Source organism: Arvicola amphibius, chromosome 1, assembly GCF_903992535.2.
Source record: "Arvicola amphibius chromosome 1, mArvAmp1.2, whole genome shotgun sequence".
NCBI classification, from domain to species: Eukaryota; Metazoa; Chordata; class Mammalia; order Rodentia; family Cricetidae; genus Arvicola; species Arvicola amphibius.
In genome coordinates this window covers 136,259,362-137,383,635 of record NC_052047.1, presented here as the reverse complement: position 1 = coordinate 137,383,635, position 1,124,274 = coordinate 136,259,362, and the positions used below count along the sequence as shown (strand labels likewise).

Genomic DNA, 1,124,274 nt, shown 5'->3' with positions numbered 1-1,124,274 from the left:
TTGACAGCTGTTAGAAACCTCAGCACTGACTTTTAGTAATTGACAAAAAAAAAAAAAAAAAAATAGGGAATTTGATCCGTATTTAAATACTGATAAAGTCAATTCAGCTGTCTTTTGTTTGGTGTAAGCACGTCTCTTACCATTTGAATACTTTTTTGTTTGTTTTTAGACTGCGTCTCCAGTAGCTCAGACTGACCTTGAACTCCCTGTGTAGCCAAGGAGGAACTTAAATTTCTGGACCTTCTGCCTCCACTTCCTGAGTGCTGGGAGTTACAAACCCGTGCCACCACTCCCAGTAACCTATGACTTTTAAACCACTGTCTTTATCTTAGATTGGGTTCTCTGTAGGCAGCACATCCTTGAGTCCATTATTAACCAAGTTGGGAAAGTTTAAAGAGACAACAGGAACATAACCCATGTTCTTTTGAAGTACACAGGCTACTAACCCAAATCAGTAAATTCCAAGAAACAAAAATGTCTGAATACATTTAAAGGGATTTGGTTAGCGATCAATAGGTTACCTGGGTGTGATACAACTACATTAGAAAGGTACACAGAAAGACGTCAGGTCGACCTCAAGTATTTGCCAACAAATAACATAATTCCAAATAACCTATGGGCTAAATAATAAATGGAAAGGAAATAAGGCACTTTTAACCAAACAAAGCCATGCTAATAGGTCTGACAATAAGACACAGTACAATTTTTGAGCTGCAGCAGATTGCAGAGACTAATGGAAATATATAGCCCCGAATCCCTATTTGAGAAAAGAGAAAATATCACAGATCTCCAACCTCAGCTTCTGTCTTAGGAAAAATTTAAAAGTCGAGTCGGTCAGATCCAAAGGAAGGAGGAGGAAGTAAGCAATATTAGAGCAAACATACGAGAAACACAAAGCAGGAAATCTCACATTAAAAAAAAAATCAATGAAGCAAAGGCTGATTCTTGGAAGAAATCAATACCATTGATAAGCCTCCAGTCAGGATGACTAACTGAAAGAACACAGTCAGAGAACAGCACTGAGAGATGACAGCACGAGGGGCCGAGGCTCCATCTGTGATGAGCGGGGGATATTATGAGCAGCAGTATTATGCCAGAAAATTCAACAGCCTGGATGAGACAGATGTTTCTTGAAAGATGAAAGCTCTAACAAAGCTCACTCAAAAATAAATCAAATTTGTAGTCCTGATGGTCTCAATTGTTCCATGGGCCTACACATGCGTGCACCAAGGCGTCGAGAATAATGTACTTTAAATATGAAGAATTCATTACCACTAAATAACACGTCAGAAGAGGCATTTCAATGTCTAGCGAGTTAGCACCTGCAATCCCAGGGCTCTGGAGGCAGTGGTATTGCTTTTAGTTTGAGGCCAGCCTGCTCTACATAGTAAGTCCCAGGCCATCTAGAGATAAAGGAAGGCTGTTTCTAAAACTAAAGAACCTGTGCATTAAATCCCTTTTCTCTTCTGCTTTCCTGACTTCCTCTACACTACAGCGTCTATAGGACTCCGGATCTAAGATGCTGGCACTAGGAACTGCATGAATGAGAACACGGGGTTTTTGTCTTTCTGGGTCTGGGTGACTTCACTCAGAGTATTCCCAGTTCTGTCCATTTCCTTGCAAATTTTATTTTTTCTTTATTGCTGAATAATATCTCGTTGTGTAAATACAGCACACTTTCATTATTCATCCATCTGTTGATTGACATCTAGCCTGTCTCTGTTCCTTGCTATTGTGAAGATAGCATCAATGAACATGAGTGAGCAAGCGTCTCTGTAATAGGGTAGAGAGTACTTTGGGTGTGTGCCCAAGAGTCGTAAGGCTGCACGATGTGGCACATCTCTTCCTTACTTTCTGAAAAATCTCCTCACTGATTTCCGTAGTGGCTACATCAGTTTGCACTCCCACCAGCAGTAAACAAGTGTTCCCCTTTCCCCACATCTATTCTGGCAGTTCTTGTTATTTGGTTTCTATGTTTATTTATTTTTTTATTATTTCCTTTATTTTGTGGGATTAGAGCAGTGGTTCTCAGCCTTCCTAATGTTGCAACTCTTTAATACAGTCCTTCATGTTGTGATGAACCCCAACCATAAAATAATTTTCTTTGCTACTGTTATGAATCATAATGTAAATATCTGTTTTACGATGGTCTTAGAAAGGGTCATTTGACCCCGCCCCCCCCCAAAGGTTTGAGACCCACAGGTTGCAAACTACTGGATTAGAAAATGATTACATCACTTCCTCTTTCCTTTTCCTTCCCTCAAACCTTCCCATATATCTCTCCTTGTCCTTTTTCAAATTCATGGCCTATTTTTTTCATTAATTGCTGTTGTATACATAAATGTGTATGTATATACATACACTTTCCTAACTACAACCTGCTCGTCCATATAGTGTTAACGTGTATATACATTTTCAGGGTTGACTGTTTGGTATCTCAGCATTCCCGAGCGTTCCCTGATCCACTTTGCCATGTCTATGTTCACCTCATGTTTAGGCAGTCATGTTGCTGAGGCTTTATGAGTGTACTTTCTGATACTACTAGAAGACACAATCTCGCAGCCAGTTCCCTGTCCTCTGGTTTAACCTCTTCCACAATGTTCCCTGAGGTCTGGGAGTTTTGTTATATATATATATATATATATATATATATATATATATGTGTGTGTGTGTGTGTGTGTGTGTGTGTGTGTGGTATTGGGCTCCACAGCTCTTGTTTTGATTGGTTGGGTTTTCTGTAATGGTCTTTGTCTGTGCAAAGAGAAGTTTTCTTGACGAGGGGAGAGGACTCCACTTATCTGTAGGTATAAGGACAAATATTCAGAAAGTAGTTAGGCATTAGGCTGGTTTAGTAAAATGATGGTTATAGGTTCTCCTCCAAAACCCATGACTTCACTAGCCCTGGATAGTTTCCTACTTCTCCCTCTAGATTTTCAGGTACTCCAAGGTATTTTTTAGGCTGAATGGGATTCGCTCCCTGGTTTCTTTCTCAGTCTGCTTTGGTTTATAGGAAGACTCCTTATTCAAACATGTTCATTTCGTAACTGATACTTTTTTGAAAGTGTTCATCAGCTCTAGGTGTCTCCAGATGGAGGTCTTTCATGTATAGAATAATGTTATCTGCAAATAAGGATAATTTGACTTCTTCCTTTCCTATTTGTATCCCTTTTATTTCCATTTCTTGTCTTGTTATGCTAGCTAGCATTCCAAGCACTATATTAAACAGGCATGGCAAAAATGACACCCTTACCTTGTTCTGCTTCTTATAAGAAGAGTTTTCCTTCATTTAACATGACTGTGACTATCTGTCATGGATAGCCTTTATTTTGTTGATATATGTTCCCTCCACCCCAACCTCTCCAGGGTTTTTATCATGAAGCATTGTTGGATTTTGTCAAAGACATTTTCCTCGTTGATGATCTTGTGGTATCTGTCCTTGGGTCCATTTATGTGGTGAACCACATTTAATGATTTACGTATATTATGCCATCCCTGCATTCCTGAATACAGCCAACATGACCACGGTGGTTGATCCTTTGGATGTGTTTGTAACTTTGGTTTGCAAGTATTCTCACAACTGGCGAAAGTACAGAGAACGAGTGTCTGTGGAGCACCCAACCATAAATATGACATCATACTCCTAACCCCCAAGACTTGGGGAGCATGGTGGAAGAGTAGGTGAAAGATTTTAAGAGCCAGAGGTTGAGGGGACAGAGGCAAGAACAGTGTCCTCTGGGCATGACAGGGCTTTTGTACTCACACACTCACAACTGCTGCAGTTGCCTGCATAAGATCTGCACAAGATCAGGTCAACAGACACTCCGGCATGGATGAAAGATGCTTGTGAGCCGACATTCCAGCATGGTCAGAAGATGCATGTGAGCAGACACTCCGGCATGGACGGAAGATGCACATGAGCGGACACTCTGGCATGGACTGAAGATGCACATGAGCCCCCACCCCTAGCTGCAGAGCAATCGGCAGGTCATAGTTGCTAGGGAGGGAGATTCCATTTTTCTTTATGGGTGTAGCTCATGTTCCAGCATGTGGCCCTACACTCATACATATACGGGCCACATTGACTGGACTTACTTGTTCATAAGAAGAAAAAAGAGGATATGAAATTAGAGGGTACTCAGAAGGGGTTGGAATGGGAAAATGGAAGTTCAAAATTTGTATGCATCTATGAAATTATCAATAAAGAAATATATTAAATTAAAAATGTTCTGTCTATATTTATACCAGTAATTCCCATCCAGAGACGCTCCTCTTGGTATGGGCCATAGAAACGGATGCCACGACAATGATGTCTTATTGATTCATGAGTGGGTGCTACCAGGACAATGGTGTCCTATTGATGGATGAGTGGGCACTGTTGAAAGGAGGCAGAACTATAAGAAGTGGAGCCTGGCGTGGGGTTTGAATGAAGCTACCTTCATAGACTGCCCTTTCTATGGAGTAGTTTAAGGAAGGCTGCTGTCAGTTCTTCCTTCAGGGTTTGCTGGAATTCACCAGTGAATCCATCTGGGTCTGGGATTTTCCTTTGCTGGGGCATCTTTATTCATCCCCATTGCCTGTTTTAGACCTACTTAAGTTGTTTATATCCCATAGATTTATTTTGCTAGATCCTGCATGTCTAGGAATCATCTGTTTCTTCCAGATCTTCCAGGGTTTTTTTTTTTTTTATATGTGTTGTCAAAATATTTTCCAAAAATTTGTGGTTCTGAAAAGAGTCTCTGACTGAGATCTTAAAATTAAGTGTACAGTTATGTCCATCAGAGCTCTGGCTGGATGTCCTTGGGCAGGATAGTGATCTGCTTCTTACAGATTTAGGAGGTTGATGTCCTCAAAAGAACACCAAACAGACTTCACACCATATTAAGCTATGGAAGGTCAAGGAGTCCCAAGCAATCTTGAGCACCAGGCACTGGGACAATAGCTTGCATTTCAGGCCAGGCTCACTGGCCTTTTCCAGCAGCAGCATTAGCAGTGGGTAACCTAGGTGGCCAGCTGTTTGTGTATTGGTATTGGTGACTATGCTGATGAACGCCATCCATTAAGGGAAAGAGCTGTAACAACAAACCCTGAAGTGAGACAAATGGTCTTCAAACTTCTTTTATAAGGCATTTTTCTTTCAGATGACTTGGCCAAAGGCAAGTCCTCCCCTACCCCTGCAACACACACAAAACTTTGAACTTGGTTGTCACAAAAATCACAGCCATCCCTGCTCTTAGATGATTTCAGTGACTTGTAAAGCAGTGGCAAACATTTCAAGGACAATGGGCAGAAGCAGATTCGGGGAGACTGGAGCACATGGCTCAGGTGAAGGGAGCCTTTTGGTGAGTCTATGGTGGGAAGCCCAGGAGGCATAGCTACCAGGAGCTCACTCTGAATGTTCGCTCCCTGCAAGGCTGTTAAGCCAGGGAGGTGCTGGAAGTTGTGTTACCGGAGCTGTAACTGACCATGACACAACACTTGGTGTCCAGTCAGCTGACACAACTGTCTAGCTACACACCAATCTTTCCTCACTTTAAGCAGTATTGAGTGGATACAAACGGTTTTCATTTGCCATCTTTCTTTTCCTAGGGAGCTTTGCTCCTGAAAGCTGAGTAGGGGATTCATTTAGTTCAGGTTGATCAGGCATGTGATGTGCGGTGGCTTTCATATATAAGTCAGTTTCAAACACAAAGTGAGTCCACGCCCCGGTTTCTTAGGTTTGTATGCCCAGTGGAATCTGTCTCAAAAAAAAAAAAAGGAAGAATAGTAAAGAAAAGGAAATGGTATTTCAGAATTGTTTCTTTATGAAAACATGATCAGAATATGAAACCACCATATGAGGGAAGATATGAAATATTTCTCTGAATTTTGTGAGGTTTACGTAAAACTTGTCATTTGTATTTTTTGTCATTTTAAGTGATCATTTACTCTTATAACTATTGATGTGTTTATGATCCTGCTTCTGTTTTTTTTTTTCTTTTTTCAAGAAGCATCCATAGTGCAACCTGCTTTGTGTTTTGTGAGTATCTAGAAGGGAGGAACTCAAAGCTGAGATAAAAAAAAATTACAGGGAGAGGGAAAAACCAGACAACCTAGTGTGAAGGTGCACACTGTTTGCACACATAAAAAAGTCACATGAAACCCCAGTCATGCGTGCAATTATTACACACTAACAAAATCAAGTTTAGAAGCATCCTACCCAGGACCATAAACATCAGAAAAGAAATGAGACAAGAAGCCCAGCCCTGACTAGTGAAGACATTGTCCTGGGGCAAATGAGGACCACAGAGCAGAAACACATAGAGACTCCACTTCTTTCCTTGTTAAGAGAAGGTGCCCCCACTTATGAGGAATCTACTTCTGGCAGGGGAGTACCCATGTCATCTGAGCCCTGTACCTGTGAAGGTGCCACACACTCTGAGTGCCTCAAAGTCAGACAGCTGCTGAGAGAGGTGCGTGTCCATGGTTCTGTGGACCCCGCATGTAGTCAGAGTCCTTTCTCTCCACAAGCACCGAGCGATAACGAGGAACTCGAATTTCCTTTGCAAATTTTCATTGCAATTGAGGGAAGAATAGAACATCCCTTGAAAAAAAATGTTATCACACGAGAGGCTCTGCAGGGCTGTGGACAGCAGTCACAGTAGAAAGAGTCAGACATAGCTCAGCCATGAACCTATCCTTACTGGAGAGAGGGTCACTATGAAACTTTCCAGTAACTGAATTAAGAGAACAAAAGACTTCCTCAGACTGGGGTGTGGACTGCCTGATAGTGGGGTTGTGCTTTTGTGCCTCAGCAGGAGAGAACAAGAGGAGTACAATGACTTCAGGGAGGTGCCGGGCATCTCTGGTACAAAATCCCCTGATAAATTGTGCTATGAGATGCATGGGGTAGAGTATGGGGATAGCACAGAATGCTGTCATGAGTGCAGTAGGTGCCGTGAATACAACCTGGTGCATGGTGTGCAAGTAGCATAGTATGTATCATCACATATAGCATAATGCAGGATAGATGTATGTAATGCGTATGCACATCACAGGGCATAGTAGAAACCTATGGCATAGCCCACAACAGGTGTACACAGCATAACACATAGAACATATGCGTAACATGAGTATACACATATAATACATGGTATGTAGCATGTAGCAGAGATACATAGTGTAGGGCACAGTAGATGTATATAGGATGGTGTACGGTGTATATACACGTGGCACAGCATGTAGTTGATGCATACAGGATTATGTGTAACACACATATATCAAAGTTCAACTATACTGAATAGAACATATTATGGCATGGTGCATTAAGTATGTACTGTCTATCATGGAACTATGTATATATAGGATAGTGTATAGAATATTTACATAGTTCAGTGATTGACATACATATCATTATGCATATATACAACATATGAACATTAGTTTGTGTCAGGGACCATTGTCAAAAAAAAAAAGATAGCGGGGTCATTACCCTAAGGATGTTTGCGGAGAACCCGCCCCACATCCCAACTATCTTGAGAACTATTTGTTTATGGAACCCGCTCCATATTCCAACTATCTTGGAAAATGTTAATGGAATCACATGTTTTGGCTTACACCAGGGGTGCTGACTGATGACTTTCGCTACCCCAGCAAAGTTCCTTCCTACCCCTACCTCCACCCCATTCAAGGGCTATATAAGCTGTAACCTTCACCCTAATAAATGAGACCTTGACAATAGAACCTTGCTTGAACTCGTTTCTCTCTCCAGCCAATGTTCTTTCAGGTAGCGCCTCTTCAGGAACCCTGAATAGGTGACCCGCTGGCGGGGTACAAGTTTGTAGTATAATGTATAATAGATGTACAAAGCATGAACAATCTAGATGTATACAGGATGGTGTAAGGTGTGCATCCCAGTGCATAGTAGCTGTATATTGCATGATATGTAGTAAATGTAGCCAGCATAGTGCATAAGTGCATGTAGTTCACTGTGTAGCACATGTGAATGACATAGTGTGTAGCATGTATATAGCATACTGTGAATGTGTGTATTGTACATGTTCAATATAAGTATATGCTTATTGTATAGTGGATATCTATAGTATATATATATATATATATATATATATATATATATATATAGAGAGAGAGAGAGAGAGAGAGAGAGAGAGAATGGTGTTAGATGATTACATCATGGTGTGTGGTAGTTGTATATAGCACAGCATGTAGTGAATGCAGATAGCATAGTGTATGTAGTGAATGTCTATAGCATATATATCATAGCATGTAGCAGATGTACATAGCATAGTGTACAGTAAATGTATATATATATATATGATAGTATATGGTATATATACACAGCATGGCATGTAGTAGATGCATGCAGGATGTTTGTAATATATATGTATATATAGCATAGCATGTAGCATATGTGACTATCACAGTGTACATATGTACACAGCAGACTATATGATATACACAATGCCATGTTCAGAACAGTCTGTAATACAGTGTATAAGTTATGTACACCATGCAGTGCATTCTAGAAGCACAAAGTACAGAACACAGCATGTATACATAGCGTAATGTGCAGACTGTCATATGTGCACACGGCAGCACATGTGTGAGCACATGTTTACAATGCAGAGTTCATGTATGTGGTGGAATGTGCAGTGTTTTTAAAAGACCAAAGGGAAGGGTTTGGGGGACAACTCAGTGGGTAAAAGCACTTCCTGCACAGGCCTGATGACCTGGGATGGGCCCCCAGAACCCATGTCAAAACTGGACACAATAGCACAAGTGTCTGTGATCTCAGCACATCCCAACAGGGAGATGGGAGGAGAATGTCCAGAAGTTGGTAGACTAGCTAGCTTGGTCTCCTACTTCTCTCAGTTGTCAACCAGACACCATCCAGAGTTTCAATAAGGAATTTCCCTGATCAGATTGGTCTTTGGGCATGTCTATAAAGGCATCATATTAATTAACTAATTGTTTGCTAACGTAAGAGGGCCAATCCCACTGTGGGTAGTGCCATCCCTAGGCAAGCAGGATAGGCTGTGTATGAAAGGTAGCTAACAAGCAAGCAGCCTTCTCCATGGTTTCTGCTCTAGCTTCCTGTCTTGCGTTTCTGCCTTGGCTTCTCTTGGTGATGGACTGAAACCCCTAAGGTGAAAACACCCTTTCCTCCCCCACGTAAGTACATGGTGTTTCTTACAGCAGCAGAAACCACCCCAGAGCAGCTGGATCACATGACGTGGAAGAATCCCTGATTCTCACAAGGTGGAAAGGGAAAGACTCACACCCAAAGGTTATCTTCTGACTTCCAGACAGGTGTCCTGGCACACATGTGCTTGTATCTCCACACATGAACAAGCGCACACACGTTCACACACATCATCCAAGAAAAGGGAAAGAATCTAACAGGCGAAAGGCAAAGAAGGAGAAATGATGGACGGCTTCGTGACAGATGACTAATGTTTCCAATTTGCAGGGAGAGGGCTCAGAACGTCTGAGCATGAACTCTGCTGCACCGCTAAGTCAAGCGCAGTGCCTTGGTGGCACACCCCTTGATTATCCCAACTGCAGCCATCAGGCCTGACCCTGTCAGTGACTTCTCAGACACTGTGTGTCATTGTGGCTCTAACTATGGGTTCTGCGTTGATGCCTTCCTCGCTTTTGACCCCATACAATCAGCTACAACTTCAACTGTCCTTTTCTTTGTTCCTCTAAGTTTTACACTTTTATTATATTCTGACTCTGTCAAATACATTTTAAAGCTCATATGGCATTATGAGAGATGGAGCCTTAACTTATTTTACACTCATATTCATATCGCTGTGGTAGCTCAGCCTATAAAGGTTGAGTTCATTTCACTTATCATGCCAACTTTTAATAATATATGAGGAGACTTGTCCCTTTAAAATTATTTCTTTTCTTTTTGAGATTATAACATAGTCACATCATTTCCCCTTTCCTCCCTCCAAACCCTCCCATGTACCTACCCCTCCTTGTTCTCTTTCAAATCCATGGCATCAACTTGTACTAATTTATTGATATATGCATGCATATGTGTGTATGTGTGCATGCATATGCATGCATGTAACAATAAATATATATATACACACACACATAACCCTAAATATAACCTGCTGAGTCTGCATAATGTTACTTGTATAAGTGTCCTTTTTTCTAGAGAGCTCTCCAATCTTTGTTTCCATGGTCTTGGCCCATACCTTGACAGGTTCCAGAGTGGAGCAGCCAACATTAGCACACTATATTTGGCTCCTTCTGTGCCTATGCAGGATTGTCTACACTGGTGCCGAGAGACCAGCTTTTCTTCCTAGTTCAACAGGTCTTGTCTGACTCTTTCCTGGGCCTCTTTCCATGTAGAGTGCAGCCAAGGCAAGGCACCGTGTGGTATAGTGTAGGGAATGGCCTCTTTCTCTTATTATGTAAGATCATCTTCCGGCACTCTGATCTACTGCAAAGTCCTTAGGGGCAGAGCAGAGAGCATCTTAGGATGACAGTCACTCCTGAAGTTGTGGTTTTGTCGCCATGGCCTGTTGTATTTGTACCCATCTTTGACCAGACTGTGTGAAGAGACTGTCTTATCCTTTCATATGCCAGTGACAGCCCTTCACCCTGGAAGGCAGAGAGGTGGGAACAACATAAGGAAAAACACCAGCATCATTGCTGCTCCCATCAGGACTCGGGAACGAGCATGAGCCACCTCTGTCCACTCTGCATCTAAAGTAGCGGATACTCCTGGCCTCCATTTTCTTCTCCGCAGTTTCAGTTCCCTTCTCTTCCCCATCAAGGACCAGGTAGACCAGCTCTCCCCCGTGCTGAGGACACAGCCTGCTCTTTTCTCCCCAAGCCCCGCCTCCCCACTTATCCCGACTACCTTTGCCTTCTCCTCATCCCCTTCTACCCATCCAACAGGGCAAAGGTAAGGTCTCTCAAGCCCCAGCCCCCATTCGTCACTGAGCCTTCTTAACTCCTGTAGGAAAGCCCGTCTTTAGAACTCTCTGGCTTTTGTTTCCACAACCATTTCCACGGTAGTTACAGCGTACTCCTCGCTGCGCCTGGCTAAAGCCTTGCTTTGCCCACCGGACAGTAGGAACTGCAAGCTTCTCTTCCTTTGACTAGGAGCTCTGATAGACAAGAGCCGAATGAAATTAGTTTAGGCAAAAAGCAGGCTGTGTTGGTGGCTTCCATGGAAAGAATGAATGAAGGGACCAGCTCAAGTAAGTAGCCAGGGTTGCCTCCTTCTGGACTCTGTGTCTTCTACGCTTGTGCTGCTTCAAATGCTGCACAGACTCCAGCAGCATCAGGTATAATCTTGTAGCCACTAAGCTTTCTCTGCCACTGTCCATACTATGACTTCTCATAGGAGACCCTGAGTAACCAGCTGCGGTCACGAGCTCATCCCTGGGCCATCAGTTTGCTGGCACTTGGAAAGCAGGCCTGACCTGGTCTGGGTTCCACCCTCACCTTGTGTTGGAGTAGAAAGGAATTAGGTTGAGTGGGTGAGGGGCAGCTAGGAAAGTCACCAATAGGTGATTGTGCACAAAATATGTCAGGTCTTTGAAAACCAAGAAATACCGCTTTGTGTTTAATCCTGTAGTTGGCACAGTGTCTGCTGGTCACAGCATAGGCGCCATCTGGAGCTGTATTAGAAGCTACCAGCTAAGGTGTATCTGTTAAATGCCCTCAGATCTCTACCAGATGACACTCATTAGCATTTGGTGCAACTTTGTTCTTTTCCCATTCCAATCCAAGGGAGAAAAATCTTCAGTTTCTTCCTTGTGTACAAGGGTTAGCCAAAAGTCTGTCAGTGCATTCAGCCACCCCAGACTGCTGAAGGGCTTCTCGTCCTTTCAGGGAGATCAATCACCTTCCTATCAGCTGCATTGTTTCAGCGGAGTGTGCCCATCTCTGGAACTGTCCCTCTGAAACCTCCAAAGGTCTCAGGGCCTGGCAGCTTCCTCCTCTACAGCTGTAACACTGAAGAGAGGAATGTCAGAATTGGTGAGTCCAACCAAGGAGGGCCCTGCAAGGACTATGGCTATTCCTTCTGAATGGAACAATCTCTCCCCCGGTCCCCTTTGTCTGCCTGTCTCTCTTCTCCCCCTTTCCATCATTTGCGACTCAATTATTAATTTTTATATGCGGAAAATAATTACTCTACTTGAACAGTTTCGTGCATGTGTACAATATGCTATAACCATATTTATTCCATTCATCCAATCCATCCTTCTCCCATTTCTGTCAAATCCTCTGCTTCCCATAGTCCCCCCATTCCCCCCATTCGGTTTAGTTAGGATTGCTGGCACGAGACTGGAGGGGAGGTTATTTACTGGAACATGAGCGTCTTAACAGTGTCTACACCACTAAAGATATGGCATTTTCTTCCTTGACAAAGGCTCCTCAGAGAGGGGTGGGGCCTTCTGAGCCACTCCCCACTCCATGATGGAATGTTGAAGGGCCCACTCCTGTGCAGATCTTGTGTAACCATAACTGCTGTATATTTGTGTGTGCCACAGCCACGTGATGCCCGGAGGATGGTCTGAAAGGCCCTTCAAACACCAAGAACCATCACTTGACTCGAGCTGATACTGAATGACACAGTGTTGAACTTAGGCTTTTTCTTGTGTGCTTTTCTCTTTTTTGAAAATGTATTATATTAAAATCACAGCATCTTACCCCCTAGGGAAGCAAAGGATCCCCAGAATATTAAGGAAACACATGAGCTCTGGAACTATTTAGAATCATACCTGCCTGAAGACTCTACTGAAGACACATCATCATGTACCAAAGTCAAGAGCTTCCTGCTTGAGTCAGCGCCCCCACGGAACCAGCTATCATCTTTTGAGTGTAGTGCTCACCATGGGACTGGTCCTGTGCCAGCTGGTTACTCTCAGGGATTACAACAGCCTCTAGGTCAGGTATCAGCATCTTCACTGGACAAGAGAGGGCAGTGTGAGTGATGGAGGTGACACATCTTAACCCACACCAACTAGCTGTGATGGGACCCAGAGTCAGAGCCCACACCCTGAATGCTCATTTGCCCAGTGAAAGACTGTCTGAAGAACCAGAGCTTCTGTTAGCATTTGGTTAATTCTTTCCTACTTACTTAGCCATTCCCTGGGCTCTCCAAAGTATCTCAGCCTTCAGTTTTTGTTAGCAGCAAAGCAGGCTCTTTATCTAGAGGCAAAGGGGCACCCAAGGAACTCCTGTACACATCTAACTCTGAAAGAGAAATTGGGACAAGTGCTTCAGCCTCTGATTCTGGGTTCAGTGTGGACTCATCATGGAATCAGCTGAATGCTAGTCTAAAATGCACGGGATTGCAGATTGTGTACTGGAGACAGTGGAGAATTCCCTCAGCTATACAATCTTGAACCAGACCATCTCAGTTTCCAGCTTTTGTGACTGAAAACGATACACACACACACACACACACACACACACACACACTCACACAAACATATATACATACAAGCATGCACATATGTATTCACTAACATCTCATTTTTAGCTACTAATACTTATGAAGACATAACCAACACAGTGTGATCGATCTGCAGGCTCTAAAGTCCTCTACATTATGAAGATGCAGCAGAGGGACAGCTTTGACCTCTTAAGAGTTATTTATGATACATGGTGAGCAGGTGTGCATGTGAAGTAGGTTTACAAGTCTCCTGTAAACACCTCTATTGACTTAGCAATGATGAAAAAGAAATGGATGGCTATTGGACCCATTAGTCACTATTAGGAGAGAATCATATTTTAATCAATTTATTAATCTTGCAATATTCCCTTTACATGATTGTCACAGAGATGCAGTGGTGCTTCTATGGGAAACTGTCCTGCACTGGCACCTACCTGGAATACTATCTTTAAAAGCTCATTCCACAGTATGTAAAACGAGCCCACTCTATGCAACTAAGGAGATTGGTTGCTCAGTGTGCATTTTGGGGCCCATGTTGAATGAAAAACATTTTTTTTCTTCTCAAAGGCTGTGCTTTTTAAAGTACGTCTACCTGGGAAAATGCCCCTGGCTCCCAGGTATTCAGCTCCCTTAGCAAATAAATGGCGTGTGACAGTTAATCCTCACTGACAACTCAATGGACTGGAATCACCTGGGAGACATTTCTCTACACGTTCAACTTGAGGAGGGAAAATTCAACCTGAATGGGAGCGGTACCACCTAGGAACCTAGGGACCGGGGATAGGGCTCAGATAAAAGGAAAAAGAGCACCGGGCACTGACATCCATCTCTCTCTGTGTCCTGATGGTGGGGGCCATGTGACCAGCCACCTCCTGCTCCTGCTGTTGTGAATTCCCTGCTGGGATGTGAGGAACTCTCTAACTGTGAGTCCTTCCCTACATAAGTTGTTTCTCTTATGATATTTCTTTTTTTTTTTTTTTTTTCGAGACGGGGTTTCTCTGCAGCTTTAGAGCCTGTCCTGGAGCTAGCTCTTGTAGACCAGGCTGGTCTCGAACTCACAGAGATCCGCCTGCCTCTGCCTCCCGAGTGCTGGGATTAAAGGCGTGCGCCACCACTGCCCGGCTTTATGATATTTCTTTTAAGAGTAACTAAGGCCCAAGTGTTCCTCTTCTTGCTCCACTGACATGTTGACCCCGATAGATCTTTGTTGCTTGAGGCTGCCTTGTGTGGCTGGATGTTTGTGAGCATCTACGGCCTCTACCCTTAAATACTAGTAGGATGCCTATCTCCAGGTTGTTACAATCAAAGATGTCTGCATTGCCAGTGCTCCATGTAGGGAAGAAAGCCTGCTCATCACTGAGAATCACCATTGGGCACCATCCAGTACACCTCCCCTCCAGTTTGTTTTGAAGTTCTGACCTAGTGATATCCCTAACATTGGGAGAGAAAGTGGCATTTCCAGAACCCAAGGAAGCAAAAAAGATAAGGGATTTTGTTTGTAAACGGTCTTTGCTAAAACAGTTCTGAAACTATTTCCAACTCTAATGACCAAGTGGTGTCCAACACCCGCCTTTTGCACAGGGTGGAGCCTCTCTGTAAAGTTCGTCGGGTTCTTTCCACATTCCCTGAGCAAACAAACCATTTCCAATGCCAGACAGACTCTGAGGACAATACCTCCCAGTTCTGGGAGTTGAACTTAGGACCTTACACATTCGAGGGGAGTCCTCTACCACTGAACTATATGCCCAGACCGACTGTGGTTTTTTTTGAGGGGGGGGATGGCTTGGATATTTTTCTACCCTCGTCACTGAAATCATTCACTTCCCCAGGAGGAAGAAAGACACAGAAGGCGCCTTTATGTTTTCAGTCTGGTCTCTCTTCATGCTTTCATTATAACAATTTAATCTTGCAAAGTTTGCTTAGACCTGGCTTCAGAAGTTTCCATTGAAGGGACGGGGAGGATTATAAATCTCAGAGACGTGCAGAAAGCCTGGGGACCACTCACACATATCTCTCATCTGTGTCCAGTAAGCAACACCGTAGGCAGCAGGTAAGGGGCAGGTGACTAACGACGTCACGAGCCTTTTCCAACCGCTCTGGGGCTGAATTTTCCACATGCAGATAGGACACTAGATGCTTCGCCAAACTCATAAGGCTAAGGAAGAAATGTAATCTGCTTCAAGTGGAGCCCAAATCCAGCATGTCTTCCTCTGAACACTCACTAGGATTATAAAACAAACCTTTGTCAGCATTTTTGCAGAAAATAAAACAGGAGTCTGGGAAGTCAAAACAAAACCTACTTGTTTTATCTGGGTGTGTGAAGACAAGAAACACTGTCACAATTAAATCAGCAGAACCAGGGAGACTGTTCCTAGAAACAGTCTGAGAATAAGAACATATTAAAGTTTGGCTCTCCTGATGAATATATAGAATGAATATATATATATATATATATATATATATATCCATGCTTCTATATATTAATTGGTTACTTACATAGAACCCTCCTTTTCTGACCACCAGTTCTTCCAAGCATCTTGGGAACCAGTTTTTTTTTTTTTTCTCTCCTGTGGCCACTTAGAATTAAGTTAGTTGCACTATGAAAAACCCCATTTTACTTCTTCTAGGTACCACTTGTCCACCATCATATTCCACCCTCAGCTCCAGCTACGTATTTGCTATTCACCCATCTATCCATCAATCATCCCAACCACCTATCCACCCATGCACCCGTAATGCCATCATCTCATCCTCTATCCATCTACCTACCTCTCCAGCCATCATCTATCCACCATTCCATATGCCTCCATCTATCCATCTACCCATCCACTACCCAAGATCTACCATTACATCGTTACAGCCATTCACCAACCATCTATTTATTCATCCACCCATCTACCATCCCATCAGCCTGTCTCTAACCCACCAATACCCATTCACCTACCCATCATATCATTCCCCTTTTATCCACCCACCTACTCAGTAATCCACTTACTGGGCAGGAATTAGCTGAGTGACTTTGTTATTTCTATGCCAGTTACTGAGTGATTTCTATGCCAGTTACTGTGAGAGGTTTTGCGATTCCGAGGTGAATGAGACATAGCCTAGTGTCTTGCTGGGTGTGGGTTGTCTGTGTTCTCTGGTTTCTGAAAACCTGAAGGCCATTTCTTTACTACAAGGAGTGGACATGTATCAGCTGATGGTCTTTTTGATAGAACTGGGTAGGTTAGGGTCTTTTCTGACATTACATGAGGAAGGCACTGTCTTAACAATTAGACACCCATCGCCTTCTAGGCCCTGCACAGGAGTAGTGGCCACAACATGAAGGGATTTCTTCTGATCTTACAGGCCCCTGCTTCTTGTGAAAACTTCACATGTGTATGTGTGTGTGTGTGTACACTTGGGATGCATTTACATGTGTGTGCATACATATGTGTATGAAGGCCAGAAGAGAGCCTTAGGTTCTGTTCCTCAGGTGCTACCCACCTTTCCTTTTGAGATAAGGTCTCTCATTGGTCTGGAAACGTCAAAGTAGACTAGACTGCCTTGTTACTGAAAAGGGGGTGAGGACGCGGGTCAAATAATTCCAAGCTAAGTCCAAAAAATTCCATTTCTAATTATTTATTACAGGGGGCAAACTCACGAAACAGGAACAAAAAGTCCAACTTCAACTTCATGTGTGTAACGCGGGAACAATGAAGGTGAAGCAAACCCTGGGTGGGCTGGTGGTTTTTCTCTGGGTACCCAAAAGGTCATGCCCTAACCTGGTCCAGCCTCTTAAAGGTCATTGTCTAAAGGAGGTTCCCCATCACTGCCTGACTAGGAAGCACCAGGATTCACTTGTCTCTGCCTCCACAATGCTCAGATTACAAGTGCACACAAACCATTACCTGTTTGTTTTCAATATAGAGTCTAGGGATGGAAATCAGGTCTTCACACCGACAAAGCAAGCACTTTGCCAACTGAACTGTCTCTCTCCTTCCTTGCCCAGCTCCCTTGACAGATTGTAGGAGCTTCAAGACGCTTTTACTTTAGGATGATATAGGACAATGTACACATCACTGACTTTCTCTGATATTTCAGCGACTTAATCAATGGAATTGAATTTAGCAAGGGAAAGGAAGGATTATTATTTGTTTCCAGAATTCATCATGACATCATTGACTAACTGAACAACTAACTGAAAAAGCATTCTCCTTCCAGAGAAGTTAATTCAGTGGAGTTCTGTAAATGCTGAAAACAAACAAGAGTGTAGACAGTTTGTTCCAAGCAAAGGGAATATTAGGAGCTTCCCAAACATTGCTTCTCCTCCAGCAGCCACTCAACAGCATCTTCTCCCATAGCGTCTCCTCCCACAGCATATCCTCCCTCTCACAGAATCTCCTTCCGCATCATCTCCTTAATTAGCCTGTGAAACTTTCCATAAAGTACAACCTCTCCAGCACTCGATATTATTACATTTTAATGGTAATGAGAATGAAAAGTAAACATGTTCATTAATGGCTTGTGATGAATAGTGTTCATTATCAAATTAACATAATCTAGAATCACCTGGAAAAAGAATCTCATTGAGAGAATGCTAAGTCATGTTGACCTGTGGGCATGTCTGTAGGGAATTGTCATTGTTATTATAACATCATCATTATCATCATTAGTGTGGAAGCCCTGCCCCCTGTGAGTGGCTCCAGTCCCTGAGTTTGGGTCCTGGACCATGTGAATGGAGAAAGTGAGCTGAGGACAAGCGTGTATGCACTGACTCATCTCTGCTACTCTTGAGTGTGGATGTCATGTGACTATTTTAAGCCCCTGCCACCTTGACTTTCACACTATGCTAGACTGTCACCTGACACCGTGAGCTGAAATAAACTCTTTCTCCCTTTTTTTGCCAGGGTATTTTGTCATAGCAACAGAAATGCAACCCAGGTGTGGTTTGCACATAATGCCCTGATTCCGAAGGACCCATATTCATTGGTCTATTGCATACTTAACGTTTTTTTAAGCAATAAATTAATTGCCTGTTAAAAACTTTTGTCTGCTTCATATCAGAATACTTGGGTTTTTCCATAATTTAGATTTTTTTGGTTATATATTCATTTTATCATTTTTATTCATTATTTGTGTGTGTATGTGATTGAAGAGATCAAAGGACAGCTTTCAGGACTCAATTCTTTCCCTCCATGGTAGGGTTTGGGAGGAAAATCAAACCATCAGGTGTGAGCAGAACACAATTGATTACATATTCTTGCCCTCTCTCCCTTTCCCTCTTTCTCCTCCCTCTCTCTGTCTCTTTCTCTGTTTGTGTCCTTAATATCAATATCAGGTCATTTATTTGAGATGATGAGAGGAGTGGATTTTGGTCTGCTGCAGCATGGTAGACTACCTAGAGACTACAGTAATTTAGGAGACAGTTTAAGAGAGCTGGAAAAGGCCAAAGTCTGCCGACATAGATGGGGCTAGAGGATAGTAGATGCTAATGCCTCTACAACGTCCTCAATGTGATCTTTACTCTGTGTACATCTTTGTTGAATTATCAGACTGCATCCCATAAATACATACAAATACACTGTGTCAGTTTCTGAAATGCTGCTCTGGATATTTTTGGGATACTCAAGCTTCTGGGAGGCACTCTGAGGACTCCCCATATTGGTTCTAAATGTTCCTTGCATAGGCTACATTGACCATTCCACACTGACCTTCTTTGAGGACTGAGGAATGGATCAGAACAGAGCAAGATGCTGGTGTGTGGCTCAACCATCCATCAAACAAATTTCAACCTGGTTAGTCAGTCACAGTGTCATGGGATATTTTAAGTTCTTCTGAGACAGATGGGCAGCGCACAAACTTCTCTGATGAGTCCTTTAGTTTTCTTTTGAGAGCTGAGTTTGCTGGTCTCTTTGCTGATTGGCATGGCCCAGTAACCCTTTGATGCATGTAAATTTGGAATGAGCTGCTGGCACATGGACAGTGGTTACGATGGTACCCAGCAGATGGCTTGCTGCTTGCTAGAAATAGACAGTGTTAGAAGTTCTTGCTGCTCATCTGTGGTTTGCCACACCGGATTCTGGAGGGCAGGGACTGGCTCCTGGTGGCTAAATTTACTCTGTCTGATCAGAGCTCTGGGATGGGGTAGGGAGACTTCCCCAGATGCCGTGCAGGGTGACTTAGAGCCCTCAAGGTCACCTTTTCCTCCCCCAAGGCTATGCCTTTACCCAACACTCAGCTAGAACTTGACACCAGGCTCCTTCCCTGCAGGCATGTTTTCTTAGTTCCATCCCTGCCCTTCCTTCCACCAACTTGGCATGCCCCTGATTCCAGAGCCCCGAGTTTGTGACTGAGTGGGCAGCCCTCTGCCTCAGATCATCTGGAGCCCATCAGATTCTTGGTTCCTTGAGTACTTCCCACGAACTGGATCATTTCCTATGAATTCAGGGTATTTTCCTCGTGTGTGTGTGTGTGTGTGTGTGTGTGTGTGTGTGTGTGTGTGTGTGTGTGTATGGTGTTTATGTGTCCAGTTGAGCAGGCATGTGCATATGTGAAGGCCAGAGGTCAGCTTTGGATGTTGTTCCTTAAGTACTATCCACCTTGGTTTTTGGCAAAGGGTCTCTCGCCACATCAACTTGGTTGGCTGGCCGCTGAGTCCTCTGGATCCTCCTGTCTCTGTCTCCCCAGGACTGTGATTACAAATGCGTGCCAGTCCATCTAGCTTTGAGGATCAAACTCAGATCCTCATGTTTGCCTAGCAAGTATTTTACAGACTGTTCCATCTCTCTGGGCCCCAACTTAAAGCCTTTTCTGTTGGAAGGAAGTAGAGGAGGAACTCAGGGTCTCTCTCTCTAGCGGAGCTAAAAGTTAAAGTCCAGGAACACTGATCTCACTACCTGATGAGCTGGCGTTGGATGAGAAAGCACCAGTTGGTTCACTTTGAAGAAGTTGTATCCCGGGCACATTTTGTTTATGAGCCACTTGACCCAGCTCCAGGTCAGCCCAGGAAACTCCACTGTGAACCTAAAGGACTAAAAATCAGAGTTCCAGGAATTGCCACCACCCTTCATGGGACATTTTAAGGCAGCTTCTTTGGGGTTTAGTTTCTTCTGTAACTTTTATAAAACTGTCATTGGAGGTTTATCATGAGAGACCTAAAAACTTGTCTTCGCTGTAAAGTCTTGAGCCAGAAGCCATTTTTAAAGTGAATTTGTCACTTGGGTCAGTGTTTAATGATAGAAAATAAAATTGGCCCAGACTAAAAAGTCTGTTTAGCGTCCTGCCATTGTTGTATTGGCTCAGCATTCTGTTTACCAAAACGCAGCTTCCTCTGGTTCCAGCTGCAATGAATTCTCCTGACAGAGAGGACAGCGAGGTCTGCTCTCGCTGGGTGAGTGCCATTCCTCATCTGCTCTGGAAAGGGAGCAGAATTTTAAAGTCATACTTTCATCCGAGCACCTGAAACATGTTGTTCCTACGAGGGGCGTCAGAAAGCTGAACCTTAAATAAACGAAAACACACCAGGTAATGAAGTTGCTTGGAGCCTCCAATGACACAGTGTCTGAAGTCAGGCGTGCCTCTGAATGTAATAGCAGAAGGCATTTTCCGCCTGGCTGGCACCTAAACAACAGTAGCGACAGTTGACCTGGACACATGGGTGTACTCAGCAAGTCCTTTCAGGCATCCATTTTATAACCGGGGAAATATAAGTAATCATATTTTGTTGTCTCGTATATAAAAATCAGAGTTACCAAAACCAAGGTCACAAAGGTGTGCTTGCTAACAAACCCAAAGGCTTCAGAGAGAATCCAAGAACGCTGTAAAGTCTGGAAAGGGTGATTTTTTTTTTAAAGTACAAACAATATGCTAAAAAGTACAAGCATTTTAAGTAAAGTTAAAACAGCTACTAGGCTTGTCTGTTGAGAGTTGTCTCAGAAATGACTGGCAGTGGACACTCTTATTGTGAGAAGCTCATGATGCCCTATAATGTCACTGTGATTAATTCTGGCTTGGAATAAATGCAAGTAGACTTGCTGGACAAAACACAATATAATCTTGAATGATAAGGGAAGGGCACATTTCATTCTGATTAAAAGCCAAAGAAATGGCTAAGAGACTGACTGGCTTTACTCACACTTTGTTACTTGCAGTTGGTTGATCGCAAAGATGCTAATGACATAACCATTATATAAATATGTGTTTGCAATGTTTATGATGATGATGGCTATAAACACAAATTATGCTGCAAAGTGCCTGATGGTTAGATAATGACACAACAATCTCTAACCGTGTGTGAGTGCTTTAGTGACTGCGGGTTGGTTGTCTATGGCACATGCACACATTGGACGCATCTAGGAAGCTAACGTTTTGACAGTTGATGGTTCAGCTTGGGTTCCTGAGAGACAGCCTTGGAGATGAAGCCATTTGTAGAAAGTTTATTAGGAAATTATCCCAAGAAGCCCTGGTATAGGAATGGGATGGGAAAGAAATTCACAGAAGGTGGGCTCCAATCAGAGGCTCATAGCATGATTTTGGATCATAGATGCATACAGTTTCCATTTCTGTTACTCCTGTTAGTATAAAGAGAAAGAAAATATTTATACTGTTGGTCTGAGTTCATACGGGGCATACATTTTCCTAGGCAGTTTCCTTTGCTCCCTGTGAGGATGCAGGCTCTTTAGCAGCCTCCCAACAAAGGGCCATGAATACTTTCATGTAGGATTGAGAGTAGGCAGGCATAGAGGGGATATAAAGCAGTACCAATCATTTGGTGAACCCACTGCATACTCAGTTTTCCAAGTATGGAGACCCACCATGGGACTTCCATGTATGGCATAGGCAATATTTCTTCCACTCATTTCCTCCCTAATAAACCCTCCTTTCCTTCTAGGTATGAGGAGCCCAGTGGAAGAATGCACACTTACTTCCAGGCTCCCTTGCAGCTAGAAGTGTACGAGCAACCCTTTCATACCTCTTCCTGGCCTTCTTTTGCTAGAGAGTAATACAGTGATGGGAGCTGACAAGCAGGAATAGTTTGGTCTGTAACAAGGTTAGTGCAGTTCTAAGACTGAAAGTTAGGGATACATATGGTACCTGGTTCTTGGGGAGCCTTCCTCAGTCCAGATGGTTGAGGTCTAGTCCTCCTGAAAGCTAACTCAAGCTAAGCTACTGTCGCATGTGTTTCTTTTATCTCCTTCTGTAAGTATTCATAAGCAATGCTGCAGTGAGCAGAGATGGTAAGTTGGCTTGCATAATAAATTAGATGGTGGCTTTTGTTTCTTTTAGCTAAATATTCACATAATGAGAAGTAACCTTGCATGTGTGCCCTCCTCCATGGATACCAGCTGACATGGTAAAGAGATCTCATCTTGTTTTTCATCAAGGAGGAGAAATAATAGGCAGATTTGGATAAGGGGAATGAATTCATTGTTCATCCAAACGATAAAGAATCTCTCCCAGATTTGGTTTATTTTAACAGATGTTGAACAGGCTTAATCAACAATTGCAAGGCAAAATGGAATATGTTTATTGCAGATGACAAGATTGTTGAAATGAAGATGAGCTTGGGAATTGGAGGAAGACAATTGATCATGGAGACGATTAATCACTGGAGACTCTTGGCTCGTTTACATGGGATGAGATTTACTGTATCTGAGGAAAATGGAAGGCATCATCCATCCACTTTTTCCACAGAGAAATCTTCCTGGTGACGGGGGAAGAGCTGGCTGGGCGTTCTTCTGTGTGTCTCAGAGTCCTCAGTACCAGACAGAGTCACGGGTAGTCACCAACCAACCCCCCACCACCACATCAGGCCCTGAGCCTCTGAGAGCCGGTGGCATCTCCCTGTCTCCCTGTCTTTCTTCGGGTATGTAATGGGTTTGCATGTATCATAGGTTGTCCAAATATACAGAGCATGAAGGCCCCTTTCATCAGCCTTTTGCACAGGTATGTGAACTCCCGTTTGCAATATTCACTGCTGAGCCTTCCACAGAGGACACAGACGGGTGTTGGGCACACTCTGGTCATCCTTCCTAATAGTGAGAACTCTATTACCCACACATCCTGGGACAGTGAGTTTCAAGTCAGGGAAGCGAATGGACCTCTAGATTCGTCTAGAACCCCAAAATGACTCCTTCTGGTTTGAGCCTGCTTTTAGAAATTCATAGGTTTACAGCCTCTGCCTCTTTACCTGCTAGGCAGCTGAACAGAAGTCACCTTTGATCCTTGCTCCTCTTCATGACATGTTTAAAGAATTATTTTCACATGAAATTTCTTGGAGAAAACACACACAATTGAAAAAGCAAAAAATCCAGAAATGTAAAATGTTGTCCTAGAGTGGAAGGAATGAACTGGTGTCCCCAGAGGTGAAGGTGAAAGAACCCCCATGTCAACCAGAATCAAGGAGATCACACACCTGTGATCTCAGTGCACAGGAGACTGAGGCAGGAGGGGTCATGAGTCTGAGGTTAGCCTGGACTACATAACAAGACCCTGTTTCAATAAATAAAAACAAAAGGCCCTAAGAATAGGAAATCTTCCTCTGAGTCCAATAGAAAAAAAAAAGAACACTTTCTATATATTGCTTCTTTTAATCAATAAAAGTCAGGAGAGCAGCATAAATATTTTTGAAAGAACAAGAACGATGTAAAGGTTTATTAATTTTTGTTGTACAACATTAAATTCTAGGGACCGAAAGACTGGCAGTTAAATGCCCCTTTAATCCAAACTCCCACCAACAGAGGCTATCTTGCAAGAGCTCGACATCTGGCTTTCAGTTTTGCTCTTTGCCAGAAAAATACACGGGTGACAAACAATATAAACAGGCGGCAACAAACGCCAATTAAACTTACAGCACGGTCAGGGCACGTCCTAGACCGGCTTAGGGAAACAAATGGCATTAAACACAGGCGACCAGAGTGACCGGCTAACTGGTGGCAGTGCAAATGAGTGCAGCTACTTGGAAAAGTGATGTGGAGGTGTTTCAAAGACCAAACAGCAGGGCGGTGGTGGCACACGCCTGTAATCCCAGCACTCGGGAGACAGAGGCAGGAACTCTGTGAGTTCCAGCCTAGTCTACAAGAGCTAGTTCCAGGACAGGCCCTAAAGCTGCAGAGAAACTCTGTCTTGGAAAATCAAAAACCAAACCAAACCAAAACAAAACAAAACATATTTGCAGTATTAGACCCAGAAACTGCAATTTTATATATTTACCTAAAAGAAATGAAGCATGCAGAAGAAGGCACCCAGATGTTTACACTAGCTTTATTTATCATCACTGAAATTTAGGAGCAACTCACTTATCTAGGAGCTAGCAAATGGGCAGATTGTGTAATATCTATACAATGAAATGCTGTTCGGTAATAAAAAGACAAACCGCCCTGGAAACCACAGTGTGGATCACCCCAACAGTTAAGCTCTGCTAATAAAACCTTCTAGGATCAGGCATGGTGGTGTCCACTTTAATCCCAGGCAGAGGCAGGCAAATCTCCGTGTGTTTGAGGGCAGCCAGGGCTATAGCGTGAGACCCTGTTTCACACAGTAAGAAGGCAAACTTTAGGAATGCAGAACACTGGTCCCAGGAACAGGTTTATTAGTCACTTTTCTCATTCCTGTGACCGAGTCCCTGACAAGGAGATGCATGATAGAGTTTGTTTTGACTTCATGCTTGAGGGTACATACATTGAAGGGGAATCTTAGCCAATCACCTTGTTTGTGGGGTGTGTTCCCCTGAGGCTAAGATTTACTTATAAATCTTGTGGGTGTGCGGCCCGCCCTCTCTTTGTTTCCTGTGCTTCGCTGGAACTCTGGCTTTGTAAGTTTTCCCCTTTTCCTCCTTTTATTAAAGCTGTAAGCTAGCCTGGTTAATTCAACATTGGGCTTTTTGGCTCCCCGTTGGGGAATCGAACCCCCATCTCCCGTGTCCGCTTCAATACATGGTCTTCATAGGGAAGGCATGGTGTGGGGAGCAGCTCTCCACTGTGACAGCAGGAACCCGAGGCTACACACTCACACGGAGGTAGATCAGAAACGGAGGACAGGACAGGAAGTGGGGTCAGCCTAGAAACCTCGCTGCCTACCCCACAGCAATGAGATTTCCTTCAGGTTGGCCCTATGGTTCCATAGCTCTGGTGCTACAGTGCTACTAGCTGGGAATCAAAGTTTTCAAACACGTGAGCCTGCAAGGTAGGTTTTATATCCAATTTCTATCGGCAGAGAAGGGGTCAGAAGAGTGAGTGTAGGGGAGCCAGAGGAAGCCTTCCTGAATCTAGAAGATGTATCCTATGTGGAATGCGTGGCATCTAAACATGAGTGGATGCTATGCAGTGAAAATTCTCCCTCGATAAGTTTATGTGGGAGGAAGGGATGAGATCTGACAGCCATGTGTGATCAGTTCCTGAGCTTGTCAGTAAACACAGAAACAAACAGCATTTTATAAACCAGCGGCTACTGTAATGTCCTTGGGAGAGGTGGGACATGTCAACTTGAGCTGCAGCACCTCAAGCTTCACCCCTCAAAGTTTCTTGGACACAATGAAGGTCATGTGGGCAGCGAAAGAGTGTCCTTCCTTTGGAGACCCAGGCAGAGCAAACAAAATGTCATGGTGGTCTCCAGCTACTTTTCCAAGATTCAAATTATTTAGAGAATAGGTAAGAATAATGCATGCATGCGTGTGTGTGTGTGTGTGTGTGTGTGTGAGAGAGAGAGAGAGAGAGAGAGAGAGAGAGAGCTTGTGCATGTGTATGCTTGTACTATGCATGCAAGAACATGGTTTTGTACTTTTACACATGTGTAAAGAGAAAGGTATGGAAGCAAAGAGAGGGAAGAGAGACAAATAGGGAGAGAGATAGAGAACTGTAGGGACATTTTATTTTTATTTTAATAAATAAAGCTTTCCTGAAGCTCAGAGAGCAAAACAGTCACACTGGGCAGCCTACAGACCAGGCCACAGTAACTCACAGTTTTAATCCCAGTAGCCACACTAGTTTGCTAGGTGGTACATGCCTTTAATTCCAGAGCTAGAGAGGATTATAAAATGGGAGGAGACAGCTCTCAGTCACAGTCTCATTCTGAGATTTCTAGCGGCAGGATCGCCATTTTGGACTGAGGTTGAGGTAAGAGCCAGTGGCTGGATGCTTTACTTTTTGGATATGCAGGTTGAATTTCTTTCTCTGAGTTTTTATTAATCCTGCTTCAGAGAACTTATGAATACAAACAGAATGCTCACACTATATTTTTGTTTTTATTTTCTATAGGTTCAAAATGTTTCCAAATGAAAAGTTGGCAAAAAAAACCACGTTACTATTTCTTTGTGCAACAGCAACCAGCAGTGAAAAAGATCATCTTCATCAAATGACCATACGCAGATGCAGAGATGTATGAAAAACAGACTCTAGACTTGGAAGTGGGCAAAGGTAAAAATACAGAGAAAAAGCCAGGCCATGGTGGCACAGACCTTTAATCCCAGCACTCTGGGGTCAGAGGCAGGCCACCTGGTCTACAGAGTGAATTCCAGGATAGCCAGGGCTACACAGAGAAATTCTGTCTCAAAAAAACAAAAGCAAGCAAACAAAAAAATAACACAACGTCCAGCCACACACAGTACCTGACAGAGAGTGGAATCTGATACATTTTTTGACAAACAAGTGGGTGTTTGCCTTAAAGAATCATGAATAAATAAATAATAGTATATAAATATAACAGAATATTATGCTGACTTTAAATATGTTTTGCTAAATATTTAATAACATGGGGAATGCCTATGCCATGCTAAATGAAAAATTCAGAATGCAAAACCTATATCGATGAAGCTGTTCTTTTTAAACCATTTTTAATGCGTGGAGAAAAAAGCTAGAAGAAAATGAACTAAACGCGCAAGAAGTTTTTCTCTAGTGACAGGATCTTTTTTCCCTTCCATTTCCGTGCCCTACTTTCCAGTGTTCTGCACTGGACGTATGCTTTTATTTTCTCAGCATCCGAAGTCATGCAAAACACCGGGACAGAAGCAAACGCTCCTAGAAGACCCTCTTGTGGCAGGTCTGCACGGAGGAGGCGACAGCAGGCCTGAGGTCACAGAAACGCTGGTGACGCAAAATACGGATGGAATGCCCGATTCAGGCTTGGCCCTTACTATGGGGAAGCCTCCAGATTTAAACTGAGTTGCTTTCTTCTCTTTGCTGAGACAAAATTATCAAATATGCTTTAAAAGCTAGTAGCACTTTCCAACTGCGCGTTGTTCCTGTTGTTTCTGTATGGAGCAATATTAAGCCTTAAACTGTGATGAGGCAGGACAAACATACAGTGTTGTGCTGTCTCAATAGAACCTTTTTTGACAGCTCTTTGACGAACTATATGTGTACCGTGGAAAGCCAGCACCGGGTGTCAGTGTAAAATTACAGAGAGGTTTGTCAGGGTCTTCCTGAATCCTTGTCTCTGTGGATCCATCCTAGACAAGAAGTGTAAGCCTGGGGGTCTCTGATTTCAGCTACGGCTCTCCCACAGTAGTGGTTACGTCATTCTCTGGGGGGAAGGGAGGGCTGTGTAGGGCCCAGACTCAGGGTACACTGGGAGGGGAGGGCTACTCTGAAGATGAAAGGCTTCCAATGAAAGACCTCAGGAGTGGGGAGACTCTCACTCAAGTCTCGGGATAACACAACTCCCCCCACCCCAGTAACTAACGAGAGACTGTCCTTGCTGCAATCACACGAGGTTTTAATGATGACATGAGACAGGAACCAGTGCACTGGGGCCGAGACTCATAACCCACACAGGGGAAGAGTTCGACCCAGAGTGACCGGGAGAAGGAGTTTTTAAGGGAAGAAACCACAGCCCAGTGATCCAAAAGGGGTAGGGAGGGTGTAGAAAATTCCAAGAATACCAGTGGTGATCATAAGGGGGGCAACTCCCTGCCTCTCGAGATCACTCTCAGGGTCATAATCAGCTAGTTCCTGAAACATAGTATTCCACGATGATAATCACAAGGGGGAAACTCCCTGTTTCTCAAGATTATTCTCAAGACTACAATCTAACTTTATCTTCAGCTAGTTCCTGAAACACAGTCACTGAACCGGCTAATCCTAGATTTCTGATTCTTCTCTTCCTGCTTAGATTATTGGCTATTTTCTTCCTGCTGGGGGTGGGGGGGGGGAGGAAACCTGGATTTATCCAGGGCTTTCTTTGGGGAGACCTAGATTTATCCAGGTCTTTTACCAGTTGGTAGACAGATACCTTGGGAGGGCGAAGCAGAAGCCACACACAGTTGATTTAAGGAATTGGTGGTGTCAAGAGTGTCTGGGGACATTCCCATGGGTAAGGACTTGGCCACTAGAGCAAAAACGCTGTGTGGCCAACTTATGCCCAGGAGCTTGGAGGTCAGTCCCTGCTCTGGGTCTGGAATCACCCAGAAGAGGGCCAGGTGCATATGGAGGAGGAGCTGGGGAAGCTGATATCTGGGGTTTCATATTACTAAAGCAGCTGAGTTGTGCGGTGTGCTCGTGAGCAGGGAGGACGGGCAGAGAACCTAGCTCAACAAGAAGTTTTCAAACAAATTGATTTAAGAACACTATAAAGTCTTACCCATCCATTACTTTTCCCACTGCTGAGACAAATACCTGATAAAAGCTGTTTAAGGAAAAAAGGAGGGAGGGGCACCCCTTAGACTCACTCCCTTAGTCCAGCATGACAGGGAAGGCAAGGCAGCAGGAGCCTACGACAACGTCCTGACTGTAAGCAGGGAGAGATGGATGCTCATGCTCAGGTTGTATTCTCCTTTGTATTTACTGCAGAGCCCTAGCTTAGTAAGTGATGCCACCCACTTTTAGGATGAGGCTTTCTGCCTCAATTAGCTGGGTCTAGAAACCCACACACAGACATGGCAAGAGATTTGTCTTCTAAGTGACTCTAGATCCTGGCCAAGTAGAGAACAAATATTAACCATCATACCTTATTTTGTTTTTTGAATAAACATTTTTTAAACGGACATTTTAAGATAAAAATATCTTTCTCCACTTTGTGATGAAGGACCACCCTGAAGGCCTGTGGGAAACTCTTACCAGTCAAGATGTGTGGTTTCCTCTCGCCTTAACACCAAACTACACTGTCCTGTTCCACTGTTCCCAGTTCCCTGAACTGGACACGTGCCCTTAAATAATGCAGCTGCACTGAGTAAATACTTCCATGTCTTCAGACTCAAGCATTAAGTGTAAAGGCTTCTACGAAGCCGTGTGGTGGTTAATAAATGATGTTACAGCTTAATACCAGCACTTAGAAACCCGGGAGACTTTTATCTTCATATTCTAAATACTTAATGATCCCTCCCCCTTTCTTATTAAAGCCACTTAGAGAAATGAATCATTTTCTTAGGGAAACCCCTAACATTTTCCTTATTAGTTGGAGAGAGGCTCTCATGAATCTTTCTCTTTTTTTCCTCACCCCCTTGACTCTGTGCGTGCTTGAAACAGGTAGAACTGAATTTTAGGGTGAAAATTCAGCTTGTGTCACCGCGACATAAGGCTGGGGCATTGTCACAGATCCCCACACTGAAGTTTTCCTGCGGTGAGAGCCATGGTGGGATGACTATCTGCGCACATACGTGCAAATGTGTGGAGGAAACCTTAGGACACAGGAACAGCTGGTCTCTTGCAGAGCTCACTCTAGCCCTACCCCTTCCTGTGACAAGAGGGGAAGTTAGGGTTCATAAAGGGCTTTGTCAGGTCACCAGCTGGCCTTGGGCATAGCACAGACCACCCTTGCTCTCTGCTGTATCCAGTGGTGTTGGGGTGAGCGGGATTCATGAGTCTGGACATCAGTTTATTTTTCAAACCCTGGCAGAGTTCACCCGCACCACCGGAAGGGAAAGAAACAGCACCTCCCAAGCCTTCTGATGGGCCTCATGAGAAACAGCTTCTGCAAATGTCAACGGTCACTCAGCCTTCCCCTTCAGGCCTCAACCTGAGGCAGGTTGAGGCAGAAGGCACCCGTGAGTGAGAAGCCCTAAGTGTTACCAGTCTCCTGGCACCTGTTCCTTAGGCAAAGGGACAGCTGAAGAATTTTAAAGGTGACCTATCTCTTGCAGATTTCGAAATGGCTGGACCACCCACCACCGGCTTCCTGCTAAACAAGGCCTACTGGGAGCCCTTCTCAGCATCAGGAGCCCAGTCACAGGGTCTTACAGTCCAGCCTAACTTCATGAAAATGATTTCACAAAACTACTCTGCAACCAGGAGTCTTGGATTCCACCCCTTAGGTCACCCTCTCCAGTCCCCTAGCTCCCACCTCCCTGAACTGGGGACAATGTCCACCCTTAGCTCTGCTCAGAACCCTTACTTGAGAGACACCTGAAGTGGGATTGGCTGTGTAACTCTTAAAAGGTCCTGCCATCTTCCCAGACAGCACCACCAGCTGGGGACCAAATGTACACACGTATGAATCTATAAGGGAGATTTCACACTCAAACGAGAACACCTTGAATCTGAGCTCAACTGAGATATCCTCTTCTTGAGGACATTTCTCAACAAGGTGACAGACACTATTTCTGTTCCAAGCGCCATCTTTGACCTAAAAGAAGCTTGTGAGAATTGAGACCATGCTTCACTCTAACAAAACCTGACTGCTTGAGCATACTGATTGCCAGAGACGAAGTTGCTTGGATTTTTTTTTTCTCAGTTCTTTTTCTTGCTCTGTGTCTTAACAGTTCAAGCTCAAGAAATTTTGGGCTTCTTAACAATGTCCCAAGTCCTAACAGGTCCTTCGGGGTAGAGGTAGAGGAGGGTAAGCTGTTTGGGTTGCAGAGGGACCAATGGAGCCTCCCACCGCAGCACTGAGGTATCATGGGACTCCTATTCAATGCTGTGACTGTAAGCCAGGTGTGGGGTTAACCTTGACTGTCAACTTGACAGGCTTTAGAATCTTCGTGGAAACCAATCTCTGGCCAAGTCTGTGATGGATTTTCTAGATCAGATCAATCAAGGTGGGAAGGCCCACCCTGAATGTTGGCGGCACCATTCCATGCAGCAGAAGCCTGGGCTGATTGGAAATGAGAAGGCACATTGATCACCAGCGTTCATCTCTCTCTACTTCCTGACTGGATGGATGTACTGTGACCAGCCGCCTCATGTTCCTGCTGCACACCTTCCCTGCCAGGATAACCCTCAAAGTACGAGCGAGAATAAGCCCTTCTTTCCTGAATTCGCTTATGTCAGCAGTTTTCCTGCAGCAATAGGAAAAGGAGCTAGTGCACTGGGCATTTCCTATTTTTGTGGACAGGAGATAACTGTCCCACTAACTTAATGAACCAGTCTGTGTTCTGTAGTGGGCCGCAGTGAGAGTCGCCATCTTTTACAGGAAATCACCAGAGTCCCTATGGGCTGCCGTGGCTCAGGCAATGGCTTGCATGGATCCTTTTCAGGTCATTTTTTTACTCTGTAGAGGACAGGGATAATGAGGTTCTATGAATGTTTATGGAAAGAGAAAATTATAATTTAATAGAATTTATGAGCACCTTCTAATCGAAGGCAAAATCACTTGCTTATTTCAGTCAATAAAATTCTAGTAGAAATTATTTATTAACCAGCTGGTGGCACTGTTTTCATTAAGAAAGGATGGGGCGAGATTACGCAGACTGGTCCTTTGTCAGGAGAGTAGAGGACAGGCGTTTAGTTCCTTCTCACCAATGTGCACAAAACCCACCAGGATTTGGTGAGTTCAGCAGAGTCCTAAAAGGAAACAGAGTTTTTGGCAGTTGTTAAGCATCTAACAGCAGGGACTTATACAAATTGTGCAGGTTGAAATTTAAATGTTTGGTGTATTTTGTTTGTTTATTTGTTTGGTTTTTTAATTTCCCTGTTACTGACCCCGAATTAAGATCTGTGAGAACACAAACAAGACAGCTAATTGGGCGATGTGGTTATTGACGGGCGGTGCTACCTCGAGCTGTTTGGCAGAACGCATTTTTGACGGGCCAACCATTCTTGTCTCCTGCTTTCTGTCGAAGATGAGAGCAATGAACTCAGCTTTCTTCTCTAAAATTATCCGGTGAGTCCCTGCCTCCCTCACTCGCTGCGGAAAAGGAAGTCTTCCTGCAAAGAAGGGAGACGTACATCAGACCGCAGAGTGCCCCGCGTTTTATTTCTGTAACACAGTCATGTGACGATATCCTTGCCAACGTTCCAATTCCATTATGTCAAAAAGAATTGCCAATCAGGTATGGGAATAACATTGTCCTCCCACTGAAAAACACCCGAAATACTCACAGTCTTGACCTCTCCATCTGGGTACACAAATTCTTTCTCCTCCAAGGGACTGAACCTCCCACCCGACACTCTGCTGGCACCATCTGTACCTTCCTCATCTGGGAATGGATTCGAAGCCCACAGATATACGCAAAACCAGTGCTTGTAGCCAGCAGACCCTCTGACTAAAGAACACAGCAGGAAACACAGGGGGCGGGGCCCAAGACAACTCCTACATCTGTATTTCCCCTCCTTCTTTGGACCAAAGCCCTCTTCTCCTGGGAGTGCAGAGAGTTCAGAGTTTTGTTTGCAAGGGAACGTTGATCTAATTAGCATTTCATTTAGGGTGATATTTACTAATTTGTATCACAAAGCCCTCTTGCCCCAACAGCCCTAGAGAAGCAAAACCCACTGCATCCTCAAGAATGGAGAATGGGGGTCATCTGCCAAAAGGGTCGCAGAGCCAATTACAGGAAGATGAAGCTGGCAGCCTTGGATTTGTAGTTTCCGGCCCATGAAAATCATTATTTGAGAATGAAATGTATTCTGCTGATTTAATCAAGTAAGAATGCAAAGTCTGCCCCGAGGACAGGGAGACTCGGCCAAGAGCAGTGGGCCTTGAACACATTCCCATGTTATGGTTACTCCAATATTCTCATGGGCCAATCTCATAGGAGCTTGTAGAGATGACTAACTAAACCTAATGCAGGTTAAAAAAAAAAAAGCTGCCACCAGGGCTTTGTGACAAGGTCATCTGAGGGATCAGAGAATCCCAAATCCTGTAGAATTCATGCAGTGGCCACCAGAGAAGAAGAAGCTTCCAATATCCTTGAATGGATCTTGGCCATTGGCCACCGAAGCTCAAAAGTTTCTGCGCGCGGGTGTTGTAAGACATTCAGCATTTGGCATGCGGATGGTGAGTCTTAGCTTCAAACCATGAGGTAGTGGTCTGGGACAGTAGGGGACGGAGTAGCTGCTTTGCTCAAAAGGTAAGTGCATCAAAAAAGCAAACCCAATTTAGTGAGTGACCCCAGTTCAATAACTCAAACTGCCCCTGATAGGCAAAGAACTTTCAGAATACAGTGGTAGAATGATTTTGTTCAGCTCTTGTGCATCCCTGCTGGATGACCTGCATCTTATACTGGTCCCGCTAGAATGTGTACCGAGTTCCGGTGAACCGTGTTGTCACCTGACTCAGTCATCATCCTTAAGAAGAGAAAAGCCAGTGGCTACCAGTTAGAGACAAGACAATTACTAGATAATATATTAGTTTAATTCATTAAGGCTTAACGCCCAAGCCTCAGTGACTGACATGGCTTCAGATAATACTTTTAAGAAACTTTGGAAGAAGGTTGCAGTTCACATCTTTTAGGCAAGGGAGATTGCAGTTTAGAGCCAAGGAGTAAATTACCCAAGTGAATATAAAAATTTAAACCCACAGCCTGAGGGTTGGATTAGCTTCCCTGCCCTCAGACGCTCTGGTTTCCCACCTGCCCTGTAGTGGGGGAAGATGTCCATCCCTGCCGTGGAGAATGAAGCAAGCACATCTCATTCAAAGCCCTTGCCCACTGAGGTCCAAGGGTATGTGATTTAAGATCATTTGCTTCTGAGGGATCCACACAGTTGCCTGGGAAGCTTGTCACTAGCATAGCAGCCAAACCTACAGGAGTCTAAGGCTTCATGAGATCAAAGGAGCATGTTCTAAAGTATGTTCTGAATAGCTGTAAAATTCTCCTTTAAGCTGAATTGTAAATTCTACAAACATAACGTAGACCTCCCAAGTGTACCAGCAATGTGTGAACAGCTGGGCGAACTCCACCGTGGTGATAATTGACTGGCCTCACACAAGTCTGCTGTAGCCCAACGGGAGCTGGAAGAATTTTCTTTTGGCTCATTAATGAGTCCAAGAGCAGGCTAAACCTTAGGACTAGTGCTGTGAAGATGGGGGAGGGGCTTGGTATATCATAGTCAGAATCTCAGGCAGGATGAAAGCCATGTGTCAATCCAGTGAAAGTTGTGTACCCAGGGAACTGAATGGCCTTGTCTTCCTCCCTCCTTTCCTGCCTCCTTCCCTTTCTTTTCTCTGCTCCTCCTTCGGTCTCTCCCTCTTCTTTCCTCTCTCCTCCCTTCCCTTCTTTCCTCACTCCCGCCATTCCTTCCTTCCTCAGTATTCCCTTCATCCTCCCTTCCTCCCTTTCTCTCCTCCTTTTCTTTCCCTTCTTTTCTCCTTCTAACTCTTCCTCCCCTCCCCTCCTTTTTCTCTCTATCCTTCCCTTCCTCTCGCATTTGTCCACTCAGTTATTTAGTCAGTTAACTTTCAGCTTTTGTCTTACACATAGCGTAGGTGAACGGGTCTGTCTTAGCCACACACATTTTCTTAGAATAATGGCCGCTCTCACCCCCTTCCTCCTTCTTCCTTCCCAGGGACTATAATAATGATCCAATTCATTAATGCCTAACCCAACCACATTCAACACATCCAGCTAATCAATTCAACGTTCAGCTTCACATTTCCAAAGATAAACTTATATCCCTTGTTAATTTTTCTGTTTGGGGGCATTTTGTAGTTAAGTAGCTGTTTCCTATTTGTTCCTCATGATTTTCTAACAGCATCCACAGGCAATACATATCAGGAGTTAAGATTATTGTCCTTTTCATGAACAATCTTTACTTTTCCTGCACTTAGCATTTGCTTCCTTTTTGGTTCATCTGATTTCCTGGGTAGTTACCATGAATCCAAGGACAAAACCGCCTTAGAGTTCTAACAACCTCTTGACACTTACACCCATCAGGATTTCTCCCTCCACCACCACTCGCAGGTTCTGCTCATGTGACTTTCTTCTGTCACCTGGTACTTCAGGTTACATTTCTTTTTCTTGACTCAGACTTCATTTGGAGGCAGACTACATCGGTCTCCTGAATCCTGAGAAGAGGGCCTAAGAATCACATCTATCTGCTCATGCTTTTGGGCAAATATCTTTACTTCACTATCGTAGACTGTTGATGGGTTGGCTGTGTATAGCATTCCTTATGGGAGACCATTTCCTTCAGAATTATCCAGACCTTCATCAGCTTTCAGCTAGCCATTGGTATCATTGAGAAGACTAAATCCTGCTTCCGGAGCCTCAGAATGCCCTTTATTTTCTCTCCTAGAAACTTGTAGCAATTTTTTTCCTTGAAGTTTCTGAAATTTCATGACATTTGAATAGAGTTGGTGAGGTCTATTTGCTGATTGGTTTTCACTTCTATCTTAACATAGCCTATAATCACTTGGAAAAAATTTTTAATGGGGAATTATCTAGATTAGGTTGGTCTATGGGAGACCATCTTGATTATGTTAAGACCCAGCCCTCTGTGGACAGACTCACCCCCTATAACCACAGACAAAAACTAAAAGCTAACTTATTAGAAGGAAGGGATGGAACAAATGAAAGATGGGAGGAAGAAAGGAAGAGGGAAGGAAGGGAGAGAAAACACAGCCCAAGCCCACTAGGTCAAGCTCTGAACTATGAAGAGTAAAGAAAGCTAGCAAACATGCATGGAACATGGGTGCCTTCATTTATCTGTTGTTGACTGTAGATGCCACGTGACCAGCTGTCTCAAGCTCCTGCCACGCTGACTTTCCTTCAATGATGGACTGTAATCTGGAATTTTGGGCTAAAGTCAACTTTTCCTCCCCAACATTGCTTTTTTCAGAATATTTCATCATAACAACGTAAATGAAACTATACAAGAGCTCATTTCCAGTACCATACTGCTACTGAGTGCACCCTTACATTGTTTCATTGGTGATTTCTTCCTGTCCATTCTCTCAGTGGGGAGCTACCATGATTCTCTTTGTCTATGGTTTCACTTTTCATGGTTTTGGTTTTCTTGACTCCAGCCATAATCCAAACATATTATGTGGTTGTTTTAATAATAAATAAATAATGTTTCTTTTTTCATAACATCCAGTTCTTATTTCATGGTTTCATTATACTTGCCTATGTATGTGAATGTTACCAGTAGTTTTCTGTTGTTTTGGCTTAGGATGTTATTCTCCGCTTTCTGCACAATTCTATTTACTCCAATTTTTCCCTTTTTAAGGGCTTTTATTTATCTTCAATGCTCTATAGAGTTAAGCTTTTTAGAAAGGGTTCAACAACTGTGCCTTTTTATTTCTCACTCTCCTTGTGAGTTTTACACTCACTCCTTTTCAACATTCTTTCAGTGAAGTTTCTGGAATTTGTAAACATAGATATGGTCCAACTTACTCCTTTCAGTGGGAGGATAAAGTTTTATCAATCACCGTCATCAGAATCTCTCTCTCTCTCTCCCTCAAATATCTTAAGTTAATGTTTAAATTCACATGCTGTTATCCCATTTTACATGAAGATGAAGGGCAGTTAATCAGTGTTCCTTTGTGTATTTTCAAATATTCTATTAAACCACCTTTAAACACACATGGGAGTGACTCAGCCTTTCATCAGGAATAGATTAACTTTCAGGTTTTGCATTCATGCACTTTATGATGTAGCCAGCTTCCTCAGAAATGCTGCCTCTACTCAGTCCTAAATAATCAGTTCCAAGGAATAAAGCAAAGCATAAGCAAAGCATATTCATTTAGGCAGGGTTGGTATATTCCAGTTATCATGGACATTCTGGGTCTGTACTGGGTATTCAGGAACTGCTCTGTCCACAGGGAGCTGATGCCCTGGTTCAGAGGAAATGAAATCCTAGCAGCTGTTCCCTAGACTGACCCTTGAAATTGCTATGTCCTGTTTCTTCTTGGGATGTTATTTGGAGGACGTGGAGCTGAACTCCTTAAAGTGGTAATAAAGCATTGGTGGCGATTTTGTCACATTGGCAACGCACTATGCACAGTGTGGACATTCCTCTTCACAAGTCGGCCTTCCTTCTGAGTTCTAATGGTTATATAGTAAAATAAATGTCTCTTATTCTTTATAAGGTTTGGCTACACTTTTCAGATTTAGAAATTTTCTATAATAGGCATATCCGAAACGAAAGATTGCAATGTTAAAACATTCATGTGTTTATAAGAGCCAAATAGTAAAGGAGTCATTTTAAGGACACAAAATCAGAATATCACTTATTAATAAGTCAGTTATAATTGGTGGGTCTTTTCATTGAGTTCAAAAGCTGGCATAAAGTGTGTGCCTAGCAACATCAAATGATGCCTAGAAGAGCATATGGAAACTTGGGGCTAAGAATGAGCCCGTGAAGGCTGTGAATATGTTTGGCTATGAAGTTGCTAGATTTCCTACTCACAGGATTAAATGAGAAGTCCTCAGAATCTGCCCACTGTCTCTTGCTCATCTTGGAATCAAGTGGATACCTGTTCCCATAGTCTAGTGGTACTGTACCCTCTTTTCCCTCAGCAGGACAGAACATTCGTGCCAAGGAGGAGGACTTTAGGAACATTGTGAAGACAACACCATCATTTTGTCTCACGTGCTGGGCTAGCTCGTCTTATGTCAACTTGACACAAACTGGAGTTGTCTGAAAAGAGGGAGAATCCAATTGAGAAAATGCCTGCATAAGATCCAGCTGTAAGGCATTTTCTTAGTTAGTGATTGATGGGGGAAGGCCCAGTCTATTGTGGGTGGAGCCACTCCTGGGCTGATTGTCCTGGGTTCTACAAGAAATCAGGATGAAGCAAGGCAGTAAGCAGTACCCCTCCATGGCCTCTTCATCATCCCCTGCCTGACTTCTTTTGGTGATGGACCATGTTGTAGAAGTGTAAGCTGAATAAACCCTCTCCTCCCCAACTTGTTTTTGGTCATGGTGTTTCATCATCACAAGGGGAGCCCTAACTGAGACATTGGTCCTCTCTAAAGAGCCGAGGGACTGTAAGTGATCAAACTGGAAGGTCAAGTACGGTCTACATGGCATCAATGTCTTCTTACTCATTCTTCCTGGCATTTTACTTCTTTGTAGCCCCTGAAGGACTCAGAGGAATGTTCATAGCAGCATTGTTTATCATAGCCAGAAACTGGAAACAACCTAAATGCCCTTCGACCAAAGGATGGATAAGGAACATGTGGTACATTTACACAATGGAGTACTACACAGCAGAAAAAAATAACGACATCTTGAATTTTGCAGGCAAATGGATAGAGCTAGAAAACATCATTTGGAATGAGGTAATCCAGATACAGAAAGACAATTATCACATGTACTCACTCGTAAGTGGTTTTTTTTTTAACATAAAGCAAAGAAAACCAGCCCACAAATCACAATCCCAGAGAACCTAGACAACAATGAGGACCCTAAGAGAGACATGCATGGAAATCTACATGGAAAATAGAAAAAGACAAGATCTCCTGAGTAAATTGGGAGCATGGGGACCTTGGGAGAGGGTTAAGGGAAGGAGAGAAGTAGGGAAGGGAGCAGAATAAAAATATTAAGAAAACATTAAAAACAGACTCAGAGGAAGCCTGCCTCTGTAGAAAAGGCCATGGACAAAGAACAAGCTACCTTAGAAGGAGGAGACTCTTACGGAGTACTCTGCTCTGCATGGATGCATCCTCACAGGGTCTGTCAACATCATGGCCTCACAACCTCTCATCACGAGGGCGATTCAGGCACATGTGAGACTCATGTGTCACAGCTTGTCACAGCAATCACTATGCTGATAGGGACATCTTTTGGCAACAGTCAAAGGGCCAGGACAGTCAGGATTCTCCCACCAAGATTCTCACTCAGAAAGGGCTCAGAAGTTGAACTCCCTTCCTCCTGAGCAGCCGCAGTGGCTCTGAACTCACAGTGGTCCTATGCCTGTCATGTGTAGGGTGTCATCCAGAAAGAGGAAGGGTGTGATACTGAGAAAGAATGACGGCACACTCTCCATCCAGAGAGCCTCCCTGGAGCTGGGCCCTCATCTGGGGGTCTTAGAGGCTTACCTATGCTCAGAACTCCATCCCTGTGGCAAATCTTTTATCCACGGGGTTCTGTTGGTTTGTTCTTGTGACCCATTACCAAATGAATCTCAAGTTGTCTTCCTACCCAACCCAACAAATGCCAGTTGCTGTTCTACAAGACTAAATGTGTAGGTTCCCCATGGTTCTTTCTCCAGGATCTGAAGCTAGTTGCTATCATATCCTCTGGAGCACTGTTTATTTCCCAAAGCCTATGTCAAGCAGTGCTTCAGCTGGAGTGAAGAAGGAAGGGAGTGTGTCCTTTGGGTGACACTCACAGAGAATGTCTGTCTGAGCCAGGACTGACAAGTGTCCCCTTTGATGAGTAGTCAAGCCCCTGGGGAACTTCCTCCTGGGCCCCCTTAAAGGCTCTTTGTTGAGCATGACGACACTGAAGAAGACATGTCATGTTTCTCCCTTCGCGGCCTCACCAGCTTCTGTAGCTCACCCACTATTTCCATGTGTCTGCTAGTCAAGGAAGCTGTATGGAGACTGGATGTGCAATGTGCGTTCTTGTCTTCCCCCATCTCCTCCCTTGTCTTTAAATGCAGTGACACACAGCAGGAGAGGTACTCCACAGATTCTCACCCATTCATCAATGGCCAAATGTCTTTCTTCATCCCAGGTCTGATCGTCAATCAACATTCCAGAAGCCCAATTTTGCAGAAGGTGAAGGTCAAGTTCATGACAATATTCAAAGAGCCGGAACTATTATGCTGTGAGCTTTCGCATTAATGGCTTCTTTTGCGTTAGTATCCAAGCCTGCTACATGAGGGCTAAGACAGGCGGCCAAGACAAAGCCCACTCACAATGGCAGGAGCTCAGGCTGCAGCCTCCGGAGACTTAGGATGGGAGGTTTCTCATTTGCAAAGAATTCTGTGTGGACAATGCCTGGTTGATAATGGTGTGCTGGATGCTGAGTTTTCTGTGTGTAAACTTCTGCAAACGTGAGTGTCATCCTAAAATTAAACGTGGCAAAAGAAGCCTGCACACATAAGTTAAGCAGGAGAGTGTAGATGGAAATAAACGGATGTCCCACACAATCACTCCACACTGAGAACTCTAGAGCATTTGCGATTTTTAAAATATATACAGTTTAATCTTACCATTGCTTTTTATTCTTTTGGCAACAAGATAGCTTACTATAGAGGAGAGGAAGGAGAGGAGAAAGGAGTAGATATTTTAAATGTATTTTTGAAATTTTAGCATGCTTTCCCACCATCTGTGTGAGACCATTTTACCAGGTAGGAAGACTTTCTTAACCTCGTTAAGCCAAATTCTACTTTGAAAGCACTAAAGCTGCGGTAGCATGTATCAGGATTATTTTTTTAGCGAATAGACATAGGTGGAGGAATATTCAAAAAATAAATGATTTTTTAAATCAGAGATGCCTTATGTGTACATAATATGTACAAATATAAAATTTCTACAATATGTGTTGTATGATGTATTATATATATTTTATGTAAGATGTATATTCTGGAGAATTACATATGGTTACATAATATGTATTATATCCAACTGTTACAAGGGTATTGGCAAGATCACAGCAAAAGAAATATCAGACTTAGTTATTAAGGAAAATGTAAATACTAAGAAGCCTTTTATTGTCCAGGGTAGCTACAGTAATGAATTCCTCTTGGACCAGGAAGTATTAACGTCCATGAGAAGCTGAAAGAGAAAACAGCATGGGAACTATACTCAGCAAATAAAGTCAATTTTAAGTGACTTGGAATTGTGGCTATAAACGAATTGTACCCACCTGACCCTCTGATTTCATCACATAATATTTGCTGAGCAGCTGAATCGTTGAGCCTGGATCATACAAGGTACAGTGTTCACATAAAAAATCCCCTCTCTTGTTCTGTTTTATCGTGACTCCTGTGTGGGATGCCCTTAGCTTGTTTCTATATCACACATAGAAACAGACAAGGTCACGGATGCTGCTACCAAGTCATTAGATTGCCAGTAGTCACAGGATGTTCAATAAAGAGAGAGCTGAGTTAGTTTGGAGAGATCTGACCATGTCAGTGACCACAGCACCGCTGCTGTGCCGTGAATGGTGCTGAAAATGACCTCAGTGCTGCTGCCGTGCCGTGGACGGTGCAGTGACCACAGCACCAGTGCCGTGCCATGGACGGTGCAGTGACCACAGCACCAGTGCCGTGCCATGGACGGTGCAGTGACCACAGCACCAGTGCCGTGCCATGGACGGTGCAGTGACCACAGCACCAGTGCCGTGCCATGGACGGTGCAGTGATCACAGCACTGCTCCCAGGCCATGGACGGTGCAGTGACCACAGCACTGCTCCCAGGCCATGGACGGTGCAGTGACCACAGCACTGCTGCCAGGCCATGGCCAATGCTAAGAGTGACCGCAGCACCACTGCCATGTCGTGGACGGTGCTAAGGGTTCTACATACACTGTTGGTCTTCTGTCAGGCCCCGTACTGAGTGTTTTATACGCATCAACTCACTCAGTTTGTAAACCCTGCAGAATAGTTATTACCATTCATAGTTATTGTGTGAGCTGGGGAGATGGCTCAGTAGTTAAAATACTTGCCAACCAAGCAGCATTTGTGAAGCAAAGAGGTCAGATTCCCAAAACCTGCTTAAATGTTCAATGGTATGGTAGCCCTTCGGTAATCCTAGCTCTCTCAAGAGGAGACAAGAGATTCCCAGAGCAAGTCAGCCTGCTAAATTAGCCATATCAGTGAGGTCTGGGTTTAGTCAAGAGACTGCCTCAGTGAATAATGTGGAGAATGATCAAAGAAGACTCCTAGCCTCAGGTTGTTGTGTGCACACACACGTAGACATACATATACAAGTGCACACATGTATCTACAGACACATGAAAGACGTTGTTTTACATTTTGCAAAATAAAGAACTCAGTCTTGGAGAGGGGGACCTCCTCGAGGCTGCCAGCTGGTAAATGAAGAACTGCCCTTACTGGTGGCCTCCTAGCCCCATAACTCACAAACTGGACAGAATCTAGATGAAATCCTGCATGTTACAAATTGACCTGATGTGCAAAAAGAACCACCTCTCTATACTCATGCAATCCTGTGCTTTAAAGGCGAGATGCTAGTCATAACTCCTCCCACTTGGCATGAGTTGCTGCTTCTAAAATGGAAATCTTACATGGACAGCAGGTGGTGCATTTAAAAGTCTCAAATGTTACTGTAAAAAAAAAAGGAAGGAGGACAGGAAGGCAGGAAAGAAAAGAGAAAAGAAAAGAAGAGAAAAGAAGGTAGTTTTCATAAGCAGCTGATTTTAAAAAATGCTAACGAAAGCAAAACAGCCTTGGGATACTGGCCTTTTGTCAAGTCCTTCCAGAGTTTGAGATTTCTGGGACCTTGGACTGGGTAATGCTCTTGTACACTGTAAAGATTTATCACTCATATTGTTTTAATAAAATACTGATTGGCCAGTAGCCAGGCAAGAATTATAGGCAGAGCCACCAGACTAGGAGAATGCTGGGAAGAGGAAAGGCAGAGACACAGCTGCCAGTCAGACACAGAGGAAGCAAGATGAGAATGCCTTACTGAGAAAAGGTACCAAGCCACACGGCTAAACATAGATAACAATTATGGGTTAATTAAGTTGTAAGAGGTAGTTACTAATAAGCCTGAACAATAGGCCAAATAATTTATAATTATTATAAGCCTCTGTATATTTATTTGGCACTGAATGGCTATGGGACCAGATGGGACAGAAACTTCTGTCTAAAAGTCTCCATGGCAAGTTCATGCATAATTTTTCTCGAAATACAGAGTGAAAACATCATCTGCAAATCAGAAAGTGAGGTTGTACTTATGTTGAGAGCCCAATGAATACTAAATAATTAGATGTGTGTCCTGGCTTATTTCTGAGGAGCTCAGTTATGTTGCAAACACCTTTCTACCTGCATCACAGAATTACAAAGATTAGTCCTGATATGTGTGGGAAATCTCTTTGCTATCCTTATTCAAATGGGAATTTATTATGATTAATTATTATTATTGCTATTACTATTTTATGATTATAACCACAAAGTAAAACAAGTTAAAAACTCTCATCCAACGCCCGCTTCCCATCTCCTGGGGATGGTGCCTTCTTCCTGCTCTCTGGCAATAGATTTAACGTAAAGATGCACAGCCTTGGTTATCCCTCTCTGCTCCAGATCGCTGGCAGCCGGGTCCTCTGTGTACACAGGAGATGGAGTGTGTTCTGCAGGATTTCACAGTCATTCTTCCCTGGGAATAAATTAGTATTCCCTCCACGCCAAAAAGAGGATGATGTCTCCCACCTGCAAAGAAGGCAGCTTCATCTTAATTTTATCCGTTGAAGGCTTTATGTAAGGCTTCTAGAGAAACAACACCCCGAGGCAGGTCCCTGAGCAAAGGAAACACTGGCTGAGAGAGTACGGAACATCAAAGGAGAAACCGGTGAGGGCAGAGCTGGCCTGCGACTTCAGTAGAAATAAAGGACAGTGAGGCCCCCTCAAAGGCAGCAGAACCTGGGGAACCCTCTTTTGCCTGCTGCAGAGCCCTCCTTTCAAAGCCGTTGAAGATAAAAAGGTAAGACACTGGGTCCCATCAAGTCATAGGTAAGAGATGAGACTTCACGTCCGAAAGGCTCGGGGTCTCCAGCCCTTGTCTTCAGGGACTGCCGTCTCCCTTCGTTGCTACTGTTTCATTCCCTACTGTCTAAACTTCCCTCATTTGTCATGGGAAAGTGGATGCCCTTTGTCCTCACAGCTCCAGCACACTGGGGAAAGAATCTTTCTTTTTGAAGGGCTCAGCCAAAGTCTGGGCTTCACACCTTCATCCTTGCACTCATGCTTGTGAGGGAGATTTGATGAGCTGACGGGTCACGGACTCTAGGACCCAGGGTCTCCAGCATTTCTTGATTGTTTGGCACGGCAAGATTTCTCTCAAGCATTTCTTGGTCTGTGCCACTCTGACTGTCCACATTGTCAAAACAGAGACCTCCAACCCCTGCAAAGCAAACAGGAGCTGCTTATTGAACGCTCTATGGCAAAGCTATCACCATCATGCTTGGTGGAGACTCAAGGGCAGGCAGTGGAGTATGCAGTAGGGAAGAGGTGGGTTTCGGAAGAACTCTCGGTGGAGCGCTGGTGTGGAGGAGCCCGGGGTGGACTAGCTTGCACATCTGCCTTTCTCTTCCACTCTGGGTTGGAAGTGGGGACGGTGCCACCAGCTATTGACCACGATTTATTGTTTTGCGCCAGTTGCCACAGAGCTTGGCTTCTCTTGTGCTGGCTAACTTGAAGATGAAGGTCTGTGCGGCTAAAGAAAAAGGCATGAACATCACCTAATTCTACATTCAGTCTCTCAGCGAGCTTCAGTGAATCTATGATTTCCAGAGAATATAGGGCTTTTCCCCTTGGGAGTCAGCCATGCGGCGACCATATTAGGCTTGGGGCAATATTTGCATGTCTGTCATCAACAACCATCATCTGGTGCAGCTCCCCACCAACGCCATTTATAATTGTGAGATAGACACCCATTTCTTTTAGTCCACAGCAATCCAGGCTGTAGGCGATGGCCCTGAGTGTGTAGCATCTCTTATTTTTCTTTTTTCCTTTCTGAGATCCTATTGGGATATCACTTTGGTTCATATTTTTATAGATGACGAAACCGAGGCTGGAAAGATCTGGGGACCTGCATATGGCTTGCTGAGTGAATGCCATTTGAACTTGAGTGTACCTGAGCGCAAAGTCAATGGTTATAACCCCAAGGAAAGAGAGGTGCCTGTACCACACATGCTGTCTGTCCTAGCGCGCCCCATGGGAGCCTGGGACAGAACTCTGCCTCGGCTTGAGCTGCACATCTCACTTCAAGACTATAAAAGAGCCATAAGCCATAATTCTTTTATGTACCTGGAGGTTTTCCATCATGGTGGCAGGAAGCATGACTCCAGCTAATGTCATTTCTTGGCAGTGACTGTAAGTCACTCTGATAATTACCGAACTGCTTGCCTAGGGATGCACAAAGTCGCACTATGGACAGCACAGAGCTTCCCGCTCCCCATAGGCTGGCTTCTTCAGGAGCCCTGTAGCCTGTAACTTCTGACTTTTGAGTTTGAACTGGATCCAATCATTTTCTACTTGCTCCTGTGGTCCCTCCTCAGGGGAAACATTTCATCCTGGCTAATGCTTCCTGGACCTTCCAGTATGTCTGCATCTCCTACTGTGCCCTCCCTCCGCTGTCTTTTCTGCTCTTTATATTTACTCTGTTTCCACTGGTCCCTACCTGAAGCCAACTTTTTCTCACAAAATCCTGCTGTCTTCCCAGAGTCTCAGAGAGTCAGAAGAAGAAGAGTGAGGGATCAGAGAAAAGAGGGTAGGAGAAGGAAGAGATCAGTAATTCCTCTGTCACTCCAAGTGCCCTTAGCATCTTGGATATTGCCCTGTATCCCTGCTCAGGACCTGACAAGTCATTTCACAGCTGGGCTGTTTCTGCCAGCTATGGGGACATATGCCTCCACCCAGAAAGTGGAGGCCATCAAATCTCTGTGAGTTCAAGATCAGCTTGGTCTACACAGCAAGTTCCAAGCCATCCATCCATCCAGTCAGAGATATACAGAGAGACCCTGTCTAAAAACAAATAAGTGAAGCCTTCCACCAGTTTGGCTATTTTGCCGACATAATGGGAGCAGGCACGAGGGAAGACATGCTGTGCCACTGGGTGTCCTACCTGTAGTGATTAATCGTACCGCTGCTCAAACTGACCAGAGGACTATTTCATGACTCACATGTATAAAGTCAGCAAGGCCAGAAGGCACAGGTCTGCTGGAAACTTCCAGGGCTTCCTTGTGTCCCTCATAGGAAGAGCATGAGTCTTACAAGACCCTTCAGAGACCCTCTTACTTTTCTGGTCTCTGTACTTTGTGTGATCTAATCTGCCCTGGAGGCACCTTCCCTAACAAGAGTACCTGAAGTCGCCCTCTTACTCCTACCCCACAATTGTCCCTCTGTCAGCCCCACTGCTCCTTTTTACCATCACCTAAGATACTACCTCCATCTACATAATTGATAATAATCACATATAAATATATATACATGCATACGATATCTGGATATATGTACTATTTCACGAATGCATAGAATATAATCTACATATATGTGCATGTTAAATAATATCTACTCATCTATTAAATTAGCTCCCCTACCAATAGTTCTAGATACATATGAAATATTAACCTCCCTGTCCAGTTTCTGCCAGTTTGTCTGTTTTACAGGGAGCACTTTCCTCACGCTATTTGACATGTATGGTATTTACATCTCCACTTTATCTAAGAGTTTTATCTTCTTCACCTCTGCACGCCCAGTGTCTGGAACACTGTCTGGGTACAGTACAAGCTCAGCAAATATTTCTGAGCAAATGAATTACCAGTAAATGTAAAGCAAGCTGGTAAGATACGTAATGCCAGCTCTGACTCGTGCTAGGGAAGCTCAGAATTAGAAGCTTTCTAGAAGCTTGGATGATAGTGTGGCCATGGGCTTTGGGGGCGGCCTGAGGTGGGGGGTTCTTGGCTCTCCTGCCTCCCTTGTCGGCTTTGTGTTTAACTCTTCCACACTGTCACCCCTCTCATCAGATACCCATGGCTCCTGCTGGCTCTTGTTCTTTCGATCTGCTAGAATTCTCCAACAGAACATGAAACTCGGTCCTGTTCAGGTAAGTCAGAGGGAAATAAGGAACAATTAATTTTGTGGGATGTTTGTATTCTAAGGGCTTACAGAGCCTCCAGCTAGACAAGTAAAATGCTGGCCTCCACCAACACCCTTGGTGTTGAGGAGGTGAAGGATCACAGGTTCCTTCCCATCTCCACCCCATCCCGCCAGACAGACACCTTCTAGAGCAGTGACTTTGCTTGCAACAGTGACCAAAAGCAGTTCACGGTGTCAGGTTCACATTCCCCAAAGATTTAAGTGACTTTCCTCAGCAACGTCTTTGGTAACTCAAAATACTGTTTTGTCAAAAACACTTCATCCCGGGAATCTGGGAAAGAAGTATTTAGCTTTCCTCCCCAAAGAGAACTTCCCTGCCTGCCCGTGTGCCATCTCCTCTGACCCTTTGATAGCAGACGCTTTCACAGCTCCCCTTTCGCCAAGGTGTCAATATTTGCCACTCAGAAGTGGGAAGGGAAATTCATCAGTTACATTTTTGGAGTTTTATTGTGCCAACCAACCCATATCAATGCAAACAGTAGAAAATTAGGAGGACTCTTTACTGGAGCAGTCTCCTTTCTCACATAAAGGGAGCCTAATTCTTGCCACAATCAACGCAGCAAATGCTTCCTTCCACAAAGCTGGAAATATCAGCCATGAGGTCATCTCATTAGCTTCTCCATCAATAATTCTGGGAAGATATGAAGCACACAGCTCCATGACACATTCCAGCCAGGCTTTCTACATTTTACCAGAAGCTCTTATTATGGTGACCGTCAGGACTCGGGGTGCTGCAGGACCTATGACCATCACAGAAGGCAGATCCCTGGCCGTGTAGATGTTCTGAGAATAGAGCTGCCACCGTCTAAAACCTCTGCCTCAGACTCAGTGATGGAAAATAAAGGGTAAAGGGTGATCAGTCCTGGCTGCACGGGGATTTCATCTTTCTGTCTGTACCCACTGACAATAAACTAGGGAACAGTGATTTTCTGTCTTTAAAACAACTGTATCCACTTTGAAAGTTTTGTTTATGGTTTCAGAAATATTTAAAAAATATGAATGGTTTCAGCCCCTTCTAGAGCCCTTAGAGGGAAGGGAACCCAATGCAAACGGTGATTAGAGGAGATGGTGCCATGGGCATATACCAATTCCTTCCACGATTCCGGCTAATGTCTCCTTTCAACACTTTCAGGAAAGCTTCCACCTTCCGTCTCAGGTATCCTGAGAGTAGAAATGGTGACTGAAGGGCCGAAAAGGCAGCCATGGGCTGGTGCCACCTTCACACAGCTGCTGGCTGGAGGAACGCCCCAGGGAAACTGGGAACACCATTGTGGTTGTTGACTAAGTGAGCTCCAGGCTCATGGACAGGTGAGGGGGCAACTAGGGGACCAATCTTGTGTCTGTCATCTCTGTGTCACTCTGGGCAGTGCTCTTCCTTGTCCTGGGGATGATCACAGGTCATGTCCATAGCAAGACCCAAAGCTGTGCTTTTGACAATAGCCTAGCCCTTCAACTTCCTATGTGTGTGTGTGTTGTATGTGTATGCATGTGTGTGGTGTATGTGTGTATGTATGTGTGATATGCGTGTGATGTGTGTAGTGTGTGTACATATATGGGATATGTACACATGCGTGTGGTGTTTGTATAGGTATATGGTATATAAGTTTGTCTATGTGTATTTCAGCCTTAGACAGGGAACCCTGCACAGCTGACTGTATGGAAGAGATCAGCAATGGTTACATGTCCCCAAAAGGAACACAAAGAAGAAGGGCCAGATATCAAGCAGTGGAGTGGGAAAGCCACTGAGTGGCTCAAAGCTTGGGGCAGATAGACATCATGGGAGAGCACAGTCTTCAGCCATTGGGTCTACAAGAAGGACACAGTTGTCACGAGGAGACAAGGGACAGTTGGCCTTAGGTGGCTACACACAGGAGACCTTCCATTCTTGGATGTTACTTCTGTGCTCCCCAAAGTGTCTCCTTGAGGGTCCTAGAACCCTAAAAGTCCCATTAGCAGGTGCACACATTGTTACATTACTCCAATCTGAATTACCGCCTGTCTCTGGGCACCAAGAGTAAAGGGAACACACACACGAACCAGGAAGCAGCTTGCTTTTATAACAGGCAAGCACAAACACCAGAAGGCCCTGTAAAGCCTGCTATTTTCAGTCCAATAGTCGGAACTTTCTCTAATCTGACACATCTGGAGGCTGCTGCACTCAGGGGCAGCAGGCTGAGCAGACCCGCCTGGCCACGCTGGGACCCGCTCACTATGAGTTCCAGTTCCTGAAGACTGTTTTCTATCTGAAACTGGTGACCAAGGACAGAGTCCTTTGACTTTCAAACCTGTGTGAGGCACTCAGTAAACACCTGAAACATGTTCCAGAGTCCAACATGTATGAACATGTTCGTTATCTTTACAATTTGGAAGCAACTCCTCATCCTGAACCAATGCTGCCTGCCCTGCTTCTCTGTGAACGTGTGGGTGTGCACGTGTGTATGTATGTGCATGCCTTTATGGAGATAGGAATTCATCACCAAACCTCTTTTTTTGCCTTCCACCTTATTTGTTGAGGCAGGGTCTCTAGCTGAATATAGAGCTCAGGTATCTGGCTAGACTCTCTGGCTAGTAAGCCCATTATCCTCCCCTTCTTCTTCCTCAGCACTGAGGTTATAAGCAATTAGCACTTCTGGCTCCTTATATAGGTTCCAGGGATCCAAATTCAGGGGCCCATGCTTACATCATCAGCATTTTCTCACTGAGCCATCATCACCAACCCAGCCCTGCATTGCCCTTTAAAAAAAAAATCAATGTCAAGAGTCTCCAAGAAATAGCACTTGGCCTGGCCTGGCAAGGATGGGGTGGGAATCACCCAACAGCAAGGTTTTTAGAAATGTACCCCCTACCACACAAACACCAGCCAGCTCTCCAGGATCACCATTATGACTGGCAGTGTTTCATGATGTTAAGACTTTAAAAGTCGAGACAAAATAAATTTTCCAAGACCAAACAAGTTGCCATCTTTATGTATATTTGGAATCAGAAAAAGGAGGTCGGGGGGGGGGGGGGGACAGACTCAGGGGGCTTCTTTGGGGATTACTTGCTTCAGGTACCAATTAACTGACTGATAGACCCAGCCACACCACTCAGCCTCACACTGGACTGTCATGGGACTCTTTTACAGACAGAAGCAGCACAACCTGAAAGGCTCGGTTCCGCTGAGCCATCTGAGAAACGCAATCGTATTTTAAAGGAGAAATAGCATATCCCTACCACTGCACTTGGTGCTACAGCACAGCAAGACAGCAGGAGAAGAACCACACTAATAGGGACAGGAAAAACGCCCATGCATTGTGGCCGATTCAAGATCAAAGCCAGCATGTCCCTCTGCAGTCGGGGAAGTGACTGGCTAAGCCCAGAAATCGTTTTTTTTTTTTTTTTTTTTTTTTTTTTTTTTTTTTTTTTTTTTCACTCACAGATGGAAGTTTGAGACAGGTTTGCATTTCCCCCCCAAAAACTTAATTTCCTCTGAGCTGTTAGGAAAAAGGGCATCATCTGAGGATGGGGAGGGGAGAAACACCACGTGGTAGGACGCATCAGTCACACTCTACATAGCTGGAGATTCATTCCCAGAGTTCTTTGCGCACTTATTCATTGCTTTGCTCTTCGAAATGAAGTTTTTTTCACCCCTGAGCCGACTCCGTTGCGAAAGGACCTTTTCATCGATGTCTTCTCCAAAATTGACTTTAGGAAAGCTAGCCCGTCGCTCTCCTCCAGCCTGGTTGGGCAGCTGCTCAGGAGGATGAGAAAGTAATCAGGTTTCACAGGCATCTGGTGATTTAGGTGGGGGAGGAAGGAGAAGAGACAGTTTCTGAGTTAAAAGTTTATTTCAACAGCGATGATTTGGGGCTATGAAGTTACTTTGTCTCACCTTAATGGTGAGACACATTGCTGAAACCCAACACTCAGTGTAGATAGCATCTGGGTTACAATGGGCTTGTCTACTTTTTATTCTGCCATTCAGCGTTTACATTGTATATTCCACATAATGGTCATGACGCCATTATTTTATAAGGGATATTTGAAGGCTCTGGGTAGTCCTGGGAATACTACTGAAAACTCACTCAGGGGCTATGAATGGGGCTCAGTTGGCAGGGCACTGGCTAGCACACCCAAAGCCATTGGTTCAACCACCAGCACTGTATAAACTGGGTATGGAGGCACACACTTGAAATCTCAGCACTTGGAAGGTGGCAGCGAGGCAATAAGAAGTTTAAGGTCAGGGCTGGAGAGATGGCTCAGTGGTTAAGAACATTGATTGCTCTCCCAGAGAACATGGGTTCAATTCCCAGTACCCACATGGCAGCTCACCATTGTCTGTAACTCCAGGGTATCCAACACTCTCACACAGATATTTAAAACAAAACAAAACATTAAAACGTACAAAAAGTTTTAGGTCATTTTTGGCAACTTAAAACTTAAAAGAAAAAAAACCTCACTAAAATTTTGTGAGTTTTGGGCCAGCCTGGGCTGCATGACGCCCTGTCTCAAAGGTTTCAATTGCCCTAAGTATGTATGGAGACACCATTAGGAAACCTGCTGCCTTGTAAGCTAGATCTAAAGTTAAATTAACTGAAAGAAATTTCCCCAGGCAAAACACATCTAGTGTGACCCAACTCTAGGTTTGTCAAAGCACCAGACCAGACTTCCTTCTGGACTGTCTGTGGCTACACACTAAGGTTTCCAGAAAGTGGTGCCATTGAGAGACCCTGACACCTTCACCTTTGGCCGTGGTTCAGGTCTTCAAGGCTCAAGGCCTGGATAGCACATCACAGTGCTAGAGTGCCGAGCGGTGGAAGAAACAGATCCAGAACCTTGGAGCTCAAACTGGGCCCAAGGAAGCTGTGGTCTAGTCCCACATAGTGGATGAGGAAGCCAAGCATCAGTGCCAAGGTCAGTCTCTGGTCACAGCTGCTAACTCCTAAAGGCAGCACTGATCTAGGGCTCTGGTGGGAGCTGCTTGCCAGGTCTCTCCCTTTTGTGGTTTCAAAAGAAATTTAATAACTGGCAAGGTGCTAACCAAACTCTGTCCTTGATAAAGCAGCTACCTTGGTAAAGCCATCTCTGAGTGGCACACTTTCTGTGCCTCCTCTTATTTTTCCCTGCAAAGAAAAGAACTCCCTGGCTCTCAGTGAGGCCATCACACTCTTTCAGATGATGCTGTTCACCAGCTGCTGACTCAAGCCATGGTTTCTCAGCTCCAGCAGAACGAGAATCAAAGCGTTTTACTAGAAATGAAGAGACACAGCACGAAGCCAAGCTTACAGAAGCTTACACCTTTTGTTGTTTGGTGCAGGAGACAAGTTTGCCTTGAGTTATTGTTCGGGTCTTGGAATGAAGTTTGCACTGCAGCAAATGCCGTGGAACTCTTTGCCCTGGCTGGGTGAATGATTGGTCTCCAGGGCTCAGAGCTCCCAATTAAACCTTTCCAATGGCCCTGGGGAAAAGAAGATGCTCGTTCTCTCTCTCTCTCTCTCTCTCTCTCCTCTCTCTCTCTCCTCTCTCTCTCTCTCTCTGTGTGTGTGTGTGTGTGTGTGTGTTGTTGTTGGTATTGTTGTTGCTGTTGTTTTCTGTTTGATCTGGGAGTAGTCAAAGATGGTTTCGTAAATATTGGTTATTGTAAAAACCAATCAAAAACTCTGAGTTTGTCACAGCTCTGTTTCCTCATGTTAACATGACAGATAAATGCTGCCTATTTAAAATCTCCAGCAGGAGGGACCTACATGTCACTGCAGGAAGGAAGCAGCCAACTCTTTGCTGAAATTCTCATGATGCTGCCTCTATCCCACAAAAGAAAAGCACCCGTGCTGGTTATGAGACCCTTACATCATCCCTAGAAAGACCTCAGCCTACTGGGCTGACCTGAAGGCAGCTGGGCCAACCCAGCATCAGGACCCCGCCGTGCACTAGCGGAAGGGCTCCACGAAGCTCTGTGTTCAGATGATGACACCCTATGTGGTTAGGCTGCATTGTCACTCAGCCCACAGTCAGGCTGCCAAGAGCACCATCTATGGCATTACTGCCTGACGGCACTGTGGTGAAAACAGCACTCTCATGAGCACAGCTAGAAACACAGCGAGAGGAGAAACCCTGCCTGATGGCCGAAGAGGTCTCTGCATACTTCAGAAGGAAGAATTCTCAATTTAAAAAACAGCTACAGACAAGTGGCTCTTGTTCAAAAGTGCCGTGAGCAAACCTTTCGGGACAAAGAATAGGAAGCAATCAGGAGGACACTTGAGAAAATATACCCATTTATGGATTGTGAGTCATCCACTTGATCAATGCCACGTCTTAAAGGATCAATGCGTAAATTAGTGTTGAATGCTCATAGGAGGAAAAGGCAGAAGAGAGGCTGTAGTAAGTAAACAGGAAGTAGAAAAACGACAGATGTGGAGATCACTGAGAGGACCGGTTACAGAAATAACTGGATCACAGTGCTCGAAGGAGCTGTCGCTTGGAATGTCTGTGACCTCCCTCCATCCCAAAACCAGTTCCTCGAATTATGGCGAGCTCAGTAATTACACTGTGACAGGCTAGACTTTAGTGGAGGAAGGTTAAAGCTCATGGTGTCATCGGCAACCGAAGATATTTTCATATTGAAAAGATGATGACATCAAAACAAGGACAGATGGGACAGAAGGGATATAAACACCTCAAAGAAAGACGATTGCTTTTCTGAACGGCTTGAGCAGCTCTGGAAATAGAGTTAGGACCTCCACCAACACTCTTGAGTAAATATTTTAGGCAATATTTCATTGGAATCTAACATGGTACCTACATTCTTCACCCAGAAAAAGAGCCCACATTTTGGTAAAATTAGGAAAGTTTCTGCTTCTGAAAAATGACCACTGTGGGTTTTGTTTTGTTTTTGTACAATATCAATGCAAAAACATTTACTATGATTAAGAGTGGATGCATGTGGAATAAATTAATTGTCATGGGCCAAAATATGAACATTTTATATTGGAATGGCCATTTCTGTATGCAGAACACAACTCTCAAATAATTCACAACAAATTAGTATATTCCAGAATTACCTACCGTTACATATAAATTTCTGTTTTACTAATCTCACAAATCTGTTTACACGTGCTTTCCCCTAAAGGTATAAAAGTGAAATAAATTATTTTTGCCACATATTTCTCGAAATTCTTTTGAATTTGGGCACTCCACCACCCCAATCACTGATGTGGCCATCAGAAGCAGGAGGAAAACGCTTACCTTGGAAGAGAGGACAGGATAGCACCACGATACGTGTACCATGGACAGCGACAGAACCAAGACGAGGTTGAGTTTCAACGAGCTGCAGAGTAGAAGAGACAGAACTCTGGTTAAATACAGAAGCAAATCCAAGTTTGAAGAAAAGACAGAACCTCTGGTTAAATACAGAAGCAAATACAAGTTTGAAGAACATACAAAAACTCGTCATTTCTCTTGGCAGACAGAAATAGGCAGTGCTTTACCTAATCATTTTGGATTTTCTGAGATCTGCGCCAATGGGTTTTTATTGCCAAGTTCCTCACGCTGGCTGCCTGATATTCCTTGGGTGACTCTTTTATATCAGAAGTAGAAATGTCATTGAGATCCATCCCGTGTGACTGGCTGGCCTGGCGGTGGCCTTTTGTTCTTGTTAAGAAAGAAAAGGACAATAATGTGTAAGCTGTCACTGAGTTACCGAGGTTGACTTCATTCAAAGCTTGCCATTAAGAATGACCTTGGAAGACTCAGCCCCTCGCGCAGCTTCCCTGTGACAAGGGTGGCCAGGGGCCTCCGAAGGCGCTTTAAGTATTGTTTTTTAGCTAGAAACTTAAACACTTAGAAAGGATGACAGTGTTTCCTTGAATGTCAGAGACCAAGACAACTGACATCACGGAGGGACTCAAGAGGGACCACACAAATGATGCAGGCAGATCAGGTCTCTACGCTACATCTCCTTCCTTTAGGCCTTCAGCTGTCAAAGCAAAACAAATGGCACATCTGTTGTCGCTGGTCCCCAAGTCAAGGAATGACACTGTGTCTGTCCTTTTCTGTTCTGTGAGCCGCTATATTCACCGCTTCCTTTCCTCTGCAGGAGCAGAGCCTGCCCAAGAGCCTGGCTGCCCCTACACAGCAATGGGCGATGGTGTTAAGAACCTGATTCAGGGGCATTAAGCTGGGACAGATGTTGCTGAGGGCCACGATGGAAGAAAACACCAAGGGAGGGGCGTCTGCTATTGCTTCTGAAATGGTGCCAATGTTTTTCAATACAATCAAAAGTGGGGAGCTGTCTCAGTTGCCCAAGTGCTTGCCACACAAGCATAAGGGCTGGAGTTTGGACTCCTAGCAACCATGTAAAAACCAGGTACAGTGGCACACACGTGTGATTCCAGCGCCCGTGAGCTGAAGACAAGCAGAACTCTGGCGCTCACTGTCCAGTCAACCGAGACTAGCGATGAGCCTCTGAACAGAGAGAGACCTGCCTCAAACACAAGGTGGAAAGTCCCTGAGTAACATCAACCTCAGACTTACACACACACAGTGGATAAGTGTGCACATGTACCCACATACACAACATACACACACACACACCACCACCACCACCACCACCACCACCACCAAGCAACTGAAGAACTCCTTTCCTCCTCAAGATCCTTGCCTTTTGGAAGGCAAAGGTACCCCGCGTCTGGGACATAGCTACTTGTCACAGATACTTTCACTCCTTTCTCTTGGGAGATGTCCCTCTGTATGACTTTTAGACAACTGTCAATCATGCAGTCCTCCTAGTCTGACACTACCACAAGGACAGGGAGATGACCCAGCTCCTGAGAGAATGCAGATCACAGGACTAGTGCCAAGCCAGAGGCCTGGGGAGAATATTCCGAACACCTTTGCTGAGAGTTCTTTTGAGAACATCATGTAGACACTGGGAAACAAAGGGGGCATAAGGAGTTGAGGATATATTTTCTCTTTCGGTTGCTCCTTAAGACCAATTAACACACACACACACACACACACACACACACACACACACATCAATAAAACCCACAAACCACCACCAACAATAACAAAAAGAATAGAGAAGAAAGAGGTTATATCCTGAAGTAACCTTGTGTTGACTGAGGAGCAATAGACTAGCTAGTTCTGGGAAGTGCTTGCTGACAGTCTCTAAATAGACTCAGCTATGCTTAGAACTGGGGGATGTTTACAGGGAGTGATGCTCATACCAGAGGGAGGTCCAGTAGAAGAGTGTTTAAGGATCTTGTAAATGCTACATCATTTCTCTTCTTCTTGTACTTGGCAGGAGACAAGAGATCTCTTCTAAAAGGGGGCTAAACAGAGATCTCCTAAGGGAGAGCATTAGATATAGTGGAGTCCTAAAATCAAAGGCACAACTCAATGCCACAACCCATGGATCTGTCTCTGAAGCAGCTCAGCTCCTAGCACGCTTCCAGAAGGTCCCTCATCATCAAAACAGGCAGTGAACCATCTACCCAAGACAAAAGGAAAGAGCTGCAGAAACTTCAGGGATGCTAAACAGAAGCATCTCAGCTGACTACAGGATGCTAACCTCCCCTGTTGTCAGCTCTGGTAACACAAAATCCTTTTGAGATTGTTTTTGGTAGCCGTTCTTAAACATTCACACTTGACCAAGACAGAAGTACAATAAATAAAAATACCTACAGAGTTGTGTCCCAGTTAGAAGAAAGAACATGGGAGACAGCAACATGGAAAACTGTAAATAAAAGAAACAAGAAATAGGAAAAATATAAAGGGGAAAAACTTAAACAAAACAACTTGATATTTTCAGAAGGAAGACAAAATATATCTATGAAACAAGAAAAAAGCTATATGAAAGGAAAACTGCAAATGACAAATTATCTAATGAAAACTAAATGAAAGAAAACTTACAAGTATTGAAAAGGAAAATTAACTAAATCTTTCAGACATTAGATTAAAAAGACACAGGAGAAATTTTATGTTATTAAAAAAGAGTAAGACCAGCGTGATTCTACACAGACATGATAGAAATTCTAGAAAAGAGAGTAGAAGGATTGAGAAAGCAGAGAACCATGGATAAAATATCATTTTTAAGCTGGGTGGTGGTAGCCCACACTTTTAATCCCAGCGTTTGGGAGGAAGAGGCAAGCAGATTTCTGTGAGTTCAAGGTCAACCTAGTCTACAAGAGCTAGTTTCCAGGACAGGCCCAAAGCTACAGAGAAATACTGTCTCAAAAAAAAAAAATCATTTCTCCAAAACTTTTCCAGGTGGAAAGGACCCAGCCTTGCCTAACAGAATGAATAAAACAGCCTGTCTCAAAGCACACCACCATAAAATTTCAGACAATTGGCTACAATTAGCTTCAAGATTATCTACAAGAACTCAATTCACAAATACTTCGGAACTTCTCAAAAACAACATTGAGAATGTAGAAGACAGCAAAAACAATGCTCTCTAAGTTCTGGAGGAATTTCCAGCTACTTTTTTCCAATTTAGAATTGGAATCCAATAATTCAGAAATAACCAGAATTTATTTCTCTTCATTAACTGTAAGGCTATGATAAACGTTTCCGTCTGTTTAAGATTTCAAAACAATACTTCCCGTAAACATTTTCTCAGAAAGTTACTTCGGATATGTTCCCCCAAAGTGCATAAAACTATGAAGAAGATGAGGGACACAGCTACAAGGTGAACACAGGAGATGAAAGAAATTCCCAGATGGCAGCCAGGAGCAGTCCCCACTTCTATCTGTATACCAGACCTGGAGGACCACGGTCATATTGGGGTGGGATAAAGGGCTCTGAATGAGATTTCTGCAAGAGGATACAAGCCAAAAAGTAGCTAAAGGCCTTGTAAGGAAAATTAGACCACTGGAGAATTAGAGATTGAATTAGTGATGAGTCCGTAGAAAACCAAGCAAAAGAAAAAGAGATAAATTCACTCTGGGGAAAATGATGGCGCAGAGGAAGGAAAATAGTTAGCTAACTACTTGACTCAACTAGGAAGAAATGTGCACAATTATAATGATGTTATTACCAAGGGGTCTTCTAACCCAAAAGTAGCTTAACTGCCCTGAAAGTTTTTTTATTGCTTGAATATGTGTCTGGTAAAGTGGATCACCTAATTTCTGCAAAGGAAACTCAAGACAGACTGTTGAAAAATGAAAATTCAAACCACACTATGTATTCAGAGATAAATACAAAGATAATCAGCTTTAAAAGGTTGAAAGTGGTGGCTCTGGAGGAGGAAGCTGAACTGGAAATGGGCTGTTATCACAAAGGGCTTCTGGGATGATTTGACTCTTTCAGTAGAGTCTACTGTTAGCTGCGATGAAAGCAAAGCCTTGAGATTTTACAGCATCATGGACCAGTTATGTCTGAAGATGGCAGGGGTCCTCTTTTCTGCTGCACAGGAAAAGACTACCTGACTTAAAAGAAAAAAAAAGCCCACACAAGAACTCCAAACCTGGGAGTGAAAAGGGAGAGAAAAGGAATCAAGGGCAGGTGGGCAGAAGGTGGACAAGAGAGGGAAGAAGCGAGAGGTACCAGGACATGGACACAGAGAAACCGAGAGAGAAAAATGGAAAGAGGTAAAAGAGAATGGTTGTGGACAGATGTGGAGACAGATGTAGATTTGGAGCTATATGGAGAAGGAAATGAGGTAGGCAAAAAGAGATGAAGATAGAAGAAAAATAGGGAGAGAGATGAAGAAAGGACCGAAGGAAGAGAGACAGAGGTTGGCAGGTGCATAGATAGAGACAGAAGATGAAATTGTACACCTTTTGAACTTAAATGTTTGAAACTCATTTTCCTTTGGTATTTCATTTACATAAAGGAATTCTCTTCTTAATACAAATTAGACATTGGAGCTAAAAACATTTGACTAATACACACTAGGCTCAGGGCGTATGAATAGCAGCCATCACTTTGTACTGAGAGCTTGCTGTGGCAGGTTGCATGCAGCCAGGCTGTTCGCTGTGGCTCAGATTACTGTCTTCATTGCAGCTCTGGAATGGTGTGGTTACAACCCACTGTCTTCTACAACTGAGTCTCAGAGACGGTAGGCAACTTACCCACAGTCATGAAGCCAATGTAGGAGAGAGAAGCTGTCACTCCAGCTCCATGGGACTTCCCAGGCTGTCTATACTTCCATGCATGGCCTTGACCATGGCTGGAATATCCAGTACTTTTGTCAGTCAAGCCCCCAGTATGTTCCTAGCCAGCATATGTACACAATGAAGTTGGATTGAAATCGCATGCATTTATTTCCAATGAAAATTTCAGTTGTCACCTCCACCTAGTTCAATACCCTTGTCCTTTCCCTAGATCTGGTGTTTGTGTCATCTTTTGTTCCCTTCTTCTCTAGACGGAGCTGGTTCTATAATTCTAGAACCTTTCCCCTTCCTCTCCCCATTCCTTTTCCTCCCTCTTTCCTCAGAGACTCCATAAGACATTATCCAAGACACCTTCTGCTGTCGCTTTGATGATATCATCTGGATCCTCAGCCACATGTTATCATGCATGACTTTGAAATGGTGCCCTTCTCTTTTCAAAGCATCTCGCCTTATCCCAAATATTTTCCTTTGGGTAACGCTCATACCTCCAAAGATATTATTAGGTTTCTTGTTGGTGTTTTGATAATATAATAATAATAATAATAATAATAATGTTGTTGTTGTTGTTTGTAATTAAAAAGCCCTATTTGGGATCACCAACTAGGGGTCTCTTAAGTCAGTTGTCAGTAGACTTGACTTTTAAGGGAACTTGAGATCAACTTGCTCTTCAAAAGGCCCTTGTGATAACTAACTTGCTTCCTCTGTCCTTCTACACAGAGGAACTGAAACCAGCTGCTCTTAGATATCCATGAATTGCTATTTTGATCTACAGGTAGATTTTGGTAACTTCTCATTTTCTCCCTTCCAACCTCTCCCATTTTCCTTCCTTCCCTCCCTCCTTCCTTCCTTCCTTCCTTCCTTCCTTCCTTCCTTCCTTCCTTCCTTCTTTCCTCCATTTCCTAGTGTGCTTTTTTTGAGACAGAGTTTCACGTATCCAGGCTAGCCTTGAACTTGTTTATTATATCTTGCCTCTCTCTCTCAAGGGCTAGTATTGCAAGTATATAATATCATATCTGATTTTATGTGGTGATGAAATAGAACACATATACCTATGCATGCTAGGTGTTCTACTTGGGCCACGTCCCCAGCCGGGGACTATGATAGTTTAGTAATAATAAAATAGCAATGATACGGCTGAGAGTTCAATGCATTTCTTGCTCTGTCTGTGCTCCAGTCTGTGCTAGGCTGTGGTAAGCCCCTCAGAGAAAACTACTTGAGGGGGGAGTGCTTTCTTTTGACTCACAGTTTCATAGATCCTGGTCAATGGCTGGCTCCATTATTTCTGGGCCCGTTGAAAGGCAACACATCATGGTAAGAGGCTGTGCTGGGACAGAGCTGTTCGACTCATAAGATCCAGGAAGCAGAGTTCATAGGTGGGCTTCCCAGCCCTTGAAACTACACATTGTTATTGTATTCATATCTATGTAGACATCTAGGGAGAGAAAACAAGGCTATCATCAGACTTAGAGGTTTCCCAAGATCCATGATCTCTCTCTGTCCAATGAGCAGAGCTGCCAGCTTAGGCATGTGCATATAATCAAGCCACAATCGCTCATCACAGACAGGTATTGCCTTTTGAGCCTCTGTGACATCTTTCTCTGCTGTCTGTCCCCATGGCTGTTGCTTATTCGCCCATTTGTATATAGTAAAGGGAACAGTGTGCAATGCTTACAGGGAAGGGGGCTGATTGGTGGTCTGGCATATGTTTGGGGTGGTAGATCCATAGACACACCCATTCTCTCCCTCTCATCTGCTGCCCTCATGGACAGAGTACCCAGTGGATTTTAGATATCAGGCGGCAGCAGACACAGGACACCCCTGTTCTTTCCTGCATAAGAAGAAACAGCCCCCATAGCCTACAGATTCCAGGAGGAAGAGTCAGTCTTGGAGCAAAGCTCCCCAGCCCAGCCTAACTGAAATATGCCACCAAATTGGCCAAACAGTTTAGGCTTTGGGCCCCTGAACTTTGGGGCATTTTGGTATACAGAAAATTTAGTGGCTAGCTCTTCAGTTGACATTCGCTTGTGGTGGAAACAATATAAGGCATCACCGGCAGCTCCTTCTCAAACTCAGCCAGGGTTTCCTCTTGACATAGTGGCCATCTGCTAAACCCCAAAGACAACCTCTGTATGACTAACCGTGATGCCACACCTAGGAAGAGGGACCCTTAACTGAGAAAGTATTTTTAATCAACTGGCCTGTGGAATATTCTTAATTGACAGATCATGTGGGAGAGCCCAGTCTACCATGGGAGGTGCTATCCTTAGTCAGTTGGGCCAGGAATATGTAAGAAAGTCAGCTGAATGTGCAACTAGGAGCAAGCCAATAAAGTTTTCCTCCGGGGTGTCTGCTCGAGTTCCTGCCTCCAGGATCCCGCTTGAGTTCCTGACCCAGCTTTCCTCAAACCTTCTCCTCCATCAAGATAGTTTTGGTCAGTGCTTTATCAGAGCAATAGAAAGTAGTTAGGATGCATGTCGCCATGACTCAGGCATGAACCACTCTTTCTGCATTGGCAACTGTCCAAAGAATGAGGATAACACACAGAGTCATAGATGTGATGATGTGATTAGCATGTTAAATGAGTCCTTCAAGCCAGGCCTGGATCTATCAACTCTACCTTTTACAGGTATTTCAGATTCCTGGATCCCACCATGCCATGTTTGGAACTGACAGGAAGGACGTAGTTATCCCACACCAAGACCATTGTCACCACTGTAAGTGAAAAGTTAGCAGAAATTAATTATGTAAGAGGCTCTCAACCTGCCATTTGTACCCTGAAAACATATTTTTGTGCTCATCCACTATGCTCTGGGCCCTGTGCTAGAAGCTGTGACTTAGAATTGATTATGACACCAGGCAGTAGTGGCGCATGCCTTTAATCCCAGCACTTGGGAGGCAGAGGCAGGTGGTTTTTCTGAGTTCGAGGCCAGCCTGGTCTACAAGAGCTAGTTCCAGGACAGGCTACAAGGCTATAGAGAAACCCTGTCTCAAAACAAAAACAAAAACAACCAAACCAAACCAAACCAACCAACCAAACAAACAACAAAAGAATTGATTATGACACCCTCAGTCCTGTCCTGTACTCCAGAAATTTCCATCTCAGATTCAGAAACAAGAGTTGTTTTCTGATCCCAAGCTTACTAAAAACAGGTTTGAGCTGGGCAGCTGTTGCAGAATACGCTCCTGGCCTTGAGTCCTACACTAGGATTAAGAGCCCAGCACTTGAGCACCCCACTACCCCAGAACTCCAGCACTCTTCCTGTAGCCCAACCTCTTAAAAGTGAGAAGCAGAGTCTTTCACTCCTCATTCTGGGCCAAGAATTAGAAGTCCTAAATCAGCTGCAGAGTGCCCCAAACAGCAAGATTTTCCTTCCAACAGCTTTGTGTGGGGATGAAAGAGAGAGAGGGGGGGGAGGGAGGGAGGGAGGGGGGGAGGGAGAGAGAGAGAGAGAGAGAGAGAGAGAGAGAGAGAGAGAGAGAGAGAATGTTGAACTCTTAAGTGTATGTAAATGTCAGCTGTGCACCCAAGAAGAGGGAGAGAAGTTGGGGTGGGGGGCGGATAGTCAGAAGCCTGGCACAGGCCTCCAGGAATCTTTCTGGGTGATGAGTCCCATAGTGTGATGTCTCAGGCAGACAGGAAGGGCACCATGTGCCAAGAACACTGTCAACACAGCAAGCAAAGGTTAGTGCCAGCTCATCCCTGGAACTCACCAACCTCCTCATGGAAAGAGCACTGCCCTGTCTGTCACACCAGAAATCGTATGAAAGTCACAAGAGCCCTTTGCATATGCTCCTTCCCATCATTAGAGTCCAAGCAGAGGAAAGGAGCCCATGCTTTTTGACTTTTGCCTTTCATCGGTTGGCTCTGAAACATTCCAATGTGTCTGCATCTCTGACGTACGTCTCCCATCGAAAGTTTGAGGACATCCGTTTAGAAACACTGTGGTCGGAGGCCACTGAGATCATCTTTCTAATTCCAAGAGCTTTGTGTCAAAGCATCGAGAAGTTCCCTTCAGGACCAGGTTCATTACTTCTGCCTTTAGCAACAGACCAAACCCAGAACTTAAAAAGATGTTTAAATTATTCCATGTTAAAAATAAGAAACAGACAGACAGACAGAAAACAGAAGGTTATCAGCTCAGGACAATTGAAAACTTTGCTGCCTTTAAAAAACACTCTGCAATGGATCTCAGTGGCTCTAATTATATATACCTTAGGCCCCACATTTTTCTGCGTGTATGGAAAAATCAATTTCATTTTACTGCTCCTTAATTCATGTAACTGCTATATACTCTAAAAGTGTAATTAAAGCGCAGAATGTGTTGAAGAACATTTGCGGTTATAGTAGAGCAGGGAGAAGCTTGGCTGAAGCTGAGGTTAACCTATTGAAGTCAGTCATCGCTCTGGTGCATGGCTCCTCCTCCTCCTCAGTATTGTGCTATGGTTTCCATGCATCCGACCTGAAGAGCCGACACTGAGCACCAGTGTTCCTCGGAAATAGGACCCAGGAGATAGTGAAACTCATCATGGCAGAATAATAACCACTCTCCCTGTTTGTTTTACACTGTGGTCCTTCAACATCAGAAGTATTGACATTTGGGGCTGGGCATTCCTCTCTCTCTCTCTCTCTCTCTCTCTCTCTCTCTCTCTCTCTCTCTCTCTCTCTCTCTCTGTGTGTGTGTGTGTGTGTGTGTGTGGAGGCCAGAGGTCACCTCAGGTGTCCTACCTCAAGAGTTGTCCATGTGTGTATGTGTGTGTGTACATTTATAAATGTATTCTCTTTTAAAATATTTATTTTTGATCTTTGTGTATGAATGTTTTGCCTATGTGTATATATGTACCCCACTTGTATGCAATTACCATAGAGGCCCGAAGAGTCACCTCAGGTGTCCTGCCTCAGGAGTTGTCCACATGTGTGTGTACATTTATAAATGTATTCTCTCTTAAAATACTTATTTTTGAAATCTGTGCATGAATGATTTGCCTGTATGTATGTACATACCACACTTGTGTGCAGTTCCCATAGAGGCCAGAAGAGGGTACCAGATCCCCTGAAACTGACATTACAGTGGTTGTAAGCCATCATGTGGATGCTGGGAACTAAACTCCAGTCCTCTAGAAAGTCAGTCAATACTTTTAACTGCCGGGCTATCTCTCCAGCCCCAGAAGATGCCTGTCTTATTTGTTGAGCTCACAGATTAGACTAGGCTAACTATCCGTGAGCTCCAGATATCTGCCAGTCTCTGCCTCTCTGGTGCTGGAATTATAAATGTTAATCACCATGCTAGGTTTTTTAATGTGGGTTCTGGGGGGGGGTCAAACTTGGGTCCTCATTTGTGTGCCATAAGCTTTGTACCAATAGAGCCATCTCCTCAGCCCCATGGGCTGGCATCCTTGACTATGGAAGCTGCTTGCAGGCATACTTTAAGGTTTTAAGCAACATGCCTGACCTACCCAAGGAGATACTGCTACATCAGCAGTGACAAATGGGAACCTCTCCAGACATGGCCAAACGTCCCCTGGGGAGGCAGGTACAAAACCCATGCCCCCACCCCCCAGTTAAGAACCACACACCCCGGACAGGAGATGATCCAGGTGGGTATGCAGTTTACAGCAACAACAGAAAGCATGTCTGCCTGCTTTGATTCCTCCCTCCCCGCTTTCTTCTTTCCTTCCATTCTTAATGCAAGTTCTCACTGTGTAGCCCTGGCTGACCTGGAGCCAGGCTGGCCTCAAACTCACTGACACAGGCCCGTCTCTGCCTGTTTAGTCACAAACTAAGCAGTGAAGTTCTTGTTCATCTGCTCTTGGATTCACTAAAATATGCTACTTATTTGTGAGCTATACATGTAGCAGTCATGACAAATGGTTTATGTGTTGATTGAATACTTAGTGATAAAATATGCCATTAGGTTTTCTCAGTGGCATATGTTCTTAGTTACAAACTTTCGCACATGGTCCTGTTTGTCTTAACCCTTGTTTTGTTTTGTTTGTTTGTTTTTGTACTCTGCATTTGTTTCTAAGAAGGCAGATGCTCTGGGAGGTGAGGTTTCAGTGTATTAGAGCATCATTCTGTTTCCGTAGTCTCTGCAGAAGTCTCCTTAGACACTTCATTAACCGCTGCTGGATCTTGCTGGATAAGCAAGCAGACTTTGTAAGAAATGAAAACCCTACTGCAAGGTGTCTGGCTCTGCCCAAGATGGGACAGTCTCTTAAAAGCATTTTTCTAGAATGTTCTATAATAGCAGCTGAAAGTTGCATGTATGGGTTGATTTGTCAAAGAATCAATAGGGCCAACTGTATGCTGAGATCGACGGCGCCAAGCAAACACTACGAAGAAATGCCAGATATAAGGAATGCCAAGGTCAGGGTTGCAGGAGGCAGCACTGACCAGAGAACTCTGCCTTCACAGTTGGGGGTCAGAGCCCCCAGGGTATCTGAGACCCTGCAAGTGGCTCCATCTGGCTACTTCTAGGGCCATCTGATAGTTATAGCAGGTTCCCATCCTGCAGGGAGAGTGTGCCACACCTGGGCATCTGAACTTCATTCTGCCATCCAAAGGTCACAGCAGAGGAGGTGTCTCCCTGGAGTTGTATTTTTAAAAAAATGGCTGGAAGCAGAGGAAATGGATAGCTCAGCAAGGGGCCAGAGAGGGTCCTCAGGGGGCAATGCCATGATCCAACTGAGAAGACGGAGCCAGGGCCCAGATCGGTACAGCAAGGATGGAAGCAGACATCTTCCAAACACAGAGCGTGTTTACAGATTGGCTGTGTGGGCGTGATGAGATGCTTGGAAGGGGCTGGATTCTTCATCAGCTTGCTGTGCTTACTCAAAATATGCTATCTCCAAAACATCACCTCCACACCTGGCCTTATCAGCCCCTCTCTCTGCCATGCTGCTTTTTCTCTGCTCCTGGTCTCCTCCAGGGACTCTCTAAGTACATGTTACTCTTTAAGGCTTCTTGTCTCTGCTTTGTCTTCTCACCCCCCCACATGTGCTCTGACCCCGTCCTCACCCCCCACCTGTGCTCTGACCCCGTCCTCACCCCCCACCTGTGTTCTGACCCCGTCCTCACCCCCCCACCTGTGTTCTGACCCCGTCCTCACCCCCCCACCTGTGCTCTGACCACGTCCTCACCCCCCCACCTGTGCTCTGACCCCGTCCTCACCCCCCCACCTGTGCTCTGACCCCGTCCTCACCCCCCCACCTGTGCCCTGACCCCGTCCTCACCCCCCACTTGTGCCCTGACCCTGTCCTTTCTCCCTCACCTGTGCCCTGACCCTGTCCTCACTCCCCCACCTATGCTCTGACCCCGTCCTCACCCTCCCACCTGTGCTCTGACCCCGTCCTCACCCCCCACCTGTGCCCTGACCCCATCCTCACTCCTGCACCTGTGCCCTGACCCCGTCCTCACTCCCCACCTGTGCTCTGACCACATCCTCACTCCCTCACCTGTGCCCTGACAACCTCTTTACTCCTCATCTCTACTCCACAGCCCCACGTGTCCGAGGGAAGGGCAACACGAGATGCGAGGTGGCCTGAGCACAAGCGGCAGGACCATGTTGTGCAGGAAGATGCTGTGCCCCTGAATCGGGATTATGGTGGTGGCACAGGGGAAACCCAATGAAGGTGAGCAAGGCAAAGCACGAGTAATGGCCAGGTCTCTCCAGAGGCCTGTGTGCTCTTGAGGGATGATTTGAGTCAGGTACAAGGTCCTACTGGGAGGCACCAAATGCTCTCTTGTAATTCTCAGAAGAGCTGCCAGGTGACTGAGGTCAAGAGAAGAACCGGTAGAGCATTGAATCCTGAACAGCTCAGGACTCAAGGTGTGAACCCAGAGGCACAGCCGGACCCCAGCGCTAACATCCACGGTCACTCTCCTGACGCACCCAGCCAGGACCCCAAACATCTGGGCACAAGGAAGGCAAGAAACTGTGGAGGTCACTGCCAGTTCCCAGAGCTCAGGGCTGCCTGCCTTCCTGCTTCCACCTGAAGCCTCAGTTTATCTCCTCAGCATGGTCACACACAGAACAGTTGACAGGGTAGGGAATGGCTCTTAGTGGGCCACTAAGTGACAGGGTAGGGAACAGTCCCTAGTGGGCCACTAAAGTCCAACGAAGCCCCTATTGTCACACAGCTGAAAGGCTTTGAGGAAAACAAGCCTCAGTCCCTCAGGACTGCTGAGAGAAGAAGAGAGGCCCTGAGGTCCACCCTTGCATGGAGGAGGCCTCCTTGCGTTCATCTTATGTCCCATCTCCTGGCAGGGATGAACCTGCTAAAGGTGCCCTTGCTTTTGCTCTCTTCCTTCCCCTTTCCCTTCACCCATATGTTCTACTACCTAGATTTTGCTAGGGCTGTGGCTATTTTCCAGCTGTGTACCCATTTCAACTTTATAATCTTTTATTAGGGCTGTATTCATGAATAAATAAACCCCAGGCTCTTGAAACTTTTTATCTACTGGAAGCTTCTGCTTTGGCTTCCAAACTGCCCCTGATCTCCAGCTAAAATAATCAAGTCATTATCTCTGAAAGATAGAGCCTTTTGAGTTTCAGACCCTGAGCAGGTGAAGATGGATGTCTACATAACTCACAGGGCTGCTATTCTGTGGAATTTTTAAATGCTTTTGAATTAGTTGATTTATAACAGTGAAGCTATCATAAAAATTAAGTATATTTAATTTTTCTATAAAAATGAACACTACGAGGGCTGAAGGATTGGCTCTGCACCTAAGAGCACTTACTGCTCCTGTATTGAGTGGCCAAATTCAGTTTCCAAAACCCACACTGGGCAGCTCACAATCACTGCTAACTCCAGCTCCCTGGACCAGACATATTCCTATGGCTTCCACAGGCACCATCACACATGCACACACACACACACACACACACACACACACACACTTAAAAATAAATTAATTCTCTTTTTTAAAAAAATCAACATTACTGTCCAACTTCATTATGAAATTAATGCTAAACATTGTTGGTCATGTGTATGCTATATTTCTAGGCATGTGTGGTATATACATACATGTGTGTTTAGGTCTGTGTATATATATACAGGTGAGTGTGCAGAGAGAGGCCGGAAGTATCTTCCTCTCTATTTCTTTTCCCACCTTAGTTTTGAGACAGGGTTTCTCACTATACCTGGACCTCACTGATTTGGCTAGACTAGCTGTCTAGGAAGCTTCGGGGATGTGCTTGACTCTTTCCCACCACCAAGCACTGGAAAAAGATGTGTACATTGATTGCCGTGCCCTGCATTTACATGGATGCTGATAATCCAAGCTGGGTCATCATGCTTGTATAACAAACTCTTTACTCTTTGGTCCATCCCCCAACTCCGAGTGTACTATTGAAGGTCACAATGTCATCTATAATTACATTACCACTATCCTTGAATACTGGACTATTCAGATATAGTTCTTGCCTATGAAAATTTCAAGGGCATTTGGCTAGTGTTTTAAGCACTCAGTTCCCTCCTAAAAAATAAAAAGTTGCTAAGCACAACAAAAGCATCCCATTTGCTTTAAGGATACACTCTTTCTATATTGTCAGGTATTTGACTGAGAAACATTTGAAATACAGGGTAGATGTGGCCAGGAAGAAAAAATTCAAACCTGAGAGGTTGTAGGTGGAGATGAGGAAGATTTGGGCGTTAGGAAGGCTATGGCAGGAAATCTCTTCCCGCTGTGTACAGAGCCAATGCAAGGGAGCAGCGCACCTCAGGACTGCAAGAGCAGAGTAGGAACTGGGAATTAGTTGTCTTTACTCTTGTCCTTTACTTTGGCCAGCTGAGGTTCGCTGACGCCAGATTCATCCAATCCTCCAGGAATGGAGGGGCTTCTGTGACTGTCTGCTTTTGTCTTTCTGCTGCCAGAAGAGCGGGAAGGCCTAAAATGACGGCTCAGTGCATTGAGTGCTTGTTATACAAGCATAAGGACCTGAGTTCAATCCCCAGAATCCATATATAAAGCCATTAAAGACATCCTGGGTCCCCTAATAAAGCAGTCATGTTGAATCAAGGGTGTTTGTTCGGATGATGACTCTATCTTTGTGTGTTTCTTTGGCTGCCTCCCACTTCATCCTAGAGGCATCTGGGTAAGATAGTCTTTCCAACGAGCTGGCTGAGGTTCCTTGGCTTTATAGCATAATAATCATGGGTAAGTAAAGAGAGATTCTTCCAGACCTTGAGTGCCCAAGCCCTAGGAGCCAGGCTGGTGGACGTAGATGCTAGATTCCAGGCTTCAGAAGCCAGAGACTTGGGCTGTAGGCACTTGGTTTGAATGCTTACTGCATTGAGCTTTAACAAGTTCTACCTGGGGATCAAGATATGAGCTACAGCCGCTCTGCCACCATGCCTTTGCTCCTCCGCCGTGGATTCCGACCCTCTGGGAACTGTATACCTGATCAAATGCTTTCTTTTTTAAGTTGCCTAGGCCATGCTGTTTTTTCATAGAAATTTAAAAGTAACTAAGACAGATCGCTTTCTCTGGGAGCTGCTAGAGAGCTGGGGGAGGTGGCAGAGGCCTTTCCTGGACACAGAAACAGTAAGATGGACTTCCTGTTCTAAGGTTCCCCAGCCTCATGCACAGAGTCAATGGAAAAGTTCTTCAGGGACTGTCTTAGTTAGGGTTTCTATTGCTGTGACCAAACACCATGACCAAACAGCGAATTGGGCAGGAAAGTGTTTATTTGGCTTACACGTCCATATTGATGTTTATATTGAAGGAAGTTAGGACAGGAACTCAAACAGGCAGGAGTTGAATCAGAGGCCATGGAGGGGTGCTGCTTACTGGTTTGCTTCTCATGTCTTGCCCAGCCTGCTTTCTTAGGGAATCCAGGATCCCTCATCCAGGGATGGCACTATCCACCATGGGTTGGGTCCTCGCCCATCAATCACTAATTATGAAAATGCCTTGCAGCTGGAGCTCATGGAGGCATTTCGTCAGGTGAGGCATCTTCGCTTTTGATGACTTGAGCTTGGGTCAAGTTGACACACAAACCCATTCCATACAGGTACTGAACAGGGCTGGGGGAATCCATGCTTTCGCAGGCTTTCTGTCTACCTGGGAAATTTCTACTGACCAACTGCCTTACAATCCTGTCTCATGGAAGGTAGAGGGAGGGACGGAAAGGGACATAGAGAGGCTCACCTTGTAACTCCTTCCTTCCCCTAGAAATCAGAGAGTCTATTCACCTCTATCTGTGATAGTTAGTGTTTGTCAACTAGATACAAGCTAGAGTCACCTGGGAAGAGGGAACATCATTCAAGGAACCATCACCCACAAATTGGCCTGTAAGCAAATCTGTAGGGCAGTTTCTTGACTGATTGATAGAGGAGGCCCAGCCTTTTGCTGGCAGTGCTGCCCCTGGGCAGATGGTCCTGGATTTTATAAGAAAGCAGACTGAGAAAGCCGTGAGAAGCAAGCCAGTAAGAAGCATCCCTCCGTGGTCTTTGCTCCAGTTTCTGCCTTGAGTTCTTGCTCTGGCTTCTGTCAGTGGACTGTGACATGAAAGTGTAGCCAGAGAGACCCTTCTTTCCCCAGGTTTCTTTTGGTCATTGTGTTTATCGAAGCACTAGAAAGCAAGCCAGGGCATCATTCAGTTGCCAGGCAGGTCTTAGTATCATCCTCTGCCTCATCTTTTGTTTCGAGTGTGTGTGTGTGTGTGTGTGTGTGTGTGTGTGTGTGTGTGTGTCTTAGGGTTCCCAAAGAAGTCAGAAGAGAAAATCAGAACCCCTAGAACTGGAGTTACAGACAGTTGTGAGCCACCTGACGTTAATACTGGGCATCAAACTCAAGTCCTCTGCAAGAACAGAAAGTGCTCAAAACCACCGAATATCTCTCCAGCTCTGACTGCCTCTTAGGGGGATCCTCCTATTGGAAATGGCCCAATATCACCAAATGACCTTCCATCTGGGTTCCCTCCCTGGGCAGGCTCAGAGACTATGCTAACTATCCTGGGCTGAAGATACACAGGCATCTAAAATCTGATTGCAGAGCCTGTGTCCCGAAGGAAGGTGCGAGGGCCCTGTATACACTGAAGTCAAGAGAGCTTGGCTCAGTTTTGTAAACTGTGTTTCCATGGCTGTGACACACAGCTCAGGTGAAGGAATAACTCTAATCTGACTCTTGAGTGTTGGAAATGATACAGTGTGATCTTATCCAAGGTCAAGCTGACTTCAAAGAGTAGAAAGCCAAGAAGACCTCCAGTGGTCCAAGGAGTTTTGGTGGAGAATTCCTTATCTGGGCTCCTGCCAGCTCCACATTCAGCCCAAATATTCTGCACAGTCCAGCTGAGTTCTCAGATCTCAGCGAGACCTGCCTGTCAGAGATTTGTTTGGAGGTCAGTCATGGGGCCTCCGTTTGCTTTTAAGCTTCCCTGAGAGGGATGTGAGCCTTTTCTTTGCTCCAGCACAGACCTGCATGCATGCCCCTTCTAAGACCTCTGCAGCCTTCTAAACTATGGCAGGGCATGGGCTGGGGGCAGCATCCCTCCTGGAATGGACTCCCGCTACCTTACTGATAGTCTTATTTCTTTCTCGGGGAGGGCTCTGCCAGCTTGCATCAGGGTGCTGCTGGCTTGAAGAACAAGCCACAAAAGCCACCACAGTGGACTTTGCCCATGAAAGGAGCAAGAGAGTGAGGGTCAAATTGAGAGGATGCTCACTGGTTTCCCATCTAAGAGCACAACCTAGATACAACCACCCATACAAAGGACTCCCCTGGGTTTTCGGAAGCGCCCCTGGCCCCTTAGCCACACTTCCACCTTCTCCAGTGGTGAAGAAGCTTCCTCCAAGCTCATTGGCCCTACAGTCTCATTTATGGTTGCTTCTGCTTCCTTTCTGGAAATACAGATTTTAGAGAGATACCTCAAAATCAGGTGGAATGGAGAATAACGGATATGGAAATGAGTAAGTTTCTAGAGATGGCTATCGGAGACAGTGGCCTGGTGCCTGTTCACCAGAATTCTTCATCTGCCTTCTCTGCTCTGACACCACCTGCGCCAGGCTTCCCATGGGCTGCCATGCTGGGCAATGGCCAGCTGGGAAGACCTTCCAGTTCTTGTCCCAGCCCTGCTTTTCAATAGCACAGACAGCCTACTCTGGAAGGCTTTGAGGGGCATCTGCCTTTTAGTCTTTTTGGAATGGTTTCCCTTAGGTTCCATGAAAGCCCTGTTAAAGACTCACCCAACTCAGTCTGAAGAATTAGAGCACCTGCGGGGAGGTCAACCACTTCCTCCGTGTTCATAGGAACACTTTGGGAGGAAGGCAGGGGCATTCGGGCAGAAAACAGTACAGTCTTATGCTGGTTGGAGCGTGACATCGGCGACATGCCACCTCTGACTGGTGGCAGACTGAAAACTGGAGGGACTAGAAGATCCAGGCAACACGGTGTCAATTGTATAGGTTGCTTGACATCTACAGAAAGGTTGGTACTTGAGAGAGACGTCGTCATCGAGAGGGAGACACCTACCAACGATGAAGCCTCATTTCCTGTTAGAACAGCTTCCTTTGGCTTCTCAGTCAAGCATGTGGAAAATGTAGAATTTCTCTGAGGTCACAGCACAAGCTGCCAACACTGCTGGGGCAAAGAGAAACTGCAAGGGTGTGAAGTCCCTAGTCCTTGACATTGAGATCAAATGACTATAACCATCTTTTTCTGCACATCCCCCGAGGGAGGGGCCTACATAGTCAGCATTCTGCCACCAACACCCAGAATAGCAGGGATTGTTACCCACGGTCTATAAGCAAGCCCCTGAGGTCCCACACAAGAGAATTCCCTGGTATACAAAGCAGAGCCAGGCTAACTTAGAAGATTCTGTTGAAAGCTCAGAGAAGCAAAGGATGGGTTAAAGACCATGCCCGGGGTTGTAGATCCAGCAATCTTGGGAGCGCAAACCCTGAATGGGCAAGACAGCCTTAGGGAAATTCCCAGGAAAGACAGCTGAATTGTCTTAGCTGGGTTGTGAGAACTGACTTGGGATCCAGGGCAAATAAGAACCACCCCACCAGAGACATCTCCAAAGGAAATGGCTGCCAAGTCCCTGCAGATCACAGTTACCTCTGGAGACCAAACAGACTAGACTGTGAGCAGCACAGGCTAGCCCAGACCAGAGCTTGCCTCAGGGGTCACTGGAGAGTGGAACTGTGAAAACATATACCTAGAACTTTGCGCAGACAGCTCCTAGCTTGGTGACTAGACAGACAGGGGCTCTACCTCTCTGTGACTTCAGTTCCTCGCCTGCGAGATGGAGCTTGTAAGAGACACCAAACTTAGCTTACAGGCTCGCAGGGGATTCGCGGAGGAGCAGCTCCTGGTGTTTCTACCGAGGTCACTTTTATTTTAAAACACCATTTACTCAAGAGCAAGGGCTGGGGGCACAATCTGCAAAGTCCAGTAGAGATTAGGAGAATAGGGATTCTTGTTCAATCATTACTAGGAATTCCCAGACATCAGTAATGGCTCAGACCTGTAATCCTAGCACTGGGTAGGCAGAGGCAGGAAGACCCCGGGCTAAGTAGACAGGGGCAGGAGGATCCTGACAGCTTGAGCTATACAGTGAGATTTTAGGCTAACCTGAGCTACATGTGTCTCAAAAAAAATTGTAGACAGTGAATTACATCCAAGTGTGGAGCCCTTTCAAGAACTGGTTCCCATGGGACTATGTGCATCCCATGTCCCCAGAGCCAGCCCTGCCAGGATCATCCCAAAGGCCAGACTTCATTCATCAACACACTGGTCTCCTTGGGAAACTGAGCCTTTCTGCTGCTCCAACAATGACACTTCCCTTGAGGCTTGTATTCTCATTCTGAAGACCACTGGGGAAGTTGCTGCCTCAGACAAAGTTGATGGCAGCTGCCATGCTCTCTTTGGAAGGAGAAAGGAGACAGGTAGGTGCTGGATGGTTCAGTAAGCAGGGTCAGCCGGATGTTCTGGAAGCTCTCCGGCATGGGAAGCTGGGGGAGAAAAAGCTTGCAGGTACAGAGCCAGCAGCAAGTGATAGGAAGAGAATCAGGTAGAACAAAGGAGCCTGGGCCCTTGCCATTTTGAGGTGACATGCTTTATTAAGAAATGACTGGCAAGAGAAAGCTACACGACTGTAAATGTCAGCAGGAGCCCAGAGTCAGTGCCTGTCATTGTCCATGAAAAGGTCCCTCTCAGAGAAGGCAGCCAGCACAGACAGAGTTCTGGCCCGAGTGATAGCCAGGCTGGCTCTGAGCTCCTGGCTGGGTGTCCATGCAAGAACAAACTCCTGTCCAAGAATATCACACTGCTCCAAGCAAGCTCAACTCCAAGACCTCTCACTGGCTTCTCACTTTCTCAGGCCTCATCTATCTGGAACGGCCTCCCAGGTCCCCAAGAGAATACACTGTCAGGGGCTTGAGTGTGCCAGCTCTGTCCTGCCGCTCTGGCTCAGCTCCACGGTGAGTCAGCTGTCGGCACACTGGCCCCAGAAGGTTTGTCAGCTCTGCGGCCAATGGGCTTCCCACTTGACTTCTGTATAGCAATGGAATTCATGGCCAGCCTGATGGGATCCTGGTTTTGGGGCATTTCATAGAACCCCTCTGTCTGTCTGTCTGTCTCTCTATCTCTGTGTGCGCTCTCTCTCTCTCTCTCTCTCTCTCTCTCTCTGTCTCTCTGTCTCTCTGTCTCTCTGTCTCTCTGTCTCTCTCTCTCTCTCTCTCTGTGTGTGTGTGTGTGTGTGTGTGTGTGCAGAAATAGAAGAGTCCAATCAAAAGAAAACTAAAAAGTTGTATTGTGTTCCTATTCAAATCTAAAGACGAATAGATTCCACCATTCGTCTACGCTTCTGGCTCTAAAGCAAGTTAGAAACACATCCCTCAGCTCAAATCTCTGACTGCACCACGCTGCCTAGAAAAAGCAGCCCCAGAAAAAGGCAGCTCTAAAAATTTTCTGGAACTCACAGACTACTAGACTTCTCCTCCAGCCTGAGCTACTTCTCTCATGCTGCTGTTCTCACCTGAGAGCCTCCAGCCCATCTCCGCCCACACCAGCAGAGACACTCTATCAAGTCTGTAATGTTAGCACCCCAACACCTTCCCTGACAGACAGTGACCATCAGTGTGGGAGTCTGCTCCCAACATCTTCAGAACTGTGTGAGACCAGGACCATGACTTGTCTAACTACATAGCCCTATACTGTGCTGGGTCTGTGATAAAAGACTTGGGAAAACACCCCAGAGAGGCTTGTTAAATTTTCATTCATTCCTCTCAACCATGAATAATCAGTCCTTCATGACAAACCCTAGCCCTCTGAACTAGTTTGCCTTCTGTTGCTGTGGTAAATACCATGACCAAAAGCAACCTGGAGAGGAAAAGGTTTATTTCATCGTATAGTTTATGGTTTGTCATGAAGGGAAGTCAGGGCAGGAGCCTGGACACAGGAATTGAAGGACAGACCATGGAGGAATGTTGCTTCCTGGCTTGCTTTTCGTGGCTTACTCAGCTTGCCTTTTTAAACAGCCCAGGATCACCTGTCCAGAGGTGACATGGCCCATGATGGACTGGGCCTCCCATGCCAACCAATAATCAAGGAAACGCTCAATAGATCTGAGTACAGGCTGTTCTGATAGAAATATTTTTTCTAGTAATTGCCTCTTCCAGAGTACCCTAGCTGTGTCACATTGATAAAATTAGTCAGTACATCCACAAATACTTTTTTAGCCAAGCATTTTATCTGGCTGAACCTTACTTCCAAGTTTGGGGAAATAAGAACCATCACTTTTTTTGAGTGTTCTTGCTGTTCTCAACCATTTAGCCTTGCGTGGGTTGGATTTCAGGAAGAGGAACAAGGTCACTAAGAGTCAGGGCTGTGAACTTAGTAGGTACTTAATTGTCTGATGCTGTTAGGTTGAAATTGAGGCATGGCGGGAAGCCACCAGAGTGACTTTTGTGTTTTTGAAATTTCAGACAATGGGACTCTGACTGCCATGCTCAATTATTTGAGCAATCAGAGAAGCCTTGGAAGCGTGAGGAGACCCGGCAAGTGATGATACTGAAGGGAATGGGGCTTTCCACACCAAGTTAATTGAAGGTCACATTAAAAATCACATTGTCCCTCCTCCCCATCTATAGCTCATGACATCTAGATGGTCTCACATGCAGTTCTTTAGACTATGGTGGAGTCAGGTGTGGTGGTACACATCTGTAATCCCAACAGCTGGGAAGCCAACATAAGAGAATAGCCTCATCATGAGTCTGACGTCAGCCTGTGCTACATAGTGAGCTCTAAGCAAACTCTGATACCTGAGACCTTGACAACTTCTGATTTCTGACATTGTGTGAGCACACACACACACACACACACACACACACACACACACACATTGCACAGGGGTTTTCCCTCCTAAGCTGGACTCCTAGAAGAAGGAGCCGCTTCTGTGGGTGTCTCCCGCAGACCATCCTGCATCTAGCACGATTAATAAGAATTTTTTGACCTTCATCACTTGTAACTCGGCATTCTCAACTCTTATTTCAGGTTGGAGACCTAGCTTAGGAGTTGGATCGCTGCTGTAGGACCCTCTCCAGCAGCCTTTCGCAGCTATTCTCTTATAAACCTCTTCCGTATGGTAGTATTTCCAACCTGGTGGCCTCATCCACAGTTGGTTCCCTGTCCATGGAGCTCAGGTAGGTAGCATCCAGTACCCTTGTTCCCCTATATGGTCCTAGTACAGTTTCCTCATGACAGCAACACAATGCTTGACTCAAATACAGCCTGTCCTGATTCATTTGTAGACTTGGCACGACCTAGAATCACTTGGGAAGAAAGCTTCGACGAGAGCTGATCTTCATCAGCTTGCCGGGCGGGTGCATCTGCAGGGGATTAGCTTGATTGCTTCAGTTGACATGGAAAGCCTCAGTCCACTACGGGCTGCACCATTCCCTAGGCAGGGATTTTGAACTGTGTAAGAGTAGAGAAATGGAGTTGAGAAAGTGAGCATGCGTGCCCAGTAAGGGAAGTGAAACTGGAGAAGAAGATTAACAGGCACCCTGTGTATTGTCTTTAGCTTTCTATTGCTGGAGGTGATTCCCTGATAAATATTGCATGGAGAACAGAAATAAATGTTGGGGTAGGTTCATCATCCCAGCAGATCCCACTGCCAGCTAACGAAGCCAGCTGCTGCTTTCTCTCTGAGAACTTCCTCTTGTCCATAACGAGAGGGGTCTCTGCTATCCAGAGAGAACTTAGGCTCAGGAAGTTTAATTGCTCATCTAAAGAAACAACTTTTCTTATTTCTAAAAAGTTCTGGAAGATTCTTTCCTTCTTCACACACCCCAAGAAATTTCCAACCTTTATTTAGGTCTTGGCGTTGTGTTGTTCAGTTGGAAGGTTAGGTAAGATGGGAACATGGGAAGCTGTAGGAAGGGCATGTGCGGGAGATGTTTGGGGTCCAAAGCCTGGGAGAAAAACAGACAGCAGAGGAGAAAGCTTTGAGGGGAGTAGCCCCACACTGCAGACACTGCTCACAGACACTGAATATTTGAATTGGTTTTATATTTCTTGCTGATGACCAAGCTGTGACTAGACCCTCTGAGATTTGACTTTGTGAATATTGGCTTCAGCAGAGTTCCATTTCAAACCGCCAGAGCCCTTGCTTCTCTGACCTTCACTTCCTAGCTCCGTCTGGCTTCATGTCCTGCAGTCACTGTCTCCATCCTGGCCTTGCTGTCTTCCCTGGCACTTGGTCCCGATGCCCTTCCTGCTCCGTGTGAACAAGAGCAGTCTTCTTACAGCTGCCCCTGCTGCTGTGTCAGCCTGCTCCCATCCACCTGCTCAACACCTGCCAGGGACCTTGCAAAAATCCTGGTCTCATCAGACCATTTGATGGTTTAATACTCTTTAGGCACCTGATCACCTTGGATCATAAGGAAAACACTCAGTGTAGGGGCACATGCCAATATATCCAGTAATGGGTAGATAAAAAGATAGGAGGCTCATAAACTAAAGAGTAGGCTGGGCTCCATGGTAAGACCATGTATGTAAAAGAAATGGACACAGAGAGAGACTGGAGGTGGGAAGAAGGGGAAGAAGAGGGAGAGAGAGAAAAGAGAGATTCTCACTATGGCAACAAGGGCCTCCACCCTTGGCATGTCCACTTTTGTAGCCTCATCCCACCCCTCCCTCTTTCCCAAGTGTGATTGTGTCGATCCTTTCTATTCCTGAACGGGGACTAAACTGCTCTCTACTGGAAGGGGGGAAGGTTCTCTTGTTCCTAACGCACCACGTAGTCTCAATTGCCTTCTTCCTATCGCTGTCTTCTTCCTACAGGTGCTCAAAGTAGGCCTGTACCCTTATGCCATCTCCACTGAGCCTAGGTGATAGTTCATATCCTATAGTGTGTCCTGTGATCCAGGTACCAAGAGTCTTCATAGTGGACTGGAAACCAAGGCTTCGTCCCTCAATCTCCTTGGCATATGCCAAGAACAACTCTGAGAGACCTAAACATGTTCACAACTGCACATTGGCCTTCTGCACTCTCCTCTGCCTCTCCTCTCACTGTCAATAAACCACCCAGATGCTCACACAGAAAACCTAAAGGCTTCCCCTTCCCCAGTCCCATTAGTCACCAAGACCTGGGCATTTAACTGCAAAGCACAACTCAGTGTCCATTCACACAGCAGGAACTGGAGTCAAAGCATGTTTACCTCTGACCTTGATCGCAGCGTGTCCCTAACTGGAATCCCTCCTTCCCTGTGGGTCTTCTCTGTCCTTCTGCTAGAGTACCCACAGGGATGACGGAGATGGCCGAGTCAGTAACACGGTTGCCTTGAAAGTGTGAAGACCTGAGTTAAGGTTCCCAGAACCGATATCAAGTCAGGCGTCCTCGGCTTTGATAAAGAACAGCTGCACTATGAACTACAAGCTCCCCGGGTTAGTAGAAGGGACCAGAAGAGAACTTCATTTTGGTCACTTCCTACCTGAAGCCCCCAGAGCACTTTATATGAGTATCTCAAGTGTTGCAGAAGAGAGATCGAAGAGCCCACGTCTGAGCCCCAGGAACCCCGGTCCCTGCCACACTAAGGATGGTCCTGACTTCTTTGAAGCTGACTACTAGAGTTTGCTGTCATGAGTGCCTTTTCTCTCTGGGTGTCCCTGCTCTAAAAATTTGTGGCTGGATTTATTAACTACGTCATGAGCTGTGGTTCTTCTCTGCTCCTATATGCTTGAGCCCTCATCTGCCACTGCGCCTCCCCTTACTTTACAACCATATCACCATGCCAGGTTGGACTTTCTAATGCAGTTAATTGGAAGTGCCTCTCGTAGCTGGCTGATAAGTAGAGAACCTGTCCATCTGTTGGCAGAGAGAGCCGGTACAGTTTTTCTCACCATCGTGTCTGCCCCTCGTTACCTTGGGCTACAGACGGCACCATCTGCTTCCAAATCCCACTAATATGCAGTGGAGCAACATGGTGATAACCTTCCTGGCTCAGGTTCAGTCTCCTCCTCTCTGAGAGGCCACTGTCCTCCCCATCCCATCTGTGAGCAAGACTTGAGCTAGAAGGCTGGCAGCCCAGAAACCTTGGCCAGGATGGCCCCAACTTCCCCCCACCACAAAGACACATTCTCCCATCCAACAAAAGCCACAGGTCTGGGGAGAACAGAGGTGGGAAAGGGACCCTAAACCCAACAAATATGAAGACATCTTTGTTGCCTGGGAAACGACTCCCCTTGTGTCCTGGGATCAGCTCAGGCATACTCTATGAGATTTCCTCTCTATGCTACCCACAGCTGCCAGTGTGCAGCATTATCAGGAAAACCTTGACATTAATAAAATGTGGATATCAATCTGCTAAACCTGATTAAGCCGTTTTAGCATTAACTATGCCTCTCTGACATCCACGGCAACCCTGGAAAGTCTAAGCACAAGTTCAGCTCATTGCATCAGTTAGCACAGGCTTCCCTTCCCTTGAGATTTGTGGGGTGTCAGGGGCAGAGTTAAACCATCTGGTGCATATTTAGGACCAGGATGAACTCTGAAGTGAAACATCTGGTCAGCAGCCAGGCCAAAGGAAGGCTTGGAGAGAATTAAGCTCCATCCATTCATTTAGCCTAATCCCCTGCAAAGGACAGCTAAATAGGGGCAGGTCATTTGGAAGGAGAGTTTCTTTGCTGACATCCTGGCAGCAACTGGTTCATCCTTCAGCATAACAGGGTTTAGAATTGGGCACTACCATTTCCGCTTAACCTAGAGTCACAGTTACCACGTCGACAGCAGCCCTTCCTTTCACATGCTCGATTCAAAATACATAATCAAAGCTCGGTTAGTGAGAGCATACACTTTCAGTAGTTCATTCCCTAGATTGCAATACTGATGTGTCTGTCCAATTTAGAGATGCTCCCCTAGAAAATTAACCTATGCGAACTGGATCTCGGCTATCTGCAAGTGCTTTAGACCCTAAGAGAGGTTTTTGCCTCATGGAGGACAGAATCAATGGGGCTGAAATGAGTGGAGGGATACTCAGTAGAAGGACATTAACCATGGTCATTGGTTGGATGGTTTTGGGGCTTTCTTCTTCAGTGAAGAGAGGGCAGAAATCATGCAAGGTGGCTCTCTGAGGGCTTTAGTATGTAGAACAAGACACTTCAAGGCTGCTTCCCACTTATTCAGTGAGCAAAATAACATACATCTATGAAGACCCTATTATGATGGTTAGTGGGGAAGGTGCTTACTGCATAGGCATGAAGATTTAGTTGGCTCCACAGCGTCTATACAAATGGCAAGCATAGAGGCTCATGTGGGAATGGAAAGACAGATAATCCCAGGGGCTTGGTGGCCAGCCATCCTAGTGGAAGTGGTGAGACCCTGGTTCAGTGAGAGACTGTGCCTCAAAAAATAAGGTGGGGAACACTAGAAGAAGACATTCAACATTGACTTCTGGCCTCCACTTGGTACACACACACACACACACACACACACACACACACACACCAGACCCTACTACGTGTCAAACATTGTGCTGAGTGCTGGGGCACAAAGAGGTTTATTTATGTTCTTGTTTTGAATTTTAAAATGTAGCCAGAGAGAGGAACCACAGACCATCCATCAATGGTTCAACATGGTAAAAAGTGTCAACAGGATGATGTAGAAATGGAAATGTTCAGCCGGGTGGTGGTGGCGCACGCCTTTAATCCCAGCACTCAGAAGGCAGAGGCAGGAGGATCTCTGAGTTCGAGGCCAGCCTGGTCTACAAGAGCTAGTTCCAGGACAGGCTCTAGAAACTACAGGGAAACCCTGTCTCGAAAAACAAAACAAAAAAAAAAAAAACAAAACAAGAAATGGAAATGTTCCCATCACTCATGGTTATGACAGCTGTCAGTCACTAATAGTGTCATTCCAGTATGAACTGGAATATAGCCTTGGACTCTTTCTCCACCTGGTCCTCCATGTAGACCTGATGGATCACGATAGCTGACATACACAGGACAACCATGTACCCTGCCTGGGGTGAATTCCCACTGCTGTAACGAGGAAGAGATACTTTCGTAGATCTCCACCTACTGAGATTCCAAAGGCCAGATGGCTCACTTCTGCTGCACTAAGCCAGAAGTGGCCGAGATGTCTGACATCCACGAGAGCTGAATCCAGAAGGGTTTCAGATTCCTGGTGCTGTGCTGACGAAGGTTGAGATGTGGCTCTCATCTGTAAAAGGCAGGGTTGCTGGGTCCACGCAACTTGATGATCTTGCATAACTGGGAGGGAGCATTTGAACTGGCTTGTTCAGCATTCCAGACTTAGATGTCCTGTGTTCCTCAGACAGGAACTGGAACAGAAGGAAGAAGATGGGGTGTTTTGACCAAAAAACATATGTGGTCCTGCATATGGCTTGCAGGATCCAGAGGCCTTACCTGGTACACTGGAGATGCCCCACATCACCTTTGGGAAAGGGATCAGGTTACTCATTAACAAGCACTTAATTAATGCTTACCCTAGATGGTGTAAGGTAGCAAACAAACAGAGCCACATTCTCCTCTCATGGGATTCAGAGGCCACGAGAAGAAAGACCCAGCTGGCCAGAAGTGATGAGTCACCAGACAACAATGAAAATTCTGACACTCCCTTTTGCTAGCCCCCTTTTCCTGCTGTGAGGAATTCCCATAGATGTGGGAGTTAAAAATGAGTCAAAAATTTGAGACACCTATCTTGAAAGTGCAGTGGGATCTAGGCTTAGTTCTGACTGGAGACTCCTTGGAGGAACCTGAGTACTTGCTGTGGCCAGTTTCTGCAGGTGCTGAAATGCCGAGGCCCCATCCTCACATCTTTCCAGACATTGCTTTTATAGCCAATTCTCCTTTTTTTCCTAATTTTGTCGCGTCTCCTTGTGACACTGCACCAAGGTAAACAAGATGACTTGACCATCTCAGAGTATTTAACTTTCACCTGAAGATCTCCTTGTCACATAGGGTAACTTCGCTGGTTCCAAGGATTCATATGTAAGCAGTGAATGTGTGTGTGTGTGTGTGTGTGTGTGTACGCATGCGCATGCACATCGTCTGTCTGTTTATATACAGCTTACAGAAATAACTTTTTCGTTGACTTCTTACCTTACTTTCCTACAAAGGTGTGATAAAAACTCTCCCAATGAACTCTGGCTCCCTCCACAGTGCCTGGGAAGAGATGAGAGAGGTTGGCTTGGTGCTGATCCTGAAAGTCATGCTGTCGCTGGAACCAGGCTCATGAGAGAAAAGTGCCTGATCTGAATTCCGAAAGCCTTCATTTGGAAAAATCAAAGGCTGAAATCTGAGAGATGAGGCCATAGAGTTAATCCACACAGAATGGATTAGAAAGAGGACACATCTGTTTCTCTCCAGAAGAGGACAAAGCTTTGCTGGCTGGTCACGGAGCAAGGACCCAAAGGTTCCATTATGACTGGTCATAGAACAAAGACCCGAGGGTCCTAGCATGAATTTAGGACTATGGATCCCCAAAGGGTCTACAGCTCAGATCTGATGCTAAAGTCCAAACTCCAGAGCAAGGATAAACAATCAGACTGTAGGTCATGAGGAGGCTGGGAAGCTGTCTTCAGCTCACTCCCTGGGCAAAGCAGGACTTGTAGCCTCTTCAGACCCTTGTCCTCTAGGTGCTGGATCTCTGTGTACCCATGTGAAGCAAAAAGCATTTGAGACAGTGTTTCTTCTCTCAAGATGGATGCAGATGAACTGAAGAGAAACCAGAGGCTCCAAATCTAAGAGCAAGATGAGAAGCCAGACTTCAGAAACCACATAAACACAGGGTCCTAGGCATCTACCACAGCCAAGGAGGCCATGAAGGGCAATTTTAGTCCATGCAGGGCCCCAGGTCTGGTACCAAGTGATGCAGAGGCCTTCCTTCTACCCTGTTATGGTGTCTACACTGCAACCTAAAGGAGTTGGATACAAGAAGGGCAACTTTCAGAATTGCCCAAGAGTAACTAACTCAGTTTGGACCACATTCGGCGCAGGAAACAACTGAACACTCCTTCACTGAAACTTTGGTGCAGGGCTCTGGTGATTGGCTCACCATGTTTCTAACCGAAATTAAATTAAAACAGCCCCCGTTTGTTTTAATCACATTAACCCTTCAACAATTCCAATTGTCTTGAATGGTACCCTGTATTCTAAATTTGCCTGATCATCTCTTGGAGGTGTTGATTAATTGATGAGCTGCCAAGCTTATAAATGATGCTTTTTAAATGCATATGTTTGTTAACCTTACAACTGATATGTAATGATAACAAAGGCATGAACTTTTCCTCATGGGAATTGTGTTGTTTCCTGCATTGTCTAATAAAAGCCCCGTAGCTCACAAAGAAGACATCTAGGTAGTCTACCTTGTCCATTTTGCAGGTGACGATGCTGGTCTTTGTTCAGTCCACTTTATCAAGACTTCAGAAAGGGGCACAGTGACACAGCTCAGTAGGTAGAGTATGCACGATGCTGTCAGTCTCATCCACAGGACCACATATACTTGGGCACAGTGTATGTCTGTGACCCCGGTACTCAGCAGGTGGAGATGGAAGACCAGAAGTTCAAGGTCATCCTCAGACTATGTTATAAAGACTTTGCCTCAATCAAATAAACTTCAGAGGATATGGTTGAACACAGAATTATACCCTTCTCTGTCTTCAAAGTCCAAGAAAACTACAAACCTTCAGGCCCCAAATAAAACAGATGCTTTCTGCTTATAATGAGTGAAAGTCGGGACTCTACATTGCTGAGACCTAGACGTGTACACGTCTGGACAAGGGCATGCTCATCATTTGAAGAGATTTCATAATGCGTTTGTTTTCTCCTGAGAATTCAAAGTACAGGGGCTGGGGAATGGAGACATGCCATCAGAACAGAGGCTCTTATTTGTGGGGTTGGATATAAAATGTCCCCCACAGGTTCATATTTCTGACAATTGATCCTTGGCTGGCAGTGCCCTTTCAAAAGATTGTGTAGTCTTCGGAACATGGGGGCCCAGCTGGAATAAGTGACTCACTTGGGGGTAGGCCTTGAGGTTTTTGTAGCCCTGCCAACTTCTGGCCTCTGGCCCTCTCTTTGCTTCCTGATTCAAGCAAATATAAACATAGCAAGCTGCGAGATGAGTTCCTATAGTTATGACTAGGAGTATCCATCATGGACCTTCCTCTCCAACCATGAGCTACGATAGACCTTCCTTCCTTTAAATTGCCTATTGTCAGGGACCAGGTCACACCAACAAGAAAACTAATGAATATATAGGCTCTCTGAGAATGAAGTCACAGCTTAACTGCTCTGACCTCCCAATAGCAGGTACCTCTGCCTCAGAGGAGACAGAAACATGAACGCTGAGCTCAGTGCTCATCATACCCGGGAGCTATGCCTAGTACCATGAAATACATAGCTGTTGCATGCATACACGTATGCATGCATGAATGAATGAATGCATCTTTGGTATTTGACTCAAGCAGAGATTTGAAGTGAATTAAGAGAAGACGTGTGAGAGCAATGAGTAGGACTGGTTCTGACCTTTGCCCCATGAGGCTGTCCCCCAAAAGGATTTGTGTAACTCCAGGATGACAGCCAGACCCTCTCAGTGATCGTGCAATCCCTGTTGTAAATGTCACAGATCTTTCAAAGAATAAATTTTCAAGCATGATCAGGTAGAACTTGGAAAGTCTTGTCACAAATTATTTCATCAGACATTTTCTCAGAAAGTCACATTTTCCTCCCACTGTCCCTGCCACCTCGTCACCTCAAGAGGGACTTGGAAAAAATGAACACCCACTAACTCTTCCCTGTTACAAGGAAGCAACTGATGGGAAAAGTCTAGTCCTTAAGTCTCAGGAGGCTGGAGGTGTGTAGCGATGGGATCTACCTCCCAGATCAAATGATGGAAGGTGAGGCCCTGGACCCCAGCGGGATGGATACTTTCTGCTCAGGATGACACAGAAGTGACTCACACTGTTGAGAATTGGAGATGCAGGTAACTGTGCATGTGCAAGACATTTGAAAAGATGTTATGTGTTTGTTTTCCTGCAAATATCAAAAGAAGAGAAAAATACAAGAATACTCCCAATAGTCTTCAAAAGACTCCAGAAAAAAATAGGTCTCAGGTCCCGGTGATGGATCCATTGATGTTCTCCGGCAGGGACCTGTCAGGTGCCTGCCCTGGCTGGTGTTAGAGAACTAAAGGAGTGACTCAGCTTGAGTGCAAACAGGTGAAGCGAGTTCACCCTCCTTTCTCCTTTTCACTGTTGTTTGCAAGAAAGCAGTCTAGACACCCGCCTTCCACATCCCCCACACACCATCTTCCCCTGGTACACAGCCTCTCCAAGCAGTAGCTCTTCTCAGTTGGTGTTTCCATAATCACTGAGCCTTATAGCAATTGGAAAAAAACAGAAGACTAAGATTTCTGGTTTCTGCTCCTCTACGTTCTTATCCAGCAGACTTGGAATTTTACTGAGAAATCTTGTCTTTTAAAATACCATTTGGGATGGTTCTGAATAAAGCCTTGTTTGGGTTGATGCTCAAAGCCAGCATTGGGGTCATCCACATGGCAGCAGGATTAATTTACTTTAAGATGAGTCTATCCCAGGACCTCATCTCCAAACCAGCCAGGCACCCCAGATAACACTTGGGTCACTGCGGAGCTCTCGGACAACATAATGGCATGACTTCCTTCTCAACCCTGTAGTCTAAGTTCCTGTGGTGAAGCCAAGGCTTTGTCAATTTTTAGAGCTGTACTATACAGTCCTAGAGCAACCAAAATTGAAGATGTCTGCATTACACAAAACCCTGTTTGAACAGTTTTGACACCTTTTGCAGAGGTCAGAGGTATAGATTTCCAGTTCTTGATTACCCTGATGATGTCCTATACCCTACCAATTACATTATATGGAACTCGAAATGAGTAAGGCTGATTGTATCAACTCTATTGTATAGATAAAGACGTGATGTTCCAGAAGGGCAAAAGTATTTCCCAAGTCATTACAGCTTCCCCGGGTGTCCCCAACAGGGGGTACTGCAACTCTCAGGCTCAGCCATTGTACCATAAGCTCCATACTAAAGAGACTTTGCTGCTGAGTTTGACCTCACTCAAGTAGAGGAAGTTGATCATTGTTTTTGTAGCTTTAAAGAGAAGTTTATTATAGATACATAGGAAGAGAGTGAGCCATGCCCTTCGAGTCATAATGGTTGAAATTAGAGAAAGAATAAGTAGGCACAAAGTACCAGAAGATACATGCTTACGTCTGGGCAGCCACTGAGCGGAAGAAGAGAAGACAAAGGAAAAGCTGTGCTTCTCTGCATCGAGACTCATAAAGCAGGAAGACCCCACAGAACCTCATGGAAACTGGGAATCTCAATTGCTTAAGGTCCTCAGTGAGTCTCTCCACTTGGCCTGAGTGAGGAGTGGGTAAGAATGAAGAGCTACATAATTACACACTGTTCTAGAAGACAGCCAAGATGGATGGATGTGATTTGATGCTCCTAATTTACATCTTGTTAAAAATGATGTGAGAAAGAAAAAAAAACCTTCAAAAACAAGCAGTTAAGTGAATCAAAGTTTGCAAGGAAAGAGATAAACCACTCAGGGAAAGATAAAGCAAAAACAAGATAACATAATATATATATTTAGGATCAGACTTTCCAATTTACCGCAATCTGTGATTCTCCAGATCCGACTACATTGGGTATAATTATTTCTGTCTAAATAATTTTGCAGACTTGCAGCATAATAACTCAGGATCACAAATAAGAATCAGCTCCGCTGTGCTCACAACACAGCAATGATTATGTTCTTGAGTCAGTAAAGCTCTTTACAGCTTGGTACAAAGTAATTATGGCTTTTTCCCCTTGGTGTGAAGCATATTAACCTGTGGAAATTACAAACCAGAAAGTGTAAGGAAAGTCTAAGGCCCTGATGGGAAATACCAATACCGGTGGGCTGGAAATTCCAGGTGGAGGGAGTTGGGAGGAATTGGGAGGTCTCCCTGGTGGAGGCTGCAGGTCATTGGTAAGGTTGTACAGGCTTCCCACGTGGAAAGAAAGATAGTAGAGCAGACATAGTGTGATCAGTAGAAATAGAAGTGTTTGTTTTATCAGGGGGCAAATATCAGCATCCCGGAAGCCTGCCCCAATTGATACCTGTGACTCTAGTCAGTTGCCTTCATGCTGCGCATCTACTCTGTGACTAGCTTATCATCATTTATTGATTAAAGACTGTGGGAGTGGCAGGGCTTGTGTAGAACTGCAAGGAACGTAACTGAAGGGGAAGACCTAGGAGGTTTCTGTTGCATTTGTGACCCTTGGCTTCACAAGCTAGGTAATGTCTTTGGGGTAGCTATCTTAATCTTATTTTTTATTCATCTTAAATAATTTATATTTTCTTTTTCTTTTCAAAAAGTTGAAAATGCAATCCCTGGATCATCGATTAAGAAACAGAAAGAGCAAAAGTTCAAACCGGGGTGAAATTGGCAACAACACTAGACAGCAAAGTATTTGGACCTCATGGATATACACAGGCGGCGAGTCTCCCCAGCCCCCAGACTCTCTGCGCCATTGTGAAACAAAGGAGAAGAAAGGTCTGAGAACAGGAGGCCTCCAAAAAACCAGCTGAACTCCCCTGGGGCCCATAGCATGGCAAACAGTGAAAAGTCGGGGCCTTTGGGACCAGTGCCACCCATGCTGAGAAGATTGCTGGTCTGAAGGCTCCTGGGCGCTGTGAACTCACAGAGCTGCCCCCTCAGGATGCCTGTCAGGGCAGAGCTGCCAGGTGCGAGCACTGTCAGAACCACAGCAAAGACTGAGCAGGAAAAGTGACTCTGAAATTGCAAGACAAAAAGTAAAATAAAATTGCAGTGGAGGAGAAATAGACTGAACAGGAAATAAAAATCCATACATCAAGGAGCCACGTTTTTTCTTTTTTTATTATTAATTTTTATTGAGCTCTACATTTTTCTCTGCTCCCCTCCCTGCCTCTCCCCACCCCTCTTCAACTCTCCCCAAAGGTCCCCATGCTCCCAATTTACTCAGGAGATCTTGTTTTTTTTCTACTTCCCATGTAGATTAGATCTATGTAAGTCTCTCTTAGTGCCCTCATTGTTGTCTGAGTTCTCTGGGAAGGAGGCAGAGAGGCAGGAGGATCACGAGTTCAAGGCCAGCCTGGAGCCACGTTTTTAAATTTTTATTTTTATTCATTCATTACATCTTTCACATCATGCTTCTCCATCCCATCCCGTTTGTCTTCTCTCCCTGCGTATTGGCCCTCTACCCTTGCAGCTCTGCCCCCAATAAACTTCAAGAGAAAAAAGAAAAGAAAAAAGGGAGGAAAAATCTCATCGTGGATGAAGTCACGCAGTAAACTCTTTTGTCCATGTATCTTTACTTGAAAGTGTTCATTGCAGAGAGTCATTGGTCTGGTTCGAGGCCTGCGGTTTCTGCTACACTATTGATGCTGAGCCCTTACTTGGACTCCACTTGGCTATCCTGCTGTTCTGTGTTGTGGAGATCCTGCAGCTTTGGGTCTGGGGGTCAGGACTCTTCACATGCTCCAGCGGATCATGGGTGGGGTGGCTATCAGGGTGGCCAATCCATAACCCTGGTTCTGGGCCTGGGCAGTTGCAGGGTTGGTCAGCCCACCAGTTCTCCCTTGTCCTTGCCACCAGGGTGAGCCCAAGGGGCCATGTTTTGAAAGACATATGAGAGAAGCAGAAGGAGGAATAGTACGCAGCCAGAAAAACTTCATCTGACCCAAGCTTCCCTCTGAAGTCTGGAAACAAACTCCATGTTAAATATCTGTTATGGGGCAGAAAAGCACCATGAAAGACAAAGAAGATACTCTGTACACCATCAGAAGAAAAAATAGGTCCAAATGAGTGGGAAACCACTAAAAAATAACACAAGACACAAAATGGCAGTGTTAATCAGAATTAGGAAAACTCAGAATGGAATGATAAAACTCAATAAACATATAACCAAAAACATAGCATAAACTAAAAGCAAAGATTAGACTAGAAGAATGCAAGAGTAAATAAGCAAATTGTTTGAATAAAAATAGGTCTTAGATATTAAAAGAAATGAAAACTATTAAAAGCAATTGAATATATTGACAAAAGGCACCATACAGGAAACCTTAAGGAAGAGAAGTACAGGGAAAGAAAAATACAGAATAAATATGACTGACTTCAACCCAGGAGACTTCTTTGGGAAAGAGAAAAACATATGAAACTAATTTTTGAAAGAGCATACTATTTACCCAAGAATAATGACACAGAACAACAAATAAAATCTGTTTCACTTAAGTTACTGGAGTTATTAAAAGAAAAAAATCTTTTAGCTATGTAGGCAAGAAGAAAATGTGGTGTGAAAATAAAATGAAATTAGATTATTATAAAATGATTTTTCAGCACTGTTTTATGCCGGAAGAAAATTAAATAACATCTTTAAGCCATCTAGAGGAAAAATGGTCAGAGATTGTGGTGCCTGCCTGTAATACTGGCATTCTGGAGGCAGAAGCAGAAGTTCAGCAGAGGCTGGAGCTCGGCTTGGGCTGTGTTTTAAGGCCCAGTCTCAATGTTGCTTCTGTGCCGGTGATAAAGTAAGGCCGGAGGAGCTTGAAGCAACAGATCACAATGTTTGTAGGCAAGAGAAGAAGACAATGAGTTAGAGCAGGTATGCTAGCGTTCAGCTCTATTTCCTGTAGTTCAGGAACCTGGCCCTGGAAACGAAGTCACCCAAGGGTTTGCTTATTCCCCTAATCAAGATAACCACCCCTAAAGCGTGCCTTCAGGCCAAACTGATCTAGACAGCCTCTAACTGAGACTTTTCTTCCCAGCTTGTAAACTAGATTGTATCAAGTTAACAATTAAAGCTAACAATCACAGAATCCCACCTCAAAAGAGAGAAAAAGGTGGGAGAGAAGAAAAGGAAGGAAAATGAAAAAAAGAAGGAAGAAAGCAAGGAAGGACGATGAGCCAGGGTTTTATAATACAGAAATCTGCTCTGTACAAAAGCACCGACAAAGGGCTACTCACAGAAAAGATGGCAGGAGTATTGTTCACAGAAGAGCTTCCCAGGGGAACTGGAAGAAAACAAACTCTAGGCATTGAATGTGGCCAGAGATGTCATTACGAGTGTGAGCCTTAACTACCTGACTCCCCATGGCATGAGAAATAAGAGAGAGCAGAGAGAGAAGTTTCATTATAGACGAGGGCCACCACAGAGCTTATGCTGTGGAGGAACTGAGACACACCCAGCTGTCCTGACTGGTGGTGAGACTAGGTCTGCTGTCATTAGAAACGACAGTGGGAGTGGAGTCAGTAAGACAGGGCTGGAGTTCCCATTTCATCATAGCTGGCACCTTAATGTAAAGGGAAGGATATTCGGTATGGCAGCACAAGCCGTCACAGCCCTGGAACCAGGACTCTGGAAACAAGCAGCAGGATCTTCTAAGCTATTCTACTTGTATTTGGATTAAGGAAGGGAACACACACACATATACATAAATATACACAAATATATACACACATATATATACATATACATTCAGTTATATGCTCACACACACATACACAGGTACACATATACACAATACATGCATGCGTACACATACACATATAAATGAGTCATAGACTCACACACATACATATGCGAACATACACACACAACACATTTCAACTCTGCTCACTGTAGGATAAAAGCCGATTTGCAAGAATAGAAACATGATCATGGTCTCAGAATATCATTTTCTATAGAAGGAAAGGTACTGGAGAAATAATAAATTCCATGCATAGAATAGATATGTGGAATATTACATAACCCAGGTTAGTCAGAAAACTGATAGGGACACTATCACCAGCCGAACACAAGACATTAAAATAAGCTTCAATAAGAAGAAGAATTACAATGGGAGTTGAAGAGATGGCTCCGCAGTTAAGAGTGTAGGCTTTGGCTTCTCTTGCATAGAACTGGAATTCAGCTTCCAGCATTCAGGTTTGGGCAGCTCATAACCACCTGTAACTCCAACTCCGGGGGACCCAATACCTTTTGAGGGATGCCATGGTCACCCACACATGTCTCATAAACACATGTGGATCGAACTCCCAATTGTGTGCTTGAACCTATTATTTCATATCTACTTTTTAAACTGTCATTTGTCCCTTAGCAAGACAGAAACCGTTTTGTTACCCTAGAAACTAAGAATAGAGAGAGATGAGTCAAACATTTCTTCTCCTTTCTTGTAAGAACCATGCCACAAGATAGCCGCTTGTCATATGGGAAGGGCGCCTTTCCTTCCCAGGGGATCCATGCAAATGAAATGATGGTCAGGACTCACCATTCTGCAGCCCCTGAATTATTGGATCTGGGTATGAAACATGACAACTGCTAGAATTTGAAAAGAGCTTAAATCATATCTCCTGCAGCCCTGACAAAAGAACCCAGCCAGCAATCTTGGCCAAGGGTCCAAACTGAGTCAGATTCAGCTGCCAAATTCTGGGACATGCCAAGCTGTCATTACCATCATCATCAGTATTGTAATCACCATCATCACCACTATCAGCAATAGCAGCATCAACACTACTGAAAGCCTCATCCTATGGGAAGCTATAACTCGAATGCCCTAGGTTCTTCTGTGTACAAGTTACAATATGTGTAAGTTACAGTGTGCAGGGACTATGGATGAAGACCCTGCTGGAGTCGGTGAAAAACTTTGTCTAGAACTTCATGCTTTCCTAGGGGGCAGAGAAAGAAAAGAACAGAAAATGACCTTGCATAAATACAGAAAGAGAGAGGGGGAGGGAGGGAGGGACAAAGAAAGGGAGGGAAGGGGGAAGGAAGGAAAAGAAAATAAGAAAGAGAGAGAGAGAAAAAAGAGAGGAAGAGAGGAAAGGAGGGGGGAAGGAAGGAAAGGGAAAAAGGAAGGAGGAAGATAAGTCAGTTCTACAAAACTTAAAGCATAATCGGAACCAAAGTAGTCTGTCTCCTGACAGGTGGGTGACAAACATATCAAAACTCTCATGACAATGCTCACCAAGACCAGGTCAGCAGTGACTTTTAGAGCAAGGAAGTTTGTAACAGGAATAGGATAGATGGAGGTGCTCAGAAGGGTCTGGCAAAGTCCTGTTCTTGATGGTTGCAAGATGGTGAGCCTTAAAACTTTTCATTAAGCTTCTTGGCAAATGGATGGGTGGATGGCAAAAGACAGAATGCTTGAGATAGATTGAAGAACCCTGGGAAAAGCCACACCTCCCAGCCTGCTTAGTTGTTTCCTAGGGACAGGTTTCTCAGCTCTGCTGAGCCTCCCTTTTCCCATCATCACGATGGAGTCCAATTTGCAGTGTTGTGATTTGTTTTTTAAATGCTTCCTATCTCCATATTTTTGTCAAGATGGAATAAAATGTGATAGCATAAGGAAGTCTCTCCAAGCTTCGCTGACGAGCAGGAAACTAGACCTGGGGATGATCTTTGAATGTGAATTGGGTTCTCTTCTTTTCTTTGCAAAAGGAGGCCTGAGTGTTCCCATTGGATCCCTAATGGTGATTCTAGAAGAGAAGAATGACCCGACACCTGCTGGCCAAGGATGGTGGCACACGTCTTTAATTCCAGCCCTCTGGAGGCGGAGGCAGGTAGATCTGTGAAAATTTTAGGTTAGCCTGGTCTACACAGCAAGTTGCAGACCATCCAGGGCTGCATAGGAAGATGCTGTCTTAAAATCAAAACCAAACAAGCAAAAGTGATACTTGTCATTCTCATTGATTGTGGCAACTGAGAAGGACATAGGCATAGACAGATGGTGAACTGCCCTGCCTCCACAGAGAAAGAGCTGTGGCCATCACCCTCATGAATCTGAAGAGTGTGGCCTGCCTAAGTTGCTCAGATAGAAAGACTCACTGCAACACTATGGATGCACCAGTATACAATTTCAAAATAGGATGGCTGGGAACAAAAGCAAAACGTGGCGAAGAAACTTCCGTGAGTGGCACTATGTTCAGGCAGCAGCGTGAGGTCAAGGGTAAGCTGAAGGCATATGCAACAGTACCACCATCTTGGGTTATGAATGGAGACACCGCCATGTGGACAAGGCCACAAGCTCAGGATGAGATCAACAGAGAGCTGACAACAGGATCCAGTCCCAGGCTGACTGGGAACTCTACCTTGCTGGTCACATCCAAAAGCCCCGGGGAAAGAAATGATGGAAAAGAATGGCTGAGCGTGGTGTGTCTGTTGGCTGCCTCGATAGCCCAAGTCTCCCATCCCCAAGCACCTACTGTTGGCCCTGTGGCCCCATAAACACTCTACCTACATCACCCTGGAGCCATATCTCGTTCTGGTCCTAAGGAAGGTGTACTCCCCCTTGAATAACCTTAGTAACGGAGGAGCAGAGTCCCCAGAAAGCTAGGTCTCTTTATGGTCTTTCTCATAGAGGACACTCTGTACCTTGATATTCCAACAGATTTCTGTGTAAACATGGGTGATCTGAGCACCCTCTTATTGGAAAATCTCTATACTCCTTTTTAGAGTAGGATGTGGGTATTACATAAAGGGTTAGAGTTCAGGGTCACATTAACTGGGGTTTAAATTCTATCTCTAGCTCTTAGCTAGATAGAGGGCCTTGGCCATGTTCCCTAAGTTGTTACATGTCTCAGTACCCTTGCTGGTGTAAAACAGTTCTGCCGCCCACTGCACCGCTTTGGTGGGAAGAATGAACACTATCATGTGACAGGTGCTTTACCCACTGAGCCCTATGTCCACCTCACAGAAACCGCTTTATACCGAGAACTATCAGATGCCTACGGAGAGATGTATAGCATAAGAAAACTACTGCTTGAAGAATTATAATAAAACATCCAGGTAAACCCATTCCCACTCAGAGACAACACATGCCCAGCAGCTCAGAACCTTGCCCCAGGAAAGGCGACCACTGTAAGGGTAATCTTTCCTGGTGGTCACTTTCTTGTTGCTCTCACAACTAATTTCCTAGCACTTGGGAGGCAGAGGCAGGTGGATCTCTGTGAGTCTGAGGCCAGCCTGGTCTACATAGTGAGTTCCAGGACAGTTAGGGTTGTTACACAGAGAAACTCTATCTCGAAAAACCAAAGAAGAAGGAGAAGGGGAAGGAGAAGAAGAAATCTCTAACATTTCAATTTACCCTTACCCTTGTCAGTTTTTGAACCCATTTACCCACAGACAAGTGTGGTATCTAGTTATATGGCTTACTTTCCCCACATTCACTTATGTTATTGCTTGTGGTTGAAATTCACTTGTTTAGATTGGTGCACAGGAATATTCACAGGACCATGAAAAAGCATTTATTCCTTCAGGTCCCTTGGGCTTTCTCCGGGTCCTGGTTTTTACAGAAAATGTCATCACAAGTATTTTTGTTAGCCATTGGTTGTGTGTGCTCACAAAACCAGAGTGTTGTGGGGTCACTGGCAGCTGTGAAGCTGAGGTGTTTCCCTTGTGTTTACCGACCAGCCTGCCTCTGGCAGTGTCCAAGAGGCCCTGTCGCCTCACATTTTTGCCAACACCTGATTGTTCATTGTAGTTCCTCCACTGATACTGGAGTGTTTGTCTGCATTTCCATGATTACAGCTTTTGCATATGACATTGGCCACTCCATTTTCCATTCCTGTAATCTGCCACATCACAGTTTTTTAATTTGTTGTCTGTTGAAATGTCTGCTTTTTATATTGACATCGTAGATGTTGCCTCTTTGTTGGTTCTACCAGCTACAAATCCTTTTGTTCTTTAGGGTATTACATCATAAGTGTTTCAGACACATGAGGCCCATCTGTCTTTTAAAGGGCTCATACTTTGAAACATTTATGTTTTTTAAAATATATTATTATTTTATCAATGAAAACTTTATTGTGACATGTTATAAATTGATTTAAAGGGAACAACTTAGCCCTATTTAGGGTAGTCACAAGGTTGCACCGACTCCATCCAATTTGAGTGCACCTGTCCTTTGGTAACTGACTTTCCTCCCCTAGCTAAATGTTTTGAAGCATCACCCTCAGTGTGGCATACATGCAAATTTCACATCTCCCAACAGTGGATTAACATCCCAGTGAGTAGAGATACTGTGTTCACATACTCTTTAGGCGATCGACACTTTACTCAATGACCATTCAAACTGCTGCAGTCAGCATGATTGACAGCTTGGATGTCCTCAGTGATCTACCGCCTGAATGGCAAACCCACAGGTGAGATGCATTCTGAAACCTGATAATTCTTGTCAACTGCCACATATACTCTTTCAGAGCAATGTCACACAGAGGTAACTGTGGAAGGCGTGGGTCAAATTGTGCCTCTCCAAATTCACGTATTGAAATCCCAATGCTAGTGGCTTAGTCTGTGATAGTATTGGAAATGGAGTCTTTAATAAGTAATTGGGGTAAAACAACTATAGTCTGTCCTTAATTCACAACGACTCATGTTCTTATAAGAGGAGATTAAGGAGGGGATAGCATGTGACTCAGGGTAGAAGATGGCCGTATGGAAACCAAGAGGAGAGGCACGAAGAAACCAAACTCACCCATACCTCCATCTTAGAGTTGTAGTCTCCAGAAGTGTGAGCTAATACTTTTTTAAAAATTGTTTAAGCCATTCAGTCTTTTGTCACTGCAACCTTAGCAAACTGTACAGTGGGTATTGTTATCCTGATTTTATTACAAACCTTTCTGGTGTTTTCTCCACTGCCCAGCACTGGGTTTCTTCTTGTAGGAAAACATTCAACATTTCCTGCTCCACTCCAGTAAGAGGATTTCACACCATCGAGCCTAAATTTGAGTGTAAGAAGTTTTTTCAGTACGCGCATTTATTTATTTATTCTGGAGGGGGGCATGCACGTGCCACAGCATGTGTGTAGAAGTCAGAAGATAAGTTGAAGGAATCAGATCTCATCTTTCATCATGGGGGCCTCAGAAATGAAATTTAGACATGAAGCTTAGTGGCAGTGGCCTTTACCTGCTGAATCATCTTGCTAGACCAATATTATATTTAAAAATAGTCTTTTGAAACAGGGTTTCTCTTTGTAGCCCTGGCTGTCCTGGAAGTCACTCTTTAGACCAGGCTGGCCTTGAACTGAGAGATCTCCTGTCTCTGCCTCCCAAGTGTTGGGATTAAAGGAAGGTATCGCACCACGTCCAACCCTATTACATGTTTTTTTAAAAAAAATATACACATTTTGCTGCTGGTGAAAGTCAGCCTGTCATTCTCATTTAATTAATCAATAGTGTCTTTGATTATCTTAATGGTTTTACTACTCCTTTTTTTCAAGCTTAAATGTTTGCTATAGTTAACACTGCGAGGAGACACATCCGAAATACCTTGCAAGAAGAATGTGACCCACACAGCACTGTGCAGAGCTTTAGTTCCCAGACTTAGGATTCCCTACTCTTTTGTTTTAGTTCTGTGTGCATGTGTGTGAGCGCACATGAGTACAGGAACCTAAGGACCGGAAGTCTGATCCCCCTGGAGCTGGACTTAGAGGCAATTGGAGCCACCAGATCTGAGTGCTAGGAAAGAACCTAGGGTCCTCTGCAAGAGAAGTGCATGCTCTTTACTAGAGCCATCTCTCCAGCCCATAGATTGTCCTGTACACAGACATGTCTCAAGATTTGCACTGTTTGATTGGCAGGTGAGGCATGAACATGGTACCTGGACAAACATCATCTGTGGGTCAAAGATGAGTGTCTCAACACAAGTCCTGCCCATTTATGTTCTTTCTGAGTTCCCACTTCTATTAATTTCTATAAGGCAAGGAAACCAGGCCCTCCCATCTAAGACTAATACATCTCATCTAATATTGTGTTCATGATTATAGTCAACATCTTTTTAGCCTGTTTTTTTTTCCATTTTGCTGGATTTTGTTATCATAGGAGTTCAAATATTCTCAGTATTCTTAATTTAACAAATAAAATGGCTTGGCTTTTTATCTCCTTTATCTGGCACACATACACTATGCTCTGTAAGTGTCAACCTCTCAGGTGTTCGTTCTGAACTGGCTGTTCTTGCTCTTGCCAGTGCTTCTCATGAGACACTTTTCTTCTACTCTATCCTTGATAAGCTTTCAACTCCACTTAGTTTTTTTCCAAAGGGCACCAACTTTCTCATGTGTGTCTCTTTTGTCTGTCTTCTGTGCATAGCATGCTTCCTATAACCCTTTCAATTCTTCTCTTTTCCATTTTAGTTCTTTGAATTTCTCTTTCGTGTCTCTGATTGCAATTTTAACGGCATTGATCTCCTTCTTACTGATTTGAATCTGACATTTATCTGTTTATGGACCTGATTTTTCTCTCCGACCTCTTTCCTCGGTGCTTTAAGTTTGTTTGCCACCATCCCTTGTCTTATTTCATCTGCTTTTGTGTGCTTAGCCTAAAAATACTGCCATGTGGATGGTTCCCTAGGATGAAGTCCTTGCTATGCATAGCATATGCTAAGCGTAGGAGCAGAGTTTGGATCCTCGGAACCCAAGTGAAAGGTAGGCAAGAAACTGAGAACTCAGGAGGCAGACACGGGAGATCCCTGAGGCGATCTGACTGCCTTCACTCACCCAAATCAGTGAATTCTGGGTTCAGCAGGAGACCCTGTCCCAACAAATGAAGTGTAGAGCACCAGAGAAAGACATCACACGTTAACTGCAGACCTCCAGGTGCATATGCACCTGCACACATGTGAGCATGCATATGTGTATGAACTCCACACAACCATACCAAGACACAGACAAGACACACATAAAGAGAGACAAATACTGCCTTTTCTTCATGTGGTATCATACAGGAGTCCTTGTCTACAAACACCCGCTGTTTTAACGCCCAGTTCTTCAGTGATGAATTTTTGCCCTATATGTCATATAGCATGTTCCCTTTATCGGTTTACTTTGTATGGTTACTATTGAGTCCTATACAATTCTTTCTCATTGTACCTCATTTTGAATGTGTCCTTTCAAAGCTAGGGGAGGCCCCCAGCGGATAGATGTGGGAGAGATGGGTCAGCAGTTAAGAACACTGCCTACTCTTCCAAAGGTCCTGAGTTCAATTCCAGCAACCACATAATGGCTCACAACCATCTGTAATGAGACACAGTGTCCTCTTGAGGAAGAGACCTGGTCAGTCGTCCTCATCAACTTAGACCATTAACACAATATGGACAAGTTCAACAGAACCGCCATATACGGGCTGCCCAAGCAAGCTTCAGCATTGCCAGGGCATAAATGTTCATTTTTTCATTTCAAAGCTAGGCATTTTCCAAATACAGCAGAGAGGGTGAGCCAGAAGGATGGGTTGAGGTAGAAACTGAATGCTTTGAGTGCTAGGCAATCCACCCTGGAGCTGTGTCTCTGCTTTGGGCAGGCAGGAGGTATGACTGGCTCACAAAGTGGACCAGCACGGAAAGGTCCTTCTGGTGTGAACGTGATGTTCAGATCTTGTCTGCTGACTGAGCTCATCAGCTGCCAGGCTTATCCGCACCAGCTCCCTCTCTTCTGCCCTGGCACTCGCTCAATGGGCTTCCTGCAAAGATACTGTGTATGAGGAGGGCTTAGGTACCTCAAAGGGCATTTTGCGATGTCATGACACACCCAAGGACATTCCACCGAAGCCTGTCATTTCCTAGAGTAACATTCTTGCTGGGCCACTCGACACTGAAGCACTGGGTTCACTGCCCGGCATCTTCGGAGTCTGGGCCCTTCCTTAGCACTCCTGCTGTACACTCCCGCTGGTAGACTAGCAAGCACACAGGTGTGCATCTTCCCTAAGCCTGCATTCTGGCAGAGAGGAAGCCCTCTCTTTGGAAATCGGCTCTTTCCTTGATAAATCAAGACAGCCCATGCTAAAACGCGGCTTGGGCGTTCTTAATTAGCAGGCAAGGCTTCATGTGCAGAGGCATAAAAGTGGCACCTGGACATTGGCCTCTGTTTGTCAAAGACGAGTGGCTGAGCAGGGGCTCTGGCCTTTGATGCTCTCCCCGAGTTTCCACTTCTTTTAATTTCTGTAAACCAAGGAAATCAGGCTTTGCCATCTAATACCATCTGTGGGTCTTCCCATGCAGGCACTGGAAACACATGAGACCCGATGAGAGCCAGCTGTGATGGTGATCTGTCTGATTTTAACCTCCCCGATGGTAATTGGGGGACTGCCCTGACACACAGCACAATGAGTGGAAATGACAGGCGTGGTAAATGATTACATGTCAGAGGCATCAGCAGCAGTGCTCGGTGTCAAGATCTGCTTCCAACTAATGGCCAACAGGGTATCAGGAAATCAGGGAGAGTTGGGTACTGGGTCAGGCTGGCACGCTGTGAGGAAATGGGTGCAGTGCAGAAATCAAAACACAGCTACCGGCAGGAATTAAAAAGTGTGACTCCAGCAGTGCCGAAAGGCTGCTGGAGAAACACATCGAGTCAGAGTTCAGAGTCCAGGAACCATGTTCACAGACAGAAATGGAATAAACAGAAGCCACGGTTGTCCCACGAGACGGTGATTTGCTTATCCCAATGCAAAACAAACAGTCTTGCAAGCATTAAGGGCTGATTACAGAGAAGACTGTGCAAGCAATCAAATAGCTACAGGAAACACGAAGACGTGCCCATCTTCCATAGCAATCAGTTTAAGGCTCTGAATCTAGAGGAGACTATCTTTCTTTCCACGGCACTGGCCTTGGTCACAGGACTTGCTTTGGCTGACAAGGTTCCAGTAGATACAACATGAGCTGAGGCTTTGTGTGTGCTAGTGTGATTGGCCTCGTTTCTTGCACTGTTGTTGAAAGTCATCCCCCATGTAGCTGGAGAAAAATATTCAGAGGCTAGCCCATACCAGGAGCCATGATCAGCTCAGTCTGATTCCCAGGACCACTCATCCCAGTTCTATTGGCTGTCTACGTGCTGCCTATCTGGCCGAGCAGGGTCAGAACTCCCGGGGTCAGAGCTCAGCCTGATCAGAGCAGGCCTGAAGGCAGCCCAGTTCCATTGAGATCTCTGAGTGTACCCCGGTGTTTATTCCCAAGGATTTTCATGAACAAATACAAATGCAACTTAGCATTCTGATATCCAGCCAAACAGACTTTGTATTTTGCAATGGTTTGGTGCTTCATAAATATTCAAAACCTCAATTTCACAAAAGTTTAGAGTTTTGGGTGAGTGCTAGCCACATTGATTATCTTTTAAAATTGTAATATAGTAGGGCTCGAGAAACACCTCAGCAGCTAAGAGTGCTTGCTGCTCCTGCAAAGGATCTAAGTTTGGGTCTTCGCACTCAAGTTGGGCGGCTCACAACTGCCTGTAAATCCAGCTCCAGTGGGATCTGACACCTCTTATGGCCTCTGTGGTCACTGCACACCCATGTGGTATATGTACAAGATATAGACATACATATATATCTTTTCGAAAGTTTAACATTTTGATAAAAATACACCTTCTGTCAAATTATCCCCTCTGCCATTTTAAAGTCCGAGGTTCCGTGACACTGCACGCACTTAGGTGGTGGAGCAGCCGTCACCGCTGTCCATCTTCAGAACTCCTAACCTTGCAAAACTGAAAGTGTGTCCCTGTGAAACCAACGCTCCTCCTTCTCTGGGCCTGGCGACCACCTGGAACTAACCCTTTGCTACCTGTCTACATGAATGTGGCTACTCCAAGGCCCTCACATGGGTGGGATCATAGAACTTGCCTACTGTGAGCGACTTACGTCAGGTAACACATGGCTTCAAGGCTCATCTGTAGTGTGCCAGGGGCCAGAACCAAGTTTACTTTTCTTTTTTTAAAAAAATATTTATTTATTTATTATGTATATAATATTCTGTCTGCGTGTATGCCTGCAGGGCACCAGACCTCATTACAGATGGTTGTGAGCCACCATGTGGTTGCTGGGAATTGAACTCAGGACCTTTGGAAGAGCAGGCGATGCTCTTAACCGCTGAGCCAGCTCTCCAGCCCCCAAGTTTACTTTTCAAAACGGAATAATATCCCATCATTCAGATGGACCACACCTTTTGGTTCATCCATTCATCTGTCAGTGGACACTGGGGCCATTTTCACCTTTTTGAAGAACGCTGTCTTTACAAGTGTACGGATATCAGCAAAGTTTCTATTTTCAGTCTGTTGGGGGTTACAGCTGGATAGAATCACCGTATTATAGGATAAGTCTACTTCTCCTACAGCCTTACTGCTTTGTAAGTTTTTTAAAACTATTCACTTTTGGTGAAAAATTGTCCACAAAGACCCCCGGCTAGACCAGGCACATTTAAGATAATGTTAAAATTACTTTATATGTCTAGACATCTTGCGTGGGTGCACATCTGTGCACCATGTGCCTGCATGGTACAGACAGAGGTCTGACGAGGGTGCTAGATCCCCTGGAACTCCAGCTATTGGTAGTTCTGAGACACTGTGTGGGTGCTGGGAATCTAGCCCAAACCTTCTGGAACAGCAGCCAGTACTGCTGAGCCATCTCTTCAGCCCTACCCTGCATATTTTATTTTATTTTTTTAGCTTCTTTTTTATTTATTTTATTTTTTTTTTATTTAGTAAAAATTTCTGCCTCCTCCCCGCCTCCCATTTATCCCTCTCCCTCCTCCACTCTCCCTCCCTCTCCTGTCCAGAGAGCAGTAAGGGTTCCCTGCCCTATGGGAAGTCCAAGTTCCTCCCCCAATCCATTCAGGTCTAGGAAGGTGAGCATCCAAACAGGCCAGGCCCCCCCAAAGCCAGTATGTGTAGTAGGATCCAAATCCAGTGTCATTGTCCTTGGCTTCTCAGCAGCCCTCATTGTCCGCCATGTTCAGGGAGACTGGTTCTATCTCATGCTTTTTCAGTCCCAGTCCAGCTGGGCTTGGTAAGCTCTGAATAGATCAGCCCCACCATCTCAGTGGATGGGAGCACTCCTCGCAGTCCAGACTTCCTTGCTCATGTTTTCCCTCCTTCTGCTCCTCATTTGGACCTTGGGCGCTCAGTTCGATGCACCAATGTGTGGCTCTGTCTTTATCTCCATCTATCGCCAGATGAAGATTCCCTCACGGTCCTGACTTTCTTTCTCATGTTCTCCCTCCTTCTGCTCCTCGTCAGGACCTTGGGAACTCAGTCCGGTGCTCCAATGTGGGGCTCTGTCTCTAGCTCCATCCATCGCCAGATGAGGGTTCTATGGAGATATGCAAGATAATCATCAGTATGGCTATAGGATCTGGCCTTTTCCGACTCCCTCTCCTCAGCTGCCCATGGAACTAGCTAGGGGCATCTCACTGGAACTTGGGAGTGGGGTGGGTTGGGGGCAAGGGGAGATGGAGAGAGAAAAGCATGAATGGGAGAGCTTAGGGGAATGGGACGCTTGGGATATAGGAAGGGTGGATATGGAAGCAGGGAAGCATATATCCTAATTAAGGGAGCCATCTTAGAATTATTAAGAGACTTGACTCTAGAGGGGCACCCTGCATATTTTAAATGAGCAGTTATCGCTAGCTCACACAAGTTCACATCACACCATAGAGGGCTATATCAGTGCAGATAGCTGTATTCGTTTTGGCTTTGCTAGGGAGTGTTGAAAGTTCTCTTCAAGACACTTCTCTTCTGTGGCTTCTCTTGACACACAAATTAGGGAAGTCCTGGCTCGGGTCCATGTCCCCATGTCCTTGTGGGTTCACCTGTCCTGCTCAGATGTGTCATTCCGTCAGCTGTAAGCCCTTAGAAGGAGGGGAAGGTACTTATTGATATTCTCTTTATTTGTTTTTGGTTTATGAGAGGACAGCTTGCCCAAGTCAGTTCTTATCTTCTGCCACATGAGTCTCAGGGAACAAACTCGGGTCATCAGGCTTGGTGGCAGATGCCGTCCATTACCAATTCCTCCCACCTACTTGCACTGCTTTGCTTTTTGAGACAAGGTCTTCTCATAGCGCCCAGGCTGCCCTTGAACTCACCATATAGCTGATGATGACCTTGGTCTCCTGATTTATCTGCACCACCTCCTAAATGCTGGGATGACAGCTACATGCCGCCATACCTGGCTATCCTCTCCTCTGCATCTCCAGTGATTACCACAGCCTCAAAACACTTTACTGGTACTCATTGGAAGATTTCTGGCATACGTGAACTCCACGTCCTTAAGTCCCCTCGGCCTTGGGCCGGCTAGCATCTGGACGCTGCTCTTCCCATGCAAAAGCAGCCCTGCCAGGGCCACTCTCCCTTTTGTCATGCTGGCCCCACAAACAAAGGAGCCAGGTGGCCCGTCCCGCCACTGGAGTCTCTCCACGATGTCCTCCCTCTCTCCTGCCTCTTGTTCCATCTCTGGTTGCTGTTTCTCAGTGTGGGCCATGCTCCTTCGCGGGGATCCCCATGATTTATGTCCTTCTCGGTCAACTTTTCCTGCAAGCTGACAGTCACATGTCAGTCCTAGTTTTCCAACTTTTCACCCCGGAACTCCTTTGGTGGCTCTCACATCTGTAATCTGCCTGTCCTGACCACTTTGTCTGGAGGCACAGCAGAAATCCCACATAAGGGGACCATCCCTCTCATTCTTACCATCCGGAGCCACATAGGTTTGTTAAAGCTCTTACCAGACTCCTTGTCTAGCACAGGGGTCATCAACATCTCTTTTAACAACAGACATTGTCTATAGGAAGCATTGGCTTGTTTCCAGACACTCCCGAGCTGCTGGGGTCTTTATGCTGATGCTGCCACTATGGCAGGGTAGGCATGGGCCGTCCATTCTGCTGCCTCCAGGGGGCCCCGCACCTGGCAGCACAGTATGGGTTAGGCCAAACTGCTCAACTATACCTGGCTGATTTTACTCTTCCCTTGCAGGCAGACACCTGATCCGCCTGTGGGCTGGCGTGTCATCCCTCAGCTAGCTAGTAGAGACGATGGGGAGAATATAATGTCTATAATGTCTGTTTCAGGGGTGGCGGAGTGACCCAAATCATTCTCCTATCCTTAGAGGATGCTGGTATTTTGTGGGACCAAAATAAAGCACAGCAGTCTTCGTTGTCAGTTTGATGGGTTTTTGAGTCGCTTGACATATAGGTGTGCCTATGAGAATATTCCCAAAGAAGTTTAGCTGTGGAGAGATGAGCTAACCTAAGTGTGGGTGGCATTATCATATGGGGTAGAGTCCTGGACTGAGACAAAAAGTGGTTGGAACACCAGCCTTCCCCTCTATGCTCCCTGACTCAGTTTGCAATGTGCCCAACTGCCTCACACTCCCACCATGTTGCCTTCTCCACCATAATGGACTGTACTTTCACACCACGAGCCAAAATGAGGCCTTCCTCCTTTCAGATGCTTTGACGGATACTTAGTCACAGTGCCACCAGAAGAGTAGCTAATGCCAGGAGGTTTCACAATGCCTTTCAGCTCCGTCCTAACTTCTTTTTGAGATATTTATTTATTTTGCACGTATATGTGAGTGCCTGTGTGGTGGTTTGAAAGAAAATGGTCCCCAAAGAGAGAGGCACTATTGGGTGGTGTGGCTTTAATGAAGTAGATGTGGTCTTGTTGAAGGAAGTGTGTCACTGTGGAGGCAGGCTTTGAGGTCTCATATATGTTTAAGATACTGCTCCGTGTCTCAGACGGCTTCCTGTTGCCTACAAGTCAAAATGTAAAGACCCTCAGCTACTTCTCCAGCACCATGTCTGCCTGCATGCCACCTTGTTGCACCGTGATCATACTGGGCTAAATTTCTGAAAATGTAAGCCACCCCAATTACATGTTTTTTCTATATAAGAGTTGCCATGGTCATGGTGTCTCTTCACAGCAATAGAAACCCTAAGACAGAAATTGGTACCCAGGCCTGGGGTGTTGCTGTGACAGGCCTGACCATGCTTTTGTCTGAAGGAATATGGACTGTGGGACTGGGGATTAGGATATCAGGGGAATGCTTTAAGCACTGCTTAATGGGACACACTAGTAGAAGCTTGCAAGAGAATGGTGCTGGGAATGATGTGAACTGTGGGGGCGTGGCTCAAGAGGTTTCAGAGGAGAACATTAATATGTGGCCTAGAGATTGTTCTTGTGATATTTTGCTGAAGAAAGTGCCTGCCTTTCGCCCTTGTCCAAAGAGTCTGCCTGAGGCTAAAGTGTAGAGTTTTGGATTAATTCCATTGGCAGAGGAAATCTCAAAACAGTGTTGTATGGACTCTGTTGTGTGGTTATTAGTGGTAACTCTAATGAAGATTTATAATGAACTGGAGCAAACTGAGCAGGGTAAATTAAAAATAGAAAATTTAAGGAGAAAAGAAGCACCAGGAAGTGGTATGGCACTAAGTTCTATGACCCTTGAAAAGCCCGACTAATACAGCCTGTCTATATATATGTATGTATGTATGTGTGTATGTATGTATGTATGTGTGTGTGTATATGTATGTATGTGTACCATGTATTGCCTGGGGCCCTCTGGGATCACATGAGTACACTGGATACCCTAGAGCAGGAGGCTGTGGGTATATAAAACCAATACAGAACCAAACATTGGTCCTCTGTAAGAACATACAGTGCTTAGTTCCTGCATCATCTCTCCAATTTGATTTGCCCTAATGTTTGTCATTCCTCATTCACTGAATCTTGTGGGAACAAGTCCTGACAGCCCCACTCTTCTTGACAGTTCCTTCTGCCTCGGTTGTCATGAAGTTTCATCCAGGGGGACTGAGCTACCTGTCTCTCCATCACTGCAGAAGTTTACACTAGTTCTTGAGAAGCACACACTTCAGAAAGCCTCGAGTCTGCCACGTTCACCTACACCCACAGCAGCAGCAGCTCTGGCCCCGTGGGCACAGCTGGAGTGATACCAGGATGCCCCTGCCCAGTGCCATGCAGACTATCAATGAAGAAAGGACCTCCTCTCTGGAAGCCTTCATATGTACTCAGGTCCAGCAGGCATTGCAAGGCGTGGCAGGCCAGAGAGCAAGTGTGATTCTTGAAGGTCGCCCTGGAAGGCCTCAGACTCTGGAGTTCACAGTCTGCAGTAGCTGCTAGGGTCTGGAAGTTAAGACCTCTTCAGTTAGGTAATGCTAATTTTCAAGAGACAAAAGACTGTAGAGGGAAAAGAGGACCAAATTCAGGGATGATGATGTCATAGGAGCTGACACCTCTTGTAAGGATAAGCTCATTCTCAGGGTCTCAAATCAGCTGCCAGGATTCTCAGGCCCAGAGAAAGGGTCAGAGGCAGAGACAGACTAGACCTAAATTGCACCAGCTGCTTATCAGCAGGCATGAGGAAGTCATGTCTAACGTGACCCAAAGGTGCATTCCCTGAATAAATTCACCCCAGCAGCTTTTTTCCTAGCATCATGAAAAACAACGAAAGGCCGTGACTAGAAAGAGGAGCAAGAGGCAGGTGCTCTCAATAGGGTAGCGTGTGCAGGGAGCCGACTCAGGTCCTCGAGTCTTGAGTGGGTTGTGTGACCTGTGACTACGCATATGAAATCAGTCATTTTGATTCTTCAGGGGAGTCTTCCAGACTGTTCCTTGTGCCAGGCTCCTGTGAAGGACAAGGGCATGGAATATACAAGGGGATGGAGACTGGACCAGGTGTCAGCCCATGATGTGAAACGCATCACTGATCCAAGGAGGAGCCAAGAAGCTTTGCCAGGGCCTCTGAGCCTCTACCGAGGGAAGGGCAGACAGGACAAAAAAGCAAACTGACAAGTCAAAACCCAGAATTTACACTAAGCTCAATGGGCCTTCACACAATGTGCCATGGAGCTAGAGGGTCCCAAGAAGATGGTTGGTGGGTAGGGGTGAAGGCAGGAGGGATAACAATGAAGGGCGCTGAAAGAGAGGAGTCTGGGGCGGGGGGTTAGTACAGCACAGACATGAATGACATGCAAGAGCCAAGAGACGGACTGAGACCCAAGCAGATACATGAGGCTTTCAAGGGAACAAGGCCCTCAATATGAAGATAGATAGAACTCAAAGACCAGCCTCAGGGTTCTCCAATGGGCAGCACACGTGGGACTCAGGGACAGAGTAGGGATTCTTCACTGTCCTGTGATGGGGTATACACATGGGTCAAAACCCATAGAACTGTGTGACACACAGATACTAGAGATGCCCCTTAAGGACTGCTGTTTTGTTTTCTATTCGCCTAGGAGCTGAAAGCTGCTCTAGGAATTCTAGTCTCTGAAGAAGATTAGACAAAAAAGCAGCCTTAAGAAAACCAAGAGAGAGGATGGTCGGGTGGTTCAGAGGTTAAGAGCATTGACTGCTTTTCCAGAGGACCCAGGTTGGTGGCTCAGAGCCATCTGTAACTCCAGTTTCAGGGTATCCAGTGACCTCCTCTGGCCTCCATAGACACTGGCACACATGTGGTGCATAGACATACATGTAGGTATGTCATCTAGACACATGAAGTTTTTAAAAGGTTTTAAAAGGACCTAGATCATCTGTCTGATCTCTCACTTGACTCTGATGAGGCTGCATGAGAATATGGGGGTGCCCCTAAGCTGTCAGGACACTTCCGACCTATTCCTTTGTTCGCCTTAGTCTTGTTAGAGAACTTCCTTATATTTCGAAGCATGTGCTTAAGTGAGAGAATTTAGTTTTAGATTCCAGAATCCTGGAATTGAGAATTAGCATTGTATTTTCCTGCTTGATGCTACTTTGCTTACCTAACGTCAGTGTCTTGTGGCTGGATACAGAGCCAGCAAGAGGGAGGTTTCACAAGATAGGGGCATTCTTTTCTTATCTGCCAAAGAACATGGTCCTCTACCCACAACTCAGCTAAAAATCTTCCTACTCTGTTGGAACTGTGCCTTGTTGCTCGACTTTTCATCTGGAATCATAAACTAGACGAAATAGGGCCAAAGAGATGGCCCAGCAGGTAAAAAGCTCTTTCCATGTGTCTTGCTCAGGGTTACTATTGCTGGGATAAACATCATGACCAAAAACAACATGGGGAGGAAAGGGCTTATTTCACCTACCCTTCAATGCCACAGTTCGTCATCAATGGCAGCCAGGGCAAGAACTCAAACAGGGCTGGAACCTGGAGGCAGAAGCTGATGCAGAAGTCATGGAGACATGCTGCTTACTGGCTCTCTCCGTTTGAATTCTTATACTCCCTCAGCACCACTGACCTAGGCAGGGGTGGCCCCACCCACAATGGGTTGGGCCCTCCTACATCAATCACTAGTTAAGAAGATGCCCCACAACCTTGCCCACGGGGCAATCTGGTAGGGACAATCTCTCAATCAGTGTTTTTTCTTCCCATATGTCTCTGGCTTGTGTCAAATTGACATAAAGCTAATCAGCACACTGTGCAAAGCTAATGACCTGAGTTCCATCCCAAGAACTCACGTAACAAGTCAGATGTAGTGGCACACACATATAATCCCAGCACTCATGACCAAGTAAGAGGTAGAGACAAAGAATAGCTCAAGCCAGGTGTGGTGGCACACACCTTTAATCCCAGTGCTCAGGGAGGCAGAGGCAGATGGATCTCTGTGAGTTCCTGACCAGCCTAGTCTACAGAGTGAGTTCCAGGGCAGCCAGAGCTACACAGAGAAAACCCTGTAGAGATACTTCATTTGTATTTTAATAAACAGAGTTTGCCTGAAGCTCAGAGAGTAAAACAGCCACACTAATCAGCCTTACAGACAAGGCAGTGGTGACACACACTTTTAATCCCAGTAGCCACACTAGTTTGCCATAGAAACTGGGCGGTAGTAGTGCACGCCCTTAATCCCAGCACTAGAGAGGAATATAAGGCAGGAGGAGACAGCTCTCAGTCACAGTCTCATTCTGAGATTACTGGAGGCAGGATCACCAGTTTTTAGGCTGAGGTAGAGGTAAGAGCCAGTGGCTGGCTGTTTTGCTTTTCTGATCCTCAGGCAAGTTTTATTTATTAAAATACATGTAAAACAGGACTACAAAACCCTGCTTCATAAAACCAATAGACTAGCTTGTACACTCACAAGCTAGCCAGCCTGGAGTATAGTGCACAGCAGAAGCAAGAGACCCCGTTTTAGCATGATGAGAAGAGAGAACTTACTCCCCAAAGTTGTTCTTGGACCTGATCTTCACTCATGCACCATGACATACAAACACAAATACACACACACACACACACACACACACACACACACAGATATGCTCACATGCATAGCAATAAAAAAAATAGGCTAAACAGAACCGAGCAACATTTCTAAAGTCCTGCCTCAGGCTCATAAATTCACAGACGAGCAAGCATAGCCTTCATCTTCTGACATTAAGAACCCTGCCTTGCGTGGCTAGGCATTTTCCGCCAGTGATTGTACTAAGCTGGTGTGGGAAGGCTGAATGGAGTGGGGAGGCCCCTTCCTCAGGGTGAGTTCCAGCAGCAGCCCAGATGGAAGGAAACACTAGGAAAAAGCAACCTGCTTGTTTGCCTGCCCTTGTTTCTTGATGGTGTATTTAGCTGTTGCGGCTGCTACAGGCATCCTTCCCCAATATCAGACTCCTTGGCCTTCCAGTGCAGACTGCCCAAGACTATGCCAGGCCTTCAGCATGGGCCTGGGATGCCTGAGGAATCCAGCCTTGCGGCTGAGCTGCTACAGGGCTTTCAGACCTTTCAACATGTACACGACCGGCAGACTGCCGTGCCTCTCCTCAGGGAGAGAGATGCGATGAAGCCAGCCACCAGGTCAGATGTGCTGAATCTTTCCCGAGCTGTTCCAGAACCCAAGTGGAACTTGATTTTTTTCCTTCTGGATCTCTGAGAACTGTACTCAGGCAAAAGAGCAATGCATTGGCCATCTTGTGTTCCCTTCGAAAACTCTGGAAATGGGCGGAGGTTCTACGTGGTTCCTGGTGCTCCACAATATAGAAAATGGGAGCAGCCTTCATTTGACTGCCCGGAGCAAGGTAGGCCTTTGTCTGAGAGCTGCTTGGCCTGCAAGGGGACCTGAAAATCTGCAGGAGGATACATCGTTCTTTGGGGTGAGTGAGGAGTGAGTGCCCGAACCGCGGCAGCTGCCCGGAGAGGGACCACCGACTCTCCACAACCCCCCCGGCCACCAGCACACTTCCTGCTCTTCCTGCAGGGGTTATTCTCCCCGGATACTGCCTCTCTCTCCCTGTCCCTTCCCAGCTTGCACCCAGAATCCTCCCCCCCTCCCCCTTCCTCATCCTCCCGTCTTTGGGGCCACAAAATCCCACAGCTCAGCCTGTTTGGGCTCTGGGGACCTGGAATTGAGTGCACCCAGGCCGGTGGGAGGTCCCCTCCTTCATTTGACTGCCCGGAGCAAGGTAGGCCTTTGTCCGAGAGCTGCTTGGCCTGCAAGGGGACCTGAAAATCTGCAGGAGGATCCATCGTTCTTTGGGGTGAGTGAGGAGTGAGTGCCCGAACCGCGGCAGCTGCCCGGAGAGGGACCACCGACTCTCCACAACCCCCCCTGCCACCAGCACACTTCCTGCTCTTCCTGCAGGGGTTATTCTCCCCGGATACCGCCTCTCTCTCCCTGTCCCTTCCCAGCTTGCACCCAGAATCCTCCCCCCCTCCCCCTGCCTCATCCTCCCGTCTTTGGGGCCACAAAATCCCACAGCTCAGCCTGTTTGGGCTCTGGGGACCTGGAATTGAGTGCTCCCAGGCCGGTGGGAGGTCCCCTCCTTCATTTGACTGCCCGGAGCAAGGTAGGCCTTTGTCTGAGAGCTGCTTGGCCTGCAAGGGGACCTCACAGTCTGCAGAAGGATCCATCATTCTTTGGGGTGAGTGAGGAGTGAGTGCCCGAACCGCGGCAGCTGCCCGGTGAGGGACCACCGACTCTCCACAACTCCCCCTGCCACCAGCACACTTCCTGCTCTTCCTGCAGGGGTTATTCTCCCCGGATACTGCCTCTCTCTTCCTGTCCCTTCCCAGCTTGCACCCAGAATCCTCCCCCCCTCCCCCTGCCTCATCCTCCCGTCTTTGGGGCCACAAAATCCCACAGCTCAGCCTGTTTGGGCTCTGGGGACCTGGAATTGAGTGCACCCAGGCCGGTGGGAGGTCCCCTCCTGCATTTGACTGCCCGGAGCAAGGTAGGCCTTTGTCTGAGAGCTGCTTGGCCTGCAAGGGGACCTGACAGTCTGCAGGAGGATCCATCATTCTTTGGGGAGGATCCATCATTCTTTGGGGACACCAAACACCTCCGCGCTCCTTTTGAAGGAAGAGATGGGCAGGCGCCAATGCAGGAGCTCCTCCAACAACATGAAAGGCAACATGACATCACCACAAGCCAGACATCCCGAAACAACAAGAATTGAACACCCTACCCCAGAAGATATAGAAGAAACCGACATTAAACAGTACTTTATAAAAATAATAGAGGACCTTAAACAGGAGGTAAAAAACTGCCATAAAGAAATGGAGATGACAAACAAAAAGGTAGACGAAATAAATAAATCTCTCAAAGATACCCAAGAAAAACAAGAAAAACAAGAAAAAGCAATCAAACAGGTAAGGGAAACAGTACAAGACCTGATAAATGAAATGGAGGTATTGAAGAAAACACAATCTGAGGGACGACTGGAAATGGAAACTCTGAGTAAACGAACAGAAACTTCAGAGACAAGTATTTCCAACCGAATACAAGAGATGGAAGAAAGAATCTCGGACTCTGAAGATACTATAGAAGAAATAAACTCACAGATTAAAGAACTAAACAAATCTAACAAATTCTTAACACAAAACATTCAGGAAATCTGGGACACCATGAAAAGACCAAACCTAAGAATAATTGGGGTAGAAGAAGGAGAAGAATTACAACTCAAAGGCCCAGAAAACATATTCAACAAAATTATAGAAGAAAACTTCCCCAACCTAAAGAAGGATGTTCCTATGAAGGTACAAGAAGCCTACAGAACACCAAATAGACTGGATCAAAAGAAAGCATCCCCACGCCATATAATAATCAAAACACAAAACATACAGAATAAAGAACAGATATTAAGAGCTGCAAAGGAAAAAGGTCAAGTAACATATAAAGGGAAACCTATCAGAATTACACCTGATTTCTCAATGGAAACCATGAAAGCCAGAAGAGCTTGGATAGATGTGCTACAGACACTTAGGGAACATGGATGCAAGCCTAGACTATTATACCCAGCAAAGCTTGCATTCACCATTGATGGAGAAAACAAGATATTCCAGGACAAAAACAGATTTAAACAATACGCAGCCACAAATCCAGCCTTGCAGAAAGTAATAGAAGGAAAATCACAAACCAAGGAGTCCAACAACGCCGACAATAACTCAGGCATCTAGCGACCCTTCACCAGCACAACTAGAAGAAGGGAAACACACAAACTCTACTACTAAAAATGACTGAAGTTAACAACCACTGGTCATTAATATCACTTAATATCAATGGACTCAATTCACCTATAAAAAGGCACAGGCTAAGAGACTGGATACGAAAACAGAATCCAACATTTTGCTGTTTACAAGAAACACACCTCAACCACAAAGACAGGCACCTACTCAGAGTAAAGGGTTGGGAAAAGGTTTATCAAGCAAATGGCCCTAAGAAACAAGCGGGTGTGGCCATACTAATTTCCAACAAAGTTGACTTCAAACTAAAATCAATCAGAAGAGATGGAAAGGGACACTTTATACTCATAACAGGAAAAATCCTTCAGAATGAAGTCTCAATCCTGAATATCTATGCCCCTAATATAAAAGCTCCCACTTATGTAAAAGAAACACTTCTAGAACTCAAGGCAGCCATCAAACCACACACACTAATAGTTGGAGACTTCAACACTCCTCTCTCACCAATGGACAGGTCAATCAGACAGAAACCTAACAGAGAATTGAAAGACTTAATGGAGGTAATGAACCAAATGGACTTAACAGACATCTATAGAACATTCCACCCAAATAGGAAAGAATATACCTTCTTCTCTGCGGCTCATGGAACCTTTTCGAAAATTGACCATATACTTGGTAACAAAGCAAACTTCCACAGTTACAAAAAAATATTAGTAACCACCTGTGTCTTATCGGATCACCATGGATTAAAATTAGAATTCAACAACAATGCTACCCCCAGAAGGCCCACAAACTCATGGAAACTGAACAGTCAACTACTGACCCACACCTGGGTCAAGGAAGAAATAAAGAAAGAAATTAAAGTCTTTCTTGAATTTAATGAAAACAAAGACACAACATACTCAAACCTATGGGACACAATGAAAGCAGTGCTAAGAGGAAAGTTCATAGCACTAAGTGCCCACTTAAAGAAAACGGAGAAAGCACTCATTGGTGACTTAACAGCACACCTGAAAGCTCTGGAAAAAAAAGAAGCAGACTCACCTAGGAGAAGTAGAAGACTGGAAATAATCAAACTGAGGGCAGAAATCAACAAAATAGAAACACAGAAAACAATCCAAAGAATCAATGAAACAAGAAGCTGGTTCTTGGAGAAAATCAACAAGATTGACAAACCCTTAGCCAATCTAATCAAACGGCAGAGGGAGAACACGCAAATTAACAAGATCAGAAATGAAAAGGGGGACATAACCACAGACACAGAGGAAATTCAGAAAATCATTAGATCTTACTACAAAAGCCTGTATGCCACAAAATTGGAAAATGTAAAAGAAATGGACAGTTTTTTAGATAAATACCATATACCAAAGTTAAACCAGGACCAGGTAAATGCTCTAAATCGTCCTGTTAGTCGCGAAGAATTAGAAACTGTTATCAGAAACCTCCCTACCAAAAAGAGCCCAGGACCAGATGGTTTCAATGCGGAATTCTACCAGAACTTCCAAGAAGACCTAATACCTATACTCCTTAAGGTATTTCATAATATAGAAACACAAGAGTCACTGCCAAATTCCTTCTATGAAGCTACAGTTACCCTGATACCTAAACCACACAAAGACTCAACCAAGAAAGAGAATTACAGGCCAATCTCACTCATGAACATGGACGCAAAAATTCTCAATAAAATACTGGCAAACCGAATCCAAGAACACATTAGAAAAATTATCCATTACGATCAAGTAGGCTTCATCCCAGAGATGCAGGGCTGGTTCAACATACGAAAATCTATTAATGTAATCCATCATATAAACAAACTGAAGGAAAAAAACCATATGGTCATCTCATTAGATGCTGAAAAAGCATTTGACAAAATTCAGCACCCTTTTATGATAAAGGTCTTGGAGAGATTAGGGATACAAGGGTCATTCCTAAATATAATAAAAGCTATTTACAGCAAACCGACAGCTAACATCAAATTAAACGGAGAGAAACTCAAGGCTATCCCACTAAATTCAGGAACACGACAAGGCTGTCCACTCTCTCCTTATCTCTTCAATATAGTGCTTGAAGTTCTAGCAATAGCAATAAGACAACATAAGGGAATCAAGGGGATCCAATTTGGAAAGGAAGAAGTTAAACTTTCATTATTTGCAGATGATATGATAGTATACATAAGCGACCCCAAAAACTCCACCAAAGAACTCCTACAGCTGATAAACTCCTTCAGTAACGTGGCAGGATACAAGATCAACTCCAAAAAATCAGTCGCCCTCCTATACACAAAGGATAAGGAAGCAGAGAGGGAAATCAGAGAAGTATCACCTTTCACAATAGCCACAAATAGCATAAGATATCTGGGAGTATCGCTAACCAAGGAAGTGAAGGATTTATATGACAAGAACTTTAAGTCTTTGAAGAAAGAAATTGAAGAGGATACCAGAAAATGGAAGGATCTCCCCTGCTCGTGGATTGGGAGGATCAACATAGTAAAAATGGCAATTCTACCAAAAGCAATCTATAGATTCAATGCAATCCCAATCAAGGTCCCATTAAAATTCTTCACAGAGATTGAGAAGACAATAATCAACTTAATATGGAAAAACAAGAAACCCAGGATAGCCAAAAAAATCTTATACAATAAAGGTACTTCTGGAGGCATTACCATCCCTGACTTCAAACTCTATTACAGAGCTACAGTATTGAAAACGGCTTGGTATTGGCATAAGAACAGAGAAGTTGACCAATGGAATCGTATAGAAGACCCGGATCTTAAACCACAAACCTATGAACACCTGATTTTTGATAAAGGAGCCAAAAGTACACAATGGAAAAAAAGAGGGCATCTTCAACAAATGGTGCTGGCATAACTGGATGTCAACCTGTAGAAGAATGAAAGTAGATCCATATCTATCACCATGCACAAAACTCAAGTCCAAATGGATTAAAGACCTCAATATTAATTTGAACACATTGAGATTGATAGAGGAGAAAGTGGGAAGTACTCTACAACAAATGGGCACAGGGAACCGTTTCCTATGCATAACCCCAGCTGCACAGACTTTAAGGGCAACATTGAATAAATGGGACCTCCTGAAGTTGAGCAGCTTCTGTAAAGCAAAGGACATTGTCACTAAGACACAAAGGCAGCCTACTGACTGGGAAAAGATCTTCACCAACCCTGCAACTGACAAAGGTCTGATCTCTAAAATATATAAGGAACTCAAGAGACTAGACGGTAAAATGCCAATTAACCCAATTAAAAAATGGGGCGATGAACTGAACAGAGAATTCTCAACAGAAGAAGTTCGAATGGCCAAAAGACACTTAAGGTCATGCTCAACCTCCCTAGCTATCAGGGAAATGCAAATCAAAACAACTTTGAGATATCATCTCACACCTGTCAGATTGGCTAAAATCCAAAACACCAATAATAACCTTTGCTGGAGAGGTTGTGGGGTAAGGGGCACACTCATCCATTGCTGGTGGGAATGCAAACTTGTGCAACCACTTTGGAAAGCAGTGTGGCGGTTTCTCAGGAAATTCGGGATCAACCTACCCCAGGACCCAGCAATTCCACTATTGGGAATCTACCCAAGAGATGCCCAATCATACAACAAAAGCATATGCTCATCTATGTTCATAGCAGCATTATTTGTAATAGCCAGATCCTGGAGACAGCCTAGATGCCCTTCAGTGGAAGAATGGATGAAGAAACTGTGGAATATATACATGCTAGAATACTACTCAGCGGTAAAAAACAATGACATCTTGAATTTTGCAGGCAAATGGATGGAAATAGAAAACACTATTCTGAGTGAGGTAACCCAGACCCATAAAGATGAACATGGGATGTACTCACTCATATTCGGTTTCTAGCCATGATTATAGGACATCGAGCCTATAAGTTTGGGATCCTTGAGAAGATAATAAGAAGGTGAACTCCCAAAAAAGATATAGTAATCCTCCTGGATATTGGAAGTAGACACGATCGCCAGGCAAAATTGGGAACTTGAGGGTTGGGCAAGACTGGGCCAAGGGAAGATGGGGAGAGAAAAGTGTGAAGGGGAGAGCGGGGGGGAGCTCGGAGGAATGGGGTGCTTGGGATATAGGAAGGGTGGATATGAGAGCAGGGAAGCATATATCTGAATTTAAGGAGCTACCTGAGGGTTGTCAAGAGACTTGACCCTAGAGGGGTTCCCAGGTTTCCAGGGAGACGCCCCCAGTTAGTTCCTTGGGCAGCTGAGGAGAGGGAGCCTGAAAAGGCCAGTTCCTATAGCCATACTGATGAATTTCTTGCATATCACCATAGAACCTCCACCTGACGATAGATGAAGAAAATGACAGAGCCCCACCGTGGAGCACCGGACTGAGCTCCCAAGGTCCTGATGAGGAGCAGAAGGAGAGAGAACATGAGAAAGAAAGTCAGGACCGTGAGGGAACCTCCAGCTGGCGACAGATGGGGAAGGTGACTGAGCCCCACATTGGAGCACTGGACTGAGCTCCCAAGGTCCCGATGAGGAGCAGAAGGAGCGAGAACATGAGGGAGAAAGTCAGGAACGAGAGGGGTGCGTTCACTCATGGAGACGGTGGGACAGAACTAATGGGAGATCACCAACTCCAGTTGGAATGGGACTGATGGATCATGCGACCAAACCCGTCTCTCTGAGTGTGGCCAACAGCGGGGGCTGACTGAGAAGCAAAGGACAATGGCTCTGGGCTCTGATTCTTCTTCATGGACGGGCTCTGTGGGAGCCTTCTCAGCTTGGTCGATCACCTTCCTGGACCTGGGGGGAGTTGGGAGGACCTTGGTCTTAGCATAGAGTGGGGAACCCTGATGGCTCCTTGGCCTTGAGAGGGAGGGAGGGGAGGTATGGGTGGAGGGGAGGGGAGGGAAGGGGGAGAAGGAGGGGAGAGAAAGGGGAGAAGGAGGGGAGGGAGGGGGGAGGAGGAGGGAAGGAGATGGAAATTTTTAAATATAAAAAAATAAAAAAAAAATAAACCATGAAAAAAAAAAATAAAAAAAAAAAAAAAAAAAAAAACATGTACACGACCATCCTTGGACTACCTAGCCTGTGTCCTGTAAGCCAGTTTAATAGACCCCCTTTACAATATATATTCATTCTATCTGCCCTGTTCCTCCAGGAAGCTGCGACTAATGCACAGCTCATCTTTCCATTCCACCCCCAGTCTCTACCTTCTGGCTCAGCAGATGCCCTCAGTGCTGAGTCTGGCAACAACATGGAAGTGTAGGCTCTGGAGGCCTGGGTTCCAGCTGTCGTTCTCCCCGTGACCACAGTCTGTATGCACCTCTCTGGACCTTCTCCATGCTTCTGAGTCAAGGCTGCATCTGTGTATTCAGCTGAGAAACAGCAAACCCGAAGTCTGGGTCTTTCTGAATAATAGTGCTACACCATGCTCCCCTACTCGAGACACACCACTGAGGGGGCTGCTACTCTTTTCCTTGTTTAAAAAGTTGAAAAAAGAATTGTTTCGCCCGATTTTCCCGGTGAAACATTGAACATAGTGAAATCACAAGGGAAAAATTAAAACATGGGACGCAAAATTCCCACTGTGACTGACCTAGAGGCCCCTTATTTATTGTATTTTGAATTACTCACTGCAATTACTTATTACCTAAAACTAATAGGAAGAAAAAAACGGGGTACCTCCAGGTGAGAGACAGGGACCTTTCAAAATGGAAGCATTGCACATTTCCTTGGGGGTTCCAGAGGTATTGGTCACTACTGGACTAGATCTGAGTTTGCAGAGGAAGTAAGAAGGAGCACAGGGTACAGAGGAGAGGAGAAGGAAGAAGGATTATGAGTGACGTGAAACACACCTGGGAGATGCACAGGTGGAACACACCTGGGGGATGCACAGGTGGGACACACCTGGGGGATGCACAGGTGGGACACACCTGGGGGATGCACAGGTGGAACACACCTGGGGGATGCACTGGTGGAACACACCTGGGGGATGCACAGGTGGGATACTCATGAGACACCTAGGACTAGGACAAGGAATGTCACCTCCATGCCCCATCTAATCTAGCTGAGAAAACATGGCTATGATGGCTGCTATGACACGCTGCAGCAGACAGCATTGCGAGTCTGCAGTATGCCAGGGTCTGAGGATCAGACATGGTTCCACCCACAGGCAATTCATGCCTAATATCCAGATGAGGTGAACTACATGACAGACAGGGTAGGGATAGCACTGTAATTTATTACAGGAAGAAGTTAGTGAGACGGGCATATGGTCATCTGTATGGGTGCCAGGAAACAGTGGCTAAAACCACATATCTGTTTCTGATACAAAATTCGAGTAGCTAGAGACTAGACATACACTTGCTCAAATTAAGAGTATCCATTAGAAATATCTAGCAAGCATCACACTTGGTAATAAATCATTTGACATTCCCATTAAAGTCAGATTGGCGAGCTGCCAAAAGCGGGCAGCCCTTGGCACCATGTGCACATGCTCCTTTGTAGAATGGCTTTGGAATCTTTGCGTCCACCTCCTGAACGTGGGCTGGCCTTGCCACATAGCTCGACATTGGAATGCAGAGAAAGTAATGTGCCCTCTCTAAACCAATGACCCTGAAGATGCCATATGCTTTCTTCTCACCTCCTGGGAGCACTGTATGAGCAGCAGCCTAGGCAGGCCACAGCTGGAGGCCAGGCCACACAAGGCCGACAGATCTGAGACTAGTACCCAGTGTTATGCATATACTGGCGGCCCCTCAGACATTCTGCCTTGGTCACACCGTAGACGGCTGCAGCGATTTGAGGAACTCTTCAGAGGAGCGCAGTCTAGCTCAGCCGAATCCTTGCCCACATCGCTGACCTACAAAATGGTGAACAGATACAAACTCCTGCTGCTTTGAGCCTCTGTGTCTGGGGTGCTTGTTAGGTATCATGACGGTTAAGCTTTAATTGTCAACCTGTCCCCATCTAGAATAAGGTGGGAAGAAAGTCGCTACGAGGAGCTGCCAGCACTGGGGTGGTCTGTGGGGGGGGACTGTATTAGTTAATTTCTGTAGAAGGTCCTAACCCACTGAGAGTGTTACCATTCCCTATGTAGGGGTTTCTGGACTGTGTAAATATGAAGAAATCAAGCCAAGCACACACAGCAGGTGAACGTGTATGCACTCTTTTCTCTCTGCTCTGGACTGGATGTGCTTCAAGATTATACCACTGTGACTTTCCTACTTTTACAGACCGAACCTGCAACTGTTAGGTAAAATAAACCCTTTCTCCCCTATGCTGCTTTTTGTCAGAGTATCATAGCAACAGAAATGAAACTAGGATATGTGTGTGCACGTGTGTGTGCGCGTGTATGTGTGTGAGTGTGAGTGTGTGTGTGTGTATTGACTTCTTGGAAATGTCATCCAAACTAAAAAAGCAGCGTGGCTTCTTTAGTGGATTCTGGCAGTGGGAACAGGTGTTGGTTTCTTCTATGGCCAAAGGTAGGATGGGAGCCGGCCTTGCTCTTGCACTTCCGCTGTTGTCGTCCGTTCATGTTTGAGAAGTGGTATGTGTCTTCCCCAACCTCACCATTTTATAATACACTGATCATATTGGGTTGCTGCCTGCCTTAATGACCTCGATTTCGCTGATGGCCTTTGTCTAGAGACAGCTCCAAACAAGGCCACATTCTGAAGCACGGGGCATGGAGACACATGCATTTCAGAGCTCAACATCTCAGGGCACCAGCAGGTGACTCCCGGCTCCCACGTGTGGGGGACAGGGATAATTGCTGTTATTGATCTTTGTTCTGGAGACTCTCGCTAATGTTACAAGGCAAAAAAAGAAGTTGATGCTAAGTGCTGGGAAGGCAATGACAAGCGTACCGTTACCGAGAGCCGCCCTCGTTGTCTGCATGGAACTGAAGCGTTTGAATGGAACACGACCGTGATGCCGTTTTAAAGATAATCCCTTAGGGTTCTGCATTTATTAATATGTTTTCAAAGTACCTTCCCTTATGTCAGAAATAACTGGATGTATAACTCAGTTATATTCACAAAAGGCATGTACCAATGTTATTATTAGCGTTATTAATAATACAGCAATATGTTCTTTAAATCATAAAATAAAAATAAAAGCTGAGTGTGATGATACGTGCTTGTCACCCAGTGTGCCAGGAGTTCAAGGGTAGGCATGGCTATATAGCAAGTTTGAAGTCAGCCTGGCATGCATAAGATCCTGCTTCAATAAAAAATAAATAAATAAAGACACAAACAGCAATCAGCAGTGGAATGTCTAATGAGGAGGATGGGCACAGTGCTAGTGGCATTTCTTCATGTACGCAGGGTGAGGATGAAGATTTGTACATAAATACATATTCATCATGAACAGGAGCTCATCAGACTAACACTTAAAATGGAAATGGGTACATTCATTTTGTTGCATAAAAATTACACTTGAGGAAATAGCTCTTTAAGGTTTATTTTTATTGTTTTTAATTTTGTGTATGTGTGTGTGAGGGGTGTGTGCAAGCGAGTGCAGATACCTGCAGAGACCAGAAGAGGATGCTGGATGCTTTGGAGTTGGAGTCACAGGCCACTGGAAGTCTCTGGGTGTGGATGCTGGGAACTGAACTCCCATCCTTTAGAAGAGTGGCATATACTCTTAATCACCAAGCTACCCCTCAAGTCCTAGAAGTGAGCTTTAAAGCTCTGAAATTTATTAAAAGGATAAATCTTTAACATAAAAATGAAGACATTAAAATGTCCAAAAGAAATTCAGAAGAATGTTTTTAAAACTTACTATGAAAATGCTTTAGTCAACATGACAGAGAGAAGAAAGACTCATAAGAGACATAGATCAAAAGCTTAAAATGTCAAATTATGCATAATATGTTACATGATTGGATAGCAAAGGGCTCCATGAAGGTAGGGGACAGAATTGAGAGGTAGAGTACTTACTTAAGGTTCAACACCACTCCCAGAGGGGGGAAAAAGGCAACAATAGTTCAAAAATTGCAATCTATTTGTTGAGCAATGGGGGCCCTTGAGAGACATGGCTTTCTGATTGAAGTGAGAGAAGAAAAATCCCCAGAACTTCTGGAGCTTAGGATGCTCCTGAGCTGAGCAGGCAGAGATGATACTTGCATGCAGATGTCCAGGTTGCTGGAAAGACAGAGATGGGTAGAGACACCGTGAGCACAGTCAACGCTGTTCAGCCACAGAGGGAAGGACTGGCTGGGAGCATCTTCATCGGTCTACAACTTGGAGTTAGCAGGCAATGCAATGTCACTTCTGCCCTGTCCACTCCCAGCCCCTTCTCTCTATAGGGAGGTGAAAGATGAGCCGAAGGGTGAGCTGTACCCATTGTCCTCAGGTCCTTGGATCTCAGAAGCCCTCTTCCCTCTACCAAGCTACCAAAGAATGAAAAGAGCTGTTGCTTGCACACTAAAGCAGTAAGACTTGCTGCACTGATGAGAAATTAAGACCGAGAATACACCAGAATGCTTGCATTTTTTTTAAAATGACAGAGCTAAAGTCACGATGTGTTAACATAAGAAAACTAGCTCATGCAAAAGCGTCTGGATTGCATCACTATTATGACAAGAGTTTGATTTTTAAAGACCCTCCAAAAAAACATCAGGGGCTTTCAGGGTTCACATTTCTAGACATACCCTGAAACATTACTCCAAGGAAGTCCTCAGAAGATTGGCCAAAGATGTTTAATCAAGGGGGTTAATTTCAGAACACACACACATACATACACAGAAAGGAAAACAAAATGAACCGAAGGAGTAGACTTTCTGCATCGTCTCCTAACATCTGGCTTCACAGAGGGCAGTTGGCTTCTCAGAGCTACGCTGCTGTGGTGTGTTGCTTTGGTTTCAGTGTAGGAAGGGAATCAGGTCTTCTATGTGGAGAAGACAGGAGCATTTTCAGATAACTCTAGTTCTCCTTCCGTGCCTTATCAAATGTCCCAAGTCACATGTCACTAAAAAGATTTGATTTGATGTGGAGGGGCTTGAGGGATGGCTCAGCAGTTAAGAGCACTTGCTGCTTTTTCAGAGGACCACAGTTTGGTTCCCAGCACTCATGTTAGACAGCTCAGAACCACCAGTAACTCCAGATTTAGGAGATCCAGCTCCCTCTTCTGATCTGAAGTCACTGCCCTTATGTGCACATATCCAAAAACAGATACACACATGCACTTAGACAGCTCAGAACCACCAGTAACTCCAGATTTAGGGGATCCAGCTCCCTCTTCTGGTCTGAAGTCACTGCCCTTATGTGCACATATCCAAAAACAGATACACACATGCACTTAACTCAAAATAAAAAAAACTTAAATAAATAAATAAAAGCACTTTGATATAAATATAGATAATTAATAATATATAAGAATATGTATTATTCTTTTTATTGATTTTTTATTGAGCAATACATTTTTTCTCTGCTCCCCTCGCTGCCTCTCCCCTCCCCTTCAACCCTCTCCCAAGGTCTCCATGCTCCCAATTTACTCAGGAGATCTTGTCTTTTTTCTACTACCCATGTAGATTAGATCTGTGTATGTCTCTCTTAGGGTCCTCATTGTTGTCTAGGTTCTCTGGGATTGTGATTTGTGGGCTGTTTTTTTTTTTTTGCTTTATGTTTATAAACCACTTATGAGTAAGTACATGTGGTAATTGTCTTTCTGGGTCTGGGTTACCTCACTCAAAATGATGTTTTATAGCTCATCCCTTTTCCTGCAAAATTCAAGATGTCATTTTTTTTCTGCTCTGGAGTACTCCATTGTATAAATGTACCACATTTTCCTTATTCATTCTTTGGTCGAGGGGCATTTAAGTTGTTTCCAGGTTGTCTATGACAAACAATGCTGCTATGAACATAGCTGAGCACATGTCCTTGTGGCACGATTGAGCATCCTTTGGATATATACCCAAAAGTGGTATTACTGGGTCTTGAAAACGGTTGTTTCCCAATTTTCTGAGAAATCACCACACACTGACATCCAAAGGGGCTGTACCAGCTTGCATTCCCATCAACAATGCAGGAGTGTTTCCTTTACCCCACAACCTCTCCAGCATAAGTTGTCATCAGTGTTTTTGATCTTGTCCAAGGAATATATATTACTCTTATGCACCATATCAAATCTCAGTAGGTGGTAGGTTGTCAAAATGTATTCGTGGTGGAATCAGAAGCCCCACCAATGAACTTGTACCTTGCTAGGGTTGAACTCTATAAGGTTATGGACTTTAATAAGTTGCCACATGGATCTTACAGTGGTCATCAGAGAAATGTTAGGTCCCTGAATTATGCAGCGCTTGCATCTGTTGCCACATTTCTTAATGCATGATTAGAAACTTCTCTTTGTTAAGTTCTCTGTCATTCTCAAGAGGAAGGCGCCTACGTACCAGGAGCTGTCAGGCTCAGGGCGGCTGCTACAAGTGTCCCCAAATTCCAATTTTCACTTGAAAGCTTGAATTTTATCACTGGCAAAAATATACTGTCAGTTGCTCTCCTTGAAGTGACAGGCTTGCTTCGTTCATTTTTGAGAAAATGTCTAGCAAATATCCAAGCCTGAAGAGCCATGGTGTGTCTGTCAGTCACTCTTTGAAATAAAAACGGTGTTCCAAGGAAGGAGAAGTTCATTCAGCTCAAAACAGAAGCAATTGCCTGCAAGTGCTTCTCGGGAGGAAGCACAGAATACGTGGGCAGCAGCAACACTTGACGCACACCGCGCCCGTCACCAGGCAGAAGATTAAAAGTCAGGCACACAAGGGCCCAGGATTAATAAAGTTACTTTTTGCTGCTTGGTCAAAAGCACGTTTAAATCCCTCTGGCATGCATGTGCATGGGTATGTGTGTGTTTGTGCACGTGCGCATGCATACAAGTGTGTGTGTGTGTGTGTGTGTGTGTGTGTGGTGGCCAGAGGTCAATCATGTGTACCATTTCTTAGACACTGTCCACCTTATTTCTTGATAAGGTTTCTCACTGATATGGAACTCATTGAGTAGGCTGGGTTGGCTGGCCAGAGACCACCCACCTATCACCTCTTCAACACTGAGATTGCAGACATTCACTACCACACCCAGCCATTTTTATATTTGTCCTGGGGATAGAACTCGGGTCTTCATGCTTGCTGGACAAACACTTTAGCTCTTAGACTATCACCACAGACTTCTGAACCCAGCTTCATTGACAGCTGAAGCTAACTAGGACATCTTTCTACCCCAGAGAACCTGATCCAGAGAGGCATTGGGACCCAAGTCATGCAGAAGGTATTTGTGTCCCTGGGTATTGAGTCTGTGCTCTGGATTCCCCATCTGATTTCCCAGATAACACCAAGAGCCAAGAAATCCCCTTCGAGGGAAAGGCGGCCACTGCAGGTGAGGAGGGCTGTCTGAGCCGTCAGGACTGCTGAAGAAGGTAGGAAGGGCTCAGGCTCAGCCGTCCAAGTATGTTGACTGCAAGGGCATGGAAGTGCCTCATTGGAACTAGGGTAGGAAAGACCTGTCCCTGAGGATGTGATTGACAGCAGGGAAAGGAGGCAGGGGTGTCGTTGGAAGTTTCTAAAGGAGCCATCGATAATTCTGAGCTCCAAGTTCCATCCCAGGAAAATTGATCTGACATCTCATTTGTATAGAGACAAAAAGACACAAAGGAAATACATGCATAGGAAAAAAGTGACAAGTTAATTTATTGGGGGGAACAGAATAAAGTCCCATAGCAAAGAGGACTCTTGAAGCTGTTTCAATGACAGTGAGTGGGGACATGATCCTAGAACAGGTCCTTTCTGTGATCAGTTAGGCCTGTCGTATCAAGGACCACAATCAAAAAGGATTTACTCACCCCTAATTCATTCATTCATTCATTCATTCATTCATTTATTCAACTCATTTCTATGAAGGACCTGCCACATTCTAGGCAGGTGTGGGGTACCTGAGTGCACGTGTGCGTGTGTGTGTGTTTGTGTGTGCACGTGTGTGTACTCATGAACACATGAATACATGCTCAAGACCAGAGAACATCAAGACCTCTGCTCTGTCACTCTTTGCATTACTCCCTTGAGACAGGGTCTCTCAATGAACCTGAAATTAGGTTTACTGCCAGCATGGTTGTCTCCCTATCTTGTAGCTTGGAAGTGATAGACACACAGGACCACACCAGTTTTTTGTTTGCTTGTTTTTGTTTTTTATTTCTTTATAAGAGGGGAGTGTGGGGAATTGAACCCAGATCTACATGGTTATGCAGCAAGCATTGTTACCTACTGATCCATCTCCCCAGAACACCCCAAATGTCTGATTTAGCATCACCTTTCAGACATATCTAGCGGTCACATGGAGGTGACCTGAGAAAATGCTAGCTGCAAAACAAGAGACCGAAGCATGTGGTCATGAGCTCGGAGAAGCTTCAGTGGGCATGACATTTCATCTTGGAACACAGAGTAACCTCTGCGGAATTATTTCACCAAGAGGCTCATGCCAGAAGTGTAGGATCTACATCTTATGAATCAGCATGAACAAATAAAGAGGGGACAACTGGCAGCAGCCACTGACGCAGGGAACATACAGTAAGGCTCAGCACCCAAGGCAGCCTCTGTGGAACCAATAGGGCAGCCAGATTGAGAAAGAGACCTTAGCCACCAAGGCAGAAGAAAAGAAAGAAAGAAAGAGAGAGAGAGAGAGAGGGAGGGAGGGAGGGAGGGAGGGAGGGAGGGAGGGAGGGAGGGAGGGAAGAAGGAAGGAAGGAAGGAAGGAAGGAAGGAAGGAAGGAAGGAAGGAAGGAAGGAAGGAAGACACCATGTTGAGCTGCTCTGGGGAAGAAAGCACAGGGCAGACACATAACTGCCTGGCTGCACGCAAGCCCTCTGCCCTCAGATGCATCTGGTCACTCACTGGACACTCTACCCAAATCCAAAACTGTGTGCTGGGCTCCTAGCCTAGGCAAAGACTAATGAAAACAATTCTTATTCTTGAACAGAGATCAATCTGCATATCCGAGCCCCTCATCCAAACTGCCCATAGCCCAGAAAGGTGATGGTTGTGACAGGGCTGGCAGAGCCTTAGGGGTCACTGGGAAAGATAATGGAGTGCAGAGATGTGGCTTCAGGGAGTCCTCGGCCTTACAGTCGAGCCCTCCTCTGTCACCAGAGCTGATTCTGGGCATCGGGCCGTGTTGCAATGAGTTTCTGAAGTGCTCGGTGCCGCTCAGCTTTTGAGCACGGAACAGTTTTAACGCCTCTCTGAAGGTGTGATCCTGCATGGAGATGTGCCTACTGTCTTCCCGTGCCCCCTAAACAATTGATTTGGAAATCCAGGGCCAAGTCACCGATGCTAAACAGTGCTTTTCCGTGTCACCCCCAGGTCAAAATGCTGCCGTGACTCCGCATTCAGAGTTGTTTTACAAATCGTCAGACCTGGAAAACATCTCAGACAAAAGTGGGACTTCTGCTCAGAAGGCGTGAGAACTGTCAAAACACAAGTCCCCTACGGACCCAGGACACAACCATAGAAAGACTGGAGTGCACACAGGGTCAGACCGTGTCTAGATCTTAGAATGCTGTAAGTGTGAATTCAGCGTTCGGTGTCCCTCTGCATCTAAGGAAGACACTGCCAGATGGGAAACCTATAGAGGGGCTAGAGAGGAGAAAGCCGTGAGAGCCTGGCTGGTGTGTGTGGGGGAATTTGCAGAAAAGGAACCTGCAGAAGTTAGGCCCGAGAGGAGGGGTGTGGCACCTTTTCTTTGCAGCTCCCCAAAGAGGAAGAACCCAAAGAACCAAACAATTCCCTTACTAAGATCTTCTTCCTAGGTGAGTCTGGATTGTGTCACATAGAGACAAACTCACCATCACACCCACATAGCTAAAATGGTTACGCGGAGGACAGTTCTTCACCGTGAGTTCCAGCAAACAGGCTGCTGACATTGGGCGCGTAGGTGCCACCTGACTCTGAAGGTAACGCACAGGGTGTGTTTCCCACACCGTTGTCACATCGACTGTCTGATCAGTCACAGCTACTGATGAGGAGGACGTGGAGAACTCCACACAGGGAACAGCAGCTATGGGAGCATGTGAGAAGGCTCCTTTGGAAGAGCTGTTGTTGGACAGGATAACTTGTCCCTAACTAGGTGACTTGGTTACAGGTGTCGGGGATGCTGTATTAGAACCAGAAGATACAGGAAACATAGTGCTTCAAAAATAACCTCAGCACACCTGGCCTTGAGAGAAGAGGCTGGGGATGGGCACAGTGATGTGGGTCTTTAGTCGCAGCACTTGGGAGGCAGGGGCAGGTGGATCTGTTGGATCAAGGGCAGCTTGGTCTATGTAGTGAGACCCCGCCTTTAAAAAGCAGAGGGGGGAGAGGAGGAGAGAGGGGAGGAAGGAGGGGAGCTGGGGAGGGGAGAGATAGACTAGGTAACCATTCTGTGGCAACAGAATCAAAGCATGTGGGGTCTGTCCACTGACGAGCAGGAATTCAGAAAGGTCGAGGGTTACTGACACAATATGGCTTATACAATCAGGCTCAGAAATGTTCTGACTGCTGGGGGAGACATCAGAGAGCAGGAGCAGAGTGGGGAGGCCGGTGAGAAGCCACTGAGATCAGCTGGGAGACAGAGGTGGTCATGGTCTAGAAGATGGTGGCAGTGAGGCCCAAGACCTGAGGGATACCGCGCCAGAGGAGCCTCGGTGGGATGGAGAAAAGGGACATTGAACACAAGCTCCAGTTTCCTTCCTGGGGCAAGTGGATGCTGGTGTGTGCGTCACTCTCCAAAATAAAGGACACACGATCAGGCTGGGCAAGGACAAATAAAGAATAGGAGGTGGGTGGGACCATTGTGTTGGCCATGGTAGGAAGAAGAGGCCACACCGCACATCAAGGTAGCAGAAAGCAGGGCAGTAAAGGTTGTGGTGATGGCGTGTGCAGGACTAAGAAGATGGTGGGAACTGCTGGAAAATGGGGATGGGAGGCCAGCTGTGCTTCCAGCGCTAAGAGACAGCAACCGTCACCCCATCCTAATTTCTATTCCACTCCCAGGTCCCTCTTTCTGTTTCCTGATGTGTCAACGAGATGCGATCAGCCAGGCCACTGTTCCAGCCACCCACTGTCATGATGCCCCATCATTACTGACTTAACGCTCTGGAACTGTAAGCCAAAATGAACCTTCTTCTTTAGGCTGCTTCTGGTCATGACATTTCATCACAGCAACCGAAAAGGACCTAATAATCCAGGTCATAACAAAACCCCACGGGGCTAACCATGGAGTAGGATAACCCTGAGAACATCTGAGCCCTTCAGTCCTGACTCTGCAGCTTTATCCATTAACTGAAGGTCATAATAATCTGTTCATCGTGTAACGGTAACATTACATGGGACGAAGATTGTTGTGCTGCAGTCAGGGGCTCGTGTGTCAAAGGACATAATCATGTGAATTGCTTCTTCCAGCTCTGCAGAGGTTTCTGCAAATGTTTGCTTCGTCTCCTCTGTGGACAAAGAAGGATTTAAACCTATAAACCCAAAGGAAAGCGCTGAGGGAGCTGAGGTAGAGACCAGGTCCCCCTTCTTTGAAGATAAGGCATAATCATGTGCCTCTTATGGCTTATTTTGATCTGCAGACTGCTTCACAGTGATGCTTAGACCCCCCAGCAACAGGAGAGAAAAACCTTGAAGGGATAGCGTTTCTCTGGTACATACAACAAATGGAATGGCTTCCTAGTTGGGTTAGCGAATCCTTGCTTAGGTGTTTGTTTTAATTAGTTCATGTTCTAGCTGCCTAAATCAGAGTAAAACAAACAAACCACACTTGTTTGTGAGGAAGAAGAGGAAGAGAAGAAGGAAAAGAGAGGAGGAGGAGGTTTAGCTACTCGCTAACAGCTGAAGAGGACATCCTATTTTTTCCCCAAAGAATCTTTAGGCCATTTTAGTTTGACAGGAATTATTTTATCGTCAACACATTTGTTACAGGTTTTTGGACCATTTTAACCTCTTTCTGCTGTGCTGAAAACATTTTCTGGTGAGGAGTTGAAAGAGATTGTGCAGAGCATGTCAGTTTGTGGCAGCTTTCCCATCATCCCTGGAGAGTTCCCAGGAGGACTCAGCTCTCCACCAAACTTCCCCAGAACCATCCCTCTGATCTGAGGGTGGCAGCAGATTTAGGGCATTTGTAAGTCATCCTAATAATACAATAAACAGAACGAGGGCCGTGAGCTCATTCATGCCTACTGACCTATGAAAGTGAAGGAAATGATGTGCCCACACTTTAGAAAAGGGAGAGGAACAAGGTTTTTTATTTTATGGAAGTATTTTTTTAAGCACTTTATATTCCAGAGCTGGTCAAACACCCAAAAATGATTAGCTGATGTACTTAACCAAAATTCACCTCTGACATTCCATAGAGGGCAGAGCTGCATTGATTAGAAACTGCTAGAAGGAGAAGTGCCAGGGCTTCAGCTGCAGACTCTACTGCACTACAGACAGTAACCTTTCCAGAGAGTTCCAAAACGCAGAGAAAGGGTTTTACTTCCCACTAGCACTTTGCTCGCACGGTGTGTGGAAACATTTACTTTCATGGACAAATGTCAACATTTCACTCGAGCAAAGGGGACTCAGAAGAAAATCACTTAGCCAAAACTACCTTCTTTTTCCCATGGAGCTAAATATCTCCATTCAAGTTTTCAAGCAAACTTGAAATTAGATACCTCCTGTATGCCATACATCGGATCCTATCTTTTCAGGACAGAGTTAAACCAGTGAAGCTCCAGGGATCCAGCAAGGTACCCACAGCTTTTCTGTATTAAATCTACATACAGACAGACACTAGGGAATGGAAACTAATTCTTCATTCAAAAAAAAAGTCCTTAAACATTACCAAGAAGCATAACGATGGGCACAATACAATCAATGTCTCAGATTATAAAAAAATGTAAAAAGAATTGTGTTCATGCAATACTCAAAGAAATAGTAAGTATTCTCTCTTATGAAAATATCCTGTATTTTGTTGAAAAGGACACATGGAAACTTCCTTGTGGAGCAAAACTGCTCTAAAAGAAATCTCAGTATACAGTATAAAACAGGGCTTGATGAAATTAGCTAAAACCTAAACAGTAAAGGACTTAAGCCCACTGTGTCCCGGCCCTTGCAGCAATTCGTCCCATCAGTAGCAAGAATGCAGGGGTGTCTCCTTCATCTCTGCCTATTCGAGACTGAACAGCCTGGCAGGCACAGGTTAGAAATGCTTCCTGTCATAGATCTGGGGCAGGTCTGAATCCCAACGCAGTACTGACACTGCACTTTGATCAAAACACTAGCTAATTCAGGAACTGCTCTATAGAACACAAGCCTGAACAAAGAAAATGCCAACTCACCTGACATTACAGCCAGTGACCTTGAAGGTTTGTTCCTCCACATTTACCTGTAGCTGCTGGACGTTGAGCACAGGGCTTAGCCCTGGGCAGGGAACAGGGTAGGAGACTAGCCAGTCTGGGAGGCGGGGAAGGAACTCTGATCACAGTAATGGCAGTGAGTGTTGCCAGGACTCAGAGATGATTTGGGGCAATTATTTCCTATGCTGAAGGTCAGGAAGACTTTATAGAGACCAGGTTTGATTTCATCTTTGAAAGGAGCCTGGAGCCCAGGAACAGTACAAAGACAGGTGGTTACAATCATAATCCCATGGCATTTATAGTTTTGTATGTTTATAGCTAATCACACAATGAAATAAATGAATAGATGTGCATATAAATAACATCTATTGTTTAGGAATATTCATGGGTTAGGCAAAATTTTTTTTTAAAATAGTTTTATAATGTTTAGGTCAGTTTCTCAGACCACAAGACGATAAAATCGCAAATGCCTAATCATACAAAATTCAAGCAGGAAATTAAAATGTTTCCATCCTACAGATACCATCTGAGACAAGGAAAAGCCCAGACAGCAATTACAGAATAATTGCATGGAAACTGGGAATGCAAAGCCCATTCAGGCCGACCCACACTCACACATGGTCTTCACTAGTAAATCAAAAAGTTAGGCAAATGCGTCAGTTCGGAATATGCTTACTGCTCACTAAAAAAGGAGGGGGCCTGGCGGGTGGCGAGTGAGCATCCTGGGGAAGCCAGGGTAACCAAATTAAGATACAATAATAAAACTAGAATGTGTATAAAAACAAAAGCTCAAGACCTTGATGGACCCATGCAATGTTTCTATTGAAAATACTGAAAGCCAGATGAGGTAGCACACGCCTGTGTTCCCAGTTTTCCTGAGGCTAAGGCAGAGGAGTGCCGTGGGTTCAAGGCCGGCCGGAGTTAACAGGTCAAGACTTTGCCACCAGTCAAAAACAAACAAGAGAACAGCTGTGGCGGGAGCATGAACAAAATAAGTGGGACAGAACTTTCTAGAAAGCCTAAGTGAGAGAGAGGACTGACAGCGGGACCCATATCTCAGTGAAGATCAAGAGCAAACACACAGTTGTTATAAGTGCCTGTTGTGAAGGATTCTATTATCAGACTTTAAAGTGTGAATGAAATCGGCCGATTCTTCAGGAAAGCACACCCAAACCAAAACCAGCTCAGAAAGAAGTGGAAGGCTCGAATAAGTCAAAATAATTACTCCATCTACCAAGCCTCAACCCAAATGATCCGGGAGGAAAATTTTAATCTCTAAAGGATCTACTTCCAAAGCTCAACAGGAAAGCCCAACCTGTCACAAACAGGCTCCGTGAGTCCTGCAGACATCCCAAGTTTCTGTGTAGTTTTAACGCTTCACGATGAGAGGAAAACATGAAAATCCCCCCCCCCCCGCATACTTTTCCAGCATAATAGAGTCATGTTATTCATCATGCCATAGAGAAGCATTACCACATGGAGTGTCCTGAAATGACTAACATGCATTGTCACGCTAGGCCTGTGGGGCGGGTACTCATCAAGGACTGAAGGACTGGTGGGCAGTACTGCCATGGAGCTACCCCAGGATCCTTGGAAGAGCTCCATTCAAGCCTGACTTCTGGCCTCAGGTCTTTGCCTTGTAAGCTTCCCAGAGACAGCTGCCTGAGTCCCCACATGGTGGCAGTTGACCTCTCCCAGGATGAAGAATCTGAAAGAAACCCAGGGGTTTTCAACGTGGTTTTATGACCTAAGTTGAGCAATCACTAATATCACTCGTTAAAGGGCAATTACTTAGCCCAGTCTACACTCAAGGGGCGATTTGGAAAAAAAAAAAAAAAAGTCTAGCTGTTAAAGGAAGGTCTATCAAAGATTCATGGGCATATTTTATTTGAAAATTTCATATAGATTAAAAAATATATTAATCCTATCCATTCCAGATCCTCCCAAATCCCTCCACCATGCCTTCCCAACTTCATATCCTTTATTATTTCACCCCCACTACAGTCCAATTGGAGCCACCCATATGTGCATGAGTGCAGGACCATCCACGGAAGCATCCAACCTGTCATCCCTGAAGAACACTAAGCCTTTCCCTCCCCTGGCAGCCATCAACCGCAAACAGCCCCTCTGCAGGAGTGGGCATTCTGTGTGTGTCCGCACCCATGCTGGAAGTTTGAGTGGTTTGATTTTGTGCAGGCTGCCACAGCCTCTGTGAGTTGACAGTAGAGTGGCCTTGTCATGTCCAAAGGACACTTCCACAGCAGTCCTCTGCAACCTCTGCCACTCAATCTGCTCCCAGTTCCATGACAGAGTGTGATACAGACGCCCCATTTGTGACTGAGCACTCCATAGTCCATTAGCTTACTCTCTGCACTTTGACTAGATGTGAGTCTCTGTATTAGCCACTGTGGCGGGAGGGAGGGTGAGCCTCTCTGATGAGGAAAGAAAGAGGATGGCGATGAATTCGTGGATGTATTTTCAAACCCCAGCATAGCCTACCGATTGACTGCAAATTACCTACCTTCCTCCCACATGCAAAACATACTCACACCCACCCTACTCCACCTCCGATTTTTTACGGCATCAGTGAACAATCCAGGCAGTTTTCCTATAAGTTGGGTCCTCATGGAAGGCGGCTCTTTGCTTGTAACTTCCAGTGCATCTCAGATACCCTTTTTATTGATGGAACTTGTGTACCAACACATGCAAAATGCAATAGGTGGAGCAGACCTAAAACCATTCCCATTCAGAAGGAACAGAGTCCATGTTTAAATCCATCCAGGCAAGCTGTGGATTTCTTGTGTGAGACTCAGTCTTGCTTCTGCATGGACTCTCTGACCCACCCTCCAGACTCCTGCTTCTGCCTTCTCAACCATACTCCCTTTCTCATAACAAGCAATCATGTTCACACATGTAACACGTTGTCCCCTTGCTGCCTGGTGTTGGAGCATGTTGGGTCTGAAAGCCACTCCTCCCCCTTTTCCTATTGTTTCTGCCCTCTTCAGTCCAAGCTAGTGACATTTATGCATATATTTCTATTTAAACCTCAATGGGTCTTCTATAGTCTTTTTTGCGATTGGGTTAATTAGGCCAAAATTACAGTCACACATGTTTCTAAGATAAAACCTCTATTTGGGCTTCTGCTGAGAGATATCTCCCTTAGGTTTCTTGGAAATCCTCTTACTGTGTTGACCCATTTTCTGAGGCATTGTTCTGTCTTTTTCATGACTTCACAAAGGACTGGCCCTGCCCTGATAGGTAGGTAGGTCCTTCCATGCCCATCCTCCAGGGCTGCAATCAGGCAGCTTTGTCGGCTTTGTCCCCTGAAAGCTAGAGCAGTATGGACTCTGGACTAACCAATGATCTTCTCACTGACAGATGCTACTCAGATCTCAGCACTGTGTGTTCTTCCCTGGAGAGCCAGTCTATTAATATGGTCTGAGGACACAGCTTGCTGCCTTCCCAAGAGCTCCGCGTTCACGCTGGGCAGAGAGTGCACTTAATGATTCGACGAGTCTCAGGAGGCTGTGCAGGAAGAAATTACGCCTGAGATCAGTGACCAGGGAACCCTGGGAAGCCTCTCTGCCTCTGTGCTGCTCACTGTGAGTCAGGGTCAGCATCCCTGAGCTGTTGAGAAGTACTTCTTTGTATATATGGGGTGGCTTCCACCACAGGCTTCTGAGGCGCTCCTGTCTTAGGGAGCATGCTCCAGAAAGCCTGCCACGTGGATACAGAGAAGGATGTGATGGGCTCTGCAGAAGTCCTGTGCAAGGGCTGGAAGCCACAGCCCTGATGGTTTAGTGTTCACAGATCCTGGCTGGCACTGACCAGAACAGCCATTCTCTAAAATGCTGGGATTAGACTCTCCATGGCTCTGTTCAGCCTGGTCTTGCATAGTCAATTGTTATGTGCTTAGGCCTCGGAGCAAAGCTCTCTCGGTAAGCAGACTCTGGAATGGACAAAGGGAAAAGACTTGTGGTTGAACCACAACTTGGTTTATGAGATGAAAGGCCCTGGGTCATGAAAGCCAGAGTGTGGCTATAGATTTAGGCAGCATCTGAACGAGAAGAGAGGATTGCTAAAACTCACACTGTCTGTCTAGGCGGGGCAACTCTCAACATAGATGTGCTTGAGATCTTGGATTTCAGTTCTGAGGACCTTGATATCTCACTATGAGAAGTGCAGCTGGAGAAGGTCTTAGATCTTTCCAGAGTCATTAGGCTCTTGTAAGAGCCACGTGCTAGGGTTTGGCTGATTGAGACAGAGTCATACTGTGTCGCCATAGGTGTCTTTAGACTTGCTATATAAGCCTTAAACACATTATCTTCCTGCTTCAGCCTCACAAATACTGAGATTGTAGGCATGCATTACCCTGTCTGACTGGTGAGGTTTTTGACTGATTACATTGTTTTAGGCTGCAGTGCTTAATCTTGATTGCCATCTTGTTTGGATCTGGAATCAATTAAGAAGCGTGCTTCCTCTGCGAGGGTATTCCCAGGACAGATGAATTAAGGGGAGAAGACCCTCTTCCAGAAACAGTGTTACCTGTTGCCTTCACTTCTGGCTGGTGAGGGAGTCTATCCTGCCACCCACCATTCTCCACAGCCATCAGAGCCCAGACTGTGTCAGGCCTCCATTGGTGACCCGAGACCAGCAGCTCTCCACAAACCCTTCAAACCTTCGTCACCAAATCTGGACACTGAGGTATACAATCTCATGAGTAACCGAGCAGCTACCAGGTTCCTGGCCCCTCAGTGTGCAAATGGCCAGCACTGAATTGCTCAGCCCTATCGTGTAAGCTAATTTAATATATATATATATATATATATATATGACAGAATTATATTATATATTAGTCAGGGATCTTTAAAAGAAATATATATATATATATATTTCTTTTAAAGATCCCTGACTAATACAGGAAGTCTGTCTTATTGTCGCCAATGACAATTGTTTCTGATGCTTTTTCTCCCCTCCTAATTTAGCACAATGGTTTGCCCATCCACACCATGGTTTGGCTAGTTTCTGCTTCTGTTCAGAGAACCAGCCTTGCCTCTGTGGCCCTCACCCACACAGAGTGAGGGCAGGTGTGTGCTGTAAGGTGGGGGTGGGTTGCAGCACTTTCAGAGCTATCCTCTGAGTTCTGTGAGGGCACTGTCTCTTTTGACCACTCCCCAGGGTATCTTGTGAGACGTCTCCACAGAAGCGATGCTTGGGGCTGCGGTGTACCTCGGCTTGCATTCCTGCTAAGTTGCTTATGATTTTGAGTCTCCGCTGGGGACCTATGTGTCTTGTGTAAAGCATGGCCTCCCTTGTGGGTGTGTCAGCAAGGACCTAATCTCAGGAGATAGGACTACATCCTCAGTGAGCACTGTGACTCAGGAATGGCTAAGAAGGCCACAGTGACTCTAGGATTTTAGGAGTATATGTGTTTCACTGATGTACAGGACCCTTGTCCAGACACTTTGAGGAACTCACAGACTTGTCCAGAGCCCTCCAGGTAAGTGGGGGAAATCATAGGATTTCAGAGGTCTTAGACATCCATGTCCCATCTCAGATAATAACAGCCCCACCCATGACAGTCTGCAAAGACAGGCAGGTGTTTTCCGTGCATCCAAGCCTCTTCCTTAAGAGAGCACGCCCACCCACACAAGGCTGAAGGCAGGCAACCAGTCACTTCCAATTACACTGCCCCCTCACGTAACAGTCTGTCAGGTAGAAGAGCAGTAGAGGCAAGGCCGGTCTCTGGAGAAAATTGTTTCCTTTGTGTGACTGTGACCCAGAGAATAAGGAGCCATTCCCAGGAAGATGCATAATGATGGGTTAGCAAGGGCTGTCAGAGCTGGGCCATGGCTGCCAATGCCCTCGAGGGTGGCTGCCATCCTTCCGTCAGCCTTCTACCAGCACCTATCCCTGAGAAAGCTGTTATTCTGCTCGAGGACCCTCCCCTCCCGATGATGGCGAGGGAGGCAAGGCCAACCTGAACTACGGACTCTGTCTCAAGAAGAAAAGACAAAGAGAAAGAAAGGGAAGAGGAGAAGGAGGACAAAGCCAAGCTTAATCATATAACTAAAATCAAATATCTGTATGCACTTGGTAAGTCTCAGAGCTAGAATTCTGACTAGCATACAGTTCCAGAGATGGGGTCGTGACCACTGTGCCACAGGGCAGGACTTCTCTGCTTCCACCCTCCCCAGGAGGCATGTGCTGAACAAATGAGCAAGGCCAGGTCCAGTCACATGAGAGACGTTAAGAGGACTCGGGGAGACAGTATACACTCTGAGCATCAGGATATGTCTGTCTGGGCTTGCCATCAGCTGGCAAAAAGTCACAGCCAGACACCACTCAACCTTTCCAGAGCCCGCCCTCGCCTCATAAAGTGAGAAGAAATATGCTGTTCTTGTATTTCCGTGACAGTTGTGAGACGTCGATGAGATAATCGATGTGTTAAATATTTTGGGAAGTATAGAGATCCACAGTAAAAAAAAATACATATTTTCTTTTAGATACAATAATAACTTGCCAATATGATTTCCTTGGCTTGCCACTAAGTGGCTCCAGGAAGCTCATGAAAGCAATTTAAGGTTTGGTTAGGGTTTTTTCTACCTTTCTCCCACTCCCCTCCCCTGCCCAGCAAGAAAAAGGATGGGGCAGGGTGAGAATTAGCCTTTCCAGAGGGAAGCAAGCCCGGGCACTTGCTGGGCACTGGCTGGGGCTTGCCTTCCTTGTCTGCTTCTTCTCCAACTCTGTGCAGCAGACAACAGGCTACACGGGGCATGTGAATTAGGCGAGGGCTGCGAGCCAGGTACTCCTTTGCTCTTCACTCTCTCCCTAACCCCTCTCGCCCCTTCTTCCCTTTCTTCCCATCTTTCCTGCCTTCTTACGTTTCTGCCAGTCCTACTTCCTCTTTGATATCTGTGATAATGCGTTCTCAAAGATAATTGTCGGCTGATGCATCAGCTCTGACTTCAGAAGCCTCGTGATCTTGTTGGTACAGGTGCCTGGACTGAAGCAGCTTCCTGAGTGCTGTTTGCCACTTCTACACCTTCCTGAACTGGGCCCTGGCTCATGTGTGGGCTAGTTCTTGCAACATGATTGACTACGAAGCGCTTCCATGAAAACTACTTCCTCTCATGCTCCAAATACCTTCGGGCCAACAGGGGTGGTGGGGGTGGAAGTTGTGGTGATGGTGGTAACGGTGGTGATGGCCCTGGTGGTGATGATGGTGAGGGCCCTGGTGGTGGTGATGATGGTGATGGCCCTGGTGGTGGTGGTGGTGGTGATGGCCCTGGTGGTGGTGGTGGTGGTGATGGCCCTGGTGGTGGTGATGATGGTGATGGCCCTGGTGGTGGTGGTGATGGCCCTGGTGGTGGTGATGGTGCTGATGGCCCTGGTGGTGGTGGTGGTGATGATGGCCCTGGTGGTGGTGATGGTGGTGATGGCCCTGGTGGTGGTGGTGGTGGTGGTGGTGGCTCTGGTGGTGGTGGTGATGGCCCTGGTGGTGGTGGTGATGGCTCTGGTGGTGGTGGTGGTGGTGATGGCTCTGGTGGTGGTGGTGGTGGTGATGGCCCTGGTGGTGGTGATGGTTGTGATGGCCCTGGTGGTGGTGGTTGTTGGTGATGGCCCTGGTGGTGGTGATAGTGGTGGTTGTAGTAGAGGTAACGGTGATAATAGAGACGGTAATGGTTGTGAATATGGTTACGGTAATAGCGGTAGTGATAAGGATGGCGGTAGTGGTGACAGGATAGTGATGATGGTGATGACAATGGTCCTTGGGGTAAAGATGGTGATACTGGTGACAGAGGTAAGGATGGCGATGAGAGTAATTTATGGTAATGGTGATGGTATTGGAGGTAAGTAGGGATGGTGGTGATGGTGGGGTTGGTGGTAATGAAGATAGTAGCAACGGTGGTTATGTTGACAGAGAGCAACCTGCTTCCTCCTTCTAGTCTCTCTTTCCTGATCACCCCTCCCATCCTTCTCCTCCTCCCAAGGAGCAAATAGAGACAAAGCACCTGCCTGCCACCATGACAACCATAACCACAGTCATCTGGCCCTGGTTTGTACATGGGAGTGGATACCTTAACTCGGCAGGCAGGTACATTCACACGCCCTCAATCTTTTGTCTTCTTCTGAATGTCTAACCTTCTTCCTAGGTCTCTAGATGTTCTGCGCCCTGGTGTGCTACGTTTCTTGCCTCCTCAAGACCTGTCCTTATCCTCTGGGCTTCACTATCCCTGTTGGACCTCCTTGCTTTACCCTGCATGACTGCAGCTGATGATATCTGTCTACCTCACTGCAAATAACAGAGGATGTTCTCAGTATATATTGTCACATTTCCTGGCCTGGCTGTGACTTCACCACAGTTTAGGTGCTAACCGTATCCATCAACTATCTTGTTGTGTTTGCAGGCCATCTCTGAGTCCAGAAGATTTTGCCTAAGATGGTATGAGGCACAATTAACACCCAGGAACAGCTCTTAATCACTTGGACTGGAATCTAGATGTTCCAGACTCATTGTGGATAGTCAGTAAGGTTTGCCTAGGGCTGGAGGATAAGGAAAAAGAAATTATTGGTTGTGAAAAAGGAAAGTGATGCCGGGTGGTGGTGGTGCACACCTTTAATCCCAGCACTAGGGAGGCAGAGGCAGGCAGATCTCCGTGAGTTCGAAGTCAGCCTGGTCTACAGAGCAAGTTCGAGGACAGCCAGGACTGTTACACAGAGAACAAACAAAACAAAAAGGAAAAAAAAAGGAAGGAAGGAAGGAAGGAAGGAAGGAAGGAAGGAAGGAAAAGGAAGGTGACCTTAAGTTTGGACAGTCGAGACACTAGAACCCTGTGTGCTAAAATCATAATGAAAACAGATGTATTCTTCCTGTGTTAAGGTTGTTCCTGCCCCTGTGAAAGGACCAGGTAGCTCCCCTCCACAATCACACAGCAGTAGGAGGCTATACCACCTCTCCAGCAGAACTGTTAGAATTCGTGGAAGGCCCCAAGTGTGTTGCTCCAAGTGGAGGGGAAGGAGAAAAAGACTTCCCGCTGATGGGGGCGGGATTAGGAAAGCAGAGAAAGTGAGAGGCACCAAGACCCTGCTTTTCTGCCGTAGCTCTTCCTCCTATGCTTCAATATACGGTTTCCTGCCTAAATAGGAACCCCCGTGGTAACTGCTTAGCTCCCTGGGTTCTCCCAGCCTTATTCTGTGGGCTTTTAGCTGTGCTGCCAGGAGCCTGGGAACTGAGCTGAGACCTGGAAGGAATAGGGACCTTTGTCAGGGGTGCAGGACAGGCGGAGACACAAGCCTTTCCCCCAGCCAGGGTGGGGCAGCCTTATTGGCCTGCCAGAAGAAAGTGCTATTAACATGTAGCCAGAAGCTTCTCACCATCTACACAATGTGGTCATCCATGGCAAGTTGTAAAAGGACTTATATTCTACTCATTGGCAGGTTAGATACTCAGGGCGATTTATAGTCACCGGATGTGGCAATATTCTGCAGAAGGAACCAGGATAAAGATCATCTCTAGCAGTCGTAGCCTTGGCTCACATGAACACACTAGTCAGAAAGCAGTTGTAGCAGGTCGAGGACATGGCTCAGTGGGTAAAGGGCTTGCTGTGCAAGCATGAGGACGTGAGTTCGATCCCCAGAACCCAGGTAAAAAAAAAAAAAAAAAAAAAGGCCAAGCCTGGAGCACATACTTGCAACCCCAGCATTGGGGAGGTGGAGACAAGCGGATCCTGGGAAGTTGCCGGCCAGAAAGTCTAACTGAAACAGCGAGATCAAGATCCAGGTTCAGTGGAAGATCCTGTCTCAAAGAAAGAAGGTGAGGAGCAATAGAGACATAGACATACACACTCAACTGCACACACAGGAGCTTCTGTAGCCTAGAGGGTTGTGTCATTGTTCCGGTAGAGAAAAGGAAGATGGCAGCCTGGTATCCAACATGTAGATGATTGTTGAAGTGTGAGACATGCAGAACATCTGTAGGGAAATGGAGACCCTTAGGGAAGCAGAAGACCTGCCCATTAAGCCATCCATTCCTAATCCAACATGAGTTCAGGAGATGCCTTCTGTAAACAGAGAGTGCTCTTTTTGTTCCCAGTCACCCAGACCCGAATAATCACACAGAAACTATATTAATTACACCATTGTTTGGCCAACAGCTTAGGCATATTTCTAGATGGTCTTACATATTAAATTAATCCATTTCTAGTAATCTATGTATCACCATGAGGCTGTGGCCTACTGGTAATTTTCCAGCGTCTGTCTCCTTCGTCAGCTACAAGGCATCTCCTTGACTCTACCTACTCTCTCTCTCTCTCTCTCTCTCTCTCTCTCATATATATATATATGAGAAATATATATATATATATATATATATATATTTGGATTTCCTGCCTGACTTTACTCTGATAAAGTAAATCACTTTACTGGGCAAAAGATCCTTATTCATTAATCACTAAAAGCAACACATATACAGAAGGACATCCCACATCAGTCTTCAAATAGAAAGTCAGCTATGTGACCCTGGTAAACTGCATGACTCTTCTGTGCCTTGAGCTTCCAAATACTGTGATGAATGAATGGAGGATCTAAAACTTGAGGACACTGCCCGAATCCCAAGAGCCTTTGCCTTAGGGAAAATTCTGGAATCCATTTCCTACTTTTTAACACCATGAGCCTCTGCTAGCTGTGGACCCAATTTTCTTTCACCTCTGATCACAGCAAACAGTGGAAGGACTCAAATGTGAATGTGTAGGAGAAAGGGCCTTTGTCTGGGTTAGGGATTCAAAAGCAGCAGAGGCCAGGCTGAGGCCACATTCGGTCTCTTGACACGCCCTTGACGCTGAGCTGTGGAGACCTGGGCCTGGAATCAGAACTCTCCAGTGACTTCTGTGCAGAACTGCCACAGCCAGGATGGCCGAGGCACCTGGAGGCCACGCTGGACCAACCACCAGGTTTGTGCTCCATCCCCAGCATTCCTCCTCAAGGGGATCCATACCCAAGACTGTGAGAACTGTGATCCTGACTCCTGCCCACTGGCCACCTGGGCTGCCAACTGAGCACACTCAAGCCATCGAAACCAAATAAACGGTGCAGTCTTTACTCCAAGGCGAAAATCAAAGAGTGCTCATATCGAAAAGCACCCATTTCACCAACACTTCAGAAAAACGGGGGGATGGCTCTGCCGTAGCCTCACCATCATAATCGCCTTGCTTTTATGAAGTTTGCTCTCCATGTGAAAAAGCCTCCGCCAGGCAGTGAAAGCCTGCAGATGTTGTCTGTATACCCTGCCGAGAAACCAAAAATACGCAGGTGTTTAAAAATAACCCTGCTTTTTGCAGGTAGCTCCTTATTCAATATTAAGTGTCCTCCTCTCCAACAAGAGGGTGCATAATGCTAAATTAACTGTTAACAAGTATTTTTAAATAGCCTAATTTATGCTAATTCAAAAATATTCCGTTCCCAAACTGATTATTTTTGCCTCCCAAATTGCTGCACCTTCCCATTAGCAGCTGGGGAGTCTGGGTGCTGGGAGCCAGCAGCAATCCTGGGTGGCTTTCTCGACTCAGGTGGTTTCTGTGGATGCTTTCCACTATGGCCACTGCATGGCTCACTTCAGAATCCCGGAGTGATGATCAATTTGTGCATTTAGGAGTGGGCCATGGATACGAACCGTCGGAGCTGCTGCTGAAACGGGGTGCCAGTGTGGTGGAGGCAGAGGCTCATGGCAGCATGTATGAGGATGTGTTTTTATCTCTTAATGACCAGGGGCACCCTGGACATTTTCAGGAGTTTTCTCTGTTGCTTTTCATGCCCCATTCCCAGCAAGAATATCCCCAATTCTAATGGTAGAAACAATTTTCCAAAGCCAACTTTCACCCAAAGAGGGTCCCTTTGCTTCCTCTAAAGTATGGATGCTGGCTTCATCTAGTGATGGCGGTGATGCTAGAGACCTCATGGCATGTCCTTCCATTTCCTTGTTATTGGTAGAAGAGCATTCTCCTACAGACCCCTCATCTGGGGTGGTGGTCATTCTTCTTGCCTTTGAATCGAAACCAAGGACAGTAGGCCCCTCCCACATAGCCTGGTCTCTCTAAGTCTCTGCCCATGGCTCCAGGCACTCCTTCCCTTCGTGTCTCGCTAACCTCTTCCTCCTGCTTCTGAACTATTCCCAATTCATTCCCTGACACTATGCCCTGGGTTCTTACTTAGTTCCTTCCACAGCAGCTCAAGGCTCCATTCAAACATTGCAGCTCTGGGGAGCTGAGCTCACCTTCCTCCTCACCCGTGGGGACCACGGAGTCTTTTTTTTTTTTTTTTTGTATAGAATAGCCTCCCTTGAGCCTTACCTATTCTCTCCCAGAGGAACTTCAGAGACAATGTTAGCTCTGCTCACAGCAGACCAGGAGACTGAAGAAGGTCCCACCTGGCAGGAGCCCTGGAAACATTTGACAGTGACAGGAAAGGACCTCTTGACCCTGAGTTCACAGGCTCAGGAAGGGGCTCACCTTTGCTCTTTGGGGTTCTGAGCAGAGACTTTGCTGTTAGTGTCAGTGGTGACAATACACAGACTTGTTTGTGGATGTGGTTAGGAGACTCAGAGAAGTTGTTGAAAATCCCATCAGTTTTCCTGGGCGAAAGATATCTCCAGCACTTTTGAGTGATACTCTGTGGCAGGGCACTGTGTGTTGCTCTCCCTGCATCATTCAACGTAAGCTGTCTCCTGGGTACCGTACTATCCCCCTTGCTGTACTGTGGTTTTTCTTCCAATGAGGATAATTTTTTTGTACATAGCCTCAACATGGACATTAAAGCCAAGAAGTCAACGTTGACTGCATGGGCATGGCTACTTTCCCTTTCCCGGTGACCAGACATTGACAAGAAGCTACTTAAGGGAGGAAGGCAAGAGGAGAGAGGGAAAAAAAGAGGGAGAATGTGAGAGAGAAGGGTGGAGGGGGAAGAAAGGCACAGAGAAGGGAAAGAGAAGGAATGAGGGGTAAAGAGTAAAGAGAAAGGAGAGATGAGAGGGTAGAGAGAAGAGGGGGCAGGGAAGAGTGGAGAGGGAGAATGAGGAGAAGAGAGGGGGTGTAAGGAATAAAATGGGGAGAGAAAGGAGGAAGAAGATAGGTGATGGGGAGAAGATGGAAGAGAAGGGAGTGGAGAGGAAGAAAAGAGTGGAGAAGGAAGAATGGGGAGAAGGGAGAGGGGGGGATGGAGACAGGAGAGAGAGAGAAGGGAGAGGAGAGAAGTGAGAGAGAAGACAGAGAAAATAGATGGGAATGGGGAGAGGAGAGGGGAAGAGGGAAGGCGGTAGGGACTGAGGGAGAGAGACAGAGAGACAGACACACACACACACACAGACATAGACTAATAAATTGCTCATACCATGGTGAGTTCAAACTTGCAATGGGCAACTAATTACAAAGTCAGGCCAAGGATGTCTGGTCTTATGGCAAGAATTATTTTCTCCAGAAAACTGTTTTCTTTGTCAGGCCTCAAATTGCTTTGCTGAGGACCACCCACATTATCAATTACAATTACTAAAAGTCAACGTAGCTGGGCAGCTGTGGTGCACGCCTTTAGTCCCAACACTCAGGAGGCAGAGGCAGGCGGCTCTCTGTGAGTTCAAGGCCAGCCTGATCTACAAGAGCTAGTTCCAGGACAGGCTCCAAAGCTGCAGAGAAACTCTGTCTTGAAAAACCATTAAAAAAAAAAGTCAGTTGATTACAGATGTTGATCCTATTTACAGACGGCTTCCTGGAAACACCCACAGCTGTGCTGAGCAATGGATAAGACTCCCCCAAAGGAGCACAGTGGGCCATATCTGTAATCTCAGCAATCAGGAGGCTGAGGCAGGAGGTTTGTCTTGAGTTCTGCACCAGCCCAGGCTACAGAGCGCCTGTCTCAACAAACTCAAGGAAATACAAACAAACAAGAAAGACTATATCATACCTTTAATGTTTGAGGCTAAAACAAATTTAGCGAATTTATTAAGATGAGCTTCATCCGAGTCAAACAGGAGGGCTACTCTCACTCCCTTTCGGACCTAGGACACTAATTTAGGCCCCAGAGCAAGCGGCAGGAACAGCAGATTATGTAGGTGAGGGGTCAACAGGGTCTGTCAAATTTAAGACACTTGGGTCAAAGGATTAGAGTCCCCACTCTTCTGAGCACACCCCACAAGACAGTAGGTTTACAGAGTTCTAAAAGGGGGAAGATACCAAATGGACGTTTAAAAAAGAAAAATAAAGCAATTAAATATAGAACTAAAAAGCAAAAGCCAAAAGGTATTAAATCCACAAAGACTTCCATGAACACGACCCATGAAGCCCAGTGCTATGGATGAATCCAGAGGAGAAGATAATACAGTCTGTAAAGAATTAAAGAGATCAAATCTTTACATGAAAGAATAATCTTAAAATTGATTTTTAAATAATTTCTTTAGATACTAGGTGGCAATCTTCAGGCACCAAGGGTGGTTTTTAAATAGGAAAAAAAAGATTTTTCCATTTATAGGCTAAAGCTTAGATACGACTCACTTTGAATACGGATGTGGAGGAAGTACATATTAAATTGGGTAGTTAAAAGTAAAGGTGAGTTTTTAATAGGCCAGAGAGCATTCTGGAGAGCCAAGGAAATAAAGCCAAAACTTAAGTAACTCTGTGAGAGCTAAACTTAGCCTTGAACTTCCTAACAATCAAAGAAAAATAGAACACAAGAGCCTCGCCTTCCAGTTTTAGAGTTTGCATTCATGGTGGTGCAATAATGCACCCCAGAGGGCAAAAATTGAATCTTGGTGAACAAGAGCATCTTCTTATTCAAAAGATATTCATAAACCACACACAGGATCTGGGGTGGTTAATAACAACTGTCACTCTGACAGGATCATGAGTCACCGAAAGAGACAAAACTCTGGGAGTGGCTAGAAGGTATTTTCTAGGCTGGGTTAATGGAAACAGGAAGGTCCACTCTGAATGCGGACAGCGTCCCCCCGACCATGGGCTAGAGTACTGGAATGAAGGGAAGGGAGAAAGTGAGCGAGTGCCTCCACTCATCTCTCCATGCTTCCGGACTGCAGAGACAATGTGACCAGCTGCCTCATGCTCTAATAGCCATGCCTTCCACACCGAACCTTCAATCTGTGAGCCAAAACTCACGCTGCATCCCTACATACCTCGTGTCTGGTCACAACAATGAGAAAATGGCTAACACAGAACACTTGAAGAAAAATTTACCATGAGAAATGGTGAGGATGAAAAAGATGTATTGAAAGGCTCTGTAAAGGATGGCTATGAAGATGTTGGGAACCCTGTCCTAGAGGAGAGGACCTATCAAGGTGTCCAGAGGCTAACAACCTTCCAGCCTCATTTCAGAAGTCAGGGAGGCCAGGGAACCTTAATTTCGCTTTGATTAAGGCTTTGGTCTACAAGCTGAGCCCTGTGGCTTGAGATTGGATTGTTCCAGATATGACCCTACATTAAAGGCTTGGTTTCTAGGCTTTGGAACCATGGGCACATGGTAACTGAGTTGGGACTGAGTGGGATGCACTCCAATCACAGAAAATTTTCAGAAGAATTTCTCCCCTTTCTCTTCCGTTTTGCAATGGGCCTCCTTCCTCCACTCCTACCACAATGCACCATGTCGCCACAAGCAAGCCCAAAGTGTCACAGCTAATCTATGATGGGCTGAAACCAGACAGACCTTCCCTGTATGTAGGTTCACCTCAGGCCTTTCTTACAGAAGGCTGACACACGGAGGAAACTGTAAGACTGCACAGAGTTGGAGATCACCCTCCCCCTACCTGTGAATATATATGAAGAAAAGTTCTGTGACATTTTGACTGTCTCCCTTCTCTCCTCAGTAACTGTACAACGTTCTCCATGTATTTCCTGGTGTGGGGTGTGTGGCCCTGGAAGATGCTTTGGTTTCAGTGAGAATGTCCCCCACAGGCTCAGATATTTGAACACTTGGCCTTCAGGTGGCGCTGTTTGGGAAGGCTTAGGCCGTGTCACCTTGCTGAAGTATGTCACTAGAGGCAGGCTTTGAGAGTTTATAGCCTGGTGTGGCTTTCAGTTCACTCTCTCTACTTCGTGCCTGAGGGTGAAGATGTGTGTTCCCAGCTTCCTGCTCAGCTGCTATGTCTGCCACTTGAAAGAGAATCTGGGAGTTTTCTGCCACTAGAGAATTAAATAAAGAAGGAAGGACAAGACCCCATCCACCCAGCTAAGCTTCCAACTTAGGAAGAACTTCCTTATATAAATTGCCTTGACCACAATGTGTTGACACAGTAACAGAAAAGTAATACAGAGGGGTGTGTGGTGGTGGTGGGGACTGCAGCTGGGGTTGTATCACAGGAGAATCATCCTGGGAGATCAGGAACAGCCACGGCAGATGCCACACCCGCAGTAAAATGCCATTCCCACAGGGGACTGATTCTCACAGTTTTTGGTGGCTGCATGTATGAGACAGTGTAATGATACCAGCATCTTCTCATTCTTAAATGACCTGCAGCCAGTGGCTGGACTCTTGACTTTCTCCCATACTGGTATGTCAAAGCTATTTGTTGTAGGACTGTGGGTAGTAACACATAGGCTAGAGGATGAATGTTTATCTAGGTGAGAAAAAAAAAGGTTCACAAATAAAAGATTTCACCTTGACAACTACAGAGTCCTGGATATTTATGTACACACACACACACACACACACACACACACACACACACACACACACTGCTCATGAGCTTGTGGGGACACCAGAAGAAGACATCAAGTGTCCTACTCTATCACTTTCTTCCTCATTTGCTTGAGTTGAAGGGGGCTCTCTCATTGAACCTGGAGCTGGTCATCAGCCAACAGTCCCCAGTGACCCTCCTGTCTCTGCCCTCCATACTGCTGGGGTTACAGGGACACACAGTCACACAAGTATTTTTTTTAAGTAGGTGATGGAGATTCCTGTTGGTGAAGCAAGTGTTCTAACCAACTGAGGCATCTCTCCAGTCCCCCAGCTATATTATACTTAGAAGTTGTTCTAAGTCATAATGGGACAGCTACTACACATGGGAAAGATGCCCTGAAGCATCTTGGCTTCTCCAGAGGCCGCCTCCACGCTGGTGAAAACAGACACACAAGCACTTTATTATGGACTGAATATGTTTTCAAAGAAGGGAAATGAGAGCCCCTCACACTGCATGGAGGGCCCGCTGCTGTCTAACATCTAGCGTGTTAGGTTCTGGAGAAGGCTCTCGATCATCCAGGCCTCTCCAGTTCAACCACTCACCTAAGGACAAAGTCCTCTCACAAGTTATCAGCAACAGAGGCATCGACCATGCCCAGTCAGGGAGGAGGCCCCACTGGTGAGCAGCTGGGAGCTCTCAGGTCCAGCTGAGGAATGAAGTGTGGGAGTGCGCAGCTCTGGCGTAGACTGTGAGGACATGTTCATGGATGGAGATTCTGATGTAGACTGTGAAGACATACATGTTCATGGATGGGCATTTTGATGCACGCTGTAAGGACATGTTCATGGATGGGCATTCTGATGTAGACTGTGAAGACATACATGTTCATGGATGGGCATTTTCTACCTGGGTTCCAAACCAGAGGCAATGAAATGGGAATGATTCAAAATTATAAGTACAAGCATACATACTTAGAAGGTATTTGCACAACATGGCTGATTAGCTAAATAACAATGATCTCCCCAGCCATGGGCCCTGGACCGGGAACTATCTGTGCTTATACCCATAGACCTCTCAACTTTGGTCAGAGAAGGTTCTTTCTGCCGTGGACAATAGGCAATTCAGGGACATGTGAGTGCTATAAATAAAAGACTGAGTGCTCTGTCCTAAGTGGGACATCTATGTTAGCATCCCACACTCCCAAGGAAGGCTCAGGGAGCATCACTGAGGAGGAGGCAGAAAGGATGTAGGAGTGGAGGATGTGGGGGTCGTGCTATGAAACGCTGTCTTCTGGGTCTGACCCAGCTAAGCAGCCAGGAACTCCCAGCAGCTGTGGTCACCTACATAAGATCAAGCCAGGTAGACCATCTCCAGGCTCTACCTCTTAACGAGAAGCTATTGGGAGGGGGTGATAATTATTTTTTTTTTTTGAGGCTGTGGCTGCTGCTGGATTTCCCATGCTCCTGTGAATGGCCTCACACACATGCATTACTACCAGCTGACTTAGTGTTATTAAAAAAAGAAGAAGAAGAAAAACAACAAAGAAACCTTGTTTTGAAAAACAAAAAAATTATTAATAAAAGAAAAAAGACATTAAGTTGAGCTAGGGGGATCTGTATGCGGGATGAGGCTGGAGGCAGGGAATGACGGGTGGTAGCTATGGTTATATCTCACTGTATGTATGCATGAGAGTCTTCAGAATAAAGAAAAGACTTTCAAAATTAAAGAACAATTATGTTTAAGGGCTGAGAAGATGGCTCAGTTGGGACAGTGTTTACCACACAAACATGAGGGCCTGAGCTTGAGCCCTAGGATCCATATACAGACAGCTGGGGGCAGTGATAAACATTTATAGTCCCAGTTCTGGGGAAGCAGAGACAAGCAGATCCCTGAGGTTTGATGGCCAGCCAGTCCAGTTTAATCTTTACAAGGTTATTGCAGAGCTTCTCTTGGGGGCTGACCTCACTTTAGGCTTGAGGTTCATGTGACCTGCCTCAAAGAACAATGTGAAGAACAACTGAGTAAGACTTCTGACCCCTACGCTCATGAGCAGACGTGCACACCCATGTGCACAAATACATGAGCATACATACACACATACACACAAACGCACACACAATTATGTTTGAGGAAGGTGGGTGGGTACATATATAAGTGTGTGTTTGTCTGTTTTTTTTATTAAGAAAGTAGCATTTGTATTTTATGTTAAATGATAAAAGAGGCCAGACACTGAGTCCTTTTTAAATAACATTTATTTTTCATTTGTCAGTGATTAACTTTGAACTCTCCTAGAACAAACAATATCATGATCATAGTGAATAAAAAAATATAGATGATCAAATAAAAATATTAGGTTATACAAAGTTAGTTTTTAAAAAAAAATCATTTTCCACCAACATTTTCAGGACCTTGGGAATCTGGACAACAATTTAATTTGTGGGATTTCAAAAACAAATATTTCCAGCAGTTAAACATGAAGAAGACACATTGGAGTTCATTTTTAGAGGCCCGCTGGAGTAAACAAGGGTCGCAGACACTCACAGGAGCTCTGAGAACCACCATATATACAAACTTCTGTACACAATGAGACCACAGAGAAGCCACCCAATTAAAACCATATTTAAAAAAGAATGAAAATTCACCTTCCTATGCTTGTATTTATTTTCCATTTGATCCAGTATTTTAATGGTGTCTCTACTCCATATATTAGTATCTCTTTAGTAACTGAGAGATATCCCTACTTTAAATTATGCCAAGGGAAATCAAGATCTTCTCTGAAGGAGTACACTTAGTTGCTTGATGTCAGCTGAAGTGACACTCAATCACACAAGTCACACCACAGATGCAGCAAGGATGGGGCTGAGCAGTCAGCCCTTGGGGGTGAGCTAGAGTCTGGGCGGCTGCGGAGGCAGCATGAGGATCCTTATAAGTTTACTGCATAGCTTCTCAGGGGTGGGGGTCAGGAGGAGGGGTGGCCTCATCCCTCCCACTTGGCTAACTCACATCAGCCAAGCTCTCTGCAAATGAATACAAGTCATTTGGCACAAAGGGAAGGATGTCATGGCAAGACTGAGGCCATCTGAAAGGCTGACACACTCAGAGGCCCCAACTTTTAAAAAAAAAAAAAAAAAAACCAAAAATCCAGAGTATGTATAACTTGGCCTCATTCCCACTGCGCTCTGAGATACTTAGGGCCTCTGGTCCCACAGCTAGGAAGAGCTCCTTTCCAGAAAAAGCCATCACACTAAGATGGGCCATCCCAGGTCCTGGGGGAGGCCATCGGCAGGCACAGTAGATGGAAAGGGAGAAAGGAGAAGAGCTTTCTCATCCCAGGGCAATCACTGCACGATCCCAGAGTCCACCGAGGTCTGCTTGCGGGTTGTCTTCGGAGGGGGAGGAGGTGGCGTTTTGCTGGGCAGTGGAGGCGGCTGTTGCTAGGAAACAGGAGTATAAAGAAGCCATCATGTTATTGGTGTCCTCAGAGAAGCACCTACTTTTGTTGATGTGGTTGCTGTTTGTTTTTCTGGGGTCTTACTTGACATGGCATTGGGAAGTCAGCCTGGACACTTATGATGGGAACTGACCCTCTCCTGGTGACCTGGCTCCACTCTGCCTGGCTTTTTGCCAGCATGTCAGCTACCTCACCCTGGCTGCCCTGCAGCCACGGGGCTTTCTGACATCTGAGTCTGTGTACATGGTAAGTGCTCTCCTGAGAACCACTGTTTGTGGTTTTAGATTCAGGTGTCATTGGCCTAGCAACAGATCTGTGTCCAGAGAAAAGTCTCTCCAGGCTATGGGAAGAGACCCTCCCTTGCCTTCTGAACTGACAGCCCAGGTCAGCAAGCTTTTTCAGGAAAGTAATGTTTTACGATTTGTGGGTCACACATGCTCTCGCTCAGGCTGGAAAGTAGCCAAAACCTGGACCGGCAGAAGCTGTGGTCATAGCTGTGGGTGAAGGAAACTGTATTAACAAAAGTAAGGGACTTGCTGTATTGGTCCACAAGCAACAAGGTACCTTGGGTTTCTGGTATAGTTTCACTGTAAATGTTTCCTCCCTTGCGGGCCCATGTGTTTGAACACTTTGACTCTTGCCCTCTGTGTCAACCCTTGGGAGACAGAGCCTTGCTGAAGGAAGGAAGATGCTGGTGGCAGGGAAGGCCTTGAGACTTATCTCCAGGTTCTCCATCCTGTCCTTTATCTGTTCCCTGTTCAGCTGACCTATGAGCAAGTATTTTCTACAAGCTCCAGTCACTTCAGGGCCACCTGTTATCATGCCTTCCCCTCCAATGATAGACTGTGAGCTCTCAAACTGTGAGTCCTCAAACTGTGAGCCAATCAACCCTTCCCTCCCTCTGCTTCTTAGCCTGCATCACAGAGAATAGAAAAGTAACAAATGGAATATACCTTCCAAAGAAGAAAATAAGCACACAGCTGTAAAGCCATCAGAAAAAACAATGCACCACCTGCCCTCTGTGAATGGCTCAGGTGGCCAGTGCACTACTGTTCTCGGGACCCTCATGACCACCACAGACTCTGACAAGAGCTGCCTGGGAGATGTGCCTCTATCACCCAAGGAAAGGTACAGTGAGTGATCAGATAAAGAAACTGGCAGACTGGGTAAGGTGGGAGCCTACTGCAGGCAGAAGTCTCAAGAAATGTTCAAGAGCTACCATGCAATGTGAGGGCATGTGTCACAATCTTTCAGCAGAGGCTGCAGTGAGTCTGCATGCGAGAGAAGTTCTCAAGGGCAGATCCGTGACACAGGAGTCTTACTCACTGCCCTAGCCTGATCCTGATTCACAGACAGGTAAATACACCATCACCCCAGTGCTAGATACAGAAGGAAGAAGCTCCATCTCTAACACTAGCCATTTTACAGAGGGAAGTGGGGGCCTTGGGAGCTGGCTCAGTTGTGAAGCGCTTGCCAAGCAATCATAGGGACCTGAGAGCAGATCTCCAGAACCCCAGTGAAAAACCGGGCATAGCAGTACAGGCCTCTAATCCCTGCCTGAGAGACAAGAGGATTCCTGGGCTTTGCTGGCCATCCAATCTAGCCCAGTCAGTGAGATTCAGGTTTAGTGGCAGACCTGTCTCAAACAATAAAATGGAGAGCAATTAAGGAAGACATCAGATGTCAACATCTGGCTTCCACATGCAGATATGCCCCTGTCCAGATGCACCTATACACACATATAAACACACACACACACACACACACACACACACCAAAGAAAAGTAAAGAGTACATTTGTAAGTCTTTTTAAGGTTGATGTGCACTGTGAAGAAAAAAAATAAAACACAAAACACTGATTTGATGGTCTGGAACATTCATTGTAGGTGTGTTTATAGGTGAAAGTTATGGTGACATCCAACATAGAGTAACTGCAGTCAGGACCAACATGGTCCAAGGAAAATACAGTGTTAGACGCCTAAGATGCCTTTAATACCACGCAACAGAATGTTGGGTTTATCACCGTTAAGCAAAATTATAGCTCACATGACTGGCCATATGAGCCACTCTGAAATGAATGACAGCTTAAAATGGCAACAACTGGAGATAGAGCCACCGACAAGCCTGAGGCCGGTCGATGAGAGTGACGGGAGGCTATCGATCACCTCCCACAGCAGATGAACGATCATTAGCCAACGACGGCTCTCAAGCCCGTGCAGCGGGAGGCACCTGAGAAGATGCCTTAACTAATGACGACACACTAACCACCGGCCTGTCACCCAAACTTGAGCTCAGGCTCCAAATTAAACCAGAAACTGATCGCAAAGGGAGTTGGGTAATTAATCTAATTGAATTTGCACCCGCTTTATAGCTGGAACTGCAGCCAGAGCTTGTCGGTCCCTCACTATCACCAATGGCACTGACAACTTCGGATGATGGATCTGTCCCCCTGTGTGGATGGGTGACAGAAATGGACTTGTTCGCCGGGCGGTGGTGGCGCACGCCTTTAATCCCAGCACTCGGGAGGCAGAGGCAGGCGGATCTCTGTGAGTTCGAGACCAGCCTGGTCTACAAGAGCTAGTTCCAGGACAGGCTCCAAAGCCACAGAGAAACCCTGTCTTGAAAAACCAAAAAAAAAAAAAAAAAAAAAAAAAAAAATGGACTTGTTCACACTTTCAAGTTCAGAGTTTTCCAATTATAGGAGGACCTGGTGTGGAGAAGGGAGTATTTTTTGTTTTCTAATTTAAAAAAGGTTATAATCAACTAATAAGGATGTAACACACTAAGGAAGTGGAGGTTCCCTCCTCGAGTCCTTGGGTCCCCTTTTGGGCTGGAGAGTAAAGTTTACATCTCAGTAGCGGCCTGAGCCCTCTACCCATGTATAATACCCCTTCTCCAGGGCCAGCTCCCCAGTTGACATCGCTATTCCTACATAAATGACACTTTAGCTTCAGAAGAGCCACCTGCCTCTCACAGGTCACAGAAAAAGTCCGATGGTGGCATCTTCTAAGTCGCTCTCCACTTTATTTGAGACAAGATTTGTCACAAAACCTGGCGCTCACCAATCTGGCTAGCATGGCTGGCCAGTGAGTTTCAGAGCCCTTCCTGTCTCCCCAGTGCTGGGATGGCAGGTGACTGCCAACATGCCTGGTGTTCTTACGTGGGTTCTCGTGGATTGAACTCGGGTCCCATAACTTGCACGGCAGGCATTTTACCCATTGAGCCATCACCTCAGCCTTCCTTTCTGCTTTCACAAGAAGAGAAAAAAGGAGTGTGCGGAACACCCAGTAAAAAGTCGCCCCAAGAAAGAAAAAGAAATGGCATGAAGCTTTATTTTTACTATGACTGAAGAAAACAAATTCTCTGTGCCTTGTAATAGCCGCCAGTCAATCTCATATCATCAGGGCTCTTGGGGGCTCTGGGGGGCCTTAACATTGCATTATGGGAGCTGAACAGCAAAAAGTATGACCAGCTGTACAAATATGGGCTGGGGTGTTTTACTCTCCAAACAAGGTTGATTTAACTTTATAAGGCCATGAATACTGTGACCTGGTAACAGGGAGTTTGGAGCGGACATTTCTGCCATGGCTGTGTAACTCATCCTTGTGCCTCCTCCCTGGCCTTACTTTCTCTACACACAGGACCAGGGCCATGCATGACAGCAGCTGTGAGGACCCACTGCGGTGTGGCACTGAGGACTTTTCTCTACTGTTTGCATTAGCAGGCAGGCCCGAGGCAGCTCATCAGGAAGCACGTTAGACATAATTAATGACTTTAAAAACAGGGTCTGGTGGGGACCAGTGCTGAAGAAGGGTTCAGGCTGGCTGCTCATGAATACTGCCAGTAGAAGCCAGGTACAAAACTTGAACCAAGATTTTTTTTTGGGGGGGGGGGCAGCACTTGAAGGCTGATGAACCAGTGAGGCAGGGCATGCACTCTCTGCAACAAAGAGGACCCCTTCTGCGGACTCTCCTGGCAGTGAGTGCCTGTGGCCACTAGGGACCTGTCAGCATGATGGCAATATTGCCCAGAGGAACTAGAGGACCACGACGGTGGGAAACAAAGGAAGCCTTCCCTATGGAACAACATTATTCTAATGTAGTCAGACAGACCTCTTGGCATCGATGCTGCTGGCAGTATTAATAGCTCAAAGATTGACATTTCCATCAGAATGACTTCAGAGCAAGGGCAGCAATGGGGATGGCTGCAGCACTGGAAGGGAGGCAGGCTGCCTGCAGCTAGGGCTAAGAGGAAGAATCACAGATTGTATACATCTCAGGCCTTACTCCTCAACTCTTCTCTCAGAATCAAATCCAGGTCCATTCTGTGCTGTTTTCTCATGAGGTCAAGGGAAACCTACTGAGATTCGGAAGGTTGGGGGCAGTAACTAAAGACCCATGGTTTAGATCCCACTTACCCGCTGCGGGGGAAGAGGAGATGTGGGTGAGCCCAACAAATCCTGGTTTTCCATCAGATTCCCATAATCTGCAATGTTGCCTTTGAGGGGCAGAGGGGGTGGGACATCAGCCACATCCATTCCCGTCATGCCGTTCAACTCCAGACCTGGAATAAGCAGAAAGAGTTACAATGGAACCAGAAGGCCTCCTGGGCCTCCCCTTGTCTTCCCTTCCTTCACAGAAACACTTGCCAAAAGGGCAGAGAAGAAGGCAAAGAGGAATGGAGAATACAAAGAGTGGAATTCTCCCCTGGTAGAATGTTCTAGAAAGGAAACTTGAGAGTACCAATACTTGAAGCAACATATCAATTCACTTTGTAAAACCTACTGTCCATGAGCTTCCTTTTCTTTTGTGGCATCCACACAGTTGGTGTGACAAGGGCTGTGGACAGCTGCCAGACAGGCTTTGGGGTCAGCCTGTCACAGTTGCTACTGGAAGAGCTCAATGGGTCTTGTTCAGTGATGGGGCACACAGCCAGCAACTACCACACACAGTTCCCTCACCAGGGCCATCCCGTGACTATAGACAGAAAGGGGTCAGCAGCTGTTTTCCAGAGCCAAGGGAGGTCCAATGGGTTGTGAGCGCAAACAAAAGTGGCCATTTGTAAGGGAGGAGGGATCACTAAGGTAGGCTGATTCCATCAGTTTTTGCTGAGACTCTTGGAAAAGATGTTTTATTTTAAACCAAAGAGGAAAACGAACACATTTACTGATGGGTGTTTCTAGAGTTTTCTTAAGTGGTTATCTGATAACAGGGGAATGGCAGGGTGGCTGAGAAGTGAACATGGAAGACCTGGCATGGAGCTTGGAAAGCAGTGGTCCTCAGGAGTGGCACTCAGGTGCCTACATCATTGCGATAAAGCGGATGTGACATAACACTTGTCATTTCATCCTCTTTTAGTGTGCAGGCCTGTGGCAGTAACAGGCTGACCGGGCTGTGCAGCCATCTGTCATCCCTAGTAGAAATTTCTATGCATTAAGGAATAATTCTTTCACTGTACATCCTACTAGACACAGAATCCCAAGGCCCCAGAACACACTGGCAACCAGTGGCTCTCAAGGCTCCTTTTTGAGGCAGGGACTCTGGCCCTGGGTTGGGTCTTATACTCTCTATTTGCTGAGTTCTGGCACTGAGGGTTAAAACCTTTTTGTTTAGAAAGAAAAGGGGAGATGATGTGGGATTCCCCTGTATGCTATGAATATGTTTTATTATCAATGGTTAATAAAGAAGCTGCTTTGGCCTATGGCAGGGCAGAGTAAAGCCAGGTAGAAAATCCAAACAGTGATAGAGAAAGAGAATAGGAGGAGTCTAGGAGATGCCTTGTAGCTGCCCAAGAAGCAAGAGGCAACAAACAACGAGCCTTGTGGTAAAATATAAAATAATAGAAATGGATTAATTTAAGATGTAAGAGTTAGTTAATAAGAAGCCTGAGCTAATAGGTCAAATAGTGTTGTAATTAATATAGTTTCTGTGTGATTATTCATGACCGGGCAGTCAGGAACCAAAGAGCAACCTCCCCTTACAGGTTTCTGTTTGAGTTGCTGAAGTCTAGATTTTCCACCGCAACCCAAGGGACGCCCCCCAGGTGGCAGGTGCTCATCTAACTTTCAGTCTGCTGCTGGGGAGAGGGTCCTGAACAGTCTGTTGTTGGGGAGAGGGTCCTGAACAAAGCGCCACGGTCAGGGGGACCATAAGGAAAAACATCTTATGTTCCACTTACTGGATTGAATGCTGAAGCTGAGCTTGGCTCTTGGTGTGACTGGAGGGGGTGTCTGCTGGGAGGACGGTGATGTTGGAGACACAGAGAAGCGCCTTTCGGTTCCAATGACATTGATCACCTGACTCTTGGGTCTTTGGGGCCGCAGAGGACTTATCTGTGTTGAGGTACAGAAAGAACAAAGGTCTATAGGGGTTGATGTATCATCCCTAAATTCCTGTACTGAAGCCCCAACTCCAGTATCTCACAAGCCCACCTGGATGTAGGGGTCTTGCAAAGGAAAGGACCCAGTTAAGATGATGTCAGCATGACCCCTAATCCAATAAGACCTTTTGAACAAAGGGTGTTTGGACATCATGCCAACAGGGATAGCATCGTGGGAAGATTAAAGCAGAGGTGGGGTACTGTTGCTACAAGTTAAAGGACACCAAACATGGCTAGCCAGTCCAGATGCCACGGCTAGTGTGGAACAAATCTCTTACCACCTTGGAATACACCAAACGTGGCTAGCCAACCCTGAGGCCACAGGTGGTGTGGAACAAAATCCCTCACTGCTTTGGTATCAGGCAATACCATCCATACCTTGATTTTGGACTTTTAGCTTCTAGAACTGGTAGAGAACAACCTCTCATTCGTCTGAGTCGCTCACAGCGAAGACAGTACTTTGTTATGGCAACCTGTCCTCACTAACACAGAACTTCACACGAATTTTCAACCAGCCTTTGGGGATGGGCTGGCCTAGAACTTGCTAGGTAACCCAAGGATGACTTTGAACTCCTGATCCTGATTGTCTCCACCTCCCAGAAGCTGGAGTGCCAAGTGGGAGTATGAGTTGTTGGGGATTGAACTCAAGGCCTCAGGCACACTTGTCAAGCACTCTGCCCACCAAGCTGTGGACTGAGTCCTCTACAGGCTCTTTGAACACAATATGAAAGTGGAGGAGAATAGCTGAGAGCCACTTATGTACCTAGTGACAACACCCAGGGATCTACCAAAGGACTACGAATGGAACAGAAAGCCAGGCGTGGTGGGACATACCTTCAGTTCTAGCACTCAGGAGGCAGAGGCAGGTAGATTTCTGTGAGTTCGAGGCCAGCCTGGTCTACAGGACAGACAGGGTTACATGGAGAAACCATAAAACAAAACCCCTAAAACAACAACAAAACAAAAACCTAAAAGAATGAACAGAAGTCTAGAGGCCTGGGCAGGAAGGCAGGAGTCTCCTGTTGCCCTTGTTTCGTTTCTTTGAGCTGTGCTATTATCAGGCAGGAGTTACATTTTTCCTCTTCCTGCTGGCTGTGGGCTTTTGGGCGTACTTGACTTTCCCCCACCTGAGCCCTTTCCCCTGTTTAACATCAGTAAATTTAATTTATATTTTTCTTACAGCTTGGTCTCAGATCTTGCACATCAGGGAACATCAGCAATTATAAAATAGTCTGAGGTAGGATTTATTCAGAAGCACTATTAACCTGGCAGAAAAGCAGGAGAGGAGGCTGTCTCTTAACCTGGCGGAAATGTAGGCGAGGAAGCTGTCTCCCAGAGGGCCTGGCTCTGGTGGATTCACCTTAATCCTGGGGCATGAGCTGGTTTTGCGGGGGAGGAAATGGCAAGAGCCAGAGGGTCTTTGTATCTACCTTAGAAGAGACCCACAAAACCAGCTCCGACAGGAGCAACTGAAACTAGAAGTAGGGGTGGGGTCCTGGGCACAGAAGAGGCCCTCTGATAAATGAGCAGCACACAGCCTCAGCCTACACATCCAAACCATTCTGTACAGATGGTGTGGGGGCCATGCCCGAGCACTGCCTCTTCTCTGTGGAAACTGAGAGTGTCCCCCCCCCCCCCCCCCTAGCCTTGCTGGGTGAGGTCAGGACTGGCTACAAGTCTGGCTCTCTAGAGAAGAGGTGCCTATGGGCTGGGGAAGCAAATGGGGCAGCCAAGACTTTCTCTCACTCTTCCTTCTCCTAACACAAAGCTTCAGGATGATTTCCTGGGGACATGCAAAATGTAGCTTGGAGGCCCAGTTTTGAGAGGCTCAGCTAAAGGTTGGGGTATTGTTAACGATGCAAATCCAGAAGAAAGCTGAGCCAGGATCCAAAGGCAGGGATCTGGGAAACGCTTCAGAAGCCAGGGAGACCAGTGTGTAGGTATATTGAGGGGGAGCTGTAGTAGCAACATCAGAGTTCTGGGAACACTAGGGGGCACTAGAGTCAGCATGGACCCTGTAGTTGCTTTCCAACGCCACTCCTAGGTGACCACATAAACATCTGTGCCCAGTAGCCTGGAGGAGGCCTCCGCGTGCACAGATGTGCTGTGCACCACACCTGACCAGTGGATAGGACGCTGCTGTGGCAGCCCTGGCCATTCCGAACCGCAGGCACCTACTGACAGCAAAGTCAAGGCTCTGTCCTCTGACCTTGTGTAGCTTCTGTGATCTGAGAGGTCCACATGGTGTTGCACCTAGCCCTGTCACTAGCAGGTGTTGTCCCAGGAGTGCGGTCATCACTGAGAAGGACAGACATTCTACTGTGATAGCTCAGCAGCAGCTGTGTCCTTGGATTTGTCCTCACAGGATTCAATAGGGGTCCTTTCGGCTACTGGGCTCAACTTTCTTGGGGCCCAGTTTTAATATCTTAAATCAGAGCTTAACCAAGAATGGCTGCAGAACCGTGCAATAACCGGGACTCTGAGTAAATATTTCAAAGAAGGAAGCTGAGTCAACCAGTTAGGATGCTGTGGGACCAGAGAGGAGATCTCAGCTCATGAGGGTGCTGGAGGCACAGCCTTCTAGAGTAATGGGCAGAAATTGCCAAGTGGCTCACCAGAACATCTCATGTACTGCCCAGTGCCCCGACATTTAACACCAGCCTTGACTGGTGCTTCCTGGGCCCGATGCCCTTGGCCACCAGTGTCTGCACAAAGACACCAGAGCCCAGCTCCAGTAAGGGCACCTGTCCACAATCCAGGGAGCCAATGGCCTTCCTGAGCCATGCCACAGCTCTGGTACCTACATCTGCCTTCCACCTTAAGTCAAGCAGGCAGCACGACTGTTATTGATGCTGGAATGTTCCCTCTGACATGTTTTCGTATGACTTGTTAAGAACTGTGTCTGGCTGGGCCGTGGTGGCACACGCTTTTAGTCCCAGCACCCAGGAGGCAGAGGCAGGCAGATCTCTGTGAGTTAGAAACTAGCCTGGTCTACAGAGTGAGTTCCAGGACAGGCTCCAAAGTTACAGAGAGAAACCCTGTTTTGAAAAGCAAAAACAAAACAAAATATGTGCCTGGTTCAGAATTTGGTGAAATGCCTTTAATCATAGCCAAAATGGAGCTGCAGCCCAGGGAGACACGTTCTGGCCACTTACCAGTCAAGCGTTATCCATGTCTCTGTCTCTCTCTCTGAAACACTCTCTGCCTCATTTCTCCACTTAGACCCTAAGCACTACAGTGTGCTTCTGAGGGGCCTCGATCTAAGACTCATCTTAGAGCATGCTTACATTTGACTTGACTTATTTTGCTTTGTATATGCACGCATGTAAGCTTGTGTGTGCCTGCACATGCCATGGCACACGCATGGAGGTTCACAGGGCAACTCATGGGAGTCAGTTTTCTTCTACCACATGCATTCTGGGGATCACACTGAGATCAGCAAGTAAGGGGCCATCTTGCTGGCTCCACACTGAGCAGATTACAACCCTCAGGCAGTGACTACGGCTTAAGAATGCCACTCAGTCAGGAAGGTGTAGAGCGGACATTTGCTACTAGTGAGCAATGATTTGTGAAAGCAGCGTGCTTCTGTTCTCTGAGGTGCTAGGGCATCGGAGGGCACCAAGTCCAACAGAGCTATGAGGAGCCTAGACACGTGAGGTCCCTGCAGGGAGCTGACCTATCCAGCCCCTCCGAAAGAGGATGAAGGCCAAGACAGCATGTGTCCTGGGAGAAGACAGCTCTGCTCTGTGTCTCTGACTGTCGGGATATTTGAGGTCAGAGTTGAGAAGACCTCAGGCTTTTAAGTTGCAATTTTGTGTGTGTGTGAAAATTCAATAAAATCCATCTGACAGTCCCCTCAGTTAGATGCAGAGCTTGGGTGGATCCCAGGCACCCCAGCAGAGCTCCTCCGATCCCCAGTTAAATTACCGTTTCGGAAAGGATCACAGCCTCAGACTGCTGCAGGGAGCTGTCAGCGGGCTTGAATTCCTTATCGAATATCTCTTGGTGTTTGCTGTTCCTTTTCTCCTTCTTCTTGTCCTTCTTCTCCTTATCTGGATCGTCCCTGTCCAGCTTGTCCTGAGACCTGGAGTGCATCTTCTTCGGCAGCAGAGGCTCTAGAGCAAACCTAAAAGAAACAGGCATCTGAATCACTGTCGTTACAGGGCAGCTACCGCTCGTTACCCGGGAGAGGTTTGTGAAGTCAGGCACTAAGCACCAGGCTCCGGTATCCTCAGATTTCCACAAGGGAAGGAATGGTTCAGAGCGAGAGGCGGCAGGGACCTTTAGATGCAATGTGGCCCACTAGGGATGATGTTACAACAAAGTACCAGGCTGGAGAGTCAGGGGGTTAGCTGCTGGCATTGTAAGCACAAAAACCTGAGCTTGATCCACAGAACCCACATGAGAAACCCAAATGTGGTGGCGTGAGCTTGTTTCTGGGTTTGCTCCCTAGTCAGCCTACCTGAATTAGTAAGCTACAGGCCAATAAGAGACCCTATCTTAAAAAAAAAAAAAAAAAAAAAAAAAAAAAAAAAAGCAAAGCAAAGAAAAAAAAAACAATGTAGATAGATCCTGAGTAACAACACTTGGTCAGGTCAGCCTTCATGTGAACTTGTACACAGGCACACATACAAGATACATGCATGAACACATATGTGCACACATACACCACATACATAAATGTACACATATCTATTGGAGATAAAAACCACAAAGTGTGAAAACCCTGTTACTCACTCACCTGTGGATCCTCCCAATCTAACAGAGTGTGTGATGGGATTCATTGATGTGATGGTGTTGAATCTGAGCACTGATTACCAATAGCCATTAACATCACCAAGAGAGAGAAAATCAGCTCAGATGTGCCTCTGGAGGGAAGAGCCTATAGCTGCCTATGAGGTTAGCTGGCCCCAAATCAAACCTGAATTACACCAGACCTCTAGAGTCAACTCCCAATATGTTGTTAGTAGGAAGGGCAGACACTCATCAGACAGCACCCACACCGTAGGGCACAAAATCAATACGATCCACTCAGTGCAGATACGGAAAGGTAAGCAATCTCGAGTTTTCAACAAATTACAAGAAAAATGACAGTTTTTAAAACGTGGATAGAGAGACTTAAGGAGATAATATCAGCAAAGGGCAAGGTGAGGCCTTCACTTAGTCTAGTTTCAAACAAAAAACTATATATATATATATATATATATATATATATATATATATATATATATATATAGTGAGGTAGGACAGGGAGCTAGTGCTGTGCATGAAGCTCTTCAGCATCCATGAGAACCTGAGCTCAAATCCACAGCACCCCCGTGAGGATGGGTGTGGTGCTGCCCACCTGTAAACTCAGCACTCCAACAAGGAGATGGGAGCAGACACAGGAGAATACCCAGGAGTGCAGGGGTAGCTAGTCTGGTGCACACAACAACAAACAACAAGAAGCCTCAAACCTGGTGTAAGATGAGGACCAACAGGTAAGTACACACACACAAAGATAGAAATAATAAGAAAAAAGATGCATATGAAATGAGAAATAGATACCAATATTATGGTGATTAGGAATTCATGTCAGTATTTTATGTGATGGTAGAGTACACAGCTATATTTTCTAAAACAGTTTTCATTTAGAAACTGGCATGGAAATATCAACGGATTACATGATATGAAGTTTAAGACTTGCTACAGAATAACATTGGGAGGAGGTGGGATACAGAAGGAAACAAGATCGGAAGGGAGTTTTTAATGTTAAGGTTGACTGCTAGGGTAAGACACCCCACGATACTACCTAGTCCACACTCTGCATGTCCCCAAATTTCCCAAAATAAAAATTCAATGAAAGCATTAAAAACGACTGGAGATGTACATATCAGCTCTTGACTTTGGCCATGAAGGTTGTGGGGGTTGAATGAGAAAAGTCCCCCACAGGCTCATGCATTTAAACACGTGGTCCCCAGTAGGCAGTGCTGTTTGCAGAGGTTATAGAACCTTTAGGAGGTGGAATCTTGTGGGAGGAAGTGTGCCACTGGGGCCAGGCTTTGATGAATTATGACCTTGACCCACTACCCACTTCCTATTCTCTCTCTCCTTCCTAAGTGCAATGTGATCAGCCTCCTGCCTGCTGCTGCCATTCTTTCCTTCCTGTTGTCACACACCTCCCTCCCCAGCCTCTATCTTTCTACAACTGTGAGCCAACATAACCCTACTTTCTTAAGTTACCTTTGTCAGGGTATTTTATCACAGCAACAGGGAAGTAACTAATACAAAGGTACTCTGATCTATCTGTCTATCTATTTATCTACTATCTATCTATCTATCTATCTATCTATCTATCTATCTATCTATCTATCTCTCTCTCGCTCTCTATCTATCCATCCATCATCCATCTATCTATCTGTCTGTCTATCTATCTATCTATCTATCTATCTATCTATCTACCAACCATTGTCTACCTACCTACTGATCTATCTGTCTGTCTATCTATCTATCTATCTATCTATCTATCTATCTATCTATCTATCTACCAACCATTGTCTACCTACCTACTGATCTATCTATCTATCTATCTATCCATCCATCTATCTATCTATCTATCTATCTATCTATCTATCTATCTATCTATCTATCTATGTATCTATCTATCTATCTATCTATCTATCTATCTATCTACCAACCATTGTCTACCTACCTACTGATCTATCTGTCTATCTATCTATCTATCTATCTATCTATCTATCTATCTATCTATCTATCAATCTATTGTCTATCTATAATTTATCATCTATATATATCAACAAATCAACATTCATGAGGCATGAAGTATTATGCCTAAAATATTAGAAGCAACAATAGAAAATGTTATCACTGTATTCCAGGTTTTTTGAACTTGAGACAATTTAAGTAGGCAAAAGGAGGATATGTGGTCCCCTTTGGACCCTAGGAGGAGGGTCTGTCCTGGTGTGTGTTCAAGAAATTCCAAAGAGACAGGTGGCTGTACATTTTTTTTTGCCTTAGGAAGGACCACTGTAGCCAGGATGAACTTTATTCTGCATGTAATCTATGCCATTGGAGATCAAGCTTCATTTTGTACACATTAGTCAGAGAGCAAAGCATGCCAACCCAAGAATGAACACAACTCTGGACTCTAATAGAGATACTTTCCAGTTAAAGGTTGAACAAACGCCTCCTGGGTGAGCCCACTGTAATACACCACTCCATCTAAAACCTCTCCATCAATTTCCACCTAACCCCTGTGTTCTCAGGAATATAAAAACCCTCTCCTAACTAGCCTGGGGATTCTCTTGAAGGGAAGCTGCATTACATTTCTCTAGCTATCTTGTTCCAAGTGACAGGCACACATGATTTAAATACCTCTAAGTGGAGAATTTCCATATGGGTTTGGCCTAAATATCAGACACAGATAAGAAATACTGTTAAGGAAAGAACAGGTAGATTTTACAGTTCTCCACCGGGCTTGTCAAATGCTGGCAGGAAAGGGTGATTAGAACTGAGCTGTCCCTGGTATTTCCTGGATGGCAGTGACTAGACATCACAGAGGCCAGGAGCCATCAGGTTTGACAGTGATTGAATTGACAACTGAACGGGCGAGGGTAAACTGAGGAAAACTCAATGTCCAGAAGTTCTTTACTGACCTGAAAACTGTATGCGCTATCTTTTTCTTTTTACATAGTAAGACATTGTTAGACGGATTGGCACTCAAAAACAACAGGAAACACACAAACCTCAAGGTGGTCTTTGCAACAGTCTGAGCTAATGTCCGAGCCACACTGAGGGTTCATGAGTGTTACCTTAGCCTGTAAACTGGAAAGTTCCTGCCGGCTTTCAGTTCCTAGGAGGGGGCTTTCAAGATGGTCTGGCATAACTAAGGCAGCCCACATCCTCCACTGTGGGTAGGGGACAGGGTAATAAGCTCAGTGGAAGAGAGGAGTGGCTGCGGCTGTGGGGTCTGAACGAGGGGGGTGCAAGGCGTGGTCTGAAGGTGTGATAAGAGGTCTAGGGAAGGGGGTTTGTACAACAGCATGAATGTATGAACATACTTACACGCTTCAAGGTACCTTCCTTTCATTTTTATCATCTATTTATCTGGTATGTGTATGCGTGTGCATGTAAACCACCGCATCCATGTGGTTAGAGGACAACTTGCTGGAATTAGTTCTCTCTTTGCACACGTGGGTCCCAAGGGTCAGACTTAGGTCAGGCTTGGCAGCAAGTGCCTTTACCTGCTAAGATACCTCACCTACTCTTAAAGGTGGTTTTTATAATGCAATTGACTACAATTTAAAAAAGGAGGGGGGATGATATAATTTCTATTCTGCAGAGTAGTCTAATACAGTAGGGGACTTTTTAAAGTATGCAAGTTTTTCACAGAAGTATTTAACGGAAAAAGAATTTCTATTTAAAAAGTAATAAATCTGGGACTGGAGAGATGGCTCAGCACTTAAGGGCCTGTGGCGTTCTTGCAGAGGACTTTGTGTGTGTGTTCAAATCCAGCACTCACATGGTGGTTTATTGCCATCTGCAACTCCAGTTCCAGAGACTCTGATGTCTTTTTCTGGTCTCTGTGGGTACCAGGCATTGATGTAGTGGACATACACATGTGTAGGCAAACACTCATATACATAAAACAAAAACATCTATTTTTTAGTAATAAATAGAAATAATCTCTCAATCTCTCTCTCTCTCTCTCTCTCTCTCTCTCTCTCTTTCTCAAACAGTGAACTAGCTAATCATATAAGCCTGGCTGTGACAGTTGACATGGGTGTAGTGGAAGAGCTGGAGATTTAAGGTTTGGCAGACAGCTCTCTGGCAATGCTACCTAGAGCAAGATGTTTCACAGTAACATACAGCCTCCAATGTCCTCCAGTGTCCTCCAATATGCTATCGGGTACCACAAGTCAAGTGCCTTGGAACATCTCAGTTTCCAAAACAGCATGTCCAGGGATGCTAAGCAACCCCCGGATACTGGTGGCATCCCATGAGATGCCCAGCCTTCCCCACCTGGAGCCCCCAGCTGCTAAGCCCACTCACCCATCCCCATGGCACCCCATACGATGCCCAGCCTTCCCGCTAAGCCCACTTACCCATCAGAGCCTGGCCTGGAAGGGGTGCTGTCAGAGGAGAGGGACGAGACAGAGGCCACAGACAGAGGTCGGGAGGATGATGGCATGGTGAAGGATCGCACCATGGAGCGTGGGCGGCTGCCTCTCCTGTCATCCAGACCTGAGGGCTGGGAGAGGAAGAAAACATGTTAACACCCAGGCCACTGTGGACAGAGTCCTGTGTTGAAGCAACCTCAGCAGTGTGGGACCCAGGCTTATGTAGGCCCATACTTCACAAACCATTTCCTTTGTTGTTCTGAAGACTATTTCAACATCTCTTGAGACCTGACTCAACTTTTATTTTAAGTATAATTTTCTTCTCAAAGACACATCAACCTGTCCTACAGCAGTGGTACTCACCAGGAAGTTTCGTGCTGAAGGCATCGAGGGTGTGACTACAGTATATGACTGTCTCAGCCCTGGGAGGTAGCAAAGTGTTGAGTACTATTCTTTAGGGTCTTTGTATGACCTCTGCTGAACTGCACAGCAACACCTGAGCCAGATGTCCAGACTCACAGAGCTGTATTGGCTCAAAGGCCTCACTACAAAGGGCACCTCTACACCCGAGGGAGACCTTCTCCGTTGAATGACGCTGATGCAGAGAAGCCTGGGTTAGGCTGTGGGGTCTCTCTCTCCCACAAGAGGACCAATGACACATTCCAGAAAACAGTCGCAAGGTGGAATTTTCTGTTCTCTCTTCCATAACTTGCTATACATTACCCAAGAAGCCCAATGCCAACGGGATACAACATGTATCTACATCTAATTAGGTAGGAGACACTAGTGTACCTGGGCCTGGAGCCAGATGTTGGCACATCTGCACCACAGCTGTTTCACAAATACTTTCCTTGGGCTGGCAGAAATCACATTTCTATGTCACTCCCCTTGTGCCGCATCAGCCTCCCTACCCCCCACCAGGATGCTGGCAGGTCACACAGCCAATCATCTACAGGACAGTTGATTTATATGACTGTCTCAGCCCTGGGAGGTAGCAAAGTGTTGAGTACCTATTCTTTAGGGTCTCTGCTGAAATTATCCTGCTGTGCTAAGGTGGCACCAAAGTGGCCATGGATGATACAGAAAGGAGCGTGGCTGTCTGTTAATAAAACTTTATTTGTGAAACAGGAGGTGAGCCCTGGCACAGTGCAGGCCACTGGCTCAAAGCACTCAGCATCTGGGTTTGCAAGCATAGAGTCTTTAACTTATTATCATTGATGGTGCTAGCGGGTATCTCCATGGATGTCCACTAGGACTAACCAGTCACCAGGAAGAAGCTACAAGGGGTAGGGTGACATGGAGATTCTCCCCACATGTGGGAATCTTTCCCTTGGAGATGCGAAGTCTACACCACATCCTCTTCTAACCCTTTCTGAAGCACTGCTGGTACGCAGGCTGATACCTTGACCTATAGGGTCTCCCCTCTGCCTTGGGCTAGACCCAGGGATGCAACTGTTTGTCCTTGCTATTCACATTGATTCCAGGGTGGATTCTACCTAGGTCCCTTCTGACATACCCATCACCACCCAAGGTAGTGAAGTTCATCATCCTACCCACCTGGGATGCTATCTATTCTCTGGAATCATCAAATGGTGATAGGCTTTGACTCATTTTGTTTTGAATGAGACCTGGTCAAATTTGTGGCCTTCTCAGATCCACACTGTCTCTGGCTATTCTTCCAGAGGGCTGGAGGTAGAGGATCAGTTGGGGAAAGTGATTTTGTCTCTGGACAGCTATCGAGCTGGGGAGGGGCTGCCTACCCGACTCCCGTGAAAGTGTTTGAAGCCTGAATCCATTACTATCCATTTGGCATGTAGGTAGAGGAAGAAAGGAGGCAAGCAAACTTAAGGCTTTGCTGACAACTGTAACTTGGGGGTGGGGTCTGTCACCTTGTGTTTTACCACCACAATGCCAAGCCAACAGCTGGGAAGAAACAACCTAGTTGGTGTGTGTGTGTGTGTGTGTGTGTGTGTGTGTGTGTGTGTGTGTGTGTGTATGTGTAGAGGGGATGTCCTGGCACTGTGTGCCCCATTCCTGAGAGCATCCAGCATGTGGTGTACTATGTGCTTTTCCCAAAAGACATGGGTCCTCATGGGTCTACAGAAGACCACTGGGGCCAGAAGGTACAACGATCAGAGAAGCAATTCAAGCCTCCTTTTTTCAATCAGCAAGGACTGGTTGGGATGCACACGCATTTGGGATGTATAAAAGGAGGATGTCAGGGGTAGGATCTGGCCAAGGATGGACAGGAACTCTTGTTGGAGATTTGTACATAAAGGGCACTCGCTGAGGGGAGCTGTGGGCTCTCCTGGACCATTTGTCTCATGGCTTTTTCACTGTGTAGAGCCCAGAGTTCTACAACTAAGAAGACTCATTTGTTCCATCTGAAGTGATTAGAATCTCACCCAGGATCAAGAGTTAGCTCGAGGCCACGATAACAGGAGTGCTGTGCTGTCTGCCTGTTCCAGCCACGGGGCCAAGCAGGTTAGGAGTAGGATGTTAGGGCAGGCTAGACCTTTGTCTCTAGCAACAATTGTGTGATAGTGTGCAAAACAAGAAACCACTGCACACTTCTTTTAGAACCTTTTAGAACACTGTGAGTAGAGAGCCCTCTTCTCACAGTGGCTCCAATGTTAGGATTCATGATGGATGCAAATGAGAGTTATAAGGTTTGCCACAGGCTGGTGGCAGCTTTTGTTGCCCTTGTCCTGTTGCCTTGGTATCTATCCGGACTGAAAATTCATTTTGGTCTTTCTAGACCCTCTGGCCCTGCCCTGTACCTCTGAACTTTGCACCTTTGCCTCCTGGCTGAAGTATACTTTCCAACCATGACCCTGAGTGTTAACTGCCCACGGAGTCATGAACAGGCGACAAGATCAAGGTGACTTCATGGAGGGAGAGAAGCAGGTGCATTTTGGCCTACTTAAAGGACACCTGTGGACTGAAGACTCAGGCATCATATTGTCCCTGGTGGGAGTCAGGTATGGAACCATGAGAAGCAGTCCTGGAGTAAGGGGTTGGTTTGAGTCTCCCACTTGGTAAAGTGGTCCAGCACTGCCCTGGAGATGCCATTAGAGTCAATGTGAGAGATAGATGATGAACTCTGAAGCTGATGGGTGGAACACTGATGTACTGGGCTGTGGGATGGAAGGCACTCACGGGGGACTAGTAGTAGGGGCGACCTGGAGCCATGGGCCTGGAGGCCAAACCACCAGCTCGTCTGAATGGTGGTTTGTTTTAGGTAAGGGGATGGGTAGAGGATAGAGAGCAGAGACAAGCAAGGTGTCCTGGCCCTCACCAGACTTTAGGAAGAAGACAAGAGGGACAACAAACAGAAAAAGATTTCATGTGTGGGGACAAAAGCAGATGCCCTCGAACACTGTGGGCAGCAAAGGGTTCAGTTGTTTCCATGCTGGGAGTCTCTGGGAGTCTGTTCTGTGTTCATTCAAGGAAGCAGTGTCTCCTTGGATCTCCAGAATTGACAAAATAGATGTAGAGGAGCAAGCAGGAGAGGCGTTGGCATTACATAGTCAGAGAGTGTCTAGAGCATCCCTTTCTGGGGCTTAGGCTGGCTCAGAAACATTGACAAAATGGCTTATGTCCTTTCTGTGGGTTTTTTATTTTAAAACCCATCCTTTTGGAAAGAGGATGATATAATATTGCTTTTCAAAGTATTCTGAGATGCCTGTAGGTTTCCAAAGTAGGTAAGACAAGACAGGCACCTCCCACACTGCCTTTATGACCACATTCCTCACAGAAGGACAGGCTGCAGCCTGTGCCAGTGTCTACCCAGAACGACTGGCTTCAGAGTCTCATTCTGGGCCCCAGGATGGAGTAGGACTCAGGAAGGTTGCTATCTGCATTGTAGTACCCATGGGTGCAAATGCTCCCTGAATTCTGTCTCCTGATTGCATTCTGAAAGTCTTATTGTCCCTGGCTGGGGTGTCTGGCTGCCCCCACCAAGAGAAGCATGCCATCTGGAGAAGGTGGTGCAGAAATTGTTTGTCTTGAGCCAAGGTACCAGGGAAACCTGTCTGAAAAAAAGACCCTCATAAACTCGCTAAGTCCCCCTCCCCGCACACTATTGCTACCTTTCCGCCCCAGCTTTCTGTTTTGACTTGTACTTGATGGTAAACATTCTCCATGATATTTCATAGCAGAGGAGGATGTAAAAAGTGCCAGGCAAGACTGCTAGGTTTCTTTAATTGTAGAAGATGTATTAAATAGAAACAAACAGAATCAAACAGAAAGCGTTGCACATAGTTAAAAAACTTAGTGCCTAAACAACTGTTTAATTCCTAGAAAATTTCAAATCAACAGGGAACTCTGGAGGAGCTGCCTTGTGACACACCCACAAACTTTTTGCCACTCAACCCTGCTTGTGACAAGCTGCGGGCTCCAAGCTATCAAGCACTGCTCAAGGATTCTGACTTGCAGAAGGGTCCTCCAGTGCAGCAGGGCTGGCCAGGCACCTGCATGCTGAGCTGTTTACCTGCAGTGGCTCCCACTGGGCTGGCAGGCTCAGGCTCTCATCTGCTGGTTTGCACAACAGAGCCAGGGATGATTTTCTTCTGTCAGACTTATGTCCTGCTGGGTCTGTGACACAGCACTAGCCTGGGGTTTGGAGACTAGGCTCCACCCTGAGCCATGCTGCAGGGCTCCTTGCACTGCTGGAAACTAAAGCGGTCCATCTGCCCTGCCTCTGACCCCAGTCCTAGCCCAGGAACTTCCCAAGAACTCATCACCTGAGCCATTCTGCTTCAGGTCCTGAGCACAGTCTGCTGTCCCTGCTCATGGCTCTTGGAGGCTGCTTGTCTTTCCAGGACCAGCCTTTTGTGCTCGTCTGTCACAGGTATGCCTTTGTCTGCACTGGCTCCAGCCTGCCACTCAAATCCCTGCCTGCTCCCAGCCTGCATCATTCCTACCTCCTCCAACAGCCAAGTCTTTAGCAACAATTTAGAATACCAGCAACCTATCTCTTCTCCCTTCCTGGCCATGGTGTGTGTGTGTGTGTGTGTGTGTGTGTGTGTGTGTGTGTGTGTGTGTGTGTGTGTGTGTGCGCGCGCATGCGCGCGCGCGCTGATGGATGAATATGCATGTGGAAGACAACCTCAGGTAAATTTCTCAGGTGCTGTCCACCTTGTACTATGAGACAGATCTCCCACCTTGCCTGGAGTTCTACAAATGCAGGCAAAACTGGTCACTGAGTTTCAGGGATCTGCATGTCTCTCTCTGCCTTCCAAGCACTGGGATTACATGTGTGTGCCATTATACCTGTTTTATTGTTTTATTTTGTTTCACATAAATTTTGGGGATTGAACTTTGATCCTCATGCTGCAAGGAAAGCTTGCTACTAATAAAACTATCTTCTGTAGTCCACTGGCCATGTTTGTTTGTTTGTTTTGAGACAGGGCTTTTCTGTGTAGCTCTTGCTGTCCTGAAACTCATTCTGTAGACCAGGCTGGCCTTGAACTCACAGAGCTCTACCTGCTTCTGCCTCCCAAGTGCCGAGATTAAAGGTGTGTGCCACACTTCAACCTCAAGCTAGGCATCGCTTCACCCCATCTCTGCTTTGGGACACCATGAGCACTATTGCCTGAGGGTTATATAGCTTTCCATGTATGGCATGTCTGCAGGCATGAGCTCTGTAATGAGTCCCCAAGTACCTCTGGGAAATTTCCGTATGACCTTGAGGGACTAGGAGTTAGACAGACAGACAGGGAGAAGGACCACAGTTAGGTAATAAAGGTGGCAAACTTCCCAAACTGGGTTATTCCTCACCCACTTGACCTAAGATGAAAGCCTGGCATTTTAGAACAATGGCCTGGTAGGATTTCTCTCCCACCACCAGGCCCCCTATTGATGGACTGACTTGGCAACTTGAAGGCCTTGACGGGGACACAACAGTTGTGGGCCAACCAACCATCAAACTTCCCACTCCTAAATTAGGGGAGGAAAACTCTTTGGAGACCTAAAAGACCCTCCAGCTCTGGAGCTGTGGAGCTGAAGAGGCCAGATTTTTCAGCTTCCTGACTCCTACCTGCTTTGCGGAGGGTCTTTTCCTCTGTGTGTCGGCTGCATGTGTGTTTCCTCAACCCCGACAAATGCCTTTCTTTAGCTGCTCCTTGTGGTGTTCAGGATTTCTCCTCTGCTACCTGCCACACTCTAGATGTTTCTCCTCCCTTTCAACTCTCTAACTGGTCCTGCCAAGACCCCTGGACTGCATCAGCATCCACAGCAGTCTACTCAGACAAGATGAGTAAGGTATGTGGTAACTGACAAGTCTCTTAAAATGGGCCAATGAGAGGCTGTGGTCCCTGATACCCCATTTCCTAGCAGGCATGACAGAGGCCTCAGTCCCGCTGCTCCAATGGGACGCTCCTCTCCTGGGACCTGGCCACTCACCATAGTCCTAACACCGTATTGCTTTTCCACTTTTTCCTTCAGTTGCTTGAAGCAGGCTTCCATGCGCTCATGGAACGGCCTCAGGGCCTCAGTGACTTTGTCTCCATGAATCCTGATCCCTTCAGCCAAAAATGGAATCTGAAAAAAAAAAAAAAGGTAAGAAAAACAAAATCACAGGTTGGCGGCCCTGACTTTAATAGTCTAGACAGAGCAATACACAGCAGGAGGAAGTAACAGCAGGCTGGCTGCACCTGCTTTTGTTCCCCAATCAGAGTGACTGGTTAAACTCATCAGCAGGCAGGTTCCCCCCCCCCCCCATCAAGACAGAAATGTTTAAATAAGAACTGTTTGGGTCTTGAGGGGACCATACCGAGGGTGGAGCTCCCCACATGATGGGTGCTCTGTTACTTGGCAGGGGTGGGAGGAGTCTTGTCACCCAATCCTTCCCAAAACAGACTTAACATCAGTGTTTCTCACTGGAGTCTGGGGACAGATGTGCTTTGAATGTGCTCACATGTGCCTTGTTCTGGTCACAAAAGGTCATGGCAGAGCCCATTTATCTGCTGAGAAGATTGTATTTATAGGCAATTGAGAAGCCTGCCCCAAACATAACAATCCAATTAGAGGTGATCTATCGTCCTGATGGGTATTCTGACTTGGAAAGAAAAACTAAATTTATTCTCCCTCAAAACCAAAAATAATCTCTTCTCTGCCGACACTACTGTCACAAGGGATCCACGCCAACACTTCACTTCCGCAGAAATAACGCTGACCTTTAAAATTGCCACGTGAGACATTTTCATTCTGTCGGTGGCAGAGACCCCTGGAGCAGTTGCAGCTAGTGGGTGGGCAAGGGAGCAGGCTCCATTCTGTCCCTGAACTCTGTTTCTCCCCTGGTACCCAGACTGGAAGTTAGTCAGTCTTCAATGCAATCAAGCTAAGAGGCTTCCTCTTAATACTTTATAATTAAATAAAGATACTGATTAAAAACTGATTTTCCTAATAAGACAGAATACCAATGCGAACCAGCATATTTATTAGTAAGAGGGATAATAAGTACACAATTGAGTTTCATCTGAACAAACTCAAGGAATCTTAGCAAGATGAATCAACTCATGATCTGTTTCTGCTTCCTTTTATAGCACACAGCTGCTGCCTCTCTTGTACTCCAGGAAAGGGGGGGCACATAAGTATCCCCATATTCAAAGCACCCAGCCTACTCAGAAGGCACTGATAGAAAAGTTTGTTTTGCTGATATTTGGAGTTATCACAAAAGACCCATGTGCAGTTGAACCTTCAGAACAAGGCTGTTTTCATAGTCCCTATGGATTCTTCATGCAGATGGCAGCTTCCCCAGGGCTTGTTGTCATGTGCCCAGGGCCAGCCTTAGAAATGCTCACTGCCAGTCTTTCTCTTCCTGAGTTCTGACTGGGGGGTAATGACACAACAACGTTGGGACAACTTTGGGTGACATGGCAAATACATTGTCTGTGGAAGAGGGGAGGCGAGCAGGTGTGGGAAGGCTGTCTCCAGGCGAAGCCATAGTCAGAGGCGAAGCCATAGCCACTGTAGACACTAAGAGCAATTCTGATTTAGAATGGCGTCTCAAATGTGCAAAATACAATCTAACCATCCTGTGTTTGGTGGTGGTGGAGGTGTTGATAGTTGCCAGGTGGCAAAAGTATTCTTTGTATCAAGAATACTTTGATGGATGAGAGAGTTGAGACCCTTGTTTGCACTGGGATTGCTGGAACCTGTGGCTTGGCAGGCGAGACTTACAGGGTGAGAGATTACACAGCTCTCAGGCATCCCTGACACTGGGCAGATAAAGCCTTCTCATAGGATAGGATTTGGCCCCAGCTTCTACGTCTATTTGGAGCTGAGCTGCAGCTGTGATCCTAAATGAAAGGAAATAAAAAGCCATTCCGTGCAGCTCTGTCCAACAAACGAGGTGCTTAATACATGGAGGGAAGCCATAGACCTCGGGCCTGAAACGGTCTTTCGAGGCCCTTTTGTTCCATATGTTCAAAATATCTCTGGCATGCAGATTCCTAACCCCATTCAGGATTGCCACACAATTGCCATTAGACCCAGAAACTATGCCCCACAGTTTGAGTCGCTATGGGTACCCTTGGAATCTGATTTCTCTAAAGAGCCTCAGACTCTGGAAGAGGTGTGGGGGGGGGGCTTTCCCAGTCACACCTCCAGAGTTCAAAGTGAAACCTTCGACCCTTTCTCAATAGTGCTCTCCTCAAGCACCGTGTTACGTGTGCCCCGACAAGGTCCAAGTCTTGCCAGCAGCAGGGAACGGCTTTGTGCACCGTGCTTGAGGGCGCTGACCCCTGCAGAAAGGGCGGTGCTTATTGTCAGCTGGGGATGATGAGTGGGGTTACTCTCTCATCTTTGCACGTTTCAAAGAAAATAAGTGTGCTGCATAATCGCTCAAAAGGAGAAGGCGTGGCCTTGTCTTTGGACACTCTGCAGGTATGTCAGAGGAAAGAGAGAGGCGAGCCTTTGAAGGAGCAGTTCCTGACTGAGAATCCACTGCAAAGTCTGCAGGGGCAGCCTGTATCATGCCCAGTCTTTCAGCTGGCGAGGGCCAGGTCATCACTGTCCTCGTCTTCAGAATCATGAAGCAGAGCTAAGGAGCAGGCTGAGGTTGACCGGCCAATCTTACCAGTACTGTAGATCATGGAGGCATGTTTGTCTATGGCCATACACCTGTGAGGTAACACTGCCAGCAAGCCCTGGGACTCCTCCTAGAGAAATCCTGCTCTGCCCAGGCAGAATTTCGGGAAAAACTCAAACTGAATAAACTAATGAGCAAAATGAGAAGAAGGCTAACTGTAAAGCTCTCGTCTTTTAATGAACATACAACTCAATTACTGATACGAAGATATCAAAACCCTTGCAAATGAGAGCAAAATCGCAGGTAATGTTCTGAATATGTATTTTTCCCTTTGCTCTTTCATTTAATGAAGTCGCTAGAAAACAGAATCTTTCTTTCAACTTTACCATGAGCTGCTTTAAAATTCATCTTTTAATATAGTTATTAGGGGCGATGACATGATGTGGGCATAAAGTCTCTCTCTGGGGAACAAATTATTTTCCTCTGTATGACTTGAAACTCATAAAATCCAATTTGCTGTAAAAGCTTACAGGGGGAAAAAATCAATAGAACTTCTACAGACCAAACTAGTTTTTGCGTTACAGCATTCTGGGGGTATTTTGAGTTATGTGCCCCCTTGGTTTCTAGGGCCTCAAATGGAATCATCCAAAATTTAAACTCTTTCCCACTTTTTCTTTTTAAAATGAAGTCACGGGGCTTCTATGGACGTGACTTACATTCTGAGTGAAGAAACCACTATTGACCAATAGTGTTTCTCCCTTGGTGTTCAGAGGGACCTTATCATGTCACAAAAACAATTCCAGGGAAATCAGACCTCAAGAGACATATGAAAGAAAAGATCAAAACATCTTTTTCTCATGCAGTTCCCTTAAGAATGTATAGGGCTGCACATACATGAAAATGTCCAGGATATAAAAAAAGGAAACCCAAATTATAACAAGTCTTGGTGAAGATGGGGAAACTTGTATTCTAGCTGTTTGGTATATAGGATGACTCAGCCACTGCAGATAAGCTTGGTAACTGGTGAAAACCTCAGACCTAGATTGTATGAGCTACAGAAAATCTACCATCCAGGATATGCAGAGACCAGAAAGCAGGGAGACGACAGGTGTTTGTGCACGCATGTTCACTGAGTCATTAGTCACACCAGTCACAGGGTGGACACAACCCAAATGCTCACCGACAGAGGAACGGGTAAACTGTGGCATATCCACACAGCAGAACAATTATTTAGCCTTACAAAGATATTCTAACATAAGCTACAACATGGATGAAACTTGAAGTCGCTGTGTGGAGTGAAATAAGACACACCAAAGAACCAGCCACACTCAGTTCAACTCACAAGAGCGTCTTCAGATGCCAGGTTCACACAGACAGAAAGTAGAAGGGCAGATGCCAGAAGCTGAGGGAAGAAGGGTATACCTGGTGCGCGCGCGCGCGTGCGCGCGCGCGCGTGTGTGTGTGTGTGTGTGTGTGTCACTTAGAACCGTGAAAATCCAGTCATCTTACATATCTGGATGCAAATTTTGAAGACTTCTACCTTGGTCGCAAACTACAACTCAGACCCACACCCTAAGTGGTCTCTGTGCTGGTGACAGGAATGTCACAAGGATGAGACTCTTTTAGGAGTCAGTATAGAATGCCAGAAAGGTCTCCTAGGAGGGGCAGCTCTGTGCTGAGACTGGTGTCCTTAGGCCCACTCAAGAGACTAGGGCCAGGCTTAGCCATGCATGTGGCCTGGTTACCTGTCCAATTCTAGGACAAGCTGGCTAGCTCTCCATGTCTAAGTTTGTGTCTATTCCTAACTCCAGCACAGGCTGGCCCACTCCTACCTTCTGCAGTCTGGCGAGTGTGGTTGCACGTGAAGAAGATCATGTACCCTACCCATCATGTCCTTCCTGCCAATGTGAGGAGATCTGTAGCAAGTTGCTCCAATGGCAGAGCAAACATAGATGGAGTACGTGTAGAATACCCAGCCCAGGGGCTCCAGGAGGCACAGACACCAGAGAAATACAAGGGGGCCTCTGGAGCACACTACTCTTGAAGTAGACAGCCCAGAAGGGGTCAGCCTAGAAGCAAGAATGGAAGTAACAGAACACTCAGAACCACCTCTGGGCAAGCACAAAGATACTCGTCCTTCTGAGCTGCCTCTTCATAGCAGAAGGGGTGGGCAGGCTACAGCTACTCTATAATATCTCTCTCTCTCTCTCTCTCTCTCTCTCTCTCTCTCTCTCTCTCTCTCTCTCTCTCTCTCTCTCTCTCCCCCTCCCCCCGCAGTGGCTGAGGCATGAGCTTCTGCTGCTGAGTCTACCTTGATACCTGATATCCTTCTATTAATCCCGGTCCCACATAGGTTTTCTAGCAGATCTTGTTCATTAGTGACACAGAATTTTGGGGGTGTTTATGTGACTTTTTCATCGCAAATGTGTTAACCCAGAGGATGCCAGGCTAGTAGGAATATATGCAAAGGGGCCCAGGTCACCATCTTCCTTTCCTAGCCATACCAACCTGCCAGGCTATCAGGTCCTTGAGCTTCTCGATCTGCCCATGAGCCTCAGGATGCTCCTGCAGGTATCGGTCTGTGAAGAAAGCCTGCAGAGACAGGGAGACCTGTTCACATGTGACAGCTGTTTACATGTGATTGCCGAGCACAGCATTGCACATAGGAGCCTTGGGAAGAGATCCATGCACAGCCTAGTCAGTCCCACAGCCCTCCCATGGCACTCCTTTCAGACCTAGGTTTGGACCCTCTCCAGGACCCAAGGCCAAACACAACACAGGCAGCACAGAGGCAGCAGAGTCCAGAAAGGCCACAGCAGATCTAGATTGCTTGGTCCTATTGAGTAGCAGTGGCTACGGCTCTCTCAGCTGTACCAAAGTTTGGAAGCTCACCCTGATAGCTGTTATTCTTCTCTTCTTTTGATTCCAGCTGGACAATCATTAAAACTTTGGAGGACACAGACATTGGTGGGAGGGTACTAATTTTTCTTCTGTGACCACGACCAGCTCACTAGGAGATCCTTTTGGTCTTGAGTTTCACTGTCTAAGTCTGTGTCAACAAGTTTCTTTTGTGTAGGGCCAGCAGAAAAATCACTTTTGGTTTCGTGGCCCCCATAGGCATCTTTAGTGTCTCAAATATGTCATTGCTGTGTCAGGGAAACTGTCAGAGGCAAGGGAAATAAATGCATGCAATCCCAGCATTTGCAAAAATGGGCAGTGGGCTATGGAGGGCAGACCTGATTTCGCCTGTACCCCATGTTCTTTGGTTTCTGCCATTCTCTCTGAACTATTGTTGAAAGTCCAAAACCCATTCTGCTCCTCCTGTGCCATCTCTTTAGGGTAAATATCTGGACTCTTGCTTATCTCCAGAGTGGGATCTTTATGTCCTTAATGGCCCCAAGAGTTCTGGAAAGTGAGGGTGACTCTTCAGGATAGTTTTGGGGTCCCAGGGATGGAGTTTGGAAATGCTCAGCCCATCTCAGGTATGTCACGTGCCTTCTCATAATTGGCAAAACCACCCATGACAGCGGGATCCACAATGCCATTCAGGAGCATGGACAGGGGATTGATGGGCAGGCCCGGGTCATCCAGGTGCTGCTGGACCATGCTGCTGATCTTGTCATTGGTCAGCTGCATCGTCTCGATGGCATTCTCCAGTGGGCTGATCTCTACCTACAAGGAAGAGAACATGGTAGGCAACATTCTAGCTATTGCAGTGTGCCCAAGTGAGGCGGCCTCCCTGGCCTCCTGTACATTTTTTGTCGAACACCTGGTTTCTGTGAAAATACAGGTATTTGGAGTTATGAAAATTCACTCTGAAATGAATAGAATATTTTATGGATGAATAGAATTTATTCATTTCACATGAGACTATATTCCTCCTTGGACATATTTTTACAGACACGATGATTCCCATTTTATAAGCCAAACTTTGCCTTGCTATGGGACAGTGTTATTTTGTTGTTTGGTTTTATTTATGAATGGGATTTTACCTGCATATATGTCCTGAATATCCGAATAAATTCTATTCATGCATGAACATGTCTTGTGCAGATCTGGAGGACTTTAGTTGAGTTTCTCACCAGATCTCAGCCTAGCTGCCCTAAATGGTCTCTGCCTTCTGTCTACCTTGGTGGCTTTGGGATAGAGAATGAAGGTCTCAGGGTGGGAAGTGATCATGTCCCCAGAAGGGGCAGGCAAAGGGTCCTGAGGGCTCTGAGTAAGGGTGGGGAGGTCTTCATCTTGGCTCCTGTGGGGTGGAGAGATCTGGTGGAGCAGGGAAATACAAGTTCATGGAAGGGCCCCGAGCTCTCATTGGCATGAGCAAAAAAGAGAGGGGTGGACACACAGAAGTGAAGAGCCAACTTGGCAAGATTAGTCAAGTCCTTAAGCCAAATCACCAGGTGTTTCAAGAACTCACTGTTAATTGAATGGCAGGAGCCATCTCCTGAAGTGGGATCCAGCCCAGTGAAGATACATGAACAAAAGCATATTGTAATTAGTTTTTTCTTGTTTGTTTGTCTGCCTTTGTTTTTTTTTTTTTTTTTTTTTAAGACAGAATATCGTATGTTGCCAAGGCTGGCTTCAAATTCAATGCACAGTTGAAAATAACACTGGAACTTCCAATCCTTCTGTGTGCTGGGATTATAGGTGTGCACTACCACACCCAATTATGTGGTGTGGGGGATAGAACCCAAGACTTGGTGCACACAGCAGAAGCCTTCTATATCCTTACACTTTTATTGGATCCTTTTATATGGAAAATTGTCATAAGCCTAATATTTCAGTCTTGGCAATAAACCCACGGCATAGCTCTGCTAGAGAAGCCACCCTGTGAGGCTACCCATAAATACAAGTTCCATGTAAATAAAACTGCCCCCTAGCGCTAGAGATGGCTTAGTGGTTACAACAACTAGCGGGTATTTCAGAGGACCTGGGTTTGATTCTGAGCATCCACATGGTAGCTCACAACTACCTGAAACGCCAATCACACGGGATTCAACACCCTCTCTTTAGGCATCAGCAGGCGTTGGACACACATGGCATACACAGGACATATATACAGGTAAAACACCCATTCATAAATAAAACTAAACAACAAAAATAACTCTGTGCCATAGCAAGGCAAAGTTTGGCTTATAAAATGGAAATTGTCATGTCTGTAAAAATATGCCCAAGGGGGGATATATTCTCATATGAAATGAGTAAATTCTGTTCATTATTTGTCATGTAAATGGGAACAAAACTACCAGGAAGATGTTCTGTAGGGTGTTTACATCAGTGGGGGTGTACTTTACACTTCTGTTTAGTTGGAACACCTGTCAAAGCAATGCAGCTACGGCTGACATTACTAATGTGTGAGAAGGAATGGATTTCTTGTCAGATAGCCCTGGGGGTGGCCACGCAGCTTTGGGAATAAGATGCAGGAGGCGATGAGAGATATTGATGCTCTGAGGTACGTGCAGGGTGGTGACAGGCACTGAAGGGTACAGAGCATGGAACAGGCCACAGTGAGCACAAGGCCCTTGGGGACATGGAGGGCCTGTCGAACACAACAGAAGAGGAGGGCAGGTACTTCCTTCTGGGGGGTCTCCTTACCATAAAGACAGATTTGACTTCAAACCACCTTAAAATTCCTGGCAGCTTATAGGCTGTAGTGTAGATGGTTCTCTCGATCCACATATTCTGTAAGAAGAGCCCACACGATACATGTCAGGATGGGGATGACAGCAGGAGGGGACTCTGTTCTGTTGGGTTTCTGTGTGAGACCAGCATGTGATCACACTGGACAGGTGTGTGTGAACCCCAGGAGCCTTGTTCTATTTGACAACCATAAGTCATCATCAAAACACTGTGTTTCAAGCCTATCAAACTTGTTTCTCTGCTGTTTGGCATGGAATTGTAGTGGGTGAGGAGGGGCGACACAAATACCTCAGAATGATAGGTGTTCCCTCTGAAATAAGTGTGCTTGGTGGAGGCAACCAAGTGAATTTTATGTTAGCCTTTCCCAGGGTTCAAAAGGAATTCAAAGGCAAAGATGCATCAAAGACAAAGTTTCCTATAACTGACCTCTTGACTGCTGTGGAATAATCCTTTTGTGCACCATAAAAATTTGTCACTCAAATTGGCTTAATAAAAAGCTGAGTAGCCAGTAGCTATCCAGGAAGTATAGGTGGGACAACCAAACTAAGAATGCTGGGATGGAAAAGGGCAGAGTCAGAGGAGATGCCAGAAAATGCAGAGGAAGCAGGATGTGTAGAAAATGAGGTAACATGGCAGAGGGCAGACGAGAAATATGGGTTAATTTAAAATGTTAAGAGTTAGCTAGTGACAAGACTGAGCTATTGGCTGAGCATTTATAATTAATGCTTCTGAGTGGTTACTTGGGAGCAGTTTGTGGGACAGAAATTTCCACCTACCCTCTTGTGTTTTAATAAAATCATTACTATAAACAATGTAATTATTATGTTTATATTCTATAGGAACACAGTGAGCAAAGAAGGGTGACATGACCCACAAAGTACTGATGGGGAGCTACGCACTGTCGCATCCTTTGTTCGAGGCTTCTCTTCCATTGCCATGACTTTTCACATGTAAATTTTGTTTAATTTTTTTTTTGAAACACGGTCTCACATATTCCGTGCTGGCCCTAACTTGGTAGGTCTTTCAGAATGAACTTCCACTTCTGATCCTTTAACGCTTGGATTACAGGTGTGCACCACAATACCCACTCATTTTCTGCCACGCTGGGGATAAACCTAGATTTTTTTTTTAATGTTCTACGCAAGCATTCTACCATCCAAGGTAAAGCCTCAGCCCTAGGTATATTTTTAGAAGCATTTTCCAAAATATATTCTTCATAAAGCTATACTTCACACACTACAAGAAATGTTTTCAAACCAAGGAGCCTAATTTTGTGCCTCTTTAATGGTTGGTCGACAGCTTTAGCAGAGGGGCAAACTGTAACTTTCCAGACCGTCACCTTCTTGGGACTAACAAGTTATGAGGTGACAGTAACAGAATGCTGGCCTGACCTTTAGAACCTCTGATATTCCAGAGGAAAGCAAGGGGACGATAGGAGCTTCAGGGCCACAGGCAGATCTGTCTCCCGGGCCATGTTCCTCTGCCTGTGTTCTTAGGGGCTTGCTAGAGAAAGGGTAGACTTTCAGAGCCTGTCCACTTTCTCCTTCACATCAATATCCTTGTAAATACCCTGGGTTTATCTTCAGCTTCATGGTCAGTTCCTAACTTGGACCCTCCCTCGGTTGTCTCCTCCTCGATAGCCCTTGCTCCTGAAGGCTTCATCCTCTGTCAGGCTTATAGATGCTGAGCACAGCTCTTGGCCTCAAAGGGCAGTTTTTCTAGCATTTGTCCTTGGAGTTAGAAGCCTGTAGAAGGGGCCAGGATCAGGCTTCTCACTACTATAAAACACTCCGCTCTTTTCTGGAAGGCTGAACCTCTGTCAGGCTGTGAAGGGCTAAATCCCGGGGCTTCTGAATGCTTCATCTATGCCTGAGGACCCAAATGGGGCCATCGGGGGATTTTGGGGCCATCTAGAAACAGCACAAGCTTTGAGGCTTAGCACAGCTCAAAATGTCAGGTGTCTTGGTTATTCTTAGCTCTGCTGCCAGCTCGCTGAGCGCTCTTCAGCAGTCTGCTTGGCCTCCATGTGCCTATTCCTTACAATGTAAGAATATACATACTGCAAGATGGGGAATGGGTACGGGGGTTGGGGGGGAGTCAATAAATCCCTGGGTCCCAGACACTGCAGAAAGAAGAGCATGATTTGTGATCGGTAAAGAAATACTCAGAAAGCTGTGAACTCATCGTTAGCATGGATGGATATCCAGGTTGTGTGTGTGTAGGCGCTGACCCTAGTCACACTGCAAGGACTAGGCACTACAGGGTTGGGATGTTAGCGCTGGCTGAGGAGCCCAACCTTCATCTTGAAATAAGGAGTCACCTTACTCCAAGCTCCTGTCGACACACAAGGACACTGGCCTGGGGGCCGGAGGGGACATCACTAAGGTAACTACCAGGAGCCGTGAAGGAAACTCAGGTTTTACCTCGAGGATTCCTGCAGAGGGAGGGTCAATGCCCCTATGCCCAAGGCAGCCCTGACAGTAGTCTCCAAAACCTGCTTTACTTAGGTGTGGATGATTATCACCTTTGAACAATAAAGCCATTTTGGTGGGGCTGGTTCTTGCTGTCACTCAGGGGCTCAGATCCCCTTGCATTATGGGCCTGAGGAGGGATTCTGCAGGGAGAAGTTCTAGTCAGAAAGGTGTTAACGTGTCAAACTTGTCTGATGCCTTTTGATATGGGTCCATTAAATTGATTCACTTGTTCAGTTTCAGAGAGAGAGAGAGAGAGAGAGAGAGAGAGAGAGAGAGAGAGAGAGAGAGGGAGGGAGGGAGGGAGGGAGGGAGGGAGGGAGGGAGGGAGAGAGAATGTGAATAGGTAGAGAGCAGAGGTCAACCTTGGCTAGGTTCTTCTGGGGGACTGGTCACCTTGTTTTGTGACACACGATCCCTTATTGAGACCCCGGGCTTGCCTAGTAAGTTAGAGTGGCTGACCAGTGAGCTCCAGGGACCTACCTTACCTTGTCACTCCAATGTTGGGATTATAAGCCTTTTTTTGGACATGGGTTCTGGAGATGGAATTCAGATCCTCACGCTTGTAAGGCAAGCACTTTACTGACTGAGCCACCTTCCCAGCCCTGCATGGCTAATTTCTAAAAGACTATATGGATATGTGCTACTATTTCCAAGGCCAATGTGATGGCTACAAAAAGGAAGAAGTATCAGGCAGGGTCTGGAGCCCTGATTGGTTGTCATGACCAGGGAGACAGTCAGGCAGATGAATGGGTTCAGGTTAGAGACACACAGCACAGCCCCACAGAAGATGTCAGTCCAGAATGTCAGTGGGAACCTGCTGCAGTGTGATAAACTCCGGGGAGGCCTGGTGGTGGCCTCACCTCACTGTCATTGTCACCCAAGGCCAAATAAGCCTCTGGCATTCTGAGCATTGAGAGTCACTGCAAGGGAACACCCAGTGCCCTAATGCCGTTGGTCCACTGTTAGATGTCTCTGCTCGTTCACTAATAAGCTGCATGAAGTGATACTAGCTTTCCGCAGTCTGGAGTGTAAAGCCTCGGATGTCTGCATAGGAGGCACAGAGACATTTAACACTGTCTGGGGTGGCCTGGTGGGGATGTGCTCTCCAGGTCCTTCAGTGGCTGGGAGAACAGGTGAGGGGTTTTGAGTTTTGTTACAATGTTGTAGATGTTGCTATTTTTTTTTTAATTACCGCGAATTCATTGTCTGGGTTTTTCTCCCCTTTCCGGATGGGCCGAGAATATTCAAACCGCTGGACCTCATTCACCCTGTAAAAACTGTAGAGAGAGAAAACATAAGATTTCTAACTAGCAAGCAGCTTGTTTTTAGACAGAGGTTGGGGCGCTGCAGGGTCGGCCTCACAATAGAGCAGCACTACATCCAACCTTGACCTAAAGCTATGGCCTTGGCCCACTCTCCGTCTGGTCCTGAAGGGAGATGGTGACAACACAAAGACTGATGAGACTTTCACCTCTTTGTCTCTGCCAGTGCTCAGGGGAAAAGAGATGCTGAGGAAGGGATGCAGGCAGGTGGAACTGGCAAAGGCTTAGGAAGGTGATGTGGTGAGAAAAAGGGCCCGTGGATTCGACAGGTGTGCTCACTATGGCAAAAATCAATAATGGGTCATTTTAGTGATGTGTGTGTGTGTGTGTGTGTGTGTGTGTGTGTGTGTGTATGGGGGGGAGAGAGAAAAAGAGAGAGAGAGAGAGAGAGAGAGAGAGAGAGAGAGAGAGAGAGAGAGAGAGAGAGAGAGATTCATTATGTAGTCCTGGTTGACCTGTACTTTGCTATGTAGACCAAGCTGGACTTGAAGTCACAGAGATCTACCTGCCTCTGTCCCAGCTAGCAGAATAACGTGACAGTTAACTTTATATAAGTTGAAGATATGTTATCTTTTAAAAAGAAAGGTGTCATGCACTCTGGTTTCAGACTTTTGAGATAGAGATTCAGCAGATTCCAGAGTGGTGTGCCAGGCCATAAACAGCCTGTTGTCTCTCTTCCTTAGGAGATGAGCTCGTGCTTGTGAAGGGTGTGTGTGTGTGTGTGTGTGTGTGTGTGTGTGTAAATGTACACAGTGCCATCTGAGAGGCAGTGTGAACCCTCTATTTGCCTAATGCTGCATTTCTGTGAACAAACTTGCTACAAACGGGCAGTTCTGCTGTTTCCATGACCACTAGGATGAAAGGCTAAAGGGCCATGGAGCAACAGGATGTGGAACAAACAGACCAGAGGCAGAGCAGGCATCAAAGAGGCTGCAGCCCCCAGCTGGGCAGAGATCAAATAAAGAACTCTCCACATCAAAGCGCCACTGGGGAGGCTGACTCCACAGAGCTACCCAGTCTATCAGGCGCAGTTCACCCCACTGGGATAAGTGCATTTTAAATACCACAGCGTGACCCTGTCTGTGTGTTCACACGTGGGGGTACACACGTGTGGAGAGGTGAACATGTGCATGTGGAGGTCAGAGGACAACCCTGGGAATGGTCCTTCGGGCACCTTCCAATTTTTGTTTGAGACAAGGTCTCTCAATAGTCAGGAATTTTGCTAAAAAGGCTCTGTTGGCCAACTAGGAAGTTTACAGGGATTTTCCTGTCTTTGCTTCCCGTCTTGCCATTGCTGTGTTAAAGCCTGAAGCACCCTACCTGGTGGCTTTTGTTTTCTGTTTTTTCAAATGTGAGTTTGGGGTATTGAACTGGGTCTTCACGCTGGCAAGGCAGGTGCTTTACCAATGCAATGATTCATTCCTTTAACCCTAGGGCCAGAGGTTTTCACTTTGCATCTCACGGGGAGCAAATACTGTGATCTCTGTTCATAAAAGGCAGCGAGCCCACATCTGCAGAGAGTAGGGGCAGGGAGGAGTTGGTTTGCACACTGTTGGTCTACTCTGAACACGTGGTCTCTAAGGAGACCAAAGGCTACGTTTTCTCTTCCAGGTTCATCTTCCTAAACACTGGGGACGGAATCCTCTGCACACCCCTCTAATTACTTTCCTTCCCTTTTGTGGGTACCAGAAATCATTACTTTCCCTTGTTCTTGGGAGAGGGTAGAAAAAAAAATCATCTGAGATGTTCTTCAAAGGTTAAAGTTCACACGTAAAAAGGTAGAGCCATAAGCAAGAGACCCGTCGTTATCATCTTGCCACCTCCCATTGGTAAAAAAGATGGCATGGTTACCTTACAATCTGTTCAGACACCGGCCGGTGAAATTTAGGGGGCAAATCTAGCTTGGGCTTCACTGTGAAGCACTGGATGTCTGAGGGCGGAGCGTTAAGGACCACATGGCAGCACATATGACAGCCAGAAGCCCTACCATCTGAAAGCACCAGTACATCAACTGTTCCCAGGAATGGCCCTCCGGCTGCCTTAAAGGATACACTGGCCGGGAGATGTCTTGATGTCATCGCCTGGTGGAGATGTTGTCTTCATTTTCTCTGCATTGGGAAACTGAGTTAGTAGCCGGGCTTCAAAATCTTCCCGTCGCTCGTATTCTTTTCCTCGGTAAATGAACACTTTTCCCTGGAAACAACGACTCCTGTTAAATAACACCACAGCCGAGGGACCAAGAAGGGCGCTGGTATTCGAAATGTCTTGGATAGCTTTGATTTCCCCTTTTGAAGTCTGCATTGAAGAATGACCTGCAGCTGCATTCTCTAATCAAGAGCACCCAAATACATATGGCTGAGCCCTCCCCACGAGCTTCCTTCTTAGCGATAACAACCAATTAAAAAACTATGCAGGAGGCCAACAGGATGGCTCAGTAGGTAGAGGCACTTGTAGCCAAGCCTGGGAACCTAAGCTCCATCCCTGGAACCCACACGGTGCAAGGAGAAATGCCGCCCACAAGTGATTATTGAAAGCTGAATCCGCCCACAGAACTGTGACCATTCTAGGGGTCATTTACCCTCTCCTTTCTTTCCTCCCCCTCCTCCTCCTCCTCCTCCTCCTCTTCCTCCTCCTCCTCCTCCTCTTCCTCCTCCTCCTCCTTTTCCTCCTCCTCCTCCCCCTCTCCTTACCACCCCTCTCTCGTTCTCTCTCTCTCCAGGGTCTCTCTATCATGTATCTCTGGTTGTTCTGGAACTCACTATGTAGAACAGACTGACCTCAAACTCATAGAGAGCCACCTGCCTCTGCCTCCAAAACACTGGGATTAAAGGCGTGTGCGTCCACACTTGTCAGCCTCAACTTTGATTTTCAAGGAAGCAATAAGGATTCTTATGGGGGGGGGGCGTGTCTTCCACTATAGCCAACCTGGATAACCAGCTATAAAGTAGACCCTCCCCAAGCTTCTGTGTCCTACTCTCTCCAGTAACCTTCCCAGAAGTTGCTATCCCGTCAAGAGAGCTGTTGGTCCTGCTTTTATTTTGTTGAGTCATTGTTCTTTGTCAAAAAATATGACTCTGGTCATATATCTGGGACTTATCATCTTGTGGGAATACCCATGTACATGTAAAACTAATTAATTTTTAAGCTTCTCTCATATGAATTGCGTGTCAATTGAGTTCCCAGGCCCAGCAAAGAGCCTGCATGAGAATCTAGTGGCCAGCAGCAGCTGCCTCTCCCCTATAGCTCTCATTAAGTCATCTTTCCCCTGCTCCAAAGAATCCAGCTCTGCAGAGGACTAAGGGGAGGTCTTCAGAGTGGTACCGGACTCCTGGGTGTCATATGGAGATCAGCAAAGATGGCGGGAAGAGAAACCAGACCAAATGGGAAGACTCTGAACTCCTGGCCTCCCTGAAACCTGGAGGCTGGACTTCTAACCAGCAGAAGGAGCTCTGTATGATCCTTACTCAACAATGATAAAGTCTACACAACCCTTAGGACTGATTTTTGTCATTTCTAAGTAACATTCTCCAATCTAGGTTTCACTGGAAGCTGTTACCAAAGCAGTTAAATCTGGTGTGGGCTTAGGTGGATGGGCAGTCCCCTTACACGGGCTACACTGTGGGACCTTCTCTATGTAGGGTCGAGGCAGTCACTCCACATACATCTGGAAGGAAGAGTGTTGAGACATATAACAGATCTCTTCAAGGACCAGAGGTGTGTGGATGTCAGCTGAGTCACAAACAGGTGTCAGCGGCTAGAACATAACACCGCTGTTGTCATTTGAAGGCTGCTGCCTCTTCCACCTGCCTAGTCCTCTCCTTGGTTGCTTCTGTCTAATCAGAAGCTTCTCTGCATCAGCTAGTCACGCTAGTGCACCCTTGGCTTATTAGTGGCTGTCCACGGACAGGCATAGGTTGTTGGCAGTGAGAAGGAGGAAGACAGAGGAAGAGGGGGCAGAAAGAGACAGGTATAGCATGTTGCTACACATTCTTAGACCTGTGTTGACTAAGTTGTAAACCAAAACCTAACTAATTGACACGTTTTCACAGAGATAAGGGGAGATTCCTAGGTCACGCAATTAACTACCCCTGCTGTGGCCCGAATGCCCTTGTCTCCCTTCTACCCTTTACACACTGAACTAGAGTCCCCAAGGTGATGGTAACTGAGCGGGTATGGGCATTGGGAAGGGACTGGATCCACAAAGGTCTCCAGAAGTTTTTTTTTCTCCCATCCTACAGGGCCTCATCAGACACGGAATCTTCTGACCCCTTGAGCCTGGCCTTCCCAGCCTCCAGGTCTGTGAGCAATGCATTCTGTTAGTCACCCTGTCTAAGGTGTTCTGTTCTAACAGTACAAAGCGGTCTGAATAAACCCCCTTCAAATCCAAATTTACTGTGCACGTTAACAAATTACTAAGGAAGTAACAGTTTAAGGTTTGGATCCTCCTCCCCACCCCGCTCTGTACTTAGGTATGGCTTGATGTATCATTATGGAAGAAACAAATGCCCCATTTTTTTTTTCTGGTAGAAAAATGTCAAGCAGAAAGCAAAGTCATATGTAGTCTTAATTAGAAATATAAATACAGAGTCTGAGCCTCCTGTGAGGCCCTAGGAAGCCAAACATCTCAGGAAGGCACAGATTTACTAGAGAGCAGGCCACTCAGAAAGTAGGATGCATTTATTAAGCTTTACCCTCGAAGAAGGCACAATAATAAAAATACATAAAGGCTTTAATAGGAAAACACTAGAGTTATGGGTGAAAACACTAATAGTATTTTCCAGAAACGTCCATTACTTTGCATTCTGCCGTCGTCCCTCCAACCACAAAAACAGGGCGGGGGAGAACATACATACAGTCAAAGACATTTATTCCTTGTGAGAATTATAAATATTAATAAGAATGCAAAAAAGCAACGAGCTCGATTCATGGGGAAAAACAGTGCCAAGGGGACGGCGAGATAGCTCAGCGCCTGCTCTCCTGGCAGCGTGAAGTCGCTAAACATTCCGCCCACTTTTTGGTAACTGGTAATGTCATTGTCAGACTGACCCCTGCCAGGCGATCTGTGAAGCGTAATGAATATATTGCTACAGCCTGGCAGAGTCATTCAGGTGTGTCGGGAAAGTCAGCTCAGTATTAATCAAGCATGTTAAACTCTTTATTCTTACTTCACATTTTGTCCTTTGATGGTGGAAGTGACCCAGGATGGTCCCTGGAGCCTGCAGGACCAGTGCTCTAGACTGGATTGCAGCACGCCTCCCTGGGGGCATTCATCACACACTCGGGCAGGCTGCTGCTTGCTGTTGGAGTTATAGGTAACTATATTCATGGTTGGTGGCCGCCGTATTGCAGGGGGAATCTGTTCCTGGGGCCTAGACTCTAACACTCTATGAGCATGAGTGTGCCTGGTCCAAGGTTGGCCTCTCTGTTCCTTGGGCCACAGACATGTTGGGGCACACGTAAGGACAATAAAGTTTTTGCAAAATGGGGCAACTTCTACTACATGCCTTTTTTTGTGTTTGTATTTTGTGTGTGTGTGCATGCACATGTGTGTGTGCGTGTGTGTGTGTGTGTGTGTGTGTGTGTGTGTGTGTGTGTGATGGTACCTATGGAAGCCAGAGGAAGGTAGCTGATCCCATGGAGATTTTGATCCACCTCACCTGGGTGTGAGAACCTAAATCTGATCTCCTGGAAGGGCAGGCAGCGAGTACTCATAACTGCTGTGAGATAATGCTCGTACACTGTAAAGACTTGTCACTTCTATTGGTTTAATAAAACACTGATTGACCAGTATCCCAGGCAGGATATATAGGCAGGTTGACCAGACTAGAAGAATTCTGGGAAGAGGAAAGGCAGAGATGCAAGATGAGAATGCTTTACTGAGAAAAGGTACCAGGCCACATGGCTAAATATAGACACAAATTATGGGTTAATTTAAGTTGTAAGAGCTAGTTAGTAATATGCCTGAGCAATAGGCCAAACAGTTTATAATTAATATAAGCCTCTGTGTGTTTCTTTGGGACTGAATGGCTGCGGGACCAGGAGGGACAGAAACTTCCATCAACACAAAACTTCTGTGCCATCTTCCAGACCCTAAGTTCTAGTTCTAGTCGTGGAAGTTGAGGAAATTCTGGAGCAAGATGGTGGTGATGGTTTCTGTGTATGTGTGCTTATGCCACCGAAATGCACAACTAAAATGCCCCAAACAGTAAATTATAATATGTGTGTGTTTATGTGTATGCACGTTCATGTGTATATGTGTGCATGCATACCATAGAGTGCATGTGAAGATGAGAGGAACCTTGGGTGTTGGTCAGTGCCCTGGACCTTGTTGAGGTCGAGTCCCTTGGTTGTTTACTGCTGAATATACCAAACTAACTGGTCATGAGCTTTCAGAGGGTCTCCCGTCTCCATCTCTTATCTTTTGGTAGGGGTGCTGGCTTTATAGGTGAGTGCCATTGAGTCTGGCTTTATGTAGGTTCTGGGGATCTGGATGTAAGTACACTTGTTTTTTTTGTTGTTTCTTTTTGTTTTTGTTTTGTTTTGTTTTGTTTTTTGTTTTTTCGAGACAGGGTTTCTCTGCAGCTTTAGAGCCTGTCCTGGAACTAGCTCTTGTAGACCAGGCTGGTCTCGAACTCACAGAGATCCGCCTGCCTCTGCCTCCCGAGTGCTGGGATTAAAGGCGTGAGCCACCATCGCCCGGCTGTAAGTACACTTGTAACAAGTGCTTTGCCTGAGGAGCCATTGCCCAAGATTGCTATGTATACTTTGACACAATTAAAAACACATACATCTCTGAGGAGAGTTCTCTCGTGAATTCACAAAAGCGTATATGTAACCAGAGTTCTCATATAATTAAAGAAAATATTCTTGGTCTCTCTCTGGCATCCTAGAGGCAGCAAATGACTTTGCTGGGTGAAACACCAAGACTGAAAGGGGTCTCTCTGTTGAACGAGTGACGCTCGCTCAGAACAAGAAGACTCAGACTCACCCGGAGGAACGAAGGGAATCCTTGCCCGTAGTAGCCAACAGCAAAATAGTCTGGCTTGGGTCTTATTACCTTGACGATGTTCTCATAAAACTGCGCCTGCTTTTTCTGGAAAGAAAAATGAAAACTCATTTCAGGGCTGAGCAGAGCATTGGCGCATCCACCCTTCAGGATTCTTCTTGGGGACCTGAGGCTGGCACCTGGGAGAATCTGGTAGTTTTGACATAACTCTTCATACTGTCCAGCAAGGTACCCTAAAACGAGCCACATTTGGTCACCAGTTGTGATTTGGGGGTATTTTCAATAATCCAAGAGGATGATTTTCCTGTACTTTTAGTGTTTGTTTGCTTGCTTTTAAAGGATGCAGGTCAGATGCTAGGAGCATCTCAAGGACAGAATTGTTGTGCTCTCAATTACAGAGAAACATCCCATCATAAACGTGGTCCCCTGCACACAAAAAAGGCATGGCTGAGGAGGCTGCCCTGGCATGATAAGATGCCCTGGCATGACAAGGTTCTGGCCACCACCTATCCGCCTCCTCTTGTTGAAAAGGTGGGGACTTTAAACCAGTTGAAACTCTCAGAGACTCGCACCCAGGATGTCAGTACTTGTTATGCACCTCAATGGGCGTTTTAATGCCTTGGCCTACTTGAGAATAAAAAGCAGATGCTCATGGGCTCCAGTCACCCTGTAGATAAAGGAGAACCGTTTCCCAAGATAACAAAGGGGGAGCAGGTCAAGGCCCAGAGAATATCCGCGGTGGATCCGGACGCGAAGACTGAAATGAGAAAATCTAGGGACAAAACAACCAAAGCGAAGGCCTACCAGCAATTCACTCAGCTGCTCATAATCAAACATCTCCGTTTCGTACTGCTCTGCAAGTTCCTTGCCCAGGGCGATGGCCTCCTCCCACATCTGCGAGTGACAGAGATAAAACAGAGAGACCCAAACATGAATCATGCATCCAGCCTAACAGTGGCATCATTATTCACAATGAAACCTCCAGAAATCCGATAGATTAACAGACACTGCGGGGGGATCATGCAGGAAGCAGACAAGTGTTTTCTAGAGGTTCCCGGCTTTAGCTCAGGACCGGCGGTCTTGACTAACGCACTCAACCCCGGGCTCATCCATCACACCAGCTCTCTCCCCACAGGATGGCGGGCTGCTGGCCTATGTCCTCGCTCTCCAGTAATGGCCGCCAAGGACCATCTGTTAGGGCAGCCTTGGAGCCAGGGAAGAGACACCGCAGGGTGAAGACACATTGCTAGGAACATCTACTACGTGGCCACTTCCCAAATGTTCCCACTGCATAGCTGTCATGTTCCAGAAAGCACGCTGCCAGAAATGCCCATCCAAAGCTTCAGAATGCTTGCTTTTTGCAGATGTCAATCCTGCCAGTATTTGAAAAGGGACTTCCCTATGGCAAATAGTTTGAGGTGCTTCTCCAAGTAACTTACTTTTAAAAGCACATATAAATTTTACTTATTTTAATTGTGTGTGTGCATGTGCGCACACACACACACACACACACACACCACGTGAATTCCAGTGCCTTCTGAGGGTGATGAAGCCCACTAAGGCTGGAGCTATAAGATGCTGTGAGGTGCCCAGTGTGGGTGCTGGGAACTGAACTTGGATGAGCCATCTCTTCAGCCCCTTATCATCACCATGACAGCATTTATTTTTCAAAAATGTGGATAAACTTTTGACACAGAGTAGTTATTTCCCACGGGAAAGGTAAACTAGGTGGACTGAGAAGCATGGTGGCATTCGGATGTAGAAACTCCCCTAAGATGCCTCCCAGTTGCTGCCTACTCTCCTCCTTTGGGCTTCAATGACCCAGAACTTTCTCTAGCATATTAAAACTGGAACATGCTTGCCTTCCCACCCTGGACGGTATTCCCCCAAGGGCAAGGGCTGGGTGTCACTCCTATGAAATTTGAGGACGTTTGCCACTTGCTCCTCAAGGCTCAATACACAGAACTGAACGCTGATAGGAAACAACAAAGTTCAGGCAGTTCTCACCAAACTGCAATCTTTGCCTCAAATGTCTACATTTCCACAGAGCTGTTGTTCCCAAGGGTTCACAGCCCTACTCCTCATGGGAGATGCCCATTCCTGCCCACTGGGGACAACCCCTCCTTGACAAGGGCATAGATCAGTGGGTTCCCTTTGGGGATCACATACCAGATAACCCGCTTATCAGATATTTACATTATGATTCGTAACAGTAGCAAAATTACAGTTATGAAGTAGCAACAAATTAATTTTATGGTCGGAGGTCACCACAACATGAGGAACTGCATTAAAGGGTTACAGAATTGGAAAGGTCGAGAACCACTGCCGTAGATGATCATGGTGGGAGCGAAATAAAAGTGGGGCCTTTTAGCAGCATCTAGATGATGCTGTCCATGATGTCCAGCCAGTCATCTGTGCTCCCTGGTTTGAGCTCTCCAACCACCCACCTGGGTAGGGGAGTATCATATCCAGGCTGTAGATCAGAGAGGGAAGGAGCTTGCTCAAGGTAACGCAGCAGATGCATGGAAGACTTGCATTCTTACTCTTGCAGATTGCATGCCAGGGCTGTGGCTCAGCACACTCCCGGCACAGAGCCCGGCATACTGTCTGCTAGAATGGGCCCACCACAGGCTTTGGGTATTATCGACTCATTCAACTAACTGAAGGGCACTTCTATACTTACATCCCTCAGAGACACTCTTTTCGTACCTATTATTTTATAAGCTATTCCCCTTTGCCCCTCTGTGGGTTTTGAGACAGCATCTCATAGGGTCCCAGGCTAGCCTCCAATTCACCATATAGATGAGGATGACGCTGAACTCCTCAGTCTTCGGCCTCCACCTCCCAAGTGCAGTGGATGGCAGGAGTAGGCATTTATGTCCAATACCACTTGGTATTCTTTTTTTTTTTTTTTTTGGCTTTTTGAGACAGGGTTTCCCTGTAGTTTCTAGAGCCTGTCCTGGAACTAGCTCTTGTAGACCAGGCTGGCCTCGAACTCAGAGATCCATCTGCCTCTGCCTCCCGAGTGCTGGGATTAAAGGCGTGCGCCACCACCGCCTGGCACCACTTGGTATTCTTGATGAAGAAAAAAAGATGTGGTTCTGAATCAATGGTTGTAGTTTGAATAGTTTGAAAAGCAAAGTATAAGTGTGTGGCTTGTGGGTTTCAGATACAGGGAGACCTGCCTGAAGCAGAGTCTAGAAGGGTACAGGGACGCAGTATCAAGGGTCCGCACTTCATGCCTGTTCCCTTTGGTCCATGTTATCTCATATTCTCTGTGTACCCACATCTGGACTTCCAACATCCTCTTCTGGAGCCTGAGCTCACAGAGCACCCTCCCCTGTAATGTTTCTTTTAGGCACCAGTGACCCCTACCTCCCTCAGCATATTTCCACTTCAAAGACAACACTCTCTTTCCTTGTAGGTCTCCTGCAAGCTAATACACCTTCTCTTAGCTGCTCAGAGTTTTCAGACTTCTAATTCATTCCCGACCAAAAGCTTAATCTGTCTTGATCCTAAATGACAGATGAGGTGCTTTAGATACATAGCCAAGGAATTGTTTTTAAAAGAAATATAGGTCTCGAGTAAATATCTTATCCTGCTCACCCCGAGGTCTCACGGCTGTGTTTTCTATCAGATTTTCTATAAATACGCAACTCCTTTCCATGCCCCTCCACTTGTGTTAAAGGATTCCACACTGGGCAGATTTTCATCTATCTTTAATTGGACCTGGGCTCTACAGGGAGTGTGGGCAGTTCAGACTTCCAACACGAATGCCTAGGAAAATATTTCAGCGTCACAGAGGAAGCAGATTCAATATGATCTAGATTTAGATTGTCTCAGTGCAAGAATCACTTTGACCTTTGGTGACTGAACCCGGGCTCAGCTCCATTCTTACAAGAGCTACAGGCTTAGCAAGCTTGAACAGCTCCAAATGAAAATGCCTGGATTCGCAGACAACTTCATTTTCTGATCTGAGGTCTGTAATCCAGTTCACGGCATCTAGGGAATTGTTGGCTACCGCCTGGAGGGGCTCTTTGGCCTCTGTGCCCTTCCCACTGGACAGGTTCTTCCCTCTTCCTGAGATGGTAATCTTTATTGTCCTCCTGGACCTTGGTTTCAGAATCTCTCATTTCTTCAAGCCCCCCCTGCAGAAATCTTTCTTTTCTGATGAAACACCTTCCTCATTGCTATGACAGTGGCAGCAGAAGGGGTTGGGGAGACGGTGCCAGAAGGAAAGTGGGTGGCAGCCACCGAAGATGACCTGTGTTCAATTCCCAGAACCCACACATAAAGTCAAGTAAGGGGCTTGGGAGACAGCTCAGCAGGTAAGAGCACTTGATGTGCATGCAGGAGGAGCCGGGTTCAAATCCCCAGCATTCATGTAGAAGAGCATGGCATGGTCTCACACAACAGTAACTGCAGCTCTGTGAGGGGACAGAGACAGGAGGATCAGTGGGGCTTGCTGACTGCCATCTAGCTTTATGTTACGTGGGAGATCTTGTCTCATGGGAATAAGGGGGAAAGCACTGGAGTGAAACATCACCCCCCCCCCAAAAGTGGTGGTAGAGAATATAACAGGCGTTGACTTCTCATAGGCAGGTGTGAAGTGGCTGACAAGGAGGCAGACCCTCCAGGGTGGTGGAGCAGCAGCAGATGGAGAGACAAGTGTCACCAGAGATAGAAGGCCCTTCATCCTTCACATGGCTGACTCACCAGGACTCCCACGCGTGACTCTGGTTTCGTGCACTCACCAGCTGTGCCCAGCTCACTAGCAAAGAAGTTTTATGTGAAGCTTGACTTTCGGCCATTTTTCTACCGCTCATCCGTTTTCCCTGGCAGTTATTGGGAAGAGTCACACTCAATTACCTCCTGAATTTCCAGAGTCCCACACAGCTTTCTGGTGTTTAATGGATGAGGATCAACGGTGTGGAAGAGGCCACAGTTTTGCTTGAGGTCCCTCCGCACCAGAGGGAACAAGTGGCCGGGGACCAGCAGGAGGCCTTCATGCTCAGTGAGCACCAGTCTAGTCCCCAGAGCTGAACAAGGGACCATTTGCACGTGTGAAATAGATCTACCCATGTCCAGCTGTGCGCCAGACTCAAGAAAGGCTTTGCTATTTATCCAGTCTTAGGGGAGTTTAATGCTAGCCATGGATCCCTTGAGTCTACCTCTGTCTCTTTGTCTGTGTACATCAGGGTGTGGAGTGGCTTGGGGCACACACTAGGCTGGTTAGTGGAAAAACTTCCCTGTGTTCCTACAGGTTAAAGCACAGTAGCACTGTTCTTGGCCCTAATGCTTTAACAACAAAGAGTTCCCTTTAATAGCATCAAATCACAAAGAACCCAAGCGACCTGAACACTCAACACGGGTTTGGTCTGATGAGACAAACTCTGGCTCACTCTGAGAGCCTACAAAGCCTAGGCATGAACTTATGGCAGGGTTCCACGAGGCTTACCCACGGCCTTCAAAGAGGGGACATCACAGGATGTGAAAGCATCAGCCTACTTAGAAATAAAATCCGACCATCTCACCAAAAATGGAAACGCATCTCCAAACTCCTATTTACAGCTCACAAGACGAGGCAGACTGCATGTACTTTCTCTCCTCCATCTCCAAGCAAGGCACAAGGTAAAGCGTGAACCTCATCAACGAGATCTTATTTATAAGAAGAAATAGACCTCTAGTTGGAGATAGCCACAGCTCCACGCATCATCCGGGCCATAGGTTACGTATTGTCTTTGTTAATGGCCGACGGGGGGGGGGGGGGGGGGGCGGGAGGTCTGGCCTTCAGAAACTCGGAGTCACAGCCTCCTGGGCTTGGGAGCGGCGCCCATCCTCTCCCAATAGCGTGGCTGCTATTTTCAACTCTTGTCCTCCACAGAGAAGCCTGGTAATTTTCAGTGAAGTACTCGGATTAAGGGCTTTATTGAAAATTACTAGGCCTCAGCCAAACACAATAAGACAGACAATTTGGAGCAGCTCAGAAAAGAGCACTCGCCTCCCCAATAAAGCTGAACAGAGGGTTTTGCGGGGAGAGGCCCAGGTGGGTGAAAGCGGAATGGGAAAGGAGTCTGCAGTAATTGTTGGGCCAAGGAAGGAAGAAATGTTGGAGAATGAAAACGAGAGTGAATGGAAATGACATTTTGTGGAGAGAAAGGAAGAGATTAAGATGCCAAGAGCTAGGCTGAAAGTCATTCAAAACTGTAAAGAACGGAAAAGCAAAACTAGGGTAGCGATTTTGTATGGGAGAAACACGGGAAGCCAGCAGGTCATAATTTACTGGCCAGAGTGACCAATATAAAAGGATGAAAACGGCTATTGACCTTGCAGGTGTCATGGTGCAAGGTAGAGAGGGGAGCTTTTTCTGACTCCACTCTTAGCCTAGCCTGACGGTCAAAGCTTCCCTGCACACAGGATGTAGCTGTAGGCCCAAGAATGGGGTCTTCCTCTTGGCCCACCAGCGACACACTGGTACAAGTCACACTGCCTGTGTGGAAGGAGCTGCGGGCAGGCCTGCTTTTCGTCCTGCCTGGCTCCCACATGGCTAGCTTAAAACCCAAAATAACAACACAGAAACTGTATTCATTTAAACGCTGCCTGTCCCATTAGTTTCAGTCTCTTTTTAGCTAATTCTCACATCTTGCTTTAACCCATATTTAGTAATCTGTGTAGCACCACAAGGTGGTGTCTTACCGGGAAAGATTCAGCATGTCTGACCTGGCGGCTGGCTCCATGGCGTCTGTCTCAGAGAGGAGAGGCATGGCGACTGACTAACTTCCCTTCTTCCCAGCAGTCTGTTCTGTCTACTCCACCTATCTAAATCCTGCCCTATCAAAAAGCCAAGGCAGTTTCTTTATTAACCAATGAAAGTCCTCCATCATGCCTGGGATGGTCCAGGCCCACCTTCCCCTGGGTTATTACCCAAAGCCTCAACAGCGCATAGCTCAAGGGTTTACTCCATGTTCATAGAGTAAGCACAGAGTGAAGATTTCCTTAAGTGCAAGGAAAACCAGACCAAAGGAGACAAACTATTTCCACGGGGCTGTGCTTCCACCGTGGTCTGCTGAGACTGAGGTATCATTTAGCTTCAATCTTATCACCCTATTAAAAGTAATTTTAAAATATTTTCATGATATTTTATCTATTTTATGTATACACACATACTCATACAAATGAATAAATGTAATAAAAATTTTAAATGCATTTCTAAGTGCAAGATCAAACAAGGCTGAGTGAGGTTTAAATGCTTATATGCATGCATGCATGCGCACATGCTCAGACATGCACGTGGCAAATCTCATCTGTGTCAGGTCCTCCTGCCAGGTCCTCCCGCCTGCTTGCCTGCTCGCCCACCCAACAAGCTGCCACTGTCACTCAGACTGAAGGTGGCTGCTTTTATCAGACAAATAGGACTCTGTATAGAAATGGCCAGCCCTTCTCTTGTAGGGATCCGCCTTTGTCCCATTAGCAACCTCTTCTGTGAGGGAATGTGGGGCTGGGGGCTGGTACAAATCTAGTCCAAGACTCAGGATGGAGGAGAATACTAACCGAATGCATGGCTAGGACACTCATGGGGGACTGATGGAGCAGTGTAGTGATACTTCATTTGTATTTTAATAAATAAAGCTTGCCTGAAGTTCAGAGAGTAAGAGAGCCACACTAGTTTGCCACAGAAACCGATGGTCGTGGTGCACACCTTTAATCCCAGCGCTAGAGAGGAATATAAGATAGGAGGAGACAGCTCTCAGTCTCAGTCTCATTCTGAGATTCCTGGAGGAAGGATCGCCATTTCAAACTGTGGTAGAGGTAAGAGCCAGTGGCTGGCTGTTTTGCTTTTCTGACCTTCAGGTTTAACCCCAATTTCTGTCTCTGGGTTTTTATTAATCGTGCTACAGGGCACAGCTGATTCTGACAGGGTGTCAGGTATGGGGAAGAAGGGTTATGCATTTGAGGCCTCCCTGAGACTCAGCGATTGGCTCAAGAAGCAAGGTCATACAATTGTATGAACATCATGGCACACCAAAGTGATGGAGCCTTTTCAATCCCAAGGTGTTCATTGCCCCAGCAGTGGCCAGAGAGGACTCGGCTGTGAAAAGTGACTGTGTTAATATTCTGGAGTACTGGGGTGTACGGCAGGGGGATAACGACAACTCTGTACTTTTGGTCCAGTTTTGCACTAAATTTAAGCTATTTCCTAAAAACACACTTGGGACAGTGACATAGCTCTGGGGGTGGAGGCCCTTGCTGTCAATCTTAAGGGCAAGAATTTGACCCTGGGACCCACGTGGTGGTAGGGGAGAGCCACTCCTACAAGTTTTCCTCTGGCCTCCACAGGCTGATGGTCAGGCTAGCCTTTGAGCATGTCTGTGAGGGACTGCTTTCACTGGTGTGGAAAACCCAACCTAAATCTGTCAGACCAGATAAAAGCACATGGAAGAAAGAAAGCTTTGCTGGTTTTGTTCCACTGATTTTCAGTCTCATTGGTAAGCTCATCTACCCTGCTGTTGTTGTTGCTGCTGCTGCTGCTGCTAATTCCTTCCCTGATATTAGAACCAACTTCTTTAGGCTTCTGATGTGGGCTGAAGACCAGCAGTTATTCAGGTATCCAGCCTCATTTGCTGAGCAACTACTGGGCTCTCAGCCTCTCTGGTGTGAGAATGGCATGGCTAGACTACTCTGAACACACCCAGAAGCCAATCTAATACGCCCCGTTCTAGTATATGTTCATTCTATTGGCTCTATTTGTCTAGAGGACCCTGACTAATACCGTCCCCCATAGGCTCATGTGGCCTCTACATGGTGGCGTGGTTTTGGAACATGAAAGAACGTTTACAAGTGCTTGAGGAAGTAAGTCACTGAGCATGGGCCTTGAGGTTTGGTAGCTCAGCCTCACTTCCTGTCTTCCCTCTGCTTCCTGACTATGGGTGTAGTAGATGCAGCAAGATCAGCCACCCTATGCTGCTGCTGAGCCTTCCATGCCATGTTGGACTGTAGTCTTTCTTAAGCTATCATACAAAATAAACCCTTCCCCTTTTAAGTTGCCATTTGTAAATACTCATTCAGAGCAGGGAGCGAAGTAACCAGTGCAATGCCCAAGTCAGAACCTAGTGGAACCAGGAGGCAGGAATTAAGAGGAGTGAATGGGTAGCTGGTGACAGGAGCTTCTCACCCCCTATTTAACATTCTGGTGGAAATGTCACAGGCTCTCAGAAATGGCTTTCCAATCTTGTCGTTTTATCAATACAACTGGAATGGCAGCTGGGAATACGGCCCTTCCAAGCTCACTCTAGCTCAAGGTCAGCCAATGGGATAGGTCACCACGGCCTTCTTTCTGTTTCCACAACACAGAGACATCTGAGGACAGTCCCTTCTACCAGCTCTCCTTTTTTGTCTATACTATTTTGTCACATGGATTCTTTAATTTTTTTTTTTTTAAGCCAAGCTTTTCAACCTCAGCGCTATTGACATTCTAGGCTGGATGTTCTCTGTGCTGGGGACACCCTGTGCATTATGGGAAGCTCAGCTCCACAGGCTCAGATTCAGCCATGAGATTGCTAGTGACACTGGTCCTCATTCATGACAACCGGTGCCCTTGCAGATTGCAGTTGGGTACCAATGTTCTAAATTGACAGAATTCTTTTTTTTGTCCCTTTATGTGATTTTTTTTAAAGATGAACTACTGTATAGAAAAAGTTAGCAGGTTATATTTTGTTAAAACAAAACAAACAAAAAACCAACCAACCAACCAACCAACCAACCAACCAATCAATCAATAAGAAACACTCCTGTCTTCTGTCTCCCATCTCTGAAGGCCAACAGTCCTATTGAAAACGAGCCATTCTCACGGCAGGAAGTGCTGATAAATGCTGGACATTCATTTCTTTGGTCATCTAGCCTCCACTCAATAAGCACGCAGCAGCCGCTGTTCTGAGCTCTAGGCATGCTGGGAGAACAAGTGAGGTCTGTTAATAGTGGTCCTCGCCTCTTTGGTGAGCTACTACAGAAGCATGACTGCAAAGCTCTTAGAGAAAATAAAAACAAAGAAGACAGAGGGTGGTTTGAGGGTGAGGAAGAGGTGACTTTTATGCTGAGATAGGAAGGAAAGAGCTCTTGGGTGAGCAACGGATCACTATTAGGCAGAGCAAAAGGTTGGTATATTCCAGACTCCAACAGAGTGACTAGAACACAGGGTAAGGAGGAGGGCAGAAGAGAGGAAGGTGAAGCCAGAGAAACTGCAGGTCTAAGGCCCTACCGAGCCGCGCTGCTCACAGGGAGCCTGATTGTGGCTACCCCTGGAGGCCTGTGCTCCTCAGCCTTGGCTTCCTGACTTGGCTCTCTACCTGTGCCTCATAGCACCTGGTTCCCCTTCCCCAGCATACCACAAAATCACAGCTTCAGGCTGAGTCCATTGTTTCTCTGTTTCTCTAGCAATTTTCTGATAAATAAGATGTCCTTAGTCAAGCAAAGGGAACACGAGTAGAGGCCCAACAGGGCACGGTTCCCATCTCTACATTCTGATCTACTACAGGGCCAAGCAGAAGTCTATCTTCCAAGTGGCCTGGCTGGGGAATTTGGACTTTTCTCGGTATTACAAATAACAGGAAGCATAGACCTTAGTTGCTCAGAACACTGAGGCAGGAGGATCAAAAGTTCGAAATCAGCCTGAGAAACTTAGTGAGACAGTATTTTGAAATAGAAAGGTTAACAGAAGGAAGGGGTATGTTCCTCAGTGGCAAAGCACATGCTTAGCATGTGTGAGGCCCTCAGTCAATTCTCAGCAACACACACATACATCATGCAAAAAGAAGACACACTATTACTTCAGATACAGAAAAAATCCCGAGCTTGTGCTCACAGAGTCTACCAAACAGTCACTTTTTATAGGGCTTAGTTCCTGCAAAGGACACCAAAGGGGCGGTGTCCCTCTGTGCACTGTAGGAGCTGCTGTGGCTAGAAGTGCATTTCCAGAAAGACACTTGCAGCCCTAAGCCTGGGTAAGAGTCATAAGGAAATGGGCATTTTGGACATAGTTCAGTTCTATGGAGCAAGGTGGGCTCCCTGCCAGGCCAGTGCCTGGTGTCCTCATAGGAGAAGGAATGTAGACACAGATATACAGTGAGCACGGGGAGGACCCAGACAATGGGGTGATGGGTCAGCAAAGGAGCAAGGACCAACAACTGCCCACCATGCCTGCCATAAGCCAGAGGCATACAACACGTAGTCCTGGGAGGCCTTCAGAGAGAGCATGGATTCCAGGCTGAGCTCCAGGCATGGAAAGGCGATATGCTTAAACCATTCAAAGCGTTCTGTCATGATAGTCACAGGAAATGAAACACAAGCTCCTTTTGGCACTCTGCTGGAGTGACGCAGGTCAGCCTTGATGTGACTAAGAAACTCAGTGGAACCCCAGAAGGAGCTTGGGAGTCATCTTGGTTTGATGTTTTTTTTTTTTTTTCAAATGTCAGAGTGCGTCTAGTTTTTATATGACTACACATCTAGCCACAAGGACAGTGACAAAATACGTGACGGCTGACTAAAATGATGGCAGCTTTCCCTTAGCAGAAGTCAACTGAACATATCATTTTTGCTTAAGCAAATTAATCTACAAATTGCCAAGGTGGAACAAAGCCTGTCTCGTCATAGGGTTAATGTTTCAGTGACCACAGAAAAAGTAAGACCCCAAAGGCATACGCCAGGTCCAAGCACACAGATCTATCCAAGCCACTCTCCCAAACCTGGTTACCCAATTAAGAGCTATTGAAATGTCGGATGTCTTCAGGCCTTACTATCCATAGAGGATCTAAAAGAACTATTGATTTTTTTTTTATAAATAAAATGGTTTCTCATAAGTACAAGCTGGAGGAACACGCATACAATACTTTTGTACACAATATGTAACACATTTCTGGTTTTGCAAACATCATGTATTAAGAATTGAGCTTCCAGTGCAGTTGGAGGCACAGGTAAGAGACCAAGGGACAGTGTGTGCCTTACCTTGCCTTTGTCAAAGTAGTGGATGATTTCTTGGTAGAGCTGCTCTTTCAGCTGTCCTTGTGTTGTCGCCTGGAACCCGTCCCGCTGAGTGAGGTGGGCTGCACACACGTCCTCTGACCACTGAGGCAAAAACAAGGAGCGAACAATGCTGAGAAAGGGAAATGTTGAATAATATCACTGAGCACCAAGCCAGGCATTGAGCGTGTGTGTGAGACGGTAATTCCAGGGACCCGGGGCTGCTGTCATTAGACTACCAAGGCCTGGGAATGCTAGGGGTACAACCTGTCTCTGGAGAGACCAAGAAAGACAGATGAGAAGGCAGAACCAGATGTGCCCAGTAGAAAATCATGGCAAAGCATGGGCTTCCAGGCTTGCAAGCAGCTTCACAGTAGCCAGGGGTGTAGTATATGTAGGTGATTGGTGATTGTCTTTAGAGGACAACTAGAGCTTTCTCCTCGGTCAGAAGCTACTGAAAACGTTAACAGACAACGTGTGTGGATCACAGGTCATCCAGAAAGGAACTACATAGGCTAACAAGATCCTTAGGGAGGGAAAGGTACTTCTGTACCACTGGCTGCACCACAAGCAGAGACTGTGGAAGTGCTGGTCAGTTTCTGTGTGAATTGAAGTGGTACCAGAGTGGAAGCTAAGACCATTTGACAGGTAGACCATGTGAACTCCACCATATTAGTTTAACAAACCAACATTGTTGGTATGGGCTTCAATAACGATGAGCCAACAGCCTCCTGAGGTTCTTCCATGTGCCTCTGGGTCAAGGATGGGTCAGAAGCCTCACCCACAGGAGCTCTAAGCCAACCAAAGACTGTGATCACACAAGTGCATCATGGGATATAATGACCCTGGAGAAGTTTTCATAGACATCTAAGGATAGGAGGTATGACTTTGCATGGGATGGCCTGAGGGGACCCGAGGAAAGTACAACAGGAATGGGCTTCTTGGGTGGACCTGTGAGGTGCAATGTGACCTTGTATTAAGACAGGACAGTGAGAGTATTACAAAGAAGCAACTGACTCCCGGGTCATAGTTTCCAAACAAATGTGGGTGGCAGTGGAGGATGTCCCAGTGAACTCAGTGCTATAGTCAAAACATGGCACCAGCTGTGATGGCCCTTGGTAGGAGCATGACAGTCAAGGGGAGCAGGGCAAGGAGTGGGGACTTGGGTGATGCTGTGACAGAGGACAAAGGACCATATGAACTGGCACGGGGAGTGAGGCTCCAGTGACATGACAGTGGATGCTTGCTCTCTGGCACATGTCCTTTCCACAGCCCTGGGTTACCCTGAGCTGAACTCTGTAAGCCTGAAGGGCACTTGATCCCTAGGATTGCTGGGTAGAGCAGAAAGACTTTTGTATGGTCCACAAGATGCTCACATTCATGGCAGACCTGCAGATCTCATCTGCAGGCAGAAATGAGAAACCCCATAAACTGAGTCACATCACAGTTGACAGTCTTAGAAGTAGACTTTTGGATGTAAATGTAAGACTCAGGAGATTCTGATGTGTATCTAGCAAGAACCAGAAGGTTCAGGCTTATTTTATGATTTCAGATCATAAAAGTAACATACTGAATAGAGATGGGGAAGTCCCCTGTGCTTCCTACCTAAGTCTGGAAATAAATAAATTCATTGCTAAGCTAAACACTCATGTTTTTAAGCATCCTTATTTTTGATCAAAAATACAGCAAAAAAGAGGACTTGCATTTAAGACTCTTTTAGTTAAGAGACACAGCAATACAGACCATGTTGTTTAGTAAAGTTGATTAACTGGCATGAATTCACACTGATACCAATAGCAAACATATTTGGGAAAAAAAATCTCAAAATGTAATAGCTTAAAAATATGGAGGCAGATCATGTTGCATTTACCACTTAATTGACAAATTTGGAGCCCAGTGGAAGAGATAATGCAATTGAGCCCATTGATCTAGGCAGTGGAACAAGCTATCACACAGTCTGTGACAAACCCATCTGTACTCAATATAGCCAAAGATTAAGCAAATGGTATGCTTATACAGATATACGTTTTACATTCATTCAGACTTGCAAAGTTTGTGTTCTAAGAGTGTGAGCAGGCTGTCAAGCCATTTTAATTTCCCTGGTGTGAACAACAAGATCTTCACAGTTTGCAAAAATACCCTGTTACTGACATTTGGATTTTTAATAAATACAGACACTGGACTTAACAAAAGCAATGGCTGCTTCCGAGGGCACTCCCTGAAAGCTCTGTCTTCAAAAATGGTATTTCTTGGGAAAGTTTTGGATGACCACAGACAGGAAGGGTCCTTAGGCACCCAGCCTCTAGGATTACGGAGGAGGAGCCAGAGTAAGTCAGCTCTTTGCCTTCTGCCTGCCAGCAGGACTCTGCTCATTTCAGGCAAAGGAAAATGCTGTAGATTCGTGTGTGTGTGTGTGTGTGTGTGTGTGTGTGTGTGTGTGTGTTTGCGTGCGCATGCGTGCTTTCAGGATGATTCAGAATTCAGGATGAGACAGAGGCTGAAGGAGTCTGTCTGAGGTTTATAAAACTATCTGCCTTGACTCCCACGACCCAACAGGCATCTCCTAATGCACATTTAAATGAAATTTTCTCTTGTGGGTTTATCTCTCACTCTACTTCTGGTGTTTGGTTGGTGGGGGGTAGCCCAGTTCTGGAAACAAGATTACTAAATTAAGCACTCTTATGGTTCTTGTGTATCTAGTGCAGAATTTTCTGATCTTTTTATAAGGATGTCATGAGAATTGTAATCAAAAGACTTGCTGAGACTCTCAAATATCAAACTTGGAGTTGCATGGCAGTTTCTCCATCTAGCCATCTGTCTACCCCATCTACTACACATGCATCCATCCTTCTCCCATCCATTCTCCAGCATCCATACATCCTCATAGCTTCCATCCATCCATCCTTTCATCTGTCCATCCATCCCTCCATTCTTCCTTTATCTTTCTCCACGTTCCTCCCCAAATCCATCCATCTACTTACTAATTTACCCACCCATCTTTCCACCAACCCAGCCTAGTTATTTTATAAGGATCTACTCGGTATTATTAACTATTCTGGAACTGGCCATGGGATAGAACACAGATACATCAGCACAAGTAAAAGGCCAATGTCTCAGAGTGAGCTGAGTAACAAAGGAATCACCCAGAGTTGAAGCTCTCACGCTGCTGATCATTAGCGACACTCTTTGGAGACGCAGACAGCCAACACAGAGACTCTCAGCGTGGCCTGCTCTGCGGAAATGTCTGGATATGATTCCTCCCTCTGCCAATGTGAGGAGGAGGATGACTTATCCTTCCTCCCAGCTGCTCTACAGGGGTCATTCCTTCTTATTGACGTTGTCCTCCATCCTTACTCAGTCCTGTTGGCACAAGTGAGGAACTGCACAAATATCTAGCTCACTGTTGCTTCACAGTCCACTGACGGTTTGCAAAACTCGACACCTTGTTAAATCGGCATTCGGCTGGGCCGAATCTGTAATCAGAGCACCTCTTGAATAGTTTTTGCTTATATCACTGGCTGTAGCCAATACCCATAAAATCTCATGCCAGTGCTCTACTAAAATCTGCCATGGAAAGGGAAAACGTGGAATCAACTCAGAATTTAAAAGAAAAGCTGTGTAGACGTGTGCTGTGATTTTGATTACCTTGAGAAGCTTTGCGTGGAGAAGCAAGGTGTAAGCTGCTTCTGTGTAGTTGTCAGACTCCTTGTGCAGGTCACAGAGCTTGTATAAGTACCTGGTGATGAAATAAGGCCACATTCTTAAAGCGTCACAGGGAAATTTGTGTTGGGGACGGTGGGTGCTAAATTCGACATTCAACAGTAACTCACGGCTATCCTTTCCTTTTACTGTGTCCATAACTCACAAGGCCTTGAAAACTACTGGTGCAGAAATCACTAAAAGAACTGAGAGGAATAAATATAGTAATAATAATAATAATACACACACACACATATATACCATACATTTATAAATAAAAGTATATGTTGGCATGTACATATACATAATTGTAAGTCATCTTTGTAGGAAAAAAATGGAGATACTATATAAAGGCAAGAATTTTATTTCGAGGTTCCTTATTTCTTTCATCTTTCCCAGTTTTATTCCTCAAACATTTGAAATAAGATTAGACAATCTAGACTGTGCATTTCTCTTGAGTCAACATGCGCACGCGCGCACACACAATCCATAAAGATCCACATCTACAAGATTAAAAAAAAAAAAAGCTGTGATGACAGCAAACGCGATCAAAAAACGTCGTCTGTGCTGTCGGAAAAAAGGAAGCTCCTCACTATAAAGCCAGACACATTTTGGATCAAAGAGGCTGGTTGTTTTCCTAAGTTCACTATATAAGCATGGCATGTTTTAAAAGGGGGAAAAAAAGCTGAGAACTAGTAAACCACACAAGCACACTCTGCACAGCCAGCACACAGTCAAGCTTTCTGTCACGCAGGTGTAGGCTAACCTGATTCTCTAATGCGGTCTGTCGCCTTGCTGACTAGTGGTCACAGAATACAGTGAATCACTCTAAGAAAGTGTTTTGATCGCCCACAGACACTGGAAGTCAAACCTAGGTCTTCCCCAAGCTCTACCAGTGGGCTACCTCCTCAATAATAATTCAATAATGAATCAGGTTCGGTCACACAAAACATTTCTCTTTTTGGTGCGATAAAGACATAGACATGTAGGAGTAGGGGTACTAGTTAAAATAAGAGTAAAATGCAAAATTATATTGTCTACTTTTGGGAAATTTATTTACATTTGATCATGTGGCTTACTAGAAAACTTAAGAATTTGTAATATATCTTTTAAATTTTTTTTTCCTAAAAGGGCTGTGTTTGTTGATCAATAGGCACAAAAACCTTTTTAAATAACCATGGCTTCCTAGCTGGCTAAACGTTGCCCCTCTTAACCCAAACTTTACATAGGCACAGACATGCTATATGAGGGCTGAGAGCACAGCTGAGGCGCCACCAGATTTCATCTCAAAGTCACCATGATTTTCTACAAATTGCTCTTCAAGATACAAACCATTCTTGTAGACGATTTGACACACAGTGAGGAGAACATGCACAGAAAGGGTATGGCCTGCAGCACACACAAGGTGCTGGCCAGCGTGGCACACATGTACCTTATATACATCCCACAGTGATTACAGCACACACATAGGGTGCTGGCCAGCAGGGCACACACGTACCTTATATAAATCTCATAGTGATTACAGCACACACATATAGGGTGCTGGCCAGCAGGGCACACACGTACCTTATATAAATCTCATAGTGATTACAGCACACACATATAGGGTGCTGGCCAGCAGGGCACACACGTACCTTATATAAATCTCATAGTGATTACAGCACACACATATAGGGTGCTGGCCAGCAGGGCACACATGTTCCTTACACACATCTCATAGTGACTGCAATGCACACAAAGGGTGCCAGCCAGCACAGCACACACTTCCCTTATATGCATATCACCGTGATTACAGCACACACAGGGTGCTAGCGTGGCACACAGAGAGGGTGCCAGCCAATATGGCAATGCCTACCTCCCATACATCTCACGGTAATAATAATACAGAGGGTGCCACCAGAGTGACTCACACATACCTTATATACATCTCTTCTCTTTCAATTTCTTTGTAGAAATTCTGAAAAATAAGCCATGGCATTGTTTTCAGAAACTCCATTATGCAACACAATACAGAGAACAACAAAGCAAAAATTAAAACAACAACAACTCATCAAAATGGTCCCATATTGTGAAACAACGGTCCAGTTATGATTGGCACATCCAGGGGACCAAACCCAGGCAGAGTAGAGCTCTCAATTCACTGGAGCGCTGAGCACCTCACAATACTCCCGACTTTTCCTTTTGTAATGACCACATCTCAAACACTTTAGACACTGGAGGACTAAATTCATATGTCATTTGAAAGTCACCCGTCTTCAATATAAACAAGGTTCTGGCTGAAAACGCGACCTCTTAATCAATGTAGTCTCATTTAAATAAACAATCCAAAACTGGGAGTAGGGAAAGGCACCGTCAATGACATCAGCATGCTAGGGTCAGCCTTTGTGAGAGACATAGAAGCATGGGGACATTCTCGTCCTCACATGTTCCAAACCTCTAGCCACATATATTTAAAGGTAAAGACAGGTTAGTTACATAACACTGCCACATTCTGACCATTCTACAAGGGTCTACTGTCACGACCCTGAGCAATGTTGAAGCAGAACCCTTTCCCCCATCGACCCAGAATGTTGAAAATCCTAGAGAAAATCCATTGTTTTAGAGAGACAGACCTCCCAAAACCATAGTGAGATAAATGAGTAGTCACTTAACAAAAAGGAAGGAAGGAAGGCAATCATACACAACCGTGGGAGAGAAAAGTTGGTTTGTGAATTCCAGTAAGAGGGCTATTTCTACACATGACTGAAAAAAAATCATCTAATTCGATGTCTGTACCAAAGTCACACCTCCGGTGAGTACGGCAGTGTGCATGTGTAATGGCAGCACCTCGGAGACTGAGGTTGAAGGATTAAGAGTTTGGGCCAGTGCAGGCAGTAAAGAGAATCTCAGAATAGTCTGGGCCACACAGTGAATCCTTGTCTTACCTGCCCCCTCTCCAAGTAACTTTTCTTCTTCATGTGAACTATTTTATACACATGAAGTCATGCACAGGGCACTACAAAGGTACAAGAGTCAACTCACAGGGCCTGTGGGATGGAAGTGTGATAGCCATTTCTTTTCTGTGTTAGTTTTTTCATTCTTCTTGGGAATTTCATACATGCATACAATCAAACACAATCATATCCAATGTCTATTTTCCAATGAACTCTTTCCAAATGCTTCCCTTTTAACTTCATGGCTTTTTTTTTTTTTAATCTTTTTGGGTAACCCATTAAATCTAATTAATGCTGTCACCTATGCATGGGTGAGGAGCCATCTACTGGAGCATGCGAACGAGACTAGTGGCCACATATTCATTCCCTTTCTTGTTATTTCTAAGAATGATTCTCCCAGCTGGGAAGTGGTGGTGCACACCTTTAATTCCAGCACCCAGGAAACAGAGGCAGGTGGAGAGCAGCAGGATCTACAGAGTAAGTTCCAAGACAGTCAGGGCTACACAGAGAAACCCTGCCTCAAAAACAAAAGAAAACAAAACAGAACAGAACGACTCTCCCTTCCCAACAGCTATCATCTAGCAATAACTCCTCAGCAAGGGATGGGCCTAGAGAACCTCAGCATGAAATTTAGCATCTCAGAATGATACTTACACTCTACAACCAAGTGCCCGAGGGAGCTGACAAACATCAGCATTATAAAGGCACATAGTGACTCAATAATATGATTTAATTGCACAGGTCAAAAAGGACACTGTTTCCAAGGCACACTCTCTCTGGAAAGAGAGGATGGGAATATCTAGACAGCAGGAGACAGGGTCATGTCCTGAAGAACTGGCTTTACCTGGTGCTGCACCTGACACTGGAATAAGCGTCAGTTCCTATGACGTACGCAGTAACGAGGATATTTTCAGCTATCAGTCAAAGACCTAGCAGAAGATTCGGAGCAAGCAAAGCGCTGCCTTCCCACCTCTCACTCACAAGCATTCAAAAGTTATGATGTCACAGCAGCCTCCTTTGTGCCCCTGCTTTCAATTCCCTCCTATTTTGGTCACTCATAGATTCGTCCTTAGAGTTCGACAATGATCTTATCCTTATCCTGTGACCTTCACTCGCCTCTCAGAGACACAGGCTGCCTTTTATCTTCTGCCCTTGCTGAAGTCTGTTTTTTTTTTTTTTTGACTTCAAAACCCCTCGAGTTGAATATATAATAAATGTATAGCAATATAATATGTAATATTACATTTAGTTATATATTTCTACATATGAGCTTGGCAATGAATATTTAGAGATATGAATTTTTTAAATTTTTTACTTTTAATCTGTGTGTGCATTTCTATGAGTTTGTACAATGGTGCAATGTGCTCTCAGCTGCTCAGCCATCTCTTCAGCACCTAGAGACAGGGTTTTCATCTGTAATAGTCCAGTTTGCTGTGCCTCCCCCTCACACATTTACATTCCACATGGATGTGCTCAGACAGGGCAGGATCCATCCCATCATCCCTGGGGAGGGTGAAGGACCACTGTTTCACTTTTCAGGCAGTGACACACACATGCTGCTTCCAGGTGAAGAAGTTAATAATGTGAGATCGCCTCGGGAGTTCCGGGAGGCTCTCAGCACGAGCCAGAGCTGACTACAGCAACAGTAGGTGGGCACCGAGGAGCCTCCAAATAAAGGAGGAACACACGTCAACGTCAGAAACATCAGAAACACGGCTGCAGGTGTCATTCCAAAAGCCTGTTTTCCAACTGTGGCCGCTGGTGATAAGAAGCCAAGCTCAGCATGGTGCCACCTCTCTAGCAGGTTCCATATCGCCCTGAGCGGAGATCTTGCTTTAGAACACACTGAGGTCTTAGTCATCAAAGCTGGAAGCCTAACGAATCTATTAATACTACCTCCTTCTAGATGCTAGGCGGTCTCACAGACCCACTTATGGATCACAGTGTGCCTGCGACAATCATATCCAGGGCAGGGAGTGATTTTGAAAAGGTCTCCACATTTTTCCCACAGGAAAAGGCCAGTCTGTACTTCATGTCATTGTCACTGGCACCGGGAAGGCTCATCTCTTAGGGCAGAGGTAAGAACGCACAAAGATGCTGAAACCAGTTGCTTTTCTGTGCCTACAGGCAAAGATGGCCATCTTAACAGGCAGTCTACATGAACATAAAGAGCCACGTGGACGGATTTCAGGAGCAGACATCACACATGTAGGAGCCATGCACAGACCTATTAAGCTATTTAGGTTTCTTTTGAAAACTTTTAACTGTACTTCCTTTCTTTTGTACTTTGAGAATTACATACAATATATATATATTTTTTTTATTATATTCACTCCTCCCAGATCCATTCTCTCTCTACCCTCACAACTTTGGGTCTAAAATTGTTTTAAACCCACCTGGTCCCATTTGTATTGCTCAGCTACTCCTGGACATGTGGTTGGTTTGTAGGCACCCATCAGAGGTGGTAGCAGACTACAAAACACCCCAATGTTTTTGGGAAATAAACACAAATGAACTCACAGCAGTTGTGACAGCATGCATGTGGCCTGCGCACACTCTACCCAGACCCAATCCCAGCATGGACAGAGGAGGTGGGCATGAATTCTCTGCCCTTGCTGAGCTGTTGGCAACAGACAGCTGCTGGAAGAGGGCAAGTCAGTGACTTTTCTAGAAGGGTGTAGCATCTACTTAGACTTTTAAGCCCACAAAATTCTTCTCTGGTCAAGCCCCAGTCATTGCTAAACTATCCAAGGGGTAATTCCTTGTGTGAAGGAGCTTCAGTTTCCAGAATTTCTTCCTGATCCGTGGGTGTCCTGCATACCTCATCCATCGGCTCTTGCATATGGCCGCCTTTCTCATGAGAGTCCTCAAGTTGTTTAAATCTTTTTGTATGTGCATGTATGCATGAGTTCCTATGTATGTGCTCACCTGTGCATGCGTACATAGAGGCGAGAGAGCAACCTCAGGTGTTGTTCTGTAGACATCAGCCATCTTTTTAAATTATCATTTATTTATTATGCATTTGTGTGTGTGTGTGTGTGTGTGTGTGTGTGTGTGAAGACATGCATGCGTGTATGTGTGCAACATCACACACACACACTATGACACACATGGAGGGGATAGGATAACTTGAAGGAGGTGTTTTCTCTTTCCATTACATGGGTCCTGAACATGAGTTGCCAGATGTGGCAGCAGGCACCTGCTGAACATTTTGCCCTCCCCCCTTCAAGGCAGGTTCTCTTACTGGCCTGGCTCTTGAGCTCTGTCTTTTTGGGGCTGGGATTACAAGCACGTGCCACTACATCCAGCTTTTTTAGTGTGAGTTCTGGGGCTCTGGCTCAGCTTCTCAAGCTCTTTACTGACTGAATCTCAGCTCCCCAGTTCTCCTCAATTCCCACAGTTGTTTGAAATGTTGGGCCAAGAGCTATAAAGCCTCCACTGTATCCAAGTCTGGCTCCGATGGCTTCTCTGTCCCTTAAACTGTGCTCTTTGTTTTGGGTATGGCTATTTTTGGTGGAAAGGACTGGGATGTCCAGCCACAGTTCCTGCACTCCTGGATATCAGCTCCGGCAGCTGTGACTGTAGATCTCCCTGCCTCTCTGGATGCAGGAACACTTGCTTGTCTAAGGAGATGGATGCCTAAGAGAACTGCTAGTCTTTCTGTTTGTCCCTTTTTTCCTTGCTGCAAAGAGAGCGATGAGTCCCAAGCTCTTCCCACAACTGACAGACATCATAGGTCCCCATGTTTATGGAAGGGAAAACTCATTACTAGAACAGTTTGTCATCCATCTTAACAGCCTGCCTAGATAGCATTCAGGGGATGCAACGATACAGGAGCTTTCGGGAGATATTCCTCATCGTAAGACAGAGACTACATTGATGCTAAGGGAAGCAGAGAGCAAAATGACCCTTCTGCTGATCTCTTTATTTAAATACCTCAAGGGCTTCTTTTCCTTTCTTTCTTAAGATTTACCCTACTATTTATTTATATGAACGTATGTGTGTCTCTGTCCATGCATGAGTGTCTGCAGAGGCCCGAAGAGGACATCGGATCCCCTAGTGCTGGAGTGACAAAATGTTCTGAGACGTCTAACATGGGTGCTGAGAACTGAGCGCAGGTCCTCTGCAAGAGCAATGCTCACTCTTAGCCACCAAGTATCTCTCCAGCCCCATCTGATTTTTCTTTATGTATGTGGTGGTGGTGGTGGTACGTGTGTGTGTGTCTATGTGTGTGTTGTGTGTTCAGAAGCCTTGGGACAATGTCAGGTTTGTTGATCTCTACCCTGTCCCATTGAGACAGGGCCTCTCACTGACTCTGGAGATATGTGGGTTGGCGATCAGCAAGCCCCAGAGATCCTCCTGTCTCTGCCCCTCACAGCACTGCAGTGAGAAGCACATATGCCACACTGTCTGATGTTTTGTTGGTACTGGAATGCACACTCAGGGTCTCAGGCTTGCACAGCAAGTGCCGTCACTCACGGGGCCCTTGCTCTAACCCCTTTGGAAGAATGAATGCTGTACCACATTCCTCCTGGCATGAAAGTTCATTCTAGTGACCCCCCAGAGCCCTTGCAAGTCACATAAATGGCAGATATGAAAGTGAAGGCTGAGTGCTTGTATGCTGCCCAGTGACTGGATCATGGCCTGACCTCATAAGGCCAATGGCTGGCGAGAACTGTAAAGAAAGTTGGCCATGGTAGGAAGAGTCTTGTCTTGCATTTCTGCTTAGAGACAGCTGAGAAGAGAAGCAGAGGAGAGCCCTACACGGCCAAGAGTTGGCCACTATGGTCCCTTAGGAGGGTAGCAGCACACACAGAGGTGGAGAGCTCTGAAGCCAGTCTGGGAGGTGCATCCACACAGAGAGGCATGAGGTGGCCAGTCACTCCTTAGATTTGAGCTTGTGTGCCTCCAAGTTCTCTTAAAGTGCACTGGGTCTCCTATTCGTCCCAGATACAACTTAAGAAGGAAGTGCGCCAGGAAGGGTGTCCACAGATGTAACTGAATTGAGGGATAGCAGGAACTGATGTCAAGATCAGTGTTGACCAAATTCACCCAGCCACCCTCCATCTGTGCTGCCCTGCACTGGGGTCCCGTGGTGCTCGGACAAATGACAATAAACTGGATGGTTTCAAAGAACAGAGAAACCATTTTCACCATCATGGAGTTCTGAAGCCAAGGTATCAGGGACCAGCCATTCCTGTGAAGGATCTCGGGGAGACTTATTCCTTGACTTTTTCAGAGTCTAGAGATTCTGGAAGATCTGAGGACTGTCTTCACCCCTCTAATTACTGCTCCCTGTTCACGCGACTTCTCTTTTGTATGTGTTTGCTTTCCTTTCCTGGGAGGAGGGGCACCCAGAAACAAGGTCTTCTGGGGCCTATACTGGTCTCAAATATGCTATACAGCTGAGGCTGGCCTTGAACTCTCATGATCCTTATGCCTCCACTTCCCAAGTGCACCACCATGCCCAGCTTCTTCTTTTCCTGTGTTTGAGAACTCCTGGGAATGGATTTAACCCTTATCTACCCAGGCTAATCGTATCTCCAGCTTCAGTATAGATGTGTGAACCCACGTGAGAATAATAAGCTCAGCTGTCAGTCATTCCTCAGCTGCTGTCCACCTTGTTTTTTGGTTTTGTTTTGTTCTTTTTCTTTGAGATAGTCTCTCTCATTGGCCCGGAGCACACCAACCAGGATACGCTGGCTGCCCAGTGAGACCCAGAAATACAACTGCCCAACTCACTTCACCAGTGCTGAGATCAAACGCTGCCATGCTTGGGTTGATTTTACGTGAGTCTGGAGGATTGAACTCGGGTCTTCAGGTTAGTAAGACAAGTACTTTCCCTACTGAGCTATCCCCCAGCTCTCACCAGCAGAGACTCCTTTTTCCAAAAAGGGCCATAGTCACAGGACTAAGGATAAATATACCTTTTGGATGCTACCATTCAAGAAGCTCAGTATAGTGCATGACTCTGATCTAATAAAAGTAGAGTCTTCAAATCTGGAATTCACGAGGTGCTACTTTGGTTATGAAACGAGATGGCTTGCCAGCCTCAGCCACAGCGGGTTCACTGTGAAAACATTCAGAAGGGAGGCTGAGAGCAGATAGGCCAACAATTCTCTGTCCTTCCATCCCTGCACCAAAGAGGACCCCGGTGGGGAGGGAGCTGTGCTGTGCTGTGAAGTGTCCTATGGCCAGCTGTCCTCTGGGCTCCCAACTACCCTGGCTCCATTTGCATTCTGTGAAGATGGAAGGTTTAATTAACTTCTTGCTCACCAGCACGTTGACTGTGCAGCTCATGCGGTTTTCTTTGTTTTCGTCATGCATGATGGTCCTGTAGTCCAGGAGCCTCTCCATCAGCCGCACCACGAGCTTCACGAAAGTTTCTCCTGTCTTGGCGAGGTATTTATGCTTCCTGCAGTGCTCCAGGAGGCTGAAAAATAATTACACACACCTTGTTAATCACACCCCAAGAAAGAAACTTGAGGTGCGGTTTAAAATATTTCCCATTATTAACACATTTTAATTATTTCTGGGCGACAAAGTTCATTGTAGTCTAATTACAAGTCTCTCTGTCTCTCTCCTGACATAAATCCCACTGCGAATCAACACTTACATTTTATCAAATAACACTTTGTATTGCTCGTCTCCTCTGCCTCCTTCCACTTCATGATCCAGCTTAGTGATGATCTCATTTTCAAACTATAATTAAACAGAGGAAGCATAAATAATTAGCATAGTAGATAACTCAGTTGACAATGTGGGCCTCAATCGCTTCTCCATCTTTGGGATCACCATCGGATGGATACCCTCTGCCTTTGAAACCTGATTGCATTTCAGAGATGCTGTTCCCGAGTCCTTGCAGACATCTGATGACTGCCTGACTCAGAGAGGACTTTTCCTTCCTCTTCCAGTTACTGGAGCCTGAGTGTGTGCCTCTCAGTAGCAGGAGTAAGAGGCACAGAAGGAAAGTGAAGCCAACGGTAGGAAACAGAATCAAGAAGTAACGGAAAGAGATGCTAAGCTTTATCTCTACAAACGAACATGTGAAATAGGGTGTAGATTCCTGGGAGGGAACAGATGGCATTTCATTTCCTAGGTTAGCGTTCTCGGTAATCTAAAAACATCCACGGGGCCACTTCACTGCCACTCCGTGACAGATCTCCAAATCAAACAGGATTGCAGAAGAGTCTGGAAAGAGAAATCAGCAGTCACCTTTAGATGGTCCATCTCCAGGCTTGCCCTATGCTCCCCAGAGCTGCTGACTGGATAGCGTAAGTATCAGAGTTGACTGAATATCTCTCAAATCCAGACTTTAAAAAAAAATCTCTAAATTCCAGGGAGTCAGAAATTTTCAGAATGTTTTTAGGGCTCACTAGACTGGATAGAAACACCTTCATAATGACAATGTTTCCCCATCTCCTTTCCTGAGAGCTGGGTGATACCCAGGTCAAAGAGAAACCCGGAGTTACCCAGGGAGCACGTTGGTAGAAGAACCTAGCACTGGTTCTTACAAAGATGGAGACATCCACACTCTAGACAAGAACAATGAGCAAGAGAGAAGCAGACAACAAAGCTCAAAGTCCAGAAAGCAAGTACACTACAGCATAGATGTGACCATCCCCAGGGACCCTTCAAAGATGTTCAACAACCCAGTTCTCAGCGACAACACCCAGGTCCCTCACGATGACAAGGTTCTTAAAAGAAAGATAGCCAGATGAAAGTAGGCCTCCTCCCTGACTGACATATTGCGGCTTAGAGAGGAGCCTGAGATAGTTGTTCTCATAAAGTGACCATGTTGCCCCTCGTCCATAAAACGTTTGTTTGGGGTTTTGTCATGTGTTTGGAAATAGCGTCTCATGTAGCCCAGGCTGACTTCAAAGTCAGTATGTAACCAAGGATGAACTTGGGATCCTCCTGCCCTTGCCTCCTAAGTGTTGAATTATACATATGTGCCACTATACCAGATTTTATGGAGTGCTGAGGATGGAACCTAGGGTTTCTTGTATGCCAGGCAAGCCCTCTACAATGAGCTACATCCCTAGGGATGCAGGGAGTTGAGGTTTAAGGCAGATGGAGCTCATGAGAGCTTAGTATATCAGCAGAGAGTGGACTAATTGGTACTGGAACAATTGGCTTTCTGGACCTTGTCCAGCCAAGTGGTAACATCTCTTAGCCACAGCTACAGACATGGGACACTGACATGGGACATGGGAAGAGCTACTGTGGCACTGGCAGCTAATGGTGGGCTCTGGAGAAGCTGAAAGCAAGGCCCAGGGAGGAGCTTGCAAGGTGGCACTAACTCTCTCATACCAGGCTTTCTTGGACTAGCCCAAAACATGACATGGGGATTTATTATTAATATGAATATTTGACCTAGCTTAGGCTTGCTTCTAACTAGGTTTTTTTTTTCTTTAACTTAAATTAACCCATTTCTATTAATCTATGTGCAGCCCTGAGGCTTGTTTACCTCATCTACATATTGTCCATCCTGCCTTCCTCTTTCATCCATGTCCGTCTATCTGGCCCCTGGCTGACTGGCTGGTTCTCCTTTTCTCTCACCCGACCAGCCCCACCTATCTCTCCTCGGCCTAGCTATTGGCCATCAGCTTTTTATTAGACCAATCACACGCCTTAGGCAGGAAAGGTTAAACAGTAATAATCTTTACATAGTTAAATAAATGCAGCATAAAAAAATGCAACACGTCTTTACATAGCTAGACAATTCTTCCGCAACACAAACAAATGCAACACATCTTTACACAGCTAAACAAATATTCTATTCCATAACTCTCTCCTATCCTCATCAGGATGCCTCAGTACGCAGAGCCTCACTTTCCTCCTGCCGCACAAACGTAAGCTGGGGCCGGAGGGGTGGGGGGGCTGCTTCTTGCTTAGCACTAAGGACTTGGCAGCCTTCCAGCAACCTTGGCCTTTCTGAGCTCTTCATTCTTTCGGATCTTCTCTCGCTCTCCTCCCAGATAAATACCACTTTTTGATTGTCAGGCTTAAGAAGTTCAAGGCTTTTAGAAACAGAGACGGTTCCACTGAAGGACGAGATTGGCTTGGCTTTTTTCCTTTTCTCAACATGGAGTCTTAAGAAAAATACTTTCGCTGTAAAATGACCACCTTTGGCTACCAGCCTGCAATGACTCCACTCTTTAAAAAGGATTCCTTCAAGCAGCCATTCACTTTGGACTCTAACACAAGGGAGAGATCTCTTGCAATTAGCCCCGAGATGGCATTTCAAGGCAGCCCCGTCTTTCAGGGGACAATAGAGTGGAATGGCAAAGATCAAAAGTGTGACAAACGTGTAATTCACAACAGATATTTTGGATCTAAAAGAGAACCAACAATCTTAATTCAGACATAGCACTCAAACATCCATGTTTGAGGAATATAACTGGGAAAGTATAGAACATTCAGAGAGGAAAGACTTCCCCTAACATTGGCAAACACACACAGTGAAAACTGTCTGCCCCTCCTCAGTCAGAAGGTATTGGGATGTGGCTTCTACTTTATGAAATTCAAATGCTTTCTCTGCTTCCGTGTGTAAATGTAGGACATCTTGGCTCCTTAAATATGTTGCTTATCAAACTTGTCTGAGGAATTTAATGTTTTCCTTAAATACGTTGCTTATCAAACTTGTCTGAGGAATTTAATGTTTCCCGAAAAGAGTGGCTGAGTGGTAGTTGTACCAGAGGACAGCTGATTCTAGATTTACCGAACGCCAGAGTAAGGTAGAGCATTTGCACAAACACCTGGCAACTCTGTCCCGTATCAGTAAGGCTTACAGCACCAGGGCTCTTCGGCTAGCCTCTCATTTCCGAGTCTTCATTCATTTTTACAGAACATACTAGGATCAATATGTTAGTATACTGTGACCTGTTATCATAGTCAGAATTAAGCGGCCCCATCCCAATAAATTGGAGACAGTCCATTTGCTGACAGAGCAGGGCTGCTTTTTTATAAAGGTTGTGTTGATTGTGTCCCTTGTCAGCCTGCACTGTGGTAACAGGCAGCGGGGCTCTGTGGCTAGGATAAAATTAGAGTGTGTTTATTGTGCTACTCAAAAGGTGGTGGAGGCTCGCTCGCTGATGTAATAAGCGGAATCATTATATTCTCTTCTCTTTTCTGAATCACCAATATTGCTACAAAAATATCCACAGGGCATCCAACCTAAAATATGGAATAAAGCATCTCAAGTCTCTGATAGCAGTATCCCCCTGAGAACATTAAATGTAAGAGATCATCAATTGGAGGCATTCGGACGGGTGCCTTTCAGCAGACTCTGATGGGCTGTCCTCACAGTGGCATTGATGTTGTGAATTCAATTAACTTAGGAAAAAAGCTATTGCTTCCCATTCCTGCTGCCAAAGTCAGCTCAGGGCTACTGAATACTATTTCAGAGACTACAAAGTGGGGATCCCAGCCACCCATAATCTTGAAGCCTCTAACAATTCATTTGAAATGTATAATTTTGGGTTAGGTTTACTGCTATAAAAAATCTTGTGTGTGTATGTGTGTGTGTGTATGTGCTCATGTTTCCATCCACTGAGCCACCTTACCATCCTTCCTGCTATCTCTATAATATATTTATACATGTATATAATGTATATAATCAGATCTGCCTTGTATCTGGGATTATTTATCACAGAGATCTGGACACAGCTAATTCACCATACAGACAAAGGCTCAGAGCTTATCACGAGCTGGTTGAGCTCATTAACCGAGGAGTGTAGCATGCTGCATCTAATAGCAAAAGCGATTCCTGGTAAATGTTGCCCTTTGCCCAAAGTAAGCTCTACTTTCCCCTTGTTCTCATGAAAACAAGCTCAGAAGACACTGCAAGGTAGGAGCTTGGTGCTTGGCCACTTCCTGCTTTCAGAGAGCACACAGGAATCTCCTCTATTGTCTCCTCTACCTTCAGATGGAGCTGGGCCACTCTGCTGGAGCCATGTAACCTTCCTCATGGGACTTACCAGAGGGCACAGAAACAGAAAGATGGTTGACTGAGTCTGGGTGGAAAATACGTACCATAAGAAGTCTCAGCAGACACAAGCCAGTGCTTAAAAATCTCTGTCTCCCAGCTCTCCTGATGATATCCTAACAGTGTCTGTCACTCGGCCTTTAATCCTGTGCTTAGACACACTAATATTTTTTTTGTAGATTGTGTTTATCTTCCTTAACCACTGTATAAACTTAATTACACAATTAATCTCTAGGATTTCATCCCATATTTAAAAGCCTCCATATTCCCCCTATCAACTAGGCAGCTTCTTGACCTTGAAGCTTCTCTGACCTGTTCATGAGATGACCCCAAAATTGTGCCCTGCAGGCAGTTAGGTTGGGCTGCCTACACCGTCTGGTTGAGATACCTGTAGACTCTCACAGCTCGGCCTGGAGAGGACTTCTGGCTGAGCACAATTACTGTGAACTTGGAGAAAATGGCCTCAGAGAGAGAGACAATGTTCATTTAGTTGAGGGAGGATATGGGAGGCTGAGTATGTCTTTGCTGGAAGGCTTTAAAGAACAGAATTCAATATAACAGGAATTCTTGGAGTCAAAGGTATTGGTTGTCAAGATCTCTCAGACCACCTTTGGGAATGAATTCAATGAAATCAAATCTCCCCTTGCCATGGTTCCTCCAAAGGAATATGATCAGATATTCTTTAGAAATAAAGAGCACAAGTAAACAAGCCAACAAATAAAACTCCCAATAAATTGGAGAATAAGCAAGATAAAATTCCCACCAAATGTATTCACATGCATAGTAAGTACATATTGTACAGCATAATCGCAAAGTACAGTACAAACTGTACTGGCTTTTCAACTGAGTGCCAGAAGTTTCCAACATCCACTTGGGTTTTTCAATTATTTGCTTAAGGTTAGTGGCGTGAGCAGCAGAAAGAGAGTATTCAAACAGAGACCCAGGAACTGAGTTTTTTGCAATCTTGGATGACACCAAGATGACTTATGTTTGCATTGTTACTACTAAATGGGAGTGTCTGGAGGTGGTGGAGCAGTTTACCGAGCCTCACAGAGATGACATGAAACAGCCCCATGATTGAGAACATGATTTCACCACTCCCGCCGCGGGTTTTATCAATGGTATGTGGCCTGTGTGGCTATTTGCTTACACTTCTCAGCGGTTAGCACTGTATTTTCCAAAGCTGTAACAAATGGAATTCTTTAAAAAAAATATGTCAGGAGAGAATTTAAAGTGGTTTTTCTCCTTTTTATGTTTCAGAAGGAAAATGCAGTGTGAGGCCGAAACTCTTCGGGTTATGCATCTGGGAGACTGTCAGTAAGACGACAGAAAAGTCAGTGTAAGGCCAAGTGATGGTTCATTGTCCCTGTACCCAGGCCAGGTGTGTTGAGGTGGATGAGAAATGGGGCAGGACCATCTGGACGCCTCCCCACCTCTCCTATGCTACTGCAGGATGGGGTGGAAAGAGGAATCAGACAGAAGACCATGAAAGCAGGGGTGAATTGAGGTAACATGTTCTAAGAAGTGGACAGAGAAATCCTGGAGGGAAACAAGCAGGATGGGATGACTTAGGTGAACAGGTAGGACAATCGGATAATGGAAGGGTCTTAGGACAGACTGAAGGAATCAAAACTCTAGAGTTTCAGAAGCAGTCGGAGATGAAAGAGGTAGAGAAAGAAGGAATCTGTGAGGGGGGGAAGACTTGCATGGAGAGGGGAGAGAAGTGACAGGGGAGTCCCTCTGTCAAAGGTAAGGACCAATCATCCCAAGGACACATGCGAGGTCCCCAAACTGAGACGCTCACATGTATTCTTTCCTCTGCTTCTGCAGCACCTACAATCACAGAGGAAAAGGACATGCTCCAAAGACAGTATGGGGCAGGGAGGAAGAGAGAGAATGGGGATGGGGGTGCAAGAAAGTATCCAGCTGACCATGGCTTCCTTCCATTTCTGTGCTGGCCCATAAGGACAGACATGCCTATAGCCAGGAGGGATTTCTGAAAGAACCTTAGGCTGCCTTGTATTTTACAGGCTTCTGTCTGCTCCAAACCTTTCATGTTAAGTCACAGTTCTACGCACTGGGGGCCAGTCCCTGCACAACTTGTCCATAAACAGGTGATTCTTACTAGCACGAGAGACCCTGTGTCCACATACTTTTCCCATTATTGTTTTTGTTTTGCTTTTTCTCGACTCTTTTGTGCCAGGGTCTCATGTATCCCAGGCTAGCTTCAAACTTGCTAGGCAGCTGAAGATGACCTTAAGATTTTGATCCTCCTGCCTCCACCTCTAAAGTGCTGAGATTAAATGCATACCACCATGCCTAGTTTATTCAGTGCTGGGGATTGAACCCATGGCTTTGTGCATGCCCAGTAAGCACTCTGATGAATAAGCCATTTGTCCAGGCCTACAGACTTTCATTGAGCTGGTGGCTTATGGTGAAATCTGTCCAGAGCTGAAGAAACCAAGATGACTCAATGACCCAAGGTAAGAAATATAGCCCTAGAAAGGTTGTCAGCTCTTGAATGGGTAACCTTATGCCTCCCCATCATACCACCCTGGGAGCCCAGCCAATGGAAGGACCTTGGAGAGGCTGCACTGGGCAAGGGCGCAGGGATCCTGAAGGCCGTTTTCTGCTCTTCCAGGAACTGTAGTGGAAAGAACGTGCTAATAAAATGCTAGCTAGCACTGTGGTTGAGGAGTACAAGGGCAACAACTCCAGGCAACTCTGGGAAAGCCAATTTGCAGCACAGGCTTCTAAAACTCCAGGCATGGTTAGATACAATTTAATCGTGAGTCAAATGGAGGTTACCCCCTGAACCCAGTAGGTCACCTCCAAACTCCAATTACAAGTCAACAAGACAACCTGGCCACAATGCATATTTCACAAGCATCAGCATATCAACTTCTCTGCTATGAAAGCACAATCTTTAGAAGAGGCTGTGTCCTGTGACCAAAACACTAAAGCTGCCTAAAAACAAGAAACCCTAATGCCTTCCCCTCACTCCATTAGGTTTGTGCATCTGCTATAAAAGTGGAGGCAATTTAAGCCCTCAGTGATGTGACTAATCAGGTTAGATAATTGCATTTGTGGTGGATTACTTAAACAGCAGCCAACCATCCCCATCCCAGCAGCTCCTGGATGGAGAGGCAGGCTGAGCCAGCTGTGTCCTGGGGGCAGGGCGTGCACTCAGTCAGGCTGTACCTGCAGATATGGCCTATAAGGAAGAGGTGGTTATGCTTTCTGCTTTAAGAGAACAGGCTGGCAAGGATTAGCCAGACTGAAAGCAGGAAGGTGCCAGAAGGAGAGAGGAAGTCAACAGACAAGTGCTGTGGTCCATGAGAGCCCTTGTGTGGGGGAGCCAGGGATGAGGAGAAGGATGAAGGTTGGAGCTGAGAAAGGGCAAGGAATGGTGAGTCTTCTCAAATGGCTGATTAGGAGGCAGAGAGGCCAAACGAAGGTCACTGTAACTAACGTACACCAGAAAACCAAGCGACCAGGACAGCAGCGGAAAAGTGAGCGATGGGGAAGGTTTGGGGCATGGCAATTTCCTGGGAGGCCAAGGCAGCTGATCTTTCAGCAACTGACACAGAAGAGACCTGCTACCGTCTGCATTGTTAGCACGCCTTCAAAACCCGCGGGATAGGTGCTTGGTCTCCAGGAAACCTTTCGTGTGGGACATGTGTAGGCCAACAAAGTCTACCTTTGAGGGATATCATGGCCTCATCTCTTTCCTGATTTCTTTTCTCTTCGTGACCCTGGGGTGTATAGCTTTGTTCCTTCTGTCCCATTATGATGAGCTACCCTACTAAAAGACCCCAAACAACAGGGACAGTTGATCGGGAGCAAAACCCTTTCAAACAGTGAGCCAACACAAATCCTTTCTCTTTACAAATGGATTGTTTCCTGTATTTGTTCTGGTGTGGAGGGAAAGCTTGTGATCATGTGGTTGCTTCAATACGCTTTATGGTTTTTGTCTTTTGGTTTGCTTCACTTAAAGGTTGTGAGTGCATGTAGCCCTGTGTTTCAGCACAAATGGACACAGCCTGTGAGCGTCCCGCAAAACGCTGGAGGATGAGACCATGCCTAGCACAACACATCTCTTTAGTGGATCTGCTCGTTCGTGGCTCTGCTTTTTATTTGCCTACATCCAAGCAAGGCATGTATTAAGTCGGTGAAATGCGCATAGAACATGAGCTGAAATCTGGGGATCATCGCTTCTCTGTGCTATTTCTCAGGAAGTTCAGCTTTCTGCAAAAGCAAAGGACAGAGTCGGAATGCCCAAAAGGAGACAAGTGTTTAGACTGAAGACCCTGCTTCCATGGCTCTCGTTAACTGCTATCATCCGGCAAACCTGAAGCATCTCCTTAGGAGACTCTTGCAGGACATTTAGAAACCTCCACAATACAGCAACCAGACACAGAAACCGCAAGGAGGGAGGAGACGCAGACGCTCACCTCTCATGCATCTTCATTTCAGTCACCCTTGACCTTTATCTTGACCCAAAGACTACGTTTAAAAATTGAGAAATGGTAGAAACGGTTTTAAAGGCTTTCGATTTCAGTTTTCTGGACTTGTGACATTTATCTATATAAATACTTTATTTCCCATTACCTGTTTTTTTTTTTTTTAATTTAATAGCAGTTTTCACAAGTCTTCCCTTGTGCTTTGTTCATATGAAATTCAAAAAATCAGATAAATTTTATTCCTGGGAAAAGTATTTTAGGTTATAAGCCTGCAGTGACGCTGGAACCAGGCGTTAGAGGTGGCAGCAGTGGAGGCAGGTCAAATTTGTAGCAATAACAGCAAACAATTTAACAATAATGTCAAATGGCACAAAAGTATTTTGATTCCAAAATTGCATTTCTGAGTATGTATACTGGGAAAACATTCAATGTGATTCAAGCTATGTGAACGAGCAGGTGCATAGTACACTTACGGATAGTGGGAACTGAGCAGCCTAGGGCAAAAAAAAAAAAAGTCCACCTGTTTCCTGAAGGGTTATATCTCCTTTAAAATCAAATTTAAAAATAACACACACATCCCATATATATATATGTATTATGTGTGTATCTGAGTAGGTATGTCTGTGCGGGGAATGCATGGCCCACCTGCAGAACACTGGAGTGCATGCCCACCTGCAGAGGCCAGAAGTGCACAGCCCACCTGCAGAGGCCAGGAGTGCATGGCCCACCTGCAGAGGACTGGAGTGCACAGCCCACCTGCAGAGGCCAAAGGGGGATGCTGAGTGTCCTGTTCTCAGTCTCTATCCTATTCCCTGAGACAGTACATCTCACTGTACCCAAAGCTGACCCTTTTGGTTAGGCTGGCCAATCAGCAAGCTCCTATAATCCATCCGTTTCCTGCCCCATCACTAGTATGTGTCACTATGCTGGGGCAGGCTTTTTAAAAAACAAAACAAAACAAAACAAAACAAAACAAAACAAAAACCCAAACAAGTGTTCTAGGGATTTAAACTCAGGTCTTCATGCTTATATAGAAAATGCTCTAAACTCATTTAGCCCTCATTCCAGCTTCAAGGGACTTTAATGTAGGATTTAGTGTTAGGTCCAAATAAACATCAGTAAGGGACAGCTAGAAACTGAGGACCCCAAAAAGGAAGACAGATGATGGCAGATTCTTCAGGAAGGACGGTCATAGACTTTCTCTGAGCTGTGGAGAACTGTTATTGCGAATCAGCATTTGTGCACATCACCTTTATCAACAGAACCATCCGTGAATGCCTTCCAGTCTTCCTTGTCTGTCCCTCCAGTCCTTACACTCTTTGCACCCTTACATCCTTACCATTTGGAAGGTCCGGGTGGAGTGGAATTCACACTGCATCATGTCAAAGAAGATGGGGATGGTGGCTTTCCGAAGTTCCGTCTCAGGAATCAATGTCATTTCCAGTATCGGGCCGACCATTTCTGGGATGAATTTTATCTTGTGTTGACCTTTCAATAGAGAAAGGTGACATCTATTAATTTAAAAAGAAGTGTGTGTGTGTGTGGGGGGGGTTTCCAGAAGGGGCTTAAGAACACAGCAACACAGACCCAGTGGTTTTGAATGGGAGTCTCCATGGTTGTGAACCCGATCTTGCTTAGAAGGAGTTTGAGTACTTCAAGTCACATGTGGCCTGAAGGCTGAGGAGATGGCTCAGTAGATACAGCATTTGCCATATAAGCATGCAGCCTGGAGTTCAGAACCCCAGTACCCACATAAAAGCTGGAGAGGCATGGCAGCACTTCGGGATCCAGCACACGAGAGGCAGAGACCCGATCCCTGGGACAGGGTGGTGAGCTGGACTAGCGGACATAGCAAGCTCTGAGTTCAGTGAGAGACTGCCTCAGTCAATAAAGCAGAGGGCATGGAGATGGGTTTCACACACATGGAACACATGAGGATGCCACGCTCATATACACATGCAAAAAAAATAAATAAAAAAGTAAATGGAATCCCTAGTGCTACACAGGGAGCTAATTAAAGACACATTCACTTTGTGTATTACACAAGGGCAGGGATGGCCCAGTCTCCTCATCTGTAGAGAGGAGTTGCGAAGGTTGAATTGTGAGGAAAGCAAGAGCAAGCAATGACACACTATCCTCTAAGTGTGTCTCAGGTCAGCAAGAGGGCACAGTAGGTAAAAGTGTTTGTCACCACGTCTCATGACCCAAGTATACTCCCAGAACCCACATAAAGATAGGAGAGAGCAGGCCCTCCAGTGTTATTCTTATCTCCACTCACATGTCATGGCATGTATCTCCCCTCCCCATATGAGGTACGCACATACAATAACAATAAAAAATTGAAAAAGTTGTCACCTGTAAGCATGTCTTGTTCAGTGTGTGTAGTGATATTTAGAGGTACTATCGTATTCTTTTAGAGGAGTTGTTGCGATGTTTGTTTTGAGACAAAAATCTCCTATATATTGATCAGAGAGGTTGGTTTCGCAAGAAGTCAATTGCAGCACATAAGTCAAGGGCGTGGACACCATCTGCTACTCAGTCAGACAGAGCAGGGGACTGGGGCTGGGAGAGCATCTGACAAACACCAGAGCTGACCCATGGAGTCCCAGGTCCCTTCTGTCTCCTCGGTGTTGTGCAGAGTTGTGGTCCATTGGGCACCTTGAGGAACTACACAATGACTTATGAAACACTCTGAATGGCTGTAGTTAAAGCACACAGAGCCCCCGCTCTGCAGAAACAGTAGGGTCTACCACCTCAGGCTGCTGCTGGATAGGGAAGCATTTATGCTGTTCTTTAGAACAGCTTTGTTGGGCTAAACAGATAAAAAAAAAAAAAAAAACCTGCCTTGCAAGCCTGAAGACCTGAGTTCCATCCTCAGAATTTAAAATAATAGAAAACAAAGCTGTGGTGTGTGGAATACACTTGTATTCCCTGCACTGGGGATGTGGACAGAGGTGGATTCCTAGGGCTCATTGGCCAGCCAAAGCTGCTTTGGGAGCTCCAGGCCCCTCTGTCTGTGTTGCAACTGAACTCAGGATGATTGTGGGATGGCATAAATGGCATAGACACACGGGGCTTGATGAAAGCCAGGGAAGGCAGGGGGAGAAAGCATTGGCAATACCCGGTTCACAGCACCTGCTGATGTGAGGTTACTAGATTTCTGCACAGAGGCAGGTTGGCTGTGGTGGCTAATCACCGTGGTCAGCCACCAACATCTGGAATCAACTCAAGCAGCCGGGCACACCCGTGAGGGATCTTTCTTTGACTAGATCACTGGAAGTGAGAAGACCCACCCTAAATCTGGGCCACATACTGGCTGCCCATAGAAAAGGGCACGAAAGAAGAAAACACTTGCCTTTTGCCTGCCTGCCCTCACTCTTGCTGCCAAGCTCATCTATTCTGCGGCTGAGGGATTCCTCTGCTGGTATTAGAACCTATTTCTTTGAGAAGGAACAGACTGAAGACCAGCAGCTTTCTAGGTCCTCCCTGGGATGCCAGCACAAGCCTGGGGCTGCTGAGACATCCAGTTTCATGGACTGAACAATTATGAGAGTCTTAAAACAGCCACATGGGACTAACATAAGATCATAACCCATAAGTCACTAACACACACACGCACGCACACACACACAAAGACATACACGCACACTTGCACACACACACGTACACACATGCACACATGTACACGCGTGCACACTCGTGCTCACACACTCACATGTGCACACATGCACGCACACATGCACACACACGCATAGTTGTTCTATCTGTTCCTTTAGAGAACACTGACTAATACGCCAGCTTGCTGAGGGGCACAATGAGGCAGGAGCGCTGCTCCTAGGCAGCGACCTCTCATCTTTCATTACAGAACACTTTCTCTTCAAGCCACTGCACTGTAACTAGCATTGTCTCATTCCGGCACGTAACACGAGGGTGCGTGAGAAACGATACGCCCGAGTGAGTTATTTGTGACATTCTCTTATTAACACCAGCCAGCTGATCTGGAGTTAATTAATCTTATTAATACTTTGACACAATCGGGAACTACAATACGGAATTTTTGCTTTTCTTGATAGCTCAACAAACGCAGATTTCTGTCAAGAGAGTCATTAAGCAAATGTGTCTGTTACAAATAACCATACATAAGAAAGTAGACTATTCTCATAAGCTAAAAGATGATCTTTATGCAATGGACACAGGTACAAAATGTTATCTCTGATAAGGAACCTGAATTTAATTAGAGTTCAAATTTCCAGCTTTGGCTCAATAGTTGGCATCTTGTCTGAAGCTGCTGTGGTGCGATTCTGCCCATTCCCCTCAGTGCCCAACACTTCTGAAAGGCAGGCAAGTGCTGCAAAGCGGTCCCCTGAAAGTGCCATTACATTCAATTCCTCAGGTGACATTTTCCTTGTATTATGCCTAAAAGATGTCAGAGCCAATGCTTCAGAAAACAGCCGATCGTGACAGCAAGTTGTTCATCAGCTGTAATTTCGGTGTCATAAAGTTCTAGCTGTCACTCTCAGCTTTTATTGTCCCTAGCTGGGAAGATCAGACAAGGCAGACCAAGTGGTTGCAGGGGCAGCCACTGGAAAAACTAAGCTACAAAAAAAAAAAAAAAAAAAAAAAAAAAAAAAAAAAAAAAAAAAAAAAATAGGGGCTTCATCCCTGTGGATCATCACCCTTCCTTTGAGTACAGAAAACACACCGGGCTAGCATAGCCTGAGACCTCTGAGGAGTGACACCCCTGGGGACAGAGCTGTCAGTCACAAGTCCACAGTCCCTGAGTTAGTAAGGTGGGAAGGGCTTTCTGATGCTCATTATCTACCCGTTTAATTACTGTGGGGGTTTCCCCAGATGCACATCAAGCTAAAGTCTCTAAGGATGGACCTGAATGCGGGCCAATGAGAGTCAAGGGATTTCATGCAGTCGTGTCCCTCCCCCCCCCCCCCCCCGCACTTTGGAGAGAAAGGAAGAAGAGGATGATTGTAATAGCTTAAGTGAGCAGTGTCCCCATAGCTCAGGTATGTGAACACTTGGTCTCTAGTCGATGGCTCTGTTTGGGAAGATTATGGAACCTGCAGGAGGCGCAGCCTTGCTGGAGGAAGTATGTTTCTGGGGGCAGGCTCTGAGAGTTTATAGCCTTGCTTCACTTCCAGTTTGCTTTCTCAGTTTCCTGGGTGTAGATGGAAATATGATCTCTCAGCTTCCCGTTCCAGTAGCCTGCTGCTACACCGTCTCTACCACGATGGACTGTCTCTCTGAAACCTTAGGTGCCATAGACCGTTTCTTCCGTAAGCTGCTTTTTTGGTCATGGTGTTTCATGACAATAGAAAAGTAGCAGAGGTTCTAATAACCACGGTGCGAGGAAACATTCTACCTTCGGCCTCCTAGCTGTATTCTTTCCCTATTTCAGACCTGCCTGGACTTTCTGTTCTCGTGACAGGGTGCAGTGCTAACGCCTCCGAAAGTGACACCTGGCTTTCATGGAAGCCAGGCATTTCCCAGTCAGCACCTTCCCCATTGTCTGGATGTTCACCTCAGCACATCTGATGTTCAGGAATTCGGCCACTGGACAGGTCTCATCGTGGGGAAATTGTGCACACAAAAGGACCACAGAACAGAAATCTGCTAGGCTGCATCATATAGTACCTGGGCTTAATGAAAAGCAGCCAGCTTTCACATTCCCAAAAACACCAGCGAAGGGGATCCTTGCATAAAAAAAATAGTTCAAGCCAAAAAAGGCCAAAGCAAGGCCTCTCTGTGAACACTTTTGTTCCAGCCAGATCGGGTCAGGGAGCACGTGCTGGCTCCTGAGAGTTGGCTTAACAAACAAAAGTAGCTGGTGGAAGCAAGGTGTGAGGGAGATGAGGTGAGGCCACCTCCACGAAGTTCTCATAAATAACAGGAGAACTGGGTAAATAAACACATTTTTTTTTCCCTACAGTTCTTTTGGAAGAATATGGCTTTGATTTTTTTCTTTGTTCTGGGAAGAAAAGGCCTGTTGCCCTGTCCCACCCAGCAGGGCTGCTGGGGCACATCTGTATGAGACACCCCTCTCCAAAGACCACACACAGCCCTGGAGGGGTGGAGGGAAGGCATCCGGTGCACTGGTGGAGTGACAGGTGACTAATTCTAAGGTGAGGAACACATCTGATCCGACTTCTATTTTTATTTTCTTGGCAGAACTGGCTGCATGTGCCTGCCAACAAATTCCCAAACCTGAGCCCATTGGAAAAAAAAAAAAAAAAACCAGAAAACAGGAAGCTATGTGGAAAATAGGTTGTGCACATCCTGGGAAATCATGATGGGCTGCTAGGAGTTTGGAGAGCGGCAGCCTGCACAGCGCTATTGGCAGGCAGGCCTGAACACTGGAGCACCACAGCAGGAAGGGGCCTTGCTGGCCACGGTGACCCCATAGATGCCAGGAGGAGCAAAGGGCTTATTATTTGCCCAAAGAAAAACAAAACCAAATACAATCCTACGAAATTGCCAGTTATCTGCATAGAAGTTGTCCTTTTTTGTAGATGACAAATCCTTGCTCTTTAATTGGCCAAGGTCACGACTTCCTTTTGAACTCCTTGCTTGTTCTTATGCCCAAGTTGATGTTTGCTGTTGATGAGCAAGCTTTGAAACCCTCAGGCGTTAGCTATGTGTTCACATTAGGGAGTAACCATAAGGGGGAGGGGGGCTCCTCCTCAGTTATCTTCATTCTTGGCACGGTGAATCAAACGTCTCTGTTGCTGGGCTCATCTTATGAGAACATAATGGCAGATGTTGCCAAGAGAGTCCACCACTCTGGGACAGAAAAGTCTAAGACTTCAGGCTCCCAAAGAGTCTCTAGGAGGACCTCACTCTTCCCAAAGCCCATCATTCCTTCCTTCTTGGCTGTCATGGCAAACGGCATGGAAAGAAATGGGGCGGGTTCAAAGTCAACATCTGGAGCTTCAGAGGCGCAACTGACAATACTTAAAAGGGAGCATGTAGTTTGGCCGCTGGAGGAGGCAGAGACATCTTCCGCGATACAGCGATGGGCAAGGTGCACCTGCTCCTGGAAATAATCCTCATCGGTGCTTCTGTAAGAGCCTTAACGAAACTTACTGAGTAACTCCAAACAGATAAAAAAGGGCATAGAAGTGTGTGTGTGTGTGTGTGGGGGGGGGCATTAGTGGAAGTCAGAAAGAGTGGGTAGTGGGAGTGAATATTTTCAAAGAAACCTGAACATGTATAAAACAATAAACTCAGTGATTGAGATATTAGAATAAAACTTTAAAAGCACAAAGATCAGGGTCAGCATTAAAAATATAAGATAAAACAAAACGAAAACACAACTCTCAAAAAAAAAATTAAGACATACAAACTGGAAAGGCAAGCGGACCCACAGGTTAGGATAATCTCTGGCCAACTAGAGCCAGAACTCAGTACTGAAGTTCCCTCAGTTCCCACCAGTGACCCTGTCACCACGGGACCCCAGCAGGATGCTGGGGGTGCCTGGGACAGCAGCCACTGCTTGTCAAGGAAGAAGGGGGCATCTGATTGAACACTGATCCCTGAGACCTCTACTTGGGTGACCTCAAGATCTCTTTTCTTTTCTCTCTTTTTTTTTTTTTTTTTGCCGTAATAAAGACTGAGACTAGGTCCTTTTGTATGCAAGCTTATGTCCAGAGGAACCAAAGGGACAGACCCACAGTGCAGCCTGGCTAGTGGAACAGAACTCATTCATCTCCCTTTGGTTGTTGGGCCTAGAGAGGATCTGAACTCCCTGTCACAGGGCGGAAAACTACAGTGTGAGCCGCCTGGTGGCATGCCTCTTTGCCTCTCGTCATTCTCCCCCTCACAGCTAACACACTAGGTTCTGCCTGGCATGAGTCTGCCCATCAGGCTTTCCAGGTCAAATGACATTTATCTGTTAGCAGTTTTGAGAAGAAACAGAGAAAAATTGGTTAATATGACCCATGGGCAGCCCCTTCTCTGTTTCAAAAGCCCCAGTATGTCACTACTGATCTCACCCTAGGTACACTTTACGGGATTATTTGGCTTCTGGATTGGAAGTCTTCTGACAAATTTTGCCCAGCCATCATAATGTATAAACTAGACTGCTGACTGAGAGGAGCACAGAAGGATCTAGTCACATGACAGAGGTCACAGAAGCAGGACAGGGTAGGTTAGTGGAGAAAGAAAAGTCAGCATGACTTAGCAAACTAGCCAATCCATCCCCGGGGTTCATAGGCCAACTCAGAGATGGCAGAAAGTCAGGAAGGGCAGGATCATTCCTGTAGGATCCATGTTGCAGAGATGAGCAGGCTGGAATACCCAAGAGTCAGGACTTAGGTCCTCCCTACACAGGTGGCTATGATCAGGTTAAAGTCTTACAGAGACTGTCCCTGAAGGGTCCTCAGCCTGTTCCAATTCTGATACCCAATATACACGGGGTGGTGCAGGTTCTGCAAGCATGGGTGCATACAGCAGAAACAGCTGCCCTGACAGGTATGTACTTCAAACCAGGAAACTCTACCCTGCAGCTCTATGCCCAGGAGCTGGGCTGGTAGCTCAAGTCAAACATTTATGCTATCAGCATTGCCTATATACTATCTATATAGTATATAGCATCTATACGATAACATCACCAATGGAGTTTCCCACAGTCTCATTTTCCCAGGCTTTTCACATCTCTATTTCAGGTAAAGATCCACTCAAGAAACCAAAATATCTAGCTGGGCGTGGTGGCACACATTTGCAAAGCTAACACTTAGGAAGCTGAGGTGGTCTAGACTGGGTACACAGTAAGACTCTCGTCTAAAAATTCAACAATATCAAGAAAGAAAGGAGGAAATAGCTCTCTATTTTTTCATCTAAACAGAAAGACAAAGAGCATTGGGAAATTCTGACTTTCCCTGCAGATGATACAGTATTTCCCTTCCCACATCTGACACCGAGAGCTCAGAAGGGTGAGGTGTCAAAAGGGACAAGGAGAATCTTGTTTAGGTTGCCAAGAGGTCACTTTGACCCTGCTGATCATAGTAACAGCGGCAGCCCTACAAAGTCTACTCCTGTCTGTCTCAGGGTATCCAGGTGTGTGATGTAATCCAGTACCTACTTCCATCAAAAACCACTCTTCGCTTAGTCTTCCTAGCCATATTTGCCAGGTACTATGCTGATCCCTGATGATCTCCAGGTACCTGGGTAACCCCGACATGGTCTGGGACACTTTGATACAAACTCTGAGAGCAGAAGGCAGATGGCTATAAGGACTTAGTATCATGACCAGGCTCCCCGTAGGAACATTGAAGACAGAAGTCAAGTTCTTGTTAGTCACTATTTTTGTTAAGAAACTTATCTATGAGAAAATCATGTCCTATTGGTTTTAAAACATAATTTTATCACATTTATATATCTTGGATATTTTGTTTTTATGTATATGAGTGTTATGCCTGCATGTATATCTGCGTACCACATGCATATAGTGCCTGGGGTGGAAGGAAGATGGTGTTAGATCCATGGGATTGGAGTTAAAGGAAGTTATGAGCCATCATGTGGGTGCTGGGAATCAAAACCAGGTCCTCTGAAAGATTAGTCAATGTTCTTAACCACTGAGCCATCTCTCCAGCCCCCATTTGTTTGTGTATGTGTGCACGTGCGTGCGTGCATGCGTGTGTGCGTGCACATTTGAATGCAAGTGAGTCATGGTATAGGCAGAGGAAAACTTGCAGGGGTTGGTTCTCTCTTTCAACCACGTGAGTCTTAGGATCAAATTCAGGTCATTGGGCTTTCTGGGAAGCTCCGTTAGCTGCAGAGTCACCTTGCTGGCCGTTGGTTAAGATTAATAGAAAATTCCTTGTTATGACTGATGAAATGTGCTCTGTTAAGGAATTAATTCCTGGGTAAAGTTATAATCATCTTATATTATCATTAAACAGATCTCTCGCTGCTTTGATCACACCAGCACACCATGCTACCACCACCTGGTGGCAGGGTAAGCAAATGCGGAGTTTGAATATATGAAAAAAACCTCTTAGAAGGTAGATTCTGCACAACTGAACACAGTGAGTGATGGCAAATGTCACGTGGTCTGGCAAATGAATTAGAGCAAATCCAGACCTAAGCAGAGAGTACTTCAAAGCAATGGCAGTCCAACCTATGTGTCTACCTGATACTAGGGTAAGCTTTCTTGATTTCCTTATTTGACTCAGGGAGACGTTTTTCTTCCTTTTAATCTGCTTTCCTTACTGAAAATGGATCTGAGCAAACAACAGTGATTACTATCCCAGGAAGAGAAGGAATTGAGGACTTATCCCAAAGGGGTTGGGAAGATGGCTTAGTTGGTAAAGTGCCTGCCATGCAATCATGAGGAGGACCCGAGTTCAAACCCAGAACCGTACAAAACAAATCTGGGCAAGGTGGTTCATGCTTGTAACCTCAGTGCTGGGGAAGTGGAGACAAGCGGATCCCTGGGGCCTGAGAAGCAGGACCTAGCCAACGTGGCAAGTTACAAGTCAATGAGAGATCCTGCTCGAAAATCCAGTGGGCAGTCCTAAGGAACAAAGACTGACACACACATTGCATCAACACTGAAAAATGGGGCCAATATCATAATGCAGAGGGAACTCAAGGTGCTTATTCCACCCCCAAGATGACAGCCAGCTACTCACCCAAGTTGTACCACATGTCTCTGATCTCAAAGCCAATCTGTCTCCTCATGTCTCCATACCTAGACACCAGGGAAAGAAAGATGCCACGTCAGTCTACAGAGCCTCTGGAAGTCAAACTCCAAGCTTGCATCACGGATGGAAGGTTGTGTCCAAGTTCCAACGACATCTGCCAGCAGCAGGATTTCAAGGAGAGCTCCAGGTGGGAACCCGGCTCATCCCAGACGACAGTGCCTTGCTGAGAGCGCACAGAGAAGCTGTGACGAACACCCAAAGCATCTTGTGTTCTTCAGTCACATGGCTCCTGGGCCTAAGGGAGTTTGTTTCCCATGCATGCTGCTGCCACCCCAGAGCATCCTGTGTCCACAGAAGCAGCAGCCTCCCCACAGGAAAATGAAACCCTAGAGTCAGGGAAGGCTGCTTCCAATTTTTCCTCATTCTTCTATATCATTTTAAATGTAAGCAAGAGCTTAACACCCAAATATGTCAACAGACATTCCACCAGCTTTTGTTTATCTGGGAAAATAAATGCTAATTTTCCTCCCGGTGGGCGAAGAGAGGAGGTGTGCGTTTCATGAGTAAACAGAATTTGATGCTTCAGAAGATAAACCTTTATTAGTTTGTGAGCAATTCGACTTTTTCTTTTAGTGCCTAAGGAAAAAGCTGATTATATTAAAAATAATAATTTGCAAAATTATCATACAGCATTGCAGCCGAACAGCTGGATCATTGAGCTTGCTCCGTTCGTCCTTGTGGCAGCTGAGGCACCAAGGAAAGCTTATGGCAGATGATGGTGTCCTGGCTCTTTAGGCAAACATCCTGGCTGCTAAATCAACAACTCCCAGCTGGCTGCCACCTTATTAAAGGCTCTGGTGCCCTAAACACCTGTCTGTCACTCACAACAGAGGGGTTACAGAGGCATGTTCATCTCAGCAGTAGAGAAAAATTATAATCCATACGACATACATGATTCCTCTATGAGGGATCCGGCATATACATATGTAGGCATGTGTATGTTTATGTAATACACACACTCCTTTCCATATATATATATATATATATATATATATATATATATATGGAAGTATATACACTCTTTTCCATATTATATAAATATGTAAAGAAAATAGAAAGTGGGATATGAGGGGATTCAATCTAAAGGGAGGGAAAAATAAGAGAGGGTAATGGTATAAGTTAAAAAAAATAGAAGGGAGAATGAATGGGGGTAGGAAGGACATCAAAGGAAGGTCCTGGGGAAGGGTGTAAGGTGTATAAGAACAAACTAATGATAGATACATATATGTGTATATGTATATATGTACACATGTATATATGCATGTGTATATACCATTACTTTGTATGCCAGCTAATGTATATGCATGATATATATCCTTTCCTGGCTCCCAGCTAGGACATGTAGACCATAGCCCAGCAAGTCAGCAAGAAGACAGGTACTCTCAGTAAATCAGGGAATCTCAGCCAGCACCGAATTTGCTGTCAGTGATAGGAGGTCTGATCCAGCCAATGAAGACACACCACCAACAAACCCTGCAAGTCTGGGATCATGGGTGACAGGGACACACCCTTCCCACACTTGACTCTCCCTTCAAATTGCTCAAGGGTTCTGGGACCAGAACACATTAAGTTGCCCATCATTTTGGGGTTTCTCAGCAGCCACTGCCACCTGGGTCCAGGCAAAATGCAGTTGGCATCGTGGCAACCTGGCAACGTGGCATCTTCTGCCATTTACTGGGGGAGAGGAGTCACATTCAGACCCAGCCAGGACTTTTCTTCTGAGGTTAATGGACTAGTCACTTCTAGCTACAAGGCCTCAGACAAGACTGGCATACACAGCATTGTGGCGGGTCGCTGTAGAAAACAAATGCCCTCTAGGCTCCTACGGTCGTGTGTTCATTCCCTCAACCCACTAATGACGCCAGTGGTACCAAAAGTGGTATCATTAGCTCCAGCATTGAACATCTTTCATCCAGGCTATGGGGAGGATTTCTTTCTCAAAACACAAGACCGTCTAACAGTAGGCTTCGTGGGTGTCTCTGTTTCTCTGCCCTTGACTCTCTCGGGTCCTCTACTGATTACAATTCTAACAGTCTAAAGGACGCCCTGGGATTTATTTTGCCAGCAGCAGGTTTAACATTTGTGACTCCTGCTGGTGACCTGCCTTTCTCCAGCCGCTGTGAGAATTAAGAGTTCTATGCCTGCTCGTCAGCACGATGCTTCTCCCTTGCTGAAGGGCGGTGAAGGCCGTGGGTTTCCCCTCTCACTTCTGGTTTCTGGACCCAGGTGATGATTGGGCATGGCAGTATTTGAGAACCAGGGGATTGGCAATGATCAGAGCAGGCGATTCTCATGAGAGCCAGGCCTACAGCACAAGGAGCTCAAAATACTGATGAACAGTCGAATAAGACAAGACGCCTGGAAACCAAGACAAGAAGGAGGCAGTCGCAGGGTGGAGGGCAGGACTGGAGTTCCCTGGCAGTGGGCTTGATCCTTCCTTTCCATTTAATAAGAAGGCAGATCTGATGAGTCTATACAAGCTTCCTAGTAATTCCCAAGCAGGGCAGCAGCTGTCACCAGACCTCAAGAGGGCTCGCGGGAAACACTTCTACCGTCTTCTCTTGGAAGAGAAAAATGATGATAATTGTCTGGTTGAAGCTCATTTCCTGGAGGCAGACCTCCGAGCTGAGGGCAACCGTGGAGATCACAGTTAAGTGACTCGCTCACAGTGCAGAGTCAGAGAACTGGCCCAAGCCTGGAGGGGAAACGCTGGATGACTTAGCTTGGGTTACAGGGCAAAGAGAGAAGGGAGTCCAGGTCCTCAGATCATAAGCCTACAGTGTTTCCTGCGTGGCACACACTCCTCTTCTTCCAAAGTGTTCCCATCTCTTACCATTCTTACAGAGCCAGGTCACTCTTCCAATGAGGAGCGCGGGACTCATGGTGCTGAGCAGATGTGAACCTTAGCTCCACCAAGTCAGAAGGACAAAGAGCTAAGTGACCTCATTCCTGTGTGTCCACAGGTGAGCATAGGAACACTGGCTTGAGAAGGCGCTTTTCCCTAGTTCAGGAAGTCCTAAGAGCCTACTCCTGCATCTTTAGCCCAAGAAGAGAAAATTACATCCACCGCATTCAGATCTCATAAGGGATAAGGCCAACCAGAACCCAAATCTAAGCACAGTTGGGCAAACTACCTGGGCCCTCACTTTCTGTTACACATAGGGAAACAACTCTCGATGCTTGTCTTGGGGCTCTTCTGAATGCTAGGAGCAGGGTGGAACTCACTTTGTCTCAGCTAACACTTTGTTGAAGAGATGCCAAAATTGAACAGGCTTGTCTTAACCACAGCATCTCGCTCATGGTTGCAAGGGCCATTAGACTGATTCATTTAGTCACCCCTTACTGAGAACACCAACAAGACCCACAGGCCTATATCATGGCATGAGAGACAGCCTTCAATCTCAGAATCACACAGGTTGCCTGCATATCTTACACACATGGTTCCTGCCGGTGTGACCTCACTTGGAAATAGGATCTGTACAATGTAACCTAGTTGTGACGAAGCCACGGTGGAGTAGACTGGGCCCTAAATGCCAGAAGTGCTGCTCCTAGGAGGAAGGCACACTAAGAGTCACGGACACACAGAAAGACATGGAAAGAACATAATCTGGAGATGTGCAGAGAGCGGACTTATAACACAGGCCAAGGGATGCTGAGGCCTGGGGACAGCCGGCTGAAGTCAACAGAACCCTCCCCCAGCAGAAGAATCTCCACTACCACCATATTGATTTCAGACTTCTGTCCTGATAAGTGCCAGACAACAGACTGTGACTCCCTGCGCCCTCTGTAATGGCAGATGAACCTCAGGAACATACTCAGTGATCCATCCACTTAGTCCCTGCCCTGGTAAGTGATTAGAATCTGGAATCTGAAAAACGCTCCCCTAAGGAGAGAATAAAACAAGAACATTACAAGTGAGATCGGAGGGGCTCTGACATGTGACGTGTGGGTGCAGACGTCTAAAGCAGACAAGGAGCCAGGCTGGATGGGGGCGGAAGCAAGCCTAGGATGGAGTTCTAGGGGAGGAGGAGATGAAATTCTTGAAGATGGAGTGCTGTGATTTGGGCACTCTTGTCCCCAAAGGTCCATGTGCTGCAAGTTTGGTCTCCAAGGTAATAGGACAGAGAGATGGCACACATTAAGACATCTAGATGTGGTTACATCATGAGAATCCCACCCTCGGGGATGGAGAAATGTCTTTCAAGAGACTGGCTTGGTTCTCTCAAGATTGAGTTCGTCAGATCTCTTGAGAGTGAGTTATATCTCTCAGGACAGAGTTAGGTCTCCAAGAATAGATTAGTCATGGACAGAGTCCATATTTATAAAGCAAATCTGCCTGCTTCTCTCTCTCATGAGCGCTCCGCTGTACTCCTTGCTTCCCCTCCAGGCTTCGCTACCATGTTGTTATGCAGCATGAGACTCAGCAGAAGCTAGGAAAACGCTGGCCTTGTGCCCTTGAAATCTCTGACCTCCAAGACTATGAGCTAATGGCAACCTTGTTACAAAGCACCCAAACTCTGTGTCAGTGACCAAGACACAGGTGAGAAGCAACAGTGTTGAAGGAATTGAGGAGAGCAATCCAGAGCACTGAATGTCACACCCTGATTTAGTGACTTGTGACTTGGTCAGAGGTTCTGAAGGAGTAGAGTGTCTGTGGCCAGAGGGTGCTACAGGGTAGATGGTTAGGACAACAGAGAAAGAACGGAAAGATAACCAAGAACTGGGCCTGTGGGTAAGATGAGGCATTTCTGTCTTAATGGAAAAAACAAAAGAAACAAACAAAAAACCCACAATAGCTAGGAGGGGATGAGACCACTGGGAATGAGCCCTGTTAGACGCAGGCTGATGTGAACATTCTGCTTGCGTTAAGCTTTATTATGCTCCCCAGGACAATGCCTCATCAATGTATCTAATTAGCTTTGCCAACGCAAAGGTGGCACAGGGCTACTGCTTATGAGGTTTGTTTCCCTGGGTCTCCCACTAATCCTTGAAGTGAATTTACTCAGAACAATTTGACTCTTTTTTGGAAAAAAAAAATAAGCATGAGGATTGAATCAATCGTATTCTGCAATATAGAATCCTACCTTCTGATTAGACCATGTTGTAAAACGGGACTTGTCACATCACATTTAATTCCTAGTTTCCCTCAAAATCCCATCTCTGGTTTGGCACCTCAGAAGCCAGTGCCTGATGAAATGGGACAGATTTGTTTTTGTGATGTTTTGGTTCAGCTGCAAAACAAGTCTTAGGAGGTTAAAGATTTCACAAGAAAAAATATGGGTAAATAAAAGAGTTGGGCTTGTCCAATGCCCCCCCCCCCCGGCCCCGCTGCAATGCCATTGTGAGAGGGAATTTCTTGCAAACATTTGCAAAAGCATTGTGCTTAGTGACATCCACCTTTAACCCCAGCACTCCTAGGCAGAGGCAGAAGGATCCCTGTGCCTTTGAGATTAGCCTGATGTACACAGTGAGTTCCAGGACAGCCAAGGCTGTGTAGAGAGACCCTGTCTCAAACAAACAAACAAACAAACAAACAACAAAATAGAAACATGAAACAGCAATTCACGAATCCAGAACAAAGTTGGGTCCTGAAAATGGAGTTCCCTTGTCATGTGACATATTGATGTTGTCAAATGACTGTGACTTTAAAGTTAACTCTTCTGCATTGTATTTATATGTCCTGAACCCCAATAATGCAAAAAGCTTGGGGAGGGTGGATGAGAGTCCAAAGCAGCATTTTCCTGATGTCTGTCCCTGGGAGCCACCAGCACCAACGATGTGTTAAGGTTTGGAATAGCAGCATTTTCTTATTATGGACTTTGATTCCTTGAGGTTTTTTTTTTTTTTATTTTGAGGTTTATAAGCAAATCTTCCTCTTATTTGGTGGTTAATATACTCAGTTGTGCGCGGTGATATTTTGTGTTTTAACAAATAAAGTTTGCCTGAAGATTACAGTGCAGAGCTAAGCCACTAGAGGTCAGGCAATGGTGGTACACACTTTTAATCATAAAATTTGGGAGACAGAGGCAGAAGGATCTCTGTTAGTTCAAGGCCACCCTGGGCTACACAAAATTGATCAAATCTAAAAGAGAAACAGAACTCACACAAAGGTGATCCCACCACTTGGGATCACACACCTTTAATCCCAGTACTAGGGAGGAGGAGACAGGAGCTCAGATGCAGTCCGAGGATGCAGTCTGAGGATTAGTAGAGACAGGATCACTCCTTCAGTCTGAGGATTCAGTAGAGGTAAAAAGTCTCTCAATGGCTGGCTACACTGCTTCTCTGATCTTCAGGAAAGCTTTATCTATTAAAACACAAAATATCACTACAGTTCTGAGTATGGTGTGGTTTGCTTTTCTTTTTTGTGTGTCTTATACCCAGGTACGTAGGGCATGAATAAGTAGGTCTTCTGATTCCAGAAACATCTACTTTTCTGAGCCATGGTGAGGCAGACCAGGCAGGAAAAAAAAAGAAGACAGAGGTTGCCCACTCAGATGTGCCCAAGAGAAGCTGATAGGCCACACGTGAACAGTCCAGAGGGCATGAATTAGAGGACACAAATCTACCTCAGATCCAAGGCTTTCCCCTAGACATAATTAAACACAAGTACCTAAGATCAGCTACTACCTCAGACCACTGGGATTAACTTCATATCTCTTCCCTCCGTCCGAGGAGCCAGCCCCCACCACTCCCTTACACTTCCAAGTCAGTGTATCTCTGCTAGAAGATTGGACCATGCCCTTTGGGCAATGTCAGTCAAGCAGGCAAACAGGTCAATTTTCATCGAACCCATGTCTAAAGTCCACACTACCTGGTAGCTTCTGCTCTCTAGGCCAGCCTCCAGCTTTCAAGGTCCTGGTAACAACCTCATTGCTGTCCTGACTCCATTCACTGCTTTGGCTTTGCTTTCCACTAGACAATGAATGTCTTTCCCTTGGGATCCACTTTCCCTCCTTCCCCTGCATCAGGACCATACTTGCCTGAGCACAGAAGAGGCCTAACACTGTTCTACTAAAGAAGCTAAAGGGATGATATCTAGGGGCTCAATGCACCCAGTAAATTAAACGAGTTTGGGCAGGACGTTCTGAGATACTTCTAAAGTTGTTTACTATTTAGACGAATGTTTGAAAATATACTATCAGGTGATTAGGGCCATTAACACTGGTGGCACCCTCTATGAAGCTGATCTGATGTCTCTTCAGCTTATAAGTCATGTTGGGCTTATCATAGACAGGAGCACATTGTGCCCTCGATGGGCAGTCACTGCCACATGTAGTCTGTGGCCTACTGAGGCCCAAATATCCCATGGCATTTACAAAGAAAATCGGGCTTTCCCCCTGAGAAGCCCTTGAGAACACACAGAAGCACAGCCCGAGAGTCTCTTCATATCATGTCTAAGAGAGACAGAAAAACCTGATCCAGAGTCCCTGTGGGTCGCGGAAAGGGAGACACCAGATGGTTGTGTTTGTTTCCTTTGGCTCCGTGGCCTTTGACTCCATAGAGCAAAGACTTTCTCTGGAGATCAGGGTCCTGCTAAAGCAATCACTGTTGCTGCTTGAGTTTGGACTGTTAATATAGCACCATGAGGACAGCCCAGCATAGAGCTACCACCCTGGTCTCCAAAGTGCTCAGCATCAAAGCCTCCAGAAGCTGCATCGTATTTAAAAGCATCTCTTCCCCAGTAGGCATCTGTGGTGGTTTGAATGAAAATGGTCCCCACAGGGAGTGACACTATTAGATGTGGCCTTGTTGGAGTAGGTATGGCCTTGATAGAGGAAGTCACTGTGGGAGTGGGCTTTGAGGTCTCATATGCTCAAGCTATGCCCAGTGGGATACCAGTCTCTCTGTTGCCTGTGGATCAAGATGTAGGACTCTCAGCTCCTTCTCCAGCACCATATCTGCCAGCATACTGCCATGTCCCACAATGATGATAATGGACTGAACCTCTGAGATTGTAAGGCAGCCCCAGTGAAATGTTTTCCTCTATAAGATTTGCTGTGGTCATGGTGTCTCTTCATTGTAGCAGAAACCCTAACTAAGACAGCATCCATCTCTAAGAGTAGGAAGTAGAGGTGCTTCATATCAAATGGGCTCTTAACTCAGCCAGCACTAGGTTTGGGTGCCAGAGTCTCCTCTCAGTGTGCACAGCCCACATGGACTGCTGAACAAATGGGACAAATGGCGAGAACTTGTGCGACAAGGAGCTGGGGTGGCCTCAGGGAGCCACACTGACAGCTGCTTCTAAAATAGTGGTTCCTACTGTCGGGAGAACAACAACAAGCAGTCCCTTCTCACGAGCCCTGTGACTGTCAGAAAGTGGGCACTTCGTGTAGTGTTAGTTTCCAGTATGCATAGCTGGTAAAAGTCTATCCCTGGGCACAGGGAGCCATGCTGAGCAATTAAGTCCTGAAAAGGTTCCAAAGAGAGGCAATGTGCCAGCAGTCACAGGTGGGTGCTACCCTGCCCCAGTGTGCTTGGTTTGGCAGGTACATCTGTCACTTCTAAATAATAGCCATTGTTCCACATTCGTGGCTCTTGGGGTCAGCCACCTGAAGGAGCCAAAGGAGATCTGGTCAGGAGCAAGCAGATTTGCAGACAGGGTTTCTCTGATAGTCAAGCAGTTAAATTCACCCTGGGCACAGAGCTGCCAAGGCTGGAATCTGCCTTCATGAGTGAGATAAGGGAGGTGGCCCGTGGTGAGCCTCTGTGCTTTATCTTGCTCATATGGAAAACACGGGTTATGGGAGGACTTACTGAATGAAGAGTCATGCTCTTGAATGATTGTATGCGAACCCCTCCCCCACCCCACACACATATAGATGAATGTACAGTGCTTAGACAGCTGCTGGCACGCGAACAAATCTCAGTATTGTGTGCAGAAACACGTCTCACACTCCAGGGATCATGTGCTTTCCATTTCCCAGGAAGGAAGGCAGAAACTGGTTGACGATGAGAAGCAGAGCACTCTCTCTTCCCATTCCAAGACTCCTTTGGCATCCTCTAAGCTCAGCATCTCAGAGGGACTATGCAAGGCAGAGGTATAGTCAGAATATTGCAAAGGCATTATACATAGGATGACTCAGAAATATGGGCAACATTTCAGAGTCTTCTAGGCAGTCCCCAATGAATGAAATCTGGAACAGGATGACATTAGTGGGACTGAGGCGGAAGAGGAGCTAAACCTTCAGGACACCAAGATCATGGGAAGGAACCTAAGCAACCAGTGATTTTCTTTCTCCCTAAAGTGTGTGTGTGTGTGTGTGAGAGAGAGAGAGAGAGAGGGAGAGAGAGAGAGAGAGAGAGAAACCATGTGAATGCATGTGAGTAGAGATCAGAGGTATTGGACCTCCCCTTCCATATGCTTTGAGGAAAGGTTTCTTGTTGGCTGCTATGTAAGCCTGAACACTTCAGGGGATTGCTCCCCGCCCCCGCCCCCTGCTCTGTCTCTTATCATACCATATGAGCTCTGGAATTACAGATGTGCGCCACTGTGTCTGGCTTTACAGGTGTTCTGGGGATTTGAACTCAGATACTTAAGCTTGAGCAGCAAGCATCTAACCCATGGAGCCATCTCCTCAGCCCATGGTCTTCTTTTTTGACATAGGAACAGGAGCATTCAGGATGCCCTCTGGCAACACAGAGATGCCCGAGGATCTTGGCCTGCATGAAGCTTCTTCAATGACACACAGGCTAATCTAGCCCACTCAAACCAGAGGAAGACAAGTGACTTTTGTGTTGGGAAGGAAACCATGGACAGCTCTGCACCAGCAGGTTGGGCAGGCCTAGCAGCGCTGATGGCTTTCAAGAGAGCCCTCTATTGTAGAAGCAATTGGAAAACTAGGCAATAAAGTAAACCACATGTGTAATGACATCAGAAGAGTCCTCAGCAAAAGTCATTATCTCCAGAAACTCAAATGCTATGTCGCACTAACCATCTCCAATCACACTGACTTTGAACCTACCGGGATGAATCCTGCAATTTTTAGATCTTGATTCACGGGTTACAAAGGCGACACCAGGTCTGTGATTTGAAGCCACCCTTTCATTACACTGTGATTACGTCTCAATTTGTACCCAGTTGGCTTAGAGGAGACATGGAAATTAGGGTAATAAGCAGGAGGCTCTTGCCTGCAGCAGCAGAGCTGGGGGAATGACTTACTTGTTGAAGATTTTGGCTCTCTTAGCACTTGAAAAATTCTCCAGCTGCAGGGACTCTTGAGTGAGGAAAGCCACAGCCAGGTGAAAATAGTTGTTCCAGAGCTGAAAACCAAAACACAGGAGATGCGGAGATGCTAAGTTGTGGAATAGCTTAACAGTGGATCTCAGAGGGGCTCTGGGCAATTGTCATCCTGAAATACTTAAGAACGTATATCGCTGCTAGCCAGCCCTCGGGTGTGGTCGTGACTGAGTGTGAGGATCAGTTCACCAGGGCAACTCCTGTAAGGTCTGCCTGTGCCTCGGTTTCTTCACCAATAACACAAGGTTGTTAGTAGTATCTACCTGAGCAGGCTTCCTGGAAGGCACAGGGATGATGACCGGTAGGGGCAGCAGACACAGATACGGCGGTGCTGAGCACGCGTTGAGTACTGCATGGTTTTAGCTCTGTTAGCATATGATGTTGCCCCTCTCTGAAGAACAGTATACACTTGCAAGATTTATGATTTCTTATTATACCAAAATTATGCATACACCAGATAATTAGGGAAAACACGTAAAAAGATCAAACCTCCATTTCAAGGATTTATGGACTGTATACGATTTGAAGGATGATCCTTGGAAGACATCGTGGATGCCAGTTTTTCTCATTTACAAACCAGGGATAATATTCAAATGCGGTCGATAGCTACAAAGCGTCCCATAAAGACGAGACGTTCTTATTACCAACTCCGAGTTTAATGACCTGTGAAAGGTAGGAACTCAAGCGCATCCTCAGGATTTAAGAGTGTGTGTGGCCCCCTTTACCTAGCTCTTCCTGGGAAATGGCCTTGCCTACAGTGCTGCTGACTGCTACAGAACTAGCCCAGCATGCACTGGTCACCCATCTCAGGATGCTCTCAGCTACGGCACGATGAGTTGGCAGTGGCTGGAGGGAGATGGGGTTGGCGAGAGCAATGAGAATGGATTCCATACATGGGTGAAATTCTCAGAGAAGGAGATTAATAGAAGTTTTATAAACACAAACATAGAGCTGGTGAAGGTGTTAAAGCTAAAAATTTTTTTTAGGAGGGCACTGTGACACTGTCCGTCAAGCTTAAATGCTCATCCTGGTTTGCCATCCATCAGCCTCTTCTAGGGAGGGCATGCACTGACATCCATGGACGCTCATGGAAGCTTGGTTCGGGACAGTGGGAAGCAGAAGCCATTTTGCGGGGGCAGCTGAGTAAATGCAGGCACACTCATGCTGCGGAGTATGACAAGACTGTAAACCACTTGGCATGAACCGACACAGGTTAAGGGCAAGATGAAATCATGTGTCGGCCCGCATCCATGCGTCGGGTGTCAGGAAGAGTGCAGAGCGGTTAGTTACAAGTTACTCCTGCAGAGAGGGGATGAGAGTTGCAAAGAGCAGAGAAAATATTTCCTAATGACTCATTTACCGCATGTGAATCTTTGTTTATGACATACGAAAACAAGCATCAAACAGAGAAAAACAATAAAAAGGAAAAAGAAAAAAAATTTAAAGTAACATTGTTAGGGCTGGCAATGTGGCTCAGTTGGTAGAAGGCCTAGCTGGCATGCACAGGGCCCCCACACCCCTCCACACCCACTTAGGCAGGGCATATACAGAAGAGGTATTTATAAAACAGGAAGACTCACTATGGACACTATAGGTGGCACAAAGCCAGGAGAGAATGAGGGGGAGAGAGTTTCAGAAGCAATTAGCTCAGTGAAGCACACCCAATTCTCCTCCACTGAACCCTTCATCCTGTCTTAGGACGATCTGAGATGAGGCTGGCAGCCAGGCATACTGGCCCTCGGTGGCCTGCCTGCCTCCTGCCAGGAGAGTCCCTCCTTGCCACTCCGATTCAGTACTTTCTCTTAGAAACAACTCTATTTCCTAACTTGCTAAATGGAGCAAATACAATGGAAGCATAATTTTCACTCCTCAGGTTCTGTTTCCACACCTCTGATGAGAGGCCGATTAGGAACCAAGGATTAGTGATATAAATGACTGGGGCTGACCAGCCGTTTGTTTTAACCCGATTCCCCCACAAAGGTGCTGTCGGCCTCCTTTTACCTGCAGCTCAAAGTTGGCTTGATCCAGAAATTTCTTGTTCAGCATATCTGCATACTGATTAATTGCTCGCAGGAAGACTCTGAAAGATCAAGAGAAAATGGTATAATTACACACTTAGGCATTGGCACCTTTGTAGGTTTGGCATTTCAATTAGCTAGGATTCCAGACTGTCGAGAATGTGAAGTCTCTAAGTCCTGTGTGAAGCTGGGAGGTTTTGCCCGTGAAAAACTCTCAGAACCATATGCAGATGTTCTCCAAGTTAATCCAGCAAATTAGCACATGGAGAATGAAAGACAGACCAAAATAGCAGCCTCTGAAAGGAACGTTTAAAACGTATCAGGAAAATACCCCACTTTTCAAAAAAGGGAGAAAAGATGTAAATAAAAATCCTTCCGTGAAGTTACAATGTCTTATTGCTTCATAATCAAATCCCTTAGTTAGCTGGCCTTAAGTTTGAAAGCATTCTTAACGTGCAAGTTATTAGGCTTAGTGTGGTTTGATACAATGTTACTACTGTACTTAGAGGTACAGCCATTATCAGTACTATCTGTCCTTTATCTCATTTCAATCATTGTTTTCTTAATAAAAAAATTAAAAGGCTTTAGTAGATAAGAAAGTGACTTGGCAAGAATTTCAGAGGCATGTGATTCTTTGATTCGCTGATATGTATAACTGGCATTGTATGCTGTGGGCACAGGGAGGCCAGGTGAGGGCATCGGATATCCTGGATATCTCTCTGCCTTCATCCCCCCAAGACAGGGAATAAGTCTTTGATTGAATCTGAGGCTAGGATGGTGGCCGGCAAGCCCCAGGGATCCTCTGCCCACCTACTGCTGGGGTAATGGGCGCACACGGTCATACCTAGCTTTTTACACAGGCGAGATCTGAACCCAGGTGTAAATACTTTCACAGCAAGGGCTGGACCCACAGAGCCCTCCCCAGCTCCAACTATGTCCAATTTCTAGCACATTTCTCAACACCTTGACGTCTACTTTTCTATGATAAAGTGTGCAATTTGGGCTGTCAGGGAGGACTCTGGAGTACTGTCTTTCCCCAGCTTGTTCACTAGGTAGACTTGTTTTATAACCCTTGAGAGTGCTGACAACAGAAAAGCTTAGTCCAGCTACTTCTTTATAAATGGCATTCTCTCTCTGCACAAAGCAAGGATGCAAGAGGAATTAGCATTAGGTCACAGATAATAAACTTAATTACTTCTCCTCATTTAGACAGCAGGAAGCAGCTACAATGCGAGGGAAATCTGGGTTACTTGAAATCCCCATTCTCTGACAGCACTCTCTCTTTACCTAAGCACGCTTGCAGAAGCTCCTTAGGACCTACCACCACAGTTGACTGAAGGCTAGTGGTCTTAGGAGTAAGGGGAGGAAGGAAAGGACACTCCTCCGGGGGCAGTGTCCTTTCCATAGCACTTCCTGTCACTCTTTTGCACTTTCTCCCTCTCTTGAATGCAGTCCTGTCAGGAGCTGCAGGCATCATTCCATCAGAAAACCAAACAGCAGGATGGAGGACCCACACTGGCGTGCCGCATGGCCTGCGGTGGAGCTTGCTATCTCAGTCACTGAAGAAACACAGTTATCTATGTTCTTCCCTGGAGACATGAAGACATAACCAGATTGGAAGAATGAGGATTCTTAAGTGTCTTGTAATGGGGATCACTGACTTGTCCATTAAACAAGAGCCCAGACTAGACAGCAGCATCCACTGGCCAGGATATTGCAAATCCAGGACGCCCAGTTACATTTGAGATATAGTTCTTGGTGATGAACTCTGTAACTGACTTAGTTATTACATTAAAGCTGAATGCAGGGTGTTTGGACATCCTGACAGATTACTACATGGAGCACAGAACTAAGGTCATGCCTTGCGTATGTAAGAAGCATAGCAATGCTGGCTAGCCTCTAGTCTTGAGCTGGTACCTGTCATGCCAGGCTCAGCCCTCAGGAGTTCAGCACGGGTTATAGAAGATGATCTCCTTAGATACCCAAGTCTTGGCCTTTGTGCCCAGAATGGGGCCTCCATGCTATAGTAACAGAACCCACAGACCCCGCCTCAAACCTTGATGGAACACAATTTCCTGTTCTTACAGGAATGGGCTTGCATCAAGTCCAAGAGCTCCAGACTTACATAGCCACAATAACTTTTTTTCTGTTTTGTTTCCTTCAGCTTTTGTGGACATTCCCCAGAGTACCCTACTACCCTTAAGAGCTGTAAGTTGCTGTCCCCAGCCCTGGATGACAATAATGATGGGTTTAGCACAACATGGATTATTATTACAGGGTAATTATTTTGCCTCTAGATAACACCCAAACAGTTGCAATATGCTGCTTCTAATTAAGCTCTGGAACAGTTTCAGCTAGTTAAATAAAGATATTTCTCAAAATGCCCCTCCCCCTTTAAAGAAAAAGAAATCACATCAGGCTGAAACAATATGAAGGCTAAACAAAAACTTTTCTTTTTCTTTTTTTTAAAATGAACTGTCAGCTGAGAAAGAGCAGTGCTGGAAGAGAGATTCCATAATTTAGATTCCCTATAAATTTTTTAAAAAGTTAGGACCAAACTCCAAATAATACAGAATACAAGTTGTATGAAGAAAAATGGGGGAATGATCAAATGAACACCATAATCGATGTTGTCAACAAGAAAAAAAAAATGGAACATGGGCTCAGTGCATCAGGGCAGTGCGACTTCCACAGACCCATCAGGGACACGTGTAAACAGCACCCAACAGTTCACAGCGATGGCATGAAAAAGCTGCTATGCCCCAAGTCTTCCTGAAATAAACCAATTAACTAACTAGACAAAAGGAAAACATAAACAATGACTATTTTTGGAAGGATGACCTATTAGATCCTATGCTGTTTCTAATAAATCTCAAACTAGGGAGCATGAATGCAGAAAATAATATGAGAAGCTTTTGCAACAGGACTTGCTTTTGGTCCTAGAAGGGTGTGAAGAGGATTCCAAGTCATTTAACTAGACAGACTCATGATACCATTTAGACTATATAGAATAAAGACTTCCCTACAAATTTGCCCAACCCAGCAAGCTCTCAGTTGGTTTGAGTGAAAGTGACCATCGGGAAGATGGACAGATGGGTAGACAGAGGGGCTTGCATTTACACACTGGTAATTCTCTCTCTGCTCTACACTGTAGGGGTGGACTCAGAAGAAGCAGAAAAAGAAATATTCTCCTCTCTGACAATGGATAAAAGGTAGGGACTCAAACACTGGTTTTGTCTGCTTACAGGGGTTAGCTGAACAGGTGGGTAGATGAATAGAAAGGTGGATGATGGACGAGCGTGTGGGCCAACAGGTAAATGGGATGGAACAGGGAGATGGGTTGCAGGAGGAGTGGGTGAATGGTAAATGAGTGGGCACGGGATAGATAAGTGAGTGTATGGGTGGATACGTGGATGAGCGTGGGGTGGAGAGAAAAACGGACAGGTAGGTGGGTAGAGGGGTAGGTGAGCAGATGAGGAGTGGGTAAGTAGTTAGTGAGTGGGAGGGTGGGTGAATGAATAAGTGGGTAGATGGAGGAGGGTTGATGGCAAATGAATAGGTTAGGTGGCTTAGAAGACCAAACTGATTTGTATCAGAGGCTCAAGTATTTGGCATTTTCTCTCTGTGTCTGGAGCCCCTGCTTTCTAAGTTAACTTTCTATGGCAGGGTTCAAAAATGTTCAGGATTTTGTTACCCAGGTTCTGATGAGGCTTGGCAGCTCTAGCTGGGCATCGCTCCCTTTTTTGCCTCTTGGTCTCCAGAGCTCATTCCATTACTCTCCTTATCTCTGGCTTGTTTCTTGATGGAAAGGATCTTGCCTTTTCTACATCAAGAACTTCCAAGGCCTCTCAGTGGATCCCCTGCCAGCATGTATAATCTGAAAGGCTCTGTTCCAAGGAACTGTATGTTTGTAAGTACAGCAGAGATATCTTTAAGGTGAAGGTTAGAAAATCTCACCAGGGACTGGAGAAATGGCTCAGTGGTTAAGAGCACTGGCTGCTCCTACAGAGGTCCTGAGTTCAATTCCCAGCAACCACATGGTGGCTCACAACCATTTATAACAAACTCTTACACGCTCTTCTGGTGAGCAGGGATACGTGCAGACAGAACACTGTACACATAATAAATAAATCTTAAAAAAAAAAATCTCACCAACCCCAAACAAGATCCCTCATCCCTCAGCTTGCTCCAGGATATAACAGTAGTGGTCAGGTATGATGCAAAAATATGAGCAAGATATTTGCAGGGAAGAAGGAAAGAAAGTACTACAACAGGCAGGTTCTATTCATGCAGAATAGCTACAGGCTCAGTAAGGGGAAACTATCAATCATCAAGCAAACAGATCAAGCTCTGTCTTGCTCAGAGCCTGGGATAGAGGTGGTAACTGCTAAACACCTAGCTAATGGTATATACGTTCAAACGCATTCATGGATACTCTCCCAAATGGTTCAAATGATTGAAAAAGGGTAAGCTTGCATTTAAGCAGAGCTTTTTCCAACCATTTTTAATCTATGAAAGGATTATTTATAATCTAAAACTTTAGAAGATAAATCCTACACAGAGATAAATAATACAGAGAGAATCAGAGGCAATCATGTCATTCTAAAAAGATTAAAAAATGTCATCAGGTCGAGAGCTTGCAAGTTTTACTTCCAAAAACCAAGTGGAAAGAAAGTAATCTTCAGGTACTTGGTAATCTAGTCGTGTGTCCAGAAACTCGGGCTCCCATGCTCAAAGCTGTTACAACAGAATCTGTATACATTGTGTATGCCTGTGAGTGTGTAGAAGTCAGAGGACAAAGTAGGGTGTCTGTCCTCAAGGCTTCTGACCTTTGTTTAAGAGAGGGGCTCTCATTGGTTGGAACTTTACCACACAAGCCAGGCTAGCTGGCCTGGGAGCTTCAAGATAACTGCCTGCCTCTACTCCTGGATTACATGCATGGGTACAACATAGCACTTCTTACATGGGTTTTGGGGATCCATATTGCAGGTCCTCACACTTACAAACAGAAGGGATGTACTGCTCGAGGTACCTCCCTATCTCACGTTACAACTGTGTTTTTTTTAACTACCAATAAAAACAGAGAAGTAATCCCCAAGCCCATATAATTCAACTAACCAAATGACACAGGAGGCTTCTCTGACAAGCTCTTCCATCTGAGGCAGTCACTGCTGGTGACTTTCTAGTAGAAACAACGCTCAATACTACTCTGTCAGTCTCAACGAAGTTTAATTGTAGTTGACACATTTACACATTTGTGCACTTGAAGTCTTAATCTCATTGTATCTATATCTGTCAGTCAGTGGTTGCCTCTGCATATAAACATTTAGCTACGCACCAAGTAGCTCAACGTCAGAAAGACACAAGGAGGATGTAAGGTGACAGATATATTAATAAGGATGATTTAACCACACTACAAGATGTACACATGTCACCAGAGCACTCCACATTTTGTGAATATATGAAACAACTGCCAATTAAAATTAAGTTAAGAAAGAAATGTTACATCAACCAGAGGCAGTCCAAGTCTCTGAGCAGTTCATGAGAACACTGAGCTGAGTTACCACCAGCTCTGTGAGACTTTCCAGCTATAGAGATTTGGAGACTGTAAGTGAAGAAGAGACATCATTACAAGTCCCACAGCCATCAAACACGGTCATCTCCATCCATGCCATGATGGATGGTGAAGCCCAGTTTTCAACTTGATTAGCTTTGGAACTTGCTGAGACTCACTTTGGGTTGGTCTGTGAAGGAATTCTAGGAAGGGTTAACTGAGGGGGAAGATCCACCCCCGAATGGGTGGCACCTTCAGAGGGGCAGCCCATCTACAAAGTGATTCTAGGACAAAGCAGTGCTGTTGAGATCCTTTGCTGACTTGGGGAGCCCAGGCTTTTCAAGCCTTCTAAGATGGAGTAAAGACTAGCAGCTCTCCAGGATTTTCTGGGCCTTCAACACAGATTGGGACTACTGAGGCATCTAGCCTGTAGACTGAGTAGCTACAGGGTTCTCACCATCTCCAGTAGGTAGATAGCTAATGTTGAATTACCTAGTCGTATCATTGAAGCCAATCTAATAAATCCCTTTTGTATTCATTCCATTGGTTCTGTTCTTAAAGAGAACCTTGGCGAATAGAGCAACACTACAAAATCTTAAGTTGCATTTAATAAAAGAAAGTGTGCCCATGATGATTCAATGTGCGAATGTCTTGGTGGATACAACTGCCAGAGGTGTTCATTGAGTTCCAAGCCTCTCAAAAACATGGAGTTTATAGAGTTTCCCAATGCTCCAGCCTCTGCCTTAGTGCCTATCATTACTTTGCACAAGAATAGTCGGGTCAGGGGATGCTTCTGCTCTGGTAAGAGATCATCCAGAGATCCTGCCTGCTGGGATAAGGCAAGTGATGTATGGGGCCCTAAAAGTAACACAGCCAAATTCAACCAAGAAAGGAACTTAACAATTGGAAAGCCATCAAAAGCCAGTTTCACAAGTGCAAGGACTGGTTCTAAAGTGACTATGGTGTCACAGCTCCATACATCCCCATCGTCTCCGTCACTCCGTGCTGGCTGCCACTAAAACTCAAGAGGAGGTGCCTCCTCACTAAGGAGGAAAAAATATGGGGAATGGTGCAAAGACTCTGGGAATGCAAAGCCAGTTCCAGAATTGTGAGGCTGAGGGTTTTCCTAATTTCTTCCTGAAACTCACTTTAACTTACATAATTAGATTGCACAGTTCAATATGAGAGCATTTAAACACTTCTGGCACCAAAACAAGTCATTTTGCGGGGGGAAATCTGCATCCTTTACTAAAATGTGTTGCCCCAAAAAGTGGGTAGAAAAACCAAAAACCAAAACCAAAAACAAGAACCAAAGTAGAGGTGACAGATCTCATCCCAGCAGGACAATGAGTCAAGTGCAGGAGCTGGAAACGTGCCTTCCAAGAACTTCTGCAGAAATCGGAATGCTGAAAAGAGTCAGCTAAGGAGAACAATGGAGGGGAGGCAAAGAATGCCGCTTCCATTAAACAGGAAGGGGGCGGGTAACGGAAGCTTTACTGCTGCAAATCAGGTCTGCTGTCCAGTTCCCAGCCTGGCAGAACAACTTTCCCTGGCAAGGTAGCGACCAACTAGGGTCAGTGGCTTCCTCTTATACGAAGCCTCTACCCGGAAATGGGAAAGTCAGGTGCACATAAGGGGGATTCTCAGTACAGGAAGTGTGAGGACTGCATAGAAACCAAAGGCCCGGCCATCTAACATCGCCTCAGCAAAACTGTGTGGGAAGACCAATGTCACCAGAGAGCCAGCTCAATAGAGATGACAGTAAGTACGGATGTGGGGTAGAATCATGCTTGTAGGTGGACAATGGAGGTAGACTGGCGTCAAGGACTTAATGCAGGGAAGGGTCACGTGTCCCTGGGCGCTCCAAAACCTAAAGACCCCATCATCATACTTCATGTCTGTGTAACTCGTGCTACAGTTTCCCAAGATTTCCTCATTTCTTTTTCAAATCGATAGACTTAAACACCCATCAAGCTCTTAACTAAAATCCTAATTGCCCTGAGTTTTGTTTTTGTTTTTGTTGTTTTGTTTGTTTTTCTGCGGGGCCCTTACTTGTAGAAGGCAGGGCTGACTTGCAGACAGGACTACAGAGACTTTTCTGGGAGGGCCTGCCCTGGATCTAGGTTTGTCTGGTCCTCATGCATGGCAAGGTTTCCAGGAGCTGAGAAGCTGGGTTCTCACCATCTATTCCTGTTCTTGCTAAAGCAGCAGGGCCCTACCTTCCCACTGAAATATACTCCCAGTCACGGCGACATTCGGGCTGAAGGGGCTACAAACCAGGGTGGCTGCATCCTGCCTGGATCACTGTGTTTCGTCAACTCCTGACCGCGGCTCTGCTGTTCCAGGTGCCCTCATACGGATCAAGTTGTTTAGTGTGTCAAGGAGATATGAGGTATAAATTAATCTGATGCTTTACACACAAATCGAGGCCGAGGGAGGCGGAAGATCATGTTCCCGAAAGAGGTAGCTCCCGTCTCGGGTAGCGCTCCAGCGACCTCACACTGCTTCCTTAGGAACCCAAACAGGGCAGCTAGAACCCAACTCAATTCCTGTACCGGCTTTCCTTTCACAATCCCTTAAGGACAGCGTCCAACAGAAACCTGAGCAGACAGCACAATGTGAGCCCCTCCTCAGGCTTCCAAATTACTATGCTCTGCCCATGGTTGGTTCTTACACCTCCAGCCCTTAACTCCCCCGCATTATTTTTGGTATTTTAGGTCCCCAGCAAAAATGGGTTGGGAAGTACAGAGCTACTAGGCACTCTGTGAAGCCCCTCTCCTAAACATGTCCAGCTTCCTCCAGTAATCTCCACAACTGAGTGGGGTGCACTGGACAATCCATGAACCTCCACTGACTTCTGAATTCCCGTTATCACCCAGAGTTCATGCTTTCCATTCCTGTTCGCTCCTTGTGTTGTGTGTTCTGTTGTTTACAAATGTATGGCTGACACCCCTGTTACAGTATCGTACAAAGCATGCTCACTGCCCCCCAGATATCCTGCGATCTGCTTACCCCATTTCCCTTCTCTCATCCCTGGCAGCCGTCAATCTCATTATTATCTGCATAGTTCTCTCAAGGGAGAAAGGAGTTCTTCTGGATTCCAGCTAAAGGGTGCAGTCCATCATGGTGGGGAAGTCAGGGCAGCAGCTGATCCCCTCACACCCACAGGGAGGAAGCAGAGGGTGACAAAGGCCTGCTGCAGCTCAGCCCCTTTCGCTAAAGGCCAGGATTGCAGCCAGGGGATGGTGCTACCCACAGTGGACAGAGCTTCCCATCTCAATTAATGCAGTAAGAATAACAAGTTAATCCCCCATAGGCATACCCAGAAGTCCAAGTCTCAAGTGATACTGGCATCTGTCAATTTGATAATTAATACTAATTATTAATCTGTATACATGTGTTTACTCTTTTAAAAACAGTACAATATAAATAACATACGTTTGATCATCTTAGCACTTTTAAGGCATGCATTTCAGCAACACTGAACACGAAACATCGCTCTAAGCTATCATAGCTGTCCATCTGCAGAGCTTATCGTACAGGTGCGAAGCCTCAGCCATTAAATGGCGATTCCCTACTGTATCCATCTCCCTGTCTTTGCCTTTCCACTTTCTATCTATGAATTTGACAGCTCTCGGTACCAAATACGAGTGAAATCATAAAGAATTTATGTTCTAGTGAGTCGTTTGCTTCACAAGCAAAATACCCTCAAGGTTTGCCGTTGTGGGTGTGGGTGTCATATTCCTTCTTAAGGCTGAATAATACTTTACTGTAAAAGTCACACTGTGTTACTGACTGGACACGAGCTGTTCTCTGCTTTCGGCTAGTCAATGTATATTATGAAGCTCGGAGTAGAAGCGTCTGGTTTCAATGCCTTTGGGTGCCCACCTGGAAATGGCACTGGCCACTGTAGTGATGATGCCATCATAGGCCTTTCAAGAGGCCACCATGTAATTTTACATGGTGGTTGCACCATTTTATATCACTAACAACAGTACATTAATCCCAGCACTTGCGAGGCAGAGACTGGTATATCTCATTGAGTTCGAGGCCACTCTGGCCTACAGAGTGAGTTCGAGGACAACCAATACCATTATGCAGAGAAACCCTGTCTTGAAAAACAGAGAGGAGAGAGAGTATGAGAGTAGAGACGCAAGAGAGGAGAGAGAGAGAGAGAGAGAGAGAGAGAGATGAGCGCGAGCCGAGTAGCGCTAAACTTCCTAATCAGGGGCTTCCTTCCTTTTGAAAATTCTGAAAGTAGCTATCTTAAGAACCCACCTGTGAAGAGCAGCAGTATAAAGTTTTATTGAGAAAACACAGCCACACCTACTCATAAGAGAAGATCCATGGCGGTCTGCCCGCTATAAATAGACTATGGCAATGGGTTGTGGGTGGGGTGGAACGGAAAAAGGCTGCCAAGGAATACATGAAGAGTTATGGTAGCAGGAACAGATGTCAAGAGATCCAGGTATAGCAGGTGCCACGATGTATAGAAAGTGGCTGTTAAATGCCCCTGCCACAAAACAGGGCACGAATGTGGGTTAATTCGTCTGCTAATCAGCTTGATATAACCACTCCACAACCATCAATATTTCAAACACTGTACGGAGGACCAAATGCATCACTATGCATCGAATAAATAATAAAATCCGAGGCAGGCCACACGCTACCTTTCTCTCCAATCTCCTTCTCCTCACTCTCCTGTGCCCCCCACCTCTGCCCAGGCAGCTGCACAGGAAGTGCTGGATTTAGAGACAGATGGGTAGAGAGGAAAATGCAATCCTCTAGCGAACACTGGGAAGTGTGTGGATGGGGGGGGGAGCAGTCTCTAGTGAGGAAGAGAGTGAAGGATCAAACATGACAAGAAGAAAGAAGGGTCCTGGCTGCCCCACATGGTCCCTTTACCAACATCCCAGTGCTCTGGTCCCTCCCATCTCAGGCCGTTCTGTGGCTCCCCCTCATCTCTGAGCTGAAAGGTTAAAGGACCATAATGTTAGATGATGGAAAATGGCTGGGGGCAGAGGCAGGAGTGGGGAGCAGTAATTCGGCACAGCCCACAGGTCTTGCTAGGGTGAGTCGCTTCCTCCCCCACACTGGAGTCTTTTCTGATTTCTAGATACTCACGGACGTGGGGAGGGCTGGGACAAGAGAGTTAGGCATTTCTGTTCAGGGAGACGAACGTTTGGGGACTAAACAGCAATGCTGGTGGCACAACACTGCAGATGTAATTAATGCCACCGAACTGCACACCTGGAAATGGGCGAAAGGCAACTTTTATGGCACAGATATTTTATAATAATAAAGAAGAAAAAACAGGAGAGGGAAAGGAAATGGCATTTTCTAGCAACTGCAGCAGCGGGAGTCATTTTCCTCCACCATCACTGTGACTCAGTTCCATGCTTTAAAAAAAAAAAAAAAAAAAAAAAAAAAAAGAAATCCCAAACTAAAACAAACCAACAAACCTGGGAATAAGAATGTGTGTCTTTCACTTTCCAAGCCCTAGGCTGTTCAGGCCCAGGAGTCTGAGAGGCATTGATAAACAGGCATAAACAAAGACACCACCGGAAACCTAACAAGGATAACAACCACCAGTCCAGAGCCTTGGGCCCTGGAGTGCCTGTCACCCAGCTTGGGAGAGGGGTCAGCCAGGTGCCTTGAGGAACCCTGGATCTTATCAAGCACAGCAGGCAGCAGGGAATCCTGTAAGGACTCAAGTCTAGTACAGATGAATGCACCTTGTGAGGACCCCCGGGGTGTGCTGTAAAGTTCAAGGCAGAAATCCCTTAAGAAAAGCCAGGAGAACAAAGGACCAGGCGTCTTTCAAGTCAGCTCAAGCTTGCCTGGACCAGCTCTGCCTAGGACTCGTCCTGGTGCATCTGCAAGGACTTGCTTAAGGGCACTTTAATCATTTAGCAAACTAATGTAACTTGCTCCAGGCTCCTTTGCCAAGGGCTAAAAACTGGGACAAGATTCTTTGGCCACTCCAGGGGGCCTAGGTGCCCTGAGCAGCAGTCCTGTGAGCAGCTGCCTGGCACTTGGCATTTTCGACATTTCCCTCTTCCTCACTGGAGTGTGGCTAATTCTTCTCACTACCAGCTTTGTTTCCCATGCACAGGAGCCTGCTGGGTCTCTGTGTGAGAGGAACTGGGAGGATAGAGGAGGCAGGGGAGGAAGACGGGGGACAGGGGAACTTTCACATTCCATAGTATTAGATAGACACACCTGTACTCCATATTGCAGAAAGGGATTGAGCCTTCAAGCTTAGTGCTTTGGTGCTAAGCCATTTATTGGTTCTGCGTTAACTCTGTCACACCCCAGCTGGGGTGGCCTAGAGGAGTCCAAGGTCAATATCAACTACTCTCAGGGTTTCAAGAACTGCCAGATCCCATAACATTTAAAGAATGAGTGAGGAGCAGGAAGGGGGACGACCAGAGAAGCACAGACACCTCAGGTCTCAGAAAGGTGGCTTCCCGCCTGCGTCACTTTACTCGTTAGCTTGACAAAAACACTGATGAAGCAACTTACAGATGAAAGGCTGGTTTGGGCTTATTGTTGAGGATAAGATACAGCCTGTCACAGTGGGGAAGTCACAGAGACAAGAGTCGGGTGGCTAGTCACGTGGCACCCACAGTCAAAGAAGAGAGACCTATGAATTATGGCCGCTCAACCCACTTTCTTCTTTTTCTCTAGTCTAGGACCCCGGAACATCAAATGGTGTCCCCCCTCCATATTAGGGTAAGTCTTCCAACATGAATTAATTCCAGTCTGGAAACACCCTCATGGATATCACCAGAGGTGTGTTTCCATGGTGATTCTGAATCCAGTCAAGTGACAACAAAGATTAGCCATCACACCACCTGACCAGAGAGGGCAGTCCGAGCTCTGGAGCGATGGGCTACAAAATTGATGTGGGAATGCTGTCCTCACACCATTCCTCTGCTTTAGTTTTGAGATGGGCTTCTCTCACTGAACCCAGAGCTTACTGTATCAGGTAAAAATGCCTGGCTAGGGGGCTCCTGGGACCCACCTCCTGTTTCTACCTCCAGGCCTGCTTTTATGTGTGGTGCTGGGCCCTTTACTCACAGAGCTGTTTCCTTGGTCCCCAAGCTGAGCTGCTCGTTTTAAGGTCTATTAATCCAGTGATCTTAACTTCGAATAGGCTTTGTTAATTAGTGATCTTAACACTGAAAGGACAGCTTTCAATGCAAGAACCATCGCTGACATTATATAATGTGTATTTACCTATGGTCTGCCATACTACGATGGTGGCGTGGATGGTCATGGACTGCCCCAGATCCTTGTGGTCATGTTGCACTCTGTTGACTATGGTAGACTTGTTCGTTTCTGCCCTGGTCCACATGGTCCCACAGAGTTCAAGGCCAAATGTGTTTTATAGGTCCTGCTGGCATTGTCCTGCAGCCTGGAACCCATGCTGAGAGAGATTCTCCTCTCTTGACCTCAAAGCTGACATGAGTCTTTGAGAGAAAGTGGAGGAGAAGCCAGGAGAGATAAAGCAAGCAATACCAATGTGTACCAGGCTTGAGAGAAGGGACTGGCCCTTCCAGATGCTCTTGTTCTTGCCATCCTCTGAGTGACACCTTCTATTACCAGGCATAACCTTATTCTAAGCCTGTGAGGCCATCTCATTCCAAGCTCATTTGCTGGCTGGATTCAGTGTGGCAGCCTAGACCAGGAGAGCTCAGGCATTGAATTAGGATTTATTTTCCCTGCAGTTCAAAAAACAAAACAAAAACCAACACAAAACTGCACACACCCCACAAAAAAAAGTTGCTTATATTTTGTATTTACATAGTTGCTCGGAACTCACAAGAGTGAGACCATTCCTTTCTTCCTCTGGACTGTAGTGTTGATCTCACACACTAAGTAGTTGAGCCCAAAGCACCCCTGTGCCATGCATGCTATAACCCTAAGCAGACAGGAAGCCGGATAGAATCATGAGGTCCTCACACTACAGCCCACAGATCAAGTCCACCATCTGCTTATACCTATAACAAAATTTTATTGGCACAGAGTAAACTGCTCTGAGCTGAAAATGTGGTCTATCATTTGAAATAGAGTTTTATGTAGCCTAGGCTGGTCTGAAACCCTTATGTAGAAGATGACCTTGAACCGATGCTCTTGCCTCCACTTCCTGAGTATGGGACAAGAGATGGGTACTGCAGTGTGCCCAGGCTCTAGTATGGGGCTTTATGCATGCCAGAAAGCTCTCTCTCAGTTGGACTACATTCTTAGTCCTGTGGTCTACCCAGTTTAACAAATTCATTTAGCAATTCGTTTAACAAATTCAAGAAGAGACAGCCACTGACCCAAGCCTCAGATCAACTTCTGGGACTTATCCCAATAAATACTTAAATCCTTCCCTATTTTCAGATTGAAAATCTGCTATCTCTTACTATTAAGGCCACTTGACCCTGCTTATCTATCTCAAACACTATCTTCCCATCCTCGGAACCGTAGCTAGCTAGTGACCTTGAACTTTTGTCTCCTGAACACCCAGTGCTGAGATTTGGAAAATGGGGTTCCAGTCTTGCTCAGACATGAAAGTCGTCAGTGGTGACAGTTAGGTGAAAGATGAGATGCAACCCTGAGTGTCTTGGGAACCAGCAAGAGATGAGTACTCACTCTGATCATGGTCCTTCACTTACTTATCTATCAAATGGGTCCCAAGTAGTAACAAAAAGTGGCTAAAAGTTCATATAGTACCTCCACAAGGCAGTGAACATAGACCAAAACTGTGAGTATGAGAGTAAGTAGGAACCGCTTCTACACACACAATTCAACAGGAAGGCTTGCTAGCTTAGAGCCATGGCATAAGGAGTGAGTTGGCCAACGACCTTGACCTAGAAAAGTACATTCTAAAATGAGTGGCCAGGTAAGTGCTTTGGTCTGTTTCCTTTACTGAAAGCTGAAATGCTAGCATGCAGTTAGAAATTATTTTATGAACTTTGAGCTTTTTTTATGAGCACAAACTGATTTATAAAAATAGCCATCCTCCTGAAGTTGGTGTTATGTGAACACTGTGGACATGTTTAGGGGGATTCTCCAGGCTTCTGTGGAAATAGACTATGAGGATCTAAAGAGCTCAGCATCTGGGGACGGTGTTGAAGCCTGATCATGTTACTCCAGCATCAAGCCCTGGGTCTGGAGGGACTCAGCTGACTGATGATTGACCATCAGTTGAAATCAATCTTGCATTCTGGCATACTTTCTCACCTGCTTGGAATGTTTTCCTTTTAAGGTCAGAAGAGTAGCTATCATGACAGAGGGGCTTTGGGAAGCCCAAAACTACATATGCATACACATATTTGGCTGACTTTGGCCCAGAGACCATCCCATCCTTCATGCCTGGCCAAGCAAAGTAACCATAGCTCAGTAGCACCTCTTCTGAAGATGGGCAGCTAGGAACTGGGGAGATGGTTCGGCAAGCAAATTGCTTGGTGTGCAAGCATTAGGAACCAGAATTCAGATTCCAGCACCCTATGCACAACCTGGGTGAGTTTGGTGGATTATCTGTAATCCCAGCATGCGAGGTAGGAGACGGCATTTCTGAAGCAACCCAAGTAGTCAGACTGGTTAGATTGGGGTTGAGCAAGAGAGCAGGATTCAATATATAAGGTGGAGAATGATCAAGAAAGACACCCCATGTCAATCTTAAGCCTTCCCATGCACCCACAGACATGTGTACTTGTGCACTCAAACATGTTATACATACACACAGACAGGCAGCTCACAGTATCTAAGCAGATATCACAGGTATGTGTCTGCTCTTTGTCATTGTGACAACATATAACTGAGAGAAATTATTTAATTGCAAGATAAATTGTGGACCCCAATGCAAAAGTATACTGGTAAGGCAGGCACAACATGGCAGAAGGGTAGAAGAGGAAAGCAACAAACCTCATGGTGGCCAGGAGGCAGAGAGAAAGCTAGGAAAGGGCCAAGTGCAGGAAAAACCCTTCGAAGGCACCTTTACAGTGACTTACTTTCTCCAAACATGCTGCACTGTAAACCCATCAAAGAATCAGCCCATGAAGAAAGTCAGCAGTCACAAGAGTCAATCTGGCTCAATAGTGTCACCAACTGAGTACCATGCCTAATACACACATACTAGCTTTTCTGGTGGACAGACCCTATCCAAACCTCAACAATGACCAATTTTAGGTTCAACAATGGGGCTGTCTCCAACACTGGCATCACTTGGGGTGGCACAATGGGCTTAGCAAGAACACTGCCTGAGATGACCCTGCCCTGCCTGGGACCTGCCTGGGACCACTCAGCAGCAGTCCCTCATTCTGCCCCTTAGGAAATCTGCCTTCCAGGTGTTTCTGAGATCCGATACTGGCAAAATACTTTAATGACTGGCTGATTAATGGTGAGGATGAGACAGGTGGATGACAGTGCCGCTCATCCATGTCTCTCAGGAGACATGGCTGGTGCTTGGTTGTCAACTGAATTTGCGGCAGCTGATTTCCGCTCGGTCCATCTCTCTGTCATTTGAGGCTCAGGGGGGAAGGCACCTCAAACAGATTTTCTTTCCACCTGGGGCTCCCATGAGACAATTGTTTCCTGATCCCATGACAACTGATAGCTCTCAGCTAAGCTACGGAGAGCATGCAGCTCCCGCCTCTCAAGATCAGTGGCTCTGCTCACAACTCACCCTGAAGGGACTGCACCCAATGCTGAGGCACAGCGGCTTGCTTACTGTGCAGCTGACTTCGGCCCCATCCACCAGCAAGGGGAATGCTGGGGCACACGGTTGCTGAGATGGGATCTGGGAGAAGGGCCGGCTCTGTCCTGGAGCTGAGGGAACAGCTTGCTTGCCACCCTGCTGTGTCAACCTGCCACCCCCAAGGGCTCACACAGTCTCCCACTCACTCACCTTGATCAGTGGAACGAGGCAAAGAAGGCTACCTGCATGTTTGGCAGCCCAGCCCTAAGGCAGCAGAAACCAAGCCTCCATACTCCCTTTTCTGCACTTTATGGATCATTGTGCACAGGTATAAAATGGGCGCTAAACTCCTGGCCCGCCCCCTTCGCAGGGAACACCTCACAGACTCAATAAACTGCCTGATTGAGTACAACAGTGCCTCGTGGAATTAACGCCAGCATTTAGACAACGCAGCAGCAAAGCTACAATTAATCAGTTGTATTAATTAATTAGAGACAGGGTTTGCTTGTATCCTAGGTTATCCTCAAACTTACAGGAAATCTGTGGTGACCTTGAGCTTCGGATCCTCCTGCCCCCACTTCCAGAGTACTGGGAATTACAGGTGTGCCTCACCACGCCTTGGTTCATATGGCACTGGGGATAGACTGCAGGGCTTCCTGCATGCTATGCGAGCACGGTGTCATTTCCTGCAGCCCCCTTCCCCACGCAGTACACTTTAAAGGCTTGCTTTTGCTTCGACGCCACTTGGCTGGAAGGAAATTTGAGCAGTTTGATTCAAGTACCGGAAGTCCCCGTGGAGGGACAGCCCACACAATCCCAGGTGGCTCTGGAAGGAAGGCATGGAAGAGAAAGAAAGAGCGGAGACAATGACATCTTTAAACTCACTTGGCAGAGAGGCTGTGGGGAGACAGCATCCCCAGCGGCTCTCATCTACTGCTGTGTCTCCCGAATTCAGAGAGTGAACTCTTTATAGCATTAGGAAGTGGGGCCCCCTGGGAGGTGATTAGCTGATTGAGGGTGGAGCGCCAGGACTGGGATCGGGTTCCTGGCAAAAGCAGTCTAAGAAAACTCTCTTAAACCCTTACAGTGCTGAGAACTTATTAAGGTGCTTATCCATGAATCAGGAAGTCAGCATCACCAGATGGGAATCTGCCTCAACTTGACCTTGGATTTTCTGGTCTTTGGAACTATGAGAAATGAACTTCTGTTGTTTTTTAACCCTTATAACCTTTGGGATTTTTTTACAGGCAGTTCATCCAAATGGGCCAAGGATTTTTCTAGATATCATGGTCATGTGTACCCGAGAGCTGAGCTGGCCCCCAAGCCTGTGCTGTCTAGGCTATGGGACTCGAGGAGGGGCACCAGATGCCTTTATCATTTGTACTACATCCCAAGATGGAAAAGCAGGAGGATGATGACAGCGAAGCAGGGCCAACAGCCTCAGAGTTGGAAGGCTGAAAAAGGTTGACTTTCAACCCGTGGGAAGTGCCTGTGAAGGTCATCCTTTGACTAGACCATTCTACAGCATCCCTGGACTGAACATAGGGTGACTGAATGACACTGGCAGCATCAGAGCTGGCGACAGGGTCTGGGTCAAATACAGAGTGAGGTATTCATGTGGGCTGTAAGGCTTACGGCTTTGTGTCCACTACATTTGCCCCACAGAGTCAATAGGATACCTTAATAGAGGTCCGAGGACCAGAGATGAAGGAAGAGTTGAGTCAGGTTGGGAGGTCACATTTGAAGAGAGAAGGCACACCTGCTGTCTGTTCTTGGCCTGAGTCATTCTATTCTCAGAAATGCTGAACAGATCAAAAGTATACTTCTTTTTTGTTGTTGTTGTTGTTTGTTTGTTTTTTCAAGATAGGGTTTTTCTCTGTAGTTTTTGGAGCCTTTACTGAAACTAGCTCTTATAGACCAGGCTGACCTCTAACTTATAGAGAACCCGCTTGCCTCTGCCTCCCGAGTGCTTGGGTGTTAAAGGTGTGCACCACCACTGCACGGTCAGCACGAAGATCCTAATGGCAGAATAAAGGAAACACCAAGAAATTGCGAGTTAGACAAACCCAGAAAAGTAAGCTGAATCTACCGTGGGTTACAGTAGTCCCTGTCTGCCCCAGTTATTATGAGGACCATTAGTGGACACCAAAGACTCTGCTCCTCCAAGAGAAATCAGTTGGCAGACCAAAGAAAACCAGCAAGGCTTCTGCACAGGGGAACCTTATTCTTAAAATAGCTTCATCAAAAAAATTAGAGAACATATTAATACTTTCTATAATCAAATTCACACAGATAAGATATTACATATTGAAAATTGTGTTATCCTGTAAAAAATAAGTTCAATGCTTCTAGACCATAATGGCCAACAATTTCCCAGCATGGGAAATTGGAAGGCTTTTTTTTCCTAAACTGACCACACAGCTAGTTTCTAAAACTTGAAAGTTCACATACATGTATACCACCCCCCCCCACACACACATACAGAGTCACTCCACCAACAATAGCATCATGAGCTATATCAACAACATCATGATCGTATCATCTGTATCAATAGCATCATGAGCTGTATCAACAGCATCATGATCTGTATCAATAGCATCATGAGCTGTATCAACAGCATCATGATCTGTATCAATAGCATCATGAGCTGTATCAAACAGCATCATGAACTGTATCAACAGTATCATGAGCTGTATCAATAGCATCATGATCTGTATCAATAGCATCATGAGCTGTATCAATAGCATCATGAGCTGTATCAATAGCATCATGAACTGTATGAATAGCAGCAGTTGCTTCTCCGGTTCTAGTTGTCATTTGAGCAAATTGTAGCTATCCAGCATACTTCACTAAAAAAAAAAAAGTTAAAGCAAACTCCACAAAATGGCACAGGTCTGTTACTATTGAGGCCCTGGCATTGCCGTATCAGTTAGCTTTCCAGGGTCATCTAGATATAAAGCATTCTGGGGAACCATCAGTACAAACAGTTCTGTAAAGGCATAGTCACCATCACAAAGTGAGTACAAGACATCCACAGGGGTCTGCAGAAGGGCAGGCGAGCTTATTGAATGCACCAGAATCCTATAGTGTTTTGTGATGAACCTCACAGCACATATTTGTGTCCTTGTGGTTCTAGAGGTCAGATATTTAGAGGGGTCCCGAAGTGCTGGATGAGCTGCTTTCTTACAGAGGCTCCCAGATAGAGTCCACTGTTTTACCTTTCCTGCAGGTTGTACCCTAAATACCCCAGGACACACAGCAGCACATTGGGAGACTGGGAACTAAGATGTGCATATTTGGGGGTATTTGCATTTTGCTTGCACTATTGAATGAAAGAGAAGTCACCAGGGGATTAAAAACTCCATTGTAAGACCAAAGAACCAATACGGAGTCTTCCCACTAGCTGCAGCCACCTGGAAGTATCTGTCCTCTTTCCTATCATTGCACAATCTTGTCTCTCTGTGGTCCAGGGTCTTGTCTCCTGGAAGGTAGGTGTCTAGGTTCACTTCTGTTGCTGTGGCAAAATGCCCTCACAAAAGCAATACAGGGTTTATCTGACTCACAGTTCCAGGTTCCCAGTCTATCGTTTTGGGAAGTCAAGGCAGGCAGTAGGGAACTTGGAGTTAGTCATATCACATCCACCATCAAGAGCACAGGGCAAAAACATTAACACATGGTGGCTTGTGCTCAAATTCACTCTCCTTTGGTTCCATAATCCAGGACCTAAATCTAGGGATGGTGACATGGACTTTTAAGCTAGATTTGCCCACATCCATTAACATAATTGAGACATTCTGCCATAGATGCACGCATATGCCAACCTAGACAGTTCCTCATGTGGAGGCTTCCTTCCCTACAGGTGGTCAAGTGTCAATTAAAATCATTGTGACTGGCACTGACAAGGGAAGTCATTTCTGCAACCTGCATACTAGGTTTTACAAACCAGTCACAGCCTGGGGATAATGTGTCAGTTCTCTCTCCTGCATTTTCTCTGTTGAAGAGTTCAGGCGCCCCAGATCAGCAGACTTGCTCTATTAAGAATCAGACCATAAAGAGATTAAGCTTCCCAGGCCATATGGTCTCTGTTGCCACTACTCAACCACTGTGCAAAAGTGTCTCCGGTGAACACATGGATGAGGGGACTGTGTGCCAAAGTGGCTGTCTTCACAAACACAGAGCTTTGAATTTCATCTAATTTCAGGTGATCCAAAACACTCTTATTTTGCCTCCCTCCATCCAACCTTTAGGCACATAATAAAGAAGAATCTGCCCAACTTATCTAGTCCCAGTTAAAGTTTGTTTTTATTTATTTTAATATGTAAGAGTGGAGTACGCTCAGAGGCCAGAAAGACATTGGGTCTCCTGGAACAGAAGTTACAGGTGGTTGTGAGCCACCTGATGAAGGTGCTGGAATGAATCCTGGGTCCTGGTGCAAGAGCATTAAATGTTCCTAACCACTGAACCATCTCTAAAGCCACTTATTCCTAATGAGAAGTCATGTGTGTGGCAGCCTCTGTGGCCTCATTCTCTCCCACCCTTCGGGAAGGAAGATTAGGCACCTTGTGTGTACCAGAGTCAGTGCTGGTCAAGAAAGAGTGAGAGGCTGACTTCAGGGAATGGAGCACGGGAAGAAAACTGCAAAGGGGAGGAGACATGATGGGAGGGCACTGCTCAGGACACAGGCATTGGCACTGCCTCTCAGAATAATGCCGAGTTCAGCTCTGAGGACCTCAGGTGTCAGGGAGATCCGGGTCAGGTAAAAAGTAAAGTGGTGGGAAGGATGCTGGAACTTTGAAAACTGATCTGAATCTGTCTGTATATGAGCCCTTGGGAATGGATGCAGGACACTGAAGAGGGGGGAAAGGGCAGAACACAGAGCCTGTGGGGACACTAGCCACTTTCAGGATAGAGGCAAAGAGTGGGAGAAGCAAGGAGGGAAGAGAGAGGGGAGGAAGAGAAAGGGGGAGGGAGAAGAGAGAGATGGAGATATGCGGTGGAGGAAGCATGGGCACTGGGGAGGCAGGGAGGAGAGAGATATACCAGAGACAGGGTGGGTCTGAGAGCTGAGTCTGGGACTGGGGAGACGACAAGGCTTCATGGGGTCAGGGGATGAGGGTGGGTCTGAGAGCTGAGTCTGGGACTGGGGAGACGACAAGGCTTACTGACTGGGCATCGCTGGTTTGCATTAGAACAGATGTTAGCAGTGGTTGGGTGCACTGCACAGAGGGAAGGAGGCAGAGACCTGGACTGAAGCAGCTTGGGAAGTCAGCTCTGAAGACAAATGCAGATGCTGGGCAGAGGGCAGAGGGCAGAGGGCAGAGGGCAGAGGGCAGAGGGCAGAGGGCAGAGGGGAAGTCAAGGCCACGTCTGAAAGATGAGCTTGCATTAACTAGCATTGAAGACGCTGGGAGGGAAGGGGCAATCTACAGGAGAGAGTGCCAGCAGAAGCCCAGCTCCAGATGGTAGTTCTGGTGGGCTGGGCCTGGGGCTGACCTGTTTTAGTACACAATAGATATTTCTGGAATAAATAAACACCCAAGTAAATGACATCTTGGCCAGATTTTAAAATCAGGATTGTTACCTTCCCATTGTCCTTGCTCCCATGGTTTCTTCCTCTGTGGTTTACAGCCCCCCACCTCCCTTATCGGGCTCTGACCTCATTCCCAGTTGGTTCCCATTCCAGGCTACACTGTCTGATTTGATGCTATCAAACCTGACATGTTCCTAGCCATGTGGCTGTGCATGAGGGAGCCCTGGGCGCCCTGTTCCACTTACACAACAGCCCTTCACTGGCACCAGCACCCGGTGTACTGGCTAGGCTGTCCTTTCCAGCATGCCCCTGGAAAGGCTCACATTAGCCTTTAAACCATCCCACATCTGCCTCTGCTGTCCCCTGCCAGAGTCACGTTCCCACTCTGCTGACCGACCCTCTCTCCTTTGCTCGCTTTTCTTCCTCTGTCTCTCCACCTGGCACTCTAGTGTTACTCTGACATCTATGTCGAAGACAGGAAGAGGTCACACGGAAAGCCAGCATCCTCAAAGCTTGTGCTCCTTACATGGCTTCTAGAAAAAAAGGCAGGGAATGAGGTACATGGGATAGCCACTATTTATTGTCCACTTGATTGACAAAAAAAACAGGGTCTTTCATGAGGTGCACCTCTGAGTGTGTCTGTGGCCTTTCCTCAGAGAGAAGTAACAGAGGAAGTAAGACCCACCCTGGGTGCTGACACCATGGGATCTTGACCTGAAGAATAGAGAAAAGGGAGTGGCAGCTCAGTGCCGGCCTTCCTAATTCTCTGCTCCTTGGTCTGTCAAGGTGTGAGCAAGCAGCCCCATGCTCCCACTGCCATGCCTTTCTCATTTTGAAGCATGCCTAGAGGAACTGGACCTTTCACGGAGGCTTCAGGGAGCTTGATTAAGTGTTTGGAACCCCAGTGACTACTGGAAGAGTTGAAATGCTGCAAACTGAGAGCCAACTGATCTTGGGTGGATCTCCAGCTGCCCTCTTAAACCCTCTGTTAATATGTGTGGCACTTGGCCCAATATCTTTGTGACTATTAGGCAAACCCTTTGGAAAATCCAGATCACCAGAGTCCACCAGCCAAAAGGCTAAGAAGTCCTATAGCTCAGATTTCTTCTGTCTTTTTGGGGAAAAGACGACATCATGTTTCTGCCAATATATTTGAAAATCACCCAGATTTTTTTTATTGAATTTGTTCTGTTGCTATTAAAAAATGATGGAAGTGTTACCACATTAGAATATGGTGTAACCTAAATCTATGTTCCTGGGACATAGTTGGCTCACATTTCATTCCTGAATAAGTCATCTTTTTTTGCTCTTTTGAGATGAGAGCTGTTTTCCTTCACTGGCAGATCATACCCTCAAACTGTAAGCCAAAATAAGCCCTCTACCTATTAGGATGAGAAATGAACAACAGGGTGAGCGGGGAACTGTGAGATGGTCTGGAATCAGGGGCACTACGGTCTGTCTTGCTCACTCCTGTTACATGACAAGCCCCAGAGACAAATCCCAGTGACTGAAAAATGTAACTCATATGGTTTCCTCTCAGCAGTTGGCTTAAGATAAAACATAACCCAGAACAAGGGGGCATGGCTAGCATCTGAGTCCATCAGGCAGTGGGTGAGCAACTCCAAGGTCAGCCAAGAGCAGGCACAGAACAAAGACCAGCCCATCTGCTGCCAAGCCCGTGGTAGATGCAATTAGCAAAGCAAGAGCTGCTGGGACATAGCCTTCTGCTCAGCTCTGCTCTAGAGAGCAGAACAGACAGAGTCCAAAAACTAAGACCTAACCATGAAATTGGGGAAGTAGGCAGGTTTTTCTTATTCTTTCTTTAAAAGGCTTGTTTTTTTATTACGTTTTAAAATGATGTGTATGTTTATGTGTCTGTGGGTATGTGCACATGAGTGCAGATGCCCATGATGGCCAGAAGAGGGTGTGAGATCCCCTGGAGCTGGAGTTCCAGGGGGCTATGAGTCATCTAATGTGGGTGCTGGCATCCCAACTGGTGTCCTCTGCAAGAGCAGCAAGTATCCTTAACCAATACACTTCAGTGCCGAGGATTTCCTTGTTCTGATGAAAACAAACTCATATACCAATCTAGTAAGTCTATCTTTCCCATTACTATGTTTTTACCACCCAAATAAAGCCACAGAAGCTGTGAACATCGACTCTGCTATTAGAGGGAAGCAGTTGGGTGATCAGGGCTAATCACCATGTACCTTCTTAATGCTAAGTGACTTATTATCCACCAACACGTGGGAACGTTGCTCTGGAAGGGCCCTACCAGCCGCACACAGGAACCCAGGCACGTTAAGCTTCTTCATTGAACACACTATAATCTGTATTGCGGAGCTTAAAATATATTGGATTCATTTTGGCCCTCTATTCTTCCCCCATTGTCCCACATACATTTTTCTTTATGCTACACAATCAAATTAGTTCCCCTGACTACGGAAATATTTCCACACAATAAATCAATTTTTATAGTGAAGCTATTGACTGAATGTCCTATTTAAAGGAAAAGCAAAGCAGGGAATGGAGACAATTTTCTAACTGATGCGATCAGTGCACTGCCTCCTGCCTTTGGCGATCTGAGCTGCTTTTTCTCGTTTCTTCGCTACTGCCTTTCCTTGAAGAAAGCTTTAGTTTTGTGGGATGGAGGGAGGAAGTGGTTAGCTGCCTGTCTGTCAGAAGCCAGAGCAATCCTCGAAGGGAACTCTTAGCTAGGCTGGCTCCAATTGTCAGCCCAGGAAAACCCCCATTCCCAGGCTTCTGCAGAAGATTTTCCCAGACTTTTCCGTAAGGAGCATGTGCTATCCAGGAACTGTTTCACTTATTCACATGGCAATAGTTGATGTTATATGAACCGAGTTGTACGTTGTGGAAGCACTTGTCTGAACCGCTACCTTACAGGAGCAAGCTCCATGAAGACAGAGGTTAGGTCAGTCTTGTTAGCATTGAAACCAGGACCTGACACTTATATGCATAAACAGCAAAACATCTTATAACACGAGGCAATATTCCCAAATAGCAGAGTGGAGTGTCGTTCTTGCTGGAGGGATGAAATTATTCACCAGAGGCTGCCACACGAACTGGAAGGATAAAGGCAGCCCACATCCCTTCCATTGTTCCCAGGCTCTGGCAAATTGTGTTGCCTCTGCTTCACGTAGATGTCACCTGATTCTTGTAGACGTGGTGAGCACCTTCCAAACTTTTTGCTCCCAGCCTTCCCATATCCATTCTCTTCCCCCATGCTCCCACGGAACATGTGTTTCTCCCTCCGGGAGCCCAGGTCACTTTTGCTCTTACATGGTCACTTGTTTCGTCTGAGCAATGTCCAGGGTGTCCCCAAAGACTCTCAGCTATATGAGTGCAGGCTCCACATCCACCTTTGTTGGTGTTTGCTTAACTGGTGCTTAGCCTGCAGCCGGGCCCTTAGGAGGCCACGCAACAAGCATTTGAACTGAGAAGACTGAATGAAGGTGATAATTGAGATTGGGGCCAGCTCATTAATCATCCGTGTGTGCATGATGGGTATAATGTGTGATTGTGGGCGTGTGCCACTGTGCATGTGTGCAGGTCAGAGAACAACTTGGGGTGTCAGTCCTCTCCATATCTTATTTGACAAAAGGGCTCTCTTGTGTTTGCCACCTGCACACCTCTAGGGTGGCCTTGACCTGTGAAACTCCTGTGATTTCTCCACTGTCCAGCTCACCACAGACCCACGGGCATTCCAGGCATGCCCCCACACCCGCTGTACCGGGGATTCACACTCATGTCCTCCACACTCGCAGGAGCCATCTGCCTAGCCTAACATTTGTCATGGTGCTATGGATGTCAACATAGCTACTATCACATCAATCTGGATCTGGAACAGCAAGTCAGTGTCCGTCGCATCCTTATGCCCATTGTCTTAATTTTGAAGTGGCAAAGAGAAGGGAAGTCACTAATTGAGCACGGTTGTCCCCAGAAAGGCTGCCCTCCACATTGAAGATTCCACTTACTCTCAATGCAAGGATTTATGACTCTAAGCCAGGACTTCTCCATCTTTGAACGCAGTGGAATCAGAGCCTCGGGGGTTGCAAATTCTACTAGTATCAACTGCCTACCTTGCCTAGATGAAAGACGGTTGCTGCTGTTTAAACACTTGGGTGGGTGGGTTGGGAATTTGCTGAGAACTTAGGTGCTCACCAGTAATGCACAGGAAAGGGCAGCTGTCTCTAGCAGTCTGAGAGTGGTGGACCCACACACACAGAGTATTTTCTAAGCTGGGAAGACATATGTGCTAATCCAACTGAGCTGGCTTTAACACATACGTTAAAAGGTTGTGTAAGAAACTCGGTACAGAGGGGCATTAGGGAACCCAGCTGTTCTCTATGACTAGCAAATTTAGGTGAATTTGAACCTGGAGCTCTCTATTTCAAATGAAGGATATTCTCCTGGTCACCGGTGAACTCTGTGATTAGGAAGCAGAACTCTGCATGAGGCTCAAGACACCTACATCCCAGGCTGGAGGTATGTACCTCATTTGTGGCAAGCACATGGAAATTATACAAAAAAAATCTGTGTTTGTAACAAACCAATTCGGCATTGTGCCAACACCTAGCAAAAACCGTTGTCTCTCAATACTTTTGTGAAAGGTTTTCTTGGAACCCCGCCCCTTCTCTCTTGACCCAAACTCAGATGCATGAAATGACCCCCAAGAGTGGGCTGTTTTTGACTGGATCTTCTGAATATGAACACACAAATCTGCCATTCCACCCATGCCCACAGGCTTAAACAAAAATATGCATTTAAGGAGGTCACGGTTATTAATACTGAAATGCCCTTAAACTAAATACATGGTGTGAGCCTAGAAAAAAAAACTGTCAGCAAATGTCTCAAAATAGCTTTACTAAGGTCTGTCAAGTTTTGGGAAACAAGCCAAGAAAATGATACAAGAATGTACCCAGCTCGTTTTTAACTACCAGCAGCCCAGTGAACGAGGTTTGGGGTGAAACAGTTCACATTTCGAAGGAGTCTATGTTCTATGTTGACATTGTTCTTGCTCATGGGGATGTCTCAGCTCTTGGTTGTCTTGGTTTGGGTTTCTAGGCTGTGATGAAACACCGTGACCAAAGAACAAGTTGGGGAGGAGAGGGCTCATTTGGCTTACACTTCAGTATCACTGAAAGTGAAGGGAAGATGGGGAGAGAGAAGGAAGAAGGGGAGGGTTGGAAGAGCTTGGGGGGAGTGGAATGGTTGAGATGATGAAGGAAGGATGGATATGGGAGCAGGGAAGAAGATATCTTAATTAAGGGAGCATTTTGGGTTGGCAAGAGGCTTGGCTCTAGAGGGGTTCCCCAGGTGTCCACGGGCATGTCTCCAACTAGGACCCTGGGCAGTGGAGGATAGGGTATCTGAACTGGCCTTGTCCCGTAGTCAGACTGATGACTATCTTGAATATCACCATAGAACTTTCGTCCAGCGATGGATTAAAGATAGAGACAGAGACCCCACATTGGAGCACTGGACTGAGCTCCCAAGGTCCAGTTGAAGAGCCGAAGAAGGAGGAAGATTATGAACAAGGAAGTCAGGACCAAGACGGGGTTGGTCCACCCACTGAGACAGTGTGCCAGAATCTAATGGGAGCTCACAAAAGCCAGCAGGGACTGGGACTGAATGAGCATGTGATCAAACTGGACCCTCTGAATGTGGCTGACCAATTGGGTCCGACTGAGAAGCCAATGATAATGGCACTGGATTTGTCTACTGCATGTATGGCTTAATTTGGAATCCTAGTTTATTTTGGATGCATACCTTCCTAAGCCTGGATAGAGGGGGGAGGGCCTTGGACTTTCCACAGGGCAGTGTACCCACCCTCTCTTATGACTGAAGTGTGAGTGGGGGAGCAGGCAGGGAAACAGGAAGAAGGGAGGAGGTGGAAATTTTGAATGGTATTATTTATAAGCAATAAAAGAAAAAGAAAATGCTTTACAACTGGGTCATATGTACATATTTTCTCAGTTCAGTTTCCCTCCTTTCAGATGCCCCCAGCTGGCCCTTGGTGAAGGACAATTATTCATTTCCAAGTCTTCCCATGTGTAGGATACAAGTATTCTGGGGCCTGGGTCCATGGGGCTAAGGCGTAAGCTGTGAGAGGCCTGCTGCCTGCTCTCACACCCCTGTCTTTGAATGTCCCCATCTTGTGGGATGACCTATAGGCCCGCAGTCAGGTCTCATGTCAACCACACCCTTTGCTCCAAGTATGATCACATAGATTTTCAAAGTCATCTAGGTTCTCCGCAAATAGATGTCACAAATGTAAAACCCCGAGCAAGATGCCTTCAAATAGAATAATGAAGTTGGAAATCAAGTGAAGCCTGTTGTTTTTAGTGCTCTGTTCAAGAGAAACTGGGATGAGAAGCCAGGTGGTAATTGCAGTGGCCCTCTTCTAACATTCTCTCTCACGCAGGGTCTTTGTTTTCTAGAACAAACCATTATCACTGGATTGAAACATCCATTAATGACTGGATGAAACGTCCAACAGCCTTTTCTACTGCACGACAGACTTTACAATAGGAGAGTGTTGGGGAGGGGCTGTGGTCATTGGTTGTGGTCAGTGGTACAGAGGTGCAGCCACCGTGACAGTAGTTAAGCTCGAGATCAGCCTTCTTACATTTGAGGGCAAGAGCTAATGGTAGAGACTGTGCACTGGGTTTTTGTTAAAAGAGATTTTAGAACTGTTTATTGTACACAAAAAGACATATAATAGGAAAAGCTGGATAGATAGTCTTATTCTGCTGCAAAACCATTTTGCTATAGATGAATTATTAAAACATGTAGTCCTTGCAACACACTGCTATAGTTATACTACATCACCCTTTTACGCAATCAAGTTGGCTCACTACCTTGAAAGCAGAGCTAAGAACTTCATCTCCCAAGAAAAGGCACCAATAGACGAGACAGATTTTCTGAGTGGCTCACATCTCTCACAGTGTGTTTGTGCCGTCATCGAGCACCTAGCTAGCCCCCTGCCAGTCCTGGGAGAGTTCTAGGTCTGAGCGCACCTGGATGCCAGTAGCCAAGATCCTTTTCTCCAAAAGCCACTTTTGTGGTATCTGAGGAGACTCTGAATATGGCCTCCTTTGAATGGATTTCCTGACAAGTGAGACAAGCCTGACTTGGAGATTTTGTCATGTTAAGTTTTCCAGCAGACGAGAAACCTGATTATGCAGACCTTCTGTATGCTTCACAATGTCTGACTGTCCTTACTGAATATACGTTGAAATTTACAGTTCCTGGAAGGCACTGGAGGGTGGAACACCAAACCCCAGGAGTTGACATTTAAAAAAGAACCAGAGACCCCAAACTAGGATATTGTGGGTATGGTACTGTGACGCTCTGTGCCACCTTCAGACTCTGTAGAGAATCCCCTGCTGGCGAGGACCCTCACCAGGTGCCGAAACCTGATCTTCAATTTCAGCCATCAGAACTGGATGCCAAACAAACTCTCTCTTCTCAGACTCCCTGCCCTGGACATTCAGTTACAGCAGGAGGACAGGAAAATGTCCCCCATACACTCCCCGGTCCCTGCAGACTCCCTAGCAGCAAGCACACAGAGCAGCTCAGCACTGGATGGAGCAAGTGTGCAACAGGAATGAACGGCTACAGACCCTCCCTCAATCCCAGGTGATGCTCATCGCTCTCGTGTCTGAAGCTCGCCCGGAGCCCACTTCCGGGACCTTTGATTCATCCCCAAGAGGGTGTTGGCTTTGGCTCTGTATACCCCATTCTCCCCTTTCACTTATAGTGAGAAAAAAAATAATCTATCACCCCCAAACACAACACACACACACACACACACACACACACACACACACACACACCACTGCCCCATGCTAAGAGTCCCACTCTGAAAGAAAGTGGTCACATGCCTGTCCTTCCTTGTTTTCAGGATTCACTAAAAATAGATACCATTAGGGTAACGTGGGTCTCCGGGGGAATGCCATGTCATGAGCAAACTCATCAGCCTAAGTGTGAAACAGGTGCACACTGGCCATCTGAGTTAGGAGAAATTGTTCATTCTACTATTTGTAGGAAGGAAAAGTCCCTTTCTCTGAAGGGTGCAGAGGTCCCCAAACTACCACATAAAAATCTACTTCACACAGACGAGAACATGTCGGGATATAGACTGGAGGAGGCTGGATGAAAAATGTCACACAAAGGCCTGTATCAAACACAAATATGGATGTAGTCAGCCTGTGAGAACCAAGGCACTGAGGGGACTATGGTGCTGGATTAAGTTCTCAGTCTCACAGGAACTGATCCTGGGCAAGTAACCCTAAGCATATCTTCAAAGGGAACCCAAAAGGAAAGGTAGGAAAAGAAGCCTTGTAGGTATCTGCTGGGGGAGCTGGAAGATGGCAAGGGTGGACCCATGGTGTGTGCTGACAGGGAAGGACTCCTTTATTCTGGGCTAGGGAGATGTATATGGCTCAGGTGGCAATGCACTTGCCACACCACATGTGAACACCTGAGTTTAATTCCCCGAAGACATGAAAAATCATGGCATGGGGGACACCTGTAATCTTAGTATAGAGGGAGCAGAGATGGGAGCTCCCTGGGGCTTGCTGCTAGCCAGCCTAGCTCAATCAACAAGTTTCAGGCCAGCCAGAGACCCTGTCTCAAAAAGCAAGGGAAATAAATCTTAGGAATGACCCCCAGGCTAATCTCTCACCTTCACGTAAACACATACACAGGTAATGATTCACTGCCCCTCCTCCATACACACACGTGCATGAGCACTGCCCTCCCCATACACATACATGCATGAGCACTGCCCCCCCCGTACACACATGCATGAGCATCTGCCTCCCCCCATACACAACACGTGCATGAACACTCCCCCTCCCCACCAAAGGCTTTTCTCTTCTAAGGATGAAGAAGGGTATGATCAGCTCTCAAGAAAGTCCACAAAATAATAGACAATAAGGACTTCAGCCTGTTGATTCAAGTAATAACTATTTCACCCAACAAAAACCCTTGGTAAGAACAGATATGAAGTCTGAATTGATTTCTTGTCATTCTTACACATTATGTCCCATAGTCCAGCGCCAGGAGGGCAACAAGCAGAGACACATGTTAAGTGACCTTCTCATACATACCCAACTTCTAGTCTGCCAGGTCAGAATCTCCCCAGGTCTTGTCTTTGGGTTGTAAAGCTATTTAGGATACCATCCCTGCTGAGGCAACAGGGTTATGGAAAGCGGCAAACCATTGCCTAAGGGATTACTCAAGGGACCAGGGAGGTGTGTCCCTACTGTCATGGGAAAGAGGAAAGAGGGGTCTAGGGAGTGAGAACCGATGAGTGAGAAAATGACTCTGGTCCTCATGATAGAATAGCAAGTGTTCTGAACCCTTTGGCCAGCTCTTCAGTCCTCATGAAGCAGCTATGTTAATGAGAATTAAATTACACCTCACACACATTAAAACTGCGACTATGGAAAACACTGGAACTAATACACCCTGGAGAGGATATAGAAGAAGCTGGAAGCCTTGTGCTGCTGGGGTGGGAAGTTGCAACTGCTGTTGCAAACTCAAAGATGGTTTCTTCGGAAACTCAGATATAGAACTGCCATACAATCCAGAGTCTCTACTTCTAGTTTTACTGCACGTCAGGAAGAACCCGAAGCAAAGTCTAAGAGATCTGTATACTCACACTCAAAGCAGCCCTGCTCACAACCCTGGGGCTGCGCAGTGGACATTCGGGGAGTCACAATGAGGTAGCACATAGGGTGGAAAGTTAGTCAGCCTTCACATGGCAGGAAGGGCTGACACAAAGGACAACACGAAGGACCCTGAGGTCATTAGAGCAAGTTGAAACAAGTCAGGTGTGGTGTGAGTCCACATGTATATGGTCTATAAGGGTCACCCAGGGAAGAAGGAAGAGGAGGGTAGGAAGGGACAGGGATCAGTGCTTAAGGGGTATAGCGAACTTACTGTGTGAACTAACAATGTTATGGCATGAAAAGGGAATAACCGAACACCACTAAACTGTACACTTGGCATTATCAAGATGGCGAACGCCTTCCATATTTTATTGCAACAACTGTTAAGAAGAAAATAGCTAGCCTGTCTGTGGACCAGAGCTTTGTAATTGGCACCCATGCTGGCATTAGCAGCATGTGGACCACGAAGTCCATTCCCACTAGGCACACTGGATCCTCTCCTCGGTGAAGGAGGAGGCAGGTAATGGCTTCTTTTTCACTGGAAGCTGGGGGAGCCTCCAACACAGGAAACATTGGGGGCACCTAACAAAGGTTGCAACAAGGCGGGGTGAGTCCCAGGCTGAAGAACCAGGCAGTCTACATAGAGCATGAATTAGACGGGTGAGGCTCAAAGAACACTGTCTTCAGTAGCTGGCCTGCTGCTGTGGGAAGACCAAGGCCATGGCAACTCTTAGGAAAGAAAGCAGCTAGCTGGGGCTGGCTTACAGCTCCAGGGCCTTAGTCCGTCATCATCATGGTGGGAAGCATGTAGCTGAAAGCTACATCCTGATCCACAGGCAGAGAGAGAAGGAGAGAGAGAGAGAGAGAGAGAGAGAGAGAGAGAGAGAGGAGAGAGAGGACGATGAGGAGAGAGAGAGAGGAGAGAGATGCGCGGAAGACGAATGAGAGGGAGACGAAGAGAGAGGGAGAGAGAGGGAGAGAGAGGAGAGAGGGGAGCGATTTTATGAGGAGAGAAGGAGAGAAGAGAGAGAGAAGAAGAGAGAAGGAGGACTGGAGGGAGGTGGAGGGAGGGAGGGAGGGAGGGAGGGAGGAGGGAGCGAGGGAGAGAGAAGAGAGAGGATGGAGACTGGGTCCTAGCATGGGCTTTTGAAACTTCAAAGTCTACCCCCCCACACAAATCCTCCTGCAACAAGGCTAGTCTCCTAATCCTTCTCAAATAGTGTCACTCCCGATGACTAAGCATTCAGATACATACATGAGCCTCTTGGGGGGTCATTCTTATTCAAACCACCACCTCACAGTATGATTGACACACAGCCTAAAATCCTGAGAGGAGAAAGCAAGGATGCCTAGGCTTGTGGAGAGAAAGAAAAAGCTGGGTTTTCTTGGCTGAACTTGACCCCTGTGTCTATTCAATGGAAAGGATACCCGCCCCCCCATTCTTCCCAGTGAGCAGGAGGCACGGCCTTCTGAACAGAAGGTCAAGCAGTTTGGGTTCAAACCCCATTGCTGGCTCAGCATCTACCATGGACAAAGAGGACTGTCCAGAAAGGATGACCAGGCAGGTTTCCAGGTCTGTCAGCTCTTCTTAAGGGTGACTGGAACCTCTCCCCTCAAACAGTCCTGTATCAGTAACATTGGAAACCTAGAGACAGTCTTTAGTTTCCTTTGGACCACTGGACCAAAACCTGAATTCTGATAAGATTACTGGGGACTGGTATACGTGATGAAGTCTGGGCAACACGGAACAGTCAACCTTACAGCCCATCTCTACTGACCCTACCACATTCAAATATCTGTGTGCTACGAGGATGAAAACCACTGATACGGAACTTGGCCCCAAGCTAGACTGCAGCTCAAACCTGCCAGAACCAGGTGGACTGAGGGCCCATTTCCCGGCTGTGAATTCGCTTGTCCTCCCTTTCCCCACCCCCTTTTCCTCAAGGTCATCTAATAAGACCCAGCAGAAGATAAATCAGCCTCCTAGTTGAGGTATTAAGAGATTGTAGCAATGTGTTCTAGCAGGCCACTGGAGTTTATTTCCTAGTATTTCATGACAACTGGGGCATTAAATGGCCTTAAATCACTGGGCTGTCCCTCGCCTGCTCTGTGGCCACTCCTGTGGCTTTGGAAATCCAATACGAGAAATTATTCTTCATGGCAGACCCACATAGCTGCAAGCAAAGCAATTTGGAGAACGCGTCCACGAGGTCGGTTTCTACTTTCGCTGCCTCGGTTACAAATGACTCCCCTCGCTTTGACAACGCTCACAAAATATGTGGTTTAAGTAATACAAATGGGTTATCAAAATTTCATGATGTAAACAGCCAAAAGTGGTTTCCTATCAACAAATCCATAATCAGGCAGCAATGAAGCCTGACTCTTTACCCTGTACCTGGTTATGCTAGCTAGTTTGGTCGGCGTCTATAGAGGGAAAATTTTATAGTTACTTCTTCATTTCCCAGAGTAATCTGCTTAATGCTGGGCAAGCTGCTTCACACCCTCCTGATATTAGCAAGGAGAGCTGGTGTGCTGTGTGGAATATAGCAGGCAACTGGCTCCCGTCCATGGAAAACCCCAGTTTTAATTACAATTGTCACTAGGGTCTTAATAAAAAATACACAAAATGCAGTATTTCCATAACCTAAGGGAATCTACCTGGGTAGAAGAGGAATTTTTTTAATACTCTGACTCATCTCTTTGATGAAAATCATTTTTACTGATAAGAAAGTCATTGGAAATGGCCAGAGAAACTCAATCACGGCTGTGCACCTGGGAGTAGAGGGAGGTGATTTTAACTTGAGAGTGAGTCCAGGGTCCCGGGGTAACTGCCATCCATGGTGGGAAAGGAGGAGGCAGTTGCTAGGAGCCCAGCACACAGAGCATGAAATCCTGCCTGGTATCATCATACTCAGCAGGGTTACAAGAGAGGGAGAGATCGCAGGGCTGTCTTGCCCACAGAGAAACGCAAATGCCTCTTTTAATGTCCATAACACATGGAAGTCAGTAGAACGCACCAAGAAATACAACTTGAGCTGGCCCCTACCCCTCACTGCAGGACCGCTGAAACACAACCAACCGGTCCTCAGAAGGCGAGCTGGAAATCTGCTCAAATATAGTCTCAAAGGTGCCAGACCAACAGGGTCACATGACGGCCATTTACCAAGACTCGAGGCCTAAGCTCTACACCACAGGCAGAAGCAGGGCCCCACAAAGAGGAACTCCCCAAAGACACAGGTGGTCAGAGATAAATGAGCCCTGGGGGTCACAGGAGAAGGACTAGGAGCTCTGCCGAGCAGGACACTCAGCCAGGTCCTTGAGGGCAGGACTTTCACCCAGAGCTACCCGGCTGTTGGGCATCTGCATTTGGGTCAGGACAGGGACGCTATTGACAAGTCACCTCCTTGCATCTCAGAAAGGTGTACACTTAGCTGGATGTCAGCGGATGTTTGCTTCTCCGGACAGGGGTGGGGGGGCACCATTGGACAGGCTTAGGTGAGGAACACAAGCTTTCCTTTATGGGTTTGTTTTCCATCTTTAGGGACTTGACTGAAAACACAACCAACCTCAAGCTGACAGGGAAGGGTGGCCGCCACTATAGAAAGACTGCATACCGTGAGGATAACAGTTAAACAAGACTGCGTACAGTGCTTTGGGTTACAAGGCTACTCCAAGGCAGCTTCAAAACTCCAAGGCAGCTTCAAAACTGGCCAAAAATATGAGAACAAAAGGGACTGTCATCTGTCCTTCACAGCATGACAAAGGGGCTGGCTGACACGAAAAATTTACATATTCAGACAAGTTGAGGAAAGGGCTGGAAAAGACCAAATATCAACAATCTGATTAGCACCACTCCAGAGAAACTGGAAAGCTCTCTGTGCCCACCTTCAAAGTAATGTACTGAAGATATCAAATCAGCATCACCAGAGCGAAAACATCACCATATAAATGAATCTTCTTTTAATCCTAAAACAATTCCCCAGCTAGTCTCTGTGTTCGTGTTTTCAATTACGGCCAATCTAACGGCAACACTTGGCATATAATACATGTAAATATTTTTCTTAATTCTCATCCAGAGAGAGATTTTCTCTTAAGAAACCCAGACTTGCAGATTTTCATTTTCACGTCCCTGCCACTTCATTGAGGGTTGAGTTTCATAACAGCTGAATATCTATCACATAAGATAAAGTTAAAAGCCCCCCAAGCACATATCCAGGTTTCCCATAATATAATCAGTACAAACAAACCACATTACCCTGATAAATTCCTAAGACCACACTAAAGTCAGGGAAAGCTGATTGAATGCTGGCCTGGGGACAAACTTCTGTGTGACAAAACAAAATTATCATTGTTGTGAGAAGAAAGATATTTCTGGGAAGTGACTCTCCCAGGTGCCACCAGAGCCTCTCAGAGGGAAAACAAAACAAAACAGAAAAATCCAAGGCATGTTTTGACTTTTTTATCTAAACAATATATTTTAAATATGAGTACGTGTGCAGGTACTCGCAGAGGCCAGAGAATCCCTGAATTTGGGTCCTGTGCACAAACAATATGCACTGCTAACCGCTAAGCTATATCTTTAGCCCTTCTACAGCTACTTTAGAAGTGGCATTAATATGGACACCAAGGCTTGGGTCACACAGTACAAAATACCAAAAGTTCATTTGGACCAAGTCAGTATATCATTTTTTTAATTTAAAATAATCTCTTCATATAGCATATTCTGATCACGTTTTCCCTCTGTAATTTCCTTCCAGATCCTCCTACCTCCCACCCATCTGAACAAACAGGCAAATAAAAAACAAAACAGATTACAACAAATAAAACAAAAAGCACAAAACACACGCCCACACCGAGTAAAAGAATACTCAGAGTATCCTCAGACAAAATATCTCTAAGCATAGCATTGAGCTTGGCTTTATATTTCCATCTACTTCTGGGCATGGGGCCTCTCTTAAGTTTGGTTTATATTCCCAATGAGACTCTGTTGGAGAAAACTAAGTCTTCATTTGCAAGTGGTTATTAATTGGGAGATAGCTTGGGGGTCAGGAATGGGAGCATGCGTCCACTTCTCCTCTTAGCATGACCCCATCTGGCTTAAATCTGTGCAGGCCTGTGCATGCTGCCACAGTCTCTGTGAGTTCCTGTGTGTGTGAGGGGGGGGGGGGAGGGTGGGAGAAAGAGAGAGACAGTTCTGCTGTTCGGAAGGCCTTGTTTCCTTGGTGTCCTCTTTCCCCTCTGGCTCTAAGAATCTTTCTGCCTCCTCCGAGGTTCCCTGAGCCTTGAGGGGAGGGGTTTGATGGAGACATCCCATTGAGGACTGAGTGATCCAAGGTCCCTCACTCTCTGCACATTGCCAGCTGTGAGTCTCTAGATTAGTTCCCATCCCCTGCAGGACGAAGCCTTTCTGATATTGGCTAAGCAAGACATGACCTGATTCCCAGCCAGTGTGGACACAGAGGTAGTAGTTCTCATTACCTACCATCTTTTTTCCAACAAAGACCTAAGAAAAGTAATTTAAAGGAGGAAGGGTAGGTCTTGAGCCACAGTTCAGAAGGCTCAAATCCATCATGGTAGGAAAGGTATGGCATAAAGCGCATCTGCTTGTTACATAGTAACGAACCTTAAGGCCAATCCTCTAGTGACATATCTCCTGTAACTAGTTTCCCTTTCTAAAGGGTCCACAACTTTGCACAATAACACTGCCCATTAAGGTCTTCAAATGTTCAAACGTGAGCTCAGGAGCTCACTTCACATTTAAACCATAGTACCACCTTCATGTCCACCTTCCAATTAAAAATCAACTCTTTGGAGTTGGAGACATAGTTGGTAGAATGCATGAATCACTAGGTTAGGTACTCAGTACTACAGACTGGGGGTGGCAATGCATGCCTATAATTCCAGCACTCAGGAGGTAGAGGCAGGGGGATCAGAAGACATCCCCTGCTACAGATAAAGTTGAAGCCCAGTCTGGGATACAGAAGACTCCATCTCAAAAGTCAACAACAGCACACAAAAAAAATCTGTGTGTGTGTGTGTGTGTGTGTGTGTGTGTGTATAATAGCTACATAAAACTGCCAACCTTCGAGTATGGTATTAACACACTGGGTGCCACAATCCTGGATTCCAACTACCTGGTCCACTCAGGGAAGCAAAGTCCTTCTTCTGCAACCAATCAGAAGACACAAACCAAAAGACTTCAACCTCGGTACAGTGCAGAAGTGCCAAAGCTGACCTCACCTAAGGTCTCTGCACGGTTTTCTGCTTACAGTCAGTCAAGTGCACTTCTGTTCTTAAGGATGCTTTTGACAGCTTGATCATGAGCACAGCTTCTCTGTTTGCTCTTTGTCTTATCTGCCTGAGGACACGGCTCATCTGTCACACTCTTCCCAGAATGCTTCTCCATGCCCCTCGAGGCCTAGAAAGGTAAGCCAGCAGTCCTGTGCAGCAGGGATCCTTTCAAGTGACTTAGAGGAAAAACGAATCCCCGAGTTAACCCAACCCTGTTGGTGCCTCAGCAACATACACTGACCTGTGCCAGCTTCCGCCCCTGTCCTCTACTCTCCTTCAGCTCAGGTTGAGGCTGTTGTGAGTGACAGAAAGGGAAGCCTCGTATCTCCCACAGCCTGACACAGACCATCATCACCGAGGGCCTTCTGCTTTCAAGGCAGTTCTGCCTCTTACCATGGGATGACAAGGTTGAAATCCCCAATGGATGCCGAGACCACTGAGAGGCCTGAACTAGATGCCATGCACAATAAAGTTGAATTTGAACATTAGGTATAGCAGGAGCTTCACAATGACTTCTAATAAAACAGAACAATTATAACAATTTGTTATAGTAACCGTTATTTGAAACTATGAATTGGTGGTTTCTGGAATTTTCCACTTGGCATCTTTGGCCCATGATCGACCATAGGTCACAGAACGTAGCTTTAATGACATTGCAGTGGCCTCACACATAAGCCCTGAGTTCAGTACGCGGCAGTGAGAACCCACAAATGAAGAACATAAGAATGCCTGCTATGTTCTCATCCTAGCAAACTGCTGGAACTCGCTTAGGAAGAGTGGCCCAGAGGGGAGGCTTTCAGTTGCGCGAACACTCCTGTGCTCTGCACATCACCACATCCCTACATCCTCGGATGTCGTCAAAGACTAAAAACATATATATATTTTCTCTCTCACCCAATACTAGTCATTTAGAAATCTGCTTCAGGTACTGCTGACCCCCGATGATGCTTATTAACTGCAAGTACCTAGGCTGACAAAGAATATCTTCTGGAGAACAGACTTTTTCTCCACCACATTTCGACCTAGACCCTGACTAGCTACCTTGAATAGAGGTGATAGACCCTTTCCTATGTCTGTTCAATTTTCCTGTCCTCACCCTGACCATCTAAAGTCTGAGCCATTTTTCTATAAAAATCCAGTGATTTTAGTTTGCAAGAATCACCCTACCCTTGAGATCTCCTTAGCAATTTTTTCATCCATCACCCCCCCACCCCGCCTGCTGTTTGGCCATAAATCTCCACAGTCCAGAGTAGAGGCCAACCTCTCTCCTTTACTGTAAACATCTCAATACCTACAGCAATAGATGGAGCAAGGCTTCTCCCTCTTTTAAGCAAGTGTTTAATGGTGAAAGTGTTTGTTTCTTGATGTAATAAACATGATTTAATCATGAGAATTTTAACATCACACTGGCATCCTGAAGAGTTCCAAACCCAAAGCCCAGTGTGCTGCTTCTCTGAAGGGGCCACGACTGCATTTTTTTTTTTTTTTTATTTATTGCAAAGCCACCCAGACTGCAAAGTGTTCTGCGGAGACTCACTTGGAAATGTTTCTTTCCCATCACTTTTGAAGGAGGCACATTCGCGCGCGCGCGCTGTGCACATGCACGTATTTCAGACTGAGTCAGGAGAAGCTGCATCAGTGTTTGGAATAGTGCAGCCCAAAGTGAAAACACGAATCACAAAGAGCGTCAACTGAAATAATACATTCCGAAAGCTAAGTTGTCTAAAATGCTCTTTCAGCCTTGGGTTTCCAAGACACAGTTTCCAAACCCTGCCGCAGACTGCAGATCCATCACCAAAGAATGATGGATTCCTTCGGAGGAAAGTATCTTTCCTGTCCTCAAATTGCCTTAAGTACAGATAGCAGGCCCGGCATTCACCCAGAGGCGAGCAGACAGATGAGCTGAGCATGATAAGCTAGCCCCAGACCCCAGGCAGTCCTTGAGTCTCAGCACCTTCCTCTTCTTCTTCTTGCCCCTGTATGTGGTGGGGAGAGGCAGGGAACCTGGGCCGATTCAGATGCATGGCATCTCAGGTTTTCCACCATGATTCAGATTCCACCAGGGCAGCCCAAAGAGTCCATGAAAATGAGCTGGGCCAGAAAGGAAGCGGAACCAGCTGGAAACATCATGCTGTATGCAGACCGAACCCTGGGTAGGATAAAGGCTTGCTAAGGAGGGTCTGCCAACCAAAGCCCAGCAATCCTGGCATGAGAAAAGCCTATGAGGCCACTGGCAAAGACAAGACCAAAGGCAACAGGCTGGCTGCCAAGCTTGGGCAAAAGTTTCCAATTTTTCTGTCTGTGGGTCTTTATAATGGATGGTAGCTCATTATAAATGGTTGCCCTTGACACACAGGGATTCTTTTTATTTCCACAAATATATTTTTTTTTTTTGGCTTTTTGAGACAGGGTTTCCCTGTAGTTTCTAGAGCCTGTCCTGGAACTAGCTCTTGTAGACCAGGCTGGCCTCGAACTCAAGAAATCCGCCTGCCTCTGCCTCCCGAGTACTGGGATTAAAGGCGTGCGCCACCACCGCCCGGCTTATTTCCACAAATATTAAAACCAAGATGCACACATGTAATGACCTCATGTCATTATAACAAAATATCTGACAAGGGCATCTTAGTAAGCGCAGCGGTTTCTTTTAGTTCGCAATGATGGAGACTCAATTCCAAGGTCTTCCGTTTGTTTGGGCCCCTGACTACAACAGTGTAGCGCTATGGAACATGTGTTGTGGTGTTCATATCTCAAGCAAGGAATGAGAGGGAGGGAGGGAGGGAAGAGAGAGTGAGCATGAGAGAGTGCCCATCCCTTCTGAGGGTACACTTCCAGTGACCTAAGGAACCCCAATAAGGAACCATCTCCTAAAAGTCCTTCTATTCCTAAATGGCTACAACACCTACCACCCACCGCCACACTGGGCACCAGTTTTTATAAATGACTATTTTGGGGCACATCCATCTAAACCACTGCATCATATTCGTGGGTGACCATGAAGCCTTGATAAGGTCTTACTCTCCACTGCCACAGACAGCAAGGTGAAGCTGGTGGCAGGCAGTCTGCATGCCTCCCCGGACAACACAATCCCTAGTTCCTATTCATTAAAGTTGGCTTTGCTTACACTCATTTGTCTATCAGGTGAACATTTGGGACCCTTCTGCTACGGTGGATATGCACGGCTCGACAGCTAGCAGCTCAAACAATACAAGCAAGGTTTACTTTTTTTTTCAAATTCCAGATAAACTGAGCTGTCGACAGCTGTGGAGAGAGCTAACCATTGGACCCCGGACCCAACAAGCACTGAGAAGTGGGGTCCAGTGCCAGCTCAGAAATGGTCTTCAGTCTCTTGCTAATGTGACATAAAGCATCAAACATGACCTAAAGCCCTTCCTTTTGTAGGTGCAGTGGCTTTCATGAAGACCAAGCGACACAGATGTGGACTCCTCTTCCTGGGAGTGCTGCCTAGGACTTGGACCTCTTTCAAACAGCTTTCAGATCAGAAAAGCCAGGGAGGTCAGGAGTCCAGGTGGCTGTGATGGATCAAAGAGAGAGGACATGCCCAGTCCTCATGTCACCTGGCCTGGCTTTGTATGCTAGAACTACTGTTACTGAGGCAAGTTCTCATCTACCTACCTGAGGGAAGAAGGGGGAAGAGAAAAAAAAATCACCGTGTTGTCAGGTACCAGGGGTCAGGATTTCCTGTCTCTTTCTGGAGTGGCACATCATTCCACAGCTGATGGATTAGCTGCATCACACCTCCATGAATACCCTGGGATCTTAGGAGTCAGACATTTTCGCTACCCAAGGGCTTTCCATAGCCAGCCCCAATACAGGAGGGTTCATAAAAATGTAATCAACTCCTTTTCAATAAGGATGGTCTCCTAACTTCAGGCACCACCAGGCTTTATAAACCCAGACAAGTTTGCTATGTGTTTCTTTGAAAATTAACCACAGAGAGTTTTTAGACATCTTCACGGATAGCTCAACAAGGTCCAAATAGAGCATCAGCAGCCTCCGGGCTCCACAGGAGTGGACAGCAATCTTAGTTGGGAGAGGATTTACAGCCCAGTTGGGAAGAGGGGAATGCCTGGGAAAATGATTTCCTGTTGACAGTGGTCAAAGCAATCACTTGGTTTGCTCAAGGAGAACTGAAGGATAGCCCAGTAAATTTAGAAAGAAAGGAAAGCTCGCTAATAACTGAACCATGAGAGGTAATTTAAGAAAAAGATTTCATTTCCGTTAATGAATGATTTATGGAAAATGCAAACAAATGCAGCCCTCTGCTACAATTACAGTCGCATCCCAAAACATGGCACTCGGTGTCTCATTAATCACAGATTCACACTAATCCCCCCAAAAGGGACTCAACTGTGAAGCATTTGATTAGCTAACCTGAGAATTTGGACACTCATTACCAAAGGCATGTTCATTGTTTGGGAATTTAGGTGCCAAGGTCACAGAACACGCTGGAACAAAGTATGCATGAGCAAATTCTCAAATTATGGTGCTCATAACCAAGAACCGAACTGATCTTCATAATAGTTTTTAAATTCACGTTGATTCATGCTTAATGGATTATTTTCCCTACAGATGGGTTATTACACATGGTGGGAATAATTGCTTTTCCAGTATAATGTTTGGTGGGATTAATTAAGTCCTGTTTGTTTCCTCTCAAGATGATACAAGCAAAACCTTGAAATGAGTAACATTCAGAGGAGGAAGAGGCAGAGGAGACGGCATCTCTATAGGTAGCAGGAGGTAGGATTGCCTGCTCTGGCTCCAACCTGCCGGTATAATGCATAGCAGCGGGGTGCTAAGGCTCACTTCTCAAGAATGCTCCCCTCTTTTCCTCTATCGCTGAAAGGAGTTTGAAAGGAGTTCCGCTGCAAGGGTTTCTCAAGTTAAGGCCAGGAGGGCTTGGTTTATGTTTTCAGTGTCCTGAAGTGCTTAAGTCAAGCTGCAGAGAAACAAATTCATTATTGTCACATGGGCAGGGGGGTGTAGGGTGACTCAGAGGAGCACTGTGTGGCCCTAGCGTTTGTTAACATGTGTTAGTTAATTCTGAAGACTTGAAGAGAATTCCCAAGCCATAATCGTTCATCAGCATCCCTAGTCAAGCCCTCAGCTGTTTCTCCTCTCCCCTCAACCTCAGCTTATCCTTACTTCTCTTATTATACGTCTCCCCTCTGGAACGAGGCTTCTTTACTCTGCTGACCCTTCCGTCCACTGTCTCTCAACCACCAACCAAATCTTCTGGGTGCCCCCTTGCTTCTGAGTTGCAGGTGTCCTTGAAACCAGCCATGCCTCCAATCGAATTACTGACTCAAGGACTGGACTCAAGAGTGCAGTCCAGGATATCCGGTTCTTCTGGCGGAGACAACTACATGGCCTCACCTCTGGCCACCGAGGAGCTCCTCAGAGCTCAGAGAAGATGCTCTGTGGGGTGTGTTTCCACGCCGCCCTCCTTCCTCACGCTCTACAGCCTCAGCTCCACCAGCTCTTTCACCTGCTGGGGATAGCTCCCTTCTCCGTGCCTGCCACCCAACGACCTTCTCTGGCAGGTCCTAGAATAGTCAGGCTTTGACTAAAATAGTCAGGTATAGGCTTGGCCTTTCTCTGGGCAAGACACTTAGAAATTCAGCACTGAAGTGGGCAGAGGAGACGGTGCCTTTCCCAGAGGCTCTGGACTCAGACGGTGTCCTCATCATTCACGATGGAGCCTTGACAAACACCTGGCCCATCATCTTGACCTTGACCCAACCAGAGAACAACAGAAGCAACTGGGAGTAATCTGTCTTGCAAATCAGACCAGTGTCTGGATCCACTCACTGGGCAGTGGCAAGGGAAACACAGGCCTTGGCCTGAGGACTCCCTGGAAGAACAGAGCAGCAACATTCTGCAGGGAAGAACTGGCTTCAGGTATCACACATAGCCCCTCTCCTGTCTGTCTGGTACATAATGCTGATAAGTCCCTGGTGTGTATGATGTGTGTGACTGCCATCCTGTGATGTAAAGCGAGCAAATGTAGGGATTTCAAACGGGAAGAGGCCACGGGAATCATGCAGCTCGCACAACACCCACCACTTTAACAGATACGGAAAGAAAATCCCCGAGAGATTAAGAAACTGTTCCCAAACTACATATCAGGCTGTAAGAAAGTCACCACCTGCTCCCCTAAACAGGTCCCTGTTAGATCATCGAGTTTTATTAAACCCACGACTATCAGCATCCAAGAGAAAGAGATGTAAATATTTACCCCAGTGCTGACTTCAGCTTCTTCATGTTGTCAACACTTTTGCTACACTTCTAACAGTTTTTTCAAGGAACAGAAGGAGCTACGTATACTACAGCAATGCAGTCCCGCATCTAGGCGTCTAGGCGTGAAGCAGGATCCTGGCCCTGAGGTAAGCAGGTAGCTGCAGGCTGTGTTTCTTCCAGGATTTCTCTTCCTGGCCCCGAGCCCTCCCCGTCATGGATCTGCATGTGACCTTTATTAAATAGGACAATTATCACAGAATACAACACTTGGTGCAAAGTGCAGACTCAGGAATAAACAGGAAGTTCACTCTGTGACAATCCCGAGACATGCTTATCTGAGTATGAGCAGGTCCACGGCAAGGACCATGAGGAAGAAAGGCAGACAGACAGACATTGGGAAGTGAGATGGGGTCAGGGGAACTGAAAGGAGACTCAGGTAGCCCCTGTACTAGAGAGTTTATCTCTCAAAAATTCCACCTGGGAATGGAGGGCCCAGTGTTGAATGGAGAGATAACAAGGAAGTCCCTGATGGCCCTTTGAGGACAGAGCCAGAGTAGAGTAGATGGGCTCCGAAGGGAGAATGGTTTCCTCTGGCATCGCTGGGCTGACAGAAATATATGTACCTTCCCTCTTTGCAGGTTTCTTTTTCTTTCAAAGCATCCCACAATCACCCCTGAAGCACCACCACCACCAAGTGTGGTCCCAGCCTCTTGCTGCTACCTGGAGCCTGCTCATTTGCTCCTTGAGCAAGCAAATTTCTCTCCTTTTCCTCTGCCCAACCCCTCGACCTGTCCCTCTAAGAGCAGGATGAATAGGACATGCTGTATCATAGGGAGGTAGAGGGGAAGAGAAGCATGTATCAGTCAAGGGTAAGTGTCTACATGAAGGACAAGCACTACCTCTATGTTCACAGAGAAAGACCAGGAGCCTGGTCCAGGCTGGATACAGCAAGGGAAGATGCTAGTGACACATGAAACCAGTGTCCAGACAATGACAGCTGTGTTCCTTCACAGGCCCAAAACAGTTCAGGGAGGGACCTGGGTAGCTACAGTTGTTTCTAGAGAAAGGTAGGCGTTGACTTCTTATCTACTGGTTTTCTATGCAGTGAAAAGTCAGCCTTTGACTGCAGAGTTCTGTGCCACACAAGCAAGCCACTCCTGTTTGTCACAGGCTTCCTGGAAGACTTAAGAGCTCCAAAGGAAGCTTCCACATCACCAAAACCCTGGTACGTAGGTGTCACCAGCTCTAATCTTCTTCATGCCATGCATCAAGACCTCTGTCCTAATCCTCTGCATCGCTCTCCAGCACTCTTGGGACTCACAGACCCCTCTCTCTCTCTCTGTCTTGGTAGGGTTCGAGGCAGCAGGTCTATTAGCTTCTTAGCTTTGCAATTGAGGATTTCACATTACAAATTGAACCTGTCAAGAGGGGGCTTTCTCATCTCTGTTTTTAATATCCTTAACAACTCAAAGGCAGCAAATGGGTGGCCAGGAGACAGGGCATGAAATCTGTCTGCCGATATCAACTCTCAGCAGGTCAAATGTCACTTCACATCACTGGCGGCTCTTCCTAGGGAAACAGGAAACTTAAAACCCGTGGCTGCAGGCAAGCTGTATGAAAGACTTTATTTCTTTTTAAATAAATGCGATCAATAGCCCAGCTGACAAGCAGGCTTGCTACACCTTTAATCAATCAACAGGAATGCAAAGTTTACAACGATGCACACAGCCACACTCCCAAACACAAGCAGGTCACAGAGAATGACAGCACACCTGTATTTTGTTGGCTGCCAACTGTAGTTTCTTTTCAGCCTGCCTCCCATTGCTTTAGGACTGTGCCTGATGCTGTCCCATTGCAGGTTGCCTCAAAGGCCCTGTAACAAACACTAGCAGCCCATTTCCCTGCTAAAGGCTTATAAAGGACCCTTTTCATTGCTCCATAGCACTGTGACCTGTGAAGCTAATAGGAGAGCTTAGCAACGTAGACGGCAGCAGCCACAGTGAACTATGTCTTTGGTTTTTTGCTTGTTCTGTTTTGTTTTGAGTCAGGGTCTTGTGTGGCCAAGGCAGACCTTTAATTCACAGTACAGCTGAAGCTAACTCTGAACTTCTGATCCTCTTGCCTTCACATCTGTCCAAAACAGCTCACATCTGTAGTGGTATTTTATGTTTTAACAAATAAAGCTTGCCTGAAGATCAGAGCTAAACCACTAGAGACCAGGGAGTGGGGGCACTCACCTTTAAGAGGCAGAGTAATCTGTTAGTTCAAGGCCACCCTGGGCTACACAAGATTGAGTCTGTATAAAAGAGAAACAGCTCACACAAAGGTGAACCCAGCACTTGGGATCGCAAGCCTTTAATCCCAGCACTAAGGAGGCGGAGACAGAAGTTATATGGCTCATTTTGCAGACTGAGAATCATCCCTTGCAGTTAGAGAACAAAGTCTGAGGACAGGATTGTCCCTTTGGTTTTGAGCATTGGTACAAGAAAAAAAAAAAAAAAGAACTCTCTGGTGCCTGGCTGCTCTGCTTCTCTGATTTTCAATATTAACTCCTATATCCGACTCTGGGTTTTTATTATTAATACCAATTACAATTTGTGCTCTACACATCTTCATCAGATTAACTGTGCCTCTGTCCAAGAGACTCTCAGTTGCTCTTGCTGGCTGCTGGTGTTCCCAGAGAGAAGGATGGGAAGGTCACCTGAGATTCCAGCTGCTCCTCTGAGCCAATAGCACACAATTCTGCCCTAATTATCTATGACTTCAGAGTTCTGGGATGTGCTAAAGAATATGGAGTGGACAAAGATAACTGAGGAGCAACTCCAGTTATGCCTCTGTTGGGAGGCCATCATCTTTGCTGCTAGGTGAGATGCTCTGGTCTAGTTGCTTTTGGTCTGCCATACTCTTGTAAAGAACCACTCACCCAGGTCCCAAGGAAGCCTGATAAATTCACTGGTTCCCAGGACGAACTCTGGTTTGTTCCCTAATGGTCATATAACAGGTGGCTTTACCTGTGCCTAAGGGTTTCAGCTAGCAATTCCACACTGAGCCCCTGTGCTTCTGAGGAGTCGGGGCAGATGACGCCTTCTCCACCTCAGTCCTGCAACAGACCAGGGGGACCTATGTCACCCGGGCACTTGACAGGTGTTAAACATCGCTAAAGCATTGTTCCAAATCTATTAAAATCATTGCTGATATTAATGACATTTTTTTTAGTTCATTGTAAACCCTATGTGATACCTATTTTCCTGTAAAGAAGACAAGATATGAAGATGGGGCAAACCAGCACTCCCTAATGGTCAGCTATTGGATTCTTGAGCCGTTGGATGTCAAGCAGCCTTGGGCAACAGCACTGCCACTCACACAGCCAGCCAGACCACTCTCAGCACCTGCACCAGGCCTCTTAAATGCTCCAGGATGCCTTGAGAAAACTATGCAAAGGACTGCAGCTGACTGCCTTGGCTCCTGCAGGCAGAGCCTGAGCCAGGACTGTTTGAACAGTTTGTACCAGGCTTTGTGCAATCAATCACAGCCTGGATGGGTCATTTCTACCTTGGTCAGAGTGGAAGTACATCTCCTGGTGGAAAGAGAGTAATTCTTGTGGCAAGGCTGTGATTGGTCCAAAGCACAAGCCTTAATCACTGTGATTGGCCAAATGAATGGGGATTGGTTCAAACATCCCTGTTTGGTCTATATAAGCAGGCTGCTCAGCTCACTCAGAGACGACTGAGAGACACTTCCCTGCGCTACCTGCCATGATATTGCAACATCAGATTCAAAGAATATTTGTCTTGAGCTGCCTTTGTCTCCTTCCAGGAATGCACACTGAGCTGGAAACAGGAAGAAGCAAGCAGCAGAAGCAACATCAGCCATATTGGCAGTGGAGTTAGCCGGCAGCTGAACAAGCACTGCCCTGGGTAAGAGCAACAGGATCTGGCTGTAGCCTGCTCCAGCAGATTCAATGAAACCTCCATCACAGAGAGCAACATGTGCACTGCTGCCCGGTACTCAACCGTTTAACAAGTGCCTTCCTTAGGTGACTAAAGGTCTCTTTAGGTGACAGCTGAATCCCAGCAGCACCATTCACAAATCTGAGTAAGGGGTGGATTGATTCAGTGGGTGCCATGCATACCGGATTAAACTAGTCTAGAAAAGTACACCCCAGCAGCTTGACAACTGAGTTTAACAAATCAGACACATCCCAGTCTGAAGTCAGTATCCTCTGTGCTGGGCTCCCAAACAGCCCATCTCATATTTCCTAGGCCCTAGACTCCCTTCTGCAAAAACTATGCAATTAATCAACAGCTGAAAGGGTCCTCCGCCTTGGGGAGTAGTTGCAGTGTCCGGTGCCTGGTTTCTGATACCAGCTTCCAGGTTCCTGAGCTCAGGGTCCTAGCTCCTCAGTGCACGGAGCCTGCAACTACCACCTGACGGCTGAAGAAGCGGTGAGGCGGGGGCTAAGAAGCAGCCCTCACATACCTGGAGCTAGGCCCTGCCCACCTGCTGCAAGTAAAGGCCTAGGGCCCATGCTGTCATGAGATCCTGCCCTGGAAGTCTGCCCCTGAATGGATAGAGTGCCTGTCCTGAGTGATCATGGCTAAGTCTGCTGTCCAGGCAGAGCATGCTGATCCAACAGTGACAGGTGCCCTGTATTATTCAGGCAGTAGTTGAGGGGTTTGAGAATGCCCGGCTGAGAAGGGGGAAGTAGAAGCAGCAATCACAGGAGAGTGGGGAGCTGATAAAACTTACGGTGTAAAGAAGGTACTCTCTAAAAGAGAGCTATCAAGTCTTCAGAGCCAACGGTCTCAGACCCCAAGGTCCAGATACCCCAAGCCTGTGCAGACACTAAAATGCTAGAAGGTGCTTCTTGCTACTGCTCTACTGCTCTGCCTGCTTACTGCCTGCCTACTGCCTGCCTACTGCCTGCCTACTGCTTGCCTACAGCCGTCAGACAGTGAGAGACAAAGGCTGCTCAGGACCAGGGTTCCCACAGTTTCTCCCACCCCATGTTTTCTATCAAGGCAGAACGAAAGAGCCCACAGCTAGTGGATCTATGCTACCCTGAGACAGGAGTCGTGGGGGTCTGGCAAGTTATAGTGAAAGCAGTGGGAGAAATGAACTAAGAGGTACAGTGTGACTCCCCAAAGAAAGCCCAACTGACCGAGAGTCCTGGGGTCCCAGTCCTCTACCCTGATAGAGGATCCTGGGCATTGATGCTAGAGAAATAAAAGCTTCTCCTGATACAGAAACTATCCACAAATACTCATAACACCCACATCTTTAAAAAGAAAAACGACCCTCAGTTGTTAAAAACCATTATACCCACATTATGGACTATTAGTCAACAACACCAGAAGGAGTGAGGTGTTGTGACATCCAGTTTAGATGGATTTCAAAGGAAGTATGTGAGGTGAAGAAAAAGAAAAGCCAGTCTTGAAAGGTCACCAACTGTGCAATCCCATCTACATTCTAGCCTAATAATGAAAAAATTACAACTCTGGGGAGGAGACAGTGGGTGCCAGAAATGCAGCAAGATGAGGGGGAGGATGTGGCCATGAACACAAAAGGAGAACTCTGTTTCCTGGTGGGGATTCCAGTTATGAAAGATGTTAGCTCTGGAGGGGACTGAGCAAAGAGCTTGTGGAATCCATCTGCGTTACTTCTTACAGTTGCAGGGGAACTTACAACTAGCTCCAAATATAAAGCTCCAGAAATGTAACAAAAGCCTGCTTTCCACCCAAAACACCTGCCACCTTCGTTCCAAGTATTATAAAAAAGGCTGTTTTATCTTATATAGATATACAAAACATAAAACCACAGGAAACTAGAGGAAAGGAAGATTCTATACAAAGTAAGACAATATCATCATCTTTAAAAAATGAATTTGTTGTTTGCTTTAAATAGGATCTCTGGCATCTATTTCTAAAAAAAAAAAAAAAAAAAAAAAAAAAAAAAAAAAAAAAAACCAAAACCAAAAACCAGGCATACAGGAAATCAACACAAGATCATAAGCCAAGACGTCTCAATAGAAACAGACCCACAGTACAGAGAAACCAAGAATCACTAAGAGTTTTCAAGAGACTGGAGACCAGAAACTTTAGTGTTTGATTAGTGAAAAACAAACGAGAATCCCATGCCCACAAGGAGATCTAACAGATCACAGGACAGGAAAAAGGCAGAACTTGAGTATACATCAGAAAAAGGACATATAGATTAACACAGAGACAGAAAGAATGGCAAATGGCAGTAAAGCAAAGGAAGGGCTGGGGAGAACACATAAAACACATACTGTGCACAGAGGAGAAGCTGAGTTTGAACCCCAGAACCCATGTAAAGCATGTCTGTAACCCGAGAGCTCCAATGGTGCAATGGGAGGGAACAGGGGAATCCTTGGGAGCCTGTGCACAGCTGGTTTAGTGTCCACGGTGCGATGGGAGGGAGCAGGGGAATCCTTGGGAGCTTGTACGCAGCTGGTTTAGTGTCCATGGTGATGAACAAGAGGCTCCATCTCAAACAAGGAGAAGACAAGGGTGTCCCCTGACCTTCGCATTCGCTTTATGGCACACATGTGCATGGGTGCACACACAGATCACACGCACGCACGCACACACACACACACACACACACACACACACACACACACTTTTTAAAAAAGAAAAAAGGCCTTAGAAAAATATGCGATATGATTCCAAGGTCTGCCACGTAAGTACAGTAGTCCCAGAGGAGGAAGAGAAAGAATGGGGTAAAAGCAATAGCAGGTATCGGAGTTCTGAATAATAGTAACATAGAAACAAGCACACAAATGTTCACACAACAAGCCATGAAAAACCACACTCCCTTATAAAGGTGAATATTGGCATGCTACTGAAGAATTACATGTGCTTAGTTATTTCTAGGGAAAAGATCAACTGAATAACCGTGCAGAGTGGCAATGACTTATTGTTCCCTCCAGCAAACCTACTGCAAAGACACACTGGCAACACTGTGAACAGATGAATACACAGGGCCTAGTAAAAAAAGTAGAAGACTGAAGGGAGCACTACGCACATGTCCCAGCCAACAGTACAGAGGAAGGGGCAGTGAGAAACCCCAGCATGCGGTTACAGACCTGTCTTCCGAGTGCTCATCCACACAAAAGAGGGCAATAGAAAGATATTACCCACAGGTGGCTCCTGATGGCTACAGCCAGCCCAGTCTAAGTACCTTGTCTTGCACAGAACAAGATAGGAGGGTAATAGATCAAGAGAGCAAATACCATGCTCTGATCTCTAAATGTACACACATCGATGCAAGTACCCACACACTCATGTATATGCAACACACACACACACATATACACACTAACATTCAGCCATCTAATCATAATAAAAATGGGGCTGGGAATATGTGCATTTGTTTATATTAAAATTAAGCAATGATATATACGTCGATGAAAAGCCAATAACAATGGTTTCATGTTAAGAAAGTCGAGATGAAAGTAGTAGGCAAATACCTGCTTATTGTCTCTGAACCTCATAATTATAACAAAAAATGATGAAGGTAGAATCACTAAAAGTCAAAAGCATTATGAAATCATTCTAAATGTCAGGATGGTGACTTTCATTCACGGGAATCGTTTTGTGTGCCTTAAAAGCACAGACCTCATTGGGTATGCTGACAGGATAAAACAAATAAAACAAACTTGGCAAGGAATGATGGGCCTGTCATTTAGAAACTAGTGCACCTAAGACATTTATATTTTCTATAGTATCTATCCGGTACTCTCCGCAATATAAAATTCACTATGTGCAACACACATACGTACTACATGGAACATCCTAAGGACTATGAGACCCATACCATATTAATACCCTCAGCTCTGGGAAACATACCACAGGCAACACTCCAGTGATTATGAGAATCATACCATATGCAATACACTGAAGTCCATGAGAAAATACAACACCATGACATTGGGAGAAACAGGCCACATAAAACACCCTAAAGACAATAAGAAACACACTACCTCACACCTTGACAACCGTGAGAAACACGCTACATATTGCTCCCGCCTGTACTGTTTGTAACCTATTTAGATTCCAAACTGACCTAAGTTAGAGAAAGCATTCATAAATTAACATTTTTGTGGGGCCAATAGTGCCTTGTGGTGGTGTAGTAATCCTTTATTTATGAAACAGAACCATAATATCTGCGAGTGGAAAGAAGCAATGAGGGAATGACCTTCGAAATGATGGTGAGAAACGAAGGTGGGGTAACAACCACAAGCAGCTTAGCCTGGCTTAAGGGTAGCTGAGGTTAACAGATGCTTCTAGAAGGAGGTTTTGTTTTAGTCTACTTTTCTACATGTATGAAAGTTCTGTTAGAGCCGGGAGGTGGTGGCGCACGCCTTTAATCCCAGCACTCGTGACACAGAGGATGGTAGATCTCTGTGAGTTCGAGGCTAGCCTGGTCTACAAGAGCTAGTTCCAAGACAGGCTCCAAAGCTACAGAGAAACCTTGTCTCGAAAAAACAAGCAAACAAACAAAAACCAAAAACCAAAAAACCAAACCAAACCAACAAACAGAAAGTTCTGTTAATAGAAAGCTAAATAAATAAAAACAAAATCCCATTTGGATTAACAACCCCTCACCAGGAGAAAAGACACTACCATCAGCAGAGACAGAAAATCCCAAAGACGGCATGATATCTACAAGCTGCTGATAGAAAATATGGGTATAAGACTCAGAGTCTAAATCTGAAATTAAACTGAAGACCTTTTCAACTGCCAATAAAGAGAGAATTTCAAATTGTAGGGTTCTGATATTTCTCAAGCAGAACAGTAATGATAGCAAATGGGCAGCAAGGGCCACACCAAGGCTCGTCACCACCTTTACACGGGGAGGGCATGAGGTGCAGGCTCGAGGTCATCTGGGAGACTGCAGGGAAGGTAGTAGGGCATCTTGGGGAACCTGGGTCACAGGAAGCCTGCTAGAAAAGCACACAGCACAATCCTATGAGCCAACAAGAGGGAAACCCCTGCCTTGGCTTCTGAAAGGTGGCTTGGAAGTAATAAGCCAGCCCAGGCTCACGAGAGGCCCCTGATTTCCAATCAGTCTATTGATCAGAGCAACGTACTCAAGCCAGCTCAGAGAGCCAAGATGGTGGTCTCTTCAACACAAAGCCTCCACTCTCATTCAACAACATCCCTAGTCCCTCAGAGCCCTCCTGCTTGTTCCTGGCAACGTCATGAAAACCCCCCCCAGTGTCTGGCAGATGGTCTGAGCTCATGTGCTGGCACGCCTGTGCTAAGGGGCCAATCCCTGCACTCCGCACTTTCCAGATCCGGCTGTCCACTAAGGGGACAGGGCGCACTGGGGTGGAACCAACAGTCCCACCTGCAAGTCTGGAAAAGCAGGGAGTTTCTACTTGAAGCCAGAAGCTGTGGTCATCAGCTTCCATCTTCTGCTATTTCCCACAATACACGTGGATGCTCGAAGAGATCTAGAACAAAATACAGTGAGCACAAAATACAACACTCCAAACGGAGCCACGGTTATGTGATGCTTGAATGTAAATCCAAGCAGAATTTGAAATTAACTGCTTTCCACAGATTTTTCAAAAGGATTTTACATTTTCTTTGGCAAAACAATAGGCTCACTTATTAAGCAAAAGTCCAGAAAAGGAATCAGGAGGCAGAGCCGAACCAGCAGGCTCTGGTTTAAACACCATAAGCCAGAGCAATGTGGTCCTAACCAGAGACTAAGAGGTTAGTTACATCATTAAAGAGGCCCCCAAATTTCCTCTAATATTGTTTCAAAAATTGAATTGAGCCAATCACTTGAAACTACAGTGAGGGATTATTTCATGAAAGGTAATGTAGTAACATGGACATTTTACTATAGCACCAATATCAAATTCCAGAAAAGGTAAACATTATAATGTAGGATAAAAAATAAAATAGGGAAACCCCAATAGTATACGTAAGTAGAATAGTAAGAGAGTCAGAAGGATACCAACATAGTGAAATCATGCAGGGAAACACAATTTCCAGAAAGCTATATCATGCAAGATGATACACACACACACACACACACACACACACACACACACACACACACGCACACACACAAGAAAACAATAAAATAATACCACAGATGTGCAAAAGTTAATGTGGGCATCACAGAAAGTGCTGGTAAACTGCGTAAGGAAAAGGATAAAGGCGGGAGAGATGGCTCAGTGGTTAAGAATGTCAGGTGCTCTTGCAGAGGACCCAGGTTCAATTCCTAGTATCCACATGGCGGCTCACAACCATCTGTAACTCCGGTTACAGAGTACCCAACATCCTTTTCTGACCTCTGCAGGAAGTGCACACATGCAGTGCACAGACATTCAAGCATACACAAAGTAAAATAAATCTCTTTTTTAAAGGGGAAAAAAGATTAAAATCCAATAAATACAGAGGGCCAAAGCAGGAGTTACACAGAAAGTGGGTAAGAACTACTTTATGCTGCAAACAATTGAAGAAACACCGTTTTAACCAAGATAAGAGAACTTTCTGATCATCGCATTAAATAAACTTTTCTTGTTTAAGATAATACTGGATTCTGGCATGGGTACAGTAAGTGGGTAAAATCCTTTTGGAAAGCAATTTGACAGTGTGTATCGAGCCCTAGTAATCCTGCTTCTGGGAACGAATCCTAGGAAACAATCCAAAATATAGAAACCATACGCACGACCGCGCTCCCTACAACGTTATCTGTACCAGATGTAACTTGAGAGCAGTTAAACGCACGCAGAGAGAAGATGGGCTGCCAAGTGGTCTACCCATCGGACCGACTCCTGTGCAGCAGAAGGTGGAGCGGGGAGTAGGAATCTAAGATTCTATAGTGATGATGAAGAACGCTTGGTGCATGGTAAGTAAAAAGTACAGCACACCCAGGTTACACTGTGATGGCAATAAAGTAAAATACACAGCGAAATCAACCTGCAGGAAATAAGAGTTGCCCGCAACACCAAAAGACCGCACACGGTCCTCACCTACGTAATATTCACAACAGTACAGGGTGGTGTAACTCCTTCAAAACACGTGGCCTGCCATAAGGAAGCGGTCTTCAGTGCTCCTCTACTTGTAATGTGGCTCCTAAAAGTTTCTCTGACCTCCTGGGTGAGAAATCAAATCAGGACAGCAAAGCAGGGCTGGGCTAGCCCCATTCAGCTGCTCCACAGGGCCCCAAATCACTGCCTTGGCAGATAAGAAGCCATCAGTCCCATCCAACAGCAGCACAGGGGCCTGGCAGCCCAGCCCGCAGAGGAAAGTGAGGGTTCCTGAATGTAAACTCAGAAATATAAAAGAAATGGAAGGCAGGCTGTGGTTCAGGAGATACAGGCAGGGTGCCTTGAGGTCGTGTTATAGAGTTTAGCAAAGCATACTGTGTCCAGCACAGACGCAAAACACCTGGCTTTGCTAACCGGTCCCTAGGAATATGTTGCCCATCTGTCCTGTGATAAACTCTTGGGACAAAGGCCTGCTGTAGAGAAGGCTCTAGAAGCTGCACATGGCTTGTTCTTAGGCACCAGAGGCAAGAAACCTGAAAGGGAGCTGGGCATACCCAAGAGTTACTCTGTTTGTTGCTCTCAGATATCACCCCTCATTCACAGACTTCCTTGTCTCCCTTTTCTAAAAATCACATCTGCCACTAAGAAGTGACAGCTGGCTGTCACCAGAACAAAGCTGGTTCTCAGGAGGAAGCGGTGGTAAAGAGACTCTGGGGCTGACTGAATGCCAGCAGCTGCTGAAGAAGCAAGCATGAGAGAGCAAGGAAGGGAACGGAGTGGCGGGGGTGGTAGTGGAGGGACACATGAAGGGAAGTAGCGTAGGGTAGAAAGCGGAGGGAAACCTCTTTATGGGCTCTCACCACCTTCAACACAACCCTTGCAGAATTCTGACCACAGTTCCTTCCCTGGCAGGCTATCCACCGGAGCAAAGAAGGCTCAATGCTCAGGGAACAACTCTTCTCCCTCAGGCCAGGTTCTGATGACTTGCCAAGATTAGAGTAAGGAAACCCCAACCTGTCTCAGGCTCACAGGAAGGACTTCATCTCACCAAGGAGCAAATCAACTGGACTGGGCCTTTGGCCTCTTCCAAAGAAGAACAGCGGACAACAGCCCAGGCAGTCACTCTGATGGCCATGGATGAATTGCAGCTCCAGAAACCCTAATAGGATCTCTAACCCCATGTGGAGAAGGACAGGATGTGGCTGGTAAGTCTTGTAACTACAAAAAACAACCAAGTCTTTCTTGCTCAACTTTGGTCAAAGCCATAATTTCGTGAGGTTTAATATGTGTGGGAAAGGCTAGAGCTGATTGATCCAATAGAGGCTAACTCATTTCCACAGAGGAAGACACCTCAGCCTTTCTGGAGCAGAATGAACAGAAGAGGGTGCCTCTGTTGGAGTGGGTGGGGCTTACTTAGCTACAATGCAAGAAGGTGGGAGTATTTTATACCAGAAGGCAGGGAAACCAAGGCGGCAGGCAGAGATAAGGATGCTTCTCAGCCAACAGTGTGATAGAGGTTTTTTACCGTGGATCACACACATGGTCCCAGAGGCAAAATCTGGAGGTAGGAGTCAAAGTCAGTGAGTAGAAGAAGGTGAGAAAGATTTTACATATCCTTCTGGCCTTGAATATGGAAGAGGCCATGAACCAAGAAAAGCAGCAGCCTCTAGATACTGGAGATGCAAGAGAAGGGATCTCCCCACAGCACCCAGAATCAAACGGCACCTGAGAAAATTTGGCTTTACTCATGAGACCCCTTTGGAGATTTGCTAATCAGACTGTAGAGAATGCATGTGTGCAATTTCAAGCAAGCCACCAAGATCGGGTCCTCCGTGATATGAAATGGGTTCAACAGCTTCCTTCAGGAGGAAATGTCACATCCTGGCCCATCCATTATATGGGCCCATACATTCCAAGCTGGTCACTCGGGGCTCCTGTGATGTGACCCCAGTATTCCTGTCTAAGATCTTACCCAGCTGAGTCCTACACCCTCCTGCTCTGGGTTAGCAACCCATTACCTAGCAAAGCTACTGTTCGTCTCTGGGTGCTTGTAAGTTCTGATTCCTCCAGCCATTGGAACTGTCCTATCTACTTGTGTCTATCAAACCCCATCCTTGAAGTTACCAAGCAGTCCAGTGGTAGAGAATTTGTCTAGCATGCAGAAGACCCTGGGGTTGATCACTAACATCACACACACTACTCTTCCATTGAATCCCTGATCCTGGAGCAACTCTGATACTTTTTCTGAATACCTGTGTCAGGGGACTCTGCTTGGGAAGCTTCCACTCAGCCCTTACCTGTTCCTGCCACACAGTGTATCACCCTTGGGCTCTTACTTATATTTCCTGAAACAGGACTTCTTCCAGAGAGAAAGAGAGATGGAGGAGGGAAGAAAGGTAAAGAGGGAGAGGGAGAGAGAAAGGGATGGGAACGTATGGCTCACACACGGAACAGCCAACCACTGTGAAAGTTGCAATGCATTCTTGAAACCAGTCCTCAAGGTCACACTGAATCTACAACTTGCAACTGGGGTAGATCCAGGCGTCTCATGAGGCTGAGAAGCACAGGCTTCTCTGAACCAACATCTTCTCTGTTCCAAAGTACCCTCAAGGTACCCTGTAGGTGAGAAGCTCAAGATGAGATCAAAGCCCAGCCGAGGATAGTTCTGATGCTTTCTGCTGGTCTCTGACAACCATGGGCACTCAGGCTTCCTTCCTCAGTAGTGCCTGTGAAGCAATCGGTCATGGGAAGAATCTGTTGGCCTCAGATAACCTCGGGCACTCCGGGTTCTCTTCCTTGGAGGGGTCTGTGAAGCAGTGGGTCATGGGATGAGAAGGAGACCAGAAAATGACAAATAGGCCAGGATAGGCCATATACCTGTGCAGCATCTGTGGCCATGCACCCGCACATGGCCTCCAGCAGGGAGACTGTCTTCCCAGGTACACTGGAATGATAAGTACTTTTATGTTCCTCTATGAAGGTCAGGAAATATCATTTACAAATTCTTTCTACTGGGGCTCTCTACTGTCACCGTATGGGGAATGCATACTAAACTTAGAATCATTTTCTCAACAAGCCACAAAACGACTCAAGACCATGACAATTTGCTATGCCATGGCTCAACAAGCTAATCCCTCTTTCTTGCTAACTTCTTACCAATTACAACTTTGGCAGCGCATTTAGGGCTGCCAAGGCTTTGTGAATTTGCTTCTTGGAGGACATTAAATACATTCACTTTTCAATTTAAAAATAAAATTACATCAGGGGCAAAGCCCTGGAGCCTCTATTTCTAGCCACGCTGAAAATAAAGAGGACCAGGCCCCCTTTCCCCAAATCAAATAAAGAGCCAAGGCAGTTATTGAGAACAAATACTTGCTAAATGGAAATATATTAAATGTGGCCTTACTGTAAATTCCAAAGGAATCGCTGGCTAAACTAAACAGTGTCGGCCATCACTAACTCAAGGAAGGAAACATGGACCAGGCTGACACTTATCACCTTTGCATTTTTTTTAAACAGAAAAGCTCAAAATGTTTTGTTCTGATGTGTGTGTGTGTGTGTGTGTGTGTGTGTGTGTGTATGTGTGTGTGTGTATATACACCTGTACATGGAGACCAGGACAGTTTGAGTTCTCATGCTCAAAAACATAAACCATTTCCCATTTCCCATCTCCTACAAGCCAGGTTTTACCCACTGGCTTAACCCACCAACCAGGCTTGGCTGGCTGACAGCAAACCCCAAGGTTCTACATGAATATTCCACACCAGCATTGGGATTACAAGCTTGCTCCGCCACACTGGTCATGTTGACTTGGGTTCTGGGGGACTAAACCCACTTAAATGACTGAGCTATCTCTTCTGCCTGTGAACTAGTCTTGCTTTACCCCACTTTAGAGTCATATAAAGAGATGGGAGAGGGAGAGCTGCCTCTGCAACGCTAAGGCATCACTGGGCAACTGGCAAACACTGTGGAAGGATAGAGCTGAGCTATCTCCACCGCACAGCATGCCTTACCTGCACACAATTCTCTGAGCACTCTGCACCCTGAACTTTCTGGTGTCAAAGCTGCCTACAGGACCCTGAGTGCCTGCGAGAACAACTGGCTCATCTCCCACTTCGTCCCCCCAGGAGCTCATGGATGGGTGAATTCCCATCATTCCTCCTTCAATTTTCCAAGAGTCTGGAGTTGTCTCAATGCAAGGTGATAAGGACAGGAGAGCTGGATGCGTGAAACATACAATATTTTTGTCTAACTTGAAAAGAAAACCCTTACAGGAAAAGGAAAGATATTCACTACCAGCACATTTTACTCAAAGAACAAAAGAACAAAGGTTTCTCTCCTTAAAAAAAAAAGTATATGCAATAAATTTCCAAACCACAGAAATTTTCTTAAAAAAAAAAAAAAGAATGTGTGTGTGGTATTTGATGCAACGCTAAGGTCATTTTCTTACAATTCTGCTCTAAGGAGATATTGGGGGAAAGCCACTGCTGTGGCAAATGAGAAATGAAGGAATGAAGCAAATATTGCCTTTGCGTGCGATAATCCTTTATAAATTGCTGGGCACGTCCATTCCTCCTGAGCCATGAGCAGGAGGAGGGCTGCAGCATCCTCTCTCCACTGCAGTCTGGCAGGAGCTGGGCTGGGAGCCTGCCTTCTGTGTCCCATCCAAAGCGCATCGAGCAAGGGGAGCACGGGCACAGGCAGTGGTGAGCACCAGCAGAATTCTTTGTATCTCAGCTATAGATGCATGCCCGGATATGGCACAAGAGAGGAACACAATGCTTGTCTGTATGACTACATGGCCTGACGATCTCAGGTCTTGACCTTTTCCCTCCACATAGCACAAAAATATGGCAAAGAAGATATAATGGAGTGGGGGGGGGTGAAAATTAACTGGGGATTTTTTAAAAGGAGGGAGTATGCTGTGGAGTCAGGCAAACACGGTTCCAGACTGACTGATTAGCCAGGAGACCTTGCTGTACTCAGAAGAGATTATCAAGGTCAACTCCATCACCCCTGAAATAAGGACCGCATGACCTGACCTCTGTGGCTATCAAGAGGATTTAAAAAAAAATAGTGCAAAGCGTGAAGTACAGACCAAAAGCTCAATAAATGCTAAATGCTTTGTTATAACTTTCATTATCTTTGATGACAGTCCATGTAAAAGTCACACAGATGTCTAATGTGATGTTCTCAAACACCACAAATATGACTTATTGTAGGAAAACATGCATTTAGATTCATACCTGTACACAGGAAACATGACCCTGGAAAACTATCAACTCCAAAGCCAGAAGGAGAGGGTCAACTCACCAGGTATTTCCAGGGAACCTGGCATGTTTGGGGCACTGCTATCAGCTACAGGGGACACAGTGACTACAAGAGGCTATGTGCACTCAGGTGGGTCAATGCCTGAACACTGTCACTGATCCTGTTTGGCACTAAGGAAATTCTACATGGTAAACAACGCTCAGAGCATTCAGGAGTTTGCCAAAATAGGTGATTACACTTGGACCAGAAAGAACCTACCCTGTGGAAGGCGAACAAAATATCCTGCCCTCCCCACCACTCAGTCCCCTCCCCTGCCAGGCAGGAAAAGTACTTTACCTTGTCAGGGAGCAATCGTGCTTAGTGCCCTGGGAATAGGAAAGACTAGAAACTTGTATAGTTATGTTGGCTGCTTCTATGAGTTTCTGAATTTAGTTCTCCAGTACTCCCCCGCCTTTGCTTAATTCCCTCGGACTAGGCGGGAGATGTCAGGTGGAAACAGAGGGCTAAACTTCTGGTCCATTGAACTCAACTCCTGCTTCCTTGATATTTTCCTACATCTTTCAAGAACATATTAAGATTTATTTCTGTTATTATGCGTATGCCCACGTGTCTACCTGGGGGTACGTGTATGTGAGTGAGATGTTGTCAGAGGCTAGAGGCCTCAGATCCATTCTCTGGTGCCGGGGTACAGATGGTTGTGTGGCGCCAAAGTGAGTGGAGGGAATGGGACCCAGGTCTTCTCCAACAGCAGCGTATGCTCGTACCTGCTGAGCCCTTTCTCTAACTCCATTTTTCTTGTATCTTAAAGGAAAAGTCAAAACCTCGTTCTCATCTTCTTGAGGCCCTAGAAGGTTCAGTTATCACCTTTCCAGGGCTCATGAGTAACAGCAAACCTAGCAGCGGAAGAAGTGCAGGCGCTTACTCGTTTGAACATACGATGGTCTACTTGGGCAAGGCAAACCCATGACATTTAGGTCTCCTCCTCCTAAAAAGGAAGTGAATAAATTTCGGGACACCCACATGCAAAATTGCTTACATTCAGCACTAGCCAACGAGGTGCTGTCCTAGTTTTGTTTCTGTTGCTTTGACAAAACGCCCTAGTAAAAAAAGCAACTCAGCGTAGGAAAGGTTTATTTGGCTTACAGTGCCAGGTTACAGGCTATCGTTGGGGGCAAAGCAAGGCAGAAACGTCAAACAGTTAGTCATATCACGTATACAGTCAAGAGCAGAGAGAGAAATGCATACACGCATGCTCTTTTATTTGTGCAGAACCACCTGCTTAGGAAATGGTGCCGCCCACAGTGGGCTGGTCCCTACATCAATGAACTAATCATGATCCCACCTCCCCCTGCAAACACACAGGATAATCCAATATAGACAACCCCTCCGAAAGATTCTTCCCCCAGGTAATTCTAGGTTATGTCAAATTGACAAGTTATCTATCATAAATACTAATTGTATTTTAAGAAGACACTGCTTTTTAACATGTATGATATTGAAATCATAGGGTTCAATAAACTAGCTGGGTGATAAGAACACAAAACAGCACAGGCAGAACAAGGCATACAGGTACTATATATGCACAGTTCGCTACCTGATTCATGCAATTAAGTCTGTTATAAGTTTGGTATTTATAGCAATATTATGTAGGATACAAGTAGGGAACTGATAAAAATCTACATGGGGTTCAAAGTCCTTTGCCGGTTGCCTTCAGTTCTTATTTGGCTTTTATGGCATAAAAGTTGGCTTACTGGGGGGGGGGTACCCAATTCCAGGAAGGCACTGTGAGCTGTGCGCCAGTACAGAAATACTAAGATCAACAAACCAACAAGGAAGCAGCCTGATTTATCAATGGCCTTTGGGAAGTGGGTACACATTTACATATGGTGAGGGTCATAACAAAGCCTACCTGAGTTGTATATTATTATTATTATTATTATTATTATTTATTTGCAATGCTAAGGGTTGAACATAGAATCTCATACATGTTAGGAGAACACTCTACCATTCAGCTATGCCCCCAGTCCTATATGTATTACAGTTCTTAAAGCTCAACCATCTCAACAACATTCTGATTAACAACTGGAAACATATAGGATTGTATCAGATGACACAATTTCACAATATCGTAAGTACAGAAAGTGTACCAAAAGCTGGTGCTCCAAACCTGTCTCTAGACTGTGATCCTTTTCACAGGGAAACTGTGTGTCTTGTGAGCTGGGCTCCCCACACAGAGGCAGCTGAGATGGGAGCCTCTTAGTCATGGCTGCTGGAGCTGGCACTAATAGTGATTAAGTCTCATCAGTACCATGCATCTAGTTCACTGGATTCCCCAGCACAGACTGTGCTAATCAGCTGCTCGCCAGCTCTAGGGATATACATCTTATGTCTCTGCGGAGCGAGCAAGGTGAAGTCAGCCATAGGGAACGGTCTATAAAACTCACTGTCATGTGATTTCTACATCTGCTTCCAGCACTCTGCAGTAGAAAAGCTGGGACTGCAATGGCCTCCACCAAAGAGTGATTGCGCTAATCCAAGTTTCATTTTGCTGCCTCTGAGACTGCTCAGCCCTGGTGAAGAAGGTCTTAGAAGACTCATGTATTATATACCTCTGAACAAATGGAAAAGGGATCAAGAGTTGTGAGTCACCTCCCGGAAGCACACCAGAGCTGGGTCCCGGGATATCCATGAGCCACAGAGCATCCGGAGTCACTACTTAGCCGACTGTGAGAACAAGAGGAATGGGAGTCAAGGAAAGAAACAGGAGGCAGCGTCTCCCAGGAATTTCAAAGTGGGGCAGAGGAGGAGCAGCAGGGCCAATCTGGGAAGACAGCTAAGCATCATGGAACTGGCTTTGAGAGCAGAAAATTAACAACAGAATGTTTAAAGCAGCCTTACTCTTCAAAGAGGGCACACTATGGGAAGCCATAGGGCACCAGGCACAAGTCACCTCTTTGGGGAACTCTGGTTCCTGCATCCCCTCCCAGTCCCAAGGCCAGGCTGCCATATACACCTGCGGAGGAGCAGTCAGAGAGGGCTGTTTTGAGAGAGCAGTGGGTTTTGATGCCTAATAGGGTTTGTTGAAGCTTAAAAGACAAAATCCACCTAGAAATGTTCACGGGAGGGTGACTTAGTAGCAGTTATTTAAAGTGATATATCTTTTTAGACTCCTGTACTCATGAGTCTCTTCCAGACTTTATGCAATACATCATGAGTCTCAGGGCGACACATGGGGCCATCCATGGTGAAGGACACATGGTAAATGATCTAGACAGAGTTAACATGGGTACCACATACAAATAGACGGACCCAAATCCCTCATTACTTCCTTGACCACTTACTGCTAATGGCCAAGCGACATTCCTGAGAAACAGAAGCCACATAAGGTTTTCCAACATCTGCAAACATGTTGACTCTTTCCCCAAGCATCTCAATAAATCGACTGTCCTCCCATCAAGGCCAGCTCTTTGTTGCTGTTGCCATCTAAACTTTCATCAACTCCACCCTCTGCATCACATTTTCCTTTGTCCAGAGTACTCTCAATCCACCCAGCACCAACACCAAAGGTACGAGAAATATAAGAAAACCACCTTAAAGCTACAGAGAAACCCTGTCTCAAACAAAACAAAACAAATCAAAACAAAACAACAAAATTGGAAAACCACCTTAGTACTGCAGGTCCCCAAACATACCCTTTCTATGAACTAAACACCATGAAACCCAGCTAGGGCTGCCCAAGGTCAGCACACACACCTACCAACTCCACAGGGACCAACACGATTGACATCAGCAGTGACTTCTACTGTGGTCACTTCCTGAGGTCACATCTCTATTAATTTGCACACTGTCTCTTAAGAGATCAACACTGTTTTCTCTCTTTTGGCTTTCCTTCTGTTATTGGCTCCCACTCCCAGTTCCCTGTGTTGGCATTTTTATCTGTTTAATTGCAGGGACTCCTATCTACCTCTACTTCCCTTCCAAAGCGACATTCTCTGCCTAGGGCATCTTGATGGCATCATGCCGTTGTTAATGGCACATGAATTGTAACTTCTAACTTCCAGTTTCTCTGGGGCGCTGAGTGCCAACTTGCTAACTGAGCCCTTCTACTGATGGGTCTCCTTACAGTGTACAGACCATGCATCCCTTACCTAAGGGTAACAGGTGGACATCAGTTCTTGGGGGAGAAGCAAAAGGATTACAGATGCGATCATACTGTGGCCTTCCACAGCCCACTCTACACATCATTGCATTTCCCGGCTTTTAATTTTCTTCATAATTAAGTAAACTGAGTGTAATTCCTCTCTGTAGGAGGGTGATAGTGGGTGGACCGGTGAAGAATCACTGAGCAAAGATGGGAAGCAGTGCTTGTGAATACCCCTGCCCTGTTCATCTGCATCTCCATTACACTGAAAGACCTGCTAATCACCATTGGTTACACTTGACAATAGGATGCCTTTTCTCTGACTCTTGATCCTTTTTACTCCTTGTAGCCAGGTCATAACAGGTCCATTTGGTCCTTCCTGGAAAATACTCCAAATTTCCCATTTTTCTCCTCTCTGAATGATCACCACCTCGGTCTAGGATGAAACCATCTGTGATCTAGATTATCCCAGATGCTCCTTGTTAGCTCTCCAGCCTGTACACCTGTCTATGTTCCTTGCTTTGATGTCCAGCTTCTAGGAGGCCTAACTTTAAGATCCCCTTTGTGTTCTAAAGCCTGGATTTCCAAACCCTGGAACTACAGTCAGAGGATCCTTCCTCTTGCCTAAGTGACTACCTCCAGCTCCTGCACCTAGGAGTCACCGGTTCCCACAGACATCTATGTAGATGTGGTTTTTTAAGCTGTAAAACCACTCCAAATCCATCCTATAGGCAGAGTATCAGAGAGAAATAGAGCAACCCCCTTCGTGATGATTTCCGGCAGGTTTTAACCCACATCACAACACCAGGAAGGAGTCCCAGACTCTGTGACTTATGAGAAAATGACATTTGCTTGTAAGAGCACCTCATAAAAGATCAACAGTCTATGCTCTCTGAATCCATCTTATGATGTAGGAGTGTTTCTATCTATCTGCTGTTTCATTGGTTAATTAATAAAGAAACTGCTTGGCCTGATAGGTTAGAACATAGGTGGGTGGAGTAGACAGAACAGGATGCTGGGAGTGAGGTAGATGCCTCTGGCAATTGCCCTGCCTCTCCTCTCTGGGACAGACGAGATGGAGCCAGCCGCCAGGTCAGACATGCTGAATCTTTCCCCGTAAGACACCACTTGTGGTGCTACACAGATTATTAGAAATGGGTTAATCAAGATGTGAGAATTAGACAATAAGAGGCTGGAACTAATGGGCCAGGCAGTGTTTAAATGAATACAGTTTGTGTGTTGCTATTTCGGGGCATAAGCTAGCCAGGCGGCTGGGAGCTGGGCGGCAGGAAGCAGCCTGCAGCTCATCACTACAATCTTATGTAGTAGGTTTATTAGCAAAGGCAAAGACACCAACCCATTTTTCATTTCGCTCCTAATCTTCCAAATCAATCACCTTCAGGTTAGTGGCCAACTAGAGCCCCCTTCCTCCCAGTGGTCACTGGCTTTAGTTACCCAGTAGAATTCAGTCTGAAGAAGTGAAGCAGACTCCTGATCCCTTAGTCTCAGGGACGCTGGGGAGAGTAGCTAGGAGCCAGCTGTGGGGTAGCAAGAGGTGTGCTTGGGATTTTTAGAGGAGTTAAAACTGCCACCCACTGCTGCTGGCAGCCTGGCATTCTACTTCAGCGCAAAGGGAGATGCTTATCGAGGGTGTAAAGGCCAAATGACCCAATGTAAAGCAAACAAAAAAGTGGGAGGCACTTCCAGTTCTGCCACCACCAAAGGATCCCAGGCTTACAAAACACTGTCATCTCTCCAAACCCCACAGCCCTCCCCAAAGCCTCAGAAGTGTAGACAGAGCTCAAGGTGGCGATGTCACGAGATGCTTTCCCTCCACACCGAGAGTCATGGGTACAGGAAGGCTATGAGCTTCACCATGGGAAAATAAAGGGCTCTCTGACCGACCTTTACCTATGTGCTTCGACCAGCAGCTCCTGTAGGCATCAATGTGACCACATTTACATAGTCATTAAAGTCATGGCAACCACAGTAACAAGTTAGACAGACTAGGAGCACAGCTTCCTTCTTCCTGTGAAAAACACCAGGCAAGTGAGCCAGGCATGGAGAGCCTTCCTTCCCCTAATGGGGAGGGTGAGTATTTATTTATATATACAAATACAAAAAGCCAGCATCATCCCGCTCTTCCCAAGAGCCTGTGCACCCCACAGCACGGAGCCAGCTGTCCTAGGTCTACAGTACGAGAAGAGCTTGCTGCCGCCCCACTCAGAAACAGTGAGGAAAGAAGAGCCTGTGGTGTGGGTTTTTGTTTTGGACCATTAGAATCCACTGAACTGAAAAGATCAAGCTGTCAGAGTTCATTTTCTTCCTAAATCAACCAAACTGTAGAATAACACAAAATATTTCACTTTACAACATAATTTGTATCTTCAATTTACTCGCAGCTCTGGGAATTTGACAGGTACAATATTAAGTAAAACCCCTTCTCTGAAGTTGTATTGGAAAGGTTAAGCACGAAGCAGCCAGCTCCGGCAGCCAGCAGCTCCCTGCAGCTCATGGGCCCTGCAGCAATGATGCTGCTCCCTGTCAGCTTTACGGACTCAAATCTGCAAGCAGATGTTGTGGGTAAACTTGGGACAACTTTCCATTCAGGAAATTCACTAATTCTAGATGGTCAGAAGCATAATGTCTTTGCTCATTGCATATTGGCATCTAAAATAATTTGTGGACTCAAATATAAAAAGAGTATGTATATCTCATTCCTGTAAAGAAGGTTTCATGGGCTGATCAGTTGACTCCTTGATATTTCCCATGGGCTACAGATGTAACTGGCTTGGCAGAGAGCTTGCTTCCCAGGTGCAAAGCCCCGAGTTCAAGCCTCAGCACAGCATGAAGCAGGTGTGGTGGCACATGTTTATAAACCCAGCACTTGGGAGGTAGAGGCGGAAGGTTCAGAAGTTTAAGGTCATCCGAAGCTACACCAGGAGGATTCCTACCGACATTCGTTATGTTAGGTTGTCAGTCATATTACCTACTATGGGGTAGGCAAGAGACCTCTGAGGTTGTCTGGAGAGATGCCAAATATCTAGATGCAACACTCCCACAGTAGTCTCCAGAGTTTCTGATGACACAGTGAATGCCCTGTGAAAGGGGCTTGTGTAAGAAACACAGGAGGACATAGGCAGAGGACACGGCCGCCCTGTTCACATTCCAATTTCTAAAGGAATTACAGTGAGCACTGTTACAATTTCATCATAGATTTGGGTATGCATCCCATGTTTCAAATTTTAAAATTTGAGAACATAGGGTCAGGTTGGACTAAAGAGGGAGACAATATATTATTCAACTTCATTTTCAATCCTGTGACCAGCAGACATAACTATGAACTTTCACGATTACTATTTAAGACAAGCTCACTGTATAAGTAGCATCTCTGCATTGGAGAAATGTGAAGTCTCATCACCTGGACAGTCACCAGAGGTGACTCCATTCAGTGTCTTTCTGCAAGTTTCCAAGACAAATTTTAAATGTCAATCAACAGAAACATTGCGAGAGAAAAGCTGCAGTTACCGAGCTGAGAAAAGTGTCTGCAACACACACACGCTTGTGCAAGGCTCTTGCCTAGAACCTGTGTGTGTGTGAGGAAAGAGCTGTTAGCATAGGAAAGCACACAAGCCTGAAGAGAAACCAGCAATAGTAATAATAAGAATATTCTTTTTATAAATACATAGAGCTGTGCTCAACGTTTGATATCAAAGGAAGGTGAGATCAAAACTGTGATGCTATAGACCACCAGATTGGTTAAGGCAGAAAATAAACTATTACTGAGCATATGTGGCAACAGAGATACAGCTCTGTATATGCATTGCGTGTGTGTGTGTGTGTGTGTGTGTGTGTGTGTTTGTGTTCGTGCACACGTGCACCTTCTCTGAAGTCTTGCTGGAAAGGGAGACGGCAGTATCTATGGAAGGTGAAGTGGCACAGACCTCATGACAGACCTCCCTCATGGGAGGGAAGAAAGGAAGGTAAATGGAGGAAGAAGGGAGGGGAAGGAAGAAAACAAGGAAGAAAGGAAGGGTAGATGGAAGGAAGGTAGAAAGGAAGAATGGAGGGGCTTCAATGCCCTTTCAGTGGCTCTTCCTAAGGAGCTGTGAGGGCAGTTGAGGCTGCTGGGAGCCAGACTGGGTTCCAGTCTGTTCTGCTGCTCACTGTTCTGGCTGCTCACACCAATGTAACCTGCTACATCTTAGTGCCTCATCTGAAGCCAGAGTAGCGTCATCCTCGGAGCCTGCAGCTGACACGTTACTACGCTGAGACAGGGCTACAGTTTCATAGACCATGCTTGGTAATGAAGGGCAACTGCACAGGTCCCTGAGCTTCCTATGTCCCATCCATCCACGCATAGCTACCTCCACGAAGAGAGCCAACAACACTGGCTGGCTTAATGACAAACCAAGTACAATGACAAATCGAATGCATTCAAATATCATAAGAAAGGAATGGATTTATGGAAACAAAGAGTTTCATTCTTCATAACATGCCTATGATGCATACAGGAAATATTCATCTCCATGGAGTATTGATGTTTTTAATGATCAATACTTGTGACCAATTTCTTAGATATGGAAGATCAAAGACATGATAGTATCCCCACATCCATAGAAATGGCCATGACCAGAGTTCCTGTGGTCACCGTGGGCTGGGCTTCAGTGACACGCTCTGCTCGCTTTAGCCCATTCACCCCCATGACACTCCTTCTATTTTTGTTCCAGCCTAGGATAAATTTTCCAGACTCATCAGAGTTGACCAATGGAGGAGTGGGGACTTGACAAGGCGCTCTAGTTTTCTCTATGTTGGTCAGAAGCAACTTAGGGGAAGAAAGGATTTATTTCAGTGTACCCTTTCAGAGAGCAGTCCATCACTGCGGGAAGTCGAGGCCGGGACTAGAGGCAGGAACTGAAGCAGAAATCAAGACACTGCTTGCCAGAGCTCTCTCAGGCCCATGTTCAGCCACCTTTCTTACACAGTCCAGGCTGGCTTGCAGAGAGAAGGTTCTCCTTAACAGTGGCTGCCTCCTACACAAATCATCAATCCATTTATTATCTTATTGCTATAATAGAACACCATGACCAAAACAACTTATAAAAGCCATTGTTTATTCTACAGGGTGCTGTTGTTGCGAGGGTCTGGAACCTCCCTGTACTCCTCTCAGTAGATGCCAGTAGCCCTCCCCCCATACATGTATCAGCCGAAGTATGTCTGGACGTGGCCCCTTGTTGTCTGGGGGTAGGGGAATCTCCACTTGTTCAGCAACTGAAAGACCAGGCACCTAATGTATTGCCAGGCAACCTAATAAGTTTGTGGCTTTGGTTTCAAGGTTTTGGTGGTTTGTTTGCTTGCTTGCTTTGGACAAGGTCTCACTATAGAGTTCACACTACCTCTCATCTACTATATAGCCTGGGCTGACCTCAAACTCAGATCTTTCTGCCTCTGCCATGATGAATGCTGGATTACTGAGCTCCCTCACCTGGTCATTCTTCATCCTGAGACAGCTTAAGAGACCTTTCTATGGCATAGATTTTTCTAGGTACCAGGAGTGTAATACATGAGAATTTAGGACAGGTCTAGCCTGAGGGGGTGGGGCGAAAGATTGTGGGGCCTTCAGATAGTTCCTTCCATTTTGTTTGGCTCCTAAGAGATGTTTCACACACAGGATAGAGAGAATACTTGGCTTTTGGCTTCATGAAGTTCAGTGCATCCTCCACTGCCAAGTGCCAACGGGACAGAGACAGACAGCAGCCGGGAAGGTCACAACTTGGTGTGGAAGTGTACACAGCCTGGGAATTCTCCAGCACATTCTGCCTTCTCAAACTCCCTCTGAAGTAAGCGTCCCTAAGTAGGAGTTCTGAGAGCCCTTAATCACTGCCAGCCCTTAGAGAGCGGGTTGATTTTTCATCTTGGAATTAAATAGAGAGGCAATTCACATCAACCTCACTGGTAAAAAAATATTTATGCTATGTGCAATAAATTAGTTATAAACAGTCAGGTAAAATCAGAAAATGGTTCTATCAATTACGCAAAGAGCAAAATAATTAAAAATAGTCAAAAGAACACAAGAGGAAGAAAATTCCAAGAGGTAGAAGTGGGTGACCTGAGAACCCCCACAACTGGGGGAAACTGGCTGTGCTATACCATCGTCCACACCACACACAGATCCAAAAACTGTTGAGGGAGAATAGCTCATGCCTTTGTCCTCTACTCCCACCAGCTTCTGAGGAAAATGACTGGAAAGTCTGCTGGGTTGGTACATGATTTCCGGATGTGCCAACCTAAGCCCATTCCTGGGCCCAAAGCAATCTGTCTGGAAATCCTAGCACACTAGAATTGATCAGTCTCAAAGGAACGCTTTGTGAGTTAGCCGGGGAAATGAGCTAGGAAACTGGGGACCCCTAGAGGAGAGTATGTGGTCTCAGCTGGAGCATATCTCAGGCTGAGCCAGTTTCCTTGGAAAGGGTGAAGGTTCCAGAACACAGAGCCTGAGCCAAGGTCACAGGGAATACACAGGAACAAACCTTTCTTCCAGAATGTTTGTGACACTGAGTCCCACAGTTTCTTCCTTCATTGAAAGCCAGGCCCCAGCTTGCTATGCTGCTATGGTGTAGATGCCAATTTGAAAAGAGGAAAACGTAACTCTTAGGTGAGCTCAAAACTAATAAGCTGCCAGGAATGCAAAGGCAGACTATAGCTAGGCAATTCGCTTAAATGTTAGGTTAAATAAATACAAAGTAATAAGATAACTAAAACCATGGGCTTCAAAGAAAGAAGGAAAGAATGTCAAGCTGGAACCCCAGAGTCTGGAATGCTGTAACCAGGCTCTCAAGGTGCACAGCCTGCCAGTTGGGTCTTTCTGATTCCCCTGTTTCTGATGCTATGACTGAGGACAGAACCCTTGAGGCAGGTCTCCATTGTTCAGGTACCCCACCTTGCCTTCTAACTTCCTAAGCCAGCAACTACAGTCCCTCTAAGTAAGGAAACCAGTGGCAGTATACTTCCAGACAGCCAGTACTACAAATTTGCTTTCTGAGCACAGACATGATGTATTCTACAAAACCCAGCATTCCTAAGGTGGAATCCGTTCCTAAGGCTTTGGGCCCTTTCCTATCCTGAGCACACGCCAGATTAACACTGGCAGAAAGATCAGCAAGCATGCCAGCTGGATGCCAACATATCTAACGGGTTTTGCCGAGGAGTGGGAAAATATGTTATTTAAAAAGAGAGAAATTGCCACATGGAAAACGTAGGCATGGGCATCTTCCTTCATGAAATGCGATTGGTGTTGATCTGCAGTGTGCATATTCAGTCTCTGAGTACATCGTGGTCAACTGCTGTCTGAATCAGCAGGGAAAGATGGAGGGTAGCACAATTAACAAAAACCCAGAGACAGAAATTGGGGTTCAACTTGAAGATCAGGAGAGCAAAACATCCACTGGCTGCTACCTCTCTACCTTACTCTGAAATGGTGATTCTGCCTCCAGGAATCTCAGAAGGAGACTGTGTGTGAGAGCTGTCTCCTCCTGTCTTACATTCCTCTCTAGTGCTGGGATTAAAGGCGTGCACCACCACCGCCCAGTTTCCATGGCAAACTAGTGTGGCTACTGGTGTGTGTCACCACTGCCTGGTCTGTAAAACTGATCAGCAGAGCTGTTTTACTCTCTGAACTTCAGGCAAGCTTAATTTATTAAAATACAAATGAAGTATCACTACAATGGAGGATGAGGAGCGGGGAGAAATGGAAGAGAAAGAAAAGCCGAAGGAGGAGGTCACATAAAATGGCTAGGCTGCAGTCACCCAGTGATAAGGAAAGGAGCATGCTATCCTGAGGAGCAGACTACAAACATATCCTGGACTGGGCGGATCAGTTGCCACAAGGCCACGCAGGAGAAGACCATGACTGACACTTAGATGAACTCAACAACAACATATCCTTACAAACTAATTAGAGGTGAAATTTCAGAGTCTGAAGCAACAAATGTAAGATCTGTTGGTTCGAGATGTAATGGACCCGACAATATATTTCGTTGCATGACTTCTGGTGCTCAAAATGCTCAAACATTAAGCAATGAAATGAAGGATGTCAGCAAAATCTACCACATTTGGGGCTAGGGAGAGAGTTGAGTCAGTAAACTGTTTGCTTTGCAAGCTTGAAGACCTGGGTTCATATCCTCAGAATTCAAAAAGGAAGATTCAACGTAATGGCACATAATTGAAATCCCAGCACTGGGGAGGCAGACAGGCATATGTCTGCACCTTACTGACTTAAGTTGGGATGAGTTTCAGGCCATAAGCAATCCTATCTCAAAAATCAAGGTGCATGGCACCTGACAAATGACACCTAAGATGTCCCTTGGTCCCCACATGCATCTGTATAGGCACAAGCACACACAAACACAAAACTTTTACTACACTTGTTAAGCTTGTCTTTCCGACAGCTTCAGTTACAACCAACCCTTGTTAGGGCCACTGTACTCAATGGTAACGCCTCTCACACACACAATGAAAGAACCGTCTATTCGTATCTGGGGGAGGCATTATAAGTCCCCAACAGATGCTTTTTTTTTCTCTTTCTGCTCTTTCTTGCTTGGTATCTCATAGTTAAAGATCCTCATGATAAACAGTCAGTCTCCTCTGGTGAGTGACGAGGACCCTTCCCACCACCCAGTGAGAAATCTGCAGTCACTGTCTCTTCCTCCATGCCTTAGTTCAGTTGTGGACTACTAGAAAGTTCCAAGCCCCCTCCACGATTTTACATGCATGGATTTTCAAAGTCCTCAAAGCAAAAGTGCAGGATATAAATCAGAGTTTATAAACAGAGTCTCCTTTAGGCCCCAACTCAGCCTGAAAGGGACCAGTCAGCCTCAAACGCAGAATCTACACTGACATGAAGGGATACTTGAAAACTGGTGACAATCATAGTTGTCAACAGCAATGGTTCTGAGCAAGAGAAGGTGTTGATTTAACTTACTTTCCTCCTGAAAGAGGAGGGCCAGCTCCTAGCAAAGTCTATGGGGGAATTTCAGTGGGAGTGGTTTACATTTTAAAAATTCTATTGCAAGTGTCAATCAGCATCAACAAAGGCAGAAACAGCTACCTCCTCTGCAGTAAGTATGAACAGGAAGCTGAATTCTCATGAGCTGTAAAATCATCCCTAGTAGTGCCCCTCTTCTCACCTGCTATATGAGGAAGAAACGCTGCCTCACGGGCCAAATGAAAGCAGTCCACAGCACACATTTCTCTAAGGAGAAGAAGAATTGTATCTCATCTGACAGAATTTTAATTTTTATCAGGCCCCACCCATGGCAAAAATTCTAGTGTGCCTAATGGGTACCACTGAGGTGAGCCCATGTCCAGAACCAGTGGAGACGAGGCAAGTGGCCACATTCCCATCCACAGCTAACACATCCATGATACATCTGCTGGGCCACATGGACAACAAGAACCAGTCAAGCAGAGACAGCCATGTGAGAGCCCGGGCAGCAGTGCTCAGCAGGTGAAGGGAACGGGGTGGGCTTCCAGTCATCTTGTAGGCTTCCAAGGAGCGAGTACCCACGCTGCCCTGGATAGACTTTGTAGCACTTCTAGAAGTCATTGCAAAAACACACTGATTGCCTCTGAACTGTGCTTATCTTAAATGTCACCTTGCCAGTTGGCACCCTTATACCCAAGCTCAGAGACCCATAATGTCAGGCCATTGTTGGCTCATCAGTATCTTCACATGGCAACCAGTCAACGGCTGGCCTTGGGATCTTCACTCAGTCCCAAGATGCTTGATTTATAAGCCGCTGCACCACATCAAATGGGTGCTGTCTTTAATTTCCACTTTACGAGCCCTGTGCGCCAAGGAGCAGTTTGTTCACAGACAAAGCCAAACGAGCACACGGATATTTAAGAGACCAGAGAGGCTGATTTGGTCGATTTCTAAGCTGTGGGTGGTAAAACTCAATGTCCAGCTGTGCCATTAAAACTTAAATACAGACTTGGAAGTTTCTGGAAACCACCGCTTATCATGTCAAAGGAAGGAAGGCTACAGTGCATGGTGGGGGAGTGATACCAGCAAATCTATAATGAACTACAGATAGACAGACAGACACCCCCCTCCCCTCCAGGGCAGACAGGAAACAATGGAGAAACCACATGTGAATTTAGAGTTGCCATGGAGACAAACCTCTGGGCTAATCTCAGAGGCACTTTCTAGACTGGAACAATTAAGGAGGGACGATCCACCATGGATATGAGTCACTGGGCTGGGGTCCCACACTCAAGGGAAAGGAGCTGAGTACCTACGTTTGTCCTGCTCTGCTTCTTGGTTTTGTACAGCTTCTGCTGCCATGGCTACCATGAAGGATGGACTGAGCCTTTGAACCATGAACCAGAACAGACCCTTTCTGCTTTCCGTGGCTCTTGTCAGGGATTTTCTCACTTCAGCAAGAACAAATGGCCACACCATATTATGTGTTCTCTGCATAGTTTCTACAGGGATACTGTTTCTGTCCTTGTCAGATTTTGTCCTTGGAGAAACTCACAGCAGGTTGGTGGATGGCATCCTCTCCAGCCACAGCATTCAGTGGTGAAGAAAGAGGAGCAAGCTTAGGCTGGGCAGGAGTTTATGAGAAGCCTGTTCTCTGAGGAGGTGAAGGGTACCATCAGCATCCTACTGGCAGATGGAGGCACAGTTCAGGTAAGAAGGGAGGGGAAAGCACTGTTGTTGGCTGTTTGTGCTCTTACTCTTTAGGATCTTCTGGGGGTCTGCCACCCAGCTTCTAAATAAATCACACATGGAGGCTTACTCTTAGTTATGAACACCTGGCCTTAGCTTGGCTTGCTTCTTGCTAACTTTTCTTAACTTATCTGCCTTTTGTCTCTGGGCTTTTTACTTTTCTTACTTTTTGGCTGGGTGATTAAGTGGTTGACCTCTGATGTCCTCCTCTCCTTGTTCTCTCATTGCTCCTACTCTTTCTCAGTTCTCCTATTTATACTCTCTGCCTGCTAGCCCCACCTATCCTTGCTCCTGCCTCATTACTGGCTGTTCAGCTCTTAAATAGACCATCAGGTGCTTTGGACAGGCAAAGAATACGCACACTATCAACAGTGAAAAACTTTTCACAGTGGAGCTGACATTTAAGGAAAGGAAGGGCCACCAAAGCAGTTGTCTCCAAAGAGCTGTAATATCTGGCCCTCTAACTTGATGGAGGCAAGTGGTTTCTGTTTCATTTTTTTGTCTTTGAACTTTTGATCATTGTGCCTCCAACTTCCAAGTGGTGGGATTACAGGCACATGTTCCCATACCCGGTTTCATGCAGCAGTGTGGGGTATGGGGATCAAGCCCAGTGCTTAGTACATGGTGGGTGAGCATGCTCCCAGCTAAGCTACATCCACATGGTGTGGGGGAATTGTCTGTATTCTGTCAATCATGTTTTAAATAAAAGCTAATTGGCCAGAGAGGAAGTATAGGTGGGTCAACCAGATAGGAAGTAGAGGTGGGGCGATGAGAACAGGAGAATGCTAGGAAGGAGGAAGCCCATTCATCCCATTCCTTCCTGCCCAGACCACTGAGAAGCAGGATGTGATCTGCCCTGCTGAAAAAGGTACTGAGCCATGTGGCTAACATAGACTAGAATAGTGGGCTAATATAAGTTATAAGAGCTAATATGAAGCCTGAGCTAATGGGCCAATCAGTTTCTAATCTTATAAAGACCTCTGTGTGATTTTCTTTGGGGCTTGCTGGCTGTGGGGTACCAGGCAGGACAGATACCCCAATAAACCGGCCCTCATGTTACATCCACAGCCTGGTAAGAGGCTCCCCTACACAACCTGACTCAGTTTATGCACATCAATGCTGTGTATTCTGGTATTTGCATCCCATGGGCTTTGGGAATTGTAAAATGTTAACTGTGGCTTTTCTGTGACTTCTTAGGGGTTAGAGTCTCTCAAACAGAAAATCCTTCCTATGGAGCCATCAGGCACACACAGATTAGAATGAACACACACACACACACACACACACACACACACACGCACGCACGCACACACGCACGCACGCACGTACAGGCACTCTACAGGAATCTCCAAGGGAGGAAGTATATCCAGGCAGACCTAGTGACTCAGAATATTAGATTCGGTGACTAGAGAATCTGGTGCAGTACTCTGTGTAAGATGGCTCACAGGCTGTGCAGCCTGAACATTCACTGCTCCCCCCATGATTGCCTTAGGACTTCAGCTTCTGTGCACAGTGAAGCAGAGACCAGGGTAGATGTCACTCTCCACACTTGGTGTCATCTATCTTATGTTCAGAGGTCTCCATGGCACTAGTAGCTCACTGACAGGAGCATGCAGGAACTTCTCCTTCTCTGCTTATTTTCCTCAAAACAAAAGCCCATGTCTAGATACAGTAGACATTCATTGCTTCCATCCATGACAGCTCATCACATGGCTGGGCCTGTAGGGAGTCTCCAGTGAGCAGGAGAAGGCTGACAATGCTTAGCCAGTCCTCAACTCTAGGGACCACACATTATACACATCCTCATTGCTTAGTCAGCCTACAACTCTGGGGACCATGAATTATGACCACTTCCTTGCCACACAAAAAACAACATGGCTCCAAAGAGTCTTGGTGTCTCTAGAATTGCTGTGTTGATGGCGCCATGGGCCACAAGGATTCCTTTGGTTCTGGGGAAGCTGAGACTTCCTCCAAGCCATGGATGGAGGGAAGAGGTATCTCTGATGGGGTAGCAAGAAGAGGGAGGAATACAAGGATGACTTGAAAACTATAACTGACCTGTCGATTATAAACCCATCACAAAAATAAACACATAAGTATATTTTATGCTCTTCCAATGCACCAGTGGACCCTGAAAGGGCACCCTGAGATACAACTACAGGGAACCAATCACTTTTGAGCTTTGTTAGAGAAGTTACCACCCAGGATACAAATGTACAACCTGAGCACTGACTGGGACATTACTGTCCCTCTGAGAAAACCAAACACCAAGTTCACGCATGGGGTTATGGCAAGGAGTTCATAATTGCTACCTCCCGACCTGTGTTCAGGTAACGCTGTCACACTATCCCTAAGTCTTGGTCTACAGTACAGTGGAACTGTGTACATGGGTCTAACACACTAGGGGTTTGTTTCAGATATTAATACTGATTTGTTTGTTCTGTTGAATGAAAAACAGACCCATTAAAAACACTGTGTAGTGTTTCAGAAGACTTTGGAATTCCAACCACAAAAATAAATCCTAAGGGCACTAAAGTATGCTGTTGGATTGGAGTTCAGTTCCTACGGAATGATGGGAATGTCAAGAAACAAGCAGAGGGCTAAAGGGACGTGGTAAGTAGAAGGACGGAGGCAGAGGCCACGACCCCTGCTCCATAACCAGTCAGGGATGGCTGCATCAGCCCCCAGCCTGCTGGCCAGGACCCCTCTCCTCCATCCTGCTCACCATGAGGGACCCCAACCTGCTGGCCAGGACCCCTCTCCTCCATCCTGCTCACCATGAGGGACCCCAACCTGCTGGCCAGGACCCCTCTCCTCCATCCTGCTCACCATGAGAGACCTTGGCCACAGCAGTATCTGACTTAAGAAGCATTTCCTCAGTGGGATCTTGCCAGAGGTCTGCTGGGAATCTCGTAACATGAGGAACTGAGGGCAACATTATCCTTACTGTTACAGGATGAGCAGAACCCAGGAAAGTTCTAGGGAAGGCCCCACTGCCATGAATTTCTCCACAGGGTGGACAAAAAGGCAAAGCCAGGCAGGTGTGGTAATCCAAACCTGTTCTCCCAGTGCCCGGGGAGCTGCCAGCAGGAGGCTCAGGAGTACAAGGCTGTATTTAGCTACATTGACTACAGGGGACCCCGAGGAAAATAAAACAAAAACAAAGAAAAAGGCAAAGCCATAGGGAAACTATAAGCTAAGGCCACAAGGAGAAACATGGACCTATCAGAAGGGCTACAATAAAACCCATTTATAACCAAACTGACCTCTGCCCACCAATAACCTTAATCTACAAACACCACTGAATTCTTTTTGTCTTAGATTTTATCAATTGCAGCTGAGGGCAGCCCTGGCTCTGTCCCTCCAGGGACACAGCCTGATCTAGAAACAGAGCCCCACGCTGGCATAAGAACACCCCCACGATCTCCATAGAACCAAAGGTCACCATAGACGTGGCAGAACACATAAGCACAGACACCCCAGGAGGCGGCCACACCACCGGTGCCACCAGATATGATGCGGAGGCAGGACGTGGGCTAAACTTACTTGTTCTGCATTGTGTTCATTATCACCCAGTCGAAGGGGTAGACGTTCTTCCCAATGAGGTTCTTAAACATGATGAATGTCTCCATCAGAAAATCCTGCAATGAGACAGCAAGGCAGTGAGGCAGCCCACCCAGGAGGAGGGCGAACACTCTTCTCAATGATGAGATTATAAAAGACCCCATTATTTTTAGTTGAAGGAAAACATTCTAGAAGCAAATGAAGATGTATTTCACTGGGGCTGTGTACCGCCTCTGTCTTTCTGTTTACCTGGGTACCTTCTGCTTGAGATGGCTTTTTTGAGATAGATGTTGAAATAGTCCCCGGGAATGTCTCTCTGGCAGTTAAGAAAAGATCCCCAAGGGTTATAAATATACATTTGTGCCTTTACTGCTTACAGGAAAACATGGGTTTTACAAACCTATCATGCAGGCTGCAGCATTCTCTCATATTTATCCTAAATCCATTTATCACTATCAAAACCCCCAGAGATTGGATACTGTGATCCCTACCCTTTCGCTTTGTAATTTAAAGCTTGCCTTGACCCTCTGCACACACTCAGCATGCAGCTGACCCTGTGAGTAAGGAGCCCTTTTGCCCAATAGCTCCATAGTTAACTACTCAGGGATGCCACAGGAAACTCACAGTCTTTGGCTCTCCCAGAACAACATAGGGCAAGATTCAAGGGGTTCCCCACTGCTCTGTGCCACTCACATGTCCACATGGAAGCCGCTGGTCACAGCAAGCCTGTAAGCATGTACCAGCTCCCCCATGCTGGTTAGAATTAGCAGAAGTTCCTATTTGTGAGGGCAAGGTAATTTTGCTCTGTGTTATTATCCTGAACCTTGGCATGGTTTGTTGGGAAATCCTTATGTGTACTCAGGACCCAGGGTGAGAGGGAGGCAGATGACAGAGAGTTAGTTTAGAAAAGGGATGCCATAGCTAGGGTCACATAAGTGGACCTTCCTTATTGTGTAACTTACTGAATCATAATGAAGGCTATGAAGGCCAAGGGAGAGAATGGTTTTTAAGCAGCCAACAAAGCGATTCCCCAGTGGGGAATTCTCACACCACACCACTTGCAAAGAACCTAATGGTATCCATCAGGTGATGGGCAAGGTTCACGCTCTTTGGGGACCAGTTTCATTTTGTTGCTGTGAGGAAACACTCTGACCAGAAGAAATTTAGAGGAGGAATAGGTCTATTTCAACACGACTTAATTATTCTACTGCTTAGCTGACCATTTTGCCAAGAGTTTAATACTTTGGATGGGCAGATTGTATACTTTGTGAGCTATATCTCTGCTTGTGTGGAATTGCTGGCTTTCCTGCCCATCCCTCTTGTAAGTCTAACAACTGAGATGCAGGGATGGATTTAAACTCTTAAGAGAAAAGCCATCTTTCCTCGGTGCCTTTCCTTTCCTTTCAGTGAATCACAAGCCAGCACTTAATTAGTATTGCTTAGCTGATATACGATGGTATTTGGCTAATGGAACAAAATGCGGTCTGAAGTGGGAGATGACCTCTTGCAAGGTTTACTTGTAGGGCTGAGGAACAGTAGTCCGGATGGTCCAAAGGACCAGCTGGTCCAGAATAGCCGATGAGGGTTCACAAATGCTCCGCCAAAGCCTCGGGCTCAGGAGTATTGAGGGAATGCTTCAACACACAGTCATCATTCATTTTTCAATTTTGCATTTGATTATTCATAGGGTGCCTAAGACAGCAAGCGGTCAGCTCTGACAAAAGCTGCAGGTATTTTCTGGAGGCAAACAACTGCTTCTCTCTATCTCTAATCCCGTTAATTTGATGAAAACGTCACTCTCACCTCATTAGGTGGAGGGCTCACCTAATAAGAGCGGATGCTCTTTTCACAGAGGACCCAAATTCAGTTCCCAGCACCTATGTTGGGCAGCTCACAACTGCCTGTAACTCCAGCTTCAGGGGATTCAATGCCCTCTTATGGCCTCTATGGGCACTCTTCTCACAAGTTCTTTTTAACACACACACGAACAATGTCACGGAAGAAAGTGAGCAAGGGAAAAACACAAGCACAGAGACACAACAAAATTCAGTGTGGGGTAGTCTGTAATCCTAGCGCTCAGCAGACTGAGATGGGAGAACGGCAGTAAATTAAAGGCTACAAGCAAACTGGACAGAGCAATATGGACCCCTAGGGGGTCCTCTAAGAAAGAAGCAAATGTGGGAAAATTAGGTGTGAGCACAGTGAGTGAGAGAGTGGCTGTCCCTCCCTACAGTACAATGGTGACCATTGGAGGTGCGTACCCAGCCATTTAGTAACGAGCATGCCTATAGAAACGGCATTTTCTTCCTTAAGAGATTTGTAACACACACACACACACACACACACGGTGGGGGGTATTCTAAGCTGAAGTGCTTGTCACTGACAGCTCAGACATGAACCACTGTTCTAGCTTCTCTGTTTGCAGGAAGCATCGTGTGATACATCATTAGGATAAAGAATATAATTCATGCCAAAGAGATCTGGATAAGGTGAGCGGATTGCACGAATGTCAAACCTTGGTTTTGATGTTGTACAGTAGTTTTGCAAGACATTCCTGTCAGCAGGAACCAAATAAAGGGCATCCAGAATTCATTATATCCAACAGCTGTGTGGGACTCCATAATGGCCTCAGAATAGAGTTCACTCAGAACATAACTGCTCTGACAGCAAATAGGCGGCACAGGACAGAGGGTTGCTGGCAGAGCCCAGGGGAGGTCCTGGCTGGTGTGATACCTCAGTGCCTCTAGTGCCTCCCACAGTAAACTCCTCCTTCTGCCTGTAACCCCTTCCCCTCCACCATCATCTGCTCTGCCCAGAGATGGCTCACCACTGACTTGGCCTTTTTTTTTTTTTTTTTTGGCTTGTTTGTTTGCAGAGCTCAGATGGTATGGGTTCACTGGGAATACTATGAGGCATGAGAGTTTGTCTGGCTGCTAAGGCCTTCCACCATGCTGACAGAAGGTCAGTGGGAAAGGGATCTGCACCCCTAGATTGACAGTCCAGTGTGCATAGCTGTCCTCAGGCTGCGATTGCAAGGAAATGGTCCAGGAATAAAGCAGCAGGTGTGTAGAGCCCTTCACCTCTCTCCACCGAGAATGTATACTCAATGGAGACTAGGCAGCACTTCTGCTGATGGGTTCACAAAGCCGGCAACACCTTTGAGACCTTGAGGGTCTCATCCACAGAATGTGTCTGAAGCGGGCCCATTCACACTGCTGGCGTTTCTGCTTCCCCCACACGCATGAGCATTCTTCCTCACCACCACTCCGCCTGGCCCACTCCAGAACAGGCGGGTGGTTAATCAGGATGGACAAGGTGAGGTGCTATGAAGGAGAGGAGCCTAGATCCATCTACAGAGATCTGCACAGGTGTCAGAAAGGGGCTCCCAAACGGTGAACACTGAAGGAGCAAGACGGTGGGAAAGGATTCCAGCAAGAGGGCCTGGAATATGTGGTGGTTCAGGGGCTTACCTCACAGCAGAAGAAGGCCGGAGGATTCCACAAGGACAAGGTGGCAGGTGAGAGGGCCTGTGGTACCCCGAGTCCATGTGGACTCTTCTCTCTCCTAGCCGTTAACACATTCAACCCCACAGCACCGCCTCCACCTGCTCTGCCCCTTGCACACCTCTCTCTTCATCTAGTACACACTTACCAAAGGCTACTGAGGTATAGTGGATCCGAGGATCAAATCACCCCCACCCCAAGTGACACTGAGTGTCATCATATGTGCTGTGCACATAATGAGCCCTACACACGAGTTTACATTAAGGAGGTGTCAGGGCGGGGCTGTCACCAGAAAGAATAGAAGATGAGAGAACTGGAACTTCCAACCTACTTACTCCAGCTGTGGGGAGATTATGCTCAGACGAGCCTGGAGGAGACTGGGCTGCTGGTGGGCTTCTGGAGAGGAGGCAGATGGTATGAATGCCCACCCCTGCCCTCCTCTCTGTCCTGTGCACCTCTGCCTTCTCTGTCCTGTGTACCTCTGCCTCCTCTGTCCTGTGCACCCCTGCCCCCTGTCTGACCTGTGCACCCCTGCCCTTCTCTCTGTCCTATTTACCCCTGCCCCCTCTCTGTCCTGTGCAACTCTTCACCTTGGTTTCTCAAGAGGTGCAACCTTTATAAAAAAAAAAAAAACAAAAAAACAGAACAGGGAATGCGAGTGTCTCCTGGAGTGTTGTGAGCTAGCTGGGCAAATTATGAACCTCAAGGCCAGGGTGAAGGAACTCTTATTACCAGCTGCTTCATCCAAAGCATAGGAGCCTGGACTCGCAGCTGGATCTGGGGGAGCCCTGTCATCTGTGGGATTTATGGCTGCGTCCAGGTTGACAGTGCAGGGATGGAACTGAACTGTAGGACATCCAGCAGGTGTCAGAGACCTGTTGACGTGGGTCAGAGGGTGGAGAACAAAATAGGCTCCTGCAGAGCCACCCAGTGGAGGTCTGTGGTACACGGCTGGGAGCGTCCCCTGGGGTTCTGGGCAAGCTCTTTGCTTCTATGCCTGATGCTGAGACCAAGGGTAGGCAGCACCCAGCACTGGGCATCAGCCAAACAAGTTTGCTAGAGCTGTCTTGAAGAAGCAGCCTGCCTGTTCTGGGAGGGATGTCAGCATGACACTTGTCCGGTATTCCCTCTCCCAGACCAGTCTCCCACCCAGGTTGAGAGTCTCTGGCTACCCTGGGGACAGTGGACCATTTAGAAGGTGACAGCTAGAGCCCTGTGGGGAAGTTGGGGTAACGATAACTGTGAATCTAAGTGAGACTGATTCACCCAGTGTCGGGGTGGGGTTGGGAGCGGGGGGGCCTGAACCTGAGAACCTGAAGCTGTGGTTGTTAGAGGCAAGCAAGACTCGGGAAGATGGTTCGGGCCGTTTTCGTATTGGAATACTAATTAACTTCCAATTATTTCACAGGAAATGATCTTTTCATTTTCGTGATAATTGGGAGAGTAGAAAAATAAAACATTCTCTGCACACAGTTAGTAGATGGGAACATATTTTCATGAAGGTTTTGATGAACTAACAACAATCAAAAACCTTGCCTTGGGAATTTGAGATATACAAATAACAAATGCCATTTTACAATGGAAATCAAATTGTATGCAAATAATTGATTTTCTGGATGCCTGTGTCTAAGAGGGGGGAAAAGAAAACCCTTGGGAAATTAGGCCCATACCATGGAGTCTGTACCTTGATCTTCCATTGTGAGGAAGGAGAGGGTACATGCCCAAACCTGCAAAGCAGAGTCATCCTGGGGTGCTTTGAATGAGAAATGTCCCCTATCGTCTCAGGCATTTGGACACTTGGTCTCCAGTTGGTAGCACTGTTAGGGGAGGTTTAGGTGGTGCAGCCTTGCTGGAGGGAGTGTGTCAATGGGAACAGGCTCTCAGATTATACATGAAGCGCTCTCTGCTTCATGCTTGATGTTAAAGATGTGACTCCTCAGCTTCCTGCTCCTGTCACCACAGACCTGCTGCCTGCTGCCTTGCCTCCTCGCCACCATCATGACCTCTTGCCTTCTGGAACTATAAACCAGAATAAACGCTCCCTTTCTTATGCTGACTTTGTTCGTGGCATTTCATAACAGCAACAGAAGAGAAACTGAGAACATCCATAGAAGCCATGTTGCATAACTATGTTTCATCCCACACTGTGGCGAAATTCAAAATAGATATTTTTTAATGCCACACGTGGATTCTGAGCACACGCCTTTTCTGACAATGTACAAATTATTAACGACGGTTCTCAGGATGAGCAGTTACTCTCATCCTGAGAACCTTATCCTTCATCTCAGAAGATCATCTGTGAAGTCACTCAATGTTATACTATTATTTTCACCAGCCAAAGCAGGCCATAGAGGCGCATTTAAGATTCAATGCTGAAATGACATACAGGAATATAAAATAAGATTTTACTATGCTATGACTTCAAATTAATCTTAGGATACTGTTAGGTAGTTATTGCATATTTGAATACGTATCTGCTGTAAACTTTTCCTTGATAGAGAAAGAAAAACTAAAACACATAGACATGAAAGAGTGATACACCTTTATGCCCTTTTATTTAAGGAACACCGTTATGATTTTGAGGTATAGACTTATGTTCTTCTTGAAGATTATCTGTCTATATTTATCTACCCATCATCTATCCATTATTCCATCTCTTATCATTATATCTATCACCTATCAATCTATCAAACAATCTAGCTAGCTATCAATATATGCATCATCTTGCTGTTTCCCTCCGTAAGGCAGAGGTCAAGTGCAGTAAGCCTTGCCCTGGAAGTACTAGGCAAGGGAGATGTGCCCCTTGGGAGTCTGTGCATATTCTACGGGACTAGTGAGTCCTTAGAAGTGGAATCCAGAAATTCGCATCAGCTTCTCACCAGGAAGCCTGCCAGCAGGTTTGGTGCAGCTTTGTAAAGGATATTCACCATATGGCAGTGTAATTTCAGGCCATTAGGGAGGTAGCTCCTAAGCAATAAATTTCCCTATTACACTCTCCCAATTAAGTTGCATCATAGTTTGCATGAGGAGGACTAAGGAGTTATTAGGAGAAATGCTGATGAGCGTCTATGATTAGCACTAATTAATAGCAAAGGATAGCTTAAGGTGCATGAGGGTGGCTCATAAGCTACTGCTATAGAAAGTCAACCAAGAAATGAGCAGCTAATGACTACGAAGGGCCATGATTGCTAGTGACCCAAGAGCATGGGAAAGGATGCTGTGACCAGAACAGATGGGATTTCTCCAGGTCTGAGGGATTTCTCCAGGCTCAGACCCAAGCTGTTCTCCAGATCAGTCCTAGTCAGAAACTTTTACATAGAGACTGACGTGGCTTCTGATAACAATTGGAGAAGTCCCATGCAAAATTCTATTATAAATGTAGATACAAATGTCACCCTCCACTCCCACCACTGGCCCTGTGACAGAATAGGCATGCCAATAGACATGACACTTACCACGACATCTGTCCTCATCTTCCCAAAGGTCTTGATCAGGTGGGCGTAATGGTAGTCTTCCATCTGCCGTAAAATAGCTGTCATGCAAGCCACAAAGTTGCCCTGCAGGTGGATTGGAAGGTAGAATTAGATAGAGGAATAACAGTCCTCACAGAAGAACGGACATCAACCATTGGAGCTGGCTCTTCCACCACCAGGGAGGGCATAGGACCTGGGCAGAGCCCTAGTTATGCTACATGGCTCTCAAGGCCAGCCGGAGACAGCCTGGCTCATTCCTATCGCAGGCATTTGTTTTAAGGGGGTACAGTGGATTTTTATTCTCTCTAACTATATTAAATGATTAAATGTGGCTTGACAATGAGGTTGTCCAGGCTAGAAAAATAAACTTTAAATGCCCCCCTTAATTAAGTTCACGGAAATCAAAGACAAGATTGAGATCCCAGTCACTTAGGTAATATTCTTGGAAGTCAGTCGTCCGTATTATTAGACAAATGTGGGCACAGCTCCTCTTCTTGAGCTAGGGCAAAGAGAGGCATTTTATTTTTCAAAATCTGCTTGCGTCCTCCTTGGTCACTTCAGAGGCAATCACTACCAGACAACCCCACTGTGAGTTTTGCCCCTTGGGAAGAGTCAGAGGAGAAAGACGGTCTCCCTGAAATATCCAGTGGGAGGGAGGGGTATTCTTCACACCATACAGAGCTGGGTAGAGATGAAGAGGAGGAAGGAAACAGAAACCACCAAACAAAAGCAGAGGTGGAGAGAGCAAAGGACCAACGTGGTTGGTCAAGGAGTCGGGTCAGTGTGCAGCTGTGGGTGTGTGCACACACACCTGTGTGTAACATGAATGAAACATGCTATGGGGAGAGACTCTGGGGCTGAGCGGTCTTGTTGTCATAAACAGTTTCTCACTTGCAGGCTGGGGAGCTGGCATCACAGAGCCTTTCCCACTTTTAAATATATACCCGTAAGTTAATGACATCTAAAGCCACACAGGATTTACACTAACTCCCATTAAATTGCATGAGTCTGGTAGAATAATAAGAAGCGTATAGTTTGATACACATCCCTATTTCTTCCTTAGTAAATGAGCTCCCAAATTGCATTCTTTTCACTAATTCCACTTTTTCCAACAAATATATTTGAATGCCTAAATGTCTTTTATATTAATTTGGAACATGCACTCCACAGTGCATGTTAGAGTCCAATACATTTTCTATCTCTAGTATACACAGAGGCTTCCAAATGAGTCCTCAAAGGACACATTTTGCAAATTGAACAAATACAATAATGATGATATGGTATCTTCCATTTGCCCAGAAATGTAAATTATTTGTGAATAATGGTAATTGCTGAGATTTAGATTCCAAGTTGGTGGTGTTCTGGGAAAGAGCTAAATAATGCTTGTTTTGCATTGGTAGGGCACTTATTTATGAATGGGAACTTTTCAAAGACATAAATATTTGGCACCCCAATGGGCTCAACACAAGCTGCTTGTGCACCTCATCTTCTCCTTAGGAGATTCCATATCTGGAATCTATCACTGTCACCTTGCTCACTAATCAAGCTCCAAAGCCACATTCCTAGTCAGTCACAGGTAGACTTGCTGCCTGTTCCATTTTTTAGGCAGTTAAATGGAGATTCGGAGACCATATACTTTTAGGAGTAGGTGGGAAAGCCAGGTGTGAAGCCAGCACTCCGGTGCTGGAGTGCAAGACCTTGGCTGCTGAAAACCAACAAGAGTTAAAGATTCCTATAGTTAGCAAAGAAAGTAGAGGCGAAGGAAGGGCCCCTATAATACTAAGCCTCAAATTCTACTCTGATGAAGCTGTCTGGAACCCGTTATCTACCCTGGGGGAAGTAGGGCCTCTAGAAAGCATCTATACAGGTGTACCTAGCACACGCTTAAATGAATGGTGCCAGGCAAGACAGTTCAGCAATGAGCCTTACACTTCAGAATCACCAAAGCCATTGAGTCAGGGATTCAGAACCAGAAGGCGATATTCACATGCCTGATGTAAAATATCTAACTGCAAGAAGACAGAAAAGAAAGACTATTGAGGGGCTTGAGAAGGGCTCTGGTTCCCTGAGAAGAGCCAGCACGCCTGGGTCAGGCCAGAGGTAGAAGAGGTGACACAGACCCACTCATTAAGAAATAGATTGCCAGATAATGCTTAAAGCTCACACTAAGCAAAGAAAACGGTGGAAGAGGGCCCAGGAACCGATGAGATAGTGATGTCCACAAGGCAAGTCCTGGGAAGATGCAAATGGCCTGCCTGGAGTCTTCTAACTGGATGAGAACATCATGAAGAATGCAGCCAAGCAGCCCCCTATTTAATGACACTGGGGGCTAATTAAAGCAGACCTTGCAAGGGCAGAAAGAGGGCTACCCCCATGTGTTAGCAGAGTGCCGCCTGGCATCCCATGTGCCCCCTTTACTTAACCTAAGGAAATGGGCCAAAAGCAATTTGTACCATTCAGCCGCTCCTCTCTTAGAGAAAGCAATTTTGCTTGCTCAGCACAATTCTAAGTTGGAAAATGGGACTCCACTCGCCGAGGGGAAACACACATGCTACAATTCCCGGACAAACCCCCTCTTCCATCCCTGCCTTTTGTGAATGGAGCCCCCCCCCCCCCAGGGATACTAGGACATTTATGGGGCAAGTATTGCTCACACTCTGGAGCATCACATCTCACCTGAACCCAGGGCATGTATTTGTCTAGAAGAACGGATGAAGTGGTTTTTGTAAAAAGGGTATTTGAAATCAGCCATATACTAGGAACAAAACTAGAAAGAACTGTAAAAATAAAGGGTAGGGGATTCTCATTCTACAGACAATAAAGAAAACTGCAAGACTTTTTGATTTCATTCTTTTAAATTCATTTTAGGAGTCATCGAGGCTTCCACTTTTAAACAGGCTGTTTGTTTGTTTGCGGCAGGCTGTTTGTACAGACCTGGCCCTTGGAACTTGAGTTTGGCGATTGGGCTCAAGTTCTAGCCACGGACTAAAAATAACTATCGGAATAAAAATAAGAGATATTCCTATGATTTCAAAGTAAGGGCTGAGAAGTCAACTGTACTTAAAAACCAGGACACTCACTGCCTCAGAAACAACAACAACAACAAAAAATGTGAACCTCATTAGTAATCCAGATGAAAATGATACATCGTTATTCACTGGCAGAACAGCAAGGCAGGATTTAAACGGTGAGCATAAAGGTACAGAGGATGAGAGCTCTTACACATGGTTGGTGCAAGCGTAAATTGCTATAACCTTTTTAAAAAGCAATTTGGCGAGAGGTTTGAAAAGTCTTGGAAGGAAAATACTCGTCCCTTGAGTAATGCTCCTTCTAACGACCCACCTGCAAAGGTGATTCAGGAGAGGCAATTTTACGTCCAACAGTGTCCCTTGCATCTCTGAAAAAAATGTCTAAGCACCCAGAGCAAGAGATAGTGAGAGTCATATATTTTGTGGGGGTGAAAGATAAGAGGCAGGATGGCACTTCCATTCGAATCTCAGGTAAATGACAAGACCAAATTCTCCAAGCGTTGCCTTGGAAATATCCCACGGGCCTTGGAGAGGCCAGGAGAACCCTGCTTGCCCACAGTCCCTATCAACGGACTGTCTGGTCTGTGTCCGTTAATTCAAGCAGTCCTATCGCAAGGTTGAGTTGGAATATTGCACAATCCCTGGATATTAAGCCCAGTAACACAAGAAGAGATAGTTGAGAAACGAAAATATAGATTTTATACACACAATTTCGTAGTATAAGGAACCTATAGGACAGGGTAAAAAAGAGAAATGCCTAGAAGAGAAAAAGACCCTAGGCTGTTGTCAGGAAGCACACATTATTTTTATAAGTAGCATGTATTAGGGACTTTAAAAGGTGGTCTTGAAAGACAAGAGATGTCACCACTGAGAAAGGAAAGATGTCATCTGAGAGGAGGGATCACCTCTTCCTGCCTTAGTCCTTACTTCCTGCTTGTATCTTCACCCCTATCAAGGGTCTCCTACACGGGAAGACATAGCAACTGCCTTATGCCACTTTCTGACCCCAAAGCGATCACCACGTCCTCCATTTACACCCTACTACTCCCCCTAAAACTAGCTTCTGGGGCCGTTTTAAATCCCATTGTATCCTCAGTGCATTGGCAAGGGGGATGGCGTATGGAGGGGTGGGGCACACAGGCAGCATGAAGACATGGGCACAAGAGGACCAGAAGCCAGGTGAGCCCAAGGGCAGGTCAAACCAAAGTCAAGGACTGAAGATGGGTGAAATGGGAATATAGGCAGAACCAAGAACAGGCAGATAGGGGCCGCCCTGGTGAGGTGCAGGGGAAGTAGGAGTCAGGAAGCTTCAATATAAGATGCTGCAACAGGGTAGAACTGAGATGGGGAGAGGGCTAGGTACAGCAGAAACAAAGACAGCCAGTCCCGACACAGTGCCCTTGCAGCTGTGCCCATTTAAGGGTTAAGGCTCAAGGACAAGCACATGGATTAGAAGGAAAATCCCCAAGGGACTCGCTTTGTAGACCTGACTGGTTTTGAACTCACTGAGATCAGCCTGCCCTCTGCCTCCCAAGTGCCTCTCGAAAAACCAAAACCCAGCCAAACCAAACAACCAAAACAAAACCCCAAGGGTCTTCACTCCCAGTCTGCAGGAGCTGTGGAGGTGAAGACAAAGGGCTGCAGCCACGTGACTGGTGAAGGGAGTTTGGTGGTTCCATCAGCTGGGTGTGAGCTGATTCACGGGCCCTGGAGCTCCCACCTCACCCGTGTCGTGTGTCTGCTCTGGGTGCGGGGCATAGGTAAGCTTGCCTGAAGATCAGTACAAAGCAGCCAGACTAGTTTAGTTAGTCATCCAGACCTTTAATTCAGGCCAGTGGTGGCTCACACCTTTAATCCCAGCAGCTATACTAGTTAGCCACAGAGGCCGGGCGGTGGTGGTGGTGCATGCCTTTAATCCCAGTCCTAGAGAGGAATATAAAATGGAAGGAGACAGATCTCAAGCGAGTCTCAACCGAGGATTGGAGGAGGCAGGATTGCCCATTTTCGGTCCGAGGCAGAGCTAAGAGCCAGTGGCTGGCTGCTTTGCTTTTCTGATCTTCAGGTTGAACCCTAATATCTGTCTCTGGGTTTTTATTATTCATGCTACAAAGCAACGTGTTTTCACCAGGACAGTGACTTGAAAAAGAAAACCCCATTTAAAGACTTAAATCTTACTGGATACTGAGCATGGCCCTTCCCCCAAAACACATGTCAGAGTTAGACAGCTATCATCACTGGCATTCAAAACATCTGCTGTGATACAGCCCTGGGGAAGAACTGCAATCGAGGTGGGGAGATGTGTGACCCAAGGGATTCAGAATGACTCACATTTTGAGCAAGAGTCAAACTGAAGAATCAATAAGCAGGCAGTGATATGAGGAGAGAATATAGGAAAGGGATGTGCCTGGGAGTTGTGCCCTCCACTGAGAAGTCAAAGGCAGCTCAAAATGAGGCCATATGGGTAAGGTCTGGGTACTGAGACTCTAAACAAATATGGTGCACAAAGGCTTTCTGTTTTTGAGATGAAAGGTCAAGGGTAAAATGGTTATGTGCTCTGGTTCCTAATGAGAAGTTACAAAATGAGAAAAACAGAAAGTCAAGAGTGCAAAGAAAATCTCAAAATGTTATAAACTAGCCTAAAGACTCCTCAAAGTCTACACAGAGATGGCATTTGCCAAAACATTCTTGGAAATCCCAGATAACATGATCAAAGGACGGACTACCTCTGCTGCCTCTCATCATGCTGACAAGGAACATGTTTTAGAACATCTGAGCATAGCAGTGCACACCTTGGATTCCAGCACTAGGGAGGCAGAGGCAGGCTGATTTCCATGAATTCTAGGTCAGCCTGGTCAACAGAGAGAGTCCCACGACAGCCAGGGCTATGCAGAGAGACCCTGTCTCAAAAACCAACATCAACAATATGGAGTAACAAGGCTCAGAAAAGAGCGAAGCAATGCAGGAGAAGAGAATTCTGGAAGCTGGAAAAAGAATGATTGGTGGTGACCAGGGACCTGGAGGCAGGAAGACTCAAACATGCTCACTGACACCTCCGAATCCCAGAAAGACTTAGAAACCAGAGGTACCAGGAACTCAAACTAAGGCATGAGTTAGAAGACGGCCTGGGCTACAGAAGGGAAACCTTGTTGGAAGGAGGAAAGGGAGGGGGTGGGGGGAAGGAAGAAAGAATTGAGAGAAGATACATTCCACATCATGATGTCTGTATTCAACAACATATGGTTAATTTTCACTCATTTAATTTCCAAAATATTATAATTTCCTTATTTTATGAAGAACCAAAGTGAAGACTATAAAAAGGCATGGAAGGAAACTGAAGACAGCATGGTTGATAAACTACATTAATGCCATCTATTAGAGATTTTAAACGACTAGCAACAAAATTAAATACTAAATTTAAATAGTGTGCTTGGTTGAATTCATAAAGTATTAGTATCTCATTTCATTCCAGACACTCTGAGGAAAGGAATTTAATTTTAAAAACAAAATCAATTTCAATTTTACAGGGGCAGTAATTATGGAAATATGTTTAAAGGACATATACCGGAGGGGAATATTTGGATATGAAGTTACCTGTAACAATTATTTGCTGCTTATTGAATGTAATAATTTAAACACCTATTCACATTTGTTATAGATAATAAAGTATAAAAAGTACAAAAACTCTATTTGGTGTTGTGTAGTGGTCTGAGAGAGAAATGTCCCCCATAGGCTCATGTATTTGAACACTGAGTCCCCAGCAGGGGGCACTCCTTATGGCAGTTAAAGGACCTTTAACCTATCTAGGAGGAAGTATGCCACTGGGGGTGGGCTTTGAGTTTATAACATCACCCCACTACCCCACTTCCAGTTTACCCCTTGTACTTCCTTCCTGTAGACTGAGATACCATTTCTCATGACTCTCCCTCTGGCACTGTAAGCCCAAATATTCTCTTTCTTCCATAATTTGCTTTTGTTCCTGGTATTTTATCGCAGCAATAAAAAGCTACTGATACATGGTGCAATGAAGGTTATATACTATGCATGCAACTTCTTAATAAAGTTCATTTGATGTCAACACTAGAAAGATAGTAAAGCAGAGATTTTATATCTTATTTTTATAAACTCAATAAATCAGGCGATATTAGAGCCCGAGAGAGCTCAGGATTTCCCTGGTCCTAGGACATGATAGACAGTATCAGTGAACACAAAGTAACAGGCACAAGAGTAACAGAGTCGTAATAACCGCTAGCGCACGGGGGAATCAATGTCCACACATATCTATCACTAATTTCTGTACATAAAGGGCTCTATCGCCATCACAGTTACAGATAAAATTGGAAACAGGCAAAACTGACGTATAGATCATAAGAATACACTGTCTTCAGTTTTGCTCACATTGGCTGAATGAAACAGGAAGAGAAATATATCACATACTAAGTGTTAGAAAGACAGCTAATGAGAGTCAGCAAATGGCTCCGAAGGTAAAGGCACTTGCTGCCCAGCATGATGACCTGAGTGTGACCCACAGGACTCACACGGTGGGAGAAAAGAACTGACTACTACAGTTATCCTCTGACCTACACATGTGTGCTTGCACGCACACATGCATGCACACACACACACACACATACCATTTACACACTGAGAAAAGAGAAAGTGGCCTGGCAGGGTAATTGCTTTTTGACAGTTTTTTTTCCTTTTTGTACCATGACCCAAATGAGGTTAGTAAGCACACTGGGGCCGGAAGGTCACTTGGCTTTTATTCTGACTATGGTGACTGTGTGCTTCATCCCTGGAGGAAGTACAGCCTCTCCAGCTGATGTGACTGGTTCATTCACTGTAATTGCAAAGGTGGCTAAGCGCAGGAGAAAAGGCTCAGCCACTTTGGTCCTCAAGCTTCAGGAGTGCACAGGAGCATTTTTGTCAACAACATTTCTACTGGGTTGGGGGACAGAACTAAAAGATTGGGGTCAGCATTTTATAAAGAGTTGGGGATATTTGTGGAAGCTCCCTAGTAGGCTTGCCACTAGGGTAGGCAAAAGCTGTACAGTGGGTAGATGCTTTGAAATCTGATCTTTTACATACTAGAAAGCAGATGTTGTAGGGTTATTCTTATAGAATTCTTATTAGTATATCGTTATGGAGACAGAGATGATTGTGGCTCAGTGCACAGCAGATCAGTCAGTCAACAGCTTGTTGGACTGAAACCATGGAAGACAGCAAAGGGGGGTTGACAATAAAACTCTTCCGTATTAATTTTGTTACCAATATGAGCAGGGTGGTGGTGGCGTGCACCTTTAACTGCCTGGTCTGCAGAGTGAGTTCCAGGACAGGCTCCAAAGCTACAGAGAGAAAATCTGTCTGGGGAAAACACACACACACACACACACACACACACACACACACACACACCATAAAACAAAAGAAAAAAATCACCACTGTGGTGGAGTGTGACTGTGGGACCTGAGAACAGTGTGCATGGGAAGCAAGTACGTAAAGGATAAGTAGAAAAGCAGACACAGGCTCAGGCCCAGCATTCCCATCTATCCACCCTCTGCTGAGCTCTGAGGATCTAAAGGCCTCTGAGATCCTGAGGCCAAGACTTTACTGTGATGTGCAGTAAGCAACTGGGAGGAGGTAAGGCTGCAAGACAATGGCAGAGCAGACTCAGGTGCCATTCTCAATAGTCATTCATCTAGTGTTCAGTGTAGAGAGCATTGAATTCTTGCAGGAGGCCAGTGAAGAAGCAAAAAGGACTACTGCCTAGGATGGAGTCACATACTAAGTCTCAGAGACATTCCAAATACCTGTTTCCTTGTATCTGACCAACTGGGGCACATCTGTACAGGGGAACACAACTCAGCAATTATAGACAAACAAACAAACAACACTGATAACAACAAACAAATGAATCGCAAACACTACACTAAGTCAAAGAAGCCAGATTTGAAGGTTGACATTCTGTGTGCATCTTTCTTCAGAAGGGAAAGTAAGTGACAAGGGAGGTGTTGATGGAAGTAGGTCCCACACCAGCTCAGAACTGAGTATAACAAAGGGTTCTTTATTTAGCGGTAGACTCACAGATCATGGTCCTCTGCATGAGTGGGAAACCAAATCCAGAGAGAGAGAGAGAGAGAGAGAGAGAGAGAGAGAGAGAGAGAGAGAGAGAGAGAGAGAGAGAGAGAGAGACAGAGAGACAGAGACAGAGACTTTACAGCTGTATTTATAATATAAGAGACCACGCCCAAGTGGGCTGGCATCTTAAAGGCTATTGGCTAAAGGAGTTCTCACAGTAGGGAGGAGACTGAGAAATAGGGTACGAGGATGTTTTGAGGGGCCTAGAAATATGATGTCTTGTATTTAGTTATAAAAGTATACATATCATAGGAAGTTCAGATCTTACATTTGTAGACTATATACAGCCAGAGGAGGAGGGGGGATTAATACCAATTCCCTATAAGCTATTGCAATACTGATTGCTTCAGCCAATATCCATACATAAAAACACACTAGTTTTAACTTAATACTTTATATATCAGAGCTGTACAATGGGGCTGTTGTTCACTACTGAAACTTGAGGCTCTTGTTTTTCACATTTTTCTCCAGTCTTTCTGCTAATTTACCCTTTCTATGAAGGAAAGGGAAAGGAAGAGAATGGAAGGAATGGAAGGGAAAAAAGGGAATGGGAAAGAGAAAATGGCCTTGAGGCATCACAGTGGCATGTTTAACTCAAAAAGAGAAGTACTTTTTTGCCCATGTATGTGTGCATCATGTGTGTGTGCATATATATATGTGCATATATATAGAGAGAGTACATGTATATATATATATATATACATATATATATATGTACATGTTCATCTGTGTGTATATCTATGTGGAGACCAGAGGCTGACAATTGGTATCTTACTAGATCTATCTATCTATCTATCTATCTATCTATCTATCTATCTATCTATCTATCTATCTATCTAATCTATCTACCATCTTCTATATACTTATTTACTTATATTGGGGCTGGATCTCTCCTTGAGCCCAGAGCTCCCTTGCTCTAGTATGGCTAGCTTTCTATGGAGACTGTCTTCACCCTCAGTGTTCTGGGATTACACCAGGTGCTCACATCCACTCAGTTTTTTCTTGGTTCTGGAGATTTGAACTCAGGCCCTCCTGCTTACCAGCCTAGCTAAGCCTTCTCCCCACCCACTCTCAAGCCAATTTCGTCCAGTAAATAAACTTCAAAACTATATATTTTACTTTGAAACAAATTCCATTGGGATTCAAATTGGACTTCCATCTAATTGTGAGATGAATTGAGGAGGCTTACAAAACAGCTCTCCCATTTAAACACGCAAACCAAACAGATCCAGTCTATTTTTATGCCATTGGGGACTATTTCATGGATGCTATTGTAGGGATCTTCAAAAGATCTTGCTACTTTCATATGCAAAAGGGTAAAGTGGTTTTTTGTTTTGTTTTTGCAATAAGTTTTCACTCTCTCGTTCTATATATTTGGGGACACTGTTCCACTGGGTGGGTATATTTGATTATTTTATGACACAACATAATGGAATTCTCTTATGATTGTCAAAGTTTTTGCTCTTTCTTGGGGAGTCTTTACATAAAACAAGGTGGAGACTGTAAACACCTTGGTGTTGTCCTCCCACATCTCGGGGTGCCTTCTGTTTCTAGCCTCAGTCCAGGCCAGCGCCTGTCAGGACAACCTCAAGCAAGCTTCAGTAGCAGCAAGGCCTTTGTGTTCCCAGCGGTTTTATGTGCTCATTACCTTGAAGGTTTATTTCTCTTTGTGTGTGCATGCAAATGTGTGGCATGTATATGCAGGTGCCTGTGAAGGCTGGAGGAGGGTGGGGGAGGCTCTGGAGCTAACGCTCCATACAGGCAGTTCTGAGTCCCTTGATGTGGGTGCTGGGAAATGACTGGGGTCCTCTAAAGGGAGGTGTGCGTTCTTAATCGTGGAGCCATCTTCATAACACCATAGTGATTTTAATGGTCAGGCCTGTGGGGACTAATTTTTTAAACTACTACTTTAAAAAGTGGTTAAAGAAAGAACGGATTTATCATGTTCAGCAAGTATTTATCAGCTAGGGACCAGTCGTAATTAAACACAGCAGGCCAAACAAATATGGCCAAGGATATTACTACAAAATAAGAATTTTACTATGGAAGAGTAATGAATTAACAGTAAAAGTGAGCACCGAGACATATGGCTGGTCCAGTACAGTGGATCCCCAGCAAGAGGATGTTCACTTTGAGACCATGCACTGGCTCAAAACCCAAAGGAAGTACACTGTAAGGACACTTCCAAGTTTGCACTAAAATTGTGAAGATAAGACATCAAGGCAGAACCCAGGAGACTGGCATCACTTCGTCATTCACAGGCTGCCTACGAAGCCCAGGTCCTACCACGAAAACCTCACAGTCCTCTCAGGAGGCTCGGGGCTTATTGGCAGCTCAATCTAAGCACCACTTTCAGTTGTCAGAGCTGACATTAATCAGCATCCTAAGAGGACCATCTGGCACCCACAGCAAGTGAACACCATGTACTTGGTGAGTAAAGGTTGTAGACAGTTCATGGTATGTTTTATCCCGAAAGAGGAACTCTCGGACGTCCAGTCATCGAGTCAAATTCCCCAGGGTGTATCTGTCTAGCTATGGCCTCACCATTTTGTACAGCTCCACCATTTTGATTGAACAAGGACAGTTCTTACAATGAAAGCAGTTTGGTTCTTATAACCACACTGGCCCATATTTCTAGATCTGTGCCTTCCCCACCCTCACAGCTGATTCAGACATTCTGACTGCAAGCACCTACTATGGGTCCATCACATGGCAAAGAACTTCCTCCATGTCTCTGAAACATATAAGAAGAGACCCAGACTTGGCCACATGGTCCTGAATTTTCCTCTGGACGCTCCCCCCACCCAGCACTGTCTATGGTATTAATAATGTCCAATAAATCTCTTCAAAGGCAATCAGCCTTGGTGTCTTCCATGAACCCTAAAATCCTACCCTCTTGGTATATCAATCTAAATACACGGCTGCTGCTGCAGTGTTCCATAGCGGCTACTCAGATTTCTAACTTCCACTTTATTATTTCTTACCCAGACACAAAGAAGATAGGAGAGGAGAAGATCCTACCCATCTCATTGAGCTTTACAGCGGCTCCCATAACTGAGACGGCCAGGATCGATCACGACGCAAACCATCATAATGTTAATTACAAAATAAAAATGCTGCTCTATTGAGATTATTCTCCTAGAACAAAATCCCTATATTTTATAGAATTTCTTTTTTTTTTTAGTTATGAAAAGCCACAGACATTTCAATCATTCATCCCAAGGTATCATAATAACAACAAGAACTCGAGAAATTGATTTCCCCTTGCGCGGATCCTAAACTTCAACCTCAAGTTCCATGGCCAGATGCAAACTGGAAGTCACGTTGGAACAGATGCTCAGCCAAGATTTTTTATTCCTTATTAATTTTGTTCAGACAAGATCTTAACAGCACGCAGTGGAAGGTAAACCCACAAAGAGGCACAATAATGACTAATTTTAATTACTTTCCAGAATCTCTACTTGTTTGCAAAATTGACTATGTTTCTCACAAGCTAATTATCTAGCTACATAGTTAAAAGTTTGCAAAATGGAATATTCCCCATTCCTGTCTAGCAGGAAGTTGCAGCTAATAGGATGAAGGCCGCTTGCACTGAATTTCAATGGGCTACTCCAGTGTCCAGAAGGAGCAAGATCCAGACATCTAAGGTGATCAGTCAGGAAGAAACATGGTTATTAGGTGGCATTTCTTTAAAGGAATTACATATCCCAAATGCTGCCTAGGGAAAAATCTCCCATATTTAGGTAAAACCATTATCGTAAGTCAAAAAGAGAAACAGGGCTTGGGAGATGGCTCAGCTGGTAAAATACTTGCTGAGAACTGAGTTTGATCCTTTAAACACAACTTAAAAACAAACAAACAAACAAAACCCCAAAACAAAACAACCACTAAAAAAAAAAATAGAGCATAATCCATAAGAGGATGGCTGAGCCTTGCTGACCAGTCAGCCTAGCACACTGGTGAGCGGCAAGTTAAAAAAAAAGGAATGAGGAACCCCATATCACAAATCAAGGTGAAGAGTGGCTGAGAAAGACACCCAAGGTTAACTGATCTCTATATGCAAACATGAACACATCCAGGCATATGCTTCTACAACACACACGCATACACGCACACACACGCATACACACACACAAACACACACACGCACACACACAGACACACGCACACACACAGACACACACGCACACACACACGCACACACAGACACACACAAGCACACACACGCATGCACACGAACACACACACACACATGCACACACACTCACATACACACACACACACACACACACACACACACACACACACACACACACACACACGCCTATGAAGTGGCCCAGGAGTTGTTCCAGCCCTTTCTGTTGTCTCTTCCAGCTCAACCTCCTTCCAACCATTATTCCAAGCACACTGTCAAATCATACTGTCCTTGCCTTCACCACCTGCACTCTTGACAATTAGGTCCCTGCCCAAGACATCATCAGGTTACCCTCTTCCTTTTTAGCCTGCAAAACTGGGTACCAAAACCTCCTTTGCAAGAACTTTCCCTATTGGCTTTCAACTCAAAGTGGGAGATACGTCTGGTCCCAGTACACGTGGACCCTTTTCCACTCCCTATCTCCATGTAGGGGTCACACCCATACAAGCTCCATCTGGCACACCATCCATTGTCCCTCCTTATAAGGATCCTTACTCTCCAAGGACAGGCCCCTTTCTTTTGTTGACAGACTGCCCTAGAGGGCCCAGAATATGGCAGTTCCTGAGGGGACTCTGCCACTGGGCTAAAGTATGTGCTGGCTTCCCACTATCCTAAAGGCAGGACAGAAAGGAAGAAGGCCTGGTGTGCACATCTGGAATGGAATTCTGCTCACTTTGATGATGACTCTAAGCAAGGAACGAGCCTGTCAAGAATGGAAGAAATATAATTTCATGTCCAGGCCCTTAAAAGATCTCAAACCTATAGTTAAATGGAATGTTCTACCATTCCTGAACTGAGGGACTTTTCACCAATTTTAAAAAATTTCTTTGAAAATTTTTAAGATAATATTCTCCTTCACTACTATACTGAATACACATTTTCAAACTATCTATGAGAGAAGGTTATAGAGAAGATGTTTAAATATTAGGAAATCACTTTAAATTCAGCCTACCCCATCCCTAAAGACACCTCTCTCTCCAGACCATGTTGCCCTGAGCAACACTGCCTGAAAACTTGGAAGCACATTTCTGGTTGCTTGATCAAAGACTCCATCAACAGAAACAATTCAATGCACCAGCTATTAAACCGGGTACAGTTTAACCAAGATATCGCAGATCCGAACACTGAAAGCTGAAACACTCCTTGGTAGATGTAATCAAGGCTCAGATACAGGGAATGAAACACCATGCTTAAAGCCTAGAAGAATTAATCCCGTTAAAATGTTTATGCAAGCCTAAGTGATCTGTGGGCTCAAGGGCAAGCCCTGTCAAAATCCCAAGGTCAGTTGTCACAGAAATGCAAAACAACAACAACAAACATTTGCATGATACCACAAACAGATCTTGAATAATCAATGTAATATTGAGCAAAAGGAGCAAAACTAGAGGTAAACATACAACCAGATGTCAAAATATAAAGCAAAACTACAGTAATCAAAACAGCGTGGCACAGGCACAAACTCAGACACATCCAACAAGATCTCAATAGAGTTGAGAGAATTCAAGGGACATTTTTTTTTTTGAGATTGTAACTTAATTATGTTTCTCCCTTCCATTACTGCCCTCTCCAACATAGTCCTCTCCTTTCTCCTTTAAATTCATAGCCTCTTCTTTTCATTTATTGTTACTGTATGCATATATGTATTTGCATATATGTATAAATTCCTAAATATAACCTAATGAGTTCATATAATGTTTTATATATTTTCATAGCTGACCATTGCCCCTGAACTGCCAGTTGGTATGTGCTTCCCTGGGGAAGACCAGTTCTCCCCTTCCCAGCTTTTCTCGGTTGCCTGTAGTTCCTTATGTAGGATTGAGGTCTTGTGGGTTTCTCCCATCTAGTTTGGCAAGTGACTTTTGATAAAGATGCCTAGAACACTCAGGGGAAAGTGCTGTCTATTTAACAACTAGTATTGAGATTTTAGATCCTTATACCATAGGCAAAAGTGAACTCAAAGTATAGTAAAAACCTTGGCTTGATGGATGGCACTCATGCATAATCCAATCAAGAGAACTCAAGTGACAGAGGTAAAATAATCACTGTAGGTACCAGGCCAGCCCAGGCTATATGATAGAGTCCCTGCATCAAAAATCCCAAAACTTTGTGCATGTGTCTATGTGCTGGTATATGACATATGTATTATATATAACAACTATATACAATATATACATAACATGTGTTTGTGTGTGTATATGAGGGTGCACACACACACACACACACACACACACATGAATGCATATACGGTATACTGGAAAAAACACAGAATGGTTAGGGGCGGCTAATTCAAGTAAAAATAAACACACAGGACTGCATTAAACTAATAGGCTTTGTAGCAAAACAAACAGTTACCATAATGAAACCATTTTGTTAAGACAAGAAATGTTTGGAGCCATCATCTGGATAAAACTTTACTATCCAAAATGTTTAAGGAACTCAAACAATACCAAGAAAACAAATGACCTAATTATATTTTGTGAGCAGACACTTATACAGACATGCAGGTGTATGAAAAATGCTATCCGCTCACACGTGGATGGGAAGATGCAAATCAACAGCAGAGAAAGGCGGGGTCCATGAGTTTGACGGGCTTATTGGTTCGAGGAGAGAACAGCAGGAATGCAGGCTGATGTGCGGAAAGAGAGCCCCGACACACACTGGGGAGAAGGAAAGCTAGTACAGTCATTGTGGGAAACCGAGCCTTCTTAGAACAGGGAGAAAATAAGATAAAGAGGTCCCCTATTAGGCACAAACTAAAAGGAGATAAGAGTGCAGTCCTCCACTTTACTTTCTGAGACAGGATCTTTCCCCGAACCTGGAAATTCTTGATCAGCTAACGTGGCTGGACAATAACCCCCATACTATAATAATAATGCTCGTGTTCCTGTCACCCCTTCCACTGGCTGCTATATCCAGCCAGCATGAGGATGCTGGGATCCAACCCATGTCTTCAGGATGATGAGGCGGGCTCACGAACTACTGAGCTCTCACCTCTCACCTCAGCGCTAGTGCCTGCAAGTGTGTTCAGTTTTCCTCAGAGTAACAATATCTGGTCTCGCTGCAGGGAGTCTCATCCAATGGACAGGGAAGTTCTACAACATATTCCAAGCGCAGAAATGATGAGTTGTTTTAGTGTGGACAGTGCAGTGTCTGGCTCTTAGAAACTCCTTCAAAAAGAAGGCAGGAACAGCTGAAATGAATCTTACTGTTACCTTGGATTTGGAAACACCTAAGCAAAACACTTCAGGCGTATCTGTGAAGATGTCTCTACAGAGGTTTCTTTAGAGAAGACAGGAGACCCACCCAAAATGTAGGCAGCACTTTCTTGTGGGCTGAGGTCCCACACTGAATAAAAAGACAACGACAACCAACTGAGCACCAGAGTTCATCTCTCTCTGCTTCCTGACTACAGATACAATGTGTACAATGGCCCAAGCTCCTGCACTGTGATTTTTTCTGCCAATATGGACAGTTCCTGTCAACCGTGAGGTTAAATAACACATTCCTCCTGAAGGTACTTTCATTGATGCTTAAAAAAAAAAAAAAAGTAACACAGCGAGGAAGGGAGCACTTGAGAACCAGCTCACTCCCATCTTGCCTGCGTCTCCTGCCTGGCCAGACAGAGCTCAGGACACAGCGAGGTTTTGGAATGGAGACTTGGGGAACCTTAGTGTCCAGATACACTGTGTATGGATGGCATGGGTAAGCAAAGCCAGACTTTGCCACTACAATCCCCATCAACCCCGATGCCGCAGGAGTCCCCATTTGTGGATCAGAAGAGAGGGTATCACGATGAACCCTCAGGAGCAGGCATGGCGAAACCAAGTAAGGATCTAGAAAGAGAGGGTAGGTACCACACACAGGCGTGCCATTCAGAACAAGACCCAAAGCTGCAGGGTGGGCTGAATGAGCCAAAGGTGACCACATGCGGACTCAAGCTGGGTCTCAGGACCGTTCACACATCCACTGAGACCCACTATGCTCCTTAGCATTTACTGCATTCTAAGCGCTGTGCCGAGGCATGGAATTATAAACACCACTCTGTTCCTGCTTCTGCATCTACTGAGAAATGATCTTTAAAAAGAAATGATATGCAAGGTCACAATAGGGGCATAATGGGGATGTATGGGGGAATGTGATAGGTACCTAGTCAGGTGGAGATGGGTGTGGGTGGAGAACATCAGCCCCACAGAAGCGCAGCTGTGTAATCACAATGCTAAGATCCCAAGAGTTGGTGCTCAACAGTGCTGGGAAAAGGGGAGGGATACACAGTCTGGAGAGGCAGGATGTGACCCAACAGCAGAGAAGGGGACCTGGGCTCATGGTGTCCAAAACCCAAGGAACTGGCTGGCAGTTCTTTGGCATAAGCTGATCCTCTTCTGGTTGACCCTTTATCACAAGCCAAGAAATCTTAGAAAGCAGGGCTGGGGGTGGAAAAAGCACCATTCGATTTTAGTTGACTACAGTCGGCCTCCGTTTTATGCATAGTCCGCTACTGGCAGACACCGTAGTTCTGCAGTCCACAGCATTCAGTGTGAGGGGAAAGAGGCAGGCAGCGTCTTGGGGTGAGCACACGTTACTCACTACTCACTAACTTCCAGGGATATCAGCATTAAACACAGGCTCCATGTCTGGCAGTTAATGAGTAGGAGGAAGGATGTGATTGGTTTTCCTAAGCTGTATTTCCAACCACTGGTACCCAAAAAAGATAATTGGCCCGAATTACCCCAAAGTAATCCTTAATTCCCTGTACAGTATGATGGATAGACGTGCTTGACTTAACGTTTGCCAGGATTGGGAACCCCTGGGTGTGTCTATGCGGGTATCTCCAGAGATCTTTTGACGGATGAGATGAGACCCACCGAAATGCGGGATCCACCTCAGGCTTGGTCTCAGACTGAATAGGAAGGATGAAAGGAGAAAATGAACTTAGCGCCTGCCACTTCCTGACTGGTTGCACAGTGGTGACCAGTCCCCTCATGCTTCCACTATCATGTCTTCCTCACCCTGGTGGACTGTAACCGCAGAGCAGAAGCAAAAAGAAACCATTCCTCTCCCAGTTGCCTCTGTCAGGTATCTTGTCACAGAGATAGAAAAGTAACTGGTACACATAGACATCCCCCAATGTGACATGTTGGTCACTGGCCATTGTGATGGCAGCGGTCTCAGGCAGGAAGACTTGGGGAAGGGTACACACCAAGAGTGGAGCTCTTCTTGGTTCTAAAAGGAGGGTGGGAAGGCTCTCAGAGAAAATTCCAGGGCTGTCAGGCGAGGGGGTGTGCCAGGGGCAAAGTCCCCCCCCCCCCCGCTTTCTGGCAGGGAGTCCTTGTGGGACATTCTCCTATGCCAGCAGCCTTGATGAACAAGCTGGGCGAGCCCCAATCCTACGCTTGACAAACTAAACTGCTCATTTTCCGTCTTTACTAGTAAAGCACACAATTATGAAAAACTGTCAGTTCAGAACACGGGGATTGCAATTACGCTGGACCCACGAAAGGAACTGCTATTCTTATTCTCTTTCTCTTAGATTGTTTTCTATATTTTAGACACGTAAGAATATATGATGTTCTGACCTCTCTAACTCAGATTGCTAGTATGAAAAGTGTTAATTGGTAGAAAATGTGATTTTTTTAGGACATACAAAAACTTTACTAAAGAGTAGACAATGCAAGGTGTAACCGTATACTTGGGAGGCGGAGGCACGAGAATCAGGACTTTAACATCAGTCTTGACTATAAAATGAGTTCAAACCCAGCCTGGGCTATAGTAGACCACATGTCAAGAACAGCAACAAACAACATATAGAATGTAAGAGTATAAAGGGTGGGTCCTACCTAATATCTGCTTATAGTTTTATGAATAAGCATAACATTTTTCTTTCTCTTTGGAGAACTCAAGTAACATATTCTTACTCCCAATTCTTGCTTCACATTGCAGATCAAATAACCTAAGCCATGGCTCCTGCGCATACACACACACACACACACACACTCTCTCTCTCTCTCTCTCTCTCTCTCTCTCTTATTTCATTTTTGTATTTGTTTGTTGTTCTTGTTTTTGTTGTTCTTTTGTTTTCCGAGACAGGGTTTCTCTGTATAACATCCTTGGCTGTCCTGAAACTCATTCTGTAGACCAGGCTGGCCTTAAACTCAAAGAGATCCTCTTGCCTCTACCTCCTGAGTGCTGGGATTAAAGGCGTGCACCACTATGCCTGGCACAATATTCTTATTTCTAAATAGTCTTTCATTACCTTAAAGTAACATGGTTTCAAATCACCTCTGGATATAATTAAAACAGAATTTTTTTCTTGATAAGAAATAACTCAAGGAAAAACCCTCTTTATACACAAATGAGAAACCAATAGTTTTAAGGTGCACTCAACATGAGAAACAAGCCTCCAAGATGCCCCTGCAAACAGTGCCCTGTCAAGCTGTTCCTCCCATTTCCCTACCACTTCCTCATCCTGCCCAGCTGGACGAGATGACTCACATTGCCAGTGAAGATGGTGCGGGTCACTCCTACATACTAAGAGAGAGATGCATTGAGCACAGAGAAGAGAGAAGCCAATGTCTTTTTTTTTTTTTTTTTTTTTTTTTTTTTTATTGGTTTTTCGAGACAGGGTTTCTCTGCAGCTTTTTTTAGAGCCTGTCCTGGACCTAGCTCTTGTAGACCAGGCTGGCCTCGAACTCACAGAGATCCGCCTGCCTCTGCCTCCCGAGTGCTGGGATTAAAGGCGTGCGCCACCACCGCCCGGCTGAAGCCAATGTCTTTAAAAATGCTGGATATTTATGTATTCATTTGCTGAGAAAGGATCTCATGTATCCAGGCTGTCCTCGAATTTGCTATACAGCCCAGGCTGGCTTTGAAGGTCTCGCCCTCCTGCTTTGAACTCACAAGTGTTGTGATTACAGTTGTGCACGGTAACACACTCTGTTTTTAAAAAGAAGGCACTTCTGAAAGAAGAAGAAGTCAGGCATGACGGCTCATGCCTGTAATAGAAGCACTTGGGGAACTGCCACAAGCTCAGGGTCTACAGAGGAAGCTCCAGGTCAGCTTGGCAATGGAGTGGGCCCTGTGTCAATAAAGCTAAAAAACAAGCAAACAGCGGCCACTTTCTTTTGTAGATAAGCACCACCCTGGAAGCAGCCAATGCTCCTGAGGCTCCGACCTGATGCTACCATCTTCTCATCGGATCCTTTCCAAAGAAGGGGATGATGAGGTTTCTACTTGATGAGGAGAAATTGAAAATACATCACCAGATCAAGCTCGAGAAAAATCCAAGTCAAACATTACCATATTATTAACTTAAACGATAATTTTAATGGGGCTAATTGATTTTTAACATTCTAAACAATAAGCACACACAATTTACCACTTAATTTGCTTTTGTGTACATTTCGAAGCTACTCTCTTTCCAAATATCTTTGAAAGATGCTAATGTGTGTGGTTCAGAATTTTACAGATCATTAAATTATATAATCAAACATTTTCATAAACGCAGAGGTTCTTAGCTGTGACCGATGTACCTCAGAATGTTGAAAAAGGGGGGAAATTGAGGGAGACACTCGGGAACGGGCAGCTTGAGCTGTCCATCCTTTTCATGAACCTACATTCTGTCTTCGTTTCTGTTGCTGTGACAAACACCTTGACGACAATCAACACAGGGAGGAAAGGATTTATTTGGCATACAATTCCAAGTGGCAGTTTATCATTTCAGGGCTGCTAAGGAGGGATCTCGAGCAGCTCGTCCCATCACATCCACAGCCAAGAGCAGACAGGGAATAAATGCATTTCTGCTCATTTGCTCTCCCCATTTCTCCTCCTCTTACACTACTGAGGACCTCCAGCTTAAGGTATGGTGCTGCCAACAATGGGCTGGGTCTTCCCATATCAATTAACAATCAAGACAATCCCCCACAGGCATGCCCACAGATCAGCCTAACCTAATCAATTCTACATTAAGGCTCTCTTCCAGGCCTTTCTCTTCCAGGCAATTCTAGATTGTCTCAAGTTGAGAGCTAAAACTAACCTTCACAGCTTACAAAATTATTTTGAAAAGCAGAAGAAATGTATTACATGTGGTAGTGGACACCTGTAATCCCAGCACCCCAAAGGTGAAGACAGAGGGACAATGAGTTGGAGGTCAGCCTGGGCTACATGTGAGACCTTGTTCCAAAGACAGACTAGGGCTTGGGTGAAGGAGACAGGGGAAGAGGAAGGATCAAGGATGAAATATTCGTGTGTATGTGTGTGTGTGTGGGGGGGGGGAGGAGTCTCGCAACCATAACACTAATCTCTCAAGGAAACATTTGTTTATGATGTGAGGCTGACAACTTGACATCAATTGAAGCAACTTCTAAATACCCAGATATAATAAATTGACACTGAAGGAAAGATTTAAATCTCACAAAGCAGGTGAGCCGGACGGCACTTCATCCCCTCCAGGCTGATCCTTACAAACCCTTATTATTTAGTCATAGTGATGGTTGCGGGGTGATCTTCAGCGATGTGGAAAGAGCAAAGAGCAAAGGAGGAGTTGGTGGGTTAATTATACGATTACCTGCTATGCCTGTGTTCATACAGGGATGCACGCGTAGGTGTAGTGGTTGGTGCTTGCAGGTACATAGTTCAAACGTCAGTCTTAGAGATCATTCTTCAGGTACCCTCCAACTTGCTTATTGAGATGGGGTCTTTTAAGCAGCACGAAACTTGCCAAGTCGGCTACCCTGGCTCCCAGGGAGCCTTGAGAAGTATCCTAGTTCCACCTCCCCAGTGCAGTGCTATAGCTGTATCCAGCCACAGCTGGCTTTGAAACAAAACAACAGGACTGGAGGGATGGCTCAGCTGTTCAAGGCTAGGCTCACAACCAAAAACATAAAAACAAAGAAAACAGCCACAAAACGAAAAGAGGGGGGGGATGGTTACGGAGACAGAGGTCAGGTCCCCATGCCTGTAAAGCAGCACTTCATAGACTCAGTTGTCCCCAACGCCAAACCCCTCTTTTCTTTATTAATCGCCTAGCCATGGGGACTTCATCACATAAGTACAAACAGCCCTACAGTTTTCAGAAAATAGAGACGTGTGGGAATTGAATTCCACCTGGCACCAGTTTTAGCGAGCACGCAGGCATGTGAACTTTGAAATCATTTTGTCACAACAAACCAGAGAGGGTCCCTGTCATGAGGCAAGGCCTTTGATAAACGGGCTGGGTGTCTGAAGAGACAACAAGCTATCAAGTCATGATTTTTGTCATTTCAAGATTATCCCACCCATCTCCAACCAAACACATAAAAGATTTCCCTGCAGTCCAGTTTGTAGGTTTAGACTATTCCATGTGGAATGTAAATTCTGTTTCTAAAGTCAGTGATATAAAGGAAATGGATTGATTTTTTTTTTTAGGTAGAAGAATCTTTTCAATTTTGCACTTCACACTATAAAGTAAGTCAATGTATATTTTCATAAATGAGATCTTCATTTAAATGTATCATTTGTTAGATTTATTAATATCATCATCACCATTATTATTACTGCATGTGTGCACATGATGTGTATGCAGAGTGCACAGCATCAGTGTGGCGGTCAGAAGGCCACCTTGCGGAGCCAGTCGTCACCTTCTGCCTTTACATGGGCCATGGGGATCAAATTCAAGTTGCCAGGCTAGATCAACAAACATGTTACCTACCCACCAAACATTCTCTCTGTCTCCTCCATTCAAATACTGTAGTAGGAAATTCTCTTAATCGGTGAGAGCCAGTGTGGCCCATAATTTCTATAACTCATGAAGATATTTCCCATGAGCTGATATTTTCTCAAATCAATGCCAGCAAGTTTGCAAGGAGACTTTATTCCTCAACATGAAACAGACTGTGTGAGTCTGCTCAGACTGCCAGCTTGTTAGCATTTCATGTCCAAAGCATTCTTTGGCCTTTATTTCCACAGGGGTCTCAGAATAGATTAAAAAAAAAAAAACACTGATGAGTGAACTCAAACCTTAATAACTAGGAATACGTTAAAACCCTGCCTTTGCTGCGTGAGGTTTTGAGCGGAAGAAGAGGAATTCCCAAGTGCCCTGTCTCCCCTGTCAACACACACAGTAGGCTTTTTGTCGCATTGGTTTCCGGCACGGCAGCAATGTTTCAATCCGCGAGAACTAGAATCCACACGCAGAACCGCTAATGAAATAAAAACCCTGTGTGAAACAACTTAAACCACTTATGCTGTGCAGTTTCAAAGAACAATGGGAAGAAGCCAATTAAAGAGCCAGTTTTCATTTACTAAACTGGCCTTCAAGGACAGCAGGGGAAGAAGGCGGTGTTGGCAGGTGGCTCCTCGGCACTGAAGTTGGCTCCACCTGCTGTGGATGCTTTGAGACGCCCTGACTTTGGAAAGCTACTGTTCTTTGCTAGCTATGGCCCTCCCCTCTTCCGCATCTTCTCTGCTGGGATGCTGATTCAGTGAAGACTGGGAGCAGGCTGTAGGTTATAGACCCCACCACCGGTACTTTGAATGTGGGGACATTGTGGACAAGGAGCTTCTATTTTCATCCCGCAGAGCCTACACCTGAAGAAAGGGGGGGACAGGATGGGGAGTGTGCACCTGTCTTCGGAGGAGAGGCAATCAGAGCTATGATCTGAAAGATGCCTGGCTCCAAACTCTGCCGCTCCCACAGATACTGAGATAGAAAAGCATTGGACACAGACAGCTCCCAGGAGTCCACAGTGCTACTGGAGGCCATTGCCCATTTGTAACAGGCAAAGGCGTTTGTTTCCTCCTTGAAAAGGCTGTTCATGCCTCCCAACTGTAGCCATTTCCAGGAGAGCTCTTTCACCTGGCAACTCAAGCCTTCCGTGAACACTTCTGTCTGAAGATGGCTGAGAACACAGGGCTCTGAGAGCAGTCCCTTGCAGCAGTGAGAAAAAAAAAAAAAAAAAAAAACAACAAACAAACAAAAAAAAAAACGCTTAAGAAATGATGCAGAGGCCACAGCCAGCTGACGCCTTCTTTACCATACAACCCAATCTGAGTGTGCACCACACAATTTGGAACCTGGACAGAAGGGACAGGAGGGAATGGATAGAACTCCAACGCAGTGACAGAGCACAAGTTCGCAGCTACTTACCGAGACTCCCAAGGGCTTCAAATGAATACATTGTTTCCAAACAGGATGAATAAAAACACTAGCTATGTAAGTAGGCATTTAAGGTTTTTTTTTATGATTTCTAAATGCCATTTCCTCTTCAGCTTTTAAACATACAGTGTAAATTAAATTTTTCGCTTTCACCCATCCACTTTCTCAAGCAGACAGACTATAAAGTGTCACTTTTAAAATGGCTTTGACCCCATAACACTGCTGCTAGTGGGAGTCAATCTTCAGGGACTAAACCTGAATAAAGAACCGTGTGTCAGAGAAGGGGCTCAGGACTCATTTGGCACTACTGATTCCTGGCAGTAAAATTCTAACTATCTCATATTTATGTATTTTTAAAAGTTAAACTAAAGAACATGCCTTTGGCTGACAGAACTTTTCACTTAGAGCAGATGTTTGGAAGATAAAGCGATAGTACAGAAACAAGCTGCCACAGGATCTCAGGTATCCACCTCAAATGAGGAGAAGCACAGGGGCAGAAAACCCAGAACTGACGGGAAATGCATGAAGAATGCGTTCTGCACAGGCCAAGATTTGCTCAAAGGAAGCAGAACAAAGAAAAATCAAGAGACTTATGAGAGGATAGAGAGTTAGCTCAGCAGTAAAGAGCACTTGTGGTTCTTGCAGAAGATGATAGTCTGGTCGCTTGCACCTACAGGAAGTGGCTCATGGCCACTTGTAACTCCAGCGCATGGGATCTGTCGCCCTCTTCTGGTTTGCAAGGATACCTGCACTCACACTCACAGACCTATTCAGAAATACACACATAGAGACATAATTCAAAACAAAGTAAATCTTTAAGTAAAGGAGAGAGGAAAGGCGACAATCAGGAGTCAAGGAGATGACGACGGGATGCCATCCAAGGACAATGAGATGCTTCACGCCTGCAACTCTCGCACTTGGAGGGAAGTGAAGGCAAGAGGATCGGGAGCTCAAGATCATCTTCAGCTACATAGGAAGCTCCAAGCCCAGCCAGGATATGCCATACTCTGTATCAACATCCACAGCATAGAAGGGGGTACAGCGGGAGCAAGTATCCAGAGAGAGAAAGGAAAGAAAGAGTTGGAGTAATAAACAGGGTTCACAGAGTCAAAGGAAAGTCACAAGGGTGCAAGGTATTCTCCTAAACAGGGCTCAGCAGCTGCATTCCTGTCTGATCGTGTTGGGTTAACAATGGGGTGTCACTCAACCTGAGCACCCACTTATCTGTGTGATACTCAGGGTGATTCTTTTTCTTTACAATTTTTTGTTTCTGCTTTAAGGTTTCTGATATAGGTCTTCCTGGATGGTCTGATATTTGCTATGTAGCCAAGGCAGGTCTTGAGCTTACTGCAATCCTCCTGGCTCAGCTTCCCAAGTGCAGAGAGTATCAGCATGCTCCATTGTTAGAAAACAGGAGACAGGCAGTCATGCTAGGTACCAGGAAACTTTGAGAAGTCTCAGAAAGGAATAATCAACTCTGGTCAAACAGATGTCACGTGAACATGGTGGGGGGAAGAAATACTTTAAACCCATCAGTAGGTAGCCAGAGAATGACTTAAACAAGAATAGGCAGAGAAGAGAAGAAGGCAGAACACCAAACCCTATGGATCAGTGCCCCTGGAACCAGCTGCTTGTGTTGATAGGAGTGTCTGCTTCCATGTAACAATCTTGTTTGCTTTTTCTATCTTTGCATTTTGTCAAAATCTTCTTAACCAGGGTGCAAGAATGGAGAGATGCCAATGACATTGCCACCTTTGGTTGATGGTGATTTCTTTTATTATTTACTGATGATGTTAATGACAAACATGTCCTTCTGCCTGACCATCATCGAGAAGAAAGAAATACCAAAAGACCATGGGAGTATGAGACCGCCGAACAAGGCTACGAGGATCAGTTAGTGATTGTGGGAAGAAGGGGCCTCTGGCAGCAAGAAGGGTTAAGGCGTGAACAGTCACGAGAACAATTGGCTATGAGGAGGCACAAGAGGTGAACAGGACAGATACAGTGTCGAAGGTGAAGGTAAAGCATAGGTATTGCATTCTAGAGCATGGGGAGTAGCATGAAAAGGATGGGCAGGGACAGGGAGGGATGCAGCATAGAGAGAGAACACATGAAGACAGGAGGGAACGCAGCCTCGGCCTGGAGAGAAGTGGAGGATGCAGACAGAAGCAGACAGGTGCACCTCTAATGCAGCAATGGTGGAGGGGAGCCACAGAAACAGGTCTGCTTTGAGGTGTCAGAGAAGGAAACGGGACACCTTGAACAGCTGGGAGTAAGTGTATCCCTATGGTCAAAATCCAGGGAGGGTCCCGTGCAAAGCAGCACTTAGACATCCGATGCGCTAGGACGCGAAAAGTAATAGGGATAAAACACAGCCCTTAGGAAGACCAGGCTTCAGTGCTCTGAACTCACACGGTAGAAGAGGAGAACTGACTCCTGAAAGTTGTCCTTTGATGACCAAAAAATAACAAATAGTCATAGTGTAATTAAAACCAAGGCATCACAGTTTTGTTCTGAGAGCCTCTGTTCCCTGCAATGCGACCTAGGTGAGCCTAACCACTGAGGGCCTTGTGCAAACTTCTGCGCCTCTGGCGCTCTGCCCTTCACTTGCAGCAGGGTGAAGAAGCTGGGATGTTGGCCCGAGATATCAATGTCTGTTGGAGCTGGCAGACTCTCCACTGCCTGGAATAGTGCGGTTGCCTCAAAAAGAAAGCAGAACCAGTTTCCCATTCAGGCCAGTATTTTTTCTAAATTAGCACTTTGACGTGCCGCTTCCAAACGGCTAGAAAAGTCCTCAGAAAAGTCAATCCCCTTGAGAACTGCGAGAAAAGGCACTTGGAGTACAACCCTGTTTTGGGGGCAGCTGGCAGAGTGGCATTGTAATGGCTCTACTAGGGACACGTGACATTTGTCCCATGCGGGAGAGGTGCTTGTCGGGTTCAGTCTCCAGCTGATGGAAAGGAAAGGTTGTCCACCCAGAAGCCTTAGCACATCACCATCTAGGAAGCTCCAGGCCTCTCTCTCAGCACCAGAGGGTCCCTGTGAAGACCTCCCTTTTCGGCCTTCCTCCCTGAAGCTGGCATAGGTTATAGAAAGATGCAGAAATCTCTCCATCCAGTGATCTAAGAGCAAGCACATTGAGGCTGTTTTCAAGGGTGTGTCTATGTCTCTTGCACTGAATTATCACTTCTGCATGAGGCTGGTAGGCGAGCTCACCTATGGCTGTGCCCTCCCTAGAGCATTTGAGCATCTTTGGAAGGCACGATACCTTCCAACAGGACTCTTAGAGCTCACAGGTGACTCGGTTTTGCTTTCCCCGTGGTCCCGGATGAAGCCAAGAGAAAGCAGACAGCATGGCTTCTAGAAAACAATTTCAATTCATAAGTTGCACAGCCAGCCCCCTGTCCTCCACCTTGGAGTATCAAGGATTCTACCATTCCACATCCCAGAGGATCAACTCGGATGGTGAAGCTAAAATGGACTTCCTGGGGGAGTAACAACCCCTATCAGTTCATTTTAGACAGAAGCAGTGGCACATGATTTGGTCCCAGAGACACATTGCTATACTCAGGGCCAATCAACAAGGCCTTTGGGCTGAAGGGACAGTGGCAACGAAGAAAGGGGGTAGCCTGATTCTTAATGGGCATGTGGATGCTTCTTGCTATTGTTTTCTGGGTTTGTTGTTCATTTGTCTCCGCTATAGTGAAGGTAGGCTATCACCATTCTGGAAATTTCTATCTATCATTCAGGGTGCAAGTATGGACCTTCCTCTTCTCCTTTTTTGCCTTCATTAAATTACCAGGGAATTCACATTTGGGGACGCATATGCTAGGTCTTTAAGTGGGATTCGAGGACAAAGAGTGGCCATCATCCAAAACGCATTATCTAAGCCATCTTATCTGTGTCAGAGACTGAAAACAAATTAGACAGACTTATGTGTTCAGTCTCATTTATCTGGACCTGCTCACAGAAATGCAGGATAAGCAGGGACTAGAGATCAGCTATGGCTCTGGCGCTGATTTACCAAGGCTATATGCACTGGGTCTCCACAGAAACTAGAGGCTATAGCGCTTATGGTCACAGCACACAGGTTCCACACTCTGAAGTAGAGCCTGTGTGGACAACAGGCAGGGATGAACGTGGCTGTGTTTCCTCCCGAATCTATAGAAATGCCCAGTCAGGCACCACAGGGTAGGAGAAGAAAGAGAAGAGCCCTGGTGGGGGTGTTCCCCCGAGCTTCACAAGCGGGCCTCCTAGGTTCCACATGGTACAGTAACCTGCCTACGCTCATGGGGGTTGGGTGTTGTATCAAGAAGGCTTGACTGTGAGTCGGGGGAAGGAGTCGCAGAAGAGGGACATGTCGGGGAGCCGTATAGATTTGGTGCAGTGGTCAGTGTGCCCATGCAGATTTGAATATGGAGACAGAAAGAGATGGCAGAGCATGCATGATGGATAATCTCGGTTGTCAATGTGTAAACCTGGGTGTTAAAAAGTTGCTTCCATCAAGAACAGATCTTTGGGGGATTTTCTGATTGTCAATTAATGTAGAAGGGCCCAGAGATCTGTGGGCAGCACCATCCCTAGGCAGAAGGGCTTGGGCTATATAAGAAAGGCAGTTGAACATGAGCCTGGGAGCGAGCTCATGAACAATGCCCAATGCCGTCCCCCCCCCCCCCCCCCCAGGTTTTCTGGTTCAGTTTCTGCCCTGCAGTCTCTCAGTGATAAACTATTTCCCGGAAGCATAAGATAATATAAACCCTCTCTCCCCCTAAGTTGCTTTCGACCATGGTGTGCATCACAGAAACAGAATAGCAAACTAAAATCGCATGCGTGAACTCTGGGGTGAGGAGGAGCAGGGCTGCAGACTATATCACCACTGATACGGTGCCAGCACACAGAAACTTCATGCTTTCAGTGAAAGACACAGCATCATCAAACAATGCTGGATTAGGACAAACAAGGGCTGGGATCTGAAAGGGAATCAGGGTGGCCAAGAAATCTAAGAACTGATATTCTTACATAGAGCAGCCTCCCCGGAGCCTAAGAAAGGCTGATGCTTGGGAAAGTCTTGGGAAAGCCTTGACCTTGAGGCGAGGCTAGCCCTGCAGCCTCATCCTGGAATCACTGAGAACCGGCAGATGGAAGGATTCACCAACATCGCTCCCATAGTAAGCACCAGAAGCACCTATATGTCTAGATACCTGGCCATGAAGAAATGCCACCTCTGCTATGACCCATCCCACAGCTGGCATTTCATTTGCTCAGGAGGGCGAATAATCTCCAACTGTATTATTAACAAGCACAGACGGCTGATGCTGACCCACAGTAAAATGTGCATCACTGAAAAGCTTAGGAGACTCAGCTCACAGAAAGGGTAAAATCTATAAAACAACAGGCTCCAACCACGTACATAGGTATACTAGAAGCAAAAGAAAGTCAGGGTGGGTAGTGAACCCCAAACCTGGAGAGGCACCAAAGCAGAAAGAGGGAGCAGAGTACCTCAGGAATCCAGAAGAGCCACATGGGACTGTCAATACTTTCCAGGCCATTAATACATCCTATGTGTATTTTCTTGCATGCATGGTCTATTTTGACTTACAAATGGAAAAACTAGCAAACAGTGAAGATGAACATGAATGATCAGTTGGAAAAAGGTCCAAATCTCCACACAAGGAATGCTTGTAACCCTACATGCCGAGCGTAGCCAAAGGAGCACCATTTCCCAAAGCATGTTCCTCAGAACACTGACCGTGATGGACGCGCCAGCCAGCCTTCCATCACTATGACAACACACCTGAGATATCTAGATGTGGTGGCACACACCTATAACCCCCACACTTGGGAGATGGAGGCAGGAGGATCCGATCCAGAGCTGGACACCAGTCTGGGACACAGGAAAAAAAAAGGTACATGAGGACAGCTGTCAACCTGTCAACTCTGTGCTGACACCTGAAAGGATGGAGGAGGGGTAGGAGCAAGGGGCAGAAAGGATCTAATGTTTTATATCGATTTGCTACGGTATTCTCACTCACTAAAGAATGTGTATTACTGCTCTATATTTTAATTAAGGGAGAATTTTATTTTCATGTGAAAAGAAGTGAATATAAGAAGCTGGGAAGCACCGGGCGGTGGTGGCGCACGCCTTTAATCCCAGCACTCGGGAGGCAGAGGCAGGCGGATCTCTGTGAGTTCGAGGCCAGCCTGGTCTACAAGAGCTAGTTCCAGGACAGGCTCCAAAGCCACAGAGAAACTCTGTCTCGAAAAACAACAACAACAACAAAAAAAAAAACAAAACAAAACAAAACAAAACAAAAAACCCCAAAACCAAACCAAACCAAACCAAAACAACAACAAAAAAAAGAAGCTGGGAAGCATCATTGCACCAGGCAGGAAGTCAGCATGCAAGCAAGAGAGACACTGCCCATCCTCTGTGGTGAAGAAAGGAAAAGGGGATGGGATGAAATGTTGACCAAACACACCGACTTTCTACGCACCTCTAAGTCCTTGACGAAAAAGCCTCTATCATGGAAAGGCCTAAGTGTGAATTTTGTATATTCATCCTTCATTGGAGAAAAGTCTGAAGAAGTATTATGAAGATTCCTAAAGGAGACAACTGCCCTGAGAAACGACAGAGGCTCAACCCTCGCAGGTGACTGGAAAGCTGAGGAACTGCTGAGGGAAAGGAGGTGGGACCTTGAGTGGGAAGCATGGTCCTCCAGAGTAGCCGGCTGCAGCTGTGATCAAAGGCTGCTCATGTCAAAGGAGACGTGCTTTCAAAACCCGTAGGTGTCCTACCACCAGACTGTATGTTCACCCAAGCACATACTAACTAACGTGTAAACATCGAAGGCAACTGCATGATGGTTTGGTATCAACTTGCTTCTAAAATAGTTCCTTTCTGTTTTCTTTTTCTGATTTGACAGAGACATTACTCTTGAAATAATTTAACCCTTTACATTACTGAATTCTATCTCACAGACAGCTCCAGGCATCCATGAGACAGAATGAAGAGTTTTACTTCCCTGAGAAAATTACTCTCAGATTCTTTGGAACACACACACACAATGTGCACAGACAACAAACTTGTATAAGCACTTACAATAGCTAGCTTTAAAAGCCAAGTGAGATAAAACTGACTTATAGAACCACAGTTACAAATACTGGCTTTGAGTAGATGCCTTGATACATACAATGTGGTTATATCTTGATCCCCCCATCACAAAGATAGTACAAACAGACATAAATTCCCTACATGCAGCATGCTAATACCATGCTTAGTCATATAGTGCAGAGTGCAGAGTTACTTCCTTGAGGAGTAAGGGACTGACTGAAAACTGGGCTTGTTACAAGAAAAGACAGCCATATGTTCATACTTTGGGCAATCTCCAAAACTGAAAAATTCAGGTCTAGCTTCTATGGAATTGCTATGAGTTTCCCAACGTCGAAATGGCTAGCCTATCATAGCTGGCAGATAGGTGCATACTCTTCCACCAGGAACATTCCTTTTAGGCAGGCATAAAAGTGGGTTAGACAAAGTGCACTTACTTTTATTTACAGACTCAAATAGCAGAAGTGAGGCTGGAAGGAAGAGGAGCCCCTGGGCAGTGTGTCAGGACACAGACCGTGAGGTACAGATAGGAATAGGTTTCCCATACAGCGAGGGGAAGACGGCATAAGGAAAAGTGAGAGTCTGCATTCATTCAACGGACCTCAGGAAGTATCCCAGGGAGGGCGCAGGCGCCCATCCGGGGACAGACGGACGGCGGGAGGGCCTACCCCACGGCCTTTCCTTTTTTTCCCAAACGAGCCCATTCCTGTCAATTGTGTTTTTAAAAGAAAATTATGGTATCAGGATTTTTCTTATTTGACCAATTATCTAATCTATAATTTCTACTATAGAAAAATCAATGCCTTCAAAATTCAATACTATTAAAGGCTGCTAAATGTCAGAGACAAATTTGACAAGAATTAAAAGCACAAAGACTGTCTATTTTCTCTCAGGGTACCTAGAGCTCAGAGGAAGAGACTTAAGTCCAATCCCCAAATTCTCAAACTTGGTGATGCTGTCAGTTAGAGAAGAAAACAAGGTGCCTGGCAGAACTACCAAGGTCAGTTAAGTACCCGGAGAGGAGAATTCTCTCCAGCTGCCCGAAGGCATGCACCTCCAAACACTAGAACTTTCTTTTGGGAAGTACTTAGGGGAGTGTCATGCAGAGACACAAGACACAGAAACACCATCCACCTACCAAGATACCCTTGGCTCCCCCAGCCTTTCCACAGTCCAGGGCCTCCCCAGACCATCCGGGGCCTTAAAGGACAGAGATCTGGCCGCTGGCGTGTTGTTAGAGGTCTGCCCTTCCAGCTAATACCTGCAAATCAGCAATACTGTAACACACACTCACCGCAAGGAGGGTACATCTCCAGTGCAGTGTCCTAGAGAAAATAAGCCAATGAAAAGGCTGGTGTGGCAGGTCAGCGGGCAAACGCACTTGCTGCTAAACCTGGATATCTGAGTTCAATCCTTAGCACCCACCTAATGGAAGGTGAGAAAAGGTCCAAAAGCTGTCCTCTGGCCCCCACCCACATGCTGTGGCACCTGAATGCCCCTCCTCCATAAATATAAAAAAATCAAACGATGAATTAAAAGAAAATAAGGCAAAAATCAAATGGATGATATAACATTCTTAAGTCATTAGGTCACTTGTCACATATTCAGAGACGAGTATCCAAAGCTTTAATTATATTTTAAAGAAATTAGTAATGCCTAGAGAGAGAATTTGTACTAAGCAGGAAATCTCATGAGGCTGTGTGATCTTGGGAGGTGGGGAGAGGAAGAGGGAGAAAGGATGAGACGGGTGAAGAATGACCATTCAAAGTCATCCTACTCAAACGTCCACCAGTCAAGACATCAGCCAATAGGGGACAACTAAGGACTCGACCTGGCCTCAGGACCATGGTCATGGTCGATGACAACCAAGAAGCAGTTTAGATGCCGAGGAAAGGCCAGACAGGAGAACTGAAAATCCATAAATCAGAAGCTACAGGAGAAAGAAACTTCCCTGGCCAGCTCCCTGAAGACAGACAAGCCTTGGTTCTCTGGGAATTACCTCCTGACATTCAGAGGGAGAACCCCCTTACAACTCTGCTGCCATCAAACTGCAACCAGCACTGCATTTCTGCGAGAAATTCTCAGTCACCAGTCCCTTTACAGCCCCTTAATGCCTCATGTCACATGCTAGCCTCTCCAAGACTTCAGTGGGAGTCATTTGCAGAGCCAAGCAGGGGCCATTCTTTCCAAGCTGAGCACAGGGGCCACCTTTCATGGTACAAATGATGCCTACGGCTGGTGCTGATGGCAGCTGAATGAGGTCTTTATAGGAGTTTCCATAGGTAATGGCGCAATAACCACCAAATTTAAGACTACATAAAAAAATTTCATTCTCTCAGCAAGGAAACCAAGAAACGGAGAGAAGAAATCTTTTTCTTTCTTTCCTTCTTTTTTTTTTTCCGGATTGAAAAAAAAAATAAGACAGAGGGACTGGCAGTGAATCATAATGGTGCAGGGTGTCGACAGAGAGAGGTTTATAACCAATTCTGGTGACACAACTGTGTTCGGGGTTTCCCTAGGCAACGCTTAGCATCCTCGGAGGATCAGAAGGACAAGAACTGCCAGCGGTGGCAGGTCTGCCAAGGTGAGTGAAAACTAAAGAAAGGATCACAGAGGCTCTTCGCTGAATTTGCAAGGTCAAGGGGTCTACACATCTAGATGGGGTGCTACTGGAAGTTAGTGTGCACACACTTCGGAATCGCCCCCCCCCAAATCCCTGGGGGGCTTGTGCTCTTCACATAAATTCAACTTCATCTTTGTGGGAAATGCTTATTTTTACAGCTTGATGATGTCAATCGCTTTTGTATTTTTATTCCTTATCTACTTTCCCAATCCATCATTTAAAATTTGGAGGGACAAGGGAAAAAAGGACTTGGTGATGCTCCCGCCCTTGTAGCACCCATCTCTTGGGTAGTACCATGACACCATGGCTCAGCATTTTGATTCTGATAATAGAAGACAGATGGACCTTAACCCTCATGCATACGTCCTGGAGTCACCAGGCAAGGATAGGTACATATTCTATTCTCTGTTTACATGCTCTTAGATTCCTCCACCCAGCCCACTCTTGAAAGAGACTGTCCATTTTACAATGACCCCAGACTTTGCTCTCTGTGCTCCAACATGCACCCTTCCCTGCACACCTGGATTTTCACTCAAGAACCCCACAGGCAAGCTCAGTCCCTAGCCTATACAATTTAAGCCTTCAGAGTCATCCTGGAAATCTCTGTGCAAGGACCATGAAACCTGCTCTTAAAGGGACCACTCACTGTCTAAAAGAGGAAAAATAGCAAGAATAATCCTGGGAATCCAAACAGATTTTAGATGAGATAAATGGCAAGCACTTGGGTTAGACACACTTGGAAAAATGCAGCGTATTGAGGTAAGTCCTCACAGCCAGGTAAGCAGGAAGCCTTCACCTGAGACAGTCTGTGTTGGCAACCCTTTAGTACGTCAGCGCTCTACAGAGAGTGGCTGACTTTAATGTATGGTGGAGTTAAATAGAATTAATGGTAGCAACACAGAAATACTGCCATATAAATTAAGTTTATTTCATATCCCTAGGGGACACTACAAAGCACTAACAGATGACAGAGTGTGGAAAAATTCCAAAGTGGGGTGAAAACACTCAAAGTTGCCTGGGGAATTCGCAGAGCACCATGCCACATTTGGGGACATGTTTCGAAATATATTGGTTGGGCAGACATCTCAGTGGGTAAAAGCACTTGTTAAACAACTGGAAGGATCTGAGCTTGAACCTCCAGAACCCACGAAAAGTCAGACACTGAAACCTATAGTTATAATTCCAATCCTTGATGGGGAAGAGGAAAGATGGAGACAGGAGGATCCACAGAATGGGCTGCGACCCTAGTGTACATAACCAAACCAAACCAAACCAAACCAAACCAGACCAAACCAAACCAAACCAAATCAAACCAAAACAACAACAACAACAACAGGAGACACTGTTGCAAACAAGGCAGAAGGTTAGGACTGACACCCAATGCTATTCTATGGTCTCTACATTCCTGTTGTAGCAAAGGCATACCTGCACTCATAAATGAACACACACACATACACACACACACACACACACACACGCACGCACGCACGCACGCACACACGCACACTCACGTGCATGCACGCAAACTAATACAAGGTCGGGGGATCGCAGCCTCCTGGAAAAGCACTCATGCTGTACAATTAAACATAACATTAAAAAGCAGATTTGATAGATTATTGATCTTTACTCTAGTGAAGAATAGGAAGCTTGTGCTTAATAATTTTTCATATGGTTACAAGAAACAATTATAGAAACTTAACTGTTTATCTCTATTGTTTAGAAACGATCAAAACAGAAAAATCCATATATCATATCCATCATCATAATAGCTCCCATACTAAAAGCCTACAGCTAAGACAGTGCATTTGACTGTGTGAAACATTTAAACAAATCAGCCAGAGATGAAAAGCCAATATTAACAGTATTGTCTAGTGTTATGGAGGAGCAAACAGCCTCAGCACACACAGATCTCCTTTTTTTTTCTTTTTTCTTTTTTCTTTTTTTGGTTTTTCGAGACAGGGTTTCTCTGCAGCCTTTTTAGAGCCTATCCTGGAACTAGCTCTTGTAGACCAGGCTGGCCTCGAACTCACAGAGATCCGCCTGCATCTGCCTCCCGAGTGCTGGGATTAAAGGCGTGCGCCACCACCGCCCGGCTACACACAGATCTCCTTAAAGAAATGACTGTACTTCGTCTCCAAGAGGCACACCATTTACCAAATAGAAAAGCACAACTCTGCTGGTTCTCACTGAAAAAGATTTCAGGGGCTGGACAAATAGCCCAGTAGTTAGGAGTGCATACTGCTCTTGCAGAAGACCAGGGTTCAGATCCCAGCACCCACAGCAGGCAGCTCTAAGGGATCTGATGCCTCTTTTGGCCTCTGAGAGTACCTGCAGGTACATGGTTCATAAAAACTAGCAGAAGTGCTCTCTCTCTCTCTCTCTCTCTCTCTCTCTCTCTCTCTCTCTCTGTCTCTCCCTCTCTCCTTCCTTCTCTCCCTCTCTCACGCACACACAAAATAAATATTTCAAAAAAATCCCCCCTTTTGTAGTTGTTACTTTGTTTTCCCTAAAAACCTGAGTTTTAGGCTGACTTGGAACTCAGAGATTTACCTATCTCCTGAGTTCTGGGATTAAAGGCATATGCCACCACGTTTCGTTTTTAAAATGTGTTTTCTATAACTGTTCTGCTTCGTCAGCAGAGACAGGTTTTCATAACAGAGATGCTATGACCCAGAAAGCCTTAGGATATTCTAATTAATGTTTTAAGGAAAAGTTTGCAACACCTTTTACAAAGGATTCTTTTGAGCACTCCTTAGGGAATGCTCACACTCATCTCAAAATATATGAGAAATGACCAAGTCTTTAATATGTGCAAGAATGTCAGATGGTCTCTTTCCCTGGGGTGGGGGGGAATCACAGTATTTTCCAGTCTTCTGAAAGTGCCACAGGTTCATTCGGGCCCATCTATGTTCATCTGGTAGACCCAGACAGCAAACATGACCACGCCTGGCTACAAAGTGAATTGCTTTATCCGATATTTCTATAGACGATTCTGAGTACTTTCTGCCCCTGGGAAGAGTTTCTATGTAAGATTCTTGACTTTCTCTTGTGCACTGACACACCTGAGCTTGCTCTCCAACTAGCACCTGGTGCAGTAACTTTTAACCTAGTTTCATAATGACAGCGGACTAAAGAGCTGGCCTCAGAGATTACCAGAAGTACAAGGTGCAAAGAACAGAGCAGCATATATAGGAATAGCCCAAGGAAGACTGGGGGATAAGGAGGTGTGGCTCTCATTTCCCAGACAAGGTCCAGACATCGCTAACAATGAATGAGAGGAGGGGCGATGCCTCGCAAACCTGCCTATACTTCTGAGAATAGAACCTTTGACTCCCAAACTTGCAAATTTATCCAAAAGACATCACTAAGTCTATTAGGTACCACGTATTAACAATCTACAACTTTGCAAAACATCTGAAAGCAGTGCAGACAAGCAATCTTCCTTGTGCTAAGCAACCTGTTCTTTAGTTTTCAGGCCCCATTAACAGTGTCTGGCTCAGGAGATTGCTGGGGAACAAGGCTCTCTCTCTGCATGCCTGAAGGAGAAAGAGCACTTCCTCTAGAAGACATATGTTCTACCAGGTATAGCCAGCCTTTCCACACTGGGAAATCAGAGTGCCGTTCCAAAGTTCATATTCACAAATGGCACAATAGTATTGTTTTTAAAACTTACACTATTTAAACTATGTTTACAGTTTGGTGTTGAGCAGCATTAATGGTTATCCTCAGCTAAAAGCTGTTCTGCTCGGCACTCAGGCTGGATACATTTGGTCAACCTCTGCCACTCGCTCAACCAGATGAGACGCTGAACCAGCACACAGCACAGCCAAGCTCGACTCCCATCTGCTCACCAGGGATCCTTATTAGCTGTGCTCTATAATATCAAACCGAATTGAAGCAGTTTGCCTATAGCAAGGATATCAGAAGCTGGAATCCTAGAGCTTAGCCAGGCAGTTGGAGCACGGTTCTTCTAGCCATACTGGTGTCAGCAACAGAGAAAGTTCCAGAACCCAAAACTCTTCATTAACACCCAGAGACCAAAAAGGAAAGAGGCAGTAACATGAATCCGCAAGTGAAGGAGTTGGCTTCTTCACTATTTCCACAGTGTGAATGAGTCAGAAGTCTTATTTTAAGGGATCCGGAAGCATCGCCAACAATTTCATGCGACAATATTTACTCCACTGGGAAGGAGAGGGGAAGGTGTCATTAAAGTTAATTATTTCATTTTCATACTTGGATGCAGGGAAACAAAATAAATTTCAATAGAACTTCAGGGCCTAACATTATAGCCCAAGATATATAATGAAAGAGTGATTTTATGTTTTCTCATGCTCATAATATTCATATTCAAATATTCAAATGAGGAGAGGCTTGCGATCAGGACTGCCCATAAGATTTCATCATTTATAAACTTGGGGAGGTGAGGGAGCCCCCAGTGGCCACTGAGAAGAACAACATCCATTTCAGCCTCCTGACTTGTCCCTCCACCCTTCCTCATTTATTTATAAACTGCTTAGCCTTAAGAAATTATTTTCAGTAGCCAATAAATTCTAAAACCAAACTTAGGAATTCATACTGAAAACACTCTCAGAATGAATTTGGATTTCCTGCTATCCTTGCAGTGAACAAGAGGCTGTATATAAATGCAGGCACACACGGACATCTATATACATGTGTATATCACACACTATAAAGCACACTGAATTTCATGTTTCTTTGTTTAATCTAGGCAAATACATAGCCAATGGGTGCCAAAAGACAAGGCCTTTATCACCCGAAAAAAAAAAGAAGCCCAAGAACCTCATGGCCTGCCCTTCCTCCCTCCCTCCCTTCCTCCCTCCCTCCCTCCCTCCCTCCCTCCCTTCCTTCCTTGCTTCAGGGTGTATGGAGGTTTGGCGGATCCCATTGCAGTTTCCTTGCAGCAAAGGGCTGTGACAGCTGCATCAAAGGGGTTCAGAATCATATTCTAACTATTCACGCTTTAAACTATGGCTATTTACAAATGAAGAATGGTAGGCGCCATTTACAAACACATTCCCATGCTGTTGTTTGAATCTTGGGAGTAAAGCTGAACATAAAATGTGTTCATAGAAACGTTTGATTGGTACTTTAGCTTAAAGGCACACTGGAGCCAGGAGAAGAGCACTGAGAAGTGAGGTCTAGACACATGCTCCTTGTAGTGTAACACACCCACAGCTACCACGACCTGGATTAGCTGAAGGGAGACATCCCTGGTCCACAGTGCAGCAGGATGGTAGTAATGACCTGCTCACCTAATCCCCAAGAGTTAATAACAATTCAAAAAAATGTTATTAAAGAAAATGGAACTAAAAATCTGTGTGTGGCCTTATAGATCACCAAATATAAATAAATATTTACAAACACATTCGTACTGTTCCAATGTTGACTTTGGCACTTAAAAACAAAAGCCTCGTCTTCCCACACTTGGGGAGCCACACTCCTTAGTAAACACAACATCCAAAGTCAGGTAATCAATTCCTAGACCCAAATTAGCAAAATAATTTACTACATTGAGTATAAAAATGTCAAGGGTGGGTAATTAGAATTATATGCACAGCAAGCTTCTGGAGGAGGAGGAGGAAGAGGAGGAGCAGGAGAAAGCAGAGCAGCAGGAGGAGGTGCTGCTCAAATTTGCTGGGGCTCAGGGATGAAAGCAGGCAGGGATTCGGGATCATCAGTAAAGGCCACAATAATATGACTTTATTACACGTGGCACAGAAATTATTTTTAAGAAAAACTCTGTGGTGTAGACAGAGTATGTATGATGTGATGGATCATTTTAATAACTGTCATTCAATGAAGCCAATGTGTGTTCATGTCACTGAAATCACATGGGTGAAGGAGAGTGCTACCCGATACAAAAGGATCCTGGTCTGCTGCTGTTTCTATGCCTGGTTTCACTCCAAAGTACAAATGACAGGTACCACAAGGGGAGGATGTCTAGCTAAGGAAGGAAAAGAAAACCTGGCCAGACTCTTACCAGCCTGCAGCAGAGAGCTCAGCAGAGGCAGAAGATCTGACTGGGGTCCGAGTGTGTCCCATGAGGGCACTCGGCTGCTCCGGTGATGGCCTGGAGCGTGTGGTTCACTCCAGGGCCAAGGTCTCTGGTATTCCTTAGGGCAGGCAAAAACCCGAAGGGGATCACAGTGGATACAGACAGTCCTCACTCCTGAAAGATGCTCAGTCCAAGTCAAGCTACACTGACTTACCATATATATTCTACAGCAATGTCAAGGGCAGATAAAAATAAGTTATTGAGCAAAGCAGGTTGGCAATCTGTAAGACCTGCATTTGAGTCCAGGCTCCAGCACTTGCTAGCTGTGTGACCTTGGAGAAACTGCTTACCTTTTCTGATTAACATCTGTGGGAAGTTCGGCCCTATCTATTTCAAAGCCTTCTCACGAGGACAAAAGCAGAGAATACGTGAAGTATCGGGGCACAGTAGGCTGCAAGCTCACAACCATAGTAGAGCATCATATACATCTAGTGCAAAGCACCTAAAGAAGCAAGCCAAGGCAACAGGAGATTCCTATTGTCTTCTTCCCCGTTCTCCTAGTCATTCCTGCATGCATGGGAAAGCTGGGGACAAACAAGGACAAACTAGGAAACCCCTACGCCGGATGCTGCAAGACAGGTGCCACCCTGCCCTACTCTGACCTCAGGCCTCCCTTCAATGCCCCAGGCTGCCAGCTAGCCTCTGTCCAAGACCCGACCTCAGAATGGAGAGCAGAGGACAGTGTTACACAGAGAGGGACTGGAAGACATACACTGAAATTTGAAAGCAATGTTTTATCCCTTTTTGACCCAGTTCTGATTAAAGGTGGCATCGTTGGCCTGGGCAGATGAGCTGCTTTGTGGAAGCTGAGCTTCGGCAGGCTCAGAGAGCTGGCAGAGACAACAATAGTAACCAAAACTGAGAATGGCCCTCTAGCCAGCCACCTCTGAAGTAAAAGGCTCGCTCCTCAGATTAGACAAGGATGGCGAGGAAACCCCATTGCTATCATAGTACAGGCTGAACAGACTAAAGACAGCCAAATAGCTCCTGCAGACCTGCTTCCTTGATGAGTCCTGCAGGGATGGGGAGTGGGGTCGTCCAGGGGAAGCCTGGGGTCATTTGGTTGTTTTGAGGCAGAGTCTCACTCTGTAGCCTCGCGTGCCTTGAACTCCTGCCTCAGCCTCCAGATAGCTGGAATTACAGTCATGAACCTCCGTGGCCAGCTGCCCTGGGGGCCTGATGGGAGCCCAGGACATGTCGGCTTGGGAGAGTGCCAGGATCATGCCCATTGCATCCTTCCTCAGCAAGCACAGCTGTTGCAGTTGTTAAAGGGAGTCTAGAGCCACTAACATCCTCTTTAAAAGGGAAAACATCTCATTTCCTTTAGAAAGTTCTATTTGCAGTGATTAGTTTAGAAAACCTGGGATTTTAACCAGTCTTCAAGATGTTCAGCTTTCCCCAAACTAATTAGATTAGCAGCTGATAAAGCCTCCCTAGTCTCTCATCCTGGAAGGAAAAGATGGGGAAAGGGAGCATCTGAAGGGTGGACAAAGTGGCTCTCCTCCAAGAGGATAAGATTTAGTGACCAAGACAATAGGCCATTACAGGTAGAGAGCGTGCCACAGATGGAGGCTCAGGCAAGACACAAGTCCAGAAGGCAGGAGCTAGGGGACAAATGACGAGATTAAAGAGGGTGCCCGACTGGTCTCCTGAGCAATGCCTTATGAGCTCTGTGCTTGTCTTGTTCTTGAGAGTAGAGCCTGCCTGTGTTACTGCTCCCACCCCACAGGGGCTCCTCAGGGTGAGCTTCATCTCCTCTGTGCCCTGTGGGCTGACCGTGTTTGCAGCTGCAGCCTCTGAGCTGGCGGGGTAAACTGCTCACTATAGACAATCCCACCTTGGGTCACTGAGAGCATTAAAGTAGGAAGTGGGAAAAACATTCCCCTGTGAGCTCTGTCTCAGGGGCATCTGAGAGTCAGGAGGACCAGGTTCAGTGGCAGCTTTCCTCAGAATGTTCTCACCTGCAGCTAAGCATGCTGGGAGATCCTTTCCCTTTCCCTTGGGTTTTAGTTCCAGTGATGAAAGCTCATCTTGCCGATGAGTAAGCCCCTTCATTTAAAGAGATGTTATAAGCGTGGTGAGGATGCAGAGACAACTATTCAGACAAAATACATGTGACGAAAGAACACCTGGCAAACGTGTGTGAATATATGTGAATAACTGTGCAAGGAGGCCTCCAGGCTGTGTCATTAGCCTCCAAAGGGAGCCATCAGCTTTCTACCAAGCACCAAAAAAAAAAAAAAAAAAAAAAAAAAAAATCTTCCTTGGCATCCACTTCAATGAATCCTGTGACACACACTCTTTTTCTGCCTTTATTTTTAAAAACATGTACAGGCAGTTCACCTGCACGTACCTGTGTGTGCACTGTATGCATGCAGTGCTCACAGAGGTCAGAAGAGGGCATCAGAGTCCCTGGACTGCAGTTACAGGCAAATGTAGATGGGTGCTGGGAATCAAATCCAGGCCCTTTGTAAGAGCAACTAGCGCTCATAACCACTGCTCATATCTCTCCAGGCAACTTGTGTTATACTTTCCTGGTCGGCACGATGTTTCTGAAAGTCTTCTGGCCTCAGAAGATAATCATTTTGTAAGGGTTGTTTCTAGATAATACTGCATATTTTGCCAAGACCAAGAATTTTCTACCCATTCACTTCTTGGCAGATATGTAGGGTATTTTCAGTTTGGAATTAAAACTGCTTAGAAAATTTTGGAAAACAACCCCCCCCCCGACACACACACACACACACACCATATACACAATGTGGTTTATCACACTATTGGCTTTGTTTTGTTTTTGAGATGGGGTCTTTGGTATTCCATCCAGGCTTGCTTCCAACTTGCTATATAGCCAAGGATGACCTTGAACATCTAATCCTTCTGTCTTCACCTCTCAAGCACTCAGTTTGCACGGGTACACCACACGTCTGGATTCTGCAGGCTGAGGGTGGAACCTAGGGCTGTGCATGCTAGCCAAGTCCTCTATCAACCAAGCTATATCTTCTGACCAACTAATTGGTTTGGAATTTCAAGAATTGCACACTTCCAGGAAGTTAAAGACACAGTCTCTATCTGGGTTAGATAGCATGAATTTCCATGTGGTTTATTCTCTGGGTGCCTCTGCCTGTGGGAAATCTCTTTTAAAATGGCTATTTTCTCCATTGAAAGACTACCTTTTGTAGTGAAATTCTGAAGCAAAATCTAAGAAACCAATTTATACCTAATTGATTCCTAAAATGAGTCCACTTTCTTTTTCTGCGGAAGCTGAACATAAGGGCTCATTATAAACCCTTAATATATACATCTGCTCTGCCCATGCAAAGACAATGATGCAAAGAGCATCTACGGGCAGCAAGAAGGCCAGAACTCCTTCCCCGCAGACAGCCCCCAATACAAGGCTTGCTTTAAAGATCTGAGCATGATGGTGCAGCAACCTTACCCACAAGAAATAAATTCATTCCTGGGCAAATGCCCAGTGAGACATATTCTTATCATTATCTCAATTTCTGGTGGTGGACTTAGTCATGCACTAGGTAAATAGGTTCATATATTTAAAAAAAGGTGCATCAGAGGCTTGTTGATTACTGAGATGGAATTCACGACAAAAGCAAATACTTAGCAAGGATTTGTTTGGGCATGGTCTAGAGGAGCAGCCCATCATGTTAGGGAAGGTTGGGTGGCAGGAGGCTCTCAGGTAGTAGGAGTTACAGGGCAGCAGATGTGCAGGGCTGGGGCTTCTCAAACCTCTACTAGGGGATGGAAAGCGAAATGCAGCTAGAAACCCCAAGGATGACCCTCATCCCCATTGCCCTGCAACCTATTTCCTCCAAAGAAGCTCCACCTGCCAAAGCGCCCACAATTTTCCCCAATATCATCATCAGCTGGGGACCAAGTGAGCCCATGGAGAGGTATTTTCTATTTAAACCAGGATAACGATAGACTTAGCAACAGCTGAAGTTACTGGCCAGCTGAAAAACTCAGAGTATCCCTAGACTCAATTAGAACGTCTTCCTCACATAAGCGAGCTTTCTAACCTCCCAATCATAGCATCTCATCTTTTCCTCCTCTAGGTGTACACTGTGGGGATCTTCACTGGCACTGTACCTAGAGATACCTTCCAAGCAGCTCCCAGCGCCACTGTGGCTGAACACTGACCTCCTCTGCACGCATCTCTATCTGACTCTGTTCATGGACCCCAAACCTTCGGTTTCCATGATCACTGGTGTCATTCCCACACCTCCTAGCAGCCTTAAAGTGACATAATTAAGAAACAGAAAGTAGATTTTAGCCAGGTGGTGGTGGTGTATGCCTTTAATCCCAGCACACGGGAGGCAGAAGCAGGTGAATCTCTGTGAGTTCAAGGCCAACCTGGTCTACAAGAGGTAGTTTCAGGACAGCTGAAACAGTAAGACATAGAAACCCTGTCTCAAAAAAACCAAACAAGGAAAAATAAAAAAGAAGTAGATGTTAATTTTATGGGTTTACAGTAAGATTTACAGGAAGCTTCCTGGACACTTGACAGAATTCCCAGAGACCAGAGGTGCAAGATCAGATCTCTAAGGAGGCATGTCAGGCAGGAACCCTTGCCATCTGCTGCTACACAGCCCCATGTCCTACACACACCCTTCTGGTCACCATCTGAGCAGAAGGCTAGCTTCACGTTTACAGGCTCAGTTAGGGTCACTATTGCTGTGATGAAACACCGTGACCAAAGGCGACTTGGGGAGGAAAGGGTTTATTCCACTCACAGGTCCATACCACAGCTCATTGTCAAAGGCTGTGAGGGCAGGAACCTGGAGGCAGGAGCTGATACAGACGCCACGGAAGAGTACTGCTTACTGGGTGTTTCTCATGGCTTGCTCTGCCTACTTTCTAACAGAAACCAGAATCAGGAGCCCAGAGGTAACCCCACCCATAATGGGCTGGGTCCTCCTGCATCAACTGGTAATTAGGAAAATGCCTGGCAGCTGATCTTACAGAGGTATTTTTCACAACTGAGGTTCCTTCCTTTCAATAACTCCAGCTTGTGTCAAGTTATCATAAAATCAGCCAGCCCTTCCCCCCAACCAGATCCAGACACCCTCTCAGGCCTGAGAAGTAAAGGGGCTATCAATCAGAACTGGGGGAAATCTAGGTTCCAAGGGCCACTTTAAAGAGTGAGAGGGTCATAGTCTAGATCTCCCAGGTTTCGAATTCCCTCCCTAACCACCAGGCCAAGCTAGATATCAGAGAAGCCCTGGAGCCTGCAGCCGGGTGCCCACAAAACCAGATACTCCAATGGAGCTGGAATAGGCACCCATCTGCAGATTCAGGGTCCTCCCTGATATCTAGCTGGGCCTGGCGGTACATTCTAGAGAAACTTTCTCTTACTAAGATCATGGGTCTGTATCTCAAAGGACTACTGAGAGAGAGAGACACATGGAAAAGGAAGATATTTTAGGATATTTTCCTTCTGGAACATGTGGACATGTGACTACATGGACAATACAGCATCTCATAGAAAGCCCTTTAAAAGAGCTGAGGCTATGTATGAAGAAGGGAGCGAGGCTCCATCAGCACATTGTATGCGGATAGAACAATGCAGAAGATGGAATACAGGGATAAAAGATTATGTAGGAACAAGAAAGAGCCTATCTCCCATCTGGCAAGGTGTGTGGTGGTGTATGTGCAGGGGTGGGGTGGGTAAGAGCAGTTCACATCTGAACCCCCAATTCATGGGCCATTTCTAACCACCATGCTTTGCCCCTCTCTTGTAAACCGTGGGGCTACTCTCAAGTATGTCCTAGGGCTAGGAGACCTGTATCCAGGGCTATGTAGTTCCAGTGCCTGCCACTCAACCCTGCTAGGCAGCTGGAAGCTCACAAGACCAGACTGGTAGATTTGAGGATAAGGGAGGGGAGCTGTGCTTTGCTCATGAGAAATGTCTTCCCCAAGTGTAGTTAACTCTGATCAAAACAAACACAACTCCTACCTCCTCCCACTGCCTCTGCAGAGGGAGGGGAACAATGGGTCAAGGAGGTTGAGATGAGGGGCAGTAGAAATGTCCCTATACGGTAAAAATGTCCCCAAATTGTCAGCATGCAAGAGACCTGGCAGGCAGGCAGGCAGGCAAACACTCTTGACTTTGTCCCCTAGGCCACTAAGTAGGTTTGCCTTCCAGTTCTTATTTGAAGGGTGGATTCCTGGTTGATCACAGACATAGAAAGGTAGAAGGGTAGCCCTAACCCCCAACCTGGTCATGGGGGCGCCTGGCCCCCATGACCACTCCCACCTAGGGCTTTCACCACCCAGCAGGGGTAAGTTGGTTCACACCTCTGGAAGCCATCAAACAGGGTCTCCGGAAGACAGCCTGCTCCAGAGGGGAGAAATCAAGAGGGCCCGGCGCCTGCCTGCAGGCTCCTGAGGTGGCTCCCGGGTAGACTCAACAAGTTCCAGGGGCCTCGCAGCGCCGCCTGCAGCCCAGAAACCCCAGGATGTGGCAGTGGAGCTCCGCGCGCAGGCGGCTGCCAGCGGCTGCTTCCAGCACCTCCTCCTTCTCCCCCTCCTGCCAGAGATCTGGCTCCGGCTGGAGGGGCTCCTCAACGCGCCGGGCCCCCGCCCCACGCACGCGGCCCGGCCCGCCCCCGCCCCACCCCCCCCCCATGGGCCCCGGGGCTCCGCCCGCCTCGGTGGCAGGCGAGCGCACAGGCTGCTGGCGCGCAGCTCCGGGCGCCCTCTCTTCAGTCCTCTGCCGCCCGGCTCCACAGAGTGGCCAGGACCTGGAGCAGCGGCCAGGACTCCCTTCCCGCTCCCTCCACCTCCCCGCCCCCTCCGCCCGGCCCGACTCCTGGATCTCGCCGAAGACAATTGCAGTAAATGAGGACATCTGAGGAGCACGGAGCCGGGTGGCTGTGGCTGGCTCCGCCGCGCCGCGATCGGGCGAGCGCGCGGGCGTCCCCGGAGCCGGCCGAGCCACTGCCTCCCCGCGCGCGTCGCTGAGCAGGAGCCGGAGGGACTCGAGCTGCGGCGCGGGGGCCGGCCGGGCCGGGCGGGCCGGGCCCGTGGCAGTGGAGGGGGCGGGCGGCGGGCACGCAGCTGGCCAAGTCCCCGGAGCCGATCCTCCTTCGGCACGAGACCGGCGATCTTTGCCGTGGATGCTCTGCCCCGAGTGCTCCGTGTCGCGCCAGGCTTGCCAGGGTCCGCGGCAAGACATGCCCGAGCCAGGCGCTGCACCGACCTCCACTTATCAGTAAGCAGCCAAAGGTAAGCGGAGCCCAACATACCCTCTCGCGCCATGGAGCCCGCTGCACTTGACCGCTGGCAGATGGGTGCAAACCCTGACTCGTGCGCACGCACTCGCCCCTAAACCGGCTTTGCCTGGGTCCGGGACTGGAGGGTGTAGCCAAGAGCAGACCTGGTGGCGGGTAGTGGCGGGGGTGGGGGGCGAGGTTACGCAACTGCATCTGGCAGGACCTGGTCGCCTAGGGGCATCTGGCAACTTTGGCGACAGCATGGGAGGAGCGGGAATGTGATGTCTGTTCTAGACAAACGCCACAGCCTTGTGAGCACAGGGCATCCTTAGCCAGGCAGAACTAGGCAGGAGGGGGTGGGGGCTCTGGGGAGGACTCTCTGGAATGTTCGAGGTTCTGAAAGTATTATCCAAACTAAAGCGAACAGCCAAGTACAGTATAGCTGATTAACTTCAGGGAGATGGGGGGATAAGTCTGAGCAGAGGGGCCCTGCCGCCTGCCGTTGAGCAGAGACCAAAGCAGGAGCGAAGGCAAAAATGCCCACGTGAAATGTTCGTCTCTCTTGCTTAACTGGTATTGGCACCTTCTCCAGGCTGCGGGCTGGGGTCTGCACCCGCTGAGCTTCTGCGTGTCTGGCATCCCGTGTCTGACCTGCACAAGCGTGGGAAACCAACCTATGCTGCAGAACCTAGGGAGCTTAGTGAGGGCAGGAGAGAGGAGGGAACAAGGGCCAGACCCAACCAGGGGCAGAGACTAAACCCAAAGTCAAGAATAAGACTGTATCTTGCTTGTTCATGCTTGGGGTTCCAGGCTAGTGTCTCCACTGCTTGAAAAAAAAGAGCCTCTCCCTGTGACCTCAACATTTTACTACCCTGAAAATATGCCACAAGGAGATGGAGCCAGTGATAAAGGGATGCCAGGAATGGGGGAGGAGAGGCGCCCCTGGAGTAAATAACGGAGAAAATGGGTGCTTTTTACTCTCTGCAGACCAGGGCTCAGATCCCTTTCCCTCTCTTGGTGCAGGGCTGGGGCTGGGGGATTGGCTGCCCTCCTGGGCTCATGAGCTAGAAGCAGTAACAGAAGCAGTTTAATTTGACCTTGTCTGCATGGGTGCTGAAATTCTGCCGAAGCATCCCGAGGTGAAACTGGCAAGAGTGGGAAGGAACTTTGGGCAAGCCCTGCCTTGGCTAAGAACCTACGAGATCATTTCAGAGCACCAAGGCATGGGCTAGGATCGGGTTGAGGTCAGCAGCATGAAGGTTTTCCCTTGGAAAATGACTTGATTGGGGGTTACTTTTTCACAACCTGACCAGGGCACAGTCAAGGTTACAGGACTAGGGGTTTGATTAAAAATACCATTCAGATCATTAAACCTAGATCACCCCCCCCCATGAGAAGTTCATAAATAAAAAGGATACTGCCTCCTGAAGCTGATGGTGAAGGCTGAACAGCCAGTAATCATTTCACTCCGCAGAGGCGGAACATGCTGGGTTTTACTATTCATGGTGTGCTATTTCTCACATTCGCATCCTGTTGAATGTTAGTTTTCAAAGTTCATATTTATCTTTGCAATATTTTTTGCAAGCAAGATTAGCAAACGTGCACAAAACAGCTCAAAAGAAAAAAATGCAAGTCCTGCCATCTGCATACCTCACCGGTTATTAATAATTTACAGTCTGGGTTTACTACTTCTTATGAGAGGGTACTGCCCTCCAGGACGGCTTTATCAGAACTGAATCTGGGAGGGAGGGAGGCCAGCATGGCTGTCACAGTATCTGGCATATATTATGTGAGCTATAGAGAGTTTTATTTTCTTCATTAAATCCTTCTTTCCTTTAAAAGGTAGAGTGATTCAATTTAATTTTTTTTTTTAATCTGCAAAGGTTCCTCTTAAAAGACAGGATGTCCTTGAAAAGCAAAGAATGTCTTAAAAGGACAACAGTTGCCGTGACTTTCTGTTTTATTGTCGTGATTAAGACACTGGGGTTTTGACATAAATCAGGTCCATTATCACATTGAGAAACATAACTAGTGGTTACGAAGCAGGCTAGTAAGGCAAGCACTAGAAAGCTCCATATGAGCCTTCAGGAGGCTCTATGCAAATCTGCTCATCCTGTTACCTCAGTTTACCACAGAGCTCCTCTGCTGCGGCTTATTTTGCCCCATGAAAGAAATTTTAGACTTTTGTCTTCCCCTTTGTAGACAAAATTTTAAGAACTACGTAAACAAATGAAAGGCCTGTGCTGACAGATCTCCATCTCCAGAAAAGACCCCTGCACAGTAGAGTTCACAGAAAATATAGAGAAAGCTGGGGCATACCAATCTATCCTAGCGAGAGGCCAGGTACTTATCCACATTGCTGGATATTTGCATCCCCGTTCGTTCCATTGCATGGCTATCTGGCTGAGAGAGACAGATACGGAACTCCCTGGTAGAAGCAGATTACTTATGTTGGGTTCAGACAATAATGCTCAGAAATGATTGGAGGCATATATAGCACGGTACAGCAGTTCTGAGGACAGGCCTTGCCACTGAAGAGCAGTAACAGAGCCACCAGAGGCTTTAATTCTAATACTCTAGACCAACCCAGCAGACACCTAAGCCAGAGATGCTGTTAACAGATCATCTGGGGTACCGCACCGATTATACAGAATGGAAGTGGTTCACATCCTCCTGGGAATGAAAGGCCATAGGACTTCCAGACACAAGAAGGACTGTTTTCCATAGAACCTTCGTAAATGTGACAGCCGAGTTCATCACCCTCCCCTCTACTGTAATTCCAGAGACCTGCATTCTTCAACCCCAAATTCGCTGACATAATTTATGATGTGGAACCTTCGTGTTTGATTTTAATATTTCATAACATTATGGAGTAGCTTCAATATTTTAAAGCAGAATTTAGTATGAGCGATGTGACATGACAAAACACACGTCCCCACAGTGTTCAGAGAAGCCTTTATCCAGGCTTAATCTCCCTTTATGTAAATACGCTAAAACATCATGACCTTTAATCAGCATACTTTAAAAAAAAAAGTGCTTTTCTTATACATTGAGGACAGAATACAGATTTGTACGAGTTACAGTGGCCCTGGCAAATCACATAAACAAGTTGTCTGGATGACTTCACAAATTAGCAGTATGGCACACAAGGTCTGGGTTTGAACCTCTCAACCATGTCTGAGGATATAACCGTTTCACTCCCTGATGTTCCCCATCACCGAAGGTACAGAAGGCATGGTGGGGTCATGGAGGCAACCAAGACCCTGCCCTCAGATTAAGGAACACCAGAATGTCAGAGACATCTCCTGGTCATTCAGTCACCCGGGTCCTAAGTCATCAGGATATGCAGCTTGAACTGGAGACTCAGTTCCAGCTGGGCATGAGAGAAACAGGAACTTGAATATGGAGAAAGTAGAAATAGGAGACAAGAAAGAGCTGTGTTTCTAAATTACCCCATAAACCTTGTGGATAGTATACTACTTTGTGGGGATTTGGAAAGAATTCTCTCCGAAGTAATCATTTGGATATTGCTTTTGTAGAGTAGGGAGCCGAGGATTTGAAGGACAGCATATCCATAGGCGTGTCCAGTGGCCACATCATTCACGTATTGGGAAGGCTGAGAAAGAAAAGACTAGAGAGAGGCTTATCCGTGCGGGGTGTACAGTCACAGAAGTTCCACTGTTTTAACAAACGAAGCAAAGAAACAACAACAAACAGTAATCCTAACAGCACGTCAAAATGCTTCTTGTAGTTTGCATTGGAGTTACCATGGAAAATTCCAGTCCAGCCTTTGATAATCTAGCCTAGGGCATAAAAATGAAAGCAGTAAACTACAGACCAGGAAGGGTGAGAGAGAAAGCTGCAGGATGCCGAAAACGTAACATGCAGCTTTGCAAATGAAAGTTGATTTCTCTCCATTTCAGTGACCCTGAGAAGCAACAGGGCAGGCAGCTGTAAAGAGGAAACTCTAAGGAACAGCAGACCCATTGCTCACTTGGTATTCCTAGTCCATTCCAGCAAATGACACAGGTCCCCTATACATTGTCCTTAGAAGTATCCTGAACGGGTCAACCGTCCTACTGTAAAAATCTCGTCCACGTGTTTTCAGTGGGTAGATTCTAGACAGCTCATAGCATCTGCAGCCTGCTTCATGAGATCTGCTTTTTTTCTTTCTAGTGCTTTTAGGAATCTTGGAAATTTACTGGCACTATAAAGACCAGCCTCTTAAAAGGGAGTGGACATGGGCAAGGTAGATAGATAGGCAACGGGGAAGAGATTTCAAGACTGCAGGAAAGGCCTTCAAGGAATCTGGGTCCGGCAGGAAGAGAAGAGGTAACTAGGATGTGGCAAACAAGCAAACACATCTAGACTCACAAGAGAGAATGAGGATGGACAGTTCTGGCATGAGTGACGCCTTGACTGACTTCAAGTGTCAGGATGAGAGAGGATCCTGAGCCCAGCACATAGATACTGGTGCTTATACCAACCGGGTGTTACAGGAGAGGAAGAGACTAGCAAGGGAAGAATGAGGAATGACATTTGGCAAAGGTTTGGGTTTTAGCATCATAGGGTGCTCGGACACGGTTTGAAGCCACTTTAAGAAGGACCCAGAAGGGCAAGGCAGGCCTCCCAGGATGCTTTCAGCAAGAGTGTGTATCATAACTAAGTGTTGGTATCCAGATAGAAACCAGAGAAAAGGAACCAGAGGCCATCTGAGAAGGTGCCAGGGGTGAGAACTGACTAGTGCCAAACGTGGCTGGTAGCACTGGGGTTGGATAGAGAGGGGCCAGCTATGACCGATCTTCAACAGTGGAATCCTGTGCCATGGCAACGGTACAGGACTGACTGAAGTTCTACCCAGGGGTTGAGGAGCCAGTAAGAAAAAGAGGTGGTGATTCCCTGGAATTTGAGACTGGGTATTCAACTGGAAGTAGGACATGAAAAGGTGAGGGCTTTTTTTTTGTTTGTTTGTGTTTTTTGTTTGTTTGAAATCATTTCTTTTAACTCAAAGCATCAAAAGTACTTTCAAACAGGTAGGAAAGCATGGATGGATGGACCTGGAGACTCACAACTCAAAGAAAGCCTTAAGGAAGAAACCCTGTAGGATCCAGTAACAGGTGCTCAATGAATATTTAATGAGGCTATTAACAGTAAACCTAGTCAGTCATTTTGCTGGAAATCCGGGGAATCCTGGCTGGAAGCAACTCTTCCTGTCTTTATTTATTTATTTTTATTTTTTAAAAGAAGATAGTCTAACCATTTAGACTATCCATTTAGTCTAACCATTTAGAAAAGAAACGGCTAAAGGGCTGAGTTTCCTCTGCCCAGCTCACAATTGGGATCTTCTCTGCTAAAGTCTACTTGGGCAGGGATTGAGATTTAAGGGAAGAACGTCTTTGAGCTGACTTACCTTGAGAAACAAACAAGAAGAGGAGCGAGCCTAACTCACGTCCATGAAAGCTCTCGCACACAAGAACTGACATTCCAAGTTCAAGGGAACTAGAGTTCTCCCAGAGTTCACTGGGCCAGGCTGAAACCCCCCAGTGTCTGCCTCGGGACCTTTAACCTCACATCTCAGTGTGAGACTGTGACAGTTTGAGACTGTCTCAGTTTGAGACTGTGACTTTCCTTCTGGGCCAGTCCCACCTATGTATTAGTACTGTCTGAAAAGTCTGCACAAGGATGGTACATGCTGATTCCTCCCTTCTGTCTTCTTGAAACCACACTACACAAAAGGCTACCGTCCACTGATGATGAACTTGAGGCTCCCACAGCTTGAACCTGTGTCCAGGACTTAGTGTCCTGAAGAGTTCTTGGAACGCTGCCGGTGGAAGCATGGGGAGTTGAAAACTTTGAGGGCTACCAGCGTCTTACTTTTAAATCCTAGCTTTCATGTTTCTTGTCAGGGCCGTTTAAGACGGCGGTGTTATGACTTCTCCCAGTCAACTGTCGTGTGTGCCTGTTTGAATAGTGGTTGTTAGTTCTATAACCTCACTAAAATAATTTGTGCCTCCACTCAATTTATTTTTGTCTTGGTATTTGTATTTCTCTTTGTATGTATTATATTAACTCTCCTTTGAGTACATCTCTATTTACTGTGTCTGTCAGATTCACTGATGTGGCAAATTTACCCAGGGTTATGCAGAACGATGACATCATTGAATCTGTGCAAATATGACCCAGTCTTACTCGACAGGGATGATGCCCCATGACCCTCTATGGCATATGATCAGGTGCTAGCACAAACACACATATTAATACTAAAAATTTTAAAATAAAAAAATGAAGAGGATATCAAGGAGGTGGGGGAAGGAAATAACAAAAGGCAAAAGCTAGTGGCTTATCTTCATAAATGCACTATCAAAATGACCCAAGGAAGCCAGCAATGGTGGTGCATCTCTTTAATCCCAGCACTGAGGGTTCTGAGGCAAGTGGGTCTCTATGAGGTCATAACCGGCCTAATCAATCAACACAAGCTCCAGAACAGCCAAAGCTACACAGTGAAATCCTGTCTCAAAAACAAAACAAAAACCAATAAATAGAAAGTGATCCAAGGAGTTTAAAAATATATAATGCTTCCTAGTCTCTAACCTCCAGACACTAACTTAACAGGATAGGGGTGGGGACTAAATATATAGTCTCTTCTTTTATAAGTCTCAGTTCCTAACCCATCACAGAAAACAAGTCCAGAGATCAGTCTTTAAGGAAAAGACATGGTTTTTTTCCTTTTGCGGGAGAAGAGCCACTTATTGGGCTTTGTTTCCTTGCCAAGACAGACTCCTTGTTTTAAACACACACATGCACACATGCATGCACACACAGGAAAAGGCTCCACCTCATCAACACTCAGGTCCTCCTCCAAAGAAAGCTTCAAGAAGAGCAACAAGGAGCAGGGCCACTGAAGGATTGGGTGAGATCAGCATGTGCCTTGTATTCGGAAGTCTGCTCATAGCCTGCCTTGTGCTCGTGGACTACACAGTCTTATTCTGTTGTTCTCTTTCTTCTTGCCATGATCTTTTAATTACCATGGCGCCTGCACCATGGAGGGCTGTAAATGGGGGCAAACATAGGAATATCAGTTTGGCCGTCCCACTAGATCGACACTTGACCATTCTGTATGAGGAGAGTGTCATACCCCAATTGCCTGCCCTGGCCTTGGCCTTGGTTCTGCCCAAGAATCAAGTGCTCACCAATCTCTGGGTGGAGAAAAGATTTATGCAACTCTAACCAAGCTGCCAAAAATCTGACAATGAGGCTCAAGGCCACGGAAGTTCTCTATACCTCCCTCAAGTGTAGAACGAACAAAATGCACCATAGCTCAAATGCCCCATTATTGCTTCTTCTGTCAGAACGTGCCTGTCTCTGTCCATCAACATGTCTGTCATTCTATCTATATGTTTTTCTGGCCACACATTCATCTTAGTAGATAAGTAATGGCAGGGACTAATTATACTCCTAAGGACTGATGGTACTTAGTAATCCATATTTATATTCACAGGTCACATACAGGGTTTGGAAAATGAATGTGATTCCATCCAGACTTTGATGCGCTTTTGGAGTACTAAGGGTCACTGTTGTGCTTTGGACCCTACAATGTTTGCCACTCAGAGGTCAAGGGTGCCTCCTCTATAGCTGGTCAGAAGGCTGGGATTATGAAAGATGTTATGCTCTGAAATTTTTATGACTCGAAGCCATTGAGATGCGTGAATTAAATTCTTAATTTATTTGGGAACTACATCATATTCCTAAGAAGACAGTTGGAAATCATCAGAACAAATACACTGTTAGCAAGTCAAAATGGCTGCAAGGAATATGTCATCAAGTCCCTGCTCGGCTTCACAGTGAAATGTAAAACTGGCCCCATTCATAGACCACCTCCTATTCTTGTATGTATGCTATCTCTTTCTCTTGTATCATCAGGGGAAAAAAATGTTGCATAACTCCAGGTAGTGGTTTCTTCAAACTTAATGAAAACTTGTTCTTTCTCTTATTCCTACCCAGGGTTTATTACACAGCCAAGCTCTCCAGGGAATGTAGACAGAATTCTTGGAAATCACTAATACTGCATACTCATCCAAAGGCTCCTTGACCAGATCATGGGAAGGGCCTCTGCTCCAAGGATGGTGTATATTTATATTCTCAAATCAGCCAACAAGTATTGAAGGATGGCTGGGTACAAGGCAGGGAAGTTGCTGAGTAGGGCTTGCCCAAACACTTATGTTTGGGAGAAAGCACATTAGGCTGCTTTCTGCGTGCTTTCAAGTGCAGTCGCCCACATTCCCAGGATCGTTCTCAGCAACTTGTCCCTAGTACCTCCAGGAAGGATGCACTGAGTTAACTCCCAACTGGATGACACATTGCTGAGGATGATGCCTCACTGTTTCACATGTGCCCAGCACCTGTTAGGATGTCTGGTTACCTTGGACATATGGATGCCTGGAACAGCCCTGAAGAAGCAAGACAAAGTCTATTCCATCTAAACGCAAGGAGCCACGAGCGGAGAATGAGGCTCATCTCTGAAATGTGAGCCAAGGGAAGAAAAGACACACAGTAGGGATGACCACAGTGTGTTCTAGACATGGTATGGGGTTATCAGAACTTTGTTAGTGGGGATTTGTGAGTAGTGATGAGAAATAAGAGCCTAGACTTGGGTAGGAAGGAGTTAAAAAGGCTTTAAAGACAACATGCTTTTCTACTGGACTGGGCTCTGCCGAGAGGAGAGGCACCTTTACTTAGAGCCTCCACAGGCAGGAAAGGTAGACTTCAGGAGAAGTACAGAGACTAAGATGAGGAGGGGAATGGTATGGAAGGGAAGTCAATAGAGAAACAACAGCAACAAGACTTAAGAGATAGTGGGGGCACTTTGGGAATATGCAGGGTTGATGTGAAGAGATCAAACCGTTAGCAGTTTGCTTGCTGGAAGATGGTTCTGCAATCGAGGCAGGGGGTGGGTGCAAGATTGGGTCTAGAGGCTGCCTCTAAGACCTTTGTTCAAGCTCAGCGAAGGTAGGCATGGTAGCTGTGTTCCTAGGTTCCTAACCACCTCTCAAGAAGCACCACAGGGCCCGCTCTGTGCCACCCAGACACTGCTAAGATCCACACACACAGGACACAGACCTTCAAAGTGGAGGACAGAACAAGTGAGAGATGCCTGCATTCCATTCCCATGTTGAAAAGTAGTAGCTAATTTTTTGATATGAATAAAATAAGGCAGACAGTTAATTGCTGCTGCTGGTGAAGAAAGGAAATAAAGAATCAACTAACCTCTATCGAAAAGAAGAGAAAATACCAGGATTCATGACAGATGAGATTATTTTAATGAAAAAATTATGACAGCTATTGGGGTGGCCCAGTCTAAAAAGCGTACAACATGCAGGCAATTTATTCTCTCTTCCCCACTACTAGAGGACATACTTTTTTTCCTTTCTATTTTATTTGGTTTTTTTTTTTTTCAAGATAAATTTTTCTCTCTATAACCCAGGCTGTCTTGGAATTTGCTCTTTAGACCAGGCTAGCCTCGAATTCAGAGATCTGCCTACCTTGGCTTCCTAGTCCTAGAATTAAAGGCATGTACCACCATGCCCAGCTTGTGCTTACTTTCTGAACACTGAAACTTGGACCTTCGCAGACCTGTAATGAATGTCAGTCATTCTGATCAGAGTATTTCTTCACTTTCCATATCCCAAGCAATTAACTATGCACACTCTTTCTGACTAAGTTAAGTCTGTCTCTCTGTGTGTGTGTGTTTCTGGGATCAGTTACACATACAAGTATAGGCGACCATGCAATATGGGCATGTGCATGTCCACTCAAGAGGTCATCCTCAGGAGCCACCCACTTTGTTCTTTTAGATGTGGTCTCTTATCTATTAGGAGAGGCAGCCCTGGTGATCTGCTTGTCCACAGTTCCCCGGGGCTGGGATTAGAAACTCACACACCACTCCTGGCTCTTTACATCTGTTGTCAGGATCAAACTCAAGTCCTTGAAAGCACTTTACCAACTGAGCCATCTCCCTAGCCCTTAAGTCTTGTTTAAACTGACAAAACAATCTTCAGGGCAGTGAGCAATTTCTGAGGTCGCCCTCACCAGCCATCAGCTTCAGGGAAAGGAAGAAGGTGGCTCCCCTGATTCAGACTGTGAGTTACTCCGAATTAAAGCACCCTCTAACATTTGTAACCCACAAGTCGGAAGGCCTTCAGAATTCAAAGCAGACGATCTTTCCGCATTAGACCTGGGCCAAGGGAAAGTATGAGGGGCTAGCCAGGTCACAGACACTATAGCTCTGTACAGCCAGGGAACCATTCGCATGCATTCCTAGGGCAAGACATTTTCTCTACATTCAGCAACCAGCTTATGAATAGAAGCCTATTATACAGAAGTACTCATGGCTCTTTCTTCTTGGCTTAGCTACCTCTGCTGTGAACTCAGACCTATTCAACATCCTGGCCAAAGCGAGGAGAATACAGGGGTGGGGATCTGTTTGAGGCTAAGAGACAGAGACCTGCGTGGCCTTGCCAGAAAGACAGATTGTATCTTCAATTCTAAATGACTTCTATTGTACATGGTGGCTACTTCTACACCAAAATCCTGCCCTGGACGTTCCAGTATGGTGTCCTGAGATGACAGTGAAGTGTATGTAGCAGGGAAGGGTCTGCTTGCATAAGGCACTTTGAGGGACGGGGAGGAAAAGTCAGTATTCCAGTCTGAGGTTCCAATAAATCATGAGTTAAAGGGTATTGTGTACTGGGGCTGGAAAGATGGTTTGGTGGGTAAAGTGTTCGCAGGACACAGGAACACACAACCCAGTTCGGGTTCAGCATAATTTAGGCAGAGGACTCTCCACATCGAGCTGAGTACACATGCGCCTAACTTTATGGGAATACAGATCCAACTAGACATAAGAAAGGGAGGCCACCGCTTTAGCGTCGCACCAACTCTTACAAGCTCCAACCTCTAATGAGCTCTTCACTAACTAGACCCCCCACAGGGAAAGTAGGGTGCCTCCCATAGTAGTGAAATGTGTCCATGTACCACATTCAGAGCCACTGGCCAACATCTTGCCTCCTCCTCAGGTCTGGCATGCCTGTGGGTACATACAAGTCCAGGAAGACTGGCTTCCCTGTCCAAAGCCGACAGTTGGAACCTGGTCTACCTAACTCTTGGGCCACTGATTGATTGCCACGCTAGCTGTTGCAAATGAAGTGGTGGGCGGGGGCTGTTGTTTCTTTAATGGACATAACACCCCATTTGGAGGAGGCAGGATTCCCAGCTGATTTTTCAGACAGTCATAACATTCTGCCAGTTGCTTTCTACCAGCTCAGATGCCATTTGGATAGTGGGTAAACAAAGGTTACTGTCTTTGACGGAACCTTAGTGAAGAGGAGAGTCTGCTTCCTTGAAGAGGGCTGTTTTCTAGATCTTCTAAAGCAGTGGTTCTCAACCTTCCTAATGCTGCAACCCTTTAACACATGTCATGTTGTGGTGACCCCTGACAATAAAACTATTTTCATTGCTACTTCATAAGCGTAATTTTCCTACCGTTATGAGCTGTAATGCAAATGTCTGTGTTTTCCGATTGTCTTAGGCGACCCCTGTGAAAAGGTTGTTCTGTTCCCAAAGGGGTCACAGCTCACAGGTTGAAAACCACTGTTCTGAAGCCTCCACACCAAACCCAAGGTGTCTACACCTGGAGCAGGCACACACCTCATGCCTTTCTGCCGGCTCACTGTGCGCAGGACAGTGTGCACCCATGATAGCAGTGGTTTGCAGCGTTGGGGTGACTTTTCCAAGGCTCGCTCTCTTGGTCAGATAGATGTTCCGATGACACAGATACGGGCAAACCAGAACCCCAGTGGAGACTGCATTTTACCTTAAAATATCACTATTCCCAATTTCATACTAGAGAGGCACCAGTTCATAATGGTCCAGGTTACCCCTCGATATTCCATCCAGTAAGAGAGGGAGGGGATGTCTTTCAGTTGGTAGATGGCTTGTCTTGTATGCCCAACACACTGATTCCCAGCATCAAGTAAATGAGCCATAGGCATATACCTATAATCCACCAGAGGTGGCAATTCAAGGTCATCCTGGAATACTGTTAGTAAGCTCAAGGTCAGCCTAGGGAAAGGTGGAGGGAGGGAGATGTGGAGGGAGGGAGATGTGAAGGGAGGGAAGAAGGGAGGGAAAGAACGAGAACAAGAACACAAGCAGGCTGTGTCTTCCCTGATTTCCTACCACAAGCCAGGTTGCTGTCCCTGGAGCAGCTCCCTCACTTCCTGCCCACCCTAGAGAGACATCTGAATGCACTTAGAGTCATCCCTCCCCAGTCAGATTAATCCAGTCAGATTAATCTAGACCATGGAGCTGAGACCCATTCTAGCATCTATGTGGTGGTCTCTGCCTCAGGACAAGCGGGCTTCAGGACTGTGAACTAGGTTACTGCACTAAAGCTTCCCTGGTAAACAGGGGTCCTGGACTGAGGGAGAGCCTACCTTCCTTCCCCACTGGGAAGCTCCATGGTAAAGCTTATCCACTTGCCCCTTTTCCCCACTCTGAGGTGCCTAATGCACAGGCCTTTCCTCAGCATGTGGAATAAAATGTTGACCCAATTAATCTTGAACTGCAGCCAGCATCTCTGGCTCCAAGGTGCCTCGACTGTGGGAGAGCCATTGGGAAGCTGGCAATTTCATGCAGTCCCGATCCACATTCATGGGGTGACTTGCTGGCTCTTAGGCTATCTACAGTGACGGAACACCACAAGGCAGGTGGTTTCTCTACAGTCCCACCTGTTAGAGGACCAATCAAGACACACATACCACATTAGAGGAGCACATAGGAATCCTGGGAAGGATGAGACATTTTACAATGGCAGAATAGAAGCAAGAGTCTTTCCCGTCATCTGATGGAACCCCAGACTTCTGGAGCTGCTCATCACAGCCCACAAGGCAAATAGATTTGATTATAAATTCAAACCAGCGGCAGTTTTCTTCTTCATAGTAAGTTCTCTGGATTGCTGGCATGGTCTGCTAATTCTCCAACCCATGAGAGCATATGCATACACGCAAGTATTTATGTGGTAGGTATACACCTAGACATACAAGCACGGACACACACTACCATCACTAAAATTCAGCACTTTCTTGGCACGATCAAAGAAGGCCTTTGGGGACTGCCTGATCCTTTATGGGACTTTGAGAGTTTGAGAGTGTTCGCACTTACAGAGACCTGCAGAAGGGGTGCGTTGCTCCATGAGTTTTAACAAGAAAAGTAAAGTAACAACAGCCTTATGTCAAAAAAAAAAAAAAAAAAACAAAACCACACACACACACACAGGTAAGACACTCTTATGAAATGTTTAAATACAACAGCAACCACTTTGGTTTATTTCCTTTTCCCCAGCTAAACTTGGTAGGCCATTTTCCTTCACTTAACATTGGCTCCTGTTTTGTGGAGATACCACACCTTCTTTATAATGATTATTTTAATGGTCACAGCGAGTAAGGATACACCATCATTTACTTGACTGTTTACCTATTGTTAGGCTGTTGAACTGAGCGTGTTTTTATCTGTGTTATTAATTTAAAACAGTACAGAGATGACACGGCATCGCTAATCTAAAACTACAGGGTTTATATATTTACAGCTCACATTTGATTATGAAATTTAATTTGAGAGTAATTAAGACATTTATATTCCACGCAGCTCAACAGCTTCTAGATTTCCCTGAGCCAGGCAGGCCCAGCCATGACTTGCCTCTTTCCCAAAGCATTTCCCATTAAATCTAACACAGGTTATGGACTCTCGCTGCCCTGCAGATTAAGAGATTCGCCCAAAGGACCAGCACCTCTAGCTCTGTGGGGTGACCTACCCAAGGAAGCCATGTTATAAATGCAATTCGAGTCTGACAGTCACCTCGAACTTCAAGGCAACCCTTATGCACCAATGACAGACATGTTCCAGGACCACTGGAGGTCTCCCAGAACCCACAATTAATACAGGAGGCTGACTCACTTTTCAGATGTCTGATACTTTATTATTGTTATTAATATTATTATCATTAAAGAAAGGGCCTGAGTTACCACTGGCTAGCCCAGAATCTTTGTGTAGAACAAGCTGGTCTTAAACTTGCAGTGATCTTCTTGTCCCTGGCTCCTGTGTGTTGGAATTGCAGGTACATGCTACCATGCCTGGCTTAGCTGATGCTTCTTGAAGTTGACCAGGGGTCAGGCCAAGTGACAGATCTCTCTACTTAGGACAGTTCTTTAGAGAATGTTATTCAAAGGGACTTATTCAGGCCACCAGCTGTGCCCTTCCAAGTCTCAACATAAAGGATGGGGATAGCAATGGAGTCTCCCTAGCAGGCAGGGGGATTCTGAGGGTCAGATGAGAAGATGGGAGTGAAATGTACAGGCATAAGCTGGCATTTGCTAGCAGAGGTACATGCATAGGGACTAGCAAGATGGCTCAGCAATTAAGCACACACACTGCTCCTGTAGAAGACACAAGCACAATTCCCAGCACCCACGACAGGCAGCTCACAAGGGCCCATACTTCCTGCTCCAGGCGCTTCCAATGCCTCTGGCCTTTTGGAGCATCTTGACTCATACACGTACTCATAATAAAAAAAGGTAAAAATCAATCTTCAAACCCGCCCAACAGGCATAAGGCCTTAGGGTCAACCCCCAGTGCAGGCCCACTAAAGCAAAGAACTTCCTTATTATTTATCTTTATTTTCCCTAATAAGGGAATAGTGTTTTAGAGCACGAAAAGCTGAGAGGTTTGTTTTTTATTATTTTGCTTTTACCACCAGCAATTAATTCCTCTGATTTGTTTTATGAGTTTGATGGTAAGGTCTAATACTCAGCAAACCAGCAGAGTGATGTAGGAAAATTATTTCAGTGCAGTTCCTGGCAAATCCTGGTGTGATGGATAGTGAAGCTGGACAAACTTACTCAGACACACATTTTTCAGCACTGGCAGGGAAAAGGCTGAAAAATTACTAGTAAATTGCTTTTTGTAAAAATGCTCTCTCTTTCAAATTTCCCCTAGTATGAAGGTCTCCTTCACAATGATGGCACAATACATTCTGACACACCTAGATGGCAAGGAAGCCAAAGAACAGTCACAGATAAGAATGGGGGTTAGGATTTAATTTTCTTATGGCCCCAGTTTCCAAGGCTCTTCCCCCGCACCAACTTCTGAGTATATGTCTTTTACTTTCGGGGTAAGTGTCCCTGAAGGATGGCTATTATCTGTGCTGGCAGGCTTGCCCTGCTGCCCCCCACCGCTGGGCACAATCCCCACCTCCACTGTATCCGGGCACAATCCCCACCTCCACTGTATGAGCCTTGCTATTAATGTATTACATCTCTGGTCCATTCTACTCCTCTTCCCTCCTCTCTAAGCCTGTCCTGGAGGTTGAGTTTCAGATTACAGACCTCTGCAGATATCCCCAGCACCTTACTTGAAAGCCTTCATTCTGAGGCCGTAACTCTGGGACAATAGAAGCATTGGGCATTCATGGTTGGAAAGGCTAATGCAGGGTTGTCATGGTGGTGACGCTCCCTTGGTGACATTGCCGGCTGTCACACTGGAAGCAAGGTGTGCTTCCATTCTCTGGAAGAAGCTAGGGCCACTGCTGACTGCCGCTGCTGAGCGCTCTGCACTGCTCAGAGCCCATCCAGTATCAGGCGGTCATCTGCCTGACCTGCCAGTAGAGCAGCAGCTGAGTAACCCTGGTGGAAATTGAACCAAAGGCTGCAGAGGTGATTTTAGGGTACTTCCCCCCAAACCACTAGTGTTCAGCATTATTACGAAGAGTTGGGGAATGGATGTGCCTCTGAGTCTTTCACGCTGCAAACACCTGTGGCTTGCAAGGCAGCAAAGGCCAGTGTAGCAGAAGTCTTAACTGCAGAGAAGGCATAGGTCATGTGATACCCCTAAGCCAAGGGCTTGGCATTCCTCTCTTCCTCTCCTTCATCAAGCCCTCAAGCCTACTGGCCTACAGCACTGACGAAGGATTAAGGACAGGAGAGGCATTGGACCTGTACTGTATGTTGAACATCTGGGCCTGTTGGAAACAGAATGAGCTTGGGATTTGGAGGGCCATGGCCCATCTGTGCTCTTCACCCGCTGTGTGAGGCCGGACAAGTGGCATAGCATACCTCTGTGATATGGAGATGTTGCCACCACATGTAAGAAAAAAATTCCCTGACCCTGTAAGTAGTGGCCCCTTTGTAAATATCTCCTTTCTCATGTCCTGAGATTGTCTCCTCCAGGTCTCTGGGCTGGGGTCTTACCTACAATGCTACCACTGTCAAAATCACTACCCCTGCAAATCCGCAGCCTCAGGACAGAGCTTGAGTTCTGTTGACATTTGGCTGGAGAGTGCCGCTTTTACTGACCTTGGCTCATCGCTGTGACTTTGAGACCCTGACTGAACGCTGGGGTTCTGATGCCAGAATCTTCTGGATACCCATTTCCAACCAGCCGACCCCCACTTTGCTCTCAAATGTCAGGAAGCCAGCAAAAGCTATTTCACAAGCAGCTTGAGTAACTCTATCTTCTGTTTATCTTTTACCAAACCCAGGATTGAACCCAGGTCTTCATAAATTCTAAGAAAATGCTCTACTGAGCTTTATCCCAGACCTACTTTTACATTTTATTAAGACAAGGGCTCCTTAATCTGCCCTGCTTGGCCTTGAACTCACTCTGTAGTCCAAGCAAGCCTTATACTTGTGATCTTCCTGCCTCAGCTTCCTAAGTAGCTGGAATCAGAAATCCGCACTACCAGGTCCAGCTTCACTGAAACTTGCTTCAAGTGCAGCCCCCAAGAAAGTTCTTTGGTGTGCGATAAGCAGCTGCGAATCTGCTTATCTAATAAAGGGAAGGCACTTACCCTCCCGGTATTCCCCAGAGAATTGTTGGCCACCTGCATCTCTTTAGCTGCATTTAATAGCTCAGCCCAAGATGAATCTGCATGATTAACAAAAAGCCTCCTGATTTTATTTTCTTTCAGCATTTAAATGCTAGAACAACTACCATTGTTGTCATTTTTTCCAGGGGTTGTGATCAAAACACAAAATTTGATTCTAGAATGAATAATTTATTTTTTTAAAGTAATTTCCCAATACCATTCTCCAAGGAATCACAGAAAAGAGATGGTATTGCTGTTTTTGTAGACTCAGGGAAACCCATGTTGTGTTCATGACTGATGTTTCTAGAAGCCATGCTCCCCACAGAGTCCATGCTGACTGACCCTGGTTCCTGCCTGCAAGGGTGTTCCTCTACATGTGTCTATCTGCTCAGGACCTAGAGTCTTCAGTAAGTCTTTAATACCGTTGGATTCCAATAATAGATTAATCACATCATCCTCCACAAAAATAAAAAAACCTGTAAGAATCCTCAACTAAATAAGTTGCATTTGGTAAAGCATCTGCCTACGGAGTGGAGACACACATGTGAAAAGATAATTTGCAGAGCTGACGAAGCGGCGTCACTGGGCTGCTTGATGAACATAGTAAAACAGGTTTGTCTAATGGGGAAACAAGCATTACTATCAAACGGAAACTGAGTGTATCCCACATGGAAAAGTAAGCAGGCTTTAATACCGAGAAGGATTTCATGCTGTGCCTGCTAGCAACTCCCCGCCTGTCTGATTTTCCTTAACATAAAGGCCGACCTCACCTGTTTAAAAATAATTAGGAAGCCGGCAGCTGTAATTTGGCTGGAAGTTCATTCGGCTGCATTTGTGTGTGTGCTTCTGACCCACTAAAGCTTCTGTTGCTGTCTCTGCATGCAGGCACCATGGTCAGCAAGGACTCCGGTAGATGCATACTCACGACACCAGAGCAGGAAGTGGAGCCAGCTGCCTGCCTGGCCCTGGAGATGAGATATGCCCTAGACCCTAACCGGCAGATCAAAAAGCGGAACAAAGCCCTGCAGGTGCGCTTTAAGGATATCTGCGAGGCCCAGAATGAGCAGAGGGACACACAGCTGTCTTCAGGGTCTCTGGGGGAGAAGCGAGAGGCCAAGGCTGTGTCCTGTAGGACGGCCTACCGTAAGTATATGACAGTGCCCGCACGCCGATCTATTCCCAATGTCACCAAGAGCACGGGCGTGCAGACCTCACCAGACCTTCGCAAGTGTTACCAGACATTCCCGCTGGACCGCAAGAAAGGCAGTCTCAAAGGCCTGCCAGCTGCAGATGCCTTCAAAAACCAGAACAATGGGTTTCTAGCAGGCTCAAAAGAGAGGAGCGAGGCTGGGTCCATGGAGGAACCCGGGCCTTGCAGTGCGGGAAGGATTCACAAGACCACAGCTTTGGTTTTCCATTCCAACGAGCACGTGAATGCCCTGGACCAACCTTCCGGGGTCAACTGTGCAGAGCTCTGCAAGACTCCAGACATGCTTGGCTACCCTGAAGCTCTAGTGCAGAACTCTCGGCCTCCCTCCGAGGAGCCCATCCACCAGCTGCAGGGGAGAGCTAAGCCGGACAGGGGCACCCTTGACTCAGAGGAGCCCACTCCGCTTACCCACGGAAGGGTATTTAAAACAGAGGTTGCCACTGTGTACCCGCCTGCCGTCAGTACCAGGGCCCCTGAGCCTGGCTTGTCAAACTCGGCTGCTGCCAGCCAATGGTCTCTCTGCCCTGCAGATGAGGAGCAGAGGAGGGCTGCCCACCTCAACGGGCTGCAGGCCTCCGCAGGCTCTGCTCTGGCCTGCTCACCCCCAGTGCAGTGCCTGTCCCCAGAATGTAGCGAACAGCCCCCGCAGAACCAGCCTAGCCCCACAGCTGGGGTGGGGGATGAAGAACGCCAACAAATTGTGCCTCAAACCGAAGTGGTAGACCTCAAGGCCCAGCTGCAGGTGATGGAGAACTTAATCAGCTCGAGCCAGGAGACCATCAAAGTGCTGCTGGGAGTCATTCAGGAGCTGGAGAAAGGAGAGGCCCACCGGGAAGGGTATGTATGACGACTCTGGCTTATTCCCTGCAGGCTTGCCACTTGCCTCATCCACAGCCCCAAGGTCCCATCCCTAAGGAGTCCAATGCCAATGTTTCTGTGTCAGGGCTGCAGTTGGAAGAACTAGTGAGTTACGAGAGTTACAGGTGTGTTAAGGCCAGGCTTCTTGGCACACTCACCTCTGACATTCATTTGTTCGTTAGTGTTTACCTTCTGAACTTGGTTTCAAGCTCTACCTGTATATTCAGAGTTGTTGGGTCTTCCTTGTGATCTATTCAGATTAATGTTTCTGATCTTAATGAATTGTAATACATATACCAGTTCAAAATATCTATATATGAGTCCCATTTGATTCTTAGGAATCCCATTATAGAAGGGGTGGGGGGACAAATCAGATGTCATTAGGAAAAGTAAATGCTAGCGAGTGATAAATGATTTCAGTGGGATGGGCATGCTGGACCATATAAGGTTTTCATTCTTTACCTGGAGCACACAGAGGCAGAGGCCCTCTTTAGGCAAGCTCTATCCGTAGGTGATTAGGAGGCAGACACCTGCACCCATGAGTTGTGTTTGGTGTCCATTTGGATTATAACACAATACAGCATCAACAGAGGCTTATTGGACTTTACCAGCCATTAATCATCCAAGCTAGGAAACATCTCCCACAGACCTCACTGTGGGAAAGGCTGCCAAGGACTGGTTCTGTACATCTTCAAACAGTGCCCATGGCTCCCCAACCTTAGTCCGACCTGCCAAGCCTTCTCTTGTCCAACCCTTTGAAACCACCTCATCCGCTTCACCACTATGTTCTGGAGGTTGGATGTGAGTCTGTGTTCTCTTGTCCATGTGACTGGTGTCCTTTACTCTGTGGATGAAGTGAGCTGGCAGCGGCATGACAGAGGGAAGCCAGGTAATACATTATCATTGCAGCAGAACACCCAGACTCAAAGCGTCAATAGAGGAGTGCTGTGGCCGGATTAGGCCAAGTCTGCTTACTGCGAGCAGTGGAGAAGAAACAGCCTCTGCCTTCCAGGGCAGAAGGTAAAGCCAATGCACTAGTTTCAATGGTGAGATATCTGGTGCTTGTCCTACCCCTGACTTTGGCCATTTCAGCCCTGTTGACAAGAGGAGCTACTTCTTAGTACCGGTCCCACCTCTGACCAAGAGTCAGATTCCAGTGGTTATGAAGCTAAAAGCATGACTTGCATAATGTAAAGTAACCTGATGGGGTGCTAGCAGTTAACCTAATACCATGGAGTTGCAGGAAGCTCATTTAATGCTGAGAGGCCATCTCCATTTTCACCCATTTCAGGCATTTGAATCCATACACATCCAAAAGTCACACACTGGGGAAGACAGACTTGGGCATAAGCAGGTCACAAAAATGAGAGGGTCAAACAGGAACCAATCCTGGACTTTGATATAGCTGGTAGTCACTGGAGCCACACAGCAACATGAAAGGATGTCACGCACACGAGGTGGAAAACAAACCTCATCAAGTGGTGTGAAGCCAGATGTATATAATATGGTAATGTGTGTACCCACCAGAGGTCACACTCACCCAGAAACATCTCTGAGCACCCTAAGAAGGGCAAGCCATGCGTTTAGCTAGGCACTTCCTTGTGTTAGCAGAACAAGCATGGGGCCTTGCTTCAGTAGGGTCTTCTAGCTTCCCAGGGGCTCTGTGTGGCTAACCAAGTGAGTTCGATTGAGTCCAGTGAGGTATGTCTGGATGGAGGTTCTGGCTCTGGTGACTTGCACAAGGGCGACACCCCTTTGTAGTTCATCTCTCCACCTAGAAATTGGGGGCATTTGCTTGTCTTGCAGGGGAGAGTGAGAGTTACACAGGTATTCAACCCAGGGACAGATTCTGAACTGGGTAATGGCTGCCAGTATCTACGTATTGGTCTGATTATTGGTTTTGGATAGGAAGAGGAGGAAACACTTGGGCTCCATGTCTGAGTCCAGTGCAATGAATGCATCCCCCTTATGCGGATGAGCACAAAGGGTGCGACTCCACATTGCCCTAGAAACCCTGGCGATTCCCTGTTGAGTGTAGTGGCTGCTAGCGACCTGTGCCTAATGAAACCCATCAAGTCAATTGTACTTAGTTACACTTGGCCGTTCACTCCTCGGGCACACTGGCCAGGGTTTTTAAGAGCTTGGTAGTGTCAAACTGAAGACAGAGGAAATTGGTAGTAGACAGAGGAAAGGGTCTCCTGTCACAAAAAGCCCTTCCTTCCAGTATCCCAAAGTATGCACAGAGCCCTAGCCATCTTAAGACTTGACACCTTAAAATTGAGGCCAGGAATTGTGGTCCCCTCCATCATCTTTAAAACAAACCTCTACTTAAGTCATCGTCCATACAGGACAAGTTCAGGGTGTCAAGGCAGGTCCATTGGGTGGTAGCCTCTCACATCTGATTCTAGAACAATCATTACCACCCATCTCAGGGAACCCTCTGGATACATTTAACAGCGAATCAATTAGTTTCAGAGCCCAAGGGTACTACGATTATGATGGTGGCTCTTCCCATGCCATGCCCAAGATCATTAATTTGACTAATACTCAAATTTATCACTTCCGTCTTTCCTTGAGAATATCGTAGAGGGGAGCAGCCTCTAGGGGGCAAAGCAGAAGCTGTGAGGATGGGGTCCCAAGGAGTCTCCAGAAGTTGGAGAGTCAGCCATAGCCAGTTCCCCACTGAGACACCTGTAATGACTCTGGGGAAGGATAGCAACTGCCCATTTCCCTGGTGTAAACACTGCATCGTCAGGCGGTTGCATCAGTTCCTACATCCTGAAAAAAAAATCTCTGCTCCTCTAATCACCCAAGCCAAGTCCTGAATGGTACCACTGTGGTTTTGAAGGGAGAAGGGGGTTCTCAGGACACAGGTACTTCATGGAGGCTGGAGGTGACTGTTTCACTTGTCCCCCAAGTTAAAACAACAGGAAATACATTCTACCTTACAACACTAGTGTTTAATATGTTAAGAATTATGTTTTATTTTTTCTCTCTGTGTGTTTTGAGATTGGAGGCACAAAGGAAAACCTGAAAAGGCCCATTCTCTCTTTCCACCACATGGGTCATGGGATGGAACTTAGGTCATGGAGCTTGGTGGCAGGTGCCCTTGCCCACTGAGCCATTTTGCCATCGATATATGTATCATTACATATTCACTTCCTGTGAAATGACAAAGAATTGAAGGACTGATCAAATGCCAAAAATTGTCCTTAGGAAGTAGTCTCAAGCCTCTGAGTCATTAACTATGGAAGATGCTTATGAAGCCTTAGGAAGCAGTGGGCTAGTGGAGGCTTCTACTTCCTTTTTCTGCCCAGGAAAGCACAGAGTGGCTCTGGACAAGAAGTCACCAGCATTAAGGAGGATCTCTTAATGGGGTGGGCCCAGTGCAGCCATGACTGTGTCTATGTGACACATCTTACATCCACGTTTCTATAATGTTCCGTGGGCCTTTGAGGGCCACGGGTCTTCTCTTGTGTTAATTAATGTCTAGACATCGTGAGGGGAGAGCGATATCTTTGAGTCTGACCAGCAGCCTCTACGTCCCCTGGACTGTACTTGGTGTATAATATCTTTGACAGGGCTTTTCATTATCCAGGCCATCAGACAAGCTCTTCCTAGTGGCTTTTTCTTCTATGAAGGGCTACGTGCCACCAGGCAGCTGCTCTCAGTCCCTTCCAAGCTGTGCTTCCTAAGAGACTCTTCCATTAGTCTCGTTTGCTCGTCTGCGTGCCTGAAAGGCTTAAGCAGAGCAGACTCATCATAGGCGACTGAGCTTCAGTTGGGTCTTCGTCAAGTAGGAAAATGGTGTCTAGGACAAGCCCCGGCCTATAGGACCACAGAGTGGTATAGGCTAGGACCCATGGGCAGGATTACAGAGGATCCCTTCTGTAAGGAAGTGGGCTGTATGAAAATTTCCTTACGCTCGTGCTTTTTAGTCCCCTGTAAACCGTTTGGACAATTCACTCAAATCACCCTGCTTTATGCAGCACAGGCGGCATTTGCTCACCAGGCTGGCATGAATGCCAAGAAGAATTACCCTGCCCGTTTCAGCGTTCTCAGTATTATTCTGATCTCTTCTCGGGAAGTGCTGGGTCACGCAGGCTACCTGCAGGGCTGATGTGTTTGTTAAAGGTTGAGAGCGGGACAAGCAGTATATGGGATTAAAACCCCGACTAGTTCTTAGAAAGGGGGAAATTCCCTGTAGCCACCATGGGCTTACTGAGCTGGAGAGCCACTGACCAGTTGTGTGAAGGGTCTCACTGCCTGGCGCATTGCAGCCCCAGCAGTACGCTGTGGAGAGATGGCTCTTCCTGCCTATAAGCCAACTCATCCCAGACACTCTAGGGCAGTGGCTCTTACCCCTCCTAATGCTGTAACCAATTCCTCATGTTGTAGTGACCCCCAACCATAAAATTATTTTCACTGCTACTTTATAACTGTAATTTTGCTACTGTTATGAATTGTAATGTAAATATCTGATATGCAGGATATCTGGTATGTGACCCTTGTAAAAGGGTCATTCGACCCCCCAAAGGAGTCAAGACCCACAGGTTGAGAAGTGCTGTTCTTCAGAAATACTATATTCACTGACTCCTAAGAGTCCAGTGGTGCTTTTCCCGTCAGAGAAGACCAGACACCTGTGGGAGAGGCCACCTTCAAGGATGTTAGACGTAAGGCCAAGCTTTTTCACTGGCCAGGTCCCCTGGAGCATTCAGGTTTGGGAAGCGGAGGGTATCTAGGGCATGCCAGGCCTTGAAATATAGCTAATAGAAAAGCAAATATGATGTGATGAACCTCTGTGGCTAAACTAAGTCAGAAAATGCATGGGACCACAGCTTAAAAGGCACGCAAGGGTGCCTGATTGCTTGACGAAAGGTTGTAAGGTCGAACACCTAGTCAGGCAGACAGTTTCCTGTCAGTAGGGTATCCTTTATCCAGCTAGCAGGTGGCTTCATGGTGGCCTAAGAACCCAGGTCTCCCCATTTAAGGCAAACAGTGGTTTAACTAATAATATTTTTTAATTAAACACACATACACTTATATAAAAATCCATTCATGGAAATGCCTTCAAGTTCAGGGGCTTGATGAGAGAGAGCAGCATTGCCCTGCTTTCAAGGCTTGGGAGGCAGGAATAACTAATAGTTAACACACCGTACAGTGGCCTCTGTTAATGTTTCCTCAAACCCATCTGTTCTGTTAATCAACATAAAAAACGGGAGTAGCCACCAAGTAATAAAGAATCCTATGCAGCAAAGCAGGTGAGAGATGAGGACTGAGGTCATTGGAATACCTCAGAATCCCAGCAAGCCTTGCTTATTTGAGGGGGGTGGGTGGGTGGGGAGACAGATTATCAGCTTTAGGATCCATATGATCCATATCCAGATGGCTCTCACCCTGTCCTTATTCTAGAAGCAGCCAGAGGCAATCCACACATGAGCGGCCATGGGTATGTTGCGACAAACATTAACACAGAGTAAGACCAGAGACCACAGCATGTTGACTGTTAGGTGATTAAGTGTGGGACTCCATCAGCTCAGTTGAAATGTAGGCTCACACTCGGGTACAGACAGTTCGCGTGTGAGTGCCAGGCAGGAAGACATCTAACCCATTCACACACTCGGAGGACTTAAGCATCTCCTAGCATCTCCTCCATGATGGACGCTGAGGAAGGCAGTGAGCAGGCTGAATTCAGGCCCAGCCTTTAATGAGGACGTCATTAATTAACGTTCAGTTTGTTAATGTATATGCTTGACTTTTCTCCAGCATGTATGAATCCCCCCCCCACCTAACTTTGAAACTCTGTATGTGTGCAATACAAAATTATAGATTGCATGGCAGCTTCCTTTGCAGCCATGAAAAGGTGTCCCATCTGAGTTGCTCCATTTCCCTTCGCATCTTGATGCCAGAGAGATAGAACTGATATCAGACTGTTTTTCATGCCTTCATAATGATGGAGCACTCACAATTAGGCATTTCAGAACCTGTGAGGAGATGAGAAATCCCCTGGACTTTTCTCTAATTTCCCAGGCTCAAATGATAGAAATACTGTGTCACAATAATGCAAAAACCAGAAGGGGCCAGTTTACTTCAGCCAAGCTACAGAACAAAAGGATCAGCGTGGAATCTGTACACTCTTGTGGGAGCTGTGCCAGAGACCTGGGGAATCATAAAGCTCTTCTATCACAGCTAAGTTCCTGACTCCCAGAATCCCCCTTCTGGAGCCCAGGGAAAGCTGGGTCCAGTCAGGTGATCCCATCCCCACCCTAGCTATAAACTGTCTATAGCCAGAACTGACTTACTGCTTTAAGATCAAGGTCTTGAACCTAGTTAGTTGGGAAAGGTCCCAAACAGAGGGGAGTGGGTGGAGGAGACAGCATTCAACCGTCTCCCCTGGCATCCATGGTCCTGAGAGTTACTCCTGTGGATTCCTCAAGTTCTGAATGGTGTCCTCAGCTCTGACAAGATGTTCTGCAGGCAAGCAGGGTGCTGTGAGCAGCAACCGAAGGCTGTGCTAGGCACCAGATCAGAGGCAGGAGGGTCCTTAATTCTTCCCAATACTCTCCTGTCCCTTCACGTACTCTCTTTGCAGGGGTTGGGAAAGCCAGCACTCCAATTTCTAATGCTCTTGATGAATCTGTCTCCGTGTCTCTCCGCAGTTATTGTAACCCAAGCATTTTAAAATGGTACAACCAGCTCAGGAAGGTCAGCCTCCCTGGCACTTGCTTTTCCCTTTCTCAGAAAATGAGCTCTGGCAGGACAGCAAAGCGGAATGACCAGGGCCCTTCAGTCAGCAGGTCCTGAGCTATGAAATTCACACCGACACGGCTTCTCCTAGCTACCTCAGCAGGGTCTCTAACCTGTAGGACCTCTGACTATTCCTTTGAAACCAAATGGCTTGCAGCCTGTGGACCTGCCTGCCCAGGGGATTTGGGAATTAAATGAAACTAGGAAGATAGGTGTGGTGACATACGCTTGTAATCTCAGCACTTGCACGGCCGAAATAAGAGGATGATGAGCCCAAGACCAAAACAGGCTACCAAGCAAGCTTCCATGTCTGAAGGGGAAACTGTCGGAGACAGGATCTCATACCCTGTGGTTGCCTGCATGCACCACCTCCCCCTCCCAACCCCCACCGCTTGCTTTCTTCTAAAGTTAGTTTCTCTGTTGAACTACCTTACAGGAGCAAGCCACTGGGCGATCATGGCGTGTGGGCTAGAATAGGCGGGGTGTCTCCTGACTCTTACATTGGTTAGATTATTCCAGAGGATGAGGAGGAACTGGGAATTGCAGAATAGAGGAACTGTGCTTTGAACTTCGCCTCTGAGAGAAACACTGCACTCATAGAGAGGGAGTCAAGATGGAGTCGCTGTAGCTTTGGCTTTCTCACACCTTCAGCAGCCATCTGAAAATATTCATAAAGTGTCGAGGAAAAGCCCTGTCTTCTGATCGGCACACATGGAGAACAAGCCTATCCAGCTGTCCCTTCCCTTGCCTCCTCTCCCCAATGCCTCTTCTCTCCCAGGAATACCAATGCCGGCCGTGGAAGTGGCGTTCTACTAGCAGATTTTAGGGAGAGGATTGTTTTTCTATTACAACACGTAGCTTTTATAGATTCGTGATAAGACAGTCACATCCCACATTCAAGTCTATTTATTATTTTTGTGACTTTTGAAATGAACGTGCCTGCCAGGGCCCTCCGAGTATGTGCTTTCCTTTAACTCGCAGGGTCGTGGTGAGCCTTCTTTAAGGCTGTGTAAATATACAAATAAATAGATAGCTTTGTAAATACCGGCATGAAGTTCTTGGAAATGATAAGTCTTTCCCTCCCTAATATAGAAAAAAAAAAAGCTAAATATATTTGTAAGCGTATAAGCCGCATTTCTTATTCTTGCTTTGGGCTCCGTGTAGGTATCATATACACCTGAAAATGGAATTTAAATAATCTTCCTGAGCAGAATGCCAAAAGAGCTTTCAAATACCTCCTCAGCCTTTCAAGTTGGCCAGTGAATAGAAACCTCACCACTGAGCCACTAGGAGACTCTGAAACCCCGTTTGCAGATAAAATGAGCAATTCAAGGCATGACATGAACATTTATGAAATTTATGGATTTGTGTTCCAGAATTCAGATTAAAAAAAGGAAAAAGAAGAAATGTGAGTTCTGGTTTTCAAATACTTATTTTTTTTTTTTTCAAACCCCATGCAATGTCTGCTAAGCCATGCAAAAGGCTCTGGTTTCCATTGGGTCTGAGGCAGAGTGGCTAGGTGTGAGAGCCCCCAGGTAGAGCCCCTCTAAGCTAGGCACGTCAAGTACACCTGTGTGGAGCAACACAGGGCATTTATGAGCCTCCAGAGAACAATCCGAGGAAAAGAGGGAAAGTGACTTCCCTGGGAGAACTGAAGCTTGGCTGTGCCTCATAGGCTGTCCGAGGTCAGAGACAGGGAGTGTCTGAGTTCACAGGTAGGTAGTGGGAGACTTTGCAAATCCTTGAAAATGGGGACACAGAAGGTCTTGCACATGCAAAGAGGAGAGTAGGCCTTTCTCAGGCAACAGCAGGTCTAGGTTCTGCTCTGATTGAAGGGGCTTCAGAGACTCCACTCCTATCTCTTGGCTCACACAGAACTGAAATACAACCTCTGGGGAGAGCAGACTCCAAGTGCTAGAGGCAGCACATCCCCCAGATAATGGATATGTGGAAGGATTCATCTTGACTAAGAGGAATTCCCTTGGTGTGATCATTGCCGAAAAATCAAGACCATTTATCTCTAAGTCCAGGGACCTGGGTAATGACAAAGCTGATGTTGTCCGAGGAACAGCTCATCAGATGACTGGTTCGTGGAGTCACTACTACCCAACAGCCAGGCTTTACTTCCTCAAACTGATTCAAGTTAGAGCAAGGTGTGAACAGTAAACCAAAACAAACTTTTCAAGACAGCCTAAAAAACAGCAAACAGAGGCAGGTGAAGAACAAGGTAGAAGGTTCTGAAACAGTGTAAAATAAACATGGAATTAAAAGCCCTGATAGAAACCGTGCTGGGGATGAGGAAACCCTGGGGAAGGATGCTGTTGAAGTAGGCACTTTTCAACTACAAATAGTTTTTATTTAAAAAAAATTACTATTTTTTTTTATGTTTGGCAGAGGGTCTCATTGTGTAGCTTGACTGGCCCTGGAACTTGCTCTATAGACCAGGCAGAGAGCTGCCTGCTTCTACCTCCCAAGTACTGTGATAAAAGTCATGTGCGCCTTCAGTTACACAATTCACTGTATCTCCAGATGAGTCTCATATCGGACAGTAAGGATTTCTACAAATCATCACACCAAAATATAGAGATTTGTTAAAGATTGTGGTGGCTTGGAAGAAAATAGCCTCAAAAAGGTTTGACACTGTTAAGCAGTGTAGCTTTGCTGGAGGAAGTGTGTCACTGTGAGAGTTGGTTTAGAGGTCTCCTATGCTCAAGCTGCTCCTGGTGGGACAGACCACTTCCGGTTGCCTGAAAGATTCAGGACTCTCCAGCACCATGTCTGCCTGCATGCCACCATGTTCTCTGCCATGGTGATAATGGACTGAACCTCTGAAACTATAAGGCACCCCAATTAAGTATTTTCCTTTATAAGAGTTGCTGGGGTGTCTTCACAGCAATAAATGCCTAAAAGACAAAGATATTACTTTTATTTTATGTACATGAGTGCTTTGGCTACGTCTGTGCACCATATACATGTAATGTTCAAGGAGTATATAGTGTCTATCAAAGAGAGTGTCAGATGCCCTGGAATTGAAATTACAGACAGTTGTGAGCTGTCATGTGGATGCTGTGAACCGAGGTCTCCTGCAAGTGCAGTGAGTGTTCTTAACCACTGAGCTACCTCTTCTGCCTCTGGTAGGCAGATTTTAATCTTTAGCAAGGAGAGTTCCGGTGCATTTGTTTCTCAAACAAATGCAAGATCAGCTTGGAAAAGGTACACAAGCTTCAAGAGGTAAAAGACCTCACTTAAAATTGTTAACTAAGCTAATCTAAACACATCAAAAGAATCTATAAATAAAAGATAAAAGCCCTTGTGGGTGTTTATCATCAAGACCTGCAAATGCACAGTCACTCCTTCAAGCTGAAGCCTCCATACATTACTGCATGTTTGACTGATAGGACTCAAGTGGAGAGAAATGGCAGCCAGAAGGAAAATCCATCTTAGTGCCATAAACTCAAATCCTTATTTTTATTCCCTCTGTGTAGCCAGTACCACCAAAAATTCATTTTCATTAATTTTCAATAAACTATAGCTTAAGCATTAACTTTCCTCCTGGAACACAAATTAATCAAGCCTGCCTCTGCTCAGCCCTACAAAGCTATCTTTCTTCTTATTAATAGATATTTCTAGTGCCTTCTGGGGCAAAAGGCTTGTTTGTATCATTATTGTCATTATTTTGCAACTGGGCATATCTTCCACTGCATAAATACATTAAAGAAAATGCAAGCTTTGTACATCTATAGTATAACTTAAAAGTCCACACAGAACCTCCCCATAATGATAGGGCTACCACATTTGGTGAGATGCTAAGCCAGTAATAGTTTGTTATTGTCAACACTGTCTACAGAAAGCCAGGGAGTTCATTAGGGGGTTTCTCAGAGAGGGGTGTTTTATCCAGAGTGGCTGTGGGCTAAAAGAGTGACCTTTCCAAGACCTGTGACTAGAATAGCTTAAGGTGCAGGGCTAAGCCATTTATCTTCATACCTGGGTGTGGGGAACAGAAAATGATTGACCTTTATTCTCACTTGTTTGGGAAAATTTAAAAGAGGGCAATGTTAATAGTCTTTAGACAGGCATCCCTTCCCTAGCTGGGAACATCACCAGACTGGAAAGTCTATTATCCTTTCCAGAAACAAAATGTATTACACACCACACACACACACACACACACACACGCACACACACACACACGCACACACGCACACAGTCCATTTGCTCACGTATCCATTCATCCAGTCATTGTTCAAAACATCCTTCTTCGCATCATCGATATATACAGCATACTGCAAGTTCACTAGACTCTGTGCAGGCAAGCATGCTGGGATCCTGTGCTGAAGAGTTCTTAAAGTCAATAAATAGAACACAAAATAGAAATAACCAGGACTGTCAGGCATCATCTTGAAACTGAGCAAGTCAGCAAATAGGAAATGGTTTGCAGGTAGGGTGATGCCTTACAGGTTGCCATCTCAATTCTTGACTTGGGAGAAGTGACTTTTTTTTCTTTTCAGAATTTCACCCTATCGTAGGGTTAAAAGGTAAGGTTAAGACAAATAGGACGAAGAGAGAGCCAACTCAGCTTCCTAGGGATGTGTTCCAACTCAGCAAGTCTGTATTATTCAAGCTGAAATTCCCAGCCTGGCCCCCCAACACTCCACGCATGGGAACTGAGCAACAGAATGCTGTCGAACATGTAATGTTCTTTAAGGGATCGTCCTTATAACATGGGATTCTCAAAACAAATCTCCCTTGGTGCAGTCAACCAGATTGGACTACTGTTTTAGTCAGTGGATATTGGGGTGTAGGGGCTAGCACATGGTCCAGCTGGTTAGGTGCCAGCTGCACAAACACAGGGGCCTGAGATTGAGTCCTCAGCACCCACAGAAGAGCGAGGCACAGGACAACTGTACAGCATTAGAGTAAGCACGTGGAGGTGGCAGGGAGACTGGTGGTTCCCTCGAGCTTGTTTGCCTGCAGGTTTAGATGAATTGGTGAGAGACACCAATATGAAATGGGTAGGTAGTGACTTAGGAAGATATTTAAGTGTTGACCACCGAGCTACATATGTGCATGCATGTGTGCACACAACACATCTTAGAAATCAGGAATTCATGAATCCATGTTCAGGATAAACAGATGAGTATCTGAAAAAGGAGTGTGGTCTCAGTGAGAGCACCCCCACCCTACCCCCAACACCACCAGATGATCTGGATAAAAGTGGGGAATCTGTTCATGTTTAGTTGGATGGGCCTTGCTGTTTACACAGACCATAGGAAACTAATCGTGGAACAGCCAGTTAACAGCTAGAGTCCTCTAAATGCACACAGTTCAGTGACTACATCGGGTAATTCTAATAGATAAACCACTACACCATGTCCATAAAACACTAAGGGGTTCTCTAGAGTTTTATTCAACGGCCAGGTAAATTTCACTCGAACAGATCAACCGGCTCTCCGCGATCTGCTTAGACAAAGTCACGCCTTGGTTCATTCACATTTCTGCTCATTCTTCCCAAGCTTCCACAGACTTTATTTGCCACCTCCCTTGGGACCCACATGTGAGACATCAGCTGGGCAAATAGAAGTCTGGAAGCTCTGGCAGCAAAGGCCAATGGAGAATGGATAAGAACCAGCAAGGGGCTGGAAAAGGGCAGCTGCCAGGGTGGTCCTCCAGAGCTCGGGGAAGACAGGAGATAGGCAGCTGCATAGGTGTCAACTTTCAGCCCATTTACGCATCTTTAAAGGGGTAGGAATGAGAGCCTCAAACAGTGTTGCCAACAGTGGAGATGATTGTGACCCTGTGTTCATCTGCGACAACCCACATTGTCTGATTAGAGACCCAGACTCAGCAAGGACCACACAACTGCTAAGCCTTACTCAGCTGGGAAGCAGCTGCTGGGGAAAGGAGCCCAGTTGGGCCATGAACCAAGAGGGTCCACCCTGCTTCTGATGAATTAGTAGGTGACCTTGGAATTGGTGTGAAAGCCAACCTGCTATTTGTTTGAAGAAGCTTAAAGCAATGGGCCAAGTGCTTGTATTGCAGGCATCAAGATAGGAGTTGGAATTCCCAGCACACAGTTGGGCATTTCTGTAACACCAGTGCTCAAGGGCAGGAGTGAAGAGAAAGGGGAATCCCTACTCACTAACCAGTCAGGCTAGTTAATTGGTGAGCTCCAGGTTCAGTCAAAAAAAAAAAAATGTTGGGAGTGATGGAGGAAGATACCTCATGTTAACATCTGGTCTCCACATCTCCACATAGGCACACTTACATATTGCCACATACACACACACACACACACACACACCCCACAAAGCTTTAATCAGATGCTCCCTAAATCTTGGCATACAATCGCTTACATCTCTGTAGGCTCCAGTGCTTACAACAGATGTAGATGTTTCTGGGGATATATTGGGAAAGTCTATATTCACTTTAGCAACGGAAGAGCTGATATATAAACTAGGTACACTTCCAGTACATGATCTAGCAAATTCCTTGTGAGGTTTCAGAGGCAAAAACAAGCTGGGTCTGCTTCTCTGGAAGCTTCAAGACCTATGAGGTTCCCCACAACAGCCAACTCGGACCACTTTTGAAATTTAATTTCTTGCCACTAACAGAGGTATCTGGTGCCTCTAATTAATGTTGCTTTGAGACTGTTGTGTGAAAAAGCCCATTAAGATGCTGACACGAACGATGGCTTAGCTATCAAGAAAGGGACAGCTGGGCAGGAATGCAGAAGAAAAGGGGGAAAAATTGGCACCAGGTGAGAAAAGCCCCCCCCCCCAAATTAAAAGGATAAATTAGATAATAGAAATTACCACAGAGAGTAGAGACAGTCATTTCATTTTTTTTTCTTCAGGAAATGCCATCCTTGGCTGAGGGCCATATCCACAGGACAAGGATACTACCTTTGTGTTAATACATTGTGACAGTTCCAAAACTCTATGTAACTAGTGTTTTGAAAACCCACCCTTGGAGGGTCACCCCTGATGTTCGTATCATCCCAAATGCTTTTGTTCAGTGCTAGAAATGTGACCTTGTTGAAAATTAATATGCCACTTAAAATACAGTGAATAAGCTACAAGGTCACTTGCTGTCCCCTGTATCGTGCAGAATTTGGGAGGAAGGACCCATAACACACTGCAGGCCATAACACAGGCAATACTGAGAGAGGAGGGTTCTCCAGAGTGTTGGCACCAAATCAGACTCAGTACAAAGACTAATGTTGCCACCAAGACGGGGGAGAGCAAGGGAGTTTCAGGTTGAGAATTTAAGATCTCCCTGCTTTCTCTGCCTCCCCTTTCTTTTTCATTCAGATCTGGTTTTTATTTTACATGCATGGGTGCTTTACCTGCGTGCATATGTACACAGTGTAAAGTGTCTGGTGCCTGTGGAGGTCGGAGAGGGTGCCGGATCCCCTGGAACTGGAGTTACAGATGGTTGTGAGCTGCCATGAGGGAGCTGGAAACTGAGCTCTGAACCATTTCTCCAGCCCTCCTTGTTTCTTCCTCCACTTTTATTTCCTTTCCCCACTTCCTATTCTCACTTCTTTCTCCCCTTTCTTCTCCTTTGAATAGTCCTAGACTTCAGCAGCTCTCCCCATCCCTCACCTCTGCTTCCCTGGTAGCTAGTATTCCAATCATTCCCCCATGTTTGCATAATCCCTTGCAGCGGAGCTGAGGTTGTTTTCATAGTTGTGCAGGGTCATGAGTTTGATTCTCAGTACCACGAAAACAAAAAGATCTTATGGTGGGGGGGTGGGGTGGGGACACAGACATCACTGTGGCTGCAGGAACACCCAACCTCAGTCAAAACAATGTCAGTGTTACTGTTTGAGTCCAGAAAACCAACATGCCCATCCCAGACAGTTTCCTCTGCAATCTTAGAACTTCATTGGGCTCTGCTTCTCAAACCAGAGGGAGGGGTGACCTCATCCTGGACACCCTCTTCCCTGCCTTTGTCTCCTGCTCTTCTTCCCCATCCTCTTTATCCTCCTTTTCTTCCCTGTCCCCTCCTACTCCTCTCTCTAGCCCTCCTCCCTTTTCTTCCTCCACCTCCTCCTCCCCTTCTCCCTCTTCGACCCTCCCCTTCCTCTTCCCTTCTGCCTGGTTTTCCCTGTCCCTTCTCTTCCATATTGCTTCCCAACTCCTCTCTTCCTCCCTATCCCTCTCTTCCATTTTTACTTTCTGATCTTCTACCCAAACAAGTAGTGTTTGGCTTTTGCTTAATCTTGTTTTACGCACGAACCCTGGGCCCTGTCTCTCACAGATCCTTCAGGGTGTCAGCAACACTAAGCAGCTTGGATGGGGATTAGAAGGGAACCCCAGTGACCTTTCCCCTGTATGCCTCACACCGCTTCCAATCATTCCTGCTCCCTTAAAAGATACAGGTATTCTGCCACTCTCTTCCCTTGGCCCATGGGATCTCTGCAGCCCAGCCCAGCACCTTGGCATATCTCAGCTGAGACTGGCATCCATCCTTCTTCCTTTAGCATCCCTGTGGGGTGCTACAAAAACCACTGCAGCAGCTCAGCCCTGTACCTCCCTTCCTGTTTTCTTTGATAATTCATCTCCAGTAAAAAGAAACACTGGAGAATCCCACACAGGAACTGTTACCAGTGCTTTTTCAAAAATGTATGAAAGGGGAATACTCTTGTAGAAAAACACGTATTTATAGTTATGTATTCAGGGACTTTTACTAACAACAACAACTGAAGAACTGGAGAAAATGAGCATGAAAGCATTCGATAGCTAGGGAGACTGGAATGCCAAACTGAAATCAGGGAGCCCTGGCCACTACAAGGAGGCATCCATCTGGTTCTCAGAGCAGTGACACCCAGAGATACAGGCTGTATTCTGCCAACCACATGTGCTGTACTCTTTATAATGGTGTAAAGCCTCGTTGAGAAATAAGGTTTTATATCAAAGCAGAAGTGACCCCATAAATGGTCTTCACCGGAAGTACCCTGTGGAACAACTTGTCTAAATTCTATTTTCATAGAACACTGAGTCCTTGTCCACTAAAGTCATAGTCTTCACACCCATATCAAGCTTGTAAATCATGTCTAGTTACCTGTACCTTGTGTACACACACACACACACACAGTGTTAAACTGCTCTCTAAAAGATTGCCCCTTGGCCTGGATGCTGTCCTTGGTACTGGATCCTATTTTCTCAAGTCTAACATTATGTTTTGTTAAGTACAGAAACCCCAATGTTTTCAAAGAGCACCAGCAAAGAGAAAGAAGCTCTGGGTGATAGATTTGAGTTCTGACTTGAAATGATGTACTAGATTCAGTCCTAAACAAATAGAAGAAAGTGTCTGGGGCTTGACACTCAGACCTATCTGGAACTACACATGCATGATGCATGCAGGTTCCATGTGCATGGTTACCTCTGCAGAGATACACACTCATGAATGGGGATGGGCAGATAGATGGAGAGATGGACAGAAGGAAGGACAGGGACACACACCACACACACACACTGGAGAAAATGATTTTAAACTGCTCCTTTAAAAGACTGCTCCTTAAAAAGACTGCCCCTTGGGCTGGATGCTGTCCTTGGTGCTGGATCTTATTTCTCAAGTCCAATATCTATGGTTCAAACTAAAACTTACAGGTCCCTAGAGTAGGACAGTGGGAGTGCTATGCTGTCTTTACATGGGACAAATGTGTTTGCCACTGGAGGCCAAAGGGAATCATCTTGTGAGACTAGGACTTTTCACAATGTATCCTTCCATTTCCTTGTAGCACTCATATGCCATTTGATTCATGTGTTGTTCAGGGCTTTAAGAAAATAAAGCCCAACTGTAAGAGTTGGCCAGAGTCATATTGACAGAACAAGCCAATGGGACCAACTATTGAATCAAGGATGAACTCATAATTGAGTATGAAGAATGGACGCCTCAAAGGAAGTAATAGGAAAGCTTTACAAAGTTCAGAACCCCCTTCCCCCCACACACAAAAAAGGGGACTGTTCAAAATGTCCTGGTTGTTTTATGTCCTGGTCAGTGACATAAGCTCTTACATCCGGGAACTTCTGGTTCACCTGAGATCTATGCCTACTGTCCCCCGAAGAGCTCTTGCTGTAGTGGCCTGAGCTTTGTGTTCTCAGGTACAGTAGTGAGACAGAGAGACAGTCCTTCCAAATGCTGGCTTTATGGATAGGGTTCTGAGGGGAGAGGGAGAAACCAAGGATATTGTTGGTTGTCACTTGGTGTTCTTGCCTTCTGGTCTATGACCATACCACCCTCATCTCATCTCAGAGGCTAAGTAGGGCCAGACCTGCGTAGTCCTTGAATGGAAGAACGTATCTGTGTTTGCAGCACAGACCCAGTTCAGATACTGCAGCCTGCAGCCCCGTTATTAATGTGGCCCTCACATGATCAGTTAAGCCAAATCCTCTAGCCTGGAAGGCCACGATCAGTTGGCACAGAACACAACAGATCCCTTAATCAAAAGTCCTATATGGAGAACACTCCTTCAATGGATAAAATTCCAGTTGAGTCATTGATTGACAGTTGCTGCTGGCAGGAGCCCTGGAGTGAGTGAGCCACACAGCACAGGTCAACATTTTACATTTGACCCCAGCTTCATCCCTCTCTGACTTGTCTGACTCTTCTAAATGACAGACACAGCAAGGGTACTACAGAAACTGCTGGAAACGTTCAGAAAGGGCTCTCCAAGAGAGTTCTGGTAGGTAATGAAGCCTTGAAGTCTCAGACAGGGAAAGCTGGTGGAAAATACCCCCAAGAAAACAGCAATGTGACTGACCAGTATTAGGAGACCATCTAATCCTCCCTGTGGGGCGACCATGTGCCTCTTCCTCTGCTGAGCACTTCAAAAGGGCAAGTACTTAGCATCATCTCAATTAGCGTCTGGACGGCCACAGCCATGCCTGACATAGTAGGTACGTGCTAACTGTCTGGGATGGAAATGTGTGCGTTTTATAAGTGATTAGCACAGTCTGCCCAGGAGAGCTTAGAAAGAACAGTTTCTTGCTAAAGTATTCTACCATCCTGGAGGAGGGTCCTCTTGTGACTCTCTGGTGCCTGAAGCCTTTGTCCTGTCATTTTTCGGATTCACTGACTATCCCAAGCTGCCAATTACATGTAGTGAAAAACACAGGTCCCTGGATAGAGGCAAGGCAGCACAGAACATCAGAAGCCTGGGGTCTAAGAATAATGAGGTCCTGGGTCTGGAGTGTGGATGGATTCTGTTCTGTAAAATGAGAAGAGAATAATTAATTGGAAGACTCCAGGCACTAAGACAAGTGAGACTCTTGAGGCTTGGGGGTGACTGAGCAAAAGTGGGGTGTGATGCTGATCAGGCCCAGTAGAGGTTATAGTGAGGTCTAGGGCAGGAAGGTTCTAGGAGCCTGAAGTGGACCTATGAGTGCCCCAGACAGTGGTTAGGGACCATAGGAGCCTTCTTTAAGCAACAAGAACTTGGATGTGGCTAGCACAAAAGACTACTAGGTACACTATCTCTCTATGGCTCATGCCCATTAAGACAACAGAACTTTGTGGGCAACCCCACCCACCAGAGTGGTAGCACATCAGCATGACATTGCTAGGATGTCACACCAGGGATGTGGACTCAAGTTCAGCACCTATTGCTTACTGTATGGTGGCTAAGATCAAGAACAAGCTGAGGGCCAAGCTCATTTGGGTAAACTCAAAAGAGAATGACCCTGTGCACACCCAGGAGGGCTTTGGCTAGGAAGGGATGAGAAGGCAGCGTGTACACATGGGGCTTGCCCATTGGGGGGCAAGAGCTAACTGCCATGTATGGGGAAGGACAAAGGGGTAAAGGCCAGATATGGGTGTCCAAAGGAGCCCAGGATAGCAGAGAGACAATACAAACAGTGATATTGTGATTCTAACTCCTTTTCAGTGAATCCTAGGCAATGTTTGGCAACATTGTGGGGCAGAATGTGATCACTTGATTAACAAATAAGCTACACCAAACTCAAATAAATGGCACTGAACTCAAAGTCATGCCCGTATTTACCGAGTCCACAGAGACAATGTCAGTATTGAGCAGCCAATGCTTTTTTTTTGTCAGATGTTTACATAACGCAAAATATAAATGAGGAAACAAATGTTCTTTTCAGTTGGAAACTCATGATGCATATGCACACAGTATACACAGTGAAAGATGATACAAACACACACAACTGCTGTTGACACAGCCACTGTACACATGGCTCTCCCTTGCTGGTCCATGCAAATCTGCCCCCAGCGTGATTAGAAATCAATCCAGGTGGAAACATTTCTCCCACCATCAACCAAACAGATTCGGTTGCTCCTGTTGAGCCCTGGGTGCAAATAATATTTAGAATACAGTATGCGTGCGTCTTAGAAGGAGCAGAAAGTCTAGCTAGGGTAGAGTAGTTGGGAGGGAGCACAGAGCACCACACACAAGGTTCTTAGAGGGCGAATAGTCCAAGATATCTTCCAGGTAAACTTGACCTGGGGAGGAAAAATCTAACCCATTAAAGCAAAGCAAGTTTCAATACTATGCTACAAAACAAATGCTAAAGTTTGTTATCTTATTATGAGAAAGTGAAAACCCCTGACATGCATGTGTGTCACACACACACACCTCAAACACCTGTGTGGTCTCCAGAGCGAACTGAAGTCTGCTATGTAATGCCCTTATAGAGCCATCACTTAGCAGACGGCACAGCCGGAGAGTGCCTCAGAAGTCTTGACAGGAGGAGAGATACAGTCATAGGCGCCAGCAGCTGTTTTCTCTACAGACCCACTGAGGGAATATTCTAGGATTTATAGACCAAAAGGCAAAAAGCAAAAGAAATTATATGCATATTCACCTATGTTTTAAATCACAATCTTTATGGTTGGAATGAAACCCCTCGGAGACATGCATAATTGAATCGTGTTATAGATATTATTCTTTGGATTCTTTTTCAAGCATTTAACAACATAAAATCCATCCTTGGAAGGCTAGACAGATGGGTTATGGAGGCTGGGGTAGGATTTGAGGCAGAGGCCATGCGTGTCAAACCCTGCTCTAGCAGGACAGGAGTTGGTAGGTCACGAAACCAGGCAATTGTCAGCCTTTAAACCCATGGATTTCTCCGGTAGATATTTTAAAAGATACGATAAACATAAAGCTACTTTGAAACATCCCACTCCTCGTGGTTATAACGCAATCAGATTACACACGTCATCCGGGAGCGTCTGTTCACATTCTAAATTTAATTTAAGTGACATCTTGGCTGTAGACGGGTACTGGCTGGTACCATAAAGGCACAGACAGGAGCACTGTGGTAAACACGGAGGCATCAGTTCCTAGGATCACAAGTAACTCACCATCGGGAAGGCGTCTGATTTGAGGTTTCGGCTCTGTGAGGCCAGCGGCCGGGCCCCCCACCCCCAGCCGCTGTTTGTAATGCTCTCCTGTTCTTATCTTGTAGGCTTTCATATCGGACGGGGCAAGACACAGCTAATTGTGACACGTGCAGGAACAGTGCATGTATTATCTATAGGTACGTTAACACTCTCTTCCCACTTTCTTATTCTGACGGACAAATGATGTTTACCCACTAATGCGAGAGTCACTGGGACCATGCTGGGAAGATTCCATCAGAGAAAAAAAAAAAGTGAAGATCCTTCTTCGGCCATAGTTCTAAGCTATGTCTAAACAGTCATCCTTCTACCAAACCCCAACCCTCACTGCCCAGGTATACAATCGTAGGTTGAAGAAGAGTGTGTACACGTTTGTCTTGCAAATGCACCATCGCAATCTAGGGAGCCAGTATCATTTTGATGGCTTGCTCCCTGGGAATCTATAGCCTGGAGCACAAAACTGTGGTCCAGAAAATCAGTAAAATGTATGCCCATCAGATGGTATGGATCAAAGGCGCGGACCCACACTGTATAGCCTAGGAATCCATGGTAGGTCCCCTCTGCTAAAATCATATGGACAGGTATTCTCAAGGAACTCACAAGGTCCATGGTTCTCTCCTCCCCTGAGGCAGGATCCCCTCCCAGGAAACTACAAAAGCTTGTTATGTGTTTTGTTTCTATATAAACTTTGAATGATTGATACCCACAAGAATAGATCAGAAACCATCAGCAGTAATAAGATTTTAAGGCATTGTCAAAACTTGCAGAAATTGCTGTTTCCCCCCCCCCATTGTGTGTGTGTGTGTGTGTGTGTGTGTGTGTGTGTGTGTGTGTGTAATTTCTACTAACTGTGGCCACAGTGATAGGTGTTAGCTTTGGTCCATTTATATACTTGAAGAATAAGGTCGAGGGCTGAGAGGGCTCCCGTGTTTTGGCTGGTGTGAACTGGGCTGCAGTGGTAAGTGCAGACATCTCTGAGACAACACTGAACTCCTTTCTATTGGGTGTATGCCCATGAGTAACGGCATAGCCCTTATGGTGGCAGCTCTGGTTTGCTGAGGACAATTCACAGGGTTTTCCATAGTGGTTGTGGTGGTACACATCCCCAACAACAGCATCTTCCTTTTCAACAACTAACAGTAGTGTTGTTTTTATAAATTGAGGCAATGTCTCCTTGTGGCTTTGGTTTACATTTCCAGATGGTTAGTAAGCATCCTTTCTATATATCCTTCTTAAAAAAATAACTTTAGTAAGCTGTAAAATTATCACCAAAAAAAGCCCAGTAGTAACTAGGTACTTTTATATGTCTAAAACTACAGACAGGATTCTCCTTGTTCCCCTATAAATATATACACACATATATAACAGTGAACAAAAATGTCACCACCTCTGCATAAAGAGATAACACCTGGACAGAGTAGGAAGGATCTGGCCACTTTAGTCTCACACTCGTCAGCTCCTGTGCTGAGGTGTAACACAGATATGACCATGATAACTCAGGCTAAGCATCCCAGATACGGTCTCGGTTCTTTAAAAAGAGAGCTGGATCACATGGAAATATTGTCAGGGTGCTGGCAAAAGAAACCACAGCTGGGTGTGGGCACTAAGGTTCTGACTCACACAGGACGATGGGCAGAATCTGAGGGATTCATTGGTCAGGGGTGGGCATGTATGACTGGTATCTGATGGGTAGGAAGAAGCCAGAGGTGTTATTGGTATCCTGTGATGCATAGGAAAGACCATGACAATAAAGTCACTGGGTCCAAGGCATCGGTAGAGCTGGGATTGAGAAGGCCCACCATGTTGAATCCATCCTGCACCAGGGTTTTGTAAGAGGCCTAAGTAAAGGGCTAAGGAATGGGCAACAGACAAAGATCCAAGAAGCTCCCAGCAACCCTGGCCATGGCATGAAGCTCTCGATTGTTCTTGGCTGCCATCAATGTAGAGGTAAAAAGAATCAAGCACCATGCAGAGGTTTTTCTATCTAGAACTCCATGTTTCAATTCCAGAGTGAGTGCCTTTCAGATGAGCATGCACAGTGGGAACTTTGTAACCACCTTTCAGATGCGCATGTCTGGTGGGATCTTGGCACTATGTCCAAACTATGGATAAGGACTTTAAATCACCAGTGAGTGGCTTTAACCGGGACATTCCATTTTTAACTGATGACATTAATAAGACTAAGGCCTGCGAGTGTGCACCAGGCAATTCCTCCCTGGGGTTCAGCCCACTTGCAGCGCCAGAGTTCATCAGTCTTCCACTGTGATTAGACCCAAGTGGCAGAGACTTCCAGAGAACCTTCATGGGATGAGCATGTTCAGACTAAAACTACTTAACATTTTGTGGGTGATTGAAAAGAGAATTTATTAGGACACTGTCCAATGTAACTGAAATAATTTAAATAAATTTAGCTCTAAATCCAGGGGTGACTTACATAAAAAGTGATATTAAAAGTGATTTAATGAGTCAGAGAAGGATAAGAATTTGTCTTTCGGGGGAATTAGCCTAGAGTGGATACCATGTTGAATTGGCTCAACCAGCATTCTGCATGAATCCAAACACATTAGCCAAAGGTCATCCAAAAGAGCAGTGGGTGTTCAGGCACCAGAAGAATGTACCAGAACCTCAGGAAGACTCATGAAGTACAAAGGCAGAGGCTCACTGATCCCTCTGGTTCTCCTGCATAAACCAGCCGGTGCCCATCAGCCCCCAGAGGCCTGTTCATTGACAATAAGATTTGGTGGTACGCATTTTCATAAGCAGGATAGAGAAGAGGCTTTTCTTGCCTTGCAGTGGCTCCATCAGGCCCTGAACAAAGGCAGAAGCATCAGCAGAGGATGGGGAAGGAGGAGTACAGCTTTGTCTCTCTTTCCCATTCCTTTCAGAGCAAGAAAACACAAACAAACAAACAAACAACAAACTGCAATGCCAAACATGTTGTAAACAGAAGCTACTCTGGCTTAGTAAGCAAGTTTTGAAACATTCTGCATATTAACAGTCCAGCTGGAGTTCCCACAATCCTTTAAGTCCCTGTTTCATTGAATCTTGTAACTAGTATTCAATAAAGCATCACTTTCTATAAGTGGAACACACAAACTTACCTAACCTTCCCCTCCTTATTCCTGTCATTCTTTGTACGGTTTGGTCTAGAGCCAGGGCATCACTATGTAGCCCTGGCTGTCCTGAAACTCATGGTATAGACCAGGCTGACTTAACAGTAACATGGAGCCACTTGCCTCTGCCTCCTAAGTGCTGGGATTAAAGGTGTGTGCCGCTACACCCAGCTCCTGCCATTCTTTACTAGAGCTCAAACACAACAGTTCCTCTCACAGTGTCTCAAATGACACAAAAGTTGCTTGAGGCTCATAAGAATAGATGTTAAAGCCAAGAAAAATGTAGCCTTGTTCATGACCTTAAAACCCAATGTCTTAGGAGAAACCACAGCAACTCTTATCTGTCTGGCATAAGTATGTCATTTCAATTTCAATGATAAACACAGAAATCTTTCACTTATATGCTTTAAGGTGTTGGCTGTCTTTTGCAGTGAGGCCTGAGTATTTCCTCTAAATGTAGATTATCTTCTAGGAGTCATGGCTGCTTCCCTGTCTCGAAAATAATGTCATGCCATGTGACAGAACCAGACCTCAGAGAAGCCTGGGTGTACACTGGAGCTGCCCCTATTCTTTCTGTGCATTTTATTTGATATCACCCTCTTCCCCAAAGACAAGAATAATTTACTGGTATCTATAATATTCAAGTCACGTCATTTCAATTATGAATACAAAGGGCAGAAACAAGTCCAGGAACAAATACAGCATATTTCTTGCCAAGCAGATAGTTGTAGAACACTGAAGAGTCTGGGGAGGGGGGTGGGGGGCAGAGAGAGAAACAGACAGAGAGACAGAAACAGAGAGACACAGAGAGAGAGAGGCCTGTCAACTCAATAGCAATAGCCTTGGGTAGGTGTCAGCAACATCACACAAGGAAGACCAATCATGGTTAATGGGGCACATCAGTTAAGGGTACCATCTGAATACAAAAAAAACTGGTACATCATGGGAGACAGAAACTGACTGTCTCTATGACAACAATCTGAGCAAAAGGGGAAAGCTTAGCTCAAGGTCAGGTTCTTGTGGTTTGTCCAAAGCCTGGTTTTAGCACAGAGGAGAAGAGACTGTATTCCTGAGTCAAGCATCTATGGACCTACACTTTAATATTTCAGCCACTGCCTGCTAGGAGCATGTCTGGGAATGAGGAAGGCTAAAGTAGATTCCAAATTGGGAGATTTTTAAAATGCCACATGGCCATGGTTATCTTAGGAGCTAAAGTACACGAGGGGCCGTGAAAGCTGCCAATGTCCCAAAATTGCAATTTGTCATACCTGCTTGTTGGCAGACAGCCCTACAGGACAATGAACTTGACCCCATCTGTCTCGCATTTAAACAGTGGAAACCCAGCTGTCTTCTCCACAGAGCAGAACAAATCCTGTGCATCTAGTAGGAGTTGGCTCAGGGAGGCAAAGAGGGTGTTGTCCTCAAGACCAGGCTGCCTGCTTTGTGACGGAGATGGACATGATCTTGTATGGATGCCTTTGTCATGGGTGGCAGTACATAGCTCGCTATAAAGTCAGAGAATGCCACGGAAATATACATGATGGGAAAATTACCAAACGGACAAAAGGTCTTGAAAGCTTCAGGGGAAAGTAGACCAAGCAAAGGTTGGAAGCATTAGCCTTAGGCTGGAAGCCAGAGCCAGTCTCCCACATCTAGGAGCCCTGGGTTCAGGGTTCTGTTGGTCTCTTTCTGGTGGGTTGTTAGCTATCCACCTTTAAGCCCTGCAGAATTACAAAGAATCCTTTCCATCTATGAAATCCAAGAAGCTGACTATTTATAAACACAAAGCAACAGAAGGGCCTGGGGACTCCAAGTGGGCATGTGCATGGGGTGAGTACATGGAGAGTTATAAAGCAGCCCCCCCATACCCTATCCCTCAATTGGCAGCTGGGTGTGCAGATCTAGCCCATAACTGATACTGTGTTCACTGCTCACCAGCTCATTGAAATGCTAAGCACCCAGAAGGTTCTATCTCCTACAACTGGAAAATTGAGATGGTTGACACAATCACATTTTCCCCTAAGATGACACCCCTTTGATTGTGATCTGGACCAACTGAGATATTCAAATGAAGAAGAGGGTTCTGCATGAAGGAAGATTAAAAGAGATTCGAGTTGGACTTTGCTTTAAGTAAAACTTTTTTGCCTAATCATTCCTACTTCCTGTCAAAATATGCTTTAATTAGTTTAGAAATGCTTTAAGGATAAATGCTGAAATCTTTTGTATCCAGCCTATCTGGGTAACTCCGTTGCCAGACTACTCTGATGTCACCAGTGATTCACCTTGTGTTCAGATTTGGTTTCAAAGGGAACAATGAAAGAGACCATTAGCAAGTCCGCCCCTTCCCTCTTTTACTGAACTGGTTAATTCATAAAATAACAACATAGGGAAAGGGGGTGAATTCTAATGGGTGTGCGTTAATGAAAATAACAGTGAGGCAGACTTGATTCAGAGGCGGTGGGGGATAGTACCAAGATGTAAAAGATAATAATAATGTTGACTCAGATTAATTAAAGAGAATTGTTTCCAGAGAGGAAGTTCTTCTTGAGCAGGGTTAGAACAGACTTCTGGAAGAAGCTACCCACTCCTCCTTCATTTCTTTAGTATCAAGCCTACCATAAAGGTGGCCTCAGGTGACATCAGTAATCACTCACTAGGGCAGTGAGTGGGCAGGGTACTACCAGGAAGGAAGGGAAAGCCCTGACCTACCTAGACCTTGTTTTAGCACCAGAAGGAGGCTTGTGAGCTGTCCTGTGGGATGTCACACTCCATCATCTGATACAGAGCAGGTATGAAGGAGACAGGATACCACGGAGGGATGCCAGGCAACTAGGAGTCAGGGTGCAATGGTGGCTTGGCTGTGTTCTCTAGTGCTCCCTCTGCTGGAGAGTTAGGAACTGGCAAGTCCCAGAGCATCTCTAAGGATGGTTCCATGGGCATAACAGAGGGCTTTCCAGTACATGACTCTCAAGTAGGAAGTATCTTGAGTATATATGTCCTTGCCCAAAATGATAGATTTTAGAAAAGGTGAGGGAGACACCCTTCACATGATTATATAGGGTAAAGAATATACAGAGACCTGACTGCATTTTCTTATATCATCCCAACTAATTCACCACACATTGAGCACACAAAATACATGATTGCAAAGAAATCCAGATACACAAGAGGACCATCCTTCATAGATTGCCAGTGTCGTGCAGAAAGGAGCTGGTCAGGATGAGGGAGCAGGACAGCAACACGGCTAATGAAGTCTCATTGTGGAGAGGTAATTGCATTTGTATGCAGAAGCAGTGCCAATCTGAGGCCATCCAGAGCCACTTGGAGCAGCAGTCTCTGCAGCCTGTGTCATCCAACGATTATCTCTTAGTGGAAATACCCTGTCCAGTGTCGCTTCAATTATTCCACTTGTGCATATTAAGTTCTTGAGCAGTATGAGCCGAGGTGGGAAAAATCCACCTTCCCTCTAACATATATTGCTGTGTTATCATTCACACGTTTCAAGTGGAAATGGGGGTGGGCAGTGACAGAACAGACTCCATGAACAATATCTTACGCGATGTTATCCACGTATAACAAAAAAAATTTTAATAAAATAAATTAAGTCAGGAGAAAAAAAGATAGCTTTGACAGGCCTCAAAATTCTCCTTGAAAATTCCCAAAGCTAATAATCCAATTTCTTTCAGTATTCTCTTAGAATCTAAAAATACACTATCTCTTTTCCCGCAGTATGTAAGGATTTTTAAAAGCTCCAGCAACACCTTGCAGACACTGTGAAACTTAACAATGGCACTCAGAATGAAACTGCTCATATCCCCAGGTTTGTTTGTAAAGCAATGGCTTAAATTTTACTCAGGGCAGAAGAACCCACAGCGGCCACGGCCCTCACCTATAGGTAAAAGTTAAGGCGCTTTTTGCTGAAGTCGAAATCAGCACCAAGGAAGGAGGGAGTTCATCAGTTTCATCAGGAATGAATACCCCACAGTTTCTAGGTGAATAGGAGGATTCTCTAGGGCCTAAATACAGGATTCAGGCTTGCCCCTAATTCCTGAGTTGGGTTGCAAAAAATCCTCTGAGTAGATTTCAGTATTTTTTTTTAGGGTACAGTGGTTCCTAGGCCCACTGGGCAGCCTGTTCCTTTGGCCAGGCATCTGAAAAGAGCATCCTGGAAAACACATGGGACCATTCCCAAGACTCCAGAGACCATAAACACACATTGCTAACACCATTCTGTGTACTATGATTGCTCTACGCTGGGCTTCTTGTGGCTAACACGGGGCTGTAGCCTTTGTTCCAGAGGAGCAGAGTTCTGGTCAGGGGCTGAGGCAGGCTGCTTTACTGACTCCCAGTGGTGTGTCCAGGAGGCAGTCTATCTGTCTGAACAGAGGAGTGTCCATCTTCAAAATGATAAAAGCAAGCGAAGAACAGACTATGATTCTAACCAAATCCTAGTAACGGGGGGCACACTGCAGTGGATTTTAGAAAGGATGAAAGTCCTGCATTCTCTGAGTTTCTCTGCAGTTACACCCCAAAGAAAGAAAACAGTCACTTAAAACAAAATGGTAATGTGTGATTGGCTACCGTCAGGGTCTGTGGCATGGCCATCTGGAAGGATGGGGGTCATGGTCACCAACCATGTGAGGGAAGACAGATGACTGGACTTTAGAAAGATGTGATGTTGGACACACTAGACGGAAGTGTCACTTAGATGTCCTGTGGCGAAATGTTTCCTCTACTGCCTGGAGAGGACGTGGATAAACAGGACCAGAGAGAAAGGCTTACCTTTCCTTTAGCACACAAGGGACATGATCTGGGAAGGACCCTACCCATCAGTTTCCTCTGGACAACGCTGGTGTTTTCCCATGGGGCTGATGTCTCGATGTCCATACAGCAGTCGCCCTCACTGCCACTTGGTGCTGTACTCAGAAACTTTATATCCTATCCAAAGCCACAAGATGAGCGCTCCCTCGTGCTCCCAGTGCATTGGCTTCTGGAGCTCGTCCTTTCAGTGGAAGGCTCTTCATCACCACTTCACAGCCAAGGGAATTCAGGTCCCCAAGGTGAGATGATTTATCCACAGTGTCAGAGCAAGATGTGGAGAGTCACAGGTAGCGCTAGGGACTCTGTGATCTAACTCAAAGAGAATTAAAAACAGAGGCTTAGGATCTGAGGTTCACTGAGCCACAGGGCATTGGCAGGAAGGAGAAATGAAAAACGTGGGGTCTTCTACTTCGGAAAACAAGCAAGTGCTTGGGGGCCACACCACCTGCCTTTAACCCTTCCCTGCTGTGGAATGAGAAGCGGAGAGAGGTTTCACCCAAGGCATTCATTTAAGCCGAGGAAGAGACAACAGTTGGCAGAACCTAAATTCTGCGGGAGCTTCAAACGAGGAGAAGGGAGTAGAGACCCTGTACTGCAATATGCCATGAAAATGGCTGGAGAAGCATTAGGAAGAAATGTAGTATTGTACCCGGGAAGAAAACCGAGCTTGAGTGTGGGCTGAGAGAGCAGCCTGAGACTTCGGCAAAGTTTTACTTCTGTAGAAATAGATAGACTATGCAGGAGAGGTGCTCTGTTGATAAAGTGCAAGCAGAGGGACCTGAGCCCAGCTTCAGAACACACATAAAAAAACACAGGCATCCTGCAAATACTCTAAATCCCAGAACTGGGAAGGTGGAGACAGGCTGATTCTTGGAGCTCTCAGGCCAACCAATCTAGCTTTAGTTGGCAAGTTGCAGGCCACCAGTGAGAGACTGCCCCAGACAGATTGATCTCAGGCCTGTATGATATATATATATATATATATATATATATATATATATATATATATATATGTGTGTGTGTGTGTGTGTGTGTATGTGTGTGTGTGTGTGCATGTGTATACATATACATACACACATGTACAGGAACATATGTACATATACTAATACTTGTACACATACACAAGAAATATACAGAAAAATTATTTTATAAACTCATAATTAAGAGTAAGAATATTTAAGGGAAAAGAATTAATCAGAGAAATGAAATGTCTTTGCATTCTTTAATCATGAGCCACCAGGAGCAACAGAGGAATGTGGTCAGGGCGATGCAACAATTGCAGACACAGAAGTTCTACCCACTGGGAATTCTAATTGGAGGCATTGTTTTAGATGTCTGGAAAGAGAACAGAGGTGCAGACAAGAAAAGGAAAGCTTCAGAGGGGATCAACAACATGCCCTAGGCAACAGCTGTAAACATGGGTCCCATGGATCTTTCTCTTACATTCAGTACAAGGTATATCCTGTTATCTGATGCCAGAGCCCACTAACCAGAAAACCCTGGCCAGGGCCCAGCACCTATGCAAACAGAATTCTCCACACTTAATGCCATGCAAAGAAGGAACTCAAAGATGAAAGATGAGGATTTGTGGTCAGGTTGCAGAAGTTGTGTGTAGCTGGATGAGGTGGGGGTGGGGAAACAGTGTGGCATTCCATGCTGTGAGCCAGAGAAAGCACCAAAGCTGGGTAAGCAAATGGCCACAAGGAAGAAGGGAATGAACAGATGGTGACACTGCCATCCGCCTACCCATGGGCCTCCCTATACTCTATGTGGCCAACTGGCTGTCCTCAGAGAGGGAGGACTGCAGACATACCTCTGCACTATCCAGAACCTCTGCTTCTAGCAAACACCATTTGGCCATTAAGATCAAAGAAACCTTTGCTCTACGTCAGCCAGAGATAACCAGATTCTTAGCCTTGCAATACCGCCCTATGTAGACAGCCTTCTATTTCAGATCCCAAATAACCCAGTATCTACTCTGACAACAAGAAACTGCCAGCAGACAGCAGGGGGGAAACACACGTTTTTGTTACTGAACAGCCAGGTTTCGCCTATCCAGAATGTGGGTGGCAGATACCCACATATCACCCCCAGGCAGGCACACTGCAACCTGGACAATGCAGAGCAAGCAGTGAGGAGAGGCAGGGCTCATGGTCAGTGTGTCACAGACCCCACTGCCAGGCTTGGTGGCTCTCTCCTATCAAGCCTGCTCCGGGCTGCAGCATACTAGATGAGCACAAACGGGATTCTGCTCAACAGATAAAGTCGAGTCATTTCGTTAACAAGAACTCAGATTAGATTACTCTGTGATTACATGGTTCCACGGTGTGATAAATTGGTTAATGACAGGATTCCCAGTGTAGCTGCTTAATGGGAATTCAATAATTACAGGTGCCCAGGATTGTAAGCTAGCCCAGAAGATGATAGCCACATGCATTGTTCTAATAACTAAAAGGCTACCTGGGACAGTTGTGATGGTCTTGACGTGGAGGACGTGTTTTGGTATTACTTCAGCTAAATGTCACATCTCACAAACTCCCGAAAGGCCTTGTTGTCTAAATGTCCCGGCTAAGAATTCTCTAGTCCTTTTCTTTTTCGGCACCAGACCCAACTGTAAAGTCTGCGGTTGACACATAATAGTGAGAACACAGTCATGTTTGAACTATTCACGATAGTTAAGAGATCTTGGATGTTTGAGAATGTGCTCTTTCTAGAATTGGGTAAGACAGGCAATTATCTCTCCTGGAACTAAAGTAAATGGAAGCTCACTGATGATGAGAGAATTAACTCACCCCTGCTCCCCAGGCACCAAAACAAGATCTCCTACTTTCTCAGGTACCACACCCAGACAAGCTAGAATGTCACAGGTTCCGAGCATCCTAAGGTTGGACCTTGGCATAGCTGTCCCTAGGAGGGGGCCTTGTCTCTATTAGCTCATCGAGATGCAACATTTGACACAATGGACTTCAGTTCTACTTCCTAGAACAAGGAGGATTTGAACTGATTCCTAAAAGTTGTCCTCTGAATTTTCCACACACGTGTGCATACAGGGACACACACACACACACACACACACACACAAAACACCTTCCTAAATAATAAATGGAGAAGAGAATAAGACTTCTTGTGGAAAATAGCCATAAACTTCCCTTGACATTAAAAAAAAAAAAAAACCTCAGTGATATTACAACCTTTGGCAATATGAAAAATGGTGTATGGGATTTAAAAACCATAAACTGGTATATTTGATAGGTCTTCAACTTATTTTTAAAACTCCAGATAATGCGGCTTTGCTGGTTTGTGTTCCTGAAATGTCAGAATTTGGCTGGGATTAATGCCTCTAAATGGATAGGATTCCATGTTGATAGACGGTATTATGTGCCCCCAGGCTAGAGGAAGAATGTTATGAGGAAGAATGCTATGAACATTCACTGAAATAGACTGACATTTAGTCTGGCATCTGGACCACAGGACAGGGTAGAAGACTCCACAGCCCAAGTCTAAACCACATGATCTAAAACACAGGGGGTTGGAAGAAAAGCTCCTCAGTGCCACATCATCAGAGAAAACCATGTGGGCCAGGGCATCCCTTCGGAGTGGATTCTAGCAGACCATCACTGCTTACCAAAGATGTCAGAGACAACTCCAGCACTCTGGCAGCCTTCCTCACAGAGGCATCCTAAGTAGCAGCCCATATTCTGAAGCACATCTTCAATCTTATCTTTCTAACACACACATCCTTGCACATCCCTGCTCCCACAGTGTAATTACAATCTTGTTTTGTTTTGACCAAACATGATCTCTGCTGCCTCCTGGAAAGCTATGCTTGATAACAGCAAGGACCTTTCAGTAGTGCTGAAGAGAGAACCACAAGACTCCTCCCCACACTCCCCTCCTAGCGGTGGTCCTTAAGAATGCTTGAGACTAGCAAGGACTGTGGCAAGAAGGCAGGCCACAGTCATTTGATTCATGGTGCTTTCAGTCCAGAGGCTTCCCTGACCAGTGGTGGCTGCACAGGAAGACACAGCTTGATGCATTATGTGCCATGCGTGTGCATGCATCATGACTATTGCTAGACTGAGATTCAAATTCTTTATGTAAGGTGTATGTGTGTACATGTTCGGATGACCAGGTGCACCTGTGCGCATGTGCATGCATGTGGAGGTCAGAAGTGGAGTCACACATCTTCCTCTACTGCTCTCCATTCGATTTCAATTTTATTTTTGACAACTGAAGAATTCTGAATAATGTATTTTTTTCTTTTATCATACACACCCCCTACCCTATCTCCTCCCAGATGCCCTTCACCAACAGAACTTTGGGTCCTTTAATTTTTTTTTCCTCTACTGATCGAGACCAGTTTGTGCCACGTAGGTACTCTTGAATGTACGGCCTTCCTTCCAGGGCTCAGGAGCCCCTGAGGAAGAGGAGACAGAAAGAGTCTAAGAGCCAGAGTCAGTAGATGAACACAAGGAAACAGTGTCCTCGGTGCAAAACAGGGCAGCTGCACGTAGGAACTCACAGCCATTGAGACAACATGCACAAGCCCTGTGTAAGCTTAAACCACATAAAACCCCAGCATGGACCAGAGGGAGGAGTATGAAGTCCTTCCCCTAGCTGAGGAGCTTCAGGCAAAGGGTAGCTGCTGGGACAGTAGTCTCTGGTGAATCTCCATCTTACTTTTAGATGTGGGGCTTCTCTCCAAACCTGGAGCTAACTGATTGCTAAGCTGGCTGGCCAGTCTCCGGCCCCCGCACTGGAATTGCAGACATACACTACTATACCGGGCTCTTAGGGAGCGTTCATGGTTGATCACATCTTCATCCCTGCAGGATGAGCCCTTTATTGGCTGAGCCATCTCCCTAGTCTCATGATAAGACTGCGGACCAACTGTGTCCTTTAGATCCTTAAAGGCTTGCCTGTGAAAGTACGTTCTTTTCCAAATACACAAGATTGAATTTGGAGTAGATCATAGTGCTCAATAGGAAAAAATAAAAACATATTGTCAACAGTTTATTATTAAGCAGTGCAGATATATTATAAACAGACTCTGCATGAACATAACCCTGATGGGGGGGTGGGGTGGGGAACCAGATCTCTAGGGTCACGCACTAAACTCTGTGTTCTGTCTTTCTAGCGTGGAGCTGGATTTTAAGCAACAGGAAGACAAACTCCAGCCTGTGCTGAGAAAACTGCACCCTGCCGAGGAAACTCAGGTCATCCCTTCGCCTTACACTCAGGAGACTCACTCCTCCACACCCAAGCAAAAATCCAAAACTGAGTCCAAAAAGCACGGAAGGTGGAAACTCTGGTTTCTTTAAGACTCGTGGGCTTGGGAGTCCCCAGACCGCCTTTCAAACCCACTGGAATTTAAGTCAGTCCTTCTCCAAACCGGATAGGACCAAGGGAACTGCGGTGCCAATGTGTGCTCCCTGCTTCTCGCCCTGCGTACCAAAAAGGCCTTCGCACCAACAGATAATTTGCAGCAAAGGGAGTGACTGTCACCCCTTGCCAGCTGTCCTTTGCAGATCACTGGTGTGGGGTGTAAAGTCTGAAATAAAACTTACTTAATCAAAGATAAGGAAAAACGCTAACCCCTGGCAGCCCCCCATCTATGAACAAGTATTGAGTTATCAACGTCTCATGCAGCAGGCTGTCCCTCTGTAGAGAGTGGAAGTTTTCATTATTTTTGGCCTTTTATTCTTATGACTTTTTTTTTAAATGAGAAGAAAAGCAAGCCTTCTGTTAGCAAAGGACTTCATTTTTACCTTTCATTTTGCAAATAAGCAGGGGGCGAGTGCAGTTTTCAGCACATTAAATTCCGGAGAAAGCACAATTTTTTTCAAGTGGTCGGAGACCATGAATAATCTCGAAAATGTGACTCTATGTATACCTGCCTTTGTGTGCTGTAGCGCTACGCCAAGTGACCACATCTCAGTGTCACATTGACACCACAGATTTAGCACCCTCTTCATCTCCAGATGGACGACATGTTTACTGCTCATTTTCCAAATGGCCAGCAGCCAGGAACCACCCCTACCCCCCACCCCAAGTCAGGATATGCCTTCAATCATTGTAAGCTGACAGGGTCAGAGCTAATGGACACTAAGCTTTCTTAGGTCTTGTTTTTAATCTTTGGGTACCCAAAGGCCAAATGATGAATCTGGCGAGAATTTGAAAAGAGACAGAGATACACAATGGATAATATAGTTACCTATAAATCACTGGTGCCTGGGCTGCGGCAGAAAGTGTTTTTGTGGCTCAGTCCCCAGAGACACTCTTCATCCCTGAGCGCAGCCAGGTGGTGTCTACAGTTCTTTATGCTCTGTCTCTGCTGTGCAAGATCTGACCATCTCAGAGAGACACAGTGTGTTTCCCTTAGCTGCTACCAATGGCCAAACTTACCATTGCCTCCATTTAAGCTATCAGTAAATTGTATTAAATGGCATACTTAGGGGAAAGCTGTGAATCAGATGTTTTTAGGGATTTTTTAAATCCGCCGTCACACACAAGAGTTCTCTCTTGATTACACATGACAACGTGAACCTCCACTCCTTTCTTTTACACTCATGACTTTGCACCTTTCCAGGTATCTTTTTTATAGAAAACAAAATCCTCTTGTGAGTTAATGACGTCTCTCAGTGTTCTGCTTCTCATGTAGGAAGTGGGGGGGGTCTTCTTTTGCCTTTATTTTTCTTTTTTGTATAACTTAAAACTTTGAATAGTTGTGAGCATATGAGAAAAAAACCTAGTCTTCAGTGTCCGTCCAGCGCTTTCAGCTGGAACTGCATGCTGATGGCAGCCTCGCGGATCTGGTGGCAAACCCAGACGGCTCGGTTTTGGGAGAAGGTCATGGCCTGCTTTGGATGGGCAGGAGGTAAGACTTACCATGCTTTTCCTCTGGACTCAACAATTTCATTTAGTTCTGACATTTGAGTTACACAAGGATCTAGAGATCGGCAATCAGATCTGGTCTTTAAAAGAGAAGACAAATAATATTTTGTATGACTGCTCTCAGGGGATTACTCAAACTACAGAGGTATGCTTAATTTAAAATGCACATGCACGCACATGCACACACACCCCCACAAACACACCCCACATGTGGGAACACACACACATCCCACATGGGGGAACACACACACACACACACACACACACACACCTTTCAGAAAGTACTCCGTAAAAATTCAAATCCACTTAATTCAAATTGCTCACACAGATCATACCCCACACCCAGGTGCACGTGCACACATGGGCATGCACACAAACACATGCCTTTAAGGAAGTACGCGATGGGAATTCAAATCCACAGACGAGCAGTAAACAGGTGAGCCAAGGAGAGCCCTGACCACGCTGATCCTGTACCTTGAAGGAAGTGCAATTGTTTCATGCATACTGAACCTTTAAACATGTCTTTCACGTTTTTATACTGTTTTTTAACTGACATTATGAAAATGCTGGCAACCAGTTTTCTCCTCATGTGTTTGATGAATTCCATGTTCTCAGCAAGTGGAAGAAAGGGTTTAGCAGCTTTCTGCCCAGTGCTGCACATCTGTCTAAATGCAAATACATGTGACTACCTGTGATGTCACTGTTTCGAGTCAAATAAAAAATTAAATATTTTAGAGCCAGAAATGAAACGCTGAAGATAAACTAATTCCTCCTTGAAAGAAAAAGCATCTGCGCCAAACAGGAAACAAAATGCATTTCAAGCTTATTTCATAGCCAGTCACAATTTGCCAACGACAGAGGCCGACCCTTCTCCTGGGAAGATTGAAGTCAAAATTTCATACAAAACCAAGTGAAAAGTTCAGTGTTCCCTCCTATGTAGATGTACACATGGCATTACGTATAGAGAGTAAATTATTATACTTGTCATTAAATATTTATTAATTTTTAAATAAAAAAGGCAAAGGTAATGTTTTGTGTGGCTACTAAACTCACTTCCAAGCCTCTATACTTTGGGAAAACTCAAGAAAATAATACTGGGCAGATATTTGGCCTACAAGGCACTCAGTTGGGGTTTGGAAAGATGAGAGTGTCACGTGCCCTGGGTGCTCCCTTTATCCCTAACCCTGACCAGAGAGGCAACTCTAGCATGCTTAAATTTTTAAGGCATGCAGCGTTGACAGAGGATTCTGTCCCACCAGGTCCCACAGCCATTTAGTCCCAAATAAATACACAGAGGTCTACATTAATCATAAATTGGTTGGCCTAGTAGCTCAGGCTTCTTATAAATTAATTCTTACATCTTAACCCATAATTCTTGTCTGTGTTAGCCATGTGGCTTGGTACCTTTGTCAGCTTTGACGACTGCAGACTGAATCTTTCCTCTTCCCAGAATTATCCTGTTCTTGTCACCCCGCCTGTAATTCCTGCCTGGCTACTGGCCAATCAGCATTTTATTAAACAAGTACAAGAAACAAATCTTTACAGGGTAAAACTATTCTCCCACAGCAATGCAGGGTACATACATGCTCATAGTATGTGCCTAACTTGTGTCTATATTTTAAAGAGCCTCCAAGACAACTAAATTCACCCAGTGCTGCCACCTTCCATGGCCTAGAGTTGGTGGGCGGCTTCTCTCTAGAGTAGGGGTTCTCAACGTATGGGTTGAGGCCTGTTTGGCAAACCTCTCTCTCTCAAAAAAAAAAAAAATACTTACATTATGATTCATAGCAGTAGCAAAGTGAAGTTAGGAAGTAGCAACACAATGACTTTATGGGTGGGGGTCAGAACAACATGAGGAACTGTTTTAAAGGGTAACAGCATTAGGAAGTTAAGAGCCACTGCTCTAGATCATTCCTCAAGTAGGTCCCTGGCCTGGGGGGGGGGGGGGGGGAACTAGCTCTTTTTTCTCTCTCCTCTGAGTGGGAAACCATCACTCCACCATGGATTTAAAGCCTTAAAAGCTAAGTCCAGATCAATGTCACTAGGTATGAGAGGTGGCCTGCATCCTCTGTGGGAGAAGATGGCAGATCTCCACATATAGACCACTGCAGATGTAGGTATGAGACCTCACTGGCCCCACATTTGCCTTGGGGAAACGAAGGACATGAAGAAGGCAAATGCTGTGGGCAGAAGGAAGAGAGGGGCCCAGTGCGTCAGCTCAGACAGATGGGAAGAATATTCAGGCAAATTCTAGAATCAGTCCTTAGCCACCTGCTAGGTAGGGTCACCTTAGAGTACCTCTTATATAAACACTAATGTTGCAAGGAGAGGGTCCCTTTGTTTGTTCCTGCCACCCAGCTAGCTTATACCCGAAATAACCACACAGAAACTGTATTAATTTAAACACCGCCTGGCCCATTAGCTCTGACTTCTTATTGGCTAACTCTTACATCTTAGCTTAACCCACTTTCATCAATTTGTGCATCACCATGAGGTCGTGACCTACCAGAAAAGTTTCAGCACATCTACCTCTGGCCACAGATCCATGGTGTCTCTCTCACTCTGCTTTCTTCCTCCCAGAATTCAGTTCTGTCTCCTCCACCTCCCAAAGTTTTGCCCTATCAACTAGGCCAAGGTAGTTTCTTTATTCATTATCCTATGAAAGCAACACACAAACAGAAGGAACTCCTACACCACACCAAAATACCCATTTTACGAGACCATCAGAGTTTGAATGGGAGGGATCCAGTGTTCAGAAAAGCCATGCTATCTGAGCTTCTGTACATCCCTCAAGATTGTTACCGCTGCATAGCTGAGTGTAGCAGATGAGGGGCAAGGGTATGATAGCAGTTGTCCTAGATCAGCTGAAAGAACCCCCAATCACAGGCAGACAGAATGAGGCAGGCGCCTAACAAGATCAATTTCCTTGTGGACCATGACAGGCATGTGACATCCCACAGAAGCCACCATTTGCTGAGAAAGAAGAGATGCCATCAAAGAGTTTGCCATGTTGCCTTTTATAGAAGTGGCCCAGAATTGGAATCAGCCAAGGGCTATGAACTTCCACCACATCATCTGAGAGCAGTATGGATGTTATAGGACTGTTTTTACCTGACTCAGTTACCACCAGTGGGGGCAGTTTCATGGGTGCGATGTTAGCAAAGACCATAACAACAGCTTTCCTTACCCACATCGTTCATCTCTTAAAATGACCTTTCATATCTTTGAGCTCACATAAGTGTGGAGCCAATTCATTTATTGGAAGAAAACACCTATACAACACAAAGATCAAAAATATCACCCAGCCTTGTGAATTAACTAACAAACTAATCAAGCCATAATGGGTGAGATGCATTGTGGCAGGTTACAGGTCATGTGAAAGCTACTCATTAGCTTCTAAACACCTTATAATTAATATAAAGTACCTTTACAATCTGGCATGAACATGTTGTGGAAACTCCTTCAGCCTTTTAAATACCAGCCCGCTTTGGGCATGGTCTCATGCACTATAAATGCAGACAAAAAAGTGTGTGGCTCTCTTTGCTGCTGGATTTGGTTCTAGTTCCCAGTGCACTCAGAGGACTGTGGATCAATACTCTTACTATGAGTTTATCCCCAAATTAATAAATCTTTGTTATACTCCATTCCGGGCTATTGTGAAACTCTTCGAATTTTACCCAGGCAATGACATGATTCTTACTTCCTCTGCTGTAAGCCCACTGTTAGTGAGCAATCTTGGTGGGAAAAACAAGAAACCCCAGGACACATCAACATTTAAAAAAGCAAGAAAAATCACCCTGCCAACACCAAATAGAAATGAACTTAAAAAGTTATTGCTCACACATATACATACACAAGGGTGAATTTCTGAAGGCCACCAATATAGTTGGACAGCTGGTATGATGGCTGTATTCAAAAGTCAAGCTCCCTCCATTTGAAACATCTATAATGCACTCTATAAATAAGGACTTTGAAAAGCACATTCATACTTTAACTCCAAGGAAATACATATCTCAATACCAGAGCTCATGTGGAAGAGATATGATATGTTGGTTATAAAGTTGTTTTGAGTCTTAGTCAAAGGGCACTCTTCCCTGGGGTAACAGTTATAATTAACACCTTCCTTTACAAATGCAGAAGCATTCCAGGGCCATATGAATGACCTGGGATGCTAAGGAACTCCCCACCAAGGCTGCCACTGCCCCTATCAAACACTGCACCCATCCACGTCCACACAGCTTTAGATGAATAGTGTCCATTGCTGAGTCCAGTGAGGCAGAGGCTCCCAAAGTCACAGTCAGTGAACAATCCAAAAAAGACTCCCCGCCCCTAAACCCTCTTCTGTGAACTTCCCAGGGGACCCTTCCCTTAGGAGAGGTCACATCTTTGCCTAAGAGAGTTGGTAATTTTCCATCTTCTGGTGTGTATCCAGGCCAAAGAAATCTTTTTAACCATCGTCCTTACTCAATTACATTTTTAAAGGACTCATTATCAGAATATAATCCAATCATTTGAAAGAAGCAACCGCTAATGCAGCAGGAGAAGGAACATCCCTGCCTATTAATCACTGCTCTCTGGCCATGGCTCATCCTATGGAAGATGCATTTGTACAGCTCCCGGTCACATCAAATGGCTGACCCGGTCACCTGTCTACAACTACAAGGTCCCTGCATAGTAGCACACATCCTGGTTAGGAACACAATAATGCTGGAGTCTCCACTGGCTTCCAAAAGGAAGAGAAAAATAAAATGTAAAGTCAAACCTAAAGCAGAACTGAGTAATTCACTCAAGAGCCTCTGATGGTGACTTGGACCCCTGCCACCTCTTTCGTGTGGATGTGGCTAGAGATGTGTAAGGTCACGGGCAAGTTCATACTCATGAACACTTTCTTAACACTCAAGGGCTCATCAACAGAGATGTAAAAGATCCTTTAATTCAATGCTAAGGTTACAGCGTAGCCTGATCTCAGCATTTACATGCTCTCCAATCTACTGTAAAGTGAAGGGGCTCTGTTTAAATTTTCTTAGGCAATTTACTGATTTATCTTAATTCTGACCTTTGGGATCAAGAAACATTTTCCTGTGTATGAAGAGCATTCCCATGGACACTTCAAATGCAGTGAACTTAAACAAATGCCACCTGACAGAGTGCAAAGCGGAGTTTATATCAAAGCACTGCAGATAGGGCTACAAGGGCTACACACTGACTATGCGGCTTGTCCGCTTCGGGGTGAGGTCGCCTACTCCTCACACAGGCTATAACCAGGCAGAGCCCGAATACCTAGTAAATACTATACACTGACTATGCGGCTTGTCCGCTTCGGGGTGAGGTCGCCTACTCCTCACACAGGCTATAACCAGGCAGAGCCCGAATACCTAGTAAATACTCACCCCCTGGAAAGAAGCAGACCCATTTCCAGCACTAACTCCGACAAGGTCACAGAATAAGTCTTTTAATGAAATGCGTCTACTCAGACGTTTTTTTATTTTAATAACTTCAATTTTTTTTAAAAAAAAAATCCATTTTGAGCCATCACTTATAACTTTCCAGCTGATTCACAGTTATACAATTTCCAGTATAGTTATGCAAAGTGAGTAACTCAAGATGATGGAAATCTCTGGGGCACAATGGGACGGTACAGTTCCCCTACAACAAATCTGTAAACCGTTTTCTGCTCCGTTTTCACCCTAGAGGATCCGCTGATGAAGCTTTTGTCCCCCTTGTCAGGGATGCTTTTGTGACGCTCCTCCACTAATCTAAATTCACAGAGCCAACAGGGTTGCATTAAGTTAATGCATGCATCCCCAGCTGGTGCGGACAGCGATGCCAAGGTGACACATGCTCACGGGGGAAGTTCTGCAGGCCCACTACTCTACAGGCAGCAGAGAGGGGACCCGAGGATGGCAGACAACTGACAGACACTTCTCAACAACTCAAATCTTAAATGGCCAACATCCTTCTTGATATATCTTGACACTGTCGTCGCTTATTAAATAATTACAGCTCATTCATGTTTCTTTTTGGATTTCCTCCATGACGGCTTGGTTTCACAGAACAAATTCGAAAGGAGTCTTTGAATCTATTTTATCTGAGATGTTCATAACTGAGAGAAGTTGACTTAAGACCTCAATCCCTCTTTGACATCTGGTGATGTCTGTGAAGGTCAGGGATACGGTAGATGGTCCTGGCTGAGGCACTCCCTGATAATGTCTTGCACCCCTGATACCCACTCTCTGTGGATGTGGCTACAGATGGGTAGAGCCTGACAGAGGTCCTAACTTAATAGCCACTTTAAGAACAATTAAGAGTTCATCTCAAGGAACTGGTAAGTGGTATTTAGAACACAAGAGCTATGCCAAGCTTGGACACTAACCCATCATGAAACTCAGCACCTGAATTCAACCTGCAGAAGACTGGATAAGGACAGAAAAGAGCTTATTTCCCTCGGCAGCTGCCTATGTGACTAATAGAAGCCAGAGGGGAGCTTTTACCACTCTTGATATCTGCTGAAGTGGGCCACAGCCATTAGCACTTCACCTTGGTCTCCCAGCAGAGAAAAGCTGTAACTAGAACCAAGAACACAAATATACTGGTGCAATATTCAGTAGTGGTTTAGGCGATGGGAGTCAGGTGGGGTCAGCCATAAACAAGAATCTTCCTGGACACTAGTGAATGCCCAGCTCAAGTGGTTAATAACAACTTGCTATGGTCACTCGGACTCAGCTAGGAAAACATTCCAAAGACTCTTGGACCCCATACTCTGAGAGCTGCGCTCACTGCACTCTTCCTGTTGTTGAGCTTTGTGTGCTCTTACATTGGCTCTCATCCGACAGAAGCTGTGTGACCTTCTACAAGCTTCCTCTCTGCCCTCCTTCCCAGGTTGAACTGCTGCTCAGGGACAATGAGCCAAAAGACTACAAGTCACAAGGATACAGCTCAGTTAGTTAGCCAGAGGGAGAAAGGGATACATATTCCCCAACTAAAGGAAGAATCATGTTCCCTAAACAGAAACAGAACCTTTGTTCCCTTAACCAGACACAGTCCTGTCTCCCTAACCAGAGACAAAACTGCCTGCCTCCCAAATAGAACATTATCCCTCCATCTTAGACAGCGGCAAGGCTAGTTTATCAGAAACCTGTCAGGAGAACCACAGCCAGATGCTGAAGCCTCAACAGCATCTGGAAGCCTTCCATCTAACCTACTCTAAGACGGGCCAAAGCAGAAAGAACATCATGATGCTTGCTTCGGCATCAAGCCACACTTGATTCATCCTCCCTGGAGCCTCGTTCCCAATTTCCATGTAAGCAGATACTAAGTATACTATACCAGAGCCTGGCTGGAGGGGAGCCCCAGGCATCCTGGAGTCTACCCCTAATCTTGTTTATGGGGTTCAGATTCTACTGACTGGCAACATACAGAGATGTTTCTAGTTCCTAAAAAAAGTCAAAATAGAAACACATGAAGAGTGCCAAGCTAGAAAAGCCAACATAAATGACAGCCAATTCACATGTCAGCCTGTTATTTATTTATTCATACCTATGACAGTCCAACTATAGAAGCGTACTCAAGGAAAACTGAACATGGCCTGGCATTCAGAGACAAGAAGCGCACAGGTGCACCTACCTACCTACTTCACCCACATAATACCTTCTGTTATGACACAGAGTGTCTTAAGGTTTTCATTGTTGTGAAAATATACCATGACCATGGCAACTCTTATAAAGGAAAACATTTAATTAAGGTGGTAGCTTACAGTCCAGAGGTCCAGTCCATTATTATCATAGAGGGGAACATAGCAGCTTGCAGGCAGACATAGCGCTGGCTACATCTTGATCAGAAGGCATCAGGAAGTGGACACAGTGTCACACTGAGGGAAGCTTGAGCAATTGAGACCTCAAAGCCCACACTTCCTCCAACAAGGCCACACCTCCTAACAGTGCTAGTCCCTTTGGGGGCCATTTTCTTTCAAACCACCACACAGGGGCTGAGCTAGGCTGGCTGTGCACCCCTAGCTTCCCCTCATTTGTTCATTCCCTGGATATACAGAAGAGATCAGGGTCACACACCAACGAAGACCAATGTGTCTCTCCTGATTGTAGGTGAAACCCTACAAAAGCTGTTGTTTCTTCCATTAAGGAAGCTATTTTGTTTCCCTCCCTCCTGAGAGGCCATCCAGCAAGTTAGCCAAATAAGGATGTATACTTTACGTAATAAAACTAAAATGGTCAATTGGGTGCACATAGGGGTCTCATGCCTAAGTAACCAAATTTAACCACTTGGGGGGATGGGCATGACATAATATGCACACTAGTCACCATGACACCAACTTACAAAGACCGTTGAAATTTTGATAGAACCTTCTTGAAATAAATCACCTTCTACAAGCAACGACCCATTGCGAGAGAAACAGTGAGGGTATATCTAGTAGACAACAAAACTGCTAAGGTGCATTACTTTTTAAGGTGTTTCATTAAAATGTTATCAAAAAATACGATAAACATAAATACAAAGAAAGAAACTGCCTTATGAGTGAAGACTTCGAAGAAAAGACACATCTTTGATAAAAAGTAATAACAACAAGAAACCCCCTTCCAAGCATTTCGTTCCCTGACAAGTTAAGTTTCCTCATCCCCCTTGACAGACACTTCTGGAATTATGGAAAATGAGAACAAACTGGATCTCAAGTGCATGCTACCCTTTAAGAAAGTAAGTTCACATCCCAGTGGCAGCTAGGAGAGGAGAGACGGAATGGGGCAGGTGTTTGGGGACATAACCTTCTGGGCAGGAAGCTCATGGCCTGGCACAAGCATGTGTCTCTGGGCACTTACAATGAGTTCTGAATCTCGCCCCATGGAAATGACCGTCCGGTTCACTGTCCTGAGAAGTTTCTCCATGATGATCTGGACATGCCTCTGAGTTGGCCCCTGGAGGGAAGAGACACGAATCAAAGCCAAGAGCGCAGACCCTCAAGGTTCCACAAGCCCAAGCGCTTGCTGCCGAACCCAGCTGCTCTGTATAGAGTCAATCAATTATAACCCTTAACGAGATGAAAAACGGCTTTCATCGAAGGCAAATGCCTTCGTGAAGAAAACTCAAGGCCTTTTATTAATTATAGCCCATTAATGATAATTTGTTATATAATCATAGTAAATTAATTTAAGCAAACCTTAAAACTAAAAGCAAATCCATTTAAACAATATAATGTCTACGATCCCTGGTGAGACCGCCAATTAGTCTTGCAGAGATGCCTGGCCATCTGTAAACGGAAGGCAGGCAGATAACAGCGCGGACCGCGCTGCGTGTCACTTCCCGATAACTTCACCGTTCACAGAACAGAATGTTTTAGTACCAGTGCAGCAAATTATCTAAAATTCACAGTGCCATGGGGTTTTCCATTAGGGAGAATTTATTCTCTGGCTTAATGCGAAATGGGACTGTGGATTCTCTTCCACGCACTCGGCTTGAGCAGGCAGGTTCCTTGTCTCTGAGCAGTCACAAGATCTGTGAGCTTGGCCTACAAGCTCTTTGTCCCGGCTTTCGTCTGAAGAATGCAACGGGCCTAGCATGAGATCACTGAGGCTGGTCCTGAAGAAGACATCTAAGCCCCAGGCAAGGCTCATGCCCCCGATGAGGTGAAGCTACCCATCATCCAGCGGGGGTTGTATCTGACCCTGGCAGCACAAACCATCGGGAATGGGATAGTCAATCATCATTGTCACTTCCGCCGGATTCTAGGGCAATAGTAAGGTAAAGCTTTGACTGTTGGTGTTTCCACAGAGGATTCACTGAGAGTGTGAGACCCACTCTGAGTACAGGTGGCACTGGCTGAAGGGGTAGAGTCCTGAACTGAATAAAATATGGGAAAAGGCGAGAAAGCTAAATGAAGACCAGCATTCTCCTTGCTCTGTTTCCTGATCTTCCCAGATGGAAGCAAGCAGCCTGGTGTAGCTCCAGAGAGAAACTGACCCAGTATCCTGCACCCCTGCCGTATTTAGTGAAAGCAAGAAGTAGCTAGCTCAGAGTGAAAGATTTACTGCTCAAGGGAACAAACAGAAGTGTGTGTGTGTGTGTGTGTGTGTGTGTGTGTGTGTGTGTGTGTGTGTGTGTGTTGAGCAGGAAGGTATCCAGGTAATGCAGGAAAGAGTTCAGAACAAACTCTATCTACCTAAAATCCTGATGAGAACCAGGGACAGAGACAAATGAAGGAGCCCTAGGACATGAGAGCTCATTCCCAGTCTTGCTCATGAGGTTCAGTCTTCACTTACTGTTAACACACAGAGGTGTTTCTATCCTGATTCCAGACACACCAGGAGGATCAGTGACATTACCTAAGTGTATACATGTGCACAAACATACATGATATGCTGGTGATGTGGGAGGATGAAATATTCCTATACCTGTCTGACCCAGATTCAGATTAGAAAAATAAAAAGCCCACCCCCCCAAAAAAATTTTTTTTTAGTGTTTAGAAATACAAGAGGGAGCTGCAAAGCTCAGAAAGCTCTGGAAGCTTCTACCTGTGGTGAGGAGGGCAGAAAGCTGCCAGAAGGACAGGTGGTTTGGTTCATGTAACAATAAATGCAGGAACTATAAAAAGGGATGGGTAATCAGCCTCCCCAGCCTTTTCCTGACCTGCAGGATGAGAACTTTGGCCTTGGGAAGCATCTTACCAAGAAAGCACAGGAAAATGAAAACTTAATTTCAGTTCAAAAGGGTGAATGCTGCAAAGTAAAAAAATCATGACGCGCACACACAAATAAAAATAATTCAAGGGTAAAACTATAGAAATAAAAGCTGAAAATGAAAGTCAATGCTTTTCCCACAAGGCAGTTCTGTTTGTGGCATGTTTCCAAGGCTTGGACAAGGCTGGCGAGGCTGCCCGTGGTCTGCTCTCCATGACTTACCACATCCTTCCGGTAGAGCACCTCCAGGATGTTGCTGAGAAGCTGGCAGCATGCCTCCAGGTCCTCCTGCCTCTCCAGGTGGTACTTGAGCTGGTCTGTCATCATGGGGAGCAGGATCTCTCTGCAGTCTGCATAGAACACAGGATTGTCAGTCAGCAGAAGACACCAAGGAAGCCCTGGGGTCTGCAAGAAAGGTGTGTCCTCTCAAGTGTCGGATTTACAAGGTGCACGATAGAAACTGACATCTGCAGAGGCCGATGGCTTGATCACCAGGAAGCCATTTCTGAGGCTGTCAATCATTCATAGATGGGCACCTGCATGTTTTTGCAGGTCTCTGTATCAACACACAAGTCACAAACATGCATATCACATATAAACACACACATACACACACATCCCTGCAGTTGCACATGTGATAGGTTATCTACTAATGTCTCTTACTTTCAATTCATTTATTTGCAATAGTAAAAGGAGTACTCCCTCCATCAAAAACTATTCAAACTGCAGATTTCCAGTCATTTCCTAGACCAAACAGACAGGATCCTCTTCTTAAGTGAAAGAGCTTGGGGAATGGGACAATGGTATACAGCCCTTCCTTCCCAGACAAGCTCCCTGGAGTAGAGTGAAGAAGTGGGAATGAGAAGACAGAAATGAAGGGCAGAGAAACAGGACCGTAAACAAAAACTTGGGAGCTGAGGACCAGGTCAAAGAAACGTTCGGTTTTTCAATTGTGGTTTAGTTGAGAACATAGCCGGAATATCAGAAACATAAACAGAAGAGCAACATGGGCACAGATCGATGGTGGAATGAAATTCCTAATGGCCTCTTCCGGTTTGGAAAATGAGCTGAATCCTGGCAGCATCCACTTTCCAAAGTGACCTGCCTGTTTAGGGCCCCAGATTCTGACACCAGCCCAGCCATCATGGCCTCCTTGAAGATGCAAAGCAAGTGAGAAGCAGAGCTCCAGAACAGGAAATAGATGTAGCTGGTTTTCAGGATTGTACACTTTAGGATTTACGACATTAATGATACATAAAAGCATGTTTTGCATTAATGTTCCCGAGTTTTTTACGGAAGGACAAAGAAATCACACAGCAATGGAAGAGCTCCTCTACATATTCAGAAGTACACCCTGAACTCAAACACACACAGTTGGCTTTCCCAAGGACAACAGTTTAATGAGAGACTGGGGAGGTGGGCACAGGGCAGGAAGAATGAGACATAATACAAGCCCTTCTGCTCAATGATCTGTCCGTGGGACACATGTAGGGTGCTCAACCAGGGTGATCTCAAATTCCACTTGGATCTTCTCCCTAAGGGAGAGACTAGGAGGAATTCCTGAACCAGAAGGAGTGTGGCCCGGGGCAAATATTTATGATGTGTAGTCTCCACTGTCAACTGGACAGGAGTGAGAATGGCCTGAACAAGACAGCTCTAGAGCCTCTGTGGGGCGTTCTCCAGAGAGCCGAGACTGAGGAGGGGAGTCACTCTGATTGTGGGTGGTGCTAGCCCATGGGATTGGGTCCTGGAGTGAACAAGAATGAAAAGAGGGACAAGGCCAGCTGAGCCAGGACTGCCCGCCCTTTGCTTCCTGTTCTGTAGGAATGTGTGGTGGTGAGGAGAGACAGCTAGAGCTGTTCCTGCCATCATGCCCCCTCCCCAAGTGGGACAAAATAAACTTTTACTCCCCTAAATTGATTCTTGCCGGATATTTGGTCATGGAGACAAACACAAAACTAAAACCTTATGTAATCCAATGAGAATATGTGGCTTTACTCATTGACACCATATTTTAATAATCAATCCCTGTGCAGATGTAATGCATCAAACAATAAGAACTGTAGGCCAGCACTGCTGATCATGGCACAAGGAGCTGTGGAGAATCCTGCAGAAAGTCAGAGACAGAGGGCACAGCACACAGCAAGGGTGCTGTCTGAGCCAGAAAGTTGGCCCCTTTGTGTCTGGGTTTCCTGTGTCAGGAAAACTCCATCTGAACTCCCTATGATCTCTCCTATCCCTTCCAATGACCCTGGTGGGAGAGCTAAACTGTTTCACAGGTAGGACTGCCCTTTGAGCTTCAGAGACAACTCCAACATGCCAAGGTATGCTACCACTCAGAAGATAGACTGTCCAAAGGAAACAATACAAGAAAATGACCCCTAGATCATGCTATCAACAACAAAACAGCCCCAGATGACTTTGCCATAGAATCTCAAAGCTCATACACTATATCCACTCTCATTTATGCTACGGATGCTTAAATGTAAGACCTAATGCAGTGAAACCCTCCAGATCAATGTGTCAGAAGGATCCCTTGGAGAACAGTGCCTAAGCCAAACCCTTCATGCTGGGCCCTTCCAGAGAGCCCCACTTCAATGCCTCTAGTTGAGCCCACTTTCACTTCTACAGGGAACACATGACCTCCCCCCACCGCCATGTGCTCAACTGAACATGGAGTAAGCCCTGAGCTATGTTTGTCCATCTGGTTACTATATCTATCTATCTATATCTATCTATCTATCTATCTATCTATCTATCTATCTATCTATCTATCTATGTATGACTGCCACTATTCTGGTGGTCATGTGAGTTTTGAAGGTATCTCAGATAGAAAAGGAAGAGCTAATAAGGCAAATGTTCTCAACCTATGGTTTGAGACCGTTTTGGTGGTTGAATGACCTTTTCACAGGGGTCACTTAAGATATTGGGAAAACACGGATATTTACATTATGATTTATAACGATAACAAATTTAAAAGTAGCAACAAAAATAATTTTATGGTTGGGATCATCATAACATGAGGGGCTGTATTAAAGGGTTGAGGTGTTAGGAAGGTTGAGAACCACTGTGCTACAGCCTGATGGGTAAAAAGTCTTATGAGCTAGCCAGCACAACCTGCAGGAAAGATGTGTCTCTGGATGGTTGTCAGAGATGGCCCTTTAGGGTATGGGACCAGATGCCCTGGCCTATGTCTCATCCTTTGGCCCCATTTGTCTGTTGTACTGGGAAAGCAGCAGTGGCCCACACTGTTCTCAGAGCTGTTGAGTGTACTGGTTCTATCTGTCAGTATTACCTCAGGGTAAAGGAGTATGTCTGCGTGCCCAGCTCAGGCAGGGAGATTCCAACCTCAGAAGGCTGACAAGAGGACAGTTGTGAGTTCAAGTCTATCTGGGTTACTTAATGGAAACCAGGCTAGCCTGGGTGACACTGTGTTGAGAAATCAAAACACACACACACACACACACACACACACACACACACAATCCAAAAGTAGAGTGGTGTCCTTCTCTCAGCTCCCCCAGGAGATGAAAAGTTATTGGCTATCCTTTCTGAAAGGTGAGTGTCAAGCTGTGCAGGGAAAATGGGGGTAAGAAGACAGGAACTGTGACCATCCACCAGTGTGTGAGGAAGGACTTGGCACGAAGCACTCTGCTGAGCCACTAGGAAAGAAAGATTCCCAGGGCCAGCAGCACCACCATCAGAAAATTCTCTCTGCATCCAGTTCCACATCTGAACACTGATGACCCACTGGACAGATCATTAGGTCTGCCCCACAGCCAGAAGCCACCCTGCCTAAACAAGGGGTCTGGTGCAGGCATCCGAGAATACAGAGAGGCTCATAGCACTGCCCATCATTGTGTTATCAGAAACCCACCACACACCTCAGAGGAAGAAACACTTGTTTCCAGCATTTTGGGGGGACCAGAGCCAGGAGCAAAGGAGTTATGTTCTACGCCTCCAGGTCCAAGTCCACAGGCCACCATAAATACCGACTGCTTTAACTATGTTTCTTTTCAATGGAAGGGAAATACGGTGAGAGTTGTTTCTTGATCCCTTTAACAGGAATAATCTCAGCATATAAACTAAGACCTGAATGTGTGTGTCTATGAGTGTGTGCGTATATAAATGCATATGTGTGTGTATGTGTGTGCGTGTGCAGGTTTCTCTGTCTTAGAGGGCAGTTGGTTAGTATGTACCTCCACACACATTCATTTCCTCTGTGAACCAAAGCAATTCGCACCTGCTAAGTGGTGAGGAATGTCCCACGGTCCACAGCAGCCTAGCCCCATCCTTGGCAGAGAGCTGAAGGACAAACATGCCCCAGAAAGAGCGCTTCTACCTTCCTGGGGATCCGGTTTTACTGGATGGTTTCCAACCCAGTCTGGACCAGAGCGCACAGCTGAAGGAGAGGGCAGCCATGTGTGCCGACTCCCTTTACTACGCAAGCACATGCAGAGGGCATGGAAGCTAAAGGGCATGTGATGATAAGCAGATCTACTGTCCAGTACTATCCCCAGGACTCAATGAATGGTAGCTGTCAAAATTAGAACCTGTATTCTAATTTTGTGATATGTATTATATCAGGCCAGGCACCTTGAATGAATGTAAACCAGGAAAATTAATGTCTCAGGATCACCTCAGAATGGATCTACCCACAAAGTAGCTAATCTGCTTCCCGCTTCCAAAGAATGGATATTGCAAAAATTATGTATATTGCAAAAATATATAAAAATTATATAAATATATATATTTGAGGCAAGGTCTGTCAGTGTAGCCCAGGCTATACTACAAGTCATAATCCTACCTCAGTTACCTAAATATTGGAGTTATAAACACATACCATATTCACCGAAAACAAAAACACTTCATGTTTAATGGGACTTTTCCTAGCCTGTATTTCATACTACAAAAGTTAAATGTTCTTAAGAAATTTAAAATCATAGTAGGGTCCACAAAGTATCTGCTACATCACGGGTGGAGGTAAACAGCTGCAGGAGAGGGTTTTACAACCTCTGGTTGCTGAGGTTTCCTGCCACATGAGGGACATTCCAACTGATCATGTACAATGTTCTTCCACAAAGACAGAGTATCCAATCCAGAAAGCCAGTAAAACAAAATAAGTAGCTTGAATCCATTCTTCAGCACAATAAAAATAAAAGCTAATATTAAAGGGAAAACAGATTTTTACATGTTTTAAATCAATAATTGACACATAGCCTTTGGAAAACTCTGGAATGTTAGAGCTCAGAAGACTGATATGCTCTTATTCACGCCATAAGGTTTGAAAAGGGCTTCTGATCAGTTCATCCATATACGTAAGGAAACAAAATCATGATGCACACATGCACACATGACATTAAAATAGGGATTATTTGGGGAGGGTAGAGAATTAGCAGCAAGGGGAGGAGACAAAGAGGGAAACAGGAAAGCAAATGTCAGTCGAAACATGTGGCATACTTGAAAACCATATCACTACAAAACTCGTCACCTTCACAACAAACTTAATTTTAATAAAAAATAAAAATAAAAACAAGGACTTCTTGTCACACATGCATGAATCTACATGTTCAATCACAGCACAGAAAATGAAGCAAAACAAAAAAACCATAGAAAATAAAAACAGGGCTGCAGCGGATGCAGCCAGATTGGTAGAATGCCTTCCCTAGCATGCAGGAGGCTCTGAGTTCAAGCCCCAGCACCAAAGAAAATAAGACACGGTGGTTGGTGCTTGTCATCCCAGCATTTGTGGAGAGTGGACAATCAGAAGCTCAAGGTCACCCTCTGTTCCGCATCAAATTCTTGGCTAGCCTGGGCTATGTGAGACTTCCTCTCAAAAAAAAAAAAAAAAAAAAAAAAAAAAAAGGTAGAGTAGGGCTGCCAGCCATGAAGGAAGGAGACCGGGCCCTTGCTGCTAGCAGCATAGCACAAGGAAGTAAATATCTTAGAAGTAAAAAGTGTGAGAGTTACTTCAATCTGTGACTAAACTAAGGGAGGAAAAGCAGCTGTCCTTCCAAACTTTGTATCTTCTTTCTTTCTGTGATATATGTCCCTTGTGGGTGCATACATTTAAAGACAAGATCCCCAGCTAGTGGAAGTGTTTGGGAAGGATTAGGAAGAGTGACCTTGTTGAAGGAGATATGGTTGTGGGGGTGGGCAGGGAGGCTTTAAAAGCCCATATCACACCTCTGCCTCTTTCTCTGCCTGCCTGCCAATCAGGATGTAAGATCTCAGCCCCTCCTAGCCTGCCACCATGCTTCCTGCCATGATAATCATGGACTAACCCTCTAAAACTACAAGCAAGCCTCCAATGAAAAGCTTCATTTTCTAAGAGTTGCCCTGGCCATGGTATCTCTTCAAGGCGGTACAGCAGTGACAAAGACACTAAGAACAGTCAGCACTGCCCACATGTGCATGGGTGTGGGGCATCGTGGAGCACAGGAAAGCTGCCAGTGACCACACCCTCAAAGGACGGCTGACGTTCCCCAGCTGCCAGTCCAGCTGCCAGTGACCACGCCCTCAAAGGATGGCTGACTTTCCCCAGCTGCCAGTGACCACACCCTCAAAGAATGACTGACTTTCTCCAGCTGCCAGTGACCACATCTTCAAAGGATGACTGACTTTCTCCAGCTGCCAGTGACCACACCCTCAAAGGATGACTGACTTTCCCCAGCTGCCAGTGACCACACCCTCAAAGGATGACTGACTTTCCCCAGCTGCCACTGACCACATCCTCAAAGGATGACTGACTTTCTCCAGCTGCCAGTGACCACATCCTCAAAGGATGACTGACTTTCCCCAGCTGCCAGTGACCACATCCTCAAAGGATGACTGACTTTCCCCAGCTGCCAGTGACCACACCCTCAAAGGATGACTGACTTTCTCCAGCTGCCAGTGACCACGCCCTCAAAGGATGGCTGACTTTCTCCAGCTGCCAGTGACCACGCCCTCAAAGAATGACTGACTTTCCCCAGCTGCCAGTGACCACGCCCTCAAAGAATGACTGACTTTCCCCAGCTGCCAGTGACCACGCCCTCAAAGAATGACTGACTTTCCCCAGTTGCCAGTGACCACATCCTCAAAGGATGACTGACTTTCCCCAGCTGCCAGTGACCACACCCTCAAAGAATGACTGACTTTCCCCAGCTGCCAGTGACCACACCCTCAAAGAATGACTGACTTTCTCCAGCAGTTAACAATTTTTCAACAGATTCTCAGTAAGAAGAGAGGCCTGAGTAGCATCTCTTCAGTTTCTAGGATAACTTTGGCTGGCCCTTAATGCTACAAACCCAATCCTCCAGGCAACACTGTTATGAAGTAACTAAATACTTTCTGAATAAATTTGAGGCCTTCTCAACAGGAGAGAATTGCAAGCCTAGTATTGTAATTCTGGTCAAAAGTCCATGGCTGGGAGGTAACGGGCCTTAGGGCAGAACATTCTATTGCTACTCTCCTAAATGGTCATCCTGTCAAAGGGCCTTCTAAATGTGTGTGTTTACAACCACAGAACTGGATTTAATTATAATAAATGAATTGCAAGTTCAAATGTTTAAAAGTGTTGCTTGATCTAGTTACTGCAAACAACTGTTAAGAATAATAAATTGTACTTTACAATGAAAACTAAAGACAGAGTAAGAATTTAGCATTGAAATTGTGCTATAAGTTACAACGCAATGAACTTCTCAGACTCAACATGGAGAAAAAAATATAAAGCGTGGCATTAGTGAGTTTGAGATAGAATTCGCACAGCAATGACATTCTGGATAAAATATGTGACTGACTTACATTGCTTCAAACCACATTTGCTGAGGACTAGGGAATTTAAAATGACACCCAAGGCTCGCAGTCTGCGCATGCAGGAAGCACAGGCTAAGTATGTAAAGAAGCAGATGAGGAAGAGTTCATACAGTTTTTCACTTTTATGAATGAAGTTCCCTCTGCTTCAAGGTCACAGCTCTCTCTGACCACTCACCCCATCACAGGAGAACCGGGGACATTTTGGTACCTGTCAGCACCCACCAGAGGCATAGATACAGGAAACATAAATGTCCTATTTTTGCATGGCTATAGACCCACTTCATACAAATTGCCATGGGGATGACACCACCCACCTGCCACACTCTCCCCTCACCATGTTCTGCAATGGTCACAGACTCCAATCATTAACATCTGCTTATCTGCAGCTGTGAAGGCCAAAGCCAGGATGATTAATGCTCTGGTAATGGGCACAGAGTAAAAAATATTAATCTTTATAAAAGGTATTCAACAGGCATCATCGGCTTATAAATGTCCAAGCAGAATATTCGTGTATAACCCTATTACAGCTCTACATTAAAATAAGACACAAAAATGAGAATGAATTTGTCCATTTAAAGCATTCATTTTTATGAACACTGAGTAATGTGCTTCTTAATTTTTAGTTCGGTCACATTAAACAAATGATCCATAAAGTGCATTTAATAACCTTGTGTGTGTTGCATAGAACCAAAAGCCAGAATAACACTTTTAATGAGAATTAAACAGTAAGAGCCATATTAATGGGAAATGTGTGCTATTCATCTTTTATAGACAATCATCTTGTTTTCCTACCATTTAGGAACCCTGTGCCCACGTTTCAATATGCTCAAGTGATTTTCTCCATCTACGTGAGTCTTTAAGCAGAAGTAGCTCCAAGACTGTATCCATGCTAGACGGGGGTCATAGAAGCCATCTACTGATCTCCAGATTGCACAGATGTGGGGAACAGGAACCTGGTGACAGACACAGGCAGCAACTGTACTGCTAAGCAAAAGCTGAGCCAGCATTAGCCACTGCACTCCCAAGCCACAGAACTTGGTTATAAAAGACCCATGATGGCACACATACATGTAGGCATATATAAATGTCAAGGACAAAGCCATTTTCCCAAGAATTATTTTAAGTAAGAAATTATGAGACTAGGCAGTGCCAGGCGAAAAAAATAGCAGTAAATCACCCCTGCCACTACAGCATTCTTTAGGAACGCTATTTGCTGATCTGTGGGACTGAATCTCTGCATGAACCCAGCCCAGCATTTCCCCTCCTGGCAGCTGGGCCGCACCTTGTAAAGTATTTTGGTCAGAACGGTGTCACTTGCCTGTGTGCTAAAAGAATCAGAAATGTGGCAATCTGTGATTCAGCCTTGAAGTACGTAGTGTCATGGAATCTTAATTGAGAGGATGACAGAGCAAGTCAAAGGCTCTGGAAATGGGAAGAGTGAGCAGAGGAGCATGGAGACTGTCAAACAAAGGAGAGCAAAAACTCAGTGAGCAATGTTGACTGCTACCCAAATGATTGACTGGAATCCCAGCCCCAAGGCCTACAAGGTGGAAAGAGAGAACTGATCCTTCCCAGCAGTCCTCCGGACCCCGACATGCACACTCTGGCATGCATGCAGGTACACACACACAATAATAAATAAAGATTAAAAAGACATTTTAAAAATTAGTCAAACGTATGTTTCCTACATATGGGCATGAGACTGTGGAGAAGAGAAGTCATGTTAAAAAGAGCACTGGGCAGAAGACACTCTTGGCCTTTGAGACTGGCAAGGTACAACAGGAAAGGTGAAGTTCTGGTAGAATCGCCGTAAGGTATGGCGTCTCCTCTGGTAAACTGGAAGAAAAGCCAACAGAAAGGCTATAAACGAGCCCCATGTCAATACATGAAAAACACCATAGCCTAAAATAAAATGGCAGGAAGACAGCCTACTGTCTAAGTCAGGAGAAGCAGGTCATAGATGGGGCTTGCTGATTTGACAAAGAACTCTATTATTGTGATTGGCTGTGGAGGAGAATCTCAACACATGGAAGAGCTGAAAAGAGATACAAGATCCATGGTTTCCAGAGAACTGAGGAGGGGGTGCTGCCAGCTGATCTAGTAGGTAGCCACAGACACAGCACTTGGTCACAGTGGTTCTAAACACTCTTGGTGGCTTAAGAGAAACAGAGGTGTGTGTTAAAACATGTGGGTGAAGGCAGGATGGTCTGTGCCATTGAAGGTAGATTTGCACAGTTGCTGTGGCAGGGTAAAGTTATGACACAAAATCCTGGCAGATGCCAATTGGGGCTTTTCCTTGTTCAGGACATCATTTTATATAGTAACCACTGAACTCTTGGGACCTAGAAAGAATGAAGAGCTGTAGAGCTGAGGAATTAGCTTTCCAGGTACCTGGTGACAGCATGAATAGGCATGAGACAAATGGGGACAGCCTCTTCTTAGACTGCCCTTCCTATATCAGCACTAAACAGCAGAGGCAGAAGTCAGCCGAGAGGTGGGCTCAACGTAGAGTCAACAGTGGCTAATATGTAGATGAGTAACACCATAAGGTGCTGTTGGTTCTAGCAATCTGATCACAAACTACAACCGTCCTACAGCCACCCCACAGAAAGAGAAGAGAAAAACTATTAAAACCCCATGAACATGAGAACAACACTGTATGATTTATTTATGCTTAATTTACAGATGTGTTCATTTATCGATTTATTTGTACTATTTTTCCTTGCTCCACATAGCGTTGAAGTAAATTCAGCTTTCAGAGAGAATTACTCATGCAGTGGGCATGAAACAGTATAAGAAGTAGGGATGATGGATCTGAAACAAGTCGGAGCTTTAATCAGCACCATGGTGGTGGACAGCTCCCTGCCTGGGCGTTTGCTTACAGACAGGTTTCTTATTTAACCCTGATGCCCTCCTCTGTAAATGGAGTCAATTAGTCTTTTCCGGTTCTACATTTTTATGTGGATGATGCTGAAGGCTCTCAGAGGGCTCAAACTGGCTAACCAAAAGTCCTGAGCACTTGGTAGGTGATCAATAAATGATGGCGGACTTAAAATGGTATAATTAAGAAACTCCTGTATTCAATAAGCTATTTCTAAAAGTGTTAACAAGTGGCCTCTGGACAAACACGTATAATGAAAGACAGAGGAGAGACCTACAGAATGAGGGAAGAAAAAGGTACCAGATAACAGATCAAGACTTAACGTTTCCTTGAGGCATGGGGTGTGTGGGGGGGAACACACAACATGGGAGAGAAAGCGATGTTTATATTCCAGCATTATTTAAAAGAGTTAGTCTTCAGGGTTCGCAGCTGGCAACATTCATTAGCAATCATCAGCACAGCTATCTAATTAAAGAGTTCCAGAATGCCGTATGAGTGGGACATTAAGTGACTCTGGCAAAATTAGCCCCAACCCCAATTTTTCCTCTGTGTATAACATCTATCAAGTTAACAAAACTACTTGAGAATAGCTCGGGGTATAAGATCTGGTTTTTCACAGTAGAAAAACTCAAGAAATATTGTTTTGATTTGTTGATGGATCAAAGCATTAAAACAACATATTTTATTACAGTTCTGCATGAAACAGCTTCTCATGTGTATGAGCTAAAGAAACAGAAATTGATGAACAGGGCAATTCTTATAGATAGATGCATTCTGCGTAGGGTCTGGCTAGTGTGAAGAAACTGTGGCTTTAGTATTTCTTAATACCAAAATCCTGAGAGGTGCATGGGCATCACCCAAGGCCTTAGAAAGGCTGCTGTAACTAATGTTCCTGCCATTAGCAAAGAGTTTTACTCCGTTTGATCACTGGGAGAATTATTCACCTTGGAAAGAAGAATGAAACACATCATTTAAAGTCCTTCGCCCTAAATTTTAAAGAGGCTTCCTATTATTCAAAACTGAGGATAAATGAGTTTCCACAGGGCAGGTGAGCCCTGCTGGAAAAGGGGTCTGCCCTTAGTTTGATTTCTGTGGCTGTGATAAAAGACACTTGACAACAAGCAACTAGGAGAGGAAAGGGCTTACTTTGCTCTACTTACAGGCCACAGACCATCATTGGGGGCTATCAGGGCAGGGACACAGAGGAACCTGAAGATAGGATGGCATGCTATTCCACTTAGCATTACCTCTGACCAGGAACACATGTATAATCCAGGGAATACATCAGGAACCAGAGGCTACTGCTTGTTAGCTGGCTCTTACTCAGGTTTATTTCTCCACTCTTACTTAGCTAGCGTTTTTAGAAAGCCCAGGCTGGCCACAGCAAACTGGACACTCCTGATTCAATTACTAAAGGTAATAATCCTCTATTAACAGAGCTACAGGCCTTTATGATATAGGCAACTCCTGACTCAAGGCTTTCCTCTCGGTTGACTTTAGGTTGTATCAAATTAATAATTATAGCTGGCTAGGACAGGGAAGGAAGGAGTATAGGATGGCCAGGGTTTGAAAGAATGGCCCCCTTCCTCCTCCTCCTCATAGCAAAGAGTCCAGTCACCAGGAAGGCAACAGCCAAAGTCTGTCAAAGAATAGCAGGTCTATAAAAAGATCATCCACCCGGGTATTAAAACACTACCAAGGCCAAGACTTGCTACCACATTACACAGATACCATCAATGTCACTCATCCAATCTCACACTCCCCGCTAAAATCAACCAAGCACACACACACACAAGAAAAAGCACGTAGCAAGCTGTGAAAGGAAACATGTCAATCACCTAGCCCATTGTAAGAGGGGGAACATGAAAAGACCATGTCCAGAAAAACAAGGAACTATTCCATGTTAATTAGAACAAACTTCCCCAAGGTCTAGGATCCAGAAGAGAAGGCACATGTGGACAAGGAGAACGTCCTGAAGGGAAACCCCCTTCCTTCAAAGGCCTCCTGTAAGCAAAGGAACTTCTCGTGAGTAGCCTACAAGGTGATGATAGTCAGGTAGAACTCAATTTACCCCAATTTCCATGCCATCAATGTAAAAGAATTTTGTGGGCCCAAATCCTATACTCGGTGTTCTCATGCGTAATTTAATTACACCAGAACTTTTCATTTCTATAACAGGATTTAAGCTTTAATTTCCACGGCTTTCGTCAGATAAGTGGGCAACAACATAATCACATGGAAACAAAGCGACAAACGCACAAATTATGAGACGTCAACCTTCCTTCTCTTTGTATCTTGCTTTGAGAATCCGCTGCTCGCTCCACACCACAGATGATATCCAAGAGTCATCATTCTGCACGGCACATAATCTGTTTAGCCAGCTTTCAAGTAGGCAAGTCACATCGGAGACCAGGCTCGGAAGCCATTACCACCCATTCAGTGGCTCTCATGCACAGCATGCTAATGAGTCCAAAGCCCTTCACCTCAGCATAGGAGCAAAAACAGGACATCCGAGGCAGATGGATGGGGATGGATGCAGGATACCAGCACAGGGACTAGGATCTATCCTCAGTCAGGAACACTGCCATCCACGGAGGAATTGCTACCTATGCAATTGCAGAGTCTTGGATTTGCTTTAGAGTATGATCATTGTTGGGTAATGGGAATGTACGTGTATATATTCTAGCTTTCTCTCCACTCTTCTATATTCTGGTAATTTCCCCCTTTTATTCCATATGAACATAAGCAGATCCATTCTCCCCCATGTGGCTGGACACCATGCAATCCTAAAACCAGAATAGAATACAATAGAGAAGAAGGCTGGCCTCTGAGCAGAGGGAAGTTGACACTGTCCTCAGATGAGGCAGTTTCATAGAGGCTGGGGCCAAGCACGAACTTTCTGTGCCAAATGACCCATTTCCTGTTGTAGCCCAATAAACCCCCACTGAGTACATCTTCTCTGTCCCTGTCTGCAAATGGGAAAACTGATGAGAGAAATCAGAAACAGCCAGTGTGCCACCAGCCTGAGTCCATAGGAACCGGAGTCCGGTGTAATCAGAGTGCAGAAATCCCGTAGGTGAGGCAGGATTCTTGCTGCTATGTACTGCTCAGTTATCACCCACATGCATGGTGACCACAGCAATGGGCCAAACTCAAACTTCTGGAAACACAACCCACTGACTATTTGCACAAGCATGCTCCTTACCCTCAAAGACCCCAGACAATGGGACAGTGCTCATATATTTCCCATAAAATAACTTAGCTGAAGCTAGCACAGAGTACAATTCCTAACTGGCAAGAGGTATAATCTGCAACCCTTGGAGAGTGTAAAATCTATAAATATGGCCACCATTATAAGAAACCTGAAACACATCCCTTTTCCCAAAGAACAATCCTTATTAGTGCCTAAACTAAATAATTTTTTTGTTCTCAGCTACGCTGAGACCTGGAGACAATTTATCTCATGGTGTGAGGCAGCAGAGGCTGATACATAGCCATGGAGCTCTCGCTGGCCTCAAGGATTCCGTCCCTGGTGCACCAGGAGCACACCAAACACAGCAGGCCACAACAGTGTAAGCATTCCACAGCACAGGCAGCAAAGCCAGCTTCTACAAAGGTCTAAGGAGCAGGTCCCAAGGAAGACAAGACAGCACGAAAACCACAGCTCCCATATCTCATCTGAAAATGACTTCATTTTAAATATTGATACAAATGTGGCATGGACTACTTTATAAAAGTAATGGCAGCTTTGTGAGAATAGACCAGCCGGAGGATTTCAGCTGTTCGTCTTTCCTGACAGGAAGAGAAGACAGCAGTTGGCTGCTCGGGAAAAGGACAGAGCCAGCAAATGAGAAAGACGCCTTCTTTGCTATCCCAACCCCAACCCAAAGTCTATACACAGGGGGATTTTCATATTAGTCAAAGCATTCTAAAAGGCTTGGAGGCAGCCACTCCAAGTTCAGGACATATTCAAGAAGTTTATTATAACACAGATGACAGATGCTGATTGGCTGTAAAACGAGAAGGTCCAGACTGATGTTGTCTTGGCCTATGATCATTTTGGATTTTACATTCTTGACGCATGTCACTATCAAACTGGGTAAAACTTGCTAAGGACAGCAATGTTCTGTTACAGACAGGGCTGGAGAGGTGGCTCATTCAGTAAAGTGACTGCTTTGCTGGCAAGAGTATCCAGCACCCACATAAAAAACTGGTCATGGTCACATATACCTACCAATCCCAGAACTGGGAAAACAGACACAGGAAACTACCTGGGGGTCAGTGAACCATATAATGGAAGAAACAAGTTCCAAGTTCAGTGAGAGACTGACTGTCTCAAAAAACAAGGTTGAGGGTGATGGAGGGAGGCATCTGATGTTGACATCTGCCTTTTATATTCATATATACAGATTCACGTGCACACACACACACACACACACACACAGAGAGAGAGAGAGAGAGAGAGAGAGAGAGAGAGAGAGAGAGAGAGAGAGAAACACAGAGAGACAGAGGAAAATTATGAAATTATACTTTAAAAGATGGATTATTTGAAAGGGTAATAATATTAACTCATTATGAATTTATTTATATGTTGCCTGGTTCAAAGAGGACTCAAGACAGTGTATGAAAAACCAGAGCAGAAAGAAATAGTGCAGCTAAATAAGAAGACATATAGTGACCCAACAGCCAGGCTGAGATGAGCACCAGGCATGAGCGGCAGGGTCCTCTTCAAACATCCTAGAGGCTGAAGAAAAAAACTAAGTTTCAGGGAAGTGGAGGGTTTCCCCCAAAACATATCCCCAGGAGAAATTCTGCTTTAAATATTTTCCACTGAAGATTGCATGTTTAGGCACTTATTCAGCTTGAGCCACATTTGCATGCACAAGTTTTGCAATAAAAATCTCAAAAGACATGTAAATAAGGTCTTCCTCCCACCAACACTCAGGGAAGGTCGAGGACAGTTCATTGGTAATTTACAGAGTGCTCCTCATTCATTGACCTTTGACACTCACTGGCTGTGTGGAAAACAGGAGCTGTGGGAAGCAGAATAGAGATGTTCACATCGATGAAAACCCAAAGAAAACAAATAAAGCCAGGAGGGTATGAAGGAAGGGATTTTAGGCAAGGCTGCTTGATGCCTGGGGCTGGGAGATGGCTCATTAAGCAAAAGAACTTGCTATACAAGCATGAGAACCTGGGAGAAATACTCCAAAACCCACACTAAAAATATGATATTTTAGCCTGGCAGTGAAAAGGTAGGGAAGGGTGGATCCCTAGGGCCTGCTAACCAGCCAATCTAGACAAATCAGCAAGTTCTAGGCCAGCAAGAGATTCTGCTTAAAAAGACAAAGTGGACAGTATCATAAGAAACAGCACCTAAGGTTGACCTATGGCCTCCACAGACATTTGTAGACATGAATATATATACAAACATATATACTTACACACACACACACACACACACGCACACACACACACACACACGCACACACGCACGCACTTACTCATGCACACATTGACTGTCTGATGTTAACTATCACAAAACACTTTGAAGAGGCTACTGCAAATATACAAAGATCCATGAGCAAAGCTGGGTCAAAGTAATTCACCTGGCAACAGCTTTGGGCAGAATTTAGTCCAAACCCACTAAGATGGCCCCAGAATTCCTGGGAATAGTTTGGAATAGGTTCCCATGGCCCCTGCATACTGTAGTCCAGCAGGGATTCCTCCTTCCCTTTTTAATATAATTGAGCTTAAGGTATCACCTTAGAGCCTTTTTATGGTAAAATCTCTTTTGGTTCCAAATATTTGATTCTCTTTGGAGACAGACAGGTTCTTGGTGTGACGCCCAAGCTGGTCTCATGCCTGCAACAATTCTCTTGCATCAGTCAAGAGATATACGAGCTATAACATTTTTGTTTGATACACATACATAATTTAAAAATTCCTGTGAGTCCTCCTAAGATTCTATAGACTATGATTTCTGGATTCGTGCATGAAGGATTTAAAATGTGTCCATCTCTCTGTTCCCCTGCCAGTTTTCAATATGGTGTGCATAGGTGTGCATGTTGACTTTTTACCTACTGTCTATAATTTTCTGTGTGTGCATTTGTTTGCAAAGTCTCTCACATATCCTACCGAGGGCTAAAACTCACCAGGTGCTAAGAATAACTCTGAACTCATAGCGCAACTTCCTCTACCCGCCAAGTGATACGAATTACAGAAGCATGCCATCACATCTGGCAAAGTAATTTTATTATTCAATGTTGCCTGAAACTTTTTTTTCCCTTTCAGTTAGCCCTAAGTCAAATGCAAGTTCTTGAACTCTGAGACTGCGAGAGTAGAGAGTAAAGAAACGGTGGCAGAGAAAAGATCCTTTATAATCCAAGTTATTCTGGGGGCAGCCGGACCAGATAATGCTGTTCCGAGACAGCCAACAGAAGTCTCTAAGTTCGACCACGTAACAGGCAAACTTAGTTCCATGTTATCTCCATTAATACAACGCAGACTCAACTCTAAAAACAAGTGTGTTGTATTCTGTATTTCTCTGCCTTAGCAAATTGTGGGTAAGGTAAAAATAAAGTCTTCTTCTAGACCATTCACAAACACACTTGCCTCTAGTTAATAGCCGGGCAGGGTTATGGTGACCTCTGTTCAAGGTTTATGGTCATAAATAGACCAAGGACAATGCTTCGAGCCCACAGTCTCAGCACGGAAACTGACTTCTAGGCCAGCCTGGGATGCATTAAGACCCTGTCTCAGAAACCAAAAAGCACAAATATAATTGTGATGGAGATAAAAATACACAGAAGAAAAGGTATCCGTGTCCAGTCCTCTTCCCAGATGTCCTCTTGATTACATTAATGGATGTAGGCAGGAACAAGAGTGTGAGAGTGGAGAAAAGGAGCTGGGCTCTCTCGCTCGTGTTCAGTGAACTTTCCTCCTGGCTGTGGATGAGGTGCGGTCATCTCCTTCAAGATCCCGATGTCACAACTTCCTTACCATGACGGATCATAACCTGGACTCCTGAGCGCAACAAATCTTTTCTCCTTAAGCTGCTTTACTCAGAGTATCGTACCATGGCAACAGAAACTAAGACATTGGGTTCATTAACAAATAAGTTTTTATAAGTTAAGAAAGTCAATTTTCCTGTCTAACTTCTTGCTATAGGTTATGAAGAGTGGAAAAATTCTGGCTCACACATGTAACGACATATAAAAGAATACAGAAGAGGCATATTTTAACTTTCAAATGTACATATTTTTCTATTGAGAAAGGGACAATTTTTATATAAATCTGAACATGTTGAGAAATGCTGTAATTTGTAAATTTAGGAAAACAGGATTTTTGTGATAGAAGCAAGAAAGTTACACCTATAAGTAAAATGCTATATTTTGGTTCAAAGAGATTAAAGGGGATTTTGGATGAAAAGGATTTTTTAGTGAAAACTTAAACCTTGTTCTACAAAAGGAGAATGACTGGACTGCTCTACATAGGGAGGCCGGGAAAAATGACAGGAAAAAAGATTTAACCAAACTGCAGGAAGTCTAAGGAAGGCTGAGTGGTGGTTGGGCACATCTTTACTCCCAGCAATCAGAAGGCAGAGGCAGGAGGATCTCTCTGAGTTCCACGCCAGCCTGGTCTAAATAGGGAATTCCAGGACATTCAGGCCTACATAGAGAGACCCTGCCTTAAAAAAGAATACAAAAAGTCTAATGAAGTCTTAATTTCTGAAAATTGAATTTAAAAAAAATTTCTGTGGCATCAGGGTAAATGTAATTTATTTAAAACATACACAACATATTATTTTAAAAATTAAACATTGACAAACTAACATTTAAAAGAAAATCCAATTCTGAGTATTAAAACCAACAAGCCTCCTTGACATAGATCTGCCCAAAGTTTGTGTTTTATCAAGATGATTTCCGGTATCTCTATTATACTTTTGATTAAAACATGACCTCCGACCCGCCACCTCCAGCCCTGGAACACGAAGGGCTTCTCTGTGTAACAATCCTGGCTGTCCTGGAACTCACTTTGTAGACTGGGCTAGCCTAGAACTCACAGAGATCCTCCTGTCTCTGCCTCCAGAGACTTAAGATTAAAGGAGTGTGTCACTACATTAGGCTAAAACATGGAATCTTAAGAGCGCCTGTCCGTGGCCTTTGCAGCTGCTGTGTTGTTCTGTGTGTATGGCTGGTTGGTTGGCTGGCTCTGTTTGGTGTTTGTTTATTTGGATGTCATCACACTCACTGTCATCTGGACTGGCCTAGAATGCAGATGTCTGGATGCAGGTGTCGGTCCTTCTGCCTCAGCCTCCAGAGTGCTAGGATGATAGGCGTGAGCAAAAGTGGAGGCTTATTAAGTATATATTTGTTTTAAAGTCTTTTGAGTGAATTATTTTAGAACTCTGGTTAAATAAATGACTATTACTTTTCCAAGATGTTTGATATTTATTTTTAATGCAAATGTTCTAAAGATCATATAAGATTTATAAAAGTCTGAAAGTCCTGGTGTGAGGCTGTCAGTCATGACCATTATCTTAAAATGATATGTGCAATAAAAATAACTAAACCATGTCAATTGCCAAACTCTCATCAAAGTTTAAACTACAATTATTATGTCTTTTTTCAACCATAGTTTTGATTCATCTCTGAGACATTTAGAATCAGATTCACCTGCAGGGCAAGGGTTGGAGGGCCTTTAACAACAGAACTTTCAGGAACAATAAGCTATATAATTCGGGACTAGTTTTTCTTTCACTATCTTTGGTTAAAATTAGTATAATCTGAAAGACAGACATCATGCTTCCTAGTTCAAATTGCCATGAAAAGTGGGATTTGCTTTGTTCTGGTGGACGTTGTTTTATATTTCCTACTAACTCTGAATCTATTGTGTGTCACCATGCTGTAAAAACACCAATCCTAAAAGGATAACCCAGCCCATTCCCCATGCTCTACCACCTGCAGGATAAGCAGGCCGAACTTAAGCAAGGATTCCAAGGAAGACGCAACTGAGACCTGCACCTAAGCCTCTGTCTTACTCAAGTGTGGCCAATATGAGTATGACCCTGACTGTACATCACCAGTCACTTTTGCCTTGATATGGCTGAGATGTCCACCCCAGAAGTAACAGATAGCCAGATTCTAAATACATTGATCAACAATATTTCTAGAAGAAAAAAAAAAGCCAGAAGGTAAACCTTTTTAGAATCAAAAAGGAATCAACTGTGTCAATTCAAACCAAAAACAAGTAAATAAAACCAGAAAGGAAGGAGGTATTTATGGACAAGACTGCCTCATGCTGACTGTGATCGAAAATTCCAGGAGCCTGCAAAGAGGCCAGCACACCTTCACAGGGAATTCCTTCCCCAAACACATCTCCACACCTGTCAAAGCCAACAAAGAAGCCACTAGTACGACTCACTGTAGCCAGGGGCAATATTTTTTTTCCAAATACCTCCTGTGATTCTCTTGGTGTTTTATGTTTAAGCATTTACCTCTTTGAACACTTATACCACATATAGTGGGCGTACATTCCTACTGCAGTGCTCCTAAAATCCCCAGGTAAGTTACATAATCCAGACAGGGGCGGGGATGCTACCTCTGTTCGGTCAACAACACAAATTCACTCAGTGAAGATATTGCTGATGGCATTGCTGTTGCCTGGGGAAGCCGTGCTGTGTGAGTGGGGCAGTATATGCTAGGAATAGAAAAGGAGACATAGAAGGATGGGGGGCAGGGCAGCATAGGCCTTGAGGGATCTGATGACAAGTGTTAACTATCAAATTCAGGACCTACAATCACCTGGCAGACAAGAATTAAAGCCACCTATGAGGGGACTATATTGATTGGGTTAAATGAGATGGGAAAACCTACACCGTTCTCCAGACTTGTCTTAGGTTACACGAAGGGGAGAAAATGAGCTGTGTCCCAGGACTCATTCATCTCTGCTTCCTCTCTATGGATGCAACATCACCAGTTGCTTCAAGCTCTCCACCAGAGAGGACTGGAACCTTGAACCATCACTAAGATGAACCCTTCCTCATCTATGTTGCTTTGGTTAAGGCGTTTTATCTCAGCAACAAGAAAAGGAGGGGCGCCAGGTGCCTGTGTGAGTGGTGGGAGGGGCAGAAAAAATGGGTGGAATATGTCGGGGCTTGGGGCTAATGAAGGGAGAACTCAGACATATATGGGGAAGGTGTTGGCACATTTCACCAGTATTGAACCTAATAGGACTTAAATATAAATTGGGACAGGGACGTATTTGTTCTGGCTTCAGCATTCGTCACCACGACACCTGCTTGCAATGTCACCAACGGTTACCTTCTAAGCAGCTTTCTATGGGCCCATGGCATCCTGTTGCTTTTGAAGACACCTAGGCAATCACACCATTCAAGACCCAGACCTTGAGTAAAAGCCTGGATGACTGGAAACAGAACTAAGAGCTCAACTGAGAGCATGCGATTCCAGTTTTAGACAATAGGACTTTTATAAATGAAATACAGGGATTCTGCCCCAGAGAGGAGTGAGAGAGAAGGCGCTTCAGAAAGCCACCCACATTTGGTCTCACCCTTTTAGGGGAGAGGGTGGAGAACTCACACCCTGAAAAAGGATCAACACTCTTTTTCCCCTCCATACAAGTAACATTCCAGTGCATTTTTTTGTTTTGTTTTTTCGAGACAGGGTTTCCCTGTAGTTTCTAGAGCCTGTCCTGGAACTAGCTCTTGTAGACCAGGCTGGCCTCGAACTCAGAGATCCGCCTGCCTCTGCCTCCTGAGTGCTGGGATTAAAGGCATGCCCCACCACCGCCCGGCTTCCAGTGCATTCTTAAGAGTGAAATCAGAAAAGACAACTAAAACCAGCCAAGGTACACAGAAGCACAGGGACTGAAAGAGGAGCACTAAGTTCCTGGTTGGGTTCAGCAGGGCAAACTCTGAGGGTACTTTCCTCCAGGGCTGCTCCATCCCCTACACAGCCCAAGGAGAAGAAGAAACAGCCCTGTGCCTGGGGAGAGAGGAAAAGAATGGAGCCACCAAATGCCTGGTCACAAATAGAAGAGAATAAATCTGTGTTACACAGACAGGCTGTCACCCACTAGACCTCAAGTCTGCTCCCATAAATGAGGGCGGTTAGAGATTATGCAAAGGTTTTGAGCTTTCAATAAAATTGCTTGGCAGGTGTAAAATATTAATTCAATCTGTCCAAATACAAAATGATTAGCCAAAAGGATGGAGAAGCTAATGAAGAGGAATAGAAGGTTCCTTGGGATGCCGGCGTCTTTAGGGCCCTACTGACTCTGAACAGAATTCGAGGAAGCCCTGTCAAAAACCAGAAGTTAGGACAGGATAGAGCCATTACTTCAAAATTTAAAGAAAACTAGATATTTTTCCCCCTTGCAATCATCTCAAGGATGTTAAGTGATTGCCTCCCCAGGACAGACAATCGCACATTTTAAGAGCTACAATGTATGCTGATTGTACAGGGCTCTGATGTGCTCCCAAATTACAACTCGTTTTCACCTCCACTCTCAACGGCCTATTACCTAGATGGTGCCACACTTGCCATTCTCTTAAAAGGGCTGGGCCCTGCCTAGAGCTCTTTTAATTGCAAGCCACCTCTCCTCCTTAGAGCTGACTAAGAGAACTGCCTGAACAACCAGACAATTTCCGAATTCCCAGGGATCCACTCACCGTGCTGAGTGAAGAGGTCACTGTGAACAATCTCAATCAAGCAGTTGAGCTTCTGGACAGTCAGCAAGCCCGCGGGAACATTCAGGATGAATTCCGTGAACATTTTGCTATGAGGAGAAATGCAAGTGACATTGTTCAGAAGCATAGCCAGCCCCAGCACCCCATGCTGTCCCAAGGTGGTGCAGATTCATCAGGGTGGAGAGTGGCCCCAAAATGTCAAGACTAGGCTTGATAGAGGCCTTAACAAAATCTTACCCTGGGAATCTGTGTTTTAAAGCCCTGAGTGGCTACTATTCAAATTGCATACAGTGCTAAGTGCTGGTAAGAATGTAAAGAAATTAGATCCTTCAGGCTATATTGGTAGGAAAGGAAAGGGGTGTGGACACTTGAGAATTTCCTGAAAATGTAAAAACACGTTACCATATGTTGTATATTATATAATGTACAATGCACACATATATACAAAACTCGTACATGACTTAAAATAGCATTATTTATAGTACTCAGAAAAGGAGAAACTGCCCAAATATCTTAGCATATTCGACAATGAAAAACTGGACACCATCAGTTAGGGGCATGTTCTCTATAATAATCAAAAAGACTAAGTTGGCATTGACTCTGAGTCACTTGCCAGCTTAGTTACCAAGGACAAACAAATTTAGGGTAATATCAAACCAGTGCTCTACACTGTCACAGAGTCTAACTGACTGACTGTGTGAGGTCTACTCTGTATGAAAGAGCACCTAGTAGGTGCATGTTGTAGTCAAAATAAATGATGGGCCAGCACGGGATGGTATGCCATGAAAGTGACTCCTAACTGTTGTGGAGAAGAAGATATTAGATCAAGAAAACAAGATACCTTAATTTCAGAAGCTGTCCGTGAAGAAACAATGCTTACCTGAAGCATGCGTTGTGTGTGATTTTAATATCGTTTGTAAAATTGATATAGAACACATTAATAATGAGGCACATGTAGGCACTGAGCAGAAGGTGAAGGGAGGTGACCCAGGGGAAACAGGTCTTCCTCAGAGCTCCAAGCAAATGGTAAAACTGTCCATCACAAGCAGAGATGATGTCCCTCCACTGGCTGACAAGGACAGGCCTGGCAATGGTTCTGGATTCTACCGGACAAGCTTCTCCATTTCCTCTCACTGTCTCTACCCCTGGGCATCACAAATATCTATTGGAATCCCTTGAAGGCTAAGGAAGCCAGGTACTAGGCAGCCATGTCTAATTAAGAAGATTCAGGGAGAGCTCGGGGCCAAGTACAGGGGCCATGGGTGCTGCTGGTCCAGGGGCCACCCTTAAAAACCACCCTCCAAGAAAAGGCCCTTGGAGACTGGACAAACCTGGGTCACAAAGGTTTCTCTTTCATCATAAGGAGCCTGCTAAGCTAGAACCCAAATGTCAGGGTCCTGGAAGCAGAAAATAAGTGTGTCCCTGTTGGACTCTAAATCTCAGGCAAATCATAGAGAGTGCTGTCCAGGAGCCCCTTGTCCTTCAATTTCAAGACATTAATGGCTTCGGGTGGATATAAAGTGAAGGAAAAATGACCCCTCAGGGACAAATGTCCTCTCATGGATATTTGGAGGGTCTGGTTAGCAGAAATGGTGCCATTTCCTACACATAGTTCATTGTGTCAAACCTCAAACAAATATAAAGCAGAGATGTACTGGGCTGCTGGGCTCACATGTGGGATCAAAGGCTAAACGCCCATCAAAGCACTTGACAGAAAGCCATGCAATCTGCAGATTACAGAGCAAAGAACACTGAAAGGGGACATATACCAGGAAGGGAAATCTGGTCCCTAGACTAATATTCCACTCTGAATGACCAGTGACCATCTCCTCAGAGGGTTCATCATCACCATCATCATTATCTTCCTCCTCATTGTTATCATCATAGACGCAACTTCCGACCACCACTATCATCATCACCGTCATCATCACCATAGTAGATGGCAACTTCTGACCCTGATGCCTGTGGCTCAGAGTCCAAAATTTAGGACTGATTCAGAAGGATTCAGGGAGAGAAAGTGTCGTGGTATAATAAAGCAAGGCTACCAAGAGAAGAAAGGTCCCATATAAACAATGTGTGTGTGTGTGTGTGTGTGTGTGTGTGTGTGAGAGAGAGAGAGAGAGAGAGAGAGAGAGAGAGAGAGAGAGAGCGAGCTAGAATGACCTTGTGAGGGTCATTGGGCATGCTTATAGAGGTTATTCTAGTGACACTAACTGACATGAAAAGTAGGAGGACTAGTCTTAACTGTGGGTGGGACAATTGCTGGGCAGGGGATCCTGGACTGTTATCAAGCTAGGAAAGTAAACTAGCATGAGCATGCATTCCTTGCCTTCTGCTTTTTGGCTGTGGATGTAACATGTGCAGCCTCAAAGGTTTGTTATGGCTCCATGTTGGGGTGACATCTGTGGTGAGCCCCACATTGAGGGACACGACACCTATAGTTCCTGCTGCCTTGACTTCCCCGCCATGACAGGCTGTACCCTCAACTGTGAGCCAGAGTGAACACTTTCTCCCTCATGTTGCTTTCATCAGGGTATTTTATCACAGGAACAGACAGGCAAACTAGGACAACATAGGGTCACAGTTCCGTTGTATTGTGAACCATTCTCCAACAACAACAAGAAGAACAAAATAATGTCTGCTAGCAGGTAAAGCCTTCTCCACAGGAAGGCAAATCAACAGCATCCATTTCCCACAATCCAGGGAATTGACCTATGTAGGGAAGCGGCAACCTAGAGCCTCCTCCAAACTCGATGCTTTGGCAGAAAGCTGCACATGGCAAACATCTGTTAACAGGACAGTTACCTGAGCTCCTTGGGATCAAACACCAACTTCACATCATTGACTATCGTTGGCAAGTACTTCAGTGCTGCCCCCTGCAAACCAGAAAGAGTAAGGGTGATCAGAATTAAGGCAGACAAATCTTAATATAATATTGCAATTCTGATAAAGATCCACAGAAAAACTAAGAGGAAAAGATGGATTCTTAACCACAAGAAAAAAAATGAACAAAATAACCATTTATCCCCCCAAAGTGAGCATTTGTTTTGTGTCCGCATGCTTTAAAAAAAATAGAAGATTAAGTTTAAAAAAATCAGTATTCCTCTTTATATAGATGATTAATGGGCTGAAAAAGAAATCAGAGAAATATCACCCTTTGCAGTAGCCACAAATACCATAAAATATCTCGGAGCAACTCTAACCAAACAAGTGGAAGACCTGTATGACAAGAAATTTAAATCTTTGAAGAAAGAAATTGAAGAAGACACTAGAAAATGGAAAGATCTCCCATGCTCTTGCATAGGTAGAATTAACATAGTAAAAATGGCAATTTTACCAATAGCAATCTATAGATTCAATGCAATGCCCATCAAAATCCAAGAAAAATTCTTCACAGACCTCTACAAGAATGGCACTCAACTTCATATGGAAAAGCTAAAAACTCAGAAGAGCCAAAATAATCCTGTACAATAAAATAATTTCTGGAGGCATCACAGTCTCTGACTTCAAACTCTATTACAGAGTTACAGTACTGAAAACAGTCTGGTATTGGCATAAATACAGACAGGAGAACCAACGGAACCGAAAGAAGACCTGAATATTAATCCACACACTTTCAAAAACCTGATTTTTGACAAAGAAGCAAAAAATATCAAATGGAAAAAAGAAAGCATATTTAACAAATGATGCTGGCTTAATTGGATATCAACATGTAGAAGAATGAAAATAGACCCATATCTATCAGCATGCACAAAACTCAAATCCAAATGGATCAAAGACCTCAACATAAAGTCAACCACACTGAACTTCATAGAAGTTCCTCAATATAACCCCAGTAACACAGACACTGAGAGAAACAATTAATACATGGGACCTCCTGAAACTGAAAAACTTCTGTAAAGCAAAGGACATGGTCAACAAGACAAAACGACAGCCTACAGAATGGGAAAAAAAATCTCCACTAACCCCACATTAGACAGAGGTCTGATCTTCAAAATACACAAAGAACTTAAGAAATTGCTCAACAAAAGAACAAATAATCCAATAAAAAAATGGAGTAAAGACCTAAACAGAGAACTCTCAACAGAGGAATCTAAAATGGCTGAAAGACACATAAAAAATTGCTCAACATCCTTAGTCATCAGAGAAAATTACACCTGTAAGAATGGCCAAGATCAAAAACACTGATGACAACTTATTCTTGAGAGGTTGTGGGGAAAAGGGAACACTCCTGCATTGCTGGTGGGAGGTCAAGCTGGTAGAGCCCCTTTGGTTATCAGTGTGGTGATTTCTCAGAAAATTAAGAAACAACCTTCCTCAAGACACAGCAATACCACTTTTGGGTATATATCCAAGGGATGCTCAACTGTGCCACAAGGACATGTGCTCAACTATGTTCATAGCAGCATTGTTTGTCATAGCCAGAACCTGGAAACAACCTGAATGCCCCTCAACTGAAGAACAGATAACGGAAATATGGTACATTTATACAATGGAGTACTGAACAGCAGAAAAAAAAAATAACGACATCTTGAATTTTGCAGGAAAATGGATGGAGCTAGAAAACCGCATTTTGAGTGAGGTAACCCAGACCCAGAAAGACAATTATCACATGTACTCACTCATAAGTGTTTTTTTAAACATAAAGCAAAGAAAGCCAGCTTACAAACCACAATCCCAGAGAACTTAGACAACAATGAGGACACCAAGAGAGACTTACATAGATCTAATCTACATGGAAATAGAAAAAGACAAGATCTCCTGAATAAATTGGGAGCATGGGGACCTTGAGAAAGGATTGAAGGGAAGGGGAGAAGCAGGGAGGGGAGCAGAGAAAAATGTAGAGCTCATAAAAATAAACTACACACACACACACACACACACGATCAGCCCTTTGAACATGCATACGAACATTATAGGGCCAAAGGGGAGAAAGGGTAACACTGTAATGAACACCAATAAGCACTGCTTGAAAAACTAATTGAGCTGAGCAGAAATGTTTGTCTTCTTCAACTGAAACAATGCTCAGACAACAAACACACACCAATCACCTAGAAAAATACTGTTTTAGCAAATCCACTGCGGGTTCCCACAGAAGCAGTTCTGTTCTACTCCAAGAATGTCGTCCTGCTGTCTGTGTCTTTTCGTGAAAGACCATTTTCATCATTTCCAGTCACCTCATCCCTTCAATTCTGTGTCTTCCAGCTTCTTCATCTATAGGCAGTGACTCTAACTGGGTCCTTGCACCCGAACAAGGAGGGCTTGAGAAGTCAGGCCATAGTCAAAGTTTGGGGAACATATAAGACCAGAACATGGTTCAAAATCAAGCCTGCAATGTGCCTGGGCATTGCCAGCCATGTTTGCCCATGCCACACCTCAGGACTTCACTACAGCCCTGGCTCTACACACATACCATGCCCACTGTGCACTGTGCATGTTATCACACCACAGATGGGCAAGGAGCTCTGCCCTGCTGAAATCTCCATTTCAGATCCCAAATAATCTGTTAATGAATCACAGTATTCTTACCATAATAATAGTTTCTGCCTTTACAGAATTACAGCGGCTTAACTGACAGGAAGGAAAAACTGGTGATATTTTCCTACTGTCATTCTTCAGTATGTATCTTATTAGCCTGTCTTTGGAATATTGAGATATACAAACAAGCATCTCTATCATTAACGGGCATATTTGCTTTTCTCTTTGATAAGTAGTAAAATTCAATGTATATCCAAAAGTTGTTTTTAAACAAATTTTTAAGGCTGCATCCTCAGTACCTGATTGATCTGCATGCTTGTATTCTCCCGCACACCTGGGGTCATGTGAAAATTTCTCAGGTGAAAGGGAGGCACAAAGCACAGAGAACTTAAGAAGCCCTGTCCTGAAAGCCCAGCACCTCAGAGAGGAAGAACAGAGAGTCTATCACCTGTCCCGAAAGCCCAGCACCTTAGGGAGTAGAGCAGAGAGTCTATCACCTGTCATTCACCATGCTAAGACCTACCCACTCATGGATATTATTTAAAATTTTAAATTAGTATACACAATATTAAGCTTTATTACAGCATTTTCAAACAAAATTTATTTTTATTACTTATCTTCCCCATTTCTCTGCCATCCTCTGGACTGATCCCCATTCTCCTGGCCCCATGGTCTCCTTACTCCCACCCTACCACTGGCGCAAAATCTCCTCATTCTGTTTTTCTCCAGTTTCCCCAGTGCTTTCATAGCATACATCTGTCCACACTCATGCCTCTACACACACACACACACACACACACACAGCTGGAATCCCCATAGGGAGAGAATATTTAATATTTGTGTTTTTGATTCTGGGTCACTTCACTTAATATATTTTTTGGATCTATTCATTTTCTGACAACACTCAAGATTTTATTTTTCTCTACTACTGAATAAAATTCAACTGGGTATATAAACCACAATTTTTCATTATCCATTCATCTGTTGATGGCTGGTTCCATTTCCTTGTTATTGTGATAAATTAGACAAACAAAAAACTGCCAATCAACAAAACTGCCAGTCAACAAATGGGCTAATGAAATGAAAAGATTGTTTTCAAAAGAAGATAAATGAATGCCCGATATGTATATTTTTAAATGTTCACCATCTTTAGTCATGAGAGAAATGAAAACTAAAACTACTTTGAGCTCCATCTCACCCCAGTCAGAATGGCTGCCGTCAGGGAAAGAGGCAATGTTGGTGAGGATGCAGAGACAGGGGGACTCTTGGGCACTGCTGAGAGGGCTCTAAGACAGCAGTCATTATGGAAATCAGCACGAAGTTCTCCAAAAGTTCAAAGCAGAAGTGGGTGGGAAAAATGGCTTAGCAGGGTCATGGTACTTGTTACTAAGCTTGATGACCTGAGTCCAATCCCTAGGGCCCACATGATAGGAGGACAGAACTTACTCCTATAAGTTCTACTCTGACTTCCACACATGTGTGCACCCCCCTCTCTCTCTCTCTCTCTCTCTCTCTCTCTCTCTCTCTCTCTCTCTCTCTCTCTCTCTCTCTCCAGACAGGTACGTAGATAAATGTAATTAAAAAAATTTTTAATGGAAATACCATATGACCCAACTATAGCACACCTGGGCATGTGCCCAAGGAACACACTCCACCACAGCGACCCTAGTAACCCCTACATCTCTTATCTAACTCTGTCAGAATTCCTGTGTGGCCGGAAGTGAGATGTGTCAGAGGAAGAAACTGACAATCGAGGCATTGGTGACTTTGGTCTTATTCACAGTGAACACTGAACATTAGCAATAAACGTGAATTCGGGGGAAGCTGGAGACCCTTCTCCTCAGCTATATCCTGCTGGGGAAAGTTCCTGAACATCAGTGTTCGAATCTGCCACATTGTGTCTGTGACTCTAAGTAGCACGTGTGCTACAGATAGCCCTGTTTCTGCTATCTGACTCATGTCAATTACTTCATGGAACTGCGGGAAGGCTCGGAATCAAATGGAGAAGAGAGCAGAATGACACTTAGCAGAACACACAATGGGAATCGGTGTTTTCCTCCCCCAAACAGGCAGAGTATCTTCCTGAATGGATACGGTCAAGGGCGTTATAACAAAGGCACCATTTCTTCAAAAGCATCTCCAAATACATTCACTCCAGATGCACAGACACAAAGGCAAACTTTAAATGCATCGTCGCCCTTAGATAAAAAAACTCAGAACTATGAAACTTTCACAAGAAAAGGTTTGTGACTTCGGGCCAAGCTAAGATTTCTCACACACAATAACAACTGCACAGACTGTAACAGAAAACACTCAAAACAAAGAGCCACATCTCTCCAAAGCAGTCTGGATAACAAAGCAGGAGCCATGCACGGGGGAAGTTAGCTATGAATCCCAATCTGGCTGGGACTCCTCATATCCAGCATGTTCAAAGGGCTCTGAAACTTGATAAGGAAACAATACTCTGCACTTTAAAAAAAAAAAAAAGAGCAAAAGACTGGAAGAGGCAACTTCTCTGAGGGAAAAAAAAAATGTACAGATGAAAAACAAACACTTGAGAAGATGCTCAGCACAAGCCGGGCATGGTGGTGGAATCTCAGAACCTGGAAGATGAAGGTAGGTGGATCAGCAGTTCAAGGTTATATGCAAGATCAAGGTCAGCAGCTTGGGGGAGAGAAGGGGAGAGAGGGAGGGAGGAGGAGGAGGGGGAGGAGGAGGAGAAAGAGAGAGAGAGAGAGAGAGAGAGAGAGGGAGAGGGAGAGGGAGAGGGAGAGAGGGGGGGGGAGAGGAGAGAGAGGGGGAGGAGAGGAGAGAGAGGGGGAGGAGAGGAGAGAGAAGGGGAGGAGGGAGAAAGGAGAGAGAAGTGGTGAGAAGGGGAGAGGGACGAGGGAGTAAGAGAAGAAGAGGGGATGAATAGAATGTTTGGAGGATGGGAAGGCAGAGAGGATCTCCACACAACTATTCATCAGGAGAATATAAAATAAATCCCCAGAGAGGCACTACTCTATCTTGTAGAACTAGTAGAAGGTAGCCAAAGTGTTCAGGAACAGACTGCATGCCTGTGCTGCCAGTCGAGGCTCAAAAACTGTGCAGCAAGGCTAGAAACAATCTTGGTAGTTTGTTTCAGTAAGAATCCACCCCTCAAGTGCACCCCTAGGTGTTAGAATACAGAAACCCTGTATCATGCACATGGCCTTACTGGTTAAAAAACGAGAAGTAACCAAAAAGTCCCCCATGAGATGAATCCATACAATGAAGTACTACGCAGCACTGAAAATACGAAACCACAATTACACACATGCAGGTGAATCTTAGATGCACTGGGCTAAGAGAGAGGGCCCAGAAGGCCACACAGACTATGACTACATTTTAAACATTCTGGAAATGTCAAAATATCATGGAGCACGTGAAAGTCCAGGAGAAGCTTTTGCCAAAGAAGGTGGAAGAAAGTCACAGTGGCTTGCTCTCTTTCCTGTGCATGTATTTTAGGCTTTGTAGAAAGAGCCAGAACTGTCTGTATATGAGAGAAGCCAGTTGGCAGAAAAATAGAAACCCCACCCCATAAAGGCCAACAGAAAACAGAAAAAAAATGAGACCCTTACAAATGTCCCAGCCTAACCTATGCATGAGCTTTTTGCTTTACTTTTCAAAACCATTAGAAATGATACACAAAGAAACTGTCTCAAAAAAAAAACACAGTAGAAATGTATTAAATGTATATATGTCCATATTGGGGCAGAGGGGCAGCTGAGAATGCACCTGCCCTCCTGTGTGGAAGGCCTCAGCAACCAGATTCAAGTCATATGACAAGCATCTTAACCTACATAATGTAAGCATACTGACCCAAATGATACACTAAATGGTCATGACCTCTGGAGGGCGCCCCTGAGCATGTTGGCACAGATGGAAAGGGGGAAGAGTGAGGCCCAGAGCTGTCTGCCAGGAGTCACAGTGGTAAGGACTGGAGTCGTCTGTCTGGCTCCATGGCTGGTTTACTGAAGCCGCCATATTTGGTCCTCATAACTTTTACAAGGACTAATAAGGTAAAGTCAGACCCTGGGAGTGTGGGTAAAAGGCCAAGTTTAGCAGAGGGCCTACAATCCCAGCAATGATAAGTTTGGGAGGTAGAAACCGCTAGACCCCCAGAACCTTGCTAGCTAGCTAGCCTAGTCTACCTAAGAAAGTTCCAAACTATCTAGAACTCTTGTCTCAAGCAAAAGACACCTGAGGAATAACACTGAGGCTGCCCTCTGACCTCCACACATGCTATGCCTATGTGTTTGCAACCATGAGAATGCACAAGGGTGGTGAGCAGCTTGTCCCCTAACTCTCCCCATACATTTAGGCGCCCACTGGTCTTTGCAGGCATTAGCACTGCCTTGCAACACCAAACGGATCTAGGGTTTTCAATTAGCAACCTTGTGCTGCTACGGGGGGTTAGGGGGGGAGGTCCTAAATAGAAATCATTTCTTTCTGGTTTCAAATGTTCTGCTTCAACTACCGCAGACTTGGTCTGAAAAACTAGAAAGTATTTATGGTGACATTTAATAATGAGCATCTGCAAAGGCTGGCTACTGGGTCTTTCAAAGTATCTCATTTAGTGTGTGGACGTCCACGGGGGAAGGTGTGGATGGGTTCGGTGCATTTTACTCTGAACCCAGCAAAGTATTCAGCTGCCTGCAGCAATGCCATAAACAGCACTTGCAAAGATACAGCAGGCAGTCACAAACCAGACAGGGTTTTATGGGCCCCCTTCTGCAAGTAGCCTTGAGCCACCCAGTGCATCGCTCAGCAGGACAGTCAGAATGGCAAGTCAGAGACAGGGCCCTGGCAGGCTACCCCAGTGAGGTTCTCTTGGGCCTCACCACCCAAGGATGTCCAAGGGATGTGCACAGAAGCACCAGAGACTAACGGATCTCACAAAGCCCATTAGACCAGAATACAGCTTATCAGACTAAACATTGAGACCTCCTAGCATACAAGAAAAACAGCTTGGGAAGACAGTTAGACCACAAATCTGAACTGCTGTGAATTGAGTCCTCTGCTTATGTGACCATTCTCAGAACACTGCAGTTACCCCTTATCACTCTGCTCTAAGTGGCACCCTATTTCCCCTGCCCTCTTACATGTGGGGGTCCCTCTACCTGTGGGCCCTGAGCTCTCACCTCCTTCCACCTCTGATATGCACTACTCCTTTCTCTTGAGCTTCACTCCAGCCCCAAGAGCTTCTGGGCTTTGGATGCCTGCTTACTCCACAGCCTTGACAGTATGCTCTGCACTTGGATATCAGCCCAGGCATCCTGCTTCTTCACAGCCCACTTCTGAAAACCAGAGTCACCTGATATTAAACTTGCCCTGACCCTGTCACCTTCTCCCTTCTGTAGATATTCCATTCAATGAGTCAACCTTCTAGCTGACCTCCTACCTCTGCTCTAACCCCTATAGCTCATTTTTTCACTGGGAAAGCAGAGGAGCCCTCCAAGGATCCTATATGTATGTGTGTATGTGTGTGTGTATGTGTGTGTGTGTATGTGTACTATATATATACATATGTATCCCATACATATGAGATAGATAAATACATATAGATATATAGATGATATAGATATTGATGTAGATATAGATAAATAGTGACATCTTCTGCTCTGGGGATAAGGGTAACCTGGTTAGCATTGCCTCAGGCTCCTGGGCTCCAGCCTACCTGAAGCACCCACTTCAGAAAAATGCACAGCCCCTTTGGTTTCTTGTATACACCTATGCACTACACCCGCTCACCTGGCAAACCCCCCAATCTCAGTTAATCTGCTTAGCCTCCACCCTTAGTTTAGACTCCAATCCCTCCAGGACACAGAAATGCTGAATTAAATACCTAGAGACATTCTTAAGGGCAGTAATCTAAAGTTGGCTTGATCGTGTCCATGAGAAAATAATGTCCTCTGTTCTCCATTCTCAGAGAACATGAGACAATGCCAACCAACGGGGCTCCCAGAAGAATATGAGCCTGGAGCAGTCTTCACTGGGCCCTGAAACAACACCTGCCTCTCCACTAGCATTCATCCCTGTTGACACCCTCAGTTAAGAGAGAAAACCACCACATCTTATGTTCCTAGAGTCAGCAGCTCTGCTTTCCTCCCTCCCTGATTTACCCCCGGGCCAGTGTGAACCACCTGGTTTAGGACCACATCTTGTATGTCCTCTTTCCAATAAATACCAGGGGTGCCCAGAGTTTGCAGTGCTAGAGACTTGGTCTGAGCTTGCTAGAGGCATCAGTCTCTACAGAGTATGGGCACTGCCCTGAGGGCAGGTCTTGGGCAGCTGGAAGGACTGCTGCTTCAAGTAAAGCCAAGACACAGCACACTGGCATGGGTGTGACATTGTGGGCAGATGACACTGGGTACAGTCTTATCTAGAGAGGAACCCATAGAAAAAAAGGGGAATGTTCACAGGTGATCCCAGCAGAGTGGACAGAGAAACAGTGCAGGGAGACAGAGGGCAGCGCTCCAGCCTAGTATTAGGAATAAGAGCACAATCCACCATCTGTTATGTGAGCATACTATCAGGTGGTAACTAGTGGCTGTGGTTAACAGGACCTGACTCCAGGGAACACTGGAAGAAAGAAGAACCACGAGCAGACAAGCTTGCCCCAGGATGCCAATGGGTGTCCAGTACACAACAGACTCTGGCCAGTTCCACCAGCACGGTGGCCACAGGACAGCATGCGGATGCGGCAAACATTAAATTCAGAAAGCGCCCTGACTGCAGAGCTCTTCACTCCAAGTCTGAACTCCCTGGAAATCTTATAACAAGTCCATCCCAAGTTCTTTGCCAGCAATGAAGGGCATTTGCAATTCCTTCCGGATTTGTTTGGTTTCTAGTATTATAGGAAACTCAATGAAGGCTTTTACTCACACAGAGAAGAGCCTGCTCAGAATGTGACAATCTCCCCTCAATAGTGGCCTTGGCACAGTAGTCCCTTGCTTGCACAGTGGGAGACCACTCACCCATTTCTAGGACTATGGAGTTGGGGAAGTGTGTTGGTGGACAGGCCTTTGGGATGTTTCTAAAAAGAGAGCTGAGAGGAGTGGGGTATCTCTCTCAATCCATCCAATGAGTCTGGGTACCATGGACCACTTACCCTCTGACCTGCTCTGGGTACCATGGACCGTTTATTCTATGCCCTGCTCTATCAAAGAACGGAAAAGCGCTCTGCAGGAATTCAGACGAGCCCACTGATTGGGGTTCTGTTTACTCATCTCCTATTCATTAAGTCAGAGGGGAACTTACACTGAATGTCGATTTTTTTAAGCCAGTTATTCCCTTCTATTTGCTTTGCAATACAGCTAAACAAGCATCGCAGCAGATTGGAGCCAAGCTTGCCATTCTCTTTAAATGGGATGGAGCTTTTATCTGCCCATTCTAATGGAGAGGTCCAGTTCTGAATAAACTTGAATACAGGGGCACAGGTCTACTGACCCAGGTGTATACTGAGAATGGAACACACACTTGAGGCTTCACACACAAGCAAGTGCAATGAGGGCTTGGAAGGTGGCCCAGTTGGTAAAGTGTGTACGGTTTTTCTTTTGTTTTGTACAAACACAAGGATAAGAGTTCGATCTCCAGAACTCACATCATAAAGAAAAGCTGGGCATCATGGTGTGGTGCTTCTAATCTCCGCACTGAGAGGTGAAGATAAGCAGATCCCTGGGGATTGATATAGTCAGTTTGCCTTGCTCCAGGCCAGTGAGAGACCCTGCGGCAATGAAAAGACAAGGTGGGTGTGCCTGGTAGAAGGAAACTTGAGGCTGACTTTTCATACACCTGCATACACAGGTGTATTCATATGCACGCACACATGCACATGGGGAGAGGGAGCGAGGGGGGGAGGGAGGGCGGGAAGGAGCGCGGGAGTGAGGGAGGGAGGGAGGGAGAAAATGTGCACTGATCCACCACTGAGGGCAGAGGAAAGGCAGCAAGTGATATACGGTTAAGACAAAGGACCATGCTGCAGGAAAAGCTATTTCCACTTCTATGAGGAGACAGTCAGGCTGCCAAGTGTTGTTCCTAAAATTGGGTTCATCTCTTAATATCCAAATAATCAGGAATTCAGAACATTCAGCAGTCAAAGCCCTGAAGAAGGTAAATGAGATCAAAAGGGAACCAAATGGACAAGGAACGCACAGAAACTAAAGTTTTGGAGGGAAAAACGGGGAACTCATTAAAAGGACCACAAAAGGACAGCAGACACTTTTAAAAGTTTTCTCATCAGTAAAACAGCTGAGGTTTTAAAAAAAATTAAATAAATTTTATAGTTCACATAATTTCCTTGTCATGCCTCTCATGAGAAGGCTAACTTAATACAAACTGTAAAACAAAACCAAAAAATGCACTTCCTACCCAGCCTCAGTTTAATGCCGTGAGTGTCTCTCTGCCTAAAAATATGCCTACTGATGACGATTAATAGAAACTATTTTAGGGTAAAGTTCAGCCACATTATTCAGCATAATTATTTTAATTAAATCCATTAGCATATCTTTATATAAGATTACAAGAGCTATCGGTGATACAAAATAAGTTTTTCTTGAATAATGTATGAAGTAATTATTAATTTACATATTTCTGGAGAAAAACGCATATTAAAATGATTCCATTTGTAGATTTTTGAGATAAAATATATATATAAGTCAACAGAGTCTCCTTTCAGACTTAAGAGTTCTGGTTCTGGAAGACCTCACAAATATCAGAAAATCTTCATAAAGAAAAGTAGAAAGCATATGCCTGCCCAGGGCTACCCTTGGGTGGAGGTCTGGAAACAGGGCAGGTGGCTGGACCCAGTGGGATGACATGGAACAGATAGGAGCCTGCAGCCTTCAGAGCAGAGCAGGAACTGTGTGGGGCCATGAACAGAACCTACACAAATAGAATGCTGGAGAAAATCCCATTAGACTAGCTTGAGTTTCTCACCTCTTTCCTTGGTCATCAAGCTATCGCTGCCTCAGGTCCTGCCCTTCCTGACAGCATCCCTCATCTCTCCTCTGATGCTTGGGGGTATTCAAGCCCTATTGTCAGTGGGGCTGCTGGAGTTTCCTGTCCTAAATATATCAGCCTATCACTGAGTGCTACCAAAATCTAATAAACAAAAAAATTATAAATGTTTCTCGCTGAATCTACATCATGCTCCCACACTTAAAATCCAAAGGTTGCACCACTTTTGAGAGTACTGGCCATTGGGAGAGGGGCTCTTAACTATGTGGGAACGTTTTTGGCATCTTGGAATACTGTCCACTAAAAGTTTGAACAAGAATGAGTACACAACAACACACGCATGTGCATACACAGACACACATGCATGCACATACATACACACATGCATACACACATACATACACACGTATACCAAGAACTTCCTGGCTCATGTGCCTGTGTCACATCCACGTCCCCACAGCACATAGGTCCACAGCCAAGTCCAGAACCAACAGACACCAGAGTTGTTCAGCTCAAGCCACAATTTCTTTCTTTCTCTGTACCTGGCCCTGGCTAAGTGAGCATACATCACTTCTCTGCCTTCCACACAACTCTCTAACTCTACCAGAGAGCTGGGACCTACACATAGTCCTTGTCCCCAGTGCCAGGCAGAAGGGAAACTGGAAGAGAATGAGTCAAGGGTAGAGCATGAAGAAGCCACCATGACTCAGTGACTCAGGACAAAGCCACAGTGGCCCAGAAGAGCAGGCAGGCTTTGCAGATGGCAGGTACAAAAAGACCCATGACAAGAGGCAGAGGCAAAACAAAGCAAGGAAGACCAATGGGCCAACCAGAGCAGAAAGGGCAAATGTTCCTGGACACTCACTCCCTAGCCTCTGTTAATCTGCTTGCCAGTAATCAAGGCATGCTAAACAGAGGAATTAGTGTGATTTAGCAGGGACAAATCTGAACTACATTATTGAACTTTTCCTGCTTGTTTCTGTCTCTGTCTCTCTGTCTCTCTCTCTCTCTGTCTCTCTCTCTCTCTCTCTCCCTCTCCCTCTCCCTCTCCCTCTCCCTCTCCCTCTCCCTCTCTCTCTCTCTCTCTCTTTCTCTCTCTCTCTCTCTCTCTCTCTCTCCCTTTTCTTTCGTTCCTTTTAAACTTTAGACCAGCTCAGTCATGTTGGGGAAAGCTTGGAAAAAGGAGAGCAATCGTGTGAGAAGGCCTGCTGATTGGTGCAAATTTGGTACCTGTCTAGACAGCTTCCAGGAGGCAAAGCTTGATTTCCAAGTGATGGGAACTGACTATCTAAAACACACTTGAAATTCAGAGGTGAACGGAAGGGGAAACTGGTCCTGGCCCATAACCACTGAGGCCTGAACCTCAGTGGAGCAGTTTTGAAAACAGTGAACTGAAGGGGAACATAGCACATTACTCTTGGGTCTCCTTACTGCCTGAACAATCTTGGAAAATGGAACACAGTATGTTTCAGAGGGCAGAGGAGACCAAAGCAAGAAAGCAACGGAGCCTCCAGATCATTCTTCCAAGGCCAGGCTAGGTACCCATCTCTACCCTTTCTGCTGCTTTGCTGTCCCCAGACTCTGTCCCACAGCCCCACCCTCAGACAATACAGAGAGCAAAGTCAGGGAACACACACAGCTCAGCAGTACTAGACATGGTGGGGGATAAAGAAAACAAACACCAACCGTGCTAACTCACTACCACCAGTTCTGGCCAAAACCAGCCTATCTGAACTTGGGGTACTGGAAGCTCATGCCTATCTCTCCTGGACCTCATCCAAAATATATATGAGTCCCAACACCAGTCCTGTGTTTGAATGCCCCCTATAAGATTTAAGTTCAAGTTCAAGTTGGGAAAAAGTTACTGAGAGTCTGTAAGAAGGTGATTTAGCTATGAGGGCTCTGTCGTAGATTCTATCAGAGAAAGCGGAGGGGCTATCACTCGCTCCTCTTATCCTGCTAGATCACATGCAGGGGAATGAAGCCCTGTGCTTGAACTGTGAGTAATACACTTCTGCTTATCACACATGACTCCGGTCACAAGAATCCTGCTAGCAGCCTAAAGCAAGACTGAGAAGCCTCAGAACTGAGTATGGAATAATCCAAGAACAGAATCTTTACATAGAAAAATCACATTTGTGGGAGGGGAGCCCCTAAATTCAATGGTAAGTGGAGTCTCTATCAGAGAAGGGAGGGGTAGGTAGAAACACATACAGAAGGGTCACTAGATGCAAGCAGAGAAAGGAATGGTTGAGCCTCAACTGCAAAGGGAGGAGGATGTGCTGACTAGGTTTACATCAACCTGACACAAGATGGAGTCATCACAGAGGAGAGAGCCTCAATTATAAAAATGTCTCCATAAAATTTGGCTGTAGGCAAGCCTGTAGGGCATTTTCTTAATTAGTGATTGATGTGAATGGGCCCAGACCATTGTGGATGGGGCTGTGCCTGGACCTGTGGTCCTCGGTTCTATAAGAAAGTAGACTAATGAAGCCATGAAAAGCAAGCCCATAAGCAGCTCCCCCTACATGGCCTCTCCATCAGCTCCTGCCTCCAGGTTCCTGTCCTGTTTGAGTTCCTGTCCTGACTTCCTTTAATGATGAATGGTGATGCAGAAGGTAGCGTCGGCTCTTGCAATACTACTGTATGGGAGATCAAACCTGAGACTCCAAGTGCAGAACAAACTTCTTCAAGATGAATTCCCAACTGACTGAAGCCTGCGTAAGAGTGAGAAAGAGAAATGGAGAAAGACAGAGGCGGAGAAAGGAGTGTAAGCCAAATAAACCCCTTCTTTCTCAACTTGCTTTTGGTTTATGTGGTTTCATCATAGCAATAGTAACCCTAACTAAGAAAACCAAGCACCACTAGGAAAGACCCAAAGCAGGAGGGACAGCAAAGGTTTCTCCTCATGTCCACTTGGCCATTCTGATGCCTTGTTCTTGGACTTCGGACCTCCTGAGCTGTACGAGGATAACGCTGTCCCGAGCAAGCCAGATGCTATTTATCAGCACACTTGCCCTAAAACCAGCAGACTGCAGATGCCAAAGCCAAACGGCACCTCGAATGAGAACCCCTTTGTGCTGCCTACAGCGAGACTACTTGGTTTTTATTTTCACTACTTCTGACCTCCACATTTGTAAAGTACCATGAAATGGAGCTTTCAGGAAGCAGAAACACCACCTGTGAGGCACAGCTGCTCCAAGCCTCTCCATTATTGTTCTCAGAGTCTGCCCTCATCTCCCAAGGAAGAACTAGTCAAGACCTACTCCCAGATAGCACCCGTGCCACTGCCTATGCTGACAGCATCGTGGGCGGCATGTAGCAGCCATGCTGATACACAGGGACAGCCAGGCTTCGGAGTCACACTTCTAAGACGCAATGTTGCTCTCCCTCAACTCGCCTAGCACCCAGTGCCCAGGGCTTCTCAGCTCCCTAACACTGCCACTAGAGTCACTTCCTTGATGTGGGATTCCCTCTGTATGCTGTGAATACCACTGGCTAATAAAGAAGCTGTTTTGGGCCTCTGATAGGGTAGAGCAGAGCTAGGTGGGTAAAACTAAACTGAATGCTGGGAGGAAGGGGGCAGAGGTAGGGATAAGCCAAGGAGCTGCTGCAGGTGAGACAGACACGTTGGAACCTTGCTGGTAGGCCACAAGTCTCGTGGTAAAATATAAAATAATGGAAATGGGTTAAATTAAGATGTAAAAGCTAGTCAATAAGAAGTTAGAGATAATCGGCCAAGCAGTGATTTAATTAATACAGTTTCTGTGCGGTTATTTTGGGAGTCTGGGCAGTCCCAAGAAACGAACAAGCAGCCCCCTACTACAACTCCTGTACCCATAGTCTTACCAGTTTTACCCAGGAATATATACCACAGTAATGGAGTTACTCTGCAACTTCTCTGCCCAGCCCAGTATTCTCTGGGCACAAGTGTCTACTAAGGAGCTGATACACACCAGAGCAGAACAGAAAATCTGGTTTCATTCCATTTGAACAGATTTAAATATCAACAGAGAGGTACAAATCTGGCAGCCACACCACAACAGAATTCGGGGTCTGCTCATCTCATCCCTGGCTCATGGGTTCTTCAGTACCAATTTCTCTTGGTTTCTCCTGGAGCATATGGTGAGCATTAACTGGGATATACTCTAGGGGAGGAGGTAGTTTGTAACTGTAGAGCAAGACTTTCCTTCAGAAGAGAACCAGTGTTCATGGCCAGACTGAGGCTCCTCCACTGCCCAGGAGCTGTGATGCGCTAGGTCCTAAAGATCCCAGCCTGCTCTCCAGGAACCCCAATGCCTTGTACCCCAGCTGTGAAGACATATGAGCTGTATACTCTTAGGATATACTTGCTGCCCTGGGACTCTGCCCTTCAATTCACTCCTTCTGGACACCCTTCCCTTTGCTCAGAGGCAAGAAGTGTGAGCGTCAGTCCTCAGTCCTTGCTACCCATGAAGATCCGAAACAGTGAAGAATGTGGAAGAGACCTACATTGAGCTTAGGGAGGGTTATTCGCCTGTTTCTCATAGCTGTAAAAAAGAAAAAATACCTGAGGTAATTAATGAATGTTCTGCAGCTCCTCATCTGAGACAGGGCTTCTGGTGAGGGTTTCCTATAGCAATGGTGGACTACATCACTCCATAGTCCCAGCAGAGAGAGACAGAGAGATAGACAGGCAGGCAGGCAGGCAGGCAGGCAGGCAGACAGACAGACAGACAGACACACGCAGCACGGGCACATGCATGTACACACACAAATACATTCTGACCAGAAAGCAGATGATAAACAAGAAGAGACCAGGGCCCCACATCTCCTCTCAAGCACACACCTCCATTAGATCCTGGTTCTGAAAGGCTTTACCATTTTTCAACAATGCAATCTCAAATAATAAGGCGTTAATACACATCCCATGGGGGGACAGTCGGTACTCAACTATAATGGATGCAAATTTTTGCTTTTAAGAAAAAGGAGGAAATTTTAAAATCAATCTGTCACTTACAGGAGTAACTTGGATAAGGCCCATATAAATAAATTTAAAAACAAAAATAAATAGAACAACAACCAAAAAAGCCCACATAAACTGGAGGGTATGAGAACATCCTGCTCCCAGCTCCTAACTCACTGACTCTGACCCATAACCTGCATCTAGGCAGCTCAGGACTGACACACATAATGGTCTCCAACAGTGACAGACACACATCTCAGACATAGCCACATGACTCAAAGGATCTTGGAAATGGAGCTGAGTTTGTTCATCTGGCTAATGCGTTCCAATGCTGCTGCCTGGCATCAGGAATCAGCTGTGTCTCCTGGGCATCCACTGCTAATGTCATCACTAATTATCAACCCACCATGGCACCAACATGATAGGAATCCAAGGAAACTAGGATGGAGAGCTACCCCATGTCCCCGATCCCAGTCACTATGCAAAAGTGCCCATCTCAGACCACCCTCCCCTTCCATAAGCTAACACATTCCTATGGTCCTTTTCAACCAAGTTACAATTTGAGCCCCAAACATTTTGAATAAAACAATAACACCCAAATTAATGACTAAAAAAGACATATTCAGGAGCAAGGGAAATGATTCAGTGGATAAACCACTTAGTACACAGATAAGGATCAGAGTTTGGATTCCTAGAACCCACAATAAAAAGCAAAAACACTATTCTGAGTGAGGTAACTCAGACCCAAAAAGATGAACATGGGATGTACTCACTCATAATCGGTTTCTAGCCATAAATAAAGGACATCAAGCCTATAATTCGTGATCCTAGAGAAGATAATAAAAAGGTGAACCCAAAGAAAAACATATAGTTATCCTCCTGGATATTGGAAGTAGACAAGATTGCTGGGCAAAAATTGGGAACTTGGGGGCCTGGTGGGATGGGGGATGGGGAGATGGGGATAGAAAAGTGTGAAGGGGAGGATGGGGAAAGCTTGGGGGAATGGGATGGTTGGGATATAGGAAGGGTGCATATGGGAGCAGGGAAGCATATATCTTAATTAAGGGAGCCAATTTAGGGTTGTCAAGAGACTTGACTCTAGAGGGGTTCCCAGATATCCAGAGAGATGCCCCCGGCTACTTCCTTGGGCAGCTGAGGAGAGGGAGCCGGAAAAGGCCAGAACCTATAGCCATACCGATGAATATCTTGCATATCACCATAGAACCTTCATCTGGCGATGGATGGAGATAGAGACAGAGCCCCACATTGGAGCACCAGACTGAGCTCCCAAGGTCCTGATGAGGAGAAGGAGGGAGATCATGAGCAAGAAAGTCAGGACCGTGAGGGATGCGTTCACTCACTGAGATGGTGGGACAGAACTGACGGGAGACCACCAAGACCAGTTGGAATGGGACTGATGGAACATGCGATCAAACCGGACTCTCTGAATGTGGCTGACGTTGGAGGCTAACTGAGAAACCAAGGACAATGGCGATGGGCTTGGACTCTACAGCATGGACAGGCTCTGTGTGAGCCTTGTCAGTTTGGATGCTCACCTTCCTGGACCTGGGGGGAGTTGGGAGGACCTTGGTCTTAACATAGTGTAGGGAACCCTGATGGCTCTTTGGCCTGGAGAGAGAGGGAGTGGGGTTATGGGTGGAGGGGAGGAGAGGGAAGGGGGAGGAGGGGCGGTGATGGAAATTTTTAATTTAAAAAATGAGAAAAAAACCTGCATATATAAAATCAAGTTCAAAATAAAAACTAAGTTTACCCTAAAAAAAAAAAAAAAAGCAGGCAGGCATGGTAGCCACTTATAATCCTAGCACTCAGGAAGCAGGAAAAAAGGAATCCCCCAGAAAAAGTTGGATAACTAGACTATCAGGAATTGGGGGGATCAGAGTTCAGCAAGAGACACCGCCTTAGTGGAAAGAAATTGAGGAAGACACCCGATATCAACTTAGACTGAAATAGAGAGAGAGGAATTTTTTGAGGTGTTGCCAAAATAGATAAAGAAAAGCTTAGGCCATCTGAAATATTTCTGAAGCCAGGTATGATTTCCTGTTCTTACCACCTCAGCATGCATGGGGCTAAGACTGGAGGACCGCCACACATTCAAGGCTGTATGGCTACAGAGTGCATTCAGGGACCATCTGGGCTATAGTGTGAGACTCTCCACCACCACCACCAATACACGTGTGAGTGTGTGTGTACATGTATGTGTGTGTGTGTGTGTGTGTGTGTGTGTGTATACACACACACACACACACATATACACAATACAGATAGAAAAAGAAAAGAAAAACCAAGGAACTAAACAAAAAACTTCCTCATATCAAACATATTGGGCAGAGGAAAGAAAGGCTGGTGGCAAAGATGACCATGACTGGCAACAGACATGCCCTCTACGGTGCCGTTTCTCCCATCGGTGAAATGAATTGCTAGGGAAGAGTGGGGCCATTCCTGGACACGGGCCCTGAAGGCCCAGAGTGGTGGCACTGTGTACGCTGATCTTATCATCAATGCATGACACACACCGGGAGAAACGGGCTTCACCCAGCTCTGCAGCATCCTTCCCATAGTTGGTACCCACAGTGGGCTACCATAGAGCAGAAAGGATTAGATGCCCCAAGATCATAGGCCCAATTATTCCAAGTTAGCCAAATCCAATCTAAGGCAGTAAAGTCAACCAAAGCATTTGGGTGGGGGATACACGTGGTGCATTCAACAAGACAACAGCTCAACCCAGCTACTGAACTCCTGTGGAGGGGTCCTTCTAAGTGCAGGACTTTCCTTTTGACCCATGGGACAAGAGTGGTCAAAGATCATCCCAGGGTGACAGGATTCTGAGTTTCTTTCAGGGTGGATGCCTCTGGCATGCAGAACCATTAAACATGAGAAACACGGAAAACTCAACACATGTGAATTCATTTGTATATTCATTAGTAATTGCATGTCGGGGTGGTACAAACGTGTGCGTGCACAAGGCAGGAATGTGTATACCCGTGGAAGCATGGGGAGCCCATAAGAGCGGGCCTGGAATTCACCCCAATCATTCTCCACTTTATTGTTTGAGTCAGTGTCTCGGACTGAACATGGTGTTTGTCTGGCTGTCCAGCTAGCCCCTAGGATCTGCCTGTCTCTGTCTCTGGACTTGCCCCCATTCCAGAGACAGAGTTAGAGTTAGGAAAGTACACCGCCATGACTGGGTTCTGGGGAATCTGAACCCAGGTCTTCATGCTGTGTTACACTCTCGTCCTCTAGCCACCTCCACAGCCCACTACATATGAATTCGAGCTCACTGTTCTGGATAACAGTAAAAGAAAAGGAATACATCTTTTCACGTTGCCATTCGTCTATACACTTCAAACAAATGACAAGTTGCTCAGAAATCGCCATAATCATTGTTATTTTCAGAGCAATAATAGAAGTGAGAGATTAACTTCAACCCAAACGAGATTGCACAGAAAGACATAAGCTAGAGCAGACTGCAAAAGAATATTGAGGTCTCTGCTGGAAGGTGACCATGAGTCAGTCTAATAGCATTTAATAACTAGTGATGGGCACGTTTAACGCAGGCGTGGGAACAACAGCCTGGCTTTGCAGTCTGGAGGAAAAAACAAAAGGTATTTTGCTCTGACAAAAAAATGCGCCTACTTCTTCCACAACTGACTGGAGGAAAGAGAAAATGTCATCGGAGATGATGGCGAACAGTGAAATAATAAGAAAAAGGACAAAAGGCCCAGCAACCAATTGCTGAAAGGCTCAGTGTCTGCCGATGTCACCGTGAGCCCGAAGAGACGAGAGTGAAACCGATGAGATACTTGTTGACAGCTAGCTGGGTATCAACTTAAATCAAAAGGGGAATAGGTTTTACAACTCCTCCATTAATTGGCATCATAAGCAGAGAAAACCTTCTGGCTTTCGCTCCACACTAGGAAAAGACCATTTACAACAAAGCAGAGAAAACTTAAAAAAAAAAAAAACCCACAAAAGCAAGGGAAAGAAAATAACTTAATCTATTGGAAGATGAAAAGAAATGGTTATCAGAGAAATAAAGTGCCCCGGCACTAGATCATGGAAGATCTAGACATTGGTAAGTACAATGATGCACAAACACAGTCGTGACTAAAGCCCCGGATGACATTTACAACTTATTCTAGAATAGGCATTTGGAATCAAAGGTATTATTTACCTAGCCAGTAACCAACTAATACCAAAGTTATTAATTGCTATGGGAGGCTCTCAATGATGCCATTCCTAGCAGTGAGGCCACAAGCCTTTCATCAGAATGACCTCACCAAAGCTTACCTCAAATCTTCCACATCCCACAGAAGACTTGAGCAAGATGAGGGATTGGGAGCATTACTGTGAGTCAGCCTGGAGACTGATTTACTGACTTACTTGGCTGTCTTCATACTGGAGAATTCCTCTACCCCACCCCAGGGTAGCGCTTAACTAGTTTCTAGAAGAGTTAGCGCCTGGGAATTCTCATAGACCACCTAGAACAACTCCTCAAAGCTCCAGGAACTAAGCCTCTACTCCATATTCTCTCCAAGATTTACCCAGAGCAGCCTGCTCCCCTGCTCCCTTGCTCCTCCCTCTCACGTTTCATGCCCCCATAAGCATCAGAGTCTGAGCTCCACGTGAATTTATTTGGCCCAGTTAACTCAGATTCAATGTTAGAACATTGTTGAACTTGAGGCTCTAACTACAGCAGAACTCAACATCCACTAGAGAAGCTGATGTTTCCTGCAGCTGCTTTAAAATGATAAAAAGTCATGTACCAAATAATTTCAAACTATCACCTATAGTACGGGGAGTTTGTTTGTTTGGCTTGGCTTGGTTTAAGACAGGACCTCACTAAGCAGCACTGGCTGGCCTGGAAGTTGATACGTAGACCAGGATGACCTGGAACTCCCAGAGATCCACCTGCCTCTGCCTTCGAAATACTGGTACTAACCAAGCAGTGATGAATCCCAGACACAGACTTGAGGTTTAGGAATCTGTCCAAATAAAGCATGGAATGCAGTTAATTACACAGGACTCTAGGTGGAGGCTGTAGAGGGTGTTTTTCTTTCCTCCAAGCCTGACCTTTTTCTTTTACTTTCTAGAGATTTCTGCAGCCAACTATGAATATCTTTCACCATATCCACCCACAGCTGTAGAGAAATGTGCTTTGTCCCTGTGCATAAAGTGACCCTGGAAGTCTCAAGAACGTCACATTGGTAACCTGAAACACATCTACTTTACCAATACAAATGAGAATCAAGTGACTACACATAACACACTACTAACTTATGCAACTCCCACGTAGCTAACATTAAAATCATGGTGTACTGCCTTCTGCACATTTTGCACATAACATCTCACATATTTTTCTTCCAATGAAAACAGAATTTTTTCATACGATATATCCTATTATGGTTCCTCCCTACCCCCTTCTCCCAGTTCCTCCCTACCTCCCCTCCTATCCAGATCCACACCCTTTCTTTATCTCATTAGAAAACAAACAGGCTTCTAAGGGATAATAATAACATAAAATATAATAATGCAAAGCAAGACTAACACACTGGAATTGAACAGAACAGACAGACAGAAAAGAACCCAGGAAAAGCAACAAGAAACACACGCACTCATTCGCACACTCAGGAATCCCACAGAACCAGAAGTCATAGTATATATGCAAAGGACCTGTGGGGTGGAGGAGGAGAAAAAAATAAAATAAAAGTAAAGATAAAACTGGGAAGAAAAAGAAAGAAAAATAAGGAAAAGAAAAGGCCCTGATGGAAATTCTGAAGCAAGGACCTCCAGAGATGCTGCTGAGCCCACTTTCTGCATGCAGCTTACCTTTCTTTAGTTTGTTTTCTCAGCACGACTCCCTTAGAAAACACTAGTTTTTCATTTCCAAGTGGTTATCAGTTGTAGATAGCTTCTGCGTGAGGGATGGAGATGGTGTCCACTTGTCCTCCCAGCTCTAGAACCCCATCTGGAGTAGACTCCGGCATGCCCTGTGCATACGACCTGAGTCTCTGTGAGCTCATATGTGCGTCCATCCTGTTGTGCTTAGAAAGGCCTTGTTTCCTTGGTGCCCACCATCCCTTTGGCTGTGACATTCTTTCTACCTCCTCTTCCACAGGGTTCCCTGAGCCCATGCAGAATTTGAGAGAGACAACCCCTTTCAGGGCTGAGTATTCCAAGGCCTGAGACTCTGCATAGTGTCTGGCTGAAACTCTCTGTGTTTGTGCCTGTCTGTCAGAATACTTAGACATCAGTAACTTCATTATAACCAGTATTTCTCTCTGGTCATCATTTTTACACAAATTTAGAGTGCTTAAGGCCTGGCACTTTTTAAGAACAATGGGACAATTTAACCAAAGCCCTGATACCTATTTTTACAGAATTAAGAGTGCTTGTTTGAAAATTTATCACTTAGTTAACGTATTCATGATCTTTCATGAGCTGTATAACATAGCCAATTATTCTATTTTTAATGTGACCTTTAAAAGGCTTATTTAAAATGACATCCAACAATTGTGGGCATGCCAGCAGAAAATGCCAAGTATACATTACATTTCCTGGCTCCTTTTTTTTATTGATTTTGCCAGGTAACTTCTGAAATCATGCCAAATCAACATGGAGTTTTCGGCAAATACGTTTCCCTAGTTTGTTGCTGCTTCAAGGTAATATAGAGAAAAATGTTCAAAGGACTCCAAGAGCTGCAGGGAACCTCTAGCTACTAACTGAGGGAATGTAGGGGGTCTGTTTAAAAGGGAGTTACATTAGGAAGACCAAGTTGGGCCCCCTTTGACATCAAAGGGCTTTTACAGATCGGGTTCATAAGAGCTGGAGAGCCATCTCCTATAGTGCAGATCTGCCGAGGTCTGAGGTAAACCAATGGGGGAAGAGAAGGCATCCTTTTGATGCATCTCCTTGCCTTACTACTCCTCATATATGGGAACTCTCTATTACCCTTCTGCCCGCCCCAGCATCCCCCAAAACATCTGCTCTCCTTCAGATCCTGGGAACTATCTGTTTGAATGAATGCATATACTAGCAAAAACTCATGCAAAAAGAGGCTTTCTCAACCGTTTAAAATAATCTAAAGGAGAGGATCAGGGACTGGAAAAGAGGTCATAAGTTGGGAGAATTCTAAACTCCAGCATCCTGAATGCCTTCATGCATCCTCGGGTGCTCCTATCATACCATGCCCACTTGGAGGTGGAGTTGATATATCAAGAATGCAAGGTAGAAGGGGAGGAGAGAGGAAGGAAGGGGAGTGGAGAAAAAATATGTAGCTTCATAAAAACAATAATTAAAAAAAACAACAAAAAGAAGAATGCAATTTTTTTTTCTTTATTTTTTTTTAAATTTTTCTTTCTTTATTTTTTTTTCTTTTTTTTTTTTCTTTTTTCTTTTTTTCCATCTCCTTCCCTCCTCCGCCCCCCTCCCTCCGCTCCTCCTCCCTCTTCCCTCCCCTCCTTCTCCCCCTTCCCTCCCCTCCTCCCCCTTCCCTCCCCTTCCCTCCACCCATACCTCCCCTCCCTCCCTCTCAAGGCCAAGGAGCCATCAGGGTTCCCCACTCTATGCTAAGTCCAAGGTCCTCCCAACTCCCCCCAGGTCCAGGAAGGTGATCCACCAAGCTGAGAAGGCTCCCACAGAGCCCGTCCATGCAGAAGAATCAGAGCCCAGCGCCATTGTCCTTTGCTTCTCAGTCAGCCCCCCGCTGTTGGCCACATTCAATTTTATAGCAGACTAATGCTTTAAATTTTAGATCTGTTCTCTAGTAAGAGACTGGATCCTTGTACTTTAAGATCTTAAATGAAATGATAGTACCATTAGGCAGAGTTGACTTGCATTGTTTTTCTACGAAAGACATGGTAAACTATGCCTCTTTGTCCTGACTTAAACACAAAATCCGACCCTTGCCCTATGGAAGAAGGTTATGGCAGCAAGACTGCCTGGCCCATGCAGGGGGTTGCAGAGAGATCTAGTAACGTAACATTTTTGGGTAATTTGTTTCTTGATATTTACTGGGTAGCTCATGAACACTTACTGTCTATGGGCAAAAAAAGATCCAGAAAGCTACACATAAAATGGGACAAAAGATGAGAAGGATTCTTAATCTGCCCACTCCTTGCTCTTCAAACACTGTAAACTCAAAGTGTCCCTACCCTTGCAGAGACCAGGTAAAAGGAAGGAGTAAAACGCCTGCTTTAAGAAGACAGGGGGCCAAGCATGGTGGTGCTCACCTTTAGTCCCAGCACTTGCGCCTCAGAGACAGAAGCAGGAGGATCTCTGTAAATTCCAGGTCAGCCTGGTCTACATACCAAGTTACAGTATGGTAAGGGCTACATAGTGAGGGAACGGAGGGAGGGGAGGGAGGAAGGGAGGAGCAGGAAAACAGGAGAGAAGAAAGTTGAAAACTTTTCAGCCAAGAGGTAAAAGGCAGAAAGAGCAGTGCAGCAAACCTGCCACCAACTGATAAACTCCCTCCTCTTCCACCAGTGAACAGTCCAAGGTGGTCTTAAAACATCAGCAGCTGTCGGTAACCAGTACCCTCTCTCTCTCTGACCTGTCCAAGTCTTCTGGAGCTGGAGTCTCTCTGATCAGCCATCAGCGGAGACCCCATCCTTCATCCAACCCCAACCTTTTTTTCTCACCTTCCCTGGACTCTGTGATCCCTGCCCGACAGACAGAGCATCAGGAGAGAGAATGTCCCTTCCAAAAAACACACAGGAAAGTTTGCACTCTGGTCCCAGAACACACAGCTTCTCATTTAAACTCATGGGAAGGAATGGCATCTTACTGCTCTGATCTTCTCTGCTGATTCCATTAGCATCCAACACAGAAAACAGAAGATGCTAGAAATGGAAGCATTACCCACTTGGTATTTTTCCATACAGGCTACCAGGTCAGTGTCCAGACACTGTGAGGAAGGACCCAACCCAATTCCACTCATCTAGAGAAAAAAATCTTCTATGATCCAACCAGACTTAATTCATGGTTCAATGTGACGAGGGGTCTTTGAACCAGATGTCATGGCCAGAGATAAATAAAATGTGATGTCTGGAGGCGTAATGAGCCCAAGCCCTGGGAAGAATACACGTGTATTTCACTGTGGCTTTATATATTATCTTCTTAATTGTAATGTGTAGCAACTGCTCACCAACAATGGATTAATTAAATTTAAGTCATGAGATACCCACAATTATGGAAAAGAGATTATTGGTGAAGGATTTAAGGATAAAGGATTTTTTTAAGTAGCATTATTTAATCATCAAATTATAGAACAATATTAAATAATGGGATCTGGAAGGATTTAGACACATTAATTATAAATACTAATTTTCAGAAGTAACATAGTCAAAGATGGAAAATTACAGCTATTTCTAATGTAAAAGCCCACCACTGTATTTAGGATCAGTGTCGGGAGCACAATACTGTGGTCAGAGCCGTGCCTGCAGATGCTGACCCTGGGTTAACACACACAGCATAGCTCTTGGCTAGGATTTGTTTTCTCTCCAGAGCCATAATCTACTAAAGGGACAGAAAGATTACTCATCTCTAAAGCCTTAAACAGCTTCTTAAAGGTTTAAAGTAACTTTTAATGGGTTTTTCTTTTTCTTCTCTCTATCATAGGAATTTGTTTGGGAGATTAAGAAATCACCTTAGGAAAAAACATTAAACAGAACTCACTAATCATCCTCCATTTAGCCTTTTATATGAGTAAATAGGGAAATCATTTCTAATCACATCCATTATACGGAATTCAAATTATTGCACTCTGTTTTATTATCTATCAACAGGAAGCATACATCCTCACTATGAAGATGAGTTAGTGAGTTTCTTATACGATTAACTCCTATTTTAATAGCCCAAAAGGGTTTCTCAGATCACAGTGGGCAGGTCAGCAGCAAACAATACAGGGAGCAGGACTAGATGAGGACCCCGAATCAGAATGTGCGGTGACTGTCCTGGTATGGATGCAGATAGTCTAAGGAGACATTTCGTCCCTCCCTTTACCTGTCAGACTATTGAAATAATGGACCTAAAAGGCTGGAATTTCCCCCAGGAATCTCATGCTGGGGAAGAGAAATGAGTGAAACTCGGTGCCAATCAGTGGGGGAACTTGTCTCCAAGAATGCGATTGATTTCACACAGTTGTGACGACTTGGCAGACCACCTGACAGCAGAGTCTATACAATGGGCAGGACCACACCTTGACCAGGACTGCTTAGTTCCGCACACCCCTTGCCGTCTATTCAATTTAAACTGCATTGTCAAAGCTGTACTTGTGCTGGGTCTCTTTGTTCCTCCTCCTAGTGTGGCCACATTTAATAAATCTCCTTTTTCTGCTTTTCCCTATGGTTTATCCCTTTTAATTAGCCCACTGAAGATGCCTGGCTGAGTCTAGCTTGTTAGTGCTAACAACTCCAGCACCACTGTCACCAAGGCTCCCAAAGATGAAGAGCCAGCCAGGAAGTGACCTGGTATGTGACATTATCCCATCTAACATTTCATGGATACCACGGGAGGGACAATTCCAGAGTCATTTTCTGGCCCCTCGTTTAGATGTTCATGGTGGGTGATACATTTTCACCACCGGCCAAAGTGGCTCAATGACCAAGAGCTCGATCATACTGAAAAGTGGCATTCAAATAACGGCCCCAACACATCTACTCTGTATGGCTTACTGGAAGAGTTCCTTGCTGAGGACTCTGGGAATGAGGGACTTAGCATGAAGGACAGTATGCTAGGACCAATAGGAAGCAACAAGGGAATTCTGTGGTAGGTAGGAAAGACTGGCAGACTGGTAAGCAGGTCAACCGGGAGAGATGAGAGGACCGGAGTTCTAGGGTCCCCGATGTGTGAATGCGAAGGCTCAGACTGGTAAAGCACAGCACTGGGAGACAAGCAACCAGGCCCTTGCTGAGACGGGAGAAATGAAGGAGGGAGGAAGGACTACAGGGAGTAGATCAAGGAGGGTAACAGACGGGGAACAGAGGCCAAGGGGAACAACGTTCTAGCTCCTTCCACACTTGCCAGACACTCTGCCACTTCTCCCAGGGAAGCCTCTCCTTGCTCCAGGCATAGACAGCACTCACTCAGACCATCCTTTACAGCCAGCATGGTGCTTCACTCAGGGGAGGGTCCTGCTCCTCCTCTTCCCAGGAGGAGGCAGCACACAGCTAAGCACCATTGACTCTTGGCCAGAGTGAAGACTGCAGTATGCTCACATTCCCAAAGTGCTTCTGACACTGCAAACAACACCGTTGCTGCTTCCAAATGTAAGCTGTCTCCCAGGAAGGGGATTTTCAAAGGGGTTCATAAGAGGCTGTAGGTCAGTTAGTTCAAGGCAGGGCAGGAGAACTCAGAAACTGCCTGGGATTCCGGGACAGGACACAGATGTCCCTCATTCCATACTCCATCTTGGCTATTTCTGTTCTATTTCTATACATAGTCCCAGAGGCTATGTGAGGAAGAGATAGAAAGGGACAGGGAAGACATAAGGAGCATGCTGCTCCTCTACGTTAGAAGTCATATAACAACACATCATTTTCTCTGCCCTAAGGACCATGACCGCAAAACTGTCAGCAGCGGTTCTTCTACCAAAAGGGGAGCATGGACTAACCACTGTTTGTCTGATAAAATCACTTCCTAGCCTAAGAAAAAGAGACATGGTTTTGATCAATAGGGCTGAAACTCTGAAAATAGTATTTATTTTGCCAGAATATAGCACAGCGAGTTTGGGAACATTTCAAATCCACATGACATATTTAATTCATAGAGAAAGCGAAACCTCATTTAACTACCTTGGAGGGTCACGAAAGGTGGCCTGTGAGATCACACCAGGCTGGGAGGAGGTTAGAGAAACAATCGCAAGCTAATGAGTACACACTAGAAGGCCAGAGAGCAGAGAGGCAAACTGCAGGCTGGTTCCCTGGACCCTTCCCTGGGAAAGAACAAAAGACCAAAGGTGTCATTTTTTAAATACTAAATTATTGAAAAGGAAAGTCCAAACTCAAGCACGGAATAAATGGCACTGATTCTGAACAGCCTCACATTCAACCCAGGCCGGTTAGGACCAGACTCAGGGTAAGCTGTGACACAGAAATTGAAGTTCACTCTTAGGGTTTGCTACCGCAAGGGCATGTTCAAGCTATGAGCAGCATCCTGAGTCTGAAATGCCAGAAAAGTCCCCTTAAATGGGGATCCCTCCCCCACCCCCACAGCTCCAGGTAACGCAGCTGCAATGAAGAACCCCCCAGGAACACTGGCTATGAAATAGCTATTGTAGCACAAAAGCCAACATCAATCAGACCCCGGGACCCATGTGCAGTGGGGGAAGGCTTTGGTGAAACGCGAGAAGAACAACAGATTTCCAAGAGAAATGCTATTTCCTACGAGCTGTTAAAGGAAACGAACGCCCCAGCTTAGCAAGATACTGGCAAGATCTCTCGGGCTTTCTGAGCTTGAGGAGACCTTGGCTCACTATTTCTGAAGCCCTTGTTGGCCATCTGGTGAAGTAAGAGTCAAGAAGGACTCCGATCCCCTGCAGAGTGTGAAAAGATCTCTTCCCCTTAGGAGGTGTAAGCACGCCAAGAGTAACTTAATCTGCTTAGGATACACAGTTGACTGGCAGAGCCCTGCTTTCTGAAGCTGGAAGAGGTGAATGGCAGCTCAACCACTATATTAATTATCTCAAATTATGAATAAGTGGAGCGTAAATGAGACTGCTCTACTGAACTTAACATAGCTTTTAAAAACTGAGCAAAGATGTTAAATATTACACAACCTGGAACGCTAATTTGGGAGCTACTATTCCTTTAAAATACGAAGAGTAACACTTCCAAAGAGCAATTCCTGGCTGCAGGCTCCACAGATTTCAAAAAGAAAAATAAAGAATCTGTCTCTATGGGGCTGGAGAGATGGAGCAACAGTTAGAAATGCTCTTGCTGAGGACCCAAGTTCAGTTCCCAGCACCTACATGGCAGCTCACAATCACCTACAGCCCTAGTTCTAGGGAATCTAGGGAATGTGCGTGTGCGTGCTCTGGTGCCAACAGAACTTAGGCCCTTCAATTCTGGGAAAATATAAAGAAATGGCACTTCACCTACAGTGGGCACAGCAGACACAGAGCTGCCAGCAACAGAGATGTCCTCTACTCTGGTGGGGTCTGGACTTATGGCAAATGCATTTCTGAAAACCGATTGAGCTGGCCTCTTCAGAGCTATGTGTTTCAGGGCCTAGAAATTACACCTCAATTTAAGATTCATCTGTTTCTCTCTATTTTTTTTTTTTTGATTGAGGGATTATTTCAAAAGGATTGAATGGATTAAATATCAAAAGACAGGTCATCAGACTGTGGAATCTAAAGGCAGTTTTGTGTCTCTCGCAATATGTTGTCCTTAAGTATAGAAAAACTGCAAGCAAAAGGCTGAAATGGAATCTCATGCAAACACCAGTCCACAGCAGGCCCAGGAATCGAACACAACCCTAAAACTCATTACTACTCACAGGGTTCTGTCTCATTCCTTACAGTCCCCAAACATAGCTTCCCTCTCCTTACAGACCATGTCCTGGGGAGGAAAGGTCCTGCCCAGCATTCTTTCAACAAATGCTTATTGCACCTACCACAGAACCAGCAACAAGGAAGGGTCCAATGTGGCTCAGGAAGAAGCACGGACCAGCTCAGAAGCTGTGAGTCCAGGGAGTGAAGAGCAGCTATGATGTCCAGAGCCTGATGGCAGGATGTGACATGCTGTGTCCTCGATCCAAGACAACCAATAAATTGGAAAACGACCACATTTTCGACAAATGCATTTGATACCAAGGAGGCCATGGTAGCTTTATCTGCTTTCTAGCTGGTAGAAGAAACTTGAATGGGAGATCAGTCCACGAACTCCCAAAGCAGATCGCAGGATAGGACATCAGTGGGTCCAGTGGGGAATGAGAGGCTATGCACCCTACAAAGAGGCTCCCAGGAAAAGCCACAAAACTCTAAAAGGTTCCAGGAAAATGCTTTTTCAATTAAAGACATATTTTATTTAAATATATAAATAAAGAAAGTTATCCCATGGTAAAAATAAAAGAACTAATAATGAAGTCTATAAGATAAAATTTTCAAGATCTCATATAATTTTCATGCTGGAACACCCCCAATCCCATCCCCCTATCTCTACCGTGGGAAATCTTAACCTTTTCTAAAAGTGTAATTAAAAAAATAAACTTATATATCAGTTTTCAGTATGTTAGCTGGGGGCTCTCACACACCACCATCAGATCATCAGAGCACACATTATCCCCTTCTCAGCATTGGACCGCAGTGTCGGATGGAGGGCCCGTCCACATGCATTATCTAAAATCCTACATTTCACAGCAGCCAGGATCCCTGTACCCCTATAAACAAGGCGCCCACACCATCACTTTCTCCTTCTCCTTCCTCCCCCATCCTCCTGTCCATCTCTACTTTGAAATAGTAGACCATCTCAATTCTCAGTCTCAAAGCTCAGAGCCAATAGTGTGAGTTTTTGTAACCAAGCCCTTGATGGGGGCGCCAGGCCCGTCTGCACTCTGGACCCCTGTCTGGCCCACTGTCTCTCTTCCTGACAGATAATGATGTAATGGCATATCACCTCACCTGTTACGTGCCCTGGGGGTCAAATGCCTGGCTTCCTCTCCTGAAGACAGGGCAGTCCATCTTTCACTGTCTGTTACTTTCGGCCTCTGGCCAGTACGAGGACAAAGTTGGCACCAAATGAGCACTTAATAGACTATAAAGGAAAGTAATCCAGGGCACATTATGTCTGGCCACATGCTAAAAGTAGGCGCACATTAAAATGCTAGCCATTACATAAGCAGCCAGGGAGAGGGCAATGTTGGAAACAGAATTGAAGGCTTACTGAAAGAACAACCACCAAGTCAGTCAAACCTGCACTCAGTGAAGTTATCATGGCTTCCCATCTTTTCTTAGAAATGTATTAATTGTTTTAGTTTATGTGTATAGATAGTCGAGCCTCTCTCTCTCTCCCTCTCTCTCTCTCTCTCTCTCTCTGTGTGTGTGTGTGTGTGTGTGTGTGTGTGTGTGTGTGTGTGTATTGTGTGTATATCTGTATGACAAATGTGTGCCTGATACCTATGGAGGCCAGAAGAGGGTGTCAACACCCCCTGGAACTGGAGTTATAGACAATTGTGAGCCAGTGGGTGCTGGGAATCAAGCCTGGGTTGTCCGCAAGAGTAGCAAGTCTTCTCAGCTACTGAACCATCTCTCCAGCCCCACGACTGTCTCATTTAAGAACCATCTAATGGCCATGCCCCTGAGAGTACAGCCCTAACTGTGTTGAAACACAGGCTCCAGCCTCTGCCTGCCTTTACCCATGGAGGTCTGGAGACTAAAATGTAACTTCAGCCAGGCACGAGAGTAGGAGGAAAGCTCTGGAGGCATTCATACATTCTACTTCCAAAAAGGAACAGCTAGAGGAGAAACCACCATGTAGGCTAAGCCCTGGGGTAAGAGAGGAGGCTGACCATAGCAGTGGGCAAATGAGGTGTGGAAAGGAACACTGGTGTGATGGTACAGGCTCATCAGACTGATCCACCGTGGGGTGGAAGAAGAAAAGAGGGATGCTGGATGCTGTGGGATATTCTGACCACTCTGACACCACCAAGACTGCCAATACAGTCTGCTTTAAATCAGAGGGCTGAGCTCACTACTAGCTGACCAAAATTAAACACAGAGGTTTTGGAAAACTGAGAACAGCTGGAGAGGCATAGGAAGTAGTAGGGTGGGTCTTAGAAAGGGTATTGGCCCTTTTGGGATTAAGGAATAAGAGAGAGGAGGTCACTGGTGGCTTCTGCTCCACTTCTCTGATCCTTCAGGTTCTTACCATGATATCTGACTACTGAGATTTTGTTGATAAAGAATAATTAGATAAATGCTTCAGAGGGTCGTGGGGGGAAAGACCTTGGAGGAGCTAAGTATAGTGGCAGAAACTAGAATGTTGTGGAGATGCAAACCACACATCCTGCCTTTGACCTTGAAGTCCAAGGTTTTCGTGCATTCTTTGTGCTTTCTTAATGTATCTTTGCTCAGCATTCTGGTTTTCAGCATCAATTGCTGTTTAAGGATTTCTCTATTCATCTGCTATTCGTTAGACATGAATTTAATCCAACTCTGGAGTTTCTCTGTGGTAAAAACAAGGTATTACTTATCCATACGGCAAGGTCACCCAACACAGTGTGGGGAAGCAGAGAAGAGATGAGCAAGGACCATATGTTTGCACTGGGCTCATCTAAGCCTCATTCATAAACAATCCTACCCAAGAGGTTGGCTGCTACCTCTGACTCGCACATGGGCTTGTGTATTTGACAGCTCTTTATTATTTCCCAATCCTTAGGAAGTAACCAAGGCACAGGGTCTTTCCTGAAGATAGCCCTCCTGCCATCCGGGTTGGGACTGAGGGTCCATAATACATCCGCTGATGACACTGAAGCACAAAGCCTACCCATCTCCAACCCACCTTCACCCAGAGCCCTCTGCTGCCCGCAGCACACCTAGAGGTACAGCATGCAAGGGAAGGGCTGGACACCCACAGACTGCAAAACTCCAAGGGAGAATTTCAGTAAGATAATCAGGTAAGGGGAACTGTGGGTGTGTTCCTGAGTCCCCACTAATGGACATAGCAAAGACAGAAACAGGAAGTAAGAGGGACAAGGCAAGCCATGAAAACTAGCAGAGACCCGCCAAAGGGGTGGATGTGCAGTTCACCAAAGGAAGGGAAGCATCTGGGTGGGCAGAGAACCACAGCCAACCTAGAAAGTTATCACATGACGACAGGCCTGGGAAACTGAATTACTATCTCTCTCCACTTTAAAATGAATTATTTAAAAGAAAAGCAATAAAAGGAACCAGTGTCCACTGACTTCCTCAGATACACTACGCTTTGGGCTGTAACTGTGCCCCAAGGGTCCAGGTAGTTAAAAGCTTGTTCCCCAGTGAACCACAGCAGGGAGGTAGGGAGGAAGTGGAGCCTTGAAGAGGTGTAAACCAGCAAAGGGATCTAAGGTGTTGTGGAACCCATGCCTGCGGAGAGGCAGCTAGTCATGACAGAGGCAGGTGGTGACATGGTACAGATCCAAAGCAACAGGGTCAACCCATTCCAGCCATGAGCCTTGGAAACTACCAGCCAACATAAGCCTAAGGTGTTTACCCGGGATGGAAAACTAACACACAATAAGTACCACAGCCTTCGATCTTCAGGGGTAACCATGGAAAATGTTGTAGGACAAAATGAGTATTTCTCACAATTGCAAGAAAAGCTCCCTCTTAAAAGTTGTTTATACTGTTGTTGTACCCAATCAAATGATACGGAAATGCTGTCCTTGCTTAATCATTTCCAGAGATAGAAGAGGCTTTTCAAAAGGAGTGTACAGCTGGGAGCTGGTTCAGTCACTTTTGAGCCCATAGACCCAAATTTCATCCAATAATAATAAAAAAAAAAGGCTGAGTGACCCACTCTTGTAATGTCAGCACTGGGGACCTAGAGACGGGCGCATCGCTGGGGCTCACTGGCCAGTCAGTTAGCCTACTTGATGAGACCCAGGCTATAGAGAAACACTGTGTCAAAAAAGGAAGTGGATGGCATGTGAGAAATGCACAGGATTGTGGCTTCTGACCTATACCTACCTACCTACCTACCTACACACACACACACACACACACACACACACACACACACACACACACACACACACACAGATAATCTCTAAGAATGCATGGCTGAAGTTAAAAAGTGTGCAAGTAAGAAGGTCTGTTCTGTTTTAATGAGACTCCTTTCTTGTACAGCCCCGCCCACTCTGTGTCTGCCTCTCTCCTAATCCGACGCACCATACTACCATACTGAGTGTCTAAGATTTCCCAAGGGAAAAATAATTCTCCTTGAATTACTAAGGTGTCATGTCCACAATTCACAGGGAACTACACAGCTGATCTTCTCATCAGTGGGATGATGCTGAGTGGCTCAAATTCAGAGTAAATCCGGCACAGACATTTAAAATCGGATTGGAGTGATCTCATGGAAAAAGCAACACAGTGAAGAACAGGAAATTGGGGTCTGGTCCTCCCTTCTCGGACCCCTGTATCCCTGAGTAAATACCTAAAAGCCTCCAGGACATGACTTCTCACTTTCTGACTCACCAGCATAACACTTTGAGCATTGCAGAAATGCAGCTGAACCTTGGGTGTAGTCTCAACACTGCACAAACAAAGATGGCTTACTCAATCACCACACTGTAAGACATCTTATTATGTTATAAACGCCCACTCCAACGGAGCCCAAGAGCATTGAAGCTCACAGATCAAATGTGTCTTTCCCCACACTTCCTCACACTATTCTACCACAATATAAACTCTTCCTGGGAAGGTGTAGGGGTCTCCTGCCTCTTGGTCCTACGCATGGGCTAATTGGCATGCTGGGTGAGAACCAGGCCTCAGTGGAGGCTTTAACGACCCTTTGCATTAGCCCAGCAGTCAGGCCAGACAGCTGCAGAGCCCATCTCACCAAGTCACAGGTCTGCAATGCTTTCAGCTGCACTGGCCTATCCCCAAATCTGTCCCCCTCTTCGCTTCCTCCATTCTTTCTGGTTCAGCCTCATGGTCTCGTCTTCCCTGGGACAACACACCCCACCATCACCCCCACACCAATTACAGAAAGAAGCTCCAGTTTCTAGGGGTGTGAGTGCACACAAATCTACATCTGTACTTGTATGTGGGTGTATGGAGCCCAGAGGACAACCCTGGGTATCACACATCACGTACCATTAATCCTCTCTATTTTTTGAGACAGGGTCTCTCATCTTCAATTGCCCGGAAACTCATCAAGTAGGCAAGGCTGGCTGACCAGTGAGGCCCAGAGGTCTTTCTGGCTCTGGCTCCCTGCACCAGCATGACAACACTGTACCACCAGCTTTTTCACATGGGTTCTGGGGAGCAAAGTCTGGTACAGCAAGAACTTCACATCCTGAGCCACCTCCCCAGCCCAGAAAGAGGTTCTTTACAAGGACTGACATTCTCTTAAAGACATAATCGCTGTATGACCATCAGGATCATTAAATCGTATGAAGAATGGAACCTTCTGTCCACTGGTGGCCACTTCTCACCCAGGTAGAGAGGGAGCTGCTGCACCAAGTAGAGGTGTAACTTTTAACCACAGACATACTCGGGCCTGGGACACTGGGATCCCAGCTAGCTGAAGCAACACATATTCAGCTTTCTGCAGTACATCTGAGTTCAGTCTGGACAATGAGATTACAGTAGCTTTACAGTGATACTCGGCGAGTTGGCTAAAGTCAGTCGCCCAGCGTTTTTCTCCTTCCAGAGCATCCTATCGGGTATTCTGATCTCTTTCTTTCTCATATACATTTCAGAACCATGCGGTCAATAATGACACTGTAACCCTAAAGTAATGATTAGAGCTGCACTGAATCTAAAATTGGCACTTTATTGGTATCTGATCTATACACGCGATGGTTTTCTCTCTTATTTAGATCTTATTTAAGATATGTTCAATGAGATATCAAAATATGTTCCCATATGCTAGAAGCATAAATACACATACAGTTGATCAATACCTACAGGGACTGCATTGTTGAATGTGCTTCTTTGAGTGACATATCAGCTCTCCTAGGACTGGAAACTGCAGCTTTGCTAGTCAGGTCTGTATCCACCATAGCATCTCCCTGTGACCTGCATCCCAGGAAACCTGTGCATCCCATCATCTCCATGTGGTCTAGCATCCCAGAAGACCTGTGGATCCCTGGGACATGTGCATCCCATCATCTCCCTGTAATCTAGCATCCCAGGAGACCTGAGCATCCCTGGGGTGTGCATCATATCATTTCCTTGTGATCTGTGCATCCCTGGGACCTGTGTAACCAATCATCTCCCTGTGATCTAGCATCCCAGGAGACCTGAGCATCCCTGGGGTGTGCATCATATCATTTCCCGGTGATCTGTGCATCCCTTGGACCTGTGTAACCCATCATCTCCCTGTGATCTAGCATCCCAGGAGACCTGTGCATCCCTGGGACCTGAGCAACCCATTATCTCACTGTGATCTGTGCATCACTGAGACCTGTGCATCCCTGGGACCTGTGCATCCCATCATCTCCCTGTGATCTAGCATCCCAGGAGACCTGTGCATCCCATCATCTCCCTGTGATCTAGCATCCCAGGAAACCTGAGCAACCCATTATCTCCCTGTGATCTGTGCATCACTGAGACCTGTGCATCCCTGGGACCTGTGTATCCCATCATCTCCCTGTGATCTAGCATCCCAGGAAACCTGAGCATCCCTAGGACCTGTGCGTCCCATCATTTCCCTGTGATCTAGCATCCCAGGAGACCTGAGCAATCCTAGGACCTCTGCATTACATCATCTTCCTGTGATCTGGCATCCCAAGAGACCTATGCATATCAAGATCCCAGAAATGAGCCAGTAGCTGTGAGGATAGAACTGCTTCTATCCACAATCCTGCTCTTACCACACACACACACACACACACACACACACACACACACACACAAATGCCTTTCTTCTTCTCTCACTTTAGAAGCCTGTTCCATTATGATTTTTGCACAGTCCACTATAGAAGTACTGATGTATCCTGAGACATAACACACATCAGAAAACTTTGGCCACACAGAGGCTGCACAAATACAAGAGACTGGAATTATTTCACTTTGCACAGTCAATCAGGGCAACAACAACAACAAAAAAGAAAAATTCTTCTAAACCATGCGGGAGTTGAAATCTGGTACTTCTCCAGCTTATTATATAACCAGGCATCCAATGATGACCATCCATATGACAGCCAGAACTCTGACAGCTAGCCACCATCAACACACGTTAAAAGGATACCAGACATGGAACAGCCATGAGATGCAAACCCAAATGTTTAAAAAGAAAAAAAAAGAGAGAGAAACTAGTCCTTAAAGATAGTCCTGTGTTGGGATTGGAAAAACGGCTCAGTAGTTAAGAGGACTTGCTGCTCGTGCAGAAGACCCAGCTATGGTTGCCAATACCCATGTAGGGATGATGAGAAACACCAGCTCCAAGGATCCCGTGCCCTCTTCTTGCCTCCACAGGCACCACACTCACAAATGCACTTGACCATGAATGGACACATAAAAAACAGTAACAATTAAATCCTCAACAAGAACAAAATATTACAGGTGTACTGTACTACAGGTGTACAGTATTACAGGTGGCAAGAGTCAATACAACGACAGCATGCAAGACAGAGGCAGGTATATGCATGACCAGCATGCTATCCTCATTCCAGAGTGGTCCAACCTTGGCCACACTGTGGTTCAATAAGTAAAGTTCCAAGGACCAGTCATCCAGGATGTGCAGAAGTTCTGCAGTCTTCACTGCATCTTCTGCATCTTTAACTATACCCATGGTTAGAAGAATACATGACACTGGTCCCCCACCTTCTCCTCCCACCTTCCACCACAGATCCACCATGACCTATGTATGAGACTAAGGATCTTAATCTCCTTCTCAAACTCTATCACCAGCCTTGCAGTTCCTGGAGTCTCACCTGGGCAACACCAACCCAGGGAACATACATAACATCTAAGAGATTGTGACAAAGATGGTCCCTGGGCATGGGCCAGCAATGCTGCTGCGTGCCTATAGTGGACAAGAAAAACGTAACCATCTCCAGATGTCATCAGGACTGGGGTGAAAAGCCCTGTTTTATTTCAGCCCGATTCCTCTCTCAGCCTCTGTGCTCTTTTCTGCAGACAACATAAAGATAACCCTTAGAAAAGTCAGTGGTGACCAAACTAGAGCAGGACACACATGCCAGTCTAGTCCTCCATGATCCTGGGGATCTTATTATTCATTATTGATTCAAGCCAGTCATAACCAATGGATCATTTGTTTATTTGGGGGGTGGGGTTATACAGGTTCTCAGTATGCAGCCCAAACGAGGCTTGACTGTAGCTCTGACTTGATCTTCTCATTTCCTTTCTATGCTTGGTGAGTTTTCTTGTTGATTTGTTTTGTTTTGTTTTTTTCTGATATGGGGGGGAGGTTAAAGAGGGCCTCACACATGACTAGGAAACCATCAAACCCTCAAGAATTTTCCAGGGCCTCTGTTCTTCTTGTCCTGAAAAAAGGTCTTACTGCTTTCCTGGGCCTGTCCTCAAACCTGCAAAAGTTCTGCTTAGGGCTCCCTGGTGCACCAGGAACACACCAGATAAACAGATAAAAGTTTCCTTTGTGAAGGCTACTGATGCCCCTCAGGCAGCTGCTTATCTCCACCTCAATTCCCCAAACCAAACTTTCTTTCACTCTTCCTTTAAACTTTCCAGAGTCCTCCAAAATATGTCCATCCCCTGACACCCATCATTTCAAACCTTATCTTTTCCTTAAAATAATTTACTACAAGTCGTAAAATAATTTACTACAAATCATAAAGTGAGAACAAGTGTGAAGTTGGATAGAATCTCTGCTGTGTGATTCTGGGTGGTTAATGGGTTCATCCCTGTCACTCAAATGCAGCTCTGGGAACACAGAACAGAATGTATTCCTGTCCTGGCCTAGCACAGTGTCAGGCACACAGCAGAAATCTCTTACCCATTGAGCCATCTCTTTAACTCCCAAGTAAACTTTTGAAACAGCTGAACGAATGAATGATGGTTTGCTAAGCATAAGCTTGTCTGTATGGCCTGCTGCTACTCAGAGACACTGAAGGAATCCTGACCATAAAGGAGGAAGAACAAAGGAGCTAGGTAACATGGTTGGCAGGAGGCAGGATGCAAGCCAGTACTACATGTGGGAGGAACGCCAGCAAGTCCTGAAGGCCATGATGGAAGCAATTGGAAATCATGGGCTCCTGAGCAGAAGCCTCGAAATCAAAGGAGTGTCTACTTCCCAGAGAGCTTCAGACAAAAGGCAGCGTAGGTGGGATGGTTAAAGTGGCCAGAATTCTGTGGATCCAGCTTAAACGCTTGTCTCTAACACAAGCCGGGTCACGGTGATCAGCGGGGGAGAAATCAGTCACAGGTTAAAGGAAAAGATGACGTTTTCTCCACTACCTACTAATGAAATCGCTCACTCTAGGCTTAAGATTCTGAAAGTGAAGCCCTTGCATTCGACAACAGGAAAATTAATTTAATGAGAAATCATTGGATTGAGCAAATGAATGCACATCAGCTCAGACACGTGCCCCAGACTGGTGCACAATGATTACGGCTATAATTATGGCTACTCTAGCAAGGAAAGGTGACTGGGTTTATGCAAGAAAGCATAAATGATAGATACTGTCCTTAGAATGAGTCTCTCACACAGGCTGGAAAGAGACCCGTGCGAAAGCAGGCTTGCTTAAGAAGGGTGGAACAGCAGGTCTCTGCTATTACTACTGCACATCTGCAAAGCTGGCTGCTGCAGCAATGTCTTCCATGCAGCATAGATGGGGCCAAGAAAGAAGTGCACCTGGCAAGAGGCTCCAGATTATCCTTGCTAATGCTTGTGGTTCTGTAGAGAAGGTAAGAACCACTGTAGAGAATCAGCTAAGCAGAAAGCAGAGGCCCGGGTTGCCCTGTCTGCTGCGTTCTCTTCTAGTCTAGACTGTAGAAAGTGGCTCTGAAGATGCACAGAACAGAGAGTCATAGTAATGAACTTGGGAGCATTCTAAACCAAAGGACACTTGCCAGAAGGACACAAGATATTGTGCCTGACACCTTCTTTTCTGCTGTTGAGTTTTTACTGACACGTGACATGGCTTTACTGGCAAGGGTCTCCCCAAATCAAAGCTGGGAAGTGGAAGCGGAAGGCAGGCAGCACAGGTGAAGGCAGCAGGAAAGGCTGCACCAGCTCGGACCCCAGTATTCCCTCCTATTAGTGCCCACGATCACTGGAAGGCAGCATTAGCCTGGCTTCTTTTAACTTACAGAGCTGGCAAGATCAGGACCATCAGGGTCACCTGAGAGCTGGGCCAGAATCTCCTCAGACTTAGGACTGGAATCTGTGTTCACCCAGCCTCTTGTGTCTACACTAATCTGAGAAGGTTCTGCTACACCGATAATGTGTCAGGCGAACCACGGGTACCTAGCCCAAAGCCATAGTCCTTCAAGTGTTTCCCACTGTCTTAGGAGCCACTCATATTCCTGCGGACGGCTGCTGTGGATTAAAGGGATTGCATCAAAAGGATGCATGCAAGTCCCAAGGACTTGTGAGTAAAGTGTGACAAGAAACAGTGCCTTGTCTGACAAAATTAAATGGGCATGGGGTCCGGCTCTCCAATGGGCATGGGGTCGGGCTTTAGGAGAGCAGGCACTGGTACCACATGACCGAAGAGGAGAAAGGACACAAGATGCACACACACACAAGCAGAACCCCCATGAGAAAACGCAGACTAGAGCCAGATGGATGTGTCTGTGGGCCAAGGATGGCTGAGGACTACCAGATTCTGTCCCAGACGACACAGAAGGAAGCAGCCTGCTGGTGCTTTGATGCCAGGCTTCCAATCCACAGGCCTATGAGAGAATGAATTGATGCTGTTTCAAGTCACCGCATCTGAAGAAGATTTTGTGTGTGTGTGTGATCGCGGGAAATTAATACAACTCCCATGTTAACTAGGTCTTTCACCTTCTGGACTCTGGCATGTTGCCAGCACTACTCTCTAGAAGGCCTGGCCTGTGGCTGATTCTCATCCAAGTGTAGCCGTTCCTGTCACGGCTGGCTGCTCCTGGGCTGCCAGACTCGCTGTTCCTATATAAGTGTTTTTCCTTATGCGGTGACATGACCTGGAAAGTCCCCCTGAGGAGCATCACATCCTGAACCTGAGCAATATGAGAGGCCTGTGAGTAGAACCTACATCATGTCCATGGAAGCTCTGCACTGCCCACTGCTACACAGCCGACCCCTACCAACCTCAAAGGGAAGGAAACGAAGGAAAGAAAGAGGATGTCGTTTGCTTTGGGCAAACATGTGACTTTCTTAAGCTGCGGGCTGGTCTACAACGGTCTGGTCCCTCACTGGCTGACATCCTCTGCACAGCAATCTCCTCCTCCCCCAACATGGCCAATAACCAGAGGAACAAAAGAGACAAAAGTAGGCGCTGAAAGACTAAGTGGATTCGCCCCCGACTCGATGCCACTGAGGATAAAGTAGAAGCAAGGCCAGGGCGAGGCGCACAGGAAACCAAGTCGCAGCCACCTGATGTAACAGCACCAGGCAGATGGAAAGCGCAGACGTCTCAGGTGAGAGACAAGTCCTGCCAGCACAAAGGACGGTTACGGGAGGACAGTGAGACCTAAGGAAACTGCAGGCCGCGGAGCAGACCGGATGTAACAGGGCTTCCAGCAGGACTAGAGATGGCCAGCCGAGGTCCTAAAGAGTTGCTTATGAAAATGAAAAGGGTATTCTGAAAGAGGAAGTGGAATAAACGAGCTAGACTACAGCCAGTAGGTGGGAACGACATGCTGGTGGAAAACATTGGTGGGTCAGTCTAGAAAGATGGTTCAGTGGTTAAGAGGAATACTGAGTTTACAGGGGACTCAAGATCAGTTCCCAGCACCCAAGTCAAGTGGCTCACACAACTGCCTATAACTCTTAACTCCAAGGGGTACCTATGCTTCTGTCCTCTTCACAAGTGCATGCAATCACATATGTGTGTGCACATACATGGAGTGGGGGGATGGCATACAGACAGACAATTATTGTTATATTGCAAAATCATGATGAAACTATTAAAGTCCTAACAGTCTTTGTATAAAAAGAAACATATAGCACATATGTTGCATGCTGTCAACCCTGCCCACTGTTAAGTTCTACATCAGAGGGTTTTAACAAAGCACTGACCAAAACCAAATGTGAGGAAATGTGTCTGAACTAAAAATATACAGATTTTCCTCTCATCATTCCCTCTTCAGGACCACTGTTTGCATGGCATTTATCACCGGTGAATTAGGTAACATAAGCTATACAAATAGAAGATTTGATGTAAACTGAGCACTGTCAAACAATGAAGCCAAAGAAATCTTTCCTCTTCTTAAAACATTAAGTTAGTAATAAAAAATAGACCATAGAAGAGGAAGGACAAAGGTTATTTGCAAATGCTACTTCATTTTTCTAAGGGATCTGAGCATCTCAGGCCTCCGCTTGACTCTGTGGAGTCCTAGAAGCAATGTCCCGGGTACACTGAGGGAGGACACTCTAAACATGTGGCTCACCATGCGGATCTGTGTCTGCGTGGGATGGTTCCACGTGCAGAGAAAAGGCACATCACTGCAGGGTGAAGTGCCCACAGCAGCAGCTCTGAGAGCTGAGGGGATGAGTGGTTCTCCTTCATGGACCTGAACCCCGGGAGGAAAATGAAAGCACCTGGGCGGGAAGGTGTGAAGGGGTACTGCTGTCACCACGCGTGAAGCACTGAGTAGGTCAAAGCTCTGCGAAGCCTGACTTCTCGTGTGGAAACTGCCACATCTGGCTGTCAGTTGTCTTGCTCCACACACATTCAGACATATTTTTTTCCTGGAGAATATAAAACTATATATAAACTTTGAAATTTGTGAGAAGCAGTACAGACCTGAGATGCCAGCTTAGAAGGAGATGGACAAACAGCAGTAAAAGTTTTCCATGCAGAAGAATCTGACGTAAGACACAAGGCAAAAAGGATTCTTTCAGCGACATTAAAAGCATGTCTCTTGGAGGGCAAAACCCAAGCAGCCACTCCAATTCAACTGATTAAAGAATGCCATCATTCCAACGCAGCTCCTTTTAGGAAGGCCAGATGGAAATCGCACCAGGAGAGGGTGACGAAGGGGACATACAGGAAGGCTTCTCCCTAAGGACAGTCCCTGGAAGGAGAAAGACTCTCGCATGCCTGTGTATATTCTCAGGGCAGAAGCCTCAAATTCAATTAGTCTTCACTCCAGTCCCTGCCACATACCCAACTGGCAGGAGCCTGAGGCTCCACAGACAGTGGAGAAAGTACAGAGAACAATGATAATATATTCATACTATTCTATGCAGGAAAGATGGGAAAGAGCCCCCAAAGAACAGTAGAAAGCACTACCTACAAATGCAGGCTGAGATCCATTAGCCCTTGCTGAAACACAGAGCCTCCCAGCGAGCAATTTTACTACTCAAAACGTTAGTCTAGAATAGACTAAAGGAGACTGGAAGAGGGGAGGAAACGCCTGAGTACATCATGTGGGACAGGGTTGGCATTTTTCATGAACCATTTTCAGCTTCATAGATACAGGAAAGGCACTAAAAATGAATGCACACAGAGAAATAAAACACACACCATGATTCACACGCTCTTACAGCAAAACATACGTGCCTACTCATATATACTCACATGTGTATTGAAACACAGACATACACAACGCCCACACCCCACAGAGATGCACACACACATCGGTTTATTACATATCAACATGCAGTGAAACCGCACACACATACACACACTTCCAGGCATGGGCACCATGAAAACATGCGCATGACCTACACCACAGCACCAGCAAATGAAGCAGCTACCACCAGCAGCCCTTTGGGAAATAATACTTAATCCTCAAAAATGCCCCACTAAGAGAAACACTTTCTCAGCCTACGATACCGCACGATTCTGTTTCCGTTTCAACATGGCAAAACAGAAAGAGTAAAAATAGTATGTGAGGCAGACCCCTTAATTCAGCAGTACTGAAAGAGCAAATGTGGCGAGAACATACAATCCCAAATTATCAGTGAATGAAGAAACTTGGCTTCCAGCTTGCAGATGGAAGGCCTGCAGCAAGCATGAATGTCCCTGAATTCATCCGTGTCTTACAATAAAACACCCACCAGAGGGAAAGTTTTCCGGGTTCCACTGACAAATGACTTGACTTCCACAGCAGCAGGCAGACACCAGTCAAGCCCAATCAAACTTAATCACGTAAGAATATTTATTCACGTAATATTTAATCACGTAAGTATATTTAGCCAACTAAAATTACTTCTGGTCTCAAAACTTTCTGGAACTGTTTTTATCTATTCTTGCCCAATGTGTGTCTGTTTCCCTCAAATGCCATTGCATTCCTCTGTAAAATATACTGGTAGAAAGCTAATTTTAACCCTGGAAGGTGAAGGCAGCCTTGGGCAATATCACATTGTCAAAACAACTAGCCTAAAACTTTTATTATATGTAGGACACAGCTTTCCTCATAGATCACCAATTTGGGGAAAATTCATCTCAAAATTGGGCAAGGGATCTCAAGGCTTGCCCAGGAAGCACCTTGGAGGCAGAAGGGAAGTCACAGCTTTGCTCTTGCTTGACCGGAAGAGTCACCTTGGTGACTGTGACAAGGAACCATTTCTGAACACATGTATCCTCATCATAGACAGCACAGCAAAGCTTTACAGCTGGGAGGTGACTTGTCCAAAGCACTCTGAACGCAAGAATGACAAAGAACTCGTTTGAATTTATCCACTCAAAGGACACAAAGGAAGAGAAGATGCAGCTTCAGCATGGAGAGTCAAGCTACAAGGACTCACTCAGAAGGTTTACTATTGTTCCTTGCTGGGACTATTGCAGGAAGCAAACTCCAAACTGCACAGCTTGTTAGGTCATAAATCAGCCCATAAACGTCCACACAGCAGAGATGCCCAAGGGTGCAGGAGCCTGGGACTGCTCCCCGGGGCCTCTCCACACCCCATCTCTGGGATGCCTCCATGCCAGTAAAGCCTAGAGGAGTCCCAAGCCTTCGTCCCAAGGACAACAGAATAAGAAGAGGGGATCATAAATAAATGGGTGAAGAGGGGCTCAGGAGATAACTCAGCCACTTAAGTGCTTGCTGGCAAGCATAAAGACCTGAACTCAATCCCACAAAACTCATTTTATAAACACAATTAAAACCAGAGGGACCAGCAAGATGGCTCAACGATTAGAGGCACCTTTATGCAAGACATGAGGTGCTGAGTTTGTGTGAGGATCCTGATATAAGCTACACACAGTGATGCAAACTGGGTATCTTAGAGATGAACAGGCACAGAAAGGATGATCCCTAAAGCTAACTGGTCAACCAGGATAGCCTACTTATCAAGCTCCAGGTTCAGTGATAGACCTTGTCTCAAAAACAGAAAGTGGGCTTGACATGATGCCTTTAATCCTAAAACCTGGGAGCCAAAGGCAGGTAAGCCTCTGTAAGTTCAACAACAGCCTGGTCCACAGAGTAAATACCAGGCCAGTCAGTGAAACCTCATATAAAAATAATAATAATAATAAAAACAAACAAACAAAAACAGTGGAAGATACTTGAGGAATGACCATCAAGGTCAAATTCTGGCCTCCACGCGCGCGCGCGCACACACACACACACACACACACACACACCACACACACACCACTTTACATGTGCATCTATACATATGCAAACACATAAAAAAGAAATGGGAGACAAGAAAGAAAAAAGGAACAATGGAGTCATCCCCTGTTCACAGCCTGAGGTCTGACTAAAGCTCCATCCACCTCAGCATCCCTCCCACAGTCTCAGGTGCCAGATGCCCTGACAAGTTGGCTGTTAAATTGACTTTAATAAACTTCCCGCTATTTATATAAAGTACATTCAGAACTCCTCTGGAACAGAGAAAAGAGATAAGCAATAGTTCAGTCACCTGGGGAGAAAGGAGATGAGCACTTACTGCACACAGACCAAGACTGCACTCATGAGTCAGAGTCTGTCAGCCCAGGCGGGAGCCACCTGAGCCTGGTAGAGCGTGATGGCACCTACCTTCACCCTGACTGTGAGCTCTGATAGGCTGCTCATCATGTCGTTGATGGACCGGAACAGCTGCAACAAGGACTCCACGAAGTCAGCCTCCCCTTTGTTCTCATACAGCCTGCAAGAAACACACGACACTGTGGGGGACCTGAGGAGACGCTCCTGCCCTGCACCCTGTACCCACAGTAACGAAGGCAGCTAGCTGATGGGGGACCTGTGGGAGGATGAGGTTCAATCACCAGCATCCATCCAAAGGGGAATGTGAACTGATTCACAGCTACTGAGGTATGCAACTATTGAGTTACAATACAGGTTTCCGGTAACCTGATACACTTCACAAAACAAAAAAGATATAAAATATACAAAGGGAAGTATGGAAAGAAGGAGACAGAAGAAAGGAAAGGAAGGGGATGTGATGGACCAATTTAGCTTTAAAAAAAAAAAAAAACACATTCTCACTTGACATGCTTCGTGCCAGCTTTCAATTATTCATTAATTATTTGATGTAGGGAACTGTGCATGGAGCCCAGGTCTCATGCATTCCAGACAAGTGCTCTATTGAAGAGCTACATCTTTAAGCCTTATGCTAGTGTTCCTAAATCCTAATGTCACATAGCTAACATAAGGAGAGTTAATTGTCTAAATGTGACAAGCTCATAGCCATTTGAAAAAAAAAGTGACATTATATCAGTGAATTCGAAATTATGTTGAGAAATGGCACTGCACCAGTGGATCCATTTGAGAGATCACGGGGACCAGAAAACTGTCAAGATCTTCAGCTCCGCCTTACATGCACAATCCAGCTCCTGTATGGCGGTTCCACGGATGCTGATATATGCTGCTCATCATAAAGTAGTCCCATCTATAAATTATTTATTAGCAGTTACTGCAAGTGGCATTTACATTTTAAAATGTAGCAACTCAGATGTTTTATTAATGTAAACTAGTTTCCTGACTAATTAAAAATATACCCCACCTGAAACTTGTACACAATGGAAAATTTCATAAACTCAGTGATAATTAATTATCCCAGAGGTAATCTTACATTTAAATGAGTTACATTCTAAAGCAAGGAATTCTGTATAAAGTGGGAAATTGCAACCCAGTGCACCTGTTTTGTAAATAAAGGTTTCCAAATAGAGGTTTGACTAAATGACGTACTGAACAATTGAAATTAGAGAGTCATGAACTTCTGTTCACAGGTGGCAGGAAAACCAAGGCGGGTGCTGATGCAAATACCTGGGAGGTGTCAATGATGTTATAGAACTAACATAAGGGACTTAATTATCTAAACATAACGGGATCCTATAACAATTTGAAAATGACATTATAATGGTAAATTCAAAATTATTTTTAGTAACGGCACTCACGACACAAGTGCAGTCATTTAAAAGGTGATGGAAGCCAGGAAATTGTCAAGAATTTCACTTATGTTTTCAATGAACAGTGAGGATCTTGTACACTCATTCCATGAATGTTGATGCATGCCATTTTTAATAAATAAGTTGTAACTTTCTGTCACCTCAGGACATTTGCCCGTTCCTGGTGCTGCATGGTGAGAGAGACTAAACACTAAAAAGGATACTTCTAGAAAGCCGAATGGAGCTGATAGCCGTCTACAGAAGAAATAACTTGGGTTTCAAAAATCAAGGAAAGGGACTTCCAAAAACACAACAAATAAAATACAATAAAAAAAACCAAAACAAAACCAAACACAGCAGATTCTTGAGTAGGAAGACTGGAGAACCTTGGGAAATGAAATGTAGACTGTAGCTCACCAGGAATACAAGGCACACGGCCCACCTTAAACTCTCATGAAACCAAGCGCCCAAACTGACCAAGCCTAAAATATAGTCTTTTGCTAGTTTTAAAAACCAACCTAGGATCATCTGAAAAGACAGTTTTAATAAGAAAATACCTACACCAGGTTGGCCCGTGGGCATGTCTATGCAGGGCTACCTGGATCAGTTGGTATGAGAAGATGAGAAGACCTAGCCCACTGTGGGTGTCACCCCAGCCTGAGCTGCTGAACAATACTAGATAAGAAAAAGCTAGCTGACAGTAAACAAGGTGCATTTGTCTCTCTGCTCTTGATTGTGGCTAAGCCTGCCTTGACTTCTCAGAAATGATAAGACTGTGACCTAGAATTGAAAAACGAAGTGTTTCTGCCCTAAGTTGTCTTTTGTTGGAGTATTTTTGCCACAGCAACAGAAATGACCAGGCTTACAGCACAGTGAGGCCCAAGCACAGTCTCCAACAAGACCAAGAGGCTCAGCCCAGTAGATGGGATGAGCCATCTCAGGAAGACAAACACGCAGTATGGAGCTCCCACCGTTTTACATATGTGTAGTCCAGCCTTCAAACAGAACTCACTATCTCAGCAAAAACAAACGGTCCCCATGGCCAAACCAAAGAGGGAAAGAGGACAAATGGCCCAGAGCACAGCAGATTTCCTGTAGTCAGTTGATGGGAACATCAAACTTAAAAAAAAGAACATGGGGGCCCGGGAGACGGCCCGCAAAGAACCTAAGTTTTGTTCCCGGCACCTACACAGCAGCTCACATCGAGCCCCAGGGAATCCAACACCCTCTTTGGCCACTGTGGGTACCACATACATGTGCTTACACACAGAGCAAGACACACAAGCAGTCATACAAGTAAAAATAAAAGATCTTTTTTTTATTAGAAAAAATAAAATGATGGAATGTCAGAAAAATAAAAGGTGGGGGGGAAACAGAAGTCAAGGTGGATCATGGCAGGGCCCAAATGGATCTTTAAAATGCAAAATCCCAAATTAAACAACATAACAACACTAGGAATTTACTGTATGAGCTAACTAGAGTCTAGGAACAGCAAGAAACAAAAATAGTGAAATGGTAGACAACCCAGAGAAAAGTTCCTGAGGACACAGACAAAGGAGGAAAACACAGAGAGTGTGGAAGAGGGAGCACAGCAGAGAGATCTAGGGCACAGGTTACTGATGCATCAGCAGAAAGGGAGGACCAGGAGGGAGGGAAGTCATTGAAACGGTGATCAACGACTTCAAACCCAAACCCCAAATACTCAATGCAAAGTAAATGCAAAGAAACGTCTTCCTATGCAGCCCACATAGGTTGTTTCCTATGCAAATAACCAGAGAGACAAACCTCGAGGGCAGCCAGAGGGGAGAAGGCATATTACTCTATCTTTAAGGATGTAACAATAACCGCGAGTCTAAAAAGAGACTTCTCGCCAGAAATGATGGAAACCAGAAGAAAATGGAGTAACACCTGGAGGAAGAAAAGTGCCAACCTGGAGGGCTGTGTCAAATGAAAGTATTTTTCAAAACACAGACATGAAATAAATCATTTTCATATACACAAAGCCTGTAGCTGATTTCTTCTAAAGGAAATTCTAAGGGGAACTCTTTTGACAGAAGGAAAACGACCCCTGAGGGAAACGTGAAGTTAAAAAGAGAGATGAAAAGCAATTCTATACATAGAGCACAACCAATGAACGCCGACTATACAAAACAATTCTATACATAGAGCACAACCAATGAACGCCGACTATACAAAACAATTCTATACATAGAGCACAACCAATGAACGCCGACTATACAAAACAATTCTATACATAGAGCACAACCAATGAACGCCGACTATACAAAACAATTCTATACATAGAGCACAACCAATGAACGCCGACTATACAAAACAATTCTATACATAGAGCACAACCAATGAACGCCGACTATACAAAACAGCAATGTGTGGCCAGGCTCAAAATACACATGGAAGGAAAGTGCATGGTGACATTAATGCCAAGGACAAAAAGAATGCACACACAGTCTCTGTTCTGCCAGCCTGGATTTGGCCACTTCCAAGAGAACGGTAATGGCAATTTAAATTATTCTTTAAATCTAGCAGGCATGTTTCCATCTGGGATAATTATGGAAAAAAAAAACAGTAGTAAAGGATGTTAAACATGTTAAGAGAACAGAAGATGGAAAATAGAAAACATTAACTGGTATTGAAGAAAGCAAGGGGAGAAAGGAAGAAACGGGGAATGTGGCTCTTGAGAAAATGCAAAGAAAAGCAACAGAAACGAATGTGTGAAAAATGTAAATATGGTAGGGGAGATGTTCCGTGGTTAAGAGGACACAGCTCTTGCAAAGGACCTGAATTCTGGTCCTGGCACCCTGATCAAGAAACTCACAACTGCTGAGAATTCCAGACCCAGAGACTCCAGCAGCCTCGTCAGCTATCCCTGAGCACTAACTCTCAAGTACTTACTTCAACACAGATACACATGCATACACATGATTTTCCAAGTTTTTTTTTTTTTTTTTGAAAAAAAAATAAGGCCTGGAAGCTATTAAAAGGGGAAGGGGTTGGTCCCATGCATATTTACCTAGTGTTATCACCAGAAAGCCAACACCTGCACAGCAGCCGCAACACCACCATGCAGGGCCTCTGCCCAGCACCTGCTTCCTTCATCTCAGATTGATGGCACCCCTGCTATGAATCATCATGGCCAAAAACTACCATTTCAAGTGTCTGATACCATGCCATGCATTTGATCTTGAAAAATCACTCCCTTGCCTCAACCTCTGAATATGTCTAGTCTACTGAGGTGGCATGCTCCCACTACAGTGTTCAGCTATTTCCATGGAAATGCTATTCCCAAATAAAGACCAATACACAGAGCGGGATGTGTAATGCTATTGAGGGATGTGTAATACCATGAAAATGCTATTCCCAAATATAGATCATTACACATCTCTGTCATACAGAGTAGACTAGAGAGATGACAGACAGATATAGGGAAATGATATATAGGAGAGGGAGAGATAGGAGCACAATGATGTAGTGATTTGGATGAAAAAGTTCCTCATAGGCTTTGATGTTTGAAGGCTTGGTCCTCAGCTGTTGTTACAGCTTGGATGGGTTTAAGAGGTGTGACCTTGGAAGAGGAAGTAGATCACTGGGCATAAGTTTTGAGGTTTCAAAGGCACAAGCCCCTTTCCAGTTCTCTCACCCTGATTCCTGCTTGCAGTTAAAAACTTAAGCTGACAAGTTCTTCTTGTCCACCATGCCTGCTGTTTGCTGCCTATGCTCCACATTATGGAATCTGACCCACTGGAACCAGAAGTCCAAATAAACCCTTTCTTCTACAGGCTGCTTTGGTAATGATGTTTTATTACAGCAACAATAAAGTAATTAATGCAGATAGATGATGTGGATGGATGGATGGATGGATGGATGGATGGATGGATGGATGGATGGATGGATGGAGAGATAGATGTAAAAGACAGATGAAGGATCAATGCATGAGAAATAGATAAAATATAGAGAAATGATAAACAGAGGGATAAATGAAGACAGATAAATATATACATAGAGATGATAGATGGATAGAGAACTATGACTAATATGCTCTTAACTATGACATACAGAAAAGAGAAATAGACAAGCTAGAACATATAAATAGCATTCTAGTTTCTTCTTCATCGCTGTCAGAAAACACTGACGAAAGCAACTTAGGGGAAAGGGGTTTATTTGGCTCGTCCATACTGAGAGAAGGCTGGGCAGGAACTCATGCAGAAATAACCCCTGTTTACTGGCTCACTCACTGCTTTACACTCAGCTGCATTTCAGAGACAGACCAGAACCACCTGGCCAGGGAATGGTGCCATCCACAGTGGGGTTGACCTAGGCAGTGGTTCTCAACCTTCAATTCCTCATGCTGTGGCGACCTCAAACCATACAACATTTTCATTGCGTCTTCATAATTGTAATTTTACTACTGTAACGAATCGTAATGTAAATATCTGACACCCAGATGGTTTTAGGCTATTGCATGAAGGGGTCATTTAAACTCCAATTTGACCTCCAAAAGGGTTACAACCTATAGGTTGAGAGCCGCTGTCCTAGATCAACTGACAGGAGACTAACTCACAGACATGGCCACAGGACAATCTGATGGAGGCAATTCTTCAACTGAGGTTCCTTCTCAGATAACTCTAGGTTGTATCAGATTGAGAATAAAAACTAACCTGGATGGATGAATTGATGGGTGGATAAACAGAGAGACAGGTAGAGAGATATCAGGATGGGTGAAGAGATGGGTGGATAAACAGGGAGACAGGTAGAGAGACGATTAGGAGTTAAGAGAAAGACAAGTATGTAGATGAGATAGATGACAGGTGAAGGATCTGATACATACGACAGACAGATGTTAGCTAGTAGATGATATATACATACATGCATGCATGCATACATACATACATATATACATACATGAACAAATGGAAGAAATGGTAGATGTCAAGTATTTTTTCTTTTAAGTTGTTGTATGTGGTGACAACATAATCCCTATGGAGCAAATATTCAACTCCAGCAGACCCTATATGGAGCCTGTAGTATTCTTCATTTCTATAACATGGCTTTTTCTGACTCATGAGTCTTTCTGACTTCGTGGCAGTACTCCACGAAGCCATGAATCGTCTTTGAAGTGGAACTCTATGAAGGGTCTTCGGCCAGGCGCTGCCACTTTTCTTGGGGATGACTTTGTATAAAGGTAACTTTCTTTCCTTGAGTCCCCGCAACAGCGTAGGGCAGAGCTAACCTAGCCAGGGTTGGCTGACCCTGCAATGCAGGAGAATAGCTTTAACAAGAGCAACTGCAGCAGTGGTTTCTCCCTTGTTTCTAAAATACCTGAACTTGTAATCACATCTATGAATATGGTGGTAAATCTCTCTTGGCTCTGTGTGTCTAAAAACATCTTTTGATTGCATGCCTGATTAAAATTCTCATGTCAATACTGTTATGATTATTCTTAATCTGCAACTATACAATAAACACAATAATCAGGTTAAGTTTTTGTTCCAATTTCTTGTTTTTGTCTTTATTTTCAATCCACCTTTTCCCCTCACATTAAAATGATCTTGTTATTCAAGGGATGTTGGAAATTTATTTCACCCAGTTCTAGCCAAAATGAAAACATCTAAGTGTTCCCTCCTAAGTTCATTTGAGATGAAAGAAAAATAAAAGGGAAAAAACACAATAAAAGTAGAGAAGGTTTATTTGAAAACCGTAAGCTATGAGAACTGCTGAGGCCGAACAATTTGGTCTCAGGCTTCATAAAACTACAAATAAAAATCTAAAAGTTTACTTACGTAAGTGGGTGACCTTAACTTGTTCCATTCTATCATAAATATAATTTTCATTCAACTATCTTGTTATAAACTAATAAATTTACATTACTACTTGACTGTCCTATTCTCATAAATTTTTGACAAAATAAAAATAGAGATGATTGTCAGGATTAGCACACACCTTGGCCTGGACTTCATGGCTTGGCAAAGTTGTAATTATCTCTGCAAGATACTGAAATCAAACCATAACTTTAACCTAAAAATAAATACACAAATAAAAAGATAACGTAATGTCTATTGCCTCCTGCACATTAAACACAGCTATTTAACTTTAAGAGCTGAAAATAAAGACTATATAAGTAACATCTCCAATTTCATATGTAATCAAGGAATAAAATAGGTGAATGTTAAATGGTATGTTTAAAAATAAATTAGCCACATAAGCTAAAGTCTACAAATGCCATCAAGTATACAAAGGAAACTATATGATTCCAATGTAAGCTAAAACAATAAAAAACAAGTTAAATATAAATTGAGGTTTCCTTGACTTTTTAAATCATTACAATACAGTACATAACTGTATCTATTAAAACATACATTTTATATGTTGTCAAAGTATGGAAAAATTCAAGGTAGATTTCTCTGGTCTTCACTACGAAAATGATTACTTAAGAGTTTCAGATTCAAGCTGATGGGTAATTCTATATGGAAAGAAAAACGTGGGGGAAAAGCATGTTTTGATGAGGAAAACCTGTAGGACATAAAATTCATTCTTTCATTGTGAAAAACAGTAATTGTCTAAATGTACAGATTTTTAGAGGTTTGCTAAAACGTATCAATTTAACAAAGGAAACAAAGCCAAAGTGGAGCCAGGAAGCAGGAAGGGAAGAGACCAAGAGGACTGTGAAGAGAAAGAGACATTTTTGGAGAGGAAGAGCAGAGAGAATTCTGTTCAGATAAGAAGATTCTGTGTTACAAACATGAAGCTCGGGTTCAGCAATAGAACGGGCCTTGTTCTAAAGGGAGGAGAAAGAAAGGGACAAAGTGAACACTTGAGCATGTCACAGTATGCAAGCTGGAGGTTTGGGGAGGGCACAGCTCAGGAAAGGAAATTTATGCATGGTCGAGGTCATAAAGCATTTACAATATTTTCCAAACCTGAGCCTACACACTGCAGTAAAGCCTGAACACAATTCTTTTTTTAGACAAATTAGTTTTAAATATATATCTGTTTCTAGTAAAATTTACAAAAACTGGCCTAGGGTAGAAAGACTTTTGTATTTTCTAGATAATTTTTCTGCCGCCTGTGTTAGTTTTTTACTCACAAGCTAAATCTTAATGACTGTTTTCTCTGTGACATCTGTTCCATTTTTTTTTAAAGATTATCTTTTGCCTACATAAATGTATGAGAACCATGTGTGTGTGCTATCAGCAGAGGCCAGAAGAGACCATCGGATGCCCCAGAACTGCACTTGAAGATGGTTGTAAGCTGCTGTGTGCTTTCTGGGAACTGAACTTGGGTCCTCAGAAGAAGAGCAAGTGCCATAGCCTCTGAGCCGCCTCAACAGCCTGCCATCTCTTGGTTTTGAAGACCTTTAAGTACTGCTCTTAAAGTGATTAAATTTGATTTGTGACTCTAATCACATGAATAAAGATTATTTTTATAATGATGTTTGATTATTGGCGTGAATGTATTGAGGATTGCAAAAATTCTTAGAAGTCTAATGATCCATGCCATTTCCAAAGTCTATATGCAAATGGAATTTCCTTCTTTGTTTTTATTTTCAAACTTCCCATGCCTTTATATTTACTGAATCTTTTCTGTTTTGTTTATTTGTTGCAAGCCCACTGCTTAAAAAGATAACCATTTCTTAAAAAAAAAAAAAAAACAAAAAACAAAAACAACAACAAAAAAAAAATACAGAGGAATGGATATAGTGAATAATCATTTGGCCCATGATCTTGGGCTATTTGGCCAGATAGAGGTGGTGACCTCTTATATGGAAGGAAGGAGGGTGGTCCGGCTCTCTTGGGTGGTGAAGACTGAGTCAGGCAGCAAGAAGCAGCCAGTGACAGGTCCCCAGCTTTCCAAGGACTCTGCAACTGGATTTACCATAATCCTCTATCTGTGAGTGCATTTCCCCCATTTTATATCTTAATAAAATCCTTGATACCCCTTAAGCCGATGCATGTGGATTTCTCTTAACAAATAGAACTCATCGACAGACTCCAGGGGATCTTCTCCAGAAAAGGTGACTCCCCTGTGGCAGAAAGGGTACGACACTGATTCCCAGGCACCAATCACTTCTGCCTCTGACATAGGACCAAACAAGCAACCAGGAGACCAATGTGCATGCAACAATTAACAATCAAAGCCAACTAGAGGGCTGTTGATGAACAGATACTAAGGAGAAAAATCTTTATTTAAAATGAGAATGTAAAAGTTGTCAAAATCAAAATGTAGTTTCTATGCAGACCCTATTTCCAAAAGTACCTAAAGCTGGAGGCTATGAAGGGAATGTCCTCAGAATGAACATCCCACAGAAACTAACACATAAGGTGTGAGGGATGGTAAGAAAGCTGTATAATTCTACCAAGATATCCATCCAGGCAGCAACCTGGGACTGAGGTTACTCCTGTATATTTACTGTATCCAAAGAGAGTTATACCACGATATCTGAGGCAATCTTCCTCACCCATACCTTAAAAACTACCCCTCGCCTCATCCTCTTTAACGATGTCCACAGTTTAACATGACCTGGGTTTTCACTGCAACCCTCTGCCCTCCTCATTCCAATGTTATGGTCAAGGAAAGACCATTTGCTTTAGAAAATACCTTCTTTTTAATGTAGGTTGAGAAACGGAATCTAAGACCTCACAACCTTATATGTAAGCAAGTAAGATGATAAATTTAAAGAATTCTGAGATTGGTAAATAAGAATACATACATGCTATTTGTAAAAAGACATACCTTAAGCGGGGCATGGAAGCTCAAGCCTGTAATTCTAGCTCTGAAGAGGCTGAGACAAGAGGATCAGCATGAGTTCAAGACCAACCTACATTATGAATTACAAGACAAGTCTGGGCAAGGTGAAAATAATATCTGAAATATGAAACACCGAGAGTTGGAAAACGAAAGAATGAAAAAAGAAATGTACACACTAAGTAAAACACTAGGGGAAAACCTTCATGTCAGCGAAGACCTAAATCCATAAAACAGGCAATAGTTATAAACCTGTAGGCTAACAATAACTGTTTCAAAAACTATAAAGCATAGTGAACGACCCTTTAAAATATTTGACACCTTACAAAGAACCTCTCATGGATGACATTTTAATAATAAGTTGCTCTCTCAGCAACTATGCGTAGCCTAACAAATGCTTAGCACTGTGCAGTGACTCCTTTGACACATCTCTCTGTAATGAGAGATCAGCAGGAAGTCTCTAGAACTTTCCATCCTGGTTTTATCAAATATACCAAGAAGAGTTACTCATTTGACCTACTTCGAAATGGAGGAAGGGATGAGAAGAAGAAGGAATCCAGAAACGTATCAATAAATAAACTGATGAGTAAGACCTCCTCATTCCTTGCTCTGTTTTCAATAGGAATTCATTAACAATGAATGATGACAGGCTCTTTGTCTATGAACTATATTTTATCTTGTGACCCAAAGAACAAGAGCACAAAGACGGATCGGCATAACTTATTCATGATCAATAACCAATTATTCACAAAGCTTAACACCAGATGATAAGCAGAGACTACAGCACACAAAAGGCAGTCGGGGTGACAAGCAATAGCTAGGCACAGCCCAGCATCCGGCAGGTCTGATGCAGGATGTCTGCTTTGGGCTTTCTAGTTAATACGGTCCACCCACACAGAAGGCAGAAAAAACACACAGGGAGAGGAGCCTCTGGCTGCCTGGAGTCTTTCTCTGAGTTCACCATGAACCAAATTTGTTTGGGCCAGAACTGCCATTCTCATTTAAAGACAAAAAGAGCTCCCTAACTAGAACAAAGAGTATGGGATGGGACTGCACCACAGAAAGGCCGCGAGGCAGCACAGTAAGCATCACTATCTCCAGAATTTCATCTCTTTGTTCTTCAGGAAGAACAATTAATCACAATTATACCAGAATTTAACACAGCAACTCTATTATACTTGAAAACACAGCAGACCATTTTGAAAGAAGAAAAAGAATAGACTCCAAAAGTTTATTCCAACTGAAAAAAAAAACAAAAGAAAAGACAACAACAACAAAAAACCACACTTATCAAGCACAGTTGTGAGCACAGCTGCTTTTCTCCCAAGGTAATGAGTGTACTGCAGGTAAGAAAATGAGAACTCGGGTTTCTTTTTCTCCCCACTAAAAATATCCCACATGAGACCTGCTTAGAACTGCTGATGAGCAAGCACTCCAGACACCTGCCTGGGATACCAGACTCTTTCCGCTTCAAGTAACCCATTCAAAACAGGAATGGGGCAAGACTCAATCCAGCCCTTGAAGTCAAAGGCAAATGTTGTGGAAGGAAAAGACATCATGCTGCCATGGGCTGGAAAGGAAGCCTCTGGCAGAAGCAGCTCTGACAGGAAGGGCACGAGCTTTTCCATTTTCCAGCCTGAGGAATCCATGAGATAGCAAAACATCTCACAGTCTTCAGCCACAGATATGCAAAAGAGGTATGCCTTGTGTCTACTCAATATGACCACAAGTGCACTTCGTATTCTAAAAGGTACATGTGCTCTTTCCTCTCTCTGAAATTCTGGTGGGCAGTTGAAAGCCACACTCAGGAACATGATGGAGGAGTTGGAAAGGCTGTGAAAATGGCGATACAGACAGGACTGGAGCTCATTACATATATATGGAAGAAGAAAGGAACAAAGGAGAGAAGCAAAAAGGAAAGGAGAAAGACAAGGGTGATCAGGACATCACTGTGACCCCCATGTGTCAGTAAAGAAAGCCATGAAAGACTTCACTGTCTCTTTAGAGATAGTTGACATTCAACTTGTGCCCTGGACAATTCTGGCTCTGAGAAAGAGCATGCTATTCTAGCAAAGAAATACAGTTTGGGGTGTGTTGCAGAATATTTGATTACACTTTGAGCCCTGCAGTTGAGTTATTTACTGGAAAAACATCTAGCTGTGGTGTGGCTCAGCCCTAATGTATACCTTTAATCTAAAAGCTTTCTGCGTGAATATTGTACACAGGCTTAAGTAAAGTCAACCATAGGTCAAGAGGCAGAGCAAGCAACCAGTCAATAGAAAAAAACCAGAGTGTAAGAGGAAGTCAGGAGGAGTGGGGGGCGGGCACAGGAAGTAGAAGGGAAGGACATCTGGTCAGAGGAGTTTTTGTTTAAGATGGCATATGAGAAAGCTCTCATCTGGGACGGCAGCAGAGGAAGAAGCAGCTGGGTGCTGTCTCTTGTCTCTCTGAACCAGCAAGTTTTCACCCTGGCATCTTTGTTGGTAAAACCAAGTGATAGAGACTCAGTTACAAACAACAGGGATGAGGCTAGCTCTTGCTGAGACTTAGATGGGAGAGAGGCAGGCTGAGGGCCCAGCTTAGGAAAGAGGGAATTCCTGAGCTCCTAAATGGGGTACTTCCTGTGTCATACTCAAGGTTCGCTGTTAGGTGTTAGTTGGGGCACACAGTTCAAAAGGACACTGAGATAGACTACCGGATACTAAGTTATAATATAATGGGCAGACAGAGAGGCAACAGCAAGGGGTGGGAGAGGTTCCAAGGAAAGTTCAGGCTTCGGTACCAGAGAGAGACGACATGGGGAAGTCATGGTAGAATAAGAGCCCATCGAGCTGAAGACAATCTCTTCTTGTACCTTTTGAGAATGGAAGAGGTTGGCAGCAAGTGCCTGAAGCCAGGCTTTGTGACTGCCAGGCAGAAGGAAGAGAAGGAGGAAGGGGTGGAGAAGAGGATGTGGCAGCACCCTTCAGGGCAGACTCGCATCCCATGTGAGATGTCCCATGTGGCTCACAACAGTGGCCCAATAGCATGTGTGTCAGTATCTGTGAGAAGAGGGAGAGCAGAAGTGGTATTCTAACATCACACTCCTACAGGCAGCTGTGTGGTTTTTAGTAGTCCATCCTTCTGTTGGGCATCTAGTATTCCAATGACTTAAAATCACAGAGATGCTGAAGACGAGAGTCTGGAATGAGAAAGAAAAGTTCCCCAGAGCTTTCATGAGGTAGGGAAGTACGAAGCATTCAAAGCAACAGATACTCTGGGTTGAAGGTATGAGAAACAGAGTGGAGACTATCTGCCCAATATATACATACTGGAGCTTAAAGACAGGGCTGTCATGTGACAACATTCGTCAATGAGATGAAAATAACACACAGCATTTGAAAGTTAGAAAAGGCTCTTCCTAAGAGAGCCTGGTATAGCTGCATACCCCACAGCCTCTAAGTCACTGCTCAAACTGTAGGTATCATGCCAGGAAAAGCAGAGGAACCTTGAGGTCATGAGAAAAAGAGACAATCTCTAAAGATAACAGGAGAGAAAGATACTGGACGCTGAGAACATGAGGATACCATGAAGCGAGCCAGTCTTTTCCAGGCTGCAGGCCGTATACAGGGTGGGTGGGTGACAGGAGCCTCACCCGGTGAAGCCATCAAAGTTGATTTTGAAGGTTGAGAAGCAGCCAATCATATTGCAGACCACCACAAGGCGGGTCAAAGTAAATAAATCTGAGAGGCACCATGGTTCCAAGAGCTTACGCCTGCAACTCTGTGTTCCTATTCTGTGCTTCAAAGGGGCCAAAGTGAGGCAGAGCATTTGCTCCTGGTGCCCCAGCTGACAGCAGTGGACTGAGTAGCCACAGTCATTTCTAACGCAGCCCTGTTGTGTAAAAGAGTTGTGTGCTACGACAACCCAAATACACAGGATGTTGTTGTGATTCTCTAAGGAATGAGGACATCCTCACTGCGGCTGCAGGGAAGACACACATCACAAGTCCCTGACATGGCAACACATGGATCAGACACTGGACAAGATTAAAATTTTCCAGGTAAGCCATGATAAGAGCCACATCGCCTATTATGGGTCTTCTTTCTAACTCATCTTCCGACCATACTATAACAAGAGAATTTAAAGAAGTAGGAAGGGGGGGGGGGGGAGCTGGCAAGAAGGCTCAGCTGATAAGAGTCCCGGAAATCACATGGTGGAAGGAGAGGGCCAACTCCTGCAAGGTGTTCGCTGACTGCTACGCATCATGTATGCATGTGCAGTCATGTGCAAAGAGGGGAGTCATGATATGTGCAGAGACGGGAGGGGCATACTGGGGAAAAAATAATTAAAAATGAAGATTCCAGGGGCCACAGTGTTCACCGTGTTCACCGTCACGTACTCGGCATGACGGAAAGAAAAAACCAGACCATACAGAGGAAAGCACAGGCAAGTCCACCTTGTTCCCATTCTCACCAACTAGCGAGGAAATCATTACCAGCTTCAACAGCCCAAAACAGACATGTCTACATGAAGGGCAGTGCCAATCATCTCCAGCAAGTGAAAAGAAAGAGCGTGCCTTTGAGATACTGAGCAAGGACAAGACGCGTGCCTCCAACCGGGGGCTTCCTATGGCTACGGCCTTAAGCATGGAACTCCAGAGTGAATGGAGCCCAACAGCACAGGGAGGGCTGGCTGCCCAGTCACTAGTACTCTCTCCCCATTCCTGACCACCACTGTCCGACAAGGTCAGCAGCATGCTGCTGTGGCGTTGGTTATGTTTTCTCTCCCTCTCTTCTTGGTGCTTATGAACACATCCACTACAAGCAAGGGAAGTGGAAGCTTAGAGGAAGCGGGTGTTGACAGGGGTCCAGTGAATTTGTGCCCGTTTTTTGCTAATCACATGTGGTGTGCCCCATGGTGGTCTCTGATTGATGGGTTCACAAAGCCCATCTCTCTTCTCTGGGTAGAAACCTCTACCACAAGAAGATCAATTAATCTCCAACAGCCGCCATGTGCTCACAACACTCCCTGCAAGTCACCCACAAAACGGCACTCTCCAAAAGTAAGCAGAGTCCACAGCCGTACCCTATACCCAAACTATCCACCTCCACATCGCCTTTACCAGGGTGAGATACTGGGGGAGACTACAAAGTGATTTCATTTTAACAGCACAGCGGTGCAGGTTAGAAATAGCAATTTATAGACAACCAGCATTCTCTAAGACAATCAAATCACAAATATCCCAACTTGCTTCCAAGTTCAAAATTAACTCTAAAGGTGGTCAGCTGCCATTAGGCAGAGTGCCCGAGGGTGCGCTAGTATCTATAGAAACACAGCATTCTATGGGAAGGAGAAAAGGGGTCGGGATCCCACAGTGCTCTTGTGTGAAGCTGTACAACTTGATTCTGGCTTTTTCTTCTCATTGCTTGTTTCATTTGTTTGTTTGCTCTTGTGGGGCTTTTTGCTCTATGAAGATATACTGAAAAGCACTGCCAAGCCCTTGGTGGATGCCCAGCGCTGTGTGAGAAGCATTCCAAAGGCTTTCAGCAGACAATGTTTGGCTCACAGGCACACTCCTGAACCTCTGAACAGTGCCCACTCTGCAGGGACGGCTATGGAAGCAGTCAGGGTCAGCATGGGCAAACGCACCCCTGCCCTTCATCTGTGAAAGCTTGGGCCCAAACAGAAGGCAAGAAGCGGGAAGGAGGAGAAGGAGAAGCCAAGCACACAGAGGAGGATAAAGAGGAGAGAAAGAGGGAAGGAAAACCAAGAGAGAAGTGAGGATCTGCCCAGGCCTTGGCTGAACACTTACTGGTTGAAGAGGACCCGTGAGCGCACAATGAACTTGAAGATGTACTCCAAGGCTTTTATGGCTTTGTACAGCTGCTCGTTGATTCCTGGCTTTTCAGCACTGGCCACGTAGGTCCGTAACACCTTGGTCAGCTTCCTAGTGCCAAGGGAAACATACGTCAATCAAGAGTTCAGAAATCCCAACTCGACATTTTTACTCAGGTTTCCACTAATGAATATATGCATATTCATAAAGCTTTCTAATCAAACAAAGCACCTGATAAAATGTCTTCCCAGTAGTATAAGAATATTAAAGGGGTGGTACGAAAGGGTTCATCACTTGGCACCACCTCTCTACAGCCTAGCTGATTTTGTGTCAACTAAAGGCCTTATACTGAAGGAAATAGGAAATTGTTAGGTAGTAATTTCCAAATAAACAGCACAAAATTTTAAATGCATTTCCTGAGGATCCCTATTAAGAGGATGAAAATAAGATTTCTAAGGTAGATGTATTTCTTAATAACTGAATTCCCCCAAAACACTTAACTTTAAAAACATTCTTCTCATGGTCATATTTATAAGCTGGGAGTGTAAAACAACTCAATAACATGAAAAAGTTCACACAAATCACAGCACATACAAATTCATCAGAATTATTTTTCCAATTGTTCATCCCATGACAGACATAAATAATGGAAAATAAATACAAATGAATTATACACTTGGAGACTATAATTCATAACATCTTAAGGTTTTGGGCAGTTTTTATTGGGTAAAATGAAGTTGTTTGTTTATTTTTGCTTTTTGAGAGAGTCTTTCTATATAGTCCTGGCTGCCCTGGGACTATTCAGCAAATTTCAACCTGTGGGTTTGGACCCTTTCTCAACTCCTTTGGAGGTTGCATATCAGATATCTTATATTACAAATCATAACAGTTGCAAAATTACAGTTATGAAGTAGCAATGAAATAATTTTCTGGTTGGGGTCACCACAGCATGAGGAACTGTGTTAAAGGGTGGAAGCATTAGAAGGGTAAAGACACTGATAGACCAGGCCGGCCTCAAGGGTGCTAGCATAAAATATCGTTTGACAAAATTGTTAGCATAGGAAAAAGCTTTAAAATTTCCTTTTTGGCATATAAACAGAGTCCAAATGGTAACAGATTCATTCAGAACTTCAGGGTATGTAAAAAGTTCAATTTAAAACAAACAAAATTTGAGAAATACAATTTGAAAAATAATCAACTTCATTAATAAACAAATACATGTAAATTAAAATCAGACAGGGATGGGAAAGCATCTAAGTCGGAGGATGCCCTCAACGGGTGCCAGGCCCAGCATCCAATCCCCAGCCCATGGGGAAAGAAAGTAAATAAGACAGTATGTAAACAAATAACAACTATAATATTTGCCAAGTGAAGACAAGATGAGGGGATAAATCAGAGCAATACTCTTTGAAGGGAAACCAACAAACATATATCAGAGTATTTTATCACTGATGCCAGATACAAGCAAAAATATTCAAATCCTTTGACATCAGCAACTTCCCTTTGAGGAAATCTTGTATAGCAGCAATTACAGATGTATTCAGTAACGTTTGCCTCAGCTTTGTCTGAAGTAGTAAAATATATGAGCAATGCAATCACCTGAGCCATGTAAATAATTTAATTATGAAAGAGAATAGAACACTGCTCAGCTGTTATGTACAAGAAGGGAGAGGCCCGACGGGGGTGGGGGGGAAGGGCTCTATCACCACTAATGCGGATTGGTGGAGTTATTTTGTTTGTTTGGGTTAAAAGACAAGGTCTCTTATGGCCTGGGCACTTGCTGTTATGCAGCTGGGAAAAACCTTAGACCTCTGCTCCCTGGTCCCCAACTCCAGAGTGCAGTGATTACAGGTGTTTGCTATCAGACCTTGTTTATAATGTGCTGAGGCTCACACCATCGCTTCTGTGCAGTCTACTGTCTAAGCTGCAACCACGGCCACACCCTGTCAATCAATGCAAAGTGATGTTTCTAACTTGCTAGAGGAAGAACAAAGTAGGACAATAATTTCATAAGATGTATATGTGTCTCTCCAGCAAATTTGGTTCCAAGTGTTCACCAAAGAAAAATGTATACTGTGTCTATAAAATGCAAAAAGATTCCTCAACCTTATGCAGAATAACAGGAAACTAGCAGCCCCCAGCCCATTTATCAATAATGACTGAACAAATCAAGGGAGAATCCATTACAACTAAGACATACAAAAGGACCCAATTCAAACAATGACACATGCAGCGATATGGACAAATCTCAAAAGCATTATGTTGAAGGAGAAAGGCCAGATGCGCAAGAGTACATGATGTACAAGAGAAGACAAAACAGAGCTGTGACACAGAAATGAGAACATAGCTGCTTCTCTGAGAATGGCACAAACTTTAAGAGCAAGAGGGGCCTGTGGGACAGCAATATGTTACAGGTATCTTATCCCTAGCAATGGCTACAAGGAAAAAAAAACCACCCCAATTCATAAAATGATACTTTCTATATAATGTACATTATTGTAGCAATGAAAAAGCTGTGAAATTTCATTATCTTTAAAGATTTATTTATATGTGTATGTGGAGGGGGCACCAGTTTATATATACCACGTGTGTGCAGATGCCCATAGAGGCATCAGATCATAGGGAAGTGGAATTACAGACAGTTGTGAGCCACCATGTGATGCTAGGGATAAAATTCAGGTCCTTCAGGAGCACAAAGTATGTGTCCTCATGGAGCTATTCCTGCAGGCCAACTTCAGAATTTTAAACAAGCAAAAATAGCACAGCGTATGGTCTGTGGTGATGGATCAGTGCGCCAAGGGCTCGGCACACATGCAGGAGGACCTCAGTTCCATCTCCAGCACCCGTCTTAAACAGTCAGGCATTGTAGCAGCACGTGCTTGCAACACCAGCACGGGCAAGGCAGAGACACAAGGGTTCGTGGGATCTACAGGTCAGTGAGTCTAACCAAATCAGTGAGCTCCAGGTTCACTGAGAAGGCCTGCCTCAAAAAAACAGTATGGAGAGTGAAGGAGAGCCCCTGATATCAAGATCTGACCTGTGCATGTACACATACCTCCACAGACATATGTAGAAAAATAAAACACACACACACACTCGCAATATTTTTAGATATTTTGAAATTTTTGAAAAATTTTATTTGATATGTATTGTTCCTTGCTTGCATATATAATGTGTCTGGCACCTTCGGAGTCCAGAAGAAGGCATCAGATTCTCTGGAACTAGAGTTACAGAGTATCAAGAGATAGCATGTGGGTGCTATCAAATCAAAATCGGATCCTCTATAAGAGCAGTCCTCTAGCCCGCTATGTGAAATGTTACTTAAATCAAGAATAAGTGAGCAGGTTCGTGAGTGACCAAATGTGTAAGAAGGCATTTCTGACACTCATCAGGTTACAGCACCCCATAAAGAAAGCCTGAGCCACTCAGGGGAGCCAGCCTGATGGTGTGAACTGAGGGTATTCTGAAGGCTGACCTGCAGGGTCCATCTGCCATGGGACCTGGCATTGGGAGCCATTCTTTGGAAAGTGCCCCAAGCAAAAGCAACTCAGTTTAGCCCTTAATATCCAGGACACGGCTGAAATCCTGGCTAAGTCTGTCTTACTTGGCTCCTGTTATTGTCCCAAGATCCACAACACCTTTCCTTTTCACCTCTATTCCCATCCCCATTCGGCAATAGCAACAAAGTCCACAGCACACACTTTGGCCATGGGAATTGTTCCAGCGCACTAATCAAGAAAAGAAATAAAATGATATTGCTGAGGATTCACAAAGAGAATAGCCCAAACCCAGAAAATAAATCTGCAAGGTCATTTCCTACCTGCCCAAAGATCAAAACCTCTGGGAGCCAGAGAAGGACAGAGCAAACGGAGCCTCGATGATGCCAACGGGGAGCCCAAGGCAGCCCCCATGAGACTCAGAGCACGGGATAGAAAAGAGCCACAGCATACAGGTATATGAAGAGTAGTCCTCAGAGGAGCACTCTTCTCTCATTAGGATCAGTATTGGGCACAGCCCTGATGTCCCAGCCTCCATTAACAGTCAGCGAAGGGAGCTGTGCTGGAGCTGGGGTGCTAAAGGGAACACCCACTGCTGGGAGCCTTCGTTCTGCTTGTGCAGCTCTTTGGAAAGAAACACAAAAGATGGCAACACTTGTTTGGCAGGGTGTCAGACGCCTTCAACCCCAGCATTTGGGAGGCACAGGCAGGTGAGCCCTTGACTCAGGGGGGCCATCTTGATCTACAAAATGAGACCTACGGATTTCATCAAGGAGCAGGATGAATGGAGATTATGCTTTGACTATACATAGAGCTGGAGTTTCAACTGACCCACAGAACATAAGCACACAGAGTGGAATAGTATAATATGCAGGGGCAGCCTTCAGTGGCGCTCCAAATCACAAGTCAAAACTTACACCTTTGGTGTTTCAAAACTGGAATACTCAGATTCATTGCTTAGAAACCAAAGTTCCTTAGAATCACGATTTTACTGTTTTAAAGGCTGGTGAGATGGCTCAGTAGTTAGGATCACATTCTGCTCTTCCAGAATAACCAAGTTTGGTTCCCAGCAGCCATGTAGGGCAGTTTACTCCTGCCATGCCAACTCCAGGAGAACTGGCGCCCTCTTCTGGACTCCACGAACATCTGCACTCACATGCCCATACGCAAACAATTACAGACATATGTACATACAATTTAAAACTTTTAAGACTCTTAGAAAAAAAAGGATTTTACTATTTTAAGTGCAATGTAAAAACATGTGGGGTCCTATTTTTTTTTAGTAACTTAGTTACATATAGGTTTCTTTTTTTTAAACTAACTTTTGTAGTTAATGTAGAAAACAATGGATTAACAGTTTATCAAAACGTAGTACAAATATCTATTTCCCAAAACACATGTCTTTTCAGCAGACAGCACAGACACAACAAAAGAGGGTGCTGATTCTTATCTCTATTTCATCTAAGCTTAAAGATAAAATAGTGCTTTAATTTCTCCTGTTGAATGATTTCCCCAAAACTAAACACATACCCAACCACACAAATGCATGCACACGCCACTTTTTCTCAAATGGGGTCTCATATAGCCCAGGCTGTCTTCATACTTATGTAGCCCAGGAGTCTGAACTTCTGATCCTCGTAACTCCACCTTCTGAGTGCTGGGATTACAGGGGAGATCCATTACAACCAGGCTATAAGATGCTGGGACTGGAACTAAGCACTTCAGGCATGCTAAGCAAGCATTACAGAGATACACCCCGAGCCCCAAACTCCCACATTTTCATTTTTTCCGCCAATCTGGATACCAACCCTCAGCAGGGTTGAGGCTCACATCAGACAGTAGATCCTACAGGCAGAACTCAGCGCTGCTCTCAATTCCTGTGGTAAAGTAGGAAGGCTACTCTCGAACCAGCCGATTAGTCATGGCTGGAAGGAAAACTTTGCAATCGGCTTCCATATGGAGATCCTGTTACGTGCATAGACATGAGCTGGCCACATGCACAATCCAGGAATAGCCAAGCTTGGTCAGTAGGACAAGAAGACACTCCAAACTATTTCTCTCCCAGAAAGTCTATAAGAAAAATGTCCAATATACCAACTCACAGGGCATCTCCAATGAGCGAACGGAGGGCTTTAAATAAACATTAACAGAAGACTAACAAAAGGTTCATCACAGCTTGCTCTGCAGGCTCCAGGAGCTTCTGCAGCTTCCACCGTAGCCAGGGACGCTACCAACCACCTGTCATAAACAGGCAGGTCAGGGAAGGAAGGGACCTGCAGCACAACACTGGACTGTACAACCCACTGGCTTCATAGGCTGATAGCCCTGGGCCTTGAGTTCACAGCTACCCAAGGGCAGAGAACACAGGCATTTACAAGGTCTTCTCAGAATCATAGATGGGGCCTCACTTTACAGACTCTAAATTCTAAGTGTGGTGTTCCTAAAGAAATGGTCTGTGTGTGACTTATTTTTTTTTAATTTTCAATGCAATTACACAATTTAAAATTTGAATACAAGTCATTAAATCCTACCATGAAAGAGCAAGGAAATGAACCCCAACAACTGCTTTAGTGCTTGCTGTCTAAGCATCAGGGTTTATTCTGAGCACCCTAATAACTCATTAAAATTCTCAAACAGGACTACAATATTATTCTCTTTTTATAGACAGAAAGGCTGAAGGCCAGAGAGGTTAAGGCAATTGCCTAAGATCACACAATTCCTAAAGGACAGAGTTGTCATTTAAGCCCATGTATCCTGCATCCAGAACTGTGTTACCAAACAGGAGGGAACCCGCCTTGCTGGCCCAGGCTCCATAGATCCGCTGTGTGCTCAGACAGGGTGAGAGACAAAGAGCCCAGACAGACAGAAAAAAACTATATATGTATTAAAGTAGTTTAATAGCTAAACCTTGTGTAAGAAAAGGGAAGACATGCTTTAGGGAAAGGAGACAGGTTGAATAAAATGAAACCTGCCTCTTATGTACACTACAGGGCCAATATCCTCAAAAATGGAAACATATCCGTTTATTCATTCATCAGATGCTTGTTGGGGAGCTGCAGCCGACAGGGAGCACACGTCCATAGATCAGCTTCATCGAACATAAACACAAATTTTCCAAGATAAATGGAAGGTAGGGAGGAGAATGAAGATTCATTCCAGAACATGAGGCTTATTTATCACAGATCTCTTCCAACAAGATTTTCAGGTCTGTTAAGAAACAAACAATGCTACCAAGTACGCCAGAGCTTTGAGTCGAGAAATGTAGCTATAGGCCACAGTCCCAGGGGAAAATGACCGCGGACATCAGAGAAGCCAGCACTGGTTTTCAAACGACGCAGGAGAGAACTCACGTGTAGGCCAAGGTTGCGCTGAAGTGTTTCTTAATGTATGTCTCCAAAACGGGATTAAAATGCTGAAATTTCCTATCCGCGATCAGTCCAATGATAAAGACCTGTCAATGTAACCAAAACAGTCTCAGGGGTGGCACAAGGAAAACCATTCTGGACTCTTCCTCTTGAGGAAATAAGCTGGGAAGGTCCCTGCAACTGAGGCCATCCCTGGGTTTGGATCCCCCTACCTCTCACAGGGGTATTAACATAACTATAGCTTCACAGTCAAAGCGCCTTTGCACTCCTCTGGGGTTCCTCTTTGATTGACTCCACAACTTTCAAGGCTTTCAAGGTGACTGAGATGGGTCCCTTCCCCCTTCAAAGGCTGTAGCATGAAAGAACACCTCACCCTCTGAGCAGATGAAAGGGAGGCCCCCTTACCAGAGCATCAAACACCAAGGTATCAAACGTTTCGCTCTCGGAGTTCTCCATCATGATGTTGAACAGGGCATCCAGGGTGTCCTGCAGGAACTGTAAAGACACAAGAGGTCAGTGAACAGTCCCTGCATCCTTCTGTCCCCGGCCTAGGACAACCATGGGCTACTGGCCATTTAGCTACCTTTATCTGGCCATTTATCTACCTTTCCCCAGCCCTGGATATACAACTTTAACTGATAGCCAGGGAAGGTGGTACACACCTGTTATCCCAACACTAGGGCAGGAAGATTAGGAGTCCTGGGTCCACCTGAGCTAGAGTGAGATCCTGTCTCAATCAATAAATGTATGAATTAAGTAGTTAAACTATTAATTTCCAAGATTTTACTAAGGTGACCTGTGAACGAGGCAAAATTTCACATGATTGGACCGCAGACAAAAGAAGGTTATCCTGGGCCAAGCGGAGAAAGACCAGAGCTGGGAGATGCCCTATGTCACCTGAATCTACCCATAGACCCTTCTCAACCCTCCTTTTTCGTATTTTCATAAGGACATAAAAGATTCGTCTATACAAACCAAGTGTAAGAGGCCATGAGTGACAAGAAGAAGCCATAGCGCTTCAGGTTTCAGCTCAGAAAGGCAAAGACCTTGTACCAACCAAGCCATCAAGAAGAAAATAGGAGAGTATTTCTGCAGCCAAGGAACGCTACAGTGTGCTGGGAAGTATTTATGCTGTATCAGGAATCAATATACTGTTTCTACAGTCTACTGAAACTCAAAGAAGCATGGCCATATAGGAAAGCAAAGCAGCATTCATTTAATTAAGAAAAAAGTTAGACTTCAAAGGTATGTTACCCTAGAAGCCATCAAATCCCACACTCTAAAGAAGGTTGAAAATGGACTAGACTAGATTATACTGAGGTGGTGCGATCTCTGGTGGCAGAGATGCCCAAGAATAAGTGGAACGACATATGATACCCCATTGGCCATAAAAGGAACAAAGTATAGATGCTTCATCACTAGCCAATGGGAACACCTAAACTGAAACCATACAAACTCCAACGTCACAACCACTATAGAGGCTACCACCAACATGGCGGACAACAGTCCAGTGTGGGAGAGGATGCAGAGAAATGGGAGCCTATTGTACATTCATTGCTGGGATAAATATAAAGTAGCACAGGGACTTTGGAGAGCAGTTTGTCAATTCCTCAAAAACTTAAATACACAGCAACCTATAACTGAACAATAGCATTCCTAGGTACGCATCCCAACCAGAGGAAAACATAATGCTCACACAAAACCTGCCCAAAAAGAGCTAAAGCAGCACTGTTGACAATTGAAAAAGATGAAAAAAAAATGTCCATCAACTGAAGAACAGGTGAACAACGTGTTTGTTTTCTATCTACCTCTATCTACCCTCCCAACGGACTGTCACTCAGCCACAAAGCTACAGCACAGACCCAATGACAGACAGGAGCTAGACTCGGAAGCCGCGCTGCACCATTCCTTTAGATCAAATGTCCAGAGGGGGCAAACACAGAAAAAGAAACAAGACTGTAGGTGGTAGAGACTATGGGAAGCGACTGTTGGTAGTGCTGAATTTCCTTTGTCGGTAAAGAAGGCAGTACTTCTTAGATAGTATTGGGGATTACACAGGAAAGCTATTGAAATGAGCAGAGTAACGGGGAACAATGTATGGTATATAAGTGGGATCTCAAAAACAAAACAGAAAGAAAGAAAGAAAGAAAGAAAGAAACAAACAAACAAACAAACAAACAAACAAACAAACGTGTTTTTAAGGAGGAAGTAGGTGAAGTGCCACACAAGTAGACTATCAAAGGGGCGGCTGCAACAGGTGTTGGGTTCCGCCTACACACAAGCACCCATAGGCTCTGGCAAGCAAGGCAGGGGATCTTAGATGTCACAGACTTTTGAGACTAAGGAACCTGTTCCTAAACTAGTGGCGTCTCCCACTGCCCACCTGTGCTTCATGCTTTAAAATTAGAAGAGCTAGCAGGAGAACTAGGGCTCAGAGAGACATGAGTCACCGTTGTATGCCGCTGGCTACCCCAGCTCTACTACACAGGGAAAAGGGTACACACAACTGGCAGAGGGTAAACTACCCTTTTCATCAAAAACTCCAGTCTGAACATGACAAGATCTTAATCAATCCTGATTGTTTGGGTCTGTACAACCTTGTTACTTTCCCCATCCTTTTCAGACTGTAAGTCTTTGCAAAGGTCAAAGCTTCATGTCATCTGCTAACAGCCCAATGTCCCTGAAAACAGGCTCCCTGGGTACCAAGCTCATCACCGTTTACACAAACCCCCTGCAATAGATCTACCAATGGCACTAAGATGAATGACATGACCCAGAGTCAGAACTGGAGAGAGCAGTCTCCTTCTTTGGGCACAGCACCTGGTAGTCAGGGGCAAATATCTGGAAAGGGTCCTCACCTAAAGCTAAAGGCCTGCTGCTCAGATACCTCCTCACCCCTCATTCCAAATACCCAATGATGAATCAAAAAGCCGCCTTCATTCTCCACTTCCATAGGAATCCACTTCTCTCGCTAAACATACAAATTCCTTTCTCAATCCATCAAACACTGCTGTCCCTTCTCCACCAGTTATAAAAATACACAGGAGAGTCATGGAATAAATAGAATATACCCCACCATCTATCAGTGTCTCTAAATAAAGAAGAAAGAGCCCTGTAAAACCAGATCCCTCAAGTACTGCTGACCAACAATGCTGCATGACTCAGGCAAGTCGGTTTACCTTTCCAGGAGCAGCATGGGTGAAGTATGGTGGCAGAGGGGAAGGAACAAGTCAAGCACACCCGGTAAGGCTAGGTGAGGTTACCCCAGGCCAGCCACGAGAACCAGTGAATACTAGAAGGACCACTAGATTAATCCGAAGAAGGCAGAGATAGGGAAATCACTTCCATGGGTGAATATTCAGATATAAGAGTACATTAGCTAAGGGGAATAAAGAAGAAGACAAAATTATTCTAGATTGTTTTTTCCTGGTGTGACACCAAATCAACAGAAGTACATTGAACTTGTGACACAAGGACTTCAAAATGAAAGACAAAATCTCATTAAATGCATGTCTTTCAAGGTACATTCGTTTATCCGCCCAGTTTCCATCTGAACTGTGGATTTAGAACCCAAGGAAGTATAAAATGCAATTAACGCTGTCCAAGCCATTGGTACAAGAACAGGACTGAAGAGATGATTAAAATTTTAAGATTAGCGAGGGTGTGTTGGAGCGGTTACACAACAGACGCGGGAAAGTAGTGCAACCAAATTAATTCACGCTGAAGTTAAGCACATTGCCGGTTAATTAAGGCCATTTTAAGTAATTAATTTTCCAGAGATAAGGCAGTCCCCTACTGCATACTCCTCTCACAGAGGGTGAAGAACTGAAGAGGCCAAACCAAGCAGTAGAGAAATGACTGATGAAATATCACAGGCCACTGGCCAGCTTAGCATCCTCTTGGTCCTGAGGGATCACCCTGACAACGATAACATATTTGGGCAAAGGGATGGCATCCAAGAACCTTATATGGAACATGGGAGAAGAAGCCAAGATAGGGAAGAAGTCCGAAGCACAAACTATTAGGTAATAAGAGGGACAAGAACTTGGTGCTTAAGGAAACTCAGATCACTGCTGTGACACAGGCTCCAGGTCAGGACACTGAGTAGGGAGGGCTGAATAACTAACTGTACCTGCACAGTGCAGAGAGTCTCTGTGGAGCGCTCAGCTACAAATCACACAGCACATGCCCTCACCAAGGCCCGAGGACCATGGGCATGAGTGGCCAGAAAGACATTAAGAGTCTGAGGTCAGAAAATTCCAGGGTGAAACAGTGTCTTCTGGATGGGATGGCTCGCGGCTCTCGTGAACATGCAGCAGCCGTGGGCGTCTGCACAAGGCCTGCTCAAGAGGAAGCCAGATGAGCCCGTCCCACAAAATGAGGCGCTATGGATAGCTGACGGTTTCTCGGGGAGAGTTTGCTTTCTTTAAGGCCGTGGCTCCCAGTGGATTAACCAAGCTCCAATGGATGGTTCCCTGCCCAGGAGTTTGTACCCTTGAACTGAAATTTATGGGTTCTTAAAAAAAATTTTTTACTAAAAGGACATGAAGTTGGGAAGGAGAGTGGGGGGAGGGGCATTAGGAGGAAATGGAGAGGAGTTGAGGGGAGGAGGAAGGTGAATGTAATCAAAGTGCACTGCATAGAATTCTCAACTAATGAAATATTACAATAAACGCACTCAAAACAAAACTAATTCATACCTAACATTTCCCCAGAGTCAAAATGTGAGGCTTGAACATGAGCTCAACGCCACGCAGAAAGGAAATGACCACGTCAGACTCTTGGTGCCTGGGATATTTCTATCATGCCCAAAGCCACTCGCATTCTGAGTAACCTGAGTCAGTGAGAAGGATGGTGACAATGACCATGGTAAGAGTGAAAAGCCTGGCACACACAGGACATACCCCAGGGTTACAACCAGACTACCATGTCCCATGAGACCCCAAGAATCCAGAGAAGAAAGCAATGCTGTGACTGAAAGGGGCCACTGGGCACTGTCAGCACAGCACTGAGGACTCATCAGAAGAGGAAACGGCACCCAGGAGCAAGTGGATCCAAAGCCCACACCTTCCAAGTTAAGCCAGATAAGCCCTTCCAACAGGTACCCAGAAGTACTGCACACATATCCTTAAGTCACTGCTGAGAGATTATATCTAGGATCTTGGCCTCCTCTGGGATCAGTGTGTGAGAACAGACATGAGACACGAGACCAAGCCTCCCTCCACAGCCCATGTTACCTTCACCACCTCACCACCTTCCACCTTCATCAACTGCCTCAAGTTCTGCTGCAGAAGGTTGGTGTTGGATCTCCACTTCAGCAGCCCCAGGAGGTCCACTGCAAACAGAATGCAAGAATCAGCTCCCCGTTCCCAGGAGAATTTTGTCTCAAATTCATGCAGCATGTGAGGTTCTCGGCGAACACTTCTCAAAAGAAAACGCAACTCAATTTGAGAAGGTTCGCCTGCTAAATATTTCATTACTGAGTGCCAACATACTTAACACCAGTGCAGCTGAATTCATTATTTCCAGCCACATTTACCATGAAATGATTTTCATGTAGGAGCTTTCAAAATGCATTTGGGAACCAAAACAGGGTGGTGTTTTCCACCTATTGGAGACAGCTACCAACTAGCGTAACATTTGAAAGAGGCTGCCCACCCAGACAGAGCTGGCAAGACCCCGTCCCCCAAGTGGCTTTTCCTGCTCAAGAACAAATATCTATGTTTTTAAAAATAAAACAAAACAAAGCTAAGTCCTGAAACAGAAAGTTGAGCAATGTGTTGAGCCCCAGACTATGAGAAATCGTGAGTTCTTGAGCAGCCGCCTGCTGCCCTCCGAGCTGTTTGTGAGCTTTAGTAGAAAAGGCCAGAGTCGAATATGCTAGACTTCAAAGATCAGAAGGAAGGGGATACAGCTTTATTACATGCACATGCTTGTGAGGAGGTGGGGGAGTGAACGGATGTGTCCACAAGTGTCCATGCAGAGGACCAAGGTAAACCTCAGGTATTTATTCCTCCTGAGCCATTCTGCATGCTGCCTTTTAAGACAGGATCCCCTATTGAATCTGAAGTTTAACTCAACTCAATGAGCTGGACAATGAGCTCCAGGAATCCACCTGTCTCCACCCTCCCACCCACCCCAAATGCTAGGGTTACAATCACATTACTTCTGCCTTTCTGTGGGTACAGCAGGGATTCTAGAGGCAGAGACATTTTCCCAGGCCTTGTTTTGTTTTGTCTATAACGCTTGAAGGATTTTGCTTGAGATATTAAGATGCTTTCTAAGGTAGGGAGACAGAACTGAAGCCCTGTCTAGGAAAGCATGCAATGCCTGCACCCATTCACTTGCAGTTCTGCCACCATGCCATGACTTGAAAAATGCAACTAGCAAACTGCATCTAATCTACTGTTCATGGGTCTAAGGAACATAAGCTACCAAAGAGATTGCAGGCATCAAAATAACTAAATAAACATATAAATAAAGTCAAGGCTCACGCTAACACAGGAAGCAAGCATGTAATTTTGGATCGAGGTAAGAATTCGGTAAGCAGACACGCATTCTAATTTCAGAATCAAACCATCTACCCCAGAGATTTTTTTTTTCATGTATTTCACATCACCTCAGGCATCACTGACGACTCAGAGAGTAACACAGAGGGGGGCGGCGCACAGCACCCACATACACTGTGGGTTATGTAAAGCCAGCTGAGTCACACAGTAACTAACAGAACACCGGGCAGGGAGTTTCCCTTGTTTTCTTCTTCTCTGAAGCAGCGGGTACAATGCTGCATAATTTGCAGCTCAGCTAAAAGAATTCAATGATACAACATGCAGGCAAGCTTATCACAACACCCAACACAAAATGCAACCAGCAGCAGTCCTTCAAATATGAAAGGAGCGAGAAATGTGGGACGGAAGCCGACGTGTTGTGATTTCTATCTGAAAGCCAAGGAACGAGAAAGGATACATCCTGTTCTGACACACTCCCGGTCCCAGGGTTAGGGAATATTTCCATCTTGCAGGCAATGAAGTTTCTCTAATGAAGACCAATGTATCATCTGAACACCACTCATGGCAAGTTTGGTATCACATGTGATGTGGCCGGGCTGAGCCCGACCTCTATATTGCAACTTTCGATTTTTATTTATTTACTTCTTCTTGGGTGTTGTGTTTTTGTTTTGTTTTGCTGTTTTTGTTTGTTTGTTTATTACGTTTTGAGATAGGGCTCACTAGACAGGTCATTATAACACATGCACTGCCACTCTGGAATATGGGTACAACAGATATGAGAAAAAAGTTCAAATGTGTAAATTAATAGATCACCCCATTGGGGTGAAAACAGCTTGGCCCAACCCCACAGAGCCACCAGTCAAGAAAAGGCCTCCTCGCTCCAGCCCCTGTTCCCAGGGACTCAACACAGTTGGATCCATAATTACTCTTTGTTTCATGACTCCTTTCCCTCTCATTACACAGTAAGCTAATTGAGTAAGGAATCACATCTCACAGCTCTTTCCTATCCCCCATGGCAGCATGCACAGTGCTGAGGACAGAGATCTTTAATACAAATCTTGATGAATAATTCAGCCCCCTGCTTTTTTCCCTAAGTAGTGGAACTTTGCAGGCACAAATTATGGTTGCAGGAAAATGATTCCCTCAGAGGAGAAGCTGGGACTCCACACTCAGATGCCAACTGGGGCACCCCCAACTTATATACTCCTGGCATGGCACAATCCCAAAAAGGGGTATCAGTGCTGGCATGAAATGAAAGCCAGATTCCTCCTTCTGTTCAGTGAGCAGCATCACTTTGGAATTTCCTTGTTGCTTGGCAACAGCTGCTGCTGAGACCAGGGCTCTCTCTCCCTGGGTATCAGAGAGGGAATCACCCTGCAGATGGCGAGATTCAAGGAGCTAGAAGGTGAAAGGAGGAATCCACACATCACCCTAGGAGATTTCCTCCCCTCCCACCCTCCCACTCTCTCTGAAAGGGATGTGTGGTTTAAAAAAGATGCTGTGGATGAGATTTGTTATGAAAGGAAATTATGATCAAATTTCAAATAACATCTAGCAATCAATGCATCTGGAACATGACCCATATATAAGATGGTGGCTTCCTCCAAAGTGAAAAGTGACACACAGCAGGTCTCAGTACCTTCTAAAACATTGAAGCACCACAATGGACCAATGACCCAACTGGAGACACTACCACTACCCTTCATTAAATCAGGCAAGAACACTAGTTTGTTAAGCATACCCATAAAATTTCAGTCCTAGTACAAGAAGATTCTTTCCACAGCTCGGTCGCAAGCTGGAGCCCACACAGCTGACTCATGTCCCCGGGCACCAAACTCCAGCAAATCCTCCCCTCCCCCACTGCTTGCACAAATCTAGTCCCTCGGGGAAGGAGTTTCATTTGCTGGTGGGGATTACCACAGGGCAGTAAATTAAGACCCTTCAGAAATGATTCAACAAATCCATGATGACTTAGCAATCAGGAAGTATCCAGATGGCCCCAGGGTATCAGTATTCACAGAGACCCAAACAACCCAAAAGCGTCTGGAGAACTTACAGCCCCTCACTAATATTTTACACAGGAAGCCGATGGTGAGAAAACATCCCTGGGCAGGGCAGAGAAAGGTGGAAGCAGCAGGCTTTGGAAGACATCTGACCCAGGGCTGGCATGCCTAAGCCCTCAGGACACCAACATTTCTCCCCTCCAGAGCCCCATCTTCCAAAGGACAGAGTTAGCTCTCTGCTAGGTTTATCCTGCCAGAGCCCAAAAGATGCTTATCCCTCAGCAAATCTCAAACCCCAGCCATGACTGACAGACAACACAGAGATGTGATTCCTGATAAATGGCAGACATTAATAATCACAATTCACATCAGGCAGTTAAGAGGGGAAAAAAATTGGATTTTCAAGCTCCATTTCAAAAGAGCATAAAGTCTCTGCACAGCTATGATACGGCCACATTAGGAGGATGCGGTTTTTAAATGAAGGATTTGTGCAGAGAGCCTCTGCCTCCTCCAGACAGAGTCACAGCAACAGCACTTGGTGTGCTCTGAATAAGAAGTGTCTCCACCGGACTGCCGTGTTTCTGGGAAGGCTGCAAGCGGTGGGAAAGGAAGCCGCTGATGAGTGACCTGCCACATTAGGCTGAGCTGAGTGTACATGAATCAGCAAAGAGGCCTTATCTCACACCACAAGGGGCCTAGAAAATGCCGGGCAGACCAACTTCTCCAAAGAAAGATAACCAGGGATTATCTCAAAGAGAAGTTAATATGGGGGAAGACAACAAGAAGAAAGGTACCTCAAAACGGATGATCTACATACAGGTCAGAAAGTTCTGGAAGCAGGCAGTATTCACAGGGGTTCAGAGGACCTTTATTCAAAGTCATTTGCAGGGTTCAAATCCATTCTCAGATCTGATTTCAAATCTTACATACATTCCCCATTGTCTTGCTTCTTTCTTTTGTCTGGAAAGTATCTCAAAAGGAAGTCCAGGGCTGGCAAGATGGCTGAGGGGTAACAGAGCTTGCCAACAAGCCTGATGAAACTAAGTTCAATGCCAGGCGGTAGTGGTGCACACCTTTAATCCCAGTACTTGGGAGGCAGAGGCAGGTGGATCTCTGTGAGTTTGAGGCCAGTCTGGTCTACAAGAACTAGTCCCAGGTCAGTTAGGGCTATTACACAGAGAAACCATGTCTCAAAAAAAAAAAAAACAAAAACAAAAACAAAAACAAAACAAAACAAAACAAAGCAAAAAAACCAACCCAGAAACTAAGTTCAATCCCCAATCCCCAGATCCACAGAGGAAGGAGAGAACCAATTCCTGCAACTTGCCCTCTGAGTGCCCCCCTCAAAACACACACCTCAAATAAATACATGTTTAAAAATGAAAATAAGTCTTCTCATTGTTTGATCTCCCTGCAGAGTTAATCCTTAGATGAAAATAGAAGCGTGAATCTTAAACTACGAGGGATGCCACCTCCTCTGCCTGAGTACATCGACATCTATGTGGGTCCTTAGCAAAGGACAGAGTGAATGACGTCCACGCACCCACAGCAAACTCCTCTACTCGACAAGTAGTCACAAAGGATGTGTTTGAGAGGGAGAGATTCTAGAACTCACCATTCTGGGTCAGTTTGGTGGAGCACACCAGCGTGGAGATCTGGAAAGAGTCCTTGCTGATGGTACAACTCCCCAGACTCTGCATGCCCTTGCCTGTGGCCGAGTGACCCTTTTCTTCCAACTCTGCCTTGGTAGAAGGGAGACTCAAGTATGTGGCTGCATCTTCCAGCTTCTTGGCTTCGGCCTGTGGGTTTGATCAGACAGTATGTCAATCAACATTCATCGAGGTCACCATGTAGGTTTTGCATGCTTTCTTATGCTGACTCCTTTCTACCCTCACACCCCCTTCTATGCTGTACTCAACAATGTACTTTAACGATGCTCCCTCTTCCTGTGCATTAATTCACATCCCAAGCCTTGTACATAGCACCAAATGTGTTATTGCCTGTCATCGTCTCTCGTTAGGAACAGCAAAAGGGCTGGTCATCATAACTGCTCGTTTACATAATTAAATGTAGCTCGATGCTAGAGAGCAGCTCTCTCCTTGGGGTGGGAAATGTCAGCTGTGATGTTCATCTTGATCACAGGCTTGATTGGAGTAAGAAGTTAATGGAGTTTGGGGAAGCACACCTCTAAGTGTTTCTATGACTGAGAATTAAATATGAGGGAAAAGTTACCTCCTGAAACCATCCAGAGATTAGGGACCGTCATGAAATAAGAGAAAGTTTACCACGGTATTCCCTCACTCTGCTTCCTGGCCGCCGAGCTGTGAGCTGCCCCATCACATCCATGAAGGACCAAAAGCACCGGAAGCTGTACCAGAATCACCCCGCTTCCCATTAGCTGTTTTCCTCAGGTGTTTAGGCACAGCCTGGGAAAGGAGCAGCTCAGCTCAGGGGAGGAGGTTGCAAAGGACTGATCACAAAAGTGTCACCAGTATCCCAGTAACAATGTGCGCACCTTGTAGACAATAAGGTCGTGCTCCCCATCTCTCAGGGTGGTCCCATCGTATCTCATCAGCTTCACAAAGGCCAGTGCAAAGATTTTCTCAGATTTATCCTTAGCTGCAAAGAAAACCAAATCATCACCCTCAGCTATACTGAGGACAAAGTGACATTAGCACCGTCTACCAAGATCACCTTTATGAAAGCCGAACCACACTGGTGAAGCCAATAGAAGACGTAGAGAAATGGACCACAGTCAAGACTAGGAAGACTGCATTACAGAAGGATCAGCTGTCCACAAACCAGTTCGAATGCTCAACAATTCAAAGGCTCAGGGAAGAAGAGATTGTGGCCTGTGAGAACTGACCCCAGAATAAAGAACATGAGGGTTTTGAGAAGAACGTGGGGGAAGGTTCTCATGATGCTACAATTCCAGGGGAGTAAGGAACAACAAAAGCAAACGTGGTGTGGTTTGAACAGGAATAAAGAGAGACCATGGTGTGAACAGGGGTAGAAACCTAAGACACGGCAAAGGACCAGTGCAGGGAAAGAAAACTGCTCAGCAATGCAGAAAACAACGGAGTCTAAAGAACACCACTTACCACTGGGGGCCTGAAGATCTGACTGGAAAATGCTAGAGTTTTTAGTAAGAAAGTGCAACAGTCAAACATGCATGCCCTCCCTCCATTTATTCAAGTGTCTCCACAGCATCTAAAAGAATCAGTTGCCTGCTCATACATGGTCTCTGCATCTGATGGACTTTTCTTCATGGTTCTCAACATCACTGGTGGATAAGAATGTAGGGGAGGGGATTTGTTATGGTTATTGCTAGTGTCAATCTGCTGAGCCCTGGAATCTAAAGGTTTGCAAGCATGCATGTGTTTGTGTATGTGTATACATGTGTATGCATACATTATGTATATGTGAACATGTGTGTACGTTTATGTATGTCTATAGATGTATATGTCTGTATGTCCATGTGTGCATTGTGTGTATGTTTGTGTGTGTGTGTTACAAAGGTAGGTGTGTACATGTGTGTATACATATGTGTGTTTATATATTTATGTATTATGTATAGGTATGTATGTGTATGTGTATGTATATGTGTATATGTGTGAGTGTATCTATGTGCATATGTGAACATGTATATGTGTATCTATGCGTGTATGCATGTGTGCATAAGTATATGTGTGTGCATGTTTGTACATGAGTGCACATGTGAGAAGATACACATATATGGGTATATACGTATGAATGTATATACATCTGTGTGCATTGTTTTACTGCCATTTCCTAGTGTATAAAATAAAGCCTGACAAATAAGAGCTACTCAAAAAATACTAGCACTAGTTATGGAGATGACCGACTAACAGGAAAGATCTTTTAAGCAACAGAGAAAACAAAACCGGGAAGTGTGCACAGGAGTGAGTGAAGGAACAGAGCCCTGTGGCTGCATGGTTAGAACATGCGTCTCTGAGAAGGCAGATGGACCATATGACAGAAAGACAGGGAAGTAGCAATGGGGACCCCACGCTTCTGAGGACAGAAGGTCAATGTGGCTGGTGAGTGAGGCAGTGAGAGGCGCAGGACAGTGGGGATAGGTACCATAGGGACACAAACAGAGTCAGGACTGAAGAAATGAATTCCACAAGCTGCCATCCAAGGATGGCACACAGACACTGAGGTACTGAGCCAGAAAATGTGTCAAAAGTCTGTTTAGAAAGGAAGGGACAGAAGCAAGACATGGCAGGAGCACACATCCACCTTCCTCCAGTTAAGGTGCTCAATACATTCATCCCATGCCCTCAATGCCCAAGAAGGCATACCTTACTTATCCTGGTGGTCACACTACCTTCCTTATATGCCACAGGGGCTCAGTAAATGCTGGCTAATGAGTTGGTTAAAGGACAGTCAACCAACCGAAACAGAGAGGCACAGAAACAGAAGAGATGTGCTTACTCATCGACAACACAACTTTACAGAGGAGCAGCACGAACTCAGAGTCCCGTACTACTGCAGAAACCCACATGGTCTTGAAGAGTAGCCAAGGCTACCCTACCCAGACAAGGCCAATCCAGAATAAATCAGCTTCTGACTAGACCATGAAGACACATATGCAACACAGGAACCAATGTGTGGACATGGCCAAAAGCTGCCAGTGGGGAATGTTCTCACATGTCAGCACCAAGCTTTCTAGTTCAACCTAGATCATGGCAGGGGACACCCCCTCACTTCCTCCTCTCCATCCCCAGCTCTAAGGTGGAAAACAGCTACTAAGAGGCTAGTGGGCAGCCAAGGGGACAAGATGTATTGAATTCCTTCTTTCTCTGACCAAGGCTGTGTGTACTCAGGCTCAGCTGTAGCAGCCCTATGGCTGCCCTCAGTAGCTGGCAAACAAGATCTCATGACCACCACGTTTACAATGCTCAACATGTCTCCAGAACCCCACAAGCTGTGGCCTTAGAGACTTCATTAATTATGCAAATGTGTCTTGGCATGTCGGGTGATAGCATCTTGTCTATAATGAATACTTACTTAAAACTGATGAGAAAAACAAGGATTTTGAAAATTAGACTGCTAGAGATCATCCTCTGCCCTGGTATAACTCATTAATTAAGGGAAACGAGTTTATTAAGCAAGGGGCTCTGGAGTCATTCTGATACAGTCCTCTATGGAATCCAGAACTCTTCCCCACTGTGCTTCCTCCACGGAACCAGGAGGTCCCACAGCCCCTTACCAGCCTTGGAATAATATGTGTCCAAAAAGCCAAGCCTGGTCTACACATGGCCTTCCCAGCATTCCAAGAGTGCTGAAGTTCCTGCTGCCCGCTCAGCAAAGCTCTGGCCCACACCTGGATCTCACCTGGGCTGCTGAACCTGTGCAGGACACACCTGTGCCTAGGAAACCCCTTTCGCCAGTCCCCATCTGTCCATACCCTACTCCAGTCAGGTCACATTTTAGTCCTGGCCCCCATTCCTCAGGTGGTCCTGCACACTAACACCATGCTGCCACTTAGCCCATAGTCTGCAATACTATGGGATATAATAATATGGGAGCCTTTATCTCCTCGTTATACAGACAGGTGCTGACCAAAGACTAGGAAATGGAAGTGGCCTTAGTGTAGCACTAAGGTATGGGGTAGACCCAAAGCTCTTTTAGGGGTCACTAACTCAAAAGCCTCTACCCCGAATTTATGTGTGACATGGGAATTCTGGTCAGGAACACTGACTCTGAGGGCCTGAAGCACCACATCTCTAGCTGGCCTTCCGTTCGCCTGCTTTTCACATTTAAAGTGACCTCTGATGACCGGTCTGTTAACCCAACCCCTGACCTTTGCACACTGTTCAGACGGGATTGGGGGAGGTGCCTGCCATGCTCTCCTTCTGTCCCACAATGATGCATCACATTGGGTCCTGGCTGTTTTGGAGTCTTTGTTTAACCACCTCCTGGCCGTGCACACTCTAAGTATGCACCTTTATAGGCTGATGCTCACCTATGGCTCTCCAGATCTGCTAATTCCTACAAAGGACAGCAGCCCAGGCTTCTCAGTGGCCCTACCCAGAGGACCACACACCTCCCAACAATGAGCCTCAGCACAGTTTCAGCCCCCAGGTCTCTCTTCTGTAACCTCACTCTGCAATCACACATAGCTGACCACAGCCAGGTTCTGAGCTCCCGGAAACTGTCAGACTGGAGACAGAGGAGCACTTCAACACAGCAACAGGCACCTCTCAAGAGCCAACACTGTGCTGAAGACAGACTAAAGGATGACATTTCTGTCCTAAGCTAGTGTCAGGAGGCCAGAGTCCAGAACTAACGCCCCCCCCCCCCCGTGAGGCCCCCATGTGGTCTTCTGAGACACACTGTCACATAGCTCACCCTTCTCCTACCCAACTCAGTGTCACGCATTTCAGGCAATGGAGGATAGGAAGTATTTCTGCTGTTCTTCTGTGATAGCTTAGTGTTAGCATGGGGCTACATCTTTAGCAGGCTCTTCATTCAACCAATGTGATGTGGCCAGCCTCAGTAAGCAGTAAACAATTCTTTCAGAAGGGGGAAAGGGAAGATGTAAAAACAAGTTCCCTCCTCCAGGCTTGTATCAAGGTCAATGCTGCACCAATGTCTTGGAGAGCTCCAGAAATCAAGAAATACCAACAAAGACAAAGAGGGATCAAGTTCTCCATTCTGAGACAAACAGCACTAAGAGGCAATTTTCCACATGATCTGTTGTGATGCACTGACTTTTCTAATAGATTGGTATGGGGGTGAGTCAAAGAAGAAAGCAGGCTGGAAAGATGGCTCATAGTTAAGAGCTCCTGCCGAGGCCTGAGCTTGGTTCACAGAACCCACACAGGGCAGCTCACAACAGTGCACAGCTCCAGCTCAGAGTATCTGAAGTCCTTTCTGTCTCCAGTGGCACGGCACCCACATCCTCAAAGCCACACTCAGACACACACGTAGAAATACAGCTAAAACCTTTAAAAACACAGAAGAGAGGCATGAGAAAGAGGAGCAAGGAGCAGGTACACAGCCCATCACAGACGAAAACAGAAAAGGAACTCCCCTGAGATCCAGTCAGTATGGTTCTACAGGGGCCAGTTCAGGGGAAAGAAATGGCCAAGGAGCCATGACAAGTCTGTAAAGGAGAGCCGTGTCCCAAAGTCATCCAAAGCAGGTGCCGCCCGCTAAGCTTTCCCTTGAAAACAAACACTGATAAGGTGACCCATTACTCACAGTCCTGCGAGGATCTATGGCGGAAGGTAAATCGAAGGTGACTCCGGTTCACGTCCTCAATGGGGATGGCCACCTTGAAGAATCAAGAGGGGGCATGTGAGTGCCTTTCCCAACATCCTCTAGCAGGAAGTGCTTAATTCGGCCCAGTTACTAGCACTGGTAAACATTCTGGAACCGGAGCAATGAAAACACTATCTTAAATCCTCATACAATTTCCGCCAAAGGCAAAATGTCTTTTGAAAATTTAAACAAGATAATATTGTGAAGGACACCAAGCCGACTCTGCTAGACAGGCAGATATTTTTTGTCTTAACACTCAGATGCACACTGCTCAGATTCTATTTTTTGAAAGTCACTGTCTTCATTGTAGCTCCTACATAAAGGTGTCCACATGCCCTCTGCAGCTGCAGCAAGAACGCTTTCTTGTTACAATATGGCCAAAGAACAAGGCCTCGTGTGTGCTGCCTGTAAGCAGAGACTGCCCCTAATGTTCACGTCAACATAGTTCATGTCTATAGTCCAGAGCCCACCCCTTATTTTCTGTGACTCAGGTTCGTGGGGGCGGGGTGAAATACTACAGTGGGGTACCACGGCACTGTGAGCAGGCTGCATGATGACAGCATTCTGTCGATGCCAGAAGAAGCAGACTCACCTTTCAACGAAAACCCCCACACATGGCATCAACGCTTCTGCCCATTTGGTACAGAGGCAGCAGGCCATGCATACCGCAGAACCAAGGGGACAAAGACAATGGCTATTCTTAAGATGTGACAATTCATCTCCATCCAAGTCCTATTTTTACATTTGAAGATGAGGATAAATCTATTATAAGAACTATCAGGGAGGGTCCTTAACAACCTTGAACAACGTGGCTTTGTGTACCTGAGGGAGGATTTTACAATCACCCCCCCTTCCTGGGTGGGGGAGCTAAAATGACCATAGAAACACAATACCTTAAGGGTCTCAAACCAGCGAGGCTGCTTCACTTGGTAATAAATCACTGACTTGTACTCTGAGATCGCCTCATCACCGGCACCGGGGAAGATCACATGCTTTAGGAGAAGGCATAAAGAAAGAGTTCATGTTAGGGCTGCAGAGGTGGCTCAGTGGGTAAAGGCAGTTGCCTAAGAAACCTGAATTCAATCCCCAGGACCTACATGGAAGAAGGAGAGGACACATTCACACACATGCACACAAAATGAATGGATATGTTGTATATGCATACATTTAGTTTTAAAACACATACACTGAGGATTAAAAATGATGACGTAAGCTATCACAGTGTCTTACCTACATATTCCTGTTGCAGCCACCAAAGAAGGAGAGGAAGTAATCCAGGGTGGCAATAAACTATTGCGTTTAATATGCCTTCCCAGCAAGGAAGGGGCAGGTCTGCATGTGCTAGTGGCTAGTCTAAACCACAGTCTCAGACCCTGGAGGTACCACTTCTGTCCCCTTCTCAACTCACTCCAAATTACAGTATGAGAAAGAACACTTGCCTGATTTTACTCAGTGGTTCTAGAAGCAAAGGTTGTCTACTAAACAGGAATCGGCAAGACTCATCCCTCTAGCCATAAACATTGCTTAAGAAACTTCAACCAGATTCATACCACTAAAGCCTAAGGGATTAAGGCAGTATATCTCAAGGCTTCTAGAGATATGAATGGCACCAGCCAAGGCTAGACAGGGAGAAAAATTGTGAGCCCTGATGAGCATATCTGAACCGAGGCATAAGCCCAGCTACTGGCTGTCCAGTCCAATGGTACCTAAAGGGCACCTATTCTGCTCATCAGAGGGAAACACAGGCTCTGGGCCAGTCTGGTAGATTCTGCTGGCTGCTCTAGCCATGGGGACAAGGTAGTGGTCACCACGGTCATGTGAGTCATAGCTTGTTCAGACGATATTAAAAGTCTACCTCACTCTCTGACCCTGAAGCAAAAAGCATTATTTCTCAGATTCCATTTCCTCACCTCTTAAATACTGAAAGTAATGGTCTCTGACCTACCATTGTGGTTGCTAGGTATGTAGGATTATGCCAAGAAATAAGAACCCTTCATAAAACTGAGCAAGGAGTGTTGTCAAAATCAACAGGGGCGCCCTGAGACAGGCTGGTAGCCTGGATCGCCAGGATGTAAGGGCAGACGGGGAAAAAGGAGGCCAGCACCAACATACTTCCCAACAGATGAGCTAACACAGTCAATGCAGAACACGTCAGATCCTGCAGCAGAGCCAAGGCAGACACGTGCAAAGCTGCACTTGAACTCTACCGACGAGATTCAGCAGAAAAGAGATACCTCCAATCGCTTCCCGTCTTCATCGTAGACAGACACCGTCACCTCCACGTTCTTCGCTGTTGTTTTACTGCCTTTATCAAAATCCCCTTGAACCAACGTCACATAGATATCATTGCGGACATCGCCTGGGAGAGGAAATTATATCCTTAATAGCAATCCATCATTCACAGCGTGACCGTGAATTTGGCCTAATTGCCAGACGTGCTGTCTTAACGGAATATTATAAATACTGTATTAGATAGTTCAGAAATAGTTCCTACAAAATAGCCTGGTCTTCTAAGGCATGGCAAAACCAATTCAAATCAACTTCACTTCTGCACCTCTTCGAAGGGCCCAGCGTGGCTGCAATGCCACTGATGGAGCTGCAAGGACCCAACCCCTGTGTAGCATCCCATGATCAATAGAGAGCCTTATAAGCCTCGCATGGGCTATCCCTAACCAAATTCACGGGTGTCCTCAGGTGCCAGTTCGCACGTGCTAAAGAGAACTGTCAAGGCCTGCTTCCTTTGCTTTCTTTGAACTATTTTGGTTTCAAGGTCTTGAACTAAAAAGCCTACTGAAAATGAGAACCCTGAGCCACGTACAAGGGACAGGTCACAGAGAAGTTTCTGTAAGGTTCTTCTAGCAGTTGTCAGAACCCCAAGTAGGAAGAATAAAACAGAACTATATAGAGTTTGGGGGGAGGGGGGTGGGTTGATTTTAGGTTTTATTTTGTTTTGTTTATGATCTTTCTTGCAGCCCGGGAAGGCCTCCAGTTTACAGCCATCCTCCTGCCTCAGCCAAGTGCTAGGATCACAAGGGTGCACCCACCACATACAACCCCATACATTTTAGAATCAAACAGACCTTTAATTGTGATGAGGGCAGGCGAGAACAGAGGAAGTGAGACTTCGTTCTGTTGAAAATGAGTGAACTGAGCAAAGTGGCAAGTTTCCATAGAACCATGATGGAGAGAAGGGGTCACTGCTGATGACTGGTTCCCAGGCTGCCAGGCCCCGCCCATTACCAACCCTGCTCTGAACAGAATAGTATAGTGCAACAGCCCCCTGTGGTGGTTAGGGATGAAGCCTTCTTACAGGGAAAAAAAGCCTTTTCTTGCTTTCTTGTTTTTTTATTGTGCTTTTCTTTTTTTTAAAAAAAAAATTGCTCTATTTTGGCTTTTAATGTATCCAACTATTAAATTAAAGCTGCATTTAAAAGTCATTATTGTAATGGTCCCAGTGGGTTGCTCCCATAGTCATGGAGGCTGCTCAGGAGGGAAGCTGAGCTGCCATGGAGGATACTGCCCACGAGAGAGGTTAAAAAGACTGTAGCATGAAGTTGGGGGTAAGGGTGGGAGTGGTGGTACAGGAAGCAAAATGCACCCCCCCCGAACTTGCACCACTATCAGCTGTAGGACCTCAGTTAAGCCCCTCCGCCTCCCGGGCTAACTCACCACTTAACAGCCTTATTGGTTTGCCACACATCCATTGTATGTTTCTTGGCCTGAAAATTCTACCCAAACACAGAAACCATAATCTTTCTGTGTGTGCTTTGTATACACAGCTGTATGTGCAGTTGTGTGCACATGCAAAGGAAGGTCAGAGGACAACCTCAGCGATTGTTCTTAAGGCACACTTACCTTGTGTTGCAGGACAGATTCTCCCCAATCAACTAGGCTGGCTGGCCAGTAGGTCCCAGGGATCTACTGCATCTCTCCAGTCCACTGAGAGGCAAGCACATGCCACCATGCCCGGCATGATTTAAGTGGCTTCTGGGACTCTAAAACTCAGGTCCTTGCAAGCAGTTTTACCGATTCAGCCATCGTCCTAGCACCCAAAGCCATAATCTTTTATCTGAGAGCTATAGAAGCTTCCTAAAAACCTCGGCAGGCAGCAAAGTAACACAGGCTACAAGGCCTCAAGGGAATAAAGCCTCACAGCCTCATGCCCACATTTGCTTCTGATTCGTCACAGAAAAGAGGACACCATTTGCCATGGAGAAACCCCACTGAAGGGGCACCACATAGATGTACAGCAAAGACTGGGCTCAGTAGAATAGGAAGTTAGTTCTTCAAAGATTTGATTGGGTGCTACCATCTTCCCAGTTCTGTGGATAACTCAGCTTCTTCCCCTGTCAGGGTAGCATGGATCATGAGCATGCAGAAGGGGTCAGCAAGACTGTGGTAGCACAAGCTCTCCTACCATACAAAGATGCATGCTTCACAAGAAAGATGGCACCAGCACTAAGGACTCGGTGCCCTAGCATGCCCAGTGCTTACTCAGTCAACAGAGAACAAGGGTGATTTGCTGCAGCAAAAAATCTAATTGTTCTTAATTAATAAAAGCCCAGATATCAGGGTAAAGGCTGAAAGATCAGAGAAGCAGAGCAGCCAGTCACTAGTCCTCACCTCTACTGTATCCTCAGACCAAAGGGGTGATCCTGTCCCTACAAATCCTCAGACTGAATCCTGAGCTCCCATCTCCTCCCGCCTTATATTCCTCTCTCCGCCCAGCCAATCACTTCCCTTCTCCACTTCCCTATTGCTGCGATTAAAGGTATGAGTCGCCACCATTTGGCTCTGTTTCTCTTTTAGACTGATTCAATCTCGGGTTGCCCAAAGTGTCCTTGAACTCAGAGATCCATTTGCCTCTGGCTCCCAAGTGCTGGGATTAAAGGTGTGTGCCACCACTGCATGGCCTCTATGGCTAACTACCAGCTTAGCTCTGCACTCTGATCTTGAGGCAAGTTTTATTTGTTAGATCACAAACAAAATATCACCACAATTCACTCTAGCTAGAATCCCTCTTTAGCAGCCACTCAGCATATGGAGTCTTGTTCTTGACCAGAACAATGGTCAGCAACATGGGTTCTCCCAAAGCCAATCACGGGGTAAACTGAAGAACTAGATTTAACTTTGCAAGCTTATCTACTACCAGGAAAACACTATCAGCATTAGCAGGAAATTCTGAGGTTTCCCAGTTGGGATGGTTAGATTTCAGGGTCATCTTTGGGGCTCAAGAGTCCCTTGGCCACGCCTGTGGGAGATGATCTTGATTAGGTAAGCTGATGTGGAAGCTTCTATGTTAACTGTGGACGGAACCATCGCCCAGGCAGGGTCTCCTGACCTTTATGAGGCAGAGCGAACTGTGTCACTTGCGTTCATTGCTCTCGTGAGAGCAGACAAATGTGACCAGCTGCTTCGTCCTCCTGCTCTCCCAACGTTACTGCCATGATGAACTAGACTGTGAATAGTGAGCTAAGAGAAACCTTTGCTCCCTTAAATCGCTTTTGTCAGAGTCTTTTATTATAGCAGCAGAAGAGGGGGAGCTGAGACACCTGTAAAAACGAGGATATCCTAACAGATCAAATAAATCCAACCATGAAGGTTCATCTCAGTTCCAAATATAAACAGTGAGTCCACAGATCAGCTCATTTCCAAGAATAAGACCGGCATACCATATCTACACAGCGAGCAACCATGTTATCCAGGCTAGCCCACTTCAGTTTTCTATCACAACAGCAGACAGAGTAGCCAATAGCCCACACCAGTCCTGAAAGGCAAACAGAAGGGACAGCATCTATCCCACAGCTACATGAAATAAAACAGCAATGCCTGGGCAGCAGGCACACTGGGCAACCAGATGCCTCTCATCAGAGTATGCAGCAACAGAGACCTGCAGCAGAAGGCCACCTGTGCCTGCTGATCTTGGAAATCACCATTTCCAATACCCAATGCCCATGGGCTGTGGTTTAGTTTTGATTAGAATTAGTTCAATAACAATCTATAAGAGACTAAGATTCTTCTGTGTGGACCAGGTCAGACTATTCAAATGAACATTAGTTGCAAACCAAATTGTGCATCAAGATAAATACGAACATTTGCCCCACAGGTAGATACCAACAATAGTATCAGATTACTGCTATGGAGTTTATTTAGAAACTGGAAAGTGAGCCGGGTGGTGGTGGCACACGCCTTTAATCCCAGCACTCAGGAGGCAGAGGCAGGCAGATCTCTGTGAGTTAGAGGCCTGCCTGATCTACAAGACAGGCACAAAAGCTACAAAGAAACCATGTCTCAAAAAAAAAAAAAAAAAAGAAAGAAAGAAAGAAAGAAAGAAAGAAAGAAAGAAAGAAAGAAAGAAAGAAAGAAAGAAAAGAAAGTGGAAAGTTGTTAAATATAAGAGATAAATGTTAAAAATAAATAAATATCAATTCATGCAGCTTAAAATACATGGCTGAGACTGAGCTACATCAGTGTAGTGACAAACACCCCCTGGGCAGGTCCCAAGGAAAGTATCATCCTTCTGACCTGCCACTGTCCCGGGTACATGACACTCATTCCTTCCTTTCTTTGATCAGATATCTCATTTGCTTGGAGGGCATCAATGCCTCCCCACATGTGACCTTTGCCATCAGAAGGAAGCTAACCCTAAGCGAGCCCAGGGGCCGAAGTGTGTATCCCACCACCGTGTCTCGTAACAACCCTGGGCCTGACACAGCACTCGCCACCTGCTCGAGAGCGCCTGCACACGGCTGTGCTATGCATACATCACCCATCAGGGCCGGCGACCTAAGCAGGGAGCACAAAGGCACTGAGCAAGACTAACCTTACCTGGCATGATAATCTCTGGAAACCCTGTCTTGCGGGCCACAGCTGTGGTCCTGTCCACCAAGTGAGGAAACTCCTTCCGAATCTGATGTATGTCTCCAGGAAGTAATTTCAAGGTTACCCACAAACCTGCAAAAAGAAAGGCTGCGTAAGTAACGTTTACCACAAGTGTGGTGCTGAAAACAATTTTGGTAGTTAAGAAACTTTTCATCCACTACAGCCCTACAGACAGGCAAATATTCGGGCAAACGTCCAGGTGAGAGGCAGCCGGCACAGGGGCACACACTCTGTCTAGGTACAGACCTTGCCTGTGAGATCAAACAGTAAGACCACGGGATGGAAGGGGAGTAATCCGTATGTGTGCCAAGGACAATTAGCTCTTTTGAATTCTCTCAATTTAGAAGAAACCAGAAGGTGGCATCTGAGGTGGAGGCTGAGAAAAGCAGGCAGAGACTTAGAGGTTCATGCCCACCATACAGGTCGGCATCTGGAGGTCAGTAGGGACCATGGTACTCTGAGGCGGTTCCAAGGACCCAGGAGTGAGGCAGAGGTCTGACCTGAAAATGACATATCAGCTGCAGGGGCAAGTTAAAGGGAAAATATTGAATCAGAAGAGGCTACAGGAGGCTAGTATCTGAACCTAACAATGGGGAGGGTCTTGAGACAAGGGATCAACATGGGAGTCAAAAAAGACAGAACTAGGGAGGGGGAAGAGGAAGAAAGGTGGCTCTCAGAAGCAGTGATCTTAGAAGGTGCTCCACACCACTCCCCGCTGAAAGCCTGCTCCAGAAGATATTCTGAGTGAGATAAAAAATGTCTCAAAGCATGTGTGGGAGGTTCTCTTAACTTGCAGGTCATGCTGAGAAGGAGCTAGAGAGAATGAGATACCAGGAAATGTGTCATCCACATGGTCAAAGTGTGAAACTCAAGAGGGAAGGTGAGTGGGTGGCACTGAGCAGCAAGGATGTCCTCTTGGCTTTCCAGGCGAAAGGGAGGGCAGAAACTGGCAAGAAAAAGATAATAGAGCAGATCCCAGGGAGCAAAAACTGGATAGGGTGGAAAGACAGATATAGTCAACAGACCAGGGAATGACCAGCACATCCTGTTTAAGATGGTTCCATTTCTACAAGGTTCCTTTTCTTTTTCTCTCTAAGATATAGAATTCCAGATCATGAGAGAATCTCAGAGAGAGAGATGCCCCGTACAGGAAAGTCCCCATAAATGATATCAGGGGATGACACCAAGAAAAGGTTACATGTATCATGCTTCATGAAATGAACTGCATGTGTTCACCAAGAAATGTGAAGGACCTTTATTATGGAATAATGTTCTTATACACTGTAAAGATCTGTCACTTGTATTAGTTTAATAAAATGCTAGTAGCTGCTGATTGACTAGTAGCTAAACAGGAAGTATAGGTGGGGCAACCAGACTAAGAAAATTCTGGGAAGAGGAAAGGAAGGGAGGCAAACCAGCCAGATGCAGAGAAAGCAAGATGAGAACACCTCACTGATAAAAGGTACTAAGCCATGTGGCTACACAAAGAGGAGAATTACAGGTTAACTTAAGTTGTATGAGCTACTTAATAATAAGCCTGAGGTAATAGGCCAAACAATTTATAATTAATATAAGTTTCTGTGTGTGTCTTTGGGACTGAATGACAGTGGGACAGAAACTTCCATCTGCAGACTTGGTTTGTATTCTCTAACCCATGCTCCCAGGAACTGACTGCATCTCCATACACACCCAGTCTATGGATGTGTGGAATTTTTCTAACTGGCACTAAAGCACAAGAGCCAATAGACAGTTCTGGGAATGCAAAGAATAAAATAGACCCTCAAGGGACTGGGTACTTGATCTTGTTCCCCTTCTTCCTTATTCTGCCACACAGTCAAGCAAACTAAACCTAATCATGTTAAATAACATCAGAAAGGCTACCTTTCAAATACCCTAACCAATAGCCTGCTCAAATATCTAGGTGGATAAAGTAGAATACTGGTGACACAATTCAATTTGTTACAATTGAAATACAGAAATTAAATTGTCCTGATTACACAACAGGGGAAAATGAGGCCAGTTTTCAAAGAATAAGTGTGTTTGGAGTTGATATGTGTTTGTGTTGATATGTGTTTCTGAATGCCTAAACACAGAATGGTTACTCATCACCTCTCAAACAAGGGAAGCAGGTGCAGTGAGGCTTTGCCATCCATATACACCCATGATAATTCAAGAGACAGGAAGCAGAATTGTGAGGGTTAAACAGAAAAGAATTAAAGGGTGATTACTGGGCATGCGTAAGACCCTGGGTACAGCCAAAGGCACTGCAAGATCTTCATGAGTCTCTGCCTTTGTGCCGAGGAAACTGGATGCTACAGAGATGGAGCAAGCACAGAAGAGGCACAGGGGAGGCGAGCACAGAAAAATTCACTGGCTCTTGCAAAGACTATCATCTACTCCTTTCTGGGGCCTCTGACTGTGACTGGGAAGATGAACAGGCATCAGGCGGTACCTGGGTCATTCTAATGGAAACAGGAGCCTATGGGAGGAGCCCAGAACACCCAACAGCAATAGCCCTGGCCCAGCCTCCCTTGACTCTCCTAGGAATGACCTAGATTCTAAGTGTGAGCACTAGAGGAAGGTTCAAAGTCAAGATGAGACTAACTCAGTGACACTGTTGGATCAGCGACAGTGTTGACTCACTGATTCAAGAAGATACTTGTAGCCTCCTTGAAAAATGCTATGGACATTCATGTCTCATTCTCACTGTGGTCTGAAACCTCTGCCTCCTCTCTAGTAGTCCAAGGTACCGGGTGTTATCAGCCCCATCCAGGTACCAGCCAGCGTCCTTGCCACTGCTGTCCAGCTTATAGATTCTGGCTAAGACCCATGAGCCTTGGCTGTCTTGATGCGGGCCTAACACCATTTCTATTTCTCCTGTGTGATTCTGTGATAAACACAACTGTGTGTGAATGCTAAAAAAGGATCTGGAGATCCAGTGGGGGTGGGGATTGCAGATCCAGGGAGAAGGGAGCCTCCAGTCCCTCCATTAGCTCCTACCTCAGATTCCCTGTGGTTCGCAAATACAGGGCAAACTGGAGCAGCTATAATCTACAAGGGGTGGGGCTTGGTTCAGTTTAAACTTGCTCCACTCCAAGTACAAAGGCTATAATCCATGAACATTCTAGGTAGAGTTGGCCAGAGAGTGGGGTAAAGCCAAGGCTCACTGCAGAGATCTATAGGACCTCCCTTTTCCAGAACATTCTTCAGACGCAATGACCACTGCTAGGGATAATGAAAAGGGTAGGTCTGGAAGGCAGGAGGTGGAGGGGGCTGAGGGAAGGGCAGCGATTCCATTGAGCTCCTCTGAGTACATAGTGTGCTGTACCAGATCAAGAACCAACCTGATTCATGTGTTTTCCCAATTGTTAAAAGCAGGGTTAGAGTCCCCAGTCTAAGAAGGTGACTTTCTTTCCTCCATGTAGAAAGTGGGGCTTGATAAGCACTTGTTTTTTGGCAGGTCTCCTGGCCAGCCCAATGCCAACTGTCACCAGCCCAAGCGGATTGATTAATAAGCTCCACCAACAGAAGGTCAGCTGCTTGGAGACGTCAGTATGGTATTAAAAACGATACAAGCAGGATAGGAGCACGGGGGGTGGGAGGAAGGAGTGAGGAGGCTCCTTGGATGACAGAAACAATAAGGCGTCCCTTCCCCTACAGGGACAGAGGGACAATTATAGAACATTGGCTGTACCATGAAAGGACACAGAGATAAGAGCCCACGCCAGAGTAGAGGAACATCAAATGAAGTAAGGCCATGGGTTTGGGGCAGGGGTTGCATTCATGGTTTGCTGTTGTTATTGTGGGATTTGGGTTTGGGTTTAGTTTTAACTGTTGACTTCCTTGCTTAACTGTTTGACTTGCTGTCATGGGGCCTCACATGGCCTAAGATGGCCAAAAATTTTTGATCCCCTTAACCTCTCAACTACTAGAATTACAGGCACATGTAGCCTCTCAACTACTAGAATTACAGGCACGTGTCATTAAAGCTGATTTTATGTGGTGCTCAGAGCTTCGAGCTTGCCAAGCAGGTGCTCTACCAAATGAGCTGCATCCTCAGCCTTGCAATCTTTTGTTAAAGGTGAGAAAAGAGAGGACTGGGGAATGCTGGGAAAGAGAAGGAGTCAAAGTAGGAGCCGCTTCCCATGCTGCCAGGATTCTCGGCACTACCTTCTTCATAGATAGCCCCACCCACATCCCACTCCCCATCCTCTTCTGAACACAAAGGTTGCAGGTGAAAGGCAGTCCATCCAGTAGGAACAAGCATCACCCAGTCCCAAAGTTCCACCAAGAACACCCCACCCCAGATGCCTTACACGCCCAGAGCAGAAACAACAGAGATACATACCTTGCCCCTTGTGGTTGACTTCTTTGGCTGCAATGACTTTGTTTATGACAGTTTGAAGGAAGTCATTCTCCCCTGCCACCCTGGGTGAGAAACGGGATGACATGTTCAGCGGCTTGTGTCGAATGGCGTCGTCCAACGCGAGCCTAGAGGGCATGGGGCAACCAAGACCACAAGAGACAAAGGGGCACAGAGACCCGTAGGTCACAGTAACAGAGGGACACGAAAGAGCATCACCACCGAGTATGAGAGAGTCGTCATGAGTCAACAAAAGACAAAGGGCAGGATAGGTGACAAGAGAGACAGGGAGAGCATCGATCAGGAAAATGGTGAACCACAGGAGAGAAGTCCAGCCAAGGAGGGCGCCCCACTCCCAGGGAACACGTGCACAGGGCTCCACTCCACTGCTAATGGACAGTCTGAAGGGGCTGGTCTGCGAGTAACGTGGCTGAGAGGCCTTGCATTCCAAAGAACACTGATGGCCATTTGTGCCACTCGGATAGTACTGAACTAGTCTAGGGCAAGGGCCGGGTGGTATGAAGAAAATGAAGAAAAAAAAACAAAAAAACATTCCCCCACCCCCAACAGCCTTTAAACTTAATGACATAAGAAGCCCTGCCTGTGGTTCCTCGGTGTGTATTCACAATAGCTATATGTGAAGGTGACCTAGTCCCTGGACAACAGAATTAATGGTCACCATGTCTGGATGCTGACCCCTGGAAATCACTCAAAATACAGGTTACCAGTGATCTCAGGCCCAGGAACCCACGCATGTGAGAGGGGCCGGCACAAGAAACATGCTCCATGAGAAGTTCTGTGCAGTGCCACCAAGCACAATGGGAACAGGGTGCAAAAACATACATCGGGTACAGAACGCCTAAAATCAATTCTAGGAACAAGGACGGTGTCATCCATCACTTGAGCCAAGCAACTCAAAGGAGCTGAAAGCTGTGGTAATTTATTTCACCAAGTTAAAGAGAGATGAAGGAGAGAGAGAAAGAGAAGGCACGCTGTTTCCCTCCCTAAAAACCAACCCTGTGAGGCGATAAATCCATTTTAATGGAGCAAAAAACGTTCTCATTAGCATGACATTTCCCAGACAATAGTTTCCAGGCTGACTCTGCTATTGGAATCATGCTACTTTATTCTTCGATCGCTGCAGATATTAATCTGTGCAGCCATCGTCCTCTAGAGGAGCAAGGCTCGCAACTGACACAACAGGCGAGTGTGCCCTCACACTGTACACAGGCGAGTGTGCCCTCACACTGTACACAGGCGAGTGTGCCCTCACACTGTACACAGGCGAGTGTGCCCTCACACTGTACAAAGTGGCCTCCACTGTCTGACAGGAACGCGTGGTGCCAACACGCAGCGGGGGATCTGAAAGGCCAGGTGAAAACCTGACCAATCGCTTCTCTGACATCTTCAACAATACCCAAAGCTAGGGTTTTGTTTTGGGTTTGGTTTTTGATGTTTTTCTGTTATTTTGTTTTGTTTACCTTCAGAGGGAACAAATAAATGACACAGAAAATTACTCAATAGGACCATTGGGTATGGCTAACCCTGTGGTCTTGATGAAACTGAAGCCTTGGGAACAGTAGGGAACCCTGTCAACTTGCATAGGAAAAAAAAAAGTAATAACTTGAGTATTATAATCTCACAATGGCGTGTGTTGCTTATTACCACTACATCAGCCATGTTCCAGGATGGGAATATTCCCCTGTGTGCTAAAGAAGTTTCCGGGTCCTATAGAATGCTGCGATATACTCTTGCCATGAGTGGAATTATCCACGATAACTATCTACAGACACTGAAATGAGTACTTAAACACCATCTGCGATGGTTAATGTTAACCTGACAGACTGTAGAAAAATCTGAAAGACTGTAGAATCACTTGAGAGATAGGACTCTGGCCACACATGGGTGGGGGCGGTCATCTTGACAGCTTAAACTGAGGTGAGAGACCCACCCATCACGGAAGCCACCATTCCCTGGCTGAGATCCTGGACCGTGTAAGATGGAGAAGGTGATCTGAGCATAAACATGCATTCCAATGACGGCTCTAACCTTGACTCCTGAGTTAAAAAACGCTTTCGCATTAAGTTGCTTATGTTAGGGTTTTGTTTTGTTGTTATCACAGCCACAGGAAAATAAACCAAGACACTATCCAACATGGCAACAGCAGCCCTACATGGCAGTAAACACTTGAAACAGATCGGTGTGATTGAAGGGCTGCATTTTAATTCTACTCAGCTGTAATTAATATAAAGCGCCACATGGGGCTAGTGGTTAGCAGACCAGGCAGAAAAGTAAATGGGCAGCATTTAAGCCACCAGAGACCTCTGCCTCCAGTCGTGTGTAGGGAAACATGTGGTACTTAAGCCCGACTTTAGGCTATACAACGCTAATTTAACACAGCTCTCCTCACAATAAGACGCAAAATCTTCTCTAGAGCTGCACAAGAAAAAGTTTTTTTTTCCTCATGCACAGAAAAGCCACACTGCAACCATCTTAAACAAGTGGTTCTCGAGTCTGCAGAGACTGCGGGTGGTCCATCATGAAGAGTGCATGGGGCAAGAGAGGCCCATACCATGTCCCCTGTCCTCCCAAGGACGGGGCTCCTTCAAACACCCATTACCACCGGCCTCCCAGAGCTTAGCCTCCCTCCGCCAACCCCTCCAAAGCAATGTAAATGTAAACCTGCGAAAGTGAAATTCACCTTAAGCCTAAAGTCTTTGAATAAAAACAAACTGGAAAAGGAAAGAGGAAACAGGAAACTGCAGAGTCCTGGGGAGGCTCGCACTACCCCAAGCACTCATTCCCCCCGGGAAGTCAGGCACTGGAAGGGGGCTGTCTCCGCAATCAACCTGAAGCACCCAGTTCTCCTTCCTCCCCCTTGAGCTAGGAGTGGCCCCCCAATCAAGACCCACCCTCACTTCAATCACCCTCCCCACAGATTTTTATCTTCAAATCAAAGAATAATCTCATAAATCGGCCCCAAGTGCTTTCCCCATGTTCTCTAGCCCTCTCTGAAGACGTCAGGTCAGAAGTGGACAAAGCCTTAAAAAAAAGAAAAGCCAAAACTCGCTCATCTGAGCAAAAAACCAAGACAGACAAATCAGCAGCCTGATTACAGGCTTTAAGGTGTTATTTCTCGCTTTACAAAAGAATTCATCATTACTTTGTTTGGTTTCTACTTAAAAAAAAAAAAACAGCAACCTCTTGTGATGACTTTGAAAGTATTGTATTTTGAAAATTTGAATTGCTACAAGAATAAATCGATTATATAAAGAAACAGGCTCAGTGCAGAATTGTAATTCTTCGACTGATAAGGTAATTCTGAGACTACAAGGAACATCAGCTCTGGGGACCATACACAAACCTTACTCCACCGTCCTCACAGTTCCCAATTCCACGTGCTACAGCAGTAACTACACAGGTTTCATATTATTGTAAAATAAATGAATCCTGACTTGGGCTTAATGAATAACCTCAGCGGTGAATTATTAACTATGGGGTTTTCATGTGGTACCTGGTTAAGGACAGAATTATTCCATACTTACGGCTGGAAGGGAATGAAGTGTTGTTTATCTTCGTCGTCTACTTTTCCATTTATTATGTCTGTTACGTCCATCACTGGGGAAAGGAAGGGACAGAGAGGGTTGCTTGGCTTCAGTGAAAAAAAAAAACCAAGAAAGAGCAGCAGACTGTATTCCATTATGAACCATAACATTGGTAGACTCTTCTCATACAGAAGTTTGCTATTCTGCAATGCTTGACAGATTAAGTCATCTGAACATGCTGGCCCCGGGAAGCAAGAAACTCAAGCAATACAATTCCACTCAACAGTTTCCTCTGCCTGTTCCCCCGGGGGTCATCCTAGAGTTCCGTTGTCCAACACAAACTCACGTATGAAGGAGATATTCTGCATCAATGAGCACTGAAGCAGAGGCGAGTGTGATGAGGAACTGCTTTTAAACTCATTTAAATTAATATTTAACAGCACTTGGGGCAAGCGGATAGCATATTCACAACAGTATAACGCCGGGTGATAGTTAATACTGTCAACTTGAAAGATCTAGAGTCACCTAGGAGACAAGGCTCCAGGCACACCTATAAGAGATGAAGTAAATTCAGTCAGCTTCTGGGCATGCCTGTGAGGGACTGTCTAGGTTAGGTGAATTTAGGTGGGAGACTGGCCATTCCATGGGCTGGTATCCTTAAACTGATTAACAGAGAAAAGGAGTTGAGAACCAGCGTTCAACTGTCACTGCTCCCTGGCTGAGGATACAGGGTGAGCAGCTGCCTCACACTCCTGCCACCTTGCCTTCCCAGTGTCATTCCCATGCCATCCACACCACGGTGGACTATATTTCCAAGCTGTAAACCAAAATAAACACTTGCTTCCTTATGTTGCTGTTGCTTCGTTATTGGGTATTTTTACCATAGCAATAATAAAGAAATTCAGACATAGTTCAATGATAACATAATTACAAGGTACCAGTCATCAAGAGCTGGTGTCTGAGTCAATGAAACACTCAAATGTGACCCTCAGTTACCTGCTGGATAGTTTAAACAGAAGCACACAGGCAAAAATGGACAGACATCCCAAAGCCACAGGTAGGTCAAACACCTGCATCTCATCACCCTGGCTCCCTTCATTTCAGTAACTTGCCTTCTCTGGGGTGGTCCAGGCTCAGAGGCATGCCTGGAAAGGCTTGGCACCATCTCCACATTAAAAGAGATGCGAGCCCTGGTGGCATTCAGGGTTTCACCCAGAACAAATTACCATCACTCTTAACCACTCTATGACTTTGGACAAGTACTTTGCTGTGTCCTTTCTCAACCCCACACCTGGCTAGAAGAGCTCCACAGTTCTTTCCTAGCGACTAGCCTCCCTTACTAAAGCTGTGGTTAAGGTTCATTTCTGTAGACCCACAGTCAATTCTGCGGTATGAACGTGAAGATTCCCCGCTGGTCCGTGTACTTAAATATTTGGTCTCCAATTGGTGGCACTATTTTGGAAAGCTGTAAACTCTTCAGAGATGGTGACTTCAACATCCTTATGCATCAGGGAAATGCAACTCAAAACAACTCTGAGATACCATCTTACACCTGTCAAAATGGCTAAGATCAAAAATATTGATGGGCAGCTTATGTTGGAGAAGATGTGGAGTAAGGGGAACACAACCTTGTACAACTTGTGCAAACCTGTACAACCACTATGGAAATCAGTGTGGTGGTTTCTCAGACAACTGGGAATCAATCTATGTCAAAATACAGCAATGCCACTCTTGGGCATATACCCAAAGGATGCTCAATCATACAAGGACACTTGCTCAGTTATTTTCATAGCAGCATTATTCATAATAGCCAGAACCTGGAAATAACCTAGATGCACATCAATTGAGAAATGGATAAAGAAAATGTGGTACACAATGGAATACTACTCAGCAGTTAAAAAAAATGATATCATGAAATTTGTAGACAAATGGATGGAATTAGAAAAAAAAATCACCCTGAGTGAGATAACCCAGTCCCAGAAAAACAAACAGGGTATGTACTCACTCATAGTGGATATTAAATATACAACAAAGGATAATCAGGCTACAATCCATAGCCTCAGAGAAGCTATGTAATAAGGAGGACCTTAAGAGGGACATGCATGGATCGCTCTAGGAAGGAGAAATACATAAGATCCTCCTTTGGAAACTGGGGGTGGGGAGAGGGGGCAGGGAGGCAGGGAAGAGAAGAAGGGATGGAGGATGAGAAACGAAGGAACAGGATGATTGAGTTGCAGGAGGGAGAGGGAGAGCAATGAAAGAGACATCTGGATAGAAGGAGTCATTATGGGGTTAGGAAGAAACCTGGTGCTAGGGAAATTCCCAGGAATCCACGATGACCCCAGCGGAGACTCCTAACAATAGTGGAGATGGTGCCTGAACTGGCCTTCTCCTGTAATCAGATTGGTAACTACCCTAATTGTCATCATAGAACCTACATCTAGTTAAGTGACAGAAGCAAATACAGAGATTCACAAGCACTGGGTGGAGCTGCTGGAGTTCAGTGGAAGATAGAAAGGAGAGATTATATGACCAAGAGGGGCCAAGATCATGACAGGGAAACCCACAGAGACAGCTTACCCAAGCTAGTTGAAGCTCATGGATTCTGGGCTGACAACTGGGAAGCCTGCAACTAGGCTCTCTGAATGTGGGTGATGATTGTGTGGCTTGGTCTTTTTATCCCTGACGCATAATCATGGTCCTGAATCAACTTGGTATGCCAGGCTTAGTTGACTTCCCCTGGGAGGCCTTACCCTCTCTGAGGGGTGGATGGGAGATTGGGGGAGAAAGGGGAGCAAGAGGAGGAGAGGGAGGGCGAACTGTGGTTGGTTTGTAAAATGAATTTAAAAATTAAAAAAAAAAAAAAAAGAAGGAAATGGAGCCTTGCTGAAGTGGCCACTGGGAGCGAGTCTTGAGGTTTTATAGCATGGCCCCACTTGCTATCTGCCTTCTTGCTTTCTGACTATGCCTCCAAGTGTGACCAGCTGCCTCCAATTTCTATTGCCTTGCTATTTCCGTATAGTGGCAAACTGTATCCTTAAACTGCCAATCAAAATAAACCCTTCCTTCCTTAGGCCACCATGAAAGGTACTTGTCGCACAACAACAAGAGTAACTGTGACGTGCAGAAAGCATAAAGGTCTGTAGGCCAGAACAGTAGCACTGGCATCTCTTGCGGAGCTCAGGAAGCCACAGGGAAAACCATCACACAGTGCACTGAATCGGTGAGGCTGTTGGTCTACGAACCAACACGTGTGTGCAGAGATGCAGGCGAGCACATCCCAGATAACTGGAGCACTGGCTAACAGCTGCTGGGAAGAAGCACCAACCGAGAGCTCTACCACAAAGGTGAATACCCTGAGCTCCAAGGTAAAAGGACTGTTAATAGGAGTGTGCATTTAGATTGTAGCCCCTGAACCTCTAACTCTTGAGCAATATTTTACAAACGGAAGCATCCATAATATGATGTTAAGTGCTGGACCATGTAAAAAGTGCACTAACACACAACAAATAGTAAAGTTGGTAAAAAGAAAGCAAGACATGAAAAAGTCAATGAACAAACAAGCTAGACACAATATGACCTAATATTGGTCAGTGTTTTCCTGCTGTTGTCTTATATATCTCTATCAAACAAACAAGCTAGACACAAAAGGACCTAATATTGGTTAGTGTTTTGCTGCTGCTGTCTTATATATCTTTATCAAATAGGGCATTGAACCCACGGCCGCACACAGGATAATGGCACGATCCAAGATTGATCCCCTGGCCAGGTTTTCCCACAAAAGTAGGGAGAAGTTAGAAAAAAAAGGTACACCAAGAATAAAATTGACCCTGGCTGTGTCAAATTATGAATGGTTTATTTAATTGTCTTTCTTTTCCATATAATTTCCATTATTTTTCCCACCACTGCCAATCACTTTTGCATTATCAAATGTTTTAACAAAAAGGATGGTGACATATTATTTTCAATAAAAGACTAAAACCCGCGGGCTTAAAGGTGCATGAATGCTTTTTTTCCTTTGCCAGTACCAGCTCTGTTGACACAGACAAACAGAGATTGTTCTAAAAAAAAAAAAAAGCCACAAAATTAAATATGTGCACATGGACATAAAGCTGCATATGAAGGGCAGAATCCCATTGCCACAAAGTCAGTATCCCTTTAAAAGTTTGAGAAGAGGGTTCCCTAATAAGAAAGGGAACCTATGTCTAGGTGGTCAGGAGAAGGGCGAGAGCTCTGTGGGAGTCAGAAGACTGGGCCAGGAAAGGAGAAGATGCTCCTGAGTATGCTGAATACCAACACATACAGAAGGGGACAGGGTAGGTTGGGGCACTGCAATGGGCCATTGGAAAAAAATAAGTCTACATAGTAAAAGCGTGAGAAAAAATGTTCACCCTCTGTTTCAGGGCAGAAAGCAGAAGGGCAGAAAGAAGAAGCTCCAGATATCAATTCACAGAGCTGGTCCTCAGGTGACTGCGGAGGCCAGAGTGCTAGGTGCTGGGAACAAATATGAAGAAGCCTGCACTGAGCCCGAGTAGGAGGGCAATTGCTAGGCTTCCGTATAAAGAAGCAATGGTCCTTCTCAAAGGTCGTGAGAATGGACATTTGCACAGCCAACCTACGGATGATACAGCTGCCTCCGAGGGCCTCGGCAGCACTTCACATGGGAACATCATAGCACTACAGATGCAAGGTCCCAGCAGCCAATCAGATAGCAGAGAGGTAGAGGCTCATCTCTTAAGAATTCAGACAACCGGGCATGGGGGGCGGGGGGCTAGAATTTGTCTCATGCCCAGAGAACCAGTTAGAGAAGACCCAAGAAGAAAAAAAGCAAAGGTCAGTCCAGGTGGATAATCAGTGGTGCAAGTAAGTACTGCAGCGAACAGCAGATATCAGGAGATGCAATGGTGACAGCCTCAAAACCAGAGATCCAAGTACCTGGGGAAAGACAGTAGACCAGATGTCCTCTAACTAATGCAAGTGGCAGGGGGCTATCAGATCTGATGGCCCTAATTTAGCATATACTCTAGACTCTAGCTCCAGGGAAGTCCAGGAACAGAGAGGCTGTGACCCAACACCAGCCTCCACCAAGCAAATGGAAAGTATGTTATAGGCATGGAGAAGCCATAGCAACACCAGTAGGTATCTGCCCACGCTTCCTCCCTCAGGACTTCCCAGAACATCACAATCAAACCTGAAAATGCTAGGAAAATCCCCATTTTAATCCAGTGAGAGAAAGAGGGAGAGAGGGAGAGAGGGAGAGAGGGAGAGAGGGAGAGAGGGAGAGAGGGAGAGGGAGAGAGAGAGAGAGACTGACTCTCTGCCTCGGGCTAAACCTTTGCTTTCAGAAATCTAACAATGCCCTCACAGGAACTTATCAGCAGGATCTCCACAGTGATCTAATAACCAGAGAACCTGCAATATCCCTGGCTGAAGATGTAACTTACATTATCATGTCACAGATCTCTCTGGTGGCTCTGGGGAAGAATAAAGAACCCAAGACAAAAGAAATACAGCATTTCCCTAAAATTGCCGTGCAGGTAGGACCAAGAGAAGAAAAATTCTGGTCACAGGCATCTCAGTTAAATATGGAAATGATGCTACAGGCTTAGAAAAATAAGAGTAAGTTAGAGAGTGTATTCAAGGACTCAGGGATGGAAATGCCAAGCTTCTCCCAGAAGAGAAAACCCCTGAAAGAGCAGGTCCACCCTCAACATCTCACCATGGAAAATAAAGCCACTGGTATAGCCCACTGGAGAACTCAACCACTCAACAAAATTCTCCAGATTTAGGACTGGGATGATGGACACCATTCATTCGTCAAAACCCATAGAACAGGACTGACAAGATGACTCAATAGGTAAACTGCTTGCCACACAAGCATGAGGGCCAGAGTGTGATCCTAGCCCCCATGTAAAAGTCAGACATGGTGGCGTGTGGCTGTAATACAGCCCTGGCAGGGTGGGCATGGAAGGAGAAGACAAGAAGACCCCTAGGCCCTAGGGCTCAACTGACAGATCAATGAGCTCCAGGTTCAAGGGAAGACTTTGTCTCAAAAAGAAGGTGTCAAGCAAGTGATAGAGGAAGACATCTACCTTTGACCTGTGATGTCCACAACACACACATTCACATGGACACACATGGACATGTAAACACACACACATACACTCAGGCACGCACTGGCATACACATACACCCAAACCCTGACAGAATACACAATGCCGACACCAAACATCCCTGTAAACTGCAGACTCTGGGGAAGGCCACAGTATATGTTCAACGCCTGTCATAAACATAGCAATCACTGGTGATAGAGCTATGGCAGATACTGGGAGCAGGGCCAAGTGTATAGGAGCTGTTTGTTTTATTCAGCCCAATTCTTCCAAGACCTACAAGTTTTCTAAAAATAAGTCTATTTAATGGAGTTAAAACTGAAGTGCTGAGTTTCCTGGTAGCCAAGCAGAGACTGCCTTTGATCACTAGCTATACAAGACACAACACCTAAGTATCAGGAATCAAGAATTCTCCCCATATCACTATTCTATGTGTCCTGCTTAATACTGTCAGCTTGGAACTGCCTAGAATCACCCAAAAAGGGTGTTTCAGTTGAGTGTTTCCTTTACCAGGTTGTCTAAAATTAAGTCTATGTGGGATGCCTTGATTCATAATTGAAGTAGGAAGGCTTAGCCCACTATGGGTGTTACCATTCCCTGAGATATATAGCTGAGCATAAGCATAAATAAGACAGAGGATAAGCCAGCAAGCAGGTCCTCCACAGTTCCAGCTATGAACTTCTTGACTTGAGCTGCCTTGACTTCCCACGTGGTGGATTGTGACCTGGAAGTAAATAAATTCTCTCCTCTCCAAGTTGCTTTTGGTCATAATGTTTTATCATGGCAACGGGATGAAACCAGAGCAACATGATTCCCATGGACATTAAGTGCCAGAGAAGTGGGGGAAAGAGTTCCCCTGCAACGCTAATAAAGAAAACTGCTTCTCGACCTTATAAGAAAAGCAACTAATATTGAAAGAAGTCACCTAGTGGGGACACTGAGCTTTCCTTGACACAGATAAGCAGGCTCTCATTTTCTTGTCCAGCCACCAACACCAAGCAGAGATGTGGACAGTAAATAGCCCATGTGCTAGCTGTGTTGTGCTCTCATAGAGCCAGACTGTGCCTGTCCACTCCTAAATCAAGCACTGAGTCCAGTAAGCCCCCTAGTGCTGACATCGCACAGTGTGGGCAAGTGATTCAGTGTCTCTCCCAGCCAAAGCTGGGATCTGCTTTCACACTAGAGCGGACTGACTCTGAATCTGAAGCACTGGAAATACAGCGGGGGAGCTCCAAACTGTATAAAAAAGAACTAATAGACAATGTTTTCTCTCCAGTAGCTAAGTCCATAAATTAAAGTGGCCCGCTATTCTTTTTCAAAGTGAATGGTCTCAAGGAACACAGGGACATGGATTTTACCAGCCACGCCAAAAGGTCGCCGCAGCCCAGAAGTCAGCTTCCTTGTGTTGCTGTCCCTCAGCTCCATGCGACCAACTCGGACAATCTGGCAGACAAAACTGATTTTCTCCCTTTTCAGGTCTTTGCTCCCAAGATCCTAGAAATATTAATTTCCATAAATTATTATGGAGAACCATGATTCAACACAAGTCCAATTGAAAAAGGTCGTAAAAACGATCAAAAGGCTATTCTCAGACCAGCTAAGATATTTAATGTTATTCATATGACAAGAGGGAATAAAGGAACAGCAGACACTTGGCTAAGTGAACTGAAGACACGAGCTACAGAGACAGGCTCTGGGGATTTGAAGTAACCAGTCTCATAGTGAGCAAAGATACAACTCAGAAACTTCCAAAGAGGACTCAGTGATTCCTGGATTAGCCGGTGTCACAGCCACCCCCAGGCACTCGAAGACTCCCTAAAACAGCCATGAGAACAGGACACAATGACACTCAACCCACGGACATGGATGGACTCACCGTAAACACAGCACGCAAGTTATGTAACCGATCAATATCTTTCGGTAATCCTGAACTAGGCCAGCGGACCAGATAGTTTTCACTTGGGGGAAAAAAAAACAGGAGCAAATTAATCTTCCAAACATAGACAGGTACCAAATGTGCCCCCATAAGGCCTCATAGTTAACAACATGGAGGTCCCCTATGCTCCTGACCATGAGTTTACGAACACTGAGGTCACAGACTCTGCCAAGCAGGCACTGTATGAACAGCCTTTCACTTTCTATGACATGGGTTATCCGTGTAAAAGAAACATTTGAGAATGACATTTCAGTGTTTATAATATGAAAAGCTTCTCTGTCCATTTAGAATGACAATACAGAGCTGTGTATTGAATTTGGAACAATGTATATTTAATTCAGAGCCTTCGAAAAGCCAAGCAAGCCATAAAATACAAACGGCATCTCCATCAAAAAGAAAAAAAAATGCACTTATCAGAAGGGAGAACCTATGTGCTGTTTCCTGCAAATACTACATGTTTAAATTTTGATAGCTCAAGTGAAAATACAGGAGCGTTGATACATAGATATGCACACATACCACACAGTTCAATCATACTTTTTTTCATCAGGATAAAGAGAAAGTTTCATTGAGGACCAATGTACTCACAATACTTTCGTTGAATAGATATTTATTCTGAGTCTTTGTGTGACAAGAGGAAATGAGCAACATACACACTAGTCAATCATCTTGGAGAAACGGCAAAGAGGCGAAAGTCACAGAAGACATTCCTAGACCATTTGTTTGGAAAAAGCAAGGCGATACTTGTAGGTTACATTTGTCTGCTTTCTATGGCTGTGAAAAACACGACTTGAAGAATCATGGGGAACAGAGTGCGTATCTCATCTTGCAGTTCACAGTCCTTCCTGAAGAGAAGTCAGGGCAGGAACTCAAAGCAGGACACGGAGGCAGGCACTGAAGCAGAGGCCATGGAGGAGCCCTGCTTACTCGCCTGCTCTCCATGGCTTGCTCAGATTGTTTATTATGCAACCCAGGACTACTTCCCCACAGGTGACACCATCCACACTGGGTTAGGATCTTCCACATCAGTCATTAATCAAGAAAACACACCCCAGACTGGTGTAGGAGGTGCTTCTGTCTTTGTGTAGCTTTCAGTAGTTAAAAAAGAAACTGCTTTGGGCCTGTGGATAGGGCAGAAGTTAGGTAGGCAGAGAAGACAGAACTAAATTCTGGGAGGAAGAGAGCAGAGTCAGAGGGATGCCATGGATCTGTGGCCTGAGGTAAAATGTGCTGAAACTTTTCTGGTAGGACATGACCTCGTGGTGATACACAGATTAGTAGAAATGGGTTAAATAAAGATGTAGGGGTTAGCTAATAAGATGCTAGAGCTAATGGGCCAAGCAGTGATTTAATTAATGCAGTTTCTGTGTGATTATTTTGGGGCTAAGCTAGCTGGGGGGGCCAGGACGAACAAGTGGCCCCTCCCTGCAACACTAGACTTTGCCTTCAGGACAAGATACGAGGATTTTCTCAATTAAAGATCCCTCTTCCCAGATGACTGTAGCTTTTTGTCAAGTTGGCACATTTACTTGAGCTGAGAGCCGCATCCACTGCCAGGGCCTCACCATGCAGGACCACATCCTCATACTGCGGGTCAGAATAAACCCTTCCGCATGAAGTTGCTTCTTGTTGGGTACTTAAGTCACAGCAATGAGGAAAGAGTAACTTTTCTCACTGAAGCTTGCAATGAGGAAGTCACCTACCTGATGAATTTGGACTCCATGGGGTCATAAAGAGACATGAGGACTTCAGCATCTTCTCCTATTTTACAGACCACATTTTTGAGATTAATAAACAAGGCCAGAGATGGGGTCGCTGCAAACTTTGCTTGTCTATTGATGTCCATATTCTGCTTTTGAGACTACAAACAGAAAGGTAGAAAGTCAATGTGAGCAACCTGAGCAATACCCCTTGATCTTTTTAATCCCCTATAGAATAGAGAAAAGGCACCAACTGCTCCGCTGGGCCATGCTGCTCATACAGCCACTCTGTGTCCCCACTGTGCGCTCTCAAGCCACACAGCCATCCTGCCGCAGCTCATGCTGCGTGTTTGCAAGAACATAGGCCTTCCTATCAACAAACTGATGACTGGCTCTAATTTAGGGTCCTCTCTAGAATGATGTGCCCCAAGGAATCAGTGTGTCACTCCTCACTGTGCCGCCAATCCCTGGAATTCGGCAAACGACTGACTAATACTTGCTAAATTAACAGGTTGTGCCATACCCACTTGGCTCCATCCCACGCCTCCTTTTTGGAAAACACTGGCACTTGCTTTTTTGGAGGGGCGGGGGGGTCTTCTTAGTGCCAATTCTAGGCATCCTTGACATTCTCCACTACTCAACCCAGTCTCTAGGAAATACAAACCCCATGCAAAGTACATGTTGAAGCAGTGAACTCACTTTCTCTTCCTGTAGCCGTTCCTCGACTTGTTTCGAAGCCACTTCGTGTGCTCGGAAGAGACTAATGGTGCTCGTCAGTTCTGGATCCAAAATGTTCCCATCTTCATCCCTCACCACCAGGTCCAAATCGAGAATTCTAGAAGACCAAGAATTCAGAGCGGAGAGAAGATGAATCCAGGGAGTGAATTCCCGAGGACAATGTCAGGCCCCCAGCCACTGAGCAGATGAAAATGCCTCAGAAACTGGGATTCGTCCACAAATAGCAGAGAATGTCATTCTGTGGTGCTGCTTGCCGTAACTCAAAATGTGTCACAATGAGAGAATGAAAATTACTCAACGTTGCCTGCATTTTATTTCAATAAAGCCTTCATCTTCCAATCAGAACTTACAGATCTTCAAAGTCCAAGTGAAGTGTGCATGACTCATAACGGTGAAATCTGTAGACAACCAGAGCTCACTACTGCACCTTGAACATGCATACCATCCATGGGGATGTGATGGCAGAAAGTCTTGCAAGGGATCACTAGCTGTCTCAATACCATAGTTCACTGACAAAGCAAAACCTCTCAGATGTGGCTAACTCATCCCAACCCTGACCCTGCTCTAAAAGTCAATCCCAGCATCACGGGGTCAGCATTGTGTGAGTGAGGTCACTGGTGTAGGGATGGAGTCAGCTCTGATGTGGGTGAGGTCACTGCTGTGTGGTGGGTCAGCACAGTGTGGGCATGGCAATGGCATGCGGGTGTTGCGGGTGAGCTCCTGGAGGCCCAGCCACAAGGTCCTATGGGCCATACCTGGTGAGACCCCCTCAAGGAAGATATAGATCAAGTCATTTGCCAGCTTATTATGGCAAATTATCATGTGATGTCATTGTCACCTCAATCCAGACAGCCTCTGGACTGAGGTGATAAAAATGAAACCAAAGCTCACTGAAACTAGTTATGTGACTGAGACTAAACATCTAAAGAATAAAGAAGATGGCGTGGACATGGTCTTACCACACCACCACCGCCATATAAGGTAGCCAGTTACATAAACCGGTCTGCACTGGTCTCTGCAATCAATACACAGGTTCTGTTGAGGACTGCTGATCTAACCATAACAAGGCTAGAGACTAGTCCCATTAGATGACAAAGAGTCTAAAGAAGGGGCTAGAAACCTCCCCCATGAAATCAGTGTGAGCATGTCCCTGTATCTCTCTGTGTGTGTCTTGATGTACATGCAGGTTTCTATGGGTAAGTGTGGCTGTGGACCTGTTTAGGTATATCTGAGTGAAGGTGTGTGTGCATGCTTGTCTCGGTGTGTGTATGTGTGTGTGTGCAAGTATACCTGTTTTGCACTGCCATCTTTGTAGAGAAACTGCCCATGATGGCCTTGACCACATTTACCACAGTTCCCTGGACACCTCCTCTCCCCGCTTCATTCAGGTAAAAAGGAAAAGTAAGAACGCATGAGAGATAAGGCTGAGAACAACCTGCTTCCCGAGAGAGCAGACCATCCTACAATCCAACACCCTCCACTTCTATTTTACTTGTATTATTAGCATGACTTTGCGATCTCCAGGAGGAAGTAGGAAGTAGAGAGCATGGGGCTACGGAGGAAGACTGGCCTGCAGTCCTCAGGCAAACTTGTCTTAATAAGGTTGTATTTCCTATCAAAGCAGTAAATTACATTTGGAAACACTTTCTGTCTTAACAAGATTGTTCCATGGTGTAATGTACTTAGGTTGTTTCCTGCAGCCAGATTAAGCAGGTGGTCTCTGAACCTAACTTCAAAAACAGGCTCCTCCAACAGAAAATAAAATCAGAGCTCCAAAGGTTTGCTTTTATAAGCAGGGGGTCTTGTAATAGGTTTCATTGAAACAGTATCTAATATCTTATACCTGGAATCTCTGATCTTGGAGGTGAAAATAAATAAAGTCACACATAATGTAATATTAGGGAACTTTCACATATGAAAACGGGCGAGAGGGGGACCAGAAAACAAAATTATGTAAATTACAGAAAGATCTTATGGCTTACCTAAAAATCCAATGAGCTGATGGGCAAACCCTACGTTCACCTCCACATCCTCAGGTGTAAAAACGGGAATGGGTGTGGACTATACCTTAATTTTTCTACTGCCTGGACAGCAGTCTGACTGAGCTAACTCCAGACAACAGAACTCAGAATCCCAGAAATGGGGTCCCCAGATTGAAACCTCCCCCCAAGCGATTCTGAGATAGAGAAGCCTCGGGGAAATGCAAGACCTAGCCACTTTTAAGGCTTCCTGAAACTCTACACTATGTGAACAAGCCAACAGGCACCAGGTGGGAGAGACCCTGATTTCATCCTGGCGACTGATAAAAAGTCATGTCCCTGGCAGCTAACGACAGAGCATGCTCTCCTCAGCAGTGAGAGAGCCACCCCTCAAGACGCCCAAGTAAACCAGGGTGGGAGCTTCCTGTAAGTGGAAACTTTTCCAAAACACAACATGTAGTTCATCTCAATTGCAACTCAAACGAGCTGTTAGATTGGGTATGTCAACCCCAAGGACAAGTTTCATGGTGACTGTTAACATCTAGTCTGGCAATCAGACCAAGGGAGCCACAGGGAGTGGTCTAGGGCTCACTATGGCCCATCTACAGTCAGTATCAAATGTCACTGTCAAAGGCTGTGAGTGGAGAGAAAAACCGCACGGAAGATCACAACAGCGTGGGATGAAACAGCAAAAATGACAGGTTCCCCCAGCCCAGCTCCACGACTCCACCACTTACACCATGAAGACCTTGAAGCAATGGTTTCAATGGTAAACCAGATTAGAATGTAAGCCATGCCATTATCTTGATATTAGAAATTTGGCTTTATGATAAAATGTAATTGAGACATCCTCCTGTCTTAGGATTGCGCTATTATACTGGACAATTTAAGCATGAAATCATCTTTTAAATAAACAAACCTGTTTCCATAATCAATTTTGGCCGTGACCTTCTTCTTCAGCTCTTTGAGCTCATCCTGGGGCAGAGTTCCAGAAAGAATCTGTGACCGCCACTCAATAAGGTCATAGATCATGTGTCGCACGCTTCGAAACATCTCTCTATTATCTTGCTATAGAGTGGGGGAGGAAAAGGCAACTGTAAAGGTTCTGGTTTAAAAAAAACAGCACAGTTGAGATCATATCAAACGGATAGTTCTTCAAATACAAGGAGAATAGACACCGCTTCCTGGGATTCTGTAACTGTCTAATGAAAAGCAGAGTCTCACGTCAAATAGAACACATCATATAGGATTTGGTTCCTCTGAGACACTGAAAGACAAGCAGCAGCCCGCCTCCGCAGACTGCATCCTACATTCTCAGTCATAAAACACACAACAAGAACAGCACGTTGAGCCTCAGCATGGCCTAAAATCCCCAGCATCACCCTGTGCGCGGCCAAAGCTTGAAGGTGTGTCCATGCAGCCAAGGACCCCTGTAAAGGTAGCCTAACACAAAACTATCAACTCACTTAAAACACTAGAGATTCTTTTTTTTTTTTTTCTAACTTCATTGCTCCATTGTGGAGCCTGAAACTTTGTAGTTAACAAAGACTGACTGACATGTCACAGTGTCAAAAGGTTGGACACGCCTGGAAGCGCTGACCATCTTAGTCTCCGTGACAGTGCTATCCCATTGCTCGCCTAGAGGGGGCAGTCTTCAAAACACCCTGTGTTCCAAAACCATGCTCTCAGCTGACACATCGGTTCCCGAGACACTGGGACCCTCGCGTAACACACAGTGGTAGCAAGTATCTACCCATGGATACTCTTGTTGCTTCTACATCAAAAGAAAACTGGCTCTTCTCGCTTTTTGTGTACTGGATTTGTGGTACAAAAAACAAACCAACAAACAAAAACAAGCACATTTGCAGTTGTTGGTACAATCCACCAAGGAGTCTAAGGCTGTCTGCAATGTTCTGCCTCTGAGCACTCAAGCAGGACTTAATAAGTATATCTTAGGCACCATGATTCCATCAAAAGTAAAAAGCGGAATTGCTGTTTTCAAGAAGGAGCACCGCTCTACACTATCTGCTCCCTATCTGAAAACCATTTGAAACGCCTCTTTCTAGAAGTTTCTAAAACAGCCCTACCACCAACCCAACACATAGCACTCTGACAAGTTATCTTATGTTCCATGCTTGTGTCTTTATATAATAGCATGGGTGAGTGAGTGTGTGGGGGCGGTGTGGCAGTGCACAGAAGACAGCAGAGGGTGTCTGATCGCCCTAGAGTTGGCGCTATGAATAGCCGGACATAGCACTGGTAATCAACTTCTGGTCCTCCAGAGAAACACCAAGTGCTCTTCACTGCTGAGCATCTCCTCAAGCCGTTCTTAGAACATTACTCTATTTCCTTCCTTTACTTTTCCTTCTTTTCCTTTGTTTTTAATCTGTTGCTATTGTTTTGAGACAGGATAGCCTGGGCTAGCCTCATCCTTAGACTATTTTTTCCCAGTTATTCAACAAATATTTATCAAGACCTGACAATGTGCCAAGAACTACAGAAAGCAGAGCAGGGCAGAGACTTCGGCCATGAACTCTTAACCTCCCTGCCTTTACTTGACAAGTGCATGCCACCATGCCACACTCCTAATTTTGATTCCTTAAATGAAAACTAAGAGATGGAAAGTAAGAATTTACTGGAAAACATGTTTCTTTTCATCTCACTAACACCCCCCTGCCCATCTCTCTAACATCATATAAAATTCATACCTGTTTTGCTGACAAGTCTACCACCAGAGAAGAACTGAAAGAATGCATCTAAATATTTAGAGCCACCTTTGACTTGGCTTTGTGCAAATCTAACAACACCAAGCCATTAGAGGTGAATGTGCCATTTGCAGAAGGAACCAGGGGATGGTTCAAAATGCTGACTCTGCAGCAAGGAGACCCACACTGTCCACTCACAGATTCGTCCATGGTAACTCACGTTCGTCATGTGATCGTATTTTTGTTTAAAAATCGCTAAGTTGAACATGAAATACCCACTATGAAATTGCTCAGATTTACGCAAAACATTCATGGCTAACTTCACGCGTTTAGGTTTGTGAGTACGTTTGATGAACAATTACCACAAGGGCTTATTACTGCGCATTTATAGGAAGCCACTGTATAATCAAAAACACGCCTGCCCAGCGAACAGCTGTGGAGACTTGAGGACGTTTTCTATGTTCCCGCGAAATTAACGCACTGACTTCCTCCCAGGGCCCTTGCTCGGTGATAATAACATTAGCATATGAGAAATCAACACTCTGAACAGAAATACGGGCTTAACAAAAGGTAATCTTCGGCAAATATGGATTTATGTGCGAAGAAATGCCCCAAGGGAAAATGAAATGGAAGATGTCAGAGCTCCGACATCTCTGCATTAATAAGAACTGGACAACCGCTCACAGAGCCAGGATTGGAAATGCTCCCCACCTCACCTCGGACACCATACATCAAGACTATCACACTCCTCAGACCCTAAGACCCACCCCTTACAGGTAGTCAGGGACAAAAATACAATGATTGCTAGTAACCCTTTATTAAAGCTTCAAAATTAAGCGATTTCTATGCAAAAGTAGATTTTAATTTTCATGATCGAAATATACACCCAGAGGTGACATCAGCCTGGTCCCCTCCTTCGAAGGGCTGACAGCAGCTACAATCCCCTTGCCCAACACAAAGTAAGATGGATCCATGATCAACTTCCATTTTAATTCAGTTTACTAAATACAGTCAGCAAACTGCATCCTAACACAACAAAGGTCAAAGGCCGCAGGGTTCTCAACAGGAGCCAGAACGATCGACGATCCATGCTGCTTGAGAAGCAAGACCCTGCCTCAGAGGCTCTCCTCTCCAGGATCCCAGGGAGGGAAAACTATGTGTTGGTACAAGGACCAGAAGCGCCATTTTTAAGCGTTAACCAAGCATCCCATTTCTTACCACGTAAAGTTGCCTCCAGATGGTGGACCACTCTCGCAGTGTTGTGGTGACTTCCTGTATGAGGGGGAGGTCCCCCGGGATGACAGTTTCATGTTGCCTGGATGACAGAGGGAGAGAGTAGCTGATTCTGTGGCTTGATTGGGAGTTGCGCCTGATTGAGTCCCTACGAGGGGCTGGAGAGCTCAATGGTTAAGCAAATGGGGGAAATACACAAACACCATATGTCCACATGTGTGAACAGACGCACCTATGAACGACAAGTTCTTTGTATAGAACATGGGGATCTCTACATGTTACCATGCCTCTAAACCATGAAACGCGTGATGTGGGGTAAGATGAAGCGGAGAAAGACGAGCCACTGAAAGTCTTCAAAATGCCAAGGGCTGAGAAGTGGAAAGTAAATTCAGGATATGTGCACACACATCTATCTCAGAGTGCCATAAATCGCACCCAGATGATGGGTGTCATTAAAATGCAGGTTTGAGGCAAGATTATTTTTGCATGTCTACCAGGTATACAACTCATTATACGAGGATGCGGGGAGCAATTATCCTTGCTGAAATGTATGATTACAGCTTTCAATTGTTCCCGGAGACTCTATCCAGCCCCTCCCACGACTACTTACTGACCTTTCCCTTCCACCCTAGAAGATTTTGCCCTGGTCGTGGCTTTAACTCTTTATCAACATATGCATTACTTTATGGTCTTTATTTCCCTGGTTTTTAAAAATCACATCATTCATATGTGGCAGAGGTTAGGAAGGCACAGGCAACAAACACCTGCTTTATTAGCTGTGGGCAAAATCATCAGATGGAGGGAAGGAGCCCACCCAAACATCAGTGTAAGTGTGAGGGAGTCACGAGGTCAGGAAGGTGGAGGGGGAGGATCAGGATGGTGCTACCCCAGTGACACCTGCCCACCTGGACGTATGATGGAGGGGGAAAAGCCCTGGCTGTGGGCATCAGTAGGTGCGAAAGGGGACACGTGCTGAAGAAAGGACACATCAATAAACAGAGAGAATAAATCCAAGAGTTGTGCTGTCTCACATGGTGACTGGTGTCCCTAGGAACAGACTACACACTTAAACATGGCTAGAAGCTTGAACTTTAAGTGTTCTTACCACAGACAAGTATGACCAGAAGGTAGCCTCTCATGACTATCTTGTGTGAACTAGCCCGAACTCCCAGTCTGCAAAGTATGTGTGCTTCAGAGTACCACATTAGACACCATAAATGCACAGTTTTTTATTTAAAATAATTCATTAAAAGACTATATCGGGTAAAGCAGGCACTGAGCCGGAAATAGTTACTCTGGTTTTCTAGGGGGAGGGAAGAGGCTAGGGGTGGGTGAGATGGGGTGGCATGTAACCCTTGTAGCCATGACATGAACTCCTGACCCTCATGCCTCTACCTCCCAATTAGGAATTCGGATTACAAGCATGTGACACCACTCTTGACTGGAGGGTCTTAGGTCACTAAGCGCTGCCCAAGTGAACCACAGGTACAAAGAAACATCAAGGCTAGAAGCCCAGATTCTAGCAATACCTGCAGAGAGAGACCACTTCAAGGTGTGGGAGAAACAGGCCACGTCACAAGGGAGGGGCCCAACAGAAATGCCCTAGCCCTGAAAGTAGTGTGTGAGGGGGTAGGGGAGGAAGGATATAGAGGTCTCAGTGCCCACAGGGGGGCTTCACAGAAAATAGAGACCAATAGTAGACATTGCTGCAGGTAATCCTATGTCAGCAGAGGAGGGGACAACATGGGGATTGTTTTGTTATGACGAAATTTAAAAAGCACATTTTTATAGCCACAGGCATGAAACAATCATGAAGCCGGGATGGTGACCAGGGTTCTGAAAGAAGAGAGAAGCCAGACAAGAGAGGACACAAAAGGAAAAAAATCATGGGAGAAAGAGCAGGTAATACAAAGTAGTGTGTGTGTGTGTGTGTGTGTGTGTAATGGGGGATAGAATATGAATGAATACAATATGATAATAAACCTGAAAAATAGACAGATAGAATGGAGGTGAAGGAGTGGCTGAGTCAGCACTGGACAAGAGGAATGACCAGAAAAAAGAGAGCAGATGTCTGTAAGGTAGCCAGAAGAAATGAAGAGATGGTGGTTATATGTCAGGCTCTCTAGCTGGAGGTGGGGATGGGGGTGGGAGACACGACACTGGGCAGTCAGATACAGTGGGAGCAAAGGTCGGAGCCAGGAAAGGAGCATGGAGAACAAAGGCTGATGGCCAAGAGCATCATCACTGCTCAGCACACTGTTCTTGTGCTCACTACACTGAAACCTGATCCCAGAATGATGTAGGTGTGTCTTCTATCTGATGATTTCATTGGATAATTAATAAAGAAACTGCCTGGCCCATCTGATAGACCGGCCCTTAGGTGGGTGGAGTAGACAGAACAGGAAGAAGGAAGTGAGGTAGATGGCTCAGTAAGATGCCACACCTCTCCTAAGTGAGACAGACCACTGTGCCGCTCCTGAGAGAGAGGCCAGACGCAATGAAGCTCCAGCCCAAGATGGATGTACGCTAGAAACTTCCTGGTAAGGCACCACTTTGTGGTGCTACACAGATTATTAGAAATGGGTTAAAGCAAGATGTGAATAAGAGTCTGAAATTAATGGGCCAGGCAGTGTTTAAAAGAATACAATTTGTGTGTCGTTATTTCGGGGTATAAGCTAGCCGGTGACCGGGAGCTGGGCAGCGGGAACGCGGTCCAACAGCCCCTCCACTACAGAATGGCGCCCAACGTGGATAACTGAATCCACAGAAAGCCTGAGAAAGCTTGGGAAAGAATAGAGTAAAGCATGTTTTCTCGGTAGCAGCAATTTCTCGGGTTTGGCTTTGCTTGCTAGAGCAAGCGCTCTCATCTAAGAGAGGCTTCCTGACTCAGCTTTAGCTGCAAAAACCTGCAGCTCTTTTAAGAGGTCCTGCCACGAAACACTTAAACGGTGTTGATGAAAAGCTGAACGCATGTTTTTCGGTTTTCAGCTGTAGCAAGAAAAAAGTTGTGCTGTTTTAAAATGCCGGCTTTCTGGGCCGTCCTGCCAGGGCAAACTCTGACTCTTTCAAGCAGGTGTCCTGACTATGGAGCTTTTGATTGTTGTTTAACACTGTTGCAGCTTGCTTGCTGGCAAGTACCTTGAAACGCCACAGAGTTGTGGTAATAAAAATGGCTCTAGCAAGTACCTCTGCCATGAGGCTGGAAAGCTAAGGAATGGGATGGATCTAGCTGTCAAAGCCACGGCTTGAATCCTACCCATATTGCTCAGTAATTTAAAGGCTCATATGGTCAAAAAAAGAGAGATAGTAAAGAGAGATTCAAAAACAAAGAAAACCTCTAAATGATTTACACTGTGTTAAAAATATATGCAGGCTAAAGGTTAAAGTTCTTAAAAGTAAAAAAAAAAAAGAAAAGAAAAAGAAAAAAAAAGGAAGTAGTTTGTTGTGGTGGTACACACCTTTAATCCCAACACTTGGGAGGCAGAGGTAGATTGACCTCTGTGATTTCAAGGTGTGGCAGCACACATCTTTAATCCCAATGCCTGGGAGGCAGAGACAGACAGATCTCTGTGAGTTCAAGGTGTTGTAGCACACACCTTTAATCCCAGAACTTGGGAAGCAGAGACAGTGGATCTCTGTGAGTTCAAGGACAGCCTGGTCTAAAAAGTTATTCCAGGACAAAGATATACAGAGAACCTCTCTCAAAAAATAAAAGTAAAGATAAACGAAATAGAGGTTAAAATAAAGTCATATAAGATGGAAAATACACAGAGAATCTTGATACTGTATACTATTATACTCTCTTTGAATTGTTTGAATGCTGAGGAAGAAGCAATAGCTGCTAAAAGATATTTGTTTACAAATGCTGCTGAACTAATCCAAGATAGATATTTTGAAAATACCTTGACTTCAGAATTTGGATCTAAGGATATGATGCTTTGGAAAGGAGTTTCTTTTGTTTTTACAGAAAATGAGACCGTGTGGATTGCTTCTATCCCAATATGGTATGATAGACCACGCCCTCCTGAAAGGTTGCTGTGAACACCTTCAGAAAATTACTTCACCCAACTGATGACTGAGATGAACCTGGCACACAGGTTACACCATGAAAGATCTGATTAACAGCGTCCCCATTCAGCAGGAAGCAGTTTGGAGAGAAATAACTACGTCCATATTCCCAAATATTGTTTATAAATGTTCTTTTACATTTAAAGGGGGAGATGATATAGATATGAATAATTTACATTGGTATAAATTTTGCCTTATTGATAGAAATTTAAGGTCTATTTTGTTATATGTATGTGTATTTCTGATACTGATTAATGTATTGTGATTGTGTAGTTCATTTAAAAATGTAATGTATAATTAGGAAATATAGGTTGCTAATGAATAATCATTGATAATAGTTAAGCTTGTAGTCATGTTAGTTAGATTTTCTAGATATATAGAGATATATTTCAGTTAGATAGGCATACTTCATATCTTCCAAAGACTACAGAATATTGCATTTTAAATGTCTTAATAACTTAGGGTTTTTCATGACAATGAGACATGTCTGCTCCTGGCAGCACCAATCTACTTCAAGAGGAAGATGGGCATCGAAGAGGCTCCTTATGGAGTTTGATAGCCATTTGGGCAAGAAACTGCTCTTGCCTGGACTGTTGGCATAAACTGGACACAGAGAACCCTCAGAGAGAGGACTGCTGAACTTGCCTAGAGGTGAGATGATCTCTTTGGGTTCCTGATTCATGAAAGAGTCTGCGAGACATTCTGCAGGACACAGCAGATAGTGAGTGAACTGTCTTTGAAATTTCCTGCTTCATGGGAAACTCTGCTGGATACTGTGGGCCTATAGGCCGAAGATAGATGCCCCAACAATACAAAAGAACTTTGGGTGACTGTCCAGGCAGCGAGATGTCTCTATCATTTCTAGAGTTATATGGAAATTGCATAGTTCTTATTTACTTAGGTAATATTGTGTTCTTCTGGAGTATTTGATGGAGCTGAAGAATAGATAGATAGTTATAGTTGTTTTCCTTTGTTATGATAAAAGATAAAGTAGATATAAATATTGTAACTGTAATTTTTGCATGATAACTGTTTTGTTATATGTAATTTTACTATGTTAAAGTGAAAGCTTTTCTTTTTTGTTTAAACAGAAAAAGGGGAAATGATGTAGGTGTGTCTTCTATCTGATGATTTCATTGGATAATTAATAAAGAAACTGCCTGGCCCATCTGATAGACCGGCCCTTAGGTGGGTGGAGTAGACAGAACAGGAAGAAGGAAGTGAGGTAGATGGCTCAGTAAGATGCCACACCTCTCCTAAGTGAGACAGACCACTGTGCCGCTCCTGAGAGAGAGGCCAGACGCAATGAAGCTCCAGCCCAAGATGGATGTACGCTAGAAACTTCCTGGTAAGGCACCACTTTGTGGTGCTACACAGATTATTAGAAATGGGTTAAAGCAAGATGTGAATAAGAGTCTGAAATTAATGGGCCAGGCAGTGTTTAAAAGAATACAATTTGTGTGTCGTTATTTCGGGGTATAAGCTAGCCGGTGACCGGGAGCTGGGCAGCGGGAACGCGGTCCAACAGCCCCTCCACTACACCAGAAGACCAACGGGCCTTGTCTGCCTGCTGGCACAATCCAGGTAATTCCACATTCCCATAATAGTATGCTGCTGAATATATATACGAGCATGTGGAAACACGCACATGCACACACACAGAGACACACTTTCATATACTTCAAAAAGCTTTTGAAACATTATTACTCCTATACAAGCCTACTTATATAAGGATTTTGATCCTGAGAGGTAGAAGCACATTAAATGCACACTTCAGCTATTTCCCTCACAAGGTAAAACTTTCTCAACTTTGTCTTCCGTTGGAGAATTTTGCATACAAAACATTTTATCTGTCTGAACAAATGCCATCTTGCAGGTCAGCACCATCCAAGCCTCTAAATTATTCCCTTCACTCTAATTATGCGCCGGGGAAGTGCAGGAACCCAAGCCATCCTTTTCATATGTTAAAAGTACAGTGCTCAGAAAGGCAATTTTGTAATCAGCCAAAGAGATGTCATTATGCAGTAATCATATGATTAGTAATTTTATAATTTACATATTTAACGGAGTGTGAAGATGAAGCAGAGACCAAAAAAGAAAACATTTGAATGCTGTCTCCCCCAGTTCACACCTGGCATGGGTTCCTGCTCTAGGAATGTCCTCTTGAAGGACCTTACCCATCAGATTGATGACCTCCAGGAGGTAGACACCTCACTTAGCTGACACATGAATACACACGGGTCCTGACTTAACAACCACTCACTCCCCTCTCAACTCTGCATCACACCCTGCTAAGATTTCCAGGAAAAAAAGACTAAGAAAAAGGTTCAGCTAAGCATCCAGGGTGGCCACTGCCAAACAGGGTAGCTCATCGAGGAGGCCCACACTTGCCATAACAGACCTCAGCTTGAAAGAGATGACCACAGCTAAGGTACCAACCTTGGACTCCTGAATTCCAAGTCCCTTTATTCTCCTAAATCATCATGGTCAAACACAGCTATTGTCTTTTATAATGAGTTATTTTTACTATCTTGAGTACACACACACACACACACACACACACACATATACATACATGAATACAAGCTCCCTTTCTAGAGTTACAAGTAGTTGTGAGCCACCAGGCATGGGTACTAGAAACCAAACTCTATTCCCCTACAAAAACAGTCTTAACCAATGAGCCGTCTCTCCAGCCCCACTTAAACCCCACATCTTAACCTACCACATATTTGTTAGCAATGCCATATGTAATCATTTTTAATTCTTCTTTAGAATACCAAGACAAGACTCACCCTTTTCCTTCAACAATCGCGTCTTTAAGATGGATATATGAAGCAGGAAATATACCCTTTGAGAGGGAAAGAAAGAGAGTTCTTATTATCAATGTGAATACTGATTGCAAATCAAACAATAGCCGCAAAATATGAGGGTATAGGGGGTTGGTTCACCATTAATTTTGCAAGTGTAAGCATCACATACAACACAACGGAGAAAACACGAGGCACAAAGGAGAATGTCCCAATCAGCTTGTATTTCAGACTGTGCAGATGTCTTAGCAGAAAACAAGAAAACAGAGACATGTTTGCAAAGAAACAATCTTACAAAGGCCCAGGAAAATGTTCTCCTCCATAGGTTGCCCCTCCTCCCTACAATGCCAACAAGCCTGCTGCTAGAAACCAATTCTGACGATGAGCTCTGAAGCAGTTCACCTTCCAAAATGACAAGACCACCATCAAAAGTTGGCTGAAACCATTGATTGCCACTTGTCCACTGACCACTGATGACAGCCACGGGGCCTTCCTGATCAACCTCCATAAGTAGTGGACAATCCTAGAAGACTGGAAGATGAGATGAAATTCAACCCATCTGCAGAATTGGTGAGGAAACATGCTAGTTATGTTTCTACGATGTTCTGATTCTCCCATGTGCAGTGTAAACATGCATACACACACACACACACACACACGGCCCAGCAGAGCCCTGCTCAAAGGAATTGATCCCTTAAGAAGACATTCAGCATTAGACATGGTTTGCAAAGTGCCAGGAGAGGTTTATCAAAAGCTGGTACATGGGGTCCAGGGCAGCACACACCAGCAACTCCCAGAGGCTAGAAGCAGGACAAGCCAGAAACCACTAGTGCACACAGCAGAAATTCAGTAAGTGCTCTGGTGCTTCAAGGTACCTACTGAAGAAAGAGGAGATTCTGATTGGATTCCCCAGACATCTGCCAAGAAGGGTCTACACTGGACATCCAGAAAACAAGCAGCCAATCACGCTTGGAAGGAAACGGGACTCAAAGAGAGCTGAAAGTAGCTAACAGGTAAATCTGTACTCCTCCTGTTCACCAGCAAAGTGGCCAGATTTTACATGAAGAAATACTATTACATCAAGGAAAGGAGTCAAGGGGGAAGTCAAGGCTGAGCAACCAAGAGGTCCAGATTATTCAATCCAGGGCCCAGGTGCCAAGATACTTTCATAGCCCAGAATGGCCTACAGGTGCACACGGAACATGGAATTTCTCTGTAATGCCAACAGGTGTGGATTTGGATGTGGGTAAGACAACACACAAGCCACGCCAGCCACACCAAGTCCACAGACAAAAATCCCTCAGTCTCGGCACTCAACATCATGTAGCCCAAAGAAGGATTATGGCTGGATGAAATGGGGCGTGCCTGGACGTTTGAAAGGAGCAACCGCCCAGCCCAACTACTGAAAATATCTAGATGCATGATGCTCACGCAGAGCTCTCAGCTGAGACACCTACGAGCCTTGCTTCTCTCCTTTTGTTTGGGGGTGTCTTACAAAACTGCAACCAAACCACAGCCTCTGCAAGGCTCTGATTTCCTCACCCACCAATGGAGTTTTCAGGGGCAAAATAACCACACCCCTTTTGCAGCATTAGGGCATCACTAGGTGGAAGGCCTGGGTATCCTGGGGCCAGGCAGGAAATCCTGGGGTTCCAAAGCACTAGAAGAATGGGAGAGAGCCCAAGATGAGGATGGGAATGCCAGACAATAAATAAGCACCAAGAAAACTGAGTGGCTTTCCTGGGCATGTGTTTATCCCGCCAGTGCAGCTTTGTCCTATGTAATAAAGGAGCAGGGAGGGGAAGTCAGTCCACAATCCTAAGCATGGGGGTGGGTGCCTGTGCATGTATGTGCATGTACATGCATGCACGTGCATGTAAGGGTGCATACGGAGGTCAGCTTCAGGTGCTGTTCCTCAGGAGTCATCCACTTCGTTTTCTGAGACAAGGTCTCTCACTACTACCTGGAGCTCCTTCCTGTCTCTGTTTTCCCGGTGCCACAATTACAAGCATGTGTCAACACCCAGATTTTAAAGCTTTTAAGACTGATGCTAGAGATAGAACTCTGGTTCAGGGGCAAGTACTTCATCACTGAAAACCTAATACTGCTAATCTCTTGCCTCCTGAAATCTTCAGCCGTGGCTCCACCAGTCTGAACCCTTCCCAGGTGAAATCCATAAAGGGATGGACAGTTTCACAGGCTTCATGGAGCCTTAGCCAGGCTGGCAAAGGCCAGCACAGGTCTCTGAGGACGCAGAGCAGGAAGGCCCTGGCATGGAAATCACTGGGCTTCCAAAGCTCTATTACAGAGCAGGGAGGCCCTGGCATTTGGAAGACCACTGGGCTTCCAAAGCCCTATTACAGACTCTAGATCACAACAGAGAGTCCAGTTGGATACATCAGTAATGAGAGGCCAATTCTGAGAAGCAAAATGAACCATCTGTCAAACACAATCAGACATTAAAACGTCCAAGTTAACATGGACAGACTAAGCAGAGCTTAGTGTGGGCATTACTACAGCGGTGTAGCGTTACAGAGTAAGATCGAAGAGCCACAATTAGGTTCTGTGAAGCTAAGAATGTGGAAGCCACACAGCCTTGTGGACGGGAGTGCCCTCCGCAACATCTGAGGAGTAATAGCATGTTTTTGTTTCAGATATTCATAGAATCACACATGCAAATAACCCTAGAAAACCAGGGTTTTTTTTTTTTTTTCAACTTGACTAAGCCAGTCAGAAAACTGCCATAAGGCAAGAGGGAAATGGCCATGTGTGAGCTTTGCAAACTTGTTAATTTATCCAAGATAATATGAAATTGAAAACTGTTTGCAGCATTTTAGTTTTCTGAAGTCATTTACACTCAGTTCATGGCTACACACAGTGGTTCAAAGAGATGTAAAGTTCTTTCAGGACAAAAAGAATTCTCCCTTTCATGCATCTAAGCCAATACCACATTATGGCTTAACAATTCACTCTTGGAACTAACCACCTACCTAGCATGTCATTTGTGGGGACAGGGTCTCACTAGGTAGACCAGGCTAGCCTAAAACTAAAGTTATACATATGCACCACTGCTCCCAGTCGAAGCTGTGATTTCTGTAGACATAGATAAGGCAGAAGAAGCCAACTCATGGCTTTTTTTTTAAATCTCAGCCCATGTATTTGTTAAATTTCAAGAGAGAGAGATGTAAGTAATATTCTTAGATGCCAATAACACGGAACTGATTTCCTCTCACGGTTTGATTTGTGATGGTACATGTTTAATGGAAATGGCTTACCTTCTTAGACTTTTTCCTTAAGGTGTAGCCTCTGTACCACCCTAAAGAAACACAGAGTTGAAATGGTTAGTACAGGCGACGCAGAAGGGTCCAAGCACAACCTTCAAGGCGTGTAGAAGTCACTGCCCCATAGACCAGAGAAAGGCAACCATGCTAATGCCCTAGACATAGGGCATGGCTCCATCCCTGCACCTCCCCACTTCTCTGCCTGCCTCAGGAGTCCCCTTCAATAACCTAAAGTCCTAAAAGAGGCCTTGTTCCCAGTAGGTTCCTTGTGGCTGTACTTCCCCACCCGTCCCTCTGAGGATCTGGCTCAAAATCTCTCCAAGTGCAACTTCCAGAATCTCAGATCATCAAAGGCTGCCCAACAGAAAACCTATTGAGAGCCTACTTCCTCCCTTTGCAGGGATCTGCCCTGAGGCAGCCATAATCTTCACAATGTACTTCTGTGGCAAAGATAGCTCTCCTGAAAGCAACAGGGCCAAGCACTCACAGACCCCTGCCCCTTAGGGGCTGGCCTGGCTCCAACTTCCTATCCCCTCCATGTGGCAGGAGAAGGAAAATAGACAGTGGAAGGAAGGACACTCCAGCTATTCATTCACAGCAAGTGCTGAATGGGAGAGTCCTCCACAGTAGAGCAGACCCATGCCACCTCCCATCAAGGTCAACTGCGTAAACTCATCCCTAAGGATGCCAACAGGTCCAAGGCTATGAACCTGTCTCACCACAATCCCACCAAGTCAAGAAATCAGATAGATATTTTCTTACGGAGAGTATAAGATTGGTTCTGGCCACCTTGCCTCCAGAAAGTAATTCACAAGCCCATGACACCTCATAACTCTTTCCCACAGGAACAAACGGACCCTGCAGAACATCAGGAAGCATTTGGAGCAAGCTGGGTAAATTCTGAGAGTCAACAACGTGGGGTATTATGCACTCTTGGGCGCTAGGCTCCAAAGACTAAAGACAGTCACAAGATCAAGCTCTCAGGGAAGGGGGTGGGATGACATCACATGGTCACAGTGAGTTCCTCTGCCCTCTCAGAAAGTAGTCATGAAGAGAGCGACTCCGACCCAGAAGTAATGCTGTTGGCATGAACAAAACCCTCAAGTGCTAATTAAACAGATATATTCAGAAAAGGAGACAGGAACTCCAGGAATCTTAGAAGAATTTTTTTAAGACTCAGTTAGGGCCAAATGAGCCCACTCTGCTCTTTCAATGTGAGGACCAAACACACTTGAGTAGGGGCACAACCTGTTCTAAATGTCAAGTGTCTGAATGTCCACATTTCTGAAGGATGATCTCCAAATAGCCACTATCCATTCAGAGATTTCAGCTAGCCTAGTCTAGAAGCAGTGCCTACGTGGTACAGCATTATAGACTCCAGGCAACAGGACTGTAATCTAATGAGTTATGCAAAGGCCGCACCACTCAGTCTAAAAGGACCGTCCTCTAGACTACTGCTCTGTTCTTCCCACGCAATTGGCATGAGTATGCCCCCTTTTCTCCGAAAGTGACAATGGATTAATGTTCTAGAATATCAAAGGAAAGACCATGGGGCGCGGGGGTGGGGGGGAATAAGCAACCAAATGTTAAAAGGGGGCAAACTACATAAATGATGCATCAAAGCAATCCAAGAACCTAAACGTGTGTGAACCCAAACTTATTACTAATCAATGAGGTGACAACGCAACAATCTCCGACCACTGACCCAAACTAAAGGTGGTGGAAATCAGAGGATTCAGGACATAGCAGCCAGGGCACAGAAAGGAGTATAGACAGCAGCAGCAGCTGGTGAATGCATCCAACACCACCAACACCAACGCCAATACCACCACCACCACCACCCCAAAGAAATAAGAACCCCATACCCAATGCCAGCAACCTGTCCCGTGGGAACAGCCTGAAGATAGTTGTGCCCCTGCACAGCTGGACAGACAGACACAAGACAGACACAGGAACCTGGAGATGGAAGCTGAGACCACTTGAGTCCCATTACCGTTTACAGAACGTGAGGAAATGCTCACATGGCAGACAGGGCCGAAGACTATAAAGAGCCTCAGACAAAAGAGCAAGACAACATAAAGAGGAGTCAGGAGAGCTGTAACACACTCACCTAATGTAAAACATTCACAGCACATAAGGCAAGAACCCAGGCACATGAAAAGTGCTTTTTTTGTTGGGGGGAGACGTGTTTTTATTGTTTGGAGGGTTGAGCTATGGAGGTCAGAGGAGGAACCTCTGACTTAGCAAAGCTAGCTGGCAGTTTCTTTTGTAACGGGATTTCTAAGCTAAGAGCTTCCTGGCATATTCTGTACGAATTACTGTTTCATCAAGCAGGGCCCATTCACTTGTCACCAGAACCTTCCTACGCACGCCAATGACAGACACAGCCTCTGCTCATGACCCACAAGGCACCCTAAGACAAGCAGGGCCAAGCCACGAGGAGTTGAAGAGGAGGGTGTCACCATGGGAATGAAGGGATGCGAAGAAACCGTTATGAGAGGAGGGGACAAGGCTGGCCATGGAGATGCTTAGCTAGAAGATAACACATTCTCCCAGGCAGGGTGTGTACTATTAGCCTCCACGTAATCCACCAATACAAAAAAAGAGACACCCACTAGAAAGATAGGCAAACATTACTGAACTCAGGGAGGCCACAGGAAGAAAATATATCATTATCACTTAAAAATCTGAAGTAATCAGGTTTCATTGTAACAGCTACATCCAAAAGATAATTTCCTAACTTTTGCACAATGCCACCAGCTTCCCTTGGAACAGCATCCAACACTGGGGAAACACAGCACGAGTGACTTCTTCCTACTAAGCAACTGGGACTTGTGCTCACATGTGATTGGCTAGCCTTCAACAGTGGACTTGACTTAAAGGCAAGAGCCTGCATTGAGTAGCCATGGGGGAAGGTCTTCCCACTTCCTCAGTAATATGACTTGAAGGTACGTACCTTTCTGGGCTGTATCCAACCTAGCCAATCTTTGAAGAATGAATGGTGCTGTCTACATTGTTCATGCTGAGAGGTTCATTGACGTTTTCACAATTGGAATAAAAGAAATCTCATAATGCTTTAACTAAGTTTATGGTGTTATGCTGGGCTGCATTTGCAGCTATCCTCAGCTGCATATGTAGCCTGAGGGCTGCAGTTGGATTCCCTCCACCTTGACAAGCCTCACAAAGCAATTAACCAGAACTTAAAGGTAAATGTGGTCTTTGAACTGTGTGAAATGAAGAGTAATCATCTTAAGAGGAGCAAAAGGAAGAGGAGGAGAAGGAGGAGCAATCTAGCCCACCAGGGGCACAGGGAGACCGAGTGATCGTTTAGAAGGTTACAATATTTGCAGCATCCTATATGATGATATACTGGACCACAAAGAAAAAGAAAATCAAGATTGATAAACAAGAGGGGGGAAGGAGGGGGAGGGAGGGGACGGAAGGAGGAAAGGGAGCAGGGAGGAAGGTAGAAACAGAGTCAAACTCCAAGACATGCCATGAGCCAAAACCAGAGCCCAGGGAAGCATTGTAAGCAGTGTCCTTATTTGATGATAAAGTCACCCAGTTTCCGGAAGATGCAGTTAATATATTTCTCAGACCAGAGTCTACCAAGAAGTTAGCTTTCCAGGAAGGGAAATGCATTGCATATTCAAGGATCTTTTACAAAGACTGTAGTAGATTCATGGGAAACAAGCCTGGCCTGCAAATCAACCCTGGCTGAAGACTCATCATAAGGTCAGCCTGGAAGTCAAAGCCGCTAGCAGATTATTGGGCAGTTAGTGTATAACACGGTCCACTGATGTGACTTAAGATGGCACTGCTGAGAGGAGTCTCCTCCTAAAGTAAAGAATGACACCACAGTCCCAGCTCACGCAGATGCCCCAGGAAATCATTAACAATTCAGGAGAGACTCCTCACTGCTCAGAGCTGATGACCCAGGAATTCCACATTCAAGTGGCTGGGGGCAATTAAAAAACAAAAACAAAAATCAGAGAGAGCATTTCCCTACAGATCAGACAAGTATCTGCGATGAGATGCCTGATCCTTCACCTCACCTTAATTTCTCTCTCTGTTTTCTAGAAGCCACTGGCAATATGTACCGAGAGCAGATAAGGAAATCCAACTGTCAGCTGTCAAAACTGAAAACAAGCAGAAGGCGCCCATCACAGCCAGCCACTCATTCGCTTAAGGGTTCCTTTCTGCCAAGTTACAGCTGCTTCCAGGCATATGCCAATAAAGCTGGCTCCCCCCACCCCCACCCCAATACATTTTTAAGAGTAAACGATGCAAATAGAATGGAGTTCTACGTCTTCCTGTATCAGATGGAGAAGGAAGAGCCAAACATGGGTTTTTAATAGGGTTCTGCTCCTCTGAGACGTCTCTGAGGGATGCAGGAGCCAGTCCCTGCTTGCCTGGCTGGCAGGAGCAGAGCAGCTCACTCCTGTGCAAAGTGGAGTGTGAAGACCTCTCTGGAAGTTCAATTTGTTGGTTACTATGAGACGTCTACAATTTCCTCTCCCACTTGTAAGACTTTCGCTGAACCCGATCTAAAAGCAATTTGGTTATTTAAATCAGTTCCTGTGACGGCAGCACAGCTTAGGAATCGTCTTTCTCAGGCAGAAAAAGGAAGCCAACAGCACAAAAACAATCTTAAGGAAACTCTGAGGAGAACAATGCCTAAAGGAAAGAGAGGGAAAAGGGGGAAGAAGGAAGGCGACCATTGCCTCTGCTGCCCCGGCACGTGGTAGTAACCACAGCAGAGCATCCACGGCGGCTCAGGTGATGTGCAAGGCAATAACTATGAAAGCCTATTGCAAAAACTGAGGGCACCAGAAAAGCCACAACTGCTCCCCTAAACCGTACCCCACAGAACTGCTGATATGTTCACCCCAAAGAAAATAGGGGTCACAGACAAAGAAAGGGGGCAACAATAAAAGCATAGCAACTGTGGTTTCCCCGAGACAAGCTATTAACAAATTAAAGTGAAGACAATAAGAAAAATCCTGCTAACTCAAAACACTCAACATGAACATTGAATCAACAAACTGAATCAGCCCAGATCTGTTTCTCAGCAAAGGGTCAGTCTCAGTCAAGATGTACACAAATAATGAGCCAGTGAGGGGCATTTAGAGGTTAAAAATATAATGTTTAGTTTCCCTGAAGCACCCTAACTCCCAGACAAGAAACATCAGCCGACACTCACCTTCATACGTTTCTAGGATGTGCACAGTGTCTCCTATTTGTAGGGACAGTTCGTCTGCTCCCCTGGCGTCATAGTTATAAAAAGCTGTTGAAGAAGAAGAAGAGGGGAAACACATTAGCACAGGGAGTGGTGATTACTTCCAGCACTATGATATACTCAGTATTGTCCTGTGTCATCTCTGACACCCTCACACGGGCAGCCTTTCCTTCCAGACACAGAAGGGAAAGGGCATGTCTTAACCATGGCTATGCTTAACCATTCCTAACTCCAAGCGACGCTTTTCTTTACTACAGGAAGAGAACATGACTTTAAGGATGCAGTTTGGTGACTTTAGTTACGCTCACATCACTCCTAATTTTTAAGACATTTCTAAAACTCCACAAAGCAACTCAGTATCCACCGAGCAGTAACTCCTGCCTCAGTTTACTTTTTTGTTGCGGTGATCAGGCACCAACCAAAAACAGCACAAGTAGGACAGTGTTTATTTTAGTTACACATTGCGGGCCATCACTGAGGGAAGCCAGAGCAGAAGCTCAAGGTGGGAACCCAGAGGCAAAAATTGAAACAGCGACCAGGAAGAAGCATTGCTTCTCTGCTTGCTCCAGCCTCATGTTCAGCCACCTTTCTTACACAGCCTACCTGCCTAGGGATGGTACTGCCCACAGCGGGATCCCTAGGGAGGTAGGCTAAGATAGGGGATAGGCCCTCCCACATCAATAGTGATCAAGAAAATGCCCCACACACATGCCCTCAAGCCATTTAGATGGAGGCAATTCCTCGACAGAGGTGCTGACAGCACCACCTGGCCCACAGTGAGCCTGGCCGACACTGAAGTAGTCGCTGTATTGGGAGGTGATTTGGCTTTTGCTGCAAAGAACATTGCTTGGCTTCCGAGCCCTTTCTCAAAAAGTCAAAGCAAGGGCACTTGCACGCCTTCACATCATCTCAGGCATCAAAAGCCACACATACCTAGAAAACTCCACTTTCTCAAGTATTCCCCCCCAAATTCATAAAATGTAAGTGTCCCCAACCGACAAAGTAGGTTGTTACCAGTTATTAAGTTTATTTAGCATTTTATAGGGGCTCTTTAGCAGGCGATAACTGCATCAGGTAAAGCAGCCCAGAGCAGACGCTGAGCTTCCCCAGTGAGGCACCGCCATATTCTCAAGCCTTTAGGAACCATAAATGCTTTTACCGCCACCATTAACAGCATCCCTTCTAGCATGCCTACTCAGTTAGAGATCCGGAAAAAACAAGTCCACCGTACTAAAAATGAAATAAAAGGAGCACATCAAGTGTAAATACATCTGGGCATGTGTGAGCATGTAAGATGTATACAAGCAATTTCTTCTTTAGTGTTTCCCCTCAAACAATCCTACCTATCCAGAAGCAGTGGAAGGCAGGGCAAGACACTCATACATGACATCCAAAACAACACATTAAACTTGGAAGTGAGCCTAGAGACCCCCAATCTTATATGTGAAGGACAACATAGTCCTAGGAGTGAGCACATGGCCCCGAATCACCGGAGTCGGAACCATAGCACTGGTCCTAACTGTGCATGGAGTTAATGCTGATGACTGTAGAAAAGCACTGGACAACACAGTATCTGACAGGGGACTATGACAGGTCAAACAATGACCCTCCAAAGACATCGCCATCTGAATTCCCAGAACTCGGTGTGCATGTTCCCAACCAAAGAAGGCACTGCAGTCGTGGCCAAGCTTAGGATCTTCAGATTGGGTTGTTAACTCTGGATTACATAATGAGTTCAAGGTTATCACAAAGACCCTTATGAGAAAGCGGCAGGAGGAACAGTCCAGAATGGAGGAGACAAGGTCCAGATGGTCCTATATACAGAGGTCATTCATGGAGCACATGTTCCCCATAGCCACAGCCCTATGTGGGCCTGGATTCTGGAACTTCAGAGATCTTCAGGACTATGGACAGTGGTCAATGTGTGTTGTTTCAAGGCCCAAAGTTTGTGGGATGTGTTTTAACAGCAAAAGGGGACTGGCAGAAGAAAAAACGTGGGAAGCAGGTCAGAAGGCTAATCGTACCAGCATGAAGACCTGACCCCCACATAAAAAAAAAAAAAAAAAAAAAAAAAAAAAAAAAAAAAAAAAAAAAAAAAAAAGCCCAGCTGGGCCATCTGGGGAAGTGGAAACAGGAAAATCCCTGGGGCTTGCAGGCCAATCAATCTAGCCCACCTGGCAAATTTCAGGTCACTGAGAAACCTGTCTCAAAAAACAAGGTGGATGGTAACTAAGGGATTACCGCCAAAGTTCTCTTTGGGTCTCTATATGGATATGCACACATACACACTTGGGTGTGCACAAACAAACAAATGTACAAAATGAGGAAAAGTGGTATTTTGTAATGAACTTAGTCACTCCTGGAGGCAGCTGGAACTGGTCTCCATTGCAGGAACATGAATCCAAATAAGCACATGCCTGCAGTTACAATTGTCACGTTATATAAGGTACACAAGCATAAGGGAACAAAGATGATTTTAAATAAATGCCAGTGCATTCAGATTAAGGCTACTCCTTCTTCTAGCCAATCTTTCTCATTTTTTTACAAAGAAAATCTCAGAAACAAAAAAACTGGCTTATTCAAATCGACACAAATCATCACATTTGCAAAGCCTTGGGAACCCCTGAAGGGTGCAGAAAAAGGGCATCTAAGTCAAGACATGAAAGCCCAACTGTAGGGGAGCAGCAGTCTACCGAAGGACTCCTGCGTGAGAAAACTCCCAAGACAGCCCATCAACTCACCTAACAGGTGAAAACACTAACTGGGCAAGATGGATCGGTCCCATCGCTCCTTTAATCTCAACTACCCAGGACCCTAAGGTTGTTGGACCACAAGTTCAAAGTCAGTGTGAATTCAAACCCTGCATCAATTACCTAGTGACTTTGTCTCGAAATAAAAAGAGAGGTGAGGACCTCTGCGTCGTCAGTGATAGAGCAATACCCAGCAAATGCGAGGTCCTGGATCTAATCTCAAGTTCTGAAAAAGAGCTAAAGGAGGAAGGAAGGAAGCAGGAACAGAGGGAGGGAGGGAGGGAGGGAGGGAGGGAGGGAGGGAGGGAGGGAGGGGAGGAAAAAGGAAAGACAAATACTGAGGTTCATGGCATTTTGGCAGGCTCAGGGTAGCACAGGGAGCTAAAGGCAGCCCTGGAGGCCCGTTGTCATCCCTTCCAAACTATCTCCCACCCAAACTGTGTGTCCAGCTCCCACCACCTCCATGAGAGTCCTAACTCTTCTCCTGCCCCCACCACCGCTGACATTGCACACTGCCCGAAGCCTTCCTCCTGAGAGTGACTGCTCAGCGCAGCATCGCCAACCCTGTGGGATGGGACTTCAGCCCACGGTGTCATCCGACTGCACCCCGCTCAGCCTTCTCCAGCTCCACCAACCACCCACGCCATGAGCTGTTCCTGCTGCTGAGAAAAGTTCCTTCCCCGTACGTCACAACCCCACTCATCTGCAAGGCCCACCCTTGACTCTCTATCCTTGGCAACATCCTAAGTGAATCATCAGAAGGTTCTGTGCAGACCTAGAATGAACTGCTGGCTACTGAGCCATCCCATGACCTTGCTGAACTGTCTTCCTGTGTGCCTCCCCGTGACTCCTTACAGGAAGGAAACCTATATTAGAGTTGAAGGCACTCAGCAAAAATCCTGACTCGAGCCAGCTCATGAAGTGTCCATTCTTGGGTGGTTTGTAGTGGCATGAAAGAAGAAGACCTGGACAGTTTGTTCCTCTTCAGCATGCTCTTGCCTGGATCTGTGAGCTAGAGATCTATCCAGTTCACTGCAATTCTGTTTTAGGTCCAAGGATGTAACACCCACCCAGCCCCACCCAGTCCCACCTTCTGGAGAACCTCCTCACAGCAACCCAGGTGAAGGTTACCGCCCCATCAGTAGGCTCAGAGATCTGTCTGGATCTCACACATCCTTGAAATATGATTATCAGAATTTCAGGCATCGGCTTAAAAGATAATTAAATTCTTTCTTCAAGTCAATCTGTGAAAATCAGTTGCTCTGTTTGCGACCTCAGTCCCTTTATCTTGCCTTCAATGGGAAATTGTTCAAGGGCACTCATGTTCTCAGGGCTCGTCCTGGAAGGATGGGGACCAGGCTTCTTTCCATGTGTGCTCCTTCAAGCCTGCCTTACACAGGGCCTGTCCTCAGCTTCGAGAGTACTGTGTGTTTGCACAGAGCTTGCTGGTGATCCCCTCTGAGCACTTCCAAAGCCCAGGCAGGCCCACACCTGTCCTGACCCACTATGAGCTAGTTGGGACTAGAGCTGAATCCTGAGAAAGCAGTCAGCCCCACAGACTGGCCTCTAAGGGACAACCTTTTCCCACACTGGGCCACTCAGAAAATACTGTATAGAAAAAATAAGGAAGCACTAGACACATCCTTTGAATTTGGCCTTAAAAGGCAGGGACTACAAGGGAAGAAAGTTAACACTATGGTCATGGCGGACTCGACATATATCACTAGCAATAGTGCCTGTGGAAACCCAACGCCATCACCACAAAGAAAGGCACAAACACATCAATTCCCATAGAGGCTGCAGGCTGGAGTTCCTAAACTGCCCCTTCAAAGGGAGACACTACTGCATTTGCCCTGAAGTCAAGCAGCTGGAGGAGGCCACAGGGCCAATGTCTCAGGCAGGCCTGAAGCACCCAGTCATTACTTCTCTGGTGACTCTTCCCCTTGACTGTGAGTTCCTCAAAGGCCTAACTGTGACTCCCCGGGAGCAAGTTTCTAATGCTCCTGACCACAACAGGTCCTCTAACACCAGGTGGGAGTATGGAAGGAAGAGGGAAGAATAAAAGGAAGATTCTGAGAGCCAGGCAGAAACGGTACTTTTCAAAGTGCTGTTTCTACAATGTTTTAAAAGATAAAAAAAAATAAAAAATAAAACTGAACCAGCAAGCTGCTTAAGTAGGTAGACATTTTGTGTATGAGTTTGAGAACCTGAGGCTGACCCCCAGAAGAGAGAGTTGACTATCCAAAGTTGTCCTCTGACCACATGATGTGTGCATAAGTACACATTTATGCATACATACACACACACGCTAAAAATAACAAATTTTTAAAGAACAAAAATAATGAAATAGGAATATATTTAACCAAGGAAGAAAGATGCAGCTGCACTCTGAAAACTATTAAGATGCTGCAGAAAGAAATGACGAGTCACAAACAAACAGGAAGGTATCCATAGTAAGACTCCCACAATCTTGGAGAGGAAGACTGCAAACCGTCGGCATGTCAGTGGCATCCGAAGCAATCAACAGCTCAGGGTAGCTCTACAGAAACCACACAAACAGAAGCACCCATCATTCGGACTCCAGAGTAGTTGAGATGCTATAGAAAGAAAAGACCAAAGCTGGAGCTTCCCATGCTCCTGACTTCAAAGCCACAACAATAGTGTGGTCCAGGCATAGACACCAACACACAGACTAAGGTCCAGGAAGGACAGATGATTGATTTCATCAAGACTTCATGACCCTCTTATGGGGAGAGGTCAGACTTCAACAGATGGTAGTGGGAACAATTGGATACCAAGTGAAAAATAGACGAACAACCCAAGCTGGATCCTCCAAGCACAAAAATCAACAAGGTAAAAGAAATGCTGTTAGATTCAAACCTGTAAAATTCTTGTGAGAAAATATGACATTAATCCTGGAGAACTTCTTGGATACACTACCAAAAACAGACAACAAAAGGCAAAATAAAAAGGTTAGGTGTCACCAAAATTAAAAAAAGGAGGCTATTCTTTTTATAGATATTATTTATACAATGACCCACAGAATGAGAGAAAACATTTGCAAATCAAATAAGAGGTAGTGTCTTGACTATGTAAATAATTTTGGGGCCATTAAGATGACTTAGTTTGTAAAGATGCTTGCTGCCAAACCTGAAGACCCAAGTTCATTCCCCAGGACACACATGGTGGAAGGAGAGAATCGACTCCTACAAACTGCTCTCTAAACTCTACATATACAACATGAGGTGTGCACATGAGCACATGTACACACACACACTGTGGCATACACTATGCCATGGCACATGTGTGCCTCTCCCCAAATTAAAGAAATGTTTTCAAAACTTTCCATAAATCAATACCAAAAGTGGTTTTTAATGAACAAAACATAGGAACAGAAGTTTCTCCAATAAACATATGCAAATAAGCTCAGCATCGCCACACCCGCCACACCCCATCATTCAAAATTCACAAGAAGCTATCGCCTCGCAGCCACCATGACTGCAGTTATTCTCTCTCCCACTAAAATCAAAGTCTTGGTGAGTAAGACAGTCCCAACCCCTTAGACATGTCATTGACAAGAATGCTAAACAGTTCAGTTGCCATGGAAAACTGAATGATCGTGACCTATCAATGTGTCCAAACACATGGATCTATAACCAAAGGTCTATACTCAAGGTACATATATCAAATATGTGCGCAGCCAATGTGTAAACACCCAGATGAAGTAAAAGCAAAACACTGTGTTTGTAAGTGTATTATTTACATAGTCTAAAGACAGATGTGACCCCAGCCACCTGTCCATCAACAGAAATATGATAAACAAATTTGGCATATACTATGGAGCACCCTCAGTCTTAGGAGGAAAGGCAGTTTTAGCCTGGTTCACAACCCGGACATTACACTCGGTGAAAGGAAAATCTCAACAAGTGCTGAGGCTGGATGCCGACAGAGAAGACGGACAGGCTGCTAGAAGCTGGGAGAAGGTTTGGGGAGTCGGTGTTGAAGGACCAGGTTCCTGGGGACTACGAGAAGAGCTCTGGAGATGGACGGTGGGAATGGCTGTCCCTCAGCCAGGATGTACTTAACAAGCCTGAACTTGACAGTTTTGACGGATCAAAATGGCAGATTTTAAGCAATGTCTTCTTCTTTTTTTTTTAATGACAATTTAAAGAAAAATAAAGACACAGAGAAATGGGGGCTGAGCGGCATGAGCACTGCCCAGATAGACTGGCCATAGACCACTAAGCCTGAATCATAAAACATCCCCAGGTTCCCCGTGCAAACTCCAGTGGGCTGGGCAGCCTCGTTACCCAGTTTAAGAATGAACTTCTGAAAGCTGGGAAATTGGCTCAGTCGAGGACCTAAATTCAATCCCCAAAATGCATGTTAAAAAAAACTAGATACTCCAATAATGCCAGCACTAGGTAGTCAGAGGGAGAAGGTTCCCTGAGGCAAAGGTCAGTGTAGCCTACTGGGTGAGCTCCAGGCCACTAAGAGATCCTATCATTAAAAAAAAGAAAACAGTAAATAGTACTTGAGAAATGATAACTGACTTCCTCTGACTTACACACACACCACCACCACCACCAACAACAACAACAAAAGACAAAAGAAAGAAGTGGTTGAGCTGAAAATTATCTACTCTTACACTGAATTTTGTTTAATGGCAGAGATGGAAAGACTAGAAAAGGGGGAAGAGTTAATCTCTTTAATCACCTTCTTAAAGATGGAACCTTAGGAGAACATAGGCTTCGGAAATGTCCAGGCACTAGCTCCTTGGGCATGGGTACTGCATGGAGGACAGGAACCATGGACTCCAACACTAGGGTCCCTAGTGACAAGCCCTGGTAGAAAACAAGGCATCCATGACCTCAGCTCTGCTCATCTGGCTATAAACCTGGCCAGGAGCTATATTCTCTACAACCTGTCAACCTGGTCTTAAATAAAAGGCACTGTGTTATAACAACAGTGAGGGACCTGTGATCTCCTGGGCAGAGACAAGCTGGTCTCCACCATGAGGACAGAAAAGCTCAGCTCAGAACCATTCCTGTGGTATACTTGGTGATGATTCACTTTGTCATACACCGACTTTTCCTCCTAAGCATCTGAAAAAATTCAAATAATGTGTCCTGTAGAGCACTGGGCCACTCCTTCTCCTCTCCTTACCAATGCCAAATCATAAAGTCTAATATTAATGATAATCAATAAAAGGGGAGGCAAAAGGACTGTCTAGAATGTCAACAGGCTTTTCTTTTAGGAGTGTGTGTGTGTGCGCGTGCGCGCGCACTCGCGCACCACATGTGAATGCAGGCACAGAGATCAGAAGAGGGCATTAGATGCCCTGGTGCTGAAGTTATAGGCACTTGCGAGTAACCTGATGTGGATGCTGAGGATGAAACTTGAGTCTTCTGGAAGGGCAGCAAGCACATAACCACCAAGTCATCTTTACAGACCCCTGTTTCTAACTGGCCTTTCTTAATAGCACACTAGTCACATAGTTCCAATTTTAAAAGTGCAGAAATTTATCAGCAAATCCAGCAATCGGGCAGGGGAAAGCCTATGCTACTTTGTGAAGAGAGTCAGCTCCACATCACACTCACTTCAAGCCTGGGTCCAGACCTCACTTCTGCCCGCCCTGGCCCCCACCACCTCAGTACAGAAACCGCCCCACATGTCAGTAGTGTACCTGAACACCATGACAGGTGGCTATCAAATGCTGTCCATTAGCTAATGCTCACTGCCTATCAGGAGCCAAATCCAATAAGGAGAGAAGACAGAACACAGAAGGGCTTCGTCCAGTGCCCACTGTCACAAGCCAAGACTCCTGAGTCTCTCCTGTTTACATGACTCCCTTCCCTGCCACCCTGTGCCCTTCCCATCACAACCACACTTCACAGTACCCAGCACTCATGGTTTTACAAAGCTGTATTAAAAAGTCACCAAAGACTTAATGGTGACCTAACCATGGTGACACTCCTACTTCTACTGTGGGCTTTAGCTCTCATTAGAACTTATAGAGCCAGCAGAGGCCACTTCCAAACATCTACCCTGACAACATGCCCTGAAGGTCCAGCCTCCACACCTATAGCAGCATACTTCCCACCACCTGGGCAAGGGGTACCTAGTCCCCCAAGGAATAGCAAGTATGGGACACAAAGGCCAGCTACCTGGTCTCCCGTTAACACTCACAGGTGACCAACCATCCCTAGGAGAGTGCTAAGGAGACAATGCCGTGTCTCCCCATGACACCCTCTTCTATTAGGTATGGCATATGTTAATTCTCGATAGTCACATGAAAGCACACGTCTATTTTCATGTCCAACCTGTTTCCCTGACCTTTTGAGATACACACATGCTCTCTACAGTTTCACTACAGAATATATGTTGCCATGAGTTCACCCATTCCCCGGCTGAAGGGCATCAAAAGGTACTCTTTGCTGGAGCTTTTACAAATAAGGCTGCAATGCTGTCTTTAACCTTTTCAAAAACCTACTTTCAACAGATGGGAATTCAAGCTTGACCAGCATAGCCAACTTTTGGGAGAAGCAGCACACTGTAAAGGCATCTAGGAACACCACGAAGAGCCCCTGGGCCTGAGGGTGCCCCTCACCCATCCTACAAGACAGAGAGGGACAACAGTGGTGGCAGACAGCCATTGGACAGGAATCTCCTAATACCAGAGATAGATCCTGTTTCAGTATAGTTTGTTAAATGCCTCCTCTGTATTGTTACATTACTTAGCTTTGATAGAAAATAAAATTGAAAATTAAAAAACAATCAAGCCCTCTTTGATATAAACAAGAAAGTGGCACGCGCAGGGGTGTTAATGAAGGAACCGCATTGCATTGTATTTTCTGTTTGTGCCCAGAGCCCTCCGTGCAGCTTGTCCCTGCGCAAAGCACAGTTTCCAGCCATCCTTCCGCCAGTGTGGTGACTTGTCATCACGCCAAGTCCTTTGCCTCCTTCTTCCACGAGGAGCTGTCTCCTCAGAGGGCAGGATTCCTCCTCGCTACTTTCCCACTGTGCACTCAGAGAGCAAGACAAAAGGAATTGCGTGTCCAGTGCCAAACACACGACTGTACGCACTAAACAATACCTCAAGTTTAAGGCGGGAATAAGGGGGAATCAGTGGGCAAATTGCTTGCTATGCAATCATGGAGGCCAGAGTCTGGATCCTCAGCCCCTACATAAAAGCCAGGCCTGGCAGAACACATCTGTAAACCTGGAGCTGGGTGATGGAGACTGGAGGATCCCTGGGTCTGGCTGTCCAACTGAATGCTGGCTCAAGGTTCAGTGAGAGACCCCGTCTCAAAACATGAGCTAGACAGGGATCCAGGAAGATGGCAAATGACAACCTCTGCACGCTATTGGTATGCATGTGGGCACATGCACCTACCCACCCACAGCATATTGCGCACACACACACACACACTTCAAGGATCTATGAGTTGTCGTCCCATAGCATAAAGGCACGTGAATGCAACACTACCCACATCTCCACCCCCCATCCTCCTCCTGCTCCCTGCCCTACCATAGGGCCTCTCTCCCCTGTCACTCTGGCCCAGAGGAGGGTATTCATGTCTAAGCCATCAGAGGGAGATGCTTAAAAGATTATATGATGTAGGTCCTCAGTGCGTGCATGTTCAAGGTCACTTTTAGAGCACAGAGGTCAGGACCAGCACAAGCCTCACTCTTCTGGGTCAATCCCAGGATTTCCAAAGCATTGGCTGAGCAAGGACTGCACTGCAGAGGGAGAAGGCTGCTGGGATAGATTTGCATACTCAGATGCTAAAGGCCCAGCAGCCCACACACTGCCCTCTTGTTCCCAGGCAGAATCAACACTGGGCGCTGGCAGCTGGGGCTTGGCTCAGATGCTCTGCGGAGGAAAAGAGGGACAGCCTGCACTTCAGGAGAGCCCATCCCAGCACGGCCTGAGGGAGAAAACCCAGGGTCTGGTTTGGATGGATAGAGTACCAGTCATTCCTGCCTGTCATATCAGGAACGAAGCCCAGGCGGAACCGACGCCTGCCTAGAGCACTGCTGAGTAAGGAGCCAGTGTGCAACTCCAGCTCCCGGAGGACACCAGACAAATCTTGCCTTGGTTAAATGCTTGATAAATTTGCCTTCCCTGGACAGTGCCCAAAACACAGAGAAGACAATGTGCAGTAATTGGGAGGGGTGTTGCAGTGGGCTGCCTGAACACAGCAGGGAAAGAAACACTCACAAGCATGTAATGGGGACTCCGAGGAATGAACACAGAGGAGAAGTACTGAGCAACTTGTGGACCTAGGGAGAGTCACATCCCGCCTACAGTACACTGCCCAAACAGACACTAGGAACTTGGTGCATGGTGGTACCTGGCTGTAACTCAGTACTGAGGAGACAAAACCAGAGGAATCAGGAGTTCAAGGTCAGCCTGCAAAAATAAGCAAGACTCTGTCTACAAAGCATGGGGGGGGGGGAGGTGATACACTCAGTCCTGTCCCGGGTCATAGGCCTGCTGAAAACATCCCTTGGACCTGGAAAGCAAGGGCCTCTGTCTTGAAGTCTGGCAAACCCACTCCTAGCCAAAAGCCCCTGCTCTTGAGTAGGAATGGCACTCTACAGAATGCCCTGCCAATCCACAATGGTGTCTATTCCTGGAACTGGTTACATAACATTCAGAGCCCAGCACAAAATACCGGTGCAAAATCTCTTATTAAACAATTGTGATAAACTTCCAAACATGATGACACTAATTAAGAATAACACAAACATTTGAAGAAGCCAGAACTCTTTACAGATAGATTGTACGCTGTAAAGATGCCACTAGGGAAGCCACTTTGACAGTTCTTCCGAAAATTAAACACAGCATTTCCACAGAACTGAGTATGGTGGCCTACACCTGTCATCCTTGCCCTCAAAAGGCTGAGGCAGGAGAATTGCTTTGAGTGTGAGGCCAACATGATCTACATAACAAATACCAGGCTACTCTGGACTACTAGGCTACTCTGGGCTACCTCCTGAGCTGCTTCCAACGCCCAAAAAAGAATTACCAAATGATTTAGTTGATGTGGGACCAACAATACGAATGGGCTCACCACCCAGGACCCGGAAAGGCCAGTGAGTAGCACGGATTGTCAAAAAGGGAAAGTCTAAAGCCGGGCGGTGGTGGCGCACACCTTTAATCCCAGCACTCGGGAGGCAGAGGCAGGCGGATCTCTGAGTTCGAGGCCAGCCTGGTCTACAAGAGCTAGTTCCAGGACAGGCTCTAGAAACTACAGGGAAACCCTGTCTCGAAAAAAACAAAAAAAAAAACAAAAAAAAAAAAAGGGAAAGTCTACATATATTTGACCACAAGGAGAAAAGTACAAGGTGTGACTGCAGGGCCTTAAACTAAGTGTAGGACCTTCAGGGATCCAGCTGTGATGCTTAATCTAGATGGCCTACCTGAAGGAATCCAAAGTCACCCAGCAGAAAGGCAAATCTGTGGAGGGTTATGTAAATTAGGTTAACTGAGGTGAGAAGACCCACCCACTGTGGGTAGTATCATGCCTTAAGCTGAGGTCAGGAACTTAAAAAAGAAAGAACAAGCTGAGCACCAGTATTTGTTCTATCTATCTATCTATCTATCTATCTATCTATCTATCTTTCTATCTATTACCTATCTATCTATCTATCATCTATCTATCATCTATCTATCATCTATCTATCATGTATCTATCATCTATCATCTATCTATCTATCTATCTATCTATCTATCTATCTATCTATCTATCTATCTATCTATCTATCTATCTCCTTCCTGACTATAGATACAATGTGACTGGCTGCCTCACACCCCGGCCCCAGGTATTCCCCACCGTGATGACTTCCCTCAACTGTGAGTCGAAATCAATTCTGCCTTCTTTAAGATGCTTTGGTTGAATATTTTGTTCCAGCACAAGACAAGTAACTAACATGGGGCCCAGAGGCAGGTATAGGCCTCAGGCCCAGTGTTCAGGCCCTAATTCCCAGAAGGCCTTTCTTTCCAAGACTCTGCAGCTGGCAAGGGCAGAGCTGCTATGAGCCCTACAAGCAATGTTATATTTTAATAGTCGTTTCAATTGACTATAAAAATACAGCCTCACATAATAAAATTGCTTTTGCACTGTGGTAGAAATACTTAGCAAGAGATGAGAAATACTTAGCAAGAGGCTATAAAACCCTATTTGCTTGCTTATGGAGTAGCTGCTGAATAAGTCGAAAGCTGGAGCCGACGAGGGGCCGGCAGGCAAGAGCAGGCAGCAAAACGCACACCACAGCGAGTCTGCCATGATGCTCAGCAGACAAAACGCTCAGGACTGTTCTCAGTGGTTTGAACAGGAAAATGAGCATCTCTCCACTCCTGTTCCGTCCGTAACTTTTAAAGCTCCATCAGATGGGACACGAGAAGACAGATCTCCTCACCGTCCCCTGTGACTTCACTCAGCCCTGCTTCCCACTGCTATGCATGGTACCAGAGCTGAGCACCAGCAGCCACTTTGGCGCCAACACATGCGCAAGCTCTGCTCCACCAGAAGGGTAATGGAAAATTTCCAAGCCGCAAAGGAGGGCACCACCACAGGAATGACGCAGAGGCCAGGAGGCATTCGGTACTACAGGCAAGGACGTCTATCACCATCACCATGTCCGTGGTCTACCACCACCAATATTAGCACACCACTACCATCACAACTGTCCCCAGCATCCACACCAAGTCATAACAGTCCCATCACCGCAACACAACACTGTCACCGACCATGTCACGTCCTAGTGGCCCCGTCACCACCACATGACCACTGCCACCAATCAGGTCAAATCAGCATCATTATGGCATCATCCGCACCGCCCCGCTAATCACAATGCCACAGTCACCATCGACCACACTGCACCAGTACCATCATTCCCCTCACCACCACTGATCTGCATCAGCACCATCGATATAGGACTGTCACTGCCGGCAGCCACCACCATCATCACCATCAAAAACATCCGTACTCTCAGTAAGGTCACACAGGCACTATCGCCACATGACCACCACTTACCACCACCATCCACACGATCACAACATCTGCAGAATCATCAGGACCACCATTGACAATGTCACCGCCATCGATTCCATTATCACATCACCCACACAACCACCACTGCTACCACCATCAACACCTCACAGCCCCCACATAACCACTGAAGCCACCACCATTATCAGCAGCGCCACATCATCCACATTAACGCTCATGCCCCTACCACTGTCCCAACCACTGTCAACACTAGTGCCACCATCACCTCCACCACTACTACCAACAACCAATAGTATCCTTACAAGCAACACTGTCAAACACTATCACTGTCACCATGGAAAGAAGCATAAGCGTCACTACGACCAAGTAGGACCAGACACTCCCCAAACTACTCCTTGTGCTGCTCATAGCTAAGCCTCCGTAGCAGGTGCCACAATGCTCCTATTTCTGAACAAAGACTCAGAGGCCAAGAGCAGGAGAAGGATGTGGTGCCGCCCAGCCTAGAGGCCATACCTGTCCAGCTCTGAGAGCACCTCCCTGTGCATATCAAACAAAGAAGTACTACCCCTCAGCCTCCACAGCCACCTTCCCTCTGCTTCATAGTGACCATGACACTGCACCATATGCAGGCCTCACTCAGAAAGCACTTGAGCCAGGATGAAATGGCAAACCCCAGGAACAGAGGGCAGCCAGAGGACAGAGGGCTGTACCACATCCCCCCCCCCCCCCGGGCAAAATTCACCTTCCAGTAAACACAGCTCAGGCTATTACATACAGTCAGTCAAGCAGCTCAACACAACACTTAGTAATTCTCGTCAGATCCCAGCTCCATGGCACAGGACACTCACAGATTGATACTATGGAAGTCAACTCCCAAAGGAGCTCACAGCCTATCCAGGAGCCAGGTCTCTACCTAATGAAAGGTCTCAACCAGAGCAAACCACAGTGAAAGCCATGGAACTGTGACCACGGGACAGCAGCACCTGATGACCTCTGTCTGGAGGAGCAATGAATTTAATCGACCTACGTTGACCACTACAGAAACTCACAAGTGAGGGGTTACACTCAGTATCCCTATTTTAGACACAAAAACCTTAAGACAAGTAGAAAGCATAAGTCACTGAGCCAGAAGGTGGGGAAGTTATGTGCTTACATGTACCCCCTAGCAGCATACAGCATGGCTGACCACAGCCCAGCTACAATGGTTAATAGTGACTGTCAACAAGATCATAAGTTACTTAGGAGACAAGCCTCTGTGCATGTCGGTAAAGGAGCTTCTAGACTGGATTAAATGAGGTGAGAAAACCTACCCTAAATATGTGGGAAAACCAATCCATGGGCTGGGGACCTAGATGAATAAAAAAGTGAGAGGGTGGGTTGAGCGCCAGCATCCTCTCTCTGTGGCCTGTCTGTGGATACAATGTCTCCAACCATTCTCTCCGTCTCTCTCTGTCTGTCTCTGTGTCTCTATCTCTGTCTCTGTCTCTCTCTCTCTCTTTGCACAGCCTGTCTGTGACTACAATGTCTCCACCATCCTCTCTCTGCAGCCTGTCTGTGACTACAATGTCTCCAACCATCCTCTCTCTATGGCTTGTCTGGGGATACAATGTCTCCAACCGTTACCTCTTGCTCCTGCTGCCACACCCACCCCTCACCAGTATAAATGAACCTTCAAACTGTGAGCCAAAATTAACCCTTCTTTCCTTAAACTGTGACAACAAGAACATCTCACGCTCTGGAGAACCCCAGCATCCCTGTGGCAACTGAACACAGCTTCCTCCTACCTAGTCACTCTTCCCCTGGTTTTTACAGAAAAGCTCTCATAAAACCAGCCAGATGTCAAAACAAAAGTCGCACAAAATCCCATCCAACATCACACAAGGTCTGTCACAAGCACACCTTGTCACAAAGTCCTTTTTAGATGAAATATTTTCAGTAATATTTTCCCCTCTAAATCCTTCCAGCATCAGTCAAGCTCCAGCCACGTTCCTGTCTAACATAGATTGATAGTTATAGCACAAAAAGGACATTCAATACCCTGTGCTCTGGTCACACGGAGATCCATCTGTGTCCCAGCTCTCTATTTCTCTGAAATACAAGCAGATGAGCTCCTGGTGTCTGGAGAGAGGGTTTATAGCCCATACTCCTATCATAGGAGCACCCTAACGAACATACCTGCCCAGGTCTATAGACCTGGCTTGCTAAGTTGTTCACTGCAAAGTTTCAAGGCTGAAAAAGCAAGTGGGGACTAAACACAATACATGTTATGGTGCTCATGCAGCATGCCTCCCCCAAGACCCTTAAAGGCATTACATGATGTGGGCACTGCCCAGAGAGCCATCAGGGGCTGGGATGCATTAACTCCTGGTTCCACAGACCCAGCTCACAGTTCACATGCAATAAATATCTTCAGGACACACATGAGGTATATCATCCAGCAGGGCAGAAAGACACACAAATCCCTCTGGGAGCAGGTATGAGGTAGATTTCTTTTGAAGGGTAGAATAGAAGAATCGACACGAAGGACCACAGGCGATCTTCATATTGATGGAAGAGGGGTTCCTAAGGCATCTGAGTTTCAGCTTCATGTTTTCCCCAAGCGCAGGGCTTCTTATCCCCCAGGTCAAAGACAAAAGTGGTGTCCACTCCATAGTCTATCAATGTACAATAAACAGAGACAGAGGTGTGGTAAAGACCACAAGTTTTGTGTGGGAAAGGGTAACCCCAGGCAGTGAGTGTGGGCTGCAGCACCTAGTACTGTGTAGCCTTCCTGGGTGCCTTCAGAGCCAGGAGCCACCTTGCCAGGGAGCATGCTGGGAGCTAGAGCTTTAAAATGACTGACAGGTACAAGACAGACACAGTGAGGCAGGCCGCTGGCTGTGGGCAGAGTCAGCCTGGCTCTGGAGCCCTGGTGGCAGCTAAGGCTGGACTCTCACCTCTCAGAGCTCCCTATAGCAACTGCTTAGTCTGTAATCTCAGGTTGGACCTCTACTCCTAGCGGCCCAAGAGAAGGCATGTGTGGAATGTCTGTGACAGAAAAGTGCCACGCTGAGCATCGCCCTGGAAACTGAGGCTCTGCAGATGCCACAGCAAGAAAATATGAAGCACGGGCTGAGAGGAGTCTTTCCTCCTCTTAGAGAGAGAAGAGAGGAGAGACAGAGAGAGAGAAAAAGGAGAAGAGATAGGGAGACAGGCAGAAATATGGAAAGAAGGAAGGGGAAGGCCAGAGAGTCTTCAAGAATGGAAAGGGCAGCACACTTTGGGAAGACGACCCATCAGGCACTAGAAAAGGCTGCGGGTCTCTATGGCTATGTCAGGCAGCCTCTATGTGTCACCTCTTCAGATGCATGTTTGGCCAAACCATGCAGGTCTTATGAAGCCATTTCCCCTGACCTTTTGGCTGCCACTCATGGTAACCTGTCCCCCAGCCACCCGTCCTCAGGTCCCACCCATCCCTGTGCTCTTATTACACAGGGCTCCACCTGCTATAAGTTCTGCCATGTCTCCTCTGCATGCTTCCACCAAGCAAAAAAACTGCTCTCTTCACAGAGCAACCATGCCTACTCACAAAAATATCCCAAGCTCACTGACTGTTGGCACATCCACATCCGTCATAGAGGAAGCAGCGGGTTGTGTCATTGGACCCTCACTTAAGATCCCAGCAGCTCCTCCTAGCCATTTATATGCAATTCTGCTATAACCACTGTGTCCTACAAGTCTCAGGAGGGGCTGGAGTATATAAACTGGGGGAGGTGTAACTGAGAAAAACCCCACCTGCTTGGCTATGGGGCAGTTACCATATATTTGCCAATGTGGCTGTCTTAGATCACCATGCTCCTGCCCACAACCCCTCATTCATAAGTAGGCCCAATAAATTCATTGGTTCCCCAGGATAAGTTCTGGTATCACTGTACTTTGGTTAGCTGTTGTGGCCTTATGAGGAGGGGTTGGACCTTGGTTACAGTGCTCCAGGGAGGGAATTCTCACAGCACACCTGCCCTAGTATGTCCTGACAGCGCCACTGAATACTGCCTACCACACTCCTCCTCAGCTACGTGGAGCCCAGACACAATCAGTTGTCCAGGTGATCCTGCCAGGTTCCCCAGACAAAGCTTTACTGAGTTCACAGTACAGAAACTGGTCTTTCACAGTGTCAGCTACGTCACCTGCATCAGGTACCCAGCTGACTCTTTGGCACCCTGACCTTGGAGATATTTATGCACCATGGTTATTATAATTTAATAGTAAACCCAAAATAAACACCTATATATACCTATAGCCACAAAAAGTCCCAACCATTTCTATAGTGTCATGCACAATGGTGACAGAATCAGCCAAACACATAGGGCTACATACAACTCTGTGCCCACAGCCATCAGAGAAAAGTAAGCAGGTGCTCCTTGGCTCCTTGCACAGGCCAGAGGCCCACAACCAAAGCCTCAAGCTCATCTTTCCCAACATCCCTTTCTGCAAACAGGGTTCTATTCAGTTACAGGATAAAGAGAGCTGAGTGGTTGCCCAGAAGAAATCCAGTCACTTCTTGGAAAACATGCACAGAGCCTCCTGGAGGGGACAACTGGGAAGGGTTTGGACTGTGTCCATAAAGAACAGGCTCGGGTAGGTCTCAGGAGCGGCTCTACCCATCCCCAGTGCAGGATTCGCCCATGGCCAAGGCAGGACAAAAGTTTCTAGGTAGATACACCCAAAGCTACCTAGGGTGAGTCCTGGCTCCACCTAGCCCTCTACAAAGGCTCGCCACCTCCTTACCACTCCCAAAAGGTTAATTCCAGTCAAGGAGAGTTTACAAAAGGGCAGTGCCTATGCCAGGGAACGGGCTGAGCATATCAAGTTTACTGCTATGAAAACATGCTTATATAACAAACTGTATACATTTATATTCACAAAAAAAAAAATATTCTCTAGCTCTGGCTAGCCTCAAACTCACTATGTGTAGATCAGGTTGTCCTCAAACTCACAGAGATCTGCCTCCTCTGCCTCATGAGTACTGGGATTGAAGGTACGACCTACCACACCTGGCAAGATACACACAGACACACACACACTTTGGACTATGTCCGTGTCATATGTCAAGGGGCACCCAAATATAAACGGGGGTCCGACTGATCTGCAGTGAAATATTTTACCATTGAGCTATACCTCGCAATGTTTTTATCTACATCAAAAGAAGAGAATTTACTCAAGCAAGTTGTCCTCTAACCTCCACGTGTGCACTATTGCATGTGTGACACACACAACACACACACACAAATAAATAAAAACATCAAAAGTGAAAAAAATGTAAGGCCACTGAGTTCCATGGCGCCATCTGTTTTCCCCCTGAAGCAGCTTCCGCCTTATAATCATAGGCTTTCTAACAATCAGGCCCCTTTTCTAACAGGACCCCAACATGTTACCTGCTTCATCCATGTATCCTGTCCTATGTGCTGGGAACCAGACACCCAACACAGCTAAAGAGGGCAGGTGCCCAGTAATATCCCAGCAGAAAGACAGCCTCAGAGACGAGAATAAATGAACTTCTGGGGTGACTGCCAAAAGACACCCACCTCGTGCTGGTTGGAGGCCTCTCCCAGTCAGTATGGGTCCTCCTAGCCAATACAGCAGCTGTCACAGAGGACAGATTTCTGTCCTGTGTGTTCTTGGTATACTTGTCTACCCCCACCCTCAACTCACTTGCTAGTTTTGGCAAAGCCAGCCGTGAGCCGTGGAGAAGCCCGTGTGCCAATGACCACAGGTATCCTCTGTCCACAGTCCCGCCAGCAGCCCCTGGGACTCAGAAGCCCAGCCCACTGCAATGAATAGAGAGTGATCTGAGCCAGGCGCCTTTGCATGGCCCACAAGAGAGCCAGCCTCAGATACAGGGAAGCCACCCCAAGGACTGAAGCCACCCAAGGACCACTGCCTCAAAAACTGAGATAAGAACAGTTTCTGGCCACAGAACATCGGTGCACCTTGTAACACAGCAGCAGATAAAGCTTCCAGAGCTAGGCTTATGCTCAGTAGAACATAAGTCCCCACAACTTCTTGGTCCAGGAGTTGGCAGCAAAGACATCCTTCTCATGTACATGGCAAGGCCTGTGCCTGGGCTGGGAAATCAGGGTCATCTCCATGAATGGATACCTCCCTCATCACATGTCACTCACCCTCAACTAATTACACTCGGCTCACTGCTGGCTGTTCCTGTTGCAGCCGCAGCTTCCCATCAGGCCCTCTTCTTTAGCTACCTTCCATCCACTGGGTCTTTCCAGTGATGGTTGATCCTGGTTGACAACCTGACTGGATCTTGAATTCACTGAGTCTGCTGGGCACAGCTGTGAGAGATTTTATCAGGTTATTTGAAGTGGGAAAGACCCACCCTAAATGTGGGCAGCACTTTCCTGTGACAGCCAGATAAAAGGGGGTTCAAGGAAAAAGCTTCGCTTTTTACATGCTTGCCCTCCCACCCAGCTGGTGAGTTTATCTACGCTGCTGCTGCTGCACTCCTTCCCTGCTGCTGCTGCTGCATTCCTTCCCTGCTGCTGCACTCCTTCCATGCTGCTGCTGCTGCATTCCTTCCCTGCTGCTGCTGCTGCATTCCTTCCTGCTGCTGCTTTCTTTCTCTGCTGCTGCTGCTACATTCCTTCCCTCTTGCTGCTGCTGCTGCATTCCTTCCCTGATGCTGATGCTTCTGCATTCTTTTCCTGCTGCTGCTGCTGCTGCATTCCTTCGCTGCAATTCTTCCCTGTTGCTGCTGTTGCATTCCTTCCTGACTTCAGAACCCAGCTTCTTCTGGCTTCCAACACAGACTGAAGACCAGTGGCTTTCCAGGAATCCTCCTGGTCTTCAATGTGAGATCAGGACTGCTGAGGCAGCTACCGGGCTCCCAGCCTCTCTGACGTTAAGACAGCTACTGTGGGATTACTCAGCCCCACCATGTTAAGAGTGAATCTTAAAAATCCTTCTAATAATATTTATTCTATCAATTATCTTCATCAAGGAAACCCTGACTAATACATCACCCAGTTTTACTCTGGGGCTCCAAGCCCTTCCACTGCAAACAGAAGGTCCAGATCCCAAGAACACTTAGGAAGACCCTGCTTAGCTCTGGGCCGCTGACAATCTTCTCCTCTCAACTGAGCAAGGTGTCAGGCACACTCTCATACATTAGAGCCTTCAGATAAACTAAATTCTGTTTTGGAATATTAGTTTAAGATGTGTTACATTTGTTTATGCTGTGGAACATTTGTTAATGATGCAAAGATGCGCTGTGTTCTTTTCTGCTGCATTTAACTCTGTGAAGCTGTGTTCCTTTGCCTGTCTAAAACACCTGATTGGTCCAATAAGGAGCTGAATAGCTAAGAGCTAGGCAGACTAGGTGGGGCTGGCAGGCAGAGAGTATAAAAAGGAGGCGCTCTCTTCTTCCTTCCCTCTCTCTCTGCATCTGTCTCTCTCTCTACCTCTCTCTCCCTTTATCTTTTTCTCTTCCCACCTCCATCCCCTTCAATCTCAATAAAACTCTTCACTCAAAAAGAAAAAAGTGAGTGGGGGGAAAGAGAAGGAGGAGGGGCCGGTCACCCAGCTACACAGCATGCCATGGAGTAAGAAGTAAAGAAAGGGATACAGAATAGAGAAAGGTAAAAGCCCAGAGACAGAAGGTAGACAGGATGATTTAAGAAAAAAGAAAAAGCCTAGCTAGAAACAAGTCAAGCTAAGGTTGGGCATGTATAAGTAAGAATTAAGCCTCCGTGTATATGATTTATTTGGGAGCTAGGTGGTAGCTCTCCTCCCAAAAATAGAGCAAGGAGTAAAAAAACAACCAACTACAGAGGCCACTTTGCCCTGGGCTTCTCCGTTATCACGAACTCACATCTGTCTCCTCTTTAAAGCACCTACTAAATGCTGCTCCTTCCAAGAGCCTTCCCTGGCAATCCCCCCTTCACCACTCAGTGTCCCCCACTTGGTGAGTATTTACTGACTGTGAAATGCACCCCACAGTTGCCCGGATGTAAACACTTAGCCCCCAGCTAGTGATCCTGCTTCAGCTCAGAGACCATGTGGGACTGTAGTCTACTCAGCAGAGGTGGGTGGCTGAGAGTAGGCCTTGAAGAAGCTATGTGCTTCTGGTTCTAGCCCAAGGTCTCTGCCTCCTGGTCCTCCAGGACATCTCATACTCTACAGTGATTCACAGAGCCATCCCAGTCGCTCAGCCTTGCCCACCATGATGGCAGTGTCTGTCCTGACACTGTGAGCCAAACCACCTCTCCTCCCTCGACTACCTCCTGCCAAGTACTTTCTCCCAGTGAGAATAAAAGTAATAGATGTGCATTTAGCCAAAACCCATTGAATAACTGCAGGAGTACATTAGGAAATGCCTGCAGACACCGCTCCATGTCAAAACCACAGTTACTAACCTCATTTCATAGAGGAACAAACTAAGGCATGCAGAAGTGACCCCACCCCAAACACACACCAGGTCTGCAATATGAGCCCAGGCAGTCTGGCCCCTGATCTATGCTCTTGACCACAGGAAAATTCATCCTCCCAAGAAAGTATACCAGCAGGTTCAAGGACATCTTAAACCTTTCATTGTTTTTTGTGTGTGTGTGTGTGATCATCTTTAAATGACCATGAAAAGGAAATCATCGTTTTTAAAATGGTAACTAAAATCAAAAGAGCTTGGGAAAACAAAGCTATATATGTATATGTATGTGTGTGTGTGTGTGTGTGTATTAGTGCCATCTCTGTAAGTGTGTTCTAGAAATCCCTTGTAAACAAGTGGCCAGGTGGAGCATTCAGGAGCTGCCCCTGCTCTCCCTTAGAAGCTTCCCAAAAGGACAGATCATGGTTATCTTTTAATGAATTTTGTAATGCGGAGTGTATCTACAGTAAAAATAGGCTCCATCAGGACTCCTTGCTTGGTCCCAAGCCGCACGTTCCCAGATGCTGCTCCCTAGACCACCCCATTAAGGCAGCTTCCTGCAGACCAGAATAAGCAGGAGCTGCTTCCATTCCGCTCTGTTCCAATGTGCACGTGTCTTTTGAGGTCTAGTCCTGCTGCCTCGGCACACAGCCCACTCACAGCGGAGCCCACGCTCGGCTCCCACTCAGGCCTGCTGGAAACAAGCTCCTTCATGCTCGCCCCTCCGGACTCACATCTGACAGCGGGCAGATGACAGAGGGACAGCACACCACCCTTCTAGCCCACCCCGCCTCTGGTGCTTAGAACCCTCAAAAGGCAGGGACGGAATAAGCACGACACTTCCTGCACATGGGGCTTCATTCTCTTAGCCATCCCACCCGCAAAGGTGATTTGAGAAGATGAATGCATTCCAGAAAGGGGCAGTCAATCACACTCTACTCAGAAGAGGAGACTCCACGGCCGCCATCTGATCAAGGCTTTGGGGGATTTCTGTAGTCACTAATTTGTTTTTGGGAGATGAACCAAGTACAGTTCTACAGTTAAGAAAGCTTACTGCTCTTCCAGAGGACCAGAGTTCACTTCCCAGTACCAGAGTCATAAAGTTCAAGCCCAGGGGATCTAACTCCAGCCTCAGGGGATCAAACTCCCACTCTAGAGGGCCTCAGACCCTCTCCTGGCCTCCACAGGCTGCACCCACATGCACGTACACACATACACACACATAGATGATTAAAAGGAAAAATAAATTTTCTTTTAAAAGGTAAGTCAAGGAAGGGGCTGGGAAGATGGCTCAGTCAGTCAGTAAAGAGCAGTAGAAGAGTGGGGGTTTAAATTCTGCAACAGCACTATTGCAAAAAGGCAGGCGGGGCAGGGCACACCCACAACCTCAGCACTGAAAGGTCAGAGACAGGAGGAGTTGGTGACGTTCAGGGAGAAACACTATCCAAAAAAAAAAAAAAAAAAAAAAAAACCCAAAAAAAAAAAAAAAAACAAGGTGGAAAGCGACAAAGGAAGAAACACGAAACCGATGCCTGGCCTCCAAGCATACACCAAGTACCCAAGATCTAGGTACACATCTGTACACCGCACACAACGACACACAGGAGCAGAGTCCAGGTGGATCTCTTCAGGACTTCAATCTACAAACAGAGCCCTTTTTACGTTCCTCTGGGGGAATCCCATCTAAGCTATGACATCCACCCACTGTGGTTTGGTTCTCAGAAGTTCACATGCTGGGAAATTAATCTCCTCATTGACATGCTAAAGGGACTGAAGGCAGAGCTCCATTGGTGAGATCATGAGATGGGGCCCAAGGCATCAGTGTCTTTAAAAGAGACACCTGAGCACACATATACTCTGACTCACCAGGGCATCACAAGCCCCATACATAATCCCTTACTAAAAGACTTCACAACCTCCAGACCTGGAAGCAGTAACTTATCTTTCCCAACTACCTAGACTGTGCTGTCCCCCTTATAACAACATAAGGCAGGACAATTAGTTACTTTGGCGTCATTGTGACAAAGTAACTGATAGAACAAACTAAAAGGCGGAACTATTAACCTCATCATGTGGGTCAGAGGGGACAGTCCACAGCTGCTCAACCCTGGCATCATGGTGTCTGGTGTGCACAGTGAGGACAGCTGTTCACATCACAGCAGACCAGAAAGCAGGGAGCAAACAGGAGCAGGAACCTGACAGAACTTTCCAAGGTCCCTGCCTGGTGATCTATGTCTGCCACCTAGACCCCCACCTCCTAAAAGGCTTTACAAAATCACACCACTACCTGGGGACCAAGAGTCCATATCATGAGTCCGTTGGGAATATTTCAGATTCAAATCCTAAGAGCAGACTTATTAAACGCCACATCTTTTACAGAACCATAGACGAGGGATGCAAAAGTAACCAAAGACATTTCCTCTACCCACCAGAGACACAAGGAGTCCCCAATAGCCCTGGGAGCGCAATAGCCCTGCGAAGTTCAGCCACCACACCAAGCAGGTCCCTGAAACACTATGCCAGAAAAATGTAAATGCATAGTTCATAATTACTTTGTCTGTGCATCCATCTGTTAGATTTCTCGTATCTATGCATTTGTGGTTGTGTCTAATCACCCTCAGGAGGATTAGCTTGATGGAGTGGCCGAGTAACATAACAGAGTCACTGTAATTCAATAGACACTTTTGATTTCCCTGATAAGATAGTTAGCTGTGGCTGCTTGCTTTCCCAACCCCACTTCCCGTCGATACTAGTCAAATTTTCCCTGGTAAACTAATTACTCGCAGCCTGCCAGCTACAGAGGGAGGCACTCTGATTTATTTGGGCTGAAGAGTTTGTTCCCTAGCATAGACACATTGGAAATGAATATTGAGTGTTGAGTGCCCCAGATTCTTTCTGTGATCTCACTGTGATTTGGAAGAATAGGCAGAACAGTGGTGTGCCTCTCCTCTATCCAGAACTGTTTTCTTCTCCATCAATTAATATCAATTTAAGCCAAAATTCTGAAGCAAGGAAAGTCACCAAAGAGTAGTCCCAAATACCCAGAATCAACCATCATCCCATCAACCACGTATACTTAATTCAGTCTCCTTACTAAAACAGGCAGGGGGAAAAAATGGTACAACTATCAAAATCTCAAAGGGCATTTGGAAGGAAGCATGGGGTGGAACACAGGCTTTCATGGCTGTCCTTAGGAGAGGGGGATTTGGACATAGACCAACATGGCAGACAAGGAGAGCACGATCTGTGGAACACGGACACAAGCCAAGGGTCAAGTGCAACGACAAGACCACGGCAGCAGCTACGGAAGAAACGAGGGCTGGATTCCCTCTGGGTCCCCAAGGCCCATTATCTGTGGGCACCATTGGCTGGTTCTGAGGGTTTCTAGAACTGTGGGAGGGTGTGTGTGTGTGTGTGTGTGTGTGTGTGTGTGTGTGTGTGTGTGTGTGTGTGTGTGTGTGTGTGTCTGCATGGCTGGGGGTTATAGTGCCCGGCTTTGTGTGCAGCTGCTATTGCTTGATGCCTTCAAGGGCGGCAGGCAGGCCTATGGACATTACACACACAAGCTCACACCATGTCTACAAGGGCTCCTATCACTCTGCTTAGAGAGGAAGAAGCAGTGGAGCCTGGAGCTCGTGTTCCTTTCCCGAAGAGTAGTCTCCTTTCCTCTCTTCCAGTGTCTCCCACTCAGGTCCTGTCAGGCTTGGGACACATCTGCCTCCTATTCAGAGGCCCAACTGCTAGCAGCTGGCCACTCAGATGCAGAACTAGAAGTGGAAGTAGAGACCTACAGCTGCCATTGTTCCTTTCCCCAGCCAGCCAGCCAGCCAGCCCTGATGTCAGAGGTGTAGTCTCAGATCCCAGGAAGAGTAGAAGCTCTGGACCAACAAAGAGTAACTAACGGACCTCAGCTGGATGTAGGGGAACCAGGCCAGAGAACCTTTACTGCCAAAAGCAACTCACTACTCTGGACATTGTGCATGGTGCCAGGGCTCTGACCACAGCTTGGGAGATGCAACTTTGTGCAACCTGGCAAGACAAGAGGACCCTCCCCCTCCAGTTCCTCTCACGTCCTGGGAATCAAATGTCTGAACTACTAACAAAGCCACGAAGAGACCACATGGAGAACTGAGAGGACAGATCAGGAGATGAAGGATCCAGAACCCTGGGGACCTGGGTCCTTGATTTGGGCCCAGCACCTTTTTTGCCAAGGACATTGGCCCCAGGCAGCACAGGCAGCTGTTTCTGTGTGTTTTAGATCTATTCTTCAGCAAATCATACCTTAGGCTGGACTCCTGTGGTCAAAGTGAGGCACCCCAGGGTGTAAGCAGTAAGCTCAGAATCCCCACTACCCAAGTCCTGATTCCCAAAGAGGCAGAGAAGGAGCTCACCCTTCCCTAACTAAGCAAGAGAGCATGTGCAGGGAAGAGGACAGCTAGGGAGACCAGCCAGGGAGGGCTCCCCTTCTGTCTCAGGGCTCAGGAAAGACAGAGAGAAGGCCGCAACACAATGTACCTGGTCATGCCTAGGCCTATCTCCAAAAGCACTGAATACATGTCCAAACCGATACTCACACAGGAATGGTAAGGCAGGACGAGGTGAAACAGTCTGGAGATATAAACGGCCCAAGAGTCCACTGACAGAAGAGTAAATATGAAATTTATTCATAGAGTGGAACACAATTCAGTAATATAAAGGAAGTATTGAGACTTCATACAGAATAGATAAGCTACAAAAACATGCCAAAATAAAGCACCCATATAACCGAGACTTGCATGCCTTTTAAATATTCAGAATACAGGGTTAGGGAGCTGGCTTAATGGTTAGGTGCTCGCAATGCAAGCAGGAGGACCAGAGTTCAGATCTCCAGAACCCACATAATGGCCAGGTGGGCACATCAGCCTGCCTACAATTCCAGCCTGAGAGGAAGGACACAGAGGATCCCCAGAAGGAGCTGACTGGAGAGACAGCTCATATCTGTGAGCTCTGGGTATGATTAATAGTCCCTGCCTCAATGAATAAGGTAGAAAAAACAAACAAGGAAAATTCACCTCCATACACAGACATTAGGGGTTTACTTCTGTATCAAAGTTGCTTTGACACTAGACAAGGTCAACAGCCACACGGCACCTAAAAGCAGTAAAAGTCATTACTGGCTAGTTGGACATTGGGCGAAACGTCAATGCATTTATTTTGAAACTGCAAATCAAACCTTAGAGCTGGGCCATAGATCCCCTCCAGGCTGTCTGCCTGGCCCACTGCCCTTTGCCCTGCCTGTCACCCATTTGTTCTCTCTCCCAGCATCCAAAGCCTGAGTCTGCGCAGCCCCGCCACGGTCTCCCGCTGTCATTACCCACCTCTGCTTCCCTCATGTCTTTATCACCCTTCCAAGTGCACCAGGCACCTTGCAGGCAAGCTGTCCCCGGCAGCCCTTCTCCTATAGGAGCCTCAGGCCCCTTCTTGGGCCAAGAACAATACCTTGCATGCTCAACCCTGTCACAGTCAGCCTGCAAGATCCATTTTCTTCTAGACCATAGCAGGGAAAGTCCAATAAATCTTAATGTCTCCTGTGCTAGCATTTAATCTTCATGACAGCACCACAGGGTAGCAATGGCTATCTGGTCTACAGTCCACAGATGGTGGGTGCAGTAAATATCAGAAATTATAATACAAGCAGCTGAGTACTGCCAGGACTCACCAGCCCACCTGCACACAGTCTTGGAGCCCTTGGGATATCAGGTCATTCCAGTGACCACATAGTCCATAATGGGGCCTGGCAATAGGATGCAGAGTCGATGCCAATGCAAATCAGCTTCCAGAGATTTCTGCCTGCATCTGAGCGATCTATGGCAGGAAAGTGGTGCCTGCTACCGAATGAGAGCCGTCTTATGTCTGAACATGCTTCCCACAATCCCTCTGGACCAAGAAGTTGTCCTTGTAGCGCCTGCACTAGGGGACGGTTCACAAGCCAGGAAAGGGGCTGGAGATTTAAACACACAGAGAGAGAGAGAGAGAGGGGGTGGGGGGGGGGGGAGGGAGGGAGGGAGGGAGGGAGAGAGGGAGGGAGGGAGGGAGGATGCAGGTCATCCTTGAAACAAGAATGCCAACTTTATTGTGCTCCAGGAAAGCTTACATAGGGATCCTTAACTGATAGCCATGCCCAAGCTCCTGGGATTTTCAGCTGTAAAATCCACCAGGAACCACTCCCCTGCCATCAGGAACTCACGAGGGTCTCATGCTCAGAGAAGCTGAAGGCACAGAAAAACAAGTTGTTTACTCCGTTCACTCCAGCAGGCAAAGGGTCTGAGGCAGACAAAGAAAGTCAAGGGGCCAGGGGTCCGCAGCCCCCAACAGTCCTCACACAGTACACATGAATGCCTCCAGAGACTAAAGACCAACCAACCCCCAGCACTGATTAAATACTCACGCACCATACCTGTCTAGACTCAAGAGATCAACCCTCAGGCTAGGGCAACACTGGCTGCACAACAACTGAGCAAAAAGATGCTTATGAATGGAAAGCAAGAAGCAGTCCTCCTTGGTTTCTGGTAAACTGGGATCTGGAGACATAATGCTGAGCAAGGTTGCAAGTCCAGCTGCATGAGGCTCCTGGGAGCAGAGCCCACCACTAGCCTCGAACACAGCAATCAATCATCCTGAAGCCCAATGCATGACCCTGGGAAAATGGGTTCCATCAGCACGACTTCTCCCCCTAGTCTCTGAAGACTGTAGGCCCTTCCTCTGGTTTGGGTTTTATTCTGCATCTGGTAAATGTCTCGTGTGTGTGTGTGTGTGTGTGTGCGCGCGCGCGCGCGCGCGCGCGCGCACGCGCAAACGAGAGAGAGAGAGAGAGAGAGAGAGAGAGAGAGAGAGAGAGAGAGAGAGAGAGAGAGAGAGAGAGCGCTTGACACAAGCTACAGTCATCAGAAGGAGCCTCGGTTGAGGAAATGCCTTGATGAGATCCATCTGTAAGGCATTTTCTTAATTAGTGATCAAGGTGAGAGGGCCCAGGACATGGTGGGTGGGGCCATCCCTGGACTGTTGGTCCTGGGTTCTATAAGAAGTTGGACTGAGCAAGCCATGGGAAGCAAGCCAGTAGGCAGCATCCTTCTATGGCCTCTGCATCAGCTCCTGCCTCTGGGATCCTGCCTGTCCAGTTCCTGTCCTGACTTCCCTCAGTGATGAGCAGCAATGCTGAAGGGTAAGCCTAAGAAACCCTTGCCTCCCCGACTCGGTTTTTTGGTCATGGAATTTGTAGCAGCAACAGAAACCCAGAAACCCTAAGACATGCCCACAAGCCAATCTAATCTTGGTAATCCATCCCTCAGTAAATACTCCCTCATTAGGTAAGCCTTGGCTATGTCAAGACGAGAGTCAAGTGAACTAAGACAATCTGAGAGGAACTCCTCTGCGCCTGTTTACTCATCAGATGGAGACAGGAGATGAGGGGAGGGAAGAAGGGGGAAGGGGAGGGAGTGGAGGAGAGAAGAGGGAGGAGAGCAGAGGCCAGGGAAAGTAGAGGGGCAAGATTGCAAAGGCAGCTACATGTGACCCAGGAGCAGAGCAACCACCAGTCGTGAACACAGCAATCAACCATACAAAGGCCCAGAGCTTGGCCCCAAGGAACTAGGTCCCATCGGTCCCCATCCCTCCTCTAACTCCCTGAAGTCTCTGGAGGTTCTGCATCCTTACTCTGACTCTGGCTTTACCCTACATTTGATGAATGTCTTCTCTGGGTGTCTTAGTTACCTTTCTATTGCTGTGACAAAACACCATGACCGAGGGAGAAAAGAAAGCCCTTCATTGAGAGTGACAGTGGCAGAAGATTAGAGTCCATGGACATCATGGCAGGGAGCATGACAGAAGGCCAGCAGACAGGGATGGCACGAGAGCAGTAGCTGGGAGCCTGCATCCTAAGACACAACTATAGGCGGAGGCTGCCCATTCGTTCCCGGCTGCTCAGACCCGAAATAATTACACAAAACTGTATAATTAAAACACTGTTTGGCTAATAACTTAAGCGTATTTCTAGCTAGCACTTATATCTTAAACTAACCCATCTCCATTAATCTGTACATCACCATGAGGTCGTGGCCTACCGGCAGAGTTTCAATAGGCTCCAGCAAAGGTGTCTGTCTGCTGTGATGGCTAAATGGCTTCCCTGACTTTCTCCTTCTAAATGGCCAATTTTTCTTATGTCCTGGCTGCACCTCTGTGCCAGCTTTCTACAGCTCCATAAGCAAGTATCACAAACTTGGACACTTATAACAGAAATGTTTCCTCACACAGCTTTGGAGCAGGGGTCAGCAGGACTGTGCTCCGAGCCTTGACAAGAGACTCTTCTGTTGAGCCTCCCAGCTCCTGGTAGTTCTGGGTGCTCCACAGACCTTCCCCATCCTTTCTGGGCTTTGACAGCAAAACTCTACTTTCCTCCCTGTTCATGGGTGGCCATCTTGTCTCTTCACACTAGGAGACAGTGCCACTGGCTGAAAGGCCCAACTTATTCTATCAAGACCTCATCCTAGCTGCGGCAAGTCAGGTCACATTCTGGGATGCTCAATTAGAACCTCAACCACTCGCCGGGCAGTGGTGGCGCACGCCTTTAATCCCAGCACTTGGGAGGCAGAGGCAGGCGGATCTCTGTGAGTTCGAGACTAGCCTGGTCTACAAGAGCTAGTTCCAGCAAAGCTACAGAGAAACCCTGTCTCGAAAAACCAAAAAAAAAAAAAAAAAAAAAAAAAAAAACCTCAACCACTCTGAAGGCGTTGAGGGTCACAATTTCACCTGGAACATGCACTGCCTTCCATCAAAAAATATTTAAGAAACAATATAGCCAGGCGTTAAGTAGCTATGTTTCCCTCCAGTTGGTATGCAAATAGATGCAAATGGTGATGAGAAAACGGCTTTTAAAGTTCAATCTTTTTCCTTTTGTCTACTTTTCCTAGAAATCTCAATTCAGACTGGAGCATGAAAGTCGTTTTAGGATGAGAACAAACATAAAGTAATTGGATGGAAATCTGATGATTCCACTTAACAACTCTCTAGTATTCCTGAGCTTCTGGGGTGGGTCTTGGTGCTGGTGTTGTTGTTTGCTTGCTTGTTTGGTTTTTTTTTTTTTTAAACAGAAGAAAACGGAGGTGGCTCTGTCACGGGGGAACAGCTCTCAGGCTTCTTTATTCGGGGGTGGCATCCCATGTGCAGGTGGTTACCAGGTGATGAGCAGAGTTGAACGTGTACCGCACTCCTGTCCTTCCCCTTGAGGGGCAGGAGGCCGGCGCTGTCCATCTCTGCTGACACACCTCTGCTCACAGACAAGTCAAGACGGCCGAGGCTTCAAACTGAGACAAGTGCCTCCAAGGCTTCCGCTTCTGGATCTTTCTTAACTGTTTCGCGGTCCAACCTCCCTCCCCCGACCCCAGCTATCACACTTAACCAACCTACAACTCACCACACCAAGGACATTCCCCTCCTCCCATTCCAGTCCTACCCAAGATCCTACACCCGTGGTCACCTGAGATGCCACCCACACTGGTATCACACACATCAGACTCCCAGTCAGCACGGGCCATGCTCTGGCTTGCAGGAGTCCTTCACAGCCCTTATATGCTCACCTGGGCAAGGGCTGGGGGAAGTTCAGTAAACAGTGCATTTGCTATGCAATAATGAGGCCCTGAGTTCGAAACCTCAGCACCTACCCATGTAAAATGCCAGGCACAGTCATATGTGCCTGTAACCCCAGCGCTATACGTAGCAGAGACAGGAGCATCACTGGGCTTGCTGGCTGCCAGCCTAGCTCCAGGTTCAGTGAGAGACCCTGTCTCATGGGAATAGAGAGTGATGAAGCAGGACACCTGACATTCTTCTCTGGTATCTGTGTGCATACGACTGTGCACACATGTGCATATACACTCCACAACATGCTTACATATACACACAAAAAAATAAAATATAATATTAGTTAAAAAAAATCACCAGAGCACATTTTCCCAGTCATGGGCTCTCTGCAGATGCCCAGATGGCCTCCTATGATGGAGTCAGTGCTCAGGCATGGTCAGCCATCTGTCCATGGCCACCCATCATTCCTGGGTTTCTCCTTCACTTTCTACAGGCAGAGGAACTTCACCTCGCTCAGCATCGCACAGATGGGAAAATTTTGCCTCACAGTCAACAGCCACATGTCTGGACACTCTAGGTATTTCCGCACACCTCTCCTCCCCCACTTCCTCTCAGGGAAAGAGGTCAGAGCTCCCAAGATAGCTTGGCAGGTAGGGCAACTCCTGCCAAGTCTGGTGATCAGAGTTTGACCCCCAGAACCCATATGGTGGAGAGAACACTCACATGCAAGTTGCCCTCCGACCTCCACATGCATAATATGGCATGCACATATACCCCTCATACACATATAAAATAAATAAAACGTAATAACTTTTTAAAAAAAAAAAAGAAAAAGAAAGAAAGAAAGAACAACAGACACTTCCAAATTCTCAAATGTTGGATGGAAAAAAAAAAAGTCTGTGACAGTGTGTGGCTCCATTTGGGTGCCAAGCACACCCTGGTCTGAGGCTCCCTGTGCAGGGGCACCCACCCTTCTACACACACATGCACAGCCATCCCCACTCACCAACAGGCATGTGTGCTATGACCCAGTAAATGCCAGAAGGCAAGAGTACCAAGCTACACATATACTATGTTTCTCCTGTGCTCGCTCTCTCTCTCTCTCTCTCTCTCTCTCTCTCTCTCTCTCTCTCTCTCTCTCTCACACACACACACACACACACACACACACACGTAGGTGCAATCAAGTTCGATTACAAAGCCAGCCCAGGAAGAAAGCACAGGCAACAACTAAGTAGTAACAGAACAATTACAGTCATAGACAGTACTCAATTATTTAAAACATGAATCATTCATGTCTGGACTTTTCCACTTACCATTTTCAGACTTCAGTTGATCGCAGGTAAATAACCATCAGGTAAGAGGGGAGAGAAGCAATTCTGCAAATGAGTTTAGAATTGTACACAAAATGTCCTGGGGGTCAGGAAACAGCAAGGAGAAGTAGGCCTGGGACCTACCAAGGAGTCCATCCAATTTGTGTGGGTGTGTGCGCACGCACGCATATGCGTGTGTTATACATGTGTATGTGGGTGTATATGCAGGTGTGTGTACACATGAAGGCCGGGAAAAATCATCAGGTATCTATCTGTCTGTATTGCTCTCCACTCTTTTCTATTAAATTTGAGGAGGGGTTTCTCACTGAACAGCCAGGCTTGTGCCCACCAAGCTCCAGAGATCCAACTGTCTCTACCCTACCTCAGTGCTACAGTTACAGGCATATATGGCACTGGCCAACCTTTATGTAGCTGCTTAGGATTTGAACTTACACCATCTTGTACTTACCACCAACACTCTACTGAGTCTCCCCAGTCTCCAGGTAGAAATTTTGTGAACTGGTAAAAGCATAAAATGCAGACAGGCAGATCTGAAAGCAAATCGCAAAGCCGCCCTGATGCTGTGCCGTGTGACCCACCCCCCCCCCGCCCCCCCGCCATCACTCAACCTCCGCCCTAAGGAAACACATTCACACAATCCTTCATTTCCAGGGACTGTGATTTCTCGCTCTGAAGGCTTATTCCATGCGAATCCCACCTTGACATCCCAGCCTCTGGAAGCTGGAAGCCCAGGTTGAAAACATCAGCACATTTGGCATGTGGTGAAGGCCTGCCTCTACCTCAGAGATATCCTCTCTGCTAAGTCCTCACACGGAAAAAGAAAAACGACTCTCGGGGAGGCCTCCAACAGAGGCTCTGTGTTGTGTTGTCAGGAGACAAACTCTAGAATCACCTGGGAGACAGGCCTCCGAGAGGGATTAGCTTGACCGCCTTGACGAGTATGGGAAGAGCTGCCCACTGTGGGTGGCAGCATTCCCTAGGTGGGGTCAGCAGCACTCATCTCTGAGCGGCTGTGCTTTCTGATCATGGATGTGCCGCAAGCAGCTGCTTCAAGCTCCTGCTACCTCGGCTCCCCCACCATGATGGGTTGGAACCTGGAACTGTGAGCTGAATGACCCTTTCTTTCATAAGCCGCTCCTGTCAGGGTCCTTTCATCACAGCCACAGCAAGGAAACTAAGACAAGCACCGACCCTCCCGCCTCCCATGGGCCCAAGGCCCACTGCCTACCAGCGCCATGTAAGCAACTCAGAACGCTGCTTACAGCTAAGCGGAGAACGCAGAGCTTTGCTGTTTTGAAGATCTTTACACTTTCCATATTCTCTACATTCTTTTCATAACCCAGCACAAAATACCATTTAAAATAACGGTAATGATTCTAAAATTAAAAGATTCTGAGTACCAGGGAGGTGACTGGGTGGGTCATGTGACTGCCACACAGGCATGAGGGCCTGAGTTCAGATTCCCACCATCAATAGAAAGAAACAGTCAGATGTGGTCTTGGACATCTATAACCGGTGCTAGGGGATGGAAAGAGACAGGCAGATCCGAGGGCCTCGCTGGCCAGCCTGCCTAGCCAGTCAGTGAGCTCTCAGTTCTGTGAGAGACGCAAAAATTATAGTGGAGGGTGATCAAGGAAGACACTGGCATCAACCTCTACATGCGCGCACACACACACACACACACACACACACACACACAAAGTTTCTAAGACTCTAGGCCAGGTGTGAACAATCCAAGGCCCACAGACCAAATAGGACCCAGAAGCTAAGACTAGCCTTCATCTTTTCAAAACTTCTGAGGTAAGAGTGTCTAACTGGGTTAACATTTAGGTCAGAAATTCACAGTATTGTGGGCCTCCTGTCACTTCCACCTACCTCTAAAATACTGTCAGCCCTGAAAGAGGGAAGGGCTGTTAAGCAATCAATTCCTCTTCCTCTAGCCCCAGGCTACCACTCATCTGCCCTGTCTATGAATTCGCCTGTGGTGGATAACTCCTCTCAGCAGGGTCCTGCAAAATATGCCCCTCTGTGACTAGCTATGGTCCCTTAAAACGAGGTTTGTAAAGCTCATCCACAGTGTTCCGTGAATAGCTGCTTCATTCCTTTTTAAGATTCAGTAACTCACTGCACGATCCCCTCACCAAAGGTGAACACTGAGGCCGTTCATGCCCACTTGCGAGTACTGTGAACAGTACCACTGTCAACGTCTGTGGGCCCCTTTTAAGCTGTCGTTATTTCTAAGGGGAACACGTGGGGGTGGGAGGGGGCATTACTAGTTCCTACTTCTAAGTGTGGTTTTCTGAGGAACTGACAAACTGTTTTCATAGCTATCACATTTTCCTGCAGTATCGTTTGTCAGGGACTGAATTAGTGGCCCCAAGTGCCCTGGATCACGTCCCTTGGTCTGCAGTCTCCTGCGCGCACCGGCTGAACTGGACAGGAAAAGCGGCCCATCTCCATTTGAACAGACACTGCTAAGTGTTCCTTGTAGCTGTTTTAATGTTCTGCGCTTACAAAGCACTTTGACGTCGATTCTCTCCTTTGATACCTGTCTATTCATCGCATTTGGGGGCAGAAAAAAGGTTGAGGCAGAACCTTCACTGATGGATCATCTGAGACCCCAGACGAGCTTCAGCCTCACTGGGTGGAGCTGGAGCCAGGACTCAACTGCCACCCCCTTCATACAGTCACCTTCCTTCTATCTCCTCCCTAAGACATCATTGGATGGAGGACTCTTTTATCTTCAAAAGAGACCTGAAAAGCAGCCTTGTATTGAGCGACAGCAGGAGAAATTCTAAGCCCCCCAAAAAATCGCAAAAATGCAAGTGATGGCCCCAGTTTACCTAGAGAATTCCTGAGCTATAAAATCTGCTCACCCACCCACCTATCTCCTCACTCATTCAGCCCAGGGCACAAGTGAGGGAAGGCAGCTTTGATCACTGCGCCCAGTCATCTGCTAGGTCACTCAGCAGGCCTCCACACCAGCCTGTAAGCAGCAACACAAGTCAGACACACACACACACACACACACACACACACATACACAGACGCGCGCGCGCGCGCGCACACCAACATACACACACGACTCCAGCCTCAGGGATGGTGAGATGAAATCTGTCCCTTCACCTACATGCATTGACCATATCCCATGCTGGGAACACGGGGCCTGGAATAGAAGTGCATTGTCGTACTACAGAGAGTAACATAGGAGAGGCCACGCTTCACCATGCTGGGTGGGAAGGCAGGGGTGAGCCTGGAAAAAGTCAAGACAGGTGGAAACAAAGAGCATGTCCAGACAGCAAGGGAGGCTGTGAATATGCAGTGGTGTATTGTACCATAGGACATTAAGCCCCTCAGAGCCAGGAAGGAGCTAAGTGACCACTGAGCCTGTGGGTAGAGACACCAGAAGACAGCTTGAGGCTCACAGGCCATTTCCTCCTTCCTGTGAGAGGTAGTTCCAGAAACTGCTCTGACCCCAGGTCCTCCATCCCTGTAGCTTCATCAGACTAGTCCTCAAAGCAGTACCCCTCACTCCGCCAAGAACTATCCAAGGTTTTCAGTGGCCTGCAATAAGGGTTGAGCAACCCTACATGCGCTCGCACCTTGGAGAAATGGATGGCCAAACACACAAGACAGGAAGGGCTTGAAATAAATCATGCTAAGTTAATAGAAGTGAGGCAATTTAGAAGAAAAATAATCACATCTTCTTCCTGCTAAATCATTATTTGCCCCTGGTAAAGTCAATTATGCTAAAGAAAATAAGTTATTATTTTAGAAAAATAAAAAAAGAGGCTTGGAAAGTGCTTTTATTTCTACAAATAAAACTCTGAGGGTTCCCTGGTGTAGTAGCGCACGCCTTTAATCCCAGCACACAAGAGTTAGAAGCAAACAGATCTCTGTGAGTTCAAGGCCAGCCCTGGTCTACAGAGTGAGTTCCAGATCAGCCAGAGTTGCACAGTGAGATCCTGTCTCAAAAAGCAAAAGAACTCTGAACGGAGTGCCTGGGTTCCTATATGCCCGACAGGTCTCCAGTGACTGGCTTGGGGATACTTCTTACATGAAATGCTGGTCTGGCTGGTTGGTCCCCAGTTGATCCACATAGCATCAGTGGCCTGACATCCAGAAAACTCCCAGGATAGGTGGTAAAGGCGATGGTACCAAAACTGTAATATGAGTTAGTTCCCCAGCACCCACATGGGAAAAGGAAAGAAATCTCTTACCAGAAGTTGTCCTCTGAACAACTTTACCTTGTAACTCAGTGCCACAAATATGCATAATACATGCATAAAATTTGATTTAAGAAAAAAATTTTAGGGGCTAAACAGATGGGTCAGCAATTAAGAGCACATATACTGTTCTTGCAGAGGACCTGAGTTCAGTTCCCAGCACCCATATTAGGTAGCTCACAATTGCCTAAGACTTCAGCTCCAGAGAAATTCCATGCCCTTGGCCTTCCAGGGACACCTACGCACATGTGCATTTAATGTGCGTGGATGTGCACACGCACGCACACACACACACACACACACACACACCTCCCACTAACACTTTGGATCAGTTTTGGGGGAAGGGAGGGGTGAAAGAGCCAGTGGCAGAGGAGTGCAGCGCACATATGAACTCACAGGGGTTGCGACAGCATACACAAAATGTGGTCATATATGTGGGGCATTTTCTTGATAGCTGATTTGATGTAGGAGGACTCAGCCCACTGTGGACAGGTGGGTCTGAGCTAGAAAGAAAGATGATCAAGTCAGAAGGCTTCACTCGTCCACGGTCTCTGCTTCAGTCCCAGCCTCCGGGTTCCAGCCCTGACCACCCTCCTTGATGTGACCTTGGGAGTATAAGATGAAACCAACCCTTTCTTCCCCAAGTTGCTTTTGGTCTTGGTGTTGACCACAGCGGCAGAAGAAACGACCAGAACACAGTACAAGGTGCATGACTCACAGAACACACTTTCCTGCCAGTCAGAGCAGCAGCAGCAGCGAACAAGTCGGGACTCCTGTGAGTTTGGCCATCTTGCCCCAAGGAAACACTTGGCAAGGTCTGAGACAGTTGGGGGAGCTTCCCACCTAGAGCTGGAAAGAGCTATGGATTCCTAAGTAAATACTGTAGAGTATCCTGCAAGGCCCAGGATAGCTCCTGTGACAAAAGTGACCCAGCCCAGGAAGTCAGTACTACCCAAGCTGAGAATCTGCTCGGTATGAGTTAGCTCCGTGAACCCAGAATGTTCACTCTAGAGGCATGCAGTATGAGAGTCCAAGCTGTAGGGTCTGCCAGCAGAAATTTCTTCTTTGTTCCATCTTACTGTATCCTGTATGGGTAGACCAGGAAGAGCTGAGTCTCTCCTCTTCAGAGGGAGGCCAGGGGAAGACTTTGCCCCAGACACAGAGGTCCTTCCCCAGACTCTGCCTCAGGGGATTCTAGTAAAGGAAATGAAGACAGAATCCTCCAGCTCCAAGATTCCAGGGAGACACACCTGTTGGCTCCCATCCCCCTCCTTGTTCCTTCCTCCCCTCAGGAAGGTAAGGTCTGGGATTCAGAATCATTCTAAATGGGTCTTCAGCCTTCCCTTGTACCTGTCCCCACAGGCTGGCTCAGAGCAAGGGGAACAGTCAGGAGACAGACAGGACAAGCCTGCAAGGCTGGGAGCAGAATCAGGCACAAATGCGCCAAGCCAGGGAAGGACAGCAGGATGTGGGGCTGTGACCCAGACCGCAACAGGCACCCAGCTGAGGCGATAAGGGAGAAGCCAAGAAAGCCACAAGGAGCATTCTGTGGCATTTCAAGGTTTCAGCAGCCACCCACAGTGTGAAATCTGGAGAGCCAGGAACTCTAAGAGGAAAAACTGTTGGCATTGCCTTGAAAACAGATAACATCCAGTTGATTATCAGTCACCCAGAAACCCCCAAAGCTCCAGAACCCAACGAGAATTCATTCAACGGCAGAACCCCGACCTGGGTAGAGAGCAGGGTCCCTACAGCAGACAAGTCCATATCCCATGTCGCTGTAATCTACATGCTCAACAAGATTCCTGGGTGTCACCCAGAACTGTGCAGGGTGGGGTCTGGCATGTACCAGAGCCACCTACCAGTTAGTACCTGTCTGTCCACTTTACAACAACCCAATCTGACACAATGCTGGCCTTGACAGGTTCAAATTGGGGACTGTGCTAGAATGGGGCCCATGGAGGGCAGCTCTGGACCACTAGTGCCAAACAGAACTGAGACACACACAGAAAGTGAGGGAAGGGGGGGGGGGAGGAAGATAGGAAGGAAGAAGGGAAAAGAAAAAGGAGAAGTCAGGGAGAAAGGGAGTCGGGAAGAAGGAAAGCACAGAGGGGTAGGGAGAAGAAGGAAAAGGAAAGGAAGGGGAGAGAAAAAGGAACAGGAAAAGATAGGGTGGCGTGGGGAGAGGAGAAGGGAAGAGTGGGAGGGGAGAAGGGAAGAGTGGGAAGAGGGAAGGAAGATGGGGAGGAGTGTGAGGAAGAGGGGGAGGGGAGAATATGGGAGAGGGAAGAAACAAGAGAAGAGGAAGAAGGGAAGGAGGAGGGGAGGAGAAGGGAAAGGGAGAAAAGGGACGGAGGATGGGGAGTAGTGTGAGGAGGAGGGAGAGAAGAAAGGGAGGAGGGAGGGGAGGAGAAAGAGGAGGAGGGAGAGGAGGAAGAAGAAGAGGGAGAGGAGGGAGTAGCTACTGAAAGCACTGTTTTCCTTCCATCAGCCGAGTTCTCCACGCCCAGACCCATCAGCCCAGGTGAGCTATCCAGAACATTCACCTCTCAGAATAGCAAACGGTGACCAGAAATCTGACCCGCGTGGTCAGTAAAATGAAACTCTAAAGCACTGGGGAAAGTAAGCCCATAGCGTCCTTTTCAGACTTAGAACAACGGCCAGAAATGGCATGTGTTTTCTAAGGAGTTAACATAAGGGGAGGCCATGTACTACTCCCTCCCAAAAGTTCCAGGCCTGCGGGAAGGGGCACGGGTGCTGCTGTTGCCCTGTCTCTCAGTGAGGTGCTGAGGCTGCAAGGGCTGACCACACAGTACTCAATATGGCCTCCCAACACTGCTCCGCGTCCCACCTCACAGCCTGCCCTCCTCACGCTGTCACGGGGTTCTCACCGCCTTTCCCGGTGCACATTCCACCACAAACGGCAGTAATGCTTCAAAATACAGGTTCCAGGAAGTAGTAAGACAAAACCTAACACAGGCAGTTCTCCTCCATAGCCTTCCACCACTACCCTCTGAGGCCAAAAGAAGCCCACAGCCATAGGCTGTTACATAGGTGTTACAAGGTGTGTTCTCCCCAGGGCATGCTCAGAAGCTGCCGGGTCAATACAGAACAGGCACTCACTCAGCAGACTTGGTGCCCTGGACCAGCACCATGGGGAACATCTTGAAAACCACAGACACCAGAATCCTCTCTGCCCGTCTCTGGGGAACCCTTACAATTTTTTGCCATTGAGTTTCAGAAATAAAAAGAAGACGTACAACCTGTGCTCATAGTTGGTAATGTTAAAGGGCCTGTTCCAGTGTGCTTCCTGATTAATAGAAAGTAAGTATCAACAGGAGCGGGTGGAAAAGACTTCCAACTCCAAGGTGCACACTTCCCTCCACCCACCTGTGCACGCAGGGAAGAGAGCTGTGAGCCACCTGTGTCAGGGACACCACCATAAAACAAACTTTAACTGTAAGAAGCCAGCCAGAAGGACTGTCTTTCAGGCCAGAGGCAGGAGGATTCCTGTAAGTCTAAGGTCAGCCTGGTCTATTAACTGAGATCCAGGCCAGCCAGGGTTACACAGTGAGACCCTGTCTCAAAAAAGCAAAGAGCCAGCAAAATAGCAGAGCTGTCTGTGAGGGCAGCAAGCAGCCAGATTCGGAAAGGAAATCGTGGCTCCTGCATTTCTCTAAAAGCTTATCTAATGTTTCAGATCCAGTTAAACAAATCACTCCAGGTGGCACATGAATTGTGTGCCACACTCCCACGGTAATGGCAAATCACAGCTTTAAACAGCACCTGGTAGAGGCTGAGTGACACCTTCAAGCTGTGCCTGTACCCTGCACTCTCACGGTCCCCTGAGAACCTGTATGAACTATGGCCACTCACCCCATCTCAGGAATACGTTCTAAAGCTCATCCTGCTGCATCTCGCACTCTTATGAGAGACAGAAGCTGGCAAGGCTACAGTGGATGAAACAAAAGAACTCACAGCTGTAATACCAGCACTCAAGAGGTGGAGGTCTGAGGACCAGGAGTTCAAGGCCATCTTCAGCTGTGTAATGAACCTGAGGCGGGTCTAGGCTGCATAGTGAGGTCCTGGCCAGCACACTGCCGACTAAAGCCTTGTCTCAAAAGGCAACTAACAAATACATAAATAAAGTCACAACAGGGCTCTCTATGCCTCCGAAACTGAGACCTTTTTTTTAGTGTCATCCACCACATGTGAGGCACCATAGACACCTGCTAGAAAATTTAACAAGCTGCCTTGTCTGTCTGGGAGGAACCACCCGCCTGTCGAAAGCAGAGAGCGCCTGAGTGTACCCAGATTCCCTCCTGGGGACAGTCACCCTCCGTAGTGACTTACTTGGTGGGTGCAGAGCCAGTACGGCTTCAAAATGATCACCGCGCTGAAGTCATTTATTTGCCCCAAGACAGTCCCTTTCCTGGTCCTTTTGCTCCCCTGTGACTCAACAGTGCCTTGTGAGTTTGACCACGGAAAGAAGATAGCCTCCCATCGCAGTACGCAGAGCAGTTCCCGGAAGCGGGCAGTGAGCGAGGGAGCCGGGTAGCAGCAAAGGTGCCAGCCCAGAACCCAAAGCCATTAATGCAGAGCTGGGATTCAGGAAGCACGGTGCACCTGGCCACTCTGCCACAAAAACACACCTGCTGAGAACCGGGAAATGAATTCCAGCAGGGTGTGTGAGCTGTGAGCGCCCAGACCCAAAGAGGCGTTAAGGAACAGCAGCATCAAATAGAGCTCTTATCCTGGTCTAACACTGCGAGTGCGCATAGTTCTGGCTGCGGCTTCACTGCTGACTTACAGGCTGACCAAGAACAGGAGTTCCCCACACTTCTTCTGCCACATCCTTCCAAGGACTTGCAGCCTACAGGAAAGAACGAAACCAAACCTAAGCTGGCATGGCAGACACAGCAGCTGGAACAGCAAGTTGAGAACTCACACCTTCCATCACAAACTATAAGCAGAGAGAGAATGGGAAGTAGGGGAGGCCTTCTGTTCTCAAAGCCCGCCTCTAATGACGTACTTCCTCCAGCAAGGCTTCACCCGCTAAGCCTCCCCAAACAGCACCACTCACAGGGGCCCAAGGGTTCAAACCCACGAGCCTATGCGGATATTCTCACTCAAACCACCCACAGAGCCCCAGAATGGAACTGTGTGGGCAGTGAGGCCATTCTAAAGCCAAGTAGATGGGTCACAAAAAGCAAAGACAAAAACAAACAAACAAAACATGATATGGCCACCTAAGACTTCCAGCTCCAGAACCATGGTGAAATAAGTATCTGTTACTTAAAGCACCCCATCAACTCCAAGAGGTTATTGATGGCAACCTGGCAGGGCTAAAAGCCAGCTCTGACACGCACCTGCTCGCTGCTTTGCTCTCTTTTCTGGTTAGGGTTTCTCAACTTGACACAACCCTACATATGCCTGGGAAGAGGGGATCTCAGTTGGAGAACTATATCCATCAGACTGGCCTGTGGGCACATCCGGGGAGCACTCTCTTCTGCTGGCTATATAAAAAGCACTGAGCAAGCCTGGTGAAGCAAGCCGGTCTCTGCTCCATCCAGTTCTTGCCTTGAGTTCCTGCCTCGGTTTCCCCGGATGATGGACTGTAACCTGTAAACCCAGCAAACCCTTTCACAGCAACAGAAAGAGAACTAGAGCAGAAGAAGGTCCCCTAGGTCCTTCTCAGCACACTGAAACAGTGAGAAAAGAGACGGTGCGGATGAGTGACCAACGAGGTTAAGCACTGCGGGTCCTCCATGAGTACTGCTCCCACGAACCGTGCCACCTTCTCCATGGCAATCCTTTCACACGGAACAACTACCCCCCCATGAGAACATGGAACAAGTTTTCTCCTTGTTGTTGGTAAACAAAGTATTACCTTTTTGCTATTTCTTCTTCTTCTGTTTTAAGATTTATTTTATCTTATTTGGGGGAAGGGCACGTGTATCTTGGTACCCACCGATGTTAGAGGGCAACTTGCAGGAGCCAGTTTTTCCCTTCCTCCATGTGAGTTCAGAGCATCAAACTCAGGTCCTTGGGCAGAAAGTAGCTGCAGTCACTGAGCCATCTTGTGGGACCCACCCTGCACAACAGTGGCCCAGCTCCTGCTGTCTCCTCCCTGGAACATCTCCATCATCATCAGGCAGCTGCATGCTGGCCTCCACGCAGACATGACACCCAGTCATCAGAGGAAGGCTACCTTGCGGAGACACAAAGCCCACCCATACTAAGACACTGTGTGCCAATCAACCTGGGGAAAGTGGACAAACCGGGACAATAGCAAAGACAGGGAGGGAAGGAAGGAAGCAGCACTCGGCCGGTAAAGGTAGCCCGTGCAGCCAGTAGGGTAAAATCTGACAGTTTCTTTTAAAAGGACTGTAGAGGTGGCTGAGTAAGGTGCTTGAGCCACAAGCCTGAGTACCTGAATTTGGTCCCTAGCACCCGCAAAAAGGCCAGGCACAACAGCATGGCATCTATAAACACAGCAATGAGGAAGTGAAAACAGAGATACTGTAGCTCAGTCAGCCTGCCTTGCCAAAACAATGAGTTCCGGGTCGAGTAAGAGACTCTGCCTCAAAACACAAAGTGGAGAGAGTGTAATAGAAAAAGACACCCAACAATGACCTCTAGTCTACACCTACACACACACACACACACACACACACACCAAGAAGAAAGAAAGAGGAGGGAGGGAGGGAGGGAGGTAGAGCTCAAGTCCTACTGAAAAGACCTGGTGGGTGCCCCCATATCCACAGAGGACTCAGCCAACTACATTCCCTGCGTTCACTGCCTGCAGCCACAGAGGCAAACAGTGACCCAGAAGCAGACTGAGACTGGTTCCCATGCCCTAACACAATCCTGGTCAGACAGGTAATATTTCAGAATGGAGGTCTAACAATCCAGTTTGGAGAAACACTATCTGTGCTCTGATTCCGTTTTTTCTGCAACTCTAGTGAATGAAACCATGTACGTTCCTACTTACTTGGGATCAAACCTAATATTTTACCTCAACGCAGCAGCCTGCTTGCCCCTCTATATAATGAAAGTGATCTCCATGCCCACCACCTCATCTGCCCTCACAGGGGTCTTTGGCTATTCAAGCATTTGAAGCAAAGACCACACGTCTACATGAATATGCTCCACGTTTCACACTAAACAAACAGGATTTTAAAGAATCACTTGCCTGGGATACATAGTAAGGCCAGCATAAGGAATTTGATAAAATTATGTCTTAAAATTAAAACAAACTGCCGGGTGGTGGTGACACACGCCTTTAATCCCAGCACTTGGGAGGCAGAAGCAGGCAGACCTCTGGGAATTCAAGGTCAGCCTGGTCTACAGAGCAAGTTCCAGGACAGGCTCCAAAGCTACAGAGAAAACACACACAAACTCAATTAAAACAAAGTTAAAAATCACCTTTTGAATGAACTCATTTTCCCAAGAACCATGTGCATTGTGTCTAAATAGGAAGTCCCTTATTTCTCTTCTCTCTTTCTTTGGCTTTTTCCAAGACAGGATCTCACTATGTAGCTCTGGCTGTCCAGAAACTCCCTATGTAGACCAGGCTGGCTTCAAACTCACAGAGATCTGCTTGCTTCTGCCTCCTGTTATGCGGTATTTGTACACTGTGTGAAGATATATCACTGTGATTGGTTTAATAAAGAGCTAAATGGCAGGAAGAGATTAGGTGGGACAGAAAGGACTCTGGGAAGAAAGACAAGGAAGCAGAGCAAGCAAGATGTGTAGGAGGAGAGGTTAACAGCCACGAGTCACATGGCAGAACGTGTATTAACGTTAATGGGCTCCTTTACATTATAAAGGGCTAGTTAGGAACTAAGTTATAGGCCAAGGACTCATAATTAATAAAAAGCCTACGTGTTATTATTTGGGAGCTGACAGGACAAAAAAAGACTCATTACAGCCTCCCAAGTGCTAGGACTAAAGGCACTCACTACTACACCCGCTTTTTCTTGATTCCATTTCTAAAAGCTGTAACCTTATTAAATAATGAATAAAAGCAGAGGCCAGCAGGTAGTTAGTTGTTGGGGTAAAGGCACTAAGTATGATGACCTGAGTTTGATTGCTGGAACACACACAGTGGGAAGAGAAATTCAAGTCCTGCAAGCTGTCCTGTGATATCCACATTATCACCATGACCTGTGCATGCGAACACACGTACAAATACATACACAAACACTCACATATAAATAAAAAGAATAATGTTTTCTTAAAAATAAAACAATAGTTGCTTATATTGAGCAGTTGGTGCATGCCACTCCCACACTCTTGAGCACATGATCTCAATGACTCCTTGTAAGACTCAGAAAAAAGCAGGCTCAGCTCCACTCTACATATGTGGGATATCGAGGTTGAGGGTCACATTATGAGGGAAAGCCAAGAATAATTTAAGGTGTCCACCTTGTCAATGCCCTGGCCCAGCTGGGGATCTCTACCCGAAAGTGGTGGGTGAAGCATGCTGGGTTCACTATCTTCCTGACCCAAGCTGCTTTCCACACCACCTGCTCTGGTTTTCTACTGCTGCCACTACAAACCACCCCAGTTAGATCTCCTTAAACTCACCCAAGAGCATGGCTTCACACTTCTGCAACCAGAGGTCCTGGGTCTCAAAACAGAAGCACTGGCCAGCAAGGCTCCCACCAGCAAACTCCAGGAGGAATCTATGTCCTCATTTGGGGTATTTGCAGAAACATCCAGTTTTATGAGGTCGCACTGCCTGGCAGTCCTCAGCTCTCTGGGACCTCAGTCTTGTCCCTGCAAGTGAGCCCCTATGTCTTGGGGCCAGCAGCTGCCCATCAAGTCATTATCTGGTTTGGAACTTGACTTCCCATTCTACGTGTCTCTGTTCCCACTCCTTCTGCCAAGACCATGAGACTCCATCCCAAACTTCGTGAGCTTAGTCACCCCTATAAAGTATCTCTTCTGTATTAGCATATCACAATTCACAAGATGGAGAGATCTGGCTGTGCACACCTCTATGGCCCTTGCTCCACCTTCCACAACTGTGCACACACTGTCCCCAAGTGTGCCTCTAGCCCATGTGAGATCCTGAAAAACAGGAGCTGTCAAAATGTATTAATTCCAGAACACAGGATCCTGCCAGATCTGAGGTGATGGGAAGATCACCTGGCCCTTGGTATGACAGCTAAATCAAGGCTTATGCCTGCATGAATAAGCCAGATCCTTAAACATGACCCACCAAATCAAGCCTACAAGAGAAAGAGAGAGAGAAAGCCAGCTGGCAGCCTTCACAAGCAGCAACCCCACGAAATGAACCATGGAAACCCCCATTTCCTGTCCACATATCAGCCATTTACTCTCATCTCTACATTTCCGAAATAAATGAATAAATAAATAAATAAATAAAATAACTGGAGTGTCTCATTTACAAACAATGCTCTAAGAGTCCCCAGGCTCTTCTGAACAATGAGCTGTGATTCATGTTTCCAAAAAAGATGTCCTTTGATCATTTTCTTTCCTTCTCCCTCGTGATTCATTCATGGGCCAAGTGGCTTGAGTAGAAGTGGGGTCCACCCACCAGAACCTCAGGAGAGAAACACAGGCCTGTTGTTAAGGCTTCCAAAGAGAATGCTGAGGCTGGTATGGGGGATCTTTAGTAACTTTCCCTTAGGGAAAAACAGGCAATCACCATACATACAGGAACTCCATCCTTCCCAGTGAACATCCGCCCTGGGAACCACTAAGATCCTCCGAATGCCAACTGTCAGAACTGCAGAGAGCAGGGAGGCCTCTGTTGGTCCATCCTTGACTTCCCTCCACTCTGACACATCCTCGAGACTCTAATCATCAAGGTGCCTTCTGACACCTTGTTACCCCCCAGCTCAGCTGTTTACATCATCCCCATGAAGACAGACACAGCTCCACCCTCTCCTACGCCAGTCAGTCTTCCACACTTTTACTGGAATTTGCTACCAAAAAACCGCCCTAGACCAGCAGTTGTCAGGCTGTGGGTCGCAATCCCTTTGGGGGCCAAAGGAGCCTTTCATAGGGATCAAAGATCAGATATCCTACATGTCAGATATTTAATTATGAATCATAACCGTAGCAAAATTACAGTCATGAAGAGCAATGAAAATAATTTTATGGTTGGGGTCAGCACAACATGAGGAAGTGTATTAAAGAGTCGCAGCGTTTAGGAGGACTGAGAACCACTTAGACTCTTCTCCTCTGAGAACTTTCCAAAATAGTTTTAAGATCAATGTATTAGCAAAAGCCACGATGTTAGAAGCCATATCCAAGAGCGACTTCTGGAAGGTGTGTGACCTAACAGGGAAAATGACAGCCTCCTGGGCTGTTTATGTCCTCCTCTGGAGGGAGACCCTCCTGACCCTCTAGAGGAATGTCCCCCCATCTTCTCCAGGTAAAGTCACATTATAGAACTACAGAAGGCTCACTGACAACATCCAGGCCACTATGGGAATCGGATACTACAGTGTAATGTATTGGCCCACCCCCTCACCCCCAGGGATGTATCTCTCTCTCTCTCTCTCTCTCTCTCTCTCTCTCTCTCTCTCTCTCTCTCTCTCTCTCTCTCTCTCTCTGTTTCTCTCAACTGAAGCCCCTACACTCAACAAAAGAACCCACAGACTTCGTTGCTAAATTTGCAAGTTTTCCTGGCTTTTCTCTCAAAAAAATGTGACTTTTTTTTCCTTCTTGAGGTAAAGATACCATGTACCTCAGGCTGCCCTCAAACACTATGATAGAGAGGGTGACCAACTTCTGATCCTCCTGCCTCCACTTCCCAAGTTCCAGCTTTCCAGGTATGCACCACCCTGCACTACAAACTGAGTTTATGTGGTTGGTACAAGGGTTCAAGTTCCCTCCCAGCACCCCCAGCTGTTACCTTTCCTGTCTACCACCCTCCACCCCTACAGCTACTGAGATCTCCAGCCTGCCTGCTTCTTTCTCTCAAATGCCAATGAAACAGTCTTCCATTTTTTCCTTTAAAAGGTGGCAGGGGGAGGGAGGTCAGACTCACTATGTGGGATGGCACATGCCTTTAAACCTAGCACTCAGGAGGCAGAGACAAGTAGATCTCTGTGTTTATGGAGCCAGCTTGGTCTACACATAAGTCCCATAGTGGAACTCCATCTCACAAAATAGACAAAATCAAAGTAGTACACTCCCTTACCCAATGATCACAGGCCATGGTAGCAACTGTACCAGAACAGGGTTGAATGTAAGTCCATTGCTGCCAGGGTTCAAACCCAGAGTGCTCCCATTACTAGCTATACTTACACAGCAAGGATGAAGGGCAAGCAGCAACTTTCTCCACCATGGAGTGACTCCCCTGCAGGAGCCAGCATCCCTCCTTCCTCACTGCTTCCAGAACATCTTATGCCAGTTTCTCCCCACTCCTTTTCCTCTTCTAGCTGTTCCTTGAATAGTCCTGGGCAATCCCAGGAGAGAATTCACTGCCGCCACACCCCAAAGTCCTAAGTGGAATCCCCATCCTAAATTAGATGCAGATGGATGGAGCTCTAACAGCCTATGCCCCATAAAGAGCCCATTAGGAGGTACACAGCACGCTTGTTAGCTCCTTGCACACCCCATCCACCCTCAGAAAGCCCAGCTCTGCCATATGCCTCAGGAAGGTCTGCCAAGTGCAGACGGAGCACAGCCCCTGTGTTCCCAAAGCAACGAAGCCCTCCAAACCTGCCTGCGGGCCTAGACGGGAGGGAATGGCCCTAGGCGTTCCCAGCCCTGCCTCCACGGCCACAATCCCTGACACACTACAGAAATAAGTATCTGGAGTTCACGGGAGGGACACAGCCTTGTAGATCGGGAGTCTCCAGGAAGTTTCCAGTCAGCGGGCTGGGACATGATCTAGGCCTGCAAGAAGTGCTAAAGGCATGCCTGGAACAGACAGCGGCTGAGAAGGTGCCCTAGGGCAGCCCTTAGGGTGGAAGGCAGCAAGCTACTGAAATGCTTGTCTGCAATTTAGGGAATCCCCTCAGGTGAGGCTGGGTGTCTAACGGCTCCTTGGGAAAAGAGTCTGAAAACAAAATAATAAGATCTGGAATCCCAGCGAGCCCTGCGGCCTAGAGAACCCTGATATTTGATGGGGACGAACCAGGGAAGACAGGGTCTGCAGGGCCCAGGACTGACCGGCCACTGAGGAAAGCCGGGCTCCCTGGAGTGTGTACTGAGTCAAACATAAGCTTGCAACTCGACTCCCTCCACCCCCTCTGGAAGCGACAAAGAGTCAAAACCAGGTCCCCGCCCTCGAGGCCGGTTTCCAAGGCCTGGGAACACTAGAGCACCCTGGTGCCCCCAGACTCCGAGGCGGGAAAAGCGGCACCAACCCAGCCCGGGTGCAGCGGCCACTCCCCACGCGGACAAGAGGGGCTTCTCAGAGCCCAGCACAGCACAATGAAGTGTCCACCCGGAGTCCCGGATGCCAAACAGAAGTTTCCCGAAGAAGCCAAAACGCACGCAAACAATGACCCCGGAGGCCCCGCGCGCGCCGGACCACACGGGACGAGGACAGAGCGAGTGAGCGGGAATGAAGAGCGTGGTGACCTCCCAACCCAGAGGGTCCCCGGATTCCCTGCACGGACTTCAGCCCCGGGCGGGGCGGGCCGGGCTCCGCACCGCGCGGCAACAGGCTGGGCGCCGTGACGGGGAAGTTGCGCGCGGGGCGGGCGCGGGGCGGCGCGCTGCTCACCCACGCCGTACTTCTCCTCTCGCTTGGTGGGGACCCAGCGCGTCATGGTGGCGCGGGCCGCAGCCCCCGGGAGCCGCCGCCGCTACCGCCGCTGCTCGGGCAGGAAACTCTGCGCCTAGGCCGCCATCTTCCATTCCCTCCCCGCCGCGACAGGATGGGGAGGAAAAAGTTTGCGGCGGAGGCGGTGTCATGTGGGACGGGGCGGGCGGAGCGTCGCGGGCCGGATGGGAAAAGGCCGGGAGCGCCGGCGAGAGGCGGGACGGCGGCCCGTTGTAACCCGCCCAGGCGCGCGTGCATTGGGCTCAGCCCGCCGCGTCCCTCGAGGGACCCCGGCCGCTGCCCCGAGCCTGCGGACGTCCTGTACTCTGCGCTGTGCGACCCGCATCCTCTACTCTTCGCTGAACACCGTGCACCTCGCACTCTACTCTGCCCTCACCCTACACCCCTCTACTCCGCACCGCACCCAGCACTCTTTATCACGTACTCTATATGGAACACCGTGCACCCTGCACACTCTGCACCCAGCACGGCTCAGAGGCGCTGTCTTTGCATAATTCGCTTGTGGCCCAGGCCCTTGCAGCCTTCCAGGCCTAGACCTAACACGAATAGTGGAGGGTTAGTGCAGAGTCAAACACCACACACACATTAACTGCTGTGCGGAACCCCAGTTTCTGTTCTGGTGGAGAGCGCCGGAGAAAAATTAGGAGTTCTTCGTGATGCATTCATTCATTCATCTATTGAGCAAAGGTGAAGTGGGCACCTATTTTACCGGGGGCTGAGCACACTGAGCGCACTAAGCACACCTGGTAGTTGATGGGAGAGGTGGTGCCCAAGTACCATCAGCACTAGTTAGAGAGACCTAGGAAACCCCTTTGCAGCACCTGGGTGCTTTCTAACAGCAGAGCTCCCTTTGAGTGTTGAGGGCCCAGAGCTGCAGAGAGGCCCCCTGCCTGCAGTAACTTTGGGGCATTCAGTAGGACCTCGGCATACTGAAGTGGGGAAAGAGAGGAAGTGGGAAGAGCTGCTGGCAGAGAAAGGAAGCCAGGCCAAGCTTAGACTCCAACCTCCTAGCAACCATAATTTGAAGGAGGCTGCTCTCAGACTCACCCAGGGCCAGGCCACAAGTGCAAAACTTCCTAGTTCTTCAGGGCCTGCACACAGACAACCCCCAAGTTTGCACTAGAATCCAAGAAAAGGTTAAAAGTAGGGGAAAGGGTGGGAGGGGGGCCTCCGGTCCACGGCTGCCCATTAGAAGGGATCAAGGGGATCCCCTCTCTTTTACCGTGTGCCCCCTCTCCCTTGTATCCAAGAAACAATGACAGGCACAGTGACCTGGGAGCCTGCAGGGGCTGGAGGAGTGACAGCTGAAAGGGTTGAAGGCTACATAGTGCAATGATTGAATATCAGAACCAAAGAAGGGCCAGCTGCCCTGCTGCCGACAAGACCACCCTGGCCTGCAGCAGTCTTGTGCTCCCATCCAAAATGCAGCTTCAACAGCCAGGAGCTTCTAGAAGGAAGAGCCTCCCCAGTTCAGGAAAACGTGCAACTAAAGATTTCTAACCAAAGCCTCAGATTCATAGAAAGTCGCAGGTGCCTCTCACTGATAAGGAACTTCAGGGCCACGGAAGGAAATGGCCTGGGCTCACCTCCCATGTGGTCTCTGGCGTGCACTTAAACCCATCTGTGGCAATCAGAAACCTCAAGGGCTTAGGCCTTGTGGGTGTGGCCTGGTGACTCAGATTGCTCCAAGGAGAAGCCACTGAGGGTGCTAACCAGAAACCGGGTGCTCAGAGCTGAGTGGCAGGTGCCCACCTGCTCTGTCAGAAGGGTTTCCCTGAGAAAACTGTCTTAAGCCTAGACTTGAAGGATAAGCAGAAATGAATAAGGTAACGTGGGAGACTAACGTGCAAAGGGCCTATGGGGGAAGGAAGAATAATGGTCTTTTCGGGAAAGGAGAGGCCAGTAAGGCTAAAGCTCAGAGAATTGACTCACAGAGAAGCTCCGGGGGGGGCGGGGGAGAGCTTTCTAGGTCTTCCTGGGAATCTGGAACTCTGAAGAAAACTGGGAAGATGGATTTCAGGGGCACACACCATCACTCTCTTTTGTGCCTCATTTCAATTCTGCTTTTGAGGCTCCACCTAAGGAGAGATGGCTTGTGGTACAGAACAGCCAGGGGCCCGAGAACCGACAGTCCTTGAAAGCATGCCCTGCTGTGGCCAGCTGTGCAGTCACTCTGTAACTGCTTCTGCCCAATCCTCCTGTCGCTCCTGACAGCCCTACCCATGAGCCAGGGCTGCTGACACCAACCTTCCAGGTCATCCCGGAGCTCTCAAGAGAGGGTGTAGCTCTCTCAACTCAACGACAGACCTACAGCTCTTTGCCTCCTGTCTGTCCCGCCCTCCAGAGTCATTGTTCAATAGCCTCACTCTGATAAAAATGACTGGTGCAGGAGGTTGGGGAGGTGGGTCAATGGGGGAGGGCCTAATATCAAAGCAGGGGGATCTGACTTTGGATTCTCCCCCCACCCCCAGCAGCTACATAAAACGCTGAGCAAGGCAGCACACATCTGTAGCCCCACAGATGGAGAGCCAGAGACAGGCAGATCCCCTTGGGCTCCAGGTTTGTAAGAGACCTGGCCTCCAAATATGAGTTAGCCAGCCATTGAAGAACACGCCAAATGTGGACCTCTGCCTACACATGCACACATGTGCACAGGAGCATACGCCTTTGTGCACAGGCGCATACGCCCGAACAAATATACACCTACCACATACATATCATGACTGATACAGGATTTGCATGTTTTTGTAAGCCTGCCATACTAATAAATTTCTAAGTCAGGGTTTTAAAATTTATGCTGTATTGTATTATTTTATTACTTGGGGACCAAGGCATTTACCACAGCACACATGAGAAGGTCAGAAGACAACTTGCTGCAGTCAGTTCTCTCCTCCCACCGTGTGGGTCCCCGATATCAAACTCGGGTCAAGAGCTTGGCAGCAAGCAGCCTTACCTCACCTAGCCATTTCTTGGGCCTGTGAGTCAGAGTCATTAGGCTCCAGGTGGACCATGGCCATGTGTTTGAGACAATATTGTGGCTCAGAATAACACTCCTTGTCCTGTGGTCCCAAGAGCTCAGTATTCTCTGGTTCTATGAGCCTTGGGGCTGCCGTGGTGGCATTTTGAACTCCCGAACCACAGATCTCCTGCCAGGCATCACACCTATGCCACCACCTGGCTGAAGGACCCAGAGCTCCTGAAATCAGTAGTGCCGCTCTCCCTCAGCTAATGTAATCACAGGGTAGTGAGCCAGGGCTGCAGGGCATCCAGGATACATAGCCCAGTCACCCAGCCATCAACAGTGCAGACTAGCAACCTCCCAATGAAGCAGAGGCGTGGCAGAAGCAATGACCACCGTTACACTATTAATTTTAAATCTAGATTTCAAAAAAAAAAATTTTTAAGGGAGTCCCACTATACAGTTTAAAACTCAAAATCCTCCTGTCTCGGCCTCCCACATGCTGGGGTTACAAGTGTGAGTACCACTGTAGATTAGTTTTGTATGTGTGAGAGAGTTTCAGGTAGCCAAAGGTGCCCTCAAAATGGCTGTACAGCCAGCTGAAGATGGCCTTGAACTCCTGACCTACTGCCCCCACCTAGGACTATATGTCACTTTGCACAAATACTTTTAACTTGAACACCACTACTATGCAAACCCAGGAGGTAAAGTCAGCCAAAATCTGTCCTGGTAGAGGTACCAGAAGGCCACATGAGTCAATGGGGCCACGCTGGGAGAAGAACAGGTGAAACTGGGCATAAAGAGTCTATGCACAGAAGGAGACTAAGCGTAGCCAACGTGACTGCTGAAAGGAAAAGGGCCTTGGTGTCACAGCAGAGGCACGTGGTTGCTGGGCCATTGAGTGGCAGGTATGACCATGTCACCAGATAAACACTGTGGTCACAGTGTCATTATAAGCATGCTTCTTGGTCAAACCCCCAGTTTACAGAAACAGGAGATTGAGACACAAACGAGGGCTGGAGAGACATTCCCTGGATAAGGGCTCTTATCTGACAAGCTCGGGGGCCTGAGTACGAATCAAAATGGCTTCGTTGTTGTTATTTTTAAAGCCAGTCCTGTCTGCATAGGCCTGTCACACCAGCATAGGGGAGAGGCAGAGACAGGCAGCTCCTGATAGCTCCCTGGCCAGTGATCCTAGGCCAAAGCAGAAAAGCGTCTGGTTAGGTAAGAAACAGTCTCATAACAATAACGAGGAGCAGTAGAGGAAGACACGCCATATCCTGATCTGGCCTCCAATATGTAAAATGAGGCACTTGGTGAAAGATCTGTATTTTCATTTCCCTGCCTTCTCTGTGTGTTTGAAACTTCTCCTGCCGTGAGATCGAGGATGGGGGAGAGGAGGGGTGAGATTCAAGCCCACTTTAAGAAGCAGTGTCTGGGAGTGGCCACACAGCAGCAGCCTAAACTGGCCATGCTGACTGTGGGGGCCTTGCACTCAGCCAGCAGGTGCTATGTTTAGCGATCTCCATAAAGAAGAGTAAGGCTTAGCCCAGGCATTAAGCTTTTCCCAGCCACACAGAACAAATACAGTATTAGGTAGAGGATGCTGCGCGCTGCTGGTGTACCCTAGGGGCCTATGTGACGTGACTCTAAATGCAGCCAAAGCTCAGCTTCCCTGTACACAGGAAATGAGCTCTGATGGGGCCAGGGACAGTGGCAAAAGACCCTGCCTGGAATTGATGGAACTTTGAATCTAGGTGGCCAGGCCATCTTTGGGACCTCAGGCTCTTTCAAAGGGTTATGTTTGTTTCTAGAGTCCACCAGCGTTTTACCAAGACCTTGGTGTCTGTCCAACTCTGGCAAAGTTACGCGACCTCCCTCCTTCTGGGAGATTCACACAGGAAGGGCCCCGATGAAGCAGCAGTTTCCCCGGCCTGGGCAGACGAGGTTTAGAATGTGGGGCTTTAGAAGCAAGTACAGTGCATCCTATTGCTCCCCCATTCTCTCTAAGAAGGCAGACTCTGGACAGGGAACTCTGGGGAGCCCAAGGCTCACTGAGCAGAGGCGGGTTTGAAACTTCAGAGAAGCCATGCGGATTTATTTTTCTCAATACTGTGACAAAAGTTCTGAGAAAAGTGACTTAAAAGCATGTGGGTTTTGTGCATCAGCATGACAAAAGCTAGAGTCGGCAGAGGAAGAAGCCTCAAGGAAGGAAATGCTTCCGAGATCCAGCTTAAGGCATTTCCTAATTTAGTGGTGAAGGTGGGAGGGCCCAGCCCGTGATGGGTGGTGCCATCCCTGGACTGGTGGTCCTGGGTTCTGGAAAAGGGTAGGCTGAGCAAGCCAAGGGAAGCAAACCAATAAGCAGCACCTCTCCATGGCTTCTGCATCAGCTCCTGCCTCCAGGTTCCTGTCCTGTTTTACTTCCTGCCCTGACTCAATAGTAATGGTGTACCTTTATATGGAAGTGTAAGACAGATAAACCCTTTCTTCCCCAATTTGCTTTTAGTAATGGTGTTTCGTCACAGCAGCAGCAACTCTAAGTGGAACAAGTGCTCGGCTGTCTTTCTCCTTTTTTAATATTTATTTATTTAGTATACAATATGTGCCTTCAGGCCAGAAGAGGTCACCTGACCTCATTACAGGTGGTTGTGAGCCACCATGTGGTTGCTGGAATTGAACTCAGGACCTTTGGAATAGCAGGCAATGCTCTTAACCACTGAGCCATCTCTCCAGCTCTGTCTTTTGCCTTTTTTTAAGCAAGCTGATGGAATGACGCTACCTCCATTAGGTGGCTCTTCCTATCTCAGCAACCCTAACCTAGATAATCTCTCAGACACACACTGAGGTTTGTCTCTTAGTGGTTCTAGATCCTGTCAAATGAACTGCTAGCCAACTCTCCGTGGTGATGGGATTGGTAGGTCAGGGTCCCAAGGGAGGAGGAGGGATGGTTACCAGAGAGAGAGGGGGGAGGAAGATGCAGGATTTGGCTGAATATTGAGTGTGTAGACTAAAGCTCAACACCAGAGGCCCCTGCCAGAAGTGCTCTCAGAGTTGGCTCAGTCATGGAACTCTCCGGCAGCCAGCATGGTAAACGCTCCTCAGAGGCTACAATCTCCAAAGGAGGGCTCCCACCTTTGCAGAACGGCCAGCTCAGGAGTAAACCATGGGCTGCTCTGATCGGTAATAAAAACAGCATAGAGGCAATGTCAAGGCAATGAAGCCAAGCCCAAGGGACTTAAGTGAACCCTAGGACAAAGTCCAAGGATATGTTAATGGAGGTGTGATGACTAACACGCAACAACATAAAATTCATAATGTCAATTATTTGACTTTAAAAAATAGTTGGCCTCTCTCTCTCTCTCTCTCTCTCTCTCTCTCTCTCTCTCTGCCTTTCTTGAGAGGCAGCATCTGTCTCTCTTCTCCCCCCTTCTGCCTTTCCCCTCCATAACCCACTAAATAAACTCTATACCCAAACTCCCCTCCCCCAAAATCTGCCATGCAAAGAAACAGGAAAACATGTCCCTGAGCCAGGAGAGGGACAGTCAGAAACAGATGAAGAAATTTAAAAAGTCTAAAGATCGCAAATAAACTCTATATACCCCGAAAGAGAAGAAACTGTACCACAATGAGGTCAGTAATGAGACTGTACAAGTTCACCTCCCTGCTCATGAACGGCTCTTGGCTCATAGTGAGCACTCAGAGGCTGCCAGTTCCCTTCCCCACCCTGCTGGTTTCCCCTGGGTTCCTACACTTGAGCTGCGGAGACCTCCTGCTGCCACTCATCCTCATCCTCACCCAGCACTTCTCCAGAGATGGAGGATGTGGAGGGAAGAGCCCTGCTTCGGAGCCTGCTGCATCTGCAGCTTCCTCATCTGGTGTGAAGTCACCTCTATAAACAGCCACCAGAGATCACTAATGCAGCCCTTTGGGGAAGCTGCGCTAACAGTCATCATTCATTCTTCCTTAAAAGTTTTTTTTTTTTCCCTCAGAGCTGCCACTTTTCCTGTAGGGGAGTCCATCCTTGCGTGTTAGACTTCTGAGTATCACTTGCTCAGTAAACAAGCAAACACCAGCACGTGGGCTCGGGCCATGGATTTTCTCTGAGGACTGCAATACCGCTGAACCCAGGATGTCCTGATGTGTCCTCTACATCTTCCAGGCTGACCTCTTTGGCCAAAAATCCCTGCCAGCCCTTCAGGCCAGCCATTTAGTGTCCTGGCCACTATGGGCAGACTCAGGGGTGAGTCTGCCAGCCAGCTCTAACTCACAAACCTGGTTCATTGCCTGTCTGTGGATGCGACACAAGGCTTCAACATATCCGGGGGAAAGATTGTGCCACACCAGCTGGAGGGACCAGACAGAGTGGACATAAAGGTGGCATCTGAAGGTAAAGAGAAGACATGCCTTGACCATGTGTTACTCTGACTATGCAAGGCACAGTCAACAATCCTACTGGCTCCCTTTTTGAGGCTGTATAAGCTGCCTGAAGCTAGCCACTCTGGAAGGTCTACCACCTGGACCCTTTTCCAGAAGAGGACAAGCCCAAGATCCTCATACATTGGTAGACAAGCCCAGCATGTGCCTGACTATTCTCTTCCTCATTTCCTCCGCCCAGGAGCTTGGAAAGCCCAGCTTAGCAGGTGGAGATGAAGTCAGGGGTGAAGTGTAAGCTGATGATCACTTGTCCCTGCTTGCCCCTCACCCCAGGACCAGAAACACAGGCAATGAGAAAGTCACTTTGGGGCCAGTCCAGACACATACCCAGGTTCACTAGAAAGGCTCTGGACACACAGAATCCAACTCAGGTTGGTCACTTGCATGGGGACCTGCTTGCTAAGGCAGTGTGCAGGTCTGTAGGACTCAGCTGATGGCCAAGAGAAACTGAAGGTCAGAGAGGTGACAAGGGGATCTTCTATTCTTTTAATTATTGTTGTTTTTATTGAGCTATACATTTTTCTCCACTTCCTTGTCTTCCTCCCCTCTCCCCTTCTACCCTCTCCCTTGACCCCCACATTCCCAATTTATTCTGAAGATCTTGTCTTTTTCACCTTCCTGTGTAGATTCCTGTGTGTATCTCTTAGGCAGGTTTTAGCAGCTGTGGGATGCCTTGTGCTAGCAGGAGGGAAGGCCAGCCTCTGTGCTTCCCTCTGATAGAAAGCTGAGGCACATGCACCCAAAGCTAACGTTTACCCAGAACTTGCTGCCACAAGTTCTGAGAACTGAGATGCCTCTGTGGCCAGTTCCTGCATGTTTCTGGATGCTGTCTTAGGAACAGACCGAGCCAGGGGGATTTGAAGAATGAAGCATATGTAGTACATGCTGGATACGATGAGAATTAGACAGCTGTCTCCTGGCTCCCCCTCGAGCCTGTCCGCTGATGAGAGACCAGGTAGGTGTACACTGAAAGGTTAGGTTCCCTCCTGGACCTCCGCTTTGAACTGGAGGCACAAAGACCCCTCCCCTCCACCACCCCCAGCCCGAATAAGCACACAGATGTCTCACAAGGCTTTCCCAGGACTCCCTGCCTTTGACGCTGCTACAAAATTAGCTTTTCAAACTTCTATCACTGCTGAACTACACACAGAATTCGTTCCTATTTTAAGGAAAGCAAGCATTGTTTTTCTTTTGATAACCAGGAGAATAAAGCTGTTTTAAGAGAAAGGCGCTTCTGGTGGATTCTCGAAGCCTTTTCTTTGGGTAAGTGGAAACAGAAATGGAGGAATTCTGCAAGAGCAGCACCTGTTCAAGGGGTTTTTCTAAGGCTGTGTAGGCAGCTCCAGGTTCCCTTGAGACTGGCAGAATGGGGAGGGAGCAGAACCCATGCTTCAGGGGAAAGGGTTTCCCTTTATCCCATCCTTTGAACTGTGTAGGCCATAGGCAAGTGGAGCTGTAAAACGGCCTTCAGCTGCTAAAACCTAAGACAGTCAGGAGACAAAAGCCAAGCTTCTGTGTTCCTCTTGGAGCTGGCAAGGCCCTGGAACTCACCTATGACCTCCTGGTGTGTTTGTACTCTGCTTGTTTTGCATTCTTCATTCAGAGCAGAGCACGTGCTGTCTGTCTGTCTTTGTTTCCTGGGGTCTTTCCAGGCAGGCTGTGAAAGATGCTGGGTGTTAGCAGCCCTCCCTGGTGGCGTCTGTACTCAGCTGAACTCCACCATCCAGTCCTGATTGGTAGCATCCTCCTCCCTGTCTGCAGATGGACTGTTCTGCAATGATGCACACACACACACACACACACACACACACACACACACGATCTGGGCTTTCAGGATAGAGACAGAGTGGCTTGGCTTCAAAGACACCACTTCTTGCTTCTTGCTGGGTTTTCCTCACTTGCTGCTTCCCCTCGGCCTTTCCCAAACACTACCCTGCCCTCCATGCACCCCCAAACACAATTCCTACTTCTAGCACGACCCATAGGCAGCATGACCTAGCGCACATGTAAAGGGGGTTTGAGTCTTCAGAGAAGGAGAAAGCAAGAGAGTCAGGCAGAAGGAGTTGCTGACTGGGAGAGGACCTAAGCATGCTGCACTCTGATCTCTTCCAAGAGAGACAGATGAGAGTCATTAACTCACAGGACAGGAGTAAATGGGAGGGTGACAGGTGAGGGTCAGAGGTCACCTTCAACTTCTGGTGGCTGATTCTTGGAGCCTGTCCAAGTCTACAGACTCAGGCTGTGAGTGGCAAGATCTGCTCTGAGAGGGATTATTCTCTCCAATGGGCAGGAAAGCAGTCAACTAGACCACAGTGTGAGGAGACAATGGCCCACTGTTGTGAGCAAGAGTCCTCTGGGGCAAGCAGCAGTCATCTTGGGGCGTTCCATTGTGGCCTATTTAGGAGGGATTACCCCAGCTGGGCCTATTGACTGTTTCTATCCCTTCATGGAGGGTGAGGAGGGTCACCTAAGAATCTAGCAGCAACTATGCTCCAATCACACATGAACTCGGGAGTGGTTAGAATACATAGAGTGGGTAGGATTGTATGTGTGTTGTATACGGGAGGGGGGTGTCCATCTATGTAGCTATGGGAAAGCCTTATCCCTGTTGGGTGAAGGCTCTCTGGTGTGGCCTTTTGGAACACCCATACCCCTTTAACCTATGCTCTGTAAGGAAGCCCAATAAACTCATTGGTTCCCCCAAGTGAACTTTGGTGGAATTGAGCCTCAATTTGTCCTTAGAGCTTTAAGAGGAGAGATAAAAATTGCTTTTCCCTGGGAAGGAATTTAAGTAATACCCACACATTGGGGAAACCTCAGGAAGGGGTGTCGAGTGGCATATTTGTGCATGCCTATTTTGTTTTGCTCAGTACTAAGGCAGTGTTCCACCTCTGTGCCAAGCCCTCAGAACTACGTGGACACTCTTAACAGGATCTTTCAGGAAAACTTGTGGAAAGTGATGGGACCCAAGCTGAGACCTGAATGCTGAGGAGAATCACAAATGCCTTGGGAGCATAGCATTTGGAACTGAGACCTCCATGATACAAAGGCTCCCCTTCGGTTTATGGTGGCTCTCTTCTCCGGTGCTACAAGTGCTTATTTTCAGCTTCAGTGATGGGGCAAGGTAGAGGAACAGTAGCGAAGATCTTTCACCATGAGGGTAGGGCCTACTGTCAGTGCTAACCGGAGGGGAGCCTGAAGAGTGGGATGAGGGGAGGTCCTCCAACCCCAGCCCCATCCATTGACTCAATACATCCTGTAGTATATATATTTTAAGGATACACTTACATATGTCATGGAGTGACAATTATAACAGCAGAGCAGCTTAAGGTCTGGTGGGATTGTGTATAGTGGGGCTGCTGAAGGTCATGCACAGGAGATGCCTAAGGTCTGTGTAGCTGAGCCGCACCCTCTGCCTGTTGCCTACCATGTCAATAGCTCCTTTCCCCCGTGTCCAGTCATTCCTGCTCAGTTCACCAGCATCCTTCCTTGACCATCCAATCTCCAGGCTTGGTGCCAGGGCCAGAGTCTCCTTGGCTGGCTCAGGTCCCACCTTCGGGGTGACTTTTAGTAGCAAGATGGGATTACCATTTCCCAAGGAAATTCAAGAGCCTCAAATCGTCTTTCTAAGAAGATGCTGTCGAAGTGTGCATGTGTGAGAGTCCACATGTGTTCACACAGGTTCAGATGTGTGTGTGTGATTGCAGGTGCACACACGCACAGTACAGCCATTTGGTGACAGGGTCATCTCGGGTGTCAATCTTCACGTGCTTTCCACCATTCATTCATGTTAATAGGAGCTGCGGGCTTCGTTCCCACCCAGCTCCCACACGGCTAGCTTAGCCCCGGAAATAACAACACACAAACTGTATTTTTTTAAACACTGCCTGGCCCATTAGTTTCAGCCTCTTATTGGCTAACTCTCACATCTTGCTTAACCCATTTCTAATAATCTGTGAAGCACCACAAGGTGTGGTGGCTTACCAGGAAAGATCTGCTTCTGTCTCAGAGAGGAGAGGCATGGCAACTGACTGACTAGGCTTTCTTTTTTCCCAGCATTCTGCTCTGTCTACTCCGCCTACCTAATTTTCTGTCCTTTCAAAGGCCAAGGCAGTCCATTAACCAATGAAAGTAATACATAGACAGATGACCCACCTACATCACATTTAAGGCAAGGTCTTTCATGGCCTTGAACTTCGCCCCACAGTGATCACAGCCCTGCTCACAGGCTAGGCTACCTGGCCCTCAAGCTCCCAGCTTCCAGGGACCTACCAGTCTGCCCCTCCTACCACACCATCACAGGGATGGCATGTGTGCTGTACCACACCCAACCATGTATGTGGGTTCTAGGGACCGAATTCGGGTTCTCACACCTTTAAGGCCAGTGTTTTACTGGCTGAGCCATATCACAGCTCAGAAAGAAGCCAGTTTTTGTTCTGTTGAAGAAAAGCCAGTGAGTCCTGTCCTGGGAGAAGGAACCACAATGTATGTTTGAGTCTCATTTTTGAAAGCTGAAAAGGCCACAGTGAGCCATGAAAAAAAACTGAACAAGTAAAGGAGTCTCATTCCAGTATAGGGCACAGTTCCTGGAGGCTTTGCTGCCTCCTTCTTTTCTTGGAATAGTTGTTTACTGGAGTATAGAAAAGAACATGAGACACAGGAGGTTTTAGCTTTCAGAATAGAAATCGTCCTCCAGGTGGACTCCTGGTTTGGTTTGGTTTTTAAATCTTTTTATTGAAAAATACTGTGGTGGTTAGTGTTTGGTCAACTTGACATAAATCAGAATCACCTGAGCAGATGGTATCTGAATTTAGAAAATGCCTCTATCAGATTGCTTGTAGGCAAGTATGTAGGGCATTTTACTGATACCCTGCGTCAATTCTTGATTAATGATTGATTGATGTGCGGGAGCTCAGCTCACTGTGTACCCAGAAGCAGGTAGTCCTAGAGAGTGAGAGTATAAACCTAGTAAGTCATAGCGCGCAAATCAGCAAGCAGCATCCCTCCACAGCTTCTGTTCTGGTCCTGCCAACTTCCCTTCACGATGGACCCGAAGCTGTAAGATGAAATGAACCCTTTCCTCCCCGAGATGGTTTTGGTCAGTGTTTTGTTACAGCAATAGAAAGGAAATTAGGACAAATATCAAATAGAGAAACTGTCACAAATCAACTCTCGGAGAATTATAACAAAACAAATATAGCCAGACTCAGAACTGTAACTCGGCCAGCCACTCACTCCCAGAAGGTTCCCCCACATACCTGTGCCTGTCATAGTCCCTCTCTGGTCCATAGAAGCATTATCCTAACTTTTCTAAGTTTCTTATAATTTTTGTTGTTGCTGAGAACTCACTATGTTGCACTGATTGGCTTTGAACTCAGAGCCATCCTTCTGCCTCAATATCTTCGGCAAATAAAGTACATTTATTACAGATATGCTCTACCATGCTTGCCTGTTTTTCTGTTTTGTTTTGTCTTTTGGTTTTTGTTGTTGGTGGTGTTTTGTTATACCTTTACCACCTAAGTGTGAATCTGCTCTGGTTTAGATGCAGTTTATCCCCACATAGGTTCATACACTAGAATAAGGACCAAGTGGGCTAGTGCTAAGGCGGTGGAACCCAGAAGGGGTGGGGCTTAATGGGTTATTAGACCTTGGAATACCACTCAAGGGATACATGCCTGTCTGTGGAGAAAGGGTTGTGAAAAGGTGAGGCCACCTCCCATCCCGGTCCCTCTGCTACTGAGCCTTTTCTCTGATTCTACTCAATGCTGGGAAACCAGCACGCATGCTGTTTGCTGCTTTTGGGCCCAATCATTTTTGAAGTTTCACTTGGAATGGATTTTGAAAAAGCTATTCCCATCATAAGCTAGGTTCCACAGTGAGATGATTTATTTGGCAAAGAAATCACACTAATTTTTTCTTTCCACTGTCATCTTTTCCATGTAAAGGGTTTGTCCTGCCACACTCCAGATGTAGTCGTTTTTATTAAGAAGATGTTGCGACGTTATGGGTTTACACTAAGTGATCCTTTGCTCTTGTTTTTGTTTGAAGGTTCTGGGGATTGAACCCATGACCTTGGCATGCTAGGCAAGTGTTCTACCACTGAGCTATAGCTTCAGTATCTTAACGTTTTATTTTGAGATGTGGACTAAGTAATTTGCCCAGGTAGGCCTTGAATTTACACTCTCTTGCTTCAGACTCCTAAGTAGTTGGGACCACAGAACCTGTGCCTCTAGGCCTAGCTCTTCCCATATATGATCACGCTTGGTGCTCATGGCCCCATCTTTCATCAGTGAATATCAGTTCACATTGGTTCCTGGCTTCTTGGGGTATGATGTTAGCCGTCTTCAAAAGCTTTGACAGCTTCCATACAGGCTGGCTTTAAATGATATTACAGGACAATTGTGTTTTCTATGACAGACCCATAGTCAGTCACTTCTTCAGGAAGCACTAATGTCTTTCAGTGAGTCAAAAAGACTGTGAGCTCTGAGGAAGCTCGTTACTATTAGATTTTTATTTTGAGGTGTTGTGGACGGAACCCAGACATGGTATTTGCTTGGCAAGTCCCCTACCATTAAGCTGGCCCAAGCCTTTGAAGAGTTATTTTTTCTAAGCCTTCTGAGTAGTTCGATTGAGAAAAGAGCTTTCCTATATTGATATTAACCTTCTTACTCAGGTGCCAAGTGAGAGAATGTGACATGGGTCTCCTCCAGCCCTTTGTTGCTATTCCTAGGCTTCACTTCATCTATTTGTACTCATTTATTTTTGATGCTGATAGTCCTCATGCCAAAGGACATAGAAGACAAAAGAATTTAATATACTGTATGTGATATGGCTAATTCTGGTCATCAACTCGGTGAAACTTAGAATCAGCCTGGAGACAGACCTGTGGAGATTTCCATGAGGATGTTTCTGGGGAGGATTTACAACAGACAGAAGGCACACCCTCAAAATGAGCAGCACTTTCCAATGAACAGGACAGAGAGAAACAAGAGGTCCGAGAAAAGAGCAGCGTTGCCTGGCTAGCTTTGTTTCTCCTTCCTGAGTGACGATTTCTGCCACTGCTGCTTCTGCTATGGGTACCACTGATGCTGCTGGTTGGATGCCACTGATGCTATCCTCTGCTGCCCTCTTTCTCTACTAGACCCCTCTGAAAGAGCTGGTGGCAACACTAGGTTCACAATCATGTATGTGCATATTTGAAATACAGTTTTGCAGGGTATAAAAATTCGTGGCTTAGCACTCATTCTCACCTGCTAGTCAAGGGAGTCTTTCTGTTGATTTTCACCACAAACAAACCTTCTTGTAAGCCCTATTGGAGGTGTTTTAAAGATATGTAATCTTAGGAGTATGGTCATTTGCTGTGGGACAATGGTTTTATCCTGTAAAGATTTGTTTCTTGTATTTGTTTAATAAAATGCTGATTGGCCAGTAGCCAGGCAGGAAGCATAGATGGGATGACCAGGTAGGAAGTAGAGGCGGGACAATGAGAACAGGAGAATTTTGGGAAAAGGAAAGATGCAGTCTGCAGTCATCATCCAGACACAGAGGAAGCAAGATGTGACTGTCTCGTTGAAAAAGGTAACTGGCTAACACAGACAAGAATTATGGGCTAATATAAGTTGTAAGAGTTAATAAGAAGCTAATAGGCCAACCAGTTTATGATTGATGTAGACCTCTGAGTGTTTCTTTGGTACTGAATGGCTGCGGGGCCTGGTGGGACAGAAACCTCAGTCAACAGAAAATAGTTTTTCACGTTCATAAGATTTTTTCTTAGAGGCTCAAAGCTTCTGTTCATGTCTGTGCTTTCAACTCAGCTTTTTCAGCTGCCGGTGCCTTGCAGTTGGTCGTTAGAGACAGGAGACACTGATGGGCAGCACACACTCTCAATGAACACTTGGACATATCTTTTGCTTATTCCAGGGAGTTTTCCTTGAAATATGTTTTTAATATTTGTTTTCTTTTTTAGAGTTGATGGTCTTCTTAAGGGAGTCTTGTGATCTGCGTATTTAATCTTTTCTTGCCCATATTCAAACTTTGTTTTCTTTCTCAAACAATTCTTAATATTTCTTCATTTATTTTTAATTTAAAACCATTTTCTTTTGTGGACCCATCATTACTTCTAGGGTCTTCCTCCTTTGTTAGTCACCCCCCTTGAATTCCTTGCTCCTCCTGACTTAGATCTCTCTGACTCTTTCCTGTGCTCTGCTGTCTTGCTCTGAAGCTTTCTGCAGGCTATGCAGCAATTGTGTTGCACCATTTCAGCTAATGCTTATGCCCTGTTAATTGTGAACTTTCTTGTGATCACACCTTGCCGCTCCCCCGGGACGAACCACAAAGTGGTTTACTCCGCTCTTTTTCATTTTCCAATTCATGGTCCTTTGTGTGGAATTTGGTATTTACACCAGTTTGTTTGCTTTGTGTTTTTTTTTTTAAATTTAATTTTTTTAAAGAGAAATTTGTGTTTCCTGAATTTTGTCTTTTGTGATCAGAAAAACTGTTCCACCTCCTAAGCTCCCTCCTGACTTCTTTGTTTACATGCTTGTTTTCATTTTGTTTTGCTTTTAAGACAGGCTCTTGCTATATAAGCAGCTCAGTCCAACCTCAGACCTCTGATCTTCCTACCTGTACTTTTGGGGTTCTAGAATTACACTAAGCTTGTGTTTATGTATTATGAAAATCCAGGGTAACATGCTTACTGAACCTTGAAGATTCACTCCCACCCATACTTTGAACTGAGTTTTTTTTATTTCTCTATATTTCTACTATTCCTATTCCTGTGAATTTTCGTTCTTTCCCCAGTTTTTCTTTTTCTGTTTAGCCCTTGTGTCAACAGAGAACTCAAGAGACATGGTTATGAGAGTTTCCTGGACATGGGTGTGCCCAGCCTCTCTGACCCTCTTTCTGTTGGTCTCTTGTGCAAGTCATCTGCTATTTGAAGATGCAAAACCTTCTAGACCATATGCACTACTCTTGGAATGTTACAAAACCCAAGGCTGAGAAGATTTCTCAGTCAGTAAAATGCTTGCCATGCAAGCATTAGGACCCGAGTTTAGATCCCCAGCATGCAAATAAAGATTTGGGTTTTCATCTTAGTACTGGGGAGGCTAGGATCCATGGAACTTGCTGGTTACCCAGCCAAATCGGTGATCTATAGGTTCAGTGAAAAACCTTGTTTCCAAAATATGTTACAGAGTGACTGAAGAAGACACTTGATGGTGACTTCTGACCTACACATAAACACACACAAATACACATACATATGGACACACACAAATATACACACATATCACACATACACATGCACACACAAAACCTGTGTACACACATGTATACATGCATGCAATGCACATATACACAAACATGTATACACATTACTCACACACATTCATATACACATTGCTCATACACATATACACATACATGCCCACACACAAACATGCATACATGCATGCACATGCACTAGACATACACACAAACATGTACACACATATTACACACATGCATATACACATTACTCATACTCATGTATACATAATGCACACACAAATATGTACACACATACATATGCACACGCACATACACACACTTTTGTTTTGTGCTTGTTTACTGAAACGGTCCAGTCTTCCTGTAATTGCCCTGAGGTTATAGGCATCAGATGCCAGAAAAATGTTGTCACTGTCATTTGCCATTACAGTGGGTCAAGGAGCAGTGGATATATATCTTAGATACTGAAGCAAAAGCCGTCAGTGCTTGGCAACTGTGCTTTCTCTAAAAATTAATAGTTTATAACACGGTTGAGTGGAAATCTAGATAAATAGCAGGTTGACTGTCTCTGTAATTACATTATGAACTGAAAGGAGTGATCAGTGTTTGTTTTGGTGTCTCATATTAATTTGAAAAAAATTGGCTTGATTACAATTTAGGTCTAATTAATCATTTTTTAGTTTTCATTAATATTAATAATAAATATTTAATTCTAAGATATTAAATGAGAGCAAAAGAGAAAATTTTTAAAACTCAGACAGGTCTGTTAATCTCAGCATTAAAATAGAAGTGAACTGAAAGATGATTCTAAGTCTCATTCTACATCTTTTAAAGGCTGATTTATGCTTATAAATTAATCTTTGAAAGGAACCGAAAAGTCACATTTTGGGGCAGATGGAGAAAATCACATCATGAATCACATATGTTCATAGCGAATGCAAACACCGTGAAAGGAAACACCCACATTTTGTGGGCTGGTAGATACTTTATTCCTGGGGTTGGATTTTTTTTTTTTTTAGCTGAAGGCAATGGGACCTTTGATGAGGGTTGTTGGGAGACTTCACCTCTTGGGAATAAGAAAGAATCAAACACGAGACAATTAGCCACATTAGAGCAATTCAGCTAAGTGTAAGTGGTACCCCAAATGATCTCACGACTCCCATCCCTTGTGAATTTTCCAGCACTGACCAGTATTCCCCTATGTCCTGAAGCTCCCTGCGTTGAACACTGCTTTCTCTTCCTCCACCGTTAAAGCAAACCCGGATACACATGGGTACGATTTGGAAATGGAGTAGACAGTAAATGCTGGGGGACAAGCTTGAACCAATGGGGAACAGCTGGGAATGATGGCTGAGGTTCTGGGAGGCTCATTCAAGAGATGAAACCTGGCCGTGTGGGGTGTGGGTGGAGAGCGGGGGGAGACGCCCACCAGGAAGAGAGCTTGTGACTGAGAGTGAGCTGGAGAACACAGTGGACGCTGAGAAAGAAGGCCAAGATGAGGTGAGAGGGGACAGGCATGTGCTCGGCTACTGAGCCCAAACTCCAATCCTACTTTTCCCTTTTTGGGGGTGGAAGGTGGGAATACAGGGTCTCTTTATCCCATACAGTTTTTCAAACTCACCTTGTGGCCAAGTATGACTTTGAATGTTTGTTCCTTAACTCCCCCTTCCCCGATGCTGGTGTATAGGCTTGTACACATTCATGTATGTGGGATTCAACCCAGGGCTTTATACATGCTGGGCAAGCACTCAGTTTATCTACCGAGCTACACTGTGGCTGTATTTTCTATTTTTCTTTTTAAGAAAAGGTATCTTTGAGCTATCCAAACTAGTCTTGAATTCATTCTTAGCTCTGGAAGGCCTTGAACTTGAGATCCTCCCACCCCTTGTGCCCAAGTAAATGGAAAAACAGGCCTGTACCACAAGGCCCAGCAACAAATCTTAACTCTCAGAGTTCTAAAGGGTGTCAAAGGGCAAAAGTCACTGAACCTGGAAAGAAATGTCATCAACCCATTTAGAGAGGATTCATTTGAACGGCAGCAGTCCATTGGGATTTCATTAAGTACTTGTTTGGGAGTACTGGGGTTTGAGCCCAGGGCCTTGTGTATAAGTCTCTAACACAATACGCAAAACTCTTAGCACTGAGCTATAGCCCCAGTCCTAACAGTCCAAGTTTTAACATTGATTGGTTACTGACCACTCTGACCTTGGGTTATTACCTGACTGAGGCCCTCAGACCCTCCCTGTGTTGGTACCTTCTCTTTAATGTCTAGATAGAATGCCTATACTTTGAGCTTCAAATTGGTTTTCTGAGTGAAATATAATTCTGACATATAATTATAGAAATATGACTGATCAAAATCTAAATCCTGATGAAACAAACCCAGGGCAGTGATGGATGGCAGAATAGTAAAGCTATTTCTCATGGCATGGTGGTGAACTGGCAGCTGCCAGTGTTGGGGCTAAAGGTAGAAATAGCCCTTTCTCTCAAGCTGGAATCTGATGGCCAAACATCATCAGCACATCGTCATGTTGTTCCCCGCCACTGGGGTTACCAGTTGATGCTGCAGCGAGGGGGTTGGTTCCACTGAGGAACTGGGTGACACTGCCCTAGACTGGGCACCTAGGCGTGACTTCTATTTTTACCTTGGTATTTGAAGATGGAAGAGCTGGGATCTCATTGCTCTTGGAGGTGATTTAGTTCTCAGACCATGCTTGGGAGCACCTGCTTTTGAAGGAGACTTCAAGGCCTGATTCCTCTCCGTTTGGGTCGGTTGGAATTTACTCCTCTAGCTAGCAAGATGGCGCAGTGAGTAATAGCACCTTGCTACGTTAGCCTGGCAACCTGAGTTCAATTGTGGAACCCCACCGTTGGAAACAAAGAGGGCCCTCTGACCTCTGCCTGTGTTCCACGGCATGCACATACCTACACTCGCATGCACACCATCGCACATACCATCCACACACATTGATAACAGAATAAAGAAATGAACTAGAATCGCACGGGCCTGCACTGCTGAACACTGCCCCAACTGTAGTGGGTAAGACGGTGAAGAGAAATGAGAGAGAAGAAAGCCAACAAGATAGAGAGATAGATTTAAGACTTAGGAGGATAACGTGGAGGAGGTGATCGACAGTCTAAATGGTGGGAGGACAATACAGATAAGGTAGGGACACATGAGGAGAGGGACTGGAGATAGACCAGGCCCAACAAAAGGAGCTCACTGATTAAAGACTGTTCTGTGACGGGTGAGGCTACAAGGGGGGAGATCAGCAGGAAGGAGGCAGGCGTCAGAGGGACTGGAGGGCTGTGATTAATGGGTGGGTTTATGTTTAAGGGTAGTGGCTTTAAACTTCCAGCTGAAGAGTGGACTGACTGAGGACATGGGACAGCAGGAACAGCCGCAGGAGGAGCCCACAGGCCAGAGATCGCTGGAGACATGGGTCCTGAGAGCTAGATGGGACAGACTCAGCAATGGGCTGCAAGAGAAAAGAGGACAAAGAGATTCTTTGAAGCTTCCTGAAATCAGGGTTTGAAAAGCAAATGGATCATCATGAAGTCACCGAGAAGAAAGAGATAAAGGTGTCACAGCTGTGAACGTGGGGAATAAGAAGCTGTGTTTGAAGCCAGGTGGTGGTGGCACATGCCTTTAATCCCAGCACTCAGGAGGCAGAGGCAGGAGGATCTCTGTGAGATTGAGGTCAGCCTGGTCTACAAAGCAAGTTCCAGGGCACAGAGAAACGGGAGACCCTGTCTTGAAAAACCAAACCAAAAAACAAGAGAGAGAGAGAGAGAGAGAGAGAGAGAGAGAGAGAGAGAGAGAGAGAGAGAGAGAGAGAGAGAGAGAGAGAGAGAGAGAAGAAAAAGAAAAGAAAAGGAAAGGAAAGGAAAGGAAAGGAAAGGAAAGGAAAGGAAAGGAAAGGAAATTGTATACTTGTCCTGTTTCCTTCAAGGTGATTCTTACGTGTTGAAGGAGCCTTGTCAAAAACAAGATGAGGCATGAGGCAAGCAGAGATAAAGTAGGAGGGCAGGATGAGGAAACCCAGCGTCTGGAGCCAGGATAGGATTCCTAGAGAAATGGGCAGAAAGCAAGGAAGGCTGAGTGCCTATCACTTCGAGTCAGAACCAGGAACTAGCCAGCCCAGGGGCTGAGCAAGAGCATCCTGTTATCAAACAGAAACAGAGGACAGTTTCTAGTCAAGAAGGTGTGAGCTGTTCAGTGTGTCATGAAAAGTAAGATGTGCTCTCACTCAGGGTGGGTCTACCAAACCAACTGTGTGACCCTCTAGTGCAACCTTGGTACGAGTGTCCTTCCTGGGTTGGGGAGGCTGGGGTGAGGTCAGAGGCCCTGCGAGGAGTTGCCCCTGGAAAGGTGTGTTTCAAGCTATTAGGGATCAGTGAAGCAGAAATGAGGCAGGCAAGGTGGCAGTCCAGGTTGGGAGACAACTAGAACACCAGGGGTGAGAGAACCAGGAGGGCTGGGACCAGGATCTCAGAGCCTCTTGTCCTTGACAGAGGTGCCACATGGCCAGTAGCTCCAGGTAATGACCTCAGTGACCTGCCAACCACAGCCCTCAAACCCTCCACCAGGGTCAGGTCGGACCCTGTGAAGTTCTTGCTAGAGAGAGTGATGTGTGTTAAAATTGCTGAGTCCCCATGTGGTCACGTACGTCTCTAACTAAAGAGCCAGTTCCTAGAGATGAGTCCAAAGCAAGACTCTCTGGGGGAACCAGGATCCAAGAAGGCTCTCTGTTAGTAGGGCTCCACTCCCTGGGGATGTCATGGGTCCCTTCCCTTGTCTCCCTGGTGGCTTTCTGCATCAATTTGCCTTCAACAGTTTTGGCTTCATTAAGCAGAGGGCACCTCTTTTTTTTTTTTTTTTTTTGCAAATGTCACTGTTTCTTTCCCACCTCTTTCTTGGTCCCCGATTCTGGCTTGTTTCCCCGTCTTTAGCCTGTTGCGACTCATGCAGGTCTGTGGCTGGGGCTGCTTTCATCTTAGTTGCATGTGTTGATCCTTTAAGCTGTGAGGCTGCATCATGACTCACTGTTGTCCCCAGGGACTGAAAGAGTTAAGTTGTGCATCCTTTTGGAGCACAATGCTATCATCAAGCGTTCACGAATCACCTTCCCCGGGCCCTGATGGCAAAGAGGTAGGTGGGCAAAATTTGGCGTCAACAGGTGAAGGAAGGATCTATTCTGCTGTTTCCTAGTGAGTGGATGTTTGGCCAAAGGCACTTTTCCTCACAGTGCCCTGCACATACCAAGGCTGTGTACTGCACAACCTAGGAGGATCCATCCACAGAGAAGTCTGCTTGAGCAGTATCTCCTCCTGTGTGTATGTACACGGTACCCATTTATTTACACGTGGAGGAGATCTGACACACAAGCCTGTTTCCTCCTCTGTAGGAGCCGATCCATGAGCTCACATAGGACTGTCAGGGAGGAGGTGCAGTAGGGGACTGTGTGTATAACCTTCCAGATCTGACACTTGGTACATGTATGGGTTACACATCATGTATGTGTCACTCTGTGACTTGGAGGCTGAGGGATGTAAGAGCGGGCATCGTCCTTGCTCAGTGTGTACTGTGAATTGAGAGGCAAGACAGGACCCTTAAAAATAGTTCCTGGGGATGTGTGAGCCTTTGTGAAGGCATAGTGAGTGCTCTGATGATGCCCACTTACTATGACCACCTGCATGTACCCCACCAACCCTTGACTCATGCCTCAGGCATTCTGCTTGCCAGTAGAGCCTGAACCTGTGTGGTAGGTAAGCAGTATAAGGAATCTTATTGGTGACCTTTGACTGTCAGCCCATGCGTTCTCCAGGGTGGCCTTCCTCCATGGGACAACCCAGTACATGTTCTATGACGGCTCCTCACCTGTGAGCCATTTGCTTGTGAGCTTGTCCCTTAGGATCCAAGTCTGTCTTCCTGGCTGTGGCAGCTGTTGTGTGCCACTCTGTCACCCTGCACGGAACCTGACACCTCGATTTTGAGTAAGGACACCCTACCTGTCTTGCTATCACTTCCTCTACCGGCCCCTTTATCAAGGGGTCAGGAATGCTTGGGATCCAGCCATTTGGGTTGCAGTTTTGATCATCTGCCAGATGGGGCTGAATTTGATCCCTGCTCTCCCAGCATGTCTTCATAGTCACCCAGCACATGTTCACTTATGATGGTGTCATCCAGCCTTTTTGAGTTGTCTGCCTCCTGACATCATACTTGTAAGTCCTCGAGCAGATCACCTGACCTCCACTCATACTAATGTCCTCCGTAGGCACATGCAGACGATGGAGTCTATTGTGTCGTTATTGGAGGCTTCAATGAGATGACCCTTTTAAAAATGCTTGGTGCAGGGCTTGACCTGCACGGAGTGTTGAGCCAATGTGAGTCAGGGTTGTGATGGGAGGCCATTTAGTCACGTGTTGTTGTGTTGGGTGAGGGTGTAGTGGGAGGGCTAGGGGACTATGAAAATAAGTTGGAACTTGGGGAGGGGGGCATGCTCTGTCATTCCTAAGCACCACAAGTAGCAAAGAGCCTCAGGTGCTCAAGGACTGCCTGGCCTTAGAAACTGCTTCTGTGGTTCCTTGTTCCTCCTGCCTGCTTGCTCTGGGCACCCCAAACCAGTCCTCGTCTTGAATACTTTCCGTGCTGAGTCTCCGGGCCATCTCTCTGTGTGACATGTCCCGGAGCTCCGTAGACACCTTTATCACCACAGCTGCCATCTTAACACCACAGAATATGCTACAGCGATATTTATAGGCTTCTGGATAGCAGGTCTGATAAGGGGAAGAAGGAGATGGAGGTGAGTCTGTGGCTGGCATGAAGAGTTGAGCTGGGCAGGGCTCCGCTCTCATTAATGCCTCTGTAAATCATGCCATTCCTTTGGGATGTTCAATATTTTCGTATTCATCTCCATTTTTCAAGAAGAAAGTGTCCGACTTGTCAAGCCAATCCTTTACAAATGACCGGTCGGTTGTAGCAGCATCAGAGTGAGTGTCTGTGACTCTGTGATCATATCCAGGAGTCAGGGAAAAGCTTAATGCTTCCAGGAAACATCCCACTCAGAGTCCTAATTGATACAGCGAGGTGCCCTGAGCCATGGCCCTGGCTCTGGACCAGTGCTGGCTGTGGGGCTATTGACCCTATCAGAGGCAGGTACAGGTTCCTCCAGAGACCCCTGGTTGCTGGAAGAAAGCACCTGATGACCATGACACCAGGGGCCATTTAACTCACTCACTGTGGGGACTCAAGGAATTTTTTGAGCAAGCAGAAGAGGCTTATGTGTTAACTAGTTTTGTTAGAAAAAAAAAAAACCCAAAATAGCGGGAAAGACTGGAGAGATGGCTCAGTGGTTAAAAGCACTCTTTCAGAGGACCTAGGTTCTATTCCTGGCACCCACACAGCAGCTCACAACAGTCTGTAATTCTAGTTACAGGGTATCTCACGCCCTCTTCTGGTCTCCAGCAGCAGCAGTAGGCATGTGTGGTGCATAGACATCCATGCAGGCAAGACACCCAGATGCTTAAAAACATATATGCAAAATTTAAAAGATAGTGGTAAACTGTACATGAAAACTCACCATATTTTTTTTTAAAAAAGATATGTTTTATTTTTATTTGTATGTGTAAGTATGAATAGGTGTAGGTGTTTGTGGGTGCCCAGAGAGGCCAGAAGAAGGTGTTGGATCCCCTGGAACTGGAGTTACAGGTGGTTTTGAGCAGCCTGCCGTGAGTGCTGGGAACCAAACTTTCATCCACTACAAGAGCAGTAAACGTTCCAACTCCCGAGCCATTCCTCCAGCCCTATGTTTAGCCATCCTTAAGGGTTTAGTTCAGTAAAGTTATTGCCGAGGCTGACTGGGGTTTCTTTTGCTCTATCTGGTTACAAACTGTGCCTGGCAAGTGGGATATGGCCATGCATGCGTGCAATCCCAGCCCTTGAGAGGTTGGAGCAAGAGGACAGCTGCAAGTTCAAGGCAAGCCTGGTTGCAGAGTGAGTTGGAGGCATGCCTGATTCACATAAACAAGAACAGGCTTCCTTAGTGTTTGTACTGAGCTTAGAGTCTCACAAGCTGGGCTTCCAAATCCAGAGGCGTGTATCTCCAAGCCTTGAGAACCCCGAGGCTTACGACTCAAGCTTTCAAAGCTGGAAGTTTCTTGTTCTAGCGTTGAGGGCAGAGCTTATGGCTCTAAATTGTGACCATCAAGAGTCACAGCCCCTTAGCCTGGACTCCTCAGCTCTCTAACCTTTGGCAGCTCTCAGACTCCTCCAGAGGCCAGAGTTGTAGAGTTCATCCTAAGCACCTACCTGTGCCCCTTCACAGTCGCTGTCTCCCATAGTGTGCCAGCATCGCTGCTGTCTCTCGCCTTCCCGATGCATCTGCTCTTCTTCAGGTTCTGGTAATGGCTATCCCCTGTCACGTTTGGAAACTCTTTAGCTGCCCCCTACTCTAGCAGCTTGGTTTGGAGTATGGGGTCCTTGACTGGCCTACAGCTACTGCTGCAGCTCAGAGTTTCGGGTACCACAGCCCTTTGCCCTCGGGAACCCTTTACTCATTCCATCTTGACGCGGCATCTGCTGCGTCCACAGCTAGGGAAGGGAGCCCTAGGGCCTTTTTTTTTTCTTCTTTATGCTTTTTGTGAAACAGTTCAACCCATTTTCTCCAAGAACAGGCAAAAGACCCTCTGAGAGATGCCTTTGTTGGTGCCTAATGTTGCAACATCAGAGGAAAATACTCAGTAGGGAGCTACCAAGCTAACCCGACAAGACTGAAGAACAGCTTCATTACAGAGCAAGGAAGGAGCATGCCAAACCTGTCAAGGGATCATAAATACACAGATCACACCATGGCTTCTAATTCCATCAATTGCAAACCTTACACAGTGACAATCACAGGATTTTGGCTGAGTCACTAAAGAGGTGTCTACCTTCTGTCCAGAGAGAAAATAGCTGGGCCAACTAGAATTCACTGCAGCTTTTCTTGGCAGGAATGGAGTCTTCCGAAGTCTGTGTCCATTGCCTGCAATGGTAGTGACTGGAGCAAGGCCTCCCAAAGCTTGCGGCTCTGTCCAGCTATAGTACAAATAGTTTCCTCGGGATGTCCACAAGATCTTCAAAACAGCAGGGATGCCATGATGACCATTCAGCCAGTCATCACAGGTCTAATTGACAGTCCCCTACCTAAAGTAGGCAACTGGAAAGAATGGAACAACTGCATGATTCCCATCACCAAGCCTTCACCAACTTAGCTTCTCTGAAGGAACAGTGAACCTTTAAGGGTATTTACAAGGAAAACCTTACACTGATGTAATTAACAATATGTAACAAGGCCTCACTCCTAGTCACATACTCTGAGGGAGATCCGGGTACCTCTGATCTGTCTCAGTGAGCTATACTCACATTGCTGTGAAGGCTCCGAACTTCGCCTTATTCCAAGTTGTGTGTCTGTCCTCTAGGCACCATTTCCCCTCCCCCAGCCCCTGGCAACCACCATTCTACTTTCTGACTGTAGATCTGGCAGCTGTAGTTCTTCATATATGCTGGGTAGTGGTTGATATTGCCAACTGATCTAGAACCACTTAGGAGCCAAATCTCTGGGCGTGTCCATGAGGTAGTTTCTAGGTCAGCAATTCTCAGCCTGTGGGTTACCACCCCTTTGGGTAGTTACGTATCAGATATCCTGCATATCAGATATTTACAGTAAGATTCACAGCAGCAGCAAAATTAGTTATGAAGTAGCGACGAAATAATTGTATGGTTGGAGGTTATCACGAGGAACTGTATTAAAGGGTCACAGCTATTAGGAAAGTCAAGAACCATTGTTCTAGATTATCTGAGGTGGGAAGAGCCACTCTGAATGTGAGACAGCACCATTCCACGGGCTGGCATCTTAAACTGAGTAAAAGATGAAGTGAGTTGAGGACCAGCGTTTATAGTTGCTTCCTGACTGCGGACCCAAGTGTGACCAGCCCCACTCTCCCGCTGCCATGCCTTCCTGGTTGTGAAGGACTGCACTCTCACTGTGAGCCGAAACAAACCATTTCTCCCTTGATTGACCTTTGCTGGGCATTTTGTAATAGCATCTGGAACGTAGCTAATGCAAGTGGTATCGTATGTAGTTTTTCTTATGGCAACTGGCTTACTTCACATAGCACAAGGCCCTCGAGGTTCATACCCGATGGGGCACGTGCCAACATTTCCTTCCTTCTTTTTTTTTTTTGGTTTTTGAGACAGGGTTTCCCTATTTCCTTCCTTCTTAAGTCTGAGTCGCGTTATTTCATACAATGCCACACTTGACTTATCTGCTTACCAAAGGACACTTGAGCTGTTGTCACCTCTTTGGTGCTGAGGTCACGGCTGCTATGAACACAGCTGTAGAAGATGAGTTTTGAGAGGGGGAATTTTAGTGAAGCAGGGTTTCCAGGGCAGGGTCAGAGAATACAGAAACTATCTTAGAAAGCACATGCAAAGGCCCAGAACACTGTGGGCTGAAGGGTGGCCATGGGATTATCTGTTGCTTGGCTCCCAGCCACATGGCACAAGGAAAATGAGGAGACACTGGAGCACAACCTTAGCTGGGAATGTGAGCATGTGGCAGACATGCATGCCCCACGCCACAGGATAGTAGATACAAGGGCTGCAAATACATGCTGCCATCACAAAGCTGGGGTCTAATTGAGCACATGTTGGTAAACAGTGTGTAAATCCTTGCTCACTTGTCAGAGGCACAGAGCAAGGCATGTTTCCTGTTGGGCTGCTTAAAAAGATTGTCTGAATCCAATGCAGGCCCTGATTCCAAGCCCCATTGGATTGCAGGCAAAGGTCTGCCATCGCTGCTTAGGGCATTATGTGTTTTTCCCCCACAGTCCTTCAAACTCCCTAGAATTGGGATCAAGATTAGCTTTAGCCTCTGTGATTGAGAGGAGTTACTTAACCTCACTGGGCCTCAGAGGCCTTATCGGTTAGTGAGTGATAAAGATCACATCTGAGAGCAGTTCAAGCTCTGAAAAGTCTGCTTTTATACATTCGACTAAAGTTTGTGTTAACTATGCCACGGTTGTCCACTCTTGCCCTCTGGGAGTCTAATTCCACAAATCACCGGCCTTGGACAAATGTCTTAACTTCTCTCTGGGTCTCAGTGTGCATAACCATTGGTTCAAAGGTGGTTAGGAAAACATCTTCCCAGTTCCTCCAGCTTGTCATCACACGTGTGCATGGGGAAAACCCCAACTCATCATCACACCTGTGCATGGAGATATCCCCAGCTTGTCATCATACCCGTGCATGGGGGAACCCACAGCTCAACATCACACCTGTGCATGGGGGAACCCCCAGCTCATACTCACACCTGTGCATGGGGGAACCCCCAGCTCATACTCACACCTGTGCATGGGGGAATCCCCAACTCATCATCACACCTGTGCATGGGGGAATCCCCAACTCATCATCACACCTGTGCATGGGGGAATCCCCAGCTTGTAATCCTCAACTTGTCATTGCACCTGTGCATGAGGGAACTCTCAGCTCATTATCAGACCTGTGCATGTGGGAATCCCCAACTCATCATCACACCTGTGCATAGGGGAATGTGCATGAGAAAACCTTCAGAGAAAGATGCTGCTACAGCTTCATCCAAGTGTATGGGAACATAAACTTTTTCTAGCTGACATCTGTACACATACTTAGAACTTTCCCAAGTGCTTTTCTTTAAGGTTTCTGATCTTTTTCAGGCTCTGTCTCTGTTTCTTTTCAGTTGCTGTGATAAGATATGCTAGAAAAGTAGCTTAAGGGGGAGGATTTGTTCAGTTCACATTTCAAGGTATAGCCTATGACTGTGGGGAAGTCCCAGAGGGAGGCCTTGACTCAGTTCCTCACACTGTATCTGCAGCAAAGAAGCACAGAGCAAGCAGTGGGCACGCTGTTCTCCTCCCTTCCTTCACTTCCACAGGCCAGGTTCCCAGGCGGGGAACGGTGCCACCAAAGGTGGCCAAGTCTTCCCACCTCAATTAATGTCATCCAGATAATCTCTCGCAGGTATGGCCAGAAGCTATATTACATCAAGTTGACAATTAGTGCTAACATCTAGAGGCCTTGACGCTCTGCTTATTGCATAATGTGCAGGGTGGTGTCTTCCTGACTGGTTCATGGTCAGTAACAGTATCTTCCTGACTGATCCATGGTTAGTAACAGTATCTTCCTGACTGGTCCATGGTTAGTAACAGTATCTTCCTGACTGGTCCATGGTTAGTAACAGTATCTTCCTGACTGGTCCATGGTTAGCAACAGTATCTTCCTGACTGGTCCATGGTTAGCAACAGTATCTTCCTGACTGGTCCATGTCAGTAACAGTATCTTCCTGACTGGTCCATGGTTAGTAACAGTATCTTCCTGACTGGTCCATGGTTAGTAACAGTATCTTCCTGACTGGTCCATGGTTAGTAACAGTATCTTCCTGACTGGTCCATGGTTAGCAACAGTATCTTCCTGACTGGTCCATGTCAGTAACAGTATCTTCCTGACTGGTCCATGGTTAGTAACAGTATCTTCCTGACTGGTCCATGTCAGTAACAGTATCTTCCTGACTGGTCCATGGTTAGTAACAGTATCTTCCTGACTGGTCCATGGTTAGTAACAGTATCTTCCTGACTGGTCCATGGTTAGTAACAGTATCTTCCTGACTGGTCCATGGTTAGCAACAGTATCTTCCTGACTGGTCCATGTCAGTAACAGTATCTTCCTGACTGGTCCATTGTCAGTAACAGATGTGTGAGAGCTCCTTGTTTCCCTCAACATATTGTCCCAGCTATAGTAGGCTCCTCATTATCTTTGAGACATAGCCCTAATTTCTCCTCTTCTTTCTCTCTTTCTCTCCTTTGGAAATGCACTTTCTTGTGCCTGTAAGAAATCCCTTTTCCTCCTGTGATGGTTAATCTTGGTTGTCAGCTTGATTGGCCTGAAAGACAACCTAGGCAATTTGGAAAGCCCACTTCTCTGGGTGTGTCTGTGAGGATGGCTCTGGAGACAATGAGCAAAAACCCTCCCTAAATGTGGGTGGCATTAGTAGGCTGGAGGCCCAGATAGAGTAAAATGGCAAGGAGGAGGAAGCTCTCCAGCTTAGGCATCCTCCTCTCTGTTTCCCTGATGCCTAGAGATACACAGCTCTGCTCCACTCTGCCCTTCTGCTCTGATGCTATTCCTCACTGCAGGCCCAGGACCGGCACAGTCAGGGAGACAGGGACTCTGACCTCTGAAACTGTGAATCCAAATTTATGCTTCTTTCAAGCAGTTGGGCCACCGCAAAGTAAAACCAAATCATTCCTAGCACAATGCCCTACCCCAAGTTGAGCAGCGTCACCTCTGGTCACTCAAGAAGAGTGTCTTCTTTCTCTTCCATGAGGCCAATCATGATTCGGCAGCACACACAGCCCCCCTCCCCCAGTATATTAGGGGGTTAAGTTTTGCATTTGTGTACCTGTGTTCTTTCGGGAAGCGGCTTTGGCTTCCACAGATTCTCAAAGCATCTATCATCAACCAGAAATGAATGCTAAGAACTACTGAATTGTAAAATCAATGCAAAAAGTGAATTAGGAAAAATGAAGAAAATATAGGGAATATTTATCTAGTGTCAATGGAAAGGCGCTCTAAGAATTATGGGAGCAAATACAACAAAGGAATTTATAAGAGCTTAGTAAAAACGTTTGGAATTATTCTATATTAAAAACAAGCCAACAAACAAAAACCAAGTGAGGGCCAGAGGGAGGGCTCAGAGAGTGAAGGGCACTTGCTACCAAGCATGACAACTGGTTTGATCTGCAGATCTGCCTGTGGAAGGACAGAACCGACTCCCAGAAGTTGCCCTTTGACCTCCACACCTAAGCTATGGCATGCCTCCTTCTACATAAACAATAAATAAGTATAAACATTTCAGTTTAATCTAAAAAGGCACAGAAAAAATTATCATGTTCTTTTTTTGACACTTTTGAGGTTTATTTCTACTCTAACAAAGTTCCACAAACCTACTGACTGAAAACAATACAGATTTATTCCATACTTGTTCTAAAAGGTAGAAGTCCAAAAATGGTTCTTAGGCCAAAATCTCAGTTTCAGAGTGACACATTCTTTCTAGAAGGTTCGAAGGAGAGCCTGTTTTTCTGCTTTCTGAGGTTTCTGGCTCTAGAAGCTGCCGACATTTGTGCCCCTCCTTGTCTTGAGCCAGCAGGGGTCATGCGAGTCTTCACACCTCCGTCTCTGTAATGGTGACTCTTCTGTCTTCTTGCATTCACAAGGACCCCATGTTATTTTCCCAGAACACCTCTAACTTGTGCTCAAAATGACCCCACCCTCACAGCTCTGAAGATCAGACTTTGGAGACCTGGAGCTGAAAGGTTGGCTGTGAAGGAGAACCCACTCCTCACCCATTTCCTAGTTCCCACATTCCTGTCGCTGCCTGGCTGGTGGCACTGTAACTCAACCCTATCACCTGGTCCCTCCACATTGTGTCTCTGTGTCCCTGTTTTCTTATCAGAACAGCAGTCACTAGCTTAGAACCCGCCATAACCCACATTATATTGCTTTGATTTAACCAATGACTTCCACAGAAAACCCATTTCTACATAGGGTCACCTTCTGAGGCTCCAGGGGACATTTGCCTTTGGAAGACACTGCTCAACGAGACATACTTGTAATTACATTGGGCCTGCTTGTGTAATCCCCAAACTTGTTTTGTTTTGAGAGAGGGTCTCACGATGTAGCCCATGCTATCTTTGAACTCTGCAGTGCCTGTCTTCACCTCTTGAGTGCTAAGCTATGGGCATGTGCACCATATCCAGCCACCTCCCCATTTATTGAGTTAGCTATGTAGTCACCTTCAATTGGTCAATAACCTTTGTGTCTTGTAGTGAGGAGGCGAGCAGGCCTGCTTTTCATCCCGCCCGGATCCCACATGGCTAGCTTTACACCCAAAATAACAACACACAAACTGTATTCATTTAAACACTGCCTGGCCCATTAGTTCCAGCCTCTTATTATCTAATTCTCACATCTTGATTAACCCATTTCTAATAATCTGTGTAGCACCACAAAGTGGTGTCTTACCTGGAAAGATTCAGCATGTCTGACCTGGTGGCTGGCTTCATGGCGACTGTCCCAGAGAGAAGAAGCAGGGCAGTTGCCCGAGGCATCTGCCTCTCTCCCAGCACCCTGTTCTGTCTACTCCACTCACCTATGTTCTAACCTATCCGGCCAAGCAGTTTCTTTATTAATTAACCAATGAAACAGCAGATAGATAAAAACATTCCTACATCAGTGTCTACTGTTACATAACTTAGCCTACTCCTGGGTCTGGGAATTAGGATGTGGGACAGACACAGAGGACCCCAGAGCTCAGAGATATTCTATTTAGACTCCTTGGTTTCTTCACTCTGGACCTTGGTATATCCACAGAAGAATCTGAGGAGGGTCCCACAAACCCATGTGGTCTTCTAAGTTCACATAGCTAGGTGCCACATCAACTTCCTACCAATGTCTGAGACAATGCCTGGGTCAAAGGCCCAAGAAAGTGGGTACAGAACCAACATACTCTGTCTGAAGCTGCAGGGAAGCCTCTAAGTCCACATGAATAATGACCTGACAGTCTAAAGTCCACTGCTTTCTCATGCGCAGCTGCCTTCTTATTTCAGGCAGGAACCCTGGTGTCCTCAGTCCTCACAGGAGAATCATTTGGAGAGCTTTTAAGGTGGTCCTGATGCCCAGAGATTCCGGCTTATGTTATACAGGGAGTACCCAGTTTTTGTCATTTTCAAAACTCCCCCAGCGTGATACTTAAATGCAGGCAGGGCTCCAAGCACTGCATACCCACATTATGGAGGCTCCTAGAACCTGATTTTAGTTAATACATTGGCTACTAGCTTAGCCTTGAACACACTAAACTGAAGGATTTTGAGCATGTGAGCAATACACAGTGACTCAAGATTTTAAAATTCTTCCTACCTTCTGCATGAGCAATAGGCTGTAGGTAGTAGGGAGGGTTAAAAGCACACTGACCAGCAATCCCAGTAGCAAGGACAGGCACCAGTGCAGCACGGGGAGAATTGTGCGAGGTGCTGGCAATGCTGAAGACTCGGTCAAGGGATGTCTGCTAAAGAAAGCACTTCTAAGAACTACTACTAGAGCAGTCCTGACTTCGAAGGAAAGAGGGAGAAAGTGAGCTTTGTGCTTTCTCCTCAGCAACTGGGTACACCATGCCATGAAGAGATGAGAGGAGCACGCTGCACAGGCAGAAACTGAAGGATGTGGATGTGGGGTTGAGAATGTCAAGATGGAGATGCACAGCTCACTTGGGAGGTCAGAGAGGTTGAGAGCAGAGGTGTGCATGGTAACTGTAATGTGGTAGGGCCGCATGAAGTCACCCAGGCAGTCACACAGATGGAGTACACTAGCCACATTTCATGGTCAAGATGAAAAGAGGACTTAGTAAGAGAGATGAGGGAGCAGCCCATGACATTAAACAAGGGACAAGGCAGAAACGTCTAGTACCCTACGAGTATGGAGAATCTCACAAAGAAAACAATGACCGACCAGCTAGCTCCTGCAGAGATGTAACGGTAGGACTGAGACCCACTGTGTGTGGCTCCATGGAGATCAATGTGTGTGGCTAGAGCTCAACAGTGGTAGGTAGAGAATCAGCTGGTCTAGGCTCAGAGAGCAAAGAAGAAAGTGGTTAGCATCATGAAGCTCCACAGTGTGTCACCTAGACTGGCAGAAGGGGTTCCTGCAGATGTGACTGATACTGGGGTCCTATGGAAGACAATGCTATCTTGGGACACTGAGGGGCTCCAACTCTAAGAGTCCTCGTCAAGAGAAGCAAGAAATTCCTAGACAGAGAATGATTAGAAGTGACCCACTGTTATCTTTTGATGGACCCATGAGCTAATGGGCATGGAGATGGAGACATTAACAAAGTGGGGAGCCTGTAGGAGCTGGAAGTGGCTGGTGATGAATGCCATTATGTTTTTGGCCACTTCTTCTAGTAACTAAAGGAAGTTAAGCTAGGAAAATGAATAAGTCTGTCTGAAGATGTAGCAGAGGCAGCCAAGAACTAAAGGAGTTGCATACTCGAGGAGGAAAGAGATATGAAGTCTGTTCCCAGACAGGGTTGAGTGTAACTTATGCAGCCAGGAGATAAGTAGTGTGTGAGCACTGAAGGAGGGATGTCATGAAATTGGTTGGCCAAACAAAGATGAGATTCTTTGGATATTTTCTGCTTTTCATGGAAAAAAAGGGGGAAAGTTCCTACCGGCTATTTTTCACAGAGCTAGAAGGTTCTATGCTTGCAACCGGAGGAGAAAAGCAATCATCGATCATACCAAGCTGTAAATGCTGTCAGTTCCAGTCATGACTGACCTGGCAAGACATCCCCACTGATGCAACAGTGGCATAAACATAATGGGAATAACCAACCACTTTCTTGCTGGACTTAAGCCCCACTCACAAAATGAAACCCATATTCACTACCATTATTGAACCAAGAACCTGCCTAGACAGGTCCTAAGTCCTAGGGAAGAACCTACTATCCTTGTTCCGCTAAACAGACATGGTATTAAACTGACTTCTGATGACCTATCATTATACCTATAGACCAAAGAATGCATCTCTCAACCCTCATATGAAAAGCTATTTTCAGTAGATGGTGATTAACACAGAAACACACAACCATCTAAGGTGCAGAGAATGAGAAAGTCCAGAATGCTAGACTCCAAAGGGACTATATATGAGGCACCTCTCATCCCCCATGTCCCAGAGATCATTTCAGAAAAGGGCATGGAAAAATTGTAAGAGCCAGAGGCAGTGGATGAGAGCAATGCATATTCATAGTGTACAACAAGAGAGTAATACATATTCATAGTGTACAACAAGACTATTCCAATGCAGATGACTACGAGAAAGCATTTTCTCCACACAGCAGGGCAGCTCCACATAAGAACTTACAGCAGCTGTGCCAGACCAAATTCCAGCATGGAGATGAGAGTTGAGAAAAATATCCCACCCTTCCCCATGGAGCTATTGACAATTGTTAGATGCCAGGAAAGGGAGAGATTGTTTTCTCCAAGAGTGTGGTCCCTGGTAATCTGGCCATACTTCAGTTGGATATCACACATCCAGGAATATTTGGGCAGGACAAATTGTCTTGATGGTTTGAGGAAAAGGAGGAAAAGAGGGGGATGGGAAAGCTGACAGGGCTAAGTGTTTCCAGAAAGAGTTGAGAGGATAAATGTGATCAAAACCCATTGTACAAAATGCTCGAGGAATTAATGCGAAGAAAAAAAGGGGAGAGGGTTATCAACTGAGACAGAGAAGAAAGAAAGAGATAGAGAGCGATACGAAGTGGTCATTTAGAGAGGAGACTTAAGTAATTCTACTTTTTACAGCTTTTTCCAAAACAAATAATCAAAGAGCTACACAGAATTTTATCGGTAAGAATGTCCTTTATAGTACTGTCTAAAATAGTTTTAAAAAATTTTAGTTCAGTAGCTGAGCATGCTTGCTGCACAATCCTGAGGACCAGGGTTCAGATTCCTTCATCCACACAGCATGACCCAAGCATCTTGAGTACTCCAACAACTTCAGCTCCAAGATGTCCACTGCTGTCTTCCATCCTAAACACTTCCACAAGTGCATCGATAGCCCCCGCATTCATGTGCATATGTTTATATACTTATGCAAACACACAGCACACATACACACTCCAAAAACTCTTTAAAAAATTGGACCAGCAAAGTGAGTCAGTATGCAAAAGTACCTGCTGGCAAGCCTGAAGATCTGAGTTCAAGTCTCAGACCCCCATATAGTGGAAATGGTAAACCAACTCCCACAAGATGTCCTTGATCTGGACATGCATTCTATGGCATTTAAGTGCCCATACTCATGTACTCTCTGTGTCTCTGTGTCTCTGTATGTATGTCTGTCTGTCTGTCTGTCTGCCTGTCTGTCTGTCTCTCTCTCTCTCTCTCTCACACACACACACACACTAAATAAATAACTGTAAAAGAATTGGGAACAGCTCAACTGACAGGCAAAATGTACTAATTGAAGAAATTATGTCATATCTTGGATGTGTTACTCTGCAGACATTATGAGCTAGGCTGTAGAAGACCATGTAATTAAATATGAAAATGTATTATCTTGTTAAGTGGGGGTGGTAACAAAACAAACATGAAGAGAATGAAACCAATTTTACAGAAGAGCTATGTGTAAATATATGCATTTTAAAAGACCAAGCAGAACCACCAAAGCTAAAATATCATTATCTTGCTGTGGGAGAATTACAGATATTTTAATTTACTCTTCTTGTTTGTATTTTAATATTAGATAGAAATTGTTTTTTTAATAAGGACCCATTAGTGTATGTAAAAATATGAGAGGAAAATGTCAAAAATGAAAGATTTAAAAATTAACACGTACTCAGCAGCTAAGTGCTTGGCGTGTTATTCAATGACCTTAATAACCCTGTGAAGGAGCCATTCCATCATGAGTCACTGATGAGGAAATTGACCCAAACATGACCTTGCCCATTGTCACATGAAGTAATGATGATTTGGAATTAAATCCTACTTCTCTTATTCTGTTGCATTCCCTCTACCCATGTGCTCACTGTGCTCTGGCAAATCATCTGGAGCCACTGGTGCAGGAGGCACCACAGCCTTGCCTTGGGAGCCTAACTTGCAGCAAAAGGAGGGCAGTCTTTGCTGGATGCTAAGACTTGGTTTTGGGAAGCACTAACCAGGAGCCATTCTTTACCAAGAAGATGATATCAGTGCCATGATGAAGCTGCTCTACTGGAAACACACACACACACACACACACACACACACACGTGTGTGTGTGTGCGCGCGCGCGTGTATAACTTAAAAGTTGCCAGAACTGAAGTCATCCTGGCCTAATACAGTCCATTCTGGGGGAAGGGGGAAAGGTATTCTGCTTCAAAGGTGGCAGTGGTCTCTAGGGGTGAATTGTATCTATAAAAAATTCTATTCAGTTCCTGGTACCTGAGACTATGGCCTTTTTGGAACTGGATCTTTGTAGGTGCAATCAAATCCTTTAAGAAAAGGGAGATATGAACATGTGGCAGAGTCAGAGAACAGAAATCTGTGCAGGTGGCGGTAGAGGCTGGAAGGAGGTGGCCACAAGCTCAGGAACTCATAGAAACTCTGGAAAGCTCCGGAAGGAGCTGGGAGACCTGCAGTAGACTCTCTCTTGAAGGTTCCAAGAGGTCTACCCTGCTGACCACCGGCTTTCAGATTTTTGGGCTTCAGCGCCACAACAAATCCATTTCTACTGTTTTAAACTACCCAACTTGTGAAGCAGTTAGGACAGTCTTGGGAAATTATCAGTACCCGAGGGGAAAGAGTTGGAGTTGTATCTAAGAGGCATCATAAGCCTAGGATATAGCTTCTGTGAGAAATAATGGTCCTCACTTCATAAGTTCTGGAGACTTGGAGTAACCAAAGTGAAGCTGTTTATTCATCTTTCAAAGTTAGATGTCATCCTAGAGAAAAAGCAAAAGTGGCCAGCATGTGGATTTGGTACAAAATAGTGGTACTGATGTTTCTAACTGCATTTCTCTGCTCCTAAAATTCTCATTGGCTGAGTTCTTCAGGCAGGGAGTTACAGTCTTCCTGATGTCTAGCATCACCCCCTCCTTAGATTCCCCATCCTATTGTTTCAGGACACAAAGCCTTATCTAATGTATATCCTTCGACTTGTGATCCCTCCTTTTTCAGTACATGAGTTCAGTCACATAGCAAACCGCCTGCAAATTTTCCACTCCAGGATGAACTGAGAGTATGATTATAAGCAGACACCAGCTGCCAGCTAAGGAAGGCAGGAGTCCAGTGCCACCTGCTCATCTGCTTCTCTGATGACGTCTACACCGACATCGTACTGAAAATGAACAACAATGATTTATTTATTACTCACCAAAGCAAAGTTCCTGTTGGCGTGGGTGGAAGCTATCATCAATGCAACTGTACAGTTGGGACACCTTGCCTCTTTGGTTGTCTGGAGGAGAGAATCTCTAATCACGCCTGGGTGAGAACCTGGGATACTAACTTAGACTTCCCAAAAGAATCCCCTGCTTGCCAAGTAGGACTGGCTTTACTCAGTGGGCATGGAAAGAACGGAGTGGGGAATCAGTGTGCCCTTTGAGGCTGCTCTTATCTGGGAGGCAGGAATGCTCTTGAATCTGGCAACTCAGGGACACAGTGTCTGAGCTGACACATCTGACGGGCATCAAAGTCCGGCTGAGTCAGTGCTGGCACACGTGCCTGGAGTCTTTTAAAGAAGTGACAGTCTGCAGTTCCATAACCAGTGTGCCAGCCAGAGCCACACGCAGCTAATTACAGTTTTCAATTTGTCTATGACAGAACTCACTAGTTTTTGACATTTTGGTTGTGAGCTTAGCTTTCAGTGGCTAAGAACTTTAGCGGTCCAGGACTCTTGTGTGTGTGTGTGTGTGTGTGTGTGTGTGTGTGATTCCGCAGGAGCTTTGAAGTCACATAATAACTAGAAAGAACGTGATGCAGAGGAATGTTGGTCCAGCACATCCCCTGAATGTGCTTAGCCTTCCCCCAGCCTCTGCCCCTGGCAGTCCTTCATCTCTCCTGTATATCTCAAGTTGTGCTCTTTTAGATTGAAATATCGTGTGTGCACTTGTGTGTGTGCAGGTGCATGTGTCCATAAATATGCACGTGTGGATGTGGAGGCCAGAGTATAATCTCATCTACCAGCCTTAGGTGCCAGCTACTTACTTTTAAAATATATAAAATTTTATTAATTCTCTGAGACTTTCATACATGCATGCCATGTATTTCTTATCAAATTCACACCCCCCTTCTTCCAACTCTTTCTAGCCCCACCCAAACCCCTCTTTCAACTTTGTTTTCTTCTTTTTCTTTGGTCTGAATCTTTAGTTCATAAATCTGTTCTTGTGCCTTCCATACACCCATGAGTATTGGACCACCTACTAGAGCACACCCACCTTCTTTTTGATATAGGCCTATGCATAAAGGACACTAGCACGACCAAATAGGCTAGGCTGGTTGGACAGTGAGTTCCAGGAATCTACCCGTGTCTGCCTCCCCAGTAATGGGATTACAAGACTATACCATCACACTTGGATTATTTACAAGGACTTTAGGGATCTACATCAGACTACTATGTTTACAAAGCAAGCACGTTGCCACCTGTGCCATGTCCCTAGGCCTTTAAAATTAAATTTACTTAATTAAAATAAAATAAACCACTATATCCCTTAATAGTCACATGCTGCTGTTGATCACAAGTCTGAACCACACATATGTCCATCATTGCAGAAAGCCATCTGGGGCAGTGGTTATAAAGCACAGCCATACAGTGGTTCTTAGGGGCTATGGGACCTCTTCTCAGAGGAAAGAAAGAATATAGTCATATGTTTCAAGGAGGGGCTGCTTGTTCTTCCTGGCTGCCCAGCTAGCTTAGCCACGAAATAACCACACAAAAATTGTATTAATTAAATCACTGCTTGGCCCATTATCTCTAACCTCTTATTGGCTAACTCTCACATCTTGATTTAACCCATTACTATTAATCTGTATATCGCCACATGGCAGTGGCTTACCGGGAAAGATTCTAATCAGCTTATGTCTCAGATGGAGGACCCATGGCATCTCCCCAACTCTGTTTTCTTCCTCCCAGAATTCAGTTCTGTCTTCTCTGCCTACCTTAGTTCTGTCCCATCAACTAGGCCAAGGCAGTTTCTTTATTCATTAACCAATGAAAGCAACATATAGACAGAAGGACCTCCTACACCAGTCATTTAAAAAAAAAGTCTGGTGCAGACTTCAGTGTATCCATTGGTCCATCCCAGCCGTTCTCCGGGGCTATCCAAGCCTCCACATCCTGTAATCAGGAAAAGCCAAGGAACAACTTCTTTCAACTCACGCTCTGTCTGTCTTTCACTTGGGCATCTGGTAGATGCTCACTCATCTTGGGTGTGTGGTTGTCTCTTTAAGGGTCGGCAACCGGTAAGTGCTCCTGGAGGTGGCTCTGCACACCGTGTCCCGCCCACTGAGCTGCCTGGGAGCCATCATCCTTAGTACATATGTGCTGGGACATTTGGAAGATGTTGTGGAAATGTAGTTTCTTTCATGTTAAGTCTCCTTTGTTAGAAAGTAGTGACAACGTAGTTTCAGAGACGTTTAGCAGTCAAAAGAGTTGATTCCCCACCCCCTTTAATCAATAACCTCTAGTTCTGATCAGTTTCAACCTGGAAGCCATTCCCTTCTGTTCCACAGCCTAGATATGATAATTGTTTTTGCTGATGCTCCTCTTGCCAGTTCCAGTTTCATCTGGCTGCTGCCTAGCTTGGTTCTCCATGGATATGGAGAACATGATCCTGCATCTTACACACCCGGGGTTATAGAAGACTTGTGTGCAGTGTGGAAGGCCTCCTATTACAGACATGAGTGGATGCTCAGGTTCAGATCTTACATCACTCTGCAGCCTTATGCCAGCAAAGGCAAACCCTCCATGACCCAGAAGCCTTAGGGAACTCTAGATCCCAGCACATCCAGCTAGCAGTACCTGTGCTGGCTAGTTTTGTGTCAACGCGACATAGGCTAAGGTCATTTGAGAGATGGGAACCTCAATTGAGAAAACTCCCCCATAAGATCAGGCTATCGGCAAACCTGTAGGGCATTTTCTTAATTAGTGAGTAATGGGGGAGGGCTCAGCCCATTGTGGGTGGGGCCATCCATGGACTGGTTGGTGGTCCTGGGTTCTATAACAAAGCAGGCTGAGTAAGCTATGCCAGCAAGTCAGTAAGCAGCTCCTCTGTATGGTCTCTGCATCAGCTCCTGCTTCCAGGTTCCTGCCCTGTTGGAGTTCTGTCCTGATGTCCTTCGGTGATGGGCTATGACGATGCAGAAGTGTAAACCTAGCAAACCCTTTCCTCCCCGACTTGCTTTTGGTCTTGCTGTTTTATCACAGCAGGAGAAACCCTAAATAGGACAGGATCTCAGAGCCCAGCCTCAGGCCTCTCAGGGACTCAAAAGCCACCCTTAAGACTGCCTCCCGGGCGCTCAGGTAAGCAGATTCTGCGTGGAGACGGAGAGGAGGGCGAGGTCAGCGAGTGAATGCCACAACTGGCATAACAGAAAGCTCTGTGCCCCTCTCGCAAACAGGAAGCAGGTTCTGCAGGGATGGCATTGCAGGCTCTCTCTCAGGAGGGGCAAAGCCAGAACCAGATCTCCATGTGGTGTCTGAATCCTCTCAACACTCCTTTCAGGCTCTAGAAGGAGCACATTAGTACTTTTGCATTGCTGTGACCAAAACACCCGAGCCATTGAAAAGGCCGAGAGCATTGTGTTGGCTCACAGCGCAAGTAGGGGTCTGTCCATGTCGGCCCCATGTTCTTGAGCAGAACATCACTTCTCAGTCAGTTTTCTCATGGTTAGGACAAAATATCTGAGAAAAGAAACTTTGAGAAGGAAGGTTTTATTCTGGTTCTCAGTTCGAGGCTACAGTTCATCCTTGTGGGGAAGCCATGGGGGCAGGAGCTTGAGGGAGCTGATCTTATTGCATCCATAATTATATATATATACATATATATGTGTATATATGTATATATATATCACATTATGAAAAAATATATACAAAAGGGGTTTATTAGAATGGCTTACAGGCTGTGGTCTAGATAGTCCAACAATGGCTGTCTATCAATGGTAGGTCCAAGAAACCAGGAGTTGTTCAGTCCATGAGGCTGATGTCTCAGCTGATCTTCAGCAAAGGCAAAAATGGCAAGGAAGTAGGTCCTAATGCCAATGAAAGAATGAACTTGCCAGTGGGAGTGGGAACAAAAAGGCAGAGAGAGCAAGCTTCTCTTCCATGTGCTTTATAGACGCTGCCAGTAGAAGGTTTGGTCAAGACTAAAGGTGGATCTTCCCACCTCAAAGATCCCAATTAATAGTGTGTCTTCCCACTTCAAATGTCTTAATTAAGAAATAAATCCCCTATAGGTGTATTCAGCTGCTTAAGTTTTAGCTGATTCCTCATGCAATCGAGTTGATGGCTAAGAACAGCCGTCCTAACAGTCGAGATGCAGAGAGAGAAGGATGCCGGCGCTCAGCTCCCTTTCTCCTTCTACTCAGTCCTGGACCCAGCCCATAGGACTGCTCACACTTAGCGAGGATCTTCAAACTTCAATTAACCCAACACTAGAAAACCCCCACAGACATGCTCGGGTGCTGGTTTGCAAGGGGATCCTAGATTGCCTTCAGTTGACAGTCGAGATTAGCCATCATGACAAACATGGCAGAGGAGAGCTGTCTACACTACAGCAGACAAGAAAAAGAAACAAGAAGGAGCCAGAGAGAAAACATCCCAAGGACCAGCTGCTCACAGTTACTTCATTTTTGTAGAGACGTTTCCAGAACTTTCCAAAATAGCACAGTTAGCTGGGGAACAAGAGTCTAGCATATGAGCCTGTGGGGGACTTCTTACATCAAAATCACAATAAAGAGCAGGGGGAAGGCAGACAGGAGGAAGCTTGGGAAGGCTCTTGGTGGCTTGCTCCCTGGCCCTAAGAAGTACCATGCAACCACAAACAGGTGGAAGACATTTCAGACAGAGTTGCTCCAATCTCTTCTAAAATTAGTGGGACTAACGTGTAGTTTTGTCCCACAGTCATTTCCCCAAAAGGTCCTGCTGTGACCTCATGACGTCAGCTCATCCAAAAATCCTTGTTTTCCTAGGGAAACCCTTCCTTATGTGACTCAGGGTCATTTCTGTACAGGAAGGGAAGACTAGATGGCCAGAGTCTCATAAGAAGTATGAACTCCCAGACTTGGTGAACAGTCATAGTCATGGAATCTTCTTCTTCTCGGGATTTAATATCCTTAATTTTGTTTAATTTTTTAAAAATTAAGTCCTGTTCTCTAATTTACAAATTTCCTGAATCTCTCTTTTTGTTGGAAGACACTGGGGATCTTGACGTTATTCAATATACAGCTGATGTGTGTGTGTGTGTGTGTGTGTGTGTGTGTGTGTGTGTGTGTATGTGTGTGTGTTTGTATGTTCTGGGTACATGCAGAGGTCAGAGGTCAACATTAGGTGTTTTCCTCAATCACTCTCCATCTTAGTTTTTGAGACAGAGTCTCTCTCTCTGGCCCGGGAGCTTACTGAACCTGGCCAGCCAGAATCAGCTTCAGTGATCCTCTTGTTCCAGCCTCCTTGATGGCGAGATTGCAGGCACATGCATTGCATGTGTGTGGCAAATACTTTGGCAACTGAACAGTGTTCTCAGCTAATCGGTATTTATGTGCTAGTTATAAAGAAAAGAATGGGTGAAGAATTTCTAGTGTTCAGTGCATCTGGCTCCTGAATAGGAACCCCCATGGAGATGCTCTTTGTCCCATGATGTTGGTCATGTAAGGCCCATCCTTACTTACCTAGACATTCTTAGGAGAAACAACAGAGGCTCTCAGCACAAAGGACAGGGAACTGGAGCTGCTAGCCATCCTGCTTTGATGGTTACAGGTAGAACACATGCACTGAACTACCACCCCGGGCTCGTTTTATGTACCATTACAAAGAAAAACAAATCTTGTCAAGAACAAGAAAGCAATAGCAGGTGTCAACTCATTGTTTATTCATTCCTGTTCTATTTGCAAGACGTACAAAATACTATTATAAATCATTTGTTAGAATGGGGTTGTTTATTCCCTGGCCTGAAACTAAGAGCACATTTTATGTGTTTGTTCCTGGCTGGAAGCATGGCTGGTTCTGGAGAAGCCATTTTATGCCCTTCTGTTTGGCATTAGGATTGCATCAGGTAGGATGAAAAGAGCTGTTGTAGCCATTTCTCAAATGTACATCTCAAATTGTACACACACACACACACACACACACACACACACACACCCCTACTTGGTAATGGGAGCAGAACAGGTCCCAACCCACAAGCCTTAGAGTAAAAACAAATGTTCCCTGGAACCAGAGAGTGGAAAGAAAGACACTACCATTTGCCTGGTGGTGAGTTCTCAAACAGCCAGGGATAGTAGATGGAGGAGCCCTGCTCGTCCATGAGCACCCGGAAGCCTTTGAGGCACCTAAGGGCACTGTGGGAGAGTCGGCCACATACAAAGGAGGAGGGGTTTGGTGGTGGTAATCTTTTTCTTTGCACTGTCGAGGTTGAAGCCAGGGACTTCATGCACTTAGGGCAAATCACCAATCTGGGCAAGACTTGTAGGAATCAGAATTCATTTTCCTCCTGAGCTGTTCTCTCTGGGCGCTGCACAGGAGGCCTCTACTTCGTTCAGTGACAATTTCTGAAGAACTTACAGCGGTGTGGGTTGTGCTCGGTGCATCCCCAGCAGGCACCTCCCTCATCATTTCCTGTGAAAAACGAGCACCCTGCAGTTGTTCAGTGCATACCCTCGATGGCTGCACACGATGCTCTCACCCATCTGGAGGCCCAACACTCGTGCTGTGGACAGAGCTGCACACGGACTCCCCGCAAGCAGCAGGCGTAGTCTCTGGTGCTACTCTCTGAGTGTAATATACAAACCCCAAATGCTGACACAGCTCTGGTAGATTCCTTTTGCTGTTTGTGGACACCTATCGCCTCATGAAGTTTGCTTCAGTCATGCATGCTCCTAAGCCATCCCACTTTTGATAAATTTAGGAATACTTTTTACGCATTTCAGAATTGCAGTAATTTCCCGTAAAATGTCGGATTGTGAAAGTTTGTATCTCTACAGTACAAATAATATTAACAGCCAACAAGCCGCGGTGATCCGCGGCCTTCCTTTGCTCTGTGGTTACACTATAAAGCTCTCTAAACAGCTGTCTTCAGCATCAGACACGGAGCTCTGTGGGTGTAGCGTGTGTGTAAGGATGGAGCTCTGTGGGTGTAACGTGTGTGTAAGGACACACAGAGGGCAAATAGGAGGAGTGAGAAAATGAATGTAGCTGGGTCTGAGAGGAGAATGCCAGGATGGTTCAAAATACCGGACTCAAGAAACTGCATACATCTTTCTACTTTTCCTTTTGTTGTTTTGTTGTATGAGACAGGATCCTCCCAAGTAGCCCGGACTGGTTTTGAAATCATGATCAAGCCTCCTGAGTGCTAAAATTCTAGGCGCATGCTGCCATGCCTGCCTGGCTCACGTTGTATTTCTTTCCTATTTGGGTTTGTCGTTAATGTTGGTATGGAGGTAGAACTCTCACTTAGGGGCAGGTAAGGTAGGCAGAGGAACCTGAGGGAAGCACTGGGACACGGAGTAGACTCCATGGAGGGGTGCAGCTGGAGCTGATCGGTGAGGGGTGAGGCTTGATAAGAGCTATGTGGTACCTGTCCATAGCCCAGCCCCAGTCAGTCCCAGCAGTGGGCATTTTACTTTCACCAAGGTCAATGGTTCTCAGAATGTGGAAGGGTGAACAAGCTTGGACCTGAAGCTTGGCTTTAGTAGTCTTTGCATAGGCTGCTCTTGGAAGGATCTCTTATTTTTTCCTCTATTATTGAAAATAGATTCCTTTTTCCATACACTATATCCTGATTATAGTTTCCCTACCCTCTACTCCTCCCAGTTTCTCCCCACCTCTCCTCCAGATCCACTCCCATTTGTCTCTCATTAGCAAAGAACAGACTTCTAAGAGATAACAACTACGCACAACAAAATAAAATACAGTCAGATGAAGCAAAAACTATCATCTCAAAGTTGGACACAGCAATCCAACAGGGGGGAAAGAGGTCCAGGAGCAGGCATGAGAGTCAGAGACCTGCTGGTTTTCACACTCAGAAGTCCCAGAAAAATACTGAGCTAAAAGGTATGACATACATGCAGAGGACCTGGTGCAGACCCATGCAGGCCCTGTGTTGGCTGCTTCAGTCTCTGTGAACTCATATGCACCTTGCTTAGTTGATTCAGATGGCCTTGTTCTCCTGGTGTCCTCCATTCCCTCTGGTTCTTATGCTCTTTCTGCCTTCTTTTCTGTGGGGTTCCCTGAGCTCTGAGGAGAGGTATTTGATGGAGACCTCTCATTTAGACTCTCTCTATGTAGTGCCTAGCTGTGGGTTCCTGCATCTGTTCCCGTCTGCTGCCACAGCTTCTCTGACCATTAGGAGACATTTTATTGATGCTTTAAAAAAAACTGGTAGTGTTGGTTGTACTCTAGGTCTCTGGTCTATATAACCTCTGGTCTTTGGTTACCAAAGCAGTGTCAGGCATGGGATTAGAAGAGTCTCTACCCATAAGGAAGGAGGAAGTAGAGGAAAAGGGTCTTCAAGGGACAATGGAAGGCCATTGGGTACAGGAGGCAGGCTCAGTTGATGTCTAGGAAGGTGAGCATATTCTGTTTTTTTTTTTTTCACCTTTCCTTAGTCTGTAACTTTTATTCTGATAACATCTTGAACACAAGGATCTCAGACTCTAGGGGCTGGGGTTGGAGTTAGCAGTGGTTAGCTCAATTTCCCTGTTAGTTCAAACATCTGATATCTTTTAGGGCCCAGTACCTGGCCTAGAGGCAGTCTCTTGATAGATAATTCCTTCTATATAGTGCTAGAAGCATGGGTGCCTTGGATAGATAATGTCTCTGTGGGTTCTAGAGAGTGTTCCGGGCTCTTAAGGAAGCTACTTCTCAGTCCACCTTGTCCAGAGAAGATCCAGCATGTGCGAAGAGAAGGGAGAGGGGAGGAGGTTGGAACCAGGGTGATGCCTTCCTTGGCCGTTCTCTAGCGGCAGACCGGAGACTTGCGGAAGTTATGAGGATCCTGGAAGTTTCCAGGTGTGGAGCATCATGTGACTGGGCAGAGCCTCACATCATGATCCAAGCGCCAGTTTACGCTGTCCCTCATGGTGTACCTTACACGAGGGGATTCTCCGTTTCCAGAACCACTCTGTCAGGGCTAGAGCTAGCATCCTTCTTCTTCCCTGAGCAGAGGCCATGGTGCCATACCCCAACAACACCAGCTAGAATCAGGAAGAGCAAGATGGGCACGGCCACCAGCAGCACATCCTTGTAGCAGGCCTTCCCGGAGGCTGCCTCATGACCGCAGCTCTCCCAGGGAGTGACTGTGGCCGTATCCCGCATATTCTGTTTTGAAAGGGGATCCTCTATCCCAGCAGTCCAAACTCTGTCTCCCCCTTTGGTCGGCTCACACTTCTTTCTCCTCTCCTGGAGGCTCTCAGGGGCCTGGGTGTGAATGGCTTCCCTGGGAAGTGGGGAAAACAGATGTTACTTCGATGATGAATGCTGGTGTTCTCTCAAGCACCTCTTCATTTTTTCTTTTGTTCATCTACCCAGAGGGCCGTCTAAATCTCTCTTCTTCCAGCACAAAGTGTGGAAAAGACAGATAGCTGGTAGCTTTGGCCACATGATTGCTGTCCCAGGTGCATACTTGGGGGAGATGTCAGGCATAAATGTGACTCCAAGAGACTGGTAGACTGTCAGGGAGGTGAGACCCGCCAGGAGAGAGAGTGTCACAAGAGAGTCCGTGCAGAAAGAGGAAGCTCTGCTGAGCTGTCTGAAGAAGGCTAACCTGACCTCCTTCTAGAGGAGTTGTCTTAGTCACTTTCTATTGCCTCCAAGAGATACCATGACCAAGGCAACGCGTCTAAAAGAAAGCATTTAATACAAATAAACTGGCATGTCTATTGCCCTGCACAAAACTCAAGTCCAAGTGGATCAAAAACCTCAACACAAATCCAGTTACAATGAAGCTAATGGAAGAGAAAGTGGAAAGTCGCCTTGACTGCATTGGCACAGGAGACCACTTCCTGAATATGAGGCCAATAGCACAGACACTGCGATCAACAATTAATAAGTGGGACCTCCTGAATCTGAAAAGCTTCTGTAAGGCAAAGGACACTGTCAACAAGACAAAACGGCATCCTAAAGAATGGGAAAACATCTTCACCAACCCCACATCTGACAGAAGACTGATATCCAAAATATATAAAGAAACTAGACATCGAAATACCAAATAATCCCATTGAAATGGGGTACAGATTTAAACAGCGATTTCTCAACAGAAGAATCTCAAATAACCGAGATACGCTTAAAAATTGTTCAACACCCTTAGCTATCAGAGAAATGCAAATCAAAATGACTCTGAGATACCATCTTATACCTGTCAGAATGACTAAGATCAAAATTGCTAATGACAGCCTATGCTGGAAAAGATGTGGAGTAAGGGGAACACTCCTCCACTGCTGGTGGGAATACAAACTTATACAGCCACTTTGGAAATCAGTATGGTGGTTTCTCAGAAAATTGAAAATCAAACTACCCAAAGACCCAGCAATACCACTCTTGGGCATATACCCAAAGGATGTTCAATCATACCACAAAGACATGTGTTCAACTACGTTCATAGCAGCATTTTTCAAAATAGCTAGAACCTGGAAACAACCTAAATGTCCCTCAACCAAAGATTAGATGAAGGAAATATGGTACATTTAAACAATGGAGTATTACTCAGCTGTAAAAAAAAATGACATCATGAAATTTTTAGGCAAACTGATGGAACTAGAAAAAATCATTCTGATTTTTTTCTACAAATATGCTATGTACTCACTTGTAAGTGGATACTAGATGTAAAGCAAAGGATAACCAGGCAAAATTCCATAGGCCCAGAAAAGCTAAGTAACAAGGAGGGGCCTAAGAAGGACATGTATGGATCTCCCTGAGAAAAGGAAATAGATGAGATTTCCTGGGTAAACTGAGGGGGGGGAAAGGGAAGGGGATGGGAACATGAGGGATTAGGATGGCAGAGAGAGAGAGAGAGAGAGAGAGAGAGAGAGAGAGAGAGAGAGAGAGAGAGAGAGAGAGAGAGAGAGAGAGAGAAAGAGAGAGAGAGAGAGAGAGAGAGAGAGAGAGAGAGAGAGAGAGAGAGAGTAATGAAAGAGAGATCTTGATAGAGGAGGCCATTTGGGGGTTAGGGAGAAACCTGGTTTCAGGAAAACTCCCAGGAACCCACAAAGATGACTCCAGCTAAGACTCCTTGCAATAGTGGAGAGGGCACCTAATTAGCCTTCCCCTGTAATCAGATTGGTGACTACTACCCTAATTGTCATCTCAGAGCCATCATTAGTAATTGATAGAAAGAGACTAGACCTGGTGTGGTGTTTGCTTTTGAAATCTCAAAGCCCACTCCCAGTGACACACCTCCTCCAACAAGGCCATATCTTCTCCATAAAGGCCACACCTCTTAATCCTTCCCTCATAGCACATAAGCTGGAGGCTGAGCATGTAAACATCAAAGACTTTTGGGGGTCAATCTCATTCAAACTATCACAGGAACAGGACAGCTTTGGCAGGTTTAATCATTTTCCTATGATCTTCCAAGGCCAAATTCACAATCACCTCACTGTTCTGCTTAGAGACCACCAATGGCTCCCTAGTAATCTGCATAATGAAGTGCCCACATGCTGGCATTGCTTTCAGGGTCACTCAAAAGTGACCTCCACTTTCTGGAGCAACTTACCCTTTTTCTTTTATCTCTCAACTTGAAAGTTTCACTGTCTGTTTTTTGTTGTTGTTTGTTTGTTTGTTTGTTTGCTTTTTTGAATTGTTTTTGAATTGATTCTTCCCCATCCCTCAGTTCTTTTCAAAATTGATAACAGGGTGGTCCCCAAGGATGAGGGCTCCCCATCCAATTCACTGATGTTTGTAAGAGGGGTAGTGATGTGGTCAGTTCACACAGGGAAGATGAGGGGGCAACAGAGGCTCCCTAGCTTCCTGGAACTCACAGAGGACCATTGCAGTATAATGCGTGTGCAGGCTGGACAGGCCTGAGGGGTGTTGGGATTTGAGCTCTGGTAATATTTACCAGGCAGCTTAACAGAGCAAGTTTAATGGGTGGTATTCAGTTATTCCAATAAATCAGAGGAAATCTGCATTGGAAGTTTGGGGGAAGCTGTGGGCCAAAGCTTTTTTAATGCAACAGCATGTAAATTATTTTTAAAAATCGTATCTTTGGGACTGTGGATGATTAATGTCTCAATAAGCTATTTAAGGAGGGGTTGTCCTTGTAACAGTAATGCTTCACATGCTGTTAAATAAAACTTATGCTTTAAAGATTTTTTTCTTTGAAGAAGCCCTGCAGGAGTATAGGGAAGTACTCAAGTATCCCAAGGCTTGCCCTGTGTGTGTGTGTGTGTGTGTGTGTGTGTGTGTGTGTGAGAGAGAGAGAGAGAGAGAGAGAGAGAGAGAGAGAGAGAGAGAGAGAGAGAGAGAGAGAGATGACAATGTGATAGCTTCGTGTAGTTCTGTGTATTTCTACCTGTAGAAGGATTAAGGAGAACTTTGAAGAATTTTCTCTGCGCGCCTACTCACACATACTACTGGCTATTGTATGCTGTAAAAATTATTATGATTTTTTTTAAAAAATATGAGTGTGTGTATATGTATGTATGTGTGTATGTGTGTATGTATGTATGTATGTATGTATGTATGTATGTATGTATGTATGTGTTCTGAGTACATGTGAGCACAGGTGCCCTTGGAGATTAGAAGACAATATCTAATCCCTGGAGCTGGAGTTACAGGTAACTGTGAGCTGCCCCAAGTGGATGCTGGGAACTGAACTAAGCCTCTGCAAATGCAGTAGGCATTCTCAACTCCTGAGGCAACTTTCCAGCCCAACTGCTGTAACTTAAAATAAATTTTTACTTATTCTTGTCAACTTCATACATGTATATAATGCAATTTGATCATATTCATCCCATCCCCTATCTTCTTTCCCTACCACTCTCTCTGAGGTCCTTTGTTCCAAAATGTCTCCTCTATATTGTCATGTCTTTAAAAACAAAAACAAAAAAAAATCACTGAGTTTATTTAGGAATACTAGTATGTGTCATGGGTGTGGAGTGATATACTGTGTCATGGGCAATTTACTGGTGGCTCCACCCTAGAAGAAAAATGACTTGCCCTCCTGGCAATGACTTCTGTACTTTTTCAGACCAATTTGCATACTGGGATTGTCCATAGGAGAAGCCACCACTCTGAGCATGGAGCAGTCCCTTGGCTCGTGACCACAGTGGCTTTGGTGTTGGGCCAAGCATATAGGACTTTCTGCCCAGAGCCCGCCTGCTCCTTCTCCTGCTGGAGTCTCCAGCCCTGTGTCTCTCACCTGAACTAGATCTCAGGTTCTAGCTAGATGCACGGCGGATATTCCAGCAGCGTTTGAATGCGATGAAATAGCATCTCCTGCAAAGAGGGCCATGTATAAATTAGTTATTGATTTCCAAACATCTTGTCTGTGCAGTGTGAGTTGTAGAGCTCTCTGTTGTTTACCACCAGCTCTGTTGGGGACCCACAATCCTGGGGTGCAGGGGTCATGAGGAAAGGGATGGCACACCTGTCTGTTGAGCTGGCTGGCCCTCCCCTGGAGCTCAGACCCAAAGCTTTCCAGCAATGAGACCTCCTCCCATGTGTGATGTCATCAGGACCCTCCCCTAGGGAGGAGCAAAATAGCAATATAACCCAGCTGTTGGAGTGGAGGTGACATAAACCAGGGAACAACAAAGGAACTTTATGATTCCCTTTCTCCTTCTTCCCCCGCAGCCTCCATCTGCCTCCCAACCTTCCTTTCTTACCTCCCTCTTTCCTTCCTTGCTTGCTCCCTTTTAGTGTGGAAGATTGTCGAGGACTGAAGAATGCTGGGTAACACTCTACCACTGAGCCACACCCTAGGATTTCCTTATGTTACAAAATGACAAGGGCTCACTGTCAGGTGTGCCCAACCTTTCCAGGGCAGCTGGACACCGCCATCTACAAAGCTACCAAAGAGAAGCCACAAACAAATCTCATACTGTCTTCACTAAATCTACTACTTTGTGTTGGGTCCCACTCACAGCTATTGTCGGTTGCCTGGCCCAAGGGACAGCTAGCATCCTGCTGGTTCAACACTATGTTGAGTTCTCCAACCTTGTGAAAACTGCCTTTGCCCTCCCTGTCTTCACGTAATGTTGAATGGCACAGACTATTTTTTTATTGATATGATGATATTTCTCATGTTAGAGCAAACTCTATAAATAGCATTTTACATAGCAACTTAGCCATTGAAATGCTACTGTTTCCACAACTCTTTTGTTCATTGCTGAATGTTTAAGCCCAGATCATCTGATGTGGGCAAAAGTAACCAAGTGAAGGAATAGACCTTCCTAGTGGACTACTAAGAAATGAAGGTACATGTGTCAATATGGTGGCACATACCTGGACTCTCTGAATTCAAAGGTGGAGGCTGGAAGGTCAGGAGTTCAAGGTCATCCTGAGCTAGATAGTGAGTGAAAGAACACCTTGGGCTGCACGAGTCCCTGTAACAGCAATAATGATGACAGTGATGAAAGACCAAAAGAACTAAACATGTAGTCCTAGACAAGAGAATCATTCCCTACTCAGCCTCCAGGGGGAGCACTCACCAGGTCCTAGGGGTTTGAAAGCTATTGATAACCTCCTCTCCTACTGAGTGCTTCTTGTTATACCACAGGGGAGATTTACTGCATTCCTTCATTTGCCATTCATTCATTCATTCATTCATTCATTCATGGACCCAATGGTCCCTCTGTTTCTTCATCAACAGACAACTCCTGACCATATTCTTGCTCTGAGCAGCTTACTCTGAGGTTCACAGTGAAGTAGAGTGGGGGGAGAAGTCAAGGTGGGGATGGGGGAACTAGGTAGTGGGATTAGCTGGAGCCTAATGTGAGAGTCCATCAGCATTACACAGGCAGAGGAGCTTCAGGGTCAGGGTTTGACATGGGAGCCATGCTTGGTGTCCCCAGAGTCCATCTGAAAAGCAGAGTCCTGGAGGGTGGGTGGTCAAATGGACCTGGTGGGGCTCAGAGGTGTCAGGGGACAGGGTGGACCAGAGGGTCTCCAGGCCCCCGAGAGAGACGGGTAGTGAGGGTTCCGCTCCCAGCCTTCTTCTAGTGCTGGGTGGATGGGAGCTGCAGTGAATAGGCCAGTGGAGGGCCTGATGCATGTTGCTGTCACTCCAAGGTGTAATTAAAGAGATGGATGCTAATTTTTAACTTGGTTAAGGGATATTAACTTAGACAAATGAACCTCTCCTTTCCCAATAATTAGATATCCAAACAAACACACACTTTCTCCCCAATTAAGTGAATGGAAAATTTAAGCCGTAGAACCCAATTTCAATATGCCCTATTTGTTAGGAGTTTCCACTTCGCTGCCTTCTTTAACTTCACAAAAGCAAACTGCCCTATCAAGAAGCATAATAAAATCATAACAGTAAAAATATCATTTTGATTTTAGGAAGGCATAAAATGCTCATTTACAGTTGGGGGAAAAAGACACTTTGTGTTCAGCAAAAATGTCATGCTGTTTCCAAGAGAATATTGCTTAAAGGGCTTAGGGGACCACAGTATCCAGGTGGCACATCTCAATATTATATTTAATTTAAAGGAATAATGCCCATCCCTTAGGTATTGAAAGGATGGATTCTATCAAGGAAAATTGATATTTTAAAATTAAATTATAGAATTAGAGGGGAAAGGAAGAACAATTAATGAATTATGTGTTATTTTGCTTGCGTGTGTTGTGCTGTGTATGGTATATGAATGTGTGGGGGATGGGTGGGGATGCAAGAACTCATGTGAGCACACACAGAGGCCAAAGGAGGATATTGGATGTCTTGATCTAGCATGCTCCACCTTATTTCTTTGAGACTTTCTCTCCTTGAACCTGGAGCTAGGCTGGAGGCCAGAAAGTCCTAGCCATCCTTCTGTCTCTGCTCCCGTAGAACTGGGATTATAGGCATGTGAGCTTTGTATGTGGCTGTTGGGATTTGAACTCAGGATCTCATGCCTGCACAGCCAGCATTCTTATCCTCTTGTCCATCTCCCCAGCTTCAAGTTACACATCATTTAGTGCAGGCTATCACCTCCCCATGTGGCACACACCAGCGAGATGCTTTTGATTTTTGTGGCAATGGCTGCATCATGGGTGTACCCATGGCTGGGTAGACTCATGTAGCCCAGCATGGAAATGTCCAGGTGCCTGTCAATTCTGCAAACCTCAGGGTTCAGGAGCTTTCTAGAACATCTCATTGTAAGACAAGCTGTGTGTATTGTAGGCTGCCCCTCTCTTCCCAGAACACACCAATGAGTGCATGGGGGCCTGGTGTGCCACAGAGCACAAGGCCAGTGAGTGCACCCAAAGTGACACACATGCGACTTATAAAAAGAATTATATGCCATGTACAATGTGCTCCAAGCATGTTAGAGACTTATGTAACCCCTTACAATTTAAATAAAAACAGAAATGGGAACATTTTGAAAGTTATTATATATAATTATGGGAAGCCTGTGCAAAGAAGGCTGCCATTTGCTTGCTAAACCTCTAGAAAAATAAACTGTTTTACATGTAGCAATACATTATTGAACCAATACATTTTATAAACCCAAATATTAAAATCATAAATAAGAAGGGTTAGATGCACACGAGTTTGCAGCAGGGAAAGTCGTGACACTGTTGGCCTATGGGTGGTCTACCTGGAGGTGGTTGTGGCCCTCCTGGGGTCAGGCAGAGCCTATACAATGTGCAATCCTTCCCTCCCTCTCTGTGATCTATAGCAGCAGCAACAACAGTAACTATTATTGGAATGAAATCACCAACCCAGATGTCTGGGATGCACCTGGTACAGGTGTGTGGCAGGAGTTGAATCTGGGTATAATAAGACGGGAAAAAACAATGACTTGATATTATAGAGAAGATCTTGATATACGGAGCTACCGAAGAGTGGGACTTACCTCAAGACAGGTGGGATAAGAGGCATTGAGTGTGAGAGTTGACTGCAGCACTCCCGAGCCCTGCGAGGCACCATCCCTTGGCGGGCGACCAACAAGGGCTCCTCATGGGGGGATATGAAAGGCCAAGCCTTTGCCTAGGCAGGGTAGAGACCTGCTGTGTGCTAAGGAGAGGCATGGTAGGGTCAAGGTTGAGTTATAGGAGATAACTGGTGACTACAGCTGACTTGAGGCTTTCTCAGATGCCAGAGTTTATGGGAACTAAACAGATTGTCATGACTAACAGCAATGACAAATCATTCCCAAGTACGAGGCAGCATCATGGTGTCTTTCCTATACATCAACAAATTGTGTGTGTTTTGTTTTGAGACCTTCTGTGTGATCCACGCTGGCCTTGAACTCTTGGTCTTTCTCCCTCAGTCTTGAAGTGCTGTACAGATGTGTACCAATAACTCAGATCATCGTCAGCATAGAAGCTGTTACTTTTATTTCCATTTTGTAGACAAAAGATGGGTGGGTAGATGGAATAGATAAGTGGATGTATGAACAGATGGGAGTAGATGGGATACATAGATGGATGGATGCACAAGTAGTAGATGGGCCGATGAGTGGATGGATGGATGGATGGATGATAGGCTGCACAGAAGAGGGAACAGTGAAATGCTGGGTTTTACCTTTACAGTCAGAGTCTAGGTGCTTCTTTCTCAACTTCTCTACTATGACCTATCCAGTTAACAGAGGATGGGAAGAGGCCAGAGACATTGCAGATGCTCTGTCAGAAGAGCTGGGTGCCCCTTTCCATCTGCAGGTGCACTTTGTCCGTGACCAGGTACAGCCTCTCTCTTCTTTAGGTATGGTTAGATGATAGCAACAGCACAGTAATTCCTCTGATGCAAACTGCGAAGTATCAGATCTGGTAGGATTCCCGTACCTGCTCCTTGCCAAGCACACTGTCCTGAGTCTGTCCCTCAATGACTTTGTATATAAAGAGAATATTGCATTTCACCCATGATGTTCTGAGGACAGGCAGTTCTTATTGTAGTAATGAGCGGTGGGCTGTGTTCCTGCTGCTCAGCTCCCGGCCGCCTGCTAGCTTATGCCCCGAAATAACAACAGACAAATTGTATTCATTTAAACACTGCTTGGCCCATTAGCTTCAACCTCTTACTGGCTAACTCTCACATCTTGATTAACCCATATTTAGTAATGTGTGTAGCACCACGAGGCGGTGGCTTACCGGGAAGATTCTAGCCTGCATCCATCTCGGAGAGGAGAGTCATGGTGACTGCTCGAGGCATCTCCCTAACTTCCCTTCTTCCCAGCATTCTGTTCTGTGTACTCCACCTATCTAAATCCTGCCCTATCAAAAAGCCAAGGCAGTTTCTTTATTAACCAATGAGAGTCCTCCATCATCTTAGGTCGGATGCCTAGCTTGTAGCAATTACTCTGCAATATGCTCCATTGATGGGGTTCGAGAAGTCTGTGGTGGTCATGTGATCTGTCTCCTCTATAGACTTCCTAAGAATTGTCCTTGGCTCCGTTAATTGGCAGCAAACTAGTGATGGTCCTTCAAGAATGAATGGATTCAAAACAGCATTTGATGTTGCAGCTATAGGTCCCAGAACGAGAGTGGTGGGCTTGCTCTTTATGCAGGCTCTGCCTGCCACCAGGAGTGCCACAACCAGCCAATGGGCACTCTTGCGAGTTCCATGGTTATGGCCAGTTGGGTTCTAAGCATCTAAACCTGCCAGCCAGTGTTCAGTCATGACATCCCTGTCCCATGCCTCCATGTCATCTGCCTTCAACACTGTACTATGTCTGCCTTCTGGGAGTCACTTAAGGCCTGGCAGCAGCTGAGGGAGTTGATGTCATAGTAAAGTACTATGCTACCATCATCATTTTTGTCCATAACCGCTGGTTATGGTGCCCTGAACATCTCATGGGCTATCAGCCTTGGCTTTGCTGGTCCTGCTGCACCGTCTTCCACTCTAGTCTCCGTTCTTGTGTGTGGCATGGATTAGAGACTAATTTCTGCTTCCATCTCTTTCCAAACAGCAATCACAAGCCACAGCCTTACAGACAAGATGCATGTAACTCACAGTTGCACATTGTTTGGCTTGAACCTTTGAACATTTTAAAAAATAGAAGCCAATTTTAAGCATGTAGGAAAAAAAGCCACAGGACAGCAAGGTAACACAGGAGTCTTTCCTGTGGGAGTCACTGTCTCCCATTGATGGGATACTCTGTCTAGTTGACCAGAGTCTGCCACCCTGCCGCCTTACAGCAATTAGCTGAAGCATCCTTTCTGTGGGCTGGTCCTATGGCATTGGGGCTTCTGTTTGCATGATCTAGAAGGTGTCTAGAGGGTGTTTTATGAATCTATAATCTATGTATATACTTATTTATCATCTATATTTACTTATCATGTTATCTACTTATCTATCATCCACCTACCGGTCACCTAATTATCAACCTATCATTTATATATCATCTATCTATCTATCTATCTATCTATCTATCTATCTATCTATCTATCTATCATCTTTGTACATGTTTATCTACCCAACTATCAACTATCCATCTTATCTACGATCTTTCTTATCATCTGGCCTAACTATCTATCTTTTTTAGATTATAATTCTTTTCTATTTAAATTGTTATTATTATTATTATTATTATTATTATTATTAGTGTGTGTGTGTGTGTGTGTGTGTGTGTGTAGGAGGAGGAGGAGGAGGATAGAGGACAGCTTTTAGGAGTCGAGTCTCTCTTTCCACCTTCTTGAAGCAGGGTCACTCTTGTTTCTGGGCTGGCATACTCCAGACTACCTGACTTTCTGGTAATTTGCCTGTTTCTACTTCTTCTCTTGCTGCAGAAATGCTGAGATTACAGCCGTGAGTCCCTGCATCCGACGTTTGTGTGTGGTCTCGGGGATTGAATTCATGCGGTCAGGCTTACATGGAAAGTACTTTTACATACTGAGCCACCTCTCCAGCTCCCACCCATCTAACTTCAGAAACGCTGCCACATGTGTGTTGTAGAGCCTAACGCATTAGGCAGCTGGCACATAGCGGATAATCATTAAGTATTTGTTAGATCAGTGAACTTTCTGGAGGCAGAACCAAGACTAACCTACCAGCTTAAGCTTATACATGAGAGATCCCAACTCTCATTCCAGTGTTCGCAGGACTTCTTGATTCCTTTCAACACCTCTGGGCCAGGGCTGAGGTGGACTTTGTCCTGGCCAGAATAGCCCTTCTTTATTTTCTCACACCCTCTGACATAGTACAGTGCTGGTTTGAATATCTTTGAAGCTTCCTGTGAGCCATGTTGAAGGCACCCACACTCTTCCAAGAGACCCCAATCTCATTGCTTCTCATCCAAAGGCAACCTGTGTCCTCATTAGGGAATTTTGATTTTTTTCCATGTTTGTTTCTAGAGTTTGCCTCTACTTATTGGAGATACACACACACACACACACACACACACACACACACATATATATATATACATATATATATATATATATATCACAGAAGCATCCTCTCATTTGACCTTGATAATAGTCGCTTAGTCACTAAGGAGCACGAGGGAGAGGACAAGTGCTTTTAATGTTATTTAAGCAGAAGATGGTACTAGGCCAGAACCTCATTTGTGGTCTCTGTACTGCCTGAAAGATTTAAAAAAAAAAACTTCTATATCATATATGGTGAAAAAAAATCATAATAGATGCTAATCATGAGAATCAAGGGCCCTGGACATAAGTAAAGTTTTACGGGGACACAGCCCCTCCCATTGCTTTACATCTTGTGAAATGATTTCAGGCCCATTGACTGATTAGCGGATGTGACCTGTGACCTACCAAGGCTGAGATTTTAACCACTTGGCCCTTTGCAGAGAGAGCCTACTCCAGACAGCTGGGACCTGCAGAATCTGAGTTTCTAAGACTCCCAGAGGCCTTTCTAAAGGAACCTGGGGATCCTGGGCTGTGCTCCGCAGATAGTGGAGTGAAGGTAGGACTGTGAGCATTTCATCTTATTCATCTTACAAGCAGAAGCACTATGTCCCTATGCATCCTCAGCCAGCAGCCCTTTAGACAGCGCCCAAATACTTGTGAGGCTTATGTGTGTTCAAGGTCTTGATGTGTATCGAGATGGCAGAAGATCAAGGAGTTGAGATGGTGGCTGCCTTCCTCACAAACGTGAGTTCAAGGTGTACCTCAAAGACAAACGAAGACTGTGGTTCCTGGTGCAGCTGGCTCCGTGCGAGCATTCCTGGCCCTTGTGCTACCCTGTGTGGTGTCTGTTTTAGCCAGGCTTTGAGGAGGGCGGACGGAGAGGAAGTAAGTTGAGGTTAGCCTCTCCCCACTTTTCCAATTTCAAAGCACATGATTGTACCTGCACATCAGGAACTACCTGACCATGAAATTAGCTGAATCCAGGGTCTGGAAAGGACCTTACATCATATCCAGTGGTGCTTCTCAAACTTTAATGTGCACAAAGAAGACACTCCGGGAGTCTGCTTCAAGATGGATCTTGAATCTATAGGTATCTAGTGGGTCTCAGTTTGTAGAATTCCAAGGATTACCTGGGGGAAGCTGAGGCTCATGGGCCAAGTACCACACATGGACCAACGACACCTTCCTGAAGCTGCTCTCTGGAAGTGTGGTTTCTAGGCCAACAGTTTCCGGGGACTTACAAGTCATACAAATGCTCATGTCAGATCACAAACCTGCCACCAGACTCCACCATGTAGGGGATGTGTCCTGTCCTGAGCTCAACCACCCTGCAGGGGATGTGTATGCAAGGTCAAGTTTGAGAACTGCTGCCCCTTTATTCTTGTGCACCTTTTTCCTGCCCTAGACTCCTCGCGGTCTGCTTAGAGCCACCTGGGCTTCCTGCCATTCTTTGAGAGAATCATAAACCATCCTTTCACATCTAAACCCCTGAGCCCTCTCACCCAGAGCCTGTAGGTAGGTGTGCAGACACCCTTGGGATAAGCAGCCTTATTACAAGCCAATCCCTGCAATCTGGAACCCAGGCTTGGGGAATTTTCCATTCGGGGCTCATTTTGGAAATGAGTGTTTGCTTCCTCTGTTTACAGTGTCTTAGTATGCAGGACCTGTTCCTCTCCTGGCAGGGAGTCACATGGTCTATGCTTTGGAACAGTTTACTAGGATGCCAGCCTGGTCCTGGCGGTCACTCACCAGTGCCCCAAAGATATTTTCTCAGTGATGTCATTCTAGGTCTGCTTTTCCGACCCTGTGATCATCTCGAGGTATGACAATAAAAGAGATACAACTGTATCTTTAAGAGAAGCGCCAACTATCTGTTCTGCACAGTAGAAAATTACTGTGAAGCGAAAAGGTGTTAGTTTCCCAGGAGCCGATACAAATCCATCTGCTGTGCAGCCAGAAGTTAACCCACATCCTATTGAAGAGTCTGTATTTGTCCTGTCTCATCCAGTTATGAGAATATTAAATTTTTATTTGTGTAATAGGTTCTAATTTGTAGAGCTGCCCTTGCATGGCAGGTAGAGCATTGGGATTGCCGGAGCCCTTATTTTGACTTTTGGCTCTTAAATAAATGAAGCTTTAAAAATGTCGAGAGTCATGTTGCAATAGAATGTAGTTAGATTTCACAGTGACTATAATTGTGATTACAATCAGATGGCTGTAACGATACAAAAGACACATTATCTTTATAATTTATGATCCTCCTGGACCAAGCTCAGCATCTTAAAAATGCAACATTTCAGCACCATCTGGGAGATTTGCCCAACAAAATTATGTATAAACAAAGTTCTTTATTGACTCACTGAGATCCAAGTGGAATCAATTATACATTATTGTTGTCTTTGTCGGCATTGCAAAGTGTAATATGGCTAAAGACCCACATTCCATAAATCATCGAAGCGTAATTTCCCCGGGGGTTGAGTTTTGCGTGGAAACAAAGCCTTGTTGGTATTTTATGCTTAGATTTCTTTGGTGATATTCGTCGTGGGAGCTGGTGCATTTCCTTTGAGCTCCCAGAGAGCCTTGCCAGGCTGGCTGAGTTTGGTACAAAGAGCTGTCCCAGAAGTGTCAGACTGGGAGCGTGTGGTAGAGCGGGGACAGGGATCTAAGGGAAGGGATGCGGATAAATCCAGAGTCTCTCAAGTCTATTACTTTTGCTCACACTGAACCCTCAGTGTTGAAATGGTGACACGTTAATATTTTGTAGCTGAGGTGAAAGATTGTTCTGAGCTGTCTGAAAATGAAGGAAAAATGACTCTCTTTCAGAAATGTGGTCCCCAAATCCCAAACCATGGGAACCTGAATGTATTATATCATTCCGTGGCTGGTCATTTCAGAACACTCGAGGGAGGGTATGCTGGGATTGACAGCACCCCTGCCAGCAATGTACCTATAGTATCAAAGGGGAGGAAGGAGGGGGCGGGGCCTGACCAGGGCTGTAACAAACTGAGAGTCAAAAGGGCATGGAATGGGCCTGTCCCCCCAAAAGTTGAGTATTGTCTGACTTTTCCTGGGGAGATGTAAAAACAAAAGTGTCTATTCATTCCAGGTAAACATGGCATCGACATATCAAAGAAAGGATTCTCTCCAAGTCCAGATTGGAGAACCAAAGAGTTTACTAGGGAGTTTGCAAGAGCCTGGGCAACTCAGAGGCAGCCACAGCACTGACATGTCCAAACAGCTTAACCATTTACCTCTTATTTAGTAGGATCTTGGGGAGGGAAGGGGGTCTAGTGAGTTTCCCCCACAAAGAATGCCCAGATGCTCAACGTTGGTATGGCCTCGAGTGGTCACCAGGCTAGTCTGCTTCAAGGTGGTAATGATCATGTCTACTTGGGTAGAACTAGCTACATTGTGCTGAGCATAGGGCTGATCTGACTCCAGGCAGAGGCCAGGAGTCTGTTGATCTGCGATAGCCACTCCTTCCATGGCCTCTCAACTTGCTCGTGTGATCCAGTCAGGCGTCCACTTGCGTGGTGGCCTTGCCTGTTCTCTTTAACATGCTCATTCCACTTCATTGCCCAGAACCTGGCAGGGCTCTGCACTCTGCTCATTTACTAGTTCCCTTTCTTGTTACTGCTTCTGTATCCATATCCAGGATGGAGAGAGAGAGAGAGAGAGAGAGAGAGAGAGAGAGAGAGAGAGAGAGAGAGAGAGAGAGAGAGAGAGAGAGAGATTCTGATGCTCAATTCGCTTTCTTTCAGTCTGGGACTCTAGCCTATGAGATGGGATCACACACATTCAGGGTGGGTTTGCCTACCTTTGTTAACCCAATCTAGAAATGCCTTCAGAGACATACCCAGAGGTTTGTTCCATGGTGACTCTAGATTCAGTCAGGTTGACAATCTAGATTATCTTAGCTCACCACAGAACTCTTTTATCCAGACACAGATGGGCAATGACAGTCACTGGGTCATATTCAAGGTGTATTATCACCCAAGGGTCAGAGAGGTTCTCTATAGTATGACCCAGGAACTGGAACAATGAGAAGAGTGAGCAGATCATGGAGGGGGAGAAAGAGAGGACAAAGCTCTCTAGGCTGGGAAATGAGACTCCAGAAGGGAAGCATTAAGCCAGTCTGTGGGACAAGAAGGACCGTGGACAAAGAACCTGGAGAGATGTGTGGGGACAGACCTGATGTCTCACAGACCTTGTGAGGAGCTGGCCTTATCATGAGAAGTTTTCTAGTTTGCGAGGGAGCGCTAGATCAAGGAGAAGTTTCTAGACACATACGCACATATTGCAACATTTAACTGAGACAAGTCCAATGCAGAGTTGGCTTTTAAGTGTGAAAGGCTAATACTCGAGCCTCTGCCTTACCAACAAGGATCATGTCCCTCCTGAATATGGCCCCCTCTACAGTGATTTTTGGATGGTTCAGACTGGCCATACCCATTTTGGGCCACAAGATCTACTTCTATCCTCCCAGATGCGGACCACTCCTTCCTCCCTCTCCAAAGGCAAACTCCAAATATCTCTATGCATATGTATGGCCTGCCTATGAAGGCCTGGTGGCTGGATTTTGCTTCTCCAGGGCAATGATCCACCAGGTGGTCCAACCTTTTTCAATCCTGTAGATACGTCTGTCAGCTTTGGATAGGCAGGATGGTATTTTCTTCATGGGCACTTCTATTCCACTTAGAGAGGCTGCCTTCTGGTCCGACATCACTGTGCTTGGACAAGGGGAGGGCTACTTAGCATGTGTAGTGACAGCTCACCATATATTAAAGATGATGGGCAGGAGGAAGGAGCCGCCCCTTGCAGCTCAGAGGAAAGCTGCTGTTTGTAAGACATGCCGGGAGAAGATGTTCTCCCTGGACCCAGTATGGCCAGAGCTTAAAGAAGCTTCAAAGCATGCACATGCATGTGTGCCAATGCCACAGCTTTTCCTTGGTGGTTCAGAAGGAAGCCAGGTTCTCAAGCACAATAGACGAGGGCTCCACGACAATCTGCACATCTAGCCCCTTGCCAGTTTGTTTTTAAAGGCCATTAATATCCAGAATTGTTCCTTGGCTCATAGAGAGGACTCCATGTTTGCTATTGCCTTCATTATATGCTTTTTATTAAAAATAATATCATTGGGGCTGATGGAAGATGCCCAGTAGATATTTACTGACTATTTGCCCATTAGGCAAATGAGAATTATACCCACTGGTATGAATTGTGGCTTAATAATTTACTTTGGAGCAAGAACATACTTTAGCTAGAGATTTTTCTCTTGGTGAAAAATCTTTAGTTGGGGATTTTTCTCTCTATATCCTTGCAAAGGTTTTAATCGCCTTCTAGCTTGTCAAGTAAGACAGTTAGAGGAAATTGTGGCTCCTTGATTCTCAGCGCTATGGATAAATGAAGCTGACAGCCGAAGAATAGTCCTCTCTTCTTTCTCTCTCTCCTCCCTCACTCCAATCCTTTGGAGGATTATATATAATGAAACCATTCTCCAACAGGGAGAGATTCTGAAGGCTGAGAAAGGACTCAACAAGAATCAGACATCTGCCTTCCAGGAACCCCTGCTGAATGGCTGGCTGCCTGGCTCGAGGCCCTTGACTTTGCTAAGGTGTCTGTGAGGAAGACTGCCTGGGAAGCAGAACTTGTTTCTGCCATGTCCTGTCCACAGTGTTCCCTAGGAACTGCTGGTCTCCTGTGCACATTCACAGAACCAGTTCTCCAACGCAGTTAGTGTTAAAGTTTTTGTCTTAAAAAAGTGGTTGAGTTTCCTTTTACTAAGCACTGAAAATGGCAAAGACTGGGTTTGCCCAGGACCTGGGTACTCAAGACACTTAGAAATATGTTTGGTGAACAGTTGCGTTAGCACAGTGCCTTTTCTGAAGTCTGCTTTTTGTATGCTGATAGACACCGCTGCATCCAGTTTCTAACTGAATCCTCGAACATTTTTTTTTTTCAGGATCAGTGCTGTTGGCTCCATTTTACAGATGACAAATCAAGGCTGCCACGGATGTATTCACTTATTTAAGATTCTATTCTGAAAGGTGGTACTGACCGGGGCTATGAGAATTGGACCATGCTCTTTTTCTTTTCATATATGAAGATATTTTTATTATTTTTTCATTCATTCATTCACCCATCCACCCATTTATTAATGCATTCGTTGTATTAGTTATTCTGTTGCTATGATAAAACATCAGGGCCAAAGGCAACTTAAGGAAGACAGAGTTCATTTTATCTTATGGTTCTTACTCCAGAGGGATAAGAGCTCATCATGGCAGAGAGGCAGGCATGTCTGTATGCAGCATGCATGGAAGCAGATACAGGAATCTGGGAGATCACATTTCATTCACGAGCATGAAGCAGAGAGAACGAACCGAAAGTAGGATAAGTTATGAGCTTTCAAAACTCGCCCCAAGTGACATCGTTCCTCCATCAAGACCACACATCTTAAACCTTTCAAAACACACTACCAATCTGTGACCAAGTGGTCACACATATGAGACTATGGGGCACCTTTTTTATTTAAATCTCTGCATTCACTCATCTTCAAGACTGTGTCTCAATGAATAGCCCAGGCTAGCCTGCATATCGCCAGCCTTCCATTTCAGCCTTCTGATGCTGGGGTCATGGATGTGTGACACCACATACAGCTTAATTAAAAAGCAAAACAGCACAACAACAACAACAACAACAACTTGCTTTTTGTATTTATTTATTTATATTTATTTATTTATTTATTTATTTTTTGGTTTTTCGAGACAGGGTTTCTCTGCAGCTTTAGAGCCTGTCTTGGAGCTAGCTCTTGTAGACCAGGCTGGTCTCGAACTCACAGACATCCGCCTGCCTCTGCCTCCCGAGTGCTGGGATTAAAGGCGTGCTTCACCACCGCCCGGCTTGCTTTTAGCTCTTTAGACCCCCATAGCTGTGTTTCTAGGATGGTTTAGAATGCCTGCATTCAAGAAATCCCCCTGCTTCAGTCTCCTCAAAAGCCTAGATTTTTCTCTGCTTAACTTCTCCATGCTGGTAGCTGCAGAGATACCAGGACAAGGTGATATGTCCTTAATAACTAACCAGACTATGAGAAATTAAGTTGGTCTGCTCCAAACAGTCATAGAAACTATGCCCGGGAGGATTGTTTATGAGACCCTTAAGCTCAATAAATACCTACACAAATACAACCTCCTGCTAGAGATTTAAAAGCTCTTTCTAACAGTTAATAAGTTGCAGTCACTTTTATTGTATTAAAAATGTATATTCTCAGAGACAGACTGGAGATAAAGGGATGTTTATGTATTAGTTCCCTGTTCTGGGGAGATGAGCACAAGGGATGTCTATGTATTAGTTTCCTGTTCTGGTGATATGAGCGTTTAGTTCCATTAGACAGGTAGTAACAGATGCACTATGTTTCCAGGATGAATAAACAACTCATGTAACCCAGCACTAGCCCTGGCAGCGCAGGGAATCCTCATTCACTTGCAGGGGAGGTGGGATAGAAGAAGTAGGACCACACAGGTCCTGTACATCCTCAGAGGATCCTTTCTGCCTGGAAACTGCTGCCATGTTTACAGAAAGGGACCCAACTGTGCACCCATGCTCAGGTGGTCAACGAGGAGCAGAACTTGGAGTGGGGAACTCCTTCATGCCCATCAGGGCTCCTGCATCCTCCTCCTCCTACTATCCAGGGTGCTGATGCAGGCACTAGGAGTTAAAGGGTACAGGGAAGCAAGTATAGACATGGAGAAAGGGAACACATTTTTTTTTCTGGAGAGAGAGGTGGCCTGTGAGTACTGCCCTGTGAGAGCGCTGGTTTTCAGTGGATTCAGTGTGGGATGCGAGTTTTACAGCAAGAATAGCAGAGGCTGAAAGACACAAGAGAGCTCAGGATCCTGTAAAGAGGCCACTCAGTGGCTAGAATAAAGGCCACATAGATGAGCACTCTAGGGTGGGAGCAAAGACCTTGAGAGCGAGCAAGAGCAGCTTAGGTCCACGTCCTGACTTTGACTTTAATCAGCACCCTGACCAGGTACTAAGAACCATGCCTGGAGGCCAAGGATGACTCAGGTAAGCACAAGGACCCCACTTCAAACCCAAAATCCCTCTGGGAGAGATGGAGAATCCTTAGCCTAGCCTCACTGGTGAGCTCCAAGCTAAATAGAGACCTCGTTACAAGGAGGTGGATGGCATTTCTGAGGATGGCATCCAAGGTTGTTCTCTGGCCTCCAGAGAGTTCACGGATGTGTGCTGTGTGACAGCATACACGGTGCAAGGAGCTCATGTTGTGTGTTCTGAAGCAAGGCTGCAGTGAAGTCATGAAATGTAGCATGGGTGAATGTTGCCTGACTCACTTCAGATTTAGAAAATATTTTATTTTGATTTTTTCTTTTTTTTTGGTTTTTCGAGACAGGGTTTCTCTGTAGCTTTGAAGCCTATCCTGGAACTAGCTCTTGTAGACCAGGCTGGTCTCGAACTCACAGAGATCCGCCTGCCTCTGCCTCCCGAGTGCTGGGATTAAAGGCGTGCGCCACCACCGCCCGGCTTATTTTGATTTTTTTGTCATTGATAAGAGTGTGCTCTCTTTCTTCAAAAACAGTTCTATTATTCTTTATGGTACTGACATTTGAAGCTGCAGAATATACACCCTTGGACAAGGGGTGACTGCTGCGAGAGCTCAGCCAAGAATAGTCACGTAAGTTACACATTTGAGATCTACTTTGTCAGACAACCATACAACTACATTATCTTTCTTAAGTTTGAGAACTATATGGATATTTCCTACAGTTTCTATATCTTTATATTTAAAATTGTTCACTTATAAACAGCATATTGTTGAGTCTTCCTTTATAATCCAGATTGATAATCTTTGCATTTTATTTTATTTTATTTTGGTCTTTTGAGACAAGGTTTCTCTGTAGCTTTGGTGCCTGTCCTGGAACTAGTTCTTGTAGCCCAGGCTGGCCTCGATCTCACAGAGATCTGCCTGCCTCTGCCTCCTGAGTGATAGGATTAAAGGTGTGCACCACCACTGCCCAGCTGATAATCTCTGCATTAAAAAATAATTTATTTATTTTTACTTATTTTATGTATGTTAGTGTTTTGGCCTGCATGTATGTCTATGTGAGGGTGTCAGGTCCCCTAGAACTAGAGTTACAGACAGTTGTGAGCTACCATGTGGGTGCTGGGAATTGAATCGAGGTCCCCTGGAAGAACAGTCAGTGCTCTCAACCCCTAAGCCATCTCTCCAGCCCTGATAATCTCTATATTTAATGTACTTTTTGATACAGTTGAGTTTAAGTCTTCAGCTCTGTATTTTGTGCTTTTGTACTTTTATTCTTCTTTGTGTTAACTGAATATTTTTTATCCTTCTTGATTGACTTTTTAGTGATTTATGTCTAAAAATGTAATTTTTGGTTGTTCTAGAGACATTGTACACAGTCTCAACTTATCTACTTTTTTTTTATTAAAACACTACTTGGCCCATTAGCTCTTGTTTCTTGTTGGCTACATCTTAATTTAACCCATTTCTATTAATCTGTATATCGCCACGTGGCAGTGGCTTACTGACAAAGATTCAAACTGGCGCCTGTCTCAGGCGAAGGATCCATGGCTTCTCCCTGACTCTGCTTTCTTGCTCCAGAATTAATTTTTGTCTTCCCTGCCTACCTAAGTTCTGCCCTATCAACAGGTCCAAAGCAGTTTCTTTATTACCCAATAAATGTCTCTCTGTACTTAGCTCCTTCACAGTCAAAAAATAATAAAAGTAATACAAAGACAGAAGGACCTCCTATACCATTTCCCCTTTTTTGTTTAAACAAAATGAAGGCTTTAACTTTAACATAGTAAAATTACATATAACAAAACAGCTAACAAGCAAGAATTACAGTTACAATATTTATATCTACTTTATCTCTTTCATAACTAAGGAAAACTATAACTATAAATTCTTCAACTCCATCAAGGACTCCAGAAGGATATAATATTACCTAAGTAAACAGGGAGTGCAGTGTAAGCAACTTCCAAAACTCTAGAAATGACAGAGACATCTCGCTACCTGGACAGTCACCCAAAGTTCTTCTGTACCGTTGGGACATCCAATCTTCAGCCCACAGACCCATAGTATTCAGCAAACTTTTCCATGAAGCAGGACATTTCAAAGACAGTTCAGTCACTATCTTCTATATTCTGCAGAATGTTTCACAGACTCTTTCATGAAGCAGGAACCTTGAAGGATCATCTCACCTTTAGGCAAGTTCAGCAGTCATTTCTCTGCGGGTCTTGAATGTCCAATTTAGCAGTCCACGCAAGAGCAGTTTTTTGCCCAAATGGCTAGCAAACTCCATAAGGAGCCTCTTTGATGCTCATCTTCCTCTTGAAGTAACTGGTACTGCCAGGAGCAGATGTGTCTCATTATCATAAATAGTCCTAAATTTTTAAAACATTTAAATGCCATATTCTGAAGGTCTCTGAAAGATTTGAAGAATACCTATCTAACTGAAATATATCTCTATACATCTATAAAATCTAACATGACTACAATCTTGACTATTATAGGTGACTATTAACCTATGTTTTTTAATTATACATTACATTTTTAAATGAGCTACACAAACACAATACCATAATCAAGAGCAGAAATATACATATAACAAAATTGACCTTAAATTTTTATCAATAAGCCAAGATCCATACCAATGCAAATTATTCATAACTATATCATATACCCCTTTAAATGTAAACAAACATTTATATACAATATTTGGGAATATTGGCGCATTTTTACCATACTGCTTCCTGCTGATTGGGGGTGCTGTTAATCAGGTCTTTTATGGTGTATCCTGTGTGCTAGGTTCATCTCAGTCAGCAGTTGGGTGTTCTCAGTGACCTTTCATGGTGGCATGGTCTATCAAACCATATTTGTCTGAAAGTATTCCAAAGGTTCTCATTTTCTGTGGAAACAAAAGAAAAACCTCTCTTTTCCAAAGCAACATATTCTTAGACTCAAATTTTGTAATCAAGTTATCCTTAGAACATATATGCTGGTTTAACTTAGCAGCCCATACAATGAAATGTCTCTCTGTACTTAGCTCCTTCACAGTCAAAAAATTCAAAGATAACACAAAAATATACATAATCCAGACTCTCTGTGAATTTTCCATTTTTACGTGGCTTATTTTTCTTTACTCCTTTTAATCTATAACCAACTGTACTCTGTCTCTTTAAAGACTTTTAAAAAAATGATTTATTTCCTTTCCAACTCCCTATACTTTTTTTCTTCTCTTTCAAGCCTACGTATGTTTATCCAACACTATGACCCATTTAGAGTTCTTTTCTATTTGAATTTGTCTTTATTATGTATCTGTAATTATTTTTTGATCATAAGCGTTTCTTAAAATGCTAAGCAGCATGGTCTCAGTGGCCCTGGGTGCTGGCTCTGCCTCTCTCATGCTTTAAATATGGTGGAGGTAGTTCACCTCAGCTCTAGGACTGCTTGGTGGGAGCCATCCTCATCACCTAAACTCTGGGTAGCACCATGCAGCATATAAACCCTTTTTTTTTCCTTCTGAGTAAAAGCTAAATATGCCATGTAGAGCACTGAGCAGCCTGGAAATATCTCTGTGTATGGTGGCGGGAATTTACCATGTTCTCCCACCAGTGCAAACCTAGTAGACCTGACCCTTTCACCTGTCCAGGGAGCACCCATCCATGGGCATGATCTCAGCTACTTTCCTCCTGACACCTGGGCACACAAATGCCATTGAAATGCTTCATAGCCAGAGTTTGTGCTGGCAGCAAAGCCCAGGAAGCCTCATTTTAAAATCACGCAGCTTTCTTCTGCTATGGCTGAGTCAGGAAAATCGTTCCCAAAGGCACTGTGGCATGCTGTCAGCAAACAGTAAGAAGCTGTGTTAAACTCTGTAGTTTTGTGTCCAGAATTCCTTTTCAAGCTTTCTCAGGTTTTATGTGGATTTATCCAGCCACATGGGCACCAATTGTTTCAGGGGAAAGAGCTGCTTGTTTGTCCTGGCTGCCCACTTAGCTTACACCCAAAATAATCACACAGAAACTGTATTCATTAAAACATTGCTTGGCCCATCAGCTCTAATTTCTTATTGGCTAATTCTTACATCATAATTTAACCCATTTCTATTAATCTGTATATCTCCATGTGGCAGTGGCTTACTGGCAAAGATTCTAACTGGCTGTCTCAGACAGAGGATCCATGGCTTCTCTAACTTACTACTTTCTATACTCATATGTTTTACCTTTCTCTTTACAAGCCATGAAATATTTCTATTTTGTTTCAAGCTATAAATGTTATTTTAACAAGGTAAGATTAGTAAAACAGTTGCTATTATTACTCTTGTTATTTTCAGTGCTGGGATTTGAACCCATATCCTTGCACATTCTAAGCAGGAGTATGCACTGAGCTATCCCTACATCATTAAGAGTCTTTTATATTGATGTACAAGTTGACACTTCTAGCAACCTGCATTCCTGCCTGTTGACCTGACTTTCTACCTACTTTTATTTCCCTTTAGTCTGAACACTTTTTAAAAATATTTCTTGTTTTATGTGTGCTTTTTGACTAGTTTCTCACTTTTTGCTTATCTAGAAAATTTTATTTTAGAAGGCTGCTTCTATTGGACACAGTCCTAGCTTGAGAACTTTTCACCCTTCCACTACATTTGGCTTCTATCACTTCTGATGAGAACTCAGCCATTGTTCTTACAAAGTTCTGACCTCTGTGCAAGTCTCTTTTCTAAGCCCTTGGCTGCCTCCATAGAGACAACCATTATCAATTTTTAAAAGATTCTTCTAGCAAAATACTCTCCATATGTAAAGATTACAATGTATTTGGGCTAGAGTTGAGGATCAGTTGGTCGAGTACTTGCTTAGGATGCCTGAAGGTCAACCATCTTAGCCTACATGGCAAGGTTCAGGACACTCAGGGACCCTGTCTGAAACAAAACAAACAAAAATCCAATACCAACCAACCCAAAACAAAAGCAAAGACAGAAGACCCCTAAAGAATGACCCTGAAGTTGTTTTCTGGCCTCCACGCAGATGAGCACACATATGCACATACCACAGTTCACACATGAACACGTGGCATGAAATTGGGCATAACACCACTATAATCCAGACACTTGAGAAGTGGAGGCAGGCGGATCAGAAGCTCAAAGTTACCCTTGGCAGAGTTTGTGGCCAACTTTGGAAATATAAGAGCAACTCAGTGTGGGATACCTGAGAGTTTGTAGAAAGTAAGCATACAGACAGACAGACAAAAGAAGAAAATAATGAAAAAAAGATGGAAATCATTATCACCCCCCCCCCCATACACCCTCAAACCACACTCCCTGTTCATGATCTGGTTCTTTTTACTTAATAAGATGCTCATTTGGAGGATAGCCCATATTGGGAGCCCCACCTCATTTGAAATAGCTTGGTGATAATCATTAGTGTGTATGTCACCATTTATCTCAGCAGTCAAGAGCATCTGTGGGCAGCACATCTCAGCTCATTTTCTCTTCTGCTGCATCTTCCTGGTTGTTATCTCTTTCCCAGGAAGTCCAGACTGCTGTGATGGTCCGAAAGTGAAGGTGACTTTTCTGTTTAGACAGAACAATGTTCTACAGTAGGGTTGCTTCCTCCTGGGAGAGAAGAAATAGTGCAAAACACCGACCACCAAGACAGAAAGACATCACAAGCAACGTCTAAGACTCAGAGGCAGCATCTCTTAGGGTCTAGTTTAACAACAGGGTGAGGCAGTCTCATTTCCACAAAAATACCACGTTGAAGATACACTTCTGACAGGGATTTCTGTTTTTGTCTCCCTGTAGCAAGTACAGCATGCTGGTTAAGCAGTCCTGTGGACTTGGACATAAAGACCGAGCTGTTCTGTTGAAGCTCATCCAAACAGAGAAGAGAAGCGCTATGCTGCCATCAGGTTTTTCAGTTTGTGTTTTTGCCAGCAAGGCTGAGCATTCAGACCACCTACCAACATGTGGTAGATGCAAGAAGGTTGAAGACCATGATAAAGACCATGATAAAATGTGGGTGCTTTGGACCTGGGAGGTGGCACAGTCAGTAAAGTACAAGCGTGAAGACCCGAGTTTGATTCCCAGAACCTACGTTAAACACCCATGAGTGGCACAGTACAGCTGTAATCTGAATCCTGGGTGGTGGAGACAGCAGCCCTGGGCCTGTCCAACCTGACTTGTTTGGAGAGTTTCAGTTTGGGAAAGATCCTGTCTCAAAACAAAGCAAAGCAACATCCAAACCCCAAACCAAAGAACCCAAATATGTAGGGCTTAAGGAATGACAAGCAAAGGTGTCCTCTGGCCCCCACAGGCAGGAACACACACATGTGAACATCCCTGAACAGGCTCTTTGACACACACACACACACAGATGTGGTTACTTTGTCTTCCCTTACACACACACACACACACACACACACACACACACACACTGTGGATCAGAGCCACAAGAGCCTGAGACTAATATTTAACACTGGAGGAAAGAAAGGCGCCGATGTCAAAATCGGAAAGCCATACCCGTTATTGTCTGTGAAATGTGACAGGGCAGGAGAGGTTAATCATGTCTCATAACCAGTGTTGCCCTCGCGATTTCACTCTGAGGAAATGCTTGCTTTCCTGAGTTCAAAGTCATTGGCTCAAAACATTTCCAATCTTCCAAGCTGAGAACTCCATCAAGGTGGATGAGCACCGCCTTGCGTGTGTGCTGTGGCATCAGGTTAAGTTTGGCTCATACAATTTGCATGGCAGAGGCTTCTGGAAGCAGAAAGAAAGATGAAAGATTCCTCGCTTTGATTAAGCTAGATGGGTCATTAGGTCTCTATTATGTTTTCCACAGTTGGCTGTGGTGGAATGAAGAACCATTGTGTTTATGACCTGAGAACTCTTCCCGCTAAATGGAAATGATATGAGTTCAATGACACAATTACCCTCCTTGGTTCTGGGAGCAAATATGGAATCTGTCCCTAATGTGTTTTAATTGCTCATGCAACTTTATGGAATTGTTAAGAGCCGGTAGCAGCCGTATGCATCTCTCCCTGCTCAGATGACTACCGGAGGGGCACTTTGAACAGACTATTCTGAATTCTTTGCCCTCGGGAAAGCGGGAAATTTTCTGTCTTGAAAAAGGCTGACAGCATCCTTGGATGCTGTGGAAACTGCTGGCCATGGCCATGCGTCTTGTACTTTCTATACACTGAGCTTTGTTCTAGGTGAGAACAGGAAATCAATGGTTCTGCTTGCTGCTGTTTGTTTTTAAGACGTGTGTGTGTGTGTGTGTGTGTGTGTGTGTGTGTGTGTGTGTTGTGCATAAGGGCAGGTGCCTTTGAAGACCAGAAGACAGTGTTGTATTCCCTGGAGCTGGAGTTATAGATGGTTATGAGCTGCCATGGGGGTGCTGGGAACTGAACTGATGTCTTTTGCAAGAGCAATAAGCACACTCTCTTAACAGCAGGACCATCTCTCCAGCCCCAACTAGACACCATTATCAGTGGTTTAGAGTACATTCCCTACTCAGTCCTCACAAACCCCTAGGAAGTTGTGTTGGGAGTTACTTATCTTGTTTCTGAGCTCAAATTTCTGACAAGAAGAGCTCACACAGGAAGGATTTGAAGATGGAGTCCATCATGATGAGGAAGGTGTGGTGGCAGGAGCTGGCGGCTCTCAGCTGTGGCAGCAGGAGGGGTGAGGCTGCTTGCTCATATTGCAGCAGATCAGGAAGCAGAGGAAGGCAAAGGTGAGCACTCAATTGGTTTTCTCTCTCCTCACCCCACTTTTATTCATTCAGTGAGTCCAGCACACAAGATGGTGCCACCTACTTTCAAGGCAGATTCTACATCTTCAGTTAATTCTGTATGGAAAAATCCTGAAAGACACATTCAAAGGTATATCTTACCAATGTCTTAGGGGTGTGTGTGTGTGCATGCACACTTATGTGGAAGGCAGAGGTTGATACCTAATATTTTCCTCTACTATTCCCAACATGGTTTTCTGAGTGTGGGTCTGTCATTGAACCTAGAGATCATGGATTTGGCTAGGCTGGCTGGCTAGTCCCAGGGGTTCTACTTGTTTCCTTCTCCCCAGTGCTGGGATTACAGGTTAGTGCTGCCATGCAGGACTTTACATGGATGCTGGCATTTCAACTCAGGTACTCAGGCTTGCATGCAAAGAACTTAACCAAATAAGCCACCTATCTGTCTAGTACCCCTAGGTGTTTCTTAACCCAATGAAGTTGACAATTGAAACTGACCATCACAGGCAGGCGATATTATTAGTTCTATTACCTAGACAGGAGAGGCAGTGACACAGACACCCAAGCCAGGCTATTAGTTAGTGAGTGGGAAAGACAGAGACCCAAGCAGGCCCCCTTTGAGATTATGATCTGGAGCACCGTGGCTGCCCCTTCCCACATGAGATGAGAGCGAGGCTGAACAAAGCTACGGCCAGAGTTTGAGCTGGCAAGTCATGGGACACAAGCTAGGCATGTGCTGTAGCATCCCAGGCACAGAGCTTGGAACCATTCATTCCACAAGCACTGTGGAGTTCTATACTCATCCATGGAAAAGAAAGAAAGACTGGTTCCTAAGGAGTCCTGCAAGATGTGTGTGCTACAGTGTTAGGAAAGAAAATGATTTCCTTAGGGCAAGAAAGGCTGCTGGGAAGTCAGAAGTTGAGAAGGTCCTATGGGATGCACCCGACCAGGCATCCAGAGGAAGGGAGGCGGCAATTTCTGCGTGAGAGAACCGGCAGCTTGGCTGCTGTAGATCTTGGTTTCTTTTTTATGAAAATCAAGTATAAAATGAGAAAGTTAAATTCAGTGACCTTCAAGGTCACTTCCATCTTTGAAAAATCTCAGATTCTCTCAACTTATGCCCTATGGGCACTGATTAATGGACCTGACAGTACACTGAAGACCTCAATGAGAAATTTATTTGATTGTGTCTTAACTATCTTCACCTCAGGAAGTCATCTGCCAACTCTTGTTTGTTGAAAGAAAAGAGAGTTCTATCAAAGCTTCTCTGTTCATTGGCCCCTGCCCTGCAGCCCTAACCCACTGCCTTTTATCCATCCTCAAAACACCCTTTGAGTTACAGAATCCTTCTGCTTGGGCAAACAACTTAATGTCTTCATTTGCCATTAAATAGGCTGCATGCCAGACCCTCTGCATAAGTAATGAATGGACATTCAAATATACTGAATCAATTAGTTCATAGTAAATCTTTTATTAAATCTCATGTATGTGTTAAAAGCAGTGAGTTCAGCAGTAAATATTTGACATTACCTCATGGTTGCTTGGATTCTCTACTCTAGTGTTGCCTATTATTGCTGGAGGCCCAGAACTCCGCCATTACTCAGACTTTCTCTTTTAGAGCAGTGTGACCCTGAGCAAGATGCTTCTCCTTTCTAGATATCACTTTCCACGTATGCAAATGGAAGACATTTATAACAAAACCTCCTAGGATTTCTTAGGAAGAACAAATAATTTGGAAAATTATTTGGTATTTCAAAAGGGCTTAGGAAAATACCCCAGGCATAGTTGGATTTTAATTTAGCAAAGCTAATAATAATCTAATTAATAAGTAGGCTAAAGATCTTAGTAGGTATCTTTCAAAAGAAGACATACGAATGGTCAAGGAACATGTACAATATAGGCAACATTACAGTCGGCCAGCACTCTGCTACCATGATGAAACATCTGAGATACAAGAGTTAAAGCAAGGGACGATTTGCTTCTGCTTCTTGTTCCAGAAGCCTCTGCCCATGATTCCTTGTTCTGATTGCCTTGGGCACAAGAATAAAGGGAAGATGTGACAGAGGAGGGTGCTCACCTCGTGGTGGTTGGGAAGCAAAGAATGAGAGAGGAAAAGGCTGGAGTCCCAATGTTTCCTTGAAGGGCACAACTCAAGACTTTTCTTCGAGCAAGCCCAGTTTTTGAGGGTTGCATCCTCTCCACAGAGCGCCATACCGGTGACTAAGCTTTTTAGCAGGCGCCTTTGAGCCATTAAAACTGTGGTTTTAATGACTAGGGAAATGAAGATACAAATAGTTTTGGGACACCAGCTCAGTCAGGTTAGGAAGGTCATGACCAAAAGGACAAAAGGGAAGGTGTGTTGAGAGGGTGTGCAGAAAGGGGGGCAATCACACAGTGTAGGTGGGCATATAGACCAGTTCCAGCCATTGTGGTAAACAGTACTGGGGTTCCTATGAAAAGTAAGATGGGGGGTTGGTAAAATGGTTTAGTGCTGCCAAGATGGCTCATTGGTTAAGAGGGTTTAATGCGGTACTGTGCATGGCAGTTAATATACACTCGCAGCTGAACAGTCTGCCACAAATGAGATGTCTACTTCACCCCTCCCCCCGAGGTTCAGAACCATTGCAGGAGAGGGATGGAAAGATTGTAAGTGTCAGAGGTGGGGGGGGAAACTAGAGAGAAACAGTGTCTTTTGGATATTACGGGATTGTTCATGAACTACAACAGCTGTGGTTGCCTGAAAAATACCTGACATGATCAGTTCAGTCAACGCTCCATCATGGAGGGGGAGGGGGCTCACAAACCCCCATCAGTAACTGAGGAGTAAGGATAGTTGAGGTTTCTTGGGGAGGGAAGGTCAGTTTTTTTAAAGGGTGGTTGACTATGCTTCAATGGATAGTCAATGGATAGGCCCCTCACCCAGGGAAAAATGGGCAGTACAAATTGGATTCAGTGGGTTATTTAAAGAAGATGCTTGAAGTTGGGAGGATTTGAGGGGTGGGAGTGGAACTTGGAGGAGTTATGGAAAGTGACTATGATTAAAATACACTGTATGAAATTCTCAAAGGATTAAAATTATAATATTTAAAAGAGAGTGCTTGCTGTGTAATCATGCGCACACATGAGTGCACAGACATTCACACAATAGACAAAATAGAATAATTCTAACCCCCAGTACTGAGCAATCCCACTACTGAGTGTAGAATTAAAGGAGATGACATCAGCATGTTGAAGAGATACCCACTCTCCCAAGATTAGTGAGAGATTAGTGGATACCTAAATATTCACCAGTGGATTAAAGTTGGAGACCAGCCTGAGTTACATAGTAAGACCCTACTTCAAAAAACCCAAACAAGCAAGCATAAATGTTTGAGATGGTATACATGCTAAGTACCTTGCTTGATCATCACTCAAATGAATAGCTAAGGCTACTGAGAAAGGCTCTGTCTTTAAAAAATAAAAGTCTATGGACCTTGGGAGCTCAGTCCGGTGCTCCAATGTGGGGCTCTGTCTCTAGAAGGAGGGCGAACATGAGCAAGGAAGTCAGGACCGCGAGGAGTGCACCCATCCACTGAGATGGTGGGGCTGATCTAATGGGAGCTCACCAAGGCCAGCTGGACTGGGACTGAAAAAGTATGGGATAAAACCGGACTCCCAGAACATGGCAGACAATGAGGGCTGCTGAGAAGCCAAGGACAATGGCACTGGGTTTTGATGCTACTGCATGTACTGGCTTTGGAGGGGCCTAGCCTGTTTGGATGCTCACCTTTCTAGACCTGGATGGAGAGGGGAGGACTGTGGACTTCCCGCAGGGCAGGGAACCCTTACTGCTCTTCGGACTGGAGAGGGAGGGGGAGGGGAGTGGGGGAGAGGGAGGGAAATGGGAGGCGGGGAGGAGGCAGAAATTTTTTAATGAAAAATAATAAATAAATAAAAAGAAAAGCAAAAAAAAAGTCTACAATATGGACTAGAAAGATAGCTCAGTGATTAAGAACATTTGTTACTTTTGCAGAGGACCTGGCTTCAGTTTCCAGCACTGACATGGTGGTTCACAACCATTTGTAACTCCAGCTCCAGGGGATCTGACACCCTCTTCTGATCTCTATAGGCACCAGACACACACATGGTACACACATATACATGCAGGCAAAACACGCATAAAATAAATGAAAACAATATAATACCCCATCCCTTCAAAATAATCAATATATAATAGTTTATACATAATATATTATATACAATATATAACATATACTACAGATATGTGTATATATAATATATAGTATAGATGTTATTATTTATTTATTTATTTATAAAGACAGGGTTTTTTCAGGTAGCCCTGGCTGTTCTGGAACTCTTTATGTAGGCTAAGCTGGCCTGGAGCTCATACCTGCTCTACCTTCTAACTTCTGGGATTAAAGGCATGTGCCACCATGCCTGACAAAAAATTTTAATACTATATTAATTGTGCATATTAATGGGTACTTCAAACACATATATACTGTATATGGGTTAAATACAACCTCCTCTTCTTCATTTCCCCCCGATATATCCTTTTCAGTATCCCGTAATCTCTATTGTATTGTCAGGTCATGTTTAGTTTCTATGTATGAGCCATGTATGGTGGCATGGGGTTGTAATTACCACACTTGGGAGACTGGGAAAGATGACAACCTAGTGAGATTCTGTCTTACAAACAGAACACCAAACGAAAGATTCCACATGTGAGAAAGTCGGTATGATGCCTGTATTTCTCTGTCCGGCTTATGTCATTTCTTCCTTCCAGATCTACCTGTTTTGATAAAAATAATAGGATTTTATTCTTCTTTATGAGCAGGCAAACCTTAAAGAAGATTTCAAGGTGTGCAGTTCATGGTACTATGAAGGTAATAAAAGCCATGGAGACCATAAAGCGACGGAGACCTAGAGGGAATGAAGACCAGGAAGGCCATGAAGACCCAAAGATCATGAAAAAACATGGAGACCATAAAAGCCATGGAGTCTTGAAGGAAATGAAGCTTATAATAGAACACTGGCAGAAATTGAGACTTGATATAACGGAGACTTGAAGGCACCATAGACTACTGGGGGATTCTGTCGTGAGGAATTTAACCTTGTCCCAGAAAAGGTCTGGTCTTTGCCTTCAACCTTTGGGCAGTCAGCTCCAGGCCTCTGGAATATGTATGCATACTTTCATTCAGTGTCTAGCTTTTTGATATCAACTGTATATTATAATGTGATGTTGAGCAGAAACTTTGGGTCATGTGGAATCAGTTGACCTTCAAAGAGACTGGAAACAAAGTAGCTTCTTGGACCATCAGTTGTGTCCCCATGCTGAAGACCCAGCAAAGGCTCTAGACATGAAGATTTACAATCTTAGTTAGTGGTTCTCTTGTTGTGAAGAGATATCATGGTCATGGCAACTTTTATAAAGGAAAACATTTCACTGGATCTGGCTTATAGTTCAGAAGTTTAGCCCATTGTCACCATGGTGGGAAGCTTGGTGTCACACAATTAGACATGGTGCTGGGGAAGAAGCTAAGAGTTTTAAATCTGGATATGCAGGCAGCAGAAAGTGAGACTGACACTGGGCCTGGCTTGAGCATTTGAAACCTCAAAGCCCACCTCCAGTGACGTACTTCCTCCAACAAGGCCATGCCTACTCCAACAAAGTCACACTTCCTAATAATGCAACTCCCTATGGGCTTATTGGAGTGTAAGTGGAGGCTGCTTCCTTGTTTCCCTGCCACCCAGACCCCAATAATCACACAGAAACTATATTAATTATAACACTGTTTGGCCTATTTGCTCAGGCTTCTTATTAACTAACTCTTATGTCTTAAATTAACCCATTTATATTAATCTATGTATCATCACAAGGCTGTGACCTACCAGTAAGGTTCTGGTGGCATCTCTCTCCTTTGGCAGCTACCTGGCATCTCTCTGACTCTACCTACTCTCTCTTTATATCTCTGTTTGGATTTCCCACCTGGCTTTACTCTGCTAAGCCATTGGCCAAAATTGTTTTATTTATCAACAAATAAAGTAACACATACACAGAAGGACATCCCGCATCATTGGGGCTATTTTCATTCAAACCACCACACTTGCATAGACAACTGTTTTCAGCTATGCTTTCCATGCATTATCTTACCCGTCAGAGCCAGGAAAACAATACTGTCCCTCATCTACAGCAAGGAGCAACACAAGTTTCACATTTGCTCCTTTTCCTGGCTTCCCCCAAGAGCCTCTTCCCGCAGCTGATTTGAAAGTGTATCCTTCCCTGCAATAAATCTTAACCCTGAATTTACCAGGGTTTGATAAGATCTGTGAGCTCTTCGGGAGGATTAGCAAAGGCGAGGCTAATTTTGGGAATTCCCTAAAACTTGTTGATGTCAGACTCGCAGGCAGTCTCGTAGCTTATGTTTCCTCTAGCTTGGCAGTTTGCTGTTCTTCATGGCGTAGTTAAAATCTTAAGTGTGAAACTTCTAATAAATATCTTAAGGTACCATGAATGTAATTATATCCATTATTAAACTTAACAAGTCTTTTTTTTTTTTGTCCTCATTATTGGAACCAAAATACCTGCTCCCCTCCACCCAAAAAAAGCAACTTCAGGTAGAACAAATTTATCTTGACTGAAGTCATGAGATGGTGCTCTGTAGACTCAGGGTAGATTTTCCCTATCCGGTTAGCCCTCTCTGGAGATGTCATCACGGGCATACCCAAAGGTATATCTTGATTAGGGTTTAAGCCTGCTTAATACTATCAAATGACAATCAAAATAATAGTGAAGCACCACAGCGAACATGTGCGATCGAGGCTAGCTTTTGTCTCTTTCTCCTAAAGCTTTTCTGTAATGTGCAATCTCAGGGTGTCAACAGAGAGGAGAAAGAGAAGGTGAAGCCTTATTGAGCTCTGGAGAACTCCCAAGACAAGCATAGCTGGGCTACCAAGGACAGAAGGGATGACACTCAGCAGAAGGTGCTTTTGATTTCCTGTCTTCGTTATAGGTCAGATTTTGCCCCATAGGACACTGACTCCTGAATCTGTTCTGTTCCAGCTTTTAGAGGCAGCCATTGGGAAAGCCAGTTGCTACCCCTGGGCTCAGTGTCTCTTTGGGGTGTACAGGGATGGAGGTGCAGTGGCCTTTGTGAGTTATTTGATGCATACCTGGATCCTAGAACAGTAGGGATAATGGCAATTCTAGCACTTGCCTGGAGACACTGATACGGCAGGCAGCCCAGGACACAGGGGTTGGTGGCAGTATCTGGGATTCTCCTTGAGTGGAGCATCCAAGGCCCTAGAGATGGGAAGTCATGTAAACTTGATCCACTGTAATATTTTTTTCTTTAACTGTATGCATTAATGTTATTAACATATATCTGATGATGACATATTTATTATTTAATGGCTATATAGCTTATCATTAGTATTGAATTATGCATTCAAGCCATATTCCCAGACATTTAAATTGTTTCTAATTTTTGGTACTTAATCAGTGCTCTGATGAACATCATTATGCATGCATTTTGGGGACCATATTTCCTTGAGGTATGTTTCTAGAAGTAGAAGAGCTAGGTCATGGAGAAAAATTGCCTTTAAAATTAAATGAGGTGTGTGTGTGTCCTGGATTCTGAATTTCTTCTGTTGGAATCTTTGCTCTGGAGATGAATACAAGCAACAGAGTTTCACTGAAAAACTGCTGAGGTGTCTCTACTGGAGGGGGACATGATACCTCAAAGTGAAGTCAGGTGCAGATGGGCCAATGGGTGCTGATGGACCTGTTGATGTTGGAGAATATGTATTTGCATGGTCTTTCTACTGGGAGAAGAGATCAGCTGAATTCAAATTTATAAGAAAACCTACAGGACTAGTTTATTCCTGGCATGCATGGAGATGCATAGTGGTCCCTGCTTGTCATTCCAGTGTTGGGAGAGCCAGATATTTAAGATCATTCTCAGCTATATAGCAAGTTTGAGACCAGCCTAGGATATATGAGAACAAAAACAAACCCACACAAACACAAAACTCCAGAGCTGGGCAAATAAAAATTAGCTTGAGATGAATCTGCTACCTTTCTTTCTTAAAATTTTATTTTTAGTTTGTATGTATGAGTGTTGCCTACATATATGTATGTGCAACACTTGTGCGTCTGGTCTCTACAGAGGCCAGGAGAAGGCACCAGGTCCCTTGTAGTTGTAGATACCTGTAAGCCACCATGGGTACTGGGCACTGAACCTAGGTCCTCCACAATGGCAGTAAGTACTCTTAACTGTGGACCCATCTCTCCAGTCCCAAGTCCAAGTTTGCAGCATAAACTTGGCAAGCTCTCCCACTTCTTTCTTTTTTTTTAAAATATATTTATTGTGTATATAGTATTCTTCCTGCAAGCATGCCTTCAGGCCAGAAGAGGGCACCAGACCTCATTACAGATGGTTGTGAGCTACCATGTGGTTACTGGGAATTGAACTCAGGACCTTTAGAAGAGTAGGCAGTGCTCGTGCTCTTAACCACTGAGCCATCTCTCCAGCCCTCCAACTTCTTAATGCATTAGTCTAAGGATGGTGGATGAATCTTGTTCATCAGAGCATCTTCTAGAACTATCCCTTCCCATGATAGCATGCTGGGAAAGACTTCATACCCATAATGCATTTATTAAGCAGAAGTTAATAGCCAGTGTACCGCACTGCACTGTTATAGGGCCAACCAAAACAATTTTGAAGATGGCTATTTTAATGAGCACATGCAGCCTTATGTCTGGTAAGCACATATGAAAAGCAGACAGGAGACCCAGTTATTACCTTTTAGCCACGTGGGAACCACTGGCCGTAGTGATGAAGCTGTTTCTCAAAGCTGACTTGGCTGTTTTCCTGTCTTTGACAGTGAGTGGGGTCTTGAGAGTGGCTCTACCCCCGTTGTCTTCTCAGTAGGACACTGCCAAACTTGTCATTGTTGATAGCTGTTGCACAGGTGTGTGCCAGGGGTGGGGGTTTGTAGAATGCAAGCTGCCAGTTTAATGGCTAGGGCTTACTCACTGATCCACTCCACACATTTTACTATTGGGCAGAAACTTCCCACAGCATTCAAGGCGGAAAAGCAGCGTCCATCTATGGGAAGTGGAAAACTCTGCTTGAATTTTATTGCTGCTACAAAAATAAAGCCATGTGAATGGTTAGACTCCCAAGCTGCTGTTAACCATCCCACTCTCCACTGAACTAAATGAGAGTCAGGGGAGGCTCTGAGGAGGAGATGAGCTGAGTCAGGGGAGGATATTGGATGTTGCCAGGTCATCAAGAGAAGGAGGGCAGCAGAGGGAACATATTTATCCATACATATATGCAGGCAATAGCAATTGGTGAAGAAAGGAGGCCATGAATTTGAAGGAGAGTGGGGAGGGATACACGGGAGGGTCTAGAGGAGGAAAGGTAAAGGGGAAATGTAATTATAATCTAAAAAAACTAAACCAACCAATCAACCAACCAAATAAACAAACAAATACAAACAAGCAGAAAACAGTGGGAATCTCTCTTGGAATTAGTTTCTTTTGCTCTTTGGATAAGATTTTGCATATGAACTTCAGAGGCATGGGTAGGAGCCATAGAAGGCTGGCATGACCTGAGATCTCTGGTCCATTGTGGCTTTTTAGGCATTGCTGAGCCGCTGTTTATGGGCAGAGCTTCTCCACCTGACTGGGTGCCTACCAGAGGTTTCAGATCTGCTTGGGATGGGTAAATGGAGATTCAAGACCTGGCCTGGCCCTCTATCAGCTCTCCTCTATGCCCTTTGTCTCTGAACTGTGCTCTAGGTACTCACACCTCTACTGAACTTCTGTTTCCACCTCACCCCACAGGTTAAGGTAGTAAGGTCCTGGCTTGACTGACTTCTGCTTCTCACTTGGCCCAGGAGGAAGACTTTTACCTGTGATTACTTATTCTTAGGTGTCGTCAAAGCCTGAGGGACCCCTTCTCAGGTCCTTCTAGCTCACACACTGGTTTCTCTTCTTCCCTCCTTGTCTGGGCCACGCCACCCTCGCCTGTGTCACTTAGTCGCGCTCTCTGACGTCTTACCAGGGGGCCTTAGCTCCATGGTGTGCTGAAAACTCACGGTAAGGCTGTCACTTGTTCTCAGACAGCGTTCAGGACCTTCTGATCCAGTAGTCACACCCTGACCCCAGGGGCAGCCGTTGATCACTTTCGTAAAGAAAGTGAAACCTGTCACGGTCTCCTCGCTGCATGGTGAGATTGGCGCCCGGTGTGAATGGAAATGCCCTGAACAGAAGCTTCATTTGGCTGCAAATGAAAATTCCTGAGGGGAACCTGAAGAGAATGGTTGTCTGATTAGAATTTTCAGTACTGAGGAGAGAGTGGAAGGTTACAGGTCCAGAGGCTAATTATCTCCTACTGGGCTAAGTTCTGGGCCTCTGGAACAATCATTCCTTGCCCACTTTTGTGTCAGAACTAGCAGCTTGTGACAATAGTTAAAAGCTTTTTTTGGAATCTATTAATTTAGCAGACCACTAGTGTACTGACTGGTTTTATGTCAACTCGACATGAGTTAAAGTCATCTTTAGAGGAGGGAACCTCAATTAAGAAAATGCCTCCGTAAGTTCAGGCTGTAAAGTAAGCCTGTAGGACATTGTCTTAATTAGCTATTGATGGGGGAAGGCCCATCCCCTTGTGCATGGTGCCATTCTTGAGATGATGGTCCTGGGTTCTATAAGAAAACAGGCTGAACAAGCAATGAGGAACATGCCAGTAAGCAGCATCCTCTGTGGCCTCTACATCAACTCCTGCCTCCAAGTACCTGCTCTGTTTGAGTTCCTGTCCTGACTTCATCCAATGATAAACAACAATGTTGAAGTATAAGCCAGATAAACCCCATTCTCCGCAACTTGCTTTTGGTTGTGGTGTTTCATAACAGCAATACTAACCCTAACTATACAGCTAGCTTCTGCCAAGCAAAGGATGTCATCAGATAGCATCTTAGGACTTTAGAAAAGCAAAATCTCACCGTACCTGCTTCTTTAGTGTCCTCACCAATGTATTTAAGACTTGCCTTGATTTATGACTTTCTTGGAAATGCCTTCCACATTGGAATACGGAATTTAAGTTAACCTAAATCTGTGCTCCTGAGTCATGTTCACTCAAAATTATTCCAGAATAAATATCTCTTGTCCCCATTAATATAGTCAGAGGCTGATCTTTTGTTCCTGGCTGCCCAGACCCAAAATAACCGCACAGAAACTGTATTATTACAATACTGGTTGGCCTATTAACTCACACTTCTTATTGGCTAGCTCTTATATCTTAAATTAACCCATTTCTATTATTCTGTGGATTGTCATGTGGTTGTGGCCTACCAGTAAGGTTCTCTCTAGTGTCTGCCATCTGACTCCTGCAGCAGCTACAGTCTTCCTGACTCCACCTTCTTTCTCCTCCTCTATCTGTTTGGAGTTCCCAACCTTGCCGTATTCTGCACTGCAATAGGCCCAAAGAAGCTTCTTTATTAACCAATGGTATTCACAGCATAAGAGGGGAATTCCATATCACCTCCCATTTCTGTCTAAATAGAGGGAAGTTTTTAACTTTAACATAGCAAGATTACATACAACAAAACAGTTATTGAGCAAGAATTACAGTTACAATATTTATATCCACTTTACATTTTATCATAACTAAAGAAAACTATAATGATAACTATCTATTCTTCAACTTCATCAAAGACTCTAAAAGGATATAATATTACCTAAGTAAACAGGAAGTGCATTGTAAGCAACTTCCAAAACTCTAGAATTGACAGAGACATCTTGCTGCCTGAATAGTCACCCAAAGTTCTTCTGTAACATTATGGCATCCATTTTCAGCCCACAGGCCCATAGTATCTGGCAGACTTTTCCATGAAGCAGAAAATTTGAAGATCTGTTCTCCCTTGTAATGGAAAAGTCCATCAGTTGCTTTCTTCTGTGTCCTGCAGAATGTCTGGCAGACGCTTTCATGAAGCAGGAATCCCAAAGGATGGTCTTACCTTTAGGCACGTTCAGCAGTCATTTTTCTGTGGGTCCTGCATGTCCAGTTGAAACACTGGAAAAAAAGAAGTGAAAAGGAGGACACCACTATTCCTAGGTGTGGTGGAGGAGAAAGTCTATTGCAGTTATGAGGGAGAGTATAGCTAGAGGCAGACACATCTAGGAAAGTCCAGAGTGGTACTGGCCCTTAGCTGAACTATGTGAGGAAATGGGGAAGGGAAGAGGTGAGAGCCAGGTGACCAGGAGACCAAGAGGCCAAAAAAGAAAAATGATAAAAGGACTGGTATAATCAAAATGTCTGGGTTATATAGGGAAGAACAGCTGGGGGAGGCAGCCAAACCCCTGGACTGGAGAGTTCAGCGTAGGGGGCAGGATATGACAGCAAGGTGAACCCTAAAATAGGTGGGAACTGAGGGATGCTGGGAGAACATGGCAGTCAGGGTCCACTTTGATATATTAAATAGGAACCTCATTAGGTGTTTGACCCAGGTTTAAAACCTGACAGTTTTTGTGTTGACACTGTCATTGGGCAGGTGCTTAGTCTCTTTCAGAGTGTTCTGGAAGCTTCCCATCCAATGATAAGGCTCCTGCAAGGGGGCTTTCTTCAGAATTCCTTGGAGAGAGTTGAGCACTGTCTGTTTAGCAATATGCTTGTCACCTTGAGCGTGAAATGTCCTCTCATGAGTAGATTCCAGAAGTTCCAGTACTAACTTTTCTCTGGAGATATGGGGGTTATATAATGTCACATATAAAAGTAATCAAGTGGTGAGGGAGAGAGAGAGAGAGAGGGAGAGAAGGAGGGAGAGAGGAGGAGGAAGAGGAAGAACAACAAGAACAGGATGTGAGGAGAGGGGAAGGGAGGACATGGGAAGGGAGAGGGGAGAGTAGATGAGATGGAGTGGGAGGGGTCCTCTGTCCCAGGGTTTTGGACTTCTGGAATTGCCTTTGGTGGCATGATGATGATTCAGACTTTTAGGCCACTCCACATGACACTGGTTTAGTGTGCTACCATGGCACATTGATTCACGTAGCAGACTTTTGGGTGGGTTAGTCAGGAGCACAGGTTTAGGAACTGTATGGATCGGTTGTAGTTTCAGTGTGTCTGGCATCCTCAGGAAAACGTTTTACTTATCTGTGAAGTGAGGATAATAATGGGTCCTTTCTCAGAGACATGCGTGAGCATTGGGTGGGCTACCCTGCCCTTGCAGGAGTCTCAGAGGTAAGTCACCACATGTAGAACCTACTAAAGGAATTATGCTCCTTCTCTGAATAGTACAGGACCAGCACATATTCCTTGACATTCTTAAGGATGGAGGATTTGTCTATCTGCTGCTTATTTAATCATTTTATACTGCTGTAGACTCCACCATTTATTTAATACAATAGTCTGTAATCCAATATGAATTTACTTTTTACTTTGTTTTCTTGCTCAAGTTTTACTGTGTGGCCCTTTGTTGTTGGTTTTTTTTAGTTGACTGTTGCATCTTGATGGCAAACCCCACTGTTTTATTTTTAAAGTCCTTCTTTGCTTTCTTGCACTATAACATTCTCCAGGCTCTTCTTGTGTATCCCTGCCCCTCCTAGAAGCAGCTACTTCTGAAGGATCCTGGATATGGAGACTCTCTGGGCTTGCCATTGCTGGGGTGTCAATCTTTTTAGGTCCTTTCAGATGACAGAGCAGTAGGTATAGGTGTATGTATGAACCCAGGTATGCAGATATATCTAGAAATTTTCATATAAACAGGTGTATAAATCCTCAGTTGCTCCTGACTTAGGGAGAAAATGATCACATTGTCAATATTAGGCATATGATATTTTAGGTTTGGTATATAGTTTCTTTATCAAATTGAGCCTTTCCCTTCTATATTTAATTTGTTGAGTTCTTTTTTAAAGAAAAAAAAAACAAAACAAAATTTCATGGATGTTAGATTTTTGCCAAGTGTCTTTCTGACACTTGTAAGTTAATATGATCATATATTTTTTCTTTAGTATCCGGATTTGAAGAATTGATTTCATTGGTTGATTTTCGAATGTTGAACCATCCTTACATACCTTAAATAAGTCCTATTTGGTTGTGGAATAAAGTTCTCTTCTACATTGTTGGATTTTATTTGCTCATTGGGTTGAGAGCTTGAGTTTATGCCCATGTAGAAGTCTATAGTTTCTCTTCCCTGTAACATAATTATATTATCTAATTATTAATGTAATACTGACCTCATAGTATTTTAGTAAGTGACCTCACTGCGTCTGTTTGGAGCATATTGTGGAAAACTATCTTTATTTTCCTCTTTTGTTCTTTGTGAAACTCTCTGTAGTTGGTGTTTTTCTATTTTTTAACCATTTTTGCTCATGTATTTTGATCCTCTGCTGTCAGGCAATATTTAGGTTATCATTCATTGGCATTAGCTATAATACTAGGGCATCACTGGTTACAAATGAGGAGGGTGATCTCCCTGGCATTTTTAAGCCTGTCCCAGCCTGATATATAAAGGCCTGCGGGGTAAGTAGGAAGGAAAAACATCCACTCTACTTTGTAGTTGCTGTTGTTTTGGGCAGAGGTAGCTGACTGTGTTTGGGCTCCACATTTTTAAGGAACAGGAGCCAGAACCTTGGTTCCTGGGCCTCATGCCTTTCTGTGAGGAGTGGGGTCATTGGGAAGGTGTTGCTTTGAAACCCGAGCTGCCAGCTGATGCAGACTCTGCATTTTCCACTACGCTTGGCATTTCCCCCTCTTTATTTATTTTCTGGTTTGAGATTCAGTGCCCTTGAAGGCTGGTGGAGGTCAAAAAATGAAGACATCAGCTCCATGTTGAGGTCATAAGCTCCAGTGCACAGCGGCAGCTGTGGGTAATGGGCTAGGTCCCTGGTTCTCCTCAGAGCCTCTGGGGAGCAGACTCCACAAACACATGTGGCTTTCAGTCCTCCAATCGGGAACTGGGTCAGTTTACAACTAGGTCCACCCAGAGAGTCAGGAACGTTTCCAGAACAGGGATGATGTGAAATCAGGGAACACATGTGGGTGCCTATGATTCTGAGGCCACCCAAACCAGTAACACAGAGCCTTCCAGGGCTCCATGAATGTTGGAGCAGGACCTGCCATGAAGACAGTCCATTATACCTTCCTACTTCCTCTTCTAAAATCTCCCTCCAAACTTCCTGAAGGTTTAGAGTATCTCAGGTTATTAGGCTCAGGATTTTGGTCAGCCTGGATCAGGACCTGGCCCCTCGTCCTGTAGAGACTTCTGACTGAAGAGCTTCTGTTCTTCAAATTGTAATTCAGATATGAGACAGAGCATAGCCTTGTCACCAGGCAAGTGACACCTTCAGTGCTGTGGTGTTGGTTACCTGCCCCCTCTTACAGTTGGTGTTGGTGTTTCCACCTAGATGTTCAGAATATTGTTGATGGCGTTGGCAGGCTCAACACTCTTACTGGTAAGAAACATGGAAAATGAGGCCAAATGTCATATATGTATTGACCAGAGGTGCTCAGATCAAGTCACTGGTCTAACATGGGATGGCAGCATTGGGCCCACCCCTCTCTTGTGGAAACACAGCTGCTTTGTCTAGTATGTGCCATAAGAATTTTGCTTCTGTTGTTACCAAAGGGACATTCTGACAGCTCCAATTTAAACTCTGTTCACAGCAGTGTTGTAAACGGTGGCAACCCTTGCGCCCTAACAGCATGGGCTCCAAGGAAGCAATTACACCTCCTAAGGTATAGTTTATTAACCTTAAAAATAGGATATGTGAACTGTAGATGTGGAACATTCGTTTGGCACTTCCGTGAGTTCTCAGGTACACCCCAGAAGCACAGCTAGGCAGCTGCTTCAACCTGCAGCCACCCTCCTACCTGGTGGATGCCAGAAACGCTCTCTGGAGAGAATTCCGGGTATGGTGCGGACCAGGAAAATTGGTTTCTTGGGATAAAGGGGTCTCACAGAGCCCCCAAATGGTTAGTTATCACCACCCCCTCCTGCAAGGAACAGCTTGAGCTCATTGCCACAGGGTATGAAAGCGCTTTTGTATCTGTGGCACCCATAGTATGGCGTGTAAAGACACAGGGAGTGAAGATACAGTGCATGAAGACACAGCGCATGAAGATATAGTGCATGAAGACACAGTGCATGAAGACACAGCGCATGAAGACACAGTGCATGAAGACACAGTGCACGAAGACACAGTGCATGAAGACAGAGCACATGAAGACACAGTGCATGAAGACACAGCGCATGAAGACACAGCGCATGAAGACACAGCGCATGAAGATACAGTGCATGAAGACACAGTGCACGAAGACAGAGCACATGAAGACACAGTGCATGAAGACACAGTGCATGAAGACACAGTGCGTGAAGATACAGTGCATGAAGACACAGCGCATGAAGATACAGCGCATGAAGACACAGTGCATGAAGACACAGCGCATGAAGACACAGTGCATGAAGACACAGCGCATGAAGACACAGCGCATGAAGACAGAGCACATGAAGACATGGCGCATGAAGACACAGAACACGAAGACACAGTGCATGAAGACACAGTGCATGAATATATGGCACATGAAGACACAGCGCATATAGATAAAGGCTTCATGTAGCCCCTCTTCCCAGGCCTCATGGCTTCTGGAATCCCAGCCTTCAACTTGTCCCAGAGCCTTAAACAGCCACACCTCTTTTTCAGGGGACTGAAAGTTATTTCACCTCAGAGACAGAGTAGGACCTTGTGTTTTTACAAAGTTGACTCTTCTGCCTTGCTTTTCCCTTCTGGTGGGTGAAAGGGAACAAATTCACATTCGGTTCTCTCCTGGTCGCCTCCTTCCAATTAACTGCTTTGCACGTCTGAGCTCAGGCTTGAAGGGATGGCAGTGAAACTAATGTGTGACTGTTGGATTTTAAAAGTGACCCCTCGTCCCAATTATTGGGACGGTTCAGAGTTACCTGAGCAGTATACATTAGCATCACTCCCTGGTTGTTCAGGCCTCTAGGTCTGGAGAATTTGCCTCATTGGCTATGTGTAGGACTCAGGCCAGGGCTGCCCTATCCAGTATGACACCAACAGTCACATGTAGCTACTGGGCACGGGAACTGTGGATTATATTCTTTAGCTCAGAGATGTACTACAAAAAAATAAGATGTAAAATATGTCTTTAATATTTCCCCTGTTGATTACTTGTTATACAGATAATGCTTTGGGTATATTGAACAAAATGAACTATATTATAATTAACCTTATCTGTTTCTACTTTTCTCAGTGTGGCTGCCAGATAATCCATAATTATGTATGTAACTGCCATTACCTCTGTTGGCCAGGCTTGGTCTAAAACCATTGGTTCTTAACCTGTGGGTCATGACCCCGTTGGGGGTCTAACGACCCTTTCAAAGGGGTCATATGTCAGATATTCTACATATCAGATAATTAATAATTACATTATGATTCATAACAGTATCAAAATTACAGTCATAAAACAGTAACAAAAATAATTTTATAGTTGGGGTCACCACAACATGAGGAACTGTTATTAAAGGGTTGTAGCATTAGGAAGGTTGGGAACAACTGGTCTAGACAGTTCAGGCTACTGTCAGCAAGCTGATCTTGTTCATAATTGTTTGCCCACCACTGAGGAAAGCCTCCACGATCTATCAGTTGGCTGGGAACTGTTTTCAATACCCAGGCTATAATGCTGTTGGAAGAATTATAGCCTCTTATCAAAGACCTCTGGGGATTTCTGGATGCACGAGGAATATAGCTGGTTATTAACGTGAGTTTCATCTTCCTGAAAACTGGAGGACTCCTAACAGCAAATGGCTCGATCATCAGTTTGGATGAGCCGCCCATCTGTTTATCGACGGCAACAGGTGGTGGCTTTGCTTTATGGAAATAAAAAAATTAAATCAGCTACATTGCTCAGAATCATAGCTTTGAAACATATATTTAGGATCTGGGTAAAATTGGACAAATTTTAAGCAGGCAGAAGCCTAAGTTAGAGCAGATAGTAAAATTCAGATCATAAAGCTATTAATGGGGAAATAAGAAAGTGTTAAGGAAATCATGGCTGCAATTTATAAAATTGACAAATTCTGTGTGTAATGTGCATAGCAGCCACAGAGGCCTTTGGTGGCTTAATCGTGGGACACTGGCTCCCTCACAACATCTGCCCCAGATGCTGCTAGACCATTTCTATGAGAGCCCTAAGGGTTTCCAGATTTTGCAACTAACAATAAAGGGCACTCAATTAAGTTAGACTATCAGACAAATAAGGAATAATTTTTCAGCCAAGTCTGCCCTGTGTGATATCTGTGTCTTAGGTTAAAGCATCCCAGCTGCTAATCTGAAACCATTTTCTCACAGAGCAAAGAGTAAATGCAGATTCCTGCCTCTAGAGTGTCCCCCAGATGATCTGGGCTCTGGGTGACTGTGAATGTCAGAGCCAGGAGCAAGAGAGCTTAGACTCAAGCAGCTTGGAGCCAACGGAGTCGGGCCACACACTTTCTCTAATTGCCACCATAGGAAACAGTGAACTCAACTTTAAGGCTCGTGAGACCCATTCTTGACTTCTATAATACAGAACCATGGCATTATATTGGTGCTTTGAGTTACTCAGGTCTCAGGAACTTGTCATAGGAGCAACAGCAAGCTTCTACCTCTACTTTCTGCAGGGTCCTCCGATGTCTGGGGGAAACACACGAACAGACAATAGCTTCATTTGCTTTCAGCTGACTTTACAAGTCATTAATTTGGGCTGAGGAGATGGCTCAGGAGGCAAAGTGCTTGTCATGCCCATGTGGTGACCTGAGTGCGGATCCATATAAAGCTGGACGCAGTAGCAGTAGCCAAGTCCCGGTAATAGTAGCAAGTGTCTAGAATGCCAACACTCCTACAGCAAGAAGGGAGGTGGAGATGGGGATCTCTGGAAGGCTTACGAACCAGCTAGCCTGGCATATGTAGCAGTGGACATCAGGAAATTAGGCCTCACACAAATTCTAGGGAGCTGCTAGGGGGAAGGGGAAAAGACAGACCTAAGGACCACAGGACTTTCTGAGAAAGGAAGATGCTGCCCTGGGCTCTTGTAGGTTTTCCCCATGGGGTTTGGGAGCACAGCATCTGAACAGCTGAGGTTCACAACACGGAGAGGTGCTGGGAGAACTTTGCCTTTTCACCCTGTAACTGCTGGCCTTGACTGCAGGGTTTTTTTCCCCTCCCAAGCACTGAAGGGGAAGTTATAGTAGACTTTTCACATTACACATACAAAGAACGAAGTCCCTGATCTCGGGTGTGAGTTTTCTCCTTTAAAATGGGAAGAGTCATGCTGAAAGACCGAGAAAGGATACAGCCTCCTGCCTCCACCCATTCACTAAAGTTCTGCGTTTGCAGACCCCCACAGGTGCTGCGCTACAGGCTAATGGTCTGCAGCTCTGAACCCTCCCCTGATCTCTACACTCAAAGCCACTGTGCCCAAGAGGCCTTAAGGGAAGCAATAATTGCATTATAAAGTAGGCAGGTAGCTATTTGAGGTCCTTCAAAGGTAGCTCCCCTGTGTCCAATTCCCCCCTCCCCTTTCCTTGACCCCCAAAGCAACAGCAACTTACCTGAAGTTTTGATTAACTTCTGAGTTTTTCTTTACACCTGCAGGTAGCTTGTCAAGGCTATTCCCATGATGCAAATCAGTACAGCATATTTACACTGTGTGTGTGTGTGGCCTGGCTAGTTTTATGTCAGCTTGACACAAGCTAGAGTTATTATAGAAAAGGAAGCCTCAGATGAGAAAATGTCTCCATAAGATTAGGCTGTACAAGTCTTTTAGGGCATTTTCTTAATTAGCAATTGATGTGGGTGTGTCCAGCTCATTGTGGATGCTGCTACTCCTGGGCTAGTGGTCCTTGGTGCTATAATAAATTAGGCTGAGCAAGTCTAATTTATTATACTCTCTCCATGGCCTCTGCATCAGCTCCTGTCTTCAGGTCCCTGCCCTGTTTGGGTTCCTGTCCTGGCTTCCTTCAATGATGGTCTATGATGTGGAAGTATAAGTCAGATTCTTTCCTTGCCACTTGCTTTTGGTCATGGTGTTTTACCACGGTAATAAAAACAAAGTAAGACAATGTGCATGCCAATGAGTCATATGCATAGAGCAGCAGCGTGCTTGTGAATCTGAAAGCCAGAGGTTCATCTCAGCATCTTTTTAAACTGCCAGTCACTTTATGTTTTGAGTCAGGGTCTCTTACAGAATGTGGGACTCACATATTCAGTTAGACACTCTGACCAATTAGCCCTAAGGATCCTCCCATCTCTTTCTTTCAGTTCTGGGATTATACAATTATGTCTGATTTTTTAAGTGGGTACTGGGTATTGAACTCAGGTCCTCAAGCTTGCACAGCAAACTATTGACTCAACCACCTCTCCAGATCAACATCTGAACTAAAAAAATACTAACATGTCATGAAGTACATTGTTTTCAATACACAGCGTTGTGGCTTAAATAGGATGTTTCCTATAGTCTTGGCCATTTGAATACTTGGTCCCAGTTGATGGCTCTATTTGGGGGAGACTTAGAAGATACTGCCTTGCTGGGGGGAATATGTCTCTGGGGGTGGGTTTTGAGAGTTCAAAGCTTTGCATTATTCCCAGTGTACTCTCTTGGCATCCTGCTTGTGATTTAATATAGGAACTGTCAACTTGCTACTCCAGGCACCATGCCTACCTTCTGTTGTGCTTCCCACCATGTTGGTCATGGATTCTTATCCCTCTTATGGAATCATAAGCTCCAAATAAGTCCTTAAATCCTTCCTTCTCTAAGTTGCCTTGCCCCCACTTTATAATGCGAAAGAAAAGTGACTGATATACATGGATATCACATATATATGCACATATGTATGTACACACACACACACACATGAAGTCTGATTTGCTGTAGTCTAATGACATCGTTGCTGTCCCTCTCTGATTATGAACATAATGGATTAAAAAGATTCAACAATGAACTTCAGTTGCATTATTGCGTTATCTTCATTAATTACTTCCTAAGAAAGTGTCAGTTACTTTAGTCAAGTTTTCAAAGCCAAAGTGAATCATAAGACAAATATGATGGTCAAACCCTCAAGCTCCTTCTGAGAGGCACTCGCTTGTGGCACTGAGGTTTCTGAGTTCTAGTGAGCAGCGGAGGGCTCATAAAGATGTGAGAAATAGGAATCTCCCACCAAAACAGTAAATCTGGCAAATCATGGATATAAACTATTTATGGTCTTGTAATGGCATTTTCTAAAACAGGATTTTAAAGACTATTCTAGAAGACAGCAGTTTGCTTCATTGGCAGTCAAGGCAGGTCACCCTGGAGTATTTGCAAACATATTTATGAGCATAAATGCCAGAGAAATTTGCATATTATACTTTTTAATTGGTCTTGTGATTCCACATGGAAACCTTTAGTTGAAGGGAAAAGTTATCCCTCCCCTCTCTAGACAAGAAAATCTTTCCTAAGACACCTTCCGAGGCTGCCTTGCAAATGAAAGGGGTGCACACTTGAATCAGAGATGTCAAGGCCTTTTGAGCATCTCTTTATCTTCTAATCATCTGACATCAAAGACCACAGGCCTGGACTTGTATGGTCCAAGGCAATCCAGTCCCTTCGACGTATGGACAGAAATGACGATACCAACAGCCTATTTTGAGAGGGGCACTTTTCTCTGTTTTCCCACCATATCTCGGCCATCTTGTCTCTTGGACACACAGGTTGAGTCAATGTATGCTGAAATGACAAGTCCTAAATAACCAGACCCTTTCCTGTGACATTTCAGGCCAAGGGGCGGCAGAAGGCGAGCCCACTGGGCGAGGTCAGCGGTCCTGCCCATATTGAAACTGCATGAAGTTTTATTAGCCTAGTCTGCTCTCTCCCCTGCTTTGATGCTCACTCAGCTCTCTAGAGTGACCGCCTTTGCATCTACATATGGACGATAAGATCTGGGCGTTAGGATCTATTTTGCTTGCATGGAGTTTTCACACTTATTTGATCCTTGTAACAACTCTGCATAGAAATGAGGATAGTTTATTCCAATAGACAGGATCGGGCACATTCAGGGTGCCCTGAATTCAGGGTGTGGCTATGGACTAGTGTGGTTGATTCGCCTGCTCACCCTACCAAGAGCCAAGACTCTTTAAGGGGAGTGATCTTCCAGTCTTACAAGGCACAGTGTTGGGGTCCAAAGTAGAGTCTTTAATTTCTTTTTTTTCCAACATAATATTGTATTGTTTATTTGGGAATTTCACACAGTGTATTAGGATCACACTCGATTTCCAGTCCTCCCTGTCAGAAGGCATCAACTGTGAAGAGCTACGCTTCAGCATCCCTAACACAAATGTCAAGAGTTCTCTTCAATGGTTTCCTGTCAGGACTGTTTTTTGTTTGTTTGTTTTGGGGGTTGTTACAGAAGTCTTCAGTGTCTCTCATTCTCAACTGTGAGTGTGAGGTCATCATTTATACCACTGCAAAGGAAGCTTCCTTGCCCCTACAACAGCCAGTGGCAGCCAGGATGGCTGCGCTCTCTCTCTCTCTCTCTCTCTCTCTCTCTCTCTCTCTCTCTCTCTCTCTCTCTCTCTCTCTCTCTCTCTCTCTTTCTGTTCTTTTGAGGCACGGTTTTTCTGTGTTGCCCTGGCTGTCCTATAACTAGCTCTGTAGATCCGGCTGGTCTCGAACTCACAGAGCTCCACCTGCCTCTGCCTCCCAAGTGCTGCGATTAAAGGTGTGCCCACTACCATCCAGCATTCATGCTGTGTGGGTGAATACATACACGTGTGAGTGCAGGTGTGCATCACAACTAGCGATGGTGGTGACCCCCTGGAGGACACGCTAGAGCTATAGGTGGCTGCCAGCTGCCTAATGTAGGTGCTAGAAACCAAACTCAGTTTCTCTGCAAAAGCAGTATAAATTGTGGTTAACCACTAAACCATCACTCCAGCTCCCGAATCTCTTTCTACAATCTGGGACAGGGGTGAGGTTTCTCCAATGAGCCTTCCTGACAGGGTGGTTTTTTACGAGAGAGCAATTGAGGTCAGGTCTTCTTCATAGAGTTGAGCTAGAGGTCAACCCTGTACCAGAGAGTGCTGTGGGAGCCATTCTCTTTGCAATTACCTGAAGAGTGGCTTTTTTTCCCCTTGAGGTGTCATACCCAGGAGAGTGTTTGGTGAGTTCTATGGTTATAATACACCATCACTCTTGTATGAAGTCTCTATCTGCTGAGAAAGAGCGAGCGGAGTTTAAGAGATGGAGAAGGACAGAAGGTGCCAATGTGTGCTTAGCATCACAATAGGGGCAGCCCCAGGAGCACGTGGGTCCCATTTATTTTTCTGATTCATAACTGTTACTCATGTCAATGCGCAGTGGTATCAGGCTCCCTTCATGCACCAGCTGCTTTTGCAAAGAATCCATTAGTCTCGCATGAATCTTCAATTATCCCTCTACTCAGTGAGGAAGCGAAGCTCTTCCAGTTGATGGAAAATCTTTTTACTCTCCTAATCATTTAACCAGACCAAGAACACTAATAACTTTTACTAAATCTCATGAAATGGGCGGGGACCCTGCATCCTGTAGGTTATCATACACAGTCAGTAGGTAGATAACTGTATATAGACTTCTAGCTCTGCCCATTCATTCATTCACAAAACATCCAGAGAGTGCCTATTGTTTGCTAGGAATTGGGACAAGTCCTGGATACTTTTGCCCTTTGACAACGGCTCTATCTGCCTTGTGCAAGAGAATGAACACATTTAGGGCCACTTCAAACCAGCCTCAAAAGGAAGGAAATTACCAGTAATCACACTACTGTGAAGCTCCCATACAAATACCTTGTCAAAGAGCTGAAGTGTGTATGTGTGTATGTGTGTGTGTGTGAGAGAGAGAGAGACAGACAGAGACAGAGACAGACAGAGAGAGACAGACAGAGAGACAGACAGAGACAGAGAGACAGACAGAGACAGAGAGACAGACAGAGACAGACAGAGAGAGACAGAGAGAGACAGACAGACAGAGAGATTTTGGGTCTCTTCATCAATGGCTCCCTACCGTGTTTACTTGAGGCAGGGTCTCTCACTGAACCTGGAGCTTACCAATTCAGTTACGCTGTCTGGCTAATGAGCTCTAATTCTCTGTCTGCCTCTGTTCTCTCAACAATGGGATTATAGACACCTTCTGCTATGTGGAATGTGGGTGCTGGAGATCTGAACACAGGTCCTCATGTTTGCTCAGTAGGTACTTTTTTCACAGAGGTATTTCCCAGCCTTTAAATTTTTGTAATGGTTATTTTTTTAAAGCCTAAATCAGTTGGAAAATTTTTATGAAAGTTGTGAGGGTGATATAAAGAATATGGGTTTCTTAGACTATTTTAAAATTTTGGGGACTGGAGAGCTGCCTCGGTGGGTAAGAACACTTGCTTCTCCTGCAGGGGATCCAGGATATGATGCCATGTTCTGACCTCTGTGTGCACCTGCATACTGATGGTACAGATACAGAAATGTTGGATAAATCACTCTGTCAATCAATCAACCAATTAATCAATCTTTAAAAAGTACATTGTTGAGTAGATTCCCCATAGCTCAATTTTTTGGAGGAATTCTTTATAGATCAGGTGCTATTTGAGATCTCAAGAAATGAGGATGTGGCTATTGAAGGGATGTCACAGACAGATGGATTAGTAGAAGCAGAGATGAAAATGTAGAAGATTGGAGCACTCATGCAGAAGACAGAGAATCGCACGAGCTTCAAGACTAGGCTGGGAGTCACTTCCACCACCAGCTGGAGTCAAACAGAATGTATGGGTTCATGTAAGTGAAAAACCAAGTGGCTTGAAACATGGCTCAAAAAAAAAAAAAAGAAAGAAAGAAAGAAAGAAAGAAAGAAAGAAAGAAAGAAAAGAAAAGAAAAAAGAAAAAAATTGCCTACATCCTCTTTGTCTCCATGTTGTTACCTGACTTCAGAGAGTTCAAACATCCTTGCAAAGAACTCTTGCAATATATATTCACATTCTATAAAATTTCCTTTCTTGACATAAAGTTCTTGGAAAGTACACAGTGAAAGAGGAAATGTTGTACGTATAGACCACAATCATGCCCTAGTGAGAACCTTGCGAGTTTTAAGAAATGTCATTTGGAAAAGAAAAATAGTCTTCAGCATTTGAATAAAAAAAAAAAAAATCAAGTCATTGCCAGCGAAGAAGTGCTGAAACATTTCAACAGCAACAAATCACACTAAAAGATGAATGAATGTATATTTATGGTACTCATGGGAGGAAAATATGAGCCAAGAGCTTATTTCTAGTCAACTTCTCCTTTGAGGATAAAGGTACAGGTGAACTGTCAACAAATATGCAGAAACTAGGAACTGTGGTTAGCCTGAGCCTTGTGTAGAGAGAGACAGTTAGGACCATAGCTTAGTGAGGTATGTGCTTAGCATGCAAAACTTCCTAGGTTTAACCCCTATCCCTGAGCAAACCAGGTGTGGTGGTACAGACCTTTGATCCCAGCACCTTGGAGGTGGAGGAGGTGGAGAATCGGAAATTCAAGGTCATCTTAGACTACATAGGAAGTGTGAAGCCATCCTTCACAGGGCTACAGAAGACCTTGTCTCAAAGTAAAAATAAAACAAAGCAAAATAAAAGAATAAGAGAGACAATGGCAGAAGAACTGATATCGAGTCTACATAGATAAGCAATGGTCATGAGGGAAAATATAACGCACAGTGGCTGTTGCCACATTGACAGTTGTACAGCTGTCAAAAATGGAAAGAGCTGATGGAGACCAGAATGAGCTCATGAGTTCCTTTGTTGATATTGTCTGGGAATAAAATTCTTTTTTTTTATTTATTTTTATTTATTATGTATACAATAGTCTGTCTGTGTGTATGTCTGCAGGCCAGAAGAGGGCGCCAGACCTCAATACAGATGGTTGTGAGCCACCATGTGGTTGCTGGGGATTGAACTCAGGACCTTTGGAAGGGCAGGCAATGCTCTTAACCACTGAGCCATCTCTCCAGCCCCTGAGAATAAAATTCTTATTCTAAATTCGAAGCTATGGAGAATGGGAGTATAAAGAAGAAAAGTTGCAAAAAATATTTTATGATAGGAGATCAAGAGATAAAATCCACAAGATTAAAATATTAAAAATATTATAAAAGTATAAAAACTTTTTTTGCACAGAGATTCAAGTCTTCCTAAGCTTGAAAACACAGACTAAATAACAGGAAGTTAAGTGAAATTCCAAAACATGGAAAGACTTTTGTCTGTTGTTTCAGTATGCACATATATCTACGTCTGGGCATCTCTGTGTATAATATAATATGCATACCATTGTGTGACAGAAAAGAGATGAAATATGCTGATTAACTAGACATGTGACACATGCCTTGCTTTTAATCCCAGCACTGGGGAAGCTAAAACGTGAAGATAGAGGTTCAAGGTCAACTTAGGTTGCAAGCCTGAAAAGTGTATTGATAAACACAAGATCTCACTATTTAAAGAAACATTTTTATGTTTTTTTGTTTTTACTAAAGGAAAAAATCAACATTGTGCTCTATATTAGAGATATGTAAAGAGAAGTCTTGTAAAATAAAATAACAAGAAAGATGAAATGCAAGAGAGACAGCTTGGCATTGGGTGGGATGGAATTCAGACCAGAAAGCATCACAGGAGACAAAGAAGATAATTTACAATGTCAGGGCCTGCCTTTCATAATGCAGCCAGGCACTATGATTAATGTTTAGTCATCGGTAGCACACGTCAGTTTTCATACCGCAGAATCAATAAGAGATTCAAGGAGAAGCCATCAAATGCATTAATATTAGCCTTAATCCACCTCTGTCAATTGAAGGATTTGCACACAGAGAAGAATTCAGTAGGAAAATAGCAGGCCTAACCAGCACAGCCAGTAAGGTTAATCTTATATACAAAAGTCTAGATAATAGATATTTATTTATTAATTAAATTTACTTATTTGGTCTTTTGAGATAGGATCCCTTGTGTATCCTGGGGTGGCTTGAAACTCATTATGTACAGTTCTGTAGTTATGTAGGCTGCCTTTGAAATGATAGACATTGATTGCCTCTTTGTCCCAAGTGCTGTAATCAAAGGCGTACACCACTAGTCTCAGCTGTTTTTAATCTTTAATTATGTGCATGCATGTGTGTCTGCACATAAGTCTGTGCATGTTGGTGTGGGTGCCTGGGAAGGCTAGAAGAGGAGGATGTCAGATCCCTTGAAACTGGAATTACAGGCAGATGCAAGCTGCCCACAGTGGTGTGGGGACTAAAATTGGGTCCACTATACAAGCAACAAATGCTCTTAATCACCGAGTTATCTCTCCAGCTCCAAGATATAGTTTCTTAAAGTTCACATGGTGCTGTGGTTTGGATATTCTATGATATGATATCCCCAGTTGATAATGACATTTTGAGAGATTGTGGAAACTAAGGAGGAGGGATCTATTGGAGAAAGTAGGTCAGTCATTAGGGGTGAATCTTTGGGGATACCTTGTCCATGTCCCCTTCCTGTCTTTCTCTGTTTCCTGTCCACAGTGGTGTGGACAGCTTTCCCACACCATACTTTTCCCACCATGATGTTCTGCCAGAGTACACAAGACAAAATATCTGAACCCTCTGAAACCATGAGGAAATTAAACCTTCCCCTTTTCATGCTGCCCAGGTCAGATGCTTCTGTTATCACTATGATAAAATTGACTAACATACATGGGACAGTAAAGAAGTATCTATACTTGCCCAGCAGAGGTAGGTGAATCTGAGTTCAAGGCCTGCCTGATCTACAGAGTGAGTTACAGAATAGCCAGGACAACACAGAGAAACCCTGTCTCAAAAAACCACACACACACACACACACACACACACACATATACACACATACACAAAAAGTGTCTGTCTTATCCCACAATAGAGATCTTAAATGAATTTTGAAGGAGAGAAATAATACAGATGTCTCTGCTCTGAGCAGCGCAGTAAAGGAACTATTATATATTTTTTGAGTGAAGCTAAATGAATAGTTTTAGGAAGTCTATTTAGAAGTAAAACTAAGTAAGTCCTACAGGAGAACCTGGGAGAAGATGAGGTTAAATATCCTGTGGATCTTTCATATTAAAGCATGAGAACAAATCATAAGGCTTTCATATTTAGCTTAGTGCAGAATTAATACTTGCCTGCACAGGCTCACCAGTGGAACAGGACAGAAAATTCTGGGTAGAGATTCAACAGTGCATGGGTATTTAGTATCTATTTGCTTAAGTCTAGATCTCAAATCAGTATGGGACCAACAGTGTCTCCATCATGGCAGGGAGCTTGGTAGTAGTCAGAAAGACATGGTGCTGGGACAGTAACTGAGAGCATACATCTCGAGACACAACCATGAGGTAGAGAGACACAGAGAGAGTGTGAGTCTTTAAAACCTCCTCCCATAAAGCCACACCTCCTAATCCTTCCTAAGTAGACCCACCAACTGGGGACCAAGCATTCAAATATATGAGCTTATGGGGGCTGTTCTCATTCCAACCACCACAAGCATGGGCCTGCTCATCATTTGATCAGAGCATCTTGCTTTTTTGGAATGTATGCACTAGATGACATTCCTACAAATCCTTCCAGTTTCTGGAGGCTCCAAATGCAATTAAATTTGGAAGTCGGTTGTTGCTGATGTATATATAGACTTTGCATCAGGTGAGACTGGATTTAGGTAAGACCTCAATCTACCATGGCGGATGCCATGTTAACAAGAGGCCTGGGGATGTAGCTTGTTTCCTAGAGGGTTTGCCTAGTATGCACTAAATCTTGGGTTCATGCCTAGTACTGCATTAGTCAGATATGGTCATGCATGCCCATAACTTAGTACCTGGAGGTGAAAGCAAGAAGATCAGAAGTTCAAGATCATCCTCAAGTACATAGTGAATTCGAGGCCAGCATGGACTACATGAGACCCTGGCCAAATAATAACAGAGTGACATACAGGGAGAAGGCCAGGTGATAGCAATGTGGCTACTAGTCAAGGAACACCAAGGACTGCTAACAACATGCAAAGCTGAACAGACTCTTCTAGAAACTTGAGAGAGAGAGAGGGAGAGAAAGAGAGAGAAGGAGGGAGGGAGGGAGAGAAAGAGGCAGAGAGAGAGGAGAGCCCTGTTCATAACTCAATCTTAGCCTTCTAGATTCAGGAATGAAGAAAACAAGAGCCTGTAGCAGGCTCTTTTGGACTGCCAGCCCGTAAAGTATGCCACAGAGACTTATTATTAATTATGAATGCTCACCCTTAGTTTATGCTCATCCTACTAGCTCTTATAACTTAATTTAGTCTATTTCTCTTTATCTACATTTTGCCTCAGGGCTTTTTACCTTTTTTACATTCTGTATGTCCTACTTTCCTGCTTCCTTGATGTCTGTCTGTCTGACTCCTGACATCTCTTTTTCTCCCTCATTCTCTCCTCCTCAAGCCTATATTCCTCCTCCTACTTATTCTCTCTGCTTACCAGCCCTGCCTATTCCTCTACTGCCTAGCTATTGGCTGTTCAGGTTTGGTTTTTTTAACCAATCAGATACCTTAGGCAGGCAAAGCAGCACATCTTTACATCATCAAATGAATGTAGCATGAACAAATGTAACACACCTTTACATAGTTAAAGGAATATTCCACAACATAAACAAATTTAACATACCTTTACATAGTTAAAGGAATATTCCACAACATAAACAAATATAATACACCTTTACATAGTTAAAATGCCATTCCACAACATAAACAAATGTAACACACCTTTACATAGTTAAAGGAATATTTCATGATAGGAGCCAGGTGGTCAGGAGGCTTCTGGAACGACACTGTGAAGCTGTCAGTGACTCATAAGGCTGGGGCTGATGATGGAGGACTCTCATTGGTTAATAAAGAAACTGCCTTGGCTTTTTGATAGGGCAGGATTTAAATAGGTGGAGTAGACAGAACAGAATGCTGGGAAGAAGGGAAGTAAGACAGATGCCATGCCTTTCCTCTCTGAGACAGTCGCCATGAAGCCAGCCACCAGGTCAGACATGCTGAATCTTTCCCGGTAAGCCACCACCTTGTAGTGCTACACACATTACTAAATATGGGTTAAAGCAAGATGTGAGAATTAGCTAATAAAAGGCTGAAACTAATGGGCCAGGCAGTGTTTAAATGAATACAGTTTGTGTGTTGTTATTTTGGGTGTAAAGCTAGCCGTGCAGGAGCCAGGCAGGACGAAAAACAGGCCTGCCCACAGCTCATCACTACAGGCTGAGACGGAGCCTACTTTCACCTTACTCTCTCCCTGCCTCTGGCCTCCGGATTCAAGGTGCCCAGTCTGAGCACTTGCCTTCTATGATCTCAAGGCAAATGCAATGTGGCAAGTTTAAACCAAAATGCCCTCTGAGAGCAGCCTACACACTGGGTTGTTGAGAATTTAGTGAAAACAGACTGTAAAAATAATTCACTAATTATGCACTTTAAAAATATTGATTATACATTGATTTGGTAATATTTTAGGTGTATTGGGTTAAATAAAACATATTGCTAATATTCCATTCACCTATTTCTTTTTATTCTTAAAAATATGACCATGAGAACGTTTTAAATTATACATGTAGTATGAGGCTATGACTTGTATTTCATTTTCTTTCGTTGCTGCTCCCTAGACAAAGTCAGAAGCAGGCTGAGTTACTGGGATGTTTACTAAGTTACTAAGGTGGCCTTCCGGGCCCAGGGCAGAGGTGAGGGGACAAGCATAGTTTTTGAGGGACAGGGAAGAGAGATGGTGTGTAAGTACCTACTATGTGCCAGAGGGGCAACCTAGAGGGGAACAGAGCAGTGAATATCCCATGAGCAATTAGAATTTCTTAGGGTGAGAGCTACGGGGTTGGGTATGCAGGAGGGTTGCAGGTGTGTCCAACAGCATGTGACCCAGGAGAGCTATGAAATCAACCAAACACAAAATAATAAATTGACTTAAAATATGAAAAGATTTTCTTCTAGCATAAGCTTTGTCAATGACAATGCCATGTTGCAAAGACACTCCTGGTTTGAAGCTTGTCCAGGAGTTAGGGCGAACTCTGTAGAGAGACTGCTGGTGAAGAAGAGACAGGGGCCAGTCTTGCTGAAGGTGACACTTATAAGGAGCCATTTAATGTTGGGAAGGGAAGATGGCTTCCACGCTGGAAAGGAAGTTAGCCTGTGAAATGGCTGGGCACGTGGAACCACTGGCAGATTTCAATCTCAACCACTGGCAGATAACTTTAATTTCAACCACTGGTAGATGATAATTTCAATTTTAACCACTGGAAGATAATTTGGGAATTTTCAGCATGTGCTTCTGGTCACGCCTACACTAGTGGTCAGAGAGACAAATGTTGCCCCGACTCCCATCTGTCAAAGTCTTACTATGTAACTTAGGCAGACCCTAAACTCATCCTCCTCCTGCTTCAGACTCTTTAGTGACAGACTTATAAGAAGAGTCACCTTCCCGTCTTAAGAAACATTTTGAACCACACACACACACACACACACAAATCTCGCTGTCCAAAGAAATTCTGAGGCCATTATTTATATAACAACTAAATAATAATAAGTATTTCTCATTATATAATTACCTGTAATGGTGTCTCACAAATCTTAGCAATGGGAATCTGAAGGGTTCGTATTTGTTCCGTGATGCACAGTGCTAAATCTGGGCAGTGGAAAATTATAGACCCAAAATGTCACAGATGCTAATAGATTGTCTCATTATATAACAAACCAAATAGCTCACGAGAAAGTACAATGATAATGATGAAGGCAAACCCATAAAGATTTCTAATTAATGTGGAAGAATAGCAGCAGCTGAAGTCACAGCCATGCCAAGCCACACTGACAGTGCAGGCGAAACAGAATCTTGCAAATTCCCATGCTTAGCAGCCCAGGCAGTACTGTCAAACAGAAGCTGAGCAGGGTGCTCAGCAGCCCTAAAGCCAGCTTGCTTTCTGTTTTGGAACTCTGGCTTAAAAACACCATGCTCGGGAAACTCACAGTCTTATTAAGCGAAAAGACAGCAATTGCATGGCATCTGTTTGTTAGGGAAGAAAATGAGTGTTAATTTTCAGTCTCCCATTCTCTGTCCATTCCTTCCTGCTCTCCTTTCTCTGGTCTGCAATCTTCTAGAACCTATGTAAGAACAGGGTGCATGCATGGCCAGGACAATAGTGTTAATTAAGTAGGCGGTAACATGAGCGGCAGTTTTCAAACACTGAAGTTATCGAGAGCCCCAAGACCTTGTGTGCTTCGAGCTACCTCTGCCGAGATGCACTGAGACACTTGAACTGAGATGCTGAGACCATCGACTCATTTGAAATAACAGCAACAGACCAGCGCTTAGCATATTAACAGAACACATTCATCAAGACAAGTTGTTTTCCAAGAGAAGGTAACAAGAAGACCAGCATTGCTGTGCCAGTTTGAAAATCCACGGAGTGTCTGGGTTAGCAGGAGAGCTTTCTTTGTTCTCCTACCTGCGGCTTCCTGCGGCAGGCTGTGTCTTGCTGAAGCAAATGGGGGAAGTTTGATGTCGCATCCGGAGAAGGATTACTGCCCCAATGCTCGCCACTGCTCTTCCTTTATTCTTTGCTCAGCGAGTTAGTACCAGCTTCCCAAAAGTTGGTGACAGTGTGGAATCTGGGGTGTCGACGAACCTTCCATCCTTGCTTATATTAAAATCCATTTTTCTGCATCAGAATCTTTTTACCCACAGAAGATTTTTGTAACACTACACTAGCCAATTGGAAAGCAACCGTTTTCTAAGCAAACGTGCCACTTACAAATGTTGACATGCTTCATTAAAAATGATAAAGTAAATACTGGTTCTATTCAGCACTGACTACATCAGAAAGTATTTAACTATGAGTGGAAGGCTGTCTAGCCTGTGGCAGCATATATACATGTTTCCCAAAATCTAATATTCATCTCAAAACCTCAATTTCATCTTTGGCAACAAGTAGTATCAGTTGTTTAGCTGGAAGTGGCAGGGTCACCTGGTCCACTCCTGAGCAAGTGCAAGGCTGAATAACTATGTTGCTAGTGCTTCTTACACATATCTAGAGTATTCCCTGGGAATGTTCAGGGCACCACTCAAATAACTACCCAAGATCTTTTATTGAAGACAGCTACTGGATATATATATATATAGCATAGGAATTTTATGTGTGTTTACAAGGGATATTAAGTCACCTGGCATTGATTTGTACTGATTCAACAAGGGCAGTTTTTTTCTTTCTTTTTGCATGGTAGCAAAGGATAGGGCCATCAACTCAGGTAGACACACGGCTACAAGACACAGGGTGTTAAAACACGATTGTTTTTCACCTTTAGTAATAGACAAGGGGAAGTGTCTGGAACAATACAGATGGCTCCTTTGTGGGGCCATGGATGTCGTTTATTTAGTCTTTGGCTATTCAGACTGGAAACTCACAGGGAGGATGGCTAGGGAGTGAACCAAGGCCTCCTTGAGCATCCCAAGCAAGCTGAACCCACTGAACTACGTTCCCAGCACAAGTCCTCTGGGACGCTTGTGATGCTGGGGCTCCAGATGTCTTACTCTCTAAACTTCTGGAGCAACAACATCGCTTTCCCTAGGCTCAGCATATGGAAACTTGCCTCCTTGCTAAGATCTGTTTGTAAGCCCACATCAGCGCTTCTGAGCTAACCTTGTAATTCATGGAGACTCATGTGCACTGTGTCCCGGTGAGGTCAGCCAGCACGCCTGTTCCCAGCCAAGGTTGACAGCTGGTGCTCATCTCTCCTGTTGTGGTGAATGAGTGCCCCTCATGCAGTGTAACTTGTGCCGTATGTTTCAGGTAATTTTTTTTGGATAGTTTTGTAGTTTAGAATGACCCAGAAGAAAACTATGGGCGCCTTCGCAGAAAAGCCATATTTGATGAGACAAAGCTCTGATCTGGCTTGGTTTGTTACCGTTGGCTGTATTTCACATTACAGGCGAAAAAATACATTAAGGAGTCTTTGGGCAGAAACACATGTAAGGCAAGCTTATGGGCTGATCGGGTGATGCAAACGAAGCCCTGCTTCATCTGACTTGCAGTGCTGCTGACAGAGCGTCACGTTAACAAGTGAAAAGCAAGTATTAGGCACAGCGTCTTTCAACGAACACAGAAAGCAAGGTTTTGCGCGTCTCGGTTGAAGTGCTCTGACCTTGAGTTTGTAAGAACCTGACTTTCTATTTCCCACGGGGACAGGGATTCAGTATTTAGCCACTCAGTGGGCAGTGTTTTTGCCGAACATGGTTACCAGGTTATCATGGGGAATATGAGCTGGTTAGCTAATGGAACATGCCTTTCCTTGGCCATCCCTTCATTAGAAAGGATAGGTCACACTGTGCTTCAGTAACAACATGTCCTCAATCTTAGTGTTTCAGAGTGATAATAGTTTCTCCTCTTTTAAATTCTTTAGAAACAATACCGTGTGTGTGTGTGCACGTGCACATGTGTGTGTGTGTGTGTGTGTGTGTGTGTAATATATGTGTTGAGTGTACACAACTCTGAACTCTAACAAAGGCCACAGGCGTTGAGGATCTTCTACCACTCTCCACATTACTCATTTGAGGCAACGACTTTCTCCCTGAGCCTTATGATTTCGGCTAGGTTGGCAGCCAATAAGTCCTAGCAATCCCCCTGTCTCTGCTCCCAGAGTTAAGATTACAGATGCACACAAGACCATGCTCAGTTTGTTATACGGGAGCTGGGATCTGCACTTGGGTCCTCATACTTGTGCAGCAAGTGCTCTCAAGCCCTGAGCCATCAGCACAGCATCCCTAAAAATGCCATTCATTTATAGTTCCTGTTTCATATTCATTGTCAGTTCGAGGGCTCTTATGCATGCGTCTTTCCCTTTGTGATGTGGGCTGGCACAGGTCCCAGCACTTAGAGCACAACTGGTCACAGCAGCTCTAAGTGCATGGAAGGATGCATCTCACAGGCATTGAAGGGTGTTCTGCAGAGCGCATTGTTTCTGTTGATGCTTGACGAGGTCAATCCCAGAGCCATACCAAATTTTCAGAGGGAAGCTAAGAGCCATCCTGTTTGAAGCCGGGAGGAAAGCAGGCTATGTGAGGCAAACAGTGCTAAGGAAGGTCACATTCGTTATGTGTCATTTGATGGAAGATGCCATCAGTTGAAGATACATTATCCTTTGTTGTGCTGTCGGTGATCAACTAAGAAATGTCAAAGACAGCGTTAACATAATGGTTGCAATAGGGAGTCCATGGAAACCAACTGGGATCTGCAAGGAGTAGGTGTGTGTGTGTGTACTATATAGCTCTGGCTTTCCCGGTAGTCACTGCATAGCCTAGTAGTCCAGTCTGGTCTCAAACTCATAGAAATCCTCCTGACTGAGCTTCCCAAGTGCTAGGATTACAGACGTGTACTGCCTTTTCAGCTCGTGGATTAGGCATTTTAGAGAATGAAGAGGGGTGGGAGGGGCCTTAGCCCAGGCAGAGAGAAATCAGAGAAAGAGCATACCATTAGACCAGCAGCCACTGCAGCTGCCAGACATCCAAGTAGGGTATTCCTTCAGGTATGCTTCAGAGTAAATAGTAGACTCAGCTTGAGAGATTTCCTTAGACACATGCTCTACAGCTAGGGTCACCTTAGGGACATGAGTCTGAACTAGATCCTGTCAGTGGTTTCTAGACTTTCTGGTTAAGATTCAAGTAAAGTTATGGAGGGGGCAAAAAAAAAAAAAGCCTAAATAGTTTGTTCATAACTCCATCACCAGAAAGAACAAAGAAATACAGCTAATTCAACCATAGCACAACGTCTGCTATGTGATTCATCTTCATTTCAAGGTTAAAATACAAATATTCTAAAACCTAGATAAAGAGGATGATGGGGGAAAACTCTGTCCTTGAATGTAAAATGTAATATAAATCACTGTAATTTATGTTCACAGCATCCTCTTAATATTTTACTACCTCAAAGGATAATAATTATTTTATTTATAAATCATCATAGTTTTGACAAATTTATTGGTATGCTGTTGTTTTAATTTTCTATTTTGATAAAATTCCAAGTTCATCATTGATTATAAAACCCATATTAGTAAGTCCCACATACTGTTCAGTAACCCTAAGGGGAACATCTTGTCTTACTTTAGTATAATGTCGCTACAGGGTGTTGACATTGGTATGATGTGCCAATGGATTGCATGTGTTTGTATGCATCTTTGCAATTAGTTGATGTGTAGCTCTGTGTAACTACTACCCGCCAACATATAAACCATCGCTACACTTAATGTGACACTAGAATACATTTTACATGAGGGATCTCCGTGCTTAAATTGATGACTCATATAATCATATAAACATTGACTGCATCTTAAAATTGATATTCACATGCTTGATTCCCTAGACCCTATGAAGCGCTTTGGGACTTTTCAAGCAAGTAACGTTAGTGAAAATAGGAGTTCGCTGACTGGAAACCTACAAGAGGCTGCCAAAAAGATTTTTAGAAGTCTGTTAATTTTAGATTCAGATGCATGAGTCAGTGGGGCATGAGGTGGTTTGAGTGAGAACGGTCTCCATAGGCTTACATATTTGAATGTTTGGTCCCTGTTAATGGAACTCTTTGGGGGATGATTAGGAGGTGTGGCCTTGTTGGAGGGGGTGTGGCCCTGGGGGTGAGCTTTGAGCCTTCAAAATCTTACTCCAGGCCCAGTCTCTCTCTCTCTCTCTCTCTCTCTCTCTCTCTCTCTCTCTCTCTCTCTCTCTCTCTCTCTCTCTCTCTCTCTCTCTCTCTCTCTCTCTCTCTCTCTTTCTCTGCCTGCTGACTAGGATCAGGATTTAAAGCTCTCAGCTACTTCTCCAGTGCCCATACCTGTCTGCTTCCCACCATGACATCATGAACTAATCCTCTAAAACTGTGAACAAGCTCCCAGTTAAATGCTTTCTTTTGTAAGAGTTGCCTTGGTCATGGTGTCTCTTCACAGCAATAAAGTAACTAAGACATGAAGTTTGGGAAAGAAAAAATAAGGGACACGGTGACGGCTCATACTGGGTCCTCTGTATTATTGGCTTTTCTAGAGGAAAGAGGACTAGAGCTTAATGGCATAAATGTGATGTGTAGATACAATGTAACCAGCTAGTCTTCTGCTCTGGTCCCCATGCCTTCCCCACTGGAGGAGAATGGTCCTCTTAAGCTATAATCTAGAATTAGCCTTTCTTCCCTTACATTGTCTCTTGCTGGGTATTTTATCACAGCCATACCCTCATGCATCTTAGTTCTTTTTTATATTGCTGTGATAAACACCATAACCCCAAGTAACTTGGAGAGGAAAGGGCTTATTTTTTTCTTACAGCTTGTAGTTCATCACCCAGGGATATCTGGGCAGGAGGAACGCTGTTTATTGACTTGCTTCCCAGCCGGCTTCTTTGTATACACTGGGACCAACTGCCCAGGGTTGGCACCACCCACAATGATCTAGGCCCTCCTACATCAATCTCTAATTAAGAAAATGCCCTACTGACAATCTTATGGAGGTATTTTTTCAGTTTTAGTTCCCTAGTCTCAGATGAATCTACCTGTGACTAGTTGACAACAAAACAAAACCCCAAACAAACAAACAAACAACAAAAAGTCAATCCAAAACAAACTCCAACTATAACCAGAGCACCATCTCATAGTTTAGTAAACTTATTGGCAAACTGTAGACTCTAAATGACTCTGGTGTTTGACCATCAAGTGAAGTGGCTAAGCCAGATCCTGCCCCAGCTCCTTTTACTTCTTGGTGTGTGTGTGTGTGTGTGTGTGTGTGTGTTTGCCCTGGATGATTTCTTGACCATGTTTTCTCAGCAGATCTGGAGAGGAAGCCTTGAGAACTTTGTACATCCTCTTCTCTCACCTGCCATGTGTCAGTTCTCAATGTGACGCTAAAGAACAAGGTCTGAACGTACCTGTCATTCTCACCTGGCTTTTGGACGCCAGTTGCCTTGATTGCCATCTCAGAGTCTCTTCTTCAGGACCATACACAAGTACTTTTGTAGACTTCTGGACTTCCTCAGGCTGTCCAGCAGCCGCATACCCTGAGAGTGGATGGGGCAGTGCGTTAGTCTTCCAGGGAAGCGAGTATATGCCATTACACAGGGCAGATAAAAGCAGCTACCACCAGGGGGCATTCTAACCCTTATGTGGTTTGTACCTGGAGGACAAATGGCCCCATCTCCTTCCCTACAGAGGAAGGTGATTTTGCTGAGATTTACGGTCTCCTTTGGCTCAGACACCGCTTTGTGAGGATAAATCTCTGTGGTTTCTACATGCTATGGAATCCTTATGCGCTCGGCTGGCATATTGCAGTTGAAAAAAAAAATGAGCCTCTTGAAGGCATTTCCCCCTTGTATCTTGCAGTGATGGATGACTATAGCTGAAGCTGTCTTTTTCCCAGAGCATAAATGTATTCAGTTGTTCTCTTTCGAACCCACCATTCAATTGATTCCGACACTAAAATATAATAAGTGGTGTCAGTGAAAGGTTGGTGGGTGGCTTGGAATTGCAAGCCAAATCCTCTGCCTTCTGGCCCTTGTTGAGTTTAGTTAAATGCAGCGTTCAGGTGCCAGTCAGTAGCTCAGTCAAGTGGAAGGGGAGCCAGGACTTGGGAGTGGGGAGTGAAAGATTGCATTATGTAATGGAAATTACTTTTATCTCTAGCTTTCCAAATGTAACTGGCTTGAGATTCCTCTGACCAAGATTGGGATGTTGGAAAATACAAGGTGATTTGGGCCTCACTGAAGGGAGAGCCGGGCTGAGTCCGGGCCAGGGTGTTTGCAGTTTGCCCAATGGTTTTCATGTGCCGCTTGGGCAGCGTCCTTTGTAATGAATCCTAGAGTGGAGGCAGGTCATGGATGGTGAAAACTGGCCAGGGGTGTGTCTTGGTTCTATCCAAGACAGGAGGCCAGGCTACCAGGCAGGGCTCCATCACTGATATGGGTTGACATATGGTGTAGTTGGTGTCCTAGTAACGAGACAAACTGGTTCTAGCAGGGCTTTCTCACCATGTAGATTCTACTGTCTCCTTTCTGGGCTGTAGCATTCTTGTCTGAACGGCAGGATCTGAGCTAATGGACCCTGGCCTCCCCAGTGTTAGCAAGCCTGCTGAGGGCTATTTTAGGTCCCAGGATGATTCTTAGCACATTGGTTAATGACCACTCCATCCTGGGCTCTTTCAGATATAAGCTAGGCTACTGAGCACAGTGTGAAATGACCTGTCCTGGAGCAGTCTGGATTTCTGAAGAGTAGGAATTTGCAAGTTACATGTTAGTTCATACTAATAAAACCCCAAATCATCCTTTATAGCCCTCTCTTCCTGCCAGTACCATCCTCTGGAGGTGATTCTTCTGCATGCTTCCATGACTTTATTCAGCACAGAAACTGATGTATTCTAACACACACTAACTAACATGTGCTCTTAATTTTTTTGAACAAAACAGTTCCTATACTATTGATGGTGGTCTCTTATTAATTGAACAACACTGAAGCATGCCTGCCTGCTGATAGAAGAGACCATTATCTATCTCATTTTGATGGCTGCACAGAGTTTTACAGCCTAACAGTGTTTGGTTTATTGAGCAGTTTTTATTGAGAGGTTTTGGGGAGACCTCTCACATTTCACTGTTACTTGCAAACCTGGTCTTCTGGTGGAGAACTTCGGATGAATCCCTGGACTGTACTGAGTGGCTGGAGGGAAGGGTATGTGTGTTGAATGACTTGCGGGCTTCCCAACACAGCCCCAGCTTATTCAGTAGGTAGAGTTTTGAAGAGGAATAGGTTTTAATGCTGAGAAAAGTGACCACGAATGTTGGCCATGGAAGGCTGGTCCTGGTCACCAAGGGAGACGATACAGCTGTGCAACATCTGGCAGCCCTTGAAGATATACAGGGAAAACATTTCCCATCTGGAGGCTCGTCATCTGGGTCATCTAATGGGAAACATCGCTATAGCATCTTTGGTTCATCTCTTGTGCTGGCAGAGCTTACGTTTTAGGCAAGTAAGCAACGCCCACCCTGCATCAGGCGTCGTTTCCTGTAGGGAAAATATGCCTTTTTCACCTTCTTCCTTGGTAGAGTTGCTTAGGAAGACTCTCTCTCCCTCCCTCCTCATCTCTCTCGTGTGTACACTAACTATCATACTTGTCACCTACCCTTTTCTTAGGTGAATTTTTGCTTCCACCTCCTTGAAATCAGTGCTCTGGGTCGTCTCTTCTGCCAGGAAACAGTCATCGTCAATTGACCCATCTCCCACAACTAAAAAGAAGTCCAGGAGACCCCACTTTTGTGTGCTTGTGAGTGTGATACCTGCTGGTGCCAGAACACATTTCAAAAGAGCAAAAACTAATACCCAACTGTACTGGTTGGCTTTGCTTTTTTTTGGTCAGCTTTCCACAAACTGGAGTCATCTTGGAAGAAGGAACCTCAAACTGAGAAAAATCTCTTCATCGGACTGGCCTGTAGTCAAGTCTGTAGGGACATTTTCTTGATTAACAATTAATGTGGGAGGGCTCACTCCCTGTGTGCAGTGCCACCCTTGGGAAGGTGGTCCTAGAAGGAAGAAGAAAGGCAGAGAAATGTGAGCCTGAGGAGCAAGCAGTAAGCAGCAGCCCTCCATGGTCCATGCTTCAGATCCTGCCTCTAGGTTCCTGCCCTGCCTGAGATTCTGCCTCGGCTTCCCTCAATGATGGACCATGGTCAGCATGTATAAGCCAAATAAGTCCTTTCTCTGCCAGGGTGCTTTTGGTCCTGATCCTTATCACAGCAATGGAAAGTAAGTTAGGATACCTGTCAGCATGCTGATCAGTTGTATGACATAGCCATCAGCTGAGGAAATGAGCTTCTTGGTGTCCAAAATTGAGGGCGACATCAATAACACCTTTTACGTAGGTCACTCCTAATACTCCAGAGTGCCTTATTGCTAAATCACGCTGTCTATAGGAAGTCCCAAGTAGTGGACTGTGTCAATGGATTACCACTGGTTTAGTAAAATCCCACTTTGAGAGGCTCAACCCATAAACAAATGCACTCAAGACAGATATTCTTAATGGGGGCTGTCTCCAGGGAGTAGATGGCATAGTGTCCCTCTGTTTTGATTCCAGAAGCTTTCCTTACAGCACATCCGGCAGAGTGGTGGGGACAATGTCATCCAAGCAGAGTATTGTTAGTGGGAATTATAAGAAGGATACTTCAACACCCCAGGAGTCTGCACTGGTTTTAGTGAAGCCCTGCACAGATCTGTGATCTCTTGGTGCATTGCGTAAGGAATGATTGCTGCTCCTTTAAGGGAACTCACGGAGCCCTAGATCAAGGTGGTCCCAAATTCATAAAGACCAGTCGGGATTCCTTGTTGAGGAGGGAGTCTATTGAACATAAAAGAGCAGCTATGGGAAAGCTGGTTCTGTGCCCAAGAGTCTTCATTTCAAGATGTTAGACACTGTGCTAATTTCTCTGTTCTGATCTTTTGTCAAGAACACCAGCAACACTTCAGACAAGGACACCTTTGATGGACTTTTCAAGCCTACGTGCCCTTCTTTTATACGACATTACAACCATCCCGTGTAGACATACTTTTCATTTAGAAAGTGTCAACCACAGGAGCCACTGTGGGAAAGAAATATAAAGGCTGGTGATTGGAAACCTATAGCCTTGGGCATCCCAACAGTCAGTTCAGGACAGGGAAAGATTGGCAGGCAAGTCCCTCTGGATTCCTGATCGGAATGCATCCATTAATGTCATGTATTTGTGGTCATTTGCTGGTATGCTGAGCTCTCAAGAAATTCAAAGAAATGATGAAGAAAGCTCAAGTATAGGATTTGTTAAATTTAGTGTATTTCAAAGAGATCTCTCTACAATTATGACTTGTGTGGTTGGCTTAATGTTTATGGTAATGGCTGATTGTATATACTTGGGAGGTCTTTCTGGTACTTAGCAGGAGATATACCTGCTTTTGACCTCTGACCTTATAGATACAACTTCTTCCAAAGCCCCCAGCTCCACTGTCTTGTAATGTGTTTTATAGCTGCCAGGTCTCTTTCTTTCTCAGACCTGCTCAGACACCCCGAGTCACTGAGAGGATACAGGACTCAAAGGCAAAACAGAGTGAAGCCTTTCAGTCCACTAAACTCAGCCCAGCTCTGTCCCGAAGCACTGTCAGAGAGCGTCACGTGTGCGGATGAAACGAATAAGATGGCTGTGATCTAGCACACCAAGGCCTGTATGTTGCCAAGGAGATGCTAAATATGGGTGGAATGCAGGAAGGACTGGAGCCATGGAATCTCTCTTCCTCTTAGGCTTGTTTGCTTTATAAATTGATCATAAGTGTGGAATGTTCCTAAGTCATGGATGCCTTCAAAGGCTGCATCCTGTTATTCAGAAGCTGGTGGCTTTCCCCATGGGTCTCTTCCAGCAGGTATGGGGCTTGCTCATTATGTAGACTTGGGTATTTCCTGGCTGCCCCAGACCTAAGAATGAGGCTCTATGGAGAAGCAGCCTGGGAAGTATGTATTTGGAGTTTGTGCATGTTAAATTTTTGGAATCTATTGATATTGTGTGTGTGTGTGTGTGTGTGTGTGTGTGTGTGTGTGTGTGTGAATGGAGGTTGCCTTTGTATGTTTGGATGTTCATGCATGTGTGTGCCTATGCATAAGAAGATCAGAAGACAGCCTTCAGTGTGGTTCCTCAGGTGCCATTCAGATATTTCGTTTTGAGACAGGGTCTTTCCTGGGACTCAGCGTTTCCTTGGCTGGGATGGCTGGCCGGTGAGTTGCAGAAATCCAGTGCCCTCATTTCCTCAGCACTGGGTTCCCGGTGTGCATTGCCAGCGTGCTCTGCTTTTTACACAATTACTTACTGGGACTTAAAGTCACACATACACACACACATACACACACTCATGTTTGCAAAGCAAGTACTTCACCAACTGAACTGTCTTGGCCTGGTGGACTTTCCTTATTGTCTCAAATCCCGTGATCCTATGTATGTTGAGACTGACACAGGAAACAAAAGGAAGTTCATAGCACTGGGAGCTTCCCGTCTGTTGGAGACCCTGTGCCACTGACTGCTAAAAGACTTGAGTCTTAAGTCATTGAAATGGTTCAACACATGTCTTCCCTTTTAGCGAATGCCTTCTTTTGGCTTTATCTCGAGCAAGATTAAATGAGTTATTTAATCTACTTCTCATTCAATTTTGCTTTTCTCATTAAAGAAAGCAGTGGTAGAAAGAGTTGAATTTTAATTCTTACCTTCATTTAGCATAAAATGCCGGGGAACAAGAGGGTCACTTTGTGAAGTTGGACCTTTTGCTGCAGTACAGATCATCTAAATGTCTCCACACACAATGCTCTCCGGTCTTTCAGTGGTTCTGAGACCTATGTAGGAAGAGGGATCAACTCTGAAGCAAGTGAGATGACTGTTGTCTTGGTTATTTTCTACCGATGTGATGAGCACACTCTGATCCAAAGCAAGCTGGGGAGGACAGGGTTAGCTGGCTCACACTTCTGCCTCACTGTCTACCACTGAAGGAAGTCAGGGCAGGAACTCAAACTAGGCAGGATCCTGGAGGCAGGAACTGATGCAGAGACCATGGAGGGATGCTACTTGCTGACGTGCTCTTCTTGGCTTGTTCAACTTGCTTTCTTATAGAACCCAGGACCATCAGCCCAGGGTTGGCATCACCCACCCAAAGAAGGCTGGGTCCTTATTAACAACTAATTAAGAAGATGTGCTACAGGCCTGCCTACAGCCAGATATTACAGAAGCATTTTGTCAGCTGAGGTTCTCTCCTTTCACATGACTATAACTTGTGTTGAGTTGATATAAGACCAGCTAGTGCAATGGTTGAAACACGGTGATGGGGGAAGGGCAAGATTCTTCAGGACTGTGTCCTATGCCAGCATCCCCTATGTTTCCCTCTCTATCCTTGAAGTTATTGGAATATTGAAGGATGAAATCTGTGGAGATAGTGTCTGGAGAGATGGCTCAGGCTCGAATAGCACTCACTGTTTGGGCAAAGGCCCTGAATTCCATTATCAGCACCCACAGGAAGGCTTATAACCTTTGGTAGCTTCAGTTCTTGAGGACTCAACATCCTCTTCTCGTCTCTTCGGGCACTAGGCATGTGCTCAGTGCACATACATGCAAGCAAAACACTCACACACATAAATGAAAATAATCTTTAGAAAAACCTCTAAGGACAGAAAAGAGATGCGAGAAGAGAATGCAAGAGAGGAATAATCCCTGCCAGGTGTGCCCGGAGGCCTATCTCCTAGGTGATCCCAGCTCCTGTCTAGTTGAGAGTCAGCACAAACCATCCTCATGGTCTTGTACTCTAAACTGGGATTCAACACGACAAGTCATTTTGTCAGTGCTAAGAGTAAGCAGGGAATCTGTGAAGACAAGCACACTGGTGGGAGGGGCAGCTGAGCCACATGCAGGTTCTGTCCTGGGTGCTGGTTGCCTTCAGGGTACAGCAAGGCCTAGTTAGAAGTCCTGTTCTCCTCAAAGGGAGTGTCTTGCTTTTCTTCTGAAGCCCATTCTATCTCCTGCTTCCGTACTGCCATATAGCCGCTAGAATTACAGATGTTGCACCGCTGCATCAGATTTTACGTGGCTTCTGGGCACTTGTGGAGTGGACTGGTGTTCTGTGGATCCCAAATCTGATTCCCTCGAAACAGAGCAGTGATCAGCTGCTGGGGTCCTAGAACCTGGTTACAGCGGTCAGTCTTTAAGAATTGATGCCTGGCTCCTTCTGCAGCGTCTTCGTTCTGTTCGTCACCACTGAGCTGCTCCGACTCAAAATGGAATTAGAGAAATGGGAATCCCTTGCCCAGGGTAAAAATGAACACCCGTCTCTGGAATCCAAGCCTGTCAGCCAGCTTTTACACATTCAATCATCCACCAAATAACGCGTAGAAATCTTAGGCTCATAGAGTCCTACGCTTTCACTTGATAGACTCGCGTCTTTCTCTTTATGTGTTCTTTGCCCCAAAGAATATAAAATATCTGAAAATTGGCCACGTATATGGTAAATCCTCTAGTCAGGTAGGGAATAATCCCATGACAGATGTGGGAACTTATAAGACAAACGTCAGAAGCAGAAAAGATAATGGTTGGCTGAGACCATTTGGAAACATAAATATGATTCACTCGTTAGTAAAAGGTTATTTAGCAGGAGTTGTGTGAAAACGTACATAATTGGTAGTTACAACAAGCTTAAAAGACACAATTATTTTTAATAACATATCCATACCCCAAACTCTTATTTAACAAAATAAACAGAAGTCATAATTGCTTTTAGCAGAATTTGTCATAACAGTCTCATAAAGTACACAATTAACCTTCCCGACAGCTTGTGAGGCGAATATTATTTCATTTTGCAGAGGAGAAAATGTGTAGCAGAGGGGTCACAGGCCTTGCTTTAAGTTATTTGGTTGGTGAGTAAGAGGAGCAGCCTCACTGTACGAATCCCAAGACCTTCCTTGTCATGCCCATAATTCTTTCCTAGAAAGGTCATCATCAGACATAATAGAAAAGAATTTTCTTTTTAAATTAAAAAATATTTTTAGGTGTGTGTTGTGTGTATTTGTGGCGGTGGTGGGGATGCTTGCTTACTCCTAGTCCCTGTGAGTGCCAGGAACATTCTGAAATGCTGGCTCTCCTGTTTGGGATATGCCTCTTCTGCTTGCTGCTGCATCCCTCAGGCTGTGGTCTGCGAGCTTGTGGGACTTTGTCTCGGAGTCCCAGCTCACTGTAGGAGTGCTCGCATTCACAGAGTCGTGCTCTCAGGTCTGGCTTTACATGGGTCCTGGGGATCTGAATTCAAGCCTTCCCGTTTCCATAGCCAGTGTTGCCCACCAAGCCATCTCCCCAGACCTAAATTCTTTATTTTTATCAAGTGACTGTGGCTAAAATTATTGGCTTGGGGAAACTAAGATCTTGGTAATGTATACTATTTTCTCTCATGTTCCATCCTTGCTTGTTTTCTTAGTATCTAGTGTTCAAAGATTGGGAAAACCCAATGCAAATCCAGGTCGGATGAAAATCCTTTTTTTTTTTTTTTTTTTTTTTAAAGTTTATCTGCCAACATCACCATCTAATTGGGAAAAACACATCATGGAGTGTGCCTAGTCTTATTTGTTTTTCTTTCCTATAATGAGTTGTCACGATTCCTTAAAATAGAAGATAAATGTCTCCTAATTGAATGTGTGGATAATGGAGTGTGTAATAAGGGACCATCAGGGACTCAGGACATGAATAAGCGGTTTGATTCCTCAAGAAGAGAAGCATCACTGTCTCCGTTTCCCTTCTGTGCACAACTCACACTACAGACTCACTTAGCTGATAAGAGAGCTGTTTCTGAGTCAACCATTACCTTAGCTTCTTTATCAGTGGCTATCATTGAACCCCCCGATCAAACAACTTCAGCAAGAAAAGATTATTTCTGCTCCTAGTTCAAGGGTGCATCGCCGTGGGGAAGTCAAGGCAGCAGGAGCCTGAAGCAGCTGCTCACATCACATCTGTATATCAAGAGGCAGAGAGTGATGAACGCCTGCTGCTGCCCAGCTCTCTTTCTCCAGATACAAAATCCAGGATCCCAGCCTAGGGAATGGTGCTGCCCACTTTCAGGATGGCTCTTCAGACCTCATTAACATGGTGAAGATAATCCCCCCCCAGGAATTCCCTGGGGCTAAACAACCCCTCCCAGGTGTGCCTGCAGGCTTGTCTCCTAGACAGTTCCAGACCCTGTCAAACGGACTGTCAACACGCACCACCCCAATGGCCTTGTACCCTAAATTGAAATTCAGTACGACGGCCACTTTGTTGGTGCTAAGTGCAAGCAAGGAGTCTGGTGAGGAAGAGCCCACTGGTGGGAGGGCCGCTGAGCCACACACACAGCCGGCTCTTCATTTCTGGGCACGGCAGGGTCCAAGCGCTGCTCTCTTCAAAGGAAGCACTTTGCTTCTCTTTCCAAGGCCATAGCTCTTTGTTGGTTTTATTCTTCAGCTCCCAGTACTGTCTACAGTGTGTGCTGACGCTATGTCTCCTTTCTTCCGTTGTTCAGGTGCCCGCACCCCTCCATGTAGCCACTAAAAGTTCATCTGCAGGTATGATGGCACCTCTCCCCCTCTTCCGTTTCCTACCAGGTCCCTATGATCCTTAGACTTTGTTGTATTACAGACTTTCCCTGAGGAGAGGCAACACACAAACACACACACACACACACACACACACACACATTGACTCAATCCAGATAGGGAGAGTCTGTGGCAGACCAAAATATGTCTATCACTCAAGTACAATTTGGTGAACCAATGAGTTTCATTGAGGCTAATTAAAGGGCTGTGGATGAGCAGAAATCACCCCCAAGACAGCCCACCCAGCACTGGTTACAGCTCACAGAATCTGGAAACCTGGAGCACACTGCACACTGCCTTACAACAGTCCAGAAATTGCTCTTTCCAACGGACTCAGTTGGTCTGACCCACTTTCAGGCGGTTTAGCTGCTCTTTGCTTCTTCCAGGCTGTTTGTCTGGTCTGAGCTTCTTTGCAGCTTGGCTCTTCTGAGAGTGACTCTCAGCAGTCTTTATTACTTTGGGGAATGGAGAGGCCTAATGAATCTGGTCCATATTGGGGACTTCCTGAAGCTATTATGAACGGTTGGCTTCCTGGCTTCTTCCCTGTAGGATGGAGTGTTTTACACACACACACACACACACACACACACACACACACACACACACACACAAACATCCTGTTGTTTCATTTCCTTTCACAGCCTATGTGTTAAGAAGTTGCCCTCCAAGATGGAAAACTTTAGCCTCCTAGGAAATTGCTGCAGAACAGTACCACACGACAGTTCTTACCCTCACCTGTTCCTTCTGACCTCAGGCTTGATCTAGCTGGCACTTGAACTCCTCTGCTCCAAGGCATCTCCAAAGTCCTAATGTTTAGTAGGAAGTTTCTAGACACCAGGGCTGTCCAGGTGACTGTAGCTGTCTCCCTTCATGGAGCTCGCAGACTTATGTGTCTTCAGTTTCGGATTTTATATATTGGGAGTACGAGAAACCTAAAGGGCTGCACGTGCACTGTTTGAACATCACATTGAGAAAGGATATGAAATTAAATTGTGAACATTTAATGGTGGTCTGGATAAGAAATGGTCTCCGAGGCTCATTCCCAGTTAGGGGCTCTGTATGTTCCCATAGTCTCATCCCAGTTAGTGGCTCTGTTGGGGGATGGTATGCAACCGTTAGTACACGGAGCCTTGCTGGAGGAAGTACACCACAGAGGGTGGGCCTTGAGAGTTCATAGTGTCGTCTCACTTCCAGTTCAATGTCTCTCTGCTTTCCAGTATCAGAAAAATGCCATCAGCCAGCTTCTTTAAGTTGTATCTAGCATGGCCTTTTATCACAGCTACAGAAATGGGACTAATGCTGCATCCTATACTCTGTGAGACAGTTTTGTAAATATATATATGTATATACCTATTTATGTTATATACATTATTTTATGATGTTTAACAGTTTACTCTTTAAGGCTTCGCTTTGTTGCGTGTAGTTACAAATAAGATCTATCTACTTAGCTCTTTATTTTATGTGATACATTTCACTGCATTAAATAAATAATCATTGGAAAATCGAATCAAGACATAGAATGGCCTATTATATGTATTTATGGACTAGTTCAATAAATATATATTGAACATCCTCAACAGGCCAGGTACTGTTCCTGATGCAAGAGAAGAAGAAGAAGTCCATTAAAACAAAGTTCTTGCTTTTATGGAGTTGACATTCTGGAAGGGAAACACGACTTGTAAGCAGAGAGATGTTATGCGCATAGTTTGTCAGGCAGTCAGCAGTGACGGGAAGCAGAAGAGAGCATGTACGGACTGCTGCTATAGACAGTATGAGCCAGAAGGACATCGCTAGTGAGGCTGTGTTTCAGACATCAGGAATCAAAGCGGTAAGAGGAAAGCACAGGACCACTGATGCCGGGGAGAGGAGTGGTGCACCAGCAGACAGCAGCACTTTCTGACTCCTGTCTGTGATGGAAACATGACCACTGAGGCTCATTTCTAGCTTCCCCCCTTCACATTATCAAATGCACAGCCAGGGAGAGAGCTGCTTGTTGTTTCTGTGGCGTGGATGGATTTGGAGCATCCCACAGATGGACACAGAAGGTGTATTCTAAATGGCCTAAGGACAGGCAGAAGGAGCACATGACTGGAGTAAACTGAGCAAGGGGGAGCGTAGCTGCTGAATTTTAAAAGGCAGCCTGGGGCTAAGTGAAAGAAGCCAGCTTCAAAAGACCAAGGGTTGTGTGGTTCTACTTGTGTAGGCAGTGAGATTCCTAGCGAGGTAAAGTGGAATGGTGCTTGCTCCATGCTGAGGAGGTGGGGGAAGGGAGAGAAGTTTCATGGGTACCGAGTTTACCGTTTCCTTTTATTGAACATGTGATAATAAAGTTTACTTGGTGTGTGTACACACATGCCTCTCTCTCTCTGATTCTCTCTCTCTGATTCTCTCTCTGATTCTCTCTCTCTGATTCTCTCTCTGATTCTCTCTCTGATTCTCTCTCTCTCTCTCTCTCTCTCTCTCTCTCTCTCTCTCTCTCTCTCTCTCTCTCTCTCTCTCTCTCTCTCTCTCTGTGTGTGTGTGTGTGTGTGTGTGTGTGTATGTGTGTAGGTCACAGGATACCTGTGGCGGTTTGTTCTCCTCTTCATGTATGCCCCAGGGATCAAACTCAAGTCCTGTCAGGCTTGTCAATGAATGCCTGCTAAGCCATCTCCCCAGCCCAGGTTTCAGATATGAGAGATGACAACCACTCTAGAGATCTGTTTATCAACAATGTGAATATCCTTGACACTACTGAACTGTGCACTTAAAATCAATTAAGACAGTGGATTTTATATAATGCAATTAAAAGTAGAATAGCTCAAATTAAAAGCAAGAGCAGCCCAGGGACAGAACGAGTAGGTTCTATAGGCAAGTGTAAGAATCTGATATTTTCCTTTGTGCAGAAGGAAAGTGTTTGGGGTAGAAAGGGACTTGCTCTAACTTACATGATTGCAGTGCTCAGAAGAGTCTGTAGCATATCAATGTATTTTTCATTACTGTAATGAGATGCCAAAGGCTGGAAACTTTATAAAGAAAAAACTTGCTTAACTTACAGCTCTGGGGCTCCAAAAGCATGATGCTAGCTGGCATCGACTCTGGGTGGTTGACTTATGGCAGGGGTGTGTGATCGCATGGCAGATAGGAAGCCGGACTGAGACAGTGTGTGTCGGGGGAATCAGTGGGGTTTCGTGAGAACTCCATTAATCTCCTCTGAGGAGACATCTCTAATGACAGAAAGGCCCTACCTCTGAAAAGTCCATTACCTCTCAACATAGTCAGATGAGGACCGGACTCAGAATACACAGCCCTTGATGGGTCACACTCGGTCCATATCAAGAGGGAAGGGTGGGGGAAGATTATTATAATAATCCAGGAGAGAGATACAGGTAGTGTGACTGCAGGTGTCCGTAATGAAGATGCTGAACTCTGTGTGTGAGTTGTGCCTGAGGGTGCGGCAGGAAGTCTAAGAGACTCGGCTGACTGGGAATGGGGTGAGAAAGAAAGAGAAGAGACAGATAATTCCATAGGTTTTGGCCCAGCGATGGAAATGCTGGTGTTGCCATTTAATAGGGCTATGAACCTGTGGGAGGAACAGATTCAGGGAGGACATCCATTCAGGCTTGGGTGTGACGTGTCCCAGAAGTCCGTGAGACACGCAGGTGGAGCAGGGAATAGGCGTTCTTGGCAGAGCTCTAAAGGGGGTGTCATCAGCTTGTGCTGGGTGTCACATATTTGCACAGTATTCTTACGCTGCCAGCACTTAAAGCAACTCTGAAATCAAATTGAGTGTTTAACTAAACACAAACAGAATTACCACGGCAATAAAGCTCCAATCACAATGGTTTTGTGACAGATGATGGTTTCCCAGGAGAAAGGTGTGTTTTCCCATTCTCCATTTGCCTTTTATTCTAGTTTGCCTTTCAGAGTTATTTTCCTTTGAGCCCAGTGGACCTTGCTCTCTCCTGCTCCATCCCATCTTGAATCCTTCCAGACTGGAAATCACAGTGCATTGAAGGCTGCTGGATATAGAAGCCACAGGCCATTGTTGGCTCGGTTCATGTGTCTACCTGGTCATCTGCTTCTTGATTTTGCTTCTCAACTCTTCTCCACTCTGTTCCCATGTTATTCTTCTTGGAGCACAGCTGGGGTTATATCACTGCTCAGCTTCAGTTTAAAGGCATCCAGCTGGCTCACTTTCAACCAAACAATGTCGAATGTCTTAGCTGTCATCCACAGAGTCACCATCTGTCATGGTGCGGCCTGTGCATGTGCCGTGCCCCAGACAGGACCTGTTCATGGTTCAGAATCGTGGATTCCACATCACAGACCCCAGCCCACACTCAAGGATCCAGTTGCCCTGACATTATTTCAGTTCTCAGGAATCCCCTAAGGTGTGTGTTCTGTAGTTTCCATCCCTGCTTCTCCATTGCACATCTGCTGAGGTCTCCATGTTCTAGTTGTATACTCTGGAACTTTCTCTGAGTTCTCCATGGCTTTAATCCCATTAGGAATGTCCTTCAGACTGAAGCCGTAGGTGTAGATTTTATTCTTCTTTATCTTAGTCCCCCTGAGGTCATGTGTACAAGATGCACACAGCAGATTCTTTTCAGTAGTGCAGGACAGTCACCTCTCTGCTTAGAGCTGGGCTTGGGGCTCTTATGCCTTATTAACTGTTAACTGAGGTCTGAAGTGGATGCTTTCAAAAATTCCTATATTAAGTTAAGGAGCTCCTGGCCCAAAGCCAAGTATTGGGTGAGAGGGGAGAGCTGGCACGGAGCATGAGTGGACAGTTCCTTTCTAGAAAGCTCTACTGAAGCAGGCAAGCATAGGGGTTGCTTAACAACCCAGGACTCTGCTTGCCTTGGTCTGTGTACACATTCCTTTAAAACCCACAATTCACCTTGAAGCCTGATCCTTCCATCTGAATCCAGCTATGTATGTACCCTGCTCCAAACAATGTGACTGTCATCGACAGCCCTTCGGAGTCATTCATTCTTTCATTCATTATTTGGGAAAGAAAGTTGCGTTATATTAAGGGCATTTGAGTGGGGAAGGAAGGGTGCTTCGTGAAAGCTGTTACTGACTTTAGAAATGACACAAAAAGCATGTGGACTTTTAATAGGAAGGCCAACTCCCTGCCACACTTTGCTGCTAGGGCAGATTGTGGCAGGATGAGGGCTCTCAAAAGAAAAAACAGGAGACCAGAGAGCTGCTTCTAGGATGCTCAGGGCTCATCTCACCACCTGTATCCTTAAACACTTGCAAACATCACTGCTCCAACCCACTCAGTCCGTAGAACAGGAAACTATTCAGAAGTAATTTCTTTGCCTCTTGATAGAGCGTCTTCATTCCGAAAGAATCAATAGCCTGAAAATGAATTTTAAAAGGACTTCTTTGCAAGTCAGTGTTGTTTGGGGGGAAGTGGGAGGGAATCTCGTATCTAACCTAGAGATAAATACATACAGTCTGAGGCGCTCATGGTATTTCACCCTCCCAGGCTACACGTTATCAAACACTTAAATATTTAAAGCCTCAAATTAACTTCAAGATAACAGTAAAATGCTCCAATATCCTTTACCCTGATAAGAAGTGCAATGAATGGCTTAAAATTAATGCCAGTGCACATGCTCAGAATCTATTAAGGAAACACAGCAATTTGTATGCCTGGCTAAGCCTAGGCCAGCTCATTTTGCAGTCGAGGAGGGTTGGAGCTGTTAAACAATGCTGAAGAGGAGGCAGTAGCCTGGCTTCTAAACAGCGGCAGGAGCAGGCCGGCTACAGCCTGGCTCTGCCCAGCGCAGCTGTGCTGGGGCCAGCTGCTTCTCTCGGTCCTCTCTGGTGACTAATCCCCTCACATTGGCATTCTGTGCTGTGCTTTCCCAGTGTGGCCACACACTGGATTTGCTCTTGTTCTCATGCCCCCTTGCTGCTGGGGTGTAGGCAGGGGGTGGATGGCCAGTTATCGTATTACAAGTCAGGAAACTGAGGCATACAACAGTTAAGCTGCTTACCCCAGGCGGTCAGGTCAGCCCCCTGTGGATTTCTGGAGATCTACTTTACATCGCCTTTGAAAAGTAAAATAATCGTGTAAAAATCAAAAGAAAAGCAACTATGACTATGCAGTTGTAGTTCTTAGTATCCATCCCGCTACACATCGGCATGAGGAGTTCTTCCTGGAAGGAGGAAGAAAGAGCAAAAATGTCAAGCCGCAGACCAAGAGATACCGTATTCATATAATAACAGACAAACACATATTTCCATGCGCAGAGAGAAGGTCTGATCAGTGGTTCAGCAAGAGGATACAGTAGTATCCGGCAACAACAGCTTCTTGAAAAGAAAACGAGGAGTTTATTGGTTAGCTTAGCCGTGTTCTGGCGTTCTTGGCTGTTTGGGAGCTGCAGCATCAGATAGAAAAGGCTCAGGGCAGCTGTGGTTTCTACACTTTTCTCCCTATGTTACAAAAGTGACCTTGAATGAAGTCTATATCTGGGTTTGGGCATCTCCAGAGTATTTTATGAAGCATATGAAATCACTCGCAGCAGGACCCCAGGCAGCGTTGAAGGCATCCCGAATTCCGATTCCAGCACTGTCAAGAAGAAACACTCTATCCTGGCCTCATCACCTACCACATGTGCAGGGCATATTTCTGCCTCCCCACTCTCCCGAGGCTTCCAGATTAAAAGTGGCCAGGTGATGTCATTCTTAATAGTCCAGAAGGCTCGTCAAAGTGTATAAAAGACTTCACGAAGAGTCTGATACCGTGCCAAGAACCCAGCTTTCCCTTTCCCTTTCCTGAGCTCCCAAGAAGGCTCTGGGTGTACTGTGCATTAGGAAGAGGTCTTTGACGCTGCATGAGAAATAAGAGTGCAGATGTGTCCCAGATGTAAGCTAGCTTGTGCTGTACAGGATATCTGAAAGCTCTGTGAACTCGCCGGACCGCATTCTCTCAGTTTTGTGGTCCTGTCTAGAACACAGGCTACTTTTGCACAGTTCCCTGTGAAAATGACTGCATTCCACCAGGCTGCAGAACTGTCTTGGCATTGATAAAAACGGAGATCATTTGATCACATGAGTGTCCAGCATAGCAACCTTGCTTGTGTTTGGTACTGGCCTTGCGGGATTTGAAGGTCAGGTTTCCTACTCAATAGAAGTCACATTCTTCTGTAGAGGTTTTAGATGTGGGACTCATAGGTTTAAAAGATCAGTTTTTAGGGTTTATGGAACATCTAAAGCTTTTTTTTTTTTAAGACAACATTTACTATATCGCAGGATAGCCTTAAATTCCCTGTATAGGCCGGGCGGTGGTGGCGCACGCCTTTAATCCCAGCACTCGGGAGGCAGAGGCAGACGGATCTCTGTGAGTTCGAGGACAGCCTGGTCTACAAGAGCTAGTTCCAGGACAGGCTACAAAGCTACAGAGAAACCCTGTCTCGAAAAACCAAAAAAAAAAAAAAAAAAAATTCCCTGTATAGCCAAGGATGACCTTGAACATCTGATCTTCTTGCTTCTACTTCTGGAGTGCTGGGATTACAGGTGTGTATTGTACTGCTTATGAGATACTGCAAATAGAAGTCAGTGTTGTACATCCTAGGCATGCTTTCTACTGACTGAGTTATAATCTCAGATTATATGCCTGTATATATGTATTTTAAGATAGCTCTTGCTATGTAATCTAGGCTGGCCTCAAACTCATGATGCTCCAGGCTCAGTCTCCTGAGTGTTGGGATCACAGACTTGCACCACCATGCCCAGCTCACTTGAAAAACTTCTAACAGAGTTCTTGTATGTCTGAAGGGAATTTGTGGCCCCTACCAACATTACTTATTCTGAGCACCTGCTCTGAGTGCAGAAGTCTGGTCTAAACATCTTCGTTAATAATTCTTAATCTCTCCATTTTCATGCTCCCCTCATGGTCTTTCTAGTTTAGATGAATCTACTGGAATCTACACAAAGGTTTTGGTCTTTTGGTCACCCAAACTACTGTTACCACTGAAGGAATCGAAGAGCTCTTCTTCACACCATATTGAACGTTCTTTTCCTGGTGGGAATTCTGGGGCCCTTAGCACCTTAAAATCACAGCCATAATTATGCCTGCATTGTTCCTCAGAGTCACCTGGAAGAATTTTTGATGACAACAGGAATGTACAGCCTTCCCAAACCCTAAGACTTGAGAGGGGATTTCCTTCATCTCTGAACCAGCCATCTTGCTAGGGCACAGTGGGTTACAGAGTACCTCTGAGACAATGGTCTCTGCAAGCATGGTGGCCTTCACATACAGGACAGCCAGGGCTTTGGATCATGATGTATGGAGCCCTGAAAACACAGGAGGAGTGGTATCAGGTGCCACAGAAAATGGGTGACATCTTCCCAGCGTCCTCCCGCGTGGGCCATCTTCCTTCTGTTGAGTGACAAGGGGAAGAAGAGTGGCTGTCTGGGCAAAAGGAGGTTTTCCATGCAGTTGGGACTGAGTCCACCCCTGGACCTGTTGGGGATGTTTTCAGATGTAAATTGGAACACAGCCCTTAGCTGGTTGTCAGGTTTCTTCTGTGTCTGTCTCTCTGGTTTTTATCAGTGTTACTGTGGTTGCGTTTGTTCTACTTCTTCTCTCCTGATGTGTATCTTCCATCAGCCATAGAAACACCCCACCTCTTCTTAAACTTTTGCTCTGTCCCATTCTTTTTCTCCTTTTCTTCTAGACCATGGTTTTTTTGTTTGTTTGTTATTAGAGGCATTAGACACTTTGACTATGTCCCACATATTTATCCCTTCTTCCTTTTGGAGACTGAACCTAGGAACCTAGGCCTGGTGCTTTTGCGTTCTGCCAGCAATTCTAAGTCCCTATTGCATATGCTCCAATTTTGAAATGTGCATTTCCTATTGTTTTTCATTTCCACACCTCTGTTTGAATGTTTCCTGAAGATGGACACTTCAAAGAAATCCCACACTAGCTCAGAATTGAGTATTATGGAAGGTTATTTATTTAGGGGTAGACTCACAGATCTCTGCTCAAATGGGGAACAGCAACTGAATCCTGCAGCCAGAAGAGAGGCTGGACGTGTGCTTTACATCGGCATATATAGTATAAGAGGCCATGCCCAGGCTAGTGGCTATAGGAATTCCTACAGCAGTTTCCTGTTGAATATAATCAGTGCAGATTTTGTATTCTGCATGTTAAACTTGCTGGCAACTCCAGCTAATGAGCTCCTAATTCAAACATTATCTTTTCCATCGGAGAACATCCATTTAGTTAATATTTTGGTAGATTATGAGCTATGTTAAAATCATCTTTATTATCATATCTAATATCCATCTTTCTCTGTCATCATAAACTTGTTGAAAATAGATTTTTTTTAAAAAAATAAAGTTTGTCAGATAACCTTAACATCTGGATCCTGTGGGCACATTGGCTTTGTGGTCTCTCTCTCTTGGTTTTGGATCACATGGTTACTTCTCTCCTCTGGTGAAAACAGAGGAGTGGCAGATGCATTGATGTGATAGCTCATTAGTAAATGGATTTAATAAAGAGTGATTAATCTTGGACCCCCCAGGATGCTGTGTTCTCCTTCTGCCTTCAAAACATTTTATTTTTATCTTTTAATTGCACGTATATGTCTATGTGTGGGTTTGCATATGTGAGTGCAGTAACTGTGACGGCCAGAAGAGGGTATCAGATCCCACAGAGCTGAAGTTATAAGGTAGTTGTGAGTCACCCATTGTAGGTGCTGGGAACCAAACCTGGGTTCTCCGTAAGAGCAACAAGCTCTTTTCAATGCTGAGCTGTCTCTCAGGCTCCTCATTTTGTATTAAATGAAGATACAGGGCTGTTTCTGCAAGATGTGTTTAAATGAAATTGCAAAGTTCAAATTCTTATATTGTGAGCCCATGCTTTCTGGAACTTTCCATCAATGTTAGCATTGGCATTCTATGCAGCCCCACAACTCAGCTAATATCAAGAAGCAATAGGTCTGTGTTTTTGAGGACTCCCAGTGTTTGAACTCCACTGCCTCTGTTGTGCCATGGCCCCTACACAGCCCCCTGCTACACTTTACGTAGACTCTTCAGTCTGTTTTCCAAACCTAGAGTCACGCTGCCCTCCCAGGACACTTTTCCATTCCATGGCTTGTTCTTTGTTAGATGTTGACTCTGCCAATTCTCAGGCATGGCTTCTTTTTATGGCTCCCAAATAGATGCTGTCAGAGGCACAAGGGGCACAAGAATGGACTTTGGGGACCATCAAGTACTGGGGCTATAATTTCTGGAGATCCCTCATTGTCAGTCTCTGAAATCTGCCATGCCCTTGTGGTGAGGCGACTCCTTACAGGGGCTGCCCCTAGCCAGTGAAGGAGGATCTCAAGGCTGTGAGGCATACCCAAGACTCACCTCCCCACTGACTGTGGCTAATGGCTCTTTGAGGGCTCAGGCTTCTGCACAGAAGGTGAGCTTCTGCTCTGCTAGTCTTCACAGGCATGGTGGTGTGATGTCTCTGCTTCCCCAGCCACTTCCTTCACAGGTATCGTGGTGTGATGCGTGTCCCCTGCCCAGCTCCTTCCTTATGTTCCCTTACATGAGGTCACTGCAAGAATGATGCCATCTTTTCTGCTTTATGGGAAACATGGATTCTTATAGGTTGTTTCTCTATTTGAATCATCTGGGTATCTATCCCAGGTGGGACAGCTGGTCGGCCACCAGTGAACTCAGCCCATTTGGAAGCATGTGTCTCAATATTTTGAATGATTAATCTGTCCACCCTCGAATATTTCTCTCACCTTCCTAAACTTGTCTTCAAGCTAGGATTAATAATGGTAGTTTACCCAAAAGGAAAAGAAATTAAGAGAGTCCAATTTCCCCTTGGCTTTCAAATCTGAGGAAAGATAAATAAGACTCATAATAGGACTTCAAAGTCCCATTTTCAAGTTCCTTTCTTGAATGAAAAAAATAAAAGCGCTTCTCAGGGCATTGGTCTGTGCAGTTCAGAGGGAGAACCCCAGGGACAGATGCTGGGGTAGGTTGGTAAATTGAGATGAACTTTTTGAGACAGAGTCTCATTATATAGCCTGGGGTAGTCTTGAACTCAAGATCCCAAGTACTGGCGAATACCAGGACCTATTGAAGGTTGAGCTCAGTTTCTCTCTCAAAGGGGGTTCCTCTCACCAGGTGTGGGTGAGTGAATGTTCACAGTCCCTACATTGAAACTAAGTGTGTTTGCAGTCCTAGGGAAGCCACACATCTTCAAAGAGCCCTGCCGACCCTGCTGGAGAACAAGGCAGGTTGGTTGTAAGAGCCAGGCCTCCTGGCTGAGACTTCCCTCATCTCGATGTAGGACTGGGCTGAGCACAGAGAATGAGATTAAGGCTGTGTGTCTGTGCTTCGCTGCGGGAGAGGGAAACAGCTTGGGTGGCTTTGCCTTGAGGATGGATCTAAGTTACTTAATGCTCTGAGGGGTTAGATAAAGCATCTTATCTCCCAATTCTTCCCCTAATTAATTATGGCACCTTCACCGTTTCATTATTCTCAGTTTAAGCCTTCAGAGTCACAGTAACCTTGTCTTTTACAAGAATAATGTTGTTGCCCTTTGCAGAGAACACCTGGGAGCAGGGGCAGGGGGAGGTAAGAGCAGATGTGGGACCCGACTTGCAGGAAAGGCAGAAATTGCCTGTGCCCTGTGCTCTGGGAAGTACAGTCAATACCTCAAGGCCATTGGAGTTGAATGTCTGGGAGAAGCTGCTGAAGATAACCCTTGCCCTGAAGCTCCTCTGAGCATTAAGGGCTTCCCAAGCTGGGTGGTACTACAGCCTCAAGGAGCCGGGGCCCAGGAAGCATGAGACTCTGGGGCCCTGGGAACAAGGTCCTTGACTTTACTTGGGCTTTCTAGAATCCTACCTTGATTGGGAACAACACCCATCCCCCAGGATGCACTGGGTCTGAAACCTGTGCAGAAAAGAAAGCCTTTCAGGAGAAATGATAGTCCAGGACCAGGCACTGTGGGTCTGCTGAAAGTAGGCTGTGGGTGTGCTGTGTGGATTTTCCTGGCAAGACGTGGAGAAATGTCCAGTCACCCCAGGTAGGGCGCTGACAGCTGGCCAAAGGAATGATTCCACTCAGCTCTAGTTTAGTGAACCAGTGAGTTAACTGAGGAAACACAGCAGGGGGAGAGAGGGATTCACCCCAAAGCCCATCTAGCATGGAGGAGGACCCCAAAGGCTGCATTTCTGGAGCTCTCTACACTACTTGCAGGCAGTTTGACTGCTCATTCTCCTCTCCCCAGCCACTGGTACTGCTTAGACAATGTCTGGGTAGGTTTGGAGGATCTTGTTATTTTCTGAGTCTCCTAAGCCTAGGAAGTTGAATGAGCTTCTCTCCTCCCACCAGAAGGCATGTTTTAGTTCAGAGGAAAGCAGTAACAGAGGGAACTAGAGATGAGAGAAGAAGAGATGGCAAAATGCTTGGGGTATAATTTCTCTCTGATGCTGAGGGTCACTTTTTTTTTTAAGACAGGGTTTCTCTGTACCCTTGGAGCCTGTCCTGGAACTAGCTCTTGTAGACCAGGCTGGTCTCAAACTCATAGAGATCCTCCTGCCTCTGCCTCCTGAGTGCTGGGATTAAAGGCATGCACCACCACCACCCAGCGAGGGTCACCTTTTGGACAGTGGGGCCAAAGGGTTAGGTCTTTGTCACCTTTACCCATCATGCCTATTTCCCAAGCTTAACCCTGCACATGGAGCACACAGGACCTGGCCCACTCTGTATGTTTCACTGCTCAAGATCTACAGAATTCTAAGAAGTCTTTAACATGTTTCAGTCCCAGTGTCCCCACTGGCAGACTGGACTGAATGTCAGCAGCGCAGCCCCAGGATCTGAGTCCCTGTGTCATTGTTCCTTCAGAGGGCTCCCGAGTCCATTTCTGCTCTCTACCTTCAATCCCAGGGGGCTGGGGCAGGAGGAGGAGATGGGAGCCCAACAATGGTGCTGATGTCATTAGAATGTTCTCCTGGCTTCTGCAGTCCTTTCTGGATATTTTTGCCTGATGCCATCCCAGCAGTTGCTCTGATGTCCTTTGAGCCCCGGTCAGCAGACACAGAACCTGTAGACACGAGCAGAGTGTGTGCCATTCAGAACTGGCTCCTCAACTCACTTCACCTCACACTACACCGCCAAATCTCCTGGAAGATGTGGGAGCTAGCATAGCCCTGGCCTGTCTATGTACCTGCTGCCTTCCCTCATCTTCTCTTCCCACATCCTTCTCCACACCTCATCCTGGCATGTCAGGCCCCAGCCTTGGCAACTCCACCCTCTCTGTTCTTCCTTTCCAGCTGGATGCCACTGTCCGTCTGGACATCTTCCTTGCTGACACCCTTGTTGTGTCCAAATTCTAAGCCCAGTTCCCAATGGCCCAAGGAGTCTGGCCTTCCCCACTAACATCTTTATGACATGAATTTCATGACTAATCATCTTGTTTCTCTCTTTAATTCTAACCTCTGGCTGGCAATGTCCTATTTATTTATTTGTGTGTATAATAAGTGTGGGTATGGGCATGCAGCTGGCACAGCATGCATATGGATGCCAGAGGACAACCCCACGCAGTCACTTCTCTCTCTCCACCTATACCTGGGTTCTGAGATTGAACACCGGTTGACAAGCTGACACAGGCTTTACCCACTGACACATCGTACCAGTCCTGGATTTCAGTTTTTAGTTAACTATGATGTTGCTTAAATTCCTTCCCTGGGAGAGATGCAAAGAATTTCTACTGCTTCTCCTTAGGTTCCAGTGACAGACCAATATATGAGTCCACCAAAGTTCCCTCTGGGCAGCAGTGTGTTTATTGGGCTTGCTTACAGAGCACAGGTGAGGAACTTACGGCAGGCACACAGGTGTTCATCAAGTAGCCACACTGAATGGTTGGCACCCAGCAGGGAGGATGGTTGCCAGAAGGTTGTGTAGATGTAACCCCTCTCCTCATTATTTCCTACCTGTATTCTCTAGCCCCTCCAATAAGACCACAAGCAATGACAGTAGAACTACATATTACTGGTTGGAAGGGTGTCTGGAAACTCAGGAGAAGGCCCCAGGACCCTCCTGGCCCCTCTTTCTATGAGGGAAGGCAAATAGTCAGCAGACCCAGCTGTGATGACCTTTTGCAAGCAGCCCAGAAGAAGGCCTAAAAATGGTAATAGTTTGGCTTGAAGGATAATCCTGTACCATATGCGGTAAAATACATGTAGCGTGAAATTGACCACCTTAACTGTGGTAAAGTTAACAATTCTGTGACATTTACTATGTCCCTGATGTTGTACAGCCTTCACATCTAGTTGTGCAAGGCTTGCATCCTGTCACCAAGAGCACAAGGCCTCTCTAGCCCCCAGCACCCCCTACTCGACATTGTGTCTCTAGAAACTTGCCTTGGAAATGTCATATAGGTGGAAGCATTGGCATCTTGTTTCTTATTCCTTGCATGTTATCGACGTCAGTCATGTTGTAACAGGTCTCAGCCCTGCCTTTATTAAAAGGCCAGATCTAGTTCTATCATGGGGACAAACCATGTTTCATGCCTGCATCTTTGACGAGCCTCCAGAACTGCCACTGTTGGGCTTGCGTGAGTAGAGCTGCCATGAACATTCACGGTTGGGTTTTTGTTTGGGTGCTGTTTTCAATTCTTTTAGGTGGACATCTAGCAGTGGACTTGCTGGGTTAGAACGTCTAAGTTGGGTTTATTGAGGAGTTGCCATGCTACTTCCCTCAGCAGCTGCATGCGACAGGCTTTCTTTGGACCGCCAACCAGTTCCCAAATCATGACCTAGAGACTTATTACTAGTTGTGAATGCTCAGCCTTATCTTATGCTTGTCCCACTAACTCTTATAACTTAACTCAACCTCTTCATCTCCATTTTTGCCTGGGGGCTTTTATTCTGTATGTCCTACTCTGTGCTTGTCTGTCTTTTTGCAGCTGCATGATTGGTCCTGGGTATCCCCCTCTTCTTCTCCATTGTTCTCTCCTCTCTCTTCAGCCTAGATTTCCCCTCCTACTCATTCTCTCTGCCCACCAGCCCTGTCTATCCTTCTACTGCCCTAGCTATTGGCCATTCGGCTTTTTATTAGACCAGCCAGGTGCGTTAGGCAGGCCAGGTGAAACAGCAGCACATCTTTACATGGTTAAACAAATGCAGCATAAACAAAAGTAACACACATTTACAAAGTTAAAGGAATATTCCGCAACATAAATAAATAAATGTAGCACATCTTTACATGGTTAAAGTGATACTCCAGGACAGCTGCACCTTGCCACATCCACGTGCAGTTGCAAGACCCCAATCTGCCCATCCTCACCAATGAGTGTTGCTTTTCTTCTTTTCTAACATCATTGCCGCTGCAGGGATGCCCATGGGCAGCTGGGATGCAGCTCACCGTTTAGCTTCAGGAAGTGTCTGGCAAGTGGTAGAGCCCAGAAAGGGAACTGTGGTTTCCTTCACTTGCCACAGGAAAGGCCACCTCCTGCCCCATCAGACTTGCTGAGCTTCCACGGGTGGCTCTGAAAAGGGTCAATGTGTTAGCCCTTCTGTTGTGACAAAATGCCTGACAGATAGCTGGGGATGTGGTTCAGTGGGTAAAGGTACTTGTCTCCAAGTCTGTATCTAATCCCTGGGACATGCACACAGCAGAAGGAGAGAACTGAGTCCCACAGGTTTTTTTTCTGACCTACATGCATGCACTGAAGCACCCCCTAAAACTATCAAGTGCAAAAGGAAAAAGAAGACTATTCAAAATATTTGACAGAAAACTGTAAGGAAGGAAGGATTTATTTTGCACACTGTCATGCCCATGGGTGGGGTTGTTCTCTTCAGGGGCCTAGATCCTTAGTTTCTCTTACATCTCCTGTCTACCTGCTCCACATGGAATCTTTTAGAGTTGTGTTTGCTTTTTTGTTTTTTTTAAATAAGGCTTTATGTTGCTAAGGCTGGCCTTGAACTCTTGATCCTCCAGCCTCTGCCTCCCAAGTGCCAGGATTACAGCCATGCATCACCACACCTGGTTCAACACAGACGCCAGACATGGGGGACAATTCTCCTGGGTTCTAATGCACCTGCACACTAGGGGAAGCTCACACATAGGCCAGAGAGACTCCTGCTTTCTATTTCCCTTCCCTTTTCTGCCATGACTGCCCACTCACTGAGACTCCAGTATCCTGAGTTTCTTCAATTCTTTTGAACTCTATGTACAAGAGGCAGGTCACTGCCTTCAAAGGCTGCTTTTATGTTAGATCATCTGAAAGTAGTTTGGATATTGTAGTTGCTACAGAAACCTAGGGTACAGCCCAGGACTTTGAGTATTTTCCTTATCCTTCTTTGGGAGGCAACCAGTTTTTTTTTTCCTTTTACTCTAGCCCCACATTGAGTGCCAAAATGTTGGCTTATTTTTTTGTACATTTTAATTTTTTAAAATTTTTTTGGTCTTTGCCTCTTTTGGGGGTGTTGGAGCCTGTCCTGGAACTAGCTCTTGTAGACCAGGTTGGCCTCAAACTCAAACTCACAGAAATCTGCCTGCCTCAGCCTCCTGAGTGCTGGCATTAAAGGCATGTGCCACCACCACCAGGTTCTAGTTAGCTTCTCTTATCCTATTCCAGCTGTCTTTAATCTCTGGGATTTTTACTTTTCTTCTGCATATCTTACTTTCACTATTACTCTGTGACTGGCTGGTGGTGACTGACCCCTAGCACCCTCATCTCCTTGTTCTCTTGCTCTTTCTCTTATTTATTTTCTCTGCTTGCCAGCCCTGCCTATTCTTTCTCCTGCCTTTGCTACTGGCATTTCACCTCTTTATTAGACCGTGAGGTGTTTTAGACAAGCAAAGAATCACAGCTTCACAGAGAAACAAATGCAAGATGAACAAAAGCGACACATCTTTACATCATTAAACAAATGTTCCACAGAATAAACAAATGTAACCCACCTTAAAATAATATTCCACAAGAGCAACCCTTACTGGAAAACCTCTTGGCAAACATTGTCATGTTTCTGTACATTGTCATGTTCAGCTGGGATCATAAGCCCCATGACACATGGGTTCAGGTATTGTCTGGGAACAATGCAAGCCAATATTAGTTAGCATAAAACAGGAATTCAAATTCACCTGGAAGGTATGCAGTAAGTCACAGATAGAGGGAAAGCTGAAGGGCGGGGCTTCTGATGAGTTATGTATCAAAAGGGTAGTCTATAATACAGTGGTTCTTAACCTGTTAGTAGCGACCCCTTTGGGAGAGTGAATGACCCTTTCACAGGGGTCACCTAAGACCATTAAGAAATACAGATATGTGCATTACAATTCATAACAGTAGCAAAAGTACAGTTATGAAGCAGCAATGAAAATAAATTTTTGTTGGGGTCACCACAACTTGAGGAGCTATATTAAAAAGTTGTAGCATTATGAAGGTTGAGAACTATTTATTTATAGGTTTCACTTATGCCAGGAGTGTAGGCAGAAACATGAGGGCTGCAGTTTATAATTCCATCATCACTGTGTCCACTGTCCGAGGGCTAAGTCCTCAAGGCCAAGGGTAGTTTGAATAGGAGGGTGGGCAACTGTGTTGCCTGCAGACTCTAGGCAGATTGGGAATTCTTTAGCAGGTTGATTTCTGCAGAAGTGCTAGACAGATCCCCAAGGAGAAGGGTCTTCATGATAGATGTTTCTTCTTTGGACTGAATTCTCCGAGAAAGATGTACCTGTGTTAAAGATTCAAGGGCAATCGACTAATTAAAAGTTTGCGGGTGTAGAGAGTTGGAATGGCACAGATCCAGAGCCAGGTTATTTTGAGTTTTCTGTAGTTCCCTTGATAGACTTTTATTGCTAACCTCTGTGCCAGAACTAACATCCTTGTGACTGTCAGATAAAGCCTTGTGGAATGTATTAATTTAGCAGATCAGGAGCTTCCAACACATCCCAGAGCTAAGAATATCATCAGACAGCATCTGTAACCTGCCTACATGCTGTTCCTACCAATGTGCTGGAAAAGTACCCTGAGTGGTGACTTTCTATTTATTTATTTATTTATTTATTTATTTATTTATTCATTTATTTATTTATTTGTCTGTTTGTTTGTTTGTTTTTTGAGATAGGTTTCTCTGTGTAACAGTAACTTGCTGTCCTGGAACTTGCTTTGTAGCCCAGGCTAACTCGAATTCACAGAGATCAACCTGCTTCTGCCTCCCGAGTACTGGGATTAAAGGCTTGTGCCACCACCACCTGGCAAGTGTTGACTTTATTTTTTTAAGTCCTGTATCTGTAAAAGCAACGTGAAACTATGTCCACATGAGAAATTGGTATTTGGCTTGATCTGGATCTGTATTCCTGGGCCATGCTCACTTCTGTTTGGCTGAAGAATAAACTATAGCTTATTTCCTTTGAGGTGAACACTGTTTGGGGTGACACTCCAACTGTACACTGTGGGTGCACATTACACCAACATCTCATGGAGAAATTCAAGTGCAGTGTCACCCACCCCATGGACTCAAAATGTCTGGGGATGGGAGAAGGGCTGGAGAGATGGCTCAGTGGTTAAGAGCACTTGCTGCTCTTGCAGAGGGCCTGAATTTGGTTTAAAACTCCAGGAAACCCTAATGCCCTCTTTTGGCCTCTGCAGGTGTTCATCTATACACATCTATTCAGATAAACAAATCTTAAAAGAAAATAACCCTTGAGGCTTCAGAAATGGCTCAGGGACTAAGAGTAATTGATATTCATGCAGCTAACAACCATCTGTAACTTCACTTCCAGGAATCTGATGGGTTTTTCTGGCCTCTGTTGACTAGGTATGTACATGGTACATAGACATTATAGGCAGGCAAAACAGACTCTGAGCCGGGATTTCAGCACATTTTTCTCTGTGATTGTGAGTGTGTGCCTTGCTCTGGCATGCTGTTTGAGCATCTCAGGTTTAAGATCAATGCTCTGACCACTCTCTCTCCCTGAATACTGCAATTCAGAAAGCTCTGTGTGAGATTTCTCTATCAGAAGTCAGTGTGTGTGGCGGGGGGAGGGGTGTAGGTGACCGAGAAGGTACTGCATGGAATAAAGGCAGCAGAGCTGGCCTTGGTGAAAGCATTTTCTCCATTAGCTAAAGCTGAAACTCATGTTATTTTGGAGATTTATCAAAATGGGAACTTCTTTTTATACCAAATTATAATATCAAGCGTTTGTTGAGTGACTAACCTTGGCATCATATTCAAGAATTCAGAAACGGTGATGCTTTCTCTATATTGCCCTGATAGGCTGGAACTTGCCCCTGGTTGCAGTTTGCGGTGGCTGAATTGCTAGCACAGGTGCGGCATAGTCAGCCTCTTGATGCCATGCTGCCTGATTTGTTGATGCATGATTTTCACAACTGGTAGAAGGCCTGCCAGCGGAGGTCATGTGGCAACGTCCTGGTACTCTGGCTCCTTCTACTGTGTTCTGTCAGGGTAGTGTGGCTCAGGTCACAAGCTAGAAGCTGGTTGTGAGGGATACTTAGGACGCTACCTCTGCCCTCATGGTGCTGACTCTGGGGAGCGCTACAGAAGAGGTCACAGTGCTGGTGGAAAGTACAGCTCCCTGACTCCTCAGCTTGGTGTGCTCATCCTCCTGTATTCAGGCCTCATGTCTTACACAGGACCCTGGGAATTGCTGGCAATCAATGTGCAGCTGGCCTGGTCTGCGAGCCTACTCAAAGGGATTGGCTCTTCTCTGCCAGAGCACTTGCCCCCGCTCACTTAGCTGGATTTTATATACAGCCTTGCTTTAGCTTCCTTCACAAAACACATACCACGTAACTTAAGCAATGGAAATTGGCACTTTGTAGCTCTAAGATCCCAATAGCAAGGGTAAAAGCGCCAGCTGTGGGAGCCCCAGTAGGTTCTGGCTTGGCCACCTGACTCAGCCCACTAATTAGAGAGCAGTAACTAACGGCTGAAAGCAAGAGAAGATCTAAGTAGTAGGTTGAAAGAGGATCAAATGAACGGTTCTAACATTCCCATGTCTATCTTTGGGTTACCAATGTAAGCTCTAGCTTTAAACAGAGGGAGAATGGGGGCAGGAAGTACATAGACTCAAGCAGCCTTGTCTAGGTGTAGACGGGTTGACTGTTGTCCCCGGTTTGGTTATGCAGTGTAGTCTGAGGGGAGGGGGCGTCAGTCTGGTTCCTTTGAGAAGATGGTGTAGCCTCACCACAGTAGAGAATCATTGTCAGTTGAAGAGTGGTGTGACCTGGGTCTGTGAGGCATTGTAGCTCCTAGGCTCTAAGGTGACTGCAGGTTTGGGACAATAACTTGGAGTCTTCAGCCTTTCAGGGAGTTGAGATGCGTTTGGTCAGTGCCACCCTTTGTAGATGGGCTTCGATGTGTTGTTATCACGCCTATGCAGAATCCAGCAAAAGTCTGACCAAATTAAAGGAGACAGACTCATCTGGAAGCCAAGTCCTCTGTTTGCTGTGATCTTGTGGGCCCTGTTGAGGAGCAATGCTTCTAGCAAAGGCAGCTTCTGATGCCTGTCACAGTAGGTTTTAAAAACAGAGTCTCTTTGCTTGGAGGTAGCTACCATACTGCAGATGCCCACGGGGACAGTTCTCTGGTGTCTGTTCTTATGATGGCATTAATGCCATCATGAGGGCTGCCCTGGTGACTCCATCCTACCCAATTATTGACCTCCCAAAGGTCCTGTCTCTAAATACCATCACACTGCACATTAGGACTTCAGCATAGGCACTTTGGTATAGGACAGACCACAGGCATGGTCCATAGAAGCTAAATCTGACACTGCCTCCCCTGGCATGGCCAGATATGGAAGACTCTCTGTAGTTCTTATTTAATGCTCCAAGATTAGCTGTCTAAACTACAGTGTTGTGTGCTTTGACCGTGGGTCAAGTCCTCAGCCTTGCTAATGTGTTGGTGGAATGGATTCAAAACTGTAATTTGGGACTTCCTAGCAAGAGGGAAGCCAGTTCCATTTTTGGAGAAAACTGAAAGGCAAATTTCTCTTAGCATCTTGTTGAGCCCTTGGGCGTTCATATTTACGCATTTTATCTGATTGAGACATCACTCAGAAAAGAACCCATTAGCAATCCCAGACCGTTGCTGGCCTCCTGTGTGTGATTTGTTTTCTGTTTGTATTGAACATGGAAGTTTTAGTAATTTTGGATGTATGTTGTAGGTTTTTATTTTTTTTTCCTTGATTTCTAAACTTAAAACTAGTACCTAATACTTTTTACAAAATTTATAAAGTAACTTAAAATGTCTTACAAAGCATCATAAAACACCACAAATACCACTTACAAATCACTACTCATATTTCTTTACATTTCTCACTGTTTTTTTTTTTTCCTCCCTAGACCATATATTTAAATTTGGGGCCTTGAGAATGCAAGGTGAACCCTCTAGCACTGAGCTACACTCCCGGCCCTTCTCAGTGTGTTCGGGGTAAGCCAGGCTTGTTCTAAAAAAATGTTGAGTATTACAAAGCCCTTCCAATATGAGCCAGGTGTGGTGGCACACATCTCTGATCCCAGCACTCGGGAGGCAGAAGCAGGCGGATCTCTGAGTTCCAGGTGAACTGATGAACTTGAGTGTGGACAGGAACGTCAAGGGTAGCTTGTCTAAGCCTCTGATGTGTAACTGGGCGTCAGAGTTTTGCTTCTGTGGCTGAGATTAAAAATACCCTGACAAAGGCAAATTAAAGGAGAACGGGTTAATTTGGCTCATAACTCCAGGTTACCGTCCATTGTTGGAGGGAAGTTGAGGCAGCAGAAGCTGGAAGCATTTGGCCATAGTTAAGCAGAAAGCAATGGATTAATGAATGCGTGCTGGTGCTCAGCTCACTTTCTCCATTCCAGGGTCCCCTGCGTAGGGAATAGTGCTACCCACAGTTGGCAGGTCTTCCAACCTCAGCTAACAGAACCAATATGATCCCCACAGACCTAGTCTAGACAGTCCCTCATCGAGACGTCCTTCCCCTAGGTTGTGGCAAGTTAATAGCTAAAACTAACCATCGCACCGGGTAAACTGAGATTAGCCATGGTTACCTTCGTCAGGAGCACACAGCTCCACATTGGATTTGTTTCATAAGCGTCCTCTTCCTAATGCCATTGTGATGTTATGGTTGGCAAATACCAGTCATCATTTTTCAGACAAACAAGGGCCTTCCTCCTGAAAAGCCTTTGTCTGCTCAGCTTCTAGTCTGACTGCAGCCCTCCCCAGCAACATCATGAAGTGAGTTGAGGAAATGCTTATAGTCTCAATAGTCTCGTGCTTCAACTTCGTGTGAAATAATGGCAGCTGTGCAGGTGTGTGTGCTGCTGGTAGCTTTCCTGATGCCCTGGCCCACTCTCTGCCTGTGCTAGCAGCTTATCTAATGACATCACATTTGTCAAAACCAAGGATCTGGTGTTGGCATTGTGTTGTTAATGATGCTATGAACTCGGTTGGACAGCCACAGACTTTCCATTAATAACCCTCTGGGTTGCAGGGTCAAATCCAGGACCCCCATAGCGTACAGCTCCCAAGACATCTGTTTGGAAGTTTGAGGAATGCACTCAGTTTCCCTTGTGGTCCTTAACGTTGTTGTTTGGAGAACATGGCCAAGGATGTTGAAGGATGTTTGCTCATGATTGGCTGGAGATATGGATTTCATGGCAGAATACCAGAGTGACTCTGTACCTTTCTTCACGTCATATGATGGTCATGTGGTAACACCCTGCGTCACTACAGTTGATGTCAGCCTCGGTGCTCAGGGACAGAATTTTTCACAATACTGTGAATATTCTTTCCTCGCTATACACAGCTTATTCAGAAATCTCATATTAGAGGGGTGCATTGATTGTTTATAAAACTGAGGCACGGGGGCAGGAAAATGGCTCAGCTGGGAGCTGCTTGTCATCAAGCATGAAGACTTGAGTTTGATCCCCAGAAACCCACATTAAAAAACCATAGAAAGTTGGCTCATGCTTGTACTGCCAGCACTAGGGTGGTAGAAACAGGCAGATTCCTGAGATTTGCTGGGCAGATGGCCTAGCCGACTTGCTGAATTTCAGGCCAATAAGTGAGAGTAACAAATAACAACCAAGTTGTCTTGTCCTCTGACTTCCACACAAATGTGGGGACTCTCTCTCTCTCTCTCTCTCTCTCTCTCTCTCTCTCTCTCTCTCTTCCTTCTTTGTTGGTTCTTCTTGCCAATCAGAGAGAAGGCACCCCATAGATTATCAGCAGTTAGCTGCATTGAAAGCCTGGGTCTGCCTCACAGTCATGGATCTTGAGTGTGGATCTCAGCAACACTGGGAAACTCTCAGAAATGTAAATTGGCAGGGTTCTACCCAACTATAGCTTGGACCACGAGCACCAGGAAAGGCAGTCTAAATTATGACCAGCCCTCCCAAACCTCCCAGGGTTTCTGGAGGAAGCTCTTGGGAACCTCTCATTGTCCTGGAGCTGCTGCATATAATTAGTGAGAGTGTGGCCCAGCACTGAGAGTTCTCCGTCTCCTCAGTGATGAAAATCACTGTGTAGTTACTGAGAATCTGGGCTCCTTAGCCACAGGCAGCTCCGTGAACTTGCAGTTGAAGCAGAGTGCCCTTCCGCAGGCCATCTTCATCTGAATAATGGTGCCTTCTATTGTTTATGGCAGATTTTTCTTCGTCTCTCTAATCTGTATCCTAAAAGAGTGGAAATGTAATTTCCCAGTTAACTTGTATTTAACATGAAAAATGCCTAGCTCTGGTCAGAACAAAGGGAAGACATCCTTCCAGGGCTAATGGTCTCTGTTTAGAGGAGTAGCAGCCTGCCCCCTCAATTTGTTTTTCCTAAATTGATTATCTTCAGGGTGCTTTGCTCATACACAGGGTTACTTCCACAGAGCTGGCCTGGTAGGTAAAGTGAGGCGATCCTCTGGATTTAGGCTACTTTGTTCCTAGTGGGAGTGTTTGCACAAGTTGACCTGGTTCAGGAATTGCCCCTTCCCCATCTCTTGTCTTCTTCCTCCTCCTCCTCCTTTTCTAAGTCAGTGTCTGTTTGTTGCCCAAGCTGGTCTGGAAACCTGGGTTTGAATGCACCTACTGAGTGTACTGGCTAGATCAGGAATTCTGAGGAGAGCAGGTGCAGCGCTATTTGGCATATCATATTCATCTTCAGTGATGTCTGTGAGCTTAAGCAGCTTAAGCAGGCCTTGTTAGGTAGCTAGACAGGGTTTGAGGAGCCCTGGCATGCATGGCCCCTCCCGCACATGATGAGCAGTGTGTACCACCTGAAATGGAAACTGTAATACTCTGATTATTCTTTTAAAGAATGGGCTCTGAGTCTTGTCTTTGGCCTTGAATGGAGACATGGCATCTGCCTAAAGTTCACATGAATACCAAAGAGCTGGTCAGAACAACGACATACCATCACCCCTTCCCCGACCAATCCAAATGGGCCTGCCAATCACCTAAGCAGGGGAAACACCCCTCAGGAAGGCCATGTGTTCTAGCGATTTTACCAAGTAAGATAAAACCTACCTAAACATGTAGGTTGGCACAATGGTCCCTGTGATTATTGTCCACTCTCAACCGCTTAGCATTCCCTACACAATGATCTCTCTGTCCACTGTCCTACTCCTATCTCTTGAGTGTGTTTTTCTCTGCATTAGGCCCTTTGCCTATTGTCTACTCTCATCCCTCAAGAGTAGGCCCTACACAGTGGCCGCTCTGTTCACCCCACTCCTAGAGCCTGTTTTCCCGTTATGGGCCCTTTGGCCATTACTCGTTGTCACCCTTGAGAGCTGCCTGTTACTCTGTGATAAGTCTGCTTTCCTTCTACATTATATGCTGCGTATCCCTCTGAAATCATTTGAGGGAACTCATAAGGGCTAGAGAATTGAGGGCACATGAGTGAGATCCTGGTAACACCCTCAACCTCAGCCCTGGAGACACTGGGGGCAGAATCATCTTGAAACATATTTTGTAGGAAGATACAATCTGGGCATTGTAGGATGTTAGGCTACTTCCTTGTGCCTGCTGCCAGATGTTAGTTGTGATAGCATCAGACATTGTTAAATGTCCCTAGGTGGTAGAGACCACAAAGTCATCTTCTGTCTCAGGTGACATACGTCATAGCTCTGCCAATAAATGTCTGCTGAGATGTCCTGGAAGGATCGGGGTCTTCAAGAGTCTGGATTGGCTAGCTACCACCCAGGCCCAGAATCAGGCCTGTGAGGTGACCCGCTCCAACGTCTATCTCATCTATGAAATGTTGGAGCCTGTGAAGAGGATGAACCTACAAATCCAAAGCAGCAGGATCCCCACGACACAGGATAACAACAAGATATCCGAGAGGAGCCCCAAGGAGAGGCCCACCATTGGTGTCACAGCGCGGATACCAATGATTTTGTGGCAATGAACACTTGCAAGTCAAGATGATGACTTAAGGGGACACTGTGTGACTCAACAGACACACTACAGCTTCCACACAATTTTTCCTTTTAATTTTGTTTTTCTTTTAAATTTGGTTTTGTTCTTTGGGAGGAGGATATGTTGCAAGGCCACAGAGTGGATATGAGGGGATGGGAGAGAAGTAGGATCAGGATGCGTGATGTGAAATTCGCAAAAGAATCAATAAGTATACCACACACACACACACACACACACACACACACACCCACACACACACACACATATATATATATATATATATATATATATATATATATATATATATGAGTCTGGGTTGGCTCTGGGGCCTTCCCATTCTTCCTCATATGGTCTCTGGGCCAGCTTCCACCTCCACACCTACAAAGTATTCCTGTGGTGCTTCCTGGAGATCCTGGGAGTAGGGGTGGGTATCTTACAGATAGTGGTAAAGGTGAGGCATTCCTTGATTCTGAGATGGCCGAACATCACCCCTAAAGGGATAACAGACAGGCTTTTTGACTGGCTCTCTGTAACCTCCCCCACATCCCTGGTTCTTCCCTGTCACCCTCCCTGGTCTTGCTTCCAAGCCACTCTTATTGAGCTCTTGGCACCTCTGCCTGTCGCTGTGTTATGGGGCCTCAGTGGTTCCTTATTGATGGTTTCAGGACTGTTAGCCCCTGGCTAGATCCTGTGCTTACTGGAGTTTGGGCACCTCTGGAGAGAGTGGCTGCCGGGTGGTAGATAAGGCCCCAGAAATGAGTGCTCTTGGGCTCCTTGCTTGTGCTTTTCCCTTCAAGGCAGTGCTGGGGCTTTGATACTCTGAATGTGGGGAGGGAGTATTAGCATAGCACACTAGGAGCAGGGGCCTCAGGGAGTCACCCTCTGATCCGCGGAATCAGGTGCCCAGAATTTGCTTTTCCTAAAGAGCATGGAGTCCTCACTTGGGCCCACAAGATCACCAAATACAGGTTGGAAGATACCTTTACCTTCATACCCTGTTCTTGGGTCACCTGCACACCTCCGCACAGGCATGCTAATCTCTCAAGGAATGTCTTTCTAATCTGGCTCATTCCCCTTCAGACCTGAAGACACAGAGATGAGCCGTTGTTCTAAGCCAAAGCAGGCATCTTGGATTCTAAGAACAGCAGAACCTAGAAGGTCAGACCTCCTGCCCCATCAACCTTAAGAGGGGAATGATCCATCATGATAAGGCTGCACCTTGAAGCAGAAGTAACCAACTCCTGAGAATCAGACTTATCCCTTGAAACAAAGTCAGCAAGAAGGACTTCTTTGGATCACCTTGGGATACTGTCAGGGAGAGGATGGATGGGGCCGAGACATGCTTACCAGCAACAACCTGAAGTCCTGTCTACTCCAACCCATTCTTCATTTAAGTCCAAAGCTCATGACAGCTCCTCGAGTATAGGCTCAGGGATCACCGGACCCCTTTATCTGTTCTTCCCAGTATGGCCATATCAGGTAAGCCTCCTCTGTCTGCCTTCCCACACCACTTAGCCCTTCCCTTTCATTGGTATGTTAGTGACAGGCGGAGGAGCCTAGTTTTAGGGCTTCTGGAGTCCAGGCTTTTATTCTTCTTCTTTCTAAAATCTCCAATAACACGTGCACTTATCCTCATTTCAGTTGTATTAAAGTCATGGAAACGAGCTGAGAGCAAGTGGTTTTTCACGCCTGCTTATCTTATTCCGACATGTGTTTCCCACACGCGTCCTGAGGCCTACATTTTGCCCCCTTTATATACATATCGGTGAGGCTTCTTTGAAGGGGGTTTCCTTTTACTCGCCTTAGCAGGTTAATAGAATCAAATCTTCAAGGCTTGCACTACCCTGCAGGCCCATCCGGCTTCCATTCAGGTCTTTCCCTTGCCGGCTTCTTTGATTCTGTTAGCCAACCCGCTGCCGGCCTCTACCCATGAATTTAGTGCAGAGAGCAGGTGTCCGTCCTTGGCCTGCTGATAGGATTTCATTGATGCCTTGGAGGGGACGATCATGGTTTTCCTTTTGGAGATTTCACACCCGGGAAGAAAAAGGCAGTTGTCAGTGGGCATTCCCAGCCGTGACACAAGCCAGGGTGTTCCCAGCCCTTCATCCTCATAGGAGCAATCCAGACAGATGGCACATGCTGCTTTCTTAACTGGACTTCCTCCCGGAAGATCAGTGAACCCTGTATCGTCCACAGCTGAAGTGTGGAGCCTGCCAGGCCCATGGGAACTGTGTCTGTGGAGAGGCTCAGCCAGGTTTTGCAAGGGTGGTTTGTGGACAATGTTAGTGTCTCCACGTGCCACAGGCTCTTGAGTTCCATGATGATACAAGAAGGGGAAACTCTATTAGTTCGTGTTCCTATCATGTGTGAGGAAGCTACAGGCAGAAAACATAGAGTGAAGAAAGCATTGGCTTATTGGACTGATTATTTCCTCACAAGATTGGCTGGTTGCTACCTACATGGTCTGTATTCTATCGTATTAGGCTGAGGATCTCTGAACACACCCAGAGTCTTAGTTTCTACTGTGGCCAAAGGCTGCTCTTGGTTGGATTTTGTTCTCCTCTTTGGGTTCCGGACCTTCTAAGTTCATCTGTTGTTGGGCTTCTGTAAACACAAATTTTCCTGATGGGGAAGAGTGCATTGGAAAGTCACACTGCAGAGAAATGCCCAGGTGGCCCAAGGAGCCAGTTTTCTTAGAGATGCTGAGAGCACAGGGGAGCTTTTCACGTATCAAGGGTTCCTTTACGCTCAGAATCTATTAGCACAGGCTGGATGGCTGGAAGTAGGAGCTATCCCCCAACACAATACTATGAAGGGACTGTCCAAGAACCTCCTAGAAACTGACACCAGCCATTACTCAGATGGTAGGACCACTCCCCGGCGGTTCACTGAGTCCTTGACTATTAGATAGGATGGTAGCTATAAATAATTAACCAGTGGTCTGTGAAGTTCCTTGTTTCTTGGAGTTTTGTGAGTCTGAAGACTGTGTGCTTGGTTTGATCAGTCTTGAAATGCTAACTATATGATTGTACCAGCTATTTAACAAACTATTGCTAAATAACACAGCAATTGAGGAGCTAGATACATTATATAAAGGTCTGTGTACATAGTTCTCGACATCTTCCTGATGTACATACATTTAGATTGGCCAAGCTTTAATCAGACCCTGCTGAGCCTTCTCTTTGACCTGGCTTTGTTTTCACCTGTTTCTCTGTCTATGACTTGCCCAGTCTTAGCAAGAATCTCCCTACCCTTGGTATCTGATCAAGTTCCTTATCGCTCGGCTTTGAAGTCTGAATCCTTGGCCTTTGACAAGAATGTTGTTGGGTCCATTTAGTAAGAAGTGCTGACCCTTGCTGCTTGCCCTAGTAATTTTCCACTACCAAGCCTCTTGCCTTGCCTCTTGGCCATAAATCCCCCTTTACCTTGTTTGGTTTGAATTTGAGCTCACTTGTTTGCTCTCTTCCTGGTACAACACAGTCCAGTCTATGGCCACAGTCTTATAGAAGATCTCCTTTGATGGTTTTTATCATGTATCGGAATCCCTTTTCCTTTAACAAGCTACAAGTGGATAAGACAATGTTGCCCCCCTTTACTCTAATGAAACCAATAATCCAATTGCTCAGCAGGTTGTAACACTGGGACTAAAGCCTAGAGCCTGGCTTCTGATTGGCTGGCTCTCTGCTGGCTGCGCACGGTGTACCTTCCACCCACATCTCTTGTGAGCAGCACTGTCCAGAGAATTCAGGTCTTAGGACGGACTGAGAAAGAAAAAGAAGGAAGCCATCTGAGCAGCAACATTCATCTCTCTGCTTTCTAATGTGACCTGGTGCCTCGAATTTCCACTGTCAGGGCTTCATGGCGGTGGGCTGCATCCTTGAACTGTGAGTCAAAATAGACCCTTAAGTTCTTTCTTATCCAATATTTGGTCTCAGCGGTGAGGAGATTAACTCAGGGGCCAGTCGTTTGGTGGCAGGGAGGAAGGGAGAGAACAGAAGGGCACCTCTTTGACTTTTGGTCCCCCCAGGAGTTGTTTCCTTGCGTAGTAGCGGAAGCTGTGGCTTTTCTTCTGTTTTTGTAAATACTGAGGGGTCTTCACCCCCAACCAGCCTGTCCTTAGCAGAAGTAGAAAGGGCACCTCCAGCAGGTTGTGTGGCCTTGCGTATGTTGTTTAATTCCTTTGTGCTTCAGTTTTCTCTCATGTTCGGTGCAGGAGGCAGCCAGCTGTAAGGCTAATGATTCCCACTATAAAATTATCTGAGCCTGACATTCAGCACCACTATGGGTTTGGGAAACTGGGTTAGGATAGACAAGGGGGGAGCCCTCTCCCTAGCAGAGTGGAAATCAGAGACTTACCTCCTCTCTTCGTGGTTCTTTTTTCTCTATTCAGCCAATCAGCTCACAGTGGGCTTTCAGAAAATCTACCTAAGACAATGGACTGACGGCTGCAATTGGCCAGTTGGGATGTAGGGCCAGGAACTAGGAGCTGGACCCCAGCAGAGAGCTTGGTTCTTACAATTTTTCCCCTGCTTAGCACCATCCATGCAGCCTGTGACACAGTGGTGGAAGAAGTTTGGATAATCATGGAGCAAACAGGGTGATGGAGAAGGCAGGCGGAAAATGAGGCAGGACATGCCTCTGAATTTCATGCTGAATTTCGTGTACAACTGACTTGTTTGCCAGTGCCCTGGATGCAGACTCTCAGGACATTGACAGGCAAATCAATTTCCATTTGATTGCTCATCATAACCTCCTTCCCTCATTGTCGTCAGCAGTTATGAGTCCCTGTCACTATCCCTTCTGGCTGTGGGCACACATAACCCAGCAGAATATGGTGCTATCCTAGAAAGAGAGACATCACCTCTATCTTCAGACCCTTGGTGATTAGGATGGGACTTAATGAACGGCTGTTGATGCATGTGCTATTAAATTCCCCAGAAAAAAACCCTGGCCACTGAGCTGTTATCCCCTAGCCCAGAAACCTGATGTCTTTGAAACTTGTTCTCTGTATATACCTTAAGATCTGCCCGAGAGCTCAAGTTAGTCTATTTGTTTACCTATCATGTGTGTCTATGTATGCTTATGGGTGTGTGGATGTCACAGTACACGTGTGGAGGTCGGAGAACAACTTGCGGGAGCTGGTTCTTTCCTATGACATGGGTCCTGGAGATAAAATCCAGGTCATAAAGCTTGGCAACAGGTGCCTTTACTTGCTGAACCATCTTGATGGCCTGGGAATAACTTTTGTGATACTTTGAATGGATCTGATTGTCTAAATACGTGGCCTTGAATGCAGACAATTGCTCCATCCTGAGTTTGGGGGAATGATTCAGGGCAGACATGAGTCTACCTACTGGCTGCCCTTGTACCCAGTCCACTCACATAGAATCAGGAACATCTGATGCATCAGGGTGCCTGGTGACTGCTATTATACACCAATGTTGCCCATCTTATCTGAACCCCAGGCCCACCTTCCAGGTACTCTGTGAGCAGTAATGGGAACTGTCTTAAAAATGTTTCTTAAAATTGTTTCAATGAAGAATAGTGCATATTTGTTATAGAAAAGGAGGGTAGTAAGGCAGGTTGGTGTTGGGGCAGCTGGCCCAATCCCTGCGTTCAGGGGCGTGGCTGCCCCAGCGGACTAGGATACCCCTAAAATAGGATAGGGGCACCGGGAGGAGCCCCGTTTTGTTCTCCCCTGCGTACCTTCTGCTCCGCTGGACCCTAGGTTCTGTAAGTTCCCTTATTTCCCCTTTTATTAAAACTGATTTATTATAAAAGGACTATCTTGGTTATTTCCTAACCCCTCCGACCGCCGGCAGCCCACACAAATGGCCCATCATGAACATGCATGATTATATTCTCATCATGTGGCTTTCCTAGTATGAGTGCATTAGACAGTACAAAATTTACAATTTTTATTAATGTAAGCATTTTAGCCCTTGTCTTTTTGTATAATAATACTGTGTATATAGCTTGATGTGTATATAGTATGGCTTTCTCATATGTGTAGGTACGTGTGTGTGTCTGTGGATGCATGTGCATGTGAAGGTCAAAGGTTGATTTCAGGAATCTTTCTTGACTTATTTCCACTATATATGTTGAGACAGGATCTTTCTCTTGAACCTAGAGCTTGCTGTCTCACGAGTCTAACTTACTTTAGAGATCCTCTGTCTTTGTCACTAGAGTAGAGCTGCCAAGTTCACCCAGAATTTATATGGGTCCTGAGGGTCTGAACTCAGATCTTCATGCCTGCAGGGAAGGCACTTGACTTGGTGATCTACCTCCCGCTGTTCTTTTGCTTTCTAAACAATGCTGCATCCCTGTCTCTCTCAGCTGCCTTGCTTATGCGATGGTGAATCTTTAGTCAGAGATGGTGAGGGCTGTTTTGTTCTGAGTACTTTCATATCGCCTTTGTCTGCTTGAAGAATCTCCTACTTGCAGACATCTAATCAGCATCAGTTCCAAGCCACTTAGTTCCAGAACGCTCACTTATTTTTATATGCTAATTCCAGAGTGCTGTTGGCATCTCTGAGAGATTTCAGATTCGTTTGTGGATCTTTAGACAGTCTCTGCTTCCATCCATGGGCATTATGAACATTCCCCTTTTCTCTAGCTCTCTCTACAGGCTCTGTTGGCATACAAAAGAGTTCCACAATAGCTTGGAATGGAGTATAACGAAGTTTTATTTATCGGGGGATAAACACACAGAGTAGTGATCTGCAGTCCTCTGCGTGCGCTGGGAACTGGAACTGAATCCAGCAGCCAAGAGAGCTGTACACACTTTTCATTTGCATTTATAGTACATGAGACCATGCCCAAAGTGGGCTGGTATCTTAAAGGCTATTGGATGGAGGAGTTCTCACAGCACCTCCCCCTTTTGTCTAAAGAGAGTTCTAAGCCTAAGAACAAATATCAGGTATTGTCTAGGGAAAAGAAGAGGCAAAAACATACACAAAAATAGAATTACAACCAGCATGAACAACATTAAACAAGAAACATATGCTAAATGTTTCAATAGTTATCTTATTCTAAGGAGTCTAAGAATTATATTAAAAATGACTTGGCTAAGTCATGAGAGGAAAGTAACTATGACTAACTAGTCTTCAATCCCATCAAAGACCTGGGAAGGGAAATAAAATAACTTGAGTAAACAGGAAGTACAATCAAACAACTTCCAAAAAGTGCAAGAAATAACAGAGACAACAGGCTAACTGGGCAATCACCCAAAGTCTCATTTGCAATGTTGAGGCAACCAACTTTGTCTAAGGTCTAGAGTAACTAACAGACCAGTTTCAGAAGTAGGAAAACTTGAAAAACCATCTTACCCTGTCTTGGCAAGATTTGGAAGTCTTTTTGCTTGTATCCTGCTTGTCCAGTCTGAACACTGTGCATTTTTCAGTGATCAAAGTAGGGGCAGTTCTTTGCCCAAAGACCAGTTTTGCCAAGAATAAAACAAGCTCCAAGTGGGGTGTCTTTAGTGACCAGCATTCTCTCAGGAATAGATTGGTGTCAGGAGCAATCGTGTCTCATGTCAACACAATCCTAGTTATATAAATGTCATATTCTATAGTTCTTTGAAGTGTTTGAAGATCATCTATCTATCTGAGATATATCTCTATACATCTAGAAAACCTAACTAACATGACTACACTGTTTGATTATTACAGATGACTATCTATTAAACTATATTTCTTAACTATACATTACATTTTTTAAAAAAAAATTTATGGTTTATTTAACTTTATTTTATGTGCGCTGGTGTGAAGGTGTCAGATTCCCTGCAACTGGATCTCCAGACAGTTGTGAGCTACCATGTGGGTGCTGGGAATTGAACCCTGGTCCTTTGGAAGAGCAGTCAGTGCTCTTAACCACTGAGCCATCTCTCCAGCCCCCTATACATTACATTTTTAAATGAGCTGCACAAACATAATACCTTAAACAAGAGCAGAAATACATATACACAGTGTAGCAAATCGACCTTAGGTTTGTATCATAGGCTAAATCCATACCAATGTAAAGTATTCATCTCTATCTATCATAACCCCCTCTATCTATCTATCTATCTATCTATCTATCTATCTATCTATCTATCTATCTATTTTTTGGAAATTGACTGTAACCATTAATCAGTTATAATCAACCTCTTTAAAATGAAAACAAACATTTATAAACAATCACTTTGGAAATTTGAATGTAGTTTTCTCCAAACTGCTTCCTGTTTTTTGTTGGGCCAAGAATTTTCAGGGGTTTAAGGAGATTTTTCGGGAGCTCTTGTTAAATAAAACCACATTAGCCTGAAAGGAATCGACAGGTTCTCATCTTCTGTGGAAACAAAAGTAGAACCTCTTTTCCAAAGTAATATATTCTTAGAATCAAATTTTAAAGTCAAGATACCATATATATATATATATATATATATATATATATATATATATATATATATATATATAAATATATATGTTGGTTTAACTTAGCAGCCCTCAAAATCAAATGTCTCTCTGCACTGAAAAATTTTAAAGAAAACACAATAATATACACAATCCAGACTCCCTGTGTATATTCCATCTTTACATGGCTTATTTTTCTTTATTCCTTTAATCTATGACTATCTGTACTCTTTTTATATTACTTTTATTGTCTCTTTAAAGACTTTGTTCTATTTTTAAAACTATTTACTTCTTTTTTATAACTATCTATTCTTTTCTTCTCTCTCCCAAGCCTATGTACATTGTTTTCTAAAACATGCTATGACTCATTTAGAGGTTGTTTATGTCTGAATCTGTCTTTACTGCATATCTGTCTGACCAAGAGAACCTCTTAAAATGCTAAGCACTATGGCTAGGACTAAGGCTGCTTTGCCTTTTGGCTCTACCCAGTCCAACACGGTGGAGGTAAGTTCACCACCAGCTCTGTGATCCATGCTCACTGCCCCAGCTCCAGGGACATAGTGGGTCTGTGTCGCCACTAAGCAACTTGTAGCACTCTGCTCACAAACTCCATTTAAATACTCCAATGCTCTATTTTAAATTTAGCATCTCCTTCAATGGTTGGAAATTCAGGAGGCATGATTTGCTTTTGATAACCTCCACTTTATAATAATCTTCTGTAAGTATCCTGAGTGTGAGAGGTTTACTATACTTCCCCGGCTTTATGAGGAGAAAGTGCCTCTGTTAAAATGAAAGAGCCTGGAGGACCCTCCACAGTCAATCACAGCTTCTTTTGCTTTTGGCATTCCCCTCTTTCCTTGTGTTTTGTACTTTCATATTGCTCTACCTAAAACATGTTTATTAACAACTGTGCATTCTTCAGCTCGTTTGCATTTTGGTCCTCCGTGTTTTGCAAGTACAGTGGAATTTGTATAAAGGAAAGGAAATTTATGGAACTCATACCTTGTACCCTCCTCACACTTCTAGAATATTTAAGTTTCAACCTTCATCCAGCGTTTTCTAAGGACCACATGATCTTCTCACTTTATTGAAAAGAGCCCAGGAAGAGGATTCAGTTAGTCCTGCCTTCCTGATGGGCCATCTTAAATCTTTATTGTGTCCATGGATTTCTTAAGATAGTGGGCTCCCCTCTGCCACAGTTTGACTATAAAATGTCCCACACAGGCTTATTTCTTTGAACTCTTTGTCCCCAACTGATGGTAATGTTTCAATATTTCACGACATTGTGAAACTTCTAGTAGGTGGGGCCTGGCTGGATAGAGTGGGTCACTGGGATGTGAGTTTTAAGGTTGTGTAAACTGGCCCCATTTTCTATCTTCTCTCTGCTTCCCTACTCAACTAAATTAGAGGAGTCTCAGCTACACACTGTGGCCACCATGGAACAGTCAACTGCCTTGCCTTCCCTGCTGTCATGGATTTGTGTACACTCAAACTGTGAGACAAAACAGATCCATTCACCTTTACATTGCTTCTTGTCACTTTTTGAGCCACAGCAGTGAGATAAGTAACTAACACATCCCTGTTCTGGGTGGTCTTCTACCACCTGCAACACAAGAGTTCCAGTGATGTGTGTACTTTATTGTGATCTCTTGGAGATTATCCCCTCTAGGGCTGGAATGTAGCTCAGCCTGAGTACTTGCCTAACGTGAGAGGGAGGAGAGGGGGGAGAGAGAGATTGTTTCCTGCATATAGATTTACCATTGACCCCAACTGAAGGAAAGGGAATACTTTCTGAAACAAAGATTTTATTAGATTAATTGCAAATTAGGCAGAGTATTTGCAACCAGCATGATCTTGAAGAATTTGGTCATATGGTCTTTCAGTATAAAGTTCTTTCCAACTTGTAAATTCTGCTAGTATTAAAGTAAGGCATGAGGTATACTAAGCCTTGGAAATTCCCACCATGAAGACTCAGGTATCTTTTTAGAATGTAACTGGCTGTGTGTGCCTGAAGCCTTCTGCAGAGGTCATTCATGAGCAGCTGGTAACAGAGGAAGAAGCAGAGGGAGTAGAGGAGTGAGGCTGCCAGCCTGGGAGAAGCTTCTGGTGCTGAGAAAGATAGGGCAATGACAGGCTGATGGATGCTGGTGCTGCATCATCTGAAGCATCTTCCGATGCTCCGTAGCCAGGGCAACTGTTTGACTGTTTGGGGCAGGCATCTCATTGTGCAAGTTACATAGAACTTGCTGTTAGAATAAAGCATGGATGAGTACCAGGGAGCCTGGGCAAGGTGCTCTGGCCATTTTTTTGCTGTTTAAATATTTCCTGTCCTCCCTGAAGCCTAACTTCTCACCATCCCAGTGCCCACAGTTCTATGCAGAAACAGGACTCAGCCGCTATCAGTGCCTTGATTAGTTACTGGAACTAATCGACTCTGTCTCTTTGCCCCTCATTACAAAGCTTCTCTGAGAGAATTAAACTACACTTGAATCAAACCTCCATTCTTTATCCAATTATCTATGGTAAACTGCCTCCAGATGACTTAGGGATCACTTCTTTAGAGAAGCCAACTACCCCCAACTTGCTCTGGAAAACAGGGATAAAAAGCCAGGCATGGTGGTTCATGCCTATATTGCTATCACTTCAGACACTGAAACAGAATGATTACCATGAGTTCCAGACCAGCCTGGGTGATGTAGAGAGTTTATAGGGAAGCCTGTGCTACACAACATGTTCCAGGCCAGTCTGGCCTATATAACAAATTCTGGCATAGTCTGGGCTACAGATTGAGACCAAAGAAAGTAAAACACCAAACAAAAGAAAAACAACACAAATAAATCTGGGTGCTACCTCTGTACGTAATGAAAATTTCCATAAGAATTCATTCTTCACCACAGAAAAGAACTTACTTTCAGTCTGTTTTTTTTAAAAGCAATCCAAAACCGTCTATGTATTTCAAGGATGACCCAAGCGACAATATCCTTGACACTTAGCGGGGGATTCCTGGGAGGATGTCTGCTGTGTTCGCTGCGGCAGCCTTCAACCTCACCATTAAGCTTGTCTTGTCTACAAGCTTACAAGGCTGACGGGCAGTTGCGCCTTCGCAAACGATAGCTGGAGCTGCTTCTTGGAAGGCCTGTCGTGTTGTCCTCATTCAACACGTGAGGAAGTTCGTGTAACCCTTGAACGAAGTGAGGTGAAGGAGCAACAGCAAGATAAAGAATACCAGGAGGTACACGCTGGAGAAAAGGCCGCTGCTCTTAGCTGGGTTACACGTTACGGTGACTTGATTGATGGAACAACCACAGTACAAAGGCGAGTGGAAATCAGCCCAGAGTGTGAACCTATTCATTGGCTTAAAATCACAGCCCAGGAAACACTGTGTGGACACAATGGGCTGAGATACGAGACATAAACATGTCTTTCTGTCTACCAAGAGAGAGACAGGTAGGACTTGAAGGTGATGTGGTGACTATGGGACATCTAGTGACAAAACAGATGTTTGCCTTGTAGTGCTGGGCTCTTTCCTCTGTCCCAAATAAATATACACAACATCTTCATATATATGCTCTGTCTCTTGTTAGACACGGGTAGATAGAAATGGTGTTGAAACTGGAAACATGGTTAATGACTGCATATAAGGTGTGTTTTATGTAAATTTCATGACAACTACAAAGCATAGCTTAGAACCAAAGGGACTGGAGATGGTCAGCAGGTTAAGGCAGTGACTGTCATGCCTGCTGATCTGAGTTTGATCCACACCGTGGATGGAGCTGCCCTCTGATCTCTGCATATGCACAGCAGCATGGGCATGCACACTTACATACAGCACACCAATATCCTTGTACCCATGCGAATAAATAAAATGTTTGAAAAAAGAAAATGAGGCCCACCACTCAATCCCCAAAGAACTTCACAGAAGCGTAAAGGAGCAAAGAATTTACAAGATAACTATAAAACAACAACAGAATCAATTGTTATCTATCAATAGTTACATTAGATGTAAGTAGATTAAATTTTCCCTAAAAAGACATGGAGTGAAAGAATGGATTAAATAAAACCAGACCCAGCTATGTGCTACCTACAAGAGATTCATTTCCACTTAAGGACAAATATAGATTCGCTGTCAGAGATGGAAAATGACACTCGGGAGACAAACGGAAATTAAGAGGCCAAAGGCAGCCATGATGGTTAATCTTGACAGTCACCCTGCCCTGACTCAGAGTCACCTAGGAGACGAGCATGTCTGTGAGGATGTCAGCGGAAAGGTTTAGCCGAAGAGAGGAGGTCATCTCTTGGTGGCAAACAATATGCATTCTCCACTCAGAGCATGCAAAAGGCTTCAGACATCTTGGTGTCTCTGCGAAGAGGCTGCTCACCCAGCCTGGCCTTATATTCCAGTTCCTCTCAGCTCTCCAGCATAAGGTTGTTTTCTTCACTGAGAAACAGGGCTGCCATCCGATTTGAATGTTAACTGCAAGGTGAGGAACGGACAGACCTGTGGCTGAGGCAGACCTGGATCAGGGAAACAGAAGCCAGGGCAGAGAAAGCACCACTGAAAACAGAGAAAGGAATGCTTTGTGAGCCCTGGACAGGGAGGAGAAATTGAATCCGAGGCCTACTTCCCCTCGGTGACCAGGCTGGCTGGGAACACACCATTGGAGGCACAGCTCAGAGTAAGGAGCTGCAGGGCTGAGAATCTGCAGGAAGGTGTTCACATGGTGCCATGGCCTTGCCCCCAGCTCTTGTGACGGCACACAGAAAGGGGGAAAGGGACAGATTCTTCCAGGTGGCCTTACCTTTCCGATGCTCAGCAGTCATGCGGCTGGGCACTCTAGGTTTCCTAGTGGGTATGAGGTCACCTCGAACACAGTAGAGAACCTTCCGTATGCTCAGCAGTCATGCAGCAGGCACTGTGTGTTTCCTGGTGGGTATGAGGTCACCTCGAACACAGCAGAGAACCTTCCAATGCTCAGCAGTCAATGCGGCCGGGCACTGTGTGTTTCCTGGTGGGTATGAGGTTACCTTGAACACAGCAGAGAAATAGAGTCTGCTACAAGACTGGAGTGCTCTGTCACACTTTATCCCATCAGTTAATCGGAAGTCTGTTGTCTCACAAGGGAGAATCCTCGTGATGATTTGGGTACAAACTGTCCCTGCAAATGCCAATGTACTGACAGTCTGATCCCCAACGCCAGGAATGTCGGGGAAGTGACACCCTCAAAGCGCTGGGACACTACAGGTGAAGGTTAAGGATGAACCGGGCCATTCACCAGTGGTGAGACAGTGGCAGGACAGGATGAGGCGTTGGAACGGGGCTCAGTCAAGTTCTCCAGAGAAGTCCCGGCAGCAGCAGTTGACCTGAGACGCCTGTTTCAGGAAGGCAGGAGGTAGGGGATTAGGGGCCTGAAGTCAGCCATCAAAGCAAGCTCGGAAAGCCGCAGATGGTCACTCAAGAGCTACTAACATGACATCCACAAGCTCCCACAGCGGGCTTGGAACTGTGCTTCAGACCTGTGCTCTCAGAGCCATCCAACCCTGTGTCCCAACAGCCCTGCACAAAGCTAATCAAGAAGATTATAAAGTTAATAAAGAAGAAGTGGGAAATCGGCTTGACCAGGTTGACTGGTGCCGTAATGGCCTTCTCGTACACACCCAAGGGCTGCTGCAGTGGCTAGGTACCGAGACTGTCTAAACCCTATGATTTCTCTGTTTAGGGGAACCTCCCCCCAGTACCTGTATTCTTGACACCCTATTAGAACGCATTCTGCATCATGTTTTGCCATGCAAACAATGGCTGGGAAGTGTGGAAGGATAACTTAGAGGAAGGAGGGGGAGGATCTAATTTGGAAACTGCCTCCATGGAGTGAGCTGGTGTTCTGCTGTCTTCAAGCAAGTGAGAGACTGTAGAAAACAGCCATGAATATACCTGCTAGGGCAAGAACTAACATTGAGAAAATCCAGGTCAGGGAAGGAAATTGGCAGGGAAGGTTGCTTTGAGAAAATGGCTTCTGGGCTGAGTCTGAGAAGAGTGAAGGTGGAGCCAGCCAGAGTGTGGTCAGAGAAGCAAGGGTCCAGGTTGGGGGAGGGGTGACTGGCAAATCCCAGTGGCATGGGAGCCTGTGTCAAATTACTTGGACAAATCCTCCCTCCATCTCTTGCTAAGGTGGACCTTGCCATCTTTATCCTCCCTCCACCCCTTGCTAGGGGGAGGGGCCTTGCCATCTTTTTCGTGGCTAATGACCCAACGGTTTGATTTGCTTATATTTAGTTAACATGCAAATTGGTTTGGTTTTTATTCATGTTGTCTTTGAGACAGGTTCTGTTATATAGCCCTGACCTGTCCTGGAACTCAACTATGGAGACCAGGTTGGCCTTGAACTCATAGAGTTCTGTCTGCCTCTACCTCCAGAGCTGGGATTAAGGTGTGCCCCACTATGTCTGGCTTCAAATGGCTTTATAATAGAATTTCCAAAACTGTTTGCTTGTGTTGTCCTTCCCCCTTGTCCCCTTATGTTTTCATATCACGTGTTATATTTCATCCCCCCCCCCCCCCCGCTTAATCCCTTTTCACTCCTCTCTGGTCCCCTTTGTAGTTTCATAACAGTATCCAGACTCACACTCTTGCACACCCATAATTGTACACATGTGTAAAAATTAGAAGCTAGGATCCACATGAAGGAGATGGGTGGCGTGTCCTTCTGAGTCTGAGTCACTCACTTGATATAAGGATTTCCAGATCTGTCCTCTTTCATGAAATCTTAAAAATTTCACTCTTTCTTACAGCCAAATAACATTCTACTGTGTATACACCACACTTTTGTTATGCAGCCATCTGTCCACAGATGTTTAGATTGAGCCTATTTCCTTGTGATCCTCAAAGGAACAGAAACTGCCATGATGTACAAGTCATTTTGTGGTTGGATAGAGAGTCTTTGGGGTATATATTTCAGAAGAGTATAACTTGATCATGTGATAGCCCTAATTTTAGTTGTTTGAGAATCCTCCATGTTGACTTCCGTAGTGACTGAACCAGCTTCCATTCCCATCAGCAGTGAATAAGGGCTCTCTCTACTTTCCACAAATCTCCACCATCATTTGTTTTTATTACTACATTTTCAATGATAGCAATCCAGACATTTAATGATAGAATCCACCTAGGTGTAATCCCTAGGCAGTTTTGATTGGCATTTCCCTGGTAGAAAAGGATGTGGGATAGTTTTAAAGATATTAACCATTTTTGCTTATTGTTTTAAGAATGGTCTGTTAAGTATTTTTTTTTTTTTCACTTGTTTTGTTTGGGCAGGGAGCTATCGTTGCTGTGAATTCATGGGAGAATTGGGAAGTCAAAGTTCTGTTCATATCAATTGTCAGTATTGACATATGAGGATGACTTATTGAGCCACGTCTGTCCTCCTCCCCATCATCTTGAAAAAATATCTTTGGGCTCTCACCTTGGCACTGAAAAAGTGGGCACTTTGAATGCTCAAGGAGGTCCCTCACAACCATGATAAGCCTTGGGGTGTGGGATGACTGAGAAGTAGGGGCATATAGAAAGTCATGTTCCTAACAGAAACCAGGAGCAAACACACATGTTGACCAAAGACCAAGGCTTTACCTATCAGGCACCCATAGACCCACACTTCAGGTCAGCTGTTCCCCCCTGTCACATAACAGGAAGAGCGTACAGGAAGCTGGCAGTGGCTGTGAGCCAGGAAAATTTTATTTAGGAAGATGGGGCAGTTAAGCTTAATATTGCCTCTGGGTATTTTGCTGATACGTATTGCATTTCAGAAATCTGTTTATATGAGCTCATTAAAAAATTAATTTGCCTGCTTACGAACACATGGCTGAGAGATGGTGGATGTGTTTGTTTGGAGTTAATTGCCACAAGTGGGCTGTCCACACTCAGGGCCACAGCAGTAGGTCTCTGCCCTTTGCTCCCATTTGCCAGGCTTGTCAACAAAGAGCTTCCTTTGGTGCGTTGGCAGAAGAAGGCACAGCAGTCCTTCGTGGAGAGGAAGGGGGCAGCCAACCAAGTTTTCTTGTTGAGTTAAATTGCTCTAGGATGTAAGAAGGAAATTGGGTTTAATATTTCTGGGAAATGTCATTTGCAGCCCTCCTCCCTCCTGCTTGTCCAGATCTACTCTATAAAATCAAATGCAATTTCTAAAATCATGACTTTCCTTTCTCAAGTTCCATTAGAGATGTTGGAGGGAAAGTAGGAAAACACCATGCATTGTCTGGAGATAACTCTCTCCTCCCCGTGGATCTGAAGGAGAGAAATAGGATTTCCCCCTAACTGTGGGTTGCTTTGGTTTTCAGTGACACTAGACGTGGCTTTGAATATTTAATCGGAGCAGTTGGCACAGCATTGAACACCCAGTGGGAGCTGAATAAATGATTCTCGACTGTTTGTAGAGGTGGGGGCAAGTGAATGATGTAGACAAACGTGCTGATATTGTTTATATTCCCATTGCAGTCCCCGCCCCCAACCCCTCTGTTTGCTACTTCCCAAACCTCCAATTATCATGATTTCCAAAAGAAGTTCAGGAAAGTTTCTGTTCACAATAGAGAAAGTGGTGTATGAAGCCATCAACTTCTTTTTTCGCCGACTTTTCCTGGGAACACATAAACATTATTTACCTCACATGATGACAGAAGAAAGCAGTGACTCCACCAAAATCTAGCTTGGAACCAGTGAGTTTATTTGGGTTACTTAGGCAGCAGGTATGAGGAGTTAACTTACAGGAATGTGAGCCACTCAAAGGCAGCTGCAGCACAGAAAGCCCACCTGTGTGGCTGGTGGCTGCCTCTCTGGAGCTCCCTGCACTTCTCATAGGCAGCTCCACCCTAGCATCTCCTCTCCTTGACCAACAAGTTGCTTACTGGTTATATAACTGTGGTGTCCAGCCTGTGAGGTCTTGTGAGATTTTGAGCTTGTGAAGTCTTGAGGAACTCTAGGAATACCCCGCAAGGGAGTGTTTCAATTAGGAGCAAATACTTATATAACATGTATTTCCTACATCTACTGAACAAATGTCTTAGTCTCACTGCCGCCCCCCCCCCCATTTCTGTGATGAAACATACCAACAAAAGGGTTTCTTCTGAGTCATATCTCAAGAGTACATCATGGGTGGGGGGGGAGTTGAAGCATCAGGGTCTTGAAGCAGCCGGGTCACATCGAATTCACACCAGGGAAGTCCAGACCAGTGCATGCTGCTGCTCAGCTCCACTTTCTCCACTTGTGCTGTTTAGAATCCTAGCTAGGGAATGGTGCCACCCAGAGTGGACAAGTCTTTCCATTCATCTCTATAAACACAATCAAGACAACTCCTCCCCCCCCCCCAAGGCATGCCCAGAGGCCAGTCTCTGTAGCAGCAATTGGAGTACCCAAATAAACTCATATTTCCTTCCTCTTCTGTTAAAAAGCCCAGGGTTTTAGTTGTTGTTATTGTTTTTTGCTTTGAACACAGAACTCTCAATCCTTCTCCTTTTGTTCTAGCATCCATCAAGCAGGAACTGAAAGGAGGGTATGTGGGCTTGCGGTGGTCCTGTGTGGCTCTCGCACATCTGTTTTGTTAAATGATACTCTCGCAGCATCCTTTCCTCCTTGGGCCAGGAGGAAAACTTCAGTTCCCACCTCATGAATGAAGCGCTCATAGATAAAGTGTCACTCCCCTCCAAAAGGGAGACTTAGTTATGCACTCAGAATTCCATAGTCATCTGTTTTTATTGTTGCCTAATGCCTTTTAGATCAGCACAAGCCTTGCAGGAAATCAACGGCAGAGCAGCGTAATTAGGATGTCTTTCATAGTCGTAAACGGTAATCCCACTGGAGAGAACAGATTAAGAATTCCTGAGCATAATTTCTGGCACCAGGTACCCACAGTTCCCTTTCTTTTTGAATAATGCATTATTTAAATACCGTCGATGCATGTTCCCTGCAACCCTGTATATCACATCCAGGGTACTGAGAGTAAGAGCCTCGTTCCCCATCTGTCCTAACTGTAAACCGTATTTGAGGCTCGTTACTGTAACTGGGTGTCATGGAAACAGCAATGGTCACCAATGTCAATTTCAGTCAGTCACGTTAGGGGCCAGTGTAGGGGGATTCAGCTGGACCTTCTTCAGGACATTAGCCAAGCAGAGGTCTAACTTCCATAGTGAACAAGATGTTCACTTTAAGGAAAAGAAGAGGAAGGGCTGGGGAGATGACTCAGTGGGTAAAGTACTTGGCATACAAGTGTGAGGATCTGAGTTCAAATCCCAGAACCCCTGCAAAGCCAGGTGTGGTGGTGCTCATCTCTAATCCCAGCAGAGCCAAGAGGAGGCTTTCCTTAGAGAGACCCTGCCTCAGGTGGGTGGAGCTGCCCTCTGTGGTCTATGTCTGCAATGGTCTGTGCTCATAGGCTTTTAAAGTCTAAGGCTGTCAGAACAGCGGGAGTGGGGGGGTGCTGACAAAGGGAGCTGATGCTGGAGCACAGGAGCCTCTTCCAAATCCACATGCTTGTTAGCCATCCACACAAACTTATCCCCCAACTCTCTGTCCATGGTTGCTTCAGCCCCTGATGAATTCTCCTCCACCTTCCCTGCTTCCGGCCTTCCATCCTGACTCCATACACTGAGAAGTTGAATCTGACAATCTCAAGACTCCTATTCAGCCCTCCTGTCCAAGAATCTTGAGACCTTTTATTTGGCCATGCTACGGCTGTGTCCTGTGACCAGCCACTGCAGCACACAGTGGGGAGGGAGGAGTCACTCACTGGCCAGGTAAGCTCGTGATCCCTGGTGCTGCCTGTGAGAGCTGGTTTCCATAACAACCCAGGCAACCCTAGGTTAACTTCCCCTGGCTGGTTTTGAAACTTCTGGATAGGAAGCTCTGGTAGCTTCTACATTGTAGTGAGGGGCTGCGGGCCGGCCTGCTTTTCATCCTGCCCGGCTCCCGCATGGTTAGCTTTACACCCGAAATAACAACACACAAATTGTATTCTTTTAAACACTGCCTGGCCCTTAGTTTCAAGCCTCTTACTCACATCTTGACTAACCCATATCTAATAATGTATGTAACCCACGAGTGGTGTCTTACAGGGAAAGATTCAGCATATCTGACCTGGTGTGCTGGCTTCATCGCATCTCGCTCACTGAGGAAGTCATGGCAGTCTCACTTAGGAGAGGAGTGGCATCTGACTGATCCTTCTACCTCACTTCCTTTTCCTGTTCTGTCTACTCCACCCACCTAAGGCTGGCCAAGGCAGTTTGTTTATTAGCCAATGAGAATCCTCCTTCATTTCCCCTTTTTCTGTTTAAAACAAAAAAGAAAGGCTTTAACTTTAACATAGTAAAATTACATATAACAAAACAGTTATCAAGTAAGAATTACAGTTACAATATTTATATCCATTTTATCTTTATCATAACAAAGGAGAAACTATACTATCTATCTATTCTTCAACTCCATCAAAGACTCCAGAAGAATATAATATTACCTAGGTAAATAAGAAGTAAGCTACTTCCAAAACTCTAGAAATCACAGAGACATCTTGCTGCTTGGACAGTCACCCAAAGTTCCTCTCTATCATTGGGGCATCCATCTTTGGCCTACAGGCCCATAGTATCCAGAGACATTTCCATAAAGCAGGAAATTTCGAAGGCAGTTCAGTCAGTATCTGCTGTGTCCTGCAGAATGTCTCACAGACTCTTTCATGAATCAGGAACCCCGAAAGATCATCTCACTTTTAGGCAAGTTCAGCAGTTCTCTCTCTGAGGGTTCTCTATGTCCAGTTTATGCAATAGTCCAGGCAAAAGCAGTTTCTTGCACAAATGGCTATCAAACTCCATAAGGATCCTCTTCGATGCCCATCATCTTGAAGTAGATTGGTGCTGCCAGGAGCTGACGTGTCTCATTGTCATGAAAAGCCTTAAGTTATTAAAACATTTAAGTGGAATATTTTGTAGTCTTTGAAAGATATTAGGAATGCCTATCTAACTGAAATATATCTCTATATATCTAGAAAATTAACTAACATGACTACAAGCTTAACTATTATGATTATCCATTAACAACCTATATTTCCTAATTATACATTACATTTTTAAATGAACTACACAATCACAATACCTTAATCAAGATCAGACATACATATACATATAACAAAATTGACCTTAAAATCCATACCAATGCGAATTATTCATATCTATATCATATCCCCCTTTAAATGTAAAAGAATATTTATAAGCAATATTTGGGAACATGGGCGCAGCTATTTCTCTCCAAACTGCTTCCTGCTGAATGGGGACGCTGTTAATCAGATCTTCATGGTGTAACCTGTGTGCCTGGTTCATCTCAGTCATCAGTTGGGTGAAGTAATTTTCTGAAGTTGTTCAAAGCAACCTTTCAGGAGGCCGTGGTCTATCATACCATATTGGGATAGATGCAATCCATAGGGTCTCATTTTCTGTAAAAACAAAAGAAACTCCTTTCCAAAGCATTATGTCCTTAGATCCAAATTTTAAAGTCAAAGCATTTTCAAGATATCTTTCTTGGATTAGTTCAGCAGCATTTATAACAAATATCTTTTAGGCATCTGTTGCTTCCTTCCTCAGCATTCAAACAATCCAAAGAGAGCATAATAGCATACAGTATCAAGGTTCTCCATATATTTTTCCATCTTTGTGCAGCTTTGTTTAGACTCTATTTCGTTTATTTTTACTTTTACTTTTTGAGACAGGTTCTCTGTATATCTTTGACCTGGAATAACTCTGTAGACCAGGCTGTCCTTGAACTCTCAGAAATCCAGTTGCCTTTGCTTCCCCCCCCCCAAGTGCTGGGATTAAAGGTGTGTGCTACCACACCTTGAACTCACAGAGATCTGTCTGTCTCTGCCTCCCAGGCATTCAGATTAAAGGTGTGTGCTACCACACCTTGAAGTCACAGAGGTCAATCCACCTCTGCCCCTTGAAGTCACAGAGGTCAATATATCTTGCCTCCTAAGTGTTGGGATTAAAGGTGTGTACCACCACACCCTAGCTACTTCCTTTTCTTTTTTCTTTTTACTTTAAGAACTTTAACCTTTAGCTTGCATATATTTTTAACACACTGTAAAACATTTAGAGGTTTTCTTCATTTTGAATCTATCTTATTGTATATCTCTCTCTTTCTGACCACATGAGTCTTTAATTTACCAAACAATATCAGTAGGACTAAAGCCATGACTTTGGCGGCTAGATCCAGCCCATTCCTTAGCTTTCCAGCCTCTGGCAGAGGTACTGGCTGTAGCCATGTTTATCATCACAACTCTGTAGCAGTTCAAGGTCCCTGCCAGCAAGCAAGCTGCAACAGTGTCAAACAACAATCAAAAGCTCCATAGTCAGGACCGCCTGCTTGAAAGAGCTAGAGCCTGCCCCGGCAGGATGACCCAGAAAGCCAGCACTTCAAAACGGCACAACCTTTTCCTGCTACAGCCGAAAACCAAAAAACATGCACTCAGCTTTCCATCAACACCGTTTAAGTGTTTCGTAGTAGGACCTTCTAAAAGAGCTGCAGGGTTTTGCAGCCAAAGCTGAGTCAGGAAGCCTCTCTTAGAAGAGAGCGCTTGTTCGCCTCTAGCAAACAGAACAGACCCGAGAAATTGCTGTTACCAAGAAAACATGCTTTACTTTATTCTTTCCCAAATTTTCTCAAGCTTTCTGTGGATTCAGTTATCCACGTTGGGCGCCATTCTGTAGTGAGGGGCTGTGGGCCGGCCTGCTTTTCATCCTGCCCGGCTCCCGCATGGTTAGCTTTACACCCAAAATAACAACACACAAATTGTATTCTTTTAAACACTGCCTGGCCCTTAGTTTCAGCCTCTTACTCACATCTTGACTCTTCATAGGGTCCTTGAGTGTGTGGTAGCATCAGCAGAAAAGTTGTGAGTGTCCTCACACCTGCAGGACTTGCTGGACAGGAACTCACAGGTACCAGAAGCAGACTTTGAGGAGGCGCCGAGTTAGATCTTCAGAGCCTAAACCAGGGATGCAGATTCCTTCCTTTGTTGAGGTCTTTGATAAATTTTAATTACTTTATTATCCAAAAAATTTTTCCCTGGCTGCCTTTATCCCAGTGCTTCTAAAATCTAGCATGGCATTCTATGCCTCCCTGGAGAGTTTTCAGTGTGAATAAAGCCTCCCACCAGCTGGGTGTTACGCTCTTATTCACGTCTTCAGAAAAGCTAGAGTCCCAGCTGAACACAGTAGACACCATTTTAGTGACCTTGGGCTGGTGTTTAGTCTGCAGCAAACACTGACTGAAATGGCCGCCAGTCTTTCCCGTCACCTCCTGAGCTTCAATTCTCAGCTTCAACATTCAACCCTTGCCCCCGGTAACAGGACTCTAAAACCCCACCATCCAGGTCCTAGCCAGTCACTATGACTTGCAGAGACCCTGTGCACAGCAGAAAGAAGCGAGGTGTCAGCTGACATTGAGCCCTGCTTCTGGGAACATCACCAAGGCTTTCCTTCAGCCTTCCCTGGCTTTCACTGTGGCCCAAGTTAAAGTTTTCCCCAAAGTCATCCTTGTAGAAAGCCAGGCAGAAGTCCCTCCCTGCAAGCAGAGTCCTGTGTCTTGCCATTGGCTTTGTCTCGTGCATGCCCTTGACGAACGGCTCCCAAGACCAGATGAATAGAAATGGCAGCAACACAGGAAATGAAAATAGGGAGGTGCACTCCTTGGGTCTGTATTCTAAGCAGCCTGACATTCAGAATCTAATAACTTTTTGCATAAAGTAAACCTTCATAAGCATGGCGCTATTAGGTTCTGCTCTGGAGAGGGAACTGTTCACAGTAATCTGAGCAGAATCTGTAACGTCTCTTAAGAATGATGTGTGCCACGGTTTTGGCACATTCGCCAGCGCAGGCACCCGCAGCTCTTTCCTCATTGTGTGGCTCACCTGAGCCTCATAACCTGGGCGGGGGCATGTAGGGAGGGCAGCTCTATCCCAGTGCTCTTCCTGGGGGAAACTGAGGCTCCAGGTGTGAGACTGGATGACTCTGGATGGCAGCCCCTACCTGAGCCACTGTCCTTCTCGGCACGGTGTCTCTCCATGCCCGTCTTCAGCTGTCATTTCTGTGAGTTTCTTTTTCCCTGAATGCGCTCTTATCTTTTGCAGGGCTGAGGCCACTCTTTGTGCCAGTAGGCAGTCTGTACTTGTTCCTTTCAGGCCCCTGGCAAGCAACAGCAGACACTTTAAAAGAGCGGCAATTATCCCTCTTGGTTCCTTTGTACAGAGCTCTGTAAATAATTTATTTGGATTTGAGGGTCTAGAGACAGAAACACATATCGAACCTCTTGGTAACCAGGTGAATTCAGCGTCTGGAACTTAAAGGCAGGCAGACAACAAATGAGAAGGAAACGTGCCTCTTTGAAATCAGAGAAGACAGCAAGACCTCAGAGCCCGGGCGGGAGGCTGGAGTTGGCCAGGCTGCGGCAGAGGAAGTTTTCTCGTGGCATTTAAAGGTCACCCAGGGGGTTTCCACAACTATATCGTGAGCCCCCCTGTAGCAAGGATTTTGAAGCAACTGTCTGTGAAGTTGGAAAACACAGGCCTGCACTGGAGCTGGTCCCAAACCCCTCCTGCTGCACTCAATACCTGCATCAAACAAAGAAAATTGTGTTTGCCGGGCTGGCTGGCTGAAGTCACAAGATTCCCAGTATCACACAGGGCTCCGGAATGCCTGTGAAGCCTCCCGAGGAGGGGAAGATTGTGCACCCCACCTTTCAGATAACTGCCTTTAGTACCAGCCTGAAAAACCATGTGATGGTCATGGACCTGGTAAAGAGGGACTGGCTTCCTTCCCAGAGACGAGCCAAAGTTTGTTTCATCCACACGTGCCAGGGCCTGAAGGTGGCTGAGCGGCAAGTCAGCAGATATGAGGTACAGCCGGGGCTCGGCAGGGCCCGGGGGCGGGGGCAGGTGCACACGGAGCTCGGAGATTCCGATGGAGGTCTGTGTGGGAGACCCACTGGCCACGTGTCTTTCCTGGTCTTGCAAAAACATTGATTTGTTTGTATATTGGAAAATACTTTGCAAAATCCTTTAATTTATTTTAGTTTTTTTTTTTTCAGTATGTTGGAGGGGATAACACGTTAGCTAAATGTGACCCATAGACAATTAACCACAAAAATCCACCCAAAGATTTCCGAGGTGGGTTGCTGGTATCCACACCTGGGAACTGCAGTGCGCCCTGTGATTCCAGCGCTATTAGCCCTGTGAGTCTGCACTTACCTGTCTCTAGGAAGAAATGCCTATTTGTCTGCCTGCGTGTTTAGAGGGAGCATATTCATGACTGTCTTGCTCGAATTGAGATAGCAAGATTCCAGATTGGTCTTTTATTTTTCGTAAGCATGAGCTTTAGTTTTCAAGCCTAGACTACTTTTTGGAAAACGGGGAGGCCTTTGGCAATTGAAAATGTCAACCTGAGATAAACACATCACCAGGAAAGATATCTGTATTCTACCCAGGGTACCAGCCATACGCGCTTATCGTTTCAGAAAGTAAACACATGTGAAATCTGATCAGTTTTCCATTGTACATGGAATAAATTATGAATGGCACTGTAATTGACTCCCAGATAGCTCACTTACCCATCTCTTTGGACGACTGTAACATGCACATTGCTAATGCTTTATGAAAATGTGAGTGTTTGAATATTGATGTTGTTATTGGGAAAGCCCTCCCTTGAGTTCTGGCAAATACTTGAGACCTTTGATCACCCACACTTGGCAGTAGGGAAGCCAGCCTGACTGGGAGGAACAGGTTTTGCAGGGTTCAAGGTCAACCTTCTTCCAGTTCTAGCCCTGGGAGAGTGAGTTTCCATGTTCACAACAGATATGTAAAGGGCACAGGAAAAAAATGGTGTTAATTAAATTCAGTAGTAGTCCTTATTCATTAATTCATTGCCCAATCAGCCAGAGCAAAAGGTGTGCAATTAGGATATAATTGAAAGAAACTAGAGATGTTATTATTCACAAGTAATTAATCGGATGGGGACAGAATTTTATCATTGTATAATTTCCATTGCGGCTATTTTCCAGTCCCCCAGAGAGGGGAGAACTTGTTGAATTGTCTCATCATGCATTTTACAGTAGCCCTCGTGGCTCTGTTTTAGACCCTTCCTAGTGAATACCCTTTCTTGCCTTCCAGTTTTCATAAGTAAGACTGCCCCATTCATTCTTCATATTGTAGCTACACCGAAAGGAATGTGAAGGGTGTGCAGCCGGAGATTGCGGGAAAACTTCAAATACATTGATTGCCACAACTGCATGTTCCTGTGGCTGAACTGTTTGCTACCATTAGCAGCCAAAATCCTAGCCATGTGTGCTAAGTGAACCCGAGGCCACTCCCCAGCTAGCAGTTCAACCACTTGGTTAGTTTTTACCGACTCTATCCATGAGACATGGTACATACAGGGCCTGCTTCCTGGGCACAAGAGCAGGCCAAGTTTGAAAACAATGACTAGGATCCAGGCCTCCTGACTTGAACTTTAAGCAGGGTTTAGCTTTAGAGTCGGGAGACACAGAGGGAGGTGGGGAGGTGTGCACAGGAGGTCCACAAGCCAGGCATCTTCTTCGGGCTGGCAAACACATCACATTTGTCTGCCGTTAGTTTATTTCTGTGTATGATCTTTTTTTCTTATCGGGTTTCATGTGTTTACTTTCTGAAGAGATAGCTGCTTCTGGCTGCTACTGTTTGCAGAATCCAGATACCTTTTAGGGGGTCCTGTGTTTATCTCAGGTTGACATTTTTCACCTCCAAAGTTCGGTAGTAAACATTTCAGATTTTAAAATAGTCCAAAGCCATGGAGCGATTACAGTTATCCTCGCCGGAGCATGTCAGTACTGTTAAAATAGAAGGGGTAGGGAGAAACAAACCTTGGGGCTCCATTTCCCAAGCTGAATGTTCCCAGGAGACCAATTAACAGCCCAGCCTGCCATTGGACTCGGCCTAGTGACTTCTCCCCCTACATCAGCTCAGAGGCTTCCTGTTAACCTGGGCTCTGGCCATGAAGTGACTGATGGGGTAGAAAATGAGCAAGGTCGCTGGGATGAACTCTCAATCCACAGGGATACTAGATTAAAGAAACGGGTTCATTTTTCAATGAGAGTGTGTTTGGGAGACTTTTCTGTGAAAAACCTACTGATGTCAAGTTCCTGGGAGGAGCTGCAAGTCTGCTGACCTGAGGATGGGGAGTTCTCTCAAACCGCGGTGGTAGTCCTGAGCTGCGTCAATGCCTAGAGAAATCATTGTCCACTTGGGACGACAATGATTGGGTAACTCCAGCCCAGGCAGGGTCCAGGTGTATCTGGTCCCTTTCTTAAACTGCCTTCAGCTGGAGCCATGAGAAGAACCTGTGCTGAGTGAGAGCTTGCCAGGTCAGGAAGCAGATGAGGGTGAGAATGTTGTAGATCCCGGGGCCTGATGTTTGCAGAGCCTGGATTCCTCTTGACCCCAAATGTGCCCTAAACTAACAGGACCATTATGTGTTAAAGAACTTCTTCTTTGAGTAAGTGTTCTGTATGGTTAAGAAATTTACCATGCCATATCTGGACGTGGATGGTCCCGTCTGAAAACGATGTTTGCTATTCACATTGTGAGCGTGCATTCCTGAGATGCCCCATGAATAAGGCCCAGATGGCTTCGCCAACCGTGGGAAGGGAAGCCATAGAGCGGTATGACAGATATGCATCTCTCTTCCACAGGGTGTAGAGAATGAGCTTCAGTTGTCACACTTTGGTTTTGAATGAGTTATTAAGTATACAACAAGCCAAAGTAAAAGAGCAAATAACGATTAGCAGATAGATATATAGGTGGCAAAAATCGCCAAACTGGGCTTTCAGAACATTCTGCCGGAATGGGGAGCCCTTTAAGGCAGTCATATTGGTGTTCTAGGTAGCGGACTGTGCTGGGCAAAAGCAGAGTGACCCATCCAATGATGCCCACCAAGGACAAGAACAATCCACCACATAAAGGTGACATCACCAAACCAAGGTTTACAAGCATTCAGCAGAAACTAACTAGGGAAGCCCTGATGAAGCTGCCCAAGTTCCCAGCAGAGTGGGTCCCAAGCAGAGCAGGGGGACCCTCAGGTGAGGCTTCCATGTCAAAACCAATAGGAACAGATAATGCTATGGAACAGGGTGCTCACAACATCCGACAGAAACTGAGCAGGGAGGCTGAGGCAGTCAGCGGGAGTCCTCCCTTGGGCATTCCATTCTCTTTGTGGTCGGACACCCCGCTTCTCCTTCCCACAGTAGACACTTTTCTATCACGAGCTAAGCAGCAGTAACCCTGTTGGAAATAGTTCACCTTCTCCCTGTCCTCAAGGGCACAGCATTTTGCTCATGGGTTGTTTTGTGCTCCCTGGCACAGAAACTGGGGGTGGGTATGACTCCTCCCGACAGACAGAGGACCCTCAGGAGATTCTTTGAGACAAACATGCTTTCATCTAAATAGGGTTGGGCATGCACTACTGCCAGAGCTAGTCCATGGTGGTCTCAAAAAAAACTGAATATTTGCCATTGTAATGTGCATTTACAACCTCTCAAATGATTTGCTGAGACTTGTCTGGTAACAGGTACATGGCTGGAGCTGTAGCTTCGAGGTTTTGCCTATATGACTTCTGACAGGTGACAGTTCTAGTTTGTACCCCCTTCTCTGTAGGGAAATGAGCTAGGGGAAGGTGATATATGTGCGAAAACAGTCATTAGCCCAAGCCTCTTTGACCATTGCTTTCTCTATTTTCCACCTTATATTATTTATTTGTTATTCATCGTCGTCCTCATCATCGTCATCATCATTACTATCTAGTGAGACTTTTGCCACAAACACTTGGTTTCTGGCCTACCTAAAGAATCATGGTGAAGTTTGAAAGTCCCTCTGTATGTGCGACCCAGCTAAGACCACTGTGTCTCAGTGGGCTCAGTGCAATATCAGACCATCAACAGCAAATAGCAAACAAACTAAAACAATTCCTAGGAGGCTCCTTACCTCTCCCATTTCTCTCCGGTTCTCAATTCTCTCTACCTTCCCAACTACACGAAGCAAACACTAATGGGACTTTAAGGCTGTTGTCGGTGGCATTCACCATTCTTTCTGCTACTTGCCCATCTTTTCTACTGATTGATTTGCCTCATGGTTATGAGTTATGTTTCCTTTCTTCTTTACATACAAGGCAGGTTTTCGGTTGGAGTTGAGCTATTGTGACTTTTGCATTTTTTGGATGCTTGGTTTTGTTCTATGTCTGTAAAGAGTGTTGGCTGGGTTCTGGTGGTAGATTAAGATGCTTGCCGACAGCTTGGTCGTGCTGGGGTTTACCTGTGAGATCTAGGAAAGGCTGAGAGGAGGCTCCAGTGCAGAGCCATGGTTCTCTAATATCATAGCTCTGCCCCATGGTAATGATTGGAGATAGTTTTGATGAGGGAAGCTTGGAGGAGGATGCCACTGATTCTAATGGGTAGAGGTCATAGATGCTGCAGCTTCTGTGTATGAAAAATGTATGTGCATGTTTGTGTGCATGTATGTGTGAATATGTATAGAATCCAGGAATCAGCTTTGGATGATGCCATTTATCTTGCTTTTTTTTTTTTGAGACAGAGTCTCTCCATCACTTTTACCTGAAAACCACTGGTTTGGCTAGGCTGGCAAACCCCGGGAACTTACCCTTCTCAGCATCTTGAAGTCTGAGACTATAAGAGTATATCACCACTCCATCATATACATACATACATATACATGTGTATTTATATATACATATATATTTTCCCCTAGGGGGTCAAGCTTTGATTATCATAGCACACAATAGTGTTAACTTCTTCTAATACACAACATAGCTCCCTTCCTTCTGACAGAGAACACTCCAGCCTAAAAGGGCCCCAGTATTGAGAGGGAGAAGTCCTATTCTCGGACATACTTAGTCCCACTGTTAAGACAGCGTCTTTCTGAGGAGTCTCTGGCCTCTCTGGTGTGATGAGTCCTTCCCGCAGGTGGGGATGTGAATCCTTTCCACCTGTTTAAGGTCTTACCATCCCTTGGCCTGCCCCTTTCTGGATTTTTGTTCCCCTTGCTCTCAGATTGTTTTCTCTCAAGCAGATGCAGGTCAGAAACCTTGAGCTGTCCCTTGTGATCAGCTGATGCTCTCTTTTTATCACAGTTCCTGCCATTCATGAATGTCAACACCGGCCACCCAAGTCCAGCCTATGTCCCCTGTGCTCAGTGAGAACCCAGGTTCTGCTGCTTCTCCACTCCCAGGGTCACAATCTGGAAGCCACCGCATGTAGGGATAATTATGGAGTTCTTCCCTCTCGTTTCCCCTCCATCATGGATCACAGACCTGCATTGCTGACTTACAATGATAAAAGCTATTGTGCCACTGCTTGTACTACATTATTATACCCTGTTTGTGAACAGGAGTAAATGCCTGCCAATATGGTTTTGATGTTGTACCAGGGGTGATAAAGTGTTTGCTCATGCACATGCATGCACGTGTGTGTGTGTGTGTGTGTGTATGTGTGTGTGTGTACATGCTCATGCCGGTATACACATGAGAATGAGTGTATATGTGTTCAGGTACTTGTGAAGGCCTCAGGTGAGGTGTCATTCCTCTGTAGTTACCTACTTTTTGTTTTTGGGCACTTCTTAATAGTCTAGAACTTACCAAATAGGCTAAGGTGACTGACCAGTCAGCCTCAGGCATCGACTGTTTCCACCTCCTCATTATGGAAATTATAACCGCATACTATCACACTTAACTTTAAAAAAATGTGGGTTTTGGGATCCAGCTCAGGTCCCCATGCTTTTGAGATAAGCACGTCACCAGCTCATCCATATCCCCAAGTCTTCTACTGTGGACTTTGAATGACGATTCTTTCAAGGGGCTGTGATGGGTCTTGAGGTCTTGAGTAATAAACGCTTCAGTCAGATGTGTGAAGACCTCAGGATTCATTATTGACTTGGATTCCATGAGATGATGAGGTCGCAAAAACCAAACAGGAGGTAAAACAAATGCTTTGCTTCTCTTGCCTATCCAAAGGTTTCATACCCAGTGTTACCCAGTATCTTGTCTGAGTTAGAATTCTAGCCAGACCAAAGTCTACTGGATCTTGATTTTCTTCCTCAAGCCCTGGCCCCAAAGCAATGCTTTTGCTGGTGACTCCTGTTGGTATTACAGGCCCAAGCACTCCAAAATTGAAGCAGTCCGAGAAGAGGCAAGTAGATGGCCCTGAGGCTCAAGAGGATCATTCAACTTCCTCTCACTCCAGGGCTATCTCTCCTCCTCCATCGCCCATGGCTGGTTCAGAAACCCATGGCTGTTGAAGTGTTTATGGTGTGTGCTGGGAATGAAACCTAGAACCACGAAGTTGCACATCTAGTCCCCCAAGCGATCTGAAGTTCCGGCCCCATCTTTGCATCCGTAGGACCCAGTAGAAAGCAACAAAGACACCAGTAGAACCCACTCCACTGCGAGAGCTGGTGTGCGGAGGGTGGGGGAGGGTTACCGGAGGGAGAATGGCCAGGCCAGGATCGCTGCATGTAAGGAGTCTCCGTGGAGGCAGAGATAGAACAAAGGAGGCTGGTGTGGCCGATTCATGAAAAGCCTCATTCATCCTTGCCACAGCTGTGTGAGACACATGAGCCCCATTTTTTTTTTTTCTAAAGAGAAAATTCTGACAGGCTCAGAGAGCTGATGCAAGCATCACGAGGAGCAGTGTGGCTGGGGGACTCTGGCCTTGTGATGTCCCTACTCTGAGGTCTGCGTTTCTCATGGGTGCTCAGGAGGAGAAGCGAAGGGGCGAGGTGCCATCCTGACTGTAATGGCTGGAGAGCGTGTTCATCGATGAGTATCGCAGATGCAGCTAAAGCCAGTCTCAAAGATGGCCAGGGAAGCAGGGTCTTCCGCTGCCCCGTGGCCTCCTGCTGAGGACGTGGTTCTTTGTCACCTTCTCTTGTCTGGAACTTCCATCCCTCTATTTATGCTGCCCCAGTTTCTACTCACGCAGAGAGTAGAGGAAGTTAAGAAGAAACACTCAGGCTGGCTTTGCTGTAACTGCTTGCTACCAACCAGCAAAAGTCATTATACAGTTTGAACATAGTTTTTTTAAGAAGTTTGTTTTCCAAGAAGATGATAATATTCAAAAGCTATAATGTATATGGTGTGCTTAAAGAAAGCAAAATTCTGTCATATGCTGATTCCACTGTGAGCAATTCATCTGGAATTATAGACAGCTTCTGGAATTATAGCATAGAGATCCACGAATTATTTCTGATAGTGAATGTTGTAGTTTTGCGGAAGGCGAGATTTGATTTGTGAATTGAGCCCATACTTTAGGTTCTGTGTAAAATGATCTTTTTAAGATGGGTGCTCTTTTTTGAAGTATACCATTTTCTGTTAAAATATTAACACTAGGGTTGGTGAGATGACTCAGCAGGTGAAGGCTCTTGTTGACAGGGCCTGAGTTTGATCCCTGGAGTCCACAGGACGGACGAAGACTGACTCTTGCAAGTTGTTCTCTGGCCTTCACGTGCCTTCTGTGGCGTGAGCACACCACACCCACACAAGGAAAGCATAGAGGAAATAAAATTGAATAATACTGACAGCACCAATCTTCTTGTAGCTGGACAGTGACTCACAAGACTATAATTACAATTATGGGAAAACTGGACAAGTTCAATAGGGAGGCATACAGCTCAAATTCCAAGAGGAACATTGTAAGATTCTGAGTGCTTAATAATATTGATTTTGGCTTCTGCGGCTTTATTCTCTACATGATAAAGATGTCTTTTGCAAACACTAATGAGGGAGGCTGGAGGGATGGCTCAGCAGTGAAGAGTATTTGCTGCTCTTGCAGAGAATACGAGTTCAGTTTCCAGCATCCACAAGGCACCTCACAACCACCAGTAACTCCAAGTCCAGGGGTCTGGTGACCTGTTCTGGTCTCCTTGTCAATGAAATGTCTAAAGAATTGTCTGCCACCTAAAAAGAAGGTGGCACACAATTTAACCCCAGAATTTGGGAGACAGAGGCAGACAGATCCCCGTGAGTTCAAGGTTAACCTGGTCTACATACCAAGTTCTAGGTCAGGCTCTAAAGGTACACAGAAAAACACTGTCTCCAAACATAAACAAAAACAAAAAAAAAATAAGCAAAGAAAGAATTGCCTGCCCAGCATCTTTATTCCCCAAATGACAGGTACATGGTGACTAGCCAGGGTACCCCAATCTAGGGAAAGTAGGCTATTTTCTTATGGTCATCCTGGATTGATCACTGAAGCATCCAGCTTTCTTTCTTAAGACCAGGATTGTATCAGCACAATGCATCACTGCAGACTGCCTCAGCTTGGATTGGCTCTAAGAGACAGGAAACACACCCTGGCAAGTGCCATCTGTATGTGTTTTGTATTGCTGTGCAGCAGATGGTCATGTCTGACTGTTGTGTAGTCTACAAGTCCTAGTGTGGGTTAGATGGCTCCTCTGCGTGAGGAAGTCCTCCCCAGTAGGAGTAGGTGCCAGCCTCTCACCAAAGGCTTAGGGTCTACTTCCAAGGCTACTAGTAAATGGAGGAGTTTAATTCCTTGTTGCAGGACCAAAGTCTCCATTTCCTTGTGGGTCACAGACAAATATTAACTACCAGAGGCCATCTGTAGGTCTTTGCCATGTGGGTCTAGCCAAAGAGAAAACTAGTTTATCTTTAAAAAAAAATGATTTATATTTACTTATGTGAGCCTGAGTGAAGATATGTGTATCACATGCATGCAGGAGCCCTCAGAGGCCAGAAGAGAGCATCAGAAGCCTAGAACTGGAGTTAAAGACTGCTGGGTGCCACATGCGAGTGCTGGGAACCAAACCTGGGTCACGGGCAAGGGCAAGAGAGATATCTCTCGTCCTTGTTTGCCATTTCAAGGTCATCTGGAGATCCAATCTTTCTGCATTGGATCTCATTTTACTTGGTAGGTCAGGCCCACCTGACAGTCTCCATTTTGGTTGATTCAATGACAACAGATTGGTAAATTCCGTATCACCAGCAAAACCATTTTCCAATGTAGCATAGCTTAGTTATAGGAGCGGGAGCCTGCTCTGTCCACAACTGCTGCCCAGACTCAAGGAAAGGTGACTGCAAGGCATACACATCAAGGGTAGGAGTCTTAGCGGCTGTCCGAGTTGTCTGCTTTCCGACTAATTTTCAATTGCTTGTATAGGTGGAGGAAAGAAAATGAAAGAAGGCTTTGGGAAGGGCCACTTAGGTTGGAGTCTATTTGAGAGCAGCATGGAGAAGGGAGTTTGGAAGTTGCTCTATGGAATCATGAACTTTCTTCTGACACCAGATCAGCCTTGAGTAGATAGATACCTTAGGATTGTGTCATAAATAAATAATGAGCAAAAGCTCATTAAATGCATCTTGGGTACAAACTGGCAGCCAGGGAAAGTGACAATTACTGCATAGATGGTGTCTTCTCTGACGCAGCGCTTACAGTTGACCCCCTTACACACTCATGCTTTTGAGTGATTAGCAGACAAACAGACGGGTGATGGACAGCTGAGTACCAGCTCCACTTTGCCCAAGTGAAGCTGCAAAGTAGAAGCCGCCTGTTTGATTATCCCTTTTGTTAATAGGATTCTGAAATAGTGAAATAATCTCAGATCTAATTCACGTCCTCTCTCGGTCTCAGAAAGACAATCCACAATTTGGAAATGGCAGAGTGCCTGACAAGCAAACAGAGCTGAAGGCAAATGGAGATGGAGTTTTTCAAAGTAGATTATAGAATGCTTACCACTTTGTATGGAAGGCAAGAAGTCGCTTCCTGTTAAAGCCGTTCACAGCCAAGAGCAAGGGACTGGATGCACAAGGCACTCACCTGCACAGAGACCCAATGCCTCTAATCAGTCATGTGTTTACAGGAAGTTCGTGAGAACTGTGATTTTTAGCTTATCTTTCCACTGATTCATTCCAGGTGCTACTGGCTTCTCTGCACTCTGCTTTGCCCATTGGCTCCTCAGTCCTCTGCTCCGGCCGCTGTCCTGCGTTGCTCTCTAGTCCCAGTGACACAGGCTGTTGAATGGCGATGAGCCAGGTCAGGCATGCAGAAGGATTGCATCTTGGTTGAAGGGTATGCAGAGAGGGCTCCGTGGGTGTAGGGAAGAGGCATGCTCTCTGGGATGGAACAAGCTTTGCTGGCTTTCTCGTACATGCTGCTCACTGTACTAGAAATCCAGGAGTACAGGCAGGAAGGCTCTCGTAGGCAGTCTCAGAGTAGTGGCCACTTGTATTGGGCTGAGAAGTTCATGGAGACTGTCACCATGAAAGCATGAATAGTCCTGTTTGGAAACAGGGAGAGCTGTCTGCAAAGCTCTCTAAATATAGCTCATACTTTTTGAAATACGTTTTTCCTTTATTTTGATTTTCCACAATTTTAATATTTTATTAAATAGTCTCAGTAAAGATAAATTACAAGTTTACATTATTGGTGTGGATTTTACTGCTCATCTTTATAATGTCCAATGCCGTCTCTAGCAAAATCTGAGTCACAACATTAACTCTTTTTTTTGCCTATTTTTTTTTATTAAAGATTTCCATCTCCTCCCCTCCTCCTCCCCCTTCCCTCCCCTCCCTTCCACCCATACCCCCACTCCCTCCCTCTCCAGGTCAAAGAGTCATCAGGGTTCCCTTCACTATGTTAAGTCCAAGGTCCTCCCAACTCCCCCTAAATCCAGGAAGGTGAGCAACCAAGCTGACAAGGCTCACAGTGAGCCCGTCCATGCTGAAGAGTCCAAGCCCATCGCCGTTGTCCTTGGTTTCTCAGTCCTCCTCCACCGTCAGCCACATTCAGAGAGTCCGGTTTGGTCGCCTGTTCCATCAGTCCCATTCCAACTGGACTTGGTGGTCTCCCGTTAGTTCTGTCCCACTGTCTCAATGGGTGAACGCACCTCTCACGGTCCTAACTTCCTTGCTCATGATCTCCCTCCTTTTGCTCCTCATCAGGTCCTTAGGAGCTCAGTCCGGTGCTCCAATGTGGGGCTCTGTCATTTTCTCCATCCAATGCCAGGTGCAGGTTCTATGGTGATATGCAAGATATTCATGAGTATGGCAATAGGATCTGGACATTTATGGCTCCCTCTCCTCAGCTGCCCAAGGAACTAGCTGGGGGCATCTTCCTGGATACCTGGGAACCCCTCTAGAGTCAAGTCTCTGCCAACCCTAGAATGGCTCCCTTAATTAAGATATATAATTCCTTCACAACATTAACTCTTGAGTGGAATCAGCACAATGGCAATTATGTTGCAGCTCATCTACCGGCAGGTGTATTTCGTTCTTACAAGAACCTCAGGCTTGCGGCAAGAACCAGCTCAGCTGTCTCACTCCCGTCCTTGAATATGGTCACTTTCCACCAACACTCACTGCCTCTAGCTTGCTTGGCAGAAGGCAAGGACTGCAGAGGTGGCTCAGGTTTTCCAAGCTGTCCTTCCTTCTCTACCAGCATGGGAATTCTCACTATGCAAGGGAATTTTTGAGGTGGCCATCCCTGAAGTTTTGTTATGAGAACTGTCACATGGAGACGTTCTCCCCAGTGTGGCGAGCATGCGGACACCCTGCAGTCTAGACATAACCTGCCCATCTTGCACTCCCTGCAAGTCTATCGAACTCCAGAGTATCACAGGCTTCTGAGACTCTGACCCTGAGGGATTCCTTATGTCAAGGCCATCCGAAAAACCAATGAACACTCATGACACACATCCTTGTATCCACATGCCAGCTCCACATCCCATCAGACTTCACTTTTGAGTTGTATGTTTAAAAATATAATTGTTGAAAATTTCAAGATGACAGTACGAAAAGCAGAGACCTACCGAAGAAGAAAGTGGATAAATTCGACCTAATAAAAATGAAAGGTGTGTGGGTCAGAGGGTGCTGGCAGTAAACAGGAGCTCATCCACAGAATGGATGCACCTCGAGGCTATGATGCTAAGTGAAGGAAGCCAGCGTCAGTGAGCTCCAGCTTCACAAGACAGCTGGCATAGCCAAATTCACATCAGCATAAAGTGGGACAGGGGCTAGGAGGGACCAGTGGAGGATGTGCAGAATTAGCCAGTGGGTACAGAGCTTCCTTCTGGGAAGACAGCAGCCTGACTACTGATAGTGGCTGCATTAGTTACTGTTTCTGTGATAAAACACTCCAACCAAAGGTAACATAGAGAAGAAAATTTACATTAGCTTAGAGTTCCTGGAGGAGAGCATGGAAAACCAAGGCATGGTGGTGGCAACAGGAAGCTGATAACATCTCATTGGGTTAGGAAGTGGAGGGGGAAGGGAAGTGGTTTGAAGCCATAAATCCTTGACAACCCCCACTCGTGCTTGGGTGACACACTTCCTCTAGCAAGACTCCACCTCCTAAAGGTTCTAGGGACTTCCCCAACAGCACCACTAAGAGGGGCAGATATTCAAATACATGAGCCTGTGGGGGACATTTGTTATCCAAACCACAACAGTGGTGATAGCTGAATTTCATCCTGGAGATTCTTAATAACCTTTAAAAACGGTTGTAATGAGAGCTGGGGAGCTGGTTTAGTTGGTGGAGTGCCCGCTTGACTGTGTAGCTCAGGGACCTGAATTCAGATCTCCACTACCCATATGAAACCTCAGACCCTAGTGCTGTGCTTGAGCGGGCACAAGCAGGCATATCCTGGAGCTCACTGGCTAGCCAGACTAGCTAAATTGAGGAGCTCCGGTTCGGTGAGAGCCTGCCTCAATACACATTATGGAATATGATTTGGAAGGCATTTAAAGTTGACTTCTGGCCTCCATAGGCATATGCACACATGTACCCCCCTACACATATATACTGGCACACTCGTGAAAAAGTACACACACACATAAACACACACACACACACACACACACACCAGCTGCAATGGTGAATTTTATACCATATATATTTTACCATCATAACAAGTCATTTGAGATGGCATCATTAAGCCAAATGTGGAGTTTCTGTGTACAGACACAGGTGCCACACTCACAAAACTGGCCTTGCACTCACTGGTGTTTAAGGCATATAAGCCCTAGGCACAAGTCTTAGTCCCCAGGGGTAGGGTTTTCCAGCGGGTGGTAAGATCCCCAAGGGCAACCTACTGACCTGGTTTATTTCTTATTAGACATTCTGGCTGAATCAAACTCTAAGCCAAGTTGGAGCTTATTCAGGATTTTTTTTAAAGCTCATCCTTATTAATAAGATTTGCATATATCACTATTCATGGGTTTTAAAAAGCTCATAGTTCATTTTGTTTGGGCAGATGCAGACAGTGATGGAACCAGTACCAAATCCTGATCTGAGACATTCCCACTGACCTGAAGCTTCCTCCTGCCTTGTGTGTGCTCTCAGACCTCTGTCCCCACCCCACCAGGTACCCATCAACCTCCCACTTGCTTTCTAGAAATGACCAACAGCAGACACCCTGTAGTTTACAGTGTTTTGTGCCATGACAAATGTTAGTTTTGTGTTTGTGTGTGGTATGCATATGTACATGTTTGTATATGCGCATGTATGTAGGGAACATGTTTCTGTACAAGAAGAGATTGGCACTCTGGTATTCAGTCATTCTTAGCCTTATTTTTGTTACATGTGTGTGTGTATGTGTGCGTGCATGCATGCCCACATGTGTCACAGCACATATGTGAAGGCTAAAGGGCAACTTTTAGGAGTCAGTTCTCTCCTTCTAGAATGTAGGCTCTGGGACTTGAACTCATGTCAGCAGGCTTGGTGGCAAATGCCTGTTAGCTGCTGAGCCTTCTTGCCAGCTCTCTCTCTCTCTACCTTATCTTTTGGATAAGGTCTCTCACTGGATCTGGAACTCCTTAATTCATCCAGACTGGCTTGAGAGCAAACTCCAAGACCTCCCTGTATCCACTACCTCAACCCTGGGATTACAAGGGCATGCAGCGGCACACAGTTTTTGGTGTGAGTCCTGGGGACCCAACATCAGGTCCTCATGCTTGTGTGGCAGGTACTTTACCCAAGAGCTACCTCCCCAGCCCCAAGTATGTTCATTTTATCATCACCATTACCAAATGCCCAACAGAAACAACACAGGAGAGAAGTTTTTTTAGCTCAGGGATTGGAGGTCTCAGTTGATCATGGAGAGGGTGTGGAAGATCAGAGACTCACATCAGGACACCCAGAAAGCAGAGTGAAGGGATGAGCAGAAGGGAAGGGCAGGGTACGGCCCTCAAGGACACAGCCCCTGTGACCTACCTCCTCCAGTCAGCTCTCCACCACCTGACAACTCGTCACGGCTTGAGTCCAACAATGGGTGAACCGGTTCAGTAGGTCAGAGCCCCTCATGATTAACTCATCTTTGGAAATGCTCTTGTAGACACACCCGGAAGTGTGCTTTACCCTCTCCCAGGAGTCTCTCCATCTAGTCAAGTCGACAGCCAGGATTAACTGTCACTCCAGGTTTCCAGAGCAACTTCTCATCATCATAATCAAATCAATCATTCCTTCCTGAGACAACAGAAGACCGGATGATATAGGCAAGCTTGTCTTCTAGTTTGGCCCAGTTTAAGGCTGAAATTGCCCATGGACTCTTGCTCTGTCCATCATCAGTTGCCTCAAAGAGCTAACTGTGGGGCCCCTTTGACAGTTGCTTCATATATAAGATATTTTTTTATCATGATGCCTTCAAAGAAAGCTGTTGTGGGGCTGCAATCTGGTCACATGTAGACGGGGTTCAAGACGGAGTTTGGCACACAGTAGTAGCTCAAGAATACTTTACCATTGGCCATGCTACTGCTGACAGCTTTACAAACAACACTATTAAGAATGACACTTCCTTGCTGTGCAGATAGGGTTATGGTAGACCCTCTGTTCTAGGGTTGCCATGGAAACCACATAATCCCTCAGAAGCATTTAGCACTGCTCAGTTCATGGTAAGCCCTCAAGAGCACAGCTGTGATCACTTTCTCATGATAAAGCCTTTAAGGACCAGATCGCACTCTCCTTCAACAAGTAGAAGGTATAAGTGTCTCTCCCCTTAATTCTCAAAAAGTATGAAAGTCAGGGTATAAAAAGGATCTCTTTAGATTGCTTTCTGTCAATTTGGTTTTTATGCATACAAAACAAAAACAAGTGAACGCCACTCAAGCAGCTACTAGCTTAAAATATCAAAGGAGGAGTTCCATTCAGGCAGGTCAGTGAAGGGCCTGGAATTGCCCTGATCTTGCTCAGTGCTTTTGATTTTGTCTTTGTTCTTTGGATAAGGAAAAACAGAAACAGTTGAGTTACCAGTCATAGATTGGAGAGGACTTTTGAAACCTCAACACTTTCTGGGGTATTCCAAAGTTGAGTGACTTTGCAATTCTTGATTCGCAAGTAGTTCACACTGTGGGCCCGGATGGGGAGGAGGGTAGTCACTGGGAAAAGCAGGAAGTGGCACTAAATGTTTACTGGGGGAAAAGTTTCCTCTTGGTACCAGAGACAGCCCATAGAGGCACCATCTCTTGGAGTAAAGGAGATGAATAACAGCAAACATGATGGAACACACTGGAAGGGATGCTTAAGGAATCAGGAGACATCTTCTGAAACACAGAACAGTTAATCTGACCTCATAGCAGGGTCAGCAACATGCTTGCACTTTGGACTGATCTTACCCACCACGCCTGGTGCTTGTATAGGAATTTCCCATCAATGGCTCTGTTCTTGGCTGTGTCATTTCTACCTGCAGCCAGAGAGGAGCTGATGCTGCCCTGGTGGGAAGAGGAGGAACAGCGAATTCTCTGTAGGCCACTTCTCATTAAACAGCCCCAGAAGAGACTGATGTCCTTTACCCTTTACGTGCCTCCAAGAGGTGGGGTGATGGAGATTACACTCTGCTGTGATGCATTCTCAAACCAGAATCCCACCAGCTTCTACACTGGCAAAAGAGAATGAAGCGATAGCAAGGAGAGACTGAACCTCGCCATTTTCCTTCAGATTCTAACCAGGGAACAATCCTCCATTTGCAATCAGATAAGGGGAATTATCTCGGTAATAAAAGTCAATTGAGAATCTAAATGAAAAAATCTAATGCTTTTCATGCTGATTTATTTTAGATTAGAAAACGTTAAACCAGAAGTAAACACCAAGAGACGAGCGTGGAGAGGCAGGCATGGCAGAGACAGAAAGTGCAGATTTGAGCTATTATAGGTGTGGGGTTGCATTAACCAGAAAATATACTGTCTGACATTAATTACTGTTGCCGAAGAGAGTGCAGAAGATTGAAAACAAGTATGTACCACTGGCAAAGATCAATCATGCATCTGACTGCTGGAAGAAAGTGTGTTATTCTAACAGAGCCCTTGTTAAACAGTGGTCCAAAGTGACCCAGCCACCCCACCCCACGTACTGCCTGCCCCCTAGTGGAACTTGCTGTGTTCCCAGGAAAAGGTATTTTAGTGCCTGAAAGAGATGGCCTTTTCTTTGACTCCAACAACATCCATCATTATCCTAAAGATAAGATCCAGCCCTAAACTTCTTGGTCTCAGGTTCCTTGGGCTACATATAGACTTGGGATAGTCTTTTGTTTGCTCTGATGGCTAATCATCATGAACAACTTGACTGGATTTAGAATCACTATACACGTATACTGTAGGTCTGTCTATAAATGGGTGTTTCCAGAAGGGTTTAAGAGAGTAGAGAAGACCCAGCTTGAATGTGGATGGCACCATCTCTTGGGCTGGGTCTCCCGGTGAAGAAATAGGAGAAAATGAGCCGAGGACCATTAGCCTCCCTGTCTGCCTCCTGGCTGCAGATATAATGTGATCACTTCACGCTCCTGTCACCCTGTCTTCTTCATTGTGATGGACCGTATCCCTTTGAACTGTGAGCCAAATTAAGCCCTTCCCTTAAGTTGACTTTGCCTGGCATATTTTAAAAAGTGACTATGATAACTTGCATGTTTCTAGAGAGATAGCTGATGTGGAATTCCCCTCGTTGGAGAACTGGGTTGTATCTGAACTGGAGATTCCCAGCTGTTTTTTTCTACCCTGGGGTGTGAGGTTCAGCACCTGATTTGCTGACTTGATGTTTTCAAAGCTCAGGAATTGTCTCTGAGCCTGTTAGGCAAATACATGTGCACACATGCCACACACTTGTGGACACCACTTTCTAGACACAGAAAGGGAAGCTGGAGTCTTTGAGTACAGGGATACAGTGAAAGCGGGTGAGCTAGGCTGGGACTGCTTCTGGCTCGGTGTTTAGTAGGTCCACAGTCACCCACTCTCTGTAGATTTATTTACGTGCCATTTCCAGTAGGAAGCACAGAAAATTACCTAGAGTCTGAGAAATCAAAGGAATTATATTAATCTTATATATGTTTCCATTGTTTGGAATAATATTTTTATGAACTAGGGCTGTACCTTGAGTAGCAGTTGCGGTGAACTCTGGCAGTACTTCCTGCTACAGCATGGTGGGTCACAAGCATTTCTGCCTGTGCCCTCCCCTTTCATTTGTTTATTCATCCATCCATTCACCCATCATTCTGTCTATATATGGGGGATATACTATAGACCTGGGGCTGTTGTGGATTTTGCAATATAGTTATGAACAAAGAATTGATTGTTTAGGGGTTACTTTTCATGGGGCAGAAACGGAGCACACGCTGAAGACTACACTGGGTATCTTACATAGTTAGAACAGAGCTGAGGAATGTTGCCTGTCACAAAAGCAGCCATCGGGGCAACTCATAGGTGATTGTTTGGGCGGAAGCACACTGGTACCCTTTAAACCTGGGCTTTCTCTAATTCAGTTTGATTTGGTCTGATTCGGATTATTGCACTGTCAGAGAGGCTTATCGGGGTGTAGAAACTTTTCAGTGATGACCACCGTGAAGTTCAGATCTTACCTCTATGCAGGAAAAAAATGGAAGTTTGTTAATACAAATTGTCTTTTGAGAAGACATATTTAGGTTAGCCCAGCATTTGTGATCACTCGCGTCATACTGAAATACATAGGTGAGCTCGATGTAGCCAGGATCACAGGCATTGTCATAAAGGTAGCAGACGTCTGGGCTCCACTGTACACATGTGCTGTGACCTACAACGCTGTTCCCTGGTATTGGCTAATTCAGATACTTCTGACATTTTGATGTTATGAACTACTCTACTCAGAAAAAGCTTATGAAAATGAATGGCCTTTACTAGATTTTTAATCTATCGAGAAAAAGAGTTGGAAGCTGGGAGACACGGATTGCTTTATGGAAATGTCACAGGTGATGCAGGGAGAGGGAGGAGGCTGCCGGGATGGGAGTGAGAGGCCACTGTGTAGGTTGTCATCAAGGTGGTGGGAGGCACGGATATGGGATGGTGAGATGCTTAGGAAGGGTAGCCAATAGGAGCAGCTGGTCGAAGCCATGCAGTAGAGTTGGCAGCACTGGCCACTGGAGAGCAGAAGAGGAGGAACTTGAGGATATGGGCCAGTAGCTCAGTGAAGGCTGACAAACAGAAGGGTGATTGGGGAGCACTGGAGTGGACGGCTTCCTGGGGTGGGGGTGGGGCTATGGAGAGTCGAACATCAGAGAGGAGACAGTCTGGGAGGTAGAGGGCATTGTTCATTTTAGGAGGCAGAGGCAGATAGGAATGTTGAGGAAGGCGTGACTGGACATCATGATGGGGAGGTCTCTACGGAGTCAAGCCAGCGGATCCTGGAGTACTGTACACCATGTTCCTTGGCTAGGAGGCTCTGTTTTTATATCTTCATACACCGAATTATTCTTTTATCTCCCCCAACCAATTCTAATTGAGAGCTATAATGTGTCCAGCCATATATTTGGAGCTAGGAATCTGTCGGCAAGCAGGGTATGATGTATTTTATTCTCACAGAGACTACAGCTGAGAAATAAGCCGGTGTAGCCCCATGCTTTCTACTGCATTTACAAAGGAAGACATGGGTTCTGAAGGAAAAGAAGGGTCGATGCGGGCATACAAATCACGATCCTGGCCTGATTTTGAAGGTAATGTCAGGAGATAGTCATGAGGGCCCGTCACATGAGCTGAGTTCCATAGGAAGGCCTGGAAAGCATGCGAAACAAATTCATGAGGACAGAAAAAGACCCTCTGGTGGGTATAAGGGTGTGCAGTCAGGGGAATGGAGAAGCTCACATTCTCTGGCGATGTACCGAGATTGCTGGAGGCCAACACACGAGGCCCTCTTGACACTTTGTCGTCTCACAGTGAAGGGGCTGATCTTCTGGATAAAGGGTGGCTGTGAACGACCTTTAATCCCAGCACTTGGGAGGCAGAGGCAGGCGGATCTCTGTGAGTTCGAGACCAGCCTGGTCTACAAGAGCTAGTTCCAGGATAGGCTTCAAAGCTACAGAGAAACCCTGTCTCGAAAAACCAAAAAAAAAAAAAAAAAAAAAAAAAAAAAAAAAGTAGAACCAAGGCTCAAACTTTCCAGAACACTGTGCGTGGGTCAGGCTGATGAAAGCAGTTCCAGAGCCACCTGCCATGGGAATCCTTGAATCCTTGGTGGCTGGAGCTGCTTGGGAGAAATACGGCATTGCTCTCTTAGTGACTCATCAGCTGGGACATCTGGGGCCCAACACAGAAAAGTCATCCTCAATCCAAGCGTAGTTAGTTAAGTGTTGGTTAGTTCACAGAGGCCCCACGGCTCTTGACTGAATGCACACCAGAGTAAATAAGTAAAGGTGACACTTTTGAAGTCACATCCCAGCTGCAGTGGCTTGATAGGTACCCCGTAAAGTGTGTATGGCAGTCTTCTTAAAGCAGCCTCATAAGACAGCAGCCCAGGAGAGAGGCAGCCCTGAGCCTGACTGGGCAGATCCTGGCTTTATCCCTCTACCTCCCAGGGTACGGGGCATCTAGACCCAACTGGCTGTTTGGGTTGTAGCTGCTGTTGAACGTTGCATTTAAATGGTTTTTCAACACCACACTCAGGGCAAGCTTTTCCCCTTCCTGAAAATATTTCATGTGTTATTATATATTCCATGTGACATATCCACATTAAGTTTAAGACTAGAACAGAGAGCTGGGCGGTGGTTGTGCACACCGTTAATCCCAGCACTTGGGAGGCAGAAGAAGGCAGATCTCTGTGAGTTTGAGGCCACCCTAGTCTACAAGAGCTAGTTTCAGGACAGGCTCCCAAGCTACAGAGAAACTCAGCCTTGAAAAACAAACAAACAAACAAACAAACAAAAAAGGAGTAGAAGATGCTAATCAAGCACTAACGTTTATTGATCAGTCGTGGTGGTAGCAATGATGACAGCAGTAGCCATGATGATGCATGTCCCACTTCACACATGAGCCATGTCCCAGCCCCATCCTGAGAGTTTAGTGTGTGTGATTTTCTCCTGAGTAACTTGATGCATGGGTCCTGATCTTGACCTTCACAGAGCATCACACCCTGTTGCCACATCAAATAGAGCTGGACACAGCTTTTGTAGCCTCACGCCTCATGACCAGGTCCACTGTGTTACTCATAGCAACTGCTTTTACAAGGACAACCAGAATTTCAACTGTTTGCCTCTGGAGGAGAAAATTGGTGTGATCACGTACTTACAGACAATAGAATTCTTTTGTGGACATTAATCTTATTTTCATTGGGCTTTAAAAGCTAATTCTTGAAATTTAATTGCTCAGTTAATCGATTTACCAATATTTATTGAACGTACAGGTTTAAGCATCCACCCAACACTGGGAGGTGGTTCTTTGATCTACTAAGAAAATCCACCCATAATCATTGTTGGCTGATTTTAACACCCTCCCATATCGATGGAGATAAGTTCAACAACACTCTCTGGTTCTTTCTTGGGAGAAAAGACAGATTCAGGGATGTATCTAGTTTTAAAGATAATGTATGCTCTCTCTCACTTTTCCCCCACCCTTCCCCGTGTGGGATGTATACACAGTTGTGTGTATAAGAACATGCATGTATATGCCACACTGCGTGTGGAGGTCAGTCCTCACTTCCCACCTTGTTTGAGACAGGGTCCCTTTGTTGTCCACTGCTGTGTGTGCTAAGCTAGCTGGCTGGCCTGGAGATTCTTGGAATTCTCCTGTCTCTGTCCCCATCTTTCCAGAGAAGCACTGGGCGTGAGAGATGCTCTCCCACCATGTTCAGCTGAATATGTATTGTGGGGAATCGAACTCAGGCTGTCAGGCTTGCCCAGCAGCCGTGTTGCCCACTGAGCCATCTCCCCAGCCCTCATGTAAGCTATTGATCAGACCAGGAAAAACAGAACTGGAAAAGTTTCTGTTGTTCTCCAGATGAACAGTTGACTTTTCTCACCCCACAGCAGTGACTCTGCCCGGGAAAGAAATGAACCTTTTTCAAAAACAGGTAAAGACTGAGCCTCTCAGATCCTCCCCCCACCCTTGTCTCCCCTCTTCTCCCTTCCTCTGTCTTATTAATACTGACATGGATTTGGAGTCCATTTTCCCTCCAAACATGAGGTTTTAGCTAAGTTACTGACTGGAATGTCTAACCTCCAGACTTTCAGGCCAGCAGTCTCTGAAAAACCAACAAAAAGGGTGCACTGGTCACCTCGAGAGTCATCCCTGGAACCTCTGGTGAGCACAGGGTCCCACAGCTGAGTGCATAGCCGAGAACAGCACATGGTGTTCAGGTCAGCGCAGAATCAGATTCTGTCAGGACCGAGCAACAGGGCAAACGGGTGACAATCTCACAATGTGGTGGGTGCAGTTTAAATATGGGAATGATAGCTGCATGTCTGTAAATCTCCTTTATGAGGCTTAAACTCACAGTCGCTACATTGTAAAACAGGAGGTGAGACGGTTACAGTTCATAATGTTTATGAAATTTGTTAATATAAATTATGTGGAAAGAGCTCATCCCCACCGCCTTCCTGGTGGAAATCATATGGATTTAGGTCAAATGTTCTGATGGTCCTGAATAATAAGACTACTGGGTTAATAAAATATTCAATTCAGAGACTCAAGCAAAAACAAACCTTAAAAGAATGTTTTAGTGCTGCAAATTATGTTTTTGAGTCCTCATTTTGATCGTAATTCATAAGCATGGTACACAGATCGCTGTGGATGCAAAGTAGGTATATGTTTGTGTAAATCTGAATGCATATATATGTATGTGCATTATATATCATAACTGTCTCTCTCCATATATATATATTTATATATTTATATATATCTTTTCTTTCCAAATCTGCTGCTGCCTGACTATATAAAAGATATCAGGCACCGGAATTTCTTTCCTAACCAACACAGTCAACCCAAGACAAAAATGTTATTGGAACAAAGCCTTCATACTTAATCCTCCCCGGAAGCCCCCCGAGTGTCGTTTACAGCTTGTTCTTTAATAATGGCAGATATTTGGCTTGGGACTGTATGAACATGTAGCCAAGAAGCTGCCTGGGGTGAGAGCGTGACTCTGTTGATGAATGATTCTGCCTGGACAGCAAATGCCATCCCAGGGAACAGAGCTGGCCATCGGCAGCTCCGGGGAGTTTGGGGACACGGAGAGGAGTGATGCCTTGTCACCAGGACAGCCGTGGTGGCTGTGAGAGCAATCACACTCGGTAACTGAAGAGTGTGCATGTGGTACTGTATCTTGCAAACGGGTCGTCTCTGGAGATGCTAATTAGGTTTCCCATGAAGGATGCTGTTCCAGAGCAACCAAGATTGTGCTGGCGCTAGATGTGTGTGTGGGGGGGTTGATGGTCCAGGCTGCAATGTGCCCAAGACATTCTGGGTGTGTCAGTGGAAGTGGCAAACACAGGCTGAGGTCCTGGCTGTGAAGTCTGAGTTCACCTTAGAGATCTCTGCTTAGATATGACCAGAGTCTTAGCTTATATCACAGAAAATAATTTCAAGATGAGTCAGTGTGTTAATGGCTTTTTGTCTCTGTGATAAAATACCATGTGACCAAAAGTGACTTATAAAAGATATAATTTGTTTTCGTTTATGGTTCCAGAAGACTAGAGTCCACGATGGTGGAGGAGGCTTAGGCAGCCAGAGCTGGGGACTGAGAAAATACATCTTTAACCACAGACATGAAGCAGAGAGAGTGAAGTGGAAGTGGGATGGGCTATGACCTCTCAGAGCCCTCCCCCAGCAAGGGGGCTTTCATCAGTAAGGCTCCACCTCTTAAAGGTTCCATAATGTCCTCAAAACAGCACACCTGCCGGGACCAGGCATTCAAATACACAAGCCTACGGGGACATTTCCCATTCAAACCACCACAGTCATATGAAGCAAAGTTGGGCTTAATTAAGAAAGTAAGAATGAGTGTGTATTTCTCTAGAAAGAATCACCCTTAGGTGGCTTTACAGTAGCTATGCATCTGATTCTGAAGTCACCAAAATGTGTCAGAATATAATTTGTAATGAGGTTCAAAGTTTAAAAGTTAAGTAATCAGCCGGCTTACGTGTTGCTCATCTCTTAAAAATGTCCCTCGTGATGGAGGCTGTAGGCAGGGGTTATGAGGTGTGTCATTTAGTTGTATGGGCAAGAGAGGGGCAAAGTTGAGACTAAGCTCAAAGGTCGCATATGTTGAATTTGTGGTTTGAATACTTCATACCAGTACTCAATGTGACATCTGCTTTAGATGTTCAGGAACAGGGCAGCTTGATGTAAGTGTTTAAGGCAGGGCTCCAGATGTTTTTAAAAAAAATGTTTTTATTTATCTGTGTATATGTGCATGGGCATGCTTGTGATGGTGCATGCAAATACATCAGAGGACTACTTATAAGCATTGGTTCTTGGGGCTGGAGAGATGGCTCAGCGGTTAAGAACACTGACTGCTCTTTGAGAGGACCCAGGTTCAATTCCCAGCACCCACATGGCAGCTCACAGTTGTCTGTAACTTCGGTTCCAGAGGATCTGGCACCCTCACACAGACATATGTGTAGGCAAAATGCAATACACAAAAAATAAAAATAAATCAATTATTTTTTAAAAAGGAGTTTGTTCTCTCCTTCTATCCCATGGATTCTGGGGATCAAACTCATTGCCAGGCTTTGTGGCAAGCACCCTTATTCAATGTGCCATCTTGTTGGCCTTGGTTACTTTCTTGTACAGGTTGGTGGAGGAAATACCAGGAAAGCAGCTGAGGAAGCAGGAGCTGGGAAGTGTGTAGGACTGTGAACCCAGTAGTGTCTACAAGCTTAAGTAGGAAGAGACCAGGCTTCTTGAGTGTTTTTCTAGTTGAGACATTTCTTATGCAAATGGGGGACTTAGCCATCAACTGGATTTCTCCTTAAGGAAGGTTCTGACATTTCCTCATTTCTTGACTTCCTGAGATGGGTAAGCAGAAGATTTTTAGACTCCGCAGGGCTGCTCTAAGGCTCAGTGATGAAGGTATAGCCCCTGCTGTAAGAGCTTGATCAGGGTACTGGACCATATGATAGCAAGGTCGTGGTGCTCAGGCGGGAAAACTCACGTAACTATAATGTGAGAATCTTGGTTTCTGTATCTCCATTAGCACCACGTAACCTCCCACTCACCCATTCAAAATTCCATCCTGCAAAGATGGAGAGTTGAAGCCTTATGGCTAAATTGCCTTCTTGGCAAGGCCTTGAGAATCCGTTGGCTGGAGTCAGACTTCAGTTTCCTATGATTGATAGGATCTGAATGAACACGAACGGAGAACGAATGTGAGAAAGATGACTTTCCTCCCAAATTCACATCTGCTTTTAAAATCAGAAGATGGTGGAAAGTCCAGTTCTACATGTTCTGGAAGGTTTCCTTTCGTCCTCACTCATCGCCCTGTGGCCTGGCTGCAGGCAAGGCTGCAGGTGTTAGGGAGAGGGTGGTGGGGAGTCGGTTGCCTAGCGGGGCACACCTGGGAAGCAGGTTAGCAGCAATGTAAGTGAAGGGAACAGATGAAGGTTGCCTGGACTTCCCATTACAGATTCTGATGGCTGAGAGAGGAAAGGGGGGTGACGGTGGCATGAATTTTCTACCTCCTGATCAATTAGGGTTGACCTTTACAACTGGCAGTTTTGAAAGGGTGGGTCTGTGATGAATGAGACGGCTCAAGTCTTTGCAGTTCCCTTAAACAAGGAGAACAATGGCTTCCCTGTCCAGCTTCCATAGGAGAAGGGCCCACCATCTTTCCAACGATGGTTTTAACTCCAGGTCTGAGTAAAACAGTAGTCCACACCGCACGCAAACCCTTGGCTCTACTTTGAGGAGTGCTGTCCCATCTCTCCATAACTGCAATCCCATGGCATCTGCCACCACCGTCTCTATGTGTTCAGGGACTCCTCTGCCCGGGAGCTCCTCTTCAGCTTCTACACAATCGTGGCTGTGCAGCACCCCCTGGTTCACCTTGTCCATTGATCATCCTGCCTCCAACGCCATGGGAGCTGAGGACAAGGGACCTCCCTCTCCAGGCTGAATGGCAGGGTTGGTATGATGAAGCTTCTTGGAGCCATTTCTATGTGAGGGGAATCTTACTGAACCCCAAGTCTCATGGATGAGCAGGGAGCGATCCTGATTTTGTGATTGCGGTTTGGATTCTGGTAGGGAAAACATCTGCTTTGGGAAAACACCTGCTTTTAGGATTCTCCAAGATTCTTCTTCACACTTGCTAAGAGGCCCCTGATTGTCGCTGGCCCCCCTTGTCAAGAGGGATAGGGGCTGATGTAAGCCTGCTGGGTGCTTTCTCTGTGCAGTGTCCACGTTGTTCTGGTGGGGGAGGTGTCCCTGCTTTTCTGGCCACTTTGAGAAATATCTGTTGCTGCTTCCCACAAAAGGCCTGAAGAGATACATGGGAGCTTATTGCACCTACTGAGGTAGGTCGTTTACTGGACAGGACATCCTACCCTCCCAGGGCTGTGTGACAACCCTATCTACTCTGCCAGGAAGAATGATGATGCCTGCGTCCCTTTCTGAATTCTACCTACTGGTTGCCTGAGCCTTGGCTTTCTGTTTAGTCACAGTGCCCTATAAATAGTACAGTAAGCAGTTCCCTCCACCTGTGAGGGTTTTTCTCTGTAGCTTCATCCTGGCCTTTATCACCTTGTGCATAATCTAATTTAAAAATAATTGGTAAAATCGTGTCCTATGCAGAGCTCGCCTCTGATTCGCAGCCCCAGCTTCATGTCAGACAGAGCTGTAGTCAGAGCTTTCAGGGTTTCCTCTCAAATTCACCAAAGTTTGCTGCTGCTTTGGGAAGACTGAGGGACGTGGCCATAGGACCTTACCAAGAGCTAGGGGCTTTAAGGTTGGATATGAGGGTCAGTCCATGAAAGCCATTGCCTTTCATTCTCTTTCATTCTTACAAGGCTGGAATTATAAATTTATTATATATAGTTTCTCTCTATATAGAACTATATATATTAAATATATATAGATATATTAATAGAACAAATATAGAACTATATATATATAAAATTCTCTATAATTTCTTTCTTTCCCTTTGATGAAATAAAACAATAAAAAACAACAAAAAACAGCTTTCTGTTGTCTTGAGAAAGGATCTCATGCTGTAGCCCAGGATAATCTGAAATTCACCATGTAGCCCAAGCTGACCCTAGACTTGTGATAGTCTTCCTGCCTCAGTTTCCCAAGTGATGTGCAGCATATCTAATAAAAATCCAGAGATAGATATTGGGGTTCAACCTGAAGGTCAGAAAAGCAAAACAGCCAGCCATTGGCTCTCATCTCTACCTCAGTCTGAAATGGCGATCCTGCCTCCAGGAATCTCAGAATGAGACTGTGTGTGAGAGCTGTCTTCTCCCATTTTATATTTCTCTCTGGGGCTAGGATTAAAGGCACGTACCACCACTGCCAGTCTCTATGGCAAACTAGTGTGGCTACTGGCATTAAAGGTGTGTGTCACCACTGCCTGGTCTGTAAGACTGACCAATGGGGCTCTTTTACTCTCTGATCTCCAGGCAAGCTTTATTTATTAAAATACAAATGAAATGTTTCTACAAATGGGATTACAGGCACACACTATGTGTCTTCTTCCTACCTGTAATTTCAGCTCCTGTTCTCCCTGCACACAAGTCCTGCCTTGACCCAGGTGTTAGGGAGGAGATACCTCTGAGCAGCAGTGTCCCGAGTCACAGGCTACTCTTGGAGCTGTTTCTGCAGAGGAGGGACATTTCCATCCTCCAGGGAAGCAGCACTGAGAAGCCCAAGGATACTGCTGAGGAGCAGTCCTGTGCCACCCGGTACAGAGACAGGATTTCTTAACAATCATATGGTGAGCTGATTCCAGCATTAGAGTCATTCTCACCCAGGGGAGATGATCCTGAACCATCGATAGATCCCATGGCTTAAGGGTCCTGGAGTTCTATTCAGAACCTACAGCATCTGGATCTATAGGGGCAAAGCCCAAGAGCTACCACGAAGATCCCTGCTAAAACCGTACTCGAAGTCTGCTAGACTTTTGCAGTTAGACCATGAAAGGCTCCCCACAGGCTTATGTGGTCTCTAGTGGTGGCGCTGTTTGGAAAGGTGATGAAATCTTTAGTTGGTGAAGACTTGCTGGCAGAAGTGGTTCACCGGGGACAGGTTTGAGATTTGATCATGCCACCTTTACTCCCTACCTTCTCTCTGCTTCCTAATTGTGGATGCCATGTGATCAGTTGCCTCACACCCTGCCATCACTGTCCCTGCCATGATGGACGCATCCTTCTTAAATCATGAGCCGAATGATATCCTTCCTGCTTTAAGAGATTCTGCTATTTTCTCACAGTATCTTGAAAAGTGACCAGTGCATAGGGTTGGTTTCTGCGTTTTTAAGAAGGAAGGGAGTAGCAGTCGCTAGTCTGGTGACGGTCATTGTATTAGGTAGAAGAGTCATGCAGAATCATGTTTAATAAAGGAGTGTCTGACCCATATCCTCTTCAGGTCAGAGAAAGAGAATTCCTGCTCTGGTATTATGGGATAGCCTGACAAGACACCTGATGCTGGTTAGAGAAAAATAACACAAGCCATTGCTGGGAGTCATATACCCTTTCCAGAACTGTATGTGATCAGGGTGGATCTGCACACGGGAGCGTGCCTCCAAATTCGCACGGATCCTGCTGGGCACAAACTGCCTGTCTGAGTGATGTGTTGTTATAAGATGCAGAGAGAATGGACTTGGTCATGAGCTAAAGCGGGACTTTTTTTTCCTCATATTTTTTACCTAGATGGCCATTTAAGGAGAGAATTTCTCTCCCATGAATAAATGCAACATTAAGTTTAAAGTAACACATGGGATCAAATGCATTAGGAACCCCTTGTGATGTTTAACCTAACAGTCACAGTAGTATCCAGCTTGCCAGAACAAAAAGAACATTTATCAGGCGGTCAAACTGTGACAGAGTCAGAGGGGGTGAAGTCACCTAGCCACGTGAGCTTCAGATGAAACCAAACCCGCAGCGCTCCCACTGTGCACCGGGGTGTTCCTGGCTTGTATTACATCTGGATTCTGATGCCAGCGTGCTGCTTCAGAGGAAAGCACTCTTCCGCCTGCAGCCCTCTTTCCTGTGCAGACCCAAGTCCCTCTCCCTATGCAGGTGAATGGTGTCAAGTGGCAAATAGTGGCAGAGATGGATTGTGCAGGAAACCCTGCTCCTTTGTAGCGGCCATAATGATGGCCCAGTGACTTTCCATGTCTAGAGGCAGACTGTATTCCCCTGTTGAGCAGGAGACAGGGATGATCTGGCTTCCCACTCAAAGGTGCCGTCGCTCTTTGAAAAAGTTTTGGGGTTATGTCATATGCCAACCTTGGGCACACAAGGAAACCTGTGATTATAAAACCTTCTGGGACATTCCTCTGGCTGGTATTTGACACCCTGCCTCTGACTTCTGTATAGAGAAGAAAGCTCCTGAGTAGTAGTTTAAGACTCTGCTATGAAGCTTCTGTTTTCTGAAAACCGCCTTGACCATTTGGGGTGAGCACGGATCACAGAGGGCTGACTTTCCCTAAAGCGCTGTGTGTTATTTTTAAATGAAGTCTTTCTGAAAGCATGCTCTTATGAGAAGCTAATGCATGAAGCAGAAGAAAGTGGATGGGCTCAGTACAAAGGGGTCAGTGAGCCTTGCCTCAGGTGGACCTGCTCTCCCGAAGAACACGGCCATCCAAGGGCATGACCTGCAAGCTGCACATTACAGGCCTTGAAGGAAACCATGGACCATTTGAATAAGAACTGATTACTTTCTCTTCAAATACGGAGATGTCCCATAGCTGACCTGGAGCCCCCCATGGACCATATAGGTTATCACCATGGGCAGTCCATTTGACCAGTCAGATCCCCCCCTCCTTATAAATCTGTATACCACTTCCTGAAGTCCAGGCCACTTTGTTGTATATTTTCCTAGTCCTCTCAGGGCCTCAAGCTCATATTATATGACATTTCCCTCTTCATGGGTGGAGAAGGCTACCCCAACAGGTATAGAGGTGGTGGAGATGTGCTTTGGGCTTTAGCTGCAGGATGGTCAGAGCCATCACCCGGGATAAGACTGTGCTTTTAAAATTCTCTTCCTTTCCCAGTTTTGATAGTTTTGCAATAACCATATGCAATAGCGATAGGTTCTTCTAGGGCCTTCTTTCCCGTGCTGGCATGAGTTCAGCTCCCCACTCAATTCTGAATGTGGCTTTCCATGATGCTTTTTATGTGCTTAAGTTTGATTTGTTCTTCTTATGAGATTTAGGTGGTAATCTGTGAGGGTGATTAAAGACCTGGATGTGTTTCTGGGGTGTGTCTGGGGTGGGGGTGGGGAAGATAGGCAGTGTAAAGCTGGAGTGGGTCTTAGGGTGTGGACTCTGATCACCAGTTAGAGTTTAGGTCAAGGAGTAATGTCCTTGCTCTTAGAGATGTGAGGACCTCAGACCCTGATGGTCCAGAGACTCTCTGCAGCTTTGTTCCTGAGCCATCATAACTATTGGTTTTAGGTTAGCATTTCTTGAGGTCAGTCCCCTCACCGCTGAAACAGGACAGATGCTTAGGAGCATTATCAGTATTGTTGTCTTTTCTGAAGCAGTCACTTTGTGCTGTCCTTTAGAGAAGCTGAGAGGTTAGGAGAGAGGTGGACTGGAAGGTCACAGAAGGGAAGGACAGCTTGCTAGATGGATTGTGGGCTGATGCCAGGTCAGTTGTTTTAACATATGAGGATTATGGGGGGGCAGGTAAATCTGGAGGAATGTAGCAGGAACCAGAGCCAGACCAGGCTCAGAGTGGCCTTGGAGATCCTATTGTGTCAGAGGATCCAACCAAGAGATGCATGAGCCCCTGCTGGGTTCCTTCTCCTCCTCTTCTCTGTCTCTCTGTACTCTTCTCCCAACTCCTGGCTCCCACCATCTCTAGCTCCGCCATCCCTCTGCTCCATGTCAGAGCTTAGTTAAGGCCATCACATCGGAGCCATTCATCTCTCTCTCCTCCCTTGCTCTCTCTCCCAACCCCTCATTCACAGTGACCATACCTTGCTGCTCTTACCTTCTTCAGCATCCTTGTGATTCAGTTCCTGGTAGGGTTTGGGTCGTGTTGTTGCTTTGTTTCCTACAGGACTATCGAGCGTCAGGCTGGTAGGTGCCACTGCATCAGAGGTGAGACTCTCTTAAGTCTTCTTATTAAAATGGAGCAATAGTGGTCTCTGCAAGCCAGGGACACCATAAGAATAAAACGATATCGCCTTGGCATAGGGCCTTGTGCATAGTGCACATGTAGGCAGTGAATGGTTTTATTATCTGTGTTTTAGAAAGAAAAAAATCTGCACGCCACACGTTCTAATTTAGATAAATCTCCAAGGAATGTTTGCGAGATAAAGGAGAAGTTGGGGCCTGGGGAGATGGCCCAGCGGCTGTGAAGTGAGGACCTGAGTTCAAATCCCACATAACGTGAAGATGCCAGTGTATGTCTATAAGACTGTGTTCCCATGATGAGATGGAAGGCAGAGACAGAAGATTCCCCAGAAACTCATGGGTTAGCCTGGGAGAGGGTCTCAAACAAAGGGAAAGGCGAGGACCAATACCTAGGATTGTCTTCTGATCTCTCTCCACACATGTACTGCGACACATACATGCCTATACTTACAAAACCATAAAGATACATATCATAACATGTAGACATACACACATGGGAGACAGAAGGAGGGGCGAGAAGGCGTTAGAGAGGGAGGGGGAGAAGAGAGAGAGAAAGATTAAAGGATATAAAAACAAGGCTCGTCGATGAAGTTCATGGATGACTCTTGGGTACGGGAGACCTCCAGCATGTTTAACTTTCCAGCAGCCAGCATTCATCAAGCCCTGCTCTGCTTGGCCCCATCCCTGGACAGTGCTTTATGATGCTGCTGGCTCCTGTCTCTACTGAATACTAAGTGTGGTTATGGACTTCCTAATGGAGAGGGTTGTTGCATCCCCACAGAATACAAAGCATGGGCTGCCATCGCGCTTACAAACCTATCTCCTCACAAATCACCCACGAGCCTCCTCCCCCATTAAGTTTAACTCAAAATTTAAATATGCAGAATTTAAAATTACTTTGAAAACTCCCCCCCTTTCAAGCCTCTGCATAAAGAATAGATCTCTCTAGATGTCCACATCTGTCAGACAGCTGGAAGGTCCGTCCCCTGCTCTTGCTCCTCACACCTGCCATTTGTCTCTGCATAGACATTTCTTGGTAATTGAGACGTGTTCTGCACGAGGCCTCACTCCAGGGTGCTGAGGGCACAGTTCTTGGCCAGCTGCTTTTCCTTTATTAGGACGTGTCCATCAGACACTGCTCGCGAGAAATCCTTGCCGGGAGGAATCTGCCTACGTCATCTTATTAGCTAGGGTAAGCTGGGCTTCTTGCTCCCTCACCAAAAAGAAGTTAGTTCATACGAAGCCGCTGTCATAAGGGTTTTCACCCTTTACAATTAAAGCAGGTAGAGGTCAATGATGGGAGATTAATACTGCGGGAGTCGGCCTTCATCATTCATGAGCAGTTAGGGCCCTAAATGGCACGTTTGAAGGCTGTTCTGCCTTCCAGTCCCGGGGAGGAGAATGTAATTGTATAGAACACTGGCTGTGTTTGGAATTTTAATTTGTCCACTGGCAGTGTCACAAGGAGTTCATCTAAGATCCCAGTTATTCTCGTGATACATGTGTATTGTGCGCGCACGCACACATACGTGTTTTTGTGGAGACCATGTCCACGTGCACACTTGTTGGTGGAGGCCAGAGGTCAATATCGAGTGTCATTCTCAGGAGCTATCCATCTTGGTTTTTTAGACAGTATCTCTCATTGGCTTAGAGCTTGCTAAGTACTCTAGGCTGGCTAGTCAGTGAGTCCTAGGGATCCCCTCATTTCTCCCTCACTACTGCTGAGATTACAAGTGTGCATTGCTGTCTCTGGCTTTTATTTTTTTAAATGGTGATTCTGAAGACTGAATTCAGGTCCTCACAATTAGCAGCTATGTTACTGACTGATCTCTCTATCTAGCTCAAGATCCCAGATGCTTACCAAAGAGCCATCCACAGGTGTCTTTGAGGCCAAGGCAGGTCACAGAGCAGAGTCAATGGCTACCTCCTACACAGTGGGGTAAGGACGCAAAGAACTAGAGTGTTTAGAAAAAACAAAATAGCTCAGAGCCCAGCCCCTTGGGACGACACAGGTGACGAGATGGCCGCTGCTCACGGGGAAGGCAAGGGTCAATGGTAGGGTAGACAGGTGAACCTGGCCTCTAAGAAGCTGTAGGACAGACAGCCATCATGACTGCAGGGATGCCCAAGGCAGGACAACCAGAATTGTCCACTAAGCAAAGTGGATTTAAATTGCTCATTGAACTGCTCTGACTGCTAAAAGGTTAAGCCAATGGGAAGCATCTACTTGCTTGAGGCTTACCCCCAGGAAGGTTGCCACCCTACCCTGGGCTCTGCTTAACTTTCCAGCCACAATCAAAATACTTGGAGAGGCCTTAGCAGGAGTCCTAGCATTCTCCACAAATAAAGAACCCATAAAATAATAATCAGCGTAGCTTCTGGTCTCCTAATTCCTCCCACCCACATATTCAGTCATCCAGCCACCTACCCACCTCCACACCAATCCACTCATCCACCCCCACACACACCCATCCAACATCTAATAGGTAGCAACTTCAAGTAGGGTGTTGAAAATGCATAAATGAACAAGGCATACACTTTGACATTTTGCATTTTCTACAGTACATGGGCATCTGGAGGTCTTAGAAATATCAAAAGCAAAGTGATCTTCATGGAAACTTTCTTGTCAGCTTTGACCAATAAGATATTTCTGAGTCACAGAGTGGGTGAGTGGCCCCTCCAGGAAGGAGAACCAGGATTGGAAACAAGGATTTCTCACTGCCACATGAAGGAGTTTCCTCCAGTCACATGGAGTGACCATCTTCCTGGTAGGAACAGACTTATACCCTCTAGCTTGGATGCCATTCCATGAGTTTTTGATGAAGAGAATGAGCAGGCTCCATAGTCAGGGGACACCAGTTCAGCGCCTTGCTGAATGAGCCAGGTATATTCACTCTGACATGAAATGAGTAGTGCCCAACAAGAGGATGAAAGCACACGTCCTCGTCTGGTGACCTCAAATTCTCTACCCTTGGATTGCCAAGAGGTCAGAGCGAACTAGGAGTTATATATTTTTTTTCCCTAACAGTTGGTCTCTCTGGATCTAAGCATCAACTTTAAGACAATCAATCAATCAGTCAGTCAAGCAAGCAAGCAAGCAAACAAACAAAATCAAATCACTCTGGAACAAGTTCTGGGCTGGAGGCATGAATCACAGAGACAAGAAGAAGCTACCTTCTTCCAGGACTGCCCTTTGGTCCTCACACTCAGTAAGTCAATGTTATTGCATTGCAGTTCCATCAATGTGTACAATAGCAAGGGTCTTCCAGCCACCCACTTGACTTGCCACAGTAGGACCATACCTTAGGAATTTAAACCCCTTCTTATCACCATTATTTTTTTTAAAGTCTGCACTCCTATATGGCCCTGCCAGACTTCTGAGCCTTCATTAGCTGCAGGGGGATGGCTATTACTGTAGCACCCTGGCAGCTGTGAGATGGAACTGCACTTGTAGACAGTCAGAAGCATAGGGAAGTTTTGACAGCCCCAAGGACAGCTCCGCTTACACTTACAAATCAAGGTTTCGTGCTCCTCATGAAGCACTTTTAAAGTCGACCCGTTTCTTTAATTGCCAGCACCAGCCTACGCGGGAAGCCTGCAGCAACCGCATCAATATAGCTCAGGTTATTGATCCCTGTGACGCAGGGCTTCTGCTCCAGGCACACTGCAGCTCTTTCAACAGATCAGCACAATAGTTCAGAGATCAATCAGGATTTCTCCCTACCGGTCCCTTTTAATTGGGAAATCAAAGGGGCAGCAGTCGCTTCCTAAGTTGGGAGAACACATGTGAAACCAAGGGAAGATATGTCAGCATGGTAACAAGCCTTTCACACGCAAGGCAGGCAGGCTGTCAGGTTCAGGGTGTCCTGAACCGACCCCAAGTATCCAGCATCCTTGAGCTTCATGGAGGTTGGGAGTCAGCAGTTTTCTACCTGGATGACCAATTTCCTGGCCTCCTTGTTGGGAAAACAGGGGGTCTAGGAGACAGATGGTTCCCCCCCCCACAAGACCCTAGAAACATTAGGCAAAAAGGAACAGTCTGGTTCTAGGATTTGTTTCCTATGAGGGATGGACAGTGTTGTTGAGGTCGAGGCTACCTTCTATGAGAAACTAGCCTCAGTGGACAGAGGTCTCAGCCTCCCTATATCTTGGGAAGAGACTTCGCACTCTCTAATAGCTCCCTATTAAGAAATGAAGTGGTTGGATTTTGATTCTAAGAAAGATTTCCATGTTGCCACCCATGCACTCTCTTCTGAGACTTTGATTTTTTTTTTTTTAGAAAATGTCAACTTGATGTCAGGCAATTGGATTTCTCCTTTTGGACCCAATCAGATATGAAATGGGACTTTCTCTCTCTCTCTCTCTCTCTCTCTCTCTCTCTCTCTCTCTCTCTCTCTCTCTCTCTCTCTCTCTCTCTCTCTGGAACTAGTTTCTCAAGGCTGTGGAGCTGGCTACTAGTTAAGTAGGGTGCTGAATTCTAGTTACATCTTATTAAAATATCATTGATTCTGAGCTGTTTTCCTTTACTGGGTCCCTAGGGTACTAATGGGCCCATTTGTTCAAGTTCTGCAAGTCTATGTGGTGGTCTTTGCTTGGCACGTGTGTGCAGGAGAGTGGCACGTGACCATGTTGGTAAGTGCAGCTCCTGCTCCATAACTCTTGGGACAGTTGCTAAACAATGTTTGCGTTAGGCCAGCCCTCTGGTAATGGGAGGAAATGCGTAAGCGTCTTCTTGGGAGGACCCTCTGAGCTTCCTTGAGTGAAGTTTCTGGGGAGTTCTGGGTTTCTGCTGGACACTCCTCTCAGGACCCTTCAGATCCTCACATCGGCTTCCTCCTGTCAAGATTTAGCAGTAATGAACAGCCAGCAGTTGGAGGGTAAGGTCAAAGAAGATCTTTTCCAGTCTCTGACTTCTCAAAACACAAATTCATTTCTCACAAGTGTGCCAGATTCTTCCTGGGGATTCCTTGACCCATGGCTCACCACCCTGTCGGGAACATATCTGGATGCCTGTTTCTTCTTGTGGAAGCTGAAGGAGCCTTTAGCCAGATAATTCTGCTAGATCTTACTTCCTGCTGTTTAATTTGGAACAGGTTCACAAGGTGACCCTGGTTGACCTTTTCTGGGCCTTTGACCCTAAAATGATTAGCATAAGGAGGGGGCTCAACCACAGAAGGCCATTTGGCACCATCTTTGTATCCTGCCTGTCGGCTTGGCAGTGAAGCCATTCCTAACTGAGCTGTTTGGTTCCCTGGAGCCCACTTAGCTCCTGCCAGGTGCCAAATCTGTTTTCAGTCTCCTTAGCAATTCTATGAGCTCTGCAAGTCCCACTGGCGTAGGTTAGCCAGAGGCAGGTTCTGATGAGGCCTCTTAATAGAAAACAAGACCAAAAGGAGACCAGGTTGTATTATCTTGTAATCATCCTACAGGCTGGCACTAGCTAATATGCAGTGGAAACACCTAGTGAAATTTCAGAGTATTCCTGGTGAGTTGATTGGTCAAGGTCTCCATCTCTTCGTATTATGAGGATAGACCCCTCCCGGGTATGATGATGGGGTGATCACTCAAACATTTAATAAACACCCACCATGTCCTAGATTCCATTCTGGGATTAGAAATCTAAATTTGAATCAAAGACCCAGCCACACAAAGCTGCTGTACTATTGGGGGGAGGGCAGGCAAATGTGGATATAAATTGTCAAGGGAAGTGGGCTCTACAAATAAAAAATAAAACCATGTGCATGGGTAGAATGGAATGGGGGTACCCTCCATTTAGGTGGTCAAGGGAGGTCTCTTGGATAGAGGGCTATTAAGAGAACTTAGTGACAAAGGAAGTAGAAGTTTAAGGAGGGCATATGGGGCCAGATCCTCGCAGAGGGATCAGGGCTAGTCTAAAGTTGGTGAACAAGGGCAAAGTAGGCACAGAAATAAGGGGATTGGGAGCCCTAAGACCATCAGGATCCAGGAAAGGGCAGAGCAGAAGTCTCCATGAAGTCTGTAGAGACAGTCTTTGCAAGCTCTTTTTGCAAGTCTCCAGGTTGCTGACAGGCAGGCGTGGCCTGAGCTTTGAGGAAGTGGTGCCTCGCCCTGCTTCCACCTAGTTCCACCTAGCAAGAAAGTTACATAGAACACTAGGAAATTAACTGTATTGTTAGCACTGCATGTCAAGCCTTTCAATACTGGTAAAAACTTAATTTGTGCAGTGAGGACTCTGTGTGAAAATATGTGCTTGTACATGTAAATGAAAGAATTTCACATCAAGCAGACATCTGAAGGATTATTGACATCTCTTTGCACAATAGGAGTGTGCATATGTGTGTTTTAATATTACAGCATGTTGGTGCCGGCAAAATGCATTTTTTTTTTTTACTATAATAGGCATGGCCAACTCCAGTGAAATCTCTCCCTGTTATTTATTCAGGCTGGCGGAAAATGGTGACTGCAGAAGGGTGAAAAGAAACAGTGAAGGCTGTAGTCCCTGTAGTCCCCGGGGGAGGATTGAAGAGAACAGGGTCTCTTGCCCTCAGCACTGCTGACTTGGGGATTGGACCTTTCTTTGTGGTGTTATTGACACCACGTGTGTTAGTCACATGATTTGGCTTCTGGCCACTAGAACCAGTAGTGTCTCCATCCCCCAGTTAGAGAAGATAAAATGGTCTCTAGACTCACGCAGATGACCCTAGAGAGGACACAATACCGACTGACAGATACCGCCATGTGGCAACAGACTTTTCCTGAATCGAAGGGAGAGGAACTAGGCACTAGGGAAGGGGTTTTAAGAGTGGAAAACCAGGGCTGGGGCTGGGTCTCCTTTCTGATAAGATTGCACTAGCTGAGCTACAGAGATGGAGGAGCCTGGAATTCTATCTATCATCTATCTATCTATCATCTATCTATCTATCTATCATCTATCTATCTATCTATCTATCTATCTATCTATCTATCATCTATCTATCTATCATCTATCTATCTATCTATCTATCTATCTATCTATCTATCTATCTATCTATCTATTTCAGGAATTTTTATCCACCTACCTGGCTGGGCTTAATAAAGTCTCAGGGTCTGGAGTAGAGGTGAGAAGAGAGTCAAGGGGAAAGGGTCGGAGGCAGTAGAAGAGTGAGCCAGGGACATCCCCTTGCAGTACAAATGTTGGAGGTAAGGCCTAGGTGGAAACGAGAGAGGAGCACTACAGCTTGCCCTTGGGAGGGCTGGGCTAGGAGGATGTGAGCTAAGCTGGAGCTAAAGGTCTAGGGGTGAGCCAGTAGAAGGAGGGGGATGGAGCAGCATGGTAGAGGAAATAGAGAATGCTGTTCCTCCAGCATTGCTGAAAGCAGAGATAACTGCCTGACATTTATAGCAAGGTGTAGTACCCCCCTCCGTGTGTGTGTGTGTGTGTGTGTGTGTGTGTGTGTGTGTGTGGTCAACCTGACACATCTGGGAAGAGGGAGTCTCCATCGAAGAACTAGTTCTATCAGATTGGCCTTTGGCCATGTCTGTGGAGGGATTTTCTTGCTCGCTAGTTGGTCTAGGAGGGTTCAGCCCACTGTAGGTGGTGTCATTCCTGAGCAGGCGAACCTGGAGTGCACAAGAAAGGTGGTTGAATATGATTCTGGGAGCAAGCCAATAAACAGTGCTCCTCTGTGGTTACTGCTTTCAGCATCTGCCTTGACTTCCTGCCTTGTCTCCCTTGATAATGAACTGCAAAGTAAGATGAAATAAACCCTTTCCTCTCCCCAAGTTGCTTTGTGTGTGTGTGTGTGTGTATGTGTGTCATGGTGTTTTCATGCAACAGAAAACAAACTAGACTGGTACTGATGAGTTCAAGTCAGGCCCAGGGATTTCTATCTAAAGCGTCCATATTTATATGTAGTGATCATAGAGGGGTATTTGTTTCTTTGAAAACAGCCTGAATCTTTAGTCTAGGCCAGCCTGGAACTCATTACGTAGCTTATACTGGCCTTGAAATCACGCAGCCTTTCCATTCCAACCTCTCAAGTGCTGTGACAGGCCTGAGCCATCACACTTAATGGGATTTTTATTAATATCCAAAATAAGTGGACTAGCTTTAGAAAAAAATCTGTTAAGATTGTTGAATTAAAATGAACAAATTAGGGAGTCTTATTTATAACAGATGCTCCTGAAAATAAATATACCATATGTCATAATTATCACAACAGACAATCAGTGTTTATCAGTTGTCCATGAACAGACACAAATGGAGACAATGTATGGAAAATACTGGGAACAGCCAGGGCTGTATTCACTCCATAAATGTCAGTTAAGCGCAACAACAGGAAGATAATCTGTGTAGTCCTTGACCTGAAGGGCGCCAAAATTCCAATTAAAGACAAACAACTATGACTTTTGTCCGAGAGGTGCCCTATAGTCAATTTAAAAAAAAAAGCATCAAGAAATTGTTCTAACAGGTACAAATGAAGAGACACAATCGGAAACACAATGAGAAATCTTTAATCTCATTAAAATGTAAATTAATTCACAATTAATTTATCGAAGCAGAGGGGCTGGGAAGATGATTTAGTCAGAAGTGCCCTTGCTCTGTAAGCATGAAAACCTGAGTTTGAATTCCCAGCACCCATGTAAGAAGCTGTGTGTAGTGTTGTATGCCTAGACTCCCAGTGCTGGGAAGGTAGGGAGAGGAGGATCCCGGGAGCTTGCTGACTAGCCAGCTGAATCAGCAAGATTCAGGTTCAGCGAGAGATCCTGCCTCCAAAAAAGTAAGGTGAAGAGCCATAAAGAATGCTATCTGACAACTTCTGTCTACGTGTACATGTGCCCACCCTCCTCTCTTCCTGTCCCTCCCTCTCCCCTGCACCCCATTCCTCTGTCTCTCAGCAGCTCATCCCCTCTTTCTCTCTCTTCCTGAACTGAATATTATCAGTGGTCATCTAAACTGGCAAATATCCACTGGGGAGAAAAAAATGAAGTAGAGGGAAAACAACCATTTTTTTTTTGTTGCTATGTTAAATCTATTCTACAAAGAGCCAGAAGCAACCTAAATTATGAGAGTAATGAAAGGCTTACATAAATTTCTGTAATTTATTCTATCAGTTATTATATTTCATTTTTAATGGAAATTATGGGGTTGCCAAAGAATCATAAAGCTATGAAAAATGAGAAAGCAAAACTGACTGTGTGTGCAGAATAAAAACCAGGGTGGGATACAGATAGTTTGCGTTCTCTGAGTTAATTAGGAAGAGAGGCCACAGCTCCCTTCCATCTACTGAAACTTAGAAGAGGGTTTTCTTTTATTGTTTTGGTTTATTTTTGTTTCTGTAATTTTTTAAAATAATCTTCTCTCCTTTTATTATTTTTTCTTTTATTTATTCTTCTCGAATACAATACATCCTGACCACAGCCTCCCCTCTCTCTACTTCCCCTAGTCCCTCTCTACCTCCCTTCTTCCCCAAATCCACTCCTCCATTTCCTTACAGTAAGAGCAAGCTTCCCAGTGATATCAATTGAACATGGCCTAACAAGATCCAACCAGACTAGACACAAACCGTCATATCAAGGCCAGATGAGAAAAAGGGTTCCATGGGCAGGCAAAAGAGTCAGAGACACCCCCACTCCTATTGTTAGGAGTCCCACAAAACTCCATGCTAAACACCACAGCATGTATGCAGAAGATATAGCATAGATCCACGCAGGCTCTGTGGTTGTCACTTCAGTCTCTGTGAGCCCCTATGAGCTCTGCTTAGTTGATTCTGTGGGCCATGATCTTCTGGTGTCCTCAACCCCTCTGGCTCCTACAATTCTTTCCCCCGCCCCTTCCACAAGGTTCCACAAGCTCCACCTAATGTTTGGCTGTGGGTCTCTGCATCTGCTCCCGTCAGCCGCCAGAGGAAGTCTAAGGACAAGTGGGCTAGGCACAGACCTATGAGTTTAGCAGAATATCTTTAAGAATCATTTTATTGACCACCCACCTTTGGGTCAGTCCTGTTTGGTTCTACCCTAGGCTTCTGAGTCACCTAGCTTCTGGTTCCTAGCCATCCAGGTAGTGTCTGGCATGGGCTCCCTCTTGTGGTTTGGGCCCCACGTTAGACCAGTCAGTTGTTGGCCACTCTCACAAGCTCTGAGCCGTTGTTGACGCAGGACATCTTGCAGACAAGGCAGGTGTGGCTTGCATGTCTTGCGGCTGGGTTGGTGTGCCAGTTCTACCACTGGGACCCTAGCCTGGTTAAAGAAGATGGTTGGTTCAGGCTTCATATCTTCCATTATAGGAGTCCTCACTAGGGTCACCCTCATATGTTCCAGGGAGTTTTTACTGCACTAGGTTTCCACATCACCCTTTAAGAGCCCCCTATTCCAGTTATCTCTCCCTGTACTCTTCCCATTGTTCCTCCTTCCCCCACCTGATGCTCCCATTCCCATCCCCACCCATCCCCCATCTACCTGAAAAATCTATTCTATCTCTCCTTCCTAGGGAGATCCATGTGTCCCACTTAGAGACCTCCTTGTTACTTAGCCTCCCTGGGTCTGTGACTGGATCTTGATTATCCTTTACTTTACAGCTAATGTCCCCTTATAAGTGAATACATATTATATTTTTCTTTCTGGGTCTGGGTTGCCTCACTCAGGATGATTTTTTTCTAGTTTTATCCATTTGACTGCAAATTTCATAAAGCCATTTTTTCTAACAATGGAACAATACTACATTGTTTAAATATCCAACATTTTCTTTATCCATTCTTCAGTTGAGGGACTTCTAGGTTGTTCCCAGTTTCTGACTATTATGAAGAAAGCCACTATGAATATAGTTGAGCAAGTGTCCCTTGTGGTATGATGGAGCATCTTTTGGGCATATACCCAACAGTGGTATTGCTAGGTCTTGAGGTAGATTGATCCCCAAATTTCTGAGGAACTGCCATATTGATTTCCATAGGGGCTACACAAGTTTCTCCCCTCAGCAATGGAGGAGGGGTCCCCTTACCCCACATCCTCAAAAGCATGAGCTGCCACTTGTGTGCTCTTAGTCATTCTGACAGATGCAAGATGGAATCTCAAAGAAGTTTTGATTTGCATTTCCCTGATGGCTAAGGATGTTGAATATTTCTTTAAGTATTTCTTGGCCATTGAGATTCCTCTATTGAGAATTCTGTTTAGATCTGCACCCCATTTTAAAAATTGGATTATTTGGGTTTTTGATGTCTAGTTTCTTGAGTTCTTTATATACTTTGGAAATTAGCTCTCTGCCAGAGGTGGAGTCAGTGAAAATCTTTTCCTATTCTGTAGGCTGCCATTTTGTTCCATTGATTATGTCCTTTGCCTTCTTCTACATTGTAGATATCCAGTTAGCCCAGCACCCTTTGTTGACGATGCTTTCTTTTTTCCGTTGTTTATCTCTGGCAGCTTTACCAAAAATCAGGTGTCCATAGAAGTGTGGTTTTTGTCTTAGTATTTTATTCAACTCCATTGATTAATTTGTCTGTTTTTAGGCTGATATAATGTGTTTTTTATTATTATTATAGTTCTGTAATACAGCTTGAAATTGGGGGTGGTAATACCTCTGGAAGTTCTTCTATTGTTCCAGATTGTTTTAGCTTTCCTGGTTTTTTTTGTTTTTCCCTATGAAATTGAGTATTGTCCTTTCAAGGTCTGTAAAGAATTATGTTGCAATTTTGATGGGGTTTATATTGAATCTGTAGATTGCTTTTGGAAGGATGACCATTTTACTGCATCAATTCTACTGACCCATGATCATGGGAGATCTTTCCATTTTCTGATATCTTCTTAAATTTCTTTCTTCAAAGACTTGAAGTTTTTGTTATAGATGTCTTTCACTTGCTTAGTTAGACTTACCACGAGATAGTTTGTATTTTTTTTTAATGGCTAATGGTGAAGGGTGTTATTCTCCTAATTTCTTTCTCAGTCCATTTGTCATTTGTATATTTTTTCCCCTTAGGTTAATCTTGTATCCAGCCACATAGCTGAAGATGTTTACTGGCTGTAGGAGTTCCCTGGTAGAATTTTTGGGGCTGTTTATGTATTGTCTTTGTCAGAGTTTCTATTGCTGTGATGAAATACAATGACCAAGACAACTCTTATAAGGGAAAATGTTTAATTGGGACTGGCTTACAGTTACAGAGTTTTCATCTGTTACCATGATGGTGGAACACAACAGCATGCAGATAGACATGATACTGGGGAAGGAGCAGAGAGTTCTACATTTTGATCCACAGGCAGAAGAGGAACAGAATATGATACTGCGTAAGGCCTGAGCATATGAGACCTCAAAGCCTACATTTATAGAGACACACTTTCTCCAACAAGACCACACCTCCTAATAGTGCCACTGCCTATGGGTCAAGCATTCAAACGCACAAGTCTATGGGGACCATACCTATCCAAACCTCCACATGTACACTATCATATCATCTGCAAATAACAATACTGTGACTTCTTCCTTTCCAATTTATATCCTCTTGGTCTCCTTCAATTGTCTTATTGCTCTATCTGAAACAATAGGAACTATATTGAATAAACATGGAGTAGACATCTTTGTCTTGTTACCAATTTTGGTGGAATTGCTTTGAGTTTCTCTCCATTTAATTTGATGTTGATTATAGACTTGCTATAAATTGACTTTGTTATGCTTACTTATGTCCTTTGTATCCTTAATTTCTCTTATACCTTTATCATGAAGAAGCATTAAATTTTGTTAAAGGCTTTTCAACATCCAGTAAGATGATTGTGTTTTTTTTATTCAGTGTTTTTATATGGTAGTTTTCATTAACTAATTTTCACATGTTGAACCATCCCTGTATCTCAGGGATGAAGCCTACTTTATCATGGTGAATGATCTTTTTGATATATTCTTGGATTCAGTTTTCAAGTATTTTCCTTAATATTTTTGCATGTATATTCGTAAGGGAAATTGGTCTGTAATTCTCTTTGTTGTATCTTTGTGTAGTTTGTATATCAGGGTGACTGTGGTCCCATAAAAATGAATTTGCAATATTTCTTTTGTTTCTAATTTGTGGAATTAATTTGAGTAGTATTGGCATTAAATTTTCTTTGAAAGTCTGGTTGAAATCTTTGCTAAAATCATCTGGCCCTGGGCTTTTTTTGCTTGAGAGATTTTTAATGAATGCTTCTATTTCCTTAGGGATTTATTTAAGTTGTTTATCTGATCTTGATCTAACTTTGGTAAGTGGTACCTGTCAAGAAAATTATCCATTTCTTTTAGATTTTCCAATATTGTGGAGTACAGATTTTAAAGTATGGCCTCATGAGTCTTTGAATTTCCTCAGTGTCTGTTATGTCCCCCTTTCATTTCTGATTTTATTAATTTAGATATTTTCTCTTTGTCTTTTAGTTAGTTTGGATAAGGTTTGTCTAACTTATTGAGTTTCTCAAAGAACCAACTCTTGTTTCATTGATTCTTTCATATTGTCCTTTTAGTTTCTAATTATTGATTTCAGCTCTCATTTTGATTTTTTCCTGCTGTCTACTCCTCTTGGGTGTGCCTGCTTCTTTTTGTTCTAGAGCTTTCAGGTGTGCTACTAACTTGATGGTATGAGAGCTCTCCAAGTTTTTTTTAAACATAGTCACTGATTTAGCTGTGGTGAATCACCACTGACATTGTGTCCCATAAGTATGTTGTACATTCATTTTTATTGAATTCTAGGAAGTCTTTCATTTCATTCTTTAGTCTTTTCTTGACCTAGTAGTCAATCAGCAAGTTGTTTGGTTTCCCTTGAGTTTGTAGGCTGTTGTTTCTGTTGTTGTTGAAATCCAGCTTTAATCCGTGGTTTTTTGATAGGGTGCAGTGCATGATTTCAATTTTCTGATCTCTGCTGAGGCTTGCTTTGTGACTGAGTATGTGGTCAGCTTTAGAGAAGGTTCCATGAGGTGCTGAGAAGAAGGTATATTCTTTTCTGTTAGGGTGAAATGTTCTGTGAAGATCGGTTAGGTTCATTTAATTTGCAACATCTGTTTGCTCCTGTATTTCTGTTTAGTTTTTGTCTAGATGACCTGTCAGTTGGTAAGAGTGGGATACTGAAGTCTCACACTTAATCTGTGAGAGTCCACTGGGGATAGAGTAGGTGGGCACCGAGAATGGGCACTGAGAGAGGGGGCGGTCCATGAGCTGGTAGCTACCTGGAGATCTAGCTGCTGGTGTGACTTCTGGTCCTGCTGGATTTGGGGACCATGATTGGGGGGAAGGGTGGGCCTGCACCCAAGAGAGAGTAGGGGCAGTCCTTGGTTGGGTGGTCTACCGGGAGTTCTGGTGGCCAGCATGGCCTCTGGTTGAGCAGGGGACTATGCTTCTGTAAGTTTTAATATTAAGAAAATTACAAAGAAATGGTTAACTCTTCACCTAATTTTAAAAATTATTTATTTATTTTTAGCAGCTTCCTTTCCATAACAGTCAAAATGATCTTGGATCTACTAACTCTTCTTTCCTCTTTTCTGCTCTGCAACAAAGGTAATCCTTGGGATTCTCATCTCTTCCTTCTCCCACTCAACCCCTTCCTTTTCTCCTTTTGGCTTCTGAGAGGGAAAACAAAAGGCCAGACTTCTAAGGGAGAGAGAAAGATGTTGAAGAAATAACATTCAAGATACAGAAATAAAGTTGTTGAATTAATTTGAAATTCCTTTTTAAAAATGGCCTATGTTCTTTTGACCAAGAGAGTTAGGCAGTGACTCTCATGAGTGATATTGAGCACAGAATTGCACCATTAAGTCAATTAAGGCAATTGAGAGAGTGTGGGACTGAAACAACAACAGAAGAGCAAGTCCAGAGGTAGGCCACAGTGTGGTCTCTGGAAGTACCATAAGAGAGTATGGCGATGGGGAAGATGGGCCTGTGCTCTTGGACTTTTACAGGATTCTATTTTGCGTGGTTTGCTTCCCCTAGCTGAAGAACTATTGGCAGCTGATAGCTGCTGGGGAAAAAGTCTCATTTTTCCTTTGGGAGCATGGCTGCTGGTAGGTTGCTCACAGTCAGAAGGGCACCGCTCAGGGGCATGCAGATAGCATTAACTATACTCCTCCTACTACAAGTAGGTTATAAAAAAGAGAGAGAAAGAGAAGAGGACAAGGACATTAGAACAGTAGGGAGTATTGTCGGAGGTCAGGGTAGAGTGAGAGGGGGGATAGAGGTTGGATATGATGCAGATGTATTGTATATATGAATGAAATAAGCCAAAAAGAATAAATACTCTAAAAATAATTAGACTTTAGAAGATCACATGACAAATATTTTTTTATAATTGGGAAAAATGTAAAACAACCATAAATGAAAGTTACAGAGTTTAATTACTTTAAGATTAAATGAAAATTGAGAGCTCTTGCTTACCAAAATCTACATTGTAAGAAAAAGAAATCAGGCCAGTGAGCTGATGCAGCTTTGCGTAAAGGCACTTGCCACCAGGCCTGATAACCTGAGTTTCTTCCCCAGAGCCCACATGGTAGAAAAGAATCCAGTTGCTATCTGATTTCCATACACGAGCTGTGACCTATGTCCCTTTCTCCATAAAATAAATAAATGCAATAAAGTTTTTTAAAATAGTGAGCATCAGGTAATTGTGTTTAATTTATATATTTTATTTCATTATATATTTCATTTATATACTTTATTATATATATATATACTTGAGTGATATATCAAATATAGTTATATATAATTGAATATATAAAATATATGTATAGATAATGTAAATGAATTATAGCCATTATGTATAATATATAAGGGATTTCTAAAAATCAGCATGAAAAATTATGCAGTATTTATTATTTGTTTGTTTGTTTGTTTGTTTATATTTTTAAGACTAGTTCTTATTGTATCCAAGTTTGGCCTGGAACATACTAAGCACTCAAGTCTGGCCTTGAACTCATGTTGGACCTCCTGTCTAAGTCCTGGGACTACAGGTGTTAGCTACCATACCCTGCTATAGGGAAGTTTTTATAAAGTCCAAAGACTTGAATGGGTTCTTCACTGGGTAGGACAGGCAAGGAGCAAGAAGCAAATAAAAATGGACTCAAGGTCATTCACCATGGGGAAAGTGCAGCATGGACCACATGTAGACACACATCATTGATTGTTGATACGTGTGTGGGGCATATCTGCTCATTCTTTGTTCGAGAGGCTTGGCAGAGGAAGGACTCCTTGGGAAACTATAGAGTAGTCAGGACTGGAAATGAACACACAGGGCTCTGTTGTTGGGTGATTGAATCCCTGCTTTTAGTTCTAGCTGGAGCAGTGATTCTCTCCTGGGAGACGGGTATGAGAATGCCTAAGACAGTAGTACTCAGAACAGGCATGAATGGGAAAGTCCAAGAGGAGAATGTGAAGGTCTGACCAGAACCTGGGTACCATTGCACACCCCTAAAGGCTGCAGAATTCCAAGAGACACTCTGTGCACTTCATTGATATCCAGCCCAAAGACATCAGATGAGGCTGGGGTTCTGAGGGAAGTGAGAGCGGTTAGTTTGGCAGTGAGCCTAAAGCAGTCAGGCACGAAGGTGGCTCAGCCTCTTCTTTTTAATCAGTGTAGTGGCTCCCCAGATGTGTTCCCTTCATGAAAATTATCAGGTTATACACTTGAGACCCCCTCCCTCTTTGGTCATGTAAGTCCTGTACCATTCAAAAGGAATAGGGGTTTTTTTGACAAATGAGAGGAACAATGATGGATAGCATTAAGCAAATACAAGATTTTATTTCAAATAGGAAAGGAGAGGCTTAGCTTACATTCAAGAGCAAGGACGCTCAGGCAAGTACAAATTAGTACTAGACAGTGTGGCTGGACGAGAGAAAGAATTTTGGGGGGTTGGGGGCGATTCTAACATAATAATGGATTGGGGAAGGTGGTGGTGGGGTGCTCTCTGACCTGGACTTGTCAGTGAGAAGAGTCAGTGGCCAGTTGCCAATCGTTTGGCATTTCCACACCAGTGTCAGGGAGAAGCCATGGACAAACAGTCTGTCTCATTGTTATGTATTGTGTCACACTCACACACCTCTGCAATCGGGATGCGTCCCACAGTGCACAGTCCCTTACAATTAATGATGCTGTCTTTCTTTCTTAGGTCCAAAAAAAAATTATAATAATGGTGCATCAATCTAAGATTGCAAGATTGAAAGGCACCTTCAAATTGATGAAATATGGTAATAGAATTACATCTAGTTGGAAGATTCCCTTCCAAGCATCACGGCGAGGGAGGCTTATTCCCTTAGGAAAGCACTCTCTGTCCGTATATAAGGCTGTTCCACAAGAGGGTCAGAGGGCCCTCGTCCATTATGGGCACTCAATAAATATTAAGCATCAACCCATGGCCCATAGCCAGCTGGGAATAAAAATTGGCATATGTTAACATTTATTGCTCATGGATCCCATGAGTGATGACCTCTCTCTCTCTCTCTCTCTCTCTCTCTCTCTCTCTCTCTCTCTCTCTCTCTCTCTCTTTCTCCCTCCCTCCGTCTTCCTTCCTCTCCCTCCCTCTCCCTCCCTCCACCTCTCCCCCTCTCCCTTTCCCTCTCTTGCACACATGCACACATCTGTGCTCAAAACAGCAAATCCCATTGAAGAGGCTTTTTGGTACAGAGACGAATTGTGTTACTGATAGAGAAGGAAATCAATCTGCTACATCTCCTCTAAGGGAGGTGACCAGAGAGAGGCAAGAGCACAGGTTTTTATATCAGATTTCCTCATTCTAGCAATGACCTTGGAAGTCATCTAAGCAAATGGGGCAGAGTGTTGGAGAATGCTTTTCCTACAGTTAGCTAAGGAGTTAGTAAGTCTCTCCCCCCACCAAAGACTGAACATTCAACCATGATATAGATGTCTGCTAAGCAAGTTGGCTCTGGCTTGGGGTGGGCTAACCTCAAGTCAGTAATTTTGAGTGGGACTCCATAGCATCCCTTCAGGATATGTTAAGCCCAGAGGTGTCTTGCCATGAGAGTCCCATTTTTGTTAATTTGCAAATTACCTCACTGGGGAAAGGGTTGCAAAGCAACCACTCGTCTTACGTTCTAGGCCTAGACATCAAATTAGAGCTTACATTTTCCTAGTTGGTTAGAAATTATTTTGGGGAAAATAAACAGAAACAGGAAGAAAATTGGCACAACACCCACACCGAAGCCGGCAGTGTTTAATTAGGCACAGTGTTTGTATTTTCTGTCTCTTTAGGTTATAACGAAGAGGGAGATGTTTCTTGGGGAAGGGGATGAAGAATTTGGTCTCTGAGAGCCATTTAGAACCAGCGCAAAGGTCAGTCTTTCATTAACATTGCTTTCAAGTCAGACTAAACGGGTCTGGATAGAAAGGAGAGGTGTGCATGCGGCATGGAAGAGAGGGCACATAGCACTTTCCAGGTCCTATGTCACTGGGGCACTGAAGGTCACAGGATCCAGGCAGAAAGACCTGCTATTGTTTGTCTTTCTGCCTGAGATTCGGTTAGAAGGAGACAGGCAAAGAGCAAGGATCAAAAGGTTTTGCTCTTGAAGTGGCCTGAGTCGTCAGGAGCTCAGCTTTAATCCTGAAAAGCTATTAATTAAAGAGATGAATCGGTAAGATAAGAAAGGCGAGGCACACATACCCCACAGCCCTGCATCTGACCCCCAGAGTAAAGTCTGACAAAGAGTCACTATTTTCCCCCACTGAGAACGTTCCTGAAGCTGCCAGGTAGTCCTGCCATGTGATCTTCTTAGTGTCTTTGCCCATATGGGTGGTCCAGTCATCCCAAGACTTAGCTCGCAGGCACCTCCTACAGGAGCAGATGTTCACGGGATGCCAGGCTATCTAGGAGATGCAGGGAAGTAGGTGAGAGCATGCTTGAATGACTAATGGATGTATGCCTCCTCTACTTCCCACCTACATGGACATCAAACTGCTCAGGTGAACCCCAAAACCATTCCCCTGGGATGGTGAGCCCATTTAGCCCTCTACTTGATAGAAAAAGTCCATGGCAGAAATGGACCATGGTTGGCAGTAAATACTGACTATTGGGCTCAAAAGCCATTGGTTTAACTGTGGGGGTCAGCAGATTTGGATCTTGTCTTTGCCATCCCCAGAACAGATAAAACACTCGAAAACTGGAAAAACAGCCTGCTCGGGCAGAAGCAGCAGACACTGCAAACCTCCAGCTTCAGAAGCAAAGGCTGCATAGCATATTGCTGGTCAGAAGTCCAGGAGAAACAATCCTCATTTGTGCCCCAATATTGATCAACCCGATATCCAGCCAATCTCGCGGGATGCTCTTCTAGCCAATAAGACCAATTAGTCAGAAGTCCCCTGCCATGAATGTGGAGATTATTGGACACCAATAACGATGGTGAACTGATGGGAAGGCCCTGTTACCTGGCCAAATTGGCCCAAATGGAAATTGCCTGTGAGACACCGTGAGATATTGGCAGAGCCCAGTCTTGAGTAGTTTGGGTCTTCATTTGTCTCTCCGCTCCCACAGCGCCTTTCCCCCCTACTTTGTGGCAGCCATTGCAACAGTCTGGGGGCAGATTTTTCTCTCTCCTAGTGAGGTAGAGATCACAGCTCTGGCTAGGCTCTTGTTCTCCGCCATGCTTGACACATCCTAGGATCTTAAAAGAGACATTTGCCCAACAGCTGCAAGAAAACTTGAGGGAATAAAATACAGGGACTGGAATAGAAAATGTGAGGAAATTAAAAGTACGAATGAAATCTTAAATTGTACGTTTTTATGACCTTGCGTCAAAGGCACCATGCTGTACAATCTTATTAGTCAATATAACTCGTGTTATATCAGTGTTCTGAACCGCTGTCTCGTTCAGAGGGACTGCGCTTTCTGGTTGGTGGTACCTAGAACCCCACAGCTATAACAACATCTGGAACTGTAGAACTGTCTTCCAACATGTTGACCCCTTGTGGTTTCACTGGTGAATGTTTCTCCTCTGACCCCGGACCAGCTTGTGGGGCTTGCTTCAGTCAAAGGAATGTTAGCAAATGGGCCTTAAGGGAGAAGCTGGGAGGTGGAGCTCCTCACTCCTAGTTTCTGGGAAGCTTTGTGTCTTCATGGGACAGAGCTTGTGCTCCTTGCCTGCTGGGGGAGAACACGTGGAGAGAGACGCACCGCACTGGCTAGGGCTCCGGACGCCTCAGGAAGGCCATTCCGGATGGCACAGCTTCAGCCAAAGGAAAAGCTAAAGCGCTACCCGGTGAGTACACAAAGTCACAAGGAGCGAAGAGGTTGTCACCTCTGGACACAGAATTTCACAGCATTTTGTCACACGGGTCAGGTGGACACACAGCTGAGCCGGGCAGTCAACATCAAAGCCGAGTATTTCAGCTGCTGCCCTTCCCAGATAAAGTCAGATGATATCAAGCATGTCATCATAGGTGGGAGCTGAGAATCCAAGTCAGTGAGAACCCTCTTAACAGTAGTTCTCAACCTGTGGGCCACGACCCCTCTCCCAGCCTCTCTCCAAAAATGTTTACATTAGGATTCATAACAGTGACAAAATTACAGTTATGAAGTAGCAAAGAAAGTAATGTTAATGTTGGAGGGGTCACCACAACATGAGAAACTGTACTAAATGGTCACAGCATTAGGAAGGTTGAGAACCACTGTCTAAGAAGGAAGAGGCCCTTTGGGGTCATTGTGCAGTGACTCTCCTAGTCAGTACCACGTCACAAGTCTGGTGGATTCTTCTTGTGTTAAACGTATGAACCTAGTGCATAAAACCATAATGGAGACTGACACTGGCCTGGGCGTACGTGTGTGTGTATGTGTGTGTGTGTGTGTGTGTGTATGACATCTAGCTTCCTCATGCCCTCCTCAGTCCACAGAAAGGGCAGAAGTGACGTGTGTGTGTGTGTGTGTGTGTGTGTGTGTGTGTGCGTGCGTGTGCGTGTGTGTGACATCTAGCTTCCCCATGCCCTCCTCAGTCCACAGAAAGGGCAGAGGTGACGTGTGTGTGTGTGTGTGTGTGTGTGTGACATCTAGCTTCCCCATACCCTCCACAGTCCACAGAAAAAGCAGAGGTAACGTCATCCTGCCAGGAGGTACAAGGTATGTGGGCTTTCGTATGACTTTCTCTCACGTCCTTGGGACACGGTCTTGATCCCGAGGCATCCTTTGAAAGGCGCAACCTATATTTTAACAGTGCTTTTGATGGTGTCAAACAACCTTAATTTCTGTCTTATCCTGGTGACCTTGGATGATTTGTTCAGTGTTGGTGGCTTTCTCTGTAAGGCAACGATGAAATTCTAGCCTTGTCTCCTTGGAAGTGAGCAGAGCGAGCACGAGGATTTTGTGCTATGTCCTCCCCCTGCATTCTTTACCCTGACTCTTCAGTCACTTTTGAATCTGTGTCATGGGCAGTGATACTGATATTTCCTGACATTCTTTTGCTGCACTGGGCTCCCTGTACCCAACCAATTGGAGGGGGTTAAAAGGCTCTTGAGAAAGGAAGGAAGGAGCTTGGCATCAATTTCTTTGGTGTCTACCTTCTTTGTTGTAGATGCAGTCAGTCTACATCTCTCAAGGGAGCAATGAGGATAAAGCTGGGTGACTACATGCTCTGTTCAGGTGGGGAACATCGAAATTTTGGCTCTTGTGATCCCCGAAGCTCTCATCCAAAGGGAAGAGTGCCCTGGTTCCTTCCAGTAAATACTTAGTGCTCACTTGCTGTGTCTTTGATTTATCCTGATGGAGATGTGTCTGGCTGCCATTTGAAAGCCAGATGGAGCAATAGCACACTTATGTGTTAACTTAAAGGATGCAGGATTTGATTTTTAAGGTTTCTTTCTACTCTTTTTGCTCTTTCTTAGATTTTGTGCCACAGGATTGAAATAGTCACCTGTAGTTTTGGTCCTTGGTCGTCCTTGAGTTTGTGATAAACGATGAAACTGAATTCTGGAGACAGGTCTAACGGCCGCTGATACCTTATGCACAGATACTGAGCGCTCTTGCTTTTGTTTCAAGGTATAAACGAATGAACTCTGAATAATAATAATCAACGGTGTGTAAAATTCCGGATTTGGTATGCTGCATGACTTCCCGTGCTGGAACCCAAGGCCGACTTGGGTTTTGTATGTGACACGCATCGCCGCTGCAAGGGCATGCTTTCCTCTCGTGAATGGCTCCGCTAACATTTCTAACATGCTGGAAGTGGAAAATGTTAATTGACTGCTAATTATTAATAGCACTTTATGCAGCAGATCCTTTTTTTTTTCAAGAAATGTGCGAAGGCTGGAGCCCTGAATTCACAGAAGAACCTTTAGAAAAGATTGCTGGAAATATTTAATATTCCTCATCCTGGATATCAAGGCTTGGGTGGTTGGGCTTGAGGAATGAAGAGAATACTTAAATGCCATACCAATTAGAAAAAAGCATTGTCTAACTTCTTATATTTCCACATAAAACCCACCCATCTCCTTTTTCACTGTGGCCCCCCAGAATGCTGAGCTTCACTGGGCGGCCAGCAAAATGGGCCATGGTGGGGAGGCCAGGTATGTTGTGGAGGGGTCTAGAGGCACAGGCTAGTGAGGTGTGCTGTCTTTTGTCTGTCTCCTTTAATTCTGCCTAGTAGAACATTCTAACAGCTATAGATATGTTCTGCCCTCATGGTCCAATATGGAAAACACCAGTCACATGTAACTCTCAGCATTTGAAATGTTACTCTTGCAATGGAGGGATGGCATATGTAGCATGGTGTCTGGTCCTCCATATTGGACAGAGCAGCTCCAGAGCATTGAAGGGCTCCTTGTATAATTTGTCTGGATTCTAAGGTACTGTTCAGTCTTTGGTGATAGGATAGACTCTAGGAATGGTCAGGTGCTGGGGAAGTAGCTCTAGAACAAACTCTCAGCATGTGACTTTACGTGTGGGGTGGGTTTGGATGGCTGACTAAAGCCATTTGCAATGAAAATCCCCTCTCTCTGGAATGTTTAAGAGCAAACACAATAGTGTCATAGAAAATATGAGCAAAACTATGTGCAGAAAGGGTGTGAATGAATTAGAGTCCTCACATAGTGCAGGTGGGGAGATAAACGGATGCTGCCATACTGGGAAATGGGATGTAATTTCCAAAAGGATGTGATGGTCGCCACATGACCCAGAACTTCTCCTCAAGAGAAATGAAGATGGAAGGTCACATGAAACTTAGACGCATGTGCCTAGAGCAGTGTTCTTCACAGAGGCTCGAAAGCAGAAACAACTCAAATCTGTGGACGGAGGGACAGACGGGAATGGGAGTAACTACCAGCGGGTACGTGGGGTCTTTTAAAGTTGTAAAAACATTGAAAACCGAGAGGTGAGCTTGGAACCACTCTGTGGGTAGTCTAAAAAGCATCAGGGTACATGTTCCTAATGGGTGAACTGTACTATATGTTAATTGTGTACCCATCCAATTGCTAGGTTAAAATATGTTGCTCTGAGCAAGTATAAAACAGAAATTAATCTGGAAGAAAACAGAGTGCAGGGTCTGCCCCGTACCTCTCTTTGTAAGAATTTGGAGGATGACATCTTGAAATTGACAGGCAAATGGATAGAACTATAAAAAACCATCCTGAGTGAGGTAACCCAGACCCAGAGAGATGAATATGATATGTATTCACTCCTAAGTGGATACTAGCTGTAAAGCAAAGGATAATGAACCTAAAGTCCATGACCCCAGAGAAGCTAAGTAACAAGGAAAACCATAAGAGAATCATACATAGATTTCCCCTGGGAAGGGGAAATAGACAAGATCTCCTGAGAAAATTGGGAGCCTGGAGATGAGGAGAAAAGGGAGATCAGAAGGGAAGGAGGAGGGGAGAACAGGAGAGGGGAAAGAACTTGAGGGAATGGGATAGTCAAGATGTGGGAAGGATAAAGACGGAGAGCAAGGAAAGAGATATCTTGATTGAGGTAGCCATTATGGGGCTAGCAAGAAACCTGACACTACAGAGAAATTTCCCAGAAATCAACAAGGATGACCCCAGCTAAGACCCTAAGCAATGGTGGAGAGGGTGCCTAAACTGGCCTTGCCTTGTAGTCAGAATGATGACTATCATCTTAAATGTCACCATAGAACCTTCATCCAGCAACTGATGGAAGCAGAGGCAGAGATCCACAGCAGGGCACTGGGCTGAGCTCCCAAAGTCCAGTTGAAGAGCGGGAGGCGTGAGAATGTGAGCAAAGAGGTCAAGACCATGGTGGTGACACCCACTGAAACAGCTTATCTGAGCTAGTGTGAGGCCACCAACTCCAGCCGGACAGGGAAGGATCTAACATAAGACCAAACTAGGCCCTCTGAATGTGGGTGACAGTTGTATGGCTGGGGCAGACTGTGAGGCCACTGGCAGTAGGACCAGGATTTATTTCTACTGCTTGTACTCGCTTTTTGGAACCCATTCCCTTTGAATGAACACCTTGCTCAGCCTGGATATTATAGGGAGGGCCTTGGTTCTTCCTCAAAACAATGTGCCTTATCCTCTCTGAGGAGTGGATGGGAGTGGGAGGGGGAAGGTGGAAGAAATGGGAGGAGGGGAGGGAGTGGGAACTGGGATTGGCATGTAAAATGAAAAACAGATAGTTTGTTTCTGTTTTGTTTTTTAAATAAAATAAAAAGAATTTGGGGTAGCAATTTCAGGGCCTTAAGGGAACGTTCTTCATTGCTCCCTTGCTGTATGCCTGCATTTCATTTGTTAAGTCTGGGTGAGTGGAGATTTGATTATAAGCTATAGACTAAAATAATGACAAGAGGAGGCAATTAATTCCCATTCTAAAGAGTTCTGAAGCCTTTCATTTAGCATGTGAGAGAATCCCAATGAAATCCATCCTTCATTCATTCATGCAGTATTTATTAAGTGACTGCTAGGTGCCAGGAGTGCTCCCTGGCCCTGGAGGACAGCAGGAAGAAGCAGGACAGGAGATGTGCTGTCCTCCCTGAGGGCCTCCACGTCGAAGGGAGTCCTCAGTGAAAATCGTGGGGAGAACAAAAAGCACATTCCAGATGGGTTATTGTGTGTTTCAGAACAGGGCCATTTGTAAGCTATGGGCGGGAAAGAGAATGCAGGACTCCTGCCAACTCTCGCTGGTGCTGCTGACAGTGATGGGTGATGTCAGGATGTGGAGGGTGGAGCATGGAGTGTGGGAGACTGGGAGGAGTGGAAGAGGCACCTGTGGGACCTCAATTAAGGACAGGGAAGGACAGCAAGGGAGAGTCAAAGAGCAATAATCTCAACTCTCTCCCTCCTGTAACCTCTCTGGGATTCCCTTTGGATGCACACCGTGGAACTGGTGGCAAGAGAGCCAAGGAGCATGTTCCCTGTGGGTCAGCATATCTGGGCTCTGTGAAAGCAGGAAGGGCTGGAGAGGGCTTGGAGAGGTAGGAAAGACGAATAGGCAGGTAGAGCGTAAGGAATCCAGGCACCAATATAAGGACAGGTTTCAGAGAAACTTGTCTCCATGGAGCAGCAGCCAGAAGGTATCTTCTGCCCAGAGTTCCCTAAGAAGGCTCCACAGAGAGAGCCCTTGTGATGGGAAGGCTTTACAGTCAGAGCTTGGGGGTGCACATTCTGCTGTAACCGGGTAGGACTTAGTTGCAAATCCCAGCACACTTTCTCAGCATCTCCTGGGCCCCTCATCTCACTAGGCACAAACCAGTCTCTTTGCTCTGGCCAAGCCTTGTGGGCTGTCAAGGATATCCTCTGTGGCCTCCTGCTTGACCCCTGCCCCTTCTGCTGTTCAAGCACATGCTCCTGTAGGCATACTTACCCACTTGCTCTAAGACACTGCCTCAGCGCATTCCACCCTGCCACCCACATACGGTCACACTTCGCCTCTTGTGTGGTAGAGTTGGCTGCTTCTGGAAAAATGAGAAATTGTGAGCTGGGGTGTGTGTTACTTTATTTGTGGTGGCCTCCCCAGCACATGGGACACCGCCAACAATGAGGTGCCCTACAAATATATCCTAGGCAAGTAACAAGAGCTGACATCATCCATTATATACCAGGTATAATACCACATGTGACAGGTGGTCTGTATCTGTCCACTTTACTGAATCAGAAATTAAAACTAAAGACAATTAAAATACAAATTTCTCAGTTTACTTAAAGTATATACACGTCTTACTACCTTTAATAAGTGAAGGTAAGCCTATTTGTGATGGCACAAAATCATTGTGGTTTTTAAAAATGCTGTTTTTGAAGACAAAGATTGTAAGAAGCCCAGCATTGTTTTGTGTTCTCACATAGTCTTTAAGGATCAAGGTCAACAGAAAACAACTAGGTTCTCACAGCGGCTTCTGTTTTCCTTTCCTATGTTTATGTTTTTATTTTTTTTTTTATTTTTTAGGTTTCTGTGTGTGCAGTGTATGTACATGTTTATGGATATGTATGCATGCATGTGTGAAGACACATGTTGAAGCCAAGGTTGATGTGTCCTTAGCTCTCCACCTTATCTTTTAAGACAGGGTCTCTGGCTGCATTGTGACCTTCATTGGTTTATCTAAGCTGGTTGTCAGTGAGCTCCAGAGCCATGACTCACCCCACCCTGCAGCACCCAGACATTTAAGACTATGTGGGAACATGAAACAATGCCAGGCTTCTTACAATCTTTGTCTTAAAAAAATATATGTTTTTACAATTTGTCTTAAAAAACAGTTTTTTTTAATTATTAAAACATTTTTATGTCATCGCATGCAGATGTACCCAGAGGGTCTGGGGATTTGAACTCTGGTCCTTTAGTTTGTGCTCCAGGCATTTTATTGACTGAGCATTTCCCCAATCCCTCGTTTATGCTTCTGCATGTGTCTGCTGCAATCTGATGTCTGGACTGATTTAGATGAAGAAAACCAGATGCCTTCCTAGAATGTAGCTGTGGGGGTATAGTGTGAGAGCTTTTCCAGATAGCAGTGGGAGTTCTCTTTTCATACTACACCCCAAGAGGTGTTCTCTTTTTGGAAGTATGTGTGTGTGTGTGTGTGTGTGCGTGAGCATATGTGAATGTTAAAATAAACTCAAGATAAACTTAGTGCCTTAAAAAGTTTTGAGTGAGCAACAGACATGGAGACCATGCATGGTGTTGGGGAATTATCATAATCACCCATTTCTGGGCCCCTTTTCACCTTGCAAAACTAACATTTTCTCCATAAAACACCCCACTGTCCCCATTGTGGCCCCAACCACCACCCCACTTCCTGTCTCTATGCTGCCTCCGAGTGGAATCCCCCATGTTGCAGCTGTCTTCCGTGACTTCCCATGACATGACGAATGGCTTTTGATAACTAAGGATACATGATGATGACTCTTTCTCACTTTGTCAGCTTAAAGTCCGCTGGTAGATCGCACACTATGAATGCATCTTTTGTGCGTGGGTCCAAGTATGATTGTATGATGCCCTGCGCTGGTGAATCAGAACACAATAATGGTAACATGGATCTCCAACATAGTGGTACATTTTATTTTTACAAAACAAAACTGAATTCATTAATAGCAGTAAACTCATCCGAAACCAGCTTCGAATTATTGAGAATCTGTCAGACTTGATGCAGCATAAGCAAGCTTTCAAAATTCAAAGTTGACTTGAAAGTTCAGATTCAAGTGTTGCCAACTGGGGTTCTCAGCTGTTTTCTTTAAAATGATATGCTCACTTGGTTTTTGAAAAAAAAAATAACATCTGAGAAATCATGGTTTGTCAGCCGTTCTTTCAAGTTAAAATGATGCCTTAACTATGTTTCGTGGAAACAGTGGCAAGTCAGGTTTGCGGCCGCAACCACCAACAGCTGTGCTGGGGATTTTCATAAAGACATAGATGTGCCGTAGCTAAGGAAGCGTCCTCGTGCTTCACGTGGGACGGTGACGCGAGAGACACTCCAGGACACCTGTGCAATCACACGGAGCATTTTCCTTGCTTCATTGGGAATGTTGGTGGGTCGGGCTGGCATTTAGAATTTGTTTTGCCCTGTGGAAAGACGGTGCTGAAGACTACAGGGGCCACTATGGAATCTGGTGCCTCGGCCTTACCCACCGTGACTATAGACCCCTCAGTGCAAAGAACATCTTGGTAACACTGAGCAACTAACGTCATGTGGAATTTAAGGGTACTACAGACCCTATGTATCCCACAACACCAATGGGATATTATCAGAAATTTATTGCTCAGTACCACAAGGCTGAGAAATGGGGTCTTCATGAATGACTCAGCGTTGCTGTGAGGTAGTGGGTTGGTTACTGCAGGAGTCCTTGGGGACAGTGAGGTTACCCCACCTTCTCTTGCACCCTTGTGCTCCACTGCCCTTCCTCTCTCCTCCACGGGCAGATGCAGTGTGGGCTATGTGTGGACTGGATAAAGCTACTTGCGCAGTCTCCATTACCATGAGAAATATATTTTTGTGAGCGTGTGCATGTATGTGTGTATGTGTATGCACACATGGAAGCTACAGGTCTGTGTCAGGTGCCTTCCTCAATTTCTTATGTTTTTGAGACGGGGAATTTCACCGAACTTGGAACTTGCTGACTCAGCTAGATTGGCCGGCCAGTGAACTCTGGGGACACATCTGTCAATACCGCCTCACTGCTGAGATTACAGAAACATGCCATCAGGCCATGTTTTTAAATTGTGGGTCCCAGGAATCAAACCCAGGTCCTCATGCTTACATGGTGAGCATTTTACCAACTGAATCAACTTCCCAGGGCAAATTTCTTCTTTCCCTTTTTTTTCTTTTCTTTTCTCTTCCTTCCTTTTTTTCTTCCTATAAATGATCCAGTCAGTTATATTCTGCAATAACAATTTTGAGCTAGAGAAAGACAGAAATTTGGGACAGGGGAGTGGAGTTGTTGGAACCAACACCCAGGGATATGGATGTGTGTTGTTCTGCATCTGGGTTATAGAGAGATCTGGGAGAACTTGGAGGAACGGTCTAGAAAAGCCTAAACCACATGAATGGTGAATTGAGGGGGATTCTGATGAGGATGCCAAAGAAGCCAAGAAAAGCTGGGAATGCCTGCTGAAAATGTTGTGAACATGATTTGGGAAGTACGGATAGGAAGACAACTCAGAGGTCTAAGACAGAAGTGAGGGTCAAGGAATTGGAAAGGGAAGAAAGGCCATTTTCATTGCTGGGTTGCAAAGAACCCTGGCAGAAGTGAGTCACCTTCTGGGACTTGGTGTGAAAGGCTGTAAGAGTGATGAGCTGGGATACCTGGGGGAAGGGGGTCCCAGGAAGTCTAAGAGCATCATGATGCCATATGCCGTACATGGTAAGAGACGTGGGAAGACGACTTAAAGGTGGGACTTACAACAAAAGGCAGAGCAGAACGGAAAGAGTTTGCGAAAGTGAAACCTGACCACTAGAGCGGAAAAGAAGGATGTGGTTCAGTGGGAAGAGTGCCTGCCTAGCTGCACAAAGTCCTCAGCTCGGTCCCCAGCACTGCATAATCGGACATGGTGGTGCACACCTGTCTTTAATCCTAATACTATGGAGGTAAAGGCAGGAAGACCAGCAGCTCAAGGCCCTCCTTGGCTACAAAGTAAGTTTGAGACTAGCCTGGTATACATGAGAGTCTGTCTCAAACAAAGTAAAACAGAAATGAAAAGGAGTTCAAAACTATGCTCAGAACATCTGAGGGAGGAGTTGCGACCCCTTGCTAAGGCCTTTAGGAGAGTTAGAAGAGGGTAAGACAGTGGCTTTAAAGACAGGTCGGAAAGCTACCACACTTGCAGGAGGCAGACCTGGGATATCACCCTCAGACTGTGCAGGGTTCCTCTCACAGACAGGTCTCCTCTGCTCCCTGCATCCCAGTGTATTCCTCTGTCACTGCCCCAACCATGCTAAAGCAGACCCAGGCATTGCTCGACACATGCCTCCAAGAAGTCCAAACTGTAAGTCCTGGTAGGGTCCGTGTTAGGATTACTCTGAATGTTTGTAGGATGCAGGAGCTTTGGGGGAACATTTAAAGCAATCAGTTACAACATGTCACAAGCAATGTGCATCACACCCAGCAGCAGTGGGAGCCACGGTAAGGGGCTCCAATTGTTTACTCCTGTGAGCATTTAAAGGCGGAATCATTTATCCTACTGGTAATAGCCTACAAGGGTGACATTATTCATCTTATTAATATCATTTTGTGTTCTGGATGACGTAATCATTTTCTTTCTTCAGAATCTCAATCCAGTCACACACTGGCACACTGATTTCTTAGCCACTGTGTCATGGACTGCAGGTGAACACCTGAGTCCCTGGGGTGCAATGGGACATGCTAGTCTCTCTTGCAGTCACAAGAGAGACTCTTGTAAGGTCACTAATGTTGGTCTCAACGATGATCGTCCTTTCAATTCATAGGGACAGCTTCCAAATTTACTGATATCTTGAGAAATCTTTTCCTTTCCTTAAGCTGAATTTGAATTAATTAATTAATTCATCCCTTTAGTGGGTTAGTTATTTTGGCTTTATGTTTGTTTTAGTTACTTTGAGGTGTTTAATCTATATCCTTTTGGAGCTATATTTCATAGGAAGCCACCTTTAGAGGCTACTGGATATTGCTCTACTCTTGGGCTTAATGGCTTCTTAATCTTACACTCTGGTGATTCCCCAAGTCTAGGTGACTATGAGAGGAAGCAATGCCACTCCTTCATGCTAGGCCCAAAAGACTCCCTCTCCAAGTGCATATGTCCTAAGGAACCTGTAGGAAACCTTGAAAGCCACCTTTGGTAGTTTTAATGAGAATGGCCCCCATAGGGCCATATGTTTGAATACTTGGTTCCCAGTTGGTGGAACTTTTTGGGAAGGGTTAGGGGCATGGCCTTGTTGGAGGAGGTGCATCTCTTGGTCTGGGCTTTGAGGTTTCAAAATCTCACACCATTCCCAGTGAGCTTGCTATCTGCCTTGTGCTTGTGCATGAGCTATGAACTTTCAGCTACTGTTCCAGTTGCCCATCTGCTGCTATACTCCCTGCCGTGATGGTCATGGACCCTAACCTCCTGGACCTAGAGACTCTTTCTTCTATAAGTTTCACTGGTCATTGTTTCTCTTTACAATAGAAAAGTAACTAAAGCACCATCCTTCTCCAGAGCTTCCACCATCTCTTATCGTCCCCTTTATGTGCTCACTGGACCACTATACAGATTCTTCCTACCCAGGGTCTGGCAGATAATCAAGGGACATCTATTCTCTGTCCTCCATAGCTGGCCCTGGAGGTAACAGCATCTCATTTTGTGTCCTACAGGGCTTTGGGCCATAACATCACACAAGCCCAGGGTTTGTGTCTCTCAAAAGACTTGGAAGAAGAGAGTGTCAGAGTCTAGGAACTCTGTTCTGGCTTCCCCCAACCTTGGACTTGACATACTGATGTGTGTGCCCCTTGCAGAGTGTTACCTTCAGCTGTCAACTTGATTAGACCTGGCATGCTTAAGAGATAAGCAATTCATTGGGTGTTTGTAGAGAGAGTTAACTAAGAATGGAAGCCTTGCCCTGAGTATGGATGGCACTATCATAAGGTCAACAGTTGGAAGGTGTAAAAGGGGAGAAAGGAGAAACAGCATCAGCACTCTGTTTCCTGGCCACTATGGTATGTACCCCTGTATACAAACACATATATTTGTATGCATGTACATACTAAGGAGACACACATGTGGATGCAAATATGCATATCTGCTGAAGACATACACATGTACATCTATGCATACATGATGTGCAAATTTACATGACTGAAAATGCACATATGTATGCACAAATACCACACATACCTGTGTGCATTTGTATAAACACATATGCCTAAGCAAACACACATATATGCTTACTTAAGCATACTGGATGTACAAGTGAACACACATGTAACTGTACATATATGTACACATATCTCTTCCACACATATGTGCACGTTTGTATAGATGTACTTGTATATACCTGAGGAAACACACATTCACAAAAATGCACACATATGCTGACAGGCACCCATACCTAGGAGCACCACATATGCATGTACATGCTACACAGACATGCATATACACATTCATACACATGCATGTGACATACATATACCTGGAGAAACACACAACACGTACATATCCATCTATACGTAAACATATTCTGCCTGATGAGGCAAACACGCATGCACATACAATGCATACATGCTGGTAATGGGGGATTTGGACACTAATCCCCTTCCGGTTGTTAATATTAATTAAAGTGATCTTCCCTCTCCTTATGTAACAAATACTAACTATTTCACTAGCTGGAAGAAGAGAAAATGTCACATGGCAAGGAAGTATCTGGCTCTTTTTTCCCCATGTTGAAGGCTCTATGCATAGAGTCTTGTAATGCATTTGAGCCTCCAGTGTCTTGTAAATCCTCTGGTCTGAGGGGAAAGGAAGCCAGGTGTAGCTTTTCCCCAGAGCCTGGTGGATTCAACAGAAATGGTCCAGGGGGACATCTCTGCTGTCTCCTGAATCTGGCACATAGCTTGGTTCAGACACGTTCCATGGGTGTTGCCACGTGGGCAGCAAATGCCCCTCATGAGTAGCTTTGCTTCCCTTCCTGGCTCTTAGAGGAAAGAAGGTTCTTGATATGTTGCCCAGCCTATCTCAGGGCAGTAGAAACTTGCACAGCTGGGGAACCTGTGTTCCCCATGAATCTGTCAGCTGGATGCTCTAGACCATCGTGGCCATGAGGAAAGTCACTCCCTGCACGCACACACTCACGTGCATGTTGCGCATTCACAGGCCCTGCACGGGAGACTGCTCACACCACTGAACCCCATCAGTCTCTATCCAGATCATTTGCCTGCAGTGGCCAGAGTAAAATTCTTGTGGGGAAAGACAGGCACTTGTGTTTAGAATTTAACAAGTCTGACTGCTTACATTCCTCCTTCCTCTTCCCAGTGTCTCCATGGAGCACAAAGTTTGCGTTCCAGGAAGGACGGCAAATGCATAGAGCCTTCGACATGGGGAAAAAAAGAGTCAGATACTTCCTTGCCATGTGACATTTTCTCTTCTTCCAGCTAGTGAAATAGTTAGTATTTGTTACATAAGGAGAGGGAAGAGCACTTTAATTAATATTAACAACCGGAAGGGGATTAGTGTCCAAATCCCCCATTACCAGTCTGTCTAATCCACCTAATTGTCTGTGCAGCTACTGGTGAAGCACTTGGAAGCCAGCCGGGAAAGCTTAGGGACCAGCAGATGGAGGCACGCCGCGCTTACATCTCAGAGGAGTGCCTGCGGCCCCCCTGCTTCCTGTTTGTCCCCACAGTGGTCTATGATGGTCTACTCTCGCATCTATTCAACAGCGCCAGAGACATTTCCAGCTCGGCAGAGCACCAATGGGGCTCGCATAGCTGTCTCTGAGGAGCATGAAGAGATCAGCTTCCTGCACAGAACACCACCCTTTCCCCCACAGAAAAATCCCAGATTGCAAGAAATGGCAGGCAGGATTAAGGAAGCTCAGGGTCCACAGTAGAAGAAGCATCTTCAAGTCACTGGGATGGGGAGATGGCTCCTATTGGTAAAGTACACGCTGCACAAGTAGAAGACCTGAGTTCGATCCCCGGAGCCCACATGAAAAGACCAGGTGTGGCAGCCCACACTCATAAGCCGAGCATTTTGGGTAAGTGGAGACAACTGAGTCCCTGGGGCTCCAGGCTACCAACCAGTGTTGTTTCAGTTTCAGTAAAAGACCTTGTCTAAAAGGAGGCAGCAGCATTCCTGAGGATACCACCTGGGGCTATCATCTGACCACACCCATGTTCCCATACATGAATGCACACCATGCGTGCTTGCACCCTTTCCCCACATATACACAAGAAGTTTTTAAAAAGACATGTCTCAAGTTTCTAAGTCATTGTCAGCAAAATACCAATAAGAAGTTAGCCAGCATGAGTGTATGACAGTTAGCTTGGGAGAGAGGGCCAAGATGACTGGAAGATACCAAGAACCATGAGATCAATGGGGATGAGAGAGGAAATAAAAGGAAGGATGGAGGAAAAGGGTAAGGAAGAAGGAAGGGACAAGGGATGAAGGGATGGAGGGAAGGACAACCAAGGGAGGGCAGGTTTGACAACCTCCAGTGATTCCTTCCTCTTCCCCAAACTATGCCAAGGACAGGGTCACATCCCAGAAAACTCAAACATTTCACTCCATTTTGGCATCCTGTTTAAGTCCGCTTAGACATGCCACTGCCGAGTTAGCACCAGCTACGAGTTAATTCACACTTCCCTCGGAAAGCCCAGCTCATATGGCAAGCACGAGCGAAACAGTGTGCACACAGTGACTTAATTACAGGGCTGGGGGGAGACGACACGGAGTCTGTGCGGTACAAGAAGAGAGCGGGCAGAGGGCGTAACACCAGGCCAGTGTGATGGATGTTTAAACAACAGTTTGTTTCGTGGCGTGGCTGGAAAACGAGATGGATTTTCTTCTAAATACCCACTTTCAGTGGATTTGGCGTTCAAAGATATTAGTTTCCATGTGGCCTGACTGTTGGATGTATACACATACGTGAGTTGGGGGGAGAGGGAGGAGAGAAGGGAGAGAGGGAGGGAGATCTTGTTGGGGGATATTTGTTTTTTCTGTCCCTCTTCCAAGAACAGCAAGCAGATGTAATTATGGGCCAGTTTGCCACACATTGACAGGAGGACCCAAGGTACTATCATTTGAGACTAAAGCTACTGAGAAAGGGTGGATGTAATGAGAACCTAGCATCATGTGGATGGGAGCATCCCTGCCACCTACTGCTGATTGTGGACCAGGATCACAAGGATGGGGTGAGATCTTCGATGGGGATGGGAAGGACTGTTTACAAGAAGCAGAGATAGCATTATACCACCCACCTGCATTAGTTACTACACATGTAGCTGGGACTTAACACGTGACAAAGGCAATTTAAGGAAGGAGTGGTTCATTCTGGGTACAGTCCATTTATGGTGGCAGGAGCATGAGACAGTTGTCAACATAATGCCCATTATCAGGAAGAAGAGAGAGGTGGATGCTAGCATCTAGTTTGTTGTTCCTTTTTATTCAGTCCAGGATCCCAGCCCATGAGATGGTGCCCCCAACATTCAGGGTGAGTCTTCCCTCACAAGCATGCCCAGAAGTTTGCATTCTAGATGATTCTAGATCTGTCAAGTTGACCATCAATACTAACAGCTGTTGCCCTTTATTTTTGTTGATATGCTTACTGGAGCAGGTGTGTGTGTGTGTGTGTGTGTGTGTGTGTGTGTGTGTGTGTGAGAGAGAGAGAGAGAGAGAGAGAGAGAGAGAGAGAGAGAGAGAGAGAGAGAGAGAGAGGCACCATGGAAACAGAGTATCTGAGTACTCATGAGTCATCTGACTAGTTTCTTCATGATACCTCAGCCAGAAGGGTAGAGAAACATGGCTGGGTGGGTTCTTAGCTGGGGAGTTGTAACTGGGTGTTGTTATTATTGAGCTCATTTTCTGGCACAGACAAAGAACTGGGTGTCTGGGAAAGGTAGAAAGAACAATCCTTGGAGAAAGGGAAAGGAAAAGCCCTCCTGCTGTTTCTCCTTAGAATGTCTTTTGAGAACAAGATGCCCCCGCCATCATCTCAGAGAGCCAACATCATTTACCTTGTCTGCCTACATCTTTCTAACTCTCCTTCAAGAATGAGATTTTTGTTGAGGCAGCTCAGTGGGGAGCCCCACGTCCCAGTGTTCCTCTTGTTTCAATGGCAGTAGTGACGAATCAGATGGCACTGGTCAGAGCTGATCAGACATGGCGACGAGCCTCAGGGATTGTCTGAGTGCTAGATGACAGAGTCCCTGGTGAAGACTTGAAGAGGACCTTCCTGAGCACCCAGGCATCTCACAGACATTGAGATTTTTTTCCAGATACTCTGGTCACAGCAATCCCAATCGTACCCCTACAGGCAGCCCCATCCTGCCCCCGCTGCCATCATCCTGTCTGCCATGTCTGCCAGCCTCCACTCTTGCTTCCTTCCAGCTTATCACCTCCCCAGTGACTGACTGTCTCCTAAAAATGCAAATTTGATCAGGTAGGGCAGCTGACATTTCCTTCATCCTTAGAAAAGATCAGAGCCAGTTAGCAAGGTCCTGGGGCCAGGCCTTTCTTCTCTAACCTTCTCTTAGCTTCCTCTTCAGCCTTCATGACGTCAGGTCTACTCTTATGCACATTTGCAAGGTCAGACCCATCGTGTTCCTTCTGCCCACGGCATATGGCTATTCGTTTTCATTGCAGAGTAATATTTCACCACATGGTGTACCACTATTGTGACTTAAAGAGTTACATGCTTTCTCAGATAATTCCTGATATGCACTACATTCTGGGGGAAAGTGGTAGGTGGGTCCTAGAAGTGGATTTGCTAGGTGGTGTGATAATATGTTTGACCTTATAACAAACTCCCGGACTGCTTTTCAGAGCCACCCACGTCTTGCTTTATACTTCCGACAGCAATGCCTGAGAGTTTGACTGTCTCTTTCCCCTCATCTACACTGACACTGTAGTACTCTGTCTATTAGGAGACATGGTTAGTCTGGGTCCTTCCAGACAGTGACTAATGACATTTCCCTGCGACCCTCTCAGAAGTCACCTGGAGCTGTCTAGCATTGCCTCATTTCTTAAGATCTAGTAATTTGTCATCTCATTAAGTTCCAAGAAATCTTTATATCATATGAACACATCCTTTGTTTAATCTGTGTAAGGCAAATATCTCCTCTTGGTTTGGGCTTGCTCTTTATTTTCTTACTGGTCATTTGTGGTACGGAAAACACTCATAGAATTCAGTGAAATTTTCCTTTTGTGGTTAGTGGTTTTGGCATGCTGATGAACCACAGCTCTGCCTTCCCTGAGGTGTGAAGATTTCCCCCTAGATTGCATTGTATAAGTTTTGTAATTGACAGCATTGCATTCAAGTCTATAATCTATTTAAATTTTGTATGTGGTGTGAGGTAAGCGTTAGGTATATCTACTCCACCCCTGTCCTGAACAGGCATCGTCCACTGTGTATAAAGAGTAAGAAGCACCATGTTTAGGGATCATGATGAGAATTGTATGTTTGGAGCTGGGGTGGGGATTATGTTAGTCTGAAGCCTCCCAGGTGCTCCCCACCTCCAATCTTGCTCTTTCACCTTTATGTGTAGCTTCATGTGAACAGTGAATCTCATATATCCTAATACAGGCAAGCTAGCCTATCCCTAAAGCACAAGATAGGACACAGGGCCCCAGGAAAACTGAAGGTTGCTCAGTTGCACCCACACCAGTCACGGAGGCAAGGGCCAGGCCTCCTTCTGCCCCAAGCTGATCCCGCTTCGGGCACCCTACTTTAAGTCTAGGTGAGAGAGCCTCTGGTACCCCCAAACCCCTACCATACAGTGGACACCCTTTCAGCAGCCTAAACAGAGAAGCCAAGAAGCTTGTAGACTAAATAATTTAGATCCTCTCTTCTGATGCTGTCAATTGCAGGGAGATAAGGAATGGGACCGTCAGGAGGGGTGGCAGCCATCCAAGGCTGCACAAGCACATTCTGGATCTCTAGGGAAGACCCAGTCTATCAAGTCCCATGGAGCAGAGGTCAGCTTCGTGGATATTAATTAAAGACCCCCTCCCTCTGCCTTTCTGCAATGTGGTATGACAGTCTAAGGATCTGCTTGGGTTTCCAAGGTCTCTGCATTCCTGCTACCGAGCTAATACCTGTGAGAGTAGGTGGACTCACAAAGGAGGCTGAATTCCACCATTTCACTGTCAAGAACAAGGCCAGAGAGTCTGGACACGTTAATGAGGCTTTCAGGCAGCCATTTCAATGGTGCCACCATTTCCTGCTTCATTTGGATCTCTGAAAAGTTATCTCTGGGTGAAAGGACATGTACTCACTAATCTCGCAAGACTTTGATCAAAAAATCCAAGAGAACAACTTAAGAGGAAGAAGGTTTATTTCAGCTCATGATTTCAAAGGGTTTGGTTCGTATCCCTTGGCCCCATGTACCTAGAGGAAGACATGGTGACGGGAGCCTGTGTCGGGGAGGAGCACCTTTGTCTCTCTGCATCCATAGCCTTAAGAACCTGCTCTCAGTGACCCACTTCTCCTTACTTCTCAAGTCCTGGAGTTTCCAGAACCTTCCAGACTGGCATCACTAGCCCGAGAGCAGAACTGACTTCTGACCCCAAGCCTGAGCTTCAGGGTGAGCCTAGTGTGGGCAACTACACAAGACGTTATCTCAAAATAAGGAAGAGAGATGGGGTTTGGCTCAGGGTTTAAGTCTTGTCTAGTATGTGCAGGGCTCTGGGCTCAATTCCTTGTAAAAGGAATGAACGAATGAATGAATTATACTTCTGAAAGAAAAATCTTAGTCTCGACAGACCTGAGCTACCCGTCCTCTGTGGGCTGTGAGTGAAAGAGGCTCTGGGGATGCACCCCTTCTCCCCTTTGCCTCCCCTTGCTCCCCTGAAAGCCCTCTAGGTTTCCAAGGCGCCACATATCCTCCATGGCTTTGGAGTGGCTCTGTGAACTGAAGTTTATGGGGGCTTTTCTATTGTGTCCTGTGGGTGCGGAACTAAGGCTAAAGCTTCCTACGTCTCATAGATTTCATGAAATGGCTGAGACCCACAGAATCATCTCACTCACTCCATAATGTGGAATAGTAAGCACAAAATTAACACTACAAATGATTGATTAGTTGTCTGCAGAATGCCCTGTTACATCATTGCGATGGTTGATTGACAGGGTCAACTTGATTAAGGAAAGACCTAGGGCTTGACGGCGTACACTTCTGTGGGTATCTTTCCAGATAGATAGGTTTCATTGTCTGGAGCCTCTCTGTCTTCTCTGTCTGTATCCACATTGGAACAGAGACTATGTTGGAAGTCCCTTTTAATGCGGGCCTCTCAGAACCTGCCTGGCTGGGTCCTTGGTCCCCTGGGTCAGATCCTGAGCCCCACCAAGGAGCAGTCCTTCTGAGATGGGTCAGGTAAGCACATATTTCACAAATGAACCGTTTCCTTATTAAAGCCCTCCTTTACTTTGCGTCAGCTATTGCCCTGCCTCTTTCTTGCAGGGAATTTAAAAGCCCTTGGAGTCCCTGACCTTCCACACCTGACACCTCTCTCTGAACTTCTGGGAATTAGGGGGCCCAATTAAGAAAATATTCTATAGTTATGTTCTAAGAAGTTTAAGACCTTCAGGAAAGAAAAGAATGCAAATGGACATTTTGAAGGTGCTGGGCAGCAATTATAGATGTAGCCTCTCATCTGTTATTGTGTGAACGGCACGAGGCAAAGAGAGGTATCACTTGGAGCTGCACCGACCCTCCAGGTGCCTCACAGAATGGCATTGTGCTGCCTCAGAATGAGGCTACATTTCTTTCACATGGCAGACTTGGGGCACCAGAGCCTCAGCTCCATAGACACTCTGTTCCTTAACGAAGGTTAAGGTACCATGGGTTGCAGCTTCAGGGAACATCAGCATATAGAACCTTTATGGCTTAAGCCTTAAGACAGCTTCCATGCATCTCGTTCTGCCCAGACAGACTTGCTGCTGTTGCTGCTGCTGCCGCCACTGCTGTGTGTCTGTGTGTCTGTGTGTCTGTGTGTCTGTGTGTCGGTGTGTCTGTCTGTCTGTCTGTCTGCCTATCTGTGCATGTCTGTGAGTAGTCATGCCTTCCTGTGTGTGTAGAGGCCAGATGTAGATGCTGGAATGTCTTCCACTATTTTTGAGACAGGGTCTCTCATTGAATTTGAGCTAACCATTTCAGCTAGACTTGCTCGCCAGCAGACCTCTCAGGATACTCCTGTCTTTGCTCCTCATGGATGGAGTTATAGACATGAAGCTGCACCTGGCTTTCTGAAGGTGCTGGGGATCTGAACCGGGGTGCTCATGCTTGCTCAGCAAGCACCTTACACACTGAGTCATCTTCCTGACCCACTGCCATGGGTTTCATCATCGCTTGCTCTGTGATGGATGTTTCGATGATGTAAACATCCTGGCACAGCCACTCCTAGAATAATGAAGACTGCATATTTAAAAATGCAGCAGAGACTTTTAAAGTTGTGGAATTAGGACGTGGCATGAAACCCCTGAAAGTGAATTAGCCATTCATATTTTTGCATAGATGAAAAAAATAGTTGTCTGGGCTCTGATGACAGTGTGCTTCTCTGCTTGGTGATCAGTGCTCCGTTCGGGGTGGATGTGTCTTAAACATCAGCAGACATCAGAATCACTGGGTTCTGGACCCACGAGAGGATGTCTGATGTGGAGGTCTGGGCAAGGGAGGGATCACAAGAGAACTTACATTTCTGTCTAGCTCCTGGGCCATGCTGCTGCAGCTGAGGTTGTGAGCAGCTCACCCTCCAGGAGCAGACAAGAGCTTACAGCACATGTGCCCCAGGCTGGTGCTGCAAGCGTGCTGTACTAGGGATAGATCGCTCTGTTGTCCTGTCTGCATTTTATCAATTCCTTGCATTAGTCAAATGAGATGCCCTCTGTTCTTTGTACTTGGCTCATACATATTGTACCTGACCCAGCATTTCTGTTTTCTCTCCTCTCTTTTTGTTGCATTCTCCTTTCTGCCAATCCCCCCCCCCCCACTTTCCAATTTTGTTTCAGGACCAAATCCTACCTTCAAGGATTCAAAGGGTATCCTTGTCTCTGCCCTCAACATTCTTGCCCGAGTTGCTGGGATGTCTGTCACTTGTTCTGTTAAACACCACAGAAGAGGGATAAAAATGTGACAGCACCCATGATGGATGTGTGCCCTAGTTGGGGACATCCAGACTAGCATTGCTTGGTTTTTTTTCTAGGTCCTGTTAGGTGTATCTATAACCTGCACATGACTCTCCTTTTCTGTCTGGTCCCCAATCCATGTGGAGATGCTCCCTGGACAGGTGGGGCAGTTTGCAAGATCAGCACACTGGCCATTGATTGTTTTTACTCCTGGAGAACAGCACTAATTTAAATGCAGCTCTGCTTATCATTTCAGTGAGACTTTTTGGACGAGGAAACTGGGCACCTTGGACTCTTGTCCTGAGAAAGCATCCCTCATGGTCCTTCAGCACTGCAAGGGCTGGCACAGCTGAACAGAGAAACTCCAACCAGTTTCGGTGAACTGAGAGGCATAACTGGCTTTGGAGGGCGGCCCCCACCATCCCAGGCTCTGTCAGGGCACGACTCCATTCAAATGATCAGAGAAGCTGCCTACCACACTGAGCTTCAGTCTTGGCAGAGAACATTGGGATGATAATCTGAACAGAGATGATAACAATTGCCCTCATAAATATGAAACAGAATGCAATTTAAGAATATAAATCCAGAACTTTTAAACCTGAAATACTACATTGGATAAGGATCTTTTAGACAACTGAGAATCTGTTTCTGATATAAAATCCCAGGTAGAAACTGACAATGTTTGAGGACGGGAGGCTTTTGAGCCCTGTGTTAGAATTCATAATCATTTTTTCTCTTGGAATGTTTTAGAGATAAAAAGAAAATTACCTTGAGATCGAGTGGACCTCTTGTGAGTTTTGCTCAAGCTATAGACCTTGGATAACATGTGCACAGATACATAGACACAAGTGTTCTGAACTTCGTCTTAGCAGACTGCTCTAGTATTCCTACCTGGAAGGAGCAGATATTAGATGGAGGTAGTTTTGTCCCTTGGGGAGGGTTCAGCTAGCACCCAAAGACACGGACATTACTAAACAAAAGACAAGACAGGCTTCACAGCTGAGACGTAGCCAGCCCCAAGTGCCAATCATGTCAACCAAGGCTGAGACTGACTGTCTTGGAGAATGACGTTGAACCCTCGTGGGGAGCTGTCCTTGTTCTGTAATTCTGTGACGTCACCCATCTCTTCCTGTCCCCAATGAGTGGTGCACACTCTCCTGGGGAAGACTCCTTTTGTCCCAAGGATTCCGGCTGAATTCTTCAGGTGATGGAACCCGCATGGGAGAGTGCTCACATTGCCAGATTCCATCCTTTTTATGGTATTTCAAAAACACGGAAGGAGTCTAATCACAAGGAGAAAATGAAGAGATGCAAATGGGAAGATGGGTATTTTCTCACTTGTTTCCATAGTTACATCATTACCTAAAAACTTCACTTCTCAACCTCAGTATTTTAAACAGGACCCAGAGGCCCCAGCTCTGGCTTGCCATTCTTTCAGATCATGGTTGATGTTCCCCGGCAGATGTAGTTGTGCATTTCTGCATGCCTTGCTTTATGTAACTTTGTGTGGGTTTCATGAGGGGCCTTAAGTTTCATGTGGACTGTCAGGAAACCCGAAGGACATAGAAAGAGATGGGCAGGGGAGTGGAGTAAAGAAGGCCAGTGAACACTTCAAATCAAATGCGCAGATGTTGTTGAGAGGCCTGGGGAAGCAGCAGAAACAGCTGTGTTCTCTCTGGATGCCCTTAGCACAGGTCACACTGAAGTGTGGGTGGCTCACAGTTTTCAGATCCGGAACAAAGAGTCCAGTGCTGTTGGTTCAGGGGTTTTATTAGAGGCTGTTGCTCGAGGCCATTGGAGCAGTCTATAGGCTCATTCTAGGAACTGCTCCTGGCTATAGTGCCACTGCAGAATGCCCAGGTCAAGGAGCTGCCTCAGGAACTGGGCACATGCTGTTTCTTCCTACCACAGTCAGGAAGCTGATGTCTGTCTCCTTTTGCCCCCTCCAAGCTGCCAGCAGATGGTGACCACACAGTTGCCAACTTCAGAATCGCATCACCCTTCTCTGACCGGGATGCTGCCACTGTGAAGCTGCAAGGTAGCCTTTATGTTTCCTCCTAGAGCTTGCTCTGAGTCGGTCCTCAGGGTGAATTTGTTTTTCAAGTGTGGGGAACTTCTTCAAAGCATGAAGAAGTGTTTGACGCATTTTCCAGAGCCACTCACAATAGCTGCACACTGTGTCCGTGCTTAATGCTAGCTAATGAGATAGTGGTTAGCTTGTGTCTGTGGAGAAGACCAGCCTGTGAGAAGGCGTAGGCAGATCTTGGCGCTAAGAAGGGGGAAGTCTGGCAGCCTCCATCACCTGGTGGTGGAGTCCGGCAGAAGGCTTAGGGCCCGAGAACAGAGGTTGTCAGCCTGTGGGGTGCGACCCCCTTGCGTGTCATATGTCAGAGATCCCGTATATCAGATTTTCACATTATGATTCATAACAGTAGCAAAATTACAGTTATGAAGTAGCAGCACAGTAATTTTATGATTGGGGAGGTCATCATAACACGAGGAACTGTATTAAGGGCTCACAGCATTATAAAGTTGAGAACCACTGGCTTAGGGGCCATCAGGGATCCTCAGTGTATCCAGGAGTCAGAGCATGGTCAGATGGTTTATAAGCCACACAGCTGGGAATCCACCTAACAGCCATGGCCTGACCTTCCCAACTAGAGGATATATCTAAAGACAACCAGAGGGTCCAGCTGCCTTTCCTCTCTTCCCAACACACATGTGCTGGTCAAGCGAACTCTCCAACTGGGTTCCTGCTCTCTCACCAATTCTCCCCCCAAATCCTTTGAATTCTTCAGAAGAAAGACCCTGCACAAACATTCCCACTTGTCCCTCACTGCAAAGAGAATCACTGTGAGAAATCTGTCCAGTCCAGGCCTTGGCTCTACTCTGCTCAGCAGTGAGTCTAAACGGGTTGTGGTTGAGACAAGCTACGCCTGCACTCTCTGGTTAGACACCTGTAGTTTTGCTTTGTCAGGGTAAATTAGCACCTCCTGTTACAAATGTAAATGCCAATCATAATGCTGAAAACGCAGGATAGAGAACAGGAAAGAACACTGGCAATGTCACTAGCAGCTAGTCAGAGGGCAGAGAGGGACGTGCGTAGAGGGCTGAGGGAGGATGGGAATCTGTTCAGAAAAACACAGGTACTACAGACACAGGCTCTCAAAATCCTTCTATACTTGCAAACACACACACATGCATGCATGCACACTTGAACATGAGTGTGCATGAGAATTCACATTCATTGAACATGCATTCTGGTACACAGTGCATATCCAGAGTGCACATACATTTCCTGTTTATGTTACCAAGGAGCATATAATACATTTCTTGTCTTAGTGCAGTTCCCCAGCCCTCCCGGTGTTGTTGGTTTGTTATTGTTGTTGTTGTTTTGCTTTGTTTTTTTTACTTCGGGGGTCCGCCACCCAGCTCCCAAATAAATACACAGAAATTTATTCTTACTTATGAATGCCCAACCTTAGCTTGACTTGTTTCTAGCCAGCGTTTCTAACTTTAATCCAGTTTCTCTTTAACTATATTTTGCCTCTAGGCTCTTTTACCTTTCTTTATTTTATATATCTTTCTTTCTTCTTACTCTGTGGCTGACTGGATGGCTGGGTGGCTGGCCTCCTCTCCCCCTTTTCTCACTCCTCCTCTTCTTTCTTTTTGAGCTTATGTTTTCTTCTCCTATTTATTCTCTGTGCCTGGCAGCCCTGCCTGCCTATTAACTGTTCAGCTCTTTATTAGATCAATCTAGTGTTTTAGGCAGGCAAAGTAACACAGCCTCACAGAGTTAAACAAATGCAACATAACAGAATGCAACACATCTTTGCATCATTAAACAAATATTCCACAACACAAACGAATGTAACACATCTTTAATATTCTACAACACCCCACCATGATCAGACAAACCAATCCAAATTAAATTTAGGAAAAATGGATTTAATGAATAAAATACAAAGCTCACAGGAACCCAGGATGAGTTGAATAGTCAAGTCAGAAGAGAGAAGGCCAGGGCATCTTAGGACCATAGCAGGGGGAGCCTATGCCTTCTTTCCCCTAGGGGTTTGTCTCTACTGTGCCCATATCTCTCATGTGGTAGCTTTCACACCGACCATGAAATAGACACATTCAGACTGATCAGGCATCTTCCCCCAGTAAATCCCCCACAGTCAAAAAGAGCAAGCTGATGGAGTAGCAGGTCCACAGCTTTCACTCTGAACCAAGGTCATTCCCAAGCAGCGTCATGAGAACAGGAGCCAGGCATCCTGGGCTGTGCCCCATCCATTTTGGAGAAGAGATTGGCAATCTTTAATGAGCTCATTAATCGCCCACTTCCCCACCTATATAATATAGATGGCAATCCCTGCATTATGGGGTCACTCGAAGGATGAAGAGGCCTGACAGTAATACCTGGCTCTCAACACTTCACCAGCATTTCCTTGTAGGTGAGCTGATTTGCAGTATGATGTAAAAGCATAGTGGCCCCCATTTCAGAGACTGCGCCTGGGAGATCTTTCCTTGTTAGTTTCCTTCCTTTTCTTTTTGTCTTATCTGTAGCCAGAAATAATATGCGCACTAAACTCTTAAATGTTTCAAAGGATCTTTGATAGGAGCAGAGTTCAGTGAAATTTGCTCAGTGTAAAATTGCATCAAGAAATACAGATTCGCAAAACCCCTTCTAAAATGAAATCTCCCAGAAACACCTGTCTGCAAGCAGTTGATAAGTCTGACCTGGAGTGGCTGCTGGGTCCACTGAGAAAGAATACGGAGTGTGCTGTTTCAGCTGGGGTAGGTGGTGCTAACCGCCTCTGCACAGAGCAGAGCTGGCGTGTATTAGCTGGAGTATTATTTATAAGGAGCAATAGACTTATCCAAGAGTACAGTTTCATAAATCTTCAATGACAACATCTCTGTGACTATGACCCAGGCATTTTTGAAGTTTCTCCTCTTCTCTTCTCTTCTCTTCTCTTCTCTTCTCTTCTCTTCTCTTCTCTTCTCTTCTCTTCTCTTCTCTTCTCTTCTCTCCTCTCCTCTCCTCTCCTCTCCTCTCCTCTCCTCTCCTCTCCTCTCCTCTCCTCTCCTCTCTTCTCTTCTTTTCTCTCTCCTCTCCTCTCCTCTCTTCTCTCTTCTCTCCTCTCCTCCCCTCCCCTCCCCTCTCCTCTCTCCTCCCCTCCCCTCTCCCCTCTCCTCCTCTCCTCTCTCCCTCTCCTCTCCTTTCCTTTCTTCTCTTATTCTGTTCTCTTAGTCTCTCCTCTCTCCTTTCCCCTCTTCTCCTCCCCTGCTCTCTCCTCTTCCCTTTCCTCCCCTGTCCTCCCCTGCTCTCCCCTTTTCCCTCCCTCCCTCCTTTGTTCCGCAGGCACTCTAATATAGCCCTTTCCTCTTGAACTGTTTTGTGTCCTATGCCACTGGGATGAAAGACATTGGTTTGGCACCATGATTTAGAGATGCTTGCATTGTTGTAACTCACTGTACTGGCCACTTATCTCATTGCTGTGACAAAATATCAGACAAAAGCAGCTGTGGAAAGTCTATTCTACTTGGCTCACAGTTGGAGGACAGACAAAGTCTACCACAGTGGAAAAATGGCAGCAAGAGTCAGGAAGTTGAGAGAACACTGGTGCTCAATGGACTCTGACTTTTATGCAGCCCAGGACCCCACTCCTGGTACAGTGTTATCTATAAGTAGTGTAAGCTTTCACACCTTAATTAACACAGTCTAGAACATCCTCAGTGATGTCTTCAGAGGCTCGTCCCACAGGCAATTCTGGATCTTGTCAGGTTGACGGTATTAACCATCCCATGCATTGGGCTCCTTGCTAAGTGGTATTTACTTGTGTGGAATATATGGCTTATTGACATGTTCTGTTGTTGCCGAACATCTGAATGCTTCCCTGCTGGAGGTCATACTCAGCAGAACCACTGGACATTGTCCTGCAGAGCAGATAAGCAGAAGTGAATTGCTGGGACAGAGTTTGATAAACACACAGAGTTTGAAAAACACACAGTTTGATAAACCAACTTGGCTAGCTCACCAGCACACCAGCTCACCATCGAATGTGTGCATCTCTGTCAGCACTTGGCATTTTGCCAGTACTTCCATATTAGCCATTCTGATGGTTCATGGTGGCTTCTCCTGGGGTTTTAATTAGCCTTCCCCTGGTGATGAACAAGGATCAACATATTCCCTTTTATTGGCCATTAGGATATTCTCTTTTGAGAGAACTGTGTTCAGCTTCATTAAAAAAAGATTGCTTGAGCCAGATATGTGCTGTATGATTATAATCTCAGTGCCCAGGAGGTAGAAATAGCAGGACCAAAAGTTTGAAACCAACCTCAGCTACATAACAAGTTTGAGGTCTGCCTGGGGTACATGCACTTTCTAAAAAAGGGGGGGGGGCACAGAGATACTGTAGGGAGAGGATGCTATGTTAGGATATCCTCAGAAGATGGTTTGCTGGTTTGCCAATTTGGTTTCTTTTGCAAGTATTCAAGCCTTGGCTGCCTGTGCCATTACCACTGTGTGGTTTGTGTTTGGTGGCTAGAAGCCAGAGGTGGCTCATTTACTTTGGTATAGTCCTAGGTTCCTGGGACCTGCTAGGCCTCTCTCATAGTGGGTTGTTCCAGAGTTGCAGAGGGTCAGCCCAGTTGGGGTCCTCCTAGGTTCCTCTTCCCAGCTCACTCTGGAGATCCCCTGAGGGGAAACGTGTCTCTTTCGAAGCTGGGAAGAGAAATGGATGCCTTAGTTAAGTAATTTGAATGGAATGCTAATGAAGAGAGGTGAGAGCCTTCTGGTTCATTCATTATTCATATATTGCCTCTGCCCCAGCATCCGCCCTGGCAAGGGACATCCCAGCAGCTTCCTGGAAGCAGAACAACAGGTGACCCTGGGTCCCTAGCACCTGCAGTTTCTGCTGCAGGACCAACCCGCCTGGCTGCCTAGGTTCCAAAGTAGGTAAGTGGAACTGCTGGCTCAAAGCCTGCTTTCCCTGATCCTGGTGATTCTCACCTACAACCTGGTTAGGAAGTAGACCATGGAGCCCCTTGGTAGAAGGGTAGAAGGCAGGATTCTTATCTTTGAAAAGCAAGCACTTCCAATCTTCAGGAAGGGCTCTGCAGGGCAGTGGCTGCATGTTCCCAGTTCTGGCTGCTGCTTCTAATGGCCCCTTATTTCTGCTTGTGACTTCTCCAGAAGGAACGGGTGCCAAACCCAACATTTATTTACTTGGCAATCCTCTGCTGGTGAATGCATGTATTTTAATAGAAACAGATAAAGCCGTGGGCCAAGGATGGAGTGTGCAGAAGGAATTGAAACTTGCTGGAGGTCACCCCATTGCAGAGGGCAGTACTGAGAAGATGTATTCTAGAAAAGCTTCTATTAGGACTCAAATAGTTTCACTCCCCCCCCCCCCTTTTAAAATGAGATCATATTAATCGGAAAGCCTCAGAGAAAGGCTGGGTGTGTGCCAAGGAGGTTAATGTAGACCTGGGGGCAGAAACGCTCAAGGGTACCGAGAGGGCTCTGCCGAGGACCCAGACAAGAGACTGCATTACCCGATTTGCTTCTCCTAGGACTCTGGCATCTCTCTTGTCTCACTTCTTTTCAGCAGAACAGCTTCAGTGAGTGTGTAAGACACAGCACCCTCGAGAGTGATTTGCAAGGACTCCAAAACCCTTTCTGGGATTTCCCCGAGATAAATCTCATGAATATTAGTGCGCCATTCCCGTTTTCTGAAATTTCCTAAGAACCTTAGATAGTCTCTAAATTTTCCTAATTAAGTTTTAAAGTCACTTCTTTTATTGCTTAAAAATCATTGAGCGCTACATCATGGTACCATGAAATAAAACCGCACTAACTGGGTAATAATATATTAACTTCTTGGGGTCCATTTAAATGCATTCATGTCCTGAAACTTAAAGAAGCTGGCTCAGGACGTTAAAGGAAAGCGAGACAGTACCCAGGGTTCAATGTGTGCCATGCCGTAGAGAGTCGAGTATTTCTCTGCTGATTGGCAGCAACCATAATGAAGTGCCTGCCCTAAGGAGTTCTGGGGGACTGCTGGCTTAAAGTGTGCTGGGCAGGAGAATTAAAAAGAAGAATGATAACACAGCATCAACTGGATCTACTATAAAGTGGGAGAATATGATTAGCGTGGAGCGAGGCCAGGAGGGTACCACCGGCCCTCCTGGTGAGTTCCCGGCTTTATTTAATTTTTAAAGAGATATTTCTTTTAGATGCACACCGCTGCCTCTGGTTCTGAAGATTATAATAAATCATTGACTATAGCAACCCATGCAATGTGCTGGGTCCCTGGCTAAAAACTATCATGTTTCTTTTCTCCCTGCTCATCTATTTTATCTTTTAAAGAAGTCTTGGAGGTGATACATACTTAATCTGTTCCCCTCCCTGCAATGTTGAGGACAGAACACAAGGCCTTGCAGATGCTTATTGGTGGTGTCCCCAGTCCCATAGTTTTCTCTCTGGCTTAGAGAGGCTTCGGGAGTGGTAGGGTTTGTTCTAAATGGATTTCCTTCTGCGAAGGGTTGGTTTTAATAAGGATAAGCACAAGAACCGCTTTCAGGGTGGTTTTGGTTGGCAGCGTCCTTACAGCGCTCATTACCATCTGTCTGTGTAGTTGCTCGGCAGGTTCTTCTGTGAGATCAGGTGTCTCACCTCTGTGAGCTTCTCTTTCTTGTCGTGTTCTCAAGACACGCCCTTCTGTTTGTTCATGCTGTACCCTGCTTCTTGAGTTTTACCTCCGCACATCTTTGAAAGTGTTTTGACCGGAGGCATCCTTGGTTTGTGCCTCTATTGTTCTGGGACCTCTGCTTAGCTCAGACCAGGTCAGGGTATCCTCCTGTAAGACGTGGGTACCAGTTTGACACAGACTCAGTACTTAGTACAAAATCTGGCACAGGCTTGGGATGAGCTATGCCTGGCAGATCATGAGGAACAGTCTCTCTTGGCTGCTTTCCTCAGGGATGGCTGATTGGGAGGTTTCAGTTGTGATGGAGGAAGCTGGCATCATGTGGGATCCCAGCAAAAGATGCCACTTTGGTCTCCTTGATTTTAATCCCCGGGAAGCCACAAACCTGGCCTTCTCAACACAACTGTGTTTTGGCTATCTCTTTCCCTAATAATTATGCTTGGAATTAGAGGAGGTGTCATTGATTCCCTCTGGCCCCAACTACTGTTGCCAGGCTTGTGTGTGTGTGTGTGTGTGTGTGTGTGTGTGTGTGTGTGTGTGTGTGTGTGTGTGTGTATGTGTGTGTGTGTGCATTGTGTCCGTGCATTGTGTCTGTGTATGTCTCTATGTGTGTGTGTGCATTTTCTGTGTGTGTCTCTGTGTGTGTATGTGTGTGTTTGTTGTGTCGTATGTGTATGTGTGTATTATCTCTCTCTCTCTCTCTCTCTCTCTCTCTCTCTCTCTCTCTCTCTCTCTGTGTGTGTGTGTGTGTGTGTGTGTGTGTGTGATGTGAGTGTAGGTGACCCTCAAGTGTCATTCCTCAGAAGCCATCTACCTGGGTTTTCTGGGAAGGATCTCTCATTGGTACCTTGGACTTGACAATGCAGTTAGATTGGTTGGCTGACGGATTCAAAGATCTGCCTGTCTCCATCTCCCCAGCTCTCCTACTGTAGGCAGGAACCACCGTTCCTGACATGGGTGCTGAGGCTCAAGCCCAGGTCTTCTTTCTTACACACCGAGAAGATTATTGACTAAGCCATCTCCCCTGCTGCCAGGCCTTCTTCACTCCCTTCTTGCAAAGCCCAGATTAAGTGAAATACCGTTACCCTGCCTCGCATCCGTCCTGTTTACACCCCTGGTGCCCCTGGCAATCCCCACCCATCCACCCATCATTGCTCTGTTCCCTCATTTTCCTCTCTGCCCAGCCTCTCATTTGCTCAGCTTCCTTGTTTTAACTTTCTATCCCTGTGTACTTTCTCCTCTCTTGCCTGGGCAGATAGACTTGTCTCCTGGTGTGGAATAAGCCCGTGAGAACAACTCAGTCCCTTGTTTTCTCAATGCTCGGTTTCCAAACACTCCCTGACACACACACCCCGCCCCCATTTCTTTTCCTTCTTTCCTCTAGAGGTAGAATTCTAAGAACCTGACGACCTGGTACTCACACCCTTTAACTGGGGCCAAGCCTGTGTGCACGGTAGGATGCTTTCTGTTGTGATAGTAAGATGACTCGCTGGTCAGAATGAGCTTAATTAGAAGGTGCCTTATCCAATAGGCCTGGCCTAGTCAGGTCAACCCTGGGAAGGGTCCGAGACCTTTAGTGTGTGTGCTGTTAGTGAAGATGGAGGAGCTACACTGTGGGGGACTTGAAGGGGACCACCTGGCAAAGGCAGAAACACTGACCCACAGTAAGAAAACAGGGTCCCTCGATCTTATATTCACAAGGAATTAAATGCTTCCTATCACCTCCCTGAATGAGCCTCTAAGCCCTAGAGTCTAAGGGGACCTCAAACAGCAGATGGAAGGCATCTCCAGCTGACAGCTTTTCCAGTTTCACAAAGCCTTGAGGTTGAGTCTTGTCTTCTGCCCTTAAGAACAGGGCAATCACCACCTATTATGAGCTTAGGTTAAGGTGGTGATTGGCTATGCCATAGTAGCAGGCAATGGTGCCGGCTACAGTATACCTTCTCTTGCTAGAGAGATGGGCAGCAGATGGATTGAGGTGTGAATCTTAATGCCTATATGCCTATAAATTGAAGCTTATCACTGAATCAACACAACGGGGGTCTTGATTTTAATATTTAAGTGGCTGCCTCAGGGAAGGTGAGGTGAGCAAAGGGCACTGAGCAGACGTTCTGCTCAGGAGCCAGGAGGAGGTTGCTATGGTTTCAATCAGCCACTGTCTCCAGACTGCTAAAGACAACCTCTTTCCTTCCTGTCAAAGGCAAGCACCAGAGAGGCATATGTTTTCAGGAACATGGCAGCCCACTAGCATGGAGTTAAAGGTAAGGGTTGGGAGTGTGTAGAGCCTGTGGGCTCTGCCCACCTATCACCTCTTTTCTTGGGGGAGTCCCTGTTGTTTTAAAGAGACAACTGGAACACGGGCTCTGATTTCCAGCTCTGACACTTAGCACTCAAGTGGTATGGTGGCATTTGTCAAGTTTGGCGAGCATGGATGTCATATCTTGTGATTTTTCTCACTCCTTCTTTGGTTTACTACTGACATGTTTTGTGACCTTGAAGAAGTCACTTGAGGGACTGCAGTTTCTTTGTAACCAAGGAAGGATGCACTCACCACACATGGGCAGGGTTCCAGCAGTGAGCTTGGGACACAAAAGTGAGTGACACCTCTCTACTCCACCCAGATAAGATTGTGGCTTCTGAAAGTTAGGTTATTGGCTCCTTGAAGACCCAGGAGATTGACTGTTGGCATGACAGAGGCTGGAATCCTGGCGAGCTTTGTCCCTGTGGCTGCTTCATGGTGGATCACCCTTGCTGACTTTCATGGGTAGCCTTAAGGATTCGGGTCAAGGTGAGCCCCCAAGAATGACTTGCTGTGCTCACCATGTCTGATGAGCAGCTGCCTATAAGGGTCACCAAGCTTGCTGAAACCAAATGCTCAGCCAGGAAAGAACCGTATCACTGACGTGTACACTTTCCCAAATATCTTTAGGGCCTACTGACCCCTAAGACCATGGTTCAGATGCCCTACTATGTCCCCACAGCCCATTGAGCAAGCAGTTGGCTGGGTGATGGATTTTAAGCAGAGCAAGTCTGAGACTTTTATGTTATCTGGAGACATTTGTGTTTATCAGCACTGGAGGCCTGAGGGGATATTGAGACTACTGGCATTTAATAGGTGGAGCCTAGGGATGGTGTTAAAGTTCTCATCCCAGCTGCACAGAGAATGCAGTGTTGAGTTTGTCACCTGGCTGATCCCTGGGAAGTGTCACCTAAAGAATAAACAGTGTCTTCCCTTGGCCTTAGCAGCCAACCTCTCTGGTCTAAAGACCAAACAAGCAAAGCCTGGATGCAGGATGCCCTGAGCTATGCTCCATCTGCGTGGAGCTCACAGATTGCTCAGCAACATCCCAGCAGGGAGTTCACTCATCACAGCCACCGATGTGGATTGGGCTCCATGCCACGTGCTGGCCGACATGTTTCCACATGGATAATCCCATGTAATCCCCGTGGCAGCATTGAAGGAGGCAACTGCAATTTCACCGGGGAGAGGAAAATGGCTTCCTTCTGCCCTTCTAGGTTCTTTGGATGGGTTACAAATTGAATTGGCCAAAGACAGATGAACAAGAGAAAAACTGGTTTTAATTGCATGGAAATGAATGGGAGTCGGATGACAGAAGTTTCTCCGTGCCTCATGAGAGCGTGGAACTCAGAGGTTCTGGGAAGTGATGGAGATAAGCTGTGTGTGTGTGTGTGTGTGTGTGTGTGTGTGTGTGTGTGTGTGTGTTGGGGGGAAGGAAACAGACCTTGTTATGCAGAGAAAGTCTCTCAACGTCTGCTGATCACAGTTATCCCCAAAGCATCTCCTCTCTGATGTCTAGACCTTCGCTACTGCAGAGAGTCCTCGGGGTTTCTTTCCAGATGAAAATCTCTTTCTGAAAAGAGTTGGCCTTTCAAAGCCACGCCTGAGCTTGGGCTTTCTCAGAATAACTAGTTTGAGATTCCCTGACATTTCTTTGGGGGTGGTACGTTCTGGTCCCCCACAGTTGTGTTTTGAGGGGAATGTGCCCTGAGCCCCAATACCTGTCACTCTGTTACAGATAGAAAAAGTTTCACACGGTCCGACTCTTCTTATTCTAGTGCACATCTAGCCTTGCACTCGAACATTTACACGCCCAGGGAGACCTGGCAAAGCCACAGCAGTGTCCCCCTCATAGAGCCAAGTTCTCTTTCACTGTGATTCTGAGGCAGAAGCTGGAGTCTTGGGCCTTTCTGTCACTCGCCAGTAAGCAGTCTGGGGTGCTTGCTCTGGTTTGTGATGCTGGAGTTTCCTGCGCCATAAACTATCCACTGTGGCCAGTGGCCAGCTGCCAAGCTGATGCTCTTGAACTCAGAGATGGGAAGTCACACACTTATTTTTAACAACTGTCTGAGCTGGCCATAGCAAGCTACTACAAAGGAGCCTGGCAGAGTAAGACCCCCAACCCCTGGGCATTTTAGTTCCTGTAGATGGGGTAAATGTGGTTTTGTATTAACAGGAAGGCATCAGTAAATCACAGAAAGAGGCATGCTCCTAAATGCTGTGCTGCTGGGCCCTGGCAGGCTTTCCTGTGTGATGGGAGCACCCCTCAGGTGGGCCATGGGCCCTCAGGGGTTGCTGAAGCGGTATCATCTCTCACACTGCAGACAATGTCCATGGAGACTGGCTGTGGCTTCATAAGCTAGTGGGTCTGTCCCAGGAAAAGAACAGAGCCCCTGAATGCGTTCTACACATGGCTTTGCACCCTCTGAAGGTAGGGCAGTCTGCACACCAGCAAGGACACTTAGTGCCTGTGGAGAGCACCACAGCCTTAACAAGAACTAGATGCTTATCTTTGGTGTGTCTGAGATGATCCTCTCTTAGGCTTTATGTAGACAGCATCTTTCTGTCATTGCTGCGGTAGCTAGGAGGCTCTGTTCCTCACAGATCCTAGGGTCTTGGTAGAGGAAGACTATCCATGGCATTAGTTATGAGTGAGATATTGACCGTTGGACAGAGTCCCAGCCTGTGGACTTTACTCACGCACTGGCGGTGAGCGTGTGGGTGGGGGCAGCTGTCCAGGTAAACCCATGTGGATCTAGGAAGCTGGCAGGTGCTGCTGTGAGCAGGAGGGCAGAGGAGGGACACCTGGCTATCCCATCAGGGATCCTCTAGGTTGTGCCCACAAGACGCCATGGATCAATGCCGGCCATCAGCTGCTGAGCCCATAGCTTCCTCTGGGCAGCCTGGCCTGCTGGGGCAGAGGCAGCAGAAGCAGTCCACACCTCTCCTAGAGGGGGGCCTGGCCATCTCCTCAGCTGCCAAGCATGAGTACTGGAGGAGAGGCTGTGTCAGGCGGCAGAACTTATAGGACACAGCTTTCACCTCCCCAGCTCAGCGCCCAGTGGTGGGGGTTCTTTCTCACTCAGCTTCCAAATTTGCACCTCTGCTTTCTGCAAGGAGCCCTTCTATCAGCAGGTGTTGATGGGTGCTTAGCAGGCCACCTGGGGTGGGGGAAGGGGGGCAGAGCTGGCTGGCTCCAGCACCCACGCATCTGTGCCTACTGCTCCTCTGGCCTCCCTTCCTGCCTCTGACTCTATATGGACCGTGGGTGCTGTTTCTCTGAGAGGCCCTTGTTTTAAACCGCAGCTGTGGTTCCATGAGGTGACAACCTCGGTGGCCTCCAAAGCCTCACTGGGCTGCTGGCATACTGTGGCACCTCTGGCACAGAGAGCAAACCATCCCTTCCTCATTGTCAGCCAGGCTACCAAAATTCCCCACTTCCACAACCCGATTCTGGAAGCGAATTTTAATGAATTCGCCTGAAACTTGTGCAGCAGTGATAAAATGTAATTGAGTGCAATTTCCCTCCCACACCCGCCTCTGAGCTGCAGAACCCCAGCCAGCTCTCCGGTAGGCAATTTCATCACCATGGAGTTGCTGTGTCCTAAGGTATGTGAGCCTTGTGCAGGCTTGAATGAAACGTGAGGTGACTTTTCATCAGGACACTACCAAAGGAGGCAGGCAGCACTGCCATTAAGATTAATTAGAGGGTGAGGGCCCTCACTTGGGAGCTGGTGCCGTCCTCGTACGTTTTCCACAGATGTGCTCTCCCAGACATCTCTGGATTATTTTTCCAGCTGTTCTGGCTCTTTACAGGTCCACATGTAGATTCTTTTATTTCTTTTTTTAATCCACTCTGCTCTTTGCTTTATCGGAAAGTCTGAGAAGTAATTTCTGCTCCACAGTGAACATGTCTTTGTCCAAGGCCAGGGTAGACGTCCATGACAGGAAGTGGGGACTCTATATTGCTTTTGTCTCGTATTTCCCATGTCAGTTGACTTTATCCGAGGTGGCTTGGGGGACATCTGTGACCTGTATATACGGTTCTAGGAAATCCAAGTGCCTGATGTGTGAGACCTCTAGGGTAGGAATGTCCTCTACATGTTTAAATGTTTTAGAGAGGAAAGAGAAACCAAAACTTATGTGGCATATGAAAATTATATAAAATTTGCATCTCAGTCTAGAGTAATAAAATTGAGGGGAATTCAGTCGTGGTCACTCAGTTATGTGTCCCCCAGATTCACATCCAGTTATTTATAATGTTGCTATTGAGACACGCCCACCTACTTGTATCCTCCCCACCTACTCGGATACTAGCTACTTGTAGACTACCCATTAACTATACTCACAATTGACATACCTCCCTAAAGCCACACCCATTATTACATATTACCCCACCCATGCCCACCTGTTGACATACTGTTCTACACCTACCTGCTTACATATTGTCCTATTCCCTTTCTGGCCACCTTGGAAAAGTTGAATCCTTGCTATGGAGACAATGTGACCCACAATGTGAGTGGTGTTTATTCTCTGACCCTGGGAGACAAGATTTACTGCCAACCCCTAATAGAGAAGCACAGCTGTCTCTGTGAGGGTGGCTTTGGTCTCTTGGCCAGTCCAGAGAAGCCCCCTATTCAGTGTAAAGGCATGTTTTCCAGTGATGATAGTGAATTAGATTCCTCTGGTTTGGGATCTGCACCCTCTGGGGGCACTGATCGTCACTGGGAGTCAGGTGGGCTCAGAGCAAGGTTTGCTGTGGGGGAGAAGCCTCGTGCCTGTGGGCCTCCAGCTATGTGCTGGGCATGGCAGCAGCTTATTATTCGCTGTTTGTGACTGAGCTTTGAATGTTCAGCAGAGTGAAAAATAGTTTTCCAATGAGGTAAGGTGGAAAATTAATTTCAGTTTCCCCCACCCCCCCCCCGTTCCCAGTAAAATGCTGGAATTAAACAAGGAAGGCTGTAGTCACTAGTATGTCTTCACCTCTAGTGGACTCTTCCCCGTGTAAAAATTCGGCGAAGGCACACTTACTTTAAAAATAATATTCTCTGGGCAGTGGGAACCGTATAGCAAAAAGGGAAATGTTCTCTTTGCTCTGTGACTTCGCTCTAAGAGCAAACTGAAGACGGCCAGGGAAACCACAGGGTGACTATACAAGCAGAGGGTACCAGCTTTGAAGAGCAAACCGTGTCTACTGCAAACCCCAATCTTCACACAGTGCAGTCTCTACAGCCGGCAGGCATGGGGGGCAAAGGGACTCAGACTTAATTCAAACATTTTCTTTTCCAGTGCTGGCAATTGAATCCAGGGCCTTGCATACGCTGGGCAAGGCAAGGGCTCTCTACCACTGAGCCATCCCCAGGCAGGACCAGGACCCTGTAGGCCAAATGAGGCGCAGTTCTTCAAGGTGTCTAACTTTACATTCCCTGTTATAAATAATGAGATGTAGCTTGGTCCCTGAGGGTCTGATTCTAGTAGAATTCCCCACCAAGCATTGTGAGTTTGACTAATGTTAGCAAGTGCTTAGAAACACATCCCTGACTCTCTTACTGAGAAGAGAAGCTCCAGGTAACATCGTATCAAATGTCCTGAGTTAGCCTGCTGGAGTGGACCTCCCCCCTCCCCCCCAGATTCACTCCCCTCAGTGTAGTGATATGGGTCTACAGGACCTCTAGAATGTTCTGGATTGTGGGGGCGGGGGGAGCTTCAAGGATGGATGTTGGTCCACCTCACTGATGAGTCCTCATTCATAAGTGACTAGTCTGGGTGCCCTGAGAGCAGGCTGCCGAGAGACAAGGCAACCCCCACGATTTCTCTAGTGGCCTGAGTCTGCTCCCTTCATCCACTGTCAAGAGTTGAAGCATCACAATGCTCTTAGCTGCTCCGTGCCCGGGGATGCCACAACCTCAGACCATGAGCATAAAACAGCCTCTTTTCTTTGACTTGGATATTCTATGACAACAGAAATCAGATTAAAATAGTATCCTCTAAGAACAAGGAAGGTCTCCTGGTTGGTTGGTTTGGATTTTTGTTGCAGGCTTTTATTTCCTGTTGATGGTGTTTTTGTGTATGGCATATGCATGGATGCCCATGTGTGTACATGTGTGCATAAATATACTTTTGCATGTGTGGAGGTCAGAGGTTAACATTAGATGTCTTCCTCAGTCCCTTCTCCACCTTTATTTGTTTTTAATTTATAAAAACAGTGTCTTTCACTCCACCTGGGTCTTGCTTCTTTGGCTAGCTTGCTGATCAGTGAGCCACCGGATCCACAAGTTTCTATCCCCTGCTGCTAGGGTTACAGATACATGTCACCATGCCTGGGTTTTACGTAGGTGCTGGGAATCTGAACTCATGCTTCCGTAGAAAGTACTTTTCCTGCCAAGGCATCTCCCCAGGCCACGGTCTGGTTTTTAAACCACCGGTAGCTGCTTAGGCACAGCAGAGGGGCTTCAGTGTCCCTGGTTCTTAGATCATTTTATCCACACAAGCCAGCAGCAGCAATTGTGAAGGACGCTGACTGTCCCTGGGGCAGCAGGCAGGAGAGGAAGAAGTTAGCAAGGATAAACATGGCCCTGCAACTATGCTGCAGTAGTGGCTTTTCCAGCTGCTTTCAGACCTGTGCTCAGTGGCAGCTTGAGCAACACAGTATGAGGCATGGTGTGAGCTCTTGACCTTTGGTTGCCTGAGAAGTGATGGATGGGGAAGAGTGAATACCATCAACAGAAAGGAAACCAAGTGTCTATAAAAGTGAGATGCCCTCCCTGCTGAAATCCTGGATACTGAAAGGGTCTGTAACAGAGAATCGTTGTTCTGGGGTGTCCACTGGTGAGCTCATGAAGCTCCAGTGGATAGTTCCAAGCCCACGATTACACAGATGGCCTTGGTAGGTTACAAAATAAAACACAAGGACATGAGCGGGGGGGGGGAGGGCTTGGCAGGGTGGAGGTGAAGAGAAGTTCAAATGCATGTTATACCTGTCTGAAAATGTTAAGGAAGAATGTTTAACCAACAAAAGGAAGCTCACTGGGTCCTGGTGGGTCAACCTCCTTGGGGTCCCATTAAGAGGCTGGTTCTAATAAGGACTCAGGAAACAAAGGAAATGTCATCAACGCCTATCTTAAAAATAGGAGTGACCCTGTCAATGTGAGCAAAGGGAGGGTGGGAAGACAGTGGCTATAAACAAGTCTCGTAGAGTGTTATCTTTTGAGCCAAACTTCTGCCAGGACCATCTATGTCTGCTTTTGAGAATCTACCATGTTGGGGCCCATGGACTGTTGATCCTTTCTACTAGAAGGAGTTGGTGGGGAGGGTCATTGGACCGTTTCCAGCATCTGGTCGCTCCTCTCAGCCATTTGCATGCAATTCTACCCTAATTGCATGTGGCCTCATGGTCTCTGTGATAGGTTAGAGACCAGATCATGGAAGACTAGTGGGAGGAGCTCCAAGTATGTAGCCATGAGGAAGCCATCAGTCACACAGTGTACAGACTTTCCAGGATGGCTGCTTTGGGGTCACCCACACACCTGTCAATAACTCCTTACTCATGCTCCATAAGGAAACTCATTGATCCCGAGGAAGAACTGTGGTGGAACTGAACTTTGGTTTGTCCTTAGGATCTTAGTTGGGGCGGGGGGCAGAAGACAGTCACATCTTTCCCAGGGAAGGAATATTTTGCTACTGTAACCCATTCAGTGTTCCAGAGAATGTTGGCTAGTTCAGCCAGTGGGGACTTTTTTTTAAAAAAGAAATCTTTCTATATAAATCACTAAGAATGGGTATTCTAGCTCATAGGGTGAACTTCAGTAATGTGGAGAAATCATGTATTCCAAGTTACATTTTCTTAATAATTCATATAATGAGATCAAGACCCTTTAGACGCTCTAGTGGTACTTTGCCCTCATATTCTCCAGGTGACCTGATATGGTTCATAGACATTCCCTCATCACTGCCAGGAGTAAAGTGAACTGGGTCCTGGGGACATGGTGTATATGAGCAGAGCTGGGTGCTGGGGACATGGGGTATATGAACAACCCTTCCCATTGGTTGTCCATCTTGTGAGAAGACATCAGGCAAATACCAGTCCATGGTCATGTGAGTTGCCAGAGACACATGTGACACTGAGGGTCATGGAGCAGGCCCCTTGCCCCAGGTTCAGATAGGGTATTATTTTTGTTTGTGTTATCAAATATCAGACAAAGTGATTTAAGGATTCATACTGGTTCAAAGTTGGAAGGGATTACCAATTATTATAGGGGAAAGACATGGTGGCAGGCAGGTCTATTGTCAGGATGTAAGACAGGAACCCTTCACATCTTGGTAGAACAGGAAGCAGAGAAAAGGAGAATGCCAACATTCATGTGGCTTTCTTCTTCTCCCTTTTAATTCAGTGCAGGACCACAGCCAGGGAGATGTGCCACCAACATTCAGAATGGATCTTCCCTCCTCAATCTTTTCTAAAAACACCCTCAAAGATATAGCCAATGGTGTGTCTCCTAGGTGATTCTGAATCCATTGGGCTTTACGATGGGCTATTGAAAGAGACACCATGACTGTGGCAACTCTTATAAAGGAAAATACTTAATTGGAGTAGCTTAAAGTTCAGAGGTTTAGTCCATTATCATTATGGCAGGAAGCAAGGCAGCATGCAGGCGGACATAGTGCTGGAGGAGGAACTGAGAGTTCTTTCATCTTGATTCATAGGCAACAGGAAGTGATCTGAGACACTGAGCAAGGCTTGAACATGTACAAAACCTCAAAACCAGCCCCAACAGTGACACCTTCCTCCAACAAGGCCATACATTCTCCAACAAAGCCACACATCCTAATAGCACCACTAGCTTTGGGGGCCATTTTCTTTCAAACCACCACAACTATCTTGTACTGAAAAGCCTTCTGAGGATATTTGGAGGGACTTGAGAGATCAATAGCCATCATTGACTGAGTCTGGGAAAGAGGGAGAATATATAGAAGAATCGTGTGTGGTTGGAGCATGTGGCCAGGCTGCAGGGTTTTACAGCTCTTTGAGGGAGAAGTCTCAGGAGATGTACCTGCCCAGGTAGGCAGAGAGACAGGATCACTAAGTGTCTTAGATGGCAATGCTTTGGGGGTTGGGTTTCATCTTGAAGGCAGTGAGAGACACACGAGGGTTTTTAAGAGAGGGTGGGGAGCTGATAAGGTTCATATTTCTGACTTAGAAAGATGCTCTCCCATTCAGGCTGGGTGCTGGTTTCATCTTTCCTGTATGAAGCTGGTAAGGTACGTGTTACAAGTGTGAGTCGATTGTAGCCTGATCTGGGATGTTTGTAGTTGAAATTAACAGAGATGGACTAGAACCACAAGAAAGCAAGGAGACAGCTGGTAGGTGCATCCCTACAATACAGTGAAGGGGGTAGATTTCTGAGTCAGCATAGGGTGAGGAGGGATGCCAGATGGCCAGGGGCAGCTGAGAGGGGCTGCCAATGTGACTGGTTAGTCTTGGACTGAATCAAACAGGGGAGATGAAAGATTGTGGAGTCTTTTGTTTGTTGACACAGGGACTTGCTGTATATACCTCAGGCTGGCCTTGGAGTCATGACTCTTCTGCCTCAGTCTCCTGAGTGTTATGATTCCAAGTATGGGCCATATTACCTGATCATGTTTTTTTATGGTTTTTTTTTTTTTGTGTGTGTGTGTGTGTATGAGGCAAGATGCTTCAACTGAGCTACAGCCCAGTCAGTCCCAAGTTTCTTTAAAAAACAAAAATGAAAACAAGTCTGTCTGTCTGTATGTCTGTCTGTATGTATGTCTGTCTGTCTGTCTGTATGTATGTATGTATGTATATTGGGAGGTCAGGGGGTAACTCAGGAGTAGGTTCTTTCCTCTCACCATATAGGTCCTGAGAATTGAATTCAGGTCATTAGAAGAGGTGACAGTCACCTTTATCCACAGAGCCATCTCACTAGCGCCTCCCAAGTTTCTGCCTCAACACTAGGAGAGGTGGAGGGTAGAAAGGGAGCTCGTGTGTGTGCTGGCCCTCCTCGCCAAGCACCTGTCCCATGTAGCCAACTCAGAAACTGAAAGAGAGAGAGAGAGAGAGAGAGAGAGAGAGAGAGAGAGAGAGGAAGGAGGGGGAGGAGAAGGAGGAGGAGGAAAGAGACAAAAAAGAGGAACCGAAAGAGCTTTTCTGAGTATTGAAAAGGAATTGGCTGCAGCTCCACAAATGTTAGCCTGGGTGAATCTCAGGACACTGAGAACAATACTATTGCTGGTCGTTACTAACAGGCTAGGCGATGCCTGGTATTGCTACAAGCTGTAAACATGGTAGAACCATAAGAAGCATGAATTCAGGACAGGGCTCACTGGAGAGGCTATAACTAGGGAAAGAATCAGGTTGTAATACTTTGGTAACATCTTTTCTCAGTCTGGTTATGGTGCCTGTACACTTTCCATATTATATTATACTCCCATATGTCTTAAATATTGCATGACTTCATTTTATTTTATACTGGAGATCCCACTCAGGGCCTCCCGCATGCCAGGTGAGCCTTCCACTGCTAGTTCTCCTTTTTGCTTTTTATTAGGAGATAGGATCTTGCTAAGTTGCCTGGGGTAGCCTTGAATTTACTCTGTATCCCAGACAGGTTTCGAACTCTCCATCTCCTCCCTGTTTCAATCTCCTGAGTTGTGGGATTACCAAGCCCGGCCGATTTAAAAAAACATTTGTACCAGTTTCATCACCTGAGATGATCATTTGAACCTAAGCAACCCTGTTCTCTGTGTAGAGCCTTACAGAGGCCCCCAGGTGTAATAGTACTGCCTGCTACCTGGGTTCAGAGATGCAGGTCTCCCTCGCGTTATTTGGGGGTAACAGTGGGGTGCATAGAGATGCTCACGGGCTCTCACCCTCCCAGTCCCATCTTCTCAGGCCTTCAAGGGATAGATTGAGCTGCCGTTAGCGACTGAGACTCCTGCCTCTGAAGATCATCCTGCCCCTAAAGGGTTATTTGTTCTCTTTCCCAGAAGCCTGGTCCTCCAGCTAGCAATAGGCTGCTGGAGTGCCGTGGCTGTGCTCTGCTGGAGTTCCACAGACTGGCTCATAAATTGAATTTCATTTTCAGAACTGGGATGAAATGAGGAAATAATTTCACATTCTATACATTTATTGAAATTATATCAAAATAAGCAATGAAGGAAAATTTCTCTTGGTAATATAATTTCAAGGATCATTTCTTGGGTGTGCAGCGAGGAGAGCATCCACAAATGTCCAGGTTTGATAAGCACGGGGAGGAACCATCTGGGCTCTATTTCCAACCTGAAGGGGGTAGACAGCATCACGCAATGCTTCCCCTCTGTGGATTCTCACCTCAGTGTTACCCCTGCCCACCCAGTCCCCCTTTTTAAGATGCAGTGTGTGTGTGTGTGTGTGTGTGTGTGTGTGTACACACGCATGCATATGCACACCATTGCATACATTTGGAAGTCAAAGGACAAGTTGTAGGAGCTGCTTTTCTCCTTCTATCATGTAAATCTTGGGGCTCTGGGGCTCAGACTCAGGTCCTCAGGTTTGGCAGCAAGTGCCTTTACCACTAAGCCAGCTATCCCACTGCTCCCTGTTGGCTTTATTTTAAATAGCATATGAATCAACTCCCTCCCTCCCTCCCTTCCTCTCTCTATCTTTCCCTCGTTCCCCCTCCATCTCTGTCTCTCTCTCCTCCTTTTCATTCCTTCCTCCCTCCCTTCTTCCCTCCCTCTATCCTTCTCTCCTTCACCCCTCCATCTCTCCTCTCTCTCTCTCTTTCTTTCTCTCTCTCTCTCTCTCTCTCTCTCTTCTTTCTTTCTTTCTTTCTTTCTTTTCTCCTTCCTTCCTTCCTTCCTTCCTTCCTTCCTTCCTTCCTTCCTTCCTTCCTTCTGTCCTTTCTGGTTTTGCCTTTTGGAGACAGTCTCACTTCGCAGCCCAGGTTGACCTTGAACTGGACTGCGCTCCTCTTCTCTCAGCTGGAATTATCCTGTGTGTCACTCTGCCTGGCTTCCCAGTTCATTTTCCGCTCTGGGTCGGCTACTCAGATGCCTCAATACTTGGTGTTTTCTTTACCTTCCCTGCTTTTTATACCCCTACCCTCACTCCAAAGTTTCAGCCATTCTTTTTATAAACAGGCAAAGTTAACCCAAAGTCAAACTGTGTTCAGTGAGAGATAAAACCCCAAGGAGTCAGATGGGACCAACTCCCTTGCTGGCCCAGCTATCCCTGTTTAAATGGCTGGTTCTCAGGTGAAACCGTTCCGGTGCTACACATAGGCATGTATATGAGGAGAAGCTGCTCCTTTTGTGCACATCACATTTAGATCGCCTTCTCTGGAGTCACGAGATGTCCAGGGGAGGCTTTCAAACATTTTAAACATTCTCAGGGGAGGCGAGTGCCTGGGTTGTCCCAGGCTCTCAGTTAACTGCTGTTTTCATGCCTTCCTTCCAGTTGGATGCAGGCTTGACTGTACCACACATCCTGTGGAATAGCTAAAGCGGGTATGAGCAGCAGGAGAAATCATTTGAAACAAAAGTGCCTTTGGCTTTCATACGTGTTTTCTGAGGGAAAGGGGGAAAGCAGAAGTTATTTTTAGCTTAGAAAGTATTGTGTTGTCTCTGCAGTGTGACTGGGGAACATTGGTTGTGGGGGACGGGCTGGAAGAGGAATCCATCATTGTGACAACAAAATTAACAGAAATGATAGATCACTAACTTTCTCTGTGATCCCTGCATGTCTTGCAAAGCACTGAATGGACTTCTGTAATGTCTAATGAGATAGTGCAACGTGTGATGCATATACAAATATGTATATATACACACACGCGCTGGTATCTGAATTTGTTTGCTTTATGCAGTGTCCATACTTTTCATGGTATGGTTCCACGTTCTAGTGTTCTTTTTCATAATATTCTACTGCATGTGTCTATATCTGTATCTAATTCTTATCTATCTATCTGTGTATCTATCTATCTGTGTATCTATCTATCTGTCTGTCTGTCTGTCTGTCTGTCTGTCTATCTATCTATCATCTATCTATCTATCTATCTGTCTGTCTGTCTATCCATTCATCCATCTTCTCATCCATCCATCCATTCATCCATCCATTCATCCATCCACCACCCCCTACCATTTCTCTGCTCTACAATTGGTCAGTATTTGGCTTACTTCCACAGTCTGGTTGTGATGAACAAAGCTGCCACAAGCATTCCTGGGTGCATCTTCTGTAGACATGTTAATCCACTGCTCTTGGATACATGCCTGGAAGTAGGATGGCTGATCCTAGCGTAGGCACAGGGGGTTGCTGTGTGGATAAGGTCTGGCTGTGTCCCAAAGCGGCTGTCTTACTTTTGCCTTCTCAGTAGCAGCAGTGGAGGGCTGGAGTTGCCCTCATCCTCTTTAAAACTGGACACTGTCCAATACTTGCATCTGAGCTCTTCTGCTCCGTTTCTTTGCTCTAGTTACACAGGTGACTGGCGGTGCTCAGCATCTGTTCCTCTGCTTGCCAGCTATCTCTCCGAAACCTCCAGCCAGGCTTTAAAGTTGTGTCCTTTGCTTATTTATTTTCAGGCATTCTTAAGATATTCATGACTAAGATATATGTATTGTGGATGCCCTTTCTCCATCTATGGCTTGAATTCCCCTTTCTTAATGATATCTTTTGATGAATATGGTTTTGATTTTTTCTGAAGTACAATTTATCTTATAAAGTCCGAGCTTTCTTTTGTATTCTTTGAAAGAAATCTATACCAGCCCCAGAGTGGTGACAATATTCTCCTTTGCTTTCTTCTGGAAGTATTAGTGTCTGACCTTCCTGCTGTAGGTCTATCATGGATCTGGAATTGATTTGTGTTGATGGCGTGAGGCGGGGTCAAGGTTTCTTCTCACCTCCCAGGCAGATGTCCCTTTGACCCATAGCAATTGATTGAAAATATCTCCTTCTACTCACGGTGGGTCAATGGTATGCTAAGAGTCTTATGTGTTTTGTTAGTTAATTCTCACAGAAACTTTGAAATATAGGTATTAGTTCTGGCAAGATGATTCCGTGCGTAAAGGAATTTGCTGCCAAGTCTGATGATTGGAGTTCAATCTCTGAGACACACAGGTGGAAGGAGAGAGCTGACTCCTGAAAATTGTCTTTTGGCTTTCACGTGTGCTCCCTGGCATGTGTTCTTGTAAGGAACGAATGAGTGAACAAATAATTAAAATATAGATACTGAATTTATCCCCATCTCATACACAAGAAAATGGAGCTTGAAGAGATTGAGGGATGTATCCTGATGATGTAGTAGGAGCTGCAAGTCCTCCTTCATTCCTGGTCTTGATTCAGAGACACTGCTGCCACACTGCCTGTCAAGCTGTGAGTGGGGTGACCAGCAGAGAGGAAAAGGCTAATGGATGGCATCTTCAGATCACAGGGCAGTGGGATGGCTTCACATTTCCATTTCAAAGGAGTGTCTTACCAGCCCAAGGATTCCTGCTTTGGCTCACTCTGGCCTCCAATCAAACCAGACCCAGCCTCAGTCCCACTTCCTCCCTCCTTCCCTTTCCCTTTCCCTTTCCCTCCCTCTCTCCTATCTATCTTTCCTGGTTGAGAGAGGGCGGGGGGGGGGGGGGGGGGAGGGAGAAAGAGAGAGATCACTGCTGAGTGTGTGCCCCAAAGAAGAGCCACCCCTGGGTTTAACAGGTTATCAGGTGTAGCTGGGCTCCACCTCTGCAGAGAGAGAGAGAGATAGATGCTGGGGCAGTTCCCCAGAGCTCTTCTGCTGCCAGGAAGATGTTCCTGACTGATCATGCTCATTTCTGCTGTCACGTTTGCTGGGATGTGCTGGTCATAAGGAGATGCCAGACCATTATAGAGGAAAGACAAATGTGGATCCCAGGATTGCTATACCCAGTAATCCTGATTATTTGGAGATAGCAAAGGCAAACTCCACAAACCTAAGGAATATTTGAGCAACAGCTGTGTGGTTCTAGGCACTGAAAAAAATAGCAGTTAAAGAAATAGAGACCATCACAGTCAAGAATCTCCCGGACAAAGGAGTTCTTCTAAGCAGGTAGACCTGAAGTTATACATACGAGTAACATTATATGAACTGATCAGGTTATTATTAGGAATATATGTATACCTGTATCTATACAATAACCATGGAAAAAGAGGCTATGGATCAGAAGGAGACCAGGGAAGAATATATGGAAGGGTTTGAAGGAAGTGAAGGGAGAAATGTAATTATATAATCTCAAAAAATAAAATCAACTTTAAAGACTCATTTCTCTTGCCCCAAACATCTCTACTACCAAGGACAGTGACAACTTAGTTCATCTCAACTCTAGACACACGTAGCCTTCCAGACCTTTAACTACATCTAGTAAATTAATTCTGCTCTGACTTCAGACTGGAAGGCAAAAGGGGCAGCTGGAAGTGCCTTCGAAATGGGCTGTGTCTTTTTTCCTCTAGCAAACAAACTCAGATACCAGCATTGTTATCGCTGGTTGTATCAACACAGGGACACAGCTGTCTTCTTCCCTGGTCTGCAGAGCTTTCCAAGTTCATATGCAGCAAGACTACACACTTTTCCTTAGTAGTAAGGAAGCCAGGTTTGGACTCATTCCTGTGTGCTGATTAATTTTAATCCTCATCTTTACATGACCTAGAGTCACTTGGGAAGAGAGCCTCACTGAAGCCTAGACCAGGCTGGCCTGATCAAACGTGTCTTGGGGTAGTCTTGATTGACTTCATTTATGTGGGCAGACCCAGACTGAAAGTGAGCAGTGTCATGCCCTGGTTTGGGAGGCCTGGAGTGTATAAAAGCAGAAAAACTAGTGAGCACTGAGCTTGCAAGTATTCACTCTCTCTCTCTGCTCTTGACTTCCCTGCAATACTGGACTCTAATCTGGAATTGTAAGGCAAATAAACCATTTTCTCCACTTTTATTAGGATATTTTATTATAACAACAGAAAGGAAATGAGGCTATCCTGTAAGCCACTCCATACTACACCTCTCTGTTTGAGACATTATATAGATGACATCAAGGATGGTCGGTAGCTTTGGACATGAACTTGGAATAATTAACGCCGGGTGTCAGAATCTTATGTTTTCTTTGGTTTACTGAGATACAAGAGATTTCATTTAACAGAGTCATTTCCACACTATTCATTAACTCTTAGTTTTTTAGTCTGAAAATTTGTTTTTGTTGTTGTATTCCCCACACAATACTTTATGCCATGAACTCAGCCAAGCACACATTTCTGAGCACAGCTAGCATGGAAAAAGACTGTCCTAGAGGAAAAGCAAGTAAATAGAGCCTAGTACATTGCTTCAGAAACTCCCAGTCCTGTACAACAGAGCTAGAATACCATCAACCTTGGTACCAAGTTAAGTGGACAGAGTCCACATGGAGGTGGTGGTAGCAGTTACTTGTTACTAAGCATTTGTTATTCTTCAGGTCCCTATGCACATTTGACAAACACTCCCTCTAACCTTGGGATGATTTTCTTGGAAGTAGATTTATTTATTCCTCTTTTGCAAGAGATAATAGCATATTTATATCTGTATTTGACATCTGGTATATAAAGATCAAAGACTTAAGTGCCCAAAACACCTAGTTCTAAGACTGACTCATAGTTCGTTTTCCAATCTTAGCCAGATGTCTTGAGGAAAGAGCAGAGGGAAGGCACATTGATTCTGATTGAAGGACTGTAGTGGCATTGGAACTGGTTTTAATTAAACTGTTTAAACATTTAAGACAAGTATAGGCTCACATGCAATTTTAAGAACTAATAAAGATCCCATGTACTGTTTATCCTGCTTACCACCATTCCCCTACCACAATCTCAACATCTTTCTAAGAGACAGTCCAGTTTCATGACTGGCATATGGCCATGGGTCAAGACAGAAGATTCCCATCTGAGCTAGCACCCCTTGCTGTTGACCTTGTAAATTCTTGCAGTGCAGACCCCCTCCTCTTGTTCCTATGTTCCTAATCCCACAAAAGCACCTATCTATTTCCCATGTTAAGAATTTTTGGAAGGGAGAAATCATAGAGCCCACAGCCTCTGGGAGTGGCTTCTTCACCGAGCATCATTCTTCAGGAATTCATCTGGGCTGTGAGGTACTTAGTTCCTGTTTGTTGCAGACTGGGGTCTGCAACTGGATGCACGATTATCTGTCTGTTCACACATTGCAGGATATCTGGGTTGCTTCAACTTTCCTGCCATTGCGAATTAAGCTGCTACAAACACTCAGACACAGGCCTTTTGCACACTCATGCCTTTATTTCTGTGAGAGAAATGTCTAGAACTGTAATTTTCAACACGCACTTTTTATATATTTTGTTAGACTTAGACTGAAATATTTTATTATTTTGAGCAATTGTAAATGCTATTGAAAAATTTTTGGCCTTGAGTTCTTTCCACTATATCAGAATAGAATTAGTTTTTGTATATTTATTTTTATCTTACAACATTACTGAATTCACCCTTTACTTCTGGAAAATATTTTGTAAGTACATGGGATACTCCTTGGAAAACCATGTTGTCTAAAAGTAGGGATCTCTTTCTCTCTCTCCCTTTTCCTCTCTTCCTCTCTCCCTCCCTCTGCCCCCACCTCCATATGTGTGTGCCTTAACCTTCCTCCCTCCCTCCCTTCTTTTCTCCCTCTCCTTTTCCCTCCCTTTCTGTGCTAGGGACCAAAGCAAGGACTTACATGCATGCCTCTCATCACTGAGACACACACATCCTTAGCCCTGCTTATTTTTCAGTGTGCATTCTGTTTGCTTTATTGTTCCCATTATATTGGTGAGAAATTCCCATATTATCTTGATAAGAATGGTTGAAAGGAGACACCCTTTATTCCTGATCAGGAAACATTCAATCTTTGATAGGCATGATATGACTCTGGTTGTTTTAAGCATTTTGTAGATTTTTCTGAAAACAGTGTTTTTACATGGGGGCACTCAATTTGTGAATTGATTAGTTTGGACAATGATTTATTTTTAGCTTCAACTATAGTAGGTCATACAGTTTTTAATAATGACCAATAGCCTGTATTTCCGTTATAAGCCCAACTTAGTCACAAATGTCCTTTAACATATTATGAATTCCATTTGCTAAAAATTTCTGAAGAACTTTTTGCTATATTCACCAGAGATTTTATTGTAGTATTTTGTCTTATGCATCTTTCTGGGTTGGATGTTTCAGGATAATGATAATAGATGAATAAAATGGGAGAGATGTGTTCTGCTGTTTTGATAGAATTGTGTAGAACTGATGTTAAGATTTTTTTTCAAATTTTTGATAAAATTCTTCAGTGAGATCATCTAGGCATGAAGATATTTGTTAAAAAGAGTTTTAAATTATGAGCTTTTAAATTCCTTGGATATCTATCAGGCTAGTCAATTATGTATTTGACATTGGGTGAGTTGTGGTAATTTGTTTCTCAATGGAGTTATCTATTACGTCTTGGTTTGTCAAGGCTTTGTGTGTACAGTTTGCGATATTCTCTAGTTATCTCTTTGGCTACTGTTGGGTCTGTAGGTATGTTGCGTGCCTGTAGAGTTGACTATAGCATTCTCTGTCTTTCTAGCACCTGTTGGGTCTGTGAGTATATTGTATGCTTAGTCTTGATTTTGACACTCTGCTTCCTTTTCTTCTCTATGTATTATCATATTCAAAATACCAGTGGTTAAGCATTCTTAATCACTGAGTCATCTTGCCAGCCATACTTTTAAATTTTCACTTAAGTCAGTTTAACATAAAAAACCCAGCTGCTTTAAAAATCAAAATGAGTTTCTTACAGGCAGCAAATAGTTGGATTTTGCAATACATTATACCAAATTCTGACTTCTGATTTGTGCATTTAAACAATTTATAGTGAATAAAATTATTGATCTATAAGGGATTAAGTCAATTAACTCTTTTATTCTGTTTCTAATTTCTTTGTTTTATTTTAAAATTTATTTTATTTTAAAATATGTGTATGTTTGTGTATCTCTGTGCGTGTGTGTGAGAAAGAAGTATATACATGTGAGTATAGGTGCCAGAAGAGGCCAGAAATGCAGGATCCCCTAGAGTTGGAGTTTCAAGCAGTCATAAGACACCTAACTTGGGTGTTGGGAACCACATTCAGGTCCTTGGAATGCCAGCAGCAAGTACTCCTAACCACTGAGTCATCTTGCCAACCCTATTTTTAAATTTTCATTCAAGTCAGTTACTTTAACATTTTAAAAATAATTCCAATATAACTTTAGTGATTTTGAATGACTTTATATAGCTTTATCAATGATTCCTCAAGATGTCAGTATACACATAATGATACTATCATTTTACAGTTTGGGTAAAACATAGACATTTTACTTAACTCTGCTTTCCCTTGTTTATAATTTACTAGTTTTAAATACTTCTGCATCTATTTAGACCACATCAAGTTATTCATTTCTTTATCCAACATAATCACAGAAGCCAAGCTGAGAAAGAGGCCATTGTCTTCAAACAGGCTGACACTTCAGTTAGCAGGGCTCTCTCTCCCTTCCTGGTGTGTTGGCTGAGTTCTTGCTATTACCTACCCTTCCACTGCCTTTCTCTCTTCTCTTAGGTTACTCGGCCTCTTTCCCACTTATTTCAAGTGTGCTTGGTACTGATGGCTGTAATTGTTTTTATCATGAGGACTTTCACAAAATTTTCAGATAATTCCAATGTATCCTTTACCTGTATGTTGGCTGGCTTTTACTGACTGTCTTTTTCTTTTCCCCTTTAGTTTCCCCTTGAGATTAGTTCTTACAATGACAACTGAGCTTTTCAGTTAAAACCTGGGCATGAAGTGCTAAGTCTTATTTAACACCTCCTTTCTGAAATTGACTTCTGACAGTGTTCTTGCCTAGGAAAAGTGAGGTGCTCATGCATGGGGCAGTCACACTGCTGGCAGGGGTGAAAGTTCTAGCTCTCTTCTTGGCTTAGCTTTCTGCTACACCATGCTTCTAGTGATGTGAGCATGAGGCCACTTCATCCTCCAGGTCGCAGAGCTCTACTTGTCCTTTCAAAGCCCCCTGCCTGGTTAGTGTGAGTCTCTTTTGATCACTGGGCTGAAAGAGTAGGCTTGGAGGGACTTTAAAAATAACCTCCACCCTTCAACATTTTTAGGCTACTGTTTGTGTATCTCAGCTCCAGGCCTGAGACACAGGGAGCAAAAGACAATGTCAGGGAAGTTATCACTGAATCATTCCATGGGTCCTGAGGTCTCTAGATTGCTCACTTTTTTCTCTCCTTTCTGCGTCTCCTTGTGCTTGTTTATATGTACAAACATCATGCAATACATTGGTTATATTTAGTAGGGGATTAAAAAGCATGCCTTTCCATCTTCAGGGATGCAAAGCAATGACTTGAAGTCATCATAGCCCTCTTGGTCCTTTAAAAATATGTCTTTTTTATTAAATTATATAATTTTACAAAATTTCACCTCCTCCCCTCCTCCCATTTCCTTTCCCCTTCCTCCATCCCCCCTCCCCCTCCCTTTCCAGTCCAAGGAGCAGTCAGGGTTCCAATCTCTGACTTTTCTTTGTTTTATATGTTTTGCTAAATATACTTTAGCAAATGCGTTTTCTTATTCAAAGGGGCTGGAGCCCAACACAGACAGCCCAGTGAGTTTTCAAAAATGAGCATAGATGTATGGCATGATTTGGATGTGAAACAACCCTTACAGGTGCGTGTGTTGGAACATTAATCTCCATGTGTGGCACTGTTTTGGAAGCTGGGTTCTGGCTGGAAGAAGTGGGTGTCTTGAATGATAGGCATTGAAGCTCATACCTTGGCACCTTTCCTGGTCTGTTTGTGTTTCTTGATCAACCCAGGTGTGAGCAAGCAGCTTCACACTCCTGCTCCCACAGCCATGAGCTATCCCTGTCATCATGTCTTCCTTCCCATGATGGTTGTAGCCTCAAACCATGAGCCCAAACAAAGCTTTCATCTCTTAAGTCAGGTATTTGGTTTCAAGGACCAGACAGAGCACAAATGCACATTTACAACACAGCCATTCTGCTCATTAACCAGATCTTACTGGTTTTGAAACCCCATGGACTCCCCAAGACCACTCCATCCTAAAGCAGTTACCATATTGGAGAGGAGAGGAAGGGGCATCCCGTGTTGAGTGCTGCACAATGAGGTTGGGTCATCCTCATATTTAATCTTAGGATTTTCAAAGAATGGATTTGCCAATGAGAGAACTAGAAAGAGGTCAACATTCCAGTAAGGGGAGAATTGTATTTAAATGTTGTGTGAGGCCCTGCTTCCAAGCTCCAGAACTACCTTGGGATCTTGGTCAATGGATAGAGTTAAGCCTGAAATAGCTGTAGTATGACTGGTCAGAATAAGCAAATAATTGTAAAAGTTTCTTTACCGTGACTCTGAAAAGCAAAGCTTTGGCTTTTCATGTTCCAAGAACATTTTCCTTAACATAGCAAAAAGAGAGCAATAAGAATTAACTATGAAGCCGGGCGGTGGTGGCGCACGCCTTTAATCCCAGCACTCGGGAGGCAGAGGCAGGCGGATCTCTGTGAGTTCGAGGCCAGCCTGGTCTACAAGAGCTAGTTCCAGGCCAGGCTCTAAAAAAGCTGCAGAGAAACCCTGTCTCGAAAAACCAAAAAAAGAAAAAAGAAAAAAAAAGAAAAAAAAAAAAAAAAGAATTAACTATGGTTATAGGGGCTTATTGATCAAGAGCGGTAGGGTAATGTGATACCTGTCATGGCCTCTTCATTTTATTCACTGACCTGCAAGGAAAGGGAGATTCTTTTTTTTTCCTTTTTGGTTTTTTGAGACAGGGTTTCTCTGTAGCTTTGGAACCTGTCCTGGAACTAGCTCTTGTAGACCAGGCTGGCCTGGAACTCACAGAGATCCGCCTGCCTCTGCCTCCCAAGTGCTGGGATTAAAGGCGTGCATCATCACCACCGGCAAAGGAGATTCTTTTATTGTGGTATCTATAGGGAATTGATATTCCCCATTTCATCTTGCCTTCCCCTCCCACTCATAGTCATGAGGTGAAACATTTGCCTGTAGCCCAAACACATTGTATTTGATATCCCATATAGTACCAAAGGTCTATGAACACTTGTTGTGTGCATTGCATCAGGAACAATGACAAAAAGGGACCGTTCATGGATGGCACTGTTCTTTTTCACACATTCATATCCCGAGGTCCATTGGATTCCAAGATTGGTGCCCGTAGCAAGGAGGACCGACTGAATTCAGTTTTTTTTTCTCCTATAGGAGCTCCCAGGGACAAAGATCTGCCATTAAGGGAGAAAGAATCAAAGGGACTTGAGAGACTATAAACACAGAGCTGAAGTGTTAGGATCCCCAGCTCAGGAATAGAGTGTCAAGCATAGGTTCAGAGCCATGGTGTTCTTTATTTTCTTGCAAGGATAGTGTACACAGATCAGCATTTATTTTTTCTAGAAATGATGGTCATGTTTAAAAATGATTTGCCCACACAAGGAATAGGAAATTCATCTTAGAAATTGGCTTTAGCATCCTTTACCCAATGTCTGTGCTGACCAAGAAGGGACTGATGCTGAAAATCTTGTGACCCTGGTACCTGGTCCCTGTAAGATGATCGCCAGGAAGGGCTAGTTGGCAGCATACGAGAGTCCTTCAAGGAAGGTCAAGGTGGTATCCGCTTTCCGGGTGTCCTTTCTACTCTTATTTGAGAAAGGATTTTCCTGAAAGTAATGGCACTGCTAATGAAAATTGATTTTTCTTTCCAACAGTTTATTTTCCAGGGAATAAACTCAGGGAACTGGTAAGCATACGTGTTAATGGAGATAGCAGGGGTGTAGAGAAGATGGCTCTGACCACCGTTGGGGGTGCATATTAGCTTTTAGTCTCAGTGGTGAGCGCGTGACCCGGTCTCAAGGGATGGGTTGGTTTCCAGCTTCTGTAAGGTCAGGGTGGTGGTGAGAAAGTGGGCCCATCCTCTCCTTACTTTCGCCCATGGTCCCCATGCCCACAGCTGCACAGCCCGCCTCACTTTGGATTACAGGAACATTTCAATTAGCTACTTCTCCTTTCCAAATGTCAACCATGGAGCACCTAATAACATCCCACATTTGCAGGTGCTTAAGACACGCCAGCTCGGATGTTAAGTCTCTAGGTGAAAGGACTCACTGCATCCTCTCAACAACCCTTTGAGGCAGGTACGTCAATCATCCCACTTTTCAGATGAGAGAAGAGAGCTGGAGAGAGGCTTGGCTGTCTGTCAGCAGCCAGGGCTGGCACGTTTGCAGAGTTACAGACCAGACCTGCTGAGGTCTGAGCACTGTAGCACCTGAGTGGTCCGACTATTATATCCACTGCGCGGAGCCACACACTATACATCATAGTGTAAATTAATATGCATGTACATTTTTATTGCTTGTGCCGTTGTTGGCGCAAATCATGTCTGTGGAATTTATGGGTGGTGTTAAAAGTGTTCAAGGGCAATTAGAGACCAATTGGTTATTTAGTTTCTTCTCTGGGGCTTTCAACATAACTAACAACACACATTGCTGGCTTTTCTTAATTGTTTCACTTTGTAAACAAATAAAACACCCATGGGCATGTATAGCTAAGGACCTTAAACTTGTGTGGAATTATGTCTCGCAAGTGAAGCTGATGAGCACAAGGCATGTGCATTTTAAAGATTTATTTTAATTTTTATGTCTACATGTGTTTTGCGTACCTGTATGTGGTATGTGTATGCGTGTTTGAGTATATGTGCTTGTGTGTATAAACTTGTGTGTTTAGCAGGCTGTGGTCATGGAAGACGTGAGGCTGTGTGCTTGCTAATTAAAGGAAAGGCACCATCTTGTCATTCCTTTGCACAGTGAGGTAAGGTTCACACAGCATCATCTTAAGCAGTTTGCTGTGCAGTGTTGTCCAGCTGCTACCTAGGTCTAGAGTCAGAAGATCCCCATCACCTCTACAAAGAAAACCTTGCACTCATACACACTCATTCCTACCATCAGGCCCTGAAAATGACGAACCCACTCCTCTCAGGGATTCCCCTATTCTGGGTGTCCCTTACAAGGGCAAGGTTATCGTCTGACCTACCAAGTTTGGCAGCATTCGCTAGCACCCTGTTTTGTAGGTTTCTCCACTGTGTAGCATGCAGTACTTCATTCCTTTCCATGTTTAAGTAGTACTCCCTTGCACGGAGGCACAGCGGTTTGCTACCATCATTGCTCACAGACTGAGGTTTGGTTCCACTTTTAAACTGTTGTGCACAGAGCTGGTAAGAGTGCTTTGGTGAGTGGCCGCTGAGAACCTGGAGACTGTGTCTAACCCTTTAGGGAGCTGCCAAACTGCCACGGCATTTGCAACACCTCACATTCCATCTGCGGCACACAGCGCGGCCATTTCCCCACATCCTACCAACACTTGGTGCTTTCTCTCTTAGTAAACAGCCTGACAGGAGTAAAATGGTGTCTCATTGTGTCTCTTCATTTTTATACTCTACTTCCCCAGGTGGCCCTTGAACTCATGGAGGTCCATCTGCCCCCATCGCTCAGTACTCAGACAATGCCACCACACTCTGCTTCACTGTGATTTTCATTGATGCTGTCGATCTTTGTCAGGAAATGTCTACTGGATCTCCCTTCCTGTATCATGGCTGATTTCCTAACCACTTTATGGTTGAGTTGGGAGAGATCTTTACACACTCTGGATACGAAATGCTATTAGCTATAGGATTTGTGATAACCCCAGTCTGTGAGTTGTCCTTTTCTCTCTTGATGTCCTCTGCTATAGAAACATCACTCTATCATGTTCCTCTACCGTTTTGTAGATCTCTAATTGTTAAACAGCTCTGGCGTCTTCTCGACACCCAGTATCTCATTTCAGGCCTTTTGTTCATTGTTCTAAGGTGTTTATTCCAGTAGACTCCTGAGAGTTAACTTTTATGCTTCAGATTTTAATATTTTACTCCAGTCTATTGCTCAGTTTATAATTTCACATGTAATTCCGTTTGCTATATAAAAATGACTCATTATTTCATCGTGCAATTATTAATCTTTATAACCTCTTGAAATTCCCATACATCCAGTATTATTTGGGGGTTAACTCGGTGTGCTCTTCTGCGCTGAGGCGTAGTCCAAGGCAGAGCAGCAGCTTAGCGTTCTCAAGGCCCTGAGGTCGGTTTCCAGGGCTACAAACACTTCTGTCATTCTAAACTTTCTCACATCTTTACTTTTGTATTTTTAACTATTTTTAAAATGTAACATTGAGTGTGGTGGCTTTAAATATAGATGGCAAGGGGCTGGAGAGATAGCTCGGTGGTTAACAGCCCTAACTGCTCTTGCAGAGGGCCCAAGTTCGATTCCCAGCACCCGCTGGGCAACTCACAACCACCAGCAAGTCCGTTTCCAGGGAATCTAACTTCTGACCTTCGCAGGCATGCACGTAGTGTACAGACACGAGGGCAGGCAAAACATTTGTGTAAAACAAAAATAAAAAAATAAACGTAGGCTGCAGGATGATGGTATTCCTAAACACAGGGCCACTTCTATGCTGCTCTGTACTCTGGCTTGAGAGCTCTTATTTAAAAACTAAGTTCTTTAAAAATTGCTCTCTGTTTAGTTTCCCTGGTCCCTGCATCTCTTCCTGGACTGACCCCACCGTTTTACTTGATACCACTCTGAAGTGAGCTTTGGTGAGTAGTATAGCCGTCGCCTACTCTCTCTGTCCATCTTTAGAACAATCCTGACTCTTCCAGTGTGTTCTCTTTTCCATATACATTTACAAATTAGGTTGTCAACTTATGGACTAAATATAGGATTATATACATGAATCTGGGCAGAATGGATTGACGGCCATCCCCTTTGCATCCGGGAACATGTCACACCTCCCGTGTTTAGTTTTTCTTTCATTTTCTCTGCTACTAATTTTTACCACACTTTAAGTACAGGTCGTGCATATTTTATTTTAGATGTGTTTCCAGATATGCTGGCTTTTTTTTTTTTTTTTTGGCTAGCGTTGATTTGTTTTCTCCTGGTGTTTTCTTGTTGAATACTGCTGTTCTTCACAGGTAGCTGTCCTTTGTAGATCGCTTTGACTCTGGCTCGATGGCTCACACTCTCTTCTTAATTAATTAATTAATTTTTAGTTTATGAATATGTGTGTATAGTCCCACAGATACAGAGGGGCTATAGAGGTCAGAAGAAGGCATCAGATCTTCTGGATTTGGACTTACAGGCAGATGTGAGATGCCTGAGTTGGGAATTGAACTTGGGTCCTGTGAAAGAACTGCAAGCTTCCTTAGCTGCAGAGCATCTCCCCAGCCCACGTCTCATTCTCCGGTCTCACTATGCTCACAGGTCTTATGGCCTTGCTTTCCAGCTTCTTATGTCTCGCTTGGCCTTTCATATATTACCACATTGAGTCTCATTGTTTGTAATAAGTACCCCCTCAAAATCCATAAGTCATATAGCACATTTATTAAGTACCTGCTAGAGAAATTAATTCTTAAACTTTTAGAATATGTTGCTTTTAGAAAGTTTGCCTGTTTCATAGAAATCATCAAAACCCATTACATTTATTGTGCTTTACTTTCAATTTTTCTCAGATTTTGATGTTTGGCCATTTTGCTGATATTCTAGTTATGGGATGGATTTACTTCTATACTATTTAGCCTGCATGAATAGAAGAGGAAAAAAGACAAGATAAGCACATTTATTCACATCACCTCGAGTTTTAAATAACAGGAGCTGGAGGCCACTGCTTTGAATGAAACCTTTGTCCTGTCATAAAGTATGACTGAAGAGGCTCCCTTACCTGGTACACATTCTCACATACACAACACACACACACACACACACACACACACACACACACACACACACACTGGGGGCACGGAGGGAGGAGGAAGGAGGGAGAGGGGGGGCACTATTTCAGCTGCAGAACAAGACCCCAACAGGGATGTGTTATTTCTTTCATGGCAGGCCTGTTTTCCCTGCTAAGTACACTAATCCTAACTACAATAGGATTGCTGAGTATTCTGTTGTGAAAAGCACTTTCAAGTGCCCCCACAAGCCATCATGGTGCAAAGGTCCCTGAGAGCTGTTCTGTTCATGTTTTGTTCAGTGTCCCGACTGCGGGGGCCTCCTCTAGCCTCATGCTCCCTGGAGCCCTGGAGGTTTAATCAACTTCAAAGCTAATTTAGCTCCGGGCTCAACTTTCTGTAGCAAGAGTCTCTTGCCATCAGCAAGGACCAGTTCCTGGCAGCTGCTCAGCTGGCAAGGTGCCCCCTGCCATCATATTAAATATTTCATAATGCTTTGGCTTTGGGGTTTCCCCCGCCAAGTTAGCAGATGGCTTTGCTTTTGGTTGCTTTGGGGAAAACCCCTTCAGGTCTACAATAAGAAGAGGCCAAAGGCGAGGGTCGCAGTATCGGCTTCCAGCTATAGCTCCTTTTGTTTAAATTTCCACCCCATTACGTGGGGGCTGGAGGCGCTGCAGCTTCTTTGAGATATAGTTTCCAGAAATGTCGAATGGTTAAATGAGAAGAGGTGACGAGGACCTATGGCCACAGGTGCCAAGTGCACACTTCTCAGAGATGCTGTGACAAAATGCCACAACAGATAGGGGGCTGAGACAGACATGGACAGACTCACACCTTGCCAGATAGCCAAGATCAAGGTGATGACAAGGTTGGTTGATTCCTTCCAACATCCAGGAATCTGCCTGAGACCTCCTTCAGGCTTCTGGTGGCTTCTAAGTGATCGTTGGGGTCCCTTGTCTTATAGAAACATCTCCTCATCTCATGTCATTTTATTTTTGAGGCAGCATCTTAGGTGGCCCAGGCTGGCCTTGAGCTCATTAACTAGGCAAGAATGACTTTTTAAATTAGCCCAAACTTTCTGGTCGCCCTGCCTCTGTTTCCTGAGAGCTGGGATTATGGCTGTGTGCCACCATGCCTGGGGCACATACTAAGGGCTTCATGCTAGGCAATCATTCTACGAACCAAACTGCATCTGCGGCCCATTCTGCCCCCATCTCCACTTGACATTTTCCCTGTATGTGTTTCTGCCTCTAAGTTTCCCATTTATACACTAGTCAGAATAAATTAGGACCCACCCTGCCCCAAGACCTCATTTTAACTTGATTATGTCTTTAAGGGTTCTTTGCCCACGCAGGGTCACAATCTCAGGTGCTGGGACTCGTATTTGAACACAAGGGTTTTGAGGGAGCATATTCAACCCACGGCAACATTCAGTAAAAACACGAGCAATGTCAATTTTTTTTCAGTAAGACGCCACAGCATGGGGAGTCAAGTCGGTATGAAAGAGTGCAAACTGTACTGGGGAGAAATCAAAGAACCAGAGACAGGAAGGAGTTTGCATCTGTCAAGCCAAGCTGTAGGGAAACTTGAAAGCAGTGGGAACCGGAGGCTCTAAATCTTGCAGGAGAATGACCTGCGAAGCTGGGATCAGAGGCCTCTGGGCTCCTTGTGCACCACAGGGCTGACACCTAAGGAGGTACTTCACTCTGAATGCTCCATCTGTGGGAGGTGTTCCATTTTTGTGGGCCAGATAACCCATGGAGTTGTGGATGAGGGGATTTCCAGGTTGCTAAGCAACAGCATCCACCATCCCTGGGAGGTGCCTGTCCCTCTTGTCCAAACGTCTCTCTCTTTAGGTAAAGGCTACCTTGGGACCACTGAGGACAGTTTACAACTTCTTTTCCACATGTGCCATGGGCTATAGGAAGCCCTCCTGTTGGACGGGATGGACTCACACTTCTCCATCAGGCCTTGATGGTTTTTCTCATTAAATTATGTTAGACCATCTGGGAGACTTAGGATTCTCAGAAGTGGCCCTTGAGGATCTGTGTGCTGTGAGGCGTAGGTGTGATATCAAGCCACCCTCCTTCTTTACTTTCAAATTCCACGGGCAAGTGATAAAAAAGCAATTACCTCTTATCAGAGTTGGGGAAGAAGATAAGCGCTGACCTCGCTTTCAGGCCTCTGGATTTTTTACTTTCCTGTTTGTTGAATCTCAGGTGTACCTGCGGTTCTGGGCCTGGTCAAGGGGATGGGAGAATTGCCTAATCCACCCCTAGGTGGCCTTATGTTTTGGGAGAGACACCAAGCTCTTGTGGGCAATGACTCCTGAGCCTCTGAGGCTGGCTGGATCTCTCCCCTGTGGAATTTCCAGGGGACCTATGAGTGGGGGACCTTTTAAAAACAAAACAGGCAAAAAAGCACCTAGTCAGACAGGATTGTGAGTGGCTCGGGAGCACTCTGGTTGGTAAACACAGCTGCAGCTTCATTCCCTGGTCTGAAGTGTGTTAGGTCGGGAGGACAGGATGAAGGTGTTTTGTTTCAGCGATGCCAGAATAGCATGGTGGGGCTGTGCACACATTTGGAACCATTAGGTCTGACTTGAATCCCTCCCCTCCAGCTTCTCTGAGTCTGTTTACTTTTTTTACATTTAATTGAATTTAATTCACGGCGTGTTTGTTCTATTTTCTTTTTGAGACAGGGTTTTACTAAGTAGCATGAGCTGAACTGGAACTCAGTATTTAGACCAGGCTGGCCTCAGCCAGCTTCACCTCCCCAGTGCTGTTATACCTTTATACCTGAACTTTTTGGTGGTTGTGATTTTCATTTGTTTGTTTTGAGATAGTTTTACATAGTGCACACGGTCTTCTATGGCTGCTGTGTAACCAAGGATAGCCTTGAACTCCTGCTCCTACTGGTCCTAGCTCTAAGTGCTATACTTTGTACCCCACAATCCCTGGCTCCTTTTCTTTAAAATGGGATCCTACTAAGGACTAAGGAGATGATACTGCAGGCCAGTTCCTTCACAGTGCTCACATACTCAGGGAAGCAGGGCACCCTGGCCCTTCCTGAAGGTCTTCGCAGCACCAAGACCAGGGCTGAGACTGAGTGTGGCTAGCCAGTAGATAGTCTTCTGTGCTGTGTGGTGTGAGGGAGACTCCCTCCCCATCCTCCTGTGACCATATCTGGAGGAAGTATGTTTGATTCAATAATAGAAGAGATTGTCCGCAGATTGAGGAGGGCCCCAGCACAGTACAAACTGCAAAGCCCTCTGGGAAATAGGTAACCTGTCCGTCTTAGGCACTGTTATTGGCTGTGAAGCTCCTGTGACCCCATGGTCCCACACAGACCTGGAACAAACCATGGGTACAGGTCAGGAGGTATAAGCCAGGGTTCTGCTCCATGGTTACATCCTCATGGACCCACAGTGCCTGGCTCAGCCTGTTTCTGGGTAGGAACAGCCACTGGCAACGATCTGAGCACGAGGGCCTCTTGTGGCAGCGTTCCAGGACAAGTCTGGCTTTATAGTTCACTGATATTCATGCTGTGCTCTCCCTAATGAGAAGGTTCTAGAGGGAAAGGCCTGCCAGCTAAGGCTCATGAAAATGCCCTATTGCTGCCTCGTTAGGGGATGGCTACGGTTTCTCCATGTTGACTTCCAAATGGAAAAGCCGAGAGAAAGAGTTTGTGACTTTTTCATACATATGCTATATGTACCACACCTTCACTCCTGCCACCATGGATTTTAAACTTCTAGAACCAAAAGTCCAAACATATTCTCTCTTCTATACATTGCCTTGGTCGTGGTATTTACCATAGCAATAGAAAAGTAATTAGTGCATCATTTATGCTAGGACGCTACATTCTGAAGCTGTGGTTGCTTTGGGGCCATCCATACTTCTGTAACTGACCCTCCCCCCCCACCTATTCTCTATAAACTAATTGGACTTCAGTGCATCGTTTCTTTAGTCCGGTGGTTCTCAACCTCCTGATGCTGTGACCCTTCAATACAGTTCCTCAGGTTGTGGTGACCCCCAACCATAAATTATTTTCATTGCTTCTTCATAACTGTAATTCTGCTTTGTTATGAATCATAATGTAAATATCTACACAGACGGTCTTAGGCAACTCCGGTGAAAGGGTCAGTTGACTCCCTGAAAAGGGTTGTGGCCCACAGGTTGAGAGCCCATGCTTTAGTCTTTCATTAATGCGCTATCTGTGTTCATATCTCTTCAGGAAAACAAGGCAAAAGAAAGCAGGAGGCCTCCATTAGCCTCAAGCTGGCAATCACTAGCCATTCCACGGGAGGGTAGAGGGAAGGAGAACCAGCAGTTCATGCCTCTCACAGTGGGTTCCTGCATGCCTTCTCCATCTCCTTTGTGCCGCTTAGCAGCAAGCTTGTTCCAGTGCCCATAGGGTCTGGGTCTCAGAGGAAAGATGCCATCTGAACACTCTGGATTGAGTCCCTCACTGGAGACTTTGTCATTCAGCCCAACTCCGCAAACATTTAATTAGCTCTTATCCCTGTTGGCAGCTGCTGCTTCTTAGCTTCTGCTATGTGGCAGGCACTTGTGCTAAGAACTTTCCAGGCAGTAATCAACTCCAGAAAGGGAATGGGAGTCATTTTCTCATTTGCAGAAGAGAGGCACTGGCAGGGTCAGGAGGAAGCTGGTGGCAGACCTTCCAGTGTTGAACCCATTCCTGGTAGCCTTACTTCCACAAGCCCAGGACTAGGGACTCCTGCCAAAGGGGTCTGGGGGCTGCAGTGCACCCGAAGAGGCAACTATGTAGCTACTGCAGTGTGACATGGGGACAGAAACATACAATACTAAAATATTTGGTGTTGGGATTAAAGCTTCTTGGAAGAGTCTGAACCGGTCCTTAAATGGCAGGATGGATTTCTCTGAGCTGCCTTATGTGTATGGACTTAGAAAAGCTGTCAGTTTGGCCTTCAGTGTACAGGGCTAACGTGTGTAGCCTGACTAGAAGGAGATTAAGTATATTATCTATGGTGTTAAGTGTGAACCCCAGACATCCAAAGATGGGAGTTAGGTGAGGTTAATGTGACAGAAGCGTGTGCTTCTTGCTCACTCACAGGAAGTGGAGTCCCGAATTCACTTACTGGGAGTTGAATTCTTTACCATTCTAACTCCTAGAGAGAGGGGATAGGTTGCTTCCAGCGAGGTCTCTAGAGCCAAGAGAAGTGATGGGGGAAGGGATAAAGATGCAGTTAGAACTGCTACCACAGGGAGGGCAGTCTCAAGTCCTGGCCTCTATGCCCTCAGGGAAAATAGTGCTTACAATGGAAATGAAAGACTGAGCACTGAAGCCTGCCCAGGAAGGTTGTCTTAGTTTGGTTTCTATTTCTGTGGTAAATACCACGAACAAAAGCAATGCGGGGAGGAAATGGTTTAGTTGATTTATAGGTTATATAGTCCATAATCAAAGGAAACTAAGTTACAAACTAAAGGCAGGAACCTGGAGGCAGGAGCTGAAGCAGAGACCATGAAGGAATGCTGCTTAACGGCTGTATCCCTTATCTTGCTTAGTGTGCTTTCTTATATACCCCATAAACCACATGACCAGGGAAGGCACTCCTCACAGTGGACTAAGTCCTTCTGCATCAATTATCAGTCAAGAAGATGCATCACATACTGGCCTACAGGCCAATAAGCTAGGGGAATCTCCTCAGTTGAGATTCCCACTTCTCAGATGATTCTAGTTTGTGTCAAGTTGACCAAAAAAAAAAAAAAAAAAACTAACACAAAGGTTGTGATAAAGTGACCCCTTGTAGTAGGAGACTGCTCCTTTGTTTCCCAGCCACCCAGACCCGAAATAATCACACAGAAATTGTATTAATTAAAACACTGCTTGGCCTACTAACTCAGGTTTCTTATTAATTAACTCTTACATCTTAAATTAACCCATTCCTACTTTTCTCCTCTGTCTCTGCTTGGAATTCCTGCCTTGCTCTATTCTGCACTGTCTTTAGGCCCAAAGCAGCTTCTCTATTAACCAATGATAGTAAAACATATTCACACTAGACAGAGGGAAATCCCACATCCCTCCCTAGTTCTGTCTAAATAAAAAAGAAGGTTTTAACTTTAACATAGTAAAATTACATACAACAAGCAGGAATTATAGTTACAGTATTGAGTCCATTTACATTTGGGAAATTAAGGAAAATACTCTATAATTTATCCTATCTTTGAAAGTCTAAAGTTTTATATCTATCTTTAATAATTATAACTATCTTTCTTCAACTCCATCAAAGACTCCAGAAGGATATAATATTTACCTAAGTTAACAAGAAGTGCATTGTAAGCAACTTCCAAAACTCTAGAATTTATAAAGATACCTGAACAGTTACCCAAAGTTCTTCTGTACCATTAGAGAATCCATCTTTAGCCTACAGGCCCATAGTATCTGGCAGACTTTTCCATGAAGTAGGAAATTTCAGAGACAGTTCTTCCTATATTGGCAGTTTATTAGTAACTTTCTTCTGTATCCTGCAGAATGTCTAGCAGACTCTTTCACGAAGCAGGAACCCCAAAGGACTGACTCACCTTCTTTAGGCAACTTCAGTATTCATTTTTCTGTAGACCCTGCATGTTCAGTTAATTCAGCATACTACCAATCAGCCTAGGCAAAAGAAGTTCCTTGCCAAAATGGCTAACAAATTCTTTAATGCCCATCATCCTATTGAAGTAGATTGGTGCTGCCAGGAGTAGATGTGTCTCATTGTCATGAGTCCTAAGTTCTTAAAACATTTTAAATGCCATATTCTGTTAATCTTTGAAAGATTTGAAGACTACCTATCTTTCTGAAATATATCTCTGTACATCTATGAAACCTAACTAACATGACTAGAAGTTTGACTATTATAGATGACTATCTATTAACCTGTGTCTTTTAATTATACATTACATTTTTAAATGAGTTGTACAAACACAATACCTTAATCAAGAACAGAAATATACATATAACAAAATTGACCTTAGATTTGTATCAATAGATCAAGACCGACACCAATGCAAAATATTCATATCTATAACATATTTCCCTTTAAATGAAAACAAACATCTATAAACAATATTTGGGAATTTGGGCATAGTTCTCTCCAAACTGCTTCCTGCTTTTTGTTGGGCTAAGTATTTTGGGGGGTTTAGTGAGACCTATCAGAGGGTCTTGGTCCATCAAACCACATTAGTCTGGAGGGAATACAGGTTCTCATCCTCTGTGGAAACAAAGGCAGAACCTCTTTTCCAAAGCAACTTATCCTTAGACCCAAATTTTGAAGTCAAGATACCTTTAAAGTATATATGTTGGTTTAGCTTAGCAGCCCCCAGAATCAAATATCTCTCTCTACTTAACTCATTCATAGTCAAAAAATTCAAAGAAAACACAATAAAATACATAATCCAGACTCTCTGTGTATAGTCCATCTTTACATGGCTTATTTTTCTTACTCTATGAATTTTATACAAATATATTATTTTATTACTCCTTTAATCTATTACTGCCTGTAGTCTTTTATATTATAACTGTCTATACTCTTTTCCTCTCTCTCTCTCTCTCTCTCTCTCTCTCTCTCTCTCTCTCTTTCTCTCTCTCAAGGCTATGTACATTTATTCAACACTGTGACCCATTTAGAAGTCTTTTTTATCTTAGAGGCATGCTCACTGCCTCTGAGAGCCATGCACACTTCCCTAGCTCCAGGATCATAGCAGGTCTATGTCACCATTAAGCAATTTGTAACACACTGCTCACAGACCCCATTTAAGTGCTTGGCCTCCTGAAATAGCCAGAGCTGTTTGTGCAACTAGCATGAACCAGGAAGCCCTACCTTAAAGAAGCCACACAGCCTTCACTGCCAATGCTGAGTCAGGAAGACCTCTCTTAAAGGAGCCACAGCACTCCTGCTCACTAACAGCAAACAGAGCTGGAAAAAAAATGCAGCTACCAAGAAGCTGCATTAAACTCTGTTTTATGTCTAGAATTTCTTTTTAAGCTCTCTTGGGTTTCATGTGGATATAGTCAGCCCCACATTGGATGCCAATTTGTAGTAGGAGGATGCTTATTTGTTTCCCTGCTACCCAGACCTGAAATAACCACACAGAAATTGTATTAATTAAAACACTGCTTGACATATTAGTTCAGGCTTCTTATTAACAAACTCTTACATTTTAAATTAACCCATTCCTATAATTTTGTATTTTACCATGAGGCTTGTGGTTTACTGGTAAGGTTCCAGGGCATCTGTCTCCTTTGGCAGCTACATGGCATCTTCCTTATCTTTCCTTCTTTTCTCCTCTATCTCTGCTTGGAATTTCTGCCTTGCTCTATACTGTGATGCCATAGGCTTCTCTATTCACCAAGGGTAATAAAACATATTAACAGCATAAAGAAGGGAATCTCACATCAACCCATTACATGAATACAGAGATGAAGATATGGGTCAAGACAGGAAAGAGAAGGCTGGTGTAAATAGAGACAGAAGGAGCCAGACATAGTCCAGAATCCTGCAAGCATGGTTGGGAAGGGTTGGAAGCCCATTCTTCCTCCATAAGCAAGTTGTAGAGGACCCAAAATCTAATACCCTGTGTTGGGTGGCCTGGGTTTGTATGCCACTCCCAGCTGCCTAGCAACAGTTAGAGAAAGGGAACTTGTTACCAACCCAGGGAAGACAAATAGATGTTTGGTAACTCCATTTTACATTGGGCCATTTGTGCTCTTGTTAATACTTTGAATGCCCTTGTCTATTAAATATCCCAGATATCCATCCTTTGTTAGAATTGTAGATTGCAATATTTCATCCCTATTTGTGGTAGTCTTTTCATTTTTCTTATGCCTCTTTGTGAACAGAAGATACAACTTTACTGAAGTTCGATTTATTCTCTCCCCTTATTTTATTGTAGTTGTTTTCTGAGCCTTGTACAAGACAGCTTCAGTGACTCCTAATTCACAAAGAAGTTCTACCATGTTGTATTCTAAAAGATGTTGGTCTGTGATTTATCCCAGATTAATTTCTGTGAAGTGTGAAAGGAAAGAGTTCAGATCAGCCTTTCCTCAGTGAACTCTAGGCCTAAAAGGAAGTTTGCTTGGCTAGGATGAATCTGTCCTTGTAAGGATTATTGCATTGTCTTTGCAAATCTCATAACAATTTTGTGTCTGTGTCAGGGTTCCTACCTTGAGAACTATTGACATTCTGGGCCAGCTCCTTGTTATAACTGTCTGCCTGCCTTGTGTATCATAAGATGGTTAGGGACATTCTTGGCCTCAGGCTATAGCATCTCTCTCCCCACTGGTAACAACTGAAAATGACAATATTTAAAAAAAAAAGAAACCAAAATTGTTTTTTGGCAAGAGAATTTATAAATAGATTGTGAGATATTTAGCTGCCAAATAGTGAAAATGGATGATCTTGAGATACAAGTGTGGACATGGGTAATAAAAGCAAATCAAAATAATGACAGAAATCAATAAAATATTTTTAAAATTACAAGAAACACTAGAGGCTAGTTCTTCAAAAGAACTCAACAGAACTTTTCATGAAAAAGATTTTAAAAACACACCAAGAGCTACTGTCAGGAATGAGAAGGGAGGCATGACTACAGAGCCTATAGATGCTGCCTATCTTTTGAGTACTTGAGGACCGTATCTTCTTTGAAAAAAAAAAAACATTTTCATTTCATCATTTTTCTCATTGGCCTTCCCCAGATTAATTTTCAGGAGATTTAAAATTTAATTTTGTTGCTAAATTTTCATATGTTACATGAGTTTCAATATTGTTTTCCTAATCTATGAGTTAGCAGGACTGTACATGGGATTTCTTAGTGATGAGAAATTATTCAAAATAATTGGATTTATTCAACATTTATTTAATAGTAGTTTCTTTGAGAACTTTCTAAAGACACATTTTTCTACCCAGAGTGACAAAAGTGTTAACTATTCTGTGTTTTTAAAATATATTTTTTTTAAATTTTGATCTAGGCTTTCATGTAGCTAAGGATGGCCTAAAACTTGCCACACAGCCAAGGATGACCTTGAACTTCCAATCTCCATACTCTACCTCCCTAGTGTTGAAGTGTCAGGCATGTACCACCATTCTTGGCTTTGAAAAAAAGTTTATTTTCACATTTCTTAGTTTATCTGTAGTTGGTTGATGGGTTTGGTAAGCAATAGGGATGCTATTTGTTTCTTTTTTTCAAAATAATAATGGATTATTCTGTCATCATTTACTGCAATTCATTTTGTTTTTATTGTTAATATCTACTAATATGCTATGCTCATTATTTTCTATATTTCCATATGCCTCATGTTATCTTTTGTGTTTCTTGTTCTGTTCTGTGAATTCAGTTTTGTTCTTTTTCTAGTAATATACTGCCTTCCCCTCACTTTTACAGAATTTACCATTTAATAGGACAAATCCTTGGCTCTTTCTCATCCATCTTTCTGCAAATGCAGCCTTACTGGTGCCTTGATTAGCCAGATGTGACATGTCCCCTATGCTACCCTCCCACCCTCCCACACACATGGAGATTACAGTCATCAGACTGCAGAGGTGGATATCAACTACAGCTCATGTTGAAAGGCTCTCCCAATGGAATGTTCTGGAAGGATCTAGCATCCAAGAACTCATTTAGGTCAGAATTGCTGAGCAGGTAAGGGAACCTGGGGCAGGTTCAGAGGCTTGTTAAGTTCTTAGGGGTGACCTCAAGTGAAACTGGCAGTGAATATTGATCTATGGGACGTGGCCTTGGGACCTCATTGGATACCTGTCCAATGGTGCTCTTTAGGTTGCCAGGTTGTCTTCTTCCTTTAGTAGCTTCACTTAGCCCTGCTGCAAGCCCCAAGGCCCCACCCACCTTCCTCTGTATCCAAGCCCCCACTTAGCTCTGGGGTGCATCTCAAGCAGCTTGAGCCGCCTTCCTGCCCTTTGCTCCCATGTACCCCTCTCCATTTGATTTTGCATTCTATGCTTTTGTGCCTCTAAATCACTCCTAGCTTGGAAAATGTTTAGGGCTCCTTTGTATCCCCCATGCCCGTGCATGCATGAGTGTGTGTGTGTGTGTGTGTGTGTGTGTGTGTGTGTGTGTGCATGTGTGCTTTTCACATCCCTGATACCTAGTGGACCTACAGCCAGTGGCTTCTTGGGCCTCTCTCCTCTTAGTCTCAGAGAGGAAGGAAAGGCCACACCTGGAACTGACATTGAGTTGCAATTACTGAAGCTAATGCTGGTCTCTAACTAAAGTTCAAGTTCATTAGTGAAACTCTCTTTGTCTTGTCCTTCTGCTTTCTGATGAACAGTACTTATTTTGCAATCAAGAGTAAAAATGTTGAATTATAATAATAACTAGCCTCATTAACTCTTTTGGGAATGCTGGAGTGCCCAGAAGTTCCAGGGGGCAGAAATTTTTCTGTCTGCTGTGTCCATCACTGTGACCTAAGTACCCAGGCCAGTGCCCCATCATGGTGGATGCTGAGGTAATGCTCACTGTGGAGGTAAAGAAATGAAGTTCATCTGATGCTTCCATAAGCAGTCAGTGTGCTGAGGGCCTTCTCTCCTCCTCCTCCTCCTCTCTCAACACTCATAATAATCCAGTAAAATAGAATGCACAATGCCTCCTTCATAGACAGGGAAACTGAGGCATAGGGACATACAATGACTGGTCTAGGTTGAAAACTCAGAACCTGTACAGGATGTAAGCCCACATCTGTGCTAATCCCTCAGCCTCACGTATGCTACCAGCCCCATCTTTGACTGTTCAGGTATAGAGTCTAGGAACCACTGCTGTCATTTCTCTTCCCAGGAGTACACGGCAAGGGGGAGGCCAGTGAGTACATGAAAAGATGCTCAATGTTGTTATCCATCAAAGAAATGCAACCACAGTGGGCTATCAGTTCACATGGATATGGGTAGCTATAAGAAATACAACCACAGTGGGCTATCAGTTCACATGGATATGGGTAGCTATAAGAAGTACAACCACAGTGGGCTATCAGTTCACATGGATATGGGTAGCTATAAGGAAAATATGACAATATCAAGGGTTGGCAAAGATGGGCAAAAACAGCAGCAGAGACAAAAGCGGAACCTGCCTGTTTTGTCACTCATGGCAGAAGATGATATAGTCACTTTGGAGAATAATTGCTTTGGCAGTTCTTCAAAATGTAAACACAAAGTTATCATGTACCTCGGCATTTCAGCAGGCATGCAGCTACATGAAAACCCGTACACAAATGTTCATGAGAGACTGGACCAGCCTGAATGCCCAGCAGCGGATGAATACATACCAGCTCACAGGCAGTCAGTCTCTCCATTTAACAGAACATTACTCAGCTATGAAAATGGATAAAGTCCCAGTGTGTGGCAACTGTATAAATGATGTTAAGTGAAAGAAGTCAAACAAGAAAGTCGCACATCCCAATCAGCCCACTAAATGGAGTGTTTAGGATAGGCTAACCAGAGAGCGAAAGTAGATTAGTGTGTATCAGGGACTGGGGTGATGGGGGCATAGGGGGTAACTGCTAATGGGCCTGGGGCTTCTTTGGGAGGTGACAGAGATGCCCTGGAGCCACTGAACTGTGTCTGTCATGTTTCAGATGGAAACTTTATGGAACACAGGTGAAACTGGCGCTTTAAACATAATTGTCAGGAGGTGCGAGGAGCCTGCATGGCTCAGCTCAGCAGGAAGGGGCGTGGTTAGAGAGAAACTAGAATCACAAAGATCCAGGCCTTCTGTTCTAATTTCGTTTCTATTGTTGTGATAAAATACCCCAAGCAAAAGCAACTTAGGAGAGGAAAGGATTTGTTTTGGCTTAAATTCTGCTCATGGTCAATCATTTAGGAAAAGCGGGTGTGTGTGTGTGTGTGTGTGTGTGTGTGTGTGTGTGTGTGTGTGTGTGTGTAAGAAACTCAAAGCAGCAGCTGGTCATACTGTATCTACAGTCAGGAGCACTGGGGATGAAGCCACCAAGCTGCCTACTTGCTATTGCTTCCACCTGGCTTTATACTGTTCCCTAGAGCTCAGGACCACCTGCCTAGAGAATGATGCCGCCCACCAAGGGCTGGGGCTACATCAACTCGCACTCCAGACCAAGACAATCCTCCGCAGACACGCCCATAGGCCAACTTGGTCTAGATAATTTCTCCTTAAGCCTTCCCAGGTGATTCTGGGTTGTGTCAAGTTCACCCTAAAAGCTAACAGGCACTACTACATCATCGGACTTAACTGAGTGATGTCATCAGGCTTTTTGGGGAAGCCCTGGCCATCTTGGTCTGCTATTTTCTTCTTTGCATGAGGTAGGAGGGGCTATGGTAAACAGCTCTGGAGGCTTTGAATTCTTATGTGCCTCTCACCCTAGTGGCGGTTTCTGTGATTCTTGACCCAGCATGAGCTTTATTCTGAGCAGCAGGGGAAGGCAGAGAGGACGGGGAAGGCTGAGAGCTTGTGGCTGCATTCATCCTTGACAAAAAGCCCAAGAACTCCAGGAGAAAGCCTTCCAGGTGAGAGCAACCTCATTCTAATTGTTCAGCATGACTGATAAGCTGTTAGAGGGTTCTGCAGAGGCTACTTCGCCTTCTAAGCAGGGATCCAGCTAATGGCAGGAGTGTGGGCAGGTCTCTCCAAGCCTGGGCTTTTCCTCTGCTGTTGGGCTCTCAGATCCAGCCCAGTGATGGCACCTCTCCTCACTCCCTACCCCAGCCACTTGATGTGGTGTGCGCAACTAATGACTCTTCTAATGAGAGATTTACCACGTGGGGCTTTTAGACGCTGCGCCAGCCTCATTTGTCCAGCTCTTGGCAGAGCCTGTAATCATCTCAGTGGGCGCTGGGAACCAGGCTTGCTGCTCTGGCCAATCCAGCCCAACAGACTGACAGTAAGAAGCCACTAGTCCCACACCCACATGTCACGTTTCTCCACCCTGACATCTTATGAGAATATTTTTGCATCTTGTTTCTCTAATGAACTTGAGTTGACAGGTTTCTCTGATGCCCCTGGAGTCATCCTTGTCAGCTGGGCTTGGGTCATCTCTGGTCCTCTTTTGAAGAGGTTTCAAAACTGTCCTATTTTCTGTCCCTGTGTTTGGTCATCCTCTAGCCTTGAACTAGAATCTAATCACCCTTGTTCATCCTCTAGAAAGCTGTGTGCATTTGCTTAATGATCTGGGCCACCCGGGATCCTATGACAGGCTGGATGTCACTCCTGCTGAAGCTGGGAAGGAGGCTTCCTCTATTTAGTCACCGTTGTCCCCGGTGTTTTGTAATGGCTGTTAGGGTAAAAGTAAAAACACTGCAGATCCCAGAGGGGCACAGTGGCAGAAATGCTGCAGGTCCCCGAGTGGTAGCAGTGGGCAGTGGGCAGTGGGCAGTGGGCAGTGGACACAAGACCACAGTGGGCCATGAGGGCAGCCAGTCCCAGGTAGGGAGCCCCTGAGTGGACGAGAGCCATGAGGACCAGTGGGTTCTAGGCAGGGAGCCGCCTGGTTGGTGAGATACCTTGGTGGGGCAGCCAGTCCCATGAGGAGCCACAGTTGCCTGGCAGGTGAAAGACCAAGATGGATAGGCACACCATGCAGAGTGAGGTTGGATATTTATTTAGTGGGTTATGGAAGGGAAGGGAAAGAGGAGAAGGGGGAAGAGCAGAGAGAGGCAGAGAGAAGTAGAAACAGAAGGGGGAGGGAAGAAGTGGGGAGAGGGGAGCAAGGCAGAAGCTGCCTCTTTGGGAGAGACCTGGAAAGGAAGAAGCTCAGTCTGGAAGCAAAAGGAAAATCTGCCTGCCTCTGTGATGAATGGGGGAGGGAGTGGGTGGGGCTTGTCTCTTAAAGGGACAGGACAGACCATTACAATAGCCACCTGGATAATGACTTCCCCTGAAATCAAATGGCTGAATGTCTTCAATATGGTATAATAATGATTTGTGTTAAGCAAGCTTGATGAAGAAGAAAGCATAGTTTTAAGAAGCCCAAATGCAAATTAGGCCAATTTCTTCCTAATAAAAGGACAAAGTTCAAGTGGTGACTGCCACCCTCTCCCATGTACCTCGGCTCACATGTCCTCAACACTTCATGTCCCAGTCATGTTAGGACAGGACTCCATGAGAGAACAGGGCACTGTTCTGCAGCCCAAGAAGAGATGGGGCATTGAGTCCTTGAGAGATGCCAATCTGATTAGGGTACAGCTGAGTGGGGGTCTGGAACCTTGTGTCCTTGCTGCCTGCCTGGACTCTTCCCAGATGACCATGCTGTGCCTTCACAGGGCCAGAGGAACAAAGACAAGAGGCTCTTCTTCCATCAAGTCTTCCGACTCCATGAGTCATGATTCTCCACTTAGATTCCTAGGATTGGCAGGATGTTTAGTACCCACACCTAGGCCCTGCTTTCCCTGAGTGGGGCTGCCCACTAACTCTGTAGATGACTCACAGAAAGAGAAGTCTCCCCTTCCCTTTCATCTCCAAATCCCTTCTGAAGGAGTGTGGACCACACAACACCGATCGCCTATGTTCAATTGCAGCCATCTGCCACTGTCAATCAGGGCCTTAACCTACCTCCCATTTCTCCCTCACTCCATGCAGGCAGTAGCCTAGAAGGAAAAGATAACTTTTTAAAAAATGGTAGCTTTCATGTGGCTGCTAATATGGTCTATGTATCTGCCCCTCTCATCTACAGACTTCTCAGGAAGATACTGTAGGGCTGTGGAGATTGCAAGACCTGAGTTCAACCCACAAAAACCAGCATAATAAAGATGGTCACAGTTGTACAGGATGTAATCCCAATGCTGGGAAGGCAAAGGTTGGTGGTTCCTTTGGGCTGGATGGACAGCCAATCTACCTTACATGAGTGAATTATAGGCCAACGGCAATGTCAGAAACTAAAGCTGACTAAAGTCTAAGGAATGGTGCTCAAGATTGTCCCTGATCTCCACATCTGAAAGAACTATAGTCGACCTAAGAAAATACTGTGTAAGATCAAGACAGAGTCACAGAATGAAAGGCCAAGGTGAAGTTGCAAGAAAGAACGAGACACCAGGATTCAGATATTTGCGCATCTGCTGTATTCAGTGCTGCTCACGTAGCCACAATACAGAGGCATCTCAGGTGCCAGCTAATAGATGAATAGATAGGCAGATTGGCATCTCTCTGTATGACAGGATGCTACTCAGCTTTCAAAGGACAGGATAACCTGGAGGATGTTATGTGAATGATACCAGTCACAAATGCTGCTTGTGTGTTCACCTCAGATGTCATTCCTAGTGCTGGGGACTCATAAAGGTAGAAGGCGAGGAGCCAGGGGCTGGAAGGGTGTCAACAAGGAGTTTCTATCGTGTAAGGATGTCTTCAGTTCTGTAAGATGAGAAGTTCTAGGAGTTGGACGGTGGTGACCGCTGTGTCGCAACATGACTGCTCTTAGTGCCACCAAATCTCATGCTTAAAAATGAAAGAGATGGAAAATGTTGCCTTATGTATGTTCACAACAGACTTTTAAAAAGTCACATGTCATATCCCTCTCCCCATTAGGCTATGGACTCTTCAGGGACAGGGACTTCTGAGTGCCATGTGTTCATGTTCTTCTGGTACTGTGCTTCTCCAAGGCTGGGGTGGTGGAGCTGCTGCTCTGATTGTGAGCAAGCCTCACCAAGAATGTGGGATTCGTGCGTGCCTGACCACGCTGGGTGGTCTTCACAGTCAAGGACTGTGCCCCTGTGCTGCCTCCTCCAGAGGAGACTCACATTCCTGCCACTTAGCCACAGAGCCCCTGCATCAGATTTCAAGGTGCTGTGCCTCGTACGCTGGGGGTCTTGCTCAATTATATTCCCTAGGACTGAAAAACCCACAGGCTTCTGAAACGTCTTTATTCTATTCCATCATTGACAAAGTATGGGGACGGTGCCTAAGCCCACATCTGCCTTGAGGTCAGCCCTCCGTCTGCCTCAGCCACTGTGACCTGATGGTGCTACGCCTCGGGTTCAGCCAGTGACGTTCATGTGGCCTAACTGCTTACAAAGGCACTATTCATCAAGATAATGACCACGCTGTGGATGTCCCCATCCCAAATGACCCGTTTCATAGAAGGTCCTGAATGATGCAGCTGGCCAGATCACCCCTTTTGGCCTTGGCCATTGCCTCGCTCATGCTTGAGTGCTGACTCATGTGTGCCAGGATCATCTCAGCCCAGGGGTTTCGGTTCAGGAACTTCTGTAGTACGTTACTAGCTTCGAGCACGGCTTAAACAGCACATCACTCTGTGGTTGGCCACAGTTGTCTCCCTTTACCTGTGACTTCCCTGAGTATGGCTTGTGTCCCGTCACCAGCCATCGTCTGAGAGTATCAAGTGGTGAATCACACAAGTAAACAACTCATGTTTTAGCAGCTGTGTATCACATGCACCGAGGAGATGGCTCAGTGGCCGCGGCATAAGCATGAGGACCTGAGTTCGATTCCCCAGAAGCTACATTAAAAAAGCAAAAAAGAATCCAGAGTTAGGCTGAGAGCTGACTCAGTGGCGAGAGCCCTTACTGAGCCTGTGAAGACTGGAGAGCAGATCCCAGTACCCATTGTCACAAGCTGGGCATTGTCCCTGCAGGCCTGCAGCCCCAGCACTGAGCGGGTTAGAGACAGGAGAATCGCTGGGGCTTGCTGGCTGCCAGTCTAGCTGGAAAGTGACAAGATCCAGGTTCAACTAGAAACCCTCCCTTAAAAGAGTAAGGTAGGCAGGCAAGGGCAGTGTTGGCATACACCTTTAATCCCAGTATTCAGGAGGTAGAAGCAGGTGGATCTCTGTGAGCTTGAGGCCAGTCTGGTTCTAGAGGGAGTTTTAGGACAGCCAGGGCAGTTACACAGAGAATCCTCTATCAAAAAACCAAAAAAGGAAAAAAAATAAAAAGGTAGAAAGTTATAGAAAATCCTCTTTTGACTTCCAACAACATATATAGGCATGTGTACCAATACACACATGGGCATATGCAAAACACACACACACACACACACACACACACACACACACACACACATCCCAGCATGATGCTGTATACTTGTAATCTCAACACTAAGAAGGCAGAAACAGGCAGATCCATGGGGTTATTGACTGGTTAGCCTAGCCTACTTGGTGAGTTCTAGGCCAATGGAAGATCCATGTCTAAAAAAAAAAGTATAAATGGTACCCAAGGAGACTATCTTCTGGCCTCTGCCTGAGTGCACACACACACACACACACACACACACACACACACACACACGAGAGAGAGAGAAAGAGAGAGAGTTTTACTATAGCATATTATAGTGATTATTCATGCTTTATCATTGTTTACTGCTGCCAATCTCATATTCTGCCTGATTTTTAAATTGCACTTTGTCCTAGGTATCCCAGTATAGGGAAGGCATAGTATGTAGATAGCTGATACCATCTGCAATTTTAATACTTCAGTTATGTCCTGGACTGCTTCCCTTCCTAGATAAGGGGGAATAACTGTGGAAGCCACTTCAAATTGAGTCACGTATAAATCACAAGAAAATATTCTCCATATCTTAGGGTCAAAGATAGTTTACTTGATTGTATTAAACAACCATAATAGCTATTGCAGTAGATGGAATGTCTGTCATATTGCTGAACTTGAACTAGAGTAGTGTATAAAAACTAGAACTAGGTAGATTAGATTGTTTAACATTATGATGTTACCTGAATATATTTAGTCCTAAGAAACTTTTAAATGGATTTATTTTTACTTTTTAAAATTATGTGTATCTGTGTAAGTCTGTATACATGTGAGCTCAAGTCTCCACGGAGTCCAGAAGAGGGCGCTAGACGCCCTGGAGCTAGAGTTACTAGTGGTTGTGATCCCCCTGGCATTGGTGCTAAGAACCCCCTCAGGTCATTTGCAAGAGTGGTCCATTCTCTTAATCTCTGAGACATCTCTGCAGCCCTCTTGAGGAACTTCCATAGGGACTCACTGCTTTGTAAGTGACCGACATCGTCATAGCAAGTGAAACACAAGGAAGATGGGACAGTTTGGGAAGAAATCTTCCAACTCCAGACAGTGCTTAAGAGTTTTTTTTTTCCCCTCCCTCAGGTCTAACTTTTCCCAGCAGAAAGCTTTTAAACAATTCTCATGAAACTCAGTGTACTTGTCAAATGAGTATCCGATGTTAACCCTAAATTAATGGTGGCAAGAAGCGACCTTGAGGTGGCTATCCACCCCCTGGTTGCTAGGTAAACATTCCAATGATTTCATCAGCCAGACCACGGTGGAAGGTTGGAAACCTGACTCATTCTGAGAGTGGCAGCAGATTCAAACTGTGGCCATGTTTCTTAATTTGGCAAAGCACGCTTTCATCATTAGATGGTCTTTGAAATGAAGTAAGATGGCTTTGAAGCATCAGTGGGACATGATCAAACTGTCTAGGGAAGGTACGTTCTGGCTTCCCCCTCACAGATATCAGAGTGTAAATGTTATACTTGTGTGGTGTCTACTTGGTATCTTCACCTGGCCAGACATCATCGGTACCAAGTTCCAGGAAGAGAGATGGATGTTAGGAGTCAGGCTGATTGACAGGCACAGCAGTACACGCCCTCACACTTGTCTAGCACAGGTCTGTGAGTTGACTCGCTCCCATCTACTAAAAGATGTTCCAGGCCTAACCCTTGATGGTTTGAGTATGACCTCATTGGAAAGCAGGGTCTTTGACGATATGGCTGTGCTAAGGGGAGATCACAATGGAGTAGGGTAGTCCCTAGACCTAGTATCATTACGAGGGCAAAAGGATTTAGAGGCACAAGCCCGTGGGAAAGATGGCCGTGGGAAGATGGAGGCAGAGGTCTGAGCCAGGTGGCCACGAGTCAAGAAAACGAAGGATTTCCAGCAATGCCCAGCATCTGAGAGTCACAGGAAGGACCCTTCCCTGGAGCCTGCAGGGGAAGCACAGCTTGTCCCTATGGACACCTCAGTTTCCAGCCTTCAGGGCTAGAAGAAAATAGCCTATTGTTGGCCGTGGGCCTCATGGTTTATGGAAATCTATTAACGGCATCCATAGACAGCCTGTACAGACTCTAACGCAGCCTGGGATGTGCACGTAGGAGCATGTCAGAGAGTTCCTTTGAGAGGAGGTAACTTTGCACTGTGTAGGGCCGAGGGACTAGGAGATAGCCCAAGGAAGGGCTGGGAGGCAGCACATGTGATCAAGTTGTGAGACAGTTTAAGGCTGTGAAGACGTTCAAGGTACCCACAGCCAGGATGTGAAGCAGTCTCGTTTCTAGGGTTCCTGTCCTGATTCTCTTGAGCCTCTGGGTGCCCATACATGGTGCGCCAATATTAACTTTTCTAAGCCATGGAGTCTCTACTCAAGGTCACTGCCGGTGGTGTTAAGGGGATTTAGCCAAGCTTTCCAGGAGGTGTGGCTAGTGGCCATTGGCCCAGGAATGACCTTGCTGAGACCAGGGAGCACAGGGAAAGTATACTGATGCAATGGAGAGGAACCTTCCCATGAGACCAGCTTTGCCTTTTGGGAGGATGCTGGTGGTGAGAAGAGGCAGGGATGCAAAGGGTAAGGCTTCTGTACTGTCGGTAGAGGGGGGTATGACTGCTCACCAAGCACGTAAGCAAGAGGGATGGAGTGCTGAACTCTAGGGAAGTTAAATGCTCTCCCTTTGGGGAAGGCTGAGTCAGGGATGACTTGGAGCAGCTGAGCTTAAAGGTGGTGCTCATCAAGGGGACCTGGACCCCTGGGGAGATTGTTCTACATGGGTATGTTAAGAGGAAGCAAAAGGGAACAGAAGGCATCAAGGAGAGAACCCAGAAAAATTCACAAAAAACCATGTTGTTCTAGAAGTCCCCAATGGGAAGAAATCTCTAGAGGCTTAACTGAGATTAAATCCCACGGAGACAGTAAAATCTAAATCTTAAGAGATTTTTCTCTACGAAATGTGTTTTAAAACTGTGAAAGGAAGTATTGTTAAGGAGACAGAAGCAATCAAGAGTACCCTCTGACTCCTGTCAGATTAGAAATGCTTTTCTACAAACCCCCCCAGTAGAAGGAGAGGGGACTGAGTGTATCTTGCCTCTGACACAGTGACTTAGTTGCAGAAGGAAGTGCGCTGAGGCACACACCCAGGATCCATACACTTCCTGTTTGCAGATGGCATTGATGGATTGATTCATTAGGCAATACACAGTGGCTCTTGTCGGCTGTTCTTTGGGACAGCTGAAGCTGTGTTGGCCAATGTGTAGGAATTTATCACGCTGTATGTACATCCTACGAGTCATCAGAGTGTGACTAGCTCTTGTCTTTCTTTGTTCTTTACCTTGTTCCACTTTCCCCCTGCTTTGTCATCTGCTTGCTTATCCAACTTTCTCCCCACCCCTTTCCCATTTTTCTGTTTAATATTCTCCTATGATGATCTTCATAGTCATCTTGACTTGCTACATACACCAGCACGGGTGACTGTGGATCATTGGATCATTGAATGATTTTAACCAGTTGCATCATACATATCAGTTGGCTAGCATTGCAGTAGGTTTATATTAATTAAAGCCTCCTTTGATCCCCTTGCTTAGAGGTGGGACCCAGATCCTTGCAAGTTACAAGGTAGTTTTTAAATCAAAACATCATGGCTTCCTTCCTGGTCATCGATTTAACATCTATCAGGGAGGTTATTAGTCTTAGACCATGTGGGACTTGAGCTACTTCAAGTGTGCTGAAACACTGGCGGAAGCATGGGTGGATGCCTAAGCTTCCCAAGAGCATCCTCATCAGGTAGATCTGGGGGTGGTACCACCAGAACAGATGTCTGTATCAATTCATCCAATGCTGGCCCTGTTGCTGGAGGAGCGCACTTGGAGAAACTTTGCTATGGGGTAGAAAAGAAGGATGGTTAGCCATCATAGCTTCTTCCTCCAAGAAACAAAGCCCTGAGACAGAGGTTGAGGGAATCAAGGATAGAGCATTCTCTAAGAGATGATCCATGGGCCAGCGAAGGGTACTCAATACAGAGGGACCTGAGTGGAGGTGCTGTCTAAGCAAAGGGATGGGGTAGCAATCCAGCAAAGGGATGGGGTAGCGATCCGGCAAAGGGATGGGGTAGCAATCCAGCAAAGGGATGGGGTAGCAATCCAGCAAAGGGATGGGGTAGCAATCCAGCAAAGGGATGGGGTAGCGATCCAGCAAAGGGATAGAGTAGCAATCCAGCAAAGGGATGGGGTAGCAATCCAGCAAAGGGATGGGGTAGCATTCCAGCAAAGGGATGGGTAGCAATCCAGCAAAGGGATGGGGTAGCAATCCAGCAAAGGGATGGGGTAGCAATCCAGCAAAGGGATAGAGTAGCAATCCAGCAAAGGGATGGGGTAGCAATCCAGCAAAGGGATGGGGTAGCAATCCAGCAAAGGGATGGGGTAGCAATCCAGCAAAGGGATGGGGTAGCGATCCAGCAAAGGGATAGAGTAGCAATCCAGCAAAGGGATGGGGTAGCAATCCAGCAAAGGGATGGGGTAGCATTCCAGCAAAGGGATGGGTAGCAATCCAGCAAAGGGATGGGGTAGCAATCCAGCAAAGGGATGGGGTAGCAATCCAGCAAAGGGATGGGGTAGCGATCCAGCAAAGGGATAGAGTAGCAATCCAGCAAAGGGATGGGGTAGCAATCCAGCAAAGGGGACAATGAGGGCTCAGAAGCATCAGTCCCATATTATGACTTTGTAGATAGAGAAAACAGAAACAGGTATAGCCACGTGACTATAATTGCTACCTCAGTTGTGAATGAGTCTTCAGATATAAATCCTAACTGACCCATCCTTCAGTTGGTCAGGCCCTACAACCTAGGGCAGTTCTTTGCACCTAAGGGCATTTTTTTCCATGAGTCATTCTATTGTTTTTATAGATTGCCTCATACATGGTATTAATGTCACAGTCACATGCTCCATAGGCTTTTGATTCCTTTCCATAGTGTGTCATTATGTTTTTCTGTGTTGTTACATAGACTTAATGTTCGCATTTGAAGGTTCTTCAGTCCCTCTACCTGAATCTTCCCAATCACTATAGTACAAGAAATATGATACCCTAAATAAGCCCATGTTCTGATCCATTCTTGAGATGAAGACATTACCTTGGATTGTCCAGGGGGCCTCACTCTAGTTCAGAAATCCTTGTTCAAGGGAAACAGTAGGGAAGAGTCAAAGAGAAGGGACAGTGGCAAAAGTGGAGGCTGGAGTGGGGCAGGCACAGGTTAAGGAACATGGACAGTGTCTAGCAACAAGAAAAGTCCAGGAAAGCAATTGGACTTTGGCAGGAGCCACTTTGGCCTGTGCTCTAACAATAGCACCCTCTGCCTCTTATGTCATATTTACCTGATACTCCATCCTCACCAAAGTGCTTTGATGAAGACCTCCCCGGGTCAGTGAGGGCAAGGCCTGTGTTTCTGTAGGCAGTACCATTGTCTGCATTTATGGATGAAGGCAGGGTCCACAGCTGATACACTGAGGGCCAGCTAGGGCCAAAGTAGAGCAGATGGAAACCCATCGAGTCCCCAGGACTGTGCCGATTCTAATGTCCTCACTCCCATGCCATGCTACACAAGCAGGCCCGGTGACTTCTGTCTCCATCAGTCTCAATGTCAGATCATCCCGAGGCGCCAGCATTGCACAGGAGTTCACCAAGCCCCCCAGCTCTGATAGTAGTGCTTCACAGAAAGTAATCAGCGCACATCACCTTGAATGACCCGTTGTCATTCGGTAACAGTCATAGATGGAGCCAGAGCCCAAGTCAGGACATGACAGAAGTTTATTGTCGCTCAAAGACAGGATATAAAGGAGGTAGGCTTTGGGTGGGTTAGAGGTGACCCTTGGAAACCCCCCAGAGTCAAATCCTGGCCCCTTCACAAATCTGCCAAACTTAACAGTACTGTAGCATATGATGTTTTACTCTGAATAATGCTTTATTTAACCTTTATCTAAAGAAGTAGGGAATCTTTTTATGGTGCTGGAGATGGAGTCCTCACCCCCCACTCTGATGTCACCATATTCTAGAACTCTGACATAGCATGTTAAATTTAGAGAGCCTGTTTCTGACAGTTTTAATCTCTAGGACCAGTATCATCCATTGTGTTTTGAAAAATCACATTCGACAGAATGTGGTCTTGGGGAGAGCATGCTTTGCCCCTGGTCTGAAGAGACTAGATCTCTGGATATTTTTGCACAAATTCCCCCAGTCAGGTCTTCCTGTGTCTAACTCACATTTCTGTAGGAACATCCTGGCAAATATTACTGTGAGAGATCTCAGGGTCACTGTCAATGTGGACCCACAGGTAAGCATGTCTCAGTTCTGCCTCAGGACCCAGGTTGGTTTTTAAGATGCTTCTGGCTTTCATCCAAAGATGCTTTTCCTAAAAGCACCTTTGCTTGGAGTTCTAAGAGTCAGGCAGGGCAGGTTCCATCCATCAGGAAACTTAAGCCAAGAGAGGTCTTGTCCATGTGTCTTTCCTTCTCTACATTCAGGCCTGACCAAAGCCTTAGTTGTCTTTAGAGCAAAATCCCCTTATGTTATTCCCCAAATATCTTCATGCTCTCTAAAGCGACTTGGCCACAAGTACCTGGTCCCCCACTGTCCATCTAGTTATGGTTGTATCAAGAAGCTGGCCAAAGTCAGTCTTGTATTTATGCCTTGATTCTAGAGATGCCAGGAAATGTAGTTTTCTCTCTCTGAGTGTAAACTTGGGACAATGGAAACATGATTAGAGCCACATCTGGTCAAGCACTTACTGACTCTAAAGAACAGGAACAACTGTATGGGGAAGGACTCTTGTAGCCGAATCAATAATAATGAACTCTGAGAGCAGAAGTGGCTGGAACAGTGAAGGAAAGAAACATGGGTCTTGTCATGGCTCATAATATACTTGAGCTGCAATTGGCTGGTATATTATGGGAGTGGGGGACATTAAATTTTATAGTAAAATGGAAGTTACACATTCTATTTTATCCTTCTGTGTACTGAAAGTAGCCGTGTCATCTCCTTTTGTCTAGGATTACTGGACACGCGCTATAGTACAAATGATCAAATCGCCTTTAAAATTCTCCAGGCTGATGTTACAGAGAGGAAGTTGGACTTCGCCAAGGTAACCTATGTTTGTGACTTCTAGACTGGTCAGCAAAAGGTGTTGAACTATAAAACACAATTGCTGGCCTACTCAAGATAGGGTTTGTGGTTTGTTTTCTTTACTTGAACGTTGAATTAATGAATCAGGAAAAAATCCAACCACAAGTGATTAAGAATTTTATAGAAAAGTATGGCGCATACACATACACATATCTGTGTGTATATTAAATAACTTCTATAATCTCGATTAACAATTTGTAAGTTTGCAGTGTCAGAGGAGAGCGTGATGATCTAACTCAGTTTTAAAGTAGGAGGGGGAGCCAGAATATCCTGCCATGTATTCAGAAGGTCAGGAGGAAGTGCTTTGAAACCTAACAAGCTGGTACAGGCTGTTTCAGCTGAAAAGGCGTCAGAAGTGTGAAACAGAGACAAAAATTAGAAGTCATGTTTATATAAGGAAGGGCTTCAAACCAGAGGGTGGAGAGCTCTGCCCACAGTGGTTAGCATCACCAGTTTATATGCCAGGTCCTCTGTAATTGGCTGACTCATTTGATGCTCCTGTTGGCCCAGAGTGGGAGTCCTGATGCTGAACCCTTTGTGCAGAAGCCAAAACAAAGCTTCAGTGTAGAGTCACGCATCGCACACACGCAACTCTTGAGGCAGCTAAGCTGCTGGGCCCCGGATCTCTCTTTTCCTCCTTTGCTCTGGAGGTCTGACCAGATTATAACACACCTGCTGGGGCTTATCAATATTTCCTTGTAAAAGATTTAAATAGTAAACATGTCTGCTCTTGGGTTCTTTCTCAGAAATATGTGCCTTTCATGGAACTCTGCATTTAGTAAAGATCTCCTGCGCATCCAGGGATCCCTGGCTCCAATCTCCCAAGAATAAAAGATGCTATTCTAGTTTGGTTTCTGTTGCTGTGACAAAACCAGCTTGGGGAGTAAAGCGCGTGTTGGACTTACAGGGTGCAGTCCATCATCAAGACGACCAGGGCAGGAACTCAAGGCAGAAACCTAGAGACAGGAACTGACTCAGAGATAGAGGAATGCTGTTTACTGACTTGTTCTCCCGGTTTGCAAGTTAGTTTTCTTATAAAGCCCAGGCCCACCTGCCCTGGGATGCATTGTTCATAGTGGGCTGGGCCCTCCCACATCAATCATCAATCAAGAAAATGCCTCACAACTATACCCACAGACCAATATGATGGGGGCATTCTCTCAACTGAGATTCCCACTTCTCACATGACTCTAGCTTGTATTGTTAGCAAAACCTAAGCAGTACAGATGCTATTCTGGCCCTTAAGATGAAAAGAGATGTAGTGGCTGGCATTCAAAGCCTATTCTAGAGGGATACATCACGCTCATTGTGACAAGACTCCAACATGCCTTGGTGTACTTGATTTGTTCCCTGGGAGCAGAGCAAGCTTCTACCTAGAGTAGAAGGGGGTGGGGTGAAAACAGGAGGAGGTGTGGTCACTGGAAATGGAGGTTGGAGAGAGGCTGGGGAAAAGAAGAGTTGAGTCCAGGAAGGATGGGAGCACTGCTGAGAAGGATTACTACTTTTAAAAGACTTGGGGCCAGAGATACTGTACAATTCTAGAACTTTTGCATAGCACACACAAGGCCCCGGATTCTATTCTCAGCACAGTGGAAAGGAAGAAAATGTTGATGTTCGAGCTGACCATATTTCCCTTCTGTTCTCCACACTGACCTGGAAAATTCCAGTACTTTCGTACTAATGTCAACAATAATCAGTATTTGGTCACTAATCATGATAAAGATCGTTGGGGCCATGTGGCCAAATCCCTGTATTCATGTTCTCTCTCAATCTCTCTCTCTCTCTCTCTCTCTCTCTCTCTCTCTCTCTCTCTCTCTCTCTCTCTCTCTCTCCCACACCCATACCCACATACAAAAACATACACATACATGAAGAGAGGGAGGAGAGGACAGGAGAGGGAGGAGGGGAGGAGAGGAGAGAAAGGGGGAGGAGAGGAAAGGAGAGGGAGAACAGGAGAGGGAGGAGAGGAGAGGGAGGAGAGGAGAGGAGAGGAGAGGAGAGGAGAGGAGAGGAGAGGAGAGGAGAGAGAGGAGAGGAGAGGAGAGGAGAGGAGAGGAGAGGAGAGGAGAGGAGAGGAGAGGAGGGGAGGGGAGGGGAGAGGAGAGGAGAGGAGAGGAGAGGAGGGAGGCAGTTGCTCCCTGTAACTGAGTCATCTCCTGGAAATCACACCTTCTCAACCCCTGCTTTGGAATCGCCTAGATCATCTAATAGTGTGACTTTCTAATTTTCCTCCTAACCAAGAGCTTTGAAAGCTTGTCCTGTGTGTGTCATAATGCCACCGCCAAGTGATGAAACCCTCTAGCAGATTCCCCACCTGGGTTAGTGCCCTAGCTCTCAGCCTCTCTCCAGAGCCTGCACAAGACTGATCACTTCCCTTCCGAAACACTCAAGGCTGGAGCAATGATGAGAGAAGCCGTGCTTCTTCTGCCAAGTGATTATTTAAGAGTAAAACATGGACCACAATCACTTCTTCTAATATATATATATACTTGAATCCAAGTTGTCTTTATACTAAAGTTAGTGACAATATCATATAGAAACAGGAAAATAGGGGCTGGGAGATGCCTCAATCATTAAAATACATGCCTCACAAACATGAGGACTTGAGTTTGGATCTCCAACACCCATACAAAAGTCAGGCATGGTGGTGTGCACCTATAACCCCAGCACAGTAGAGTGGAGCAGGAGGTGCTAGAATTTACAGTCCAGCCAGTTTAGGCAGATTGCTGACCTCCAGGATCAGTAGGCGACTCTGTCCTAGAGAGCACAGAGAAAGACAACCTGGTTCATTCTCTGCACACACACACACACACACACACACACACACACACACACACACATGCTGGTGCATCTTCACACATGCAGATGCACAAACACAAGGAAGAAACTTACAAAAATACAGAAACGTATACAAAAGAAAATATTGATTACATGTCCTTTCCTTATTTTCCCCGTGTTTGAAAAGGCTGCCTTAAAAGTACGTATCAACTTCCATGGCTTTCTTCAGTCATGCACTATCCCAACATCCCTATGTCCTTTAAGGGGTTCTAATTTTTATTTTTAATTTCTTCAGATTATGAGACACAATTGCACATCCTGTGGTTTACTGACTGCCTTCCCCCTACTTAAAAGCATTGATTCTCGTTGGTTTCCAGCGGCCTCAAGGAGGAGGGAGTGGGGACTTTTTATTTAATGGGAACAGAATTTTTAGCTTTATGAGATGAGCTCTGGAGAGGGCTGGTGAGGGCTGCACAGCATTATAGAATGCATTTGACAGCAGGGTAACATGCACTTAGAATGCTTAAGATGGCAACTCTCGTATCTACTAACCGTAATGAAAACATGGGAGAGAGGTTGATGCTAGCCAGCTTCTTCCTGCTGGTGTAACCCACCTGAATCCTCTGGTTTTTACCGACTGCACAGAAAGTCAATGGCATCACCGTGAGGAGAGAGCAGAGCTCCTATTTCCCGTTTGTTTTGCAGCCCCGAGTCCCCGTTGCTTCTCGGCAGCGTAAATGCAAGACTGAATTGCCCTTGTATCCAGGACACGGTAGCACTGGGTTGATAGATTACTCAGCAGTAATGCTTCCAGGTCTGCTCTATGAGGGTCAGCAGGTTTGCAGCGGGTGAAGGTAACAGTGGCAGTGAGTATCTGTGAGGAGATAGATTCGAATCTGGGAAATATAGTCATGGGTTGCAGAGCGATACTGGCAGAGGAAAGAACTGTCTCATCCAGGGGGGGAAAATACATATTTTAGAGGTCCAGAGCAGACTGAATGCTTCTCCTTCGGAGATATAAATTGCTGCAGGAAGAAAGTCATTTTCACCTCAGTGACTCAGGGTAGGATTGCTCTGAGTATCTGCCACTTATCTCCCTCTTATTTCAATTTAGCAAACGATGCTCTTCTTAGTCATACGCCTTAAGGCATAAATAAAAAGCAAACAGAGTCGATAAGAAGCCTGCAAAGACTTACCAGCTCTACAAAACCAGGCTGGAAATGTTTAAAATAAATCAATATCTTAAAACATTTAAAAGAAATCAATCGTAGCATCTATGAGCAAGAGATGGCAAGAATTATCTTGGAAGACACTGGTCAGGAGACGGTCTGCTACTAAAGCCAGGCTCAAACCCAGCCTGGCTGTCACTAACCTTGAACACACATCTCTTTCAGTACCAGCTGGTTTTCTTCATCCTTTTAAATCTAGTCTTACATCTTTCAACTTTATTTTACATGAAAGCTATCTCTCTTCAAAGCCACCTTAAGTTAACCTTTGTTAAAAGACAGAGGGAGTGTCCTCCCAAAATAGCTTGATTTGAGACAATCTGTCCTTTCATAACTTGTCCCTTTTTCTCAGTGTGTGTGTGTGTGTGTGTGTGTGTGTGTGTGTGTGTGTGTGTATTTTTGCTGCATTCACCTGTGCATGCAGAGGTCAGAGATTGACTTTATATCTTCCTTGATTGGTTCCTACCTCATTTTTTGAGATAGAGTCTTCATCTTCTTTCCTAGACAAGTTGGCCAACGAGCCCCAGGGATCCTCTTGGTTCTTATTCCCTAGCACTGTGGTTACAGGCACATGCAACCATGTCTTGCTTTTTATGTGGGTGCTTGTTGACAGAGATTTCTGTCCCACCCTGTCCTGCAGCCGTTCAGTCCCAAAGAAACACACAGAGGTCGACATTAATTATAAACTGTGTTAGCTCAGGTTTCTTATTAACTAATTCTTACATTTTAAATTAGCCCATAATTCTTGTCTGTGTTAGCCATGTGGCTTGGTACCTTTATCAGTGAGGCATTCTCATCTTGATTCCTCTGTGTCTGGGTGATGACTCCAGACTCAGCCTTTTCTCTTCCCATAATTCTCCTGTTCTGGTTGTCCCACCTATACTTCCTATCTGGCTACAGGCCAATCAGCATTTTATTAAAGCAATTCAAGCAACAAATCTTTACAGGAGAGAAGACCATTATCCCATAGCCCTTCCCATACCCCTTGTTTTTTTTTTTTTCAAAACAAAAACTCTAAAGCTAATTTCCTTTGTTTAGCTTTTTTCCTGACTATTATCCATAGCAACTTGAAATCAATACTTTAAACAAAGAAAAACATTCATAATCCATTTTGTTGGGAACGTGGGTGTTGTTTCCCAGGATACTTCCTGCTGATTGGGGGGGGGGGGTACTAATAATCTTATGGGGACCTAAAGAAAATTTAGAATTATGATCAAGTCCTCACTGGAATATTCTGTAAGGCTTGATCATCTCAGCCAGCAGTCTTGAAACTGTTCTGGATGTAGAACTCAAGACATCTGGGCCTTCTGCTCCTATTGCAGATTTCTCAGCGGGGGCGGGGGGGTCTTCCTTGATCAAATGTGCTTTTCTTAACCCAGAATGAATCCACAGCCTCTCATTTCCTGTGGAAACAAAAGCAAAAACATCTTCTCCAAAGTAACATAACTTTTGACTTAAAATTGAAGTCAAGGCATTTTCAAAATATGTATGTTGGATTAACCCAGTAACATTTATAATTAAACGTCTTTCAGCAGCTGTTGCTCCTTCCTCAGCATTCAAACAATTCAAAGGCAACACAATAACATACAGTGTTCAGACTCTATGTGTCTTTTCCATCTTTACATGACTTTATTTTAAGCTCTATTTTTTTCTTTTTCTTTTTAATTTTTGGGTTTTTGAGACAGGGTTTTTCTGTGTATCTTTGGCTGCCCTGGAAATCACTCTGTAGACCAGGCTGTCTTTGAACTCACAGAGATCTGCCTGCCTCTGCCTCCCAATTGCTGGGATTAAAGGTGTGTGCCACCACACCCAACTTCTCTCTCTCTCTCCCTCTCTCTCTCTCTCTCTCTCTCTCTCTCTCTCTCTCTCTGTCTGTCTTTCTCTCTGTCTCTGTCTCTTCTCTCTCTCTCACCCCCCTTTTTAAGGACTTCATCCTTTTTCTTTTCTTTCCCAAGCCTACATATACTTTTAAACAAATTGTAAACCATTTAGAGGTTTTCTTCATCTTCTAATCTATCTTTACTGTATATCTCTTTTTCTGACCACATGAGTCTTTAATTTGCTAAGCGATATGGCTAGGATTAAAGCCGTGGCTGATGGCTGGATCTACCCCACTCCTTAGCTTTCTGAGAGTCTAGCCTCATGATGGAGGTACTAGACAGAGCCATGTTTACTGTCAACAGATGCTGGAGATCCAAACTCAAACTCCATGCCTGTGCGGAAACACTTCATTAACCAAGCCGTCTCCCTAACCCTAGGTTGCATATTCTATTTGATTATCTACCGGTCTCAATGAGAAAATGAGATTTGATAAAAAATACTTGCCTTACAGAAGTATTGTATATGCTAAAGGGTGAATAGCCCCTCATCTCCTTTTTAACCGCTACTTGTGTTTTGGGGAATCTTTGGTTAATACTCAGTCTAATGATGGTCCTGATCATTTGGCTATTGCCTCCGGCCTGTTAATTCCAGGAGACCACAAAGGTTTCTGTTACTCAACATGCACCTGGAATGTAGTATTACTAGGTGTTCAATAAATATTTGTCATCTGGATCATTAAGCATACGGTTTGCCTATAACCGTAATGTTACACATAACACCAAAACACAGTTATTGGAAAGTGTAAGTTGGATGAGACGCTGTTGTTTTGATCATATCAGTTATCTACTAATTTCTGCTGAGTCAAGGAAAAAGTAATTTATACAAATGCCTGTGATAGTTAGTGTTAACTGTCGGTTTGACAAAGCCTAGAATCACCCGGGAGATGGGACTCTGAACAAACCTTTAGGGGATTCTCTTAAGTCTATTGATGTAGGAAGGCTCCTCTTAATTGTGGACGGCACCATTTCATGGGTTGGATCCTGGGCCTTTATACTGTAGCCTTGGTGTGACAAGCTACTTCAAGATGCTACTGTTGGTGACGGACTGCACATTGAACTTGAAGCTAAATACACCTTCCTTCCCTTCCTTCCTCCTCTCTCCCTCCCTTCCTCCCCTCTCTCCCTCTCTCCTGCCCTCCCTTCTTTCCATTACTTTCATCCTGGTAATTTTATTACAGTAGCAGAAAAGAAACCAAAGCAAGGCTTACAACTTGAGAGACACTGTCACCCTGTCATACCTTTCTGTTCTTCACACCTTCCCTGTGAAGAAGAGAAGGCAGACAATTGTTCCCGGGGCCTGGTGCTGGCCAGTGTGTCTTCACCCAGGAACAGTGTCACCCCGAATAACACAAGAGCTTGAGGAATAAGTTCAGATTCACACTTCTCATTATCACCCTTTCCTCTTTCTTCTGATGGAGTCAGAAAATCACAGCCACACTCTCCAGGCCTCTGCTAGTGAACCTGGCAGCTGGCTCTTTAGCCAGGCTCTCCAGGGACCCTGGGTCCTTTTGCAATGATGCTTAAAGCCTGTGGCCCTAAGGAAGCCCTCAGCAAGTATGCCCTTGAGCTCTGCCGGGAGGAACCAGACTGTCATTGCCAGTATCAGGGTCTTTTCTGTGGAGCTCCAAGCTGAACTAGCAACTCTTTATTCCTAGCCCTGCTAATTCTAAGGCCCAGACTCTCACAGGAGCCTGAACCCAAGATGGCCCTTTGACATTGGTGATTCCAGTACCAGGAAGGGTGCCTCTTAACAGACTCCTTTTCAATTTTCTTGATTACAGCTATGCAAATCAAGGCTTCTCTGAGGTTAGGAAAAGTCCTGGGGGGTCACCTAAGTCAGCTCAACCTCCTTCCTCCATAGCTACACACCCCCAAGGGTAAGCCAGGAGCTGGTTACAAATACAGATTCTAGACCTCGCCCCACAGGTCCTGATTCAATTTATGCCTGGAGACCAGTGTCTTCAGGGATCTCTACTCTGACCCCATGAGATTTTTGAGAGCAATTTGTCACTGGTCCAAACTCGAGGAAGTTCTGCCCTGCAGTGAGAGCAACACCACAGGTTCCAAGCTGGGTTTTGTTTTTGTTTCTGGTTTTTTTTTTCCTCCAAAGATCAATGTCAAAGGAATTCCCACTGGGTATGATTACACCCATCGTGGGGTGCACAGGAACAATTAATCTCAGAGCTAAATTTAGCTAGGATGGGAGGGACTATGAACTGTCAGATGGGCTCCAGGTGCACTGTCATGTTCTTGCATACAAATCATAGGCCTGGGAGGGCTGCCAGGAGAAGGGTAGAGTAGAGGGAGTAGCCTGCTGGAGACACAGAAGCCCGAAAGGCAGTGACTCCTGCCTCCAGCCCAGCTCTAGCCCACTAGAGTCTACTGATTTGCCTAAGATGGAGGCATGGGCCTCTGGGGTTTGCAGGCTACGGGTAAGTGTTTTATACTGTAATACCAGACGTGCCAGGGAGGCATCTCTGCTCACAACTGGAGACTCCACTGGGTGACTTTGAACTATTGACCTTGAATTGGAAGGTGGCAGTGCTACCCTTGTCCAGGAGACAAACAGATTTTAATTGTTTTTAAACTCTGGAGGATGTTTAAAATGGACTCCCCATTTATTCTCCCATCTCTGGTTATCTTTTAAAATTTGCAACTTCTTACATATCTTTAAGAAGTAAAAAGGGACGTAGAAACCGAGGGAGCCAGGTTTGGTAGCATAAGCCTTTCATCCCAGCGCATGGATGGCAAAGGCAGGCAGAGCTCTGAGTTCAAAGCCAGCCTGGTCTACTTAGAGTGCTGCTTACTGACTTTCTCCCCATACTTGTCCAGTCTGTTTTCTTACTGCACCCCGGAATACCAGTGCAGGGGTTGCACCTCCCACAGTTGGCTAGGTTCTCCTCTATCAATCATCAATTAAGAAAATGGGCACTACAGACTTGCCTATAGGCCCATCTTTTTTATTTAAATAACATTATTTTTTCATTTATTTTACACACTGACCTCAAATTCCCCTCCCTCCTCTCCTTCTGTTCCCCCCCTCTTCCCATCTACACCCCTCCTCACCCACCCCGCCTCCTCCATCTCCATTCAGAAAGGGGCAGACCTTCCACAGCCTTGAAACAAAGCTTAGCGCGTCAAGTTGAGGCAGGACCTAGCTCCTCCCTTACTTCACAGCTGGGTGAGGGAATCCAGCGTAGGGAACATGTCCACCCTATAGGCCCACCTTAGGGAGGCATTTTCCCAATGGAGAATCCTTTTCCCAATTGACTTCAGCTTGTGTCATCAGCATGTTATGTGCAGAGTCCCAGGTCCTGCTGGAGGAGGATGCTCGGTGATTTAAATAAATCAATATTAAACATGCGATAAAGGAAACACAAATCCTGCCCTTGTTCTCTTACATCATGGGAAAGGCAAAGCCCAGGCTTAGGCCCGCCCCTTGTGAATGCATCCTTGAGATGACAGCTGGCCAGCTGTGACTCTGTTCACACTCCCTGCATGGCCTCCATCAGAATCACTGTGGTGCACAGACTACTGCGGATTCCACCATCAGAACCCAGGCCTGGGGAACCTGTATTCACAATGTTCTAGGTGGTCCTCAGATATGCTGGGGTTTGACATCTGTTGCCTTGACTGCTGAGAGCTCTCATGAGGCCTTCTGGCTTCCAAGGCTACAGTTTTTACCATTATCTCAGGGTCTCTGCGGTTCTGTACACAAGTTCACTTTAGACACATAAAAAAAAAATGGGGCATGGCTCTGTGCACACTGATTGCTGGGCTGCGGTCAGCCTTCCGTAGTACTCAATACATGTCCATGAAAACAGCAAGAGCAGAGGGGTTCTCCTCCTTGCTCTTAATCTGGTTAGACCCAGTGACAAAACGCCCAGTGCCTATTCTGCACATGGCAGTGATTTCCATAGGAACTGCTAATTAGGAAGCGTGGAGTTCCTTGATGATTTAAAATGTGGACAAAAGCTCCTCAAAGAGTAGCCTTGAGCTATGGCTATACTCTGTGTGCTGGAATACATCTATGTAGATACACCCCATCCTGGGGAGAAAAGCCAACTGGTTGGCTAGTCTGGGAAACTAAACTTGAACACCTGATTTCCCTTGTCTTGTTCTCTGAGCTTGGATTTCTGTGAGGTCAAGCAAGCAGCAAGGAGCTGAATTAGCCTTAACGGGCCAAGATGGAAGATTGTGAGAGAAGAAACTAGTTACTGATGGTTTACTGAGACCATCACCAGAGTGCTGAGCCACACGGACTATCACTTCCTCAACTCCAACTCTCAGCCACCTTGATCGTTTTGCCTCCCTTCCCTATTGAGGCTGTGAGATTTTGTTTTGGGGTGCTAGGGTCAGGCAGAAGCAACTCTCACGGTCAGAGGGTCTCCACTGATAGAGCACAAACTAAGACCAGCACCCAGCTGAATGAGTTCACCCTTCCCCTAACTAGGTTAACGTATCTAGAACATTATTTCCCCACAAACATACCTAGGTTTCCATCTCTTCAGAATGCTCAGATTTGGTATCAAGGGAGGCTTGAAGGCTTTACTGAGAAATCTAAGTGCTCCTTCCCCAGAACCCCCATGAGCCATGAGAGTTTACTAACTGTATTCCTATGAATTCCTGGAATAATTAAAAATTTCTCTACCTATTTTCTAGGAGATGTTGGCATCACAAAACACAAAAATGATATCACCTATCATTTCCCACCTGACTGATGAGAGGAAGTCAATGGAAAACGGAGCCCTGCTGCCTCTGCCACAAGCAATCGCTCAACCTCAACTGTGTCCCCCAAAGCCAGCTTCGGCCAGGCACAGTGGAGTGAACACCTACAGGTCATTTGCTCCAGACGGTTTGGGAATTCTGACTCCATCAGATGAGCAAGGACTAGAGACAGAACCACTGTCCACAGGGGACAACCTGGGCAGAGGCCCCCACAGAGGGTTCTCATCTATCACCATCACTGCACGACGCGTGGGCCCTCCGGCCAACTCCTTGGTATGGGACACTGTTAGGGACTCACTATGTCCCAATTGCAGGGCCAAGGATGCTTTGCTCCAAGAACCCCCAGCTCTGGCCAGTGGTACCCATCTATGTCAGCACAACGGATCCTTCACCTGTACAGAGTTCCCCAGCAGTGGCTCTGTAGAGGGGATGAAGGTGCCCCAGGCTCATACGAGGCTGTGTGCAAGGCAGGAGTACTGGATCACCCACATGGGTGACAAAGAGGACAGTTTTTCTTCAGACAGTTCACCATCAAGAAAAGTACCACTGGTGTTCAGTTCATGTGTCCACCTCCGGGTGTCACAGCAGTGTCCCAATGCCATTTACTATTTGGACAAATCGCTTTCTGTCCCCCTTGAGCAACCTCAGACTGCTAGCCCCAAAATCCACAGGTCTGTCCTGTCTCTCAGCCTCCGCTGTAGTTCCCACAGGTTAACAGCAGATGGCGTAGACAGCACAGCTAATGGCGAGCCAATCAGCAGAGCCCTGCCGCAGGCGCTCCTGGAGGGAAAGCAGGACCTCCTAGGTCCACAATTGGGCCAGCCTCAGGAAGGTCACTGGAAGGAGAGTCCAGCATTGGTGCCAGTACATTTGGGGAGTGGTACATGCCCTCGGACTAGCTCCCCTCCTCTGGAAAAAGTCAAATTTGCAGATGTGAGAAGGAACCAGGTCCCAGTAAGAAAGGAGAAAGAGGAGCTTGCAACATGTACCACTAGCAGCCATGCTGACCGACTCTTCATCCATATTCCCGGCTGGAGTTACCGGGCAGGTGAGTAGATGTCCCCTTGCTGGAGGGGTCCCAATGTCAGTGTTGGGCTAAGAGAGAGCTGTTGATTTTCTTCTGTTCACCCATCCCAGTAGAGTGTTCACAGTGAGCATTTGGTTGTCTCTGCCTCAAATCAACAACTCCTGAGCTGCTGCTGAAGTCTGATTGGGAACCTGTTCTCAGATGAGACACGTAGAGATAGTGAGAGACCTTCACTCAGGTTCCCCGTCCCAGAAAGAGAGTGTCAGGCCACAGGCACCCCATAGCAAACAGTGGCTCCCATAGCAGCTGGAATAGAACGTGCTCACGTCACATGACAGAGCAGGGTAAGTCAAATAAAATGCCACCCCACCCAGATTAAAAAAAAAAAAAACTCTTCAGGGGTCCAACACCTGAATGTTGAGGGATTGTCTAGAATTCTAAGGTTTTCCACTTTTCAATCATGCCATTGATAAATGTGTTAGCTTCAACATTTCAAAACTGCACCTGGGTTCTATAATGAAATGAAGCATACGTGTGTTTGTGTGTGTGCATTTGTGTGTGTGCGCGTGTGCGCATATGTAATAATTACAGCATGTTTTCTAATGGGAGAGTTGGACTGTTCCTTCCCAAACAGCAGCAAAAGGAATCGTGTGTCCTGAGCTGTGTCTGGAGGATCCTGGCTGGGATTTGTTTCTATTTCTGCCATTTCAGGGCCAGACAGACTCTCCCAGGTGGGCTTCCCTGAGACCCCTTGGCTTTCAGGAGAGGAAGTGAGTCTGTCAGAGGGAGGGAAGCAGCACAGATTTCTCTGTCTCTTAGTAAACTTCTATTTCCAGTCCTGTACTTTCTGTGAGAGTGACTGCTTTATGAGTCATAGACTTTCCACTTGGGGAAAATATTTCAAAGAAATAATAGCAAAACTGAAAACGCAGCATATGCGTAATAATTTTATAGTATGAATTTTTGTCCATTAAGGGTTTATTAATTAATAAAAAATGACCGTGAAACACTTAAAACTATAATGCGTGTGGAAATGTTAAATGGTGCAGTTAGTTTTAACAAGGGTAGATATATTGGCTGCTGAGAGATCTGTAAAGGAAGTTCGATATAGCTTTTGAATTGATTGAATGATTGCAATGCCAGAATCAACAGGCTCATTGCATGCAGGAAGACGCAAACAGCCATTCCGCATTACAGAGATAAACTCCGCGTTAGTATTTAAGGCAACCGCTCAAGCTGGGCACTTCATCTTCCTTATTGATGACGATTCCAGAAATAGAGAAACTGCACTCTGTGGTGAGCACGACTTGACGCTCTGTCTCATGGTATAGAATAATCACTTTGATTTTTAGAAAATTTTACCACAGGCTCTTTAAAAATAACTGGAGCCAGATCACAAAACATCCATCTCGGAGCAGAGTGGCTTCCCTCTGGCTTCATAAAGAGGCTGGCTGTTGCCGTAAAGGGTTTGCTTAGGTGGGTTAGGGGAGGTCAGTTCTGCCTCCTGCGGGGCTGACATCCATCAGAATAGTAATGTATTGTAGAGACTCACGTTTAGAGCCTGACTCTAAATTACGGGGCCTTGTCCTATCATTTGAAGAAAGCTACAAAGACTCAGGGAGCCCTGAGCACATTCTCTTATTTTCTAGCTCAATGAATGTGGACAGCAACACCCACCACTCTGAGCTTGTATTGTTCACTCAGTAATTAGTGTTGGTGAATGTCTTCAAGCTTAATGCTATTTCCCATTCTCTATCAGCCCCAGATGGACCTTTGGAAGGGAAGAAGTACCGTGTGAGTGTCAGCAATTTCTACCTGAATATCCAACAACCACAGAAAACATCAAGGATTGAGGAGATGGGCAAAGAAACAATTCCTAACCCTCAGGCCCAAAGGAAAGCAGAGACCCATGTGTCTTTTAGAGAGTGGTGTTCCATGAAAAGAGAGGCTAGTTTGGTGTTTGGGCCAGGTGTCTCTGTTGAGGATGTGCACACACACATGCATTTACCTACCTGGTTTGCATATTACTCTCATCTCTTCCTACACTAATTTTCAGTGAGTGACATTTCTTGTTGAATAATGAGAAAGCCTGCTGCAGAATTCCTGTCCGCCATTTACGAGCATGAGTGGCAACCCACTAGTTCTAATGATCCCATTCTGTCCTGGTAGAGGGCACGCCATCATCCCAGGGTGCACTTGCAAGCTCAGCTGCGACCCTCACAGAGCCTTTTAGCCTAATGCAAGTACTCTCAGACCGTGGAGATGCTCATTAAGACTCAGAGGACCTGTGCATCTTGCTGTCTGTAACTGGAACTGTATCTGAGGCATTCTTGATGGCTTCCTATGGCTACACACACTATTAACGGGCATCATCCTTCATAGTGTCCAGAGCCAACTCCTTTCATCTAAACCCCTTTCAAGCAGGAGTCCCTCTGAGCTTGCTTTGCTGACATCCAGCTGCCTTTGTAGATGCTGCGTGGGAGAGTCCATAGACAAAGTCAAGACAGTTTTGGCCGTAGTCATTAGGTCACTGGGTAGAAAGTTCTACAGATGTTATTCTTGGGTAAGCCTTGAAGAGATGCATGCACTCCGGAAGACTCCTGAAATGAGGAGAGATGAGTTACATGCAGCCACATCATGTAAAACAGAAGATAGTCCCGTCTGCCTGGGACAAAACATTCCTGCAGCCACATGGGCGCCTGCTTCTCCTTGGGAGTGAGGTTAAGAATCGGTTTTCTTTTTGCATACATCGTTGGTCCTTGGTGCTCTGTCTTCACTGTTAGTGAGCATCCTGCTGGCACCATCGAGGTAAAAACCATACAAATCTCTGCCCCGTAGCGAGGTCTTTCCCCACTGTTACTACCCTTGTACTTATTATCAGCATCATGAATAATCATGGTGTGTGCTATAAAAATCCACAGTACCAGACCTTGGTTTATAGCCACTATTTTAAATCATCTAGACAGTTCTGCAGGGAACATATCAGTTAAGCTTCTTTTATAGACAAGACAAACAAGGCTTGAAAATTAAATGACTTAACCAAGTCCACGTATCCATTCAGTGCCAAAGCTGTGCCCATGACTCCTACTGTGTCCTTGCCATCAACAATCCTCAGCACAGTAGTCCGGCATTGATGGGGCCCAGTAGTGGGCCCGTCTCTACTGTCACCGTAGAAGGTGGTATTTGAAGACTGCTTAAGAACATATCTTGGGGTGGTGGCCAGTGGGCTACAAATGGGTTTCTGTGTTATTGATTTGGCTAAAACTCATTAGCTCAGAGATCTCTTTCTATCTGAAATCCGGGTCTTGGTGCCACTCTGTGGGATTTCATATTGATCTGAATGGTTCTGACATGACATCGCTGTGTGTATGATTGCTCCACTATTGATTATGATACACTAAGTATTGCCTAGTTTGTTTTGTCCTGTGGTTCAGCTCTGAAGCTCCCTTCATTCCTGAGACATCCAAGTAGACAGAGAGCAAGATACGATGTTAGATGATATTGAAGAAAAGACTAAGGAATGTTCTGCCCACACCTGCTTGCCCGACTTCCTGCTTTGTGGTGGGACTTCTGGTGACTGCACATGCCAGTGGTTCTCAACCTGTGGGTCGCAACCCCTTGGGGTTACATATTGAACATTTACATTACAATTCATAACCGTAGCAAAACTACAGTTATGAAGTAGCAATGGAATACTTTTATTGTTAGGGTCACTGTAACATGAACTGTATCAAAGGGTCATAGCATTAGGAAGGTTAAGAACCACTGCTCTAAAGGCACTAGTCTGCGTAGCTGGAAGGGAGACGCTCCTGCCAGGCCACCACATGGATATCAAGTCTGTTTGTGTTCTGAGGCGTGAGGTGTCTATAGTGAGCGAGCTTCATTTTGTTTATGCATCAGGCTTACCTGAGAAGAAAATGGCCTCCTGGATCCAGGGGGACTTATTTCTAGAGGGCTTGGAAGGCTTGGGAAGAAACTCTATTTTGAAAATGTATTTCCTCCCTCTGATGATCTAGACTTATATGAAGCAACCTGTAGTTCTTTTTTCTTCTCCCCTTACTCTTCTTTCCCCTTCATTCCCCCTCTCTTCTTTTTTCCTCCTTTCTCCCCATCTCTTTCCCTCTCCTCTTCTTACATCCTCTCCACTCTCTTCCCTTTCCCTCTCTTCTCTGATGTGGGATTCCACACTGTGTGCTGTGAATACCATTGGTTAATAAAGAAACTGTCTTGGGCCTGCACAGGGCAGAATAGAGGTAGAAGGGGAAAACTAAACAATGCTGGGAGAAAGAAGGCAGAGTAAGGAGCCACCACCATGGACAGACACGCAGAACCTTGCTGGTAAGCCATAGCCACGTGGCGATACACAGATGAATAGAAATGGTTTAATTCAAGATGTAAAAATTATGTATAAATATGCAAAATCTAATAGGTCAAGCAGTGATTTTATGAATACAGTTTCTGAGTGATTATTTCTGGAGTCTGGGCTGCCGGGAAATGAATGAGTGGCCTCCTACTACACTACTTCTCTCCTTCTCACTATTCCTCTCACCCTTCTCCTCCTCTTACAAAGGAAAGTGTATCCATCTTCACAGACCCTCTGATTTGTATGGCATTTACTCAGCTTTGCTGTTCTGGTGGGAAAGCACTGTGATGCATTGACTGTTTTGGCTGTTGCCAATAAAACTTTATTTACAAAGGCAAATGGTATGCCAGACATAGTCTGCCTGTAATTCACTGATTTCTGATCTAGAACTTCTTGCCAGTATTGTATCCTATGTTTTTAGAACTCTGACTCTGACGGGAAGATCAATGGAAAGTCTGTATCCTAGGGAGTGCTTGTGAGAATGACCTGAATTGAAGGAAGAGGGAGAAGGCATGAATGGATAAGGAAGGCACTCTCTGGACAGACAAAACAAGGCCATAGCAACCTCAGGGGTGGGAATAGTCCTTCAGCGTTGCTCTGAGCTGGAGCAAGAGGGCTGGGACTTTGGATCCCAGGGAATAGATGTGACCTTGAATGAGGAGCTTCACTTACTGGCTAGTTCTCTAAGGTGGACTGATAAGGAATGTCTACCCAGAGTGTGCTGTGCAGTGCATGTCAGAGCTGGCCTCTCTGCCATTTTCCACTGAAAGAAGTCAGGGGTCTTCCTAGGTTCCACCTAGGACAGGACTGTAGTGGGCTATGGACTGTCATCCTCTCACCATAGAAAGATAGCAGCGAAATATTCCCTCCAGTTGACCTCTATTCATTCACTCGACTGTGAGAATGGACCCACAGCCTTGCTTGTTTGTTTTTTAAAATTTCGTATACATTTTAAGCTAAAATATAATCACTTCACATTTCTCCCTTCCTTTTCCTCTAGCCCCTCCAAAGTTCCCTTCCTCCAACTACTTCCATTCTCAAATTGATAACCTCTTCTTCCCTGAGTATTCTTGTTACACCCCCCCACACGCATACCAAAAACTCCCCACAAAAACACGACAATATCACTAGACATGCTAGCTCGAAGGGGCAAAGTCTCAAGTCTCATAGGGTAACACCTATGAGTTACAGACAAATGCTGATTGCTGAGAGAGGAAGAATTAGCCTCTGCAAAGGGAGCAGAGCTATCCCTTTTGGTTGTACAGCATAAAGTGGTCAGCCTTGAAACTATATCTATACATATATATGTATATATACGTATATATATGTGTATATATATATATATATACAAACAACACAAAATGGACTCAGCAGAGGCATGTTTTGTAGGTGAGCCAGCAGGGCTTGCCAATGGACCAGATGGATTGTCAGCTTTAGGGATTGGGCTATCCAGCATCATGTACGTCCCTCTGGATGTCCTGAGGTTGTTGCTGTCTGCAGCACTTCCCAGTGAGATTGCCACTAACACTACAGCCACAATCTGTCCATCTGATAAGGTGTGTGCATGTGTGTAAACAGTCTTAGGTTGGTATTTTCTTACCTTTTCTGAAGCAAGAATGGGGGGAAATGAGTTTTTGTTTGTTTTGTTAGCCATAGCATAAGACAGGGGCTGTTTGAGTGTGTATGTGAATGCACATAGAAACTGGAACCTCCTCTCACTCAACAGTTTGAAGAGAGCAGGTGTCAGCAGTGACTCAACGCAATCCCACAACCATTGATGTCCGTTTGTACAATGTCCCCCAGCTACTTCTATAAATAGTGACAGAGCTGAGAGTTGGAAAAGAAACTGTGCAACCCACAAAGCCCAAATATCTGTCACCTGGGTCTTTTGAGAAAAGATGCCTCTCCTGTTCAAGCATAATCTTCTTAGAAACGTAGATCATTTGCCTACAAGGTCCTCCTCATTTCAGTGGGAGAGGTCAACCAGATGGTCGCTTGAATTCTTCTTTCCTAGTGCATTAATTCATTGTGGAGGGAGCAAGGCTGGGGTTTTCTATCATAGTAGCAGTCAGAAAAACGGTATTTCCAGGGTAATTCTCAGAAGCTCATTGGAGTGATGCCCAAGCAAAGGGAGACATGCTTTTGTCTCTGACCCCCACCCACCATTGACTCTAGAGCTACCTCATAGCTTCTGGCCAAAGCCTGTCTAATTCTCTCTTGTTCTTTTCCTATTTCCTGCACTGTTCATCACGGCAGTCATCCCAGATGGCCCTTTTATTGACAGCCACAAAGTCTGCCACTGTGTGACAGTCACCATTGTCACTAAGGATTGGGGCATCTGATCAGCTCTAGCACCTTCTGGTGCCTCCATACCAGAGTTCTGCACACCTGCACACCCGTTCTCATCCCCCTCGACTTACTGTGTCAGCACTGGCTTTAGGCACCGGGCTGCTCTCTGATTCTATGGTGCTGAAACAAAACTCAGGTGTGTAGGTGAGTGTTTTAATATGACCCCTTTACTCACCAGAGGCTCTCTTCCTTCTAGGTTGCATACTCTGAAAAGGCAGGAACTGTGTGAGCCATTGTTCTTACCATACAGACCACCATGGGGCTCAGAGTAGATAGTCAGGGTCTGGGTGCTAGGTGGAGAGCAAGATATTCTGATGAGCCAACAAAGCAGCTCATGTGACATCAGGGGCACTTAAATGCCCTGTGTCTCTTCCCTTGTACCACCTCTCCTCACACCTGAACCTAACAACCGGGGAAGGAAGGGAGCCATGTAAGACTCACCACCAACAGGTAGGTTGTGAAAACTCCAGACTCCCCAGTTGGTTTGCAAATTGGGAAGTGAGGATCTCCAAACTGTTTCCTCTGAGAAGTCAGCCAGAAGAATCAAATATTACCATGGAGAACGTTTGTCAAAATTCAGATGGTTAAATGAATGTGGGGAAAGAGGAAACACTGAGATGTATTACACGAAGATGTGAAAGGTTTTAAGTTTTAAGTCATGTTTGTTTCATCATTGATAGGTCTTCATAAGGTGGGGTTGTCAAATACACTACTCAGATTACTCCATCATCTCCAAGGAGCCAAATTTGCCCATTTTCATCACCCACTCTAGAAGACAAGACCCATTTCTCCCCACACTCCCTGCGTGCTTTGTTTCTGAGCAACACCTTCCATTGTGTGAATGGGCTGTGTCTCTACAATGTCAGTGTCAGGGAGAAAGTCGTTACTAATGCTCCATTTGTTCAAGTTTGCCAAGGATTCATAAAGAGAAACGGATTCAAGAACAGAAGACTGACCAGATAATGGTCTGGATTTTTTTAATTAGGAAACAGTAGAAGCAGCTGTCTAGACAGGAATGAGTCACAACCGTGGTGAGGGCCACCAGCAGAGGTACCATGGGCTCTGGATGCAGGACCCACTGCATTTTAATCCACTCAGTTCCTTACCCACCACCTCCTCTGGGTGATTCAGATGTATCAAGCTACCCAGCTGAGTGACTTCATAGTGGGACTCAACACTGTCCTGTGGTTATCATTCATCTTCAGTGTGATCCGAGCTGTTTGCCGGAAATGAACTTGCACACAGTCCTGGGAGGACAAAGTGGAATAGTGATGAGTTACGTAAGGAGAAGTGTTTTAGGGACAGACAACCTTGAAACTGAAAAAATCAAGAAGCTGAGAAATAGATGATACATTTTTTGTCCTCTGTCTTGGTGAAGCTGTTCTTTTGCCCCAGTAACCTTAGAGCAAATCTGAGACCTTCGGATGAGATTTGATCTTCTCTGGTGTTGATAGCCAACTTTGGAAAGCAAGAGACAGGTGAAGATGGAACAGACTCAAATTCTTTTTAAACTCTGCTTTCAGAAGAGTTTGCTGTTCAGTGTGGAAATGCTTTTCGTATTGCTATCAGTACTCCATTTATTGCCCATTAGAACACAGAACATGGAAGTATCCATGTTGGTAAAGGCCCTAGCCCACAAGTGGGGCACTTCAGTGCACAGTTTGGGGCTGTCTTTGGAGAGTATAGATAACTGGTCTTACCCAGGAAGGACATCACACATACAACGCTGACTGTTATAGGAGGCCGCTTATTTGTTCCTAGCTGCCCAGCCCTGAAATAACCACACCGAAACTGTATTGTTTAAATCACTGCTTGGCCCATTTACTCTAGCTTCTTATCAGTTAACTCTTACATCTTAGTCTAACCCATTTCTATTAATCTGTGTATTGCCACGAGGTTGTAGCTTCCTGGGTAAAGTTCTGGCATCTGTCTCTGGCAGGGCTACATGGCTTCTCTCTGACTCTGCCTCCTTTCTCCCAGCATTCAGTTTAGTTTTCTCTGCCTACCTCTGTTCTGCCCTGCTCTGCTATAGGCTCAAAGCAGTTTCTTTATTTACAAATGGTATTCACAGCATATGCATACAGAGGGGAATCCCACATCAACTGATCCTGTGTAAGAACCATTGCCTCCAAACCAGTGTTGTCTTGTTTGGTTCATTTGGGGAGATGAGTTTATCTCTTCTATGTGTCTTGATTCTTAGGGCTATTATGGACATGTGTAGTAGTGATGTTCTTTCTGAAACTGATACAACTTTTGTCACTACAATTGGGATTAGACTTTGCCCCCTAAAGTGTCTACCTGCTCTTGCCCACTCTGACTGTTGGGACACATGATCTGTGGGAATGTCCCTGGTCATAACCACTGGAGGAACTTATATATTATCTTCTAAGAGGTTGTCCATTGAATTAGAAATTGAACACAAAAGCTATCAACATTAGTTTTCCTGTAACCATTTTTTTTTTGCATTGTAATAGTTGCATATATGGACTACATCCTTGGATCTCCTGTCAACTTGGATTCAACATTTGGTTGGTTGGTTGACTGGTTGGTTTTGGTTTTCTTGAGACAGAATATCATTATGTAGCCTTAGCTATCCTGAAACAAACTAGCTGTGACCCTTCTGCCTCTGCCTCTCCAAGTGCTAGTATCACAGATGTGTGCCACCAAACCCATCTTCCCTGTGTTCCTGTGGGTTCTCAGAAGCCTTCATTAAGTGTGTGGTTATTATTTATTATGTGACATTATTCATATGGACACCACAAGAAAAAGACACTCAACATTCTCTCTTTCTCAGAGAAAACCCAAGTTGTTCAGAAAATGCATAGCTCTGAGACAGTGCAACAACAAAAGTTTCCAAAATTTTAAAGTTGCTAAAAAAAAAAAATCCAGCGCCAACTTTGAGATTCAGCTCTTGCAAAATGTAAAAACTCATGATGACGGCTTTTGTACAAAACATGCTTCCCTGGCTCTGCCCTATCTTTTGTGAGTATGAACACATGGGTTGAATAGATAAGAGATTATATCATTTTATTTAATATATATTCACTCCTTACTCCAAGGATCAAACTGGGAGTTAAGTAAAGTGGAGTGGTGTTTTCATTGACTCTGGAATGTTGTGGAGTCGAAGAAGATAGAGGCATATGTATTTTTGCCTGGACAGACTATGCTTGGATGTTTTTGTTCAGATGGCCCATGAAACTGTGAGCATGTGATTTTCTCTGGCACTAGTGGATCGCATGAATGCTCTTGGGGTTATAGGAGCAAGTGAAACACTTGGAACTGTAGAGCAGCAGACCCCACCCATGGAATTTGGAGAGATGGTCCACCAAACACATGAAATGTCACAAGGTAGTGCATTTGGAGGTCATTGAATATGACCTATTCTTCTGTGTCCAAGCCCACTTTGAGCATCATTAAAACGTGCTTGGGTTGTGGCTCTGTTGTTGGCTATGGTTTCTTCCGGGTTTAGCATTCTGTGAAAAGGACGCTTAGAAAAATGTTTAGATATATTCGCTCCTCTGCTTTTTCTCTTTTATTGTTTTATTTCTCATTGAAAAAAAGTAAAACATGCATTGTAAAAAAAATAATGTTGAAGTAAAAATAGAAACATGAAAGTTAACTTTGACTCTGCTACTCAGCAAGTCTTCCCACAGGTTATGTGAATTCTCTTGTTAGTGCACCAAGCTTCTCTTTTTTCTAAATGTAATGCTTTTTTTTCCTTTCCTTTTTTTAAAACAAAAATGAAATCATATACATGAATTTTCCACTTATATTGTACATGATTCCCTGTTAAATACCTAATTATCGCAAAGCCTTCTATTGTATAATTTACTTAACATTGAAAGACAAAAATTTATTATTGAACAGATTATTTTATTAAAAAAATTTAGAACAAAGTGTTGACGAATGTCCTTAGAAAGAAATGTGGACGTTTCGTGTGGTTTTCTTAGCAAGATTTCTAGGACTTTGGTGAGAAGAGAGACATCATCGTAAGGTTCATGGGCGTGGGTTCCCAAAGGGCAACACTGTGCTGTCTCCACATGAACTCCAGCTTCATAAGCATCCTCGAGCACTGCACATTGCTCTTGCAGCACTCTCCACGCATTTTAACAGGTGAAAATGGTATTCATGAGGAAAGTTTGTAGCTGTTAAGACGTCTAATTTTTAAATAATTTCAGATGAGCAAAGAATCACAAGATAGGCAAGAAAGGTTTCCAAGTGGCCTTGATAAGCTTCTAACTCCTTCTGGGTCCATCTTCATCCCTCACCTACAATACACTTGGCTAGCAGCATCTCAACCTAGATATAGGGACATTTTATAGCTGCCATGTAGCAGTGATAGGAGCTTTCCTGGTCTCCAGTCATAGTTGCTAGCGGTGTTTCTTCCTAACCCGCTAAGGTGTGCGGGTCCCAGATGTCTACAGACATTGCCCTGGGAGTAAAACTGCCTCCTGTGGGGAATTCCAGATCTAAAGTAAGACCTCAAGACTGGTTCCATCAGTCGTATTAGCGAGGTGTCAAGGGATGCTCGGATTCTTGGAGTCCTCACTAACATCCCTTTTCTGTTCCAGGATTTCTCCCAGGATGCCATCTTGCCTTTAGTCATCATGTCTACTTCTGGTAATTTTCCACACTCAGATTCTTTGTTGCTTTAACCACCTACCTTTTGTCTTTTCCCCAACAGGCTTAGAGAGGTTTTCCCTGGCCCCCATTCTTCTCTGTATTTAAATCTATGCTCCTTCCACTTGAATTTCCTGTGTGGTGTAAGACAGGAACCTATTTTTCCTAGAGGCTGTATGCCACTTACCCTGTGGGGACCATTGATAAGAAATCTGTTATTTCAGAACTGGCTGGCAGTACCACCCCAGTGTGCAATTCTTGTTTATGCAAGGATTTCCCTGGCTTTACACAGCTGTTTCCTTGTAGGAATTTCATGCAATGTGAATAATGTGTGAGTCACAAAGCTCCCATCCATGTATGGAAAAGATGGGGTAATCCTTTAGCTATTCTTAGTGTGCCCCAGTGGCGCGGACAGATCTAGCCATTGTGGGAGTCAGCTAAAGTATTATCAGACTTTGTCAAACATTAATTTTATACTTTAAGGAAGCCCACCCAACCTAATTCTGTACTTTTATACACTGTCCTGAGACATTATTTACTTACAAATATTTTATGTATATGTCTATGTAGGTAGACTGATAAAGAAAAAAGATAAAAGATTACATGATAAACAGTATGTTTAAAGGCATATGGGATGAATAAATAGAAATATGAGTAAGCAACAAGAGAATATAAAAATATCCAGACTGATTTCAGAAGCTAAAATAAATCTTTCTAGAAATGAAAAACCTCATTAATTGAAACATTTTTTAAAGTCATGGAACTCTGGATACAGTTAAAAGCAGTGGCCCAGAGATATTAAATATTTCTGTCACCTCCAAAACATGCAATCTTTGATTGTCAGTGTTCTACCACCCCTCAGTCCTATGAGTCACTATTCATATTCATATTAATGAAGCAAAATCTTTGGTCTTCCATTATATAGGGTCTGATTTGCAGGCATTTTTTCTTAATGTCCCTCATCAGTGTTTTATAATTTTTCAATGTAGATGAAATAGATCCTTCCTTTATTCATATTCTGAATGCTACTACTAGTTAATTATACTAATTTTTAAACAATCCATTTCTCAATACATACATAACTGATTTCTATAGAGGGATCTTTAATGCTAAGTTTCTCTTCAAAGCTCTTACAGTAGCATTATATAGATGCCTTAGAATTTTCCACATTCTATTATATCTACTTGTTCTTTGACAGTTTCATAAATGGGGGCCCTAGCTCTAAACAAGACATTTATTTGTTCTACCCTGCTAAAACTCAGGCAATGTTGCAAAACGGGGAGTGAAAGAATATAAGAGATGGGGAAAAGGCTACAAAATGCCATCTTCTATGCATGCCTTTGTTTTTCTTGCCTTATTGCACTAGGCACCATTGCCAGTAGCATGTAAAGGAAGATACTGAGAGACAGCATCTTTGTCTTATTCCTTGTTAGGTGTAAGGACTTTTACAAAGTAGACCCCATCTATCTAAAAGACTGTTTATATTTCCCCCTTTACTGTGAGAAATTTTACTAGTTTTTAAGTGAATAGTTCCATGGCATTATGCAAATTAATGATGTTTGGCAGCTGTTGCCATACCCACCTCAAGAATTTTGCCCACATTATAAATAAAGACTCTTGTCTCCATTTAAACTGACACTCCATCCCCTGGTAACCGGAATCTATCTTCTGTCTCTGAATTAACTACTCTGGGAATTTCCGGTGAGTGGAATCATGTATTATCTGTCCTTTGCAAATGGTTCATTTTACCTTCAGCCAATACCTTTGAGTTTTATCCATAGTGTAACATCTACCAGTCTCCTCCTTTGTTGAGGCAGAATAACATCCTCTTACATGAATATGCTCTATCGTGTTCATTCATATTATGATGGATGCTTGGATTATGTTTATCGTTAGTTGACTTAGATTAATGCTGTCATGAGCGTAAGTGTACAAGTATTACTCGGAGGCCCTGCTTTTGCTGCTTGGAGGTATGTACCAAGAAGTGAGATTGCTGAATTATTTGTCAATTCTATTTGTAAGTTTTAAAGAACTGTCATACTGTTTCCATGGCAACTGCACTGCTTGACATTACCGCTGACAAAGTACAAAGGTCCTTATTTCTGTACACCCTCACCCACTTGTTCTGTGTTTACTCTAAATATCCATTCTAATTAGCATGAAGTGCTATCTCATTGTGGTTTTGATTTGCAGTTCTCTAATGGTTCTCTAGTGGTTGGATATTTTGTCTATGCATGCCTCTTGACCATTTGTAGATCGTTGGAGAAAAGCTTATTCAAGTCCCTTGTCCAGTTTTAGTCAGTCTGTTTTTTCCATCCCTGTTACTAATCTGATGAGAACTCTTGTTTTGCCTAGACATTTGAGTATTGACAAGTTCTGTTATGCCCTTATTTGCATAACAATAGGACTTTTATTTATTTTATGAACCTAGGGAACTGCATTGATTTTCATGCTAATTTGGGATTGCTATTTGGTCATGATATATTAGATCATAAAAAATAATATTGCTAAATTTCATTTGCTAATATTTAGGGATATATTTGTGAGACACTAGTGCATTTGCTTATGAGGTACTTCTGGCTTAGGTGTCGTGGAAACACCAGCTTTTAGAAAATGAATTGGATGCTATTCTCTCCTCTGGCTCTGAGTGTTGAACTCACCAGAGAAGCTCTCTTGGCCTGAACTTCAGTTAGAGGGAAGGTTTTCATTTCAAATTCAGGTTTTTTTTTTTCACTTGCATTGTATCTTAGGTTTCTATTGATGTGATAAAACACCATGACCCAAAGCAGCTTGGAGAGGAAAAGGTTTATTTCATCTTACCGCTTAAGCCCATCATCCAAGGAAGTCAGGGAAAAAACTCAAGGTGGGAACTGGAGCAGAATCCATGGAGAAACACTGTTTATTGGCTTGCTCCTCATGGCTTGCTCAGCCTGTCGTCTTATAGCATCCAAGACCCAGGGATGGAACCACCACAGTGAGCTGGGGCCTCCCATATCAGTCATCAAGAAAGTGCACTATAGTCTTGCCTTGCAAATCAGGTGGGGGCATTTTCTCAATAGAGCTCTTCTCTTCACAAATAATTGTAGCCTCTGTTGGATTGACAGAAAACCTAGCCAGTATGCATTGTCATTAGCGAGGGGTTCCATTTCTTAAGCCTGTTTTTGGAATTTGTGTCTCAAGAGAATCTGCCATTTTAGCCAAATAATTTGTGTAAGTCACATAAAGCTGACAATGGTATTTTCCAGTGTGCTTGATCTCCAGTAATGTCTTTGGTTCATCTCATATAATAGTGGTTTACCCTTCCTTTCTGTCAGTCTCCTGAGACATTTTTCACTCTATTATTTTTATTTCCCCCAGATCCATGTTTTTATTCTATTGATATTTTCTATTTGCCAGTTTTCTACTTGGTTGAGCGTCTCTAATCCAAAATCTAAAATGTGCCACAGCCTAAATATATTGAAACATTGATACCACATGAGGAAAATCCTTCACTGTGGAATCTGTATGTGGACAAAACTATTTAAAATGTTTAAAATTCCTTTGGGTTATGTATATAACATATATGTGAAACATACATGAATCTCCAGTTTAGACTTGGGTCTTATCTCCTCCAAATGTCTGGATATGCATTTACAAATATTTCGGAATTCCAGCTTCCCAAAATGATCTATCTCTATGGTGTTAGATGTTCAGAGTATTTCTACATAAGCTTTCTTGAATGTCACTTTATGTTAATTGTGTCTTTATGATGAGATGTAGAGAGAGCAAGATTGTGTCCAGTACTTTTTTCTCAAAGCGTTATAAGCCATTCTTAGATATTTCAATGGGAAGATGAGGAGACTTAGTTTTCTTATTGATTTGTGCCCATTTCTATGTCACATTATTTAAGTTTCCTAGGTTTTTTACCTCTGTCTTTTTTTAAAAGAAAATCTCTTTCATGGTCATACATTCAATGATTTTGTTTTTCATCCTGCTTTTTATCTCTGCTTGTTGAAGACTGTTCTCTTTATCTTTTACCATCTTACTGACCACAAGGAAATGCTATATGAATGTAACAAAGTCAAAGATTAATGAGTATTTTCACTCATCTTTCCAATGACAGGGCATTGTGGGATAATCTACTTCCATGCAGAAGATGCAGCACAGCTCTTGCCTGTTAGGTCTATCTACTTCTGTTTTGATGCTAACAGACTGACCATTCCTTTTATGCAGTGTCTGCCTGTGCCCTGTTTACCATAATCTCTGCTTCCTTTCCGCTGTGTGTGTCAGATCCATTTTCACCTTCCTAAAGCATGCACGGAGGAACGTTGATGCCAAACTATTTCAGACTGGCGTGAGACTGAGGGAAGATATAAGGGTTCTAAGATGTGTATAATCCATAGTATTGAAAGACTTGATGAGAGCTACCACCCTCTGCCAACAGTGATTTCTTCTCGGTCCTTGGAGACTTTATTCTTTGTGTTTTAGGCTTCACCTGTTGCCATGGAAAAGGTAGCTGTAATGTAAATATCATCGCTTTTGTGCTTTTCCTTTGGGCTACAGTGAAGAAGTCTCTGTGCTATATTATACTTCATGGTGGATTTAAATGTCAGTGACTTTTTTTTTTTAATAATGTAATGTTTTTTACTTAAAAGTAGATTCATTAGAGAGGATTACTGAACTGGCCTTCCCCTGTAATCAGATTAATGACTAGCTTAATTGTCATCATAGAACCTTCATCCAGTAACTGATGGAAGCAGATGCAGAGACCCACAGCCAAGCATTGTGTTGAGCTTCTGGAGTCCAGGTGAAGAAAGGACTGAGCGATAATATGAGAAAAGGGGTCAAGACCACGATGGGGACACCCCACAGAAGCAGCTGACTCTAGCTAATGGGAGCTCACTGACTCTGAATTGACAGTGGGGAACCTGCATAGGACCAAAGCAGGCCCTCTGAATGTGGGTGACTGTTGTGTGGCTTAGGCAGTCTGTGGGGCCACATCCCTAGTGCATGTGCTGGCTCTTTGGAGCCCATTCCCTGTGGAGAGATAACTTGCTCAGTCTAGATACAGGTGGGAGGGCTTTGGCCCTGCCTTAAGTGATGTGACAGACTTTGTTGACTTCCCATAGGAGGCCTTACCCTCTCAAAGGAGTGGATGGGAGGTGAGGTGGAGAGAAAATGGGGGTAGCTGGACGAGGGGAAAGAAAAGGGGAACTGGGATTGGTATGTAAAATAAAAAAGGTTGTTTTTTAAAAAGAGGAAAAAAAGAAAATAGATTCTTCTCTCATACAATACACCCCAACCACAGTTTCCCCTTCTTCCACTCCTCCTAGCTCCTCCCACTTCTCCCTGTTCCCTCAGATCCACTCCTCCTCCACTGCTCCTTCAGAAAAAAACAGGCCTCCAAGATATGACAACCAAACAGGACAAAACAAGATACAATAAAACAAGGCAAAAGTTTTCATATCAAGGCTGAACAGGCAACCCAATAGGAGGAAAAGTCTCAAGAGCTGGCGATGGAGTCAGAAACACATCCCTTCCCACTTTTAGGAGTCCTCCAAAAACACCAAGCTAACAGCCATGACATATACACAGAGGACCTGGTGCAGAGCCATGCAGGCCCTTTGCTTGCCATTTCTATCTCTGTGAGCACATGTGAGCCCTGCTTCATTGATTCAGTGGACCATGTTCTCCTGGTATGCTCCAACCCCTCTGACTCCTATGGTCTCTCCTCCACATTTTGGTTGATGCCCCTGGTTCATTTCATGGGCCTGATGGTGGTTGTAATTGTTGTGAAAATTTCTCAAATGTTTGTTTCCTTCTTATTTCCTCTGTTGCCTCTTTTCAGGTTCTAATTAGATGAGTTTTCTGCGGACTCCTTCTACGCTGTTTTCTCCTAACCTGTCTTTTGCATTGTCTGCTTCTGACTCTCTGTGTTCAATAAAACTACAGTTTCATATTTTACTCAACTATTTCACTCTTAGCTGTTTCCGAAGTTGCCGGAGTTTTTAAATTCCACTTATATACTCTTCGTGTCTAGGACTTTAGGCTCTTTTGAAATCAGCCTGGCAGTTTTTTTAGACTCTTGTTTCTCACTCATAACTTTAAAAGAGTTCTTTTATGTGCCCTTAAACTGTTTAATTTTTATCCTGTATGTTATTATTAATATCTGAGATATATGTGAATCTAAGTCAGCAGTTCATATTATAAATACTACATGCACACAAACACACATACACACACACACAAACATGCATGCACACAAACAACATTATGATTATAACTTCATGTTCATTGGAAATTCCTGGAATGAGGATAATTTCATGACCCCCATGTTCCCTTCATGCTGCTCATCTTCTGTGAACTCTTCAGCTTGTTTATACCAAGCAGGTTGTGTGGTCTCTGCTGTTGCCAACTTTACTCAGTTGCCTACTCAGTTCTTTGTGTATGGTTGAGGCCTTGTGGGCTTTTCCCCATCTGGTTTGCCATGCTTGCTGGTATATTCTTTGTTCAGCTCATGTTTGGATGAACTCTACCTTTTAATATCACAAGACTACAATTAGAGTTTCAACGTGTGGATTTGAGAGAACAGACTACTACCCAGAGCTGTCCTCTGTCCATACCCAGGACTGTCCTCTGTCCATTCCCAGGACTGTCCTCTGTCTATACCCAGGACTCTCTTCTGTCTCAGAACTCTTTTGCTAAGGTTATTAGGGCTTTGATAATGCTGAAGTTTTTGCAAAGCCAGAAATCAGGGTAACATACTTTCTTCCATTGCTTTGGAAAGTTCTCCATAACCATGTAAAATAACTGATGTATTTGTTAGTTTTCTGTTACGCTGATAAAACACCATGACCAAAGCAACTTATGCAATAAGAAGTTAATTTTGGTTTGCAGTCCCTGAGGTATAGACTCCGTCATGGCTGGGGAAGCAGGGCAATAGGCAGCTGTGGCATCCACCACAGGATCTGAGAGCTTATCATCCTCGATGGCAAGCAAGCAACACAGAGTGAGCAGGAAGTAAGAAGTAGAATGAGACAAAGGTCCTCAAAGGCTACCCCTAATTGCTTACCTTCTCCAGTGAGGCTTCCATCCCCGAAGGCTTCACAACCTCCCAAAGAGCACCACCAAGTGGGGACCAAGGGTTAAACACAAGAGCCTATAGGGGGCATTTCTCATTCCAGCTTCCACAGCTTAGTTTCACCCGCTATGGCCTTATAAACTCCATAACTATATCCCTACTGTTGGCAATTGAGCTTGATTCCTGTTTTCTCAACATTTAAAATAATATTCACATTATATCTGTGGGTGAAACTTTAGCCACATGTCCGCTCATGTTCTTAAGCCACATTTCTGGTTGGAGAATTTTAGGGTAAATTGTTGGAGCATTGCTAAGACTTTTGATTTTATCAGTTGCTTTTGCTGAGGTTTAGAAACATACTTCAAAGTATGAGTGTGACTGGACAAATTCAACCAAGGAGCAACCTCAAGGTTAATTTGGTTCAGTTAAAACACTTCAGAGGGCAAGTTTGAACTTCCCAATGCTTGGTAAGACACTGCAGCTATATACTGACCTTGGACTTTGAATATATATATTATATACATTTATATACAATGGATATATATATATACATATATTTGTTTTGCTAATTTGATTGAAAAATAGCCTCTTTAATATAATTTTATTCATAAATAAGTTTAGTTTTCTGTTTATTGACTATATATATTTCCTACTTTGGAAGTGCATCTACCTGCTGGTACAATTCCCCACCCCCTTAGAAAATGAGTCTTTAAAGTGTCTACTCTTTCAGGACCCCAGAGACCATAGTGGTTAGCCTTTATCAATTGAGCCCTTGTACAGTGACCCCTGAACCACCTTGAACTTGTATTGTACACCTCTCTTCATTTAGTCTAGTTCCTTTGACTTTAAGAGTCAGGGTGGTTTTGATCTTTCAAAATAATGGTGTATTTAGAAGAAACTGACCCAAGCATGAGGGAACCTGGGACCCCAAAACAACACATTTTACAGTTCTCTCAAATATAGACTACAAATGAGTACCATACTCGGCGATGCTGTTGAAAATGGGGTGGCTTTCTCCATTCCACCCTGAGCACAGAGAAAGGAAGAATACTCCCAACTGCCAGCAACCAGATGCAGCAAGAGTCACAAGACACCTCGGGGTAGAAGCTCCACACACAGTTGAGGAAAACACAGCAAACAGAACAAGTCCTTGGGTCCTGTGGGGCTTGATGACTTTAAAACAGGAGCAAGTAGTTTAGGATGGAGCCAGGACAAGGGGTGAGCGGGAATATATTATCCGGAGTGATGACTTCGGGTCTCACTCTGAGGCCTCTGCAGGGCAGAGGAGAGGTTAAGGTACCTGCATCCACTTGGCATGAAGCCTGTGTTTACAGGGTGAATGTTAATGTCTGATCCCCTTGTATTCCTCCATTTTTAGTCTTCCCGTACAGAAACACATCTCCTGATGTCAATTCATAACCCCAAATCATGCATGCATTTTCCAACTGATGCTGGCTAGTGAGATTTCTACTTCCCTCCTGAGTATGGATCCCATCCCCGCACAAGAGGTCTTGGGTCCTAGGTTAGCAGAGAAAGGAAGTTTTTTTAACATGATGTAATTGGATGTGAATCGTTAATTACATTATGAAAAGGCAAAGCTCACAACCTGGAGTCTCTGCAGCTGACTTGAATCAGTCCTTCCACCAAAGAAATGAGGGCGCATGCGAGAGAATTCTCAGGGACTGGACTGACAAGGGCAAAGCAGTCTGTAGCCCCTAGCCCCACCTGCCCAGCAGGAAATGCTTTCCGTTTGTAGCTGCATGGATCCTAGCTGTGTGCCCTGGTTAGCACCTGCTAAGCATGCATCTAACTGTGTGGCTTTTTAAAAGGTTTATTTAGCTTTGGGACAGAGCTCAGCCAGTCACGTGCTTACCTCACAGTCAGGAGAGACTACATTTGGTCTCTAGTGCCGACATGAAAAATAAATCAAGCATGGCAGTGTGTGTTTGTCATCCCAAGCCTACGGAGGTGGAACCAGGCAGATTTTCCAGCTTGCCTGCTAGCCAGCCTGGCTGCATCTGCAAGCACCAGTCCCGGGTCCCAGTAAAGGACAGTGTCAAAAACAAAAATAAAACAAACAAAATCCAAAAACAAACAAGAAACCAAAGTAGGGACTGGAGAGATGACTCGGAAGTTAAAAGTACGTGCTGCTCTTGCTAAAGGCTAGAGTTCAGTTCCCAGCATCCATGTTGGCTAGTTCAAAACTTCCTGGAACTCCAGCTCTCTAGGAACTCGGTACCCTCTTTGGGTCTATGTAAGAACCCGATCACACTTGTGCACATTTAAAATATAATATGATCTCTGGTTGACCTCTGGCCAATGCACACATTCACGCATGTGTACATACACACTACACAAAGAATGAATAAAGTTTTTTTTTTGTTTTTGAGATGGGGTTTCACTGTGTAACAGCCCTGGCTGTTCTGGAACTAGCTCTTGTAGACCAGGTTGGCCTCGAACTCACAGAGATCCACCTATCTCTGCCTCCTGAGTGCTGGAATTAAAGGCATGCACCACCATCACCCAGCTATGAATGAAGCATTTATTTATGGTTATCATAGATTCATTCAGATATTATTCACATTCTAATCAAGTTGCTCTCTTGTGCTGCATGACATCTGCCAGCAATGTTCTCTAGAAACTCTTCCTTTAGAAATGTGTGACTTTCATCCAGGCAGTGGTGGTGCTATAGAATTTAACAAATATCTAAACAGTTTGGAGAAACCCTTGACACAGAAGCTGTGGGGCCTCACAGGCTGGATTTTGCACTTTTACTATCTAATATAATTTTTGCACTTATTTATCACCATAAACAAAAGTCTGTGACAGAGTTAAAACTAGAAAAATAATTTTTCTTTTTTCTATGCTTTATAATTTTTTATTGTTTTTATTGAGCTGTATATTTTTCCTGCTCCTCTTCCTTCCTCCCTTCTCCCCTTTCACTCTCCTACCTCCTCTCCCTGCTGCCAATTCTCTGGAGCTGTGGATTGTAGTCTGGCTATCCTTTGCCTTGTTTTTTTTTTTAATCTTCTATCCACTTATGAATGAGTACATATGTTTGTCTTTCTGGGTCTGGGTTACCTCACTCAGGATGTTTTTTTTTGTTTTTTGTTTTTTTTTTTTTTGTAGTTCCATTCATTTGCCTGCAAATTTTATGATGTCATTGTTTCTTACAGCTGAGTAATACTCCGTTATGTAAATGTACCACAGTTTCTTTATCCATTCTTCAGTTGAGGGGCATCTAGGTTTTTTCTAGGTTCTAGCTATTATGAATAATGCTGCTATGAGCATAGCTGAGCAAGTGTCCTTGTGGTCTGATTGAGCATCCTTTGGGTATATGCTCAAAAGTGGTATTACTGGGTCTTGAGGTAGATTGACTCTCAATTTTCTGAGAAACCGCCATACTGATTTCCAGAATGGCTGTATGAGACTGCGCTCTCACCAGCAGTGGAGGAGTGTTCCTTGACTCCACATCCTCTCCAGCATAAGCAGTCCTAAGTATTTTTTATTTTAGCCATTCTGATAGGTGTGAGATGATATCTCAGATTCATTTTGATTTGCATCTCCCTGATGATTAAGGATGTTGAACAATTCCTTAAATGCCTTTTGGCCATTTGAGTCTCTTACGTTGAGAATTCTGTTTAGCTCTCCACCTCATTTTTTGATTGGATTATTTGGTATTTTGTTATCTAGTTTCTTGAGTTCTTTATATATTTGGAGATCAGCCCTCTGTCAGATATGAAGTTGGTGAAGATCTCCTTTTCTGTAGGTAAACTATCGCTTTTTGCAGATGATATGATAGTATACATATGATAGTATACATAAGTGACCCCCCAAACTACCTGGGAACTCCTGCAACTGATAAACACTTTCAGTAATGTGGCGGGATACAAGATCAACTCAAAACCATCAGTACACAAATTATAAACGGGCCAAGAAAGAAATGAGAGAAACATGGCCCTTTACCATAGCCTCAAATATAAACTATCTTGGGGTAACTCTAACCAAACAAGTGAAAAACTTGTGTGACAAGAACTTTAAGTCTCTGAAGAGAAAAATTGAAGAAAACATAAGAAAATGGAAAGATCTCCCATGTTCTTGGATAGGTAGGATCAACACAATAAAAATGACAATCTTACCAAAAGCAATCCTTACAAAAATCCCAACACAATTCTTCACAGACTTTGAAAAAATATTACCCAACTTCATGTAGAAAAACAAAAAAGCCCAGAATAGCTAAAACAATCCTATACAATAAAGAAACTTTGGAAGCATCACCATCCCTGACTTCAAGCTCAAAACAGCTTGATATTGGCATAAAAACAGACACGTGGATCAATGGAATTGAATTGAAGACCTTGACATTAATCCATGCACATATGAACACATGACTTTTGACAAACCAAAAAGCACATAACAAAAAGGTGGCATGACTAGATGTCAACATGTAGAAGATTGCAAATAGACCCATATCTATTGCCTTGCACAAAACTCAAGTCCATGTGGATCAAGGACCTCCACATAAAGCCAGTTACATTGAACCTGATAGAAAAGAAAGTGGGAAGTAGCCTTGAACGCATTGGCACAGGAGACTGCTTCCTAAATAGAACCCCAGTAGCACAGACACTGAGAGCAACAATCAATAAATGGGACCTCCTGAAACTGAGAGGCTTCTTTAAGGCAAAGGACACGGTCAACAAGACAAAATGACAGCCTACAATTAACTTTTTTCTAAAGGGAGAAATGTGGAGACTAGAAAGCAGATCATCAATAGTCTAAGTTTCACAGAGGAAAAAAGAGATCCCAGCAACCTTCTACCAAGGACATAATGTTTTAGACAGAGTCTCTTCCTGTAGCCTGTACTCTTCCTCTTGGTCTCCTGAGTGTTGGGATTGCAGGTGTGAGCACAAAATCCATTTTAAGAAGATACACTTATAATCCGTTCTCTGGAAGAAAGAGAAAGCTCAATGGCAAAGGATGAAAGGATTAGCACATATTAGTCTAAAATCAATCAATACAAATAAGTCTATGCCTGGGTAATGAAAAGGTTGTATACACTTACATATACATATAATGTTTTTCAAGGCATAGCTTTTCTGTAGCTTTGGAGCCTGTTCTTGAACTCTGTAGACCAGGCCGCCGGCCTCAAACTTATAGAAGTCCACCTGCCTCTGCCTCCCGAGTGCTATGATTAAAGACGCGCACCACCACCGCCCAGCTCGAAAAGATATTTTAATTTCAACAATAAATTGTTCAATCTTACACAAAGTTAGGTCACGTGCAAAGAAGTAAAAAAAAATCAGGTTGGTCTCTGATAGCTGTGCAACACTGGAAGCCAAAATATAAAATTTCTCTGTCAAAGTCAGAGGAGGATACGGTGATGACTCACAAATACAGTTTTCAGACCAGCATCCTTGTGTCAAACAGCATCCTTGGGCCAAACAGCATCACTGTGTGGAACAGCAGCTTGGAGACATTCCTGTTGCAGACTACCCCAGCATCTTTTCTAAGCACAATGACATGCCCTAGCAAAGAACAAACTAGTTAATTCCAAGTGCTCTTCTTTTCCTCGGTTTGGTACCAGGACTAGACGTTTGCAGCGTGTGTCGCATTGCAGGCTCTACAAAGCACACACTTGGCTTTGCTGAAGTTCCTGGCCCTTTTTTCCCTTTTTATTGAAAATAGAATTTTTCCTCACATACTATATCCTGATTACAGTTTCCCCTCTCTCCCTATTCCCAGTTCTGCTCCCCTCCCATCTAGATCCACCCTCTGTCTCTCATTAGAAAACAAACACTCTTCTAAGAGATAATAATAAAAAAATATAACAATATAAAATAATGATAAAGCAAAAACAGTCACACAAGAGTTGGATGAGACACACAGAGGGAAAAGGACCCAAGCAAGAGAAGACATGAGAATCAGACACCCACCTGCTTGCACACTCATGAACTGGAAGCTATTATATATACACAGAGGACCTGGTGCAGGCCCACACTGGCCTTCTACATGCTGCCTCAGTCTCTGAGTTCATACAAGCTTTGCTTATGTTGGTTTAGAGGGCTTTGTTCTCCTGGGGTCCTCCATCCCCTTTGGCTCTTACACTCTTTCTGCTTCCTCTTCTGTGGGATTCTGGAAGTCCTAGGGGATAGATTTGATGGATTCCATTTAGAGCTGAGTGTTCCAAGGTGTCTTACTCTCTCCATTATGTCTGAGTGTGTCTGTGAATGTGTCTCCATCTTCTGCTAGAGGAAGCTTCTCTGATGATGGCGGAGAAGGACACTGATGTACAAGTAAAGCAGAATGGCATTAGGAGTCTTTTAACCTCTTGATCTCCTTCAGTAGCCTTAGTGCCCTAGCTAGAACTTCAAGTCCTATATTGAGCAGGTATGGAGAGAGCAGAAAACCTTGTCATGTTCCTTATTTTAATGGAATTGCTTTGAGTTTCTCTCCACTTAAGTTGATGTTGGCTATGGGCTTGCTGTAAACTGCCTTTGTTATGTTGAGAAGTGTCCCTTGTATCCTTAATCTCTCTAGGAATTTTATCATGAAGGGGTATTGGATTTTGTCAAAGGGCTTTTCTATAGCTAATGAGATGATTGTGCAGTTTCTGTCTGTGAGTTTATTTATATGGTGGGTTATATTTATGGATTTTAAAATGGTGAACCATCCATGCATCTCTGGGATGAAGCCTACTTGATCATGGTGGATGATCTTTTTGATGCCTTCATCATTTTCAAACAGATGAGATGCTGAACACACAATTCTGTAATTCCTAGTCCCTGGGGACAATGTCCATAGGCAAGCAGAGGCAAGAGATGCCTGAGGTTTTCCCAGATTGGGCTTGCAAAATTTAAACTGCCTGTAAATTCTGACAACAGGGAAAAGACTCCAAAGAGTGACAGGGAAGGTTAGAGAGTCAGAAATGATAGAATACAGACAAGCTTGCCACATACAAAGCCTATCACTGTAGGAAACAGAGTTGACCAGAAGTTTATTTTATCTTATTTCATGTTATTTTTATTGAACCAATAATATTTGGGAAAATTAGTCTAACTAGTTGGCATAAACATTATGGGGTAATATAATTTTTTAGGGCCAGATATTTCAACACAAGCAATTATATTTCAGAACAAGAGGTTATAACAAAGTAAATCTCGTGAAGAGAAGAGTTATCCAGAGTTAAACCAAGTTCACATATTCATTTATGTAGAACATTCTAGTTTCTAAGCAAGAAAAAAAGTGTCATTTTGGAATGAGTCTATAAAAAATATAATTTATTCACATAAACTTGAAAATGTTATAATTCCTATGAATATTCTTGAAATAATAGTTTTTAACCCCTCTCATAATATGTATTTTTTCTTTTTATTATATCTTTATTACTTAAAAATTTTGAGTTGAATATATTTTGATCATATTTTCCCCTTCCCCAAGTCCTTTCAGATCCTTCCCCTCTCCCTACCCACCCAACTTTAAGTTCTTTCTCAAAAACAACAACAAAAATCTAATACAACACCTCCCCAAAACAAGGAAACAAAATAAGACACCCAAAGAGAAAAAACAAAAATCAAACAAAACAATTAAACTGTAACCAAATAAAAGCACACATAATATTTTTTGGTCAACTACTCCTGAACATAAGATCTGTCACGAAGGAGTTGCTAGTCCCAGTGTCATTCACTCTGTTGAAGAAAGCTGACTTCCCTCTCGCAGGACATATAACTGACAGCTCCACTGTTAGCCTTTGCCCCAGTGGCTAGGTTTTCATTCATTCATTCATTCATTCATTTTTAAAAATATAAGAAAATAAAATAAACAAAAGCTATCACATCAAAGTTGGACAGGACAAACCAACAGATGGAATAGAGCCCAAGAAAAGGCACAAGGATCAGAGACGCAGTGGTTCAGACACTGAGGATCCCCTAAAAACACTAAAGTGGAAGCCATATTGTAAGCGTAGAGGACCTGATGCAAACTGATTCAGGCCCTGTGCGTGCTATTTCTGTCTCTGGGAGTCCATATGAGCTTGGTTCAGGTTGGTTTAGAGGGTTTTGTTTTCTTGGTGCCCTCCGTCTCCTTCAGTTCTTACACGCTTTCCACCTGAGCTCTGAAGGGAGGGATTTGGTGGAGACATCCTATTTTAGGGCTGAGTGCCGAGGCTCATTTTAAACCTTGCTTTTCAGTGACATTGGGTGTGGTGAACGGTGGCTTTAGTATTTGATCAGCTCTTAATTAGCTTTCGATTAGCATTTTGTTACAGCTTTCTCCTTACCTGTGTGTCTTGAGAAGCATCTTTGCATTTCAAGTGTGTTTTCCTCATATCTGACTAACATTTCCCTTTTTTTCTTGCTGTTGCAAGTGAGTAGCAGAGTCATTAAGAAAATACAATTCGCATTTTTAGAAATTTTCTCTGCAGTATACTTTTCTGGAACATAGCTCATCATCTGAGCCAACATGCAGGAATCATTCCTTGTCAACATACTGGGCAGAACATACCAGTATCCTAGTCATCCAAGAAAAATGGGGCGTGTTTGTCAGGTGGTTTTTGAGTGTGTGAGAACACTTGGTCCCCAGATGGTGGTACCATTTGGGGAGAGTCTGTAATGGTTAGAAGGTGAGGATGAGCTGAAGGATTGGGGATGGGCCTTGAGGCTCATAGCCCTGCTTCCCTACTCTGTCCCTGCTTTCTGATGTGCTCAAAATGAACAAGCAGCCACACCCACTGCTATGCCTTCCAACCCTGATGGTCTCTATCCTCAAACCGTGAGCCAAGTCCTTCCTCCTTTAGGCTGCATCTGAGCAGAAATTCAGACACAACCATGAGAAAAGCAAACTTGCAATATACTGGCACCTGAGCACGCCGTACACATTGTCCCACCTATAAACCTGCAACAGACCTGTAACCACGCTGGTGTGTCACTACCAAGAAGGGACTAGATCTCCCGAGTTCCTTTCTGTTTGTGATTTTACAATCCCAAATAAAAAACAGTGCATATGTTTTCCTTCTCTGCAGTGTATTTTTAGAATATCTGGGAGATGAAGTGGCTTTGGTTCAGCCATATGACTGCCATTAGGACTAATGGGAGAAAGGCATCTTCATGGACAAAAAGGCTAATCGCCAAGTGTATAAATAGCAGCAGGCTGTGGCCAGAGGGCAGCCTTGACATGGTGACCATCACATGCTGTGTTCTTGAGGGGGTGGTCCTATTCAAGTCAACCAACCGTCCACGTGAGGTGGGTTGGATCATAGCTTGGCATTTCAGAGGTTCTTTCTCTGGCTGGTGCAGCTTTCAGCCCCCACATCTGGACAGGAAGACCCAACTGTGCCTGTTAGGAGTCTTGTGCCTGTTGATTGAACTTTGCCTCTCTCTTTGTATGTTCTCCCCCAATTCTAGACAAAACTGGGGGATCCTACACTTACTCTAGTGTCTAAATTTTGCTGAGAAATTAGTGCAATTGGTATTCAATCCTGACAGCGTGTGTCTGGGCTTCAGTTCTGCAGTGCCACATCTGGGGGGGCCATTCACAGGCACGGGGGTGACACTTCTTCCAGTATTTGCAACCCTATGATCCAAAGCTCCAAATGTCTTCTGCAACCAGACTTTGAATTGCTAAATTTCTCTATCACTCCTGACAGGGTGTAGAAAGGAAGTTGGGCCCCAATCTCACCATACACCCTATGGCCCTTTTTCCCAGCCTAGTGCAACTATCTGACTAAAGTGTTCAGGACATCTTAGAGGTGAGGGGATTAAAGTGTGTTCACGGGAAAGGAAACTGTCTCCATGGAAGGGAAGAGCCAGAGGCCCTTGTTGGCTCCACTTTAGATCCGACTTTGCATCTCAAGTTCACTTAAAGGTCTCAGGTCTCCTTTGGCTCCTGTAGGGAACTCCACCTCTCCCTCGCCTGTTTCTGGTGATCTAGATGCCGTGGTGCAGCTGTCGTGTCCAGAGGACAAGACCGAAGCCAGGGGGCTGTCCAGCTGGACCCCTCCCACAGGGCTGCCTGCAGGCTCTGGAAGGCGGTTGGGTTTGCCCTGCTGCCATGCAGGCCCGACTTCAGAAACAAAGACAGACATATTTGTGTCCTTGAGCAATGTCAGAATTCACTGAGCAGTGAAACTGGTGTTGAGGATTTCCCCTGGTAGCCAGCCACTGACAGCTAAAGATTCTTATATTCCAGTCCTAATTATGAATATTAATCTTAACTAATAGTATCTCTCAGGTTACAAATCACACGTCACACAGTAAGGTGTGTGTGTGTGTGTGTGTTCATAGGTTATAGAATTATTACAAAATGATTGAAGAACTTGAAACTGGATGGGTAGGGGGTTTGTTCATAGACACACAGTTGATGGGTGGCAGAACCAGGATGGGAGTGGCTAGTAGCTTTCTGGTGCTATATTCTAAGTCCTTCACTGCCCATGTTTCTATATGTTGCAAGCTCATCTATCCTCAGAGATTGGGGGTCACAGTATTTGAGGTGTGTGAGCAGGCAGAAGTGGTTGGGTCCTGGGTAGCTGGTGGCTTCTCTCTGTTCACCAGCATATTGACTGAAATACTGAGCTCCATGGGGCATCCTGGGTGTTTCAGGAACTGCTACTTTACCTGTGTGTTTATGCCATATCTGGTAGCTCACCAACAGAGATAGCCATTTTGTAGTTTCTGGGAAGTGATTTTATGTGAAAAACTGCTCTGTTCAGGACTTTTCTGAATCTTTCACCAATGAGCATTAAAAAATAAAGCAAAACAAAAAAACCACTAAATTTTAACCAGAAGAAATGAGATTAAAAAGTCCAAAGACATCCCTTATGTCTCAGTTGTTTTCCATATAATAACATGTATGTTAATAATGACCATTTCAGCATGTTTTTCATAAATCAGTGAGTTCCAGTATTCCCTGAGGGCCTACTACTTAAAAACTCACTTTTTAACTATCATTAGCCAGCATCAAGAAGGAAAGGTTTGGTCAATTTTGCCCTTCTTCAGGCTTGTATATTAAGTATTGGCTGGGGGTGGGTACTTTCTGGTGATTTCCCTCATGATTTTACACACACACGCACACACACACACTCACAATTTTCACAAAGAAAGTCTTCCCTCTCTAAGGCATATGGGAAATACTTTCACAAGGCAGTGGCTTTTAGGAACCAGTTAAAGACACTTCTAGTTTTCCCCACCTAAGTGGTCTCCTGAGTGAAGTCATAGACTATTCCATTTCCTGCAGAACCTTCTTAGTGGAGAGAAATAAATAATAATTCTCCACGATATGAAAGGGATCAGAAAGCAGAGCTTTGGTGAGGCGCCACCTGTTCATGTCATTGGACATGATGCTCCTTTGGGGAAGAAATGGAAACATCAGGATGTTAAGTGTCTGAGTCTGAAAGTCTCAGGAGAAGAAGGCCAAGGGATCCAGCCAGCCTTGCTGATTCAGCTTCCTTCTGGGGCTTGACTTTTCCCAGTTTCTATTTTCACATGGCACATGCTTCTCTATGGAGGCTCTTGGGATCTTCTCCAATTCCGACTGTCAAAAATAGCCTTCAAATGGCAGGGTATTCTTCGGAGAGGCTGCATGTGGAGAACGTGCTTCCAGCTGGGTTGGGTTGACATGACTGAGGCACATGAACCATGTGATAGGACTAGAAAGCTACAGGGACCCTGGGGAAAGTCTCTGACTGCTCCAGAAGCAATTCTATTTGCCCCAAGCAGAACCAAGAAGCCCACAGCCTTTTCCATGGGAATCCTCTAACCTTGGAACCTGCTTCTTTTTCTGACATGAAGTCCTCAGAAGTATTTTTACTCTCAATAGGGGAGATGGGTCTTACTGGTTAGAAGGAAGAATGGAGGAAGAGGTGGGAGGGGAGTAGAGGGTTAGCATGATATGCAAGCTTCTCCTCCTTGTTCCTATCCTAGTCCCAGCTCTCCAGACTGCTGCAAGTAATAAGATCTTAGTGGAGAACTGTCCTAGATGGTGGGGTCTGTCGTCAGAGCCATCAAAGCATTATAAAATCCTTTATTTTCTATGTCGCAGATTTAGGCCCCATCTTGGCCCTGTATATTTAGCATTTCTCACCCTGCTTTTAACCCTTTCTATTCCCCTCATCACTCTGCACAAAACTGGGCAGCTTCTGACTAAGCCCATGATCTTGCGGTAAAGACTGAAGGTTCTCTTCCTCCAGCTCCTCGAGAGCTGAGTTCTCCTTCCCTCTGCACTATTGTTAAGTCCTGGCCATGTGCGTTCATTTGCCCGTTGGCTTCTTACGTCCATAAAAGTAGGAAGTGGAGGAAGTGTTCAAATTCTTGCCAGAAAACAACTTCCAGTAAGGAGCCTTGGTTTTGCTAATGCAGGAGACATCCTGGTGTGACAGGGGCTTGTATTCATCAGTGACATGTGGACTTTGGGAAGTAACACGCAGAAATTGCCGTAATGTTGTTCTAAACACAAGGAGATTGACAGTAGTAACACCCAGATCTTAACCCTAAGCATGACTGTCACTCGATAGTACATTTAGCTTGACAATGAAAGAAATGAAGGACAGGGTCACATCCAATGCCCAGGAGAAAGGCCCTCCCTGCCCTACATAGCCACTGAAGGCATTTCATCAGAGAGGCTCTGAAAGTCCGGTTTTACAGCTTTGGAAAGAGTTCTAGAGGCAGAATCCAGGGCTTCGGGTATGCTAGGCAAGAACTCTACTTCTGAGCCACACCCGTGGCCCAGTATTTTAATTTTAAATACTTATCTAAATTTCAGATTTTGGCAGTCAGCCTTTGTGGCATTTTTTTTTTAAGCTGAGGAAAAGCTAGTTTAATGGGAAGAGATTTTAGTGAGACATAAAGATACCTCTTCAGACGTGACCAAGTTCTGGGAGATGCTGAAAATGTTTGTTTTACATGCTTCTGGATGGGAGGAGTCGTGCTTTGGGCTGAGGCCCGCGGAAAGACAGATGCTCTGGAGATGGCAGCTGAGAGAATCACAGAGCCTGCTCTGATGAACCTATGTTCCTTGATGGTGCTTGCAATGCAGTCAGATGTTCCTGTTGTCGAGAGGGGTGTACACACACAGGCATGAGTCTGAATTACAACTTCTGCCTCCTGTATACATTTTGCTTAGACTTTTTATCATTAATCTCACAAACCTCTAGGACTGCAATATGCTGAGAGATGCAGTACCCTTTCTGGTCGCTCTCTGGGGGAAGTATGCATTATTGTTTTGCCGTGATTACTAAGTGTAGGTGTCTTATAGTAAGTGAAAATTGTGTACACAGTTCTCCACATAATGTGAAACTTAACCTTCGAATAGTACCAGTGAACACATCATTTTTCCCTCCCTCTTTCTTTCAATGCAGAGGACTTCTTATTCCTGGACTTTCACGTTTGTGTCCAAACACCACAGTGAAGTCTCCGCAGCATCTCTCCCTGCCCTGCCACCTACTCTGACTTCCACAGGAAGCAGGCTCTTTCTGCAATCGCCACTGAACACAAATCCTTTTACAAGCCTGCCTTTTCTGGTCATTGGTCCCTCCTCCCTTCACCTAGTCCTTCAGAAAGAAAAGCTGCAGATATCCACATGGATAGAAGAAAGCCATTTTGTGTCTAGGGCAGAGCTGGCATCTCCATAAAGCCTAGTTCCTGCAGGGGAAGGACTCTTTAATGGGCCTCACCTCTGCATGCCCCCCAATCCCAGCATCCCTACTTTCTCATGTGTGTGGTGTGTGTGTACACATGTGTATGCACGCTTATATATGCAGTACACTTGTATGTATGTGTGTAGGAGCTAGTAGTTGATGAGGGTGCCTTCGTCAGTTGCTCCCCACTTTGCTTACTGGGGGGTCTCTTATTGAACCCAGACCTTCTCAATTCAGAGAACCTAGCTATCCAGCTTGCTTCAGGGATCCCCCATCTTTGCCTCTCAAATGTTAGAATCTCAGGCTGGCTGCAGCACCCCACCAACATTTACATGGGTTCTGGAGAACCTTACTCTTGTCTTTATGCTTGCATGGCAAGCACTTTATCCACTGAGCCACACCAGCTTCTCCTCCCTATTCTTTTTTGTTGATTCCCTTCCCAATGGTAGCAACTCTGCTTCTACCACAGGGATTGCCTTAAGGGTCTTGTAGGTGATGCCGGTTAACACTCCGCTGCCTCTCGGGCAGGAAGATGCTGTTTACTCCACTTCCTCTCTGCCTCCTTGCCCTTCTCCTTCCCTTCCTCTTCATTGGGATGTTGTACAAGTTCTGTAGAGACTGAGTAGAAATACGTGGAAGCGATTATTGTCTGATTGTAAACAGAGCCTGCAGCACTGCCACAGGGAGACCCTTCAACCTGCAGCCAAAGGCTGGAGCCTGGGGCAGAAGTAAGGAGAGGAAATCCCCACCAGCCTTCCTCATGGAAAGAGCTCATTTTATGTTTTATTTCACCCTTGTTTCTTGGCAGCCACAGACTAGCTCTACTTTCTTTTGCTTCAACCTCCTTGCATTGTAATGGAAGGCACAAAGGGAAAGAATAAAGCAAACCTACCTGCTGGGGAAGTTGAACACTTAGTAAACCACCATCCATCTTTCCTTCCTCCTTGGAGGCATTAGCATGCCTTGTGCAAAAGCCTGCCCCTCCTGCTACTCTGCATCAGCCTCCTCTCATATCCCAGTGCCAAGAGAGGAGACCTGCATCTGCATTTCTAGTGGCAATCTATCTGGCTGAGCACCCACTCTTACCAGGTTCCCAGTTAGATGCTGTGGTTATGGGGTTCACTGATCCAGACCACTCCAGCTAATACACACATAGAGGTATAATGGCAACAGGGAATAGGAGGTCAAAGGGTAGTCGGGGACCACTTAGAGTAACAGCAGAGAGTGTTAGGACCTTCAGGATGCCCTGAGATGACACATCCCTTGTAGTTGAATTTAGAAACTGATGTTTATACTGATGGTCCAGAGACATCATCACAAACTTCAGCTGCTGTACGTCTAAGATGGAGGCAGTTGAACAATGGCCTGGCTTTTGAGGGAGTTCATGACCACCAGATGCAAATAAGGAGAAAACTCATGGGTTAGACTTAAGCGAGCCTGCTTCACTCACTGGAATCCCTCTGGTAGATTAAGAACCTAAGTAGTCTGTTTTAAGGAGGTGGGAAGCTGGGCTCTGACTCCCAAATATGATGTCTCCCAGGATGAGTGTTCTAGAGAGCCATAAGCTCTTCTCCAGTCTCTCAACCTCCTAACAAGATTTAATCTAGTGCATGTATCAATGACCAAACACATGAGTTTTGCACATGAGACCTGCCCTGCCCTGGGGCTATTCCTGCAGCTGTCCCTTGTGGGCTCTTGAGGCCACTTCTCCTGGATATCATTTTCTGCCTTGGACATCTGGCTGGCAGAGACCTAGTGTTGTGTGGGTCTTTGTAAATGGTTGCTGTGAGGCACTTTGTCGCTGTCTGCTGTGACCCAGAGCATCTCAGTCATTACAGCTCCAAGATCTATGATGTCCTGAACACTGGGAAAGCATAGAAGAGTGCCTTTCTCTATCGAGTTAGTGTGCATAGTGGTATATTATGGCCCCTGGACGTAAAATATCCAGAGAAATGCCCACCCTGTTCTCCTGTTGTACTGAGAACCTGTGTAAGTCGGTAATGCCCTAGCCTGGCCACATATGTCCCTTCTCAGCTGATCCGGATGCTCTATTGCTGAGGCCCTTCCTATCCTATTTCCACTAGGCTCCTCCTATTGAGGGCCCTGGTTTGCTTCAGGGTTCCCTGTTCTGTCTTAAGGTCTGCTGCCAAGCATGGGTAGGTCAGGAGCCAGAATTATGGAGCAGCATACGCTACCAACCCCACAGCCACTAGCTGGCAGGCCTGGCTGGCCACACAGCAACCCTGCCTGGTCTCATTGGGGTTAGCCCTGTGTGCTTAGGACATGAGTTGCTGCTAACTTGCCCAGAGCTTCTGGCCATGCCACTCCGCTGAACTGTCTCCTGGAAGCTTTTGCATAATCGACACAGTGAGATGACAGTGGCTTTGTATATGGTGTGCAGAATTTTGGTATTAAGATTAAGATTAAGTTGTATTAACATACAACTACAGTGAGATTGATAAAGGCTTAAGTGGATCCTGCATGACGGTCCGGTACCCTTCCCAGACAAGGATATAACATCAATAGAAGCAGATTTGTTACTGCTGGGCAAAATCTTCTGTTGGTGTCTGTTTGCTTTCCAGTACCCAGCTCAATAGAATCGAGGGCAGGCAGGTTGCCTAGAGAGTGGAGCCCCAGCGTACTAAGCAAGACCGTGAAAGGATTCTGGTGGTGCTCTATTTGAAGGAAGTGTGTACTGCCAAAGCCTCTCCACATACAGACTCAGGAAGAACACAGAAATCACAAGACCTGGCAAAAATGCTGCCTTTTCAGGTTTCCCTTACGACAGTAGAGCTTGCAGTAGTAAGGTACCAACTCGAGAGAGTCATGGTGTGGCCAAAATGTCCCCTACAGGCTCCTCCGTTAGAACGGCTGGTCCCCAGGTGGGGGCGCTATTGGGGGAGATTGCAAAAGCTTTTAGGACATAAGGATTCGCTGACATATACAGGGTCATAGAGGTTGGGCACAAGATCTAAATGTTGCTTGATTTGGGGCTGAAGTTCTCGCTATTCCTAGTCAGGGGAAGTATGAGGAAGTTGCTTCCCAAGTTCCTATGGTGTAACACCAACAACTAGTGTGATGCTTCCCCACTGTGAAGAGATCCAGCCCCTCAAATCATAAAGCAAACAAAATAAACCCTTGTTTCCATGGGTATTTAGTCAAGACTACAGAAAATGAATATAGGGTGTGATGGAAGAGCCTGAAATCCAACCTCCCCAGTGTATGGAACAAAAAGACCATGCGTACTGCCTGCCTGTGCAGGCCCATGCCATGGCTTCAGTTTTTCTTACACAGTAGACATTTGAGGAAACAGAATGTGAATCACCTAACTTTCATTGTTCCAGTGATAGCCACCTTTTTTTCCCCACTGCCCCAACACATAAATATTTTGGGCCCTTTTCCCAAGTATGGCTTTCAAGGCCATGTTTCAGAACTCACAAAAGAGACACTATCAGCAGGGTACCCACAGAAGTCACAAAAGATACATGGTTAAGAAGTTACCCAAAATAGAAGTTGTATTCTGCTCTCTGGAATTGTTTTAACCCTTTCAAGTCACAAGTGAAACATTTAACTCACACTGATTACATTAGAACATCTAGACAGACAGACAGACAGACAGACAAAAAGGAAAAGAGAGGGACTGGGAAAGGCAGATACTAGATGGATGGGAATATTGACCCATTACACTCCATAAATCTGTAAGTAAATGCATTGATTCAGATGTGGATGGTCTTTGTCAGCAGGCAGGCAGAGACTGTATCCATGATAATTAGTTGGTTTTTGTATATTTTTCTGATAGTCTCTAATGAAAGGAAGCCATGTAGGAAGGCTGACTGTTATAGGTTATTTTCTGCCTACGGTATTTTATAATTAAACATAATTGGTGATTTTTGGAGGAAAGGTTTATAAACATGTTTCCTTACAATTTAGCAAAATGAAGCTTTATTGTATGTGGGGATGTCTGCACTCCAGAAACAAGGTCTAGCAGCTGTCACACATTCAACACTTGGGCCTGAGACCAGTAGGAATGTTTTCCATGTTTAACACAGAACACAGGTTGACCCATAGTGAACAGGAACCAAAAGCAGCCAACTCAACTCCTCTGGGCAGGACCCCAAATTCATAAAGGTGATTTTGAAGGACCCTACACCCGAATGTTGCTGCTTTTCACAGTGAGCTCTATGACCCAGCTTTACCTACTATGGGCTGTTCTCAGATACACGGGGAAAAGCATGCCATCGAAACTGGGACATTGTTGGCAGGTCACCAGTGACATCCTCAGAGCACCGCCATGGGTCCCTTCTTTCTTATATAGAACACACTTGAGAAAGCAGAGTTATGGCTCTCCTAACTTTCATTACTCAGGGGACAGCCACGACTGTCCCCTGCCCTACCACATAATCATTTAAGGACCCGTTTCATTTACTGCAGTTGCTCCCACCTCCAGTGGAGCTGTTCCCTTTAGACACATCAGTGTGGGGAGATGGTAACTCAAGAAGAATCACGGTTCTATTTAAAGCAGGCATCTTTTTAAAAAAACTTACAGAATATTGAGAAAGAAAGTTTAGATTTTATATCTAAGCCTATTAAATAGACATCAGAGAGAAAGTGTTTTTAATGGAGAAGTGTCTGTGTGTTACTTTCATTGGTTAATTAATAAAGAAACTGCTTGGCCCAATAGGACAGAAAATTAGGTAGGTGGAGTAAACAGAACAGAATGCTGGGTAGAAGGCAGTGAGGAGACACTTCAGGCAGTCACCATAGGCATTCGTCATGCTTCTCCTCTCCAAGATGGACACAGGTTAAGATCTCTCCTGGTAAGCCACACCTCGTGGTGCTACACAGATTGCTAAATATGGGTTAAAAGAAGATGTGAGAATTAGCCAATAAGAGGCTGAAACTATGGGCCAGGCAGTGTTTTAAAAGAATACAGTTTCCATGTAATTATTTCGGGTGTAAAGCTAGCCGGCGGCCGGGTGGCGGGACACAGCCCTGCCACTCCTTCTACATGTTTTCTCCGTTCCCATTCCTGGCCTTCATTGTGCTTTTCCTAGTCACTGTATCTCTCCAGAGGTATCCCATGCAAAGAAGCATTTGCTATGAGGAAGCCTCATTTTGCTTTATCTGCTTAACAATATAGTTGCAAAGCGAGTGCACATTTACTCAGCAACACCTGTCTCTTTAAGCTGTTGCAAATCACAGACACATAAAGCTTCTTTCCCTGGTCCCTGGTTGGTGGACAAAGGTGTCTTGGGAATTGGATGTCACACTGTAGAAATAGCATGTGCCACACATCTGTAGATCCATCTCTTCCTCAGAGCTTGACAAAGGCACGATGCTCTGCTTACCGCATCTGCACACTCTATAACATATGGATTGACATCAGTATCTGTAATAACAGGAATAAAGCAATGCCTAGTGTGTATACAGTGCTCTATGCACAACTAATTTCTTGTTACCTGTTTTAATATTTGATATTTACATAAATATTGTTATTGGGTATAGTAGATATAATTAAATACATGCATTCTATAGTATATATTCTAGTTCTGTATTTGCTATGTAAGACCCAATAACAGAGTAAATGTATATTAGCTAGTATTCACTCATTCTATTATTATCTTACCTAGATATGCAGATTATAGAAAAGGCTGTGTGTTTAAGTGATAAAGCTGTCCCATCTCTTGCTCTGCTGAGAATGATAGGAAAGATAATAGGACTTCCCAAGGGCAGCAGTAGGCACAGTCCCTTTGTCACTAATACATAGTAACAGTGTATGCAAATGAAGTCAAATTCATGGTAACACTGTATACAAACAGAGCTTCTAAACTACAGTTCAGAGTTAAGGATGCTGACCACACATTGAAAGTTTGCTAACACGCAGCTGTATACCAACTATCCACTGTTCCCTGAAGCCCTGCTGTAGCCCACTAGCCAGAAGAGCAATGGGGTAGCCATTAGGTACCTGAGAGGCAGCATCATCAGATGTTTTGGGTCAACTCTCATTTTATTTTGAATAGAAACAAAAGTATTTTCTGGAAACAGCAAGGAGCAACAAGAAGAAGCACAAGGAACTCTTCCTCCTTCCCCAGTGGGACAGAAGCCCATTAAACACTTCCCTTCTGATGGAGACAGTTCACCAAGCAATGATGAGCAGTCTAGCGTCTTTTCTGAGTCCCAAGAGAGACAGCACCCATACTTCCTGACACCCAGAGTCCCTTTGCCTGTGTTTCTTTGCCCTATACAAGTCACATGTGCCTCTCTGCAGGAAGATGATACTGCTCAGATAGAGAAAGAGTTCCCCAAAGGTAAGGAGTGAGGGTGGCCGTCCCTGGGCTCTTTCTTGATGCACGTAAAGAAAACAGCTCAGTGTCTTTCTGGGATGGTTCACACAGCTGGCATTATAGTAGTGTAGGGGGACACAGGGAGAAGGAGCAGGACTAACAGTAGACATATTGCATAAGACCAAGTGCCAGTGCCAGCTTAGGCTCAGAAGACTGCCAAGAACACAGCAGACTCTGTGACTGAGCTTTGGAAGGTCTGGGGAACTGGGGAAGCTGCCCTGAATGCAACATGCCCCCTGGCTGCCCAGGCCCCCAGTAACTGTCTGACATGGATAATAACTAAGGGGTACAGTCCCCGACACATAACTACCACTTAACATGATCTCCTTGGGTCCCACAGTGTACATGGGCAAGCAGCCCATCTCCATTTCCCACAGAGGAAATCACCAAGTTGGACACAGGAATCTACTGTAGGTCAAGGTACTGACCACTCCTAGGTGCTGTAGTGAGCAGCTCTGTATGAAAAGACAGAAGGATGTGACAGAGAATGGACTCTGGTCCCTAGTACCATCAGAGAGAATCTGGACTTCTGATTGCTCTGAAGATTTTTTTTTTAAAGAACTTGGAACAAGACAGAAGGACACATATGATATCATATGGTTTGGGGTGATAAAAGTTAAAGTGATTATGATTATTGGCCAAAGTAATGTTACTGGGAGTTGATTCTTATGTTTTTAACCATCATTCGGTGTCAGAAGCAATTATTAAACACCTGTCGTGAGCTGGGTGCTGAGGTCAATACACTTGGCAGTGCAGAAGACACAGTGTGTGTTGAGTACTGTGGAACCCGAGAATGCCCATACTCAGAGATGGTCAGGGCATGGGTGTCTCTGTCCAGGAAGATGCTAAGCTGGAACTTGAGATGTTAATGTCATTAGAGTCTTAAGGTGAGACTGCAGGAAAAGACACACAGAGGGTTGGAGGTAAAAGTACACATAGCCAGAGTTCCAGGGAGGCCTGAGCTGCTTTGGAGAATTGTAAGGGGCCTAGGAGACCAACACCAGAACCAGGGGCTTCTGATTCTTCAACGACCCTGTGGTTTAAGTTGGAAGAGGCAGCCTCTACATCCACTGCAAGATTCTGGACTGCAGGCAAGGCCAAGACTTAGAAAGAGAAGAATCTCAGTGGGATTTACATTCCAGGTGACTGTCCCATGAGCTGTATGTGGACAGATAAGAGAGGGGCCAGGCTGGGACTGAGAACCAAGCAGGAAAGAGAAAGGAGGTTTCTAAGGTAGGAGAAGCCACAGGAGTGGGGACATTCTGGATCTGGGTACAGATGCCATGAGCTTTGAGGAGACAGCATGCCTGGACCAGCCCCAGAGTCACCATTTTTCACATGAGGATGAAGGAGGAAAAAGTTGCAAAGACCCTGGTTTCTCTGTGAGCTGAGGAAGAGGTGTTCACAGGGGACTCATTTTGGAAGACAGGGTACTGGCTAGTCACTAGACTTGAGGTCATTTGGGCTGCTGATTAGGCCTAAGGAGAAAGTGGGGAAGTGAGAGAATCCTCTAGAAGGAACAAGAGAAAGTGCTTGAAGGCTGGGAGGATGGCCTGAACTAAGCGGTACGATATTGGCAGAGAATCACGTGACATGGGTGGAGCAAGAGCCAGGGGAGCCTGGGTCATCTGGGGGCAAAAGGGGATACGGAAGCTGAGTAGAGAAGAATCCAGCCAGAGAATCCAGCCATAAGCAATGATAGGAGGAGCGTGGATGAAATGTCTCTGGTGTCCAGGAAAGCCTCCTCCTAGCCGCCTTGCGTCTCCCAGAAGAACCACCCCTTTCTAGGCCCTATCCCTGGTGCTGTGGATACATGTAAATTAAGTACTAGATGGTATAGTGCAGTTAAGACATGATCCTAAACCCACCTTGTGATTGGGCTGCAGAATGTAGGCAGCAGGAATACATCCTGTCTTAAGAAGGGAAGGAGGAGCCGGGCGGTGGTGGCGCACGCCTTTAATCCCAGCACTCGGGAGGCAGAGGCAGGCGGATCTCTGTGAGTTCGAGACCAGCCTGGTCTACAAGAGCTAGTTCCAGGACAGGCTCTAAAGCTGCAGAGAAACCCTGTCTCGATAAAACCAAAAAAAAAAAAAGAAGGGAAGGAGGGGCCCTGATAGTCAGGACTCAGCCTGGAGATTGGGATTCTTGAGGCAGCAGAACCAAAGGCACTTAGTGGAGATCAGAGGCCATTTGGGGCAAGAAGATGCTGGGTTAGGACAAAGAAGGAGTTAGGTGAGGCTGGAGCTGAGAAGGTGCGGTGGAGAGTTCAGGAGTTCAGAGCGGGAGGGCGGGCTACGGTGATAGAAGGACCTATCCTTGCATTTGCCATCAAAGCTTAGTCAGGAAGTAACCTGGGACAGCTATTAATTCTATTCTACTCACCCCAGAAATGGCCTCGCCTGGGCTCCTAAGGGGTCAACTCATATTCTGACTCTTTCCACAAGAGGAAACTAAAATAGCCCCAGGAAAGGGCCCCACCAGCCTTGAGAGAGACTCTAGAAAAGAAAGGGCCCCACCAGCCTTGAGAGAGACTCTAGAAAATTAAGGGGAGGGCTGCATAATTGAACACCATCCCTCGTCATTATATCATTAGTGTGGCAAACACGAGACAGATTAATATGCTGTCTTGAAACAAGTGAACTGTAATAATTACACGCTTAACATGAAATCCAGACTAAAATAGTCTCCTCTCATCCTGAGCAAAGGCATTCCGAACACTGCAATCTAAGAAACACCTCCCTGGCCTAAGTAGCCAGTCGTGGACTTGGGCCGACTGCCACAGTGACCAAGGGCAGCCGTGAAGGTCTGTGATGAGACGGGATCCCATGAGCTTAACAAGGTCCATGAATAACTCACTGGCGTCTCTGTTTTCTCAACTGTCTTGTGTGTCTTCTTCTTGTGTCTGGGAGCCGGGCGGGAGAGCCGGTGCCCGCTAAATGGGCTGTAAATCTGCCTTCCTAGATTACACCTGCTGCGACTTGGTTGTAAAACTAAAGGAATGCAAGAAGCACGAGGACCTCCTTGCCACTCCTGAGCCCTCACCAGCAATACCCTCTCCAACAGCCGCAGAGGAACCACGGAGCTCTGACCCGTTGGAAGGGAGTTCTGAGCCTCCGCATCTCCTGGCAAGCTCCATGACCTTGCAGGTAAAAGGCCACCAGCTCCTCCCCATCCTGCTGGACTCTCTCCCAGGGGAGACTTCTCCTGGGGAGTGTGGCATGCACCTTGACCTCGCTTCTGCCTGTGACTGCAAGTCTTCCTATCTGTTTCACTGGCCCCTCCCTAACCCTTTCTCACCCCTCTTCTGCTGATTGCCTCCTGGAGACAAGGACACAGGTGACTCTGCCAGGTAAGAATGAGGACTATGGGTACTAGCAACTATGACCATAGCAATGAAAGAGTGCCCACAGGTCACGTGGATCACTTCACATTGGATTTTCAAAAGATTCCCGTCAGATGAGAGTCCCTATACACCCCATAGTGTCAGATGAGGGTGCACAGTCTTTAAAAGATTCCCAAATTATGCAGCCATGAGTTGAAAGACATGAAATTTTTTTCTTTTAGTCCCTCCTCTGATTATAGAAGTAACATACATATATTGATTAAAGGTATAACATTTAAGAGGGCGGATGACCTCAGAGGAAATTGCCACCACTTTTGGGGGAGGCCCTGGCTGTGGGGTGCACCTCTCCCTGGATGAGAAGAAAACTCCATTGGCTCACTGCTGCAGCCCTGAACCTTGGTGAGCCTGCAATAAGCATCCAGGGTAGTCCCCAAATCCTGAACCACTAAGATGTCTGCAGAGGCACGGACAGTGAAGCAGCAGCCACACTTGGGCGAGCAGCCTATTCTCGGGGACTTTATCACCAGCTTTGACCCTTCCACAAAGCTTCTGCACATTTAGTGACTGGTGCATCAGACACTCGGTAGCTGATGGCTCACATTGCCAAAGAGACTCCTCGATCACTGCAGCCGCCAGGGGCCCATGCATGATGTGGATGGAGTTCAGAGTGTGTTTCTCTCTGAGCCCCTCTCTCAGTGGCAGGAAGGGGACTAGGACCAAGGAGCACTTCTAACCTGGCAGCGTATCCAGAGAACCTGTGCTGAGGCCCTGCTGTAGGCAGACTCAGGACAGTGCCCGTGAGACATACGAAGTTATTGAGATGTGGTATGTGTCTTCTTCTACAGCTTAGCATAGAGACAGCCATGTGGGACTCACTCCTCCACAAGGCAGTCTTTGAGGGTACCACGATGCTCGGGTTGGCCTTGAAGACCCAGTAGGACCTACTGGGAGTGGCTGCCATTGGCACACTTTCTAATAGAACAATTTGAGCATACATCCAAGGGCTCGGGAGTTGGTACAATTAACGGCAGCAGGGGATAAGTGTGAGATGTATACTACTGAGCAGCAGCACAGTGTCCGCTAAGCTACCCCGAGCCCCATTGCTTATAGCTGTCCAACAGGAACAAAGACAACTGACTTCCAGAATCCATGTGGGGACTCACAAAGAGAACGGCTACAAGTGACTTCCCCAGCATCTGCCATGGCAGCTCTGCAATGGTGCTTTGTGCAGGGAGCACAGAGGGAGAGACTGCTGTGGAGATGGAGGGGATTCTGATCTCTCCTGGGATGCTTACAGAATCCCTCTGTCTAGCAAAGACGCCTACCTTTTTCTACCCAGGAGAAGCAGTTCCCATAAGCCACAGATAGGGCTTCTGAAAAGCCATTTTCCATGCCAGGAGGACCATACATGTGCTTCTTAAGACTCCCCCCTGCTCCCAGAAGAAATGAGTATGCAACTTTCTAGCATCTGCATTCCAATCCCACCCATCTCTCTTAGATTGTCAAATTGCAGAACCTTCAGATTTGGGTTCCTCGGCTGTGAGTGGTTTGGCAGCGTGAATTCACAAGTGGGCAGATGTTGGTCGTTGGTAGTCAATGACTTCAATGTTAGTTATTGCTTGGTCCTGCTGCAGTGGGGTCTGTGCTGCAGGGCTGTAACTGATCTCCAGAAGCTTGTCATCAATGTGCCCATACCATCTTTACACATGGGCATGGTGGAGGGGGGATGATGACATGGATTTACACTATAGCTTTTGCCCACTGAGTGTTGTGTTCTTGATTGGCTCCTGCTGAGTAAATGGGATGGATGTGTTGTTTCCTGGTCTCCCTTCTCTTCAAAAAACAAAATCTATTCTTGGTCCCAATTAGGAAGCGCTGGAAGTCCGTAGACCTCAGTTCATTTCTCGCTCACAAGAACGGCTGCAAAAACTTAAGCACATGGTACAGCAAAGGAAAGCCCAACAAAAGGAAAACCTGGGGCAGAAGCAGAGCCTACTTCCTGTCCGTGCCCACAAGAAGCAGTTCACCGTTCCCCATCCTCTTAGTGGTAAGCTGCACGTGGCTCAGGAGGCCTGAATAGAGGGGGGGACAGGTATTCTCAGGCCTGGAGCCTGCACCGAAGGTTCAAACGATGATCTCAGTGATCTCGAATGATGGCACTGGCATGCGCAGACCTCAGCATCCTGAAGCCTTCTCTGGGAGCCAACTCATTGTGAGAGGTTACATATGGGCATGCAACTCAGCAGAAATAACTTGGGATGCAGATTTGCCATTCCAGCTGGGAAAGAAGCCACATCACTGTAGGAGCCAGGATAGCAAGTTCAAATTCTTGACTCCTAACGGATGTTTGCAAGCAATCTCCTCTGCCCTTTATAGATTGCAAAACAGACCTTGGGGCGAGAAGTTGACTCCAGCTTGTCTGCATCAACATTTGTCATCTTGAGACCTCTTCCTGCTATGAGCTCAGAGGAAGGATGGCCAGCTTGCCCAGCACTGCGAAGGCCAGGGTCAAGTCGACCCTGAGAGGCAGGGCACTCTCCTAAGAGCAGGAGTTAGCAGGGACATTTACTGGGCCAGCACTATGTGTATGTGTGTGGGGAGGGGGAGGGAACATGACTGTGAACAAGGCTGACCTCAGTCTTCTTCATGGACCTCATAAACAGGCCCTTGAACTAGCAAGAATAACAAGAGATGAAGGCAAGGACTGAAACATCAGAGCACTTACGAAGGGGCTGCCAACCCAAATCTTAAAATCTGGAGGCTTGGAGAAGCCTTTGGTTTATGGCTGTGAATGCAGGAATGAGGTCTCTAGGAAAATGTTTTGGGCCCCGGGAGGTGAAATCATGAGTGTGGTTCTGAGTCAAAGTCCTCTGGGGGAAATAACCATCTTCAATACAGTGCAGCTTTAGCAAGTTTACCAAGCTCTCAGGAGGAGGGAGATGCAGGAGACAGAGAAGAGGGCCTCTGTAATAGGTTCCTATTAGACTCGTCTGTGGGTAGACTGGCTTCTTCCCGCCCTCCAGAGCACTTCAGGACAACTGTCTAGAGGCCCCAGCAAGGGCGCCCTTGAATGCATTGTTGTTAGGCAAGGGATCTGACAGGTTACCTGCTACCTCCATCCTGTGACACATTCCAGGATGATGAGAAACAAAGACAGCCAGAGAGATGTGCAAAGGGCTGGCCCACTGCACACTGGGTGTCTAGCTAGTGTTCCAAACTAGGTGCGGGCACAGACTTAGTCTAGATGTGTTCTCGAGGGGACCATTAAGTCTCTAGATCAACAAAGAGCAGCTGTTTCAGGCACAGTTGTCTCAAGGCGCTGTGAAGACCAAATGGCAGCCACAGTGGGAGTAACTCCTTGGCACATTCACACACACAAAGCACGAAAGATTTTACTTTCAAAATCTTTCTTTTTTCTTTTTTTTTACTTGTCAAAGTGTTAAGGCTACCAACACCGATATCAACTGATAATCACAGCAAACACACACACACACACACACACACACACACACAGGATGGCACTAGAGAATCTCCATTTTTAGCCTTCAGTGTGTGCAGGAAGCAGCAGAGACCTGTGGCTGTGGGGAATGAATACATCAGTATGGCGATGTATTCATTCACTTTACATCACTGTAACAAATACCTGAGACAAATCAGCTTACAAGGAGAAAAGGGTTGACTCAGGCTCAGTTTTTGAAGTTTCGGTATCATCAGTAAGCACCATTGCCTTTCGGCGTATAGCAGGGCAGGAGTGCATTAAGGTGAGATGGACCAAAATGGAGCAAAGATGCTCATTGCCCAGCAGCCAGTAAACAAAGGACAGAAGAGACCAAGATCCCATAGTGTCTTTCAAGAGCACATCTCCAATGACCTGAAAATGCCCACTTTACCCCATCTCTTAAAGTCTGTGCTACCTTCCTGCAGCTCCAAGCTGGAGGCTGAGCCTTTCACACACAGGAAGACATACTACAGATCCAAACCGCAGCAGGTGGGTGCGGCTTTAAGCTCCTCCCCTTCCTGTATGGGAGGGGACATGGTTTTTATATACCTACCTTCCTTTCTTGCCATGCTGTAAGAAATTGTTACATACATCCCTAAAACCATGAACATACATTCTTTCAGAGTTCTGGGGACCAGGGGTCAAAAGAAAGGCACCTGCAGGGCCAGTCCTGTCTGGAGGCTCAAAGCAGAAGCACACCACATCCTCTCTCCCAACTTTGGTGGCTTCTGGCCATCCCTGGTGCTCCTTGGCTCATGCATGGTCCCCGGCAGCCTGCCTTTGTCTTCACACGTCCTTCTTCCTATGTCTGTGTGCCTTTGAATCCAATTGCCTCTTCTCATACTGAGCTGAAGTCTACCCATCCAGTGTGACCACATATTAACTTGATTATATCGGCAAGGACCAGATTTCCAGTGGCAAGGTCAAAAGCAGGTCACAGTCACAGTTTTAGGAATTTGGACTTGAATGTATCTTTTTGTGTATATGTGTGAGGGGAGGGTACAACTCTGATTGCAACATTCGTCAGTTTTGATATTTTTCCCAAACAAAATGAAGTTCATCTGCCTCTAAATGAACATTCTCAAACTGTATATAACAAAAGGGGCCCAGTCTGGATGTGTAGTATTAAATAGCCAGTCACCTTTTTATTCCCAAAATTCCAAGACAGTTCTGGCCACTGGAATGCTCTTGGGGGAACTTGACCAACACGGATTTTACGGCCATTCCAACTGTCCCTCTGGTACGGACGTGTTGAGGAGAGCTTTATTTCTGTGTTTGTTTGTGTTAGGTCAGATCAGACAAGTTCTGAAACCAGAGCCTTGTGTAAGCTCAGGCTTGCGAGAGGGAAGGTTTAAGGCCCCATTAAACAAGTCTCCAGTATGCATCTTGCCTTCGGCCTGTCTGCTGGCAAGATGATAAAAGCAAAATGCAGATGTTTCCTTACATGCTAAATTAGTTCATAAATCATGTGTGCGAATGAGCCCTGGCTGCAGCGTTGAGACGTCTGATGGAGGGAAGGCTCGGGTTTGCTTTTCCATGTCGGGGTAGCTGCCTCTGATCAGAAGCAGTCTTGGCTCAGGGACAGATCCAAGAGCTTCAGGTGGGAGCTCTGGCACTTGACAGGACGAAGAGAGGCAAGACCCTGGGTTTGCAGGAGCAATGACAGAAGGGACCGGGGGCCAGCTGTTTCGTGTTGCCTGATACGTTCTAAGCAGTCTCAGATGCTTGCGGGCAGATTGAGGCATGTGTGTGTGTGCACATGTGCACACATATGGGGGTGTAAGTGCTAATTAGGGCTAAGGGTCTCTGTTTGAAGGGCAGGGGAAGTTTTATGAGCAGTTGGGGGTGACATAGGGCTCATGAAGTAGCTTTATAAACTCCTGGCCTCGGTCCCCAGCTGCTGGTGGGGAACTTCCCATTGCATGGAGGTGAATGGACACTAAGCAGGTGGGTTCTGGTACAGAGCAGGTGGGGAGGAAAACACGAAAATGAGAAGTGACGGGAGATGCTCAGTGTAACTATGAAGACAGGATTAAGGGAGATGGGAGGGCCAAGAAACAGATCAAGGAAAAGTGACTGCAGGGAGCCTAAATGGTACAGCCACTAAATTTGGTCTTGGGCAGGGGTCCGAAGATGGAGTAGCTTGCTGTGTGGAGGAGCTGAGGGCCAGAAGCAATAAAGGCAGGGGCTAGGGAAGGTCATGAGGCGTAAGGAGGTAGGAAAGGTTCTTAGGTGGAAACATGAGTAACGGGTGGCAATTATTGAACTGTGTAAGAAAAACTGAGCAGATAAATACTCTAGCCTGTGGGCTTCCGTCTTCCTCCCGGGTCAGCGCTCTGTCAATTCCCTGGAGTCACCTGGAACTGTAAGCAAGGCTTCCCCATCAGCTCTTTGCAGGGTCATGAGAGGATTGAGTCAGGCATAGAATCTTAGGTAGACTGAGCCTTGTACAAAAGCTAGCCATGACCTGAGGGTTGTGTGTTTTTGGAATTAGCTTTTGCTTCTTTGTTTCAAACAGAACCCCAAGCAGAGTAGCCTGACTGTATATGGGAAACATCAAGTATAGCCACGCAGGCACCTGCGATTAGCAGGGTTTGTACCTGGAACAGGTGGGTGGTGGTCCTCGCCATTCTCTATTGACACATTCAGAACTTCATCCTGTTCAAAGCTCCCCACGCTTGACCTTGACCATCTTCCACTGGAGTCTCGGATTCTCCCTGGGTCGCACCCCATCCTGTTCAGATCCCTCCCACCACATCTCTGCCACCTTCTCCCTAGTTAGTCTCATTGTCTATCCTTCTGCACTCCTGGAAGATGACAAAACACTGGCTGGAAGCAAGTCTGCCCCTTCTCTAGGTAGCACGGCACTCCACCTGAGCTCATATCCAGCTTCTTTAAATTCTTACCCCTAAAATCTCCCCCTTGAACCCTAAGCTGGTGTATGGAGGCTTTTGCTTCTCCACTGAACTCTTTTGCAAAGATGAGCTACTACTGCTACCTCAATGCTACATACTCAGCCTGGCAGGGCCCCGTACAGCCAGCCTGCATGGCCTGGCTACTACTTCAGCCCCTTTCCCAACCTCTTATCATGGCCTTCTTCCATGGCTCTCCCTAATTTTGTTATGTATCTGACCTTTAGGTATGCAGAAAATCCACCAGAAGCCTCTCCTTCCATAAGCCCCTCTTTCCTCTATGCCCCCATTGCTGTTCAGTTCTTAAACATTTCCAAATCTCCTCCTTCTGTGCCTTCTCCTTTTGGATTATCCTCTGTGGGTGTCCTGGAGGAATGTCCCCAACCATAAAGAAACATGGGTGGCCCCATGGCACACCAAGACTCCCTGCTGAATCTCATGAATCAGACGGACTTAATCTGAATTTCATTATCCACACTTTCCAAGGTGAGCCAAGCCTTTCAAATCACGGGCCAGCAGAAGGATGGAATTCTCTAGAAGGCACTTGTAAATTTCCTTTCCCAGAAGATTGTTGACAGTGCTTGGCTGCTTTGCATTCTCGGAGCATCCAGGGGGAGATGTGACTCAGTAGATAAGCCATAGAAGCAGATGCGATCGCCACAGCTCCTGCAGCCAATCTAGCAGGACCACAGCATCCTTTACTTCTGCCCCCATCTGATCCCAGGAATGGTTTCCCATAAAACATTGAAAGAAATATTTGTGGTCAGCTCTCCCAGTGTTAACCTCAGAGGAATTTTAAAATGTGCTTATCAGAGAAAAGTAAATTTTCCTTTATCAGCTCACAGAAGGAAAAAACAGGAAGCCTGAGCTACTTGAAGACTCCTGATTCAGAGCCCTTCTTGGGCAGACTTAAGACCCTGCGAAGGGATGCCCTACTGCATTGCTTTGTGCTTTTAAGAAGGGTGGGAATCTAATTCTATAATAGAATTAGATTTACAGGATGAGGTCATTTCCAATCACAATAATAAAAAGTCAGAGCTCTGGTCTGCCAATGGTAGGAAAAATGGCCTTCTAAGTGATTTGCCCAATGGCCTAGGTTTTGTTTTCCAAATGACTTCCTTTGTGCTCCACAGACCGTTAAGTAATAAACTGTGTGGAAACTCTAAGGAAATAGTTTATGAAGTTTATCAATAGTTTGTAAGTCTCCGTTTTTTATGATTCTCAGAGGGGGGAAAAACAAGTGGAGAGCCCTAGAATCTGAGCAAACATTTTGATAAAGTTACTATTTGACTAGCAATGACTGCAGTGGCTTTGAAGGCAAGGGGTGTGACTTGTGTTTGAACTTGTCATTTAAGAGCACAGGTATTGTGTTTTAGCTTTACTCCAGCTTTGTTGGCAAAAATTATACAAACTTGTGCTGTGTACTATCTTTTCATTAAGGAGTGTACTGCAAAATAATAAGATGGTTGTCGTGTACACAACCAGCACCAGCCTACTTATTCTTATGTGGTAAGAACCATTAAGATGTTTCAATGAACTTGAGGTTGAATGCTTCCTGATACTCTCTGGTCACCTCGGTGTAAAGCAAGTCTTCAAAACATTCTTCCCTTTAAATAATCCAACCTTTATCCCCTTGGCCAGCCCCTCCCAGACCCTCTTCTCCAGCCCCTGCCACCTCCGCTCTAGTCTGTGCTTCTGCAAGTGCCATTGCGAAGCCCTGCAGTATCTATCTTTCTCCAGCCTATTTATTTCATCCATCGTAAGGGTTGTCCGTTTTGTAACGACTTTTTCTCTTTTAAAAAAAAAAAACCAAAAAATAAAAAAATAAATAAAAATAAAGCTGAAACAGTAAATCCCTCCAAAAATAAAAATAAAACTTAGGCCATTTCCCCTTCTACCCTGGTCTCATTTTCATCAGAGTCCTCTGCTCATTATATATTGTTGTTATAAACAACATTTTCTATATACATATGTGTGTATAAAATATGCATTATACATGATTATATATTCACACATTGTATATTATACATATGCATAATTGTATATTATGCATATAATATATGATGAAATATATATATATATCACTACAAGCAATGCAGCAAGAACACAGGAGTGCAGATGTCTTTTCTACATACCCTTTGATCTCCTTTGAAATGCAAGGAAATAGACACCCCGCAGTGTGAGGGCCACATCTTTAGACAGTTCATTTAGTTTCTAAGGAGTCCGTTTCTACCAGCAGTGCGTAAGAGCCCCTTTTCTTCACCCCTCTCCTGCAGTTTGGGTAGTTCTTTCTTTTTTCCCCCATTGCAGCGATCCCAACAGAGATCAGTGGTGTCTTAGTGTGGGCTCAGTTTGTATTTCCATGTAGTTGTATATTTTGAGCATTTTTTCCATACATCTAATGAGCACTTAAGAAATGGCTTTTGAGATCTTTTGCACATTTGAGTAGTCAAGTGCTTTTCTTGATGTTGTTGGAGTATTTTCCTCACATATTTTAAAAATTAACTTTTTATCGGATGTATGGCTTACAAATATCTCCTCCTGTCTTACAGGTTATCTCTTCATGTGGTTAATGTTTCTCTTGGATGCACAAAATGTTTTAATTAGAATCTTCTAACTAAACTTTTGGTTCTTGTGCATTGGGAGTCATAATTCAAAAACGCATTGTCTGGAACAATGTCATGGAGCCTTTTCCAAATGTTTTCTTAAAGTGGTTTTACTCTTCAAGGTCCTATCCTTAAGTCTCCAGTCCATTTTGAGTTGATGGTGAGAGATAAAGGTTCATTTTTATATGGCATATCCCAACACCATTGATTGAGGGACTGTCCTTTGTCCACTGTGTGTTTTCAGTGATTTTTGTCAGAGATCGGTTGAACATATGTGGAGTCATTTCTGGGTTCTCCACTCTGTTCTGCAGTCTGTATGCTGGTTCTAGGCTGGAGTCCTGCTGTTTGATTACTATTGCTTTATGGTAGATAGTAAAGTCAGGTAACATGGTGCCTTAGTGGGTTCTTTACTTAAGGTGCCTTTGTCTAGTTTTGTGGATTCATGTGAATTTTAGCAATTTTTCTTGTTTTGTGAAAAATGTCATCTTGGGAATCATATAGGCATTGCATTGGATGTGTAGATCTTTTTGAGTTGTAAGGGTATTTCAACAATATTCTTTAAATTCTTGAGAGAGGGGTTATATTTCCTCTTATTAACATCATTTCCAATTCCTCAGCATTTTATAGTATAAACCTTTCCCAACCTACTTAAATTTAATCTTATTTTCATTTTTGGTGAAGCTATTAATATGGGAAACTCCTTGATTACTTTTCCATCTATTTCATTGATAGCATATGGAAACAATGATTATGTATGTGCTGAATCCAGTTCTTATTCCAGCAGTTTTAGCTACTATCTTTAGGAATTCCTCCATGATAAGGTCATGTCTTCTTCATACAAAGATAATCTCCCTTCTGGATGCCCCTTGTCTAGTTCTACAGACAAACGGAAGTGGTGATGGTGGCCATCCTTGCTTTGTTCCTGATCTTAGTGGGAAAACTACCACGTTTGTGGTGTTCAGTGTGATGGTCACTTTGCCGTCTGTGCCCTGAAGTATGCTGAAATATATTCTCTTGACTTAATATCTTAATACATTGTTTGGTTTTGTTTTTTATTGTTACAGGATGTTGAGATTTGTCAAATAATGGTTTTTCTCTTTGGTTCTATTACCAGTGTGCAGCACGCATACACACACACACAGGGGAACATTCATACTTGACAGGTGAACAAGTCTTTAAATCACTGAGTGATACTGAGTTCATCTATGCCTTGTTCATCATAGATTTTTGCCACGAAGTCCATCACAGCATGTTGACCTCACTCAACTACGTTTGTCTAGATTGGATGCTAAGGTAACAGAACCATTTAAAATTAACTTGAAAGAATTCTCTCTTTAATTGTCTGCAAGTGCCCAGGAACCTCTGTTGGATCCCACTGAGCTCTTTGGTAGAAGCCAACAATGAAGCCTTCAGGCTCCTCCTTGGTGGGATTATTTTTTTAAAGTTTCTTCTTGAATGTCTTCACGTGCTATTAGCCTGTCCTGGTTTTCTCTTTCTTCTAGACTTATTCTTGGTAGACTTCATCCTCTCGGGAATTTATGCTCTTCTTCAAGGTTATCTGAGTTATAGATATAATTGTACACCGCCGTCTCTCAGGGTCCTTTTGGATTTCTGTGCTATCAGTTGCAATGTCTCCCCTAATTTCTGATTTCATTCTTTTGAGTGCTTTCTTTCTTAATGTAAAGGTTTGTCAGTGTTCTTTGTCTTTTCAAACCCAACTCACATTTTAAAATCAATATTCTGTGTGTGTCTTTGTGTGTGTGCGCACTAGCCTCTGCATGCATGTGGGGGTAAGGTGAGAACATCTGGAAATCCATTCTCTTTCCTACCTTTGCATGGATCTAGCAATGGAAATCAGGCTTTCTGGCAAGCACCCTTACCTGCTGAGCAATCTCATCAGCTCTCAAGCCCAGCCCTTCACTATTTCAATCCTTTGTGGTTTTCCGACCTTTATTTCACTTGTTTCTGCTTTCAGGGTTGTCAGTTCCTCCTCCTTCTAACTTTGGCCTTAGTCTGTTCTTAACTTCATTCTTCAAGTAGAATGTTACATCTTGTGAAATCTTCATGAGTGTAGGCATCTGAACTTCCCTCTCAGAGCTGCTTTTGCCAAATCCTGTGTGTATTGCTCTGCTCTTCCCCTTCTTTGCATTCTTCTTCGGCCCATTGATTGTGCTGATGCATCTTATTTAATCTCCGTATATTTGTGAACTTTTCTACAACTGATTTTCACTTTATACTACTGTGACTATAGAATTTTAGCCTTATGCTTGCTGAGGCGTGCCTGTGGCTGAACACATGATATGTCCCAAAGCATGTATTTCATGCTCTTAGAAAAGAATGCGTTTTTTTTTTTTTTTTTGATGTTTGGAGGTAGAATGTTCTATGTATGTCTGTTAGGTGCATTTGATTTAAAGGGTAGCTAAAGTTGAATGGTTGAATGATTCTGCATTGATTTTCTGTTCTTTGACAGAATCCATTATTGAAAGTGAGATCTAATATAGTCCCCCAGGATTGCGTAACTCTCTTCAGGCCTGTTACTTGGTACATTTAGGTATTCCTATGTTGAGTGCACATTCATGCATGTGTGTGTGTATGTATGTGTGTGTATGTATATGTGTTTTATACTCTTCATGAATTGCCTCCTGTTCTTTAGTAATATTTCCTTTTATTCCATCGTTAACCTCATCTTTACATAAACCTCCTTGTCTCTCTCCCCATGTTTAGCTTGGCCTATTTGTCCTGATCTAAGCATAGCCTCTCTCGGTTGCTTTGGGTTCCCCTCTACATGAAGCATCTTTTCTATTGCTATCCTTCTAGTCTATGTACCGTTAAAGCTAGAGCACGTTCTCATAAGCAGTATACAGGTCTGTTTGGTTTTGTGTTTGTTTATTTGTATTTATGTCTATTTTCATTTTTATTCTCCTGGGAGAAGGCCTTGCTATACCCCAGGCTGACACTGAACTAGAAATGCTCCAGAGTTTTCCTGACTGTTTTCATCTGTGCTTTTCACTCTGTGACTCCCGCCCCCCCTTGCTTTAAGCGTATGGATGTTTTGCCTGGATGTATACATGTTATCACATACACGCAGTGCCTGCGGAGGCCAGAAGAGGAGGTCAGATCCCCTAGGGCTAGAGTTAGAGATCACTGTGAACTGCCATGTATGTGGGTGTTAGAAGTTGAACCCTGGTCCTTGGGAAACACATTTAGAGCTCTTAAGCACTGAGCCATCTCTCCATTTGGTAGAGAATTTAATTCATTTACACTCCAGATAACTGTTGAAAAGTAAGAACTTCCTACTGCCAATTAAAAAAAATTTCTCCTTTATTTTATAGCTTTTTGGTGGTTTTCCTTTCCTTGATGTCTTCTGTGTTGATATTTTGTAGTGATGGAATTAGCCTTTTTTTTTATTTTTTAAGTAACGTTTCCATCTATTCTTTGAAAATTTCATAATGATCATTTTCATTGACCTTCCAACTCCTACCCACCTTCCTACCCATCTAATTTGTGTGTGTGTGTGTGGTGTGTGTGTGTGTGTCTTTTAAAACAACCAAGTCTCAGTTTGTTTTGGCTGACTCCTACTTGGGATGAGGCCTGTGTTGGAGTGTAGTTGAAATACCAAGTGTCACTCCATTGGAGAAACTGACTTTCCCTCTCCAAGCAGCAATCAGACGCCAATAGCTTATTAGCTAGTGGTAGGACCTCGTGCCCACCTCCCCTAGTTTGCTCCTATCCAGTACAATACATACAATAACTATGAATTCATGTGTGTGTTGCCCTGTTGTGTCTGAAAAACACCATTTCCTTAAAGCCATCCAACACCTCTGGCTCTGAGCATCTTCCTGACTCCTCTTTTGCACAGATGCCTGGACTCTGAAGGGGGAGGTAGTTGTCCCATTTAGACTTTTATCCCCTGCATGTTGTTCTGCTGTGGCTCTCCCTGCAAATTTCCATCTACTGCAGAAGAAGCTTCTCTGGTGACGATTGAGTGACACACTGATCTACGGGTACAGCAATAACTGGCTCCTTTCTATGATTTAACATATCTACCGATTGGCTTGCAACATAGTTACCTGAGTCTTGCATAAAACTGTGTATATTTATAACAAGCTGCTTAAACTAGTAGTAATTCAACCTTACTTGAATATAAAAAGTCATTTATTTATAAAGTTTGAGGGTTCATGTACTTGGAATACTGGGATAGGAAATTTTTTATGTCTCAGAACTACTCCTCCCTGCAAAACACCTCCAAATATATTTTTCCTCCACTCCACCAATATTTTACTTTTTGTTGTAATCACTTACATGGTTCATATTGCATCTCCCTTACCTTACCTATTTTTTAATCATCCCTATCTTTTCACCTATTAGAGGTATAAATCACTTTTGTGGCACTATTAGAATCCTCTGATTTGGGCTGCCTATGCACTTTCTCAGTGGTGTTCACACCATGGGGTTTCCTGTTATGAGTTTGCAGCCTTTTGTTTCTACTTGGAGAATGTCCTTCTCCATTTGCTGCAAAGCAGGCTGAATGGACTTCTTCAGGGAAAGCCTTTATGCACTTATTTCTGGAGTGCTTTGTCAACGAAAGCGCATTGGGTCAGCATTTCTGCTGCGGCTTCTCCTTAAGCCTTTGAGATATGTCTGTCCATCACTTCTTGGAAACTGATCTTTAGCCAAGAGATCCAAATGCCCCAGGTGGCATAAGGGTCTTTTTTTCTCTGTCTACTTCCAGGACTCCGTGTGTTTGATTTTTGGAAGTTTCACTGTGTGTGTTGGTGTAGTCTTCTCTGAGAGAAATCTGATTGGAAGCAGTTGAGACCCCTGCACTTAGGCATTCATAACTTTCCCCAGACTTTCAGCTTTGTTTTCTTTAAATAAACTCTCTGCCCCCTTCTTTGTCTCTTCTTGGAATCCTGTAGTACACTATTTTAGGTTTCTTAATGATGTCTCCTAAAGCATGGAGACTTTATTCTTTTTTATGACTAGATATTTTCAAATAACCCGTTTTTGAGTTCATATTCTTCCTTCTGCTTGATCAGTCTGACTATTGACAATCTACTACATTTCTCGTTTTATTTATTGTAGTTTTTAGCTTCAGAATTGTGGAGCTCCCCTTCTTTCAAAAGAACCCATTTCAATCTAGTAAACTTTTTATTTTGTTCATTTGTCATTTTCCTAATTTCATCAGACTGTTTCTTTGTGTCCTTTTATATTATGGTGAACTTCCTTCAATCATTTTGAATTCTTTTTCAGGGAATTCATGGATCTCTGTCTCTTTGGTGCCAGCTGCTGTACAATGGTTGTATTCTTTAGAAGTGTGTGTTTCCTTGGATTTTCATGTTTCTTGCCTCATATTGATATCTACACATGTAATGGAGCAGTAACTTCTAAGTTTTACAAGCTGGCTCTTGAGGGTTAAGGGTAGTCATCTCTGTGGATCCGTGTAAGTGAACTAGTTGGGTGGCTGTGCCACCTCAGGACCCAGTGACAGCACAGCAAAGTAAGTCTGTGTAGCTGTTAGCTGAGGTTGGTTATACCTGAGATTACTGATGTCCATAATGGCAGCAAGGGCTGTTGGGGTCCTCCTGGTCTGTCTTTCTCCTACTGAGGAAACCATAGGCAAGGAGCCTCTCTTGGCACTTGGTCTGGCTTTCAGTAGTGATGACAACAATGTTATTCATGATGCTGTGCAGTTGCCATGGATTCAGGGTCTGAAATGCGAGCACTTTTGAAGGGATCAAGGACTAGAACCTGCATATTTTCCAGAAAATGTGAAGTATACCAACTGTATAATAATAATTATGATTATTATTATATAACAACAACAACAACAATAATAATAATGCTATTGTTATTACTATCCACAGTAGCAGCAAAGTTGGGTTTTGTTATGTAGTTCTGGCTGACCTGGTACTCAGCATGTAGCTTAGGCTATTCTCAAACTCACGGCAGTCCTCCTGTCCCAACTTCTTCAGTACTGGGATCATAGGTGTGTGTTACCATGACTAACCAGGTTTTTTTTTTTTTTTGATTGATGAAGATGAAATCCCATCCAATGACCATTGATACTTTTGTAAAATATAAATTAGTTAAATTTAATGATTAATGGAGTAGTTTTTTTTTCTTTTCTCAGTGTCCTCGAGTCCAATACTACCTACAGTTCCAGAGGAGGAGCTATGTCTCTTAGAGTTTTGAAAAATGTTGGTGCTTTTTATAGTATTTTCTCTCAGAACTTCATAATGCCCAGGGTTGTTAAAGACACTTAAAAATTGATGGGGGAGAGTCATCTGACTATGTGTTACTTTCATTGGTTAATAAAGAAACTGCCTTGACCCTTTAATAGGACAGAAAATTAGGTAGGCGGAATAGACAGAACAGAATTCTGGGAGAGAGAAGGCAGATACTTCAGGCAGCCGCCATAGGCAGTCACCATGCTTCTCCTCTCCAAGACAGACACAGGTTAAGATCTCTCCTGGTAAGCAACCACCTCATGGTGCTACACAGATTACTAAATATGGGTTAAAGCAAGATGTGAGAATTAACCAATAAGAGGCTAAAACTAATGGGCCAGGCAGTGTTTAAAAGAATACAGTTTCCATGTAATTATTTTGGGTAAAGCTAGCCAGGTGGCAGGACACAGCCCGCCGTTCCTTCTACAAAAAATCCTGCACTGAAGATAAGTGTTTAAATCCCTTTTATCTTATTAATCTTGGACTGTTTCAAAAGTCCACTTTGGAGACATTGTTCTGAGATTTTCATTTTTTCTTTGTTTATGCCCATCACACTTACTAAAGAAGCCCCAATTAGAGCTGCAGTTTTCCCCTTTTCCTTGGGGATGTCGGACTGTGAGGAAAGTTCTCACTGTCACCCCGTGGTGCTTTGATCCAACAGTGCCTAGAAGAGATGGCTGGAGCCCTGGGGCCTGTCTGGCCAGCAGACAGTACCAGGCCTATTTCTATCTGTGACTAATTCTTCCTCACTGGAAGGTTGCCTAGCTCTGGTCCTTGCCCAGAACTTTGTCCATTCTGGCTCCCATGTTATCAGTGATAGTGCCCAGCATGAAGTTTCTGGAAAAAGAAGAGTCTGTCACAGACCCTTGGGAAGTGCTTCGAAGATGCTAGCATATAAAATAAGCACAGAAAAGAGAGCCTGCCAGACAGAGCAGAGCCTGAGCAGACAAAATGATGAGAAGAGGGAGTGGATGGTGGAGACCTGACCTGGGCTGCTTCCCCATTCACATGTGGCCCTGAGAGTGGGGCCTGGATGCTGTGTTGTCATGGCATGGGGCGGTTCTATGAATACGCAAAGACCAGCTTCCAGACTCAGCAAATGGAAACGTCTAATGCTGGTGGGTCAGTTACTTTTCTCATTCTGGTGTTCAAACAACTGAGAAAAGAAGCTTCAGGATGGACAGGCTCCTCAGTTTAAGGGCGCAGCCATTATGGTAGGGAATGCATACTGGGAGAGATGAAGGTAGCTGGTCACACTGCATCTGTAGCCAGGGTCAATATTAACTCTCACCCCAAATCAGAGTGGCATTTCAGATCAACCATGGTTAAGTTCTTGCATAACTAGGTTCCATGCAGCATCTAAGGTGTTATCTGTAATGTAAGGGCTTTGTTATTGATCGTAAGTGCAGATTTGACTGGGTATCCTATGTCTGGCATTGCTGTCTCAAGGCTGCAAAGCCCATGGGGGCTTGGCTAGCTTTTAACCCTTTGCACTACTTCTGTCGTAGTAACATTCATCCTCACATATAGGTGTCTTAGTTCTTTGTCAACTTGACACAGTTGGACTTAGCTATGATTCAGGCAAGACAAAAGAATCACCCTGTGTACATCACAAAAGCATACTACGTAACTTATGAACGCTTATATTACCTTTATGTAGGATCTCCTGTTTTGTTGAATTAAAGCACTAAGTATTGGGGGGGTCACTAAATTTCAAGGTCAAATGAAGCTGCCCATCTTCCAAGAGGAGTTTCTTCTATTTCCTAGACATTATGGAAGCTCCTGGGATGTATCAGGCATGTGCCTTCCTTTGGAAGAGGCCAGGGGCCCTTTGGTGTTCACTTTGGGGTTTCTGGTCTCAAGGAAGGTAGGGATCTGGTTTAGTTTGGCAGCCTCTGTTGCCACCAACACTAATGAATGGAATTTCTGTAAGTGTGACTTATGGGCTCATGTGTCCTTTGAAATCTTTAGAAAGTGTTACAGGCTAACCTACAGGCTAACCCTCTTTGGCAGTCCCTCTGGCTTTCATAAGGAATGACTGAAGGTTGCCTGATCTGTTGCTGGGCCATGCACTAAGTATCAGTGTGGGGCATCTCATGTCTTCTGATCAGAGGGATAGAGAGTGGATAGGGAGGAGAAGGTACTGAACTGGGCAGTGGAAATGGATAGAAAAAGGACTCTCCTCGCCTTTGGGGATTTATACGCCACTTTGGGGAAAGGAGGCAGGTAAACAGCTGCAATTCAAATCTAGACTCCTATAGGAGAGGGCCTATAGATGGGGTCAGGGGAAGGATGGCAGGGTTGGTGCTCATGGGTCCCAGAAGAGCAGGATGGCTATGGAGTGCATCAGGAGCCTATTTTCCTGCACAACTGGTCCCCATCCTTGTTCTCCATGTATGGCTCGCAGCCCTGTTACTGCCCGCCGCAGCAGGGAGGTCCTGGCTGCCACAGTCACTCACCCTTCCCACAGGACACTCTGCAGCTCAGTCCTTCACTCCCTACCACCTTGTCTTCTCACAGAACCCTCAGATGGTGGCCCTGATCTCAGCTTGAGGGTGATTCTCTGCAGAAAGAACGCCTTCCCCCATCCACCTGGAACCTCTACCCCATCTTATGTCTTAATACCATTTGTTTTCTAGAGATTTTCTTGGGATTTTTCCTTTCTTCCTTTAGTCCAGAAGGGCCATGGAGCTATTCTGCCTTTTGAAACTCTCGTGTGTGTTTGCTTGATGGTGGGCACGCAGCTTCATTCCCATAGCCACAGCAGCCTCTCTGGGGCTTGCACTTCTGTCCCGTGCTCCTGGACCAAGTTGTTCACCAAGGGCAGCTGTCAGCAGGGACAGGATTCCACACAAGCAGGACAGGACTTTAGAAAGGTATGGTTAATTTCTGAAGTTCTCTTTAGATCACCCCACTATTGTCAACTTCAGATGAATTAGTGGTCCCACGGCGATGAGGTAGACAGAGACATAATGTGGGCAGTCGAACTGAACTGAATCTCAGAAACCACGGTGTGATGGCTCCAGACAGCTGCTTAGCGGAGGTCAATCAGTGGGTAGCCCTGTGGTCTTAGAATATATGCAGAAGGGCCCTAGAACACACCACATACCCACTCTCTCCAGAAGGCCAGTCTTGAATGCTTTTATAGAAGACTTCAGGAGGTGCAGACCAGGCACCTACTCCCCAAGGCAGCTTATTGGCTCTGCTGTGTTCTAATAGGCAGGACTTGGTGTGAGTGTTTCTCAGGGGAAGTAATCATGTCTATAACATTCTTTCAAGAGCTCAGGGTGACCAAGGAAAGGCTCCTGGGGATTCCTTGTTGGAACAGATCTTGTAGGGTTGATTGTCACATAAATGACCGAAGAGGGAAGGTGACGCTTTGCTATCCGGTGGGAGCTGTAAATGTTTGCGGGAGGCAAGAGTCTCGGCCCCCGAGCAACCAGCTGTGCTCACATCAGGGTGGTTCTGACTGCTTACTGGTGACATGACACTGTCAAGAGGCTGCATGCGGAGGCTGCCTGTCCCCATATGTGCTCTCACACATAACTGGTGTAGAGATTGTAATAAATACCTGCCCATGTTTATACAAGTCAATGAGATTTGGAGACTTGGGTTTTACAAAAACAACATTCAAAGGGGGGTTTGGTACCTAGTTGCCTGTTGACTTTGAAGCGAAAAAGAAACCAGGCTTAGGGATGCCTGGTCTTGCCAAATGATGTCAGAAAGAGGGCCTGGTAGTGGTGGTGGTGGTGGTGGTGGTGGTGGTGTGTGTGTGTGTGTGTGTGGTTCTATGTATGTGTGTATGTGGTATGTGTGGTGTGTGTGGTATGTGTTATGTGTGTCTGTATGGTATGTGTGGTGTGTGTATATTAGGGGTGGTGTGTATGTGTGTGTAGTGTGTGTGTGTGGTGCATGTGTGCATGTGTGCATGTGTGGTGTGTGTGTTTTCCAGAATGTAGCTTAGCTTGGAAATTTTAATGGAGAAAAGTCCCCTCTATTTGAGTGATACTAGAGTAAATATAATTGTGGTCTCTTCCCTCCAAAGCAGTCAGAATATACACAGCTCTAAGAAAATCCATAAAAGATCCAGAAGGAAGTTGAAAATGGTTCTCACCAGTGCCTTAGTTTTATAAGAGGAGAATTTCTGTAAGCAGGAATGAGCAGATGTGATTTCACCGTATCTTTGAGCAAAGCGTACATCTCACAAATCAGCATGAGGGAGGAAGGCTTTATGCTGGCTCTCAGTTGGAGGATGCTGGCCTTTGTGGCCAAGGAAGACACATCAGCCGAAGCAGCTCACAGCTGTGGCAGTAAGAATATGCAATGATTTGCTTTTACCTGGGTGGATCAGGAAGTAGAGACCCAATGGGAAGCCAAGGCAGCCTATAGAAACTTCAAGACCAGCCCCTTAGCATCCCATTTCCTCCAGCAAGGCCTTACCTCCAAATGTGCTACCAAGTATTCTAACTCATGAGTTCCTGGGGAACGTGTACCATAATCTACCCCATGAAATGAATCCCATATGAGTCATACTGTCTGTGTCCTTGAAGAGCTATAAAAGGAAGAGTGTGTGGGAAAACGAATGTGGGATTGATCTCATGAGAAATGGAAGAACGCTTGTTCGTAGTTCTCAGTAAACAGATTCTGTAGCCACAAGTGGGTGGCAGTGTGTTGCAGTCGAGAGTGCCCATGTAAAGTACGAGGCTAATAGAGACCGAAACCCAGACTTGCCTCTCACTGATACACAGTGAACCTGGCAGGAAAAACTTTGGAAACAATGGACCCTGGCCCTAAAAACACAGAACATGGCCAACGTCACAGGGTTGGGGGAAGAGTGTGATTGTGGGAAGACACTTCTGCAAGTGCAGGCAGGATCATTGTGATCACTCAGATGCCCAATCTCCCCACCTCTGCCTGCCCATCTGCCCACACAAACTGCCAGAGGCCATTGGAGATACTTTGTCAATTTACTGCAACCAAGAATCACCAGCAAAGAGAGTCTCAGTGAGGGATTGATCTAGATTAGTTTAGTGTGTGTGTGTGTGTGTGTGTGTGTGTCTATTCACACACACACACAAGCATATGTGTATGGTGTATGTGTGGTGTGTGTGTGGTGTGTGTGTGGTGTGTGTGTGGTGTGTGTGGTGTTTGTGTGATGTGTGGTGTGTATGTGTGTGCATGTGTGTATGTGTGTGGTGTGCATGTGTATATGTGTATGTACATGTGTGTGTGTGCATGTAGGATTGTCTTGATCGTCTTCATTGGTATGAAAAGACCTAGACTAAAAGTGGACAATGCCATGTCTGGGTCTAGGGCCCTGGCGTATGTAAGAGTAGAGAAATCTAGTTGAGCAGTAAGCGACCATGCCTTTCTCTTTATTCTTTTTCTGCTTTTGACTATGGACATGACTAGCTGCCTGGTGTTCTTCCCTTGACCTCCCTGAAATGATGGACTATAACCCGGAACTGTAAGGCAAATAAACCCCTTCTCCTTTAAGGTGTTTGGTTTTGTTCTATCAGGATATTTTATGGCAGCGACAGACATGAAACTAAAACACTCTGCAAGGCAGATGGAGTCTTCTTCTCAGGTGAAGTCAGAGCCACTCAGAACACATTTGCTGCATGTATTCACTCCCTCCAGGGAGATGCACACTCTGCCTTCTGAACCCTCCCTTTTCTCCTGGCTGGGAGGCCCCCATCACTTATCCCACTTCTCAGAAGAGCTTGGTGATTTTAAGCAAACTCAAAATCCATAGCAACCACCTCCCTCAGAGTGGGTGTGAGACCACCAGCCTTGAGCCTTCTTGGATACAGACTTGTTTGTTTTGTACCTTTCAAAGACCGCTGGGTCCAGGATTCGACCTCCTGCCCTCACACGGCTGAAAACCTTTCAGAAAACAGCCATGCAAGTGTCTGGTGGCTTGTCTCCTTTGGTTTCCTCCTATAAACAGAACCAGAGCTTAATTGTGGTATTCAAGTGCCCTGAAGAAACAGATCAGGGGGGAAATGAACATCTGATTTCCAGGATAGACCCCATACCAGTCGATTAGAGATTAGAAAACATCTTACAAGGAGAACCCCTCAAGATACAGTGCATTGGTCTACACTGGCTCCACCCTGGCCTCCAGTAGCTCTGAAAGAATGCTAATCCAAAATTGGGTCTGAGATTTTGTATAATGCTTCCTCTCCCTCTCTGAGGGAAGTCTTCAAATCTGCACACATTTGCTTGCCCACAACCCAGACAGACTTAATTGGTACTTCATACTGATACTCTATTCACGCTGGGAAATTCCGGAAGCCCCATCTGGGGTGGAGGCCTGGGTGGGGCACCCAGAGGAGCTATGGCGCATCACATCGGCATCATGTGGTGAGGTCTTCTCTCCTCCCACCGTCTCCACCTTTCTGAACAGTGGGGACTTTACCCCTTACTTGGAAATTCTTTCTCTTCTGTTGCGTCCTTGACTCTTGTCTTTGAAGTTCTCAAGGATTCCATCTTCTTTTCTTTAGTGATTGATAGGACAGGAAGCAAGCTTGTCCACAGAGGTGTTTTCCACACTGTGAAACAGGGACTGTTTTATTGTCCAGAGGGGGAGGCCTTGCTTAATAGCCCTGTCTCCCTGTGCCTTCATGGAAACCTGTATGCTTATGCTGAGTGAAGGCAGTCAGTTGGATGTCCAGGCTTTCCAGAAAGCACGACAGCTGCCCAGATAGACTCCCATGTGACAAGCTCTGTAGGAGAACTAAACGAGACCAGACCCTTGGCTAAACTAAGGCTGAGAGTCTCATGGTTTCCAAAGTCACTGCAAAAGGGCCTTATCAGGTATAATAAACAGTAGAAACTATTTTTTAATATCCCAATTTAAAGAGATTATGCATGTATGTGTGTGTGTGATATGACTGAATTTTTTTGCTTGCATTCCTGTTGCCATGATAAAATATACTGACAAAAAGCAACTTCAGGGAAAAGGGGGTTTATTTCACCTCACAGTTCATCACCATGGGGAAATCAAAGCTGGAACTTCAAACAGCAGTTCCTCTCACAGCCCAGAGCACAGAGAAATGAATGCATGCCTGTTGACTTGCATGCTTGTCTACGCTCAGCTTAATTTATCTACTCCCATATAGTTCAGAATCCCCTGCTTAGGAATGGTGTCACCTACAGTGGGCTGGGTATTCCCACATCAGTTAACATAGTTAATACAGCCCACCACAGACCAGCCCAAAGGGCAGTCCAATAAACAGTCCCGCACTGAGGCTCTCTTCCCAGGTGATGTTAGGTTTTGTCAAGTTGCCAATTGAAGCTAACCATTGCATGCTGTTAAATTAAAAAAGAAATCCAATTCTCTGGTTGTTCCCTACCCTAGTGTACTTTCTTAATCAAAGGGCACTAGTATATGTGACTTTGATCGTGTCCCATGGCTTTTCTAGGATTAAGTGGGATTAGGAGGGCCCTCATATTGCGGAGGCTGTCTCCTTGCTGAAGGACTGCAGGCAGGAGCCAGACCTTCCGCTCTAAGAATGTTCTGGAGATGGCTGGGAGATTCCCCTGTCCTTAGAGCCCTCAGAAACCTAGTGTAGGGATTTTCCTTTGAGCAGACAGCCTGGTATTTATTGTTTCTCCCACCAAGACATGACATCTTATTTTTTTCTCTAAAAGAAGCATTTTGGTGGCACAGTTGTCTACACAATAGTTCAGGTGCTATGACTAAAAAAATCCTGTCAAAAAGCAAAGTAAGGTAAGCAAGGGCTTATTAGGCTTATAATTCCAAGTTTCAGTCTATTATTGAGGGGATGGTAAAGTCAAGAGCAGACAGAGTCCAGGGACCCTTGCCTGCTTGTATATGTGGTTCTTAGCTAGCTTTTTCAGTTTTTTTTTTAAGAATTTATTTTTATTTTATACATCGAGTATTTGTCTGCATGTGTACACTACATGCATGCTTGGTGCCCATGGAGACAGAAGAAAGGGTCAGATCCCTTGAAAACGGGACTTCCAAACTGTTGTGAGTCACCCTGGGCTTCTGGGAGCTGAATCTGAGTTCTCTGCAACAACAGCCAGTGCTCTTAACATGTTCAGGGCCCAGCCGTGAAACGGTACCAGCCACCTTCAGTGTGGGCCTTCCTACTTCAATCACCAATCAAGACAGCCCCTCACAGACATCTCCACAGGACAGCCTCATCTAGAAACTTCCTCATGAAGACTTTCTTCCCCAGTGATTTTAGGTTGTCATGTTGACAACTAAAGCAGATGCTGAGGTTTTGCTTCTGTTCTGTTTAACTCTTGCTAAGACCAGTGGTTGGCTGGTCAATTGGAAACCCAGAGTCTTTGTCACAGCCCATGGCTCGGACCCTGTTCTGGATCTACCTCTGGGTTACTCCCTACATTGCGCTGTTCTGTATCTCCTGAAATTAACGCTCTTTCTGTTTCTTCCAGATAACTTGTTCAAACCCAAAGAAAGGTGCATTTCAGAGAAGGAGATGCATATGAGGTCTAAAAGGTACTTGACTCTTGCGGGAGGTGTGGAAAGAGCTGGGCGGGGAGGCTTGAAGGGCCCTGATGCTGCCCCTCGGGCCAAGGCTTCCAGACCCACATTTAAGGGCTGAAGTGAGCAAAGTTGCCCGGCTGTGCATCGGAATGTTTATGCTGCTCTTGGACCAACCCTAGGAAAGCGGTGGGTCTTGGATTCAGGAGCGGGCCCATAATTGGTCCCCGAGTGATCAGCAGGTTCTGCACTGGAACTCTACCGATGCATTTGCCTCGTGGCACTGGGCAGAAGCCATGTGCAGCTGCACCTTTGAAAGTAATTTTACGAGGAGCAGAGAACCCGTTTCTATGGAGGGCCTTGACTGGGGCGGTCCTGAGGAAAAGCTTCCAAACTGGAAGCCAGCAGAGCATAGGAGCCAGAGGGGCCTCAGAGGGGCCACAAACTGGCTTTTCTGGCATGTCTGTCACAGGCAGTCTTGGCAGGGGCCACCAAGGTTCTCCCTGCTCTGCCTGGCTAGTCACTTTCTAAGACTCTGGGGCACACAAAGGCTACTATTCTTTTTAGGACCTGGCCTCCTAACCAGGACACAAAAGCTCAGCAGGGTTGGCCATGTTCACACACATAAAATGTCATTAAGCTGTAATAAAGTGCCTAGCCCTGGGAAAGATTATAGTAATTAAATCAAATTGATAGTGCACTCAGAGACACCACCAAAATAGGAAGAATAATTTTGCCCCCACTCCAGACCCTAAATCTCTGCTTTTATCGTGATTATGTTGTTTCCATGATAATTAAGTAACTTTGGTTACCTACAGGGAACCTCTCTGAAAGTAAGAAAACAAGAATTGGGGGGCATACCATTAATGATATGACTCCCAGCATTCTAGCCGGGGCTTATAAAGGATCCCTCAATTTGAAGACTCGCTGTTTCATAAATGAAAAGCTGTATATACCTTGCAACAAAAGCATTCTCTTCAATTTAATGGGAAAGAAAAGAAACAATTTCCCTTATTGATCCCCAAACCTAAAACTGCTATTACAAGCCCTTGCCCACCAAACAATTTAATTAATGGGCTTCAAAGCAGCATTGGTTGAAAGAGATCTGTCCTGGCATGTCTCTGAAGAAGAAATTGATGTTGAAGGAGGACCAGTAAGCTAGGTGATGCTGTATCTGCAGTCTTCCATGGCTCTTAACTGGTCTCCTGGGATAGACTAAGCAATTGGATCTCCTTGCTAGTGGAATGTTCTAGCTGGGCTCTGACCCTGGCTCCCCACAATCACCTGAAACTGCTTTTTCTTCATATTCCTTGTCTTGGATTATGTTGCTTATATTTTCATTTAAATCAGGCAGTAGAGTAAAGCTGAAGTTTCCTCAAGATCAATGTGCCCGCTGTCTTTGCTCAGTCCCAGACGTGTCTGCTAGGGTGCTCACAGTCTGTCTCCTTTCTCTTTCCCTTCAGAGCCTCCCATTTGTACCTTTAAGCAGACACGTGGCTTTTAACCACATGTGGTATCGTGCTGTGCTTGCCTTTCCTTCTATAGCTTGCTATTTCCTGGTGTTGTCCATGAGCTTTTCCAAGATGCAGATTTCTGTCCTCCTAGGTTTTGCCTGTCTGCACGGTGTATTTTAGGTGGGCATACTATTATATATCGGGCTCTCACTGGAGAAAACAGTGAAGGGTTAGAGGAGAGACATGGAAGCCTTTGTTTCCTCTTCCTAGTTGAGTTGGATGGACAGCTCAAGGAGAGAAGTTTCTGGAGCTGTGGAACTGCCCTCTTGAGGCCTTTGGAATCAGCTCCTCTGTGATCTTCTCTCCTGGTCCTTGTTCAAATCCCGCCTGAGTGCAGCAATGGTACATTCCTTTATTCACACATTCACTCAACCCTCACTCTTACCCATGAAGTGCCAGGCACTGTCAAATCACAGGACCCTGCAGGGCTTTGTGAGCAGCTGTGTGCTACGTAGTTGGGGCACAGTGCCTCACAGTGAGTAATAAGCATTCAACTTGAGGTCCCAATGCCAGTCCACCATTAGCCAGCTGAGGGGCTGTACCCAAACCTCTCGCTCTTGGTGGGACTCATGTTCCGTATTGTATGACACAGGGATCCTGTGTACCTCTTCCAGCGACTGTGAGGGCAGAATGTGTTTACTCATGTCTGGTGACTGGCCAGATGTGACCTGCTGATACTGTCATTGTCCCTTTCACACTCTGCACTCATGCTTCTAAGTGCTGAACATCGTAACTGTGTTCCATCTGACTTCCATACACAAGAGAAAATGGAAAAGAAAAAGGGGTTTGTATTGCTATATACATATACCTACAGGATCAGGGTGCAGTGAGTCCGTTGTGTTGGAGAAAAATCAGGTAGCATCAGTCCCTGAACAGGTTGTATCGGGGAGGAAGTAACCTTCCAGACAAGGGTCCCTTAGGCCCTGTTGGTAACTCAGAAGTTCGTAATTTACCTGGGGAGAAGGACAAAATATTTGAGTCCGGAATGTATTTAGAATCAGCTTTAATCAGACATGCCATAGGCTAAGAGGAAACTTTTTTTTCTCCCAGTGTATGATTCTTGCTACTGCCATCCTGTTGTTCCTTGTCAAATCACAGGAAGTCAAACATTGGATGGCCAAAAGGGGGTTATGTAGGAAATGTTGACATTCAGAATGGCAGGCCAGTAGGTTGATCATTGTTTAGAGGGAGACTGCTCGTTCGTTTCCTGGCCACCCAGACGTGAATAATAACACAGAAACTATATTAATTACAACACTGTTTGGTCAATAGCTTAGGCATATTTCTAGCTAACTCTCATATCTTAAATTAACTCATTTCTATTCATCTGTGTATTGCCACGAGGCTGTAGCTTACTGGGTAATGTTCTAGTTGGCATCTTTCTCCTTCAGCAGCTATGTGGCATCTCCCTAACTCCCCCTACTTTTTCTCTACATCTCTGTTCGGGTTTTCCGCCTGGCTTTACTCTACTAAACCACTGGCCAAAACAACTTCTTTAATAACCAATGGTAGTAAAATATATTTATGGCATACAGAGGGGAATCCCACATCAGAACATCCCTCCTTTTACAAGGGAGTCATTGTCACTGCAAATACAGGATGAGAAGTGACTTCTACATAAATATCTGGGCTCCCCAGCTTGCCTGCTATACTGCCCAAGTCCCGTCATTAAAACACTGTCCCCAGAATGTCTACATCCTGGGACCTCAGAGAAGGTCTTTTTTTTTTTTTTCAGGACAACTATGGATTTAATATGGTTTATAAATATACTTAAATCTTTTTATTTTTTAATCTTTTATCCTTTTTTAACAAAATAAATACAACAAGAAAAAACAAAAGCCATCACATTGAAGTTGGAAAAGGGAAACCAGCAGAAATAAAAGAGCCCCCAAGAGAAGGTACTAGAATCAGAGACCCACTTGTTCACATAGTCAGGAGTCCCATAAAAATACTGAACTGAAAACTGTAATATATATTCAGAGGACCTGGTACAGACCCAAGCAAGCCCTGTGCTTGCTGCTTTAGTCTTTGAGTTCATACAAGCTTTGCTTTATTGGTTTAGAGGGTTTTGTTCCCCTGGGGTCCTCCATCGCCTCTGGCTCTTACCCTCTTTCTGCCTCCTCTTCCATGGGGTCCCTATGTGTTCTGGGGGGGAAAGGAGTTGTTCTTCAAGATGCCACCTTACCATGTGAAGACCCTACCTGTGCGTGCCTTCCTGGTGACGAGCCAGGCTGCCGGCACCCCCACCCCAGCACTTGCCGTCTTGTTCCTCATTCTGTCCTATGTCTCTTTCAGAATCTATAATAACCTGCCGGAAGTTAAAAAGAAAAGAGAAGAGCAAAAGAAAAGAGTGATCTTACAGAGTAACAGACTCCGAGCAGAAGTCTTCAAAAAGGTAGCTCGTCTGACGCAAGCAGGCATGACGGGGTGGTGCGCAGGGAAAGGGAACTTAACATCTTTGTTTCCGTTGTTCCTCCAGCAATTACTGGACCAGCTCCTTCAGAGAAATGCTGTCTGACCCCAGGTGGCCCTGCTAGCCACAGCCTAGATCCGGGAAGACGTCCGACGTTGGATGAGCCATTAAACTTAACACTATCTTCACATGTGAAAGATACTTATATTTTCCTTTTTTTTTTTTTCTTTCTGAAGGACCCAAGCAAACAAAAGCAACAGTCCTGGAGTCAATAGATCAGCAGTCGTTGCTGGGACTTCTATTACTCAGAACCTGCTAAACATACCACCCCACCCCCTTTTTAATTATTAATATTTTGACTCGTGAATTTTACCCATTGCTTCTGAAGTTTCCAGTATACCATTTCCACCCAAGCAGGAAAGCTTTATATATTCAAGTATGCTTAGATGTTAGGATTTGGGGGGGTGGGGGTGGAGGCAGTGCTTTTTTTTTAATCAAATTTTTGAGAAGAAAAATCTATCGTATTTTAATTCCTAATCCCAATGGCTGCCAATTCTGAAATCCAAAGTATGGGTCAAAGTCTGCTTATCATACACACCTTGGAGCACCAGAGACTGACTTTGAAATGGACAGGCGAAGAGTCAGAGCACAGGCAAGCCTCAGAACCCTCTGCCTCTCTTCCACCCCACCCCACAGTGCCCGCCTTTGTCAGCCAAAGCCTGAGAATGATTGGATGAGGACATCAGTGGTTTCAGCGCGCGCGTGCGCACACACACACACACACACATGCACACACACACACACACACACACATGCACACACACACATGCACACACACACGCGCACACACATGCACACACACACACACACACACACACACATACCCTGGAAGTTATCTTGATCAAATGGCCTAGCAATATCCACCCTTATATTTTCTTTCAAGTATTCTTCATAAATATGTATTTGTGGAGTTAAGAACAAATTAGTTTTTGCAACAAAAAATGGAAATAAACACAGCTATTTGAAACCCATGCATTTCTCTGCCATGTATTCTACTCAGTGTGATAATACCTGCTACAACTCTCGGGTAACACCACCAGGTCTCTTTCTACTCCACCTCTGGTCACCATAAAAGTCCCTGTGTTTCTGAATGCATGGCTGAAAAGGTTGCCTCTCAGGAGCTGGTGCAGGAGATGCAGGGATGACTGCCTGGGCAGCTTATAGGAGCCTAGAAACAGCAGGGACTTGGAGCATGGTGCAGGAGCTCTGAAGACACCTCTGTCCCTATTGTAAGGTGGCTCTCTTCCTCCCTCTCCCACTGCTGCACACGGTCTCTCTTTCCAAACCACTGTCTTTTTTTGTATTTGTTAGCAAACTTATAAACTCTACCCGAGGGACCATCTTATCACTGTGCTCTCTCTGCTGTGCTCTCCAGCAGCCGGCGCCTTCCCTTTCTCCCTCCTTTTGCTTGCTTCCTTCCTTTCCTTCCTTCCTTCATTCCTTCCTTCCTTCCTTCCTTCCTTCCTCAGCTCTTTGTTTCTCCCTCCCTCTCTCTCTCTCTCTCTCTCTCTCTCTCTCTCTCTCTCTCTCTCTCTCTCTCTCTCTCTGTGTGTGTGTGTGTGTGTGTGTGTGTGTGTGTGCGTGCACGTGTGTGTTTATACAAATATGTGTGCTCACATGTTCAGGTGCAGGTGTGTGTAGGTACATATGTGTTTACTTGAGGAGGCCAGAAGACAATCTTAGGTATCAAAGTTCAGGCACTAGCCATTAAAACAAAACAAAACAAAAAACAAAAAAAAAGCCACCTCATTTTACATGTAAAAGGAGAAAAGTTAAGTTGTTTTTTTTTTTTTTTTTAAATAATAATAAAAAAACCTTCACTGACCTGGAGCTTGCCAAATAGACTGTGCTGATGTCCACTGAGCCCCGAGTATGTACCTATCTCAGCCTCTCCAGCACCGGATTATAGAATGGCATTAAAAAACAAAAAACAAATAAGCAAATAACCCAGGCGATGGTAATATACTTCTTTAATCCCAGCACTGAAGAGGCAGAGGCAGGCAGATCTCTTGGCTTGAGACCAGCCTGATCTACAGAGCAAGTTCCAAGACAGCCAGGTCTACACAAAGAAACCCTGTCTTAAATAAACCAACCAACCAGTCAATCAAACAACACCAAAACCATAGGCTATGCGGACCCAGCCCGGTTTGGTGTGTTTTCCCTGCCGTGAGCAAGTCATCTCCTCTGCCTAGACTCTTCATTTGTATTTCATGGTGCCTGCCCCTCTCAGAGGAAGCAACATGACAGCATCGTTAGGACCAGAGGCTCTGCGGGGCCACTATTGTTCCTGGTCTGTGGCTTTGGGTGGAGGTGCCAGCCAGTGAGGTTCTAACCAGGAGAGAAACCACAAGTATCTGGGAATTTTCAGTGATTGAATTATTTACTGAGTAGGGAATTGTCCAGTAAGAACTGTAGCAGATCTGAGGAGCCCCAGTAGTCACAGAAATAAAGGAGCCGCTCTGAAAAGGTTTGGGTGTGACTCCATAGATGACGGATTTTTTTTTTTTTTCCTCTGAAAGTCCATCCTCTGAGGTTTGCCCGAACCCTGCCCTGGAATGTACGAGGTTGAGCCCCTCTGCTACAGCAACCCTCAGGGGCTTTGCAAGGCCCGGCCCAGGAGCCTGCCGAGCTGTATCTCTCCAGCGCCCCCTACCGACAACGTTTAGCATTTTCCAGCAGCCTAAGGGAGACTCTACAAAGGGGCTGGAATCCATTTTAACTGAGCGAATAAAAAAGGGTTGATTTGGAGGTGAAAAGGAGAATACAATGAAGACCTGGCACAGTTGGTTCTTTAGCACTGCCTCAGTTTCCTTAATTGCCAGATGCAAAGTCAGTTTAGTGCCTTCTGCATGCTGTTGCTATGGAAATAAAGAGGATTGAGTGGAGTGTGTGGAAGGATGCCTGGCCCAAAGCAAATACACCGTGAGTGTTTCCTGGCATGCACAGAGGTGGGAGGAGGCCCACATGGGCCATGAGTTGGTTGAGAGGGTTTGGCAGTGAGATGCTCCAAAAGGCCATTGAAGGCTCGGCTTTGCTGCGGCTGGTCAGTCCTGTGAGCAGACAGTCTTGTCACAAAGTTTGGTTGGGGGCTGAGGAGGTGACTTCCTCGGTAGAGGCTTTCCCTAGGCCTGACAACCCACAGAGTAGAAGGGAGAGCCAATTCACACAAGCTGTCCTCTGGACCTCCTCATGGGCATGTGCTTGGCATACCCAGAAGCGCACAAAAACAGTGAATTAGTAAGTAAATAAATGCAAAATGTTTGGGAAAAGTAAATCTTGGTTAGTTGGTTTTAGCTTTTTGAGATACAGTTTCATGTAGCCCAGGCTAATTCTGAACTCTCTGTGTAGCAGAGGCTGCCCTTGAACTCCTGATTGTCCTGCATCCACTTCCCAAGTTTCCGGCTTCTCGTAAGCTTACACAGGCTTTCCATGTTCCTGTCACCTTGGGAACCATTTCAAAGCAGCTCAGCAAAGAGGCACTTGGTTTTTTGTTTTTTTTTTTTTGTACAGTTGGGGCCTCTTCCAGTGCTCCAGTGAATTCCTATGTTCAGCTTAATCAGTTTTTGAAAAAAATACACATTTTAAGTCAAATTTCAGATAGTCAAGGACAGTCTTTCTTGGATGAAGATCTTGAGACATCTGTCCTTACTTTTCATTAGTATCTTTCGAGTATTTCCAAAGCTTTTCCCATGCATTCAAATTCAGGGCCCAGCTATTTCCAGACTGTTCGGTGATCCTTAAGGAGGTGAATTTGGGTCAGCTAACATTTTAAAGAAAGAATGCTAGATGGAACCAAATTTTGCAAGAGTTCATAAAACACTTACCTTCAAGGCAGATGTGCTACAGGGACTTCAAATGTAAAGAAGGAAGCGTCAACCATAAATTAAATGGTACTGAAGAGTGTTTCCAAGGACGGTTCTTCACTAAGGTCCCAGGGAGGGGAACTGGGTAGGAATATGGGGTCTGGTGTAGGGACCAGACCATTTCCTCTGGACCAGCTGGCTCAGCACAAGGCAAAACATCAAAATTTGGTTTCCTGTTGTGCTTGGTTTCTTATTGTAGAATTTCTTCTAATACTGATGAATGAATTTGACACGATCTGAGTTTCTCTTCTGTCACAAAGTAGTAACAGAAATATATGATGTTATGAACAATATGGAAATCAAGGCCTGCAGAATTAAAACAGCCATCCCTTCCCTTCTCTCGGGAACTGGCCACCATTTGCTGAGTAATTTTATTAAACTGGGGCCTCAAGAAAGACTCTAGAGGAATTGACACTTCTAAGTAGACTTTGCCATAGTAACTTTAGTAATCAAATTCTTCTCTGACTGTGGTTTATTTATATCTGAAGATAGTCTGGGCCCAGGATGGAGACAAACTTTGAGTGATACAGCAGACAGGGGGGCTAAGGGGTTTCTAAGAAAAAGAGTCCTGAGTCCAGACCAGGCAACATTTGAAATCCTTGGAGATGTCCAGGTGGTAAGAGAACTGGGCTGTCTCCTGGTGGTCCCCAGGACTTCCTGTGGAAGGAGTAATTCCGATTGGGGTTATGCATCCTGCCTGCCAGCTGGTAATGAAATAACGGGAAAACAATTGTCTTGGCTCTCCAGCCAGCGCCTGTTGCCAACCCAACTTCCTGGAAGTCGTGAGCTCCCCGGGTGAGTCAGCAAATGCTTGCTCAGAAGAATGAGACTCTTTGAAAGAAGTGCTTGTGAGGCAGTCAGTCATGAGAGAGTGGGGGAGATTTCTCTGTCTCACAAAGTCCCAACTTTTCAACACTTACTGGCCAAAAAAAAAAAAAAAAAAAAAGACTCAGGCAATGGATCTGGCCTCTGCGTGTATCCGATGACCCACAGTCTGAGTATGAGACACAGTGGATGCAGGGTGACGAGAGAGCAGGGGGCAGGATGTGTCTGCCCAGGAGGGTGATCTAATCATTGCTACATGAGAGTTCTGGGTCAAGCAACTAAGAATGTGGTAGAAAAATGACTGCTACAGGTTGATGGGAACTCACTTGTGTGCACTCTCGCCGCCAAGGAAGTGATCTGCTAAGCGATTAAAATGTGTCCATCAGCAGATCGTTCCACATGATAGGGTTACTTGAATTTGTACTTTCATCAAAATTGCCCACAAATGTGTAGTTCTGTAGAAACCTCTGAAATCTGCCACCATGGGCAGAAGCAGCTCATTCCTGGAACTGAATTGCTTTCGAAGTTCCTCTAGCTCTCTTGTCTTGCCCCGTACTGCCGGGACATTGCTGGCTCATGCTGCCAGAGCAGGCTTTGCAGCAGCTCTTTGTGACTCTGTGGCATTCCCTCTCTCCTCCCCTCACACACACTCTGTGACTTACTTTAGAGGGACAAAGCCCTCCATCGAGGCAGACTCTTAGTCACATGGACTGTAGCAATGACAACTTTGCAAGTCTCTTCAAAATTCCAGGGCTCTTCTTCAAGTTGCATCCTTTGACTTGGTTGAAGATTTGATCTGAGGTCTTCATCTGGAGTGTGCACAAAGGAAGGGAAGAGATGTGGAAATTCTCCCGTTTTGTTCTCTTCTCTGAAAATGTCCCTGAATGGCACCTGCCTGGCCATGGTGCAGCTAGAAAGGTGACTTCGACTAGTAGCCTTCCTCCCAGATCTAAGCACCTCAGGACCTGAGAGGGGACTTGGGAGGGGAACTGGGAGGGGACCTGGGAGGAGGAGACTTGACTTACTCAGAGCATCTCCAAAGAATGAAGTATTATTAAAACAAACAAAAACAACTTTCTAAAATTCTTTAAAAGAGGGGTTAAGAAAGTAACTCAGCAAACTGCTTGACATGCAAGTATAGGGACCTGAGTGCTACCCCTAGAACCCATATTTTTAAAAAAGCCGAGCTCCAGCAGCACACACCTGCAATCCCAGTGCTGGGGAGGAAGAGATAGGAGGATCTCTAAGGCTGTCTGGCTAGCCAGTCTAACCAAGACAATGAGCTCCAGGCTTAGTGAGAGACCCTGCCTGCCTGCCTCAAAAACTAGGGTGGGGACAATTGAAGAGGACATTCATTGTCACCCCTCCTAGCTTCACACATATCACACACATGTACACAGAGACATGTACACATCAGAGAGAGAGAGAGAGAGAGAGAGAGAGAGAGAGAGAGAGAGAGAGGAGAGAGAGAGAGAGAGAGAGAGCTGAAAATAAGAGGGAAATAGGATGGTTATTCATGGTTGTGAGCTTGACTTTGTCTGGAATTAACTAAAGCCCAAATGACCGGGCACAGCTGTGAGGGATTTTTTTTAATTAAATCTTTTACATCTGAAGTGGGAAGACTCACTTCTAATCCAGATTTTTAAAGTGGGAAACCCCACCTTCAACCTAGACCACATCTTCTCTTGGCAGTCTATATAAGGGACATGGAAGAAGGAAGCTTGCTCTCTCTTTATCTGCTTGCTGTCACTCTTGCTAGCAAGTCTATTCCTTCACTGGCATCAGAGCCTACTTCTTTGGGATTCTGGTATATGCTGAAGACCAGCTGAGACATCCAGCCTCATGGACCAAACAGCTACTAGGTTCTTGGCTCTTCCATTGGTAGACATCCATTATTGGACTCACTGGACCACAACCTATAAGGCATACCAATAAATCCCATATATATATTACATATATAATAAATAAATTATCCCTATATAAGGTACTCTATATGTTATATATAATATATCATATGTGTTGTATATAGTATGTATGATATATATTTATTCTATAAGTTCTGTTCTTCTCAATAACCGTGACTAATACAGAAAAGATCTGTCTGAATAAAAAAGGATGAATTCTTAAGAATCATTTTATTAAGCCTCCCCAAGAGTGAATTACGTAGAGGTAAGTATACTTCAAAGACGCCCAGAGCATTCTCCTTCCGTCTGAGCAGTGTACCTCCCTGGCATGCCTGAAGTGATGGGTCAACTGCAAATGGCATCAAGGAAACCCTACGGCTGTCACCTGTCCTGAGCATGCAGGACAGGTGATGCCCACTGATCAGAGGTGGCGGGCTGCAGGCTGACCTGCCCAGTGGGGACAGGATGCACACTTGACTGCTGTGGATCCATTCAGAAATGAACGTCCACCTTTGTGCCATGGCCGTGATGTGATTATGCAGACACCAACGGGAGTAGTGGTGACGGGGTCCACGTGGTCTAGCCTGTGTTTCACATCGCAAAGCTCTCAGTATACATGAGAGTCTTGTTTCTGCTTAAAAATATACCTGACAGCTACTCGGGCCCGAGTTAATTATTGTCTGCTGACATAATTACAGCTGTAATACCAGCCTTGCTCTCAGCTAACATGTTTGTTAAAATGACAAAGTAACTTAGAATGTTTTTGAAGAGTTTTTTTTTTTTTGATGGGGAAGGGAGAACGGGGTAAAGGCTGTGACATTTCACTAATAAGGCTGAACCTAACTATGACGAATAAATATTTTTACGTGGATTAAACTAAGGTGTGTAGTTGTCAGGATGTCTGAGATGGTGGGGTGGATAGAGTAGGGGTGGCAAGATTTGGGTAAAGCATTTACTCTGGATCTGGGCACTCCAAATCTGCCTCTCAATTAGCCCTTGAGAGGAATTTCCTCTCCCGCCACCACCGCTAGCTATAACGTGGCTTTCAACTGGTTGGTAGTGGGACTTGCTAAACCAAGCACAGAACATGAACAGCAATCCACTGTCCCCGGGGTACCTGCCACATGGCTTTTCAACAAGAACAACTTGAGAAAGCATTTTTTTTTTTTGAAGGCTAACCACACACCACTGTGCTTTCCAGGTTTCTGTTTGGTCACAGCTACCATTAATACTGCAAATAAGTGACAGCTATTCTCTTGAATGTTTCAGAAGCTTCCAGACCACCACCGAGTGAAGAGACCCACGAATGAGTTCAGCATCTTGTTCCTTTGGAACCCAGGAGCTCTGTTTGGTTTGAACACTCCATCTGTTTGAGGTGAGCAGCCTGCTGAGGCTCACTTTAAAAAAAAAGTTCTACTTCTGCCCCTTTTCCTTGCCAGCATGGTGCCCACTTACAGGATGGGTCCACCGGAGAGGGTTGAACAAGTCAGAACTCCAGGTCTGCTTACAGGACCCCTAGAGAGCTGAGGACCTACTGTGGACTGAAAGTTCACGTTCATATTTGCACTGTGAGGCCGAGTGCCCAGTGTAGCCCTGCGCGGTGATGGGCTTCCTAGGAAACAAGGTTAGAGGGGGGCCTAATGGTAGCTCTTTTCCAATAGGAGTAGTGATCTATAAGAAGAGCCATGAGAGAGAGTGCATGCTCTCTTTGAGAGCGAGCAGAGGCTGCATTAGTACACACACAAATGATGGCAGCCTGCAAGCCAGAGAGAAGACCTCATATTAGAACCTAATGGCTTGATGCCTTGATTTTGGATTTGACCTTCAGAACTGTGAGACATCTTGTTGTTTTAGGTGCCCGGTGGATGATATTTTATTATGGCCACCTGAGAAGATCAGTTAGGACCCTCACTTGTCCTCTGCAGTCAAAGTGCGCATCATCTGTTCTGATGACATATGCTACCCAGGTCTAGAGCAGGCAAAGTCCCAAAGCTGGAGGCTGCTGGTTCTTCACCATTCGCAGGGCCCTGTTCATATCCCTTTGAGGGATGGGATGTCTCCCACAGACACACCCAGCCTTGGAGGTTTGGAGGTCTACGCCATAGCCCCTGGACTATAGAAAGCCCTTTGTTCCCATTGACAACTGCTAGGGAACCCGATAAAAGCCCCTTCCTGTCCAATCCATTAGAGATGGATTTTACCACAGCTTGTAGACTGGATCCCCTCTCTGCTGGCCATAAAGCCCCATAGCCAAGATCTTTAAACAAAGCTCTTCTCTTGCTTAGGGTTACTTTTGCTGCGCTGAAACATCATGACCAAAACATGGGAAGAAAGGGTTTATTTGGCTTACACTTCTGCATCACAGGTCATCATCACAGGGAATCAGGAGAAAAAGTCAAGCAGGGCAGGAGTTGATGCAGAGGCATGGAGATGGTGGGGCAGGGGTACTGCTTACTGGCTTGCCCCTCATGGCTTGTTCAGCCTGCTTTCTTATAGAACCCAGGACCACCAGTCCAGATATCATAAATCACTAATTAAGAAAACACTTTATGGGCTTTCTTCAGCTGGATCTCATGGAGGCATTTTCTCAAATGAGGCTCCCTCCTCTCTGATGACTCTAGTTTGTGTCAAGTTGACATAAAACTATCAGTACATGTCTTGAAGAGCCATAGCTTCGAGAGACGTCCTAGCCCCTCTTCTAGAAAGTTTGGCTTTCCAGGCAGTTATTGCAAAGCTATCAAGGGAGTGATCTTCAGGCCTGAGCTGTTCAGTAGCCCCTTCTTTGTTTTCTAGGATTTTCCTAGTCTTTTGATTTTGGTGGCAAAACAAGTCATTGTGGATAGTGGACCCATATTCCCTGCACATTTAAAGACTGCCCATTTCTCATTACCTCAGAAGAGTCCCAGGAGGCAAGGGGAGACAGGCTATGGAGAGGCTGCCAGAAAGAACAGGGGCTGTAGGAGACAATGGTAATGGTGATGGTTTCTAAAGTCAGATATGGATAGAATGTTAGAGTACATTTTAAAAAAATGGCTCATAAAGTGCCCTTTGGCTTCAGATTGCCATCCCTCAGGACAGGCTGGCATACCCAGCAGCATATTCACCAACTCTGAGACCGGAAGTCAAATGAAGAAGTTGGGATGTTTAAGAGGTATGATGCACACAAAAACCTTTTCCTTTAAAATCCCAGAATCCCAGCTGGGTCTGGTGGCATTGTCCTGTAATTTCAGCTACCAGGGAGACTGAGACAGGAAGACCGAGTTCAAAGCTAGTCTGAGGAAATTGGTGAGACCCTGCTGCAAGAACTCTTGCCTGGCATGTGTGAGACTCCTGGATTTGACTACCAGTACCGAGAAAATATATATGTTAGCATCTTTTAGTGTGATGGTCCTACTTTGAACACCAAGGGATGTGTAGGGTACCTTCTCTCATCCAGACCTCCTACAGGACAGAAGCTGGTGGGAACCATGGATGTTACCAGATGCCTGGTAGATGCTTCTCCATCTTTCTCCCATGAGGATCACGCTGTGTGTGTGTGTGTGTGTGTGTGTGTGTGTGTGTGTGTGTGTTGTTCACTGAGCTCTTATCATCATACCTGAGGAGACAGAGCTGTACAGAGGACAGGAATGACTAGGACAGTGATTGAATGCATGGCTCTCATTGCAGAATTGTGAGCTCCTCTGCAGTACCTTCCCCACTCTGGCTGATGGGGTGTGTGAATAGAAACAGAAGATACTGGTGTATTTGGGGCTTTCTCTAAAATCTTAAATAATTTCATGGATACTGCCCAAAAGACTTAAATTATGGAGCAATATATCTCATATCCTCAAGTAAATAAACTTAGAAAACATCTGCCATCATGACTTTCCTTCTTACAGTAATGTGTAGGGTTCCCAGAACATGGAAGAATGAAGTAGTTGCATCACGACATGGAAATTGTGCAATAATACAATGGTCCAAGCCAACTAAAGAAGCCAGATGAAGGGTTACACCTTGCTTCTCTCCAGATACTAGCACCTAAATGCGCCTCTACTTTGATATCATCATCCATCGAGGCTTTCTTCCTTGTGTCTCGTTCTATCTAAGAAGGCCAACACTGCTCAAGTTCTCTACCGAAAGTCAGAGGCAGAATTAACAAACAACACACTTTTCAAATTCTTTGCCTAGTTTGAATCCCATTGCAGGTGGAGGCTTCTTAGGTGTATGTATTAATCAATGTCATCCAAGTACCCCAGGTTCACTCTTCACAGAAGATGCCTTGGCATTGGCTGTGTGAACAGTCATGAATGGAGTGGACACTGGGAGAAAAAGAGGAGAGGAACCATGATCAATAACTGAGTCCAGAGAGCAGAAGGAAATTTCCAAACCCTGAGCCATCCAGGCTACGTCAGGGAAAGACTTTTCAACACAAGGTTTCATCAACCATGGGTCACAAGGGCACACTATATTGTCAAGACTCAGTGTTCACAGCTTTCTCTTTCTTCCATAGAATACATGCTTTTGTCTAAATACATGCATTATTAATAGACCATCAAATATTCACTTCACCTAAAATGAATTATTCATGCTATAATCTATGCAATGCACACATTGGTTTATCTCTAGGCACTTCGCTGAAAAAAATCTCATGCCGCCTTTTTCTTGTCTGTGGGAAGAGACAATTCTACAGACGTTGATTTGTACTGATAAGGAAAGTTTGCAACCACACAGTCAAGAGTCGATGATTCTGTTCAGAAAGCCAGGTTTTAATCAAAGATTGTGCCTGAGAGCTGAGAAAGCATGGAGGCATGGGGCATGTTTTTTTAACATACATGAGCTGCTTTGTCTCTCTCTCTCCAATGTGATTTCAAGCCTGAAGGCTGCAGTGCGGCATGTTCTTGTGATCAACATTCAAGCATACAAGATGGTCCATTTGATACCAGTTTCCTGCTGGACCAACTCTTTGCACACAAGCATTGTGTTATCAGTTGCAGGGATTTCAGAAGCTGTCAGCATTCGAAGGGTGCAACATAGTTTAAATATGGGACTTGGTTCAAGGAAGATGCTGATGCAGCCTTGATCCAGTCTTATCATAAAATATCCGGGCTCTGGAAAAAAAGACATTTCCACTGACAGAAGGGACAGCTCCCACATGGGGTTGAACTCAATAAGCTAGCTCCTCCAGGAGGCGCTAAGGCACTAAGGTACTTCTGCCGGATGGTGGTGACAGCACACGCCTTTAGTCCCAGGACTCAGGAGGCAGAGACAGGCGGATCTCTGTGAATTCTAGGCCAGCCTGGTCTACAGAGTGAGTTCCAGAGAAACCCTGTCTTGAAAAACAAAACAATAACAGCAACAAAAAGATATCATTTCTGAAATTCTCACTGTCAGCTTTGCAAATGATTTTCAAGTCATTGAGCCATAAAGCATTCCCATTATCCTTCATATGAATCACTAGCAAGTCTTATGGTTGAATGCTTACGTGATGCCCTGTGCTAGATATTCTTGGGCACACCTGAGCAGGGAATAGAGGGTAAACTAGGAAGTGGTTCATATTACAACACCTAACCCATAAGAAGACAGATGGAACTGTCCCCACCTCCACCCCAGGTTCAGGGAACACTGAAGAACAGATGGTGGAAAGAATGGGAGATCCAGAAGACAGGGAGGAGAGCTGTGACATGCTGTCTTCTGGACATGGTGCAGCCTTTATATTCATGAACTCACTGGACAAGACCTGTACAAGATCAAGTCAGTGAGGTTGGTCAACGCTTCAGCAGATATTAGAAATTGGACTCAGTGGGCTACAAAAAAATGGGGGAAGAGGTAGGACTTGAACACAGGAAAAAAATATTTTGGGGAGTTTGGGGAAGAAGGGAAGGACTGGGGTTGTATACATCATGAAACTGTCAAAGACTAAACAAAAGACATCCAACAACAAAGATAATGGAAGGCAAAAACCATTCTTACAAAAGCAGTGTTTTGACAAAGCTATACCAGAATGGAGGGAGGGACACTGGAAGGAAGGGAAGAAAGGAAAAGGGAAGGAAGAAAAGAAGGGAGGAAAGGAAGAGGGATGTGGGAAGGGAGAGAGGTAGGGAGGGAAGAGAGGAGGACAAGTGGATGGACTCCAATCTGATAACATAAAATGAACAACAGCTTGCTTTGGTCTGGAGGTGTCCAGCACCCCAAATTCCTAAGATGAATTTTATTGCCAGCGTGATAGTGAACACTTGCAGCAGACTCCCAACCGCTGAGATAGCTCTCTAGCCCCAAGGTCCATCTCCCAGAATGCCAGGTGACTCACAGTCTGCAACGCTAGCTCCTGAGGATCTGACACCCTCTTCTGTCTTCCGAGAGCACCAGCACACATGTGATGTACATAAACTATTTCAGGTACACACATACACATAAATTAAAATAGTAAGTACCTTTAAAAGAGATGGAGTCTTTAAGAGACAATTAAATCTTGAGGCAGGGGTCTCATGAATAGGATTAATGGCCTGATGAAAGAGGTCAGAAGAATCTGTTCGTTTGTCCTGCCAAGGGATGACAGCAAAGGTGGCATCTGTGCACCTCTCCGGACACCCAGTCTTCTGGGGCCTTGAGGAACTTCCCAGCCTTGTGAACTGTGTGATAAATTAATTTCTTTTTATAAATTACCTCATCTAAATTCATTTTAAGGAGAAAAATGGAGTAACAAAGACACTGCTGGATATCAAAGGACATCGTGAAGAGAATTAAATAGTCCAATGGAAGAATGGGACAAATATTTGAAACTATATGACAAAAGGTGTATTTATTGGTCAGAGTTCTCTAGAGGAACAGAACTGACTGAATACACACACATATGTATATACATACATACATACATACATACATACACGACTTACTAAAGTAGCTTACAGGCTGTGGTCCAGCTAATCTAACAGTGCCTCTACCAACAATAAGTCCAAGAATCCAGTAGCTGTTCACTCCACAAGGGTGATGTCTCAGCTGGTCTTCAGTATACTGGAACCCAGAAGACGTGGGCTGTAATACTTGTGAAGAAATGGACTTGCCGGTGAGACCAAGCAGGCAAAAAGCAAAAACTTTTCTCTTCCATGTCCTTTATATGGGCAGACATTGTGGCCCAGCTCTTCCCACTTCAGAAGATCTAGAGTCATGCTTTGATTAAGAATAAAAAGCCCCACAGGTGTACCCAGTGTCTTGGGTTTTAGTTAACTCCAGATATAGCCAAGTTGATACCAAGGATAACAATCATACAGGGTTAACTCTTTTTTTTTTAAAAGGTTTGATACAGCTCTAGTTTAAAAAAAAAAAAGGCTCAGTAGAAAAATAGTCAAAGGGACCTGAACAGATCCTTCACAGAAGAAGATATTATGACCAACACACACAAAAATACTAGATACCACCAATATTGGAAATTAGAACAAGGAAATAAATAAATCTACCAGGATATGCCCCTTCCACTCTGTGTATTGTGAGAGTATATGTATTGGATGCGTGTGTGTATACCTGTGGAGGCCAGGGGCCTTCCTAGGGCTGGTATTATACACACATAACGCATGCACCACCATGCCCAGCTTTTTCCTATGAGTTCTGGGGCTCAAACTCAGGTCCTCAAGCTGCAAGGCATGCTGTTTTACAGCATCCTATCCCTCACTTCTCCAGCCCACACTCAGCCTGGAGGGAAGCTGGCCTGGAGTGTTGGAAAGAGGTTATACTGCAGTGAATCCCAGGCTGCTGAAATCTGGCATTCAGAACCCAGAGAGGGACAGAGAAGCTAATGGCAAAGGGAAGTAGATAGAGGGGATGGTTGCAGAGGGGAGGCGTGCAGATGGTAGTCCAGAGGCCCTCCAAAACCAGCTCTGTGTCCTGTAGCTGTAGGCCCTGAGGTCGCTCAAGCCCACAGGCAACCCACAGCCTCACCAGAGGTGCTATGAGCTGGGCTCTGTTTCTGTCAACTGTGAAGAGCACCACAGGAAGGTGGAGGGATGGAGATCAAGCAGGGTGCTCTGTGCCTTTTAACACTGGACCGAATGGTAACGCACAGCTCCCGGGAAGGGAATCCGTCAAGATGTGGCTGAAGATGTGCGTTCAGGGACATGTAAGGAAATGTTATTTTTATCTGTGAAAAATTAGAAACAACTTAAAAGTTCCTCAGGAAGGGAATTGTTTATATTCATGGGATTGTGGACAAAGGTCACAGCAATGTATTTATATTAGGCTGATGTTGCAAAGCCATCTGCTGAGAATGCTAAACAGACCCTGGGTTGATAGGAAATGATGAATTTTATGCAAAATCATGGAAATCAAGGTTATAGAAATGGCTCAGTGGTTAAGAGCATGGACTGCTTTTCCAGAGGACCCATGTTTGATTCCCAGCACTTGTGTGGTAGCTCGCAATCATCTTTTAACTCCAGTCCCAGGGGATCCAATGCCCTTTCTGGTTTCTGTGTACACCAGGCACATACGTGGTGCAGACAAAATACTCATACATAAAGAATTTAAAAAATCTTTTAAATATGGATGTATTTTTTATTTTCATCAAATACCCCATTTATGGGATTACAAGAATAACTTAAGTAGAAAATGTCTATTAGGTCCAACATTTCTCTATTCAGTGTTTGTCATTGGTGAGAGTGGGGTATTGAAGTCTCCCACCATCAGTGTGTGGGGGTCAATTTGTGATTTAAGCTGTAGTAGTGTTTCTTTTACAAACTTAGGAGCCCTTGTATTTGGGGCATAGAGGTTAAGAATTGAAATGTCATCATCTTGGTGAATTTTTTCCTTCGATGAGCATGTAATGTCATTCTTTATCTCTTTTGATTTGTTTTTTGTTTGAAGTCTATTTAGTTAGATATTAAAATGACTACACCATCTTGCTTTTTAGGTCCATTTGCTTGCAGTATCTTTTTTCCAACCCTTTACCCTGATGTTGAGGTGTATTTCTTGGATGCAGCAGAAGGATGGATCCTATTTTCATATCCATTCTGTTAGTCGGTATCTTCTATAGGGGAGTTGAGACCATACCATTGGTATTGAGAGGTATCAATAATAAATGACGGTGGATCCCTCTTATTTTGGTGGTGGTGGTGGTGGTGATGGTAGTAGGTGTGGTGTGTGTGTGTGTGTGTGTGTGTGTACTTCTTTTGATTTTTACTAGTCTGGAATTATTTACTCTCTATGTTTTCATGGGTGTAGTTAACCTCTTTGGTTTGGAGTTTTCCTTCTAGTACCTTCTGTAGGGCTGAAGTTGTAGATAGTTATTGCTTAAATTTGGCTTTATCATGAAACATCTTATTTTCTCCATCTATGGTGATTGAACATTTTCCTGGGTGTGGTAGTCTGTACTGGCATCTGTGATCCTTGTCTCTTCAAGTCTTCAGGACATCTGTCCAGGCCCTTCTGGCCTTTAGAGTCTCCATTGAGAAGTCATATGTAATTCTAATAGATCTGCCTTCATATGTTATTTGGCCTTTTTCTCTTGCATCTTTTAATATTCTTTCTCATTCTGTATGTTTATTTGATTATTATGTGGCAAGGGGATTTTCTTTTCTGGTATAATCTGTTTGGTGTTCTATAAGCTTCTTGTACTTTTACAGCTCTCTCTCTCTCTCTCTCTCTCTCTCTCTCTCTCTCGCTCTCTCTCTCTCTCTCTCTCATTTAGGAAAATTTCCTTCTATGATTTTGCTGAAAATATTTTCTGAAACTTTGAGCTTGGATTCTCCTTCCTTTATTCCTATTATTCTTAGGTCTTAGGTCCGGTCTTTTTATAATGTACCAGATTTCCTAGGTGCTTTGTTTCAGGAATTTTGTTAAATTTAACATTTTGTTTTGATGGGTGTATCTCTTTATTCTATTGCGTCTTCAGGGCCTGAGATTCTCTCTTCTATCTCTTGTATTATACTGATGAAGCTTTGCCTCTGTGATGCCTGTTCAAATTCCTAAATTTTTCATTTCCAGAGTTCCCTCAGTTTGTATTTTCTGTGTTGAATCTATTTCTATTTTCACATTACAAACAGTTTTATTCATTCCCTTCTATTGTTTGTGTTTTCTTTAAGAGATTTATTTATTTCCTCCAATTGTTTATTTGTGTTTTCCTGGATTTCTTTAAAGTGTTTATTTCCTCTTTAAAGACCTCACTCCTCTTCATATAGTTGATTTTAAGGTCTTTTCCTTGTGTTTCAGCTATGTTGGAATATTCAGGACTTGCTGTGGCAGGAGAGCTGAGAATGGATGACAACGGGGAGAACAAAGCCCTCTGAATCAGCTAAGCATAAACAGCAAGCACAGGACCTTCAAGAGTCAGCACCAACCAGGTCATTAAAGCTATTCGCTTAATATTTTTTTATTAATTAATTAATTTATTGATTGATTGATTGATTTTTATTTATTTGGTTTTTCAGGACAGGGTTTCTCTGTAGCTTTGGAGCATGTCCTGGAACTAGCTCTTGTAGACCAAGCTGGCCTTGAACTCACAGAGCTCTGCCTGCCTCTGCTTCCCAAATGTAGCTTAATATTTTTGTGGGACTCCTGTCTATGCAAATGAGTGGGTCTCTGACTCTTGTTCCTACTCTTGGGACTCTTTTCTTCCTATTGGGTTGCCATTTTAGTATAATTTTTGCTTCATCTTATTTTATTTCATTTAGCCATGTTTGTTTGTTATCTCTTAGAAACCTGTTTCTTTCTAATGAGACAGAAAGAGAGTAGCTCCAGATGAGAGGGAAGGAAGGGAGGAACTGGGAGGAGTAGAGGGAGAGGAAACTATAGTCAGGATAAATTGTATGAAAATAGAATCTACTTTCAAGAAAAGGAAAAAAAGAATAGAATAATTTCAGCAACTGTCAATATTTTGCTACATGTGTTTTATCATTCATTGTCTACACACACATAGTTCATCTTATATGACCATGAAAAACATAATATATGCATAATTATATGTATGCATGAAATAGTCAAAGCATATTTAATCCCATGTAACATATAGTGCATATTTATATATATTTGAGTTTTTATATTTATTATTATATTTAATTCTGTGTTTGCAAGGGGCCTTGTGAGTGGAAGTGCCCAGGAAGGCCAGAAGAGGGCCTCAAGTCACCTGGACTTGGCATTATAGACACTTTTGAGCCCAGGAAGGCCAGAAGAGGGCCTCAAATCACTTGGACCTGGAGTTGTAGACACTTGTGAGCTGCCAGAGATGGGTGCTGCGAATGGAACTCGGTCTTCTAGAAGAGTGGTCCATGATCTGAACAGACAGCCATCTCTCCAGCCCCCACAATTACATATGAGAAGCATGATATTTATGCAATATCCTGTGTATTGTGTAAATTTTATATATATTATCTTCCTTAACTATTTGGGAGTAGTTTACAGAAAGCACATCCTCCAGCCCTCAAGACTGTCACGAGGTATTCTTATTTTCTTTGCCCCTCCCTTGTATTTTTCCAAACTGTCTACCATCGTAATTAGGTACAAATAGCGACTTATGTAAGTTGAAGAAGTAAATCCCACTGCTAAGTCTCTCAACGTTTTACAGTAACATTGAAATTACTAGCTAGATAATAAGATGATACAACTCTTTCGAAACCAATTTAAGAGTACATATGTAACATTTAAATTTCTACACCTGCTTTGTACTCATAACTGTATTTCCAGACCTGTAGTCTGAAAAACTATTCTAAAATTTTAAAAGGGCATTATGAGCAAAATGTGCTCAGTGGGTTGTCTTAGACAGAAAAGCGTGACTAAGCCAAATGCCTTAAGGAATAGCTGAAAGGTTGTGACAACTACCACCCCCCTTTAGAGAAACCTTGTCTACCTGTACTCCTGAAGAGCTCCCCAGAGTCAGATCAGGGGTGGGCTGCAAGGGTGTATGGAGGGAGCCATCCTAACATGGTTTAGTGGAGCCCTTGAGTTAGACTCCAAGCATGGGACACCTTTTTATTATTATTAAATGAGGTTCATTTTTCCTGTTGGTAAGCTCTGCCCCCCCCCCAAAACCCTTGGGGCCCAGGGACCCCACTAACAGGGACAGTGAGCACAGAGTAAGGTGACCTCAGGAAAGAAGCTAAGAGCTGAATAGAGACGTGGCTTCTCTTCACCCACTGTGGCCAGTGACTGACTGACTTTTCCTCTTATCAAGCCCTTGTGAAGTCCTGAAGGAACCCTGGATTCTTATTCCTGGAAGCTGTCACAAAGATCAGTTTGCACTGCGACAAGCCTATCTGCCACCCGAGCTAAGTCTGGGGTTAAGAGCTCCAGGGTAGATACGTGGGCCATCATACATAAAGCATGAAGGTCCCTCGGGAGGCCAGTTGACAGAGACCTGGAGCCATGAGCACTGATCATGAGAACCACCCAGAAAGAGCACTTTCCAGCATTTGTGGCCCCTGACCTTAAAAATCAGGTTCATTTTCAGCCGTGGAACACTCATGGCTTTACAGTCCACCTGCTCGAAACCCACGGCATCTTCAATGTTTGCTTTCAGGCTTCTTTCCAAGGTTGTCTTAATGACATGCAAGATTAGGCCTCTTTGGGGGTAGAGGTGTAGGGAACAATGGTCACCCCGAGTCACAAGCAGAGGGGCACAGATGGGTGTTAGGTGGGTTCAGCAGTACTGTATACAAGACTGTTTCCTGGTACAGCAATGAATGGCCTCGAAAGGGTGACAGGCCAGTCAGCTTTCTTGGCTGGGTACACATGTGGGCCAGGCTGTCATTCCTGAACAGATGGAGCCTATGGCTACAAGGTCCAGAATTAACCCGGTCATATCGTTCTGGGGTGGGGGAGCAGTCCAAGATGTGAAATTGGTTGCCTTTATTCTTCGGGGGGGGGAGGGATGGAGGGTTCACATAACCATAGCTGCTGCATGAGAAACATTAAAAATAGAGATGTTATCAATGCCAAGTAGAGAATCACAGCTGTAGAAAAGCCCAGGGATGTCTCCCTCCCTAAATTCAGATGGGAAAGATTGAGCAAAAGGCAAACCCTGCCAGGATTCGCAAGTCTTCCCTCTATATTGAATCATGGTGTCTGCAGAGGTGAGCCCACAGAAGGCAGAGAGACCAGCTCCCCGGGAACAAACCTCCAAATGCACTTATTAACTTTCAAATCCGTTTCACTTGTACCAAATGAGATCTGCCAGGAAGTGACATTTCAGAGAGTCCAATCGTGCGGGAATAACAAAGACAGCCATTATGTTGGAGAGAGCAACTGTGCTTTGATGTCTTAAAGGGCAGCAGACAGAGAGTCCAGGTGGAATTAGGCTTGGATTAGAAGGTGCAGACCAGGCTAGAGGCTAAGACAAAGAACTCTCCCGTTTCAGGCTAGGGTCTGGAGACGCTGTGGCCCCAGAGAAAGTCAGGCACACAGTCGGCCTCCCAGTTGCTCAACATGGTTCATCCCCCAGACTGGAGTCAAAAGTAGGAATTATCTAATTATTTCTGGATGTGCAGTCTGGAATAAATGTGAGCAGAGAGAGCTCATGCTGTCCCTATCTGCTACGTGGGAAAGAGCTAACAAGAACGGACTCCAGGGACGAACTGTGGTCATCCTGGAAGATGCAGCTCAGGGGGGCTGCCCAGAGAGCTGGCAGGGGGCATTTGTGTTAGCTGGGTCCCAGGGGATGAAAACAAAATCCCGTCCAACTGTCTGCTGCCCATCGAAGCAGCTGCTGAGAATTTGAGTTTTTAAAGAAAACCCAGAGCACAAAGCCCCCGGTGGCTTGGAGTCCATTGTGTGCAGCTGGCACGTGGACTTCTTTGGCCCGCCTTAGAAGGCTCACTTACGAGCTGGTGACGAGGAAATGGGCGTTTTCTGTGTCAGACCATTTCTGTAGGCAGCAGGTGGTTGTAGATGGTTAGAGCGGTCTCCATATTTCCATGGAAACAGCAAGGTACCAACTACAGGAACCATTGTCCTTACCCTGAGCTTTTCTAGTGTTCGAAGCTGCTTGCTCTTGCCTGGTGGGATGGTTAGCCACATCCTTCAAAGAAAAGTTCTTAGTCATTTGTCATAATGGAATCCACTGAAGGAAAGTATCAGAACAAGATAAGAGGACATTTTGAAAGCTACTGTCCCATTCTGTCTAGAAGGGTGAACCTGTCCTGCCTGGGGGGCAGCCGTTTGAGGGTGGAGGTGCTACAGTCAGTATTGCTCAGCTCCTGCCTCCTCCTGCTGGAACAGCCAGGATAGTATCCGCAAGGCTAAATAAACACCCACTTGTCTCTTCCAGCCCTCGCTTCCTGGCCCTTGCTATTAAGTTCACAGACCCCATGTGACCTTCATGTAAGAATTTCTACCACCTGATTAAAATTCTCTCCTTTCAGGGACAGGGGGAAAAAAATCTATTGGCCTGGGAAGCTGTCCAGGTCTGTTCTATAAAAACAAGAAGAAATCAGTGATTAAAATAAATAAATAAATAAAATCCAAGGCTGGGCATGGCAGCTCACGTCTATAAACTGAACACTTGGGAGGCAGAGGAAGATTACCTCAAACTCAATGCCAGCCTGGTCCACGTGAGAGGCAACCCTCCCTGTCTCTAAACAACAAAATAGAAAAAAAAATCATTTTAAAATCCCAGTTCCTTTAAGGTATTTGAACAGTGTTTGTTTTCAAATATGAACTCCATTGTGATTACAGGTATATAGGTGGGGTTTTCTTTATGCCTTCAGGCCACTTTGAAAAGCTTTATTCTGAGCTTTGATCTAGTTGTCTACTGCTGCAGCTGTAGACTGTCACAGTGTGAAACCACACAGACTCACAGTGGTGTAGGGCTGTGGTGCAGAAGCCTGGCCTGGCCTCGCTGGGTGAAAATTCTGGTGTCGGGAAAAGCAAGGATACCTTTCCTTCTGCAGTGTAGGAGCGGCCCCACGCTGGCCACGCTTGGGCAGTGGTCCCCTTGATCTCTAGCTCCTCATCAGTGTCCATGGAAGGATATTTTAAACCTTTTATTAGTCACTTTCAGCCATTGGTCTAAGGTCTGTCTCTCTATGGAAGGCCAACAATGTGGCACTAGGTCCTTCTGACACTGACATTCTACCATGCCTGTTTCCCAAATGTGCGTGACTCCTCTGCCTTCTTTTTCTCTTTAATGTTAATCTTGTCTGTCAGTCTGACAGGATGTAAGGTCACTGTGGAAACAAACCTCTGGGCTGTCTGTGGCATATCTGTGGGGAGTTTCTAGACTAGGTTAAAGGTGCAGGGGAGACCCACCCTCACCATGAGTGGCACCATGCAGAGGCCTGGGGTCCCGGATGACGTAAAAAGAAAAAGGAAACTAAACAAGAGCACTCATCTTTCTCTCTGCTTCCTGACTGTGGATGCAGTGCACCCCGCTGTGTCACACATGTGCTTCCCAGCTGTGTCACACATGTGCTGCCCAGCTGTGTCACACGTGTGCTGCCCAGCTGTGTCACACGTGTGCTGCCCAGCTCTGTCACATGTGTGCTGCCCAGCTGTGTCACACGTGTGCTGCCCTGTTGTGTCATACGTGTGCTGCCCAGCTGTGTTACATGTGTGCTACCCAGCTGTGTCATACATGAGCTGCCCAGCTGTGTTACACGTGTGCTGCCATGCCTTTCCTCATCACATTGGACTGCAACCTCCTCACACTATAAGAAAATAAACCCTCCTGTGGTAGTTTGAATGTAATTGGCCCCCATAATCTCATAGGGAGTGGCACTATGAGGAGGTGTGGCTTTGTTGAAGTGGGTGTGGCCTCGTTGGAGAAAATGTGTCACTGTGGGGGCGGGCGTTGAGGTTTCCTATGCTCATGATGCTGCCTAGTGTGATAGTCAATTTCCTGCCACCTGTAAGATGTAGGATTCTCAGCTACTGTTCCAGCACAACGTCTGCCTGCATGCTGCCATGCTTCTGGTCGTGATGATAATGGACTGAACCTTTGAAACTGTACGAGAGCCACCCCAATGAAATACCTTCCTTTATAAGAATTGCCAAGGAGCAGAAGGAGAGAGATCATGAGAAAGAAAGTCAGAACCGTGAGGGATGCGTTCACCCACTGAGATGGTGGGACAGAACTAACGAGAGATCACCAAGTCCAGTTGGAATGGGACTGATGGAACATGTGACCAAATCGGACTCTCTGAAAGTGGCTGATGGTGGAGGCTGACCGAGAAGCCAAGGACAATGGCGATGGGCTTGGTCTCTACGACAAGGACGGGCTCTGTGTGAGCCTTGTCAGTTTGGTTGCTCACCTTCCTGGACCTGGAGGGAGTTGGGAGAACCTTGGACTCAACATAGTGTAGAGAACCCTGATGGCTCTTTGGCCTGGAGAGGGAGAGAGTGGGGGTATGGGTGGAGGGGAGGGGAGGGAAGGGGGGGGAGGAGGGGAAGAGATGGCAATTTTTAATAAAAAATAAATAAACTGGCTGGGCAGTGGTGGCCTTTAATCCCAGCACTCGGGAGGCAGAGGCAGGCGGATCTCTGTGAGTTCGAGGCCAGCCTGGTCTACAAGAGCTAGTTCCAGGACAGGCTTTAAAAAAAAGCTACAGAGAAACCCTGTCTCGAAAAACCAAAAAAAAGAAAAAAGAAAAAAATAAACTGGAAAAAAATAAGCAACTAGAAAGAAAAGCAAATAAATAAATAAATTGAATAAATAAATAAATAAATAAATAAATAGAATTGCCAAGGTCATGGTGTCTCTTCACAGCACTAGAAACCCTAAGACACCTCCCTTCCTCCCTTCCTTAAGGTGACTTTGTCAGGTATTTTGTTGCAACGAAACAAGATTCTAACACAGACCCTGCTCCCAGCTGCAACAAGCACTCAGGTCTTAATACATTTTAAAATGCCATCAAAAAATCAGCCAGTTTTAGTAGGGGCAAAAAGTCTCTGCCACCTTTTAGTCTCTAAGTATTAATTACACAGCCAGTCTTGGCCCATCACATCTCATTTTCGTAGAAACTCTGGCCTCTTGCAGCTCTTTACCACAATTCCAAATCTGTTGGCAAAAATATGTTCTAGTTTTGTTCTTCAAAATGAACCTCCTTTTTCTGATTCCGAAGGCCTGGCATGCTATTCTGCATAACTACATCCTCCCACCTTTGCCAGTGCTCTGTGGGTAGCGGTAGCAGCTCCCACCACACAGAGGCAGTGAGTGTTTCCCTCTCTACCCACCCATCCTGGTTTGCCATAGATGTATCTGTGGGTGGTGGGTGTGAGAAAATGTGATGCCGTCACCTCAGGGTTCACCCTCCTTTTCTGCCTATTTGGATTCCAGGGGCCACCAGGGGCTGAGACCGGGGCTGGCTCAGAAAGAATATGAGAAATATAGAAACTCATCCCAGATCAAGTCCTTAGACCAATCCACCTGCCACTTAACATGAAGGTGAGTGTGGCCTCTCTCCTGACCCAGCCTGGCTGTCAACTAACTGCATGACCCACCAAGCCACCGTAGACCCAAAGTGCAACCCCAATGACCCCCTCAATCCTAAAAAGGTCTCTCATTGTTTTGTTTTGGTTGGTTGGGTTTTTTTGTTTTTGTTTCTGTTTTTTGTTTTGTTTTGTTTTCATTTATTTGTTTTTTGCTTTGAGAGACAGGTTTTCTCTGTGTTACAGCCCTGGCTCATCTGGAATTTGCCTTGTAGATCTGACTGGCCTCCACCTTTCAGAGATCCACCTGCTTCTTCCTCCCTGATGTTAGGATTAAAAGCACGTGCCACCACACCTGGCTGATGTTTCTCATTTTAAGTCATACAGTTTCTGGGTTGCTTAGTACACAGTGAAAGCTAACGAAAATATATTTTTAAAAAACTTTGTCACTGTAGGAAATTTTAATATGAAACAAAAGTTGCCCAAAATTCTGTCAACCCAAAATAACCAGTGTGAATGTTTTGCTGTGTTTTCTATGATTTTTATAGTCAGTTATTTATACAGCTGGAGGGAGAAAAGGAAGGGAGGGAATGAGAGAGAGAGAGAGAGAGAGAGAGAGAGAGAGAGAGAACGGCAATCCACACAATCTATTGTCCTCAATGGTTTAAATGTTGCTTCCTTTCCTTCTCTGATCAGTGTGGCTTCATGCCACTATTTCAGGAAAGTGTGGCTTTCCTTGACTCGGTTACATCTTTCAAACATTTTCCTAATTTCCCTAATAGTTACTTTATTAAATAATGTCACCTGCACAAACTTCTCCATCCACGTCTGTACTTATGAATTCAGGCACTGTCCATCGGCTTACAAGAATTTAAAATAAACAAGTGAGCCTTTATTGGCGATCCTGTGTTGCCGCTGCTGAGTAATTGACACGGGCTTCAGCTTTGGGTGGTCCGGTTTGGTCTTAGAAACAGGAAGCTGCTTTTGCTAGCCCAGGCTTCCTGAGAATGCAAGCTTTCCTTTGCTTCAGGACAGGAAGTGGCTGCGCAGACAGGAAGAACTGCTCAGCAACATTGCTCCTGAATGGAGCACAGCCTAGGCCTGTGTTTCCTCCTGGTGTGTCTGACCTGCTCCTTTCTCACTGTGCTCATGGTAGGTCGTGGGTGTGGCTGGGCAGGCGTGAGGCAGCCTCCGGCATTGATCTTCTCCTATTGAAGGGCTCGAGCCTCTGGAGCGACAGAGAAATTGGTAGGAAGTTCGATGCTCCCTCCCAGTTCTTCAAACTAGAGCACTCAGGAACTTTACACCCAGCTCCTCCAAGTACTCCATTTTCAATCCCCCTCACTCCAACTGTCCTCGAGCCCCAAATCAGACACCTGGTACTCCACTCCCCTCCCAGCTGTCTCTCAACTCTATTTGATGTAGATGCTGCCTGATGTCAAGGACTCACTGGAGTTATGGGTAAAGCCTCCTTGCTCCCTTGCTGGCCCTTCTCCTCCTGCCCTTCTCAGCCTGTCTCTCCTCTGCAGAAGATGCCCAGGAATCTGCCCAAATGGCATGAACCCTGTCCAGCAGCTGGAAGATACAAAGGCCTCTCCACACAGGAGTTTCTGTCGCTAGTGGTTCCAGGGTATAGAGTAAACATTAACATTCAGATTCCCACAGTAATCGGCCGTTCCAGCTGCAGCCCCATAAGGACTATCTTTGCTGAAATTCCAGAGGGCCATCTGGAAACAAGACAGGCTGCCTGGGGTCATGAATCAGTGCGCAGCTTGCTATCAGAGTCCTTCCTGGTGTGTGTGTGTGTGTGTGTGTGTGTGTTGGAAGAGATGGAGCAGAGAGCCAAGCTGCTTGCCAAGGATATTTGTTTAGTAGCCTACATATGGTTAACATAGGGACAACTGAAAAGTAAAGGGTCTAGGAGCCAGTATAGAAAAATGCATCAAGAAGCCAGACCAGAGCAGCAAAATGCACCAGTAATGTAACTGTACTCCCCCAGGCTGATAAGACTTGGAGATGCCCCAGTGAGTGAATGGGGAGATGGTTCAGTAGATAAAACACTTAACCACACAAGCACGAGGACCCGTTAAGATCCCTAACACCCACACAAAGCTAGATGTATTAATTTGTATCTGTAACCCCAGGATTCCTGTGGAAAAGATGGGAAGCAAAGAAAGGATTCCCTGGAAGCGGGTGGGTGAGCCAGCCTGGTAGCTGCAGTAGTGAAGAAGATTGTCTCAGATGAAGCAGAAATTGAGGACCGGCACTCAGGTTTGTTCTCTAACATCCACACATGTGCTATTGCACCTATATTCATACACAATCATGCACACACACACACACACACACAGAGGGAGAGAGAGAAAGAGAGAGAGAGATTTTTAAAAATCCTGAAAATATTGAAATTATATTGTCTTATTTCCCTAGGTATGTTCCTCCAGCACCACTCTTTCAACACTGGATGTCTTTTTAATATTTATTTATTATTTACTATTTATTTTTGCATTCTGTAACATCCTCTGCATCAAGAAACACTCATAAATTGCTCACAGCCCAGGCTGCAGATGTCTGTCCACCAGCATAATCATTTTATAGAAGTTCCATGAAAGCCAAATATTTGCCTGAAAGATGGACGTTTTGGCTTAATAACTGGCAGTTACAATTATCCATATAGATACCCTGGTTTTTTTAACCTAGCAGTGGATTCTCAATCCCCCACTACACAGATGTCCATCTTTCTGTACACATCTCTCTTAGAGAAATCCCAAATCGCTTCTCCGGGATGATTCTCCTCTTGGCATGTGTACTTGGACTAGGAGGTCACTGCTGGTAAATCCTGAGGCAGAGGCAAAGCTGGGCAGGCACAGTATCTGCATCCACCAAGCCTTCACCGGGGGATGCTGTTGGTCTTGGAAAATGTTTAAAAACAAACTAAGTGATGTTTTCTGTGACCATGGCAAAATGGTGGCCAGAGGGGAAGAGATGGGTGCTTTGAAACAGACCAGCATTGGCTCTGTCTGAGCTTAGGTGCCATGCAGGGTGCTCCTGGCAGCCAACATGCTTCTTTGTATATTTCCTAGTCTCTGGGAGGGTCTCAGAACTTCAGGCAATTCTCCTATGTATAACAGCTATGAAAGTGGGTTTACATCACAGAGAATTTTGTCACTGATGAGATGTGTACCAAGTTCTACCAGGTGAGTTGGTTTTAGCTCTTAAAAACATGGATTGTTGACTGATCATCCATCTTCTCAAACACTGTTTGAGCCAGGCTCTGTAGCAAACACAGAGATTGAAGGATAGATGGTACTGCCCCTGTCCTGGAGAGATTTAGACTGTCAAAGAACCAGCAGGAAGCACATGTTTCTGCTAGGGGCGATAAGAACTCTAGCTGAGCTAGGGAGAAAAGGTCAGAGAAGGCTGGAGAATTCAGTAGACCTCAGGGCATCTTCAAGTTTCTGGGACAGGAAGATGGGATGGCTAAAGGAATGCCTAACTGCCCCAGTGAGTAGAAAGTTCCTGGGACTTTGCACTGGTGGGGATGATAGCTAGTACAACCAAACCGGAGATGCTTTGGTGGAGAAATAATAAAAGCAAAGACCCATCCTCACAACCAATAGGCCTCCTCCCAGGTTTGTACTCAAGCTGAATGTGGACGCCGATGCTTTGGAGACAGTCAGCGGATTGTTTAATGTAGTTATCTTTATGTGAGTCAAGAATGGAAGCAACCCTAGTGTTCATACAACATTGGATGGACCAGTGGACCCATACAATGAGGGTAGATTCATACAATGGAACATTATACATTAACAAAAAAGGAATAAGCTCAGATTATGCATAATAGCATATGTCACTCTTACACAGAATCACAAGAGGCCACCTGATATGATGCCATTTGGATTTGTGTGACAGACGTTAGCATAGTGGCTACTGATAGGCAACTTTTCTGTTGTAATAAATGCTGTGGCCAAGGTCACTTTATTGAAGGAAGAGTTCACTCTGGCTTATGGTTCCAGTGGGTTGAGCCTATCATGGCAGGAAGACAAGGCAGCCGGTGGGAGGAATGGTGGCAGGGGCAGGAAACTAAGAGCTCATACCCTCAGCTTCCAGGGGGAGGCAGAAAATAAAAGCAGGAAGTGGCACAAGGATTTTAATCTCAAAAGTCACCCCAGTGTTATACTTTCGCCATCAAGAGTGTACCAGCTAAGCCCCCACAAACTGCATCACCAACTAGTAACCAAATGCTCAGAAGCCTGAGACGATGAAGGATAGCTCTCATTCAAACCACTGTAGAAGGTTTGCATTAGAAGAGGGGATGAAGGCTCAGGAAGGGTTTTTGTCTTGGGATCTTGGTAACTGTCTAGGTGGCTATACCTGGATATATATGTCATCCATGTGGAGCTGTATAGTTACCATGAATATACCTACTGTTCGGATACTATAGATCACTAAAAATGTCTTCTAAAAGCCCACTAGCAACTTAACAGAATGTTATGATTAATTCTTTAAAATGCTTGAAAGAGCTTCAAGCTTGAGGAAATTATAAACAATATGCTAGATTAAAGAGTGTGGGTTTTATTTTCTGTGCAGGGCCTGGAACCTAAGGCCTCACATATGCTAAGCTAGTGTTCTGCCACTGATCAATGCCCTTAAACTACTTTTTAAAATGTTTTATACTTTTTTCAAGAAGATTTACTTTTACTTGTGTGTATGTGTGTAGGTGTGTGCACACACATGTGTGCAGGTTCCCTCAGAGGCCAGAAGAGGGCGCCAGACCCTCTGGATCTGGAGATTTAGGTGTTAGGTGCTCCATTTGAGTTCTGGGAGCCAACTCCGTGTGGTCTTCTGAAAGAGAACTATGAGCTCTTAATCACTGAGCCATCCTTCCAGCCCCTAAAGTTTTATTTTTAATCCCTAGCAAAACCAGGGTAAGGAGAACATAGAACTAGATAGAGAGTAAGGTGCCAATGGCCCTTTCAGCACTGACCCCAAGACCTGCCTCCTTAGACCTTGCTGCCTGCGTCTTCATATCAGTAATCATGGCACTAATAACAACCCAAGTCATCCTGTTTGCCCTCCTCATAGAGAAATGTCACAGCAGCCAAAGCCAACACTGTGTTTTCCACAGGAACACAATCTAAACACAAGCCTCCATTTCACTTTTTATGGGAGCTATTTCTTTGTCATCTGTAATTATAGCATAAGTTTCAAGCCCTATAGGAAAGTAAAGGAAACATAATATCTGCTCCAATCGGTCCAATCTAGCACTTGTCAACTGTTTGCTATATTACCCTCAATTAGGGCTTTCTTCGCCATGTTATGAAAACACTGGAATGTTAAGAAAAGAGAGAGAGGTGTAACAGACTCCCCTCGCACCCACCACCTGCCTCTATAGCGATGAGGTCACACCCACTCTTATTTCAGCTGGAGCCTGCCTCTTACCCCTGCACTCCTTAGGAATAAGTCTTGACTTTGATATCATTTTCACACAGAAGTGTTTATGCTGCTAAAAGGTCTCTTAAAACATAACAGGGGTCCAGGAACATGTCTTTAAAAATTAACAATTTCTTAATATCAAATAGCACATCAGCATCCAGCCTTCTCCATTTCCCTCATGAAAGATTTTTACAAGTCACACACACCAGGAGCCCAGCAAGGCTCGCACTCTGCAAATTGTTAGTTTAGAAAATTCTTTCTGCTTCTTTAGGTCCCTCTTTTTGTGCATATCACATCTCTCTCATTTTGGATATTTCAAGAGTCTCATAATAAATAAGATGGTAAGATAATTCAGAAAAATAATATAGCAACTATAACAAAAAGTTAACTCTCACATTGGATAAAGATAAGTACCCAATTTTCACTCTACTTTTTGGCTCGCTTGAAGATGATGCTATAATTAAAAGTGGAAAAAATCTTTGGAAAAAAAATGAAATACTAATGTTTTTTATGCTTTAGAGTATAAGAATCCTTTAGACAGAGCAGGTTTCTGACCGTGCTGGTTGGTACTGTACTCAATTTTCTGTGCAAGGGTATTAAATCAGACTAGGGCTGTAGCTTTGAGGTAGAGCCCTTGTCTAGCACGCCAGAGACCCAGAGACAATCCTCAGTACTGGAGGTGGGAGGGGAAATGGACTGGAATGTCCTGGAGCTGCTGCATTAGCTCAGATCCTTTAAAAACACCTGCCATGTTTACTTAAACAGCACCCTGGGGCCTGGTCCCAGACTCTGAGTGAATGGGACTGGGATGGCCTAAGAACTTGCATTTCTAATAAGGTCCCAGATTAGACTGGCCTGTCGCCCCACTGTGGGAAACACTGTCTTCATTTCCCACCGTCCACACTTAACCAGCATGTCCCTCAAGGTGTCTTTGAACATGGTTCTTTGTTGGGTTGGTGTGCAGCGCTGTGCGCTGTCATCAGGAGACATGGCTTTCAGTCAGCGGTGTGTGAGGCTACATCATCCTCACTGCACTACATGCAGGGAAACTAAGGCAGAGAGTTGACAACCTCTTCTGGGTCACACTGGTCAAGCCAGCTTGAACCTGGGTAACTTTTCTTGGATGTATGGCTTCACGTGAGCTTGCAAACTGGCAGACCCTCCTGCAGTCCCCTGCTGTCTGGCCTACTTCTAGGACAAAGAATCTACTTTTAGCACCAACTATTTGCATACCCAGAGGTAGGGCTCACACAGGAGAGCCAGGACAATTATTCCCTCTATTGCTTTAACCCCATTTTTTAACCCCATGTTTCCTCTATCGCTTAACCCATTTGAAACTAACGACTTGGCTCCCTGGTGTCCTTGTTCAGGTTCTCACTGTCCTAATGGATTCATGAATGTGTATTATTCACTCGGTGTGTTTCCAAGCCTAAGTCGTCATTGCTCTAATTGTTCCACTCTTGCCTAATGGGAGCTTAGTCATGTTAGCTCCTGGATCTTTTCTGCCCCAATTCTTATGACCTTTGATAGCTTTTTTTTCCCCTCATCTGACATGATAGAATATCGTAGGGTTTCGTATAGGTTGGTATTTGCTAACGGAACAGAAATGATAGAATGTGCACACATGCGCGCGCACACATGCACACACAAAGGGAATTTATTAAGACTGACTTACAGGTTGCAGTTTGAGCAGCAATAGCTGTCTCACACTGCAGAGGCCTAGAATCCTATATTCGTTCAGTCCATGAGGCTGAATGTCTCTGCAGTCCCAGTCTGGCACTGGCATCCTGGAGGATTTTTTTTTTTTTTAGAGAGTCATGGATCTTCAGTCTATGTTGGAATCTGGAAGAAGTTCAATCTCCTATCCCCGAGGGAGTGCCACAGCAACAGGAAAGATGAACTTGCCTGCAAGAGTGAAGGCAAGCAGGCTAAAAGCAATGGTTTCCTTCCTCTGTGCCCCTTTATCCGTGTTGCCACCTGAAGACGCATTTAGAGTAGAGCTGAAAAAGCCCCCCACAGGAGTGACCTCAGTGGCTTGGGTTTTGGTTGATTCCAGACATTGTCAATTTGGCAGCCAAGGTCAGTCATTTCTCTGTATGCCTCTTGGGCCAGCTCTGGAATGGGCAGACTCTTCAGGGATCTGTGACTGCATTCAAGGGGAAATGGTGTATAGAGACCACAATGCAGGCTAGAAGCCTTTACTATTGAGTGGTTGTCTTGTGCCTCTAGAGCCTTCAGTGCATAGGGCTGAAAACTTGTTTAATTTTTCTAGACTAAGATGTGTTGAGTCGATCTATATGAACACTCTCAGCTGAAAAGGGTTTTTTTTTTTTCTAGATCAAATCCATCTTAAACCTCAGAACTCCAAACTAAACCTATAGACAGCAACATGCAAGAGAAAATGTACTCACATATTTTTCTTCTTTATTAGTTCTCTTTTGTTCTTTGGATACCTTCCTAAAGAGGCACAATCAAATTCATGTTTCAACATCTTAGGTATTAGATGGAACAGTCATTCTCTCTTTAAACTTATACAGCAAAGCAATCAATAACCAGGTTTATTTATTTCATTTTACTTTTGACTCTTGGGGGCTGATTTCTTAATGTTTATATTTACTTTGCAATTACATAAAAAATACTTCTGTATTGAGGCTGGAGTGATAGAGCAGCTGCTAAGAACGCTGATTGTTCTTTTTGGAGAACCTCAGTTTGATTCCCAACACCCACCTGGTGGCTTGCTGCTGTCTGTAACTCTTAATTCCAAGGGCTCCAATGTCCCCTTCTAGTTTCTGTGGCATTCCACACACGTGATGTACATACATGCATGCAGGCACACACTCGTGCACATAAAATAAAAATAAGTAAATCTTGAAAGAAAAGAATGGTTTTGTGGTTCAAACACCAGACCTACACATCAAGTGTATTTAGAGAAGCCTGGCTCCCTCCCCTTCTTCACAGTCCCCATATAAAAAATAAGCCTAGCTTATACTTTGTTTGAAAAGCAATACTATAATAGTGAAATTCTATGCCCATGCACTCAAATCATGATTTATTGGATAAACAGTAGCACATACCATATACCAAATACTTTTCTCTTCCTGGCTTCTGAGACCATTTAATAATAAGTTTTTATTCTGGGTTACAATTCCATTCTAGACTTTTCTTGATTAAGAAAATACAAAGGGAGAAAACCTACCACATATTTAGTGTGTGTGTGTGTGTGTGTGTGTGTGTGTATAAGTATGTGTGTTTGTATGCACATCTGTATGGAAGCCAGAGGGCAGCCTCAGGTGTTATTGCTCAAGAACCATCTACCATATTGCTGTTTTTGTTATTTTGAGACAGAGTCTCTCACTAGCCTAGAATTTGTCAAGTAGTTTAGGCTGGCTGGTTAGTGAACCTTGGGATCCTTTTGCCTCTGCTTCCCCAGTGTTGGGATTATAAGCAGATCTCACAGGTTGATTAGAATCCAAGTACAAGTTTCAGCAGAACATGTGGGTTCTAGGGATGGAATTCAGGTCCTCATTCTTTCAAGACCAGCATTTTAAAGACTGGGCCAAGTCCCCAGTCCCTAACTCTTTGAAATAAGTATGTTCACCCTAAAGTACTAGTGAGTAACTGGGAAACGTCAGTCCACTGTCTGCCGGCCTGCAACAAGGCACAGACTATGAGGCTCTTGATGTCAGATGTCTGGACACTCAGGACTCACAGGAGAACCGCTGCCTTTCCTTCTCTCCTCCCATCTATCTCTTAGAATAATTTCAGAATTAGGAAAAGTCACATGAAGGAACTGACTTACGGTGGCTTCGTGTCTGTAATCCTGGCATTCAGGAAGCTGAGACAGGAGAATTGCTATTCATTCACAGGCAGTCTAGACCCTAGAGAAAGAGAGAGCCCATCTCAAAAACAGAACAAAGCAAGCAAAGCCACCAGAAGCACGGGAAGCCCCAAATCTCCTTCACCCAGGTCTTCCTGGTGTCCAGGCCTAAAATAGCACGGCACCGTTGTTATTAAAAAAAAAAAAAAAAAGCAAGAAGCACCATTAATATATTATTATTAACTGGACTTTGGATTTCATTTCCGTTTCTTATTTCCCACCAATGTCCTGTTTGGGGATCTTATCAAGAATATCGCATTGTCTTCTATGTTTTCATTTTAAGTCGATCAGTGTTAAAAAAAAAAAAAAAGCACCACTGTTTTCTAGGAGGTAAGAGAACGAAAAGAACAGGTAGTGAACTCTCATGGGATGAGCCAGGGTTCGAGTGTAATTCTCAGCAGACTATCCTCCTACTGGAGGCCGTGCGGCTGGGGGAAAAGAGCTTCTGAGGGAAAGTGGTTAGAGAAATACCCCGCCAGTAAAGTGCCTGCTGCGTCACTGCAAAGACCCCAGTCGTTGCTGCGTAATGAGCACCCACGTCAAAAGCTGGGCCTGGTGGCCTGTCCCTGTAATCTCAGCCCTGGGGAGGCAGAGACAGGAGAATCTTCAGGAATCACAGAGCCCCAGGTCCCAAGGGGAGACCCTATTTCAACAAACCAAACAAGGTAGATGGAGCCCAGGAAAAAACAAGATTTAAAATTGTCCCAAGGTCTCCACAAGCATGTACACACATATACATACATACATATATACATACATACATACGTGTATATATGTGTGTGTACACACACACACACACACACAAACACACACAGTCAGGTTGCCATTCACATGCACACACACACACAGATGCCAGAGTGAGACCCATCTGGGTTTAAGATCCATTTTCTGTTTTATTTACTGGTTGTGAGTCTGGAGTACCTTGGTACTACCGGGTCTTCATTTTTCATCGTAACATTGGAACCACATCTCTGCCTCACAGGGCAATAGAGATGTTTATAAATAACACATGTGAAGTGTTTGGGCCGTGATAAATACTCATTAAACGGGAAATGTTAGGTGGGCCTTTAACTAGCACTCGGGAACTGGATGTCTGGCCATTTGCTGTCCAGAACATAAATCTCTCTTGTAAAACAGATATGTAATTTTCAGTCCACCAGCTGAGTGTGGGATAGCACTTCAGACAGGCAGCCTCTGGCTAAAGTGTCCCTAAACAGAGAGCCATTTGCATCTGAATCTAGGAAACACACAGGCGCTGCCTGGCTTCTGTTTGGAAAGGAGGCTTTCTACCAACAGGCATTGACTTTATCCTGCAGGAACATTTTAGAAAATAAACATTTAATAAGTCTTTCTCCCTCTGTCTCTACCCCCAACCCCCTCTCCTTCTTCTGTGTGTGTGTGTGTGCTCACATGTATGTGTACATAATTTTGAAAGGATCATTAGTATTTTTTTAAGTATTCCTGACAAATTTGTGGATCTGTGACAAAAACCAAATGACTATTGTGTAACATTAGTGCAGCCATTTTTTTCTGGTGTCTTTGTCCAGGTATGCTGTATGGAGTTTCCTCCTCTTCTTCCATTTCTCTCTCTCTCTCTCTCTCTCTCTCTCTCTCTCTCTCTCTCTCTCTCTCTCTCCTTTCTTTCATTTTTTGCTAAGATACAAGAGAGTTTTGTGTCACTCTCAAAAACAGTACTTAAAAGTAGGTCAGGAAAAAGGTCATAAAAAATAGGTCAACTGCCGTAAAATGGAACAGACAGAAGCAGGGTTCAACTACATAGACTTCCTGCTTAGACTCCAGAGGTGTCCTGAGAAGGACCCAAGGGCCAACTGGTGGGGCTGGTGACACCAGGTGCTCTGTTGTACCAATCACAGCCACAAGCACTTTCTTCCCCAGGAATGGAGAGTCACCAGGTAGGACCATGTAACTGATGTAAGCCCGACGGTGAAGAGGAAGCCTGGCATGCAGCTTCTGCGGGGATGAGTAAGCGTCCCCTTCCCCACTCCAGACAGGTGAGTAAGCCAGTGGTTTCGAATAGCAAAACCACACTATTGGATCATGCTGTCGGCATTTCGGTGCAGAGGAACTGACACGGACTCCGACTTGCACCCAGGCCCCCACCTGGAGTGCCAACACAGCCTCATTCCAGGTGATGAAAAAGCACCCAACTGGCTTCAGACGTGGGGGATGGCTGTCACCGGACTTTAACACTCTCTTCCTTAATGATGCCGCAGCTTCCTGCTCACGGTAGACACTTTTTCCATAAGGTACACAAGACTGTCTGCATCACATCCCTAGGAGACATGGGGTTTGCCTGATGCTGAAGGATTCTGATTTCTCAACACTGGAGTTTGTAAGGTTTCTTGGCATCCTACCAGGTGGAATGGTCTCGCTAATACACGAGGCTATGATAAAAAAAAAATCAAATTTGATTTTGTCTCTGAGGCTCTGCCATGTGACTTTCTGAGTTATTACCAACACACATTTCTGGTTTCAAATTATTCTGACTCAGGCGCTCATCTAATTTTTCCATTGTTGGCAATATCCTCAAGTAACCACAAGCTTATCCATTGTCTGATTACTAGAACAAAACACGGTTTGAGGTTGTTTGGAGCCTTAGGAGAGTTTCATTTTGTTAAAAAAGAAATAGTACCAGAAGTAATAGAGTTAGTTAAAAATCAGGGGGTTTAGAATATAAAACATGCACAGATTGCAGCTCTCTGGAAATCAGGTCTGACTTGATTTGCGATGGTAATGGGCCTTAACTAGAATAATTAGGAAGGCTATTGGGACAGTGGCTTGGGAGAAATGAAATATTGTCCACTTATCTTTTTTGGGCCTCAGCAATAGATACACTTCCAGAGAACCACCCCTGTTGGATTTGGATCAGAAAAATGATAGAAAAGGACATTGGTAAAGATCCGCAAAGAGCACAGCGGCCCACAAATGCACCCAACCAGAAATTTTGGTCCTTCTCTGTGTCAGCTCTGGTCAAGGCGTAGTCCTATCAGAGAGTGGTCCAGACAGGTGCTGACACACACACATCCTCGTCTTGTATGGCAGACAGGTGTGCGCAGTCATAATGACCATGGTTAGTGGTCAGCCTCAGAGGAGCAGTGCCTCACAGATCAGGAGACAGGAAAAGGAAGTGTTCACTCACCCGAGTGTAGGAAGACATCACAGAACTGGTGCTGCCTGGGCTGGGGCCTGTGAGGCTGGCCTTGGAAGGATACCATCGCATGGTAGGTGTTTTGACAATGTGAGTGGGATTAAAGGCTTTGGTGGGGTGGGGACACCAGTTTGGGTGTCTGCTAATCCCAGGGAACCTGTGTGCTGCATGAAGTCCGCGAGGACCCTGAAAACCTGTCAGCTCCTCATGGGCATTGGAAATGGCGGGGCCACAGTAAAGGGTCCTGCTGCATCTGGAGTTGTTAGAGACGATCGTTTCAAGATCCTAGACTGGGGTGCTACAGGAAGAACAGCTGGCACAGCCCTAAAACCTCTGGATGTCTTGTTTGTCTGAGACAAGGTCTCCCAGTATAGCCCAGGCTGACCTCAAACCCATAGCAATCTCTTATTTCAGCCTCCTGAAATATTTCAGTCTTATGGGCAAAACCCCTCATGATGGGGTGTCTGGGTATTTTTTCTGCCTGAGTCTATGGGAGGGTTAATGGGAGGAAGGGGCCCCAGATAAGCATGTCCAGCAGGATGCCGAGTGGAGGGAAATATAGACCATTACTGGGATCCAGGAAATGGACTGAAGGACTGAAATACCTTTTGTGAAGTCCAGTCTCTCTCTCTCTCCCTGTCTCTCTCTCTCTCTCTCTCTCTCTCTCTCTCTCTCTCTCTCTCTCTCTCTCTCTCTCTCTCTCTCTCTCTCTCTCTCTCTGTGTGTGTGTGTGTGTGTGTGTGTGTGTCTGTGTGTCTGTGTGTGTCTGTGTACCACTAGCAGGCCAGTCAGCAGTCAGGGTATGGTCTGAGGCCCACCCAGAGAAGCAGTATCCCAGAACTGCCTGTATTTGCTTCCCCCTTCCAAAGTGGCAACTAAGCCAGAGTTCCACAGAGGAGTTAGTGGTCTTTGCTGCAGAGATCGCAGCCCACAAGACAGCCCTAGGTCTCCATTGGCCTTGTGTAGACCCTTCCTGGAGCTCTGGGACCACATTTGGCCTTCTAACTTGAGAGAAATCAGGATTCTGGAACAGGCTCAGAGGACAGGAAAAAACCTGCCTGCAGAGTGTGAGAATGGTAGTCGAGAGGCATGTTAGAGAAAATGAGGCTGATTTGCCTAAAACAGCAAGGGTGGGGGAGGAACTGAATTCAGGCATGGGATAAGAGGCCTGAGTCCAATTATTGTCATGTTTCAAGAGCAGGTATTAAGAAGCAATCATTCTAATTTGCCACTAGATAGGTCAGGGAAGGAAGGAATTTTATCACAGGTATGGCCTTCCCTGCGGTTTCTGTAAAGGAGATCCTGCCTCTTCCCCTAGGAGGAAACCTACTGGAGACCAGACATGGAGACCCTGACTGAGTCCCAAAATACTTTCAAGTTTTCCTTAGCCCCAATAAACTCCAGCTCGCCTGGCCTTTGGGAGCCCATGTTACCTTTTGAGGAGTATAGGAACTCATATCCAGTGCTCAAGACCAAGGGAGACGCCTTTGGAGAAGACAGTCAGAAATCCTGGGAGCTAGAAACACATACAGGCATGGATATTTGCTCTGGTAAATGTGTGCTTTTTATCGTGGTCTAACAGGTTACTTACCTGCCACTCGAAGAATCTGATAGTTCAGAACACAAAGTGCATCATCATTCTGTGCGCCAGGAGTTTGAAGGCAGCTAGGCTGAGGCATGACTTTGGGCCTTTCCTCCCGTTGTAGTCCTGAGCCGCTGTCACCAGAACACTTGAGACTGGAGGAGTCACTTACGGAATAGCTCATTCACGCCACACTCAGATCCTGCTTCCTGGCCACAGTCTTCCTCCACGGTGCTGCTTGAGCATCCTCCAGGCAGGCTGGGTAACTTGAGTAAGGAAAGACTTAGGACTCACACATTCTAACAGCGTCACCAAGGCCCAAAGTGGCTGCTCTGGTTTAAGGAACGAATATCATTGAACATCTGGATCATTCTTGCAAACCCATCTCCTTTTGTGGATATCCTGTTTGCCTTTCTACTCATTTTTAGGAGAGTGGGAGTCTCAAGGCCGAGAAATTCCAAGTGGCAGACGACACCTAAATACAGATGGGGTGCCCTTTCCTTCTGTCGACTTTCCCTCAGCATCCGTGAGTGCCCATCCACCATCATCCTGCTTACGTATTGAGTCTGTGTGGTAATGGACTCTGGGGGTGGAAGGTCAGGGGTTGCATCTGCCTGGAAGAGATTCCCTGGGGGTAGTCGGTTGAGGTGAAGACCTGGGTTCTAAGAAGGAGAAAATCTTAAGACAACAAGCATAGGAAAATGGGTGGTGTTTGCTACAGGCTGAGAGGAGCAGGGATTTCAGTTTTAAGAGATGGAATTAACAGGATCTCCAAGAATCTCAATTGCAGGGCCATTGTGTTTGTTTGCTTTTGCAGCACGCCTTGGGAACTGTGCTGGGGGAGAGAAGCTGTGTTGTGAACTATCTCAAGTTCCATCAATAGGTCAAGCTGCCCACACTGGAGAGGCTGCCTGTAAAAAGCTCAGCTCGGGAGAATTTGCCTCCGTGTTTCCTCTCCTTGTACTCAATGGGAATTGAGCTCAGTGCAAGCTTGGGTAAGAAATAAGTGCCCCCTGTTCATTGTGAATGCCCAGGCTGTTAGACAAAAATAGCACACAGGAAACAGTATTGCAAAGGTCAATTCTTCTAGAAAGGAAGGGACAACATGCCATCTATCTGAAATTTTAATGAGTGGATTCTGGCCTCTGACCCCCACACCATTACCTAACAATCCCGTATTGAATGCCATGTCGGCTTCCATTTCCTGTGAATGAGGAGGCAGAATTCCCATCTGAAGGCAGACCATCTGCCGGGGGCCAGCTTAGCTCTCTGCCTAGCTGGCTGCGGCTGATGTACGTGAAGTTTTTATGGATGGAGTGGCAGCCAGGCCCATGCTTCACAGCCACAGTGAATCAGAAGGCTGGGAAGGCAGGGTTTGGGGCTAGAGTTTTCTATTTCTCTTTCTACAATGACTGTTTAGTTCCATTCAAACACCAGAAACAGTCTTGGGGCACATTTGGCCTTTTACAGACAGCTCTGCAACTTCTGCTTCAAAAGAAGATAAGTTTATTATTATTTCCTACAGTAAAGAACAACAGCAGAGCGCTAAACAGCAAAAAGAAACCAATATTGAGTGTATAAAGCTCTCCCCCCCCCCCAGCACACATGAACAAACCCTTTCTGTGATCAGTGGTTTGGGCTAACAGCTGAGTCCGTCCTAAAGCCATTATGTCCTGGTGACCTCAAAGGAAATAACTTCCAAGCCCTTTGCTTGGTGTTTCTGATCTTCTACAGAACAGCAGGATTACATAAACCTGTCCTTCTGGATCTTTCTCAGCAGAGCCCAATGTAAAAGGCCAAAGGACAGATGTTTTTACTGAGTACCCTGGGGAGCAGGTGGGTGGGAAGTCTTTTGCATCAGGTCCTCAGGGCTAATACCTCTCGAGAGGTATGGCTTAGCCTACACTGAGAGCAAAGGTTGGAACCCAGGGCCAAAGGCATAGGCTGCACCAAAGACAGGTCTGAGACTGGGCTCTTCCCTGTGTGGCTGCGGGAGAGCGACCTGGCACGTCTGTACATTGAAGTGATATGATGTAGGTGACATCCTCTATCACAGATCATAAAGACCATACGTCATGCATAATAACGTAGTAATCAAACCTAGTTATCATGCACACACTGCCCAGTCCCGGTGGTTTGCTGGATTGTACTCGAAGACTGAAAAGGCTGCCAGGTGTGGCGGTGCACACCTTTTAGCCCCAGCACTTGCAAGGCAGAGGTAAGCAGATCCTGATGAGTTCAAGGCCAGTGTGGTCTATATAGTGAGTTCCAGGACAGCCGTGGGGCTGTTTAACGAAACACCATCACAACAGAACGAAAAGACAGAACAGCCTTTGAAGGTGAGAGGTATTTCTCTACAGCTTGATCCCCCAAGTCACTAATGGAACATTATCAATTCTGAATGAACACAAGGACGTACACACAAGGCTGATTTCAAATGGTGCCTGTTCCCGGGCCTTGTTTTGGACTTGAGCATGAAGTCGCTCACTTTGTAAAAGTCCTGTGTCATATGTGAAGTGAGAGACCGCCACGGACCACTGTTGGTGGGAGGCAGCTGGTGAGTAAGGCGGGTTTCCAGGAGAGAGTAAGGAACCCAGCCCTCACCAAACCCATTTCTCTCATGCTGGGTAACTGTTCCAGCACAGGGGAGCTTGTAGGATCAGAACACAATCTCTAGGGTTGGCCTGAACCTCAGCTGCTGTATAATCTTGCTGGAACTTGGAAAACTGCCAGATTCTGAGTTCGCTGGCCTGGATTGGGATGATATCCCCTTGAGTCCTTAGAATTCTAAGTAGTACCCGGGTTAGGAGCCACGGTGGCTACCATTCTCCAGATGTCTTGCCTCTCTGTCTGCCTGGCTCCTGCTGCTTCTCACATAGCTCTCAGGGGGAAAACTTTAGGCAGAAGATGGGGGTACGGCTACAGCTCTGAGGTGAAGTGAGACCCTCCATCCCTTTAAATTGGCACTTGCCTAGCTGTGCTCTGGGCAAGCAGCTCATTCTGAAGACATAAGGGGATGCCTGGCAATTGGCATTTTCTCTTCCCTGACCAGCCTTGCCCACCATTGGGTTTTTTTTGGGGGGGGGTGTTTTTTTTGAGTGGGGAGCAGAATCTCACTTTATAGCCCAGGCTGACCCAGAACTCAAAATGTAGCCCCTTGTGTTAGCCTCAAACTTGCAGTAATCCTCCTGTGTCAGGCCCCCAAATGTTAGGATTCAGGGAGCAAATCACTAAGCATGGTTGGAGTCTGAATCTCTAACCAGCTTCTTAAGATCACTGAAGTTGGAAGGTATCTGGACCTCTTCCTGGGTCTAGACCACCGAAAGGAAACTTTAGCCAATCTATCAGCGTCAAAAACAGAGCATTACACCAAAAGCGCTGTGCCTTAAGCGCCTGGTGCTGTAAATTCAATCCTATTCCTTAGGTGTGGGGTGCGGGTTTGGGGCCTTGGGACCCTGCAGCCAGAGTCTGCCTGGCTGTGCACCACATCCCAGACCTGTTCCTCGCGTCCCGCCGGTTCCCGGCTAGCCAGCAGCTAACAGCCCAGTCATCCTTTCCAGCCTCAGTCTGGAAAGCTGGACCCCGCCGCCGCGTGTGCTCTTGGCTGCCCGCGCCCAGGCCCCGTGGCCACATCATCCTGAGGCTGGGAAGTGTGCGTTCCCGCGCCGTCGCCGCCACGGAGCCGGGTCTACGCGGGCGGCCCGTACTCCGTGTCCGGGGCCATCCTACATCCAGCTGCCCCCGGGAGTGGGCGGGACCGGGGCGGGCAGGGACCCCGGAGCGGTCTCTAGGACCCGCGGGACGCCGCTGGCGGGCGGGGTGCGGGGGAGACGCTAATTTGTTCCGTGGTAATGAGAACGGCGACTGCTGGCCGCGGATCCATTGCACAGGCCCGCCCTCAGATCGCTGGTCCCCGGCGCCAACTCGGACAGGCTGCTCATTTATTGCAACGGTCAAGGGCGGCTCGTGCCAGAGTAGCGCGCGCGCGCACGCACACACACGGGGAGGGGAGAAAGTTTTTTTTTGAAAAATGAAAGGCTAGACTCTCTGCTCCGCGGCCGGGGTGCTGCATGAGGGGGTCGCGGCAGACTCAGGGCAGTAAGACTTCCCCCGGCTCTGCGCCCGCGTGGGATGCTGCAGCGCTGGCTGCTGGGCCCCCGAAGCAGCTGCACGCCAGGCCGGCGACAATGGCAGAGCGCCCGCCGAGGCGCGCGCCCCCCGCCCGCGCCCTCCTGCTGGCCCTGGCTGGGGCCCTGCTGGCGCCCCACGCGGCCCGAGGTAAGTCACCCGTGCAGGCGGCTGCCCGCGCGTCCTCTTCCCTCTACCTGGACCCCGTCTGGGTTCTCCGCGTGCCACCGCCGCGGGGAGAGGAGACGCACCGGGGCGCATCTGCGGGACCCCCGGCTCGCGTTCTCAGCGCCTCGACACCCGTCCCCTGCCAGGTGCCCTCTCCGGGGGTTGGGAATGTGTGTGCGGAGAAGACACTTGACTTAGGGTCTTGAAACAGCTAGTGTCTGGATGAAATGGCACAGCCTTCCGTCTTGGAGTGACATTTGTTCCTAAGGCTCTCTCAGTGTCTTGACAGTTACACGTGTCGCCTGAGAGGGTGTGCGTGGGGTAGTTTTACTGATCTGGTGGGTTAGCGAGTTCCTCCACCCAGCGTCAGAGTCAACCCCCCCACGAGGTTTCCTTTCCACCACTGCCTTGACACAGCTGAGGGACGCACGGGGCCACGCAGATGACCCCCCTCCCGCCCCGCAAACAAACACACACAGGTGTGTACCAGCAGCGGTCTTTACTTTTCTTTTTGTTTTAACTGACTTCCTCCCCCATGTCATCCCTAGCGGATCTCCCGCTTCACGCCCTAATTGTCAGTAGCGATCAAACTTTAGCAGAACTCTTCCGTCCCTCTTACTCATCCTTGGTGATAAATAATCACTTACATCAAGACCTCGTGTAGAGCGAGAACCCACTTCGGAGTTAAACGAAAGTGCATACATTAAAGGCGTTTTTACAGACTTGTATTTTCCTGAGTTGAAGCTTCTTAAAGCCCGGGCACCTGTGGAGCCTGTTTGCATAATGAGAACTCACAGCAGGTGCCTTTTTAAAATTCGGGAGCTTCCCTGATCACCATCGCTGCTGGCTCCCTTCTGCCGCTAGGGGCGCTGTTCACCAATGAATAATTCGCGTTGGCCACAGACTCAGGTTTCTGTGATTCTATGTAACAGGCATTTAGTTTTCAGCAGCTAGCCCTCCATCCTCCACTGTTTCCAACACGAAACGTTTTATTTCTCAGTTGTCTCCCTCCACCCCAGCGTGTCTGCCATAATGTCACCAAATCCCAGCTCCCACAAATATAAATAATATAAATATACAGTTATATAGACCAACATGGCAAATTGGTGATTAAATTAAACGATTGCACAATCAAGGTGGTATCAGTGAGAAAGGCAACAACACTGAAGACTAGAGGACTCTGGGACCTGCCGATGAAAACTGAAGTCAAAGGTGTTTTTGAGAGAGTTTTGTACAAACTGATTCTTTGAAGGTTTTACAGCAACTGTACTTTAGAAGCATGTAAACTAAGTTTCAAAGTATGCCTAAGGTGGGCCTGAACTTGGCACATGCTTCACACACGTAAACAGAAGTCTGAGCACAGCTGATATTTTTTTTTAGAGGCAAATGTTTATTAAATAAAGCTAATAGTGTGGAATTATGGGGGGTTGTTATTACTTCATGGCTGCAGCTTTGGTAGACAGAGCCCTGACTTGGGATAGAGACAGCTTCAGCAAGGTTTTAAGGCCAACACACTTTTAGTGGCTTAAGTATTGTGGTTTAGTATTCCAGGTTCACGGCATGTTTACACTTGGAGTCTCAGGATCAAATCTCAACCCATGCCCCAAATCGTGTCACTGAAGATGTTTAAGATGCAAACACATGAAGCATTTATTCGTGTTGGCAGAAGAGAGGAATCATTACTTGTGGAGGGCTGAGCATATCCTGAATTTGACTGTAACCTCGTTCATTCCATGAGCTCCAGCATAGCTCAGCTCAAACAAGTCCAAAACATAGTCCTGGATCCCAAGTCCTCTTCTTGTAGCAATCTTTCCCACTGCAGTGATATCTGCTGCCTTCTCCCGATGCCTCATGCTGACACATCACCCCCGAGCCTCCCTTTCACAACATAAGCGGCCAACTACAAGGGTGTATTCCCCGCTCCCCTGCTCCTTCTATTTTCTACACCTTCCCATCCAGCTGCTGTCACCATCCTGTCCCCCTCTGTGGCTTACTTGCATCACGGCAGCCATGGAATTGTAGCCTTGCTGTTCCTCTTGTCCTCGCATAGAGTGTTCTCACTGTTGCCGATGTTAATACAGTCCGTTGTGGAATAACCTTTTTTGGTACACTGTGAAGATGTGCTTTTGCCAAAGTGCCTCTGATTGGTTTAATAAAGAGCTGAATAGCCGATAACTAGGCAGGAAGAGATTAGCGGGACTTCTGGGCAGAGAGCAAAGGAGAAGAGGAAGAAGGCAAAGAGGGAGATGCCAGGAGACAAAGAGAAGAAACAGAGGGTACATGATAGAAGAGAGGCAAGGCCACATGATAGAACATAGATTAAAATAAATGGGCTACTTTAAGTTATAAGAGCTAGTTAAAAACAAGCCTGAGCTATAGGCCGAGATTTCGTAATTACTAAGAAGTTTCGGTGTCAGTATTTGGGAGCTAGCTGGTGGGACTGAGAAAGACTCATTACAACAGTCCATCCTGAATGAGATCATGTGAGTTTCGTTTCCTGGGTGATATCTTTCCTTGAACCCTCATGTTACTTTTGTGTTCTTCTATGTGTATGAGAGTTTGTGGGGGGTGCATGTAGGGGACAGAAAACAGTCTCCAGGGTCAGTCTCCAAGTACTCACGGTGTCTCTCACTGGCTGGAATGCATCAAGTAGTGGGGCTGGTTGACCAGTAAGCCCTAGGGATCTACCCAAAGCTGCTCTTAGCCATGGCATTACAAGCGTACACCATCAAGCTGAAGTTATTTGTGTGCATTTGGGGAATTGAACTCACGTCCTCATGGTTGCACAGCAAGCAATTTCCCGATTGAGCTATCTCCCCAGTCCCACAAACTGGTTATCCTTTAGAGACATGATTCAGCAATTGCCCCAGGGCTATCCTTACCCAAGAGCCTGGGAAGTTCTCTCATATCCTTCCCATATTGCCTCATTTCTTTTCTGAGCACGTAGCTTTTTCTTCCTTCCTTTAAAAAAATGTGATGTACATGTTCTAGAAATTTCTGAGAAAGAGTATTTGGATGGCACCCATTTTTTTTTTTTTTTATGGTTTTTCGAGACATGGTTTCCCTATAGTTTCTAGAGCCTGTCCTGGAACTAGCTCTTGTAGGCCAGGCTGGCCTCGAACTCAGAGATCTGCCTGCCTCTGCCTCCCGAGTGCTGGGATTAAAGGCATGCGCCACCTCCGCCTGGCCGATGGTACCCATTTTTTAAAATATTTTATGTATATGGATATTTTTGCTTGCATGTATGTTTGCATTATGTGCATGCTTTGTGTTGTGTTCTGTAGAGGCAAGAAGAGGGCACCCGATGCCTTGGAACTGGATTCAACAGCCCTTTGTAAGCTGTGGTGTAGGTGCTGGGGATAGAACCTGGGTCCACTGGAAGAGCAGCCAGTGCTCTTAACTGCTGAGCCATCTCTCTAGGCCAAGATAATTCTTTGATAACTTGTGAATGTATGATGGCTGCTTTTGGTTGCAAATAACAGAAACTATTCTTGCAGCAGTTTTTTTTTCTTGCATGAAAAGCCACTATGAATTGAACAGTATATGAGTGGTTTCATGGGTTTTACAGGCCAGTGCTATAATCAGGGGTACTACGCATTCTTTGTATCTGCCATTCTTAGATGCTGGCTTCTGCATTTACATTTACAGCCTTTTGGTCTTGTGCTGGCTGCTGCATCTCTTATTCTTATCTCTGCATTCTAAGCAGCAATTGAGCAAAAGAGGTGAAAGGTACAGACCTACAATTACCCTCCTCTTTCAGGAAAATAATATTTTTATAAGCCTTTTAGCAGATTCACAGCTCTCATTGGCGGTTTATGATCCAGGATGTTGTCGTGTGCACAGGACTCTGGAAGAGACAATATGTGCAGCTGTGCACACAGGCATGTCTAAAAAACCAGAGTTCTACTAGAAAGCTTGTATCTGCTGTATCCTTCACACACACACACACACACACACACACACACCAGAGTATGTTTGCATGTATAAAATTATTGCCACACTTAACATACAAATATTTTCTTCCTTCCACTGATATTCAGCTTCTCTACCTTCCTTGTGGAAAATTTTATTTTTTAAAAAGCCATGAGGCTAAATAATCTAAAGAAGCTGAGCACATCTCTTCCCCATAAAGATGATCTTTCTCTCTCTTCCTCTCTCTCTTTCTCTCTCTCTGTCTCTCACATACATGCACATATACATATTCATTTGTGTGTATAAATATGATACAGTATATACTATGTATATGCGTATATGCATACATCTATATATACATGCAAGAGTAATGTCAACATTCCAGTCTTTTTCTTTGTGTTTTCCAGTCCATCCTCGATTACTAGTTTGATAGAGGTCATATGTCCTCGGTATTCAATAAGGAATTTCTTTTTTGTCTCTATACCCACTACCACTTGAGAACATGAGAAATTACTAAGCATACTCATTGTTCATCTTTTAAATATATTTCCTTTTGCTATCTTCTCTTCTACCTGTGATTTTCACATTTTGTGTGGCATGCTTTAGCGGTGTTCTTTCTGATAGTCATGCTGGGAACTCAGCGTGACTGTCAGATTGGGATGTCAGGTTATGAAGTGCTACTTTGCTTTCTCGCATTATTTCTTCAGTGTTTTGTCTTCTTCCTTATCTTCCATTCTACACTTTATTCTATGGGGCGGGGTTCTGTAATTACCCCCATTCCGTTGAAAGATGTTTACTACCATCTCATTTCCAAGCGTTCTTTCTGCTACTTAAATTGCCTTCATTTTATGATAATGGCCATGTCTTCTTGTCATGCATACATGGTTTCTGTTAGCTCTCCGAATACATTATTGGATGGTCGGCACTCTTTGTTCACCTCGGGGTCACTGTGAATTTTGAGATGCTTCTTTTCCGCCTTTGGAAGAATCTCGTTCTTCAAACATCTGACTTTCAGCTCACCGTTGCCATTTAATAATGGGATTCTGAGCTGATTGGATGTTCTATGTGCTTCCACAGATGGATTTATTGATGAGGGAAGGAGGCTACATTTTATTGGGAGACTTCCATACAGTGTTTGTGCTGGCATAAGTGTTGTTTTCCTTTGGGCCGATCAGTTTTTTGTTTTAAACAAACAAATCCCCCAATCTCGTGATGGAGGTATTAGCCTGGCTACAAGGCCTTGTAGTACGACAGAACAGGGTTAAGAGGATAGATATCATGTTCTCATATCACTTTTGTTTCTACTTAATGTTTCTGTTTTTATTTCAGTCCCTCATGAACCTTCCTCTCCAGGATCAGGCTGTGGTGGGGATGGGAGCACTTGCGAGCCCAGAAAGTCTGTGCTGTTGTGTCTCCTGGATCCGTTCTTGTGTCCTGGGATTGGGGAGGCAGGCAGCCACCATCCCAGCTTTGCAAAAAACTTGAAGTTTCAGCCGGGCGGTGGTGGCGCACGCCTTTAATCCCAGCACTTGGGAGGCAGAGGCAGGCGGATCTCTGTGAGTTCGAGGCCAGCCTGGTCTACAAGAGCTAGTTCCAGGACAGGCTCTAAAAAAAAAAAAAAAAAAAAAAAAGCTGCAGAGAAACCCTGTCTCGAAAAACAAAAAACAAAAAAACCAAAAACAAACAAACAAAAAAAAAAAAACCTTGAAGTTTCAAATTCTCATTTTCCAGGACCATGCTTGCCCTGAGAGGTGCACAGGGCTCCTTCCAGGGCTTTGCATGTCCTTCTTGCCTTTAATCGCTTTCATATTCTCCAGGGAGGTCAGGCTCACTTCCTCTCCACCTCCCTTACCTCCTTCCCCTCTTCCTTTCCCTCTGGAAAGGCGCTAGTGACATGCAAGAGTTACTTTTCTATTGCTGGGGTAAAACACCATGACCAAAGCAATTTATAGAAAAAATAATCTATTGGGGACCATAGTCCCATAGGGCTAGAGTCTACGATGGCAGAGCGAAGGCACAAAGCATGGTGGCACGATCAGGAAGCTGGGGGGCTCACATCTCAAATGGCAAAAACGAAGCCGAGACAACAAACTAGAAATGGTGGGAGTCTTTAAACTCTCAAATTCCATCCCCAGGAACATACACCCACCATCAAGGCCACACCTCCCAAGCCTACAGAATAGTTCCACAAGCTGGGGGCCAGTGCTTTTTCATTCAAACAGCCCCAGGACAGGACCTAGACAGTGCCTCTTATCCCCAAGTTCTTCCCAGAGCCACTCACTCCCCAAAGCGTGGTGCTTCTCCTTACTTTCGGTATTCTTTGTTTCTTACAGTTATTGTTGTTGCTAGGGATAACCACAGCTTTATGGTGGTGTCCAGAGAGACACGGGGCAGCACTGTGCCTCTGCCTTGCCCAGCTAGAAGCCAGCCATGCCTCTGCTACCACAGTTGCCATTCCCTTCCTCCCACCATCGTTTGGCTCCTTCTCTCCCTTCCTTGTGGAAATAAACATTAAATCCATTTTAAAATGTTTTAAAACTTTCTTTTCAAAAAAAATATCTACGAAAACTCAAAGTCAACGTATACCTAATTAGACAAATGCCGCAGCTGTGGAAACTGCACACAAAAATATTTTCAAGGACGGAAGCGCTGTCATTTAAAGAAGTAGATTTCTTCCTGCCCTAGTGGTGCTGTAATGAGCTCATAACAGTTGCAAAAAAAATTTTTTTTTTTGTATCAGAGTGTATTCTAGGAGCCTTTTAAAGCTGTGCTGTTTCCCACCATGTCTCTTTATTTCCAAAGATAGATTTGAGAAATGTTTCTGAGTGAGTTTGGAGGCCCATGGGTAGCCCCACAACCCTCAGCCTGCACTGCACACGGCCCTACAACCCTCAGCCTGCTCCGCATACAGCAGGGCTAAGCAGCTCTGGATATCAGGACTGAGAAGTGAGGTGAACACAGTCTTGGTAGAAGGGTTGCATTCCACATAGCTGTTTCATTCTATATGTTCAGTGAGTGTTTACGAAACACAGTTTTTATAGCAGCATGGAGATACCAAAAACCACTGAGGGCACCGGAGCCAGGCACCATGCCAAAATCTCGTGCAGCACTAGGGAGAGAATCCTGCAACTTGTTCTCTTCCTGCCCTCTTCCCGTAGCAGTGGACACTGGGGCTTCAGATGGCGTCCGAAGGCCACAGATGCAAGCCTATCTCTATGCTATCTCATGAGGAAAAGTAGGCCATACCCCAGCCATGGTAAACACCCTGTAATCTGTGTGCTCTATCTTTGGCATAATACAATGCTCATGGCAGGGAGATTGGAAATCCATCTGATTTTCAATAGACTTGCTAATGCAGATCAGAGATGCTGCTTTCCAATTCAAATGTGTGCTCGAGCCCTGTGCTTTCGGAGAGACCACTGTTTCAACCTTCCTACTTCCTTCGAGTCATTTTTCTTCCTGTTTCCTTGGACTTTATTTAATGCCCAATATACCTTGCCTTCAATTGACAGATGAGGAGGAGAAGCTAAATAATTCAGCCTCATATTGATATTTTTTATCCTTTAAGCTTTTATGTCATCCCGAGGTTATACATTAAGAGCCCAGCTTCCTGGCAACTGTTTTAAAAATTGGGCAGCCTCCTTGGGTACCCGGACCTTCGGCTTGCTTCCTGCTGATGCTTTGACCTCCGTTGCCCTTTAGATGGCCCTCTACATGGGGTTGGTGTCCCTGAGCAGAGTATGCTAAGCACCATTCAGCATTCAAACCCAAAACATTCTCATGTCATTTGGCAGTCAAGGTCAGAGAGGATTTAAACATATTCATTCATTTTCTCTCTCTCTCTCTCTCTCTCTCTCTCTCTCTCTCTCTCTCTCTCTCTCTCTCTCTCTCTCTCTCTCTCTCTCTCTCTCTCTCTCTCTCTCTCTCTCTCTCTCTCTCTCTCTCTCTCTCTGCGTGTGTGTGTGTGTGTGTGTGTGTGTGGCCGGGGGCAACTGTCTAAGCTCACTTGAGCTTAGATGTGATCTGAGAACCTGCTTTTACTTGCTTGGCTTGTTTTGAATCCTCAATATCCAGGTAATATTATCGGAGCTTGCATTGGGATTTTGAATTGTCTCATGATATATTCTTTTATAAGTAAATGCCTTAGAACTTGAATCTTTGTGTTCGTGTAGCACATGCAGGGAATGCAGATGCCTTTGGAGGCCGGAAGAGGGTGTCAGATCCCATGGAGCTGTAGTTACAGGCCATGTGAGCTGCCCAATGTGTGCTGGGAAATGAACTCCGGTCCTCTGCTTTGAACCACTGAACCATCTCTCCAGCCAGTCTGTGGTTTAAAGGGTAATGGAGCAGGCCTACTTCTGAGATAAACATTACTGGTTCCTTTCCTTGACACTGTGACAAAATGCTTGACGGAAACAACTTGAAAGGGAGGGGCTCGTTTAGCTCATGGCTCCAAGGGACTTGGGGTATAGCGAAGCAGTGGTGGCATATGCCTTTAATCCATCACTTGGGAGGCAGAGACAAGTAAATCTCTACGTTTGAGGCTAGCCTGGTCTACAGAGTAAGTTCCAGGACCACCAGGGCTATGCAGAAAAACCCTGTCTCATATATATATATATATATATATATATATATATATATAAAATATATATATATGAAAATCAGAGCTTAGTGAATCAGGAACAAAGAACTAAGTTGATCTTTGACCCTTGAGGCTTGACCCCCAACCCTGTGTCTGCCAGTTAGGACCTATCTCAGAGGCTCTGCACTCTCTGCAGACTGCTGGAGCCTATGTCTTCAAACACATGAACTCTGTCCCTGCCTATAGGTGCAGGAGAGTTTCACATTCAAACGGTAGTACCAAGTAAACATTTCAAAAGAAAACAATTTTTCGGTCAATTGCAATATAATTTAGTATTAGTGAGACAAAGATGATTAAGAAATAACGTGGAGCAGAGGGCCCATTGTAAGTCACACATCTGTATATTCTTACTGGATTTTATTATACATGATTCAGAATATCAAAACCTTAGAGGTCTAAAATGTTAAAGACGTGTGTGTGCCCCATGCCCGCTTCCCACCCAGTCACCCTTCTTCCTTGCTGAGTAGTTGGTGGGTCTTGAATATGCATTTCTCCAATCAGCCCCTGATGTAGATTTTGTATCTGAATGTCAGAGTAATGGTTCCTTACTGCACATGACATCCGCAACCTTTGGGGTTTTGTTTTGTTTTGTTTTTAGGCCTCAGTGTATTTTCAAACTTCATTCGTGCTGGCGTTTGGACTTGGCTCACTCTTTCTAATTGAACTGTAAATTCAGGCTGTAAATTCTGCTCTTCTCTGTTGACAAATACCTGTTTTCTCCAGCGTTTGACATCACAGTGGTGGATCCTCCTCCTGTCTTTTTTCTGTAGAAGTCTGAGCTCTAGGGGACCTATTATGAGTGAATTGCTGGGTTGTACAGTACGTTCATTTTCCACTTTAATATACTTTGTTAAATTGCTTTTCAAATTGGCTTCACAAAGGGAAAAAAATCCTGCTTGGAGAGTTTTGATTACACAAAATTAGGCGTATTTGCTAGTTTCTAGCTTTTACAATTTGACAAGCTAGATGTGATATATTTTCATCTTTGAACTGACATTTTCATGACTATAAGGTAGTCTCAGACTAGTTTTGTTTAGACGTTTTCTCTGACTATTGTTATTTATCTCTTATTCAGTTTTCCATATTCTTTATTTTTCTTCATTCATGTTACATAGCAAGTAAGGTTACAGAAAATTTAAAAAATGGACTGAAAACAGAATAAAACGAAAAATTATGCACAATTCTTGTACTCCCCCCAAAGACAATCACTGTTCCAAGATTTTATGTGTTTTTATTATAGAACTGAGAATTGGAGTCATATTGTAGATATTATTTTGTAGCTTGCTTGCTTCCTTGCTTGCTTGCTTCCTTCCTTCCTTCATTCTTTCCTTTCTTCCTTCCTTCCTCCCTCACTCCCTTTCATCCTTCCTTCATTTTAGGGGACGGGGAGGGATGATTAATGAGTGGTTACTAACAGGAGTATGGGTCACTTACAAGAGCAGGAATAACTCAGAACAGCAGCCGTATCACCCCACCAGTGGAAACCCACGGCCCCAGACCTGCAGCTTAACAGTCCCCCAATCTCTTCTCAGAGCTAAATTTCCTTACCGGGGTCCAGCTCTCTTGGCCTCAGGCGCCTCTCCTACTTGTCTACTCCTGCTCCAAAGGTGGGGCAGGGCCTCTGAGAACCTTCTAGTTTCTACTTTCTCAGACCTGTGACCTTTTTGTTTACTTCTTGAGTCTCAGGAGCCTAGTCCCTCTTAGCAGGAACGTTTCAAGTGAGAGGATGTTGCTATGCAACACTCTGCCCCTTCTCCAGCACTTAGCATCCTTTGCTTTCTTCCTCTTTTTAAAATAGTATTATTATTAATTCTTTGAGAATCTCATATATTGTTTCATCATATCGTCTCCCTTTCCCAGTTCCTCCCAGATCCTCCCCTACCTACCTTTGAGCACTCTTCCTCCTCCTCTACAACTCAGAAAGTCCAATTTGTGTTACCTAACTACGTAGCATTGTAGGACATGCCCTGGTCAACCTAGAAGGAATATTAACATTTATTTCTGATGCCCTCTGCATATGTTCCCTGAATCTTGGACGGGGGTGATATAGATGTCTATCTATGGCTAAGTATTGGGTAACCATGCCACAGCGACAATCACTTGGCCTCAAGAAGATCGCCAATGGTTCTGGGTATGCTAGACATTGCTAAAAAGAAGTTTCCTTTTAAGACTGGTTGAGGTTGATAATGACAGTAATCTGTCTTTTATGGGATCTGGGAAAACCAATCATTATCTGTGACATATGTATGTGTGTGTACACACACTTGTGCTTGTAGCATGATTAATAAAAACCCAGAGATAGATATTGGGGTTCAACCTGAAGGTCAGAAAAGCAAAACAGCCAGCCACTGACTCTACCTCTATCTCAATCTGAGCTGGCGATCCTGCCCCTAGGAATCTCAAGCAGACTGAGAGCTGTCTCCTCCCATTTCATATTCCTCTCTAGGGCTGGGATTAAAGGCTTGCACCACTACTGCCTGGTTTCTGTGGCAAAGTGGTGTGGCTACTGAGATTAAAGGTGTGTGTCACCACTGCCTGGTCTGTGGGACTGTTTTACTCTCTGATCTTCAGGCAAGCTTGATTTATTAAAATAAAAATGAAATATCACCACATGGGCTCATGCGCTCATATGCATGGATGTGCACGTGATCACCCGAGGTCGATATCAGGTATCTTTCTCAATTGTTCTCTACCAAAGTTAAGTGTGTGTGTGTGTGTGTGTGTGTGTTTGTGTCTTGCCTGCATATGTCTGTGCACCATTTGCATGCTCGGAGACCAGAAGAGAGTATCAGATGCCCTGGGTCTGGAGCTAAGATGGTTGTGAGCCACCCTGTGAGTGCTGGGAATCTAACCAGGTCCTCTAGACAAGCAGACATTACTCTGTTCGTGTATGTGTGTGTGTGATGTGTTGAAGGTTCATGTATGCTGTGATACACATATGGAGGTCAAAGGGCAACTTTCCGGAGTCAGTTCTCTCCTTCCACTGTGGGGTCAGAGGGTCAAACTCAGGTTGTCAGGCTTACAGAGCCAAGGTTTACCTGCTGAGCCATCACGCTGACCCTCTTAGTGATTTTTTTTAAGTTTGGTTTTTGAATGTTTTCCTTCTTTTCTGAACTCAAAAAGAGATTTTTAAAGATAATTTCTCCTAAATGTTAACTTTTGCTATTGACTTATAACTGAAATATATTTTCTACTTATTATATGAAATCAGCATCTATTTTCGTGCACATCTAAATAAGCCACAATCACAGTAACAGTTAGTGAATCTGCTTCCTATTCTGGTCGACACAGGAGGTCTAAGATCTTCCTTCTACAGTCTCCAGGGAGGTCTAAAGTGCTCAGGTTGGCCATATGGCTTGTTGCTTGGACAGAGTTCCGGAAAGAGGGATTTAAGGAGGAGGTGTTCAGAAGAACAGAGATCCCATGTTGAGGTCTGCTAGCTAGGGCTCACCCTGAAAATACCACATCACAGGAAACCCCTCAGGGCAGGGAAAACAGAAATGACTGGAACCCCAAACCTCAAACCAAATAATTTTTTTTCTATGTACTTGAGAATTTCATACACATATACAATAAAATACCACCATAGGCCCCCCATTTTCTCCTCCAACTCCCCTCCAGCACATCCTCCTCCCAACTTGATGTCTCTTTTTTTTTAATCTTGCTAACCCACTAAGTCCAGTTGGTACTGCCCAGTTTTGCATGGATGTGGGACCCTCCACTGAAGCATGGGAGGCCTACCAGTGGCCATGTCCTTGGAAAAGATTGACCCCCAATCTTCCAGAAGCTACCAAGTGCCAGTAGCTCCTCAGTCAGAGGCGGGGCCTGGGGGTCTTCTACCCATCTGCTCCAGAACTTTGCCTGACTTGTTTTTGCCAATGAGTAAAATAACTGTGTTGGGTTCAGAGGACAGCGTTTCCCCGGCCTCCTCCCCATCTTCCGGCTCCTCCGTTCTTTCTGCTTCCTCTTCCATTCAGACAAATTTAATAATGTCTTTCTTGAGAGGATGTGTCCCTGCCCATACTAAACTCTTAGAGGACTTCATCTCTCCCATTCTTCCTTTCCTTTCAAAGCGTCTTGATTGTTTATGAAGTTCCAGGGTTTTGTAGGACTATGAGGATCTTCCTAGAGGGTTTGCGTAATGTCCCATGCAGAGAGCTCTGTTAATTTGGCAGAGAACGAGCGTTCTCATGACCTCAAGGCTGCTGTCACAGACACAGGCATTTCCAGTTACTCGTTCTGTATAATGATATTCAGAATACTTTGGATATCTTTCTCCCCAGAGTGTCTTGCGTAGCTCTGCAGGAGCTCTGTCTAGATGCCCCAAGCGCTTTAGTTGTGGTTTTAGATCTTTAACTTTTGTTTGGGTTTCTTTAGAGATTTATTTTTAAGGGTTTTTTTTGTTTATTTATTTATGCATCTGTGAAAGTGTCTGCCACATGAGGGCAGGGTACCCACAGAGGGCAGAAGAGGCCGTTGGATCTGTGGAGCAGGAGTGGTGGTCAGCCTGATGCAGATGCGGGAAACTGAACTTCCATCTTCTGGGACCACTCTTGCATTCTAAGCCATCTCTCTAACTTCTAGAGCTTTACCATGGGGAAAAAAATAACTACACAGAAGTAGACTTCTAGTAATACCCTTATGTCTGTTACTCAGCTTCTACAGGTGCCAGCTCAGGCTATTCTTGTTTTACATATGGATACGCTTCTTTTAACTTATTGTTGGGGTATTGATTTTGAACTCAGTGGTCTTGCATGTTTATTAACACTAATAGAATGTGTATTTATTCAGTAGAAATCCTGTGAGAATTATCACAATTTGTCATGTTACGCTCCTCCTCAGCACCACAGCACCACCACTGCAGGCTAAGAACCTGGCAGCACACATGCGCTGTGCTCTCTCTCTCTCTCTCTCTCTCTCTCTCTCTCTCTCTCTCTCTCTCTCTCTCTCTCTCTCTCTCTCTCTCTCGTGCTGTCTCTCTGTCAGTGAGAATAACTCTAGTTCTTGCCCTTTTATATGTCTTTTCTTTCTTTTTTCTCATCTCCCACTGTTTGACTAAAAGACTATTTACAGCTTCTGAATCTGAATTTAGAGGCTCTAACCTCCATTCTGTTTACACACTTGGACAAGTACTGTTTGGATTTTCACATTTGCACTTCACTAACTGAGTCTGGAGAGAACCTTTGCCTCCGCTCAGCCACATGGGCTAAGCATGGCTTGACACTTCCCACTATGCTTCTGAGTTTTCATTAATATTGGTGTTTGGTGGTTCAGTTCTGCACTTTTGAAATGTATTACTTGTTGTGATTGATAATCACTGTTAACACAGGATTTGGAATCTTTTAGGACAGAGGTTCTCAGCCTGTGAGTTGCCACCAGGGGTCACATATCAGACATCCTGCATATCAGATATTTACACTACAATTTTATAACAGTAGCAAAATGGCAGTTATGGGGTAGCAACAAAAATAATTTTATGGTTGGGGGTCACCACAACACGAGGAGCTGTATTAAAGGGTTATAGCATTAGGAAGATTGAGAACCACTGCTCTAGGAAAACCACCTATGAGAGAGGATGTTTCCAGAGAGGTTTAACAGGGGAGAAAGGACCCGTTGAAGTGAATGGATGGTACCATTCCACAGGCTGGGCACCATGGTTGAATAGAAGGGAGAAAAGCAGAAAGCCAACTGAGTGCCAGGATTCACCCCTCTGCTTCCTGAGATGTAAGTGGCATCGGCTGCATGCCCTCATACCTCAGGCTGTCCCTACTGACGTACCTTCTGACACGACAAACTGGGCCCTCAAACTGTGAGGCAAAATAGCCACCTCTCTCCTAAGTCGCCTTTGTCAGGTGTTTGTCATAGCAACAAGAGTAACCAATGCATTCATCAAACATTGTTGGGGGTGGGGGAGCCGTAGAGGTGCCGAAGTACTTAAGGTCACATATTGTTCAGGCAGAAGACCCAGGATCAATTCCCAGAACCCATGTTGGGCAGCTCACAACCACTGAGGACTCCAATTCTAGGGCATCTAATGTCCTCTCCTGGCCTTCAAAAGTACTTGCATGTAGTGTATATACGCATTCAGTCACACACACACACACATTAAATATATATTTAAAGTAACAACAATGCAATGGGACCATACAGGCCTCTGGTCTGGCCTCGTCAGCCCAGCTGTAGTCCGGCTTGTCCACTACAATCAAGTCCCCATCCACATCCTACCTGCAGACCTCCCTGCTGCTGGGCTCAGCTCACTCCTTGTTAAAGGTGGCTTCCACTGAAGGTTTCTGGTGAACAAACTAGATTTGCTGTTCACAAAGATGCCTATTTTAGCTCTTTCATGGGTTTGGCTCTGTGTAGAATTCTAGATGGGCAGCCATTTCCCTGGAGCAGATAGAGAGACCCCTGGTATAGCCCAGCCTTCCGCGAGATGGCTAAGCTTTCTTTTAGATAATAGTTATCTGTTGTACCCAAATCTGTCTTTTTCTCTAGATTAAGTGGTTCTTTGTTGTTATCCATGTGTTTGTGTGTGTATGTGTGTATACATTTCTGTGGTTTTATTGCCATTTAATATGAATTTATTTTTGTGTATGTCTGAAATGGATTAACTACTTATCATGTCTGGCCTTATGTCAGTACCATCCCACCCCCTCTTTTCCTCTTCCTCCTCTTCCCGTTCTCTTCCTCTCTTTCCCTCTGCCTCTGTCCCTCCTCCTCTAATTTTCTGTGCTAGTGGGGATTGAACCTAGGGTCTTCAACATACTCACAAATGCAACGCTTAACCACACCCCAAGTCATCTTTGTTTTACTGCAAATTCTGAGAGCAAGTCTTATTAAGTGGTTCATCCTGGCCCTGGCAGGTATTGAACTTGTGACTGCACCCCACCCACCATCCACCACCCCTGCTTCAGGTAATCAGATTAAGGTCTATATACCACCAGACCTGAGTTTCCTGCAGTTCTTGAATCCAGTCAGTGATGAAGATGATTAACCATTGCCCCTTTCCTTTATGACTTCCTTTGAGACTCTTCCTTGCCATTGGGCCTCGTTAGTCAGTGACCTGTTCATAGCTTCTGCTTATGCCTTAATCTTTCCTTGCCTCCTTTTCCAGGTAATGTCTCCAAGACTAAATTCCATCTTACCAATTCTCCTTTCAGCTGTGCCTAAGTTGCCATTTAAGCTATCCATTGACTCACCTTACATTTCCCTCTTGTCTTTACATGCTCACTTGTGAAAGCTTTATTTTATTCTTCAGACTTGCTAGGTACGTTTTAAAGTGATATCTTTAGTTACCATTCTTTGTAGTTGCCTTTTATTTGTTCTTGTCTTTGGGTGTACTATATTGTCATCCCTTGTAGATTGTTCCATTATCTTAAGAGCTTAGAGTGAAAATTTTTATTTTTCTTTATTATAATGGATCATCTCTTCCAGAACCTTCGGCTTCCCTTTTCCCAGCTGCCTCCTCCATGGGAGCTCTGTGCACTTGGGGCCATGGTATTAATTCAGGAACGTTCCTATGGAGCATAATTTGTTCCTGCTGACAGGTGCTTGGGAGTCCACTTGTCTGTGCCCATCCTTGTAGACCATTCTCCAGCTCAGAACATTTCCACCGCACGTTTATTGTAATCTTACTCTCCGTACCAACACGGCAAAGACTTGAATTTCTGAGTCCCTAGTGTAAGCAAGGGGCACGGTGAAACCACAGAACCAGAGCACTCTGTGGGTAGAGAAAAGGTTTACTGGGGGGCCTGTGAGGCAGAACAGCTTGGGGATTCATGTAGCGAGAGGTGGGGTGCAGGCCAGAACAGCCTGGGAGCTAGCGTGGGGACTTAGAACTATCACAGGCTTGTTTGTGTTGATCAGAAACTAGACGGTCATGGCAGGAGGTAGCTGGCTACAGAGTGTGAATAAGGGTAGTAACCCTGATCTGACAGACACCTGCTCTGGAAGATCTCCAAGGCAATGCTGACTTTAGGTAGCAATCCATCTAGTTACCTGCACAGAGTGCAACCCGAGCTGAGCTGAGCCCAAACTGTCGCTCAGGACATTGTCAGGAATGGTGGTATTTTTGGAGCCTGCTTTGGACCTAACATCTAATAATGATCAGATTTGGGGGTGAAAATAAGTGGACTTGAGAGATGGCAGATTCCCTGAGAAACTCACAGTGTTTTTTATAGTCCTGATAACTTGGGAAGGGTGGTCCTGAAAGGATCTGTTCAGATTTTTTTTTAAATGGGGGAGATTGTGGTGCCTGGGATGGGAACCAGGGCCTCATATGCTAGGCAAACGTGTACCCTGTGATAGACCCCTAGCCCAGGCCCTGATTTTATTCAAGGGACTTAGCTCTCATTCTACGTGTTCAAGTCACACTTCCTGTCAGTAAGACCCTGGAGTTAGGCCAAGTATCCACTGTTCCTCCTGGCTTCCGCAGTGTCAGAGTATCAGAATGTCTTTGCTGGGAATTTTTTTTAATTTCCCCCTAATTACCTTCCCTTTCTCTTAAGTTCAGTTATACGGGTCCTTCAATGTGGGCGTCACACTTAGCACTTGTATGTGTTGCAGAGGCAAGTTCTCTATGGAGTCATCATGTTTCAGAGCCAGAAGGCCCTGTGTGCATCCACACATTTCCTTCCTACATACTGCGATCCAAGAGTTGGGCTAGAAGCTAGGGGATATGGTGGTGTGCAAACCAGACACAGGCTCTCACCTCGTGGCATGCAGTGTGCACGGATCTTAGGGATGTGCTGAAAAGAAACTGAACCCACTCCAGGGGCACAGGGGCTGGGCTTCCAGCCCTCGGGATCCCCATCCGAGAGTCAGGCAGCTGCTCTCCTGCTGGCAGGTCAGGCTTTGCCTTGGCAGCTGCAGGGGTGGATGTGCTAATGAGGGGGCCAAGCTAAGCTTCGGGTGAAGCCATCAGCTGTTCCCATCTTCCTCTGGCAGAGGCAAAATGAGAACAGCTGGGGAGCCAGGCAGGCACGCACTCTCCGGAAGTTGCCTCCCAGCCAGCGGAGGTGTCAACAGAATTCCTCTTGCCTGCACCTTCTGGGAGCACACCCTAGAACTTTCCATGCTTACTGGTTTTGATAAGGGGGCCGGGGTTGCATGACGGAGCAAGCTGACAGCAGACGCTCACCTGAATATCTTTGCAACTTTTGGAATGGATTCTGCGATTTCATAAAAATATATTTCTCCACTCATTTATCTAGAGGGTGGGAGCCAGTTGCCCAAATGACACCAAAATCTGATGGCTCATTAACTTGATTCCATAGCCTTTGCCATTTCTTCACAGGGAGTTCACAGTCCTTGAGCACCGCTAATTGACACTGGCAGTGTCCCTAATATTCGGCAGGCACTGGGCTAGACCCTTTGAAGGAATTAGCTCGTTAAAACGTGACCACAGACCGAGGAAATGTGTGACTATTAGTGCATCCGTCTTACGGATGGAGGAGCTGAGGCACAGAGGACGCACGGGAGTGCAGTTTGAATGTTGATTTCAGAGCTCACTGGGACAGAGTGGAGTCTTGATCTTCATGCATCCCTTTAGACTCCAGCTTTTTTCAGTTCTCCTCACTTCTCATGATCCCAGGGTGCCCATGGAGGAGACAGCTGCCCTGCTTTCCAGGAGGACACCGAGCTACTACAACACTTAAGTTTTTAGTCTGAGGGTCCTAGGACTTGTCCTGTGGGTCCTGACCTCAAGGGTCCCTTTTTAGGGCCCAATACACTTTACCCTTTGTTTCTATATCAAGGAATAATATAAGCTTATCAGCTCAACTGTGCCTTCTCTAAAGGGAAATTTATTGTGTGACAGGTTCAATTGCTGACTCTCCTAATCTTTCTCACAAATAAAATGCAAGATTCAGTCTGACATCTTCCATCCACAACAGATAAAATGTTGATAAAAATTATAATGTACCTATGTAAAAATACCACTTATTTCACATCAGCACCTGCTTAGGATCTCACGGTGTTCAGGGGACAGAGATCTAGCCATGACTTGTTGGTATCTGATGTGTCGTCTCTTGCAGGTATCAGTTAATGTATCGCCAGGGCTGGGTCTCATTAGGAGCCTTAACTGGAAAGGACCTATTTCCAAATTTTAAACCACATACAGAATTCAGTTTTTTAAAGTGCTTGTCTGGGAGGTGACACTTCCCAGAAGGCCCTCTCATTTCCCAAACAGAGGTTGTCTATAGCTATTGGGAAGAAGGAGGATAGGGGGTGGAGGGATGCTGCTCACAAGAAACCAGAAGTGATGTAATCTAATCATGATGTGATGCCCAGAATCTGTGAGTTAGAAGAGACTGATAAGGTCTACTCTATCCCTAAGGCAATGGGGGAGCTATACGAAGCGGCAACAGGAAGCCAGATCTTTTAGGTTTTAGGCTGTCTAGCACAATGAATCAGCTAGACAAGGAGAGTTAATATTGAACCTTCTGCCCTAGAGGTATCAGGATGGGAAATAGCATCCTGTCTCGTGAGTAATTTTCTTCCTGCATTTCAGGTCCCCAACTGCCCCCCCCCACAAAGTCCTGTGTTGCTGCTACGTCTCCCTTGCCTCTGTCCCCAGTCCATTCTCCCTCACTCCAGCGCTGTCTTAACCCGAACTCTTTCTCAAATGTATTATATGGGGTCCTCTAGAGCAAAAGAACTGAAAGAACACATAGTATATAGTTTACTAGACTGACTTACAAATGATAGAGGCAGGATAGTCCAATAGAGGCCATCTGTACACTGGAGAGGCCTGGAGTCTGATAGCTTCCCTGTCCACAAAGCGATCCCAGTCTGGTTCTGGAAGATTCCTGTGGGATTGCTGGCCTTCAGTTTATGTTAGAATCTGAAGAGACAGGAGTCTGGTGTCAGCAAAGATTAGCAGCAGTAGCAGAGATCGATGTTCTCACCAGCAAGAAGGAAGGGCAGGCACTCGAGTTGACTTTTCCCGGGAACCTTGTTCCCTCTGGGTCCCTGGTGCCTGACACCGAGCGCTGCCAGATAAACAGAAGCAGTGCAGTGACTGAGTGACCCCACTCACTGCCTTTTTTTGTTTCTTTTCAACAAATGTAGGTCAACTAAAGAGCTACTCTTTCCTAACTTTTCCCCTTTATCTGACCATTCGTGTAAACAGACAGCACACTTGACAGTTCTTTTGCTTAAAAAACAATCCAGGTGTCCTCATGTTTGGTGTGGGAAACGTGGCATTTCTTACACCAGTGATCTGAAAGAAACAGCTCTAGGAAATATTGTGATGTTCCAACTCTTGGGTAAACAACAGAATGACAGTAAGCCTGACCATGTCTCTGCTAGCTCAAGCTGTGACTCTCTTTGCCCTGGAAGGAAACAGATGAAAAATCACTGTGAGAAGTTCTACTCTCTCTCTAACTTGGGTTTGGGTTCCTGTTACTGGGACAGTGAGGACAAGAGACAAAAAATCCCAAGTTAACCCCAAAAGATTGGAGTTGTATTTCTTTTCTTTTTTTTTTTTTTTTTTTTTTTTTTTGGTTTTTCGAGACAGGGTTTCCCTGTAGTTTCTAGAGCCTGTCCTGGATCTAGCTCTTGTAGACCAGGCTGGCCTCGAACTCAGAGATCCGCCTGCCTCTGCCTCCCGAGTGCTGTATTTCTTTATTATAAGGGGCAAACTCATGGAACAGGATCAAGAAATCCAACCTCAAGTGTGTAATGCAGGAGCCAGGAAGAGAGAGAGAGAGAGAGCGAGCCTTGGGCAGGATGGCAGTTTTCTCTGGGTACCCAAAAGGTCACACCTTAACCTGTCCAGCCTCTTAAAGGTCATTGGCTGAAGGAGGTTCCCCCATCAGGTTCCCTGAAGTTGTTACTTAGTGTGACCCATTGATGATAAACTTAACTGTGTGCTCCCCATTTTCCATTTTATCCCCTCTCTAGGAGGCTGAGCTTTTGAAGTAACTTTGGTTCAGATGAGTAAAAATTTAGTCAAGAGGCAAAATACTCTTTCTAAACAAAATGCAGCTTCAGCCCACAAAATTCAACAGAGAACTCCACTAGGCTAATTTGCAAATCTTGAGTTTTACCTTGCCCCCTCGCATGCCCTGTGGCATCCTTCTCTTTACAACCACGTTGGATGACTTCAGTGGCTTCGGGAAGCTGTTTTGTATATAAGTTTGGGAACTTAGCATGAAACATGGTTATTGTTGAACTCTCCGTGATTTTAAAAGAGCATGTCCTAAGGTGGTACGCCATTTATTTGTATAATTCTCGCAGTGTTTACCATCTATCCTTTGTAGAAATATGAAAATAAGCAGAGGTTGTGGAATATGGAAGTGGGTTATCAAAGGAAGACTGAACTTCATGTCTTTGCAGAGTTTTAATGTACACAACAATTGGGTGGCCTAATTAGGTTTAGGCCTGGGAATATGATCTTCAAGATCTATTTAGTTTCTGCAAATTAACACATTCATTTGTTTCCTGTTATTTATATATATGTACATTGGGACACACACACACATGCACACATGCACACACACACACACACACACATGCACATATCCACATTTGTGCACATCCAGGGAGATCTACATTAGAATTCCTCCTTTTTTATTAAGGATTTTATATCTACATTCAGAAGACTTTCATTGCTATATTCTTGCCTGGTTTGGGTAGTAGGGTTATACTGGCCTCTTAACAAGAATTGTGAAGGTTTTACCACCTCTTGGATTTTATGAAAGAGTTACAGTAAGATATTATTTCTCTCTTAAACATCTGCTAGGATTCATCACTGTAATAATCTAGGGCTGGTGTGTGTGTGTGTGTGTGTGCGTGAATGAATGTGTGAGTATGTATAAATGAGTGTGTATAAGTGTGTGTGTGTCTGTGAGTGTGGGGGTGTGAAGAGTGTGTGTAAGCATGTGTGAGTGTGTGAGTGTGTGTGTATGTGTGTGTCTTCATGTTCAGATCTGGAGATATCTTTCAGGAGTCTATTCCCATCTTCCACCTCTCTGAGCCAGGCTCCGTTTTGTGGCTTGTGCCATGGAGTATACTTCAGGGTAGCTGACTCCCACACTTCCAGGAGATTGCCCTGTCTCTGCTTTCCACCTCCCAGCAGGAGTCCTGATTTACAGACGTATGCTGCTGTGCCTAGCTTTTTGTGTGGGTTATGGAGATTGAATTTAGGCCGTCAAGCTTGTTTGACTCCTGTTTTTACCCTCTGAGACACCTCCGAGGCTCTTAAAAGGATGTTTAAATTAACCCATGTTTGAGGATTTTAAAAGATGTCTTCTGCTGTTAATTTCTAATGTCATGTGCTTACAGAGGATCCATTTCTATTGTGATCTTTGTATCTCTTGGGACTGCTCTCACACATGAGTTGACAGCACATGTTAGTGAACACTCTACAGGCATTTGAAAGCAATGTGCGTTCTACAGCTGCTGGGAGGACAGTGTCCTATAACTGGCATGGTCTTGGAAGAGTTTATTTGTCTTTATTTCATGTTCTATCAATTATTAAAAAAAATAAAACCCTAGATTGAAGTTGTGGATTTGCTTCTCTTTGGAAAATCTTTATGGTTACACACATTGGTATGAAATTCCTTCTGTGTCTGACAATGATTCCTCCTCATCATCACCACCACCGCCACCACCACCACCACCATCATCATCATCATCATTGTATGTGTGGCTATATGCCTGTGATTAAAGTGCCCATGAAGGTCAGAAGAGGACATTAGATTCCCCATATTCCCCATGAAATTATGTGTGTGTGGGGGGGGGGCGGGGTATGTGGACGTGTGCCTGTGTAGGAATGTGCACATGTGAGTACAGTAACCATGGAAACTAGTAGAGGGTTTTGGAGCCTCTTGAGTTGGAGTTGCCCAGGTGGTTATGAGCAATATAGTTGGGGAGAACTGAGCTCAAGTACTGCAGAAGAGCAGTGAATACTCTTAACTACTGAGCCATCTCTCCAGACCTGGAAACGATTCTTGTCTGAGGTCTGCTCTGATACATATGCAGCCACCTGGACTTTGTCATGTCAGCTATGTGTCTGGGAAGCATGGAAGACCATTATTCTTTTTACACTTTAAGGCTCACTCCCTCCCATCCAGAAAGGTTTACATATATTGTGTGTATATGTGTATGTGTGCATATGTGTGTGGGGAGTAAATTTTTAGAAAACAACATATAGATGGCTTTGTCTTTTAATCCATTTTGAGTGTCTTTAGCTTTTAAATGGAAGATTAATTCAATTATATTTAATCTGATTATTCATAGTGGGGTAGTTTTTTTTTAGTTGTTTTTCTTTTTAAACAAGATCTCATATCCAAGGCTTGCCTCAAACTTGCTATGTAGCTAAGGATGACCTTGAACTTCTGATCTTTCTTGCCTCTATCTCCTTAGTGCAGGGTTTCCAGGTGTGTATACCATAATCACACCCAGTTATGTTGTGCTATGGATTGAACCCAGTGCTTGTGTGTGCCTAGCAAGCACCCAACCGATTGAGCTATGTCCCAGCCCCCTGGGGACATTAAGTTCACTATTCTGTTGGTTCTCTTTTATTTGCTGGTTTATTATTCTTCCTTTTGCTTTTTTTTCCTGATTTGTTTTAGATTGAGTAGCCTTAGGGTTGGCCCACTATATTCTCTGGTTTCATTGTTGTGTTTTAGTGCCTTCCACTGGCATCAGAACAGGCACTTTTGACATCCAAGGCATGGAAAGGAGAATGCCTGCCTCTGCCATGATTTCCAGAAAGGCCCCACGGAGTTGTTTGTGCCTTAGTGACTTCATAATTTTTATTTCTCTTACATTTGAATCTTATATCCATCCAGCATTTGTTTGGATATTAAAAAATGAGGCTACATATCTAATTTCTACCCAGCTGTGCCTATCACTTCATCTTAGTGATTGAAAATAGTATCTTGACCATGTACTAAATTTTCACACATATTTGGGTGGATGTTAAGGCTTTCATTTGCTTCTATCGATCTGTCCACATTGCTGCTCAACAACTCTAGTATCTGGAAGATTTCAATCTCTTGATCTGTTCTTTCAGAACCATTCTGTACTTTCTCGAGTATGCGCCATAGAAATTTTAGAGTCAAAAATAAATCACTGTGGACGTGAATAGGATTGGGTTAGAATTCCACATGCGTGTAGAAAACTAAGAAACTTGGTGAAATGTGGCCTTGTGCTGCAATCTGCCCCACAGAGCTGTGTCTCCCAGCCTCTCCTGTTCAGCACTTTTCATTGCTCATTTTATTGTTCACAATTATCATATTTTTTGCCACTTCCCTAGATTACATTATTTTCACTTCAAATTTTAAAAAGGCTAGAACAATGGTTCTTAGCCTTTGTGATACCCTTGGATGCAGTTTCTCGTGTTGTGAGGACCCCAGCCATAAAATTATTTCATTGCTACTTTGTAATTTTGTTACGGTTATAAATTGTAATGAAAATGTCTGATATGCAGGATATCTGATATGTGACACCCACCCTCCAGAGGGGTTGCAACTCACAGATTGAGAACTGCTGGACTATTCTCAAGAGCGATGGCTCATTGGCAGAAGTCCTTGCTCCATGGGCACCTGTGTTCAGATCCCCACACCCATGTAAACAGCGGACTTGCTGGCTCCTAGCACCCATTTAAGTGGTGGGCTTGTGTCTATAACCTCAGTGCTGGGAAAGCCAAGGCAGGAGCATCAAGGTCTTGCTAATCAGTCAGTCTGACTAGGTGGTGAGCTCCAGACGCAGTGAGAGACCCTGTCACAAGAAATAAGATGGAGGCCCAGAGAGATGACTTAGTGACAGAGGTGCTTGTACACAGGCCTGATGACCCAAGTCATGTTTGGATCCCACAAAGTGGCAGGAGAGGACAGGCTCCTGTGTGTTGTCCTCTGACCTACACACATGGTATAGATGTACAGTACACAGACCCAACAGGGATTCCCTACCTTCCCTAGAGCTTTCTTCCAAAGTTGTCCTTGATATGCACACCGTCGTTTCTTCTTAGTAAGGCTGAGGGGTGGGGGATAAAGGAGTATTTGCTTAATGGGTATTTGTGCACATAAAAACACGAGGTCAGCAGCTGGAGAAGTTGAGGAGATTTTTCTTTCTGTGCTAGCGTAGTTGAACTGTTCTATTTTTAAAAAAATCAATTTGGGATTCTTGAGTTTTGAATTGCCACTTCTTGTTTCTTGGTCACTTTGTTACTGAGAGATTTGTCTTCCTGCAATTGATTTATTAAGGGCTATTTACATATTGTGGCACTGCCCTTCTATAAGCCATAATTTTATATGAATAGCATTATCATCCATCTCCCACTATGCATTTTAGGTGGCTTTTCACCCTTGGTTGTTTTTCTTTCCTTGTCATTGTAAATGGGATCCAATTTTCAATTTTATTTTAGTAATGGCATTTTCTTGTATTGATTTACACACACACATTTGGGGTCTGGTATGTCTATTAAAATCTCATGTTTCTTTTTAGAAGATATTCAGCTGACTTGCCTGGGTTTCCTAGGTAACTAATCGTACCACCTATAAATAATTCCTCTTTTCTAACATTTATTTCTCAGAGTTCTTTTTTATTGCTTTATTACAGTGATTCAAAGATAAACCAGAGGTTTACAAATGTATGCAAATGGCAGGCATCCTTCTGCTTCAGTCTGAAGTGAAGGCTCCCAACGCCCCCACTAAAGATCAGAAAACAAACTGCTGACTTGAGGTCAAGTTCATTATTTAAGAAGGCATCTATTTCTAGTTCTCAGGTTGGACTTTTAGAAATAATCAATATTGAGTTATATGAACTGAGTTTTGGACACCAAGGCTAAATCTCTCTCTCTCTCCCCTTTTCCTTCTGGCTTTTTGATACAGATATTAATTGATATACTGATATAATTGTCATGGATGGATAAATGAGTATGATTCTAGCAGAGAATTCTTACATTTGGGGGACATATCAAACTCCTGTCAAGATATAATTTATTTGAGTTTGTCACACACTTGAGTTAAAGGCAAAGGGGTTTTACAATAGAGTGTGTGTGTGTCTGTCTGTCTGTCTCCCTCCAAGTCCTTTCACATAACCCTCCTTCTCAAATGCATGGCTCTTTTTTCTTTAATTACCATCGAGGCACACACACACACACACACACATACACACAAATAAACAAGTAAATATGTAAAGACAACCTACTGAACCGTATGCCTATGTGTTTAGGACTGACCACTTGTGACTGCAGCATCTAGCAGGGCTCTTGTTCTTGGAGAAGACCAATCAATTCTCCCTCTTTCAAATGGCCACTGGTCGCCTGTAGCTCTTTATTTAGGGGTGAGGCTTTGTGAGATTCCTCCCACCTAGGTTGGCCTGTCAGTGAGTTTTGTCATTCTTCAAGTTTGGTCAGGTGATCGTATTTTTGAGACTTCATGGGTGCAACTTCCCACTCATATATAAAAAACTTGCAGCGGACTGCCTGGGCCTCTTTCTGTTCCCTCTTTGGTGATGTTACATGAGCCTTATGTGTATGGGCTGTGTTTGAGGACACATCAACTGGGACCGAGAACCCCACAATCTGTTGGTCCCTACGTTTTAACCCCTTGTGGCTTTTGTCATCATCTCTGTCTGCTTCAAAAGGAAAACTGATAAGGAGTGAAAGCTGCACTTAGCTGTGTGTGGAAGGATAAGTAGAATGCAGCTAGCAATTATGCTCTTACCGCATTTGGGGAATATTTTTAAATATATTTTAATGTGAAAATTATTTTTTTCACTTTTTTCAAAACTTTTCTATTTATATATTCTATGTATAAGACTTCTCTCTGCATGTATGCCTGCATTCCAGAAGAGAGCACCGGATCCCATTATAGATGGTTGTGAGCCACCCTGTGGTTGCTGGGCGTTAACTCAGAACCTCTGGAAGAGCAGCCAGTTCTTTACTGCTGAGCCATCTCTACACTCTTCTTTTTTTATTTTTAAGACAAGGTTTTACTACCTAGCCTTGATGGGCCTCAAACCCACAGAGATCTGTCTACCTCTGCTACCCAAGTGCCAAGATAAAGTTGCATGCCACCACATGGTAAATAAATTCCTGCAACATACCTTTAAAAGAGTCTCCTACCTTAAGTGCTTCTCTTTTTGCTGTGAGGAATTGTATTTAAAGTTGACATAGGAGCTCCGTGACACAGATTGGGAGCTGCTCTAAACTCTATGACCATATGCAATAAATACATGAAAAACTTCCAGCTGCTTTTTGTGGCACTCCTCGAAAATGATATGAGCATTGAATTAGAATTTCATTGATTGAAACCTGAATGTTTGTTAAAATATTAACAGTGTTTTCACAATGTCTTGTCCTGGATAAGCCTGTGCCATTCTCTAGAAGATTTCCACTTTCGTCTATATTTTTCCCTTCGGAAGCCTGCTCCTACAGAACTTTAGTTTTGAATAGCCAATATGTCCCAAAGCTGACATAGGCTGAAAAGAGGGAGGTGAAGGGGATATGTTCATAGACAATATATGGTTTATGACGTGTCCTTATGCGACACAGTATCATGTGCAAAGAATATTCTTTAAATTAATTCAATCTCAGTTACTGTTCCAAAGTCATTTGCATTATAATGGCCTGTTATGTGTATGGAGTACAAGGAGTGATGGATTTTAGAAATCTAGCAGGAGCTGGAAACCCACCTGTAGCACGAATAATAAAAACCACAAGGTAGAAATTGGGGTTCAACTTGAAAACTAGAAAAGCAAAACAGCCAAGCCACTAGAGAAGTCTTACCTCTACCAAGGCTGGGCAGCTGAGATAGTTGTAGTTTAAGCAGACTACAGCCTCTCTCCCTCCCGTTTTATATTTTCTCTAGGGCTGGGATTAAAGGTGTGTGACTCCCTAGGGCTAGGACTAAAAATTTGTGACTTCCTAGGGCCAGGATTAAAGATGAGCCACCACCACCTGGATTTCTTTCTGTGCTGCCCTTGTGTAGCTCAGGGTGACCTTGAACTCACAGAGATCTCTCTGACTCTGTCTCCCAAATCCTGGGATTAAAGGGGTGTGTCACCAATGCCTGACCTCTAGCGGCTTTAGCTTTGCCTCTGATCTTCAGGCAAGACTTATTTATGAAAATACAATACTATACCACTACACCCTCCCGATCCTGTGCTCACCAAAGTTCACTCTGTATTTACTAAGTGCCCGATGCCACGTGTCTTCCTGCTGAACGCTGCCTTAATCTTTCTCTACACGTAGCAACGTTAGTTCTTAGGAAGCTTGTGAAGGGCGAAGCCAATTATCTTAAACTGGCATTATCAAAGGATAAAATCTTGAGCTTTTCTTTATAACAATAATTGCTTACCCTTGGATCCCCAAGAATCCCAGTGACAACCTACAAATCCATGTCACCTTTCTGTGAGGAAGGACAGGGCTATGAAGGTATAATGGTCAGTGTGGCTGTCAACTTGGCATGGTATGGAATTCCCCCAGGAGACCTGTCTCCAGGGACTAGTAAAGGATTGTCAAGATGAGGTCAGTAGAGGTGGAAAGACTCCCTATGAAGAAGAATAGCACTTTCCCTGGGTTTAGGGACTGTACTGAATAAAAGTAGGCATTAGCTGAGCCAAGAGCATGCTCCGTTGCTCTCTGCTTCCCAGCCGCTGATGGCATGTGACCAATGGCTTCAGGCTCCTGCTGCCTTAACTTCCCTGTCACGATGGGAGTCAGGGCAGAGGCTCAAGTAGGAACTTGAAACATGAAAGCATGAAGGAACACAGCATGTTGACTCGCCCCTAGACCCCTGCTTAACTAGCTTTCTTATACAGTCGAGGCTGTCCTACCCAGGGAATGATGCCGCCCATAGAGGGCAGACACCTCCCACATTAACTAACTAACCGTCATGATAATGCCCACAGACAGCCCACAGACCAATATGGTGTAGGCAACTCTTCAGTAGAGACCCCCTTCTCAGGAGACTCTAGACTGTGCCAAGTCCACAGTGGAAGATGACCAGGACACAGACTTAAACACAGTCTTGCAGGTTTGTGGTCTAGGCCTCACTCTTGGATTGGGAAACCGGCACTTGTTTAGGGCAGAGCACATGACTGGTTACAGAAAGGAGTATTCTTTTCTTCTTATGGAATCCGGAAGGTTCATTATGAAGCCTCCCAAAATGCACACAGGTCCCAGAGGAGGCTGGGTCTGTATCCCGTTAGCTTTGCTTGTTTGTGGAGAATGATTAGTACCGCCGGAGTTGTAAGTCTCCATTTCCTTGGGCTTGCACTCCTTGTCCCTGAGAAAACCTCCCCGATCTCTGCCCTCTCAACCTCTTCCCCGAGTTCCTTTCTCGAGGCTCTAGGGCTGTGATAGCCATTGTCTCTAAGTATCTTGCCTTCTTTGTCTGACACTGTTGTCTTTCCACTTGGATCCTGAACTCTTTCGTCGCTGATCTTGTGACCTTTGTCAGTGAGTAGTGACTACCAAGTTAGAGTGTGCTCATCACCACCCACAGGTGGTCACTGTTCTTGACTCTCTGGGCTGTTGGACAGGCAGAAGATACGTCAGTGCTACATGCGTTGAGGAAGCTGTGCTCTGGCATGGTGGACAGAAGCTGCTCCAAACCCACTGGTTAACACCCACAGCAAGAGCATCCTCTGTACTTCAAGTTTAGGGGAGTGGCAATTGGCTCAATGACCACTCAATGTCTGGGCTACAATGTGACTTGCACCCAAACCATCTACTAGGAACTCACTGTGAACGCAGTGGCTGGATCCCAGCATTGCACGTCCGTCATGGCGGTGAGAGCTTCCTTTCTGGCTCCTTAAGTAGTTAAACATACATCAGCAGGGGCTAGCTATGGACTGAGCAGTCAGTGCAGTACCAGAATCCCCGTGGGGCCTGAGAACCACTTCAATGCATGTCTTGGTGGGCATGCATCACTTGTGCTAGTGTTAGATACTTTTCCTTCTATTGATCTTCATTTTTCCCTTTTGCATAAATTTATTTAAGAAGGAAATGGTTCCTGTGTGTTGGAAACAGAAGGCCGGGATCTTTTGACATATATGCTAGAAAAATAAATCAGAGGGAAGCTAAACAGTGTTACTGAATGCTGGCCAGATTATCATGTCTACTGGGATCCTGATCCAGGGCCCTTTGTGAGAGTGGGTGGCCTGTGTCTGGGGAGGTCTTCATCTCTGCATGCCAAATGGTCTCCGTCCTCATTAGAAGGCTGCCGGGGAACTGAAAAGGAAGTAACTTGTTCCCCTCCTTGACCTTAGGGTTTTGGCTCTGTACTGCTTAAGCTCTTAAGCATCTCAGCCAGCTAGCCAGGTGGGTCTGTCGTTCTCAGGCAAGCTGACAAGGCTGAGTCCCAGGCTTCTTCAGATAGGTTCCAAGGCTGACTCACTGAGATCGGAAGTAGAGGCCTGGAGTCCGCCACTGACTGAGGGCACCATCATGGTCCTCTGCTTGGGTTGAGTCCAAAAGCTGAAGGGACCCGCAGCACTAGACTCTGAAATATGTGGGCATACAGGAAGCTGGCCCAAGCATGTGGAGGCTTGGTACCCTTGTCAGATCTGATGATGCTGGCCCAAGCATGTGGAGGCTTGGTACCCTTGTCAGATCTGATGATGCTGGCCCAAGCATGTGGAGGCTTGGTACCCTTGTCAGATCTGATGATGCTGGCCCAAGCATGTGGAGGCTTGGTACCCTTGTCAGATCTGATGATGCTGGGAAACCAGTGCTGACACAAAAACATCATCCTGCTAAGGAACGTTGACATTTTGTTCCCGGATGCTGGACCGCATGCCCATGTAGAGGTAATTTTCAGACAAGTCACCTAACAAGCTGAGAGCACCTTCCCTTGCTTTCGCATCCATTGAACACACTTATTCGGTATGGGGTAGGTCCAAGATGCTGTGTCCAAGAGCTCAAAGGGAAGAAAGCCACAGTTTCCCTCGGCACCCTATGGCCAGGTCACACCAGTGCGCCAGTGCATTGACCATGTGGTGGGAAAGAGAACTTTAGTGCCTAAAGAACCGGAACAAGGCCATTGTGAGAGCCTCATATGGGGATCGGTCATGCTGTGAGGATGCTTGATGACATCTGCTGAGACAGAGTACTTGCCTGTCTGGGAAAAAGAGGTCATGAGAGAGTAATTGGTTAGTTCCATTGAGGCGGGGAGAAGGCAAAGCTAGCATGTTCCCATTGTGACCAGACTCTATCTGGTGAGACAGAGAAGGAGGAAAGCCAGCACTGTAGGTGAGTCAGGCAGGACACAAAGCCCAGGGCAGTGCTCCAGGTTATTGGCCTCCCTTGGGCTGAGCAGGAAGGTTCCGGACCTCTGGCTGACTGTTCTTAGAGCTCTCGGTCAGACCCTGGCTCCTGTGAAATGCTTACCACTGCCCTTCCTCAGAGCCCACTTCTCTACCCCAGCAGCTGATATAAAAACCGGAGGAGGTGGGGAGGATGCAGACAGATGGGAAACCTGAGACCTGCATAGCAGAGGTATCATTGCAGGTGAGGGGAAAAGCTCAAAGGGTGGGACTTGGTGACCACAGAAGCGCTAATCAGAACAGAAGCAAGGAAGATGGAAGCTTGGATTCTTGCCCCCACCCCGTGTGTGTGTGTGTGTGTGTGTGTGTGTGTGTGCGCACGTGTGTGCGTGCACGTGTGTGCGTGCCTGCCTGCCTATGTGTTTTTGCACAAGTGCTCACAGCACACATGGAAGCCAGAAATCTGCCTCAGGTCTTATGTCTCAGGAGCCATGCACCTTGTCTATTGAGACAGGGTCTCTCCATGGCCTGGAATTTGCCTAGTAAGCTGAAGGGCCAGTGAAGCCCCAGAGATCTGCCTGCTGCTTCCACTTCCCCAGCACTAGAATGACAAGTATATGACCCTATGCCCAACTTTCTTTTCCCCGTGTGGGTTCTTGGATTTGAACTCAGGTCCTCATGCTTGCAGGACAAGCACTTTAATGATGGAGCCATCTCCCCAGCCCTGATGGCCTGGGTTTGAGCTGACTGCCAGTGATACAAGCCCCAATAACAGGCTCGCTGTTCTGCTCTGATAGAGCAGACGAACAGATCCCACCTATACGGTACCTTTGCCCACCTGTGTGAGGTGACATACATGGGCATGCCAATATGACATAGCTTTTTACAACTCGGGCAACACACCCAGACCACCAGAGAAAGTTCCAAGGAGATGAGTTGAGCTGGACACTCCAGCAAGAACTTCTCCAATCAACAATGACAACGTCAGATAAACTAAGCCTTCCTGTGAGGAACATCAAGTGTTGTCCTTTGGGCTAAACTCTCTGCTCACTTTAGAGAGGGCCTTCTAGGCTTGGCTGACTGTAGGAAATGTGTGGGATTCAAGATGAGTGTTCTCTCCATGTGGCTCTGATTTATGCTGATATCATCAAGTTGAAGAGTATCGATCGCATGATTTCCACAGAAAATAACTCTGACCATTTCTTTGCTCTCCGCTCCATAGTCTTCATGAACAGCAATCTCAAGGATGCTCTCTCTGTAAAAGTGGAATTACAGTTTGTGCCAGTGCACAGACTCTGCTTGCTTTTAGGCGGTTCAGTTTTTCCATTTTCTTCTTGGGAACAGGGAGGGGACCGAAATATTTACAAGCGCATCACTGGCCAGCCAGTGGCAAATATTGCCTGCTGTCTAATGAACCGGGCCTGTGTCTACACGCTATCCCATAGTGGAAGGAAAAATGGGAAAGCAACAAAGTCTGCAAATACGTGGCTTTCTGATGCTGAGGAAGAAAAACCTACATTTGAGTAGTTTAGCTTCTCATCTAGAAACGCCCTATAGGAAGACCTTATAGCAGGCAGTCTTACAGGGTGTGTTCATGCACAGAGAAACTCACTTGGTACAGACTATAGATTTGACATATAGTTTTCTAGATGGTGGAGACACTCGGAGCTATGCGGGATGGAAGGCACTCCTGATGTTTGCTAGCCTGTGAGTGCCACCCTTGATAATAGTGATCTAAATTCATGTTTTTCCAGGAGCGCTTCCCCTTTGAATGAGGAGTTATGCAAATATTTGGCTTAATGGTAGATGCTTTTGGATTCTTGTCCCGAACGTTATAACAATTGCAGACTGAAGCAGGCGACTCTGGCAGGAGCCCCCCTCTCATAAACCGAGCCTTCTTGAACATATTTTAAAAGCAAATAATTTCAGTATGGAGGTCGGCTGGAGACATCATTTGTGCTTTAGCCAGGATATTATTTGAGAACTGCAAAGCTTGCTAGGTATGACATCCGTATGTAAACCATGTGTTAGAAAGATATAAATTCAGTTTTGAAATATTTGTCAGACGGCTGTTGGCTTTCAGTCTGTGCCAAGCACGTGTTCTGGTGACAGATGGAGCTGTATGAGTCTGAATGGAACGCTTGGGTATGTGTAGCCTGCGTCTTCCAGCAGTGGGGTAGGAAAGCCTCTGAGTACAAAGAGCAGTGTTCTTTCCTGAGCACAATGCCACTGGCCCACCCCCTGCTCCATTTGTCACCAGGTTATTTGCTCCTAGAGTCCATGTCGTAGAAAAGACGTTTATAAGCACTGAGAATCAATGGAAACCAACTCTGTCTAAGGGAGTCTCATGTTAGCTTTGCATTTTAAAATGAGAACATTTTCCTGAGTGATGTTGTCTGCCTTGTGGGCTCGTGAACTATTCAAGGAAGCCTGGATCAAGGGTTGTCGGACAATATAGACGATGCCATGGAAACACAAAATGTGTGCACGTATACATCCATATACATGGGGAAATGGATACATGAAGTATAAGTTACACAGGCTATGACAATGCTAACAATTAGTCATTGTTTCTCCGAAGTTTAGGTTTAACTGGGCCCCGATGGTTTTCTCTTCTAAATCTTGTGTCTTGACTTAGATCCCACGTCTCCGTTCACTGGCAAACAGAATGATTGTCATGGCACCCTCCTCGGAGATTGAGGGCTTAGAGAGATTGGAAATGTGTGTGAGACAGAGGCAAAACCTATTAGCCCAGCTGTCTTGCAGACCGACAAGGAACACTCCATTAGAACAGAGCTCAAAGGTAGATGAAGTACTGCCGGTACCCTCTAACTGGTCTCTGCCCTTTGGATAAGCCCATCCCCTCACTGTCTCTCTTACAGGCAGAGTGGAGACGTGAGGGGGCCGTGTAGAGAGGCACCATTCAGGAGGCCTTGCTCCTCCTCCCCAGCCCCCTGACATCAGCATGCCCCCTGACATCAGCATGCTCCCTGTGGAAGCTTTGGTGCTGTCTCCGCTGTGGTTAGGATGTCCCTCGGCTCAGAGCGTGCTTACCCCTCTAGTCTCCTCTAACATTGCTCTGCTCCCCACTGGCAGGAGCGGGTGGGATTTGAGGAAGGGACACACAGGAAGAGGGAGGCTCAGAAGAGCTCTCTCCTTTCAACTTTCTACAATGCTAACTTGAAAACTTTAAAAATTATTATTATTATTATTATTATTATTATTATTGTGCTTGGGAGAGAGAAAGAGAGAATGAACAAACACAATATATGTGTGTGGGTGCTGTGTCATGATGTGCATGTGGGGGTGAGGGGAGTCTGTCAGTCAGTTCTCTTTTTCCATCTTTACTTGGCCTCTGGATCAAACCGAGGTTACTGGGCTTTTCTGGCACATTCCTTTACCTGCTGATTCATCTTTCAGTCCCAATGCTAACCTTCTAAACATTGATTTTTTACTTGATTTGTCTGTGCGTGCAGGTATGTTTCTGTGGTCATGTGTGTGCAGGTGCAAGTACACATATTTGGGGCGCTTAGTGCGGATGTGTGCGCATACATGTGGAGGCCAGAGGCCTTGGATATTCATTCTTCAGAACCCATTCACCTTTTTGAGACAAGGTCTCTCACTGCTGTCTGGGGCACAGTGATTAGGCCAGACCCAGCAGAGGAAGCACCTCTAGCCACACACGATCCTTTCAGCTCCGTTCCCAGCGCGACTGAAGGACCGCCGTGGAAGATTATACCTCCCATTGTGGTTCCAATGCTGTACCCTAGTAATAATCAATATGCACTCTTTGTTTCTGTTATCTTTGCTAGTGGAAATAAATGATGTGGTCGGAGGCTAAGAGAAGCAAAGAGTGAGTGAGCTTGAAGCATTGACAGCTTGTCCCAGGCTGGCATATCAGCGCTCATGGATGGAGGATGGAGTATGCATTTGGAGCAGCCAGTGTGTTATTACTGTGGACTTTAAACGAAGGCATTAATTCCCAGTTCTTTGCTCTTTGTGTCTTTGTGTTCTGACCAGACTCCAGTAGCCAGCCTAGCATGGGGCTCGCACTGTCTTCTTTGGCAACAGATCATAATAAGATTGGGTATTAAGGCAGGGGAAAAAAAAAACCTTCAAAAGCTTAAAAATTTGAGTGCTTCTAAATTGGGCGATTTGAATTTTAAAAACTAAAGCAAAGCAAGGATTTGGAGACACCAAAGCATTGCTGTTTAGTGTTAAACCAGAGAACATGACAATGCCAGTCAACACTATTAAAGATGCCCCAAGATCAATCCATATGCCTAAGAGATACTTTGCAACTTGAAGGCCCTGGAGGTTTTCTGAACTCAGGACTTGAATTCAATGCTGTTGTAGTTTGAGTTGTTCTGTTTGACTGTCTAAAATAGGATTTCAAAGTTAACAGTATGAACCAATGGCTAGAAAACCAAAATCATTTTACACCCATGTCCAGACTGCCTCATCTTTGTCCTTAGCCATCAGGACATAGGCGTGGGCACCCAAACCCAGTCCCCCTTACTGTTTCAGACTCCACCCCCACCCCACAAGCACCCCACATGGGTTTCCACACCCATTCCCAGGCCATCCTAAGCAAACCACAGGAGTCTTTAGAAGTAACTGTTCACAGGTAGGAAGGAAGGGCAGGAGGGACGTTTCTCTTCCACAGCCTTTTCCAATTCAAAAGCTCTTCTCCCACAGGAACGCATGGGACGTGGCTCTAAAACTGTTATTTTGGTTGTAACTCAAAGCCCGTTTTTACTCATGAAGAAAAAGAAGTGTTCTCAACAGTGTCAAAAGACTCAACTATATCTTAAGTTAATAAGCATTTGAAGGCTGGCCTTCAGGAACCCAAGGAGTCTATAGAGAATGGAATTAAATGCCTGTAATGAACCCACGCTCTCTGGCTTTCCGTGTACTCGCTGGGGCTTAGCACTCCCTCGGCCAGCACAGCAGGTGGACCTTCTTGAACAGAGCAAGCAAGACCTGGCTCCTGCGATGCTGGTTTCTATTATGGCCCTTTGCTTGCCTGCTCTGATCTTAATTTGGCTCCTCAAGGAAGCCTTCCTGCTGGGTAGATAATGAGCCAAATGTCTCAGATGAGGCCTGGGGTTGACACAGCACTTTTTCTCATTAAAAATAAGTAAATTGGAATCTTGGCTCATAAATAAGGCTCATGTGGATTGTGTTCTGTGCATCAGCCTGCAAGGGAGCGAACCCTGCCATCGCCCATCAGAGTAGTGAAGGGGAGAGTCAAGCTCTGGACTCCCACCCCTAACCCCACACCTACACCCAAACTATCTCCATCAGCAACCCAGCCACGAACAGTTTCAATTTGTTCCATGCTACTTTTCTACACAAATACTTGTCTATCCCTGAGAGTATAGCATGGGACTTGACAGTCAAGGCCTCTCCCCTGGGTGTGCTCAGTTTTGATTAAATGTGAGGCAATAGAGACCAACTAAAGCTAAAGAGATAAAATGAATTTGTATCGTGATGAGTGAGTGAAGGAATCAACCAAGATGAAGGGCTAAAGAGAAACACATTGAGAGGAAGGGTACATGAGCATGGCTGCCTGATCTGAGGTATAATGTTTGAGGGGAGACTTGACAGAAAGGTATGGGGAGGGGGAATCACATGAAGGTTTGAGAACAGAGACTTGTCTGCAAAGGGAAGGAGAAATGCAAAGCTCCCCTCCCCCCAAAGGGAAGACATGGCGGACAGCAAAAGGATCTGAGATGGTGGTCCACGTGTTAACATCAGAATAAGCATGGTGGCACTTGCTGGAGGTGACCTCTCCAACTTGCTGCCCGCCGGTGGGGGGGAGGGTGCGGAGGGGAGCTTCATTTTTAGCCAGTGTTTTCCAGCCGGCGTGGTCAGCATAGCCCTTGCTCTACTGAGTGTCATCAGTATGCTTTTACTGTTTTTATAATCTGGGCCCAGCACTGTATTTGTATCCCAGGAGGAGTTGGCATCTATTTTCCTCCAAGCTTCAGACACTTTTGCTGCTAGGTGGAAAATGTTTCTAGCATGAGTCAGCTTTACACTTAGGTCTCCACACTCAAAATCCAAACTCTGCCTTGGAAGGCCTGCCATGACCTGGACTTTATCTCCTTTCTATGACCACGGCTTACCCCATTTTAACCACACTGGTTGTCTTTCTGTTCCAAGAACACTATTATCTCCTACTTCGTATTTGCCTGCAAAAAGACCCTGCCAGGCATTTTTTTTTTCTCTTATCCATTGTCTTCCTCTTTTAAGATCAGAGGGAGAACCTGTATGTGCCTAGAGCAAGTTTTAGGCATTGCCAACTACTCTGTCACAGTCCTTGGTGCTGGACTCTCATATATCAGGGCTAACATCACAGAGAACTAAAGTCCACTAAGACCAATGAATGTATCAGTCAGTGAATTTTAAACCAGGCAATGGCAGTATTCAGCTAAGAAGTAGTAGAGGTTTAAGAAATCAAAAAGAACAAGAGTCAAATACTCAACTGGTATTGGTGACACAGTAAAACAAAGACTATATCAAAGAGGTCACCCATCATCTAGCTTAGGGAGAAGTGGCGGATGATGGTGGCATTTCAGTGACTAACAGAGATAAAAAACCTTTTATTAAGAATGTCTGACAGGGGGCAGGGATAGTGAGAAGACTGAAATCAGCTTGGTGAAGAGATAGTTCGGGTGAGATGGATAGATGGGAAGAGTACTGATTTGGGATTCATCAGCTTCAGAAATATGAGCTCTCCACGGAGCAGTAGGATGGTTAGGAGAAGAAGGCAGGCTAGGGGAGGTGGCCCAGTTAGCAGTGCGGCTGCCATGTGTGGTGGTTTGAATGAGAATGTCCCTCACGGGCTCATTGTTTGAAGACTTGGTCCCCAGTTGGTGGTGCTGTCTGTGGACCCTTTAGGAGATAGATCCTTGCTAGAAGAAATACATCAGTTGGGGGCATTTACAGCCTCTCCTCACCTTCTGTTCCCTCTCTATGCTTCCTGTGTACAGATGATTGTGCTCAGCCAGCTTACCAGTCATTACCATGAACTCTTTCTTCTACAGTTTGCCTTGGTCATAGTGTTTGATAACAGTAACTACTACAGCACACAAGTATTGAGGACCTGGTTTCAATACCTAGCACCTCCATCCAAAAGCCAGGGTGACAGGTAGCCCACTTGTAATCCCAGCACTGGAGAGGCTTAGACCTCCAATCAGATTCCTGTGGCTCTTGAACAGTTAGGCTCACTGATTCGCTGAGCCTGGCCAATAAGAGGCCCTGTCTCAGAAAGCAAGATGACCCTCTAGGAACAACATCCACAGTTAACCTAAGATCTCGATAAACATATGCACATAGGTGTATGCTCATCTTCCTGCACAAGCATGCACAATTGCACGCACATATATACACATATTTTTAGAGAACAGAAGGCAAGATTTGGTCAGAGAAGAAAGAAAAACTTGGTCACCAAGTTTTCCTGAATCAGCTATGGGTTTGGCAAAGGAGGTGTAAGATGCCAGATGATGGAGCAAGGATGTTAAGGTACACCCTTAGATGGCCTGGAATTGTTGGGGAGCACTCTTAGAGGGATGGTGTTATAGACCACTCTTAGATGGAACAAGAATGCGAGGATGCACTCTTAGTTGACAGGAGGATGTGATGGGGCACTCTTAGATGAAGCAAGGATGTTAGGGGCACTCTCAGTCGGAGGAAGCATGTTAAAGAGCACTTTAAGATGAGGCAAGGACATAAGGGAGTAGCCTCTTAGAGGAAGGATGTGAGGGAGCTTCCTTGAATGGAATGAGGATGTTAACGAGCACTGTTAGATGGAGCTTCTTGTAGCTTCACAGTTTCTTTCTCATTGTTGCTTAATCTGTTTAATGCAGTGGTCCTCAACCTGTGGCTCTCAACCCCTTTGTGTGTGTGTGTGGGGGGGGGGGTCAAACAACCCTTTCCCAGGAGTCTCCTAAGACCATTGGAAAACATGGAGATTTGCATGATGATTCATAACATTAGAGAAATTACTCTTATGAAGTAGCAAATAAAATAATTTTATAGTTGGTGGTCACCACAACTTGAGAAACTATCTCAAAGGGTCACAGCACTAGGAAGGTTGAGAAAGTCTAGTTTAAAGCCTTACACCGTAGTACACTAGATTCCATACAAGCCTACCCCTTGCCTTTTGCTATTAATGCCTAAAAATCATTTCTGAGCTATAAATGTTGATGCTTAGTTCCATTTTTCTCTGTGTGTTATTTTTTGCCAACTAAGTTTGGAAGAGTTCTGACATCCTCCCACCCCCCCCCCCCAAAAAAAAACTGTTACAAGCAAATAGCTTCTCTCAAGGGACAAAGTGATAATGGCATTTGAAATGCGAACAGCTCTGATTTTGCAGTTAACTCTGATATTCATTATTGGGCAACTATGAGGAAAAACATGTACAACTGTCTAGTCCCACAGTTCATTACGTGGGGCTTGCGTAAGCCTCCAGCGCCCAGCTAAAGCCAGACAGTTTGAAGTTGATGTACGCTGTCTTCCTCCTCACACGTGGGGACCTGAGGGCTGGCAAGCTACATATATGGTTAGTGGAGGCAGTGCGTGTTTGGGGCATGAATCTATTTAACCCTTTATGGGAAGCCATAGCTAGCTTTCTCTGACTTTCATCTTGACATCCAAAGCATCTCCACAGAACTGTTAATTGTTCCACAGAGCTTGATTGCTCTTATATCTAAATGGACTCTGTCGTCTTCGGGCCTGAGGCTGTGGCTGGTGCTGCCAGGAGAGCTTTGGGGCTTGTCATCAGAAGCTCCAATGATAGATGTTTTTCCATTTATTTTTTTCTCCATAATAAAAGTAACATGTGCTGATTATAGAAAAATCAGGACTGTACAAACATAAAAAAAGAGAAGCATGATACAGTTGTAGTTCTAGTGGCTCGAAGAAAACCAGCATGAGCACTTGGGTTGGCTTCCGTCCAAACACTGATCTGAAAAAGTGATCTGCCAAGCTGAAGGGCATCCAGGTCCCCTTCCATCGTGACCTCACTCTACCTTCTTGCCAGTCCCCTGTGGTGGATGATGATCTTCAGCCTCAAGTGACTCATAAAGGGTTTGAGCCTCAAGAATTTCGGATGACTTCCCTGAGATCATATACATGTGGCTGGAATCTCGTCCAGTTTGATCCGTACTAGGGTTTGAACAGAGGGCCCTTTAATGCTAGACAAGCACTCAATCCTTGAGCTACATCCCCAAGCCAAAGATCTTTTGACTCCAAATCATACAGACGTTTCTCGCTCACTTGTGCCTGGGTTCTGTTTTAGCACCACTTTGTCAATATACGATATGACAGTCACACCCAGCAGGTCTTAAAACCAAGCGGCACATCTCCCTTTACTTCTGTGCTATCTTGCAGGTTTAATAAAAGCCAATGAAAATTTGCCTTCTGTTCAGCTTCTTGCTTTTCTGTTCTCTAGAGTGCCATGAAATGCCTGGAAGGGCTTTCCAATTGCCATGTCTGGCCTTAATTGCAGTCCCAGCATCTTTTCTTCCATTTGAATACCTATCGGTGTTATAGGAGAAGTGACCAGTTAACATTACGACTGGTTGGGATCTAGAACCCCAGTGATGTCTGCCTGTGTCCAGTACTTCTTGTACTGAGCGCCTCCAGAATGATACAATTATTCCTGCAAGATTCAGATTAAGTTCTAAAAAGTTTTATGAATGGACTGTATTTTATAACAGTTTTGAGATTTACAGACACATTAAGAAGCTATTACAAATGCCTCCCAGTTAGCCCACATCCCATCCCCCCACTGACAGCTTACATTAGTGTTGTATGCATGTTGGCTATAATTCATATACAGGGATAATAATACCATCATAATGTTAAATTAGGTTCAACCTTATTCCTGTTTCCTTGGTTTTTACCCAGCATGCCTTTTTTGTCCCTCAGTCCCATATCAGGAACTCACATTGGCATTTAACTGGCATTTATTTACTGGGGGCTATTTTCTGGCCGAGGTAGTATCTCAGATTGTCCTGGTGTTTTATGACACTTGACATCTTCAAAGAGTTCTGGTCAGAACATTGTAGGATGCATCTTTGGGGGATCTTACGAGAAGACTGGGTTATGTAGGTTTTGCGTGCGTTTGTATGTGTTCATGGATATGGGTTCATGTGTGTGGAAGCCAGAAGTCAAATTCAAATATCATTTCTCAAGATTCATCCACTTTGTTTTTCTCTTTTACTTATTTATAGTCATTGTTTGTATATGAGTATTTTACCTGCATGTATGTGCATCATGTGTTTCTTGTGTCTGTGGAGATCAGAAGTAGGGGGGGGGGCGGGGATCATAGCCCCTGGAACTGGAGTTAAAGATGACTAAGCTGATATGTGGGTGCTGGGAATAGAACCCAGGCATATGCAAGAGAAGGACGTGCTCTTAATGGCCGCACCATCTCTCCAGCCTCCGCCTTGAATTTTTGAGACAGGACCTTCCAACGGTCCGGTTAAGTAAGACTGCCTGGCCAGTGCACCCCAGGGATTCTGTCCCCACTGCTGAGATTATAAACAGGTGACACCACCTCCAGCCTTTTTACACGAGTTCTGGGGACAGAGCTAATATTCTTGTTCTTGCGTGGCAGGTACTTTACCTACTAAGCTACCTTCCCAAGCCCAAAGTATGGGTTTTAAGGAGAAAGATGGCTCTCCCCCCTGCTGCTCCTATCACGTCATATCACAGGCATCTTTCACCTGCGTGCTGCATCCTGCTGATGGCGACCTTGATCACTGGCTAGAGGCAGAGCCAGTCAGTTTTCTCTACTGTTAAGCGACTCTTTTCAGCTTCATCTGCCTTTGAGTCTTTCGAGGAGCTTTGAGCTGTGTTATTTTTAAACTGAACTGCTACCTTTCAGGTAGAGAAGGTACAGATGGGATGAAAGGGGGATGCTGGTTTCGGGGTTGAGTTTGAAGATGTAAATGTGAGCAAAGAGCGCTTTGCGTTAATGG

At 45.3% G+C, this 1,124,274-nt stretch overlaps 5 protein-coding genes across 7 annotated transcripts; 3 read left to right on the top strand and 2 right to left on the bottom strand.

Moving 5' to 3' along the window:
• Nucleotides 1-50,881: 50,881 nt before the first annotated feature.
• Nps (neuropeptide S) lies at nt 50,882-66,276 on the bottom strand. Its single transcript, XM_042054230.1, has 3 exons — nt 66,212-66,276; nt 54,512-54,665; nt 50,882-51,061 (listed from the first exon to the last, which is right to left on the bottom strand). The coding sequence occupies exons 1-3, from the start codon at nt 66,274-66,276 to the stop codon at nt 50,882-50,884; spliced, it is 399 nt and encodes a 132-aa protein (XP_041910164.1).
• An 84,024-nt stretch (nt 66,277-150,300) lies between these two features.
• Nucleotides 150,301-654,421, bottom strand: Dock1 (dedicator of cytokinesis 1). Of its 2 annotated transcripts, none has more exons than XM_038330219.1 (52): nt 654,276-654,421; nt 604,160-604,243; nt 598,951-598,991; nt 595,661-595,716; nt 588,786-588,882; nt 585,782-585,930; nt 582,845-582,980; nt 582,149-582,306; nt 580,386-580,467; nt 579,868-580,003; nt 572,400-572,472; nt 568,840-568,982; nt 564,438-564,563; nt 559,844-559,968; nt 558,503-558,601; nt 557,550-557,622; nt 552,832-552,935; nt 551,932-552,115; nt 547,042-547,139; nt 542,210-542,299; nt 541,790-541,890; nt 534,919-535,053; nt 519,013-519,121; nt 472,628-472,698; nt 469,805-469,911; nt 447,657-447,784; nt 445,581-445,676; nt 335,289-335,390; nt 328,313-328,407; nt 249,547-249,625; nt 247,468-247,568; nt 237,234-237,292; nt 227,930-228,078; nt 217,754-217,839; nt 217,414-217,570; nt 210,121-210,161; nt 208,151-208,241; nt 204,491-204,610; nt 193,298-193,387; nt 192,476-192,580; nt 187,539-187,680; nt 187,339-187,417; nt 185,358-185,442; nt 181,647-181,733; nt 179,544-179,720; nt 178,557-178,640; nt 173,420-173,557; nt 167,000-167,145; nt 161,823-162,021; nt 157,695-157,848; nt 155,935-156,080; nt 150,301-151,500 (listed from the first exon to the last, which is right to left on the bottom strand). In XM_038330219.1, exons 1-52 carry the CDS (start codon nt 654,319-654,321, stop codon nt 151,405-151,407), a joined length of 5,655 nt encoding a protein of 1,884 aa, XP_038186147.1. In that variant the 5' UTR covers nt 654,322-654,421; the 3' UTR covers nt 150,301-151,404. The 2 variants fall into 2 exon arrangements, with proteins under 2 accessions (XP_038186147.1, XP_038186155.1); XM_038330227.1 differs by having other exon boundaries at nt 568,840-568,919.
• On the top strand, nt 400,632-435,179 carry Insyn2a (inhibitory synaptic factor 2A). Its single transcript, XM_038330241.1, has 3 exons — nt 400,632-401,788; nt 421,993-422,064; nt 434,996-435,179. Exons 1-3 carry the CDS (start codon nt 400,632-400,634, stop codon nt 435,177-435,179), a joined length of 1,413 nt encoding a protein of 470 aa, XP_038186169.1.
• Nucleotides 654,422-744,123: 89,702 nt separating the features above from the next.
• Nucleotides 744,124-744,678, top strand: LOC121677003 (histidine-rich protein PFHRP-III-like). The gene has a single exon (XM_042054228.1). The coding sequence runs from the start codon at nt 744,124-744,126 to the stop codon at nt 744,676-744,678; it is 555 nt and encodes a 184-aa protein (XP_041910162.1).
• Nucleotides 744,679-953,404: 208,726 nt separating this feature from the next.
• On the top strand, nt 953,405-1,040,279 carry C1H10orf90 (chromosome 1 C10orf90 homolog). 2 transcript variants are annotated; one of them, XM_038313368.1, is made up of 9 exons: nt 953,405-953,450; nt 959,047-959,138; nt 969,726-970,839; nt 1,008,855-1,009,142; nt 1,012,140-1,012,324; nt 1,014,391-1,014,568; nt 1,036,199-1,036,262; nt 1,040,057-1,040,156; nt 1,040,241-1,040,279. In XM_038313368.1, the coding sequence occupies exons 1-9, from the start codon at nt 953,405-953,407 to the stop codon at nt 1,040,277-1,040,279; spliced, it is 2,106 nt and encodes a 701-aa protein (XP_038169296.1). The 2 variants fall into 2 exon arrangements, with proteins under 2 accessions (XP_038169296.1, XP_038169305.1); XM_038313377.1 differs by lacking the exons at nt 953,405-953,450; nt 959,047-959,138 and adding exons at nt 991,352-991,354; nt 1,010,400-1,010,402 and having other exon boundaries at nt 969,738-970,839.
• Nucleotides 1,040,280-1,124,274: the final 83,995 nt, after the last annotated feature.

Bases quoted from the DNA above. Each gene is read 5' to 3' on its own strand.
- Insyn2a (XM_038330241.1), top strand. From the start codon at position 400,632: ATGGTCAGCAAGGACTCCGGTAGATGCATACTCACGACACCAGAGCAG. The intron at 401,789-421,992 runs GTATGTATGACG...CTTATCTTGTAG, and splicing joins GGAGAGGCCCACCGGGAAGG to GCTTTCATATCGGACGGGGC. The intron at 422,065-434,995 runs GTACGTTAACAC...CTGTCTTTCTAG, and splicing joins AGTGCATGTATTATCTATAG to CGTGGAGCTGGATTTTAAGC.
- Dock1 (XM_038330219.1), bottom strand. From the start codon at position 654,321: ATGACGCGCTGGGTCCCCACCAAGCGAGAGGAGAAGTACGGCGTGG. The intron at 572,473-579,867 runs GTAAAATCCATG...TCCTTTCCCCAG, and splicing joins GCGACCTTTTGGCGTGGCTG to TGATGGACGTAACAGACATA. The intron at 192,581-193,297 runs GTAGGCCTTCGC...TTTTCTTTCCAG, and splicing joins AGCAGCTGAGTGAATTGCTG to AAAAAGCAGGCGCAGTTTTA.
- C1H10orf90 (XM_038313368.1), top strand. From the start codon at position 953,405: ATGGCTTTGAAGCATCAGTGGGACATGATCAAACTGTCTAGGGAAG. The intron at 1,014,569-1,036,198 runs GTAAGCTGCACG...TGTTTCTTCCAG, and splicing joins CGTTCCCCATCCTCTTAGTG to ATAACTTGTTCAAACCCAAA. The intron at 1,036,263-1,040,056 runs GTACTTGACTCT...TGTCTCTTTCAG, and splicing joins ATGCATATGAGGTCTAAAAG to AATCTATAATAACCTGCCGG.
- Nps (XM_042054230.1), bottom strand. From the start codon at position 66,276: ATGGCAGAGAGAGGGGCTGATAAGGCCAGGTGTGGAGGTGATGTTTTG. The intron at 54,666-66,211 runs GTAAGCACAGCA...GTATTTAACCAG, and splicing joins TTGGAGATAGCATATTTTGA to AGGTTCTGTCTTTTCTTCAA. The intron at 51,062-54,511 runs GTAAGCGTTTTC...CTAAATCACCAG, and splicing joins ATCCTGTCCTCTCTTCCAAG to ATGCCTGTGAAACCTGATTA.
- LOC121677003 (XM_042054228.1), top strand. From the start codon at position 744,124: ATGGCGTGTAAAGACACAGGGAGTGAAGATACAGTGCATGAAGACACA.